This window comes from Triturus cristatus, chromosome 4_2, assembly GCF_964204655.1.
Source record: "Triturus cristatus chromosome 4_2, aTriCri1.1, whole genome shotgun sequence".
NCBI lineage: Eukaryota > Metazoa > Chordata > Amphibia > Caudata > Salamandridae > Triturus > Triturus cristatus.
In genome coordinates, this window is record NC_140586.1 from 773436325 (window position 1) to 774589757 (window position 1153433).

The 1153433-nt window shown below is 45.2% G+C and overlaps 1 protein-coding gene across 1 annotated transcript; it reads right to left on the reverse strand.

Annotated features, from left to right (window-relative positions):
* Positions 1–950607: 950607 nt before the first annotated feature.
* On the reverse strand, positions 950608–953344 carry LOC146835014 (forkhead box protein D2-like). The gene has a single exon (XM_085602675.1). The coding sequence runs from the start codon at positions 952591–952593 to the stop codon at positions 951574–951576; it is 1020 nt and encodes a 339-aa protein (XP_085458801.1). The 5' UTR covers positions 952594–953344; the 3' UTR covers positions 950608–951573.
* Between the last annotated feature and the right edge of the window lie 200089 nt (positions 953345–1153433).

Sequence of the window (1153433 nt, forward strand, 5' to 3'; positions counted from 1 at the left end):
AAGGTATAGAAAGAGGGAAGAGAAATGCAGAAAGAGGTAGGAAGGTACAGAACTAAGCAAGAGAAGTACAGAAAGAGGCAATAGAAGTGCAGAAAGAAAAAGAAAGATGCAGAAAAAAAGCAAGAGAAAGGCAGAAAGAGACAAGATAGTGCAGAAAGAACAAAGAGAAGTGGATAAAGAAAAAAGCAGGAGAAGTGATGAAAGAGACAAAAGAGTTGCATAAAAAAAATATGAGATGTGCAGAAAAAAAGCAAGTAGGGTCAGAAAGAGGCAAGAGAGATGTAGAAATAGGGAGAGGGGTACAAAAAGAGACAAAAGGGGTACAGAAAAAGCAAGAGAGGTACAGAAAGAAGCAAGAGAAGTGCAGAAAGAAGCAACAGAGGTGCAGAAAGAGACAAGAGGGGTACAGAAAAGGCAAGATTAGTACAGCAAGAAGCCACAGAGGTGCAGAAAGATGCAAGAGAAGTACAGAAAGAGGCAAGAGAGGTGCAGAAAGAGGGAAGAGGGGTACAGAAGGAGGCAGAAAGAAGCATTCATGGGTATGTCTGTGCCTTTTGCTAGTGACATGATACATAAAAAGAAACATACAAAAAGTTCAATACCTGTGTTTCAGACCACATGCTCTCTAGATTTATGTACAAGAAAGTGTATGTATTCCTTTCTGCTCATAAAACAGTACACATGGATATTCAATAGTTTATTTGAGGGGCTCTATAACACCTATATATATATAAGAAATGTCTTCCTGTGCCAGCAAATGATAGAGTAGAACTGAGAACATGACTCTACCTGTAGGAGAACGTACAAGCTTTTTAAGATAGCATCTTCAGATGTATAACACGTGAGAATACATGTACAAGTAGACACATACCACAGTCACAACAGCACGCAGACCTTTAAACTTGACAGACTGCATATCCCATTTCAAGCAGACACCTACATTTATGGGGCCTACTTTGACTGTACCTTTATACAGACTCATACAAAATTGCATTTTCACTAATACTTCTACCAAGATGTCAAAAAACCTCACTTTTCTCTTGAAGGTTCACTATTCATCGACTGCTCTGAATGTTAGGCCTACCAAATGTAAAGCAGCAATCCTAACAATATCACTGTTGCAAGTCTCACCAAGTTTGTGAAAGTATGAATGTGTGTGTCTGTCCTTTTGCCTAGTGACATGTTACATAAAAAAAACATACACATTCTTGAATACCTGTGTTTCAAACAGCATACTCTGTAAATTTGTGTACAAGAAGGTGTATGTATTCCTTTCTGCTTTTAATAAGGGCACATGGGTTTTCAAAAGTATATTTGAGGGGCTCTATAACAACTACATACGTAAGACATGTCTGCCTGTGTAATCGAATGGCAGAGCAGAACTGAGAAGATTTGACCACCTATAGGAGAATCTACGATATTTCTAAGCTACAATCATCAGATGTATAACACATGTAAGAATACATGTACAGGTAGATATCTACCTCAGTCAAGAGAGCATGCAGACTTTAAAACTTGACAGCTTGCACATCCCAATTGAGTACAGAAAAAGGCAAGAGAAGTAAAGAAATAGGCAAGAGAAGTGCAGAAAAAGAGAAAGGTACAGAAAGAGTAGGAAATGTGCACAAAGAGACAAGAGAAGTGCAGAAAGAGGCAAGAGAAGTGCAGAAAGACGCAAGACAAGTGCACAAAAAAGCAAGAGAAGTACAGAAAGAAACAGCAGAGGTGCAGAAAGAAGCAAGAGAGGTGCAGATAGATGCAAGAAAAGTGCAAAAAGAACCAAGGGTAGTGCAGAAAGAAACAAGAGAGGTGAAGAAAGAAGCAAGATAAGTGATGAAAGAGACAAGAGAGTTGCAGAAAGAAACAAGAGAGGTGTAGAAAAAGCAAGAGAGGTGCAGAAAGAAGCAAGCAAAGTACAGAAACAGGCAAGTGGGGTGCAGAAAGAGGCAAGCGGGGTACAGAAACATGAAACATCGGTTCAGAAAGAGGGAAGAGGGGTGCAGAAAGTGGCAAGAGGTATGCAGAAAGAAGCAAGAGAGGTATAGACAGAGTCAAGAAAAGTGCAGAAAGAGGCAAGACAACTGTAGAAAGAAGCAAGCAAAGTACAGAAACAGGCAAGTGTGGTGCAGAAAGAGGCAAGAGGGGTACAGAAACATGAAACATCGGTTCAGAAAGAGGGAAGAGGGGTGCAGAAAGTGGCAAGAGGTATGCAGAAAGAAGCAAGTGACGTATAGACAGAGTCAAGAAAAGTGCAGAAAGAGGCAAGACAACTGTAGAAAGATCGATTTGGGAAAAAGGGGGGAAAAAGGGGGATGGTGATGGACAGAGTTTCTGAATGATGCAGAATACTCTTACCAAGTCAAGAGATCATGGTTTTAATCCATCACCGTTTTTTAGCTCACTGCACCATCCCAGCTCAGAACCTGGCTACATGCTAATTAGTCTGTACCTGTCCCAGTGCATGATGGGAACAGGGCAAACCAAACTACCAAGCCAATTCTTATACTGGGAAGGAAACAAGCTTCCGGGGACCGGTTTCTGGCATCACAGCCTTCGTCGGCCCGGCTTGCCTGAATCCTGATGGTGCAATGAGCAAGAGACTCACGTCTGAGCATACCCTCCCACACTGAGTGTGGATAAAATCGATTTGGGAAAAAGGGGGTGGTGATGGACAGAGTTTCTGAATGATGCAGAATACTCTTACCAAGTCAAGAGATCATGGTTTTAACCCATCACCGTTTTTTAGCTCACTGCACCATCCCAGCTCAGAACCTGGCTACATGCAAATTAGTATGTACCTGTCCCAGTGCATGATGGGAACAGGGCAAACCAAACTACCAAGCCAATTCTTATACTGGGAAGGAAACAAGCTTCCGGGGACCGGTTTCTGGCATCACAGCCTTCGTCGGCCCGGCTTGCCTGAATTCTGATGGTGCAATGAGCAAGGGACTCACGTCTGAGCATACCCTCCCACACTGAGTGTGGATAAAATCGATTTGGGAAAAAGGGGGTGGTGATGGACAGAGTTTCTGAATGATGCAGAATACTCTTACCAAGTCAAGAGATCATGGTTTTAATCCATCACCGTTTTTTAGCTCACTGCACCATCCCAGCTCAGAACCTGGCTACATGCAAATTAGTCTGTACCTGTAGAAAGAGCCAAGAGAAGTACAGAAAGAGGCAAGAGGGATGCAGAAAGAGGAAACAGGGGTACACAAAGAGGCAGGAGAAGTGCAGAAAGAAAGAAGATGGGTGCTGACAGAGACAAGAGGGTTGCAGAAAGAAGCAAGAGAGGTGCAGAAAGTAGCAAGAGAAATGCAGAAACAACCAACAGGGGTACAGAAAGAGGCAAGAGGACTACAGATAGAGGAAAGAGAAGTGCAGAAAGAAGCAATAGAGGTGCAGAAAGAGGCTAGAGAACTGCACAAAGAGTCCAGAGAGATGCAGAAAGAGGCAAGAAACATGAGGAAAGAGAGCAAAGGGGTGCAGAAAGAGGCAAACGCAACACAAAAAGAAGCAAGAGAGGTGCAAAAAGAAGCAACAGATGTATATAAAGAAGCAACAGAGGTACAGAAAGAGGCAAGAGGGGTACAGAAAGAGGCAAAAGAAGTACAGAAAGAAGCAAAAGATGTGTACAGAAAAAGGCAAGGGAAGTGCAAAAGGAGGCAAGAGAGATGCAGAAAGAGGTAAGAAGTGTGCAGGAAGAGGCAAGAGAAGTGCAGAAAGAAGCAACAGAGGTGCAGAAAGAAGCATGATAAATGATGAAAGAGACAAGAGATTTACAGAAAGAAACAAGAGAGGTGCAGAAAAATGAAAGGTGCAGAACTAGTAGGAAATGTGCACAAAGAGACAAGAGAAGTACATAAAGAGGCAAGAGAAGTGCAGAAAGACGCAAGACAAGTGCACAAAAAAGCAAGAGAAGTATAGAAAGAAGCAAGAGAGGTACATAAAGAAGCAACATAAGTGATGAAAGAGACAAGAGAGTTACAGAAAGAAATGAGAGGGGTGCAGAAAAAAGCAAGAGAGGTGTAGAAAGAAGCAAGTTAAGTACATAAACAGGCAAGTGGAGTGCAGAAGGAGGCAAGAGGGTTGCAGAAAGAGGCACGAGGGGGACAGAAACAGACAAGTGGGGTGCAGAAAGAAAAGATGCAAGAGAGTTGCAGAAAGAGGCAATAGGGGTACAGAAACAGACAAGAGAAGTGCAGAAAGAGGCAAGAGAGGTACAGAAACATGAAACATAGGTGCAGGAAGAGGGGTGCAGAAAGAGGCAAGAGGTATGGAGAAAGAAGCAAGAGAGGTGCAGACAGAGGCAAGAAAAGTGCAGAAAGAGGCAAGACAACTGCAGAAAGAGGCAAGAGAAGTGGAGAAAGAGGCAAACGGGGTGCAGAAAGAGAAAACAGGGGTACCGAAAGAGGCAAGAGAATTGCAGAAAGAGAGAAGAGGGGTGCAGACAGAGACAAGAGGGTTGCAGAAAGAAGCAAGAGAGGTGCAGAAAGTAGCAAGGGAAGTGCAGAAAAAACAACAGAGGTACAGAAAGAGACAAGAGGACTACAGAAAGAGGCAAGAGAAGTGCAGAAAGAAGCTATAGAGGTGCAGAAAGAGGCTAGAGAACTGCACAAAGAGTCAAGAGAGATGCAGAAAGAGCCAAGGGACATGAGAAAAGAGGGCAGATGAGTGCAGAAAGAGGCTAAAGGGATGCAGAAAGAAGCAAGAGAGGTGCAGAAAGAAGCATCAGAAGAACAGAAAGAAGCAACAGAGGTACAGAAAGAGGCAAGAGTGGTACAGAAAGAGGCAAATGAAGTGCAGAAATAAGCAACAGATGTGTACAGAAAATGGCAAGAGAATTGCAGAGGGAGGCATGAAAGGTGTAGAAAGAGGTAAGAAGTGTACAGAAAGAGGCAAGGAAAGTGCAGAAAGAAGCATGAGAGGTACATAAAGAAGCAAGAGAAGTGATGAAAGAGACAAGAGAGTTGCAAAAAGAAACAAGCGAGGTGCAGAAAAAAGCAAGAGAGGTGCAGAAAAAAGCAAGAGAGGTGCAGGAAGAAGCAAGTGAAGTACATAAACAGGCAAGTGGGGTACAGAAAGAGGCAACAGAGTTGTAGAAAGAGGAAATAGGGGTACAGAAACAGACAAGAGAAGTGCAGAAAGAGGCAAGACAACTGCAGAAAAAGGCAAGAGAAGTGCAGAAAGAGGCAAGAGGGGCACAGAAGGAGGAAACAGGGGCACAGAAAGAGGCAAGAGAAGTGCAGAAAGAGAGAAGAGGGGTGCAGACAGAGACAACAGGGTTGCAGAAAGAAGCAAGAGAAGTGCAGAAAAAAACAACAGAGGTACAGAAAGAGAAAAGAGGACTACGGAAAGAGGCAAGAGAAGTGCAGTAAGAAGCAATAGAGGTACAGAAAGGGGCTAGAGAACTGTAGAAGAGTCAAGAGAGATGCAGAAAGAGCCAAGGGACGTGAGGAAAGAAGGCAGAGGGGTGCAGAAAGAGGCAAAAGGGAAGCAGAAGGAAGCAAGAGAGGTGCAGAAAGAAGCAACAGAAGTATAGAAAGAAGCAACAGAGGTACAGAAAGAGGCAAGAGGGGTACAGAAAGAGGCAAAAGAAATACCGAAAGAAGATGTTTACAGAAAAAGGCAAGAGAAGTGCAGAAGGAGGCAAGAAAGGTGCAGAAAGAGGCCAGAGCAGTACAGAAAGAAGCAGGAGATGTGCAGAAAGATGCAAAAGAAGTACAGAAAGAAGCAACAGAGATGGAGAAAGAGGTAAGAAGTGTGCAGAAAGAGGCAAGAGAAGTGCAGAAAGAGGCAAGAGAGGTGCAGAAAGAGGGAAGAAGTGTGAAGAAAGAAGCAAGAGGGGTGCAAACAGAAATAAGCAAAAGAGGTGCATAAAGAGCAAGAGGGGTACAGAAAGAGGCAAGAGGGGTACAGAAACAGGCAACTAAAGTACACAAATAGGGAGAGGGGTACAGAAAGAGGCAAGGGGGGTACAGAAAGAAGCAAGAGAGGTACAGAAAGATGCAACAAAAGTAAAGAAAGAAGCAACAGAGATGTAGAAAGAGGTAAGAAGTGTGCATAAAGAGGCACGAGAAGTGCAGAAGGAAGCAACAGTGTTGTAGAAAGACACAAGAGAAGAGCTGAAAAAGACAAGAGAGGTGCAGAAAGAGGCAAGAGGTACAGAAAGAGGTGAGGGGGTGCAGAAAAAAAGCAAGAGGTATGCAGAAAGAAGCAAGAGAACTCCAGAAAGAGAAAGAAAGATGCAGAAAGTGGAAGAAAGGTGCCTGAGAAACTAAATAAATGCATTGGTAGTGGTTTAGTGATACTATGAGTGCATGGGTTGTCCTTGCGTGACGGCATCTGTGCATGGTTATTGCCTGAGAGAATGAAGAAGTGTATGGGTAGTATGTTGATGATAAAATGAGACCACGCATAGTGCCTGGGTGAAGAGTTCAGTGCAAGCATAGTGCTTGAATGATTGGATGAATTCATGGGCAGTGCCGGGGGACTAGATGAGTGCAAGAGTAGTATCTGCATCATTGCATAAGTACGTGGATAGTACATGAGAGAATGAAAGAGTGTATGCATGCTCCGTGATTAAAAGGATGAGTGCAAGGGTAGTGCCTGAGTGATTGGATGAGTGCATGGATAGTTCCTGAATGATTAAATGAGTGCATGGGTAGTGCCTGAGTCATTTCATGAGTGCATGGGAAGTGCCTGTGTGACTGTATAAGTGCATGGGTAGTACCTGAGAGAATACAACAGTGCAGGCATGGTGCCTGAGTGAATGGTTGAGTGCAAGGATAGTGTACAACAGATTGCATGAGCGCATAGGTAGTCTCTAAGTGAATGACTGAGTGCAAGAGTAGTGCCTGAGTGATTGGATGAGTGTAATAGTAGAACCTTTTTGCTTGCACCTTCACTATTCACCAACTACTCAGAATATTGGACCTAGCTAAATTTAAAATAGCAACCCTTTCCATGTGACTGTTGTAAGTCTCACAATGTATCTTAAGGTATGAATATGTGTGTCTGTGCCGTTTGCTAGTGACATGACACATAAATAGAAACATACAAATAGTAGAATACCACTGTTTCAGACTGCATGCTCTCTAAATATGTGTACAAGAAGGTGTATGTTCCTTTGTGCTCATAATATAGGGCACTTGGGTATTGAATAGTCTATTTGAGGGGCTCTATAACACTTATATGCATAAGACATGTCTGCCTGTGCAAACAAATGACAGAGCAGAACTGAGAAGATTTGTCCATCTGAAGGAGAAGCTATCAGCTTCCAATCAGTTATCTGCTTTTTCTAAAACAGCATCTTCTCCATCATTTTAGATGCCTCTCATTCTACCAACTGACTTACTCAGCTACAGAAGCCTTTTAATTCCTTCCACACATCCCTTCAAAATGCTTACATTATGGTTGTAAGCCACAGCTATACTTTCTAGGGCACAAGGTATGCTGAACGCAGAGGTAGTGACAAAGACCTAGGTTTGCAAACTGTGGATATTAAATGGATTGCACAGAGAGGATTAAAGTGGCGCCACTTCACAGACCCACTCAGAGACTCATGCACCCACTCACAGACCACCTCAGAGACTCACACACCCGCTCACAGACCCATTCAGAGACTCATGCACTCACCCACAGACCCACTGAGAAACTCATGCACTCACTCACAGACCCACTCAGAGACTCATGAACCTATTCACAGGCTGATTCACACACTCATGGACGCAATCACAAACCCACTCAGACACTCTCACACCTACTCACAGACCCACTGAGACACTTACTCAGACACTCATGCTCCCACCCAGGCACCCACTCAGAGACTCACACACCCACTCACAGACCAACTCAGACATTCATGCACTCACTCACAGACTGACACACACACTGAAACACTCACACACCCACTCATACACTTACACACCCACTCATTCAACAATTGAGACACTTATTCAGCCACTCCCATGCCTACTCAGACACTCACATGCCTAATCACACACCCAGTGAGACACTCATACACTCATTCACACACTCACTCTCAAAGGTTATATTGAGGGTATTGAGGGGAGTGTGTGGGACAGGGCAGACTTGTTCTGGAGGGCCGGAATCCAGCAGGGCTCGCCATGTATTACCTCTCATGGACTTGATGGACACAGTGAGGCAGTGCCTATTGTTGGGGAGGTGACAGGCACCTCGAGCATTGGGGGTGGGGGTCAATCTATACCCATTGCTCAAAATATCAGGGAGGGGCTGAGGGGTACAGTTTCAGGGGGCTGCAGTGGTTTTAATTGCTCTGGAGACATGCTGGCAGTGTAGAGGGGTAGCGCAGAGTGCATTCAGACATTGGCAGTGATGGGCTTTCACCAGGTAGCAAGGGGCACTTCCCTTAGAGTCCTCTCCTGGAATGTGAATGGGCTTGGAAATAAGCTGGAGTGACTGTATCTGGCGTGATAAGAACCAGACCTGATCCTGCTGCAGGAAACACACAAAAAGGGTCCCCATTGTGATTTCCTGGGAAGGGGTAGATTTAGATCCTTGGTACATGCATGTTACCCTAGTGGGAGCCCAGGGGGTTGGAATCTTGTTTTGTAGGTTCATGCCACTCCAAATAACACATACATAGGCTTATCCGTCAGGTTGCTGGGCGAACGTCAGTGGCTTGTAAAACGGCAGCAACTGATGGTGGCCTCCTGGTACCTTTCTCCCAGTCTCCACAGGCCTGGCCCATGGAAGCTGATGGACTGGGATATTCACCAACATATTTCAGAGGTGTTGGGCCATGACTTATGGAAGAATACGAAGTCGGTGTCCTCGGGAGTGATACTCTGGAGGCGTATATGGCAGATATCAGCTGATTGTGAATATGCAGGGAGAGACTTTGTAAGGTGCTGGAGCTGGAGACGGAGCTGTCGGATGGGGAGGCTGAGTATGTGGAGCATGCACAGATGTTGGCTCACTTGCTGGAGCAATATAAGCGGCTGGTACATTGGGAAGTGAGGACCCTTTACCGAGCTTGACAGAGCAGCCTCTATAAGGCGGGAAGAAAGGTGGGGAAGATGTTGGCCTGGCTGGCCAAGAAGGAGGTGGACCAACAAAGGATCCAGGCGGTCTGCACGTCAGGGGGGAAGCGGGCATACACGTCTGTGGTGATAGCTCAGACCTTTGCTGGTTATCTTTGTATGCTTTATACTTCCTGCCTCTCACAGGAGGAATTGGTGGGCATGCAGGGGTTCCTGTGGGATCTCCTGGTACCAAGCTTGGGTAGGGAATTACTTGAGGTTGTAATTACGGAGAGGGATATTGGCAAAGCCACAGGTCCCAATTAGGCCTGGGCGGTAAATTCCGTTTCGCTCGTGGAATTTGCAGAATTCAGGTAATTTTGTGTTCCGCGGAGAACGCGGAATTGCCAAAAATTCTGCGATCCGCGGCTTCGCGGAATTTTTTGCTTGTTCACGCTTTCAAAATGCTTGTTTGCGAGATATTTCTCCCCGAGCATGCAAACAAGAAAAAAACATTGAGAACGGGTAGAACAAGCAATCCCGCATGTTCGCTGAACTTTTGCGTGCTCGTGGAGAATTTTTACCGTTTTGCGGAGCTTTGTGTAGCGCTACTACGCACATTCCACCCACCCCTAGTCCCAATGGCTTCCCTCCTGAATGTTGCTCAAGCCTTTCCTTCTCTGTTTTGTGAGGTTAGCTCAAAGGGTGAGCTTCTCCTGGATCTTCGACAGCTGCGGATTATATTGATCCATAAACCCAGAAAGCCCATGGAGGACTGCACCTGGTATCGACCGATTTCTTTTTTGAATGTTGAGACTAAGTTGTTCACTACAGTTTTGGCGAACCACCTCTCACAGGTGATTGAGGGGTGGCGACTCTAGATCAGTCCGGGTTATTGCCACATAGGTCTATGCGCCACAATCTTCAGTGGCTCTTTGGATGTCTGGTTCAGCCACTTAGCTTTGGGGAACTGGTCCTTCTCTCGGTGTTGGATGCTGAAAAGGAGTTTGACCTTGTGGAGTGGCCTTATCTGTGGGCCCTTCTTGAGTGCACAAGCTTTGGCCCAGAGTTCCAGGCATGGGTGCAGCTCCTATATCATAGCCCTATATGGAGGCTGAGGCTCAATGGGACGCTATTTGAGGAATTTGAGCTAGGTCGGGACACCCAGCAGCAGTGCCCCCTTCCCTCGCTGCTCTTCATGGTTGCGATAGAGCCATTGGGTGCCTGGGTTTTGGTAGGATGCACAGTTGAGGGGCCTCCGCTGGGATGAGGACTAGGAGGATGTGGTCTCATTGTATGCGGACATTGTCTTGCTCTACATATCTGGACCACTCGTTGCTGAGGGTTGTGGCAATCCTGCAGGTCTTTGGATTATTCTCTGGTATAGCAGTCAACTGGGGTAAATATATTGCATACCCGCTGTCTCACTGGATGCCACCTGGTGAATGGCCCCGGCAGTTGGCGTGGTCGGATTTCGGCTTCACAAATCTTGGGGTCTTTGTGACTGAGGACCAAACACTCTTCTATGACAGGAACACAGGGTGGATACTACAGAACTTTCACAGGGATGTGGAGCACTGGCGGTGGTTGTCATGTCTCTTTTGAGTAGGGCAGTCTTGTACAAAATGATCTATCTCCCTAAGTTCCGCTACATGGTGCAACACTCCCTGTTTGAGGTGCTGGACTATTTTTTTCGAGCGGTGGAGACAGAGGTCCTGTTCCTTCACTGAAATGGATGTTCCCTGAGAATTGCCCTCAAGACATTGGCAAGGTGTCCAGTGGATGGGCATATCGCCCTTCCAGATTGGCATTTGTATTACGGGGTGGCCTGCTTGCTACTGGTCAATGATTGGATGTTTTGCAGACGAGAGCGAGCCAGCTCAGATGACTGACAGGCAGGCATTGGAACCATGCAGCTACATGCAACGGATTTAGGGGGCAAGGAAGGTGACAACCCTCCCAGAGACAACCACTATGGTGGTACGGACCTGGCGTTATGTGGCACACAGGTTGGGATGGGCGGGCCGGTAGACCCTGGAGACGCCGATGTGGGACTCAGGGGCTTTGTCTGAGCTCTGAAGGGTATCGAGCACCAGGTGCTGGGATTTGATTGTCATCTCCAAGGTGGGAAACCTGTGGGGAGTTTAGGATTGGCTGACATCCGCAGACCTGCAGTACCAATACAATATGCCGGACGGGACAATTTCTGAGATATCTACAGATTAGGACTATCTTGAAACAGAAGATATCCATCCCCCAGGACTTAGAGGATGAGAGCCCACTGGAGTACTGGGCACTGGCCGCTATGCTTTACCAGCATGCCAGTTCACAGCTGTAGTCTAAACTACTCAGTTATACGTGGCTCCACTGCAGTGGCTGAGCGAGCGATGGGAATGTGACTTGTGTCCAATGGAGGATGACGAGTGGGGAGTGGCTTGTGGATATCCCGGGAAGGTGGCAGTTCGGGTGGGGTTCTGGTTCATCCATCTGAAGCTGCTGCACCAGGCTTACTTCTAACATACTCGGATCTGGGCGATGGTGTAGTGAGATTCAGACAGTTGCCTGCTGGGATGTGGACAGTGGTATACACTCATACACATACTTTGGGGATTGCTGCGACTGCTGTGAGGAGGCCCAGGATGGGCTTTCGGGGAGATTGGGGATACCATGGTGCTCACTCCTTGGTTGGTCTGCATGTGCAAATGGGATGAGGTGATGCTGGATAGATATGCACTCTTGCTTTGCAGTGTGGCTCTGGTCATTGCGCAGTGCTTCCAATGGTGAGGGACTGGGAGGCCAATATGGAATGGTGCCAGCGGGTGGGGGAACCATTTACGGTGTTCTGGGTTGCCTCTGGAAGTTTCCAAAGATATAGGATCGGTGCCTTGAGGAGTAAGGGGAGTGATGGGGAAGGACTTGGGTGGAGTGGAGGGAGCCGGTACATTTTGGAAGCTTTGTGGGCCGCTGTTGGCTTCTTGGACTTCTGAACTGCGTGGGGTCTTTTATTTTGCTTGGATGTTTGCAGTCTAGATCAGGCTGGTACTGCCATACGTTGTTCATCTGTATATATGTGCCACAGCTGCCCAGGGGGTAATTATGTATTGTGTTTTTTTAGTTGTTGTTTATGAGTAACCTCAATAAAAATATTTGAAAAAAATCAGTGTATGACTCTCAAAGTACAAACGATTTGAAAGCCGTGCTAGCTGCCGTTTTAGGTGCAGCAATCGACTGTCATATTATCGTTGAATATCAAACCACTTCTGGTTAAAAAGTGTCACATCACTCGAATCAGTTCTGACTGAAGTGATTCAAGAAAAAATAAAGCCACAGACAAACACTTTAGAAAGTATCTGACCACACACAAAGACCATGCCAATGCACCCAACACCTGCTGTTTGTGCTCAATTGGTGTGCACTGTGGGGTTAAGGTGCAGGCAGGGGGAGGATGCAAGCCTGGTCCCTCATAAGCCCTCTTTGTGCACGACTGAAGGCTGTGAGGACCTGGACCTCTATGGATGCAGTGAATGTGAAATAATGCACATGGAGAAATAAATGTAAGAAAATTCTTGATGTATCACACCACCTCCAACAGAACGTGTCACTTTCCTGATGACAGTCTGAATCTGTGGTGTCTGTTTATTTTCATTGGTTATTGATGTTTACTATTGCCAGTTTTTATGTAGCAGTAAAACATCACATTGCGGTCACCTTGCAATGCAGTGTAATGAGTTTAAGGATGACATGGAGTTCACAACAGGTGGGAGTGTTATTGCATTTGGGCTTTTCCACACAGAGGCGTGAGCAAAGATGCTCGGGAATGGAGATGATGTTCTTGACCACATACTAATTTGCTTGAAGGAGGAAAGAAAGTGCGCACGTTTTCTTCTGGGGCTCAAGCTAAACAACACTTCTATATCGAAGTGCTCTCTTCTGCACCCCTCATTATGTTGTCCCGTCTCCCCTCTGCATGTTAGAGCTCGGTAGGTATAGATGCTTGTGCCAGTAAACCATCTACTCGGCAGGCCATGAATGAATGAATACATATTGTGGCGGGCACTTCAATAAACATAGCACACTGTCAAACTTTCAAGTATAACTTTTTTACCTTCACAGCCCTTAAAACGAGACATGAACGCTGCAGACACCCGAACTGTTCACCTACTGATTCTATTTTGCGTTGCCCAATCCCCAGCGCAGGAATCCTGTATGCAGTAAATACAGTAATGATTGTCTGAGTGCAGACATCTGGTCCTTAATCCTGCATTTGTACATATCCTCACTCGACACTACTTATTCCTTTGTATATATCCATAAGAGTCCTAACTCTCCCATTTCAAGCTCCCGTGTTCTGCATGTACAACAAGTGCCTTACAGATGTCTATTGCTATATTCAGCCTCATATTTTGCTTCCTTCAATTTTTCCTTTGTAAAGTGCGCTGCTAACCTGACGGGTCTTGTCACAATAAATAAAACTGGAGGTACATAGATAAATAAATATATACATAAATAAACAAACAAACAAAAATATAAATACCTCTGTCCTATGGATAAGGCCCGTAAAATGGTCTCGCTGGTGACAGTGAGAAATTTCTCAAATAATGTTTAACAGGAAATACAACTCATGGCCATCTGGATTCTGGGAGATAATAATAGACTGGTTTTACTCGTTTAGACGACTTTCTCTTTTTCACAACACTCGTCCTTTTGGCAGGGCTGGGACAGAAATTAGGCCCTAGCACCAACATAAAAGTGGCCCTCATTAGCGAACCACATGGCTGAAAAAGTGGCCCATATTTTCAAGTCAGACCATGTTTGAGCTTGTAAAGGCATGCTGTTTGGGTATTTTACAAGGTATGATAGACTGCAAGCAGTTGTGTTTGCTGCAAGTCATTCTTGTGGCAATATCAGTGAAATCAATAGGAAAAACCTGGTCCCACTGACCCTGAAAGAAGCCCGCAAACTGCTAACAAAACTGGACCTGTAAGCCCAGACCATCGGGCACTGCCTGATTGACCTATAGTCCGGTCCGACCCTTTCTCTTGGCTATTTTATTTCTAGTCTTCGGATACTTCTTCACTCTGATGTCTGAAATGTCTGATCTCCCCACTTGGGACTAGGGCACCTCTACCCACCCAAGTCAACTTCCTAGGGCAGTCTCATCTCCCCTCACTCTACGGTTACAAAAAGACAAGAGGTGACACAAAGACCAGAATCATGTAACGCGATCAATCACCCTGCAGCGTCCTGGAAGGGCCACCAAAACAGTGGTGCAAAGACTACTTACTTTTCCAGCAACGCAGGTTTCTATACCTGGCTGATTTTTAGATCTAAGGACCTGATTAAGATCTCGGCGGACAGGTTACTCCGTCACAATGGTGACAGATATCCTGTCCACTGAAATATAAATCCCATAGGATATAATGGGATTTATATATCAGCGGACTGGATATCTGTCAATGTTGCGGCGGGGTTACCCGTCCACCAAGATCCAAACAGGCCTTAAATCAGGATAACCCCTCGGTGTGAATCAGGGCTCTCACGTCTGCCATGTCATCCTTGGGTTAGTAATCCCAAGTGTTGACCGCTTACAGCTTCACAGAAGCTCCATTCACCTTCTTCCCCTCTCTCAACATATTTGGTATTGAGGATGATGTCCAAATGGTCTGTCAAAGATTGTGGTTGGATTTTCACATTGGTAGTTTGATGGTTTTTTTTGTTTGTTTTTTTTAAAAAATTCTGTTATTAGATTTTCACAGCATCATACAAACATACCGCTGCGGCAGGCAGCGTTGAACCAGAAACAATATAAACAAACGTATAAAGGTACATGTTGAGATCAGATATCACATGACATGCAGTCTTTGATCCCCACTCCATAATAACAATGCCCCCTAATCCCAGAAATCCGAATATATGCCAGTATACATAAGCAAGAAATGTATACAGTATCGTCATGTATTTGTAGCAATAAACAGTCTCTTAATGGCGACCAGATATCTTTAGACTTAGACGACACAGGCAGTTCCTCTGCATACAACTCCAACTGTTCATGACAGAACACGAGGTCCTTAATCCACTCGTCAACTTTAGGTGACCATTTGCTGTCCCAAGTAAACATAATAAGTCGTTTGGCTAGCAAGAGAGCCACCTTAACAAACCTTCCCAGAGCGGCCTTCAGCTGGGGTACATGGCCAAGCAGACATTCCAGAGGCGTACACTGTAAAACAATTCCTGTCATGGTGTGTATGCGAGCCACGACACCCTCCCTGTATTTATGCACACAATCACACTGCCATGCCAGGTGGAGGAAATCAGCCTGCGACAGGCCACAGCGCTTGCAGTGATCTGACTCCCGCAGTCCCATTCTATATAACCTAACAGGAGTATGATATATTTGATGTATACATTTAAAGTGTATAATTGAAAGATTACCATTGGGGGAAAGGCGACCCGTGAGAGTACAGATTTGTTCATAGTCCCGTGGGATAATCGGGGAATCCAATATAGCATTCCAGCGCTCCAAACTACTATCCGACCCACACACCGTCTCCCCCTGCACTGCCTTAAAGAGCTTGGTAATTAACTTTTTCTTAGTTGGGGTGACCAATAGCAGTTGAAGCGACTGGAGCGTGGGGGGCTCCGCCGGAAAGTCAGGGTAATGATCCTTGAGTGCGCATTTCAGCCGATAGAGGGAGTATTGAAACAGCACGGTGGGATTCTTGATGTAGCCTGTATCAGCCTCCGACAAATACCTCACTCCTGGAAAGAGATCACGCATGTGCGCAATGCCAACCTCCTTTAGGGCTCTCATAGGTCCCCGCTCTTGAGTCACCGATAGAGCGCCGTGGCCCGCCAGGGGCAATGCAGGCGCATAGAGCGGGAGCTTCTGAGCCCACCTACCGATCGCCTGCCAGGCTGCAATAGTGGTATCTATAGTGTTAATCTCGAATTTGGGCGTGTGCCTATTAGTGTGTCTGATGATGCTCGCGAGTGAAACAGGGTAAGCATCCCAATCCTCAACCGTAATGTGTGGAATAAAATCGTGTGTCCGGAACCAGTAGTATGCATATTGGGCCTGGGCGCAAAGATAATATATATAAAAATCCGGAGCCGCAAACCCTCCTTTATCATAAGCCACGGTTAATGTACGCCAGCTAATTCTGGGTTGCTTATTACCCCAAACCAGCCTCAAGAGTTGGGATCGTACTGTTTTAAAAAAATGTGTGGTGAGTTTGATCGGGATATTACAAAATAGATATAAAAACCTCGGAAGGATTGTCATCTTAATCACTGATATGCGGTCAGCCAAGGACAACGGGAGGTGTAACCACCTATCCACTTGTTGCACTAAGTTGTTATAGGCCATGCCATAGTTCTCCTTAATGACTATCTCAGGATCACGGTGTATCCATACACCTAGATACTTCACCGGAACTGTGGACCAGACAAAGGGGTATTCCAGCTGGGGCGGAGGTGTATTTAGTGTCAAGGGAATAATTACAGATTTTTCCCAGTTTATCTTCAATCCAGAGAACAAGCCAAAACTAATATATTCCTGGATAACCGGAGACAAATACTGCTGAGGATCCCGTATGAAAAGGACCATATCGTCCACATACATCGAGATCCCAACTGGACGATGATTAAAATTTAAGGCAGTTTCTCTATGCCGTTGTCGGATTTTACAGGCCAATGGCTCCAACATGAGGGCAAAAAGGAGCGGGGACAGGGGGCAACCCTGCCTAGTGCCCCTTTCAATCTGGAAGGGCTCCGACGTGAAGCCACCCACCCTCACCCTCGCCGACGCGTCCATATATAAAACCTGAATCCACCTTGTCAAGACCATAGGAAACCCCATCCTGTGCAGTATGTGAAACATTCTATGGAGTCGAACGCTTTGGCCACGTCGAGAAGGACCGCAGCTGCTGACAACTCCGGATTGAGGACATGAAACGTTGAGAAAATAGTCCTCAGATTATGGGAGGTGGAACGTTCTGGGATAAACCCGGATTGGTCGGGAAGCACCAGGAGAGGCATTAGCGGTTGGATTTTTGTAGCCAGTATCTTAGCCAGAATTTTTGCTTCTAGATTTATTAATGAGAGGGGACGATACGATTCAAAGGATGTGGGTGGTTTATCTTTTTTGAGTAGAGTGACAATCAAGGCCTGTCTGAGGGAGGAAGGGAGGACGCCAGAATCGTGAGCTTCCGCGTACATTTCCAGGAGGTGGGGTGTAAGGATGTCAGCGTAAGACTTATAAAATTCTGCTGTTAGGCCATCCGGTCCCGGGGCCTTATTATTAGGGAGAGGCAGAATAGCATCGCGCACATCCGCCTCGTCTATGGGTAGACTCAGATACTCTCTGTGGGTGACCGAGAGCCAAGCGCAGGCCACATCTGATAGATAATCATCCAGTGCCTCAGGTTCCATCCCCCCTCGGGTTTTATACATGTCCAAATAGAATTGTCGGAATTGATCCACTATATCATGTGGAGTAAAATATTCCGATCCGGAGGAATCAAGTATGCAGTCAATCTGATGATGATCAGCACAGAATTTTAGTTTGAAGGCCAGATCCTTGCCCGGTTGACCCCCTCCCCAAAAGCACGCACCGTACGCCTCCTTGCAATGTATTTTGCTTCTGTCTCAGCTAAAGAATTATATTCTGTCAAGAGCTCCTGAATGCGTGCTAGCAACTCTGCAGACGGGGCACTAAGATATTGCTCTTCCAGTTCGCCCAATGCGTTCTCCACTCTGGACAGCTGACCTCTGAGGTCCCTGAGGATCCCCGCTGTGGTGCATATGCATACTCCCCAAATTGTCGCCTTGAAGGCTTCCCAGAGTGTAGACTGGCTCTCTACCGAACCCACATTTATCTCAAAATACTGAACAATAGCGGTTCTGACGGCGTCGTAGTAGGTGGTATCGAGCAAAGCCTCGGCCCGGAATCGCCAGGTGAAAGGGCGACAGGGGTTTGTGGGGATACTGAGAGTTAAAGCAACAGGGTTATGATCTGATAATGTGCGTGGCAAAGTGTGAACCGCTGTAACCCACCCATTAGCCTCCTCACTCAACAGCCAATAATCTAATCTAGACCAACTATTGAAAGCTGGGGTGATGTGTGTGCCCCCAAGAGTCTCCGTGTTACGCAGCCACCAGACATCGACAAAACCAAACTCCGCCATTGCGTCACGCACGCACTGAGCCACCCTGACTGTGCGTACCCCAGAAGGATTGGATTTATCTATTTGAGGGTTGAGGTGGGTATTAAAATCGCCTCCCCATAGTGCAGCAGAATCTGGCCATGAGCGTAAGACAGCAAGCATATTAAAAAAAAGCGTGGGGTCGTCCACTACTGGACCATACATGTTAACAATCGTAACTACAGTCATACCCAGCTTGCCTTGCACCAAAGCCCAGCGGCCTTCAGCATCCGCACTAGTATGTATAGGCAAAAATGGTATCCCCTTTCGGATAAGGATAAGCACCCCTCTAGCATAGTTAGAGTAAGATGATGCCAGCTTAAAACCCGCCCACCTCCGTGCCACCCCAGATTCAGAGCAATTGCTCAGGTGTGTCTCCTGTAACAATGCAATGTGTGTGGTATGTCTGTCTAGATACGACAAAACTTGGCAAATCTTTTTGGGAGTATTAAGCCCACGTACATTCCATGTCATGCAGTTGTACGTCTCACCTGCGAACATTACCCATAATAATCACCATCACATAGGCAGCAGGCGACAAGTTATGTGCATACCAGGCACTGCGGACTCTCACTTGAAGACACAATCTGATCAATGTACCTTTGAACTTACGGAACATAAACCTAATCCCTCCCTCCACCCACTTCAGCAACCCCAATTCGCCAAAGACAGTACCCACTAATAGAACCATCCCCAACAGAAACAAAATGCCACAACATAGCTTTTGGGGTACACCCATTGGGGGGAACGTAGCGGCTGAAACTCACTCCCTGATGAAAACAGGAGCGGGCCGCCATAGTAGGGGAAGCAAGCTTCCCCTGCCCACCATCCACCCACTCAACCAGCGACGGAAATATCTACCAGCCAGTAGAACAACGGTGGGTTTAATTCAAACTATCAATCTGCAGGGTCCATTATAAATCCAGCATAGGAGAAGAGTCCTGCCCTCCCACACAGGCCCACACCAGCAGCCAGTAGATCTAAACCACCTTAGCTAGCAAGAGTACAGTTGCCAAAGACCAATATGAAAAAGAAAACACTTTAAAGCCTGGAGGCGCGCCTTGCCAGCACTGCGGCACACGCAACCCCATCTCTGTCCCACGAAGGCACGATCCACCAACCGACGAGTGTTACATTGCGATGCAGAGGTCAGGACTAGAGCGCAGTCCACAACAATATACACAATCTGCAGATGCATGCCAGCCCCACACCATCTGAAGTAGAGGCTGTAGACTGATGCTGTCGTCATAGGGATTTAGCATAATCCCAGGCCAATTTGGAATTAGTGAATATTTTTGCGTTGTCTTCCGGACCTATGCGCAGGAGGGCTGGATAGAGCATGGCATATGGAATTTGTTCCTTCATAAGGAGCTTCTTGACCCCCTGAAACTCCTTACGTGCCGCCTGCACCGATGCCGTAAAATCTGGATAGAATGATAAGACAGTTCCTTGATAGTTCACCGTTCCTTTTTGACGAGTGATGCGCAGTATAGTATCTCTGTCTCTAAAGTTCAGCAATCTGGCTATTATAGGCCTCGGGGGGGCACCAGGAGTTGGTAGTTTGATGTTTCAGCTGAACATTAGGTCATGTGTGTGAGGGACAGTGTGCAACCCTCTCTATATATAGAACCCTTGATTAGTTGAACATATTCTGATGGAACCACATTCCACAGTACTGTGCCTGTCTACTGTTTTATCCCTTACCTTGTAGCTGGAAGAATTGTGCTCAGTGATGCAGGATTGGGTCCAGCACTGCCTTTGTAAAAATAGGATTATGTCACAGTTCCCACTAGATCAGAGCTCATAAGCAGAGAGGTTGGAATGCTTTAGAGAGCATGTGCCCAGCTGCTCACATTAAAACGTTATAAGAAAGGTTCAGAAAATGCATCCCATGTAAGTTGGCTTGCAAGAGTAGAGGAGATTTGTTGAGCGAGTGCCAGTTTGAGCTGTAAATAATCAAGAACACAGAAAGCCAAATTCCTCAATGTATCAAGAAAATACAACTACCCTAACTAATTTGCATTATCTGTGCTACTCCGGGAGAGGTGGGAGAAACAAGGTAGACCTTTGTATATGAAGTACAGGAGACAGGTGACAGTTTCACAAGATAGGTTTATTCTTCATTAAGGGTCCCCTCCATCTGTTCACATCAGCTGCTGACCTAGTATGCCAGTAACCGAGTCTCTAGGCATTATAGATGACATAACCTGATTCCACTACCATGGTTACATCCACTCTACAGTTTTAAACATACACAGGTCACACATTCCCCTTCCTTAATAAAATAAAAAAGAAATACAAAACGTATACTCCCACTTGGAAAAATAAGATTTTGAAAAGCTTTATCTTACATGTTCTTCAACAAGTGAGGAATCTACTTATCTCACATACTCCCTTAAATAAGCAGGTGGAGTAGCTCTCCTATCAGACCTTCTGGGAGACAACTCTGGGGCACCAGAGTGTACTGAATCCTTGCAGATTTCATTATTCCAGCACCCTGGGACAACAGAATTCACAGAACCCCTGCCGACTATGTCATCCCTGTGCCCCACCACTCTGTTCAGATTCCATATACAATAGTCGTTAGTCTTAACAGCATTGTTGAAAACTTTAATAACTTGCATATGTTTAAAGAAACCTGCAGAACATCCTTTCATGCATGGTCTCTTAACCATGACCCAGTCCCCTCATTTGACCTCTGACAGATTTTTTTTCATCAAAATGACTCTTGCAAGTCTCAATCTTCTTGGCCGCCCTCAGCATCCACTCACCACCAAGGTCAACATGCCCAGATCTAGATTGAATATCGTTGACCCATGTGGGAGCTACCAGGGTATTGGGATGCTTACACTTAAAGAGTTCAAAGGGGGTCTTCCCTGTGATGACATAGGGAGACACTCTGTACGCTTCTACCTTCTTAATGACCTCTTCTCCCCAATCCAACCCAACATCCTTGGCCATGGTTTTCGTCTCCTTCAACACAAGGTTGAAGCATTCCACCATTCATTTCTGGGTGGTACAGAGAGCACGTTTTGTGTCTCACACCATGTTCAAACAGAAAATGCTCCATTTCTTTTGACACTAACAAAACCCCATTGTCCGTAAGTGTCACACCAGGTATTTCTTCTCTCCCAAACAATTCCTTAAGAAAGCTTATCACGTGTTTGGTCTCTAATCCTTTGAAGAAGGCAATTTCTATCCACCTGGCGTACAGATCAAATAAGACTATAACATACGACTCACATCTCACAGCATGTATGGGACCCACTATGTCCAAGGCAACCTTCTTCCAAGGACCAGTGGGCGGTCTCTTATCATCATGGGTTGAACTTTGAGTTTGGACACCTTTTCACTCATGGCACATGGGACGCATTCCCTGATGACCCTATCCACATGTGTGTCCATCCGTGGCCACCAGTACGTTAATCTGAGCCTTTCCTTAGTATTGGATATCCCTTAATGACCACCATGTGACAGGCTTACAAGTGCCTCCCTGAGAGAAGTGGGTGGTACCAACCTCGTGCCCCTAATTAAGTAACAGCTTTCTCAGAAAACTTGTCTCTGATGTCCCAAAACTTCTCAGATTCTTCAACACCCTTAAGTCTGGTACTCTATCCACTCTGTAACAATTCCATCACCTTCACGATTCTCTGATCAGTGACCAGTGCATCACACCATTTTTCCTCAGTGATACCACTATCGTTTATTTCACAAACCATCTAATCATCCTCCTCAGAAGTGTCAGGCAGACTCTCCTCATCCACCTCCACCAATCTAGATAAAGCGTCTGCAACTTTGTTAACTTTGTTAACTCCAGGTAAGTACTTAACCTCAAAGTCGTACTCTTGGAGAGCAACAACCCATTTGGTGATTCTGAACACAAAAGGAAGAGGGCAGAGGCTATAGAAATCCGCACCCAGCAGAGGACAAGTGTCTTTAAGTCCACAAGATAGCGCAAAGAACCAAGGAGTACTCCCCTCTATACTCCTTATTTAGGAACAAGTCCTATTATGAACACAAGATACACAGAGGGTTCAGCGCTATATAATGTACATTTGTTATTCCAAGTTCAGGATTCACATCAAAGAATAAATTATTCAAAAGTCTTCATTTCTTGATAAAATAAATTTCTTCTTTATTTTTCTTTAAAATGTTTTCTTTATTTTCAAGAAGCCAGAGATCATAGCCAACGCGTTTCGTCTCACATCGAGACTTCTTCAGGGCTATTCAGATTAAAATAAGAAAGATATACATTACAAATCCAAAATTTGACATCTTTCACATACAAAGACAAGTGCAACACATTCAGGATCACAACCAATCCATATTTCCAATATGAGGGTCATGATTTAATAATTACACCTTAAGGCATAAATTATTTTTAGATTCCATCTTAACAAATTATCAAAGACAAAGATCGAAGATTATTTTTAGATTCCATCTTAAAAATTCATCAAAGACAAAGATCGAAAAAGTATATGTGCAAGTGATTAAAGGCATACCTTGGCAGTGAAATATTGCGTGATCTCGTCAAGTATATAATTGTTTCAAGTATTCTAGACTCCTTCAGAAATTCAGAACCTCTATGCGGTACACAGTATCTATAATGATTGATATATATAATCAAATTAAGAACTCCTGTCAAATATTTATGTACATATTATAAGCATGAAAAACCATCACACATTTCTAATATCTCTTTTGGTATATTGTTATATTAATAAAACGTTATATATCGTCTTTGTATCAAAAAGCATTCATCTCAAACGGTCTACAACAGTGCAAAATTCAAGGAGAAAATCAACATTCACCAGTTGTCTCTATTCGGAAAAGCAGAAATCCCAAGAGACCTTAGTCAAAGAAAGAGTCACGAATCATTTTCATACTAAAAATCCAATTCCATATGTATGTACCACTCTGCTAATATATTGAGTGGGCAAATTATTTTACTATGGAATTGGATTTTTAGTATGAAAATGATTCGTGACTCTTTCTTTGACTAAGGTCTCTTGGGTTTTCTGCTTTTCCGAATAGAGACAACTGGTGAATGTTGATTTTCTCCTTGAATTTTGCACTGTTGTAGACCGTTTGAGATGAATGCTTTTTGATACAAAGACAATATATAACGTTTTATTAATATAACAATATACCAAAAGAGATATTAGAAATGTGTGATGGTTTTTCATGCTTATAATATGTACATAAATATTTGACAGGAGTTCTTAATTTGATTATATATATCAATCATTATAGATACTGTGTACCGCATAGAGGTTCTGAATTTCTGAAGGAGTCTAGAATACTTGAAACAATTATATACTTGACGAGATCACGCAATATTTCACTGCCAAGGTATGCCTTTAATCACTTGCACATATACTTTTTCGATCTTTGTCTTTGGTGAATTTTTAAGATGGAATCTAAAAATAATCTTCGATCTTTGTCTTTGATAATTTGTTAAGATGGAATCTAAAAATAATTTATGCCTTAAGGTGTAATTATTAAATCATGACCCTCATATTGGAAATATGGATTGGTTGTGATCCTGAATGTGTTGCACTTGTCTTTGTATGTGAAAGATGTCAAATTTTGGATTTGTAATGTATATCTTTCTTATTTTAATCTGAATAGCCCTGAAGAAGTCTCGATGTGAGACGAAACGCGTTGGCTATGATCTCTGGCTTCTTGAAAATAAAGAAAACATTTTAAAGAAAAATAAAGAAGAAATTTATTTTATCAAGAAATGAAGACTTTTGAATAATTTATTCTTTGATGTGAATCCTGAACTTGGAATAACAAATGTACATTATATAGCGCTGAACCCTCTGTGTACCATTTGGTGATTCTGCTAGAAACAGTATCAAAGCCTTTTACATAAGATATCACATAAGGGCTTGTGGGCCGTCTGTGCCTTGAAACAACTGCCCCATAGAAGATTCTTACATTTTTATACAGCTCAATAGACCACTAATGCCTCTCTTTATACAACATAATAGCGTAATTCTGCCACTGTGAGACCTCAGGAGAGTAAAACGAAAACATTGTCAGAATCCTGACTACCCTGCTGCAGTTCAGCTCTTAACCCCTTCATACTAGCATCTGTAATCAAAACGGATTTCTTTCGCAGGTCACAATTCTTCAATATGGGGGCGTTCCCCAGTTTCTTGTTCACCACCTTGAACTCCTCTTCACAAGCCTCATCCCACACTAATTTGGTATCTTTACTAAGCAGACCTCTCACGTGGGAACACATCCCTGCAAAGCCATGCATAACCTTATTGTAGTATTCAGCCATCTCTAGTAACTTCATTAACTCCTCCTTGACAAGGGACTTTAACTATGTATGGCTTCAACCAACTCCTCCTTGGGCATTATGCCTCCCCCAGAGATAGTGTGCCCTAGGTAATCTGTGGAATTGCACTTCTCCATTCTGACAGTCAAGTTGAACTCATTCAGTCTGCTCAACCCCTGCATGACTCTCTCATCATGTTCAGCATTATCCTTACCGAAGACCAAAACATCATCTTGATAGATTCTCACACCTACAAGCCCCTTAAATACCTTCTCCAAGGCGTGACATCTTTGGAGGTTTCATCAAGCCTAATTTAATTATACGCAGCTTTTAGGTCTATGGTGGAAAATACTATAGCCCCTTGCGATAACATTAAAATGTCTGATATCTTAGGTAAAGGGTACCCTACTATTATCAACACACAAACTCCAGTTGACCTTCTTGGCAGCTACAACTGGAGCAAGCTATTGAGTTACTTACACCTCCTCAATAATGCCATCGCTTTTAAGTTTGTCTAACTCTGTTTGCATCTCCTCCCACACAGCTATAGGCACAATACACACTTTCCCACAAAAAGTTTGACTGCCTCGATCAGGCGCATGTGGTGTACCTAGTGTCGGAGACAACCAAGTGCTCTCTAAAAAACACGTGGAAAACTTCCTTTTAAACCGCTTACAAACAAATCAGAGGAATCGGTATCTACCCTTCTTACATAAAAAGTTTCCTTCAGCTTGATGGAAGGGCAACTGTTTGGGTCAAGTATCAACCCAAGGTCTCTCTGGTTGAACGAACTAAGGGGCAGATTTACAAGAAACTGATGCATCTGTATAGATGTGTCAGATTCCCGGCGCCTGTGTGAAAAACCCGTGCACCACCATAGATGTGCCGTATTTACAATACGGCTCACTATGGCGCAAGGATTGACAGATGCGCCAGAAATTCTGACGCATCTGTTAGCCGAAAAGTCACGCATTGGTGGAGTCGTGTCGCAAGCACGACGCACCTCCAGCAATGCGTGTTGTGGCCTATTCCCAATACACTGCGTCACTCCTTATGCCTGCTTCAAGCAGGCGTAAGGTTTTGACGCAGTGGCGTCATTAAAGTCATGCAGTGAAATTCTGTAGATTTCACTGTGTCACTTTTACGAGGCTTTTCTTCATGGTAACGCCTACCCTGCATACATTATACCTGACGCAGGTATAATGTCACACAGGGCTTTACACAGTGACGCATCTCTCTAGATGCGTCACATTGTAAATTTGCTGCATTTTTTACACCGCCATCGCGTCGCAAAAGTGACGCACAGGCAGCGCAAAAGTGTCGCCAGGGGCTTGTAAATCTGCCCCCACGTATACTGTCCCCTTTGTGAGAAATGTAAATCTTGTCATTGATGCACCTTCCCTTGTATTCCATAAGAACCCCAAAATACCCGAATAATGTAATGGGCTCACCACTACCACCATATGCACGTGGTTTTATAGCAGGCCGAAATATTTTAGTTTTTTCCTTGATCATCTTAGAGTAAAATTCCTTTGAAACAGTAGTGATCTTGACCCCAAAATCAAACAAGACCTTGATAGTCTAACCTTCAACAATCACCTCATCTAACGGGCTACTCCTCTCACTCATTACCACTTACTTGCAGGATAATCTGCCCACACTCCACATCCGCGTCTTCATCGCTTGAATAATCACATTTATTCTTAATTTCGCTCACCTTCCCTTTGCATGTCTTGCCTTTGCAAACAATTGCAAAGTGCCCTTTTCTTTTACAATTGCTGCAGGTTGCCTTACTAGCTGGACATTATGATTAGCTAAGTGTCTTGTCATCCCACAGCGAGAGCATTTACCCTGGAATGTACTTTTCTTCTCCCCCTTATTTTCAACGTCCTTTCTCTTGTCCTGTGTTTTTGTGTGTGCTTAACCCCCTTCTTTTTTATGATCTCAAAACACTTCATGAAATGCTCTGTTTTTTAGCAATGAGGAGGACATCATCCAAAGAAGGTTCATCCTTCTGCCACAGTTCCTCTCTCACCCTTTCAATGTTGCATCCCAACATATATTGGTACCTTAGCCTCTCGTCCACCAAGGAACCAAGTTGACATGTTGATGCCAACTTTCTTAGAACAGAAATATAGTTCTCCACCGTTTCACCTTCTACCTTGCTCCTATGACTAAAACAGTAACGTTTGAGGATAGTGCTGACTTTAGGCAGGCAGTGCCTATCCAATTTAGCAATACTCACTTAAATCTTCACCCACAATGTCTTGCAACAACGTCTTGCCCTTCCGAGCCTACACAGTGCAGAATGAATGCAGTCTGTCTTTCTGAGCTAAGCAATGCCCCACGCACTCTGGAATATCTTTCAAATACTTTGTGCCATTTTTGCCATTTAATGGGTGGTACACCAGGTGAACTTTGAAAAACCAGTGGCACTGTTATGTTTTGCGTGCTTGAAATGTATACCACAGCTTTTCTTTTTTTTTTTTTTTTTACTTTTTGGTGTAGAGGAAAGCTCTTTTAAAATAAATCTGCACTTTGTACAATGTTCCCTTGAAGAAACATTAATACGTTGACAAAATAGCAAAACACTCAAATTATACCTGCAATGAGTATACCCAATAATGGATTATAAATGATGACATAGAGAAATAAAGAGAACACAATTAGACAAAAAGAGAACTAAATGATTATTCTGTTAGCAATAAAATTGTCACCAGTACGAAGCAGCAATTATGGCCAACCCTCCACTTTCAAATCAGAGTAGACAGTGTGGTATCACTGCAAAGGGAGATGTATATGGTTGCATGTAACAAGCAATGTGTATGTCACTGAGACAAATGCATCACTCTTGCCCTATGAAATCACACCAGTCATGCCTAATGTGCTTGTCACAGAGCCGATAAATTTGATCACACCTGACATGCCTAGTGTGTGTGTCACCGAACCAACGTACTTCCCAGATCACTTTCTGAGTAACTTTGGATGATTCCTCTGAAGCAAGATGGCCGCCATATTGCATCACATGGTGAGACTCGTCATTACCTCAGGCGTTGTCGTACAGCAAAGCAGCGTTGCCAGTAAGGGGTCAGCTGCAGAACAATGACGTTCGAAAGGATGAGCGAGGACTCCCTTACACAATGCCATGGGCCACAGGTCAAGAAAACAACGAACAATGGCTTCTCTACTGCAAGCCACTGTAAATTGAAGTTTGAACATATGCATGCATGACAATGCATGAAGGAAATTTGCAAACATCATGAAAAGAGTAATACCATCCCACCCTTGTTGCAAGCGAAAAAAGGTAGACCCTTGTATATAAATACAGGAGACAGGTGTCGGGGTAATAAGATAGGTTTATTCTTCATGAAGGGTCCCATCCATCTGTTCACATCAGCTGCTGACCAAGTATGCCAGTAACACAGTCTCTAGACTTTCTAGATGACATAGCAAGAATCCACTACCATGGTTACTTCCACTCTACAGGTTTCAACATACACAGGCATCTCAGATGCCACAATAACACATTATTCCTTTTGTAAATCCAGTGCTCTCTCTCCTAGTCCAAACTATCACACCACACAATTGGAAATAAAAGTGTATCTTTGTGATACATTTGATAGAGGTTCATTTATAGATCCTAGCTGTCACTTGATAATCTGTCAATGAAGCTTCTGAAATAAGTAGACAGAAGAAGGTGTTCCAGTGCCATCCCAGACATCTGCTCGATAACCATATTGAAATTACTGGTCCTCACGCGGCATCATGAATAGTCTCTTTTCTAATGGTACAACTGCACCTGGGTTGAAGAAAACCAAAGGCACTGTCTGCTGAAGAAAACTTATTTTGACCTTAAACGCTTGTCAAACAAAATGGTAATTTCTACCCTTCATTGAGAAACTAAAGGAACAGGTGTTATGGTACAGCTTGATCCTTTTCCTGATGATAATATAATATAGAATTCTTTGGTTGAAATGGGGTTAACTGGAAGCACGGTGCTTGCAATTGTGTCACCCCTGCATAACTTTAGAAGAGGGGCCGATCATGGGAATGCTGCTGGCGTTATTTCATTGCACAGCATTCACTTCAGATTTCTGTTCCATTCTGGTTTAACATCTGTCTCAAGCAGTCACTAAAATTGAAATCCTTGGGATGTGCTTCCCACTGCTCTGTGGCCTCAGTGGTCCACATACATTGTCTTTCCTTCCTCTCACCGTGCACAAATTCACATGGGTGCGTATTGTTTTCTTTGGTTTGCAACATTTACTGTCACTACTTGGCATCAGAGACTCTGTTTTAGTTACTTGCGTTTAAAATTAGTTTTTAGTTTGAAAAAGTCACAAAAATTCATTCAACGTATCACTAAAACACCATATTGATGTACCATTATGTACGCAATCCTGAAGGAATTTTAAAATTCTTATGAAAACATTTAACTCAACAGAGTTCATCAACCTCAGACCATCCTTGATAAGAGTAAAATCATCATGACCTTTCTTTAAAATTATGCTCTCAATGCTAAGCTCTTCTTGAGCATCCTTTCCATCTCATTCTTCGGTTTGCACCAACTATTTAAAAGGACCTCCAGTTAAGGACAGTTCAGTGTACCCAGTTCTGCATCACTAACAATTGCCCACAATACGCATTATGGGATGTTCCATAGTTTGGCATTTAAGTTTGGGTTGAGACATATTATAACATCATCCACGTAATATTTTGCTGGGACATAGATTGTGTTAGAGATTACTTGCCCTCTCTGCAGAACCCTTTAAACACCCTACATTTCTGAATCAGTGTCCACCTCCCTCTGATCAGGAGAGTACTTCTTGGGTGTAGTAAAAGACCATCAGCTGCCACTTACACCTTAAGTCATGGTTCCAGATGACTGTGTTGTAGTTGCTGTCCTTAATTTCCCATATACATTATGACAATGTGGTATATATGACATGCTGATTGCCTGCACTAATTGTTCATATCTCAAAGTGTTGCCCACTGACTTTGGCAAACTTTACACATAGGCTTCAAAATTCTTGGATCACTTAGTAGTCTTTGTACTGTCCATTGCCACCACTTAACAATCAACAGCCAGAAATCTTCAAATTCTGTACCGTTGATAGGTCCAGGGCACTTAAACATAGAATACCCACCCTTACCTTTTCACACAATGCAAGACAGAAACATTTTTAGCTATCGTCTAAGTTCCTGGCTTCCTCCTAATTATACTCTACCCTCTATTGCCAATTCCAGGTATCATCAAAATATATTTTGTGGTTTCCATATGTTATATTAATGTTATACTTAAAGAAATTATTAGACCTGTCATCCTCAGGGTGGTCTTGCCCCAGACGTTTTGCCTTTTGCCTTTCATTGTTGCTGATTCTTTTTGTTGGCCTTCGGACTCTGAGCACTTTACCATTGCTATCCAGTGCTAAAGTGCATGTGGTTCTCAACTAAACAGGATGACATTAGTGTGTACCTAATTGGCATATTTGATGTACTGGTAAGTCCCTTGTAAAGTGGTATATCACATACCGAGGGCCTGTACTTCAAATGGTACTAATGGGTTGCAGCACTGATTGTGCCACCCACAGAAGTAAACTTTCAAACCTGTTTCAGGCCTGCCACTGCAGTGCCGGTGTGCAGTTTACTGCCACTTCGTCTTGATATTTAAAACTACTTGCCAGGCTTTAAACTGCCCTTTCACTACATATAAGGCACTCCTAAGTTAGGTCCTTAATACACTTCTAACTTGCCATTCCTGATCAGAGAGCAGTAGCTTTTTCATGTTTCATTTCTTTGGAATGGTAATGATAAATCCTCCTTACTGGTGAAGTTGAATTTAACATTGCTGTTTTAGAAATGTCACTTTTAGGAAGTGGCCATTTCTCTGCACTAACTGCTCTTTGTGCCTGACAGCATGTATCCAATACACGTTTGTGTTAGGTGACAGCTGCACTTTGAACATTCCCTCTAGACAGCCACAAAAACAGGAAGGTTAGGCTCATCTGCATTCTGAGACCTCATCTGCACACATCTGCATTCTGATGGTTCTTCCTGGGTGGGTATGAATGGGAGGGGCTAATACTTACACTTCAATAGGTAGTGTCCTGTCCACACACAAGCCACTGATTTATACACCACAGATAGCCTGGCAGACAGAACTGGGTTGAAAGGGATCCTTGTGCACTTCAGAGAGCTGCTTTGAAGTCACCCCCTACATCAAAGGCACTTTTGGGTAAAAGTACGGGTCTCTGACCCCCTAAAATTAGACACTTCTAGATCATGAACTGAACCTCGGTCAGTAGGACTGCTGTGCTGCTAAAAAAACTCAACTGGACAATTTTTCTAGAAGGACTGCTGATTTTCTGCTTGCTGCCCTGCTGCCTGCTGCTCCCTGACACTGCCGAAAGAGAGCTGGACTCTGCCTTCCCTCCAAGTGATCTCCAGGGGCTTGCTGGCTTGCCCCCTATTTTCTAAAGTCTTAGGGACACAAAAGACTTCCTGCAATGCTGCGGGTGCTGCTGGACTTTGACTACTGTGAGTCCTACACTTGCCTGAGGTGCCCTCTCCAATTTCTGGGCCTCAGACTTGGGTTCTGGAGCTGTTTTGCTACAAAAACAAAGCATCCTCATCTTTGCACTGATCGGAACCAACGCATTGCCCTTCAACGCCGATGCAGAGACTGTTCGACAACTGCATCTACAGCACACACGCCCGATGAGGACGCCATGACAACGCTGCAACCCGACTGCATGGAAAAGATTGCTGTATCGTGCCCTCAGTTTCAACCTTTTGCTCCATCCAGGGTACTTTCACAGCGGGAGCTGTGTGGGTCTTGTAGCAAGCCTGCCATCCATCGTGGTTGGCCCAAACTTTGACTTTGTCCCAGTCCAGTGCGAAATAAAGTAACCTTTTTTTGCACTATTTGCTCCTAAGTGCTTTACTGCATTTATTACTTCATAATTCAATAGCTCAACTTCCATACATTGGATTTTTGTTGTTGTGGTCTTGTTTTGTTCATTGTATAATAATCTATTTTTATAAACCTGTGTGGAGTCTTTTAGTGGTGTATTCATTGTGTTACTGTGTCTGTGTTTATTGCACAAGTACATTTCACATTGCCTATTGAGATAAGCCTGACTGCTCTGAGCCAAGTAACCAGAGGGTGAGCACAGCTTATCTTTTGGTGTGTATCTAGCTTACCTTGACTACAGTGGTGGTTCCTGCCTGGCTTGGGTGCATACGCCAGATAACCAGGAATCCCCAGTTCTAACAGAAATCACATAGAGGATAAGGACTTGCAGGCAAGAATATTTTGGGGTGGATGGGAAGATGAGTGAATTGTTGGGCACATAGATGGATGGTCAGACAGATTGGTGAACAGAAACAGAGATAATGCCAATGACAGCGGCAGATAGATATATAGACAGACAGACGGACAGATGGACTGATGGACGGACGGATAGACAGACAGGCAAATACATAGATAGTGAGAGAGAGGTGAGAGAGAGAGAGAGAGAGAGACAGACAGACAGACAGACCGATAAGCCCCATGCCACCATTAACAGATGAAAATGAGATAATGTGTTTAGAAACAGACATCTATCTCACATTCAGGGAACAAAAGCAGCTTTCAGATATTCAGATAAATTGTTTGGATGTTCTACACAAAAATATTTCACTGAAAATGCAGACCTCCCACTAAATGTCCTGGATGGGTCACATCTCCTCTTGCCAAGCACACTCCATTTAAAGTCACCTTTGGTCTTCATAAACCCATGTTGCTTGGCTAAAGGCATTATTCCTTCCAGATGCAAGTCGTGTTCATTATTTGTAAGAGGAGTTGTCTTCTTTGTGTTTTTCGCATGATTGCAATGTGAAGCATGTGGAAAGGAGCTCCCAGGTCTGACCTGGGTGCGGCGGAGGCATCCAAGAATAAGTTTAATAGAGAGTGAGAGATACACATCGCACAGTTTACTGTCAGTTCCCTTCTGGAAAGGAAGATCTAAAATCCATGGAAACAGCATCTCGCAGCAGATGGGACCCTGCGAGAAAGGCCTCTTCGAGCTGCACTATTGCCCGGATGGATGGGTATGACAAGTAAACTGCAGCTAAAATATCTGTGTTCTTTACATTGCACATCATTGTGTAGGTTAAGGTTGATAGGATGACTAAGTTTAGAACATTATGATTTCTGCCCGTTTTGCAGACATTGCATTATTTTGAATTTACAATTTTAAACACTGTATGCAGCAGCATCCAGATTAAATTTTGTGAAGAATAAACCTAAAGGAAAATGGAAAAAATATTTAAATTTAAAAATAAAGTTTTTTTCTTCCGTTTGATGTAGCTTCACCAATGGTGATTTTGCCGCTAATTGAGATTTATCCCTTAAATGTATTTTTACTTGAAGTGATTTCTACTCCTAAAAGATTTCCATCAATCCTACGGTACCTCTGTCACACCAAAGATTAGTTTGCGTTTTTATATGATCTTACACTTTAACACGGTTTCGGTCCTAAATGTAATACCACAATGATGCTTACTTTGCATAAAGTGTGATTTTGCACCAAATATTCATTTTCCACCTACACACCCAATGTGATTTGTGCTCACCTTACACACCTAATGTGACGCTTAGTATTGCATCTTCTCTCTGTACTGCTCAATTTTCCCCCATGCTGATTTTTGCACCTTCATTTTTTAACATTTCTGTATTGCATTTTTGAAATACAACGGCCAGCTTTACAACAAGGTGCTTTTGCAGAGGTAAATGAGAATAAAGCCACAGCGCACGTACGTACCGGCGCTGATACAGGAATCATTACATCCCTTAAGTGTTGTTGCTTACTTGGAGCACAGTTTTAGACAAATGGGTAAAAGAGAAACAACAATAATGATACATAAACAGCAGGCTATGCATGTGATTACATCCAGTAAGCAACTTCAATGAATGAATTAATGAATGGAGGGATTTCTGGAGCACTTGGCTACTACGAGAGTGTCCTGGCACTGGGGCAGATAGCCACAAGGAGGATAACAACCTCCCTCCAATTTAAAGAGATGAGTTTTCAGTTGCCTTTGAAACAATTTTTTATCAGGAATGCATCTGAGTGGGAGGGAAGCTCGTTCCAGGATTTGTCTGCCTGATCCGAGCAGGCGAACCGCCTCATTTCTTCAATTTGGTGCAGGAATGATCAGCAGTCCGGCAGACTGTAAGTCCAGAGATCTTTTAGGGCGAATACTCGACCGTCCTCTTGTGTCGGTATTTAGGACCCGTCTTATAGAAGGCCGAATGTGCCACCTACAATGCTTTTTTAAATGACCCTTGTTTTACTGGGAGCCAATGCAACAGGTTATGGTAATGGGAAATGTAGGCATGATTTGTAAGTTTGTCAATTTTAGTACCATTTGCAATCACTGAATAGGGTAGTCTGAGACTCCTAGGTACAGAATGTTAGTGCAGTCCAGCCTTGAGAGGATCAGTGCCTGGACTGCTGTTTTCTGGGCAACCCAGGACAGTAGTTTAAGAAATTTCCTTAGCATCCTTAGTATTCAGTAAGAAGTTTTAACAACAGCTGAGATCTGGGGTTTAAAAGATAGGTGTTTGTTGGCATGCAACCCTAAGTTTTTGGCCCCCTCTGCCGGGGTAGGAGGTAAAGTGCAACTAGTTGGCCATGCCCCTGAGCATGCGGGCAGGGTGGTCGACACCAAACAAAGGACCTCAGTTGTTTCTGGGTTTCATTGTAGAGGGTTGGCTTTAAGCCATCCCATCACTGCTACCATGCAGGCTGCAAATTTAACCTTGGTCTCCGATGCATTGTTGTCATAGGTCAGCAGAAGCTGGGTGTCGTCTGCTTACGAGACCAGCTGGATACCAAATGATTCAATTAGGTATGCTAGCGGCTTCATATTAAAAAGTGTGGGGCACAGGGCTGAGCCATGAGGAACTCCACACTTGAGGATCAACTGTCTCCTTATTGAAACAGCGCTATTGGTGGCCGAAGCTAACTAAGCAGACTAAAGACAATGTCTTAAAATGCAACATCTGCCAACAGATGAAAGGCTCCACCATAACACGTCCAACGCAGACACCATTGCTAATATCAGACAGATCACTAGCATGCGTCTATCTGGACCACTGCGGCCATCACAATCTGACGGAGCTTACAAGTACATCATGGTTGCAGTGGATTCATGCTCCAGATTCCTATGGGTATGGCCTCAGCGCTCAGTTGACGCTAGAACTGTTATCAAAGATTTGAGAGTCTTTATAGGGACGTATGCAGTTGGCACATTACATTCTGACCGTGGTGCCGTGTTTAGCTCTATTGCTTACAAGAAGGCCATGGGAGGTTTGTGTTTTAGCATTGTGGTACCCCTCTCCGTACCATCCAGAGGAAAATTCAGACGTGGAAAGGGAAAAAACGGGACTTCAAGCAATCATTAACAGCTAGAGTATTAGGCACGGGTGGTAGTTGGTTTAATCATTTATATGGTGTTCCGCGGGCATTAAACAAAATGCCAAGAACTTTTCTAGGGTGTGTCACTCCTTGTGAAGTGCTATTTGGGTACCTGATCTTGAAGGCACAGTGGCGGATGACACCTTTTGACATCAATAAACGTTTGGCTATCTTACAGGAACTGAACGAAGCCAGAGCCCTGCAAAGCAATGTGCAGGTAAAGAGGTCTGCCACTGGGAAGTGAAGTCACTCATGGCAAGACCTGTCTGGATTCCTAAAGTTGGGGAATTGGTCAGAGAAAAAAATAACGGACAAAAAAGAATTTGGGCATCATACAGAAAGCCTGTACCTATCCTGGCCGTCGAAGGAACAAGAACTGTACTTCTGCCGCCTCTTGCCGGAAAAAAGGAGAAAAGAGTTGTCTCCATTGACCTGATAAAACCACACTATGTGGCCGATACTAAATAGTAGGCCTCGTGAAATCCTAATTAGCCGACGCCCTCCTCTCGCTACTATACAGGAAGTTCAGACGGAAAGGCTCATCACCTTTGAAGAGCCACACTTACGGAATGATGGACTAAGCAGCAATGCAATGGAACTCGTTCCCCATGAACAAGTAATACAAAATCAAGAAGACAACTTTCAATTCAACCTAACACTGATGTCTACGTAAATATGTCTCAGCAAGCACCATCTACGAGTTCGACAAAACCTGCTGAGCTACCAAAAATAGATCAAACTGCATCTGGCTATTTCATCGACTTTGATACATTTTCATTGGATCCGAGTGAACCTGAAACAACACCAGCCCAATTTCTCATAAACAACAAATAAAAGACTTCACATCTTTCTTAAAAAAACTTACCTGATGTCACTTTGGGTAGAACTTTGGATAAGCGCAGGGATACTTTTCTTTCTCTTTTGGTTAGGCTTATAGTATAGTATAGTATGGAACAAGGTTTATTATTATGATATATTCGGACCGACAGAACTTTTAACCCCTTGTCTGCCCATGACGAGCTGGAATCGTCATGGAGCACAGTAGCGCTGTGCCCATGACGAGTCCAGCTCCTCATGAGGCATTCCCTGGGCACCAGAGGGATTCCCTTTTAGTGAAAATAGCCTCGGGAGCTGGGGAAGAGCTTCCCCAGCTCCCGAGGCTCCCCCCCCCCTGCTTTCAGCGTAATGACGATCGGCGCGCACGTCGCACCGACGTCATTACACTGAAAGTGAAACTGAAATGAGCCAAGAGGCTCATTTCTGATTCTCTTTCTACGTCTTGGGCCCTTGCCCGTGGCGGGTCCTTAGGCCTCCCACACGAGTGAGGCACCGTTTTTATCAGGAGACCCGGGAGAACGCTGGGTGGTAGGAAATTTGTGGCAGCCCAGTGATGCCACAACCTTCCCACAAAAAAATGTGTGAAAAAGGTGAATTTTTCAGCTAAATTTGAGGTTTGCAGGGCATTCTGGGTAAGGAAACGTTGGGGGATCCATGCAAGCCATACCTCCCTGGAATCCCCCAGGTGCCTAGTTTTCAGAAATGTGTGGGTTTGGTAGGTTCCCCTAGGTGGCCGCCGAGCAACGGGCCAAAAACCCAGGTGACCCCCCTTGCAAAACCAGGTCGTTTTGAGGTAGGCAATTTTCATGTCACCTCAATACGTTTTGGGCCCTTGCCTGTCGCTGGTACTTGGGCCTCCCACACGAGTGAGGCACCGTTTTTATCAGGAGACCCGGGGGAACGCTGGGTGGTAGGAAATTTGTGTCAGCCCGGTGATGCCACAACTTTCCCACACAAAAATGTGTGAAAAAGGTGATTTTTTCAGCTAAATTTGCGGTTTGCAGGGCATTCTGGGTAAGGAAACGTTGGGGGATCCACGCAAGCCATACCTCCCTGGAATCCCCTGGGTGTCTAGTTTTCAGAAATGTGTGGGTTTGGTAGGTTTCCCTAGGTGCCGGCAAAGCTAGGGTTCAAAAACTGCAGCTAGGCACATTGCCAAAAAAGGTTCATTTTTCACTGCGAAATTGAGGTGTGTCCACGATGCGTTTTGCGCCGTTTAATGTCACGGGCACTAGGCCGACCCACAAAAGTGAGGTACCATTTTTATCAGAAGACTGTGGGGAATACGGGGTGGGTGGAAATTTGCGGATCCACGCAGATTCCAGAACTTTCCACCACAGAAATGTGGGGAAAATGTGTTTTTTTTGGCATTTTTTTAGGTTTGCAAGGGATTCTGGGTAGCAGAACCTGGTGGGAGGCAGTCAAGTCACCCCATCCTGGATTCCCCTGGGTGTCTAGTTTTCAAAAATGTATAGGTTTGCTAGGTTTCCCTAGGTGCCGGCAGAGCTATGGTTCAAAAACTACAGCTAGGCACTTTGCCAAAAAAGGGTAATTTTTGACAGCGAAATTGAGGTTTGTCCACGTTGCGTTTTGCACCGTTTCCTGTCGTGCGGGCACAAGGCCGACCCACACAAGTGAGGTACCATTTTTCTCAGAAGACTTTGGGGAACGCGGGGTGAGTGGAAATTTGTGGATCCATGCAGATTCCAGAACTTTCCACCAGAGAAATGTGGAGACAATGTGTTTTTTTTGGCAATTTTTTAGGTTTACAACGGATTATGGGTAACAGAACCTGGTGGGAGGCAGTCAAGTTACCCCATCCTGGATTCCCCTGGGTGTCTAGTTTTCAAAAATGTATAGGTTTGCTAGGTTTCCCTAGGTGCCGGCAGAGCTATGGTTAAAAAACTACAGCTAAGCATTTTGCCAAAAAAGGGTCATTTTTCACAGCGAAATTGAGGTGTGTGCACATTGCGTTTTGTGCCGTTTCCTGTCGCGGGCACTAGGCCGACCCACACAAGTGAGGTACCATTTTTCTCTGAAGACTTTGGGGAACGCAGGGTGGGTGGAAATTTGTGGATCCACGCAGATTCCAGAACTTTCCACCAGAGAAATGTGGAGAAAATGTGGTTTTTTGGTCAATTTTTTAGGTTTACAAGGGATTCTGGGTAACAGAACCTGGTGGGAGGCAGTCAAGTCACCCCATCCTGGATTCCCCTGGGTGTCTAGTTTTCAAAAATGTATAGGTTTGCTAGGATTCCCTAGGTGCCAGCAGAGCTATGGTTAAAAAACTACAGCTAGGCACTTTGCCAAAAAAGGGTAATTTTTCGCTGTGAAATTGAGGTGTGTCCACATTACGTTTTGCGCCGTTTCCTGTCGCGGGCACTAGGCTGACCCACACAAGTGAGGTACCATTTTTCTCGGAAGACTTCGGGGAACGCAGGGTGGGTGGAAATTTGTGGATCCACGCAGATTTCAGAACTTTCCACCAGAGAAATATGGGGAAAATGTGTTTTTTTGGCAATTTTTTAGGTTTGCAAGGGATTCTGGGTAACAGAACCTGGTGGGAGGCAGTCAAGTCACCCCATCCTGGATTCCCCTGGGTGTCTAGTTTTCCAAAATGTATAGGTTTGGCTAGGTTTCCCTAGGTGCCAGCAGAGCTATGGTTCAAAAACTACAGCTAGGCACTTTGCCTAAAAAGGGTCATTTTTCGCAACAAAATTGAGGTGTGTTCACGTTACGTTTTGCGCCGTTTCCTGTCACGGGCACTAGGCTGACCCACACAAGTGAGGTACCATTTTTCTCGGAAGACTTTGGGGAACGCGGGGTGGGTGGAAATTTGTGGATCCACGCAGATGCCAGAACTTTCCACCAGAGAAATGTCAGGAAAAAGTGTTTTTTTTTGGCGATTTGTTAGGTTTGCAAGGGATTCTGGGTAACAGAACCTGGTGGGAGGCAGTCAAGTCACCCCATCCTGGATTCCCCTGGGTGTCTAGTTTTCAAAAATGTATAGGTTGGATAGGTTTCCCTAGGTGTCGGCACAGCTATGGTTCAAAAACTACAGCTAGGCACTTTGCCAAAAAAGGGTCATTTTTCACAGCGAAATTGAGGTGTGTCCACTTTACGTTTTGCGCCGTTTCCTGTCGTGGGCACTAGGCTGACCCACACAAGTGAGGTACCATTTTTTTGGAAGACTTTGGGGAACGCAGGGTGGGTGAAAATTTGTGGATCCACGCAGATTCCAGAACTTTCCACCAGAGAAATGTGTGGAAAAAGTGTTTTTTTTGGCAATTGTTTAGGCTTGCAAGGGATTCTGGGTAACAGAACCTGGTGGGAGGCAGTCAAGTCACCCCATCCTGGATTCCCCTGGGTGTCTAGTTTCCAAAAATGTATAGGTTTGCTAGGTTTCCCTAGGTGCCGGCAGAGCTAGGGTTAAAAAACTACAGCTAGGCACTTTTCTAAAAAAGGGTAATTTTGCATTGTGAAAATGTGGTGTGTTCACGTTGGGTTTTGAGCCATTTCCTGTTGTGGGCACTATGCCTACCCCTACAAGTGAGGTACCATTTTTATCGGGAGACTTAGGGTAATTCAGATTTGTAATGGAACTGTTATTACCTATTGACTTTCGATGCATTTCTGCCTTCCAAATGAAAGACATTGTGTAAAAAAGAAGTCATTCTAAAAAATGACTGATAATTCTCATGCTAGTATGAGTATCCCAATTTCGGAAATGTGCAAATATCTACTGTTTCTAAACTCTATATTTTGTTCCCATTTCAGAAATACATAGGTGTCTTTCATACCGATTTTTCCATGTACACATTTTTACAGAATAATTACTATATACCCGGTACATAATAAAAAAACATTGCAAGTTGCTGCTCAGTTTTTGGCTCTGGGTTCGTCGGGTTCTTGGTGAACCTACAAGTCCTATATATCCCCACAACCAGTAATGTCCAGCGGATGTAACGGTATATTGCTTTGAAAGAGCTGTCAAAATTAGAAGAAGTTACATGTGAAAACGTTGACACAAAGGGCGCTTTTTTTCAACAAATTTTCAATTTATCCTGTATTTAACTGTTAGTTTCTATAAAGAAACCTTGATGGATCTACACAAATGACCCCTTGCTGAATTCAGAATTTTATCCACTTCTCTAAAATGTATAGCTTTCCAGGATCCATTATTGCTTTTGTACCCATTTCTAGCATTAACTGGAAGGAGGTTGAAAGCACAAAATATAGCAAAAATAGGCTATGTCCCAGAAAAATGCCAAAACTGTGTAAACATTTTTAGGTTTCTGACAAAAGTCTGGTTTCCCCTAAAAGCTGGGAAAATGGTGATTTCAGCCCCACAAACCCTTTTTTGATAACATTTGCAGGGAAAAACCCAGATGCTTTCATTTGCAGCCCGTTTTTCCCATTTTCCCCAAAAAATCCTACATTTTGCTGTATTTTGGCTCATTTCTGTGACCCCTCCTGGGGAATCCACAAACCCTGAGTACCTTCAGAATCCCCATGATGTTGGAAGAAAAGGACGCAACTTTGGCGTGGATACCTTATGTGGTCAAAAAGTTACAGGGGCCTCAGCGCGCACTACCCCAAATAGCCAAAAAAGGGCGTGGCACAGGAGGGGGAAAAGGCCTGGCAGCGAAGGGGTTAAAAATAGCAAATTTGTTTAAAAATTCTTTAAATTATGTAATTACTTCCAGTACATTTTCTGATGATTGGGATTCTGAAACTGTAAATAATATGTTGTCTGATTTAGAACAATCTACCGCATTTTCTAACAGCAAAATGTTAGAAGACACATCAGACTTTAACACAATGTATTGTTATCAACATTATGGTCATCATTTTCTACATAAATCTCGTAACCCTAGAAATGTTTTCACTTACCACCAATAAGAACATTGCCTAACACCTTCCGAAAAGTAGTTTGAAAACCTTTGCACAACAATTTTCATATTTTTCAGGGTTTAATATTTCAGACCCGACCGTATACTATTATGAGGTTGCACCTACACCTGCACAGAATAATATGTTGGCTAACACCAAAAATATTTACTCTACTTCCTTTATTACCCAACTGTCTGAACAAGGTTTTGACGTATGGAAAGACACTATAGACTGAAAATGAGTTTGGGGTTCTAGAGACTGGCAAGTCCAGGGAACAGAAGCACTATTTAGAGCATGTCTCATACCTCAACAGATGATATTTCTAAATGAGACTGTGCAACAGACTTCCTGTCCTGGAGTAGCCAAGAACAAGGATTTAAACACACCTCCGTTTCCAACACCATCGCATACCGAGGTGAACTTCACATCGAAAGAGGGGGTTACTTTAGATGACATTCTACAAAACAATAGGACAGACCCCAATTGGAAGGGATGGTTGGTGTGGCCCAGAGACAGTAATAGAAGTCAGAAAAGATTCAGGGGATAGAATTGAAGGGTGCAGTATCCATAGGCCAGACCCTTGTTATGTACAGAGAGAACATCCGGGGTGGTTACATCATACAGTGTTGGGACGTTATGCTTCGATTGGCCAAGAACTTCAATACTAACACAGGTGAAACAACACTTATCCTTACTCACTGAAGATGTGGATCTCAAGGATTTTTTATTAGGCCCACGAAAGCCATGTCAAAAACTTTTCTATTATGCTGTCTATAATGAAATCTGGAAAATCTCCCAGCAGCAGAGAGGTTACGAGAAATAGATAGGATCAAAAAGCGTTAGCTGTAGTTGACAATGGTATGACTACATTGACATTCCGGATTTATTCACTGAGCAACATTGTATCTTCTGCTATGGATATATAGAACAAGAACTCAGTTACGTTCTATTATGTTATTAAGCTGGATGCTGCAATCATTGCGCGCAAGTTCTGTGCCTTGGCCTTTTATCAACAGTACATCCTTGTTTTCAGCATACAATCTGACAGAAAAACGATGAAAATGGCACAAAGAGGAGCAAAGTATACAATGCTGCGCATTGAAAAACTGGATAGATTAGCGTTTACTGTTGCTGATCCATGGCCATATTACTTTACCGGTCACAACTTTCCAGTTTCAGTACTGTCTAGAACAACAGACAGGTAGATATGAGGAAATGGGTAGGGAATATATCAAGGAATCTTGGGAATTACGTACAGATTTTGATGCAGGAGTGGGGATCGAGAAGTGTTTCTAAGCGGTACAAACTGTGAGAGCGCTTTAAGTGGATCTCTCATATGCCAGGATATTATGTTACACTGGGCCTGCAATGGTTCGGTAGCAAACCTGTCCTGCCATCTGAGGGTTACCCCAGTGGCCGTTATTACTCTGTTATTCAAGCTGCTCACAAATGGGAGTTACTTGATGCTGAATGAGCAAGGATGCTGAGGCATGCTTCCAGGCATTGCATGTCTAGTAACCGTGAGCTCCAGGGTTACTTGCTGTATGCAAGTATTGTTTCCTGCAAAACGTGCATTCAGGGAGGCACCGCTATGGCCTTCGCTAAATGTTTCTCTTATATGGTTTGATACTTTGAGCAGAATGAAAGCCATGCTTCTACAGAAAACCATGTCCTTAACCTCCACCCGGGAGAATTTCGATCTCCAGATCGCAAGGTCCTCTGCCGAGATACAGGCACTCATACATACAAACTGCCCCTTCCATCTTGTAGAAATGGTAATTTGTATCTTTAACATGTCTGATATGACGGGTATAGTCCACCTATTTAAGACCATAGGTTCGGAACTATCAAGCACCTTCCAGACAGTTCTCTGAGTTATACCAAACTTTATACACTCCGGGCCTGATTCACAAAAATAATCTGAGATAAAATCCTAACTTTACGACTTTTGGTATTCACAGAAGGCATTTAGGAGTACTAAAGTTAGGATTTTGTCTCAGTTAAACTTAAGTTTTGGTCTTAAGTTAAACTTAAGACAAACTTAAGTTGTAAAGTTGGGATTTTATCTCAGTTAAACTTAAGTTTGTCTTAAGTTTAATTTAAGACCAAAATTTAAGATTGACTGAGACAAAATCCTGTGAATACCGAAAGTCGTAAAGTTGGGATTTTGTCTCAGATTACTTTTGTGAATCAGGCCCTCCGTGTTCGGAAGCATTTTTGGAATTCTTCCGCTGATCATGTTCCTAATAGCAGGTATACTGATCGTAATTTTTCTGCTGCACAATGGACGCCCCAGTCACCAAGGAAATGAAGGCAGCGCTCCTGGATCGTAAATACCGTGATCAAATGGTACAGCATCTGGGCACACCTCGCCTACGGGAACTGAGTGCCTTTTGGTTCCGGTCATTTATACAAGTCTGGTTGGACTGTGTCCTACCTGTTCTCCGGTGCCTGTTCTGTGGTGAAGAATGTGTGTTGGATCTCTGTCTGACACTTCCATCATGCGCGCTCTACTGGACCCAATCATGGCCCATGTTCAGCAATGTCCCCACTGTATCCTGATGTTATTGGCAGCATTCTTAGAGCCACCAAGGGTAGTATCAGCTCCTGTTGGGATGGATATCGGCTCCCCCACTGACACACAGGCTCTGGATAGCACATAGACTGCCCCAACATCGGCAGCAGGCAGTGTGGAAGATCATCTGTGCTCAATCGACGTAACGTGCGAGGAGATCCGGGGTTCATCATCTGCGGAGGCAGGCAACACCAATGTTGCGTCTACTAGCCAGGACTCATAAACATTTGGACCATCATGTGCTGGGGAAAAATTCAGCTTTTTAAACAAAACTACGATAAAAACTCCAAAACAAATTGACACTTTTTCCAGCATGGATTTCCGCTGCTTGTAGTCATTCGAACTATATATATGGACACATCAGAGCTATTGCTTGAGTGACAATATTTGTTTTTAGCAACATTTTTTGAAGTTTAAACACTTTTTTAGCTTTTTTTAGCTATTGTTTTTGTCAAAAATATTTTTATTGGTTTTCAAAGATAAGATAGAACACCCCAAAAAAAACTGCTGACAACAATGCATCATATATCCCGAGAGATACAGAAAGCTAAAGCATCTTATAGAGTTTGTGAACTAGGACTCGGCGAGCCCTTAAAAAGCTCAGCGTGACCCTGCCAGGTGTCCTACGGACCCCTCACATTGCATAAGTCAACAAGGTCTCATGAAAGGTCAATGAAGTTAATAGCAGTCATCCATCCCTCCCCCCTCCCCCCTAACTCCCAAACAATAAACACAAAAATACAAACAAAAAATATGAACTATGGTGTCACGGTCAAGCAAAGATCACATGTGGTTACAGGTGAGGGCTGAATTATGGAGAAGGGGGACCACTCGTCCCTCATGAACCACTCCGGCAGTTCAGGGGAGCTTATGATCATTCTAAATGTGAAAGAGATGGAGAGCTCGCAGCTGTGGCCCACATGCCAACAGGGGTAGAACCTCCGATGGATATTCCACCAAGGGAGCCCACACATAATCAAACCCCTTCCTAGATTCCTCCACAATGTCTGCCATTCTTTCCATTGCTAATGCACGCCACAACCTGGCATGCCACTGGGTGAGCGAGGGGGCCTCTATCTTCTTCCACGCAGCCGCCACAGCTGTCTTAGCAGTCCCTAGGCACAACCACATCACAGAGCGATCACCCTGTGTCTGGCACTACAAGTTGGGATCCCTGATTCCCAGGAGAGTGTGTTCTAGTGTGTCCGGAATTGGATAGCCTAGGATCAGTTTGATTTGGGAGAGAACCTCCTTCCAGAAGGGCCTGATGCATGGACAATCCCACCAGATATGCTTGAAGTCTCCCAGAAGCCCACATCTCCTCCAGCACCTATCGGAGGAGTTCGGGAAGATAGTGTGCAACCTCTGAGGGTTCAAATACCAATCGTACATAATTTTGTAATGGGCCTCCCTTAAAAACATGGAGTGGTTATACTTGGGAATGTCCCTATACAGGGAGGTCCATTGTTTCCTCTCCAGAGGGGCAGCTACATTTGAGTCCCAGAACATTTGATGTCTAGGGGTGTACTGTGAACCCAGAGACCTCATGAGTGAGTAAAGGAAAGAGATGGTCCCCCTCGAAGAGGCTTCTGATTGAGCACATTTTTCGATCAGAAGTAAATCCCTAGTGGCAGCCTGCCTTATCTGCAGTCGGAGAACCCAATGTGTAAGTTGCAGGTAGTGATACTCTTCCGAGAGCTGAAGGTGAAAGGCATTAACACATTCCCCAAAGGTCAGCAATTTCCCCTTTTCAAACAGGTGAGAGAGCATGAGACAACCACCCTCCCGCCAAGCCTCAAATGACCCTTCCGCCAGAGGAAACTTAGGGTTGAAGTGGATGGGTGTGTAGGGAGAAGGGAAGGTGGTAATAGGCGAAGATCTAGCTAGTTCATACCAGGCTCTTAAAGTGGTTGCATTAGGGTTGCTAATGTAGGCATTATGTGGTCGATTGTGTGTTTTGCTTCCACAGGAGGTCCCAGATCGTCCTACCCACTATTTACCTGTCCATGTGAAGCCACAGTTTATCTGATTCTTGGAGGGATCATTCCGTAATCACTCAAAGTTGGGCTGCTCTATAATACCCTATGAAGTCTGGCAGGGCCAACCCACCCTCCTTTCTCGACCTAGTTAGCACTCGATTAGAGAGTCGCGCTCTCTGACCTTGCCAAATAAACTTGGTCATCATTGTCTTCAACTCAGAAAAATGCGCCCAATTCCCTGGGATAGGAAGGCCTTAAAAGAGATACAGCAGGCGCGGGAGGATGTTCATTTTGATGGGATTGACATGGCTAATCCATGAGAGATAGGCAGTCCTCCATCTAGTCAAATCTGCTTTAAGCTGGTGCAGTAAGGGCGGATAATTAGCTCAGTAGAGGTGTCCCAGCTTGGGGGTGAGTTTGATGCCAAGATATGTAATGGACTTGTGTGCGATCTGTAATGGTGACGCACTCTCAATAACCCGCAGGGACTTCTTGGGTACAGTTAGATTGAGATGAAAAATTTCAAGTGGTTCACCTTAAATCCCGAGGCCCTTTCGTAGGAGGTCAGCTCAGATTGAATCACGGGCACAGAGGACTGCGGCTTTGTGACTGGGAGTAGCACATCATCCGCAAAGATAGAGATCTAATGTTCATCCATGCCAAATGGTACCCCCCCTATGCCTGGATTGGATCGAATGTGTTCCGCCAGAAGTTAAATGCTGAGCGCAAATAGTAAGGGGGACAATGGGCACCCCTGCCTGGTTCCCCGGGAAAGGTTAAAAGATTCCGAAGCGACCCCATTCACTAAGACCCTGGATCTCAGAGCGGAATAATTTGCCCGGATCATTCCAATGAAGGACTCATTAAAACCAAATCGTTGTAGTGTATGGGTCAGAAAGTCCCAGTCAACCCGGTCAAAGGCCTTCTCCACGTCTAGCGAGAGAAGTACCGGAGGTATGGCCTTCCGCTGGGCCTTCTCAATAATGGGGACCACCCTCCGCAGTTTATCGTGAATTTGCCTCTCCTTGATGAAGCCCACCTGGCCTGGCTGCATGAGCGTCGCCATAACCTGTTCAAGGCGTGAAGCCATTATTTTAGAGCATAACTTGACATCCAAGTTAAGCAGCGCTATAAGCCTGTAAGAGGCGCAGATAGAGGGGTCTTTCCCCGGTTTGGGAATGACAGATATCAAAGCCTCTCTCATAGAAGGGGTAACCTCTTGCCTGTCGGCTATATCGTTGAAGAGCAGCACAAGGCAGGGAACTAATTCTGGCACAAAGGTACGATAGAAGTGGGTATTGAGGCCATCAGGGCCAGGCGCTTTTTGGAGCTTGAGGGAGTCACTCGCTTTTTGGACCTCCTCCGCAGATATGGGTCTAATTAAGTCCTCGTTTGTAGAGGGCGGGACCTGGGGTAGGTCAAGAGTCTTTAGGTATTGGTCCTGAACCTGTGGATCTAACGAGTCTGCAGTATAGAAGGAGTGGTAGAAGTCCCCAAAGGCCTTGGCTTTCCCTGTTTTGCTCTGATGGAAGATCCCCTTCTCCTCTATTATGTGTTTAATGTAGCCCTTTTCCTGTCTCACTCGTAGTTGGCATGCGAAAAGGGACCCAACCTTTTTCCCTCCCTCGTAGCTGTGGGCTTGCAAGCATAGGAGGGTCTTCTCAGTCCTGTTAGTGTAAATAGCCTGGAGCTTCGCTTTAACCTGGGTAACCTTACGAAGTGCTTGGATCGAAGGGTTAGATTTGTGGTCAGATTCGGCCTTTCGGAGCTCCCCATCGAGGAGAAGAAATTCCCCCTTACGTTGTGTTTTGAGGGTGGCATCTAATTCGATGCACTTCCTCCGAATAACTGCCTTGAAGGTGTCCCAGTTGTTAGTTAAGGAGGTTTGCGCCGGGTCGTTAAGGTAAAAAAACTCTGTGATTGCCTTTCGAAGTTCATCTCTAAGAAACCGGTTCCTACACAGGAAATTGGGAAAAAAACAGCGGACAAGCCTAGAGCGCGGTACTGTCCAATCGAGGACAAGCTCTAGGGGAGCATGGTCCGAAATGCAAATCGGGTGAAAATGGGATCCCGCTATTGTGTGAAGAAGGGACTGACTAATGAAAACGTGATCAATTCTGGAGTTTGTCCTATGTGAATGTGAAAAAAGGAGCAATCCAGGGTCATGGGATGGGCATCCCTCCAAGCATCCACCAGCCCCATGGTCTGTAAAGTGCCCTTAAGTGATTTGCTAAATATCCCCCCACTGCCCTATAGGAATGTGTAGTGTCCAGGGCTGGATCCCATACCTGATTGAAGTCTCCAAACAAGATGTCGCCTCTTTCGAATCCCTCCATTTAGGTTAAAAAGGAGCTCAGGAATTCATGTTGCCCTGCGTTGGGAGCATAGATTGTGGCAATAGAGCATAACCTATTTCAACTCTAACCATCAGGAACATCCCCTCTTTATCCATTTTCATGTCGTGATGGAGAAACGGGATGGAAGTGTGAAAAAGAAGTGCCACCCCATAATGTTTAGTGTGTGCTGATGAGCGGAAAATCTGTGGGTAGGCCCTATGTTTTAATCGTTGTTCCTCTTTACACAGGAGGTGTATCTCTTGCAGGGCCGCTATTTTAATCTGGTGGTCATTCAGAAATTTCCAAATCTGTTACTGCTTGTTAGGGGAGTTAAGACCTTTTAAATTCCACGTTAAACTGTTAACCCCCATCAGTCATCATAAAAAAGTTGTCCACTTGTCCCTCTAGCCCCGCTCCCAGGGTCCACACCCACAAAGAACTTCTCCTAACCCGTTTTTTTCTGGTCTCTTGTGGTTCTAATTGTCTGAATAGACCCGTGGATATTGTGGTTTTGTACCTAGTTTGTGATTGGGGAGTATATCCACACCAGGTCTCAAAATATTCCCTTAGCCCCTTCATACATCATAGTTTTCCTCCCTCTTGCCCTGACAGTTACCCAGGACCGTGAACTACCAATCTGACTAAACACCTCAGGTGAGACAAAGTCTCTGAACAACAAAGAACCTGGACCTCATCATATCAGAGTGTTCTTGCTTGTTCTCCACTATTGAAACCAGAGCCTCCCCGCCCTGCTTCTTCGAGCCTGCCGTCATCTCCCCACCACTCGTCTCCGCCACCTGCGACATGGCTGGCCTCTCAAGCCACAGGATAGCCAACGCCTCCCTAAGTTCCGTGCAGTGATAGTTCTTGTTGTCTAGTGTGAAAGATTAGCCAAAGGGGTAAGACCAGCGGTATTTCACCTTGCGTTCTCTAAAGGCTGCAGTGACGGGTCAGAGCTGCTGGTGTCGAGCAAGTGTGGCCTCTGCAACATCCTGGTAGAGCGAACACGTGGCGTTCTGGAATTACACTCTTTCGAGGGCACGCGCCTTCTGGAGGACCAACTCCTAGGTTTTAAAAGATGTACATTTTGCCAACACGTCCCTGAGTTTTCTGGAATCTCCCGTAGCCCGTGGCCACACCCTGTGGATTTGCTCCAGATGAATCTCTAGTTCAGAGTCTCCAAGCACCGTGGAAAAAAGCCCCACCATAAAGGCCTCCAGATATGGGCCTTCGCATCCTTCTTCCAGACCTCTCACCCGAATGTTATCTCGACTGGAGCGATTCTCCAGATCCTCGCATCTGTTTGCAGCTGAGCACGCAGGTCATCAGACTGGACCTCCAAGGGCCACACCCGATCTTCCAACTCCGGATATTTTGCCTCAAAATCAAGAGTGCGGGCCCCGATTGAATCATGTTTTAGGGCCAACAATCTGCCCCATTTCGGCTTTGAATGCGTCAAAAGAGGCCCCCATGTCGGCCTTAATATCGTCTCTGAGTTCTTGTTTGAATTCTCAGAGCGAGGCCATCAGGTCTTTCCTTGTGAGCACCATATTGCCATTCGCCTGTGCCGTCTCTTCACCAATTGCCCCATTGGCGGCGTGGGAGAAGAAGTTGGAGACTTTTGTGGGCTCTACTTTTTTTGGTGGCATAAGGATGCGCACCCGCTGCTTGCTCGGGCCAACCCTCAGTAGAAAATTGCAGGGGAGACTGGAGACTGTCGTGGCACCCCGACTCTGCCCACTTGAATTGACCTTTCTGTGTCTGATTATAGGGGCTCAGGGACGCTGAAGCAATGCACCATAGTGTTCTGGGATCGCCAGATTGCAAGAGCTGGGGTTAAGGTTGGGTAGCCCGCCACCCTTTGGGCTCATCAGCTAGAGATCTTCACTGAGGATGGTGGGGGTAGGTCTGGGATGCTTTACCTTGGATACGGGTCTCACATGGCCCGGGGACCTCAGCCAGTCTCCCAGGGGCGCTGTGCTATTCGTCTGGATATAGCAGTCCCTCGGCATCCAAACCTCTGGTCAATACTATGACTAGTCAGCCGCTCGTGGTCACCCTCAGCATGTTTGCGCTGGTTACCAGGGGCTCATGGAAATCCCGCCGATCGGCTCTGCAGCCCCTCCTGATGGAGAAGCTAGAGTGACACCTCAGAGAGCAATTGCGGGGAGGGTTATGATTAGGCGCAGGGCCTCTACAGGGGTAATGACAGGTTGCCGCGAAGGAGGACAACCATCAGGGATAGAGAGTCTCCAGCCGGGGCCTCCTCACTAGGCTATGGAAAGGTGCCTGACCTCTGACATCTTATGGTCAGGCATCGCTCAGCTAGGATTCATTTTGGCAGTGTGCAGTGCAGTATGGGGTGATCCCCCACTCCACATCATGTCCGGCGTTAGCACCAGTGAATCTGTGTCTCTGCCCGGCAGTGTGACCCCACTCCACAATCCGGGGCACAGCTTGGGGTTCACGTACCCTGATGCGGGTACCCGTGGAGGCAGGTGCTGCCGATTTGTGGCTGGCATGCAAGTAGTGTGGACCCCCACAAGTCCCGGTGCAGCGGTGAGCGCTTCAGCAGGACATCCCGGCAGGAGCCGCCATCTTGCTTCTCACCACGGGCTCCACAGTTAGGGATGGTCTCACCCTGCTGTCCTCATCAGGGGGCCCAAGTTCACCATTCACAAGCTCCCACACCTCCGGGCGTCCCAGATGGGCTGACGATCCAGGATTGCATGTCACGGTGTAGCAGTGATCGCCTCAGCAGCAGAGAGCGGCCGGAAACGCCATTTAGCCCCGCACCACGGATTCTGAAGGTAGGGCTGTTCTCACCCCTCAGTCCACACCAAGGGGGTCTAAGTCAATGCCCACAGGACTCCTCACCTCCGGGCACCTCAGACGAGCCAGCAACCCCGGATCACATGCCCGGATGCAGTGGCGAGCACCTCCTCAGCGAAGCGCAGTGGGAGCCGCCATCTTACTTCATGATGCTGGGGTCCGACAGTAGAGATATTTTCACACCGCAGACTTCAGCAGTGGGGTCCAAGTGCGCCGTCCGCAAGACTCCACTCCCCTGTGGGCCTCCGACCAGCAGGCAGCCCAGCTTTGGGGTAGCCAGTGCCTTGCAAGCTACCAAATCATTAGGGCCTGGCGCAGAGCCGATCGGAGTTACTTCCGGTCGGCCATGATGGTTGGCCATGCCCCTGAGCTATTGTTTTTGTGTTCCAGTTCCTAGACAGCCTAGTAGTATGTTAGAATTTTATTTTGTCGTCCAGTCGGATGAGGAGTGGGTGTTATATTCTATATAGGTACTCAGGTAACATCACATATATTCTCTCCTACATTACACACATAACGGTTCTTGGAGACTGACCTTTTACCTAGATTCACTGCAAACTACTCCCTAGTAGCAGCCTCATACATTATGCATGAGGATTCTTGGAATCCCAGCAGGGCTCATCTCCCTGCATGATAACTATGTATAAAGTTCATTCCCGGCGTCATCGTAAATCCGACAGTGACACAGCAAGGTAAAACCCCTGGGGAGACCTTTGGGTATAAAAACATCGCATCTTGCTGAAACAAACAGAGGAGATCAGGACTTCCATGCCAACACACTGACGCGAGACGCTGAAGCACCCTGCATGCAGCAGATACTCCAGCTCGCAGTAGTCTGACATTCCTTGCGGGGTGTCCAACCCAAGACCAGGACGGGCTCCCACAGTTTCTCACTTCAGGTAATGGGGGTTGACACTTCTAGTTAGGGTAGCATCATAGGAGTACGCATTTTTGTTGTCATTTTATTGTCATGTATTTTAAATACTTGCCTGTATTCATGATTATGTCAGGATGGTAGAAATCTACCATCCTTTTACTTTCCTAGTGCTTCTAGTCATTTATATGTGCTACTATCTAATGATCGTTACAGCACATCTATTCTACACCAAATAACGACTGGTCAATAAATACTTATTGAAAACATCCCTACCATTTATTCTATGTACTTCTCTAAGATTAAGTAAGCACGAGTGACTGAGCGAGAAGTAGTACACTGTTTCCACGGTCCCTGTGGGATCAGGGTTGTCATGTTCGATAGTTGCCAGAAACTATTCTCTCCTTAGTAAGAGGAGTTTCTAGTGGCACTGTGAGCTAGCTGGTATAAAGGCCAACATACCCGGTTGGGGTGTCTGGAGTCAGTCTGGACACCAAGCCTGCAGTGTATGTTGTCCAAACGTGCAGATCCTGTATAGGTTATATATGAACTACTCAACAGCCTGAGGCACAGGAGTCACGAGAGGACCTCGGGCAGCTTCACAAAACAACAGGCCACGGGGCACACTTTGGGAAGTGGTTGAAGATCTTTGTAGGTAAGGTTGCCAGAGGTTGGGGCTACTTGGAGCCCAACGCACTTGGCGCAGGATTGCCAACAAGCACATGCACATGCAAAAGTACGCGGTGCACTGGGGTTTGGGTATTGCAGCTCCCACAGGGATTCTGATCTCAAACTTGGTGAGAGAGCAGCTCAGACCTCGAGGGACGTAGAAACCCACCTCCTGTGTTAATGAGCCCATCGGAGTCCGTAGGAGCTTGGGATCAGCAGACCGGTCAGCAGTGTTGCGGTACCTGCGAATGCAGGGGACTGACTCCTTCACTCCAAGGGAGATTATCTTCAGGTGTCTTGGATGCTCCATAGGTCCTACATGCATCCTGTATGGTGCACAGGCACAGACAATGCAGCAGACTGAGAGGGAGACAAAGTCATGCCCAAACAAAGTCCAGCAATGTCCAGAGTGCCCAGACGGTCAAAGTGCAGTGGTTTCAATTCTGAATCTTGTCCACGATGAATCTAAGGTCCTACAGCCAGGTAAGCCCTTACGTACCCATGGGAAAGGGTTGGAAAGATTCAGGGGACCCTCCCAAGGGAGGGTCTGGACAGGGGGGAAGTTACTCCCATGTCCTTTGTCCAGTTTCGTGCCAGATCGGGAGCCAACGGCTCCCAGGACTCGTTTGAACTGAACTATCCACAGGGACACCAAATGTGCCCCTCATACAGACTTTCAGTTGCTGGAAAGTGCACCCACCTAGCTTAAATACACTAAATCCTGTCTGGGACGGGGTCACACTCCCAGACTTGCCTTGCTCGAGCTTGGCTCAGCAGCAGGAGGGCAAAATGTGTCTCTGGTCAGCAGCAACCATTTTGTGCTGTCCGGAGCTAGAAGGCTGGTATTGGGCCCCACAAAGGACGCTTCTGAGGGGTGGAATCATACCTCCCACATGCGAGAAATGCACATGCGCGGGCACCTGCGCATTTGTGAAGAAGAAGTTGCAGCTGAAGGAGGAACTGGGAGCCCCGGGACGCCGCACCTTAGGTAAGATATTTTCTTACTTTTAAATACTTTAATTTATTTTAAAATGAGGGCAGGCGGGATGCGGGCGGCGCGTAGTGGGGCTACGCGGAGTGTGCGAGTGTGCGTGGATTTGGGCACACTACGCGATGCTCCACGTAGCCCCACTACGCCCACTATGCCCAGGGTTAATGGTAACAAGAGGACAGAAGAGTCTGCAATGGCTTCTAAAGTAATTCAAAGCGAGCGCCAATGATTAGTATTATTAGGTAGCACTGAGCAGCTGCATAGCAGAAACTGGATCCCATAATAATAATATTCTTAACGTAAACTAAACGTAACTTACCTCTGCTTTTCGGAAAACAATTTAAGCATTGTAGAAACACAACAAATAATGAATACCCTCCAAGCCCTGGAATCTCAACACCAAGCAGGTCAAGCAGGTCCCACTCCCAGTCAGTAATATCCACCCAACGGTGCGTCAGCAGCTGAACGGTGCACCGAACCTGGCTGGTGCTCCGCACACACCGGTTCACACTCTCCCAGCGCAGCTGACGCACCCGCAGAGGGTTTCCACTGCCAGGCCTGCAACCTGCTACCAGCATGGAGAGGAGGTGGAGCTGCACAAAAAAAATAGTGCTGCCACCTCCTCCTCCCTGAATATCGCCTGGAGCTGCGCACCTGGGCGGTGGTAGGCGACCCTCCTCTGCCATGTCGTTGGGTGGAGTAAAGATTAGAAATGAAACAGGAAAATAAAGGAAAGGAAAGAATAAATAAGGAAGTAAGGGGAAAAATAAATAAAGTACAAAAAGTTATGAAAAACACCCAAAAATTACAAGAAAACTTAAAACACAAAGACACACATTAATATACTAAAGAAAAATTAGAGGTAGATAGGTTTGATAGGAGGAGATTTAAAGATGGCTGTGCCCATGCGAATTGCATTGGTCCATTCGTGCGTGATTTGCAATATGAGGATGTACTCTGCGTTGCTTGCAAAGTTTTTTTAGCCACTCTGCGGAGTTCTGCGTAGCGCCACTCCATGAACTCCACCCAGGTCTACTCTATTGCCAAGGCAATAAGGAAGGGGGCAGTGGACAACCCTGCTTGGTGCCTCTGTAGATTATTATTCCCTCGGACACAAGCATGTCTGTTCAAATCTGTGCTGAGGCCAATCATAGCAATAAATCTCCCATCCAGCACATAACTCTCGAGCTGAAAGAGGTGTGATCAACTCAAAGAACTGAATGCTTATTCGAGGCCAAGTACCATGGATGCCACCCCAGACCAGGGTCCTGTGCTCAGGGAGAGACTGGCCATAGCGGACACCATCCGCTTTTCTTGCGGGCTGGTTTTGTGCAGCATTGCTGCAATTTCGGCCCTATGTAAGAAAAGCATGAGCGGTGCTTCAGCAACCTTCCAGGGCTGGTTGCTGTTCCCGGTCCTGCCCTGTCTGTGCTAGCATCTAAATTCCCAAAGAGCCTGCGAATATTGAGCAAAGTGGTTCTTCCAGGCACAAGGCCATTTTGATCAGGGTGTACCAGTTACAGGTTGAGTGGCAATAAGTGCTCAGCTAACTCATAGCTTAGGATATTTTGCAGTCAGTGTTTAGAAGCTTCAGGGGCCTATATGAGGATATGGCTGATTTGTTGATTCCCAGCTTTTGAATAGAGATAAGCAGGGCTTCTCGCAGCTATAACGGCAGGATGCATCCTCCAGTGCAGTCTTGAATTATCTGCTCAAGTCGCAGAGATAATAGTGCAGAGAAAGTTCTTTAGAACTCTAGTGGGTGTCCATCTGGGCCTGGGTCTTGTTGGTAGCTAGTGACCTTAGTGTTTCCTTCATTTCAGTTTCAGAAATTGAGTGGTCCAATTCTTGATGCTGCTCCAGGGTGACCTGTGGCAGTGGAACGTAAGCCAAGAAGGCCAATGTCGCTTCTTGCAGTGGGGGTTGTGCAGCAGTGAAAAGGGTCATACAGTGGTCTATAAAGACAGTATGTATGTTTTACTGAGTGTGTGGCTACATGTACTGAGTAAGCCAAACAGCAATGGGGCAGTGAGACAAGTTCTGCTTTATGAGCCATACCAGGAGGGCCCTGGATTTATCAGCCTCCGTGTGCATTTTTACCATGTGGGCCACAAACTTGCTGTGATAAAGTTGCACAAGCATCTAAGAGTGCTTTGTTCAAGCTGTAAAAAGCACATGCTAGCAAGCAGCATCACCAAATGCCCAACCCTCTAGTTGGACCGTGCACTCCTCCCTAGACCGTAATTCTCAATCAAGTGCTCCATGAGCATCCACCACCATCACAATGCAAAGCTCTCTAACTATAACTTTGAAAGCATCCCATTCTAGGGCCAATGTAGGGGCTGTGTTGAGATCGAATACAATATATACAGCAATACTATCCTGAATAGTGGCATGAAACACCTGATCTTCCAGTGGTGAGGGCTGAAGCTTCCATCTAGGAATGGGTGAGTGCAAAACTTCCCACATGAGTCCCCCGACCAGTAGGATTGTGGTTAGAAATCATTCTGCCCCAGTAGTTAGTGTGCGTAAACAGCAAGCTTATGAAGAAGGTTCAGACAATCCTTTCAAGCCATACATAAAGATTGTGGGGGATGAGGAGAAATAGTATACTGTCAAGCCTTCACGGCACCAGCGCCAACTATCTTCTAATGACCATCAGAGCACCAATAATGTCAATTATTTAGCACTGTGTTTGGACGGCGCTTGAAGGAGAGGGGGAACGACCTGTCTAGGGAAGTATCTAGCTCACTATTAAAGTCCCCACCAAGCGTCCATGGGGCATCAGCCCACCGCACCAACACACCAGAAAAAGGGTTCCAAAAAGCATCTTGTTCTGAGTTGGGGGTGTAAATGCTAGCTAGCACAAGCAGACTACCATCCACATTTATCTCCACGTATATCTCTTCCTTTTCCATAACAGGTGTACAGGTGTGCACTGCAAAAATAGGACCCCGCCTGCACCTAGATCAGCGAGCCTCAGTTAGTTGAGTAATTTGCAGAGACGTTTACACATAAATGAGCGGCAACCAAAAAGTAATATCAAGAGTAATCACAGAGTAAGTCCGCATAAACAACACAAATCAATCCTCTGCTTGTGTTCATTCTTTTATTCATGTTTTATTCTTCACAAGTAGGCAGAAAGAAGCAGCCCACGCATTTCACAAGCACAGGAAATCTTCAGAGACAAAAGAAGAGTATACCGGCAGTAGTCACCAAATTTGGTCCATACCATCACTATGCTTAATCCTATAGTTTAAGGAAATCTGATAACGTGACGTGTATCTCTTGCATTCAGTTATGTTTTTTGAAACAGGAAAATAGAAGAAAAATAGAAGTCCAAACGAAAACATCTCTCAAAGTGACCCCATTTTTGAAACAACAATATTAGTCATAGATGGGTAATCAACCTAAGCATTGAACTGTTCAACAGTTATGTTGTGTTTGGCACTTTAACACAACCCCCAGCTAGGACTTTTTCTATGATTACTCTTGATATTCCTATTTGGTTGCCTCGTGTTTATGTATAAATGGTGGCTGGTCGTTGGAGGTGGGCAATCGGTGTGGAATGAAAACACAGTGAGTACATCAGGTGGTGCAGCGCATGGTTCTCTGGCTACCAAAATCTGTTGAATTTTCACACAAGGCCTGGCCCCACCATCGCCTCTACAAAAAGGATATCTCCGGGTCGACTATATGCGATTGCTGCAGAAATATTTGCATCCCTCTGCATCTTAGATAGGAATAAATAGCAAACCACTTATTGCTTAAATAGCCTCTGCTATTCCATGTGAGAAAGTTATAGTCAGTAGGTGGCAGGGTTACAGTGCTGTACGGAAAGGGTGATGTGCATGGATACTATATAGAAATTGCCTAATTCCTAAGGGTGTCAGTTAAAAGATCCAGAACAGCCTACAAAAAAAAAACAATAATAGGAACAAGGATGTAACGGGCAGAGGGTGAGTTGCCCCCAGTCCAAACTGCATGCACATAGTATACATCCAATCATGTGGGGCGAGCTGTTGTAGATCTTACTGATGAGTAGGCCTGGGCTAAATTTCCGTTCCGCTCGCGGAAATTGCGATAATTTGACATTTTTGCGTTCCGCGGAGAGCGCGAAAATGTCAAAATTTCCGCATTCCGCAGCTTAGCAATAATTTGTTTCTTGCTCGCGCTCTAAAATAATACATTCTCGCGCGTGCACGATCTTCTTACCTGAATCCCAGCGTTCGCCGACAAGTTTTCCCGATCCGGTCGCGTTCTCCATGAGATGTTGGATTGTTGGTAGCCATTTGCGCTGTCTCGCGAGAGTTCGCGCCCGCAGTAATGTCATTGGTCACGCAATCACGTCTTTCTTCTCGCGATCATGCACCGCGAGAAGAGTGAAAACAAGACGCTGCGCCTGCGAGCAACCGCATGGGTAAGTTGGCGAGCCGTGACCACGCAGAAAATACCGTGAACGGGCGGGAAAAAAACTTCCGCATCTTCGCGATATTTCCGTGTGTTTGCGGATATTTTTAACATTTTCGCGATAATTTGCGAAAGTCACTTTCGCAAATTCCGCCCACCCCTACTGATGAGACCATTGAAAGCCCATGAGAGCTATAACTAGGGTAGGTTATTCTGTAGCAGGGCAAGTGTCAATAATGCTGGCATCTGGTTTACCATGACAGGCGGTCTCGTAACAGCAAGCATTTAGATTATAAAGTATGTTACATTCAAACGCCCTTTTATGAGCTGAGAATTACTTAGTTGCACTGGCTTGTATAAACTGTTGTTAAATCGAGAAGATTGTGTCCACCTGACTGTGGAGTTGGGATTGGCTGGTGTCCAAACATTGCTGAAACAATGCACAGCACCTTGCAATCGCCTCAGGTGATGTGGGTAACAGCAGGTGGTGTGCCAACAGTTTTCAACAGCGAACTTTGAACGCTTATGTTAGGATGCACTTATTTACTCTTTTTTTAATTGGACATCTGCACAGATGTGAATGCCTATGTTTTATTGCAGCAAAATTGTATTTCTAATTGTATCTTCCCCTACAAAGAATGCTATTGGGCAATTGCAATGGCAGCAAAAATGACAAACGGGTCACTTTTTTAAATCAACGCCTATGTGACACCATAAACTACTCAAGAACTGTTTTATCCATTGCCAGATACAACACTCAGCTACCAGTGTGGCAAAGGAAACAACGACATGGCTACATATGCCACTAGTGGAAACCACACCCTGGGAACCCAGAAGGGTTAGTCTGTCTCCTTATTCCGCAATTCTCTCTCAGCATAGTCGAATTGATGTTGGATGTGGGTGCTGCAAATGTACCTCCACAGTAGTGGAACCTTTCTCATATTCACCTCACAGTTGTCTCTGATGTACTGAATAATTCTCCAAGAACATCAGGATATTGGTCTGGCTTTCCATGCAAGCCTGTTATGATTTGTGTGCCAGTCTTATGTAGTGGCAGAGGCACCATAAGAGATGTTCTGCTATGTTGCAATCTCTCTAAAGTAAAGCTGCCAGTAGATCCATCGCAGGACGGCCAGCTCCACCCACCCTCCCAGCATGAGGGGAAACAGAGGAGAGTTAATGTAACTTTCACCATTCTTGAAAAGAAGAAAATCAGGCTAACCCTGGTAAATCTGTCATAGATTTCATAATATAGCTGTATATCCTGCTGCCGACAGCTGTACTGGTTGCTAAAGGCCCTGCACCCAAGTTATAAACCTGAGGAGAGGGCGAGGGCCTATAACGAGGGAGAAGCCCTTAAACAACCAGCATAGCCCAAGGTAGAAGGGCTACAAGGCTATTAGAATCTTCCATTCACTGAGGGTAGAATGTTCTTCAATTAAAAAGGGAGAAACAGACGGCAAACATTGGAATGTTGGAGCAGAAGGCATAAGCAACCTTTCTAAGCTACTCTATTGTCTTCAATTAAGCTCACATCATTCCATTGTTCTAATATGCATTATTGAGTTCCCTCTCATCTTCACACTGTGAAAGGAAGTAAGTGTTTTCAGAATAAGCAGCAGTAAGCTGTGATCATAGAGCAGCCTTGGTTTTGCTTTGTTGCTGTATTAATATTTTCATTGTTTTGTTAAGAAATTTATAAAGAGTTGTTTATCACACAAAGCATCATGGCCCTGTCCTGCTGTCTCACTTCCAAACGGCAGCCAGTTCATATCCAGCTCTGCCAGCAATTCATCATGGATTCTAGGATAAAGTATTTGCCATGGTGTTTTTGTTTATCCTTTGCCACTGTAGCACTGATATAATTAGCACCGTGACACGCATGCCAGTCTTATATTGAGAGTTATCATCTTTCATGTGCTGCATTGCAGCTCTCTAGTCTGTGCCAGCAGTGATATGGATATGTTGTTAATACGTCATCTTAAAATAGACTTTGGAACAACAAGACTTGAGAAGTGAGAGAGTTTTCTGCCGAGTCCAGCCCACCAGCTGAAATTCCTCCACCAAAGGGGTATTGTTGGGGAGTAAATCCAATTGGAGGATTCCACTCTGTATTTAGAGTTTCTTCCATCTATTTGTGGATTTTCAGTTTCCTCCAAACTCTAAATGAAGTTCTCAGACGTTTATAAGTTTACATGGAAACTCAATATGCTTTTGAATCTGGATTACAATGCAAAAGTGATTGCCGGAAGAAGGCGAGGTAGAAAGTAATGGAATCCCATTTGATTAAAAAAAAGTTTAAGAATAGGAGCCAGAAGAATCATCTTGGACCCAGAACCTGTGCCAGATAGTGTCCGAGTGCAAAAAGGAATTTGTGGGGACGGGTGGGGGGCATGGTTCCCTCTGTTTTCACTGTTAACAGGTCACAAAGAGAAGATTTTGTCCCTCAAATCCCCTCAACTCCAGACATAGAGGTCATTAATTCTTGTCATGCCCTTGAGCTCAAGACATTGTTTGTCTATGTTTGAACTGAATGGAATGCAGCCCTAGTCATTCTAGGAAAACACCATCTGACAATGATATTCACCTTCACAGAATGCAAGTCTAGCACTACGACTGCACCAATCGTGCCAAGCCCTAGTGACAAACTGAACAAGAGGTGTAAGCATGCCAAAGTCCCGGTAATCACAAACGAAAAATACATCCGCAAACATTCCACTGTGAATATGGTACTGAGAAGCTCATCATATCACACACTAAATATGAGGATCAGTGCACCACCACGACTACATTCTGTAACAAAGAAAGTGCAAACAAATTACAATGAGAAGAATTGCACATGCACTTACAAGAACAATAAAATCAAAAGTGACACCTCTACTGCTCTAAACAGTGAGCACACGTAGGACCCGACTCCAGCCTCTGGGTAAGGGGCATGGACATTTGCTCACCAATGCAGCAAAACCGTAAAAAATGCCTGTTAAGCTCGCGATTACATTAGTTCACAACTGCACACATTGTCCTAAACTCACACACAGAAATCCATTAGAACAACATTGAAACAAAACACCAGGGCACACGTCAGGAAATAGAGCATACACAAGGGCACATGGCATACACCAACCAAAACAAGCATTGGCATAGCCAATAGGTCTCGCTTTTGGGACCTTATAATTATTTAGTTATGCAGCACAATATCCTTGGTGCAACAACATTAACTGTTGCTTGGTTAAACACCTATAAGGCCCCAAAGGCGAGACCTATTGGCCATGCCAATGCTTGTTTTTTTATGCCTGCATGTATCCATGTTTTCTCTCATATTTATTTATCCGTGTGTGGAAAAAGTCAATTTGAAACTAATTTAAAAAAAAAATGTGGAAGAAAACTAAATGTGCCATATTACTATTTTATGGGTAGGATTTAGCGTGCCAAGTAGCCGCTTATAATAAAGCATTACAGTCACCAGGAAACTGTAGCTTTGTACAGCTAGCATATTTACCTATCTATAGCATTTCAAACTTCATTGAGGAATCCCATTTTTTTTTTTTAACTATGTTGTTAATATGCACTGCTGTTGTCCTAAAAGTCATTGACTCTCATGGAGGGGTGCTAAAGTTATGATGTCGTTGGATCTGTTTTAAAAAAATTAAAAATACAGAAGTTATTGACACAGATTGTTTCCCTGTCTGCCTTTTAATGTAAAATTATTACACAAATGGGAACCTTAATCATACTGGAGAACAAAGGGAATGAATTACAAGCCTTCACAATAATGATCGTGCTGGCAACAGAAAAGAGCTCGTCACTAAACTGAGAAATTAGCATGGCGTTAAGACCAGTCCGTAAGGCGTCCAAGTGCTTACTTAAAACACCTTGTGAGGAAGAATTTTTAAAGAGTTTGGTAATCCGTTAGGGAGCTGCTGGGCACCTTGAGCAGAGTCCGAGGCATGAAATAAAATGGAAAGGCAAAGTAGAAGCTAAACATATTGGTTTACATAATGTACTCTGCTGCCTTCTTATCATATTTCAACCAGAGACGAAAATGTATTATATGAAATAGTCCGGGTTTGACCCTATGTACACCACCATAATTTGACAGCCTATGATAACTTGTCATTTACACTGATGCAGAATACTTACATTTCATACGAGATGCGTCATATTTTCTAGAGTAGTGTCCTTGATTGTACTACGGAATGCTTGCTGAATGCGTGATTAATTGTGCGAAACTTTGATTTAGTTTTGAAAGACAACCATTTTGAGCAGATTAGATTGGTCATGAAAAAATTAAAAATGACTGGAATAGTCAGAATTGTCACAGTTGGAGTGGGATGATCAGTAGTTGTGTTGTTTCTGTAAATGGCATCTCTGACAGCAACAATGGGAAGAGCAAGCAGAAGTGGTCTCCTGACGAGGACGCACTGGAGAGCACAAATAGAGATTACCCATCCCCTGCCTATTTTGAATGTATAAAAGTGGGAGCTGCAGACACATTTGTTGCTCAGTTCCAAGCTCACTTTGATCAAGGAAGGAAGTGCTTAAAAGAATACTCAGAAGATTGCTGAGCAATCGGGGCCAGTGCATGTACGACATCAAGCTTTCCAAAGGTAAGCGGATCTGGAAGGAAGAGCTGTCTCCCTATACCGAAATGACTGGAGGCTGACCTGCCGGAGAGGAAAGGGGGAGGAATGCACCAACCCCACAGGAGGAGCAACAGACTAGTGCAAGCAGAAGCACCTGGCCCTGGAGTTCAGTCCATCCCCCCAAAGAGACTCGAAGGAGAGAAATCTGTGTTGGTCCCGTGACTGGAGCACAGACAGATTCTCTTGGTCAACCAGCCTGCACTGTGGCACTGCTCTGAAGTGTGGCCAAGCAGGCGGTGCCACCGTGATCCTAAAGTGTCTTTCACTGCTGCACTATGTGTAGAGTGCCCAAGCGAACTGTGACCATGAACACTATGCCCGAGTGCACCGGGCGGTGCAAGTTTTGAAGTAGTTGACAAAGCAGATTGCACCGCTGTGATGATTGCCCGGACCCGTGCGGTCTGCATTGCTGTGAGCTAAGCCAGAGCTGCGCCAATAATAAAGTGCCTGCAGTAGCCCTGTGACCTCTCACCCCGCCACTCACCTTAAAAGCAGACTTCGGGTGACAGCCACTGCTGCTGCTCCCAAAGGCTGCACCTAAGTGCTGAAGCACTTACAATCGGTGTGTCTCTACCCGGAGGGGGGGAAGGAAAACCAGACTGACACTGCAGGTCCCAGCCGTGTGGCACAGCTTGCATTTCTGAGATATAAACATTGGGACTGAAATTGTTAACTGAGCTTACACTCTGCAAGAAGGAGGTAGAATTGCATATGTGCCTAAAACCTACCATACCAGTCCCAACCACTGATTTAAGAGAGTAGAGCGAAGGGAAGAGAAACAAGACGGCAAAAGTGAAAGCAGGGGTGCGCACGCATGACGGCCAACACACGAGTGATGTGCGCGCAGCAGCGGCAAAAGTGAAAGTAACAAATGGAGCCTCGGGCGATAAAGCTGGCGGCTGCGCGCGTGCACGGCGAGTGACCGCGAGCGCTAGGCCAGCAGAAGCCTGGTGTAGGTAGCACTTTTAAAAGCACAGATTATGTGATTCAAGGGGAAGGAGAGCAGTCTGCATTGGGGAGTCCCAAGTGCAGCAGTCCTCCCGGTCTTGGTGGCGAGATACTTCCGACCCTTTGCAGTACGGGTTTAATGTGCCCCTGCCCCCACTTTATTTTTGTTTCTAAAGGTAGATTCCTACATTTAACCAATGAGCCTGTTTTGCATACAGAAGTGTTGCAGTCTACACTCGTTCATTACTAGCAAGTGGACCCACATCTCAGGTAGCCAGCTCTGGCCTTTTGCATTGTGGGACATGTAGTTTAATTGTTACGATTTTAATATGGGTTTTAATAGTAGTGTGCATGGTTGTGTTGGCTGAAAGGCAAGGTCTGTCAAAAGGTGCCACGAATACTAAATGGCACAGAACAGATGCCAATCCAGTTGTGTCCAGTTGTGTAACAGTGTGTGTTTATCTCTCTGTTGCATCTCTTAGGTCTGGGCTTGTATGTGGGGGTGTGCTGGTGTGTGTGTGAGGCAGAGAGGTGTCATTGCTTGTCTGTGTGTACGAGTATGCAAATGTGTGCTTGTGTATTTGTTTGGTGTCACGTCTATGTTTCAGAATCTATGCCTGGGTGCACTGAGAGCCACATGGCCTGTGTTCCTTTGAATGTGAATGTGGCGTGTCTCTTAGAGTGTCTGTGAGAGAGAGAGATGGAGATAATTGGGGAGGCTATATATACACATGTCACTCCGTGCTCGTGCGAACGTGTTTTATGTGCATAACCGCGTGTGTGCATGTGTTTATCTGTGTTGGTAAGATCTAAGTGTGTGTGTCGCAAGTCTATGAGCCTGTGCGCATGAGTGTGTATTTTTCCAAAGGTGCTTGCTAGAATGTGTGCAAATAAGTGCATGATGAACCATGGTGTGTTACTTCGTGTGTGTGCATACATGTTTACCAATGTGTCCCGTTTTATGTATTTGGGGACATTATATTTTATCTCCGGAGCTAGGGGCTGTGTGGCTGCATCCATCTAAATATATATGTTGTGTGTCTGAGTACGTGTAGGGGGAGGATATATTAATGTGTCACTATGTGCCTGTGTGTCGCTGCAGATGTATGGGAGCGTGGTTGTTTACGTCTATGAGCGTATTTTTATGTAAGAGGGTGGGTGTATGTGTATAATTTCTGCGTAAATACATATACTTGTCTGTCCATGTGTGCGCAGAGTGCATGAGGGATCATTATGTGACTGCATATGGAAGTGCGTTTACATTTCTTTCACTGTTTATGAACATGAGGCTTTCTCGGTATAAATATGTGTATGGGGGGCTGGGCTTTCATAAATCATGTGGTGTGTCTTAAGAGTTTGTGTGCATTACATCGATATACATGTTCGCGCATGTATATGTGTCTGTATATATGATGCCTCTTCTGTGTCTCTTAGTGTATTTGCATGGACGTGCAACAATGTGCGTGTACTTATATGTATGTTTGTGTGCTTTTGTGTTGAGTTCTGCGGTACAAACTAGAGAGCCTGAAGAGTGTGTGTGTGTGTGTGTGTGTGTGAGAAAGTGTAGAAGTGTGTTCATACAGTACCTTGGTCAGCACAAATATTACACGTGTTGTGTGGAGCAAGATGATTCATTAGAGTAACTGCTTACCCGCACAACCTTTAGTATATTACTCAATGTTCAAACTGTCCAAAATGTTCGTTCACCATTTCATTCCATATTCATCATGAAAAGTTGCATATAGAAAATAAATAACTAATGTGTTGAAAGATTGTGGCCCTTTGCCACATTAGTGAGAATAAATAGGGCTTATTACTATGACCATTGTTATTACTTAAGTACACTCTTGCAATTCAGACAACAGGGCCTAGAATAATGAGGCCCAGTGCGTAGCACGGTCCTCCTCACACCTGAGGGCGTGTGAAGGACTTGCACACCCCGCCCTCGACCCTCAATGTACCTGCCCTGCTCACACTCCCTCCGCTGAGTCCCGGGCTCACGTGGCCCTGTCAGATGCGTTGTACATTCTACGAATAACTCAGACAGAGGGCTGGAGCGACAGACGGACGGAAGCTGCGTGCACAACGCGCGTCACTGATGCTTATATATCATATACGAACAGTAGCGTATCCGTTGAGATAAGAAACCATTAATAACCGATCGGTTATCTGCACTTATCTAGACAATGCATACACATTACCCATGATAGACGGGGACAGCTGACAGACATTTCTTTGTGTTGTGGGAAATGTTTGTTTCTTTGTCTTTATGCATTTGTGCTTTGAAGGTTCCTATATTTGATCACACACAGTACATTTTGTTTTATTTTAAGGGCGAAACGTACATTACATGACGGCTGCTGTATAAACGTAAACAGTGGCAATTGTAGGAGAGGTTGATGTGTGCTTGTGTGGTGTGGGTCTGTATATGTGTGCTTGTCTGTTAGGGGCATAGTATAGAAATGTAAGTGTGTGTGTAAGCGTGTGTGTGTGTCTTTGGGTGTGTATGTAAGTGCGTGTTTATATCTGTGTTTGAGTTTGTGGGAGCTATGTGTGTGCGTCTGTGTATTTGTCCGAGTGTGTATTTGTGTGTGTGTGTATTTGTCGGAATATCTGCGTTTGCGTGATTGTGTATCATTGTATGTGTGTGTCAGTGTGAGGATGTCTGTGCGTATCTACGTGTAGTAGAAGGTAGGTGATTGTGTGCTTATGTGAGAGAATATCAGCGTTTGTTTGATTGTGTACGTGTGTGTATGTGGAAGTGTATGTGTCTCTGCCCGGTTTGCCTCGGCTGGCTCCTCCTATGCAACACCGATACATCAATAAAAGACTGTGTGTTATATCAGCACTGGTAAGGCCTTACAGTGCGGGGCGGGTGAAGGGGCGGGGGGGGGCGTGTACAGTGTGGCAAGTGTGGCGCTGCGCCTGCAGCAAAGAGTGCCTTTTGCGCACGATCATATTTGCGAGCCCTCGCCACCGATGTTGTAACCACAGAGCCCCCAAACAAGCCGCCCTAGAAATATTTATAACCTGCTGAGTCTCCGAGGGGCAGGAAGATGGTAGGAGTAGATTTCTACAAGTCCTGGCCCACGTGATTGGCCGCGGGACGCAGGAAGCTTGTAGTAATGAAAAAAAACAAGCGTTGGCCGTGATCGCGATCAAAGCGGCCGTGCGGTCGCAAAAGTGAAAGTAAGCGCGGCGCGCGCGCCCGCGCACATGCACTGTACCTCTAGGCTGGCCTGGTAGCACTTTTTGGAGCCCACTTACAAAATGTCTCTTCGAGCCAGCGCAAGCGCTGGGGCTCAGCGAGACCTAAAAAGAGACACGTACAGCACACACAGTGGTTTGAATGGAAACAGTTGCAAGCGAGAGGGGGCAACCAAATCAATATAAATATTACATGGGACAACATCCGAACAACAGCTCATATGTCTTCTCGCCCAGCAAGTGCAAACACATCTGTCACACAGCTGTCAATCATCAGACCCACTTCCTAACCTGGAATAGGGGTCTCCTGCACACAACACCAACCTTCCTCCAGGTGCATGGATGATGCAGACCCCAAGAGTAGGCGCAACCAACATGCAAGCAAAACCTACAACAATCCTGCTCTTCCAGCAAGAATGCATTTCAGCACACAATGTAGACGCCTGTTATAGGAGACATGATATCAACTGCATTAAGATAACCGGAGTTGCATCCAACAGAGCCCACATGTGGCTACAATCCACACACCTTTATCTCCATAACCTCTAAATACTTTCTTTCCATTATGGAGTCGAGGCTGGTAACATGAAGGGGGAGCTGGAGCTCTTCAGAGCTCCCCAACCTTCAACAAACTGAGTAAATGCTACCCATGCTTCGATAACTGCCATCAAGGCCATTGCTAGGTGCACCATAGAGCACCACTCAGGCTTGTGGATGCTCCTTAGAATTTAGTTGAAAGGGCATATGTGAAATAGTGTGCCATTGAAAATGCTGTTGTAATGTTGAACTAATGCATGTAAAATGCTTAAAATACATGGCCAGTCCACACTAGATTAAAAGGCCCAGTCCAAGGCCAGCTACACTGCCAGTGGATGGTGCAGCCACATTTGTAGTCCACGCTGATCTTGATGCTGGTGTTTTCCCATAATCACCCATTACCCCTATACCTTGTGGTTTTGTGGTAGAACGTTCTGCTGCTTGTCAAGCACTGCTGCCTCTGTGCACTGATTGCTCCATTGCTATGGCTTAAGAGAGGTTCACTTATAGAAGACGTATTGCCAGGGGCATATGAGGGAACCATAATAGCAAAGTAGATGGTGCCTGTCCATAGGATCCAAAATTCAGCACCCCCAGGAACAACATGTGGCCCAGCAACTCTAGGGAGTGCACGCTGAACCTCAATGAAACGTGCTTATGGTAATACATGACACTAGAATTGCACTGGGCTCAACATGGAAATACCCCTCATCTGTGAAGACCTGAATAAAGGGTTGACAGGATATCTGAAGTGGAGTTATGTGCTTCCAAGTCATCACAGATGTTGTGAAGCTGCAAAGGCCAGTGGAGTTTCCACCAACATCAAGAAGATGTGTGCCACTGAGTGCACACCAGACAGAGGGGCTCTCTTGATACAGCAACGTGAGTGCCGTGGGATGCCAGAGCATGGCATTGGTCTTGGAAGAACTGATTTTGAATGTCTTCAAACACGAAGGCCTCTTGCACTAATACTCTCTGGAGAGGGCCTACAGAATAAAGGTAAATCCACGCTCTCACCAGGAGAGCCTCTAAGAAGGGGCATTGACAGAGTGCTTAGTTTCTGTAACAGAGATAAAATATTCCAGGCATCAAGATGTTTTCACCCAATCGTCTTTCAAGGTTACACTTTACTTTTTTCTAAAGCAGGGAAGAGGCTTCATGAACTGCAAGGCCAAAGATGTACAATGGAAATAAATGATTCTATTGTCCAGTAAAGCTCAAAGCATTTAGAGATGGCCACCCATTCTTTTCATCATCAAAGGCCAGGAGTGGGAGTGAGCTGAGGTTTGGTCTTGTTCAAATCTTCTATACCAATCGTTAATTTTCCACAACTTCATCAATATGAAACAAATGCTTCCACAGGTACTGCAAATAACATGGTAGGGGCCCCAGAATCACTTGTTACAGCACAATTCTATGGGTCTAATCAACAGTCTGGCGGTCATCAGTGGTCTTCTGAACGACACATTACAACCTTGGCGGCAGTCCCGACCTGCGACTGCCAAATCCGCCAGGGGACTGCTGTTCCCTTGCAGTGGTGCAGTGGTCTTGAGGCAGTAATATGCTTGGCAGGACCACCATTTAAAAAAAAAAGCTTTTAATCTCTAGGTCTGCATTAATTTTTGTGCTACTCATGGAGCAAGCCTATTTACCTGCCCCTGTTACTAGTAATCTGATTAACATCCCCTATAACAAAGCCTTCATTCCATATGACAAAACAAGTCCCTGTTATTACCCTTTAGAAACGGCCAACCTTAATCCCATTACACTTTCCAGTTTCAATCCAATCACCAGCTTGCCTGGTCAAGCTAAACGTTTGGAAAAGATTGCTGTCGCAAAATTCCAGTTGTTTCTGGGCAGCTACAATTGGGTGCCACACCCCAAATAAGATTTTTGGCTTTAGCACACCACCAAACATGCTCTCCTTTATTTTTGAGATTGTACCCTTATATTTACATGTGAATGATCTGTCTTTTGGTTATTCTGGACCTGTTTGCTGCATTTGGAGCCATGTTCCATCCTGTTGGACAGGATGTCGGCTGTGGCAATGTTGTCTCTAATGCCATCAAATATTTCAGCTCCTTCCTCTCCAAGCATGCTGTTTTCTGGCATGCCACTGAAGCAAGTGTTAAGGTTAGCATGTACCACAGATCCACTTTTACATTTTGGTCATTAAGTAAAATAGGATATTAGTAGAACTGTCTTATGATTTGCTGGTGTTGTACAGAAATATTGATTCAAAAATATCATCTGACGTAATATTGTGGACAAAAAATTTGTGATTTAAAAATATAGTGCTCTAAAATTTTGAGGGTAAGTATATAGGCCTTAATTACGATGTCCGATGGGCGAGCGTCCCACCAGCATTGTCTCGGAATGGAAACCGACCAACTAGTAGTCGGCGGTTCCATCCATAAGGCGGTCATAAACACCCATTTTCCTAATGCAGCTTGGCAGCGGGTGGAAAAGGGGTGATGCACAACTCGCATTACGAAAATTGATGTTTACAAACATCCATGCATGTGAGCCAGGTACCATGTAGTGACTGGCAAGCGTGGTATCGATGTTTGGGCCTCTCAGCAGAGGCTGCGGAGGGACAGGGGCCTGGCTAGGGGCCCCATAGTCAATTTCCGACAGTCTTTCAATGGCGGCCTGATCGCCATTGAAAGGCTGCCTAAAACGTGCATCTTAATCCCTATGGTGGGTCCTGAGCAGGCACCGTCCCATTGTAGGGGTTACTTTCTGCCCGCTGCCCAAACGGGCTTCTTGAGCCCATCGTATAGGCAGCGGTCAGTCCCTCTGCCCCCTGCCACCGGCCCCCAATCATAATGCGGTGGAGGGACTACATGTAAAGATGTCGGTTGGATCGTAGCGTATGTTTATATTTTTATTTTAATATATCTTTTATATTTTATATGTTATTGAAAAAAGATAAATTTCTTATGTAAATATTATTTTTTTGGGGGGGTCCACTGTGGATTGGGTAGGTAGTTATTTTTTAGATATTCATTAATTATTGTTAATCAATTTTTCAATTATGCTTTTCATTTTTAGTGCTAACTATGTTTTCAAATGATTAGTAATTTCTTGGGTTTCTTGGGGTATTGGGTGCGTAGAGATTTTATTGATTATATAATAATTTTAATAGTATACTTTGTGGATTGTTTTATATATTTCAATTATTTTGTTTAGTTATTAACTGAATTGTTTATATATTTATTAATTGAGTACATTTGAAGTTCCAGTTGTGAGGTTTATTGGATAATTGGGTGGGTTGATTTTAAATATATATTCAATAATTGTTATTAATTGATTAAAAATGATTTATAATTTTGAATCTTTAATTGTATTTTTATTATTTGGTGTGCTTGATTGTTTTTTAAAATATATTTTGGTATTGTATCTATTGTAATAGTTATTTGTGGATATGTGAAAATTATATTCGGCATCATTATTTTATGATAAAGTGAATTGCTTTAATGTTTTTGTGCCTTATGGGTGAGTCTGATGTGTACAGTTAATTTTAATACAATCTTAATCACAATTTTTAAATGTTTTATGAATTGATAAAATTGAAAACATCTATTTATTTTTCTAAGAAATATCATGTTAGTTCATATTTTTTCGTTGGTTCAATTATTTTATTAGCAAATTGTGAATCTAAAAGCTCACATCTTTTTTATTTTCCCAATGTTTGTTTGGGGTCAAAATAGAAAATATGCACTTTCCCTAATGTATGTTAGAATCATGTTAGAGTTGCAAATTTGACTGCACGATGTACACACTTTCCCCAATGTTTGTTAGACTGTCGTTAGAATTTAAATCTCCCCCTACTCCCAAGTGTATGCATTTTTCCAAATGTTTGTTATACCAGAGTTAGAATAATACATTTGATCACATATATGTGTATCCCCAGAGTTTGTCAGATTGAAGTTAGTATAGGAAACCTGCCCCCTCTCACTGTCCTCCAATGTATGCAATTTCCCTAAGGTTTATCACCATGGAGTTAGAACAGTAAATCTCCTCCACCCCGACAAGGCATGCACTTTCCCCAATAATTGATAGACTGGAGTTAGAATAGTAACTCTGCCTCCTTCAATGTATGCAATATCCACAATGTTTGTGAGATCAGAGTTAGAATAGCACATCTGACCTCTCTATTCAAATGTATTTCCTCAGCACTTGTTAGATTAGATTTAGAAAAGTAAATCTGCCCCCACCCATTCAAATGTATGCATTTTCTCCACTGATTGTTAGACTGGAGTTAGAGTAGTAGATATGACCATCCCTCCACAAAATATTCATGTTCCACAACTATTGTTAGACTCAAATTAGAATAATTAGAATGGCTTTAGAATGTTAAACGTGATGTCTTCCCTTCTAAAAAGTAAGTATTTGTCCTGATTTTTGTAGGATTGTACTTAAGGTAATGTATTGGAATAATATTTTGTTTACAATTTTTCGGAATTTGATTTTTATTTTCATTGACTCACATTGATTATGAATGAACTCACTGTAATACTCCTTTGCAAAGTTTTGCATTGAATTGCATTGCACTACCACTTCTAAGCAGATTTAGTTTAGGTCGCGAAAGAACACTCTCTTGCCTCTAATTGTGTACTGCATGTCTTTCTATCATTTTAGGGTAATTCATTCAAATTTGACAGCTATCTTTAGGGTATGAGTATGAGTCAGCACTATTAGTGATAATAAGAATATACTTACAAAGTGGGGCCATTATTATGTTGTGAGATTTTGTTGTCCTAGCTGCAGAAGTTGATCTGGTATTCAGTTGATGTAACGTTTTTATGTTATGTCATGCTATGTTATGTTATGGTATGTTGTGATTTGTTATGGTATGCAATATTATGTTATGCTATGTATGTTTGTATGGTGTGCATCTCACCCAGGTGGAAATCCAGGCACTGGAAAAACCGCCCCTGTTGGCTATGACAGGGGCCCTGTGGAAGAGCCAAGAAATCAATTTCTTGTGGAATTTAATGACTGGGCTGGTGGCTCTGATGTGCTGGGGTAGGTCCTTCCCGGCTGTAGGAGCTAGGCACAAGAAGCATGCCCACTGGCTCTACTGGTGCATGGGATGTGGGCAAGCAAGTGGCCAGCTAAGCAGAGGTTTTTGTTCTGGTATGAAAGCTGATGGGCCTATTATGGTATGTGGGGCCTAGATTGTGAAGAGTTTTTTATGTGTGTGAGGAGCTTGAAAGGGCATGTTTGTGAACAGGGAGCCAGTGGAGGTATTTGAGCTAGGAGGAGATGTGTGTGCGGTTGGGAGTCTGAGTGTGAGTCTGGCTGATGCATTTTGGATGATCTGTGAACTTTTGGTGAGCTGAGTGGTGATGCCAACTTAGAGTGCACTGCTGTAATCCTGTTTGCTGGTGCTAAGAGCCTAAGTGACAATTTTGTGGCTGTTGAGCAGAAGCCATTGAAGATATTCCTGAGGTGTTGAAGAATGAGGCAGCAACCATGTTAATTTGGCTGGTTGTTGATTGTTGGTTGTCCACCACAATGTTGTGGCCCACAGAAGGCGCAGAAGAGCACTGTCTGTCAAAGTGCTACACACCCGCGGTAGACGGAAGTAAAGGGAACTACAATTCCCAGGGCACAATGCGGGCAGACGCTCAGGACGTCAGCGCGCCCGGCGCAACGACGAAGAAAAGGAACATCCGGCATCAATCGGGTGCCGGTTATTTTGATTTCCAGGTCCGTGTGCGAAGGAGTGCGGCGTTCTGGTAGGGGTGCTCAGCACCAACTTATATTCCTCGCTGACTTCATTCGTACTGTCTTCTTTGATTCTCCGGTCTGGCCAAAACCTATGCGATGAAATGTTTGTAGGTAGAGGTGCTTCTGTGATCCCGTTGGAAGCCTTCCTAAGGCATTGCGGGGTCGCAAGTCCAGTGTGACTGTTTCCTGATGTAAATACGTTAGCTCGAGCCAGCTAATCTACTCTTACAGGGCCGAGTCTTGTTCGATAAAGTCCGAGTGAGGTCTTCAAGAGGCCTTGTTGTTTGCAATCCAAACAGTGCGATAAAGAGGCTTCAGCGTGACATTTTGGGCTCGTATCAGTTTCTTCGTTAGCACTGCCCAAGACGCATTGGATCAGTGCAAGGGGGTTCGTTCTGAATCCGTGAAAGGGGTCCTTGGGAACTACGAGGTTCTAAAGCCCCGCTGCACATCATTTGTTCATTTGTACTTACTACAGGGGCGGAGAGTTGACTGCTGGCATACGTCCTCCCCCCCCTGTACAGACAGAAACCCAGGATTTGTGGTATGTACATTAGCCGAGGGAGCTAATACGAGTGTGGGATTATAGAGGGTGTTAAAACGTAGGCTAATCAGTGTCTTTTCTGTAGGATTCACGAATGCCCTAATCCCCGGTTATCCAGGTCTCCCAGTTCAGGAGTTCTTTATTTCTTTTCCAGGTACAGCAGGGGAATTAGGGGAGACAATGTGACAAAGAACCTAGGGGTTGTTCTAACCACAGCATACTGTTCTTTCTCTTTCAGGTCTCCCTCACTGCAGTTCCCTTCCTTTCCTTCCCTCGCCTGATCACCCTTCTGTGTCTGTCTTATATATATATACCAGACCAAGGGGCTATCGGGAGGTGGACCCCTTACAGCATCGTGCGACCCCGAGGACAATTGGACGGCGACAAAATAACCGGCCCACGAATAGCTGTCCTCCCAGTCGCACGGTGGGATGGCCACCTTAGAGGACGTCTTAGCTGCTTTGGCCATGTTACAGGCTGAGGTAGTCGCTTCTAGAACAGAAACTGCCACACTTCAGGCGCAGGTAGACCGCATGGAGCGTAACCCCTTTGATGCTGGCTCCCAACGTGTTACCCCAGCGGCCCCTGTAGTGGTGGAAACCCCCACGCCAGTTCCTTTAGCCACCCCAGAAAGGTTCAGCGGGGAAGGTGGGAAATTGCAAGTCTTTCTCATACAGGTAATGTTGCATTTTACCTGTAAGGCAAGGGCGTTTAACACCAACCATTCGAAGGTCGCTTTTCTTCTCTCATATTTATCTGGGGACGCCGCCCAATGGGCAGTTCCATTGGTGAGAAGGGATGACCAGCTCCTGTATGATTGGAATGCCTTTCTGGTGGAATTTGAGAAGACATTCAACCGCAGAGCGGCCACACTCTCGGCCGACAGATCTGCTGGATTTGCGACAAGGCAATAGGGATGTCATCTGCTATCTTAACGACTTCAGGAGACTGATCGCTGAAACCGAGTGGCCAGAAGGGAAGCATGCGGCCATATTCCATCAAGGTTTAAGTGAAGAGATGAAGGATGTATTGGCACAGATCGACCCACAACCCGTCTCCTGTGACGCTCTCATAAGTTTGGTACTGCGGCTGGACCATCGTATGAGCGAGAGAAAAAGGGAGCACCGAAGGAGGGAGAGACCTGTGCCTAGCGTGAAGAATACTCGGTCTACAAACAACTCGGCGCCCAATAAAACAGAGCCCATGGAAATCGGAGCGGTTCGTTCCCCGCTCACCTCCGAAGAAAGAGAATACCGGAGGAAGAGAGGCCTGTGTCTGTATTGTGGGCGGAAGGGACATTTCATACGGGAATACAGCCTGAGGCCGAAATTTCCACGACCAGATCAAAAAGCCGCGGTAACCAGAACCAACTTCTCATCGGCGGGAAACGACTCGGCTTAAAGGAGGTGGAAGGGAATTCTTTGAGCGCGATGTATATCCCTTCTTTGGAAGACCTGAAGACCCAGAACAGAAACCTCTTCTATGTGGAAGTGCACATTCTTGTAGAAAAGGTGTGGCTTCCAGTCCGAGCGTTAGTGGATTCTGGGGCCACGGGGTGCTTTATGGATAAGGACCAGGTGGTACGGCTAGGAATAAACTTACAAGAGAAGCTCAGGCCGGATATGGTGTTTGCGGTGGATGGGAAGATGTTGGATTCCGGTCCTGTGAGATTCCATACTGGACCCTTATCGGTTCGACAGGGGAACGAGCACCAGGAAATTATTTCCTTTAATGTTATTCCGGCACCCCATTATGGATTGATTCTGGGGTTGCCTTGGTTACGCCTCCACAATCCTCTCATCAACTGGCACGAGAAAACACTACTGTTTTCCTCAGCGTACTGCTTGGCTAATTGCAACATATCCCCAAAGAACCCAGCCACGTCTTTGGCGATCTGTTATCAGGTGGCGACTGCGGTGGAACACGCCGTATCCTTGCCGGACACCTATAAAGAATACGAGGACGTCTTTAATGAAGACAAGGCAGAAGTCTTACCTCCGCACAGGTCGTACGATTGTCAAATAGATCTGATACCCGGAGCGGTCATTCCCGCTGGACGGGTGTATGCCCTAACAGAGCCAGAACATAAATACCTCAGGGAATATTTGGATAAATACTTGGGCCTGGGATTTATAAGGGTGTCTAAATCTCCCGCTGCATCGCCTCTCTTTTTTATCCCTAAGGCGAATGGCGAACTTCGCGCATGTGTGGACTTCAGGGCATTAAACGCCATTACGGTGAAGAACCGGTATCCTCTACCATTAATTAATGTACTGCTGGAGCAGGTAAAAGAGGCAGTGATATACACGCGCCTGGACCTAAAAGGGGCATACCATTTGGTCCGTATGAGGAGAGGAGACGAATGGAAGACTGCGTTCAAAACGCGATTCGGCCTATATGAGTATTTGGTTATGCCTTTCGGGCTGTGCAATGCCCCAGCGGCCTTTCAGTTCTTCCTAAATGATGTTCTTCGCGAATACCTCAACCACTTCGTCATAGTATACATAGAAGACATCCTGATCTACTCAAACGACACCAGGGATCATACGCAACACGTAAAGACCATTCTTCAAACCCTGCGAAGGCACCACTTATTTTGTAAGATCAGTAAGTGTGAGTTTGGTGTAACCTCGGTGGAATTCCTAGGGGTAAACCTTACCCCCTGGGGCCAGGAGATGTCAGAGAGGAAGGTATTGGCAGTCAAGAATTGGCCAACCCCACACAACCTTAGAGACGTACAGTGTTTCCTGGGGTTTGCCAATTTCTATCGTCGTTTTATTGACCGCTTCTCAGACTTGGCAACCCCTCTCACACAGCTATTGCGCAAGAAGTCGGTGTTTCTGTGGACAGCAAGAGCCCAAAAAGGATTCGAGGAGCTGAAGGAGGCGTTTTCTACGGCCCCGGTGTTGGCTCATGCCCACCCTGAATACCCGTTCATCGTGGAGGCAGACGCTTCCGACACGGCATTAGGAGCTGTCTTGTCACAGAGACACGTCGAGACAGGACGATTACATCCGGTGGCTTACATGTCCAGAAAGTTGAACCCCGCTGAATGCAACTACAACATCGCCAAAAAAGAGCTGCTCACCATCAAGGATGCTTTCAGTGAGTGGAGGCATCAGTTGATGGCCGCAAGGCACGTGGTTACGGTCTAAACGGACCACAGAAACTTACAGTTTATGACTGCAGCAAGACACCTCACACCCCGTCAATTGAGGTGGACTCTCTTTTTTGCGGGATACAACTTTCTTGTCACTTACAGACCCGGAAGGGAGAACCAAAAAGCAGACGCGTTATCCAGGCAAGCATCCCAGAGCACCACCTCAGCAGTTCCTAAAGGAGCCATCATCAGCTCAGAGCATGTGATAGGGGCAACCTGCACGGATCCGTTTTTAAGGAGTGTATCCCAGAACGTTAGAACACCAAGATGGAAGGACTGGCTGAGAAATTATCCTGATTGGAAGCTTGTGCAAGGCCTACCGATACGGGGAAAGCAGTTATGTTATGTTATGTTATGTTACTGATTTTTGTACCGCGCACAGCTACCCCAGCAAAGGGGCGTCCTGGCGCCAGAAAAGGTAAACACAACAACACAGAATGCAACGGGTTACTAAATTTTATTGAAAAGAAACGTTTTAATGACATCTCTGAACCTGGTTAAATCTTCCTCCGCACGGATGTCGTCGGGAAGAGCGTTCCAGAGCTTGGCAGCTACTACTCGAAAGGAGCGGCCACCCGTCCTGTTCAACAGAAAACGGGGAACAACAGCTAAGTTCTGGCCCAAGGATCTCAAAGAGCGAGAAGGGATGTACGGAGTAAGAAGATTCGTGAGAATAGGAGGAGCCAAGCCTTTCAAAATTTTAAAGGCCAGGCAAAGCACCTTAAACTCAATGCGCCGCGCAACAGGCAGCCAGTGGAGAGTATGCAGTACTCCGGACACTGAGCAACGTTTGGGCAACCCAAATATTGCTCTTGCGGCGGCATTCTGCACTCGTTGTAGCCGCAAAAGTTCAGCCTTGTTCGTGCCTGCAAGCAGAGCACTGGCATAGTCTATCCTAGATAATACCGAGGCCTGGACCACCAGCTGTCTCGTGCTGGCATCAAAGAATTTGAGCACCGGCCTAATGCTCCTGATAATGCCGAAGCAAGAGGCAGCCACCTTCTTCGTATGGCAGGTGAAACTAAGTGAAGGGTCCAGCCAGACCCCAAGGTTCTTTAACTCCATTGCAGGAGAAGGGATCATACCTAGCTCGGGGGGCCACCAACTATCATTCCAACATCCAGGAAGCTTACCAAACACCATCACCTCTGTCTTCTTAGTGTTCAATTGGAGACAGTTCTGATTCATCCAATTGGCCACCGAGCGCAACCCCTCACAGAAGTTGAGGGCATCCATAGCTGAGTCCCCACTTAGTGTGACCGCCAGCTGCGTGTCATCCGCATAGGAAACCATTGTCAGGCCCCAGCTTTTGACTACAGCAGCCAGCGGCCTCACGTAAAGATTAAAAAGAGTGGGGCTCAGAGATGAACCCTGAGGAACCCCCGACGTGAGCGGGTGAGAGGTGGACTTACCGGGTGGTATCGCAACCTGGAAGGATCTGTTGGAAAGAAAGGAGCGGAACCAGCCTAATGCCAACCCCCTAACCCCAGCTTCCTCTAACCGCCGCATCAAGATGTCATGGGACACCGTATCAAAGGCGGCACTCAGGTCTAACAAAAGGAGTGCCGCTGTTTGTCCGGTGTCCAGCACGGAGCGCAGGTGTTCAGCCATATATAGCAGGGCAGTCTCCGTGCTGTGGGCTTTACGGAAACCATTTTGCGTGGGGTCCAAGATGTTAGCTTTATCAAGATGGTCCGCCAGGATCCCATTCACATGGGTTTCGATGACTTTAGCAGCCCACGGCAGCAAGGAGATGGGGCGGTAGTTCTCAGGTTTAGTGGGGTCGAGGGTAGGCTTTTTCAGGATGGGAGTGACTACCGCTTGCTTCCACTTGGTAGGTACGGTCCCTGAACCCAGAGACATATTGATGAGGGAAAGTAAGGGAGCACGGCATGTATCCTGCATGTTTTTAAATAAGGCCGGTTTGAGGGGGTCTGCCGGGGAGCCAGATTTAATTTTTTGGCTCAGGAGATCAAAACCCTCCTCCGATAGGGGGGCTAGACAGTCCAGGATCCTATCCTTGAACTCAGGACAATCAACAGGATTCGAGCAGTGCACGGCAGTAGGGAAGGAGTGGTAAATAGCTTGCACCTTCTGAACAAAAAACATGGCCAGGCGCTCGCAATGGGAGTCTGTGCATATTTCAGCCGCAGGGGTCCTCTTAGTTATGAGGTCCTTTAGGACGTTGAAGATTAATTTGGAGGGGTTCGGGCTGTTCCGAAACTCCTGCGCATAGAAAGCGGCACGTGTACGACACACCGCTCTGTGATATGCCTTGGATATAGTGAGGTAGCAGATCTTAAGCGCGGGATCATAGGCTTTCCTCCATCGCCTTTCCGCTTGCCTACACTCTCTCTTGAGAGACACCAGTGTCTCATCATACCACGGGCTATGAGCCTTGGTCCGGCACTTGGAACGTACACAGGGAATAAGAGAGTCTAAGGCTGTGCCAATCCAAGTGCAGAATGCATCATACCCACCGTCCACGTCAGAGAGGAGGGGTAGGGGTGTTTTACCTAATAAAAGGTAAAAATCATCAAGCTTTAATTTACACCACTGGCGGGACAGAGATGTTTTATTCAGTGCCACGAAAAGAGAATCTGCCACGGGGAGAACTGCTTTCACCAGCATATGATCTGTCCAAGCCAGCTGGACAGGGTGGCATAAAGTAATCTCCTCTAAGGAGGTAAAGAACGGGTCCAGTTACTCCTTCCACTCCGGTCATTACGTCTTCAAGCGTTTAAATGGTGCCATCACCTGCCCAGCGCAGGTCACAACGGCAGGGAGAAAACTCTTGACAGGATCCTGCGGCAATTCTGGTGGCCTTCGGTTCAGAAATACGTTGTCACATGGGTAAAGGAATGCAGAGTTTGCAGTCAAATGAAAGCGTCACATACCAAACAAGCAGGATTATTGCAACCTATTCCCACACCCGACCTCCCTTGGGAAAACATTTCGGTGGACTTCATTGTGGGAATGCCTAGTGATAAGGGAAGTACGGTGATCACAGTTATAGTGGATTATTTAACAAAAATGGCGCACTTCGTAGCTTGTAAGACTCTGCCCACTTCGGGACAGTTAGCGCACCTGCTCTTAGAGAATGTGGTACGTCTGCATGGATTGCCAAGGAAGATAGTCTCCGATCGAGTAGGCCAGTTCACAGCCCATTTCTGGAAGGCCTGGTGTTCAGCCTTGGGGATTGAGTCCAACATATCCACCAGCTTTCACCCACAGACGGATGGACAGACCGAACGGGTTAACCAAACCCTTAAGCAATACCTTAGGTATTACTCCAGCGCTTCTAAGAACGAGTGGGTGGACTTACAATGGTTAGCGGAGGTGGCCTATAACAGCGCTTCGCATACGTCCACCAAGCTTACTCCTTTTTATTGCTCTTACGGGTTCCATCCTTGGTTTTCGCCCTTCCTTAATCCGGCACATGTTACGAAGGTACCAGAGGCGCAGAGTAGGATAGAACGCATCCAGACAACCTTACAGGTAGCAAAGACCAATTTGTGAGCGGCTAAGCGCAGTTACAAGGCATCCGCTGACAGGCGTAGAAGGCCGGGACCTGTCTATAAGGTAGGAGACTATGTGTGGTTGTCCACAAGAAACATACGTTTCAAGCGCTATAGCGTATTTAACCCCAAATACATTGGTCCCTATCGAGTGGTTAAACTAGTGAACCCTGTAGTGGTGAAACTTTCCTTGCCTTCCACGTTGCAAATCCATCCTGCTTTTCACGTGTCCCTTGTGAAGCCCGCCCTGGGGGGCCCAGTAAGACCCCTGCTCCGATCATAGTAAATAGCGAGGCCAAATACGAGGTGAGGGGAGTACTGGACTCCAAGATCTATCGCAACAGGTTGTGGTATCTGCTAGCATGGGAGGGGTACGGTGAGGAAGAGAACTCTTGGGAACCAGCTACCCACGTCCATGCCCCCAAACTTGTAGCTCAGTTCCACAAGAACCATCCCAAGAAAGCTTGCTTATGTCAGTGCTCTTCGGGGAGGGATGTACTGTTGTGGCCCACAGAAGGCGCAGAAGAGCACTGTCTGTTAAAATGCTACACACCCGCGGTAGACGGAAGTAAAGGGAACTACAATTCCCAGGGCGCAATGCGGGCAGACGCTCAGGACGTCAGCGCGCCCGGTGCAACGACGAAGAAAAGGAACATCCGGCATCAATCGGTTGCCGGTTATTTTGATTTCCAGGTCCGTGTGCGAAGGAGTGCGGCGTTCTGGTAGGGGTGCTCAGCACCAACTTATATTCCTCGCTGACTTCATTCGTAATGTCTTCTTTGATTCTCCGGTCTGGCCAAAACCTATGCGATGAAATGTTTGTAGGTAGAGGTGCTTCTGTGATCCCGTTGGAAGCCTTCCTAAGGCATTGTGGGGTCGCAAGTCCAGTGTGACTGTTTCCTGATGTAAATACGTTAGCTCGAGCCAGCTAATCTACTCTTACAGGGCCGAGTCTTGTTCGATAAAGTCCGAGTGAGGTCTTCAAGAGGCCTTGTTGTTTGCAATCCAAACAGTGCGATAAAGAGGCTTCAGCGTGACATTTTGGGCTCGTATCAGTTTCTTCGTTAGCACTGCCCAAGATGCATTGGATCAGTGCAAGGGGGTTTGTACGGAATCCGTGAAAGGGGTTCTTGGGAACTACGAGGTTCTAAAGCCCCGCTGCACATCATTTGTTCATTTGTACTTACTACAGGGGCGGAGAGGTGACTGCTGGCATACGTCCTCCCCCCCTGTACAGACAGAAACCCAGGATTTGTGGTATGTACGTTAGCCGAGGGAGCTAATACGAGTGTGGGATTATAGAGGGTGTTAAAACGTAGGCTAATCAGTGTCTTTTCTGTAGGATTCACGAATGCCCTGATCCCCGGTTATCCAGGTCTCCCAGTTCAGGAGTTCTTTATTTCTTTTCCAGGTACAGCAGGGGAGTTAGGGGAAACAATGTGACAAAGAACCTAGGGGTTGTTCTAACCACAGCATACTGTTCTTTCTCTTTCAGGTCTCCCTCCCTGCAGTCCCCTTCCTTTCCTTCCCTCGCCTGATCACCCTTCTGTGTCTGTCTTATATATATATACCAGACCAAGGGGCTATCGGGAGGTGGACCCCTTACAGCATCGTCCGACCCCGAGGACAATTGGACGGCGACACACAATCCCTAGGTTCTGAGTTTGACTGGCAGGAATGGGCGTTGATCTGATTTCGGCAGGCCACCAGGCTGAGTTCCACAAGGAGGTGCCTTTCCTGAGGAGTACCACCTCCATCCTGTCTGAGCTGAGCTTCAAACTGTTGGTCTTCATTCAGCTTGTGACTTCTGACATGCATGTGATGAATTTGGTCCAAGTGTTGGGGTGTTGTTGGAGACAGAGGGGATGAGCTGGTTGTCGTCAATGCACAAGATGAGGCTGATTCCGTGGGTTTGGATGATGCCCAGAGTGGTTCTATGTAGATGTTGAACAGTATGGGGCTGAGTGATGCTTGTAGGTGATTGGTCTAGTGGTTTGGTTAATAGAGAAAATACTAACAGTGCTACACGTTCTAGAGGTAGAGACCATTTGCCAAGGTAACATTCTGAGGATTTGTCTTTGCCTTGGGACAATGTGGAGCTTGAGCAACAAAGAAAAACAGCAGATGCAAGTAGGGACAGAATGAGAGACACTACCCAGTTGTGGCACAATCTCTCACTATAAGATATATATTCTTCCTTAATTTAACCAATTTTGAATTCTAATCTTAATCATTTACAGAATATGTTTTAAATTACTGAGGCAAACACTCTTATGCCTCCATTGTTTGTAATATTATTAATTCAACTAAGTATGATCTCGAAGAGCTCCTACATCCATCTTTGTAGTTGGGGATGCTAGGTGTTTTTATGTACAGGATTACTTTTATAACATGTTACTAATTGTTTTAAACCTGAATGATGGCTTATCAAGTCTATGATCTTTCTTTGAGCATATACCAGCATTAGCCAACCTAACATCCATGGCATAATCCACTAACAAACACACCCTGCTTACTTAGGGCTTGCCTTGAAATTTGTAGACTGAACAGAGTATTGCTTTAAATACTTACTGGGGTGTCCAGCTACTGTGGCTCCTGAAAATTGAGTGGGGAACATTGTTTTCTTTTCTTGATCTGTTCTCTATACTATCATTGTGCTACAGTAAGGCTCCTGTTGGACAGCTGTAGAAATGCCATATTGTCCAGGTAGCCCAACATATTGCCTCCCAGAATGCACTAATTCTCAAACCTGATAGAGTGGAGCGGTGCCCACATGCACTCTCTCTTCTGTGAAGGGGAGGTAAGTGGACGAATTGTGCAGTATCCGCCTGCATCCCACCATAATATCAATCAAAAAAGCATAGTGAAACAAAAACACAGCTGAAAAAGTATAATGGACCACATTTTGGTATTTGTATTTCAGTGTAATTAACATGAATGTAACTTTAAAAAGTTGCATTCATTTTAAAATATATAATACATTTTAAAAAATAACCCCAAATTACTTTTCAACAATTGAATCCATAAAATATGTGTAACTTAAAAATAACTTTAACAAGTACTATTTAAAAATATAACATGAAATTCTAAATTGAAATAAATATATTACAGAAATACATATAATTTTATAATTAAAATATAATATTTATTTATATCAAAGTATACAAGCATGTATAAATATTCCTATAAAAAGTTAATACCTATTTTATATTTATAAATCCTGTAAAAATATGTTATCTGAATACATTTCTAAAACTATTTGGCAAATACTAAAACACATAACACTAAGGGGCCGATTCCGATCCAGGTCGCAAGGGCACCGAACGCGATCCGGCCGGAAAAACTACGAGCCGTATGCGTGTTTTCCGCCCGACTCGTACAGCTGTACGAGCGAGCAAGTACGATGCGAGCTACGTGAAATTCACCGACCGAGTCGTTCCCGGGTCCAAACCCCTCCGTACGTCTCGCCCGTAAGCTAACCGTGTTGTGCAATGGATGCGATTTACGACCGAGCCAGTACGATGCATGAGTCAGACAGCCGGTGCGAGCCGGAGTGTCCGGCTCGCAAAACGTCTGGGAAGTTGCTTTTGGGGGACCGCGTCAGACCCCCTGTCACCCGCAGCCCTATGACTTGGACACAGGGGGAGACCCAAGGGTCTCCCCAACACAGGCATGTACGGTGCGGATGGCACTGAGGCATACCCACTGTAGGGGGTGCCCTTGTGCAACACGTACCCATTCAGTCAATGGGAACCCATGTACGCGTCATACGACCGACTCCCATTGACTTCTGTGGGAGTCCGACTGAACCGAGTCCGGCAGCATACCGCCGCATCGTACTCGCTCGGTCGGACTGCAGGACTCCAGCTCAGTCAGAAAACACTCCGGATCCGGCTCGGTCGGAGTGCTTTCCGACCCGGATCGGAATCGGCCCCTTAATATAAAATAATTGACAAACACAATAAAAAATAAAAGAAATACAAATACTTTAACAAAGTATACTTGAAAATAAAATAGCAGCAACAATTTCATAAAACTAAAGACAGAAATGAGAAATGGTAACCTAACCCCAAATCAAAAATGTTAATAACTAAACAAATAATAAACAAATCGAATACACTATGTAAATAAAATCCTACAAACATTGAAAAAAATACATTGTGGGTTGGAATTACATTAACTATTCTAAATCCATCTAATAAACATTTATGGACAATGCATACACAGGGGGAGCAAATATACTTTTCTACCCCAGTCCAAAAAACATCTGGACAAGTGCATACATTAGAGTTGGATAGATATTCTCATCTAACTGCAGTGTAGCAAATTCTGGAAAAGTGCATATATGTGACGGTGGGTCGATTGAATTAGATTTACTATTTTAACCCCAAACCAACAAAGATTGATGAAAACTGCACACATTGGGGGCATCTAATGCACTATTCTCACTCCATACATAGGGAATTGAGATGTATTATTCTTACTATAGTTTAAAAAGCCCATTGGAAAGTATATTCTTTGGGGGAGGGGGTCAATTTTACCATTAACCCCTTCAGCGCTGCGGGAATTCCCCCGCGGTGCTGAAGGGTTCGAGCGCGGGCGGGCCCATGACGGAACGGTTCCGTCATGAGCACAGCGCAACCGATGCTCATGACGGAACCGTTCCGTCATGGGCATGGAAGGGGTTAAAATCTAATTCCACCATAACTGATATTGTGGAAAGTGCATGCATGGAAAAGGGAGGGAGGGCTCCACTATTTGCGGCACAACATCTCTGCTTACTCGATGTATGACATTTCCAGAAATGTAATGATGTTTGCAATGCAAACTTCATCTCAACATGAATCTTTTCCATTTTTAAAAAAAGATAAAAAAATTACGGGGGCTGATTTATGTTTCTAACTCCAGTGCAACAAGCACACATTAGCGAAAGTGTGTACATTGGAAGGAGTCAGGTTTACTATTCTAACTCCAGTTCTACTAACATTAGATTGGAGAGTGCATACGTGGGGACAGAGATTTAAAATTGCTATTCTGATTTCAATCCATGAAATGTGGGGAAAATTGCACACAATTGGAGTTAGAGTTCCTATTTCAACTCCAAGCTAAATAAATAAACTGAAGTCAAAATACTTTGATGAGTCAGTCAATACATGCAAAAAACTATCCATGCAAATAAATAACCATTAATTTTAAATTATATACATCAAAAATGAAAAAAGAATTCCTAAAAATCATTCTAATTTCTTAAGGTTTTTAGTAAAAACATAATTGAAAAAAATAACTTAATATAAATGATAATAAAATAAACTAGTAAAGAAAATACTATTAAAATACCAACAAACGCCTGCATAGAACACACTAACTCAAAAATGATCCATCATAGAAAAGCTACTCACCAAACAAAAGAATTCTTTCATATTTAACACATACAAGATTTTACTTGAATAGAAATTCATTTTTCAATAAAGCCATCCAAACCCACATGTTCCAAAACTTGCTATAAAAAAGTAATATACTGTTGAAACATTTTTATAAAGAAATGCCTTTGCCAATTAAAATAATTTCATTTCGTATTTGACACATTAATTGATGAATACCTATTTATAATTATTTTATTTAAAACACTACCTATCTAACCCACAATACACACATTTAAATTGTAACACATATTTATTTTTATAAACAAAAAAATAAATATTAAAATATTTTTTAATACATCAATTTTCAGTAAATATGTTATCATTTAAATAGCACTACCAACCCAATCCCCCAAGAAACCAAACAACCTGGGCTTAATATAATACATAAATAAAAATTGTTTTAAACATTTAAAAAAATAAGCAACAATTAAAATATAGAACATAACTAAAATATCAATCAATTAACATTAATTAATATATAACTAACAACTACGCACCCAAACTCCAATACAACCAGCAAAGCAATTAAATATACATTACAATGATGTATTTTTAAATAATGAATGAAAATATATAACAAAATAGAAATATAATACAATACATTGAAACACCCTAAAAATATATATATATTTTATCATATATTTCTTATAACTTCAATATTAAACAGTTAAACAAATGACATGCTCAATATTTTGGTCCACAATATTTTAGCATTGACGATATTTTGACACTGATATTACGGTCAAACAATATTTTTGAGTGGATATTTAGGTGTAACACCCACCACAGTCCTAACTGTCTCCAGTGCTCATCTAAAGGCCTGCACGCTTCTCTTGGCAGACAACAATACATTTTCCAAAATCAGCATTCAATTGGTATAGCCTGGGCATTAAGGGCCACATACACATATGTTAGAAATTGTGAGTTCCTAATTGCGGTTCCATTCGAATCGCATTTAGAAAATTGCAATTTCAAATGTACAAAACTACATTGGGTTCCATTTGTTATTCCCAGTGGGTCGCATATGGATCTGCCTCATTAATATTTATGAGGCAGGTCACAATTTGCGACCCATTGGGAATCGCCAAAAACACAGGGATGGTGGCCTGCTGAGGACAGCAGACCACTATGTCTGTGTTTGCTTCTAAATAAATCAACTTTTTTTTGCTTTTAAATAGAACCCATTTTTCTTAAAGGAAAACAGGATGTGTTCCAAGAAGAAAAAGGAAAGTTTTTAATTTCATTTTTTAAGAGTAGGCGGTGGTCCGTTGGACTACTGCCTGCTTTAAAAAAAAAATTTGCATGCATTTACAAAGGGGAAGTGGTTCCTAGGGACACCTTCCTGTTTGCGAATGCATTAGCACCAAGTTGAAATTGGTGTTAAAAAGCAAATGTTCCGCAACCTCGTTTAGGTCGCAAAACATTTGTACATAGGACATAGGACTGCGAGTCACTAATACCGAATCGCTAACCCATTTTGCGATTCTGCTATAGGTTATGGAATCACAAAATTGGGTTTAGTAAATTAGAAAATTCTTTTTTTGTTGTTTGCAAACTGCCCCAATCTGCGAATCAGGCCGTTTGCAAAAAAAAAAAAAAGGTACGTAGATGTGGCGCTCAGTAACTAAACAGAGAATGTTCTGATCTTCGTTTGCTGTAGTTGAAAAAGGAGGAATCCATGCCAGCCCACTGCCAATATAAACGTTATGAAAATTAGCTATTATATGCCTGGTTAAAAATCATGGTTTACACAAAGAATCCTCGGAACATATCTGAAGGGATAATCATTTAACATCAAAGATTTTTTCCTTTATTCCGAGACTTCACGCTCCATGGCTTTTCTAGCATGGAAATAAAAATGGCACGCCGGAGAAATAAAACAAACAGAGCAGGAAGTATTTTGAAACATACTTATTCAATAACACCGTTCGAGGACAATAATTTATTTTTTCAAAGGAACGCCAGTTATTTTTCTGCATTATTGTTTTGATAGTAAATGCTTAAGCACACTTTATTTCACGAATGGTGAGTGCTGCCAAATGTCGGAGCTGAACCAGCATGGGATCTGGAACGCGTACATTTTTGTTGTATTTTTTTTTTGCCTTTGGTCATTCAGTCTGCAGCCCCGAGTTGTTCCTTGTGATGTCTTTCTTGGACTGCGCCTCGTTTCTTTGCCTTTGAAGCCAAGAAATAGATAGAACGTTCTGGAGAGACACGTGGCCAAGTCCAGGTCATTCCTTCAAAACTTACAATGTATTTTATTCTGTCCGTTCATTGTAATGATTTGGAATTGGATATCTATTGTGTTCACTATTCACTGAGAGTACAGATATGCTAGTTGGTTAACTGGTGTGTTCGCCCTTCCTGCGGCAGCTTACTGAACAGATACCACGACTAAAGCAGCTTATGAGCTTCCATGATGTCATTGGCGCCCCTGTATCTGCGTTATACCATCCTCCAACTTTAGAGCATGTGTTTTCATGTTGCTACAAATTACTCCTGATGAAGCAAAGCAATGTGCACATGCTACCCAGGACAATGGTTCCTAACCTGTGGCCTGGGGATGCTGTGGGTTCCTCAAGTGTACTATTACAGATAAATAAAATGTATATGAATGAAGACGCAAACTGTGCAGTTAAATTTTTTAAAACGTTCTGTAAATGTAAAGAATACTAGAATTGGAGCTAAAAATGAAGTTGGTATCCTCAGATTGATTTGTGGGAGCAGTGCAAGTGCATCAAACAGAATATAGTGTGGGTGGCCTCAATTGATTTAGAAAAGCTCCAAACTTCCTATTAAAATTCAAATTTAGATTTATGCAATATTTGTGAATTAAATAAAAGATTTACTCAAGTGTGTATTTGTTTGATGAATGTTTGTTTTTGTATATTTTGTGAATTGTTTCATGGTTCAAATCATCGAAAATGTTCAGACTGGGGTGCCAGGTTTCCAGTAATGATTCAGTGGGGGTGCCTGGATTCCATTAATGATTCAGTGGTGGTCCCTGGGTTCCAGTAATGATTAAATTGGGGTCTACAGAAATCACAAGGTAGACGGCAGTCATTTTAACATTTTACCATTTGGTGTGAGTCCTTGAGGTTTGTTGTGGCAGTTATTCTGAAAGTGCATTTGATCGATTCGTTTCAAATTGATAGAGGAAGCTGTACCAGCTATTAAAGAACTTGGAACTATCTGGTCTACACACAAGTAGAAGATGACTTTCTGTTTGTGAAGACCTGTACGTCACACTTCTGTTGTGTCGCTAGCAGCCCGATCCCCTGTTTCATTCAAGATAATCATTCAACAAATGCTGAGCATGATAAGCGTTTTAAGTAGGTGGGCAGGGGTGCTGTTGCACCCCAAAGCACCATGCTGGAGTTCAGAAGGTGAATTAGCAATAATGATCCCTTTAAATTTAGGTTTTGTAATGTTTGCAATGTGTTTAACAGTTGAGGTCAAACATCAGGCTATGTCTTGTGACAAATTGCTGCTTATTATTTTAACATCATTAATAGTAATGGGATATCCCAGTAGCATGCAAAAACCCATACACCACACTTGACAAGACGTTCCCAGCTACACCTTTACAAACCCCATCAACCTTTACACCTCCGGCTCATCTAGTTTCTAGCAGAATACTAACGTTTGAGCAAGTGATCCTGAGGGACGTTGGGCAATTGTTTGAAACAAAGCAATATACCAAGCAGAATGTCACAAGAGATGAACAGCTCAGCCTAGTATCCCTCAAAAGAAATACAAATGTTATAACCAAGCCAGCAGACAAAGGGGGAGCCATTGTAATCCAGGATACTGCAGAGATTGCAACAGAAATTATGACACAGTTGCAGGTGACAGACAACTACAAAAAGATTCAGGGCAACCCGACGAAGGAGGTTTCCAAGCTCATACATCAGCCGACCACCAGAGGTCTTGAAGAGGGATATCTTAGTGAACTAGAATTTGGCTACCTGAATAAGAGAGAACCCCGAGTGCCCACTATCTATACCCTTCTCAAGGTACACAAGAACAAGGAGAGACCTCAGGGGAGACCCATTGTGTCTGGGTGTGGATCAGTTACAGAACCTCTTGTTAGTATGTTCCTCCAACCTTGGGTGTTCAAAACGCGATCCTAGATTCGTGACATCATGGAAGTCATTCCACGGTTGGAAGATCAACCCTTCGATAAAGGTAAACAATTACTAGTGAAATTGGATGTGTCTACCCTTTACACTAGCATCCCGCAGAGGATGCCCAAGAGGTGGCTCGTATTATCCTAGAACAGAGGGAAAGACTTCATTTTGTCCCTACAGATTCCATATGAGTCTACTAGAAATAGGAATGACAAAGAACTTCTTTGTATTCAGAAAATATTTTTTCTACCAAATAAAGGGTGTAGCCATGGGGGCGGGGTTTGCTCCGGACATAGCTAATCTATACATGGACGCATATGAAGACAAATTCATATATAACATTGCAAATCCTTTCGCTGCCAATATCACCCTATGGAAAAGATATACTGACGATGTCCTTATGATTTGGACAGGCGAACAGGACAGTCTACAATAATTCTTCACATGGTTGAAGAGCAGATCAGTGGATATAAAATTCACCATGACATCGAGTCAGGATAAAATAGACTTCCTACATTTAAGGATTAAAGTAATGGAAAATACCCCTTACACAACACTTTTTAGGAAACCAATGGAGCGTAATACATTACTCAGGTATTCGAGCCATCACCCCAAAAACCTACGGGACAATTTGCCACATGGTCAGTTCCTGAGGCTCCAGAGGAATTGCACACACAGGTCAGATTTATTCAAGGAATCTGACATTCTTATCATGCGTCTCAAAGAATAGGGTTATCCCAAAGGTCTATTAAAGAGAGCTAGGAAAAGGGCCTGATATTGCCACAGGGAGACATTACATGTGACCAAGGAAGACCAGGAGAACATGAAAGACAGGGTAGTTTTGTGACTGCCTTTGGTAATAGAAGCAATGAAGTAAAAAAAATATAATTAACCGGCATTGGTCCCTGATCACTGATGACATTGGTACCACACAACCTCCTTTGTTTGCCTTTAAGAGAGGTGGAAATATCTGTGATCATATGGTCAATTCTTGATGAAACTGCCCGAGATCTTAGAACTCACCTGACAGTAGAACAGGAGGACTTTTGCCATTTAGGGATAAACTACACACTTAAACATCACACCAACTGCAATACAAAAGATGTGATTTACATTATTAAGTGCCCCTGCAACAAGGTTTATGTTGGTCAAACCAGAAAAAAAGTGAAATCTTGCATCCTGCAACATTGCTCTCGGATACGTTGTAAGGTCCAAGGCGCACCTTTAGTTGAACATTACAACCGCCTACAACACCCAATAGATAACTTAAAATGGTGGGTGTTTGAAAGTATCCTGCAGAACCCCAGAGGAGGTGATATGTCATCAACTTTAAATCTTCTGGAGTGTAAATGGATACATCTCCTAGACTCTGTTAACCAAGGGCTGAATGAATCAGAGGAGATATCAAGACAGGTTTTTCTATTGTGTGCGGGTTAACTCTATACATAGGCATCTTATGTTTCTACTTATAGATTATGGTGTAGAACGCCTGCATTCTACTTAAACAAACTAGCAATGCCATAAGCTGTATGATGTTGCCATAATCCTTTAAAACTTGTAAATGTCCCAATTACTGTATTACAATCAATTGTTTTATGTATTTTTTATATATCTTCTACAAAGATACCTATAGATTATGGTGTAGAATACCTGCATTTTAATTTAACAAACTAGCTATGCCATAACCTGTATGATGTTGCATTAATCCTGTAAAACTTGTAAACATCCCAATGACTGTATTACAACCGAACCTTTTATGTATTTTTATAAAACTTCAACAAAAATGCAAAAGGGTCAAATGACACATGTATAAGATGTAAGATATATCATGTAATAGATCCAAACTTAGGGGTCTATTAGAATGGTGGTCGGAAAATCACCCCGACTGCCATGGTAGCGGGACATAACCGCCGGTCCAATTAGTATGCTCTGCAGTCAAAATATGACCGCTGTGGTACGATCGCGGCCTTTAGCATTGCGGTGGTTGCTGCTCCCAGCAGCAGCACCGCGATGTCCAAATGAGCATGTACGGCATTTCCTTGCACTGCGAGACTGGCACTGCACAGTGCCTGCCACCTGGTACAGGGGCATGTATGGGGGTACCCCCCCCAGTGCACCCACACCCCCAACACATCGGTGGCCCGCAATGGGCCCTCCGGAGACATTCTCTGCATGCCTTTCTATGGCGGTTCCACCGCAGTGGAAAGTCTGGCTTCTGCCGGCATCATAATCATGCCGGCGGAGCCTGGACCTGCACTGGCCCCATTTTAGCAGTCCACCTCTGCCTGCCAAGCAAGCGTGCAGACTGCTACCGGCGGAAAGGTGGTGGGCGGAATTTCTCACCGCCGCGGTCATCACCGCCATGCTAATGTGACAGGCGGTTTTCTGGGTTTCGATCGCGAACGGATGGCTGCCGCGGGCCGGCGGTTGCCACTGCGGGCCTGGCGTCGGCAATCCGTCCACCATCCTAATAGACCACTTAATAGTTTGCCACTATAATTTGTTTATAAACCTTGACTACTATAGTCTTCTAGGTCATCCTTTCGGATGGTCAATGACACACGGAACACACCAAACGTATTGCTACGTTGGACTGTATTAAACTACGCATCAGGGAAATTGTTGCGTCACAAGCTATTTAATGGAAAAAGTATTCAATTGTGAGGCAGGCACACAGGATAGAGGTTCATCACCTTGGGCATCTAACATCCCCTTTTTTACATAAATGTGTTCATTCTATCGATTCAATCGCACAATTTTGAAAACACTGCAACAGCCATAGATCGTATACCCGATTTACCCTGTCCCGTGCATAAGCTTAACATTTTGAATCTCTGCGGCCAATTTCGTATAATGTTTCGTTGGTTGCCTCGGCAACCGCGAGGAACGTCAAATCACATCTGACTGCCAACTAATGACAGCTGAGACATGGGCATGCACGTCTATGTCACGTCTATGTTGCGTCCAGTTACTTAAATACCTTCTACCTCGAACGCATGATGACTGAGCACTTCTGATTTCTCAGCACACCGGCGGTAAGCTCCATTTAAACATGTTAGCATCAGACTGGGTATTTTCTATGCCATTATGCCGCCATTACACTGGAAGTCTTGCTAACAAGTCTTTTTAACATACCCCTATAGATTCAATTAATTAATTTCGAAACCTCCTTTGATTCTACTGAAGGACCCAAGAAGCACTTTGTACTCCAGGAACTTGGATGCCAATATAAAGGTGATCCCCTATAGAGGAAGGACGGAATTGACTCCTTCATGGCACATAATTGAAGCAGATTTGAATTGCCCATCAGCTCAGTGAGGTATGGTATGCCAGTAATCGACCTTACCACCTACCACACTTATCCTATAGGCCACTGTGTCTAGGCTCCACCTTGCATATTCGTGTAAGCACTTGTTATTTTTCATAACACAGGTAGTGACCAGTAAGAGAAGATAACACGTGGATTCGTTCTTTTTTGAGAAACTTGCACAGCAGGTGAGACTGACTTCGCATTGCTCACTTTGCATGACATTTTTTAGCTTATCTAAACACACTGACGCTAAGTATACAATTTCCTTAGCATGCAGGCTGTAACCTGTCCTAATGAAGACCACATGGTGATGTTGGCTAACCACACTCGTTCATTGGGCGATGAAACGTCGACGTGATATGAATAAGCAGACCACGCCCAAATAGACATGCTCATGACAGGATGTAAATCACGTGTCTTGTTAGGGTTTTCTATTGTAGTTGGATGCAATAACTAATTCCTTTGTCTATGTTTATTTGCTGAATGTATTTCATTATTCATTGTGTTAGCACCTGTGTTATTTATGAAGTACGTTTATTTATGTCACAAACAGTGTTCAAAATCTGTACTATTTCCTTTTTTTGATGTATTAGCACGGAAGATATGACTTCCTAATAAAACGATCTTTCATATTCTTTCAAGTAAACAGTGGTGTTGTCATTTGTCATGTGTGTCAGCAGTGTGTTTTTACGTATCATTAATTGATGGTCCTAAAATCATGGTAGACAGACTTTACTCATTGAAAGTAATCACATGTTACACGGCAGAACCTCTGTTTCTATACTGCAATTATTTTAACGTGTAAATGTATGTTTACTTTTTTTTCTCAGTGCAAAGTTAGACAATTGTTGCTCGGATATAAATTTACCTTACATAAATGAAAAGTCAGGAGGTGCTTGGCAAAACAGAACGCTGCGGCTAGGAGAGCCTTTGCAGAATGCGACTGCTCAAAATTTCTCAATGTACAAAGTTTTGGCCATCAACTTATACAGTTCATGAGGTACAATAAAATATTCTCTACATTCCTAAAGATCATCTTAATCGTAAATCATTCACATGTGTGCATCTGATAAGGGTACAGATGACTCTCGACCTCGAGGCTAGCTAATGTGGGCCAGTGTGTATGTGTCCAGATGTCCGCTGTGAGGAGTGCATGATCACTACGTATGGTGTGTATATTGTGTCCTGATTGGTTGAGTGTACCTATCAACATGTGTATGTAGCTTGCGGTATTCCTGGGGAATGCAAGCCTTTGTCCAAATGGGTTTAATTTGGGCCAATTATCTCGGACTTGTTTGTGGTGCAACTATTTATCTGTGGAATTGATCAGGGTTTTCCCGGGGTGGTGTTTGTTTTGGGTTTATGGGGGACCCCACCTGTGACCTGTTACTCAATTGGTGTGGGTATGGGACGCAGGACCTACCTGACCACGTATCTCTGACTCAGGGTTGATGGAGAGGTCCATGGGTGAATCCAACAGCAATGATGTAAGTTCATCGTAACACCTAACGATAATGTGGCAGCCACTGGAATCATGTTTATCAGCATTATCAACATTACACTTACAGTGGTCATCTTGTACATTGATATAGTTCATACTGGTTTTAACGAGGTTATGTTTGCTCTGGCCTGAACGCACATTGACATTGGTCTTATTAGCAACAACAATATTATCGTACAAGCCTGGATTATTACAAACATTTGTATCACTGATGCTGAAGTCGGCGCTGCTGTGGGGGCACAAGTTACGGTATGCATTGACATTGTACTGATGGGTATTGTGCGGCACAAGCTGTGGCATACGTTAACATTTCATTTACTGATATTGCCATTGTTGGGCATGACAATCATTGACAATCATTGCCATTGTTTTCAAGCATTCTAACATAATCATGCTGGGGTAAAGGGAGTGTGAAAGGAAAGACTATATGGTGTTATATACATGCTGCTCCCCATGTGGAAAAGCAATCTGCTTTGCTTCATTGAAGCGAGAGCAGGTTTCCCTGCTCTTGCTTCAATGAAGCAAAGCAGTTTGCAATGGCAGGGTGGGAGCCCTGCCATTGTAAACAGCAGTGTCCCAGGGTGGGCACCCCAGGACACTGCAGGAGCCAGCCCTGGGGGGTGGCGGTCCCCAGGGCCATCATTGGCGGTCCCCTGGGGGCGTGTGGAGGGGCTCGAGCCCCCCCACACAGGGTCTTTTGTTTTTAAAATAAAAACAAGCCCCGGGGGGTGGCGGGCCCCGGGGCTGCGGGGGGGCCATGAGCCTCCCGCATACATTGACATAAAGCCCCAGGGGGTGGCGGTCCCTGGGGCTTGGGGGGGCCCTTGAGCCCCCCACCCATGTATAATAAAGCCCCGATGGGTGGTGGTCCCCGGGGCTGGAGGGGCTGAGAGTCCCCCCATAATTCAGATAAGCCCCGGGGGGTGGCATTCCCCGGGGCTGGGGTGACCCTCTGGGCCCCCCATTATAATATACCTATTGCCTCAGGACTTGGCCCCCCGGGGGCTAAATAAAAACAATGCGCGGTAGCCCGCGCTTCGGTTTTTTTTTGGCAGCGGGATGTGCAGATCCTAAGTGCATCCCGTGATTTAAAAAAAAAAAACATTTTTGGGGGGGCCTTGGGGTCCTTGTGGGACCCCCTGAGAAGGCCCTTGTCGCGTTTTGCGCCTTTTTGGGGGGGTTTTCTTGTGCCTCGGTTCTACCGAGGCACAAGATGGCTGCCAACACTTCCTGATTCAGAGTGTTGGCAGCCAATTAGCATTCAGCTCCTGCTCTGGAGGGTGCGGGGAGGGTGCAGGGAGGGTGCGCGGATCCTCCGAGGCCATAGATATATCTATCTTTTTAACTCTAATTTTCTCAGGAACTACTGAATGGATTTATACCATTGAAGCAAAAGGTACGAGTCTGACCTGAGGACTACCTCTTTGCCAAATTTGGTGTAATATAGTAAAGCAGTTCGGGCTGTAGCTGCGTCAAAAGGTCCTATGGGAAAATGCATGGGGAAAATGCGTTTTGGGACCCCCCTTTGTATCTCGGCCCCCGCATCATGAATCACCGTGAAATTTTCAAGATAGGAGTGGACCGGAGCTGGCCAAAAATTTGGAAAATTTTGCAAAGATTCGACAATCGGCGCCAACGTTATTTCAAATAGAATGTTGCGCATTTCCTATGGAAAATAGGTCCTAACTATATCTACCTACTGGTGACCGCCAGTAGGTAATATATATATATATATATATATATATATATATATGCCAATCGAAACTGCTCAAAGTTGAAGACACCACACACAACATTCAGTTTGCCCTCTTTATTTGGAAGGCAGCAGCAGGCTTAAACGAGTCCTCGCAACATCAATACATGACGTCTTGGCCATAAGTGTTTCGGAAACCAATTCCTTTTTCTCTGGCTGGCGTTTGAGGGGGAGAGGAGCAGCATACATAGTTTATCAGGTGATATACAAGTTTTAGTCCCGCCCCAGTGAGCGTGTGTTTGCTAAGTGCTCAGGATAATGAAGTTCTTTGCACATTACATCCATAGTGGATTTCGCTAATCCTTGCCCTCCACAATTAAATTCAGTTGGGTTGTTGTTTGGGCCAGTCCCGCCTGCTGCTCTCGGTTTTAGTTTTTTTCCTCATATGACCAACGTAGCTATAGTAACCACACGACCTGTTCCACCTCTGGTGCACAGAGGTTAAAGTTTTTTAATATAGTCAAGAGATGGTCTTTGACACGTGGACCTGCTACCTGATTTCTAGTGAAGGACCTATCAAGTTTGTTATTTAAAAGCACATTGAAATCTCCTCCCAAAATCAAAGGAGACTCTTAGTCGGTCAAGGCAAGACAAAGATTATTCAGAGGGGTTATATCGTCCTCATTGGGCCCATAGTAGCTAGCAAGTGTGTATTTAGACTCCTGACACTTGATTTCTGCAATAACCCAGCGCCCTCTATCGTCTACCTGAGACTTAATGAGCTCGACTCCCGAATCCACTTTAAGTATGACTGCAACCCCCTTTGAGCAGCATTGCTGGTCTGTGGCTATGATATTATCGACCCACCTTAGTTTTCCAAACAGTGCCTTACACTCTGATTGTAAAAGATGGGTCTCCTGAATCATAAAGATCCTAGCTGAGCTGTTTTTTAGGTACTGCAGAATCAGGCGCTGTCTTCCTTTAACACTTAAACCATTTACATTCCAGTTTAGGAATTCAAGATGCCGCTTCCCTCCCTGCAAAACACACAAGATGATGGACGGAATGTTTCACATTGGCAAAACATTCACCCCCAGTCACAGATCTGGGTTTAATCCATCATTATTTTGCTCACCATGCCACCCCAGTTCAGTCAGTTCGGGCTGTACTGTTCCCATTGGGCACAGGGTCAAGACTGATTTGCATATGGCTGGGTCCAAACTGGAATGGCATGGTGAGCAAAAAAACAATGGATTTAGGCCGAGATCGATGTACTGGGGTGAATGTATGACATTATTCTGCATTCTGTTCATCAATAGTTCTTTTTGCATTTGTTACCCGAATGGGATGGTATGCTCAGACGTGAGTCCCGTGCTCTCAATGCCACTGGAATCAAGCTATCCTGGCTGAAGAGGGGTGAAACTCCGAAACCGGTCCAAGGATGCTGGTTTCCAGTCCAGAGAGGACCTGGCCTGGCAGTTCGGGCTGGACTGTTCCCATTGGGCACAGGGTCAAGACTGATTTGCATATGGCTGGGTCCAAACTGGAATGGCATGGTGAGCAAAAAAACGATGGATTTAGGCCCAGATCTCTGTACTGGGGTGAATATCTGACATTGTTCTGAATTCTGTCCATCAATAATTTTTCTTGCATTTGTCATCCAGAGTGGGACGGGTATGCTCAGACGTGAGTCCCGTGCTCTCCATGCCACTGGAATCAAGCTATCCTGGCTGAATAGGGGTGAGACACCAAAACCGGTCCTAGGATGCTTGTTTCCAGTCCAGGGAGGACCTGGCCTGGCAGTTCGTGCTGGACTGTTCCCATTGGGCACAGGGTCAAGACTGATTTGCATATGGCTGGGTCCAAACTGGAATGGCATGGTGAGCAAAAAAATAATGGACTTAGGCCCAGATCTCTGTACTGGGGTGAATGTATGACATTGTTCTGCATTCTGTCCATCAATAGTTCTTTTTGCATTTGTCACCCCGAGTGGGACAGGTATGCTCAGACGTGAGTCCCGTGCTCTCCATGCCACTGGAATCAAGCTATCCTGGCTGAAGAGGGGTGAAACCCTGAAACCGGTCCTAGGATGCTTGTTTCCAGTCCAGGGAGGACCTGGCCTGGCAGTTCGGGATGGACTGTTCCCATTGGGCACAGGGTCAAGACTGATTTGCATATGGCTGGGTCCAAACTGGAATGGCATGGTATGCAAATAAACAATGGATGTAGGCCTTGATCTCTGTACTGGGGTGAATGTATGACATTGTTCTGCATTCTGTCCATCAATAGTTCTTTTTGCGCTTCTCTCCCTGAGCAGGTCTATCCCCCATCATTATCCAGACTCCACCCTCTGCTGCAACTACTGGAGGTTATTATGTTACATGAGATTGTTGTTATGCCTTTTTTGTGTTTTTTTTCCAATGGTACCCACCAACAACCGTGAAAACTCTCACTATCCCCCACACCCCCCCCCACCCACCCACGGGAACCTGCCTGCTGCGCTCGTGACGCCAATCCAAACAGGCAAGTTGTTCCGTTTGTTGTGCCAATTTCCCAGCCACGGACCTGTTTCACACACAGTAGGGTTGTCTTCGTGGTAGGAGCGGACCACACAATATGCCAATCGAAACTGCTCAAAGTTGAAGACACCACACACAACGTTCAGTTTGCCCTCTTTATTTGGAAGGCAGCAGCAGGCTTAAACGAGTCCTCGCAACATCAATACACGACGTCTTGGCCATACGCGTTTCGGAAACCAATTCCTTTTTCTCTGGCTGGTGTTTGAGGGGGAGAGGAGCAGCATACATAGTTTATCAGGTGACATTCAAGTTTTAGTCCCGCCCCAGTGGATGTGTGTTTGCTAAGCACTCTTAATAATGAAGTTCTTTGCACATTACATCCATAGTGGATTTCGCTGATCCTTGCCCTCCACAATTAAATTCAGTTGGGTTGTTGTTTGGGCCAGTCCCCCTGCTGCTCTCATGACGCCAATCCAAACAGGCACGTTGTTCCGTTTGTTGCGCCAATTCCCCAGCACATGGACCTGTTTCACACAAATTAGGGTTGTCTTCGTGGTCAGAGCGGACCACACAATATGCCAATCGAAACTGCTCAAAGTTTACACGTTAGCTATAGTTAGGAAAACTTTACTTAGGTTTGATATACAAACCCAAGTTACGCTTCACAAGAAATTCTATAGTCATAGTTATATCCTAATTATATGATTTATGCACTACTTACACACTTGTTTCTATCTTTTTGTGCCAGACACACCTTAAACTACACAAGCATAACAAATTCATAACTTATAGTTAACTTTTGAAATTATCATTTACGCAGCTTTCATATTATTATAAGGTACACTTATTACTCAATGTAGCATACACTATAGTGCGATAGTCAGGAGATCTCTAGAATTTAGTAGTGTTTATTGTTTGATTTTAGTGGCATTAACTGTTTAGACGTAGTGTGGAGTGCTAAATAGTGGAGTCGTTTTCAGTACAATGGCATATAACTCAATCGGGTTAAAGCTTAAAGTATAGAAGCTTAAAGTGCAGTCATATGCAATAAAGTATGTTTTAGTGGAGTGGTGCAGATTGAACTCTTGTAAAGCAAAATAGCATGCAATCGATTTTGGTACAGTGCAGTGAGGTATGTGAATTTCAGAATGTAGTAGCAGAGACTGGAATATTTGCTGACACTCCAGTAGTGCATCATCAAGTGGGCCATAGTAGAATTTTATGTAGTGGAATAGCGCAAATTGGAAGAGGGTACAGTGGAATAGCATTGAGTTACGAGAAGTACAGTTTAGTGCCATCCATTGAACTTGCATACATGAAAGTGTAATAGAATACAGTTGTGAATAGCATAATATAGTAGAGTATAGTGGTGAACATTGCAATGGTGTACAGTCCAGTTGGGGTGGGTAGACTGGAGTAACGCAGGGTGGATTAGTGTAGAATGTAGTGGCATATAGTGTCATAAAGTAGAGTAGCATGCTGTAAATTACGTACAGTGGAGTGACCTAAACTAAACAGACAGTGGAGTAGCATAGAGTGGAGTGTGTAAATTAAAAGAAATGCAGAGTTAAACTGTGCCCAGATGGAAAAATAATTCTCCCAAAATATATACTATAATATGTGAATGTTGTGTGTGTTCCAAAGGTGGGTAAATTCAATGTATGTTGCTTACTTTATATCAATGTGTGTATTGAGAAATCCATCATTCTGAATTTGGGGAAAACGTGCCTGGATTAGATAATATGGTCCTCAGATACTTTTTTTAGGTAGTGCAGGTAAGCAGTGTAACAGTTTTAGAACTTTTAATTTATTTAAAGTTTTCGAATTCAGTTTGTGCAGTATATTTGTGAAATATGTGTGTATTTTGCTGTATTACCCAGGGGTGTGGAATTGAATAAAATATCTACTTGTCCATGGGGCAGGTTGCTTCATAAATCTACTTGTCCTGTAACAAAATCCACTTGCCCCGTTAGTCCCATGTGGTGCAGTGACAAATTAAGATAGCAATCTCATTATATAAGAGCTCTGATATAGCCTCTCTGATCATGCCAGGGCTCATACCATAGTAGTGTTTGAATACTTATAATCCCCTTATGTTGCCACGTTTCCGCAGACCTACATACTGGGGCTGAAGGTAGTCGTAAGCAATAGTTCCAGGGTTAGAATGCTCTTTCGAGTCTGTGCAAACTTACTAACTTGCTTGTTTTAAGGGTTTTCAACAAGTTTTCTGTATTCTTTTCACATACTAAATGTTGGAAATGTACTCCTGACAATGGAAGATGTAAACCTTCTTCTATAGTTGGGAAAAGAAGTGGAATGTGAACGTGCAAACACCCAACTTTTCGCATGAGCACATCTACACATGCATATTTGCTCATGCTAAAATGCAGTTCACAAATATTTTCTAGGGGTACTATTTCTTGTTCTACTTGTGTGAATTCCTGGAATTTCACAAAAGCCGAATAGCTGCACTTAATGCAAGTACATATACCGTGGGTGCACTTTTGAGACTTTCTTTATTAATTGGACCCCTAATTTGGTCTTGCATTGACCGTGACTTTGTGTGTTTATTAAAATTCCGTCTCTCTCCGTGTATTGGCTGGCTTCACTGTGAGTGACAGCATTCTGCTCTTTCACAAGGAGCATATCGGCACACTCAGTAGTTTTTTTTTTCTCCTCATTCGCCTCTGACCCCAGCTAACTGGTAATCAGTAAGTCGCCACTATTACCCGCTAGGAGAGGTAGAATTCACTTTTATGATTTGGGGTACTGCCCGACCATTTTTCGATCCTCCTACCAGTGGCTCACAAGCTTCCTACCTGTTGCTGACCTCTCGTTGTTGAGGAGCGGATGGTCATACTCTCCCTGATTTAGAGGGACAAAAGATTGTAAGCTGGGCACCCCCCTTAAGTCACCGTTTCCTAGTACACCCATGATATCGGTAGTGTCCAGCACAATCTGAGAGTTTCCCAGGAGGCTTAATCATAGGACAAAAGGAAAGAAAGATGGCAAAAAGGTGAAATAATAGCATGATCGTAAAAACGATCTAAGCTGGAATCCAATTTACCAGACAATCACAGATGGCTCTCTTCTTGCTGTTTTTTAGTCTGGCCAAGTCCATCTTAGATGTTCTATACAGTGAAGAAAGCCAATCAGAGTGTGTAGGGGGCAAAACCTCGGCCCATCTCTTACAGATTTCTCATCTAGCCAGAAAAATGGCAAAAAATAAAAAGTCTCTATTAGCACTAGTTATGTCCTCTTGGATGCCAAAAAATTATTAGACTAAGTGTGATATATAATGGGTATCCTAAAATAGACTTTATGCTAGCCCCCACTTTCTCCCAATATTCCGAAATGGCAGGGCAGGTCCAAAACATATGTGTGACCGGGGCTCTTTCCATGTTAAATTTTTTGCATTTAGCCAGTGGGCCATTAGACATCTTAGAAAGCCTTGCCGGGGATAAATAGGCTCTGTGAGTGGTGAAGTAGTGGTTTCTTCTCAGCCATGCTGGCTTCACCGTTGAGAACAGAGTACCATACGAAATCCGCCATAGTTCAGCACAATCTGCCTCCGGGATTAATTCCTCCCATAATTCTCCCGCCAATCTAAAATCCCCATCTATGGCTTCCTCGATTGCCCAATAGAAAGACGATACCTCCTTTTTTCCTACTGGCTTTACTACCAGATGTCCCTCTAGGGCATTACCCCGCCCTATCGAAGGTTTTTTGATTCTGCGACCAACTCTTCAACTGTAGATATTTAAATCAAGACATGCTTTCAACCAATTTCTCATTAGGAGTTGCCCAAGAGAGGAGAGAGCCGTCTTCCATTAATTCGCCCCATGTTCATAGCCCTGCTGTTTTTAAGGGTATAGCTAGCGCATCTTTTAAACAATTCAGTGTCCCCGGGCTATCCCACAATGGAGCTAATTTTGAGTAGTATTCGATACCAGTTACTACTCTAACTCTGGCCCAAATTTGGGCCGCACCCCACAAAACCTTCAGCCTTACTTTCCTGAAGTATTTTTTGTCCCCATATTTAAAAAGGAAGCCTCCATGCGGAAGCCTCGCCTGATCTAACATGGCTTTAAACATCATCCCTCCAACTGATAAATCTGGAGATTTTAGCAACATTCTCGAATGGGTCAGTTGGAACGCCCATGCATAATACTGAATATCTGGCAGTGCAAAACCTCCTTTTTCCCTTTTGCTTCTTAGGTTTTTTCCAGGAAATCCTGGTTGATTTATATGCCCACACAAATGAATTCATTGGCTGCTGGAATTTGTCAATTATTAATTTGTCAAAATATAGTGGTATGGTGTTGAAAAGGAATGTTGCCTTTGGAAGGATTGTCCTTTTAATCAAATTGACTCTTCCTAAAATAGTTAAGGGAAGGTGGGCCCAAATTCTCATTTGTTTTTGACTTTCTTTTAGAATATTTACGAGATTTACTTTAGCTATGTCATCTATGTTAGGTACAATTTTGACTCCCAAATACCTCATCTCATCTTTAGTATAGTGTTTGCCCTTTGGCAGGTTCCAGGTCATAATCTCGGTCTTATCTGCATTGATCTCATAGCCAGAGACTTGGCCAAATTCTTCAACTAACCTAATTACCAGAGGGAATGATAACTCTAAGTCTGATGAAAAGATAAGAATGTCATCTGCATAAAGGTCTACCTTCCTCTCCCATGTACCACTCTTAAATGGTAAGATAGCTGTTTACTCCCTGAGACACCGAGCAAACGGCTCGAAGTACAGATCAAAGAGGAGTGGAGAGAGGGGGCAGCCCTGTCTAGTTCCTCTCTTGATACTGAAGGGTTTAGTCAATTTACCATTAACCACCAACCTTGCTGAACGGTCACTGTATATGAGGTTTATAGTTTGTCGAAATTTTGGACCGAAGTTTAATTTCTCCAATACGGCACAGAGGTAATTCCAGTTTACCCTATCCAAGGCTTTTGTTGCATCTAGTGTCATTACTGCCAAGGGAAGATTAAAATTCGAGGCAAAATCTATCGCACCTATAAGGTCATGTGTTAGATCAAAAAGATACCTGCCGTTAATAAAACCTTTCTGGTCGGTATGCAATAGGTCCCCTGCAACTGCACCCAGCCTGTCGGCCAAAATCTGGGTGAAAACCTTATAATCAGAATTAAGAAGTGAAATAGGTCTATACGACCCACACTTTGTAGCTGGTTTACCCGGTTTTGAAATCAGAGTGATATTTGCTTCTCCCTACGAGGATGGTGGTTTAGCCCCTTCTATCAAGATTTTATTAAAAATCATGGTCATAAAAGGAATTATCTCCTCGCCCAGGGATTTGTACACTTCGGCAGGAAGGCCATCCGGCCCTGCCGCCTTACCTGTTTTACAGGATAGAAGAGCCTTTCTAACTTCCTGATGAGAAAATTCCACCTCTAGCTTCTCTCTTTTGGTTAATTCCAGAACTGGCAGATGGATCGATTCTAACCAATCCTTTGATGATGTGATATCTACACCAATATCCTCATCATAAAGTTCCTTAAAAAAAGTATGGAAAGCATCTCCTATCCCTTCTTCGTTGCAGGTTATAATATTTGCATCGTCTATATGTTTTATCAGGTTGCACACTCTATCTGATTTGGCCTTCCAGGCTAGTAACCTGCCTGCACCCTCGCCATACTCAAAATGAGCACGGTTGCTCACCTCCCACCAATTAGATATTCTAGCCTGAACTATACTGTCTAATTTGGCTTTCAGAGAGTCCAAATTTGCTGTTAATAGCTGAATTTGATCATGAGTGATTTCTTTAATGATCTTCTTTTCATCCTCCTTCATTTGTCTCTCAATAGATGAAATTCCTTCCCTATACTGCCTGTTTTTGTATGACATCCTATTTGAAACCAAACCCCTCAAAAAGGATTTAAAAGTATCCCAAACCACCATAGGATCCACTGAGCCGATATTGATGTTTAGGAACATGTTTATCTCCTGAGACAGATATCCAATTTCCGCCTTATCTAAAAGATGTGTATTGTCAAATGACCAGGCCCTTTGCTGAACCTTCCCTGCAATTTTCAAGTCCATCCAAATTGCCGCATGATCGGAAAGATGGAGGGTCAAGTAACCTATATCTTGGATGTTGCCTCTAAGATCATTGCTTATTAAAAGGTAGTCGATCCTGGATTTGTGTCTATATATTTTGTTATAAAAAGACACCGTAACTTGGGTGCCCGACCTTTCTCTTCAGATATCGACTAATGCATTTTGTGTCATCATCGTTTTTTAATAGGCTCTAGACTTAGACGGTAGATTTGCCCTACAGCTTGGGGATTTATCCAATATAGGATTCAGTATTATATTAAAATCTCCTGCAAAAATTAACATATCAGGCAACTCCAACAAATTGGAGAAAATTATTTTCAAAGTTGAGGGGTCATTCCGATTTGGGCCATAATACCCAACTATTGTAATCGGCATACTTTCTACAGAGATATTAGCTATCACCCATCTACCACTATCATAAGTCAAAACCTTCAAAAGGCTAACATCCATTTGTTTTTTTGATTAAAATAGCAACCCCCCTAACATTTCACGATTGACCAGAACAAAGACAGTGTTCTACCCACCTAAGTTTCCCACAGATTTCCATGATTACTTTTTTAATAAGGTGGGTTTCTTGCAAGATGATTATCTGTGAAGGTCTTCAAGTACTGAAAGATTTTTTCCCTCCTGCTCTTAACTCGGAGGCCATTTACATTCCGTGATAAGCAATAAAGCGTTCTCATGGGGGTTAAAGGGACCACAATTATTCACTACCTCACCCCATAAGGAATCTGTACTGAACCGGAAACAGCATAAAATAAAACATGCTAGGGTTAGAAGTCGAAGGAGGATTTTTTTTCTTTTTTTCCCATCTGCTCCCCCACACGTGCTATCCCACACCCCTCTGACACCCCACCCTATCCCCCTGGAGAACCCTTCCCCTATTTACCTGGACAAGTCCAGATTCTGCCTACCAGTAAGCCCTGCTCTGCCTCATTTTTACCTAATAATAATGTTACACCCCGCTAAATATGTGAGATTATATTCTTAAAGATTTCAAAAACTAGTCTCCTACTGAAGTGTCTGTTAACTTAAATTACTGAAATAATGAAGTTTCTACCTCCCTACCCAAACTCTACCAAATATACTGCCCTACATAAATTTAATAAGCTGGTACTTCCTAAGTTGTCTTCAGGTTTTTGAGTTCTCGAGAAGATCGTCTGCCTCCTGCACTGTTCGTACATTGTGCATTTTGTTGTTATACATAATTTTCAATTGGGCCGGGAATTTGAGTTGGACAGTTGCCCCTAGTTTCTTGAAGTCCTCCATTCTTTTCGCCAGCTCCCACTGATGGTCTAAAGTGACTCGTGAGAGGTCCGACCTTATCTCGAAAGTAAAATCTCTCGATTTAAGCGATTTCAATTTGAGAGCAGCCGTTAGTATCTTCTCTTTTAATTCAAAGGTAAGGAAGTTTATTAAGATTTTTCTTGGTTTGGTTCTGTTAGGGTGTCTCCTAAAGGGGTCTCTATGAATCCTTTGTATATATAACCTTAGCTCTTCTTCTGACTTCCCATCCCCACTGCTTCCTTAATGAGGGTTACAATAAAAGATTTAATATCATCTCCCTCTTTTCCTTCCGGTACCTTCAAGAGATGCAAATTATTGCGCTTGGAGTGGTTTTCTAACACCTCCTTGATCCCCAAGCGAGGCCTCTTCCTTTTTTAGGGTTAGGATGTCTATTTTAACCGCTCCCAAATCCGTTTTAAGTTCTTCCACGGAGTTTTCTAAAGCTACCGTCCTGGAGCTTAAGGTATCAAACTTCTTTTCCAGGAACTCGCAGAAAAGTCTAATGTCTCCTTGGTTTGACTCTAAAACTGCAAATCCCTTTTTGATATCAGATGCCATGGTGAAAAATAGCGATTCTAGTGAGCTTCCAGTGGGGGATGGATCCCCAGGAACTACACCTCCTACCCCATTATCCCTCTCAATGGCTCCTGTTAAAGCAGCGCCGCCCGGGTTAACCACATCAGCACTCCTTATTAGACCATCTAAGCTCGCACCCCCTTTGCTTTTTTTTACATCCGGGGAGCTGGAGGTATTTATCTGAGACGGCTGTGCAGCCAATTGCTCATCAGGCATCGCATGTAAGTTTGTTGGTTTTAACAGTGGACCATCTGTAAGCAGTGGGGAGTCAACAGTAGGTAGTGTGACCAAACGCTCATTAGAGACATTCAGGAGCCGGGAACTCTCTGTTGACATACTTGCAGGATGAGAAAACGGCTTTTCCAAGCCAGACTGACCTCGACTTTCCCTAAGAGATTCCCCTTGTCTCACCACATCCAACACTTGAGGAAGGACTTTGATATATGATCTCAAGGATGGCGTTACTCTCACTTTAGGATCTGACGGAAAGCCTTTCTTCCTTGTGATTTTTGTGCATTTTCCTTTATACACCCGATAGGGAGAGGAGCTATCTTCGATGTCTCCTACTGGCTTCCCACCAAGTAAGTGATCCTTTACTTTGCAGAGATTTTTTGTTAATGTCTTTATTGATGTCTTTGATCTCTTTGTAGACGCTACTCGCGTCAAACTTCTGTGTCCCCTGTGCCTGTAACTCGGGCGCACGCACTCCCCCACCCTTACTATTTCTTTTACCGGACCTAACTTTCAAGGTTCTTGAGGTTATTGCTATTTTAGCAGTTTTCTCCGGTTCCGCCTGTTCTACTTCTGGCTGAATGTTACTATTGTGGGCTAATTTGTTAGATGCACAGTCCCCTTTTCCCCTCAGGCAATAAGGTGCAACATGAGACACCAGAGTTTTACCAACTTGAAATCCTTTGATATTACTGCCCTTGTCCTGTAGCTCCTGGACCCCCATTACCTTCATTTGCTCCGACTCCTCGGTCTCGCACTCTACCTGGCTCAAACCGCTGTCTCTGCTGCTCACCGTCGCAACCAACACCGATACTGACACCTCACCTTCCAGCCTCCCCGGGTCCTCTCATTCCCTCTCCAGCGTGAGCGTGGTGAGTATGGCGGCCCCCGCTGCCCGCCTGGTGCTGACTCTGCCCACTCCACTCCCGGATACACCCCGGGAAAGGCTTCCGCGAAACAGCCGGTGAGCCTTAGACCTCCGCCCCCTCCTCAACTCCGGGGCGGCAGCGAGACAACACGGGAGGTCCACCAACGCGGCCAAACACATCCCCAGGTAAGCCGGTCGGCAATAAAGCAGCAATATTTTAACCAATTGAAAAATACCTATACAATACTTAAGATTTTTCGGTGTAGGTCTTGCTGCAATCCCTGAGACGTTTTCATAGATTCACAGCGCCTTTCAGCACCTTTCAGTACTTTCTAGCGAGGCTACTAGCGAGGCATCACAGGAACATTACCGGCACAGCAAGCGACCGCTTTACTCACGGCCGCCATGTTCTCCCCCGGCACACAAAGTAGTTTTTTTCAGTGACAGTAACTACTGTGGCAGTGAATGATTTTTGAGACCCAAAAACAATTTTTGCTTTTGCCAATCTTTGCTATAATGGTGAGGGCCCAGCAGCTGCCACACCAATAAGGTTTTACAAAAACCATGCCAAAACAAGTCACACATTGACAAAACTAAAAAGCTGACCACCAATTTCAGACCTACAGGCTTTTTCAATGCTTGTTTATTTTTGTTTCCCATAATTTTATTGAAACTGGTTACACTGATTCTCCATTATGAATATTTTGGGGGAAATACTAGCATACATCAACACGTTACTAAATGATGCTGCAAAGGAATGGTACCTAAAAGTTTACAGTAGTTTAGCAAAATGTTTTTTTTCCTGTTTTATATTTTTTTGAACATTATATTTTGAAAGCAAATAATCATCAATCTTGCTTTCAAGATTCTGCAAATATTTGCATCAAATCAGAAAGCATTCTGGGAGTATTATAGATAGCCTCATAATGCTGAACTTTGAAAACATGTGTACACATTTTTATACTGGAACCACTGTCAGTAGTGCAGTCAGAGCATTCAACATTTACTTGGAGCGTTCACCCTAATGATCAAGGATTTCAATTAATGAACAAGTTTGAACAACATTAACATCTGGGCAAAAATATTACCCTCATTGCAGACAGTGCCCTTCCCTCATCCATAATGTGGTACTGCCAACAAAGGGTTTGTGCTGCAGGGGATTGCGCATTCTTGTCCCAAGGACAAAATACACAGGGAAACTTGTTGCCCTTGACCCCAAACAATATGTCCTGGCTGTTGGGCTTTAGGAATTCCACATCCCTGACTACCATGGTACATAGTGATGTCAAATTATTAGCTCATTGGCTAATGAATGCCTTTACAAAAGTTAAAGGCAGTCATGTTGTTTTTGGGTACACTTCTTCCGTGTTCTGCATTATGCCTTCGGATATAAATAAGTAATTGATTTGGTATTTTTGCCCTACCTATTAATACTTTACTAAATCAATCAATCAATCAATCAATCAATCAATCAATCAATCAGGTGTTTTTTAAGCATGACTACTCACCCATAAGGATCTCAAGGCGCTGGGGGGTTGGTCGCAGGTTCCAGTCCATCAAGGAGGGGGTCTGTCGAAGAGCCAGGTTTTGAGGTTTCTTGCGAAGATGGGGAGTGATGTTATCTGTCTGAGGTGGAGCAGAAGGTCGTTACAGGCTCTGGCTGTGTGGAAGGAGAAGGAGCAGCCTCCTGATCTGGTCTTTCTGGTGCGGGGGACCAGGGCGTAGGAGAGCTGGGCTGATCGTAGGGTCCTTTGGGGTGCGTGGAATTGGAGTCGGCTGTTCAGGTATGCTGGTCTGGTATCGTGGTGGGCCTTGTGAGCGTGGGTTAGCATCTTGAAGGTGACTCTAGCTTCGATGGAGAGCCAGTGGAGTGTGCGCAGGTGCTAGAAGATGTGACAGTGTCTTGGCAGGTTGAGGGCCAGTCTTGCGGCGGTGTTTAGGATGTTCTCTTGCTTGCGGATTTGATTTTTGTTTATTCCAGCATAGAGTGCATTTCCATAGTCGAGCCTGCTGGTGACCAGGGTGTGAGTGACGGTCTTTCTGTGTTCGAGGGGATCCATTTAAAGGTCTTACATTGGAGGCGGAGGGTGTGGAAGCAGGAGGAAGAGACGGCGTTGATCTGGTGGTCCATTTTGAGCTCTGAGTCCAGGATGATTCCCAGGTTGAGTGTGTGGTCCATAGAGGTGGGCGGGCTTCCGAGGGCGGGGGCCACCAGGTGTCGTTCCAGGCGTCGGGGTTTGGGTCCATGATGAGTACTTCCGTTTTGTTGGTGTTTAGTTGTAGGCAGCTGTTTTTCATTCCATTTGGCGACGGCCTCCATGCCTTCTCGAAAGTTGTGTCTGGTGGTGTTGGGTTTGTTGGATAGGGAGAGGATAATTTGGGTGTCGACTGCGTATGACTCGATGTTAAGTCTGTAGGTTCTGATGATGGGGGCGAGCAGAGCCATGTAGACGTTGAGCGTAGGGCTGAGGGAGGACCCCTGGGGGACTCCACAGGTGGTAAGTGTAGGGTCTGAGAGGAAAGGGGGAGTCTGACCTGCTGCGTTCTGCCGGAGAGGAGGAGCGGATCCAGTCGAGGGCTTTGTCTTGGATTCCTGTGTCGTGGAGTCTGCGCATTAGGGTGCGGTGAGAGACTGTGTTGAACTCCGCTGAGAGGTCGAGGAGAATGAGGGCTGCTGTTTCTCCTTTGTCTAGTACGGTACGGATGTCATCTGTTGCGGTGAGGAGGTTGGTTTCCGTACTGTGGTTTTTATCTGAAGCCGGACTGGGAGGAGTCGAGGATGTTGTGCTCTTCGATGAATGTGGCGAGTCGACTGTTGATGGCTTTCTCGAAGACTTTTGCTGGGAACGGGAGCAGGGAGATGGGTCTGTAGTTTTTGAGGTCGGTGGGGTCTGCCGAGGGTTTCTTCAGGAGGGGGTTGATCTCAGCGTGTTTCCAGTCGTCAGGGAACGAGGCGGTTGCCAGGGAGCGATTGATGGTGTGGCAGAGCACGGGTGCGATGGTGTCAGTGGCTGTGTTGAAAATGTGGTGGGGGCAGGAGTCCGTGGGGGCCCCGGAGTAGATTGACTTCATCGTCTTCAGTGTATCTTTGGTGGTGAAGGCTGTCCAGTTGTCGATCGCTGGCTTCAGGGTGTGGGGGGTGGTTGGTGAGGGTTCAGTGTGTTGGTTGTCTTCGTCGAAGTTGTCGTAGATGCTCTTAATTTTGTGGTGGGAAAAGGTGCTGAGTTTGTCACAGAGGTCTTGTGAGGGAGGTATGTCGGTGGACTCGCTGGTGGGTTGGGCGAACTCCTTGATGATGTTGAAGAGTTCTTTGCTGTTGTGTGCCTGAGTAGAGATTCTGTCTTCAATCGCTTTTTTCCTCGTTTTTCTGATGAAGTGGTGGTGGATGTTGGTGGTGGCCCTGAAGTTGTTGTGGGCTTCTGTGGATTTGGTGTTCCTCCAGGCCTTTTGGAGGTGGCGGCAAGTGCGTCTGGACTCTCGAAGTTCGGTGGTGAACCATCTAGCTTTCTTGGCGTGGGTGTTGTTGTTTTTCTTGAGTGGGGCTATGGTGTTGGCACTGTCAGAGATCCATCTGTGCAGGGTTCGGGCTGCAGTGTTGGGGTCGTCGTTTTCCGCGATAGTTGGGGTGGAGTTGCTGAGTGATGAGGTTAGCTGGTCGTCGGTGATTCTGGTCCAGTTTCTTTGTGGGAGCAGGTGCTGGTGTCTGTGGATGGTGGGTGTTCTAAAGGTGAAGTGGACGCATCGATGGTCAGTCCATAGGAGTTCGGTAGTGTGGCTGAAGGTGATGGAGTTTCCTGTTGTGAAGAGGGGGTCGAGGGTGTGTCCTGCTGAGTGCGTGGGTTCGGTCACGATCTGGGAGAGTCCAATGTTGTGGTGGTTGTCCAAGAGGGATGTGGTGCTGGGATCCAGTTGGTTGTCGAAGTGGAAGTTGAGGTCTCCCAGTAGGGTGTAGTTGGTGGATGCGATGACTTTGCAAAATGTTTATAAATTTCTTTATATTTTGTGCATAAATTGGGAGTTTTGCAGTACTACTGCAGTTCCGCCAAATTATTTTGTAAGGCTACAACTGTTATTTTTAAATTTCTCTATATTTTTGTAGCACTCTACGGACAACAGCATTTTATTTTATGCAGCACAGTCATTTTTAGTCATTAACCTGCAACTCTTTACCCTTTTTTAGCATATTTAAATATGTTAAAATTGGAAAATACAAATTACCACGCTATATTTCCAAATATGGTGTCTTATAGTGTTTTTCAGAATTTTTTATTTTTATTTTGGTTTTAATTTATTTTTTGGTACTGGGGTTTAATAGGTGTTAGAAAAATACCAAACTTAATACTTACCTACATTACAAGGCGTGACACAGAACACATGGAAGTTCGAGGTGAAAACAAAATGGCTGCCTTTAACTTTTGGAAAGGCAGTCATTAGTGAATCAATTAATGACTAGTCATTTCTGTGTAGCTCAGGAGTACCGCACTAATGCAACCAAAGATTTAGCAAAAAAACACTTAAACCATCTGAAATACCCTATCGCCTGCAGAATTATCTGTGCAACATAGTATGTGCTAATAATAATTTGGTGTAAATCAGTTCAGTAGTTTTCAAGGATTTTAAAAAGTTGCTCAGTGTGGACATGAAGGGGTTAATTACCTCAAAGCTTTATTGACATCTGAACGTTGATGTATTGCTAGACACATCTGGGACTCCCACAGTGCCAAAAATGTAAAAAATACGGAAAGAAACACGATTGGCTGAAGTAGCCTTATCTCCTGCCAGTTAACTGGGTCTTGAGGTATTGTGACTGTACCATGGTACCTCATGATCTGATTAGTCATCGGCAACATCTCAACAAAATGTTTGGTTCTTGTGTCATGAGATTTTTTTAAATGGCACATATATGGGCAGAGTAGAGGTATCTTTACCCTCAGGCAATTCTGGGTGGTACCCAGAGGGACCCCACACCACCCAGAGAGTAAAATATTGTTTTCTGAGCTGTGGGTACCACAGTACTCTTGTAGGATCCAGTTGAGCCCTCCTGTAAGATATCACAATACTCTTCAGGGATCCACTGTGCAAACATCGACCTCATGGTACCTTAGTAGTGTTAAAACATCTCCAAGGATACTTGCACAGTACGGCAGCGGATGCTTGAGTGGAAAAAGATGTTTTCAAAAAGTAAGAAGGCAATGCATGTTTGGCTCAAAGGCCATGTGCAACAGGGGTTTCTGGCTGCATGTGAAGGGTTGGACATTGTTCCAAGTCAGAATAGGATTAAAAACACCAAGAAATTCAATAAAAAATGTAAGGTTTGTTAGACCTGGCACCATTGGCGTAGGTGTCCCTTCTCTTTTTTGACACATTTTGTCTCCGTGGTTGCTGGCGTTAGACGCTCTGGGCGCTGTGCCACTGCCATTCAGTGTCACATAGCGAATGCTCCTTATTATAAATTAACTGTATGAACTAGTATAGTCTTAGTAGTGCCAAGGAACATGTTAGGAAAGTCGAATTTGGTATGCATGAGCTTCAAATATTAACGTGCATCTAGTAGTGGTGATTATCTTTAGATTCTGAGTGTGCAACTACCGCTTTTGGAAAGCAGGTATCTTTTTGTCTAAACCTTCCTGTGTGTTTCCTTGGTATGTGTTTTGGCCGTCTGGTTTAGAGGGCCAGGGCAAGCTGAGGCCGACCTGGGTCGAATGGAGGAATCTGCCATTGAAGTATGGGGAGGGGTAACCCCTTTGATCTAAGAAGGGTATGCTTGGCAAGGTGAATGATGGCTCCACCTCCCACTGGGCGTCTGATGGTAGGCCCCCTCTCCCTGAAAGGGAGGATGCTGCCTCATAAATAATGTGACCCAAGTCAACACCAAACTGGTTCTGGCCGGGTTGAGTGATTTGTGACTTTCTCAAGAACAAATACTTTTGGGGTATAAAGATCTGAGCTGAAACCCCTCCGAGGTGTGTAACTTCGGGATGCAAAGATGAACCTCTGTCCACGTAACATGAGGAAAAGGACTTTGAAACTTTCATCCATCTACTGAAGCAACTACCCAAGGGCCTGATTTGAGCTTGCCTCCTGCCGAAGTCTCAGGGACATTAGACTTCATGCGTCAGCAGCCCGGATTCCTCTTGAAGGGAATCCTACTTGCAGGTGAGGACTCTGTCGAGAAATCCAGGGTCTCTAGTTCTACTGTGGGGAACGCTACATTTGACTGGCTATGGAAACTATTGCAATCGCCATTGTGGGCCGCTGCAGCTGAGGAGCTGTGCCGCTGAGTGCCCGCATTTGACATGCTATGGAAACTATTGCTATCGCCATTGTGGGCCGCTGCAGCTGAGGAGCTGTGCCGCTGAGTGCCCTCATTTGACTTGGTATGGAAACTATTGCTATCGCCATTGTGGGTTGCTGCAGCTGAGGAGCTTTGCCACTGAGTGCCCGCATTTGACTTGCTACGGAAACTATTGCTATCGCCATTGTGGGCCGCTGTAGCTGAGGAGCTGTGCCGCTGAGTGCCCTCATTTGACTTGCTACGGAAACTATTGCTATCGCCATTGTGGGCCGCTGCAGCTGAGGAGCTGTGCTGCTGAGCGCCCGCATCTGTCTTGCTACGGAAACCATTGCTATCGCCATTGTGGGCCGCTACAGCAGAAGAGCTGTGCCGCTGAGTGCCCGCCTTTGCCTTGCTACGGAATCCATTGTTGTTGCCGTTGTGGGCCGCTGCAGCTGAGGAGCTGTGCCGCTGAATGCCCGCATCTGCCTTGCTACAAAAACCATTGCTATCGCCATTGTGGGCTGCTGCAGCTGAGGAGCTGTGCCGCTGAGTGCCCGCCTTGGCCTTGTTACTCAATACTACGAGAATCAGTACTATTGCTATTTTGGGCCATCGCTGCTGAGGAGCTGTGCCACTGAGTGCCCACCATTGTTTTACTACAGAAACCATCGCTATTGCTATCGCGGGGCACTGCAGCTGAAGAGCTGTGTCGCTGAGCGCCCACACTGGCACCTACGTCACGAACATTGCCATCCTCTGCGTGTGCCGCTGGGTGCCGCCTTCTAACCCCGTCCTAGGATTAGCGTGAGTGCACGCCGCGGATTGCTGCAACTGAGGAGCAGTGGCCGTCATCCCGCACCTTCCCCATGAAGCTGTGTGCTGTCTGCTGTGCCCCCTTTATATCCCAGGTACATTGTGCATCACCGGGCCGCTTAGGCCCCGATCTCAAACTAAGCCTGTTCCTCCTCTTTTTCTGACTTTGTTTTTGCTGGCTTTAGAACTCTGCACACTTTACCACTCTTAGCCAGTGCTAAAGTATTTGTGCTCTTTCCTTAAAACAAAGTAAACTTGGCATATACCCAATTGACACGTCTGATTTAAGTGTAAGTCACTAGTAAAGTGGCACCACCTGTGCCCACCCAGGGCCTGTAAATGAAATGCTACTAGTGGGCCTGCATCACTCATTGTGCCACCCACTCAAGTAGCACTTTAAACATGTCTCTGGTCTGCCGTTGCAGCATGTGCATGCAGTTTTAAACTTGTGCCAGGCCCAAACCTTCCTTTTTAATACATAAAGGTCACACCTAGGGTAGGTCCGGGACAGCCCAGAGGGCAAGGTTCACTATACCTAATGTTAGACATGTTCTTTTTAGTTTTACATGTCCTGGTTGTGAAAATCTCTTAAGTTCGTTTTTCTCTACTTTCTCTACTGCAAGGCCTACCTCTCCCATAGGATAAAATGGGAGTTACCTTATTACATTTAATAAGTGATAATTTCTAAATGAGAGCAAGCAACCGGTTCATGTTTGGTGTCTTTGGAACTATAATGAAAAATCCTCTCTCATGGTGAAGTCGGTTTTTAAATTACAATTTAGAAAATTTTAGAAAGTTGTAATTTTCCAGCCTTTGCCATTTAGTGCCTGCAGCCTGTCTCTGTGTAAAATGATTGGGTGTAGCTGACAGTTGGGCTTTGTTTAATCCTCCTAGACAGCCACACATAATAGCGAGCATAGGTGTGCCGGGATGGGCAATCTCTGGTCGAATGGTAGGGCGGAGCTGGGCACAGCCCTACTCACTTCAAATAGGCTGTGTCCTGCTTCCACACAAAGGGCTGCATGTCTCCAATAGTTAGTCTGGAGCCAGGACAGAGTAAGCAGTCCCCCTTTGAACTACAAAGGGAAACCTCTAGAAGCTTTTCCCACTTCAAAGGAAGGCCCAGGTATAAATATTGGACCCCTGACACCAACTCTTTAGTACACTTCTGGACCTGCGGATATTCTGCCAGAAGGAAGAACTGCGGTGCTGCTGAAAGGATTGCCACTCTGCTGGAATGCTACTCTAAAGGCTAAAGGACTGCCTCCCTGCTGCACTGACATGTTGCATGCTGCCCTCTTGCCTAGGTGAGAAGGACAGAACCTGCATCTTTTGAACCAAGAGTGACTCCAAGGGCTAGTTGGCAGGCTTCCTGACTAGAGCCTCAGGGACTGAAGACTCTAACAACCTTGAACCCAGAACCTGGACTCTGCCATCTGTTTTCCCTACCCTGCCAAGCGGTTCTGCCCCACTCCTGTACTCTTGGAAGGGGACCTTAAGGTCCAGCAGAATCGATGCATCTCCTCCACTGCGTGGTGCAAGCCCAAGCAGAACCGATGCATTGCCTCTGCTGCAAGACTTTTCTCAGTGCAAGAACTCTTCATCGACCTTGCAACCCGCATGAAAACCGCTTCAATGCAAAGCTTCACTGAGGCAGGCCTTCTCATTGCAAATCTCTTGTCAACCTCACCCTCGATGATGAAGCAGGTTCTCACATTGCGCCTCACAGCTCCTCACATCGCAGCCTCACAACTCTTCAGAATGGAAGCAACGCCTCAACTGCGTTGCGCACCATCTACGCTGGATTTGACATTGCAAGCCCTTATCGACGTGATCCTTGATGATGGTGCAGGACCTTGCATCGTAACTTTGCATGGGACCTTGTAACTCTTTGCAACCAGGATTTAAGGTACTCTTGTTCAGCATGCCTAGCAGGGTCCCTGTAACGGCCCAAACTTATATGCAGTTGGCCTGAACTCTTGACTTCGTCCTGGTCCAGTGCAACCAGATATCCTCAGTTGGCGCAATGTGCTTTTTGGAGCTGTTGTCACTGCAATATTTAAAATTGCATATCTCTAGTTCTACTGATTGGATTTTTGTGATTTTCATACTGATTTATTTATTAATATGTCCCACATTTTCCAACTTGGTGTGGGATTTTTCTTGTGTTGTGTTTTCACTTCATTACTGTTTGAAGTGCTGCATAAATACTTTATACATTACCTCTAAGTTAAGCCTGACTGCTCTGTGTCAAGCTACCAGAGGGTTGAGCAAATGCCTCACCCTGACAATAATAGTGGTTGCTGCTTGAGGAGGGATCCACACCCCTCAGTCAGTTACCCCATTTCTTTATAAATTATACATTATTTGTATGCTAATTAAATATATAATTGGTGATTCATAACAAAATTGGTTAATTGATTGATTGATTTTTTTATTATATGCTGTGCTTTTTAATGAATATTTTATTCTCATATAGCTAAATTAGTAAGGGCCTGGGGAACTTCTCGTGGGATTAGTGCACTATACAAATCACTATAACATAGTTGTGGGTTATTGTGTTTCAAAGGGAATAGGGTGGGAAGTTATTTAAATATATATGTTTATAACTGTTTTATGTTAATGAAACAATTAGGACCTGATTACGAGTTTGGCAGTCACACTGTCGTGGTCACGTCGGCATCGGATTCACTGTAGTCGTTTAAGTGGTCTGTCTGCTGTATGACAATGTACTGCTTAATAACAAAAGGTTCTGGCTCTTATCAGTAAGGCTGAGCCCAATAATCAAGATGCAAAATCTAAGAAAAATTGGTAAGGAGGAAAAAATTGGGCAATGTTTTTGATCAAGGACACCTTTAATTATCCTTTCATATGCGTTTGTATTCACATTTTCTTTTCATCATTTTATCACTGAGCATATAAAAACATGTATTTACAACACAACACCTCTGAAATAATAGCAAACCTGAGCTACTGTCCAACAAAAAACATTTCTAATCGTGGAACCACCTTTCAATAGTGTGGACTACCCAGAGGGCACATACATTGCATACAGGAAATTATATCTCCACAAGTTCAAAAGCAATGTGTAAATGTTAAATCCACATCAATTTCAGCTATTTTATGGTCCCTCTGTATAACAAAACTGTCGACGCGGTCACGTTTCAGCCAATCGATTTCTTTTGGCCTCTTCAGGACAAAACAAACAGCAGCAATCTACATAAAAAGAAACATACTCTAATAACGTATACATTATACCAACACCATTATTATACTTGCCAGTATATGCACAGGTCTCTGTCCCCAAACATAACCAACTGACTGAAAAGCAAACAGTCCCACCACCGGGAAAAAAACACCGAATTAAGTGCAAGAAAAGTTCAATGTGAAATGCATATCTTGGGCTTTACACATCTGAATGAATCTACATCTAAGCGCACTTATATCTATATCAACGAGGTCTATGGTGCTTCCGGTGGTTATACCTTTCAGAATCATTTAAGGGAAAGGCTTCTATTCTAAAGGATCTATCGTGAAAAACTTTTTCAACCTATCCTCACTACGCTATATGTGTCTCGACTGAACTTAAACAGATCTCCACGCTCAGCGTATCCCGCATCTGGCCAACATGCGCGTAGGGGGCGGGTCGTAGGGGGTTCAACCCTTATCCCAACTCTATACAGAAATAATATTCCAATTAGATCCCACTGTGTGGAATGAGGAATTTATTGTGCCACCAAAGTTAGCATACTTCATACCTTAGAGGAGTATTTTTCACTCGGCGCCTTACTCGTGTTCCCAATAAATGAAAAATGTCCGCCGTGATTCGTACGCTAATTCATAATGGAAACAAAAAACGCGGAGGTACAAATATAAGTATAGATGTATTAACGAAGTCCAGGTGTCCTAAGCTGACTAACGTGTACTCCTACCTTGTATCTATCTCTTCTCTTCGAGGTCTATTTCGAATACGTCCGTGCTCTCTCTCTTGCTCCGGAAACGGGTTCCAAAGCACAGGCTCGGCATCTTATTTCCTGGTGTCGGCAGCGAAAAAAGACTAAACATCTCTACAAGTAGAGGTGCAATGAATCGGCCATATTGAAATAAAGAATTTATACTGACCAACTGGTTATTTTTATCCCTCTCTCCCTTGGAACAAAAACCCCAATGTTTAATATATTCTCAAAGCCTCATAGAAACTAACTCGGATAGCCCAAATGTAACAACGAAAAAATAAAAAGTGAAAAATATAAATAATAAATAAAATAAATATAAAGCATTAGAAATAATTCAACAAAATCAAATAGATACTAATGTGAATGGTGAAAAATATTCAAACTAAGATCAATCAAATAAAACCACCAAGATTATACCCAATGTGTGAAGCAGCAGAGGTAGAGAACCTGTAAACATAAAGGCTCACATTCTAACATCACATATCAATCTGAACATATATACATATATACATAGTGTCTGTACATGGAGGGCATTTTCCAACCAAATCCAATGACTTTGCTCTCCATAATCATCAGGCTAAGTCCTCATCTCTGGGGATTTTACTGTATCAATGCCCAAATTTCGTCCCTATCATTTAAGCCATTAATTGCAGTATGGTATTTCTCAATCAACCATGCTTCTAGGCGATTCAAAGTATTTTGCAACATGGTTTTATTCATGGGGCGCATAACCGCCAACACGGTCCACCTCAATTCAGCCTCATCATGACTACGTTCCAAAAAATGCTGGACTAATGGGGCACCAGGGGTTTTACACCGAATTCGTGATTTGTGTTGCTGGATGCGTAATTTAACAGCTTGAGTTGTTTGGCCAATATACGTTTTTTTACATGGACACTCAATTGAATAAATCACATTCTTTGAATTACAGTTTGAAAAGGCCAGTTGAACATGTTTTTTACCACCAATAGTAGTAAATTTAGAATCATTCGTTTGGGGACAAACTACACAGTTCTGACATCTAAAATGTCCCTGTACTGGTGGCAGACCCATCATGGTTCTTACATCTTTTTTAGGCATTATTGGTCTAGAGGCCTTAACCAAATATTCTCTCAAATTCTTTCCTTTTTGGAAGGCAAATAGCGGTGTACCCAACCCCAAATGCTCAACTAACCACCAATTTCTTTGGATGATCTGTCTAACTTTGTTAGCTTTAGGATTGTATGTCAGCAGACAGGTAAGAAGATCATTCTTTACCTTGCTTCTTGGTACAAGTAGGGTTTCACGAGGTGCCCGTTTAAGAGCATTGCGGACTATTTTCTTAGGGTACTCTCTATTACATAGTTTGGTCCGCAAGGTGGCAGCATTGTCAAAATTTCAAAGAAGATCTGTTCCTTCAAGTAAAAGGCATAGCCATGGGTTGTAGCTTCGCCCCGGATATAGCCAATTTGGTCATGGACCATTTTGAGACTCTCTTTATCTTCAATGAGACTGGCCCATTCTTTGCACACATTGCGAGATGGGTTAGATTCATCGACGATATATTCTTGATATGGAATGGAAATAATGAAGATCTAGAATCATTTCATAATTGGCTAAATACACGGACACAAGACCTTAAATTCACTAAAAGTGTAAGTAACATCCAAGTTAACTTTTTAGATGTTTGGGTCAAAAACAACGAAGGGGTCTTGGAAGTGAGTTTATTTACTAAAACCACAGATAGAAATACTCTTTTGGCATATAGCTCAGGTCATCCCCGACACCTTAAGGATAATTTGCCATATGGGCAATTCCTTAGAATCCGGCGTAATTGTTCGAACAAAAGCGACTATTTTGACAATGCTGCCACCTTACGGACCAAACTATGTAATAGAGGGTACCCTAAGAAAATATTCCGCAATGCTCTTAAACGGGCATGGTTTACACCTCGTGAAACCCTACTTGTACCAAGAAGCAAGGTAAAGAATGATCTTCTTGCCTGTGTGCTGACATACAATCCTAAAGCTAACAAAGTTAGACAGATCATCCAAAGAAATTGGTGGTTAGTTGAGCATTTGGGGTTGGGTACACCGCTATTTGCCTTCCAAAAAGGAAAGAATTTGAGAGAATATTTGGTTAAGGCCTCTAGACCAATAATGCCTAAAAAAAGATGTAAGAACCATGATGGGTCTGCCACCAGTACAGGGACATTTTAGATGTCAGAACTGTGTAGTTTGTCCCCAAACAAATGATTCTAAATTTACTACTATTGGTGGTAAAAAACATGTTCAACTGGCCTTTTCAAACTCTAATTCAAAGAATGTGATTTATTCAATTGAGTGTCCATGTAAAAAAACGTATAATGGCCAAACAACTCAATCTGTTATATTACGCATCCAGCAACACAAATCACGAATTCGGTGTAAAACCCCTGGTGCCCCATTAGTCCAGCATTTTTTGGAACTTAGTCATGATGAGGATGAATTGAGGTGGACCGTGTTGGCGGTTATGCGCCCCATGAATAAAACCATGTTGCAAAATACTTTGAATCGCCTAGAAGTACGGTTGAAATTTGGGCATTGATACAGTAAAATCCCCAGAGATGAGGACTTAGCCTGATGATTATGGAGAGCAAAGTCATTGGATTTGGTTGGAAAATGCCCTGCATGTACAGACACTATGTATATATGTATATATGTTCAGATTGATATGTGATGTTAGAATGTGAGCCTTTATGTTTAAAGGTTCTCTACCTCTGCTGCTTCACACATTGGGTATAATCTTGGTGGTTTTATTTGATTGATCTTAGTTTGAATATTTTTCACCATTCACATTAGTATCTATTTGATTTTGTTGAATTATTTCTAATGCTTTATATTTATTTTATTTATTATTTATATTTTTCACTTTTTATTTTTTCGTTGTTACATTTGGGCTATCCGAGTTAGTTTCTATGAGGCTTTGAGAATATATTACACAATGGGGTTTTTGTTCCAAGGGAGAGAGGGATAAAAATAACCAGTTGGTCAGTATAAATTCTTTATTTCAATATGGCCGATTCGTTGCACCTCTACTTGTAGAGATGTTTAGTCTTTTTTCGCTGTCGACACCAGGAAATAAGATGCCGAGCCTGTGCTTTGGAACCCGTTTCTGGAGCAAGAGAGAGAGCAGGGACGTATTCGAAATAGACCTCGAAGAGAAGAGATAGATACAAGGTATGAGTACACGTTAGTCAGCTTAGGACACCTGGACTTGGTTAATACATCTATACTTATATTTGTACCTCCGCGTTTTTTGTTTCCATTATGAATTAGCGTACGAATCACGGCGGACGTTTTTCATTTATTGGGAACACAAGTAAGGCGCTGAGTAAAAAATACTCCTCTAAGGTATGAAGTATGCTAACTTTGGTGGCACAATAAATTCCTCATTCCACACAGTGGGATCTAATTGGAATATTATTTCTGTATAGAGTTGGGATAAGGGTTGAACCCCCTACGACCCGCCCCCTACGAGCATGTTGGCCAGATGCGAGATACGCTGAGCGTGGAGATCTGTTTAAGGTCAGTCGAAACACATATAGCGTAGTGAGGATAGGTTGAAAAAGTTTTTCACGATAGATCCTTTAGAATAGAAGCATTTCCCTTAAATGATTCTGAAAGGTATAACCACTGGAAGCACCATAGACCTTGTTGATATAGATATAAGTGCGCTTAGATGTAGATTCATTCAGATGTGTAAAGCCCAAGATATGCATTTCACATTGAACTTTTCTTGCACTTAGTTTGGTGTTTTTTTCCCGGTGGTGGGACTGTTTGCTTTTCAGTCAGTTGGTTATGTTTGGGGACAGAGACCTGTGCATATACTGGCAAGTATAATAATGGTGTTGGTATAATGTATACGTTATTAGAGTATGTTTCTTTTGATGTAGATTGCTGCTATTTGTTTTGTCCTGAAGAGGCCAAAAGAAATCGATTGGCTGAAACGCGACCGAGTCAACAGTTTTGTTATACAGAGGGACCATAAAATAACTGAAATTGATTTGGATTTAACATTTACACATTGCTTTTGAACTTGTGGAGATATAATTTCCTGTATGCAATGTATGTGCCCTCTGGGTAGTCCACACTATTGAAAGGTGGTTCCACGATTAGAAATGTTTTTTGTTGGACAGTAGCTTAGGTTTGCTATTATTTCAGAGGTGTGGTGTTGTAAATACATGTTTTTATATGCTCAGTGATATAATGATGAAAAGAAAATGTGAATACGTACGCATATGAAAGGATAATTAAAGGTGTCCTTGATCAAAAACATTGCCCAATTTTTTCCTCCTTACCAATTTTTCTTAGATTTTGTTTGTGGTACCCAGGTAATGGGAGGGTAATTGATGGGTATACCCCTAGCTAATAGAACAATCGTCAAGAAGCAACAACCGAAGTGCCAATACTGATGATTCTTTCTTACATTACTTATGAGTCACAAGTCAATAACTTTGTGTGACCCCAAGAAACTTTATTTCAATGTACTTTGTTACTTTTTAGTAAGAAAATATTCATATTCTTTCCTCTTTTGGGGCATTTTTTGTACAAATCATTACAAAAACCACAACCGAAAATTTAAAGAAAAACTTTTGCCACAACATCATCTATTTAAATCAGAAATGCTAAAAGATGACTAAAACTTATTGAGACATTAAACATAGAACATAAATGACAAATTTATCTTAATGAAAGACAAAGACAAATACTCAAAACATAAACTTCACAAGACAAACATACCCTGATAGGTTTAGCATTATTTACACTTTTTTTTAACCTTTTATTAAGGGTAAGACAAAACAGTGTTCGATTTTACAAAACATCCCTTATCTGTTGAAAAATTGATTTTGCACTATTCAAATCAATCGTTTTTACATTTAGAAAACAGTAGAGGACAGTTGATTTATTTAAACACTGTTTCAAAAACACAATCGACGTGTTTCGAACTCTGCTTTTCAATCTTGGGGTTCTCTTCAGGACCAAAAAGCTAGAAAAGAGAAGGGAATTAGACTCTTATTACCTTCTGCATAACTAAACTACTAATCAGAACATAAGCACCATTCTTGTAAGCCAGCTTACAAAGTTCTAATTACCTATTTCTTGAGATCAGCCAATCTCAACTGTTCTAAACTGAATTAGAAACCATCTTCATTGTCTATGATGTTCAACTATTAAAAAACAAAAAATAAGAAAACAAAGTCAGAAACCAATCTTCTGTTTGATCGCATAAAGACCACTTTTTAGTTGTGCACTTGCTGGTGGAAAAAATGGGGGGGGGGAAGAGACCACTTACTTATCTCGTAGAGTATCTATTCCTTCATTCAATGATATTTTAAGCTCCTTGGATGAAAACAACTGTTGGCAGCAAAAAAACAAATGTTTAGAGAAAAGATGTTTCAGTGGCTAATCGTTAGGTGCACTGTGAAATATCGTCTTATTAATCGCATACCGCAGTATTGCTTCAATTTCCAAAGGGACGCTGCTGTCTGTTCCAATGATGCAAATATTCCCTAGGAAATAAATGAATCGATTTTACCCATGCCACCGACGGAATCAACTACTATAGCAAAATCCCTTCCTAAAAGCTGACCCAATCACTCCTCTATTTCAAAACATGCTATCTATTTGACTAACATAGAAAGGGACAACGCTCTGCTGTCCATTCTAAGTACACATGTCTTTTCCATGCTGGTAGATGGAAACTTCTGGAGCCTCTAATTACCTACAAAGGGGTGATCACCTAACGAAAAAGAGTTTTTCCGTTCTCTGTACGACATACCTTTTGCGTACTGCTAGTTTATTAGAACAATCCCTTTTAGAAATCCATATGTATTCTGTGGCGAGGTCAACTAGTGAAACTTAATTCTTAGACCATTGCAGAGCAGTGGCTTTTACATGATTTTCTCCGTGCTGATTATTAAATGGAACATGACTTTTTAAGAAAACCACCCCCATGGGCATACGCAAATAACATAACATTACTGGTTTCCTTTAGCCCCTATTACAATGTAGTTGGATTTCAGAATGAAGGACCGCCAGAGCACTGTCGCCACCGCCAGCTTTTCGCCAATCTTTTTGCCTTATGAATTACGAGTTGGCTTTCCAATGAGCCAACCGTTGCAGTGGGACCGCCTGCTTCAGGTCATCAGAAACAAAGGATTTGGGGTGCATACTCATACATTTCCTTTTCTTCCCTTCAGTCTCCAATGTGGATTCCTTGCTCTAGGTCCCGCCTTCACAGCCTTCACCTGGTAACCTTCAGGAAGCAACTGAAGACCTGGTTGTTCCAACAAACAATTTATCTGTCCTTTACTTGTTTTTTTCTTTTTCTGTTTTCTTTCTCTTTTCCTCTCTTCCTCTCTTAGCGTTTGGTTTTCTGTCTTAGCGCCGGGATACTCTTTTGAGTAGCTGTGCGCTCTATAAATCTATTTTTAATGTAACATAACATAACATAACATAACAGCAGCGTCTTTACCCGAAAGCAAATGACCCTTTTGGTGCCGAAATCCAGGTAAGTTTGTTTTTTTGTATTTACCCATTGACTGGACAGGGCACATATGGTCCAGACTCAACCAATGGGTTGAAGGTATTTTTTCACATGTGTCATGCATATGTGTACATTCGACACTTGTGTAGTTATAATATTCACACATGCATCGACAAATATGAAAAAACATTCACCCTGTCAGAAAGACAGCCGCTGCCCCATCGTAGATATTGTAATATGGCCGCTGGACATTGCTGCCAGGGCGGCCTTCTTCAGACCGCCGCTGCGATGGTACGGCTGTCGGATCGCCAAACTCGTAAACAGGCCCTTAATTTTCAATTTATTGTGAAAAATCTATGATTGGGTATTTGTCATGTAAATTATGAATTTTTAATTAATTGATTGATTAATAAGTGTATTTAATATTTGCATTTTTTATATGTCTTTTATATTTCTTAATGGATTTAATTTTATGAAAGTGTTAATGTTATTATTGTTTTATTTATAATTTATTATAATTTGTGGGGGGTTGTGCTTTTTTGGTGTGAGTGAAGGAAGTGTATTTATTTAGAATTATTTTTGTCAAATTGTTTTTTATTAGTATTGTTTTGTATTATTATTTTTTACATTTAATTTTATTTACTTATCTGCTGTATATTTTTTATTTTGAATATTTTTAGTAACTTTAAGTTGTAGACATTGTTTAGAAAATGATTATGATTTGAAATGGTATATGTAACCCATCCTAAGTCCAACACTTTCATTGATTTTGCTTATGTTGGAGTGGGAATAGTAAATCTAACCCCTGAAAAAAGACTAACACTTTCCCTGATTTTGCTTACATTGGAGAGCAGGTAGCAGCTTAACCTCTCTAAATTCCAACACTTTGCCTATTGGTGCTTAGCTTGGAGTTTGAATTGGAGTTGGAATAGTAAATCTGCCCCCTCCAAAGACCAACACTTTCCCTTCTTTGCTTCGATTGGATTGGAAAAAGTAAATCTAATCCCGCCAAAGTCCAACATTTTTCCTGCGTTTGATTATGTTGGAATGGGCATAGTAACTCTAGCCCCTCCAAATTACAACACTCTTTCTACTTTTGTTTACGATAGATTAGTTAGTCTGACTCCTTTGAAGCTAAACACTTTTGCTAGTGTTGTTTATTTTTGATAGTTGCCTTTTAAATATTTTATGTTTTCTGTTTAATGTCTATGTTGTTTTTAAAAATGTGTAATTTTTTATTCAAATTCTAATTTCCCAAATATTTTAATATTTTCTTTATTTTGATATGTTATTATATGTTAGTTTTAATTTGCTAATTTTTTTTATCTTTTAAAGTAATTTTAATTGTTTACATTTTAATTTTTTTAAACGTGTTTATTTATTCAATTGACATCAATAATTAAAACTATTTTATATATATTTTTTTATATTATATTAGCCTGCATACATTTGTGTGTGTGTGTATATAGATATATATGTATGTGTGTGAGTGTGTTAGTTGATTGTCGATAAAAATTTTTACTTAATGTATTTAAATAATTGTTACATTTTTTAGATAATATATATATATGTATATATCACCTACCGGTGGTTGCCAGTAGGTAGTTATAATTAGAACCCATGTTTCCATAGGGAAAGCGTTTTTTGGCATGCATATATCTTATGTGCCATATGAGGAAACTTCACAACATTTTCCCGGAAATAGTGCCCCGTGATTCTTGTCGTGCATGGAAAGTTTCAGGGCAATCTCTCAAGTGGGGACAGAGAAAAAGGGGGGAGCAAAAAAAGTATGTTTCCCATGTTAATTCCTATAGGAGCTTTATTCATGATTTCAGCCCAAACTACTGGACGCAATAACACCAAATTTGGCAGAAAGATAGCTGTTGGTTCGCAGATTATGTTTTTTGTCATTCGGTGTAAATCCATCCAGTAGTTGTTGAGAAGTTTAAGGAAATCCAAATTTGTTTATCAAGGATTACCGCAGATTCGTGAAGATTTCGCGATTATTCACGAATGAGCGCACAAACAGGAATTGCAAAAACAACAATTGATGGACAGAATGCAGATCTGGGCCTGGCTGAAGACGGCTGAAATGCCAGAAACCGATCCTAGGAAGCTAGTTTCCCGTCCAGGGAAGACATGGCTTGGCAGTTCGGGCTGGACTGTTCCCATGAGGCACAGGGTCAGACTGATTTGCATATGGCCATGTCTGAACTGGGGTGGCAGAGTGGGCTAAAGAACGGTGATGGATTAAACCCAGATCAGTTGACTGGGGGTGAGTGCTTGCAATGTTCAACACTCCGTCCATCATTTCCTTTGGTTTTTGCTTCGCACAAACAGGAATGTCATTATTGGCTGGCTGCAATTTGAGCAGAGAGTTATGGCTGCCATTTTACCTCATCGGGACAGTCCCAGGAACTCAAAGGAAATGACAGAAGGTAGTATAATGGGTCAGATTGCATGTCCCCTGACCCCATAAAAGGAATATAGGGGTGGTTGAGGAACCCCTTATGAGTATAATATGCCAAAAAACTGATTTCTTTTCCACTTGTGATATTCACAAGTTCACAGCTATGAATTCAAATATATCAATGTAAACAAGCATTTGCAATGCAATAGGTGTCACATTTACAAGAGTTTGAGCTATTGGCATTGTACTCACCTGTAAGGCCTGCCGTTTCTTGTCAATATTTTTACAGCTATGTACCTCCTTCACACACGTTTGCACAGAATAACACTGCAACCGGAATACACAACCTTTGCTCTGTTCAGCAGAGAGGCCAATGATTGGAAGGCCCTGTATTCTGAACATATTTTTGACCCACTGACAGGCACAGTGAGAAAGATACTGACACCACCTTCAGCCTCACTCCAAAGCAATTGTGGCCTAGTATAAACACCTTAAAGCGACCTAGTTCAAAGTATGCACTAAACAAGAGTAATATGCAACACTAAAATTACAGACACAACAGCCTGGAAATGTTTTACTTAACCTTGCCCTCCTAATAGTGTTAAACATGTGAAATATATCAAAAAAACGTCATCGCTGACATGGGTTACTTTTTTTGCATACATTTTTCAGAATTGTATCAGTGTAATTTTCGGTAAGGTTAAGTATATGTACATAGGCGCTGATAGGGACCCATTTCGATGTCTGTTAATAATTACTACCGGGCCGTAAAAGACCTAGGGGCATATCAACAACAACCGGCGATAATTATCGCTCAGCGCTCTTAGCGTGAGGATAATTATCGCCGGCTAGCGTGAATTTTTATCGCTGAGATAGCGTGCTATTAGCAACGCTTATCTCAATAGCGATAAAAATCTACACGCTAACAGGCTAACGTGAGATTATCGCTTTTAAAGCCAAAAAAGCCAAAAAAGCAGAGATAAAGCCCTTGTTGATATGCCCCCTAGTCATCTTAAAGCCCTGGGCGAATAATGAAATCAGTGACCCCAAACCACAGCAGCAGTTTCTGTCCTCGAAGCTGACTCCCTGCTTAACTAGGCGCCACGCCATTGCCTGGTTCACGATACGGATGGGCCGCTACTGCCCCGAGAGATTGGCTGACTTGTGAATACAGAAAGGGCCCCAAATGAGACTGCCCATGAAATGAATGGCCCACAATGTGGGTCCTGCTGGAAAATAATGGCCCTGCGCGAGACGGTGATGTGGGAGAGTCACTTAACAATAATACAAGGGAGAGCCAGTCAGCATGATATTAATGCCACAGTTAACATAATGGCCTGAACTGACACTCAAATGTGAAATTTACGTCATTGAAGAAGGCTGATATTTGAAATGATTGCCCCAGGAGTGGACCAACAACGTGATTAACCCCTGGCGTGCATCAGACGGCCCCCGGTCGTCCGACGTCATGGTGGACGCGTACGTCGGACAGCCGGGAGCAGTCCGATTTGCGCACGCGTTATATTTTCCGGCACTGCGGCAAACTTTTGGCCGCATTCAAGGGGTTAAAGACCCCTAAGATACTCTGCACATGAATACTCTCATTCATGCCCCCATAGCCTCTTTCCTCCATAGTGTGTGCAGAAGGGCACATCCCCAGTGGGCAAGCTCAGGTGGGGCCCCTTGAAGATTAACTTGTACTCAAACCTGCGATGAGCAACGAGGGTCTCAGACTGGGAAAGGCACAGGATGGGGAATGCGGCCAGGAGAAGGGAAATAAACCCCAAGAGACTCATCTTGCCACCAGGAGCTGGCCAAAGATACCTGCTGTATATGGAGGGGTGGAGGGAGCAGGGGCTAAGACCTGGTAGCTGCTTGCGGGACAGTGAGCGGGCACAGAGCACTGTACAGGGGCTCAGACTGGCAGAAGCAGACCACACACTCCTTGATTGATGGAGACCAACCCTCCTCTCCCCTCATTCCAAGATTACCCCCGCCCACCACATCTCACTTGTCTCAGGAGAAACAGTTGGGGAGATGATAAAATAACAAAAGTGATGCATTTAAATACAGCTGCCTTTTTTTCTGCTTCCAAAAAATATTTTTTTTTATTGCTTTTCAATGGCGAGCCTGAGCATATCTCGTTCTAAGTCAACTATCAACCAATAAAGCTTATTTTGGGTTTACAACCCCCAGACGACTTGAAATAATGCACCTTCATACGACTTACAATAAAGCACGCCTCATACCTGTCTGTGGCACACCTACTTCTGGCTTCTGCAGCTGAGTAGTAGGGCGGGTCAGGGGGTGTCATGTGAGTCCAGGGAAGCAGGAGTGCTGAAGGCACAGAGCTCATCCGATACAAAGAAAGTGGAAGCGCGGTAGTATGAAATAAATCTTTGTAAAGTTGTTTTTGGTGAGCTGCACACAGGAAAACAAAAGTGCAGCCACCACTTTACATATTTAGCGTTGTGTGCACGCTATTGTGAAAGTGCTGAGCCTCTACCCCCAAGCCTGGGACTTTCCTGTCTCACCTCCCCCGGGACCAATGGACGCAGGTCCGCCTGCCCATTCATCTTCGGCCAGCCTGGGTGGGAGGAGAGGCTCCTCGCAGATGCAGCACTCTGAAGGTGACTCAGCCCCATGGCACTTTCTCTTTCAGAGTCTGAACCTGGTTGAGTCCAGAACAGGGGGCGGAGAGGGAGCATGGGGTGCTGGGGCTTGTAGTCCTTTGGCTCAACAGTAAGATTTGAGGGGACAGACGTAATTTATCAAATCTGGACCCGGCTGCCGAATGGATTCGGATACAAGTACGGTGTAAGAACCAAGAGCTGAGAGACAACGCACAGCGGTAGGGGGGTGGGAGGATGGAGAACGTGGACAACAGGAAGGCGGCAGGTAACAAAGGGAACGCAGACAATGAGAGGTGGGTGGGAAAAGAAAACTAATAAGAAAGTACATGCACGTGTAGCAACCAAGTAAAGGGGCCAGTAGCCATAGGAGGCTACAAATGATGACATGGCCAAACTAAGGAGGGACTAAGAAGCCAATTAAGGAATCAGACCCCAGAATTTACAAAGGACAAAGACACAAGCCAATGAAAAATAGGGGCAGGAGAGTGGGCGGGGTTCTTCCAGTGCTGAACTACCCCAGATCTCCACAGAGCAGCGCTTACGCCCTAACAATGGAAGACTATATTGCTGCCATCACAAGCTCCAGCTATTACAATATATGTCTCCTGCGCAGAATATTCCACCTCCTCCCCACAAACGCCCGTAGAACCCTGGTCCAGGCTATGGTGATCAGAAGACTGGACTATGTGAATGTACTACTGTTTGAAGTGGGTGATACCTTGATGACTAAGCTACAGGTGGTGCAACGCCAGGTTACTGCGGAGCGGGGTTCATGTGAGGTGACAGTGAATTTAAAATTGCCAATTAAGTCAAAAAAGTAAATTTTATTCGTTTTGCTAATTGGGAAAATTAAGAAGGGAGTGAAGGTCAAAAAATAGAAGACCTGTTTCACTCCTTGGCGGTCAACATGTTTCTGCCTCAATGTGTGTTCAACAGGCTTTCATCAGGACCAGAGTGGGAGTGCGGAGTCACGGAGGTATGAGCGCGCTAAGGTTCACCCTTCCGAGGACTACTGTGTGAAAAATATTTACAGTGAAAAAATTCCACCAAAAAGTACAATGGTGGAGAGAAACGAGTTTATTCTGATGTAGGTAGACAAACAAACAAAAGACAAAACATGGAAGAGTTGTAAGTGTTTGGTAGTCAACTCGTAATTGAATTTAAGTGCTCAGATGAGAAAGTGCCATTAACGTCTACCTCAGGTGCAAAAATAGTGAGAGTAGTGCACCTAGGCTTTATCCTTATATCGGTGTAGGATAAGTTCGAATGTTACCTATCCTCGATAACGTGTCTAGAATATAACGGGACACACGTGGAACTCAAAACTCTGTGTGAGACTCATAAGATGCATATGGGCTGAGGCACGACGAAACATGTTGACCGCCAAGGAGTGAAACAGGTCTTCTATTTTTTGACCTTCACTCCCTTCTTAATTTTCCCAATTAGCAAAACAAATAAAATTTACTTTTTTGACTTAATTGGCAATTTTAAATTCACTGTCACCTCACATGAACCCCGCTCCGCAGTAACCTGGCGTTGCAGCACACTGGGATGACATTCGGTCATACCCAGTGGAGCCCGATGATGAAGCATGTCACCAACCAGGTTGGCGAGTGAGGGCTTTATACATAACGGGCTGTGTACATAATGGGTATAGCCTGTAGAGGTTTACGTCTTTCTCAGCAATATAAGTGTTTGTTTTGAACCTGTGGACCCATGCTCCTTTGATATACAGTGCTTTGTTTACATCACACTGACTTTGTTGTTTCCTAGTCTTTCCCTGAGGGGAGTAGTCGTGTTGTTCCCTTCCTCTCTTGTTGTTTACACGAAGCTACAGGTGGTCCAGAACACTGCAGCTAGACTTATACTTAACCGCCCTGCAGGCACCCCTTCTGCGCCCCTGCTTAGGGAACTGCACTGGCTCCCAGTGAAGAAGCGCTCTTCTTTCAAAATATGTTGCCTCACGTTTAATACCCTGAGAGGCAATGGCCCATGCTATCTTAAAAAAAAACTTACCACCTACGTCCCCAGCCGAAGTCTTCGATCAAGTACCCAATCCCTTCTGTGCGTACCCCATATCCGCCACACCCGCACCGGGGCTAAGGCTTTCTCATATTGTGCCCCACGGTATTGGAACAACCTACCTATAGCACTTCGAGAGACCCCCACATATAGCAAATTCAGGAAACAACTAAAAGCTTATCTCTAATAAACTTACCTGGTCTGCTCCTCCGGTCATGAATCTGCAACAGCGCCGAGATGCCCCCGGGCGATACTTGCGCTATAGCAAATAACACTAAGATAACATAACATAACATACGCGCTGGCTCATTCTCAACCTAAAAATATGTTTATACACCCACCCTCAGTATCACTTAGACACTCACACACCCACTCAGCCAGCCACTCTGAAACTGATGCTGTGAATGAGAGATGTACTCAGATACTCATGAACCCACTCACAGACCCACTCAAACACGTATACCCCCAGTTACAGATCCACTCAGTCACTCACTCACAGAGCCATTCTGAGACTCATGCACCGGCACACAGACCCAGTCAGAGATTCATACGAGTCAGAGACACCCCTAATACACCCACTCACAGACCAACTCAGAGCCTGATACACCCACTCAGAGTCCAAATCAGATACTTCCGCACCCAATCATATGCTCATGGATCTCCTCAATACTCACACACACACTCAGAGAGCCACTGAGACACTTATGCACCCACTCACAGACCCACTCGGAGATTCACACACCCACTCACAGACCCACTCAGAGACTGCCACATTCACTCACAGATCCACTCAGACACTCATGCACTCACTGAGGGACCAATCATATGCTCATGTACTCACTCAGAGACCGATAGAGGCACTCATTGACATAGACCCATTGATATTCTGATGCAGTCACTCAGAGACACACAAAAACACTCATACACCCACTTAGAGACCAACTGGGAGACTCATGCAAATCACAGACCTGGTCAGAGCACGCACCCACTTACAGGCCTACTCAGAGACACACATGCAGTTGTCAACCTACTCAGAGACAGATGATTACACTGAAAGACCCACTTAGACACTGCTGCACCTATTCACAGACCCAGACATACACTCACATACCCAATCACAGACCCACTCAGATACTTATGCATCCGCTCAATGACTCATTCAGGGACTATCACACCCACTCAGAGACCCACTCTGACCATCATGCACCAACTCACAGACTCACTCAGAGACTCATGGATCTTCTCACAGACCCACTCAAAACTCATATACCCACTCAGACAGCCACTGTACCCACTCACAACCCACTCAGAGATTCACACACCCTCTCACAGACCCACTGAGAGACTGACACATCCACTCATAGATTTACTCAGACACTTATGCACTTACTCAGAGATCCACTCATATTGTCATGCACTCACTCAGAGACCCATACAGATACTAATGCACTTACTTACAGACCTTTTGATATTCTGATGCAGTCACTCACAGATTCACTAAGACACTCATACACCCACTCAGAGACCCACTGAGAGACTCATGCTTCTACTCACAGACCCTGTCAGAGACAGAGACACCCACTTACAGACCCACTCAGACACTGACACACCCACTCAGAGAATCACAAATCCAGTCACACCCACTGAGAGAAAGACACACCCACTGAAAGACCCACTCAGACATTGACTAACAGACCCAGTCATACACTCACACCCACTAACAGACCTAATCTGACTTTCTCGCACCCACTCACAGATTCAATTAGCAATTCACACTTCTACTCCCAGACCCAATCAGAAACTCATAGATCTACTCACAGACCCACTAAAAACTCAGACAACCAGTCACCGACTCACTGAAACCTTCATGCACTCACTTACATGCCTACTCAGAGATTCACACACCCACTCACAGGCCCACACAGAGACATGCATCCACTCACAGATCTACCCAGACACTCATGCACTCACTCAGATACCCACTCATATTCTCATGCACTCACTCAGAGGCCCATAAAGCCACTCAGACCCTCAGTCACAGACCCATTGATATTCTGATGCAGTCCTTCTCAGACATACCAAAACACTCATGCACCCACTCACATACCCATTCATTGACTCATACACCCACTCAGCGACCCATTCAGAAACTCACCCCCCACTTACAGAACCACTCAGACACTCATGCACCCACTTACAGGCCCTCTCAGAAACTCACACACCCAGTCACCAACCCACTCTGAAACAGACAATTACACTGAGAGACCCACTTAGACACTCCTGTATCTATTCACAGATCCAGGCAAACACTCACACACCCAATCACAGACCCACTCAAATACTCACTCAGAGACTCACACACCCACTGAGATCTACTCTGACTCTCATTCACCAACTCACACACTCACTCAAAGACTCATGGATCTTCTCATAAACCCACTCAAAAATCACACCCACTCAGAGAGCCACTGACACACTCACACCCTCTCACAGACCCTCTGAGAGACTGCCTCATCCACTCACAGATTCACTCAGACAATTATGCACTTACTCAGAGACCCACCCATATTGGTATGCACTCACTCAGAGACGCATACAGGCACTCATGCACTCACTCACAGATCTTTTGATATTCTGACGCAGTCACTCAAAGACTCACTCAGACACTCATATATCCACTCAGAGACCCACTGAGAGACTTATGCTTCTACTCACAGACCCCACTTGCAGACCAACTTAGACACTGACACACCCACTAAGAGAATCACACATCCAGTCACAACCACTGAAAGACCCACTCAGACAATGACTCACAGACCCAGTCATACACTCACACACACACTCACAGATCCACTCTCACTTTCATGTCCCCACTCCCAGATTCACTTAGAGATTAATACTTCTACTCCCAGACCCAATCAGAGACTCATGGATCTACTCAGAGACCCACTCAAACTCATACACCCAGTGAGAGTTACTGAAACACTCATGCACTCACTTACAGGCCCACCCAGAGATTCACCCACCCACTCACAGACCCACTCAGAGACATACTGTAGTGTAGTTCCTATTTCCCTAATAGGCTCTGCGCATTGGAATAATATACCCTATAGATTTGGCATAGAACCGGGGTCAGTATGCCCCTATCGAGTATATTAAACTTAATTAATTTGTACCAGCTAACTCAGAGGCCACTAGAAACTCCTTGTAAACAAGAAGGGAGTAGTTTCTGGCAACCGCATAAACATGACAACTTTGTTTCCCTTTAGTATTGGAACACTCTCAGAATCGTGGGAACAATAGATAACAGTTTCACTCAGTAATCGTGCATGCTTAGTTTCTTCAGAGTTACACAGAAAGAATAGACGGGCATTTCAATAAAAGAATTTATTGAACAGTCTTGTTTCTCTTCTAAGAGATATGAGCTGTTACAATCACAAGACAGTATCCTAGATATATTATGTACAGCATAAGCGTAGGAAAGAAATAATACTGCACTAGCATTATCTTTTAGCTATGACACATATATTCATATATATAAACAACATAAGTTAAAAATGCGAGTACTCATAAGATGCTTCTCTAACTAGTTCTACCCCAGTGTACCTAACCTAAGTGTAGTACTGTGTAAGATGTAGGTGCTGTATTCTATAGGATGGTATTCTATAGTTTAGTATAGTATGCTAAGTCTGGTATGCCAAGAGTCCCTCTAGGTTCTAGTCAGCTCCATAACTTGAGAATGAGAGAGGTGGGAATCTCTTTCCGGGTCTCGAAGTTTACCACATGTTGCTAAAAACATGTGTAAAAGCATACTAAAAGAAGTCTATTAAAAAAACTTTGCTAAAACATGTAATGCAAAGTTACTGTACATTTTAAAGCAGTTTTTCATTCTAAGCATATATCGGAAATAAATGTAATAGGAATTAATAGAAATACATCCATATGACAAAATGGTCGACAAGTATTCAAAAAATGAAAGCCATTTCATAACATAGTACTAAATGAAATTGTGGTAAATGAGGTGACAATGTGTCCCTGGAAGTATTCAAAGAAGTCTGTTCTATATGAATAGTTCTGCTGCAAGCAGATTGATTTGCCATGTATTATCAAATTTAGAAAAAAATCAATTTTAAGAAGAGTTCCAAGTTCTGTTATGAAAATATGGAGGCCAAATTCATTGCTTTCCAGGTACACTGTGAGCCGAATCAAAGTCAGTGTATGGGTCTGGTGAAAACATGAAATCATCTACTCTTCTAGACAAAAGATCATCTACCGATGTCAGTGATAGTTGGAACACATCGTTTAGATGGTTACCTGCACAGAGATGTGAAGCATCGCCTTCAGCATGGGATGCCGCAGCAACGTTCTCATCCATTACCTGTTTGCCTGTTGATCCATCTCATACCTCAGCGGCAGCAGGAAGCATCTTGAGATCTCAACGAATGCCGTCATCATTATTGGTAGCCTCTGGGGACAACACAGAGCATGGGCTGTTATCGGGTCCAGCAGAGTATCGATATCCGTTGGCATGACTGATGGGAGTGTTAGACATATGTCTAGCACGCATTCTTCCCCGCAAAGCAGGTAGCGTAGAACAGGTAAGATGCAATCTTGCCAGATTGGTCTAAATGACAGAAACCATGTTGTATTAAATTGCCGTAGACAAGGTATGCCCAAAAGTTGCACTATGCGCTCACGGCACTTCTGTTCTAGGAGAGCTTTCTCCAAGTTGCTGGGAGTGATGCCGGTGGATAGGTTTGCCATAGCGTAGCAGTAGGAATAGAAACAGGATTCCTGCAATGAGTGCTGGAACTAATGACAGACCACTAAACAACGAATCCATGAAGTTTGGAATGATTCCGAGGACTGCCTGAAAAGGTGTTAACAGTCCTGAACATATGTTCTTAAATACATGTACAACCCCGCTTGTATCAGACATGTTTATGATACGTCCCATCATTTCTACAAAATGTATAGGGAAGTTTGTACGAATTAGAGCCTGTATCTCAGTCGAAGTCCTTGCAATTTGTAGAGCATAGGTTTCTTAGGCCGAGGTCAAAGGCATGGTCTGTTGCAAAAGCATGGCTTTCATTCTGCTTAAAGTATCAGAACCTATAAAAGAAACATTCCATGAAGGCCATAGAAGTGACTCCCTGACTGTGTCTATTGGGGGGAACAATACTTGCATACAACAAGTAACCCTGGAGCTAACCGTTACCAGATATGGGATTCCTGGCAACATGCCACAGCAACCTTGATCATTCAACATGAGGTAACTCCCGTTAGAAAGTTGGCCAAGCGTTGGATTAATCACAGCAGCTGGTGTACCCTGCAGGTGACAGGACAATTTGCCACAGAACCATTACAAGCCCCATATAAAGAAATGTCCTGACATACGAGAGATCCGCTCAGTGCATTTTCACAGTGTGTACTACTTAGAAACACTTCTCGATCCCCACTCCAACATCTGTATTCGTAAGGTAAAACCCAGGATGTCTTAATGTATTCTTTACCCAACCTTTCATATTTGCCTGCTTGCATTTGTTTGTGGCAATACTGAAAATGAAAAGTAGTGACAGGCAGAGTTATTTTGCCATGGATAAGCCATTCTGTAGCTGTTTTTTCTGCTACCGTAAATGGTCATTTTTCCAGTTTTTCAATGCTCAGAACTGTATACTTTGCTCCCCTTTGTGCCATTTCGATCTGTTTATCTGTGAGATTGTATTCTGAACACAGAGACGACGGGTCGATAAAACACCAAGGCACATAGCCTGCACGCAAGGATTGCAGCGTCCAGCCTAATACCATAATAGAACGTAACTGAGATTGGCCTTGTTGTGAAATGGCGAAATCTTGTTCCAGTATGTCAATAGCAGAGGATACAATGTTGTCCAGTGAATATAATCTGGATGACAAATGTATTGTTAACCCATTGTCGACCACAGTGAAAGATTTCTCTAAATTAATACGATCAAGCTCACGTATTTTTTCTGCGGCCTCTGCCTGTGAAACCTTCCATATTTCATTATAAGCAGCATAAATGCTGGCATATATGAAACGTTTTTGACGCGGTTTTCTCGGTCCTAGCAAGAAATCCCTAAGGTCTGCATCTTCTTTAAGTAAAGATAAGTGTTGTTTCACTCATCCTCAAGTGTAGATCTTGGTAGCCAGTCGGGGCACAGTTTTCCTACACTGTATGTTGTTACTACCCCCGGATGCTGTCGTTGAACACAACGTGGGTCTGGCCTATGGATAGTAAAACCCTGTATTCTACTCAGGAATCTTTCTTGACAGACGTTTGTGTCTGTGGGCCAGAGCAACCATTTTTCCCAATCAGGATCTGATCTGTTGGTTTGTAGTATTGTGTCTACTGTGACCGCTCCCTGTGTAGTGTCATAACTTGCAGGTGTTGGAACAGAAGGTGTGTTCATGTCTTTCATCTTGGCTAATCCAAGGCTAGACATTTGTTGCACAGTGTCATTCAAGAACATTATTTGCTGAGGGATGATACAGGCTCTAAACAAAGCTTCTATCCCCAGCACTTGCCAATCTTTAGAACCCCAGACAGATTTTGTGTCGATTGTGTCTTTCCAAAAGTCAAATCTTTGTCTAGACAGTTGGGCAATAAAGGCTGCAGAATAAATCTGTTTTGTATTAGTTAACATATTTTTCTGTCCTGTTGTGTTCACATTCTTACAGAAAAATGTTTCTGGATCAGATATATTGTACCCTGAAAAATATGGAAACTTATTTGCAAACGTTTTTGAACTACCCTTTGGTGGTGTAGGACAATGTTCCCATTGGTTAAACATAAATACATTTCTAGGTGTTGCAGATGTATGCAAGAAATGATGACCATAGTGGATGTAACAAAAAAGCTGTTTGTAGTCTGATGAACCCTCTAAGATTTTCACTGTTAGAGAACGCAGCAGACCTTTCTAGCTCAAACATCATGTTGTTAACAGTCTCAAAGTCCCAATCATCAGAATAGGTATTGGAGGTAATAAAGTCACTGAATGAAATTTTAAATATATGTGGAATCTTCAGAAGTTCCGTCGGGCCGAGTATGTCAAAATCAGTTTTGTCGCAAACTATACCATCCTGTATAGGAACGGCGGTGATATTCACTGCTGACAAAGCTCTTGCTTCACGATGGGAAGATTGGTGTGGTCTTAAAAGTAAGTTCACATTTTTACTTTCAGTGTCCATACAAATGTATCTGCCATTCGTAAGCACGCTAAGAGTCATTACCAAAGCTAGCCAAAACAGAAAGAAAAATATTCCAGAAATAATCCATAGTCAATCCATGGTGAAACCAGATAAGTGTCCTTCAGAAAACGAAAAAATTCTTGTACTTGTTGTTTGAAATTTTTTAGGGCTGGCATCATTTCAAGCTCACTTGGATCCTCAGAAAATGTATCAAAGTTAATGAAGTAGCCAGAATCAGTTCGGTCAATTGTTGGAATTGCATCAGGATTCGTCGAAATCGCTGGAACCAGTTGATCACGTGTTACGTTTGTGTAGACAGGTGTATCTGCACGAACTGTTACTTGAGTTTCAAGAGGGATGAGTTCCATAGCATTGTTGCTTAGTCCTTCATCTCTTACTGCTGAATTCTGGATGGTTATGAGTCTTTCAGTCTGAACCTCTTGGATAGTAGCGAGAGGAGTGCGTCTGCTACTAGGTTGGAGTCCACGAGGCCTACTATTTAGTATCGGCCACATAATGTGGTTTGATGAGGTCAATTGACACAAATCTATTCTCCTTTTTTTCCAGCAAGGGGCGGTGGAAGTACTGTTCTTGTTCCGTGGATGGCTGGGACAGGTACTGGATGTCTGTAAGAAGGTCCAAATTCCTTCTTGTCCGCAATCTTCTCTCTGACCACATCCCCAACTTTTGGGATCCAGACAGGGTTTATTTTCCACCACTGTACCTTTATATTCGAGATCAGGAACCCACATTCTTGACCAAAATAGGACCTCATATGAAGTGAACCCCCTAGAGAACTTCTTGGCAAATTGTTTAATGAGCGTTGGACTCCATAAAGATGTTTGACCCACCCATCACCTGAATCTAGCTGTTATAGACTGCTTTATGTCCCAGGGGCCGATTCACAGAACTAATTTAAGACAAAATCCAAATCTTACCACTTTTGGTATTCACAGAAGTTAGGATTTTATCTTAAGTTTGTCTTAAGACAGACTTAAGACAGACTTAAGACAGACTTAAGACAAACTTAAGACAGACTTAAGATAGACTTAAGACGGATTTATGACAAACTTAAGACAAAATCCTAACTTAAGTCTGTCTTAAGTCTGTCTTAAGTCTGTCTTAAGTTTGTCTTAAGTCTGTCTTAAGTCTGTCTTAAGTCTGTCTTAAGTTTGTCTTAAGACAAATTTAAGACAAAATCCTAACTTGAGTACCAAAAGTAGTAAGTTCAGGATTTTGTCTTAAGTTAGTTCTGTGAATCGGGCCCCCAGTTTTTTCTTTCCACAACAGAGTTTCCGTCAGGATGAAATGGAGAGGAGTACCGCAATGTTACACCCAAACTGGCCATGGCTTCTTTGTAAGCCCGAGAACTAAACGCAGGGCCCTGGTCAGAATGTAGTGTGCCACTTGCATATGTGCCGATAAAGACTCGCAAATCCTTTCAAACAGTTAGAACGTCAGCCGAGCGCAGAGGCCACATACATAGGAACCTTGAGCACGAATTCACTGTGACCATTATATATTTATAGTTACCGTCCCTTTGCAAGGGACCGCAGTGGTCCAGGTAAACACAAGGTAATGGTTTGTCTAAAATCAACAGGGGTGTCTGTGCGGGACGTTTCACTGTGGAGACTTTCATCTGTTGGCATATTTCACATTCCAAAACATAGTTTTTGGTCTGTTTCCTAATGCCAGGCCACCAACATCTTTGCTTTAGTAAAGATACTGTTGCAGAAACACCTGCATGGGCAGAGGCTATCCCTGCATGTGCTGCTAGGATCAGTCCTAATCTACGTTCCATGTTTGGAATTACCCTATCCCCTACTCCAGGGATTTGAGTAAAAGGAACGTTGTACTTGAGTGGAAATTTCTTTGGTAACGCTGCACCACTGCCTATGCTTGAAGCATTGACAGCCAACAATATCTCACTGTCTATTCTCGTTTTTGAACAAATGATCGCAGCTACGGAAGCTGTTTGTACAGCCCCCTTTGCGGCTTCATCAGCCAATGAATTCCCTGCAACGTGAACGCCATCACGTTGATGACTCAGCATGTGTATCATGTGAGCTTTTGGTAGTTCGTTTCTCAACTGAACTACTTGTTCCCAAAGTGTTTTATGCTTTATTGTGCCACCTTTTGCATCTTTGAATCCGTTTTGAAGCCAATTCTGTAAATATTCATTATATGACTGGACACAGTGAAAGGAATCGCACACTATAAGTGTGGGGAATTCGCGATCTGTATTTTCAAGAGCCAGTTTGAATGCTTGTAGTTCAGCTCGCTGAGCAGTGCAATCTCCTAGAGATTGAGTTTTTGTGACCATTGGTCTGAAGATACCATTACGCATGGGACCTTTAATGTTGGTGCACGCTGCACTGTAAGCTTGCTTACTCCCTGTAGCGGGTTGTGGTGATCCATCAGTATAAATTATAAATTCGTACTGATCGAGTGGCAGAATTTCAGAGGGCAGAGGACATTCATGTTCATATTGCAGGAACTCTTGTGTTTTTAAATCAGGATCAAAAACATATTCAACATCTGTTACAGCAAGAGAATTAACCCATTGTATCCATCTAGGATGTAAAGCTTTTGCATTTGGAATGCTTGCTTTTGTAACTGCCTCTAAGGCTGGTACTGGAGTCACGACAATAATGCGTTTCCCTTGAGCTAGAGCTCTTTCTTTTGCTACAGCGGTTTGAACTGCTGTCAGTATCTTTTCTGTTGAAGTGAAGCGCATTTCTGCTTGTGTATACAAATGTGATTTGTATGCTATTGGTATTTTTTCACCCTCATTAAATGTTAAATAGGTGAATCCGCATTGACCCGAAATTATTCGGATCACTAAATTGCGATTATTTACGCATGTTTGTAAATGATTTGTTGCTAACATGTTAGCTTGGAGTAAACGCTTGTCCAATGTTTTGTTGAAAAATCAGGTTTGATTAATTCGTAGAGAAGTTTAACCCTTTCTGCATAATTTAGAATGTAAGTTCCTCCAAAATTTAAGAAATCCAAGATGGATTGTACATTTTTCAGTGTTTTTGGAGGTTGGAGCAGCACACACTTTTCTAAAAAGTTAGCTGCCAGGCTCTTGCCTTCACTTGAAAGCTCATATCCTAGAAAAAGGACATTGAGATGGGCAATTCAGGATTTTTTTAAGTTGAATTTATAGCCCTCAGAGGCGAAGCCCAGTATAATGGTTTTCACCCTGTTCAAGTGCCTATCTAGGTCATCGTCTGTCAGATAGATGTCATCGACATATGACAATGCCTCGTTATCATAAATTTGTAGTAACTCTGTTACCCTTGCTGAGAATAACCCCGGGCTGTTTTTGAACCCTTGTGGGAGTCTACAAAATTGACGTTGGGTGAGAAAGCTGTTAAGTACCTGCTTTCAGGTGCTATGTTTTTACAAAAGAAACCATTTGAAATGTCCAATGCGGTTTTATATTTTTTATGCACAATGGTATTCATTAATGATGTACTATGTGCATTTTGCACTGCAAATGTTTTGGAACAAGTGTTCAAGTATCTGTAATCCAAAACTAGATGATATGTATTGTCTGGTTTGGATACAGGAAACAAAGGATTGTTCATTGAGGAGGTGCATGTTTCAATCACCCCTTGGTATTCAAGTTGATCTAAGATCTCCCTGACCTGTTTTTTAGCTTCTTGCTTTATTCGGTACTGCCTTTGTGCAGTAGGTTGATTTTTTAGCTGTATTTTGTGGTGAGGTGAGTCCTCATCCCATCCTACATGATTTTTGTATAATGCTGGTATTGTATATTTAATGGTGAATTTGTATATGGTTGGAAAAGGCTGGCATAATGATGTCCTCGCCATGTGGGCACTCCCTAACAAATTTTGGTGGCCAGTCCTGTTCTGCTAGAAGTATATCATAACTAGCACTCCCGGTTTTCAGTTTTTTCGGATTTTTACATATAAATACAGATGGAAAACAAGTTTTCCTTTAACTGTATTTATATATAAAAACGGGAAAATACTAGTACATTTTGCTCTGCTGCCGTCTGGTGTCTCCCCCTCCTTAGATGGTTAAGATGTGTCCGCCTAGGCTGAGACAGCTTCCCGGGCACACACAGAGCTGCCAGTCACACCGAGTACTTCACAGGTCTTTGAAAGACCATTTACTTGTTAATGAGGCTTTGTTGTTATTTCACCCCTTTTAGAGCCCCTGCCAAAGTCAGATTAGGATCCTCTATTCACACCATTGTGAGTTGTGGCTCTTGCACCATGTTGTGAGCACGATTACTGCAATGGAGCATTTGATGACAGGGTGGGACTCCGCTCCCTGATGGAATTAGCAGGTCTGGGAGGCAGCAGCTGCCTCTGGGGATGCAGAGCCGGTGCTTGACATGTGGATATAAAAAGTGCCCCCCACCCCCTTTCTAACAGCAAGCTATAACTGTTCTTCCCAATTCGTGGTCCTTCTACAGCTGATCGCTTTCCCACTCGTGTGGGTACATCAGCTACCCTGTTCTGTGATGTAATGTCCGTGAGAGCAGCAGTTACTGGTGTGTGTGTAATGTGACTGCAATCAATATGTGATTAGCTCTACTAGGACTCGTATTGTGAGGTGCATGGATTAGCAATGTAAATAATATGACGCCCGGTACTACACTATAGAAAGTCTGATGTAGGCTTACCCTCTTGATCGTCACTGTACAGTAGTTACATAAATTATTATTTACAATACCCATGTATGAAAATATATTGGGGTAGATTTTTGTTCTAAATTTTACACAACGTTCTGTATGTGGAAAATCATTTAAAAAAATTGTGTTTTAACAATTAACTACGTACGTCACACACCATGCCATTTTATTTTTTAAATGCTTTCATTATATCTTAAAATGTTTGTTGCATTTCAACAGGCAGGCTGCATGAAGCGAAATTAAATGTTTCATTAAACAACACAGAGTGCTTGTGCATTAAATAATTACAAATGATTTTTCCAGTGCGTCATTTCAGCACAATGTACGCTGTCACCAACCAATCAGATGTCCACTGTAAGAATTCTGCCCAGGGAGAGGAAGGAACGAGGCCAGACTGCAGTATAATAATGACTGGTACTGCATTGCCCGCACAACCTGCTAAGTGGCAGGTGCTGGCTGTGCTGATGTCCATAGGGGACAAAGCTTAGCTAATGCAGCATCTGACATCTATATGTATGGATCTCTGTGGATTATTAACCTGATACAACATGAAAACTGTCACTCTCTGTTACATCTGGATTTTGAAGTCAGCTGCAGCCACAGTACAACAGCAAAGCATTAATATTGTTAAGACACAAATAAACAATTCCCATCCTAAAGGCTTGTGCTGCTGTGTCTATGCTCGATAATTCCTGCGTCTGGTAATTCGTTTTGGACAAAGTTTATTGGTGTCCACGTCCTGAAGTTGCCCTGAGTACACTGGATCCGGTCGACTCTGGTATGTTTGTACATGCGATCGAACGAAAATGCTTCTAAAGCGTGTCACGTGCGACGTGCACTGTGTGTGTCAACCTGCAGTGCCAGGCGTGTATTAAACAAAAACCGAATCATCACACTTAACACAGCTCTGCACGTTTGTATCATGGGAATTCAAGCCAATCGGCTTAAATCTTTTGAACAGGAACAAAGAATGGGGGTTAAGTTCTACCCAACAGCAATCTTCCTTTCTACCCAAGCAGGAGTCTAATGACCCAACATGAGCTGTGTCCTGCCTGTCTCCAGGCCTTCGACAGAGAGCACAGATTGGGGCTTATTTACAAGCTCCTTGTGCCGCTCGTATGTCACTTTTCCCCATATTAAATATGACGCATCGGCGTGTAGTGTAGTTCCTATTTCCCTGATAGGCTCTGCGCATTGGAATAATATACACTATAGTTTTGACATAGGACTGAGGTCAGTATGCCTCTATCGAGTACATTAAACTTAATTACTTGTGTGTGCCAGCTAACTCAGAGGTTACTAGAAACTTCTCGAATAAACAAGAAGGGATTCGTTTCTGACAACCGCATAGACATGACAACTTTGTTTCCCTTTAGAATCGGAAGATTGATTGCACTGTCTACGTGGGTCAAAAGTGGAGCAGATGAACTGTTTTGTTACATGCACCACAAGATAAGAGTTATTTTGCATCTTTTTTAAAACTTAATTTTCTACACATTACAACATCACCACATCCTTGGGGGGGTCTCGCTGCTGTTGCATTAGGAGCCCATGCAGCAGCATGGACGCAGTTTAAATAGACTCTCTGTTCATTTTCCAGGGTGGCATTAAAAATTTCGGACATAGGGCACAATGCTGTCTTGTACTAGCCTGTCCCTTGACAGCACGCTGGTGAACGGTGCATCTTCTTACGTCACAGGGCATGGCAAATCTATAGCATCAGACTTGGAACAGCCAAGACGCACCACATTTTCGATTCAAGTAGTGTTACAAGAAGTTTGCCAGTCTCCTTGGAACATGCTATGGGCAGACAAAGGAGTAGTAAACAAGCTTTTTCAATGCAATAAGTCTCACATTTACCCTAGTTTAAGCTATTGGCATTGTAAATGACAATGCCTTTTATTTATGTTTTGGTTTTTAAAACAGATAAATAAAAGGCATTGTCATTTACAATGCCAATAGCTTAAACTAGCGTAAATGCGAGACCTATTGCATTGCAAATGCTTGTTCTCTTCTGCACACACAAAACATCAATCCTCATAGTGATGGCCAGGGACAGCTTTAGCGCTGGTGGGGCGCAATTGGGTTGCAGCTGAAGGCAGTGTGAGTTTCTCTCAGTGGGGCAGTATGGTGTTCAGTGGGGGAGAGGATGTGGCACTCTGCCGATGACAGAAACTGCAAGGCTCTGAGACAAATGGATGTGATAGCACTTTTAAGCAAATATGGGACATTTTGCAAGTTGTAAAGTTTTCAGATGAATGTATAGTGTTGACTAATAACAACTGAGCGTATGTGTGCATTGTCAATTTAAATAAATGTGGAAAAATACTAGCTGTAGCGTTGTCTTTTGCTTGTGGCAAAAATAAATGTGGTTAAATACAGACAAAATGCCCAAAAATAAATATGGATAAATACAGATGGAAATGACAAAAAAAATAAATACCATAAAACCAGGAGCCCTAATCATAACCCCTTGAAAGTTTCTCCCAAAAGAGTGCTTTCACTTTTCTTGGTATGTCTCCCTCCATTCGGAGTGTTATTTCATATAACTTTTGTGGAGTACTACCCATGGTGTCTACAGTCTCTACTGTGATGTTCTCATTCAGGTCCACTATCTCCAGAAGCTCCTTCAGGTTCTGGCGAGCTATTGTTACTTCTGCTGCACTGTCCAGCATTGTCTGAGCCCATTCTCTGTTCTTGAGCTGTGTTCTCAGTATTCTCAGCATGTCTGATCTTCAGACCTGCTACCTTCTTTTTTGTGAATTGAGGTTTTGATTTATTTTTCTGAATGTGTTAATCGTCTTTGGACTTCACGCGTTCTCTTCTTTCTGATGTCTGTGACGATATCTGAAAGGTGCGAGAGGAACGTGTATCAGTATCTTGATACCTGTCAGGTTGTCTTTAAGTATCCCTATTCCTGAGGTTATACCTTCTTTCAAAGGGGTCCTTTTGAGGAGACCTACCTCAGGATTGAGAACGTTTCTCATTTGAATTTTGTTTATTAGTTTCCCACTTCTTTTTAGAAGATGTAGGATTTTGAATATTAGAGTCCTTCTCAGGACCTTCAGATAGTTTGGGCTTCAAAGGTTTTCCACCCAAGCTGTCTCTGCCTAATTCTGCATAAGATTTTTCTATTATTCTGGGTAGCTCATGTTGATGTTCTGTTACATCAAATTCCCTTAAGCGTTGGCGGATCACCACTGATGCTGCCTCCCCTTTAATATTAGATAATATTATTGTTGAGACATGGTCGAAGTGTTTCAGTAATTTCATACCTAAATTCAGAGCAGGCTCTGCCCCGTATTGGTTTTGAATTTGTTTCCGCACATCTGGTAAAACTGCAATTGACGGAACACCATGTGGTTTAGTATAGATGGCAGCAAAGACTGTGCCCCAAGTAGTGCAGTCTTCCAGTTGTGGTGTGATCCCCATTGGTAAACAGATTGTTAGAATTCTGTGTTTCTCATAAGGGCTAGTATTAGGAAATACTGCTTCGATTTGAGTAATTTTTTGAGCTATCCAGAATGGAATTTGTTCACGTTTTCTGGGCATTTTACCCATGACTGCATGTAAAGTCTGTGGAGTAATTTTTGGTGTATACCCTTGTTGAGGGGTTTGATTTGGAATGGTTATTGGTGGTTGGACTATGAAAGTCCGCATCACATATTGGACTAAATGTCTGTACATTTTTATTAACTCTTGTAGTTGAGTAAGTAATTCCTCGTCTGACATCACTTTGATGTCAGGATGAGGTGTGTAGCCGGCTAAAATCGGCCATGTTGCTCCTGGTCTACCTAGTGGACCGAGCCTGGTAATGTTTTTCTGATGTCTTAGGGCGCCTTTAAACCAGAGATTATGCTCCTGGTATGTGAGTGGAATTTCAATATCCTCAAAAGGTATATATTCCTCAGGTGATTCATCTTCTTTAAAGAAGTGAAATACTTTTGTTACTGGGAATACAATCCATAAATAGAATACCTCTGTCTGAAAAGATTTGTGTGCCTCTATCTCGAAAACTGCTCTACCACCTCTTGGTGTTAGGCCGTGTTTTATATGTTTTAGAGTGATGGCTCTCCTTAAGTTTGGAGGAATGTTTATAACACCCTCATCGGTTTAATTTAAACCTGTAAAATTAAAAGCTGTTACGACTGGATTAGTCTCAGCATTATCCCCCTTCTGGGACATTGTTTTTGAAAGAATGTAGAACAAGTTTCAGGGAAACAAAGATAAGGTGCACAATATTTTTGGAACACTGTATCCTTCAACGTTGAACAAACCAAACAGCTAATATATAGGATTTTTGGGCCGTATGTATGAAGGTAATTTTGCGATCGCAAACGCCGAAATTCGCAGAATTTCGGCGTTTCTGATCATAAAACAGCAGTGTCCAATGTATGAGACAATACACCCCTCGCAAAATAAGGAATCGCAAATCTTGCGATTCCCTATTTTGCGATGGCATTTAAGGAATCGTAAATTGCGATTCCTTAAATGCAATGTAAGAAGCACAGAAAATTTGCAATTTGGACTTAAGGAATCGCAAATTACCACCAACTTCAAGTTGGTGGTAATTAGCGAATTCTTTTAAAAATGCACTTATTTGCATTTTTCAAAGTGCCATGTGACTCACATACATGCCCTTAGGGCATGTATGTGCACCACATCTGCACCCATGCTCATTTCAGGGGTGCAACAGGGTGTCTTTTTGACACCCTGTACCATAGAAATTGCATTGGCAATTTGCGATTCTCTAATTGGGAATCGCAAATTGAGAATGTCTTCCCATTCATTCTTATGGGCTTCTTGGCCCATAGGAATGAATGGGGAGGTATTCCTTAATTGCGAATCGCAATTTGCGATTCGCAATTAAGGAATATGTAGGATTCGCAAAATTTATTGCAAACCCTACTTACATAGGGTTTTGCAATTCTCAAATAGCGATTCGCAAAAAATCGCCTTTTGAGAATCGCTAATGGAAATTTTCATACATATGGCCCTTTGTCCTATTCAGATTTGGTGGATACTTAACCCTACCCACTCCAGACATCTTATGGAGTATGTGAGTAAGGGTCTCTGAGAAAAGCACGACTGAGTTACTCAGCATCTAGCGTTAAATTAGTGCCTTACCAAATGTTTGGGCGCCATGTAGTGTAGTTCCTATTTCCCTAATAGGCTCTGCGCATTGGAATAATATACCCTATAGATTTGGCATAGGACTGAGGTCAGTATGCCCCTATCGAGTATATTAAACTTAATTAATTTGTTCCAGCTAACTCAGAGGCTACTAGAAACTCCTTGTAAACAAAAAGGGAGTAGTATCTGGCAACCGCATAAACATGACAACTTTGTTTCCCTTTAGAATCGGAATACTCTCAGAATCGTGGAAACTATAGATAACAGTTTCACTCAGTAATCATGCATGCTTAGTTTCTTCAGAGTCACACAGAAAGAATAGACGGGCATTTCAATAAAAGGATTTATTGAACAGTTTTGTTTCTAGTGTAAGAGATATGAGCTGTTACAATCACAAGACAGTATGCTAGATATATTATGTACAGTGTAAGCAGTAGAAAGAAATAATACTGTGCTAGCATTATCTTTTAGCTATGACACATATATTCATATACATAAACAACATAAGCTAAAAATGTGAGTACTCATAAGATGCTTCTCTAACTAGTTCTACCCCAGTGTACCTAACCTAAGTGTAGTACTATGAAAGAAGTAGGTGTTGTATTCTATAGGATGTTATTTTATAGTTTAGTATAGTATTCTAAGTCTGGTATGCCAAGAGTCCCTCTAGGTTCTAGTCAGCTCCATACCTTGAGAATGAGAGAGGTGGGAATCTCTTTCCGGGTCTCGAACTCTAACACCCCATGAAGAGAGTCAGAACACTGGAAGCTGGATTCCCTGCGAGCAGGGATGACAGCGTCTCTTGTCAGTGCGTCAGGCCGGGACACGGGCTGCTTTAAAGTTGAGGTCTCCTCTTACTTGCTTGGGCAAGGGAAGGTATATTTATACCTGGTAGGTGCCTTGGAATGTTAGCATTGAGGTAAAGTTGGGGAGAGGAAGACGTCAGGAATGAACCCTTAAGGAATAGCGGTTCATGCATAATAAATGAGTTCTTGGAGAAATCAATAATCCTGGGCTAGGGAAACTCCCAAGAGCTTAAGGGTCTGGTTTCTAAGAACTCATTGTGACATTGGGGTGGACAGATGTAGGTGACCATGCCTGTATTTGGATAGCATGGCTAATGCCTAAATAAGGACTGGGATCTTATGCCTATATAAGGGCAATGTGAATTGTGCCTATATAAAGACATGTTTCATGAAAACCTATATACGGACAGCTAAAGTGGAAGACAACAATACATCCACTCATAGATTCACTCAGCACTTAGACACTCATGCACTCACTCAGAGACCCACTCATGTTAGCATGCACTCACTCAGAGACCCATGCAGACACTCATGCACTCAGTCACAGACCCATTGATATTCTTATGCAATCACTCACAGACACACTAAAACATTCATACACCCACTTAGAAACCCACTGAAAGATTCATGCAAGTCACAGACCCTATCAGAAACTCGGACACCAACTCACAGATCTACTCAGGCACTCATGCACCCACTCACAGACCCATTCACTGACTCACGCACCCATTCACAGACCCATTCAGATACTCACACACCCACTTACAGGCCCAATCAGAGACTCACACATCCAGTCCCCAACCCTCTCAGAGATGAATGGTTACACTGAAAGACCCACTTAGACACTGTTGCACCTACTCACACACCAAATCACAGACCTACTCAGATATTTATGTACCCACTCAAAGACTCACTCAGAGACTCACACACCCACTCAGAGACCCACTCTGACTCTCATGCACCAACTCACAGACTCACTGAGAGACTCATGGATCTTTTCACACACCCACTCTCACTTTCATGTACCCACTCACAGATTCACTTAGAGATTCATACTTCTACTCCCAGACCCAATGAGAGGCTCATGGATCTACTCAAAGACCCACTCACATCTCATACACCCAGTCAGAGAGTCACTGAAACACTAATGCACTCCCTTACAGGCCCACTCAGAGATTCACACACCCACTCACAGGCCCACTCAGAGACATACATCCACTCATAGATTCACTCAGCACTCTGACACTCATTCACTCACTCAGAGACCCACTCATTTATTTAGAAGGTTTTTTAAACCGCGAACATGACCACCGAGGGTAACAGAGCGCTTTACAGAGTGTGCAGAAGGTACATGCAAACAAACATATTCAACATAGCGAAAAGTACATAGATTTAAAATGTCCGACATTCTCATGAGCCCAGACGCTTGGTCACAAAACAGCATCGATAGCCCGGGAGTCTAGTAGGGAAGGCAGACAGAGGCAGATATTTCTTCATCAAGAGCCCTTTAACTTCTATCTTGAAGAGGACAGTGGAAGGGATCACCCAGGGGGAAGAGAGTTCAAGATCCTTTAGGCCAAACCTGAAAATGCTTGATTGTAGGTCGGTTTTTTTTCTTGAATTTTTGTGGTTTGCGTAAGAGGGTGCTGGCACTTCTGGAGGCTCTTGAATCACATGAGAGCTCAAGTTTCTGAGCGAGGTACATCGGGGTCTTGAGGTGGATGGCTTTGTGTGCCATGTATGCAATTTTCAACTGTATCCGAGCTTCAAATGGGAGCCATTTCGGGGCCAGCAGGTCCGAAGATATGTGGTTGAATTTTTTAGTGCCCGTTACAAGCTTAGCCGCAGCATTGAGGGCCACCCTAAGGGGAGCTGTTTCCACTCTGGGTAAGCCACAAAGTGTTGCACTGCCATAGTCCAGCTTTGCGATCACCAATGCTTGCACTGCAATCTTTAGGCCATGAGCCGGGAGAAAGTGTTTGAGCTTCCTTAGGATGCTGAGTTGGAAGTTCGCTCCTTTGGTGAGGGAACTGATGTGCTTATTCATGTTCAGGCTTTTGTCTAGTATAATACCAAGTCAAGATGCCGAGTCCACCAGGTGGGGTCTGCAGTTAAAAGCAGTAAGCTGATTCAACCATTGTTCAATGATTGGAGATTGCTTATGGGGTGAGATTAGGAGGAATTCTGTTTTTAGCACTTTTAGTTTCAGATGGTTATGTGTCAGCCAGCTTTGTGTTTCCAGCAGGACTGAGAGGATGGACTGGATGTCCTCAGGGGAGGGGATCTTCAGGTAAAGTTGTGTATCATCCGCATACATGTGATAGTGAATGCTGGATAATTTCAGCATTTCTGTTAGAGGCTCCATGAACAAGTTAAAGAGCGTGGGAGAGAGTGCTGAACCTTGGGGAACCCCCAGCGTAACCAGTGCCAGATGGGACAGGGATTGGTTCACCTTGAAGCGTTGGGATCTATTCAAGAGGAACGTAGAGAACCAATTCAGCACAGGTCCAGACAACCCCATCCTGTGTTCCAGGAGGTCAATTAGGTTATTGTGTTTGACAGGTAAAGAAGGATAAGTAGGCACGACTCCCTGTGGTCCAGCATTCTTAACGCATATCGACAATGTGCGTTAGAGCCGACTCAAGATTGCCATTGGTCCAGGAGTTGGAAATGGTCGATGTGGTTGCAAAGTCGGGCAAGCACACATTTCTCCAAGAGCTTTGTTAAGGTCGGGATGTTGGAAATTGGGCGAAAGTTATGAATGTATATAGGATCAGCAGTAGGTTTCTTTAAAATCGGGGTTACTTGACCCAATTTAAGGCAATCTGGAATAGCACCTTGCCGAAGTGATGCATTGACGATCCTGGTCCACAATGTTAGTAAGGAGGGTCTCACTTCCGGGAAAAGGTTTGATGGCAGTGGGTCATTGTAGTGGTTGGAAGGTATCAGAGTCAACACCGGTTTGCGTATAGCGCATTCATCCAAGGTTTGGAAGAGACTCCAGGATGCATTGTTTTTGGGGAGGTGGTGTTGCGATGGGCCAATAAAATCCCTACCAGGTGGACAGAGGGAGGTCAGTGGACTGAACGACAGGTGGTCACGGGCAGATGGTAATTCAGTTTCAATCTTACTGGTCTTATCTGTGAAGAAATCTGCGAATTCTTCGCAATTAGGCAATGTCCCTTGACCCAGACGTGTGGAGTTCAGATGACTATTGGCTTGGGAGTTGATGAGTTCGAACAATTTTTTGGGTCATTTTTTGGTTCGTCTAGCTGAGATCTGAAAAAGGTGGCTTTCGAGCATCTCATGCATTTGTTACATATGCTTCTCAGGGATCTTAGGTGGTAAAGATGCTCAAGGGAGGGATAGTACCGCCATAACCTTTCAGTAAGTCTCAAGTTTCTTCTTTCTGAATAAGATCAGTAAACCATAGTTTGGAGAGTTTAGAGGAGATTCTTTTAAGCTGTAGTGGAGCGACCGAGTCGAGTACGCTCAGCAGTGTGTGATTATAGTTGGCCGTAAGGTTGTGGAAATCCGACATGTTTGGTGGGGGGGCAGGATGTTATCATAAAGAGCCGTCAGATCATGCGGGTTGATGTTCTTTAGGCATCTTTTCAACTGTTTTGGGTTCTTGGGCCGGGCTTTACTTGATCTTACCAATTCCAGGATATGGAAGGTGATGCAATAGTGGTCTGTCCAATTACATGGGAGGATCGACTCAAGAAGGATGGAGTTGAGCTTACCAATGACAAGATCTAAGGTAGCTCCTTTGATATGAGTAGGGCTGTCACAGATTTGAATTAGGTTGAGGTCAAGAAGGAAGGATTTAAGGCTATTGACCACCACGTCATTTACATAATTCCAATGGAGGTTGAAATCTCCCAGGAAGATCTGAGTGCCATGAAGTCTGCATTGGCGGAAATCATGTCCATGATCTGTTCTGTGAGGGGAAGGTTGTCGCGAGGGTAATGGTAAAAAGTGTGCAGTTTGCAGGATTGATTGTTGCCACTAGTCACTTCAATGCATAGGTATTCACAAGTGTTCACTCATATATTAGCATGCACTCACTTAAAGACCCATACAGACACTCACGCACTCAGTCACAGACCCATTGATATTCTGATGCAATCACTCACAGGCACACTAAAACACTCATACACCCACTTAGAAACCCACTGAAAAATCCATGCAACTCACAAACCCCATCAGAGACTCGGACACCCACTCACAGATCTACTCAGGCACTCATGCACCCACTCACAGACCCATTCACTAACTCATGCATGCACTCAGAGACCCATGCAGATACTCACACAACCACTTACAGGCCCACTCACACTCACATTTAAAGGCACAATCAGAGACTCACACACCCAGTCCCCAAACCACTCAGAGATGAATGATTACACTGAAAGACCCATTTAGACACTGCTGAACCTATTCACAGACCCAGTCATACACTCACACACCAAATCACAGAACCACTCAGATATTTATGTACCCACTCAAAGACTCACTCAGAGACTCACACACCCACTCAGAGACCCACTCTGACTCCCATGCACCAACTCACAGACTCACTCAGAGACTCATGGCTCTTCTCACAGACCCACTCAAAACTCATACATGTGCTCAGAGAGCCACTGAGAAACTCATGCACCCAATCACAAACCCATTCAGAGATTCACACACCCTCTCATAGACACACTGAGACTAATGCATCCACTCCCAGATTCACTCAGACACTTATGCACTTACTCAGAAACCCACTCATATTGGTGTTTACTAACTCAGAAACCCATATATACACTCATGCACTCACTCACAGACCTTTTGATATTCTGACGCAGTCACTCACAGTCTCACTCAGACACTCATACACCCACTCAGAAACCCACTGAGAGACTCATGCGTCTACTCACTGACCCTGTCAGAGACAGAGACACTCATTTACAGACCCACACAGACACTGACAAACCCACTGAGAGAATCTCATATCCGGTCACACCCACTGAGAGACAGATACACCCACTGAAAGACCCACTCAGGCATTGACTCACAGGCCCAGTCATACATTCACACACCCGCTCACAGACCCACTCTGACTTTAATGCACCCACTCACAATTTCACTTAGAGATTCATACTTCTACACACAGACCCAATCTGAGACCCATAGATCTACTCACAGACCCACTCAAAACTCATATACCCAGTCAGAGAGTCACTGAAACACCCTTGCACTCACTTATAGGCCCACTCAGAGATTCACACACCCACTCACAGGTCCACTCAGAGACATGCATCCACTCACAGATCCACATAGACACTCATGTGCTCACTCAGAGACTCACTCATATTCTCATGAACTGACTCAGAGACCCATAGAGACACTCACAAACTCACTCACAGACCCATTGATATTCTGAAGCAGTTACTCTTAGACCCACTCAGACACTCATGCCCCACTCACTAGCCAGCTCAGGTACTCATGCACCCACTCACAGACCCACTCAGAGACTCATGCACGCCCTCACCGACCCATTCAGGCAGTCATCCACTCACTCACAGACCCACTTAAACACTCACACACCTACTCACCGACCCACTCATAGGATTTCACAACCACTTACAGACCCACTCAGACACTCATGCACCCACTCACTCACCCACTCAGAGACTCATCCATCCACTCACAGACCTTCCAAAACACTAATGCAGCCACTCACAGATGCAGTCAGAGACTCACACATCCACTCACAAACCAACTCAGATACACTTGCACCCACTCACAGACCCACTTGGATACTCATTAATCCACTCACAGATCCCCACAAGCACTCCTACACCCACTTACACAGTCATGTATACACCCATACAGTTACTCTCACACCCATTCACAGACCCATACAGACACTCACTCACACACCCACAAACCCACTTACATACCCAGTCAAAGACCCATATAGGCACTCACACACCAATTCACCTACTGATACAGCCACTCACACACCCTCTTTCAAATGTTACAGGTTGCAGTTAGGAAATTTAAAAAAGTTGAATGTTGAAATTCACTTATAAAACCAAAGGTTACAGGGACGTTATAGTTGTGGAAAATAGTGTTTAAAAAACCTTAGAAATTCACTGAAAAAACAAAGGTAACAAAGTGTTATAGTTAGGCTCATATTTCACATGTACAAAACCATTGAAATTCAGCACTTATAATTACATGAGCTAACTGTAACTTATGCCCCCACAATGTACTGCTTCTGACTTATTACATTACTTATAATATGATCAGTGACATCACGGATGACATCATTGATGACATCACAAATGACATCACTGATGACTTCATCCACATAACCACTCACACACCCACTCACACCCCAATACCTCTCATACACTCAGTCACACACTCACACAACCACTCACATACCCATCCACATGTCTATATAACTACTAACACACTCACTTACCCATACAGCCTCTCACACAGCCACTCACTCGCCGATATCGCTACAAACAGAGCTAATCATCCACCCAAACATCTACTCACACATCTATCTACTCATCCACAAAACCACCTACCTACACATTCTCACATCAATGCAATCATTTTTACATGCCCATTCACTCATCTATACAGCCACACACACAAATACTTACTGCTCAAAACAGCCACTCACAAACCCACTCACTTACCCATATGCCTAGTTAAGAAGACACTCTCTTACCCATACATCTACATACATACCCAATCACTCACCCATGTAGCCATTCACACAGCCCCTCAGTCACCAATACAGCCACTCACAAACACACTCTTCCACCCATAGAGCTACTCTCACAGCCACCACAGTCACTGATGCAGCCACTCACACATACTCACCCACCTGTATAGCTACTCACACAGTCACTCACTCAGCGAAACATCTACTCACACACCCACATATTCACCCATACAGCCATGCACACACACTCACACACCCATACAGACACACACTCCCTTACTGATACAGTCACAGTGCCACACAGATGATGTATATTAGAAACTATCACTCATCAGTAGTACAAAAAGAATAGTAATATAACTTATACTTAGTATATATCTTTAACTCTCAGAAACTTTTATGAAACACTTACACTCACTGGATGATGTCATCAGTGATGTCCTTTAAGAGAAGATCAATATCAAGGTGGAGAGAGAGGAAAAGGACTATAGCCAGTTCACTTCCCCTGGAATAAATGTATGTATGTAAGTTTGTTAAGGGACAACATACTTGTGTTTCTAGAAGAATACATACATTTAAGATGAGATGTCATCAGTGATGTCACAGACCATGTCATGAGTGATGCAGTGTGTGAGGTCATAAGCAATGCATTGCAGGGGTGTGAGTTATAGTTAGCTCAGTTAACTATAACATGATGAATTTCAATAGCTGTGTACAAGTGAAATCTGAACCTAACTCTAATGTCCCTGTAACCTTTGGTTTTTCAGTGAATTACCATGGTTTTTTATATTCTATTTCCTAACTATAACATTTTGTGATTATTTATATATATATATATATATATATATATCCAAAAAGCACACACGCCGCCCAGCAGCAGCGCGAAACCGACCACACCAGCGTACTTTTAAAATCATTTATTCCGGGCAAAACAGGATGACGCGTTTCGAGGTCAGGTACCTCTTAATCATATGCACAGTTGAAAGGGTGGGATCGTCAGCTATTTCAAACGTAACTTTAAACATTGAAGAAGGACTACTGTCCTTTCATTTAAAGAGGCAGTCTATTTTTGCATTTTCGATTCATCATATGTTGTTATGGTATATAGTACTTTTTATATTCTTTTGCTACAATACAAGAATAGTTTCTTCTTGAATACTTCAAAGTTCACCGTAATGTTAGTACATGTTTTTTCCTCTATTATCGGACTACACAGCCCACAATGCCTCTTTATAGCTCTCCAATGTAGACCTTGACAAAACTTCCCAAATGTCACTGTCTCCAAAACCTTTAATTGGTCAAGTACCTTGTTATGGCTTCATCCGATGGCCACAGTGGCTCTGTAAATTTCGCAACCACCCTGGTTTCAACATGTTCTTCCTTGCCTCTTATGGAGTAAAGTTCATCTGCACGACGTGCTTAAGGGAAATTGTGGGCTGTGTAGTCCGATAATAGAGGAAAAAACATGTACTAACGTTACGGTGAACTTTGAAGTATTCAAGAAGAAACTATTCTTGTATTGTAGCAAAAGAATATAAAAAGTACTATATACCGTAACAACATATGATGAATCGAAAATGCAAAAATAGACTGCCTCTTTAAATGAATGGACAGTAGTCCTTCTTCAATGTTTAAAGTTACGTTTGAAATAGCTGACGATCCCACCCTTTCAACTGTGCATATGATTAAGAGGTACCTGATGCTTAATTGGTTACGTGAATCAAGAGACGTCATTTTTAGTCACGGAACACGGACTTTCTGTGTCCAACTCAGAATACAGTCAAAGTTACAGACATACAAGCATGACAAGTGGAATCAGCATGATACATATGATTAAGTGTTTTTGATTTAAACTACAACTCCCAGAATGCTTCATTGTGGGCAGGACGGAACAGTTGGTATAAAAATGTAAAAATAAATGATGGACTCTTGTAAATACCGTGATCAGGAACCAGTGGAGTTCGAAACGCGTTGGTAACAGAGAAGGTCATTAAATTTACCAATTTCATATCCAGGAAGAGTGCGGCTTCGTTCTTTTGCTTCGTGAAACAATTGTGAGGCTGTCCTACCTCACAGCCGGCACCAGCTTCAAGCGCTCCCCCCGCAAGGACACTTTGCTAATTCATATATATATATATATATATATATATATGTATTCACAGAAAAAAACATAGGTTTCAGGGGTGTTATAGTTAGCTGCCCATTTCACTGATACAAAACCATAGAAATTCCTCCGTTATAGTTAGTTCTGCTAACTATAACTCACGCGCCCGCACTGCAGTGCTGATGATGTCACATATTGCATCATTCATGACATGGTCAGTGACATCACTGATGACATCATTGATGACATCTCAAATGACATCACTGATGACATCACTGATGACATCATCCACTGAATGTGGTTTAGTTTGAAATTTAAATATGTATTATATATATATATACCAATCTGTATTGAAGATTGAGTGGATATATAAATGTCTGGATGGAGGATTTAGTAGCTGTCTGACTGTCTTTTTAAGTGAGTAATTAAAAGTGTCTCACTTAATACATGGATTAGTAACTAAATTATGTGAATGTATGCAGCACTGTCTCTGTTGTTGTATAACATGCTGCATCAGTTGGTATCTAACTACATGAGTGTGTATATTAGTTATTGATTAGTTGGGTGAGTATTTGTATGGGACACTGAGTTTGTGTGTGGTTGGATGGGGTGTGTGTAACTCTATGCATAGATGTGTGAATGGTTGATTGACTAGGTGTATGGGTTTAAGAGTGCATGTGGAAACAGTTGTTTGGGTGACTGAGTGTATTTATTTGTGTGTTGGTGAGCGAATATATGTTTTAGTTGTACATCTTCAACAAAGTAAAAAAAAAAAGGCATTGTATGTGAGAGTTGCTGTATATAAATAAGTATGTGTAAGAGTCAGTGATTGTGAGAGTAACTATATGAATGAGTGTATAATTGTAATGGTGCGTTTTTAACATATTAACGATGAGTTACTATGTGTTTGAATAAATGAGGTGTTGTTGGATAATTGTGTAAGTGAGTAAATTTAAGTGCGATACATTTTTTTCATGAGTGAGTAGGATGACTGCATAGCTGACTAAGATGACTGCTGATGTATCAATGTCTATATATGTGAAAACACAAACACATCTGAGAACAAAAACAAATCCACAGATTCAATAATGCACAGATGATTAGTCTTCTTGTTCATTCATTTTTATTCTTGTTCCTTGAGAAGTCAAAGTTCACAAAAAGTAACACACAAAGTGCCAACACGTGTTTCGCGCCAGCACTCGCAGAATAGACGGATCGAGTATTGGACACTTATCAACTCAGCGATCGTATCATGGAACGCTAAATATAACTTTTCAAATATACAAGATTCTGATTGACAAAGACTCCGATGTGGAATATTTACATGAATAAGGAACTACTTCAAAAATTGGGAGCCTGAATTACTTTGGAAGTATTTTTTAAGCATTTCAGAAAAGAAACCACAAAAGGAATAAAAAGCCCTGAAGAAGCGCAGTTGGCACGAAACACCTGTTGGCACTTTGTGTGTTACTTTTTGTGAACTTTGACTTCTCAAGGAACAAGAATAAAAATGAATGAACAGGAAGACTAATCATCTGTGCATTATTGAATCTGTGGATTTTTTTTTGTTCTCAGATGTTTTTGTGTTTAATATACCGTACTACACTGGGTGGGACCAGTGTCTGAGACTGTTTTGAGCGCCGGGCAATTTACCTGTAACCCAATTTCTTCTTTTTCTAATGTCTATATATGTGTATAAGTGCATTTGATAGTGTTCTATTAATTAATGACTGCATGTATATATGATTCTGTTGTTGAATGGGTAGTTGTGTGTGTAGACTTAGGAATCAGTGAGTGGGTATGTAGTAACTGGTATTGGTGTGTCAATGGTTTCAAATATGGTACTCTGTATTTTACAGTGAGTGATGAAAGGTTATTCTAGTGTATGATGAGGTGTATCAGATTGCCAAGTGGATGATGTCATCAGTGATGTCATTTGAGATGTCATCAGTGATGTAATCAGTGATGTCACTGACCATGTCATGAATGATGCAATATGTGACATCATCAGCAGTGCATTGCGGGCGCGTGAGTTATAGTTAGCAGAACTAACAATAACGGAGGAATTTCTATGGTTTTGTATGAGTGAAATGGGCAGCTAACCATAACACCCCTGAAACCTATGGTTTTTTCTGTGAATTTCTAAGGTTTTTTAAATGCTAATTTCTAACTATAATGTCTCTGAAACCCATGTTTTTTTTCAGTGAATTTCAAAGGTTTTTTAAATGCTAACTTTTAAGTGTGATAGTAGTTATATCTATTTTTTTGTACTGATTGTCTACAGTTTTTTAACTGTTTATTTATAAATATTTTATTCATTAAATAACATTATATATTTTTCTGAAAATTGCCCAAAAAAAATGTTTTTTAATTAAAACTGAAATATTGATTAATTTTCTTGTTTTCATTTTTTATTTTAATATATTTATATTATTATCTTTAAAAACAAAGTAAAATTTTTTTCGGAGTCGCGCACTCAAAGTGTACACATCACGGTCGGTGCGTGCATTCTAGCCGCCATTTTAGAAAAGTCATGAAGGATCCGTGTATGGTGTGCGACGGCTGCGTGTTTTTCAGTTACATCATATACATTTAATATCACGTGATATGCACGATTGGTATGCGACCAGTCTGCGACTCCTGCTCCCGCGCATTTGCGACACATGCGCATTACGGTACGAGATGTTTGCGCGGTTGCGGGTCCCGTGTGACATCATATACGTGCTGGGGAGCGCTGGGTGCGCGACTCCCGCAAAAAAAAATTATGTTCCAAAATTATATGTATGTGTCTTTAATATACATATTAAGGCAAGAGATTATGTAAGATATTTATCAAAATAATATATTTGTACTTATAATAAACTTATGATATTTTTAAATATATTTTCGCGAAGTCGGGTGCATGCATCGTGAGTGCAGAAAACCAGGTCAGCAGAGCTGCTGTAGAGCCAGAGAACCAGGTAAGCAGAGCTGCTCTAGAACCTAAGAACTAGGTCAGCAGAGCTGCTCTAGAGCCAGAGAACCAGGTCAGCAGAGCTGCTGTAGAGCCAGAGAAACCAGGTCAGCAGAGCTGCTTTAGAGGGAGAGGACCAGGTCAGCAGATCTGCTTTAGAGCCAGAGAACCAGGCCAGCAGAGCTGCTTTAGAGCCAGAGAACCAGGTTAGCAGAGATGCTTTAGAGCCAGAGAACCAGGTCAGCAGAGCTACTCTAGAGCCAGAGACCAAATCAGCAGAGCTGCTTTAGAGCCATAGAACCAGGTCAGCAGAGCTGCTTTAGAGCCAGAGAACCAGGTCAGTAGAGCTGCTCGAGAGCCTAAGAACCAGGTCAACAGAGCTGCTCTAGAGCCAGAGAACCAGGTCTGCAGAGCTGCTGCAGAGCCATAGAAACCAGGTCAGTAGAGCTGCTTTAGAGGGAGAGAACCAGGTCAGCAGAGCTGCTCTAGAGCCAGAGAACCATGTCAGCAGAACTTCTTCAGAGCCATAGAACTGGGTCAGCGGAGCTGCTTTAGAGCCAGAGAACCAGGTCAGCAGAGCTGTTGTAGAGCCAGAGAACTAGATCAGCAGAGCTGCTCTGTAGCATAAGAACTAGGTCAGCAGAGCTGCTCTAGAGCCAGAGAACCAGGTCAGCAGACCTGCTGTAGAGCCAGCGAAACCAGGTTGGCAGAGCTGCTTTAGAGAGAGAGAACCAGGTCAGCAGAGCTGCTTTAGAGACAGAGAACCAGGTCAGCAGAGCTGATCTAGCTGACACTGACTGACTGACACTGACTGACTGACACTGACTGATTGACACTGACTGACACAGATTGACTGACACTGACTGACACTGATTGACTGACACTGACTGACTGACACTGACTGACACTGATTGACTGACACTGACTGACTGACACTGATTGACTGACACTGACTGACACTGATTGACTGACACTGACTGACTGACTGACACTGACTGACTGACACTGACTGACACTGACTGACACTGACTGACACTGACTGACTACTCTCTACTACTCTACTACTGACTCTCTACTACTCTCTCTACTACTCACTCTCTACTAACTCTCTACTACTCCACTACTCTCTACTACTCACTCTCTACTACTCACTCTCAACTACTCACTCTCTACTACTCTACTACTCTCTCTCTACTACTCACTCGCTACTACTCTCTACTACTCACTCTCTACTACTCACTCTACTACTCACGCTCTACTACTCTCTCCTACTCACTGTCTACTAATTCTCTCTCTACTACTCACACTCTACTACTCTCTACTATTCACTACTCACTCTCTACTACTCACTCTACTACTTTCTACTACTCTCTACCACTCACTCTCTACTACTCTACTACTCACTCTCTACTACTCACTCACTACTACTCTCTACTACTCACTCTCCACTACACTCTCTACTACTCTCTCTCTCTACTACTCTCTACTACTACTCTCTACTATTCACTCTCTACTACTCACTCTCTACTACTCTGTACTACTCACTCTACTACTCTCTGCTGCTCTCTACCACTCACTCTCTACTACTCTACTACTCTCTCTCTACTACTTACTCTCTACTACTGTCTCTCTACTACTCTCTACTACTCACTCTCTACTACTCACTCTACTACTCTCTACTACTCACTCTCTACTACTCTCTCTCTACTACTCACTCTCTACTATTTACTCTCTACTACTCACTCTCTACTACTCGCTCTCTACTACTCACTCTCCACTACTCACTCTCTACTACTCGCTCTCTACTACTCTCTACTATTTACTCTCTACTACTCACTCTCTAGTACTACTCTCTCTGCTACTCACTCTCTACTACTCACTCTCTATTACTCTACTACTCTCTACTACTCGCTCTACTGCTCACTCTCTACTCTTCTCTACTACTCACTCTTCTACTCTCTCCTACTCTCTACCACTCACTCTCTACTACTCCACTACTCACTCTCTACTACTCTCTCTCTACTACTCACTCTACTGCTCTCTACTACTCACTCTCTACTACTCTCTACTACTCACTCTGTACTACTCACTCTCTACTACTCACTCTCTACTGCTCACTCTCCACTACTCATTCTCTACTACTTTCTCTCAACTACTCTCTACTACTCACTCTACTACTCACTCTCTACTACTGTACTACTCTCTCTACTTCTCACTCTCTACTACTCTCTCTACTACTCACTCTCTACTACTCTCTACTACTCACTCTCTACTACACACTCTCTACTACTTGCTCTCTGCTACTCGCTCTCTACTACTCTCCAGTACTCACTCTACTACTCACTCTCTACTACTCACTCTCTACTACTCCACTACTCTCTACTACTCACTCTCTACTACTCTACTACTCTCTACTACTCTCTCTCTACTACTCACGCTCTACTACTCTCTCTCTACTACTTTCTACTACTCACTCTCTACTACTCTCTACTACTCACTCTCTACTACTCTCTCTCTACTACTCTCTACTACTCACTCTGCTACTCACTCTCTACTACTCTCTAATACTCTCTCTGCTACTCACTCTCTACTACTCTCTACTATTCACTCTCTACTACTCACTCTCTACTACTCTCTACTACTCTCTACTACTCACTCTACTACTCACTCTCTACTACTCTCTACTACTCACTCTCTAATACTCACTCTCTACTACTCACTCTCTACTACTCACTCTACTACTCTCTACTACTCACTATCTGATACTTCCTCTACTACTCTCTACTACTCTACTACTCACTCTCTACTCTCTATTACTTGCTCTCTACTCTCTACCTCTCTCTACCTCTCTCTCCACTACTCTCTACCTCTCTACCTCTACCTCTCTACCTCTACACCTCTACCTATACACCTCTACCTCTCTACCTCTCTGTACATGCACACAAATGCACATATATATATGCATATATATGCATATGGATTTATATATGTATGTGTATTACCTACTGGCGGTCGCCAGTAGGTAGTTATAGTTAGGACCGTGTTTCCATAGGAAATCTCAAAATTCTATTTTGAAAAACTTTGGTGCCGGTTGACGAATCCTCGCGAAATTTTCAAAACTAATGGGGCGCTCCGCTCAGCTCCTACCCTGAAAGTCTCGGGGTGATTCGTAAAGCGGGGGCCGAGAAAAAAGGGGGGTCCCAAAACGCGTTTTCCCCATGCATTTTTCCATAGGGAATTTAGTCGCAGCTACAGCCCGAACGGCTGAACAGAATTATGTGAAATTTGGCAGAGAGGTAGCCATAAGGTCCATGAAGTGCCTTTTGCAGGTTTGGTGTAAATCTGTTCAGTATTTCCTGAGAAATTAGCATTTAAATCAATGTATATATCTGTAAGCGCGCAGCGTGCGCGCACTGAGCAAGTCCTGTGCGCGCACCTTGCCGATCGCGAGCGCACTTCTGATTGGTTGTTAGATGTCAGTAAACATTCGAATCGGTGGAAATCAGGAAGCGGCGGCCGACATTTTGTCTCTCGCATAAAGAGGGGGTGAAAAACAAAGGGGGAGAACTTGAAAAGGGGGCAGAGTGGGGAGATGTTGACCCACTAGGCATTGTAAGGGGGTCACAGTAGGACCTTGTAGGGCAAAAAAAAAGATTTATATTTTGAAAAAAAATATCGCCGAAATATTAAAAAAATTCGCAATTAAGTAAAAAGATATAAGGTGGCTCTAAAAAGAGCCCTTGTGTTTATTGTGTGTTTTTTGGTACCTACAAGTAAGTACCGATGCAGAGTCTAAAGTTCAAGAGGAAGACATCATTGAAGTGTACACCATCTCCTCTATAAATGTCTTGCATGTTGTAACGCAAGTTGTTGTGGTATATAGAACCCATACCATAGTCTCTGAGGAAAGCAGAAATAGATTTGTTGATGTGCTTCCTTGCTTTGTCAATCTGCGGACAAAATTGGTTGGACCAGTTCCACTTTTGCCTTGGGCATATGTTAGAATATACAAAGGCAGTTTGTGGAAAAAGCGACATCAATTGCACAAAGGTGTCCTTAATAAGCATTTCCAGACCTACTCCAGTTAAAGTGCCTAGGTCATTTCCACCACAGTGCACAATAATAAGATTAGGCTGTGGGAGATGTAGAAAGGTTTTCACCAAAGGCATTAATTGGTGCCACTTTAACCCTCTCTGACCAATCCATTTAATGTCTACATTTGGCAAAGCAAGGTCTCTCACCATACCTCTTTTTTCTGCAAATTTTTCACTCCAGAAGACATAGCTGTGACCTACAATCCACACTGTGAACATCTTCAAAGGAGATCTGGATGCACTCAGAAGGTGTCTTTCAGTAGAAAGGCAAAAAGAAATGAAAGACAGTTGAAAAATGGGGGCACACATACTTTTTTTTATAAAAAGAACTCATTGGCTGTTTCAAACCATTCTACACTAAAAACTAGGCTGTATGTTTAAATTTTAAAAAGCATGTTTTGTATTGGTTCAGAAAAATGTTTGAACAAAGAACATTAGTTTGGATTTGCTGTTAGGTTTGAAAAGTCAAGCACTCTTGCTCTTTGGAAATGAAACATTGTCTGCTGAACTTCTGACCTCTCTGCTCACACCTGTGTTCCATGACCTGTTGCTATGGTAGCAGGCAGAAGTCAAGTTGGGGGAAGGGTACATTTGGAAAGGGGTTGAAGTTTTCAACCAATAGAAATGTGTGATTTCATTTGAAAAAATGTGGGAAGCACTGAGATTTGAAATTAACATATATATGTGTGAAAAAAGAGAGGGAAACTGTGCTATTAACTGGTTCTGCTGAGAGGAGAGAGGTGTTCAGCTCAGAGATTCTGGTCTGATAAACTGCTGTGTGACTGCCACATTTCTTTCACAACTAACTAATTTTAAAGGTGAGTTATGAGTTTGAGAGGGGGTGTTTGTGGTTAATTTAGATATAAAAAAAGAATTGTGATTATTTGTTTAAAGTTGTGATTTACATTTTCTGTTTTGGGAGATATTTAACTGTTTTGAATATGTAAAATATTATGGAGTATGTTTTCACCATAAGTTAATGTGTACTGGTAACAATGAGGAATACTGTTTTGTGCCTACCATCAAACCATGAGTCTGTGTGCAGAGAAGAATTGTTGACAGAGATTTAATTTGTGTTGCTGTTGAAAAGTAAGACTTGCAGTTGAAAGAAAAGGACAGCTTCTTTTTAATTGTGATGGTTAGCATTTAGCAGAAATCACTTTGAAAGAAAAGAGAGGAAAATGACAGCACATTTGAAAAAAGCAAAAGTTCTGTAAGAATTGATAACCCAGGAAAGGGGCAGCCTGTGTTTTGTGCCTACCAACACAGCATGAGTCTGTGTGTATATAGGAATTGTTGTCTGAGATTTAATTTGTGAAGTTGTTGTTCAGTAAGAAATGCAGTCCTAGGAAAGGGGCAGCCTGTGTTATGTGCTTAAAATGATGGCATGAGTCTGTGTGCACACAGGAATTGTGGGCAGAGATTTAATTTGTGAAGATGTTGTTCAGTAAGAAATGCAGTTCCAGGAAAGGAGCAGCCTGTGTTATGTGCCTAAAATGATGGCATGACTCTGTGTGCACACAGGAAATGTGGGCAGAGATTTAATTTATGAAGTTGTTGTTCAGTAAGAAATGCAGTCCCAGGAAAGGGGCAGCCTGTGTTATGTTCCTAAAATGATGGCATGACTCTGTGTGCACACACGAAATGTGGGCAGAGATTTAATTTATGAAGTTGTTGTTCAGTAAGAAATGCAGTCCCAGGAAAGGGGCAGCCTGTGTTATGTGCGTAAAATGATAGCATGAGTCTGTGTGCGCACAGGAATTGTGGGCAGAGATTTAATTTGTGAAGATGTTGTTCAGTAAGAAATGCAGTCCCGGGAAAGGGGCAGCCTGTTGTGTTTACACAAATTATCCCTTAGCACACATACACTGTTACATACATCCCTGCAGTCTTCATGCAGTTCTGGAAGTCTCTTTGCTCATCTGTCTTGCACCAGACAATACACAGTGTTCAGAAACACACTCTTGGCACACACGCAGCAGCTTCTCCAACACTCTCATGTGTAGTACTCAGCTCTGTGTGCTGTTTCAGATAGCACTGTGTAATGCAAACACATTCAACGTCACCAAGGCCTCATTTAAATTGATCTAGTCTAATCACTCACCCTGTAACACATGGTCATGGTCTTAAGGAGCTGTTAGGACATGTGCTGTTTTCTGCTTCTGTAAATGATAAGGGAAATGTATCAGGCTGTAACAGTAATTTGGTACTATTCAGGGACACTGTTTTGTTCCAAAAAACATAGCATGAGTCTGTGTGCGCACAGGAATTGTGGGCAGAGATTTAATTTGTGAAGATGTTGTTCAGTAAGAAATGCAGTCCCAGGAAAGGGGCAGCCTGTGTTATGTGCGTAAAAAGATGGCATGAGTCTGTGTGCACACAGGAATTGTGGGCAGAGATTTAATTTATGAATTTGTTGTTCAGTAAGAAATGCAGTCCCAGGAAAGGGGCAGCCTGTGTTATGTGTGTAAAATGATGGCATGAGTCTGTGTGCGCACAGGAATTGTGGGCAGAGATTTAATTTGTGAAGATGTTGTTCAGTAAGAAATGCAGTCCCAGGAAAGGGGCAGCCTGTGTTATGTGCCTAAAATGACGATATGAGTCTGTGTGCACACAGGAATTGTGGGCAGAGATTTAATTTATGAAGTTGTTGTTCAGTAAGAATTGCAGTCCCAGGAAAGGGGCAGCCTGTGTTATGTGCCTAAAATGATGGCATGAGTCTGTGTGTGCGCACAGGAATTGTGGGCAGAGATTTAATTTGTGAAGTTGTTGTTCAGTAAGAATTGCAGTCCCAGGAACGGGGCAGCCTGTTGTGTTTACACAAATTATCCCTTAGCACACATGCACTGTTACATACATCCCTGCAGTCTTCATGCAGTTCTGGAAGTCTCTTTGCTCATCTGTCTTGCACCAGACAATACACAGTGTTCAGAAACACACTCTTGGCACACACGCAGCAGCTTCTCCAACACTCTCATGTGTAGTACTCAGCTCTGTGTGGTGTGTCAGATAGCACTGTGTAATGCAAACACATTCAACATCACGAAGGCCTCATTTAAATTGATCTAGTCTAATCACTCACCCTGTAACACATGGTCATGGTCTTAAGGAGCTGTTAGGACATGTGCTGTTTTTTGCTTCTGTAAATGATAAGGGAAATGTGTCAGGCTGTAACAGTAATTTGGTACTATTCAGGGACACTGTTTTGTTCCAAAAAACATAGTATGAGTCTGTGTGCGCACAGGAATTGTGGGCAGAGATTTAGTTTGTGAAGTTGTTGTTCAGTAAGAATTGCAGTCCCAGGAAAGGGGCAGCCTGTTGTGTTTACACAAATTATCCCTTAGCACACATGCACTGTTACGTACATCCCTGTAGTCTTCATGCAGTTCTGGAAATCTCCTTGCTCATGTCTCTTGCAGCTGACAATACATAGTCTGCAGAAACACACTCTTGGGACACACGCAGCAGCTTCTCCAACACTCCCATGCGTACTACTCAGGTCTGTGTGTAATGCAAACACATTCAACGTCACCAAGGCCTCATTTTCTTTGCTCCACTCTAAACACTCACCCAGGTTGCAGATACTTATGGTATGAAGTAGCTGTTAGGAAATGTGCTCTTTTCTGCCTCTGTGATTTTCCAGGTAAAATGTGTAAGGCTGTAACAGCAATTATCACTTGATCTACCAGAGTAGTAAATGTGCTTTGAATTTGCAAATCAAATTCTGTTTTCTGCTTAGAAGCACACCATGAGGCTGTGTGCGCACAGGAATTGTGGCCACAGATATAATTTGTGTTGCAGTTGTTCTGTTAAAAAATGCACTTGCAGGAAAGGGGCAGCTTGTTTTTTTTCAACTGTGGTGGTTAGTACTGTGCACAAATTAGTAAATCACAAATGAGAGACAAATGGAAAAACATTTGAAATAAACGAAAAGTAAAAAAAAAATATTTTAATGAATTATAATTACAAAAAGGATTTTTTTTTAGTTCCTTGCAGGTATTGCTGAGCAACAGTGAAAAAAAAATGCCTTTAAGGACAAGAAAAAGGAAAGAAAAGCAACAACAAGTATATCTGGACAAAACTGGGGAAAAAAAAATAGCAGGAGAAGCTGGTGATGGCAAAAAGAAAAAGTCTACTGGTAAGCAGAGCAGAGATTTCTTAAAAAAGATTTTCAAAAAACAAAAAAATGGCAAAAATAACTGTAAAACAAAGAGAGTTTTATGTACAAAGCAACAACACAGTCAACAGCAAAAAAAAAAAGCTAATGTACAATCAGAAGTATGTCAAACTGATTTAACACGAAAATTAGATTTTAAAAACATTCGTCGAAAAATGTTTCATAGAAGAGTGATGTTAAATTTGCTAAAGGATGTGAAAAAATATAAGAAAAAAACAAAATTTATTAAGAAAAAAAAATTTATAGAAAATATTGTAAGTAAGGCTTTGGAAATAAAAAGAAATCTTTTTATTCTAATTTTGAATAGGATGCGTAGATTAGAAAAATTAATGAATGCAATGAAGTCACAAAGCAAAAGGAAAAGAGAAGTGAAAAAAAGTAACTTTTGTAAAGTGTTCTTGGGAGAATGGAAACACAGTTCAAGTACTGAACCATTTTTTAATGAAGAGAGTTATCTTCAAAGTAATAGTTTGTTGCATGCAGTTGACACCAATGGTAGAGCATATGAAGTTAAGGATGGTTGTGTGATGCAAAAAGAGAAAATGGTCCCAAGAAATGAGGAAGAAGTAATGGCTGCTGAGGCTATGGGGAGACGTCCAAAAGCCCCAGTGTACACTTGGAACTGTAGTAGTATTTGTACTGTGCGTCAGGAATCTATTGATAAATTACGTGACTTTCTAAGAGAATATAGTAAAAAGAGTGTAAAACAGAAGATGAAGGTGCTTCAAACACTAGATCCATGCAGAGTGAGAGAAAATACTGGTTTGCAGGGACATTCTCTGGCTTGTCTATCTAGAAAAGTGTGTAAAAGTGTTTTTCATCATTTTAGGATGCTGGCTGTTCATCATACGGAAATGAGAAAGTTTGTGAGAACATTGTATTTTGCTAAAAGTCCAGCAGTAAAGTTGAATGAGTTGAATAATGCTCTGTTCCGTGGATCTGTATCAGATGTAGTGAAGGTTACTGATGAGATTCAGTTTTGTTACTTTGGTCCAGAACAAGAAAGTGCAGAAAAGGACACAGTAAATGAGGAAAATGAGGAACAGAATGTAGAACTCATTATTACTAAAAATTTTGAGGATGAAATGACAAAATTTACTATCACCTCTAATGAAAGACCAAATATTACTTGTATTTGTTGCCGCAGAAGTCATTATAAAATTCAAACAAGGAGTGTTGATCTGTATAAAAAAAGTGAAAATGAAGATAATTATAAGTGGAAGGATTTTGCAACATATATATTTCTTGAAAATTGTTTTGAATTGGGTGAAGATCAGCGTATTTGTAAATACTGTTATAATAAGTTAGAAGAAAATAGAATGCCGACCAGAGCTGTACATAATAATTTAGAATTGGATGCTATTCCTGCCGAACTTTCTGAATTAAATACATATGAGTCTATACTCATTCAATGTGTTCATCCGTTCCAGACCATAGTACGTATGGAGCCCAAAACTGGTAAATTACCTCCTTCTGATTTACTGAGAGGTTTAAAAGGAAGAGTGGTGTATTTGCCCTTGGATTTGAAAAAAAATATGGAAACTATTGATGCAGATACTTTGGAAACTGAACCATTAGTAATTCTGGTTAATGGTGTACCTACAAAGAATAAGAAGATTTGGCAAGAGCTGGTGGATGTACGAAAAGTACAAAGAGCAAATTTGTATTTGAAAAAAAACAATAAATGGTATGAATCAATTTATATAGAAGAAGAAGAAGAAGATTTACAAGAAGACACAGAAACACCAACTGGTCAAATTGAAAAAGTGGACAAGTCAAAGGAAGAAGAAATTTATGAACATTTTAGCATACATCCTCTTCATTCAAAAGAAGTTATGGGAGACACTATTGATCTGTTTCAGATGAAGAAAGCAAAAGGAACTCCCGTGAGTGTATGGGAGGAGAGATTGGAAGCTCGATGTTTTCCCCAGCTGTTTCCTACAGGAAAAGGATGACGATACGATGAACGTCCAGAACAGATTCCAGCTTCTGAGTATCGGACTACAAGACTATATGCAGAAGATCCAAGATTTCGTCAAAGTATTCCTTATTTGTTCCATCTTTTATTTGAAAGCGACTTGTCTGCATTATCTTATGCAGTAAATCACATTTTAAAAAGTGGAGTACATTTACAAAATGTGTCTGCTAAGGATTTTATGGAGAAAGTGCAGCACCGAGATGATCATTTGGAAACACAACTGATCAATCTGATGGCTTGTCAGCGTGGGACAAATGAATATTGGTACTGACGCCATGGTGAATTAAAATGCATGTTGCGGAATTTAGGAACTCCTACATGGTTTCTAACCCTAAGCTGTGCCGAGTACGCTTGGGATGATTTACTGGATTTTCTAAGAGAGGCAAATTCAAACATTAAAACATTGAATACAAGACAGCTGGAGAACTGTGCTCATTGGATCCAGTTAATGTTTGCAGATATTTCAATCATAGATTTGAGGCTATGATGTCCTTCATCTGCAATACAAAAAATCCACCTCTTGGAGAAGTAGTGGATTTCTTTTGGAGAAAAGAGTACCAGGCAAGAGGTGCTCCTCATATTCATATGCTGTTGTGGATCAAGGATGCCCCAAAGTTAGGAACAGATACTGATGAAGCAGTGTTATCTTTCATTGAAGAATGTGCAACATGTGCTATACCTAAAAGCACAGAAGAGAAAAAGTTAAAAGAGCAAGTTTTACGTTTCCAAAGTCATCGGTGTGGAAAATACTGTCGACGGAAGTACAAGACGAAAGATAAATTCTACACAAAGTGTCGATTTGGATTTCCTAGACCTGTTCTTTCAAAAGGAAGAGTCAACAGTTTTATGTCAGCTGTGCGACATACTATAACCAGAAAATCTCCCAAAAATACCTACAACCTAAAAAGAAATGAAGAGTCAAAATTTATAAATGACTTCAACCCAGTCATTTTATCCATGTGGAATGCTAACATGGATATTCAGTATGTGGCAGACAATTCTATTGCTGTTGCTCGGTATGTGACATCTTACATCACTAAATCTGAGATAACAGAATTGAAGGAAATGTGGGAAGAGATTTCTCACGAGAAGACTGTCAGTAAGAAGCTGTACAGTTTCAGTTTAAAGATGTTATCGCATCGAGAAATTGGATCCTACGAATGCTCAGATAGGTTATCATCTGCAAGTCTTTACTCGAAATCCAGAAGAATAATTTGGGTAAGCTTAGGCCTTGCAGGAATGAAAAATCGGGTACTGAAATCTGTTGGAGAAATTGAATATTTGGCCGAGAATGACTCAGAAAGTACAGATATTTTGAAATCAAACATGTTGGACACATATTACCCAAAGAGAAGTCAGCATCTTGAGAACATGTGTCTCTATGAAGTGCTGCAGAACTACATTTATTCACGGAAAGCCACAGAAGACATCAACAATGGAAAATATAAAGTCATTGGTGAGGAAGGATGTTTGGTGAAGCAAACAAAAGGAAGTTTGATAAATCACAGGAAGCTCAGTTGCGAAACTACTGACAAAAAGGAATTTTACTACTTGGCTCTTTTACAGCTGTTTAAACCATGGCGTTCAGAGGACGAACTACTGGGAGAATTTCAAAGCTATGAAGATTCTTTTAATGCAAGCAAAGACAGCATAGAATGCAGTACTTTCACAACTTATGTCCAAATGTTAAATGAAGAAAATGAACAGGAAGCAAAAATTGCAGCTGAAGTAGCTAGAGACAGTTCTCAAGACAGCCAAAGTTCAGTAACACTTAGTCAAGATCCCCTAGGACAACCAATCATAGAAAATGAAGCTGCAGTAGCCATGACTGAAGTAGAAACGGCTATGAATCAAGCACAGGAAGATTCAATCGACTTACTAAATCTGGAACAACAACTGAATGAAGAACAAAAAGAAATTTATGAAGAAGTCATCCAAAAAATTGATCATGGATTACTACATGAAAAGAAAGAGTGCTCATGCACATCATTTGAACCAATCAGGATGTATGTGAGTGGACAAGCTGGAACTGGTAAAAGTTTCTTAATAAAAGTCATCAGAAGCTACCTACAGCAAACAACAGCTTCAAATTTGTCTTGTGTGGTAACTGCTCCAACTGGGTTAGCAGCCTATAACATAAAAGGAATTACCTTACATCGCTTGCTAATGTTACCAGTGGAGCATGAGAACAAAATAGAATACCACAAGCTAACTGGAGAAGCATGCCTTGAAGTTTCAAGAGTGTTGAAGAAGATGCAAGTTCTCATTATTGATGAGGTGAGCATGGTTTCAAATTTAATGCTTGCCTTTGTGCATTTAAGAATGCAACAAATTCTTAAGAGAGACTATGACGTGTTATTTGGAGGAAAACATATCATAGTTTTTGGGGATCTTCTGCAGCTCACTCCAGTTAAAGGACAACCAGTGATTAATACTGTGACACATGAAGACACAAAGAAGTCATTAGGAAGCATTGGTAATGCGAATATTTGGTCGTTCTTTGAGTACAAAGAACTCACTACCAATATGAGACAAGCAAACGACGAAGATTATGCAAGTATTCTGAAAGATATCAGAATTGGACTACTCACAGAAGTTGGCAAAAAAGCATTACAGAGTCGGTTGCTACATAACTTATTTCCAAATGAAGAAATAGTTGCAGAGAAAATATACCAGAACATTGCAGAAAAAAATACTGTAATCTGCTTAATGCCAACACTACGTGAGTGCTCAATATTCAATGAGGAACTTTTGAAATTGGAAAAGGAAGAGATTAAGAAAATGGAAGCAGAGGACAAAATTCAGCATGAAAGAATTACTTTTACATTAACAGGCAAACTGAAAAATAAATTGGATTCACTAGAGAAGAATATTTCCAAAACAGCTGGATTAGAAAAAAATCTATATGTTTGCATGAATTGTCGAGTGATTTTAAGGAGAAAATTGGATGTAGAAAAAGGTTTAGTGAATGGAGCTATGGGAAGAGTTGTGGGTTTTATTAATTACCAGAAAAAAGATGGAATTGAATGTTTAAAAATAAAATTTGATCAGATAGAAGAAGTTAAAGACATTTGTCGTTGTTCAGTTCGTTTCATGCTTGTGAAAGACTTATATGTACGTAGGAAGCAGTTTCCATTTTCTCTAGCATATGCTGTAACTATTCACAAGTCTCAAGGATTAACTGTAGATAGTGCTTTTGTAAACATTGGTTCTACTGTGTTCAAAGAAGGTATGGCATATGTTGCTTTGTCACGAGTGAAAACATTATCTGGTTTATTTATGATAGACTTTGATGACTCAAAAGTTAGTGCTGATACAAACTGTGTAAAGGAGTATAACAGATTAAGAAGAACCTATGCTCCTCATTTAGGTCAGTATCCTGTGATTGAAAAACATGTTGTTTGTCGGAAAAGGAGATTTGAGAATATCTGTAATGTGGATGAACGGAACAAAAAAAAAAGGACAGTGATGTGATAGCAAGGAAAAAGAAAAAGGACAGTGTTGAAGAGGTTGTTGGTTGCCATTTTGAAAATAGCTCTGGTGTCAACTGCTATGCAAATGTAGTGCTGAATGTTGTATTTTATCTTGAAAAGTTGCTAGAACAGATAATAGTAAATCATGGAAAAAGATTGTGTTCTCTGCTGAGTCTCCTTTATGAGAAGCTGAGTAATGATAAAACTGAAATAGAAAGTGCTACTGATGTTAGAAATCTTTTAGATGTATGTTGTGGTTCTACACAGTTTAAAGAAAATGTCCAGCAAGATGCTCAGGAATTCTTAATATATATTTTGAGTGTACTAGAAGATGAAGGAGTAGAAGTAGAAAACGTATTTGGTGTCTCTTACAAATGGGAACATTGCTGTGAAAACTGTATGAACACATGTAGTAGTAATGTTGATTCAGAAAGGTTCATATTTTTACCATTACCACAAAGTAAATCAATGACTTTTAGTAAATTAGTTAAAGATGCCAATCACAACATGGAATGTTCTGAATGTAAATCAGACATGTTTTCTACATTATTTTTACAGAAATATGGTCAGTATGTAATTTTAATTAGGCCTGGGCGAAGCACTACGCTACGCTCGCGTAGTTTGCGAAGTTCGCGCTACTTCGCGCTACGCGAACTGCACGTAGCACAGTGCGAACACGCGTAGCGTAGTGTTGCGTAGTGCTGCGGTCATTTTTTGCTTGCTCGCGGTCCTCAACGTCAAGTTGGCGACCGCGAGCAAGCAAAATGACATCTTGGCGAGACTTTTTCCTTGTTCGCGATCACGAGCATGGGAAATAAACCTCCCGGCGAGATTCCCAACGCGAGAAGGTCAGGTTTCTCATTGCGAGGGGTCGCGTATGCTCGCGACCGCTCGCGATGAGAAACTACCAGTTCGCGTTGAGAAAGCTGCAGCTCGAGTAAAAATCTACTCGAGCAGCAGAAAACTACAGCTCGCACTGTGCAAGTTTCAATGATTGCACAGTGCCGGTTGCTTGTCCGCACTGTGCAATCATTGAAAACAACATCTTGCACAGTGCGAACATGTTACTTCGCAGTTCGCGAAGTGCTACGCGTAGCTCGCGTAGTGCGAACTTCACTTTGCGTAGCTTCGCGAAGTGCTACTTCGCGAACTACGCCCACCCTTAATTTTAATGATGCAACGTTGTAGAACTGATGGTTCAAAATTGGACACTTTAATAAAGAAGTTTACAGGACAGCAATTATCAATTTCTGGAAAAACTTTTGTTACAGTTGCAATCATTTTTCATGAAGGACCTACTGTAACTTCTGGACATTACACAGTTTATCTTAAATGTGAAAAAGGCTGGACACTGTGTAATGATTCCCAATTGATTTTCAAGCAACGTTTGCCTTATGATTTACCCAATTCTTACTTAATTTTTCTGAAACCTAAATTTTGAAAACTAAAAACTGCATCTGAAGAAAGCATTTTTTGTATTTTTAAAGGATTATAATTGAAGATATCACTTAAAAAGGATTTTGAAATTACTATTTGGCCTAAAGGAAAAGTAATAAAAACAATTGTGGACTCCTTTGACAGAAATAATTTTGGCATGTGTGCTTTTGCGACAAGGTTTAAAGACGGTTTGTCTAGAAAATTTTTATTCATCTAGAGAAGTACTTGTAATATATATGTAATATTTCTAACAAGGTATATTTTAGTGAGGAAAGTTTTAGGGCTTTTTTTAAGCAATCTTTCAGATTGTTTTTTTTTGCCCGCTGTTAAATGATGAATACAATTGTTTTCACTATTTTAAGTGAAAAATAAAAAATTCTGAAAACAGCAAAAAAAGGGCAAAAAACTGCTTAGTAAAATATGTAAAAACATGTAATGCTTTTTGTAATGTATGATTGAATATTAATACTTTTTTTCTTTTTTTGCAGAACTGGAAAGAAAAAATAAAAAAAAAATTCTGTTCCCTTGCAAAATACTTTTAAAATTTTTTTTTTAGAAAAAATTTATTTTAAAAAAAATAAGTGAAAAATATTAGTATTACTCAATCCTCCCTTTTCATGCTTCCATTTCTTCACCTCTTTATTAACATTAAATTTAAAAAAAAAAAAAAACCCTTGGGTGCGTGCAGGGTGCGCGCACCTAAAAAAAAAATTTAAAAAAAATCCCTCAAAAATTTTTTTGGGGGGTTTAGTTTATAAGTGGCTCTTAAAAGAGCCCTTGAGTTAATGGAGGGAAACAGGAAGAGAAAAACGAAAAAAAAGAAAAAACATCTATGGCCTACTTGCACTCATGGGCATCAAATTTTCTCTGAATGAGATCAAGACTGGTCTCACCCACAGAAATAAGTTTACCGCAATCAGTGCAGCGTGTGGACAACCTAGCCAAACAAGGTGGTCCAAAAAGAGGTGTGGAAGAAGGCAAAGGCACCACTGCAGAAGAAGTGCTCGGCTGAGCTGCCGAAGATGTGCTCGGCTGAGCTGCTGCAGATGTCGTCGGTAGAGCAGGTGGAGGGTTTGCTCCAGAAGCTCGACGAAAAGTCACTGGATGCATTTTGTCAACATGCCTCAACATAGTGTGAATGCTAAAAGAATATTTCTTGTTAGGATTCCCACGTGACAAGACTTTTTGACAAAGTACACATGTAACTTTAGGTGCATTTACCTTTTTTTGTCCCTCTGGAAAAGTGAAAAACTGCCATATAAAGCTGTCTTTCTGCTTCCTGTTCCTCTGCCTCTCAAGAGTGTGCTGGTCACTGTCTGAAGATGGTTGCTGTTCAGCCATTGTCTCTCAACAACAGAATAGCTCCTTCTCCAAAGGAATCAGAACTAATAATGAGGGGAGTAGGTGTGGTTTGGGAAGAATCTGGAACTGAAAGTACTTCAAACCAATCAAAAGTGATGATTCTTGATCACATGACTTGCCCTGAGGGGATTGGGTGTGGTGTTGAAACACTCAGAAACTGAAAGTAATGATAACCAATAAGAAGTGCTGTTTTATTATGCATATACCCGAGGTGCGCGCACTGAGCAAGCTCAGAGCGCGCACCTTGTGATTACGCATGCGCGAACACGTATGAGCGGATGTACATACGTCATATGCGTGCACGTAACGCGCATACGTTGAACACGCGTATACGCGACCGTTATTGCGTGTAATTTTAGCGTATGCGGAAGTAAACCGCGTGGAGCGCGTAGGACGCACGCACGCATGCGTACGTACGTATGCATACGTACTGGGTGCGCGCTCCCAGCGCGCACTATAATGTATATTTGCGTACGGAAATAACGTACGGCGGTATTCATAAAAAACTTACGAAATTGTACTAGGAGCGCGCTCAGAGTGCGCACTCCAAGAATTTATATAAAAAAAAAAAGTGGAGAAAAATTAATTGCAAAAAATAAAAAAACTGTTCAACTTTATTCTAATTGAAATTTTTTAAAAAAAGCAAAAAAAACAAAAAAGATACAGATAATATATAAATGAATACATAGGAATTTTATTTTTAAGATACATTTTTTTTTTTTTATTAAATAATACAAAAATTAGCATTTAAAAAACCGTACAAATTCACTGAAAAAACCAAAGGTTTCACACACGTTATAGTTAGGAATTAGCATTTTAAAAACCTTGCAAATTCACTGAAAAAACCATAGGTTTCACACATGTTATAGTTAGCTGGACTTTTCACTCGTGAAAAACCAATGAAATTCCCCCGTTATAGTTAGATCAGCTAACTATAACTCGCGCCCCCGCAATGCACTGCTGATGACGTCACATATTACATCACTCATGACATGGTCAGTGGCATCACTCATGACATCACTGATGACATCTCAAATGACATCACTGATGACATCATCCTTGTGACAGAGTGGCAGACCTCCTCTCAACCTCATATAACCTTTGATACACACATTCAAAAATAGAGACTAACATTTTCAAAACAATGGACATACCAATACCAGTTACAACAACCTCTTGAGTAATTCTAAGATCCACATACACATCCACTCATTCACCAACAGTCCTATACAGTCACTCATACATGTACTCACTCATCATATGTACTCATACACCTATACATCCTGTTACACAATGCCACTCATCCACAGAGTTACTGACACACATAGTCACTCATGAAAATAAAGCAAGAAACATACATTTACTTGCATATACATTTATACACACACCACCACACTTACTTCTACGGGAACTTACACATACTTAGGTGCCGATCACGATCCGGTAAAAAATTCCCCCGTGCGACTCGTATCGGGTCTTTTTACCGTACGAATCGTACAAGTGCCGTACGAACTGGCAATCACGATTCGCATGGTAAAAAGTCCATACGAACCGCACTGGGAATCATTCCCCACACGTCCTCGGGTCGGAAAATGTGTCCGACACGTCCTCGGACGATTTACCTTACAAACGTGAAAAACCAAGTCCGACCGAGGAATCACGATCCATCCCGTGCGTCCGAGGTTACAACCGTATGGAAAAAACACCGTCCGCACCGAACTCCTACAGCAACCATGGAGACATGTGCCCGCATACGCGCCCAACACTCCCCCCAGCCCCCGTACGTCCGACACGTACCCCCCGTATATGTATACCCCCACCCGTCTAGGTACACCCCAGTACGTTCCAGTCGAACCCCCACCCCAGTACGTGTCATAGCCCCGTCTACCTACACCCCAGTACGTTCCAGTCGTACCCCCACCCCAGTACGTGTCGTACCCCCCGTGTACCTACACCCCAGTACGTGCGAGCCACACCCCCACCCCAGTACGTGTCATAGCCCCGTCTACCCACACCCCAGTACGTTCCAGTCGTACCCCCACCCCAGTACGTGTCGTACCACCGTCAATGTACACCCCCCCACCCCAGTACGTGTCGTACCACCGTCCATGTACACCCCCCCACCCCTGTACGTGTCGTACCACCGTCCATGTACACCCCAGTACGTTCCAGTCGTACCACCACCCCAGTACGTGTCATACCCCCGTGTATCTACACCCCAGTACGTGCGAGCCACACCCCCACCCCAGTACGTGTCATAGCCCCGTCTACCCACACCCCAGTACGTTCCAGTCGTACCCCCACCCCAGTACGTGTCGTACCACCATCAATGTACACCCCCCCACCCCAGTACATGTCGTACCACCGTCCATGTACACCCCAGTACGTTCCAGTCGTACCACCACCCCAGTACGTGTCGTACCCCCGTGTACCTACACCCCAGTACGTGCGAGCCACACCCCCACCCCAGTATGTGTCATAGCCCCGTCTACCCACACCCCAGTACGCTCCAGTCGTACCCCCACCCCAGTACGTGTCGTACCACCGTCCATGTACACCCCCCCACCCCTGTACGTGTCGTACCACCGTCCATGTACACCCCAGTACGTTCCAGTCATACCACCACCCCAGTACGTGTCGTACCCCCCGTGTACCTACACCCCAGTACGTGCGAGCCACACCCCCACCCCAGTACGTGTCATAGCCCCGTCTACCTACACCCCAGTACATTCCAGTCGTACCCCCACCCCAGTACGTGTCGTACCCCCCGTGTACCTACACCCCAGTACGTGCGAGCCACCCCCCCACCCCATTACGTGTCATAGCCCCGTCTACCCACACCCCAGTACGTTCCAGTCGTACCCCCACCCCAGTACGTGTCGTACCACCGTCCATGTACACCCCCCCACCCCTGTACGTGTCGTACCACCGTCCATGTACACCCCAGTACGTTCCAGTCGTACCACCACCCCAGTACGTGTCGTACCCCCCGTGTACCTACACCCCAGTACGTGCGAGCCACACCCCCACCCCAGTACGTGTCATAGCCCCGTCTACCTATACCCCAGTATGTTCCAGTCGTACCCCCACCCCAGTACGTGTCGTACCCCCCGTGTACCTACACCCCAGTACGTGTGAGCCACACCCCCACCCCAGTACGTGTCATAGCCCCGTCTACCTACACCCCAGTACGTTCCAGTCATACCCCCACCCCAGTACGTGTCGTACCCCCCGTGTACCTACACCCCAGTACGTGCGAGCCACACCCCCACCCCAGTACGTGTCATAGCCCCGTCTACCCACACCCCAGTACGTTCCAGTCGTACCCCCACCCCAGTACGTGTCATACCCCCCGTGTACCTACACCCCAGTACGTGCGAGCCACACCCCCACCCCAGTACGTGTCATAGCCCCGTCTACCCACACCCCAGTACGTTCCAGTCGTACCCCCACCCCAGTACGTGTCGTACCACCGTCAATGAACACCCCCCCACCCCTGTACGTGTCGTACCACCGTCCATGTACACCCCCCCACCCCTGTACGTGTCGTACCACCGTCCATGTACACCCCAGTACGTTCCAGTCGTACCCCCACCCCAGTACGTTCCTGGCGCACCCCCAACACAACCTCCTAAGTACGGAGCGCACCCCATGCCCCACCATCACAACCGCATGTACGAGTCGTACAAAGCCACACACAAGGACATAATCGTACAACCAAATGGCCCATGTACACACCGTACACACGCTCAAAACGCACGTACACAACAAGGACAAAACAAAACAACACAAGAATACACCATTCGAAAGGCACACAGCCACTAAACATGGCCAACAACCACTAAAATAACACAATCACTGACCTGCAACTGTCAAAAACAAACAGAGGCCCAATACACCACCACTCCTTATAACACACCCACCCAAAATTCAAACACTGCCACACCCACCCATGGACCAATGAAAAGGACCCACACACACAAACCATGAGCCTTTGCAACAGACTCACTGCTGCCAGACACCACAGAACCAGACTACAAGCTACACCACATCTTACACTTGCACACCTTCACACGACCACCCTCACAAACACCCTCTCATCACATTCACACACACACACAACCATCCACACCCCCCCCCAACATCCACACCCCCCCCACACCCACACCATCCCCACCCACACCCCTCACCATGCCCACTACCAAGAATCCAAAGTTCAGTCACCGAGAGTTGGAGGTCCTTGTTGATCAAATCCTCAGAGTCGAGCCACAGATCTTTGGAACATTGGTCAGAAGCACCAGCCAGGCAGCCAAAACAGCCATGTGGCAGACCATCGTCGATGCTGTGAATGCTGTTGCGGACACCAGGAGGACCAAGCAGGATTGCCAGAACAGGTGGTACGATCTGCGGAGGAGGGTCAGAGCCAAGAGACAGGAGGAACACGACCAGGCCAACGCCACCGGAGGAGGGCCCTCCCGCAGAGCCGTACAGTACCATCCCTGGGAGGAGAGGGTGATGCCCATACTGCCGGTGGAGGCAGTTGAAGGAGTAGAAGGACTCCGAGACCCGGGTGAGTACACAAACAACGCACCTCACATGGGGGGAACTGCAACCACAACCAAAATTAATAACAGGCACGCAACCACCACAAGCCATCGCATTACTCAACCACACTCCATGAGCAGGCACATGCCACTGCTGCCACCATGCCCCATGCACCCAGCTGGACAATGTCAAGTCACAGGCCACAGAAGACAACAACACATGACACGGTAACCCGGATGGCGGGAGGGTGGGCACCAAGAATCACATAGTGCGACTCCAAAGCAGACAGCAATGCCCTCTGCCCATATGGCCTAGGTCACAGCCAGACAAACACTGTGTCCCAACACAGGAATGACTTGCCAGCAAATGGCTGACGCCTTGCATCAACACATGGGGGTGAAGGCACTGTTTTGCACATGCCAGCAGCTAATGAACAGCCAACATTGTGAAAGAGTGGCAGCACACACCACCACAGCAGCAGCGCACAGACACACAGCAGACAAAATGGGTGCCTGGAGATCAGAAACAAACTCACATCAACAGGCCAAGGGCCACTCAAAGATCTGCTAACAGTGTGTGCCCAGGAAGCTGGGCCAAGGTGACAGAGGGTGACACACGGAGGGAGGGAGAGGGGGACACAGAGGGAGGGAGAGGGGGACTGAGAGGGAGGGAGACGGACAGAGGGAGGAGGCTGACACACAGAGGGAGGGAGAGGGGGACAGAGAGGGAGGGAGAGGGGGACAGAGAGGGAGGGAGACACAGGAAGATGGACACAGGGAGGAGGCTGACACACAGAGGGAGGGAGAGGGGGACACAGAGGGAGGGAGAGGGGGACAGAGAGGGAGGGAGACACAGGAAGATGGACACAGGGAGGAGGCTGACACACAGAGGGAGGGAGAGGGGGACAGAGAGGGAGGGAGACACAGGAAGATGGACACAGGGAGGAGGCTGACACACAGAGGGAGGGAGAGGGGGACAGAGAGGGAGGGAGAGGGGGACAGAGAAGGAGGGAGACACAGGAAGATGGACACAGGGAGGAGGCTGACACACAGAGGGAGGGAGAGGGGGACACAGAGGGAGGGAGAGGGGGACAGAGAGGGAGGGAGACACAGGAAGATGGACACAGGGAGCAGGCTGACACACAGAGGGAGGGAGAGGGGGACAGAGAGGGAGGGAGAGGGGGACAGAGAAGGAGGGAGACACAGGGAGAGCAAATCAGTCCTTTGGTGTGTGGGAATGTCTGCTCGTCAGCAGGTGGACTGCGTGCATGTAGACAAGGGTGGCCAGTGCCAGAACCCCCCCTCTTCATCATGGCAAAACGCAGGGCCATGTCACAACCTGTACACGAGCACAAGGACAGCCACCTGCATCATATAAGTGTGTGGATCCACTCCATGTGCACATGTACAGTGCTACAAGGAAGGCGCAAATGCATGGCTCGCCACACATGCACACTCCACTGCTGACTGCAGCCACACTTGACGCAGCAAGTAAGACTGTGCCACACATAGTTAAAGGGGCCAAATTGGTGCCCAAGGGACACACACATGCACAAGTGCACTGTGAGTGGAATGCAAGACAGATCCTAATTCCAAGAGGAAATGTGCCAACTTTGTAACGGATGAAACATGGATGTTGCATGGATCAAAATTAACATTTTCTCTCTCACACACAGGTCAACGTCGTGCTGCACCCCCCAACACTGGGGGGGAACACTCACAGGACCCGGATCTGCAGGAGACCGATCCCACCGGCAGCGACCACTCTCACCACTCTGCGGACGATCCCGACCGACCTGGCCCCTCTGGTGTCCAACCACCTGCAGCACCTGCGTCAGGTACAACCGTGCCAACCACCACCCCCACTCCTGCCACATCCCAGGAGACACCCAGGATCCCTGCCCCAACACCACAATGCAGCCAGGCTCGCCAGGAGGGACACGGTGTCCCGGGCACCCAGGAGGAGGCAGGCGACAACGCCAATGCCACCCCTCAGGGGTCCCGGAGACCCGATGTGCCCACAAGTGCAGGCCAGACGCAAGTGGGCAGGGGTGGTGGGAGTGGAGGACGGCGGAGGCGCGAGCCTGACCAGTTGGCTGGGGATCCGGTATTTTCCCATGTCCGTAACATCCTGGACTCATACCGGCAGGACACCACGGGCATGGCCCAGGTTGTGTCCGTCCTCGAGGGGATCAAGGTCCAGCAGGCCCAGCAACATGCGGAGCTAATAGCCTGTCTACAGGTACACCAACGGAGGATGGAGGACAGACAGGCTGAGCAAGTGACGGCGTCCCAGGGGATTCACGCTGAACTCCGTCGGATGGCCGACACCATGGCCGACCCTCCCTGTGCCAGAAGGCGGAGAACATCACCACCCACAGGGAGGGATCATGAGGAGGAGGAGGAAACATCCGACGGAGCATCCCAGATGTCGTCACGGCCTGCTGCTGAGGTTCCCCGCAGGAAGCCGGGTCGTCCACGGAAAGGACCGTGAGGGTGGCTGCTACATCACCATCTCCCAGGACACCTGGCCTGACACCTGGCCCACTGGAGCAACAGCATCACAGCATCAAGAGACATTCTCTGCCACATGGCCCTGCTGGTCACTGGCTGACCAATGTTGACAAAGACTGTGGCATGGACTCTGAGGATTTCCAATGGCAAGGACACCAACTCCCCTACTGAACTTTGGATTCCCTAATCCCGGAAAGCCCCTCACTTTGTCCCCCCCCCCCCAATAATAAATCACACTATTAAGAGTAGATGCCTGCTGGTAGCATTATTACCTAACATGTGTCTTGTACAGTCTAAACATGCCTGAGTCATCTGTTCACTTCAACCATCCACACCCTGGGGCCTGAGTCTGGCACAGGACACATGGGTCACAGTTTATTAGGCAAGACAGACATGGAGCACCATACACACCCGTGATGGTCAGAACCAGCTGAGGGGGTGGCCGAACAACCGTGCTGACAGACACATTGAGTACAGCAACAGTCATGCGCAGAGGTCAGGGATCCTGGCCCGTGTCCTGGGGGGCACCCAGGCATGTGTAGACAGGTGGCAGAACCATGTCCTGCAAGCTTGAGTCCGGTGGATGCAGAGAATGGGGTCATGGACAACGTTGGATGCATGGGGATGGCACATGTCACAATACCCACACAGTCATGGACATCATGCACAATACACAGTCTCAGCACACACACACAGCTTGCATCTTGCCACTCGACACATTGACACATAGCCACAATCAGGGAATACCATGCCAGACATGCAGGATGCACCGTGCCAACACACCAGCATTGACTGAGAAGAGGCACCTTGGAGGCATAGGGACACCTTTAATAGTCATGTTTTTGGGATTGCAGAGGCAACTTGAAGTACACATGAACACATCATGTGGAGTAACATGTGGCTCCAACACTGGCACCCCCCTTCTGCAGCACAAATGCGTGATAGCCATGGAACTGGCACACAAGTGTCGGCTAACAGCTAAATACCCACAGCTGCTCACGGAGAGCCTGCCATACACCATACATCCGCTGATGTGGAAGTCCCACGCCATGTCAAGACAATGTTAACCGTATGTGTCCGAGGGCAGTGTCACACACATTGATGCCATCATCACAATCCACTATCCCATCACTGATGACTGACAACCAGGCAGCCCATCTATTCAGGTGTACCCAGCTGCATGTCGTGTCCCATGGGGATGCCACATGTCTGCAGAGGAACCATACCCCGACCGGGGCAGTGTGCACACATCGTGAACAACTGCCACACCCAATACACCCCAGATGCATCCCTTACCCCATGGAGACTTCCAAACGTGTCCGTGCCTGTAACGCTGAGTCAGCCCACGATGTCATGTCCATGAGGAATAGCAGTGCCACAACAATGCAACCAGCAAACGGCATGCGCAGGTACCTGGGGAAGAGAGACACACAAGAAGTCAGCCACAAAAAGCACAGCCACTTGCATGTGCATGTACTCGACACATGTATGGATGACAACATGCTAGGTCACAATTATGACTGGGGAAATACTACCATCACTGCCACCATCACTCCAGTGACACACCCACACACACCTCTGACCCACGTGCCATACATGCAGGTGGAGACACACATCACAACGCATGCCACACGGGGACCAATGCGTGCACACTCAGACCCTGGTACTCACCACTAAGCAAAGAAGTCGCGTATGAGCCGAGTCCGGATGTCCTCTTGCGGCTCCACATCCTCCACATCACTAGCCCCATTGCCAAGCCCTTCGTCCTCCACGGGTGTATGGTCCTCGTCATGTTGATTCAGGATGAGTGGCACAGCTCTTTCAACTGCCATGTTGTGCAGCATGCAGCAGACCATGAAGATCTTGCAGACCTTCGCCGGGGCATAAGGGAGTGCACCGCCGGTCTTGTGGAGGCACCGGAATCGGCTCTTCAGCATGCCAAACGTCCTCTCTATCACTCGCCTTGTCCGGCCATGGGCAGTGTTATAGCGGAGCTGGGCCGGCGTGATGGGGTTGCGGAGAGGTGTCAGCAGCCAAGGCATGTTGGGATAGCCAGCGTCCCCTACATGGGAAGCACATGGACATCGTTAGAACTGGTGTAGCGGTCGTGCTGGTCGGCTATACAGAATACAGGACAGACAGACTGTACCCACCAACAACACATGCCCGTTCGTTGCGCAGCTGCATCATCATATCAGGCATCCCGCTACGCCTCATGATGTAGGCATCGTGTGCTGATCCTGGGAAACGAGCACAGACATGTGAAATCACCATATTGAACAGACACACCACAAGGGCATTGATGGAGTGGTAGTGCTTCCGATTGCGGTACGCCACCTCCCGTGCGTGTGGTGGTACCAAACCTACATGTGTCCCATCAATGGACCCAATGACATGGGGCATCCCTCCCAGGGCATAGAATCCACGCTTGACCTCAGTCATCTGTTCAGGGGTTGGGAACTTGATGAAGTCATCCAGGTGAATCAACATGGCCTCCAAGAAATCATGCAGCACACCGCTGAACATGCTCTGGGACATGCCACCAACATGAGCTATGGTATTTTGGAAGGTACCCGTGGCAAGAAAATGTAGGGCAGCCATTACCTTCAGCTGGGGTGTCAGTGCCGTAGGATACCTGTGCTGCGGTTGCAGGTGTGGTGCCAGTCTCGCCGTCAGCTCCAGAATCAACGGTTGGGTGAAGCGGTAGAGCCGGATCCTGTCATTCTCCTGCATGGTGGCCAAGTCTGGAATTCTTCGGGCAACAGGAGGCGCTCTGCAGTAATTTGGAAGTGGCAAGGAAGAGTGAGTGCACTACGAGAACAACTCATGTCTACTGAGCACATGTAAATCTGGCAATACACACATGCCACATGGGGAGTCAGGCATGTGCTACATGCCCAGGACACGTATGGATGCAAGGTGACACTCCTTCCAAGACCCAGCTACACACGGTGATTGAGAACCTCCCCATGCCACGCCATGGAAATAGCTGTGTCCCAGTGCAAGTGCACTGCCCGACGCAAGACAGGAGTGACATACACCCACACATCAGCAGAAGTGTGATGCCGATTGCAGAGACTGGTAGCGGAACACTTGAGCCACAGGTCACATGACATTACACTAGTCCAGCCCACACACCTTGCCATGAAGGTGCACATGTCATGACTCACCACACATTCCTTGTGAGTTTGCTGACATGGCCTTGTCGCGCTACTCCGTGTCCCATGCATACATGTGCACCTCACATCCGATAACACATGTGGCATGGTGTTGGGAACAGTGTGCAATGACAATCTACACACAGCCACATGTTGGTTGCTGCAACGGCTGCAGCTTTTGAGGGTGCTACAACATCAACCTGATGTAAATCCCGGACACATATATGGCATAGTCACATTGTGCACTGTGGGTAGTGACCAGTCATGTGTCATGACCCCTGTACCGGGCATCATGGGACACTTCCGTGTGTTGGTGTCCGTGCCATGCCAGTGACGCTCACCCCAAGTGCGCAGTCCCACATGCACACATGTCAAAGGAGTCAAGGGCATGCCTGGCACACATTGCACCCTCACACAGTACACATGTACACATCTCATCATACATCTGGTGCCTTCTCCACTCAGGAGGCATGTTCCACATCACAGCCTGTGACACCTGTGCCCCACACATGTAGTAATGCACAGACGATGCCTTGATGTCCATTCCTGGACAAGTATGTCCATCCATGGACAAGTATGTCCGCCCTATTCCTACATGTGTGTCGCCTATCACCACAGTGATGTGTAAAATCCGCCGTACTGCTGCTGAGAGGGCCTGTGCATGTTCCAAAATCACTGTGGGAGTGCTTGCGTATGTGTACCCATCGTGATGGCGAGCAAACAGGCATTTGTACGGTCCGTAGCACTACGGGTACGCATACGCGTGCAGACCCATAGTGATAGTGAGCGTAGATGCGTGTGTACGTTCCGTACCACTACGGGTACGCATACGCGTGCAGACCCATAGTGATAGTGAGCGTAGATGCGTGTGTACGGCCCTATCACTATGGGTCTGCACGCGTATGCGTACCCGTAGTGGTACGGACCGTACACTCGCATCTACGCTCACTATCACTATGGGTCTGCACGCGTATGCGTTCCCGTAGTGGTACGGACCGTACACTCGCATGTACGCTCTCTATCACTATGGGTCTGCACGCGTATGCGTACCCGTAGTGCTACGGACCGTACACTCGCCTGTACGCTCTCTATCACTATGGGTCTGCACGCGTATGCGTTCCCGTAGTGGTACGGACCGTACACTCGCATGTACGCTCTCTATCACTATGGGTCTGCACGCGTATGCGTTCCCGTAGTGGTACGGACCGTACACTCGCATGTACGCTCTCTATCACTATGGGTCTGCACGCGTATGCGTACCCGTAGTGCTACGGACCGTACACTCGCATGTACGCTCTCTATCACTATGGGTCTGCACGCGTATGCGTTCCCGTAGTGCTACGGACCGTACACTCGCATGTACGCTCTCTATCACTATGGGTCTGCACGCGTATGCGTACCCGTAGTGGTACGGACCGTACACTCGCATCTACGCTCACTATCACTACGAGTACGCATACGCGTGCAGACCCATAGTGATAGAGAGCGTACATGCGAGTGTACGGTCCGTACCACTACGGGTACGCATACGCGTGAAGACCCATAGTGATAGTGAGCGTAGATGCGAGTGTACGGTCCGTACCACTACAGGTACGCATACGCGTGCAGACCCATAGTGATAGAGAGCGTACATGCGAGTGTACGGTCCGTACCACTACGGGTACGCATACGCGTGAAGACCCATAGTGATAGTGAGCGTAGATGCGAGTGTACGGTCCGTACCACTACGGGTACGCATACGCGTGCAGACCCATAGTGATAGAGAGCGTACATGCGTGTGTACGGTCCGTAACACTACGGGTACGCATACGCGTGCAGACCCATAGTGATGGAGAGCGTAGGCATGCATGTACGGGCCGTTGACATGCATTTGGGGTGCCCTAGGGCCCACAAACGCACCGTACCTGTGTGTGATGCTCCAAATTACATAGGGGACACGTATTAAGGCCTACATGCATGCTGGTTGTCATGGAGACCAAGTTCAAAATTCGAAATTGTTCTGGAAGGTGCACAGCAGAAGTCAGTTGGAATTCTTCTACTTTGTTGCAATGTGTTTGTGGGGCTGACATCATGCAGGAGAATGAAACCGATAGAGAACCCACAGACTGCTAGCTTTGAAGGGATTGGTGGAAACATAGGATGCAAATGTGAGTGACCAATCACTCTGTACTCCTGTGCATGAGACTGGGCAGAAGGGCACATATAAGGCAGCCAGGTCCCATGAGGGAGCACTTGCCTGCACATCTTTGCATTCGTCGACCCAGCTGCTGCTACTGATTCCCTGGAACCATGTCAAGGGCTGTGGAGAGGACACAGCCATTCACCCTGGAGGAGAACATGTCTCTGCTGGATGTGATCCTCCCACAGTACTCCATGCTGTATGGGCGACCAGGGTATCAGGTGAGTGCATACGCCACTGCCACAGACTGTCCCTATGTTGTGACTGTGACTCCTGCCATTGCGTCCAGGTGTAACACACATGCCATGTACTGTCGGGGGGGTCCCAGGGGGGGGGGGTGCCTGATGTCCCCCAGCAGTGCCCTGAGACAGGAGGGGTGGGGGCCTATCACTCCCAGCAGTGCCCTGAGACAGGAGGGGTGGGGGCCTATCACTCCCAGCAGTGCCCTGAGACAGGAGGGGTGGGGGCCTATCACTCCCAGCAGTGCCCTGAGACAGGAGAGGTGGGGGCCTATCACTCCCAGCAGTGCCCTGAGACAGGAGGGGTGTGTGCAGAGTCCTCCCAGCAGTGCCCTGAGACAGGAGGGGTGGGGGCCTATCACTCCCAGCAGTGCCCTGAGACAGGAGGGGTGGGGGCCTATCACTCCCAGCAGTGCCTTGAGACAGGAGGGGTGGGGGCCTATCACTCCCAGCAGTGCCCTGAGACAGGAGAGGTGGGGGCCTATCACTCCCAGCAGTGCCCTGAGACAGGAGGGGTGTGTGCAGAGTCCTCCCAGCAGTGCCCTGAGACAGGAGGGGTGGGGGCCTATCACTCCCAGCAGTGCCCTGAGACAGGAGGGGTGGGGGCCTATCACTCCCAGCAGTGCCCTGAGACAGGAGGGGTGTGTGCAGAGTCCTCCCAGCAGTGCCCTGAGACAGGAGGGGTGGGGGCCTATCACTCCCAGCAGTGCCCTGAGACAGGAGGGGTGGGGGCCTATCACTCCCAGCAGTGCCCTGAGACAGGAGGGGTGTGTGCAGAGTCCTCCCAGCAGTGCCCTGAGACAGGAGGGGTGGGGGCCTATCACTCCCAGCAGTGCCCTGAGACAGGAGGGGTGGGGGCCTATCACTCCCAGCAGTGCCCTGAGACAGGAGGGGTGTGTGCAGAGTCCTCCCAGCAGTGCCCTGAGACAGGAGGGGTGGGGGCCTATCACTCCCAGCAGTGCCCTGAGACAGGAGGGGTGTGTGCAGAGTCCTCCCAGCAGTGCCCTGAGACAGGAGGGGTGGGGGACTATCACTCCCAGCAGTGCCCTGAGACAGGAGGGGTGGGGGCCTATCACTCCCAGCAGTGCCCTGAGACAGGAGGGGTGTGTGCAGAGTCCTCCCAGCAGTGCCCTGAGACAGGAGGGGTGGGGGCCTATCACTCCCAGCAGTGCCCTGAGACAGGAGGGGTGGGGGCCTATCACTCCCAGCAGTGCCCTGAGACAGGAGGGGTGGGTGTGATGCACAGTGTGAGCCTTGATCATTGATTGTGACATTGCCATCATTCCACCTGTGTACCCACTGTGGCACATACTGCTTTTTCCCTCACCAGGGGATGATGTCCCTATGACAAAGGTGCAATGCGTTGGCTGCATGACATGCCTTGTTGTAACCAGCTAATTTGTACCCATATGTCTCTCTGTGACATGTGGCTGGTGTATTGATGTGGTGTCACTTGTTCCTCCTCACAGGTAGGCGCCACTGCCAAGGAGCAGATCTGGCTGACCGCCGTCAGTGCCGTGAGGGGTGTGGATGGTCGGAGGCGGAGCCTGCCCCAGGTGAGAAAACGCTGGCAGGATATCCGGTGCTGGACGCGGAGGATTGCACGGCTCCTGCTGGGGGACTCACCTGAGAGCCACAAGAACCGCGGCCGCCGCCGTCTGAGCCACCTCCACAGGCGTGTGCTGCCGGTGGTCTTTCCAGACCTGGATAGGCGCTTACAGGCGATGCAGCAGCCGGAAGGGGGTAGGTACATGTGTGTTCGTTGTGTGTCACCGGCATTTGTAAGGGCACAGTAGCATGAATTCACTGGCAGGGTTTAAAGGTGCTGTGCAGATCCTGTTTGCCCCAGTATAGCGCTGTGCCCCTGCCACCCTTCCCCTCCTTGCAATGTGTTCCCTGGTCTGTGTGTAGTCACTCCTTCACAAGGTGATGTAGGCTGGCGCTTTGTCCACGAGAACAATGACTGTAGCATCATGTGTGGGGGTGGGGTGTAACAGGTTGTGGGACCTTGCCTGTGCACTGTCAAGTTCACTGCATGTGAGTTCCATGTCAGTTGGCACTGATGCTGACTCCAGACATGGGAGTTGGTCTCTCATGTGTCATGCCTTACAGCGCGCATGTCCTATGTGGTGGCCTGTGACATGATGTGCATGAGTGTGCGATACACATAGTGCAGGGATGGTGACGTGTGTTGCAGTCATTACCATTCAGTAGCATGTAGTTGCGTGCCCACTACTGTCCCCTGGGGCACCTTTTCCTCAGTGGTGTATGTGTCATCATACACGTGGACAATCTCAGTGTCTACAGCGTAGGTTGTGCTCTGTGCCATTGTCCCCTGTCACCATGTATATAGACGTGCTATTTTGTACAGGTGTCCACTGTGCAGCCTGACCTGATTGTCCTTCTACATACTCACAGTTGCCAGTGCCTGTGTGTCTTGTTATACTCATCTGAGGATGGGCACTGGTACCTCATTATTTGTACAGGCGCACCTTGGCTGTTTGGCGTACACTCTTGCTTTTTGCCTGCCCCTGTGTGTATCAGCCAGACTATGAGATGTTGGTGCCACCTGTGTCTCAACAATTTGCCTCGTGTAGGGTCTTGTTGGTGCGGGCAATGCCTATGTGTCAAATCCTGAATTCTACTTGCTTGGTCTGGGCAGTGTGTGATGTGTCTGGACACACACGCAATGTGCAGTGACCGAGTCATGTTGGGCATGTTTTCAGCATTACCTATGCAGCATGTGTCTCAAGTTCATGGATATGGTCCCTGGTCATCGGTATTTTCGCCAACGCTGTGTGGTGCAGATGCAGTGCAGGATTGTCCCCAGGGCCTGGGTGCTATGTCAGACTCCGTTTCCTGTGTTTAGCTATTGTCTCATGCTCTCCATGGTATTTCAGTGGCATGGTGGCTCAACCAACTGTGTGTTTCATGCCCTACATCGGTACCTTGTTTAGTAGATGTTAGGGATCTTCCTTTTCAGGCTATGCAGTGTTACCTATGTCGATTGTACTCATGTGACTGATGTGTACAGCTGTCTGATTAATTTCTGTCTCTCCACCCTGCCCACAGCATCGTCGGGGGACACAGAGGGAGACATGGACACAGGCAAGGCGGAGGGACCGAGCACCAGTGCCAGCCGTGACATCGGGGCTGGCACATCGAGTGGGACAGAGGTGGAGGATAGTGCGGCCGAGGACCTGTCGACTGGCACGTCAGAATACGAAGCTGACAGGTCCGAGGAGGATGTCTCCGAGTGGGCGGAGGCTGCACCAGCAGCTGACAGCGGAACAACACCTCGCACCGCCCCCTCAGTTTCCACCAGCCGCCTCCCACTTGCTCGTGTCCCTTCCCAGCGTGCCCGGTCACAGCATGTCTCCTTCCTGCCAGGCACCGCACCCCCTGCCCCTGTCTCCACTGCTGCCGCCAATGCAGAGTCTGTGGACATCCAGCGGCAACTGCAGGTTGGTCAGGCTGCGATCCTTAATGTCCTCCATGCCCACGGCAAAACCCTCACCAACATCGAGGCTTTCTTGGAGGGCATTCATTCATCGCAGGCTGACCAACGCAACTTGCTGAGGTCCATCGACTCCACACTGACTGCAGCAGTGGGTCTCCTGCAGCGCGACCTCCCCCCACCTACCCCTGCCCCATCCACACTTCCCACTCCCATGCCTGTCCCACGTACACCCAGACGTCGGCATGCACCCACATCAACGGACACGGGCACCACACCAGCAGGGAAGGTCCACCGCACTCCTCCTGACACGCACACACAGGGTGAGGTAGGCACACCCACTGGGTCGGGGGGCAAACGTGTGACACGCAGCCATAGTGGGAGTCCGCATTCCACCCAGTCCACTCCCTCCAAATCCCCTCCCCTCAGCTCTCCTGGCCACATCTCCCCCAAGGACTCCTTCATGGCCGCTCTGTCCCTGAGCCCCACAGTTACACCACCACGCAAGCGGTCAAGGAGGTCCCCGGTCAGGGTGGTTGAGTCTCTCCCCCTGTCTCCACCCTCCCCCGGTGGCGCTGTGACCCATCCCTCTGACCCCCCCCCCCCTCCTTGGGGCCTGAGGTCCCTTCGGGTGCAGGGGACTCCCTGGAGGACCTTGCAAAGGTGTGTAGTGCCATCCTGGCCTCCGCCTTTGGCACTGACCCACCCCCTGTGGTGGAGTCCTCCGTCCCTGCACCCACAACGCCGCCCCTTTGCCCTGATGTCCCTGCGGTGCCTGTTGCTTCCCCCCCCCTGATGCCCTCACCAGTGTGGAAGACGATGCCATTTGACTGTGCAGGCAAGGTAGGGGACACGCATCCCACTGTGTCCCCCATCCAGCTGAGAATCATTGACTGCCCTATGGGCTTTGTGAAGATTGAACTGCCTGCGATCCACGGACATTGTGCTCATTCTGAATAAAGCTTAATTTTGTTTTCATTATCACACTACTGCTATGCTGGTATTGGTGTTGGTGGGGCTGCTTCATGGTTTTTGGTGGTGTGTAAGGGTTTGGGTGTGTGGGATATGTAGTAGTGTACTGCTCATTGGTGGGACCCTGGGATCTGTGTGCCATCACAAGGTGTTGGCTAACTTTCTTTGTTCATGTAAGCAGTTACTGCATGGTGCACTTGTCCCAGGGTGTATTCCTTCCTCTGTGTACCCAGCTTTCTTCCCTGCAGGGTGTTCCCAATGTTTAGCGCAGAGCTGTGTCTACATGAGCTGTGTGTGTGACGGAGCCCTTCTACTTTGGCCATGCATGCAGGGCCATGTCTCCACCTGCAACAATCGTGGCATCCTTGATGATCACTGTACTTGTGTGTGGAGTCTGTTGACATGAGTTCATGGGGACATGTTCCCTTGTAGCCAGTATGCATGTGGATAATTCTGGCCTCACACACATGTGTTACACCCCTCCTGTCTCAGGGCACTGGTGGGAGGACTCCACACCCACCCCTCCTGTCTCAGGGCACTGCTGGGAGGACTCTGCACACACCCCTCCTGTCTCAGGGCACTGCTGGGAGTGATAGGCACCCACCCCTCCTGTCTCAGGGCACTGCTGGGAGGACTCTGCACACACCCCTCCTGTCTCAGGGCACTGCTGGGAGTGATAGGCACCCACCCCTCCTGTCTCAGGGCACTGCTGGGAGGACTCTGCACACACCCCTCCTGTCTCAGGGCACTGCTGGGAGGACTCTGCACACACCCCTCCTGTCTCAGGGCACTGCTGGGAGTGATAGGCCCCCACCCCTCCTGTCTCAGGGCACTGCTGGGTGGACTCTGCACACACACCTCCGCTTTCAGGATATGTACGCTTGGCACATACACGGTGGGGGTACGCTCAATGCATTTGAGGTGAGGGTACGAGTCTACTTACACTGGTGTGGTGGGGGTACGCTCCTTGCATTCGCGGGTGGGGGTACGGGTCGAACTTACACTGTTGGGGTGGGGGTACGCTCCGTACGTCTGCGGGTGGGGGTACGGGTCGTACTTACACTGTTGCGCTGGGGGGTACGCTCCTTGCATTCGCGGGTGGGGGTACGGGTCGTACTTACACTGTTGCGCTGGGGGGTACGCTCCTTGCATTCGCGGGTGGGGGTACGGGTCGTACTTACACTGTTGCGCTGGGGGGTACGCTCCTTGCATTCGCGGGTGGGGGTACGGGTCGAACTTACACTGTTGCGCTGGGGGGTAAGCTCCTTGCATTCGCGGGTGGGGGTACGGGTCGAACTTACACTGTTGGGGTGGGGGTACGCTCCGTACGTCCGTGGGTGGGGGTACGGGTCGTACTTACACTGTTGCGCTGGGGGTACGCTCCTTGCATTCGCGGGTGGGGGTACGGGTCGTACTTACACTGTTGCGCTGGGGGGTACGCTCCTTGCATTTGCGGGTGGGGGAACGGGTCGTACTTACACTGTTGCGCTGGGGGGTACGCTCCTTGCATTCGCGGGTGGGGGTACGGGTCGAACTTACACTGTTGCGCTGGGGGGTACGCTCCTTGAATTCGCGGGTGGGTTATGGGTCGAACTTACACTGTTGGGGTGGGGGTACGCTCCGTACGTCCGCGGGTGGGGGTACGGGTCATACTTACACTGTTGCGCTGGGGGGTACGCTCCTTGCATTCGCGGGTGGGGGTACGGGTCGTACTTACACTGTTGCGCTGGGGGGTACGCTCCTTGCATTCGCAGGTGGGGGTACGGGTCGTACTTACACTGTTGCGCTGGGGGGTACGCTCCTTGCATTCGCGGGTGGGGGTACGGGTCGAACTTACACTGTTGGGGTGGGGGTACGCTCCGTACGTCCGCGGGTGGGGGTACGGGTCGTACTAACACTGTTGGCATGGGGGGTACGCTCCTTGCATACGCGGGTGGGGGTACAGGTCGTACTTACACTGTTGGGCTGGGGGGTACGCTCCTTGCATTCGCGGGTGGGGGTACGGGTCGAACTTACACTGTTGGGGTGGGGGTACGCTCCGTACGTCCGCGGGTGGGGGTACGGGTCGTACTAACACTGTTGGCATGGGGGGTACGCTCCTTGCATACGCGGGTGGGGGTACGGGTCGTACTTACACTGTTGGGCTGGGGGGTACGCTCCTTGCATTCGCGGGTGGAGGTACGGGTCGAACTTACACTGTTGGGGTGGGGGTACGCTCCGTACGTCCGCGGGTGGGGGTACGGGTCGTACTTACACTGTTGCGCTGGGGGGTACGCTCCTTGCATTCGCGGGTGGGGGTACGGGTCGTACTTACACTGTTGCGCTGGGGGGTACGCTCCTTGCATTCGCGGGTGGGGGTACGGGTCGTACTTACACTGTTGCGCTGGGGGGTACGCTCCTTGCATTCGCGGGTGGGGGTACGGGTCGAACTTACACTGTTGGGGTGGGGGTACGCTCCGTACGTCCGCGGGTGGGGGTACGGGTCGTACTAACACTGTTGGCATGGGGGGTACGCTCCTTGCATACGCGGGTGGGGGTACGGGTCGTACTTACAATGTTGGGCTGGGGGGTACGCTCCTTGCATACGGGGTGGGGGTAGGGTCCGTACATATCCGTCTCCACGCTATGTGATGTTTGTGCGGCCCGTACCCAGGCCTTTGCCACGTGGGTGCGATCCGTCCCGCCATTGTTGGGGTGACGTGTGTGGGCGTGGTCCGACTCGTACCCACGCTCTTCAGGCGTGGGTACGGGATGTACCTGTCTGGTTGTGTTGCCGGTTCGCGTGGTGACGGACTTCCGTTGTGGCGGGCGCTGGCTTATCAGGACACGCCCCCACCCCCTCGTGGTGACCAGGGCATGGGAGTCAGGTATGTCCAGGCCATGTGTGGTGTGTGACTTATGTGGTTGTTTTGTGGCCTGCCCTGGTCGTGCCACCCCCACCCCACCCCACTTTCCCCCCTCCCTTAGTTATTCTGACCTTCTGCGGCGTCTGCGTCGTAACCTGTAGAGGAGGTGTACTGCTATGAGGGCAGGGATGACTCATAGGTTCGGGTCCATGTCTGTCCGTCGCGTACTGGTACTCCTTGCTCGCGTCGTCCTGTCGCGTACGGGTCCTCCTTGATCGCGTCGTCCTGTCGCGTACGGGTCCTCCTTGGTGGCGTCGTCCTGTGTGTCCGTCACGTACTGGTCCTCCTTGTTCGCGTCGTCGTCTGTCCGTCGCGTACTGGTGGTCCTTGTTCGCGTCGTCCTGATTTCCCGGCAGTTTTTGGCTGCCGCAAAATATTCACCGTGCGGGGTGACGTCGGTGCGAATCGTGATTCCTGGGTCGTGAATGGCTGGCTGCGAGCGTCCCGACGTCAGGTCGGCGCTTTCCCAGATCGCATTGGTAGGTGTTTTTTTGTTCGGTCGGGCTTTTTTACGATTCGTACGGTAATGGTGTACCCGTGCGAATCGTAATTCCTTGTTTGTGAAAATTGACGACCGGGTACGCGTCGGGCGGAGATTGTGCTCCGTCCGACGGTTCGTACCCGGTTTTTGCAGGATAGTGATCGGCACCCTGGTCTTTTAAACAATCACTTATAGAAACACATACTTATTCATACAGGAACTCTTTCAATCTCTCACTCTCACATATACTCAGTTATATACACCAATAGTCACATATACTAGTTTAAAACATATGTAGTTACTCATAGAGACACTATTGAGACAGTCATTCACTCACTAACACACCCATGCACACACTCATCCACCCATACAGTCCTGCAGACATGCTGTCTTCAACACATACAAACCGTGAGTCACTCATTCATGTACCTATGCAGTACGTAATACCCCCCACCGAACCATACACACACTCACACTAATACTAAAAAAAACAACTAATAACATATATAAACACCCATGTAGCTACTCACCAACCCATGCAGCCACTTATACACAAAGTGAGAGACTGATAAAGATATTTACATATTTAAACATTACTCAGTAAGCCATGTATTCACTAAGATACACTTAATCAGTCAGTTATACAATCAATTTTTCAAAAAGAAATCATCCATTTAGACACTTATATACCAATTTATTCTTCCATCGTCCGTGAGATATACATATATAAAACATATTTAATTTTCAGAAAAACACACATTCACTTGATGATGTCATCAGTGATGTCATTTGAGATGTCATCAGTGATGTCATGAGTGATGTCACTGACCATGTCATGAGTGATGTAATATGTGACGTCATCAGCAGTGCATTGCGGGGGCGCGAGTTACAGTTAGCTGAACTAACTATAACGGGGGAATTTCATTGGTTTTTCACGAGTGAAATGTCCAGCTAACTATAACATGTGTGAAACCTATGGTTTTTTCAGTGAATTTGCAAGGTTTTTAAAATGCTAATTCCTAACTATAACGTGTGTGAAACCTTTGGTTTTTTCAGTGAATATATATATATATATATATACATATATAAACATATAAATATAATCTGCATATCTATATAAATATAAATGCATGCAAACATATACATATATATATATGCATACATATGCATGGTATGTACATGAAAGTTTGAAAAACTATAATACAAGCAAAGCTAAAAAGCCACCTAATTACAAACAGAATTGCTTTAACTTAAACGAGGGCGAGACCTATTGCATTTTCAATGCTTGTTTACTTGATTCCATCAAGAAGGCATTCCGATGTGTCACACATTTTCCATAAATTCTGAATGGTAGCAATCTAGTTGCTCATTAGATCACTGTAGTAAAGCTACTGCTCACCAGGGAAGTCTGCTGCTGGTATTCAAAGTGCATGTTTCAGTCTGCATGTCAGAATTTTTTAATGAAATGGAAGAGGATTTGAGAAGTCAAAATGTGCCCTAATCTTTCTTTCTGCACCACTAATCATAATTTCTATGGCAAAATGAACCCCCTCATTTTGTTCCTTTGCAAATTAAATGTTTTAATGTGTTACCACTTTATTCCAATCAAGATGGCATCAGGTGTGCCATACTTTTGTCATAAGTAAGACTGTTAGCGCTCTAGTTGTTCTTTAAAACACTCTGGGACATTCTGTCATTGGGCTATAATTGGGCTACATCTCGGTGATATTTGTGCTACATTTGGGCTCTTTTGTCTCTGGTGGCCATCTTGGGAGACTTATTGTTTTGAAGTTTCCTAATTTCCTCATTTACAACAGTCTCCTCAGTAGGAAATACTTTCAGGTTTTTTACTTTCATTCCATCAAGAAGGCATTCAGATGTGTCACACATTTGCCATACATTCGGAATGTTAGCACTCTAGTTGCTTATTAGATCACTGTAGTAAAGCTACTGCTCACCAGGGAAGTCTGCTGCTGGTATTGAAAGTGCATGTTTCAGTCTGCATGTCAGAATTTTTTAATGAAATAGAAGAGGATTTGAGAAGTCACTCAAAATGTGCCCTAATTTTCTTTTTTCCGCACTAATCATAATTTCTATGGCAAAATGAACCTACTCATTGTGTTCCTTTTAAATTAAACTACTCACTCTCTACTACTCACTCGCTACTACTTTCTACTACTCACTCTCTACTACTCTCTCTCTACTACTCTCTACTACTCTCTGCTACTACTCTCTAATACTCACTCTCTACTACTCACTCTCTACTACTCTCTACTACTCACTCTACTGCTCTCTACTACTCTCTACCACTCACTCTCTACTACTCTACTACTCACTCTCTACTACTCTCTCTCTACTACTCCTTCTCTACTACTCACTCTACTACTCTACTACTCACTCTCTACTACTCACTCTCTACTACTCTACTACTCTCTACTACTCTCTACTACTCACTCTCTACTACTCACTCTCAACTACTCACTCTCCACTACTCTCTCTACTATTCACTCTCTACTACTCTCTACTACTCACTCTACTACTCTCTACTACTCTCTCTCTACTACTCACTCTCTACTACTCACTCTACTACTCTCTACTACTCTCTCTCTACTACTCACTCTCTACTACTCTACTACTCACTCTCCACTACTCTCTACTACTCGCTCTCTACTACTCTCTACTACTCACTCTACTGCTCACTCTCTACTACTCTACTACTCTCTACTACTCTCTACTACTCGCTCTGCTACTCACTCTCTACTACTCTCTACTACTCACTCTCTACTACTCACTCTCTACTACTCTACTACTCTCTCTACTACTCACTCTCCACTACTCACTCTCTACTACTCTCTACTACTCTCTCTCTACTACACACTCTCTACTACTTGCTCTCTACTACTCACTCTACTACTCACTCTACTACTCACTCTCTACTACTCCCTACTACTCACTCTACTACTCACTCTCTACTACTCTCTACTACTCACTCTCTACTTCTCCACTACTCTCTACTAATCACTCTCTACTACTCACTCTGTACTACTCTCTACTACTCACTCTCTACTACTCTCTACTACTCACTCTCTACTACTCTCTCTCTACTACTCACTCTCTACTACTCACTCTCTATTACTCTCTACTACTCACTCTCTACTACTCTCTCTCTCTACTACTCTCTACTACTCACTCTCTACTACTCTACTACTCACTCTCTACTACTCTCTCTCTACTACTCTCTACTACTCACTCTACTACTCATTCTCTACTACTCTTTCTCTGCTACTCAGTCTCCACTACTCACTCTACTACTCTATCCTACTCACTCTCTGCTACTCTCTCTACTACTCTCTACTACTCTCTCTCTACTCTCTACTCTCTATTACTCATCCTCTACTCTCTACCTCTCTACCTCTCTCTACCTCTCTCTCTACTACTCTCTACCTCTCTATCTCTACCTCTCTACCTCTACGTCTCTACCTCTACACCTCTACCTCTCCACCTCTCTCTAAACACACACATATGCACATATATGCATATGCATTTATATATATGTATGTGTATATATATATATATATATACACACATATATAAACATATATATTATCTGCATATCTATATAAATACAAATATAAATGCATGCATACATATACATATATGCATGTTATGTACATGTAATTTTGAAAATCACTAATAAAAGCAAAGCTAAAAAGCCACCTAATTACAAACAGAATTGCTTTAACTTAAACGAGGGCGAGACCTATTGCATTTTCAATGCTTGTTTACATTGGTTCCATCAAGAAGGCATTCAGATGTGACACATTTGCCATAAATTCTGAATGGTAGCACTAGTTCCTCATTAGATCACTGTAGTAAAGCTGCTGCTCACCAGGGAAGTCTGCTGCTGGTATTCAAAGTGCATGTTTCAGTCTGCATGTCAGAACTTTTTAATGAAATAGAAGAGGATTTGAGAAGTCAAAATGTGCCCTAATTTTTCTTTCTGCAGCACTAATCATAATTTCTATGGCAAAATGAACCCCCTCATTTTGTTTCTTTGCAAATTAAATGTTTTAAGTGTTACCACTTTATTCCAATCAAGATGGCTTCAGGTGTGCCATACTTTTGTCATAAGTAAGACTGTTAGCGCTCTAGTTGTTCTTTAAAACACTCTGGGATTTCTGTCATTGGGCTATACTTGGGCTACATCTCGGTGATATTTGTGCTACATTTGGGCTCTTTTGTCTCTGGTGGCCGTCTTGGGAGACTTGTTATGAAGTTTCCTAATTTCCTCATTTACTACAGTCTCCTCAGTAGGCATACTGTCAGTTTTTTAGTTTGATTCAATGAAGAAGGCATTCAGATGTGTCACAGATTTGCCATAAACTCATAATGTTAGCACTCTAGTTGCTCATTAGATCACTGTAGTAAAGCTACTGCTCACCAGGGAAGTCTGCTGCTGGTATTGAAAGTGCATGTTTCAGTTTGCATGTCAGAATTCTTTAATGAAATAGAAGAGGATTTGAGAAGTCTCACAAAATGTGCCCTAATTTTTCTTTCTGCAGCACTAATCATACATTCTATGGCAAAATGAACCTCCTCATTGTGTTCCTTTTAAATTAAACTACTCACTCTCTACTACTCTCTCTCTACTACTCTCTACTACTACTCTCTACTACTCACTCTCTACTACTCACTCTCTACTACTCTCTACTACTCATTTTGTTCCTTTTTAAATTAAATGTTTTAAGAGTTACCACTTTATTCCAATTAAGATGGCTTCAGGTGTGCCATACGTTTATCATAAGTAGGAGTGTTAGCGCTCTAGTTGTTCTTTGGAACACTCTGGGAAGCTGCAGTAGAACACAAAGGAATCAACTGACAGTCTCTGCCCTTGTTGGATGTACATGTTTTACTGAGAATGTCAGACTTCATTCTCACATGACAAAGAAAGATAATGTGAATTTACAGAAAATATGCTCTCAGTTTAGCTTATAGATCACCTTCCAAACCTCTGTGGGAAAAGCATGTGAAAATAGTTTTCTCTCAAACATGATTCATGATATCCCAGCAGAAGGCTTTTTCACATGGTAAAATCACCTTAGAACATACCTCAATTCCTAAAATGGGTATGGTACCATCAACAAATGATTTATAATGTAACTAAAGTCTTAAAACCTTCTATTAACTGCAATTCTTTTTAATGAGGTGCTATCATGTATATTGGTCCCAGGATGGCTGCTAACACTTCTTGGATGAAGTGCTGACAGCCAATCAGATCTCACGATGAGATGTGTGGTTAGGCTCCGCCCAGACATATATGTGATTTTACTTTTGATTTTCTCAGGAACTAATGAACGGATTTACACCATTTAAGCAAAAGACATGACTCTGAACCAAGGTCTACATTTCTGCCAAATTTGGTGTAATTCCGTTCAGCAGTTCAGGCTGTAGCTGCGTCAACAGGTCCTATGGGAAATTACATAGGCAAAACCATTTTGGGACCCCCCTTTTTTCTCAGCCCCCGCTTGACGAATCACCACAAAACTTTCAGGATAGGAGCAGACCAGAGCTGGCCAAACGTTTGGAAAATTTTGCGAAGATTTGTTAACCGGCGCCAGAATTATTGGGAATAGAATGTTGCGGATTTCCTATGGAAAATTGGTCCTAACTATAACTACCTACTGGCAACCACCAGTAGGTAATATATATATATATATATATATATATATATATATATATATATATATATATATATATATATATATATATATATATATATATATATATATATATATATATATATATATAAATAAATAAATATATATATATATATATATATATTCACTGAAAAAACCATAGGTTTCAGGGACGTTATAGTTAGCTGAACATTTCACTCGTACAAAACCATAGAAATTCCCCCGTTATAGTTAGTTCAGCTAACCATAACTCACGCCCCCGCAATGCACTGCTGATGACGTCACATATTACATCATTCATGACATGGTCAGTGACATCACTAATGACATCTCAAATGACATCACTGATGCAGGAAGAAGCAAGAGATGTGCACAAAGAACCAACAGAGGAGCAGAAAGTCCTCCTGTGCCCCAAATATTTAGTGACGGGTACTGGTGGTAACTTTCTCTGACTAACCAGGACCGGAGCCAGTGCTATGCTAAAAGACAGTTAGAATACAGTGAAAACACATACATAGACTAGGGAACACTATGCATTGGGGTACCCCTGTAATGAGCATGACCTTCTCTGTATTTGCCATGAGTTAGTGCCTGGTTCCTTGAATGAGTACAAGGGTAGTGACTGGATGAATAGATTGCTGCAAGGACAGTGCATGGTGATCTTATAACTGCTTGGGTTTTGGTGGAGTGATTGGATAAGTACATGATGCTGGATGGGGGATTGGAGGAGTGCATGGGTAGTGATAGAGGGATTTCTGGAGTGCATGGGTACAACCTGGGTAATGGAGGAGTGCATCAGTATTGTGTAGGTGGTTAGACATCTGCATGGGTAGTACACAGGGGATTGTAGCTGTGCATGTGTTATTGCCAGGGTCACTCCATGAGTACATGGGTGCTGACTGGAAGATTAGAGTACTGCAAGGAGAGTGCATGGTGAATTTATATGTGCCTGGGTTTTAGCGGAGTGATTGGATAAGTACATGGTGCTCGCTGGGTGATTGGAGGAGTGCATGGGTAGTGACAGGGCAATGGCTGGAGTGCATGGGTACTGCTCAGGGTATTGTAGCAGTGCATGAGTTAGTGCATGGGTCATTGCATGAGTGCATGGGCAGTGACTAGATGATTGGAGTGCTGCAAGGAGAGTGCATGGTGAATTTTTAAGTGCTTGGGTTTTGGTGGAGTGATTGCATAAGTACACACATGTCAAACCAGGCCCCACCCCCTTCCTTCACCACTGTGCAAACGTGCCCCCTGTCGAGTTGTAAGTTGGGTAATTCCCGTTGAATACTGAGGGTCCCTGGGGGCCAACTAGCCCACCAGGTACCTCCAGTATGCAAATAAATATTCAAGAAGGGGGTCTAGGGGATAAATATTTATAGACCAATTAGTATTCGGTTCCCCTACCGAATTAGTCACACAAAAAGAAGAAAACTATGGTCTCTAAAAAACATTTTTTCTAAGACAGCAAGAAAATACTAAATATAAAGAGAAAATTTAGGGAAACAACGGAATCCCATCACCCACTGAGGTGGCTTGCATCATCATTTGGGATATCCACTCCACTGCATGCCCTTTTTGCTCAGTCCAGATCGAGGTACCAGCGGACAGAGCGGGGCCTCATTCCCTGAGCGGATGCCAGGTGAGGTGAGGTGCACACCCATAGAAATACGGGTATAAGTCCAATTTCCCTGTGATTTACTACGTTTCAGATTCACAGGTCTTGGCAGGTTGTATACAATCAACTGCTTTAGATTGAGACTTGTGTACACGTTTTTTTGGTTCACTGTTTTGCAGTAGCATTATCCATCTTTATAGGTCCTGACGAAATATTCCTAGGGCTGAAACATGTAGACCTTCTCCTTATGGACTTACTACAGTTATTCTTTCAAACTGTATTTGCACTGTTTTTAGCTTTTGGCATCAGGGTAGCATTAATTAAAATCGGTCAGTATCCTGTTAGCCAATTTTAACATCATCTGTCTATCACGCCATCACATCACCAGCACTGCAACCATCACCCCTTAAACATTCTAACGAGCTCCTTATTTTTGATATCACTCTGATGGAAACTTTTGTTACAACTCCCTTCTACTTTTGAGAAGTTTGCAGCCCTTTGATCCAAAAAGGTTGTGCAGTGGAGTGGTTAGCCCAAATGATGAAGCAAGCCACCTCGGTGGGTGATGGGATTCCGTTGTTTCCCTAAAATGTTCTCTTTCTACTTAGTATTTTCTTGCTGTCTTGGAAAAAATGTTTTTTAGAGACCATAGTTTTCTTCTTTTTGTGTGACCTCCAGTATGCGCCAGCGAGCTGCGTTGCAGAGAGATGTTCATAGGCCATGCCCCCTTTTACACCTTTCTGCAACGCAGCTCTGTGGTGCTTACTGGAGGTACCTTGTGGGATAGTTGGACTCCAGGGACTCTCAGGATTCAAGGAGACTTTATCCCCCAACTCAAAATGCGCCACGTGGTGCGTTTGCACAGTGGTGAAGGGAGGGGGCGGGGCCTGAGGTGACGTGTGCAAACACACCCTGTGGCGCGTTTTAAGTTGGGGAATTAATTCCCCTTCAATCCTGCGGGCCTCTGGGGGCCAACTAGACCACCAGGTGCTTCCAGTAAGCGCCACTGCGCTGCGTTGCAGAGAGGTGGTCCAGGCCATTCCCCTTTTTACACCTCTCTGCAACGCAGCTCTGTGGCGCTTACTGGAGGTACCTGGTGGGCTAGTTGGACCCCAGGGACCCTCAGGATTCAAGGGGACTTTATCCCCCAACTTAAAATGGCCATAGGGCATGTTTGCACACATGTAACCTCAGACCTCCCCTCCCTTCACCAGTGTGTAAACGCGCCCCATGGTGCATTTCAAGAGGTAGTTTTAATCCCCCTGCCCCATTATGTACTAGGGACTTACAGAGGAGGTCATGCTAATCACAGGGTACCCCAACGCATAGTGTTTCCTAGTGTATGTAGGTGTTTTTACTGTATTCTAAGTGTCTTTTAGCATAGCACTTGCTCTAGGCCTGGTTAGTCAGAGTCAGTTGCCACCAGTACCCGTCTGAAAAAGTTGTGGGCACAGGAGGACTTTATGCTCCTCTGTTGGTTCTTTCTGCACATCTCTTCTTCTTCCTGCACTTTTCTTCGTCTTTGTGGACTTCTGTTGCTTCTTTCTGCATTTCTTTTTTTTCTTTCTGTGTGTTGTTTCTTCTTTTTTCACATGTCCTACCTCTGTAGGCATAGTTAGAAACTAGCATTTGGAAAACCTTTGAAAGTCACTTAAAAAACCATAGGTTTCAGTCACGTTATAGTTAGAAATTAGCATTTCAAAAAACCTTTGAAATTCACTGAAAAAAACATAGGTTTCAGGCACATTATAGCTAGAAATTAGCATTTAAAAAACCTTAGAAATTCACTGAAAAAACCATAGGTTTTAGGGAAAGTTATAGTTAGTTGGACATTTCACGCGTACAAAACCAGAGAAATTACCCCTTTATAGTTAGTTCAGCTAACTATAACTCGCGCCCCCGCAATGCACTGTTGATGACGTCACATATTACATCACACATGACATGGTCAGTGACATCACTCATGACATCACTGATGACATCTCAAATGACATCACTGATGACATCATCCATGTGATAATTTCATGCATCTTCTCACACCGTAAGATAACTTTTGATACACCCACTCTAAATTATAAACTGCCATTCTCAAAACCATAGACACTCCAACATCAATAACTACATACCCACTCCCTGCTTCTTAGCTCTACACACACATCCACTCACTCACCCGTACAGTCACTCATACTTACGGTCACTCAGTACAGGACTATCATATACACTCATACACCTATATAGACACTCACACACCGCCACTCATCCATAGAGGTTAGTCACACACCTAGTCAGTCATGCAAATAATTAATCACACTCCCATTTACTCACCTATACAGTTATACACACACCAGCTCACTTACTCATACAAATACTAGCACATTCTTACTCTCTTATACAATCACTGATACAAGCACACACTCATCCATACAGCTACTCTCATAATCACACACTCTCACTTATAGCCATTTATATATTCTAACACACATATATACTGCCTTTCACATATGTAGTTACTCACACATGTACCACTGAGATATACATTCAGTCACTAACACCCCCATACACACACTCACCCACCCATACAGTCCATCACAGATGCACTCTTGAAAACCATGCACCCAGTGAATCACCCAGTCACACACACCCCATCCACACAAACACTCAGGCACCCATACAGATACTCAGACAGCCAATCAATAACTCATATAGACACTCATGTAGCTATTCACAAACCCATGCAGCCGCTTACACACCAACAGACAGACGGATACAGACATTCACACAGTTTAGTCACTAACCCATGCATTCAGTAAGATACGTTTAATCACTCACTTATAGAGTCAGTCACGCACCTACTAAATCATCCATTCACACACTTATACACCCGCTCATTCTTCAATACGCCTTTCCCTTTATATATTAAACATATTTCAACTTTACAGAAAGACACAGTCACTGGAGGATGTCATCAGTGATGTCATCAGTTATGTCATTTGAGATGTCATCAGTGATGCCATCAGTGATGTAACTGACCATGTCATGAGTGATGTAATATGTGACGTCATCAGCAGTGCATTGCAGGGGCATGAGTTATAGTTAGCTGAACTAACTATAACGGAGGAATTTTTCTGGTTTTGTAAGAGTGAAATGTCCAACTAACCATAAGTTTCCCTAAAACCTATGTTTTTTCAGTGAATTTCTAAGGTTTTTTAAAAGCTAATTTCTCCGAATCAGTTCAAGAGCCAGGTCTTGAGGCTCTTCCTGAAGGTGTGCAGAGTGGGGTAGCATCTGTTGATGACTGGGAGCTCGTTCCAGGTCTTTGCTGTGACGTAGGAGAAGTCTCTTCTGCCTGCTCTGGTTTTGCGGATTCCTGGGGTCTCTGCCAGGGTGAGGTTGGCAGAGCGGAGGTTCCTTTTGGGTATGTGGAAGGAGACTCTTTTGTTGAGGTATTTGGGTACGATGTTGTGGAGGGATTTGTAGGTGTGGGTGAGTAGCTTGAAGTTTACTCTCTCCTCGAAGTGGAGCCAGTGGAGCTCTCATAAGTGCTGGGTCATGTGCTCACGTCGTGGGGTTCCGAGGACAAGTCTAGCTGAGGTGTTCTGGATGGTTTGGAGCTTGTGTTGCAGGGTCTTGATGATTTCGGTGTAGAGGGCATTGCCATAGTCCAGTCTGCTGGTTATGAGTGCGTGGGTTACGGTCTTTCTGCATTCAGTGGGGATTCACCTGAAGGTCTTGATGAGGATGTGGAGGGAGTTGAAGCAGGTGGAGGTGATGGCGTTGATCTGGCGGGTCAAGGTGAGAGAGGATTCTAGGATGATGGTGAGGGTCCGGGCCAGGTCGGTTGCGGTGGGTGGGATTCCGAGGGCAGGGGGACACCAGGGGCTGTCCCACGCAGTGGGGGAAGGTCCAAGGACAAGGACCTCTATCTTCTCCGAGTTCAGTTTTAGGCAGCTGTCGCTCATCCAGGTTGCAACGTCTTTCATTCCTTCTTGGAGTCTGGTGTCTGTGGGCTTCTTCATGAGAAAGAGGATGAGCTGAGTGTCGTTGGTGTAAGATACTTTGCTGAGCCCATGCTGTCTGATGATGGCGGTAAGGTGGGCCATTTAGATGTTGAAGAGCTTGGGGCTTAGCGAGGATCCTTGGGGTACTCCATAGTTGATCTCTGTAGGATCGGAGAGGGAGGGGGGAATCTGATCCTTTGGGTTCTGCCTGAGAGACAGGAGCGGATCCAGTCGGGGGCAGTTCCTCATATACCGGCATCATGGATTCTGGCAGCGAGAGTGCATGCGAGATAGTGTCGAAGGCTGTGGAGAGGTCTAGTAGGATGAGGGCCATTGTGTGGCCCTGGTCGAGTAGCATGCAGATGTCATCGGTGGCGGCGAGGAGGGCGGTCTTGGTGCTGTGGTTTCTGCCGAATCTGGACTGGGAGGGGTCGAAGATGGCATTCTCCTCGATGAAGGTGGTCAGCTGGGTGTTGAAGAATCTCTCGGTGACTTTGGCTACGAAGGGAAGGAAAGAGATGGGCCAGTAGTTTTTCAGGTCCGTCGGGTTGGCCAATGGTTTCTTGAGGAGTGACTTGATGTCTGACTACTTCCAGTCATCGGAGATGATGCCGGATTCCGAAGGAGGCATTGATGGTCCGGCCTAGTTCGGGTGCTATGGCGGCAGCGGCGGTTCTGTGGTAGATGTGCCGTGGGAAGGGGTCAGTGGGGGCTCTTGAGTGGGTGTTCTTCACGGTCGTGGCTGTGTCTTCAGTAGTGGCGGGTTTCCAGGTGGTGATGGTTGGCTGGTTGTCGGTGGCGGAGAGGGGGGGTGGTGTCCGGAGTCTGTTTGCTGAAGTTGTTGTAGAGGGCCTTGATTTATAGGTGGAAGTAGGAGCTGAGCTTGTTGCAGAGGTCCTGAGATGGTGAGACATCTGTGGTTTCACTGGGTGGTATGGTGAACTGCTGTATGACGTTGAAGAGTTCTTTTGCATTACTTGTGTTGGTGTGGGTTTTGTTCTTGGTAAATGTCCACTTGGTGGCTCTTATGCGCTGGTGGTATTCATTTATGGCGTTCCTGAAGTTGTTCTGGTCTTCGGTGGTTTTCCTGTTCTGCCACAGTTTCTCGAGGCATCTGCAGGAGCGCCTGGTTTTTTGGAGGTCGGTGGTGAACCAGGCGGCCTTCAGGGGGCATTGTTTGACAGGGTGGCAGAGGGGTGAGATCTTGTCAGCGCAGCTGGTGATCCAGTGGTGTAGTTCTTTGGCTGTGGAGTTGGCGTCGGTCGTGTGGAGGGGGGGTCGAGGAGGAGGGTGGTGTTGAGGTGTTCTTTTGTGATCTTGCTCTAGTTCCTATTGTGGGAGACGTGGGGTGAGTTTGGGTGCGGTGGTGGTGGTGAAGGTGAAGTGTACGCAGTGGTGGTCTGTCCAGAGGGGCTGCATGGTGTGGATGAAGTGGATGTTTGTCCCACCTGCAAAGATGGGGTCGAGGGTGTGTCCAGCTCTGTGGGTCGGGGTGTTGACGAGCTGCTTCAGTCCGAGGTTGTCGAGGTTGTCGAGGAGGGTGGTGGAGTCGGGGTTGCAGCGGTTGTTGAGGTGGAAGTTCAGTTCTCCGATGAGAATGTAGTCTGTGGAGGTGATGGCGTGAGGTGCAACGAGGTCAGTAATGGTGGTGGCGGAAGAGGTACAAGGGCCAGGGGTCTGTAGACGAGGGTCCCATGAAGCGTAGTTCTGGGGCTGGTTTGGAGCTGGAAGTGGAAGTGCTCTATGTTGGAGAGGGTGTCGCTCATGCTGGAAGTGGAGAGTCAGAGGGAGCTCTTTTGTGCAATGGCGAGTCCTCCTCCGGTGCAGTGAGTTCGGTCCTTACTTTGGATCTTGTATCCGTAGGGGATGGTGGTGGTGATGTCGGGGTCAGAGGTGGCATTGGTCCATGTTTCTGCGAGAGGGTTTCAAGCAGGTCCCAGATCTCCGTGGCATGTCTGTACAGGGAGCACACGTTGAGGAGGAGGCACATCAGGGCTTGGTTGGTGCGGGAGTCCGGTGTGGGTTCAGCAGTCATGGGGGGGCTGTTGATGGCCGTGGGTGGTGTTTGGCATTGATCTCTGGCAGTTGTTGTTTCTTCCGGGGTTGAGTGCAAGGAGGGCGGAGGAGTTGTAGCAGTGGGGGATCTTAGATACAGGGTTCCTGGTGCTGGCCGCGGTCTGGTTGCTGACGGGCCCAGACATGCTGGCCTTTGGTGTGCCGTCGGCACGCCAGCGGCACATGGCCACCATTAAGTAGGGTAGGGGGCAGGAAAGCGCAGGTGGGAGGTAGGAGGCGGGAAGCGGGAAACGGCAAGGGGGGACTGTGGGGGCAGCAGTGGTGGGAAGGGCACAGAGGCAGAAAACAGGCACAAGAGACACAGAAGAACAGAAAAAAGCACAAGACAGACACAGGCACAAGAGAGACAGAAAACACAGAAAGGGGTACAAAGACTAACACGGGTGCAAGAGAGACAGAAAAAACACAATAAAACAGCAAAGTGGCACAAAGACAGCCATGGGCACACAGACAGACAGCAAAGTGGCACAAAGACAGACAGAGACAACAGTGGCCAGCAGAAGAGCAAGGCTCTCCTACTAGACCACCAGGGATGAGGCGCAGGCAGGAACCTGCGGGTGGCAGAGGGCCTCAACACCTACCTGTGCAGCAGCACCCAGAGCACAGTGCCAGAGCAGTGGCACTTAGGAGCGGAGCTGTGGGGGGCGAGCAGGTCCCTGACCAGGAGGTCAGAGGTCTTGCGGTTGAAGAGCCCCATGGGCCCGGATACCCTGGATTGAGGCATACTCACTGACAACCAGAACCTGGAGAAAGGAACAGAGTGACTACATTGTGGGCTGAGTTAAAGGGGCAAAATAGGAACACCAAGAGGAACCATGGCACCTGTTGCATGGCATTGGTCCCTTAGATGAGACTGACCAGAGTCACACAGCAGCCATTCTGGCAGCAATCAGGAATACCAATTCCACACTGGAACTTAAGATTGACAAAGTCCCCCAGGAGACGGGGTTGCTGCGGGCCAACCATTAGAAATTGGCAGAGACAGGTGCAGGGGAAATCACTCTCACCCTAATTACACCAACATTGGGGAAGGCTCAGTCTCACCTAGATAAGTTGGAAGCGGAAAATTTCACCATGGTGGCGAAACTGGATGACCTGGAAGGTTGTTTCCACCTAAATATTATTCACCTCATGAGGGTCCCTGAACAGGTGGAGGACCAGTCAACTGAGTTGTATGTTGAGGAGTAGTTGGGCACGATGCTGCTGGAAGGGAAATCATCAAGACTGTTTAACATAACATAACATGTATATTTGTAAAGCGCATGTTCACCTGTTGGCATCTTAACGCTGAATAACAGATGTTTATTGTTACCCAACTCAATGGTACCCATTTTATCGACCTCAGAAGGATAAAAGTATGAGTGGACCCATTGGGATCTGAACCTGTGACTATGAGTTTCAAAGACAGGTCCCTGTAGTGGATACTTTAGTCCAGTAAGCCACCAGACCCGACCTTACTGTGGAAAGTACGCACAGGGTGCCGGTAAGGATACAGGCCCCAAATGTTCCCAGCAGGCCATAATAGCTTGGCTCCTGAACTTCCGAGACCGGGACCTTATCCTGCAAGTGGCGAGGTTACACGGACCTTGGCAGCTAGATGGCAGATTAGTCAACATCTATCTAGTTTACACACCCAAGTACTAAAGACTTATTTTGAAGTTAAGAAACAGCTGAGGTCTATGTGCACTGTTGTTTCCTGCTAAGCTTCATGTCACAGAATCAGAGGCCTTTCATTTCTTTGGATCAGAGGCGGAAGCTTGGGACTGATGATGGAGCAAGGACTCGTATAAAAGAGATTTGCTCAGAAGCAATCCTCCCATATAACTCATAACGTCATACTAATAGTGTATTGAATAGTTAATATGCACCACATTCCATATTTTAGCAAGATGAAGCTTGCTTACGTGTCTTACTAACAAGTAACCCGAGTGAAACTTAAAATGGCTGCTAACGCGTGAAATCTTACTGCGCATGCATCAACTGCATCTATGCAGGATGACGGTCTGTCGCTTGGAGGGAATTTTCTGCACCTGCGCAGACGCATATAAATTGGATGCTTGAAAGCTCATATGCTAAGCATCTGCTCCGCTGAAACTAAAACAAGCTTTTTACTAAATGCTAATGCGGGGAGAGCTTTTAATAGTAAATGGGATTAGAGTAGAGATAAGTGGTATACAGTGAAATCATTTTATTTTGAAATTAATATGTTTCTTTTTGACCTCTCTACTAGTTCGTATTTGGGCCTCAGAGCGAGACTGAAGCCTGTACCACACGTGATCACCATGCAGGCGCAGAATTAACAAGCCAGAAGCCATGATGTCGTTGTTGAATCCCGTGAAGGACGTCTTTGTAGCATGTCCTGGGAACCTGCTGGACATCCTGAATATTCAATAGAACAAATGTCATATGTATACTTTTTGGTTGATAAAGATGTGAATACGGGTAGGAAATAAAATCTGTGAATAAAAATTAAGGTGCGGGAACATTAAATAAAGAACCAAAGAAAATTATTAAAACTTATCATGGTGTGATGATCATCCTCCCTTGCCTGTCCAATCAGAATTAGGAGTTTCATAAAGTTGAAACATTAATGGGTGGTACATGAGCATAGAAAGGTATAATTGAGGTAGTTTTTAGTTAGTTAGTTAAGCTCAAGACCGGAATGCTGTCTGAAAGACGGTGGTGCTGAGATGCTGAGAGACCAGGATACTGTCCGAGAGCTGAGCGAATGCTGAAGAAGAATCGAATTACAGAACCAATATTTAAATGTAATTAGAAGAAGATCGCGGAAGAATCTCGAGGAGGAAGAGAGTGTCAGAAAGGGGTCGGTGTTAGAGAGGTCAGCTATCCTTTCCTGATTCCTGTCCTGAAGCTTTTGTCACCTGATCTTTCCCAGGGGACCCTTCCAGCTCCTTGGCCAAGGGGTTGGTTTCCACACCATTCTAGGTAATTATACTTCTGTGTAGTATGTCATTGTACTGCTCTTTCTATCCTCTCCGTTCTGAGTACTGTCATTGTGAAATCTCATTTTATTATAGATGACTCATTATTGAATTATTTGACTTTTCCTTCCTTGGAGTTACGAACTTCGTACTGTATTTTGATTTGGCTCAAATGAATTTAACTAGATGAACATTTAAAACTTTTCCCGAGTCTGTGGTTATTTCAAATATGGAAAGGAAATTCAATTTATGTAATTTCACCATCAACTAGTTCCAACTAATAGGTCCATTGACCAGAGGAAAGAACTTTTTGATCAGTGAAAGATTAGTTATAATCTTATAAGACATATTACAAAATTGATCCCCAGCGGTATTTACTAGCCTATGTGAATGTGTGTTTATGGGCCCAGGTGAGTATATGGTGTTTGAGTATCTGTGGCTGGTATCCCGCTGGATCAGTTTTCTGGTAGCAGAGCTATGGTTATTATTGACTAGTTTGTGATAAGTATTGATTATTGAGTTATTGATTATGTCTTAACAAACCTGTTTGTATTTCGTTTTATTTTGTCTGGAAATTCCCGGGAAGTGAATAGCGGGTGGTAAATGGACGCCACACTGCACAGAGCTTACTCGTCTGTTGGAATAGCACTGAGAAGCTATGCAGGGCTAGCAGTGCTAAATTAGGGACTATTTTCGTATAAAAGTGAGAGTGATTGATAGCAAAAGAGTTTGCTGCTGAAACTTTCGTCTTATATCACTTAGAAAGGGTAACACCGAAGGAGTAACAGGTTCGTCTGAGCTTGAGTGAAGGGTAAGTGGAAGGTTTTACCCGCAGAATATGAAAAGTAAACAGAAGGTCTTGCAGCAACAGAAATAAACTATTCTTTGGTTTTAGTGGAACAGACAGAGTAGCGAATGTTTTTACGTTGTTATTAATAAGACATTAAATTGCAAAGTTGTAAGAAAATAAGTTTTTGTGTTACCTTGTAAAGGGAGGGTAAGTTGCCAGAGTTGCATTGATGTCACAGAGGGCCCCGCTGGGATTGATTGAAACAGCGGGTGTGTGACTGACGCAAATTTATAAAGGAGGGGTCAGTAGTAAGGAGTGATACTGACGTCACAAAAAGGCTGCACTAGTATTGGCTAAACGAATAGCATGAGCCCGAGTTTGATTGGTCGTAAGAATAGAAGCCGCTCTAGGATTGGTCAAACCACGAGTGTGAACAAGAATCTGATTGGTTGTCAAAAATAGAAGCTGTAATACTATTGGACAGTGGAGTTTGTATGTGGAATTGTGATTTTACATTAATAGGGAATCGCCCAGACAGAAGATATTTAGGATTTGCCAGAGACAAATATATAAAAAGATCCTCCCCTAAAATGTACGGAGAAAAGAGAAAGATGTCGTTTATGCAGAAAATTAAAAATTACTTCAAGAAAGATAAACCCATTAAAACTAGAGAGGGAATTCTTATCCCACCACCAACAACGTCTGCATCAGTTATGATGATGGAGAGAGGCTACCATACCTGTGTGCGGTTAGAAAATTGGATGGAATACACTAAAACTGAGAATTGGAGGATGTGGAGTGGACCAGTGACTTATCATTCGTCACGTTGGATGTCTGCTCACTGTACACTTGTATACCATTGGAAAAGGGCCTATAAGCCCTAGCTGAGTGTCTTGTGCATAGGAATGCCACATTTTATGAACATACCCAGATGTTACTAGATCTAAATCGATTGATTTTGGAAAATAATGTACTTTTACATCAGGACACCTGGTACAGACAAGCTGTAGGAGTGGCTATGGGTTAAAAATTTTCACCCTCCTATGCCAACCTATATATGGGTTCTTTTGAACATCAACATCTATGGAAAATGGCGAACACCGAACTTCCTGAACACATTATGTATTGGGGTCGCTACATCGACGATATTTTCATCATTTGGTCGGGTAGCGACCCATGCTTCCAATTATTACTGGAACATCTTAACAATAACTCATACAACTTGAGAATTACACATAAGATCAGTAAATTGGAAATAGATTTTTTAGACGTGGTCCTGTATATAAAAGAAAACGGGATTGTTTCCAGGCTCTTTCGCAAGCCCACTGCCTGCAACTCGGTGCTGCACGCGAGTAGTGCTCACCCAAAGTCTCAGATCAATTCTATTTCTTTGGAAGAAATGACGAGACTAAGAAGAAACTGCAGTGAAGATAATGTTTTTAACATGGAACTCCAGAGATTGGAGGGAAGATTTCTCAACAGAGGGTACTCACAGGTGACATTGGAATGTGGCAGGAATAAGATACAAAAGAAACCACGAGAATGTTTTCTTAAGTCCATAAATGATAAAAAGCGGCAAATCAAGGACCGTAAGATTGCTCTGGTGACGGACTATAACACACATAGTCACCAGATTTATAATATCTTACAAAAGCACTGGCACATTCTTAAGTTAGATAAAACAGTGGAGAAATTCATAGCTAACAAACCCACAGTGTCACACAGAAGGGGCAAAACGCTCAGAGAACTGTTGTGTCCCATTTATCTACCCCCGACAAGAAAAAAGAGGCCACATGGTTACCATCTAAACCACAAGGCTTCTTTAAATGCACCAATTGCTGCATTTGCCAATTAGCAGCCAATAAGACTTTTGATTTTCAGTACAATACTGCTAAAAAATATCATATAAGACAGTTCATAAATTGCCACATCACCCATGTAGTGTAATGTATTATTTGTTGTTGTGGACTCATTTACATAGGGAGCACCATACGGCCCTTAAAGGAAAGAATACAGGAACATGTGAGGGCAGTACGTAATAATAATTGTAGCTATCCCTTTGCGGTCCATTTCAACAAAAATCATATAGAAATTAGAAAGATCAGATTCCATGGTATAACACAGATACAATGTAGTCCCAGAGGAGGGGACAGAACACTCACATTGAGGAGAGCTGAGACACAGTGGATCATTAGACTACGGGCTGTGGAACTAGGGCTCAACTTTGATAAGGAGTTACATGTATTCCTATCGGAATGATAACCTAGATCTCGTACACAATTGTGAAATAGGGACATTGGCCCTAGCTTTATATACAATTAGATGGGATCTGTATACACTCATTTAGGAATTATGAAGACTGTTTTTGAGAAGTGCGTATGGGTTATCATGTAACAAATTGGACATAACTGCAATATGAAAAATGTAATGTTAATAAGCAATATAAATCCCGCCTAAAGGGCAGTTTTAAGTAATTTGTGTCAAATATGCACAATCACTGTGGATAATATGGTTCATAATTATGATGTACGAGCAATTTAACATCAACGATTTTCAGAACATGCATCGTTATAAATAATGCTGTCTACTATTTAACTGTGGACATTCTCCACTTTTTTCTTATATATATATTTCTTTTTTTCACTGGGTGTCTCTTTTCTGCCGAATAACACTAACATGCTAATATTATTTTTCATTTATATTTACCAACCTAGGCAATCTAGTGCAAACACGACATATTAATTACATTTTTTTAAATGAATTGAAATAGCCACAATACACCATGTACACTGAAATATAGATCATCGCCGTCAAAACATACACTTAATATGTGGTTATAACTAATACTATTTAGTAGCAACCAATTTCGTATGAGCTACCTCGTAAGAATTCATATGCCTCGTGCAGACTCAGGACACATCGCAAAGCATTTTAACAAGTGCCTTAAAGAATTTCTTTGAGACGAGTATAACTTGACACAAGGATTATTAACAATGAATATTGAGACGTAGTATGTATTTTTTATTGGGTCCTCAAATCTATGGCGGACTCCGTTTCAACATGGCCGCCCTGGAAATACTATCTTTTACTCCTTCGGGGAAGAGAGAAAGAGAGAAGAGGAGTTAATACCTCACTTCCTCTCGTTTCTGTGTTTCTTCCGGTATCCGGCCCGAACTACCGACTAAAAGAGACGGAGAGAATGCATACCGTCCTTTCTTTAATGACCACGAGTTTGGAGGCCCATGCCGCGCGTTTGCTCGAATCACTAAGAGGTGAGTGCCAATAGCATATGTGAGCTTCTATTTTTATGTATAAGGGCTTTTTACTTAAATGTCCTTTTGGGGTTATGGTTCTTCATGATTACGCATATAATTCAGCCTCTGTTAGCTTCCCCCCCTTTTTGGGTCTACTTTAGATGCTCTTGTGTGAGGGTCAATAAGGTCTGTTTTGATATGATGACGCTTCGTATGAACAAGGAACACGTCATTTTTAGCACCGTTTAATTAATATCCTACATACTGAAGGATGCTAAATTGCGACTATATATTAGCTGGTTGAAAACGGGACTGTGTTTAACTTGTTGAGAACGCTCCGCAAGTTTAGGTTACTTACCAATTTTCATCCTCTTGCATAAGGGCCTAATATAGCCCAAGCCGGTATCCCGATTACGAATGCGACTCTTGAAAAAGCAGAATCTCAGAGTGAGTTCAACTTAGTACTACTGATAAGGACTCACAGAACATAACTGGTGGCATGCTTCCTAAATGTTGTTCTTTCGTTTATTCTTTATAGGGGCTCTTATACTTTCAAGTACCAAATACTGGAATCCTCATTAGTGCACAAGAACAAATATACTTTGGTTTCTGACTTTGGGCTTCCACCCGAGAATATGCTTTGGACATTCTTCAGACGGATTTATATAGTAAGTTTGACGGAGGGATTTAATTGCAAAATGGACAATTATATAGAATAACACGGACGGTTTCCAACCTTATCTTTATTCCTTTCTGTTGTCCACCAAGGTTCGTGTGTTACAATATATTTCGGACAATTCATTAGTTTGAATTTACACTTACAAAATAATTGAATATCTCTTTGGGATAAAAACGAGAAGTGAGTATGTGTTCTGGACACTTGTTTAGTCTGTATAAGAGGAACGCTGACACATGCAGATTTTATGATTTACTTATGTGCTCTGATTATACATTTCAGAGCACCATTGAGCTACATATCTAATTAATACATGAAGAATCAGGATCGGTCATTATCACGGACATTATTTCTTGTCTTGAAAGGTCAATTGTCAAACAATTCTTTAGAAGTTTGATTGCGTGTTACACTGATTGTCACGGGTGAGTGTTCACTAATTGAGCTTTTTTCGCACTATAAGGTTTTGGGTCTATATATTTTTTTCTTCTTTCTTCTTTTTTATTTTTCGTATGTTTTCATCAATTATAGGAACACTTCCTTCACTTCCTGGAACCAGATTTCTTTGATCATGGGAATCACTACTCAATTGTTTCTAATCAGAACATTAAGTTTCTTTCTTGGGATGCTTCTTTTTCCTTCTCAAATTCACCTAATGTTCATAAAGAATTTGTTCACGAATTGTGGTTGGATAGGACTTTCTAAATATGAAGATCAACAGTACGTATGAATTGTTGTTATTGTTCTTACAGCCTTGAGGAAGTCACTGGATGTGACGAAACACGTGCCGGCTGTTCTCGCTCATCTTGATCAGGACTGTACAACTGTGAACTTTTTGTATAACTTTCCCCCATCTGTATGTTCTCTGTAACAGGGGTCTTTTTACAGTCTTGATTGAATTTGTGATGTTTCAAAAGTAAAGAAAATATTTTGCACAACCTATCTTTGTTGTTTGACCAGTGATATATTGGTTTCATGGTTTTCTGAAGACAGCTTATCAAGGTTATACATGAGAAAAGATTTGATATCTAGAGTGCCGGGGTATAACTAGGTTTTTCTGTATTGCACAGTGACTGTTGGCAGTACCTGCGCATTTGTGTACCCAATATAGAAGGGTAAATGTTTTACCATTAGTGGCACCATAAGAAATTGTTCTATTGTCTGGGATAAATATGAGAATTAACCATATTTGTGACTGTCCAGTCTGATTGTATACCTTTCTGAAGTGCGACCCCCCCAAAAACACTACTACCGCCTTTTGTGTTGTAACACTAAAAATGATGGAGTGTTAGCCTTTTCAGAAAATGGTACGTTCAATCGGAAAATTCTTCAAAATTTGAGAATGAGAATGAATGAATTAGAACCCAGACCTATATTAATGCAGTATGAAGCATTAGAAGAATGGGAAACTTAGTCATTTGAGCACGATAGGTCCAGAAGTAGTAGAAGTTATAGAGTATTTTTCCCTAAACAGATGCGCGAATCACGAGAAAATCAGATGAAACAATAGAGACAAGCAATGATTAAAGAGGGATTGTATCCTGTATTAATGGCTGAGGAACAGTCAGGGGGCAAATGTACAGAGAAAACGAAACATTTAACAATGACAGGTTGTGGGGAATCAGAAGATGAGTTTATGAAGGACATTCTAACGAAAAACCCTCCACCATATCCGGAAGGACCTACTTGAACTACTCCAAGTGCCCCTGCCTGTGGAACACCCTTGGTTCTACAGGTTGTACATGATCCAATAAATGGAAGGGAACTTCAGGAAAAGGAAAGAGAAGCAATGAATAAAAATAGAGAAGAACTAATACAGAAAATAACCCAATTGAATACACACCCTAAAGCATTGACTATAGGTCCTGTTGTTCCATTGTATGGGGATAAAGCAAACTGTCCCAAACCGCCAGTTATGACAACTCCTTTAATCAAACCTAGAAAAGAAATTATAATAACTGATGATCAAGCCAGTGAATGCGATTCAGTAATTTCATTAATGGATTTGCCGATAAGAGGACAGATAAATGAAACCCTGAGAAGAGTTACACCTAGCTGTTCAAAATAAATACGACTAGAAACATCTACAGGAGCCAAAAGTGCAACAATAGTATCCCCAGAAGAATTAGAAAGATGGGCACAGGAAATTGACAAACCGAAACAACCACCAAAGATTTTAGATATTTACAAATTGAAAGTGGAATTGGAAGAAATTATAGCTGGAAATGTGGGATCCAGATTCCCAGACCTGAGGCGGAAGCCGGGTTCTGGCGGTACACCTCTACTAATTTTAAAATTGTTTATACTGTGTTATTTGCTTTTAATAGTTGATATTACAAACTCCTAAAAGCCTACCTGACCCGCCGAGAGACCTCATACCACGCAGCCGACCGATCGCTGCTGTGGTAATTGTTTGTTGTTTGAGCGGCCGCCATCGCAGGCGTGCTCGCTAGCCCCGCCCCCTTGAGGCCACGCCCCCCGCCCTGTGATAAGGCGCCGTTTCGCAAGCCTCTTCAGAATCCAGATTCCCAGACCTGAGGCGGAAGCCGGGTTCTGGCGGTACACCTCTACTAATTTTAAAATTGTTTATACTGTGTTATTTGCTTTTAATAGTTGATATTACAAACTCCTAAAAGCCTACCTGACCCGCTGAGAGACCTCATACCACGCAGCCGACCGATCGCTGCTGTGGTAATTGTTTGTTGTTTGAGCGGCCGCCATCGCAGGCGTGCTCGCTAGCCACGCCCCCTTGAGGCTACGCCCCCCACCCTGTGATAAGGCGCCGTTTCGCAAGCCTCTTCAGAATCCAGATTCCCAGACCTGAGGCGGAAGCCGGGTTCTGGCGGTACACCTCTACTAATTTTAAAATTGTTTATACTGTGTTATTTGCTTTTAATAGTTGATATTACAAACTCCTAAAAGCCTACCTGACCCGCTGAGAGACCTCATACCACGCAGCCGACCGATCGCTGCTGTGGTAATTGTTTGTTGTTTGAGCGGCCGCCATCGCAGGCGTGCTCGCTAGCCACGCCCCCTTGAGGCCACGCCCCTTTCATCTCATTTCCTATAACATGTGCCTAGGCAGGAAGCGCAGCGGACGAGCGCAGCGGGAGCGCCGTTTGCGCGCCGAAGGCGCGCCTAAGGCAAGCCCGTCTGCGCCCGTCCGCGACAAGACCGCGACAGGCGCAGGAAACTCTGCCCATCCCTCCTCCCACATCTCCTACCAACCTAGCGACCTCCTTCAACTACAGGTCACTAAACAGTGTCCATGTATACTCGACCCAGCCGCACTTTCAGGCCCAGTCAGTTGCAAACACTGCCACTGGTCCACTGGCCTCCTCTCAGCTATCCCATCGGCCAATATACCTCAGGCTCCTCTGCCCTCCTTCAAAGGTGGTCTGATCAACGCACGATCCATGTGCAAGCACAACCAAGATATACACGACCTTATCTTGGAGTCCGACCTAGACTGCCTCATGATAACTGAGACATGGCTAACAGCAGATAGTAACCCTGATATTGCTGTTGCCCTTCCCCTGGGCTATTCGCTCTTCAGGGAAGATAGAGCTAAGGGCCGAGGTGGAGGTGTCGCAATCATCCTTAAAGACACCCTCCCTTGCCACACCTTTAGTCTAGAGCCTTTAAAAAAGACAGAAGGACTAGGCTTCTCTATTAAATTGAACGAACACACTTCATTCACAGGCGGACTGATATACCGCCCACCCGGCAACGCATCTGAGTTCCTCGACTCACTGTATGATTCTTTAGGACAATTCTCACTCAGATACCCATTCTTCACCCTCCTTGGTGATTTTAACCTTCATCTAGAATCGAAAATAGATGTTCAAACCATCAATTTCGTACAAACCCTCGACATGTTCAATTTTAAGCAACTCGTCACCTCACCGACCCACTCCCTAGGTCACACCCTCGATGGAGTCTGCACAAACTCTCCCTCCTTGATCACACTATCCCCTTTGCCTCAGATCTGGTCTGATCACTCTCTAATCCCATTCCACATTCTGAGCGAAAATCTACCCAACCGTAACAAAGCTGCTTCTCACCCCGACAATCATATCAATTGGAAAAAGGTTCAGGATAACATCACTCTTAATCCCTCAATGCAAACTCAAGCACCCATCCTTTCCGGCAATGTCGACACCGACGCCGATCTTTTTCACAACTGGATCACTCAAGAAATTAAATCCAGAATCCTGCCCCCACGCCCCCGCACCTCCCGGGGAAAAACCAAAACAAATGCCCCCTGGTACACACCAGAACTTGCAAATGCGCATCTGCTATGTAAAAAAGCAGAAAGAAATTGGCGAAAGACATATGAGGCCACTAATCGTACTTCCTATATCGCGACAAGGAAAAATTACCTTTTGGAAATCAAACTGGCTAAAAAAAACTACTACGTCAACGCCATTAAAAACGCTGGCCAAAAACAAAAGGTGCTGTTCGCTATAGTTAAATCATTCACGCAGCCTAAGGCACTCTTACCTGAAATCCCCCCTTCCCAGAAATTCTGTGACCAAATTTCTGATTATTTCGAGGACAAAATTGCCTCTATCCAAATCAATTTCCCCCCCCCCCACCACTCCCCCTGTGTCCCCTCCACTGGTCCCCCAAGGCTGCACACTAAGTAGCTTCCCCTCTGTCACTCTTGAGCAGTCGAGAAAAGCCATCCTGGCCTGCAAATCGGGCGCCCCGTCTGATCCTTGTCCCCCCAAGATACTTCACTAATTAATTGACGAGGTTAACCCGACCATCAACAACCTAATCAACTCCTCGCTTAGCTCAGGTTCAGTACCCAGCCGTTGGAAAAAAGGAATTGTCAAACCCCTTATGAAGAAGGCAAATAAATCCCCGACTGACCTAACCAACCTCCGACCAATTTCGCTACTCCCGGCTTTGGGAAAAATTACGGAACACCTAGTCCACAACAAACTTAAACGCTACCTGGATGAAAACAACCTTCTTCATCCCCAACAATCTGGATTCCGCCCCAAGCATTCGACAGAAACCGCTCTTATCGAACTGTCTGACACCATAAAAGCCCTACAAGATCAGAGAAAAAACTCTATTCTAATCCTCCTCGACTTAACGGCGGCGTTTGATACCATCTCCCACACCATCCTCATCGGTAGACTCAGGGACATTGGCATCTCTGACTCCGCCCTATCTTGGATAAAGTCTTTTCTCTCCGACCGATCCCAAACAGTCGCTCTGGGCCCATTCCACTCCAAAGACAAACTTGTCCCCTCAGGCGTCCCGCAAGGATCCATCCTTAGCCCTCTCCTTTTTAACATTTACCTTATTCCCCTTCTTAATCTGATAGAATCATTCGGCATACCTGTCACTTCGTATGCCGATGACACACAACTCATTGTGCCACTGGACGAACGATCTACCAAAGCTGAACTTAACCTGAAACACTGCCTGACCGAAGTATTTCGATGGATGGACAACAACCACTTGAAATGCAACTCGAGTAAAACGGAGATCCTCCCGATTGGTATTAACATCTCCTTCTCTCCAGCACTTTGGTGGCCAGATAATTCTGTTGCCCCCCCCAGACAGTGTCGTCAGCCCGGAATCTCGGCGTAATCTTTGACTCCGAACTCTCCTTTGAGCAGCATGCCAGAACCGTCGCAGGCAAATGCTTCGGAACGATCAGATCCCTGAGAAAGTTCTTCGACTTCCTCCCCGTCGATGCCAGAAAAACGGTCAGAGTAGCACTCATAATCTCACGACTGGACTACTGCAACGGCCTGCTTGCAGGAGTCAAAAAGAGCACCATCCTAAAACTGCAGAGCGTTCTGCACACAGCTGCCCGTCTTGTCCTGGGCCTACCCCGCAGATCCTCTATCTCTGCAGCGCTTCGTTCACTTCACTGGCTCCCCCTTCACAAAAGGATTCTCTTTAAAATCCTGATTATAGCCTTTCGTGCCTACAACCAAACAGGCCCTAAATATCTCACCAAGCGCTTTCCCCACTACTTGCCCAACCGTCACCTTCGTTCGACCCACGACAACCTCATCCTTCCCCCTAAATACAATCTGAAAACGAAGGGTGAGAAGACTCTCAGTTTCCTTGCAGCTAAAGCTTGGAACAAACTGCCCAAAACACTCAGACAACAAACCCAGGAAAAACCCTTTAGAAAGCTTCTAAAGACATGGATCTTTAATCTCTCGGACGATTACTCCAAAGCTTCCATATAAATCCTCATGGTCTGGTTCATTCAGGATCCTCAGCGCCAAGATGCTCCCTCCGGAGCGAACGTCGCGCTCTAGAAATACCCCACAAATGACAAAAAAAAATGGGATTAGAAAGACTAAAATGCTTACAGTGAAGAATAATTACTGTTCGTTTGTAGGAGCATCACTAGAAATGCAAAAATATTTCACGAGTAATTGATAGACCTTGCCTCCGAAATGGGGGTTGAAATAGGGAGATTGAAAGTATTACAGAAGCCATATAGAGCAGAATTTACTGATAAGGATTTGGAAAACATGAATGTGTCTGGAAGAAAATTGCAGATTAAGGAGTTAATGACCATTTTACAAAAGTGGGGAGACTTAGACAAGTGGAAAGCTAGGTGGATGAGGAAAAAGGAGGAAGCACAGGCAAGTCGAACGACATCTGAATTCTTATTGAAAGAATCAGGAAAAGCAGAAAGATTGTACCCAATGAGAGAAGTTCCAGGAGGAGGATATGTACATGATCCATGGAGTCGACAAGATAATTTGTCATTTACTTATGATTTTCCCAAGTGAAGAGAAAAACCAGTTGAATGGTATAAGCAGGTTGAAAGGTTTGTGAAGGTTTCTAAGGTTTTGTTAAAGGATTTGGATGGTCTGTTTGACATAGTGGCACCTGCTGATTTATGGACAGAATGTAAAATCACAGTTGATTGGCCTAGTGATGAGTACCCAAGAGATGAAAAAACGGGAGCCCCTTCAGAGGAGGTAATGAAGAAATATCACCAGGTGATCACTTTCTTGAAAGGGAAAATCCCACCAAAAGAAACAGATTGGGTAAAAATAGAACAACCAAAGAACTAAATGAGTCTGTACATGCTTTTTATGAACGCCTATTGCAGATGTTCAAGCAGTATAGCGGATTTGAAAACACTGGAGATAAGGACAAGGGTCATTTTGTGTATCGTTTTGTCTATGGTTTAAGAACAGAAACTTGCCAGATGATTCAGCAGCACATGTTGTGCTGGCAGGGAAAAACCATAGACGAAATTCTAAAGTATGCCAAGTATTGCAGAGAAGATATTGAGAAAAGACGTAAAAAGTTGGAAGAAAAAGTGATGTGGGATGTTAAATTGGCAGAACATCAAGTGCTTAAATTAAATAGTCAGACTGATGATCAATTGAAAGGACAGGATCAGAATGATAGTGTAGCGAATGGAGGAAAACCAAGAGTGCAAATGAGTAGAGAGGAAGCAAAGAAGAAATGTCCTTGTCATGGGTGCGGAAAATTGGAACATTGGAAAAACAAGTGCAAAAATATTCTGAATAATAATGGCCCAAATCAAAATTTAAATCCACAGACGCAGAATGAGGTGGTAATGAGTCAACCGCAGCAGGTTGTTAATCAGCAGAGTCAGGTGCGGTGCCACCTGCCCCTATGCAAAATTTTGTGACCAGAGCAAAGTACTGTGCGGACGCCAGATTTCCAGGAGGAAGTGGTAAGAAAAATTCTGTAACTTCACAATTTCTTTTGCAAAATAGTTACATTCACGAAGATGATCAATGACGATGCCTGAGGGGGGAGGAAAAGGAGTGCGTACTTGGCACATCCTTACCGGTAGATCAGTCAGGTCCATATATTGATGAGAAAGTAGAAGGAAAAGATATTACTTTTTTGTTGTACACTGGTGCTACCTGTTCTAATCTACTGTGAGTACTTTGGAAAAGAGGAGGTAAGAATTCTTAGCTGTATAACTAATACACTGAGCAAGAAGGAGCAAAGATTAAACCAAACTATAAAAGCATGATTTCTATAAGAATGAAAATAATAACATAATTGTATATTTTTCAATTTTATTACTTTTTGTTGAATATAATTATTCTTAATTAATTTTCAAAGATGATTTCTTATATCAAAAAGGTAAAAAGACATGTAGTTGTGCCTATTTACAAAAAATAGTGAAAGGGACAGTTGCTTCTACTCATGTCATTATTCAAAAAATCACATGTACATACATTCTCAATGCAATCAGTGATACAAAGTAGAGAGATGCAGTATACTCAATTCAATTACCAGCATTAATGATGCTGTGCTTAAATATCTCTTTTTTGTATATTCAAAAACATTTACAATATATACATAAGGTCTAGAAGAGAATAGATTATCAATAATACGTGATGGAAAAACACATGGTGGGAGAACCAACGCGTTTCGGCAATGCCTTCATCAGAATTCCATCACTGTGATTAATAAGACAAAAGAATATAAATAAAAAAACTCTGCCATTATGTACATGTGTAAACACCAAAATATGCATTAGCTCCTTCATGCAAATATAAAATAATTGAATACAGCTATACTTAATGCTATGAACATCACAAAAAGATGGTGAGGCAATTTAAGAACTCATGATCGTGGGAACCATCAGTGAGCCAATACTGTGATAAATAGGGTCAATGTCAATTTAAATTTAAAATGACATGCATGAGGAACAAAGAGAAGAAGAAAAAAGGGGGAGAAAATAAAGAGAAAAAGAGAAAAAAGAGAAGAGAAAAAAGAAAGAGAAAAAAGTAGAAGAAAAAGCTAGTTATATGTTGTCTGTTATTAACGCACATATATGATGCCTTGAATGGAACTTTATATAGTATATTTTCAACTGCTTGACATAAAGAAAATCCCTAACAGAAGGATGAACTTCGAAAAAGAACCCCGTTTTTACCTCAATGTAAAAGGATCAGTTACAGAATGCCAAAGGGTCGTTCTGGTTTATACGTCCTGTCTTGGATGGTAGTAGCCTGCACAATCTGATAAATGAAATTCATAGTTTCAAAGAGGGGAATGGTACAAAGGCCAGATATAGTTAATGATACTCAAATTGACCGAGTATATTTCCGCGCTAGTATAGGTCTCACCGAGGTTATTGGTTGTCCTTATATATGTAACTTCGTTTCTGGTATTTGCGATGTCACTCCATCAAGTTTTGCCACCTTTTATTACGAATATGGACTGGCACTTCTATCCTTCTGTCAATTTCTATAATAGAAGTTAAGAGAAAAAGGGGGGAATTGCTTAACAAAAGGAAAACAGATCTAATGGACCTCGATAAGGCCTTGTCCTTGTCAAGATGTATACTGACCTCTAATACTTTCCCATGTATATATTTCGAGAAACCGGAAGGAATTTTTTCGCTTTATTTAGTTTGACTCCGGTCTATCCAAACAGCATATCACATTTCGCTTTTTTGGGGGCTAGAAGAGATAAGGGGATTGGATAAAAAATTGTAAAGATAAAAATATAACTTGTTGTTGATCATAGTGATAGGACAAGTGATAATTCCTTATCTTAAAAATATTGCCACAATCTATTTCTATTTTTAAATCCGAAAACCACAGCTTACTACACTCCAAAGGCCCAAGAGCAAAATACGGAAGTGTATAATGTAACGCTCTAAGCAGTCTACAGTTCTAATGAAAGGGACCCCTCTGACATGAAGATAACTAACTCGGGTGCGACTTACCGTTAGATGTCCAACAACGGTATACGCTGGATGCTGGTATCAAGAGCTAATGAAGGACAAAATAGGCTATATATAGCCAACAGTGCTTATCCATGACATTCGCGCCAAAAAATACCTCCCGTATTGTAATGCAACTAATGTGGTATCACGGGTGCCATGTTGGAATGGGTAGTTCTTCTACATTACCGAAGTGTAAGCCCTGTAATGAATGGGTAATGTGAGTTATTATGAATGCCGTAGGAACAAGCACGTCATAATCTTACACTAAAGCAGAAATATACGGCTTGGTGAGAAACTGATGTAGATTGTTTCCAATTATCATTCCTTAAGAAGCGATTTTACTAATAAGCGCCATCTTAAAATGTTTTTTGAGCGTAAATTGACGTATAAAAACGACCATGATGTGAAAACAAATCAATCACATCTATACCAAAAAGAGGCCAAAATGATCAATGTGTAGGAATACTGATGGAAAAGGACGAGTAAGTTCCTTCAACTGATATGCACCATGTTAAGACGGTAATTCGATGTGTATGAATGTATTAAACACATGCTGATAAACCCGCTGAATACTATGAGCACCATGTTAGAGAGACAAATATAAGCATGCCCACCTGATAGAATTGTCATAGTGGGCACCTTAAACATTATAAGTGCTATGTCTGGATGTTTATTTGAAATATATCAATCCAGTAAGGGTGGTATGTGCGGTTGGTTAATTTTCTGAGTGTATGAATGAAAAGCACTTATTCCAACAATGGGGAAAGCCTTTAGTTGTTATATGTTATGGCTTGATCCCACGGGATCTCTTGATTAAGTCCCTTGGTAGACGTGCCCAAAATAAAAATCCAATAAACCTCCCTGACTTTTCTTGTACTTTCTGTAGTAGTACCTGTCCTGGGGAGAATCTTCTCCAAAATATACCATTGCATATCCTCTGGTGAATGGTTTGTGTCAAGATAGTGTTTGACCAATGGAGCTGACATTTTTTGGGTTCTGATGGCAGATCTGTGCTCTGTTAATCTGGTATTGATTTGTCTGCCTGTTTCTCCCACATAGCCCAATTTGCAGGGGCATATGATTAAATAAATTACATCAGATGTCTTGCAATTATTGAGTCTAGTTGAAGTGATGACTTGGCCATTGAAATGTAAAGTGGCAGCCTGTAAGGCTGAATCACAGGATTTACAAGTGGTGCATTTGTATGTACCTACTATAGGTTTGGTTCCATCAATACTTGTTTGTTGCTGACAGCCACGTTTACCCATTCGTGAACGTACCACATGGTCTTTGAGATTTCTGTTACGCCTATACGCAAATAGTGGTTTAGGGATCGATTTTGAACAATTGGATCCATCAATGTTCAGGATAGACCAACTGGAACAGACTGCTTGTCAGACACGTTCATTTAACATGGAGTGTCTGGTGACAAAAATCAACTGGGAGTTCTTTTGTTTCGTTGTTTCAGTTAACAAGTGTTGGCGATCATAGAAACGCGCTCTCTTGTATGCATCTCTTACTATCTTCCTGGGATAGCCTCTCGCTAAAAACTTGTTCTTCATGTCTTGGGCTTTACTGTCATAGTCTTGAATATTGGTGCAATTGCGTCTAACGCGCAGGAACTCACTAAAAGGGATACTGTTTTTCTGTATGGTGGGGTGATAGCTGTCATAGTGGAGTAAGGTGTTTCTAGCTGTAGTTTTTACAAACAGATTTACAATTAGAGCTCCTGCCTCATGAAGGATTAGCACATCTAGGTACTCTACTTGTTTAGTGCTTACAGTGTGTGTGAAACGGATATTTTGGTCGCATAAGTTGATCCATTCCAAAAATTGTAGTAGATATTCATGAGGTCCATCCCAGATAAAAAATACATCATCTATGAACCTTGACCAATGGGTCACAGATTCATAAAAAGGTGCTACCTCATTGAAAATGAATTTTTGTTCAAACAAGGACATGTATATGTTGGCCACCGTGGGCGCACACGAAGCCCCCATACTTACGCCTTGTTTTTGTTTGTATATATTGTTGTTAAATTCAAAGATATTGTCTGTTAATACAATTTTGAGGCACTCTAAAAGAAACACTGAAGGACATTTGATGTTAAAGGTATGTATGAACCACTGAACAGCACCTAAGGCCCCATCAATGGGTATGTTGCTGTAGAGTGCTTCAATGTCCGTGGTTACCAAATATTGAGTGTTTGGATTGAATGCCACATTTTCAACTAGATTGATGATGTGTCGTGTGTCTTGGACGTATGCAGTGGTGCGTGATACATGAGGACTGAGAATAGCATCAACGTATTTTGAGAGAGGTTCAGTTATGGATCCGATAGTGGTCACTATTGGTCTCAATGGCGGGTCTGTTAGGCTTTTATGAATCTTGGGTATGTCATAGATACTGGATAGTTTGGGATTCTCTGTGTTAAGGAAAGTGTGTTCCTTCACACAGATTTCTCCATTTTTCAAGGCCCGATTGGTCAATTTTCGTATAGTGGCTGCCGTCTGGGCGGTAGAGTCTTTTTTAACCTGTGAGTATAGATGGATATCACTCAACATGGTTTCCATTTTGGACACATAAGTAGAGGTATCATAAACGACAATGCCACCGCCCTTGTCGCAAGCCTTAATGATGTTATCTGGTGATTTTTTTAGTATTGATAAGGCTTGGTATTCTTCTTTATCAAGGTTGTAAGGTGTTCTTTGCACGTGTTTAGTGATTTTAACAATTTTGTTGTATACAACTTTCTCAAAAACAGCCACTTCAGGTGGCAATTGTTCAATGGTGGGAGTAAAAGTAGATTTAGGAGCAAGACCGGAGAGATTGTCATTCTCCAGTGGATAATCGTTGTTAGCAAAAAGCACCCTCAATCTTATTTTTCTGAAGAAGGCCATAAGGTCTCTAAATAATTCAAATTTATTGAGACCTGAATGTGGTACAAAAGTTAACCCTTTAGTGAGTATCGCCGTGACTGAAGGTGAAATAGAGGAACTACTCAGGTTGAAAATAGGTATAGTTTCTACTCCCTCCAGTACTGAGCGTTCCGGGTGACCAGGTATTGGTTGAAATCCATCTGTGGACTGGCCTGGAATCTGGGTTGATATTGAGGTCTCCAATTGCCCCGTCTCGTAAAACGTCTCCCTAAAAAAGATGTTGTATTACTTTGTCTATTATTATAGCTGCCTCCTCGATATTCATGGTTGACCAGTTGTCCCTCACCATCTGAGTCGGAACTATCAGAGAAAGTGGTTATTTTTTTGTTGTAACCAAATTGTCTGTTGGTAAATTGGTCATATTGGCCACTTCCCGGTGTGGTGTAATATTGGTCTGACAAATATGGATACGTGGTTTCCTTACTAAAAAAACTCACATCCTTTTTTAGCTTGTCAACTTTTCGTTTGGTGAGATATTCTGTATATGAGTTTAGGTCTTTTTCTATATCCTCTAGTTTTTTCTTTGAGTCTTCCACTATGCCGGAGGTTTTAATTTTGTTTTCCAAGTCTAGTATTTCAGATGCCAATTGTTGTAAAACTTCCTTGGATGTTTCCACAATTAGCATCATATAATCACGTGAGCAACGATTGGATATCATTGCCCATCGTTCAAGGAACTGCTTGATTTGGATAACGAGCCCCGGTATGTTTCTTACTCTGAGGCCTTGTGGAATAACCCCAGCTTTGAGGTATTCCAACATATATTGTCCATGAAGCTCTATGCGCTTCATCTTTTTTTTAAGCGCTAATAAAGCTATAGCTTCATCATTTTTATATGTAGAACTCGTAGCTTGATGACCAAAGCTTACAGAACTCCCTACCATATTGGCAAACTGTTCATCTGTAAAGCCAAAGGTAGGTAGGTTAGACATGATGGAAATCAGAAAGGAAAAGAAGAGGAGAAAAGGAAAGGAAAGAAAAAGAAGAGAACAGCAGACATCTCAAACCTACCCCTCTCGAGAGAAGCAATCCAAGTACTAGGCGTTTCAAACAAGCAGATTAGAACCCAAATTACAGAACCAATGGAGGTGTGTATTGGCAATTTCAGGGAAATGTACACATTTGTGGTGTGTGATTTCAGTCCTGTAAACTTGCTAGGAAGAGATTTATTGTGAAAGATGAATTGCACAATTTATTGCACACCGGATGGTGTTGCAATTCAGACCCCTGATGATGACGGTGTTTATAAAATAATGTTGGCAAAACAAGGCACAGAGGTAGATGAGATGTATTCATTTTTGACAAAAGATGATTTACGATGAATTACAAATGACTGTGAATCCAGAAGTGTTGGATTTCACTGGAAAAGAAGTGGGGTTGATGGCAAATGTAGATCCAGTGAAAGTGACTGTGAAGGAAGGTGTAGTCTACCCAAATACCAGGCAATACAAAAAGAGCCCTGAAATTAAAGCAGGTGTTGCATCAGAAATCGATCGAATGATTAAACAAGGCATTTTAAAAGAAATAATGAGCAGTCCTTGTAATTCACCTGTAATTGGTATTAAGAAGCCTGGCAGAAAATACCGGATAGTGCAAGATTTAGGAAAGATTAATAAGATTGGTGTGCCTTGTTGCCCTGTAGTGCCAAATCCAGCAGTGATTCTGTATCAAATACCATGGAATGTAGCATGGTTTACTGTAATTTATTTATGCCTAGCATTGTTCTCCATTTCTTTACACCCAGAAAGCCAGTTTCTTTTTTCATTTAAGTTTGAGGACCGTAATTTAGTATGGAATCGAGTGCCTCAAGGTCAAGGGTATACAGAGAGTCCTTCAATTTTCAATCATATTTTGGAAAAGTGTCTAGAAAAATTAGTTACGCCTAGAAATTCAGTTCTTCTAGCACAGTATATCAACGACTTGCTCATAGCATCAAAGTTGCGAGATGATTGTGTTACTGATTCAATTGCCTTAATAAATCATTTGGCTGATGGTGAATACAAAGTGTCTCCAGAGAAGTTACAATTTTGTTGAACTGGAGTCAAATATTTAGGATACCAAATAGAAAGAGGAGTGAGAAAAGTGACCCCTGAAAGAATAAAGATAATAAAAACAAATGCAGTTAACACAAACCCAGAGAGAGATCAGGATGTTTCTTGGTGTAGTAGGGTATTGTAGGCAGTGGATTGTAGGTTTTTCTTTGTTAGCTAAGCCACTTATACAAATGACACAGAAACGAGCAAAGGACCCAGTAGTTTGGGATGATGAAAGCATGGAAGTCTTTGTGAAATTACGAAATTGTTTATGTGAAGCTCCTGCCCTAGGTATGCCAGACTATACAAAGAAAATTGCATTATTCTGTTGAGAAAGAGAAAGTTGTGACACTTTCAGTTGTAACCCAAAGACATGGTTTGATGCGACGTCCAGTAGCATACTTTTCTGCTACCTTGGACCCTGTAGCGTCAGCATTACATGGCTGTTTAAAAGCAGTAGCTGCTACTTGTATGAGTCTGGAACAAAGTGAATCCATTGTGATGGGACATCCTGTGAAAGTATACGTTCCACATTCAGTGTAAATTCTTTTGACTAGAACACGAACACAGTACCTTACCCCTAGTCGGATGACTAAGTATGAAAGAATCACTTTAGGAGCAGAAAATGTGAAAGTGGTCAGGTGTACTATGCTAAACCCTGCTACTTTACTGCCAGATATACGTGGGGAAGAAGAGAGAGATGAAGTTGAGCATGACTGTCTGGATGTAGCTGAGTAATGTACTAAGCCCTGTCCAGATATACAAGAAGAGTCCCTAAAAGAATCTGAACATGAGCTATTTGTAGATGGCTCACTTATAAGACATGAGGAAGGAGGATTAAGTGCTGCTTATGCTGTATGCACATTGGCTGGAATAGTTGAGGCATCCTATTTACCAGGAGTCAAGTCTGCACAAGTAGCCAAATTGATAGCTTTAATTAAAGCGTGTAAAATTGGGAAGAACTGGAAAGTAACCTTTTTCACTGATAGCCAGTATATTTACGGGGTTGTGCATGACTTTGGTCAGCTCTGGATGTAGAGGGATTTCATGACTTCTTCATAATCCCCAATGAAAAATGAAAACATTGTGAAAGAATTATTAGAAGCAATACAATTGCCAAAAGAAGTGGCAGTGGTCAAGTGTGCTGCACATCAGTCAGGAGATGACTTTGTGGTAGCTGGTAATCAATACGCTGACCAGGTTGCCAAGTACTGTGAAATAAAATGGCATTAAACAGGAAAATTGAAACAAGTGGAATCAGCTGCCAACTTATGCTACTCTCACCATTAGACACATGGGATGAAGTGAGACAATTACAGGATGAGGTGGAAGTGAGTGAAAAGGAGGAGTGGATAAAAACAGGGTGTCAAAGGAGAACAGAGGATGACGTGTGGATTTATCAAGATGGCAGACCACTAATACCAGATTGTCTGCTTTCACAAATGGCCAGAATGTATCATGGAGACACACACGTAGGCAGGGACGCCATGATCAGGCTCTTTAGACAGGATTGGTACAATCCGAGATTTAGGGCTGTCGCAGAGAGTCTTTGCTAGAGATGTTTAATTTGTCAACAAATAAACCCAGGCAGGAAATGCCATCAGAAAAGGGGATTAATGGAGCAAGGACTCATATAATAGAGACTTGCTCGTAAGCAATCCTCTCATATAACTCATAACGTCATACTAATTGTGTATTGTATAGTTAATATGCACCACATTCCATATTTTAGCAAGATGAAGCTTGCTTACGTGTCTTACAAACAAGTAACCAGAGTGAAACTTAAAATGGCTGCTAACGTGGGAAATCTTACTGCGCATGCGTCAACTGCATCTACGCAGGATGACAGTCTGTCGCTTGGAGGGAATTTTCTGCACCTGCGCAGACGCATCTAAAATGGCCGCTTGAAAGCTCACATGCTAAGCATCTGCTTCACTGAAACTAAAACAAGCTATTTACTAAGGGCCATATGTAGGTACCTCAATACCGGTCGGTAACGGCCGAAAATCGGTAAATATCCCGTTACCGACCGGTATTGAGGGACTTGAGATGTAGGTGGCTGATTTCTGGATTCGGTATTTACCGAATCGGAATTTTAAGAAATCGGTAAAATACCGATTCGGTAAATTACCGAATCCAGAAATGTTATGTAGGGGGCACTCAAGTGAGTGCATTATTGGTGTCTGGATTTGTTATTTACCACCAACTACAAGTTGATGGTAAATGACGAATACCTTTCAAAAAGCATTTTTGTGCTATTTGTAAAGTGCCATGTGGCAGACATACATGCCCTTAGGGCATGTATGTGCGCCACATGAGCACACATGCACGAATCAGGGGTGCACCGGGTGTCAATGTGACACCCTGCCACCCATGATAATGCCTCCCCTATTACCGATTCGGTATTTACCGAATTGGTAATAGTAACTGGCTTCCCATTCATTCCTATGGGCCTCCAGGCCCATAGGAATGAATGGGAAGGGATGCATTATTACCGATTCGGTAAATACCGATTCATAAATACCAATATTTACCGAATCGGTAATAATTACCGATTATTTACCTACATACTATTTACCGATTCATAAATACCGAATCGGTAAAATTCGGTATTTATGAATCGGTAAATAGTATGTTACCTACATATGGCCCTAAATGCTAAAGCGGGGAGAGCTTTTATAAGTAAATGGGATTAGACTAGAGATAGGTGGTAAACAGTGAAATCATTTTATTTTGAAATTAATATGTTTCTTTTTGACTTAGATATAAATGGCCGCACACTGCTCGTCATACCAGCAAGTTGCCCCATGGAACTATGGGCGATGTAGTAGCGACGGCGAGTACGCCTATGCTACGAAGTGTAAGAGTAAGTATGTGTCGCATTAGCCATCCCTGGACACGTGTTTCGAGGTAGTTGCCTCTCGTCAGCAGGGAGTAGGTAAGTGTAGAGGGGTGCCGTGTAGACTGCCTGCAATTAAAAGTAGGTAAAGTACCTTTCAAGGCGCGCAGGTGCCGGTCAAAGACTCGTCAGTCCGGTAGCTCAGGAGAGCCGTAATGAATTAGATATAAATGGCCGCACACTGCTCGTCATACCAGCAAGTTGCCCCATGGAACTATGGGCGATGTAGTAGCGACGGCGAGTACGCCTATGCTACGAAGTGTAAGAGTAAGTATGTGTCGCATTAGCCATCCCTGGACACGTGTTTCGAGGTAGTTGCCTCTCGTCAGCAGGGAGTAGGTAAGTGTAGAGGGGTGCCGTGTAGACTGCCTGCAATTAAAAGTAGGTAAAGTACCTTTCAAGGCGCGCAGGTGCCGGTCAAAGACTCGTCAGTCCGGTAGCTCAGGAGAGCCGTAATGAATTAGATATAAATGGCCGGACACTGCTCGTCATACCAGCAAGTTGCCCCATGGAACTATGGGCGATGTAGTAGCGACGGCGAGTACGCCTATGCTACGAAGTGTAAGAGTAAGTATGTGTCGCATTAGCCATCCCTGGACACGTGTTTCGAGGTAGTTGCCTCTCGTCAGCAGGGAGTAGGTAAGTGTAGAGGGGTGCCGTGTAGACTGCCTGCAATTAAAAGTAGGTAAAGTACCTTTCAAGGCACGCAGGTGCCGATCAAAGACTCGTCAGTCCGGTAGCTCAGGAGAGCCATAATGAATTAGATATAAATGGCCGCACACTGCTCGTCATACAAGCAAGTTGCCCCATGGAACTATGGGCGATGTAGTAGCGACTGACGAGTCTTTGACCGGCACCTGCGCGCCTTGAAAGGTACTTTACCTACTTTTAATTGCAGGCAGTCTACACGGAACCCCTCTACACTTACCTACACCCTGCTGACGAGAGGCAACTACCTCGAAACACGTGTCCAGGGATGGCTAATGCGACACATACTTACTCTTACACTTCGTAGCATAGGCGTACTCGCCGTCGCTACTACATCGCCCATAGTTCCATGGGGCAACTTGCTGGTATGACGAGCAGTGTGCGGCCATTTATATCTAATTCATTACGGCTCTCCTGAGCTACCGGACTGACGAGTCTTTGACCGGCACCTGCGCGCCTTGAAAGGTACTTTACCTACTTTTAATTGCAGGCAGTCTACACGGCACCCCTCTACACTTACCTACTCCCTGCTGACGAGAGGCAACTACCTCGAAACACGTGTCCAGGGATGGCTAATGCGACACATACTTACTCTTACACTTTGTAGCATAGGCGTACTGGCCGTCGCTACTACATCGCCCATAGTTCCATGGGCAACTTGCTGGTATGACGAGCAGTGTGCGGCCATTTAAATCTAATTCATTATGGCTCTCCTGAGCTACCGGACTGACGAGTCTTTGACCGGCACCTGCGCGCCTTGAAAGGTACTTTACCTACTTTTAATTGCAGGCAGTCTACACGGCACCCCTCTAAACTTACCTACTCCCTGCTGACGAGAGGCAACTACCTCGAAACACGTGTCCAGGGATGGCTAATGCGACACATACTTACTCTTACACTTCGTAGCATAGGCGTACTCGCCGTCGCTACTACATCGCCCATAGTTCCATGGGGCAACTTGCTGGTATGACGAGCAGTGTGCGGCCATTTATATCTAATTCATTACGGCTCTCCTGAGCTACCGGACTGACGAGTCTTTGACCGGCACCTGCGCGCCTTGAAAGGTACTTTACCTACTTTTAATTGCAGGCAGTCTACACGGCACCCCTCTACACTTACCTACTCCCTGCTGACGAGAGGCAACTACCTCGAAACACATGTCCAGGGATGGCTAATGCGACACATACTTACTCTTACACTTCGTAGCATAGGCGTACTCGCCGTCGCTACTACATCGCCCATAGTTCCATGGGGCAACTTGCTGGTATGACGAGCAGTGTGCGGCCATTTATATCTAATTCATTACGGCTCTCCTGAGCTACCGGACTGACGAGTCTTTGACCGGCACCTGCGCGCCTTGAAAGGTACTTTACCTACTTTTAATTGCAGGCAGTCTACACGGCACCCCTCTACACTTACCTACTCCCTGCTGACGAGAGGCAACTACCTCGAAACACGTGTCCAGGGATGGCTAATGCGACACATACTTACTCTTACACTTCGTAGCATAGGCGTACTCGCCGTCGCTACTACATCGCCCATAGTTCCATGGGGCAACTTGCTGGTATGACGAGCAGTGTGCGGCCATTTATATCTAATTCATTACGGCTCTCCTGAGCTACCGGACTGACGAGTCTTTGACCGGCACCTGCGCGCCTTGAAAGGTACTTTACCTACTTTTAATTGCAGGCAGTCTACACGGCACCCCTCTACACTTACCTACTCCCTGCTGACGAGAGGCAACTACCTCGAAACACATGTCCAGGGATGGCTAATGCGACACATACTTACTCTTACACTTCGTAGCATAGGCGTACTCGCCGTCGCTACTACATCGCCCATAGTTCCATGGGGCAACTTGCTGGTATGATGAGCAGTGTGCGGCCATTTATATCTAATTTATTACGGCTCTCCTGAGCTACCGGACTGACGAGTCTTTGACCGGCACCTGCGCGCCTTGAAAGGTACTTTACCTACTTTTAATTGCAGGCAGTCTACACGGCACCCCTCTACACTTACCTACTCCCTGCTGACGAGAGGCAACTACCTCGAAACACGTGTCCAGGGATGGCTAATGCGACACATACTTACTCTTACACTTCGTAGCATAGGCGTACTCGCCGTCGCTACTACATCGCCCATAGTTCCATGGGGCAACTTGCTGGTATGACGAGCAGTGTGCGGCCATTTATATCTAATTCATTACGGCTCTCCTGAGCTACCGGACTGACGAGTCTTTGACCGGCACCTGCGCGCCTTGAAAGGTACTTTACCTACTTTTAATTGCAGGCAGTCTACACGGCACCCCTCTACACTTACCTACTTCCTGCTGACGAGAGGCAACTACCTCGAAACACGTGTCCAGGGATGGCTAATGCGACACATACTTACTCTTACACTTCGTAGCATAGGCGTACTCGCCGTCGCTACTACATCGCCCATAGTTCCATGGGGCAACTTGCTGGTATGACGAGCAGTGTGCGGCCATTTATATCTAATTCATTACGGCTCTCCTGAGCTACCGGACTGACGAGTCTTTGACCGGCACCTGCGCGCCTTGAAAGGTACTTTACCTACTTTTAATTGCAGGCAGTCTACACGGCACCCCTCTACACTTACCTACTCCCTGCTGACGAGAGGCAACTACCTCGAAACACGTGTCCAGGGATGGCTAATGCGACACATACTTACTCTTACACTTTGTAGCATAGGCGTACTGGCCGTCGCTACTACATCGCCCATAGTTCCATGGGGCAACTTGCTGGTATGACGAGCAGTGTGCGGCCATTTAAATCTAATTCATTATGGCTCTCCTGAGCTACCGGACTGACGAGTCTTTGACCGGCACCTGCGCGCCTTGAAAGGTACTTTACCTACTTTTAATTGCAGGCAGTCTACACGGCACCCCTCTAAACTTACCTACTCCCTGCTGACGAGAGGCAACTACCTCGAAACACGTGTCCAGGGATGGCTAATGCGACACATACTTACTCTTACACTTCGTAGCATAGGCGTACTCGCCGTCGCTACTACATCGCCCATAGTTCCATGGGGCAACTTGCTGGTATGACGAGCAGTGTGCGGCCATTTATATCTAATTCATTACGGCTCTCCTGAGCTACCGGACTGACGAGTCTTTGACCGGCACCTGCGCGCCTTGAAAGGTACTTTACCTACTTTTAATTGCAGGCAGTCTACACGGCACCCCTCTACACTTACCTACTCCCTGCTGACGAGAGGCAACTACCTCGAAACACATGTCCAGGGATGGCTAATGCGACACATACTTACTCTTACACTTCGTAGCATAGGCGTACTCGCCGTCGCTACTACATCGCCCATAGTTCCATGGGGCAACTTGCTGGTATGACGAGCAGTGTGCGGCCATTTATATCTAATTCATTACGGCTCTCCTGAGCTACCGGACTGACGAGTCTTTGACCGGCACCTGCGCGCCTTGAAAGGTACTTTACCTACTTTTAATTGCAGGCAGTCTACACGGCACCCCTCTACACTTACCTACTCCCTGCTGACGAGAGGCAACTACCTCGAAACACGTGTCCAGGGATGGCTAATGCGACACATACTTACTCTTACACTTCGTAGCATAGGCGTACTCGCCGTCGCTACTACATCGCCCATAGTTCCATGGGGCAACTTGCTGGTATGACGAGCAGTGTGCGGCCATTTATATCTAATTCATTACGGCTCTCCTGAGCTACCGGACTGACGAGTCTTTGACCGGCACCTGCGCGCCTTGAAAGGTACTTTACCTACTTTTAATTGCAGGCAGTCTACACGGCACCCCTCTACACTTACCTACTCCCTGCTGACGAGAGGCAACTACCTCGAAACACATGTCCAGGGATGGCTAATGCGACACATACTTACTCTTACACTTCGTAGCATAGGCGTACTCGCCGTCGCTACTACATCGCCCATAGTTCCATGGGGCAACTTGCTGGTATGATGAGCAGTGTGCGGCCATTTATATCTAATTCATTACGGCTCTCCTGAGCTACCGGACTGACGAGTCTTTGACCGGCACCTGCGCGCCTTGAAAGGTACTTTACCTACTTTTAATTGCAGGCAGTCTACACGGCACCCCTCTACACTTACCTACTCCCTGCTGACGAGAGGCAACTACCTCGAAACACGTGTCCAGGGATGGCTAATGCGACACATACTTACTCTTACACTTCGTAGCATAGGCGTACTCGCCGTCGCTACTACATCGCCCATAGTTCCATGGGGCAACTTGCTGGTATGACGAGCAGTGTGCGGCCATTTATATCTAATTCATTACGGCTCTCCTGAGCTACCGGACTGACGAGTCTTTGACCGGCACCTGCGCGCCTTGAAAGGTACTTTACCTACTTTTAATTGCAGGCAGTCTACACGGCACCCCTCTACACTTACCTACTTCCTGCTGACGAGAGGCAACTACCTCGAAACACGTGTCCAGGGATGGCTAATGCGACACATACTTACTCTTACACTTCGTAGCATAGGCGTACTCGCCGTCGCTACTACATCGCCCATAGTTCCATGGGGCAACTTGCTGGTATGACGAGCAGTGTGCGGCCATTTATATCTAATTCATTACGGCTCTCCTGAGCTACCGGACTGACGAGTCTTTGACCGGCACCTGTGCGCCTTGAAAGGTACTTTACCTACTTTTAATTGCAGGCAGTCTACACGGCACCCCTCTACACTTACCTACTCCCTGCTGACGAGAGGCAACTACCTCGAAACACGTGTCCAGGTATGGCTAATGCGACACATACTTACTCTTACACTTCGTAGCATAGGCGTACTCGCTGTCACTACTACATCGCCCATAGTTCCATGGGGCAACTTGCTGGTATGACGAGCAGTGTGCGGCCATTTATATCTAATTCATTACGGCACTCCTGAGCTACCGGACTGACGAGTCTTTGACCGGCACCTGCGCGCCTTGAAAGGTACTTTACCTACTTTTAATTGCAGGCAGTCTACACGGCACCCCTCTACACTAACCTACTCCCTGCTGACGAGAGGCAACTACCTCGCAACACGTGTCCAGGGATGGCTAATGCGACACATACTTACTCTTACACTTCGTAGCATAGGCGTACTTGCCGTCGCTACTACATCGCCCATAGTTCCATGGGGCAACTTGCTGGTATGACGAGCAGTGTGCGGCCATTTATATCTAATTCATTACGGCTCTCCTGAGCTACCGGACTGACGAGTCTTTGACCGGCACCTGCTCGCCTTGAAAGGTACTTTACCTACTTTTAATTGCAGGCAGTCTACACGGCACCCCTCTACACTTACCTACTCCCTGCTGACGAGAGGCAACTACCTCGAAACACGTGTCCAGGGATGGCTAATGCGACACATACTTACTCTTACACTTCGTAGCATAGGCGTACTCGCCGTCGCTACTACATCGCCCATAGTTCCATGGGGCAACTTGCTGGTATGACGAGCAGTGTGCGGCCATTTATATCTAATTCATTACGGCTCTCCTGAGCTACCGGACTGACGAGTCTTTGACCGGCACCTGCGCGCCTTGAAAGGTACTTTACCTACTTTTAATTGCAGGCAGTCTACACGGCACCCCTCTACACTTACCTACTCCCTGCTGACGAGAGGCAACTACCTCGAAACACGTGTCAAGGGATGGCTAATGCGACACATACTTACTCATACACTTCGTAGCATAGGCGTACTCGCCGTCGCTACTACATCGCCCATAGTTCCATGGGCAACTTGCTGGTATGACGAGCAGTGTGCGGCCATTTAAATCTAATTCATTACGGCTCTCCTGAGCTACCGGACTGACGAGTCTTTGACCGGCACCTGCGCGCCTTGAAAGGTACTTTACCTACTTTTAATTGCAGGCAGTCTACACGGCACCCCTCTAAACTTACCCACTCCCTGCTGACGAGAGGCAACTACCTCGAAACACGTGTCCAGGGATGGCTAATGCGACATATACTTACTCTTACACTTCGTAGCATAGGCGTACTCGCCGTCGCTACTACATCGCCCATAGTTCCATGGGGCAACTTGCTGGTATGACGAGCAGTGTGCGGCCATTTATATCTAATTCATTACGGCTCTCCTGAGCTACCGGACTGACGAGTCTTTGACCGGCACCTGCGCGCCTTGAAAGGTACTTTACCTACTTTTAATTGCAGGCAGTCTACACGGCACCCCTCTACACTTACCTACTCCCTGCTGACGAGAGGCAACTACCTCGAAACACGTGTCCAGGGATGGCTAATGCGACACATACTTACTCTTACACTTCGTAGCATAGGCGTACTCGCCGTCGCTACTACATCGCCCATAGTTCCATGGGGCAACTTGCTGGTATGACGAGCAGTGTGCGGCCATTTATATCTAATTCATTACGGCTCTCCAGAGCTACCGGACTGACGAGTCTTTGACCGGCACCTGCGCGCCTTGAAAGGTACTTTACCTACTTTTAATTGCAGGCAGTCTACACGGCACCCCTCTACACTTACCTACTCCCTGCTGACGAGAGGCAACTACCTCGAAACACGTGTCCAGAGATGGCTAATGCGACACATACTTACTCTTACACTTCGTAGCATAGGCGTACTCGCCGTCGCTACTACATCGCCCATAGTTCCATGGGGCAACTTGCTGGTATGACGAGCAGTGTGCGGCCATTTATATCTAATTCATTACGGCTCTCCTGAGCTACTGGACTGACGAGTCTTTGACCGGCACCTGCGCGCCTTGAAAGGTACTTTACCTACTTTTAATTGCAGGCAGTCTACACGGCACCCCTCTACACTTACCTACTCCCTGCTGACGAGAGGCAACTACCTCGAAACACGTGTCCAGGGATGGCTAATGCGACACATACTTACTCTTACACTTCGTAGCATAGGCGTACTCGCCGTCGCTACTACATCGCCCATAGTTCCATGGGGCAACTTGCTGGTATGACGAGCAGTGTGCGGCCATTTATATCTAATTCATTACGGCTCTCCTGAGCTACCGGACTGACGAGTCTTTGACCGGCACCTGTGCGCCTTGAAAGGTACTTTACCTACTTTTAATTGCAGGCAGTCTACACGGCACCCCTCTACACTTACCTACTCCCTGCTGACGAGAGGCAACTACCTCGAAACACGTGTCCAGGGATGGCTAATGCGACACATACTTACTCTTACACTTCGTAGCATAGGCGTACTCGCTGTCACTACTACATCGCCCATAGTTCCATGGGGCAACTTGCTGGTATGACGAGCAGTGTGCGGCCATTTATATCTAATTCATTACGGCTCTCCTGAGCTACCGGACTGACGAGTCTTTGACCGGCACCTGCGCGCCTTGAAAGGTACTTTACCTACTTTTAATTGCAGGCAGTCTACACGGCACCCCTCTACACTTACCTACTCCCTGCTGACGAGAGGCAACTACCTCGAAACACGTGTCCAGGGATGGCTAATGCGACACATACTTACTCTTACACTTCGTAGCATAGGCGTACTCGCCGTCGCTACTACATCGCCCATAGTTCCATGGGGCAATTTGCTGGTATGACGAGCAGTGTGCGGCCATTTATATCTAATTCATTACGGCTCTCCTGAGCTACCGGACTGACGAGTCTTTGACCGGCACCTGCGCGCCTTGAAAGGTACTTTACCTACTTTTAATTGCAGGCAGTCTACACGGCACCCCTCTACACTTACCTACTCCCTGCTGACGAGAGGCAACTACCTCGAAACACGTGTCCACGGATGGCTAATGCGACACATACTTACTCTTACACTTCGTAGCATAGGCGTACTCGCCGTCGCTACTACATCGCCCATCGTTCCATGGGGCAACTTGCTGGTATGACGAGCAGTGTGCGGCCATGTATATCTAATTCATTACGGCTCTCCTGAGCTACCGGACTGACGAGTCTTTGACCGGCACCTGCGCGCCTTGAAAGGTACTTTACCTACTTTTAATTGCAGGCAGTCTACACGGCACCCCTCTACACTTACCTACTCCCTGCTGACGAGAGGCAACTACCTCGAAACACGTGTCCAGGGATGGCTAATGCGACACATACTTACTCTTACACTTCGTAGCATAGGCGTACTCGCCGTCGCTACTACATCGCCCATAGTTCCATGGGGCAACTTGCTGGTATGACGAGCAGTGTGCGGCCATTTATATCTAATTCATTACGGCTCTCCTGAGCTACCGGACTGACGAGTCTTTGACCGGCACCTGCGCGCCTTGAAAGGTACTTTACCTACTTTTAATTGCAGGCAGTCTACACGGCACCCCTCTACACTTACCTACTCCCTGCTGACGAGAGGCAACTACCTCGAAACACGTGTCCAGGGATGGCTAATGCGACACATACTTACTCTTACACTTCGTAGCATAGGCGTACTCGCCGTCGCTACTACATCGCCCATAGTTTCATGGGGCAACTTGCTGGTATGACGAGCAGTGTGCGGCCATTTATATCTAATTCATTACGGCTCTCCTGAGCTACCGGACTGACGAGTCTTTGACCGGCACCTGCGTGCCTTGAAAGGTACTTTACCTACTTTTAATTGCAGGCAGTCTACACGGCACCCCTCTACACTTACCTACTCCCTGCTGACGAGAGCCAACTACCTCGAAACACGTGTCCAGGGATGGCTAATGCGACACATACTTACTCTAACACTTCGTAGCATAGGCGTACTCGCCGTCGCTACTACATCGCCCATAGTTCCATGGGGCAACTTGCTGGTATGACGAGCAGTGTGCGGCCATTTATATCTAATTCATTACGGCTCTCCTGAGCTACCGGACTGACGAGTCTTTGACCGGCACCTGCGTGCCTTGAAAGGTACTTTACCTACTTTTAATTGCAGGCAGCCTACACGGCACCCCTCTACACTTACCTACTCCCTGCTGACGAGAGGCAACTACCTCGAAACACGTGTCCAGGGATGGCTAATGCGACACATACTTACTCTTACACTTCGTAGCATAGGCGTACTCGCCGTCACTACTACATCGCCCATAGTTCCATGGGGCAACTTGCTGGTATGACGAGCAGTGTCCGGCCATTTATATCTAATTCATTACGGCTCTCCTGAGCTACCGGACTGACGAGTCTTTGACCGGCACCTGCGCGCCTTGAAAGGTACTTTACCTACTTTTAATTGCAGGCAGTCTACACGGCACCCCTCTACACTTACCTACTCCCTGCTGACGAGAGGCAACTACCTCGAAACACGTGTCCAGGGATGGCTAATGCGACACATACTTACTCTTACACTTCGTAGCATAGGCGTACTCGCCGTCGCTACTACATCGCCCATAGTTCCATGGGGCAACTTGCTGGTATGACGAGAAGTGTGCGGCCATTTATATCTAATTCATGTTTCTTTTTGACCTCGCTACTAGTTCGTATTTTGGCCTCAGAGCGAGACTGAAGCCTGTACCACCCATGGCCACCACGCAGGCACAGAAATAACAAGCCAGAAGCCATAATGTTGTTGTTGAATCCCGTCCAAGGACGTCTTTGTAACATGTCCTGGGAACCTGCTGGACATCCTGAATATTGAATAGAACAAATGTCATATGTATACTTTTTGGTTGAAAAAGATGTGAAAACGAGTGGGAAATAAAAACTGTGAATAAAAATTAGGGGGGGGGGACAATAAACAAAGAACCAAAGAAAATTATTAAAACTTAGCATGGTGTGGTGATCATCCCCCCTTGCCTGTCCAATCAGAATTAGGAGTTTCATAAAGTTGAAACATTAATGGGTGGTACATGAGCATAGAAAGGTATAATTGAGGTAGTTTTTAGTTAGTTAGTTAAGCTCGAGACTGGAATGCTGTCCGAAAGACGGTGGTGCTGAGATGCTGAGAGATCGGGATGCTGTCCGAGAGCTGAGGAAATGCTGAAGAAGAATCAAATTACAGAACCAATACTTTAAATTTAATTAGAAGAAGATCGCAGAAGAATCTCGAGGAGGAAGAGAGTGTCAGAGAGGGGAGCGGCGCAGGCATTGGTGTTAGAGAGGTCATCTATCCTCTCCTGAATCCTGTCCTGAAACCTCTCCTGAAGCCTTTGTCATCTGATCTTTCCCAGGGGACCCTTCCAGCTCCTTGGCCAAGGGGTTGGTTTCCACATCATTCTAGGTAAATATACTTCTTTGTTGTATGTCATTGTACTGCTCTTTCTATCCTCTCTGTTCTGAGTACTGTCATTGTGAAATCTCGTTTTAATATAGATGACTGATTATTGGATTAATTGACTTTTCCTTCCTTGGAGAAACAGAGTTCATACTGTTTTTTGAATTGGCTCACATGAATTTAACTAGAAAAACATTTAAAACTTTTGCCGAGTCTGTGGTTATTTCAAATATAGAGAGGAAATTCAATTTATGTCATTTCACCATCAACTAGTTCCAACTAATATGTCCATTGACCAGAGGAAATAGCTTTTTGATCAGTGAAAGATTAGTTAGGAATGACAGGTAACTAATCTTATAAAACATATTACAAAATTGACCCCCAGCGGTATTTACTAGCCTATGTGAACGTGTGTTTATGGGCCCAGGCGAGTATATGGTGTTTGAGTATCTGTGGCTTGTAACCCGTTGGATCACTGGTTGGAGGTAAAGGATGCTGAGTGCAGGGTCGCCCAGAGTCTGATAATAAGGGGAGTTAGACGAAACAGAGGCTGAGACTGGGAAGGGGAAGGGGACAGAGGCCAGAGGCCAAAAACTGCCCCTACCATGACCCAAGCTGAGACAGAGAAGGGGAGGGTGGTGACTGAATTCTAGGATGGCCCGAGTTGGGTCAGTGGGAAACTGGAGGTCACCTTTCAAAGTACACAAGGATGCTGAGAAGAACACCACACATGGGGAGTCCTCTGCAACTGTGGGAGAATTTGAGAAGGAAGGGCTTCCTGTGGTGATCTCCATAATAGCTGATTCAATTGTGTGATTGGTTGTTTCTAGTTGCGGACTCCGGTTTGCTGCCTGCCCCTTCATCTCAGTTCTGCATTACTTAGATAAGATTGTTCAGAGATTATTTGGGGGGTAGGGCAACAGGCACCTTGAGCGTTGGGGATGGGTTGTTTTGAGCTCACCATGAGAGGATGTGGGGAGGGGGGTATTTGTTTGCTGGTGTGGAGTTGTTCAACAGTTTGACAGTGCTAAAGGGGGCAATGTTTTGTTCAGCCGGGAATAGATGTTGGTTCTTTAATAGAGGGCCCTTTCTATTGTTGGCAAATGCAGGATTCACGATGGGTTCCAGGGTAGTAGGGATTTTGTTTCACAGGTCGATCCCGTTCCAGTTTGTGAAGACGTGGGTCTCTCCAGATGGGTGCATGGTGGTTGCCTCTGGAATTTGGAATGGGCTCCCTCTTACGATGGTCTCCTTTCACCTGGCCTACAAACGGATGGCCTTACATGAATGGGAGACTGGCTGGTGGCACGGGATGTCCTCATGATCCTTGAGGGAGGAATCTTAACCTGAGCGGGAACATGGACAGGGTTATGTTATGCTATGTTAGCAGTGATTTATAACGCCCGCAGCTACTCGGAAGAGTGTCCCGGCGCGAGCCTAAAAGAAAACAGAACAGGGTACAGAAATGAGGGCAAAGGAGAAACCGGCTTAATTGAATAGGAAAGTTTTGAGTTTTTTCCTAAACTGAGTAGAATTTCGAAGGTTATGCAGATCAGGTGGAAGAGAGTTCCAAGACTTCACAGCCAGATATGCCAAGGAGCTGCCCCCCTTTCTTTTCAGACGAATTCTGTGGTTGGAAGCCAGGTACGTGTTTGAGGAGCGCAAGAGTCTGCCAGGCACATCAAACGAGAAATGGTTCCTCAGATAGACCGGGCCATACTCAAAGGGCGCGGCATGGGCCGTAATCAGAGCCTTGAACATGACCCTAGCTTTTACCGGCAGCCAGTGCAAATTGCGCAGATGCTGCTTAACAAGTATGTTTAGGTAAGTCCAACAGTAGCCGAGCAGCGGCGTTCTGCACTACCTGCAACTTATCCATGAGGTAGCCAGGTAGTCCAACATACAATGCATTAGCATAATCGAGACGGGAGGTAACCAAAGCCCGAATGACCGTTTTTTGGCGGAAAAAGGCAGCAAGGGCAAAAAATTTCTGGGAAGCTTTAGAATACCAAAGCAGGTGCCTGTCAGTTTGCTAATCTGGTTACTAAAACTGAGGAGTATATTCACAAGAACGTGTGCTAAACATCACCAAAAAATGTTAATGCAACTTTACACATCGCAGCCTATCGCGGGAAAATAACCCAGTGTCAACGTGGAATTCACAACAAGGCGGTACCATGCGATAGTCTGCCAGAGCCACGGACAATGTCTGCGATACAACCACCTCGACTGAGGTAAAACCACAAACCACAACACCAAAAAACCTGCGATGGGCCAAAGCCCAAAAAGAAAACAGTGACAACCAGTGCAAGGGCAGCAATACACACGCATAATGCGGGAAAAAGCACAAGAACAGCATACGGAAAATGCCACGGAAAAAAACATCAACAGCGGAGTACCACGGATGCACCCTGACCGACTGCAGAGGACAACATGTACACCACAACATCTAAGCACCGTGGAAGAACAGAACCGACCGGCACACCGCATGAAAGAGACCAGTGGCAGACAAATCAGAGCAGCAGAAGCGACTCGCCCACCGTGCAGCATACGCACATAGCAGAAGTGCACCTCGACACTGACAACATCCCGGTACAAACAGCAACCCTTCCACAAGAGAACACAGGACACTACAGGTTCCGCAAATGTGCACACCATGGCAAATCACATCTGAAACCGCAGGGATATGGAACATGACAATGTACAAGTACAACCTGTAACCTGCAAATATGTTTTAAACACACATGCAGAGCTATTGGACATCCTCAATTATCCCACGATTGCCATGGATGGCCACAATGTGACGTGCTCATGAGAAGTAAGTGTCAATGGTGGAGTTCCTACGGGCCATTCCTGTCGCAGCTGCAGTGGGATGTGGGTCAGCTGCCCCATCGTCACCATCATCGTTCGGTACCTCTGGAACTGGGATCCATGGGGCATTGGTGCAAACACAGACATTATGCAACACACAACATGCAATGATCATCTTGCACACGATGTCCGGGCTGTACAGGAGCTTTCCACCTGTGACGTCCAGGCACCTGAAACGTGACTTCAAGACGCCAAATGTGCATTCAACAATGCCCCTGGTGCGTATGTGGGCTGCATTGTACTGCCTCTGGGCGGGTGTGTTCTGGTCTCGGAGGGATGTCATCATCCAAGGGCAGAGTGCATATCCTTGATTGATCACCTGTGACAGTGCAGGGAGAAGAGAGTCAATAATTGGTTTGGCAGGATGTGATGGCAGGCCTACCAATACCATGACGCCTGTGCTGGCTGTGTGTGGGGTGAGTGTTAGCCAGCCCTTAGGGAGTAGCTGGTGTTGGCAATAACTCCAACAGTCATCAGGCACTCAGTAATGCAATGTCAGTACAACAAGGGGGAATGACTCGAGTCGCACAGGGCTAGTGGCCCAAGATGCACAGCGGCTGACATGGGCCCACTGACACAGGACGCTGACCTGCAGGAGACTGGGGTAGGGTCATGAGGGCATAGCAGGGTCTCGTATGTGTCATATGTGCCGTCTGCGGAGTGTCACGGTGGAGAATGAGTGGCCTGCCCCCAGGGCATGATGCAGAGGGCACATGCCAGCTGTGTCCGGCAACATGGCGCATACGAATGCCACAGACCCATGCCCGACAGCAAGTCTGTACCTGCCTGTTGCTGATGAAAACCTCCATGCCACAGGCTCAGACATAAACGATGTTCTGCCGGCGGATGACAGACACTCATAGCGCACAGGGTTAGTGGCATCACGTGTCGAAGGGAGTCTGGTGCTGTGGCCGCTGCCACGGACTTGGAATCACTGCCATTCAGGACTCAGAACACTGTTCCACATGTGGAACCTACTGGTCCGAAGAGGATGCCGGTGGAGCATGTCAATAAGTCAGGAGTGATGTGGGTCAGCGTTGGGGCTGCACGTGTTGGGCCGTCTTCGACACACGACGGTGTCGGCAGCTGAGCAGTGCAGCCATGGTGCGCTGGGGCGGGCAGGCCTGGTCTGTGCATCTGCGTCCTGGGGTGCAGCAGGCGCACAGGGTCACAGGCCCTGCTGCTCATGGCGTCGGCCTCATTGCAGTCCACGCGGCGCCACACTGTCAGTGACATTGGCCTTCCCGGGAGTGGACCACGCCCTGCACGACGGGGTTTGTCACCACACCCCTGTGCAGCCCTGGCATACTCAGGGCCAACCCACTATGCTCACATACATGGGGGGACACATTGTGCAACACTTCCGCTATCCGTTCCACATCCGGGGTGACATTGTTGCTTCCACTGTTCACTACTCTCCAGTCACCAGCAGTTGTGGTCTGCATCAACATGTCTGTGGTTTGCATAGCCATGTCTGTCCTGCACATCCACGCCTCCCTTCTCGTTGTGTACATTCCCATTCACGGGTCACATGCATCCACGCACATGGCTGCATTCCGCATCTCCACACCTTCAACTGCTGTGTGGTTGTGGTGCCATGTAATGTCTGTATTGGGCGCAGGGGTAGCCAGGGATGACCATGGAGTGGTTTTGTTGTGTCTGGTAGGTGGTCGTGTAGTTTGACATGTTGTATGTGGTTTGGTCATGTGTGCATTCCCACAGTTGTGCGTTGTATGATGTGTTGATTTGGCACTTACCAACGAGCAGTGCCATTCCATATGTGCCATCCTGGAAGCGCTAGTTGATGATGGACTGTCGGTAGATGAAGGAATCATGCACACTGCCTGGGTAGTTGGCGACGACATTGGTGAGGAGTCCCCGGTGGTCCACTATTGCCTGCACATTGATGGAATGCTGATGCTTTCTGTTGCGGTAGTGGTGTGCGGTATCCGCAGGGGGCACAAGTGGGACATGTGTGCAGTTGATTGCCCCCAACATGGCTGGGAATATGGCTATGGCGTAGAAGCCTTGCTTTGTCTCCAGCTGGTCCTGCACAGTGTTGGGGAAGTGAAGGTACTGGGGTATGAAGCTGAGGATGGCATCCAAGACAGGTGTGATGAACTTTGATAGGGCTGGCTGTGAGACCCCTCCGACTCTGGCAGTTGTTGGTTGGAAGGTACCAGAGGCCAACAGATGCAGTACAGCCAGCAGCTTTGTCTGCGGAGGGATGTTGGTTGTCCGCTCTGTTGGTACCGTCAGCCTGTGGGCAATGTAGGTCAGGATGCGGAGGATGGTTGCCCTTTTGAGCCTGTAGTGGGCAATGACTTCCGCGGGCGTTAGATCTGTGAGAGTGGTGTGTGTAAGGTCCGCTGCCTTACTCTGCGCTGCCTCTGTGGTGGTCCGGGGGGGCGGGTCCGGGTCCAGGGGGTGGTGGAGGTCCTGGGTGTGGTGGTGGTGGGTGTTGTGGCCCTGTTGGGGCTCCGAGCTGCATGATGAGTTGCTCCATGGCGTTATTTCTTCTTCGGGTGTTGTTGGTGTTTACGTGGCTCCGTTGCCTACTGCAGGGTGTCATCCATCTTTACACCTGCTTGAGGCAGGTGTTAAATACCTGCGGCTACCGCGGCTTATCGCTTGGTTTTGACTCACATCACGGATCTAGCAGTTCGTTGTGAAAGGGGTGTTGTAGTTCTTTCGTGTGTTCTTGCACAGGAACACCTACTCAGAATCACATTAGTGTTAGTTGCCGGTGTCATCAGTGGCATTGTTTTTTGCGGCTACTATCGCAGGAAAATGGGTGATATCAGCTGTTAGCACCAACTTGGGAATGGTGCGATGAATTTATCACCACTTTGGCTGCAGTAAAGTGGCGTTAACTCGGCGATAAGTCCTTGAGAATATCACCCTGAGTTTTCCGTCAAACCAGATACCAAGATTTTTGTGCCAAAGCAATGAAGGAAACTCCCCAAAGAACAGAATCTCTGTTTTGTCTTCATTACATTTCAGCTGTGCAGACGTGAACCAATTGAACACAGCAGACAGGCAGGCTCTGACATGAGTGGTAGCGGTCTCATGCTTTTTCCAGGTGAATAAGAGCTGGGTATCATCAGCGTTAGCAACCACTTTTGCACCAAGGTCCTCAGCCAGCTGGATTAGAGGGGTCATATAACTATTGAACAACAATGGGCTCAATATAGATCCCTGCAGGACCCCTGTCTGGAGGGCTTGGGTAGTTGACACAAAAGGGGGAATCCATACTTGTTGGGTTATACCATCAAGAAAGGATTTTAACCATTCTCATGCGGCACTGATGATACCTAACCTCTGCAATCGGGCCAGGAGAAGTGCGTGAGGGACAGTATCAAAAGTGGCAGATAGGTCCAACAGGACCAAAACTGCCCTGCCCCCAGCTTCTAAGGTCTCCCGGATGACCTCCGTGATTTCCACCAGGGCGGACTCAGTGCTGTATGAAGCTCTAAACCCAGATTGAGCCGGATGCAGCCGACCCTGCTGTTCGATGTAAGAGATCAGCTGTTTATTAACCAGTTTCTCACATACTTTGGCAATACCCGGAAGTAGAGAAATAGGACGATAACTGGACGGGATGTCGGGGTCCAGAGTCGGCTTTTTGATAAGAGGGACCAGCAGAGCCTGCTTCCAGGCAGAAGGAACAGAGGCCAAAGTTAGCGATGCGTTGATCAAATGGTTCACCAGAGGATTGATGGCAACAGCTGCGCTAGCCAAGAGTTTGGCAGGACAAGGATCGAGAGGGGAGCCAGATTTTAAAGAAGACAAAGCAGCCAGGGAGTCAGCAAGGGATATGCCGGCAAGCGAAGGGAAAGTAACTGCGGTGGAGGAAGCAGTATTTAGGACAGAAAGCACCAGCGTGGGCTAGGCTTCCGGGTTGTTAAAAAGCAATTGAAGCGCCCTAACTTTATTCCTAAAGAAGTTATTAAGCTCTTCACACCAGGAAAGAGAAGGGGTGTGGGCACTGTTCATTGCATTAGGGGTCATTTAACTTTTAACAATGTTAAATAATTCCTTAGTATTATTGCCCGACATAGCGATACGATTGGCATAAAAGGAGCGTTTAGCTGATACGATCACGAAGTAATAGGATTTTGGGGCTTTTTTCAATTCTGTCTTGGCATCTGCGCTATAGTTCTGCCTCCATTTTCTTTCCAGCCTTTTACAATGCTGTTTCTGAGATTTAATCTGGGGCGTGAACCAGGGTTTAGACAGAGGCACATTGTGGCATCTAGGTTTAACTTGCGGAGTAAGATTGCCGACCACCTTCTCAATCCAATTATTGAAATGTAAAAGGGCCAGGTCGAAATCCGCTGGAAGCTGCGGCTGACATTCCTCCAACGCTATGCAAAATGGAGTTGTATCAATTTAGGCGTAAAAGTACAGAGAGGCCTAGAAGAGGAGAGACACTTTGCAAGAAAGAGATCAAATAGTGATCTGACCAGATGACTGGCTGCGGGGAGGTCACCAACAGTGGCAAACTGAAACAGATTACATCTAACGTATGACCTCCACTATGGGTCGGGGGGATACATATTGTTTAAGTTGGGTCGCATGCAGCATGGCTAAAAAATCACACATCTCATTCCCATCCAAATTATCCATATGTATATTACAATCCCCGAGAAGTAGAAAATGCGAATAGTGCAAAGCTCTGGGCATGATCCAGGTATCAAGCAACTTGGGAAAGGGGCCTACAGGGCCAGGAGGACAGTAAAGCATGATCCCGCCCATACAATAGTGGGGTGAAAATTTATTGCAGAAATCTAAGGCATTAACGCCAGGAGAATCTGTCAATTCATTGAATTGACACTCCCAGTCCACTTTTACCACCACTGCCACACCCCCCCTCACCCAGTTTTACGATCCGCACGGAATATTTTGAAGCCGTTGGGGATGGCCATTTCAATAACTGGACTAGAGGATGGAGTGAGCCATGTTTCAGTTGAAAAGAGTAGATCAAGAGACGCATCAGTGAGTAGCTAAAAAATGTCCAGACAGTGTTTAGCCAACAAGGGGACCCAGTTCCAGATGCCGCCAAGGGTGGACACATGCCCGTGACATTTAATGGCTCTATGGAGTTGGCAGACTTGAAGTGTAAGCAGCACCCAGACCAAAGAAGTTCTCCTATGCGGCTAATGCTCTGAAGTCCTTTTGCAGACTAGATTATCTGTTAGTCCCAGGGCATTAAACTGGTTGGTGAGGGAAAGTACGATATTTGTCAAGGGGATCTCAGATCACTCCCCACTTATGGTAATGTGCCAGGGGCACGGAGAGGGCAGTGGAGATTAAATCCATAAGAACTCCTGGATTGGGGCACTAGAAATGGAGACTGAAAGGCATCTTAATTAATATAAGGGAACAGTGTCCACTGGAGTGGTACCATGAGAGGCCTACAAGAGGGTGATATGGGGACACCTAATTTCACATACCATTAGTAAGAAGAGAGAGAGAGTTAGAGAATGTGTGGCTTTAGAGAATAAATTAATTGAGTCAGAAATGGCGTTCATTGCTAGCCCAACGCCAGTTCTGGTGGCTAAGTTTAGAAGACCTGGCAGGAATATTGGTTGTTGTCACATCAGAAGGCTAGTAGAGATACACCTTCGGGTGTGATGCCGGCGCGTTACAAGCCCATAAATAAATAAATAAATAGTAACCATTTTCAGGCAAAGCATTGGCGAGTTTATGTGTACGGTGACATTTAAAGTTATTGGCCTGGCTTGCAAGACGAGATGAGGGGCAGCAATGAAAGCAGGGTCTAAAGGATAGTGATGGAATTCTGGTGGAGGGGCCGGAGGCCATTGCTCGGGTACTGGCACCACACATGAGAAATATGTATAGTTCCTATGCTCCTTATGATGAGGAGAGTCTGTAGGACTTTGTCCAGGATCTCCCAATGCCCACACTAGCTGAGGAGGACCATGAAGCCCTAGAAGTGGATATTTCTGATTTCGATATTGCGTAGACCCTCACCCATCTGAAAAAGGGTCGGCCTGAACAGCTTCCCAACAGAGTTCTTTAATGCTTTTGGGCGCAGGTGATGCCCCACATGGGAGAACTGTATGGATGTGCTACATGAGTAGGGGAACTGCCAGAGGACCTGCGCTGTGCGTTGAATGTCCCATTTCACAAGGAAGGGCAGCCAAGGGAGGAGTGTGCATTCTATTGTCTGACATCCCTGATCAATGTAGAGGCCAAAATACTGGTGAAGGTGCTAGCTAACCGTATGCTTTTGATACTGGAAACCCTGTTGAAGGCAGACCAATCAGGGTTTATACCACACAGGGTGACACACCACAATCTCCAACACGTATTAGACTGCTTGGTGTGAAGTGGGATGATTCTGAAGGCCATGATAATTTTGTCCTTAGATGCAGAGAAGGCGCTCGGCTCCCTGGAATGGACGTATTGGAGTAGATGGGATTCAGCAGTTCATATATGGTATGGGTAAAATTGATCTATCAAGACCCCATTGCCCTGGTGAGGATGAATGGAGTGCTGTCAGGGGACATAAAGATCAGGAGAGGCACAATGCAGGGTTGCCCTCTTTCTCCGTATTGTTTGTGGTGGCTCTAGAGCCGCTGGTGAGCTGGATATTGAGGGATACCCAAATCACAGCTTTGCATTGGGACCCAGGCTGGGAGGACACAATATCCCTATACGTGGATGACATTCTATTGTTTCTGGTTGAGCCCGACCGGTCATTGCGGCGTGTGTGGTGGATACTGCAGAACATACTGAGAGTACATTGGGCTGCACATCAAATGGAGGAAATCGGTGGCATATCCACAATTAGAGTGGTGCCCCTCCCCAATGGGAAGCCTCCTGTTCTGGTGGGAACCAGAGGGTATCAAGCACTTTGGTATCTATGCCATATCTGACCATGAGCGATTCTTTAGAGCTAACCTGGGAAGCATTCTAGAGGCTCACAATCAAGATGTGGGTCACTGCTGAAGCCTCTGCTGTCCTTGCTAGGCAGGTCAGCGTCGTTCAAAATGATTTAGCTCCCCAAGTTCCTGTATGTCCTCTAGAATACACGCTATGCAGTGCCAGACAGGTTTTTTTTTTTAGTAACTTTTTATTGGTTTTCTCAGAACATACAGAAAAATATGTGACATTGCATACCTCGAGAAACAGTACATCCATAACTGTAGTGTCATTACACATCAAAAACGGCAGTACAATCGTTATCAGGTACAGTAGAGCTAAAACATGTATCATTACGCTTGCTAAGAGCCCAGCTGCACCCACCCACCCCTCCGCCCGTCCCCCAGAATGCCTAGTCACTAAGCTCTTGATCTGAGTTCTCCCTCGGGGGCTCGCAGATGTCTCCTCGGTAACTGTTCCATTTCCCCCGTATCTGTGTCCATTTCTTGGGGCACCCCCTATGTGGAGAGGTGTGGCTCACTGGTTAGAGGCGGCTGACCCGTAAGCAGAGAATCAGCCAGGGACCAGGGTTCAATTCCCGACGCGGCAGGGTCGTGGACCAGGATCAAAACGGACTCGATAATTCTCGCCTCGGTACCTACTCTAACCAGGAACACACTCGGCAACTCTGGGCATTAAGCTTGCCTCATCTCTACAACGGCCCCCCACAGACGCCGGGGATGCCTGGTTTCACCTTGGAGATACCCAGAAAGGGACCATCTCACAGGAAAAACCAGGACGGGTTCCCCAGCGGTCTTCAGCACCAGGATACTCCATGGAGTCACAGTGCGCTTTACAAGTACACCCACATTTACATTTACATATACACCGCCTTTTCAGCAACCATGATGGAGTCCATGTCCCTACACCGTTGGGGGAGGGTAGGGGACTGACTGGACCCCCACTTCTGCGCTATGTTTCGTTTCGCCACCATCATGCCTATTGATGCCTATTGTTGCCCATGTTTGCGTTGCGCGGTTAAGGTCGGTGAGTTCCCATATATTGAGGAGACACCTCCTGGGTTCCGGGAGCATCGTGATGTGTGTCGCCTGTGAAAATGTACGCATGACCGCCCTCCAGTATTGGCTGACTACGGGGCACGTCCACAGGGTATGAAAGAGGGTCCCATCCTTCCCGCAGCGTCGAAGGCAGAGGGGAGAGTCAGTCTGTTTGAGTATATAAAGGAGAGTTCGTGTGTAATATGTGCGGTGTAGAATTTTCAGCTGTATGAGTTTGAATGTGGATGGTATCGCTACCTCCCTAGGGGAGGCTATGCCCACCTGCCACTCCGTCTCGTCAAAGTCACCGAGCTCTTCCTCCCACCTCGTTTTTAGGGCCACCAAAGGGTCTGGCTGATTGTTTATGATTTTGCGGTACGTCTGAGATATGGCTCGCTTAGTAAGGTGGTCCGTAAGGAGTCTGTCCTCCAAGGGCGATGCCTTCTCCAATTTTGTACCCGGCGCGATCTGTGCCAAAAGCGCATGTCTGACCTGGATGTATCGGAATCTTTCGGCATTGTCCATGTCATACTCAGTCTGCAGCTGCTCGAATGATATCACCCCTCCCTTCCTCCAGAGGTCTCCCACTCACGAGATCCCTATCAGGTCCCACTGTTGAAAGCCTTTAGTATTACGCAGACTACCCAGCCTACGCACGTCCCACAGCGGCATAGCCTGTGTTATCTTTCCGACCCAACCCAGGTCCTTCTGTGCCTCATGCCACACCTGAACCCTGTATGCCGTCGGGCCCGTAAGATTATGTCTCTTATTTTTGTTATACAATGCCCCCATGATGCCGCCCTCGCCCAGCAGCATCCGGTCCATGCGGTACGCTGGCTCATCTCCTGGCGCGTGGAGGCATTGGTTGACAGCCGCAAGTTGCGAGGCCCAGTAGTAGATTTTGATATCTGGGAGGGCAATGCCGACATCGTAGCAGCCCTTTGTCAATTTGCGCCTCGCTATTCGTGGTGCCTTCCCCTCCCATAATAAGTGGTAACCTCAGCATTTATCGTTGCAAAATACTTGTGGGAGACCGGAAACGGCGTGTTTTGTAGTATATACAAGAAACGGGGGAGAGCCATCATTTTGAAGAGGGCCGCTCTCCCCAACAGTGTCAGCGGTAAGGAGCGCCAATGCTTGACATCACGACAAAGCCGCATAAGGGGCTCTACGAGGTTCTTCGCGACGAAGTGCGCCTTGTCGGCGGTGACATATATTCCCAGATATTTGAACCCCTCCTCCGTTATCTGCATCCCGCAACCTTGCGGAAGCCGAGGTGGGGGAACCCGGAGCACATAGAGACAAGATTTCTCCCAATTAATAGTATACCCGGACACTCGACCATAGGACGTGCATATGTCTAGGAGAAAATTAATGGAGCTCGCCGGCGACGCCAGGTAGAGCAGGATATCATCCGCATATAGGGATACGCGGTCCTCCCATCCCCTTGCCCATTGGAGACCCCGGATAACCGGGTTCTGCCGAATCCAAGCCGCCAGCGGCTCCAGCACCAGCGCAAAAAGAAGCGGTGAGAGGGGGCATCCCTGTCGCGTTCCCCGTCCCAGCGGGAAAGTGGATGACACATGGCCGTTCACTACGACCTGGGCTAGCGGGTGCGAGTAAAGTAATTGGACACAGGCACAGAACTTTGGACCGAAGCCAACATGCCGAAGAACCGCAAAAAGAAAGGGCCACTCCACCAGGTCAAATGCCATTTTGGCGTCGAGTGACAGAATAACAGCCTCTTCCTCAATAGTGATTTGCCGTGCTGTGGTAAATATTTCATTGCCGGTACTATTTTTTATGCGGTAAAGTCTAGTAAGAATAACTCAGTAAATATAAGAGGCAGAATCCGTGGTATTAGAGGTTCTAAAAGGCTTTATTCCTATACAAAGGAATACAATTCGAATTGCAGGCTTCTATTCCATCACCACGAAAGTTCAGGAAGGAAGGGCATATATTATTGACAGATAATCAGTTTTATAGGAAATGCATTACAGTGAAACAGATGCAGGAGGCGTAACAGCTGATAGTACAGATAAAACGTGCATACGTAACTAATAGAGGCGGACATATAGGCGTAACTTAGTAAACGTCATCATACATGATGTCACAAGTGGGTGGATCCATAAAAGAATCCTGCAACGTCAGCAGAAATATTTGGCAGAGATGCGCGCGCAGCCGCATGACGTGTGATTGACGTGCAACTAGAGGGTGAAGGGGACTTGACATTTAGCTCTACATATGGAGACGGAAGTCTGGGGGTCATGTCAACCTAATCCCAAATCATATCTAATATCCTATGTTTAAAGAACTGTGTTATCCAAAAAGAAAGGTCTCTAGGATAGAATCTATTCTATACTGACTGTTAGTGCGTGTACAGGCGTCTAAGTGTCTACATGAGATGCGAGGGGGTAGGAATATTCCATGGTAACGGGGGCTATGAATTACTTGCATGAGGACAGCGAGGCCTGGCCCTTTGCACGGTAGCTGGAGGAATGTTTACCTAAACTACTAGACAGGAATGCATCGGATGAGGAGCGGAGCAGATAATCTTGAAGGTGAACAGTTTTTGGCAGGCAACAGGCTGGATCAGGCACCGTTAGCCGCGCAGGGAGTAGGACAAAGTTCATGGATACAGATGCAGGCTCAGACTGGAGCTTTCAGAGGCAGAAGGCAGGAAAAGGCTTGATGACAGAATTCTGGGCCTACTCGCCTGAATCTGTAAAATGTGGAAAGTGAACCACATAAAGTCGGTGGCCTTTCATACTTAGGAATGGAATATCTGACCCATTCATGGCGGATCTGAAAGAGGACATGTTGACGGTGGACGCACATGTATTTGCGTCTTCAAAACTGGAACTGGAGGGAACATACATGTACTTATAGCATGCACATGGAGCCGTTGGGGTCTACGATAGGGGACATAACTGATCACAAAATTCATATTTCCTCATTCCCTCCTTGTCCCCTACGGACCCTCAGGAGATATCGATCTTCATCAATCCATCGATCTGTTCATATAGCATCATTTGTTCTTCTTTCTTCTTCCGGGATCTTGAACGAAAACTTGGATGTGGGATACACGATGTGGCACACAGACCACAAATCGCTGGCCCACATTGTAGACATAAGCAGCAACTGAATAGTATGAGAAAGCCAATACCTAGGAAGGATAGGATTCTCCATCCCCAGGCTGACAACACGCTCCAAAACCAACCGGACCAAGTCCAGGTGCCTGGACTCTGGTGTATCTGGCTCACAATCTTATGAAGGCGAGTTATGGCTTTATATACTGACGGTGAATTTTCTGGTATGAAAACGCAGCAACTTGATCCGATGACCCTACAAGCTCCGCCCCTATCGGCCAGGATGACGTCAAGGACAAGACGATTTTGAAGCACAACAACCCGCATAGCAGACTGCTCTTCTGTTAAATTGCCTAAGGCGGAAGTAGTCTCGTTCACTACTGCTTCAAGGGTTCTGGTTAATCTACGTATCAGCTTACTATTAGTGACTGTACCTATATAGGGAAAGAAACCTTTATTGAAATCTGTGTATTGCTCCCATGCTGTTTCAGTGTAATCGACAATTGGGAGATCTCTCTGCGGTCTATTGTGTATTAAATGGGTATTTCTATGATAATCAGGAGGAGCTAGGAAAACAGGTGGCAGAAGGAATGCTATGTAACAGGTACCATCCCAGTCTAGAGGTAGACGTATATATGCGGTCTGGCCACATATGAAGTAGGAATGACGGGAAGCTCTAAATGTAGACTTGCCTTGATCACTGAATTTTATTACAGTGGCGCATTTACTATGGCCCATGTGTATGGAACCATTCTTTCTTACACATAATTCCCCTTTCACTGGGGAATACTGACATGGCGGGCAAGATTGGTGTAGTTTCAGATTCAACGTTCAGGATCATGAGGTTAAGTGTAAAATTACCTAATCCATATACTTCATTTTCTAGATCAGTTCCTGTTCTTTTGGGAAGTCCCTCCTTGTTAGGGTAGCAGACTTTAAGCAAAACTAGGTTCAGGTTTCCCCATACCCAGTTGTCTTGATAAACTGCGGAATTTGAATCTAGGGAATTAATCAAACTAAACCATGCTCCACAGGAGCCATTGTGTGTGAACGGATAGGGAAAGAGGGGCAAAACTCCCTTATAGTTCTGATAGGGAGGGAGTCGGCCACATATCCAACAATTTGTGGCATTGCTGGTCTGATGGGAATGATGTAACATACTAATGAATGTGTTGTTGCGCAGCGCAAATCTATAGGACAACTCATGCGGAGGTAATTCGCTAAAAGAATGTTCTGCAGTTACATTGTAAGCACGCTTAAGAATAGGGTAATACATGTGCAATAGTATGCTGGAAATGATGATCAGAATACTTAGAAAAAACAAAATTAATAATGTTACTGTGCAGTGACTACGAAGTGATTTACAATACGCATGCTTTTTAAGCTGCATCTGTTGATTTCTTTCTCGATTCCGGTCTAGAGGATACATGTCAGAGACAAATTCAACCGATTCACCTTGGAGAGGACTTAAACAATCAAATTGTCTGACTTACTAGACCTTAACTTCAGTTTATAAAGTTCCGTTTTTGACTGATCAACCAAGGGGAGCTTAGAGTCTGTCTGTGAGGGAATGCAGGGTTGAGTATTCACACTGAATGGTAGTCCATAAAATTTCTTGATATGACTCGAGTGCAACCACCCTTTACGTCCCTCGATCTTCACGGCTGTCCTTGTGGTTAGTAGAACCAATTTTGGCGATTTCCATCTAGGCTCCAGTTGGGTCTTCCGGTCGAAATTCCGGACCAGAACCAGGTCGCCTGGAACCACGTCATGGGGCTTCACCTCAGTGTTATCAGGAAAAGCTGCAGCTACCTGTGAACGACAAGATTGTAGTGCAGACATCAAGGAAGCCAGGTAATCTGTCAGCATATTACAGTCAACATCAGTGATTTTGCGAGGTATAGGCGTCCCCCACATATTTGGTGGTCTACCGAAGATCACCTCGTACGGGGATAGCCCTGTTCGAGAATGTGCTACCATTCTCATGTAAAAGAGCGCAACTGGTAAGGCTACTATCCAATCGACACCTTTTTCTCTACATATTTTGGACAATCTAATTTTCAGAGTTTGATTATGGCGTTCCACGAGACCTGCTGCCTCGGGATGTCGGACACAGTGGAATTTCCATTGGTAGCCTAACAAAAGGGAAACGTGTTTCATTAGTTCGGATGAGAATGGCTGGCCGTTATCTGAGTAGACAACACGTGGTAAACCGTACCGTGGGAAGAATTCTCGAACTAACTGTTTGGCAGTAGTCGGGGCAGTGTAATCTGAAACCGGGTAGGCTTCTGTCCAACGGGAAAGAGCACAGACAACTACGAGAACATATTTGAATCCTCGACATCGTTCCATCTGGATATAATCCATCTGGAGGACTTCAAAAGCATGATCGGGAGGTTGAAATCCACCCTGCTCTACGGGGATGCTTTTACCTGGATTAAACTGACAACATATCATACAGGTACGAACTTTTTGTTTAGCTGCTGCTCGCAAGTGTTTGTTGAACCAAATGTGTTGAATGCTGTCTAGCATAGCTTTTTCTCCTAGGTGCGCTGGACTATGTATTGTGTTAATGATGACTTGAACCATGGAGTCGGGAAGAAACCATATAGATTTTTCCTTCGTCATCCATCCTTGATCCGTTTGGATCCCTCCTAATTCAGTCCATTTCTTTATTTCTTCTGGTGTAGCATGTGTCTGTATGTCAATTACATCAAGGGCGGGATCCTTAACTGTCATGCAATGTGTTGGTGTCGGAACTATTGTCTTTGTCATGTCAGTTGTGTGAGTCTGATTCTGAGCAGTCTGTTTAGCTGTTCTGTCAGCTAGGTCATTACCCTGAGAAATGATATCGGTAACTTTTGTGTGTGCTTTGCATTTCATAATCGATATTGCAGTAGGTAGATGAATCGCGTCTAATAGGGCTTGAATGAGGGGTCCGTGTTGGATGTGGGCACCGTGAGAAGTTAAATAACCTCTCTCTCGCCACAGTACGCCGAAGTCATGGACGACTCCGAATGCATAACGTGAATCTGTGTATATGTTGACTTTCTTATTTTTGGCTTGAATACAGGCTTGTGTCAGAGCGATGAGCTCTGCTGCTTGAGCTGACAAAGTGTTAATACAATTTGTTTCAATGACTTCAGTGTCTGTTGTGACTGCGTAAGCGGCCACTAACTCTCCTGTACTTGTTCTCATACATGACCCATCTACATACAATGTCAAGTCTGGATCTTACAAAGGGATATCTGTCAAGTCTTGTCTGGGTTTCGTCGTGATAGTAATGACTTCAACACAATCATGTGCCAATGGATCTGTTCCGCCTACTGGTAACAGTGTGGCAGGATTTAACGTATTACAACGTCTGATTTCTATGTGTGGCTGAAACAATGTCAATTCGTAACCAGTGAGTCTCGCTATAGTCAAGTGTTGTGTTTGTGTGCGGTTCAGGAGAACCTCTACTGCGTGTGGTACTTGTACTGTCAATTGGTGTCCTAACACTATGGCATCGCTTTGTCTGATTGCTAAAGCTGTTGCTGCCACCGATTTCAGGCACACAGGAAGAGCCTGAGCTACTGGATCTAATGTACTAGAGAAATAAGCACATGGTTTGTGTGATCCTGCTTGTTCCTGAGTGAGTACTGACAAGCCAGTACCTTCGCGTTCTGTAACAAAGAGTGTAAACTGTTTACTGTAACATGGTGTTGCTAAAACAGGTGCTTGGCATAAAGCTTTCTTTAAGCTTTCAAAGGCGTGTGTATGTTCTGGAGTCCAAGGGAGGACAGTCGATGTGGCTGCCTCCTGTGTTGTCAACTGGATGAGTGGTTTTGCTAGAAATGCATATTGAGGGATCCACTGCCTACAGTATGAAGTGAGACCTATAAAAGCCCGCACCTCCTTTTGTGTCTTGGGTGGTGACATGTTAGCAATTAACTGGATGCGGTCGGGTGTAAGCTGCCTTCCCTCCTTGGACAGCGAGTGCCCAAGGTAAACAACTCGCTGGACACAGAATTGCAGCTTAGAAGGGGACACCTTGTGCCCCTTGTCGGCCAGAAATTTCAAAACCGTCAGTGACGCTGTTTCACATTCAGGTTCGCTTCGGGCGGTGATCAGCAGATCATCGACATATTGAAGCAAGGCAGTGTTAACTGGCATGTGGATACTGTCAAGTTCTCGTTTCAGTGCTTGGCTATAGATGCTGGGGCTTTCTGTAAATCCTTGAGGTGCGCGTGTGAATTTAAAACTTCGTCCATTTAAACTGAATCCGAACAGATATTGACTTTCCGGATCTATTGGGACGCTAAAGAAAGCATTCTTGAGATCAATTACAGTGAAGAACGTTGCTTCCGAGTCAATAGCTGTTAGTAATGAGGAGATATCTGGGACCACAGGGTATTGTGGTACAATACATTTATTTAATTCGCGCAGATCAATAACTAATCGATATACTGGTGGTGCTTTTGGATCCGTTCTTTTAAGAATCGGAATTATCGGGGAATTACATACATTGGAGTCGGTTTCGACAACCACTCCTTGTGCAATGAGCTCGTCAATGATTTGCAGCAAAGCCACAACAGCATCTGGTGGTAACTTGTATTGTCGCATTCGTGGTAGTACTACTCCTGTTTTCAGTGTGACTCGATATGGTGTAATGTTCATGCAACCAACATCAGTGGGGCCTTGTGCCCATAAATGTGTAGGTAAATTCTGCAGCCGGTGATCCATGTCTCTAGACACGTAGTGACCTTTAAAGTCACGCAAAAATAATCGTACTCCTTCCGGAGAACAACATATTATAGCTCCTAGAGCTTTCAATGTTTTTATACCTAACAAGTTTTCTGGACATGATTTAGTAAGTAATAAATCTGTAGTACGTGTCAATGGACCAACCGTCAGTGGAAGAGGTTGTGTTACTTCATTAATGATAGGTTTTCCTGAGAATCCAAGGGAAATATTCTGTGAGCCTGAGAGGGGTGCCCCTGGAACTTCACTGCGTCTTATAGTTGTTCTGCTTGCCCCTGTATCAAGTAAAAACTTTCTGTCTTCCCCTAATAGTTCACTATGCACATAAGGTCCCTCTTGGTCTACAGGAACCTCAATAAGGGGTAAGCCAACTTCCCTCTCTAGGCTATTTCATGTATATCGCTGATAATCGGGATAATCTGCTTGTGCATACTGATACATCTGTTGTGTTGTTGCTTGTGTTGCAGCAATAGGCTGCGCTTGTAGTGGTGCTACGGTCTGTTGTGGAGCTGCCTGTTGCGGAGCTAGTTGTTGCGGAGCTAACCTAGGTTGTGCATGCTGAGGGATTTGTTGTTGATTCTGATCCTGTCTAGGTGGACGTGGTCTTTCCTGGGTTCTACCTGTGGCAATATTATGTTTCAGGACTGGACAATCGTGTATATAATGACCTTGTTGTTTACAATAGTTGCATGTCCCTTTCGTAGGACCGGCGGAATCACCCTTTTGATGACCATCAGCTGGAACTGACTGAGCAACAAGCATTTTCATTTTTGTATCTTTCATACGTCTTTGTTCGTGTTCTTGTTCTTCTCTAATTCTATTGTGGTGATATTGTAACATCTGTAACATCTGTGACGGGGTATTACCTTGCCAGGTACTTTCGAATTTCAATACTCTATTCTTGACTTGTGGTAGAGAATTTTCAACTAATTTTGTCACAAACAGATGTGGATATGACTCGCTACTTGCTTTTATGCCACTATTTATACCAAAACATTTTTCAAATCGGGAATAGAAATCACTAGTGTCTTCATCTTGCTTTTGTTTACAGGCTGAGATTGCACCCCAGTCTTCCTTTTTCGTAGTTAATAAACGTGGCAGTACCTGCACTAGTAATCCTGGTAATGCTGTAGTCTTTTCCCCAAGCCCTGCTCCTGCAGCTCGGGCCCTTTCTTCGTTTTCCAATGCTGTCCAATCTATCTTTTGGTCTCCTACCTCCCATTCCTTTTCTTTGAGTTTCTCGTAAACACCGGCGGGTAATAGGACTTTTAGTATTTTCATAATGTCGGGGTAGGTATACTCTCCCATGAGTAACATGTCTTTTATCTCTCAGTGGAAACCTGCTGGATCTTTGTCATGGCTGGGTACTACTTTCTTCATTTCTAATAATTCTATTTTAGTTATAGGCGTGTACACAAACACGCGTGTAAAGTTATTACCTTCACCTCTGATTGGGTGTACTTCGCGTAACGGATTCTGTCTATCTATGTGATACATTTTTCTTCCCACAATGGGAACTGGAACGTGTTCTGGGCATACGAAAGTTATATACTGGTTTCGAAATTCTAGAATTTCATTAATTAAATCAGTACCTGACCCTCTCCATTTATTCGTGAGTAGTTCTGTCAATATGTCAGGTAAGGGTCCTGGATCAGAGTGTTGGCTTTTATATAATATAAGGAGGTGTTGAATCATGTATATACTAGCTAAACGCTGTTCGTATGGGTCAAGATTCAGAAACGTGTGTGCTAGTGCATCATCATTGTATTCGCTGGGACTATCAGCCCATTGTACTGCTGACCTGGCTAATTCTTGTTCGTCCATGGAATCGAGCATATGGTACCCCCTTCGATCTCGGAGTAATTTACCAGCGGCTTGGAATAGGTGTTCAGGGGATCTTGTATTTAACATAGGGTTTGGAAAATGTCGATTATATTCTGGACGTATCGGACGTATCGGGTCATTAAAGCCTCTGGTATTATTATGGGGTCTTCCTCTACCTACATAAGCTATCGTATCTAATTGTTCTGATTCTTGCTCCTCCTCTTCCTCTGATTCAACTCTGTCTGCTTCTCGTCTTTCTTTATGTATTCGTTCTACTTCCTTGCGGATCTTTCGACACATGGCTATTATACACGCCTGTCTATCATGTTTCTCTTCTGATATGTTCTGACCCCATTTGGCAAGTTTTTGCATGGTATCATGATCTGCCCCAGGCCTGTCTTGGTTCCTAATCACGCAATTTATGAAAAAACGTAGTAGTTGTCTTTGTACATCCACTTTCTGGTATTCCATAGCTTCGTTAATACTTTCTGGACCTCGCCCTGTTTGGACAAAGCGATATATATTGTCTAGGTGTTCAACCATTCCTGGTATCGTCATTAAATATAATGTAGCTCGTCGTATACGTAGTGATGATATGAGCAATTTGTCCTGTCTACCTGGCACTGGGTCGTATCTACAATCCACAAGCTGTTCTTTTAACATGTCGGATGTCGCTAGTTGGGGTGTACGTTGGAGTGCTAAATCTCTAAGGGTCTGTTTATTTCGCGGCGGGGTGGCAAACATGTCTGTCGTACCTCCTGTAGCACCATCTGAGGTGCTAGGCACGAAAGGATTCGTTGGACGTAGGATAGAGATTGTAGATGCGGGAAAGACTGTAGAAACGGACGGACCTGTGGGAACTTGTGTAGGAGTTTGTAGTTGCGGGGATACAGACGGATGCTCTTGGTGTTGAACACCATCGGCAAGCGGTGTGTGTGGTATGGTATTAGCATACTCGGGAGCTACGTCATCTAAATAGGAGGAAAGGAAAACGTCCTTTGCTGTTTTGGGATGTGTTTTGGGATGTGCTTTTATCGGGAGCAATGGAGGAGTTAAATCTTTTGGTATTTCCGGGGTAGCCTTAGGTAACCCTTCGGCCAGAAGAGGATACATACCATTCATAAGAGTGTTTCTTTGTCTATCTACTTGTTCTGATTTTACTCGGGTACCTTCCTCAATTAATAGATTTTCTCGGGTTTTATTTGAATTCTCTCTACCTTTCTCTTCCTGTCTGAGCGCTTTTTCTGTACGTCTATATGATTCTTTACGCCATAATTCAATGGCATCTTTCTGTGACTGTCTGGCTTTCTTTTTCCATAATTCTTCTTCTACTCTCATGATGCTATCTGCATCCCAGGTCCCCGCTGCGGGCCATCTCTGGTTTTCTGGCAAATCCTTGGTGTAGTCCACCCATAAATCAAGAAATAATACGGCATCTAGGCCATGCTTATGATACATAAAGTACCCTGGAGTGTCCCTAGGTGGAATGGGAACAGCTTCTTCGAGCACCCCTTTTCTGGTTTTGATCTGTCTTAATTTCGAAAAGAGCGGCATTTTTAGATCTGGTTACTTAACTTTAAACACACGTAATACAATAAAACACAATGAGGAACAATCATTCACACTACGATATATAAAACGTATTTAGAACATTTAACATTTAACAGTTTTAACGAACGATGATAACTAATAGAAAACTAGTTACTGACATAATACTGACACTAGATAATACTTATTTATATGCAAGACATACTAGATATACTGCTAAACAGTACAGATACACTGCTAAAACAGTGCAGACCGGATTTGTGTACCCAAACCCGTCTTGACCAGGCACAGACTATGTGCACGTTAAATGCCTCCCCGGCAATGGTACTCACCGGGTAGCTCGGAACGGAAGGCCTCGGAACGGAACTGAAACTGGACCGGACTGGACTCGACTCGACTGGACTCGGAACTTCGGAACCTGGCGGGCCTCTGTATACCTCGGATCTTGCTCTCTCAGCTAGGCTCTGGTCGGGATACTTCGCACTTCTCACCGCCTCGTCTGGGTGTTGATCGCAGCCTCAGTCGCCCCCGCTTGGCCGGAGGGAGATACAGGAAATCCTGCAGGTACGCGTTTTTGTCCGTTCAGCTGTGGCAGGAGACCGGGCCTGCAACGCACCTCCGGCGCGTGAGATGAGAAAGTGTCCCTGTTCGGGCGCCAATTTATGTGGTAAATATTTCATTACCGGTACTATTTTTTATGCGGTAAAGTCTAGTAAGAATAACTCAGTAAATATAAGAGGCAGAATCCGTGGTATTAGAGGTTCTAAAAGGCTTTATTCCTATACAAAGGAATACAATTCGAATTGCAGGCTTCTATTCCATCACCACGAAAGTTCAGGAAGGAAGGGCATACATTATTGACAGATAATCAGTTTTATAGGAAATGCATTACAGTGAAACAGATGCAGGAGGCGTAACAGCTGATAGTACAGATAAAATGTGCATACGTAACTAATAGAGGCGGACATATAGGCGTAACTTAGTAAACGTCATCATACATGATGTCACAAGTGGGTGGATCCATAAAAGAATCCTGCAACGTCAGCAGAAATATTTGGCGGAGATGCGCGCGCAGCCGCATGAAGTGTGATTGACGTGCAATTAGAGGGTGAAGGGGACTTGACATTTAGCTCTACATATGGAGACGGAAGTCTGGGGGTCATGTCAACCTAATCCCAAATCATATCTAATATCCTATGTTTAAAGAACTGTGTTATCCAAAAAGAAAGGTCTCTAGGATAGAATCTATTCTATACTGACTGTTAGTGCGTGTACAGGCGTCTAAGTGTCTACATGAGATGCGAGGGGGTAGGAATATTCCATGGTAACGGGGGCTATGAATTACTTGCATGAGGACAGCGAGGCCTGGCCCTTTGCACGGTAGCTGGAGGAATGTTTACCTAAACTACTAGACAGGAATGCATCGGATGAGGAGCGGAGCAGATAATCTTGAAGGTGAAATACAGTTTTTGGCAGGCAACAGGCTGGATCAGGCACCGTTAGCCGCGCAGGGAGTAGGACAAAGTTCATGGATACAGATGCAGGCTCAGACTGGAGCTTTCAGAGGCAGAAGGCAGGAAAAGGCTTGATGACAGAATTCTGGGCCTACTCGCCTGAATCTGTAAAATGTGGAAAGTGAACCACATAAAGTCGGTGGCCTTTCATACTTAGGAATGGAATATCTGACCCATTCATGGCGGATCTGAAAGAGGACATGTTGACGGTGGACGCACATGTATTTGCGTCTTCAAAACTGGAACTGGGGGGGAGGAGCCAAGATGGCGACCGGGACGGCAGCGTAGACTCCCGGCTCCGTGAACCTCCGCATCCCGCACGGATATCCTGCACGAGATCCTCAACCTGTGCTACGCGGTCGTGTTTCTGAAGGAGAGTGGCACCCGACTGTGTGACTCCGAGGTTTCTGGCTGCGGTACCGCCGGAGAAAGGTGCATCTGAACTTTGCGACCTGTGCGGCCCCGGAGCCGGGACCTCGAGTGGACGCCGTGGCCGGGTGGCAGGTCAACAACAGCGGTCTGTTGTGACTGGGTGGAGTCGGTCCACCGGAGCGGTGCCAAACTCGGCCTACATTTCGTCGTGGTCGTTTCTATTGTCAAGCGTAGCGGACCGGGTGCATGCCCGGGGGTGCAGTTCTCAGATTCTCCGGTGGCTGCCCCTGCCTTTGATAGTGAGCTGCCCGGCCGCCGCCCGTATCCTGCCCGGATCATTGCGGGCCGCCCCCGGATTTTTACGGGAGCTGGTCTGTAGTGGGGACGACTGTTGCCCGTGACCACGCAGCGGATAACTTTTTGCCTGCCCCCGGAACCCGGTCACCAGCGACGTGGACATCGAGACGCTTGTCCCAGGGTCCCGGCCCTGGTGAGGGTCGGGCATACTTGGCGGCCACCTTGTTGCGATGAAGCCTACCATCCTGTCCGCTGGGTCGCAGCGGGCTTGTGAGAGTGCGACTTTTGGGAGTGTGGCGGCGCGATCCCAGAGAGCTGTGCTGGGGTACGGCGACCTCCTCGAGGCCCTATGTGCTCTTCACTCCTCCTTGATCCATGGTGTCGGGCTCTTGGGGAGTAAGCTCAACGGTGTGGCGTCGGCGTTGGGGCAATGGCGACCCGCCTGTCCACACGTACACAGGGACTACTCACACTGCGCACAGGAGGACACTTTGGCGGCCACCCCTGAGGTTAGTGCACAGCGGGACACTCCGGCCAGTATGCTACAGTGTGTTCGTCCAGTTGAGGGCCTGATCTGTCCCGGAGGCATTGGCCCTGAGTGGGATGTGGTAGCCTCGTCCCGTACGTGCCCTCCTGCGACCCAAGGACAACTTCAGCAACTATTGTCTGCTTTGGCTGCTTCTGCCTTCCTGGACCTTGAGTGCAGTGCATATCCTGGGGCAGCACTGGGAAGCCTGTTTCTCCACGCTGCGGACTGTGTTGATGCTCAGAGACTTCCATTCCACCTGTATGCGTCGCTTCTCGGACGTTTTTGGACAATCCTCTACCTTGGAACATCGGATATGGTGCTGGGTCGAGGGGTAGGCATGGGCAGAATTCCGAAGAGTGGTCAGGGATAAGGCTGATCCTTCAGGGGTGGTCATCTAGTGGACGGGCGGGCTCAGGGGTTGCGTGCTCTCCTGGCATAGCTAACAGAATAATAGGTGCATAATGCTCCCCATCTTTCTTTGAGAAGATCGATTTTGTGCTGTTTATTGTTCACCTTGGGGGAAACTTACCGTGCGGGAGGGAGAAGCCGGGGGTATGTTTTGAAGGCCCTCCTCCAGTTTATTAATACTCTCTCTACCCCCCCCGTCTGGTGGGGTTCTTTTCCTACTTCTTTTTCCCTATTCTCCTATATTTCGGGTCTGGTTCCAGGGCGACAGGCACACTGCTGGGGGGGGGGCCGTACTCATCTGCAGAGGTGCAGGGTGGGGGGTTGGGGGAGGGGATTCTTTAGTCTTTTCTCTCTTTTTCCATGGCCTCCTTTTTCTTCTCTGTTTCTTTTTGTTTTTCTTTTTCTGGGATCAGAGTGTTACACTTCTTTTGCTATGACTCGCTGCCGCTCCATGTGTACCACAATATCCGGGGTGCTCTCCGGGAGTTCTGGCGGGGGACTGCAGGCGCCACTGCTTACGATATTCTTCCCCATCCTGATGTTCTTGTGTTTGCGCCATTGACCTAACAGATTGTTGTAAATCGTTTCTGTCTATTACTCTGCATATCTGTAATTGCTGTTTGAAAATTGTCTGGCACCTGATCCTTCTGCCTTGTTTTATTATAAAATGAAAACCTTTTTCTCCTGGTGCCCTACCTACGCTGTTCACAGTATTAGCATTACGATTCTCCTCCCCGAAGTGCTGCCTGTGTTTACATTTGCCTGTTTTTGCTCTGATTGCTTAGCGGCCGGCCCCGGGGGGTTGTAGGCCCATACCTGTTCTTGATTGAACTGTCAATAAAGGTTTTCAAAAAAAAAAAAAAAAAAAAAAACTGGAACTGGAGGGAACATACATGTACTTATAGCATGCACATGGAGCCGTTGGGGTCTACGATAGGGGACATAACTGATCACAAAATTCATATTTCCTCAGTGCAAGGACCCCGTGAAGATGCCTGAGATTCAGGGCGGTATTTCTGTTAGGCATGAAGCCCGATTGATCAGGGTGTATTATGGTGGCTAAGTAGGCCTGTAATCTGGTGACCAACTCTTTTGCCAAAATCTTCGCTTCCGCATTGAGAAGGGAGATCGGCCTATAGGAGGCACATTCGAGTTGAGGTTTATGGGGTTTGTGGATAGCCACAATCGTGGCCAGCCGCTGATCTCGGGGCAAAGCCACCCTTTCCAGGCTGTCCGTGTACATATTCAACAAGTGGGGCACAACCTGCGCCGCCGCCCTTTTATAAAGTTCTACCGGCAGGTCGTTCGGTCCCAACGCCTTCCCCGGATGAAGAGCAGCTATCGCCGCCGTGAGCTCCTCGGGAGTCAGGTCGGCTTCTAGGGTAGCCACTGCCGAAGGGGCCAGTGCCGGCATGTGGATATCTCGGAGGAAGGCCAGGTTGTCGTCTACGGTATTCGTGGCTTTCGGGGTATAGATTCTGCGATAATGCAACGCAAACGCCTCTGCTATCTGCTGCGGCTCTGCCGTAGACGTGCCGTCGGCCAGTTGAATTCTAGCCACCCATCTATTGGCCCGTTCCCTGCGGTCTAGCCACGCCAACAATTTCCCCGCCTTATCACCCATTTCATACACTGTATGTCGCGTCTCCATGAGCCTCGCAGTCGCTAGCCCCCAGACATATGATTTGTATTCCTGCTGCGCCAGGTGCAACTGGTGTGTCGTATGCTCATCTACCTGTAGCGCATGCGCTGCTTCAGCCCGGGACACCCTTTGTTCCAGCCCCTCGACCTCCTTTTTCTGGGATGCTTTGTGATCTGCCACCAGCAAGATAGCCTCCCCCCGGAGCACTGTTTTATAGGCCTCCCATAATGTCGTCAGGGACGGGACCGTGTTTTTGTTCTCCACAAAGTAGCGTTTCGTCGTCAATAGAAGTCCCTTGGCGATTTTCGGGACTTTGAGATACCCAGGAGACAGCGGGAAGACCCTTCCCCTCCGGGGGGCCGGTGCTGTGTAGGTGATGAGGACTGGAGAATGATCAGAAATGCCTCTAGGGAGGTGTGTCACCTCCGTAACCCCCCTCGTCCCGGTCGCCAGTGTGAAAATATAGTCCAGTCTAGAAAGGCTGTTGTGTACCCCGGAATGGAATGTGTACTGTCTTAGAGTGGGGTGGCGAAGCCTCCACACATCCACGAGCCCAAGAGCCTCCGTGAATTCAAGCAGTTTAATACTGGCAGCATTAGTCCCCCGAGAGGGCTGTCTATCTAGGGACGTGTCCATGGTAGCGTTAAAGTCTCCCCCAATTATTATGTCGCCATGTGGAAGGGATAAGAGAAACTCCCCCAGCGCACGCAGAGTGGTTTGATGCAGTGTGGGGGGGATATAGACCGTCACGATGTTGTATGTCTTCCCTTCCCATTGGTAGGTTACCGCCGCAAAGCATCCCTGGTCATCTTTCCGGGAGTCTGTGACTATCAGCGGGAAGCGCTTATTTACCAATATCCCCACTCCCCGCGAACCCGTGGTGAAGTCAGAGTGTATCATCATTTTGTAGCCCCATCTATCTAGGGCCTTACTGGTAGAGCCCGTCAAATGCGATTCCTGGAGCAGTGCAACTGCCGGACCTCTACGCTTGATATATTGCAACACCAGTCTCCGCTTAATTTTATCGCCCAGCCCATTGACATTCCAGGACAGCACTGTGAGTCGTGTGGCGGGCGCGCAGGAAGTCCGTTCAGTTCCTACCCGTTCAGCCATTGGGGTCCGCTCTCGCAACCTGTCTGTCTCCCACCTCCCCGAAACCCTCCCGAGGTGATTATGGCCCCAGTCGCTGCCGCGCTGTGGGTATCGTCTGTTAGGATCCTATGCGTCACAACAATACTTCCAAGCAAACCAATAGTAACTCTTAGAAACTGTGTCCCCCCCCCTCAACCCCCCTCCCTGCTCCCCTGCCCGCCGGATTTCGAACTACCCGTCACCCCAACTCAGCAGAGTGCTTGATTCCCATAACTGTATACTTGCGTAGGGGGGAAAGAGTCACTGCGTGCCGCTCCGCCATCGCCGAGTTGTAGCATGAGTCGTAGCAGGAGCCTGAGAGTTCAAGAAAGTACATGGGTCTGGGACCACCCAGCATATGCCGGGCCACATATAGGTCCAGTTGCGGCAGCACTCACAGCCGGCGCCCGCACGCCAGCCGCACCCCATCAGTCCGCCGCGTGGATGTCCCGCGTCGGCGCCGCGTCCTCTAGTTCCGGACTGTTGCCACCTGTGGACTGCAACGTCTGTGACCACGACACGCGTACCGAACCTGCACGCCGGACGTCGCGTGCTGGTCTCCAGCCTTCTAACCAGTCAGAGGCCTCTTCGGGCGTGCTAAAGAACCGCATCTTCCCCTCCGCTTCAACGCGCAGTTTTGCGGGATAGAGCATTGCGTATTTAAGTTCACGGCTGCGCAGTTCCTTTTTCACAGACAGGAAGTCCCTACGCTGTTTGGTCACCGCAGCCGTGTAGTCTGGATATAGCGTGATGGTACTGTTCTCCAGCCTTAGGGGGGGGCGGTATGTGCCCGTGGCAGGATAGCATCTCGGTCCCTAAAGTTAAATATTCTGGCCAGGATTGGCCGCGGCGGGGCGCCCGGCCGGGGCCTGCCCCCAGGCACTCGATGCGCCCACTCCACAGAAAAGAAATTGGAGAGCCCGCGTGGCTGCAGTTGATCCAAGATCAGCTTCTCGACGAAGAGATCCAGAGCCGGGCCCCGCACGGTCTCCGGCACACCCACTAGGCGTATGTTGTTCTGCCTCGACCGCCCCTCCTGATCCTCCAGCTTGTCACGCAGTTCCTTCTCCACCTCTTCCAACGCTTGTATCTGGCTCCTGAAGGCTGCAGCATCTTTGGTCAAAGTCTCTGTAGTGGCTTCCACCTCCTTGACTCGATCGGTCATTTTGGAGAAGTCCGCACGAAGCAGCCCCACATCAGTCGAGATCGTCCCCATAGTGCCATTCATCTGCGTTAGCGCCGCCATCACATCCTATAGGGTAATCTCTGGCGGCGTCTCCGGCAACTGGCCCGGGCCCGTCGCGTCCGGCGGAGACGACGTCTCGGCGCGTCCTTTGTGGTACGCGAACTTTTCCAGCTTGTTGTGGGATGATGAATGTTGTCCCTTGCTCCCCATCTTGTCCAGGGGCGGGGGCGAGGTCTATCCCCTCCAGGAGTCCTCGATACGGATGAGACCCGGCTGTCGCCGCTGCCTGCCATGGGGGAGTTCCCACGCGCGGCCTGTCGGTTTCACCGGTCCTTAGTGGGCAAGTTATGCGGGGAGTCAGACCGTCCTGGCCCCTCCAGCCCTTCGCGTGTTTACTGTTATGCTGCCAGCGTCCACTTGTGTCGCCTGCTCGCCCCAGCCAGCAATTTCACGGAACGGCTCTGTGGCGCCCGCGCGCCGCAAGGCTGCGCCGTGATGCCTCTTGTTTCCCCAGCGCTGCGCCTCTCCAGGTCACCCCGGGACCTCTCAGGCACCTTCCACTCCTACGTCCACGTCTTGCCGGGTGTCACGGCAGGTAGTCCTCCGCTGGCGCTCCAGGCGGTGTCTGCTGAGCGGCCCGGTGAAAGGCCTCCACGCAACGCCTGGGCAGTCCTTCACCCCCGCACCGGGGCTTGTCTCACCCTCGTCGCACCTCCGTAGGGGGAGCTGGATGCCCCACTGGCGAGCGGTCCCCTTCTCCAGCGCACGCACGTTCCACGGGCCCAGTGCGCCGTCCTCTCGCCGCCGTCAGTCACCGGCTGCCACTCCTCCAGTCCCTCGGACACCCGGGGGGGCCCGCCGCGTCCCTCACCTCGCCCCGGCTCTCTGCACGTATATTCCGGTGCTTCCAGGTCAGTCAGGCCGCTGCTGCGTCCCCCGCAGGCCGCCGCCAGGCCACTCCTCCGGAGAATGAAAAATCAAGGCACCGGCTTCCACGCTGCCACAAGGCCGGAGCTCGCAGGTCCCGCTCCGCCGCGTCCGGAAGCCCGCCCGGGGCAGATACGGCACCAAGGTCGGCACCGCAGTCTTTCAGAGCGTCTCCGCCGATCGGGACTCTCAGGCTGTAGCGGATAAACGTCAGGATTATGCGACGGGCAGAGTTGCGGCACGGAGCTCTTCTAAGCTGCGCCCATCTTCGGTGGTTGCTGGCCACGCCCCCGCCAGACAGGTTTTTCATGCACATGAGGTCAAGAGAATGCTGCTATGAAATGGGGTCCGCCGTATAGCTCAAACATCGTTGACTAGAAGCGCTTGGGATGGGGGCATTGTCTTGCCGAATCTCAGGCTGTACTACTGGGCAGCACACCTGGTTATGGGGAACAACTGGGTCTTCTACGCTCAGAATGAGCCTTCTTTTTTGGCAGATAGGAGAGTGATGAACCCAATGGGACACCTGCACTACTTGTATGGGGGAGGACAGTGCATGGGTGTCCGAAGGCACTGGTGCTTAATGTCTGGCAGAGGGCAGAGAGGCTCATGGGCTAGGAGGAGTGGTTCACATTGGCGACTTCACTATGGGAAGTGGAGGCACTGAAAGGGCTCAGGAATATTTGAAGGCCATAAGAGGTGGGATGTGCTGGGTATCTCCGTAGTGTAGTGGATGATGTCTGGAGAAATGGCAGGCTGATTACCTTTCAGGAATATTCTTAAAGGCTACAGTTCCCTGCTGGATGCTCTGATGGAGGAATCCTCACTGGAATTTAGGGTGCTCTGGTCCCCCCTACACACACATGCTTTCTCATCACTGTATTTAATTTTGTTGGCTCATGGCCTCCCTGACTTGACCACCATTAGAGATTGCTGGGAACAAGACCTGCTGGTATTGGAGGACGATACCTGGGTGGAGGCCTGCTGCTAACAACGGGAGGTGGAGATCAGGGCCATATTTTGCCTGGTTCAGTTGAAGCTCTTCCACAGGGTGTACTTTACGAGGGAGCACCTATACAGATTCAGGAGATGTGACTTTGACCTCTGCCAGAGAGAGTGTGGTTGGAGAGGTACTGCTTCATACATTATGGGAATGCCCGCTAATTCTGAAGTATTGGGAGCAAGTGGAGTCACGAATAACGAAGGTGGTGGAGGTACACATATAGTATACCTTGCAGCTGGTGGCGTTGGGTACCTTGGAAAGGTATGCTCTGCGCTTCTGTAATGTGGCCCTGGTGGTGGCACAGAGAGACATAGCCAGGCGCTGGGGAAGCCCGTTTCTGCCTACCCTGTGGCAATGGAAATTAGATTTCAGTTGGTGTATGCTGGCGGAGGAGCGGGTATATAGATCTAGGAGATGCTGTCACAAGTTTGAAAGGATTTGGCGCCCTTGTTTGGATGCAGTGGCCTGTGCCTGAGGGGTCCTCTCTCCTGGTGGAAGGACCCTGGGGCCATAGTGGTGTGGATGGTTTGAGTGCAGTGGCTGGCCCAAGTCGATAGGAGGAACAGTGCCCCTGACCGGAGTATATGGGGGCCACATAACTGAGAGGTAGTAATGGTAGAAGAACCTCATCAGTCAGGAACAATGCAAGGACAACATACCCCAACACAGACAAGAAGTGCATCATCTCAAAACAATCATGGACACAAACTGGGACCATTGGGCCTACAATGGAACAAAGACAGACATACCACACCACCCATCAAGTCAACATGGTATTATAGTGTACCACTTGCATGCACATGCACAATCCTGACAAATGACAGGTCACATATGAGAGGAGAAAACCACAGGGATGCACCCAAAACAAGCCTAGGAACAAGAATAGCCCTAAGTGCATGTGACAGACACATAAGTAATGCACACTACACTGGCAAAACACATCTGAATGAATCAAAACACACTAACAAAACACACACACTGACATGCAAATAGAATATCACACAAAGAGCATCTGTCAGCTGCAAGAGACAACACAGCCCAAACACTGCACACATCCACATCAAACACACATGATGCACATGCCAATACATCACGTTGCAAACACAGCAGGACATCAGGGTGTGCACACCAGGCAAGGACAAGGCAACATACACTGACTGCACTGCATGCACAACAAGCAGTGTGTGCACACCAAACATACCAGTCCCACACAGATATGAGTGATACAACATAAACCCACACAAAACTAATCAGCACAGTACACAGACAACATCACTCTCAGGAAGTGAAGCAGTACCTCAGCAAACACACATACAGCTAACCTAACACCTACAGATGCACAAGTCTGGGACCCCCAGGTGACAACAACATGACCAGAGGAGTGTGCAGCACAAACAGTAGAACTGCATATTAGCAACCATGGCTGCAAAACAAGACAAGAAAATCACATATAACCAATTGGGAAACTGTCCTGAGTGGCACATTGGTTCGGTGCACAGACCAGCACCACAAAGCAAAGTGTCACAAATAAACTGATGGGGAGGCACACACACTGGCAACCCAAGGGCACAGCTGACATGCGAGTGAAGTGGTGTGTACTTCAGTAGTGGACAGGTGAGGAGTGCCCCATACAAAAATAGATGGAGTGCAGGCTCACAATGGGTAGACATCAGAAGCATAGATAGGGGATGGTATGACTCCACACCCCACATGCCATAATGGAGACAAAAAAGCCCCAAGTGACAGCAATGCATGAGAAAACACACCCACAATGTCAGTGTGGCTAAACAGGTCTGCACAGTGAGTACAGACAGTATCAAGACACATAGCTGATCAACAAAACACAACAGTGACTTGCCAGTCACACACTCTGCATACTCACAATTGCCACCAACAACAAGTAGGTGTACCACAGAAGTGCAAGGACACACAAACACACTGCACAGTGCACAACCTACAACTCCCACATGTGCACACAGTCACTAGCACAGGGCTGACCAATCCAAACAATAGGCACCCAACTCCTGGGTGACACATGTGTGCAGTTGACATTGCAGGGTCACACACACATCAACACTACTTACAAAGTCACCCCTTCACACTGCACACTTCATGACCACCCAAGTGCACACATTGAAGTGTACCCATGTGACTAGGATGCCTGGCCATCACTAGATGAGCATACACCAACACTGCTGTGCACACATTAAGAAAGATCACACAGACATGATGACCCTTGCCTGCCAGCCAGCCATACTGTGGATAGAACCCCACTTTGTGCTGGCAGGGCATGCAAACATAATATGTGTACAATATAGCTAACATGACCAAAGGGTGATTATGATAACAGTAGTTCCTCACAAACCAACATCATTGCACCTCCAAGCCTCAGAGTCAAGAAGAACTGTAAGTGCCTGTCACCTCCGTAAAACCCTTACAAAATTAAACAAGCCATTGGCAATGTTGAAGAGGCATATAGAGCACGTGTCACAGTAAACCATACCCACACAGAAAACACTTTATTTAGCAAGGACACTGACAAGGCAGACAACAGGAGTAACTGTCTTTATTCACATATTAAACAGATAGGCACCAAAAGTAGACAAGAGCAAGGCCAGTGGCCGGTACAAAGTGCAAGTGAGGTACATGAGATCCTGCACGGCCAGGCAAGGCAAGGCCAGTGCCAGTCTAAGGTGGAGAGTAAGTACATGAGATCCTGCACAGGGAAGGGACAAACAGCAAGGCCAGTAGCCAGTCCAAGGTGCAGATGAGGTATATGAGATCCTGCACAGGGAAGGGGCAAACAGCACTGAACATCAAGGCCAGTGACCAGTGCAAAGTGCAGATGAGGTACATGAGTTCCTGCACAGAGAAGGGGAAACAGCAGTGAACATCAAGGCCAGTGGCCAGTACAATGTGCAGATGAGGTACATGAGTTTCTGCACAGGGAAGAGGCAAACAGCAGTGACTATCAAGGCCAATGGCCAGTACAAAGTACAGCTGAGGTACATGAGATCCTGCACAGGGAAGAGGCAAACAGCAGTGAACATCAAGGCCAGTGGCCAGTACAAAGTGCAGAGTATGTCCATGAGAAGCTGCACATGGGATGTGTGAGATTGCACACTGCCATGGTCAGCAAAACAGTTAGGGGGATAACAATGGCCAGTCCAGGTACAGCTATGGGAGAGACAGGTGTGTGAGGGGGAATTGGACTCAGACTTGGCTGTCAGTCAGATTGGGAGGTGGCTGAGTGTCGGAGCAAGTTGGAGGACTGGACCGGGGAGAGAGAGGCCCAGCTGAGGTAGAGGCATCAGTGCCTTTGGAAGCTGGAGGGCTGCTTGGACCGGGTGCTAAGGTGGTACGTGGAGGTGGAGTCATGCTGCCATGAGGCAAGGTGTGGTAGGAAGAATGTGGAGGGGTGCCTTTCCACTTCTAGGGGACTCGAAATGTAGGTCTGTTGGTGGGAGGAGTGGTAGTTGTTGCGGCAACAACAGGCACACTCTCAAACAAAGCTGCACCAGGGGCAGACGGTGGCCCTCCCTCTGGGGACCTGCTTGATCCGGAGGTATGCTTGGCCTGGCTTGACATTTTCTCCCCCATCACCTGTTGAACAGGTGATCCTCCTACACTGACCAGCTTCACCTGCTTCACAGGGCTCTGGATGGGAGTTTAGGTTGTGGGTGAATCTGCCTAAGAAGACTTTTTCTGTGGACCCTTAGCTGGCACCAGCTTCACAGCAGGAACGGGAACTGACTGCTTTTCTTTGCAAGATACTTTGGGGACAGGAGAGTCCTTGGCTGGGGCTGCCTCTGAGGCATGTGAGTCTGAGGCCTGATTCTTGGCTTTATGCCCCTGAGTGTCGCCTGAAGGGCTTTTGCCTTTGTGCTCTGAGGTGGCTTTGCTTTTTTGGGGAGATGGTGTCTGCGCTCTGCCCCGCTTGGGCTGCTGCTGTTGGGTGCTGCGTGTGCTGTATCGTGAGCCTGAGGTCTGTGGTGTGTGGTCACCATTGTCAGGTGTAGCCACCGGCATAGGTGTGGCCAAAGGGACTGGACCTGGACTCTGAGACTGTGCCAGCTGAATGGCTGCCATCACTGCATAGGACAAAGACTGTACAGTCTGGTGTAGCCTAGCCACGTCTGAGTGCATGCCCTCCATGAAAGCAACTACCTGTACTAATTTTTTGTCGTGGTCTTGGAAGGCATTGGTGAGAGTTTTCTGTCCCACACACTGCTGGCGGAAAAAGGTCCACAGCCTCAACACTGATGGAAGCAGGGGAGACAGGGGCAGTGGTGCCTGAGGTGAAATACACTCTTCCCTTCTTACTGGTGCGAACACAGGCACCACTAGCGGAAGTAGCTGGGAGGGTGGGCACTGGACGCTGTGTGGTGGAAGAGGAGGCAGAGTTCCCGTTCCCTGTGCCCACCAATATAGATACGTCACCACTGGCGTCAGATGACACAGAGGTTGGTGACTCTGGCTGTGATTCCTCAAGCAGACTCCTGTCCCCCTCCGAGGCGCTAGTCACATCAGTGTCAGTGTGCTCGTGTTTAGCAGTCGTGCTTGATGCATCACCACTGCTGTCAGTCCCCTGTCCTTCTGTGGCCACGGTAGATGCTGCAATAAATAGAGATGTAGGGTCAGTGCGGTGGCATTAACACAACCATCATATGCAAGCAAAGCACAAAACAAGATGATGATATCCCCATGTCGCACACCACCCTGTGCAGTAACACTGACACTCAGATGATGCACACATCTGTTCCCTTCCATGGGATGTCCCTGACTACACCAATGCAGATGATGCCAGAAGGCCAGAACTCAGAATGCAATGTCAAGGGTCGTTACTCCAATAACCTGAGAAAGTACAGGTCGGTCAAATGCATGACAGCTGCACCCAACACAGAGGCCACTTACAAGCCATTGCACCACACTAGCAACATCACAGAGCCCAGCACTGGCCCAGGCTTGGAACACATGCAACCACTCACAACCAAAGTCACCCTTCACAGAATACTCACCCCCAGCTTGCTGCTGATGGTCCTTCAAACGTGCATCCAGCTCTGGCTGTGTCACAGCGAAGATGCGGGACATCAGTGGTGTCAGGCTCCTGCGCGCCAACCTGCCAGTCCGAGGGATCAGCCCCAGCGTCATCTCTGCCAAGTTTTTACTTAGCCAGCAGATGTCATCCCACCTCTTGTGACAGTGTGTGCACCATCGGATGGAGACACCCAGGGCCCGCACCTTGCATGCAATGGCCCTCCACACGGTCTTACGCTGGTGGACTTTGAGCTGCAGGCATGGGAGACAAGAGGGGGAAAAATCAGTGACACATGTTTATGTACCAATACCTCTCAATACAGGAGCATGATACTAATTCAGCACAACTTCTCAGATATGTCTAGCAGAGACAATACAGCTTGTCACATAGTACATTTGCATGGGAGAATCAGATGAAAATGCATGCAGGTATGAGTGTGGACCCAGTACCTGCCCATCTCATACACATGCAGGATGCCAGCACATAATGCTATGTGTAGGGTGCCCACATCTTCTATCCAGTTTGTGGGTGGGCAAGACATACATCACATTGTTAATTATGTTTTGGGACAGACTCACTGTGTCCAACACAGTGCAGCCCCCAATGTCCTTGCCCTGTGAATGTCTCACTGTGTCATGGGGGTCACATTTGGGGACATGATCTCACAATCTCACACCCTTCTCACAAGGCCTGTCGTGTGCAATCTACAGGTCTGAGATGGCTCTTTGATGGATAGACTAGCAGACAAACCATATGTTTCACTCTGTACATACAGTGATGTGTCCTTGTCAGATTGGGCAGTGACTGTTCAGGCCACACTGAGGTCCAACGTGGTGCATCTGAAATTTCACATGAAGGGACAAATTTAGAGCATTTACAGTGACTATACATGCGAGTCAGTACACATGCCGGTGGAAATGGAAGTGGCTCTGAAAGAATAGTACAACAATCTGCTGTGTTCTCGGTGAATTTCCACCAAGAGTGTCACCCTCTGGCATTTAAGTCCTGAGCATAGTGCTGAAATATACATGATGTCAATTTTGAGACTGACACACTTCCATCATTACCCTCTGGACGTAAACCGTTGGTAAGGCCACAGATGAGCCTGTGAAGAACATCAGTGACACACACATCCATTCACACAGGCAATTTCGGTCCTAACTCCTGCATAAACAACTTGCTGCATCACTGTATGGCTGAAAAAACAATACCTGTCCCTCCAATCTTGATGTGCAGACAAGGAAACGTGTGTAATAGGCTACACACCCCTGTCCCCTGGAGACAGCATGCTAGGCAGTGCACGACACAACCCCACACTCAGGCACACACTGCAGCAGATCAACTTCAAGTGTGCCCCCCTGCACTCTCACTCCCACTCTGAAAGACTTACCATGATATTTGGAGCACCATAAAACCTTGCATACTGTGTGAGAACCTCGTCCACCAGGACCTCCAGCTCCTCGGTGGTGAAGGGACTGGCCCGGATCTTCTCAGTCCTCACCATCACTGTGTTCAGGAGACAGGAGCAACAGCAGTTGGTGTTGAGGGGTGGCAGGCAGCAGGCCCTGGAGACAGCAGCAGTTGGTGGTGAGGGGTGGCAGGCAGCAGGCCATGGAGACAGCAGCAGCAGCTGTTGGTGGTGAGGGGTGGCAGGCAGTAGGCTCAGTGAGCTGTGGAAATGTGAGGCTCTCTTCCACACATATATAGCCCCCTGGGTTAGTTTCAGTGGTTTTTAGCTGTTGGAATTGGTTTTCCAGGTCAGGCTTTTTCAGATGCATCCAATGACTGGTTCCGCGCTGGCGGAGCACGCCTACCGCGATTTTCAAAATTGCATTAATCTACCGCGATTGTGGTTCCCATTGGATGTGAGGACATGGGCCATGGCGGTGACACAATGCAGGGGCCAGGTGGTCGCTACCGCGGTCGTACATCTTTCAATTGCATCCAATGACCCGCCCCATGGAGGCGGAGCACGCCATACCGCAATTTTCAAAATTTCATTAGTCTACCAAGATTGCGGTTCCCATTGGCTATGAGGGCATGGGCCATGGCAGTGACACACCGCAGGTGGCCAAGCGGTCGCTACCGCGATTTGTGTGCCATACATTTGAGCCAGTGACCATGACTTGGGTGGCAGAGCGTCCCAACCGCCATTTGACCATGTGTATATGCCTATCAGTACAGCGAGTGCTGCTTTGGCATTGGCATGGACACACCGCTAGGGCCAGGCAGTAGCTACCGAGATATGGCTGCCATACATTTCTTAGAATGACTGTGATGTGGGTGGCGGAGCATGCCAACCGCCATTTGACCATGTGTATATGCCTATCAGTACCGCAAGTGTGGCTTTGGCATTGGTGGTGACACACCGCTGCTGGGGCCAGGCAGTAGCTACCGTGATATAGGTGCCATACATTTGAGCCAGTGACCGTGATTTGGGTGGCGGAGCATGCCAACTGCCAAATGACCATGTGTATATGCCTATCAGTACCGCAAGTGTGGCTTTGACATTGGCAGTGACACGCTGCTGGAGCCAAGTGGTAGTTACCGCGATATGGCTGCCATACATTGCTAAGAATGACCGTGATTTGGGTAACGGAGCACTTTGACAGCACCTATGGACACATCATGCTGTGTCACTGGCCAATGGGCAGTTCTCAACAGTGCACAGTGGCCACATGATTAATGGCACATCATTGTGCACACAATGCCAATGTAACATTAACCCCACTGCTGACTACACATGCCATGTTTGTGTATATGATTTTGAACATTGGTATGTACTCCCTCACATGTCACTTGTGATATTGAAGGGCATGTACACAGAACAGTGTTGTGATGGACTCTCCAATGGGTACACATGTCAATGTATAAAAGGGCTAAGAAAATCACAGTGATGAATGTCTTAATGAACAATGTGCAGATTTGACAGTCTACTTTTCTTGGCTCATGCACACACTTGTTGTTTATGCACAGACTGTGCTCATTGTGTTGTTGATGTGTGCCCTGTTCAACTTAGGCCTGAAAGTGTGGCAGGTACAGCAGCTAGTTATGAGACAGTAGTGTTGCAGTTTCACACATATGCTGTATGAAATACTCTCTGGGCTGCTCATGCTAGATGTGGCCATATCCCATTGTGCATTCTCATAGTCAGATATTGTTTTGGAGGCACTTGCTGTGTGAAAGGGGACAAGTGTATGAGTATTGTAGCTGAAGGTGTCCCTACATGCAAGGTGGTCTGTAAGCTCAACTGTGATGACAGTCATTGTTGGCGTTGTGTCAGTCAAAACGTAAGATGTTGTACACATCTCATGGTGTATTGCATTGACATGTATCCTCTTTCATCTCAACTAGGAGGTGACCAAATGTGCATCGTCCCTTCACAGTGCTGGCAGACATGGAGGATGAGGAGGTCATCTGGAAATTCCGTCTGGATAGAGACACCCTACAAGACCTATGTGCTATGTTGGAGCCCCACCTGCAGCCTCGCAGAACATATCCAACTGCTTACACCCCAACATCTAAGGTGATGGCGGCCCTGCATTTATTGCTACTGGAGCATTCCAACACACGGTGTCCAGCGCAGGTGGGATGTTACAACCTATGTTCAGGATGGTGCTTCGGGATGTCCTGTCCGATATATCCATTTCCCCAGGAGGCATAAATTGGCGGGTGTTAAGGGTGATTTTTATGCCCTTGGGCCTATCCCCCATGTTGTTGGTGCCATTGATTGCACACATGTTGGGCTGGTTCCACCACAGGCACGTGAGCACATCTACAGGAATAGGAAACATTTCCATTCCATAAATGTGCAAGTGGTGTGCAAGGTGGATATGATCATCTCGCATGTGTGTGCCAAATTTCCAGGCTCAGCCCATGACTCATACATCACGCGTATACATCATGGGTAACAGCACTGTGCCCCAGCTGATGGATAATCTGTTTCCTGAGCATGCATGGATTGTGGTTGAGTATGCAGAGTCAATTAGCATGCTGTGTGTGTGACATGCTGTCCTCTGCCACAGTTGTATTACAAAGTAGGTCTGTGTATCTCACACCTAGGTGACTTTGCATATCCCAACCATCCTTGGTTGCTGAGCCCACTGCGGAATCCCCGGACTCCGGCTGAAGTCCGCTAAAATGATGCCCATGGGAGGACCCGTCGTGTGGTAGAGCGTACTTTTGGTCTCCTCAAGTCACGGTTTCGCTGCCTGGCAAGACCGGAGGTGACCTGATGTACTCGCCCAAAAAGGTGTGTTAGATCGTAGTTGCATGCTGCATGCTCCACAACCTTACCTTGCGCAAGGAGATCCCACTGCTCCTGGACAGTGATGAGCAGCCGAGGCGCATGCCGGCAAACCAACCCATGTCCAGTGACGAGGATAGTGGAGAGGAGGAAGGTGTCAACCTGCGTCAACAGCTCATCAACCGCTACTTCACTTGAAGGTGAGTGATAATGTACAACGGGGCCATTGTCTGCTGATGTCGTTGGTGTAAAGGTCAATGTGAGCTTTGTTACTGCAGCTGTGCTGGCTGCCAATGTTTTGGGGACAGGGTAGCTATGCACAGCTACAGGATGTCTATGTCGGTACTGTTGCTAATTGTAATGTGTGCAGATTGGAGTACCTTGATGATAAGTGTTGTGTGATGGCTGTAATGCCACCGCCCGACTAGTGACTAATGTTCTGTTGTGTTTTCCTGAGTCCCGTCAGCCTCTCCTTGCCTACAGACAATCCATGCTCCTGTGACATTGTAATCAAGGTTAAGATTGCACATACTGTGATAAACATGGAGCAGACGCAACGACATTGGTGTTTAAGGAGTGTTTATTTACAATGGGTATATGTGACAGGGGAGTGAATATTTACAAAAATGTGAAGGGTGAAGCAATGAGTTGTCAGTGATGGTAGATGAGACAATTGAGTACTCACCACATTGATGTGGTGACCCAGTCCAACAGATGAATGCCAGTAACATGGCAGTGTGGGGAAGGACAGTTAACAAAGTCAATGGCAGGGTGAAGAGGTGTGCCATCATGGCTGGCTCCTTGGATGGGGTTTGGGAGGTCCTTTGCCAAGGGTTACTCCAAAGGATTTCTTGGGACGGTCCCTTAGTTTTTTGGCAGGGGGGGCCACAGCTGCAGGGCCAGTGGGGTCTGAGGAGTCACCCATCTCCGTGTCCACAGGGGAGGATGGGAAACTGTCATCCTGCAGGACACCGGAGGGAGGTGGAGGTGTTGTTTGTGCCGCAAGCTTGACCCTCAGTACCGCCACTAGCTGGCCCAAGATGTCCACAATTTGGCCCATGCGGTTTTCTATGGACCTCAGCAGCTGTTGGAGCTCACGGGCATTCTGCTGAGCCTGGCCCGTTTGTCCCTATACCCATTCATAGGCCTCAAGGAGTGGTGATGTTTGCCAGGGCTTCAGTCCCAGTGTGCTGTTGTCTTCGACTCCCACTAGCCTTCCCACCTGTCCTGCTGTCACAGACCTGTTGCCTCACCACTGTATGCACACGCCTACTCTCCCTGCCCTACGCAGTTGTTGGGGTGGGGTGGTCATCCTCTGGAGCAGGGTGATTGCTGCAGCCAGTACTGGTGGTGCTGGTGGTGGTGGCCTCACAGGTCATTCCAGCAGGGGTCAGCATTGTTGTTGTTGTTGCTGAGGGGGCGGGGTGGCAGTGGTGTCCTGGGACCTGTTGCACCCTGGCATACCAGATGGGCTGGCTTCGAGCTCCAAATCCTCAAAATCCAGGGAGTCGGCATCAGAGAGTCCATGTTCTGGGGGAGGAGACTGGCTCTGCAGGTTGATGTTGTCGTCCTCTGCAGTCAGTTCTTGGTCACCTGTGGGACAGAGGGGAGTTGGTCATTGACCTACACCCCTAAAGCTTCCGGTTTGATGTCTCTTATTTACAGGCTATGCAACACACAGTTCACTATTTCACACATTGCATGTCTGCACAGTGATGTACATCATGACATGATGTGGGGGTACATACATTATTTTCCCATGGTGTGAAATTTCAATGGATACCAGGCCCCACATGAAGATGTTAGGATTACAATGAAAGGTTTTCATCTGACAACTGGCGGCTATACAACTTGATGTGAAGCATCTTTGCTGATTACTGTGCCTGGCAGACGTTACATCTGCGCATAAACTAGCCATTGTTATCTCATGCATACCTTTGTTCTGTCCTGTGCTTTGATTTCTTTGTTCAACAGACCATGCTTGTTTACTTTAACTATGGTCCTTCCTGCTCCCCCCCATGGAAGTTACAGAGAGCATTCGGTGCTGTGCATGTTTGTGCCCTGATTTGCTTCAACATGGGATTTGGTGAGTCACACTTCTGTTTCTGTGACAGTTACATACGCTCAGCTGTCTGCACACTGTAAATTGAGATTGTATCTGTGTCAATTTTTGTGTGATGTGAGGAGTGCCATCATGGATGGCTCCTTGGATGGCGTTTGGCAGGTCCTTTGCCAAGGGTTACTCCAAAGGATTTCTTCGGACGGCCCCTTGGTTTTTGGTAGGGGGGCCACAGCTGCAGGGCCAGTGGGGTCTGAGGAGTCTCCCCTCTCCGTGTCCGCAGGGGAGGATGGGACACTGTCATCCTACGGGACACCAGAGGGAGGTGGAGGTGCTGTTTGTGCCGCAAGCCTGACCCTCAGTACCGCCACTAGCTGGCCCAAGATGTCCACGATTTGGCCCATGTGGTTGTCTATGGACCTCAGCAGCTGTTGGAGCTCACGGGCATCTTGCTGAGCCTAGCCCGTTTGTCCCTATACCCATTCATAGGCCTCAAGGACTGGTGATGTTTGCCAGGACTTCAGTCCCAGTGTCCTGTTGTCATTGACTCCCACTAGCCCTCCCACCTGCCCTGCTGTCACAGACCTGTTGCCTTACTACAGTATGCACACGCCTACTCTCCCTGCCCTACGCAGTTGTTGGGGTGGGGTGGTCATCCTCTGGGGCAGGGCGATTGTTGCAGCCAGCATTGGTGGTGCTGGTGGTGGTGGTGGCCTCACAGGTCGTTCCAGCAGGGATCAGCGTTGTTGTTGTTGCTGCTGAGGGGCGGGGTGGCAGTGGTGTCCTGGGACCTGTTGCACCCTGGAATACCAGATGGGCTGGCTTCTAGCTCCAAATCCTCAAAATCCAGGGAGTCGGCATCATAGAGTACATGTTCGGTGGGAGGAGACTGGCTCTGCAGGTTGATGTTGTCGTCCTCTGCAGTCAGTTCTTGGTCACCTGTGGGACAGAGGGGAGATGGTCATTGACGTACACCCCTCAAGCTTGCGGTTCAATATCTCATATTTACAGGCTATGCAACACACAGTTCACTATTTCACACATTGCATGTCTGCACAGTGATGTACATCATGACATGATGTGGCGGTACATTATTTTCCCATGGTGTGAAATGTCAATGGATACCAGGCCCCACGTGAAGATTTCAGGATTACAAATAAAGGTTTTCATCTGACAACTGGCGGCTATACAACTTGATTTGAAGCATCTTTGCTGATTACTGTGCCTGGCAGACGTTACATCTGTGCATAAACTAGCCATTGTTATCTCATGCATACCTTTGTCCTGTCCTGTGCTTTGATTTCTTTGATCAACAGACCGTGCTTGTTCACTTTTCCTAAGGTTCTTCCTGCTCAGCCCCCATGGAAGTTACAGAGAGCATTCAGTGCTGTGCATGTTTGTGCCCTGATTTGCTTCAACATGGGATTTGGTGAGTCACACTTCTGTTTCTGTGACAGTTACATACGCTTAGCTGTCTGCACACTGTAAATTGAGATTTTATCTGTGTCAATATTTGTGTGATGTGAGGTCTTGTGTTGTCATATGTCTCCATGCTTTTCTTGAGGAATGGTGGGGTGCATGCACTGTCTGCTTACCTGTCCTTTTGTCACATTGTGGTGTACTTTCTGGCACATGCTTCTGGGTGGGTGTGGAGTGCTCCATGCTGGTCAGGGTTGGGACAGGGGTGCATGGTGGGAGTTGTACTGCAGGCCTCCCACCCCCAAACAGCCCTCCCTGGGAAGATGGGTACCTACCTGTTATTTTGTTTGTAGTGATACAATGGCTGCCACATGCATCTGGGTGGGGGAGTGCTACATCCTACTCAGGGGAGGGACAGGGGGCCTGGAGGGAGTTGTAGTGCAGGCCTCCCACTAGCAAACAGCCCTCCCTGGGAAGATGGCTCTCTACCTGTTAGGTGAGGGTGAACCATACAACGGCTGCCACATGCTTCTGGGTGGGGGAGTGCTACATCCTGCTGGGGAAGACAGGGGGCCTGGTGGCAGTTGTAGTGCAGGCCTCCCACCACCAAATAGCCCTCCCTGGGAAGATGCCAACCTACCTGTTAGGTGTGGGTGAACCATACAATGGCTGCCACATGCTTCTGGGTGGGGGGGGTGTTACATTCTGCTCAGGGGTGGGACAGGGGGCCTGGTGGGAGATGTAGTGCTGGTTGCCTGGACACAAACAACCCTGTAAATGTTGACTACCTTTGGGGTGATTCAGATGGAGTGGATGTTACATCTGTGAGACCTGTGTTGGGTATTGTGGTGCAGATGGGTGTACTTGGGCCTCGGAGATGTGGCTTTGTTGTTGTGCTAGACAGTACACAGCAGTGCAATGGTATACATTTGGTGGTACTTACCAGCCTGCACTCCCCCGGCTATTCCTGTGAGACTCTCTGGATACAGTATGGAAAGCACCTTCTCCTCCCATACAGTAAATGTTCTTGGTGGAAAGGGAGGGCCACCGCCAGTCCTCTGAGCCAGCTTACGGTTCTTGTTCCTCTTCTTTTTCACAACACTCTTCAGATCATACCACCGCTTCATGATTTACTGTTTGTTGTGCGGGGTGGTCCCTACTGCATTGACCTTGTCAACTATCCTTGCCCACATTTGATTTCTGGTAGCTAATGGTGTCTGTTGGACCAGGTTACCAAACAATTGTGGTTCTACTCTTATTATCTCATCTACCATGACTGACAACTGACTCTCTGTGAATTTGGGCATTTTCTGTGGTGCCATGGTGTGTGATGTGCAAAGGGGTTATGGGTGCAGGTGTGGTGATGGTGGTGGTGGTGGTGGTGGTGGTGGTGATGTGTGTGGGTGTGTGTGTGTTGTGATGATTTGCCTCTCCTTTCAGCTGTGGTGTTTGTCCCTTCACTTCTGGAGTATTGCAAAGGATTGTGGTCAGGGAAGGGCCTGGTTTTATGCTCAGCTATGTGGGTGTGTCAGAATGGGGTATTGCTGTTAGGTGTGTTGTGTGGATTGTCCTGGGATTTGTATTTTTGAAGTTGCCATGGGGGTGTGTCATTGGGGTGTGTTAGGTGTTTTTGGGGGCTGGGCTGGTTTGCTCTGTGCACTTGGTGGCCTTGTTGTGATTTTTTTTGTTGACGGCCATATTTGTCACGGAGCGTCCGCAGCGGTGGCTATGCTACAGCCCTTCCGCCAGCTCTCTCATTCATCACTGTTTGCGACTGCCGCAGTCGGAAACAGCGGAACGTTCCACTGTCACATCAGGGGAATCCTAATTTCACGGGCAGTTACTCTGTGGGCCTGGCGGCTGTTTTGGGTGTTTCCGCTGCTAATCGGAGCGTCGCGGACGGTTTTTCACCAGCTACGCCCGCTACAGGCGTTTTCTCATTGCCTCTTTCCGCCGCGGTCATTTTTTTGGGGCGGTTGGTCCTAATCAGACTGCCGGTTTTGACACGGTACCGGCGGGCGGTTGTTTTCCGCTACCATGGCGGTCGGGGTGGTTTTCCAACCGCCATCCTAATGACCCCAATAGATCGGTGAGTTTTATGTGCCTAAGGAGGGAAATCATTTTATCTGTGGCGATTTTGGTAAATTGATAAGACCAGGCTCCAGCATAATTTTATTTATGTTAGAGAAATCTGCACAAATCTTCAATTACATGAAATTTTAAAACTGCTTGATATTTCACCTTCTGCAACTTTATTTAATTCTCATAGCCAAGAGATATTTTCTGCTTAAGCCGGTATCTCACGTGACTTGCATGGCCTTGTGTGTAATTTAAACTTGAGGTATTACAAAACTATTTTTCACATAATTTCAAACAATTTCACACAATTTTCCATGAAATTTCACAACAAGGTGACTTGGAAATTAAAAAAAATGGATTCTTCTAGAGATGCATTTAAAACATTAGTGAATGTAGCCCTTAACTCAATGCTGTTTTTATACTGAATATTCTATCAGACATCTTGCAATGCCACCTTATTGGAGGTTGGTTTGTAAGAGAGATATTTCTGTGTTTTCACTTGTGGAGTGATCATTTTTATGCTTTTTGCTTGTACATCTTAAGGTCAGCTGTAACCCATGATGCAGTTTGCACCTCATAGATGGAGTATTTACCTCTTCCGCCATGGACCAGACCGTTTTGCAGGTATTAACCATGATATCGATCGAGATATTTCCGGAAAAGGATTTCACCTTCCATTAAAAAGGCTCAAGGAAATCATAAGTAAGCCAAATCCCATTGCATTTCAGATACAATACTGCTGAGATACATGTGAGTGTCCCATGACTGTTGACAGAGATATACCCGTACAATGGTAGTGGAAGCACAACCCCTGCTGTCAGTTCCAAGCCTTGCACTATCACATTTCGTCTCAGCTATTTATCATAGAAAAATAATGGGGCATATCAACAAGGGCTTTATCTCTGCTTTTTTGGCTTTAAAAGCCAAAAAAGCAGAGATAAAACTAGCGCCCTATCAACAACAGGGTGCTAACATGCAAATTCGCATGTTAGCACCCTTTTACTCTACGCTTCCCCTTGCATCTCTAATGAGATGCAAAGGGGGCATTCCAGAATAAAATAATAGGAGAAATGTCGCTAAGCGACATTTCTCCTATTATCAAGAATGTCGCTAACCCTGTTAGAGACAAAAAAAGCAGCGCTAACCGCGGTTAACGCTGCTTTTTTACGTCTGGTATTTTTCTGACTTAGCCATGATATCCTATGGAAGGAGGATATCATGGCTAAGTTTGTCTGTCAACAAGCTAACGTGAGATTATCGCTGGGTTTCCAGCGATAATCTCACGTTAGCCACTTAGCGTGAGGATTTTTATCGCTATTGAGATAAGCGTTGCTAATAGCACGCTATCTCAGAGATAAAAATCAACGCTAGCCGGCGATAATTATCCTAGCGCTAAGTGCGCTTAGTGATAATTATCGCCGGTTGTTGTTGATATGCCCCTATGTTTCTCCCAGCCTGTTGTTTATGTGCTGGGCGATGTGCTGCACTTTTGATTATGCCTGTTCTATGCAGCTCTGTATATATGCCTGCTCCTCCACCTGCCTGGAAATACACTTCAAATACGACCTGATTTCTTTAGTTTTTGACACACAGTCAGGGAGCTGGGATTGAATTTTTGCAAACAGCAGAACAGCAACGAGAGTAACGTCTATGTTATGGGAGAGTAGTGATGTTTGTACCCTGTTGAATCCAGAGGCGGCTGAAGTATACATGGTAAAACAGATGGAATTATATAATTGTAGTAAAGAATGAGGGACTTTTAAGGCTTTCTGATGTTTTGGCACGAGAAGTCAGTATCGCCTAGGGTAAATTGTGATGGAGCGTAAAAGTTCAGAAACTGGTGCCTCTATCAATTCTCACAATTAGATGTGTTTTACTAATATAGTATTAATAAAATGGGTGAAATAAAGAGATGACGAAATCATGAGATCCTTTGCTGCATTATAAAGGCACGCAGGAATGTTCCGAAATGTGAAAATGAGAAAAACATGAATTAAGAATGAAGAGAAATAGTTATATCTTTATGAAATGTAGAAACATGTTTAAGCAATAAAAAGTGGTTAACTTAGAAATGTGCTGCTGATTACTTATTGTGCCATAATGAAAATAATGCTTACATCATAAATCATAATGAATACGATTACAATGACTTAAAGATGCTTAACAAATATAAGTTCCTACAGTATTTCATTAAATATGCCAAATATTAATTTGAATAGCCACTTTCCTGCCTGCCTGCTGGTGCTTCCTGGACGCCGCTGGGACTTTGCTGCGACTCCAAATCCTGACCAACACTGTGCGCAAACGCGCACAAAAAGGTGACACCCAACCACGGCCACTCGTAGCCGCATTCCTGCCTGCCTGCTGGTGCTTCCTAGATGCCGCTGGGTCTTCGCTGGCTCTCCAAATCCTGACCAACACTGTGCGCAAACGCGCACATAAAGGTGACACCGAACCACAGCCCCTCGTAGCCGCATTCCTGCCTGCCTGCTGGTGCTTCCTGGACGCCGCTGGGTCTTTGCTGGGACTCTGAATCCCGACCTCCAGTGTGCGCAAACACGCACAAAAAGGTGACACCGGCCTGTAGCCCCTTGTAGCCGCATTCCTGCCTGCCGGCTGGGGCTTCTTGGATGCCGCTGGGTCTTCGCTGGGACTCCAAATCCCGACCTTCACTGCTTGCAAACGCGCACAAAAAGGCAACGCCAGTCTGTGGCCAGTGTTGCCAGATTGGGCTATTTCCCACACAATTGGGTGATATTTTTCCCAATTGTGCGGTAAAAACCCATGCTACTTTTTGGGCTGGTATTAAGCATGTGCGCGCAATTTACTGGCTTGGGCGGGCGCCGACCACGATGAGTCCGTGGCGTGCGCCTATCACAGTGGCGCAGAAGGTCCGGTGTCAAATGAGCACGCAGCGCGCGCTGACATCAGAGCAGCACAGTGCTAATAATTGGAGGAGGACCCAAGACCACACCCACACCTGTGGAGCCAAGACACACCTTGCTTGGTAGTAGTGTGTGCAGGCCAATGTGAGTCCCCAGGGCTGTCAATCTTGTAGCGTGCGAAAGCGCTACCAATGATTGACAGCCCTGCGCGCGGCGCTGCGCAGTGCCGCGAAGTTTGCTACTTGAATTAGTCTGTCTGCAGTGCAGGTTCTTCTTGTTCAAGTGGATTAGTCTGGGTCCAGGCGTGGCTGATAGCTTGTTTCGGCCCGGACTCCAGGTGGTTGCCTGCACGGTTCTGGATGGGAAGTGGGAGGGCGACGAAAGCAATGCAGAGCAGAGTTGACGAGAGTGGCTAGAGTTAGCTGAGCGATGCCTCTGGAGACTAGACCGTTATCAGGGCTGGCGAGTGCCGTACGGGGAGCGGTCTGGGCCTGCATGATACGCGGTGTTGGCTGGCAAAGGTACAATACTTAGTATTTTGCATTTGGACATTGGGTATGTTACTGACAGTGGTTCGATTCTACGCTTGTTTCGTTTCTACGTTGACTGGCAGTCGACAGCATATCAGAGTTATATGGCATGATTGACTGGGCAGTGTAGCATCCACCCCTGGTCTGGAGCACGCACATGACTACGCCACACGCGGAGATGTGAGATGCACGGATTTACTCTGTGGCTTGCAACCACTAACTGAAGTACTGCCATAGACTTTATTGACCACACCCGAATACCTCCCAACTGATGACACACGCACTCTCTCTTTCGGAGTTTCGGCGCGTGTCGGGGCAACAACCCTGGACGACTGCAATGAGTAAGTAAAACTATAACTGCTGAATGTCTATGGGTTTGTGAGGGGAAAACATGAACTAGCTATCTGTTCAGATTCTGCCAGTTGTGGTTTTCTGACACCTCAGTGATACAGAGACGGGCTCATTTACCCTTTGTGTTTATTCTGGCAGCTAAATGTCTCATTCCCGGAAGTTATTGCCTTTGAAGATTTGAAAAGCGAGGGTGCAAACTGCGCATCTGTGCGGCAGTACCCCGGAATATATTAATGTGAAATGCCCAGCAACAGGCCGGCTTTTATGCAGTGTCAGCAGCAGCATGTTTTCCGAAATCACGGGGATGGATTGAGAGATGAAACTGTCTAGTGTAGACCAAGAGCAGGAACCTGAAATGTTTTCTGCAATTTAATAAAACCAATGCAGAGATTGCAATTTTTGGTCAGAAATCATTACGGTTTATTATTTCACTTCCACCTCACTAGTGTCTGGAGTTTACTTCAGCTTAAAATTTGTAAAGTTTTGACTGATATTTATGTAGTTTTTTGACACTATGCAAAAGAAGGAAAACAAAATAGTTTTTGGGGCAAAAGGAAATGCAAACAATCTTGGTGAAAAAATTGATGCAAATTTGACATTTCACTGGGAAAACAAAAAAGTGATAGGTGAATCTTTTTTAATGAATCTCAGTGACTGGTAATCACCCTGAGGTGAATTCCAGGACATCGTTTTTTTAGCACACATTTTGGACCCACCCAAAGGCATATCAGCTTTTGGTTGTGATTTCAGGAGGAACCGTTAAGCCTGGGCTGGAAGGCCCTGTCCACACTGGATTTCACAAGCAACTCCAGGATGGTTTACAACTTGATTTTCCAGGTGCCAATTTGCTGTGTGGTCCCATCTATTCGAGCTGTGTTTGTCTAAGGATATCTGCTGCTCACTACCAAATTCTAACACTTGGGGCTCTTCTCTTCTCCAATGAATACCTACCTGTTGATTATTACTTTCAGATTCAGAAGATGTCCTTTTCATTGTGCTTAATGATAAAAACTGGTCACCATGTTAATCTATCCTAGGATGATGATATTGTTCACTGTATACTTATTTGCTCCATGTATAACTTTTGGTGCTTTGTGCTATATAAAAATTGACAAATACATTACTAATTCTTTTAAGCATTAGAGTGTCTATTCAAGATGACTGAAAAACACACAGTTAAAAGTTCAGTTATGGTTCTGGCTCCAATGCGTAAAACCCATCAGGGGTAACAAGTGCTATATGAATGCAAACCTTTCTTCCCCTTTTATCCCTCCGCTATCTTTCGCACTCCAAATAACTGACTAATATCCACCAGTGAAATTACTTTCACATTTCACCATACTAATTCACCACTAATACTTTATGGGCTTCCGGAGTAGCGTGCTTCAACACCCCATCAAGGGTAACAAGCACTATATAAATTAAGCCTGGGCAAAGCACTACGCTACGCTCACGTAGTTTGCGAAGTTCACACTACTTCGCACTACGCGAATTGCACGTAGCACAGTGCGAACACGCGTAGCGTAGTGTTGCGTAGTGCTGTGGTCATTTTTTGCTTGCTCGCGGTCCTCAACGTCAAGTTGGCGACCGCGAGCAAGCAAAATGACATCCCGGCGAGACTTTTTCCTTGTTCGCGATCAGCAACATCAAGTTGGCGATCGCGAGCATGGAAAATAAACCTCCCAGCGAGATTCCCAACGCGAGGAGGTCAGGTTTCTCAGTGCGAGGGGTCGCGTATGCTCGTGACCGCTCGCGATGAGAAACTACCAGTTCGCGTTGAGAAAGCTGCCGCTCGAGTAAAAATCTACTCGAGCAGCAGAAAACTACAGCTCGCACTGTGCAAGATGCCATTTTCAATGATTGCACAGTGCCGGTTGCTTGTCCGCACTGTGCAATCATTGAAAACAACATCTTGCACAGTGCGAACATGTTACTACGCAGTTCGCGAAGTGCTACGCGTAGCTCGCGTAGTGCGAACTTCACTTTGCATAGCTTCGCGAAGTGCTACTTCGCGAACTACACCCACCCCTAAATACAAACCTTTTTTCCTCCTCTATCCTTCTGCTATCATTCCAAATCAAAATAACTGACTAACCTATCCACCACTTAAAATGTACTTGCATGTTTCACTATACTAATTCAACACTAATCCTCTATGGGTCCCGGAGTAGCATGCTACTCGCCAAAAAAGCGCTTCAACGCCTCGTCATGGGTAGTAAGGGCTAAATAAATGCAATTACAATTACAATCCCTTACCATAGATACCCTGTTGGATGCCTCTCATATCCCTGCCAAAGAGACCCTTACTTAAGCGTCTCTCTTCCTCGCACTCTGTCATTGCTAGATTCCCTTCTCCAAGAGTCATCCTCCTCTTCCAACGTTCCCTACTGTTTGTTAGTTCTAGTGTTGATCCGTGCTTGAAATGGGCAACAAAGTGATGAATCAAATGCTTGAATTAGTCCAGTCACTCGTTTTTTTGCTCACTGGGCCACCTCAGTTTTGACCCGGCCATATGCAAATCATGTTTCACACTGATCCTCATGGGAACAGTCCAGCCCAAATTGTCTGGCCAGGTCCTCCCTGAACCAGAACCCAAGTAACCTAGGAGGAGTCTCGGCCTAGTTAGGGCTCTTCAGCCAGGTATTGCGTGGTTGGAGTCAGCCTGGGATGAGCATCACACCTTTTAGTTAGCAAATATTGGAAGTCTTGTGATGTACTGTTAATTTATTGTTCCATACAGATAAGTGGCAGGTTTATGTATGCCTATGTCTGGCACTGTATGCCAAGGTGTGGTATTTTCATTTTTCTTGTTTTTACGGTTTCTGTCCACTTGCAAGGGGCAATATGATGGTGGACAATCTATTTGTTGTTTGCTCTTAGGCATGCAGTTTTTGTAATGTAATTACAAGATCAAAATGGCAGCTTAAAAATGCAGTACTAATAGAATCTGCTGTCTGAATCACTCACACCAGCAGTTGGACAAACTGAGCACATTAGCTCTTTGATATTGTTCAATGTCAGTTAGCCCCCAGATTTTGTTAGAGATGCAACTGACAAAATCCAATTAGTAGAACCTTAGATGGGTCTAAGGTTCACATGACAAGGTCACAGTGAGGACTGGTCTTAAAAATGAGTAGCGTTAGGGCAGGTGCCCAGTTAACTCTCTCCCACTATCTGTATATTGAGTAGAATGTATATTTGTCCTTAAAATTGTTTCTGATGACTATTTCTGCATAATTTGAGACTTGCTACTTTGGGCTGGTTTTTGGGCTGGAACTGGTCTACGTTGGGCTGGATTTGGGCTTATATTTGAGTGGCTTTGGGCTTGGAATGGGTCTCAAAGTCTGGCAACACTGCCCGTGGCCCCTCGTAGCCATGCATTCCTGCCTGCTGGTGCTTTGTGGATGCCACTGGGTCTTCGCTGGGATTCCAAATCCCGACCTCCATTATGCGCAAACGTGCACAAAAAGACTTCACCTTCCCTACACCTGGTACCACTCCCAAACGTGTCCCATCCTCCCGTTTTTTTAACAGGCCCAACATAGTTACAAGGGGCCAGGTTGCAAAATCTCAGCAGGAGGATAACAGTAGTGAGCCACCTGTGAGAAGAAGAAGGGTGGTGGACTGCAAAAACAAAAGCCTCTGAAAGCATCTCGAACTGGAAAATTAAGAGGTAATGTAGAAGCTGAACCTGGGCTAATCCCTATATTGAAGTCTACTGACCCTGCCATACTGTCTCCCTGGGTGTACAACGATGATTTCTGGAAGAGTCGAGACTTTGGTTACTGTGCTTCTAAACCCTCTTTTACTTAAACTTAGTCAAATTGAGGAGAAACTTTCTCGCATCGAGGGCACGGACATAAGCAACCCCCCCCCCCTCCCCATTGTACACGTCTTGGCATAGGCTCGGGCCCACTAGTGCACTCGGAGGCGGGGGTTTTACAAACGGAATATAATACTCTGAGGAGCCACTCATCTCAGACACCACATCCAATTAACAACGTTAGAACTCTTGAACCCTCTGCTCGCTCCATCTGCCCTCACTGCCAGAAGCCCACATTACAACCCACTGAGTACTCGGCTGATTGTAGGGCACCCACAAACACCTCTTACTCACATGCCAGCACCTTTATAAATAGGACTGTAACTAACCTGCATGCAACAACATCGGGGGTGGGGGAAAAGATGACCATCTAAGGCAGAAAGTGCCGAATCAGAGACAGTCTGCTATCACATATCAGTCTCTGCACCTTCCACCGGCTGCATCCTCTCTTGTATTGGTCCTGGGTAATGTCCCGATTCTGAGGGAGGGTCAGGTTGAATTAACAACCCAATTAATGGATAAAGCCATCCACTGGTTGTCTCATTATATAACCGGCACGGTCAGGTGGGGAGGTGCCCGTCTAGCGAGCTAAATCATAATGGCTAGGAGGGTGGGGTGGTTGGTTTCATCTTCAAAATCAATGGGGGGTGATTGCATTGTAATACATTTTAACAATCCTTTTGCATCCAGATCCCTTTTAGCCCAATTACACAGAGCTCCACCTAAGGGCACACAGATTACAGCACTACCTCTGGACCACTTCTACACGCCCCTCTCAACGTCGCCATAGAACCTATGGATTGCTCAAGGGGAGTTCCACTGAGGCCTAGTATTGCGGACAATTTGGGGTTACCCCTTGGGAATAGATTTGCTCCACTTTCTGATCTGGATCTCTGTGACTGACTATGCCACGGGCCAATGAGGTGACGGCCATAGCGGGAGCCTCACAGATTGATATTCAAGCGGCCACCGAAAATAATGAGGTGAGGAAGGGGCATGTCAATACCTTTAAAATAACATCTTGGAATATGGCAGGTATCACAAGTAAATTTGACAATACACAATGGCAAAAATGTTGGCAGGATCAAGATATCTCCTGTCTACAGGAGACAGGGGCAACGGAACCCCATTTCAGAAATGGGTACTGTTCTTTTCAGACAAGGGCAACCCCGTCAGCATCAGGGAGGGCAAAGGGGGGCCTTCTAACTCTGATCCCTAACACAGCAGCAATGAAAGGGAAGAAGTTTGAATAGAAGAGCCCCTACTTCCATCTTCTCATTCTTGCGCTGGCCAGTCAAGGCACTTGGTTGTTAATAAATTACTATAACAATAACTTTTGGGCAAACATGCATTTAGCTGTAGATGAGGTGCATAGAACAATCAATGAGGCTACAAAGACAACAAGGAAAAACCTTAAATATTATTTGGTTCGGGGATTTTAATATACACCCATGTAAGTTCACCCAAGACCGGGTTTGCGGACTGGAGGACCTGATGGGTAAGCCGGTCTACCATTTTTCCCACAGTACCTATGGAAATAGTCTCAATAGGACACTCTTTACCAGGAATATGGCATTAATCAGTGATGTGTCTACTACATTGGACTCCCCCCAAAAAACCCTCCGTCGAGAAGCCCAGGAATCTATAATAGACTTTATATTGGTTTTTAATCTTCTTAGTGATTGCTGTAATTATGTAAACACACAATTTACAAGATCTAGTGACCATGCTATCTTAACTTGTGAGGTACTTCTGACTCCTAGGGAATTGATTAAGCAACAGGAAATAGGACTTCCACTATTAACCAGGATAAATGGCTACCAATTAAAGTGGGCCCAAATCGACAAGCTCAAATTGATCCCAGAAATAATAAGGATTACCCATGACAATATTAGAAATTGTCTGGATTCAGAAAATTCCCCCTTAGCCCTGATATCATACTTTACGGAACTGCTAGAACAAATAAAGGTGGCACTTACCACCATAGCAGATAAAAGTGTAAAGGGCAAGGGCTGGTTTGATTCACCCTGCTCGAAAACCCTGAAGGTCCTACTTGAAGCCCTGAGAGTACAACCCAGAAATGCATCCCAAATCATCTCACTTCGCAGTGATTACAAATTGGCAAGAAGGAATAGGGAGAGGGCTAGGAGGGAGGAAACCTTGAGCACGCAACAACCACGGGTAATAGTAGAGAGTTCTGGAAGATAAATAAAGCACCCAATTTTAAGACTCAAAGGGCCCTACTCTAGATACTAACGTGGGAGAGGAGGAATGGGTGGCACATTTTGGAAACATTTTCTCGCCCAGTGCTTTCCCTGTTCTACCCCCATAACCATACACCCCAGTACCCAGGACAACTTATCATTCTCGCTGGTAAAAGTGAGGAGCGGGATAGAGGCCTGTAGTATTGGGAAGGCACCAGGCCCCGATCGGGTGCCAATAGATTTTTTTCCAGGAGAATAAAGATTTATGGGTCGTGTTATTGACAATTTTTTTTAATAAGATAGCGATACCATAAATGCTATTTTTCAGTTGCTCCTAATTCTAGACTCAGCTCCATCACTTGTTTTTAAATTTTACAGTGCTTTTACATTTTATTGCTACCCCGGTTGGGCTCACCTGCATTCCTGGTCTGCTCCTCCTCTTTCCACCGCAGCTATTTTCCGGCTGTTTGTGTGGAGGGAGGACCAGCTAGGCGCTAGCACACTTCCGCTTGTGGCCATTTTATGGTGGCCATTACATGGAGGTGACGCTCTAGTTGTTCTCCTCGGCTCTCCTCCCATCCCGCATTTAAACAGGTGATGGCACCGACGCGCAGCGGATGCGCGGCAAAGGCTCACCTAAGGCAAGCACGTCTGTGCCCATCCATGCCGGGACGTCGCCAGGAGCCAGGAACCCTGTCCGTTTGTCATCAGATAGTGCTCCTAGGCACTCCTCACAACTCCTGCAGGTGAGACACAGTTTGACACCATGCCCACATGCTTCTACGTTTGCCACTCTTGAAGGTCCTTTTGCCTGCTTGTATTTCCACTTCAATAGCTGTGATGTTATTTGTATTCCACCTGACACACGAGGCAACAATGCTGGCAGCGAGAGATTAACAGGGGTGAGTGGGGTGTCTTACAGGCAAGTTAGACCCCACATTTCAAAACAGTTGGGTTCTTGGAAGGGGTTTTTAGCAAGCGTATGCTCACTACCTAAACGCGCCATGGAACTCTGGGATCTGGTGAGTTCAGAATCCCCAGACTTAGGTTTCTTAACGGAGACATGGCTTAAACCCATTTCAATGCCTGACATTGCCCTTGCCCTGCCAGAGAACTACCGGATTCTTAGACTTGACTGAGAAGGGAAAATGGGTGCGGTGTTGCCATAATATACAAAGAGGCGTTGAAAGTCACAGTTCTTGACTCCACTTCGGACAATACGATGGAAATTTGTATATTTAAAATTGAGCTGACACCCCAGGAAAATTTAAAGGGCGCTCTTATTTATCGTCCCCCTGGGCCACCTACAGATTTTAGGGCCAGATCTAGGTAAACCACAAATACCTAATTTTACCGATTCGGTATTAAGAAATCGGTATTTCTTATGTAGGTATTGAATCGGTAAAAAATACAGATTCCTTAATATTCCTTATTACCGAATCGGTAATACCGATTCGGTAATAAGGAATACCTACCCATTAGTTCCTATGGGCTTGGAGGCCCATAGGAATGAATGTAAAGCCATTCTGTGTTAGCGATTCGGTATTACCGGGAGGTATTTCAAGGGTGCCAGGGTGTCCAAAGGACACCCTGTTGCACCCCTGAAATGTGCCTGTGTGCACATGTGGCGCACATACATGCCCATACATGCATGGATGTGTGCCACATGGCACTTACAAAAAAATTCAAAAGTGAATTTTGAAAGGAATTCGTTAATTACCACCAACTTGAAGTTGGTGGTAATTAACAAATTCTTAAACCTTAACTTACAAATGATAAAGAAAATTGCCCCTCACACTATTACCTCCAAACACTTTTTGTTGCTAGGGGATGTTAATATTCATAGCAAAGATAATGAGAACACAGACGCTGCTAATTTATTTGCCAATATGGCTTCCTTGGGTTTGGGGAAGATTAATACTGGCCCTACACAGGTCATACCCTGGACATCATATTTACTAATTCATCCTTCATACTTGCTGATCCCCCTTGCCCACTGATGTGGTCAGATCATTCTATGATTCCATTTCGGATTAATAGTTGCCTTAGAAACCAAACTGCTGTATGTCTCCTGAATGGCCTCCGAAAAAGCAATGGCATAAAGTCACGTATGACTCTTTTAACAAAATATTTACTCCTTCTGTTTTCAATGAACATATGGACGGTACTAAGAAACTTAGGGTTTTTAACGATGCCATCAGTGCAGTGATAGACACGTTGGCTTTCGTGAAACATCGACATGGCAACTCTCGAAAAAAAAGAGAAGATTGGTATACTGCAGAGTTACGCAGTGAAAATCCAGATGCAAACACCTGAAAAAAATCTGGCGTAAATCCCATTCGGAAATAGAGAAGCTTAATTTTAAATTGGCCCTCACTGCTTAACATAAGAACTTTCAAAAGGCACGTAAAGATCATGTTATACTAAAACTTAACCAGGCAGGAAATTCGACTAAGGAACATTATAAAATTCTTAACTCCTTCACCAATCCCACAGCTTGTGCCCAGCCGATTTCCCCCTCTCAGGGACTATGTGACAGTATAGCTGGGTATTTTGATGATAAAATTCATTTAATTTACAATCAATTCCCTCAAAACTTGTGTCACGCTGAGCATTCTAACGACAGACTCTCAACTCTAAGAAGTTCAGATGAAGGCCTGAAACATTTCAGTGCCATCCAGGTCTCTCAGGTGGAAGGTGGAAGCCATTTTAGAGTTGCGAAATCTGGATCTCCTCTTGATGTGATACCAGCACACATATTTGCTCTCCTTGCACCTCTCCTGCCCACCTCCATTTCTGATATACGTAATACTTCTTTACATGAAGGAATTATGCCACTTGATTGGAAGGCCGCTCAAGTGCTATCAATTGAGAAGAAAGTTCAGTTGCCTGCCGAAGTGCTCTCTAATTATCGCCCCATCTCACTCCTGCCGCTTATGAGTAAAATGGCGGAAGGTTATGTCAACACTCAGTTAATGGGTTACCTCGATTCCCAAGGCATTCTTGATCCTTCCCAGTCTGGGTTTAGACCCATCACTCCACAGAGACAACCCTCATTGGGGTCACTGACCATATTAAAATAGCTTTGGATAATAACAAAGCAATGTTGCTGGTCTTGTTGGATCTGACAGCAGCCTTCAATAGGGTCTCTCATCAGAAATTGATTTTTCAACTGAGGGAGGCCAGTCTGCAGGGACAGTCACTTAATTGGGTTGTCAGCTTCTTAGACCAGTGCACCCAGACCATCAATCTGGGTCCCTTCTTATCCTAAACCCTGAAGCTTACCAAGGGGGTGCCCAAGGGCTCTTATTTGAGTCATACCTTGTTATATATATGTGGCCCTCCTGGCCAAGATCATCAGGGAGTACAGTTTTACTCCGTTTTCCTACGCTGATGATACGTAACTACTCCTGCCCTTTGATAAGGACACAGAGTTAATCAATCAGCGTTTTGCAAAGGGCATGCTAGCCATATCAGCTTGTATGACGGAACACTTTCTCCAGCTGAATGTGGCTAAGACCGAAATCCTGCTGTTTGGCTCGTCTCAAGCTTCCTGGTCCCCTAAGTGGTGGCCTGCAGTGTTAGGTCCTGCCTCTTCTCCTACTACAGCGGTGTTTGGATGTATTGTTATCAATGAAGGATAAAATCATGACTATTGCAGGGGCCTGCTACCATACCCTGAGCCTTTTGTGCAGAGTGTTCCTGTGGGAATATGTTTTTTTAAATCATTGGTTTCCCTACCGCAATCTTATTCAAATGATGTATCTCACATGGAACTGGGCCTACCGTATATCACTGACTCCATTAGATAAGCTCTGCTCCTACTTTGGCTCTCTATATGGCGCAGGGATACGGTGACCCTCACTCAAAACATACTAACAGACGACCTAAAAATGGAGAACCACAGCAGGATCAGGTGGCCGAACTATGTAGACGTGGAGCTGACCGCTATGGGGCTGAAAGACCTTTTTAAGAACCCAACTGACTGCAAAAAGATGTCTAAACAGAGGCTGCTCGCTAATTTATGCTGCAGCCCCAACATATCCGTAGGGAGAGAAACTATTGTAAACAGTCTGTTCTCATGTACCAATTAACTCCACCTAGGTTAGAGTGAGGATACTTTTATCTATCAGATATTCCCGTTTCTCAGCATAAATTAATTTTACTAAGATTCCGTTTGAATTTGATATCATTGATGTTAGGGTTTCCGGGGAGAAGGATTAAATACTCTAAATTGACCCCGTGCCCTTGTGATATGCAATCCCCTCAAAGTGATCTCCATTCACTATTTTTCTGTGGTTTTTATCTGAAGGAAAGAAAGAAATTAATTGTTCCGCTATTAAAACGGTATGATTTTAAACAATGTCCGGGTGCATTATATTTTTAAAAATCTTTGTCTGATCCTTTAGTTTACTTTTCATTAGCATCATTCTTATAGGCATGCAGGAAAAAAAGAAAACAAATGGGCCCATAAGTAGGATATGGACTTTTTTACCTTTTATCTTGATTTAACTCGACATTTGGTAACCGCTATTTAAAAAATATAATGTAAATGATCATAGGGGAACATGCATGTGGATTTTACAATGAATTTTAATTTGGGCACTTTTGTACCAACATGAATTGGGACTGTATAATGATTGTTGCTGCTTTTGTAGATCTGTTGTATGTACTTTTATGATTTTAATTGGAAACGATCGAATAAAGATTTAGAAAAAAAAAATTGATTCACAAAAGCATATTAATCTGCTCGGAAAACACCCCCCAAAAAAGTGTGAAGTGTTCCCTTTTAGTAGTGCTTAATACTGACATATAACTGTAGTGTTTTACTTTAAGAATAAGTTGTTCTTTACTCTGCATGGAATGTGGAATCACGCAAAAAGTCCTACTCTCATTCAGCAACACTGTTGACAGAAATGTATCCATACAATTGCAAACCCAGAGAGAGCATCTGGATAAGGACGGACAGTGAATACATTGAATGTTCTTACTTCCGAGGAGACGATGCAAATTATAAAATTGTTCGAATTGATGATTCGACAAAAGGATTACTATGGGGTGGATTACGATGGCAGGCAGATCGGCACCGCTGGCCCGGCGGTGGCGATCCGCCTGCCATCGTTCGTAACTTAGTTTACCCACCGCCAGATTACAATGGCGGTGGGTAATGCAGCAGACAGAAAGTCTGTGCGCTACTTTTCTGCCGGTTGGCAATCGTTCTGATTGCCGGCCAGGCGGACTTGGGCCACTAATATGGTGGCGCCAGCCATAATAAGATGCTGGGTTGTAAAGGAATTTCCATGGCAAAAGGCTGGGGGGATTTGCTTTGGGGGCCCGTTGTGGGCCCCCGGCGGGGGCTGGGGGCTGCACTTGGGGGGTACCCATGGTACCCCCCTCCATTTCCATGCACAAGGTGGCAGGCACTGCGCGGTGTAAGCAGCACCTGCCACAATGTTAAATTGTGGAATGCGACCGCCAGGGTGGCGGTCGCATCTAATTCGCGGTGCGGGACCACCGCATGTCTGGCGGCCTCTCCCAACACCGTGGGGATGGTTGGCAGACTTAAGTCCGCCCGCCATCCTAATCACCCCCTTAATTTTTCGGGATTTCTTAGTGAGGTATTGATCACACTATGAGCAGGCCACAGCGGGCAACCAATGGAAATTATAACATACGACTGAACTGATACTTTGTGGGAGAACGTTTGAAAGTATAATTGCCCCCGTGGAGGAGGAGTGGGCTGCCGGCTATCATTTTCAATTTCCCTGCTTGGCATGAAGTCGGACTGACATTTTATTTCTTATATATATCCCATTTTGAACGGAACTTTCTAACTGACCCAACTTGCACTTTATCGGCTAGTAAAGTGTGTGGGTATAACTCTTCGGCTGGAGAGTTATCGACACAATCCTGTGACTCCTTACATTTCTTCACTGCATATTTGGTTTGTACAATCTAAAAGCTGAATTTGATATTTGCCATGTGCTCTCTCTTTAATTCCCTAGGTGATCAGCAAATGTTACATTTATCTGTATTTATTAATGTTGCGTACTACTTGAACTAAATAATTTCATTATTTAAAGATTTAGGGCCAGATGTAGGAAGCCAAATTGTGATCGCATATCAGCGTTTGTGATCTCAATTTGGCTGTGAGCAGTGTAGGTTGGCAAATACCCTCACGCAAAATAAGGAATCGCAAAAATTGCGATTCCTTATTTTGCACAAGCATTTAGAGCACCGCAATTTGCGATTCCCTATATGCTTTGCTGGTAGGCATCGCAAATTGCAATTTTGCCTTAAGAAATCGCAAATTACCACCAACTTCAAGTTGTGTGAGTTTGGTGCAGCGTGAGAACATTGTGATGATACATCCATTAAAGGTGTATGTGCCACATTCAATTGAGATTTTGTTAACATGAACTTGAACTCAGCACCTCACGAGTAGTCGCTTAACAAAATATGAGCAGGTGATCTTGGGCACAGAGATTTTGACTGTGACAAGATGTACGAGTTTGAATCCAGCTACCTTGATTTTGTTACCTGGACATGAAGTTATAATGGAAGAAGCTGATCATGATTGTCTTGATGTGACTGAAATGTGTAGCAAACTGCGTCCTGACATACAAGACAATGCATTGCATGAGTCGGATAATGTGCTATTTGTGGATGGATCATGCTTGAGAGATTCTAGAGTTACAGTACATGCTGCATATACGGTGTACCATGGTGGGTGTGGTGGAAGCATCAAGGTTGAAAGGAGTGTATTCAGCACAAGTGGCTCAATTGATCCCACTAACCAGGGCTTACAGCATTACTGAACAAATGAGAGTATCCATATTTACTGATAGTCAATATGGTTTGGCATGATTTTGGGCAGTTGTGGTCTCAACGTGGGTTTATGACCTCTTCGGGTTCACCTATCTGAAACAGAGAGTGCGTAAAGAACCTACTGATGGCACGACAGCTGCCAGCACACATTGCAATGGTTAAGTCTTACACTCACCAATCTGGTCATGATTATGTTACTGTTGGCAATAGATATGCTGACAAGCTATGTGATATTGCACTCTAAATTCTTATGCGTTTAATGGGGAATCCTTATAGGAACACTCTGATGACACGTAATGCAGATTGATCCTTTCAGTTGTTGAGACATGGGAAGAAATCAGAGAATTGCAAGATTCAGTACCTTAGGCAGAAAGAGAATGGTGGATCAAAATAGGGTGTAACCGCAGACAAGAAGATGAAGTTTGGGTTTACACGGATGGGAGACCTGTGTTGCCAGATAGCCTACTATCACCGATGGCTAGGATTTGTCATGGTCCTGCACATGTAGGTAGAGATGCTATGTTACGGCTCTTTCGTCAAACCTGGTACAACCCTAAATTCAGGGCCATTACAGAGAGTCTGTGTCAGAGATGTGTAATTTGTCAACAACAAAATGCAGGAAGAAAGACAGTGGTCAGTACGAATCACATCGGAAAATCAGGAGGTCCCTTTACTCGCATGCAGCTGGACTTCATAGAAATGCCCCCATGTAATGGATTAAAATATGTCCTTGTGATTGTGTGCTTGTTTTCTCGTTGGTACAAGGCTTACCCCACCAGGCAGAATGACAGCTTAACTGTGGCAAAATTGCTTCTTAGAGAATTGATTCCCAGGTTTGGTTTTCCAGTCTCGTTGAAATCAGATGCAAGTAATAATGAAGTAAGATGAATGCTTTGTGCTGCATTGCAAATTGAGCAAAGGCTAAATTGTGCATACTGCTCTGAGGCTTCAGGCATAGTGGAGCAGATGAATGGGACAATCAAATCCAGACTAGCGAAAGTGTGTATGTCCACATCCTTGAAATGGCCTTTGGTGTTGATGAGTTTGCCAAGTATTCCAGACAAGAGAACTAACTGTCCCCTCATGAAATACTTATGGGTAGGGCTGATGTGGTACGCTATGTGTCTCACCAGGTTGGAGAAGTTGCAACATCGGTTCAACAGGAGCAGTGCCACGATTTGTGCCCAGGTGACTGGGTGCTCGTTAAGAAGCATGTGCGGAAATCCTGTTTATAACCTCATTGGCATGGGCCTTACCAAGTGATTCTTGTAACCACAACTGCTGTTAAAAGTGGTGGTCTACCTAACTGGGTTTATTCAGCCCACACTCGTCGAGTCCCATGTCCTCTTGAAGGTGTAGGGTCTGTGGAGGACGAACCAGTGGTAACAGAGAAATATCCTGTTCAGACTGAACACAGAGTAGAGAGGGTGCCAGCTACTGGGTCTCGAAACACTGGTGTTGGCGAGAGTTGATCCCGCTTGGTATCGAGGGACCAAGCGAAGGGGATCCAACTAAGAGAAAGATCGACTCAGATGGTGTAAACAGTGTACCAGAAAAAGAAGTCCATAAAGGAGACCGGTGGCCCAGAAAGTCTGAACGATTGAGAGACATTCTGACTGCAGGAATAATGACTACTACTGTGATTTAAGTCTCAAGTCAGTCTGAACAAAGTGACACTGACAGAGAAGAACCTACAGTTCAAAGAACAAAAAGAGCACGAACACCAAGTCAGAGGTATGCAACCCCGGAATGTACATATCTAGCTGCTGCAAACAACTGGGAAAAGGAATTCTTTGTGTTTTGCTCTAAACATTATGACTCATACAAACTGCCATTAAAGAACTATTGTGAAAAAGAGTAACAAAGAAAATTGAAAGGCCAGAAAAGATATCAAAGAAATAAAGGTGTAATTGGAGGCTGTTACCAAGCCACTGCACAAGCCTATTGCTAAAGATTAAATATATAAAAAACAAAACAAAATGAGTCCTTCTAAATTGGAGACGGAAAACCAAAATGTAGTTTCACTAAAATGTAAGTGTATACGTGCTTGCTTTTTATTTACATTTGTTCTAATACTTGTCTTGTTGTTGATATTACTAAATCTACCTCATCATGTTTATGTGGATAAAAATACAAATTTGCATGTGTGCATTACCACTGAAACTACTAAACATAAAGAAAGAGTAGAGATAACTAAGGATTTAACAAATGATGATTTACATAAGGATCATTCATTTAATGACTTTTCTTTAAATGTGTTAACTAAATTATTACATAAGTACGTGGAGACCATGGGTGCAAGAGATTGTTTTGTTTGCATGCAATTACCAACTTCTGTGTCTGAAGGGGTGACTTATCACCTCCAATTAACATATGGAATTTCTTGTTGTGTACTAACTAGTTTGTTTGATAATAAAGGACAATTACTATTCTAATTACGGTTTGATTTTCTCAGAAGTTCCAGTAAAGAAAAATGTAAATGTTCAGTCAGTCAAACTCTTTATTTCGGTAAAATACCATAAAAGAAAGAAGGATTCAAAATGGGCTTCATGCATATCAGTATAGAGTCAGACAATTCATATAATTAGTTTAAACAGTACAATTAAAAGATGGCGATTCATTAAAAAGATATAATAGCAAACAGTAAAAAGTTAAAAAGCTGCAGGTGCTGAGCAAATCATAGTTTTCATCGCAGGTTCTAACAAACAAGAAGAATTAATGTGCAAATCTGTCAAAGTCCTGTTTCTAAAGTGCAAATGCATTATATGCTAGTAGTTACGTTCACCAGTCGTCACAGTAAAAACAGTAAAGAAAAATGTAAATATAGTACCTGATGCTCGAGATGCTGAGATAATGAGAGAATTTTTCCATCCTATGACAACTATATATACTGTATATGCGGACCGAGATAATCTAACTTGTGTTATACTTAGTGTAGAAAAATAATTTATTAATTCAGTAGAAGATCGTAGAGAAGTCATAAAAAAGAAATCTGAGAAACAAATGAGAAGACCCCCATGAGATCATAGGGAGAGTGAATATAAAAAAGGAGACACATACCCTGCAATGACTTTAGATTGGCAACATAAGGGATAGCTTTCATACTAAGATGCAAGACTGAGCATAACAATAAATTCATTGCTTCCAGCGAATGTGAACACACCTTCTTACTTATGGAAGGATAGGGATTATTTTTAGCATGTCAAGATCACTGTTCTCAATAAGGTGCGCGAAGTCTCTTCCTGTGAGCGCGCACTCCCGTGTGTGGAGCGCGCACACAAAGGACATTCCGAGAGAGAATTTGCGCCGCCGCTTTAAAAAGCGAGCAGCGCGAAAAGCACTTCTTTGATATGGTTTTGCCAGCAGGAGTGCAGGTAAGGCTGGCTTGGGGCACTTGCTGAATGTTTTGGGCGCGGCGCTGTGCGGGGAAGACTGTGGGCTTTTGTTGAAGTATTCATGTTAATCACAGCTCGTGAAGGGGCTGTGATTAACACGAATACTTCAACAAAAGCCCACAGTCTTCCCCGCACCGCCCTTTACTAAATAAAGAGTATAGCAAGTTTAAAAACACAGCGTTTAAGTACACGCTGCATCACGATGGCCTTTGATACGGTGGAATGGGCATATTTGTGGGCTGTGCTGGCCAAGTTCGGCTTTGGCCATGGTTTTGTGAGCTGGGTGAGGTTGCTGTATGAGGGACCCCTTGCGAGTGTGGTGGTAAATGGCCGGGCATCGACTCCGTTTCAGCTTGGGAGGGGTACTCGGCAAGGTTGCCCCCTGTCGCCATTGTTGTTCGCCCTCGCCCTTGAGCCGCTGGCAGCGTGGATACACAGGCACCCGGATATACGGGGACTTAGATGGTCGCCCGAACACGAGGACCGCATTTCGCTATATGCTGATGACATCCTGTTGTATCTTGCCTCGCCCAAGAAATCACTTATAGTGGTCTGTGACGTTCTTACATCTTTCGGTAGGAATTCGGGTCTCGTCATCAACTGGAGTAAATCGTATTTATATGTTCTGAGTGGCGAGGTTCCACCGATCCCGCGAACTTGTTCGATCCAGATCGCTCAGCAGGGCTTCGTGTATCTGGGGATCTTTATCTCCATGGACTCCGCTTTGCGGTATGAGAGGAACCTGCTCCCCCCCCTAGCGCGCCTGCGGCGGGATCTAGAGGGCTGGCGGAGGCTGCCGCTCTCCCTCGTTGGGCGCGCTGCCTTGTTCAAAATGATGTCTCTTCCCCGGTTCCTCTACGCATTGCAGAATACTCTAGATTGGGTACCGGCCAACTACTTTCGGGAGGTCGAAAGCCTCCAACGAACGTTGTTGTGGGATGGGCGGCCGCGAATAGCAATTGCTAAGTTGACGCTTCCATGGTATGATGGGGGTATTGCGCTTCCAGACATCCGACGCTACTATTGGGCCACCCAGCTGAGCGCGATTAATCATGGTCTCTATGGCCCTGTCCTCAGCCCTGGTTATGCCATGGACAGGTGGTTGCTGCGTGGTGGTAACTATCACAGGGCGTTGTACTCGCGGTCCCTGGACTCGTCCCTCACGGGGCCCACTGGGGTGGCGGTGCGTGTGTGGAAGATGGCAACTGACTCGCTGGGCTGGAAGGATAGGCTCACCCTTGCTACCCCGCTGTTTGAATCTGAAAGATTGGGTAGGCTTTGGCATACAAAAGGTTTTGATAAATGGGACTTGATCGGCATCTCCAGGGTCGGAGATGTGCTGATTAAGGGGAGGGTGAAGTCCTTTGAAGAGTTGCAGAAGGAGTATGAGCTGGGGACATCCGAGTTTTTCCGTTATGTTCAGGTGCGTCATGCCCTCCGTTCAGTTCTCGTGGAGGGTGAGAAGGTGCCTGAGTCCTCTCCTTTGGAGGACCGGATCCTTGATGGCCATATGCCTGAGAGCACGATCTCGCTCATCTACAAGAAATTGATAAATGTCCGGACGGATATGCTTCTGGGGCTGCGGGACCAGTGGACTAGGGATGAACTCGAGTTGGATGACGAGGATTGGCAGTCTGCTGTTTCCTCTCCCAAGGAGGTTGCGATCCCGTCGCGTCTGAGGCTGGTGCAGCTCAAAATACTGCATCGAGTGTATGTGACGGGGCCAAGGCTGGTTCATATGGGATTCTCTGAGGAAGGCCTATGTAGGAGGGGATGTGGTATGGTGGGTACTTTCCTGCATATCATTTGGGAATGTGGTGTCATCACGGAATTCTGGAGGAGAGTCCATGCAGTGATGGGGGAGGTGACGGGCATTGCTATGCAGCCGGAAGCACGGTGTTGTCTCCTGAATGTCTGGGTGCCCACTGATCACGATGAGGCACAGACCCAATGGGTGACTCTGGGTAACATGGTCGCTAAGAGAGATATCGCGCGATTGTGGGGCTCCGTGGGGCCCCCACATTGACCGCGTGGAAAGAAAATATGGACTGGAGTATGCTCAGGGAAAAGACAGTATATTGCGCTAGAGGCCGCCCTCGGAAGTGGCACGCCATCTGGGGGCGGTGGAATCAATACAGGGGGGGAATATGTCTTGCCCCTGATTTGGATCCCCCGAGGAACAGCTTTCTTCTTGACATTCTTTCCAGCTCAGTATATAAGATGTGATGGTTAATTGACTTCTTGGGCCTCTGCTGTCCCCCTTCTTCCTCTTATCACAGTACTGTGACTGTTAGATGATTGGGGTCCGGCCTCCCCTGGGGGGCTATCACCATGGGCATTCAGTGTTCTTGCCTTGCTGGGGTTTGTTGTGTGTTTGCGTTTATTTAAAAATGGAATCTTTTCACTGCTCCTTTAATGCAATGTGGACGCTTCTCTGTCCTTCTCTACCGAAGCTGCCGAACCTCCGGGTTGTCGGCTGAATAGCTGTGTCCAGACTCTTGAAGAAATAAAGGTTTTCAAAAAAAAAAAAAAAAAAAAAAAAAAGTACACGCTGCATAGCTGCCAAGGTTTCAGATTGCTAAATGTGACATTTTCCTAATTACAGTGTAATTATGAGTGACGTTTCAACATGTACGAGTGATACTTTCTTACAAGCAAAAATCAAGCAATGAAGACGAGGTAAACATATAAATATCAGAAATTAGACCCATTTAGGCATAGAGAAACTCTAAGAAGATCTTAAAACTGGTGCAAACGCCTGCGACAGCTGACTTCTAATTAAAATGAAATTATGAAACTGTCACACATAGCAATCTGAAACCATGGCAGCTATGGTGATCTAACCACTCGGTGCATTCTGGGAGCTGTAGTCTTGATATTCCTCAGTAGACCACTTTGTATAAACACACTTGATAACCTTGGATTGTAAACATGGTGTTCTGCTCTTTTTTTAGAGGAATGGGACACATTTTTCATTATTCAGACGGAGTACGAGATAAAGTCAGAAAAAGAAGAAGGGATAGGAAAACTGTAAAAAAGGAGAAAGCATAAACGAAAATGCACCTTTGAGAGGGAGATAAAGAGACAAGCAGTGTTGGGGGTGGGGTGGAAAAACAGACATTAGTTATCCACAAGTCTAGCCACTCCAGCATTCGGCTGCTCCTGCAGCGGGCCCCTGAGAAACTCTTTGGGCCCCTGTGCTTGTTATATTTTTAATTAGGCACAGTCTCTCTCACTAACTCTAATTTCCAAGAGTTGTCAGTCTATGCTTCCCTAGTTCAGGACGTCCCTCCCTTGTGGATGATTTGTCCTCTCTTCCTGCAAGGCCTGGCCTTCACAGGTGCTCTGTGTAAGGGCTCCCGGACTGCTTCCCTTCCCGAGATTATATTGGGCCCCTTATCACTGTCTTTGTCTGCTGCTGTTCTCAATACGATGTGGCACCTGGGAGTTCTGGAGCCTCTCGCCCCTGGGTTTGTTTCCTGGTTTTGGAGGCCTCGTTCCCTGGCTACAGCTGCCAACTCGGTCTTCAAGGTGCACTAGGGATTGTGGGAAACACGCCTTGCAGCTCGTGGCCTCGCTTGTGCCGTGTATAATAAGGCCACCTCAAGAAGCATGCAAAGCAGGAGAGATCGAAAGTGTGGAGGGAGGGGAGGTCCAGAGAAGGGAGACTTCGGCAGAGAGGACACCATCCTGACAGTGTTTGCCATGGACATCCCCACAGCGGATGCCATTGTGCTGTCTTTGCTGCAGCTCATCCTCACTCGAGCAAAAATTAGTTATTGCTCAGCTGCACAAAAATGAGGAATTTCAGCCATGCCCCAACTCTGTGACTAACTGCGCCGAAAACAGTTGCAGCAGCTTAAGCAACTAGGATTAGTAATGAGACACTTACTTTTGCAGCAGCTGCTGCCAACGAGCCTGCTCCTGCGCCTTATTGCCGCAATGACTCGGACTGTGATGGGCCACCCTGCTGCGCCAAGGACTTTCCCCTGAAGCAGCTCCAACTGTGGTCCAGGCTTCGAGTCGAGGACCGTGCCAATGCGGCATTTGATAATGGCCCCAGTGCTGCTGGACACGCAGCAGGTTGCAGTGTCTGCTGAAGCACTGTCACTTTTTTTGGCAGACGGGTTGGTGATGACGATGTCTGCAAATTACGGTACTTAATAGTCCGATGCAATTATGCGTGGTGTGAGCACTCAGTAGAAACGGTCTGCGCAACCTCGCGGCGCGGGTGAATTAGTTACATTGTAACCTCACCTGCCTGAGCCCTGTGCGAGTTGGGCCAGCCACCCAAACAAGCCTGCAAGTTGCTCGCGCCGGGCGCTGTCAGCTTTCTGTCTGTAGTGTTAATTTACAGCGCTCCTGTTTGTTTTGAGAGCCCAGGACTCGTCAGGCTGACAGAGCCGCGCCGCAGGGAATCGCAATCACGGATTATGCTACATTGTCGCAGTTGGAGTGAGTGAGCTTGCCAGCAGCCTTAACTCTGCTGGGAGCCCCACGCTGGCTGTAGGAGCATTGAGCGCACCACGGATGGCGCACTGCCACCCTCAACAGTGAGGCAGCACTTTCAGTGACAGCTGAGACCTGCATATGCGTGGCAATGCATTTCAGTGCGGTAATGCGGAATACCACACTGAAATGCATTAGTCTAACGTGCGATGCGTGATACTTGACAGGGCTGCCGCTGTGTTTTTAAACTTGCTCTACACTTTTGTTAGTAAAGCGCGGTGTAGGGAAGACTGTGGGCTTTTGTTTAAGTATTCATGTTAATCACAGCTCGTGAAGGGGCTGTGATTAACATGAATACTTAAACAAAAGCCCACAGTCTTCCCTGCACTGCGCTTTACCAGTGCTTAATTTGTAAAACAATAAGTGCTGGGGCCCAAAAGTACTCTGAAATCGTCCACCTCCCCTATTCTGCCTTTCTATCTCCTGATCTTGGTCAAAGTATGAAATGTACATAAATAAGTCCCGGTGCCAAAAAATGAATGCTCGTGGAAAACACTTGCAACCACTGGCTCAAATGAAGCACCTCTTCAGCCTTTCCTGGGTATGTGGCTGCATAGACATGGGTGTATAGCTCAGTGTGACTCCTGTAGGGAACTGTTCAGGTATGGGGCTGCGTGCTTTGTACTGTAGAACCCTGTGCTCCCGGGCACAGACCGCAGGCATCCCTTCTGTGCTGTGCTAGAGTAGTGTGCCTGCATAGACCAGGCTTTATAGCTTAGGGGAGCGCCTGTTCCTGTGGAGAACTGTCTGGGTAGGGGCTGCTTACTACATAGTGTAGAACCCTGTGCTTCCCGACACAGACTGTGGGGCACCTCTCCCGTGTGCCCAGGGGAAGAGGTGTACACAGATATTCTGCTGTGCTAGACTGTCTTTTCTCCGGCTGTCCTGTGTACATCGCTGCACATACAGCAAGGCTCCAGTCCCTGTGCAGAAAGCTGTATGAGCAAGGAGTATTATTGGCACTCATCTGGGTAATGTTGGCCCAAAAGATTGATTTTCTTTGTCCAAACTAATGCTAACTAAAACCAGTTTAATCTTGTAGCAACCGTTCAGGAGCGAGAGCGGAAACAGTGAGGAAAGAGAGAGAGGTAGGGAAATAAAAGGAAAGGAGTGATAGGGAAGGACAGGGCCTCTAGGAGAGGTAAAAGGGAGGTAAAGGCTAATGGACAGGAGAGTTAGACAGGCAAAATGGAGGGAGAGATAAATGGAATAAGGGGAGAGGGATGAGACAAGGCAATGATAGAAACAAAGATCACCTGTGTGTTGAAGGTTCAGGGAAAACTAGAGAAAAGGAAGGAAAAGTAGGAAAAGAGAAAAAACAAGTAAGGAGACGAGAGGTGAGGACAGAAGAAGAGAAAAGCAAAAAGAAGAGGACGAGGGGAGCAATGGGAGGAGACAGAGACAAAAGAAGAAGCCAGACACATGAAAGAGAAAAGAAGAGAAAAAAGGGTTGGGTTAGAAGGAGGCATAGAGTCTTTTGGGGGTCCACTGTCATTGATGTAGTATCTTAAAATAATTATATTTTAGACGGGCCTCCCTTAACCCTCAATCATGTTCTTCTAATGGCTCCTCTGAATCCACCTCAAAGAATTGTGTCTGTAATTGCACTTCCTTCCAATTATGAAGTGCATTTGAGGTGGCTTGCGAGAAGAGCTTAGCATTTAGAGTTGCATATAAGCCAGAATCCGTCCCACCATATTCCTTCCAGGTGAGTAGATATTGAAGAATTGGGAAGTCCTGGAAGGTTCTAACTAAAGTATGTCAGTTATCCCTGTCAGCTTGCAGGCTCTCCCCATCGCCCATCTAATTTCTTATCCCCTAATTCCATTCTGACCATTCCGTTATAATGGCATTTTCAGCTGAAGAACTGCATGTACTTCAGACAGTCTATGGAACCTCACCTGTTGGAGTCTTGTGCTTTTCTAAACCTAAAGTGTACTTGCCTGTGTAACCAATTCATGTCATGTCATTGCAAATCTGCCTTAAGCCCCTTAACGTGGATTGTATGTGTGGAAATGCACCGTCTTTTCAGTTTTTTAAAGCAAAAGTTTGAAGTGATATTTGGTTCTGCGCACAAGCGCGGTCTGGTTCCTGGCGCACACAGCCATGGCTGCAGCGCACAGAGACCCTACACTGCCGCACACAGAAATTATTGGGGATATATTCAGAGCTATAATACCTTCAGTTGGGGTAATACTAAATTGAAAAAAATTCAGAAACTATCCACAGTAGTAGATCGATTGTCAACTGATACTGCTGCAGGACGTTTAGCAATTGATATGGAAATTGTTACTATTAGGTCTATGGTTGTGCAAAACAGAGTTTCTTTAGATGTCCTCCTAGCAAAAGAAGGTGGAGTCTGTCACATGCTGAAAATTCAACAATGTTGCATTTATATCCCAGACAAAAGTAAAGATTTGAAGGAATATGTAAGTAATATTACTAATTTGGGAAAAGACTTAACAGAACTGAAATCAGACGGTGCATGGGAGATATTTTGGCAAGGGTTTTCTTCTGCGGGAAATTGGTTTGCAGCACTGGGAAGAAGAAGTTTAGTGGGGAAACTACTAACACCAATAATTACAATTGCTATTGACCTACTGTTAATAGTACTAAGATATCAATATTGTAAGAATAAGAAAAGCTCTAAAGAAACTAGAGGGCGAAAAAGAATTAGAGCAGAATTTGAATTATACGATAGAAGGAGTGATTTCTTCAATGAAATTGTGAACAAATAAGGTTAAAACAAATGAAAACAACTGCATTCTAAAAGTGACATCAGAGTAAGATCAGTAGATAAGATAAGATTGTGTGATGGCCTTGATTCGCCATCGTGATGGAGCATAAAAGTTCAGAAACTGTTGCCTCTATCAATTCTCACCATTAGATGTATTTTACTAATACAGTATTAGCAAAAAAGGTAAAATAAAGTGATGAAGAAAACATGAGGTTCTATACAGCATTATAAAGGCACGCAGGAATGTTCTGACACGTGAAAATGAGAAAAATATGAATCAAGAATGAAGAGAAATAGTTATGTTTATGAAATGTAGAAACATGTTTAAGCAATAAAACGTGATTAACTTAGAAATGTGCTGCTGATTACCTAATGTGCCATAATGAAAAGAATGCTGACATTGTTAATCATGATACGATTAAAATGACTAGCTTAAAGATGCTTAACAAATAAAAGTTCCTACAGTGTTTCATTAAATATGCAAAATATGAATTAGAATCACAAAAGTGACACGCATATTAATCTGGTCGAAAAATAAAACGTGGAAGTGTTCCCTTTTAGTAGTGCTTAATATTGACATGTAACCTTTGAAGAAAAGAATAATGAGTGAATTTACTAAGAAGAAACTGAATTATTCATGAAAATGTGTTTTTATATTAATCTTAACGTGCTAATGGTTTTAGTGAGTTTTAATGTAGGCCTCGAATACTTCTTTTTCCTCATTCAGAAAGGCAAGAACTAGCTGAAGTCGTCATTTTAGATGCTATGAGAACTTTCCTGAAAGTTTTGTTCTTATGAGTGTGAACAAAAAGTCCTATTCTCATTCAGCAACACTGTTGACAGAAATGTATCCATACAATTGCAAACCCAGATAGAGCGTCTGGGAACGGACAGACAGTGAATAAATGATTTCTTAGTGAGGTATTGATCACACTATAAGCAGCCCACAGTGGACAACCAATGGAAATCATAACATACAACTGAACTGATACTTTGTGGGTGTAAACTTTTGGAAGCATAATTGCCCCGTGGAGGAGGAGGAGTGGGGGCTGCTATCTATCATTTTTAATTTCCCTGAACTTTGATTTCTTATATCGATCCCATTTTGAACTGAACCTTCGAACTGACTCAACCTGCACTTTACCGGCTGGTAAAGTGTGCAGGTATAATTCTTCAGCTGGAGAGTTATGGACACAATTCTATGACTCCTTACATTTCTTCACTGCATTTTTCGTTTGTATAACCTAAATGCTGAATTTGATATTTGTCATTTTCTCTCTCTTTAATTCCCTAGGTGATCAGCAAATGTTAAGTTTATCTGTATTTATTAATGTTGTGTACTACTTGAACGAAATGATTTCCTTAACTAAAGATTTAATTGTGAATTGTGTTTCTTGATCATTGAAATTGAGGCACAGATAAATGGTATTCATGAGTGATATTATCGTTTGAGTCATTATTTGGTGTGAATTCTTTTGTCGAATAATTACCCACGTGAATTTAAAGGTTTAATTGTTTATGTATATGCATGAGTTTGGCATTCTCTTATTCCAGGTCCTCATAAGGATTTGCCCCTTATTTCTCTTTACATCCAAGTCCCTATTAGTTTACATAAAAGATTCATCAGAGGATCTAATGGTTGTAAGTATGTTTTGTTATGGGCCTTCAGAGAAAATAGGTTGAATAACCTAATATAGGTGTGTAAAAATTTGTCACGCTTCACGCTGGGTCAACTGCAAGCCACTCATGGCATGGATGTCTCTCTTCCTTAATTTGTACAAGAAAAAGTAGGAAAATGGTCAGAGTTTCTGCATTCGTGTGAATTGGTACTCTCCATACACCATGTTGCCATGGAGAATGCCCACTATACATAATTTCTGAGATAATGAATTTCTATTTCTAATTGGTCTTTTTGTTCTAAGACATTGAAAAGATGGCATCCCAAGCAGATCTTTCCCATGTAAGCATGACTAACAAAAGTAGTGGCCGTAGTCAATTCACCTTAACTATTGATTTGAATCACTTGCCATAATATCCATCAATTGCTTATAATCTAGACCAAGATCACAGAGTTTATTTAATTCTCAATGGAATCAAAAGGTAATAAGAACTATCCAAATGGAACACACATAACAACTTGCAAAATATAAATAGTGTACTTTTGTACAGTGAATGAGTCCTATAGTAATGTAAAAGGAAACAAAACACAACATATATCAAGTTGCCAGAGAAATGTTTTGATTTACTCTGGGCACTCATGTTTACTTCGCAAAGATTTTGAAACTGCCATTTCAAGAGGGCAATCTGAAATTAGAAGAATAAGAAACATTTTGCATCTCTTGTAGAGTTTGATTTTGATATATGTGTTTAAGGATGACCGGTATAATAATGCTTGCATTTTCCTCTGCTGACCCACTGGTGCTCTCCCTTCTTTAGCCCTACTGCTGTTCACATCCACTTTACTGACGTATACAAAAAGGTAATCGACAGAATGCTTGAATCACTCTCAGCTACATCCCAGTCCATTGTAATTTTCCACACCACAGTTTGGCCCATTCTTATGCAAATCAGTACTGACCAGCTCTAAAAGAACAGTCACGTCCATACTATCAGGCCTGATTCTCTCTGAACCAGAACAAAAGCAACACAAGACTGGATTCCCATTTATAATGACTCATCAGTCGGGTATAACTTTGTTCCAATTGCACAATGTGCACTGGACCCACGTCTAGGCATACCCGTCCCACTTCACGTGTCACAGTCTCAGCCACTGGTAATTACTTGGGGCCTCATCCCTGTCCATTGCTATTTTGCAGACCATGCCACCTCAGTTTGGATCCAACCATAAGCAAATCAGTCTTGACCCTACTCAAATAGGAGCACAGCCCAAAATGCCAGGCCAGCTCCTCCCTGAACTGGAACATAAACAACCCGAGACCCGGTTTGCCCTAATTAGGGGTCTTCAGTTGAGTATAGCTTGGTTCCAGTGGCAGAGTGTGCCCGGGACCCAGGTCTTGTCATACCCCTCTCACTTAGCGCGTTGCACTGAAGTATACAAAAAAGTGATGGATGGAATACTTAAATCAATCTCATCCACTAGTAAATACTTGGGGTTGCATCCTAGTCGATGGTTTATTTTGCACAGCATGCCAACTCGGTTTGAACATAGCAGCATACAAATCAGTCTTGACCCTGCTCCTTGTATGCTTCACATTCACCTATGCACCCTCCCTCTGTACTCACAACTGATGCTTACAGCCACCTTTAGGGCCCCATCTAATCCTCATTTTCCCCTTTGCAAACCCTGTTGCATAGAAGCACCTCTTCAGTGCTCTGATGTTCACAGCCTCACAACCACCCCTGCAGCTGCAGGTGCACACTCTGCTTCTGCAGCTCTTATAGTACACACTGTCACTTCTAAACCCCGATATCTCTCTTCTGCCTTTGCCCCTCTGATGCTTACTTTCCTCATGCTCACTACCCTTCTACAGTCCCTTTTTGCTCCTAGTCACCATTGTACCAATCCTGGGGCTCACTTCCCCCTGAACAGCCCCCTGGTATTCACTTCCTGTCTGCAGGTCCCTGATGCTCAATCCCCTCTAAAATCCTCCGCGCTCTCACTTTGCTCACCTCCTTTGCTGCCCTCTAGCATGTGGCCCAGTGACTTATGCCAATGCACTTGTGTCTGCTCCTGCTTTCTCTGTATATCTCTCCCTTGGAGTCTGCTCCTCCTCTCTTTGAATTTGTGTTTTCACCTGTTGCTACCAGCTGATCCTGCACTTGCCTCACCCCATGGTCCCTTTTATATCTCTGCATATATGTTGCACCCCTTGGCATCTGCTCCTCTGCTATGTGACCCAGTATCCATGCATTCAGTCTCTCAATTGTCCACTGACCCACTGCCTCACCCATACAACTGTTGAGTCATTCTTTCCTTCATCCACTCACCAATAAATGCGGTAAACCTAATATTTGTGTTTCCCTCTAACATGTTCCACGATATTTGGCATCTCCCTCACCTTACTCCAGTCAGTCAGGAACCTCGGTATCCACATTGATGCCAATTTAACCATTGAAGCGCATGGCTACCATCTTTCTGATTCCTCCATGGCACTCATACAATACTGTTTGTAACCCTGCCTTTGTTGCAAGCCAACTGAGCACCACTGATCTAAGCCGCCATACTTGGCTTCCTAGATTACTGTAATGCACTGTTACTCTGCTCACCCTTATATCTATGGGCTAGGTTAGAATGGATACAAAGCCCAGCATCTAAATTAGCCCTCCAATTGCGTATGAGATCCTCTGGACCTGGTACTTGTAGCTCTCTTCTCCTTGCAGATAAGCGCAGTTTGTTTGTGGCAGCATGTTTAATTTTAAATTGGTCCAGTTTTTCAATATAAAATTAAGATTTATGTCCCTGTCCATCAACTGCGCTCTTCTACCTCCTGACTGTTGGTGCTTCCAATGTTCTGAGATGTTAGACTGAGCTGTCACAAGTTCTTTGTCCTAGAACCTAAATTGTGGAACACACTACTTTGTAGCTTCCGCTCTGTTCAGAATATCACTATACATTCTTTACGCAATCTAGTGCCAGAGCCCCTTGGCAACAATGCGCCCGACAAATTCCTTATCATTAATATCAACATTAACATTACCATTAGCCTTAACATTAACTACAGATATACACACTTAACTCGCCAATCCAAGAAAAAGCATTTCCATTATTGAAATAGCGAGATTCATTGACTTTGGCAAATATTGTTTGTTAGCTTCTAGTGATAGAGCTGTGCATATTTTTGATTACACGAACATTAACTCACGTAAACCCTAATTATTGGTCAACGCGTATTAAATGTAAATTCTGGTTTTGGCGTTGATGCTGATTGCATAATTTTCTATTGAGTGAGGCTTGGTTTGAGTAGAAATGTTTGTGCGGGAATTGTGAAACTGGATCTGTGCTACAATCAAAAGTACTGCACTAGGAATGATTACTATGTAACATTAGAAACTTGATGGTCAATACATTTAGGGCCAGATGTACGACCATTTTATTTTGCGGGTCTCAAATTGCGATTTGTTGTGACTTGCAATTTGTGACTCGCAAAACAGAGTGCACTAATATGTCTCGGACACATAGAAGAGAAATAGTTATGTTTATGAAATGTAGAAACATGTTTAAGCAATAAAACGTGATTAACTTAGAAATGTGCTGCTGATTACCTAATGTGCCATAATGGAAAGAATGCTTACATTGTATATCATAATACAATTAAAATGACTGGCTTGAAGATGCTTAACAAATAAAGGTTGCTACAGTATTTCATAAAATATGCAAAATATGAATGAGAAACACAAAAGTGACACGAATATTAATCCGATCGAATTGCCAATGGGCTCTCAAATGACCTGCCTCCAGTTGCAGTCGGAACAGGTAAGCGCAGTAGGGTGGGGCGGGGCTGTGTGCGGCAGGGGGTGAAGCCTACAGACAACGGAATAGGCATTATTTATTTATTTGATTATACCTATTCCGTTGTATGTCGACTTCCCCCCTCCCACCTTGTCCGCCACAGCATCCAACCGTGTTTACCTGTGCCAGCTGCCGCTGCCTGCCTCATCAATATTCATGTGGCATGTTGCAATTTGCGATCCATTGGGAATGGGCAATAACCCAGGGATGTTGGCCGGGTGGGGACAGCACACCACCATGTCTGTGTTTTTTCAAATGCAGCCCATTTTCCTTAAAGGAAAACGCAATGCGTTTAACAGAAAAATATAAAAAGTGGGACTACTGCCTGCTCTTAATAAATATTTTTGCTGCCATTCACAAAGGTACCCCTTCCCCTTTGCGACTGGCTAACCACCAGTGACGGCATTGTTTTGTGATGGCACTTTCTATTAGAAAAGGACGCCCTTGCCACGCCCCTTCCTAATAGCGATTCACAAACCCTATTTTGCAAGTCGGTAATAGGTTGCTGACTCTCATAATAGGGTTTGTATATCCTACAACCCTTTTTAGCAGTCGCAAACGACCCAATTTTCCATTTTTCGACTGCTAAAAATGGTAATACATCTGGCCCTTGAAGTGGTATCTCGCAATAATTTCCAATGCAAGGGCACAGTATGCATGTGAATTTCAGGCGAATAACTGCCCACACACAATACTGAAAATATCTTTAATTCTCACATGATGAAATGTACTACTCGTTTTGCGATCGGATAACAGGTTACCAAATCATGAAATTGGTTTAGGAACCCAGTGCAAATCATTATTTGGAATAGGCATGTTCAGGGCATTCCTTCCATATAACAATTTGTTTAAGGTATGTATTAATGGTTTGGAGCCAAAATTTGTTCACAATACATTGAACTTTTATCTACACCTCAAAGAGGTACTAACCCATTTGCAAAAAGGAAGAGGTCCCTTCTCTTTAGTGAATGTTAAAAAAAGTTTGTTGGGGATGCAGTGGTGTATAGCGCCACTACCAACTCTCAAACAGACAAACAAAAAACCCTTTTCTTTTTTAAAACACTATTCTTCTTAAATGCAGCCACATGTTCTTGAAGAAAAATGTGCTGTATTATGCTGTATTAAGAAAATAAAGTTTTCTTTTTCTAAAATTCGATTACAGGCATGTTGATCTGCTGACCTCAGCAGCCAACCATCCCTGCGATGGGTTCCAAGCATAGTGAGTCTCACTTTGGACATACCTCATGAGTATTGCTAAGATAGGATAGATTATGACCCACTACAGTTTAGTATTTTGTGAACCTACTTATTAATATATGGGTACATTCGTAAAATTCCAGTCCATTTGCAAAAGGTTGATGCACAGTTTATGACCAATGGACGTTTTTTATTTAACATCGGAACACACACTGACTGGAGATCTATCACTTGTTCACTACTAAGCTTGTAGGTGCCTGCTATAAATGTATAGCAAGCCATAATGCAAACATCAACGTGCATGCAAGCTACCTTCTAAGTGAATGCACAAGAGGAAGTGATTAAACCTCTTTTAAAAGCTCAGCAGCAGAGTCGTCTTTCAGTCCAGGGCATGCAGGGTACACATGAGGCCTTTGCTGTACACAGCCCCCATATTATATGTCCCATCTCTCAGAAAATAGAACAGTACTGCCCAAGGCCCTCATGATTATGCTTGCTTTAGATGCAGGTTGAACATAATTAGCAATCCTGTAAATAACAACAATAGCTCTTCTCTGGAAGGAGCTGGAGTACGCCGCCTCTCCCACATTACCTGTCAAAAGCATCTCTTGAAGGTCAGGCTGACTTGGTACAGCAGGAGAAAATGCTGTGTATTGATCACCTTCAGTTGTGTCCATGCCCTCTGTGCGAGATCAAGACAGAGCCTTTTCATGTTCCATCTCCGCTTGAACGAAGCATGGATATAAATTGAGGCTTTGGACTTTTACAGTTCTTTAATAGGAATAAGTGCACTAAACCCCACACCCTCTTGGTTCTACAGTAAATTCTAAGGGCCCTGACTTTCAGAGGCATGTGCACACCAAAAGAAACCTTAGTCCATGAATACAGACATTTCTGATGCACAAAATCATAATTGAGGACATTTTGTCCTTGCTGAGTGGGAGTTCAATCAGTTTAGTGAAATCAATCTTTGACTATATATGCGGTAATTGGTGGCTTGTGGGCATCCCACTGTGGGCCTCTCTGTAATAGTTGGTGAACACAAACCTTTTTCAGAAAGTTTCCACTCTGAAAAGGTCTGGAGGTTCACTCATGACATGGGAAAGTAAATTCATGTTCAGGGTGGACTGGGAATGGAGAGCAAAGACCTTTAAAAGTAAGAAGAGTGAGGTTGTAGGGGTTGGCAAAGTTTCAAAGTCCAGTGCACTCTACCATTAGGGACTTACTTTTGTGAGTAATTTACATGTGCTATTTACTCTTACGCATTTGAGTAACTTTACTACATTTGTCTAGTCACAAAATCCTTTTTATTTTTTTTTATTTTTTTTTATTTATTGCTTGGGACACAGTTTAAATAGTTTTCATTCAGTCAATTCCCGCCATTTTAAATACAAAAACGTTGACAGAATACAAAGAAAATTCCTCAGGAAAGAAAAATAGTGACTCAGCACTATAGGCCTCCATTATACTAAATATCATGCAACACTGTCTCAATGAGAATCGATGAGGGGATATGTATGGTATGAGTACATTAATTACAACGGAATAATGGCAAGTAGTGCCAATATCAAGATTGCATGCAACTATATTGTCAGCAAAGGTATGTAAATTATACTTCACAAATTATAATGCAGCATCAACCAAGCTATGACGTTGTGCATTAAATGCAGAGATGAACACTTTGTGCTGGTGAAGAAATATTAATGGCACAAGTGAAACAAGTGAAAAAAGGAAAGAATACTGCAGCGTGTTGGACAAAAGTTCAAAGAGAACTTATGCATGAGTTAATGTATTTAAATAAACTTTGCAGAGTCATGCCATAGTCCAAATGTAGCTGGTATGGTGTAATGGTAATGGTGTAGCAACCTTCATGACTGGAGGTAATCACCAGGACAAGGATAACACAACGTAGGATGATTACTGCCTAATGGGTGAAATGAAAGATGATATCAAAGCTGAAACCCTGAATGAGATGGGTACAAAGAATAGTTCACAGACTAGCAAAAAGGGACCGGGAAAGTTTCGTAGGCACCTGAAGGAAGAGAGAAGACAAAAAGATGGGCTGGCAGAAGCCTCTGTTGTCATATTACAGGAGGGGGGGTGGGTCTGTCATATTAATCAGGTATGCGAGTGGGGGAGGTTACTCACAAAAGGAGATTACACAATTTTCATATATCATTTTCAAATAATTCATTAATATTAATTGACAAGCCATTATTTAATTAATTAAAAATAAATAACATCCTGCATTTTACCTTTATAAACCCAAAACCCACATGTCAAAAAATAAAATTAAATAATTAACAAATTAATTATCAATTATTTATCATTAATTATGAACTAATTATTTAATTAGTTAAAAATAATTACTTCCCACTCTTTACTTCTATAAAGCCCACATCCCACACCTAAATTTTTTTAAACAATTACCATAATTAATTACCAATTAATTAATTAATCTTTATTAACAACAATTAATAATTTAGTAAGAATACATTACTTCCCACCTTTTACCCCTATAAGCCCCACAACCCACACATACAATTTACAAAAAAAATAAAAACACAATTAATACTATAAAATCTCAATTAAATAAATAAAAAATAATCATTCATTTATTATACCTAAATTACGTCCCACCCTATTCCCCCATAAACCCAAAACCCGCTACGGAACTAAAAAAATGCAAAATGTAATTAAAATAAAATTGATAACTACTAAAAATGTAACACATATATTAAAAAACATAATCAATACTCATACAAAAAAACACATACATTTAAATTATAGACTAAAATACATAACACTATTTTAAAAAATCGATATTTTAAACAACTATATTTTTAGAAACAATATTAATGACTTCTATATTTTTTTAAACAATATTTCTTACCTTAAATTCGATATTCTTGCTATTGATATTTACATGTCACGATATTTACAACTCAATATTTGTGTAGGTCGACCTTTACAACTAGATATTTTGTCTAAATACCGGTCACGATAATACCACCAAGCCGGCGGCATCCCGACCGCTGTATTACAACGGGACTGGCAGTCTTGCTTTGGCGCAGTCATGACAGCAGCATACTGCAACGCTAGGAAAGATTTGCAGCAAATGTCAGCCATGCTGAAATGCATCTGGGCGGTCGGGTGCAGTGTTCACTGCAGTACGGTCTGCAGGAGCAACAGTGCGTACAACCGTGCAGATAGCATATGGACACACATAGGTGTCACCATGAGCATGGCTCCAGGGCAAACTCTCCCTAAAAACATGTTTTCACCCTCTAAACCAGCCTTTCCACCAACCTTTTCATGGCGCCGTCCCCATCATGAAAAGGTTGGTGGAAAAGCAGGTCTTTATTATGATGGATGTGCTCATGCCGGCACCACCACCGCCAACATTGTTTGCCGCTATCCCCACCGCTGCCGCTGCAGAAGCTCAGCTCTAGGGCTCTTGGGGGAGGCAGTGGCCTGGAAGCTGTCTTGCGGGTGTCCCACCGTACAACTTGTAAGTGGGCGGACAGAATGTCAAGTTGGCAGCGGTTGGACAGCCAGCGTGGGTAAGGCAGTCCCATTGCCACCATACTCATAATCCTACCCAAAGTCCGATGGTAGAAATCTTCTCCAAGCTAAGGTGCAACAGTTTTTTGGCCGGTGAGGGACCTTTCAGGGCATAAAATTCAGATGTCTATTGTTTGGAGTTTTCCTGCCAAAAGTCAACTGCTTCACAGGGACCTCGTTCAGCAGCTATGTGACGACATGGAGTCTTCTTCTCCACAGCCTGCTGGCTTGCCCTGCTGAGAATTTTTGACTGCTTTTTTAGAGACTACTGGCCTTATTTAGATCTTGGCGGATGGGTTACTCCTTGACAATTGTGACGGACATCCCATCCACTAAAATATGAATTCCATTATATCCTATAGGATTGATATTTCGGCGGATGGGAAATTCGTCACCGTTGTTACTGAGTAGCCCGTCCAGCAATATCTAAATCAGGCCATTAGTCTGAAAGTAAAACTTCCCACCGGGTTGAACATGGTTCCTGTATCCGATCTGTGCTCCATCACTGTTGACCTTAACTTGTGGCTAAGTACTGGTCAAGCACAACCATATGGCCCAGTTGGGGGCTATGTTTTCATTTTAGGCTACAAAACTCTAAACATTCCCCTTATAAGAGTTTTGTCATTTTGGTGAAATTGTATTTAGTAAAATGTACTCTATTTTTTAAATTAATTTGGGATTTGACTTATGCTGAGTTGTGACTTTATTATTGTTATTGTTTTGGCACTGCATAAACACTTTACACATTACCTTTAAGTTAAACCTACTTACTCTATGCCATAGCTACTACGGGGGTGAGCTCAGGCTAATTTAGTGACTTTAAGGGTTAATCCTGACAAGGATTGTGATTGTTAAATGAGATGGTTACTCACCCCATCAACTAATACCCCAATTTGTTAAAATCACAATAAAAAAGACTAACTGGCACATGCATCAAGCCAAAAACAGCTCGCAAAATTAGCGATTAGCTAATTGCGAGCGCATTCAAGCGATTTCCCATGCATTAAACACATATCCCAAAATCGCTAAAATACAGACTCGCAAATACCGGGATACCAGAGATAGCGAATCGGAATCAGCGCCAACCAGATTAGCCGGAGCAAATAAGGAATCGCAAAAAAACCTCGCAAATGGATGCATCAAAAATCGCTAAAAGCGATTTTATCAAAATTCGCTTTTTAGCAAGTGCAGAATAAGGAGAATCAGAAGCAGATGGTAAAAATGTTTTTTCCCAATTAACTGCAATACAAATGATGGAGCTGGTGAGGGCTATTGCAACTAACCAATGAGTCCATAGAGGACGCACACAAAGGCGGCACACTACTTGTGTGATAGGAGGATGAGGACCCATGCAGCAGGCCAGGGCAGAAGGTGATTCCAGGAGAGGGCTTTCTGCCTGCGCATCACTCAGATGTGACACACCCAAGAGGACATATATGAGTAGTACATGATCAACGCTGCTATACAACTCAACCACATAGCCAAATGGGAAACACCAATGCTGCGCCAAACACAGAGGACCCATGCAAACCGTCCCCATGTCCAGGTGTAATGTTGCCTGCACCTACTTGCATCAGGAGGTGTCCAGGGGGTAGTGGCATCAGTGGGAGGGGTATCACTAGGCTCCCACTCACGTGTCTAGAGAACCTCCCTGGCTGCCATGATGACTCAGACCCACGACCACATCAGCCTCCCCAAAACCCAAATGGAATAGAATCCACCTAGACTCCATTCATATAGGATTGCACAGTGCCCTAATGTGATATGAATGCCTAGATTGCACACGGGACCCATGTGTCCACAATCAGTCAATGAGTAGAGCTTCCGTAACCGGAATTGTTATCACTCCATCAACGTCCAACCAATGTGCAATGTGAATGACATCATGCCGGACATCGCAGCGCAATCTCCTGGGAGCATCAATGATCCATACATCTTCCGATACATTGGCATTCACACACGCCTGCTCAGGGGGGCGACATGGCGAGGGACACCTGCTAGGTCAGACGATATACTCATGCACACTAAAGCATTCTGTAATGGCAATGCAAACCTGACACATACACATTCCACGCTACCCTGTAGGTGACAGTGCATGCGCGGTGAGGAACTATATCATGACTCCATAGTTGAGCACAGGCGCCCAACTGGAGCTGCGGTACAACGCACCACACACCAGGACAGGTAAAGTGATTGAAAGGACATTTGGATAGGTCAAGAGTCGCCTCCACATCCTGCACAGACCTGGTGCTGCGATGCAGGACCAGCCGGTGACCTGCTGTCGGATAGTGGCGGTACAAAAGGGGGTAGTGAAAGTGATAGTGGCAGCATGTGCAATGTAGCCCATCGTAGCTCCCACGATACGCATACCCATAGATGGCCAAGGCACTGCGGACAATCAGCCCCCTGTACACCCACCACACCTGCATCCTGCAAGCTATGCGGAGGGGCAGTTGATACGTGCCCACATCACCCAACATCACTTCAAAGGTACGTAATCATGAGACAGAAACGATCATCCATCAAATGCAAAGTTTTTATTTGCACTTGCACATGGAGTCTTGTGTCTAAACATACATGTAGCCTAAGGATACATTCACGTCATGTACCGAGGCACTATGAAGAATGAGGTTTGGAACTCCATTGGCAGTCCCTCTGTATGTCCTGACCATGGTTACGCCACCATGGCCAATTGTCCGGAGGGATGTGAGTGCTCAACACTTCCTCCCATGCACGCGAGGCGCCTATCTCCTGCAGCGCCATCCTCATCCACTGGTGGAATTGTAGGTGTAGACCGGCGTGCACTACACCTTCTGCCGGTGCTGACTGGAGCAGACATGCTGCTCACGCTGGATGCCCCCTCACTCCCCTCATCTCCAGTGGCATTGCTGAGGCCACCTACACCAGCCTGTATCTGCTCTACAGCTGTTGTAACTTGGCCAAGGACCCTGGCCACGTCCCCACAACAATGCCCCATGTCGATCTTCATTGCCATCGACCGACGTGACAGCAGTGCAGTGGCGTTGCTCAACTTGTGGTTGGAGCGTGTCATTCCAGCCAGGCGCCCCAAGAATTGCCGATGCCTCCTCCGCTCGGTTTTCTGTCCCTCCTGCATCACACGCACAAGCTCGTGCAATGTGGCGTTGGTGTCCCTGTTGCCCTCCACAACTGCTTCAGTGAGATCACTCATGCGCTCTGCCATGGTGGAGAGGTTTTTGTTCAATTTGGCCATTTGCAGGCTGATGGATCCCATGTGGCGTGCCTGCAGGCGCTGCACCCTTGTCATCTGCAGCTCAACGGGTCCCCAGGCATTTGGAGTCTATGGCTCCTGCGCAGTTGTGTGGCCTCTTGCCCTGCGTCTTCTCATCATCAGGACGGGTGTCTGCGGGGTGGTGGACCTGACACGAGGCAGGCCTTCTGCAGTTGCCCTTTCAGGTTCAGGAAGGCTCTCCATTGGCTGCATGGGAGGGACTGTAGCCCTGCGTCGTGTGTGTGCCTGGGATGTGCTGGGAGGTGTGACTGGTCTTGCTACGGCAGGCTCTGCGGTGGACTGGGCCCTCTCCCTGCATTCGCTCCCATCACTGTCTCCTTCCTCAGCACCTGTGGTGTGAAACAGTGCAGGATTAAAATTTCATTGGATAATGTTTAGCTACATGGTGATTATGTCTGCTCCTACGTTCTCACTCTCTGTATTCGCTGTCTGTAATGAATATTGGGCACAATGGTCACACAAAGTGCAATGTGACTCACTAATTGGTTCAGGGGACTACAACTCCCAGGATGCATTAGCAAATGTATATGGACTGTGGACTGGGGTTGGTTACAGCTACCTGCCTTCTTATTACTGTATGGGCGCTATTATAATGTACATTGATGGGTATATCATAGTGCCTCTTACCTTCAGTACTGCAGGCTGCCCCGGATGTATCCATCTGCGTGACCCCCACAGCAGCTTCCGGCAGGATTGTGCCCTCCACCAGGTCCTCCAGGGCTGTGTTGTCCAGGACTGTCGATGGTCCTCCTCTGGTGCTCTTGGTCTCCCTCAGCCTCTGGGCAATTCGCTCCTTGGCACGGCTGCGCAAATCGTAGCAGCGTTTCTTTAAATCATCGATGCTGCGGTGTGTCACACCCACAGCCGTGATTCTTGACTTTATCTTGTTCCAGAGGCGTCTTTTCTCTGCCTCTGGGACTTTAAGGGAAAGCTTCCCAAAGAGCTTGTCATGGCTCTTCACTACTTCTTCAATGAGGTACTCCAGTTCCCTCTCACTGAACTTCAGTTTTCTTTTCCTGTCACCTGCACCCTCCTCTGCTGATGTATTGGCCATTTCCTGGGTTTGCAGTGGTCTGGATGCTCAGTAGTCCTCTCCACAGCTCTATACAGGCACTCAGCTTCCTGCTCTGGCTTCCTATGGACACAGACTGCACCATGGGAAGAGTTACTTCCTGGTTCTGATGTCATCAGGCTGTTCCCAATGCGACTCTCTCAAATTGCGATCTCGCAAATAGCGATTTCGCTATTAGCGATCTCGCTAATTGCGAGATCGCAATATGTGTGTTTTCAGCTAATAGCGAGTTCTTGGGGTATTTTCGCTAACGCGTTTAGCGATATTTAGCAAATCGGTGTTCTTTCGGTATCTGCATCATGCAAAAGGAGATTGCGATTCTTTTTTTGCGATTCTTTAAAAATCGCAAATAAGGACTCGCTATTTTTTAGCTTGATGCATGTGTACCTAAGGGCCTAATCAGAGCTTGGCAGTTCCACAGCGGATGGTGCAATGTGCCTTCTGCTGTGGGACTGCCAAACCTGTGTGGCAACTGCCGGCCAGATCAGGAGTTTATTCCTGGTCTGGTGGCGGTCCTGCAGCGGTCTTGCGGCAGTCTGACAGCTGTGATCTGTCAGGCTCATAAAAGAGCGTAACAGGCAGACCACCGCTCTCAGATTGCCGCCTGCACCTTCCTTCACTGTGTGGCATGGATGTCAGACTGTGCAGAAACTGGAGGTGCAAATTTACAGGGGGGCACAACATGCGCCCCCTTTGCATGCACCCCCAGGCTTAGAAGCACCATGGAGCCCCCTTTGTTGCCTCACTGCCACTCTTTTCATGGCAGTCTCACTGCCATAATAAGGGTGGCAGTGAGGCAACTCAAAATATGCTCAGTGGTGCTGCTGCGGCACTACCAGCATATTTGGCCTCAGACTGCTACAATACCACCACTGGATCCTTGATACGTGGCAGTCGCTGTGGTTCAGTAGTGGTATGACCACCAAACCTGAAATAGTGCGGGTAGGGCCGCAGTGTGGCCGTGGTCGGACCACCACCACAGGGTTGGCGGGTCCATGGACAGCAGAACTCGTAATTAGGCCTTATGGGTCAAATTTATCATTTGGCAGACTGGACATCGTTCCACCAGGGGCATGAAAGTAAATTTATAAATGACCACCAAGCAGGTGATCATTTATAATGCATTGACTGGAACCACCATCATGACGGTTCCTGCCAATGCATTTCTCTGTTTGGTGCAGGACTGAGTCAGCATGATGCTGCCTGCACCAAACAGTTTTCTCTTTTATTTTCAAAAAGAAAATCCCAAAACGAGATTATCTTTTCAAGATAAAAAATGTAAGGCTTCCCTCATCATGAGAATTACCTCTCGTGCTGAGGGGGACATTATTTGTATTTTGCTATCCTTCACCATAGGCATAGTTTGCCTAGTGGTGATGTACAATAAAGAAAATGGCTATAAGTCCGCCTATTTTGAGTGGGTGGGTGTATATGTAGCCATTTCTCCGACAGACCTTAGTCCGTGAGGCTTTTGAGGAGGTTGGCCATGGAAGTGACAGAGTAGTCACTGCCGTTGTCAAACATAAGGCCCATCCGCATCTAAATTGGGCAGACGGACCATTAGGTTGACTGGTAATTAGGAATGAGACTAGAGGTCACTTTACTTTGCCTTTTAGCTTTGATCTTTATGAAAATGTTAACATCAGTGTTAATTAATGACATTGGTTGACAGCTGGCAAAGGACAATTGGTCTTTGCCTAGTTCAGATGTATTATTGCTTTATTGAAATCTGCATTTGATTGACCAGTGTTCTCAGCTTCATTGATCTTTAAAAATGTACCTGGTAAACCATCATCTCTTAATGCTCTGCTGCATGGGAGATCAGTGGTCTTCCTGTCCTTGTGCTCCACCTTCTAGATTGTCCCTATTAGTCTCAGACAGAGTAGGTAGTCATAAATTCACCAAAACCTCTTCTTCTGTCCCAATGTCTTACTATCATTTGAGGGGTATAATTCATGAAAATGTGTCTAGCGAACATATCAGTGATTGGGGTTGGGTGTGAAAGGAGACCTTGTACTTCATCTACAGAGGCAGAAATAGCCATTGTGGCGCTCTCTGTCTCAATTGCACTGTCAACAATCTCACCCAACTTTTTTCATTGGCTCATAGTGACGCCACCTTATATATGACAATTCATATTCAGCTACAGAAGTGAACAGTGCACTAAGGTCAATTTCTTTTCCATTTCAATAACCTCAATTTGCCAGGCGTTTGATGTACTTTGTAGCTGTGTGTCATCTCACTTATCTTAAGTTTCAATATAGCTTGGTCAGTTCTTGATTTCTTATCAGCAAGTGCAGAGTCCCTCACCAATTGGATTCTAATAGTGACCTTCCTGTTTATCCATAAGGTCAAAGGAGAAGAAACTAAACCACCTTGAAGAATTTTATACTAGTCACACTCATTCACCACGTTTGGGTGCTGGTGCAACATGTCCCAGTGTACGGTGCAACTGAACTGGTGGGTGGTTGCAAATGCCACCTTTTACTATTAAACAGTAGGAAAGTAGTGGCAGGAGCTATTGTGACATCTGAAAATATTCTCCCCTGGAACATGAGCAGTGAATGTAAAACAAAAAAAGTATACTACTTATGTTTGGTGTCTAGGAGGCCATGATCTCTTTTCACCTCACTCTTCACATTAACCCTGAAAATGGGGCCAGATTTGTCTATGATAGAATCCAGTCAGAACCTACAAGCACTTTTGAGCTGCCACATTCACCTTTATCCCTCAACAGTGATATAAAGAATTATGATCTAGCAGTGCTGAGTGCATAAAGGGTGCCTAGGATGATTACCGAACCAAAAATATCAATTTTGTCAAAGATGATCCATCTCATAGGATCCACCTATAATTTCTTGACAGTCAACTGCAATATTTTCTACAATAAGGGGGCCACACCACACTTTTGGGTCTTTTCAGTATGTCAGCGATGTTCGAGGTCTCTCTGTGCCAAGCAGGCCTACTGCTACCAATGAACCTCCCTAACAATCATGTTCCAATTTTTAAGATTAAGTCTGAGTCAGGTTGGTTTCCTGTAGAATGACTGCATCACAGGATTTGGAAGCCAGTTTTGATAGCAACGTTGCCCTTAATGTAATGAATCATGCTATTTCTGTTCAGTGAGTGAGATCAGACTAAGTGGGACTTGTTAAGTTGGTTGTGGCAAGACAAGTTAGGATATGAAGGTTAGGGAGTAGTTGGGTCTCAGTAACGGAGTGAAGAACAGATCAGTCTAGGTCAAAGGTCAAGGGGACAATCCCCAGCTACAGGGAGGTGTAGACAAATAATATGAGGACTGGTTTTAGCTCAATCCACATGTAGTGTGTGAGAGTTAAATATAAAAAAAATATGGGGAGGTAAGTGAGGAGAAGAATGAATCCCTAACCTGTCAGATAAGAAAGCCGGGTAATGTGGTGGTGGCAGCCAGGTATGGCCAAGTGAGCTCCTTAACAAGCATGAAGGTGGGGTATGGAGAAGGCATTTGGAGTTCCCAGAAGGTGCAACAAGAGATACTGAAATGTAAACAAGTAATGCAACACAATCAGCTATATTTGGACTTTGTTCAAGTTGATCATACCACAAAAATTGATGCCCCTGACCCAATATGAGGCACAAGAATAACATTCATCCTGGAAGTAACAGTACACTACAAGTTACCAATATTACCTTCCAATAAAAGAGTCCCCCAACTCAGGGTTCTGTAAATCCACATCCATTAGGAGGGGGTAACTCTAATCACTGAGGCGGCAGAGGCTTGGTTGAGAAACTGAAAGACACATTGTTACTCTCTACCCACATTAGATGACAGCACAGATCACATAAGGGCTTTTCTAGAGTTCTGTCACTTCTTTGTGACTGATTTTAGACATGTCTACACCCCATCCCCCCAGCCTTTTTCTCCATTACAGTCGCATGAGGTGTCGATCCATATACCGTTCAGTGGATTGTGGTAAATAATTTAATTACCGGGACTTAATTTGATATAGAAACATAATGAAATAGCTCAGTAAATAAGAGGCAGAATCCGTGGTATTAGAGGTTCGGAATGGGCTTTATTCCAGAAGTCGATTATAATCGGTTGCTCCAGGTTCCATCACCACGAAGGTTCAGGAAGTGAAGTACATACGTTATTGATAATCAATTACTTTTATACAATAAGCATTACAGTGAAGTTAATACAAGAGGCGTAACAATTGATAGTGGAGATAATACATTCATACGTGGCAAGGATAGGCGTAACTGGGTGTGTTTACAGAACGTCATCAGATGTGATGTCATAAGAGGGTGGTTACATGAAAGAATTTCGCAATGTCAGCAGAAATGCGCGCGCAGCAGCATGACGTGTCATTGACGTGCAACTAGGGGGTGAAGGGGACTTGACATTTAGCTCTACATGTGGCGACAGAAGTCTGGAGGGTCAAGTCAACCTAATCCCAAATCATATCTAACATCCTATGTTTAAAGAACTAAGTTATCCAAAAGAGAGGTCTCTTCGAGTGGAATCTTATTCTATACTGACTATACTGACTATTAGTGCGTGTACAAGCGTCTAAGTGTCTACACTAGATGCGGAGGCGGAATCTTCCATAGTAACAGGGCTATGAGTTATTTGCATGAAGACAGAGAAGCCGGGCTTTTGCTCGGTAACTGGCAGAATGTTTACTTAAGCTACTAGACAGGAATGCATTGGGCAGGGAGCGGAGCAGATAATTTTCGAAGGTGAAATACAGTTTTTGGCAGGCAGCAGGCTGATGTCAGGCTTCGTGGGCCGCGCAGGGAATGGGACAAAGTTCATGGTCACAGATGCAGGCTCAGACTGGAGCTTTCAGAGGCAGAAGGCAAGAAAAGCTTGATGACAGAATCAGGGCCTACTTGCCTGGACTGTAAAATGGCATAAGTGAACCATATAAAGGCGGTGGCCTTTCGTACTTAGGAATGGAATATCCGGCCCATTCATGGCGGATCAACAGAGGACAGGTTAACGGTGGACGCACATGTATTTGCGTCTTCATAACTGGAACTGGAGGGAACATACATGTACTTGTAACATGCACATAGAACCGTTGGGGTCCAAGATAGGGGACATAACTGACCAGAAAAATCCATATTTCCACATTCCCTCCTTGTCCCCTACTTGCCCGTCAAGAGATATCAATCTTCATTAATCCATTGATCTGTTCATATAGCATCATTTGTTCTTCTTTCTTTTTCCGGGATCTTGAATGAAAATCTTGATGTGGGATGCACGATGTGGCACACAGACCACAAATCGCTGGTCCACATTGCAGGCATAAGCAGCAACTGAATAGTATGAGAAGGCCAATACCTAGGAAGGATAGGACCTTCCATCCAAAGGTAGATAATACACTCCAAAACCAACCGGACCAAGTCCAGGTGCCTGGATTCTGGTGTATCTGGCTTACAATCTTGTGAAGACGAGTTATGGCTTTATATACAGATGGCGAATTTTCTGGTATGAAAATGCAACAGCTTGATCCGATGACCCTACAAGCTCCGCCCCTATCAGCCAGGATGACGTCAAGGACAAGACGATTTTGAAGCACAACAATCCGCATAGCAGACTGCTCTTCTGTTAAATTGCCTAAGGCGGAAATAGTTTCGTTCACTACTGCTTCAAGGGTTCTAGTTAATCTACGTATCAGCTTACTATTAGTGACGGTACCTATATAGGGAAAGAGACCTTTATTGAAATCTGTGTATTTTTCCCATGCTGTTTCAGTGTAGTCGACTATTGGGAGATCTCTCCTTACTCTATTATATACTAAATGAATATTTCTGTGATAATCGGGAGGAGCTAGAAAAACAGGTGGCAAAAGGAATCCAATGTAGCAAGTACCATCCCAATCTAGAGGCAAACGTACATATGCCGTCTGACCACATATGAAATAGGAATGGCGGGAAGCTCTAAATGTAGACTTGCCTTGATCACTAAATTTCACTACAGTGGTGCATTTACTATGGCCCATGTGTATGGAACCATTCTTTCTTATACATAATTCACCTTTTACTGGAAGTATTGACATAGCGGGCAAAATTGAAGTAGCTTCGGATTCGACATTCAAGATCAGGAGATTAAGCGTAAAGTTACCTAATCCATATACTTCATTTTCTAGATCAGTTCCTGTTCCTTTGGGAAGTCCCTCCTTGTTGGGGTGGCAGACCTTAAGTAAAACTAAGTTCAGATTTCCCCATACCCCATTGTCTTGATAAACCGCAGAGTTCGAATCTTGGAAATTAATTAAACTAAACCATGCTCCACAGGAGCCGTTGTGTGTGAACGGGTATGGAAAAAGAGGTAGAATTCCCTTATAATTCTGATAGGGAGGGAGTCGGCCACATATCCAACAATTTGTAGCATTGCTAACCTGATGGGAATGATGCAACATACTAATAAACGTATTATTGCGCAGTGCAAATCTGTATGACAACTCAAGCGGAGGTAATTTACTAAAAGAATGTTCAGCAGTAACATTGTAAACATGTCTAGAAATAGGATAATATATGTGCAACAATATACTTGCAGTAATTATTAAAAGACTTAAGAAAAACAAGATTAATAAGGTCACTATGCAGTGACTACGCAGTGATTTACAGTACGCCTGTCGTTTCAACATTTTCCGGGTGTTTTCTCTATTCAGGTCCAAGGGATACATGTCAGAGACAATTCAACCGCTTCACCTTGGAGAGGACTTAAACAATCAAATTGCTCGACTGATTGGGCCTAAGCTTTAGTTTATAGTGTTCAGAGTCACTTTTTTCCACAAAAGGAAGTTTTGAGTCAATGGGTGAAGACACACAAGGTGAGGTATTCACATCTGATTTTAGTCCATGAAATTTCTTGATATGACTTGAATGAATCCATCCCTTTCTGCCTTCGATCTTCACAGCCGTTCTTGTGGTGAGCAACACCAGCAGAGGGGACCTCCACCTAGGTTCCAGCTGAGTCTTGCGATCAAAGTTCCTCACGAGGACTAAGTCTCCCGGAACCACGTCATGGGGTTTCACCTCAGTGTTGTCAGGAAAAGCTGCAGCTACCTGTGAACGACAAGATTGTAGTGCAGACATCAAGGAAGCCAAGTAATCTGTCAGCATGTTACAGTCAATATCAGTTATTTTGCGTGGTATAGGCGTCCCCCACATATTTGGTGGTCTCCCGAAGATCACTTCATACGGGGATAGCCCTGTTCGAGAGTGTGCTACCATTCTTGTGTAAAAGAGTGCAACTGGTAATGCTACTACCCAGTCAACACCTTTCTCTCTGCATATTTTGGATAATCTTATTTTCAGAGTCTGATTATGTCTTTCTACGAGACCTGCTGCTTCGGGGTGTCGGACACAGTGGAACTTCCACTGATAGCCTAACAAAAGTGAAACGTGTTTCATTAATTCGGATGAGAACGGTTGGCCGTTATCTGAGTGAACAACACGTGGTAAACCGTATCGTGGGAAGAATTCTCGAACCAACTGTTTGGCAGTAGTCGGGGCAGTGTAATCTGAAACCGGGTATGCCTCCGTCCAACGGGAAAGAGTACACACAACTACGAGAACATATTTAAATCCTCTACATCGTTCCATCTGGATATAATCCATCTGGAGGACTTCAAAAGGATGATCAGGAGGATGAAATCCACCCTGTTCTACGGGAACGCTTTTTCCTGGGTTGAACTGGCAACATATCATGCAGGTACAAACTTTTTGTTTCGCTGCTGCTCGTAAATGCTTGTTGAACCAAATATGTTGAATGCTGTCTAGCATTGCTTTCTCTCCTAGATGTGCAGGACTATGTACAGTGTTAATTATAACTTGGACCATTGAATCAGGAAGGAACCACACAGATTTTTCCTTCATCATCCATCCTTGATCGGTTTGGATCCCTCCTAATTCAGTCCATTTCTTTATTTCGTCTGGTGTAGCATATGTCTGTATGTCAATTACATCAAGAGCGGGGTCCTTAACCATCATACAATGTGGTGGTATCTGGACTATTGTCTTTGTCATGTCGGATGTTTGAGTTTGAGCAGTCTGTTTAGCTGTTCTGTCAGCTAGATCATTGCCTTGAGAAACGATATCAGTAATTTTCGTATGAGCTTTACATTTCATAATCGATATTGCAGTGGGCAAATGTATTGCATCTAATAAGGCATGAATGAGGGGTCCGTGCTGAATGTGGGCACCGTGAGAAGTTAAATAACCTCTCTCTCGCCACAGCACGCCGAAGTCATGTACAACTCCGAATGCATAACGTGAATCAGTGTATATGTTGACTTTTTTATTTGTGGCTTGAATACAGGCTTGTGTCAGAGCGACGAGCTCTGCTGCTTGAGCGGACAAGGTATTTATACACTTGGTTTCAATAATTTCAGTGTCTGTGGTGACTGCGTAAGCGGCCACTAACTCTCCTGTACTTGTTCTCATACATGAACCATCTACATACAACGTCAGGTCTGGATCTGACAATGGGACATCTGTCAAGTCTTGTCTGGGTTTCGTCGTGATTGTAATAACATCAATACAATCGTGGGCTAATGGGTCTGTTCCATTTACAGGTAAAAGTGTGGCAGGATTCAATGTATTACAACGTCTGATTTCTATATGTGGCTGAAACAATGTCAGTTCATACCCAGTGAGTCGCGCAATAGTTAAGTGTTGTGTTTGTGTTCTATTCACAAGAACCTCTACGGCGTGTGGTACTTGTACTGTCAATGGATGTCCTAACACTATGGCATCGCTTTGTCTGATTGCTAAAGCTGTTGCTGCCACTGATTTCAGACACGCAGGCAGAGCCTGAGCTACGGGATCTAATGTACTAGAAAAATAAGCACATGGTTTGTGTGCTCCTGCTTGTTCCTGTGTGAGTACTGACAAGGCAGTACCTTCGCGTTCTGTAATAAAGAGTGTAAACTGTTTACTGTAACATGGTGTCGCTAAAACAGGTGCTTGGCATAGAGCTTTCTTTAAGCTTTCAAAAGCGTGTGTATGTTCCTGAGTCCAAGGGAGAACAGTCGATGTGGCTGCCTCCTGTGTTGTCAACTGAATGAGGGGTTTTGCTAGAAATGCATACTGAGGGATCCACTGTCTACAATATGAAGTGAGGCCTATGAAAGCCCGCACCTCCTTTTGTGTCTTGGGTATTGGCATGTTAGCTATTAACTGAATGCGGTCGGATGTAAGCTGCCTTCCCTCCTTGGACAGCGAGTGGCCAAGGTAAATAACTCGCTGGACACAGAATTGCAGCTTAGAAGGGGACACCTTGTGCCCCTTTTCGGCTAAAAATTGTAAAACCGTTAGTGATGCTTTTTCACATTCAGGTTCGCTTCGGGCGGTGATCAGCAGATCATCGACATATTGAAGCAAAGCAGTGTTAACTGGCATGTGGATACTGTCGAGTTCTCGTTTCAGTGCTTGGCTATAGATGCTGGGGCTTTCTGTAAATCCTTGAGGTGCGCGTGAGAATTTAAAGCTACGTCCATTTAAACTAAATCCGAACAAATATTGGCTTTCCGGATCTATTGGGACGCTGAAAAAAGCATTTTTGAGATCAATTACAGTAAAGAATGTTGCTTCGGAATCAATAGCTGTCAGTAATGATGAGATATCGGGGACCACAGGGAATTGTGGCACAATACACTTGTTTAATTCGCGCAGATCAATAATCAGTCGATATACTGGCGGGGCCTTTGGATCTGTTCGTTTAAGAATCGGAATTATCGGTGAATTACATACATTGGAGTCTGTTTCTACAACCACTCCTTGGGCAATGAGTTCGTCAATGATTTGCAGTAAAGCCATTACAGCATCTGGGGGTAACTTGTATTGTCGCATTCGTGGTAGTACCACTCCTGCCTTTAGTGTAACTCGATATGGTGTAATATTCATGCAACCAACATCAGTAGGGCCTTGTGCCCATAGATGTGTAGGTAAAGTCTGCAATCGGGGATCCATGTCTCTAGACACATAATGACCTTTAAAATCACGTAAAAACAATCTTACTCCTTCCGGAGAACAACATATTATAGCTCCTAGAGCTTTCAATGTCTTTATTCCTAACAAGTTTTCTGGACATGATTTAGTAAGCAACAAATCTGTAGTTCGGGTCAAAGGTCCTATCGTAAGTGGAAGAGGCTGTGATACTTCATTAACAATAGGTTTTCCTGAAAAACCAAGGGAAATATTTTGTGAGCCTGAGAGGGGTGCCCCTGGAACTTCACTACGTTTTATGGTTGTTCGACTTGCCCCTGTATCGAGTAAAAATTTTCTGTCTTGGCCCAATAATTCACTATGTACATAAGGTCCTTCTTGGTCTACAGGGACCTCGATAAGGGGTAAGTCAACTTCCCTCTCTAGGCTGGTTCATGCATATCGTTGATAATCAGGATAGTCATACTGTGCGGTCTGGTACAGTTGTCGTGTCGTGGTTTGTGTGGCAGCAACTGGCAGCGCTGGTGCAGCTGGCACAAACTGTATAGTCTGTGGTGGAGCTGGCATGGACTGTGCATGCTGCAAAGCTCCTTGTTCATTCTGATCCTGTCTAAGTGGCCGTGGTCTTTCTTTTGTAATACCCGTGGCGATATTACGCTTCAGGACTGGACAATCGTGTACATGATGACCTAGTTGTTTACAATAGTTGCATGTCCCTTTTACAGGTCCTACTAAATCGCCAGAATGTGTCGTACCCTTTTTATGTCCTTCAGCTGGAACTGTCTGGGAGACTAGCATCTTCATTTTCGTGTCTTTCATGCGTCTTTGTTCATGATCTTGTTCCTCTCTAATTCTATTGTGATGATACTGTAACATTTGTAACATTTGTGATGGAGTGTTACCTTGCCAGGTACTCTCGAATTTTAATACTCTATTCTTCACTTGGGGCAAGGAATTTTCAACTAATTTTGTCACAAACAGATGTGGGTATGATTCGCTACTTGCTTTTATGCCACTATTTATACCGAAACATTTTTCAAATCGTGCATAGAAATCACTAGTGTCTTCATCTTGCTTTTGTTTACAGGCTGAAATTGCACCCCAGTCTTCCTTTTTCGTAGTTAATAAACGTGGCAGTACCTGTACTAATAAACCTGGCAGTGCTTTAGTTTTGTCCCCAAGCCCTGAACCTGGACCTCGGGCCTTTTCTTCATTTTCTAATGCTGTCCAGTCTATCTTTTGGTCTCCTACCTCCCACTCTTTTTCCTTGAGTTTTTCATAAATGCCAGCAGGCATTAATACCTTTAATATTGTCATAATGTCGGGATAGGTATACTCTCCCATGAGTAACATGTCTTTAATTTCTCGGTGGAAACCCGCTGGGTCTTTGTCATGACTGGGTACCACTTTCTTCATTTCTAACAATTCTATTTTTGATATGGGCGTATACACATATACACGTTTAAACTGATTGTCCTCGCCCTGTATTGGGTGCACTTCTCGTAAGGGATTCTGTCTGTCCATGTAATACGTGGTTCTTTCCTTAGTGGGCAGTGAGACATGTTCTGGGCATATAAAAAGAATGTACTGTTTTCTAGATTCTAGTATTTCCTTAATTAACTTAGTACCTGAACCTTTCCATCTATTCGTGAGTAATTCGGTCAATATATCAGGTAAGGGACCAGGATCTGAATGTTGGCTTTTATATAGTATAAGAAGTTGTTGAATCATATAAATCCCAGCTAAACGCTGTTCATCTGGGGTGAGATTCAAAAATGTGTGTGCTACTGTATTATCACCATACATTCCGGGACTGTCAATCCAATGAACGGCTGACCTGGCTAATTCTTGTTCATCCCTAGAATCGAGAAAATGATAACCCCTTCGTTCTCGTAATAATTTGTCAGCGGCTTGGAATGAATGCTCAGGGGATCTCATATTTATTATAGGTGTTTGGAAATTCCTGTTATTATCTGGACATATCGGACGTATCGGGTCAGTGAAATATCTAGTACTATTACAAGATCTTCCTCTACCTATATAGGCTATGGTTTCTGACTGTCCTGTGGGCAGTCCTGATCCTTCTTCCTCCTCGTTTTGTTCAAACTGGTCTACCGTTAATCTTTCTTCGTGTAGGCGTTCTATTTCTTTACGGATCTTTCTGCACATGACTATTATACATTTTTGCCTATCATGTCTCCCTTCTGATATATTCTGGCTCCATCTGGTAAGAGTTTGCATTATTTCCGGATCTACCCCCGGTCGGTCTTGATTTCTGATTACGCAATTTATGAGGAAACGTAACAGTTCCCCCTGTATCTCCACTTTCTGGTATTCCATAGCTCTGTTAATACATTCAGAATCTCGCCCTGTTTGGACATAATGATATATATTATCTAGATGCATAGTCATTCCAGGTAACTTCCCTAAATACACCGCGGCTCGTCTGATACGTAATGATGCCATGATCATTTCGTCCTCTTTGCCGGGCACAGGGTCATATCTACAATCTACAAGAAGTTCCTTAAGCGTGCGGGCATTTATGAGTTTGGGGGTACGTGGATGTGCTGACTCTTGAAAAGTAAGTTTATTTATTCTAGGTGGCGTAGAAAAGATATTGGTAGCACCTCCGGTAGCCCCGTCTGGGGTATCGGGTGCGAAAGGATTCGTTGAACGTGATACAGCAACTATAGGTGTGGATACAGCTATAGAAGTAGCTGTAGGGACAGATGCAGAAACAGATGTGCTTGCCGGAACTTGTGTCAGAACCTGTTGCTGTAAGGATACGGGTACTGGATCTTGGCGCTGAACCTCCCTGGCAGGCGATCTATGTGGGGCGGGATTAGCATACTCGGGAGCTGCGTCATCTAAATATGAGGAAAGAAAAACATCTTCTGCGGTTCTAGGATGCCCCTTAGGATGTACCTTTATCGGAAATAATGGGGTTGGCAAGTCTTTTGGTATCCCTGGAGTAGCCTTAGGTAATCCTTCAGCCAGAAGGGGATACATACCATTCATAAGGGCATTTCTTTGTCTGTCTACTTGTTCCGATTTCACTCGTGCACCTTCTTTAATTAATAGATTTTCTCGGACTTCATTTGAATTCTCTTTACTCTTCTCTTCCTGTCTACGTGCTTTTTCTGTACGTCTATACGATTCTTTACGCCATAATTCAATGGCGTCTTTCTGTGATTGTCTAGCTTTCCTTTTCCATAATTCTTCCTCTACTTTCACGATGCACTCTGCATCCCAGGTCCCAGCTGCGGGCCACCTCTGACTTTCTGGTAATTCCTTAGTGTAGTCTACCCATAAATCGAGAAACAATATGGCGTCTAGGCCATGTTTATGATACATGAAGTACCCTGGAGTGTCCCTAGGAGGAATGGGAACAGCTTCTTCGAGTACCCCTTTTCTAGTTGTGATCTGTCTTAATTTTGAAAAGAGCGGCATATTGAGAACTGGTCTGCTACTTGATTTTGAACAAACTTAATACAATAAAACACAATAATGAACAGTCATTCATACCACAATATGCAGGACTTATCAATACATTTAACATTTAACATTTAACTGAGCAACAGTGATGACGACGATGATCTAAGAAAAACTTAATCATTAAACATGATACTCGACTTGAACTGAATTATTCTGAATTTTTATACTTGATATACTAGATATACTGCTAAACAGTATAGATACACTGCTGAAACAGTGCAGACCGGATTTGTGTACCCAAACCCGTCTGGACCGGCACGACTTATGTGCACGCCAGAACGCCTCCCCAGTAATGGTACTCACCGGGTAGCTCGGAACGGAAGGCCTCGGAAACTCGACTGAACTTGAACCGGACTGGACTCGACTCGAACACTTCGGACACTGGACTCGACTTGGGACTTCGAAAACTGGTGGGCCTCTGTATACCTCGGATCTTGCTCTCTCAGCTAGGCTCTGGTCGGGATACTTCGCACTTCTCACCGCCTCGTCTGGGTGTTGATCGCAGCCTCAGTCGCCCCCGCTTGACCGGAGGGAGATACAGGAAATCCTGCTGGTACGCGTTGTTGTCCGTCCAGCTGTGGCAGGAGACCGGGCCTGCAACGCACCGCCGGCGCGTGAGATGAGAAAGTGTCCCTGTTCGGGCGCCATTCATGTGGTAAATAATTTAATTACCGGGACTTAATTTGATATAGAAACATAATGAAATAGCTCAGTAAATAAGAGGCAGAATCCGTGGTATTAGAGGTTCGGAATGGGCTTTATTCCAGAAGTCGATTATAATCGGTTGCTCCAGGTTCCATCACCACGAAGGTTCAGGAAGTGAAGTACATACGTTATTGATAATCAATTACTTTTATACAATAAGCATTACAGTGAAGTTAATACAAGAGGCGTAACAATTGATAGTGGAGATAATACATTCATACGTGGCAAGGATAGGCGTAACTGGGTGTGTTTACAGAACGTCATCAGATGTGATGTCATAAGAGGGTGGTTACATGAAAGAATTTCGCAATGTCAGCAGAAATGCGCGCGCAGCAGCATGACGTGTCATTGACGTGCAACTAGGGGGTGAAGGGGACTTGACATTTAGCTCTACATGTGGCGACAGAAGTCTGGAGGGTCAAGTCAACCTAATCCCAAATCATATCTAACATCCTATGTTTAAAGAACTAAGTTATCCAAAAGAGAGGTCTCTTCGAGTGGAATCTTATTCTATACTGACTATACTGACTATTAGTGCGTGTACAAGCGTCTAAGTGTCTACACTAGATGCGGAGGCGGAATCTTCCATAGTAACAGGGCTATGAGTTATTTGCATGAAGACAGAGAAGCCGGGCTTTTGCTCGGTAACTGGCAGAATGTTTACTTAAGCTACTAGACAGGAATGCATTGGGCAGGGAGCGGAGCAGATATTTTTCGAAGGTGAAATACAGTTTTTGGCAGGCAGCAGGCTGATGTCAGGCTTCGTGGGCCGCGCAGGGAATGGGACAAAGTTCATGGTCACAGATGCAGGCTCAGACTGGAGCTTTCAGAGGCAGAAGGCAAGAAAAGCTTGATGACAGAATCAGGGCCTACTTGCCTGGACTGTAAAATGGCATAAGTGAACCATATAAAGGCGGTGGCCTTTCGTACTTAGGAATGGAATATCCGGCCCATTCATGGCGGATCAACAGAGGACAGGTTAACGGTGGACGCACATGTATTTGCGTCTTCATAACTGGAACTGGAGGGAACATACATGTACTTGTAACATGCACATAGAACCGTTGGGGTCCAAGATAGGGGACATAACTGACCAGAAAAATCCATATTTCCACAGGATCGTGAAGTTTCTATGGCAGCATCTGCTAGTGGATCCAGGAAATGGTCCAGGTCTTCCTGTTTAAGCCATTATCTGTTTTTGCCATTTGCGGTGAGGCTTCGGGTTGACAGTTTGAGTATACTGTATTTGATGTCCCATTAATGGAAACCCAGACTGAGGACCAGGATCCTTTTCCTATTAATGTTGGTTTTGTGTGAAAAGTCAGCCATAATTATTATTTTGTGTGAATGGCCACAAACAGATCCTGATGAGTCTGCTAGTGATTAAGCAAGTAATTCATAATGAGTCAGGGAAGTCTGACCTCCAGGCTGCTGTGAAGTGGACACTGTGTGTTATTTGGAATTCCAGAGATGGATCAAAGTGAGGTCGCTAGCCTTTGGTACCTAGGACAAACAATGTACACATATCCTCTGATTCTGAGTTCTACAGGACCCCATAGAACCAAATGTTTGTTCATTTTCTCTGCTCCTTCAAATTGATCACTTTAGTAAGAAGGGACAATATTTCTCTGACATTTCCTGACTTCTGTTTAGTTCAGCAGCTAAAACTAGTCCTCTATCACTGATATAAAATCTACACTGGTTTCAAATCCAGATGGGTCAATAACGAGTTGAGGGACGCATTCTGGGATTTTATTTCTACCGTCATTGTCCAGTATCTTCTCAAACTGCCCCCTACATCAACTTTATGGATGAAAGTTCCCTCATCAATGTGAGTGTTCAATTGCAATTACGCTTCATAGAGGGTTGATGATGAAATTGACGGTTTCCCTGATGCGGTCTTTGTAGGGTGGAGCTGATAATTCAAGTTGGATCTGAACATGCAGCAGATACCCAATCAGGACATATGAACTAGGGAAGCAGGAGAAGAGTAAATCACCAATGAACACTGCAGTGATAACTGCACATATTCAAATCTGGTGCCTGCTAACCAACAGCAGAGAGTGGCCAGTAGGGAAGTCCAGAGCCCATCACTCCTGAAATGCCCAGCAGTCCATCCATCATTTATACAGTGCCTCACAATTTTTCAAAAAGAAAGGTGAGGGGGTCGACAGAGAGCAGGAAACCCATTGACACTTGAAGGGGCCCAGCAATGTGATGAGTAGGAGGAGCCAGCTCCCATCATGGCCGCTCGGAGCTGATGCTCTGTTGCGAACCCTCCTTCCAGCCTCCTGAACGGCGTTCCTCCACATTGTTTTCCCACCCTCAACAAAGGTTCCACAATCGGAAAGCAGGCGCTCACCTGGAGACCAATGTCACCTGTCTCCGATCGAGCATCGCTGAAATATCTGCCGTGATGTCCCTTCCAGGAAAAATGCCAAGATGGTGCCCGGGTAGCTATGAACACTCGCCTGGCGCCAAATGAAGTGCACCGTGATGCCAGTGACCTCCGTTTTATCCAGCAATCAACACCCCCACACCTCGGCCCTCATCTTGAAGTCCCTGCTGACCCTACTGGGTTGATTTTGCTGCTTTGTACAACTTCGTTTACCTGCTCGGCTTATAATTGCACAGCTGCAGCTGGAGGGGGGGGGCACTCGAGTTTAACCTGCAGCGTCCCCTGAGAACCACAGCAGACGCGCTTCAGTGACGGTGAATGGGGAAGCAGAAAATAGCCTCCAGCAATCCCAATGGGAGTTTTGAGGACCTGATGGCGCCTAAATTAATCCCCTAAAAAACTTGGCAAGTACTTGTATGCGGGATTCGCCGAGCCTGACCCCAAGATGGCGCCTGCCAAGGTAATCCCACCGAGAAGACACAAAGAGGGGGAGGGGCGGAAAGACGATGATATGTACAAGTCGCCAGCCTGGAGTCCGCTGTATCTGATGACTCAACTTAATCTCTTAACATCAAACTGCAAGTATTAAGAACCCAATAATACTGATTTGATTTGCTCCACACCACCTCAAGCAAAATGGTGACCGATAAATACCTCCAGAGATTCGCTGAAGCGACCGTACGACCACATGTCCAGCTGACCCACATACCTTATACACGCTATGCACGTTATGGACCAGTTAACACCACAGATCACCCTGCCTAACGTGTTATAGCCAACTCACACGCTGCAACCACAGTCGGTGAGAGAAACGGTCTGCACATATCAGTCGGATTTGTTCACATGCATTAAAAGGTCCAATGAGAGTGCCCACTAATGCTCATCAGACAAAAACGATCACTTAGATTCCCTTTTAATTTCTAGAGGGCTCTAGAGCATTGTTCTTTTACAATAGCCCCTTGCAGCTTGAATGATCGCCTCAGAGTCTGCCTGACAACCTGCCTGTTCTTAAGATGGCGACAACAGCAGCTCTGAATCACGCCAGATGATCCTCAGTGTCCTAGGTGTCGCCTCCTTCACTCGAATCAAGAGAACTTTTATGACCTCAACATCATATATCCAAGGAATTCGACTCCAGTGTAATTAGCGTTTGAGGCGGGCGGCGTTTTCCCTTGAACACCGGGACTGGCGCGGCTGATGGAACTATGACAATGCCCTCTGGCGGAAACCTTATATTTTATACTGACAGCGGTGCCTGAGCAACATGGCCGATGCCCGGTGGAGCTGTTTTAGGCAGCTATAGAGGAGATTGACTTTGGTTTCACCCCCTTAGCCGTCACCTACCCAGCCAGTCATTGGACATTGTTTTTCCTTGTCTCTCCGCTGTGTATACTTCCCTCCCCTGCCTCCTCCCTCCGCGATCCTGTGGCTGACTCCCCTTTCCAGCCCTGTCTGAACTTGATTTTTCCCTACACCCCTGTCTCCAATCCTCTCCCCCCACCCTCGCTCATGCTCCAGGTAACTCATATATGTTTGTTATTTTATGCTATGGTAACTGATGTAACTGTGTGCAACTTGTTCTTATGTAAAGTGCTCTGATACCTCCGGGTCTAGCCAGCGCTAAAGAAAACCCTTCAAATAAGTCAAATAAATAAAATAAAATAAAATGTTACAGTAACTGCCAGGTATCAAACTGGGGGCTGCTGTAAGTCCGGACAAAGTATCAAAACGCCAGAATCCTGCCAGCACTCCCTACCTCATCTGGCAGGCAGCACCAGGTCAAGGTATGCCTACAGTGCATATCTTAACCTGCAGGCCCAAGATTGGTAAAGGTGGAGTGAGGGCAATAGGCAAGCCTATCAGATGAGGTAACATCAGAAGTCAGCCTTGACCATATTTGGTAAATGAGGACAAAAGCTCACCCCTCCCTACTAGAAAATTCACCAGTTATAAGATGAATTAATTGTGTTGAGCCAGTTGGGCCTTGGGTATAGCCAAACCAGAAGCCTCTGAGACATCCTAGGCACAGTCACAGTTTCACCTCATGTTCACTTGGCTTCCTGCTTCTCCATTCCACAGTGGATAAGGGCTGAGGCCAAAGTTGTTGTCTTGCTCTGGTGATTTCCCTAGGCCACCCGCATAACCAGGCACTCTGCTTCACAAGTCTAATGGGAGTGACTCCTGCTCTTGTATCACTGCCTCCGAGGCTCAATCCCACAGATCGAATCTTGGAGCTCCCACGGTCCTTCTCCTTGCTCAGGACTGCCTGGCGGGAAACAGCCTGATGCAGGGCACTGCTCCCTAAGCATCTTCAACAGTATGGCAACTTCAAAGGTCTTAATGGCTGCAGACTGGTAGCAGGATGGCAGGGTCTCAGAGAGCCTTGGTAGGAATCCACCATTCAGATACATCCAAACTCCACCTGCATGAATGTACATTTAAGCGCTCCTCGGAATCTGTGATAGTTACAGCTTTCCATTTTTCTGAGAATTCCTTAAAAGACAAGAATTTACTCAAAATATGAGAATAAGGCTCTGTAACTAAATTCTCAATACTTTATATTGAACTATTCTGAATCTGATCTGAGAGCTGATAGTTTACTTATAATCGTGCCAATGTGATCCACAGTCCTTCATCCAACTTCTATCAAATTTGGTTTGAGTACCATCGTGATTTATTCTTCTGATCCTGCCAAAATGTTTTCTTTATCACAGGCTCCAGTGGCACAATAATGCCCCAGGGGTGATGTGAATGTGCCTCCTTCAGGGGAAGTATTTGTCTTCCTATGTGTTCTTAGGACTGATCATCCATTTACTGTGAATGATCAGAGAGTATTTTCTGAAATCGGACTGACGTCATGTGGCCCTTCTCTTCCAGAAAGCTCTTTGAATAATTAAGAGGGCTAGAGCTATGTGTTGAAACATAGGGTCAAAGAATAGGAGGTAGGGTTATTGATTAAATATCGTTTGAGTTCCAAGAGGGATATACTTTGTCAAAATGTAAGCTAATTACAATTCACCAAGTCACATACATCTAAGTATGAGTGCAGAACATAATTCAAACTGTTATTATGCGATTCGAGACCCTGATCAATTAATTCACAAATGCAATTTATTATGAATCCATAAGTAATAAAATATCAAAATAATTACGCATTCAAGTTTAAACATGTTGTGCAATATCCTAGCGCAAAATACTGTGATGATGAGCAAACATCACTTATTTCAAAGGACAATCAGAACTGTTGTTTGGGTAATTAACAACACATAATACTATTATGTCACTGTCAAACAAGGAAAGGAGAAGTATGTGCAGATGACAAATGATTGTTTCAACCTCATTTAGGGATCTTCATCAGGACAACAATTTACAGAGACACCAATGCTAATCACTATGCAATAATGTAAATCAAGTTCAGGGCATCACCAATGAAAGGTGAAACTTTAAAGAATCTCGCCATGTTTCTAGTGGCTGAGTAGGTTGCCTCTTAACCTTTTCATATTCTGTGATGAGACAAACGATTAATCTAGGGATGGACTGCACAGATACAGTTATTTTCTATGGTAACAAACTGGTGCGGCTCATAAAGAATCATAAGTGACTTTTAGTTAGATAGCTCTACAGATCACAAACTGAGCACAAGTTGCAATAGCTGTACTAACAAGTTCCAGGTCGAGGAATAATCTGAATTCCCCTGTGTCTGGAGGAAAGCACTACCAGAGTGTCACATGCTGACCTCTTCATGGGTGTCAGGGATTGTTTGTGAATTCAGTTTTAGAGTCACATAAAGTTAGCCCTGGGAGTGCTAAGTGAAGACATGGGGGCATATGTACAAGCCCCTATCGACACCACAACGTCACTTTTATGGATGTTGTGGTGGCGATAGGGGCTTAGCCTTATTTACAAGTCAGCGTCAAGCCACTAAACGTGGCTCATAGCTGCCTTGTAAATAAGGCACCCTTTCACGCTATGGTTAGCGTGGAAGGGGTGAGCAGTGGGTGTTGCGGTGGGCGTTCCACTTCAACACCCATTGATTTTGACGCCTCACCCTATGTACAAGGGCAGCGTACATAGGAGGCAGCGCCAAAATTAAGACCCGGAAAAACCGGGTCTTAAATTGGCGAAACAAGGAGAAATGTATTATTTCCCCTCGTTTCCGCTTTTGCCATGTGTGCTGCTTGTGCAGCACACATGGAAAAAGCAAAATGCCACGGATTGTTTATGTGCTGGAAGGTCCCCCTTCCTGTACATAAACAATCTTTCAAAAAATTCAATTTTGTGACTTTCATGTGTGCTGCATTTAGCAGCACACATGAAAGTCACAAAATGGCATTTCAGGATTGTTTATGTGCAGGGAGGGACACCTTCCTGCACTAAGTGTAGCGCCATCATAGGGGGAAATGCAAGGCTGCACCGTATCGTTGTAAATACCGTGCAGCCTTGCGTTTCAGAAGTGGCGGGGTGAAGCTTTACATCGTGACGGCTAACGCCTCACTCCGCCACTTCTATTGTACACATCCCCCATGGTCTCTACCACAGTTTTAGGCTCGGTGGTCGCTTCAATAGTTTGAGCAGCCCTATTGTACAACCTTATATGGTGGTAAGTGGTTGCTTGTCACAGGAACTTCAAACTCGTTTGCTTCTTCAGCATTATTGACATTTCTAAAGCAAACAGAACAGCTCAACAAAACAAAATATTCAAGAAAAGAAAGAGGACGCAAAAACCATAATACAAAACAACAAAATCACATTGAAATAAAGCAGTACACAACCCCACACACACCAAACAAGACGATACATCACCAGCACATGTGCCATACAGCAAGTATGCAAACTTCCTTTCCACACATTTCGACCCCCCCCCCCCCCCCCCCGCCCCCGAAAGCTGTCTTCATAACAGGGTGGTATACAGTGTTTGTACTGCCTTAACTTAAACCCCAACAAAATAAATGTCGCCAGTCAACAATGTGTTTGATCTGGTCGTCGGTGTATAAACGGATACTACCAGGTTGAACTGGGTTCTGCCTTTAAGCTTATTTCTGTGCATGACTAAGTACCTTTAAATGAGTTTGAAGTTGGCAAAACACCACAAATGCCGCCATACCTTTCCCAGAATCCTCTCATATAATCACTTTGCCTCAACATATCGTAAAGTGCACTTATTAGTGCAGATCTTGTAAATACAAATATTTGAAAATATCTATTTCGTTTAATAAGAAGAAAGACAATAAAATAAAAGAATGTCAAGATAGAAAGAGATTGGGGGCTGATTCGTTTAAGTGAGCAATATGATGTGGTTTTCTGGAATAGGCAAATACACACTCTCACTCGCCCACTCACTCATCAACTCATTTATCCATCAGTCACTTGCCTACTCATTCATGAACCCAGACATTTAACATTATTAACAGTAGTGGTTCTGAAAGCGATGCACTTAACCAGAGATCATGTGACCCCCGAAGTATCTTTCCAGCTTTATCACGTGTGTTTTTTAAATATATATCATGTGGTATCAAATTGGGGTAATTCTAAGTGGTTTTGTAGCCCCTTAATGGCCAGTTTTCCGCAAGTCAAAGACGGTTCCTAATTTGCTTGACAGAAATAATGTTAGTAGTCCAGAGGCATTAGAAATATGTCGGCCATCCAGGGTGCTAAAGTCTCGTGGCCATCATTACACATCTAATTTTACTTTGCTGTTTATTAATAGGTGGTCAGACTTATTTTTCGTCCTTTGTGGGAGGTCTAACTCAGTCGCTCTCCGAGTTTGGCTGTGATGGGAAAGTGGCAAGCCCGGGAGCTCTCAGCTGTTAGGCCATCGGCTAGGCCTGTTTTCCCACCTGTGGTCACACGGTTATTTTTTTATTTCTTTATTTTGAGACGGGTTTGTTTTAGTTCCAGTTAAAATACTTTCCCTCGTTCTGTCTTTGTATCTTTAACGTATCCCTCGCTCCATGTCTCCTGGGATCGTTGTTCCTCGCTACCTGCTCTCTCCTTTTCCTCTTCTCTAGGTCACCCCTCTCTAGTCCATTATTTATTCCCCCACTTCTCTCCCAGTCTGTCTCTTTCCTTGCACCCCTATAGTTGTCTTTAGGCTCAACTTACTTTTGCTCCTTCCTTCTCTACCACTCTCTTCACTCTCCCCCTCTTCAGCGCTTATTCTCCCCAATAATTTCCCTTCTCTCACTTTCTCTCTCACTCATAGCTTTGATACTCCCTTTCTATGCTTTTTTTTCACATTTCTCTGTCTGTTGAAACCCACCAATATCATTTTTTACAACTCATTTTATTGGTTGTTGAATTTTATATCTATGGTTACACTTTAGTTTCAAACTTCTTGATAGCGTGAGCTGATAAATATGTTGTTGTTGTTCTTAGACTTTTAGCATTTGGTTTCTCTCATGTTTATTTTCCTATTTACTTGTGATCTAGATAAACAATCTCGTGAGTAAAGGTAGCGCTTGGAGTGAAGGTAGCGCTTGGAGTGAAATCAGCCAGATAATGAAAACCTGTTTCCCATGAAGTACTATTGGTGGTACCACAATTTGAAACGGGATATAGAGCCGTCATCTGAAACAAATTCTCCCATAATCCAGCAAAGTGCACGTGTGAATGTGAATGTGCACGGCCAGCTAGGATACCATTGTGAAGCTGTTCAATGGTCTATTGCAGGGGGTTTAACCTGCGGTCTGACGACCCCTGGAGGTCCGCAAAGCCTACTCAGGGGTGTGTGAATGCTTAGGAAATTAAATAGATTCATAGTGTGCATATCAATAAAGAAGCAAAATTTACAATTCAATATTTTACAACTTTTTTTAAATGTGAAGGAATTAAAACTGGAGGCTAAAAAGTAAGGCCCTTGTTTATGAAGCCCTGCGTCACATTTATGCCTCAGTCGCATCACTTTTTGTGACGCTGTGGTGGCGTGAATAATGCGACCACGTTGCTCCATATTTCCGGAGTGATGCATCTTGGTGTTCCCCCCATCAAAGCCTTGCAGAAGAGGCCCATTGAAATATGTGGGATTTCAGTGCGCCACATCTAGGATGCCATTGTGTCAAAACCTTACGCCTGACTCTTGGCAGGCGTAAGGGTGATGCAGGCCCCTTCACATGGGGCTGTTTTCAGACACACCCCAGAAATGCGTCACTTTTGCGCCTCCGGATAAGTCAGTAATACTGACATACCTGTAAATCCTTGCGACATGATGCGCCATACTGTAAATACGGCGCATCCATGGTGGCGCAAGGAGGACACACTGAGAAGTGTTGCATCGCTGCTTAGTCGCACGATGCAACACTTCTCATAAATATGGCCCTAAATTAGTATCCTCCAATTGACCCTTGGGAGCAGTGTAAGTGCATCAAACAGAAAACAATATAGATGATGGGTGCTCTCAATATAATTTAGAAAAGCTCCAACCTTCCTTTTCTAATGAAAATTTTAATTTTCTTTCATAAAATGTTATTTCATTTGTTTGATGAATGCTTGTTTGTTGCATTTATGTGCATTATTTTGCGTTTCAAAATCTTCAAAAATGCTTTAGCTGGCGTGGCAGGCTTTCAGTAAGGACTCCGTGGGGGTCTTCGGAATCCCGTAATGATTCAGTGGGGGTCCCTGGATTCCAACAATGATTAAGTGGGGGCCACAGAAATCAAAATGTTAAGAACCACTGGTCTATTGCATTTCAGGACAGATTTCACGCATTGTAGATTATGAACAAATATTACATTTGCCAGACAGAGGGGTGCGGAGAACTTTGCACTGGTGGCTAAGATCTCGACACACATAAATGGACCAGCACCTGCCAGGACTCCCTATGTGAATTCCCGGCAGGTGGGAAGAATGTAAGCAGGGTGCAGACTGGAAAAACACATATTTAGGAGCAAGGATGTCTGCTGTAGGTCATTTAGGAAACACCTATTTTTAACATGATTTTTGTACTAATATAGACATCAGCTATGGCTAGAAAAGAAAAGGTCTATCATATATTTTAGCCAAAGATTGCCTTGTTATTTACCATGCAAATATGTTTCCTACTGTCGCTTTTTACACGTATTGTCTTTATTTTACTGACCATAATTCTTAGATCGGTAGTTACCCTTACTCATATTTTTTTCACTAAAACTGGAGTTTAACATTTTAATAATTGTACTCCTGGTCGTGTCTTCCAGAATTGATTATCACCCCACATGCATTATCTCTAGGTAAGTGATTGAAGATGCCTGGGTCACAGCCTGTTTGTCTCTACCACACAAGCTGGTAAGTTGGTTGAAAACCTGTTCTTGTAAGAAAAGTCTACTGGGCTGTATTTACAGGCAGGCCTGACAAAACCTGTAATGGCACCCTACATGAGGATGTACGCATGAGCACTTACAAGGGTTAGACATAAGTTCTTACCAATTAAACCTAAGTCTGTTGTAAGATTAGTTTCCTATCTTACTCCAATTAGGAGACCTCTATCTGCTGTTTTGCTAAACTCAACTAGCAAAAGGTTTCCCCCAACTCGGTTGAATTTTGTGATGCATTCTGAATCTTTATTAAAATGATGGCTAGGACTCTAGAAATAAGGGCAAATTTGAGAGGGCTATTGACAAAATATCAGATGAGTTTAGACTTCCTTGAAGCAGGCGCATAAGTACTTCTTACAGTTATATAAAATCCTGTTTATCTTTTTAAAATATTTTATCCCTGGGTAGGATTTGAGCCTGAAGATCCCACCATTAGGCTTTTTACTGTGTGTAAGCCTGTTCCATTTCCTGCACATTATGTACCCTATGATAAACAGGAAATCCTCATCGATTTTCAAGAGCATGCATGATGGCGGATCACACATGTAGTGAAAGTCATTAGCAAAGGTCCCTAAAGGATTGAACTAAACAAAGAACTATATTTGCCCTGTATATGGTTCAAGCCACCTAAGGACGGCACTGGCAAAACCTAAGAGGAGGTTGTTGGTTCTAATATTGGTAATTTGATGCAAAACTATTTTTGTTTTGACTAACAGGAGATATGGACATGTAGATTGGAACTTCATTCGATATTTGAAGGTTTTATTTTTCTTTGCTGACTAGAGGTTGTAGGGTCTCCTGCTTGTAAAGACTTAAAAAGATATGATGTCAGCAAATGTTCCTATTGCACTGAGAAGAAGGTGCAGTACAATGCCAACTCTTGTTGTGCTTTTTGTGATGGATTGCCGGAGTCCGGATGTATAACTTTGACTATCTTATAATTATTTTAGGTAATTGCCTCAACATTCAAAACGAATTTTCATTTTTGACAGTCCATCTGGTATTGGTATTACATTCAACTGAGTATTCCACTAACAATGATAGGGAGTAAATAGGAGAGGCACATTTCTCACGGGGATCAGTTAATACATATGGTAAGCAATTTTTGAATGGTCTTTCCTCCCCTCTGTGTTAAGATACCTACAGGCGCAGTGTGTATAGTCAGCAAATTGTGAGTGTTTTTTCTGTTGGTCTCATTTTTGTGTCGCTAGGGAGTGTGTTGAGATTTATCTAGCTGTGGCATGAAACAGGACATTCTATAGATGTAGAGGCATAGCCCTTACTATGTCATTTCAGACGAATCTAACGAGCGGAGCATCAATCAATTAATCAGGCATTTGTTAAGCGCAACTTCTCACCCGTAAGGGTCTCAAGGTACTGGAGGTAGGGGGGGTGCAGGTTCCAGTCCATCAAGGAGGGGGTCTGCGAAGAGCCAGGTTTTGAGGTTTCTTGCGAAGATGGGAAGCAATGTTGTCTGTCGGAGGTGGAGCGGAAGGGCGTTCCAGGCTCTGGCCGCAAGTAAGAAGAAGGAGCGGCCTCCCGATCTGGTCTTTCTGGTGCTGGGGACCGCAGCGTAGGAGAGCTAGGAAGATCATAGAGTTCTTTGGGGTGAGTTGAAATTGAGTCGGCTGTTCAGGTAGACTGGTCCGGTGTCATGGAGGGCCTTGTGTGCATGGGTGAGCATCTTGAAGGTGACTCTGGCCTTGATGGGGAGCCAGTGGAGTGTGCGCAGGTGCTGGGAGATGTGGCAGTGTCTTGGCAGGTTGAGGTCCAGTCTTGCGGTGGTGTTCTGTATGTTCTGTAGCTTGCGGTTGAGGTTTTTGTGTATTCTGGCGTAAAGTGCTTTGCCATAGTCGAGTCTGCTGGTGACCAGTGCATGAGTGACGGTCTTTCTGTGTTCGAGGGGGATCCATTTTAAGGTCATACGTAGGAGGCAGAGGGTGTGGAAGCAGGAGGACGAGACGGAGTTGATCTGGCAGTCAATTTTGAGCTTGGAGTCCAGGATGATTCCCAGGTTGCGTGCGTGGTCCTTAGGGGTGGGTGGGTTTCCGAGGGCGGGGGGCCACCAAGTGTTGTTCCAGGCATCGGGGGTTTGGGCACATGATGAGTACTTCTGTTTTGTTGGTGTTTAGTTGTAGGCAGCTGTTTTTCATCCATTTGGCGATGGCTTCAATACCTTCTTGAAAGTTGTGTCTGGCGGTGTTGGGTTCGTTGGATCGGGAGAGGATGAGTTGGGTGTTGTCTGCATATGACACAATGTTGAGTCCATAGGTTCTGATGATGGGGGTGAGTGGAGCCATGTGGACGTTATCGAGTGTAGGGCTGAGGGAAGACCCCTTAGGGACTCCGCAGGTGGTTTGTGTAGGGTTCGAGAGGAAAGGGGGGACTCTGACCCGCTGCGTCCTGCCGGAGAGGAAAGAGCAGATCCAGTCGAGGGCCTTATCCTGGATCCCTGTGTCGAGGAGTCTGCGTATTAGAGTGCGGTGAGAGACTGTGTCAAACGCCCCTGAGAGATTGAGGAGGATGAGGGCTACTGTTTCTCCTTTATCCAGTAGGGTGTGGATGTCATCGGTTGCAGCGAGGAGGGTGGTTTCCGTATTGTGTTTTTTTCTGAAGCTAGATTGGAGGAGTCGAGGATGTTGTGCTCTTCGATGAATGTGGTGAGTTGGCTGTTGATGGCTTTCTAGATGACTTTTGCTGGGAACGGGAGCAGGGAGATGGGTCTGTAGTTTTTGAGGTTGGTGCGGTATGTCGAGGGTTTCTTCAGGAGGGGGTTGAACTCGGTGTGTTTCTAGTTGTCGGGGAATGAGTTGGTCGCCAGGGAGCAGTTGATGGTGTGGCGGAGTATGGGTGCGATGGTGCCGGAGGCTCTGTTGAAGATGTGGTGGGGGCAGGGGCCCGTGGGGGCCCCAGAGTGGATTGACTTCATTGTCTTCAGTTTGTCTTCGGCGGTGAGGGCTGTCCAGTTGTCAATCGCTGGCTTCAGGGTGTCGGGGTGATTGGCGGGGGTTCAGTGTGTTGGTTGTCTTCGTCTGCATCTTCTTGTTGCTAATGGGTAAGCTGTGTGCTGAAGTAACCTTTAAGATTTGATAGAATATTTTTAATACTATTTTTTTCATACTTTTGGGGCACTTTAGTTAGTTTGGCATATGGATGTAGGTTGATTTGTTTGTTGCTGCTTTATTCTGCGATGTATAATTGTCTGCTACTCATGACACAAGATATAGTAATACATCTTATTGCAATTGGACATTTAAGAGCTGTATTCCAAAGGAATGTTTCTATATGTACGCAAAAACATAGAAGAAATGTAACATGCGTTGATCACAGTAAATGAAGGCTAATCTATTATTGTATCATGTCGTGCTATGATGTATAATAGACTTTCATTAATCATCTTGCAACCCTGAAGAAGCAGGGTTTCTGGTGAAAAACATGTTGGCTGCTAACCTCGACTCTGGCTGTAAGTAGGAATGCAAATTTTGACACTAGACACTAATATTGAACTGGCTTGTTCTACTTTAGGAAATCTAGGTGCTGAGCCACTGGATTTTATATACAGATGCTAAAATCGCTTTTCTCCTTTTGATGTCCTGTTTTAATTGTGCTCAAGTACTGTTTGGTATATTACCTGTCTCACCTATATTTATCTAAATGAACTTTATGAAAATATGACTAACTAGATAACAATTTTGTTTTTTATGATATATTGTAATTCTGAGCTACACTGATGTATAATGCATTGGTACAATTGAATCCTCTGTGAAATATTTTTTACTCAATAATTTGTCTCGGATGTAATGAATTGCCACACACACTCCAAAATACTTTTCTTGTACCCATCTACATACATTACTTACAGTTTCCTGTAAGAGCAGAGTCACAAATGTATTTGCCTAATCAAATATCATGTGTCCGTCAATTGCAGAGCATAAAAAATATAATAGATAAATTCACAAACAAGAACAGTTTGTCAGACTGCAGCGGGGTGCACGTCTAGTCTCCATTTTGGATTCAACTCCTTAAGTTGACATCTCTTTCTCATGTTGCCGTTTGCCACGCTTTTCTGCTAATTCCTGAATGTGCAGTATGTGTATTTGCAATAGGCACTGATGCCCTGTCGTCTGTACAGTTAGTTCTAGGGTCATACATACAGAACACAATGCCACTGTGTTCCTTCCTTTCTGTGCTCATTAGGAGACATTTAATTTGTGTTATAGTTGATAAGAACAGCATTTTTTATACAAACGATTTCCATGCTAAAGCTCTTTGAGAGGAGTATTTCTATGCTGGGGTTATCACAGAACCGCTGCAGACTGAGATTGTGATGCAGCCCTGCTGATTCGAACTCCATCCTGCTGAGGAAGATAACCTGTGCATTGCAATTGGCTTCCTGGCACCTAAAACCAAGGTATGGGGGCTGGGCTATCCCAAGTGATCTGGCTGAATGGTGATTCCGCTATGCTCTCTTTAGTATAGTATTAGATAAAGATAATAGTACTCAAACATTAGCAAAAATTAACATGGTTGAATTCTTCAAATTGTTTACCATTCTAACAATACTGATTACAGTAACATGTTTCATCTTTCTAATAATTGCAGCTCATGCTTTTTATGTAAGAGGGCTATCTTTTTAGTAAATGCTTGAAAATGCATTGTTGTATCTTCTTGTGTTTACCATGGGTGTGCGAGAGTGACCAATTGAAAGGATTTCAAGGAATCAGAAAAGAAAAGAATCAGAAAAGAAAACAGAAAAGAAAATAAATCAGAAAAGAATCAGAAAAGAAAGGGTTCAAGGTATCAAAGTGTCATGTTCGAGGTTGCCAACATCAGAAAAGAAAAGAATCAGAAAAGAAAGAATAGAAAAGAAACCAGAAAAGAAAAGAAATCAGCAAAGAAAAGAATCAGAAAAGAAAGGGTTCAATGAATCAGAGTGTCATGTTTGAGGTTGCCAACATCATTTGTTATACTGGTTGATTTTGGGTTTGGATGTGGTACTATGAACTAGCTGAATCCCACCAAAACTCAAGGATGGTATATGTGGACTGTGGGCCATATTTATGGTAAAGTACTATAATGCAGCACAGCAAGTCACCTTGCTGCGCTGTGCTGCATTACAGGGAAGGAGTCGGAATGCACCTTATTCAAAAGAATACAACAAATTACTGTCCTTGTCCCTGTGCTGGTGCCATTTTGGCTGTATAGCACCTACACAGGCACCTTTGCACCATGGTGCTTGCATTGCAGGCAGGATTGGTTTTGTGTAGGAAGGCACTTTCCTGCACAAAAACAATTCTGATAGGTAAATGTCTCTTTCTATGTGTGCTGCAGAATGCAGAATGGAGCACACATAGAAATAGGAAGTGAGGAGGACAAATAAATAATCTTTTCCTCATTACACCTCATCTGGGAAGGCATATCTCTTTTGTGCATTCCCAGGTTTACCAGTTCTGGAAAATCTGGAAACGTATTAAAAACTATGTGAGTTGCATGGTGTTGGACCTGGCATCATTGGCATGAGTCTCTCCTCCATTTTTTTCCGTTTACCTCCTCTGTTTGCGATGTTTTTGCTGGAATATTGCTTTGGGCACTGTGCCACTGCTGATCAGTGCCACAGTGCAAGTGCTCCCTATGTTAAATTATTACACTGATTGATGTTACCATGATTGGCTTGGTTGACTTACTGTTCAGACCCTAGTCTAGTGCACTGCGCGTGCCAAGGGCGTGTAAGTTAACTGCTGCTGGTGGTCTTGCAGCACTGGTTGTGCCACCCACAGAAGCAGCGTGTAAAATGTGTCTCAGACCTGCCATCGCAGAGCCTGTGTGCAGTCCCTGACTGCCATGTCGACTTGGCAAGGAAACCTACTTGCCAGTCTCTAAAATCTTCACTTTTCCACATTTCAGACACACCTATGGTAGGCCCTAGGGCTGGGTGCATTGTGGGTAAAAGGTAGGTCATGCCCTGATGTGTGTGGCATGACCTAATAGTGAATTACAGCCATTTTCGTTTTTCACTATTGAAGGGCTACCTGCCTCCAATAGGCCAGACTGGGCAGACTGATTATTAACTCCATTATAATCTAACTGACTAAGGGAGCATGGTAGCAGGTCGAGTTTAGTATCCCTGAACTCAGAATTTAATAACACACCCTTTAGGATGGATGGTTTTTAAATTCTGTGTTTGAAAATAGCCCTTTTAGAAAGTGGCTATTTTCATGTTCAACTATCCACCGGTCTCTGCTGGTTTGGTGTGTGTGTCAGGGGCTGGGTGGCTCCAGAGGTCTGAATGAGTCAGTGTGGGGTGAATGAGGCATCTACACTTAGAGTGGGGGAAGAGTAGTCCCTGATAGCCTGCCCTGCCTGACACAATACTGGCTCCACCTCCTGCCGGGCGACTGATAGCCCTGCTCCTGCCAGTGACAATACTGGCTCCGCCTCCTGCTGGGCGGCTGAGGACCCTGCCCTGCTCAGTGAATGGGCCAGGTGCCTCTGCCCGGCAACACCCACAACAAACCCAGGATGGGGGGAATTTCCCTGCTTGGACAAAGGGAACAAAGCAGAAAAGGGGTATAAGAGAAGGACCCCTGAACCAAGAACTCAGATCACTTCTGACAAGGAAACCTCTACCAAGGACAAGAAGCCTGCTGATCTAAGGACTTGCCTCCCCCTTCTGCCAGTGTGCTGTTTGCTGGGGGGAACCTGAAGCTGCTTCTTTATTTTTGCCAAGGAACAAGGAGAGAGGAACTTGGTGTGTACTCTCACAAGCTTGCTAGAAAATCTCCAAGGGCTGGAAGAGTGCCAGCCTCCTGTTGAAGTCCCAGGGCCAAAGGACATCACCCTCTACTGAATTGCTGGTTGCTGGAAAGTGTCATTTCCAGTGCACAGGGGAAATCTGCAGTCTCGACGCCGCCGCCGAATCCAGCTCGACATCGTGAGTAACGGCTCCAGTGTTCCGAGTCTTCGACGCAGGCCGCCGGGCCCGATCGACGCCAGTAGCGACGCCAGGAGTAGTGAGTATCGGCTCCAGCTCTAAGCGACCCCGTCTCGACGCCGCTGCTGATCGCATCGACTCGACGCCCTTCTCGGCGCCGTGAGCGCTGCTCCGGCCCGACACCTCTCGACGCCGCTGCGGATCGACCCGAATCCGAGGCACGACCGACGCCGACCTCGACGCCGACATCTCGACGCCGTGGGTCATCGTTTTCTTCATTTCCAAAGGTACTGTGTTTGGGGGTTCTGTTGCGACTCCAGGCTCGACGTAGCGCTCCTCGCGGTCGACGCCGAACCTTGGGAATATCGCAAACTCGACGTCGTGTGACTCCTGTGGGGGTTACATTGTTGCCAAGAACTGTGTTTCAGAAGAATACTTACTTTTGTTGCTAAAGAACTATTTCCTAAGAAGAAACTTTACCTGAACTATTATTTTTCCTTCCACAGAGATTAAGATTGTGGTATATTTTTGTCGTTATTTGGTCTTGTGCTAAGCCTTATATAAAAATACTATTTTTATAAAAACTCCTGTGTTGTGTCCATTTGTAGTGTATTCACTTTATTACTGTATGTGGTCATAAATGCTTAACACACTGCCTCTGAGATAAGCCTGTCTGCTCTGCCAAGCTACCAAAGGGGGTAGCAGGGGTTATCTGAGTGTGTAATCCCCTTGCCCTGACTAGAGTTGGTGGGTCCCTATTTGTCAGAAGTGTATACCTCTGCCAACTAGAGACCGCCGGTTCTAACACATGGGAACACTCATGCAACACCCCTGGAATGCCTCCATGGCGCAGAGTAAGGCAACACAGCCATTTGTGCTGTGTTGCTTTACTTGAGGTTTATGGAGCCACTCAGAGCCCCTTAAGGTGGCCTTGCGTGGCCTCATAAATCTCATGCTTGAGTTGCATCACACTTGCACCACATTGTGTGGTGCAAGAGTGATGCAACGGGACTCTTAAATATACCCCTAAGTCACTATACTATGAAGTTTGTGTAAGTCTAATGTACAGTCCTGCTATATTTATAGGAACTGTATAACATACATTCTGTCACTGGAGATAAAACTTCTGTTGACGGGTGGCTCCCAAAGGTGGGAGAACTAGACCAGGAATGGATTCTTGGCAAAGTGCTATTTGGACAGAACACCTGTGTCAGTTCTTGTGGTAGAAGGCACTTGCACTGTAATCCTACCATGGCTCTATTTTGCAAGGAAGAACAAGAAGGTGTCAACTGGCCACACAAAAATGCTTAAATCTCACAAAGTGTTGTGTTCTCTCACAAAAATGATTGCCCTTTTTACTGCATCACAGCAAACTATCTCCAAATAAAATGCATCCTACAGTTTTCTCTCTAATCAACACATAGAAAGTATACCTTTTTTCTCCCGCACACCAACCACATTTAATGTAGTCATTGCATGGGATTATTTGATTGCCTATTATTGCTCGAAACAGACATCTTTAGGATGGTATCAACCCACACAATACTACATTTCTCCAAAATACCTGTACATTTACTTTTAAATTAATTTGGGAAATCCTGTGCTGATCTTTGTGCACTAAGCCTTTGGGCCACTCATTTCTTTTCTTTTTTCTTTTTTTAATTTTTAATATTTCTTAGCCATAAATATGATACATCAATACCAAAACACTGGAGAGCACAGAGGATTAAACATAAATTGCACGAAAGAAACAGAGTATGGGAGAGAAGCACAAAGCATCACAAATTACAGTTGCCACACGTAAAACAGAAAAAGCTAATTACAGAAATGTAAACACAAACACAGATATCATGGGAGCAGCAAATTATTGATCCCACTGGAAACTAGACCACACCTGTTAATTTTTAACCAAGAGCGCGGGCCTCTAGCTTTAGCTAGTGCTAATTCCATTTAATACATTTCTCTCATTAAGACCCAAAATTCATTTATAGTCGGGCTCGCCCTTTGAATCTATGCTCGGGCAATACACAAACGGGCACACACTATAATAATTGGAACAATTGCTCTTGAAAGAATACCCTGATCTATCATTACCACTAATACTATTTCCTTCTCTGTGATCTGGTTATCAAGACCGACCAATGTTGTAAGCACCTGGGTTATATCAGTCCAAAATTGGCTCAACCTAGGACAGGTGACAAACATATGATGCAGGTCAGCAGCATATTCTTGACATTTTGGGCAGTGTGACCTAACAGACGATTGAATTGTAACCCACTTAGAAATAACCCCTGGAGTGTAGTAAAGCATAAACATAAACCTATATTGCTGAAGTTTCAGATTAACTGACGTCCCTGCAGCGTCTATTGTTTCCAAAGAATCCTGTACATCCTCCTTTGTTACGTCAATTTCACAAATCTGGCTTAGCTTAACTGCTATCTGTATGCCATCATCGCTAACAGCAGCTAAAAGTTTCTGATATGCAATACCGATAGTTCCACAACCAGAGGTTTGAAAAAAAGCAGATAGTCCTCAGAGGGACTTGGCATTTCTAATAAGCCTTGATCACGTATGAAATAGTCCCTTGGTTGCAAATACTTAGAACACATATTCTGTAACAACCAGAAACTCTTCTTTCAGGTCTAGAAACGATTGAAATCCTTGTCTGTCATACAGCTGACCAAGCTGCACTATGCCCTTACACTGCCACCCTCTCCCAGCGTGATCATGAAATATATCGGGCAGTATAGGATTCCCCCACAGCATGGTGTATCTAAGCAACTTTGGCAATGTAAACACTTTACAAATATCATGCCATATCCTGGTAATACCTCTAATTGCCTTAAACCGGACCCGGTTGTAGTAATTAGGGTCAGCCGTTTTATACAATAAGAACCCCATATCCGGTCCACAGGCTAGTTGGTATGATAAGTGCTACGCAAACAAATGATGGACGGAATGCTGAATAAATCATACATTCACCCCCAGCCAAGAGATCTGGGTTAAATCCATTGTTCTTTTGCTCACCATGTCACCCCAGTTTAGACCCAGCCATATGCAAATCAGTCTTGACCCTGTGCCTCATGGGCACAGTTCACACCGAACTGCCAAGCCAGGTCCTCCCTGAACCGGAAACAAGCATCCTGGGACCAGTTTCTGGGTATTACCCTTCATCAGCCAGGCTCACTTGATTCCAGTGGCACAGTGAGCAAGGGATCCACGTATGGGCATACCCATCACACTTAGGGTAAAAAGTGCTACGCAAACAAATGATGGACGGAATGCTGAATAAATCATACATTCACCCCCAGTCAAGAGATCTCGGTTAAATCCATCGTTCTTTTGCTCACCATGCCACCCCAGTTCAGACCCAGCCATATGCAAATCAGTCTTGACCCTGTGCATCATGGAAACAGTCCAGACCGAACTGCCAAGCCAGGTCCCCCCTGGACTGGAAACAAGCATCCTGGGACCGGTTTCTGGGTATTACCCTTCATCAAGGAGATTTAGGCCCAGATCTATGTACTGGGGTGAATGTATGACATTGTCCTGCATTCTGTCCATCAATTATTGTTTTTACATTTGTCACCCTGAGTGGGACGGGTATGCCCAGATTTGGGTCCCGTGCTCGCCATGCCACTGGAGTCAAGCTATCCTGGCTGAAGAGGGGTGAAACCCTGAAACCGGTCCTAGGATGCTTGATTCCAGAACAGGCAGGACCTGGCCTGGCAGTTCGGCTGGACTGTTCCCATTGGGCACAGGGTCAAGAGTGATTTGCATATGGCTGGGTTCAAACTTTAATGCCTTGGTGAGCAAAAAAAAAACGATGGATTTAGACCCATATCTCTGTACTGGGGTAAATGTTTGACATTGTTCTGCATTCTGTCCATCAATTGTTGTTTTTGCATTTGTCACCCCGAGTGGGACGTGTATGCCCAGACGTGGGTCCCTTGCTCGCCATGCCACTGGAGTCAAGCTATTCTGGCTGGAGAGGGAGAAACCCCGAAACTGGTCCTAGGATGCTTGGTTCCAGTCCAGGGAGGACCTGGCCTGGCAGTTTGGGCTGGACGGTTCCCATTGGGCACAGGGTCAAGACTGATTTGCATATGGCTGGGTTCCAACTGGAATGGCATGGTGAGCAAAAAAATGATGGATTTAGGCCCAGTTCTCTGTACTGGGGTGAATGTATGACATTGATCTGCATTCTGTCCATCAACTGTTGTTTTTGCATTTGTCACCCCGAGTGGGACGGGTATGCCCAGACATGGGTCCCTTGCTCGCCATGCCACTGGAGTCAAGCTATCCTGGCTGAAGAGGGGTCGAATCCCGAAACCGGTACTAGGATGCTTGGTTCCAGTCCAGGGAGGACCTGGCCTGGCATTTCGTGCTGGACTGTTCCCATTGAGCACAGGGTCAAGACTGATTTGCATATGGCTGGATTCAAACTGGGATTTAATGGTGAGCAAAAAAACGATGGATTTAGGCCCAGCTCTCTGTACTGGGGTGAATGTATGACGTTGTTCTGCATTCTGTCCATCAATTGTTGTTTTTGTAGTTTGTATGATAGCACACTGTGATGGTGTCAGGCCCTTTAACCCCTTCCATGCGGGGCGGATTCCCCCGCCGTGCTGACCGTTACCTGCGCGGGCGTGGTCATGACGGAACGGTTCCGTCATGAGCACAGCTCAACCGATGCTCATGACGGAACCGTTCCGTCATGAGCATCGAAGGGGTTAAGTAAGCTTTGAATTCGACCTGCAAATGCAGCCCAAAAAGCAATTTAAAGTCTTGGAGCTTAAAGCCACCTTGTTAATATGGTAATTTAATATATCGAATAGCTCTCCTTGCGCACCGGTAGCCCCACATAAAGCTGCCTACGACACCATCTTATCACTTAAAAAATGTGCATGGCACCCTTAGCGGGATAGTGCGACATAAATAAAGGAATTTTGGAAGAATATAAATTTTTACAATATTGCACCTCTCAAATATACTAAGTTGAATCTGGTGCCAGCTATGCAATTTCGCCACCACCTTTTTTTAACAATGGCTCGTAGTTTAATGTGACAACATCATCAACTTGGCTGCGAAGGCAAACTCCAAGATATGTTGCCGTTTTAGTAACCCCTAATGTTGCTGGGGCCACTACAGGTTGAACATTTTGAATTGTCTGGGTCTTGTTCAAATTAAATTTATAGCCAGAAAAAGAGCCAAATCGCTGAGCCTCTTGCATAATTTCTACTATAGCTTTTATTGGTTTGGAGGAGAAGATAGCAATATCGTCTGCATACGCAGTTATTTCAATTACAGACCATTTAAAAGACACAGGGAAAATCCTAACATTCTGCAGCAAGTGCTTTATAAAGGGCTCAATTTAAAGAGCAAATAATAATGGGGACAGCGGACCTCAACCCGTGTCAGAATGGGTAGAACTAGGTCAGCCATTTTAGAACTTCTTTATCTGCATCAATCGGAGGATGCTTGGAGGAGATTATATCTAACGGTACCGGGATACACTTTTTATTCGTCAACGCATAAACAGTATTCTAGAATAGACATGATTTTTACTAAAAATACTACGCTTGAAAAAGCATCTATAGAGGTATGTCCAAAACTTACATCGGATCATAACCCTGTGATGTTAACACTACAGCTCCTACCCGGGGTTAAAGAAGCAGTCGGGGAATTCTTTTTTCCCAGACATCTCCTCAGTAATTCAGATTATGCGGAATTTATGTGAAGAACATTAGGGGAGTACATAGAGAAAAATTGGGGGACAGAGTCCATTGCGGCAATTTGGGTTTGTTTGAAGGCTTATGTAAGAGGGGCTACGTTGCAGTATATCATTAAACAGAATCGTCAGGATGCTCGACTGGTTGAGTAGGAACATAGGATTTATTTAGATTTGGTAGAGCCATTGCATTAAGGGACATAGGTGAACAGCGGATTTATCAACAGGTTATTGAAGTAAGAGCCAAATTGAAGAGAGGGTTGAGGGACAAGGTAGCCAATAACTACCACAAGTATAAATCCAAGCATTATGAATATGGGGAAAGGGTTGGTCGTTTGTTGGCTAATCAGATTGCTGACTAAAGGGCTAGATCATATATAAAATGAATTAAGGGAGTAGATGGTTTAGACTATACTCGATCAATAGATATAGTGGAACAATATAGGCTCTTTTATGCTAACTTATATGGCAATTCAACACCTTTGTGTCAGCAAATTGCTTTGGACTATATACAAGAAATTGCAATGCCGGCCTTGAACCCATTGCTTTCAGAGTCTTTGCAAAAGGATGTAGATCTCAGGGAAGTTGAGGAAGCAGTTAGTGCTTTGCCAACAGGTAAGGCTGTTGGTGAAGACACTATTCCGTTGGAATTTTATAAAAATCATTAAAGAAGTATTGGCACCTGTCTTTCATCTATTATGTAATAAAATCTTTCAAGGGGAGGATGCTCCTTCCTCATGGAATATTACTAATATTATAGTCTTCCCAAAAAAGGGAAAGTATGTAGAGGAAATGAGCTCATATTGGCTTATATCGCTGATTAATGCAGATGCAAAGATTTTCTCAAAAATACTTGCCTCCCGTTTGGCTCCAGTTATTCATCTTTTAGTCTTGGAGCAACAACGTGGATTTTTCCCTGGTAGAGACACGGCTGCCCACATTAATAAGGCTATAGCTGCATTAGATGTCTCTAGTCAATTAAACCAGCAAATCGGGAAGTTGATGTTGGATGCCGAGAAGGCCTTTGACCGTGTGGCGTGGGGAGAACTATGGCTGACAATGTCGTCACTCGGTCTCTGCCAAAGGTTTATCTCGGTGGCCCAGAAACTTTATAGCAACCCGACAGCGGCAGAGAAACTTAATGGTCTCTCTTCATCTTACTTTACTGTTAAAAGGGGTACGCGGCACGGGTGGGCCACTCATTTCTTTGAGACAAGATTACAATGCATTTCTGTTGGAACCATCCCAAGCCCAGCCTTGCTTGCAGGTTACCTGCTGCATGTGAATCATTCACCCTTTTTGCAATACTCTTCTTAACAATGATAGTTATGTTATTCGGACACATATTTCTTGTTGTAGTCTCACCCAAAGACAGGTTTATTTTCAAACGCTTTGCTGATGTTCTTAGTGCTGGTTTTCATGTTTCCAATTCACCTTCAATTTCACAATTATGAAACAATTGGCTCTGTATTGCTGGCTTTAAGACTGTTTTAGGAACAGTACCTGTGTTTTTGGGTGCACTATTTTCAAACATGTTTGGTGAAATTTCAACAGTTTTCATTGCTGTAGGTGTCATTCTAATCATCATTCTACTAAGTCGATAAACATGAATATGCCATATCCAACTGAATGAACACTGTTGCCACGCTACAACTGTCTGCCTGGGTGTACCCTGACACTTTCACAAGCTTCAACCACCCGTTGTGCAACCTTTCTTTCAGTGATTGAACTGTTATTATACACTTGCATCTTAAAAATATTCTTTTTAACTGCTAACCATCTTCCCTGTGAATCATTTGCAAGTGTGATGCACAGATCATAAATAGCAGCCCCATCACACATGAACTAGTTGATTTTTTTCCCAACCCCTAAAATCAATCAATCATTCAATCAGTCGTTTGTAAAGCACAGCCCATTCACCCCTAATGGTATGTGGTGCTGAGGGTGCAGTGTCTCTGTCGAAAAGCCAGGTCCTGAGTTTCTTCCTGAAGTCTGCCAGGGAGGGTGCTGTCCAAAGGTGGGGGGAACAGGTTGTTCTAATTTTTGGCAGAAATGTAGGAAAAAGAGCGGCCACCGCTGCGGCAAATCTAGGGGGTGTGAGCAAGGGAGAGTGTGGCGGAGTTCAGCTTCCTTGAGGGCTGATGGAAGTTCTTTGTAGGCATGTGTGAAGATTGTGACCAGGCAGGTCTTCTGGATGGGGGGCAAGTTGAGGTTTCTGAGGTGTGGAGTGATGTAGGACCATTTGGGCAGGTCCAGGATGAGTCTGGCTTTGGCGTTTGGTATGGTCTGCGGTCTTCTGAGGAGCTGGGAGCTGAGAGTGTTGCCGTAGTTGAGGTGGCTGATGACAAGGGCCTTTGCAACAGCTTTTCTGATATTGATGGGGATCCATCTGAAGATTCTGCAGATGCGTCAGTGTAGAAGTGGGTTCACGTTCTGCTGGCGCCCAGCTGTGGTCACAAATGGAGATGTTCTTCCTGAAGATCAGTACTTCTGTTTTGTCAGAGTTGAGTTTGAAGCAGTTGTCTCTCATCCAACTGGCTACATTGGCCATGGCATTATAGAAGTTGATTTTGGAGGTGGATGGATCCTCGTGAGTGAGAGGATTAGCTGAGTGTCATCTGTGTAGGAGATTAACCCCTTCAGTGCCCCGCCCTTTCCCCGCCCTGTGCCGGGCGTTGCATTAGCGGGCTGGGTTCATGACGAGATAGTCTCGTCATGGGCACAGCGCAACCGTGCTCCATGACGAGACTATCTCGTCATGGGCACTGAAGAGGTTAAGTTGAGACCATGAGCTCTGATGACGTCTGCAAGGAGGTACATGTAGATGCTGAACTGTGTGGGGCTGAAGGATGATCCTTGTGGTATGGCGCATATGATGTCCTTAGGTGCAGAGGTGAAGGGGGCAGTTGAATGCTTTGAGCATGACCTGCAGGGAAGGAGGCGGTCCATTTGGGGGCGTTTTGCTGTATGCCTATGTTGAAGAGTCAGTCGATGAGGGTGTAATGGGAGATGATGTTGAATGCAGCAGAGAGGTCAAGGACGATCAAAGCCACCGGTTCATCTGTGGGCTTCATCAGCCTGGTCTCTGTCCTGTGATTGGCACAGAGTACTGATGATGAGGCTTTGACTGGATGGTTGTGTTCCAGGTATTTGGTGAGCTGTTGATTGATGGCTTTCTCAAGTAGTTTGTCTAGGTAGGGGAGCAGGGTAATTGGTTGGTAGTTTTTGAGGTCGCTGGGGTTGGCAGAGGGTTCCTTTTGAAGTGGTCAGACCTCTGTGTGTTTCCATCTTTATGGGAAGGTCACTGTGGAGATGGAGGTGTTGAGGACACTGGTGAGCTCTGTGCTGATTGGGTTGGTTCTGCGGTTGAAGAGATAGTGGGGGCAGGGGTTGGTGGGTGCCCCGAAATGGATGGATAACATGCAAGCTGTGGTGGTCTGCTTGGTGAGTGGGAACCAGATGGTGGTTGGTCAGCTGGTGTCTACTGGGAGGTTGAGTTTGTCAAGGCTAGGAGAGATGGGTTTGGGTTTGAAGTTGTTGTAGATGGGGGCATTTTTGCTGTGAAAGTAGTCCGAGACCATGTCACAGAGTTCTTGGGAGGGATGGATGGTGTTCTCTGTGGATGTTGGGTTGGATAATTCCTTGACTATTTTTAAAAGCTCCTTCGTATGGTTGGCTGGAGTAGCGATGCGGGCTATGATGGCTGATCTCCTCGCTTCCTTAAGGGTCAGGTGGTAGTTGCTGAGGGCTGCTTTGTGAGATGCTCTGTCGGCAGGGTTCTTTGTGCTGCGCCATATCTACTTGAGTCGGTAGCAGTTGCTTTTGGTGGTTTTGAGATCTACGGTGTACCAACTTGTTTTTTTTTTAGGTTTTCGCTTGCTTTTACTGGTTTCCCACGGGGCAACTCTGTTGGTGCATTTGCAGAGCCAGTCAGAGAAGTTCTGGACGTCCTGCTCAAGGTCGGCTGCCGTTTTGGATTGTGTGGTACTGAGGGCCTGTGTTCACTGAGTCTTGATTACTTTCCTATAGCTTCATTGGGGGGGCAGTGGTGTTTTGTGATGGTGTGCTGGGGTCGGAGATGGTGAAGTGGACAATGGTGTGGTTGGTTCAGGTGATATCAGTAACGTGGGTGAATTTGACTCTCACTGGAGGTAAAGATGGAGTCAAGTGCGTGTCTGGCTTTGTGCATGGATTCAGTGACCACTTGGGTGAGGCCTGTGTTGTTTAAGTTTTCCACGAAGGTGATGGAGTTGACATCATTGGGGTCATCGACGTGGAAAGTGAGGTCACTGAGTATGATGTAGTGGTGGGAGTCAATGGCTAGGGGTGCAATGAGGTTGGAATTTGCATCGCAGAAAACTGGGCAGTGTCGAGAGTGCCTCTAATTGTGATCTTAGCGTCATCTGTAGCTGGAAGTTGAGTTGCTCCATGAAAGCCATCGGGTCATTGTAGGTGATGGTGCACCAGATGGTTTCCCTGAAGAAAATGCAGATGCCCCCAAAGTGTTTTCTGGAGCGATCTCTTTGAATCATATTATAGCTGTCATGAGTGGTGGTGGCGATGTCGGGGTTCAAGTAGGGGTTGAGCCATATTTCAGTGATGAAAGCAACATCCAGGTTGAGGGTGATGATGGTGTCCCAGAGTTCCAAGGTATGTTTGCAGAGGGTGCTGGCAATGAGCAGAATGCATTGGAACTGTTCTGGATGGTTTGCAGTCTTCTTATTGGGAGCGGTGTGGGATTCCATTCGGGTAGAAGGTCCTGTGTGGCAGATGAATTGGCAGTGATGGCAGGTGAAGGGTTCTTTGGTTGATTGCGGGGAGGTTGTGAAGCAGCAGTTGTTGCTGTGTCCGGTATCCATGGTGAGGAGCTCCTCAGCAGTGTAGTGGAGGGTGGCTGTAGGGCCAGGGGTCCAGGTGCTGGGCATGGTCCAGTCATGGGTGGGTGCAGATGGACTTGTCTTTCGCATGGCGTGCCAAAGGTGCTCAGCGCAGTGGCCTCAATAACTATTATTGGTAGGTGGGATGTCCTGACAGGGAGGCAAAAGGGTGGGGTGCTTGAACAGCATAGGAGCGAGAAGAAAACGGTGGGACGGGGAGGGGTAACCAACGGAGAAGATGAACCCAAGCTGGACAAAATAACACAAATTTAAAATGAATTAGATTAGAGTGAATGATAATAGTCTAATCAATTTCAAAAATAAATCTAAACAGAACAAACCAAAGGAAACCAAACCAAAGGAAATGCCAATAGAATTAAGCAGGAGTATTAGACGTGTGGACAGCGAGAAAGTGGGATTGAACAGGAAGGCAGCGGTGACTGGGTGCCCAGTCTCAGACTAGTGGAGCTGTCAGCGGCAGCAGGGAGCAGCGTCAAAACCAAGGGTAAAGGTCTAATCACTAGAGCCATGCAGCAGCCTCCATAAGTAGTCCTGGGAGGAAGGAGAGGCCGTCAGGGAGGCAGGAGGGGGGGAAGGGAATAGCATGGGAGCATGAAGAAAACAGCAGGAGGCGACAGGCAGCCAACAGAGGGGATAAATCCAAACCATGGAAAATACCATGAATGTAAAGTGAATTAATTTAGAATGAATCAGAATAGTCAAATCAATATAAACAATAAATCTAAATAGACAAACCAAAGGAAATGCCACAAAAATTAAGCATTAGTATTAGACCCATGGACAGCGGGATCTAACAGGAAGGCAGCGGGGACTGTGAGCACAGTCCCATACTCATGGAGCTGTCAGCGGCAGTGGAGGATAGGCACCATGACCAAGGGTCAAGGGCTAATAACCTGTGCTCCCCTTTGGTAGTTTGGCACAGAGCAGTCAGGCTTAACTTTAGAGGTATTGTGTAAAGTATTTGTGCAACTCTTCAAACAGTAAAATAGTGAAAACCCCACACAAAAAGACCCCACATCAGGTTAGAAATATGGGGCCTCATTTATGAAAAGTGAGGCATCGCTGCATGAAAACAGTGATGCATCACCTTTTATTGCGCCCTCCTTGCAATATGCTGGATGCGTCAAATTTACAGTATGACGCATCATGTTGCAAGGAATTACAGATACGTCAGTATTTCTGCGGTTCTGCAGGCGCAAAAATGACACATTGCTGGAGTGTGTCACAAAAGTGACGCAACTTCAACAATAGGTCATTTCACATGGGCAAGTCCCATTTCAAATGTGCCTGCGTCAGTCTTACGCCTGCAGTGAGGCAGGCGTAATCTATTGACGCATTTGCATACATTATACCGTATACTGTGGCGCAGGGGTTTACAAAGTGATGCATCTACCTAGATGCGTCACTTTGTAAATATGACGCAACATGGTGCATTTTGTATGCCACTGGTGCGTCACAAATAGTGATGCACTGGCGGCACAAAAGTAAAGCATGGGCTCATAAATAAGCCCCAGGAGCTTAATTATATAAATAAAACAAGACCAAAACGAAAAAAATCCAATAAGTAGAACTGGAGTTAGGAATTTCTAAAGAATAAACTGTAAAATAGTGTGTAGGAGCATAAAGCGCCAACCAGGGATATCTGGTCATGATGGACCGAATCATAACCTAATGTTCAAGCCGAACACGATGAAGTGCGGGTTAGTTCCAGGCTAGTCCTGCTGAAGTTTTACCTTCTCAAGTTTTATGGCAAGAGTCCCTTTTGCGGGGAAGAAGTTCACATGGTCAATTTGGTGAAGGCGAAATTAATGTAGTGGTGGTCGGTCCAGAAAATTTCAGAGGTGTGGCTGTAGGTGATGTTTTTGCTGGCACAGAAGATGGGTTGAGCATGTGTCCTGCTAGGTTGGTTGAAGAGATGACTAGCTGCTTGAGTCTGACATTGACGAGGTTCTCCAGAAGGGATGCGGTGATCTGGTCATTGGGATTGTCCAGGTGAAAGTTGAGGTCACACAGTAGGATGTAAATGGTGGATGCGAAAGCCTGGGTTGCAATGAAGTTGATGATGTCATCTGTGAAAGGCAGGCAGGGGCCAGGAGGTCTGTAGATGAGGGTGATATGGAGGTGCTGTTGGGGTTGGTCTGGACTTGGAATTGGAGATATTCCATGATTGTCGGTGGGTCATCCAAGTGGGTGGTGAGGAGGAGGGAGTTCTTGTGGACGATGACTATGCCTCCTCCTGGTTAGTCTGTAAGGTCCTTGAGGGTGATCTTGTAGCCACAAGGGATGGCGGTGGCAGAGGCAATGTCCAGACCCAGGCTGGGGTTCATCCATGTTAGCAGTGTTAGCTGTGGTAAAGTGCACAGAGCCCTTGGGGGTGATGCTAAAAAATGGGTCATTTCCAAAGCAGTGCAAAAAATATTATGTTATTATGTGAATGTAATGTCCAAATGGGCACAGAACTTGAAAAACTGCATTGTAGAAATTTCTTGGAAATCTTCATCAAATTCTCTGCCCTATTTGTTTTTGCTCAAAAAACGAAAAGTAGGATTTTCTTATTGCATAGGCGATAATATCCTTTAACACTCATTGTTCAATTTTAGGGTCATGCATTATGTATTTGTTTTAGTTCCAATAAGATACACCTGTTCATGCAATTGACTGTTGTCTGCACCTTTTTAATTTTGGCTGGAGGTTTTTTAAAGATGATGAATAAACCATCTTAGCTAATAGACAATCTCATCATAATCTCTAAAATACAGACCACCTGTGATGAGATCACATAAGTGCAAGAACACAGAACTTGGCTTTTTCTATAGGTGCCAACACTACCTGTATTTATTTTATTTATTTATTTATGGATTTGTAAAGCGCCTGGTGACCCGAAGGCATCCCCGCGCTGTGAGAGCTAAGTTAGTCAGGAGGGGGAGACAGAACTTACTTTGGGAAGAGCAAAGTTTTAAGTTGTTTGCGGAAACGCAGGTGGCAGACTTCCAGCCGCAGACTGCGGGGGAGCGAGTTCCAGCGAGTGGACGCCTAGACGGAGAAACGACGGCCTCCAGCACGCACCCTCCTAAACCTGGGGACAGTCACCAGACCCTCATTGTCCGAGCGCAGAGATCTCGGAGCTTTATAAGGGGATATCATGTCTCCCAGGATCAAAGGACCTTGTCCGTTGAGAAGCTTGTGTGCAATGCACATTGCCTTGAATTCGATCATTTCTCGGACTGGTAGCCAATGCAGAGCCTTGAGCGCAGGTCTGGCGGAGGTTCTGGAGGGGAGACCCATCAGCATCCGGGCCGCCGCGTTTTGGGTTCGTTGAAGCTTGCCCAGAGTGGCTTCAGGGGCTCCTAAATAGACAGCATTGCTGAAGTCCAATCGTGCCAGGACCAGTCCTTGAACCAGGAGTTTCCTGGATTGAGGGGGAAGCAGAGGAAGGATCTTGCGGACTGACCTCATAAGTCCAAAGCAGGTTCCCGCTGTTTTAGTCGCCTGGGTCTTCATGGAGAGGTCCGCTTCGAGCCAGACCCCAAGACTCTTGATTTCTTTTTTTGGGGCAGGAACCTCACCCATGATGTCGGGCCAGACAGATGGTGGAATTGCTGACCACTTCTTCCCCATCAGCATAACTTCCGTTTTGGACCCGTTAAGTTTCAGTGAGGACTCGCACATCCAGAGATGAATTTTCTGGAGGCAGTGCAGAAGGTTATCTGGGCATTGCTCAAGATGAGAGAGCGAGACGACCAATTGCGTGTCGTCCACATAGCTCACAATCTTGATGCCGAAGGGGGTGACTACGTCCTCCAAAGGGGCCATATATGCATTAAAGAGGGTGGGGCTAAGTGAGGAACCCTGGGGAACCCCACTTGTCAGAGGAAGGGAGACAGAGCGGGAGTTGCCATCTCAGACCTGGAACGAGCGATCCGAGAGGAAAGACTCTATCCAGGCCAGAGCGGTGCCCCCAAGTCCTGCCCTGGCCAGCCGGTGGAGCAAGACACGGTGGTTCACCGTGTCAAAGGCTGCACTAAGGTCCAGGAGGATCACTGCCACTGATCCCCCCGAGTCCAAAATGCACCTTGCCTCCTCGATGACAGCGAGGAGAGCAGTATCCGTGCCTTGGCCAGGGCGAAACCCCGTTTGGGAACGTCGAAGCAGATTGTTAGATTCCAGAAACTGGGACAACTGGGCGTTAACTAGTTTTTCAGCGATTTTGCTGATGCCCGGAAGGAGCGAGATTGGCCTGTAGTTGGCCAAATCGGCGGGGTCCAATTGTGGTTTTTTGAGAAGGGCTTTGACTACCGCGCTCTTCCAACTGGGAGGAACGACGCCTTGGGACAGCGAAGCATTAATCAGATCCAGGACTGGGGAGACAATCACTGAGGCAACTGATTTTAGGAACCTCATGGGAGCAGGGTCACCCGGAGAGCCACTTTTCATCTTGGCCAGAGTTTTTTCAACTTCGACCAGCGAGACTGCTCTGAAGGCATTCAGCTTCGGTCGATGGTCGCCTGCAGGGCAAGTGTCAGGCGTAACGTTATCCCAGCGGGGTGGCTGGTTCGGCTGTGGAAGTGAAGTAAGAATATGGGAGACTTTAGAGTCAAAAAATGTGGCCAGTTCATTACTCCTGTCCGACGGAGTCCTGGTAGGTAAGGGGGGTTGTGGTATCTTAAGGAGTTCCTTAGCAATAAGATAGGATTCTCTAGCGGAGTTCGTGGCGTTTTTAATCCTATTGTCGTAGTAGGAGGCCTTGGAGAGTTTAAGAGCGGATTTATATACTCTCACAGTCCTCCGGTAGGAGTCTTTACTAGAGTGGAGCCAGTCCTTCCTCCACAATCGCTCTGCTTTTTTGCATTCTTTGCGGAGGGCTCTGAGTTCCAGGCTAAACCAGGGGGCTGAGCCAGTCTTTCCGCTCTTGTCTTCACGAGTTTTAATAGGTAGGATAGAGTCGAGTGAATCGCAAATCCATTTCCTAAAATTGCTATCAGCTATGACAGGATCCTCTGAGGGGGCATGGGTTGTTAATTCCAGAGCTCTGGCCCAGTCCTCAGTTGTGAGTCTGGACCATGCCCTGTCCTGGGTGTATTTGACGGGTTTGTGGGGCTTCCTGAATTTTCCTGGCCAGAAGAGAGGCACCAAGAAGTGGTCTGTCCAAGGGAGGGGGCAAGAGGGTTTGGCCTGGAGGGTGTGGATATTTGTGAAAACTGGGTCTAGCAGATGGCCCTTGATATGGGTGGCTCCGGTGTTGGCCAAATGAAGGCCGTAGGCAGCCAAGTCTAGTATCAGATCTGCCGCCCCTGTGTCTAGGGGATCATCAAAGTGAATATTGAGGTCCCCTAGCACGGTGAAATTAGGTGTGGAGTGTGCAAGTGCTGAGATAGATTCTAGTAGGGCGCTAGTAAAGGGGCCGGGGTGGCCGGGGGGGCGGTACACTAGAAGACCTGACATAGAGGTTGTCGGGCTCAAATTGATGGTAAAGTGGCAGTTCTCCGAGTCAGTGATGTGAGCGTCGCTAATTCGGCAAGAGAGATTATCTCTATGCAGAATGGCCAGACCACCCCCTCTACCAGAGGGGCATACTTGGGACTGGATGAGAAACCCCGGGGCCAGGGCCAAGACTACATCCGAGTCTGAATGAGATGTGATCCAGGTTTCTGTAAGAAACAGGATATCTAATTCATGGTCCACGAGCAGGTGGTTAATAAGCAAGGCGTGCTTGGGGAGCGACCTACAATTCAATTCCGCTAGCTTCAGGCCAGAGTATGAGATTGGTGCCTGAGACAGTTGTAGGTTGGCCGGGTGGCAGAGTGCACAGTTTACAAAAAGTTCATCTGACTCGTGTACATAATCGCAATGCGCATTCTTTAGGGGTCTGAGACTGAGTAAGGCACGCCGCGAGTAGCTCACCTTGTTGGTTTTCGCGCCTGGCAAAGATTCTGGCCCTGAGCCCGTTCGAGCGCGGACGGGCGCAGATGGGAATGCCTTTGGCGCGCCTTCGGCGCGCCGGCGGCGCACCGGCTGCGCGCGTCCGCTGCGCGGCCAAGGAGACCGTCCCATTTAAGAGGGGTGGGAGGGGGGGTGTGGCCGAGCGTCAGGGGGCGTGGCCAGGCTCGAGGGCTTGTCTAAATGGCAGCAATCACCGTGGCAGCTCTTCGTTCAGCTGTGCGGTGAGCGGGAATTCAGGAGTGAGAGTGACACAGGAATAACAGTAAGTTAAAAACTGATAAAACAAGTTAAAAACGAAATTCACAAAGTAAAACTCCCGGCTTCCGCCTCAGGAGACAAAAGCAGCACTAAACCAGTTGTTTCACGATTTCTCCTGCAAGATCATTTTCAAGATACTCAAGCCAAACTCATGTGCATTTAATAGCTAGAACTGTAGAGATGTTGTTTCCACTGAAGCCAATCAAAGATTACAACTTTTAGAGCTTGATAAGTATGAGGATTTTTCACAATTTTGACAGTCAATGTGTACAGCAAAAGGGTTTTAAGTAATAGAAAGAGAAAGGGGGTGAGCATTGATACTAGCCATATAGCATTGACCCAACTTAGTAGCTGCTTGTGTCTCCTGGGCCTTTAAGACCGTTAGGAAGAAACAGGGATATGGCACTTGTAAGACGCGCCCATTTCCGCTTCCTCTCTCTTGGATTCAAAACTAGAGTCAAGAGAGGTCCATATTTCATCACAAAAACCCTGAAATTCCAGGTGATATTAGGTTTGAAATGTTTGTAAATCTGACGAGGCCTCTTCAGGCCATTTTCATTAAACATTGGTTCCACTTCAAATAGTTTTAGGCAAACAAATGAGTCACCTGGGGTAGAATTAAAAAAATCTTATATAAAAAAACAGATATTTGCACAAACCATAACCTATACCTCTACGAGCTCAAAAGAAGCAACATTTTGATAATGCAGGTGCATGTAAATACAACTGTTACACATTTTATAATTTGCACGTATTACATGCATTAGTGTATACCGTCCAAGTATATTGATGAGTTACGCTTACTTTACTAGCCCTATGATTGAAGTATAAAATATAATACACATACTCAGGCAAATTATAAAATCATTTAGACTTTTTGATTTTTACCAAATACATTGTTTTTCAAGCTCTTCGAACGCGCCTTGACAATTCTTAACTTTTGATGTCTTCACTTTTTTTGTACACCTTATGGTACTTCCATTGTGCGCAAAGTAGGCGCTAAGAAATGTGTAACAAGTTCACATCTAAACTTTTGTGAATAGACCATTAGTGATAAATACGTTTGAACGTCCCTCGGGCATGCCCGCTTTACATGCCCATGGGGAACTGATGGTCACGTAATGTGTGCATGTGTTGAGTACATACACAGCACGGAACACATGACCATAGTTTTGTAAGTCACATAGAGTTTACTCATCGAACTACAAATACTCTTTCTGTAAGTGAGTTTAACATTCACCTGAAAAGAGCTCACTGAATGTGTCTACTCAAAAACTTCCACTTCCCAGCTTTAGACAATTTTTAGCATTAACCAAAATGGAGTTGGTGCACGTGCTGGTGAGTATCGCCAGCAGGCCACATCAATCAGCTTCTGCGTGCAAGAGAGAGCCCAACACCGTTCAGAATGTCGGAAAGAAACACATGCTTTTCCTTAGACCTCAATGACAGCAACAAATAAAACCTGGTGTCTTCTTGTGTCAATACTTACTTTAATGGACGTTAGAATATCTGTGTCGTTGCGTGTACATGTTGCAATGGCAATCTTGAATTGGGGCGAATACATGTTTGCTTCAGACTAAAGAGACAGAAAGTATCCGTCATTAGACGTTGCTTAGACAGGTGTGCAGACAGAGCAATGCATCTTTGTAAAATCAATGGGCGATGCAGGCACATGGAGCAGTAACACGCCCCGCTCTTGTTGGCTGGGGTGGCGTGGGAGGGTGCTGGCATTCTGGGGCTGGGTAAGCCCGAGATGAAATACCGTGGACAGCTGAAATGAGAAGCAAATGGCACACGAGGGAAACTGAGCAAGCTCTGTGCAGCACGGTGGCTTCCTAAATATTTTCAGAGCAAAGGTCACAAGAGCAGGACATTTAACTTAAGCAGAATTAGGCACGGTTGAAATGTTTTTTGCTGGGTGTGCAGAAGACACATTCTACAGTCTCAGGTTTCCAGATAGAAAATGTTTAAGTTGCCCATCATCTGAACGCGCGGAGTATTAAACCACAATGGTGATGTGCGTGATGCATTCTGAAGCCTGCTGTGTTTCACCTTTGCATTTCTGAAATGAGTTGTACATTTTTATCCAGCATCACGATGAAAATCGGCAATTTAAACAAAGAATTGGTGAAACAAATTACATTTTAAAAAACTATTTCCAGTATATTCTTCTACAGTGGCCGAAGAAGGTGAACAGAACTTATTTTTGCTTTGTATATAAAAGTTAATGAAAAAATTGCATGAAAAAAGGAGCAGCGATTGGTCCATTTCTTCACATTATGTCATTTCTAAACACGATTCCTGGGACAGTTATTATCTTACACCTTCAGTATGTATGATATCACAAAGAACAAAATTCGAGCTGTTGAATTTGAGGCTTAAATTCTGTGTATTTATTTACTTAGTGCATGCATTTTTGTAAGGCGGGTGTGGCCCACAGTGAGGGGCTTATTTATGGGAATTGTCGTCGGGCAGCTCCACAAGTGTTCTTGCTGCGCTGCCCTACGCCAATGAAAAAGGGCAGGAATGCACCGTATTTATCCAATATGGCACACTCCTGCGCTTTCCCCCAGAGCTGGCGCACAATGGGCTGCCTAGCGCTAACGCAGGCACCCTTGCACCGTGTTACGTTGCATGCAGGATTCTTTTCGTGTAGGAAGGGGCACCTTCCTGCACAAAACCAATCCCGAGAGGGATTTTCCTCTTGCTTCCCAAGGTTTGCGCGATTAGGAAAATCACATGCTACTTAACTGTGGGTGATTTGCTGAATTTTGCTGGAGAGCTGCTTGTTCCCACACAGTTTATCTACAATACCACACACACTCGAAATCTTCACATTATGCATGTCTACCTTTCTGAGAAGGCTGGACATTTAACTTAAGCAGAATTAGGCACGGTTGAAATGTTTTTTGCTGGGTGTGCAGAAGACACATTCTACAGTCTCAGGTTTCCAGATAGAAAATGTTTAATTTGCCCATCATCTGAACTAGCTGAGTATTAAACCACAATTGTAATGTGTGTAATGCATTCTAGAGCTTGTTGCTAGTAGCATAGGACTAGTTTAATTGCCATCCTCGCTAAATGAGTGAAGAAACAAAACCTAATGACACTTGTTTGGGATTGGCTAGATGCTATCCATGCAGAGCTGAAATATGGCAGTAGCACATTCCCATAGCTTATATGACACTTTAGGATTGGATGGTTTGTGCTATCTAAACCGCCCTGGATTGCGTAAAGTCAGTTGCCGACTTGTATTGTGCCTGTGGTAGAGCATAGAAGAACAGTAGAGCTTTGCATCTGCCCAAGGGGACTCCCAGTACAGTTCATACCACAAGCTCATGGGCTTAGTCCATCACATAAATGATGCAAAGCAAGGGCAATCCTGGGTAGCACTTTCTCTCTCTTTAGATCTTGCTCCTTCTCACGAGTGCCTCAACAACACTAATGGCAGCCATTTGTAACCATAGGGTTTGCCTTCCACAATAAGATTATAATTGTGACAAAGTCTTTGGCTTTTTCCTGTAAAGTTTTTATGCACACGATGAGATAGAGAGTTGAAAAAGGCAAAGACATTTAATACTGCAGGAACAATACTTCCATAATCAATTTATATTTATTTTCAGTTTATAAAAATGTAAACATATCAAATAAATTAATCTAAAAAACTAATACAGTATGGCACAGATCTAATATAAAGATGAATCTTGTGCTGACTAAAATCCAATTTAGCCAATATAATTTCTCCTAAAACAAAAATAATTGAATACATTTTTAAAGAAATACCATATTGGCTAAAACTTAATTGATGAACATGGTATTTGAAAATATGGTGACAGTTATATGGGGCCTAGGGATAAGGTGACAGGGAGCGTAAAGGAGCATAAGGTTGATGGGGAAAGGGGCCATACAAGGCTCTTAAAGATTGTGGGAAGAAAGGTACGGAAGCTTGGAGGAAATCCTCAATAAAAGGCTATTTTCAGAGTTAGAGAATTGTAAAGGGAATTTCAAGTAACAGGTGAAGGAGGGATGGGTCAATAAGAGCACATGGGCGTAGACGACAAGGGTGCTGGGCAATAGGTATAAGACATAAGGGGGAAACATAGGGAGAAAGTAGAAATAGAATAAAACGGTAACAAGCAAAAAGAAGCTGATAAAAAGTGTGAAACAAAAACACAAAGAATAGATTTCACCTGGCTAACCAGGATAAGACAGTCTGGTGAATAACATGCAAATTGAAAAATTAGATGGAAAGGGTTGGACAAAAAGAGTTAGTCAGAAACATTTTAGTCACGTCTGGTCTTCAAAAGTCATATGCAACCAAATATCCAATGAGCTTTTGTCCACAGACGTCAATAGACCAATAAATGTGACTTCATTACAGCTGCTGTAACCAGTATCAACACCTGCAGATTGTCTTCACCTCACTGAGACTGTTTTTCGTAGGAATCCTTTGATGGTCATTTAAAAGCCAACAGAGCTGAAGCTTAAAAAGCTTAAAGAGCAATCTTCCCCAAGCTCCTAGCTCCAACACACTTTTCAACACTTTGACATTATTAAAACTATTATGTATTTTTTTTTTTGTAATTAGAACTTTGTAACTATGTGTACTGGAGTAAGTTAGGACTACCCATGTAACATATAGAATATCTACAGTGTATATATTTTCAATGACAATAAGTCAAATTGTTTAACAGGTTTATTGATAGTATCTGTGGCCATTCTTATACACCTCATCTTGTTAATATCTTAGTCAGAAGTGACCTTCAAAATAGACTACATCTAAGTACTTCATACAGAATGCAGAATAATCATGAGAAGGACCTTTCCTGATGGTGGTTATTTACTTATATATAAAATAACTCAAAAGATGTGAAGTAACTCTTCTGACTACTATAACAATGACAGGATTAAGGGTATTACTACAGGCTAGCTTCATTTTCCTTTGTATTTGTAAAGAACCATATGAGCTAATCTGGGATAAATCTGGTGCCCAGACAAAGGAGTGCTGTACAGCATCAAAGACAGTGGAGCGGTGTAGTTTGGCTCCATCCTTTTGCATTTTGCCAGGCCATATATATATTTACGTTTGGCCTTATGGACTCGTGTGATGCAATAATACTAATGAGATAAGGTGCACCAAAGGAATAGTAATAGTAATAGTAATAGGAATTATGTGTTTTGTCATATATGTGTGTGTATATTAACATTTGTTTTCTTGTCTGAAACATCTGGATTGTTGGTATTAACCTTTTATAAGTTTAGATTGAAGGTGGTGCATTAAAATGCATCTAATGCAGTGACTTTGCCAGGCAATAGTGACAATGAAACACATGTGTGTTTAATGCTTTCGTTACAACTTTTGACATGTTGTCATTTTTGCTTAAAATTACATGTAATAGTTTTTGTGTTGCATATAAGAATACAGCACTATATAGCTTGATTCATTATTAAATTTATTTTATTGGATTATTTGCAGGTGGTAGAACTAATATGTTTTTAAAGAGAAATGCAGATGCAGACCAAAGGCATTTCTTAGTTAATTAAAAAGCACATTGTATTTTAGTGATAGACAGGCAAGGAAGAGCTGGCAATGTCAAATGATTTTAATGCAGAACAAAAGGAGTGTTACAATTTGTTAATATCAGACGAAGGGATTAACCAAGGACGGTTTGGAAGCACAGAGTGAAATACGGGAGTAGTGTTCAAGACGCCAAGTTCTTTTCTTGGAACAGGAAAATATATTGGTGCACATGCATCAAAATTTGGAAAAGCTATTCCTTATTGGCGAAAAATAAGGAATCGTTAATAAGGAATCGCATTCCTGAATGCATCAACAGATTCGGTAAAAAAATGCGATTTCTTAAAAATCGCTATTATTTACCGAATCCACAATAGCGAGTAGAGCAAACACCGAATAGCAAACAGCGATTTTGGTATTACCGAAATCGGTAATAGCGATTTCGGTATTAGCGAAATCGGTAATAGCGAAATCGGTAATAGCGATTTCGCAAAAAACGGGTCGCTCTGGGAACGGGCTTATGACATCACTACCAGGAAGTACAGCTGCCCCACCCTCATTCACTCGCCTGAAGAGCTCACAGGAGGAGGAACAGGACACAGGCTGAGGCTACAGAATTCTCACTGACAACACTTCCACCCTACCCTCACCAGGATGGACAAGGATGCACCAGGCACTGCTGAAACAGCCAGGAAGAGGAAGAGAAAGTTCTCTGACCGGGAACTGGAGCACCTGATCGAGGGAGTGAGCAGCAAGCATGATAGGCTGTTCGGAAAGCTGTCTCTCAAGGTGCCAGAGGCGGAGAAAAGACGCATATGGCTGCGCATCAGGGAGAGGGTCAATGCCGTGGGAGTGACGCCCCGCAACATCGATGAACTAAAGAAGAGGTGGTACGACCTCAGGAAGAGGGCCAAGGAGAGGATCGCAGAAAGGGTCAGGGAGGCAGCTGGCACAGGAGGGGGGGCATCCACAGTGCCTGCAAACACTGCCCTTGAGGAGCTAGTCGAGGGGACCATCGAGCCAGAGGCGGTCGTGGGAGTCACACAGATGGACACCCCGGCGCAGCCACAACTGAACAAGGTAAGATGCATGCCTGCGCCCATACTCTGCATATCGTATACCCATTCCCATCCCCCCAGCTCGATCACAGTGTGCAGGCAGAGGTGCACCACACATATTCCCTCATATCAGTAGTGCATCATGGGAGTCGTAGTCATGTCAGCCAGGTGTGCAAGTATAGTCATAAATGCAAAAATAATTCCGATCAGCAGTAGAGGCAAAACATAGACTCAAATAATGTAATTAATAGAAGGACATGTATGAAAAATTACAAACAGATGTAGTCATAATCCAACTAACCATGCACTGTTTCACACACAGATGCATCTCCTGGCGATTCAGATGACAGCAGCCGCCTCATCATCTCGGAGACACCAGCTGATTCTGATGTTGACTCTCCGCAGGAGGGTCAATCCCCACCTCCACCAGCAACTATACCACCACCACCACCACCACCACCTGCTGCGCCAACTGCAACCAAACCGCCAAGATGCAGGGCACAAGTCCCCCCCTTGCAGGTGATGGATGCATGCCCATGTCCTGCAACACCAACTGGGCCAAGTCCGACAGTTGTCACACCGCCAGCACCACCACCAGCACGTGGCCGACTCACGCAGCGGCGCAGGTCCCTGCGCAGTACTTCTGATGTAGCCGACCAGGCAAGCTCCCCATATGGTGGCATCGAGGCACAGATGCTGCGTGTCCAGCGCCTGCAGGGGAGACACATGGAGACCATTAGCCTACACATGTTGCGTCTTACAAAGCAAATGTGTACCCTGACAGACGCAGTGCGGGACATGACCACAGTTGTGGCAGAGGGGAATGGAAAACTGAGTGAGGACCTCCAGGAACTCACCCGTGCCATCAGAGCAGGGCATCACAGAGAGCAACGGAGGCACAGACAGAACTTGCTCCTTTCCACTGCATCAACCAAGGCCATCACTAGGCTGTGCAACAGCACTGCTGTATTGTCCCGACGCTCCGTGTCACTGCAGGTGGACCTCAGCCATTATTGTGGTGACGTGGCAAAGGCCTTAGGCCAGGTGACCACTGCAGTGGAACACATGCAGAGTGGAACATTCAGTGGCAGCACCTTGGGAGGGGAGGACGTCAGTGAGGCTGCCTCAAGTGTCAGCAGCGTATCCGTGGTGGAGACCAGCACCAGGAGGCGCAGTTCGCGCTGCTCCACAGCCACAGGGACAGGCCGTGGTGAGGTGGCGGAGACAGGTGATAGGAGGCTGGGCGTTCATGGCAAGCACCACTAGTCGTACAGTACAGCATCCCTGACCATGGTGGGGTAACCATGGCCCTGTCCAATTGTACTATTGCACACCCGTGACTACAACGGGCATGTTTTGGTCCTCATTGTGTGGGGGAACTGTAATTGACATTTATGTGTGACTGCACATACATCAGTGCTCCTGTGCATTAAACAGTAGCACCACTAATGATATCGTCATGGCTCATTCATACCTGGGTCAGAAATGATGTTGCGTGATGTATGTCTGCCTCCTTTGGCCCTTAGCTGTGTTAGGAACATGTGCCTGTTGGTGTTGTGCGGGTGGTTGGTCATCCCGGTAGTCGTCATTCCTGTCCACCTCTATGGGTATCCCCCTTCTGGTTGCGATATTGTGCAGCATGGCACATACTGCTACAATCCTGCAGCAGGTGTCTGGTTTGTATTGCAAGGCACCACCAGTCTTATGTAAGATTCGGAAGCGACTCTTCAGAATCCCAAATGTCCTCTCTATCACATTTCTGGTGCTTATGTGGCTTGCTTTGTAGCGTTGCTCCTGTGGTGTTGCTGGATTGATGTAGGGGGTGAGGATGTATTCACGCAGGGCGTATGCACTGTCACCTACAGGATGGAAGCAAAGGCTTAGCGACATTGATGAATATACATGCGTGATGATCATTTTATGAAGAGGTATGTGTACGTACCAAGCAGGAGTCCCTCTCCAAATTCTCCATTGAGTAGGCGCCTGTGGATGCCTCTGTGTCGGAATATGTAGGAGTCGTGTGTGCTCCCTGGAAATTGTGCCACTAGGTCCGTGATGATGTGCTTTGCATCGCATACGACCTGCACGTTGATGGAGTGGTAGGACTTGCGGTTACGGAAAATGTACTCATTGGCTGAGGGTGGACAGATGGGGACATGCGTGCAGTCAATGCATCCTATGACATGGGGGAATTGGGCCACCTGGTAGAATGCCTGTTTGGTGCGGTCCAACTGCTGTGGGGTTGTGGGGAAGCTGATGTGGTTATGTCATTGTCAGCATGGCATCAATGAATTTGTGGAAGACGCTTGATAGTGCGCTTTGTGATACGCCTCCAGCAACGGCGATGACCCCCTGAAAACTTCCAGAGGCCAGTAGGTGCAGGCTGCATAGGACCTGGACGTGCGCAGGAATAGCATTGGTCTGACTGGTCTGGTGCTGCAGTAGTGGTTCATGGTCTGCAATTAGGCGCATGATCATGGCATGATTGAGACGATACTTGTCGTAAACCTCATCCTCATTTTGGCCAAGCAATGTGATACGCACTCTGAAGACTCTCTCCTGGACCCTTCTCCTGCGCTGTCCTGCTGCATTGATTCGCATCCTCCTTGCAAGCATGTAGAGGGCTGCCATTTTGTGCAAGGTAACAGGGTCTCCTGGCCCTATTTGTATGGCTTACTGATTGTTAGCATCTGTGGCACTTTTAGAATTTTTTTAGGTATTTTTTTTTATGCAACTTTACCTCCTGGTTCTTTTTTAACTTTTTATTTATTCTGTATTCAACAAGAAACAGTACAATCACACACCTGGTCCAGTGCAGATTAGACGTTATATCATCATTATCCTTGACATCTTACACTGAGTACTACAACACATTCATATCAGTCCATCTCCGCGCTAGGCCCCCAGAGCGGCAGTCGATTTATGTGAGAGTTCCATCCGGTTACTCAGTCTCTCTCGATGTCCCAGGCAGGAGGCAGAAGGGTCTCCGGCCATGTTCAGTCGGTATTTGCGACTTTTGATGCATTCATTGGCGATTCGTCATATGTGATTGGCACATGCTGGGCGCTATGAGGGATTTCGGTATTTGCCATTTATTGTTTTGCGATTCTTTATTTTGATGGGGCTTCTTTTTGCGATTCTTTATTTTTGCGGGGAATTCTTTAGCGATTCTTTAGTTTAGCGGGGAATTATTTAGCGATTCTTTATTTTTTCCCGATTTCTGTTGATGCATTGGGAATCGGTTTTTGCCACTCGCTAACGGGTGATTTTTGCGATTCGGTATTTTTGCGAGTTGATTTTTGGTTGATGCATGTGCCAGATTATGATGTGTATGAGGTCATGTTTTCTCGAACGTTCTTTGTGATTTTAATTAGCAAGCCCACCTTGGGTTTAGTCAGATTCCCTTCATATATGGAGAAGTACAAACCTCTCTTGACATCTCTGACTGTGCAGAATCCTGCTATATATGACTCTTTACATATAGAATTTCTACAGTGTTCTGATGCTCTCAGCTTTCTTGCTACCTTTATTCAATAGTGTTTTACCTGTCCTTAGTTTAGTGTGCAAAACACATTCTTAACTTCCTGGATTCCCGTTCGTGTAAAGATTGCGACTACTTTTCCAAGACTTGATGGGAGCAGATCTCCGAGAAGCCTGATAAGTTGGCGCTTGCATCGGCGGTGCTGCTCACACTCGATGGTGGGATTTGCTGATCCTAACAATAAAACCATTCTGAGGAAGTAATACCACCAGGAAATGTCCATTTCAGCTGCAGGCTGACTGCCTCTGCAGATTGTGACGCTGAAACCGGCCGATATTAACTACTGAAAACAAAATAAGGCCCTCGCATGGGTGAGGTCTCATGCATCCACTCCACCGGTATCTGTTCGACCCCAGGCTCACAGGCTTGAATCATGGCAAGGCCACTCAGCCTTTCATCCTTACGGGTGTTAAAAGGAGCACTGTTGAATGCAAATAAACATGTATCTATAACAGCGCCGAGAGGCCTGCATCAGGTTGAAGGTGCGTTTGACAAAGACTTGTGTTATGTTTCATTGTGAAATTACTTTCTATTTAGTTTTAAGGGACCAATGGCAGCAGAACTCTGAGGCAGCAAATATGAAGTTTCCACGGCAATAAACATTGGTAATTATGTTTAAATCACATGGATAATATTCTAACTCTTCAAATATTGAACGTCCAGAGACAGGTGTAATAATCCATCATGTTAATTATTTCTGTTTTTTTCTTTCTTGCCATCCATTGCTATTTTGGTGCTGCCTGTAGGTCCTTGGTGGTTCCAGGTCGGCAGTAAAGTCTACACTTAAGAAAAGTATTTCTCTTCTCCAGTTCACCCAATGCAGTGCAATTTGCTGTAAGGGACGACAGCATTGTTGGACAAAAATAAAAATCATGCATGTGTGCTACAAAATAGCAAGAAACATGCATAATTAGAAAAGTGCCACTTTGTCTACTTGCAGACTTCTGACTTCTTCGAAATGTAAACTTTAACAATCATGTTGAATAAAATGTGTCTCCTTATACCTATTATCTTTGCCAATGCTAGTTTATTTTTACCACACTGCCGCCTTGCATGCACATTATGTGCAGCCATCTTGGAATGGTTTTGCTTTAAGAAAATCACTAAAAGATGGCTGCACCGCTGTGTGCACATGAATGGTGGTTATGATTTTTCTTAAAGCAGAACAGAAAATCTTTATTAGATGGCCGCAGTGTACTTGTACGTACGCAAGGCATACGTCTTGGAATGGTTTTAAAACTCCTTTTTGAAACATCATTCCAAGATGGGAAAAAGCAATGGCAAAGCAAATAGGCATTACAGGTGGGACCTAGTGGCTTTGCCAATGCTCATCATTTACCTTTAGTTAAGGCCTAATTATCAATGCAATAACTGCCTACATCAGGGACCTGCCTAAGAGGGCGTGGCTTGGGCGCCGATGGTAATGGTCGCCTGAGAGCTCGGCTCCGGGACTGAGCCCGTGATTATCCTGTAATTCGGCGGCTGCGGGGCACCCCAGCCCCCGCACTTTGCGGACCGGCCCGACGGAAACCTGCCGGGGCCCCTGGCGTGATCGGCACGAGCGGCGACCCGGCGAAAATCGCAGTCCGGGGTACCACGCAGTGCGACCCAACATGGCGCCCGGACTTCTTTGTCCCCCTGGCCAGATCCATTAGATAAGAGGAACGTCGTTGGCGGCGGTGCATCCCCTGCTCTGCCGGCTCCCGGTGGGGGTCGGAGCTGGACATCGGTCAGAGCGGTCTCTTTTAACGGGGATTACACGCGGATGAACGGAGGCCCACACCCTAGCGGATCCCACGCGGGGACGGCAGGAGGCCCTGTCGGTGGCCCCACTCCCTACACCGCACTTGGCCACTTTCTCCTGGCCGACCCACTTCCATGGGAGGCGCAACCTTTTGGGGCCGCGAATCGTCCGGTGGAGCTGGTGACATCCACTCCGGGACTCTGTCGGCCGTGTGGGCCTGCCCGACCTGGCGACGGCTGTCTCCGCCTCCTCCTCGGTGCCCCCGGACGCCGTGTTGGTGGCGTGAGCCAAGGTTGAGACGATCCAACGGGCCCTGGAGACGGGGATCTCCGGCATTCGACCTGAGGCCTAGCACCCGGGGGAGTCATAGCCGGGGCCTGAACTCGGAGGCGTCCGCTCCGAGACCTGCACGGAGAGCGGCCGGCGACATGGGGAAACCTAGAGGAGCCAAGGGGACTGCCCCAGCTGTCTCGGACTCGGAGACCCAGGACAAGGAGGAACGCGGGGGCCCCGAGGATGCCGGCGGTGCACCACTGCAGCAGCAATTTGACCGAGTCCTAGAGGCAATAGCGACCACGCGCTCGGCCCTCCAGCAGGACATTGCCCAGGTAGCGACGAGCCTGGGTCTCCTTAGAGCGGACCACAGCAAACTTTCGGACCGGGTCAAGGAAGTGGAGGGCTCGGTGAAAACCTTGGAGCCGGCACAGCGGACCTTGGCCGCGGATATGAAGGATGCCTTATCCCGGATTACGGTCCTGGAGCAGAGGGCGGAGGACGCGGAAGGCCGTAACAGGAGGAACAACATCCGCGTGGTGGGCCTGCCAGAAAAGATTGAGGATGGCGACATGGTGGCATATCTGGAGGCCTGGCTCCGAGACACGGTGGCCCCGGAGGGTCTATCCTCCTTCTACACCCTGGAGCGGGCCCATCGGGTCCCGGCGAGGCCACCGCAGCAGGGACGTGCCCCACGACCGGTGGTGGCGCGATTATTGCACTTCAGGGACAGAGACTTCATCCTCCATGTCGCCAGACATAATGGGCCATTTAAAGTGGCGAACAGCCAGGTGAACATCTTCCCGGATTACACCTATGAAACTCAACGCAGACGGTTTTCCTTCCTGGCGGTCAAGCGCGAGCTCCGGAGCGAGGGTATCCAATACTCGCTCTTCTATCCTGCGAGGCTCCGCATAATTGTCGATGACAAAACTCAGTTCTTCGATACCCCAGAGGACGTTTGTCACTGGCTCGAACTATATAGAGCGGGGAAAGGTGGATCCGGCTCCTCGCCTCGACAGGTGGCGGAACCGGAGCGGAGACGGAGATCCAGGAGGATTCGGGGTCGCCGTGGCCGCTCGGGGGGTCCCTCAACTGTAGAGACATCGACGGAGCGGAAGGGAGTTCTAGAGGTGTTATCAGTGCTGTCTGGTTCACGGGACACTGCCATTGCGGAGGAAGCGGTCCCTGAGGACGAGGAGGGTCCAACGGACTCCGAGGAATCCGTGCCTGACAGTGACCATACGCCGGTGATCACACCGCAATCGGCGGAGGACCTTCTGGATGGACAGGGGTAACGGGGTGAGCTTCTTCACTTTGGGTGGGGGCCCGGTGTCGATCAGAGATGCTGACTACCGGGGTAGGGAGGGTGGGGTGCCCTGGATTTGCCCCGAGGGGGTTTATTTGTGACACTGTTTTGGGCTTCGGTTAGTCCTGGTGGCCTGAGCGTCGAGGGCCCACTGCCTCCGCCCGGCCTGCACCTGGCCCTTAAGGCCTTCCTGCGGTGGCGACTGCAGGATTAGTAGGGTATAGTTGGAGAATATGGTTTGGATGGGAACTAGATGGTGCTATTTGGGTCCTGTTCTGGGGAGGGTGGATGGGGAGTTGATTCATATTTGGGTTGTTAAGTTATGGTTGGGGAAAATGGCCGCCATCAGTGCTGTGAGGATCGATGTCCTATTATTGTTGGGACCCGGATGGGGAGACTTTGCGAGAACAATATGGGACAATGGCTGAGGTAGCTAATCTGAAATGTGTTACTTGGAACGTACGGGGGCTTCACACTATGTCCAGGCGCCACAAGGTCCACGCTTACTTAGTGCGTAGGGGAATACAAATGGCGCTGCTGCAGGAGACTCATCTGAACAAGGCGGAAGGGGCGGCCTTACAGCGTAGGTGGAGGGGGCAGGTCTTTTGCACTTCGTACTCTGCGTATGCCAGAGGGGCGCTGATCTGGGTTAGGGCTGGGGTTCCCTTCCAGGTCACGAACACAGTGATAGATCCAGAGGGGCGTTATGTGGCTATTTCGGGGACTTTGGGAGGGAGAGACCTAAACGTTTGCTGTGTGTATGCTCCTAATGTAGACCAGACTGCCTTCCTTTCCAGGTTATCGGGCTCGTTGGCCCATTGCCTCTCCGGACCCCTCCTGCTCGGTGGAGATTTCAACTCAGTAGTGGATGTAGATATTGACCGCTCGCATCCACCCCTCCCCGATTCTCCGGTTCGTCGCTTGGCTAGGGATCGTCGGGACTGGCAGACTCACTGGGGTCTAACGGATATTTGGAGGGCGCAACACCCCACAACCAGGGATTACTCCTACTTCTCGAGCCTCCATGAATTGCACGTTCGACTGGGCGGATTTCTTGGCTCGCCCGAACTGGTTTCAGCAGCGGTCCGGTCTGAATATTTGACCAGGACCATTTCTGACCATAACCCCCTCCTGTTGGACCTTGGCTGGTTTCCCGGGGTGCCGGCGGTGCCCACCTGGAAATTACGGCCCGAGATCCTTGAGGACAGTGTCTTCAAGGCGGACCTAGGTGATACGATTTCAGAGTACTTTGCGTCCAACCGTGGCACCGCGAGCTCGAGAGCGCTAGAGTGGGACGCTTTTAAGGTGGTGGTGAGGGGGTACTGCATTTCTAAACAGGTCGGCGTAAGGCGAAGTATCCTCGCCGACCTAGAGGCAGCGGATCGAAAACTCCGCGAGTTGGAGTTACGCCGCCCCGGGCGCCCCGAATTGCAGGCGCGCACGGCGGAGGCGAAGGAGGCGGTGGCGGCGGAGGTCGAACGGCTCCGCTGTTTTGACTATAAGGCCTATACGGTTCGGTCCATCGCAGAGGGGGATAGGTCGAGCGCGCTGTTGGCATGGCTGGCCAACCCTACGCGGCAGTCCTCACTGACGACGTCCATGCGCAGGGCAGACGGAACCCAGGTGTACACCCAGCCTGCGATTCTGAGCTGCTACCGGCAATATTACGAGCGCTTATACCGCAGTCGCTCGGTCCGAGACCCTGACCTGCTCGATAACTATTTGCGGCCTTTAGAGATCCGAACGATGGAGCGGGACGTGGCGAAAGCCTTGGGGTCCGACATAGAATTGGGAGAGATCCGTAGCGCCATCAAAAAGATGGCGAGAAATAAGACCCCGGGCCTGGACGGTCTTCCTGTGGAGTTCTATGCGGCCTATGCCGATCTCCTAGCCCCTAGATTGTTGGTAGTATACAGGGAGGCGAAGAGGCTTGGGCGTCTCCCAGGCTCGATGTGTGAGGCATTGGTGGTCCCGCTCCTCAAGCCTGGAAGGGATTCCTCCGATCCGGGGTCGTACCGTCCCTTATCGATGCTGACGGTGGATTATAAAATACTGAGCAGCATCCTGGCCTCGAGGCTGCTCGGCCACATGAGCTCCTTGGTACATGAGGACCAGGCTGGCTTTATCCCCAGGCGTAACACGACCATGAATATTCGCCGGTTGTTCCGATTGCTAGGGGAACCGCTTGTGGACGCCCCGTGCCCGGTTGTCCTCTCAGTGGATTTAGAGAAGGCTTTTGATAGCCTGGAATAGGACTACCTTTGTACTGTGTTGCGGAGGTTCGGCCTCGGGGAGGGCTTCATCAGGTGGACCAGGGTTCTGTACGCCTCGGCGTCAGCCAGGGTTCGGGCGGGACCGCTGATTTCCTCACAATATCCGGTGGAACGAGGCACGAGGCAGGGATGCTCGTTATCCCCACTGCTCTTTGCGCTGGTGGTGGAACCTCTTGCGCTGCATCTCCGGTCGGGAGCCCATTACACGGGCCTGTGGACTCCTTCGGGCCCGCATTACATCTCACTGTATGCAGACGACCTGTTGCTCTTCCTAGAAGACCCGCTAGATGCCCTACATGGGGCTGCGACGGCGCTCACGGAGTTTGGGGAGGTCTCGGGCCTCCGAGTGAATTGGACTAAGACCTGTCTTTTCCCGGTCCGCAGGGGCACCCCTACCCCTACTCTGAGTAGGGAGATTAGATGGGAACCCGACTGCTTTAAGTATCTAGGGGTGTATGTCTATCATGAACCTTCTGGCCTCCTGGATGGGAACATTGCCCGGGGCATTCGAGCACTTCGAGGCAGTATGGGCTTTTGGGCCACGCTACCGCTCTCGGTGGCTGGGAGGATTGCTTTGCTTAAAATGGTGGCGCTCCCCCGGTTGCTATATTATTTCCGGACACTACCGGTCTGGGTCCCACCGACCACGTTTCGACTTTTACGATCCATGATTGTCGGATTCCTTTGGGGTTCGGGCCGCCGGCGGGTGGCCCTCAAGACCCTACTGAGGCCGAAGGAGGAGGGTGGGCTTGCGGTGCCGGACTTCGAAAAGTATTATTTAGCGGCGCAGCTCCAGGCCCTCACCCAGGAGATCGCCCGGGAGTTCCGGGGCCCCGAAGAAAAGAGGGGAACGGGCATGGCCAGGCATGTTCTCTCCTTCATAGCGATGAGACAACGGTTGGCCTTGCAGGACTTGTCAATGGAGGAGCGGACTATCCGCCTGTGCTGGAACCGAGCTCACGCCCGGGGCCACCTGCGAACACCGTACGCGCCCGAAATACCGCTGGGGATGCTAACGGCTCTGCCCCATGGGGGTGATTGGTCGCGGCTGGCGACCTGGGAGGACGCCGGTTTGCAGCTAATCGGGGATCTATACGAGGACGGGTTGCTCTTGCCCTTCCAGGAGCTCATCGAGCGCTTCGGGATTCCCCGCGGCGACTTTTTGCTGCACTCGGCCCTTGTTCGAGCGATCCAGGCGCACTGGAGACGCGGGCAGGAGGAACCCCCTTTATCCCCAGTATGCCAATACGTGATGATGTCTGCGGGCACGGTGAAGGCGGTCACTTGCCTTTACGGCAGACTGATCAATGAGGGGATGGCTCCCCTCACCACTTTGAGAAACCGCTGGGAGGAGGACATTGGCAGGGAGATCCCGGAGACGACCTGGACCCAGCTAGTGCGGAGGGCCGGGAAGGGCACACGCCACGCCCGCTTTCAATTGGTCCACTACTACGTGCTCCATAGAGCCTATTTGACCCCGGTGAAAATCAGGCGATATTTTGGTACGACTTCGGCGGAATGCCCCAGGTGCCCGGCCCAGGAGGCGGACCTCCTCCATATGCTGTGGGCCTGCCCGGGATTGTCATCCTATTGGGAGGAAGTGGGGAAGACCCTGGACGAGACGACGGGGAGATCTTTATCGCTTGACGCGGCGGTGGGTCTCCTGCACTGGTTCCCTCATACCCCCAAAAATAAAATTTCTAGCAAGTTCATTGATCTGGGGCTACTCCTTGCTAAACGGGAGGTGACCAGGAACTGGAAGGCACGAGCTGGTCCGACGGGAAGCCGGTGGCGCAGCGAATTTTTGAAGTGGGCGGCGGGGGAGAGTACGCTCAGATACCAGCTAGCTTGGAGGCAGCGTAATGAGAAGGCACAGGAGGCAGCGCTGGAATGGGAGATGTTGGTGCAGGCCCTTAGGGATTATGGTGCCCCCAGCGACTCTGAGCTTGAGGAAGAGGCTCGCCCTGAGTCCCGATAGACGATTGCACTTTTCAGATCTATTGCTTTCCCCGTGGGTCCTTTTGGAGATCCTGTGGCGGTTGGTGCCGCGCGCTGATGGCGGGGGGAGGGGGAGGGTTTACCTGGGGTTGGGGTGTTTTAAGAGTGGGGTGTTATTTTGGGTTTATGGGTTTGTTTGGAAAAGCAGATGACGGACAGCGGGTTCTCCGGGCCAGCTTCGACATCCTCCTGAGCCCCCATTGAATTTCGCCGCCCGACCCTAGGGTTGTGGGCTGAATGGCTGTGTAAGTAACTTACGGTGGGGGAACGGAGGGTTGCGTCTCATTGATCGGGCGTGATATATAATGTTGGCCGGTTATGTAACGATTTACGGATTCCTGCAATAAAAATATTTAAAAAAAAAAAAAAAAAATCAGGGACCTGCCTAAAACATTTGTAGCTACCCTCTTGTCATATTCCTTAACTTCTCAGACCCAAGTGGAACTCTTCGAAAACAATTCTTGCAGCTGTCTCTGGCTGGTCTTTTAAGTCTGAGTACGCACCTGTCCAATGAAATAGTCCATGGGGTGTTCAGTGGCTCGTTTGTGTTTCGGGCTCTGAACTGCACCCTCAGCGCAGCAGTGGGCGTGGTGGAAGGTTAAACTTACTATTCTAACTCCAGTCCTAGAGTATTTGGGGGGAAAACAACTTTCCCCCAAATATTTCAAGAGGTTTATTTACTATTCTAACTCCAGTCCTAGAGTATTTGGGGGGAAAGCAACTTTCCCCCAAATATTTCAAGAGGTTTATTTACTATTCTAACTCCAGTCCTGGAACATTTTGGAGAAGGTTATACAATTCCCAAGTATTTTTAGGAAGGGTCGAAAAGTAGTCATTTTGAATTGAAGAAAGTGTTGCCCCGAGGGCAGAGCTCACAACAAAAAAAGCAGGAACCCCAATTCAGTGTGACTCTTGTTCATTCTCTCTGTCCTGCCTACTCTCAGGCTGTCTTAACGAATCAGAGGGGCAGAAACACTTGCTTTCAATGCTCTCATTGCCGGACCCTAATACTTGCACAGAATCACACTCTTTCAAGAGATTTTTGGCTAATCCAGAAGCTTTATAGGTGGTCACCGAATGCGAGTAGCTTCAGATAGAGTTAGCAGTTCAGAGAAACATGTTTGTTCTGCAAACCCTTTCTGCAGACTTGTAGGCAACGATGACAAGTTGCAAAGAAAATTCTTGAAAATGATAGACTGTGCTGGTTTTAATGGTGTGTCTCTTTCAATAAGCATGTGCATCCGATACAGGATATTAGGCCAGTGGAATCTGTGGCCAGTATAAACACTCACATGTACTTACATTACAAATGATGGGTAAGTATGGACTTTTCTCATTTCAAAAAGGGATTGTTACTCCCTTCAGGCCCGCAACACTATAGAGAAGCGGCATTTGTCACAGTGCCATTAGGTATTGTTGGATGAGGGTCAATCATCAAGGGGCTGTCAAAGTTTATTTTGAGCCTTTAAACTGGGAAAAATATATATCCAGCTCAGCTCAATTGGTGAAAACTTAGATTTTTTAAGTATGGCACATAAGGTTAAAGCTAATGTCGTTAAGCAGAATTTCCCAATGTAGTATGTCCCTATAAAAGCCATGTCCTAAATGGTGTATTTCAATAGTGCTATACTGATACAAGCGAGGAACCACAGGTGACGTTGGAGGTAATAGCATTATTGTTAGGTTTAATGTCCATTGGTTTGCGTTTGCTTGATAGTTGAAAATATTTCACTTTATTTATTGAAGCATTGCTTATATCCTGGTTAACTTATTGTGCGTGGTGAATTAAAGCTGGTAGGTGATGCAATCTGAAGTTTTAATGCAAGAATTATCATATTGTTCAAGCAACTGGGAAGACATTGAGGTGCGTTTGAAAAAAATAGAGTAGCATGTTTGAACTGTAAAACTCCCTTTTATAATGTTTTAGGGCATCATAGAATAGCAAAGATTATGATTCGTTATTTAGCATACCATTACTTCACAGCTTTTTACTACAAAGTTTTTGCTTAGCAATTACCGTTACTACGCAAGGTTTTAGTTCGCAAACATTTACATTGTTAGTGTTAATGTATGCAAACTAAAAACTTGCCTCGTAATCAAAACAGACATTTACCCCAACACTACACTAAATACTAAATTCAAATACACTACCCTACATATCACAAACTCTAAACACTACCCAAACCCCCAAACACTACACTACCCTACACTACACAAACACCACAACACTACCCTAAACCCTAAATCACTACCCCTGCACGACACTCCCCCTTCCCCCAGCCCGCTCCCTACACTAAAACACTACCCTGCATGACCCCCCAACACTACCCTAAACCCTAAAACACTACACAACACCACAACACTACCCTAAACCCTAAAACACTACCCCCTGCACAACCCTCCCCCAACCCCCAGTCCTGTCCCTACTCCCAAACACTACCCTTCACGACCCCGACACTACCCTAAACCCAAATACACTACTTTACACTACACAAACACAACACAACTACACTACCCTAAAACCTAAAACACTACCCCCAGCACGACCCTGCCCCTACCCCCAGTCCTGTCCCTACTCCCAAACACTACCCTTCACGACCCCCGACACTACCCTAAACCCAAATACACTCCACTCCTCTACACTACACAAACACAACTACACTACCCTAACACCTAAAAAAATACCCCCAGCACGACCCTGCCCCTACCTACAGTCCTTTCCCTACTCCCAAAAACTACCCTTCACTACCCTAAACCCAAATACACTACTCTACACAAACACAACTACACTACCCTAAAACCTAAAAAACTACCCCCTGCACCACCCTCCCCCTAGGACAATGCCATTGGCTTACCTCTCCTGACGTCCTCCTCGTAGCGCCCATGGCCCCCTCACTCCATTATGACTGGTGCTGGTCTTGCCGCTCCCTGTCACCTCCTGCTCGTACTCCAAATCATCTCCAGCTACGCTTCCTTCACGCCTCACGTGCTCGGTGCCCCAGTGCTCATCCGGTCAGCGTCGATTCCTGATCCTGGGTGTGCTCATCCGGTCAGCATAGCTTCCTGATCCGCCTTATCGCCATACCCATTACAATGCATGCATAGTTCCAACGCATCCGATGTAACAACTTGCGTAGTAAAGGCTACGCGTTGTTACATCGCATGCGTTGTAACGCTTGCGAAGTAATGGTATGTGGAGTAAAACCTTCGTAGTAATGGGTAATTACCCTTTAGAGACATTTGGTTTTCTTTTGTAAATTGATCATTGGTCAGTGGCCTTTACTAAGAAGTAATTATCGAACGTCTGGGATTAATTAATCAATGATAAGTCCAATTTAAATATTATTAAATATTCCTTTGTATTGAACGATTTAACCTTACTACTTATGAAGCGCAGATTATAAAGTCTAGAGCAGTACATATTAATTTAAAATGTGTAATTTAAAAAATATGTTTACTATCAGAATTATGGTTTCAATTCATATGGCTCGTTATACTTAGTTAACACTACTAGTTAACCATGGATAGAATTCATGCACTAAAACTCTCTTGAACTGGAATGTCATATTTGAGGTAATTACCAGATGTGGTTATGAGTTGTACTTTGTTGTGAAAAGGTATGATGTTGAATGCTCTCCCCTTTTCATGCTAGTTTTATTATTGTTCACTTCTTTAATGATTATGCTGCTCCTAACTTAAAATATATTGTAAAGGTGTGCTAAAATTCTACATGAATGAATGAGGATTTGTAGAGCGCTCTGTTACCAAGGAAAGGACATCCTGGTGCTGAGGGAGGAAAATCCTAGGGAAAGAAAGGGGGAATATGGGCTGCTGAAGAACCACATTTTCAACCATATGGGATCAGTCGTTGATCAAAGGTGTACAGGGAGAGCGTTTCAGAGCTTGGAGACTACAAAGTAAATTGAGATGTTGCCACAGCAGCTCCGCACAATGCTAGCAGATTTGCCACAGATGGCAGGAAGAAAAATAATAGTGCACACTTAACCACACTCCAAAAAAACATACATTTGAACTTTCTAAAGTTTTAACAGGATTCCTACGAAAACAGTAAGTTGTGGCATCTTAAAAGTTGAAATGCTTTGTAAACCCAATAGAGTGCATCTTGGCAGCCACATATGTGAATATTTTGCAAAGGCCCTTGTTTAGAGCCATACTACCTCTCTGTTTTCTCCCTCTAGCCACCAGCTGCAATTGGATTTATTACAGAGGTGAGAAGTGTTGTTATTTTGTCACCACTTTAAAGGATGGTCCATTCCATGTCCCTTGCTCCCCCCAAGTTCTACCACTGGTTGAACACTCAGACAGTTTACAGTTTTCACGTTGAAATGCTTTCTCCTTAGGACAAGAGGGCCAGGTGATGATGAATAAGGCAGAGTTATACAAACCTGATGTGTGGTGCTGTATCTTCAACCAGTCCAACCAGTCTGCCATGAAAGCTGTCCTGTCAATGTTGAGAGTTGTACACAGGGCCAGAGGGCAGCTCTGAATTTGGCAGGCGGAGGTCGCTCGGGATGGTGTTGGTATTATCATCCGCCTTTCTGATGGGGTCGAAACTATAAATTAAGAATGGTGGTGGAGAGGTGTACTTCATTCTGGTGGAATGTGCAAGCACTTTTGAGTGTTTCATGGCACTCGTACATGTGTTGTCAGCTCTGATTTATATCTTATTTACATTTCGACAAAAGTACTACCTTCACCCAGGCCTCATCCCCATCACCACCAAGTCAATCTCTCTCCATGACCACAGGAAGTAATGGTTCTCATCTACAGAGTGACTAGCCCATGGCTGAAGAATTGTGATAGTATCACAAAAACTGTTTTCTTTGGAAAATATTATAACCTGTGTGCCCTATATGTTTTGTATATTCCATTCGATCCCAGTCACTTGCACACTATGCATACATTGGAAGTGAGACCATATATCCCCTACAGATAATCATGACATCTTCAATTGTATAAAAGTACAAATCAATTTATTAGTTAAAAAATTCCTAGAGTACACACTTTAAATAAGACAGCTGGTATAATACATAGTATTGTTGGTGTCTTACACTTGATTGCGAAAAATACTTTTGTAAATATTACACATTAAAAAACAATAGTCAAAGTAAAAAAGAGAGTACATATCATAGACAAAAACACTGTCATTAACAAAGTACACATCCGTGATAGAACAATTTTACGGGCTGGTGTATGGTACTTTTCTATTTGTTAAATACTCGTTGGCCACAGCCACTTCACGGATTGTGTAATTCTCAACAAGGCGTTGACGCGTTTCGATGGATTCTTATAACACCATCTTTTTCAAGACAAAGATTTGGACTCTCATAAAAATTAGATTAACACTTGATCAGTTAAAAACCTCTCAATAGCGAAGGTGGCTGCTCCCCTTGCCCTAAGCATATACTTCACGGGTATTTGGGGGTCGATGCCTCCTGCTTCCTATCAGGATTGTAGTTCAATCATTCTTAATCTTATTTACAGAAGACAGGAAGATGTTTTTTTGATTCTTGATCTGTCCCACAGAGCGTTTAAAAATCTGGCCCGGTTTTGCGGCTCTGGAAAACATATGGAATATAGCTAGCTAGTTTGCATTCCCACCGAAGGAATTTCCAGCGTAGTACGCAAACAAGAAAACAGTTCTTAAATATAACAGATGAAAGGGGGCAGTGATTGCCTCCTCAATTTAGAGCAGGAGGGTTTCTTGGCGTTACTTGATCTGCCACCCGTGGCGTGTAAAATTTCTGACCCAAATGGTGGCTCTGATAGAAGGAGAACGTGCTTGCCTTCTTAGGATTAGGTTTAGATTTAGAGTTTAGATTCCACTGTTGCCTTCTTAAAATGTAAGAGTTCAAGTTCCCCTGTAATAATTAGGGTTTAAGTTGCTGCATGCTCCTGTGGCTTTTCTTTGCTGATAAATTGTGAGCCAGTGGTGAACATGAGTATGACGGTGGTAGCACCAAATACTCATGTGTAGTAATCTGTATTATATTTATTTAGTTACTTTCTCCCTAGCTGCTCAGCCAGTGTGAATGTGATGCATGGAATGTTGGTGTGATGGTCTTGCATGGAATGTTGGGGTGACTGGATGCTTGAGTTTGACAGTTGGGGTATGGGCTGAGCTGCAGGCAGACTGCTCCTGGTGAGGCTGCATCTCTACAACTCATCTACTTGTAACAGAACTTAATAAATCTACATTAGACTACATCTTGGCTATGGACCTCATCACTACAGATTTCTAGCGACGATTCATGAAACAAAACTCTGCTTGCATTAAAGAGGACTCTGAAACAAGAAATCTCTAAAGGAAACCTACACAACCAGGATAAAGCCTATTTTGAAGTACAAGGCGTGCCAGCCCCACCGGTGTCCTTTACATCCGAACAGCCCCAGCCTGCGCATACTTCAATTAGTTGAAAGGATTGGGATTTGCTGCTTTTGTGACAGCTTGTTTGATCCTGAGCACTTCCTCTGCTCTTCGCCAGTCTTCCTCACACTGCCCGACCCCAGCACAAACATGGAGCACAAGCGTGGAGTGCTCACAAGGAAATCCTGAAACAGCAGCACGAGTCTGTGCAACAGCTGCTGCAAGCAATTGAACACAAGAGAGGCACATCTGGTTACAGCGATACACACGAAGAGCTTGAGAGGGCTTCAGCAATTAAAGACCGAATTGGATGAAGTGAAAGGAGATTGGCTACACATGATTTATTTGGATGGGTCAATGCCTAGACTTTCCTTTCTGTGCCTACTTCATTGGCTGTATTTCACCTTTGTGACATGTCTTTCTCTCGTTTTAATTTTGGCCCTTTGCAAGCGACCGGAGCCGGACTCCTGGTGAGGTAATTCTTGTGATTTTCCTGTCTTAAGGTGCTCCCACCAATTTTGTCCGTTAGACCGTTGTGTTCCTTTGAATAGACAAGCACGGGGCTCTTGTGCCGTGTGCATCGCCAGTTCCACGTGCACTCTTACCTTTGCCGGGGTGTTCCCATGACATACGTGCACCTTGCTGTGATGTCCTGCCCTTGTCTTCGAGGCGAGCTGTTCCTGGACGCTGTGCTGCACGGAGCCACCTTGAGCCTCCCGATGTGTGTCAACTTTGCGTGCTGCCATTTTGCTTGTCTCCACGGAAGTCTTCCAAACTCATCCAAATGCGCCGCTGCGATCTCCATTCCCCATGGATTCCTGTGGTAAACGGGACACTGTACCTTTGGTAATGTCTTAGTTTCTACTGGCATGGCATTTGTCATTTTGGTTTTGTTTTAGGGCTGAGCACTTCTGTGTTTTAATTATACAAGGACTTTGTGTTTTTATGACGGAGTGGACATCATCTATGGGGGAATCGAAGCGTGTCTTCTCTCCTGCTATCTTTCGGTGACACGCACACCATATTGCTTGTACATGTCTTTGCCTTCAAGTGTGTTGTAGTTTATTTCACGAACACTAGCCTATCAGTGTGGATTAGGCTACAGAGAGTCCATCAGTATGGATTACAGTGTGCCACATACAGCTTTTGTTATGGCTAGCCTTACTAATTGAGATTGTCCTCACCTGCTCGTGGCTTCTCAAGGATCCTGGACACTTGGGACAAATATTTGAATGGCACTATGGCAAGAGACGGGTGAGAGGTTGCTCACCGGCGAAGGATTTTGTTGTTTATGGTTATTTTGTCTTCTTTTGGCCATGTTCAGCATTGTATTCCTGCCTCTAGTTCTTTATGTTTGTTTTGATGTTCTACTGACAGTATTTACATGTTCTTGTTTATCCTACACAGGATTGTTGTTGGGTGTGTAGTCCCACTCAACACAGATAATGGGTTTTAGTCCCATTCAACACAGCTTTCACAGTTACTGGGCTTTGGGTTTTAGTCCCATTTAACATAGTCCTCACAGTTGATGGATTTTAGTCCCATTTAACACAGTTTTCACTTTTTGTGGGTTTTAGTCCCATTTCCCTTAAAAGAGGTTAGTTTGTGGGGTCCACCCCCTTATGTTATGTCATGTTATGTTATGTTACTGAATTTTATAACGCACACAGATACTCCTGGGAGTGCACCGGCGCAAACCTTGAGGTGCAGCTAAAAGAATCGCAGATTAAAACAGAAGTGTATTGAGTTGTTTTTTAAAAAGACTAAGATCATGAGTGTTACGCAACAAGTAGGGTAGCAAATTCCAGGCTGTGGCCGCCCGAAATACAAGAGATCTGCCCCCAACTCTTTGACGGCGGACACGAGGTATCCGGGCAAGGAGCTGTGATGCTGACCTCAGGTCTCTGGGTAGGGGTATAAAACCCAAAGCGCTTCATTAAGGAAACTGGCCCTGATCCGTGCAGAGCACGATGGGCAACCACAAGGGCCTTGAACTTAATGCGCTTAATGACCGGCAGCTAGTACAGAATGCGCAGGTGTTGTCTAATGCTGCTTCTGATGGGGATGTTAAATAAGAGCCTGGCTGCTGAATTCTGGACGACCTACAACTTATTGAGGGAATAGTTCGGTAGGCCAAATTTCAAATTCAAATTTATTGTTTGATTACTAAAAACCATAACAAAACGTTAAAACCGTGTGACTAATGAATACATATACCATTTTTTTAAAAAAGAAACAGAAAAGGACCCCAGTTGGTGCACAAACAGTGCAGTAATATTGCAATAAAAATGGGTTGAATTTTTTGTTCCGAATATTCATTTGTCCTTTACGGATCAAGCTCATTGGATAATATAACAGTCACGGAATGGTTTTAAGAAAGTCTAAAAGAAGGGACAAATAAATATGACAGCTAGTTTTAAAATACTGAAGACTGTGTCCAGGTAGGCCTTGCTGAAGGGGGCTGGCGGCCGCTAGAGTTTTTATTACAAAGAAGTGGCAAGGCCAACCGGCGGAAGATTTGCTGCCTTCTCTTTCCCCAGCATTTTAGCAGCTCTGATGACATATTTGGTGAACCGAATGCTCAGCTTTATGTTTTCTTGGTTCTTAGCTGCTATTATAGCCTGACGACATGAGCACACACCTAGTTTGTTCCACTCCTCTCGCAGTAAAGTCCTTCTGTCGTTAAGCAGAGTTGGGCATGTGCAGGCTATGTGCTCCATGCTTTCAGAGTGGTAGCTGCATTCCCTGCATTCGATAATGAGACTGGAGCGTCGCCATTGTGGCAAATACTTTAAAAAGGGCCACTTGACTAGCCTTAGGGCCATGAATTGAACCTTCCAAAAGAGTGAGTATGTGCTTGATAGGTAGGATGACACAACCCCCGGTTTGTAATCGGAGACAACAGCCCAGGCATGTTTCCTTCTGGATAATTTAGCCCTGTCGGAGTGGAAAGACCAGAGCCGAACACTTCGCTTAATTACGGTCTTCAATGCCTGTTGTGATGGATTTGTTCCCCAATATTCCGTGACTCTGAGAAACTGTAGGTAATGGGCCAAGTGGTGCCGATATTTTTGGCTGAATGTGCTGGTCGATATTTCATTCCAGAGTTTGGTCTTCAAGACTGCCATCCCAAAAGGTGCGCAATCTATTTCAGAACTTGATAAAAGCGCCGGCCTCAACGCCATTGTGATCTAGCAGGCCGAGTTCTAATCTGACTTGTGCCGGAGATGAAGACCTCGGCAGGCGCCATGCTCACTTAAAGATTCTGGTGGTTGATTTATTTAATAAATTGTTTGTTGAGCCCAACATAGTCTCGTGTCCGTATGATAGGGAATTGGTAATCTTGGCCTTCATCACCTTGAGCAGTACAGTTAGGCTTGGCCCTAGTAGATGTTTTGAGAGTTTCGCCGACGCAACCACAAGCGACAGTACTTTAGCCTTGACGGCATCTTTTAGTTTGGTGAAGGAACCTCTGTAGTCAAGGAAAATTCCCAAATATTTATAGTGAGGCACTGCATCGATGCTTTTATTGTTGAAAAACCACCTGCTGTTCCGCTGCTTCTGTTTGCTGAAATGAATTATTTTTGTTTTTGACAGATTCAATTCAAGATCATTGGTAAGTGTGTAGGGAAGGAGTTTGTCGAGAAGCCTTTTCAGGCCTACCTTTGTGTGGCTCAGTAACACAAGGTCATCAGCATATAACAAGTTGCTGATGCGAGTTCCATTCAGTTGGGGCGGATGGGAGTTAATCTTGTCAAGTATGGGGGAGAGGTCCAAGATGAACAGGTCAATGTACAAAGCATTGGAGTAATCAAGGCGGGACAGAATCAGCGCCCTGGTCACTGTTTCCCTCGCAGCCCTGGGAAGCAGGGGGAGATATTTCCTGATGGACTTCAATATCCTGAAACAGCTCACGGCCAATTTTTTGATATGATATGAGAAAGACAAATTCTCGTCAAACCAAACATCCAGGTTTTTGACCGGTTGACCAGAAGAAGAGGGTAACGGAAAGCTGGCCGGCCAGAGAATATCTCTGAACCGTGTGGGAAAGTTGCCGTAAAGAATAATCTCCGACTTTTCTTCATTACCTTTGAGCTGTGCAGCTGAGAGCCACTGAGAGACGGCTGTCAGACAGTTCTTAACCCTCAGAGTGTCAAACTCCGATTTGTCCCAGGTAAACAGTAGTTGGGTATCATCGACGTATGCCACGATCTTGGCTCCCAGCTCCTCCGCTAACTGGACCAGAGGAGTGACGTAAATGTTGAAAAGAACGGGCCTCAAAGAAGACACTTGCGGCACTCCTGTGGTCACACCTTGAGGTGGGGAAGAGAATGGCGGGATCCAGATCTGTTGTGTACGCCCCTTCAGAAAGGATTTTAGCAATCTTCAGGCCTGTCCCGTGACACCTATCTCCATCAAACGAGATAGAAGCAGCGAGTGGGAAACAGTATCGAATGCTGCCGATAGATCCAACAATATCAACACAGCACTTCCACCGGCATCCAGACAGCCTCGGATAGCTTCCGATACTTCAACCAAAACAGACTCAGTGCTATATGCAGCTCTGAAACCAGGTTGAGCTGGATGGAGTAAACCTGATCCTTCAATAAAATCAGTGAGCTGTTTGTTAACTGCTTTCTCACAGATTTTAGATACATATTTTCTTCGGTTAATGTTGGGTGTAGAAGTTCCATGTTGTTTCTGGTCCATTTATTTACCTGTATTTTTGGGAAAGACAGTTCGGGTGCCCTTCACCCATTTCTACTGGGTTTTTTTATTAATAGGAAGATGATGGGTGGGAGATATATATTATGTATATTTGTCTATGCATCTCCTCTACATTGTTTATTCTTCTTACATGTACTTCTTGTACATCTCTTGTATATTTTCTGTAAAATTTCTTTCCATTTCTCTTGTACTTACTTTTGCATAGCTCCTGTGTATTTTCTCTTAGACTCACAGTGACTTTTCTGGGTTTCTATACTATTATCCTTTCACGTTTGGGTTTACTTTCCTCTTACCTTTTCTCTACTGTTGTTCATTTCTATTGCCTGGGTTTCCCTTGTTTGAACCTTTTCTTATTTGCTGGTCCGATTTTTGTGTTGTAGAAGAAAGGAGGATATGTAGTAATCTGTATTATATTTATTTGATTACTTTCTCCCTAGCTGCTCAGCCAGTGGGAATGTGATTCATGGAATGTTGGTGTGATGTTCTTGCGTGAAATGTTGGGGTTCCTGGATGCTTGAGTGTGACGTTGGAGTATGGCCTGAGCAGCTGGCGGATTACTCCTGGTGGGTCGGTATCTCTACAACTCATCTACTTGTAACTGAACTTAATACATCTACATTAAACTACATCTTGGCTATGGACATCATGACTACATCATGTCTTCATACTAGGCCAACAATTGGAACCCGGACCAAGCTGAGAATAAGATCCCTAGACCTGGAGAATCCTGGGAGATCCTAAACTCTGCAATGCATGCACAGCAGTGCATGGGCAATGTCAGGAATTCCTCAGGGTCTGGGAGGCCTAAAGTATTATGGTAATCCTTACAATTGCCTTTTCTGAATTAAAGGAGAGCCCAAACAAAATTAGATTTTTGTGGGTTCCCTAACATGTACTAGACTGGTCGAATCTCCAAGGTTCCCTAAGTCCAAGGGATAGCAAGATGGAAGGCTATGAACAAGTTAGAGCTGGAAGGTCCCACTACCACCCGACCATTCATCATCATTAGACCATTGTAAAACCACCCTGAAAATACCACTTTGCAATTCTTATCAGGGGTGTTTCACAGGACATTGGCATTGATGGATATGGGAATACCACCATCTGATTGGCAGTATCTCTGCCTCAATCTTCACTTTCCAATTGGAGACCTGATAATTCTGGGAGTTTCTAAAAGAGACATAAATTCATCAACTGGGTCTTCTCAGAAAGCAGATTTTGTTGGTTTGCATGGCACAGTCACTTCCTAGTTGTTATTCAATACATCTTACTGCTCATTTTACACTGGATTAAGCCACAGTATAACTGCATACACCTTCCTCGGGTACATGAGTCTAGTGTTCAGGACCAGCGTGCAACCAGTTGCTGGAAGTATAGTAAAAAAAAGTGCACTGAGTTTGTACTAGCAGCAATGATCTTTTCTGGCAATTGATTGATTGATTGAGGTGCTAGGTTAAGGGCTAGGTTAAGGGGTCGTAGAAGAGTTAGAAAGGCTTATTTAAACTATGACTCAAAACTTATTTCTTGAAACTTTCACACCAACAGAGGATGAGGCTTCAACTATATGAGGCCCTTCAACATCAGGCGGAATATAAATATCTATTGTTGCCTTCTATCCATCTAAGGTACCTATCAGAAAAAACTGTGGAATGGGCTGGGCAAAGTTGGAACAGAGGAAATTACAATCATTCATTCTTAGAATGTGGTTCTCTATGCTACAGTTTTAAACTGTGTGACTTCCAGTGACACTGCATTAATTTAAGGAGGAGGAAAAAGACGAGAATAAGCTTTCAACAAAGCTTTCTCCCCCGAAGATGGTACTCTTGAAATTCCAGGTATATTGAGTTATTTTAGAGCTGCCTATCTGAGATGTATGTGGAAATGGTCCATAAAGGAGGGAAAGCATCTGTGGAGTTTCACAGATCACTTGTTGTCAAAGTGGGAGCTCTAATAGATAGAGAAAGGTGACAAGGACAACATTGTAAGACGTTTGGGGATCCTTAACACAACATTCAAGGTCTTAGGCACAATACATCTAAAGAATGGCTTAAAATTCCCCCTTAATCCCGCTTTTTAGGAATTCCCATTTGTAACCTGGTATTTATTGGTTATCTTTCAGGACCTGGATAGACAACGGATCAGGTAGGGCGACCTTTTCAATAAATATGTAATTCAATTCTTCAAACAAGTTAAACAAGATTTTGGCACGGGAAAATACAAGAAGTACTGGTACCTGCACCTAGGTCACTGTTAGCTACACCACACAGTTAGAATGGAAGCTCCATGAGACTTGCCCCATTTGAATTTTTTTTCCAAATGACAGGCCACACAAACATCCAGCATTGAGACTATCATGTCCTTAAGACTGCAGAGACGACCCAAAAGTGGAACTTACAGAACTTCTGGTAGAGAAATCTTAATATCTCACTATGGGACTGAATGAGAGTGCATTACAAAAAGCACATTCAATGGACTCACTAATGTAAGTGAGATAGGAAATAGCAAGAAAAGGAGATACAAGTATATCTTTATTCGGCAAATTTCTGAAGCATAAAAGATTAAAAAAGACAATATATAATATGTAACATAAATATAAAATACATCATGATGCAATTATAAACCTGCACAGCATACAAAAATATCACAATGTTGCACATTTCCTTAATTTTAGTGTTTGCAAGATGACAAAAGCAAGCATACAACATATCAGAGGACTGTGTATTTGCTGTCAAAATAAGAGAACGGGTCTATATTGGCAAAAGTTTAAATCTTTAAGAATTGCCAATAAAACCTTTCTTCTAGGTGTTCGATAAAAAGAGCAAAAAAAATAATATGTAAGGTTAACTGATCTTCCATCACAGGGACAAGGACTCAAATCAGATCAAGTTCAACGTTTAGCCAGGACCCCGCTCAACAAAGGTATGAGGTTGAAACAAAACCTAGTGAGAAAAAATCACTGCTGTCTGTTTAAGATCAAGGAAAGATACTGTTTAAGGCCTTCATTTGTGCTGTATGCACACACCATAGATTTTCGATTGTCAGAGTAATATCTAGGCAGCAGGGCCTTATCATAAAATAGTTGTTTTATTGTTCCTTTCTCAAAAAGATGGCAAAACTCAGGAGTGGCAAAAATACCTGGATGGCCAATCTTGTCACATGCTTTTTTCTCAAAGGCAAAACAGGATATCTAGAGTAGTTTGAAGTCAAAGTCAGTCCTTTATAACTAACTCACTAAGTACAGTCTCCTCCATCACCCAGAAGGAGTGCCACAATAAAAGGGGGTATAATTTGATTCTATCCTCTATGTAAGGAATGCCCAGTTTGGCATGGCACATAGAATTGGCGCAACTGGGTGACATCGTCAAAAGGTTTTTCAAAAATGTATTTACACCTGGGATCCAATGAGTGTCAACGAACGGCATTAAGAATTTGTTTTTTATGCTGCGGCGTCTACAACCAAACAAAACTCCAGGGAAGATGGATGAAGTAGGAGTGAATTGATATTATAAATTGTGGCAAGTATGAAGGATGCAGGAGATTTTCCATAATATTGTAGGCACATAGCCAGACTTCAGTGAAAGCTGGAGCTCATTGCTAGACTTTTTTACAGCAGACACTAGAATTCTCATGTGACCAAGAACTTGGATGCTCGCTCAGATCATCTCCCCAATAGAGCCTTGAGTTGTAGGGGGTCTTCACTGAAGTATGACTTTCAAATAAGACTAGAATGGATTTACTGCTTGACTCAACTTCCTGCGGATGTGGAGACAGCAGCAACATGCAGGCTTATGGGTGAGAGTAGAAAGGTTGAGGGCATGGAAGTTTTATTAGCTTCTTAATTAAACCCAAATAAAAATCTATTGATCATAAATTGTGGCACACCGAACCTTCCAGATGAAGTCACATTAAGTTACACTTACTCCTATTTTGGTATTTGGAAAATATTCGAATATCAAAAGTGAAAGATGGATAATAGTAAGATAATTTTACACATCAAAATAATTGTCAAGCTGTAGGTCGAGTTAGAAAATACATTAGTAAAACTGTCACATACAGAAGAAAAGCTATGTGTAGCTTAAACATAGCCACTTTTAAAATATAAAGGTTTTTACTGATAAGTCACTGTTACATACACGAACACTATTCTTTTTTGGTGGGGTAGGAATAGCATTTATTGTAATCATGATCAATATTACCGCGGCATATCCCCGTGTGAACCATTTTACAGACATGGTATATCAATAAGGAAAGTATGTAGATGTATTAATACCAATGATTTGGCCACAAAGTGTGAGGCTGGTGCAGCCTTTGTTTACACAACGAATACAACTTCCTTCCTTTCCAACAAACACTTATATAAAGTGTAATACTTTCCCTAATTAAAACCTTTCTACCTGTAAACATAGAATTATTAATACTTAATGAAACAACCACACTTAATATTACTTGTGAATATGACTTGGCCTGCGCACAATTTAATTTAACCTGGCATAAATTAAGCAAAATTCCTGAAATATGCCAATACATCACTTCACGTAATTACACCTGATTGGCTGTAAAAAATTACAGTGAATGGTGTCATTTGTGGTAAAAATTTACTGGACCAATAGAAAATAAGTAGGTGCTTTCGATTAAATGCCAAAAATTGACATGAGGAAGAATTTCGGGAAATGATGGATTTGAATTTCACAGAATTACATACAATTTAATAATTTTGCCATAATTCTGCAAAAGATTATTAAAATTTCACACACCATGACAATTTTCTTTCCTATCAGTACTTCAACCTGTAACCACAGTTTGTGAGTCACACAAGTATTTAGATGTTGTTTGCCTGATGCCAGATGAAATGTTTAGACAGTCCCCACAGTGTATAATCCTTTGACTGGTTGACACCTAAATCCCCCAAATGTGCTCTGTGTTAGAGAATTTTACAGCATTCTATCTTAAAAACACATATCAATATGGCCTGAAAATTTGCAAGATTTTTGCTTTTCTTGAAGAAACCATGATGGGGCGAAACAAACTTTTGGTCAGCAAGCATTCACAAAATGCAGAGCATGTGCCCTAAGAAGTGTACCTATAGAAGGGTAGGTGGAAATAATCTGGTTATTGTTGAGAACTGAGACACCACTGTCTTCCAAACCTCTTGAACTCTCATACATCCCACATTATATGGACATGTAGTCCAGTCTACATGAAACTCCCTGCGAATAGAACTTGGTGCCTTCCTACAAAAAACAATCCTCAGAGGCATATTCCTCTTTCCATGTAAGCAGCAGAATGAAGCACAATTGGAAAGTGCAAGTGAAGAGGAGAAATAAAAGATGTTTCTCCCTGTTATGCTTCTGTCAGGTAGGAGCACCATTTTGGTGCAACTCCAGGTTTACAAGTCTGTACTTATGGGTTAGCGTCAATATAAATGGATGGATGCATAGGAACACCCTTGCTCCACCCATGTAATGCCCACCTATTACAAAATAATGCAAGGCAGCACTTTGTGATTACTTGTGTTACTTTGTATTTACTAAACCACACAAAGTGGCTTTGCGTGGATTAGTAAATGTCAAAAATTATTTTGCTTTGAGCTGCACCACAAAGTGAGAGAGCCCCGAACTCCTAGCAATTTCACTTTCACTGCTGGATGTGTAGAGGCCATTATGCTTTCTTACAATGGTCTCTGTTCTGTGTCACTAATTCTGTTTCGTTGGTGTTAAGCTTTAAGAAGTTAAAGACCACCACAATTTAGACCCCTAGGAGGCAGTCAGGAAGATTAACAAGGAAGGGTTCATATTACTGTTTTAACTGGACAATGATATAAATATTGTTAGGCCTGGGTAAAATTTAAATTACGCCAGCTTGACTTACATATTTTGGGAATTTCCCGTAATTTTTTTTTTTTTAATTCCTGAAATAAACTAGCACCTCATTATGCATAATTATATGCCATTTGTGTTAAAGATTTACCACGAAACGCACCATTCCATAAGTGAACATCAGAACACAAGCAGTTTTTGTTCACGGTGCTTTGTTTAAATGCATAGTTGTCGCATACGCTGACTCAAGAACATGTTCTAAACATAAAATTATATATTTGCATCAAGTAATTTTGACAAAAAAAAATATAATGTAATAACCCAAATTGTGCACACCCCTAAATCTCGAGTACACATGAACAAACATGGCACCCACAAGAGGCAATAATTTTGATTTGAAATTGAAAGAAGATGTGAAATCTCAAGGGGGCTAAGGGAGTTAAGGAAGATCTCTGTAGTATTCCAAAGGACACTGGAGTTCTCTTAGATATGAAATTGTCTAGTTTTACTGCTTGTATCCTTCCATCCAGAAATGAGATTAACTATTTGAGTACAGTACCACCTACTGCACTTTCTTCAAGTCCATTTATCAGAATGTGTGGCTGACTGTATCAAATGCTGTGGAAATATATATATATATATATATATATATATATATATATATATATATATATATATATATATATATATATATATATATTCACTGAAAAAATCATAGGTTTCAGGGGCGTTATAGTTAGCTGGACTTTTCACTCGTACAAAACTATTGAAATTCCCACGTTATAGTTAGTTCAGCTAACTATAACTCGCGCGCCCGCAATGCACTGCTGATGACGTCACTTATTACATCACTCATGACATGGTCAGTGATATCACTCATGACATCACTGATGACATCTCAAATGACATCACTGATGACATCATCCAGTGAATGTGTGTTTTTCTGAAAATTACATATGTTTTATATATGTATATTTCAAGGTCGATGGAAGAATAAATTGGTATATAAGTGTCTAAATGGATGATTTGTTTTTGAAAAATTGATTGTATAACTGACTGATTAAGTGTATCTTAGTGAATACATGGCTTAGTGAGTAATGTTTAAATGTGTAAATATCTGTATCAGTCTCTCACTTTGTGTATAAGTGGCTGCATGGGTTGGTGAGTAGCTACATGAGTGTCTATATAGGTTATTAGTTGGTTTTTTGAGTATCAGTATGAGTGTCTGAGTGTCTGTATGGTTCGGTGGGGGGTATTACGTAGTGCATAGGTGCATGAATGAGTGACTCACTGTTTGTATGTGTTGAAGACAGCATGTGTGCAGGACTGTATGGGTGGATGAGTGTGTGCATGGGTGTGTTAGTGAGTGATAGACTGTCTCAATAGTGTCTTTATGAGTAACTACATATGTTTTAAACTAGTATATGTGACTATTGGTGTATATAAGTGAGTATATGTGAGAGTGAGAGATTGAAAGAGTTCCTGTATGAATAAGTATGTGTTTCTATAAGTGATTGTTTAAAAGACTAAGTATGTGTAAGTTTCTGTAGAAGTAAGTGTGGTGGTGTGTGTATAACTGTATATGCAAGTAAATGGATGTTTGATTCTTTATTAGCATGAGTGACTATGTGTGTGAGTAACTCTATGGATGAGTGGCGTTGTGTAACAGGATGTATAGGTGTGTGAGTACATATGATGAGTGAGTACATGTATGAGTGACTGTATAGGACTGTTGGTAAATGAGTGGATGTGTATGTGGATCTTAGAATTACTGAAAAGGTTGTTGTAACTGGTATTGGTATGTCCATTGTTTTGAACATTGTAGTTTCTATTTTTGAATGTGTGTATCAAAGGTTATATTAGGGGAAGAGGAGGTCTGCCACTCTATCACAAGGATAACGCCCCTGAAACCTATGTTTTTTTCAGTGAATTTCTAAGGTTTTTTAGATGCTAATTCCTAACTATAACGTGCCTGAAACCTATGGTTTTTACAGTGAATGTCAAAGGTTTTTTAAATGATAATTTCTAACTATGCCTACAGAGATAGGACATGTGAAGAAAGAAGAAAAAACGCACAGAAAGAAAAAAAAGAAATGCAGAAAGAAGCAACAGAAGTCCTCAAAGACGAAGAAAAGTGCAGGAAGAAGGATAACGTGCAGAAAGAACAAACAGAAGAGCAGAAAGAAGCCTTGTTGCAAAATCATCCTGTACCCTCAACTTTTTTAGACGGATACTGGTGGTAACTGAGTCTGACTAACCAGTCCTAGAGCCAGTGCTGTGTTAAAAGACACTCAGAATACAGTGAAAACACCTACATACACTAGGGAACACTATGTGTTGGGGTCCCCCTGTGATCAGCATTACCTCCACTGTAAGCCCCTAGTACATAATAGGGCAGGGGATTAAAACTACCTCTTAAAACGCGCCACAGGGCGTGTTTGCACACGTCACCTCAGGCCCCGTCCCCTCACTTCCCCACTGTGTAAACATGCCGGGCCCGATTCACAGAACTAACTTAAGACAAAATCCTAAACTTACTACCATTTTGGTATTCACAGAAGGCACTTACTCATTTTGGTATTAACAGAAGGCACTTACTCATTTTGGTATTCACAGAAGGCACTTACTCATTTCGGTATTCACAGAAGTTAGGAGTCCTAACTGTAGGACTCCTAAATGCCTTCTGTGAATACCGAAAGCCTTAAAATTAGGATTTTTCTCAGTTTAGTAGTAGTATAGTTAGGACTTCTAACTTTAGGACTCCTAAATGCCTTCTGTGAATACCGAAAGTCTTAAAATTAGGATTTTTCTCAATTTAGTAGTAGTAAAGTTAGGACTCCTAACTTTAGGACTCTGTTAAATGGTAGCGGCAGTCGTAGTCGGTAACCTTTCAAGTATTGCCCGGCGGTAATCGCCTCTTATACCATTCGATGCTAAACCAATAAAGAGGCAGGCGCCGGAGACTGGAAGGCAGGAAACAAAGTTGTATTCCGTCGGAGTGGAACACATCAGATCAGACAACGAGGTATCGTCACGAGGTGCTCTAACTGCATCTCTGAGGCCTGGCCTCTTATACACAGGTTTATGACTTTATTGCAGGTTTATCATACATGGCACATTCTTGAGATCGCTTTGATACCTGAAAGAACATCCTCAGAATCCCCACTTCAAGCTCGTTCCCACACATATCTACAGTGGAAGTCCCCACCCCACCCACAGTAGGAGATGGCTATCACACAGCTGGACATTCCGCCAATTCCCGGGGGTGTGTGCGACCGGTCGGGTCTCAGGGGGTGGGGGCCTTGATCTACTGTAATCCCTTTGATGTGGGGTGTTTCCCTTACAGTAGGGGCAATAAACTGCATCCGCAGGGCTAGGTGATGGCCTGGGATCGGTTCGGACAATGGGGCGCAGAGGAAGGGGGTTATCAAAGAGATGCATGACCATGTATGGGGTGTCGGTCAGGCGTGGGATGTGGTTCCATGGCAGGGTCGCGCAGAAGGAGAGGGTTTATGGCCTGTGTATGAGAGAGCGGGGGTGGCCGGCGCGCGGGGGAATGCTCGCAGCGCCAAGGGGACGCGCTGGCGATCGGCAATGAGCAGGGAGAGACCAGGGTGCCTAAAAATGGCTGCCGTGCGCTTTCCTGTGTGTCGCGCTGGGGAGAGACAAGATGGCGCAGATAATGTTCAGTTGCAAACTAAATTTCCACAGTCCTCCCTTTTAACATATCTCGCCAGCTTGTCTGACCGTCGTTAACCTTATAGCCATAATATCGTAAATGTTTTCATGCGTTCCTGTTTTTAAAAGTACAGAGTCTTAGGACAGGCGGGAGCAATCTGACACAATTGTACATAGTTACAGGTGGTTAACGTGACAGTCGAGGAGGTAGCGTATACAGAATTTCATTAGCTGCATCATATATCAGACACGGAGATAGGTGGAGGGAAACTTGCTTGAACACAAACTCGATACTTGAAAAAGGTTCGGTAAAACAAGGGATAACTATACTCATTTACTTAAGGCCTAGACTTCGCGTCGATCAAGCCAAAAAGCATAGTCATGTGTACGGTTGATGCTATACAATTGTCATTTATAATAAGCTAATGTTTCCTCATTTATTTAGTGTGTAGCTGGAAGCGACCGATAAAAAGTTCTTGGAAACTTGATTGGGAGGTAGTCAAATCAAAAAGTGGTTGGGAGAGGAATACAACTCAACATGAGTTACAGTCGGGGGGGGGGGGGGTTCTTCTTTCCAGTGTCTTATTGCAGTGAGCCATCACTGGTAAGCTCTCTCTTCTTCTTATGTTGGCACTGTTGAGCACCGGCGGTGGAGCTAAGGTCTAACTCAAATCCAGATTTTTCGCGTTGCAGGGTGTGATCATCCTTTGCTCTTGGATCACAGTCCTGTTCTGTCCTGTCCCTTGACTGGTCTTATCGTAGGTACCTTGAGATGGGGTACCCGCTTCTCATTGTTCTTTTGTAAGGTCAATGTCAAAAATAGGGGTGCTTTGGGAGGCCGAGGGAAGAGGGGGTGGAGTGGGATCGGATCAAAAAGCGGACCAAGGAGAGCAGAATCTTTCAGCACTGGGCCCATCAATCGGGCCCGACGGGTTGGGACTTCAGGCACGTTGGTCAGCGAGCAGGGGGCTTCGGGATAGCCTTTCGTTCTATTGCTTTCCATGCCGTGAATGGTGCCTCGTCCTGCATCCCTTTGCTTTGTGGCTCCCCCTTGGTCGATGCCATAGATGTTCCATGGTCCGTAGCCAGGCTGTGCGTCACGTCCGACCCCTCTCTTCCGATGGCCGCAGGTTATCTTGGAATGAGTACAAGAAACAAAATCTTAGAGAGTTGGCAGGGAAGACATTTACACACTTCATCCCCTCTCCCAACCATCGAGTAGTTGGGGAAATGCTTTTATCGGTCGCTGTATGATTGATGTCTATTAACTCTTATGTCGGCGTGTGTTACTAATTTATTAATCATTGCTGTGGTGCAGGTTTCTGTGGGTGTTCCTGCAAATTTTTCATCGTCTGGCCTGCTAGGTGTCGATTCCTGTGCCCTATAATCGTTGCAGGAAGCCTGACATCTGTCAACTTTCTGGTCTATCAAAAAATTCGAACCGGCTTCTCCGGTAGAGACTCGTTCATCTTAACACAAGTTCTGTTAATACACATTTTCCTCTGAGGACTGCTAATAAAAAAGGTGCGAGGTGGATTCACAGACATCTATTTCGGGGAGGGACACAAGCTAAACATTTTTCTTGCTGGAGACAGTAGGTAACCCTCATCAGCTTAGGCGATGTACCTTTAGAAAATAAAGTCATCAGCTGTTTTGTTCGAAATACTCTGGGACGGCTAGTACAGAGCTGGGGTGATTCTGGGAGGACGGGGATGGTGTCGTTAGAGCTTTAAAACGAAAACCACTGACATATAGTCCCCGTGATGAGGGCCAGATTGGGAGACATCAGTCGTCTTACCTGTCCTTTCTTTCTCAGCCAGTTAAGTCCAACATTTTACAGAAAGGAGAGGTAGTAACGTGGTAAAGTACGGTCGTTTTTGTTTCTGTCAATTTGTTCGAACACCACCGTGTTTTAGGCCAATTATACACATACTGAGGAGGTATAGTGTCGTTAATTTATTCAAAAAGAAAGAGGGCAAGAGAGCCTTCAGCGAGGGAGGGAGAGAGAGTAAGAGAGAGAGAGAGAGAGAGAGAGAGAGAGAGAGAGAGAGAGAGAGAGAGAGAGAGAGAGACGTGCGCATCAAGTAGGCTATTTGGCATACGTACGACACAAAACGAGAGAGAGAGAGAGACATGCGTACGATAATAGGCCACTTGGTGCACATACAACATGGAGTAGCACGGGTCAGTTCTATGTAAGAAAACACAAGCGGGGGAAAGACATAAAGTCGGTGATCACGTACACACAAATACCGGATAGGGCGTGACAGTACATACATCAAGCGCAGAAACTTAAGACGGAGACACAGGGCTACGTTGAGTATGGGGACCTCTCCTTTCCTGTCCTCTTTCCTATGCACGTTGCGTATTTTCAGTATTTTTGTAATTTATTTTGGGGGGGGGGGGTGTCGGACCTTTTACTCCCCTCCCTTTGATCGATAGACAAGCACCTCAATTATACGATGACGTTCTCTTCAAGCGACCCAAGTATATGAAATGCATACACATTCATACCGTATAACCGTAGCACACACGCACAGTCATACCATACAGTTTTTCACGTTCCCAATGGTGGTCTGCACTTCGCGCACTCTCCCACAACGTTTGTCTATGTTTTTCCCTATATTGAGCACGGTGCGGTCCATGTCCACTCCATTCTTCAGTCGGAACGTCGTTGTGACCTATAGAGAGGGAAAAAGAGGGTGGGGGGGTGTGCAGTATTCAAAGTACATTAGCGCGCGTAGACACGAAAAAGTTCTACTTACCACGTACCAGGCTAGCCGCAGGAGTGGGTAATACCACAGACCTATTATGCTTTTCTTCCGACATACAAAGATGCTCTATTTCATTCATCTCCTAAATTCGGGTTTCCTGGTCGTACATGTATTTCTCGATCGGTCGTATATTATGGTGCAAGATACCATACCTTGCATTCGGCATATACCTTAAGCTATAGTCGACCATTTTCTGACAACTCTTGGAAAAAGACAGGTGTGACGGGTACAAATTCTGTTAATCAAAAAGATTCAGGCAAATGGGGTCTGCATTATCTGCTTTCTATTGCTTGGGAGTAACAATCATTTATTCAAAAACCTTTATCAACCTAGATGATTTGTCATGACACTGATTCCGTAGTTCCTTTAAGAAGCCCTTTATTAAAAACAACGTCAGTATACAAATACGGGCCTACAACCGTTCAGGCCGGCCACGGTATGAGAGGCGTCTCTGCGCCATTTTGGGGCGAGGTCGGGTGGGTCCAGTGCACAGTCTAAGTCTTCGCACTAACTAGCTGCCGGACCAGAATCCCTTTCGGTAGTTCGAGAACTTTCGTTAGCGTCAGTTTGCGTCAGCATGGCGTCACCGCGATCTTGTAGCAATGCCGTGGTCCGTTCTTGGGGCGGGGCAGCAGGCGGGTTCTTCCGCCGACGCCTTGAATCAGTCTTTCTTTTACGGCACCAAACGTAGGCAAGATGGCTGCCGCCCGGGGCAAAGACAAGTTAATATGGAATAAGCAAGCAAATAGCGGCAGTTGCCCCCACCAGAAGCCCATGGGAGTCGAATGCCAATGACTCCCGCAGAATCTGCAAAGCTGAGAGGGTGTTTTTCAAGGGTGGGGCCCATGCCCGAGCAGACAAGCTTCCGAGTCCAGGGCTGCCTATCGGTGGGCCAGGCCTGGATCTGAAGAACCGACAGCCAGAGTCCAGAGGCAGCAGCAGCAGCAGCTCTTCGTTACAGCCACCGGGGTGGGTCCCCTGATCACTCGGCTGCGGGGGCCCATTCCTTGAGTGAAACGCTAATGGCAATCTTAGTGGATCCGCTCCTGAGTGGTTACCCGGCAGGCAAGACTTGAATGGCTGTCCTGCTGCAGCTGGTCGGTGAGTGCAGGGGCGCCCACTCATCTGGACGGAGAGCGAAACGGCTGGGTGCAACTCAGCTGGCCGGCGAAAGAAATGGCAGGGTGCAATTCAGCTGGCCGGCGAGTGAAATGGCAGGGCGTAACTCGGCTGGCCGGCGAGTGAAATGGCAGGGTGCAACTCAGCTGGCCGGCGAGTGAAACGGCAGGGGTGCCCTCTCTGCTGGCGAGCCTCCACCTGGGGAGGCGGGGGAGGCCCGTCCGCGTCGCTTCCCCCCTGCCAGGGCACCTTTCGCTGCCGGTCGAAGCGGTGAATGGGAAGGCCAGTACAACGTGGTGGACTCCACCTTGGCGCTGCCAGAGCCTCGGCGCTGCGTGTAGCCTCCGGCCTAGTCGCACAATCGTCCGCCAATGATGTCGATGGATTTTTGCATGGCTTTTATAGCCCAAAGCCGACTAAAAGGACCGCCCAAAGCAGGTCAATGTTGCTATTTCAAAGAAGGAGGGGCGAGGACTGTCATGTAAATAGTTGTTTAAAAACGTGTTCTAATGTGTTTACCCTGTTGGCGTGTTTGTTATACCTATAAGTTATTAAAATGTTATAACTATACTACTTTGTTGGAGTGTTTGTACATATTTGCAATCTGGTAACGAGCACAAGGATGTTACTATGTAATCGGAAAAATGACATAGCCCAATTGTGCGCGATCTAGCCCAGTTCGATGACGTCGATGGTGGGTATCAGCAGGCGTCCGTTTGTGCAGGATTTTGTCGTGTTTACTGGGCGGGGTGGGCAGTAGGGCAGACATGTTTAGACAGCGAGAGCGACGGAGTCGAGCTACCTCGTGGCTACTTCGACCGTGAGCTTGGCTCCTTCCCTTGGTTTCATATTCCTCGCAAGAGGGTTATTTCCTAACGTTTCTTATTTTTGCGGGGTCAAAAGGATCCCGTTATCGGTCTACTGGTCTTGCTTGATTATTCTTGTTTCTATATAGCGATCTTTATGCCCTAATTTGCTGTAAGCTACGGCGATTAGTCCGTATTTAGTGAACTTGTCCTTATTAGGGGTGTCTTCCAGTGGAGACGGATGGTTCACCTCTAATAAGCGGTCCGGGCAGAACCAACTACCAATCAGTGGGGAGAAGATAGGCATGACGGGTTACAACGGGGACAAAAGTCAGCACTACCTATCTTTTCACTGCTTGCAAAGACTAGACAGAATATCTTTATTCCACGTTATTTGTAAGCAGAGAATACCTCCAAAGAACCAATATCGAACAACTAGTGTTCGGACAATCAATCAATCAATGGTGAGAAAGAGATAGGCACGACGGGTTACAATGGGGACAAAAGTCTGCGTTACCTACCCTTCACTATTTGCAAAGACTAGACAGAATATTTCTATTCTACGTTATTTGCAAACAGAGAATATCTCAAAGAGCACTATCCTTCAAAACAATCAATATTCGGACAATCAATCAGTGGGGAGATAAAAATAGGCACGACGGGTTACAATGGGGACAAAAGTCTGCGTTACCTACCCTTCACTATCTGCAAAGGAAGAGAGAGTATTTCTACTCCTCCCCGTTTGTAGACAGCGAATATCTCAAAGAGAACAATCAATAAGCAAATACTAGTATTTCAATCAACAATCAATCGTTTCGCAATTTGTCGTGTTTCACGACCTTACCCGGACCGCGTGGACAGTTTCTCGTCTTCCGCCTCCAGCGCCCGATCGTCCTCTACTCTCCGTATTTGCCGCGGCACTCCTGATGGTTCCCAGTCAGGACCGTAGATCACTCGAGAGAGGTCTGCTCGGAACCAGTGAAGTTCGGATGATCGGCTGCCAGACGAGGGTCTATCGGGCAGGAGCTCTCCCGATCGTTGCAGTCGTTCACTCTGTCGTTGGGACCTCTCCCACTGGATCCACGTGTCGCTGATGGGCCCCACGCTTGGGACGCCAATTGTTAAATGGTAGCGGCAGTCGTAGTCGGTAACCTTTCAAGTATTGCCCGGCGGTAATCGCCTCTTATACCATTCAATGCTAAACCAATAAAGAGGCAGGCGCCGGAGACTGGAAGGCAGGAAACAAAGTTTTATTCCGTCGGAGTGGAACACATCAGATCAGACAACGAGGTATCGTCACGAGGTGCTCTAACTGCATCTCTGAGGCCTGGCCTCTTATACACAGGTTTATGACTTTATTGCAGGTTTATCATACATGGCACATTCTTGAGATCGCTTTGATACCTGAAAGAACATCCTCAGAATCCCCACTTCAAGCTCGTTCCCACACATATCTACAGTGGAAGTCCCCACCCCACCCACAGTAGGAGATGGCTATCACACAGCTGGACATTCCGCCAATTCCCGGGGGTGTGTGCGACCGGTCGGGTCTCAGGGGGTGGGGGGTCTTGATCTACTGTAATCCCTTTGATGTGGGGTGTTTCCCTTACAGTAGGGGCAATAAACTGCATCCGCAGGGCTAGGTGATGGCCTGGGATCGGTTCGGACAATGGGGCGCAGAGGAAGGGGGTTATCAAAGAGATGCATGACCATGTATGGGGTGTCGGTCAGGCGTGGGATGTGGTTCCATGGCAGGGTCGCGCAGAAGGAGAGGGTTTATGGCCTGTGTATGAGAGAGTGGGGGTGGCCGGCGCGCGGGGGAATGCTCGCAGCGCCAGGGGGACGCGCTGGCGATCGGCAATGAGCAGGGAGAGACCAGGGTGCCTAAAAATGGCTGCCGTGCGCTTTCCTGTGTGTTGCGCTGGGGAGAGACAAGATGGCGCAGATAATGTTCAGTTGCAAACTAAATTTCCACAACTCCTAAATGCCTTCTGTGACTACCAAAAGCCTTAAAATTAGGATTTTTCTCAGTTCAGTAGTAGTAAAGTTAGGAGTCCTAATTTTAAGACTTTCGGTATTCACAGAAGGCATTTAGGAGTCCTAAAGTTAGGACTACTAACTTTTGTGAATACCAAAATGAGTAAGTGCCCTCTGTGAATACGAAAATGGTAGTAAGTTTAGGATTTTGTCTTAAGTTAGTTCTGTAAATCGGGCCCGCCCTGTGGCCGTTTTAAGTTGGGAGATTAAGTCCCCTTGAATCCTGAGGGTCCCTAGGGTCCAACTAGACCACTAGGTACCTCCAGTAAGCGCCACAGAGCTGCGTTGCAGAGAGATGTAAAAAGGGGCACGGCCTAGACCACCTCTCTGCAACGCAGCGGAGTGGTGCTTACTGGAAGCACCTGGTGGCTAGTTGGCCCCCAGGGTCCCTCAGGATTGAAGGGGAATTATTTCCCCAACTTAAAACGCGCCACAGGGCTTGTTTGCACACGTTAACTCAGGCCCCGTCCCTTCCCTTCACCACTGTGTAAACACGCCCTGTGGCTGTTTTTAGTTGGGAGATAAAGTTAATTTGAATCCTGAGGGTCCCTAGGGTCCAACTAGCCCACTAGGTACCTCCAGTATGCGCCACAGAGCTGCGTTGCAGAGAGGTGTAAAAAGTGGCACGGCCTGGACCACCTCTCTGCAACGCAGCTCACTGGCGCTTACTGGAAGCACCTGGTGGGCTAGTTAGCCCCCAGGGGCCCTCAGGATTGAAGGGGAATTATTTCCCCAACTTAAAACGCGCCATAGGGCGTGTTTGCACACGTCACCTCAGGCCCCGTCCCCTTTCTTCCCCACTGTGTAAACATGCCCTGTGGCCGTTTTTTAAGTTGGGAGATTAAGTCCCCTTGAATCCTGAGGATCCCTAGGGGCAAAATAGCCCACTAGGTACGTCCAGTAAGCGCCATTGCAGAGAGGTGTAAAAAGGGGCACGGCCTGCACCACCTCTCTGCAACGCAGAGCAGTGGCACTTACTGGAAGCACCTGGTGGGCTAGTTGGCCCAAAGGGGCCCTCAGGATTGAAAGGGAATTATTTCCCCAACTTAAAACACGCCACAGGGCGTGTTTGCACACGTCACCTCAGGCCCCGTCCCCTCCCTTCACCACTGTGTAAACGCGCCCTGTGGCCGTTCTAAGTTGAGAGATTAAGTCCCCTTGAATCCTAAGGGTCCCTAGGGTCAAACTAGGTACCTCCAGTAAGTGCCACAGAGCTGTGTTGCATAGAGGTGTAAAAAGGGGCGTGGTCTCAGAACACCTGTCTGCAACGCAGCTCCCTGGCACACACTGGAGATACCTGTTGGGCTAGTTGGCCCTCAGGGACCCTCAGTATTGAAGGGGCATTAATTACCCAACTTACAACTGGCCAGGGGGCGCGTTTGCAGAGTGCTGCAAGGAGGGTGCGTGGCCTCCAGCGCGATGCCGGTCTTTTATTTATTTTATTTTTTTAAGAAGGAGGGCTGTGTGGCCCCCCTTCTTTTTCTAATTTACTGGCCCTTGTGACCCCATCCCCCAGGGCCTGCACCCTAATTTGTTTTGTTGTAAAAATAAATTTGGCCTTCCCAAGGCCTTAATCGGCCCCGGGGACCCCAACCCCCATGTCATGGCCTTTTTTTAATTTAAATTCTTTAGGAGGGGGCTGCGTTGCCCCCCTCCTCAGGGCACATATGGCTCCGGGGACCCCATCCCCCCGGGGCCGGCCTTTGTTTTTTATTATTTTAAAAATATATATATTTATAGAAACACCTAGGACATGCTGGACAAACCGTATGTACCTATCACCATGACGATTTGCGTGATATTCATTAAAAGGCGACTATACATAGAATGAATCCACATGGAATGTATTTACACCGCTAGTGAAGCTCTGACGTCCTACCATGCCTATTCCCGGCGCCCCCGCTGGTGGGTACTCTCCAAGTAGACACCCTTGTCGTTTATTTATACAAACATGGGTAGCTTTTGACGGGCACATTTAATATACACGCACACCAAGTCATTCAAAGGGGATTCGACAAAAATTCGACCAAACTATGCAAGAAACCCCCCTCACGGTTAATAAAAAACACATCCACCGCCGGATGTGTAATACTTTTTATTTTACTCTCTGGAAAGGAGACGAACCTCACTTGAGAGTCACAGTGTGCTCCTGGCTGAGCCCAATGCTGTGTTACACCCACCAGTGCCCGCCGATTGCCTCACACCTCTGTGTTGTATTCCACCAGCTAGTGCGTATGCTATGACACTCTCTAGCCCATGTGCACTGTAACACCACCCCGTGAATATGTCATGCCACACTTGCCTTCGCACGGGTTATATTGCCCCATCTAACGTGCCTTCCTCGATGTGTATGTTATAACGCACAGCGCTATGCCATACATATTACAATCTGGGAACCATATCTTTGTCACAGTGCATATGCAACGTTACACTCCCCAGCACATATTTTATATTACAACTTTAGAGACTAGTTATGTTACACAACACTGCCCTGTGCATATTACACTCCAAGGTGCATATCGCATAGCACGCGCTAGTGCCTGTGCTATCTCGCGCTCTCCAATGAATCGGTCATTGCGCACATTGTATTGCATATTATATTTCACGCCCCGGTTCATCTTATATCACACTTTTTGGTGCATAGTTTATACCATATACTACATCTAGTTTTCATTTTCAATCGTGCTCTCAGGACTATGTTCTATATAACACTGCGTCCACCTACCCTTTTCACGGCCATTACATTTTGCGATGGGGGTGGAGGGTCAGGGGGTGTTTCTGCCAAGTGAGCCCAGAGTCACAGTCACAAACGTCCTCTTCTTCCTGAATAAAAGTGAGATTATGCTGCATACTTGTTCATATTTTAAGTAGTTCGCACAGACACACATTTTAAAAACAATAAAGTTCCTAATACCCACCTTCTCTGAACAGTTAGCTTGCTGCCCCATCCACCTCCTCCCTATCCTCTGTTGTCTGAATCCATGGACTAGCCTCCTCCCTCCTGCCATGCATGGTCTGATGTGCTGCCACTGCCCTCCATTTAGCATGATGTACCAGTCCACTCCAACTGCCCTCCATTGCCCAATTCTATGGCCCATCATTGACCTCCTGCTTAGCCTCTGTGCTTAGCTTGCTGCCCTTATTCTCCTTCCCCCTGCCCTCCGATGTCTTTGTGCATGCCCCTGCTCCATCCTTTTTGCCCACTATGTTCCATGGACCTGCCACTCCTATCTACTCTGAGTGTTCTGTTGAGCTGCCACTCCCCTCCCACCTGCCTAGCATTGTCAGATGACTGTAACCTGTCCCTGCCACCTCCACCCTGCCTGCCCACATGCCATGCTCCTATCCCCTTCTCCTGTCCTCCATGGTCCATTTTACTGCCACACCCTTCTGCCCTCCCTGATCTGTTGTGCTGCAACTGCTCCTCCTGCCTGCCCCGCGCGGTCTGTTGTGAGGCCCCTTCCCCTGAACTCTCTTGTCTGTGCCCAGGTCCTGACCCTCCCTTCTATCCTCCATGGTCCTTTGTGCATGCCCCTGCACCCTCCTTCTTGCCCATCATACCCATTGTGCTGCCACTAACCCTCCCGCTTGCCATGCATGGTCTTTTGTGCTGCCATGGCCCCTCCCACCTTCCCTGTGTGGTCAGCTAGCTGCCCCTGACCCCCTCCCACCTTCCCTCCATGGTCTGTGTGTATGCCACCATAGTCTCATTGTTGCTCTCCATGGTGTGTCTTGTTTCTAGTGCCCATCCTGCCTGACCTCCATGGTCATCTTGCTGCTCCTGCCCTGCCACCTTGCCCCCAGCCCTCTGTTTCGATGTGCAGACCCCCTATTCCCTCCCTCCTGGCTTGTCTGTTCCATTGTAATGCCCCTGATCCATCCCTCCTGCCCTTTATGGTCTGTTATGCTGCAGCTTTCGCTCCTGTCTGTCAATTATGGTCAGCTAGCTACCATTGCCTCTTTCCCATCTGTTCTCTGTTGTCCATGTGCATGGTCCTGTCCCCTCCCTATTGCTTTCTATGGATTGTTGTGCTGCACTCCCGTCCCGCATGCGCTGTGTGGTATATTGTGCTGCTGCAAACCCTGATGCCTGCCCTGTAGGGTCAGTTTGGTGCACCTCTCCATGTCCTTCCTGTCCTCTGTTATCCGAGTCCATGTCCCTACCCCAATTCCTCCTGCCTACCATGATTCAATGTACCATACTTGCGAACATTTTGAACTTGGTAAGAGGGAGATTTTGAAAAAAAACTGGGGTATTGATTTTCCCCTTTGAGTTACATTGAAAAAGAGGAGATTGTAGACAGGAGACAGATCAAATAAAGCCCATTTGAGCTTAAAAACATTGGACGTTTCCAGGCTGAAACGGGTCTGTTGGCATGTATGGTTGTACTACCACTGCCTATTCTTTCTGCCCACAATGGTCTATTATATTGCCACAGCCTCTCTTGCCAGTCCTGTATTGTTGGTTTGTTGCCCCTGCCCCCCTTTCCACTGCCCTCCATAGTCTGTTGTGCTGCCACTGCCCTTCCTGCCTGCCCAGTGTGGTCAAATTGTTGCCTCTGCACTCTCCTACCTGCCTTCAATTTTCAGAGTCCGTGCCCCTGGCCTCTGTCTCTCAACAGTATCCCAATGAACAACTAGATTGCTAACATTCTATATTTATTACAAAAGTGTGGAACGCCTGACGTCATCTTGATGTAATCAAAACTGTAATACCTAGAGTATTTCCTTTAGAAATTACATATATGAGAGGGTCTTATTTGCATCAAAATTATGGTTAGTGCTCTAAAAAACTAAAATGAGGACATATTTTCTGAGTTTTCAAATAGCGACAAAGAACTTTTAAATTATTTGTAATCTTTATTTTTTTTATCCAGTTGACCACTTGATTAAATGTTGCACCTTGGCGAGAGGATGTGGTGTTACTTCCAGAGCTGCAGACTTTGCAACTGGGGAACCAGGTTGGAGTTTCTGCTTCAGCTCAATATTCTGTGATTGTGGTCAAATCACTTAATCTCCCCATGTCTACAACCAAAATGAATTTGATCTTGTGTGATGTAACCAATGCTCATGTAAAGCATTCCAATGCCTGACAAGTCTGCACTATATAAAACTGCAAATACACAAAAAATAAGTGTTTTGCACACTTCTGTCATTGGGCTACATGTGGGCTACATCTGGGTGATATTTGTGCTGCATTTAGGCTCTCTTGTGTCTGGTGGCCATCTTGGGAGATTTATTTGTTATGAAGTTTCCTAATTTCTTCATTTACTGCAGTCTCCTCAGTAGGAAATGCTTTCAGTTTTTTACTTTGATTCCATCAAGAAGGTATTCAGATATGTCACACATTTGCCATAAATTCTGAATGTTAGCACTCTAGTTGCTCATTAGATCACTGTAGTAAAGCTACTGCTCACCAGGGAAGTCTGCTGCTGGTATTCAAAGTGCATGTTTCAGTCTGCATGTCAGAATTTTTTATGACATAGAAGAGGATTTGAGAAGTCCAAATGTGCCCTAATTTTTCTTTCTGCAGCACTAATCATAATTTCTATGGCAAAATGAATCCCCTCATTGTGTTCCTTTGTAAATTAAATGTTTTAAGTGTTACCACTTTATTCCATTCAAGATGACTTCAGGTGTGCCATACTTTTGTCATAAGTAAGACTGTTAGCGCTCTAGTTGTTCGTTAGAACACTCTGGGACATTCTGTCATTGGGCTATACTTGGGCTACATCTGGGTGATATTTGGGCTACATTTGGGCTCTTTTGTCTCTGGTGGCCATTTTGGGAGACTTATTTGTTATGATGTTTCCTAATTTCCTCATTTTCTACAGTCTCCTCAGTAGGAAATACTTTCAGTTTTTTACTTTGATTCCATCAAGAAGGCATTCAGATGTGTCACAAATTTGCCATAAATTCAGAATGTTAGCACTCTAGTTGCTTATTAGATCACTGTAGTAAAGCTACTGCTCACCAGGGAAGTCTGCTGCTGGTATTAAAAGTGCATGTTTCAGTCTGCATGTCAGAATTTTTTAATGAAATAGAAGAGGATTTGAGAAGTCACTCAAAATGTGCCCTAATTTTTCTCTCTGCAGCACTAATCATACTTTCTATGGCAAAATGAACCCCCTCATTTTGTTCCTTTTTAAATTAAATTTTTTAAGAATTACCACTTTATTCCAACCAAGATGGCTTCAGGTGTGCCATACGTTTGTCATAAGTAGGACTGTTAGCGCTCTAGTTGTTCTTTAGAACACTCTGGGAAGCTGCAGTAGAACACAAAGGAATCAACTGACAGTCTCTGCCCTTGTTGGATGTACATGTTTTACTGAGAATGTCAGACTTCATTCTCACATGACTGAGAAAGATAATGTGAATTTACAGAAAATATGCCCTCAGTTAGCTTATAGATCACCTACCAAACCTCTGTGGGAAAAGCATGAGAAAATAGTTTTCTCTCAAACATGATTCATGATATCACTGCAGAAGGCTTTTTCACATGGTAAAATCACCTTAGAACACACCACAATTCCTAAAATGAGTATGGTACCATCAACAAATGATTTATAATGTAACTAAAGTCTTAAAACCTTCTATTAACTGCAATGCTTTTTAATGAGGTGCTATCATGTATATTGGTCCCAAGATGGCTGCCAACACTTCTTGGATGAAGTGCTGACAGCCAATCAGATCTCACGATGAGATGTGTGGTTAGGCTCCGCCCAGATATATATGTGATTTTACTTTTGATTTTCTCAGGAACTACTGAATGGATTTACACCATTTAAGCAAAAGGCACATGCCTGACCTGAGGACTACCTCTTTGCCAAATTTCAAGTAATTCTGTTCAGCCGTTCGGGCTGTACCTTCGACTAAAGGTCCTATGGGAAAATGCATGGGGAAAACGCGTTTTGGGACCCCCCTTTTTTCTCATCCCCCGCTTGACGAATCACCCCGAGACTTTCAGGGTAGGAGCTGAGCGGCGCGCCCCAGTAGTTTTGAAAATTTCACGAAGATAAGTCAACCGGCGCCAAAGTTATTCAAAATAGAATTTTCAGATTTCCTATGGGAACTCGGTCCTAACTATAACTATCTACTGGCGACCGCCAGTAGATAATATATATATATATATATATATATATATATATATGTATTACCTACTGGCGGTCGCCAGTAGGTAGTTATAGTTAGGACCCTGTTTCCATAGGAAAACCGCAACATTCTATTTGGAATACCTTTGGCGCCGGTCGACAAATCCTCGCGAAATTTTCAAAATAGGTGGGGTGCTACGCTCTGCTCCTACCCTGAAAGTCTCGGGGGGATTCGTCAAGCGGGGGCTGAGAAAAAAGGGGGGTCCCAAAACGCGTTTTTCCCATGCATTTTTCCATAGGACCTTTAGACACAGCTACAGCCCGAACGGCTGAACAGAGTTACTTGAAATTTGGCAGAGAGGTAGTCCTCAGGTCAAGGAAGTGCCTTTTGTAGGTCTGGTGTAAATCTGTTCAGTAGTTCCTGAGAAAATAGCATTTAAATCAATATATATATCTGTGGCAGCTTACGGTGCGCTTACCGTGCGCTTACGGTAAGCTTACCGTACACGTACGGTGACGTGCGCGAGGGCGATTCTGATTGGCTGTTATATCTTAGTAAACATTCGAAGCGGTCGAAACCAGGAAGCGGCGGTCGCCATTTTCTCTCTCGCACTCTGAGGGGGGGAGGAAAAACAAAGACAAAAACATGTAAAGGGGCTGTTTAGACAGCTCCTAACCCCCTAGCCTTGATGATGGTGTCCCCAAATATCCCCCAAGGCCAAAAAGTAAATTTATTTTTTTTTCGAAAAATCGCCGATTACGCTTACCGTACGCGTACGGTAAAAATATTATTTAAAAAAAAATTATCCATACTCTCCCCACCCCATGTGCAAATGGTGCCCGTACGGCAACATTTGTGCATGGCATGTAGTAGCAACTGAAAATGTAAAAGTTTAAAAAAATAAAATTAACCATACTCTCCCCACCCCGTGTGCTAATGGTACCCGAAGGGCATCATTTGTGCATGGCATATGCATTTGAATGAAAATTAAAAAGTTTACCTTGCACAACGAAGCGCATAATATGCCCTCCATATGCGCACGGTGCGCGAAGCGCATCATGCGTACATGGCCCATCCAGCGTAACGTGGGCCCACGGCACTAACTGCATAAAGTGGGCGCGCGGTGCGCGAAGTGCACCGCGTGCTCACTGTGCGCACACGGAACGAACTGCGTTAAGTGGGCGCGCACGCCACGAATGGCGTAAAGTAACTTAGCATTTAAAAAAACGTACAAATTCACTGAAAAAACCATAGGTTTCACACACGTTATAGTTAGGAATTAGCATTTAAAAAACCTTGCAAATTCACTGAAAAAACCATAGGTTTCACACATGTTATAGTTAGCTGGACATTTTACTGATAAAAAACCTATGAAATTCCCCCGTTATAGTTAGTGCAGGCAACTATAACTCACGCGACCGCAATCCTCTGCTGATGACATATGTGTCTTTATGAAAAAAAAATATTTGTAATATATGTATAGCTAAAATTTAATGGAAGAAGACATGGGCAAATAAGTGTCTAAATACAGTATTAGCATCAGCAGAGGATTGCGGTCGCGTGAGTTATAGTTGCCTGCACTAACTATAACGGGGGAATTTCATAGGTTTTTTATCAGTAAAATGTCCAGCTAACTATAACATGTGTGAAACCTATGGTTTTTTCAGTGAATATATATATATATATATATATATATATATATATATATATATATATATATATATATATATAAACAATTGCTATAAAATGGGCTTCATCTAAAGTGTCATTCATCTCTTCTGTGGACATGAGTATTGCTGACTTAGTGCTTCTTTTTGGTCACAAGTTCAAGTGTTCTTCTACCAAGATGCCATTCACTTCAAGATATTTTGAGAGCTGAATGGTTTCTAGTTATTTTAACACTTTACTCAAAGTAAGAAGGAGATAATTTGGATGATCATTTGCAGCACCTCCTGGGTCGAGTTTGCTAATCTTTACTAGTGGGGAGTCAATGCCCTTGTTTCAGACTTAGAGGGCCGAATTAGAAGAAAGAGTGTCTAAAAAACATTTATAGACTTAATTTAACCCCTTCCATGCTCATGACGGAACGGTTCCGTCATGAGCCACGGTTGAGCTGTGCTCATGACGGAACCGTTCCGTCATGAGCCCGCCCGCGCTCGAACCCTTCAGCACCGCGGCGGAATTCGCCCAGCGCTGAAGGGGTTAAGGAAATAAAGTGTTTTTTGGGGGGAATGCTTTTTATTGATGTGACAGGAAACACAACATGATATACATTTTTCAATACTCGTTGTCATTATTTGTACAATTTCACATTCCTAGGTTTATGCCTTTTTCCAGCCAGACCTTCTGCACTCTCTAGTTTACCTATTTCTGTTACGGGGAATCGACATCTGGTTTACTCTCCTCTGCAGCTCTTCTCAGGGGCTCTCACACAAATTTCCATGGTATGCATTCCACATGTTCCAGATCTGCTCCCCTTTCTTAGGGCACCCCTTACCTATATATACAATTTTTTCTGCAATCATACACCAATCAAGGTCTCTCTCCCACTCTTGCATGCACGGCACTTCCGGGGCCCCCCAGTGCTGAGCAATATTCCGAATTGCAATTACGAGCCCCAATGTTACCCTGATCCGCTCTTCATCACTAAGATCTGTGGGTTTCCATGCATTGAGGAGACACCAGCTTGGAGTGGGGGTCAGTTTTATCCCTGTGATTTTGGACATCTTTAGTGTGATGGATTCCCAGTATTGCTGTACCCTGGGGCATTCCCAAATCATGTGATAATATGTTCCCTCCAGGCCACACCCCTTTCCTCTATTTTGCTCATTCTAACCAGGTGGCTGTGCGAGTAATATATTCTGTGAAGTATCTTCAATTGTACCAATGTGAACTTGCTCGATATGGCCATTTCTTTCGGGGATCGACAAAGCATCTAGTCCTCCTCATCAATTTCCCGTATGTCGACCTGCCATTTTTCTCTAAGTTTGATGAGGGAGTCCAAGGAGTTATTTATCAGTTTCTGATATGTTAAGGATATTGCTTTCCTATTCATATAATCTACTAGGGTTCTTTCTTCCAACGGAGAGGACTCCGGAAGTGTTGTGCCCTTGGGAATCACCCCCTGCAGTGTGTGTTTAATTTGCAGGTAACAAAATGTTTCAGTATTAGATAATTCGTATTCCTGTTGGAATATTTTGACTGTTCTTATGCCGCCCCTCACCCACAAATCTCCCACCCGGGACATCCCAATGAGGTGCCATTTATCGAATCCATGAAGTTTGCCCATGTGCCTGACTATTTCTGCATCCCATAGTGGGGTGTGTTGCGTGATCCTATTTTCCCACCCTATCTGTTGCTGGACCATATGCCAAAGTTGGACCTTAATTTTAGTTGGACCTGTAAGAGCCAGGTGACTGGGTGAGGTGTAATGTGCTCTCATGTACCCTCTCCTCCCCAGAACATATCTCTCAATATGATACGCTGGATCTTCTGGCGATTGATACATGTATTGGTTAATGGCCACCAGTTGGGACACCCAATAATATCTTCAGATATCTGGCAATGCGATTCCCCCATCGTACTATCTCCGAAATCATTTTTGGTGAGCAATTCTTGACTGCTTTTCTTCCCATAATAACTTTCTTTGTTCGCTTACTATTTCCTCAAAATATTTGGGGGGTACCGCATATGATTGTTGTGTAAGATGTACAGAAAGGGAGGAGTGCCATCATTTTAAAGAGAGCTGCCCTTCCGAGCAAGGAGAGAGAAAGCGTCTTCCAATGATTTACATCTTCTTGCAGGGGCCGCGGGCGGGCAGCAAGTTGCAGTTATAGAAGAGGTTTGGGTCTATCGTTATGAATATTCCTAAGTAGGGGAACCCTTCCGTTACTAACTCTGCCTCACATTCTGTGGAAATTGCCATGGATTTGGTATGTAGCACATAGATGGTGAATTTGGACCAATTTATGGTGTAGCCTGAATACCTCCCAAAGTTGATAAATATATTCAACACCCTGCGAATTGAGTGTTTAGGGGATACCAAATACAAGCGTATGCCATAAGCATATAGGGATATTCTATCTTCCCATTCATCAGTCCAACGCACTCCCTTGATCAATGGGTTCCTTCGGATCCAAGAAGCCAAGGGTTCCAACATTAGTGTGAAAATCAGGGGCCACAATCGTCAAACTTGCCTCGTTCCTCTCCTCAGTGGGAATCTGTGAGATGCTGTATTATTAACCACCAATTGTGCAATAGGATCAGCTTGACCAAGGACCAAACCTAATTTTCTCCAGTATAGTGAACATGTACGGCCACTCTGCGGTATCGAAGGCCATCTGAGCATCGAGAGACATGACCACTGCGTCCTCCTGTATTGTCTCCACCCTTCCCAACACTCAGTTAATTCTACAGAGGTTGAGCGCTGTGTTCCTCCCTGGCAAAAAGCCAGATTGGCCAAGGTGTACCAATCACGGGATGACTTGGATAAGACGATCAGCAAGTACCTTGGCAAGGATTTTTGCTTCCGCATTTATAAGCGAGAGAGGTCAGTAGGACGTGCATTTGTCTTTCGGTTTTCCCTCCTTCTGGATCACTACTATAGAGGCGAGGTGCTGATCTTTGGGCAACGCCCCTAGCACCTGACTGTCATTATACATCTTTTTTAGATGAGGGGTCAACGTGGTTGAAGGGATTTTATACAGCTCAATCAGTAGGCTGTTGAGCCCTGATTCTTTTCCCGATCGGATGTTTCGGATCGCTTGTGCTATCTCTTCCTCCGTTATGTCTTCTTCAGTTAGAGTCAGGGCCTCTGCATCCAGAGCTGGAATGGGCATGTCCTCGAGAAATTCTCTCGCCTCTTCTGCTGTTGATTTCTCGGAGGGCGAATACACTTCAGTGTAATAGGTTGCGAATTTGTCTCCCTTTACTGCACACCATCTCTTGAGGTTATTGTGGTGACTCTTCTACTGGCGTGTTCCCGCATGTCCAACCAGGGAAACTGTTTCCCTGTCTTGTCTCCTAGTTCATATATTTTGTGTCTGGTTGCCATATGCTGGGTCCTTGCTGCCTCTGTGGCCAGTTTGCGATACTCTTTTGTTTTGATAGCTAAAATATGTCTAGTCTCCTCTGTGTTGATATCTGTTAGAGCACCCTCAATTTCCAGGATTTTGCCCTCAATTTTTTCCATTGGTGCTTTTTTCTCTTTCCTGTGTCCTGCAATTGAGGAGATAGCCTGTCCCTGTATCACAGGTTTGTATGCCCCCATAGTGTTAGCGTGGATTGGACCGACCCCGTGTTTTCTTTGAAATAGTTTTTCATCGCTAATAGTAAATTCTTCTTGATTTGGGGGATTTTAAGCCACCACGGGTCTATCTTTGTCCTTTTCCCCTGCCGAGTCCCCTTTTAGAGTAAACCGCCCACAGCGGTAAATGGTCCGATATTCCCCTTGCCATGTGTCGTATTTCTTTGAACTTCCCCATTAAATTTGGCAATGTGATAATATCTATTCTTGAGAGGCTGTTGTGAGCTCATGAGTAAAATGTATATTGTTGTGCTGTGGGGTTATAAGTACGCCACAAGTCTCCCAATCTCATCGCGTTCAGGAATTCTAGTGATTTAGAGTTCGTTTGTTGTGTGGTTCACTGTGGGTATCTATCTAAATTTACAGAGATCACGGAATTCAAATCTCCTCCAATCAGGAATTCTCCTACCGGCAACTCCAACAGTATATCACCTATATCTTGGAATGTTTGTGTGTGCAGTGCTGGGGAGACATAGACGAGACAACATTTACCACCCTCCCTCTCCCGGACCCCAACACTACCACGTATCGTCCAAAGGTGTCAGCCAAGGTTCGAATCACCTCTAAGGAAAAGGCCTTTCTTTGTAATATACCTACCCCTCTTGAGCCAGTCCTGAATCCCGCATAGGGGATCAATTTATAGCCCCATCTATCTAGGGCTTTACAGATATTTCCAACAAGATGTGTCTCTTGGAGTAAAGCTATGCCAGGGTGTGGCATTTTATGTACTGGAGTACCATTCCTCTCTTGATTCTGTCACCCAGTCCATTTACGTTCTAGGAGAGGTCTCATTCCCGGGCCTGTGCCCCTATCATCATTCTTTACTATGGTTTTGCCTTCCGTTATGCCTATAGCCATTCGGATGTGCACGCCTCCTCCAAGGGAAACCACAGGTCTTCCTTGTCTCTATGTATAGCAACGGGTTCACCCAGCACAACATTTTTTATTCTTCCTGTCAAACAACTGAACTCCCTGTTCCTTGACCCATTATCTTTGGTGTCCCCATACCCACCCTTCCCCTCCCTTCCCATTGCAATCTTAAATTTAAGAAATGAACAACAGATACCTCCGTCCCTGCCTCCCTGCAATCCGGGCCTAGAACTGCCCAATCCCCTAACTATGCAGAGTGCCTGTCGCCCTAACCCATTCTGTATCATCTTAGGGGGACTACGGGCTTTCCCCTTCCTCCACCCGTCACCCCTTCTGTATCTGGGGAACCAGTTGATGCTCTTCCTGGTCAGGTTAATCATTCAGTCTATTTGTGCCAATTTGTTCCTTCTTCGTAGGAGTTCTTGCGTCATGCAATACCTAGCACTTCTAACCCTCTTTTACTTAGCTGTGTCTCTATTGTTACTCTGGGGTGGATCATCCACCCCTTTCAGTCTCTCTCTGAACTTCGGGTGTCTCTGATCTTTGCAACTGTTCTATGGGTTCCTGCAGTGATTGTCTATGTCTCTCGCTAAGGTCTTTGGGGGTGTTGCCGCCGACCACCCTCCAGCCACTCCTTTGCCGTTTCCGGGCTCTCAAAAAACAAGGCTTTGCCCTCTGCCTCTATCTTTAATTTCACCTGGAAGATCAAGGAATACTTCATTTCTCGCCTCTGCAGTTCCTGCTTGATCTCGGTGAAGGATTGTTGCTGTTTCTGGACTCTGACAGTGAAGTCAGGATAAAAGGTTATCTCACTGTTTTCATTGCAAATAGGTGGCCCGCTCCTTGTCATCTGTAGTATACTGTCCCTGTCTCAAAAATTGAATATGCAGGCCAGGATGGGGCTGAGTGGCATTCCAGGTTTAGGCCCCACGCCCTTTGACCCAGTGTGCCCTTTCTACAGTGAAAAGCTTTGAGGGATGCTACACGAGAGTGGTTAGGTCTTCCACAAAAATATCTGTTGCCGGTCCTTCCGCCTGCTCCGGTACACCAATAATGTTAATATTGTTCCGGCTCGATCTTCCCTCGTATTCACCTAGCTTTATCTCAAGGTCACGACAAATGGCATGAAGTTTCTTGACTTTCTGCTGCGTGGCCTGTGAGTCTATTTGGGACTTGCCACCGTGTTCTCCATTGCGGTTACTGTGTCCCTCGTTTTTCCAGATCTGTTCTGAGCAGTGCTACTTCATTCGTGACAGTGTCCATTCTTTGTTCTATGGACATGCGCACGGTTATAATGTCTTTAAGGGAAGGTTTCTCTGCATCTGCAGACTGCTGGCCATTCGAGGAGATCGGGGTCGTAGTCTCCGCTTCCCCCATGTGGGTTCTACTTGTCGTGAACTTGTCCAGTTTGGTCTGGTGTCCTCCATTCGGTCCCCTCCCCCCATCATCATCAAAGGGGTGAAAGGAATGTTTAGATATCCACAGTTATCGAAATGAGGAGGGTACTCTCCGCCGCGGGCCCGTGGAGGGGGAGATGGGAATGGAGGGGAAATATTCCCCTCCATTCAGCCTGTCAGGTTTCCCCCACTCGTACAGCTTACAATCAGTATTTTCAATCAGACTCTTTTCTTCCAAACCAATCCCCTTTGATGTAGAAATTAGCGCCAAGTTATTCCCCTCTGGTTTCCGCTTCAACCGTGTGATAGGGGCTAATTCTTTTCCAACGGCGAGAGTTGCCCGCTCTTAGTTTTTGAAACCTCGCATCTTGGACTCTAGCCGTGCAGTGTATGGTTTGCCCAAGGTCCACCCCAGTGCACAAGAATCCAATGCTCCACACGGTTACTGCATGCCCAGGGACTGAGGTCAGAGGGCCATATTCTTTGCACGGGGTATGTCACATGGCCCCCTCTTTTACTGTGTCTCCTGCTGCCCAGTGAGACCCTCGATCTCTCTCTATCCACGGGGGCCTCGCTTTATCCACAATATGTCTCTCTAGGAAGGGGGAGGGAGGGATTTGTGGGCCCCTCGCCCTCTTTCTGCACCTCCAGCTGCTCAAACACACTGGAAGGACACGGGCACGGATTAGTCTTTCGCAATTTCCTTTCCATGCATCCCGCAGCTCCCACCTCTCGCCATCTCTTCTCTGCCTCTCACGCTGGGTCCCGGCTTCAGCAGCATACAAGGCCCAACATCTGGGATCATCTCCACTGTCACTGCACACTTCTGGGCAATATGGGACTCATTCATTCCGCATTGGTGCGGCCACGGACGCAGCCAAGAAGGGATGGGGGAGGGAAGACCTTATGCGCTTGGGGCGTTGGAAATCGGATTGCTTTAAAACATACATCCGATTGAGGGGCCCTGGGGAGAGGGACGCATGATGTTCATTTCCTTCCTCATATATTTGTCTTTGCAGGTGCGGTGGCGGGGCCTGCTGCGGCGGAATTGTCCATCTTCATCATAGGACACTTGCTTGTAAAAAGGGCTGAACGTTAAGAGTGTGGGAAAGGAAATGGTTTGAATTCGGGCTTGGACTCGCAGTTGTTTCATTGTTATTGGTGGGGGAAAGGGGGTATGCAATGGCATGAGTTGTTCCCAATTTTAAACAGGGTGATCAGAGGTGGGATTTGCCCGGATGTTTTGCTTATTCACTTTGGGGAGAATGACCTGGTGCAGTGTAAAGGTTTGGCCCTGTTAAAACAGATGAAGAGGGACCTATTAGAGATCAAACAGGAGTGGTCAGGTTGTTACGTGGTCAGGTCGGAGTTTATTCCCAGGAGACAGTGGAGGGGAGCAGAGTGGCCAGCCGCGATAGATAAAGCTTCGAGGAAGATCAACCGGGACATGCGTTTGTTTTGTGACAGGGAAGATATCGGGAGAATGGAGCGTCCGGAGCTGCGATATGCAGCAGTTTACTTTTTTAGAGAGGATGGGGTGCACTTGTCTGGTACGGAATGGAGTTGTATGTCATTCATATCAAAGAGGTGTTGGACAGGGCATTGGACATCCGTAGATATCTGAGGCCAAAGGGTCCCTAGTTGGGGGGGTCAGAAAAGTCTGGGGGGCCGAATTTTCTGAGTGGCGTTTTTTCCTGGGTAATAGTTGGGAGGTCTATTTACAGTTACAGTTTATTGGTTGGGAAAGGTCACTCTGGGAGCACGCAGGAAGGGGAAGTAGCATAGGAAGGTTACATAGATAACAAGGTTAAGAAAGGTTAAGAAGTTGCAGGTTTTGGGGGTTTATAAATGGTTGCAAAGGGGAAACTTTAGGAGACGGGGTGGGGGTAGGGTAGGCAGAAAATATTTAGTGAGGTTTAGTTTTGTTGGGCACAGGCCAAGAAATTTGTTTCTAAGGTGCACCTGTCTTCAATAAAGCAGCCTTTTTCACACCAACAAGCTGGTCTGTGGTCTGTGCTGCACTCCCCCTGTTGGTCCATTAGGGCTTTGGGGGGGTGGCCGACCACCGGGAGGCTTGCCCCTCCTGGGGGATTTTGGGCCGGGGTGTAGCCAGAACCCAATTGGGCTTGTTGGGCAACACTTAGGCTAGGTTTGGGCTGGGGGCTATTTAGCCGGCCATTTTGTGTCACTGGCCACCATTTCGGTGGTAGTGACACAACAGCAGACTGGGTAGGGCAGGGGAGCGATTTTGTCCCACCCTCCTGCCTCATTTTCAGGGGGGTAAATATAAGGTGGTAGCTGGGCAAGGTATAAGGGGTAAATTTCATTGGAGATGGTAGGGTTGTTGGGAACAGGTGCACCGGGTGGGGAAGCATGCCCTTTTGGTTGTCGCTTGAAGCAGGTGCTGGGTTTGTATATGGATTGTTGTCATCTGGAGCGTTTTTTCCTGGGTAATAGTTGGTAGGTCTGTTCACAGTTACAGTTTATTGGTTGGAAAATGTCACTCTGGGAGCACGCAGGAAGGGGAAGTAGCATAGGAAGTTTACATAGATAACTAGGTCAAGAAAGGTTAAGAAGTTGCAAGGTTTGGGAGTTTATAAATGGTTGGAAAGGGGAAACTTTAAGGGAGGGTGTGGGGGGGTAAGGTAGACGGAAAATATTTAGTGAGGTTTAGTTTTGTACGGCACAGGCCAAGGAATTTGTTTCTAAGGTGCACCTGTCTTCAATAAAGCAGCCTTGTTCACACCAATAAGTTGGTCTGTGGTCTGTGCTGCAACCCCCTGTTGGCCCAAAAACATACAAAACGAGCTGGAAATCGACTCTTCCAGCTTGTTTTTCCTCCCCCTGTGTGACACCGACTCCTCACAGGGTGACCATGTGAAGGGAGCCGATATCGTGTCACACACAGTGCCACAGTGTGATTTGGCAGGTCTGCAAAACGCCTTCTGTCCATGCAACGCAGTATAGTGCATGGTCCATATTTTAATACATTGAATCCTCTTCTTGCTCAGGTTCATGAAAGTGTTAAAGACAAATGTGTTGTTTTAACTGGTGTCCTTTTCTCTGGCGAGGATTTCCCAGTGCAGTGGGGGAAGTCTATATGCAAATCGGTTCTGCATGTATTAGAAGTCTGCACGCAAATTCATTACAAGGTTTCCTTTTAAAGAAAGTTGTTACAATCCTTGTGGGCATGTGTGTGTTTTTGGGGGTTTTAACCCACATGATGGGTACCGGTCCAGTCTTCACAGAGTTTGTAAACCCTGAAAAAAAAATACCATCTCTGCAAGACCATCATCTAAAAGGAACTGGTCACCTTAGGAGTTTAGGTACTTTCAAGCAAGTGCAGGTATATTTGCTTTGGTCCGCTGTATAATTAACACAAGTATCAAGGAGTGTGTGGAGTTAGACTGGATAATGCACTCTCCATTAGGGTCAATGGCTGGTCCTCGTATATATGGGGTGTGTGGCATGTGTGTGTGTGTGTGTGTGTGTGTGCATGCATGCATGCTCTATAACAAAAAACGGTTCAAAGCTGGAGGGTCCCAGGGAAAATGTTTAAGACCACTCAGGATTCATTCCCCAATCACAATGTACACAAAAATAGAAACTCCTGGGGTCTACAGCAGTATTGAGGAGAGTGTGGAAAAGACCACTACAGCAATTTCACCCTTTGGGTTAAGCAAATGATGCATGGATCAGTTTGTAAGTTTCACCTCAGAGGTTTAGGTTCTCTCTGGGCTGACTCAGAAATGAATGCTTTCAAGATGGATATACTGCATATTGTTGAGATAGGTAAAAGGTGCCCTTTGTCATGGCCTCAGCCATGGCTTACCCACATGACCCACACACAGTCCTTAGGCTCAGAAGATGATCCCTAGGTCCAGGAAATTAGGGGCACCCTGCCAGGGTGTTTGCTCTCCAACGTAACATAACTATGACAAAGCGCTGATGGCAGTGGTAGGCTTGCATGCATTATCAAATCCCTGGTGGTAGTGGTAGGCCTTAATGCATCCATAAAATCAGGAAACAGCCTTTACAACAAGGTTTTTACCACATTGTGCCTTTACCATGTTTTTTTTAGCACACATGTTTTTACCACGTGTATGTTTTTACAATGCATGCCTTTACCACGCATTTAAGGTAAGTTGGGCATGTGGGGGTCCCCCCCACAAATACATTGTTTTATATATATAAAGAATGAGTGGTAATGTCATAAGTTGTAAAAGCATAAGCGAGGTAAAAAAATGAGGGGTGATAAATGTGTGGTTGAGGCATGCGATGTATTTCCCTGTCATGTTCTTCGGTAGAACTGTAAAATGCCTGGTGGCAGTGGTAGACCAACACATAGTCATATGTACAATCTCTGCTGGCATCTAGAAAACAGTACAAATCCCTGATGGCAATGATGGGCCTGGTTTCCATGTGAGCTGTTGCCCTCTGGCACGTGGCGTCCTATTTCATGAGCATGCGCAGAGTCTTGCAAGATCTCGAGGCCACACAAGTTCCAGCGACCTGCTTAGGCTCCGTGGCTACAAACACCACACCGAGGCACGAGGCATTGATTTGCCTTGCCTTTGTATGGATTCCCCTGTTTTCCAGATTCTCCTACGACACCTCCTGGTTTGGTCTCTCAACGCCTCTCGAGCTGCGACATCTCTCTCTCACCGGATCTGCGACATCTCTCTCTCTCTCCCTCTCTCTCTCTCTCTCTCTCCCTCCCTCACTGTCTCTCTCTCTTACGCCATTCCCTTTCCCTTCCCTTCCGGTACTAAATAGTCAGTTAAGTTTCCCACCAACTGCCAAAGAGGGGTAGTTCGCAGCGTCGCCCCATCTGAACCACCTGGAGTTCAGGTAAGTGGCTTCATTTACACCCTTTTATTTAAATGCCAAATCAAAATTTCATTTGTCTATCTACAATTTAGATTCAATATGGTTCTAATGCAATACAGGCACATTTGGTTCTAGTAATAATTGACAAATGCCTTTAACCTTCACAGACTCTTTCCCTGAGCGTACACTTTCCTGTTCTACAGTCTACAGAGCATCTTAAGCACGTCTGCATTTTATTTTAAAATTAATTTCAAAATAAGGCTCTGAGAGGGACCAAAATCTGCCAAGAATCATGTTAACTTGGGAGAAATTATAAAATATTATGTTTCAGTGAGTCTGTACTTAGGATCTGATAATGTGTGTGTTTGGGTGCGACCTCTCACCAGATGACTTTCATTCTGATCCCAGAGCTACAAAGGACAGCGGAGAACAAGGATTAATGCATTTTGGACAGACACAGTGTGAGCTGATTCAAGCGGGTCAATATTTTCAGAGGAAAATAAAACAAACAGAGCTGATACCACAGAGGAATGTAAAGGGAGGCAAGACACTCTCTGGGATAATAATTATTTCAACGGCCAAATATTCCAGCTTTTTCACTTTGTGTGTTCCTTTTCACTTACAGTTTGTTGGTTTTTCGTTGCCATTTGTAATCCCAGCTATACATAATGTGAGCGAGGAACTGTGATGTAATTTCTTTAATAGCTGAGCTGTAGTCAGGTGTTGGATTGAGAATAAATGTGCAGTGGTTTCTCACGTCATCAGCTCTGAGCTTGTTCCCCAGCGCTGTCCAACACAGCACTTCAGGTGAAAGGGTTTCAGCCAAGTGTAATCCATTAGTAAAGTCATGCAGGCCAGGTGCAAACATTAAAATCGTGCACAAACGGTTTTCACACTTACTTTAGCACTTGCACCCACTAGGATGTATAAGATAAAGTATCCCCTGCTGCAGATTATAGGGACATTGGATGTCACCGAGGAGTTCCATAACCATATAGAGGAAAAAGTAGCGGTTGTGGGAATTGGTGAATTTGATTATGCGTAGTTCAGTGGAATTACATTAAAATGAACCCTGGGCAAAGCACTACGCTACGCTCGCGTAGTTCGCGAAGTTTGCGCTACTTCGCACTACACGAATTGCACGTAGCACAGTGCAAACACGCGTAGCGTAGCGTAGTGCAGCAGTCATTTTTTGCTTGCGGTCCTCAACGTCAAGTTGGCGACCGCGAGCAAGCAAAATGACATCCTGGCGAGACTTTTTCCTCGTTCGCGATCAGCAACATCATGTTGCCAATTGCGAGCGTGGAAAATAAACCTCCCGGCGAGATTCTCAACATGGGAAGGTCAGGTTTCTCATTGCGAGTGCTCACGTATGCTCGCGACCGCTCGCGATGAGAAACTACCAGTCCAAGTTGAGAAAGCTGCCGCTCGAGTAGAATCTACTCGAGCGTCAGAAAACTACAGCTCACACTGTGCAAGATGCAGTTTTCAATGATGCTTGTCCGCACTGTGCAATCATTGAAAACGGCATCTTGCACAGTGCGAACAGGGTACTACGCAGTTCGCGAAGTGCTACGCGTAGCTCGCGTAGTGCGAAGTGCACTTTGCGTAGCTACCCAGAGCGCTACTTCCCCCAGGGTTAATTAAAATTCCATGAGATTATGCAGAATACAACGATAGGACAGAGTGGGCGTTTGGTGCTATTTCAAATGCACTCTTGCATCCAAAAATAGATGTGAAGATGCAATTTGCACCATATAATAGTGCAGCCAAATACCAAATGTGCTGCAGTGCATACTTCTTGGCACCCTTACATACTATACAGTGATTACTGTAGAGTATGTAGGGGCGCCGAGCGGTATTCACTGCTGTGCAGTGGTTTCTAAACACAGTCAGCGAGAGCAGTCCCTCTATGTTTACACATATAGGGACTGTTCCCTTTTCCAGCCCTGTTTAGAAACCAACCACTTCAAGTTAATTCCGTAGGTGGCAGAATTATCAGTAATGTCATGTTACTAGAGTAACGTGGAGTTACCAAATTGCTCCAATTTCGCCAGCGGAACTTAAAAGTCCACCCATGCTTAGGAAAAAGCCTGTGGGCTGAGCCCTTTATAAGGTCATGGAACTCTGAGTTAACTTGCAATAGACTATTAATGTATGGCAGAGGGTATTTCAATCCTTCTAAGACATAGTCCCACCATCACAGTTCCCACAACCCACTTAAATCCTTAGGGGCAGATTTACAAGCCCCCTGCGCCACCAGTACGTCAGTTTTTGTGACGTACTGGTGGCGTATTTTTCTGCTCCATATTTACAAGGACAGGAAAAGCCACCCTGAGTGGCTTTTCCTGTCCTTGTAAATACGGCCCCTTTACATGCAGCACTTTGCGTGAAAGGGGTGTTCCATGGGTGTTGCTGTGGGTGTTCCCACGCAACACCCATGGTTTCTGCCGTATTTCCAGATTTACGAGGAATCATAAATCTGGAAATGCGTCTGAATGCTACGCCACCCTATGGGTGGCATAGAGAGGCAAAACGAGGAGAAATTTTTTCATTTCTCCTCGTATTTTCCTCTTTCAATGCGTGCTGCATTCTACAACATGCATTGAAAGAGGAAAATGCCTGTAGTGATTGTTTTTGTGCAGGAAGCTGCCCCTTCCTGCACAAAAACAATGTCCCCATGACGCAGGCATCATTGCACCATGGTGCAAGGGTGCCTGTGCCAGCGCATGGCAGCTGTTTGTGCACCAGCGCAGGGGAGAGCACAGTAATGCAACATATTATTGTAAATATGTTGCATTTCTGTGCTTTGGAAGTGCCGCAGTGTGGCACAGCCAAAGGGCTTGCATTGCCGCGCTGCTGCACTTCCTCGTAAATCTGCCCCTTAGTGTCCTGCTATCTCATGCTCATTGCAGACAAGAAAAGCACAAGAAGACTCTGTACAGGAAACTTAAGTACATCAAAAAGCAATGTCATTTTTGCAAAAAGGTACTAGAATCATTTTAATGTAGGTTAAGATAAAAATGCGATGTCTAACATTGTGTAGAAAGATGCAAAGATTATAACTTTGCTGCCCTGACCTATAGAGTGAAAAAAATAAAATGTTGCCATAAATATCTCCTTTCTGCTGATCACTTTTTCTTTTCAGAAAAAGGAATAAAAAATGAAAATGCCAGATCGAGTTTTCCCCTATAAACAACAGATGCAATTATGTTCCCTAACCTGCCTTTAGCCTTGGCTGCTGGCTCAGGCATTGTGATGTCAGAACTCAACTGTAAGAACGTATTAAAGGTCAGCAGCTATGTCATTTCTTTATTACAAGTGACTAGAAATGTTACTTGTTGTTTGTCATAAGGAAAATATAGAATTAGTTTTATACATGGCTTGAAGACTCGTATTATTATATGAGTCATGATATTGCTCACCCTACGTTTTGAGGGGACAAATACTACTAGGTTCAACCTGGTGCCTTATCATGTACAGCTGTGTTGGCTCAGCAGTGGCCTTATTCCCCTTTTTAATGCACTTTTATTACCAAAAGTGCACTCATTTAAAGCGATGTTTCCTGCAGTAGAGAACAATTTTCAGACACACCTCAGAAAGAATGAGCATGGGTTGCCCCTCTCTGTCCAGGCTTTGCAGTGTGGCATTCCTGTAGAAACTTCTAGAAATATTGGGTCAAATGAATGCACTTAAGATCATGCAGGAACATAGAAACAGACACTATGCCCTCTTCAATATATTTTTTTCTATCTGCTTATATGAACTGCAATCATATTTTACTAGCTGCCACTCTTATTGCAGTGATTTAGTTCTTGCAACCTTCCCTTTCTAAGTATTTGATTTGCTGTTTCTCTCTAAGCAGAAAAGGCATTTCCAATGGCTGAATGTCTGGTTTTGGCTGATAAAGTGACACTTAAAGCGAAATTACCTTTAAAACGTAATACTAGTTTAAGCATTTTTTTATGTCATTCAATAAAAAATTCATGGTTTGAATAGCACTTGCATATTTCATGAGATCAATAATAGGTAAATATACAAGGTACCAATATTAAATTGTAACTAGGCACACAAAATCGTACACTTCCATGTGTGGTACGGTGAAACCACCTGAACTAAATGACAAGTATGAAAAGAACAATAGATGGACGGAATGATGAACAATGTCAAACAATCACCCCCAGTCAGAGATCTGGGCCTAAATCCATCGTTTTTGCTCCCCACGCCATTTCATTTTGGAACCAGACATATGCAAATCAGTCTTAACCCTGCTTCTCATGGGAACAGTCCAGCCCAAACTGCCAGCCCATGTCCTCCCTGGACCAAAAATAAGCATCTTGGGACAAATTTCGGGGTATTACCCCTCATCAGCCAGGATGGCCTGAAACCAGCGGCATGGAGAGCACGAGACACTTGACTAAATGGCAAGGTCAGCACTTCCCACCTGATACAGGTTTGTTTGCACGCCCATTTTAGCCTTATTAGAAGAGAATGCAGTGTATAAAGTAATGATTTTGTGAGGGGTATAGGAATATTTGTGAAATAATATAGAACCTAAGGGAGGATTACCATCTTACATACTGTGAAATAGCCTGCCATAGACAGGAGGAGAGTAACCTACCTTTCTATTCTGTCTTCTAGTCAGGAGACTGTCCTACTATAGTTCTCCCTAATAATAACATCCATGTCATGATGTATCCAAATAGCTAGATATTTCATAGATCCCTAGCTCTACACCAATGGAAACTATTACTCAAACCTGGCTGTACTTGAGGTAAAAGGGAATTTAACAGACTTTCCAATAGTACCTCTCTGGATCTGAAATGAAGAGGACAACAGCCTGTTAACTCTTACTCAAACAATAAGGCTTGCATATAGCAGATGGATCCACCAAGCAAAAGAGAATTGAAAACTGTTAGAAATTGGGTCCTTGGTTGACTGGAGTTTAAGTCCTGGTCAAGCAGAAACCACAATCCTAGTCAGCATAAGTTACAAACACACCCTAAATTAACCTGTACTCACAGCCTGGCAGCTTGGCACAGAGCAGTCAGGGTTAACGTTAAAGGCAACGTGTAAAGAAATTGTGCAGTGGTTCAAACAGAAAAACAACGAGAACACCAGACAAAATGTTCCCATATCAGGTTCGAAAAATAGAGCTTAATTTAATGAACAAAATAAGTCCAGTTCTTCTTCCCAGGCAAGAGGGCTGCAGGAAGCAGTTCAGCACAGCAAGGCAGCAGCTACTTCAAAGTAGCAGTTCAGCAGAGATGCAGTCTTTTCAGCAGCACATCAGTCTTTCTTCCTTTCAGAGTATCCACAGGTCCAGAGGTGTACTGAAGTGGTGGTGTCAGAAGTTCAGTACTTAGACCCAGTTGGGCCTTAAAGTGGGGGAGACTTGAAAGACAGGCATTTGAAGTGCACAAAGGTGCTGCCCTTCTTACCCTGGCTCCAGACTTACTACAGGGGGTTATACAGCCCTTTGTAGGGGACAGGATACAGCCTATTTAGGTGTTTGTGAGGTTGGGCCCAGCTCCTCCCTTCCATCCTGCCAGGATGGCCCTTCATGTCACACCTAGGCTCCCATTGTGTGTAGCAGTCTAAGGGTAATGAACAAAGCCCAACGGTCACCCACCATAGACATGTGATCAGAGACAGACAGCAGGTACCAAATGGCTAAGGCAAGAAAATGCCCACTTTCTAAAAGTGTAATTTTCAAAACTGTAACTTAAAATCCATCTTCACCATAAGTTAGGATTTTAAAGTAGGAGGCCAGCGACATCAAACATGAAGCATTTATATATTTCCATTGGAAATTACACTTATCAGACATAACAAGGTAACCCCAATGTTATCCTAAGGGAGACATTGGCCTTGCAGTAGTGAAATACGAAGTTAAACTACCACGACATGTAAAACTTAAACAAACATATCCAATTTTTTAAATACATTGCACTTTGCCCTCTGGTTTGTCTAGGGCCTACCTTAGGGGTGACTTATATGTATTAAAAAATGAGGTTTGGGACTGGCAAGAGGTGTATCTTGCCAGGTCGACCTGGCAGATTAACACTGCACACACAGGCTCTGCAATGGCAGGCCTGAGACATGTTTAGAGGGCTATTTAAGTGGGTGACACAATCAGCGCTGCAGGCTCACTAGTAGCATTTAATGTACAGCCCTGTGCACAAGAAGTGCACATTACTAGGGTCTTAAAGTAAATTAAATATGTCAATTAAGTATAAGCCATCTAACATGTTTTAAGGAGGGAGCACAAGAACTTTAGCACTGTTTAGCAGTTTTAAAGTGCACAAAGCCCTGAAGTAAACAAAAATGAATTCAGCATTAAGGAGAGTAGGGAAGGCAAACTGTTTTTGGGATGGCCCTGCAGAAAGGGCCATTTCAAACAAAAACACATTGTGTACAGTATGCAAACAAATTACAGCCACTCAACTGAGTTGAATGCCTCAGAATACTGTCATTGTCTCCATAGCTGAGTTGATTTGGTGCAGGAGGGCAAAGAGTGTACATAAAGTATATAAGGTGGAATGTCCTGGTCACAAAGCCAGATTGATCCAGCCTTGTCACATCCGGGAGCAGTGGTAATAATCTATTCACAATGAGTTTGGACAATATTTTAGCACTGCAATTTATCAATGATAAAGGGCGGTATGTATCTAACTGTCCTGAAGATTTGCCAGGTTTAATGTGAGATATTAATAGGACTTCTCACAAAGAGGGTGGGAGCATCTGCCGGACACACACTTCCTCAAACAGTGCTAACAGATGGGACAATAAACCTCTCTATACTCTTTGTAGAATTCCACTGGAATACTTTCAATACCGGGAGCTTCGCCACACGGAAGACATTTGATAACTGCAATAATTTCCTCAAAAGAAAATAGATATCTTAAATGTTCCTGTTGTGCCTCACTGAGCCAAGCTAGTGCCTCATCATGCATATAGTAAGCAATCTGCTCTGATGTAGGTTACAACACATACCCATTGAGGTCATTATAATTGGAGCAGAATTCTAGCTAGATCTCCTCAGCCTGTATGAGCTGTGTGCCTCCCCTTCCATATCTGCATGTAACATCGCTATCTGTACATGGTCTCTTAAGAAGCATCAGCAAACATTTTCCTGGATGCTCCCACTCCCCATTTTTACGGGTTTTTGCATATTTACCAAGGAAGTTCATTTCTCTCATTGCTAGTTCATCTTACTCAGACACCTCTCTCTCATCTTTGCAAGGAGAGTCTGGTCTGACTTTGTTTGCCATAGTCTGATGAGGTCTTTCCCTTCCTGCTCTTTCCTTTCCATATGTGTCCTAAGGGATCTTCAAACACAGTTTTGTTTTCAGATGAAGAGACCACAGGCAGTCACCTTGACAGCCTCCCACACTGTGGCCAGTATATCAACAAACCCTGTGTTTGTTGTGAAAAAGTATAATAGCTTGTTTTGAAGCTCAGACTGGAATATGTTGTCTCTAAGTGCCTTAAGCTCAAACCTCTAATATTGTAAAAAGTATCTTGTATCTGGATTAATAACATGCATCTCAATCAGGGCTTGGTCGGACAACTTCCTGGCCAAATGAGCAATCTTCACAACCCATGTAATACCGTCACTGGTGGACAAACAGTAATCCAGTGGCTACCACATATTATGGGTAGTGGAGCCTCCTCTGAGTGTCGCATATCGTAACCTCTATATATCTATCAAGACATTTTCAGCAATGATTCCCTTCAACACTGTATTGGCAGCTTCCATATAGTTGACCTGTTTATATGATATGTCTAATTTGGAATTAAGCACCACGTAACGTCCCAACCCCAAATAATTGATTTCAGTGATAACTTCAAAACATTTCCCCACAGTTTATGGAAAAGCTGAGGGTCATCATTGTTACAGTCATAAACATTTATAAGGGTTATATGTTTACCTTCTTATATACTCTGCACAATAATATATTTCCGTTATGTGTCTCCTAGGACAGAGTAGTGATGAACCCTTATACCTTTGTTACTTTAGAGTACATTGAATAGTAGGACAAGAACACCTGAGCTCGCCACCTATTGTTTAATAACTTTTCTGTGAGCTTGATAAGGAGAGTCTCTTGAAGCAATGCCACCACCATGTTTCGTCTGGACAGGTATGTAAAGACCTTTCTTGCCTTGTGTGGCTTGTTCAGATCTCTGATGTTCCAAGTTAGTAACCTAATCGTGATTGTTGTCATATATTGTAACCTAAGTAGTCAAGCAATTGATAGTACCACCCACAGCTGCATGAGACAGCGAGATAGAGTTAAGACGTCTTTGGTGTATAGACAGTGATATGAACAAACATTTTCCATCCCCCACATACCGGGAGCCAAATCCCACCAGCAGTTTGCCCACCCCTAATAACTTAGATCAAACAAACCCAAAAAACACATTATTCAATCTAGAAAGGTAGCATAGGCAATGTAAACACTCTCATGTTAGGAAACATCCATGGAGGGTCGGGGGGGATATACTGTGCAACAGCAAATTCTCTGAATGAACAGAGGTAGCTGAGGTGACGGTGTTGAGGCAGAAGAGGTCTACACTACAGCCCCAGTTTCCCGGGACTCATTAACTGAACATAAAGACTATCAACAATATGGATTTCCCGATTTTGTTATTCTGTATAGGGTAAAGTACAACTATTATGCTGGCAAGGTGAGTCTCTTGAAGAAATGCCACTGCCACGTTTTGTCTTAACAGGTATGCAAAGACCTGTCTTGCGTTGTGTGTATTGTTCAGATCTCTAATGTAGTGCTATAATACGTCCAGTCACCGGCTACTGCACTGGATGGCCACTGTTTTCTAGAAGGCAATTGGGTGGTAACATTAGCCTGTCCACTGCTGTGCCCACTGCCAAGGCCTTGCACTATAAGAGTGCAGTAAAACCTGATTCAGAACACACAACATCCCGCCTATCACCCACTAGGCGGGGGCATGAGCAAGTTGTTAATGCTTCGTTACTGACATCAGTACCATATGTCGCGGTCCATATAAGTAATAAAGGTATTGCTCACTGGTTTCCTGGAGAACAGCCACTCACAGTAGCCACTGCATTCTGAAATCCAGGTGACTGCTTGATGCAGACCACCATCATATTGTCCATTCTCCACCCACTGTGTCTGCCAGCCTTGACACTGCTCAAGAAGGGGAACTGAAAACCAGGAGCTTACCACTGTCAACATGCAGTCCAGTCTCTTGGCAAACTTGCGGCACGCACCCCAGTATCTCCTTGACTCACAGACACGTTCAGGTGGCAGAGCGCCGCCCCTTGCTCCATTCCACAGGACAGGTCTCCTAGCCGCTGCCAGCATCTCTCAGTTGTCAGTTGGGCACCAGTTTCCCAGACTCGCAATCATGCTACACCCGGTGTTTATGTTTGTTTGTCCCTGAGCCTTCCATTGTGATTGCCCTCCTCCTTACGGATACTTGGAGGATATTGGCGTCCCAGCCCTCATAGCTGCACTAATATGTATGGCCCTTTTGCTGCCAGTACTCTAGTGTCCCCATCAATTATTTAAACGTGGCTCTTGTTGAGTATTTGGTCATAACGTCCACCTAATTCAACTTTTGCAGCCAAAGGACCAACCGAAAAGTGATAATAAAAGCATAGATTCCTAGAATTAGATGCCAAAGAGTAGTGACAGCACGAAATGTAGCACCCACTTTATTAGCTTAATGTAGGCTCAGCTCAATCCTGATAGTTTGGACAGGATTCGAGCTCCTAATACCTAAAGCCTGATTCCAGAGGGGCCTCATTAGTAGAGCCTTGTAATAATATAACAAGAGAAGAAACTGGGTACATTAGTCTTGATGCCCCCCAAATCCCCCATTACTGAGGGGTCCTTCCAGGTCTCTTTCACAATGAGAAGTAATTGCCCCCATCGCCTCCTCCCAATTACTGAATTATTGATTTCCTGGCACAAGTAACCCAGAGGTAGGGTGGGCGGAAATACCAGGACAAAATAGGGCCATAATGGGGCTCCTTGTCTTTGGAAATTTGAAACCACAGACTGGAGATTCAAATAACAGCTGTGAAATGATGATGACGCTGTAGGTGGTGAGACGCAAGTTGAAAGACCACCCTACAGATTTACAGCTCGAGCTGATGAGGCAACCCTGTACATTCAATCATTTGTTTTTTTGTGCTGAGCAGCGGCCTTCATTGCAGCATATCACTTTTCCCAGATTGCTGTACTTGTGCACCTGTACCACAATATCACTTTCAAAACAGATATTTTTGCCTATTCTTCGGCTTGAAAAAAATCAATTACTTGTTTCTTTCTGATTCAGTAAAATCTGGTTCATTGTTCTACAGTCCTCCAGCTTAACCAGCGAACACTATTTTCAGGGTAAAAGGTGTGAGCAGAATGGTGTTGACACAATAAAATGCCTGTAGCCGATCAAAGCTCATCTTAGGCGCATCACAATAATATCTGATTTGCCTTAGTTGCATATGTAATGAATGCATGTTTTCCATATCACAGGATTAGTACATACAATGACAATCAAATGACTGACCTATTCAAACATACCCACAAATTTATCTTAGATATCAAACATATGTGACATTACAGTTTCGAAAAAGTGACAAACTGGACAAGTTCATCTCTCTGAAGCAAACTGCAGCAAAATCTGAAATTCTCTTCCTCTACTCCTTGCAAACAAACCAATCAGACCAACATGGTTCTTTCAACTCTCACACTTTCCCAGGTCATTGTGTTCACTGCCAACCAAGCAAGCAAACAGCTTACATTGAGAAACTTGCAAAAACTGTCTCTGCCAACCATTCCTATTTGAGAAACTAAAGCTGTACTTTCCTGAACTCGACTGCAGAGAAGCAGTGCAGTCTCTGGTCATATCTAGATCGATGGGGTCAATGAGCTCTTCTCAGGTATCCAAAAGTCAAACCTGCACCCTGCCTAGTAAGTCTCCTTTCAGCCTCTTGCTCTTCAAAGGTACAACAAAGATCAGATCACATAACCCCAATTCTACATGTTTCCTTTAAAAGTGTATATATCACACTCAAAGCGCCACGTTTAACCCTCCCCAAATATCTAAAATGAAAATACTCGCCCCAGTAGGTGAAAGGAACACTAGAAGCAATTCAAGCATCCTATCACAGAACCCCAAAACCAAACAGGCAAAAACAATGAAACAGACATTCTCAGTGGTGTAGCTGGAGCTAGCTTTTGCCACTGGGGCGACCCCTGAGTTTGCCGCCCAGTAATGGCGGTGCAAGTAAGAGCAGAGGGGTTGGGGGGCAGACAGATGATGACGAGCGGGGGGAAGTCAACAGGGAGAATAAAATAGGAAAAAAAGAAAAGTATCTTGCGCTCACCGCCGCCCCTAGCGACGCCACTTGGCATTCTCACATCAAGCTCCAAGAACTTGGAACCAGCTGCTAGGGAACATAATACTGATGCTTAATCCGCTTCTCTTCTGCAAGGCCCTAGACACCCACGTTTTCAAATCACACCTACCTTTCTAGACAATGCCATATAGCGAATTATTATTCCTGTTCCTGCTCATTATCAAGAACCAAGATTAGTGTCCATTTGTATCTGTTGCTTGTAAAACACTCTGCTGCCCTTGTTGTACGTCTGCAATCTGTAAATACCGTCAATAAACATGATACAAATTTTAAAAGTTTTCCCTGCGTTTCTGATTTAAATTTGAGGCCTGTGAAAGTGTTTAGATCTCAGCAATTACAATCAACCCACACATATGCTTTAAATTCAAAGAATGTAAAAAAATTCAGGCGCCTTTCTTTTAATTCTCCAATGAAACAACTTCCTGAGACAAATTCGCCAAAACAATTGTGCTTGTGAAGCAGATTTACAATCAGAAAAGGCTAGATTTACAACTGAAACGAATTCACAAAAGATGGCATTGCAAACTTAAATCCTTTTACTCCTGTCCAACATTACTCTGTGATCATGTACTATAATAGGTTTAAATTCTATTCAAGTGTCAAGGAGTGGTCGTTCCAAGAAGTAGTTAGGCTTGAAGATTTGTGAATCACCACAAAAAAGTTAGTTGGTTGGTGTTCTGAAACTCCTCCTGGAAATGATTACAGATGTTCTCCTATCAAGGGCAAGATTAACTCAATTTTCTGGGGAGGGAAGAGAGGCAGAACACCGACAGAAGGGAGTCACAGGCTTTAGAGCACAGAGACACAGACGTCGAGAGCAGGGAGTCACAGGCTTTAGAGCACAGAGACACAGACGCCGAGAGCAGGGAGGCACAGGATTTAGGGCACAGAGACACAGACGCCGAGAGCAGGGAGGCACAGGCTTTAGGGCACAGAGACACAGACGCCGAGAGCAGGGAGGCACAGGCTTTAGGGCACAGAGACACAGACGCCGAGAGCAGGGAGGCACAGGCTTTAGAGCACAGAGACACAGACGCCGAGAGCAGGGAGTCGCAGGCTTTAGAGCACAGAGACACAGACGCCGAGAGCAGGGAGGCACAGGCTTTAGAGCACAGAGACACAGACGCCGAGAGCAGGGAGTCACAGGCTTTAGAGAACAGAGACACAGACGCCGAGAGCAGGGAGTCATAGGCTTTAGAGCACAGAGACACAGACACAGAGAGCAGGGACTCACAGACTTTAGAGCACAGAGACACAGAGACCGAGAGCAGGGAGTCACAGGCTTTAGAGCACTGAGACATAGACTTCAGGAGCAGGGAGACACAGGCTTTAGAGCACGGAGGCACAGACACCGAGAGCAGGGAGTCACAGCCTTTAAAGCACAGAGACACAGACAACAGAGACACAGACACCGAGAGCAGGGAGTCACAGGCTTTAGAGCACAGAGACACAGACGCCGAGAGCAGGGAGTCATAGGCTTTAAAGCACAGAGACACTGACACAGAGAGTAGGGACTCACAGGCTTTAGAGCACAGAGACAGACACCGAGAGCAGGGAGTCACAGGCTTTAGAGCACAGAGACAGAGACACCAAGAGCAGGGACTCACAGATTTTAGAGCACTGAGACACAGAGACTGAGAGCTGGGAGTCACAACCTTTAAAGCACAGAGACACAGACACCGAGAGCAGGGACTCAAAGACTTTAGAGAACAGAGACACAGACGCCGAGAGCAGGGAGTCATAGGCTTTAAAGCACAGAGACACCGACACAGAGAGTAGGGACTCACAGACTTTAGAGCACAGAGACACAGAGACCGAGAGCAGGGAGTCACAGGCTTCAGAGCAATGAGACATAGACTTCAGGAGCAGGGAGACACAGGCTTTAGAGCATGGAGGCACAGATACCGAGAGCAGGGAGTCACAGGCTTTAGAGCACAGAGACACAGAGACCGAGAGCAGGAAGTCACAACCTTTAAAGCACAGAGACACAGACAACAGAGACACAGACACCAAGAGCAGGGAGTCACAGTCTTTAGAGCACAGAGACACAGACACCGAGAGCAAAGAAGGGAGACACAGGCATTACAGCACGGAGAGACAGACGCCGAGAGCAGGGAATCACTGGCTTTAGAACACCGAGAAACAGACAACAAAAGCAGTGAGTCACAGGCTGTAGAGCACTGAGACACAAGCACCAAGAGCAGGGAGTCACAGGCTCTGGGACATGAAGAAATGGAACAAGAATACACTTAGGGCTTGATTCACAAAGGTAGACTTACACTTTTGTGTGAGTTTACAATTGTTTGGTATTCACAAAGGAATTTACTAGTAGTATCTTTCAATCAATCAATCAGTGGTTTGTAGAGCGCGTCTGAGTGTCTCAAGGCCCTGAGGGGGGGGGGATACTGATCCATCTGGGTGTAGAGGTTCAGTCAAAGAGCCAGGTCTTTAGGTCCTTCCTGAACTGTGTCAACAACGCAGATTGCCTGAGGTGGAGGGGCAGGGTGTTCTAGGTCTTGGCTGCGAGGCAGGAGAAGAATCTTCCTCCAGTCTGGTCTTGTTGATCCATGGGACAGAGGCCTGGGTGAGTTGGGTGGAGTGGAGTTTTCTGACGGGTGTGCGGAAGGCGAGGTGGTGGCTCTGATATTCTGGTTCTGCGTTGTGGAGTGCTTTGAAGGCATATTTACGAGTGCGGAGTCTGCACACATAAAAGACATATCTTTTTATGTGTGGAGACTCCACGCTCTTATGTCCCTTTGTGAATACCAAACAATCGTAAACTTGCACAAAAGTGTAAGTTTGCCTTTTTGAATCAGGCCTTTAGTAAGGAAATACTTACCTGCATTTAGCATGTCACAGGTACTTGCTTCTCTGAGTGTCAGCTAGAAATCATTCCCATTGTCACTCTGGAACCTTATTACCTTAATTGTTTTTGTTTATTGGTCATGAAGCAGATGCAGCTTAAAAAAAAAAGGATTGGGTGGACGGACACTGGAACAGGAATGCAACACTGGGGTTGGTAAGCACCATCCACTTGTGCTGGGATCCTCCTCTTGATGACCTTATGTAAAAGTTTGCCCTGAGTGCTTCAGATTAAAGCCCTGCAGTGCCAGCGCTTCACGTCAGTCAAGGACTGCAACCTTGTCACTCCACCCTACCCTAATTCATCATAGATTGGGGTGGAGTCAGGGATCTTCACTTACCCCACCCCACTCTGTGAGGAAGTGGGCAAGGGTAGGGTTAGAGGTTGGAAGCAGGAAGCTGGACACTGTATTCTGAGGAGTAGATCCACTTGAGTTTCATGGATCCACTGCGCAGACTCCAGCTCACAGCTTCCCTCGTTATTAATCAAGCTGCCTGAACATCTAATATTATTGTCCAGCTTACAAATATTCAATTTTCTGGCCTCAGAAAGATGTAACGCTTTGCTGGGATTCTAACTATTGGCCTGCAGCTTACCAGATGTCCCAGGCCAGCATTTAACTCAATTGATTAGCTTGAAACCATTTTGTTTACCACTACTTGGGATGTAACTGGAGGGCAGTAAATACATGGCATAATAATTTGAAGAACAATTGCATTTTTTGCAGTGGATATTAGAGCAAGATACTAACGCGTGTGGTTTGGTTCAGAAATGTTCTATATTCCATTTTAAATTTCTTTATCACCCACCCGCACTGACGGTTGATGGTGGTCTGGTTAAATGTGGTCTGTATTTGTATTTCTAGGCCATCAGCATACAATCCGAGGGATCATGGCGGTGCTGATTACGTGTGCTGATCAGGTATCACCAGAGAGAGAGGATACTGCAAAGAGTCACGGGTGACAGGGAGGAGAGAGCGTTGCAAGTGGCTGGAAGTGTTTCTTTTGTAAAGGTATATCAACAAGTAAGGAAATCCGAGGGGTACTCAGCATTGTAATCTCAAATTCTGTTATCAAGTTCTGGGGTTATACTGAATAAGCAACGACCTACCTCATTATCATATGCAATCCCTTTATTGATGTCATGACTACACTTTCACAATGTCCTCATTAACCTTCTTGCTTTCTCAAATGTGTTTGAAAATGCACCATTTGTCCACTCTATTTTCAAACTGTTCCCAGGGGAGAATCCCCCTGAACCCCTTTTATGACAGTCGGACTCCTGTGCTCGTTTGGTACAGGTCACTGATCCCGAACTTTTAGGACCCACCACTTTCAAATGTCACCAGCCACCACTGCAAATGGTGCATATTGCTGCTTGTGCCTCTGCGTCCCTTATGCCTGGATGTAAAATAAGACAAAACACATTGATAGCTTCATGAAATGAGCATAGGTAGGGACTCTTCGCTGATTGCTCTCTGTAGTCTGCACTGACCACGTGCCCTTTTCCCCCGCTCTTTCGGTTACAGCATTTAAGCTGTTTTTTAAACCTCCCTTCGTAAACATAAGAGCTTCTTTCACAAAGTATGAAGAATCCGCCCTTCTCTTTGGCTCTGAAATCACCTAACATTTTACCTGCTGGGATCCCCTCAAGTAATTGCATTCTCCCAGCGTGTCTGAGGATTACCTTAATGCACGTGTCAGCAGGTGGCTACATTTTTAGACTGAGAAAAAGAAAATGTATCCCTTCCCCGTCCGGCCATTATTCCTGCCCCTCGTGGCCGGTGGGATTTCCAGTCCGGCAGTGTCATGACTCTGCAATGGGCTGTGCTGTTCAGCCGCTGCAAACACGATCGCTGGGTGAATGGATTCTCTGACATCCAATGTCACGCCTGTCCCATCTGTTGTCCTAATGATTATCTTTCTGTCATCTGCCAGTCCATCACTGCTGCCCAGCAGGCAGGGGGGAAATATGTCTGCAGCTATGTGGACAGGGAGGCCCCCTGCCTGCATGTGCTCGCCCCCCAATCCCCTCCGACAGCTGTTCCCGGTTTCACCGGCAAATGAGCGGACATATTTCTGTGAGCAGGAAAATATACAGCGACACATGTTAGCAATGAACACAGAGGCGTCTCTTCTGTGTAAAAGTGGTGGGTCACAATGGGTGATCAGAAGCAGTGTGGTGGGCGAGCTGCCGGCCTGCCAGATGTGCCTGCCCAGCAGGGTCCTGTCTACCTGGGTGCATTTATAGTTTCAATCTACCTAGAATTGATCGCTATAATGCAATGAAAGAAGTTTGTGCGCATTGCAATACTGTAATGTAACAACTTATTGGGTTAAAACAGCAGAGGTAAAGTTGGCGGAAATGCCCCAGGAAGGACGATCATGTCCCAGCCAACCACAGCCCACAAAATAATCACTTTGACACATTTCAAAACTTGCATATTACTTTTCCCCTACATCCCTGATTATGATCAGCCTGGGAAAGGGTGTGATATTTATAGCACCAGATATATATGATATGGCAGAGTTTATCAGAGTGACAAATAGGATTAAATTGTATTTATTGTACTCAAAATAGGCAGAAAATGTGCATCTTGGTGTTCTCAGCACCGATATCTGAAGTCCTGCCATTGAAAGGCATTATTCACTAGTAAATTTCAGCAGCTTTGACCTTACAAAATTTACCAGAAGAAACATGCAAGTTGTGGTGTGCATTTTTCTCTACTAGTGCGTATGATATGTGAACTGCTGACAGAAGCTACTGCACATATATGTCAATTAACCGTGCCAGCCATAATCTGGGGTCTACGATTGTCACCCAGAGAAGCCCTCTTTGCAACCCTCTCGTGCCCCCCACTCATACACTCAACACAATCCCTCCACACACTGCGCTGACGTCAAGCCCTCCCTTGCTCTTTCACAGCACTGACTGCCAGGCGGTCATCCTGCTCCCACCCTGCTCACCCGCTGGCTCGGTCATTGGGGAGAGGATCCAACATTCACTAATTCAGATCTGTTGTCGTCCTACCTTTACCTGAAAAAAAACCCAAAGACTGTCAGCCAATCACATCCCAAGCCTGGAGCGACCTCCCTCACATATCGGAGCCCTTAGCTCAGACATTAACTTTCACAAGACACTGAAAACCCGGCTCTTCCATTAGGCCCAATTACAGCCGGGCCGGCACAACCACTTGTTTCAGCACCTGGACACCCGCCCGGCCTACAAATATATATAACATAACAAACATAACACGACGTAACGTGATGATGGAGCAGGTAGAGCAAAATTTTTGTATACCTCCTCTATTTTGCATGAAAATATTAATTATATAACCTACTTATATTATAATTTGACTAACGGTTTGCTGTGTTATACTAAATCAACCATTTGCATACACCACTTACACGTGGGACTTATTGCTATTTGCATGGCAAAAAAGCTCTAATAACTAAATTATGTACGCATATTAATAGTAGTACGTGTGGTAATAGGATATCGCATGATTTATGTTGCTTTTGTGATGTTTGCGTTCCCGTTTTGGACTGTAAGCGTGAATTTTATTGCTTTAAATGTCGCTAAAAGCTAGGAAAATACTAATACATCAAGGGATTAGTGAGGGTTTAACATTAGAATCTTAATTTCTTTGAATTAATTACTCTTTTGTGTTTGTTTAGCTTAAGTTGGCATTTGGGCCTACCAAAATATGGCGTCCAAAATGGAGTTCAGAAGTGGCCACCGTCTTGTGAGCGCGATGCCTACTGCGCAGACTTGGATGGCTCCGTAGACCTCCAGGTGACCCCAAGGCACAGTGTTCCTGGTCAAGGATAGGAACATGGAGGACTGCCAAACTTCAGTCAGTAAAATCTGGTCTAAATGAACAATTGGGACATACAAGCAAAACTTTTACTTTGTTGCATAAGGGCAACATGGACAGAGGAAGTGAACCAGCAAAATCCATGAGAACCTCAAATAACGTGAACATCGGACGTTTCCAATGAACCAATCATTTTCCTTCTTTGCCTAAGAATGTTTCATGTTATCCCGAATTTTATTATAAAAAGGGTAGAAGAATAGGGAGGAGTTAGTGGTTTTTAGAGAGCTGATGCTGCCTTCTTACTCGACGACCGCAAACCCTATCGACCCTACAGGCGATGACAGATGCTTGCACGATATCTGGTCCTTTGGAGATCTTTGGGACTGTAGCGTGCTGAGCAAAGAACTTTCGGACTTTGAGCTTTGGCCTGCTTTATTTGGACAATTTAACGGCTAAATTCGGTTATGCAGAGCTAAATGAATTAGGAAAAATCCAGATAGTAAGAATAGGTAAATATAGATGTCATGCGATTTGTGCTGATTGAACACATTTCTAAACTTTGATTGACCAAAATGCTAATATTAATTGCAAACAATATTTAGATAAACAAATATTTTATTTACAGAAATTACGAGTTTGTGGTTTTTCAATGAATAGGATTCTGAGTCCTAAATGTATTTTAGCTGGTTCTAAATCACCATCAACCAGTCCAACTAATTGGCCCGTCTAGCAAGTGGTGGAGTACCTTGATCAGACCCTCCAGGATTTCGCGATTTCGCGATTTGCCGCGAAATCGGCACTTTTGTAAAAATCCCGCGATTTTTACAAAAGTGCCCGCGAAATCGGTAATGCGCACAGACAGCAACTGCTGGTGACTACGTTTCATGGGGAGACGCTTCTTCCCAATTTAAGAGGGTGCCTTTATCATAGCAAACTCGGACAGAAAGAGGACATCTTGGGATCTAAACTGAGTGAAGAAACTGGTATGACAATGGCAACATGTCAAATGTAGGTGGCAGGCGAGAGAAGGGCAGGCGGCAAGCTTCCTGGTAACAGAGTTGGCACAAGTAAGGGCCAGGCGGACGAAAGGTGTCGGACATCATGGCCCAAAAGGCAGCACAAGAAGATGAGATGAGGACAAAGGCAGGAAGGAGTGGGATGGCAGCGAGCACCTTAGGGCAGAACCTGGCGCGGGCAGAAATCAAGAGAGAGGAGGACATTTTCCAGGTATCAAGTGAAGTAACGAGGTAAGACCAGGATATGAGTTGATGAGGTGGCAACTGGATAAAAGCAGGGAGTAGAGGAAAGGTAAACAGCAAGGGACCATCTTGGGGGCAGAATGGGATACAGGCAGGTAATTTATGGGAAGCAAGGTGATGGGTACCATGGAGACAAGGGGCCAGAACAGGACACTTAGCGCGCAGGCAGTGAACCCAATGGGGGAGATCAGGTGAAAAGGAGTCACACTCTGGAAACTGTCAGGCAGCAAGGAAGTGGTGGAGAGAGGACAGAGCAGCAGCAAAATCCATCCATACGTGTCCTGTGTAAATGTCTGTCACCCTAGCAGAATAGTAAAAAAACAAGCATTTGCAATGCATTGGTCTCACATTTACGCGAGTTCCAGCTACTGGCATTGTAAATGACAATGCCTTTTATTTATGTTTTGGTTTATAAAACATAAATAAATGGTATTGTCATTTACAATGACAATAGTTTGAATGCGCGTTCATTGCAAATGTTATAACATTGTGCCCCTCCGCCCCCTTCACCCGTGAAAACATAAACGGTCGGAGCCCTAGCCAAACCCTCCGGGATTTCGCGATTTGCCTTGAAGTATTACACGGTTGTATAGTGCCTTTATTATGAGTTTCGCCTCAGCTGCTCCTAAGTGGATTCCACAGGTCATATACTGTGACTGGTTGCATAATTTCAATTTCACCATTGGCGCTTCTTGTAGTGCAAGGGGGAGACAGACAGACCGTTTCCCTGGATTCCTCACAGACAGCTAGGAGTTGTGGAGCCAGAATTTCACAATCAAACCATTTGCCCTCGGGGCCTTGCCAGAGGGAAGGCTCTGATTCACCTGTACAATCTCCTTAATTGATATGGGCTTGTCAAGATAATGACAGTGAGCCCCCTCACCAATAGTGTTAAAACGGAAGGTGATGTCTGCCTGCCTGAGGTCAGACTTAGATTGGTAAAGGTCAGTATATAGGGGAGAGACCAGCTGAGAATCTCCTCAGCATCATGTGCAGTGGTGTAGTCTTCCTGGGGCATTTCAATAACGTCAGACTTGGTCCATGAGTGGCATAGTAAGTTTCTGCCCTGCCTGTACCCTCTCCATATCGTCTGGCTCTAGCCCCCATGCCCAAATAACAGAGCTCTCCTTCTGTTATTTCTCTCTTTCCCCCAAGATTAGCGTGGATCGCAGCCAGCACCACTGTGTCTTGCTCCACAAAAAAAGGTTCTGGAATACCATTTCCCATGGGATGCTACCAGCCCATCTTTTATGGGCTTCTCAGAACCTATACTAAAGCAAATGGAGGAATGCATTTGCAAGGGATAACAGCCTCCACCTATGGGTTGCTTCCTCTGTTCCAAATCCCAGGTTGCCTATTTCAAAGTGGGATACTCTGCTAAAATAGTTTCCATTGATTTAAGGCTGAGAATGAATGATTATGAGTAAAATAAAGTGCCGCAAAAATGCTGCTAAATTTCCATATTTGTGCCGCTAAATTTCCATATTTTTGCCGCTAAATTTGCTAGTCCATGCCGCTATATCCTGGGGGGTCTGTGATGTTTAAGGTTAGGGTCCTATAAGGGGTGATGCTAATGTATATATTGTAAATTGACTTTTCTTTCCTATAGGTAATAAGGTACTCCCCCACATATGTTATGTTATGTTATGTTATGTTATGTAAGCTTGTAGAGTGCGCTAATACCCGAAGGTGTCGTGGCGCTGTAGCAGAGTGTCTGAGGGAGAAATGAACAAGACTCAATACCAGGGGCGATGTCAAGGCCTGGTAGAGAACAGCCAGGTCTTCAAGCCTCTTCTAAAAGAGAGTAGGTCAGAAGTGGCTCTAAGAGAAGGAGGCAGTTCGTTCCAAGCATAGGATGCCTTCCGCACAAAGCTTTTACCGCCCCAGTTGGCCTTTTTTATCCTGGTGAAGACTGCCAGTTTTGCCTCACTGGAGCGAAGAGCTCTCTGCGGGTGATACCACTGGAAACGTTTCCTAAGATCGTATGGTCCCACTCCGTGTAGCGATTTATGTGCTATACAGAGGGCCTTGAAGAGCACCCGATGTTTCATGGGAAGCCAGTGGAGGTCTCGAAGACCTTTACTAACGGATACAAACTTGGGTGTATTAGTCAACAATCTAGCTGCCGCATTCTGGGCCATCTGGAGTCTACTAAGATGTTTGTTATGGACAGTAAGGTAGAGACCATTACAATAGTCCAGGTGGGACAGAGCTAGAGCAGACACCACAGATCTAAAACTATCAGTAGATAGATAGGGTTTGATTTTTCTCAGCGTCCTGATGGTTAGGAAACAGGTAGAGGTCACTCTGTTTACCTGATTCTCAAAAGAAAGCCTATTGTCAATAATAACCCCCAGGTCCTTTACTTTGGTAGTAGGAGGGGGAGGGGGGTCCAGATCACTAGGCCACCAGGCGGGAGACCAAAAACAGGGTTTATTTCCAAACAGGATAACCTCCGTTTTGCCAGCGTTCAGTTTCAAACAATTATTGGGCATCCAGCTAGTGATGGCAATCATACAATTCTGGCAGATGGACGCTTTAATTGCTTCCGTCCCTTTGTTTAGGGATATCACGATCTGGGTGTCGTCGGCGTAGGATGTTAGCCTAAGGCCAAAAGATCGTATCAGAGGGGCAAGGGGCTTCACATAAACATTAAAGAGCGTAGGGCTCAGCGATGACCCCTGCGGGACTCCACAAGGCAAAACGAAAGACTTAGAAGAAAAAGTCCCCATTTCCACATTTTGAGTTCTGTGGGTTAAAAAGGACCTCAGGAGGGTTAGGGCAGAGCCCTGAATCCCGATCTGGGATAGGCGTTCCAATAGTATCTCATGGTGCACAGTATCAAAGGCCGCCGATAAGTCTAATAGAATCAGGATGGCTGAGCCACCCTGATCGACGGTTTCCCTAATCTCTTCTGTTGCTTTCAGCAGGGCCGACTCGGTACTGTGCCCAGCTCGAAACCCATATTGTGAGTGGTCCAACAAGTTGTAAGTGTTAAGAAACAGGCTGAGTTGGGTATTCATCGCCTTCTCCAGAATCTTAGCAGGAAAAGGAAGACGGGAGATAGGCCTGTAATTAGTGGGGTCCTTGGGATCAAGATTGGGTTTTTTTAGGAGAGGAAGGATTGAAGCTGTTTTCCAGGCCAGAGGGTATTGTCCTGAGCCCAATATCTGATTGAGTAAGGGAGTAAGGGTATTTGCAATGATGTCAGGGGATAGATTAATTATTGAAGCAGGGCAGGGATCTTTCGGAGAGCCGGATCTGCAACCCCGCACCAGATTAGCCACCATCTGAGTAGAAAGTGGCGTGAACTTATCAAGGATGGATGTGCAATTGGAGGACAACTGATACGAGCTTGCCTCCAAAAGGGGTCTAGTGGGTTTGTTAAAGGATGAAAAAATACCATCCACTTTAGATAGGAAGAATTGCGCTAAAGTGTTGCAGAGCTCGTCACTGCTGTGTATGATGGATTTAGGGGGGGAGATAAGAGTTGTGACGGTTTTAAAAAGTTCCTTTACAGAGGATTTGGCTTCATTGATTTTTTTAGAAAAGTAGGCCTTTTTTTCCGACAGCAGCTGATTTTTGTAATCTAGGAGGCGAGATCTATACCTCTCTTTGTTAATGGAGAGATAGCCGTTTCGCCAAAACCGCTCCAGGCGTTTACACTCAGATTTCAGCTCTTGGAGGGTCTGTGAAAACCAAGGGGCAGAGGGTGTCCTGCGCTTGGGGAAGCACCATTTTACAGGGGCAAGCTTGAGGCAAGCTGAGTTAATCCAGTCATCATAGGCACTAGCCGCTTCCTCTATATTAGGGAGGAAGTCTGGGACTGAACTAGTCAGTGCTTTACTAAAATTGGTAGGGTTCAAGTTTTTCCATGCCCGGGTAGCTATCCCATCCCTGTGATTTAAATGTGCTTGTGGAGGAGCTGATTGGGAAATCTGAAAGAGGATAGCCGAGTGGTCAGTCCAAGGTAGAGGCATGATGTCAACAATTGACAGACATGGTGAGTTAGTAAAGACCCCATCCAGGGTGTGACCAGCTTTGTGAGTGGGACCAAGTACCTGTTGCCGAAGGTCAACTGCACTCATAACGTCAATCAATTGAGCCGTATCTGGATCAAGAGGGTCATTAAGGTGAAAATTAAAATCACCTATAGCGGTGAACGTTTTAGCACAAAGACCTTCTTCCAATAATAGGCCAATGGAGCACTTGATTTCATCATCCCTTCTGTGTGCAGACTCATGAGAGAAAAACGTATGAGTGTTGGTGTTATGGGCCCCACCAATGAGTGCGTGTGTGAATGAGCTAGTGTGATGTCGGGTCTGCGGCGCAGGAAGGATAGTTGTAAATTTGCCCTCTTTTTTCTCCCGATTCTCGCGCTGGATCAGTTTTTTTGGTAGCAGTATGATGGTTGTTATTGGCTAGTTTGGTGATTATTGCTTATTGATTTCTGATTTTTTGATTATTGATTGCGGATGTTTGGATGAGTATTGATTTATGTACTAACATTCTACGTTGAGTCGCGTTGCGTTCTACGTTGTTTTTGAAGACTTCTGGGATGTAGGAAGTCGGATGGTCTGTGGCAAGTGAAGCCACATGGTGAATTGTTTGTTGCCCTGTAGGTACACGGGGGAAACATGTGATGATTGAAGTTGCACGACGCATTGTCTGGGTTCGTTTTGGTGACATCGCTGTGTGTTACCGTTAGGGACATTTCTGTATGAAAGTGGTGTATATGTAGCGAAGGCCACCTGTGAAATTTTGGTCTTAAGTAACAGGAGTCCACGTGAACTCTGATTACGCTTATCACTGGAAAGGTAATAGGTGTTACCTAAGCTTGATAGAAGGGTAAAGTAGAAGTTACTTCTGTAGTAGGACAGAGGTAAGCGCTGCTCTTGGGAAAGACAGGATTCTGTGTGAATGAACTACGTTTTTCGTATGAATGTGTGTAAATGAAATAGCATTCGACTTAATTGTGAAACTCTGGTCTTATTTCTCAGGAGCAGTGCATCTTCAACAGGTGTCTTATTTCCAGAGAAACGGTTAGTTAATGCTCGCTAGAAGGGTAAGGTAGAGGGAAGTGCTACTTTATCGGCAAATGTAATGATTTCGTAGTAGGGCAGAGGTAAGCAATGCTCTCGGGAAAGATGGAATTCCTGTGAAAAAGGTCAAGACTATCTCTTTTGTTAGCGAAACAGATAATGGTGGCGTTTTTATGTCGTTACTAACATATTTTCAGTAAAAGAGAACGTAAGAAAAGTTTGCCGATACATTTTGTAAAGGAGGGATCAGCAGAAGCAGGAGTAGCGAGAAAAGCTGACGTCAGAAAAGACCACGCTGGGATTGGCCAGTCAGTAAGAGACGTAAACGCTCCGGATTGGTGCGTTGGTGTGAGTCGCGCTGGGATTGGAAAATTGCAAAGGTGACATAGACGCTCCGGATTGGTGCATTAGTGTAAGTCGCACTACGATTGGATAAGACAACGAATAGTCGTAGGAGAAATCTAGCGATACTAAGAAAAGAAAATGATGTATTACGATCCACCAGAGAAAGAGAAAAAGTCCTGGCTCGGAAAGATCAAGAACTTCTTTAAAAGGACAAACCGATTGTGACTAGAGAGGGACAGTTGCGTCCTCCACCGAAATCACCCGCATCCTTTATGGTTGCGAAATATGGATATCATACATGTATTTGTTTAGACAATAGGGCAAAGTATATGAAAGATGATGGAGTGTTAGCATTTCCGGAACATGGTTCATTCAATTTAGCGGTATTGAGAAATTTAAGAGAAAGAATGATGAGATTAGAACCGAGACCTAGACCTACTCAGTTTGAAGCATTGACAGAATGGGAAGATGAGATGTATGACAGAGAGCGACAGAGGAGTGGCGGAAGATACAAATACATGTTTGGTAGACCGTGTGGACAAGAGAATCCTAACGATAGAATGAGGAGAAGGCGAAGTGCAAATATGGCTGATAGTATGTTCCCTATTAGAAGTGCTGAAGAGACTAGTAGTAGAAAATGTACTGAGAAGAAAAATAATACAGGATCAGAAGGTCATAAGTATGGTGTGCATGAGTTGGAGGATGATGTTCTTGAGGACATGTTTTATAAAAATCCCCCCCCCCTACCAACCAAATTCCACTTTGTTGACACCAAGTGCCCCAGTAAAAGAATCACCACAAAATATAAAGTTTGAGTCAATACCACCTGAGGTAGGAAGAAATAATCCCTTTAGAGAAACAGAAAATACCCAACCTGGTAAAATGACAAATGAAAATTCAGCTGAATTAGCCAGAACTACTTTAGAGTTAACTGAAAAGATTAGGGAATTGACTAAAAACATGGAAGCTGTAACTGTTCCTGTAACAATAGGACCTGGAATGCCTATTTTTGATAAGCAAAAGGATAGTGAGCATTGTCTGACGATTCCTTATAACAGTAATAAACAACCCGAAATGGAAAGAAGAGGTTCAAGAGAGAACCCATGGGGACAGGTGATAGAAACTTCTGGACTAAGTACTCCTAAAAATTTGGCTGTAAATCAGAGTCTAGCGAATAGAGCAATAATGATGACAGAATCAGTACCAGGCTCACCAAAAGGTTTAGAACAAACACAAAATGAAACAATTCCTGTAGGTCCTACTTCTGATGAATTAAGTGAATGGTTAAGGAGTTTACAGCAAAAAGATGCTGAACCTCGACCTTTAGATGTGTCTAAATTAAAAATAGTTTTAGAAGAATTAATATTAGGAACTATTCCCACAGAAAAGTTAAAAGCCTATCAGGATGAAGAACTAATGTTTCTATGCAAAAGTATAACATGGAGAGCAAGAAATTTACTTGAAAGATTGGAAGAAGTAGCAAGTGAAATGGGTATCGACTTTGAAAAAGTAAAGTCATTACAGAAACCATACAGAGTAGACTTTTCTGAAATAGACATTGAAAATTTGAATACTGCAGGAAGAATAACTCAGATTAAAGATTTAATTATTTTACTGAGAAAATGGGGTGATGTAGACAAATGGAAAAGTAGGTGGTTTAAAAAATGAGACGATGCAACAGACAAAATGTTTGCAGCTTTCCCAATAAGAGAAAAAGAAAAAGTGATAACTGAATGTCCCATGAGGGAGATTCCAGGTGGAGGCTATGTGCATGTCCCCTGGACTAGACAAGACATTTTATCATTCACCAATGACTTTCCTCGTTTGCGTGAGAAGCAGGTTGAATGGTACAGGCAGGTAGACAGGTTTGTAAAATTATCAAAAGTACTATGGATTGATTTGAATAGTTTATTTGACATAATTGTGCCAGCAGACCTATGGGCAGAATGTAAAATTACAATAGGTTGGCCTACTCAAGAATATCCTAGAGATCCAAAAACAGGTACTCCTGATCCAGAAGTAATGAGAAAATATGAACAAGTAGTTACCTTTCTGAAAAATAAAGTGCCTCCTAAAGAAACTGATTGGGTAAAAATTGATAGAACTCATCAGGAAGTAAAAGAATCTGTACATGCCTATTATGAGAGATTGTTGTTAGCTTTTAAACAATTCAGTGGTGATGAAAATTTGAATGAGAAAGATTTGAGTCATTTTGTATATCGATTTGTGTATGGGTTGCGTACTGAAGTAAGCAAAATGATTAAACAGCATACAGTGGATTGGCAAAATAAAAAGATACATGAAGTACTGAGACATGCAAAATATTTTAGTGATGAGATTGAAGCAAAGCAGCATAAATTAAAAGAAAAGGCCATGTGGGCTCAAGTAAAAGTGGCAGAGAAACAGGAAGCCCAATTGATTGAACAAGCAAATGGTACGAGTATGAGACAAAAACCCAACATTGGGAAAGGGAAAGGACAGATTAGTATAGAAGAAGCCAAAAAGAAGTGGCCATGTCATAATTGCGGAAGAATAGGGCATTGGAGAACCAAGTGTAAATTTCCCCCAAGTGCTAATGGCGATAATGCATAATTGAATCCACAGGTGCAGAATGAGGTGAGTTGTCAACCGCAGTGACAGCAGCAGGTTGTTGCCCAACAGTGTCAGGTGCCAAAACCGCCTTTTCCACAGAGCGTAAATCCTCAGAAATACAGTAATGAGACAGGATTCTACAACGAAGAACAGGTAACTAAGCTCCTGCGCGCTAGTGCTGTTTTGCAGTATCGGCTAAAACGCGATGAGAGTGAGTCAGAAGAAAGTTACTGATGGTGCTGAGGGGATGAAGAAGAGTGCGTACTTGGCGCAACTCTAGAAGTAGACCAGACAGGCCCTTTTGTGGATGGAAAGGTAAATGATGAAAACATTACTTTCCTAGTAGATACTGGTGCTACTCGTTCAACTGTTAGGTCAGCTGATGTCAAAAATCTTCCTCTCTCGGATGAAACGATCCAAGTAGTTGGAGTATCCAACAGACAGATAAAAACGTATCTCACTGAAACAGTTAAAGTTAAAATAGGGACATTTTCTGAAATGCACCGTTTTGAAGTGTGTGATTCAAGCCCTGTAAATTTGTTAGGGAGAGACTTTCTGTGCAAAATGAACTGCACAATATTCTGTACTCCTGATGGTATAGCTTTTGAGACTCCTGATGAGGATGTACTGTACAAAATGACTACGGCTAACATGGAACCTGAAATCACTGAGGCATTTGCTGTATTTGACCCGAGGAATTGCCTCAAGAATTGAAGAAAACAGTAAAAACTGAGGTATGGGATTTCACAGGAGAAGATGTGGGATTAATGAAAAATTTAGATCCTGTAAAAATTTCTGTAAAGGAAGGAGTAAGTTACCCAAATATTCCACAGTACAAATTGACACCCGAGATAATTGCAGGAGTTACTCCTATAATAGAGAGAATGATTGAACAAGGTATTTTGAGGGAAATAATGAGCAGTCCATGTAATTCACCAATTATGGGTCTGAAAAGCCTAACGGAACTTTCAGAATAGTGCAAGACCTGAGAAAAATAAATAAAATCATTGTGTCATGTTGTCCCATTGTACCAAATCCATCTGTGATTTTATATCAGATTCCTCATGATGCAGAATGGTATACAGTGATTGATTTGTGTCATGCTTTCTTTTCCATTCCGTTGCACCCTGACAGCCAACAGATTCTTGCGTTCCGGTTTGGCGAACGTACTTTGGCATGGTGCCGAATCCCACAGGGGTATACAGAGAGTCCCTCGATATTCAATCAGATTCTGAAAAAGTCCCTAGAAGATTTAAAAATGACCGAAAGTTCGGTATTGGTCCAATATATCGATGACCTACTTGTGGCATCGAGAACTCGAGAAGCTTGTGTAGTGGATACCATTGCATTGTTGAATCATTTGGCAGATGGAGGACTTAAAGTATCCCCATCGAAATTGCAATTCTGTCAGAAAGAAGTACAATATTTGGGCCATAACATTGAAAAAAGACTAAGAAAAGTAACTGCAGATAGAATCAGAATAATAAAAGGAATGAGAGCCTCAATGACTCAGAGAGAAGTGATAATGCTTCTTAGAATGGTTGGATATTGCCGTCAATGGATTAGTAATTTTTCGTTGATTGCAAAACCTCTGGTACGCTTGACAAGAAGTGATGTAAAAGATCCCATTAAAATAAATAAAGAAGAGTTGAAGGTTTTTAAACAATTGAGAGTTGGTTTGTGTGAAGCCCCAGCACTTGGTATGCCTGTCTATGAGAAAGAATTTGAACTCTATTGCAGCGAAAGAAATGGATGTGCACTTTCTGTATTAATACAGAAACACGGAAAGTTGAGGAGACCAATTGCATATTTTTCAGCTATGTGAGACGCTGTAGTGTTGGCTGGTTGATCCGAAAGCTGTAGCAGCTACTTGCAAGAGTCTGGAACAGAGTGAAGGAATTGTGATGGGATATCCTGTGAGAGTGTTTGTACCTCATGATGTGGCAATCCTTTTAACAAGGAGCCGCACTCAGTTCATGACGCATAGTCATCTAACCAAATATGAGAAAGTCGTCTTAGGTGCAACGAATGTGAGCCTTGTGAGATGTCTGAATGTGAACCCTTCAACACTGTTACCTGATGATGAGAATGTGGAAGTCAGAGATGATGTGGATCATGACTGTTTGGAAGTGCTTGATTTTTGTACCAAACCACGTCCTGATATCAAAGATGTACCTTTGACAGAAAGTGACTACGTGATGTTCGTGGATGGATCATGCCTGAGAACGGAGGAGGGAATTTTGAGTGCAGCGTATGCAGTATGTATGGTGGCAGCTGTATTGGAAGCATCTTGCCTGAAAGGAGTAAAATCAGCCCAGGTTGCTGAACTTTTTGCATTAACAAGAGCATGCAAGTTGGGGAAGAATGTGAGAGTGACTGTGATAACCGATAGTCAGTACGGCTTTGGTGTGGTGCATGATTTTGGCCAGATCTGGTCCCAGAGAGGGTTTTTGACATCGAGTGGAACTCCTATAAGGAATGCTGAAGTGGTTGGAAAATTGCTTGAGGTGATACAGCTGCCTAAGCAGTTAGCAGTGGTGAAGTGTGATGCACATTCCAAGTCTGCTGACTACATTTCACCTGGGAATCAGTTTGCCAACGACATGGCTCAGTATTGTGCACCAAATCAGAACTCTGTGAATCGGGGAAGAGAAAAAGAAATGAATTCATGTCCCTTGCTGTTTACTAACACTGTGAATACATGGGAAGAAGTGAGGCAGTTACAGGAAGAAGCAGGAGATGAGGACAGGAGACAGTAGGTAAAAGCAGGATGTGCACCACGGGAGACAGATCATGTGTGGGTTTATCGGGATGGAAGACCAGTCATGCCTGATAGCATGGTTTCTACCATGGCAAGGATGTATCATGGACAAGCACATGTAGGAAGAGATGCTATGATCAGACTTTTCAAACAGACATGGTATAACGCAAAATTCAGACTTGTAGCTGAAAGCCTTTGTCAAAGATGCCTTATATGTCAGCAATACAATCCTGGAAGAAAAACAGTGGTAAGTCTGGGAACAATAGGACGAGAAGGAGGGCCTTTCACAAGAATGCAGATTGACTTCATTGAAATGCCCCCCTGCAACAGGTTGAGGTATGTTCCAGTGATAGTTTGTCTGTTCTCTCGATGGGTGGAAGCATACCCAACTAGAAGGAGTGATGGAATTACAGTGGCAAAGCTACTATTGAGAGAGTTCATTCACAGATTTGGTTTTCCAGTCACGATCGAGTCAGATAGAGGAAAACATTTTCATAATGAAATCATGAAATTAATTTGTGAAGAATTGAATGTACAACAGAAACTACATTGTGCCTATTGCCCAGAGGCTTCTGGTGTGGTAGAACAAGTAAATGGCACCATTAAAAATAGATTGGGAAAAATGTGTTTAGCCACAGGTTTGAAATGGCCTGATGTCTTGCCTCTGGTACTCATGACTATTAGATCTATTCCAGATAGGAATACCGGCTTGAGTCCTCATGAAATTGTGATGGGGAGAGCAATGAGACATGTTTTCATACCTGTCAACAAGCTATTACCTATATCTGATGACTTGGTGTTGGATTATTGCCAGGGGTTGGCTGATTCCGTCCATTCTGTGTTTCATCAGGTTGGATCGGATGCAACCACTCTTAAAGAGAAGCCAGCTCATGATCTGAGCCCAGGTGACTGGGTGAGAATAAAAGTGCATAGATGAAGAAATTGTTTGGTCCCAAGGTGGCGTAAACCACGCCAGGTGATTCTGACCACGACGACAGCTGTAAAGTGTGCAGGAGTGAAGAACTGGATTCATGCTAGTCATACCTTGCGAATTTCAAATCCAGTGGATAACAGAGAAGAAGAATATTTTGAAGAATCTGAAACAAGTTCCGAATCAGATACAGAAGAAATAAGAGCAAGACCAACTCCTGAAAGGGGGGAGTAAGAACCAAGTTCAGCTATAGCGCTAGAGAATCTACCATTAAGAAGAAAATTGCAATTTTCTGACACCAGATCAGAATCAGAATCAGAAACTGAACCAGAGCATGCACACAAGAGTGTAAACAAAAACAGTGAAGAGACTGTCAAAGAAATTCTTGATAAAGAAGTTCCGTATGAAAAGTCAAGAGAAATTCCAGCTGAAATAACAGAAATAGATGGTAAGGTACCAGATACAGAGAGAGAGCGAATGATTGTTGCGGAAGACCCCCGAGGAGATGTAGGAAAACCATACATCCAGGTAGAAGAAGGGACAGTTAGTCAGCAGGAAGATTGTGTGCAAGAGTCACAAAGAGGGACAGAAGTAGATAAGAAAAAGGAAGTGGTGGAAAGAAGGACTACTGAAAGTAAGAATCAAGTTGGAACTGAATCTGAGGACAGTGACGAAGAAGTACCAGAAGGTCGAGTTCTGAGAAAAAGAGCGTGGAGAACTGAGAGAAATGAAAAGGGAAGTAAGTTAAAAAGGCCAGCAAAGGATCAAATTTGGCCAAACAAGATAAAGAGATTGAGATACAGATTGACACAAGTAATAACATCCAGAGCTGAACAAGTGAATGAGGTGTCTAGCCAAGAGAAATCAAAAGACGTTGAACAGACACCATTAGAGGAAAGCAAGCGAACGAGAAAACCTAAACAGAAGTATAAGTCACCAGAATGGTCGTATGTGGCGCTTCCTGAAGTACAAGAAGAGGCAGACAGCCAAGGAGATCTAGAGGTGACTATACCAGAAGTGGTTGAGGACGACGAAGAATCGGAAGTCCTGAGAGTTATCTTGTCCGACATCGGGGAAGAGACGGATGTTCAGGAAATTCTGAATCAAGGTTTTGAAAGAAAAGTGAAAGACGATCAAATGCCAAACTGAAGTGCTCTCAAAGGAGAATTTTGAAAATTACTAAATAAAAGACATAACAGAAAAGAACCAAGTAGGTGCTTAGAGCCTTTGGTTTAGACAAAACTAGTTGTGAAGTGGACGAGGATAAGTCAAAAGACACTGATCATTTTCCGAAATGGCAAACACAGAAAGTAGAAAATCTACATGTGTGTTCCTTCGAAAATGGTGCAAAATGTGTTGTTGTTGTACAGGATTACTAATGCTTTTGTGGAGTGTGTTAGCTTTAATGGTCTCATTTAAGGTTACATTAGAAACAATAGAAGGTCATAGTGAGAAAAGATTCAGAAGATTTATCCGACTAAAATAGATAGAAATTATTTACATAAAGATAGGTCCATAACTGATTTTTCTAACAATGTTTTCTCAAAATATTATATGAATACGTAAAAACAATGGATGTGAGAGACTGCTATGTATGTATGCTGTTGCCTGCATCAGTGTCTCAGGGAGTGACGTACCATCACCTTCCAGTGACAAATGGAATAACATGTAGCGTATTAGCAAATTTGTTTTAAAAATTGGGAAACTAGAATTTTATTTTTCAGATGTAGATAACATATTTTCACAAGTACCTGTAGTCCATAAACTGAATAAAGTAAAACCTGGTAACATTAGAGTCAGTATTAAAAAATAATCTCACTTGTAGTCTGAAAAGAGAATTGAAGACTTTTCTAGATATGGTAGAAGAAAGGAGAATAAAAATGCAAAAGAAGGTACCTGAGGGAAAAGAACAAAAGACTGTTTGGGATGTTGAAAGAGAAAAACATTTGAAAGGAGAAGCTAGTCCAGCAATGGCTTTAGATTGGCCTCAGAAAGGGAAATTGTGTATTAGAAGAAATCAAACTGCATATGATAACTATTTCATAGGTGCAAGTGATTGCCATGATACTTATAGAATCATGGGTGGATGGGGATTTAAAGGAGGAAATTATCCGGGTTTTCCTGGATTATATTTTATCTGCGGGAACAAAGCTTATTATCGATTACCTGACCATTGGTATGGCACATGTTATCTAGGCCTGGTTTTCCCAAAGATATTTCAAGTGGGAAGAGGAAAAGATGGTGCACACGAGATAGGTAGACAACTAACACGTAGAAGAAGAGAATCTTGGTCAGAAATTGTAGGAGACATTTTTGGAGCGTTGATACCAGCAGTTGGAATATCTCCGAATGCACATAAAATTAGAAAATTATCAACAGTAGTGGATCGCTTGTCAACAAGCACTGCTGGAGGATTTTTATTGGTAAATACTGAAATGGTTCTCATGAGAGCCATGGTGATGCAAAATCGACTTGCCCTTTCTATAATTTTGGCAAAAGAGGGTGGACTCTGTGGAATGCTGAAGGTTCAACATTGTTGTACTTATATTCCTGTCGAAAGTCAAGATTTAAAGACGTACATAAAGAATATAATTGATTTTCATTGATTAGATTGTTCCACTGGAGGTTGAAAGAATTTGGGAAAAGATTGGAAAAAGATTTTCTACTATTAAAGACTTTTTACTAAAATTAGGTAGTACCTTTATTGGTAAAATTTTATTTCCAGTAACATGTGTGATTATTCTAGTTTTAATCCTGAGATTGGGATGTTTATGTAGCAAAAGACGAAAAATCTGAAATAACATAAAAAGAGACACTGGAAAGAAAAGAGACAAAGAAAGAAAAGAAAGAGAATTTGAAGAGGTAGAATTAGAAGAATGGAAAGAGAATATGTATAAAAAGACAAGAGAAGAAGAGACAGGGAAAACAATCATGTGATCTAACAAAAATTTAAGAGAACTGAATTAATTTCTATTTACAAATGTTATCAACATTTTTGGGATTTCTGGTGATATTAAAAATCACCAAAGGGGGGATTGATGGAGCAGGTAAAGCAAAATGTTGTATACCTCCTCTATTTTGCATGAAAATACTAATTATATAACCTACTTATATTATAATTTGACTAACGGTTTGCTTTGTTACACTAAATCAACCATTTGCATACACCATTTACATGTGGGACTTATTGCTATTTGCATGGCAAAATAACTCTAATAACTAAATTATGTACGCATATTAATAGTAGTACGTGTGGTAATAGGATATCGCATGATTTATGTTGCTTTTGTGATGTTAGTGTTCCCGTTTTGGACCGTAAGGGTGAGTTTTATTGCTTTAAATGTCGCTAAAAGCTAGGAAAATACTAATACATAAAGGGATTAGTGAGGGTTCAACATTAGAATCTTCATTTCTTTGAATTAATTACTCTTTTGTGTTTGTTTCGCTTAAGTTGGCATTTGGGCCTACCAAAATATGGCGTCCAAAATGGAGTTCAGAAGTGGCCACCGTCTTGTGAGCGCGATGCCTATTGCGCAGACTCGGATGGCTCCGTAGACCTCCAGGTGACCCCAAGGCACAGTGTTCCTGGTCAAGGATAGGAACATGGAGGACTGCCAAATTTCGGTCAGTAAAATCTGGTCTAAATGAACAATTGGGACATACAAGCAAAACTTTTACTTTGTTGCATAAGGGCAACATGGACAGAGGAAGTGAACCAGCAAAATCCATGAGAACCTCAAATAACGTGAACATCGGACGTTTCCAATGAACCAATCATTTTCCTTCTTTGCCTAAGAATGTTTCATGTTATCCTGAATTTTTTTATAAAAAGGGTAGTAGAATAGGGAGGAGTTAGTGGTTTTTGGAGAGCTGATTCTGCCTTCTTACTCGACGACCGCAAACCCTATCGACCCCACAGGCGATGAAAGATGCTTGCACGATTTCTGGTCCTTTGGAGATCTTTGGGACTGTAACAAGCTGAGCAAAGAACGTTCGGACTTTGAGCTTTGGCCTGCTTTATTTGGACAATTTAACAGCTAAATTCGGTTATGCAGGGCCAAATGAATTAGGAAAAATCCAGATAGCAAGAATAGGTAAATATAAATGTCATGCGATTTGTGCTGATTGAACAAATTTCTAAACTTGATTGACCAAAATGCTAATATTAATTGCAAACAATATTTAGATAAACAAATATTTGATTACCAGAAATTACGAGTTTGTGGTTTTTCAATGAAGAGAGTAGAGGATTCTGAGTCTTAAATGTGTTTTAGCTCGTTCTAAATCACCATCAACCAGTCCAATTAATTGGTCCGTCAACCAAGTGGTGGAGTGCCTTGATGTTTAAGGTCAGGATCCTACAGGGGGTGATGCTAATGTATATTTTGTAAATTGACTTTTCTTTCCTATAGGTAATAAGGTACTCCCCCACATGTCCAGCGCTTGATTTGATCATCCCTCCTGTGTGCAGACTCGTGAGAGAAAAACGTATGAGTGTTGGTGTTATGGGCCCCACCAATGACTGCGTGTGTAAATGAGCTAGTGTGACATCGGGTCTGCGATGCAGGAAGGATAGTTGTAAATTTGCCCTCTTTTTTCTCCCGATTCTCGCGCTGGATCAGTAACAAACATAACATAACAAAAATTGATTTTAAAAAGTGTCACCATTACTCTGTATTTTTAAAAACCACCACCGCTCAGCGCAACTCACCTGAGGCTCGCTCTGACTACTAGAGCGCCCCAGCAACTTCCGGCCATCTCCGTGGTCCAGATCACGTGACCACGAGGAGGGGCCTAGGCAACCGGCAGTTATAAAAGCCGGTTGCAGCGCGGGAGCGTGCACTCGAGACCAGAGGCCGCCCCGACCACTGCACTTATATCGCGCGCTGAAACAAATAATTTCTGTTTTTAAACTGAAGGAATTGTTTTTAAAAAGTGTCACCATTACTCTGTATTTTTAAAACCACCACCGCTCAGCGCAACTCACCTGAGGCTCGCTCTGACTACTAGAGCGCCCCAGCATCTTCCGGCCATCTCCCGGATCCATATAACATGACCACGAGGAGGGGCCTAGGCAACCGGCAGTTCTAAATGCCGGTTGCAGCACGGGAGCAAAGCAGACGCGCGCAGCGGGCGCGCCAAAGGCAAGCCCGTCTGCGCCCGTCCGCGCCCAGCCGGGCCCAGGGCCCAGGTATTATGCCCACTCACTTAAATACTCCTCCCAGGAACTGAGAACAATGCACTCTGCCTCACTCGTACCTGTAGCTACCACGCTAGCTCTCCTGCAGCAACACAGCATCTGCCATAAACGAGTTGCATTCCCTGAGGTCAGGCCGCCCCACACCAAGTTCAGCGAGCAACTAAAACAAGCAACTTCGGAACATAAGGAACTGTCAATATGCTATCTCAATACTCGCTCACTAGTAAAACACCAATTAGGAATCTTTGATCTCCTCGATTCCGATAGACCAGATACTCTTCTGCTCACAGAAACCTGGCTAGCCGCAGAATCATCACCCGACATTATAGCCTCACTACCAAACGAATACTACATTCTGCAAACTAACCGCCCTACGGGAAAGCCAGGCGGCAGAGTCGCAGCCATCATTAACAAGAAACTGAACTTTTCCGCCCTCACTCCACTCAACCTACCAGCCACAGACAACACTGTGCTCAAATTCAAATCAAAGTCAGCCCCAATTATCTGTATACTTATTTACAGGCCCCCCCAACATATGCCCCTGTTCCCCCACTCCCTGAGAGAACAAATAGCACCCCTGTCACCGAACACACGAGTATTCTGCTGACAGGGGATTTCAACTATTGGGCTAGCGGCCCCCAAGGAGGTCCACACTCAAGTGAATTCACTTGAATTCCTGAACTTCACCCAACAGATCTCGTCCCCCACACACATCAAAGGTCATACTCTTGACCAACTGTGGATCACCAATCTGTCAGTCTCAGCTCTATCCATACAACCTTGTGTCTGGTCAGACCATTATCTGATAAAATTCATCCTAAAACTCCCAAACTTTGGGAAAACACCCCCCCCCCCCTAAAGGGCAGCACAGCAAGAAAATTGAACACCATCGACAGTGATGAGTTCATCAACACACTAAGCAGCACCGCACCCTGCCCTAAACAAGATATCAATCTCCACGAGGAATCTTTCTCGAACTGGCTCTTAGCAGCCAGTAACGCCCACGCCCCACCCAAACATATCAGACTCACCCGCCGGCATGAAGCTCAGAGGTGGTTCTCACCCGAACTGAAGTCTCAAAAATGCTCCCTGCGCCAATCAGAGAGAAAATGGAGACAGAACTATTCATCAGAAGGAAAATACAATTACGTCAGAGCCATGAAGGAATACAAACAAGCCATTGTTACAGCAAAGGCAAACTACTTTTCTTCACGTATCCTTAACTCTAATAATCAAGCCAAAGAAATCTTTTCTATAGTAGATGAGCTGTCAAACCCAGAGAGTATTAAATAAATCGAAACCCTCTCAAGCCTTCTGCGACTCCCTGAACACCTACTTCATTGATAAAATAAACATCATCAAAGCCAGTATTCCCCCCACATCATTACATAACACTGCCTCATCCACCTTCAGGAACCCCCACACAACCGATTCATTCACCCCCATCGACACAGAGACTCTGCACCAACAACTGACCAAGGTCAGATCTGCCTCCCCTCGGGAACACTGCCCCCTCATGTTCTGCGAACAGCCTTCATGGCGCTTCCAGACCCAGCTCTTGCCCTCCTCAACCATTCCTTGGTCCAAGGCTGCGTACCCAATGCCTTTAAGGAAGCCATTGTAGTCCCCCTCCTCAAAAAACCAGGCGCAGACCCACAATTACCAGCCAACTATCGCCCCATCTCTCTGCTCCCTTACATGGCCAAGCTATTGGAAGCTCATGTGGCCAGATGCCTTCTTAACTTCTTGGAACAGACAGGATTCCTCGACTCCAGTCAAGCCGGCTTCCGACCTGCACACTCCACAGAAACTGTGATCTTAGCTGTACTTGATTCCCTACGTTAAAAAAACAGATCTAGGCACACCACAGGCCCTGGTACTGCTTGACCTCTCGGCGGCCTTCAATACGGTCGACCACGGGATTTTGGCCAACAGGGTCGAAGAGGCTGGCATCAGGGGCCCTGCTCTCTGCTGGATCAAATCCTTTTTAAACAACCACTCTCATGCAGTCCGCTCCGACCCGTTCACTGCCCCAAAGCTAACAACAACTTGTGGGGTCCCACAGGGCTCGTCCCTCTCCCCCCACCTGTTCAATATCTACCTCCACACACTAATAAGCGCCCTCATGGAGAGAAGAGTCACCATTTTCAATCACGCCGACGACCTCCAGTCTCCTGTTCCAGATCGACAACTCCCCCCAGTCAATATCGGACTTCAAAGACACCATGACTTTCATTTGCCAATGGATGGATCACAATCATTTAAAACTGAACCCCAGCAAAACTGAACTAATACTGATAGGTGAGTCACTGGGGACCACACTACTGGCCAAACAACCTTGGCCCCCCACCCTCTCCCGCCACCTCAGTAAAAAGCCTTGGGGTTACCATAAGCAATGACCTGTCCCTCAAAGCGCACATAGGCACCGTGATCTCCACCTGCTTCCTGCAATTACGCGAAATAAGGAAAATAAGGAGGCTTTTATCCAAAACTGCACTGATCCAGGTCGAGATAGCCCTGGTTTTATCCCGGCTTGACTATGCAAATGCCACCTTCCTGGGACTCCCAATTGGACTAACTGAACGACTACAACTAGTTCAAAATCAAGCGGCAAGACTAATTTACCAATAACCCAGACGTCAACACGCCTCCCCTCTCCTCAAAAAACTTCATTGGTTACCTATTTCCCAGCGTTGTACCTTTCAAATCGCCTGCCTGGTGTATAATTCCCTAAACAATCGCAACCCCAAATTTATTACTGACCACATTTCCCGATATACACCCTCGCGCAACCTCCGCTCAGCCCATCTTCACCTCCTCGCAGTACCCACCTTCAAACTGAAGCGGCAAGGGGGCTGCAGGTTAGCGACCCTTGCTCCCGACTATGGAACTCCATCCCATTGGAAATCAGATTAAGCACAAACCTGATCAATTTCAGAAAGTCTCTCAAAACATGGCTTTTCTCATGCGCCTATAATTAATCTGTTCGGACTGACGATCCCTCTATCTCATCAGCGCCAAGAAACCAACCAGTGAACGAGCGCTCTACAAAACCTTTTTAACATAACATAACATAACATGACGTAACATAGCAAACATAATATAACAAATATTACGTAAAGTAACAAACATAACATAACAAAGTTAGCGTAACTTAACAAACATAACATAAGAAACATAACATGATGTAACGTAACAAACATAACATAACATATATAACGTAAAGTAACAAACATAACAACATAACACAACAATGATAGCGTAACGTAACAAACATAACATAAGAAACATAACATGACGTAACGTAACAAACATATCATAACAAATATAATGTAAAGTAACAAACATAACATAACAACATAACATAACAAAGATAGCGTAGCGTAACAAACAACATACCAAACATAATGTAACTAACATAACATAACAAACACAACGTAACGTAACATACCATCCTGTATCTCAATTGCTTCACTTGTAGAAAGCACTGAAGGAACAGGCCGAACTTGCTTATCAGTTACCTTTCCTACTTAATCCTTTTTACAAAAGTCTAGCTTTAACAAGATCATTTCTGCATCAACGGGGCTCACACGTGCAATGCCGTTTTCTGACTTCTGCCCACCTCAGCCTCTCCTCTTCCATGCCAGCCCTGCTTGCTTTCCCCTACGGTGCTCACCACAGTCCAGCACGCCCCCGGCTCGTGACCCGTACCTCCGCAGGCGTGCTTGGGTGGAACCAGAGTCCATTGCATCTCAGACTCATTGCTCCAGTCCATCTGTTTCTGTTTCTTCAGGCTTATTACCTCCTCATAAGTCTTCTTCGTCACATGACTAACAAAGTGAGCTTCAGCTCCACACCAGAACCCTCCAAAGCAAAAAGTCAGCCTCCCATGCCTCCCATTCCTTCCCAATATGGCCGACCCATTACACCCATGACCTCTATAAGTGGCGGGCCGGCCCAACCCTTCAGCCTGTTTTTTTGGTTCTGCACTGCAGATTCTCCAGCGCGTATTTCAGGTACATTGGGGCCTGGGCCTGCTCTAGCAGGTCCCACTGCCCGGGGGACGAGGCCCTGCTCCTGTGGGCTCCTGATCTGGGTTTTCCCCCGCCTTGTGGCTCTTGGCCCTCGCCCTTCCCCCTTGGTTTCTGCTCTGCTCTAGCGGGCTCGGTTGCTGTTGGGCTCTGGGTGTTTGTACGGCCCTGCACTTGCGGGCTCACCTGTTTGGTCCCCTCTGGCAGCTTGACCCGATTTCTCCTTGCTGCTCCTTGGTCTCGCTGGACTCACTTCGTCCCCACACCCCATTTCTTCTTCTTACTCGGTGGTGGGGTCGCTGTTTGCTGGGGTCGTGGTGCTTCTTGTCCGGCCTCCAGGGGCAGCACCTCTCACTACCGGTTTCCCGCATTTCGGCTTTTCAGGGGGACAGGTGACGCCGGGGTGTACATGCTAGCCACGCCCGGCTCTTCATTGGCTGCTCCTTTGGCCCGTATCGTATTCCGGTAGGTGCAGCTCCGGGTTCTGTTTCGGGCGCGTTGGGCCATGCCACATTAGGCTGCTTGCTGTGCGAAAGGCTCGCTGCAGCAGGGTTCATTCGTGCAGCACCCTCTCCCGGGCAGTGTAGGCACGCGCACTGTCGGGTGCCGCACGCGGCTCACTGCTGCCAGGTGCCACGTGCTACTCCCGTATCCTCAGAGGGACCCTGTCCCGGAGGTTACCGCACTGACCAAGTCCCCATTTCGACAACGTGGGTTGTCTTTTCGGGTATGTTGGTTTCTGGCAGTTTTTCCCGGGGAGTGTGCGCGGGTTGCCAGGGGACGCGTACAGCTGCTTCCAGCCTGGGGCCGCGCATGGCAGATGTTGCCTCTGTTGATCCTTGTCCCTACCATGGCCACGATTATTTCCTCACCCGTTCCTCAGGCCGCGGGCGTGCGGTTTGTCCTTTCATGGTGTTCCTGGCATGGCCCGGTCCTTGGTGGGCCCCTTTCTGGTCCTTTTTGTGGACTTTGGGTGTTATATTTCGCTCACCCTTCTGCACGTAGCTGGCTCACATGCTTGTGCGCCTCGTTATTCTTGCAATGTCCTCCTTGGTTACAGGGGGCTGGACTAGTAAGCAAGTGTTGGTCTGAGCTCTTTTATCCGCTCAGCTTTTCTGCAGCTGTCTCGTTGCACACTCTGGCTATTCAGGTTTGTTTTTTGGGGTCATGATACCCCAGTGCTGTTGTACGGGACCCTCGTACTCTGACTGTCTGTGTTATTTCCTATAGGGTTTTCAGAAGCCTGCTGCGCGGTAGTTCTGTGTTTACCTAACTACTTTCATTGATGATTGTGGTGCCTCTTCCAGTCTGAGTGGCTGGTTTCCCCCATTTTTTTCTGTTGTGTTACAGGCCCTGCTTCTAGACACAATGGTTCTAGGGGGAGTTGTGAGGAGGTGGCCTTCTTACTCGAGCGGTCACCCTGGTGGCTGGGGATCCCGGCTCGGATCTTGGCATCGGCTCTCGGCATCCTGTGATTCTGGGTGTTCCGCTTCATACTGCTTTGTGGCATATTTCTTTGTGTTATTTCCTGCTGGTCTTCCTGACTGTTGTGTGTTGCAGATTTTTTCCTTTGTTTTGGCAACATCCCGAAACCGTGCGGACACGGTCTTGTGCACTGCAGGTCTCTGCATTGGCCCTTCCAGTTGTTTCTCCTGTTGTCTTTTGTCTTGGACCTACGGCCATTCCACACTGACAGCACCTGCTCTCATCTGGTCTCAGATGTTATGCAGGGTCGGTCCTGGTTAGTACCTGGATGTGGGACTGCCTGGTAATGGAAAGTGCTGTAGGCTTATGTTTCCGAGACGGGATTCCATGGGGTGATGTTATGCACCTTTTCTGGCAACCCTGTTTATTTTGCCGTCTCGGTTCGGTCTGGACTTGGTTCGGCCATTGCCCTCTGGGCTGTGTGTTCATGTCCTGATTTGGGGTATATCGCAGGGCCATGGCTTCATTGTGTTTGCTGTGTTTGTCCCTGTCTTTTTCTTCCCTTCCGGGCTTTGGGCCTGCTGTCCTTCCGCCCTGTGGGCTCCTGTTCCCGCCTGCTCACCACTGTGGTGCGGTATCTGGCCTGGTTGGTCCTTGGTTGGGAGTCCTCCTGGGGGTTCTGGTGTGGGCGGGCTGCTGTTGGCTCCTGTTTGTCCTTCTCTGTCTTCGTCTTATCTGTGGTCTAACTGCGGGCTTTTTGCTTCTGCTTCCGCTCCTGGGGGCTTGCCTTTTTTTTTTCCTCTCCGGGGCCACGTCCGTGGCACCCCTTCTTTCACTGCTTTCTGGCTCGATGGCGGCTGCCATGCCTCCTGTCCATGTCCTACTTCTCCTCATATCCTGGCCTTTGGGGCTCTGTTGGGGCCCGTCTGTTGCCTCTTTTTCTGTCCTGGGTGGCCTCGGTCTCAGTTCCATGGGTCCTGCCCACTGCCGGGCTGCTCCGGTCGTCGCCGGTTGTCGGTTGTTGGGCTCCCATGCTCGCGTCCGTAGTGCTATGGCTCTTTGGGGTCTACTCCCTTTGGGTGGTGACGGCTTGGACGGGCCAGGGATTCTGCACACGCCTCTGCGGGGGGGGTGCGTTTTGTACACTGGTTTCGTGTGGCTGTTCGTGTTGGGGTTGTCTACTTTAGTTGGGACCTTCCTCGGAGGGTGTTTCGGGTGTTTTTGGGCCTTGCGGGGTGATGGTGCTTGCACGGTCTGTCCGTTGGAGGCTCCTCCCTGTCCTGTTGGTCTCTGGGCCTTTGGGCTTTCCTTAGTTCCAATTCATTTCCGGCTTCGCCTGTTCCCGTAGTGTCCCTTCTATTGCCCCGGTGGCTCCCTTGTCGCCCTGTCTGCCGGTGCGGCCAGTGGTCTTTTTGTTCTGGTTTCCCACTCCCGGGTGTTGGCGACCTTTGCCGTCCTGTGGTGCGAGCTTGGGTTCCCGGTCTGTACTGGGTCGGTTGGTACTCCTGATGGCGGATTCCTCGTCCGACTTCCGATGGCCGTTCCTTGGCTTGTCTGGGGTTTGCCCCTGCCTTGCGGGGGCTTTTGGTTGCTGTTCTGAGCTGTTTGTCCCCTGCCTCGTTCTCCGGGTGGTTGCGGGGTTTGCCCCTTGGCTTTTTGGCTCTGTTGAGCTGTCCTTGCCTGGGTCTCTCTTGTCCCGGTTTGTTTCCCAGGTGTTCGCTCTGTCTGCCTTTTTGTCCGGGCTACCAGCTTTGTGCCTTCCTATGGTCCCTTTCCTTACGTGGGTTCTGGGCTTGTTTGGCCTGGAAGGGGCGTTTGACCTGTTGGTGGTGCTCGCCTGGGTGCTTCTTCCTTAATTTCTGCTGCTGTGGGTGTTGGGCCTGTGAGCTGTTGCTCTATGGTCCGTATTGGGCTTGTAGGAGCACATGCTCACTCTGGCTGTGGGTTGGTGTCCTGCCGCTGTCTTCGCTTTTCCCATGGTCCGGCGGTGACTTTCTTTTTCTGGGGGTATGGGGTTTCCCTGTTCTCCTTCCCCGGTTGGGGCCCTACGCTTCCTGTGCGGATTTTGCATTCTCTTCTTCTCTGTCCCTGTTTTTGGGATGCTGGGGCCTTCAGGCTCGGGTTGGCTCCCTGGAGGTGTTGACCTTGCTCGTGTCCATTTCTCCCGGCTCTTCTGACCTTCTCGCCTTTGGTATGTTTATGCCTGTGGCCTTCCCTCCATGTCCGCACCGGTGCCTGTCGGCTCTCCGTTTCTCGGCTGGGTCGGGCCTGGTTGCTGGTTGTATGAGGGCCCATCTGGGTGCTCGCTTTGGCGGCTCATTGCTGCACTTGGTATGTTGAGGGAACGGTTTTCTTGTCCCCTGCGCAGGTCTGTCTCGTGCATTCTTGCTGCGTTCCCCGTTCTGCTTTCTTGTGCGTGGTGGCCCCTGGTGGGCGTTTACGTTTTTTTCTGGTGGCTTGGCCTTGGTACTGATCCCTTCCAATTTGCAGCCTCCATGGGTGCCTTGTGAGTTTCCCGCTTTCGCGGTTGGCCGGTTGGGTTCCGTGGGTGGTCGGGTCACTTCGGTGTCATTTACTGCGGCCTCCTGGGTTGGTTTTGCCTTGTGCCTGCCTGGCTTCTCTCTTTGGTGTTGCGCTTCCTTCTGGGGGGCCCTATGTGCGACTGGGGTCTGTTTCCTGCCTGTTCTCTCCTTGCTGGTGGGATCTGGGTGACCTTCATTTGTGTTGATCGGTTGGGGTGCTGGGATCCTTTCTGCGCCTCCTTCCGTTCTTGCGGCTCCTCCCAGTCTGGGTTGTTCCTGTCTGGTTCCTCTGCTTCGGCTCGGTTGCCACCAGGCCTGGTGTTTTTTTTGTTTCATTCTTCCCCTCCGGTCGTTGGTTTTGTGGGTGGTTCAGTGGCTGGGTTTCAGTCGGACTGTGTCTCTTTACTGCTGTGGCTTCTTGTGGCGTCACTGTGGTGGGGGTGTCCTCTGTTTCTTCGGTTCTGAAGTCTCGGCTTCTACTTCCTTCTCGCTGTTGGCTGTCCGTCGGATGGTCTTGGTGTGATTGGGGCCGGCTAACAGTTTTCTGTTCTGGGGCCTGTTGTTGCCTTTGGCTCCTTACTGTTTCATCCCGGCATCCTGGTCCTTCTCTGTCTGCTTCTGTCGTTGGTTTTGGGCCTGCTTCTGGCTGGACTACAGGTCTCGAGGGTCCGGGTCTTGGCACTTCCAGTGTCTCTCTCTCCCGGGCTGGTTCTTCCTGCTCGTGGTTGCCTCTCTCTTGGGTGTTTTTTCCACTCGTCTGTGTTTTTGGGTTTGCCCTCTATCGTGGGCGTCCCATTCTGGTCCGTTGGTTTCTGGTGAGTTTCCATGAAGCCGCTTGGCTTTGGTATGTGCTCACTTTGTTAGTCATGTGGCGAGAAAGACTTACGAGGAGGTAATGTCCCGGTTACTTACCGGTATTCTTCATTACTCTGAGTATAGTCTTCCTCGCCACATGAGTTCCCATCCCTCCCTCCCTGTCTGGCGATCGGCTTCATGTTTACGCTTGGTAGTTTCAGGCTGAAGGGTTGAGCCGACCCGCCTCTTATGGAGGTCATGGGTGTAATGGGTCAGCCATATTGGGAATGGATGGGAGGCATGGGAGGCTGACTTTTTGCTTTGGAGGGTTCTGGTGTGGAGCTGAAGGTCACTTTGTTAGTCATGTGGCGAGGAAGACTATACTTGGAGTAATGAAGATTACCGGTAAGTAACCGGGGCATCACTCACTCAACCCAAAGAGGAGGTTTCGTGGGGCCAAACTACGGAGAATGGAACACAGGTGGCCTTCTTTATTTCAATGGGGAGAACCCCAAATCTGTTCCAGAAGGTCGTCATTTAAGAAAAGATTCTACACCAGATGCTAGACACACATGCTTTCAGAGTCTTAAACAGCCACTGGGACAAAACACACCTTCCAGCATTTCTTTACAAGGTAAAAGGCGTGTGCAGAAAGGTTACTGTATTCAAGATGAGCACACAGGTTTGTTTTTCTAAATGCCACCAAAATATACATAAAGAATAAGCTATCTGACCAAAACAGCAACACAATTTGTGCCAGGGAAATACGTATATATTAAAGAAAAGAAACCCAAATATTCAAAAATAAAAAAAGCCATTCACAGTAATAATTCCAGCCCTTTCTGTGCATTACAATAAGCCTATGCACCATCTCGGAATGTATTCATATTTAAGTATGGAAAAGAATTCTCTGGTAAAAGAGAAACACTTCTCAGGAATCCGGCCTTTCACCTGAAAAGTGTTTAATGCATTTTATACGGGAAACAAAAGCCTCGCCCAGGGTAGCTTGCCTTTCAGTCGATGGCCAACTTAGAGGCCAGGACACTACATTGCCAAGCAGAACAAAGCCTCTTTCAATGCTGAGAGGCCGGCTGAGTGCGTGAGTGGTCTCCAAAGAACGCTCTTCATCTTCAGCCATGCACTGTTTTACAAGGTTGTCTGTTTTACATTCTGAAAGATGGCGCATACATAACCATATATCAAATTTAAAAATATGTTTACATTTCCTGAACATGTTCAAATCACTTATCTTCGAATGTTAGATCTCCAGCTATTCTAAACTAACATAGAAATTGTATCAAACATAAACACGACAGGGGGACCCCTAATAAAAACCGCACATAACCTGTCATGAATGAATGAATGAATGAATGAGAGGATTTGATAGAGCGCATCGCTACTCGAACTAGAGTGTCCTGGCGCTGAGGGTAGACAAGTGGGCTGATCACTGAGACATGAACTAATTTCTAAATCCCCAATTTATCAAGGGAACACAGTATACCTGAATTGTGCACTCAGTTATAGCACCTGCTTCCAAGGTGCAGTCCAGCAACAGAACAATATGGATTCAAATATAATCAAAGGTGCATCATATGATAATTATATCCTTTGCATGTAAATAACCAAACAGTCCAATCCGATTTTCAAAAATGCGTGCAAGTCTTTTTATTTTGTCAAGATTCATATGTGAAAGGTATGTGCAACAGATAACAGCCAAGGCGTTTCATCCAGACCACTGGACTTCTTCAGGGCTGTAAGACAACACATATGGACACACATAAATATACATAAATATATGTCAATTAACTACATACACAACATAAAAACAAATGTACATATACATTGCAATTTCCTCTTGTGGCCCAAGACACAACAGGACCACAAATTGTGAATCACATATTAGAAATTTAGTACCACCAACCAAACAAGGCGAAACATAATCCAAGCTTGTTTTGCCATGGTTTTTGTTAACATTTTATTGCTGTGGAAGCTGCTGGGTCCTCATAAACTTTAAAAAAAATTGGCTCAGAGCAAAAATATCGTTTGGTCTCAAAAAGCACTCATTGTCATAGTAGTCCCTGGCATTGATGTGAACTACTTTTCTAGTGGCTGTGCTCCTTGTTACTCAAAGTCGGGTGTGCCAATGGCTAAAGCTGGCAGATCCGCTGCCCCATTCGTCATGCTGTAGTGGGTGGAAGAAATATGTGAATGACACAATAGCAGATTGATACATGACGAGGACTGACTGAAAACCCGTATAAGGAAGTAAATTATGCATACATAGTTAATAAAGTTTAAAAGGTCTTGACTACAGCCAGAACAAAATTGATGCAGTGCAATTTTGTCTCATCATCTACACCCATTGACCTCAGCAAAACATTTGGAGCAACTGATTGATGTTTGATGATTGTTGATGATTGTTGCCACAGTTAGTTGATGCATATGTCATTTTGGAAAAAACAGCTTTACGCAAATGACAGTGCATGGACACCAGTTGTGAGGAAATGCCCTTTTTGAAGGATCACCCCCACTTTTGCCTCAACATTTTGTTAGTTTTAGCACTAGTTTACCGATTCTGAGCACTAGGCCGCTGAAGTCCAGGGCCCAGTTAATGTGCACTGCCCCCCTAAAGTATACATGCAATTGGCTAATACCGGATCTGCATATTTAACTTATCTATAAGTCCCTAGTATATGGTACTTTGTGGACCCAGTGCCTGCAATTGAAATTTCACTAGTGGACTGCAGTACTTATTATGCCACCACTATAGTGATAAAGTGAAACCACAACTCTAGCATGGCAGTTTTAACATTGAAAAATGAACCTGCCAAAATCGCTCCTTCACCAGGAATAAACCTCCCTTTTTAATACTTAACAATAGTTATAAGTCACACATAATGTAGGCCTTAAATGCCCATAAGGCAGGGTGCATGGAATTTAAAATGGACATGTGTATTTAATTTTTACATGTCGTCCCATAGAAAAGTAGTGGGTTACTTTATAATGGAGAACCAAAGGGGATGATGGACGGAGTGTTGAACATTGCAAGCACTCATCCCCAGTCAACTGATCTGGGTTTAATCCATCATCATTCTTTATCTCACTCCACTGCCCCAGTTCAGACATTGCCATATGCAAATCAGTCTGACCCTGTGCCTCATGGGAACAGTCCAGCCCAAACTGCCAAACCATGTCTTCCATGGACCGGAAACAAGCATCCTAGGACCGGTTTCTGGCTAATCAGCCGTCATCAGCCAGGCTAGCTTGAATCCAGTGGCTTTGCCCTGCTTTGGTTTTGCCTTACTTTATAATGTACAACTTCTATTTGGAAATAGCTAAACCACAGTTTGAGAACTCAAATTTATACTAATTTAAAATCCAAACTGATGTTGAATTCGGATTTTTATTTACTATTTTGAAAATGCCACTTTTTGAAGGAAGCAAGAACAATATGTTAATGGTTGGAATGCTTGAATTAATCGCAGCTACTTTCAAAACACTCTGGACCGCACTCCAATCCATCGTCTTTCGCCCACCATACAACCTCAGTTTTTGAACTAGCCATATGAAAATCAGTCTTGGCACTGCTCTTATAGGAACAGTCCAGCCCAAACTGCCAGCTGGCTGGAACCAAGCTATTCCTATCTGATGAGCCTGAAGAAGGGTAAAACCAAAACTGGGTTGCTTGTATTCAAGAAGGACCTGGCCTGCCAATTTGGGCTGTACTGTTCCCGTTGCTGCAGGATTGAGAATGATTTGCATGTGGCTGGGTACAAACTGAGGCGGAATGCTATGCAAAATAATGATGGAATGGGATGCGGCCCAAGTGATTACCAGTAGCTGAGATTAATTCAACCATTCCATTCATCACTTTCTTGTATTCTCCAGACTTTTACACAGGTGATATTTTCCTGCCTTAATGTCTAGCAGCCCTTTGTGAAATAATCCCCAACTGTAAACTGGTTGCCTGCTGAAAGGGTGAATTGCTCTCAGAAGCAAAAGGGTCTTCACTGAAAGGAGATGTGATCTCCTCCTGACAACATGGCCTGGAGGGATGTGGACACCAACTCTGCCAACTTCAAAGAGACAGCACCTGTCACAGGCAGATGTAACTCATATCTATGTTTGCCTCTGTCATTGTCTGAGTAGCCAGAGTGGTACCAACGCCTAATTGAGGAAAGCATTTCCCAAATCTGGTTTTGCAGGGAAAGTTCCTCATTTTTCTAGACACACCTCACGGTGTGCCTATAGCGCCGAATCAGGGAAGGAAGATTCTGACATCTTGGATTTGGCCAGAAAAGGGCACTGTGGGATTGTTTAGTTCCAAACCCCCAGGAAGTGATGTAAAACTGGGTAGGGGTACTCCTAAACGTTTGCTCCTATTGGTCAGGAGGTATCCCCACCCACAAACTAGTGCCCCTGGCTGCCTTCCTCATAACACTGCTTAACCTGTGGAAAACAGATAAAGGAGTGCAACTTCTAAACCAAAGGACAGGAACTCAGAAGAGGGAGTGGGTATGCTGGCATACCTGTGGAGAGAAACCCCAATGGCTTGACCTGCTCCCATTTGAACCCTGGACAGAAGAGTGGACTCCAAGAGATCATTGGTTATACTCTTGTTTAGCTCCAGGAACACTAAATTTGCAAACATCCTGCAACAAAGAAGAGTCCAGCTGATCAGTTCCAATTGGACGTGCCCTGGACCCAGCTGGTGGCTACTGGGAGATTTATTTCTAACTCACCAAGTGGTGCCCAAAAGGTCCAGGACTCTTGGATGATATTTGAGTTACTCCCTCCTCCTTAAGATTACTAATGTGGATATTTGAAAACTTTTTCCAAACTTTTTCATAAAAGAACCAAAGGTTATCATTGAACCACTGCCGAACTGGAGCCACCTTATCACATCTCCAGTCTAATTCAACTAGCTTTTCTATATTGCCAATGAGAAAATTAATCCAGAAAAAAACGAAGTTGCTCCTGCCAACGGTCACAGTGTTTAGACAAGTCATCTGGCATCGTCTCATTCAATTTTTTATAAATCCCTCCGAGTGTAGCTGACCCTTTAAGTAATGTCTCGAACAGCATCACCCGAGCAAAACCACTACTGCCCCCTGTCTTTCTTGCTAGAAAATCTCTGATCTAGAGATATTTAAAAAACTGTCTGTTCTCGACTCCAATTGTCTCCTTAATCTTATCAAAAGCAATCACCCCATCTCATCTATAACATCACCAACCATCCTGATACCTTTGTTGTACCAGTTTTTCATATGTCCATCATTAAAGATACTAAGGAGTGACTCATTGCTATACAATGTGGTATACGCATTAATAAGCCCCAGACCAAGCCTTTCCCGGATTAAGTTCTAGATTTTAAAAGCGCAAGTCAACGTCTTGAGCTTCACCCTTTTATAGTAGTTAAAATCCGTATGTTGCAAGAGACAGCTGCTAGCCTTTTTCCTTAATAGTAATTCATAAATTGAGGCAGGGGCAGCCATCTGTAACTGAACTGTTTCACCCTTAAGTAAAATACCCATTTTATATAATATTGAAGCCCAGTGATATAACTAGAGATTAGATACCGCCCATCCACCTCTATCTCTAGGTAATGTTAAAAATTCCAGCGCTCTCCGAGGGCACAGTTAGCGCAGAGTAATTTAGAGAACAACTGATTCATTGACTTAAACCAAATGTTATCAGTGGTCAAAGGAATTGCCCTAAAGAGGTATGACATTTTCTGCAAGAACACCATCTTGGTAACATTGCACCTCCCCACCAACATGAGTTTAAGATTATCTAATCAATTAAAATCTACTTTACATTTCGGAAGTAGTGGGCCCAGATTAGTTTCCACAATTTTTGACTCGTCCGCCATTATTTCGACCCTGAGGTATGTTGCCTTTTGTACAAACCGTGGGTCATTTATCAGGAGTCCCTCACTAGCAACAACTAGGGTTTTGTTGGGGTTAAGTCAATAGCCTGATGTGTGTCCGAAAATTTCTGTTTCTTTTTCAATTTCTTCTAGTGGGTTAGGAGTCACAATTGCTAGATCGTCGGCATACGCCAGGATCTTAGTGCTCCCTCCATTACTATGTATTGATAAAATCTGCTTATTGTCTAAAATCTTCCTAACTAATGGGTCACTAATAATTGAAACAGGGCCTGACAATTCCCCCATTATTGCTACTCTGGCCACCGCGTTCCTATACATTATTGCGATGGCCTTGATAAAGCCTTCGCCCAGCCCTCTACTCTCAAGCGTTGCCCACAAGAAAGGCCAGGAGACCCTATCGAAGGCTTTCTCCACATCTAGCAGGATTAGCCCAACAGGGTCTCTGGTGATCCCTGCAGCATCAAAGAGAGCGATCACCCATTGAACATGATCAATAGTGCTCTGGCTGGGGACAAACCCATGTTGAATTGGTGAGACTAATTTCTTGATCACCACGGTTAGCCGGTTAGCTAAAATCTTAGCATATACCTTAGCGTCGCTATTAATTACCATGTTAGGTCAATAGGACCCCAGCACCTTAACCGATTTCCCTTTTTTGGGAAAAACCACAATATTGGCCGATCCCCATGAGTCGAGTGCCCCCTGACCAGATTGAGCCTCTAAAAAGACATCCTCCATTAATTCCAATAGGCAGAAGGCCAATTTTGTATGAACTTTCCCCTGGATAGAGTCAGTACCTACCGCCCTTCCCATTTACCAGAGACCTAATAGCGCCATCAATTTCAGTTGCAGGGATGGAGGAGGAGCGGAGGCGGCCCGGGAGGGAGCGGTGCTGTGAGCAGGGAGGCACGGCCAGGAGAACGGGCCCCGGAACGTGCTACAGCAGACAAGTTTTCCAAGATCTCACACATGGGCAGAGGTTTTTGGCTCCTATGACTTCAGTGAAGATCCCCATTATGGATAACTATGATTAGAAGGGTCCTGTGACCATCTCACGGCAAGGGATGACCGGAACCGAAAATTGGTGTTAGTGCTCCTTCCCCCAATTGTTACAGGCACCCCAAGCACTTATTCTGAAAAAAGGGGCTTCTGGACGGGCTACTGCCCCGTCATCTATTTCCAGAGGTGAAGCTACCGGAGCGGGGGTATCAGCAGTTTTTATGTATTACTTTGAAGATTTATGTTGTGCACCGTAAAAGAATTATTCTCTGAATTCCCAGAATAACTAACAAGCCTTGAGAAAGCCCTGGTCTCATTGACCATCAAGGGCGAAACACATGTCGGCTGAGTATGAAAAAACAAGGATGTAACTAATAAAGACTGTTGTAAGATGACACACGGCATTGGCCTTTCTCTAAAAAAAACAAAAGGGAAACTCTTCTCACTCTCGAACCTATTACTATTATTGAAAGAGGAGAACATGCTTAAACCCCCACTGTATAGCGCCATCAATTTCCTCTGCAGTAATAGGTGCCTCCAGAGCCTTTCTTTCTTCCCTTGATAAATTTTCCCCTGGAAGCCCTGCTATATAGTCATGAATTTCATTTTATCTACTGCTAGTTTCTTCAGTATACAGCTGTTGATAGAATCACTGAAAGGCAGCCCATATATCTGAAGGCTCGGAAACTAGTCCATCCCGAGGATCTTCAATTTCAAGTATTCCCCTCTGTGTCACCCGTTGTCTAGTATGCAACACAAGCAAGTGTCCCACACTGTCACTGCATTCGTACATTTTGGATTGCCAGGCAGCATATATCCCTGCCGCTTTGCTTACAGAGACTTCTAAAATTGTAGACTTTCCTAATGCCGCATGTGTTTGTGCCCGCCCCACGTACCTCCACTCATAATGGCATCTACTAATTGTGTTTCTGCTTCAACCAACTTTTTGTAGAGTTCCTGCATATGCTGTTTCCCCTTCTTCTGGGACCTCCAGCCATACCTTGATGTTTCACCTCTTATCCCAGCTTTCAGAGTGTCCCATACCACCTCCTCCTGTGTACTATCCCTATTCTCAGCTATGAATCTGGGAATCCATATCCTCATATGTGCAATATATTTGTCATCATAAAGGAGTGCTCTTTCAAAGGTCCACCGTGGTGCCACGGGCTTTTAGAATTTAAATGGAATTTCAAGGACTAGTGGATTGTGATCAGACATTATGCATGGAAATGTGAAAATCCGGCAGTTTGTCAAAAGCCCCTGAGACACAAAGAAATAGTCTAGCCTAACATGTGACTAGTGTGGGGCAGAAAAAAGGTATATCATAAATCATGGGGTTCTTGCATGGCCCAGACATCAATGAGTCCGTGTGTCATGCATAAATTGACCAAAGACTTAAAGACCTTTGGTTTACAACCATGATATAGTCCCTAGCTTGATATTATTAGTACTCATATTTATATTAAAATCTCCACAGATAATTAAAGGCAGCGGCCACCCAACAAGTTCTGTAATCAGCCAATTAAATAGGGCAGGATCGTCAAATACTGAACCATAGACCGAACACAGGGTAAAAGAATAATTATCTAAATAGCATTGAGTAATGACCCATCTGCTGAGCTGATCAGCCTTAGTGCGTGGAAATTTGAGAGTTTTTCTACGAGCCATAATAGCCACCCCTTTTGTACATGTTTCTTGGGTTGTGGTGGAAACCAGCTGGTTTCCTGCTAGTTCGGCCATGTTATGTCTACCAGCTTCTATGTGTGTCTCTTGCAGACATTCTATGTCTGCCTTCAAATATTGAATGTCTTCATTAACCATGCACTTTTTTTGAGGATTACTTAATTCACAAATGTTGACAGATGCGATTCTTAGCTTACTCATTCCCATTTGTCTTAATCAAAAGTTCAAATGAAGACCTCATTGCTATCAGTGCCATTTCATAGGATTCAATCATTTGGACCAGCCCTTCACCAAATCCTTTCCCCGCTTCGCCCCCAACGCCCCTCCTCCCCTACTGCTAGCTCAAGGCAAAAATGGTCCGAAGACCCTTGTGATGCCTCCTGCATGATACTGCTTCCCACTACCACCCATCAAGCTCCATCAAGCAAACAGCAAAGAAGAAAAGAAAGCTGTGAATTTTTGACCAAGTTCATCAGCCCTAAGGTTCTTTCTGATTTGAAATCCTGGATATTTTTAATAAATAATCCTGTGCCTGTATTTCAGAAGAAAATAACCTTATATTTCCCTGATGAAGGACTTTGAGCCGAGCTGGACTCAGTAGATAAACCTCACAGCCAATCTTATGGAAGGGAGTAATTAGTTGTCGAAGCCTCCACCTTCTTCCACCGTGGTATGGCAGAAGTTCGGCCTGATGAAGAAGGAATATCCTTCAGCCGAGCATCTTGCTTCCGGCCGCGCCATATCAAAAACTGCTTGTCACAGATGAAAGTTGCCAAAGAATATTAATATGGCTCTAGGTTTATCATTTACATCATTCTGCCCCTTCCTTTTACTAAGCATGAGTGGAAAACAATGTATTTGCTGCACCTCGGTGTCCCCATCCCAATGCGCTAATTGGGGGAAACCGCCCTTCAACAGGCGCAGCACAAATCCTCTGATGTCTTCTCCATCCGCCTCTTCCGATATACCCAGTAGCCTTAAATTGTTGCACCTCTGGCGATTTTCAAAGTCTTCTAACTTCCACATGACATCAGTCATCCGTGACTTGTTGTAAAGTGCTCTCAGCTCCAGCCTCTAATGCCACAACTCGCTCTTCCAACGCTGTAGTTCTTTCGGCGGTTTTCTTTGCATGTTTTATTTACCTTCTGTGACGGTTGGCAGGAACAACTACTGGTGGGAGTGGGCGAAGTGGAAGATTAATTATATATGGCCCAAACTTCATGTATTGCAGCTAATCTCCAGCTGCAATGTTTTAAATATGGTTTAATCTTTATATAACCTCGGAGAAGATCACAAAATGGAGAGGAGTTACAAGCTCAACATGCCCACGGTGCGGCTGTCAAGCTGCAGACATTGTACATATGTTTGCCTCCTGCCCCGATCTGGATACAATTAAAAGAGATGTTGGTACTATTCTGGAATCTCATTTGAGTCAAAAAGTAAACCTATCACCACAGCTGTTTCTACTTGGAGTGAGTAACCCTCTGCTCACGGGGTGGGTTCAGGACTTTCTATTTATTGCCATGATAGTATTCAGACTCTGTTTAGCCACCCACTGGCTTGATCCAGTTCCACCAACAGATCAACAGTGGCTAGGTAGTTTCTTGGCAGTATACAGGTTAGAGACTGCAGAATATGCTAAAAGGGGCGTAGAGCAAGAGACAAGGGGTTTGAAATCTGGGCCCCTCTGATAAGATGGTTTCAAGATAGCTAAGAGGGGGGCAACGAGCGACAAGTAAAGTAATAAATGCACTCCTTCTTGAGCACTTGAAGGTCTTACCATTATGTGCCCCTTAGTTTACAAATATTAGGGCCTGTATTTGATATGATTCTTGCAATACATTTGTCTGTCTTTGATTTTATAGACATTTTTCCTTTTTTCTCATGCCAGTGGTAGAACTGAATTTTTATTTTCTTGTTTAGTGAACCGGACCAGCCAGGGTGGGGTGGGAGGGAGGACGACAGGGGAGGGGGACGGGGGCTAATTCTTCGGGGGATGGCTTTATCATTCATATGTCTTTGTTATGTATTATATTTGGGAAAAATTTACAATAAAGAATTGAGAAAAATAAAAAAACAGAAACAGAAAAAAGACTAAGTCGAGGGTAAACTTTTCACCAGAGTAGGATTTTAATTGTGATGTGTTTTCAACTAATTAATTGTTTTGATACTGATAAATGCTTTACACTTGTTTCCTGTGAGTAGGCCTGACTGCTCTGTACTACAATACCTAGGAATGTGCTAAGAATCAAATTAAAGTAACCTAATTGGACATGATACGGAATAGTGAAATTAAATACTTGGTGAGGTATCACAACCATTCTAAATAATAATACACTTTCTGATACCTGTCTGTCTATGACATCTGGCCCGTGGTGGGTAAGTACAAAGTTGGTGCAATATTGTGCTGCACCAAGTTCACACAACATTATTTATCCTTCAAAATTATTTCAGAATTACTGGCTAGAGTGCACCCTTTGTTTGTTAACATAGTATATACTTAGTGCGGATTTTGGCCAGCTCCTTGCTCATGACTGGTTTGTTATATTAGCACATACTGGACAGGAACGTCTATTATCTAAACATATATTGTCATTGATAAGAAAGTACTATATCATAGTATTCTTCATCAGTTTTGTACATCATATTTCCATCATCAACAATATCCAAACATCATGATTGATATCAACAAAGTATAAAAATGATCAAACCTGAATAACGGGAATGTATAGGCAGAACCAGAGGAGATACACCCGGTTCTTAGCATTAACTCACAACCCTGATGAAGTCCACAAAGACGAAACGGGTTGGCTGGGCTGATGGTTTGTTTACATCCACAAAAGAATAGAAATAAATCAAGATTTTTTCCATCACGATCACGCAACTCCAGTGTATCACTAATGTAAATTCCTGTGATTTCGGGTTCGATAATTCTTATACTTTGTGGATATCAATCAAGACGTTTGGATATTGTTGATGATTGAAATATGATGTACAAAATTGATGAAGAATACTATGATATAGTACTTTATTATCAATGACAATATATAATTAGATAATAGATGCCTGCCCTGTATGTGCTAATAAGACTTTTTTAGTGATTCTTCAGCGGTAGAATCACAAACAGTTGAGTTTCTAGATCTCGCTATGAACAATACTGATGAATATTAGTGCGACTGTTCTATAGCCTTACTACCTTTTTCTTGTCTTTAAACTGGTTTGTTGTGTTGTTTATATCAGTTTTCTACTCTTGAGTCTGATGTCTTTTCTCCCAATTCTTATATTTGTCCCACCTTTCAGAGCCTTGCAGTCTCACAGTTTTTTAATTAATGAATTTACTAAGTCTTGCCAGCGGTTGGAATCTCATAGGATTTTGGCTTTTGCAGTTGCATAGGTGGCAGCTCTAAATTTGAGGGAAGAAGGAGGTCTTGGCATGAGGGTATTGATGGGGGCACCAATGTTATGTCTGGTGGCAATTGTTGCAATGTCTTACTGTCAGCAACTGGTGGAGTGCAGGAAGATGCTAGGAGGCAATCATGGGTATGTAATCTATGTGGATGACAGCGGCAAGGGAAGCGGAGGGAGAAGTCAGGAGGTCCCCATTTGTGGAGGCAATAATGTTGATGACAGTAGCGAGGGAAACGGAGGGAGAGGTCTGTGGGTCAATATCACAGTCTCCCCCAGCCAAGGTCCCACAAAGGGTTCAAACAAGAGTAAAGAGATGCAGGACATGACATTGCCTTTAATGAAGATCTTTTTATGTTTCTATGTCAAATAAAGGTTGGATGGCAGGTGGTGTGCAAGGTATGGAGCAGGATGAAAAAACGAGAGAATGGCAGGCAGGCAAACAAGGATCACACTGTGGACAGAGGGGCTGGGAAGATGGGAGAAACAAAAGGGAATGGTGAGCAGGGGGTGCAGAGCAAACAGTAACAGTGAGACACACGGGTTCAGTAAACCAGTGGACGGAAAGGCATAGACCTCTAAAGTAATCCTTCATGCAGTTCAATGCATTCACTGCATTGGAGGTGTAGAGGTACACCCTTAAAGCTAACAGCATCGGTGAGAGAGAAATCCTATTCTAAGGTGAGCCAAAATGTAATTGACAAAGTCTGAAGCCAATAGCAGAAAGGGGCTTGTAAAAAATGCCACTGGTCAAAGCAGCAGACCCTAGTACACTCTAAGTATATTGCAAGCAAAAGGTCTGTTTGAGAGCAGAGCTACAAACTCATATCAAGAGGGAAAGTTACATTGACTATTACCTTAGCCTTAGACACCCAAAAATCGGAGCACAATGATATTTTACAAAGAAATGGAAATTATAGCTGCAATGGGAATTGTTGAACACATATATGCATTGCACTAGAACTACACAGAGAAGAGCTAACAGATGTTTGCATGTTTCCTTGGGTCTGAGACTTCAAACACAAACAAGGTCACAGCATGACAACTTGTTTGGCATAAAAGCAAGTGAAGTTTATCCTCTATTATGTATGCTGTACCTTATTTTGAAGAAAATTCAAAATATTGAACATCAGCCTGATGCTCTCAACCTGGTAAAACTCCATTCTGGTACATTTCCAAAACGAGGAAAGCCGATTTCTCAACTGAATTGGAGAGATGCCACAAATAAAATCAGCACAAACCAAGACAAACAGGTAAGGTGAAACAAGTATGGGCAAAGTCAGTAGGCCTCGCCTATGCAAGAGCTATTATATTTGCTAATGTGCTTTAGCTATATTGTACATCAGGTTGGTTGCTGTTCAGCATGGCTAAAAGGTTGTGGTGAAGAGGAGAGTGGCGTGGAGTGGTGTAGAGTGGTATAGAGTGGAGTGTCATAGAGTGGAGTGGAGGGGAGTGAAGTGGCATAGAGAGTCGTAGAGTGATGCAGAGTGTCACAGGGTGGAGTGTCATGGATTAGAGTGGAGTGGATTGGAGTATAGTAGAGTTGTGAGGAAGAGAGTGGAGTGATGTAGAGTGGCATAAAGTGGCATAGAGTGGAGGGGTGTAGTTTGGACATGTGTAGAGTGGAGGAGAGTAGGGTGGAGGCGCGTGCAGTGGAGGGCCATAGAGTGGAGTAGATGGCCATTGAGTGTTGTGGCATAGAACGGAGCAGAGTGCTGTAGAGTAGAGTAGAGGGGCATAGAGTGGAGAAGCATAAAGTGTCTTAGCAGAGAGTGGAGTAATGTTTTGTGGAGTGGAGTAAAGTATTGTAGAGTGTCATAAAATGGAGTGGCAAAGAGTAGAGTGGAGTGTTGTAGAGTGATGTAGAGTGGAGTGGCATAGAGTGGAGCAGAGTGGCATTGAGTGAAGTGGCATACATTGGTGTGGCATTGGGTGGCATACAATGGATTGGCATAGAGTGGCATTGAATGGAGCAGAGTGGCATAGAGAGGAGTTGTCGAGGTTGTCGAACCACTCACCTGAAACCCAGGTAGTTGACAGGGGCGATGTTGAAGAGCTCTCCCAAACCCGTCTGGACTATTTCTCAACCTCACTGATTGTTACAATGATGCTGGCAAATACTCCAAAAGGGAAGGGAATTGGGACGACTAACAACACAAAAAGAAGAAAGACACTGCAACTCCACTCCTGGACCAGCCGGGTTCTTACTTAGAAAGTTGCTCACGTTCTTTTTGACTGAAGGGAAACACAATTAAGTATACCTTTAATTACATCTACTAATCAACAAACTAAAAATCAAATCTTCTTTTACTTTTCTTTTTAAGAATCACCTGATAGATTGCTATATCTCAGCCCCCAAAAAGATGTATCTCTTTTCTGTGTGTGGATTCAGAAAGGTAATGGTTCCTTGTTAAACTGCAATAAAGGAAGTAGAAAATTGTAATCTTTCTGTAGAGTATATGTATTACTCAGAATTATTTTTATAGAATGGAGTTCCCTATGCTTTTGCTCACCTTTATCTTTTAATGGGAACTATCCAACAAGATGCTTAATAAGGTGGGAAGCCTTAACTGTGATTCTTTATCGTTGCTTCAACAAGTATATTAATGCCTACAAAAAAGCCTTGCCAGGTTTATACATACAAATATGCCTCTAGAGAGCTAAATCCAACTCATACCCAAAAACCTCTAACATTGTTTACATAATAGCAATTGTCATTTGTTGTGACCTTCAGCCACATTGCCGTAACACCTGGCCATCAAATATTATTCACAGCGTAGAGTGTCATAGAGTGGTGTAGAGTCAAGTAGAGTAGAGTGGAGTGGTGTAGAATGCAGTAAAGTGTCATAGATTGGAGTATCGTAGAGTGGAGTGGCATAGAGTGGAGTAGAATGGCAAAGAGCAGAGTGGAGTAGAGTATTGTAGAGTGAAGTTGAGCAGAGTAGAGTAGAGCAGTGTGGAGTAGAGTGTTGTGGAGTGGTGTAGGATGGAATGGCATGGAGAAGAGTGGAGAGGAGTGGCATAATGTGGAGTAGAGTGTCGTACAGTGTTCTGTCATAGAGTGGAGGGACATATAGTGACGTGGAGTGATGTAGAGTGGCACAGAGTTTCAGAGAATGGAGTGGTGTAGAGTGGAGTAGAGTGTCATGGAGTAGAGTGACTTAGATTGGAGGGGAGTAGAGTAGTGTAGCAAAAAGTGGATTAAAGTGTCATAGAGTGGAGTAAAGTAGAGTGGGGTACCGCAGAGTGGAGTAGAGTGGAGTGCAGTGGTGTAGAGTGCTGCAGCATGGAGTGTGATAGAGTGGAGTAAAGTGGCATAGAGTGAAGTAGAGTGGGGTGGCATAGAGTGGAGTACAGTGTCGTAGAGTGAAGTGGCACAGAGGGGAGTAGAATGGAGTAGAATGTCATAGAGGGAAGTATAGTGGAGTAGTGTGAAATAGAATGGAATACCACTGAGTGGAGTGGTGTAGAGTGTAGAGCCACTTACAGTGAAATGGTATAGAGTATCATAGAGAGGCGTAGAGTTGAGTGGCATAGAGTGGAGTAGAGCAGAGTGGAGTGCTGTAGAGTGTCATATGGTGGAATATTATGAAGTATAGTGTAGTGGAGAGGAGAGTCATAGAGTGGAGTGGGGTAGAATGGAGACGTGGAGTGGTGTAGAGCGGACTGGAATAGAGTGGAGTGGTGTAACATAGAAGGGAGGGAGGAGAGTGTCAAAGTGAGTTGTGGAGTAGAGTGTTGCGGACTAGCATAGAGTGGAGTATGCATGGTGTGGTAGCGCACTGCCATTACAGACTACACATTTTGAAATGACCATCACATTTGCACAGACATTCACTTTTCTTGTTAAAACTATAAAGCAAACAAACAATAATGCATGAAAATGGCATCACCAAGTGTATTGATTAATTTTGATAATATTAAAATATTTGTTTCCACCACACTTCAAAATTGCATTAAATTGTGCTTCATTTGTGATTTCCTGATTCTAATATATTCTGAAATATTTGCACAGTTCATTTACAGACATTTAAATTTTATGTGCTGGAAATAAGTAACATCCTACAGCTATTCCTCTCACCTGGATACCCAGGAGGATTGTTACATAAATCCTCTGACATTGAAGACAGAAAAAGAAAAGTAAACACAAAGTTCCCTCAGAGGACAGAGCCTGACATTAAACCTCTGTTTTTGAATGCACAGCAAATGTGACAAGTAAAGAACAAAATCTAAAGGCCTGTTTACAGAAAGTGAGCACTCATGGAAGAATACAAGGACTGATGGTGATTAGGCTATGCTTCATCCTAAAACAAATAAAGCCAGCAAATAAAAAGCAAGCAAATTAGACGTGATTGTCCCCATGGCGTTTGTAGCCACTATTGAGGAGAACAGAACTGCTTGGCTGGAGTGGGTAAGGAGGAGAAGCTGTGCCTGACGCTGTCCATGCCCATTCTCATGCTTAAAAGCGCAGTGAGTACCCACAGCGTGGGACGTATGCTGGGATGCATTCGGGCCAAGGGCGGGCCTGACCACGCCTGTCAAAGCCCCCCCTCTAAGCTCTGCTGTAAGGTGAACTCTTGACCTGGGACCTCGATTTGGAAACAGAAGGTGAGAGACTTTTGGGACAGAAACCACTAAACGATGGGTAAGCGGAGAGCCACTGCCCAAATACCGGGGGAGAAACAGTAAATATGCTTGGCTCCTTCCTGACGAGAGCTGGCAAGGTTCTATCTCATGACATTGACCTCACAGAGTGCCGCCTCTCCTTGGAGGAAGGAAGGAGAAACAGTCTGCTGCTTCAAACCTCTCAGCCCACTCAATCCCCACACCCAGCAGTGATTGAAGGGGTGGAGCAAAACACTAACCCCACTCGAACCCTCTCAATGAGTGTAACTGTTCCTCCATCTCTGGACTCCCCTCTGTCCTCCAAGCCTAACAAGTCCATTATTCAACCAGTAGTTAAGAGGGAAAGATCCAGAGGGATCCAGAAGACAAAATCCCCTAGGGGGCCGGGACCACAAAAAAACTGCCCATGACCCTATGGTTCTGCCTTTGCTCCCTGTGAAAAAACACTCTGTGGCAGGGAAATGTGATGACGTGGCATTAATACTGGAACAGATGGTCCTTACGTTATTAAACTCGCTAATAATTAGGTTGTGGAAGATTGAAGAGAAATTAGACTCTATCATGAATAAGGGCTTTACCTGTGGAGCATGTGGTAACCTCTCGTGGTCTGTTTACCCTCCGCTTCTGGGGCACAGGGCCGACGGGGTGTGTTTCTAGGGTGGGTAAGGTCCAATAGAAGGTGGCCCATTTTACCTGTTCTGCCCCCTTGACATCAACTAACGTTGCCCAGCCCACTCCCTCCATCCCCCTGACTTCATCATTGGCTTTTATAAATAGTAGCTCTAGGGGAGGAAACGGAGTGCCCACTCACGAAGCACAGGCTGACCTGCAACAGAGGCAAATTTGAGCTTAGAGCCTCCACAAGTGGCCACAAAACAACTTCACACATTAGACCTTCTGCCAGCAGCCATACCGTATGGCCTGGTCCTGGTTAATGTACCCTCTTTGAGCATGGGCCAAAGGGAGTCGACGGCCTAACTAATGGCAAAATCCATACATTGGTTCAATAACCATGTAAAGGCCTATGAGATGTGGGGTAACAGTCTGGACAGGCATATTATTATGGCTAGGGGGGTGGAATAGGTGGGTTCCCCCATCCAAAGAAAAAGGGGCAATTGTATTGTCGTAAACTTTAATAAGCACCATGTGGTAAAAAATGTGCTGCTTATCTATACAAATGTCTGCTTGAATAAAACACAGATCACAATTCTATTGCCGTGTTTCACACTTTGGATGACATAACTTGCGAGCACCAAATGACCCATTATGCCCACCCCTGATGGTAACACGAGATCCTCCTATTTTCCCCAGACTGAGGTTGAGGTTTGAGTCACAGAACCAATTTGCCCCCTTAACCGACTTAAGAGTCTTGTGATTGACTACAACAAGGGAGATTATATTTTTCCCTCAACTAGTCCCACTGACCCACTATGTACCCCAGTAGTACCAAGTGAAATCCAGCTGAAACCAAAAGAGGGGGGTGAAACTGCTAAGCCAACCAGTACTAACCTCCCAATAAGTAACACAGGAGTGCCGGCCCCTGTGGATGAGATGTGCATGCAGAATTGAGGGGTGCAAGTAGTTATATGGAATCTCTCAGGTCTTGCAAACAAGATGGCTAAATTCTCGTGGGCTTTAATATGGCAGGACAGAGATATAATATGTTTTCAGGAAACCTGGGCCATAGCCCCAATATTTTTTAATGGCTACCGAACCTTTCAAACCCATGCGGTTTCTTCCTCGTCAGGCAGGCAAAAGGGGGGCTTGATAACCTTAATTTCTAATATCTTAGCTATAAAGATTATTACATTTGAACACTCTTCCCCCTACTTTCATTTCTTAGCGTGGATGGGAGGGAACCAGCAAGCCAGGATACTGATAAACTACTATAATAACAACTTTGCGGGCAGTATGGCATTGATTGTAGATTTACTGGAAAAGGAGCTGGGATAGTTTACTAGGGCACTACCATTTAAGGATTTTTATATCCTATGGTTACAGGACTTCAATGTGCGACACTGTCCTTTTTCTTTGGAAACAATTTGTGGTCTGGTAGATATGGAAGAAGATCCACTGCTGCACTTTATGCATCAAGATTATGGGAACACCTTAAACAGAGTTTTAGCCTCGAAGAATTTAGAAGTGTATAATGAAATAGATCCTGAGGGAGTAGGTCTTGAAACAACATTCTTTCAAGGCGAATCTCATTCTACTATAGACTTCATGGTTGCTTCTTCTTATTGCCGTGGAAACATTATCCACACCGATGCCATCCCATCCTTTTTTAGTGACCATGCATTTTTATCCCTTGAGCAATCCAGAGTTAAACGCTATTCTTGCCATCCTGTGAGATTACCAAAACCAATTGTAGCCATGTTAAATGGCTATCAGCTTAAATGGGAAAATTCTGATAATAAAAAGAATCATTCAGAAGTTTGTAACTAACAAGTTGAATACGGACATGAATTGTTTAGATCTAGAAACTGACCTAGATACCCTAGTTGAAAATTTCCTAGATCTATTAAAGGAGATTAAATCGTCCCTGACTCGGACTAAAATTAGTAAAGAGAGGCCAGAAACTTGATGGTTTGATCAGACCTGTTCGAGGCCATTTGAGATCTCTGTAGAGCACTTAAATATTCCCCTATAAATCAGCCCCTAATCAAGGATCTATGGGCGATGTACCTGAAAGCCCGGAAAAAGAGGGAAATTGAGATAAAGGAAGAAGCATGGGATAATTTGGCAAAGGCTGCAACCCTAAATGATAGTAGGGAGTTTTGGAGGATAATAAATGCACCCTTTTTTAAGATGGGCATAGAAAAAACTGTGGACAATTGTGTGGATGAAGACACATGGGTCGCACATTTTGAAGGGATTTTTGGGGCTGAAACTGTACTGAGGGTCGATCCACCTATTGCCCAAGATATGCCTGCTGACCCAAAGATATTTGCTCTGGATGAAATAAGACCTACTTTGGACAAGTGTGCCCGTGCTAAAGCTCATGGCACTGATGGGGTGCCTATTGATTTTTCCCTTGAACATCAAGATTTCTGGGCCCCATTAATACTCATCATTTTTAACCAAATACATAAAAGGGGTCCTCCTGCTTCATGGAGAACAAGTATTATTGTCCCAATGTTTAAAAAGGGGGATGAATCCAAACCCCAGAATTACCGCCCCATTTCCCTTCTAGACTCCACGGACAAAGTGCTGGGGCGTGTATTGTTAAATAGATTAGAAGACTAGGGAAGGGGAAATAATATCTTAATGCCAACCCAGTACGGCTTTCAGAAGGCCCGAGGCATGATTAACCAATGTCTGAATCTTAGCCTGACCATCGTCAAGTGCTCTTCGGCAAAAGGAGGGAAAACCTACATGGCATTCACAGAACTAGTGGCAGCTTTTTACTGCATAGGCCATGAGAAGCTATGGGCGATTATGAGAGAAATGGGCATTGACTCCGGGTTAATCATTTTTATCCACCAAGTGAATTCACAAGCAGCGGCGTGTGTCCGCTATGGAAGGTATGGGGAATGCACAAGACACTTTCAGATAATGAGGGGAGTCAGACAAGGCTGAGTGCTTGCCCAATTTTTATTTTCATTGTACACAAATGGGCTGGAAGCCTCCTTAAAAAGATCTACAGTAGACATCCCTTCCTTTCTCCCAGCTGTACTCCCAGTCCTGGCATATGCAGACGACGCCGTCCTCATAGCCAGAACACAGAACAGGCATAGCCCTTAAATGTCTACTAAATGCCTACATGAATTTCATGTTATCATTGGACCTAAAATTAAATGAACAAAAAGCTTTCATTTCAGTGTCAGGATCACTCCCCTCAAAAACGTTACCTTCATTGTATATTGGGACACGCAAATTAGCAATTGTGGAGACCTTTTCTTACCTAGGAGTCATTTTTGATAGCAAACAATCCTGATCACACATGGCGGGTAGTAGAGTGCGATCTATGGAGCACACTTCTGCTGCAGTCCTTAATTTTACAAAGAAATTGGGCTCAAAACCTCTAGCTACTAGAAAAAGATCTTTAGCACCAAAACCATAGTGGCCGCAATATATGGGGTGTGCGGTATTGCACCAATAGGTTCTCTCCAGAAGATAGAGAATGCTTTCCTTATGAGGGTTGCATCGCTCCCTCCTTCATTGTCAAACTATGTCACCAATTTAGAGCTGGACATACCTTATGTCTCAATTTGGCTAGACTAGCCCCAATTATCCTTTGGTTATCAATTTGAAAGAGAGACACAGTGGTCCTTAACCGGTCCATCCTTCATAATTGCCTTACACTTGATAAAGCACATACAATTCCTTGGCTACAGTACCTACAATCTACTTTGCATTCACTAGGTGTTGCTGAATTATACACGAACCCGAGCTCTTGTTCCACCTTTCCCAAAAAGAAGTTAAAGGAACTTTTCCTAACAAAGGCAGCCTATGAAAGGAAGGAATCTCATTGTATAAGAACGATGGTAAAACTTTACAATCAGATTCCAACTCTGAGGAAGGGTGACTATTGGTCTTTGGATGGTGTTAGAAATCTACATCATAGGTGTATTCTTTCTAGGTTTCATGCCAACCTAATACCCCTGATGTTGGGTTTTCCTGACAAAAAGGTTTTTTTTAACGACCTAGACCCATGCCCATGTGACAATTTATGTGTACAATCTGACTTTCACCCTGCCATTTTATTTTGTGTAGCAACATTTTTTGGGGCTTGCAAACGAAGGAGGCATTTTTATATGGCTTAATTGTTTATGTGTTAATGGTCATCCTCAGATAATATTTTGTTTTTAACAAATTATGTAATAACTAATGGGTGTGCTTCGCATTCTAAATGATATTTCCACTGTATCTTTTGCACAAAGTATCCAAGTCTAATCTGTGAATTGCTGTACTCATTGTACTTGAAGACGTACAGGGTCAGACTATGCAACACCCCTTTTTATTCATTGGTTTTAAACTAATTTGAATGCGTTATGAAATATAATTTATTGTTTCCAATGTATACTTTTATGATCTGTCCTTTCAATATAGATCGAATAAAGTTTAAAATTGAATTGAATTGAGAGTTACAAATCACAAAGCCAATGGTAAGCAATGGCCGGAATGCATTCCCAAGGAAGCTTCTGGAGTGGCCCAAGATGTCTTTGCAAACTAGACAGTGCAATTGTCTGGTAGACTCCAAACTAAAATGGACACATAAAGAAGCTGTAGAATGTGGGCAGAGGTAGAGGCACTAAAGTACAGATATGAGTAGAGGTATAAGAGTATAGGGAGACATCGAGTCATGGAAGCAAAGGAAGGAATAGAGATTCTGGGGTGAAAGTACTAGTAAATAGCTTGGGATAGAGGTATAGATAACTGTGCTATGATATAGTTAAGAATAGAGCGAATCAGTTATAGTTAGCATTACAAGTGGCTATAGGCAGGGGTAATGGTAATAAGACATAACTTTGGCAGAAAACGTATAGAATAGATTGGAGTAGAGGCACTAAGGTATTGATCAGTTGAGACACTAAAGTATAGATTTGAAGTAGCGGTAGTAAGGTATATGTAGGAGTAGAAGATAGATGTAGATGTACCAGGGTCTTGGTAGCAGTAGCTGTACTATGATATAGAAAGAGACATTGGGGTGCATATATGTATCAAGATGCTAGGATATATGTAGGGTAAATATGATATGGAAAGATGCACACCAGGGTAGAGGCATAGATAATGGTGCTAGGGAGTATGCTAGGGTAGAAATTCTGAAGCAGAGGTTGGCTAAAGGAACTATGAACTTGGCAGGAGAAGATATACTAGGGAACAGGCAGAGGCAGAGGTACTGGGATAGGTAGGGATAGAGGAAGCTTGGATGTGGAAGAGGTACAGAAGAAGGGTAGGAGTAAAGGTTATAGGTATAGACAGGGGCAGAGGCTCTAGGATATAGGCTAGTAGAGAAATAAATATATGGGAAGGGTATAACTGTGTATGTATAGAGATAGAAGTGAGTATAAGCAGAAGTAGATTGCTCGGATAAAGAAAGGAAACATAGGTGTAGAGCAAAGAAGAGTGAGAAGAAGAAAGAGTAAAGAAAAGAAAAGTATAGAGGGGTGTGATGGTTTCCCTCCCTTCTTTCACCAGTGTGGACTCAAAATTCAAGGAACACTATTCATCCAAGGGAAGGAACAGGACCAGGTGTATAGAGAAAAGTTCTCCAGAACAAGTTTCTTTAATCCTGTTTTTGTTTTCAGTATCACATGTATGAATTATGTAAATGGAAATAACTCTGCCATACCTAAACATATTCAAAAATAGAATCACTGTGTGTGTGCCACAGTTTCCTAATAAACCCCGCAAAAGGGGATGCAAGGGTGACACAAAACCTAAGTGAGATTTATCAGGACAAACAAGACCACCTTGCATGACCCTGCATTTCTTGATAAATATCGAGTAACGGAAGGCAGCGCAAATCGCTGCCTTGCGCTACTCTGCCCAGGGAGGCATTCCAAGGGGGGAGGGTGGGTGTTCCCATGCATCCACCCATGGAGTTTGGAGCATTCTCAGATTTACAATTAGTGGTAGACCTGGGAATGTGACTCAATGCTACGTCTCCCCAGGCGAGGCATAATGAAGAGAAATATTTGTATTTCTGCTCATTTTTTCCTCTTTTTACATGTGCTGCATTGTACAGCACATGTAGACAGAGGACATGCCTCTGAGGATTGTTTTGTGCATGAAGGTGTCCCTTACTACACAAAAACAATCTAGCCTACAGAGTAGGCACTCTTACACCTTGGACAAAAGGGTGCCTGCGCTGGCACTAGGCAGCCAAAGTGCCCCAGCACTAGCAAAGGACAGGAATGCACTATCTAATGTTAAGTATGGCAAATTCCTACCCTTTCCCTTTCACATAGTGCAGCAAGGTGGCTTGCTGCATTATGCTGTGAGAAAAAGGATAAATATGGGCCAAAGTCCTGCATGCATGTGGAAATCTATTTGTAATTTAATCTTTCTCCATGGCAGATTTTTTAGTTGGTGTGTGTAACATATGAGCCTTATTTGTCTAGGTTTGTTCTCTGTGGATGTTTGAATGTGTTTGAAATATTCTCTTATAGGGAATGGACCTGAGTATCTGCGAGTGGGATAGCAAATATGTTTGCAAAAATGTCCTGTATGGATGATGAGTGACTTAGAGAATTTATGGTTGTGTCCATCTTTGGGTATAGATGATTTGAGAGGAGATTGAACATAATTGTGGACTTTGAACATGAAAGAGGAGTCTGAAAGTTCTAAAATAGCAGCCCTATCGTTTTATTGTTTTTAAATTCAAAAAGTAAGCAATCTTGAAGACACTTGTACTTGCCTCTCCTCTTACCTTAATGTTATGTTTGGTCCCTTCCTCTGCTATCCAGCTTCTCTAGAGTAATAAAATGCTCAAACAGGAAGGGATGGAGAGCAAAGTAGTGAGTGATTGCTTGAGGGGAGACGGAAAGCCGAGGTTATAAAATAGCAGTGGAGAAAAAGTGAAGGGACGCTGCAATTAGCTTGGCAGGAAAAGAAAGAAGTGTGGAGAGATAAGAATAAAAAGTGACTGTAAATAAGATGGTTTGGGAGACTGGAAAAGTGTGGAGACAGACTAATCGTAATAGAGAATTGGGAATAGATATACAGAGGGGCTTATTTATGAGATCCCTGCGCCACTTTTGCAGCACAATAAGTGGTACATGCCTGACGCACGGCTCTCATTTATATATATAAAGCCACGCAAAGCCACCTTGCGTGGCTTTGAGTGGCCTCATAAATCATGAAAAAGGTGATGAAACGATTTGCTTACTGTGTGCCCGGCAGAAGTTCGATGAGCGTTGCGTGGGTTTTCCCACACAACACCCATGGACTTTGACACTTCCCCAGATTTACAATTAGATATAAACCTGGGGAAGTGCCAAATCTGAACGCCTCCCGAGGTGAGGTGTAACAAAGAGAAATTTGTTTATTTCATACTTTTTTTCCTCTTTCTCTGCAGCACTCATAGATAGAGGAAAACGCCTCTTTGGATTGTTTTTGTTCAGGAAGGTACCCCTTCCTGCACAAATACAATCCTGCATGCAACCGAGGCACCCTTGTACCATGGTGCAAAGGTATCTGCATTGGCACTATGCTGCTGAAACAGTGACAGCACAGGGAGAAAAGACAGGAATGCACCATATTGCTTAAATACGGCGTGTTCCTGCCCTTTCACTTTGGCGTACAGCAGCGCAGGAAGGTGTATTGCTGCACTGCCCAAGGCCAAAATCCCATAAGTAAGCCCCTAAGTGTATGGAGACAAGGACGTGAGGGAAGATAAATAGATGGGGACAACAGTAAAGCATGACACAGATACTCCATGTAAAAAAACGTCCTTCTAAAAAAGTTGAACAAACACTCGTTGTTTCAAAAATGTCGAGAAAAGCATGCAGTTCTATGTGTTTTTCAAAACGCCAGTGCTAAACACTTTGGAGCCTATTTATTAAATACTTACTCAGTGCAGCAAATCACCTTGCTGCACTGCGTGACAGGGAAAGGGCAGAAAAGTGCTGTGTTTAAGTCAATATGGTGCATTCCCGCCTTTTCCTCTGTGCTGGTGCCCTTTTGGGAGTCTAAAGCCAACTCAGGCACCCTTGAACCATGCAAGATTTTTTTGGTGCAGGAAGCGGTAACTTTCTGCACAAAAACAATCCTGATAGGTATATTCATCTCTCTATACATGCTGCAGAATGCAGCACCCATAAAAAGAGGAAGTAACAAGGAGAAATAAAGATATTTCTCCTTTCTAAGCCTCTCCTGGGAAGGCGTATTTTTTTGGCCCACTTCCAGGTTTACCAGTTCTGGTGAACATGGAATGTGTCAAAAACCATGGGAGTTGCTTGGAAACCCCTTCCCAGGGCAGAGTAAGGCAACAAAGCAATTTGCGCGGTATTGCCTTAACTCAGATTTACGGATCCACTCAGGTCCACGCAAAGTGGCCTCGTGGCGCTTTATAAATCTGACTTAAAGTTTGCTTCGCTCTTGCACCACGGTGCGTCCTGCAAGAGCGACACAAACGACTTTGTAAATAAGCCCCTTTGTATAAGAATCACCATTTTTGGTTATCAGGTATTATACAGGTCTGTTATTTACTTTACATTTACCCTCTTGCCCTTCTGATGCAGTTAGTGTTTTTCGTATCCGCAGGTGGAAACCACGATAAATCCCTTTTTCACCTTCATTGCCCACCTTCCCCCCGGTATCCCTATCTTCTCTCTCCAGTCTCTCAACTCTGTTGCAAACCACTTCTATTTCACTCTTATTTTTTCATTATTCTTTGCAAGGGAAGCCCCTGCACCAGGGTATTAGTTGAGGCGGGATCTCAGTGTCCCAGCAAACCCAGCAGTAAATAAAAGATGGCTTTCAAATGAGTCCATTACAAGCCCTATGTACTGTCCTTAACTTTACAGGGAAAAACACTGATCTTTCTGAACAATGACTGTACAAACCATTAAACACGTCTGTGAAGTAGCTCCTGTTTCCATTTGTACATGTTTAACTGAAATTACTTTCCCAAGAGTATTTGATTTTTTGTGGATGTTGCTTTTCCGTAGTCTTCTTGTCTCATATCATGTTATTAGGCATAATGTGAACTTGGTCGCCTGTAGGTTTCTGTGTGAGTAAGGTTGTAAGTGGGTGTTTATAACGCAGCACGTGTAAGGGCTCTGGAGGTGAGGCGATAGGCTTTGCAAGTTTCTCACAGCGCCTGTCAGTGGGCTATAAAGACATTCAGAATATATGTTCATTCATTCCTTGGCCTCTCTGCAGAGCACACAGAATGTCACAAATGTCAATTGTAAACGTGATTTTGTAGGCAAAAGTGTATGGTGGTTGATTTAAAAAAGATGTGAGGAGGAAAGGGTTTGTTTCACAGAGAGTCTACAGAGTGAAGTGATGTGAAAGGGAGAACAAAAGTGATTGCAACCTTCTGAAGACCCCTACATTTTCAACAGACCTGAGTAACCTTTAATTCAGAGTCTCATATTTTCAGAATTGACACCTTTTCAATTCTAATTATTCATAACAAAATCACTGATGTTACTGCTAATTGTTCTGGATTATTTTAGGTGCATATCTGTTATTGTGTAATATGCCTTGATGCAATAAAACAGAGAGGCACCAAAATACTGGTCTGTTTGCACACTAAGGAAAGACCAGGATTTACATGTTTTTAGGTTATGCCCTTAATTACATAGGCCACGCCTCTTCAAAAGGATTCCTAGATACCCTGATCATGTCATGTCCCGTTTAGAGACCCTTCTCTTTTTCATCCCACTTAAAGCCCTGCACTGCATCCTCGACTTTCTCCTTCCAGTCAAACCTCTCTCAGACCCACCTTCTTTGCCCTCATTTGCTTTTGTCTGATCCGCCCCGCCCTACCCCCATTCCTACTTACATAGCACTTTATGCAAAACTTGCTTTGCTCCTATGTTTTCCAGCGTTAGTCACTACCTTAAAATAAGCAACTCATGCCGTCCTCTGCATAAGCGACCGATCTTGGAATGTCCTTTGGAATTTTAAAGTGCATTTTCCTTTTGGCTTTTTGTAATAAAGCTTGCAATTTTTTTTAAATACTTCTAGACATTTTGATATTTTTTTCTCCCACATGACTATTTTGAACTTGTAATTATTAGTTTGAAAGTTTTGGGACAAATTTCATCTCAACGTTCCCATTGAACACCAAGACAGAGCAGTGGGGAGTCACAGGTGGGCAGGAAAGGGGAGATGGAGTAGCTGGACTACAGAGGAGTGGTTATACAATGAAAGATAGTGCCATCAGGACTTGAAGAAAGAGCAGTGTTTGCAGAAAGAGGGGTACTGTGAGAATGCAGGAGTATGACTTTAGAGCAGTAAGTCTGAGAAGTAGTGTTTATAAAATTGTGGATTCATTACAAAGATAACCTACTAGAAATAAAACTCATAGTGGGGCACAGGGCATGGGTGACAGGGGGTGGAGGAATGGGGGTGGGGGTGAGTAGGTTAATGTAACTTAAAATGTATGTTTGAGCTGGGAGTCTGTTTTAGTTTGGGTAGACTTGTGGGCGGAAAGGGGAGTGTTCAGGTGATGTCAGGGAGGTGGAAGGGCATAAGGTAAAATCTATATTCTTTTTTGAAGTGAATGAAGTTTTATGTTGGGGTTAGTCATACACCGTGAAGCTGTACTGCCTCATGGCCCAGGGTCAAGCCGAACTGCCAAGCCTTGGACCGAAAACAAGCATCCTGGAACAGGTTTTGTGGTAACACAACTCATCAGCCAGGCTAGCTTGAATCTAGTGGCAAAGTGGGCAAGGGACCCACATCTGGGCATACCCTGCCAACTTAGGGAAAACAAAGCAAACACAAAAAAAATGCCCAGATTGTTGTACTGGGGTGAATGTATGACGTTGTTCTGCATTCTGTCCATCAATTGTTGTTTTTTCAATTGTCACCGCAAGTGGGACGGGTATGCCCATACGGGGGTCACGTGCCCTCCATGCCACTGGAGTCAAGCTATCCTGGCTGATGAGGGGTGAAACCCCGAAACCAGTCCTAGGATGCTTGATTCCAGTCCAGGGAGGACCTGGCCTGGCAGTTCGGGCTGGACTGTTCCCATTGGGCGCAGGGTCAAGCCTGATATGCATATGGCTGTGTTCGAACTGAAATGGCATGGGGAGCAAAATACGATGGATTTAGGCCCAGATCTCTGTACTGGGGTGAATGTATGACATTGTTCTGCATTCTGTGCATCAATTGTTGTTTTTAGGTCCCGGCTGGCGAAAGCAGCGCACATGCACTGCTCTCATCATACGAGAGCTTCTTGGAATCAATACAGATTCCAAAGCTCTCGGAGGCGGAGTTGAAGCCTCGCCCATCTTTTTGATTGGTTCGCGTCATCTTGCATGCAAAACACGGGCATCTCATTGTAAAGGAGGCTTCTTAGTCCCTCCTTGGTGCCGCCTTGTCTCCTTTTGGCCACGCCCATCGGGATTTGATCTTTTACCGGCAGCGTGACACTCTCTCCTTCATTACTCCCTATGCACTTTTTTTTTCTTACTCAGCTTTGGCGACGCCAGCCGCGTGTTTACTTTCGCATCGCGCTTTCACTTTGAGTGAAAGCGCGATGAGAAAGTAAACACGCGTCTGACTTTGCGGTACCGTGCTTGTTTTACCTGTGTAGGCTGGGGCGCTTCAAGTAACGCCATATCTTGTATGTTTTTGTTCTCCCTGTCTCCCGCAGCTGAGATCCAGGGATCCCGCCAGCAGAGGAGACAGGTACATGCTGGTCACTTTCGTGGAGCCACCACTAGGGATTAAGGTAAACCCGCTGCCGCCTAGCCCAGCTGACTGTGTCAGTGGTCGCCCGTTGCTTCTCTGCCCCCTCCACCGGGGAACCCGGGGATAGAGAGCAGTTAGTCCCGCACACAAACGTGGCCGACATCTTGTTTAAATAGCCGCTCTTACTTAGTTTATATGTCTAGGCACTAGTTGTTTCTCACTAGGTCTCGTGATGTCTTCAACACCAATTTACACAGCGCTTCATACGCCTGACAGAGTCCTGAAGCACTTATGACAATGTGTCCTCTGAACTTTCTGCCACAGAGTGACTCACATGTCTGGACCTCTGTGCAGCCAGAGAGGTATCTAAAGAGAGGAGTAAAAATTCTAAAAATGAAGGAAACATTCAGTATTTTTCTTGCGGACTTGCTTTGCTCGCGGGTGGGGACATTTTATGAAACCACTGGCTAGTACCCTCCCCTCCCCACTCTTACAGATGCATACAATCACCCATGCGCCCCCAATACACACAAAACAACAGGTCTGTATGGTTCTTATGTGCTACTAACAACAATAATGATGTGTTTATTTGTCACACTTTGACATCTGGTCTGTTTTACGCACTCTACCCCTCCCCCCTACCGGGGCTTGAGTTGTATCTAGAAGTGACGCACTCACTCTACAAACACTTTAGACGGAGGGGGCACGTACAGATGTCCTGGGAGGGGCGTGTGATCATACCTCACAGCCCAGGGAGGGAAAGGGGGAAAGGGGTGGGTCCTGTCAGAACCAATGAGGGGGCGTGGTCCTGGTGTAATTTAATCCCAATGATTCTCTGGCTTTAGCGGCAGCTGCTGAAATATGTGCCCTTTACCCTGGGAACGATGAATGTTTATGTGATCAAGAGGAGGTCGGGGCACCGCACTCTGACCCTTCTCAGAGACGTGTCTCTATGTCCACTGCCTTGGTCCGTGGACACGGAGTCTGCAGGGCGGCCCCTGTGTCAGAGGCTCTCACAGGCTGGTGTGCCTGTGCAGAGGTAGCCTTGGGACAGGTAGCGCGCTAGGCAACAAAAATATTGGCACACCTCCCACCTGGTGTCAGTGTGTTGGAATAATAAGAGAGGGGTGGGAGAGAAGGTGAGGGCTTAGAGAACTGGAGGGCCACGAGAAGAAAAACAGACCGTGTAGACACGGTGCCAGTGTTAAATAGCATTTTCTCTGCAGCCAGGTCAGTGTGAGACTGCTGCAGGCAGCTCCTGCGCCCCTCTGAAGGCCGGCGGCCTGGGCATGGGCTCAGCGAGCACACACTAAAAGCCAGCTCTGTGTGTGTGAATACAAGGTCGTGTTCCTGGGCATGGCCCTAGGCCGTGGTCTATCTACCTGCATCAGTGCCCTTTACACTACATGCACACTGAACACAACTGCCTGGCACCGTGGGGGCGATTCACAAGCCCTTTTATGAGTACCTGAGGCCGTACGCCTGTAATACCACCTCTCTTATGAAGGATTACGTTTGCCTTTGTGAATTGCCCGAATATATCTAATAAAAAGGTAATATTTAGGAAATATTGATATACAGGTAGTAGAAATGGAAAAGGACTGTACCTTTTTATAATCCGAATATGATTTAGAAGTACGTGAAGTAGTGCTCATGTAATAATATTCCACGTACTCCTGCGTGCCTGTGAATGGGTTCAATTGTGCATGCGCGCAGAGTGACTACTCTTTGTACAGGCCTACATTAAGTACAGAGCCACTGGAATTGTCATTTTTGGGGGCTTTTCCTGCATAATTATTAATTTGCCTAATAATCCATCGTTTGGTGCATAATCTGAAGTTTTTGACACAAAAATGTGTGTACCTCAAAGGGACCAAAAGGTTTTAAAACTTGGCAACGTGCTGCCTCACAGTGGTTGGCCCTTCGCCAAACCTGACTGGTCCCCTTTCTATTGCTTATTGCTGTATTTGGGTGGCATACTGGCACTAATGCCGCAAAACCTTTGCCCATGCAGTGTTTAATTGTGTAAAAATGATAAAATAATTTGGTAATACAATCACAAAATTTCGCATTCTTCCGCATAGTTTGCCTTCCTCATAATTTGCCCTTTCTTGCTGCATAATTTAGTCAGCCCTGCTTCATCATTTGGCCCTCCCCCATCGCAGACATCCAGTAGCCCCGATTAAGTGTCACATACACAGTAACTAAAGCTGTGGCTACTATACAGATTAATTTAACTCACTGCTCACATGCCTGCAGATTATCGATCACACGCCTTGAAGGCGTATCTGTACATGCAGGAATTGAATGAACACATAATTTCACAACTATGCCTACACGTGCACAGATTACAAAACAATGTTTAGATCATGTTACGGTGTCAAGTGTCAGTTTCCCTTTTATCCTTTTCTTTTAGTCTGTGACAGTCATGTATCTCTAACTACTTTTTTTTTTGCTTTAGACAGAGAAAAGACTCCTTTTAACTGATGTTTCTGGAGAAAATTATTTTTTCCTATGTTTTGACACTTTTGTAGTTTTTTTTGCACAGTTCTCCACAAATATCATCTTTGCAGATTATTATTTCCAGTGGTATGTTTCTTAGAAGCTTTTCGTTTTGTTAGCCAACACGAATTTCACCTCATATGTGCCTTGTGAGGCTGGGGCTTTTTCAAGGCTAAACAAGCATTGTAAATGCAATTGGTCTCGCCTTTGATTAAGTTAAAGCCATTTGCTTTGCTAATGGTATTGTATAGCAAAGCAAATGGCTTTAACTTAATAAAAGGCGAGACCTATTGCATTTTCAATGATTGTTGCTTTTGTCGACCCGAGTGGGGCGGTTATGCCCAGACATGGGTCATGTGCTCTCCATGCCACTGGAGTCAAGCTAGCCTGACTGATGAGGGGTGAAACCCCAAAATCAGTCCTAGAAAGCTTGCTTGCAGTCCAGGGAAGAAACCCTTCAACCATTTCTCAGGCCTGCCATTACAGAGCCAGTGTGCAGTTTAAACTGTCATTTCGACCTGGAAAAATAAACCTTTTGCCAGGTCCAAACGTTCCTTTTTAATGCATATATGTCACCCCGAACGTAGGCCCTAGGCAGCCTAGAGGGCAGGATGCAATGTGTTTAATGAGTGGAACATGTACTGTTATGTTTTACATGTCCTGGTAGTAAAAAGCTCATAAATTAATTTTTCACTACTGCAAAGCCCATCTCTCATAGGATAACATTGTAGTTGCCTTAATACATTTTATAAGTGTAATTTCCAAATGGGAAAAGATAACCAGTTCATGCTTGGTGCCTCTGGAATCACAATTTATAATCATAACTTATGGTGAAGTCAGATTTTAAATTAAAATTCTGAAAATGCCACTTTTGGAGAGTTGGCATTTTCTTGCCTTAGCTAGTTGGTGCCTGCAGCCTGACTCTGGTCACATGCAGGGGTGGCTCCTCCGCCACGGCGGAGGAGCGTCACCCCACTGCTCTTAGAGCAGTGCAAAAGGAAAAAATAAAATGATAATAACAAAGATATCATTTTATTTTTCGTTGCTGCGGGGCTGGGTTAGGGCAGGGCGGGGCTGGTGGCTCAGGGAGGAGGAGTGGTTTGTGCACACAAATATCATCTTTGCAGAATATTATTTCTAGTGGTATATTTCTTAGAAGCTTTTAGTTTTGTTAGCCAACACGAATGTCACCTCTAATGTGCCTTGTGAGGCTGGGGATTTTTCAAGGCTAAACAAGCATTGGAAATGCAATAGGTCTCGCCTTTGATTAAGTTAAAGCCATTTGCTTTGCTAATGGTATTGTATAGCAAAGCAAATGGCTTTAACTTAATAAAAAGCGAAACCTATTCCATTTTCAATGCTTGTTGCTTTTGTCACCCCGAGTGGGGCGGTTACGCCCAGACATGGGTCCTGTGCTCTCCATGCCACTGGAGTCAAGCAAGCCTGGATCATGAGGGGTGAAACCCCGAAATCAGTCCTAGGATGCTTGTTTGCAGTCCAAGGAGGACCTGGCCTGGCAGTTAGGGCTGGACTGTTCCCATTGGGTGCAGGGTAAAGACTGATTTGCATATGGCTGGGTTCAAACTGGAATGGCATGTGGAGCAAAAAACGATGGATTTAGGCCCAGACCTCTGTACTGGGGTGAATGTATGACATTGTTCTGCATTCTGTCCATCAATTGTTGTTTTTGATTTTGTTACCCCGAGTGAGGAGTGAGACGGGTATGTCCAGACATGGGTCCCATACCCTCCATGCCAATGGATGCCAATGGAGTCAAGCCATCCTGGCTGATGAGGGTTGAAACCCCGAAACTGTGCTAGGATGCTTGTTTCCAGTGCAGGAAGGACCTGGCCTGTCAGTTCGGGCTAGACTGTTCCCATTGGGCGCAGGGTCAAGACTGATTTGCATATGGCTGGGTTCAAACTGGAATGGCATGAGAAGCAATAAAAATGGTTTTAGGCCCAGATCTCTGTACTGGGGTGAATGTATGACATTGTTCTGCATTCTGTCCATCAATTGTTGTTTTTGCATTTGTCACTCCAAGTTGGAGGGATTTGCCAGACGTGGGTACCGTGCTCTCCATGCCACACGAGTCAAGCTATCCTGACTGATGAGGGGTGCAACCCCGAAACCGGTCCTAGGATGCTTGCTTCCAGTCCAGGAAGGAACTGACCTGGCAGTGTGGGCTGGACTGTTTCCATTGGGCGCAGTGTCAAGACTGATTTGCACATAGCTGAGTTCCAACTGGAATGGCATTAGGAGCAAAAAAACTATGGATTTAGGACCAGATCTCTGTGCTGGGATGAATGTATGACATTGTTCTGCATTCTGTCCATTAATTGTTGTTTTTGCACTAGTGGGTCTGCAGCATAGATTGTGCCACCTACTTAAGAAACCCTTTAACCATTCCTCAGGCCTGCCATTACAGAGCCAGTGTGCAGTTTAGACTGTCATTTCGACCTGGAAAAATAAACCTTTTGCCAGGTCCAAACGTTCCTTTTTAATGCATATATGTCACCCCGAAGGTAGGCCCTGGGCAGCCTAGAGGGCAGGATGCAATGTGTTTAATGAAGGGGACATGTACTGTTAAGTTTTACATGGCCTGGTAGTAAAAAGCTCATAAATTCATTTTTCACTACTGCAAAGCCCATCTCTCATAGGATAACATTGTAGTTGCCTTAATACATTTTATAAGTGTAATTGGGAAGAGATCACCAGTTCATGCTTGGTGTCTCTGGAATCACAATTTATAATCATAACTTATGGTGAAGTCAGATTTTAAATTAAAATTCTGAAAATGCCACTTTTGGAGAGTTGGCATTTTCTTGCCTTAGCCAGTTGGTGCCTGCAGCTGGGGACTTTGGTCAGATGCAGGGGTGGCTCCTCCGCTACGGCGGAGGAGCGTCACCCCACTGCTCTTAGAGCAGTGCAATAGGAAAAAAGTAAAATGATAAAAACAAAGATATCATTTTATTTTTCGTTACTGAGGGACTAGGTTAGGGCAGGGCGGGGTGGGGCTGGTGGCTCAGGGAGGAGGAGTGGTTTGTGCATAATGAGTGTACATGAATGCTTGGCCAGTCGTCTTGGGACGGCCAAACAGTCACGCGCACTTTGCATGTTCCCCACAAAGATATAATGCATAGACTGGTGAGGAACATGCACCGGCTCCATGTCCCCACATGAGCGCCGATCCACTGTGCTCAGACCAATCACAGCACTGCATTGCAGTGCTGTGATTGGCTTAGGGGAGCCTGTTGGCTTCTTGCTTCTTCCGGACTGGAGTCAAGAGGAGAAAATAAGCAGAGACAATGAAGAGAGGCAGCAGAAAAAGTCAGTGATTAAAAAAAAGAATTTCAACCACCCACCACCGGCCGCCCCGCCACCCCTGTCCCCTACCAGCCACCACTGGTCACATGACTGGCTGTAGCTGACAGTTGGGCTTTGTGTATTCCTCCTGTGCAGCCACATACAATTGGAGCTTAGATGTCACTGGATGGACCATCACTGGCAGGATGGGTGGGAGGAGAAGGGCAAAGCCCCACTTAAACTTATAGGCTGTGTCCTGTCTTCACACAAAGGGTTGCATAGCTCCTTTAGTTAGTCTGGAGCCAGGGCATGGAAGGCATAACTGTGTATAAAAGAAGGACCTGGGACACTACCACTTTCGTGCACTTCTGGACGTGTGCCAGAAAGAATGACTGTTGTGCTGCAACAAGGACTGTGACTCTGCTGGGATGCTGCTCTAAAGGAACTGCTGCCCTGCTGTGCTGACCTGTTGCCCTGTGAAAAATTGGACCTGCATCTTCATAACAGCACCAAGGAGCCTGTGGGATACTGCAAACTCAAAGCTTTAGCCCACCGATTGGCAACACCCAGCCTGCTTTTTCCACCACACTGTCTGACACCCGCAACGCTCTCCTTGGTCCTTGCTACCCTCTCCAACACAAACAGGACTCTTTCCACAAACCTTGAGATGGTAAAACTTCAATCAGACTAATCTGGGACTTTATGCAGCCTTGGCTTCATCACAGTCAGCCTGAACTTTTGTCTTTGACCGGTCCAGCTCGACCAGATAGCTGCGGGTGGTGCTTTATGCTTTTAGAAGCTAATTTGCAATTTATTCTTTAAAAATTCATAACTTTGGTTCTACTAATTGGAGTTTTGTCATTGTGGTCTTGTTTTATTTAATAAATTAAGCTCTATTCATCTAGCCTGATATGGGATCTTTTTGTGTGGTGGTGTTACTGTTTAAATGTTTGAAGTATTGAACAAATACTTTACATTTGGCCTCTAAGTTAAGTCTTACTGTTCACTGCAAAGCTAACTGGGAGTTGAACATAGGTTAATTAGGGGTCTGCTTGTGACTTACCCTGACTACGATTGTGGTTGTTGCTTGACCAGGGCTCACACCCCAGTCAACCAATACCCAATTGCTAAAATGACCTTTTATACTAATGTATTTGGTGACAGTTTCCAAGGAAAGCACTTTCATAAGAAAATTAAAAATAGTTTATACAAAAACATACATACAAATACTACTTGAAACATCAAAATTCATTCAGACAGAGTAAAAAGATAGGTGCAAAATGTTGTTGTAGAGATTTAAGTGCATAATACTGTTCTATTTAATATGCAAAAAAATGAAACTGCCAACCTCAAACATTAATTCAGACAATAATCAAAGATCTACTTTAAATAATCAATACATCGCAAAATCAGCTTAGCCAATCACATTATAAAGTGATAGAGTAAGGTGGGTAGGAAGATGGCTCTGTATATACTATACTAAAGCGAGGTATAGTGTGCACAGAATCTAGTGGATCCCCAGAGGTATAACAGAGGCTAAAGTAGATAATACTAATAGCTCTATTTGTGGTTGAGCAGTTAGGCTTATCAGTGGGTGGTGTTAAGCATTTATTGTACACATTCAGGCAAGAATGTTATCATACACTCAAATCCAGACCCATTGGTAAGTATATAAAAGTTAAACTTTGTATTTTATTTTAGAACCAAAGGTTTCTCAATACAGGTAAGTTGCAATACTTTCAAAGTATCAAAGGTTTTCAATTAGAAAGGTTTGTAAGGTTTCAAGCAGTACGTTTTAGTGGGAAAGAAAATATGTGGTATTCAGGATATACAGTTAGTGCAATACAGAGAGAACGCTATGCATTCCTGTGGAGGGAAAGATGAGTGATGAACTTATAAGTAAGTACCCGGCTCACAGTTCTAGTCTTCCGGTGGTCCACTGCAGGTAATGTCAATCCTGGGGGACTGAGGGCACCCAGAGATGCAGGTTTCAGTATTTAAGCTGCAGCAGTCGATACCAGCAATGAGATTTACCCTCGCGGTCCACGGAGACAAATGTGGTAGGTGAGTTTTCAGCAGAGCGCCAACATGGTTAGTGTTGCGGTTGCTGGTGGCTGGATACTGTCACTCAGCAGTCGTTGGACCATTACAGGGTGGTTGTGGTCGTGCAGTTGGGTCAGGGGTGCCAGAGGAGGCTGACAGGGCCTCTTGTAGGAGGATACTCGCTCTCGGGCATCAGCTGGACACAGCTGCGGTCATGGGGCCGAGAGGATCCCTTGAGGTTGTGGAGGACATCTGGCTGGGATGCTTTTCTTCTGGCAGGGCAGAGTCACGTTGACCCAAGTGTCGATCCACATGACTAAATTTCAGGAAGATTTGGCAGCTATAGCTGGGTGGATGGAGGGAAATTGTCTCCAACTTAATTCATCCAAAACAGAAATTCTATTCCTCGGCAGAGACTCACAACGGTGGGGCAACAACTGGTGGCCGCCTATATTGGGCAATCCCCCCACGCCCAAAACTATTGTGAAAAATCTTGGCGTAAGGTTGGATTCTGCTCTCTCCTTTGAGGAACATGCTAAATCTGTGGCAGGGACCTGTTTTGGAATTCTGCGTGGACTCAAACCCATTTTGGGTCTGTTTGACCCAGGTAGTTGTTCAAGCCACAATCCTGTCTAGGTTAGACTATTGTAACAGCCTCCTGTTATGGGCTAATAAGTCTGTGATAAATAGGCTTCAACGCACTATGGATGCGGCAGCTCGCATGTTACTTGCTCTACCTAAGCATAGTCCAGTTTCAGAGGTACTACGTCAGCTCCACTGGCTCCCCGTGGATCAGAGAGTTAAGTTCAAAGCACTCTGTGTTATTCATAAAGTTCTGACGGGCTACGGCCCGGTTATCCGCAATAATTTAGGCTACCACTATGTCCCATCTTGTGCTCTAAGCTCTGTGGACCTTAATTTGATGCATGTGCCTCACTTCCGTAGAGCCAGAACTGGAGGACGTTCCTTCAAAGTGCTGGCTCCTACTTTATGGATCTCACTGCCTCTCTCTATCAGGAGGATTTTTTAATCTTCTGATGTTTAGAAAGGCAGTAAAGACATGTTCCAGTAACTTTTCTTCTCACTTCTCTCTTTCCCTGCTTCTCAGCGCTGGGACAACTCTTTGCTGGGACAGCCATGCACTTTACAAAGCGCATAACATAACATAACTGCGGTGGGGGAGTTTTTTGTAGCAGTGTGTTGGATCAACACCAGTGTGGTGGTTCTTGTACTGGAATGCCAGGGACTAGGGCCTCTAGTCCACAGGGAGATTCTTGGCACTTTGGTAAAGGTTGCAGGGCCTCCGGGGTTTCTTGGAGGTCATGTAGGGTTTCTGGAAGGGCGGAGGTCCAGTGGTCGACCCGGGTGCAGGTGGTGGGGTTTTTACAGAGTTTTGTCTGCAGCGGTTCAATTCCTGACCCAGCAGGAGTCCTGGTCTGTTTTCTTCTTCGGTCCGTTGAAACTGAAGAGGCGAGGTTGAGGGGTGCCCCTGAATACTAGATTTAGGGGCGCACAGGGGTCCAATACGTCCCTTCTTTGGGGTGTATAAACCCCCTATATACCATCCTCCAGTGGGAGGGGGGCATAATCCTCTTCCTAATTGGCTAAGTCCCCTCATCTTCAAGATGGAGGGGACTGAGATGTGTGCTACACCTTTCTGGCTAGGTTTTCCAAAGGGTTCTCATATCCAAATGGGGGTCAGAACCGGTGGGAGCAAATTGCTGATACCAGCAAAAGGCTGGGTGTAGCTTACAAAGGTGGCAAGCCTTTGAAGCTCCCTCTTTGTGGGCTCTGCCCATACTGGGGGAGGAAGCATGACATCTCTGCCCAGGATGTGCTGTATTTCCAGACTCAGAGCTTTGAGGGTTCTCTACCCAGGGCTCCAGAAACATGTCTGGTGGTGGCGGATGGCTGGTAGCAAGTCAGAAACCACACCAGGTCTGGTCGTGTTTCAGGGGCATCGAGTACATTTTACATTCAGTCTGACACTAGCATCGGTGTGGGTTTAATGTGCTGAGAAGTTTGATACAAAACTTCTCAGTCTTCAGTAAAGCCATCATGGGGTGGGGGAGTTTGTGATGACAAACTCCCAGCCCATGTACTTAAAATGGCTTCACTACACTTACAATGTCTGCGTATGGCACAGCGCTCTTGCTACTGTGCCCTCACCTAGGGTATAGTGCACATTGCTAGAGGGATGACTTGTCTATGCCACAGTCACTGTCTGCTAGGCATGGCTCCCAAGGATGGGTATGCTGTGGGTGCTGTATTGACATTTGGGTATGGGGTACCATGCTAACACAGCCTGCAGTGGCAGAGTGCATATGTCAGGTGAGGAGTCTCTGAGGGTGGCATAATACATACTACAGCCCTCAAAGGCTCTCTCTGGTCACAACACCCTTTTGGTAGCAGCGGTACCTTTCACAAGGGACTTACATGAGGGACAGAGGTTGTGGCAATTGTGGAAACATAGGTACAGGTTAGGGAAGAAACAGAGGCCCTGATTGGCAGGGACCCAGGGCACACTCAGTCAAAGTGCATCAGAAGTCTGTTACAATGTGTGGGGGGGTTACTGCAACAGAAATACACTTTCCAACAAGGTGTGTAAAGTGTATCAAGATCTTAACAACTCTCCCCCTGACCCTTTTGGCATACAGCTTTTCCTTGTTGTAGATAGCATGTAATGTATTAAGCCACAAATAAAAGTATGGTAGCTCCCTTGCTTTCCAGTGATTGGTAATCAACAAACAATATGTTAAAATTTCTATGTATCATCAGGCTCAAAGGTTTCTTAAAATCAAATGCCTGACCAATAGTGTAGATTTTAGGACGAGGAGTATGGAGGCTCCTAGAGTGTCCCGAATTACCTTCTCCCAGGACCCACACATATTCTGTTATCTCCAGGGCATATGCTCCCATGTAGCCAACATATTACAACTGGGGCAGCAATCAGAAATATATATGTATTCCAGTCATGCAATTTTTTGGGAGTAAAATAGACACACTGTTAGAAATGGGGCTTCTGGTTCTCCAAGGTATGCACCTAATCCAGGCAGAATCCACCACTCTAGTCACGGCAAGTAAATTACACACCAAAGATAACCTGTGCTCAACCTCTGTTAGGTTGGCACAGAGCAGGCTGGCTTTTCATCAGAGGTATTGATTAAAACGTTTGCACAACACACAGAAACACAATAAAAACATCACTTGAGACACTCCACACAGGATTATATGAAAACATATATCGAATATTGTACATAAAACATGAAACATATACCACAACGACAGGTGTCAAAAAAACTGTGCAGATAATGCAATTTCTCAACTAGTACTAGTTATCCTGACAGTGCAAGAATCAACACAACATACATAATATCAGGGCATGAACTGCAGCTGTTTAGTTAGAGCAAGAAAACACTATAAGATACCACTTTACAAGGGACTTACAAGTAAATTAAATATGCCAAGCAGGTGTAAACCAATCATACCATGTTTAGAGGAGAGAGCACATACACTTTACCACTGATTAGCAGTGGCAAAAGTTCCCAGAGCCCTAAAACCAACCAACAGAAGGTCGGAAAGATAGACAGAGGAAGGAAAAAAGTTTGGGGACAACCCTGCAAAAAGGGCCAGGTCCAACACTAACCAGTGGGCATACATTTGCATCCGCTTGAAATTGATCATCCTCAACACCGTCAATTTAAAGTAGATTTTTCTGACCAATCCTTTTCAGTCAGATTTATTCCAACTTCTTTCAACCACCTTTTTTGGGCAAGTCATAATGATTTATTAGCAGGGTTCTAACACCTTCTCAGCCATCTAACCAAGTGACCGATTTTTCTTGTGGCGTTTTTTAAGCTGAACATTTCATTCATTTTTCCCCTTGAATCTTCTCTCTGAAGTGGGAGGAGTTTTCTAAAGGTACTTTGAATTTGCAGATAGGGCATAACAATCGCTGCTTGAGCTGAGGAAAACTTTACCTTTACAGACTCCCAAAATATGACCTCATTATTGCTGACCCAATTACCAATGTTCCCCATTCTAGAACTTTCCCATCTGATAACTGTTTGCTGAAGATCTGGGAAAATAGATGTTTAAGAGGGGGAGAAGCATGTATTGGCGAATATTGAGGAAGCACCATAGCTGCATTTGCATATTTTTTTCTTTTTTTTTTTAAAGGATATTTTAGTCCTATATCAAACCAATTAGGGATTTCGGTAGAGGGGCTCTGGGAGGCATGGAAAAGCCCCGGTTACATTAAGCTGGGAGAGGACAGCAGCAAGAAGAGGACCCACAGTTATCGGCAAGTCCAACGGCCTCATGACCCCATCTTTAAAAGAAACAAACATAATAAATTTATTTGAGACAGATAAAGGACAAATAAGAAGACAGAGAAGCAAACAAGGAAATAGACAGAGGACTCACATTTTCCCTACAGGAGAAAGAACAGGAAACAGAAAGATGAAAGTCAGGCAGAAGGATAATTATCGAAGAAGGACGAAAGGAAGAGGAGAGCCACAGGAGAAAACTGGAGACTAAGGGAGAGACAGCAACTGGAGATAAGTCACGGCGTGGCTGATAGTAGAGCCTGGAGAGAATAATCCAGCTGGAGGGAGACGAGGAAACACCAGAGTCTAGAGGAGGCAACCTGCTTCAGCCACAGTGCCTCCCAGGTGGCAGCAGGGCCAGAGGAGCATCCGGTCCCAGGTGTGCTCACAGGGGAGCATGGCTTGACCAGGTCAATTCCCACATACAAGAGTGGTGGAGGCAATCCTGGAGGAAGGGTGGAGGGAGTGCAAGTCACTAAAGAATGTTTTGGGTAAAATGCGGCTATACAAAGAGAGGCTAAAGTCACTATGTGTTTTTTTTGTTTGTTGTGTCTCCTTTAAAAGAGTCAAGTGCCTTAGGCCCATCACCATACTAAATCAGAGAGGATTCCCAGCATGCGATTAACTGCCTGAAGGCAGTTTTTTTAATAAGATTTGTTATCTAATTTTGTTATACGATGCCCACTAGCTCAAAGGAACAGAATTGGGGGAGTGCAGTAAACTCCGCCGGCAGAGTTTAGTTCTCCGCACTCCGCTTGGAGCATGGAGATCAGCAAAAGCTTCACCAACCACCAGGGGAGCTGCGGAGTTTACTGGTGCGCAGCACTCAACTCTTTAGATCCCCATAGTTTACATACTTCAGAACCTGGAAGTGACTCACTGTTGCTATGGGAACGTGATGCACGTAGGGTGAGAATTGAAAGGTTGAAGTGGGTGGACCACTGTAGCTTGTTGTTGTGGCCGCGGTGCTGCAAAGTCAAGCAATTGAGTTTCTCCAGAGTCTGCACAGTACACACTCCCACCGCAAAGATGGACATGGATTCTGTGCTGTTAGCAATGCAGGCCGAGTCGGAGGAGACGCAGGCCATGTTGAAAAAATGCACGAAAGAGGTAAGCTAAGCCAAGCATTGAAAGTGTGCACACCGCTGTTGCTGACAGTCATCCTTAGCTTGATGATTCCCACGTGGACTGTCACAGTCTCCTCTTACCATATATCTGTGATGGCTGAGTTTTTGTCATGATTCACTCCCTGTGCTCTCGTTCCCACCACCAGAGGCCAAATTTTTGGGCTTTCCTATATTCTAATATGCTTCCAGACACTCCCCTATATGCATATCCTGACTTCCAGGCATTTGGACATCATTTAGGAATTGACACTCATTCCTAATCCATGCCGGGTTTTGTGGAAGCCAGTCTGCTCATGCTGGAATCTCCATTACCTACAATCCCCTGCTCACTGCGTTGTCTCCACCCCTGCAGGCCAAGGATGGGTGGAGGAATTCAGCTCACCTGTGGCTGGCTGCTGCTAGCCTGCTCACACCTGATGCGCAGGAGTACTGTGAGCTCATTTAAGCCGCGGCTCCCTTCAGCCCAGTTTTGGTCATTATAGCTGTATACCGGTGGGGCCGATCCTTGTTCCAGTGTTTCCTGACCCTTTGATATCCTTGTTTCCAAAGTTCCCTGAGATTTAGCATTCCTTATTCCTGAACTGCAGCAGTTTCTTTTCTCCTGAACTAGCACTGCCTGCAGTGATACCTTGACTCTTGAGTTTTAGTAATTTCCCTATTCCTGAACCAGCACTGCTACCTTGTTTCCTGAGTTCCTGAGCTACAGCCATTCCTTGTACCTGAATTAGCACTGGCTGCAGTGCTATATAGTTTCCTGAGTTCCTGAGCTATAGTTATTCTTTGATCCTGTTCCTGGGCTTCAACTATTTCTTGTTCCTGATTTGCACTGCTTGCAGTCCTCTCTTGACGCCTTGTTTCCTGAGCTTTAGCTATTTCCAGTTTTCTTGAACTAGCACTGCCTGCAGTGCTAACTTTACTCCTGAAGCTTTAGTAATTCCCTGTTCCTGAACTAGCACTGCCTGCAGTGCTACCTTGACTCCTGAAGCTTTAGTATTTTCCTGTTCCTGAACCAGTACTGCCTGCAGTGCTACCTTGACTCTTGAGCCTTAGCTCAATTCTTGTTCCTGCCCCAGCACTGCCTTCTGTGCTACTATGTTTTCTTTATTCCTTAACCTGCACTATTCTAGTATACCCTTGTAGCCTCCCCTCCCCTCCCTGCCTTTCTTCCCATTTCCTTAGTTCCAGTTCTAGCTTGCTGTCTTTCTATTCTGCTGTCTTGCTTCTGTTACCTTGTATGTTTGTTACCTGCTTTCTGCCAAGTGTGCCCTGTGATTTCCTTCCTTTCCTGTTAAGCACTCCTCCTCGCTAGCTCCTTGTCTATTGTGCTTGTGTTTAGTTCTACCGCCTTGCTGTTACTGCCTTGCGTGTTCCTGTTTGATCACCAGGATCCATGGGCACAGCTGACTACCTAGGTGGTGTTTCTTGTTCACTGTGAGTATTGCCCTTGAGTTACATTTATACCATCACCATATCTATAAGCTCCACAGACCCTGCCTTTGCAAGCATATCCTAAATGTGGGTATTTGCAGTCAGTATCTGTAACAGCAAACTAAATACGGATAAAACGGAGGTTCTATTTTTCAATCAACCTACTCCCCCGAGCACTGAGTTATGGTGGCCAGCTGAGCTAAACCCGCCACCAATCCCAGTAACCTCAGCTAGAAATTTGGGTTTTAGATTCGATGCTCAGCTCACAAGTAAGGCACAAATTATGCATGTTTCCTCTCAATGCTTCTGGAGACTAAAAGCACTTCGTAGATTTCTTCACTTTCTTCCTATGGAATGTAGGAAATCAGTGGTATATGCTCTCATTACGTCCCAACTAGATTACGCTAACAGCCTGTATGTGGGCATTCCTGACTATTTGATGAGGAGACTGCAACGCATCCAAAATTCAGCGGCTAGGCTCATTAGAAATGTGCCTCTTCGTTATCATATTACTCCTCATTTGCGTAGCCTGCACTGGCTCCCTGTGAGAAAAAGAGTACAGTTCAAAACACTGGTGCTGGCCCATAAAGCTACTAGAGGAGTAGGCCCTCTGTATTTAAAACGAAGACTTCAGAAATATTATCAAGCAAGAACTTTAAGATCAAACAGTTGCAATCTTTTGGTTACCCCGCGCTTTAAGAAGGCAAGGATGGGTGGTCGTGCTTTTTCCACCAAAACCGCCTTGCTTTGGAATTCCTTGCCAAATGATCTCCGCCAGATTGAGATGGAACTTCCTTTTAGAAAGGCTTTGAAAACCTGGCTGTTTGGACTTCCTTAATTTCTCTGGTGTATACTGCGTTACCTTTCCTTTCTCTCCTCTCTCTGAATGGATGCTAGCACCGGGACACTTCCGTTGGAAGTAGCTGCGCGCTTAATAAATACTTAATAATAATAATAATAATAACAGCAATTGTGGGTGAGAAACTTACTGAGCTTCAGTCATACCGTGTGGAGCTCCTGAGTGCTTTACCCCACACTCCCCTTTATTGTTACTGTTGTTTCATATATGTGTCGTGCACATTCGTCCTGGGTGTAGTTATTCTGAATGCTAAATCACCTCATGAGTGCCTGTCCTCTCAGAGTCTTTGCCATCTTTTTCCTTTGTGCAGGCTTCCCCTTTGGATCCCTTTTCTCCTCTGATTTCTTGTATGATCCCGGGCAGCACTGCACTCCTCTTTCTGTGTACATTTTCAACTCAGTTCCCAGTCCTTGCCCAAGTCCCTGACTGTGTTCTCGACATAGTCCCGGACAGTCCCTGACAGTTTTAGCTATGCTTGATGATCACTGAAAAAGATTTGCCCAGGGTCTGCCACTGCTGTCACATGCGTAAAAGTAGCCGAGCTGCGCCTGAAAAGTCCCAGTCTAAAACATCACAGAGTGAATAAATGATAACAAAATGGAGGAAGCATGGCTCTTCTTGTCCGAAACATTGTGGGCAGCCAGGTCACCCCCTCTCTTTGTGCAACTTCTCTCGCCCCCTCGCCGGTCTCTTCAAGCGATCTGCTCTGCCATACCAGGGAGAAATGCAATAGCTTGGCCAAGGTAGAGAGAACACAATATAAGGAGAATAGTTGCTCCTGGGCTTTGAAACCTCTTAAGGCTTAGAATCAGGATACAATTAGCTCATGCCTCCACCTCTAGTCTAAATCAATCCCGGGATCAGAGAGAGAGGGAAAAACATAAAATATATTAAAAGTTGAAATTAAATTAACTGATTGAAATAGCTGCAGGATAGGATTGATTTAAAAAGTATGGCTATCTTTATGTGGCATATTTTTGTGTGATTGCTCTCTGTGCCATCAAGTTTGCGGGGGATCAGGTTTGCTCCAGCCTGCTCCCTCTCTCTCCCAGTGCACAAAAAGCTGATTTTAATCGTTGTAATTATGTAAAATTTCCGCGAGTGATTTCTGCAAATGGATGGAATGTTTTGTTGTCAGAAGAGGAGAAAGCAGATGATGATAATTATGAGTCTTGCCTGTCGCCCCTCGCTCTCTTTATCATAATTTGGGCTCAGATCAGCTTCTCCACGTCCACAAGTTGACCTAACATTCTTGCGCCGCACAGCTAGGGTCGTCTCTCCCTCTCCTGTCACTGTCTCTGTACGATCAAAGGTAGCAAGATGATTTTGGTGCTGAAAGTCAAATCTAACTAAATAGAGGATTACATCTAATCTTTGTGCTAGAATTTGCGATAATATGTCACTTACAGCCTTCCAGTAGTTCTTTAGAGCCAAAGTCTTTAAAATTTGATGCTCTTAAAAAAGAAAACCTCATTAAGTTTGAGGAGACAATTGTACTGAATGGAATAAGTTGGAACAATGACTTCAGTAATCAAAAATTGATCTGTATCTAACTGATGTAGTGTTTTCTTAATGATAGGAATCATTTTTCCTTCGCTGTGTTCCCAATTGTGTATATTAATTTAGCTCATTTTTAACTGATGTAGGTTGTTGTATGTTGATGAATATTACTGTTTTTAACGTTCGGAGGGATTACAACAACTAGATAAAATATTCTTGTATACTGTGCTCCAAATGATGTTGTGAGTAAATTTGTTTTTTTTAATCATTTTTATTACTTATTTGTTTGATTACATTTCCTCTCCGCTCATTTTTTACTCTATCTGGTGTATAACGGTTGTGTGAGGTAAAGTGAAGTGTTGTGCATGAGATTTACCTGAAGGGGATTTTTTTAAAGACTTTGGTCATTGCTGGTACCCTTCCCCTTCGTTGTTGGGTCCCTCTCTCTTTTTTGATGTTCTTTAGAGCCAGACAACTTACGAACATGTGGATGTCATTTGTGCTGATTCCCCACAATATTGGCTTCTAGGAACGTTTGCCTCAACTATTCATGACAGCCTTTCAGGTATTCAGTAGATCTTCTGCAGAGAGTAGAAATGTTTTTTCTTTAATGCGGCAGATTTCACATTACATAAAGAAGGGTCAAAGATACTTGCCATAGGTTTTGTTAGTCTGATGTTGACGAGTATCCATCCCATGCATGTTCTGAGATAACCCTGCCCAAATAGTAATTATCAAAAAGTAGTAAATTAGCTGTGTTGTGAAACCTAGCATGCATGATTTATAAAGCTACCAAGAAATAAACTTTCTAGTCTGGGGGAGCATCCCTCCGTCTTCTCGATACAGATATAGCTTCTGCATGCTAATCTAGGATGATGCTTTATTACAAATAAACCTAGTAATATTGGTGTTAATACTGGAGAAAATAAATTGTTAAATATATGGGAATTGATGAAAATTGAAAATGTAATGAGGGTAAAACCTGCATTTTCACTATCACAACCCTCCCTATAATTGAAATCGGAGACTTTGCCTCCAATCCAACAAACACTCAATTATCCTCAAGAGTCCCTGTAACTCAAATACCCAGATAACCTTTTGTGTTTTTATGATTATTCCGCTGCAAGTAATGTGGTAAAACTTTCACATCTGTATTAAAAAGTAGCATTTCAGTTTTAGTTGCCTTGATTCTGTATTCAGCAATTGCTGAAAAATTATGTCAACAGCTTATTGATAAAATTTGGTTCAGGCTGAAGATATAACTCCAAGTCATTGGCATACAATTTACATCTGGAAGAGTTGTGAATAGAAGCCTTAAGAGTCTCTGATCTCCTGAAGGTATAGGCAAGGCATTCAATAATAATTTGAAATAGTAAGGATCTGAGAGGAGATACTTGCATAGTACCTCGGAGATGTTGATTGGAGCAGAGATCCTTCCATTTAGCCTAAAGGAGCAATAGAGCCCTGATATATTTGAGCTGTTGACTTGGTGAGCTAGTCTGGAAATGTCCTTACTGCCATGACATTAAGCAAGAACTTCAAGCTCAGCAAATCAAACGCCTTTTCAGTGTGTAACACAACACTATTGTGGAAGTCTTATTTACTGTAAAATAGTTCATGACTTCAATCATGAAATGTGTTTTCGAATATAACTGAAGAGTTGGGATAAACCTATTCTGATCTACTTCTTTTAACTTGCAATTACTTCAGATATTCTTAAGGTTAAATTTTTTATGAGTGCCCACTCACTCCTCCACAGAGGTGCTCATATACCCACTCACTCATACAGCGACTCACACAACCATTCACTCACCTATACAGCCACTCATACAACTAGTCACTCACCCATGCAGCCACTCAAATACCCACACATTCACCCATACAGCTGCTCACACACCCACATGTTTACCTACACAGTCACTCACACACCCACTCACTCACCCATATAGCTTTTCAACACATCCACTCACTCACCCATACAAGCACTCACATACTCACTCACACATCCACACAACTACTTATATACCCATTCACACATCAATACACGCACTCTCACATCTGCTCATTCACCCATTCAGCCATTCACAGACACTTACTCTCCAATCTAGCCACTCACATGCTAACTCACTTAACCAAACATCTACTCAAACAGCCACTCACTAACCCATACAGCCACTCACACACTGAGTCACTCACTAATACAGCCATTCAGGCATCCACTCACCCATACAACCACTGACATACCCTCTCACTCACCAATACAGCCACTCATGCAGTATCTCACTCACCTACACAGGTGCTCACACATCACCTTATACACCATACAGCCACTTACACACCCATGTACACAAGGATACAGTCACATAGCCACTCACATATTATATGTTAGAAGTAGTATCTCTAGGTAGTAGCGCACCTAATATACTAATAAACTTTTGTAGTAGGTTACCATACATGCTTAACACCCATGAACTCTTAAAAACACTTACACTCATTTGATGATGTCATCAGTGATGTCATTTGAGATATCATGAGTGATGTCATTGACCATGTCATGAGTGATGTAATATGTGAGGTCATAAGCAGTGCATTGTGGGGGCATAAGTTATAGTTAGCTCAGGTAATTATAACTGCTGAATTTCACTGGTTTTGTACAAGGGAAGTCAAAGTCTAACTATAACATCCCTGTAACCTTTGTTTTTTTCTGTGAAGTTCTAAGGTTTTTAAAATTCTCTTTCCTGACTACAATATCCCTGTAACCTTTGTTTTTTTTTAAGTAAAACCAAAATATATATATATTACCTACTGGCGCTTGCCAGTAGGTAGTTATAGTTAGGACCAAGTTTCCATAGGAAGAACATTATTTGTTTTGCTTATAACTTTGGCGTGGTTTGATGAATCTTCATGAAATTTTTCGAACTACTTCTTTGTTCATATCAGCTCCTATGTGGGAAGTTTGGGGGTGATTCATCAAGGGGGGGCCAAGAAAAAAGGGGGTCTCAAAACGTGTTTCCTCCATGTTAATTTCCATAGGAAACTTTAGACAAGGCTACAGGTCGAACGGGTGAACGGAATTACCCCAAATTTGGCAGGGAGAAGGGTCTTGGTCTAGGAAGCACACTTTTGTTTATTTGGTATAAATCCGTTCAGTAGTTTTTGGGAAATATCAAAATTTACAGATATCTATATTTGTGAATTATGCCATCTGATTGGCTGAGACGTTACAAGCACGAGCTTGCTGATTGTTGGTTGGGAGCGCTGCGAGCAGTTGCAACTAGGAAGTGTTGGACGCCATTTTGTGATTCTGTCGAAGCGAGTAAGGGGAAAAAAGGGTGAAAAAAGTAGGAAAGAGGATGGTAGGAACACTGTAACCTTTGTGGGGGTGTTTAGGGTGTGCTATAGAGGGGTTGCGAAGTGAACTACTCATAGCTACTGGTCTGAAAGTGCTGGGTATGGAAATTAAGTGAGGTATTGTGTAGAGTCTGATGCTGCTAACGTGAGCTGGTGCGGGAGTCGGGGATGAAAGCGTGAGCCTAAACTGTGTGTCTTATGGTGTGAAGTCATGTGCCCTGGCCGCTGACACCAAGTAGTGTCAGTAATATTTTAGACATAGTAGGAGGACGTTTTGTTTGGAACACAGTAATTTGTATATGGTGCTTAGGTGGTGTTATACAGGGAGTGTGAAGGTAAATCAGTACGGTATTTGTAAAGTGCAAACTACACAGAAAACAATAATTGATTGGAAGATAAGAAGCATTGGGTACTAAAAACGAGGGTGCATATTAGTTGCGTGAAAAAGCATGTTAGTCATTGGTTAATAAAGAGCAGTCTAAACGTGGAGTACATACGATAGGATGAAATGTGCAAAGCTCAACCAGACATGCTACTTGCATTTGGAAGGTTGAAGAACCAGAACCTTTTGGGCCTGGCGGCGCAGGGTACGCCTTAATCTCCTGGGTTCTCCTGCTCAGCTACACAGAGACACGGGACACTCTGTTAGGCATTAGAAGATCAGATGTATTAGCTGCAGCTAGTACAGTTATCCCAGAAGTACACAAGGTAGGTTCTCAGGAGACTGACACTTCACTCCGTGGCGCACAAACTTTTATACCATATAGGTAACATATACATTAACCAAATACACACCCAGAATATACAAGAAAGAGCCAATAAGAAAAGTTGAAAAACAGGACAGAACCAATAGGAAAGGTTTGAAAACAAAGTGTCAGATGACTCGAAGAAAACCTCTCCTCCAACTATGTTTGTCCCCCCTCCCTCAAACTAATTCATGAACGGATTCGTAACTAACTTGCAGGTGGCGAAATACGTTTGTGTGTGTTGGAGGACAGTTGTGAAACAAGAGAATGCTAGCAGAGGACAGTGAAGGCCAGACGATAAGATAAAGTCAGAAAAGAATAGTGTGAACCAACAGATAGTTGAGACGGGGATTAGAAAAACCAGACAGGGATTAGTGTACTCGGCCAGTCCTAACACCAGCTTTGCAAATAGAGGCAGAAGGGTTATTCCAACATGAAGCTGCAGAAAAAGCAGAATAGACTTTGTTCGCCGTGCTGCCTGAGTGATGGCAACACAAAATGGCGGTGGAGCACAAAATGGCGGGTCGATTCGATCACGATCAAAAATCGAAGCTCCTCAGACCCTCCTTTTGCCAGAACTCAGGCAAGATAATCTGAGCCAACGTTGATAGCCATGAGGTCATCGAGCTGTTGCTGTAACATCATTCTTATGTTTCTGTTCTTGGTGATTTGGGTTTAGGGATGCACATAGTAGCACAAAGGTCACAGATGGCGGGACCACAGTGCATACAAAGGCAACAAGAGAAAATAATGGTCAAAATTATTCCCAGGAATGTCAATGCTTTCCAACCCCATTTGGACAGTAGTCCCCAAAACCACTCCGAAAAGGACCAATCTCCTTCGTCCTGATGAATCGACTCAGAGATTATATGCAACTTGGAGATAGCTTGGTATACTGTCGGAGCATCATTAGGTATAAAATACAGCAACTTGACCCGATCAATTTGCACACTCCACCACGATCTGCAAGAACAAAATCTAAGGCAACTCGATTTTGTAAGGTCATAAGACGGTCCGCCTGTAGTTCTGCCGTGATATTACTTAAGGCTCCTACAGTAATGTCTATTGTGGTCTCTACGACACGGACCAGTGGCCTTATATTTCTGCTGTTGGCCATTGGACCCCAAAAAGGAAGAAATCCTTTGAGGAAATCTCCTCCCTCTTGTCCTGCTGTGTCTTTTGAATCAATAATCCCTCTGCCATATCTGTTCCGATGATAGTTTGCAGAAGCGGTGTATGTAGGGGGAAGAAGGAAAGCTATATAGCAGGTACCAGAAAGAAACCGTTGGTAACCACGTGTAAGCTCTATTGTGGCAGATAAAATACGTGCCCTGAGATGGCACTAGAGGAGGCGAGTTCTGAGAGGAATAAACGTATGTGTGGGAACAGTTATTTCTTTGTATGGTGTCAGAAGAGCGATCATTTATTTGCAGAAATTTCCCTGATGAGGAATCGTCCAAATTAGTGGAGATTTTCTTTGTTTAACCTTATCACTAAGGCTAGTGACATAATGGGTGGCGTTCCAGTTTGTATACGCTTTCCTTTCATCAACGGAAATCTTACTATTTTCCATGATTTTAGCCATAGCTATCATTCCCTTAATTAATGAGCTATGACTAAAATCCGGACCACCCCTATATGAATTAACGGATCGTTTGAACTTGCTTTGGTAGGCATTGGAGAAAATGACAAAATAAGCCCAAGCAGAACCCTCATAAGAAAACGGGAGAAAGAAATATGGCATTCCTTTCTCTGTGGTATGTGGCATAAGTCCACACAGCCAACAGTCAGTCGCATTGACCACTAACTGGTGTTGATGTAATAACTGGACAAAGGAATTGTTATAATATTCAGTTCTTCTAAAGAGTTCATGTTGAGGAAGGGTATGAAATATATGTGGAGAGACAGTAGAAGAAGACGAAGAGGAAGAAGGAGAGACAACTTTTTGCTGCAGAGCATAAATAATCCAACCTATAAACGCCAAAACAATACACAATAATATAATAACACATAAGGTTATATTAAAACGACTGTACATTAATTTACAGGATTCTTTCTTCATTTTATCCTTTTTCTCTCTTTTGCCTAGTGTAGTTTCCATCTTTCTAATGGATGCTCACGGCAATCTTCCTCGATCACTCAATTTTGATTATCTGCCGTCCTATGACGAAGCAAGTCCTGCAGGCCTATTGCCACTACTCAGGTCACAATCAAGACTCCTACCGTGACCCTGCAACCGGGACAGAATACTACACAAGAGAGAGAAAAATCTTAAGTGTTCTTTGGTCTAGGTCTCAAATTATAATGTTCTTTGTTTGGTACAGTCTGGTCTTGAAACAATGTTCGGGGATTAGTTGTATCTAAGCGACGATGTGGTGTTATCGCTTCCTGCAGAATGTCGTCGTCCTCTTTCTCAGACAGTGTCCCATTCAGGCGTGCATCACTAAAAGGTACGAATCGTGGAACCTTCTCACTCTCAGAGTCACCAATGCCCCTGCGCACCCATTGATCGTAGGGTAAAGGCAAAGGCACTTTCTTACAATGCACGCCGTGAATCCAATTTTTCTTTCCTTCAACTTTGACTGCTGTTCTCGTGGTCAAAAGTACCAAACGAGGCTCCCTCCACCTGGGCTCCAAATTTCTCGTCCTTTGGAAATTCTTGGTGCAGACCCAATCACCTGGTCGGATGGAATGACCTGGATCTATGGAAGCCTCCGGTAAAGCACTATGAACCTGTTGATGGAGAACACGCAATTTAGTCGTAAGATCATGCAAGTAGTCAATCAACATTGGATATGGCAAGTCTGAGTATTTCTTAGGGCGAGGGACTCCCCATACATTAGCCGGGCGTCCAAAAACCACTTCGTAAGGGCTAAGTCCCAAACGAGAGTGTACTGCAGTTCTGGTGGACAGCAGAGCCAATGGTAAAGCATCGGGCCAATTGAGTCCTGTACTAGCCTGAACTTTCGCTAGTTTTAACTTTAATGTACCGTTGTAGCATTCTACTAAACCCGCTGACTGTGGATGATTTGCCGCATGGAACTTTTGCTTGATACCAAGACCCGCACAAACTTTTTGCATGACTTGGCCAACAAATTCGCTCCCATTGTCACTCCAGACAATACGCGGCAAACCAAACCTGGGGAAAAATTCTTTTAGTAAAGCTTTAGCTGTGGATAAGGCTGTGTTATCTTTTAAAGGGTATGCTTCTATCCATCTTGAAAAGGCGCATACTTCCACCAGAACGTATTTAAGGTTGTTGCATTGCTCCATATGAATATAATCGATCTGCAACACCTCAAATGGATGTGTTGGAGGAGCAAAGTGACCCGCTGGAGTTGGGGTTCCCTTTCCCGGATTGTACATTAAACAAACAATACAATGTTTCACTACATTGTCTGCACACTTTGGGATTCCTTCATTTTGCCACACTGGAGCCAGAAGTTTGCATATACCTTTTGCACTTAAGTGAGCTGGACCATGCGCCATGGTAACTACTGGGAGTACATAGGCATCTGGTAACAGCCAACGTTGGTGTTCAGATAATTCCACCCAACAACCCATTTCATCTAACATTCCCGTGCTTTCTTTCCACCTACTTAATTCCTTCTCTGTAGCCTCTTCCTGAGTTGATTTTACACTTTCTACTGTATTCTCATACATTCCTCTCTCTCTGACCCAATTCGCAGGACCCGCCACATACATTCGACTTGTAACATCTCTTGCTGTCTTTTTCGCTACTTCATCTGCAAATGCATTTCCTCGGCCAACATCATCTGTAATCTTTTTGTGTGCACTACACTTCACAATCGCTATTTGGGTGGGTAAGGCAAATGATTCAAGAAGACCAGTCACTAACTGACCATGCTGTATTTTAGTGCCATGTGAAGTGAGGAATCCCCTTTCCTTCCAAAGACGCCCAAAGTTGAACGCTACACCAAAGGCATATTGACTGTCGGTGTACACGTTCACTCTTTTCCCTTTTGACATTATACATGCTCTCGTTAAAGCTATCAGTTCTGCTGCTTGAGCTGAATTGTGTCTGATACGTGCTGTTTCCACAACTGTATGTTACGTAGTTACAGCATAGGCTGAAACTGTATCTCCATTAGGCATTTTAAAGCAAGAACCATCTACCCATAGAGTTCCATCCGGACTCTCTAGCGGTGTGTCTTTCAAATCAATTCTTCCTTTTGTCTCTTCCTCAGTACGAAAGAAACAATCATGTTGCTCCTCAACACTTTTCTCATCTGGAAGGGGCAACAGAGTAGCTGGATTTAGGGTATTGCATCGTTTGATGTGTACCTGACTAGACAAAAGCGTCAGCTCGTATCCAGTTAGACGAGCACTCGTAAGATGCTGCGTTTTCGTTCTGTTTAGTAAGGTATCCACTGCATGTGGTACCATGACAATGAGAGTGTTATCCAACACCACTCCAGCGGACTGTCGAATAGAAATTGCTGCTGCTGCTGTCGCTTTGAGACAACTGGGCAATGCTTTAGCTACTGGGTCTAACGTAGCCGAAAAATAGGCACATGGCCGCTGTTTGTCCCCAAAGTGCTGTGTTAAAACTGACAACGCACAACCCTCTCTCTCATGAACATAGAGCGTGAAAGGCTTACTGCAATCAGGAGTACCCAATACAGGAGCAGAACACAGAGCAGTACGTAAGTCAGTAAAACTCCTTTGCCACTCATCAGTCAAAGGAAGGGGCTGAGGCGTATCTTTCAAGGTGAGTGCCAACAGAGGCTTGGCCAACAGAGAGAAGTTAGGGATCCACTGCCTACAGTAGGAAGTAATACCCAGAAAGGCACGTACCTCCCTTTGTGTGGATGGCACAGACATTAGCGTAAATGCCTGAATTCGTTCTGGTGTTAATCGTCGTCCCTCCTTTGATAGGAGATGACCCAAGTAGGTAACCTCTCGGCGGACATATTGTAGTTTGGAAGGTGAAACCTTATGATTCAGATTAATCAAATGGCGTAACAATGCAACAGTGACATTTTTGCAAATATCTTCTGAATCAGCAGCGATCAACAAGTCATCCATGTACTGAATAAGAGCAGCACCAGACGGCAAATGAAAAGTATCAAGATGACATTTTAAAGCTTGGCTGTAAATGGAGGGACTTTCACAATAGCCCTGAGGTGCGCGCTTAAACCGGAAGCTTCGTCCTCCAAGAGAGAAGCCAAAAATGTCCCTACTTTCTTCTGCAATAGGAATACTAAAGAGGGCATTCTTTAGATCGATAACAGAGAACCAAGTCGCTGTGGAAGTTATCATTGTCAACAGAGCAGTGATATCTGGAACAACAGGAAATTGTGGTACAACAATTTTGTTTACCTCCCGAAGATCAATTACGAAACGATATACAGGTGGCTGAGAAGGATCAGTGCGTTTAAGAACAGGAAGAATAGGACTATTGCATGTGTTACCTCTCGTTTCTTCAACCACACCCTTCTGAATCAAATCATGAATGATTTCCAAAAGCGCTTTTTCACCTTCAGTGGAAATTCTATACTGCGGAATACGCGGCAATTCAACATTAGGCTTGAGAGTGACAACATAAGGTGGAATTTCGAGACAGCCCACATCATTCGGACCCGTGGCCCAAAGCGTTGCTGGAAGAGAAAGCAATTCAGGTGGAAACTGATCTTTGGACAAATACATTGGAGAAATCAATTTCTGTCCTAAAGTAAGATGTACACCAGAAGGAGAACAATATATTGTAGCATGCATTCTTTTCAATAGGTCCAAACCCAACAGATTCTCACCGCAACCATTCGTCAAAAGAAGTGGAGCTTCCAAATCATAAGGGCCAATGGAAATAGGCAAAGGGCAAGAAACCGGATTACGAACAGGGGCGCCAGAAAATCCTACAGAAACATTCTTTAAGCCAGACAAAGGTGCCCCAGGGAGTTTAGAATGAATGATAGAACTTCTCATCGCCCCAGTATCTAGAAGAAATGGCTCTAAAACACCCATTGTAGTGACGTTAACATAAGGACCACTCTGGTCTACTGGAACCGATACAACTCCCTTACTTTGTCCATGGCTGTCCTAGTTGGCATGAAGACTTTCATTTCCGTTTTCAATATAATGATCTTCATTGTAGTACTGTGTAGACCTAACATTTTGCTGATCAAAGTAGTTCATGGAATTGGGAGAAGGAAGGGCACGCTGTTCTTGGGTCAACACACCTCGACTTCTACCTCTGTTTGCTGACTGGAGGCCAGCACGACCTCGTGGAGCAGACAATGCTCCATTGCGCTGCAATAAAACCGGACAACTATTCTTAAAATGACCTTCCTCTCTACAATAGGCACATTGATTAGGTTCTAACAAAGGTCGCGGAATGTATGGCTCAGGTTTTTGATACAACCTCTGAAACTGCGAAGGCTGCTGAAATTGAGGCTGAGCATGACGAGGAGGATAGGCTTGTTGCAAGAGAACCTTCGTTTTTAATTCTTTCATCTTTTTCTCTTGCTTTTCTTTTTCTTCTTTATCTCTGTTTTCGTAATATTGTGCAGTAGCCAATATCTGGGCAGAAGAAGAAACAGCCCATGAACTTTCAGAATCTTTCAATTTGTGTGACAGCTCGGGAAGCAAATTAAATACAAATTTGTCCACAAATTATCGCTGTCCACCCTCTGTAGCCATATCTTGACCACTCTGATCGATAAATGTCTCCTCGAAACGAGTAAAGAAATCAGAGACACTTTCATCTTTCTTTTGTTTGCATGCTGCTAGTTTATCCCAATTAACTCTCAATGCAGGCATCATCGTTTTCATTAATGTAATAATCCTACCAGGGAGTTCTGAAATCAAAGCATCAGGCTTTGCACCACCCACTTGGTCTCTATCTGTGGCACTTATAACATCCCAATTAGCACCTAATTCCTGTGCGTGATTCTCCTTACGAATCTTAGCCCATATTGTCTGTGGGACTACATTTCCCATCAACATATCGATATCAGCTAAATTCATGATGCAAGTGTCAACTGTCTGTGATAATTCTTTATAATAACCCGCAGGGTTTTTACGAGGATCCGGTAGAGTCTGTTTAAGGGCCAAAACTTCAGATCTCTTCCAGGGGACATGTACCCATATACGCTGAAAATGAGCGGGAATAGCTGGATTAGCATCTGCTGCTGCAAACTCTTCCTTCCATAACTGACAGGAGGAGAACCGATAATTGCAGGAGGTGCAGAAGGTAAAGGAGATCAAAGATCAGGAGATGAGGGTAAAGAAGTCGAAGTTGATGGTAAAACTGGCAGAGGCGGTAATGCTGGAGGAGGCAAATGCGGAAGAGCCGGAACAGGCGGAGGTACCGCTGGCGGCTGAACAGGCTGTAACAATTGGGGTGCATTGGCACTTTGTGCATAGGGCGGAGGCAATCTCAATAAGTGAGACATTAGGGGATCTTCTTCTAAATCTTTCTTGTTTTCGGAAGGGGAAACTGGCAACACTGGATCGCATTTATCTATCGCCATACGATGCGGTCTCTCTGAAATTTCAGTCGCATTATCAATTTCGTCATCCTTAAATTGTTGGGCAGCCTGTATAATTGTCATACCCTGTGCTTTTCTATCTCGTTTTGCTTGCTTAATTTCTTTCTGTTTGGCTTCCTTACACCAAAGGCGGAAAGAGTCAAACATTGCCGGCCGGGCTTTTCTTGTGAATAGAACTGCTTCTAAATTATCTCTCAACTGGTATCATTCGACCAAGACAAATAATTTGCATGTAAAAAACATTACAAAGGAGATAAGGAAGACTCAAGAAGAGAATGATTTAAGAAAAATACTGTATTTGGTTAGGAAAAAATTGCCTACATAAAAACATGTATAAATTTGAAAGGTCCAAAAAATGAAGCAGTAATAGCAGCACTGTACATACAATTAATATATCATAAAGACAACCCGGACTTGTACTTGGTGCTTAAAGTGTATGTGACACGAAGACGGCGACGCAAGTGACAAGGTGAGATCAGCAAGGGACGGCGCAACGTGAAGTGAAAGTGAATAGTGGAATGATAATTACAAGGTTCTGAATTCAATTTTCGACATTACAGAATTATTTTTACATCAATTTGAGGAACCATAAAGCCATCAGTTAAGCTGAAAAGGTCGACGGCGTTTCGATCCTGATTAAATTGGGATCATCGTCAGGATAGGGTTGAATTATTCATCACAGTGCTAAATGGATGAAGGTTCAAGGTTAAGGAACGGTGGAGAGAAAGGGTCCAGAGTAATTCTGGGACTGGGTGACAAGGGGCGGGGCGCTGGATCCAGAGGAGCAATGAAAGTCAGCAGGTCTGGGTCGGCGAGAATGAACTCGTGGCCGTAAAGGCGAAATGGCTGATCAGGTGTCAACAATTAATGAATTGGTATTCGTTTCAGATACAACGACTAGGGGCTTGAAACAGAAAGTTGTTGGTCACGAGGAATCCATGATCATGATGGACTAGAGCGGGGAGGATCCGAGGGAGGGGGAGGGGGAGGCGGCCAGGACAACCTAATGTATGCGGTGTCCGGAGGAAATATCAGGGGATTGGGGCGGTCAGGACTGCCTAATGAATATGACGTCCGGGGGGTGTCTCAGTCACCAGGACTCCAGCAAAAGTAATCACTTTCCTCCGGACACCGCATACATTAGGTTGTCCTGGCCGCCTCCCCCTCCCTCGGATCCTCCCCGCTCTAGTCCATCATGATCATGGATTCCTCGTGACCAACAACTTTCTGTTTCAAGCCCCTAGTCGTTGTATCTGAAACGAATACCAATTCATTAATTGTTGACACCTGATCAGCCATTTCGCCTTTACGGCCACGAGTTCATTCTCGCCGACCCAGACCTGCTGACTTTCATTGCTCCTCTGGATCCAGCGCCCCGCCCCTTGTCACCCAGTCCCAGAATTACTCTGGACCCTTTCTCTCCACCGTTCCTTAACCTTGAACCTTCATCCATTTAGCACTGTGATGAATAATTCAACCCTGTCCTGACGATGATCCCAATTTAATCAGGATCGAAACGCCGTCGACCTTTTCAGCTTAACTGATGGCTTTATGGTTCCTCAAATTGATGTAAAAATAATTCTGTAATGTCGAAAATTGAATTCAGAACCTTGTAATTATCATTCCACTATTCACTTTCACTTCACGTTGCGCCGTCCCTTGCTGATCTCACCTTGTCACTTGCGTCGCCGTCTTCGTGTCACATACACTTTAAGCACCAAGTACAAGTCCGGGTTGTCTTTATGATATATTAATTGTATGTACAGTGCTGCTATTACTGCTTCATTTTTTGGACCTTTCAAATTTATACATGTTTTTATGTAGGCAATTTTTTCCTAACCAAATACAGTATTTTTCTTAAATCATTCTCTTCTTGAGTCTTCCTTATCTCCTTTGTAATGTTTTTTACATGCAAATTATTTGTCTTGGTCGAATGATACCAGTTGAGAGTTGTTGTTGTTTCTTACATTATTACCCTATCTCAACGAGGTTTACGGGTTATGCTCCTGTTGTTCTTTCTAAATTATCTAGCACATCAGGCTCAAAGCTACCATTTTCTGGCCATTTTAGAACACCATCTTTCTTCGTGTATCGGGTCCATGCCTCGTTAAAGGCAATGGGGCCAATACCATGTTTTGAATAGAGTTCATATGTGGGAGTTCCAACCGAAGAATTCGGACAAGAGTCCTGAAGCCGGGAATCCCTATTACATCCAAAGCAACAAAATTTTCCAAACTTAGTCAGACCAGGCATCTTGTGATATCACTGGACTGTTCACAAACTTCAAGGGGGCAAAACTCAGTTTACGCAGCACAAATGCACTTACCCCTCGGCTTCGGCTATTGCAATAGTCGAATCTAAGAACCAAGAGTAAACAACTAAGAAACAAAATTGTGGGAGTGACCCACCAAATACTTAACTAAGGACGTCTTCTCACGCCAACAGAGGCCCGTCTATCGTCTCGCCTTACCATACATCACCAAAGGAAGGGCCAAGGCAGGGCGGCAGTCAGGGCAGCGGTCATCAGTAGCCGTCAGGAAGGAGTAACCGCGCTGCAAAAGACCTTCGGACCACTTTCGACATACAGGGGTCGCTTGACGTGGCTCGCGAATCCTCCGGAATTTTCTTGCGGGGTTCCTCACGACCTTCAGGCAGAACCGGTACCACTGAAACCGCCCGACGTTGGGCGCCAGTTGAAGAACCAGAACCTTTTGGGCCTGGTGGCGCAGGGTACGCCTTAATCTCCTGGGTTCTCCTGCTCAGCTACACAGAGACACGGGACACTCTGTTAGGCGTTAGAAGATCAGATTTATTAGCTGCAGCTAGTACAGTTATCCCAGAAGTACACAAGGTAGGTTCTCAGGAGACTGCCACTTCACTCCGTGGCGCACAAACTTTTATACCATATAGGTAACATATACATTAACCAAATACACACCCAGAAAATACAAGAAAGAGCCAATAAGAAAAGTTGAAAAACAGGACAGAACCAATAGGAAAGGTTTGAAAACAAAGTGTCAGATGACTCGAAGAAAACCTCTCCTCAAACTATGTTTGTCACACCTCCCTCAAACTAATTCATTAACGGATTTGTAACTAACTTGCAGGTGGCGAGATACGTTTGTGTGTGTTGGAGGACAGTTGTAAAACGAGAGAATGCTAGCAGAGGACAGTGAAGGCCAGACGATAAGATAAAGTCAGAAAAGAATAGTGTGAACCAACAGATAGTTGAGACGGGGATTAGAAAAACCAGACAGGGATTAGTGTACTCGGCCAGTACTCACACCAGCTTTGCAAATAGAGGCAGAAGGGTTATTCCAACACGAAGCTGCAGAAAAAGCAGAATAGACTTTGTTCGCCGTGCTGCCTGAGTGATGGCAACACAAAATGGCGGTGGAGCACAAAATGGCGGGTCGATTCGATCACGATCAGAAATCGAAGTTCCTCAAGGTACATGTGTAACTTAAAACAATGGTGAACATTTAACCCGCAGGTGGTGTTAAATGTTCAAGAATATGCTGAAAAAGAAAAGGTTACGTTTAAAAAAATCATGAACTTTTAACCTGCAGGTGTCGTAGAATGTTCCAGACAGTGTGGTGATAAAATAGGTTGAACTTCTGACCTGTGTGTGGCGCGGAATATTAAGTAGCTTTTCAGATGCAAAATTAAAAAAAAAACAATGGAGATCAGTTTTGGAATGTCGATGAAGGAATTAAGTATTCTGATTTGTTGTTTACATGTATTTATATGTGGATTGACAGAGAAATTGTGCCATTACTGGTTTCATTCTTGATGAAAGCGGTGCATTACATGTACTGTGTGAGAAAGAAAGAATTGCATGCGTGTGTGACGTTTGAAATCTGCATACCAACTACAAAGGTGAGGTAGAAATGAACAAGGTGTGTTATGTGTTCTGTAGTAGTGATTAATTATTTGAGGTAATATTTTTAAGTTTGAAAGTATTTTTTATTTCAAAATAATATCCTGTTAGTAAAGTGTGGTGTTTCATATTGGTTATAAAATATGCATAAAGTTCGACCTATTGTTATATAAGTACTTTATATATGTTTAGGAATTTTTCACAAAGAAGAAATGTAGTTTGTCATCTTTAAAGGACTGTATGGTTTTGAAAATGAGGTACAGCGTTAATTTGGGTTTGTTAATGTATTCAGGTGAGATAAACAAAATGTCCCACGTTTGCAAATTGAACTTTTTGTGGCAGTAGTGGGGAAGGGGGGTAGGAGATGTATGTGTTAATACGTTAAAAACGATAAAACCAAACCTAGAAATGTTATGTAGACAGGTTGTGATCTCATTTTTGACAGTGAGAGGTAGATTTGAATATAAGTCTAGGTAGGTTGTTGTACTGTGAGGCTGTCTACAGTGTTTGGAGATTACATGGAGAGGAGATGGAGATAGTAAAAGTGATACGTTCCTTTTATATGTACGCATAGTTTGAATCATTTGAATATAGTTTGAGATATAATATGAACATGGTTTCTGGTTTGCATTTGGGTATAGTTATTAGTTTTAGTAGTTTGTGACTAGTGAATAATAAAAAGGTAGATATACTAAAATATATGGTAGTAAACGTATTAATTATTGTCTGTTATTATGAAATAGAAGTGGTTGGGGAGTGTTTCTTTAGAAGAGATGTTTTATAAATGTGTGAGAGATAAAAAAGAAAGGAAAATGTTCTGAATATTTTCTGTATGACTTTCTTGACTTTAGTATAGTAGATGTCATTACAAGTGATAGTAATTGTCAGGCTGTGTTGCTGTGCTGAATATACGTAGGTGTTTAAGTGGTCCGGGATTGACCGGTGCTCAGTTTCACTATCTCTTTTGAGACACTCGTCAATTTTTTCATTCAATTTAATGTCCTTAATATACATACAGTAAAGGGACGGTATATCAAAAGTTTGGGAATTACAACTTTGTTTACTCTCCCCATCCTCTGCTATTCACTCTACAGAGTGTTTAAACGACTTTATTAACATACAGATGTATAGCTAGTAAAGGTGGTGTAGTGCCACTGGTCCCATTTATAAACCGTGCTATGGGATGGTTTATGTTTTACCCGCCAATTAGCATGTTTGAATACTTTTGGATGATAAGCGTTACGGAAGACACCTTTAAAAATTAAGCTCCAGTATGGGTATAGTGGCGCTACTAGGAATGGTGGTGGTATCTCTTTGATTCGTATGGTTAAGCAATGGCGGGGTTGAGGGAGGTGGGTATGTTGGTGATTAAAACACAGACTTTAGTAACGTGCAGACGTCTAGCTACTAAAGGTCCACTGGGACCATTTATATAGCGCCCTATGGCATGGTCTATGTTTTACCAGCAAATTTGCATGTTTTAATACATTTTGCTGATGAGTGTTTCGGGAAATATCTGTTGAAATTAAGCCTCTGTATGGCTATAGTGGCGCTTCCAGGTTTGCTGGGGCTCTTTGTTTTATTGCGTAAAGTTAAGCAAGGGCGGGTGTGGAGGTGGTGTAGTGGTACTGGGACTATTTATGAACCACCTTCTGGTATGGTGTATGTTTTACTTGGAAAATTGCAGGTTTCAATACCTTTTGCTGATGAGCGTTCCGGCAGACACCTGTTGAAATTAAGGCTATGTATGGATATAGTGGCGCTAACGGGAGTGCTGGGGCTTGTTGTTTTGATTTTGTAAGGTTGAGCAAGGGAAGGGGTGGGTATGTTGCTGATTATAACACAGACATTTGTAACGTGCATATGTGTAGCTAGTAAAGGTGATGTAGTGCCACTGGGTCAATTTATAAAGCGCTCTATGGCATGGTATATGTTTTATCCGGAAATTTGCATGTTTTAATACCTTTTGTTGCTGGGCGTTCCGGCAGAGACTTGTTCAAATTAAGTCCCTACATTGCTATAGTGGCTCTACCAGGTTTGCTGGGGTCTTTCTTTGATTTCGTAAGGTTAAGCAAGAATGGGGATGAGGGTGGTGTAGTGGCACTGGGCCCATTTATGAAGCGGTTTATGGTATGGTATACATTTTTCTCGCAAATTTGCATGTGTTAATACCTTTTGATGACGAGTGTTTCAGCAGACAGCTACGCAAATCACACAACTTTTCTGTGGATAACAAATCTTCATGCTGATAGACACTCTTGCACTGTGGTAGAAGGCTGCCAGCGTTGATGGCAAATTATGAAACTTGGTGCCATTGTACATTTAAATGGAAGCTTGGACCATTTCTTTGTTACTATGGTGCAGTGAGGGCTTTAAGTGAGAAAAAACTGGGGGTGCTCTAAAAGGTTCGGGGCAAACCTGTTAAAGGGGTGTGGGATATCCAAGTCAGGCCGTGGTCTACATGAAGATAACTAGCATTGTGTGCTTAAGAAAATCCCCTCGAATTAACCTACGCTCGGGAAACACGCTCTTTAAAGGATTGCCCTTCCTCCTACAACGTGGCTCACGTAGCATGGTGTCTCCACTTCTCAGTAGTGAGCAAAATGAGCATGCGCACATCGAAAAGGAAACTTGACTATCTTTGCGATGGCCGAAAATAGAGCCCGAAAGAGACCCTTTTTGAGTTTTTCGGAAAATAACTGCCGGTGCTCAGAGCTGGCCCACTTAAAGCCCTGCATCCATTCATTCTAAGCACTGCGCCATCCAACCATCTTTCAATTCATTCAGACATTCCTACCTACATACATACATACATCTGTCCCTGCAGTTATTCTAAGTATCTATCAGCCCACTCGCCTATGGTAAGCACTGTGCCATCCATCCAGTTATACGTGCATATATTCATACATACATCTGTCCCAGAACCAATCCTACGCATCTATCAGCCCACCGTGTATCCTAAGTACTGGTCCATGCATCCATTTACCCTTCCATTCATCCATCCATCTAGCTATCCATTTGACCATCCGTCCTTATTTTCGTGCACTCTCCGCCGCCGAACCTAAATACTGCGTATTATACTCATCCACCCAGCCTCTTAAGGGGCCAAAAAGGCTGGCGATAATCATTGAGAGGCAGAGGAAGTTTCTGATAAAGAACAAGAAAGCTTTGAGTTGCTCTTTGTGGACCAGAGTTCACCACCCTTCTCTGGTGGTGTTTTAAACAAAGGTTGATGTAGGGAAAGAAATGTGAAGCAGCTTTTCAGTGTAAGACGTTAATTTAGAAAGATAACGGGGCATATTATCAAGAACGGCGTTTACATTTTTACAGCTTTAGCGGCAGGAAACTGCCACAAATGCGGCGATAATGGGCTTGATAATATGCCCTTGTCAATTCCCATAGCCGGCCAGGTTCTGGTGTAAAGCTGGGCTTCTATGGGAATTCACAAGGGCATATTATCAAGCTCATTATCGCTGCTTTCCTGACGCTAAAGCGGTGATAATTTTAACGCCGTTCTTGATAATATGCCCCTAAGTGAGCCAGGCAAAGTGTGTGTTTTCGTAGCACTACAACAACACCCTGTGAAAGGTGAGAGCAGGGTTGTGTTGGAGTTGGCTGCCTGTTGTCGTCCAGAGCGAAATTTCGGGGGGACTAGTTCTTTCAGCAATAGGCAGAGTGGGGATGTAGGGGCTCTAAAAAGGGGTGGAAAAAAACAGAGCATCATTTACAAGAAAATGGTCTTATGAAGACCTGTGAAGTACTCGGGTGCTATTGGGAAGCTGTCTCTGGGAGTCCGGGGCAATGCGCGTTATGCGCATGGTGGTCTCTCTGCTAATCACGCCACGATGATGTTGCTCCTGCACTGCAAAAAGAGAAGGGAAATCGTGGGAGAAAATGACTCTCTTTAAAGGATTTCTTTTCTCCTACAACGCGACTCACCTGGCATGATGTCTCCACTTTTTAGTAGTGAGCAATGTGCATAGTCTCACTGTCTCACTACAGTCCAATAAAAAAAACAAAAACAACGGACTACCTTTGCGAGGCCCGAAAATAGAGCTCCATAGAGATCCATTTTGAGGCCCCCAAAAATAAACTGCCGGTGCTCAGACTCCCTCCCCTCCAATTAAAGCTTTGGGTGCAGTGTTATGTTTGCGAAGTTGTATATAAAAATGTTACGCTAATAATGGTAATTTTGATAAGATCATCCTAAGTATATAGATTACAATTTTTAAAAATATTATCTATAAAGTTGTCTGCGGTGGGTTGCAGAGGGAGTGTGTGGGGAGGTGGGGTGCGGTGGAGAGGTGAAAAGTATGAGGTAGTGCAGTTACATGTAAATTGTAAAGGTGTATGTAAATAATTAAATAAATACTTGCTGTATGTTCTATGGCACTACCCGTCATCCTACTGCTCCCCTGCCGTGCTCCATCACGTTGCAGCACTGCCTCTGGAAGCCGTCAGTAGAATTTATGTAATGTTATGTTATTATTGTAATATATTGAACTGATGTAAAAAATTATTGAATCTATTTTTAGTTTTTTTAGAAAATTATTTCATTCGGATAAAAATTTGAAAATGCCTAGAAAAACTGAAAAAAAAAGACAAGAAAAGATTTTGAATTACAAAAAAATGAAAGCACTACACAAACAGTTTCTTCTGGTAAAAACACTGAACAATTTCTGAAAAAAATATTACGACAATTTAATGAAAATACCATCACACAAAGGAAAAAGAAGAATTTTTGAAGTAAGGAGAAGGAGACTTCAATTTCAAATACCAGGAAAAGAAAACATGACAAAGAAACAGTATCTGTTACCCGGAGACAAAAACTATTTCAAGAAATTCGTCAGAGACTTTTTCGAACTAGAGTGATTCAGAATTTAATGAAAACATGCTGCAAATATAAAAAGAAAGTGCTGCAATTCAAACAGAGGCAGCGTATCGAAAGTATAGTGGATACTGCTTTCACTTTAAAACAGAAGTTATTCATTGTGATTTTGAAGAGGATCAAAGTATTAGATAAAGTAATCAAAGCGTTGAAAGAGAAAAGTAGAAGAAAAAGACTTGTGAACAGAACCAACTTTTGCAAAATCTTTAGTGGACATTGGAAACATACTTCTAGGACGCGGGGGGTGGCTGTATTAGCACGGGGCGGCATGGTGACAGTAAAAAAAAAGAAGGCAGATCCCTATGGTCGATGGGTCATAATAGAATGCAAGGTGCAAGAGTTTGGCTTTACACTTTGCTCTATCTATGCTCCAACAGTTGATGATCCAGAGGCCTTAGATCATATTAACGCACAATTGACAAACTGGCCTATGCCGATTATAGTCTGTGGAGACTTGAATATTAACGGCTTACATGGTCTGTGGAAAAATGATCCAGTTAGGTTTACAGGTCGAAAAAAGATAAGTCATAGGGCATTAATACAGATGATGCAGGATAATGGGCTGATGGGTATATGGGAACAGCAAAATACTGGGGAGGGGGAAGCCCCTATTATTCTGCACCACACAAATCTTTAGCTAGACTGGACTATTTTCTGGTATCACCAGTATTGATATTGATTTCTAAGGTTAGAAAATTACCGCGGGTGGTATCAGACCATAGTCCTTTGACATTAGATATTGCCATCTCAAATCAACAAAAAGAGAGATCTAGCTGGACCTTCGAGAGAGCTCTGCTGCTTGATTCTAAGTATGTTACCCAGATGGATAGCTGCCTAAAAGAATATCTAAAGGTAAATAGAGGATCTGCTTCCCCCAGAATAGTTTGGGATGCTATGAAGGCTGGCATAAGGGGGGAGACCATCAGCTTTTCATTAAAACGAAATAAATTAGAGAAAGAAGAAATGGAGGGCAAACAGAGATCAGTTGCTACTATTGAAGAGGAATTAATCAAAGCAATTGAGGCCAAACAAGAGGTCGTTGGAATATTACAAAGGGTGGCAATAGCAAAGGCAGCTGTGGGCGAGCTGCTCGCAGTCAAAGCGGCCGGAAAATATTTGTTGTGGAAACAGGACCAATAAGAGTTTAGCAAACAGATAGGGCGTATTTTAGCTATTAGGTCACGACAGGCGGCCACTAAAGGAGAAATTTTACAGGTTAACTCTGTGGCAGGGATAACAGCGACAACACCAAGGGGGATATGCTCTATTTTCCAAGAGTTGTATCAGAATCTATATAATCCTGAAAGTGGTGCTGCAGGTGGTGAAATAGAGAATTACTTAGAAAGTGCGCAAGTAGAGAAATTGACAATGGAGGATAGAGCGGAGTTGGAAGTCAATTTTTCGCTAGAAGAGGTACGGGCAGCAATCAAAGATCTACCTGCTGGGAAAGCTGTGGGTCCTGATCTTATACCGCTTGAATTTTATAAAAAATTCCTCCCTAGTATAGAAGAGGATCTCTATCAATTAATGGTAGCTACGCAAAGAGGGGAGACACCTCCCGCGTCTTGGGGGGAAGCAACTATGGTGGTATTCTTAAAAAAGAATAAAATTTCAACCGATCCCGGGTCATACAGACCTATAAGTTTGATGAACAGCGACACTAAGGTTTACTCTAAGATATTAGCTAATCGCCTTAGTGCAGTTATAGGCAAGATCATCTCTCCCCGACAGCATGGGTTTATCCCAGGCAGGGGTACAGCGGACCATATTAGAAGAGTGTGTGCATTGTTTGACGGGACGGCAACCTCACGAGACCCTATGGCTTTAATTTTGTTAGATGCTGAAAAAGCGTTTGATAGGGTCTCGTGGGGCTTCCTCTGGGCGGCTTTAGGGAAGGCAAACATAGGAGATGTCTGCATTGGGGCTCTGAGAGCTCTATATAAGAACCCCACTATAAGATTAAGGATTATGAGAGAGCAGAGCGAGATAATAAAGATTTGACGGGGTACCAGGCAAGGGTGCCCCTGCTCCCCGCTACTCTTTGCCTTTTATATAGACGCTTTCATAAGAAAGATAGAGCTAAATGAAAACATTCTGCCCGTTGTTTTGAATGGATTCGAAACAAAACTTTTAGGGTATGCCGACGACCTAGCCATAACATCTACGGATCCAGCAGTAGCACTGTTAGAAATAGAAAGGGAAGCAATGGCCTACGGGGCGCTCTCGGGGTATAAATTAAACCAGAGTAAAACTCAAATAGTAATCAATAAAAAGGTAACAATGGTGGATCAAAGAATTACAGACTCAGCTACCTACCTAGGGATAATAATAACTTCAGATCTCTCAAAGGTAGTGGAAATGAATTTGGGGCCGGTAATAAAAAAGGCTAAAGGGGACTTAGATAAATTAAATAATCTACACTTAACAACAATAGGCAGATGTAACTTAATAAAAATGATATTTTTGCCTAAAGTACTATATCTGTTTCGCACTATTCCATTAAAATTTAATAATAACTGGTTTAGTGAAATAGAAGGACTCACAAATCGCTTCATATGGGCTAAAGGCAAAACGCGGCGAGCATTGAAATTTCTGTCGTTACCGAGAGAGCGAGGGGGCCTTGCGGCACCTGATTATAGGGTTTATTATTGGGCGACTGTCCTGCAATATATCAGAGGGTTAGTGGGTGGAAGTATGGAGGATCGGTGGAGAGTAGGAGAGAGCGTGCCTGATATATATGAGCCATTGATCAAGGACTCTAATAAGTGGCTTCTTTCGTTTAATGAAGGTAGCTATTATAAAAAAGTCAAGTTCAAGACTCTAGGTGCGGCAATGGCAGTATGGTCCACTGTCAAGAAGAAAATGAAAATGGGGAGGATGAATTATTACACCCCGTTATTTAATAATCATCTGTTGCCAGAGGTATTTCATGATCAAGTTATGAAGAGGTGGGATATGATGGGGGTAAAAATGATAGGTGACCTTATGGGTATAATAGGTTTCATAACATTTGATCAAGCACAGCAGTTATATAGCTTAGATCGCAGGGACTTTTTTAAATACCTTCAAATAAGATCAGTTTTGTTAAAAAAACAGGGAGGGGATACTAACTATAAGAGAGTAGAAATCATGGAAATCCTAAGAGATAAGAAGGGCTGTTCAATATCCCAGGTATACGGGGAATTGACCAGGCATAAGGAGGACGATTGTGCAAAGGTTATAGAAAAATGGAACATTAAATTGAATTTATCTGGGAACGAGGTTGAAAAAGCGCTCAAGCTATTAAATTCAGTGTTAAGAGTAGCCACCTTACAAGTCCAGCAATATAAGACCATGTTCGAGCTCTATTACACGCCACATAGAATTGCTCAATGGGGTGGAACAACGGGAGTGGTTTGCCCCAGATGCCAGGCAACACAGGCGGATACTATACATATGTTTGCTGCATGCCCCGCCTTGGATTTATTTAAGAATTCAATAGAGCAATTTTTGGATAGAGCACTAGGGATTAAAATTACTATAACTAATGAAGTTATGGTTCTGGGGGTAACTAGGGATGGTGTAGAAATACCCCAATATGAGTTTATATATATAGCAATGACTTTGAGTCGACTTTGTGTCGCAACAATGTGGAAAGACCCTAATCCGCCAACATTTCAACAATGGTTATCACGATTATTAGCTGTATATGTATTAGAAAAAGCCTTGTATGATAAAAAAGGATGGAAGACAAAGCAAATGGGGAATCGGACATGGGCCCCTATTGCTTATTGGAAAGATAGACTTGAAAATGATTAAAATAATGACATTTTCTTTTTTGATTGGGGGCAATTGGCTAGCTTTTCATCAATTCATGGTCTAATTATGTCTTTTTTTTTGGTCATTTTTTTTCTTTTTTGATGAAACTGTATAATGAAATGTATTATTAAATGTAACTCTTGATGATGATGAATAAAAAAAAAAAAAAAAAAAAGGAAACATACTTCTAGTAGTGAGCCTTATTTTTAATGAGGAAAGTTACTTCCAGGAAAATAGTTTACCATTTGCAGTTGATACTGGAGGTTGTTGCTATGAAGTTCAGGATGGATGTCCCCTTCCAAAAAAAGAATTGGTTGGTAAAAGTGCAGAAGAGTCAATAGTTAAAGAAGTGCAAGGGAAACGTACACAAGCTCCTGTGTATAAGTGGGGTTGTAGCAGTATTTGTAGTATTTGACAGGAATCTATTAATATAATGTGCTACGAGAATATACACAGAAAAGTATTAAACAGAAGATTAAGTTGTTGTAAGGACTAGATCCATGTAATGTAAGAAAATATACTGAGAAGCATGGGCATTCTCTGGCTTGTCTTTCAAGAAAAGTGTGTAAAAGTGTTTTTCATCACTTGAGGATATTAGCAGTACACCATTCAGAAATGCGGAAGTCTGTAAGAAAACTGTACTATGTAAAAAGTCCTGCATTACGATTAAGTGAACTGAATACAGCTCTTTTATATGGTTCAAAAAAGTGTGATGATATTGAAATGTGATATTTTAGTTCAGAAATTTTGACAATTACAGATGTTGAAGGAGATGGGAAAGTGATTAGCACTGATCAGTTTGAAGAAGAAATTGGAAGGTTTAATGTAGTGTGCTCTGAAATACCAAACTATGTTTGTGTTTATTGTCGACGTACTCATTATAAAAGTCAAACTAGGAATGTTGATTTGTATTTGGAAAGTGAAAAGGAGAACAATAGTAAGTGGGAAGAATTTGCAACTTACCTGTTGGTGGAAGGTCGATTTGAGTTAGGTAGTGATCAACGTATATGTAAATATTGTTACAACAAATTAGAAGAGAACAAAATGCCTGCTAGAGCAGTACAAAATAACTTAGAATTAGTAGCTATTCCGGAGGAACTGGCAGAATTGAATACATAGGAGTCGGTTCTAATTCAATCTGTTCATCCTTTTAGAACTATAATTCGGATGGAGCCTAAAACAGGTAAACTGCCACCAACAGACTTGCAAAGAGGGCTGAAAGGAAGAGTGGTGTACTTACCTTTGGATTTTAAGACAAATATTGAAACTATTGCTGGAGAGAAAGAGGAAAATGAGGCAGTAATCATTCTAGTAAATGGTGTACCACCAACGAGTCGGAAAATATGGCAAGAATTTGTGGATGTTAATAAAGTTGAAAAGGCTACCTTATATGTTATAGAGAACAATATTTGTTACAAAACTGTAAATGTGGATGAACAGGTAATAAGTTTAGAAGATGAATGTGAAATTTCAAGTGGTCAAATAGAGAAAGTGGATAAGTCAAGGACTGAAGAGATTTATGAACATTACACAATATGTCCTTTGCATTCAAAAGAAGTAATAGGAAGCAGCATTGAGTTATTTCAAATGAAAAAAGCACAGGGAACTCCAAAGAGTGTAAGGGAGAAAAGCTTGGAAGCTTGTTGTTTTCCACAGCTGTTTCCTACTGGAGAAGGTGGACAATATGATGACCGACCTGTACGTATTTCAGCTTCAGAATATCAGTCAACAAGATTGTATTCTGAAGATCCAAGATTTCGACAGTGCATTCCATACATATTTCACCTTTTGTTTGAAAGTGATTTATCTTCTCTGTCGTATGCAGTGAACCACATACTTAAAACTGGAGTTCATCAATCACTTCTTTCTGTGAAAGAATTTGTGGAGAAAGTTGAAAAAACAGATGAAAATTTAGGAGCACAGTTAATCAATTTGATGGCATGTCAACGTGGAATAAACGAGTATTGGTATCGTCGTCATGGAGAACTCAAGTGTATGTTATGGAGCTTAGGTACACCAACATGGTTTGTCACACATGGCTGTGCAGAGTATGCATGGGAAGATTTGCTTGAGTTTCTAAGAGAAGTGAATTCCAATATTAAAAATGTTGAAATAAAGACTCCTGGTGAACTGTGTTCATTGGATCCTGTAAATGTGTGCAGATATTTTAATCATAGGTTTCAAGCTATGATGCCTTTTATCTGCAATAAAAAGAATCCACCTCTTGGAGAAGTTACCGATTTCTTTTGGAGAAAGGAGTACCAAGCAAGAGGTGCACCTCGTATACATATGCTACTATGGGTCAAGGATGCACCTAAATTTGGAACTGATTCTGATGAAACAGTATTGTCTTTCATCAAACAGAATATGACATGTGAGATTCCGAAAGAAGAAGGAGATAGAAGCCTGAGACAGCAAGTTTTACATTTCCAAAGTCACCGTTGTGGAAAATACTGCATTAGAAAATACAAGTCTAAAGGAATATTTTACACCAAATGTTGGTTTGGTTTTCCACGTCCAGTCATTTGTAAAGGAAGAGTAAATTCTTTTTTTTCTTCTGTAAGGCACACAATAACTCGGAAATCTCCAAAGAATACCTACAACTTAAAAGAATATCAATGACTACAATCCAGTCATTTTAAAAATGCGGAATGCGAACATGGACATCCAGTATGTTGCAGATAACTCAATTGCTGTTGCCCGTTATGTTACATCGTACACAACAAAAATCAGAAAAAACAGAGCTGAAACAAATGTGGGAAGAAATTGCACAAGAGAAAAGCGTCAGGAAAAAATTGTACAGCTTTACTTTGAAAATACTTTCCCACTGAGAATTTGGATCCTATGAATGTTTAGACCACTTGTGCTCTTCAAGTTTATATTCAAAGTCTCGAGGAATCATTTGGGTAAGATTAGGTCTTGTCTGCAAGAACACGAGGAGAATATTACATTGGAAAAGTTAGAAGAACAACTAAATGTTGAACAGAAAGAAATATATGTACAAGTGAGAGAACAGATAGAACATGGTTTGTTGTTGAAAAAAATGTGTGTGTTCATCTTTTAAACGTCTTCTAATGTACATCAGTGGTCAAGCTGGGACAGGTAAAAGTTTTTTAATTAAAGTTTTGACCAGTTATCTTAAAAAAACTACTGGTTCACGTTTATGTTCCGTGGTAACAGCTCCAACTGGATTAGCTACACACAATGTTAAAGGAGTTACTTTGCATAGATTACTGATGTTACCAGTTGAGCATGACAGTAAATTACAATATCAGAAGTTGTCTGGAGAAGCTTCTCATGAAGTGTCAAGAGTGCTGAAGAAAATGAAACTATTAATTATTGATGAGGTGAGCATGGTCTCAAACTTAATGCTTGCTTTTGTACAATTAAGATTGCAACAGGTATTAAAAACAGATTATGACGTTCTATTTGGAGGAAAACATTTAATTGTATTTGGAGATCTGCTACAACTAACATCTGTAAAAGGAAAACCAGTGTTTAAAACTCTTCTACATGAAGACACAAAGAAATCTCTGGGAAGTATTGGAAATGTGAATCTGTGGTTAAATTTTGAATATAAAGAACTCACTCAGAATATGAGACAAGCAAGAGATGAAGATTATGGAAATATTCTAAAAGATGTAAGAATTGGTATTCTAAGCAAACATGGTAAAGAAGCTTTTCAAAGTCGTCTACTAAAGAACTTGTTTACAAATGAAAACACACCAGCAGAATTAATGTACAAGAAAATGAAAGAAAAAAAGTCTATAGTTTGCTTAATGCCTACAGTGGAAGAGTGTTATACATTTAATAGAGAGTTTATGAAATTGGAAAATGAAGAAATAGTTCACATTGAAGCTATTGATAAAATCGAGCATCAAGGAATAACAATTCTTCTTTCAGAAAAACTACACACTAAATTGCATTCTTTGGAAAAGTCTGTATCAAACTGCTGGCTTAGAAATTATTTTAGATGTATGTTTAAATTGTTGGATAATTTTGAGGCGTAATCTGAATGTAGAAGAAGGTTTAGTGAATGGAGCAATAGCAATAGGGAAAGTTGTTGATTTTGTGAAATATCAAAATAGAAATGGAATTGAATTCTTGAAAGTTAAATTTGATCAGATTACAGAGGTAAGGCAGATTGCGCGTTGTGCTGTACATTTTTTGCTTGTAAAAGACTTGTATGTTCGTAGAAAACAGTTTCCCTTCTGTTTAGCATATGCAATAACTATTCATAAATCTCAAGGTTTAAGCGTAGATAATGCTTTGATAAATGTAGGAAGAACGGTGTTTAAAGAGGGAATGGTATATGTTGCATTATCTCGAGTTAGAACGTTTTCTGGTTTGTATTTAATTGATTTTGATTAGATCAAGGTTAGTGCTGATGTTAATTGTGTAAGAAAATATAATCGTTTGAGAAAGCTTTATGCTCCAAGTTTAGGTGAATATCCTATTTAAGAGAAACGTGTTGTGTGTTCAAAATGCAAACATGGTGAAGAATCATCTACGGTTGGAAAGCAGAAACAAAATCAAGAGAAAATAAAAGATGTAAAGAAGCAGAAAATACAAACAAGTGATGATTTTGTCGGATTCCAATTAGAAAATACTTCTGGTGTCAACTGCTATGGTAATGTAATCCTAAACGTTATATTTTATCTTGAAGATGTTTATGGTGAAATTATGGAAAGTCAGGAAAAAAGATTATGTTCGGCACTTTATACTTTATTTCAAGAATTGAGAACTGATAGAAGATCCATTCTGCTTCTGGTATTCGCCGACGGTTGGATACATGTACTGGATCTTTAACGTTCAGTGCTAATATACAACAAGATGCACAAGAATTTCTAATGGTTATGCTTGGATACTAGAAGATGAAGGAATTCAGATTGAGAGTTTATTTGGACTCAGTTTCAAATGGGAACATAAATGTGAACAGTGTTCGTTAACTTCAAGCACTATAGTTGACAGAGAACAATTTCTGTATTTGATAATACTTGACTGCAAATCTGTACCATTTTCCAAATTACTAAAAGAAGCAGATCATGAGATGATCTGTTCTCATTGTAAATCAACAATACTATCTACATTATGCCTACAAAGATATGGAAAATATTTGATTATAATGCTACAACGCTGTAGACCAAATGGAAGAAAAGTGGAAACCAAAATTAAATATGTTGTTGCTAGTCAAGTATCTATTTCTGGAAGAACTTTTGCAACAGTTGCTATTGTTTTCCATGCTGGAAGTACTACCACAAGTGGACATTATACAGTTTATTTAAAGTGTAATAATGGTTGGAGTCACTGCAACGATGCGCACTTGGAAATGAAACCGAGATTGCCTTATGAATTACCCAACTCATACTTGATATTTCTGAAGCAAAGATTTTAGATACACCATTTGGCTTTGTGGGAAGGTCTAAAGATACTTTAAGGAATTAATACTGGATGCTTTCAAGGCAAAATTTTTGATCCATTATTTGGTGTAAGATTTGAAGATTGGTAATAGTATTGGATGTGTTATTTGTGTTGATTTTGTATTATATTTGTGAGAATTAGGGATTTGTTTTTTTTTAACAATCTAGTTGATTGGTTTTTTTTCCCTGCTGTTTATGCTGAAACTACTCTGACATCACTGTGAATAGTGAAGTTAAGTAGTAGCTGATGACAACAAAAAAAGGGAGAAAAATAGTTTTCTGAATGTTAAATTATTTTGTATTATTTAAAAACGCACTGTAATTTGTGAAATATATTACATTACATAGTAGTTTTGCAGTTTATTTTATGTAGTTGAAAAGTTAGAAAAAACAGTAGTAATGACAAATAGCACAATAGTCGTTCGATATTTAAAGAACCTTTGAAATTTGCATTTAACAAATCTTATAAATTCACTGAAAAAACCATGAGTGATGTCATGAGTGATGTCACTGACCATGTCATAAGTGATGTAATATGTGATGTCATCAGCAGTGCATTGCGAGCGTGCAAGTTATAGTTAGCTCAACTAACTATAACAGGCAAATTTCTCTGGTTTTATGAGTCAAATGTCCAACTAACTATAACATCTCTGAAACCTATGGTTTTTTCAGTGAAAATATATATATACATACCACAACTTCTGGCTGGATTGGTCCCACATATGCTTCTCTTGCCCTGTAATGTGGCCTCCAAAGCAAGGGCTTTCGATGAGCATCCTCAGGCCTTGGACACCATCTGTAGAAGTGCTGCTCCTGCCAACACGCAGACCACCAAATACAACGGTACGCGCTGAACAGATAAGTTCATAATGCCATTGTCAGACATTGCAAACAGCTATTTGCATTAAGCACCAGCCCCGCCAGAGATGCATAAGGGGGGCAGCACAAAACACTCGCTAAGCATATAAATACCCATATTGAAGACTGGGGCATTGGGCACCAGTCAATCAGTGTAGCGCTCTCACTCAGCCTTTCACCATCTTGTCAATTCCTTGCGTATGGATATAGTCATCCCTAAAAGCAAGCCAGAGCATTTAGCAAATGTGAAAGTGTCTATGGTATTTTAGATCTTTACATAGTGAGAAGAGAAGGTAGAGCTGTGTTGTCTGCATCCATAAAGTCCTATTCTTTTGAGGGAATTAATCCAGTGTTGGGTGTTTCTGAACGTAATGGTGATACTGAATTAGCTGGTTCCTGGTGTTTTAAAGCAGGTGTGTTATAGCAATTGCTGGCATGTCTCATGGAAAGCTTACATAAAATAACTTTAGTCAGGCAAATAATCTAGTACCTTTTGCCATGTGTGTGCACAATCTTATTATGCAGCAATTTTGTGTAGTACTAAGAATGTACAGTATTTAAGTTGATGATGAGCTTATTGGTTTCTTATTGGTGATTTCCTGTGTAAATGATCCATGGGCTGCTGTGAAAATGATTATTATATTTAGTTGTGATATAGATTTGTCTCTTTCTTTTGCAGAGGGGATTTCTCTTTGTGGACTCTTTCATTATCTCTGTTTTTTGAAGGTTGATTCTGTGCAGCGCTCATTTATATTTCTGTGAATTGAGACCCCATTTCCATATCTGTTGGCATCAGCTCAAGGTATTGCAACACCCTTTCCAGATCTTCTATGGTGTGGAATTCTTCGTTTTTTCACTGTTTAGCTATCAACATCATGGCCTGGTACAGTAGTCCATATCCGATATCCATCTACTTGAGGATGCGATGTGGCACATAAACATTCTCGCGCAGAATATTTGTTGTATACCAGAAGTCTGCTAAATTAGGTCTTGTGGCCCATGGTCCGTGTTTTGATCTCTGTAGAACTGTAGAATTAGTCTAGTATGCCGGTGACAGAATACACAAACTATGATTGGCCTGGATGTGTTTTTTTGGGGGGCTTTTATTTAAAACCAAACACACATACGTTTAAACACATCAACTAAAAAACAAAACAATAATTAAAATTAAAGCGCCAAAAACATAACTCTTCAGAGTAACCTGGCAATAGAATTCTTTCCACCCAATCCCCAGATAAACGCTATGACACATAACATAAATCTTAACTTTGAATTACACACCATAAAATACAGTAACACCATAATTTCTTCAAAACCATGTGTTTTAATGTTATTTGTTTTTTTTAAATTAAAAGATGTTTAAAAACATTTTTTTAAATGTAATTTATAAATAACAGATACTCATCCAAGTAAAAAACTTCAAAATATACCCCACATTTTACATAAACAGAACTTTATCAAAAACAATTATTACAAAGGAACACCCCAAAATACGTAATACTGCCCTCACATTAAGACTTTGCCCATCCATACCCCCAATAAAATGAAACATGATTTTAAATATACACCACAAAAGACATGGACCACTACATTAAAAAAATATATATTAAAATTATATTAAATATAAAAATGATCTAATTTTAAACTAAAAATACATAAAATTAAAAAACAATTGTACTTTTTTAAAATACAATTCTTCCATGTCATCACTCTAAATAACCCATAAAACAATTATTAGATCTCAACCAAAAAAATGCATAACAAGAAAAACTAACAAACAATCCTTTAATTAAAATAATATAAAAACGAAATTCATATTACAATGTTAATGGTAACTATATTAAATACCACAATAGTTTATTGAAATATATTCTAATATTGAACAAACCCAAAAACAACATTATCACCTTCATTATTATGACCCAAGAAATTACTGCAGTCACAATAATTTTACTGCAATTTAGTGGTCCATTGATATTTCAAGCCCTTTAATCGGGTACCATAGAGCTATGAAGAGGTCGTCTACTTCCAGTTTAAGCTAGTTTCTTTTTAGGTAGTTCAGTCTGTTTAGCTTTAGAGCTTTGAAGATGATACAACTGGTCCAAAGATGCAAGAGGTTTGCACAAAAAATAAACTCCTTTGAAGGTTCAGAGAGGACCTGGCTTGGCAGTTTGGTCTGGACTGTTTCAATTGGAACAGGAATAAGACTGATTTGCATATAGCTGGGTCCAAACTAAGGTGACATGGTGTGCAAAATAACAATGGATTGGGTACTTACCAGTGGCTGAGATTAATTCAAGCATTATATCCATCACTTTTTTGGATAGTTTAGTGTGTCATCCTAAGCAGAATGGGTATGCCCAGGCATGGGTCCCGTGTAAACTGTGTCACTGTAAACAGTCTGTACTGGCTGTTGAGCCCATAACTACTGCAAAACCAGTCTTGGGTTGCTTGTTTTCCAGATCAGGAAGGACTCGGCTTGGCAGTTTAGGCTGGAGTATTCTGACTTGAGCAGGGTCAAGGCTGATTTGCATATAGCTGGATCCAAACTAAGGTGACATGGTGTACAAAATAACGATGAATTGGGAAATTACCAGTGGCTGAGATTAATTCAAGCATTCCATCCATCACTTTTTTGTATAGTTTAGTGTGTCTCCCTAAGTGCGAGGGGGATGCCCAGACATGGGTCCCAAGTTCACTGTGTCACTGGAAACAAGCTGTACTGTGCAAGGAGCCCACAACTACTGCGAAACCAGTCTTGGGTTGCTTGTATTCCAGTTCAGGGAGGACTTGGCTTGGCAGTTCAGGCTGGAGTGTTCAGACTGGAGCAGGGTTAAGACTGATTTGCATATAGCTGGGTCCAAACTGAGGTGACATGGTGTGCAAAATATAATGGATTGGGATGCGGCCGCAAGTAATTACCAGTGGCAGGCATTAATTCAAGCATTCCATCCATCACTTTTTTAATACTTTATTGCAATTAAATATAAAGGCATGTCAGATGGGCACCATGTACCATAAACACCATGTAGGATCATGTCTATACGGGGAGAAATAATTCTGGAGATCCACGTCAACAAACAGCTCTCCTCCTATCTGGAGAACAATGGTTTGTTGGATGCTTCTCAAATAGGTTTTAGACCTTCCCACAGCACCGAAACCACCCTACTTGCAGTAGTAGATACCATTAGATTATCCCTAAATGCCGGAAACCCCACAATGCTGGTCCTGCTGGACCTTTCGGCCGCATTTGAACCCATCTCACACTCCATGCTGATTCAGCGTCTGGATCAGTGTGGCATTCAGGGCTCTGCCCTTGACTAGCTCAAGGATTTCCCCAAGGACAGGACCCAAAGAGAGCACCTATCACTCCAACACCATCCTCTTGGGCAAAGGGGTACCGCAGCATTTTTCCTTAAGCCCTACGATTTTCAACATCTACATGGCACCCCTAGCTCAACTGGTTAAGTCCTGAGAGTTTGAAACTCTTTCCTATGTAGGCGACACTCAGCTAGTCAGCTTGTTTGAAATTTATGGACTGCATGAGAAAAATTACCACCTGGATGTCGCACAACTGTCTCCAACAGTATGGGGGAAAAACAGGGATCCTTCTGTTTGGCAAAGCTCAGCTCTATTGGGTGGATGGCTGGTGGAACCTGGCCCCGCCCCGGTGCCCAGAAGAACTGCCAGGAACCTGGGTTTACTCTTGACAACAAACTATCTATGTTCGACCATATCACCTCCCTATGCAGGGGCCTGCTTTGGTACAATATTCCTACACAAGAAAATCTTCCGGAGCCTTTCTTTGAGCTCATCCACCAAGGCATTAATCATCAGCTGTCTTTATTATTGCAATGCCCTAACTCTCGCCTCAAACAAATCCCTTCTATCTAAAATGCAGTTTGTCCAAAACACTGCTGCCCGCATGATCAACAAATTGCCACCACAGATACCGTCAGCCCCTACTGGAGCCCTACATTGGCTGTCTATCCGAAAGAGAGCGCTGTTCAAACTGCTCTGCCTGACCTACAAATCTTTCTCAGGCTCTGGTCCAAAAAATGTACAGAACAGACTCACCATGTACCTCCCAAACTGGAATCGAAGTTCTACGGATCACCTCCTTCTTCGTCGACGACACATCCGCACAGCTAAACATGGTGGCCGAACCTTCTCTTCCCTCAGCCGCCACCACTGGAACAGACTCTCCCTGTTCATCCGTGCATGTACCAGTCTGACCAGTTTAAAAGAACACCTCAAGTACTGGATGTTCGAATATTGCTTCTGTTTGTTTCATCTACCTGCCTGTCAGCGCAGAAATGTCCCTCCGGGGGGCGAGTTGTGCCCTAATCCAAGAACAAATAACAAAACATGACATCTTTCGGTTTGTTTTGGTTGGGACAGCGCACATCTATTATTCTCATCCAAATTCAAAATCAATGTTTGTGAAAACAAGTAGAATAGATGACTGCAAAAACGCCTCATGAATATTTACCTCTGTTTAAAGCTGCCCTGCCTTACGCGTATCCTGACAACCATAACTCTATGAATGCAAATAATATGCTAATTGCCATCTGTCAGACGCTCGAGTGCTCCGCATCGTTATGTGTGTGATTTTCCTCTGATTTCGAGCATTTCTGTTGCACTAACCCCCTCAACCTTAGCGCCGACCTTAAACAGTTTAGAATATTGCAAATACTTCACAGAAGAGGGCGCACCTGCTGCTCCGGGTTCAAGACTCTCTAGGCTGTGGAATGGGACAGAGCGACCTGCCTCTCGAATGCTTGTTGTTACCGCCCTCAGACGCCACAGTGAAAAGAACAGCCAATCACCCCTCTCGGCCTGCACGCTTTCAGGGCACGTTGTTAGCCGTGTAAGCAGAGGTCGCTCAATGGCACTTTTATATTCCGATGTGTGCTGCGCGTGTTCACTTCCGTGGAGGTTGGCGGAAAACACGCCCCCACGCTTCAAAGTGCTGCTTTGATTATGAATAGTGCCTAATGGCCGTGGACGCATGTGCGTGGACATAAAGAAAATTAATTACATTTTCATATGAAAGCGCCTGGTTTAAATGCTAACAAAAATAACAATATTTTCATTTCTGAGAGCCCCTTTCATCCAAACAGGACCGTGGCGAATCTAACAGTCCGAGTACTTTGAAGCAATCTGCTGCCCAAGCAAGTCCCTCTATGGAGAAAGGAGGCGTTTATGTTTCTGGGCTATCAAGGAATATTAGATGGGTGCGGTTGGGCGATGTAAACCCAATGCCACACAATCACACGCAGGCGGACCTTCGTACAATATTGCCCTAAAAGGCTGTCTTCAGGGGCACCAGTATTGGTATTGACCTATAATGTGCTGCAAAGGTACCTTTGTTTTTAGGCAGTGAGTCTGAAAGTGCCATTGCACTGGTGTCATAGTTTAGTGATTGAATGAACAACACTATTTCTTGACTGCCCTGGAGCCCTTCACCTCATTGACACATTTCCTGAAGAATACCGAAGGGCCTCCACAAAGGTGTTCCACCTGCAGACTCGACGCAGTGCGAACTTCCTGTCACGTGAGCCATAAGGGGGAGGCCCATGACAAAGTGAGCGCCGGAACATGCCACAAAGGTTTTTCTACAACACTTTTTCACAGAAATATCTGTGCACGATATGGCTGTCATCACAGGCTGAGAGGGACTAGATGTTAATAGGATGCAAACCAGCCTGAAAGCTCAAGTTTATAGTGAGATGTTGTATCCATGGAGGACCAAGGGCTGCAGTGCAAGCATCTGCTCTAAATATCCACGGTCTCCACATGAGGCATCCCGTTCTTCGACTGGATTTAGTGTCATTTAGTCTATCCAGTCCTACTGCCCCAATGCTGGATGAATGACCTCTGTATACTTTGAGTATTCATAGCTCAGGGTGTGAATGACATCCCGAGGGGTTTTAACATTTTCAACAGTGGCTGGATATCTGAATGGACAAAGTAATTCAATTCATTATCCTTTGGTCCTGCTGACTTTGAGGACTTTTCCCAAGCTTCATCACTGATTCATCTGTCTCTAGCCTACTTCTCATTCTTCTGGATACAATTTCTTGAATGGGATTAACAGATAGATCACTAGGGTCTACATGACCCAGCTTCACTCATAGAGGGAGAGACTTCTGCTTGGAAGGATGCTGGCGGTAAGTGTGTTGGACATGCAAAGTTTGCCGGCTTTGTGGAATGCTGCATCAGATGCTGAGTACGGTCTAAGGGGATAAAGCGAGGACTTTCGCAATTTTTTACTCCATCATAGACAACGCTATTGTATACGGGCACCCGAGGAATCTTTAATTGCCTGGTTGGGAGGGTGGTAAAGTAATGAATTCCGTTGTGTTAGATTTGCCATTTTTTATCATTGAAAACTAAGTCTGGACCACAGGACTCATTGGTCTAGGACTCTGTTATAAATAATGCCTTATCTTGCTGGTCCATGAGAAACTTGAGGATTTCAGTAGCATGCTTAGCCTGCGAGCATGCATTAAATAATGCACATTTATATCATAAATCATTTTTAAGTTTCATGTGAGATCTCTTATTATGCTGAAAGTCAACTATAAGCTAGGCTCCCTAGTCCCAGCATAGAGTGTCTCAGTGGAGGGCCTTTTGAGGTGCCACTTCTTGTGCCACATGTATGGCCTGAAATCCAAAACAGGCATGCCTGCCCACATCAGGGTTCTCCCAATTGCCTGTCTCTTGTTCAACATTTTTACAATCTTCTTCCTAATCTGGTCAAATAGAGGGAAAGTTCACCTTAACAGGAGGTCCCTGGGAAGGCAGGGGACCTGGGCAATTACCCACTTTCCCATGCCTTAAAAATTTTCTGGCAAAAACAGTATATTAGGGGGGGGCAATGTGAGGGCACTTGAAGCCCACCACAAGCACAGGAGGGGCAGGAAACCCCAAGAGGGGTGGAAAAGGTCTTCCAGAAAAAACAAACAGATGTTTATTGCCACTGATATAAACACCATGAAAGTGGGGTGAGGTCCTGGAGCCTGTGGCCATGGGAATTGTAGTGCCGGGACAAGAGCAGAGGAGCAGCACTGAGCGGGAGCAAAAGATTGCGCTAGCCGGCAGCAAAGGCAAGTTTAGATTATTTTTTTCCCTGCTTCCCACCTCGGATTGGCAGTAACTGCCACTGGCTGGGGCTCTGTATTGTCATGTACTGTTTATTATCCATGCCATGTGCATCAGCCGATGCGGTTTATGTGTGCCACCACCTGCTATATTTCGCCAACTTCTTACCTAAACTTTGTACAGTGTTTCGTGTAGATACGAGCATCTAATAACCAGTTACACAAACAAATGTAGCTTGTAAGTCTCCATTCTACCAATTCCAGTAATTTCAGGACCTCTGACATACATTACATTAGCTAGTGTATTTATAATTCTACAACGGCATCCAGTACATTGTGGGTCCCCACATTCTAGACATCAATTCAACTTCATTGACTTTACCTAGGTCCGTATTGCCTAAAGTGTTCCAGTACTCTCACAACACAAACCCAACCCTTTATGTCTATGTCAACATTTCAATGATAATTTTTGTCTTAATTATTATTGCAATCCTGCTGTTTGAAATTAGACTTCAAAATGCATTTAATTACTTTTCATTATGTATTGCAATAACTTCACCTTATCTGATAAATATTTTAAATAATTTGCATTTAATTCTATTTAATAACTTAATCACAAACTCAAAATGGTTTTTCTTTTATAGTTTTATTTAATATATTAGTCTAGCCATAAACATGTTTTTTTAATTTACTTTGACTTTGATATCCTTGCCATAACTTTAAGTACATTTAGTTACTTTGTGTTTATTTTAATTCAGGAATACACCACTATAATTTAAGTGTGTCATTAATTTATGTTTCATTTTGTTTAATAAAGTAACCCTCATTTCTAATTGTATAGCATTATTTTAAAACTGTTTTAAATACCACAATATTATCTTTTAATTATGTTAAAGTAAATAGGGAGGAGATGTTGGTTAGCATTTTGAGATTCTGTCTTTGAAACTTGTCACCCAGTTCAAATCCAACATTCGGCCATCGACTAAGAATCGTGTGATCCTGGGCAAATCACTTAATCTCACAGTACATATATGTGTGTAAAATGTATTTGTCTAATACCCACAGGGGGCTTATTTATGAAAGCCCTGTGTCACATTTGCACCACGTAAAGTGGTGCATGTATGATGCAGGTCTCTCATGAAGTTTTATGAAGCCATGCAAAGCCACCCAGAATGGCTTTGAGTAACCTCATAAATCCTGAGTTACTCTGCACCCGGGAGGTTTTTCATGGGCAGTGCAGTGAGCTTTTCCATGCAACACTCATGGAATTTTACGCATTTACAAAATGATGTAAACCTGGGGAAGCGCCAAATCTGTATGCCTACTGAGTTGAGGCGTAATGAATATAATATAGTGTTAATGTCGAATATATTATCACCGGTGAGATATAATTCTTGAGATGTCCGTTACGCAAGCACAAATTCAGTGCAGGATGTAATAGTGGTTTTAAGGTTTTAATATCTGAACCAACCACGCATGAAATTGATATTGCTCATTTATCAGCTACTATAATATAAAATAAGGCTTTTTATATTTGTTTGCCTTTGAATGTGATTTGTCCTTAATTATAAATGATACATTGGCCCATAAAGGGCATAATACAATTTCAAATCTTATATATGATGCCTGCGTATTGATATGCAATTTGTGGCAATGATATGTGTTGTAAACAATGTGATTTTAGAAACTACAAGATGGCCGTGAGGGAAATCCAATATGTAAACTATGCCGTCTTTGATGTCTAGTATAATGTTTAAATATGTTGTTGTTTCCGGCGCGCTTGTTGACACTGAGGAAGGCGACAACTCAAACACGTTTGCTTGCACATCTCTCATTAAACGAATGAATTCATCCATGCGAGTGCCGATTTCCCTTTTTGTTTGAGATAAACAACGGACCTGCGAAATATTGATAAATATATATTGGCATAATGAGGATACTTGTCCTCTACATCTTTCTCCCCCCCCCCCCCGTTTGTTCCTAAGCAACCTAAATAAAATGTAAAGTAAAAAAAAACCTCTTCAATGGGGAGTGAAATGAATTGAAATAACGGAGATTAGATAATATGACACAATTGTAAATATGCTTTTTTGCACACAAATAATTCAAGCACTTTCATCACAGCACTAGAGCACTTTTCACACTTAGAAACCAAGACAAGATATGAATGCACAAATGTAGTAAACAACGAGCACTGATGGCAGTTAAAGACGATGGGCCATATCAACAATGCAATTGTATTTCACATGTAATCTCTAGATGAGAATTCATGAAGATTATATATATATACTCATTTGTTTAAACTCATGATTATATAAGGTTGACATGACAGGCAAGTTCAATTGAGAGGATAACAAAACATAAGGTGTTTTAGATAATGTATTATTTTATTGGTTATTTTATTGTTATTTATTCTCGAGACTGTCATGTTTTAGCTGCATTGACAAATTTATTGACAATTCTATTGGTAAAAATTGTACTGTGATTATGTGCAAATCAAGCTCAATATGTAGTGTTTACCAACCTTTCTATGTCTAGGGTTGCAATTTGCACATGGTACGCCACACTCCGCACTTGTCACTTTAAAAACAAAGTAGAAACCACTATGCCATGTCATGTGATCAAGGCTCGTTGGAACCGAAATGCGTAATGGCGTCGATGCAATAAACTAAATTTATGCACTTACAGAGTGGTCCATGTCCGTATGTGGAGGCATCCTGGAGGCAGCCGAATTGCGTGATATATATGTATATGTATACACACATACATACACACATATATGAATATATTAATATATATATTTACTGAGATAAACCAACTTAAAACACTGTACTGACTGCAAAACAAAATTTCACAATAACTGAACTCCAGCAATTATGGTCTAGTAAAAATACCATATCTCATGCTCACCCATTTACTGTTTATAACCTTCACAGTCAAAATTATGCAAGCTTTCTCTAATATTCGATGAGCTCTTCCCCAATTCTTGTGTCTTCCTCACAACTCAAATTTAAAATAAGCATATTGTCCCCCACAGGGGGCATAGTTTATCTTATAGCTCTGTGACAGCACCCACAACTGTAGCCCCCCATTTGTTTTTGAATGTTAGGAATGATTCCTTCAGAGTTATATCCCAGTGAGACGCAGCAGTAAATGCCTGGCAAATTAAGGTTTGACTCCCGTCAATAAAAAATGTGTTAATTGCTTTGGTATCCTTCCCAGGAATACTAGTTCCACCATAATTGAGAGTGCTTGAAACAAGTTCAAAAGAATATGGTAGAATATTCATTTTAATTACATATATTATCCCTGGCCCAGTCAAGCAAAATGAGGACCATCTCTGTAAATATTTAGTAAATGTATCTACCAATGGAAGGTAATTACTTAGCTTTAAGATACTGTACGCCTGTAGTATACCAGCACAATAATTCACTTTTTAAAATTGCCTTTAAAATATTTTTTAATCTGTCTGTTGTTTTCTGTGAGTATTGTGCTGGGCACTTTTACTTTGTATATCTGTGCATTGAATATTTGTACATTAAGCTGAAAGCGCTGAATCAGGTATCCTGTAGACTGCTCTGCTTAATGGCTGGGATCAGTTTGGGAGCCTTATTTACTATCATCTGGATGACCCATTCTTGGAGGGCAATTACTTTTAGGGCCTTTGCTGCTTTGGTTCAGTGTGAAGTATATGCTAGCCAGACCACCACACTTCCAACTGAGATCTGACTAGTAGCCATTTTTAGTCAGCATTCTACTGGTTGGGAATGAGTAGGAGGGAAGGTGGAAGGGCTGTCAAATGCACGTCTTTACAGTGGGCATGTGAAGCAGGCTTGCGTAAGAGGCATGCCGTCAGTGCTTCGAAGGCACAACAAGAGCAAGCCTGTCTACTCCTATCCAAGCACTGGCCACTCCTAGTGCTGGCCCAGCAACTTATTTTAAACCAGAGAGGTTCAAGGAGCAAATGGTAAGCAGTTCTACATGCTTAGTCTATTCTGCTTATTTTAAAGAACAAAGGTCCTTGGCATAAGAGGAGATAGTTTAAATGTTTCAACATAGACTACAATGAGCACTATGGAGGTTCTTCCAATGTCCAGCCGGACAGAGGAATATTTATTCAAGTAAGATAACAGGATGGACAAAATACAAGGCACAACAGAGATGGCGAACGGCACAGTCCTGTACCGAGCGTTTGAAAAGAAGGTATAGGGAGTATAGACACAAGAAGGAAACAGCAGGCAAAAAAGGGGGGAAGAGCAAAAGGCGGCTTACATTTACATAATAATACTGTGTAAGCTCAAACCAACAAACAACGCACTCATTTTGTCACAATGGTTGAATAGTGGTGTTTGCTACAAAGGTCGACGTTTCGATCCCTAGCTCTCAATACTATGGGATCATCATCAGGACTAGAAAATGAACTGTTGCCTGATAGATAGTGTCAAGGAGCCTGTAGGGTAGTAAGACAGGAAACAAAGAAACAACAAAAAATGATAAATAAACAATAAAGAAAGTCCGCCTTACTTTGAGCATATCTAGTCAGGAGACCGTTGGAGGGGTGTAACAATTCGCTACGTGAAGAGGGTGAGTGCGTGTGAATGTGATGGTACACATGCGGAAGGAAATGGCAGCGTTGTTGGGTGCAGTGGCGCACATAGTGAAGACACGACCGAGGAGGTCAATGACGGTGAGGGAGCAACAAGAGACGTGAAGAGTACCCGTAGGGATCAGTGAGAAAGGATGTTAACGATGCGTGACCCAATAAGGAAGGAAGTTGCGACCAGAAAATGATGTATGTCATACCGAGAGAAACGAGGGTAAAACCACTAATGGTGGAACGAAAGGGGGTGGCGCAGTGCTGTTGGGAGCGAGTTGGTGCTGACGAGGAGGGATCCGTGTGAATTAAATGGACACGGCTCAAGTATGAAGGGGTGGTCTGTGCTAACCTGGGAAGCAGCTCGGAGTGGACCTGTTTAACTCCATCAACACCGGACTCAATAGGACAGAAGACTGGACATCCTTACTGTAATCAAGTGCAATTTGTGAATCACCTGTTTTCCTCGCCCCAGTCACTCTAAGATAGCCTGACTATCGTTGTTGGAACTCCATGCCTAAACCTAAAACGTAAATTCATGCAAACAATGTTCAGCTGTCTTTTTTCCCCCCCGCAACCCTATTGCACCCGACCGTTGACAATTGCTATAATTAACCTCTAGGTAAACTGTGATTACCTTTTATGTGTTCCTTTGCTCTATGGCTTTTCTCCAACTGGTTCAAGCTATCAACTTCCAGTGACAATTCGCTATTCCGAAAAGCATGCTCACATAGCCCCTCACCACCTTTCCTTCCCATTCCATCATGGCCCCCGGCCTTTCTCGATCCCCTTCTTAGTCCTCCCTCGATTTCGCCCACCCCCCTGGCCCGCCTTAAAACACCCACAGTCCCGCTTGCCCTTTGCTATCACGCCGAACGGAAAAGCAGATCCTTGCTTCCTCCGGCCGCCAGCTACTCATCGAGAGGTAAGCCTTGCTCCACACGCCATCCGCTAGAGCGCAAATTGTGTGCTCCTCCCTGTAATCACTCTAAATTCATTTTCTCCCAGCTCCGGTCCCGCGCTGTCTGGCAGCCCCATCCGCTGCTTATACTCTCTACCTCTGGCCATTGAACACTCGGTTCTGGCCCCTTGCGCCCTGTTTGTATCTACAAGGTAAGCCCGTTCTTATGACGGCCCCGGAACTTACTAGCCGAAATTGGTTGGGGTCCCGCCAACACTTTCCTTGCCTTCCCCAGCTCCAGCCCTCCTGAACGCTTGGTTCATCCGTCGCCCACTGTCCCACAACACGACCAACTGTGGACTACGATCAAGGTAAACACCTCCCTGGTCTCATTATCCCACGGACCACGCCCTTACCAGGCTCACCCCTTCTTCACTCCTCCATTCCAGCATCCAGACGCCCTCGTGGGGCTTTCGCTTACTGCCGACGAGCTCCAGGCACCCATTGAGCTGCCCTTGGCACCCACAGAGCTTTCCCAGGTCCACTCCGAGCTGCTTCCCAGGTTAGCACAGACCACCCCTTCATACTTGAGCCGTGTCCATTTAATTCACACGGATCCCTCCTCGTCAGCACCAACTCGCTCCCAACAGCACTGCGCCACCCCCTTTCGTTCCACCATTAGTGGTTTTACCCTCGTTTCTCTCGGTATGACATACATCATTTTCTGGTCGCAACTTCCTTCCTTATTGGGTCACGCATCGTTAACATCCTTTCTCACTGATCCCTACGGGTACTCTTCACGTCTCTTGTTGCTCCCTCACCGTCATTGACCTCCTCGGTCGTGTCTTCACTATGTGCGCCACTGCACCCAACAACGCTGCCATTTCCTTCCGCATGTGTACCATCACATTCACACGCACTCACCCTCTTCACGTAGCGAATTGTTACACCCCTCCAACGGTCTCCTGACTAGATATGCTCAAAGTAAGGCGGACTTTCTTTATTGTTTATTTATCATTTTTTGTTGTTTCTTTGTTTCCTGTCTTACTACCCTACAGGCTCCTTGACACTATCTATCAGGCAACAGTTCATTTTCTAGTCCTGATGATGATCCCATAGTATTGAGAGCTAGGGATCGAAACGTCGACCTTTGTAGCAAACACCACTATTCAACCATTGTGACAAAATGAGTGCGTTGTTTGTTGGTTTGAGCTTACACAGTATTATTATGTAAATGTAAGCCGCCTTTTGCTCTTCCCCCCTTTTTTGCCTGCTGTTTCCTTCTTGTGTCTATACTCCCTATACCTTCTTTTCAAACGCTCGGTACAGGACTGTGCCGTTCGCCATCTCTGTTGTGCCTTGTATTTTGTCCATCCTGTTATCTTACTTGAATAAATATTCCTCTGTCCGGCTGGACATTGGAAGAACCTCCATAGTGCTCATTGTAGTCTATGTTGAAACATTTAAACTATCTCCTCTTATGCCAAGGACCTTTGTTCTTTAAAATAAGTTATTACCCGAGGTCCCTAGGCTACCAGAACGGGTCCCCTTGTTCTTTTCTCTAGTCTATTCTGCTGCTATGCTACAGGAGATTAGATTTATCAATATGGCTGTAAACCTTATTTTGACAAATGTGAATCATCTATCTGTTAATAATGATCCATATTCTGGTGAGCACCAGCATAATAAGAGATCTCACATGAAACTTAAAAATGATTTATGATATAAATGTGCATTATTTAATGCATGCTCGCAGGCTAAGCATGCTACTGAAATCCTCAAGTTTCTCATGGACCAGCAAGATAAGGCATTATTTAGAACAGAGTCCTAGACCAATGAGTCCTGTGGTCCAGACTTAGCTTTGGCCTGTCCGTCAGGCTGTATAATCATTCACCTCCCTAGGGTTGGTTCTGCTGGATGTGGCCCAGTTATTCTCATGATGAGATTGTCGATCTAAGATAATCAAAAAATCAAAGTAAGCACTCTCTCTGGTTAAGAATTAACCCCTTGAGTGCCCATGACGAGATGGTCTCGTCATGGGCCGCGGTTGCGCTGTGCACATGACGAGACTATCTCGTCATGAGCCCCGCCCGCTAATGAAACGCCCGGCACAGGGCGTGGAAAGGGCGGGGCACTCAAGGCGTTAAAGGGATTCTTGATCACACCCTCTCCGGTTCACTCTATTTTTGATGTTCTTTGTTTCCACCCCCTGGATCTCATTTAGGTTTCTCAGAATATTTTACCGACCTTCTTCTACATCATATGGTAAATCATTCATCAGTATTAGTGCTCTGTGATTTTAACCTTTTGGTGGATTCAGAACAATCCTCTGCCCCAAAGCCCTTACTAATGTACAAACCACTTTACAGTGTCTCGGTTAGTTGATGGTCCTACTCACCATGCAAGCCACACCTTAGAGCTAGTCTTGTCAAAACTCAATCTGGCGATTTTTCTCAATTTGTCCTGGTGGTTTCTTCACAGGACATGTTAATTCAATTTGTAATTGCGATAAAACTAACAGGACTATCAAATGCTTGTGGGGGTGATTTGTGCACCTCCTCGTGTCAGTGGTCTATTCCTCCCCTAAAGATGTTCCTCAGGGCTTTGTCTTTGAATAATCTGAAAATTCCCCTTGATGTGGTGTAAGAAGCCTACACTTGCTATGCTCATTGAATCAATAGCAGTCTTTACTCTGCCTTTGTCAACTTGCTCCGCCAGATGGGATAGTCCATTTGTCCCCTCGTACAACTACCCTGTGAAAGAAGTAAAGATAGCATGCAAATGGTGGCAATGTTATGATCCATTAGCAAGATAGAGCTGAGGACGGCTTTTAATGTTTATAAATAATTGATGGGACAATCATAATTAAAATATCAAGGGTGAAAATGCTTTCTAAATTGCTGTAGTCCCTTCCATGTGTTGCTCATTACTTTGACCCTTTTTTCAGAAAATCTCAGCAGAATTTACCAACCCCTCTGTTGACATTGACTCCTCAATTTGTTTGGAATCTGAAGCTCACATCATCCACTATATTGTCTAACTTTGAACCGATTTCTCTTGAACATTTTCATACAATGGCAAGTTCTATTCTCTACAGGCTCCCTGATGACCCTCTGCAGCCTAGAAGACTGCTACCTACATATAATGTGGCCCTTTGCAGCACATTTGTAATGTCGCAATTTCTTCTGCAATTGTGGCAGCTGAGTAGAAAACTGCTATGTTTGTTTCAGCTGCAGCATCGATTTTAAGTAACTTCTGGTCATTTTCTTTACACCCCTTGCCTATTAAGATCCAGGATAATGCTGTCAATAAAAAACTTGCCCATTTTCTTGATAACAACAATTTTTGATGAAGCCCAATCTTTTTTTCCATCCAGAGGATGGAGCATTGGTGGAAGTACTGGACGATCTGTAAATGCTGACAGATCAAGGTTCACTGGTGGCCTTGGTATTATTAGACCTATCCACTGCATTAGACATATTATCCTACTCACAGTTATTGGCAAGATTAAGAGAGGTTGGAGTTGGAGGTATGGCTTTGAAATGGCTGAAGGCATATTTTACAGGGCATTTTTGATTTATGGCTGTGAAACTGTGGCAGGTCATACCTCCCTGGTCATCCCTGATATTAATGCTCTTCAATGTACATTTTTGCCTTTTAGGACAGTTGATTTGTTCCTTCAAATTCAAGTCCACATGTAGTTAAAATGACACACAGCTCATTATTGCTCCTGCAGATCTCAACAGAGATGATGCAGCCAGGTTTTAGTAGTGCAGGAAGGCACTGTCTAATTGGCTGACTGACCTTCAGACATATTTAAATCAGATAAAATGGCGATTATGTTTACATCCTGCCCGAACCTTAGATCTTTGTCTCCATCTAAAATGTGATCCACAATATTTGGCACCTCCCCATCTTAGTCCAGTGAGTCAGGAACCTCAATGTCCGTATGGAAGTGTTTAACTCTTGAAGCACATGTGAACAGTCTTTTGAATCCTGTATGGCACTCTACGAGTTTTTTACAACATCATGCCTTTGTTGCCATCAGCAAACTGAGCTTTATCAGACTTAGCCACCTGGTTAATTGCAATGCATCTTTTCTCAGCTCACCTTTGTTTCTGCTGGGTCGTTGGAACTTATTTGAAACATTGGAGCTAAATTATCCCTCCAATTGCCCAAAAGAGCTTCTTCATCTGCTACACATAACAGACTTCATTGGCTCCCTGTGCTTGTTATTTAAGGCATCATGTTTAATTTTTCAGGTCTATCACATGTCGGACCCTGTTAATTTCCAATAAAAAAATCAAGCACTATATCTCTGTCACCAATTCATTAGTGGTTCCACAGTTCTCAAGTGCTGGACTGGGTGTTCGCTCTTTCTGTCTTATGGAACCCTCTACTCTGTGGCTTTAATGTTTTTCACAATTGCTACCATTTAGAAAGGCACTGAAACTCAGCTATACGCTCTTTAAGTAATCAGGCTTCTGTCCCAGGTCACCTTTGGACAACACCGCGCTTTACAAGTACCTTGACAGTCACATTGTTAAGGAACAGCATTAAATAACCCCTGTATTGTGAGTATTAATAAACTCCCAAATATTTGGTATGTCCTTTCACCCACTTAAAAGAGTATTAGCCCTCAAGGATTATCTTTGCCTCCAGCAGTAGTGTAAAATGTAAGATCTCGGATTTATCCAAATTTGTCCTAAAGCCAGCTACCGACTCAAACTCCTCCACCTTTTGGATCACCACTGGTGGAGAGAGAGTTCCAGCAACCTCAATGGTAAAAGGATATTATTGGCATGGAGCATAAGTCTGTGGTCATTCCTTCCACACGTAATCCCTTAAATGTCCTTAGAGGTCCTACTCCTGCACCTTAATGGTTTTACAGGTAACGCAAATCATAAAGGGGAGAGGGGACATTAATGTTGTGTTGCACCTCTCCAGTATTATGAGTTATGACAGCCCTAAATTTAAGGAAATTCTCTCTCTTGGATTCTGATAGTATGTCAGTACCATTTGAATATAGTTAGGACTTCTACCAACTCCATATAGAACATTTTGTAAAAAGGAGCAATCACCCTATCAAAGGCTTACCCAGCATCCACTGATATTAGGATTGTGGGATATGCACCTTTTTGATCATGTAGATGTCCCTTCACATGCTATCATAAGTCACTAACAACCCACTCTCATTGAGGTCTTACAACTCAGGGAGGATTCCCTCGAACTTAGTTGACAACATTTTAGGGTAACCTTTGTTGGCGATAGTAAGTACCGCAATTGACCTGTACAATGGGCATAACCTGTTATCCAATTGGCTCTCAGGAGGACTGTAATTATTGCTTTGTTCATCAATGGGGAAGCATTTTAGTACATTTTGGGTTCTAATTGATTGCCAAATACTTTATACAAGTTGCCCATGATGCAGTACGGGTCAAGATCATTGTAATTCTTCAGTTATTTATCACCTCCTCTGCCTTTTCCTTGGAAATTGGGGCCTCTAGTTCCACTCTTTGAAGGTCTATGATTTAGGAGCATTCAATTCCCCTAAGGTCTGGTTGCTGCCCATTGGGGGAAGAGCTATCTCTTGTCTACAAGGAAGTGTGAAATTTCCAAAATTCCTCTATTGTATCTTTGTCTCTCATTAGTTTGGCCCCCGAGGATGAATGTGTTCTCTAATGTCTTATCTTGCTCTCTTACCCCAGGGGAAACTTTACTAATGGTGCCACACCTTGTCGCCAAGGATATAAGCTCTCCACTTCATGGGCAAAAAGGTCAGCTCTGCTCTGCTTGCATTTACTTTCCATTGGCCTTGCAGCGCTGTTAACTCACGAAGAGTGAGCAAAGTGCTGTAAGCTCATGAAGAGTGAGCATGGAGGGCATGTCTTATGTTCGATTTCAGACTTTCTCAACTCTTCCTCAAGTGTATTCTTTCTATAGATCTTATTTCCTTAAATGGGATAGAAAGGCCACGCATTTCCGCTTCCAACAACTTTAAATTCAGCCCAGACTCTCTTTTGGATGCATCACCATCATAGGAAAATAAAATTTTCTTCTGTGTGTTGCCCTAGTTCTTCCCTAAAGATGGGGTCCATCAAAACCGGCAAGAGCATCTTCCAAAGTCTGAGTGAGAGTTTCTGTTGCATTCTTAATTCCACACATATAGGTTCATTAACTGTGGTAGAAATCATCTCAATTTCTGCTGAGACTAAGGGCCCCATTAGGATGGTGGGCGGATCACCACCCGCCGGGCCGGAGGTAGCCATCGCTGGCCCAGCGGGGGCGATCTGCCCGCCATCCATAAATAAAAGACCCCCTGCCATATTAGGATGGCGGGGGGTCCACGGTGGACTGAAACACCGTCTGGCACTTTTCCGCTGGTCGACTCGTCGACCGGCGGAAAATCTGAATAATATAGTGGTGGTGTCTGCAAGACACCGCCATCCATATTAAGATGCGAGCGGAGATGAGCCTTTTCCATGGCGGCATTGCCGCCATGGAAAGGCATGCGGTCTTCACTGTTGGGGGCCCGTAGCGGGCCCCCAGGATGTTTGGAGGGTGGGGGGTGCACATTGGGGGTACCTATGGTACCCCCCTGCATTAGTATGGACAAGGTGGCAGGCACCACGCGGTGTCTGTCCCCTTGTGCATGCCAATGCACAACGTGAATTCCCAGCATTGTGGCGGGCGGTGCTGTGAGCACCACCCGCCACAATGCTGGGAATGGGGGATGCCACCGCCACGGTGGCAATGGCATCCTAATTGCAGGTGCAGGAGCGCCGCACCCCTGGTGGACGGTCCCGCATTCCATTACGGTGGCGGACGTATTGCAATAGACCCCTAAGTTGGAGGCCAGTACGGGAGCACATAGTGAAATCGGGAAAACATTTTAGTCACATGCGAATAGTAGGCATAGTCTTCCTAACTCATGTGAATCTCAATTCATACATCCCTTAAGCATGTGTCTCAAAGATTCCTATTAGAACTCTTCCAAAATGCTCCTACCTGTCTCATACCTTTGTTGGACCTGTCCTTCTGTGGATCTCTTACAACATTAAAGTCACCCATAAGGATAATATACTCCTTCTCAAATTGTGTCAATGTGTCAAGGAATTGCCTTAGAAATGTCTCCTGCAAGGAGTTTGAGTAGCTATGATGATTGCTTTATTGTAGAAGCTACCTTTGAGTATTAAATATTGGCACTCTGTCAAACCTTTTATCCTTCAGGATAAATGGTATGTGTTGTCTTGTTAATATTGCTACTTCACTGTGCCTGGATCCAGCAAATGCATAATAAGTGTTTGGGTACCCTCTGTGTTTCATCCTGTATTATTCTAACCTACATACATTTATTTCTTAAAGACCACATTTTTTATTACCGGGATATTAAGCAACTTTACATTGAAGAGACTAACTTTGTTCTGCATTTATGTGTGAGCGAAATCATCTCCTCTTTCCACTCCACCACCCAAATCTCTTTTTGTGATGTGATGGGGCATGTTAGTGTTGTGACACAAATATGAGTTTTGCTAACCAGCAGCCCCACCCGCTCTCGTCTCCCAACATAGTAACCAGAACCTTAATTGGAAGTTTCCCTACTAACCTAACAAAATGAACCAGTGATAGTGCTTAGTTCCCACGGACCTTTGTCTGAAAGATAAACCAGCTGAATAGCCTTGAGACGCTGACGGGTTCCCCCGTAGTATAGTCACAGGTCAAGAAGCACCTGAGCAAATAATATAGCCAGTCAGGGGTTGGACGTCCCATCAAAGCTTGGGGCCATCAGTTAGCCCTGGCAACTCTCTTATTTTTCTCGACCCATTACTAGGAACAAAAACTCATTGAAAGCAATCAAGTGCCATAACCCCCAACTGTCTCTCACTCCTACCCCACCCATCCTACTCTTGTCTTTTTCTTCTTTTCATAGTCCAAGACAAGCACAGCTGCATAAAGCAACTCCTTAACATCATTGTCCCCTTAGGCTTAATTCTTGTTTTTGTGACATTGATGTAGTTTTTGTACATGCTGCACTAACTCGGCCTAAAGTATCATGGCTTCTGCAGGTCACCTATGACTCTTCCTTGGCCTTGGGCTAAAAATAAAATAGCTGACGCAAACAACATAGTAAGAAATAGCAGAGGCGTGGTCCACAATTTCAGCTGGGACACACTGGCTTTGCGACTACACAAGACGGCACAACAGGGTACCCGAATTGAAAACAGTGGGAGAAGATAAAGCGGTGACTGGGTATGATCTGAATGAGTCCACAAATCTACGGGGTGACCCTGGATACCCGATCTGCCTTCAAGTTCCACTGGACAACTCCTGCTAAGAATGAATGATGGTCAAGACAAGAAAGTCTGCTCACGGAGGACGAACACCATTCCTGCAGACTCACAGGAGCCAACAGAACTCAGGAGGCCCAGACTAAAAATGCAACATCAGCGAGAACATCAGTGAGTCTCATCCATACGAGTCATGTCTCTTACTAGAAGTTAACTGCATGACTCTGTAAACTTTTAAGTGGAAATTGAGAGAGCAACTGAAAAGTGATTGGGAAAATAGCCAGCAAAACCTTAGATCTTGGGAAGAAAAATCCAGTCTCTTCCTGTACGTTTGTCAACAGTTATCCATGCAGGGGTCCCGCCTCTTCTTCTGGCATCAGGTGTGCTCTACAGTGGGTATTTCTCCAGACTCCGCTCACTGAGCATCCTGAGCGATCGCCATATTGATTGCCTACTTGCCGGTCTCTTTCTATTGCGTCCTATTTGTTGCAGGCTGGCTTGCAACGCTCCACTGGGGTGTCAATCTGCGCATTTCTGTTTTATTGTTTCTCTGTGTGAATGTTTTTTACAGCTTTTTAAGGGTGCATGGCTATGGATATTATGGGTTTTGCAATGGGCTGAGGAGAGTAGACAGAGAAACACATGTCTTCACATTGCCATAATGGCCATGCCCAATTACATTTTTTTAGTTTTTTTAAAATTGAGGATTTGCGAATTGTGTGCAGGGTTTGCAGATCCTGGACCTTAAAAAGATCAACAAACCCAAGAAAAACATAGTATTCACGAATCCGGCACTAGTTTCATGAATCCTGCAGTAAAAGCATTTTTTTTCCTAATTTTAATCCTGAGGAGGTCCCTTTAAACCTGGGGTAAAAGTAGGCTCAAACTGCACCTTTATGCTATTTTTGTTTGTATTTTTCCCAACAAGGTGCTCATTGCACCTTGTTGGGTAATGATGGTGGCAATTCATGGCATGGCAGATTTGAAAACCCACAGCCAGATTCATGAATCTGCAAAGGACAATAGGAAAAACGTTCTATGGGCCAAATTGTGCCTTTGCGGTTTTTTTAATGGATTCACAAAAACGCTGTAGATTTGGGAATCCATGGAAGATCAGCAAATTAGCATCCAGATATTTCTAATGTGTACCAGAACAGAAATATTTTTAAATGCTAATTTCTCTAAAACTACTGATCAGATTTATGCTAAACCGACCAAAGGCACTTCCTTGAGTTGAGTAAAAATTACTTCCATGGCATGCTTGGCACACATCTATCCAGCTGTTTTTCTATCTCAAGGAGCAAGGGTTGCTTTTAGAGTTAAAAAATCAAACATCACTTTTGGTACCCCCTTTCGTTTTGGTTTTTTGGAACCTCTTCACAGATTTGTATGAATCGTTGCATGAAGAAGCCAAAGTGGAACCTGCACCAAACGCATCCCTGTTAGTTAATATATCATTTTCTTTTTTGCATTTGTATTTTGGCAATGATTTCTGAGTGAGATACTGATGTAGTGGCAGAGAGCTAGTGTGGGTATGCCGTAGTTTGTTGAGATATGGGACATGTGCAATATTTTCTTTGATTATTCTCCGTTATTTATTTTATTTTTTGAATCTTTACAGTATATGGATGAAGAGTTTAAACAGTACTAATACAAAAAAATAGAATACATTTTATGCTGCTATTTCCCGTTTCCATTTACTGCCATCTTTTGTGTATTTGTATGAAAACAAATTTTAGCAATTCTACTACAAACACCTGGCGAGGCTTCACAATCATCTTACCTCAGGAGAACCTTTGCAAGTTTCTCTTTTATCTTTTCCCGGCTTGAAAATGAGCCTGACCTCCTTCAGTCCAGGCCTTTTTTTTTGCTTGTTTTACTCTTCAGTGAGATGGTGTGTGGCAAATGTTTAATAAAAGTCCCGGTCAGCTTTATATACATTGTTTGTTGTTGTTCTCAAGTGTCTTTTCTAAGTGAGATAAAGAGAGGCCACAGTAGAAAATGCATGTTACATCTTTTCACCATCTTAGTTTCCCCTCGCTTTGCCAGGCTGTAAAAAAGCTCAAGAAAGGACTTGTTCTTGAATAGAGATGGAAGGTGCTTGAATGCAAGGCCTGTGAAGAGGTTGTATCATCAGTGCAGTAAAAACCTCCTTTGTGGAGCTTGGGATCTCTCACACCAACCTCTTCAAATCTGCTCTGGAGGAGAAAAACAAGCTCAAGACCTCTCCGTGGCAGAGTGCTTCACAAAGGCACCCTGTCAATCAGGCCCTTCAATCCCTGCCCCCTGTTCGCTGTGGTTTGGTCGCTCCCCCCTTTGACGTGAATCCACACACCTTTTGGAACTGCACACACATAGCACCCCACTCCCAGCTGGGAGGACATTTTTGGGCTTAAAAAGAAAAAAAATCTCAGTTTCTTCAGGGACAGAAAGCAAAAACAGTTGCATATTCACAAAAGCATTTATGAGTGGTGAAAAGGATGCTACACGAGTACTCCCACATGTCTTTCTGAATCAGGCTCTAAATACCTAACTCCCTGTTAGTAAAAGTGCCGGTGCTTTCCATTTGTAGTGCCTATGAGAATTCCCTGAATATTCCTATTGTATTCTAATTTTTGATGTTTTGGGGGCAATTCACAAAGCACATAATAATATGGTAAAGTGTACAGCAGAAGTACTCTTTAATCGAATCTTACAATCATTTTTTTAATCATTCCCTCGAACTATATTATTTTGTTCACTTTTAGTGATGTGAGTTGCACAGCCTCGCCTGATGTGCTTGTGTTCATGGCGACCTGGCTTCAAGCCAAAGGGCACATTTATTAATCTTTCACACAACGCAGGGCGGCGCCAAAGTTGCTGCTCTACGTTGCAACAAAGGGAGAGAGCAGAAATACTCCATATTTACAAAGATATGGAGAAATTTTGCTCCCTCCTAGCGCTGGCGCAATTGTGGCTGCCTAACATCAATGCAGAGACACACTTGTACCATAGTGCAAGGGTGTCTATGGTACATGCAAGATTGTTTTTGTGCAGGAAGGTACAACTTGCTGCACAAAAACAATCCTTAGAAGCATGTTCCTAGTAGTATGTGTGCTGCAGAATTCTCCTCGTTATGCATCACTTGGGAAGGTGTGGCATTTTGACTCATTCCCAGGTTTACTAGTTTTAGCTAAATCAATTGGTGGATGCATGAGAGCACCCAGGCTCCACCCAAGAATTGTCTTCCAACTTGAAATGCAATGCAAGACAGTGCAAGCCAATGCATTTTGTTTTTACAAAGCCATACAGGCCAGCACAAATCACCGCTTGTGTGGCTTTGTTAATAATATTGAAGCTTTTGCTTAACAAGGGCAATGGAACCTGCTGTGCAAATGCACATTTTAAACTTTTTTAATCTACTAGGAAAACACCTTGTGGTAAAAGACACTCCATTACGGGCCAATAAATGTGGGTGTAATCTGTTAAGGTGTATAACGGAGTACTTAGATGTTCTCTACCATAAAAGTATTTTGGTAGCCAAAAATACCTTCATCCAGGGCTTTAAGTGGGATGAAAAAACTGGGGGGGTCTCTAAAAGGGGTGTGGCCAATGTAATTAAGGGCGTGGCTTAAAACACGTAAACTAAAAATATGTGCTTAGCATAGTGTGGCGCCTGACTTGTATTTTGCTGTTTCTGTCAATACATCCAGATATATGATACAACAAGTAACATCAAGTCAGGACTATTGGCTTTGTCAATGGTTGTCAGTTGCATAAGATAAATAAGCAGCAACTATGGCTTGTATATAATATTGAAAAAGCTTCTGCTCAAAGCCCTGGTGACACCATGACAATGTTGCTGCTCCCAAGTTTTAAAAAGAAAAAGGAAATCCAGAGAGAAAATGACTCTCTTAAAAAGGATTTCCCTTCCCCTACAGCTCACCTGGCATGACGTCATGCCGTAACTTCTCCACTAGTGAGAAGTGAGCAGTGTGAGCAGGCGCACATCGATGTGCCTACTGTCACTGCGGTCCGGAAAAAACACGGACCGCCTGTGGCAGGCAAAGAAACAGAGCACGATAGAGGCCCGTTTCGAGGCCTCCTTTAAAAAACTGCCGGTGCTCAAACCCGGTGAGACCCGACCCACTTAAAGCCCTGCGTTCATCAACTGTAATGTAAACCATCCTATGTTTTCATTGATCTTTTCTGAAGCATGTTGGCTGGAATGAACCAATCAAGACTGATGAAAAACCCGTTGCATACGTTTTACAAAAGGTACTTCTTTTAGTGTTAGAATCTCTATTCTGCCTAAAACACAATATTCAATTTGCCCATTGACATCAGAAAACCAATATATTCCATCAAACAAAAAGTACAAAATATAATTCTGTTTTGTGTAATGGAGTATGATAGAGATGACAATATACATCTTGTGTGTTGTATGCCTGCCATCAGTATCAATTTGTTTGTGATCCATATCTGTAACAATTACTATGTAGGTTTGAATGGATGTGTGGAGGGCGCCTTTCACTAAAGTTCTAATACAATAGAAGCTTTCGGGCTTCTCTTTTTATACAACATATGATCACTTCATATTACGAGTACCAACAGGTTGTATGGAAGTGGATATTCATTTTAAGAAACAACTTAGGGGTTGATTATGAAGGCGGCCGGACTTAAGTCTGTACGCCATCGTACCGGGTATTGGGACCGCCCGCCTATATGGCGGCAGTTCTGCACATCAAATTACAATGCAGCGGCCACCACGGTGGGTGCAAAAGGCAGTTTTAAAATTGCAGCTGGTGCTGCTGGCGGCAGCACCCACCGCAATGTTATAAAACACAGGTTTTGCTTTTCCCTGCACTATGTGGCAGGCACCATGCGGTGCCTGCCACATGGTGCAGGGAAATGTAGGAAGTGCAAAACTAAAGTGCCCTTGCACAAGGGGTGCCCGCAATGGGCCCCCAAAGTCGATCCCTGCCAGCCTTTCCATGGCGGGGGAACCGCCATGGAAAGGCTGACGGGGAGGCAGCATCCTAATGTGGCGGATGGTGCCTTCTAGGCACCGCCACCATTCTAGGGATGCGGGCGGGTCCAACAGGCAATGGTAACGATTGTCTCTGTTGGACCAGTGGCACACTGCCCACCATCCTTATCTGGCGGGCGGGTAATGGCCTTACGATAGGGGTGGACCCGCCACTGGCAGCCTGCTGGTGGCGGGTTCACCGCCATCATAATCAGGCCCTTAGTTTTAATTTGTTGCACAGTTTGATAACTTTCAAAGGTACTTTATGTGACTAAGGGTTTTTGGGAGGCTGACAGCAAAGGAAAATGTCTTAATATGTCAAGTTTATCAGCTTTACAAAACTTTGTGCGCAGATTAACTTTACCCCAAATAAAGTATCGTGCATGCAACCTTGCACTCAAGACGTAGAAATTCCAAGATTGGCATGTACCAAATTAGCATTTTAAGGGCTGTTGTTAAATTTTTTTTCAAACTTCTGTAACTGCATGAAGTTCTCAAATTTAGCAAAGCTTAGAAAAAAATGGTATTCAAACAAAATATTAAGTTAGAAATGTCGACTTACACAAATATCGAATTGCAAATACCGTGACACAGAAATAACGACAAGAATATCGTGGTCAAGAATATCGATTTTAAGGTAGGAAATATTGGGGTTGATTACGATGGTGGAAGGACTCCCACCGCCAGCCATGCGGTGGTGGTCCTTCTGTCCGCCGACCGCGAGTTTTTCCCACCAAATTAGGATGGCGGCAGGAATCATTTCCTGACCGCGGCAGCGGAAAGACCGTCTGCCACTTGTCCGCCAGAAGCAATCCTTCAGATTGCCTGGCGTATGGTCCAGGGACCATAAAATGGATTTCCTCCAAATTATGATGAGGGAAATTTCAGGCCTTTCGCCGCCATGGAAATGCATGTGGGAATTACTTAGGGAGGCCCGTTGCGGGTCCCCATGTGTTGGGGGGAGGTGAAGGTGCACTTCATGGGTACCGAATTTCAAAGCACTGCGTGGCATGCACCGTGTGGTGCCTGCCACGTAGTGCAGTGAAATGCACAACATGCTTTTTCGCTTCTCGGCGGGTGCTGCTGTGAGCAGCATCCGCCGTAATGTTAAAAACCAAAATGTGACCACCATGGTGGCGGTCGTATCCTGATTTGATATGCTGGACCGCCGCATGTATTGCGGACGGTCCTGGTTTATAACAGAATGGTGGACAGACTAAAGTCCGTCCGCCATCCTTATGACCCCCTAAGTGTATAAAAATATAGACATCATGAAGATCGTTTGCAAAAATATTGTTGTTTAAAAGATGGATTTTTTAATTAGTGTTATGTATTTTAGTATATATTTTAAATGTATGTGATGTATTTTTTTGTATAAGAATTGTTTGTTTTTTAATATGTGTTATATTGTAAGTAGTTATCAATTTTATTTTAATTAAATCTTACTTTTTTTTAGTTCTGTAGCAGGTTGTGGGTTTATGGGGAATAGGGTGGGAAGTAATTTAATATAAATTAATGAATATTTTTTATTTAATAATATTTATTCAATTGAGTTTTTCTAGTGTTAATTGTGCAACCTAATTTATCATTAATGAATTATTAATTGCTTGTTAATTGATATTAATTAATTATTTGGTTATTAATTATGGTAATTGTGTAATTTGTTTAGTTGTGAGTTTGGGGGTTTATAGGGGTAAAGGATGGGAAGTAATTTATTTTTAATTAATAAGTTGTTAATATTAATTAATTGAAAATTAAAGATGGAAATTGTGCAATTAATCTTAGGTGTGGGTTGTATGGGGTAAAGGGTGGAAAGTAATTTATTTTTGATTAATTAATAACTAGTTTGTAATTGATATTAATTAATTTATTGGAAATTAATTATGGAAATTGTGGAATTAATTTTAGGTGGGGGTTGTGGGGTTTATAGGGGTAAAGAGTGTGACGTAATTTATTTTTGATTAACTAATAATTAGTTGATCATTAATATTAATTACTTAATTGATATTCAATTAGGGTAGTTGTTTATTTTTTTGTGTGTGGGTTTTACCTTTATAGGGGTAAAGGGTGGGGAGTAAATTAATTTTACTTACTTTATAATTAGTTGTTAAATACTATTCGTTTTTTAATTGAAAATAAGTTTTAATTGTGCAATTAATTTTTACAGTTTAATTTTAGATGTGTGTTGTGGGGATTATAGAGGTAAAGTGTGGGAAGTGATTTTTGAGTTTTAATTTGTTTTTTAATTAATATTTCTTTATTTGGTAATTAATTCTGTTAATTATGGAAGTATTGGGGGAGCGTGGCTTAGCCGGCTGCGAGATGGCCACACTTTAAGTGGGGTCTGCAAGCCAAGCCAAAAATCCGCAAGGCTCCTGCAGACAACTGCCCCAAATCTTCCCAATATCCTGCAATTCTGACGCATCTTATCCTGGGGCGTTATCCTGTGCAACTTATGGCCCCCGGCGACGCGTAGGAGCCGAGATCTGCCACCCGATCAACATGCCAAGCCTAGGCCCTGCCGACAGCGAGGCCCGGCCCTCCTACCTCATTACTGCTGCGGCCCCTCGTGCCTGTGGGGCCGACCGGAGGACTGCGGGGGACCCCAGACTGCTGGACCTGGTGAGTTCCGCTGCCGCTGGGGTCTTCCGTGGCGGGCCTGGGGGAGCGTGTGCTGCACCACCCGGCCAGGGCCTTCCCGCAACGCCATCTCCTTCAACCTCTGGTGCCCGCTACAGCTGCCCTTTGAGCCCGGGTCAGGCGACGGGGGTGGCGCGCTCCCCGCTACTTCCCGGTGCTCTTGACTTCAGGCTGGTGCGTCCTCCCGGCTCCCCCACAGGGCTGCTTAGATCACCTGGTGCTCTCGGTCCTCCTTACGGCCTCCTCCCGCCTGTTCTCCGCCGCACCGCCCTGGCTCCCACACAGCTGCATCGGCTTCTGCTCTACTGGGCTGTCTGGATCTCGGCCCAACTTGCAGCAGCCACCGGTCCAAGGATCCTTGCCCCGCGGCACGCCTGGTGGTTGCCCTGACCTCCCGGCTGGCCCTGCGCTGGTTGGCACGTCCTCCTGCATGGGACTCTGGACCGCTGGCTTTGGCATAGACACTTTCCTGTATACCGCACAGCCGCAACAGTTTCTGGTGCCCTCCATATATCTGGTCCTGCTCTCCCACAGCACTTGCTGTCTCTGCGAGGGATTCTGCAACGGAGCCGGGGGTGTGCGTGCCGCACAGCGGGGCCCCCTGCTAATCACCTCTGCAGGGGTATTCCCCGCCATTTCTCCCCCAGCTGGCCTGAGAAATTGGCTCCAAGCTGGTGGCTGCCTGCCCCCCTTGGCTCCCTGCGACATCGCCCCCGCAACTGTTCCGTCCTGGCATGCTGGCTGCACCCTGATCACTGCACCTGCGGCCCGCTGTGTTTGGCGCCAACTACCTCCTGCACCCCCAACGCGCCCTTGCAGGCCTCACGTTGTCATCACGCCGCCTCTCTTGCTGCCTTCAGCTGGCCCCCTGGACTTTCTGGGCACCTGCTATATTTCAAAGCTCTGAGTGGCGCGGCCTCCTTAGGACTCCGCTACGGCTGCACTGAATGCTTTTGCCATTCTGCTATTCTGCCAGCCCAATGAGCACACCCTGCGTCAAGTCCTGCCACCTCCCCGCTGCTCTTGTGGTCCTCAGTGAATATCCGCCCCTGTCCGCATGTAATGGAGGTGCTACTTGAAATCTCGTCATCACACTTGCAGTTGGCTTGGCTGCTGTTTGTCTGTGACCCACCTGTTGCAGCGACTGTCACCTTCTTCTGTGGCTGTTGCCTCCCCCCTATTCTCTGGCAGTGCTTCCTACCTGCTTTTGCCGGCCATGGGGAGAATTGATCCTAAGTAGCCTTCGACCAGCGTCGCCCGTCGTGTCAGGACAGCGCAGGCTCGGATGAGGGTGACCTCGCTGCCATCACGGATGCAGCCCCTGCATGTGCAGATGATCTAAAGGCAATTATGCTCGATGTTAAATCCATGGTCACAGGTATTGCGGCCCAGCTTGACCAGCTCTCTGCCCGTCTGAACTCAGTCAAGGCCCGAGTTGACTCTCATGACGCTCGTCTTCTGTATGTCAAGACCAGGGTCTCTGATGCCGAGGATGCTGCCACTCAAGATCGCCAAAAACTGTTACAGATGGATAAAGTACTTGACCTCATTCAGAATAAAAATGAAGACTTGGAAGCGCGCTCCCGTAGCAGCAACCTTTGCATCACGGGAGTGCCCGAATCCACCAAAATCTCCCGAATGGAGGACTTTGTGGAACAGCTCATTAGAGAACTCTTCAGTGACATCCTCTCCTCCGTATTCATTGTTTAGTGGGCGCACCACTCCCTCGGCCCTCGTCCAGGCCCTGGTCTGCCGGCTCGTCCCATCATCGCCAAAATCCTGAACATTAGAGACCTTTATGCTATTCTCCGGGCAGACTGAGAGAAGGGCCATCAAGGTTACTCTCTCTCATTTTATCCTGATTACACCATCTCAGTCCAGGCGGCCCGCCGTGAATTTCTCCTGGCAAAGCAGATCCTCCAAAAGCCGAGGGCACCGTGAAGATTGTATTGATGCCTCCATGTGAGGCTCTGTTTGAATTTTGGATTATGTCACCACTTTGTGCCCCCACGCTTACTGCACCAATCTTATTCTTGCACCATTTGTGGCAGCACCACCCGTATTTACACGCACCGTTTCTTTCTCCTATCAACTTGTGTATCACCGTCCTCCCTGACACAGCAATATGACAGACACTGTCCTCTGGACCTGGAACGTCCGGGGGCTTAACAACCACCGTAAGGCGCGACTGGTCCACGCCCACCTTATTCGACATAGGGTGGACATATGTCTCCTGCAGGAAATCCATCTCATGCCCGCCACGTCCTCTAAGCTTCTCTCTCGCCACTGGGGTGAAATTCACTCCTCTTACTACTCTAACTACTCTTGGGGTGTCCATCAAGTTACGGAAGGGGCTCCCTTGGCAGACTTCACAGGTGGTTGTCGACCCTGGGGGACGCATTGTGACTCTTCACACCCAGTCCCTGATACTTGCTGCTTTGCCTGCCACCACATTTCAGCTCTCGGCCCTGCTGCGCTCCTTCCCTTGATAGGTCTGGTCCCCGCACCTTTCACCCACCCGCGCACCACTGCCTCCTCAGCTCCATTGTCACTGATAACTCATTGTACGTCGCATGGCGTCACACTCGCCCCGACACTCGTGAGGGTACTTGTGTCGCTGGCTCCCACGGCTGCTGGTGTCGCTTGGACCTCTGGATTACTACCCCAGACGCTCTAGCTTGGCTCACCTCTGTCGACCAAATGGTGCACACCATCTCCGACCATACTCCTGTTCGCTCATGCTTATGCCTTCCTCACTCCCCCTGCCGTGCTTTCTCCTGGCAGCTCCCCCCTAACGCTCTCCGTGACTCGGTATTCTGCGATGAAATACAGACTGCAATCACAAATTACTTCGAGCTTAATGAGGGCTCTGTAGATTCCCCATCAATGCTATGGGAGGGTTTTAAAGTCATCATTCGTGGTGAATGTATTTCTAAACAGTCCAGCGTCCTCCGATCCATCTGTGGCACTCTTAACTAATTGGAAAGGGAGATCAAGGATCTCGATTCTTCTCATGCTCGGGACTCCAACCCTGATAAGCTTGCCCAGATCCGGGGGAATCTGACTGACTTTGCCGATGAGGCCAACAGAGAACTTGCCTTTCTAGGCAGAGAGGCTCGGGCACGCCGTTTTGACGTGCCTTGGAAAAACCCTGGCTAACCTTCTTCGCCCGCCTCGGGCTGCATCCTATATTAATGCCCTCCGTGATGGCGGTCCTGATCGTACAACCTCACCTGAAGAAATCAAAGCACGCTTCATTTAATTTTATACACAACTTTACATGGCCAGATCAGTGCCTTCGCATGAGGTCCTTGATCAATACTTTGGCACCCTCCAACTGTTATGGCTCAGTAATCCCCACTGGGAGTTCCTTGACGAGCCTTTCTCCAAAGAAGAGATACTAGCTGCGATTAATGGCATGCCCAGTGACAAGGCTCCTGTCCTGGACGTCCTGCCGGCCTCCTTTTACAAGGTCTTTGCCCCTAGTTTGGTTCTTCACCTAGCCGCTATGTATAATGAGTCCTCACTCACTTTGAGTTGTGGGACTCTTATCACCCCCTGTCACTTATAAACATGGACAATAACATTTTCGCTAAACTGCTCGCTTTGCGCCTTCTTCCCCTCATGCCGCTCATTGCCCGCCTGGATCAGTCCGGTTTTATCCCTGGCCGTGCTACCTCGCATAACCTTCAGACCATTTTCTCCGTTCTCCATCAAATAAACCCAGCGCTCCTGTCAGTGGCGGCCTTGCTAGATGCCATTAAAGCCTTCGACACCTTAGAGTGGTCCTTCCTGTTTTATCTCCTCCCCCACTTGGGCTTTAGTCCGATATTTATACGTAAAGTGTGCTCCTTTATACCCTTCCCACTGCCCGTCTTCGGCTCAATGGACAAATCTCCGATCCCATCTCGATCGAGCGTGGCACATGACATGGGTGTCCACTGTCACCAATGCTTTTCGCCATCGCAAAGGAGCCTATTGCGGCTCGACTGCGCCAGCATCACACCCAGAGGGGCACCGGCTTTGCGGCTTGTGCTCTACTTGTTTCTATGTACGCAGACAATCTCACCCTCTACATCCGCAACCCTCAGGCCTCTGGTTCGTGAGGGGATGCGCTTTGGTGGCTACTCCGGCATCCAGGTGAACTGGAACAAGTCTGTGTTGTTTCCTCTCACTGATGGCATGATGCCCTTCAATCCGGATTATCCCTTTGTGTGGGCAACTGAGCCTACTAGGTATCTTGGGATCTGGGTGAATAGGGACGTCGATGAACTTTGGAGAGCCAACTTTGGTCGCGCGGTGGACTTTTTGGAGTCCAAGATTCCCCTCTGGGGTCGATTGCCACTTTCTTTAGCCGGTCGCATAGCCATTGCCAAGATGGTGGTGCTTCCGAAGTTTTTATATTTATTCGTCAATATCCCCATCCCCCTCATCGCTCACTTTTTTCGTAAACTCCGTTCTTTGGTGATCACTCTGATCTGGGCCGGCCGGCAACCCAGGATTGCATATTATATTTTTACCATTTCTATGTCACGCGGTGGACTTGGTGCCCCTGACCTCAAACTCTATGCTCTAAATGCCCAGGCCAGTTTCCTTCACTTCTGGCTTCATCCCACTCCGTTTCAGCCCCACATCACGGTTGAGGCTGACCTGCCCGCCCCGTGGCTACTCACTTCCACTTTATTCGTCCAAGCGAGGCCTCTGTGTGCTGAGATCAATACGGTTGAGACCCTGCGCTGGGCTTGGAAGGGGCTCTGGAAAATCTTGTTTCGGACATGCTCTCTGCAGCTGTGATGCCCATTGCTCATCACCCGGCTATTCCTCCCCATCAATCTTCAGGGATGGTGAAACAGCCACTCGTCTTGGGCTTTCTACTTTGTCTGATCTCTACCCTGGGAACACATTCTATATGCTTGCTGTCGATTCTGGCCCTATGGACACTTTGCTTTATTATCAGCTCCGGGCGGTCTGTAAGAAGCTTCACCCCTCGTTCCCCCAACCTCCTTCTTTGATGGCCACTCTCAATCTCCTCTACATGTTCCCCACCCCAAAGAAATTGGTCACCAAAATCTACGCTCTCACGCCGGCAGCATTTTCCATCTCCACTGACAGGGCGTGCGTGGCGTGGGAGGAGGACCTAGGTTTCGAAATCTCCCAGGCCAAATGACTGTATTGCTGCACTCAGATTAAACGCCTCTCCCGTAACTACCGTCTGCGCCTTATCCACTTTAAGTATCTACACAGGCTCTATTGGACCCCTGCGCAACTGCACAAGATGGGACTCATTGCCAATGACAGATGCCTGCGCTGCTGACTTCTCCCACCTCACCTGGCTGTGCCCCAAGGTCTCCGCTCACTGGCATTTAGTCTGCGTTGTAATTTCTGAGATCACTTCCTCTCCGGTCCAACCCAATCCTCTGCTTTGCCTGTTAGGCTTTGTTAAATTCTGTCCAGATGCCTCCCGTAGACTGATTGCGATGCTGCTTGTCGTTGCGTGGCGCAGGGTCTCCATTTGTTGGGGTCGCAGGCCTGCACCAAAGGTCGCCCTTTGGCTGGAGGATGCTTACCGTTGCCAGATTCTCTTGTCCGAATTCTGGGAGCTATTGCCTGCCAGATCCCGCCCACTTGATATTTGGGGACCACTTATCTCCTACCTCTTGAGTCACAATTCCCAGCACCCAGTGACCTCTCCCGTACTCCCCGTGGGCGCCCCGCCCGCGGCGGCCGCCGGTGGAGGTCAATGAGTCTCCTCCCCACTGCTCCCTCTTTCCCCCTGCCTCTTAGTGTCTCCCCCTTTTCACACATGGTGCCTTTTACGGTGATTCCTCATTATTGTTTTGGTGTTTCCACGACTTATTTAATTTAGATTGCTTTTTTGTGGTGCATTTATGTGGTAACCTTTGCTATTCTTTGTCGCATCGCAGTGCATATTATTTTGTCATGGTGACATCCTGTAATTTTGCTGTGTTTAATACTCAATAAAGGTTTTTGAAAACTTAAAAAAAAAAAAAATATCGGAGTATTTTCTTTTTAAATTTAGATGTGGGTTGTGAATTGTGTGGTGTTGTAGGGTAGGAAATAAAAAAAAACTAAATGTATGTAATGTTTTTGTTTCTAAATATTTTCTAATTAAAAATATGTATTTGTGTGAGAATAATTTTTTCGTTTATTTAATGTAATATTTGTAGGTATTTGCCATACGTATTTAACATTATAATATGTTATTATATGTTTTAATTTTTAATATTAAATATATGTTTTTTTAATTTGTGACATATTTTTATCATTTTGTATTTATTATTATATTAAATATTTTGTTGTTGTTAACATTTTGTTTGTTTTTAATTTTGAACTGACTGGAGTGGGAATATTAATTGTTACCCCTCCGCAATCCAACACTTTTCCTACTGTTGCACTGATTGCAGTGTGAATAGTAAATTGTATCCCACCACTATCCAACACTTTCCCTACTGTTGCACTCACTGTAGTGGGAGTACTAATTTTACCCCTCAGCTACCCAACACGTTCCCCACTGTTGCACTCATTGGAGTGGGAATAGTAATTTTTACCCCTCCACTATCCAACACTTTACCCACTGTTTCACTGATGAGAGTGGGAATAGTAATTGTTATTCCTCTGCTATCCAACACTTTCCCTACTGTTGCATTCATTGATGTGGTAATAGTAGGTTTTAACCCTCTGCTATCCAACACTTTTCCTACTGTTACACTCACTGGAGTGGGAATAGTCATTTTTACCCCTCCGCTATCCAACACTTTCCCTATTGTTGCACTGACTGGAGTGGGAAAAGTACATTTTAACCATCCGCTATCCAACACTTTCCCTACTGTTTCACACACTGGAGTGGAGTGGGAATAGTAGGTTTTACCCCTTGCTATCCAACACTTTCCCTTCTGTTGCACTCATTGGAGTGGGAGTAGTAATTTTTACCCCTCCGCTGTCCAACACTTTCCCCCTACTGTTACACTTACTGTAGTGGGAAATTTAGGTTTAAAGTTAAAGATTTTTAAACAGTGTAATGTTTTAATTTATAATAGAATGTTTTTTTTAAATTAGAAGTTATTTTATTGGGATATATAATACATTGAAATTAATGGTTTATTTATTGGTTGAAAGTAAGTATATATATGTTAATTGTTGGACCTGTCAGCCCTAGGGTGGTCTCCCCTTCTATTTTTGTATCGTGCCTCATTTTTTTCACCCTCATTTTTATGTTGGACTAGGTCTCCAGGCGCCTTTTCATTGCCAATCAGTGTTAAGGTGCAGGTGCTCCCTTCTCCCAAGATGGCTGCCACAGGCCCCTGCTACTGCAGAGTGGTCTTTCATAGTAGCACCCTAGCTGCCAGGAGCTGGCTGGAACCCCACAACAATGTTGCGACTCCAGCCCGCCTTTTTGTCCCATAGGTAGGGTGTGGAAGCTCCTGGAATGTGCTGGAACCTTCTAGAAGGGAGGTGTGGTTTTTCTTTTGCCACCTTGGCTAGAGGTCACCTGACCTAGGGCTACTTAAGAGAGGGAGGGAAACTTTTGAGGTGAGTTGGTCATTGGGGTGAAGCAGAGCTGGAAGAATCCACCAGGAGTGTAGGCGGTAGGGCCTAGCCAGGGACTTATGCCTCTGAGAGTGACAGGATTTAGGTGCTGCCCCTGTAACAGAACCCCTAAGGGCGCCAGATATATCTGCGCCATCAAGACTTTATCTGACAGCAAGAACAGAAACTTACAAGCCAAGCACTGAGACTGCGTGTCCAGATTGAACTTTAAACTTACAAGCCAAGCCCTGAGACTGCGTGTCCAGATTGAACTTTAAACTTACAAGCCAAGCACTGAGACTGCGTGTCCAGACTGACCCCCGAACCCTGATGTGAAGCCGATTGGAGAACCACCGGGGATCGACCAGGTATTAGCGCTGTGACCCGTGCGCTCCCTGCCCTGGTCTGGGACCCCCGGCAGCGGGCTCCGCTGAGCACAGAACCCCCATCCTTAACTTTAGCACCCCCCGTGTTGCGCAAGCCAGCGCACTCACCGCCGTGACCCTGAGGCCGGGAGAAGTACCCTGCCGTGTCGTGAGGCCCGTGGAGAAGCCCAGGGCCCCGTCGCTGCCGTCGCAGCTGTGAGGAGAAGTGCACGAGGTCAAGAGCGAGTGCCCCCATCATCGCGGGAATAGACGCCTTCCAGCGCGGAGATCGAGGTAAGCCCGAAGGCTGGGATCGCCACGGTGCGCCCCCTGCTGTTTGGGAGCCACACCACACCCTTGGCCCGGGTTCCCTCTCCGTGGGAGTTCCCCCTGTCATCGCGACGGAGAGCCCCCGCCGAGGGATCCCTTCCTGGTACCCCCCGTGTCTGCCCTGAAGCGCGGTGCCTACAAACTGCACCGGAGCAAGAGACTCGCTCCGCAAGTCCTGAGCGCTCCCTGCGGACAGCCCCGTGTGAGACACTGACTGCACCCGAGTACGAGCAGCGCTTGAATATCCCTCTTCACGAATAGCGCTCTGTTACCCCTGCTCCGCATTGGAATACTAATTGTCATTGCTTACGAGTGGCGCTATGATATCTGTGCTCCGCAGTGAGATGTTAGGTGCTATTGATTCCGAGTAGCGCGCTGTTATTCCTATGCCATACTGAAGAGTTACGTGCTATTGATTCCGAGTAGCACTCTGTTATTCATATGCCATATTGAAGTGTTAGACGCTATTGAGTACGAGTAGCGCTCTATTATTCATGTGCCAGGTTGAAGTGTTACGTGCTATTGATTCCGAGTAGCGCGCTGTTATTCCTGTGCCATATTGAAGTGTTACGTGCTATCCAGTCCGAGTAGCGCGCTGTTATTCCTGTGCCATATTGATGTGTTAAACGCTATTGATTACGAGTAGCGCTCTATTTTTATATTCCCTATTACAGTGCTATGTGCCAGAGATCACGAGTAGTTATCCCTGCTAGGTGCCCCGTTCTGAGGTTGTCACCGGTTAGCGCGCCCAACGCGCGTGTGCAGCTACGTGAGTGGTAGTTGTGCCCCAGGCAGTACTGTCATTTCCTGAATTGCATATGTGGTAGAAACAGCCTTTATAGCTCCTGACTGATATGTACATCGCTAGCTATGGTATTATCCGCATATGAAATGGACTGCTACCTCATGAACTGCATTTAACGTGATCTACTTGGATAAACTTGAGTATTTACATAACTCCTACAGTGTGGCGTCACTTATTGTGTGTGTTCCTCGTCGCATGTGAGGTGCGTGTTGTATGGTTGCTTTACACACAGACCTTTGGTGGCCCGACCGCTCGTGTCACATTACCGCCCCATAGGGCCTGGAGACTCCAGGTCTTACATTGTTGGCGAGCGGTGGGATCCTTAGGACCTGTGACCATACAGCACCCTTCCGTGAGGCGAAGGGCGCCACAATTAAACGCCTAATTGTTCCAGAGCTCTGAAACTATTGATTGCTGCATTTGTTGTTATTTCCACTGTCCAGGTTGAGAGTACAGGAAGCCTGGTTAGCTGAGAACTGTTACCTATACCCTAAGAAATTTTCTCCTTAGTGTCTAGGTCCCCACCTGCCAGAATGGAATTCCGGTTAGCTGACCTCGAGGGGTACTCAGTGAAGCAAATAAGGGAGTTCGGGCAGGGGGTGGGGGTGCCTGGGGTACGGAAGGCCAAAGGACCGTAACTCCGCACCGCCATTAGGGCATGGGTAGAAGCCCACCCAGACGGGAGAGGGGATGAGGGACAGGAGGCACCAGAGGCACCTCAGGAGGAGAGCGCCCAAGAAGTGACCGACATATTGAATGTAGATGTGTCTGAAAATTTGCCCCCAGGGAGACGTTCTGGGGCCAGTAGTAGGACAGGGTCGAGGAGGAGCGCATCCCCAGAGGAGTACGAGGACAGGAGGGAAGAGAGGCAGTTAAGGTGGGAGCTGGCCAAGTTAGAACAAGAGAAAGAAAGGGAATTGGCCAGAGTGGAACAGGAAAGAGAAAATAGGAGATGGGCAATGGAGGAGAAGAAGCTTGCGCACGAGCTTCAGCTAAAAGAGCTGGAGTTACGCGCCCTCCGATTGAACGCGTCCAATAAGGACAATGGTGGCAGCATACCTAAGGAACCTCAAGAGTTAAAGTTCTACCTACCTAAAGAGGTAATTGCCAATTACACAGTGGGGGACAACATCATGAAATGGTTGGAGGCATACGAGGTAGCCTTGACGGCCCATGGGGTACCCGAGAGTAATTGAGGAGGTGGTTTATACCAGTATATACCTCCCAATGTTAGGGACACCCTGCTATATTTGGCCAAGGCGGATCAGGTAAGGTATGCCCCCATGAAAGAGGCCTTGTTAAAGAAGTTTGGTCTCAACCCCGAGAGGTACAGGCAAAAATTTTGTGGCAGCCATAAGCTGTCCACACAGACATGGGTAGATTTTTTTGATTATGCGAGGAAGGCACTAGATGGTTGGGTGCGTGGCAGCGAGGTGCAGGACTACCAAGGGTTGTACGATCTTTTTTTAAGGGAGCACCTCTTGGATAAGAGCTTTCCGGAGCTGCGCCAACATCTGGTGGACTGCAAGTTGATGGATCCCCGTGAGCTTGCGGAGGAGGCAGATATTTGGGTGAGCACCCGGGTGTCTCACAAGGGCCCCGGGGGAGATGGCTCGAAAGGCGGACAGGGTTTCCCCCAGAAGAAAGAGGGGGGAGATAAAAAGGTGGAGTTCTCGAAAGGTCCCCAAAATAAGTTTGGGAAGGGAGTAGGAACCCCACCGCCGTCCAATTCCACAAGACCCACTTACCCTGACAGGAGTCAGCAGCCTAGGATTGTGCGGTGCTACGAGTGTGGGGAGATTGGACACTACAGGGGAGATCCCAAGTGTCGCAAGCGACCACCAGCCCCAACGGGCGGGAAAAGTCCCGGGGTGAGTAGTATAGCGCTTGGGGTGGAGCCGCCCTTAGATAGGGAAGGGGAGTAGACAGGCCTGACGCTGGTTTCACTCGGGGATAGAGAGGTGGTCCCCGTAGTGTCCCTGCCCCCGAACACTGCTAAATATCAGCAGAGGGTGAGAATTAATGGGGAGGAGGTGGAAGCTCTGAGGGACACAGGGGCCAGCATGACCACTGTCGTGCGGCGGCTGGTGTCCCCAGACCAAGTAATCCCCGAGGAGTTCCATCCGGCCGTATTGGCTGATGGCAGTATGAGTCACTATCCAGTGGCTCGTGTTCCATTTGAGTGGGGAGGAGTCAGAGGCCTGCTGAGAGTTGCTGTGAGCCCTGCCTTGCCTGTGGTGTGTTTGCTAGGAAACGACCTGGAGCACACCAAGTGGAAAGACGTCGAGTTTCACGCTCACACCGAGATGCTGGGATTACCAGGGTGGACTTGCGTCAGCACGCGGTCCATGGCTGCCCGGCATGGAACTCACCCTGGGTTGGAGCCTGGAATCATGGCCCAACCCAAAGCCCAACGTGGAAAGAAGAAGGTGGTAGAGGACATGCCTCGTGAGATGTATGGGGAGGCCGGAGAGGTGCCCCCGGAGTCCGCAGAGGTAGATGTCGTTCCTGTGGAGGACTTGCCGACCCTTGCTGACTGGCATGTGGAAGGAGGGCCTACCCGGGAAGAATTTTGTCAGGCACAAAGGGCGTGCCCCACTCTTGAAGGCATGCGGCGACAGGCCGAAGCCCAAGTGGCCAGTCAGGAACTGGGAGGTTATCACGTGTATTGGGAGGATGGTCTCCTATACAGTGAGCCCAGGGTGCCGGTACATGGATCTTCGAGGGCCATAGTGGTCCCCCAATGTTACCGGGCCTTTCTGCTGGAGTTAGCGCACGAGATACCCTTAGCCGGACACCTGGGTCAGGACAAAACCTTTGCACGGTTGGTCCCCCATTTTTATTGGCCCAGGATGAGGATTGCATCAGACACCTTTTGCAAGACCTGCAAGTCTTGTCAGGCTAGTGGCAAGACTGGGACTAAGTTGAAGGTCCCGTTGGAACCGCTCCCCGTGGTCGGGACCCCTTTTGAGAGGGTCGGTATCGATATTGTTGGGCCATTGGACCCTCCGACCGCAGCGGGACACCGGTTCATCTTGGTTTTGGTGGACCACGCCACAAGGTACCCAGAGGCTATTCCTCCGAGGACCATCACTGCACCGGTGGTGGCGCGGGCACTGTTGGGGATTTATACCCGAGTGGGATTCCCCAAGGTCGTGGTGTCGGACAGGGGCACCAATTTCATGTCGGCCTACATGCAGGCCATGTGGAAGGAATGTGGGGTGACCTACCGGTTCTCCACTCCTTACCATCCCCAGACGAACGGACTTGTAGAGCGCTTCAATAAGACATTGAAGGGGATGATCCGAAGCCTACCAGAGGGCTTGAGGCGTAAATGGGACGTCCTCCTCCCCTGCTTGTTATTCTCCTATCAGGAGGTACCGCAGAAGGGAGTCGGGTTCAGCCCGTTTGAATTGCTCTATGGCCATCCCGTTCGGGGGCCCCTCAGTCTAGTGAAAGAGGGGTGGGAGAAGACTTCACAGAAGCTTCCCCGTGACCTTGTCAGCTACATGCTGGCGTTCCGCAGCCAGATGGCCAAGCTGTGGAAGGCAGCCACAGAGAACCTGGAGGCTAGCCAGACCCATGATGAAGGAGTGGTATGACCGCAACGCTCGGACGGTCGAGTTAGACGTTGGACAGAAGGTGTGGGTTATGGAACCTGGGGAGCTTTGTGCCCTCCAGGACTGGTGGACTGGCCCGTTCGACATTGTGGAGCGGCGAGGCCAGACCACATACGTTGTAGATGTGAAAACCCCCCGTCAGCCCCTCAGGGTGCTCCACGTCAACCGCCTGAAGCCGCACCATGAGCGATCAGAGCTTGCTCTCCTTATGGTGACGGATGGGAGCGAAGAGGATGAGAGTGAAGCTCTTCCTCACCTTCTAGCGGTGCAAGAGAAGGATGGTTCGGTGGAAGGTGTAGTCCTCTCCCCATCCTTGACCCCAGAGCAACAGCGGGACTGTCGCCATGTCCTGGGACAGTTCGCCTCATTGTTCTCCCTCACGCCTGGAATCACTCATTTGTGTACCCATGATGTGGACACAGGGGACAGCCCCCCGGTGAAGAACAAGTCTTACCGGCTCTCTGACCGAGTGAAGGATAGCATCCAGCGTGAGGTGGCAAAGATGCTGGAGCTGGGGGTGATAGAACCTTCCAGCAGCCCGTGGGCTAGTCCAGTGGTGTTGGTGCCGAAAGCGGCCCCACCGGGTACGACACCGGAGCTTCGGTTCTGTGTGGACTACCGGGGGTTGAACTCTGTCACGAAGACAGATGCTCACCCCATCCCACGTGCAGACGAGCTGGTGGACCGACTGGGAGCAGCCCGGTACCTCAGCACCATTGACCTGACATCCGGATATTGGCAGATTGCCATGGCCGATGGAGCAAGGGAGAAGACAGCGTTCTCCACCCCCGAGGGCCACTACAAGTTTCGAGTGATGCCCTTTGGGCTCAAGAATGCTCCGGCCACATTCCAGCGGTTAGTGAATCAGGTACTATCTGGCCTGGAGTCCTTCTCAGCGGCCTACCTGGATGACATAGCTGTCTTCAGTGGCACCTGGGAGGACCATCTGCAACACCTCCAGGAGGTATTGCAGGCGCTGCAACGCGCTGGCTTAACAATTAAAGCCAGCAAGTGCCAGATTGGACAGGGATCTGTCATGTACCTGGGACACCTGGTGGGCGGAGGTAAGGTGCAACCCCTCCAGGCCAAAATAGAGACCATCTTGGCTTGGGAGCCCCCCAAGACCCAAACAGAGGTCCGAGCTTTCCTCTGCCTCACTGGGTATTACCGCCGGTTCGTCAAGGGATATGGCACCATCGTAGCCCCCTTGACGGAATTGACCTCAAAGAAGCAACCTCGCAAGGTCATATGGACAGCTGCATGCCAAGAAGCCTTTGACACGCTGAAACATGCGATGTGTACCGCTCCAGTACTAGCAACACCAGATTTCAGCAAGGAATTTATTGTACAGACAGATGCCTCAGAGCACGGCATAGGTGCGGTGCTCTCACAACTCAATGCCGAGGGCCAAGATCAACCTGTGGCCTTCATATCCAGAAGACTCCTCCCTCGGGAACGTCGATGGAGCACCATTGAGAGAGAAGCCTTCGCGGTGGTCTGGGCACTGAAGAAGTTGAGGCCATACCTCTTTGGCACTCACTTCCTTATCCAGACCGACCACCGGCCCCTTCGCTGGCTCATGCAGATGAGGCGAAAACCCCAAGTTGTTGAGGTGGTCCATTTCCCTACAGGGGATGGACTTTCGGGTGGAACATCGGCCCGGAGTTGACCACGCCAATGCTGATGGTCTCTCCAGGTTTTTCCGCCTTAGTGATGAGAAGTCCTTAGAGGATGGGTAGCTCTCCCCTCTTGGGGCTGGGGGGGACGCATGTTGGACCTGTCAGCCCTAGGGTGGTCTCCCCTTCTATTTTTGTATCGTGCCTCATTTTTTCCACCCTCATTTTTATGTTGGACTAGGTCTCCGGGCGCCTTTTCATTGCCAATCAGTGTTAAGGTGCAGGTGCTCCCTTCTCCCAAGATGGCTTCCACAGGCCCCTGCTACTGCAGAGTGGTCTTTCATAGTTGCACCCTAGCTGCCAGGAGCTGGCTGGAACCCCACAACAATGTTGCGACTCCAGCCCGCCTTTTTGTCCCATAGGTGGAGTGGGGAAGCTCCTGGAATGTGCTGGAACCTTCTAGAAGGGAGGTGTGGTTTTTCTTTTGCCGCCTTGGCTAGAGGTCACCTGACCTAGGGCTACTTAAGAGAGGGAGGGAAACTTTTGAGGTGAGTTGGTCATTGGGGTGAAGCAGAGCTGGAAGAATCCACCAGGAGTGTAGGCGGTAGGGCCTAGCCAGGGACTTATGCCTCTGAGAGTGACAGGATTTAGGTGCTGCCTCTTAAGTGAGTGAGGGACCCTGTGAAACCCACTGATCTTGCCCAGTAGTAGGAGGACCCAGAGACTCTCTGCCAGCCTGACTAGGAAGGACCTAGTCGCCTTCTCCATCCCTACCCCCCTGTAACAGAACCCCTAAGGGCGCCAGATACATCTGCGCCATCAAGACTTTATCTGACAGCTAAGAACAGAAACTTACAAGCCAAGCACTGAGACTGCGTGTCCAGATTGAACTTTAAACTTACAAGCCAAGCCCTGAGACTGCGTGTCCAGATTATCTTTAAACTTACAAGCCATGCACTGAGACTGCGTGTCCAGACTGACCCCCGAACCCTGATGTGAAGCCGATTGGAGAACCACCGGGGATCGACCAGGTATTAGCGCTGTGACCCGTGCGCTCCCTGCCCTGGTCTGGGACCCCCGGCAGCGGGCTCCGCTGAGCACAGAACCCCCATCCTTAACTTTAGCACCCCCCGTGTTGCGCAAGCCAGCGCACTCACCGCCGCGACCCTGAGGCTGGGAGAAGTACCCTGCCGTGTCGTGAGGCTCGTGGAGAAGCCCAGGGCCCCGTCGCTGCCGTCGCAGCTGTGAGGAGAAGTGCACGAGGTAGAGAGCGAGTGCCCCCATCATCGCGGGAACAGACGCCTTCCAGCGCTGAGATTGAGGTAAGCCCGAAGGCTGGGATCGACACGGTGCGCCCCCTGCTGGTTGGGAGCCACACCGCACCCTTGGCCCGGGTTCCCTCTCCGTGGGAGTTCCCCCTGTCATCGCGACGGAGAGCCCCCGCCGAGGGATCCCTTCCTGGTACCCCCCGTGTCTGCCCTGAAGCGTGGTGCCTACGAACTGCACCGGAGCAAGAGACTCGCTCCGCAAGTCCCGAGCGCTCCCTACGGACAGCCCCGTGTGAGACACTGACTGCACCCGAGTACGAGCAGCGCTTGAATATCCCTCTTCACGAATAGCGCTCTGTTACCCCTGCTCCGCATTGGAATACTAACTGTCATTGCTTACGAGTGGCGCTATGATATCTGTGCTCCGCAGTGAGATGTTAGGTGCTATTGATTCCGAGTAGCGCGCTGTTATTCCTATGCCATACTGAAGAGTTACGTGCTATTGACTCCGAGTAGCACTCTGTTATTCATATGCCATATTGAAGTGTTAGACGCTATTGAGTACGAGTAGCGCTCTATTATTCATGTGCCAGGTTGCAGTGTTACGTGCTATTGATTCCGAGTAGCGTGCTGTTATTCCTGTGCCATATTGAAGTGTTACGTGCTATCCAGTCCGAGTAGCGCGCTGTTATTCCTGTGCCATATTGATGTGTTAAACGCTATTGATTACGAGTAGCGCTCTATTTTTATATTCCCTATTACAGTGCTATGTGCCAGAGATCACGAGTAGTTATCCCTGCTAGGTGCCCCGTTCTGAGGTCGTCACCGGTTAGCACGCCCAAGGCGCGTGTGCAGCTACGTGAGTGGTAGTTGTGCCCCAGGCAGTACTGTCATTTCCTGAATTGCATATGTGGTAGAAACAGCCTTTATAGCTCCTGACTGATATGTACATCGCTAGCTATGGTATTATCCGCATATGAAATGGACTGCTACCTCATGAACTGCATTTAACGTGATCTACTTGGATAAACTCGAGTATTTACATAACTCCTACAGTGTGGCGTCACTTATTGTGTGTGTTCCTCGTCGCATGTGAGGTGCGTGTTGTATGGTTGCTTTACACACAGACCTTTGGTGGCCCGACCGCTCGTGTCACGTTACCGCCCCATAGGGCCTGGAGACCCCAGGTCTTACATTAATTATTATGTGTTAGTTTAACTTTTTTAATTAAGCTTTTTCGTTATATTTGTTAAAATGAATATTAAATCTAATTTATTTGTTTAAAATTAATTGTATTATTCAATAGTTGTAACATTTATTATTTTATTGTATATATATAAAAATCGATATTTTGTACAACTATATTTTTGACATCGATATTTTTTTTCTGATGTTTTTGTACTTACCTGTTTAATTATAGGAAGTCGATATTTTTGTATTCTATATTTTTACCTCAATTTTCTTTACATCTATATTTTTGAGGTCGATATTCTGTCAGTGAACCGAAAAAAATATCCAGGCTAGATTTATCAATTAGTAAACACCCTACCATGGAGATGATTGATGTTACCGCCAAAGCTGCCGACTTTGGAATTAGCTAACTGGGTTTGAGACTCGTTGTCTGCTCAACATCCTGTGATTTTAGGCAAATCAATTAACCTTCCCATGCTTAATACTGAATGTGAGCTGGAGCTCTTGCAAAGTGCCTTCGGGTCGGGCTTGTGATAAATAAAACTGAAAAGAATTAAAGCATCACCAATCTGGGGGAAAAAGCCATCATGGACATACATCACTGCTGCTCCAAATGTGACGTCAATTGATTGAAAGAAAGGGATGGAATGGGATTGAATAAGCATGGAGTCTAAATTATGCTTTCCACCCCAATTGGATATTTGCTATCAACGGTATCCTCTCAGGCATATAACCAGCCATGTTCTCGGTTACACAGAATAGTGTGAGAATTGTTCACTGCTCTGTAGCAAGTAAGCTATGAGCTGTGTAATGCCCAGTTTCAGACAAGTTGTGACTCAGAGACCTGTGTGCATGGGGCACCCATGGAAAGTCAGTCAGCAGTACAATTTCGATAGGCTTCTTGCATTATGTGCTTTAAAATGCTACTGTTTTTGTTTCCTTGTGAGTGTGAGCCCCTGGAAAGGGCCTCACTCTTTTTTGATCCTTTTGAGCCTCTGTCTATGAAAAAAGAAAACTTTAAGGTGAGAAATTAATCTAGATTTTCTTCTCAAAATTAATGCTTAAAAATGTGAGATGTTCAGGCCACATTTGTAATCCAGCCCTATTTTATATTTGCTTTTATATATCTTTATAAATTAAGAATTTTGATCAGAAACTCAGTATTAGTATCATAGTCTTGCATTAGTGCAGTGGCTGAAACTTTGCACCACTTAGGTGATGATGGAGATTGGAGAGGAATGAAACAATCCAATAACTGTACATTAAACATAAAATTAAATACTTATTTATAATAAATTACATAGAGTTTGCTAAAGTCAGATCTATAGAAGGGTTCCGGCTTGGCTAAGGACAGTCATCTCTGCAGCCCTTCACGAGTGAAGAGATGGGTCTTTAGAGTCAGCTTAAATATGGGAAGGATTTATTTGGCTTGATGTTCCCTGAAACGTGCAGTCAGTAAAGAGGTGCTAGGTTTTCGTATAGCCCCGTCTTGGATTGAGCACAGTGTGGCTTGTGTATGGAATGAAGTTTGGAGTTGAGTGAGTTGAGTGGTTGTATTTTGAAGAACAATGTTTAGTTACTCTCAATGAACTTGACTGCAGTAGAGAGGAATGCTTGTGTGTCTGAGGATGTTTAAAAGTGTGTAGTAGCGAAGAAGATAATTTTGTGTGAGCTAAGAAGTATGTCAAGCCCCTTGTTCTTGGTGCAAAACTCTGTACTTACTTTTTCTTGCGCAGCTCTTGGGTGTGTAAAATCCACGCCCAGTCTGGACTTCTCTGATTGCCTTTGAGACTTCTGAACTGGAGACTATAGCATCTCTTCAGGCTCAAGCTCTTCAGATTCCAGACCAGAAGATTCCAGCACTTCACTCGCATTCCTGTAGTGCTTCATTGTGCTCTCCACTGGTGAGGCACTAGGATTCATCAGCTCCAGAGTTCCAATTCCAGTACCTGCCACACAGCAATGTTTGGTACCTACTGGAAGCCCAAAATCCTAGTAAGGCTATTTAGTAAGGGCCTGAATTAAATATTGGCGGATGGTTTACTCTGTCACAATGGTGATGGTTTCCCGTCCGCTGAAATATAAATCCTATTATATCCTATAGGATTTATGTTCCAGTGGATGAGATATCCGTCACTATTGTGAGGGAGTAACCCGTCCGTCAAGATATAAATCAGGCCCTTAGTCCATTGGGTTATTCAGTATGAATGCTTCACAGACATTAGCACACCACCAACTGCCGGGGTCGTGGTTGGGGAAAAGCAGCTGCCATAGGGCTGTACAGAGGAACTACACAGCTGTCATTATTAGTTGGCTTTCCAATGAGCTCACCGCGGGGGTGGGACCCCTTTCCTGTTCTTTCCAGCAGCAGTCAATGTGGATCCCTTTCTCCAGATTCCCCTTTCACAGCAGCATCTTCACCCTGAAGAATAGGACCCTTATGCGGTGATCTACAGGTAAGTCTTTTTTGTACCATATACCCATTGCCAGGACGGTCCACATGTGGGTCAGACTCCGGCAATGGGTAGGTGGTACACACAGTAGTGTGTGGTTTCTCCTGAATTTAAGTAAGTCCTGATTAACAAAACAGCTAAGGCCTGATTAGGAGTTTGGCGGTGTGGACACGGGCCACCACGCTAGTGCCCTGCTCCCACACCACCAAACTGGTCCGCTGACCACCATCCAGATTAGGAGTTTTCTCCAGATCTAGCAGGCTGTGCTTTGGTGGTCCAGGGCGGTGAGCCTTAGAAAGGCACCACAATTGGAACACCAAAGCAAGTTCCTGCACAGCATGGACTGTTAAATCCTTGCCATGCAGGAACTGGGGGTGCCCTCTCCACATGCATCTCATGGCCCTTAGACAACAGTGGGTCCTGTAGGGCCTCCTTAGTTTCCTCACTGCCACACTTTTCATGGTCGGCTCACCACCATTAAAACTGTGGTGGTGTTTGGCAGTGTTGCAGCGGCACCTCCAGCATATTGGGGCCTCAGACCGCCATGCCACAGCCAAGGGATCACGGAACCCCAGCAGCTGTGGTGGTCCAATGGTGGTCCGACCCCCAAACTCATAATACGACAGTCGTACCGCTGGTGCGCACCGCTGCACCTCCCCAGGTTTGGTGGTCCATGGACAGCCAAACTCAGAATCAGCCCCTTAGTCTACATATAGGCATAATATTGTGATGATGATGATGACTTGTATTGCATTGAACAGAACGGCTAAGTCTCATTATCTTCCTTCTTGTTTTTTATTGCTTGCAGGTGCATGAGTCAAAACTGAGATGGAGAGAAGTTTGTGAATTAGCTGACACTATAGTCTCTGCTAAGTACTACTGCTCACACTGCCGACAAACAATAGAAGAGGTAAAGATGATGGTCCAAATAAGGAGGCTCCTATCAAAAAACCAGCCAGTGAAGAGAAATCTGTTGCAACCAGTGCCATCAAACCCTCATCTTTTATCCTCAAAGGTGCACAATGAGATATATCTGCTGCACCCTCCTCTAATCAGGAAGACACTGTGAAGAGGATTACCCCTGGATCAGCAATGATATCACTACTACCAAAACCAAAGCAGATGTCTCTCAGAACTACAGTGACTGCAGTCATGGCTCGGAGCAGTAAGTCCAAAATACAATTGTCCTAGCAGCAAAGCAAATCTTCCCAGGAAACTAAACGGTACTCTGTTAAACCTGATCTGTCAGAGGCAGGAGTATGGCAGGGAGCTGAGCATGAAGCACAGCTGGATGCTGTAATTGCTCTTCCATTGGACACATCCTCATCTGTGTATTCTCCAAGGAAAAGAAACAGCACTCTCCCATCTTCTCCAAGCTCCCTTTCAGATGATGGTGCTGTAGAGTGAACCCTTGAGCCCTGCCATGGGAAACAAAAGAAAGATGAACTAATTATTGTTTAAGTTGATAGTGAGACAGAGGAAGTGCAGATCAATTCTGTTCAATCTGCTCTGAGTCATGTAGTACCACAAACACCACTTGCTTCAATTTTTTCGTAATCCCAAGAAGCTGCATTAACCACAATCCCTTCTGCAGACGTCTCTACACTTAGGCTGCATGAGGACCACATCTCAGATTGAACAATTGTCAGCAAATCAGTGCATTGTGCGAAGGCAGGTGACAATAAGGTACCAGGGGCGTATTGGCCCATCTAAAATTCCAACATGCAGTCATGCTATCATGTGTAAAAAGAATATGAAAGAGATAACTGCTGCTGAGAGAGAAGATGTGGAACAGATAGAAAGAGGTGATGATGATGAGGGAGATGTATCGTCATGTAGGAAGACCTGTTGCACGTAGAATGCATTCATCACCCGCAGGAACCTCTGCATGGCACATAGAAAATAGGTATGAGGTCACCCTGGAGCATTCAAACAGCCTTCCTGCTCTAATAGGTTGCTAGAGATATGATAGTCACAAAGAAAAGAACACAACAACCCACTATGAAGTCTATGTTCAACAACAATTTAATACGCTGCTGATCCCATTTTTACAATGGAAGCAGATCAAAATGATATTTATTAACCTCTTTTTTTTCTTTGAAGAGGGGTTTCTGGAATTCGTGGAGACCCTCTGGCCAAATTGAAGGTTCCAACCCAGACCTATTTTTCAAATGTTGCTGTGACAGCTCTGTACCATCAGGTGCTGGAATTGGTTGGTTAAGCAATGAAGGAGAGCGCTGTTTAATCCATCAATTTCATGACAGACATGTCGGCCAGTTAAAGAGATGATGATTTTTTCACATCATCTTATCCCAGCATTTATTTAGCTGCACAGGAAATGAAACTACTACATTTCCCATCATCCATCTTCATAGGAAGTGACACTGGATGTCCTATCATTCATCTGCACAGTATGTGAAATCACTGTTTTCCCACCAAAGCAGTCTTGAAAAGAAGAAACCAAAGCAACCTGACTTCATTTTCCATCATCCATCTGCATAGGAAGTGACACCACTGCATTTCCCATCATCCATCTGCACAGAAAGGGACAACGCTGGATTTCCCATAATCCATCTGTATAGGAAGTGAAATCACTTAATTTTCCACCAGCCATCAGCAAAAAACAGTTTAAATCGCTTACTTCGCCTGTAATATTCCTTCCACGAGAGTTGTGATATGCTCATGGAGTTGCTGAATGTTGTGTTTGTCTCTCTCTCAACGTTTCCCTAATTCACCCTACGCATCCTTTAATTGATTCCCTAACTCTCTTCCCCAAAGGTGGGAGATCTATTGTGTTGTCATCAATTTTCCACATCAACTGATCTCTCACTTGGCAGCATGACTGTGGTGTAAACAAAGCTATATAAAATATTAAAGATGAATGTTGAAAATGTGTTACTTTTGAACTCACCCTTGTCGTACTGCCATAAATGGATATCATAGTGCAAAAAATAAATTAAAACAATTTTTGATGATAGGCCAAGGATAAAAAGAGTGTACTTTTTCCACAATCTACGCCACACAGAGAATCATCCTATTGTTGATTCTGTTGAAGTATCCTCCTCCAGACTTGAATTTTGGTTTTCTTTTTATCATCCATTACGCTTACTTTAGTAAATGACCCCGTAGGCTGTAGTGATTTATACTGGTTTTTGTCTTGGATTTTTCATTAACCGTGCCTTTCCTTTTAGTTTCATATTGCAGAATGTGAATCTTTTTTTAGGCTTGGGATAAATTTTGAACAATGCCGGAGAAATCTGAGTAATTTCTATAATTTTGTGTTATGTGGTAAATGAAGCACAATCACTCACGGGTTATCTTAAGATTTCCTTTAATAAGCCTGCCACAATGGGACTGTCATTGACATTCCAATAGAACCTTGGTTCCAAGGTTCCACTACATACACAAGAATAGGACACATCTTACCCTTTGCCCCTTTTATAACAATAAAAAGTAAAAACCCAATGAAATAAATAAACACAAACTTCCCCAATTAAACAGTAAGGGAATACATGGCACAATGTACTGATGGAATATAACTAGCATATGGTACAGATGGAAGCAATAATAGTAATAAGTAATATGTAATAGCTTTACACAAGGAAATGTTACAAACACAATTGGCACAAACATACCCTCTAAACAGGGCTGAGCGTAAATTAAAACAAGGCTCATGCAGATTCCCTCACATAGTCCTGTGGATAAGCGGGAGATCTTCTTTCTGCCCTTACACGGCCATCCTTTCTCTCACATTCCAGCGCTCCTTCATCACACACCTCTCTAACCCCACGACTCTCCTGCCCTTGCCTCTCCATGGAACTAGACACACCCTCTCCAGCAAGCATAAACCTTTTTTTGTATTTATTTTATTGGCTTTTATTGAACTCATGCAGCAGTACAGTACATAATCCCAACAATATGCATCATCAAGCACATACATAATTCATGTATCACATAGCCAGGTTGACATTAGACATATCAGGTACATCATAGTGCATCATTATTTAATACATTGCATTTTATCATCTTTGAACTATCCAATTCGTTTTGTATTTACTTTTACTGAATCGGGTCAGGGCAAGGAAATTCAACAGCTACTGTGCACATTGCTTTTGTGTTCGTAATGAATTGTGTGACCCTCTTGGTGGGTGGGCTGGTGGTCTGAGCTATCTCGCAGGTATGTAATTAATGGGTCCCATATTTCTCTGGGGCGGGATGAGACCGGCAGCAGCTCTACATATGTATTAAGTTGATCCCTGCAGTATATTAAATCATCAAGCCATTCCTTAAATTTGGGGGCACGTCTTCTACCCCATCGGCATGCAACCCGCCTTTTGGCCAGCAGCATACATAAGGCAAAGAATTTCCTGTGTGGTGGTGGCAATTCTTCTGAATATCCCAGCAGAGCAATTCTTGGTTTCATTATATTGGGGTATTGGATCACTGGGAAACCACACCTAGTACCTCTTTCCAGTATTTCTAGATTGCATCACACTGCCAAGCTAGGTGTGGGTAGCCTGCCTCCTCCATCCCACATCTCTCACAGCGAGCATAATCCCGTAGTTGGTAATTATGTAATCTAACCGGTGTCTAATTAGCGCGATGTAAAAACTTGAAGTGTATAACCCGTAACCGGCTGCTTAAAGTGATGACCTCTGTTTGTCTGCAGCAGAATTCCCACTGCTTGTCTGTAAGTTCGGTATCTAATTCTAATTTCCATCCTCGTTTAGTCTCTTGCTGTGTACAACACTGTTCCATTGAGGCAGAACGGTATAGCCTAGAGACCCGATCTGCTGCCCCATTCATTTGGAGAAGAGTGATTGGTACTTGTGAAACTGAGGGGGTGTTTGCTTTGATCTCTTGTCTCAGTCTGATGTACAGGAAGGTTTCTAGGGGAGTGTCACTATCCATCCTGGTAGAGCTCTCCTATGGTGGCCAGGTTACGTCTCCCATGCATTTTCCTGCACGCTGCTTCCTGAGTGACTGGGGCGATATATGAGTACGGGAGAGGGAGCAGCGGAGAGTACGACGGAGGCTTCCCTGCTTTTTCGCTAAGTTTTTTCCATGCTAATTTGGTGCTCGCTACCGTCGAGTATGCAGTAGGCCTGGGCGAAAATTTCGTTCCGTTCGCGGAAATTGCGATAATTTGACATTTTCGCGTTCCGCGGAGAGCGCGAAAATGTCAAATTTCCGGTTTCCGCAGCTTGGCGATTATTTGTTTCTTGCTCGCGCTGTAAAATAATACATTCTCGCGCGCGCGCGATCGCCTTACTTGAATCCCTGCGTTCGCCGACAAGTTTTCTTGATCCGGTCGCGTTCTCCATGAGATGTTGTATTGTTTTTAGCCATTTGTGCTGTCTCGCGATAGTTCGCGCCCGCAGTGACGTCATGCGTCGCGTGATCACGTCTTTCTTCTCGCGATCATGCGTAACCACATGGGTAAGTTGGCGACCCGCAACCATGCAGAAAATCTCGCGAACATGCGGGAAAAAAACTTCCGCATCTTCGCGATATTTCCACTTGTTTGCGATAATTTTAAACATTTTTGCGATCATTTGCGAAAGTTAATTTCGCAAATTCCGCCCACCCCTAGTATGCAGTGCTGCATTCCGGAATAGCAGCCCCAAGGAAGGCTGTGGTGGGGAGAGGGGTCATATACTATTGTTCAATTGCTAGATGAGGCATGAAAGGTGGGGGGTGAAGCCAGTGTATGGCGTGATGCACCTGGGCGCATAAAAAGTAGAGCTCCATGTTGAGCGCCTCAAAACCTCCACGTGAGAATGGGAGTGTCAATGTCTGCCAGCTGATTCGGGGCTGCTTGCCCCCCCCCCCCCCCAAGCTAGTCTTATGAGTTGGGATTTGAGCTCCCTGAGAAAGGGCGGCCTGGGTGATAGGGTACATTGATGAATAAATAGAGTAATGTTGGCAGCACTACCACCTTCATCAGGGATATCCTGCCCGCCAATGAAAGTGGCAGTGATATTCATCTAGTGATCGAGTCAGTGATTGTGTCCAGTGCTGTACCATAGCTTGCTCTCAATGTCTCTTTTCTGTCCCTAAGAATTTTCACCCCTAGATATTTTATCTCCGAGTCATGCCATGTTGGCGGGAAATCGAGTGCTATCTCAGGAGTGGATAGCAAGCATAAATCTACTACATTCTTCACCATTTTCCACTCCTCTAACCATTTTGAATAAGCATCCACCAAAACAATGGCAAACCTCAAATCCTGGCCTACGCCTGCCAGTGGTCCAATAACATCCATACATACTGCATGCAACACTTCCTTAGGATCTTGAATATGGCTCATTTCAAACTGCACACCAACCTTAAGCATTTTCTCACTCTCCCTACAGTCCACATACCTTTCTACCCATTGGGCAGTTTGTACATCAACCCCAGGCCACCAAACGTTTTCCTTCACTCTCCTCTCTCCTTTGGGCCATGGTCTGCCCCAGGGACCCTTGTGTGCCAGCTGAATGATTTTCCTCCTCAGATTTTATTGAGGTCCAAATCTGTACACCCTCATTAAACACTCTTTTCACTGACAGATAATTTATCCAGTACCTTAACAAATGGTCTCACAGATAATGTGACAGCACTGTCTCTCCTACCTCCAACCATCACCATCTTACAAACATCCTGCAATATGTTATCCTTTGCCATTTCTTGCACCCACTCTTCCCTAGTAAAAACATCTATCTCATAGTACACAACATCTTCCAACCAAGCCACTGCCCTCTCCTTCTCCTTATTGTGGATACCCTACCATCAACAAGCTTCCAATCCACAGACATTCATGAAAAAGCATCAGCTTGTGCATTGCACCACCCAGGAATATGCTCATTGGAATACATTATTTTTTGTAAACGAGCCACCAACCTTGCAGACCCCTTCGCAGCCCCTCCAGGAGTCAAGACTTTCATAAGAGGCTTATGGTTTGTCCTCATCTTGAAATTTACACCCCACAGATCTGATATACTCCACTGACCAAGCCGTTACCAATGCCTTACGCTCAATGACGGAGTAATTTTTCTCCATCTCAGTCAGTGAGCGTGACACAAAGGCTACAGTTTCTCAACTCCTTTATGAGTTTGGGATAAAACAGCAGTGGTGGCCGGCACAGGTAAATGCAGTGGGGCGGGGCAGGATGCAGCAGGGGGGGAAGCCGACAGACGATGGAATAGGTATTATTTATTTATTTAATCATACCTATTCCATTGACTTCCCCCTCCTGCCATGCCCCTGCCTCGCACCACCACCTCACCACGTTTACCAGTGCGGGCCACCGCTGTGAAACAGAACCCACTCCTGATGCACTGGCATCAACAGTAGGGACAATACTCAAGGATGTATCAAAAGGTACTAAGATTCCGGCATCACAAGCATCTTGTTTGATTTTGTCAAAACAAATCTGTTAGACATCACTTTACTGGAAGTGCACCCTTTTCTCAACAAGACTTTAAAGTCCTCTGTCTTCGTAGGAAGGTTATCCACAAATTTGGTGCAATATTCTGTAAGCCCTATAAATGACCTTAGCTGATCTTTGCCTTTACGTTGTAGAGGTAACTTTATCGCTTTCAAGAGGACTCTTTTACGTTTCACTCCTTCAACAGAGAGAGTATTTGTCTAATACTCTATGTCTTCACACAGAAATATTTCTCTCTGCGTAGAGTAAGGCCCACATCCCTCACCTTCCTGAGAACCTCGCTCAAAATGTAATTATATTGGTCAACAGTTGCTCCATAAATTCAAAATGTCATCTTGTAAGAAAATAATAAATTCGTAAAACCCTCAAATATTTGTGACCTCATTCTTTGAAAGACGCTGGCTGCAGAAGGCAGTCCAAACAGCATTCATGTGAAACCGAATGCGCCATCCATGGTAATAAATGTTTTTACATCTCTAGTGCTCTCATGCAATCTAATCTGATGGTAAGCACTTTTAAAATCAAATTTTGAAAAGTGCTTACCATTATTAAGAAAAAGAAGCAACTCGCTAATGTTCAGGAGTGGAAAGTTGTTATTATATTCTGATTAACGCTGCGAAGGTCAACACAAAACCCTCAAATGGCCATCCATCTTCTTCACTATAACTATGGGTGAAATCCAACTGTAAGCCTCCACAGGTTCAATTATACCTTCCTTCACCATTTCACGCAACACCCAACTCACCTCTTCTCTTACCACTATAGGAACCTTCTGAACCTTGTGCTTTACTGGTACCGCACCTGGTTTCACACATATCTTGTGAATGTACCCTTTCAAGACCCCCAACTTCTAGCAAAATACATCTTTCATTTCTTCCAACATTCCTTCAACATTATATTCCTCCACAACCATGACCTGTTCTGAAACCCTCAGGTTTACAATAATACTAAGATCATACTGATGCATCCAACCTAGTATAGATGGTCACTGTCAGACAAATATATTTTCCCTTGCGTTTCTTGTTTTTTTAACTCTATTGATGAGACAAAATACACCAAGATATCGATTGCTTCCCCCAGTACCCTCCTGGACAGATATCTCTGGGTAACAACTCAATATGTGACCATGTGTTGTATTTCGCAAAAATTATGTACATTAAACCAGTGTCAACCATTAGTTCTACCATAGACTTTCCTACAGTAAACCCCATTTTAGGCCTTGTTTTTCTCCTTTCTATGTCCACATCATCACCCTAAACTCAAAATATGGTCCCTGCAGTCTGCACGGTCACATAGAAGCTCAGTCCCCTCATCACAGCTACTTTGGATTATGGCCATTCCTAGCACATGCATGTGAAATGCCTCTTGTGCCAGCATCTTCTGCCATCTATGCCAATGGTATAGCATGTCTTGGCCTCACTTCCATGAAAATTGCTTCCACACCTATTGCACCTATTCGAGTTAAACTTACTGCCTGTTGCTTTCTGTGTTTTTTTGCAATTTTTTTCCTACAAACCCTACCTTATTGCTCTTTCTGTCCACCTCTACAACCTCTGCCACCCCATCAGTCTCACCTGAAATGGTAGTTGGCCGTTTGCTCATCTCCCACAAACAAAATCCTGACTCTTCCACCACCTTTGCCACATCAATGGTGTCCTTCAGAGTTTGATTTTTAGCTGCCCATAAATAGTCTTGATCTTTCCACTCTTGCTCTGCATAATTAGTTGTCTCTTATCATTTCATCTCCCATACCACCAAATTGACATTTTTTCGACAACCCTCTTAACCTTGACACAAATTCATCAATCATTCCTCCCACACTTTGAAGTTGCGTGTAAAACTTGTACCTTGCCATCACCATATTTGTTTCCTTTGCAAACCTATTACTCAATTTAATCCTAGCTTCCCTATACACATTGGAAATCCACGCACCGTTATCCAGTGCTGGTGGTAAAAATGTAAACATTCACTGCACTTCAGAACCTAATTAGTTCGATAGAATTGCCTTGTTCCTCACAGAACTAAAATTATCACTATTCAAAGCCAACAAGTATTTGCCCAACATCTTGTTCCAGTCTTCCCACTTAATGATTGGAGCTCCTTGATGCTGAAGAACCTGTGGTGGTGCAGCAATCAACTCCTGCTCCATGCTGCCTAAGCATCACTAAAGATGTGCATATACAAGAGGAATACATCAATAATGTATCTCCTCTGATGATATTAAACTTCTTTTCTATGAACGTTTCCTAACATTGACTCTCTTTCTTTTACCTTTTTCGTTTTTATTTCTTCTTTTAAACCTAACACCCTCCTTTGAACACTGCAGGTACCAGCTCCACTTTGAGTGCACACAAATATTGCAGTGTGCGCATTACCGTGTTCTTTTCACACAACACAATAACGCTGCCTCAGAAGACGCAGTAGGACTGTAAATATTTCTATATTTTTTTAAACAACTGGTGAGCGTGTCACCACAGGAGTCCCGTATTCATACTTCTTTAAACACCGGGGGCAGATCTACAATAAACCAACACAGCGCTGTGTGAAAGTCTTTTTGCTGCGCCGAGCTGCGTTAGTTTCAAAGCACAGGGATGCGACATATTTACAACAATATGTCACATCTCTTTGCTTCCCCCTGCACTGCCGCACAAACTGCTGCCATGCACTGGCGCAGGCACCCTTGCACTATGGTGCAAAGATGCCTGCGTCGTGGGGAGATTGTTTTTGTGCAGGAAGGGGCACCTTCCTGCACAAAAACAATCAATTGAGGTGATTTCCACTTCCAATGTGTGCTGTAGAATTCAGCACGCATTGAAAGATGAAACAAACTAGGAGAAATGAAAATATTTTTCATCGTTGCACCTCGCTACGCCACCCCTAGGGTGGCGTAGCATTCTGACGCATTTCCAGATTTATGATTTCTCGGGCATGACATAGGTGTTGCATGGGAGCACCCACAGCAACATCCATGTCACGCCCCTAACACACAAAGCGTTGCGTTAACAGGGGCGATATTTACAAGCACAGGTTAAGTCAAGCAGGGTGACTTTACCTGTTCTTGTAAATATCACTTAGCAGGCTGCGACACCGGTGCATAATGCAACGTTATGCAATGGTGGCGAGAGGGGCTTGTAAATCGGCGCCCTGGTGTTTACGTCACTGTGCCCTGTAGATGCTCATCTTGAAGCAGAATATGTGCATAGAACTGGGTAATATATGCACCGTTGTTCTTTTTCCTCTTCGCACAACTCGTGAAGAAATTCAGCCAAAATACCTGGAGCCTGATTTCGAGTCTGGCGGACTTGGACAGCCAGACTCACGGTGGGGCAGAGGTAGTGGTCCTGCATCCGCCTCATTAAGAGGTGGCTTTTGGGATTGGCCAGTGCTGTGCCAGCTGCGCCAGGGAACTGCTACCCCGTGGCGTTGGTGCAGCACAAAGGGCCTATATAATATGCAAGGCTGGCCCACCACGGTCTGCCGATCATATTATGAGTTTCCCCTCTGCTAGCCTTTTCATGGCGGGCTCACCATCATGAAAAGGCTGGCGGAGGGGAAACAAAGTGGGCCCTACAGAACCCCTATGCCCCCAGGCCATCGGGATGCATTCAGGGGGGCACTACATAGGCCCCTGTCTGTTTGCACCCCCAGTTCCAGCACGGCATGGACCTCACAGTACATGCCATGCTGGAACATTTTTGCCGTGGCCATTGTCGTGGCCTTTTTCAGGACACCGCCGTGGGAATGGCAAAAGGTCCGTCCGCCTGCACGAGTTCAACTAGTAATCAGGCAGGTGATCTTTGTGCGGCTTTGGCACAGCCGCGCCCGCAGAGAGCACCAAAGTCATGATCAGCCACTTGGTTCCTTTAAGGAACAAGGTGTGCATGTCACCACACTGACGTGCAAAACTCTTGGTCGCTCCACCCGGCTGAAGACACGCACCTGTCATGTGCCAGAGACACAAACTGGAGGGAACACTCAGCCAAAGCAACAAACGCTAAAGAAGGCACGTGCTGAACAATCCAGAGAGTGCACAGGATACCCCTAAGTTCAGGTACACTCACGCAGACTCTAACTGGTAAATTTCAATGCCTGACTCATGCCGATAGCCCCCTGCACATGGCACATGCATGCGCCAGAATTTTGTTATTCACAGTAAAACAAAGTCTCCTTACACCGTAAAGTCTTCGGTGAGCAGTCCAAAAAATGTAACACAGTACCTTATGGATGACTAGGGCCAAACCCTTTAAAGAAATAGCATAATCCTCTTGCTGCATGTGCTGAGTTCCGTCAGGGGAAACACACTCATGAACTTCATCACTTAGCAGGATGACACTACTAAGGCTGACAAACCGTTGTTAAAGACTGCAGTAAATAAAGCTGAATCACTCACTGGATATCTTAAGAGTTCCTTTAATCAGCCTGCCACGACTTGGCCTTCCCCGGCCAGCCTTAAAACAAATTGACCAAGTCATTTAAATCATTGACATTCCAATAGAACCTTGGTTCCAAGGTTCACCTCCATACACAAGAATGTTACTCTATTGCTGCAAAATTACCGATAAAAACACGATTACATCCAATTGGGTAATTAGGCACAATTTGGGGAAATATGCCTACCCAAGAACACAGTAACAGAATGCAAGTGTCAGACAGCCCACGGGAAACTGTCGTCGTCTTCTCTAAGTTAGCATGAGCACGCTGAAGATTGCCCACTGCTTTGCGCACGTTACTACATGACTTTTGCAACTGTCTCTATTGCTGTTTTCACATGAGAAACCATCGCGGTGTTCACACTCTGCAGGTTCCTGGGGTTTTGTCTGAACATTGTAAGCAAGGTCGAACAACAATGCCCCTTGTTATTTTCTTCTGGCCAGGCCTTAGCACCTAGACAAAACATACTGATGCAGCAGGGACAATGCACTTTGGTCCTATTGGAATACATGAATAGGTAGCACACACTTGGAGGGTGACCTTTTCAGAGAGAAGACCAAGATAGCACCTATGATGTAGATCTACCATCTATAAGCTAAGGGATGGGGTCTGCAGACAAAGCCCGGAGATCTTCTAATATATAATAATGCTTCTTCTATGCAAGGGGAGGGAGGTTTGGCTATACTGTCTTTTCATAATGACATCTACTTTCATTATTTATGGACTAACAGCTACACTGACCGTATTTGTATTATGCATTTTCCTGCCTGTTGTGGCAATTTTACTGCATATTACAGCACGTTAGTTAAAATAAACGTTTTAAACTTGTTTGTGCGGACAAGTACAAGAGTGCGAGCAAAAGGGTGTGTTTTGCAACCAGGATTCCTGAGAGATTCTGGAGTGTTGTGTTCTGGGGTGTCTAATCACTTGCTTCTCTGTGAGTGAGTAGGAGAGCAAGTGAGACACTATAACTAGTCGGTCCTGGGCTCATGGGTACTAAGGTGGTAGAATGACTCAGTCCTTATGCACTAAGGCCCCATAATGTTACGCATAGTTCTGTTTTTGGGCAGAATCCCTGCAACACAAGCAGCTGCTGGCTGTTGCTGTTCCTGTTCTGTGGCATTTAGTGCTATTTTCTTTATGCAAAATCCATTCTCATGCCCATTTTGGATGCAATGATTCATTTTCCTCTAGGAAAATAGTGCTAAATTCAGGGCTATGCTTCTCGCACACATAATTTAATGTACTTTTGCTCTAGTCTCATGGAATTACACTACAGCAAATTACGTGATTTACGCCCACCACTAATCCTTTTTCTGAATTGCCTGCTCCATTCAGAATATGGAGGACATTGTGTTTCCTGTGACGTCTTCTGTGTTTAGGCCTGCAAGTTTGAACAAAATGTGAGTCGCGTTGGAAAAACCTCTGCATCAACTGCTCCCTACTGGTAATGGGGAGGCAGTAGATATTCATGCTTGGGTAAGACCTAAGATTGACTAAGTGGTTGGACTCAACGTGGTAGGCAGTGTAATGTGATGTTATATCTGTTTTATGGTAAGTATTCCTTAGTAGTGGCTGCAGATGGAAGGGCAGCTCAAAGCTAATACTGATGGGAGGGTGTTCAAGTGACATCAAGTCATGATAAAGGGTGGGGCATAGGTTGAATATTGCCAATTTCCCAACACTGACTGGAGTCAGTGGCGAGGGAGCTCAGGATTTAGACAAAGAGGACGATGGATGAACATTCTGTCTGATGGGCCAGGTTTGGGGCTTGCCCCCTTTAGATAATGAGGTAGGTGGACTTTCTATGGTTTACCAGGGATCCTTTGGATTTTCAAACAACAAAACAAAAAATAAATAAACTAGTAAAAAATAGTGTTATGTATAAAACCAATGATATATTTACATTTACAAAAAAAGCCAGCCACACCATCTGTAACAGACCCACCCTCTCCTGAGGCCAAAGACAAACATAAACTACTAAAACTACGCCTACCCCAACTCTTCTCACCCACTACAAGCCCCACCTCCCTCACTAATGAAAAAAACACTCCAAAAAGTCCAATCTGCAAGTTTGGCCCCTCTGGACCTTTTTTATTCTTTCAGGTCATGAAACACGTCCTGAAGAATTAACTCTGTAACTGAGGAAGTGGGGGGGGGTAGTCCTGAGAAGGTTGTGCTTGGTGATGGTGACACCATGCTGTGAGTCTTGAGACATGCTGTGAGACACAGAGGAAGCTGCTGCTGTTGCTTCCTCCTTGTCCTCCTCTTCCAGGATGACCTGCTGAAGGAAAGCCACACCAATGCAATACATTTACAGGCAGTGCACCTGTGCAGCTACCAGGCACTGGTTCTGGCTTTTGCAAGGAGAGTGCGTAATTTATTTTTAATTACTTTCACGTAATTATGATGTCTGCAAACTAATGCAAAATTACATGTCATCATGCAAACTGCAAATCTGTGTTTTCGCACCATATTTTAGCTCAAAATGCATCCTCACATCAACTTTTGGCCCCAGGGTGCATTTAAACAAAAGCACAGCGCACAACAGCTGCTTGCGTTCTGTTGTTCTCTAGTGTGTGCTGTACATTTTTACCTCAAATAACGGGTGTGTGGTAAATTGTTACCACTTATGGTGCATAGCTATGCAAAGTGGCCTAATTTGAGAATGTAACATATCAAGCATAAAGATAAATTACTAAAATGTTGCAAATTACGCTGGTGTAATTAAAATTTCCCCCAAGCGTGATTTTTACTCCGGGGATCGGAGGAGTCTTCCTGGTCTCCAGCGGGAATAGCAGGATGGTCTAAGGAAGGAAGAAAAAACATTAATTGTAGTACCAACTGCAAGCACGCGTTTTAATATTCAGACAGGCACAGAGTTGCTGGTTATCTAGGGCCACTGGCATTTTTTATGTGATTCTCTGTCCCTGGGACTTTTTAACACATAAATCACATAATTACTATTTGCAGTACGTGCCATTCATTAATCAATCCATCACCACCTGCATATTTTTTGTAAACAATTTTGCTTTAATGGATGAAAAATTTTAATAAATGAATTTATAAGTGGCACTATCAGCAGACAATTAGTGGGCTATTTATGAGAGACCCGTGTCGTCGGAGCACCACTTTTTTTGATGCTCCTGAGACACAAGTCTCTCAATAATATCTATCAGGCAATGCAAAGCCACTCCGAGTGGCTTTTTATGGCTTATCGATATGGAGTACAACAAAACATCGCACGTCGCTACGGTGCCTTACTCTGCTTCAACGAGGTGTTCCATGGGTGTTGCGGTGGGTGTTCCCATGCAACACCCATGGATTGTGACGCTGCCCCAGATTTACTTAATCACGTAAACCAGGGGCCGTGCCAAAACCTTACACCTCCCCAGAGCAGCCGTAACAAGGAGACATATTTGTATTTCTCCTCATTCTGCTGCACACATAGAAAGAGGAAAATACCTCTCTAGATTGTATTTGTGCAGGAATGTACCCTTTCCTGCACAAGAACAATCCTGCCTGCAACAGAAGCACCCTTGCACCATTGTGCAAGGGTGCCTATTTTGACACTAGGCAGCAAATTGTGCATCAGCACAGGTGGAAAGGACCGGAATGCAGCGTATTTCATAAATACAGTGCATTCCTGCCCTTTCACATTGGCGTAGGGCAGCGCAGCAAGAAGATTTGCGGCGCTGCCCTGCGCCAATTCCTTATGAATCAGGCCTTCACTGTGTTGAAAAAAAACCTGTAAAATAATATCTATTGCCACAGAAAGGTGGGGTGCATTCAATTTATGCTGCATAATGTATTTGACTATATACCATGCAACATTAATTGAAGTAACCTGGCAGGGCGGCCAGACATTAAAAAGAACCAGTGCGAGGGGCTTGTGAAAAGAGGAATTCCCTTCTGGCTGACCGCTCAGCCCAGTGCTTGTGAGGTTTATATTTTTTTTTAAAACGGCACGTCTACCTACTCAGCACCAGTCTTTGAGCAGGTGAAGGAATTCTAATTGATCACTATGGCTCAGACAAGACAGACCTGGAAACGGCCCGGCTCACACTTCAGTGGTGAGCCTCACTGTGCCACAGAGATACTGATCACACTGATTCATGGATGTGCGCCTACCAATGCTTCTTTGCGCTCTCATGGCTGCTTACTGGGCCTATTGCCTTGAGCCAGCCCTGCCCCCAGTGGTGAGCCTCACTGTGCCACAGAGTTACTGATCACACTGATTCATGGATGTGCGCCTACCAATGCTTCTTTGCGCTCTCATGGCTGCTTACTGGGCCTATTGGCTTGAACCAGCCGTGCCCCAGTGTTTGTTTTATGTGTCATGTAATTGTAGAATGTCTTCATTTTTTAATGTCTTCATTTTTTTAAATAGAAACTTGCCTCCCAAATGTATTTATAAAAGCTGCGATTTGTAGTTCTGGCCGAGGGACAGTTGAAGGTGAGTTGCCTGCCTCACATGTTCAAAATCAAATTAAAATATATATATATATATATATACATACCTACACAGCCCTATGTATAGCCAGTCCTCTTCATTCACAGTTTCCTTCCCCATCATGCTCATGGGGTGATGGGTCAGCCCCCTTCAGCCATTGGCTCTCTCACATTGCGAGTGAAGACATTTTCCTGACATGCATCTCAAAAGGAGTGCACTTAAGTGTCAGAGACTTTTTATATGTTTGCTGGTGTATTTGGATATTGCATATATTTGCAAACAAATAAAAATACAAAAATGTGCATGCTTGCCCAAGTCATCTCCATCGTCTGTCACACTGCTTGCTTTTGCTTGGATTGAAAGATGAACACAATGGGTCTTTTCTGGAAGGACATTTCTCTCCATTTAAAAGACTGCATTCCTCTCAAACGATTGAAGGAATTAACTTTTGTTATTTTTGGCGTATATGGTCAACAACTTGATCGTTCCCGATGCGAAAGAAACCGATGTTCAAATAATGCACGTTTCGAAACATTTGTTAGGAAGCCAGCGCGTGGTCCACGGGGGCTTGTCTTCATAATGTATCAATCTACTCTCTGCTTGTATATATCTGATTCTTGGGAGAGCTGAGAGTCCATCTGATCACAAAAGCACGGCCCGTCCACTTCCAGCGGAAAGCTCCAGAGCTTTGCACCGCGAGTCGGTGAGTTCGCTCACTTAAAAAGGAGATTTCTACTCTTGTAACACTTGTTTGCCTTGAAACACGCTTCTGTGTTTATTTCCGTGGCACGTGGGGGGAAGTACAGGAAGAGACTGTGGCATTCGGGGTGGGAAATATTAACCAAACATTGCCCTCCCCTGAAAAAACAGAAGTATACACATCAGCATTTACTTCGCCTCTTAAGGCTCAGAACTCAGTAACAGGGAAGATGTCCTTCCCAGGCCGGGCCTTGCAATTGATTTCCCATTCGGACCTGTCTTGGGAGCCGGCGGAGACTCCCGCCTTTCTGATGAGTTTTCCAGTTGTCCAAACAAACCCAATGTTTTCGTTCAGGACACCCGGAGAAAAGGGAGATGTGAAGGGTGATGGACTTTCTGAGAGCCGGGAGAGGTGGTGTGTTTTTCGTTTTAAGTCCGTTGGTGTGTTTAAGCTCAGCAGGGGAATGGTGTTGAAAAATGCAGCAAAGGTACAAAATAATAGGCTTTCATTTTTGTTACTATGTGATATGTGATCACCTTGCAAACTAAAAAAAACGAAAGATTGTGCTAGCCAGAACTTAAACAGCTCATTTACAAAGGGTTCGTGCTGCAGGGAACAGCCAGACATATGTCATGCATTCATTGGGGGCGTTCTCAATGAGAAGTTTTAATGTAACAAACCCCCTAAAATCATTGTGCACATGTAACGCCATTTTTGTTTTCTAATAATTTTCCTAATGTTCTGCCTTGTTAAAATGCAAAATGGATACAAATGCACGTGCTCCTTTCTGGCTCTTCTCCATTTACGCCTAGTATGCAAGTGTTTTTACATCAGGAACGCTGAGCGCTATGACGCCTCGACAGGTGCGCGCCTTATAAAAATGCGACTTACTTTCTGTGATATCGGCATACTTAGAAATACATTTTTACCTTCCATATTGAATCCAGTTTTTTACACCAGTGTCACTTGTGAAATTATTTACCGGCAGTCACCTGACAGTCAATGGTGTGTGCAGACTAGGCTTGGTGCACACAGGTTAGGAATTGAAGAAAGCCTTATTAATATGAAAACTGTGGTGTGTGTGCAGACAGACGGGCGGGCGGGCGGACGGACGGACGGACGGATGGATGGATGGATGTTATTAAAAGTGCTCAATGTTAACTGCACACCACATGAGTGGTTGTTTGTTAATTAGGTGGACACACGTCAGTGACCTCAGTTTCGCGGGCTTCGTTTAATGGAGCAGGGAAACAGACAAACACAGCACACACGGCTTGTGGTTCTGGGGCTCCTCTGTGAAACCCGCGCATGTTTTCCTCCACTCTATCTCGGAGGCGGCCTGTTCCTCACTGGTGGTCCCTGAGCCGTTCTGCAGAAGCTCGCTCAGGAGGGTCTGCTAAAGCCATTAGCCGTTTGGCACACGGGCACAAGCAAAGCAACACAGACACCACTCACTTTTCTAAATAAACATTAGTCTTAAAAAGTTTGCTCTATTGACCCCCTGTGGATCTGATTACTCGTAATTCTCTGGGCCATATTTTAAGACCTGCGAAGTATTCGAGGGAGAAGGGCGCGCGCAGAGGCCCTGATAGATGTGTGTTTGTGCTCCAGAGGCCCGCGCGTCTCGCGAGATTCCTCGCTCCGTATTATTTACATGTACTGCTAGGCCCTTCTGCACAGGCAGTTGTCAGAGCGTTACAGGGCAGTCGTCGGCCTGCTGCTATAATCGAGAAGACTCCCGTATTTCATCACATTTTTCTTTCAATTTGCCAGTAAAAAATCTTCAAGGCAACTCCTAGAAATGCAAAAAAAATTGGCGCGTTTTGCAAACATCAACAAGCAGTTTAGCAATTCGCATCCATTTAAATATGTGAGGCTGTTTTGTGTTGTCGCTGGGGGCAAGCTGTGTGAATATTGACTCGCCGTTTCCTAAAACGGGAAGTCACAGCCTACGCTTTGTTCTGCGGGGCTAGACGCCGTTAGCTTTCATGAACATTTTCTAGGACGTTTATACATAAGCATGAATTTAGACCAAAGAATACAAACAACTATAGCTAAATCTATATATGTTACTGCGTAAAATGTGTGCGTTTGTGTGTGTGTGTGTGCGCGTGCGTGTAAGTATGCACTACACTTGCAAGGCATGCACATACGTCCGCGTGGCGTGTCCGCCTTTCTGCCGGAGTGCATTTTTCATTGTCTGTTGTTCTGCATTTGAGCATGAGTGTGCGCCCTTGAATTTATGTGTGCGCTGTGCTGTGGGTACATGCTGGAAACGTAGTATTAATGCCCTCGGATGCGGGAGATAGAGGGGCTCCGACAGTACCACAGCGGCCATCGTGCACTGCTCAGATTCCGTGATAAACTGAGACATTTCTTTTCACAGTGCCCGATTTTGGTAGTTCATATCGCACGGTGTTTTAAACCACCCTAGATCGCAACGACATTTCATAATTATCTCGAAAGAGTATTTAACATGCCATCCTTGTCTACGGGGTGTATACTCCCTTCCATAAGGGACACTGACAGGCTGCAGAAGCTATTAAACTCAGCTATGAGGGTGAGGACAGTAGCTCTGAAGTTCTCCCTCCAAAGGTCATCTCCAAGGTGGCAGAGGCGCATAGATATATGCACAAATACCTTCCCGTCGCTCTCACAAATGTTTTATTTTTTATATATTTATGTTTTTATTTATGCATCTGTATATTGCGTGAACATTACCCAAAGGACTTAAATGCATTTTCCAGGATAAAAGGAATATTGCATAAGGTGATTGATTAACATTGGATAGAACATATGGATACTAGGGGCCTCATGTAGGAAGCCAAATACCGGTCGGTAACGGCCGAAATTCGGTAAATATCCCGTTACCGACTGGTATTTAGGCATTTGCGATGTAGGGTGCTGATTTCTGGATTCGATATTTACCGAATCGGAAATTAAGAAATCGGTAAAATACCGATTCAGTAAATACCGAATCCAGAAATGCAATGTAGGGAGCACTCTAAAGAGTTAAAATTAGTATTAAGAATTCGTTATTTACCACCAAATACAGGTTGGTGATAAATAACGAATACCTTGCAAAAAGCAATATTTTGCAGATTTAAGAGTGCCATGTGGCAGACATACATGCCCTTAGAGCATGTATGTGCGCCACATGTGCACACATGCAAGATTCAGGGGTGCAACAGGGTGTCAATGTGACACCCTGCCACCCTTGTATATGCTCCCCCCATTACCGAATCGGTATTTACCGAATCGGTAATGAGACATACCCTCCCATTGATTCCTATGGGCCTCCAGGCCCATAGGAATCAATGGGAAGGTATGCCTCATTACCGAATCATAATTACCGAATTTTTCCGATTCGGTAATCTTTACCGAATCATTACCTACATCACATTTACCGATTCATAAATACCGAATCGGTAAAATTCGGTATTTATGAATCGGTAAATGTGAGGCTACCGACATATGGCCCTAAGTAAGGTGCATGATCACCATTAACCTGGAAATATGAATAGTACATAAGATGTATCCTCAGCATTAATTGGGACATATGAATATAACATAAGATGCATGATCACCATTAAATTGGACATATGAATACTACATAAGATGCATGATCACCATTAAATGGACATATGAATACTACATAAGGTGCATGATCACCATTACATGGACATATGAATACTACATAATGTACATGATTACCATTGCATAGTAGATATAAATACTACATAAGATGCATGGTCTCCATTAAATGGGACATATGAATACTACATAAGATGTATCATCACCATTACTTGGGGAATATGAATACTACACAAGATGCATGATCACCATTAAATTGGACATATGAATACTACATTAGATGCATGATCACCATTAAATGGACATATGAATATTAATTAATGTACATAACTACAATTGCATAGTAGATATACATACTACAGAAGATGCCTAGTCACCATTAAATGGGACATATGAATACTACATAAGATGCATAATCACCATTAAAATGGACATATGAATACTACATACGATGCATGATCACCATTAAATGGATATATGAATACTTCATAAGGTACATTATCACCATTAATAGGGACATATAATTGCTACATAAGTTGCATGATCACCATTTAATGGGACATATGAATGATACATAAGGTGCCTGATCACCATTAAATGGACAGATGAATTATACATAAAGTGAATGATCAACATTATTTTTTTTTTTTTTTTTTTTTAATTACTGATTTTGTTTTTTATTTTTAAATTTTTTATTTGAGAGTTCGTACCAGGAAATACACATTACTGAATGGGTACATAGATACAAGATATAAAATAAAATGAAATATTACATTATACCCACATGCAATGCTAAACCAGACAGATTGATAAGCAGTGAAAAAACAATGGAAATTAAATTGACATAATGAATATCGATACAGGCAGTATATCATTAGTTTGTGGTTAATTTTGCTGTCCTCCATGAAGCCACTGGGGCCCAGAGTCGCTTTCCCACATCCCTTAACTTGGCTCCCTTTAAGTCATATAATGCCTCCTCAATATTATGTATACCCAACATTCTACACAACCACATTTGAAAAGTTGGGGCTTCTGTATCCTTCCAGGCAGCGCTAATTAGAATCCTAAGAACTGCTACAGAGATAAAGACTAAAGCTTCAGCCTCAATACTTATGTTTAGTTTCACGTCACAGCCAATTATTATCAGGGTCGGGGATAGGCTAATTTTAACCTCGAGTAAGCCCTCTAAAAACCGTGTTATTTCAATTTTGATTGATTTCAATTTTTCACAACCATGGAACATGTGTATAAGATCTGCCGTACCTTTTCCACATCTGGGGCAGTTACTGTCTATCGCTTTCCCCCATGAAAATAGTTTTTCAGGCGTATAGTATAAATTAAATAGGGTTTTGTAATGTTGGGCTCTAAGATTCGAGGAGCGTAGGAACCTCTTGTCCATAGCTAACGCCTTATCAACATCTATTTCTGGATCTCCCAGTTTTTTGGACCATGCAGCTTCAGTTTTGCCGACATCATCTGTTATTGCATCATTGAATATTTTATATGTATCTCTAATTCTATGGCCCCCTATCTTCAAATACTCGATTAGTTCATATTTCCCTTGCAGAGTGATACATGGCCTAATTGATTTAATTCTATTTACAATCTGCATGTATTTGAATTCTTGATAACCTCGTAGGGAATAGTGCTGTGTAAGTTCCTCAAGTGTTCTGCACTGATCGCCAATCATTATTTGCCCCAGCTCAACTATACCCTGACTCTCCCAATGACGCCACGTTCCATCCCTACTAAGATTTGGAAAAAGTGTTGAATTCCAAAGTGGTGTGCGATAGTGGATGGTCGGTATATCTAAAGCTTTTTTTACAGTTTTCCAAATATACCATACATCCTCGAGCGTCTTATATCCAGTTTCCTTGAAATAACTCTTCTGAGTTTGCCTTAATAAAAGCCCTACGGCTTCACCTCCCACCAATAGCTGAAAAATTGATGGTATTGCCGACTGTCTGAAGGTTGGGCCACCCGGATGAAGTAGAATAGCCATGTCTGTAAGGAGGCATGCAAGATGGTAGCTCTTAATATCAGGCAGTCCCAAGCCTCCTCTATCTTGAGGTAATGACATATATCTATTTGACCGCCGTATTTTGCCATATTGCCATAAAAATTTCAAAAACATGGCCTCAATCCTTCTGATAATTTTCTCATCAATTTTAAATGGGATTGATCTTAGTTTATAGAGTACCTTAGGAAACATTGTCATTTTTATAACGTTAGCCCTCCCTATCAATGACAGCTGTAATGAATCCATTCGTTTTAGGTCTGTTTCCATAGATTTCAGGAGAGGGGTGTAATTATCATCAATTATTTTACCTGGTTCTGCATTTATTGTTATACCAAGGTAAACTACAGATCCTACATATCTTCCATCCACCTTGGCTATTTTTTTTGAGCATAATACCTGAGTTTTGTCAACATTTAATCGGTAGCCAGACACATCTCCAAACTGACCAGTTATGTTAACTACCTCCCTCATAGCTAGCTCTGGATCCTTTGTGATGACTGCTAAGTCATCCGCATAAGCGAGAATTTTAGTATAAAACCCATTTGATGTTACTGGCTTGATAATCGCACTGTTCATTAATTGTGTAATTAAGGGATCTATATAAAGTGCGAACAAAATTGGAGAACATGGGCAGCCCTGTCTAGTACCCCTTGTTATATTGATCCTATCTGATGTTTCCCCCATTGATTGAATTCTGGCCGTGGGTGATGAATACATAGCACGAATAGCTTGACAAATTCTAGGGCCAAATCCCCTTGCTTCCATAACCTTCCATAGAAAGCTCCATCTAACGCGATCAAATGCCTTCTCTGCGTCGAGGAGGATCATTGCGACCCTCTCCCCCCTGGCAGCACCAATGTCAAATAATGTAATAGCTCTCCTAATATGGTTTGTAGTTCCTCTACCTGGGATAAATCCATGCTGCCAGGGGGAGACCAGGGACGCAATAACCCTCCCGATACGAGCAGCCATAATTTTGGCATATAGCTTGTTATCGCTGTTGATCAGTGATATTGGCCTGTAGGAGCCCGGGTTAGTCTTTGATTTCCCTTTTTTATGAAAGATTACTATATTAGTTTCTTGCCATGATTCTGGTATTATTCCGGTATTCATAACCCCATTGAATAGATCTAAAAGCAATGGTGTTATTTCCTCCCTTAGACTTTTATACACCTCTAACGGTATGGCGTCTGGGCCCGCCGCTTTTCCACTTGCAAGATCTTGCAGAGCTTCCAATATCTCCGTCACTGTAATATCCTGTTCGAGTAGCATAATCTGACCTAAATTTAACTTACTGCCCATGTCTAACCAGCTTGTATTCGTGTGCCCTCCAACTGCTTCCTCCTGATATAATTCTTGATAGAATTTCCTAAACCCCTCCAAAATTTCACCTGGTTTGTTATATATTTGGCCCTGATATTCGATTTGTGACACAGTGTTTTTACTTGCAACCTGCCTAATTCGCAGGGCAAGAGCTCTACCTGCTTGCTCACCGGTTTCATAGAGACATGATCTCTGTGCCTGATAATATGCTGCCGCCTTTCTTGCTAATTGTTTCTGGATCTCAGCTTTTATGGAATTTATTTTATGTAGGCTCTCATCAGATTGATCACCTGTAATTAAATCTTGTCTATGTTGTGTCTCTGCCTCGCTCAATTTTCCCATCCAGTCTTCCCTTTCACTTTTAGCCTTTTTCCATAAGTTGGTGGTATAGCTTATGGTCTCTCCTCTTATTCCTGCCTTAAAGCTATCCCACACCACTCCCCGTGAGGCGCTATACCTATTGGCGTCGAAAAAGGACTGAGACCATTTTTTCATACGAGTAATGTAGGCGGCATCTGCTAACAGTTTTTTATCGAATGTCCAAGGTCTAGGGACCTTGAATGATCTATTAATGATCATATTTAGGACTAGGGGGTTATGATCTGACATAATTTTAGGAAGCTTGTTAATTTGAACACTCTTAAGTAGGGTATTCGGAATCATAAAGTAATCTAATTTCGAATATTTATTATAAGGATGTGAGTAATACGTGAACCCTGGATCACCGGTCGATAAGTTTCCCCACACATCATATAAGCCATGTGACTCCATCATTGACATAATTGCTCTGAACACCCTTGGCTTCCTGCCTATGTAAACACTATCATCCGTAAAATTCGCAGAAATGTTAAAATCTCCACATAGTATTATATTAGTATGCCAATCGATTAGTTCGTTTTCAATCTGACTAAAAACTTGTGGCTCATCTGTGTTAGATCCATATACTGTACAAATAGTGAAACCTAAATTCATTTCACATATTGCCCATCTTCCTAGTGAATCCGCCTTACACCTTTTGACCCCCCCTAGCCCCACTTTACCAATTATGGCCACGCCTCTTATCATAGAAGTCTGGGATGAACATGACAACAATTCATAACCTTTAAAATTCAACCAGTGTTTTTTACTCCAAGGTAAGTGGGTCTCTTGTAGACATATTAAATCTAAGTTTATCATATTTAGATACTGTTCAAGCTTCCCCCTCTTTTTCCAATTATTTAATCCTCCTATATTGAGAGATCCAATACTAAGTTTTGACATTGTCAATTTTTAAATACTTCCATAGCATCAATCTGTCCGGATACCTGAATTCGTAATAAGAGCCCATCATTTGTTTCAAATTTCCTCCTTCATACACAATCCCTTTAGCAGTACGACCTCTCTTTGGTTTTTTATTTTCTCCCCCCAATTCCACCACCCCACCCCCTTTCCCCCCCTCCCATCCCCCCCCTCTCATCACCCCCCCTCCTGCCACCCTTCGAGGCATCCTGGGTTTAGACTCACCCAGCTGTTGATGTCCGTTGGATCCACCCGCTTGAGCCTCCTACCTGGCCTGCTTCTATATAATCACGCTTGGTGTCAACCTTACATCCAATAATAGTACAGCCATACAACCTTACATCCGAAAATAGTACTTAATAGTTTATCGACACTGAATGTCTCCTTCTATTCAGTTACCAATGTTATGCTTCATACTTGCTTCAACCTCCTTAAGATAGACCTCCGCCTGTATCTCACTTGTGAAGCTCCTTGTTGTGCCTTTATATATTATTTTTAATCGTGCCGGATTTTGCAAGTAGACTGTTGCTCCAAGTTTTTCAAAGGGGGCGAACAACTGTCTCATTCGCCATCGTCTCTCGACTGTTGCATGTGCAAAATCCGGTCTCACAAAAAACTTACAGCTCCTATATTCTCTTTGAGCCGTTGGCCTAGCCAGATCATATATAGTGTCTCGTACCACAAAATTTCCAAAATTGACTAGGAGAACTCTTGGATATTTAGGTGCTTTCTCTAACCGTTTTGGTGTTGTCAGTGGAAAGCGGTGTGCTCGGCATACTTCTTTATCCATTTCCCAGGAGTTAAGTTCCGGGAAAGTGGATTTCAGTAGATTGATCATGAAATTTCTTGGGTCACTACCTTCCAAGCCCTCAGGAATCCCGAGAAATCGAAGATTGTTCCTTCTTGTTCTGTTTTCTTGGTCTTCAACCTTTGTCATTAGGTCTTTGATTATACCCTCATGTTCCTTGGCTTGGATTTGTAATTTGCCAACGTCTGATTCCAGGTTTTCTGCTCGGGCTTCTACCGAACACATTCTATCGGAGATTTCCTGACATGTATTGCCAACTTTATTGATAGCACCTTCCAATTTTTGAATGGCGACATGGTTTCTTTCACTATCTTTCTTTACATCTTGATGAAAATTTTTGATTGATTCGAAAACTTCACTCAGCGTAGGTTCTCTAAGATGCAACTGCTCATCGTCATCCTGATCATCAAGAAGAATATTCTTATTTCTTTCAGATTCTGCGTTTGTTTTGCGATGAGGACTTTTGCGTGATAGTTTGGTTCTCGCTGTTTTTTGTTCTGGATTACTCCCAGGATCTGTTGTTTCATCCTGAGTTATGTTTAGGTGCCTTTTGGGTTTACTTCTTTTTCTCCCGGATTTCTTTGTTAAAATATAATCGCAAGGTAAAGTGTTTTTAGATCCGTTTTCTGTCGGTAAAAGCACTTTTTTATCCAGACCCTCCTGTCTAGAATTCTTACCATGTTCGGTCTCTTCGCTGGATTTGCTGGATACACTATATTCACTGGAAATCGATATTCCTGTCTCATAGATGTCTGATTCAGAGCCATCGGAAACTTCTGCCGAGGCATACTCCTTCGTAGGTTGGTTTGTATTTGACAGCTCTGACAGTTCAGCTGTAATGTTTCCTTTCACTTTCTCTTTCCGCATATTTCGTTGTTCAAGATGTTCCGCCGGGAATAAAGCCTCTGCTCCAGCAGTCATGGTCCTATTTTGTAATCCCTGTTGATCCATTGTGATTGGTACAATTTCGCTATAGGGGCCATTCTGCTGTCTTTCTTTAATCGCTGGGCTAAATATATTTGAAATTCTGGGTTGGGAGCCTATTGAGTGCCCCGTTATATTAGCCGCAGCTTTTAATTTTTTAATCGTCTGTAGTCTTTTAGCTTTTTTCTCCAATAAGTCAGGATTCTCCCTGCTTGTCCAATCTTTTTCCTTTTCTTTCTCTTTTAATCTCTGATTTTCCTTAGCTTTCTTTTTTAGTTTCTCAGCTTCCTTATTGCGTTTCTGTTCAATCTGACCAGTCTCGGTGTTTCTCTCTTTTCCATCAAACTTGATATTCCTCGTTTTACCATCGCCATCGCCGTTACTTTCGTCATTTTTTTCCATTGCTTTGTAACCCCTGGTCTCGGGTCGTCTTTGTTTTCCTTTTATCTTCTGAGATCCTTGTAAATTAAGGATCTCTTTAGTGTTTCCTCTATAGTGGTCATCTGAATACTCTATATTCTCTTCTCTTTCATAGCTTTCTTGTATTTCGAGTTTCTCTTGATCGGCCTCTCCTTGTATCTGGGTCTGAGCCTGGGTCTGAGCCTTAGCTTTAGCTTTAGCTTTTGTATCGATTGTATCAGTTGTATCAGTTATATCAGTTGTATCGGCTATTTTATCGTTCTTTATCTCTGGTTGATTCTGATTTTGAGTTTGAGTTTGAGTTTCATCTTGCGGGACAGAGTCCCTAGTGATATCGTTGTTTTTCTCTTTATCTTTCTCTTTATCTTTTCCCACATCTTTCTCCATGATTGTATTCGAAATTTGTATAACGATTTCCGTTATATTTTCTGACAGCACTGTGTTGCCTCTGGCCCCTCTGACCCCAGGACCTCCAGCTTTAAATCTTACCACTGTTTTAAATAGCTTTAGAAATCCAGCATATCCCCTTCTTGCCCAAGGAGTTTTAATAGGAAGGCCTATATTTTTCCCCAGCTGTAGGTCAGAATAGACCACCTGAGACCCTAGACCAATCAAAAGACAGCCCATACGTTCAGCTCACTTTATTCCTTTTGTTCCTTTTGTTCCTTTTGCTACCTCACTCCTATTCACACCAGGTATATAGGTATATATAGTAGTGTCGTATTGTTGTGCTGTAATTTATTTTTCCTTTCCCTCGTTTTTTTTTCAACTTTGCTTACTGTCCTTACTTGCTCTCTTTGATTCTTTACTTTTCTTTTTTTTTTTTTCCCCAGATTAATTAGACCGTTTCTTGAGAAAAAACATATCCACACATCCACACAGTCTCACGTCTCACGTGATCTTCTCACCTACATATCCCTCTGCAGCCGTGTCTGCAGATGACAGATGACAGGTGGTGTCAGCCAGCCAGTCAGTGCCAGTGCCAGCAGCCGGCGGTCGGCGGCCGGTGATCGGCGTGGAACACAAAGTGCTGAGCAAGAGATTAAACGAATGGGGAGAGAGGCGGGAGAGAGGCGGAAAAAAACAGAGGCCGTTAGCAGAAAGCCGAGGCTGCAGCAGAATCGCAAATATGGAAAGCTTCACCCTGAGTTACTTCGCGTTCAATCCTTTCGCGCCTTTCGCGCCTCGTTTTCCGTAAAACACCGAAACACCGAAGCGGTAAGTTCGAGATCCTGAAGGAGATCCTGAAGGGGTGACGAGCAGCTATAGCTAATAGCGAGTAAGTAGGAAGTCAATAGGAGGTCAACAGGAGATTAGGGGGGAGCTTTGCGCTCAGACCGCTCAAACCGCGTACTTGCAGTCTGTTGCACTCAATTTCATTTTAGCAGCTCTGGTTCAGCAGTTTATCAGTCCCGATGTAACACGATGTAACATGATGTAACGCGATATAACGCAGCAGAAGAGCGTAAGAAGCAAGAAGCTTAAAACATTAAATGCGACATATGAATACTACATAAAGTGCATGATCATCATTACATGGACTTATGTATGATACATAAGGTGCAAATTCACCGTTACATGGGACATATGAATACTACATAAGGTGCATGATCGTCATTACATGGACATATGAATACTACATACGATGCATGATCACCATTAAATGGGACACATGAATACTATATAAGGTGCATGATCACCATTACATGGACATATAAATACGACATAAGATGACGCATCACCACCAAATGGGACATATGAATACCACATGAGGTGCATGATCACCATTACATAGACATATGGATACAACATAAAGTGTGAAATCACCATTACATCGGACGTATGACTACTAACTATGGTGCATGATCACCATTACATAAGAGATATGAAGACATCATAAGGTGCATCATCACCATTACATGGACATATGAATACTCCATAATATGTGTCATCACCATTAAAAGGGAGATACAAATACTACATACGATGCATGATCACCATGAAATGGGATATATTAATACTACTTAGGGTGCATGATCCTCATTAAATGGGACATATGAATACTACATAAGGTGCATGATCACCATTACATGGACATATGAATACTACATAAGGTGCATGATCACCATTACATGGGAAATATGAATACTACATATGATGCATGATCACCATTACATGGGATATATGAATACAACATACAATGCATGATCACCATTAAATGGGCCATATGAATACTACACAAGGTGCATGGTCACCATTACATGGACATATGGATACTACGTAAGGTGCATGATCACCATTACATAGATATATGAATACTACATAAGGTGCATGATCACCATTACATAGAAATATGGATACTACGTAAGGTGCATGATCACCATTACATGGACATCTGAATACTACATAAGGTGCATGATCACCATTACATGGACATATGGATACTACGTAAGGTGCATGATCACCATTACATGGACATGTGAATACTACATATGGTGCATGATTAGCATTAAATGGGACATATGAATACTACATAAGTTGCATGATCACCATTAAATAGAAATATGGATACTGCATAAGGTGCATGATCACCATTACATAGACATATGAATACTACATAAGGTGCATGAGTAGCATTAAATGGGACATGTGAATACAACATAAGGTGCATTATCACCATTACATGGGATATATGAATACAACATACAATGCATGATCACCATTAAATGAGCCATATGAAAACAACACAAAGTGCAGTATCACCATTACATGGACATATGAATATTACATAAGGTGCATGATCACCAATAAATGGGTCATATGAATACAACATAAGGTGCATGATAACCATTACATGGGACATATGAATACGACATAAGGTGCATGATCACCATTACATGAGCGATATGAAGAACTCATAAGGGGTATGATCACCATTACATGGACATATGAATACTACACAATATGTATGATCACCTTTAAATGGGACATATGAATACTACATACGATGCATGATCATCATTAAATGGGACATATGAATACTACATACGATTCATGATCATCATTAAATGGGACATATGAATAATACATACGATACATGATCACCATTAAATAGACATATGGATACTACATAAGGTACATGATCACCATTAATTGGGATATATAATTGCTACATAAGATGCATGATCACCATTTAATGGGACATATAAATGCTACATAAGGTGCATGATCACTATTAAATGGGACATATGAAAACTACATAAGGTGCATTATTATCATTAAATGGGACACATGAATAATACATAAGGTGCATAATCACCATTATATAGACATATGGTTACTATGTAAGGTGCATGATCACCATTACATGGAGAACGGAATTCTATGTAAAGTGCATGATCACCATTAAATGGGACATATGAACACAACATAAGGTGCATGATCACCATTACATGGGATATGTGAATACTACATACAATGCATGATCACCATTAAATGGGCCATGTGAATACTACACAAGGTGCATGATCACCATTACATGGACATATGAATACTACATAAGGTGCACGATTAGCATTATATGGGACATATGAATACTACATAAGGTGCATGATCACCATTACATGAGCGATATGAAGAACTCATAAGGTGTATGACCACCATTACATGGACATATGAACACTACACAATATGTATGATCACCTTTAAATGGGACATATGAATACTACATATGATGCATGATCATCATTAAATGGGACATATGAATACTACATACGATGCATGATCACCATTAACTGGACATATGGATACTACATGAGGTACATGATCACCGTTAATTGGGATATACCATTGCTACATAAGATGCATGATCACCATTTAATGGGACATATAACTGCTACATAAGGTGCATGATCACCATTAAATGGACATATGATTAATACATAAAGTGCAGGATCACCATTAAATGGGATAAATGAATACTACATAAGGTGCATAATCACCATTACATAGACATATGGTTACTACGTAAGGTGCATGATCACCATTAAAGGGGACATATGAATACTACATAAGGTGCATAATCACCATTACATAGACATATGGTTACTACGTAAGGTGCATGATCACCATTAGAGGGACATATGGATACTACATAAGGTGCATGATCACCATTAAATGGGACATATGAATACAACATAAGGTGCATGATCACCATTACATGGACATATGTATACTACATAAGGTGCATGATTAGCATTGGATGGGAAATATGAATACTACATAAGGTGCATGACCACCATTAAATGAACATATGAATAATACATAAAGTACAGGATCACCATTAAATGGGACATATGAATACTAAATAAGGTGCATGATTAGCATTAAATGGGACATATGAATACTACATAAGGTGCATAATCACCATTAAATGGACATATGAATAATACATAAAGTGCAGGATCACCATTAAATGGGACATATGAATACTACATAAGGTGCATGATTAGCATTAAATGGGACATATGAATACTACATAAGGTGCATAATCACCATTACATAGACATATGGTTACTACGTAAGGTGCATGATCACCATTACATGGACATATGGATACTATATAAGGTGCATGATCACCATAAAATGGGACATATGAATACAACATAAGGTGCATGATCACCATTACATGGGATATATGAATACTACATAAAATGCATGATCACCATTAAATGGGACATATGAATACTACACAAAGTGCATGATCACCATTACATGGACATATGAATACTACATAAGGTGCATGATTAGCATTAGATGGGAAATATGAATACTACATAAGGTGCATGATCACCAATAAACGGGTCATATGAATACAACATAAAGTGCATGATCACCATTACATGGGACATATGAATACTACATAAGGTGCATGATCACCATTACATGGACATATGAATACTACATAAGGTGCATGATTAGCATTAGATGGGAAATATGAATACTACATAAGGTGCATGATCACCAATAAACAAGTCATATAAATACAACATAAAGTGCATGATCACCATTACATGGACATATGAATACTACACAATATGTATGATCACCTTTAAATGGGACATATGAATACTACATACGATGCATGATCACCATTAAATGGGACATATGAATACTACATACGATGCATGATCACCATTAAATGGACATATGGATACCACATAAGGTACATGATCACCGTTAATTGGGATGTATATTTGCTACATAAGATGCATAATCACCATTTAATGGGACATATAAATGCTACATAAGGTGCATGATCACCATTAAATGGGACATATGAATACTACATAAGGTGCATTATTAGCATTAAATGGGACACATGAATACTACATAAGGTGCATAATCACCATTACATAGATATATGGTTACTACGTAAGGTGAATGATCACCATTACATGGACATCTGAATACTATATAAGGTGCATGATCACCATTACTTGGACATCTGAATACTATATAAGGTGCATGATCACCATTACATGCACATATGGATAGTACGTAAGGTACATAATCACAATTACATGGACATATGAATACTACATAAGGTGCATGATTAGCATTAAATGGGACATATGAATACTACATAAGGAGCATGATCACCATTAAGTTGGACATATGAATACAACATAAGGTGCATGATCACCATTACGTGGGATATATGAACACTACATACGATGCATGATCACCATTATATGGGACATATAAATACTACATAAGGTGCATGATCACCATTACATGGACACATGAATTCTACATAAGATGCTTAATCACCACCAAATGGGACATATGAATACTACATACGGAACATGATCTCCATTAAGTGGGACATATGAATACAACATAAGGTGCATGATCACCATTACATGGGATATATGAATACTACATACAATGCATGATCACCATTAAATGGGACACATAAATACTACATAAGGTGCATTATCACTATTACATAAACATATGAATACTACATAAGGTGTGAAATCACCATTACATGGGACATCTGAATACTACATATGGTGCATGATCACCATTACATAAGAGAAATGAAGACACCATAAGGTGTATGACCACCATTACATGGACTTATGAATACTCCATAATATGTGTGATCACCATTAAATGGGACATATGAATACTACATACGATGCATGATCACCATTACATGTGACATATGAATACTACTTAAGGTGCATGATCATCATTAAATGGGACATATGAATACTACATAAGGTGCATGATCACCATTACATGGACATATGAATACTACATAAGGTGCATGAATAGCATTAAATGGGACATAAGAATACTACATAAAATGCATGATCACCATTACCTGGGCATATGAATACTACATAAGGTGCATGATCACCATTACATGGACATATGAATACTAGATAAGGTGCATGATCACCATTACATGGGATATATGAATACAACATACAATGCATGATCACCATTAAATGGGCCATATGAATACTACACAAGGTGCATGATCACCATTACATGGACATATGGATACTACGTAAGGTGCATGATCACCATTACATAGAAATATGGATACTACGTAAGGTGCATGATCACCATTACATGGACATCTGAATACTACATTAGGTGCATGATCACCATTACATGGACATATGGATACTACGTAAGGTGCATGATCACTATTACATGGACATGTGAATACTACATAAGGTGCATGATTAGCATTAAATGAGACATATGAATACTACATAAGTTGCATGATCACCATTACATTGAAATATGGATACTGCGCAAGGTGCATGATCACCATTACATGGACATATGGATACTACGTAAGGTGCATGATCACCATTACATAGACATATGAACACTACATAAGGTGCATGAGTAGCATTAAATGGGACATGTGAATACAACATAAGGTGCATTATCACCATTACATGGGATATGTGAATACTACATAAAATGCTTAGTTGGGAAATATGAATACTACATAAGGTGCATGATCACCATTAAATGGGACATATAAATACTACATAAGGTGCATGATCACCATTACATAGACATATGAATATAGCATAAGGTGTGAAATCACCATTACATGGGACATATGAATACTACATATGGTGCATGATCACCATTACATAAGAGATATGAAGACATCATAAGGTGTATGACCACCATTACATGGACATATGAATACTCCATAATATGTGTGATCACCATTAAATGGGACATATGAATACTACATACGATGCATGATCACCATTAAATGTGAGATATGAATACTACTTAAGGTGCATGATCATCATTAAATGGGACATAAGAATACTACATAAGGTGCATGATCACCATTACATGGACATATGAATACGACATAAGGTGCATGATTAGCATTAAATGGACATATGGATACTACATAAGGTACATTATCACCGTTAATTGGGATATACAATTGCTACATAAGATGCATGATCACCATTTAATGGGACATATAACTTCTACATAAGGTGCATGATCACCATTAAATGGACATATGAATAATACATAAGGTGCATGATCACCATTACATGGACATATGAATACTAGATAAGGTGCATGATCACCATTACATGGGATATATGAATACAACATACAATGCATGATCACCATTACATGGACATATGGATACTACGTAAGGTGCATGATCACCATTACATAGAAATATGGATACTACGTAAGGTGCATGATCACCATTACATGGACATCTGAATACTACATTAGGTGCATGATCACCATTACATGGACATATGGATACTACGTAAGGTGCATGATCACCATTACATGGACATGTGAATACTACATAAGGTGCATGATTAGCATTAAATGAGACATATGAATACTACATAAGTTGCATGATCACCATTACATTGAAATATGGATACTGCGCAAGGTGCATGATCACCATTACATGGACATATGGATACTACGTAAGGTGCATGATCACCATTACATAGACATATGAACACTACATAAGGTGCATGAGTAGCATTAAATGGGACATGTGAATACAACATAAGGTGCATTATCACCATTACATGGGATATAGGAATACAAGATACAATGCATGATCACCATTAAATGGGCCATATGAATACTACACAAAGTGCAGGATCACCATTACATGGACATATGAATATTACATAAGGTGCATGATCACCAATAATGGGTCATATGAATACAACATAAGGTGCATGATAACCATTACATGGGACATATGAATACTACATAAGGTGCATGATCACCATTACATGAGCGATATGAAGAACTCATAAGGTGTATGATCACCATTACATGGACATATAAATACTACACAATATGTATGATCACCTTTAAATGGGACATATGAATACTACATACGATGCATGATCATCATTAAATGGGACATATGAATACTACATACGGTGCATGATCACCAATAAATGGGACATATGAATACTACATAAGGTGCATGATTAGCATTAAATGGGACACATGAATAATATATAAGGTGCTTAATCACCATTACATAGACATATGGTTACTACGCAAGGTTCATGATCACCATTACATGGAGAATGGAATTCTATATAAAGTGCATGATCACCATTAAATGGGACATATAAATACAACATAAGTTGCATGATCACCATTACATGGGATATATGAATACTACATACAATGCATGATCACCATTACATGGGCCCTATGAATACTACACAAGGTGCATGATCACCATTACATGGACATATGAATACTACATAAGGTGCACGATTAGCATTAGATGGGACATATGAATACTACATAAGGTGCATGAACACCAATAAACGGGTCTTATGAATACTACATAAGGTGCATGATCACCATTACATGAGCGATATGAAGAACTCATAAGGTGTATGACCACCATTACATGGACATATGAACACTACACAATATGTATGATCACCTTTAAATGGGACATATGAATACTACATATGATGCATGATCATCATTAAATGGGACATATGAATACTACATACGATGCATGATCACCATTAAATGGACATATGGATACTACATAAGGTACATTATCACCGTTAATTGGGATATACAATTGCTGCATAAGATGCATGATCACCATTTAATGGGACATATAACTTCTACATAAGGTGCATGATCACCATTAAATGGACATATGAATAATACATAAAGTGCAGGATCACCATTAAATGGGACATATGAATCCTACATAAGGTGCATGATTAGCATTACATGGGACATATGAATACTACATAAGGTGCATAATCACCATTACATAGACATATGGTTACTACGTAAGGTGCATGATCACCATTACATGGACATATGGATACTACATAAGGTGCATGATCACCATAAAATGGGACATATGAATACAACATAAGGTGCATGATCACCATTACATGGGATATGTGAATACTACATAAAATGCTTAGTTGGGAAATATGAATACTACATAAGGTGCATGATCACCATTAAATGGGACATATAAATACTACATAAGGTGCATGATCACTATTACATAGACATATGAATATAGCATAAGGTGTGAAATCACCATTACATGGGACATATGAATACTACATATGGTGCATGATCACCATTACATAAGAGATATGAAGACATCATAAGGTGTTTGACCACCATTACATGGACATATGAATACTCCATAATATGTGTGATCACCATTAAATGGGACATATGAATACTACATACGATGCATGATCACCATTAAATGTGAGATATGAATACTACTTAAGGTGCATGATCATCATTAAATGGGACATATGAATACTACATAAGGTGCATGATCACCATTACATGGACATATGAATACGACATAAGGTGCATGATTAGCATTAAATGGGACATAAGAATACTACATAAAATGCATGATCACCATTACATGAGCGATATGAAGAACTCATAAAGTGTATGATCACCATTACATGGATATATGAATACGGCACAATATGTGTGATCACCATTACATGGGACATATGAATACTAAACAAGCATTTACAATGCAATGGTCTCGGCAATATTATAGGTAGAGCTATTGGTATTGCTCATTATTTTTTTATTATTTTTGTATCCCTAAATAAATGGCATTGTCATTTCTATTGGCATTAGCTTTTTTTTTTGCATACGTGATACCTATTGCATTAGCAGAGAGAGAGTGAGGTAGTGAGATAGAGAGAGAGTGAGGTATTGAAATTGAGAGTGAGGTAGTGAGAGAGAGTGAGGTAGATAGAGAGTGAGGTAGTGAGAGAGTGAGGTAGTGAAAGAGTGAGGTAGTGAGGGAGAGGGATGTTGTGAGGTAGTGATATATAAGCATAGAGTGATGTTGTGATGTAGTGAGATAGAGAGAGAGGTAGCGAAGGAGAGAGTGAAAGTGAGTTAGTGAGATAGAAAGAGTGAGGTAGTGAGATAGAGAGTGATTGAGGTAGTGAGTGAGAGAGAAAGAAGTTGTGAGGTAGTGAGATAGAGTGGAGTAGTGAGGCAGAGAGAGTTATGTAGTGGGAAAGAGTGAGGTAGTGAAACAGTGATGTAGTCTTACTCATAGAACTACACAATACTCTTTTTCAAATATTCATTGGGCTGTTGGACTTTCCAGCTGTTCTCTGTGAAGTAAGCCAGCCCATGTACAAGTAATAAATAAAACCGAAGACTAAAATCTATAGTAGTCTATTTGCACAATATAAGCGAATTTCCTAGTTTTTTTCTTGAGCAAGACTTAGTGTGGACATGGGCATTGGGGTCTATGTAACAGGTTCTTTACATTTTCTGTTTGGTCTTCTATTTGAAGCAGGCTTGAGAAGTCACGATTCCAAGGTTAAACGCTCAGGCATTTAATAAGGGAATCTGCCATCGGAGGTTCTTTCTGAATTCCTGAGAGAGGTAGAAGGAGAGGGGAGAGAGGGAGAGAGGGAGAGGTAGGAGAGAGAGAGGGGGGAGAGGGAGAGAGAAACTAGAACACAATTTTATATATAAAAAAGTGCTAAAGAGTTAGTAGTTTTTAAGGCATACCAACCAATCAGCCATGCATTTGACTGAAAACTCCCCGCTAAAAATCATTTTAAAGCTGAAAGGAAAAATGGTGCTCATACAAGAGGGAAAACTGCCTATTGCACTTTAAGAATTGCACACTGCCCCAGTCCATAATGCCCTGCAGAATAAGTCAGTTCGTTTTTACTCTTTCACATAGCTAGTATTCCCAAACTTTCTCAGAAGCTACTTTAAAGTTTATTTTTATGTTTCAATATTTTCATGGTCAAACACAAATGGCCTGGCAGTCAAATACTAATCAGCCACCGCAAGCAGTGGCAATCCACCCATCGGGTGCTATGGTGCTGGCTTGCGAATGCTTTGCCTACTTCCCTCTCTAATTAGACTGCTTGACCTTACAGGTTTTACCGGAAAACAAATGTCACGGATAGTTTAGTTATGTGTGGCAGCTGATGGAGCAGAGGGCTCAAACTGCTGGCTTCACTGGCACTGCGCAGGTAAGAAGAGAGTGATTGCTCACAGCCCCGCCTCACACATTCACAATACAGAGCTGATACCTGCAATAGCCACAGGGAGCCCAGTATGAGCCATAGCAGAGTTTCAGGACTTGTCAATCAGGCGCCCTTGAGCCCCATGAAAAGCCAGGATTGATAAGGAGGTCCCGCCTCTAAGTGTATCCTGGCTGCTCATTTGTCAGAAGCTTGGGAACCTGCCTTGTACAAGGGAAAGGTTCCAATCGGTGTAGTTTCCGCTTGTTTTTTCTGGAATGCAGAGCAGTTTCCACCAGGTTAGTCGAGGTGCAGCACTGGGAAATGACAATAAATGACATGCTGCATATTAACACTTTTTCTTGTGTGGTCTCGGCAATATTCTAGGTAGAGCTATTGGTATTGCTCACTATTTTTTTATGCACTTCGACAGCCACAAGTGTAGATATATCAGCCGGCACTAAGACAGGAGAGGCCCCGGCAGCGCTGGACGTCACCTCGCGTCGGGTGCTGAGAGAAAGGCCTGCGAGCTCCGGAGCACATCAAGAAGGTGCGGCCCCACTTATCTCCATCGCGCTCACGACCGCCGCTCCTCCCGCACAGTCACTGATTCTCCTGCGGCGGCCCCAGAAGAGACGCGGAGGCCAGCGGGTAAGCCGGCACAGCTGGGTGCACTCAGACTTACGCTGTGGGCCGCAGAGGGCCTTCCACACTGCATCGGTGACTCCACACTTCACGGCAGGGGTAGAGCAGCGATCCCCCCCCCCTTCTGCCTTTCCAGAGCACTGAGTCTGGGGCCCATAGCCTAAGTCTACCCCCCGAAGCCCGGAAATTGAAACGTTGGCTGTTTCCTCTGCCCTTTGGATGCCCCTGGCACCCGCGCTTGCAGACTGTGCCCCACGGACCACTGGATAGATTTTCAGACGCCATATCCACCGCCGCCTTTCTCCGAGGCGAAGCAGAAATGCCTCGGAGAAACGCAGCGGCGGTTTCTGATTCGGGGCGTGTTTCTTTTTCTCTCCTCTTGCCATTGGCAGGAGGAGAGAAAAACATGCCTAAAATAGGGCGTGGCTAAAAAGTGGAAAGAACAGCACGGAACACGCCCCCGAATCTGAAAAAGACGGAGCCTATTTGGAGGGACGGCTCTCTCCTCCAATGGCTGGCCTCCGTTTAGGAAGCCAGCCAATGGAGGAGAGGCAAAAAGAGAGGCGGGCTAAGGAGCCACTCTCAGAAACATTAAATCTCCGACTTCCGGTTCTGCCTTCCGCAGACCGGACAGTCCTCGACCTAAAAAGGTGCATGCTCACCATTAAATGGGACATATGAGTACAATATAAGGTGCCCGAGCACCCTTACATGGGGTTTATGAATACCTCATAAGGTGCATGACCACCATTAAATGGGACATATGAATACTATATAAGATGCAAAATCGCCATTACATGGACATCTGAATACTACATAAGGTGTGAAATCACCATTACATGGGACATATGAATACTACATACTATGCATGATCATCATTGAAATATGAATACTACATATGATGCATGATCACCACTAAATGGGACACATGAATTCTACATAAGGTGCATGACCACCATTAAATTGGACATATGAATACTACATAAGGTGCAGAAAATTAGGTGCAGCAGCACCATTACATGGGAGGTATGAATACCCCATAAGGTGCATGATCTCCATTGCATGGGGCATAGAGTCACATTAGGCAGCAAGCAAGCATGGTCATTCGAATAAGTTATTAGTATCGACAACTCTAGACCTCATGCACCAGGATTGCGACTTGAGCCAAATGCGTGTTGGAGTTAATGAAGCACGACCCAGTCGGTACCTTTTAATTGGCTTAAATTATCTACATTTGGCTCTCCAACACGGGTGGGGGGAGGGGGAGCCACACCATGCACAGGAATCAACGTGAAGCGGGAAGTAGAAGACACTCAGTTTGTAATATTTAAATAGGAATCTATTAAGGCTGCATTTCTCGGTGAACAGGGTGTTGACGTGTTGACACGTGTGAGTGTATTCAAAGCCGCTTTCTATCTCTGTGTGACAGGAGCCGCCACCCTCAAGTATTGAACAGGCTGGAAGCTTTGTTTGGAGAGATCGATGCAACAAACACCATCACCCTTCTTCTCGGCGATCACATTTTATTGCAGCAGAACACACATCGCGACACAGTGCAAAGCTGAGATCCGTGTAACCTCTGCATGGCATCTCTATAAACACCTTAATGAACGTGTTTCAATCTTTTGAGGTTTTATCTTTTTTCAAGGGCCGAAGTTTGCAGCTGCTCGGCTATACTGACTGCAGCAGTCTCTGAACCTTAATCCCCAGAGAGCTGTCACTCGTGTAAATTACAGGCCGTCATCCATGGATATGACACCAATCCGTAGTTATACAACCAACTGGGAAACTACAAAATTGTTGCATTGAATGTTAAATCTCTGCTAACAATCGTCCTCGGATCCTTTAATGCTCTGTAGAAAATAAAATAAAGACGAGCCGAAGAAACCACGGCATGCGCTACAAATATGTGACACTGTTTGTATATTGAGGGACAGCTCAGCAAAAAAATCCGCAAAATTCCTGAGGCTGAATGAGTGCGAGAGCCTCGGAATATTCTTCTTAGCGCTAGATAAATCGTGAGCGTTTTCAGAATGAAACATATCTCGAGGAATTTTGTTGATATGTATGTAGTGTTGACACATCCGTAGCACAGTGGGCCTCATCAGGGCCTGTCTACAACACCGAGGGGCAGATTTACAAGCCCCTTGCGACACATTTATGCCACTCTTGCGTCACTTCTGTGCGCCATGTTGCGCCTTATTTACAACGTGACGCATCTAGGGAGATGCCTCACGTTGTAAAGCACTGCGCCACATTAAACCTGCGTCAGGTTTAATGTATGCAGGGTGGGCGTTCTGTTGGAAAAAGCCTCAGAAAAGTGACGCAGTGAAATCTACAAGATTTCACTGAGTCACTTTTCCGACGCCGCTGCGTCAAAACCCTGCAGGCATGACGCAGCATGATAGGTATGGGCAGCCCCTGAGCATTGCTGGAGTTGCGTCGTGCTTGCGACACGACTCCAGCAATGCGCCGCCCTTACGCCATCAGATACGTCACGCATCTGTTTATCCTTGCGCAACGATGCGCCGTATTGTAAATGCGGCGCATCTGTGGTGGCGCAAGGGTAAACATGCGTGACGCATCTTACCTGGCGCATCCCTGCTGATATGCAGGGATGTGCCAGTCCTTGTAAATCTGCCCCCGAGTCCTTTATCACACGGACAGAAAGTAATTTTGTCAACGGAGCACCTCTTTTCATAATGTAACCGCAAGAGAGGCAAAAATGAAGGATGGACAGAAAGACAGATGGCTCCAAGGTGCTGGTGGACGGGCAAACACAGGGTGAGAGGTGCACAAAGGGACAGACGAGCAAACTAAATATATATATATATATATAATTTTGTTTTTTATTTTATAACCCGTTCCCCTTTTCAGACCTCCGACACGGCCGCACAGCACAGATTCGTCTTCACACAGGAATCCAGTTCGTGATTTCTTACTTTTATTTCGTGAAATGCCAGTTCACAAGTTTAAAAACAGGTGCAAAATATCATAAAAATATAAGGTGGACGCGTTTGGCTTGCGCCTTTCCAATATATATATATATATATATATATATATATATATATATATATATATATATATATATATATATATATATATATATATATATATATATATATATATATATATATATATATTCCCAAGGAGCGTGCATAAACCCACACTTACCTACACGTACGCCCCGCACGCACATACCTGGATGGCACGCACATCACATACAAAAAAACGCGTAGTACACACTTAGGCGCATTCATACAGACATGCGCAAATGTGTTTATACACGCATGATTAAAGACATACTAGTCGAGCGCAAGCAAAGAAAACTAGCAAAGCCCACACATGCGCGCATGCACCACGCACACAAACAGGCCCCCACTCCAGACACACACGTCCAGTGTGACGGGCTCTCGGCACTGATCGGAGATAGCTGCAATCTGTTTGGATGAGGTCTCGGTTTCTCTGGCTGCTAGTTATACTAGAATGTATATTTATACCCCAGGCACTGTCTCAATTGGTTGCAAATTGAGCACTGAATTACCCTCCGAGCTGGGCAAACATTTTCTCAGTGCTCCGGCTGCAGCTGTGATGTGGGCTGATTGGCGTAATTGGCAGGGGCCACCCCGCCTGTTGTTCGCGCTAATATACCCGAGCCCTCGCTTGCACATTTCCTGATTTGCCTTAAACCAACCATTGTCGCCAGGTTCACCTCAAGAGCCATGATCCGATGGGTTTCCACAGCAACTGCAGGGCCATTTCTGCTGCTGCTGCCGCTGTTCACTTGCCCTTTTACAAAAACAAAACACGTTGCTAAAATAATGCGCTGCGGTAAACTAGAAGTTTAAAAACGTAAATTCAGTATTAAGTCCTCCTTTTCCGAGGAAACATTTTTCCAGGGGTCGCGAGGGCCGTCGAGTCACACCAGTCCGCTCACTGACAGCACCGTCCGCCATCCCTATGGTAACCGCTCTTGGGAGGTACCCTAATCAGCCAAAGCTACGGTATTATTGTAATTGCATTTATATAACGCTTACTGCCCCTGACGAGCCGTCGAAGCGCATTGCACTTTAATAATGCTAACATTACCCACTGAGGCCCGAAACTACTGGTGACACAATGGGGCAGATTTACAAGCCCCTTGCACCACTTTTGCGTCACTTTTCCCATTTTAAAAGTGACGCAAAAGTGGCGCAAGGGGCTTGTAAATATGCCCCAATATGTCTTTGTTAAGTGGCTCTGCTCGACAACCTATCAATATAGGCATCTGTGAGTGTATGTGCATATGCGTGTTCACGTGAACGTGTTTGCATGTGATTGTGATTGTCTTTGTGTGCATGCGTGCTAATTAGCATATTTTCATGTGTACATGAGAGTACACACCGCTGTACATGTGTGTGAGCCGTCTGATTGTGTGTGCGCGTGCGCTTACATGTGTACTTATGTCTGTATTTGCCAGTGTGTGTTCATACATGCCTTGTGTGTATGTGAGTCTGTGTGATCGTGCACTCTTGTGCTTGAATGCGTCTGTTTCCTGTGTGTGTATTTGCACGAGAGTTTAGGTGCGCATGCGTGTGTATGGCACTGATTTATTTTTCAGAGTACACGCGGTGATAGTGGTTGTGAAGATCTGCGCTTTTCTTACATTCAGGTTGAGGGTCAAACTTGGCCCGAAAGAAGGCGAGTGTTGCCCATTGGACAAATACAGCTATCCATTGTGGAGGCGTGCCAGGGGCAGGAAACAGCTGTCCACCAGGACCCTGAATTAAAGCGACCCAATCAAAATAGGTGGGGGTGTCTCTTCTCACAATGCAAGAAATAAGCGCTCCTCGCGGCCTGTCTCTTCGGAGATAGTGCTGGCCAAACCAAGGGGCATATTATCAAGGTCCGGCGATAAATATCGCAAAGCGCGCTTAGCGCTTGTATACTTATCGCCAGCTATCTCTGGAGTTTATCGCCCAGTTAGCGCGTTATCAACAACGCGCATCGCCGAGGCAATAAAAATTCCAGAGATAGTGTGGATATCGCCATTTTCCATGGTGGTAAACGGCGATATCCTAGATGATAGGGCCTGTGGTCTTAGCCACACAATCCACCCCCCATGTTAGGTATGCCTTAGTCAGGAATTTAACAGACGTTAAATTCCTGCGTTATGGCATACTTAACGTGATTTTAAATATCGCTAACCCTCCTTGTCAATATGACGAAGCTGGGTTCGAGATAATTTCCCAAGGGAGTCTTGTCAGACACGCCTCCTTTGCAGCTCATTAGCGATGCGATGGGATGCGTGCTGACAAGTGGCGCTATTGCCAGTAAACTGTCACTAACACCTGTTAGCTACAGCTTGCTGATAGGGCGATAAAAATATCGCCGCTTTAGCGGCAAAAAGTGCAGCTACTGCGGCGATAGTGCCCTTGATGATATGCCCCTAAGTGCTGTTTACTTTAAGTAGAAAAGACTACATAACACATGTACCTACAATAAAGATTTTATTCTCCGAAATACATTTCAGAATTGCTATTCTATTGCTTAATAAAAAATATAACTTACAGTATTTCAAGGCGGGAGACTCACAAGAACAGAAAGGAATGCACATCATCAGCACCATAAGAGGAAGGCATGAGAGTTTGCTCCAGTTAGGAGGCAGTATCCAACAGTGTCTTTGTGTATACAACCCCAATAAACACCAGATGCTAACTTGCCTGGATATGGCCGAAAAACAAAAAATATCCCTACAAGCCGCCATGTTCTCTCCGAACTTCTTGGTTTTAGTAACTCCCCCTTCTGGTGGTGCAATTGCAACTTACTTCCGGGTTGCTCACTCTTGAGCAGATTCAACGTTATTCTGGATTGGAGGACCGAAATAATTGTTAAGAGCACATTTTGTCAATGACACTATATTGGGGATCTGTCACAAGAAAGGTTTTAGTACAGAGTTCACAGATTCCTACATAAATTGCTCAAATGTCATTTTTATTTGGCTACTTCACCCTCACTTCAAATCTCTTCATACATCTATTGCCACTCAACAAACAAGCAATATATTTTAATTCAGGAGGAGGCTTTATTCCCATGTGAGTGTGCCGCAAATTCTTTAAAAAGAGCCCTGTCGGTACTAACTAAACTGTATTCACACAAAAGCAAAACAGGCCACGTGGAAAAAATGGATTAACTGTTCCAATAAAAGCGCGTGTGATCAACTGCTAACATGCGCTTCTCTGGAGCCTCTGACACATATATAGAAAAATGTAAAAATGTTGTGCTCATTCGTGTTGTTCTTGTGCACATATCAAATATATGCCACAATAAGTGTTTAATTACGGGACATGTTGTAACAGCATCATTTTGGGAATTTCACAAAAGAAGCGTGATGCAAAAGTAGCAAAATTTCGTTCGCATAAAAGAAATTTTGCACAGGCCTATAAAACATTACTAACGTTCTCTATGAAACTTTTTAGATGGGCATTGGCTAAAATCAGCCCCAGTAATGGGGGCTCATGGTCTGGTAGAAGTGCCTGGTCAAACCTGGATGGACAAAGCTTCCTTTGACTTAAGCAATATTCCAGCTGGCGTCTTAGTTCTGACTAAGGTACCTGAATCGGCAGTCTAACTTGGGGGTTAAATTCACACCTTATGTGTGATTCCTCACATGAGTTTTGCCACTGAGATGTCATAAGTGACTATGTGACTAATGTAAACCAAGCCAGCAGGCTGTTTTGCAATATCTCCAAAGAAGAGAAACAATGTATCGTGGCATTAGGAAATGATTTGAATGTGGCTATTAAACCTGCAGATAAAGGGAGAGCCACGGTCCTCATGGATACAGAAGAATATCGCATGGAATGCTTAAGGCAACTTAATAACAACAGATTCTACACACGGATCATGCAGGACCCAACGATACGACTACAACAACAGATTAAAAACCTAGTCGAAGAAGGGAACAATCATGGCTGGATTTCCAAAGGAGAAGCAGACTTCTTGATTCAGAAACACCCAAGGACACCTGTCTTATATATTTTACCAAAAATACATAAGGAACAGAGGGCCCCTCTGGGTAGACCGTTAGTGTCCGGTATTCGCTCTGTTCTAGAGCCATTGTCCCAATTTGTGGATCATTTTCTGCGCCCCATAGTGGCAGAAATGCCGTCGTATCTGCAAGATACAAAACATGTCCTAACAGTATTGGAAAACGTACCATTCAACCCTCAGAGAAACATCATGGTCACATACAATGTAGAATTGTTATACACTAACTTTCCACAAGTTGATACTTTGGAAACGATACAACTACTTTTGGATGGCCATCCACGAGAAGATCAAACACCCAATTCTTTTGTTATGCGGTGTGCTAAACTGGCATTAAAATAATTTTTTTTTAGTTTTGAAGGAAACCTCTACTGGCAAACGACAGGTACATCAATGGGCAGTACCTGTGTCCCCAGTATGGCTAATTTGTATATGCATGGGTTTGAAACCAAATACATATACAATATTACCAATCCTTTCCAGGACAATTTGAAAATTTGGAGACGTTACATAGATGATATTCTGGTCATCTGGGAAGATGACCAGACGTCTCTCGATAATTTTTACATTTGGTTCAATTCATGTGACAGACATTTGAGATTCACTGGAGAAGCAAGTACTCAGAGAGTGTCTTTTTTGAACCTTCTATTATATCTTAAGGAAGGAAAAAATTATACTGAACTTTTCCAAAAACCTATGGCAAGGAACTCGTTGGTAAGCTATCACAGCTTTCATCCTCGTTCCCTGTTGGCCAATCTTCCTGTAGGACAATTTTTAAGGTTACGCAGGAATTGTACGGAACTGATCAAATATAAGAAACATGCAAATAATCTTAGCAAAGAATTGACAGTAAGACAATATCAACAACGACTGATACAGGCGGCAGCAAAAAGAGCACGCAATAATAATAGGGCAGCTCTACTTGAATCGTATGAGAAACCTAAAAGTGACAGAAAGGTCTGTGTGACCACCTTCAGCAATCTAACTGATAACATCAAAAAAGCTATCAACAGAAATTGGCATATCCTTAATACAGGGAATTTAAATTTGGAAAAACCACTGTTTGCATTGAGACGTAGTAGTAATCTACGCGATGTGTTGGTGCACACAAGACCTAGGACAAGACAGCCCTGATATAAACAACCTACACTTTGGGGTAGTTCTACAGTCATGGAATGGGAAATTTCCCATGTGGTACCTGCTCCGTGTGTCCTTTCACTCAACATACAACACAGTTGGACATGACACTGGAGACACCTTGGTTACTCAATAACCATACAAACTGTAACACGAGTGGTGTAATCTATATGATAAAATGTCCATGCTCACTTCGTTATATTGGCATGACCACTCGGAAAGTTAAGAACAGGATAGTTAAATACCGCAGTGCGTTCAGATGCAAAAAATGTAACACACGCATGACAAGACACTATTTGGAAATGGCCCATTCAGAAGACGATTTAACATGGGTCATTATTGATAAACCGAAATACGACATCAACATGGGCCCCCTTGATAGAGTCCTTTTCCTTCGGGAACAGAGATGGGTTTTCCGGATGAAGAGTCATATTATAGGGCTCAATGAGGATATTCCCTGGTGCTCCCTATGAATAAGAGATCTGGTGGCCCAAGGAATATTTTCCTCTATAATAAATCTGATACGTACCAAAAAATCTGACATGTGCTAAAAATGTGACTGTATATTATAGGGCACAATGAGGATATTACCAGGTGCTCCCTATGAATAAGAGATCTGGTAGCCCAAGGAATTTTCCTCTATAATAAATCTGATATGTGCCAAAAAATCTGACATGTGCTAAAAATTTGACTGTATAAATATGAAGATACATTCAGCGCCTGATACTATTACTGTGCATCTATTACGTGACTGATGTTAAACAATGGATGTCCATAATCCACACATGAATATTTTATTCTACCACGAGACCAACTATGGAGGTGACTTGACAGAATGTGCATCTAAATAATAATATAAATACAAATATTCCCGCTCCCTAATCTATAACATGAGGCAGTTTCTGGTGGAATCGACAGACATAAAATAGCTTTCAGTCTATATTCATTTACTACAAAATCTATGTAAGTAGGTCTATTCTTTACACTGGAGGTCCCTGGGTGTATAAACTTAGGTTCACATGGGACAACTGTTTAACCTGAGTAAAGTTGTCTCGTATACTCTCCCATAATTACATAATCGATGTAACCAGACACTGGGAAATGCAGTTCAATCACTGTAGGACTTCAGGTCCGAAGTGAAAGTGTTTTGAATATTTTGGAACGTGGCACGCGTTGTAAACTCTCCTGTTATATAATTCAGGAGTACGCGCTAGATTATAGGAACAACAATTCCCATGACTAACTGGGACTTAGTAAGAACGATTCTTAGTCCACGTTACGCTTCTAGACGGAGGCCGTTTGGTAATACTAAATTTCCAGTGATCACCTGTGAAGAGGAAGAAAAAGACTCTACCTCCGGGTTAGAATGCGAGTCCTCACTGAGACAGAGACAGATCCCAGAAAATAAGGTAACCATAAGGGAGAGGGACCAACACTAAACAGTACGATGGCGATGCTGGTCTATCGTGGGTTAGTTTTGGCAATGGCAAACTCGTTTGCTATAAGTCAATGACTTCGATGCTCCACACCTTAACCGGTTTTATCTAGCTGAGTTTATTTATTTGTGTACTTCTAGGCATTTAATATATTTGCTGGCGAGAGATTATGGGCAAAACGTTTGTTACTAGCTACTGACCTGGATGTTTTAAACCATTGCCGGTCAGTCTCAGCTCATTGATTTATATACTTTTAGGCATTCAATATCCTTGCCGGATAAAGACATTTGGCAACGTTGTGCCTAGCATAGCATACATTTTGATTTAATTTACAATACGAGCACAGTGTACATTAGATCGGAATAACACGATCTCTGATATGATTAGGAACTGGTGGTCATGTAAAATAATAGCTTAGAGAATTAGAAAGATAAACCGTTAGCTATGCACATGATTTAGTCACTAACCATTAGTCAGGTCAAAGACAACCGGAAGTACATTAGGACATGCAAGTCCAGAAAAAGTGACACTGCTTATAGGATTATGTGTTGTGTTATTTATGAAAGGTGAGGTCCTGTGCTGGTCATTTTAATTTCTGTGTTCTAATATTATTTTTATCTATATGTTTACACCTTCAGACTTTGGAGATCTATCAGTTCGAGGACCTCTGGAAGGTGGTGGTACATTTATAGTACCCTAGCGGTGAGATGCTCAATCAGAAGCATATCTGATTAGTCTTGATTATGTTTTATCACATGTGCCTTGAGGTGGAGGACACAATGGTGTGTGTGTACACGAATATAATGGCGGTAATATGTATAAAAGTATAATGTATATGTGTACTTTTTACAGATTGTGGACCATACTGCAGCTGGTACCACTTTGATTGATGCCATTACAATCAAGTATGGTATTTCTAACTTTTTTTAATATGATTTCCACATTTGAATAGCAGAGTGACAAGAAGTGGGTCCTGATGAATGCCATGAACCAACAGGTCGTCCAAGGCAGAAACATGTTGATCTTACTTCAATAGGGAACATTCATACCCCTATTCAATAAGCTTTTTTGTCCTAACCATTGGGGACACTAATTAAAGTAAATTTCATCTCCTTTGAGTTAGTTTTAATACACTTTTTTCACTTTATTTGCACTCTGCCCCTCGCTCCGTTCTTCCATTGGAAACACCTTATGCTCCTCTTCTTACAGGAGAGTTGTAGCCCACACTGTGAACCTTGCGGTCACAGTGTGCAAGAGGGAACCCAATGAAGAAGCATTTCACCCTTGGGTGAGTGAGGGTTCTTGTCTTTATAAGACTAATGCCCTACCCCTTCCTCGCGCCAACACCATAGTCAGTAATAGATAAGATCCCGATATTTTTTGTGAGTTTAGTATGTCATAAGTGATGTCATAAGTGATGTCAATGACCATGTCATGAGTGATGTAATATGTGCGGTAATAAGCAGTGCATTTGTGTGGAGTAAGTTATAGTTAGTTCAGCTATCTATAACTGCTGAATTTAACTGGTTTTGTACGAGTGAAATATGAGCCTAACTATAATGTCTCTGTAACCTTTGTTTTTTTCAGTGAATTTCTAAGGCTTTTTAATTCTATTTCCTAACTATAACATCCATGTAACCTTTGTTTTTTTCAATTAATTTCTAAGGTTTTTAATGTTGTTTCCTAACTATAATGTCCCTCTAACTTTTGTTTTTTTAAGTGAATTTCTAAGGTTTTTTTAATTATATTTCCTAAATCTAACCATGAACTTTTGACAGTATGTGTGTGAGAGAGTGCATGAACTTCTCAGTAAGTCTGTGAGTGGGTGTTAGAGTATATGAGTGGGTATGTCAGTGGGTGTGTGAATGTCTGAGTAGGTCTATGAGTGGGTGTGTGATTGTCTAAGAGGGTCTATGAGTGGGTGTGTGAGTGAGTACATGAGTCTCTGAGTGGTTCTTTGAGTGAGTGTTTGAGTCTCTGAGTGGGTCTGTGAGTGAGTGCATGAGTCTCTGAGTGGGTCTATGACTGAATGTGTGAGTGTCTGACTGGATCTGTGAGTGGTGCATGAGTGTCTGAGTGGGTTTGTGAGTCTCTGACTAGGTCTGTGATTGGGTGCATGAGTGTCTTTTAAGGTCTGTGAGTGGATGGATGAACCTCTGAGTCGGTGAGTGAGTGGGTGCATGAGTGTCTGAGTGGGACTGTGAGTGGTTGTGTGAGTTTTTGAGTGGGTCTGTGAGTGGGTGAGTGAGTGGGTGTCTGAGTGGGTCAGTCAGTGGGTGCTTGACACTCTAAGTGGATCTGTGAGTGGTTGTATGAATCTCAGAGTGGGTCTGTGAATGGGAACACAAATGTCTGAGTGGGTCTATAAGTCGGTGGATGAGTTTCTGGGTGGGTCTGTGAGAGTGTGCAAGAGTCTCTGAGTGGGTCGGTGAGAGTCTGAGTGGATCTGTGAGTGTGTGCGTGAATGTCTCAGTGGGTCTGTGAGTGGGTGTGTGAGTTTCCAAGTGGGTCTGTGAGTGGATGTATGAGTGAGTGATTGATTTCTGATTGGGTCTGTGAGTGTGTGTGAGTCTCTCAATGGGTCTTTGAGTGGTGAATGAGTGCTTGAATGGATCTGTGAGTGAGAACATGAGTGACTGAATGTGTCTGTCAGTTGGTGCGTGAGTCTCTGAGTGGGTCTGTGAGTGGGTACATGAGTGTGTGAGTGGGTTTACGAGTGGTTGTGTGAGTGCATCTGTCAGTTGGTGCACAGTAAAAAAAAAGTAAGTGCACTTGGGAGCAGGTTCTCATGCCAGCTCCACCTGCAACAGTACTACTGTCCAGCTTGCCTGCAGTCCGCTACCCTCTCCTGCTTCCAGTTTTGTGCCTCCTCCGTTCATTTTCTACTCATTTTCTGCTTCTTCTCTTGTCAGTCCTGCCCTCTATTTTCCCTCTTTCTGCTCATTCCACCCATTATTTAGCCTCTTTCTGGTCACTCCTGACCTTTATTCTGCCTCTTGCTGCTCGTTTCTCACCTTTATTTTTCCTCTTTCTGCTAGTTTCTGACCTCTATTTGACCTCTTTCTGCTCCTTTCTGACCATTATTCTGCCTCTTTCTACTCGTTTCTCACCTTTATTTTGGCTATTGGTGCTAGTATCTGACATCTATTTTGCCTCTTTCTGCTAATTTCACACCTTTATTTTGCCTCTTTCTGATCGCTTTTCACCTTTATATTGCCTCTTGCTGCGCGTTTATGACTTTATTCTGCCTATTTCTGCCAGTTTCTGATCTTTCTGCTAGTTTCTCTCCTTTATTTGGCCTATTGGTGCTGGTTTCTGACCTCTATTCTGCCTCCCTCCTTTCGTGTCTGACCTTTATTCTACCTCTTTCTGTTTGTTTCTAACCTTTATTCTGCCTCTTGCTGCTCATTTCTGACCTTTGTTTTGCCTGTTTCTGCCCTTTATTCTGCCACTTTCTGCTCAATTCTCATCTTTATTTTGCCTCTTTACGCTCATTGCTGACCTTTAGTCTGTCTCTTACTGCACGTTTCTAATCTTTATTCTGCCTCTTGCTGCTCGTTTCTGACCTCTATTTTGCCTCTTTATGCTCATTTCTGCCCTTATTCTGCCTCTTTCTACTCGCTTCTCACCTTTATTTTGCCTCTTGCTGCTCGTTTATGACTTTATTCTGCCTTTTTCTGCTAGTTTCTCACCTTCATTTTTCATCTTTCTGCTAATTTCTGACCTTTATTCTGCCTCTTTCTGCTCCTTTCTGACCTCTATTCTGCTCTTTCTGCTAATTTCTCACCTTTATTTTGTCATTTATTCTCCTTTCTTCCTTTCTGACCTTTATTCTGCCTCTTTCTGCTTGTTTCTGACCTTTTTTTTTGCTTCTTCCTGCTCTTTTCCCTGGGTCAGCGAGTGGAGCCTTAAGGTCTCCATGATCCCAGGTGACCCCCGCCACCTGCAGAAACCAGCATTGCTGCTGCACAGAGTGAGCTGCTGGAAAGGCAGCTCCCTCCATGCAGGAGCAATTATTTAGGGTAGATCTATGAAGATACTATTTTGCGATTTCCTAATCGCGAATTACAAAGATTTGCAAATAGGAAATCGCAAAATGGCATGTATGAAAGTGTGTTGAACACCTTCTATGATTCTTAGGGGATTGCAAATGAGCTACCTCATGAATATTAATGAGGTAGGTCGCAATTCGCGACCCCCTAGGAATCGCTACAATCACAGGGATGGTGGCCTGCTGGAGTCAGCAGACAACCATATACGTTATCGCCTTTAAATAAAGCAATCATTTCTTTTTTAATTGTAGACAGTTTTCCTTAAAGGAAAACAGGTTGCATTTAAAAAAGAAAAATGAAAAGTTTTCTTTTCATTTTTTAAGAGTAAGCATTGGTCTGTGGGACCACTGCCCACTCTTAAAAAATGCATTTACAAATATTCACAAAGTGGAAGGGGTCCCTTGGGGACCCCTTCCCATTTGCAAATGGGTTACAACCTAATGGAAGTAGGTGGTAAAATCTGAATGTTTTACGACCGTATTTACGGTCACAAGGCATCCATACATACCGAAGCAATTCGGTATTAGAAAGGGACGCCCTAAACACGCCCCTTCCTAATACCAATTAATCAATCAATCAGGGAATTTTAAAGGGTGCTACTCACCCGAGAGGGTCTCAAGGCGTGGGAGGGGGAGTGCAACTCCAGGTCAGCCGAAAAGCCACGTCTTGAGGCTCTTCCTGAATGTGTGCAGAGTACGGGAGCGTCTAATGTTGACTGGGAGCTCATTCCAGGCCTTGGCCGCGATGTAGGAGAAGGCTCTTCCTCCTGCTCTGGTTCTGCAGAAGCACAGGGTTTCTGCTAGGGTGAGGTCAACGGAGCAGAGGTTTCTTTTGGGTATGTGGAAGGAGGCTCTTTCATTGAGGTATTTGGGTCCGGTGTTGTGGAGGGATTTGTAGGTGTGAGTGAGTAGCTTGAAGGATACTCTCTTCTCGACGGGGAGCCAGTGGAGGTCTCACAGGTGTTGAGTGTTGCTCATGTAATGGGATGCTGAGGACGAGTCTGGCCGCGGTGTTCTGGATGGTCTGGAGTTTGCGTAGCAGGGATTTGTAGATTCCAGCATAGAGGGCATTTCCCTAGTCCACTCTGCTTGTTATGAGTGCGTGGGTGACGGTCTCTCTGGCTTCGGGGGGATCCACTTGAAAGTCTTGCAGAGGAGGTGGTGGGTGTTGAAGCAGGTGGAGGTGACGGCGTTGACCTGGCGAGTCATGGTGAGGGAGGAGTCGAGTATGATGGCGAGGTTCCGGGTGTGGTCAGTGGGGGTGAGGGGGTTGCCAAGAGTGGAGGCCCACCAGGTGTTGTCCCAAGCTGAGGGGGTGGGTCCAAGGACAAGGACTTCTGTCTTCTCTGAGTTGAGCTTCAGGCAGCTGCTGCTCATCCAAGCTTCAATGTCTTTCATTCCCTCCTGGAAGCTGAGTCTGGTGGTTTCGGGGTCCTTCATGAGGGAGAGGATGAGCTGAGTGTCGTCGGTGTAGGATACTATGCTGAGTCCATGCTGTCTGACAGTGGCGGCAAGGGGGGGCCATGTCGATATTGAAGAGCATGGGGCTGAGCGATGATCCTTTGGGGAACTCCGCAGTTGATCTCAGTGGGATTGGAGAGGAAAGGCTGGAGTCCATCATGGAGTCTGGCTGCGAGAGTGCGGTGGTAGACGATGTCGAAGGCTGTTGAGATGTCTAGCAGGATGAGGGCCGCAGTGTGGCCTTGGTCGAGACACGTGTGGATGTCATCTGTGGCAGCAAGGAGGGCAGTCTTGGTGCTGTGGTTATTGCGGAATACGGATTGGGAAGAATCGAGGATGGTGTTTTCTCCAATGAAGTTGGTCAGCTGGGCATTGATGATCTTCTCGTTGACCTTAGCTGCGAAGGGAAGGAGAGAGATGGGTTACTTGTTTTTCGGATCTGTCGGGTCTTCAGAGGGTTTCTTGAGGAGGGGCTTGACTTATGTGCAATTTCAGTTGTCGGGAAGGTGTCGGATTCGAAGGTGGCGTTGATGGTGCGTTGTAGCTTGGGCACCATGGTGGCAGCAGCTCTGTGGAAGATGTATGGAAGGCAAGGGTCCATGTTGACTCCTGAGTGCTCTTCATGGTGGTATCTTCTGTGGTGACAGGGGTCCAGGCGGTGATGGTGGGCTGGCTGTCATTGCTGAAGAAAGGGTGGTTTCTGGAGTCTGTTCAGTGAAGTTGTCGTAGAGAGCCTTGATTTTCAAGTGGAAGTAGGAGCTGAGCTTGTTGCAGTGGTCCTGGGGGTGTGTGAGATCTGTCGCTTCGCTGGGGGGTATGGTGAATTGCTGGATGACGCTGATGAGTTTCTTCAAACGAGCTGGAGTTGGTGAGGATTTTGTTCCAGATGAAGGTCCTTTTGCTGGATCTGATGAGTTGGTGGTGTTCTGTCATGGCGTTCTTGTAGGTGGTCTGGTCTTCAGTGGCTTTGCTGTTCCTCTATCATTTTTCGAGATGTCTGCAGGTGTGTCTGAATTCTTGGAGGTCAGTGGTGAACCAGGTGGCCTTCAAGGGGTATTGTCTGTCGGGGTTGCTGAGGGGTGCAAGCTTTTTTGCGTAGTTGGTGATCCAGCAGTGTAGTTCCTTGGCTGTAGAGTTGGCGTCGGTCAAGGCAGGTGATCATGGATGAGGGTGGAGTTGAGGTGTTCCTCTGTGACCTTGCTCCAGTTCCTTTGCAGTGGGTTTGTGAGTGGCAGTACTGTTGAAAGAGAAGTGTAGGCAGTGGTGGTCCATCCAGATGGGCTGTGTGGTGTGGCTGAAGTGGATGTTGTTCCCTCCTGCGAAGATGGGATCGAGGGTGTGTCCTGCCTTGTGGATGGGGGTGGTGATGAGCTGCTTCAATCCGATGTTGGCGAGGTTGTCCAGGTGGGTGGTGGAGTTGGGGTCACTGAGGTTGTCGAGGTGGAAGTTCAGGTCTCCGATGAGTATGTAGTCCCGGGAGGTGGTGGCGCGGGGTGCCATGAGGTTGGCAATAGTTGTGGTGAACAAAGTGCGAGGCCCCGGGGGGGGTGTGTAGGCGAGGGTGCCTCGAACCGTTGTTCTAGGGCTGGGCTGGATCTGGAAATGAAGGTTTTCGATGTTGTAGGGGGAGTCACTTGTGCTGGAGGTGGAGAACCGGAGGGAGCACTTGTGTGCAATGGCGATTTCTCTTCCTGGGCGGTTGGGGCGTTCCTTTCTCTGGATCTTGTATCGTATCTGGCGAGAATGGCGGTGACAATGTCAGGGGCGGAGGAGGCGTTGGTCCAGGTTTCCGTGAAGAAGGGGACATCTGACGAGACGGTGTAGAGGAGTCCCAGATCTCTACGGCATGTCTGTACAGGGAGCGCACTTTGAGGAAGATGCACTTCAGGGCTTTGGTGGTGCTGGCGTCTGGCATGGGTGCAGCCGTCATGGGGGTGCAGTGGATGGTGAAGGATTGTCGGCAGTGTCGACAGGAGAACTGGCCGAGGGTGGTGTTCGGCTTAGACAGCTGGCAGTTGCTGTTCCTTCCAGGGTTGAGTGCGAGGAGGGCAGCAGAGTCATAGCGGTAAGAGGTTGGAGAACCAAGGTCCCTGGTGCTGGTCGCAGACGGGTCATGGACGGGCGCAGACGAGCTTGCCTTTTTGGCGTGCCTTTGGTGCACCAGCGCGCAGCCACCATTAAATAGGGAAGGGGGGAAGCGCAGCTGGGAGGCGGAAGCGGGAACTGTAGGAGAGTAGGATCTGCTTCTTATAGTTCCCCCACTTTTTGCTGATGTATCACTATTTTCGACTTAGTCTGACTGGGATCCTGCTAATCAGGACCCCAGTCTAGCTGCTTTCTCCTCTAAATTGATTGCATATACTGTAGGTAAACTCCTGATTGGATTCTGGGGTACACTTATTAGTTCCTAGTATATGGTATACTATGTACCCAGGGCATATATACCCCAGGGGCCTCCCAGGGGCTGCAGCATGTATATGCCACCCCTGAGAGACCTTTCAAACTGACACCACAGTTCTGCTACTGCAGCCTGTGTAACGCAGTGCATGCACCCCTTACTTAGATATAGGTTCACTATATCTATTCTAACTCACTGCACATATAAACCTATCAGTCATCCCTATGGCAGGCCTCATCAATCCTGAAGGCAGGGTGCTGGGTTTTATGTGAGAGGGTGCACCTGCATGAGCAGAGCCCCTCTGCAGCCTTCGGAACCTATTTTCCGGGGTTGTTTGTGATGCAGCCAACCATATAAATTTAAGTGCATTATAACCTCGCGGTAAATGCTAACTTTAAAACGGCTGCTTAGAAACATGTCGTGTTTGGTGTCAAACACCTTGGAATCCCTTCTAGAACCACCACTGTGGGTCACTGGGCTACCCGGTACCAGCTTTCTTGACCTGGGCATCACAAAATGGATGATGCCAGCCGCAGAAATGAGTCTGCCCTCCTGCTGCTGAGTCAAGCTTGAGCAGGGGAAGGCTTGACAATAGGTTTCCTGTCACAGGGAGGTGTGACCACCTCCCAGACAGGATTTAGTGTACTGGGGCTCAGTGGGTGCACTCTGAGAGTGCTCTGAAGTCTGCACTGGGGGCACATTTGGTGTCCCTGTGCATAGTTCAGCTCAAACCGGTTGCAGGAGCCATTTGCTCTTGCTCTGGCACATAACTGGACAAAGGACATGAGTGTAGCCACCCCTCTGTCCTGACCCTCCTATAGGTGGGTCCCCAGAGTTTGTCCCACCCCTTCCTTGGGTATAAAGTAGGAACTCCTGACTACATGACTTTAGATTTTACCTGGACTAAACTGTGCAACAGAAACCAAGTACTTCGACGATCTACACTAGGCTGGATGACTGAAGAATCTCCCATGGAGTAAAGGAGTTACTCCCCTGCAAGACAGGCACCTTTAACGCATCGGACCGGTTTGCATATCTCAAGCTCCTGAGGTCTCCGAAGATTTCTGCAACACAGGAGGTGGGTTCCCAAGCGTCCCCGAGGTCAATCAGTTCTCTCAGCAATCCTGAGACCCGAATCCCTTGTGTGGACCATGCAACCTGAACCCCTGTGCACCGTGTACTTTTGCAGCAGCATATGCTTTTCGGCAATCCCTGAAGCTGTGCTTTGGGCTACTTGTAGTCCTGACCCCAAGCAGTAATTCCACTGGAGATTTCCGGCCTACACTCCACGAGGGCTGGTATTTTGTGATTCAGCTCAAGGTCCCTTCACGATCCCTGGTCCGTTGGCCTGTGGGTCCTTGTGAAGGTAACTTTGACTTTCAGTGGGCTTTCCTGGTTGCACCAGATGTGCCCTAATGCTCCATTGCTTGGAGAGTCCCCAGGACCTTGCCAGTCCTCACCAAAGCTTTTTTCCTCTGCCTGCATGGGTTGCAGCTGCCAAGGCTTGTTGGTGTTCCATCCGGACACTAACCCCCCAGCACTCAACATGCTTTGTGGGACAGCTCACCTCTGGACTTTGGTTGTCGTCAACATCTCTTGGTCCCCGTGGCTGCAGAGTCAAGCATCGCATCATCTCACCTGAAGCACCCGACATCAGTGGGCATTCGTCTATCGTGCCCATGGTCACCCTGAAGTGACCCAGACTCTGTCCCCTCTGCTTTCAGGTTCTTCTCATGTCGGATCCAGGCTTGGATCCCACCGGACACTTTTCGTCTTCCCTGCAGCAACACTTTTCTGCATTACGCCATTGAAAATGACGAAGGTTTCCGACATCACTTGGCCCCTATGCACCCAGCTCCTCTGGGATAGGTAACACGGGTATCTTGGTACTCTCAAGGGTGATGGCCTTAGAACCTTCTATGTTTGAAAGGGTTTGCTTATAGTCCTCTACAAAGTGTCCTTAATCTTTAAAATTTCAACTGTGACTTTCCCACAGGATTGTACGGAGCACGCGCCTGTGTTCACACACTGCAGCCGTCCTCTGTGGGTCCCCTGTGTCACTACTTTGGGTGGTTCCTTGGGGTCCCAGCAATTCTACGTGCTCTAGGAACTGTGTCTAGTTAAGTCGTGGTTGTTATACCACTTTATTAGTATATGGTTCGGTCTCCCCCTGGAGCACGCTGTGTATTGTGCTATTTACTGTTCTTCTAGTGCTTTAATATTGTGTGCTTTGTGCTCTAACCTCATAAAGAGGTTAGTAGAGAGTGTTTAGTAATAAATACATATATTTTATATATCTCCTGTGTGGTTCTCCTTTCATTTGGCCATTCAGGAGCTTCTGATCTGGTAAAACAAGCTGCTTTAAATTCCTTCGAGACTTAGCCTGAAGGCTGCTCTCCATAGCTACCACTATGATAGCTTTCAATAAAGGTTGTCTTTAACTTAATCGTCAATAAGGGTTGTTTGGACTGGTACAAGGTGCCTACTTTAATTAGTGGACAGCATATACCAGGCCAACTTCTCATAGGAACCGGCAGGGGAAGGGGCCTCAGGGACAGCAGCGGCTGGAAGGGAACGGGCAGAGAATCACGTTGCAAACAAATGAGCCAAAAACGGGCACAATAACAGAAACAGATAACAGAAAAGCAACAATAAGAGAAAAGACACAATAACAGAGACACACAATCAGGGAAAAGACACAGTAATAGAAAAGACAGAAAACGGGCACAGACACAAGACAGACAGCAGCAGACCAGCAGAAGAGCAAGGCTCTCCCACTGGTTCACTAGGGATGAGGAGCAGGCAGGAGCCCAAGGGTGGAGGAGGGCCTTGAACACCTAGCAGCTAAGGTGAACGGGATTCAGCAGTAGTGGTACTACAGTGAAGCTGCTGGAGGAGGGAGCAGGTCTCTGACCAGGAGGTCAGAGGTCTTGCTCACACTCCCTTTCAGTGGCTGCCATTAAATAGGGAAGGGGAAGGGAAGCGCAGCTGGGAGGCGGGAGCAAGAACCGCAGGGGGGGAGGGGCTGCGGTGAGCAGCAGCGGCAGGAATGGAACAGGCAGCAAAAGCAATAAGACAGAAAATGGGCACAATCACATAAACAGATAATAGAAAAGACACAATAAGAGAAAAGACACAATAACAGAGATCAGGTTAAGGAATCCTAATTTGGGTTTGATACATTTGAAAAGTTTTTTTTCCATTCGCAAATTGGCTGATTCTGTGAGCTGTCGGATCCTTGGAGGATCTGCGTTCCTATTTAATTTTTAGTTTAATATCTCCCAAACTACCAACTAGAAATAACTCCAAATAACAAAAAGGGTTATTTCTGCCAAATTTTGTGTATTGCCATCCAGTGGTTCCGGCTGTAGTTGTGTCTAAAAATCTCTATAAAAATGAACATTGGCAAAACACTTTCTTAACCCTGCCCCTCTTTCTCAGCCTTCCTCTTGACAGATGGCATCAAATCTTTCCATACACAACAAGAATCACTGCACACTTAAAACAAAAACTAAATTTGCGAAGATTCGTCAAACGGCGCCAAAGATATAGGCAAGTCAAAAAACACTTTTCCTATGGAAACATGGTCTTAACTATAACGACCTACTGGTGAATGCCAGTAGGTAATATATATAAATGCATGGAAAAAACAATGGTTATAGTCATTTGAGATGTCATCAGTGATGTCACTGACCTTGTCATGAGTAATGTGTATGTGAGGTCAGAAGGAGTGCATTGCGGGGGCATAAGTTATAGTTAGCTCAGGTAACTATAACTGCTGAATTTCTGTGGCTTTGTATGAGTGAAATCTGAGCCTAACTATAACGTCCTTGTAACCTTTGTTTTTTTCAGTATATTGCTAAAGTTTTTAAATTCTATTTCCTAACTATAACATCCCTGTACCCTTTGCTTTTTTTAGTGAATTTCTGAGGTTTTTAAATGTTAATCCCTAACTATAATGTCTCTGTAGCCTTTGTTTTTAGTGAATTTTGAAGGCTTTTAAAATGTAATTTCCTAACTGTAACCTGTAACCTTTGGGAGTGTATGTGTGGGAGTGGCTGTATAGGTCAGTGTGTGAGTGGCTATATGGTTTTGTGACTGGGTGTGTGAGTGGTTTTGTGGGTGTGAGTGGCTGTATGAGTCTGAGTGGGTGTGTGAGGGGCTGTATGGGTCTGTGAGTTGGTTAGTGAGTGTCTAAGTGGGTGTCTGAGTTGGTGTCATAGTGGGTCTGTGAGTGGGTGAGTGAGTGTTTGAGTGGGTCTGTGAGTGCCTCCATGAGTGTGTAATTCAGTCTGTGAGTGGGTGTGTGAGTCTATGAGTGGGTCTGGGAGTGGGTATGTGAGTCTCTGAGTGGGTGAGTGGGTCTCTGATTGGGTCAGTGAGTCAGTGCATGAGTCTCTGAGTAGGTCTGTGAGGGGGTGTGAGACTGCCTGAGTAGTTTTGTAAGTGGGTGCATGAATGTCTGAGTGGGTCTGTGAGTGGGTGTACTTGTCTGACCGGGTCTGTGAGTGGGTGCATGAGTGTCTGATTGGGTCTATGAGTGGCTGTGAGAGTCTCTGAGTGGGTTTGTGAGTGGGTGCATGAGTGCCTGAGTGGGTTTGTGAGTGGGTATGCGAGTGCCTGAGTGGGTCAGTAAGTGGGACATGAGTGTCTGATTGTGTCTATGAGTGAGTGTGAGAGTGTGAGTAGGTCTGTGAGTGGGTGTGTGAGTGGGTGTGTAAGTGGGTCTGTCAATGGATGTGTGAATGCCTGAGTGTGTAAGTAGATGTTTAACTGTTTTTGTGGGTACACCAGTAGCTGTGTTAGTTACTGGGCCACAACAGAACTGCACGTGCCCCTTTATTCAACAAGAGTTCACAGTTTTGCATAAAATATCTACTCAAGTGGATCACTTCCTTCTGGTTAATTAGCAACTGCTACCTCGTTGGGTAAATGTCCAGTGTGTATTCTACAATACATCTGTGTAATTGGCCATGAGGAAATGTCTCCAGTGACCATGTGTGCATTTTGGCAATGTGATTGTTCCTTGTGAGTCTTTATCCAGCAATCTATGATGACATGAATCCTCCTATAGAGAGAACAATGAGACTACAAAGAGGTAAATCTCCACCAAACAAGGGTACTCCCTCTTAGCTATATCCGGTAAGTGCTTCATTGTTTGGTGGAGATGTCCACTGAGGAAATATGAATTTTATGACCAGTTATGTCCCCTATCTTAGACCCCAACGGCTCCATGTACATGCTACAAGTACATGTATGTTCCCTCCAGTTCCAGCTATGAAGACGCAAATGCATGTGCATCCAACGTCAACATGTCCTCTTTCAGATCCGCCATGAATGGGTCAAATATTCCATTCCTAAGTATGATTGGCCACCGACTTTATATGGTTCACTTTTCTAGTTTTACAGTTCAGGCGAGTAGGCCCTGAATTCTGTCATCAAGCCTTTTCCTGCTTCTGCCTCTGAAATGCTCCAGCCTGGACCTGCATCCGTGTCCATGAACTTTGTCTTACTCCCTGCGCGGCTAGCGGTGCCTGACGCGGCCTGTTGCCTGCCAAAAACTGTATTCAGCCTTCAAGTTATCTGCTCCGCTCCACATCCAATGCATTCCTGTCTAGTAGTTTAGGTAAACATCCTTCCAGCTACCGAGCAAAGGGCCCGGCCTCGCTGTCTTTATGCAAGTAATTCATAGCCCCTGTTACCATGGAAGATTCCTGCCCCCTCGCATCTCATGTAGACACAGACGCTTGTACATGCACTAACAGTCAGTATAGAATAGATTCCGTCCGAGAGACCTTTCCTTTTGGATAAAACAGTTCCTTAAACAAAGATATTAGATACGATTTGGGATTAGGTTGACCTGACCCCCCAGACTTCTGTCTCCACATGTAGAGCTAAATGTCAATTCCCCTTCACCCTCTAGTTGCACGTCAATCACACGTCATGCGGCTGCGTGCGCATCTCTGCCAAATATTTCTGCTGACACTGCAGGATTCTCTTATGGATCCACCCACTTGTGACATCATTTTAAATGACGTTTCTAGTATACGCCTGTATTTACGCCTATTTTCATTACGTATGTGTATTCTTATCTGTATTATCAGCTGTTACGCCTCCTGCATCTGTCTTAATGCAATGCTTTTCATATATATATTGTTACTTGTCAATAATGTATTGCCTATCCCTTCCTGAACCTTCGTGGTGATGGAATAAGATTGCCTGGTTCGAACCATAATTCCTTTGTAAGGAATAAAGCCCTTTTTCAGAACCTCTAATACCACGGATTCTGCCTCTTATTTTGACTGAGTTATTCTTACTAGACTTTACCGCATAAAAAAATAGTACAGGTAATTTAAATATTTACCACATAAATTGGCGCCCGAACAGGGACACTTTCTCATCTCACGCGCCGGAGGTGCGTTGCAGGCCCGGTCTCCTGCCACAGCTGGACGGACAAAAACGCGTACCCGCAGGATTTCCTGTATCTCCCTCCGGCCAAGCGGGGGTGACTGAGGCTGCGATCAACACCCAGACGAGGCGGTGAGAAGTGCGAAGTATCCCGACCAGAGCCTAGCTGAGAGAGCAAGATCCGAGGTATACAGAGGCCCACCAGGTTCCGAAGTTCCGAGTCGAGTCGAGTCCAGTCCGGTCCAGTTCAGTTCAGTTCCGAGGCCTTCTGTTCCGTGCTACCCGGTGAGTACCGTTGCTGGGGAGGCAGTTAGACGTGCACATTAATTTGTGCCGGTCCTGACGGGTTTGGGTACACAGATCCGGTCTGCACTGTTTTAGCAGTGTATCTGTACTGTTTAGCAGTATATCCAGTATGTTCATGTATATAATTCAATATTATCTAGTATTAGTATTATGTCAGTAACTAGTTTTCTTCTAATTATCATTGTTCGTTAAAAGTTAAATGTTAAATGTTAAATGTTTTACTGTGTTCAAAAATTGTGGTATGAATGAGTGTTCATTATTGTGTTTATTGTATTAATTGTGTTCAAGTTCGGTTCAAGTAAGAATCAAGTAGCAAGGTTTAAAGATGCCGTTCTTTTCAAAATTAAGACAGATCAAAACTAGAAAAGGAGTACTCGAAGAAGCTGTTCCCATTCCACCTAGGGACACTCCAGGGTATTTTATGTATCATAAACATGGCCTAGATGCCGTATTATATCTTGACTTATGGGTGGACTACACCAAGGATCTAGCAGAAAGTCAGAGGTGGCCCGCAGCTGGGACATGGGATGCAGATTGCATTATGAGAGTAGAAGAAGAATTATGGAAAAAGAAAGCCAGACAGTCACAGAAAGATGCTATTGAGTTATGGCGTAAAGAATCGCATAGGCGCACAGAGAAAGCGCTCAGACTGGAAGAGAAAAGTAGGGAGAACTCAAATAGAGCCCGAGAAAACGTATTAGTTGAGGAAGGTATCCGAGTAAAAACAGAACAAGTAGACAGACAACGAAACACTCTTATGAATGGTATGTATCCTCTTTTGGCCGAAGGTTTACCTAAGGCCACCCCGGAAATACCGAAAGATTTGCCACCCCCATTACTCCCGATTAAAGCACATCCCAAGACCGCAAAAGATATTTTCCTTTCCTCCTATTTAGACGATGTAGCTCCGGAATATGTTAATGTTCCACCACACACGCCACCTGTCGATGGTGCTCAACGCCGAGAACATCCGCCCCCAACTCCGCAACCACAAACTCCTCCGCACAATCCCACAGGTCCATCTGTTTCCACCGCTTTTCCTGCATCCACAGTCTCTACCTTACATCCCACGAATCCTTTCGTGCCTAGCACCTCAGAAGGTGCGACAGCAATTTTTGCCACGCCACCATCACGAAGTAAATCGTCTCTTAGAGATTTAGCAAACCAACGTACACCCCAAATAGCAACGTCCGACATGTTTAAAGAACATCTTGTAGATTGTAGATATGATCCAGTGCCCGGTAAAAATGACAGAATGCTGCTATCATCACTACGTATACGACGAGCTTCAATATATTTAACGACGCTACCAGGAATGATTAAACATTTAGACAATATATATCGCTTTGTCCAAACAGGGCAAGGCCCTGAAAGTATTGACGAAGCCATGGAATACCAGAAAGCGGATATACAGAGACAACTGTTACGTTTCTTCATAAACTGCTTGATCAGAGACAGAGATAGGTCCGAGGTAGACCAGGATGAAATGCAAGTACTTACCCGATGGGGTCAGAATATATCAGAGGGAAAACATGATAAACAAACATGTATAGTAGCTATGTGCCGAAAGATCCGCAAAGAAGTAGAACGAATACATAAAGCCAGATTGGAGGCAGACAAAACTGAATCAGAGGGAGAGGAGGAGGAAGAATCAGAAATGCCCACAGGACAATTAGAAACGATAGCCTATGTAGGTAGGGGAAGACCTTGTAACAATACCAGATACTTTAATGACCCGATACGTCCGATACGTCCAGAATGTAACAGACATTTTCAAGCCCCTATGTTAAATACGAAGTCCCCTGAACACTTATTCCAGGCTGCTGATAAATTACTCCGAGACCGAAGGGGGTACCATATGCTCGATTCTATGGATGAACAAGAATTAGCCAGGTCAGCAGTACAATGGGCTGACAGTTCTGAAAAATACAGTGATGATGCGTTGGCACACACGTTTTTGAATCTTACCCCAGACGAACAGCGTTTAGCTGGTATATACATGATACAACACCTCGTTATATTATATAGAAGCCAACACTCCGATCCTGGTCCCCTACCTGATATACTGATAGAATTACTCACGAATAAATGGAGAGGTGCAGGTACTGATTTAATTAAAGAAATTCTAGAATATCGACACCAGTACATTGTCTTCGTATGCCCAGAACATGTTTCAGTTCCCCCCAAGTTGGAAAGAAAAACGTACCACATAGACAGACAGAATCCCTTACGCGAAGTACACCCAATAAGAGGTGAAGACAATAATTTTAAACGCGTGTTTGTGTACGCGCCCATAACTAAAATTGAATTATTAGAAATGAAGAAAGTAGTACCTAGCCATGACAAAGACCCAGCAGGTTTCCACCGTGAGATAAAAGACATGTTACTCATGGGAGAGTATACTTATCCCGACATTATGAAAATATTGAAAGTTTTATTGCCTGCCGGTATTTACGAGAAACTCAAAGAAAAGGAATGGGAGGTGGGAGACCAAAAGATAGATTGGACAGCATTAGAAAACGAAGAAAAGGCCCGAGCTGCAGGTTCAGGGCTTGGGGAAAAGACTACAGCATTACCAGGATTATTAGTGCAGGTACTACCACGTTTATTAACTACGAAAAAGGAAGACTGGGGTGCAATTTCAGCCTGTAAACAAAAACAAGATGAAGACACTAGTGATTTCTATTCCCGATTTGAAAAATGTTTTGGTATTAATAGTGGCATAAAAGCAAGTAGTGAGTCGTATCCACATCTGTTTGTGACAAAATTAGTTGAAAATTCCCTGCCCCAAGTTAAGAGTAGAGTATTAAAATTCGAGAGTACTTGGCAAGGTAACACACCGTCACAGATGTTACAAATGTTACAATATCATCACAATAGAATTAGAGAAGAACAAGAACATGAACAAAGACGTATGAAAGACACGAAAATGAAAATGCTTGTTGCTCAGTCAGCTCCAGCTGACGGTCATAAAAAGGGTACGACACAGTCCAATGATTCAGCGGGTCCTGTTAGAGGGACATGCAACTATTGTAAACAGCCAGGTCATTATATACACGATTGCGCAGTTCTGAAACATAATATCTCTACGGGTATAACGAAAGAGAGACCACGTCCGCCTAGACAGGATCAGATCCAACAACAAGTACCTCAGAATATACAGCCTATGCCAGCTGTACAACAGACCGCACCACAACCACAACAACAACTACAACAACAGCCACAGCCTATTGCTGCAACACAAAACACGACACAACAGATGTACCAGTATGCACAAAATGACTACCCAGAGTATCAGCGCTACACATGAAATAGCCTAGAGAGGGAAGTTGGCTTACCCCTTATTGAGGTTCCAGTAGATCAAGAGGGTCCTTATGTACAGAGTCAAGTATTGGGGAAAGACAGAAAGTTTCTACTCGATACAGGGGCAAGCAGAACAACTATCAGTCACAGCGAAGTCCCAGGGGCACCCCTCTCAGGCTCACAAAATATTTCCCTTCGTTTTTCAGGAAAGCCTACTATTAACGAAGTATCGCAACCACTTGCATTTACAGTCGGTCCATTAACACGGACTACAGATCTATTGCTTACGAAATCATGTCCAGAAAACTTGTTAGGTATAAAAACATTGAAGGCTCTAGGAGCTGTAATATGTTGTTCTCCGGAAGGAGTGCGACTCTTTTTGCGTGACTTTAAGGGTCACTACGTGTCTAGAGACATGGATCACCGGTTACAGAATCTACCTGCACATTTATGGGCACAAGGCCCCACTGATGTAGGTTGTATGCACATTACACCATATCGAGTCACACTCAAAACAGGAGTGGTACTACCACGAATACGACAATACAAGTTACCCCCAGATGCTGTTGTGGCTTTGCTGCAAATCATTGACGAGCTCATTGCACAAGGAGTGGTTGTAGAAACGGACTCCAATGTATGTAATTCCCCGATAATTCCGATTCTTAAACGAACTGATCCAAAAGCACCACCCGTATATCGATTAGTTATTGATCTGCGAGAATTAAATAAATGTATTGTACCACAATACCCCGTGGTCCCAGATATCTCTTCATTGCTAACAGCCATAGATTCAGAAGCAACGTTCTTTACTGTAATTGATCTCAAGAACGCTTTCTTTAGCGTCCCAATCGATCCGGAAAGCCAATATTTGTTCGGATTCAGTTTAAATGGACGAAGTTTTAAATTCACACGCGCACCTCAAGGATTCACAGAAAGCCCCAGCATCTATAGCCAAGCACTGAAAAGAGAACTTGACAGTATTCACATGCCAGCTAACACTGCCCTGCTTCAATACGTCGATGATCTGCTGATCACCGCACGAAGCGAACCTGAATGTGAAAAAGCATCACTGACGGTTTTACATTTCTTAGCCGACAAGGGGCACAAAGTGTCCCCTTCGAAACTGCAATTCTGTGTCCAGCAAGTTGTGTACCTTGGGCACTTGCTGTCCAAGGGGGGAAGACAGCTTACACCCGACCGTATCCAGTTAATTGTTAACATGCCGCCACCCAAGACACAAAAGGAGGTACGGGCATTCATAGGCCTCATTTCGTACTGTAGGCAGTGGATCCCTCAATATGCATTTCTAGCGAAACCACTCATTCAGTTGACAACACAGGAGGCAGCGACATCGACTGTCCTCCCTTGGACTCAGGAACATACACAAGCTTTTGAAAGCTTAAAGAAAGCTTTATGCCAAGCACCTGTTTTAGCAACGCCATGTTACAGCAAACGTTTAACACTTTTTGTTACAGAACGTGAAGGTACTGCTTTGTCAGTAATCACGCAGGAACAAGCAGGATCACACAAGCCATGTGCTTATTTTTCTAGTACATTAGACCCCGTAGCTCAGGCTCTTCCTGCGTGCCTGAAATCAGTCGCAGCAACAGCTTTAGCAATCAGACAAAGTGATGCCATAGTGTTAGGACATCAATTGACAGTACAAGTACCACACGCAGTAGAGGTTCTCTTGAACCGGACCCAAACACAACACTTGACTATAGCAAGACTGACGGGTTATGAATTGACATTGTTCCAGCCACACATAGAAATCAGACGTTGTAGTACATTAAATCCTGCCACACTTTTGCCATTAAGTGGAACAGACCCATTGGCACATGATTGTATTGAAGTTATTACTATTACGACGAAACCCAGACAAGACTTGACAGATATTCCATTATCAGATCCAGACCTGACATTATATGTAGATGGTTCATGCATGAGAACAAATACAGGAGAGTTAGTGGCCGCTTATGCAGTCACAACAGTAACTGAAATTATTGAAACGAATTGTATCGATACCTTGTCAGCTCAAGCAGCAGAGCTCATCGCTCTGACACAAGCCTGTATTCAAGCCAAAAATAAGAAAGTCAACATATACACAGATTCACGTTATGCATTCGGAGTCGTCCATGACTTCGGCGTACTTTGGCGAGAGAGAGGTTATTTAACTTCTCACGGTGCCCACATCCAGCACGGTCCCCTTATTCAAGCTCTGTTAGATGCAATACATCTGCCGACTGCAATATCGATTATGAAGTGTAAAGCCCATACAAAAGTGACTGACATTATTTCTCAGGGTAACGACCTAGCTGACAGAACAGCTAAACAGACTGCTCAGAATCAGACTCATCCAACTGACACGACAAAGACAATAGTTCCGACACCAACACACTGCATGACAGTTAAGGATCCCGCCCTTGATGTAATTGACATACAGACACATGCTACACCAGAAGAAATAAAGAGATGGACTGAATTAGGAGGGATCCAAACGGATCAAGGATGGATGACGAAGGGAAAATCTATATGGTTTCTCCCCGACTCAATGGTTCAGGTTATCATTAACACAATACATAGTCCAGCGCACCTAGGAGAGAAAGCTATGCTAGACAGCATTCAACACATTTGGTTCAATAAACACTTGCGAGCAGCAGCTAAACAGAAAGTACGTACCTGCATGATTTGTTGTCAGTTCAATCCAGGAAAAGGCGTACCTGTAGAACAGGGTGGATTTCAACCCCCCGATCACCCTTTTGAAGTCCTCCAGATGGATTATATCCAGATGGAACGATGTCGAGGATTCAAATATGTCCTCGTAGTTGTATGCGCTCTTTCCCGGTGGACAGAGGCGTATCCCGTCTCAGATTACACTGCCCCGACTACTGCCAAACAGTTAGTTCGAGAATTCTTCCCACGGTATGGTTTGCCCCGTATCGTGTACTCAGATAATGGCCAGCCGTTCTCATCCGAGCTAATGAAACATGTTTCACTTCTGTTAGGCTACCAATGGAAATTCCACTGTGTCCGACATCCCGAGGCAGCAGGTCTCGTGGAGCGACATAATCAAACTCTGAAAATTAGACTGTCCAAAGTATGTAGAGAAAAAGGTGTCGACTGGATAGTAGCTTTACCGGTTGCGCTCTTTTACATGAGAATGGTAGCACACTCTCGAACAGGGCTATCCCCGTATGAGGTGATCTTCGGTAGACCACCAAATATGTGGGGGACGCCTATACCTCGTAAAATAACTGATGTTGATTGTAATATGCTGACAGATTACCTGGCTTCCTTGATGTCTGCACTACAATCTTGTCGTTCACAGGTAGCTGCAGCTTTTCCCGATAACACTGAGGTGAAGCCCCATGACGTGGTTCCGGGAGATATTGTACTTGTAAGGAACTTCGACAGAAGGAACCCGCTGGAGCCTCGCTGGCAGTCGCCTAAACTCGTCTTATTGACCACAAGGACAGCTGTGAAGATTGAGGGACATAAAGGGTGGTTGCACTCGAGCCATATCAAAAAATTTCATGGACTATCATCCGACTTGAATTATCAGCCCTGCATTCCCTCACAGACTGACTCAAAACTCCCCCTGGTCGACAAGACAGAAAAGGAAAACTATAAACTGAAACTAAGGTCTAGCAAGTCAGACAATTTGATTGTTTAAGTCCTCTCCAAGGTGAATCGGTTGAATTTGTCTCTGACATGTATCCTCTAGACCGAAATAGAGAGAGAAATAGACAGAAACAGCTCAAGAAACATGCGTACTGTAAATCACTTCGTAGTCACTGCATAGTGACATTGTTAATTATGTTTTTTCTAAGTCTTCTGACTATCATTGCCAGTATATTATTACACATGTATTACCCTATTTCCAAGCGTGCTTTCAATGCTACTGCCGAACATTCTTTTAGCGAATTACCCCCGCATGAGTTGTCCTATAGATTTGCGCTGCGCAACAACACATTCATTAGTATGTTACATCATTCTCATCAGACCAGCAATGCTACAAATTGTTGGATATGTGGCCGACTCCCTCCCTATCAGAAATATAGGGGAGTTCTGCCCCTCTTTCCGTATCCATTCACACACAATGGCTCCTGTGGAGCATGGTTTAGTTTGATTAATTCCCTAGATTCAAATTCAGTAGTTTATCAAGACAACTGGGTTTGGGGAAACCTGAACCTAGTTTTACTTAAAGTCTGCTACCCTAACAAGGAGGGACTTCCCAAAAGAACAGGAACTGATCTAGAAAATGAAGTATATGGATTAGGTAACTTTACACTTAATCTTATGATCCTGAATATTGAATCCGAAGCTACACCAATCTTGCCCGCTATGTCAGTATTTCCAGTTAGAGGCGAATTATGTGTAAGAAAGAATGGTTCAATACACATGGGCCATAGTAAATGTATCACTGTAATAGAATTCAGTGATAAAGGCAAGTCTACATTTAGAGCTTCTCGTCACTCCTATTTCGTCTGTGGTCACACCGCATACATACGCCTACCCCTAGATTGGGATGGTACCTGTTACATTGCATTCCTTCTACCACCTGTTTTCCTAGCCCCGCCTGATTATCATAGGAATACCCATTTAGTACACAATAGACAGCAGAGAGATCTCCCGATTGTCGACTACACCGAAACAGCATGGGAGCAATACACAGATTTCAATAAAGGTTTCTTTCCCTACATAGGTACAGTCACTAATAGTAAGCTGATACGTACATTAACTAGAACCCTTGAAGCAGTAGTGAATGAAACTACTTCCGCCTTAGGCAACTTAACAGAGGAGCAGTCTGCGATGCGGATTGTTGTTCTTCAAAATCGTCTTGTCCTTGACGTCATTCTGGCCGATAGGGGCGGAGCTTGTAGGGTCATCGGATCAAGTTGCTGTGTTTTCATACCAGAAAACGCGCCGTCAGTATATAAGGCCATAACTCGACTTCATAAGATCGTAAGCCAGATACACCAGAATCCAGGCACCTGGACTTGGTCCGGTTGGTTCTGGAGCGTGTTGTCAGCCTGGGGATGGAGGATCCTATCCTTCCTAGGTATTGGCTTTCTCATACTATTCAGTTGTTGCTTATGTCTACAATGTGGGCCAGCGATTTGTGGTCTGTGTGCCACATCGTGTATCCCGCCTTCAAATTTTCATTCAAGATTCCGGAAGAAGAAAGAAGAACAAATGATGCTATATGAACAGATTGATGGATTGATGAAGATGGATATTTCATAAGGGTCCGTAGGGGACAAGGAGGGAATGAGGAAATATGAATTTTATGACCAGTTATGTCCCCTATCTTAGACCCCAACGGCTCCATGTACATGCTACAAGTACATGTATGTTCCCTCCAGTTCCAGCTATGAAGACGCAAATGCATGTGCGTCCAACGTCAACATGTCCTCTTTCAGATCCGCCATGAATGGGTCAAATATTCCATTCCTAAGTATGATTGGCCACCGACTTTATATGGTTCACTTTTCTAGTTTTACAGTTCAGGCGAGTAGGCCCTGAATTCTGTCATCAAGCCTTTTCCTGCTTCTGCCTCTGAAATGCTCCAGCCTGGACCTGCATCCGTGTCCATGAACTTTGTCTTACTCCCTGCGCGGCTAGCGGTGCCTGACGCGGCCTGTTGCCTGCCAAAAACTGTATTCAGCCTTCAAGTTATCTGCTCCGCTCCACATCCAATGCATTCCTGTCTAGTAGTTTAGGTAAACATCCTTCCAGCTACCGAGCAAAGGGCCCGGCCTCGCTGTCTTTATGCAAGTAATTCATAGCCCCTGTTACCATGGAAGATTCCTGCCCCCTCGCATCTCATGTAGACACAGACGCTTGTACATGCACTAACAGTCAGTATAGAATAGATTCCGTCCGAGAGACCTTTCCTTTTGGATAAAACAGTTCCTTAAACAAAGATATTAGATACGATTTGGGATTAGGTTGACCTGACCCCCCAGACTTCTGTCTCCACATGTAGAGCTAAATGTCAATTCCCCTTCACCCTCTAGTTGCACGTCAATCACACGTCATGCGGCTGCGCGCGCATCTCTGCCAAATATTTCTGCTGACACTGCAGGATTCTCTTATGGATCCACCCACTTGTGACATCATTTTAAATGACGTTTCTAGTATACGCCTGTATTTACGCCTATTTTCATTACGTATGTGTATTCTTACCTGTATTATCAGCTGTTACGCCTCCTGCATCTGTCTTAATGCAATGCTTTTCATATATATATTGTTACTTGTCAATAATGTATTGCCTATCCCTTCCTGAACCTTCGTGGTGATGGAATAAGATTGCCTGGTTCGAACCATAATTCCTTTGTAAGGAATAAAGCCCTTTTTCAGAACCTCTAATACCACGGATTCTGCCTCTTATTTTGACTGAGTTATTCTTACTAGACTTTACCGCATAAAAAAATAGTACAGGTAATTTAAATATTTACCACACCACATATTCCTTAGCATCAAGAATTCATCACCAAAAGTGCTGGAGGGCTTTCTCTTAAGTTGTCCTTCATCCTGGTAAAAGGCAGGACGACCTTACAATACTACTAATGTGGACGGGGAGGGCCGCACAATTATTAGAAGGGGAGGTGTGCCATGAACCCCCCCCCAGGCTGATTTCAGCCCCAGGGACCCCATCCCCCTGACCCTGGACATAAGTGAATGGGGTGATGGCCGTACAGCTCCCCTCCTTGGGCTGATTCGGACCCCGGGGACCCAATCGCCCAGGGCCTTGCCATAATTCAATGGTGGGGGTCCACATGCCGACCCTGCCCAGGGCAATTTTTGCTGCAGGGACCCCATCCCCCAGGGCCAGGCCTTGAATTGATGGTTGCCCTGTAGCCCAACCAGGGCACCTAGTCTTCACTGCTGGAACTGCCAGGGAAGCGTGAATGCCCCCACGTTCCCTGCTGACTCCCTGCCTCCTTACCCACCCTAGGGCTCATTTCAGTGCGGGACTTTTATTGTATTTTCACAGAAGTCAAGGGTCCATTGTAATTTTAAGTACAAAACAAAATGCTTTTTAGCCCTGGTGGGGTCCCAGGACCAGAGGTAGGGGGTCAGGGTATTCCTATACTACCCCTTTTCCTTTTTCTTAAAACATTTTTTCTGGGACTCGGCTGAAGCTGAGTCCCAAGATGCCTGCCAACACTTCCTGGTTGCGGTGTTGGCAGTCAATCAGATTTCAGCACGCAGACTGTCAGATCCTCACAGGATACGCGTTCCTAGATACACAAATTTGATTTTACCTTTATATTTCAAAAACTACTGAATAGATTTAGATCAATTCACAAAAAGGTCAGTTTCTGGATCAAGAGCTATCTTTCTGCCAAATTTGATGTAATTCTGTTCAGCAGTTCCGGCTGCAGTCGTGTCTAAAATCCCTTTGGAAATCTTCATGCAGAAAATGTGTTTTGGAAGCCCTCTTTTTCTCGGCCCCTGCTTGACAAATCAGCTCGAAACTTTCGTCAAAGTTATGTTTATTAAATTTTACAATGTACAATCTGGGAGAGTACCATCACATGATCCCGTGCAGGGGATCAGAAAATCTCAACACGTCCATAGCAGTTGGATGAATTGCCTTGATCAACACAAAACCAGCTCCTCGTCCCGATAAGCAGGCCTACTGGAGAACACAGTTTCTAAACAGAATGGAGCTTAAAACAAGTCGTTACAGAGGTACGAAACAAGCAGGCAAATCTATAGGCCAATGAACTTCCTTCTGTGATGGCAACCTCCCCAAGTTGCGCAAATGAGGCGCTATACATAAAGGGAACAAAACAAAAAAAAAAAACACAAGAAAAAAAAGGGAAAGCATATACAAAGGTATCCCAACATGGGATAGTAAAACTAAGAGACCAAAAGGAAAGACCCCCACCCCTCTATACCCACCCCCCACCCTACCCGTGGTGGCGGCAATACACAAACAATCGAGATGGAGATCGACACAGTACTCTGATCAAAATTGAAAGAGGTGCAAAATAGCCCTGTACGCGGATGATGTACTATTTTACATGGTTGACCCACGGGTCTTGGGGCCTAGGGTCCTTCAGATCCTCCGCATCTTCGGTGAGACATCTGGTCTGTGCGCTAATCCTTCTAAATCTATTTTATTCCCAGTGTGCGGGGACCTAGGACACATGGCTTGGGCAAACCAGGTGACTGTCGCTACCGACGGGTTTAAATACCTCGGGGTCTACGTGACCCGAGATCAAGCCACGGCGTGGGCTCCGAATATAGCCCCTCTTCTCCCGGCGTTGCGGGACGACACAACGATATGGTCGCAACTACCCCTCTCCCTCTATGGCCGATCGGCGATCTTTAAGATGATTTCACTGCCCCGCATGCTTTATCGCCTCCAGAATTACCCATACCCGATCCTACAGACGTGGTTCACGCAAGTAAACGCCCTGCTGAACAGGTTCCTCTGGCAAGGAGGCGCCGTGCGGGTGGCCCTGGCGACCTGTGTACAATCTACATACTGCGGGGGAATAGCAGCGGCGGATATGCGTGCCTTTTACTGGGCCTCCCAGCTGCTAGTGGTCAATGACTGGTGGTATGGGTCGCTCCAAGATCCGGCGTATGCGGTGGAGCGTTTAACTCTCCCTCATACACGGCTGCTACACTTACTATACGACTCCTCTTCAGTAGCCGGTCATCCTCCGGCATGCGGTACGGTGATTCAGATCTGGCGGCGCTTGGTGCGTATGATGGGCTGGTGGGGGAAACTTACCGGGATGACACCCCTATGGCGCGGCGCCTTCATCCGGCCGGTGGCGGCCCTTGAGGGATTCCGGGAGTGGGATACAATAGGAATCTCCACGTTGGGGGATGTTATGCGAGGGCCCACAATTAAATCCTTCCAACAACTACAAACTGAATTTGACCTACACAAATCCCAGTTCTACCGATACTTACAGCTTCGACATGCGTTGATGCCGGCGGTGCGTTCACTGACGTCCCTACCAGAATATCACCCCCTAGAGAGTCGCCTTTTGACGGGGGACCTCGGCCCTCATAAGATCCGACAAATCTATCAAACCCTTACAACACGCGCGCAACACAATCTCCAAAAGACACGTGAGCGATGGCAGGCCGATCTCCCTGACCTTACAGATGATGATTGGGCGGAGGCACTGGCGAGCCCCCGCTATACAGCAGTTTCCACTAGATATCGCCTGATCCAATATAAATACCTACACAGGGTCTACTACACTAGAACGCGATTGTGGAAAATGGGGATGATTCAGTCCCCGATATGTTTACGTTGTGGCGTGACCGAAGGTACGTTCTTCCATACAGTATGGCCCTGCGTAGCGATACAACCCTATTGGCGCAAGGTCCTTGGGTGTTTGGGGAACGTTCTGGCCTGGGAGCTCCCACTCGAGCCAAGACTCACACTCCTACATAGCACCGAGGACATCGGGGGGAACAGATATAAACAACACTTACTGTTTCTGGGGCTCGTGCTGGCGAAGCGGGATATAGCGCAGAGCTGGAAGGGGACCTCCCCGCCCCGCCTAGGCAAGTGAAAGAAAGCCATGGACCAATGTATGATGGCGGAGATTGCGGTCTTTGTGGCACATGGCTGCCCCCCGGAAACATGGGAAGATATGGGGAAAATGGGCCATATACAGGGGTGTGGACCTGCCACAACTTACTCCAGACGATTCAGGGGATCCCATAGAACGCCTGTTGAGACAGGAGAGATAAATACAAGGTGTGGGGTGACTGTGTACAAACATATTAGGATAATAGTAATGATGCCATCCCGGAAACGGATGGGACTACGTGTTGACACGGGGTGGGTGGGGTGGGTGTGGGAGTCTGATGTTTGCAGACTAGGGGTTGGGGGCGGTAAATCAGCACAATGTGTACCCTGGGGGATGTACTTGCACCATAATCTCTGGATAACTGTGCTGGTTGTTCGTTTAATAAAATCAATAAAATATGTTGTTAAAAAAAAAAAAATTGAAAGAGGTGGAGGCTTCTTATAGAAGAGGGACAAACAGCGGCCGGGAGGCCTCTGGAAAGGATGGAAACAAGGGGTCCCCATTTAAATTCAAAATTCTTATAATTATCCCTGTAAATATCCACCATGCGTTCTAAGCTAAGCAATCTCCAGAGGCGGGAGTGCCAGAGGGAAACAGCAGGAGCCTCCTTCCTTTTCCAAGCGGCTGCTAAGGTGACTTTAGCTGCTCCAATGCAAAGCCACATAATCATTTTATCCGCTCGTGTCTGATGTTCTAGGGAGGCGTCACGAAGTCCCAAGAGCACTCCCACCATGGTGGCGGGGATGGGGTAACCCAACATATCTATTATATGTGCCAGGAGTTCTTCCCAAAAGGGGCGGATAGTCAGGCAGTCCCACCATATATGCCGGAAGTCACCAAGCAAACCACACCCTCTCCAACATCTATCCGAGGTGGTGGGGAAAATCTGCCGGAGTTTAGCAGGGTGTAAATACCAGTCCATCATGGTCTTCAGGTGCGCTTCCCTGAGTTCTGTGGAATGATTGAATCGTGCCATGTCGAACCATAGGTGCGACCATTCCTCATCAGAGATAGGGCGGTGGGTCAAGTCCTCCCACATAGACATATACCTGGGGCGTGGAGAGGAAGCCGTTTTAAGCAGGAAGCTATATACGAACGAGATCACCCCTCTCATACCAGTAGTCTTGGTGAGGAAGGCCTCAAATTTCATGAGGGGCCGAGTTGCAGTGTCCCGTACTTGAGGAGAGAGGGCCCAGTGCATCAATTGTGTATAATGGTAACGTTCCGTGTCGTCTAGGTTATAGTCTTGCTTACACTGATCAAAAGTGAGTGGGTCACAGTTAAGGAACAAGTGTGATAGAGCCAGGCAGCCTCCCTTTCTCCAGGCATCAACAGGGCCCTCATGTTGGGCCGGGGTGAATGCTGGATTGAAATGAATCGGAGTAAACGGGGACGGGAACGTGGTCCACCTATCGTCACCCGAGACCGAGTCCCATATTTTAAGGGTGGTGCGAGTAGGGGTACTGATATATGTGTTCCGGGGTCTGTCCTGCCGGGAGCGCCACACCAGGTCCCAGATGGTTCGCCCCGTCACACTGCGGTCCATATGTAACCAGTGTTTCTCGGAGTCCTGTTGGGACCATTCAGTCAGGACTCTCAGCTGCGCCGCTTTGTAGTATAAGAGGATGTCCGGTAGGCCCACGCCGCCGTCAGAGCGGGAGCGGCGCAGCAGAGAGTAAGAGAAGCGCGCTCGACCTCCCTGCCAGATAAAGCGTAGAATCATGGATTTCACCTTTCAAAAGAAATCAGCCTCCAACTCGATGGGTAAGGCCTGAAATAGATAGAGAAGTTTGGGCAGAAGAGTCATTTTGATCGCATGAATACGGCCCAGCCAAGACAAGAAGAGAGGCTTCCATTTCGTGAGTTCTATTTGAATACGTGCTAGAATGGGAGGCACCATATAGCCCTCCAATTCTCGGCGTCAGATGAACCCCCAGGTACTGAATGGAGGAGGTAGCCCATGACAGCGGGGTAAGAGATTGAAGCCGAAAAAACTCCGTGGGTGAGAGGGTAAGATTAAGTATATATGATTTGCCTAGGTTTGTTTTGAACCCGGAGACTAGCTCAAAACGCTCGAGTTCCCCCTGCAAGGGCGGGAGAGACGTCGCCGGCTCGGACAGGGATAAGAGGACATCGTCTGCGAACAACGATATCTTATGGGCTTCTCCTGTAAAGGGTATTCCCTGGATGGCAGGGTCATTCCTGATCGCTAGAGCCAAGGGTTCAATGCTGAGCGCTAAAAGTAGGGGTGAGAGGGGACAACCCTGGCGCATGCCTCTCGAGTGGAAATAGGTAGAAGAGTGTACCCCGTTGATCACAACTCTAGAGCGGGGGAGACGGTAGTTAGCTCGTATCATGTTGAGGAATTTAGGCGCAAAACCGAATGCCCCAAGAGTGCAAAATAGAAAACCCCAGTCAACCCGATCGAAGGCCTTCTCGGCATCCAAGCCTACCAAGACTGCAGGGATCTGACGCTTATTGGCCTTTTCAATCAGGTGTATGATTCTACGGGTGTTATCATGTGTCTGGCGTCCTTTGATAAAACCCGACTGATCCGGGTGGATGAGGGCGGGCATGAGATCATTGAGGCGCTTGGCAATAATTGAGGAATACAGTTTAGCATCAAGGTTCAGTAAGGCAATCGGCCTATAGGAAGCGCAGAGCTGGGGGGTCCTTCCCTGCTTTGGGGATCACGGAGATCACGGCCTCAGACATGGTGCCGGAAGCCGCAACTTCTTCCGCCATTTTATTGAAAAGGCGGACAAGGTAAGGAGAAACATCGGGGGCAAATGTCTTATAGAAGAGGGCCGTATAGCCGTCCGGGCCTGGGGCTTTATGAGCTTTAAGGCTGTTAATAGCCCTGGTGACATCCTCTATGGTAATAGGGGCGGTAAGTAGGTCGTTCCAAGAAGCCGACACCTGGGGAAAAGACAGCGACCTGAGGTATTCCTGCTGGGCATTCATGTCTAAGGAATCCCCAGAATATAGGTTCCCATAAAAAGTCCCAAATAGTTCCGCCTTGTCCCCGTCCCTATGGGTAATTTCCCCCGAGGGATCCAAAATGCCGCCTATGTATTCCTTCTCCCGTTTGCCCCTCAATTATCTGGCAAGGTGGTTACCAATTTTATTGCCCTGGGTGTACGATAGGTGCCTGAGCTTAAGAAGTGTAAATTCTGCCCTATTATTGTAAATGGCCATGAGTTTACCTCGGAGGGCCGTAAGACCGCGTAACGTTTGCCGTGTGGGGTTAGCTTTATGGGTACATTCAAGAGCCATCAGTTCGGTCTCTAGTAGTTCTCTCTCGTGAGCACGCTGCTTTTTCAGTGCGGCATTGAGAGCTATACACTCCCCTCGAATAAAAGCCTTCAATGTGTCACAGGTGGTAAACTCCGAGGTATCTTCTGGCCTGTTAATATTGAAGAATTCCGCGATAGCGCTTCTAATTTTGGAACAGGATTCCTTATCACGGGTAAGCGACGGGGGGAAATACCATCTGGGAGAGGTCGGGGCAGTGCCTAGCCAATTGAGGCAAACCGAGAATAGGCTATGATCAGATATCAAGAGGGGAAAGATCTTGGCGTCCTGTAATGCGCCTTGCAGAGACTGGCTGACAAAAATGTGGTCCAGTCGGGAGTATGTGCAGTGGACATGGGAGTAAAACGTGTAATCTCGCTATTGGGGGAAAAGCGCGCGCCAGGTGTCAAAGAGGCCCAGATCATGTATGCGTTGTTGTGTCTCCCCGGAGAAAGAGCCTAGGCCCGCACGCAGAGTGGATGAACTGTCCAGCTCCTTGTGCCATATCAAATTGAAATCGCCCATAATAATCAATGGGCCCTCCGCAAAGTCAGTCAATTTCCCCAGAAATGCGTTAAGGAAAACCGCCTGACCGGTATTAGGGGCATATAGCGCCGCAAAGGTGCAAACTTTCCCTCTAAGGCGACCTTTGGTCATAACCCAATGCCCCTCTCTATCGCTCTGAACCCCCAATGGTTGAAAGTGTGTAGTAGAGCGAAACATAATGGCCACCCCACGATGTTTCGTGAGAGCCGAGGACTTATACCGCTGCCTTTGTACTTTGTTTTCAGCCACTGACGAAGAGTGAATGCTCGAAACGCGTTTGGCTGCGCATTGAGGTGGGGTGAGACGCTGTCTTCGCTACGGCTGGCTGTGGTGTGCACTCACTCCTTCTGGTGTGATGTCTTCATCGAGGCACCCCTCATGTTTTTTATATATATACATATATATATATATATTTTTTTCTTTCCCCTTCAATGTGGTTCTGTTACCGGAGCGCACAGCAGCGGGTGCGGGCATAAGGCCGAACCAATAGCCAAAATTAATTTTTAACAACAAAGGACGCCGCACTCTGGAATCTTGAAGATAGTGCTTTATTCACAGAGCCAGTCTGTCACACTGACGTGTTTCGGCCAGAACGGCCTTTCTCACGGTAGGGGGCACTACTGATTACATCTTTTTAAAGTAATTTCCTGTGAGTATACATTCCCATAGAATTCTGGGATTTGTAGTTCATTTTAAAATAGTTAGATTCCCTTGTGACAGATCCTTTTCTTTTTCTTCTCTTTAGGTAGACATATCTGTTTCACTCAGCATTTCACTGGTGATCGCTACTTACTGATTTACATTTCACTAATTATAAACAATGAAAAATGATAGTGTTGTACAGTTATCTCACAAATCAAATTTAAAATTGTGATCAAAACAGTAATAATATCAACGTGTATAGTACATTTGCAATGATGTTGATCATGATTCCATGTAATAATATTGCATAGGTATAGTACATTTCACAAATTATAGGAAATGATAGTGTTTTTTTCAATTTTCTCACATATCAAACTCAAAATTGTGATGGTGTTGAATGGGTATAGTACCCCATATTTATATTGGAAACCTATATTAAGGACTGTTTTGATACAACACTAATTCTTCACACTTTTGGACTTTTTCTATTGTTTTTGTGTTTTGGTTGGTGTATGTTTAACAATGATAGTGTGTTCTCATATGTTGGCAACTACTTCTCTTGTCGGTCTGTGTCATTGTAATGTTCATTAAATTAATTGTTCATAGTTCTTATCCATCTATAGATGAACATATAGTTCTTCATCAAAATTCATCAAATCTCGGATTATTTGTACGTAATCTGATTATATACTTGGATTCCAGCTGTCTAAGTTTCTTTTTTCTGTCACCCATCCTTTCGTTGTTTTCCACCATGTCTATGCCAAAGAAATTCATCATTCGCCAGTCAAAATTTTGGCAGGCAAGTAAATGTTTGGCAGTTGCATATGTTGGATCTTTGTTTTTGACCGACCGGATGTGTTCCAAAATCCGTTTTTTCAATATGCAGATGGTGCTGCCTATGTACATCAGGCCGCAATTACATCGGATGGCATAGGCCACATATTGTGATGAACAGGTTAATCTTTGATTAATGTGGATGACTCTTCCTTCTGATATCTCTTATTTCTTTTGTATTTATTCCAATCTTACAGGCTTTGCAACTGTTGCACCTTTTGAAGCCAGTTTCCTGTTGTTCTAACCATTTTTTTCTTTTTGTTTCAGATTGGAAATTACTTTGTACTATTATGTCCTTAAGAGATGATACCTCCCTGAAGGTGATTTGTGGTCCTTCACCAATGATTTTGTTAAGGTCTTGATCTTGTTTTAATATTGGCCAGTATTTATGAATACTTTGTCTGATCTTTTGTGCCTCTTTACTGAATGTCAGTATAAGTCTTGGAGCTGTCTGCTTCTCACCCTCATTCAGGTTTTTCTTTTTTCTCTCAGTGTTTTTGACCAAAATTTCTGTACGTGTGATTTCTTTAACTTTTTCCATACCTTTCTTGAGATCTCTCTCTTTGTATCCTCTCTTTTGGAGTCTGCTTGCACTTTTAAATATCTCGTTCTCTGCTTCCTCGTCTTTAGAGCAGTTGTGTCGCAACCTGGTGAATTCCCCGAATGGGATGCTTCTAAGCAGACGTTTGGGGTGAAAGCTATATGCACGAAGAATACTATTAGTTCAGTTTTCTTTCTATAGAGAGTTGTCTGGATCTGCCCATTATTAATGTAGACATTGGAGTCCAAGAAGTCTACTCTATGATGACTAATGGTGCAAGTAAATGAGAATCCGATATTATTCTCATTAAAATTTTTGAAGTATTCCTTGAATTCCTCCTTGTTACCATTACAAATTAGGAACAGATCGTCTATGTAGCGTGTCCATAGTATGATCTTTTCTAGGGCCTTGTTATTGTTCGGGCCCCAGGCTATTTCCTTCTTCCACCATCCCATAGTGAGATTTGCATAGTTTGGGGAGAAGGAAATACCCATGGCACAGCCACATAGTTGATGGTATATTTCGTGGTTAAAGAAAAAGATGTTATTGTTCAAACATGTTTTTATCATCGTTAGGAGCATTGCTGAATGCTCCAATTCACTGATGTTCCGTTGTTTTAAGAAATATGCACAGGCATTCAGTCCTATCTAGTGTTCAATGGACGTATATAGGGAAATCACGTCGATCGTCACCATGATATATGATTGATTCCATTCTATATTTGACAGTACACGCAGAAGGTCACCTGTGTCCTGGATGAATGAATTTAGATTTTTTACCATGTGGGCGAGGTAATGATTCACATAGGATGCAATGTTTTCATACAATGAATAACATGATGACACGATTGGTCTTCCAGGGGGATTAAGTAAGGTTTTATGAACTTTCGGTAAGAAATATATCGGTGGAATAGTGGGATTTTCTTTGAAAAGATATTGTCTTTCTTCTGCATTGATTAGATAGTGTTTATGCCAATCATTCAAATTCTCCCTCAGATCTTGGATCATTTTGTGAATCAGATTATGTGTTAGCTTTTTATACTTTTCTATGTCATGTAATTGACGATATGCCTCAATTTTGTAGTCACTTGTATTTTGAATCACGATATTTCCACCCTAGTCTGCAGGCTTAATAATTATTTGGGAGTTGTTGGCTAACGTTTGAATTGCCTGTTTTTCCCTTGTGGACATATTCTCTCTATGTTTGTTGTTTCTTATTCTTTCCATCTTATCAATTTCATACATTACAGACTCAGAGAAGGAATCAATTTTGTTACCCGGTAATAGTTGTGGGCAGTATCTTGAGTTATTCCTAAGGCCACTGTTTTTATGTTGTTTAGTATCAATTTCAAGATTTTGGAGCATTTGAATTTCAGTGGTTTCATCATCTTGGAATTCATTAGCTAGGCCATATAGGTTTTTTAGGTCTGGAATTTCTTCTATAGTCAGAGTTGTGTCATCTTTTGTTGTTTGCTCATTTTTTGCCTCTTGTGCAGTCGTACTCTTGTTCCACTATGATTGTTTGTCAGCATGTACCTTGGTCAGTTTGAGTTTACGCACATATTTGTATATATCAATTTTGGTGTTGGTATAATTGAAGTGTTTCTGTGGGCAAAACGATAGACCTTTATTGAGTGTCTGACATTCCATTGTTGTTGGGGTATATTCTGATAAGTTGATAATTAAATTCTCTCCATTTAGTTCCTCTTGGTTCGGTTCCTCAGCGGGTATATATATAGATGCAAATACTGAAGCTCACATTCATATATAATGTCATTACAACATATTCCATACAACAAATACTAGACATTTAATCATTAAAATGATCAAAGACCAACAAGTGGAGGAGTTATTATAAATTAGTTACCTTACAGTCAGTGATTATCTTACAACCATAGCAATATTTTTAACAAAGTAAAAAAACGACACCGACACACTCCAAAATGATGGACAGTGCTGATAATTGGGATGTTCCACATGGCTGACCAATGTACTGGCAGTTGTCATGTCATTAGGTCCATGCTGCATGCAGAATGCAACAGCTGTATACAGGGCATTGCACCAGACCCACATTAAAATAGTGCAGCCTAAAATATCTGACTTGGAAATTATGGAGCATTTCTCCCAGAGGGCGCAACTAGCTTTCAACTAATCCACACAGTAAAATAAGGAAGTAGTCTAGGTATCAGTCTTCTTTAGCATATATCCAACGTAAGGGCTCTCAAATGATAATGTGCATTTTTGGCTCTTTGTGTGAGATGTGTGTCTGAGATTATGGGTGATGTATTTAATAAAGCATGTGAATATATGTGTCTATGTGTGCAGGTGTGCGAGAGAAAGAGCGAGCAAACATTGGCGAAGCCAAAAGCTATCACCAGTGAGAATTACTGGCTTTGCCAATGCTTGTGTTTTTCAGATGTTGAGTCATCAGCTGAAGTGTGGGGTACCTCAGGGTTAAATCTTGAGCCCCACCCTTTTTTTTGGTCCTCATTTGCCCAGCTTCACCCTTTGTCGTTCTATCGATTCCAGCCTTGGGTTATCTGACCTCATTCGCTATGACAGGGAAACAAAATAAATAAAGGGGTCTAGGCTCCCAGGGTAGCAAGCATACTGCCTTTTAAAGAGAGCTCCTCTTTCTATCCAAAATAGACCCTTCCCTATATCCTTCTGCTTGCACATGAAGGACTGTACACAGCTGAGGCAGTGAAAGGCATAATCATTGGACCATTCCCTCTAAACATAAAGCCCCCTAGACACGAAGGGAGTCCAAAATTTATATCTTCCTTTCCCCTGATCCGAAATGTCCAAATTAGCAGTATAGCTCATAGATTTTAACCAATCATCCAAAGTTGGAGGTGTCGGAGATACCCACAGTTTACATATCTCCCTACGCGCTAAAAGCATAGCATAAAAAACTAATTTTGCATTGTCTTTGGTAATAAAACTTTGGCATTCCAATATTCCCAAAATAACCAAAACAGCACTTACCTTGATCTGCAGGATTAAGGCGCTAACCAGACAATTACTTACTGCCTCCCAGAAGAGCTGTAACTTCTGACAGTAGAGAAACATATGTAAATCATCAGCGCTCTGAATGCTGCATTTTGGACATGCCACAATTCTTCCTGACCCGAATTTAGAAAGCCTTCGTGGAGTCCAGTATGCCCTATGTACAGTAAAAAAATGGTTCCTCCTGAGATATGCGAGTTTAACTGTTTTATGAAGTGTAGTCATAGATACTTACCAATGATATTCCAGCTCGGTCTCTGGCAAGCTTCTTCCCCACAGATCCGCCGGCAAGGTAAATACTCCGTCCTCCATCTCTAGGATCGTCCAATAACATAGAGCGATTTCTTTTTAATGACTGAGGCGGAGAGAAGTTTTTCCTCTAACTCATTTGATTCTCCTAACATTTCCCCCATAGTCTGGAACCAACTTTGCACTTGAAGATATTTAAACCTTGAAAGCCTTGGACCCACCACCTGCTCGCACCTGTTCCACGGCACCAGCTGACCATCCAACAGCATATGCTTCCATCTTAGAATACCCGCTTTTTTCAAAGGTAAAGCCAGTAAGTCTTTAGTCCACTCTGGGGAACCTGGGGCATCCCAAATAGGGGCCCAATAGCTAAATTATGGTATATTTAACACATTCCTAATTTTAAACCATGTTTCCGCCATCTCCCTCAGAGTCTTCAACCTGATCTTCTTGAAGTATTTCGGATCTGCAAATTTAAACATAAAACCAACTCCTGCTCCCATCTCCTTAATAAGCATTGCTCTAAACATCCAACCTTTTTCTGAATCTAGGGGAGTATCCAATAACATTCTACCGTTTTTTAGAGAAAAGGCCCAAGAATAAAGTCTAAAATCTGGAAGAGCTAAACCTCCCTTAAACAGCCTCCTCCTTAATTTGCGCCAGGAAATTCGCACCCATTTTGATGCCTAAATAAACAAACTTATATCCCCCTGCAACTTAACAAACTATTCTTTTCTAAATGATAAGGGAATAGAATCAAACAAAAAAGTTAATTTCGGAAGCAATATCATTTTTACTAAATTCACTCTGCCAAACAGAGTTAGCGGAAGATGCATCCAACCCTGAATATTAGCACAGATCTCTTTTCTAACCCGGTCAAAGATGACTTTAGTAAGGTCGGCAATATTTTGGGTGATCCTCACCCCCAAATATCTCCTTTCTCTTTTAACAGCAATCCCCATCTCGCCCATATTCCAACTCATCACTTCTGTTTTAACTTTGTTAATAACATAACCTGACAGTTTGCCAAACTTGGTTGTTAATTCCATTACAGCCTTCATAGTTTTTGGAAGGTTTGTTGTAAAGATTAAAATGTCATCAGCATACAGCCCAACCTTCTTTGTCCAACCGTTAAACTCAAAAGGCACAATACTGTTACAACCCTTGATTTTTCTGGCCAGTGGCTCAATATAAAGATCAAACAATAACGGTGAGAGAGGGCACCCTTGCCTGGTCCCTCTCATGATTTTTACTGGAGAGGTCAATATCCCATTAACTAACACTCTAGCTTCCGGAGCGGCATAGATACTACTTAAACCTCTACGGAAGTTAGGACTTAGATTGAAATGTTTAACCACCTTTTGCAAAAAGGCCCAGTTTACTCGGTCAAACGCTTTAGCCGCGTCTAACGCTATCACTGCCAAGGGGAGACCATAGGCAGTTGCCATGTCTATAGAACCGATCTATGAGTATGTCAACTTTTTCAACGCCCTTCCTCTTATGAACCCCTTTTGGTCTTCATTCACCATTCGAGACATATAACCGTTCAACCTTCCTGCCATAACCTTAGCAAACACCTTATAGTCTGCATTTAGCGGAGAAATGGGCCTATAAGAATCTACTTTTTTGGGGGCATTTCCCAGGTTTTGGAATTAAAGTTATAATGGCTTCCTTCCAAGAATCAGGAAAGGCAGTGTCTGTCTGGAATATCGTATTAAAAAGTTGTCTAAAGATAGGAATTATGGTCCCAGCCAGAACTTTGTAAACCTCAAGAGGGAGGCCATCCGGCCCTGGAGCCTTCCCGCGCTTCCCTCCCCTTATTACTTCGTCAAGTTCCTCCAAAGTGATCTCATCATCTAGGGCTTCCATTGCCTCATCAGGAAGAGGCACCAGATGCTCTAGCCAGGGTGACACAACCTCCTCATTTATAACCAAATGCTCTTCATATACTCTCCCAAAGTAACTGAAAAAAGCCGAACTGATCCCTTGGCTGTCACTCAACACTGCCCCTGAATCATCACAAGTGATCTCTTTTATGAGGTTTCTAACCCGATCACTCTTCGCCTTCCATGCCAGTAATTTACCACAGCCTTCGCCGTATTCAAAATGTGCCAACTGGCTGGTCTCCCACCTTTCTCTAACACGCTCGCTTATAACTCCTGACAGCTCTGCTTTTAGATTTGAAATTTCGGCCACCAACCTCTCTTCATCCACTGGTCCGCCTGAATTATTCAAAGCCCCCTCTAACTTCTGAATCCGTTCTTCTAATCCCGATACTTTGCCATGGTAAACTTGCCTCTTATTTGCCGCTAGAGTGCCCAGCCTTCCCCTTAAATAAGCTTTATAGGCATCCCAGACTGTGCCAATCTTGGCTGAACCTAGATTACTTTCAAAAAATTCTACCGTCTCAGCTTTTAACCCCTCAATAACCTCATCTTCCAGTAGAATAGTGCGGTCAAGCATCTACCTAGAACTTACACTCCTCTCTCCTAACCTCAAATGAAGGAGAATGGCTGAATGATCCGACAGTGTACTCCCATGTGTTTAACTTCAACTACCACATCTTTAAGTACCCTGTCTATCAGGAAGTAATCGATATGAGATTTATGTTTATACTTTTTATTGTAGTAGGTAAAATCAGGTTCCGAGCCTGCCATGCACCTCCATATATCACAAAGACTGCACTGGGTCATCAACATCCGAACTCTAGACGACATTTTAGGATTGCAAGCCGCTCTACTATGTTGGGCTCTGTATAATTTATGGTCTAGAACAGTATTGAAATCTCCTGCCATTATAATCTGATCTGGAAAACCTAAAATCTCATTTTGCCAACTCATCTAATGGGCCTATTTCATCCTGATTCGGACCATAATACCCTACCACTGTAAAGTTTTGACCAAAGATATTTAACTTTGCCACCAGCCACCTTCCTGCACTATTAGAGACACTTCTTTCTACTAAAATATTTGTCTCTTGCTTAGCCAATAATGCTACCCCCTTCGTAACCAATGTCTGCTTCGAGTAAACAGCATGTGCGATCCACCTCTGTGATTTAAAGAACTCCCTACTTTCTTTTGCTGTAAAATGTGTCTCTAACAGGATAATGGCTTGCGCTGGACAATCTTTTAAATACAACATTATCCTATCTCTCCTACTCTTTACCCGAAGCCCATTTGCATTCCATGCTAAAAAATGTATCTCATTAGCCCTATTTCTAGACATCCCTTAAAAGAAAAATAAACGGAAAAAAAAGGAAATTAAGAGAAAAAAGGGTAGTAATGCTGACTGATTTGATGTGAAGCATGACATTTGACGATTTTTTTAGTTTTTCTCCCTTTATGCTCACCACCCTGTGCTCCCCCCAATTTGCATCCCCACCCTTGGAAAACCCTAACCAACTTCCCATGGCCAACAAAGCCATATGGGAGAACCCAGAGGTGTGCATACGGGTTCTAATTTAATACATACAAATATATACAGAGTAGAGCAATTTAAACAAGATCTTCTTACTAGACCTCTGATTGGAGCTCCTCTATAAATGTATCTACCTCCTCCACAAATTGGAAAGAATGCATTTTGTTGGTTAACATCACCTTAAGCAAAGCTGTAAACTTTAGTTGGACCGAAGCTTTCTCAAGGGCTCCATTCTTTTACCCAACTCTTATTGCCTATTAGATGTTACTATTAAGAGGTCTGATCTTATTTAAATTTTTACCCCATCTAGATCAAGTGATTTACTCTTCAAGGCCTTGGCCAGGATCTTTTCTTTTAGGGAGTACGAAAGAAAATTAACTAGAAATCTCCTTGGTTTAGCTTGTTTGCACTCAACCTAAATGGGTCTCTATGAATCCTTTGGATATCTCTAGCTATTTCCTCTTCCGATTCCTCCAGCTGAAACTCCTTTTTGAACAATTGTACTACAAAACTCTTAATATCACTACCTTCATTACCCTCAGGAAGTCCCAACATTTTTAAATTGTTTCGCCTTTGGAAATTCTCCAACCTCTCCATCCTTTCGTCCTGATCTCGCCCCTTTACTTTCAGATTTTCTATCTCGTTTCTGTTTACTTGCACCGTTGCCTTGAGGCCGCTCACTTCCGCTTCTAAAGCTAGAGTCCTTCCACTTAGATCATCTATCTTTTTCTCAAGCACTTCGCAAGCAGACTTTATTTCTCTCTGGTTCAGCTCTGAAACTTCAAATCTGCTACGAATCTCAAGCGTGAGAGAGGCAATCAAACTACTAATCGGGAGATCTCCATTCTCAGAATTATCAGCAACAGAGCCCTTCTCATTCTGCACAGACCTATACTGATCCCCAAATTGTTGTTCGGGCTGGCTTGGTTTACTTTTTCGAGTTCCACCCTGTAAATCATGGGGCGACTGGGCCAAAGAGACAATACCACTATCTACAGAAACTTCCCCTTCCGCAAGTTCCCCCAGTCCCCCCAACTCTGTGGTCAGCACCTGAAAACGGTTCGGGCTCAAATGCTCTGTCCAATCTACTGAATTCGGAGCCTCATCTGTGAGTCCATCTCCAACTGGTTGTTGTTGTTGTTGAGTGGGGTGGGATTCCATTTCTGCCATGTTAGGGTTCCCACTTAACACTAAGGTTTTCGGTATTGCTTTAAAGTAAGACCTTAAAGAAGGGGTCACTTTGATCTTATACTCAGCGCTATCTCCTTCTACATTTTTTTTTTCGACCTCTAACGTCTTTACTCAGTGGCCCTCCCCTGGGTTTTACTTCTTTTACTTCTCTCTTAAATACCCTCTGCTAATTGGCGCATTTAACAGAGTTCACCTGTGGCTCGGGAACTTCCAACGTACTCCTGTTTTCCCCACCCACACTTCTCAGCGCATACCTAGAGATAGCAGTAGGTTTTAGTCCAACCACATTGCCTCTTTCTCTGCTTTCTGTGCTTACTTTATTATTAAATGCCTGACGTTTTCCATTAACCTTTATTTTCATAGCAGGGGCCTCTGCAAGTTTATAAGGTTGCGCTTCCGTTATGCCAAAAAGGGGGGCTCACTATCTTCTACCCTCTCCTGCCTCTCCACACTTTTACAGACCCCCACCCTCCACTCCCCCGAAAGAGATCCCTTGCCACTGCCCCGCGCCCTCTACGGAGCTCCAGAGCCGCTCTCTGCCACGGCTGCTCTGCTGTGGTTGCTTCAACTCCTGCTACTGCCGTGGAGGCCAAAGCACACCTCCGCCACAATCCCCAGTCTGGCCGCCCCAAATACCTCCAAATCCCTACCCTACAACACACAATAGACTGCCTTAAGTACGGCAAAGGCAAAGTACGGCAAAGGCTCACCCGAAGACGAAAGGCAAAAATCTCAAATCACTGCCACCTTGACAACGATCTCAAGCAATCTCGCTCCGGGCACCACGGGCTCCAGCATCCGCCCCTCTCTCGGGTGGCAAAATTTTAAAAAATCAGCCAGTCTCCAACAGCTCCAACAGCCCAGCACTCCGCTAGCAGCGGTAACGCCCTCTTCCGAACCACAGTGTGATCTCCGCTTCCCGCTGCCGCCGTCAATCCCACTCTCGTCTCCGGACACGATAACATTTTAGATGCGGCCCCAAACTGTAGATGCGGCCCCAAACTGAGTCACACATGGGTCTCATTAAGCTTCCTTCATACCCGCAACCGTAACCACAGCCACAATTCCCGCTCTGCTCTGCTCTACGCTGCTCTCCTCTCCAAAACGTCCGCAGCACACCTCTTAGTTCACCCGCAACCAGCCGCTAGCCAGCCGCCATGTTTTCCCCGCTCCCACCTAGAAGATACGTGTGTTCAAGCCCCACCCTTTTTATTAATGTATATTGTTTGCTCTTTTTCTGGTGTCATTCTCTCATCTGTCTTTACTATGGTATCTTATAAGGACAATACCCAGCTGATTGTCTCCCTATCGCCTGGTAAAGGCTCCCTATCTATGAGTCTTAAAAGCTGTACAGAGAAGGTTTCCAATTGGATGGCAGTCATGTGCTTAAAACTGAACAGGGAGAAAACAAAGGTAATGGGGGTCGGCAACAACCTTACACTCTGGGAGCAGATTAGCTAGCCCCCCTGCTTAGGAGAACGTCCATCCCTTAAGCCAGAGGCCAGGATCCTAGGGATCACTTGAGACAAGCTGCTTTCCATGGATTCCCAAGTTAAAAAGGTGGCGGGCAGCTGCTTCAGCCTCCTGAGAGCCTTGAGGAAGGCGTTGAAATGGCTTCCGATAGTGTCAAGAAGAACGGTGATCCAAGGACTAATTCTTTTCCGCCTGAACCACGACAACTTACTGTACCTGGGTACTCCTCTGTCACTCACCAAAAAAGTCTCCAAATCATCCAGAATGCTGCGGCCTGAATACTGCTAGACATTCCCAAAACACAGTCAACATGCGAAGCACTTAAAACCCTGCACTAGCTGCCCATAAGTTGCAGAGTACAATTCAAGGCACTCTGCACCACCTATCAGACTAAATACAAAGGCGGCCCACACATTCTCCATCAGCTGATCACCCCATAACACACCAACAGGGCTTTTAGATCCAACAGTCCCGACCTTCTTGATGTTCTCAGAGTCAAAAAAGCCAGAAGTGGAGGTCGTTCATTTACATTTCTTGCACCAAAGTTCTGGAACTCTTTGCCTACTAGCCTGAAAATGTAAGATGATTTTATGATTTTTAGAAAGAAACTAAAAACGTACCACTTCCCTTACATTTTATCATTCTATTTCACTTTAGCTGATTCTGATAGCACTAAGAAACCCAGTGACGGGTAGCCACGTGCTTTTGAAAACTGGTGGATAGAATAGAATAAAATGGCTGCCATTCTTATGAATGCAGTCACAGTGAATATTTCATGATGATTTTTCTTGAAGCACAAGAAATACCATGCCAAGATGTGAGCTGTGCATGCACAAACATCAGTGGTGGCACCTTAAGAAAATTAAATCCACTATGGTGCTGTGCATGTACACACTTATGCAGCTGCTTTCTTTGATGATTTTGCCTAAATAAATAAAAATACACTGTAAGACGCCCACTGTGTGTGCATGCATGTGCCTGCTTAGGTATGCATAGTGGCAACCTTGGTATTATTTTTTCATACTTATCCCATACTTTCAAGGCACTGCATAACACTGGCCCAACATACCGCAATAATCATGTCTGCTTTCACAAACTTTCCAGACACCTCCACTTGTCCGGTCTCCTGCTTGCACACATTCCATTGATAAGGAAAACCAGATCCAGGGGTCAAGCCTTCTCCTATATTGCTCCTAAAGCATGGAATGACTTGCCACCACTCATAAGAGCTTCCTCCTCACTTCTTGAATTTTGCAAGCAGCTGAAGATCTGGCTTTTCAAATAGTCCCACTATGCCCTAGGTTTGGCTATTCTTACCCCTGCTCAGTGCAAGAATACCCTCCTGGGTGGATAGTGCTCTCTAAATATCTGCACAACATAACAAAATGTACCACTCGAAGAAGGTGCCACAAATGGGGACAAGTGAATAGCCCATAACAGTGTGAAGCAGCAAAATACCTTGCGAAACTTATTTACAACACCAAAAACCTTCAAAAACACACATGGGGAACACAAGGGTGAGGGACGATAGTGCGAGAGGAGCACATGGCAATAATGAATGGTACAATAGAAGTATGCAGATCCTTGTTCATCGGAAAAATGAAAAAGTAATACGTATATAAATACATCAATAAATCATAGGATCGGAAACTAAGAAAAAGGGCAAGAAAATTGCGCTGCAGAGAGTGCTGAAAGAGAAAGAAATAATAGTCCCCTCATGTCAAGAGTGGAAGGATACAATTCATCCAACCAAAAGTGATGGAAGGTAGAAATGCTGCAGGAGTGGGCCTAACACAAGGACATGGAGAAAATGTATGTGCTGAGGAGCAAAGAGACAGGATAGACAATAAAGCCTTGAAATTATGAGCAAGGGCTAATCCAAAGCCTTTGTAGGTACTGAAGGTAACAGGTCTTCAAGAACAGACAGTTGAATCTGGCTGTCGGCGAGACCTAAAAATGGTTGGAAAGTGAATAAGTATGGCTTATTTCTCTGCGTATGCTTTGGTACTTGTCTGTAGCGAAAATGTGTGTTTTTGAGCATGTGTGAGATTTGCATATGTGAGAAATGCATTCATGAGATTCGTATGAATGCTTGTTGGGTTGTGCATGGATGAGAGAGATAGAGTGAGAGTGTCTGCAAAGTGTGGTGCGCAGGGGCGGCTCCTCCAACAGGTGGCTATCAGGAGCGGGAGGAGTGGTGGCCTCAGCGTACTGCCAGTGCGCATGTAAGTTTGACAGGTCGTGCTAGGACGGCCAAACCGACATGCATACTTGGATATCTGCAGTCTATTGCTTTGAGATATCGGCAGGGCTCAGGAGCACAGAATCCCAGTCCCTCCTGAGCATGGAACCAGCCCTCTCCGTCCAATCGCTACACTTCTCTTATGCTGGATAATACCGGCATGAGAATGGCATCTGGATTGGCGCAGGTGACTCTGGGAGCCTATGTGAGTAACGTCTGAAGAGACGCAGAAGTCAGGCTACAAGTACGTTTACATTTATTTTTTATTATTCCGACTTTCCCTCGCCCCTACCCACCCCCCCCCCCCCAGAATTATCCAGCTCGTGACTGCCACTGTATGTGTGTGATGGGTGCGTTTGAATTGATGGGGGGTAATGCATTTATGACTGAGGTTTGCATTGCTATTTTTGTGAGTGGTGTGGGTATTTTTTAGGCATATGACAATATGTATGCATCGAAGTTGTTTGCATATGCATGTGGGTAACCATGCATCTGTATCTGCTCTCTGTGCACATATACTGACGCTGTGCGTTAAGCGTGCCTGTGATAGGGGGCAACGTGTGCTTATGTTTGCTAAGAGAGAGTCGTGTGGGTGTGTTTATCTTTGCACGTATGTTTTGGAGTGTGTAGTCTACTCGCGAGCTTTGTGTGTGGCGTGTCTGAGGTGTTTGTGTGTGCAGAGTTATGTATATTTGAAAGTGAAATGGCATGGGTCAGATCGGTTGTCAGATCATCTAAACTTCTCGTATGAAACATTACATGGTAACTGATCCGCTGTGTAAACTTGACTAAGCGAAACAATGAAAAATCCCAAAGCATCGAGCAGATTAGGTTTCCTGAACCTCAGCTTGTCAAATCTATTCCATGACATCATTCCACATCTGGGGTCAGATCTGTCGTTTACATGGCATGTCCTTTTCTTTCATCTGGGCTGTGTCAGTCATCTTTCATTACCTCCTGTCACAGTGTTTCTTGTTTTAAATGTAACTTTTTCACATGGTCCTTTGTGGCTGAGAAAACAGAAGAGCCCGTTCCAGGAGAGGTAAACACAGGCACAGACTGGAAGCAGGCACTGCGGCTATTTCAGGCTGTGTGTGATAATTGAATGACCCACTATGTTAGCTGATGGAGGCAGAGTATAAGCTTACTTCTATAGACATAATTTGTTTCTGTGCACACAATTTCAACACAGGCATGTCTTCAGAACACTCAAAGACAAGCATTGTCTCTTTAAAGGACGTGTTGGCCCTTTTTTAAGTTCAAAATCTTAGTTTATTTAAAAAAACAAGATATATATAAAGGTGATACAAATAATACACATTACTGGTAAAAAAAAAAGCAATACATCATGTATAGATTCCGGCCACAATATTAGAATAAAAATAAAACAATTTAAATACAGAGCAATAGGCTAATCATGGAAAAATACAGTGCACATAAAAATGAAAGGTGAATAAGAGTATCACTAGGAGTCAAGGGGGCTTAAGTACTTCTTGTTGGGAGGGGGTTGGTAAAGAGTGTTTAAATGCACATTTGTCAAAAAAAAGTTGTAACAGGCGTCCATAACTGAATACGTTTCATGGCCATTTGTAAAGGGAACAGGAGAAATGTGTCCAATCTGTGATTGTGGCATATGTCGTACCACCAAGCTTTATAGGAAATCTTCGTGAAATCTTTCCAATTTCTTGTGATCTACTGGAAGGCAACTGCTATTAACAAATCAACAATTCTGATATCAATTTCATAGTTATCCCAGATTGGGGAGAGGCTACCTAGAAAAATGTTTTGTGCGCAAAAAGGGATACCAGTGTCAAACATTAAATTGATTTGAGACCAAACCTGTTTCCAAAACCTATCAACAAATGAACATGTGAAAAGCATGTGAAACAAGTCCGCATTGGGAGAGGAGCAGGACCAACAGTTATCCTGTACATCGGAAAAACTTTTGTTTAAAATGTGAGGAGACAATAATAGCCTGTTGTATGTAAAAAACAACGTTTGTGTTAAACTAGCTGTTCTGGAAGTTCTACGTATCTTAATCCAAATCTTATTCCATGTTGATGGGGACCAGACTGTACTGAAATCTCTTTCCCAGGCGGCTTCAGTCTTAAAATTAGGTCTGGGCATAACTTTGGGTTGAAGTAGAGGATAGAGAGTAGAGGCCTTAGGTTTGGTATGCAAAAGAATAGATAGAGCATTAGATGTATCAGCGACACGAGAAGTGCTGGCGTTCCAGTCAAGCCGAGCCTGTGCGTCAAGTACCGTACGCCGAAGAACGTGGTACTTAGAAATCAAGGCTGCATGCAGATTGTAAGTCTGTTGAAGCAGCGGAAAAGGGATAAATTCACTGTTCGAAAATAATTGATGAACCCAAATCAAACCGTGTCGCCTCCAGGATTTCCAGTAAAAAGGTTTGTTGTTTATTAATAAAACTGTATTGTGCCAAATAGTGGACGACATCAAGGACTCAAGAGTATCAGGGGCTGTCGGAAATGCAGGAGCAAGAAGATTAGAGGTACATTTAAATATAGGAGAAGACAACGTTTGAGGTTTACGGGAGAAAGAGAGATATTCTTGAAATGAAAAGGGGGACAAAAACGAACTTTCAACTGAAACCCAGAAGGGGCAATGAGCTGTTGAATCCAGCAACCAATATGATGCTTGCCGCAGTAAAAAAGCTCTGTGATAAACAGGGAAATTAGGAAAATTAACCCCACCCTCATCTTTAGGGCGTACTAACCTAGAAAGAGACATACGAGCTCTCTTTGAATTCCATAGGAAGGAAGAAAGTAACGAATTGATAGACTTAAACAGTTTAGGAGAGATAGGGACTGGAATATTAGAGATAACGTATAAGACCATAGGGGAGAGCATCATTTTTACGGTATCTAAACGGCCACACCAGGAAAGGTATAGGGGATGCCATTTCGTAGTCAGATCAGAAAGTTTTTTAATACAAGTATTCAAACATAAAGTAACCGTGTCTTTTATCGTGGGCTTAAAACACAATCCCAGGTATTTAATATGAGAAGATTTCCATGTAAAATTCGTGGAGTCAAAATCAACTTTGAAAGTGAATTTGGTTAATGGTAGAATTTCACATTTATCACTATTCAGTTTGTAACCAGAAACCTTTGAAAAGGATTGGACTTCCTTGAGAAAGGCAGGAACAGATTTGTTAGGGTTAGAAATAAAAAGCAGGATATCGTCTGCATACGCTGCTAACTTAACATCAGTGGTCGGGGTCTGAAATCCATGTATGTGTGTGTTTTGACGAATCCGAGATGGGAAAGGCTCCAAAGCCAAATTAAAAAGGAAAGGAGAGAGAGGGCAGCCCTGACGTACACCTCTACCAAGGTCAAAAAAGGGTGAAATGAGACCATTGGCACAAACCGCAGCGCGCGGACTATTGTACAAGAGCGAAATCAGGGCTATAAACTTAGGACCAAAGCCAAACCATCGAAGAGCATAGAATAAATATGACCATTCAACTCTGTCAAAGGCTTTCTCTGCGTCGAGCGCTATAGCAGCTAGGGAATGTTGTAAGTGCGGGGCCTTAGATAGAACATCAAAAAACAGCCTTGTATTGTCACTAATGACCCACCCTTTCACGAAGCCAGATTGCTCCCTACCCAGAATACTTGGTAGAATAGGGTCTAAACATAATGCCAATGCCTTTGAAAAAATCTTATAGTCTATATTTACCAATGAAATAGGTCTATAATTCTTACAATATTGCAAATCTTTGCCATCTTTAGAAATTAAGCAGATATGAGTCTCTGAAAAGGAGCCTGTTCATCCCTTTAGAGAAGTAAAAGAATTAATCAAACGAAATAATTTAGGCATTAATAATTTGGAAAAATGAAGATAAAATTCAACCGTAAATCCATCAGGTCCGGGTGCTTTATCTTTCTTCAAATGTTTAAGAGCCTCTAAGAGCTCTTGTTGCGTAGTATCTTCTTCTAAAGACGCTAAATCGGAGAAGGTTTGCGGGGTTTTATGTATGGTTGAAAAGAATTGTGAAAGGGTAAGGTTTGTGGGATGCATTTCAGGGGCATACAATGATTTATAAAAAAGTGCAAATTCATCCAAAATTTCCGTGTCGTTGAATTTTAAGACAGAGTTCTCGTCAAAAATAGAATCAATGGTCAGTCAGTTTTTTATGTCTGGTTTTTAAATAGTTAGCCCAAATTTTACCTGCTTTATTTTTCCCACCGTAATATATGGCTTTAGACTTCAGGAGATAAAAAGAAGCACTATCAGTAGACACTTTATTAAATTGTAATTTCGCGTTTATTAGGGCATCAAAAACCACTTTTGAATTAGACGTGTAGAAAGAATGCTCCAAGTTCTTAATTTCTTGAAGCAAGGTATGTGACCGATGGCGAGCGATGTTGCGTTTTTTGGCCACAAAGCTAATAATAAAATTCCTCGCCGAAGCCTTAAAGGCATCCCAGATAGTAGAAAAAGGTAGAGAGGTCGAATCATTCAAGGAAAAATAATCGTCAAAAAAGGAAGAAAATGAAGAAGAGAATGCGGGATCTAAAAGAAGAGAATTGTTAAATCACCACCTTCTGGGCGCATTACTTTTTGGCAAAATATCTAAAACAATTGAAACAGGGGCATGATCAGATAGCACAATAGGTCCTATATCGGCAAGTAAAAGCGCTTGTGCAATGTTATGGGAGACAAAAAAATAGTCAATACGTGTTTGGGAGTGATGCATCGGGGAATAAAACGTGTACTCTCTGGTGGTAGGGTTGCACAGCCTCCAGGCATCGAGAAGATTATTCTGAGTAATGGCATGAACAAAGGACTTATGTGGTTTGTTAGGAATGAATGGAGCTTTGGAGTGCCGGTCAACAAAGGGATCAAAAGACTGATTACAGTCCCCTGCTAAGATAAAGTTATCTTCCATGCAAAGGGCAATGTGCTGGGCCATTGAAGACCAAAAGGAGGAACCCCCACCAGTAGGACCATATACATTGAAGAAGGAAACTGGAATCTCCTTTAACAGCAATTTAACATGGAGCCAACGGCCTTCTGTATCAGATTCCTTTGAAACAAATTTACAATCAAGCGACTTATGACAAAGTATCATAACCCCATTGCATTTGCCATCCCCTTTAGAATAATAAATTTCCCCCACCCAACCTCGTTTTAATTTTGATGACTCATTCTCCGTTAGGTGAGTCTCCTGTAAAAACACAATATCAGCATTCATCTTTGCTAGGTGGGCTAACACCCTCTGACGCTTGATGGGAGAGTTTAACCCTCTAATATTCCAAGATACCAATCTTAGCGGCATAATAGTTTAGAAATAAAATAAGAGCAGGGAGAGGAGCAGTAGCGAATTGAAACAATGAAATGCTCCATGTAAAGCAGAAAATACAGTACGTCAGAAAGGGAAAGAGTTACCAAGGCTTGAGAAAAAGAGAGAAAAGAATGGAGTAACAAAGAAGGAAGATGAATAAACTTTGAAAGAAAAGCCAGGAGACCAAAGAAAGTGTGTCCGGAATCGTGAAGCAAAGGAGAGTAATAGAAAGGTAAGTATAGGACTAGAAGATAGAATACCTGTAAGAGCTGAAGAATTACCACCTCAAAAGGAAAGACAAACGAACTAAAAAGAAAAACAAAACAAAGCACATAGAATAAAGAGAACTCAATTACAGCCAAATGGGAGAGCAAGAGAGTAGATAGGAGAGAAATAAGCGAAAAGAAAGAAACAAAAAGGAAGGGAATACAAAGGGGAAGCATACCTACATGGGGATTACCCAGGCGAAGACGAGAGGGGGGGTGGAACCACATGGAATGGACGATGCACCAGGGGTCAACAGAGCGGGAAGCCGGTAAAGCCTTGTGAAGCAGGTGAAGGGAATCTGTGGCAACGAAAGAGAATCAATGTTAAAACTCACAAAGAGGCAATTACCAAAAAGTGGGAAGACAATAACAGACATAATCCCAGAAGGAAAGCATAACAAAGATGTCCTTAAATATACTATCATTAAGAAACAAAGGGGCACCAAACAAATTACCCAACTTCTAAAAGGAGAAAAATGAAACATTCAGTCAGCATGTCAACGAAAGAACCATTGTGCACACTCAAAGAGAGGAAGCAGAACCAGAAGAGTCCATATCGTTCGGTTTACATGAGTTGATAAAACTTTGTATGCGCACCGGATCTTCATATGTGGTGGTTCTGTTGTTATATGTAACTTTGAATAGGCACGGATGGAAGAGACCATATCTAGCTCCTATGGAACGCAAGTCAGCTCTCATGTTCAGAAAAGCTTTGCGTCTGGTGGCAGTGGCTTTCGCATAGTCTTGCGCAAAATACAGGGACGAGCCAGACCATGTGACTTTGGGAGAAGCTCTAACTGCTGAGAGAACCTTTAGCAGATTTGTGTATTCCAGAAAGTATAGGATGACGCCCCTAGGTCGTGGCACAGGCGTAGTGTGGGCTGGGGGGCGACCCAATCGATGCGCTCGTTGAATGTTGAGGACCGTCCCTTCTGGCATATGAAGAAGCTTGGGAAGGAATGACTTGAAAAAAGCAAGAGAGTCTGTCCCTTCAAGGCCTTCCCACAGGCCATAAATGCGTAGGTTATTGCGTCGACTACGATTTTCCAAGTCCTCAATTTGTTTTTGGAGCGTCGAAACTTGAGAGTGTAGATGGGATACAGTAGCAGAAGTTTCTTTAAAGGAGGATACAATGTGCTCAACTGACGATACCCTAGCCTCCAACTGAGACCAATTGTCCGTTAAGACTTGTAGTTTAGTATTGGTTTCTTCCATGAAAGGTCGAAGAGCCCTAATTTCCTCCAATAGTAGCTCCAGTGATACTGGTGAGGCTGGTTTAGGCGGCGAAGGGGGATCTTTCTTTAAGCGTTTGGTATTTGATTTCAGTGAAGCTGTAGGTGTAGGTGAGGGCTCCATTATCGTATCCAGGCGTTGAGGAGATGAAGTTGAAGAGTCTCCCAATTTGGAGAACTCCGAAAAAATCGTCGAATTCTTTATGAAAATGGGTTTTGGCTTGGAGAAGGAAGAGAGTGGTACTTTTGTTCTACCCATAAAACACTTCACAAAATCCGAGCCAGTGCCAGTATGTCAGGAAATCGGCACAATAAGCCAGGGGCAGGGCACAGGAGAGTATCAGCAAAAAGGGGCAAAGAGGTCTTTTAAAAGAAAGCGTCCATTGGTAACCAATCACCGTGCCATAGTTGAAGCTCTGGTGTAGTATAAACAGGGGTAAAGAAGCTAGAAGACAAAGTGAGTGCCAAGAGAAGGAGCACTAGAGCGTGTACCACCAGTGTTTGAAGTGTGAAGAAGCTACACTGAATTGAGCATCACAGAGTCTCGTTGCGATATGTTTATCAGTGACAATCCTTCACAAAACTCACTCCAAAGGAGCAGAACAGCAATGTCATTTCAGGTAAGTGACTCTCCAAGAAGGTACCAGCATACTTAGCATTGAAAGCAATATAAAGGGTCCGCATTGAAACGCCTCAGCTTCCCCATAAAAAAGAAAAAGAAAAATGAAAAAAGCTGCAAAATACCTTTAAAAATGAAGAAACAGTGAACAGAGTGATCTTGAGAGAACAAATGCCATTCCAACGGCGGTCTGAGGTAACGCGCGCTCGCGCGCTAAATACAAAATGGCGGCCGCGCTGGAAGCGAAGCCGTGAAGAAACTCACTACGAGAAAACTAAAGTTCCCGCGCCGCCATGAAAGTCCATAATGAGCACACAACGCGCTCCGTGTCCTCAGACGTCCATATATGCACTCCGCCGAACAGCAGCCAGTCTCGGAACACCGTGTCTTCCCGGCCGACCACGGAGCTTCACCCGGGCGCCGCCATTCACTCGGGCGCCAAGCCACGCCCCCCACGTGTTGGCCCTTTAACCTGGAAGATATATCAAAAAGTATTTTTTTTTGCAGTTTTATATAGAAATGAAGGTAATGGAGTGTTTACATGAGCACCAGTTATATTAGACAACTTGGACACGTGCTGCTGCTGGATCATGTAAGTTACATCAGTATTGAGCAATGTTGCACTAATTCCAAACATATTTGCACCAGTACAGGCAAATGTGCGGTAACATGACCAGCAGTGACCAGTGCAAAAATGACATTGGCAAAAATGAAACTTTGTAGTAGACTAGGCAGATTGCATCTCAAGGCCGGTTTAATACTATCTGCAAAGTGGCACAGAAGTGCTCAGCGATGCTGTCAAGTACCTTGGGGCATATTTAACAACATTTTGCGTCGCCCCTGCACCACACAAGGTAACACAAGGGTAAAGGGAAACCTAGATGAGATTTAACAAGTCACACAAGGCCACCTGTGTGGCCCTGCCGTGTGTAGTAGAGACGGATGGAATCAGGTAAGAAGTAAATTACTTTTATTGTATACAATATCCCCAGGAGCAGATGCAGTGACCAGCAGGAATGGTGGCCAGAGCGGAACTGCCGAGGTGTTCAAACAATACATTCTTTAAAGAAATGGAACAGTCAAGGAACGTGGAACGAGAACCTCGAGCAGCCTGTACACAAGCGTGCACAAGAAAAGCACTACAAGAAGCAATTACAACAAGCTCACATTAAAACATATCTTCTCCCTCGAATAAAGCAACAGAGAAAAGAAAAAAACAATAACTGAAAGAGGAGCAGTGCTAAAGGCAAAGGAAGTATTCTAAAATGAAATCATCAAATTTCTTTGGAAGTTCACTTTCTTGGGGCGACAATTGTTAACATCAACATTTACATCATGCAATAAATCATCAAGCAAAGTAGGTGAAGTGGTGGTTTCAATGATTTCAAAATTAAAATCAGAGACAATTTGTGTCTCATTGTTACCATCAGTACCTGCTTCAAACAGAGATTTCTCCAGAACAAAATCACCATCTGGATCTGGAGGAGAAGACAATTGTGGAGAAAAAGGCACAACCTTTTCATCCATATAGCAATTAACAGAAGGATAAAAATTACTTAAATCAACCTTGGAATCTTTATCAACTTTATCCACCCTGTTCAAGCTCAATCACGAAGCATTATTTAATATTAAAGAGATCTTACTAACCTACACAACCTTGAAGATTTTGGAGAATTTGGACTCCCCTTTTTGTACATGATAAGGAAGTTTTATACTTCCCAAATCACCTAACTGCACCTTAAAACTAACAACAACGTTGTCACTTTTGACACTTTCCCTCTTGGCCTTTACCTCTTTGTACATTGCTTTGATATTTCAAAATCGTGCATGGAATACGACCATTGAGCTAGGAAAAAGGGGGAAAATCTAGTACATAAATTGGGTGAGGAATTGTTAGAAATGAAGGTCTCTAGTTGGCAGAAGTATACACCTTTGTCCAAGTAGGGACCGTTCCTTCTAGTCAGGGTAAGGGCATTACACACTTTAGATAACCCCTGCACACCCTCTTGGTAGCTTGGTACGAACAGACCAGCTTATCCCAAAGGTAATGTGTAAAGTATTTCCACCAGACATACAGTAATACAGCGGGAACACCAGAAATGGACAACACACCAGTTCAGAAAAATAAAGTATCTTTATCTAAACCAAACAAAACCAAAATGACAAAAGTCCAACATAAGCAAATCAAAATATGACCTTTAAAGGTTTCAAGCAACTTGGTCCATAGAAAACTATGGATGCAAGATTTTACACCAAAGTACCTGTAGGTGCAGGCAAAGTTCACAAGGCCAAACAGCCGCACAAAAGGGAAGCGGTGGAAAACACAGCGATGCGTCAGTTTCTGAGTCCTTGTGGAGGCGAGGCAACAGTTTTGCTTCACGCAGGAAAAGTGATGCGTAGAATACGGACTGTAGGGAGAAGTAAGGAATCGAAATTCAAAATGATTCTGGTCTGCGGGTGATGCGTGGAAAAACTTTGCGCAGTTTTGCAATGCTTCACGCAGAAACCCACCTCTGAGGCCCTGTAACTGGAAGGAGGCACCCCAGGAAATGGTAGGACTCACAGATGGCAGAGTCCAGCAGTACCAGCAAAGTTGCAAGAAGTCTTTTGTATCCCTGAGACTTCATAACAGAAGGCAAGCACACACAATCCCTAGGAGAAACTTCACAAGCAGGATAGACAGCAAAGTCCATTCCTTTGTCCTCTCCTTGGCTGCAGCAGCAACCTCAGGCCAACCCAGCAAAGCACACACAGCAAAGGGGCAGGGCTCCTCCTCACAGCTCTCCAGCTCTTCTCCTTGGCAGAGGTTCCTTGTGATTCCAGAAGTAATCTAATTCCCTGGGGTTTCAGGTCCACTACTTATACCCAATGTTCTTTTTGTGAAAAGGGTCTTTGAGTCCAGTCCAAACCAGTTGTGTCCCCTCTGGTGCAGCATGACCACAGGAGGTGGAGATAGCATTGTGCAAAGGAGACACAGCCTATTCAGGTGCAAGAAAAAATCTTCCCACCACTCTAAATGCAGCCAAGGTCTATTCAGCCCAGCTATCAGTCACTCAGGAAAGTCAGGACACACCTCAACCCCCCCTTTGTGACTGTCTACAGTGAATGCACATCCCCATCACTGGTCACTCCAAATCCAGTCAATACACAAACAGCAGGGGCACAAAAAATGGTTATACAGGAAAATGCCTACTTTCTAAAACTGGCATTTTCAAACATACAATTTAAAAACTATCTCCCTATAAAGATGTGCTATTAAATTCTGAGTTTAGAGAACCTAACCTCCATTTCCCTATCTAGTTCCAATGGCAAGTTATACGAGTAAGATGTTACAAAGCAGCTCCCATGTTAGCCTATGGGGACGATAGCCTTTCAATAGTGAAACACGAAATTGGCAGTATTTCACTATCAGGACATGTAAAACACAACAGCACATGTCCTACCTTTAACATACACTGCATCCCGCCCATTGTGGTACATAGGGCCTACCTGAGGGGTGCCTTACATGTAAGAAAAGGGAAGGGTGGGGCCTGGAAAGTAGGTGCAATTGCCAGGTCGGCATTGCAGTTTAAAACTGCACGGGCATAAACTACAGTGGCAGGTCTGAGATATCGTTTCAGATCTACTCATGTGGGGGCACAATCAAGGTTGCAGGTCCACTAGTAGCATTTGATTTACAGACTCTGGCACACTCAGTGCCCTTCACTAGGGACTTACCAGTAAATCAAAAATGCCAATCATGGATTACCAATCAGAATCACAATATACACAGAGAGCATATGCACTTTAGCACTGATCAGCAGTGTTAAAGTGGCCAGAGTCCTAAGGCGAACAAAAACAGGTCAGGAAAATATGAGGAGGAAGCAAAAAAACTTGGAATAACCCTGCAAAATGGCCATTTCCAACAGGAGTGATAAGCCCAAATCTTTTCTTGTACAAAATTCTTTTACACTGAGTTAGTTGGCCAATGCGGCTTGCACCGCTTCCACTGTAAATCTGTTAAAGGTCTCAACAAGACCATTCATGTTAGGGGCATATAGCGAGTTTTTATAATGCTTGATATCATTGTCTCTAATAAACTACTGAAATTGTAGAGGAATTGTCAGTGATGATGCAAAATGGTAACCCTTCCTTAAAGAAACACTCCTTAAAAAATAACAAGTTATCATGGGACGTGAGCATTTCACCCACTTGACTTCTTCCCATTAAGAAAAATAATCAATCAAAACGAAGACATAAACCTTACACCTAGCCAGATTGTCACATGGTCCTGAAATATCCAAGGCCAACTTGTCCCAAGGTATATTTGGCAATTCAGATGTGACAGGAGACACTTTACAGGTGACTAAAGCTTTCTAAGAATTACAAAAACAGAACAATGCTCGATGAATCCAGAAATTTGAGAGTCCATATACGGCCAACAAAACGTTTCTCTGATTCTTTTACTTGGTAGGGGATTCACCAAGGTGTCCACCATGTGCTACCTTGATAATATTCAAACATATACCCACGGGGGGAATAACACATTCTTCCTTAAAAATTAAATCCCCAGATACTAAAATGCAAGCCTGAACCTTCCACAATGTCTTCAAAGATGGTGAAAGCATCTTTTCACAAGGCCACCTCTAAGTAATAAACTCACCTACTTTACACAACTCTTCATCCTTCAGATACCTCTGCCTCCAGCCCCCCTTGTTAAAATCATTATCATAAATAGTCTACACATCATCAATAACTGCAACCACACAATCTTCCATCAAATCAATAACTGACTTGATTTTGGTAGTCTGGACAAACAATCTGCCAGACAATTAACAGATCCCAGAACATGAACAGTTTTGAAGTTGTATTTATATAACTTGACTAAAATCCTAACCAAGCGAGAAGATGCTCTACCCGTGCCATTGCTGTTGAGCAGCGCCAACAGGGGTTTCTTTATTATATTGTCTTTATCCAGAAAATCTTGAATGGATCCAGCCCCCTAGAACTTAATTGGATCTTTATTGAACATCCTTGATTTAAAGATATGCTGTTTTATACTGATAGGAACACCACTAAAGTTAGGGCCAGCAATAACGAACAGCTATTGAAAATCAATAAACAACTCACGCAAATCGGCCTACATCCATGAGCAAAAAGAAACATGCACGGACGCCATCTTTGTATCAAACACAGGCTGCAGCAAATGGTATTTCACAAAATCCCTTGTTGATTTCCCAGACATGAGTTATCCCTCAGAATGGAAGCACCGCACAGAGCTACCTCCCTGTATAGAGGATTCTTGCACAAACCTGGCAAATGCAGGCATGGAACAGCTATGTGCCCGCTGATGGATGCTGCACACAACCGCAACTACTCTAAGGGCTATATTATGACTTTGGCAGTCTCGGAGCAGGGTTGCCATGCCCCTGCCCCGCGACTGCCAAAGCCATAAAGTCTTCGGCAGGCAGTTCTTTAGCGGTGCCTTTGAAAAAGGCACAGCAATGGGAGCATCAAATGCTGTTTCTGCAGGTTGTGGACAGTCAGATCCATGCCCTGCAGGAACTGGGGATGCATGCAGACAGGGGGGCACAACATGTGCCCCCTGCATGTACCCCAGGGGCTAGAGGCACAATGGGTACCTGCAGGGCCCCCTATGTTTTCTCACTGCCGCAATTTTCATGGTGGTTGCACCACCATGAAAAGTGTGGTGGTGAGGAAAATCATAATATGCTTGGCAGTGCTGCAGTGGCCCCGCAAAGCATATTGCGGCCTCAAGACCGCCACAACACCACAAGGGATCTTTGATCCTTGGCAGTTGAGGCGGTGCCAATGTGGTCTGACTGCCCAAGTTGTAATTGCAGTACAGCAGGGAAGCTGGTTCCAGTAGAACAATTCTAAATAGCACACACACTTAAAAATCAATAAGCATAAGTACAATAATATTCCATAGTTCATGGTTCAACATTATTTAATCACATTGAACAGATGCTCATATATCAACAGAAAATATACAAATGTATACCAAACAAATGCCCCACATAAAAAGGGGGAGAAAGGGAGAAGGAAATGTGCATCAAGTGAGGGTTGAAGGAGTGAAAAGGAAAGGTAGTGACACTAAATCCATCACATCATTATTTACAGTAAAACCGGCGTCTCTCAGCCTCACAGTTTAACAAATAACGAATACATAGCCATTTGTTTGTAATAGCACAGTCTAAAATCACTGCTGACAAAACTGGCACACAAAGAAAACAATGTCGACGTTTCGACCCCAAAATACAGTAGGCTGTTTAAGTCCTTACACCGGGCTCTTCCTCAGGACTGAATGTGGGGCACCTGAGGATATTAACAAAGGAGGTTCTTAGTTTTTAGTATATAATAATTATAAAAATAGTGTAGGGTAAAAAATAAACTCTAAATTACCATGCGCCACCCTCAACTGGATGGTGGAAAAATTGTAGGTGGGCCCACTGGCTTCAAAGTCAGAGAACGGAGGGATGGCACCGGTAAGACAAGGTGAGGGCCATCAAGAAAATATCTAGAAAAATCATAGGGGTTGTACAACCGTGTCAGAAATGCAATCAATCTAACTTACTTGACATAAATCTTAAGAGTTCCACACTGCTGGAAATCACCTCTTGAGGCAGGGAAATCAAATTAATAGGCCGAGATGAACTCCAAGGTTCCAAAAATAACTATAGTATAAACATGGAAAAAAAAAGAAAAAGGGACCAAAGGTCAACCACCACTGTCTTTAGAACTGACTGCAATCTAATAAGTTGCCCATAAGGATAAAGGAGGGACCGTGTTTACCTTTAGAGGAGAAACACATTCACAACTTCCATAGAGCGCCACGATACTGTCCATCTGAAAAGGTGTAAAGGAGAGAAGAGAAAGCTATTCTTAGTTAAATCTAAACCTGCCTTCCAGCATGATCATGAGCGTGCCGTGGTAGGCGGAAAATAAAATTATTAAATACTGACTGTGCGTTCTGAAAAGCCGACCGGAGACAGTTTAAACATAAATACCTTCTGCACTCACAGTGCATCCATCTCTGTAAAGCGAAACGGCTATCTTTGTGGACTTGCCTAAATTCAACAAAGGTTTCAGCTTTGTCGCTAACAACTGCTCCCGGCACTGGATGGTGCTGGGGGTCAAGACAGCGTTGGAACAGGTACAGGTTCTTACTAGAGAGATTGCTGCTCTGAAATTAGAGATTTCCGCAGATTCTTCATTGATCAACGCTAAAGATGCCCTTGAGCGCTTGGACAAAACCTTAAAAAACTTTAAGATTAGTACTCAGACCAAGAAATTGGAGAAGTTAGCGAAGGACATTCGCTACTACGACAAGAAGGGTTCCTATCCCTATCTCCAAGAAGATTGTTTTAAACAGCATAGTCAAGTTTGTTTTTTGAATCGAGGAAGAGGAGGATACAGAGGAGGCAGACAATATACTACTTTCTCCGAGTCCTCTGGTTCGAACAATAGTGATAACGAGCAACCAGGAACTTGCTCGGACTACAGATGCCAGGACAATTGGTACCAACCCCAGGGACCTCCTCCTTTTTAAGGCGAGGGACAATGGCGTCACCTAGGGGAAGGAGCGCCAATTGGCTTCAAGGACACCAATGGGGGAAGGAAGAGTTTGGCGAGAACTGGGAGAGAGGATGCATGAGAGCACAGAAGCAGGTCTGGTTCTAGCCAGAGAGCCATGGGGAGATTCAAACCCACTGCAGGGTCTACAGGTGGTAAAACAACCGCATAACCCAATAGTGAACATCTCCTCATACACTCTCAAAGAAACTAAGGTGTTGAGCAAAGGTCTGTCCTTTGTGCCCACTGCCCATCCCAATCACTTCACCATTAAAACAGAACTCCACAGTTTCTTCAGGAAGATTCATTTATGCTATTTCTTCAGACAATCTCTTGCATCGCGAGTAGCTTCACAGACAGGATTGAGGGTACCATCCACTTTTTTCCCACCGTCTCATGCTATGACCAGTAAGATTCTTGCCTATGAGAGCGGAGTCCTGAGAGATGTCTCCTAAGTGCTCAGCAACAAAAAATATTTTAACTACAATGTCACCAAAATGGAACGAGAAGCCCTAGTGTCCTTGAAGCAGAAAAAGGAAATCGTGATTAAACCCGCAGACAAAGGTGGGGCAATTGTGGTACAGGATGTTACCAAATATACTACTGAGATCCTTAACCAATTGCAAGATGGAATTAGTTACAGGACAGGTTGGAACCTACTAAGGAACTGGAGAAAGTGATCATGGAAATTACAAAGGGGGGTCTGGAGCAAGGATTTCTCTCCAACTTGGAATTTCTTTTTCTGAATCAAAAGCAGCCCCGTCTTCCTACGATCTATACCTTACCCAAGATCCACGAGGATATGGTGAACCCGCCTGGATGACCCATCGTCTCGGGTTGCGGATCTCTAATTAAACCCCTGTTTAGATACGTAGACTTCTTTTTGAAGCCCATAGCAGAAGCAATGAAGGCATACCTGAGGTACACGATGGAGACTATCAACCTATTGGATCAGCAACCATTCGACCTGGCCCAACAACTTCTAGTGACCCTCGACATCGTGTCACTCTACACTAGTATACCCCAGGAACAGGCCCTCGAAGTGATGAAGATAGCCTTGGATCAGAGAACAGCACCAGTGGCTGTACCTACGGAGTTTATTATCAAACTACTTTGTATCGCAATGATGCAGAATTTGTTCTTTTTTCAGGGCAACTATTACCCGCAAACTAAAGGTGTAGCGATGGGGGCGGCCTTTGCTCCAGACGTAGCGATCATTTTTATGGATCGCTTTGAACATTCTTACATATTCTGCACCAACAATCCCTACCACACTCAGATGACTTTCTGGAGGCGTTACATAGACGTCATCTTGATGAATTAGGTATAAATGGCCGCACACTGCTCATCATACCAGCAAGTTGCCCCATGGAACTATGGGCGATGTAGTAGCGACGGCGAGTACGCCTATGCTACGAAGTGTAAGAGTAAGTATGTGTCGCATTAGCCATCCCTGGACACGTGTTTCGAGGTAGTTGCCTCTCGTCAGCAGGGAGTAGGTAAGTGTAGAGGGGTGCCGTGTAGACTGCCTGCAATTAAAAATAGGTAAAGTACCTTTCAAGGCGCGCAGGTGCCGGTCGAAGACTCGTCAGTCCGGTAGCTCAGGAGAGCCGTAATGAATTAGGTATAAATGGCCGCACACTGCTCATCATACCAGCAAGTTGCCCCATGGAACTATGGGCGATGTAGTAGCGACGGCGAGTACGCCTATGCTACGAAGTGTAAGAGTAAGTATGTGTCCCATTAGCCATCCCTGGACACGTGTTTCGAGGTAGTTGCCTCTCGTCAGCAGGGAGTAGGTAAGTGTAGAGGGGTGCCGTGTAGACTGCCTGCAATTAAAAATAGGTAAAGTACCTTTCAAGGCGCGCAGGTGCTGGTCAAAGACTCGTCAGTCCGGTAGCTCAGGAGAGCCGTAATGAATTAGGTATAAATGGCCGCACACTGCTCATCATACCAGCAAGTTGCCCCATGGAACTATGGGCGATGTAGTAGCGACGGCGAGTACGCCTATGCTACGAAGTGTAAGAGTAAGTATGTGTCGCATTAGCCATCCCTGGACACGTGTTTCGAGGTAGTTGCCTCTCGTCAGCAGGGAGTAGGTAAGTGTAGAGGGGTGCCGTGTAGACTGCCTGCAATTAAAAATAGGTAAAGTACCTTTCAAGGCGCGCAGGTGCCGGTCAAAGACTCGTCAGTCCGGTAGCTCAGGAGAGCCGTAATGAATTAGGTATAAATGGCCGCACACTGCTCATCATACCAGCAAGTTGCCCCATGGAACTATGGGCGATGTAGTAGCGACGGCGAGTACGCCTATGCTACGAAGTGTAAGAGTAAGTATGTGTCGCATTAGCCATCCCTGGACACGTGTTTCGAGGTAGTTGCCTCTCGTCAGCAGGGAGTAGGTAAGTGTAGAGGGGTGCCGTGTAGACTGCCTGCAATTAAAAATAGGTAAAGTACCTTTCAAGGCGCGCAGGTGCCGGTCAAAGACTCGTCAGTCCGGTAGCTCAGGAGAGCCGTAATGAATTAGGTATAAATGGCCGCACACTGCTCATCATACCAGCAATTTGCCCCATGGAACTATGGGCGATGTAGTAGCGACGGCGAGTACGCCTATGCTACGAAGTGTAAGAGTAAGTATGTGTCGCATTAGCCATCCCTGGACACGTGTTTCGAGGTAGTTGCCTCTCGTCAGCAGGGAGTAGGTAAGTGTAGAGGGGTGCCGTGTAGACTGCCTGCAATTAAAAATAGGTAAAGTACCTTTCAAGGCGCGCAGGTGCCGGTCAAAGACTCGTCAGTCCGGTAGCTCAGGAGAGCCGTAATGAATTAGGTATAAATGGCCGCACACTGCTCATCATACCAGCAAGTTGCCCCATGGAACTATGGGCGATGTAGTAGCGACGGCGAGTACGCCTATGCTACGAAGTGTAAGAGTAAGTATGTGTCGCATTAGCCATCCCTGGACACGTGTTTCAAGGTAGTTGCCTCTCGTCAGCAGGGAGTAGGTAAGTGTAGAGGGGTGCCGTGTAGACTGCCTGCAATTAAAAATAGGTAAAGTACCTTTCAAGGCGCGCAGGTGCCGGTCAAAGACTCGTCAGTCCGGTAGCTCAGGAGAGCCGTAATGAATTAGGTATAAATGGCCGCACACTGCTCATCATACCAGCAAGTTGCCCCATGGAACTATGGGCGATGTAGTAGCGACGGCGAGTACGCCTATGCTACGAAGTGTAAGAGTAAGTATGTGTCGCATTAGCCATCCCTGGACACGTGTTTCGAGGTAGTTGCCTCTCGTCAGCAGGGAGTAGGTAAGTGTAGAGGGGTGCCGTGTAGACTGCCTGCAATTAAAAATAGGTAAATTACCTTTCAAGGCGCGCAGGTGCCGGTCAAAGACTCGTCAGTCCGGTAGCTCAGGAGAGCCGTAATGAATTAGGTATAAATGGCCGCACACTGCTCATCATACCAGCAAGTTGCCCCATGGAACTATGGGCGATGTAGTAGCGAAGGCGAGTACGCCTATGCTACGAAGTGTAAGAGTAAGTATGTGTCGCATTAGCCATCCCTGGACACGTGTTTCGAGGTAGTTGCCTCTCGTCAGCAGGGAGTAGGTAAGTGTAGAGGGGTGCCGTGTAGACTGCCTGCAATTAAAAATAGGTAAAGTACCTTTCAAGGCGTGCAGGTGCCGGTCAAAGACTCGTCAGTCCGGTAGCTCAGGAGAGCCGTAATGAATTAGGTATAAATGGCCGCACACTGCTCATCATACCAGCAAGTTGCCCCATGGAACTATGGGCGATGTAGTAGCGACGGCGAGTACGCCTATGCTACGAAGTGTAAGAGTAAGTATGTGTCGCATTAGCCATCCCTGGACACGTGTTTCGAGGTAGTTGCTTCTCGTCAGCAGGGAGTAGGTAAGTGTAGAGGGGTGCCGTGTAGACTGCCTGCAATTAAAAATAGGTAAAGTACCTTTCAAGGCGCGCAGGTGCCGGTCAAAGACTCGTCAGTCTGGTAGCTCAGGAGAGCCGTAATGAATTAGGTATAAATGGCCGCACACTGCTCATCATACCAGCAAGTTGCCCCATGGAACTATGGGCGATGTAGTAGCGACGGCGAGTACGCCTATGCTACGAAGTGTAAGAGTAAGTATGTGTCGCATTAGCCATCCCTGGACACGTGTTTCGAGGTAGTTGCCTCTCGTCAGCAGGGAGTAGGTAAGTGTAGAGGGGTGCCGTGTAGACTGCCTGCAATTAAAAATAGGTAAAGTACCTTTCAAGGCGCGCAGGTGCCGGTCAAAGACTCGTCAGTCCGGTAGCTCAGGAGAGCCGTAATGAATTAGGTATAAATGGCCGCACACTGCTCATCATACCAGCAAGTTGCCCCATGGAACTATGGGCGATGTAGTAGCGACGGCGAGTACGCCTATGCTACGAAGTGTAAGAGTAAGTATGTGTCGCATTAGCCATCCCTGGACACGTGTTTCGAGGTAGTTGCCTCTCGTCAGCAGGGAGTAGGTAAGTGTAGAGGGGTGCCGTGTAGACTGCCTGCAATTAAAAATAGGTAAAGTACCTTTCAAGGCGCGCAGGTGCCGGTCAAAGACTCGTCAGTCCGGTAGCTCAGGAGAGCCGTAATGAATTAGGTATAAATGGCCGCACACTGCTTATCATACCAGCAAGTTGCCCCATGGAACTATGGGCGATGTAGTAGCGACGGCGAGTACGCCAATGCTACGAAGTGTAAGAGTAAGTATGTGTCGCATTAGCCATCCCTGGACACGTGTTTCGAGGTAGTTGCCTCTCTTCAGCAGGGAGTAGGTAAGTGTAGAGGGGTGCCGTGTAGACTGCCTGCAATTAAAAATAGGTAAAGTACCTTTCAAGGCGCGCAGGTGCCGGTCAAAGACTCGTCAGTCCGGTAGCTCAGGAGAGCCGTAATGAATTAGGTATAAATGGCCGCACACTGCTCATCATACCAGCAAGTTGCCCCATGGAACTATGGGCGATGTAGTAGCGACGGCGAGTACGCCTATGCTACGAAGTGTAAGAGTAAGTATGTGTCGCATTAGCCATCCCTGGACACGTGTTTCGAGGTAGTTGCCTCTCGTCAGCAGGGAGTAGGTAAGTGTAGAGGGGTGCCGTGTAGACTGCCTGCAATTAAAAATAGGTAAAGTAAAGCTAATGCGACACATACTTATTCTTACACTTCGTAGCATAGGCGTACTCGCCGTCGCTACTACATCGCCCACAGTTCCATGGGGCAACTTGCTGGTGTGACGAGCAGTGTGCGGCCATTTATACCTAATACATTACGGCTCTCCTGAGCTAACCGACTGACGAGTCATTGACCGGCACCTGCGCGCCTTGAAAGGTACTTTACCTGTTTTTAATTGCAGGCAGTCCACGCGGCACCCCTCCACACTTACCTACTCCCTGCTGACGAGAGGCAACTACCTCGAAACACGTGTCCAGGGATGGCTAATGCGACACATACTTATTCTTACACTTCGTAGCATAGGCGTACTCGCCGTCGCTACTACATCGCCCACAGTTCCATGGGGCAACTTGCTGGTGTGACGAGCAGTGTGCGGCCATTTATACCTAATACATTACGGCTCTCCTGAGCTAACCGACTGACGAGTCATTGACCGGCACCTGCGCGCCTTGAAAGGTACTTTACCTGTTTTTAATTGCAGGCAGTACACGCGGCACCCCTCCACACTTACCTACTCCCTGCTGACGAGAGGCAACTACCTCGAAACACGTGTCCAGGGATGGCTAATGCGACACATACTTATTCTTACACTTCGTAGCATAGGCGTACTCGCCGTCGCTACTACATCGCCCACAGTTCCATGGGGCAACTTGCTGGTGTGACGAGCAGTGTGCGGCCATTTATACCTAATACATTACGGCTCTCCTGAGCTAACCGACTGACGAGTCATTGACCGGCACCTGCGCGCCTTGAAAGGTACTTTACCTGTTTTTAATTGCAGGCAGTCCACGCGGCACCCCTCCACACTTACCTACTCCCTGCTGACGAGAGGCAACTACCTCGAAACACGTGTCCAGGGATGGCTAATGCGACACATACTTATTCTTACACTTCGTAGCATAGGCGTACTCGCCGTCGCTACTACATCGCCCACAGTTCCATGGGGCAACTTGCTGGTGTGACGAGCAGTGTGCGGCCATTTATACCTAAGACGTCATCTTGATGCTCTGGACTGGTGATTCAGAGGAGCTGGGCAATTTTCACACATGGCTGAACCAGAGGAGTGAGGATATACAGTTCACCATACACTGTGATCCAAACGGGATTGACTTCCTTTACATCACCATTAGGAATGAGAACAATCTATTATGTACGACATTATATCGGAAGCCATCTAAACGCAATTCACTACTCCGCTACAACAGCCACCACCCGAGGGGCTTATAGAACAACTTACCCTTCGGGCAGTTCCTTCGAATCCGAAGGAAGTGTTCCAAGTAAGAAGACTTCATGAAGGAATCGGAGGAGCTGAGTGATCGACTCATACAAAGGGGCTATCCGAAGAGATTGGTCAAGAGAGCACACAAGAGGGTGTGGTTCAGCCCAAGAGAAACATTACTGACCCCCAAGGAGAAAGAATGTGACTCTACACAGAGGATGATATGCGTTACCACGTTCTCCACTCGGAGTAACGCAATCAAGAAGGTTATAAACCAACACTGGGGTTTAATATCAGATGACTTGGAACAGCAGGAACTACCCATGCACTCTTTTAAGGAAGCCAAAAGTGTGAAGGACCATGTGGTACGGTCACTCCTTGACTCACCGGAGGAACCATAAATCCAGTCGCTATGGAATTTACCCCCCACACTTTGCCACTACAAATGTGGCCATTGTAAGGCCTGCAAAATGACCATCCAGACAAAACTGTTTATCCACAAACAACATAAGATTGATCTGAAATCTTTTACCAACTGTAATACGTCTAATGTCATCTATGTAATCATCTGTCCGTGCGACATGATATACGATGGCCAAACACAACAAAAGGTCAAAGCTCGCATTTTACAGCATAGCAGCAGGATACTTTGTGATGTCCAGGCCCCCCCCCTCCCTTGTGGAGCATTTCAGAGGTGCACAACACGGGCCAGACGATCTCAAGTGGTTAGTACTAGAAAAGGCTTCCCTTGGAACCAGAGGGGGCAACATTGAAACCATCCTAAATGTGAGAGAGTGTAAATGGATGTACCTATTGAACCTGATACGTACTGGCCTTAATGAACTGGATGCCAGCTGTTAGAAATGGGGGTCTCCAGTTGGCAATGGCTGGCACCAATGTCCAAATAGGGACCCTTCTTCCTAAGTCAGGGCAAGTGGGTTACCCCCTTTGATAACCCCTGCTCATCCCTGTGGTAACGTAGCATGAGCAGTTAGGCCTATCTCAGAGGCAGTGTGTGAAGCATTTATGACTATGCACAATAAGGCAGTAACGACACCACAAAAGGACACAACTCAAGTAGGTATAGAAAAATAGTATCTTTATCTAAGGTTTAACACAAGACTCTCAAAGTGTTTTAATAAGCCACAATGCACGTAAATCAGTATGGACTTAAAAATGCAATAATGTATTCACCAGAACGTGGCACTGACTGAGTTCAAGGCCTGGGTCTACGCGACCCGTTGCGCACCATATACCTGCCGTTGGAAGGGGACACAGCACGCAGCTTCTCGAAGAAGCGTAGACGGTGACAGGTGGACTCCCAGCGACCACACCTCTTGGCTGCAGTGGTCCGCAGCATGCACCCACAATTATTCGGGCACTCGGGGACAGGCGGGCTCTCAGCGGCAGCAGCATGTGGGTGCAGTGGCCCGGGCTGGTGGTGGCGATGACTCTTGCTGTGCAGCTCTGTGGTGGGCTCACAGCGGCAGCAGCTCTCTCTTAGCTGCGGCGGCCCACAGGACGACTCATGATGATGCAAAGTTGGCAGAGGTGCGGGCACTCAGTGGCAGTAGTTCTCTCTTAGCTGCGGCGGCCCACAGGAGAAATCACGATGATGCAAAGTTGTCCAAGGTTCGGGCACTCAGCAGCAGCAGCTCTCTCTTAGCTGCGGCGGCCCACAGGACAAATCACGATGATGCAAAGTTGGCAAAGGTGCGGGCACTCAGCGGCAGCAGCTCTCTCTTAGCTACGGCGGCCCACAGGACAAATCACGATGATGCACAGTTGGCAATGGTGCGGGCATTCAGCGACAGCAGCTCACTCTTAGCTGCGGCGGCCCACAGGACAAATCACGATGAGGCAAAGTTGGCAAAGGTGCGGGCTCTCAGCGGCAGTAGCTCTCTCTTAGCTGCGGCTGCCCACAGGGCAAGTCACGATGATGCACAGCTGACACAAGTGTGGGCACTCAGCGGCAGCAGCTCTCTCTTAGCTACGGCGGCCCACAGGACAAATCACGATGATGCACAGTTGGCAATGGTGCGGGCATTCAGCGACAGCAGCTCACTCTTAGCTGCGGCGGCCCACAGGACAAATCACGATGAGGCAAAGTTGGCAAAGGTGCGGGCTCTCAGCGGCAGTAGCTCTCTCTTAGCTGCGGCTGCCCACAGGGCAAGTCACGATGATGCACAGCTGACACAAGTGCGGGCACTCAGCGGCAGATGCTCTCTCTTAGCTGCGGTGGCCCACAGGACAAAGGATGATCTCGACCAGGCTTGCACAATGGCGGGCACTCAGCGGCTACAGCTCTCTCTTAACTGCGAGGGCCCACACAGATTCAGCGAAGGTTTTGAAGGTTCAATTTAAGGCTGGCTCTCAGTGGCGGCAACTCTCTCTTAGCTGCTGCGGGCCACACAGAGTTAACAAGGGTTACCAGTCCGCGTTCCTCACAGTAGAACTAGAGGCTCCGGATTACTCGACGCAGACCTCACCTACAAGTAGAATCCCTCGCACAGGAATTCCGACGGCTGACGGGGTGAAGTCTAATGTCTCTGAGACTTCAGCAGGAGGCGCTCTCAATTCAAGTCCTCGGGTAGTTTCTTCAGCAAGCTTGGTAAAAGTTTCAAAGTCCTTTCCTCTGTTCACTCGGACAGAGTTTCGTCTTGACATCCAGAAGGAACTTTAAAGAGGTTTCAGCGCAGCATGTTATACCTAAAATGTCTTTGTTCTCTAAAGTCACAAATCACTGAATCCAGTTGAACCAGTGCGGTGGGGTCAGGGAGCACTTGGTTTACGAGGCGACATCCTGCCCTTTGAGAATCAAGGGGTCTGCTATCAGGCGCCCAGTGGGAGGTGGAGCCAGACTTGGCCCTGCTCAGATCAAAGAGTCACCCCTCCCCATGCTCTGATGCCGATCTCTCTCTCCAGCCAGGTCTGACCCAGCTGGCCCTGCTGCTCCAAAACCAGACGGCCAGTACACATACTAGCAAAGCCTACAGGAAAGCTTAGACAAGAAAATACCTTGTTTCTAGAAGAGGCATTTTCGAACACGGGATATGCAAATGATCCTTACTAAAAGATGTATCTCAATGTCCTGAGCTTAAACATATCAAATTCGAATTTCCTATCAGGTTCCTGAGGGCAGGTAGGATTATGGAATTTAATACTCAGCCTGCCCATTCTGGCCTATGAGAACGGATAGCCTCACAATAGTAAACAGTGAAATGGAGGGTAACTCGCTTTTAGTACATGCTACACAGACCTAGGCATGTTCTTCCTGTCACAGACAACGCACCCTGCCATAGGGGTGACTTACATGGTGCGAAGGGAAGGTGCAGGGACTGGGAAGTGGGTGCACCTCACAGTTACATAGGCAGTTCTGGACTGCCTGTAGACTCTGCAATAGCAGGTCTGAAACATACTTTAAAAGCTGCTTCGGTGGGTAGTGCAAATCAGCGCTGCAGGCCCACCAGCAGTATTTGGTCTACCAGCCCTGGGCACACACAGTGCACTTATACTAGGGACTGACAGGTAAACCAAACAAGCCAATTATGGTTATCCCAATTCATACAGTCATCTTTACACAGGGAGCATTCGTGCTGTGGCACTGATTAGCAGTGGCACAGCGCCCAGAGCATCTAAATCCAGCCAACATAAAAGATAGGAAGCGAAAAGAGGAAGGGAGACCCGCGTCAATGAAGCCTGGTCTAATACCAGCCCTGCAAAATTGTCTCTTCTAGTATCTGAATAACCTGCTTCTGAATTAGTCCATCCGAACCGATTACCCTACAATGGATATAATTACTGTCCCATATACGATCTGGAGACCACTCCTTTACCCTGCGTGAGTATAGTTTATAATCTAGAGTGGTACAGAGAATATGACCGTGTGCATTTAATGTTCATTAATGTTAATGCGTTCTTTCAGACCCCCCCCTGTGATACTTCTATATGAGGGACCATGCAAAATACATTTTTACATACATAATATTAGCAATACAACCACGGTAGCGTATTCCAATTGTTAACCTTTCTATAATTTATGCCCATGTATCAACTTTGTACATAAACGTTATAATAGAATGGAAAAAGGCAGGAATCATATGCATAATACCTATGATAATGTTTGATCAACTATGTGTGGTAATGACACTCTGGTTATAGATTTGGTATATGCAGAAGGCACTGACTAACTTCGCACCTCATGGTGTCGAGAGAATGGAAATAGGCAATTTTTGAAAGCAGCATAATGCGGTTGCCGTACAGCATCCACAGACTACCTTTGGGGATGAGGCGGATTCATTTACTTTGGAATACAGTCCATGTGGCTTGATATATTTTCCCTTCCTCCCTTAATAAAGTAATTTCTATACCACGGTATGGCATTACATTAATCCGACAGGACTTGATCTTAACGTCAATGAGCCTTTGTATTCCCTCAAATCAAGTTCATAGATTTTTTTACTCTAGGATATGGATTTTTCATTTTTACAAGGAACGCAGTCGTTCTCACATGGCATGGAATCTTCTTACCATGTAGACGCCGCAATGACTTGCCACAATTTGACAAGCATTTAGCGGCTGTCTTCATGCGAGTAGCACGTGCACGGCATAGCCGAGCCCCCTACTTAAACGGCGAGGCTGCCAGTGCTCCGTTTCGTTTTACAGACACGGACGCACTCTGAGAGCAGAAGGTATTTATGTTTAAAATGTCTCCGGTTGGCTTTTCAGACCGCACTGCCAGTATTTGATAGTTTTATTTTCCACCTACCACGCTCATGATCGTGCTGGGAGGCATATTTTGATTTAACTAAGAATAGCTTTCTCTTCTCTCCTTTACACATTTTCAGACGGACAGTATCGTAGAGCTCTATGGAAGTCGTGAATGTGTTTCTCCTCTAAAGGTAAACACAGTCCCTCCTTTATCCTTACGTGCAACTTATTAGATTGCAGTCTGTTAGAGATGGGGGTCTCTAGTTGGCAATGGTTTGCACCTTTGTCCAAATAGTGACCCTTGCTTCTAGTCAGGGTAAGGGTCTACATTTCTAAAATAACCCCTGCTCACCCCCTTGGTAGCTTGGCACGAGCAGATAGGCTTATCTTAGAGGCAATGTGTAAAGCATTTGTGAACACATACAGTAATCCAGTGAAAACACTACAAATGGACACCACACCAGTTTAGAAAAATAAATAATCTTTACTGAACTTAACACAAGACCAAACAACAAAAATCCACAATACTGTAATCAAAAATGAGTCTTTAAAATGGTAAAAATAGCTTAGTTCAATATAGATGGTAAAAGCTACACTTTACTCTCAAAGTACCTTGGATGCGTCACGCAATACAAATAAAAGGGTCATAGGGAAGGTGATGCATCGGTTCCTTAACTCGGGGGAGGTGATGCATCGGTTCCTCACTGCAGTGCAGGGGAGGTGATGTGTCTGTTCTTTACCGGAGAGGAACTGATGCGTCGGTTTCTTACTGCATTCCGGTTACGATGGGACAAGATGGCGCCTAGATGCGACGCGACGATCCGGTGCGATGCGACAAAATGGTGTCTTTAATGCGATGCACCAATGTGGATGCGATGTGAGCATGCCCAACAACCGTGTGGCAACTTGGTGTACTCTTGAGCCGCGACAGGCCCTGCGACACACTTCTCCGGCAATGCGACGGCAGCCTCTGCGTTGGTGACACGCTTCTCCGGTGATGCGACACGCTTCGTCAGTGATGCGACAGCGAACTGCTGCTGCAGCGATGCGCTTCTTCGGTGATGCGATGGCAACTGCTGCGGCAGCGACACGCTTCGTCCTCGGAGCGTTGCGCTTCAAGCTCCTAGCGGTACGCAGTCTATAGAGGGCCCAAACAACAGCAGGCACCTCACTGTACGTACAATTCCCAGCAAGGAAATTCAGGGGGAGCTGGTGGTGAAGTCTTTGTGTCCCTGAGACTTCAGAACAGGAGGCAAGCACAGCTTCAAGCCCTTGGAGATCTTCCTCAAGATTGTAAAAGTACACACAAAGTTCCTTTTCTCCTTTCCTTGGCAATAAAGTAACCACTGCAGGCCAACCCCATACAGCAAACAGCACAGGGTCAGTCTCCTCCTTCAGCTTCCTTGGTTCTTCTCCTTGGCAAAAGGTTTGTCTTGATTCCCAGAAGTGATATAAAGTTCTGGGGTCTGGGCCCCAATATTTATACTGCAAAATCCTTTGTCCTCTGAAGGCAGAGGTTGCCTGTGCCCAGCCAAAACCTGTTCTGTCCTCCCTGGTGCAGCTTCCTGGCAGGAGGTGGAGACAGCATTGTTAAAAGCAGACCTCTCTATTCAATGCAGGTCCTATTCAGCCCAGCCCTGACCCATCAGACTGCTGGAGCCAAGGCCCCCTGTCACTCACAAACCAGACATGGAATACACAAACCTAGCAGAGGCATGCTGGATGGTTAGGCAAGAAAATACCTACTTTCTGAAAGTAGTATTTTAAAACACAGAATGTAAAAATCACCCACACTAAAAGATGTATTTTAACATTCTGAGTTTAGGCATACTAAACCTTATTTTCCTATCTTGTTCCTAGGGTCAATTAGGATTATAAGATGTTATAATCAAACTGCCCATTCTGGCCTATGGGAACAGATAGCCTTGCAATAGTGAAAAATGAAATTGGCTGCAATTCACTATCATGCCTCACACATCAGAGCATGCCCTACCTTTTACATACAATGCACCCTGCCCTTGGGCCTACCTTACGGGTGACTAATATGTAGAAAAGGGAAGGTTTAGGGACTGGCAAGTGTGTGTCTTTGACAAGTTGACATGGCAGTCCCAGACTGCACACAGGCTCTGCAATGGCAGGCCTGAGCCATATTTTACAAGCTGCTTCTATGGGTGGCACGATCAGTTCTGCAAGCCCACCAGCAGCATTTTATTTACAGGCCCTGGGCACACATGGTGCACTGTACTAGGGTCTGACAAGTAAATCAAATAAGCCAATCATGGAGCCACTAATCCAATACAACACTTTACAATAAGGAACACTTGCACTTTGTCACTGAACAGCAGTGGCAAAGGGCCCAAAGCTTCTAGACCAGCAAAAACATAGAAAAACACAGGAGACAACAGCAAAAAATGGACGTGATACCCACGGCAATGGTGCCAGGTCTAACACAGACCTTTCTAAAGACAGTGGTGGTTGACCTTGGGCCCTTTTTCTTTTTTCCATGTTTATACTACAGTTATTTTAAGAACCTTGGAGTTCATCTGGGCCCAATACTGATTTTAATATTAAATAATTGATTTCCCTGCCTCAAGAGGTGATTTCCAGCAGTGTGGAACTCTTAAGATTTATGTCAAGTAAGTTAGATTGATTGCGTTTCTGACACGGTTTTACAACCACTATGAATTTTATGTGATATGTTCTTGATGGCCCTCACCTTGTCTTACAGGTGCCATCCCTCCGTTCTCTGATTTTGGAGCCAGTGGACCCGCCTACAATTTTTCCACCATCCAGTAGAGGGTGGCGCATAGTAAGTATATTTTTTACCCTACACTATTTTCATAATTATTATATACAAGAAACTAAGAACCTCCTTTGTTAATATCCCCACATTCAGTCCTGAGGAAGAGCCCGGTGTAAGGACCTAAACAGCCTACTGTATTTTGGGGTTGAAACGTCAACATTGTTTTCTTTGTGTGCCAGTTTGGTCAACAGTGATTTTCGACTGTGCTATTACAAACAAATGGCTATGTATTCTTTGTTAACATGTGAGGCTGAGACAAGCCGGTTTTACTGTAAATAATGGAGTGATGGATTTAGTGTCACTACCATTCCTTTTCACTCCTTCAACCCTCACTTGATGCACATTACCGTCTGCCTTTCTCCCCCTTTTTACGTGGGGCACTTGTTTGGTATAAATTTTTATATTTTCTGTTGATATATGAGCATCTGTTTAATGTGATTAAATAACGTTGAACTACGAACTATGGAATATTATCGTACTAATGCTTATTGATTTTTTAGTGTGTGTGCTATTTGGAATTGTTCTACTGGGACCAGCTTCCCTACTGTACTGCTTTATATCCAGGTCCCAGTGGCTTATTTGGGTGCATCCTTTCTCTATAACCAAGTTGTTATTCGGGCAGTCAAACCGCCGGTGCGGCAGTGCCTGCAATACCACGTGACTACGACGGTCTGATGGGCCTCCATAGTCAGAATATGGCCCATAGTGTGATGGTCGGTCAACCTGTAGATAGATGTTATTTACACATGGAGGAACACAGGAAAGGTGGCACTCTTTCTGCCAAACTGAAACGTGTGCAGGAGCAAAAACCACAAGAAAGGGCTCTCCACTACATGCAAGTGAATAGGGAAGTACTTCAAGTGTTAAAGTAAACATGAGCACAGTACGAACACCCGCACAGACTCATTTGTGCATGCACCCTGGCCCCATGCTGTGCCGATGTCCTCGAAGCCACTTGGAATGGAGATCTCCCCCGCGGCGTGGACAACACCAGAAGTAATGTACAGTCACTGCCAAGCAGCGACGACAGGTTGTCATGAAAAGAAATGAGGCAAGTGGCAAGAGCAAACACCAGCTCACCCTCATGTACGCTCGTCTTGTCTGAGGAATGCATATGAATGTTTTTACAGCTGAAAAAGCTGTCATAATTTGTGAGTACACTTTTGAATGTGTGAATCATTGTGTGCGCATTGTTATGGCTTTGCACATTTGCAGTATATTTCTTCTTTTCAGAGTTATTCATTTCACACTTTTTATAGTTGTAACATGTTTGCAGTTGTTATAAATATATGTTTTTCAGTTTCTCATCGGCAGTACCTCTGTCCCTCCCAAGCATTCTGAGGCAGCATAAATGTGACATGCCACACTTGGAAAAAACGCTAAAAAAATAAATAAGCATTGGCAAAGCCTATAGTTCTAGCTTTAATATGATACTCATGCAATCACGGTCATGCACAAATGCGCCTTGCATGCCCAAATCATGCTTTGCACATTAAAACCAGACATCCTGGCAATGTCAATACTGGAAAAAAAGCAACAAAATAAGATTGCTTTCTGTATGGAACGCATTGGGGAGAAGTAGAAATGAATGTGCAAAACAGTGTAGCGGTACAGTTTTCTATTCAGTTGTAAAATAGCCCCTCATGCATTCCAATAGATGCACTAAAAAGAAGTGAAAAGGATACATGGAACAGCTAGTAGCACGAGGTGCAAGGGTTATACTTCTTTGGGCAGAGTCAAAGCTCACTCTATGTATATTATAAAGAATGGGTAGTAACAATAGCTTTGGCCAACATCTGCACCATCAAGCCCGATCTTAAAATGACAGGATGTAGCAACTAGACTGGTACTTTTCATGACATGCACACACAAACCATCTGTAAGACATGACTGCCACATTACTTATGCACGATGCAGGAAGGCAAACAGTTCATTCACAAAACTCAGGAGTGCCCTTCCCTTTCTCAGAACACACATACTACATGTGCACATTGTGCAGGTAATTCTCTACACCGTGCACTAACTGGTTATGTTAAAAATATGTCCCAGGACTGTTATTATGGGGAGTGCTTGGCTCCTTGCAATGCTACTAATCCTAAATATGGTAGTTGAAAGATGCATGTCATCACCTATCCAAATAAAGTCATTAGTGCTGCTATCCATGTAATACATGTGTTTGCACCCAGTGCTTAATTTGACCCAATGATTTCCAGTGCTTGGCACAGGCACTTAATTGCCGGTACCAGCATTTAATTTCTGGGACCTTCACTTATGACAGTTGCCATATGGTGGCACTCTTTGTGTAATTTTAAGATGAGCAGAATAGCAATTATTTGTTAATTTAACACACATTAAAACAACTAGTACCTGCCACCCAAGCCATTCTTAAAGCTTTGGCGTCCTCGAACAGTCCAAATTGTCATACTTGTAGCAGTGTGATTGTTTGCAGTTGTGTAAGTATAGCAGCAATGAGTGGTGCAAACTGTGATGGCTTCCTGATGAGGGCCCCGGCACTTATGGTTTTGCAAATTAAGCGCTGGGTCCACCCAAAAGTCAACTTCCACATAGCCATGCAACCAGCATATAATAAAATGTTTTCCAAACTGTTTATTAAAACAAACTCAAAAGTCCACATATGCTACTACTTTCATGATGCTTCACAAAATGGTCATATATCTGTTGACTGGTTCAGCATCCATAGATGCTGATCTGAAAGATTTTTGACTATCTTCCGCTCCGGGAGTGACTATAAGCCAATTCTTTCAAGACACAAGATCACAAGCAACCTTACACACTCAGGTGGCGTCAGATAAAAGTTTATGCAAAGTAGGCTACAATCCCAGACATTCCACCAAAAGCTCCAGTAACATATGACACAATTATGTGAAAAATGCATCCTGCATGATAATAGGTATCAAAGTAACTTGTGTTATGTTAATAAACATATGTGGCGAATGTGCTATGTCCCACAACCAGCAGAGAATAGGAGAGGACACGCCTCAGCAGTTGTATAGTACCCAAGAGCTTCTATTTGGAAGGCTAGCGGATTATATACGCATAGGAGACAGGTGATAATCACTAAGAAAAATATTAATTGCTTGCTCTAATGGGAGTTGTGGCAGGAATTTCCCCATTAGAAATATCTTAGCTTCCTCATTGAATCTTGACGTGGTCGGGATTCTTCTGTTGTTTGGAGGTAGTGAATTCCAGATTCTAGGTATGGCACCTAAGAAATCTCTGTTGTATTTTTTCTTCTTCTGGAAGAGCGGCGATTTCAATACCAAATCTCTGGCACTCTGGGAATACCTGCCTCCTCCCGATATCACAATTTCCTGAGCCAGATACATTAGAATTTTTGAGTTTGACGGTTTGTGTCTGATACAAGCCAGTTTAAGTTGGTTTCTGGCTTAGCATCCAGCCAATTCAGATTCTATTGTGGAGAGATGTGGTTAAATTTTTAGAACCTGTTATGAGTCTTGCAGCTGCATTGACACAGGCTTTTAGAGGAGCTGTTGAGATCTTGGGAAGTCCTGATAGAGTTGTACATCCGCATTCGATCCTCGTGATGACTAAAGCTTGGACTGCCATTTTGAGGTATGATGTTGCTAAGAATAGCTTCAGTTTTCTAAGATAGCTCTAGTGAAAATGGGTGTTTTTAGCCAACTAGTTAATGTGGGTATGCATGTTCGGGTTTTTATCTAGCGTGATTACTGGTTATATGGCTGAGTCCACTATGACTGGGGTGTAGTTTAGCGAGCTGATCAGCTTAGTCCATTTCTTTATATCAGACGGGTATTTAGAGGGGATATTAGCAGGAATTCCGTTTTTTACTCATTTAGTTTAAGCTGATTGCCTGTTAACCACTGACCAGTAATTTTTAATGCTTCATTCATTGTCTTGATCTCCTCCAGAGACAATATTTTAATGTAGATCTGTGTGTCATCTGCATACATATGGAAAGGGAGGTTGGCGTGACGAAGTATTTCAGTCAGCGCTCCATATAGAGGTTAAAAAGTGTTGGGGAAAGAGTTGAGCCTTGCGGTACTCCAATCGTATTAGGGGAAGGTGATGATAGTTTTTGATTTACTACAAATCTTTGCATTCTCTACCACAAGAAAGATTTAAACCATTCAAGAATGGTTCCTGTTAAACCCATCCTGTTTTCAAGTCGATCTAGCAATTTATCATGGTTTTTTAATGTGCCGAAAGCCGCCGAATTAAGAGACAAGTTACATCTTGGTCTAGTGCTTCATGGCATCATCTACTATATGTAGTATTGTAGTTTATGTACTGTGATCTGGCCTGAAATCCAATTGGAAGTCGTCTAGCAATTTAAATTTATTGATGTGTTGGCTAAGCTGTTGTTGCACACATTTTCCTAGAACTTTCGCTAGTAAGGGAATATTGGTTACTGGCCTAAAATTATTTGGATCAGAAGGGTTCACTGTTGTTTTCTGTATGATGGGGATCACTTGACCCGTCTTTAGGCAGTCTAGTATGGAGCCTTGAGACAAAGATGCGTTTATTATCGCTGTCCAGACTGGTAAGACAAATTGATTGGTTGTCTTCATACATTTCAAAGGAAGGGGATCATTGAAGCGGTTATTTGGTTTTGTGAATTAAAGGATTTTGGAGATATTGTTTTCATTACATAAATTGAAGGTTGACCATTGAGCTCTATTTTTGGGTGATGCCTGATAGCAGTGTATTGATTCATCAAATTGTGATGCCTTCACGAGAGGGAGCTTAACAGTGGCTGATCTGAGCTAAATTTCCAGGGAGTTGGGTTTAGCTGTGAAGAAGGATGATCATTCTTCACAACTCATTAGGGATTTTGTTGCTTCATTAGAGGATTCAGCCAATATACTTGATTGCTGTTTTACCATTTCGAAGCGTTTATGTGGTCTAATTTTGGCACTCTCCAGTTCCATTCTAAATAATTATTTTTTTATATGAGAATGCTTTTGGTATATGCTTTTGGTATATGGTTATATAAGTTCAATGGAAACAACACATAGGTGTAGTCCTGTAAAGTAGTTCAGTCACATACATCTGACTAAATGAAGACAGTTGGAAGCTTGAAGGCTAGTGCACATTTGACTAACTTAAGGCAGAGTGGTAGAGATGGGTTTTCAAATTAGTGTTTCTTAATCTAAGGACAAAAAAATAAGTTTTATGGAAAGAGGCAAGGAGTTCCAGAGAGTTGACCCTTGTACACAGAAGGTTCTTCAGCCAAATCCTTTGTGTTTCTTTGGATGAACAGATAGAGATTTTGTGGAAGTTCATCTCAAGTACTCGTGAGGCTAGTAGACAAAAAGTTAAAAAAAATATTAATAATAATATGCTACTTGACCATTTAGAGATCTGCAGACTAAAAATAGCATTTGCCGTATGCTCTTCTCCAAAATTTGATTCGATCGTGACGGTGTTCACTCCACTGAATGAATGAATTTATTTTCCTGATTAATTAAAATCATAAAAATATACAATTACAAAATATAATGGACACCAGTTTAACAATTTAAAATAATAGATAAAAATAATGAAATGCAGTATCTAAATTAAGAACTCACAGCTTCTAGCTCTCACTATTTCCTTGTAAATTATTTCTGAACTTAGAAGCAACCTCGCGAGGAATGCTATTAAAACCTGGCTAAATGCAGGCCTCTCATCAATGGCTCACTGCTTACAGGATAGTGTCATTCTTTTGTTTGCTTCCCCATGGGAGGAGTATAGATCGCTCTCAAGACATTTTGTAGCATATAGGAACCAGTTGGGGCACTACGTACTCACTAGGGCATTACTAGCATTGAACCATCTGTCTATAACCTGGTGCAGACCTTATACACCATTGGAAGACGGCTGATAACATGGCATGGGAAAGCAATACAATCACACATTAGCCTCTTACTTGCTAAGCCTAGGTGAAATTGGGAAGCCAACTTAGATAGAGCCAATGACAGAGAGTGGGACAAACCCCCGGCATGAACTCATAAAATATCCCGTTACATGCAATTCTGGAATATCCATTTTAATGTCCTTCACAGGGCATACCTTACGCGTAGAGGACTACACAAGTTCTTTCAGAAGGCTAGATCTGAATGCACTAAATGTCACAAATCTGTCTCAACCATATGTTCTGACACGTTTGTTACTTAGGACTTGGAGAGGGATATGCATTTGTCTTTTGTCCATCTCTGGCTGCAACTACGAGTGCTGTCTCCTTGGTCTCTTTAAAAAAAACTGAGCACAATAAAGTGGAATATACATTTCTAGAACCAGCACTACTTCTTGCCAAAAGAGCATTTACCATTTCGAAATGTGCTATCCCCTACAATCAAATAATGGCTCAACTCAGTCCTGCAAAGGGCAGAGGAGACGAGCTTGGACTTTTATAGGGAGGAAGTCAGTGGCCTCAGAAAACACAAGATAGCTAGACAATATGACATTATTCCAGCAATCAAAAATAAGATTAGTGATGATACAAACCTCCTGGAGTACATGAAGGTCATAGGTGCTCGCTAATTGAGAAAATGGATATTAGACAACTGCCTATTTGCAGACACTGTTTTCTCAGCGTGTGTGACTGCTGCAACGATGGAATATCGCTTGCTGGAATAGCCCCCTTGCCTTAAGCATCCTACTTACTCGCCCGTCCTCTATCAATTTATGAGTAATCTAGGCGTCCCAGCATTGTCCAATGTTAAGTGTTCCTTTTCACAGGCATATTTAAGACCCTTGTACCCATGCTTCGTAATTGTACCTGACTATTTTTTGGTTTTTTTCTCATTTTCTGTTGTTCGCTAATAACCCTTACATGTTACAGGGGTTCCGGTCCAGGTGTAGTGACCCATACTGTCCCTAAAAATGTCCAAAATACTGCGTATTGCTAGCTCATACTCCTTTACATGTTGTGCTAAACAATTTCACATCAAGGTGTATCACATACTTAGCATGCTTGCACACTAAGGCCATGTGTGCACCAATGCAGACAATCGTACTGAAGACTGCTCTGTCGTTCCACCTACCCCATTTTAGCTCATAACTTCCATGAAATGAAAGATTGTTAATGCTTGAAGCGATTTTCAAGATTGGCACCAGCCAGGTCCATGAAAATGATAAGATACATCCTGTCATTTTCGGGGTACTGCCACTGAGTGCAGATCAAACAGTTAAATTACAAGCTCTTCTACCCAATTCATTACCATTACAAATCAGTCTTTAACATTTCTTCGTAGTGATAGAGAGAAAGTGACCTATATAAAGCAGATGTAGAAACATGTCCTGCCTACCTTTACACAGACATCAAACCCTAGATGTCATTCTGTGTGCACACCATCCATACCTAAATTCAAAGATGTAAAGCGGTAAAAAGCAAGGACAAGGATAAAGAGCAGAGGATACAATTCCCCTTTGTGTCAATCTTGGTCTTTATTTTACTTTACTTTAAATAGACTTTATTCGGATAAAACAACAATCCATAAAAGCATAAAAACCAATCAAACATTCCTTCAATAAAATGCAATAAATATATCTATATATCTTAGCCAAAATGCGAGTCCTCCCAAACCTCATGCCACCACAACACGGTTGTTTCTTTGTTTTTACCACTGGCATTAAAAATACTGGTATAGGCTGATTTACCCAATAGACATTGGGCTTCAGCACAGATACCTATGCTAAAAAAACACTTTGCCTGTGGGTTAAAAAGGGCAACAGTACAGCTTATTCAAGAGTAAATGAGGTATTTGAAAGAGACCTCAGGTGCTGAGGGTAGTCACAAATTTTAATTATGAAAGGGTCCCATGATGCACAAACTTTGCCTTTTCAACATGAAGTCCAATCTAATACTCGATAGTATCCTAGACTGAGGAAAATTATACAAGGAGAAAAATTGGAGCAATTGGAGCAGTGAGCAATGTTCAACTAGAGTAAAAAGCTCCCAAAATAGGTTGTGCAGCCATTTGTCAATAGTCGCGTCTGTTTGGCCTAGATGACAGCTACAAATGCTTTTATCATAGGAGAATGAGGTCTCATATCAACTTTTCTCAGACCATAAAGGTAAGCTTGTTTTCAGAAACCTTAATGTTTCATAAAAGCCATCTTTTCTTCTAACTTTACTACTAAATGTTTGTAATGTGACCTTTTCCCTACGCTCCATTCCCCAATTTACTGCGTAGCTAAACTAATCTATTTTCAACCACAAATAACAAAGTTTTTTGGCAATTCACAACATTGTTTTAATTAAATAAATAGTTGGTGGGAGCAGCGCCTTGAAGTCCAATAATAGACTGATTGAGGATGTTCTTTGACACTCACGTGCTCAGGCTCAGCTGTGCACTGCACCAACATCATTGAGCATAAATTATTGGTCACACTCTGCATTTATGCATACATAAGTGCTTGATATATTTTTCAGCAAGCTCGAATAGAAAGATTTGTGTCTGATATCCATTCATCTGTGTGATCTGTACTTATTATAGCATTGTATTATTTAAAAAAAGTATTTTTCTCCAACACGAGTGACTGAAAGGGACTTAGGGGCCGATTGCAATGGCGGAAGGCCCGCCACCCGTGCAGTGGCAGGCCCTCCGCCATCGTACCTCGATTAGGATGGCGGTGGGAACCGGACCGTGACCATGGCCGGCACAAAGACTGCCCGCCATAGATCTGCCACAGGCAATCGTTCCGATTGCCTGGTGGAGTGTTCTGCAGCTATAAAATGCCCAGGGTGCCTAGCAGGCACAGTCCGCCAGATTACGATGCTGGCCTCTGCCAGCCTTTCCATGGCGGTAGAACCGCCAAGGAAAGGCTGGTGGGGATTGGTTCGGAGGCCCGTTGCAGGCACCCCTTGTGTTGGGAGGAGATGGTGGAGCACTGGGGGGCTACCCATGGTACCCGCCTGTATTGCCCTGCACTAAGTATCAGGCACCGCGTGGTGCCTGCCATGTAGTGCAGGGAAATGCACGGCATGGCAATTTAACATTGCGGCGGGGGCTGCTGCCAGCATCACCCACCGCAATGTTAAAGTGCCTGGATGCAACCGCCATGGTGGCGGTCACATCCTAATGTGGGGTGAGGGACTGCCGCCTCACAGGTAGGCGGTCCCAGGCACTGCTACGATGGCGAACGGACTCAAGTCCACTCGCCATCATAATCACCCCCTTAGTTCACTTCATAGATATAGTTACTTTTGATGTAGAGTTTATATAACGTTACAAAACTATGGCTGAACGTGTGAGCAATACCTGCAACATAATCAGTCATATTATCAAAAAGTGTGTGTTATAAACATATATATCATTAAATGTAAAGAGAGTGAATAAGAATTGAGTGGGATCTACAGAACATAGATTGGCATTGTTTAAGTACTATGTATAGTTAGGTATTGTTCCATGTTCATGTGCATTTATTGACAGGCTTGCAAAGTTGCAATGCAGCTTTTACATAAAGAAGTATTTTTGCCATACGACCGTATTAAAAATCTAAAATTAAAAAGCTTTGTTAACAATATTTAATTTGGCACACTGGTATGAATTAGGTTGAGATAACCAACCCAGGGCAGAAAATAATACAAACATTACATGCAACAACTAAACGGGGTTACAAGAATTGTTCAGGTAATTTACCTTTGTAATTATTTTCTTTGACATATGTTGACTTTTTTGTGCAGTTTGGTAAAGAGTATGATTATTGTTTACATCACTTATTATTAGTGTTAGCAGAAGTGTAAGAGATTTAGGATTAGCATAAGAGTTATAGGTAGCATTAGGCAGCGGCGTCCGGCACAGATAAAGTGTGGGGTCGTGGGGCCGGGCAGAGCGCAGCAGGGGGGAAGCCGAAAGATGACGGAATAGGTATTATTTTATTTATTCAATTATATCTATTCCGTCATCTGTTTACTACCCCCCTTCCATCCCGCACTGCCTCACCGCATTTACCTGTGCAGGCCGCCACTGGCATTAGGTTTGTAGTGATGGTTAGAATTAAACTATTTAAAAAAAGAAATAGGGTTAGCATGAGTGAGAGGTAGACTTGGGTTGAGCAAGGGCTAGTGCAATCCCTACAGTATGTCTCAGGCGTCAGTCAAAAATCAAAGTACGGGCAGGGTTACAAGCAGGATAATAGTAGGGGACTATTTGAAATGTATTTGGCTGAATGTAAATAAAGACCAATGTCTTTGCTAAGAAGTAAAATTTAGCAGGTTTGTAGTTTTTGTTATTTGACCTACAGATTTACTTGTTAGGGATTTTCTATAAAGGAATTTGCTGTAATGGTGTTTTCACTGTTGGCATCTGCCAAAAATGGACATGCGCTAGTCTGCCAATTCGATGGGTCCCTGCCTTATTTAGGGGTGATCAAACTGTTCGATTTCCAATGGGTGGAGCTTCAGCTAGTTCTGCCCCTTGCACTCATCCATCAGAAGGTTGTTAGATATGGAGCACAGGCATGTGACATATTTACAACACTATGTTGCATCTCTGTGTTTCCCCCTGTGCTGGTGCACAAACTGCTGCCATCCACCGATGCAGGCACCCTTGCACCATGATGCACGGATGCCTGCGTTGTGGGGAGATTGGTTATGTGCAGGAAGGGGGACCTTCCTGCACAAAAACAATCAACTGAGATGATTTCCTCTTCCAATACGTGCTGTAAAAACGAGGAGAGAGTAAAACATTTCTCCTGGTTGCACCTCGCTACACCACCCCTAGGGTGGGGTAGCATTCTGAAGCATTTCCAGAACTATGATTGCTCGTAAATCTGGAAATTCATCAGTGGACATTTGTGTTGTGTGGGAACACCCCCAGCAACACCCAAGTCACGCCCCTACCATGCAAAGTGTTGCGTGAAGTAGGGTGGCTTTACATGTGCTTGTAAATATCATGCAGCAGGTTGCGCCGCCGGTGTGTCACGCAACGTGATGCACCGGTGGCGCAAGGGGTTTGTAAATCTGCCCCTTTGTTTCTTGATTGTGACCAACCTGTAAAGCATAGGGGTTCTGTAAAGAAAAAAACAATAGCGGCCTCTAGACATAGGGAGAAAAAACTCAGCTTCTTTGCTTTTTTGTTTTTTCATAACAAAGACATGTTAGATGGCCTAATATAGCTGCCAGTTGGTATTGTGTTTTTTCTGAAAGTTCTTACATACTTGCTAGTGGGAGCACTTTCTGTGGAAAGATCTTAGTCAAGCTGTCCAGGGTCTTAAAATACAGTGGGTGGAGAAGGAGAATGGCCCCACTACCCTGCCAGGGTGGGGAGACTACCCATCATACCCCAAATTAATCTCTATTTTTTGTTGTATCTTAAAATAGTGTGAAGGCATATAGAGTGGCCAAAAGCCACATGTTTTATATGCAGATCCTGTTGAGCACAGCAGTAATCAGAGGTCAGTGACGTCAACACCATCAAACCATGGCCTAGCCACCTTACACCTAAGGCCCACTTAATACAGTTGAAAAATTCTCGCTTTGTCTATGGCTAGGGGGAATGGATGCAGTATATGGTGAAGAAAGTGGCTTAATTCGGGTCACTCGGGTCACTAATGTCCTCCTCTCAACCTTCCATACCAAATGAAGAGTCGGTCAGACAGTAGAGAATACAAACCAATAATTGTTTAGTCAAAGTACACTCAGAGCGGAGCCCACTCTGCCCAGTCTCTAGGAGTGCTGCAGAGGGACTGAAATCAACAAGCATAAAGATACATTTAGTGCATTTTGCAACTGGGCTAGAAAACGCCCATAATGGAATTTTCCAGGCAGGTGCTGCTAGGCAATGGAATACAAGAGAAAAAACAATCTCAGTGCTCATATCTTACAAAGTTACAAAGTCCAAGGTTATTTCATGCAGACCCATCACCAGGCAAGTGGGAGAAGGACTGTATCTAGTGAGAAAGTTATGCACTAATAAGAACAGTCTATTCATTAGTGAAGCAAAACCCAACCTTGGAGAAATGTAACCCAGCAGAAGCCTTTTCTTAGATATAGCAAAGGATTAGTTGCATAAAATGCATAAGCAGGAACATTTCTAGTCTAACAATGGGGAACATTCATACCCTATGGCCAGATGTTTATCATCCTCTGTTTCAATACTCCCTGTCCAAGGAGAAAACTGTACATGACATTATGGGGTATATTTACTAAGTTTTAGCACCATGTTTGCATCACAAAAGTGATGCAAAACTAGGCAAAATCTTTTTTTTAACTAATTTACTTTCCATCTGTGCTGAAAACACTTGAAAGTAGTGCAAAGCAGTGCATCGTGCTGCTTTGCATTACTTAGCGCCAAGGGGTTGTACCATGGGTGGTGCAAAGGCATTCCCACACAACCACCCAAGGTTTCTGAAGCTAAGCCCTATTAGTATTTATTTAAAAATGTAGAGAAGGTTTAGCGTCAGAAAATAGCGTCCACTTCGACCAGGTGCTATCACAGAGAAATGCTTTCATTTCTCCTTTCTTGTCTGACTTTGCATGTGTGCTGCACTGTACAGTACAAAAGCATGCTGGGAAAAGGTTTAAAAGGAGTCTCAGCATAGTATTGTGTACTGGAAGCGTATCCTTCAAGTACAAAACTTATGCTAGATTCATGCAGACACCCTTGCACTATGGAGGAAATGTGTGTGCGTGGCACATGGCAGCACATATCTGCGCCCGCGCTAGGAAGAGGGGAGGAGAGTGCCATATTTCTGTAAATATGACACTTTACTGCTCTTTCCTTCTCACGCAATGCAGCATAGTATTTGCAGCTGCTGAACTGCGCTGCAAGACAATGTGGTAAATCTGGCCCTTAGTTGGCAGCCCTAGGCTCATACTTCAAGAATTGACCTTTGTGCATGCCATGTATGTGTTGTACCTGTTTGTACATCCTGTTGAGCTAAGATAATGTGTTAACACTATTCTTCCCAGACATGGAACAGTCAAATTCTTTGCTGAAGTGGGTTTAGGTGGGCAAGATGATTGGACACACACCATAGGAAAAAGTTACACAGATGCCCCCTGAATCATTAAAAACAGCAGGAGGCGCTATCAGTGTGCGCTGGAGCCAGGTGCCAAGGTATATCTTTAAAATGCATTAAAAAAAACATCATTGTTAATGGTATGTTACAGTTGACTACTTAGTTGCAACCCTCAAAAACGAAAGGGAACAGGCACGACAGCTGACGATTTAATTGATGAATACCCTTCATAGGCACAATGTCGAAAAGAATGAACATTCTAGATTGAAAAAAAGTAAAAGAAATTTAAAAAATGTGCAGGACGTGTTAACAAACTTGCGATTGTTAACAAACCTTGCCCCTTAACCCCTTGTGTGCCACGCCCTTTCCCCGCCCTGTGCCGGGCGTTGCATTAGCGGGCGGGGTTCATGACGAGCTGGACTCGTCATGGGCACAGCGCAACCGCGGCCCATGACGAGTCCAGCTCGTCATGGGCACAGAAGGGGTTAAAAAGTCTATGTTAAGTGGACTCGGGAGCAGGAGAAAGAAGCACAGGGGATGGGCAAGTGACATGCCCTGTGCACTCATCCCACTGGGCACAGCTGAATGTCATACTGCATGGGTTCTGGGGGGTGGTGGGGGATGGGAACAGTGTCCTGCCTTATCACAGCTGTTTTAGCCTTCCTTCCACCTGTTTTTGACCTATCATTCAGCAAAACCCCTATACAGGAATTTGAATGAGAATGGTGGGTTTTTGACCCCTGTTGACTTTTAGCCTCGTCACTCTGCTAAAAAACTTTAGAGGATAACAATGCATTTTAGAAAAAATGCATGTCAAATGAAACTATAGGTATTACCCATCAGAACACTGCTTTTCTATATGGAATAACCATATAACCGCAATAACAAAGAAGCTCTTTCATTATGGTTCAACTTAAGAGGCCATAGGAAAGTATTTTTTGTTTTTTTATTGCTTATACCTTTGGTCAAAAATAACGAATCATTACATTACTATGTCACAATTAAAATTCACGTAGCTAATCTTTGTTTTAGAAAAAAATGCTCAATTAGTCAAGGGAGGAGATGTTACAGAGACTCACAAAATGTTTAATTTACATGAAAATTCCCACCAAACACATTTAGAAATCAGCATTCTAAAATAGCTGTATGGAATGATAATACATTCAGTAGGCCGACAGAGGGTTTAGTTTTCACAGGGTTGTCAGGTCTCGCCTAGGCAGCACTTGTGCTGTCTCTTAGAGACATGCTATATTTAGGTATGGACTTGAAGCTCTGCCCATTTCTGCCATCTTTTCAATTGGCTCCTGTTACTGTCCTTTCTAAATGGTTGCTTTTGATTCAGGAATAGGCTTATTAGTCCCTCCTTTGTACCGCCTACCATGAGTAATGGCCCTTTTACTTGTAATGTAATGTAATGTAAGTAGCATTTCTATAGTGCGGCTGCCACCCAACGGGTATCCTGGCACTGAGATTACCAATAAAAGGACACTGTGCGGAACTGAAATTCATAGGAGTCAGGCCGAGGGGACTGAAAAATGATTCTCTGGGAAAAAGTCTGGTTTTCAATTCCTTCCTAAACCGCAGCAGGGTGTTAATTTGTCTGAGCTTGATTGGCAGTGCATTCCAAAGTTTGGAAGCTACAAGACTAAATGATCTGCCGCCCAGTCGAGCTTTGTTAAAATGTGGATTACATATCAAATTGGCTGAAGAAGAACGGAGGCTTCTAGCTGGGGAATACCAGAGGAATTTCCTCTGTAGGAGTTTAGGCCCCATTTTATGTACTGCCCTTTAAACAATACAGAGTACCTTAAACTGAACTCCCTGCACAATGGGTAACCAGTGAAGATCTTTTAGAGCAAGCGAGGCAGAGGCTCTGCGTTGTCTGTTTAATGCAAGCTTAGCTGCAACTTGTATCCTTTGCAGCTTCTTTTAGCAGGGAGACTGGAGCTCCCAGGAGTAGGGCATTACAGTAATCTAATCTGCTCATAATAATACTCCTTACCACTTGAGGTCTAGCTGAAGCTGGTAAAAAAGGGAGTATTTTTCGAAGAGCTCGGAGCAGAGATAAGTGAGTGCTCACTGTTTTATTCACTTGGGAGTCCAGTTGTAGGTTACTATCTAGTAGTACTCCTAGATTACGGGCTGTCTTAACAGGCAGCGGGGGATTATTTGCAGAGACTGGCAGTGGACGGGGAGCTTTACTTGCAGCACAACATAATACTTCCGTCTTATCGCCATTAAATTACAGAGAGTTATCTCTGAGCCAGCCTGCTGTTTCCCGCATACAGCTATGACATTTTTTCAAGGGGACTACATTGTTGCCCTCAAAAGAGAAGACAAGTTGGGTATCATCTGCATAGTTTATAACTTCAATGCCAATGGATTTTAAGAGGGAGATGAGTGGGCGCAGATAAAAATTAAAAAGGATTTGACTTATAGCCGAGCCCTGCGGAACCCCATGTTTTACGGGGCTATTCTGAGAGAGAAATGGCATCATGGTCACTGCCTGCTGCCTGTTTAGAAAATAGGACTGCAGCTAGTCCAATACCTTGCCCACGATACCATTCTCCTTAAGTCTCTTGATCAATATCTTATGATTGACCGCGTCGAATGCGGCTGACATATCTAGTAACACTAGTATGGCTGTTTGGCCATTGTAAGCCCGCATTCTAAGGTCATCAAGGACTGTCACCGGAGCAGTTTCGGTGCCATGTCCTGGGCGGAACCTAAATTGGATTTCATCTAGGAGATGGTTTTCTTCCGCACATTTTGAGAGGGACTCACTCACTACTCTTTCTAGGATCTTTATCGGGTAAGGTAGCAGGGAGATAGGTCAATAATTAGAGGGACATTGGGGGTCTAGCATAGCTTTCTTTAATAAAGGAGACACAACTGCCTATTTCCAGCAGTTTGAGACTGTGCCATTAGTTAGAGACTGGCAACAGATTCGGTAGAGATACGGGAAGAGCTCCATTCCAAACACTTTCCACATCTTATGTGGAAGCGGGTCCAAGGGAGAACCTGAAGAGATGCCAGCTGCAATTATATTAGATTCTTCTTGTGAAGGGACCTGGAAGAACTCCAGAGTCGTCATCATTTCTCTGGCAGATTCTCGATGAAGAGTTCTGCTACGAAGTGATACATACATATCATCTTCACGTCCATCTCTACTTCTCTGGGGATATTTAAACCATTGATAATTTATTGATTTTTTCCTCGAAAAACACTGCCAATCCATTGCAAAGCTCTTGTGAGGCTGGGATCTTATTCTTTGCATGGTCAGGATTAGACATGTCTCTTACTATGCCGAATAAGGTTTTGGACATATTGGGTGCTTGCAGGATAGTTTCCTCATAATATTTAGCTTTGGCCTCACCCATCATCTCTTTATAGGTATGTAATAGTGTTTTCAAAACTGCTTTATCTATCTCCTCATATTTCCTCCTCCACTTTCTCTCTGGCTGTTTACATTTTATCTTCATCAACCTCAGCTCCCCATTATACCATGGAGCTGACTGCTTCTTTTTGCTTTTAACTTTTTTCAGCGGGGCCACCCGATCTAATGTGTTATTAATCTGATCACACAGATTCATATAGTTCTCATCCACCGATTAGTTAATATCAAAGCTACTACCATTAGTAAGTCGTGGGAGCTCTTTAGGTTTTGATTATTTAGACCATTCCCTTCCAAGTCGGGTGTTGACTGGGTTGGGGATTTGTTTATTTGTAGTGGCTAACCTCAGTGAAAAAAAGACCAGAAAGTGGTCTGTCCAACATAGTGAGAGTTTCCCCCCCACAGCTACGTCTGTTTCGTTGGCGAAGATTATGTCCAGCACATGACCTCCCTGATGAGTTTGACTTCCATTTTGAGCTTTTACCAACAAAAATCTGATGAGCTGAGAAGACCTGCCCTTGGTTCAACTTGTTTAGCTATTGCTGGTTCAATAATCACTTGATTAAAAAAACTTGGCCATAAAATGGGCTGAGCGGCCACAACCCACCATTAAGGAGAACAAGGGTGTATTTCAGAGGGGGTCACTAGTTATGCAAAAACATGACAACAACAGATGGCAAATGAACTCTTGTGAGTCAGGCAAACCAATGCATGAGTGAACCTGAAAATAATGTAATTATTATTGTTAGACCTGTCATCCTTAGGGTGGTCTTTCTCAAGACCGTTTGCCTTTTACTGCCTGTTTTGCTGATTCTTTTTGTATGCCTTATGACTCTGAGCACTTTACCACTGCAAACCAGTGCTAAAGTGCATGTGCTTCTCCCCTAAACATAGTGACATTGGTGTATACCTGATTGGGATATTTAATTTACTAGTAAGTCCCTTGTAAACTGGTTCAACACACACCCATGGCCTCAAGTGTTATTGGTGAGGCTGCAGCACTGAATGTGCCACCCAAATAAGTAGCCTTTCAGACCTGTCTCAGGCCTGCCATTGCAGTGCATGTGTGTGCAGTTTGCTGCCACTTCGACTTGGCATTTAAAACTACTTGCCAAGACTTAAACCACCCTTTTATTACATTTGTCACCTCAAAGGTAGGCCCTAAGTAACCCTAGGGGCAGGGTGCCATGTAAGTAAAAGGTAGGACATCTGTGTTTAATATTTACATGTCCTAGTAGTGACAAACACCCAAATTCACTTTTCAATACCGTGAGGCCTATCCCGATCATGGGCTAGCAATGAGAATTCCTGAATATACTGTTAAGCTGTAATTCCTGACCAGAGAGGGGTAGCTTTTCATGCCCCATATCTTTGGAATGGTCATTATTACTCCTCCTTACTGGTGAAGTTGCATTTAACATTACTGTTTAAGAAATGCCACTTTTAGAAAGTGAACATTTCCCTGTACTTACTGCTCTGTGTGCCTGTCTCCAATACACTTCTGGCGTGGGTGACTGCTACACTTTGTGCATTGCCTCTAGACACCCACAACACAGGAATAGATAGGTGTGTCTGAGTGCCAAACTGCATACATCTGCACTCTGATCGCCTTGCCTGTGCAGGATAGAAGAGAGAGGCTAACACTTCACTTGAATAAGCAGTGTCCTGCCCCCACACACAAGAGTGATCACCTCCCCACAGGTAGCCTGGCAGACAGGACTGGGTTAAAAGGGATACTTGTGCACTTTAGTGAACTGCTTTGAATTCACCCCCACATCAAAGGCACTTTTGGGTATAAGTACTGGGTCTCTGGCCCCCTAAAAAACAGACACTACTGGACTTGTAACTGAAGTTCTGCCAGAAGAACTGTTGTGTTGCCAAAGGACTCAACTGGGCTGCTGATCTGGAAGGCCTGCTTTTTTGTTTGTCGTCCTGCTGCCTGCTGCTCTCTGACTCTGCTGAAGGAGAGCAGGACTCTGCCTTCACTCCAAGTGATCTTCAAGGGCTTGTTGGCTTGCCTCCTGTTGCTTAAGACTCAAGGATATCAAAGTCTCTACCACTGCTCCTGCGCCTGTCTCACTGGAAGTGTCCCAGATACTTGAAACACGGATTTTAATGCATCTGATGTCTGTGTGTAACAGAACCGGTGCATCAACCTAGTTGCAGGAGTAAAATTGGTACATGGCATCGGAACCAGAGCTTTGCCTCCAGAGATCGATGCATTGGGCAGTGGATCGCCGCTGCTGCAGGTTGGTGAGATTGATGCATCCCCTCGACTGAATGGCAGAATCCGGTGCATCTTTTGATGCCTCTCGCCTCTGACACCCGTCTTTGGAACTGACGCATCACCTTTACTTAGTGGAGAAGATTGATGCATCCTGCATCTGCGGGCTTCGACATCTGCGCATCTAGCTGTCTGCGACCAGGAAGGCACTTTGTTCTCTGAGGCCTGTGTGGGTCCTTTATCAGGCTGGCATTCCATCGTGGTCGGCCTAAACTTTGAATGTGCCCTGGTCCATCGCGACGTAAAGTAAACTTTTTAGCGCTACTTGCTTTTAAGAGCCTTACTGCATTTATTTCTTAAAAATTCAATATCTCAACTTCTATACATTGGAGTTTTGTCGTTTTGATCTTTATTTGTTCAGAATAAAATAATCTATTTATCTAAACCTGTGTGAAGTCTTTTTTTTGTATATTAATTGTGTTACTGTGTTGCACAAATACTTTACTAATTGCCTGAATGCTCTGTGCCAAGCTACCTGAGGGTGAGCACAGTTTATCTTTTAGTGTGTATCTAGCTTACCCTAACTAGAGTGGTGGTTCCTGTCTGGCCTAGGTGCATGCCTTTGTCAACCAGTAATCCCATTTCTAACAATTTTGAATGTGTTAAAACTAAAAAAAAGCCCTTGGATTTCACAGATTCTTGCTATCCACAATAACTAGCATCCTCAGCCCCTCTCCTTTATCACCGTCCCTGGTCACTGTTGTCTCCTGTGTCCCAGGTATTACAGGGCCAACAACAACACGGACACTTGGTCATTTATACAACTTGAGTAAGGGCACGTGCTCCCAAATCCCTTCTGTTATCAGGGTCACCTGGCTGGTGACCTTTGTGAGTGCTAGGTGTGAGGATGTGTGAGTGACAGTCCTCTAGGAGATGGAGCTGTTCTAGGACTTATTTTCATGGACACGACATTCCTCCCAGAAACAAATAAGAAGTAACAGAGTCCAACAGATATAAAGCAAAAAGAATTGGACATGACAGGCAATCTACCACAGTCTCAGAGTCCATTGACTCATTCAGCAGGATAGTGATGGACAGGTGAAGGCTGCAACAGGGCAGTGTCACACATGTTTGCTGTGTAACCTTCCTGGTCAGTGAAGGCACAAACTCTTGTCATAGGATGTTGATTTCAAATGTCCAAAAGCTCATACAGCAGTCTGATACTTGGAGAGCTCAGGTCACGCCACCCTTCTGATGGACTGAGATAGCTGATAGTAAAATGGCAACTAGTTCATAACTGTACATTGTAAGGCGGGCGATGCTGGAGTCACGTGGTGTTCATTGTCAAGCCTATTTTCCATTGGTTCTTTTTCTTGACTCTTCTTCAAGGGTTCCTTTGAAGTATCTAGAAGCCTGTTGATGATTTCCTTGCACCTTTCTCAAGTGCACCTCCAAACATGGTATCCTGCAATGTAGCAGTGCTTAAGAGGGGCTTGGGGCATGTTGCCAGGTAACTGCGTATGGGATGTGTTGGTTCTGCATTGTAGGCCTCTGCAAGACTTCCATTGAGCCAATGCCAAATCACCCATGGAACACTTTAGGGAAGGGGGATTATTGTCAAGGCATTCAACCTGCACCAGGATACTAGTGGGGTGTTCAGACTGAAATTCAATGGCTGGCTTTTGCTTTTGAGTGCCAAAGGCACTTAATGAAGTTCTCAGCATAGTACTGGTGGTCTAACTCTAGTCAAATCGAGTTGCTCATTAGTTGGTAGTGGTAGTAGTGATGCACTTCCAAAAAGAACTGACAGTGTTGTTAGCAAGTTCAGTCATTCTCATGAGATGGATGTCTGGATCCATTCTCATCTGATGGTGACAGGACAAGTTTGTTGTGCGACATCCTGATGGCAAGGTTGCAGCTGTTATTAACTGTGTTAACCAAGATTTGTGATGCTTCTTTTGGGTGTGGAGGGATTTGGTGTGATTATACTGGGATGGGTGTGGTATCTAATGGAGCTGTAAGATGCTGGTAATGGATGAACATCTTTAGCCAGTTTGAGGCAATAGGGATTTTTCTTGGCTTTGATGCCATTGTTTTTATGGCAAAAGTAATGGTTTAGGAGCAGTTGCTGTTGGAAGCTAGAGTTATAGATTGTGGTGTGCATGTGTGAGGCCTTTCCCAGGTTCTTCCCTGGGCCTCCAACAAGTTTTTGTCACTCTACATCAGTGGTCTGACTGCATGAGCTGATGGATTCAATGCAGCCAATGGTACAAGTTGGTTACGTTAGTGGTATTTACGCATGATCTATCCTGATTAGTGGCCATGGCAGGAGTCCTCACAGGCAATGCAGACTGAGGGAAGGGTTGCAACACTGACGGCATTTGCAGTCAGAATTGAGTCCTATTAGCTTTTCTTTTCCGGTTCTCAATTGTGGTTTTGAAGGTCACTGCCTTATGTTTTTCTTTGTGCTTGAGTAGGGCACCATACTCTTTGTGGTCAGTCTAATAAGGGCTCTGTGGAATAGACTTGCCATTAAGGAAGGGTGCCCTGGGGGCATTCATTGTCCCTCCTCATCTTCAATGGGCATTAAACAATGTGGCATGGCTTCATGCCACATTCTTTCCCTCATGAGTTATCTTTTGGAGCTTCGCGCCCATGAGTGGAGATCTGCCATAGTCAGATTTCAGCCTTGGATAAACTTGAGCTTGCGGCTGGAGATATAGCACATGCAGTTTGATTGTGCACAAGTGAGTGGAAATTAGATATTTCTCTTTAATTGGATTGTTTCTTCCTGGCCAATTGACAACCAGGGGTGGGGGACAACACATATCCTCTTGATGGTAAGTGTGGCCTAAGAGTCTAGGTTGCATTCATTTGGCTGTGATAGGAAGTCTATTTAAGTCCTACACCGTTTCCATGTCAGCAGTATATGATGTATTAAATGACCATCATGCATTTAATGTGGATAGCCCAATGACATCAGAAGACCAGGATGAGAGAATTTCCCTTTCTTGAAATTACCAGATGTCCCTCCCCTTGTCACTAGAAGGTTCCCATCTTCCCGTAGGAGCTGGAGACCAAGAGTCTCACAATGGCATTGAAAGTATGAAAGACTGCTGTCTCATGCTCGGATCACTGACAAAATATCGAGAAGGAGAATATCGACCTACAAAAATATCGAGGAAAAAATATAGAATGCAAAAATATCGAATCCCTATCTCCAAACAGGTAAGTACAAAAATATAGAATCCAAAATATCGTTGTAAAAAATATAGTTAGTCAAAATATCGAATTTTTTAAATGTCTTAAAAGTAATGTACAATTAATGAAATAATACATATAATTAACTGAAACATACTTAAAAATACTTAAATAACTTTAAAATTAATAAATAATTAATGTAAGTAAAAAAAAACCGAATACATATATATTAACGTAATATTAATTAAAAATATTCAATATTTTTTGCGTAGGATAGCGGGCGGGTAAAATTTACTGTTACCACGCCAGTAAGTGCAATAGTAGGGAAAGCATTGGATAGCGGGAGGGTAAAAATTACTATTGCCACTCCAGAGAGTGCAATAATAGGGAAAGCATTGGATAGCGTAGGGGTAAAAATTACTATTCCCACTCCAGAGAGTGCAACAGTAGGGAAAGCATTGGATAGCGGGAGGGTAAAATTTACTATTCCCATTCCAGTGAGTGCAACAGTAGGAAAAGCGTTGGATAGCGTAGGGGTAAAAATTACTATTCCCACTCCAAAGAGTGCAACAGTAGGGAAAGCATTGGATAGAGTAGAGCTAAAAATTACTATTCCCACTCCAGAGAGTGCAACAGTAGAGAAAGTGTTGGATAGCGTAGGGGTAAAAATTTCTATTCCCACTCCAGAGAGTGCAACAGTAGGGAAAGCGTTGGATAGTGGGAGGGCAAAATTTACAATTCCCACACCAGTAAGTGCAACAGTAGGGAAAACGTCAGATGGCGTAGGGGTAAAAATTACTATTCCCACTCCAAAGAGTGCAACAGTAGGGAAAGCGTTGGATAGTGTAGGGGTAAAAATTACTATTCCCACTCCAGAGAGTGCAACAGTAGGGAAAGCTTTGGATAGCGGGAGGGTAAAATTTACTATTCCCACTCCAGTGAGTGCAACTGTAGAGAAAGCGTTGGACAGCATAGGGGTAACAATTACTATTCCCACTCCAAAGAGTACAACAGTAGGGCAAGCGTTGGATAGCGTAGGGGTAAAAATTATTATTCCCACTCCAGTGAGTGCAATAGTAGGGAAAGCGTTGGATAGCGTAGGGGTAAAATTTACTATTCCCACTCCAGTGAGTGCAATAGTAGGGAAAATAATAATTTAATATTTTATTAAAAATAAATAAATGATTAATACCCAAAACTAAAGTATTAAAATTAATTACCAATCACACAATATTTAATAATTAATTAATTATAAATACCCACCAATTTGTTTTATTAATTACCTATTAATAATTAATTAACAACCAATTAATTTTCAATACCAAAAATGTATAAATACAAATAATACCAATTAATAATTAATTAATAATAAATTAATTCTCAATATACAAAAATTATTTCAATAATTAATTATTTACAATGAAATTACTTGCCACCATATTCCCATTTAAACCCACAACAAATAATAAATTAATACAATTAACATAAGTATCAATTAAACAATTAATACAAATTAATTACCAATTAATACAAATTATTTACCAATTAATAATTAATCAACAACCAATTAATTTTCAATACCAATTAATAATTACCTAATAACAATTAAATTACTTCCCACCCTATTCCCCTATAAACCCACAACCCGCTACAGAAGTAAAACGCAAAATTAAATTAAAAATAATTATTAATTCCTAAAAATGATTATTTAATGTACTATAATTAAATTACTTCCCACCCTAATCCCCTATAAACCAACAACCCGCTACAGAATTAAATTACACAAAAATTAAATAACATAAAATTCATTACTTAAAAAATATTCAAACATACATTCCAAAATTAATACATACTTTTAACACATATACTAACACTTAAAACACTATAAAAAAATTCGATATTTTTACCAACTATATTATGACTGTCGATATTACTTACTTCTATATTATTTAAATCGATATTTCTTACCTGATTTTCGATTATCTTCACCACTATATTTTGGCAATTCGATATTCTGTCCATTCTATATTAAAAACTCGATGTTCTGTCCAGTCGATATTTTTTATTCGATATTATGTCTGTTTACCCTCATGCTCATGTTGATTCACAAATGAAAACAAAGGCTTGTGAAGAAGGAGCAAGCAGTTGAAGTTCTCTTCCCCTTAATACTCTGTGGTAGAAAACAATTTGTGGGGGACTAGTGCTTCCCAAAGAGCTTAATAAATACAAAGATTAAACATTGCTCCCAAGACCTGGCCACCTCATAATTCAGGAACAGTAAAAATATATTTTAATATAATGCTCTACAGGCCTTCCCTCCTCAAACAAAAGAAAAGAGAATTAAAAATGCTGTACAAGGTCTTCCTTACTTGATGAATAAGAAAGAAAGAAAGTCCTTGAAAGCTCAGACAAGTGAATCACCGAAGGCTGATGAAATATGTCCTTGTGGACCCTGCAAAGAAGGCTAGTTTGACTATTTCCGTAGTGTTGATTCCAAAGTCACTACCTTTAATATTAGCTGTTGTTTCTACACACATTTCCTTTTGAATCCAGTAATATTGATAAAGGATTAGCCGAGTGTTGTTATAGTCAAGGAACCGCCCAATGTTTTATCGTATGAGTGGAGAAAATGAATCTCTAGTTGTGACCCAATTAGATACCTGTACCCTGGTTTGCTCCCACGGACGGCATCTAGGAGGGTCCTTCCTGTCTCCTATTGGCCAGAGACACAAGGGTGTTCTGTTTCAATTTAGCAACAGGTTCACTCCTACTGCCCCAGTGGCGCGTCTCCGTGTCATCATGTTGATGTGATGTAGGTTATCAAAATACACCCTCAAAAAATAAAACATAACAAGGGGTGCAGCAATACTGACCATAAGTAGGTGTTGATTATGAGCCAATGTAAAGCTACTGTCTCACGGGGACATTTAGTAATTACATGTGTTATTACTACATGGTTGTGTTGACTCAAAAATAACATTTGGTAACAGCTATTACCTATCACATACAATAATGCACCTTCTTGAGACAAGTAACTTAATAAGTATGCTATCCAACTAATGAGAATAGTAATGGTTCGGGATAAATAGATGATTATTAGTTTATAATCACATTCATCAATCTAATATGAAGCTAACTATCATGCTCCTCTTTGCAGAACCTATACCATGCTCCGCGGCGTAGACGTGAGACTCCATCCTCCAGTGATGTGCAGATCAAGGTTTCCTGTGTTTAGGGGAGTACCAGAGCACACATGCATATGTGTGGTGGTATAATATGATGGATAGCAATACCAATAAGTACACTGCTACACTTATCAATACTGAGATAACAGAGGATGTTGCTTATTGCTATTTCACAGCTGCTTTGTCACCACTCTTACTCATCCCTACTGCACAGATTTCAGAAAATATGACCATGTTGACCGATGGGTTACTTTCTATTTGTTCACGCACCACATACATAAGATGATAGGGTAGAGTAAACTTAAAAGAAGGGTCACACAGGTCCTGTTGAAAGCCTAGTGATGTAGTACATATAAGGGCAGCAATGTGTTGACCAACAAGTTCAGAGAGTTTTCCTACTATATCTCATACCCCTTATCCTCTTTACTTGATTTTAATCTTGTATAGGATATGAAAAACTATCTTATACATATCAATACAATTTCATTTCTCAGCCTCATCTTAACGCAATTTTAAACTTCACCCTCAACCCTTCGTACATACAAAAAGTTGTGCTTACAATAATGGCCTCTGGGTGAACCTTCCTGGCACCAGATGATGCTCGCGAAGGAGTGATGAAGATGCCACATAGTGTGGGTGAGAGTTTGCATCTTTTTTTGAGAATAATGCTCTGGGTGGATTTATTTAAAAGTATTTCTTCATACAATATCCTGGAAGAAGCATAAAAGCAACCATATCATCTAAAGAAATAAATGTCCTTGACAAAAAAATAAACAGTCTGTCAGCTTTTGTGGTCTGTATTGGAATTAAGATTGAGGTCATGAGCCGTCTAAGTGAAATACTGAGGTTTCTGTAGATTTATGTTGGGTCGTTATAACTTCAGTGAATTTCATTTTTTTAATCATCTATCACAGCCAACAATTCCCTGGAACCAACCTCCCCACAGTAGACTACTGCTTCCATGCACAGCCTACATCCTTCGACAGAGGGTGGGGGGGTGGACGCAGGGCCAGATGATGGCCAGGCCCTCTACCCAATCTCATGCTTGGGGTCAACTCAGCTGCTCACAGCCATCAGCCATGCTTGTAGGGCTTGGCCTTCAGACAGGTCAAGCATCTGACCCATCGCGGGCGGGCTAACCTGCAGGCAACAGGGCCAGGGACCATTTTCAGGTACAGCTGTAGTGCGCAACAATCTTTTTTTAGTGTTTTTCAAGACCCATGAAGCCAGTGCTAGATTTATGAATCATGAGAAGTCGGAAAGTCTTCAGCGCCCAGAGAGGTTCTAGAATCCATGAATCCTGCGGCAAATATACATTTTTCAGTATAAATTTTAATGCCCTGGGGCAGACTCTTGTCGTCCCCCACAAGAGTCAGGACGGACTCACCCTGCCCCCTTATGCCTTTTTTGTTTAGATTTTTCCAAACGCAGTGCTCAGTGCACCATAATCGTAGCCACAACAGACATTTTGCTGTGTCAACCAGCCATCCAAGTGTGCCGAACTTGCAAATCTGCAGTCAAAGGGGTACATTCAAAATGAATGAAGGAAGAAAAGTTCCCTATTCCAATGGAGTAGCTTTACTAGTTTTAATTGGACTCACAAATCCTCGGTGGATTTGTGAAACTGAGGAGGATCCCCAGATTCAGTATACATTTCTCTGTACTTTAACCCCATCATGCCCACTCTGAAACGCTTTTTAAATGCTCATTTCTCACAAATAGATTCACACCAAACAAAATAAAGTCACTTTTATATCAACTTTGGTGTAAATCCATTCATCTCTTTTTTTTCTGCAGAAGAAAGCAAAGAATCCTATTGGAGTTAAAATAGGGCCACATTTTAGACTTCCCCATCCTTTATTTCCACTGCCCGCTGCAGGACCTTCTATGAAAATTGCCATTTCAAAATCTAAGTGAATTAACTTTTTTGGGACAGTTTTGTGGATTTTCACCAAACGGTGCTAATTTTTTTAAGAAAACCAAAAATGTATTTTCAATGAAAAGAAAACCCTGACCTAACCATAACTACAATCTGGACCTTGCAGGTGCGCACTATATCTGTTTTTATGATGGATGTTTGATTGACGGGAATGTCTGCATTTGAGAGGTGGGTGTCTTGTGTACTTTTGTTGATGGGTGTTCCTATACATTGTGCAGACATCACAACACATACTTCACTTTTCATCACAGAGCAGGACAACGAGACATGAGAGGAGTTGAAGCAGTTTCGACTGTGAGTTATGTTCAGGGCCAGCGGAATTATGGGACTGTGCATCCGCAGGTGATTTTCACATAATTATAGATTTGTCACATTTGCCACATAATCCATCATCTGATACATAGTCTGCAGATTTTAACAGCAAAAATTGTTTCTAGCTCAAACAGTCCAAAAGTTACAAAACAATGCAGTGGCCCCTGGTGCCGAGCAGTGGAAGGCCTTTTGCAAAGATTGACTGGCCCCATTTCTGTTGCTTATTGCTATATTTGGGTATTAAACTGGTTCTAATGAGGTGCACCCAATACCCAGACAATGTTAAAAAGTGAAAAAAGTCCAAATTAATTAAGTATATCTATTAAAAAATATGCTTCACAATGCAGTACAATTTGCTCTTCCTTGCCGCACAATATATGAAACCCTGCTGCATAATTTGGCCCTGTCCTGCCACATATTTCCAGTGGCCCTGTTTATGTTTAATTGTAAACGTAGCAGTTCAAGTTAACTGAACAGCGCATCAAAGGGTACTTGCATGTAAGAAGCGCGACTTTCCATTTACGCATGTTCTCTGGGCAGTCCTACAACAATCATCACAAGCCAGGCAGCTGAGAAATGAGGAGATAGATGTTTCTCGGATGTATGACGTTACAACGCATGCTTTTACAACGCATGCTGTTACAACGATTTTTTTACAACGCAAATGCTGTGACAACGCAAGTCTTTACAACGCAAGTCTTTACATCGACTTGCAGTAGAGGGCGTGCTAACCTTAAAAAAGGGTAATTTACTATTCTAGTTCCAGTCCACGTTGCAGTAGGGAAGGTGTTTGGATAGTAAACTACACTATTTTTAATGTTAGCACGCCATCTAGTGCAAGTCGATGTAAAGACTTGCGTTGTAATGGCATGCGTTGTCACAGCATTTGCGTTGTAATAGTTTCGTTGTAATGGTAGTGCATTGTAAAAGTTGCGTTGTAAAGGTTGTTCCCCGTTTACTCAGAGTGCCGCAATTTGATGAAGTGGGTAACATGAGATTCTGGCCTAGGACTTCTCATGGAACTGAGAGAGTTAACATGATAGAGAGTGAGAGTTAAATAATGGAGACGTGGAATAGCGACTGGGATATGGGGAGCACCAAGAAAGGGTTGGAGTAGAAAGGGAAACTGATACAACTATGTTCAAAAGAAAGCTACAGGTGGAGTTAGGAGACATAGGGAAAAGGAAAAGATGGAGGTGAGAAAAAAGATGAGAATAAGATAGAAGCTCAAAATGTGAAAAAAGAGGTGATATGAAATCTGTGCGGAGGGGGTGGGAAAATGAGAAGAAGGGGTGAAGATGATAAGGCAACAGGGAAGAAATGACAGGGAAACAGAAAGACCGAAAAAATATAATTTGTGAAATAGAGAACCAGAGAGGGAATTTAGAAACATACTAAGAGGAAAGTACAAAGAGATGCAAAAAAAAATTAGAGGTAAAATGGGAAAGATGAAGGTTAGAGCATATTCAAGAAAGAGGTGGACATAAGAGGCAGATTGGGGAATGTAATTTTGCGGAAAACAACATTTCAAGGGGAAGGTGAAAGGCTAACTGTAAGAGATACCTGTTAGAGAAATACAGGGTAAATAATGCAAATGCATGCTCTTGCACTCCAATAATTGGACTACGTGTGTCAAGCATAATTTAATGGGATTTTTTCACTTATTTATGATGAGCGCCTAAAGCAAGATTTAGAGCAGACAGAATACTGTGGGAAGCAAAGAATGCTGCGCATGTTGGCAACATTCACTTACAGAATCTGAAAGAAGGATGTATGTGTCTTTATGGGACACATGCATCATACTCAGAAATAGCGAATCCTTAATTGTGAATTATAAAGATTCGCAATTAAGAAATCGCTATCTCCAATGCATGACCAAAATAGCAAATAAAAAGCGAATCGCTAAAATTCGCAATTGCAAATAGCGATTGCATCTTAGCGATTCGCTAATAGAGAAATACCTATTTGCGATTCTGCTATTAGCGAAATCGTAAATTGTGAAATCACTATCAGCAAAATCGCAAATAGCATGTCGCTTTTGATGCATGGTGATGACATCACAACCAAGAATTCATCCAACCCATGCTTCATTCAGTGCACTGAGAGAGTGAGAGGAGGAGGCTGAGTGCAGGAGCAGAGCAGGACAAACAACTTCAAGGCTTGCAGACCTGTCCTGTGCCAAAAAATGGAATCAGCAGTACCAGGGAAGAGTGCAGCAACCAGAAAATGTAAACTGAAGATCAGTGGAAAAGAAATTGAAAACCTCATGGAGGAGGCTGTGAAGACCCATGATAAGCTCTTTGGGAAACTGTCTCTCAAAGTACCGGAGTCAGAGAAGAGGAAAATGTGGCTCAGGATCCAAAGAAAAGTGAACGCAGTGGGGGTCACCCACCGCACAATAGACGACCTGAAAAAAGGTGGTATGACCTGTGCATCTGTGGCAAGGAGAGGATTGCGGACAGGCTGAAAGAGGCTAAGGAGACGGGAGGGGGACCAGCAACACTGCCTGAAAATACACCCCTGGAGGACCTAGTTGAGTCCACACTCCAGCCTGAAGCTGTAGTGAGAGTGACCCAGTTGGATACATCAGGAGCGGCCAGTACTTCACAAGGTAAGATGCATGCAAATGTCCAATTCAAGAGACATATTAAATTGTGAACCTCACCTCAGTTCAGCTCTAGTATTCAAATACTAACTCCAGTCTACATTTTCATGCAACACCCAAATGCATTATGGGAGTAACAGGCAGGTTAGGCGAGTTGGTAGGCAAATACAAAAAAATAAAGTAAAACATGTGAACACAGTGTGTCAGATAGTAATTTAATGAGACCCAAAGTATGCTGAATGTGGCACGACATTCCTCTTACAACAAGTTAATATTGCACTGTTTAACATCACAGATGCAGCAGAAGGAGAGTCTGAGGAAAGTGAATGTGGAGACACACATGAGACTCTGGCTGAGGCAGATGTGGAAACACCTGTGGCCCCACAAAGCACAGCCCCGCCCCCCACTATACGCAGGGCCCAGTTCCACCACTGCAGCCCATGGAACTTGAGGAGGAGAGTGAACCAGCTCCACAGACAAGCCAGCCTCGAGGTACCCCCACAATGACACCACAGTCACAGATCCGGCGCAGCACAATCCAAAGCCGGAAGCTCATGTCAAAGGCAGGCATGTCATCACAGGACGACCAAAGTCTAAATGTCTGGTGTGGACTGGAGAGCCAGATGCTGAGGGTGCAGCACCTGCAGGCAAAACACATGAGGTCAATGCAGGCACAACTCAGCAAAATGGCCATCAATATTGCAGTCATGAGCGATTGTGTGAGAGAGCTCATAACAGCAGTGGTGGAAGGCAACAGAAAGTCCAATGCGGCCATGCAGGAGCTGAGTGGGGTGATGCAGGAGGACCAGGTGTCACAAAGACGAAGGCATCGCCAATTAATAAAGCGCTCAGAAGGCTACACTAAATCAAACAACTGCCTGAGCACCAACACTGCACTGCTGTCCCGTCGGTCTGTGGCCATGCAGCTTGAAATGATCCATTGCTGTGGGGATGTGACCAGGGCACTGGTCCAGGTAACTAATGCCGTGTAACAATTCCGGGCTGCTACTGCTGGGGAAGCAATGTGACGGGAAGAGAAGGGAGTGAGAAGGTGTCAAGCCTCAGTAGTCTGCCAGTGCTAGTCACCACATGCAGGAGGCGAACCACTCGGAGCACAACACCTTCCGAGGCCTCCATGAATGTTGGAGATGATGCTGGCGTAAGGCGTTCGGGAGTGCGTGGGAGAAAGAAGTAGTGTGACTTTGTCAGACCAAATCACTGATGGTGATGTAACCATTGACAATACCATACTAGTGACTGTGATACAAGTCTGCAAATGAGGTATTGTTTTTTTTTTGTTGCTTACAATCACTGTACTAATTTGTACCTGCTATGTGTGCTTTAACACAACAACATTGTTTAATGCAAATAAATACAGTACAGTTCAAACATGCTGTGTCGTGTCTCATTATTACTTACCTCAAAAATAATGTTGTGTTATTTCTGCACATCTCCTTCGCCCTTCTGCTGAGCTTGCCCCATGTGGTGGTCATATATGTGGCCCTTGCTGGCTAGCCTCCTCAGGCTCGCGGTCAGACAGTTCAATGGGTATGCCTCTCCTGGTAACAATATTATGCAAAATGGCAAATGCAGCCACAATTCTGCAGCAGGTTTCAGGCCAGTACTGCAACGCTCCGCCAGTCTTGTGGAGGCAGCGAAACCGACTTTTCATCAGCCCAAAGGTGCACTCGATGACATTTAGTGTACCATCTGCGCTGCATTATACCTCTGCTCATTTGGGGTGGCTGGCTTGAGGTATGTTGTCAATATGTAGTTTCGCACGGCGTATGCGCTGTCACCAACAGGGTAGGGAGCAAAGGAGTATTGACAGTTATGCATTGCCATTTGGCCATTGTGTGATAGGAATCATTACATATGTTTACCAAGGAGATGTCCTTCACCAAAATCAACCCTGAACAGACGGGTGTGTATGCCACTGTGTGGAAATATATAGGAGTCATGTGTGCTTCCAGGGTATTGAGCCAAAATGTCTGTTATGATATAGTTAGCATTGAAGACTACTTATATATTGAGTGAATGATAGGATTTACGGTTCCTTCATTCACTGCTGGTGAACAAATGGCAACATGCGTAAAATCTATGCAACCTATTACATGTGGAAACCGGGCGGCCTGGTAGACGTCCAGTTTAGTCTTATTCAATTCCTGTGGGGTGGTGGGGAAGGTAATGTGTTTGTGGATCCTTGTAATCATGGCGTTCAGGAAAGAATTTAAAAAAAGTGATAGGGAGCTTTGTGACACCCCTCCAGCTACAGCTACTACTCCCTGAAAACTGCCTGGTGCAAGTAGGTGCAGCAACATAGGACCTGCACATGAGTGGGTATGGCATTGGTCCTACGAGTCTGGTGCTGCATTAGGGGTTCCAAATCTGCAATTAGATCAAGGATCATGGCACCATTTAGCCTATACTTGTCGTATATTTCATCATCTGTCTGTCCCAACAATGTGATGCGCACTCTGAAAATGCAGTGCTGTATTCTCCTTCTTCGCTGAGCTGCTGCATGGAGCCTCATCCTCCTCACCATCACGTAGAGCGCTGCCATTGTGGAAGATTCTGAGGCCTCCTGGGTCAGTTTAAATAGTTTTCTAAGGATTAGCACCTGTAGGGGTTTATTACATGTGGTTACCACCTGCCTGTAACCTTTTTTAAATTGCACTCGCAAAATTGCAATTTTCATTGGAATCGCTATTTGCGATTTTTCATACATGTCTTTGTGAATCTTTATTTGTGATTCGCTATTATGTATTCTGTATTTTTATGTTCGCAAATAAGGAATCGCTTAATTGGTGATCGCAAATTTAGCGATTCCTTATGTTTGCGAGTTGCATGGATTTTCGCTATTTTGGGATCGTGCATTGGCAGTAGCTAATTTGCGGTCGCAAACATGCTTTTTTTGCGATTCACAACGTTTGGGAATGCAAATTAGCTTCATGAATATGCATGTTTGTCTCCTCGATTATTTAGCGAAAATCATTTTGCAGTAGACTTTTCGCCCCAAGCTTATTTAAGGAGTCTTTATCATGCTAATTCCAATTTATTTATATCAGTTTATTACTTGCACAGCAGTGTGCTTTAGAGACTAATATACATGCAGTAGCAACTGCAATTTCCTGTCCAACAGATTCCTCGATGGTGTTTGCGGATGCGCATGGTAGTTTTAGATTCATACATTGAAGGGAACGCTGTTTTGTGCAATTGTACCCCCTTTCTGTTTATTGATGGATGGTTCCAGGGCAGAAACCAATTTTCCATTTGTTCTCTCCATGCCTTCTTTTTCTTTGCCATGCGCTTGCGTGCTCGCCTGCCATTGTTTAAAAACTGTGGGGCAGATTTACAAGCCCCGTACGCCACATTTGCGCCGTCGTTGCGTCACAGTGGCGGCGCAAAGCCAGCGCCATGCTGCGGGGTATTTACAATGTGACTCATCTAGGGAGATGCGTCATGTTGTAAAGCCCTGCGCCACATGTGGGCGTTCCGGCGCGGGGGGCGGGGCGTTCCGGCGCAGGAACGCCTCCTAAAAGTGGCTGAGTGAAATCTACAAGATTTCACTCAGTCACTTTTACGGCCATGCTGCGTCAAAACCCTGCGCCTGCTTGAAGCAGGCGTAAGGATTGACGCAGCATGTTAGGCATAGGGGCACCCCGAGCCTTGCTGGAGCTGCGTTGCGCTTGCGACGCGACTCCAGCAATGTTTCACTTTTACGGCAGCAGATGCGTCACGCATCTGTCTATTCTTGCCCCATGGTGCTCCGCATTGTAAATGCGACGCATCCATGGTGGCGCAAGAGGTGTCTGCTGTGACGCAAAATAACTGGTGCATCCCTGCTGATATGCAGTGATGCGCCAGTTATTGTAAATCTGCCCCTGTGTGTGTGCGTGCACGTGTGTGTGTGTGTGCGTGTGCGCGTCTGTGTGTGTGTATATATATATATATGTATATGTATAACCCATGCTGTGGGGACAGGCTCAGTCCTCATAGCATGGGTTAACCTTGTCAGAACCAAAAAAACTATCTTTGTGAGGACCGGTGCGTTTGGAGGACTGGTTCCAGGAGTGTGTTTAGGTACTTTGGCGCGAGTGCATAAAAAAACGAAAAGGGCAGTCAGATTTGCCTTGATCAACTTTATAACCTACCCTACTATCAAAGCGCGTGGAGTTAGAATGGTAATTGCACACTTCAAAACGGTCAATGGCTGGTCCACATAATAATACGTATGTCATGGGGCGGGTGTGTGTGTGTGCGTACGTGCATGTGTGCATGCCGGTGTGTGTGTGTGTATGTGTAATAGTCCCTTTGGAGCCCTCCGACGACATTGCTGATTTTGTTAACTTTTTTGTCTACATTTTCTGCCTTTGTATTGGGGGTCTGGTGTTAGTCTGTAGGCCTGGTTATTATTTTTAATTCCAATCGATTTTTTATCAGCCTTCTTACCTTTGTCCCAGATAATATTTTTGGTATTTGGCATTATTCCCTAAATGTGCTGCCTGTCTCCCCAGTGTATGAGAAGCCTTGTCTTATGTGCAGGTCAGAATTATGTTTATGAACTGAGGCACATCTTCCGATTCTACTAGTGAAGCACAAACCAAACGTCTGTCTCCTGGTGCAAAGGAATGTATTCACAGTTGTGTTTTAGTCCGTTAGACATTCAATTATGGCGCTACATTTGTCAGAAAGGAGTGTGCTCCCTGATTCGCAGGTCAGGCATTCCTCTTTGTTGTTTCAAAGCAGTGTAATTTCATGATGGGATGTTAGAACATTCGAAAGTGAGCCCCTGCGCCCCAATGCACTTCGAGGTAGGCCCTTCAGTGGTGACTCTAAGTGGAGTACATGTCAAACCATTTCTAAATTAAACACCCAAAAGAACAATTTTTTTCCATTTTCCCAAAAATATACTGTTTATTGGTCTGGTGTGTGAGACATTCTATTGTATACAGCCACAGATCTTATTTTTCGAAAAACTGGGGTCATTTTTCCAATTTTCCTGCTGTTGTCCTGGGGCCGAGTGGTCCTTTCTAGACACATGATATTATTGCTGAATGCCCACATTTTGTTTTGTTTTCTGATGTTCTGCTTGGGACCTGAAGGGAGCATGAAAGTCATTATTGTTACTTGCAATCGAGTGTGCCAGTCTCCTTGCTGCTCTCCTAGAAGCTCCAGGGGCCCTGACTGGCACCTAAGTAATATTAGGGATTTTCTCATTTTTCCAAAATGTTACTTTATAGTGCCCTGGCAAGTGGAAGACCCTGTGCTGTGTGCAAGCCAAAGATGTTATTTTTCCCAAATGTAGGGGCAATATTCTTAAATATCCCTGTTTTTCTCCATGGACTCCAGGGGCCCTGACTGGATCCCAGATATTATTATTGATTTTACATTTTCTTAGTCTACAATTTCTGCTAGTGCTTGGGGCTGATGGCATGCAGGGACATTTTGTTGTTGTTGCTTAGTTCACTGTTGCCAGTCTCCTTGATGATCTCCTAGGGGTCCTAGAAGCCCCTGCTAATATTACTGGTATTAACAATGACCCCCAAATCTTCTGCATATTGCCCTGTGAATTTTGGGTCTATTGTTGTGTGTAGGCTATGTGTTTCTTTTCCAGACATTGTTTGGCCTTTCATCAGTCTCCCTGTTGCTCCTCTGGGTCCGGGATGCCTGCAAGATGGTATTGCTGATTTAGCAGAATTCTTTTAACATTTCCTTTAAATAATTTCTGTCAGTCTTCCCAATGTTCCCAGAGTGTCTTGTTAACTCTGATTTGCACCCAGATATTATAGCTATTTTCCTAAAGGTTCCCGCGTATTGCCGAGGGGTATGTGGGGCTTTAGGTTGTGTGCAGAACTTTGAATGTTTTTTCCAGTTTTCATATTCTCTGTGTTGCTCACCTAGTGCAGCAGGGCTTCTGATTACTCTCCAAATATGACTCTTGATGTTATTAATATTGTCTCCCAGCATTCTGCTGTTGTGTTCAGGGAATGGTTTTAGCCTGTAGCATATAAATATTATATTTCATTTTAATTAAAATTCCCACTCCCCTGTAATACTCTCCTAAGGGCCACTGAAGCCCTGGCTGGCCCACAGATATCAATACAGATTCCTCCCATTTCCCCAAAGTTATTTATATTGTCCTGGTGTGTGTGTGTGTGTGTGTGTGTGTGTGTGTGTGTGTGTGTGTGTGTGTGTGTGTGTGTGTGTGTGTGTGTGTGTGTGTGTGTGTGCGGGTGCACGTGTGTGTGTGTCTGTGTGTCTGTGTGTGTGCGTGTGTGTGTGTGTGTGCGAGGTTGGGCTTGTGTTGTGTGCTGGACACACATATAGATTTCTGCAAATTGTGGATAGTTTTCCCATGCTTTGTTTTGCTCTAAGGGGGGAATTCATGGTATTATGTCATGTATTGATATATCATGTTATATCACATATTCCATTCACTACAATGGCCAAGTCTGACAATCTGCCTTCTTGCTGGGAGAGGAGATGGAGCTCAATGAAAGTCCATTCTTCGCCACATTGTGAATTTCCAGGCTTTGTACCTCTCAGCTAATCAAGAAAAGTGAAGATAGTTAATGTTCTTTGTTATAAGACTTAATAAGGAGAACTCGGAAAAATACACCAGCAACGTACATTGAGGCATCAAACGCTCACCATTCTTTCACCAAATTTCAGAACATGATGCACCTGGTGCACCCTCTTTTGGGCAGCAAGATGTCGGAAGCGCTTGTAATCCCAATGTTCCACCGCCACAATCATTTGTCCATTATAGAGAAGAGGTGTGGTAGGAACAGTCATGGCACAAAGTGAAATAGAATCATCCCTACAAAAAGAACTGGGAAAATAGGGCTGACATCCCAAGCTTAAGAGTAGAGCAGAATGTTTTGCTTGTTTCATCATCAACCCTGTCCCCTTCTTCATCACTTCCTACTACAAGACAAAGATGGGCAAGTCCCTCACCTTCTCCAATCCCTCGCCAAGACCACTGCTATGCGAGACAAAGCAAAAAAGAACCTACCTTGAAGCATGTTTAGAAGTCATCATTGTGAGGAAGATAAACCTGTCATTATTCATGTTGAGAATGATGTTGTATATAATCATCTTTCTCCATCTTCTTGAAATCAAAGCAAACACCAGCTTTGTAGGTTGAAGCCACAGTTCATTCTAGCTGTGGCACTGTCAATAGTTACGTTGCGCTTGCGACGCGACTCCAGCAATGTTTCACTTTTACGGCAGCAGATGCGTCACGCATCAGTCTATTCTTGCCCCATGGTGCTCCGCATTGTAAATGTGGCGCATCCATGGTGGCGCAAGAGGTGTCTGCTGTGACGCAAAATAACTGGCGCATCCCTGCTGATATGCAGGGATGCGGCAGTTATTGTAAAACTGCCCGTGTGTGTGTGTGTGTGTGTGTGTGTGTGCATATATATATATATATATATATATATATATATATATATATATATATAACCCATGCTGTGGGGACCGGCTCAGTCCTCATAGCATGGGTTAACCTTGTCAGAACCAAAAAAACTGTCTTTGTGGGGACCGGTGCTTTGGGAGGACTGGTTCCAGGAGTGTGTTTAGGTACTTTGGCGCGAGTGCATAAAAAAACTAAAAGGGCAGTCAGATTTGCCTTGATCAACTTTATAACCTACCCTACTATCAAAGCGCGTGGAGTTAGAATGGTAATTGCACACTTCAAAACGGTCAATGGCTGGTTTGGATTTCTTTACCATTGGGAGGAACCAGGAAGGCATTTCAGATTGTACAAATTGTGGAAGAGATGGTGCGAGAGGCCAGGAATTTGTTTTTACATCAGGGGCACGTACTGAACTATTTAAGAACAAAACATGAAAACAAATGAGTAGAGCATCAAAGAAGGGCCTCTGTTTGTGTGCATGCCTACAGAATCCTAATGGATAAACGAGGATATAATGACAATGATGAATATGTTGGTTCACAAGGCCACCAAGCTCCACACATCGGAAGTCATATCTGCTGTTAGTGCGCTTTCAGAATCAGTAACCTCAAGCTGGCTCCAGGAAAAGGATATTATGCCACTCCCCCCATAGCATCCAAACACTGCACCTTCAAGGAAATCAATTTTTTTGAGACCATCACAAAAACACAAAGCTCTGGCATGGATCTGTTCATTAAGAAAGCAAAGTACCACTGAATCCACAGATGGGCTCATTTACAGAGTTGGAATTTGGCCAGAATGTAAGGGCTTAGCCTCCTACTCAATATTTTTTGGGGAAGTGAGAGTATATATTTTTTTTAATTGTGAGGTGAGCATTTTTCAAAAATGCAAGTTTCCAAGCAGGACTAGTGCTTCAAATGTTCTTGTTCAACAGTCACTCAACCAAAACTAGGATTGCTTGTTGAAGCACTGGGGAATATTTTTACGTACAATGTCCACCTCACAACAAACATGCAGAACAATTGTCAAGCTATATGCTATATGTGTTCACTGCACACTCTGTCACTTTGATGAGAATTAACTAGAGGGCATCTGCAAACAGCACTGGCTTCTAGCGTGCTCATCAACATGCAACTATTGAAATGTTCTGCATGGATGAAAAACACAGGTTCCAAGATCTTAGGAAAATCAGTTTATAAAGTCTACAAATGACTCGAGGCCAGAGCCCCAGGAATGAGTGTCACTGATAATAGCAGTGACTGTGTAAATGCTGCATCAGATGGCAGATATTTCTGAGTGCTGTGTTTTGCTCATTGCATCAAACTGACAATGCAGAAATTCTTCAGAATGGAAAAGCATTCCATGGCCTAATGTTCTTCTGTCACTGGGCTTACACACATTTTAACAATTTGCTAAAAGTCCAGAAACAGTTGTTCATCTCCCTGTGAGTTCATAAAGGTCCAATAAATTCCCTCATACAGGAGGTCTCCATACATTTTGTTTTCATCTTCTGCTTACTACAACAGATGTTTTAGCCCTAGAAGTCTCTCCATGACTATAGGATGCAAACAAAAGGAAAAGCATAAGCAAATTTATGTCATTGACTGTTGAGCAGTGGGGGAAGGGGAAAGTACAGTGCATTATCAAAATGATTGCACGGTTGCGGTTTTGACAAAGACATTCAGCAGGAAATATTGTACCATGCGCCAAGTCAACCCACTGCTAAACTTGCTGCAGGCCAAATCGCCTAAAGTAGAACAGCACTGAAAAAAATTAGGCTAATATAGTTCCTGGTCTTGACAACAGCTTACTTATTCATATGGGTATATTTAACAGGCTGCAACAAGAGATGATAGCCTCTAGGAGTACAACTGTACCTCGCTTCTGGATCCAATGTACATACAAACTTGCATGGTCTACATTTTCCCAAAGATGTCTCTAAATATATGAGTTGTATCTTCAACAGTAGCACAACACCAACCCTAAAAGAAATATTGGAGTTAGAGGAAGGGTCAATCTTCATAACTAGTCCCCGGTGAGAACATAACATCCATTATTCACTATCACAGTGGCTTCTGTAAAAAAATTAAAGCGTTAAAAAGACATCTTCATCTAAACTGTATTCTTTATTGTACCACTATAATATTTGTGAATATTTTTGATATATATATATATATATATATATATATACACACACACACACACACACACAGACGACACACACACACACATATATATATAAACATAAAAATACCCTTTCAGGCATGTGTCAGGGGTAGCTTTTACTCATTTCAGGTTGTCTTGGTTGGTATTTTACCGATTCAAAGCTGTAATATTGGACCTGGAGTGGTAAATGGCTTTTGTCATTTCACAGCTCGGCAAGAACAGCGCTGTGCTAGTCCTATGCTTAAAGACTTTGCTGCAGAAATGGCAAAAGACTGTGTCCCTTTCTATCTCGGCGTGGATGGCACTGTGCTAATCCTGTATTTAAAGACTTTGATAGAAAAGCAGACATTTGAAGTGAGCAGATCTAGTGTCGCTGGTGTTGAGAGTGCTCAATACCGGACCGGCTTTCCACCTAAACTTGAGAACTACCCAGAGTTCTCTGCTTCTTTTTTGCATATATATAAACATATATATGTATGTGTTTGCGTGCGGAGAGGATGTTCAGTAGGATGCATCGGAGGTGGTTGAGGTCTTTCTTGGCAGGTTGTTCGGCGGCTCTGAGGCTGGTGTAGCTGCAGTTCCGGCAGGTGACGGCACCGTGTGTGCATGTCGGGGCGGCCTTGAAGCAGGTGTGGGTCCGTCCGGGGTTGAGAGCGTGGAGTGTGCTGGCATCGTAGTGGTGGTGGTCATCGTGGTGGGGACCAGGGGTTCTGGTGCGGGGCGCGGTCCAGGCACGGACGGGCGCGGAGGGACGCAGATGGGCTTGCCTTAGTCGCGCCTTTGGCGCGGCCACGCAGCTGCCGCCATATATGGGGAAGTGGGAGGGAGGAGCAGCTGGGAGGCGGGAGGCAGGAGGCAGGGGCAGCGAATGGGCAGTGAGGGGGCGGGGCCGAAGGGGACGCAGTGGCGGGAACAGGAGCAGTGAGGGCACCTGAAGGCAACCGGGCACAATCAGGGGCAGTGAGGGGGAACAGAAGGCAATACGGGCACAAATCAGGGGCAGCGAGGGGGAACAGAAGGCAAAACGAGTACAAATCAGAGGCAACGAGGGGAACAGAAGGCAAGCAAAACGGGCAAAAATAAGAATGCAGGCAGTACAGGGAAGACAGACAGCGACAGAGATACAAACCTAAGGGCTACCACTGGCCACCAGGGATGAGGCTCAGGTGGTGGCCTGCGGGTGGAGGAGGGCCTCAACTTCTACAGCAGCGGCAGCTGGGGCAGGGTCAGGACACACAGGCGGAGCTGTGTGGTGGGGGAGCGACCTACCAACAAGGTCAAGGGTCGCTCTCCTCACCGCGCAGCGGCTGCCATATATGGGGATGTGGGAGGGAAGAGCAGCTGGGAGGTGGGAGGCGGGAGGCAGGGGCAGCGAATGGGCAGTGAGGGGGCGGGGCCGCAGGGGATGCAGCGGCGGGAACGGGAGCGGCCAGGGCACCTGAAGGCAACTGGGCACAATCAGGGGCAGTGAGGGGGAACAGAAGGCAAAACAGGCACAAATCAGGGGCAGTGAGGGGGAACAGAAGGCAAAACAGGTACAAATCAGGGGCAGCGAGGGGGAACAGAAGGCAAGAGGCCACAGAATGAAGAGGCAACAAGGGGAACAGAAGGCAAGCAAAACGGGCACAAATAAGATTGCAGGCAGTACAGGGAAGACAGACAGTAACAGAGATACAAACCTAAGGCCTACCATTGGCCACCAGGGATGAGGCGCAGGTGGTGGCCTGCGGGTGGAGGAGGGCCTCAACTTCTACAGCAGCGGCAGCTGGGTCAGGTTCAGGACACACAGGTGGAGCTGTGTGGTGGGGGAGCGACCTACCAACAAGGTCAAGGGTCGCTTATACCCTAATAGCAATGTCACAGAGTAGACAGGACTAACTTAGGGTTATGTGTAAAGTATTTATGCAGTACGAAAACAGTAATAAATAAAACACCAAATAATAAAAATCTCAAACTAAATTCGAAAATAGAGAACATTTTAATGAACAAAATTACACCAAAACTACAAACATCCAAAAAGAGGACCTGGAGAAATTAATTTTTTAAGTTTGAAATAAAAGTAGCACCAAAAAGCACTAACCGACAATGATAGCTATGGAAGCAGGAGACCAGGACCTAGATATAATTTCAATCCAGTCAGGATGGAGTGCAGGTCAGATACACCAAGCAGGTTTGTCCTGGTCAAAGATTTTAACTTCTGACTTGGTCTTTTTTAATGGACCTACAAATGTTCCAGTGGGGCAAGACAGAATCTATAACCAGGGGAGGTGCATCGAAATCGAACAACTTTGCCCTGAGGTCCCACTGATGGCTCTGGAGGTCTTCGAATTTCCAAAAAGTTCTAAACCCACATTTCTCAGAGTTTCAGGGTAAAACAGATGTGCCAGGTGCAAACAGGAACAGTGTGCACTATTAAAATGAATGTGCTGGCTTCAGGACAGCTGCAAATCTGCACTGCCATGGTGTCAATGCATTCAGTGAAATACAAAGTGGCTGCTTCAAAGCCACTCCATGTATCTCAGTGCAGATGGCAACCTGCTTGCACTTTACAGAGAGGTTAGAGATGCCCCTGCATGGGGGTGCAGTGAGTGCCTGCATCGGTCTGAAGAGGTGTATCAGGTATCTATGGGAACCCGATTCACAAATTGAGAGGGTTGGCCACATGGCGCGCACTGACAGTGTGCCAACTTTTTGTGGTGCACTTTTGTGCGCCTCCTAAGGATGTTTGCCTTTTGACTGCACCAATAATATGGCAGAGCAGCAGAGACAAAGTGATTCCCTCATTTGCATGGTGCCATGCCTCCATGCAAATGAGGGAACGGTCTCTCAAGATAGTGCTGCAGCTATATATGTACCAGCACTATCATAATTACAAAAGTGGTCACGCAAACATCTGTGCCTCCTTCTGTAATACCATTGTGGCCCGGGAGCAATATGGCCCTGTAGTACTACTACATGAGCAGATTTATAACTAATTTAGAAATTTGCACCTCTGGTGTTTAAAGATTGTAAATGATGGCAAATGAAGTGAACTGAATCTTTGTCTCTATTATATAGTATTTTTAAGATTTGTGTATACTTTTACATTCTTTACCTTTCAGAACGGTACTATTTTTGTATTTGTTATTAAAATGAAAAAGAAAATCGGTCATATGTTTCTTATCTACAGTGTGTTAAGTCAAACTTCTAGTTACTTATGCCACAGCTCTTTAGTTATGCTTCTTAGGCTAGGGCCCTAACTAAATGCTCGCTCCTTGAGCTTGTGGAATACCCATGCCTAACTTTTTTTATCTCACTTGTAGCACTGTTTACAAAGCTATAACTCAGGTTATGAAATCAATCCTGTGTTTACAAGCCAGTCTAAGCCTATTAAATTTTACCGTAAGAGCTTTAATTTGCTTTAATTGAGTGCTAATATTTTAACACATATCAATAAATGTGCATGCAGCTATTCTTGAACTTGTTGACTTCTGTTTATTTTGGAACTTGGAACAGAAACTTTACTTAATATGTGTGTCTCCCGACTTTGGCTGCCATCATATTCAACTAAAAAAAACAGATTTCATTGGACAGAATGCACAGCCTGTATTTGAATACAACATTTGTGTCCTGGGATGTTCACACATATGATAATGTGCACTTGATGCACATTATCATATGTGTGAACAACAAAGGACACACATGTTGTATCTGGACACTCTCCTACAGCATGCAAATTAAAATTTAACTGGGTGGAAAAACTTCGTTTTTATCCTACGATACTGTCGAATTGAGCTAGGTGGCAAAAGACTAGAACGCTTTCTCATTTTGACTGATTACTCTTTCAAATGGATGTGTGTGCATGTATCCTACTTTAACAGTTTGAAAGCTACACAGATGTAGTCGCGGATTTACATAATTAGATGTGTCTGTTTGATACAATATTCGTCACCAATAATTCTAACCATGGTACTTAAAATGGACGCCTGCAATTTATATTTCATTTATCGTAAAACTATGAAGTGAAATAAAAAATAAAAAAAAGAATGCAACCTTTTAAAAACGTCTTGTGAATTTTGTGCAAAAGAGCTATTTTTAATTGGGGCACCACCCATGGCTAAATATTTATGTATGCCAAAAGGTAGTGCTCATTTCAGCTACCCCACTACAATTACAAATATATCTGTAAATGTGTGGAACTGTGTAAAATCAGTAAGTTCCTCGCTGAGAAATATTTACAATTTTGTATGTTGCAAAGAAATGTGTATTAAGCGATTTATACCAAGTGACAGACCAGACTTTTAGTGAAATTCTACTCACTGAGCAGTAAAAAGATAAAACTGATTCTGAAGCTAAAGTGCAAGTGTCACTTTCCCCAGGTTTCCTAGTTTGCGGATAAGTTTCATTTCTCCTCCTGAGACCCTTGTTTGCAGAAAGCTTAATAGTCAAATCTTTCTTTGTAAGTTTGACTTTGCTTGGCAGTCTATTTTTCCAAAGCATGACTGACATGCTGATTGAATTCAAAGGAGAAATGACTTTCACTCACGTGACCAGGAGGTCATGACATTCTGGGGTAAATTTACTAACGCTTGCACAGACGAACACAAAGTACTGTGCAGCTTTGCCCTGTGCTTGCAGGCATTTATAATGTACTATTTAAATATTTAGAAGAAAGCGCCCGCTGGGGGATAGTAACAATAACCATAAAACGCTGTGACCCTTAAACCAACAAATTTCTCACAAATGTCATCAAACAAAAATATTCTTATCTTTATTCTCACAATATTATTATTCCTTAAAAACATATACAAATAAATCACAATACCCTTTTTCTTAACTCCCATACTGTACATTTCAATACCCTCATAAGCTTCATTGCCTAAGTTTCTAAACTTGTTATGTGTGTCCTAAAATGTATCTTATTTTATAGGCATTTTGTCTTTTCACAATGTAGGTTATTACACATTTCTTGTATTTCTTTTCCATCAACCCGATGTCCGAAGTAAAGTATCAGCTATTTCGGATGCTGCAGTTCATCACTTTGAAAAAGTCTTGCTCAGGACCAGATTTCTTCGAACTGATTGTATTCTCTAAGGGGTGGGTATATTACCTAAAGAGTAAGAATGTAGTTCAGTTCAAGTTCTTTATTTCGGCATTGTGCCATAAAAGGCAGCAAATACATTTCCAATTTAAAACTGTACACAAGTGATACAATGGACTAAAAACATGTACTTGAAGGTTATAAGAAGTAAGAAGATTAAGAACTTGCGCTCGATAATTAAAACAAATACATAAAGTTAGAAAATAAATAAACAATTTATCGCAAATAAACAATTTCGAAAAGTTCATGTATCATGATAAAAACCTGATATATAATATTGAACAAAAAAGAAGCAAATCATCGCAAATAGGTCAGTTTTGAGAAGTGCATGCCACAGTGCAATCACTAGGCAGGCATTTAGTAAGTGGCAAGGCATAGCATAGAATAATCAACATATAGAATTGGGCAATATGTGAACAAGTTATCACAAGTGAGCCAATTTTTATTGGTGCATTCAAGGTGCGTTACCTTCAAGAGATACTGTGCAAAGTGTCAAAACTTAGCCATAGAGACAACACTGGGAGAAAACTCGTTGCCTAAAATATTTTTAAAAAAAAATAAGAATAGCATTTTTATTGTGTGTACTGCTGACTACGTCCCTAGAGAACCACTGTGGAAATTGTCGTAGCATTGCATGGATAACCAGCAGTTTTAGATAGCCCTCAGTCATCCACCGGACGCAGCAAGACCAGTTCTATACTAAATATTATATTCAGTGGCGAATGGCAGAACACGTTTCCGCCTAATGCACCACTTTGCAAACAAGTACTTTGACACAGCAAAAGCAATGTGTTGCCTAGTATCTGTTGGAGGATTCTAACAGCCTCAACATGCTGAGCAGACCCCAAGTTCTTATAGGTAGGTATGATCCATTTTAACCTTACCGTTCTGTAATCTGGACAGAAGAATGTGGCATGGGCTAAAGTTTTGTCAGTATTGCCACATGACGGGCAGACCTGTTCTTCTGTACTATTGGAACATGTCCATTTGTGAGTAAATGTATGCAGCGGGAGGGACCCAGGTCTAAATTGGACACAAAGCTTCCTAGCAATGTTGGGTTCTACCTTATCCAGAAACATTTTGGCTTTGTATAGGTCCTTGTGCTGTACAAAACCTTTAGCCAATGCACCCATGGTTAAGCTTGCTAGAAAGCTATCTAGTTTAAATCTTAAAACTTACTTTTAGGCCCCCCCGGGGCATCCCAAAGCCTGTCTTTCCCCATTTTTCGCAATGTATCGCTAATGTGCTTGAACCAAGGTATGTCGCCTGCACCCTGCATGCCCATTATCTCTTCCAGCCACCGTCAGTGTAAGTGCAGCTCTGGGGTTGCCCAGTCCCTTCTCCAGTATAGTACAGGCCTAATAGCAGTCTCTTCCATGACTGGCCTGACCCCTATGTCAAATCTCAACGGGATCAGAGGTGTACTAGTTGGTAAGTTCATTAATTGCCTCAAAATGTTGTTCTCTACCAGTACCAGGCATTAGATGTCTTGTGTCCCCAAAGCTCTGCACTATATAATGTAGAACACAATGCTTTAAGTGTGTAGATCTGCAACACCGGGGAGAAATGTTTGTGGAAAGGCCCACTATACAGTTTCAACAGCCCACGATTAAGTTAGTCCACTGTGAGTCTACATTTTAAAATATGTGTTGTCCAGTCCAATGATCACTCAAAGTTATCCTCAAATACTCAAATGTATGAACCTGCTCAAAGGAAGTCCTATTTTGGTTGGATTTGTTCATGTTGAGCAGCACAGGGTGAACACCATATATTTTGTCTTGTCAACATTTATCTCCAGACCACTCTGTGTACAAATGCTACAAAATGTATTCAGAGTCTTCTGAAGGCACATTGGTGACTTGGTAAGGAGCAAGGTATCATCCACAAACATTAAGGTGGGCACCTTCATTTTGTCCAGACTGGGAGCATCATTGTTCCACGGAATCAGGAAGCACAAGGACATTAATAAACAGAGTGAAAAGTGTTGGAGCTAGCACACACCCTTGCCTAACTAGCAATCTTTGAGAAAGGGGATTGTTACTTCCCCCAGTCTACCACAGCAGACCTGGGCAAAATTCCGCTAGTGGAGTCTTTTTATAATTGCACAAAGGTAAGATGGTACCCCCAACTTGGCCAGGACTTGCCATTGGACTGAACTCGGGACCAGATCAAAAGCTGATTTCAGGTCTACAAACACCATGCAGAGTCTACCTCTCTATAGGGCAACAATTTTCCAGTAAAGTAATTGCAACCTAAAAACTTGATCAATAGTAGAAGTGCAGCTGTGAAAACCTGCTTTCATGGGGCTCAAGATCTCATTATCCTCATTATTACACTCTTGTGGTCTACCCAAAATTATTCTGCAAAAACACTTCTGTACTGTGTCAACGAGACTGATAAGTCTATAGTTAGTTAGAATCGGGGCGAGCCTTTTTTATAGATTGGTATTATTTCTCCCCCCATCCCCAAGAGTGGGTAATGGACATCCCTTCCACGATGGCATTAAAAATTACCTCGAAGTAGGGTCCCCATACATCAATATTTGACAAGAATAATTCTCCGGGTATTTTGTCTATGCCCGGAGCTCTATGGAGTAAATTATTTTTGATGGCAGAAGTTATTTCATTACTGGTAATAAATGGACGTTCCCCTTTTGCACTTGAGTCCTCATTGCTTGTCCTGGCTTACCTCTCTATCTCAGAGGGAGTGGAGGTGGAGCTACCTCCAGCGTACAGACTTGAGAAGTGCTCAGTTCAGCTCTCTGCAGCAATATTATTTTCTATGGCAACAATACCTTCTCTATTTCCCGTGGCTACTATGTTCCAGAAAGAAGAGTGATCGTTACATTTAACTGCAGTTAGTAGGGACTCCCATGTACCTTGGTATCATTCCTTTTTTACTGTGTTGATAGCCTTTTTGTAGACAGCTCTCGTGTCTTGAATTAGATTTTTGTCCTGGGGCTGGAGTTAATAAGGGCCTGTTTGGCCACTCTACAATTGTTATTATACCCTAGTTTTGGATTCTACATAAATTATATTTTTGAGGCCATAAAATAATAGGGTGTGAATCTCATTGATCTTCGCCAACGGAGCAGCCAGGCCCTGGGAGAAATCTAGGTTAATTAAGTCACCAAGGGACCTTTCAGCCATTTGATAGATGGATTCTACTGATTCACATGTTTGCTCTATTGTGCTCCATTTAATTCTCCCTCTGGTTGTTGTCAGTTGGCCCCTGCTATTAAAATGATTGAGTGAAAGAGTGTTGTGATCATAGTCATGTCTCTAAACTATTGGCAAGTCACTGACGAATGGCCAGAGTCTAACATCGACTAGTATATGGTCTGATAGGCTGGTGGACCCAATTCAGTTAAATGTGTGCCTACCCTTCCCGTCAGATGGAGTTCTGCCATTGCAGGCACAGACACATTGATTTAGAGTTAGGGCATTTATTTGCAGTGCCAACAGGTACCATTTCTTAATGGGTGGCAGCACCAAATCTGGAACAGTTCTGGCTCTATCCTCCTCTTGTAAAAGATAGTTGGTGGTAACATCTATGGGGTCAAACTGACAATTAATATTGCTGCCCACTATTTTGAGGGCTCCCCCGGCAGAGCTGCCATGTGTGCAGCGAGCATCTCCACAATTGCTGATTCATGCCCATTTCCCAATGGCCTTAAATAGATATTATAGATGAAGACATCCAGATTTTGTTGGAATGAGAGATTAATACAAAGAATATTAACTGCGACTATCTCTACCAGTTTCACTGACCACCCAAGATACAATCCTACCCAGGTGGTCAGGCCCCAGAGGGTCTCCCCATCACTTCCTGCTGACGACTGATTCTTTGCTATAGGAAGCAAACCCAGCGCATTGCGTTTTTGTAATTAGCCAGGTTTCTTGCAGGAGAAAAACATCGAACTGCCCAATAAATTGTCCCCAATCCGTGCAATTGAGTTTCAATGCTAACCCAGCAACATTTCATGAGAGTACCCTGACTGCATGTTTGAGATAAGTGGGTTTCGAAATATTCTTTGTCCCTTCCTTCATAGGTGGCTCACCAGGATTAGGGCCCGCTAGTTTGCGGCCCAGTCTTTAAGCATCCCAGCGATATTACCACTGCTAGATCTATTAAATCCCTGTTCGTCGACTATATAACGAATCCCGGTGGACACTAAACCCAGCATGTGGTCAAGGGGGAGTGCAGGAGACTGGTGCAAATTATTTGTTTGGGAATATGAGAAAGAGGGATCTGTGGAAATATTAGATGGTTTACCGTGTATGTGCCTTTGAACCGGGGCTTTATCCATCAGGGAGTTAGATGATGTCAGACTCCCTCCCCAGGCATTTGTGGTGGCCCCTTCAATTTAAAATCCTTTGGCCTCCCCCAAGGACCCAGACAGGACTGAGAAGTCTCTTCTACGGTGAGTCAATCGACCCTCTACAATACATCAAAGCAATTTGCAAAATGGATGGTTAGGTTCCTGTGTTTGGACAAGTGGTTATAATGATCCTTATTGGCATTGAACCTGGGTTTGTAGAAGTCACCTAGTAGAAAGAGATTAATGTTTGAATTCCCTGCCTTCCAGTGCGCGATCATCAAATAACAGTCTTTGCACTATATTAAGGTCCCTGAAGTTAATGGAAATGCAAACCCCTGGTTGATCCGGCTTTCCCCTCCCAATCCACCCAACTATGCATCCAAAAAGAATGTTGTGGTCCAGAGAGAGCAGAAAGTTTCTATTTTTTGCAAGCCATTTCAACCATTCGTTGACTAATTTGTCATTTGTCTTGGTCTGGCCTTTTTGCAGTTCAGGAACACCAAATATGACTATCACATAAGGACAGTACTTGGGTGGTAGATTGATGACCGGCGTGTTTTAACACATCTCTTGTTCAACAGTTCCAGGGCACTCATTTCTGATGAGTTAGATCCCCCACTGGTTCTCAACTATGATCTGGCCTGAAGATATTGAGTTCGCTCTGGATGGTGGTGGAGGAGCAGTGCGGGCGAGGCTCCTACAACTTCACCTCATGGCAGGACTTATAATAGGCTTATTAGAGTTACATTAAGCATCTTCTTCACTTCCTCCATCCCGCTGTGGGTCTGGTGATGATTTTAAAATAACCTTCTGGGCTTGTTCTATTGCTGCAATGGGTAACAAGATTGGTGTCAATTCTATTTTAAGGATAGCCTTGACCTGTTCTGCTATCTCCACTACAAGCTGTGCCACCCAGCTTGGTTGTAAATAAAATCCCTTCCCAGTAGGACCGGTGATATCGGTCGGGGAAGCCACCTGCATCTCCAGCTTTGGTTGTTTATTGCGGACAACTCTCATTCCTTATTTCGCTGACTGTTGGGAGTCTATACAGCAAGCCTCAATGTTAGAAGGTCTGTTGGAAGCCTCAGTTGGTGTGTCATTAACCCCAGTTGGCAACTTATTTCCACCTAGTCGGTGTAGCTGTCCTCTACTGGTTTGAATGAACTTGACCTAGATAGTAACGGTACCCCTGTAGGCAGCCCTGAGCACAGTTATAGTCTCCTCTCTACCAGAGCAAAGTCTGTGGCCACAATGCCAATTGCCCTTTGCAATTGTGGGTTTGGGGGTAGGGGTGACCAACCGCGTCCCATCAGCGCATTTCTGCTCCCAAGATATCCTCGCTAGAGATTTTGAAACACTCAGAATTTTACAGAATAATAATATTTGGATGAAGGAGTTACAAATGCCCATTATTAAAATACAGAGTATTGGAGAGGATATTTGCACACTGCCCCAGTGAGTAACGAGGGCTACCTGATGACAGGGTGAGCGGTTGAATGATGAAGAGGTCCATTTTGCAGAGCTTTAGAATGCAATTAGGTCACACACCTTGTTAGCGAATAGGCGGCTTTGGAGGGGTGGTCCAGACCAGCCCCATCCAGCTGCGGGCACAGACAGTAGGACAGTGTCACTCTTATGTGTGTGGTTTCCAGCTATTCTCTGGCGGAAGGGGTAACAAGGTTTGAAGTCCTCAAGTGGTGCTCCTTGTTGCACAACTCTCCCATCACACATTGGCAGGCAGGCAGTCAGGTAACCAGGTGAAGATTCAGGGGTATTCAGGGGGAATTGCTGGTATGGTCCCGCCCTGGCATAGTCCCCTCCGATATGCAGTTTGCAGTTGTGGGTGAATGGTCAGTTGTGCGTATCAAAGCTTAACTGCTTACATTTATGTGCCCAAGCATGAGACTAGCATGTTGAAAGGTGGTTACGAGTGACCATTGGGAGCATGACTAGGCCCAAAGCACCACTACAGGAACACTTTGCCTTCACAGCCTACCTAAAGCTTACAATAGTGTACAGTAGGCAAGAGGGGTGTCCCTGATTAACCTGGTAAGATATCAGGGAAATCTTGATATTTCCCTGCTGCTCCACCTTCATAGCCACAATGACAATGCATGGAGCATGCAGTGGTCCTAACCCGTTTATTTGACTCTAACATTGTCTGTGGGCAGCAGGGGGACCGCATAAATCTGTGGTTGTGGGTGCATCAGTGGCCTATTCTCAGTTTAGACCATCTTGTGTGTTAACCCCTTCGCTGCCAGGGCTTCCCCCTACCCATGCCATGCCCTTTTGTGGTTATTAGGGATAGTTCGCGCTCAGGCCTTCATACATTTTTGTCCACATAAGGTATCCATGCCAAATTTGCATCCTTTTATTCCAACATCCTCAGGATTGTAAAGGAACCCAGGGTTTGTGGATTTCCCTGGAGGGGACTAAGAAACTAGGCAAAATACAGCTAAATGTGGGTTTTTCAGGGAAAATGGGAAAAAAGTGCTGCAGAATAAAGTGTCTGTTTTTTTTCCCTGCAAATGGTATCCGCTCAGTTGGCACCTAGGAAAACCTAGCAAACCTGTACATTTTTGAAAGCTAGATACCCAGAGGAATCCAGGATGGGGTGACTTGTGTGACTTTCACCAGGTTACGTTACCCTGAATCCCTTGCAAACCTCAAGATTTGGAAACAAAAACTAATTTTCCTCACATTTCTGTGATGGGAAGTTCTGGAATCTATGGGGAGCCACAAACTTCCGCCCACCCAGCATTCCCCAAGTCTCTCGATGAAAATGGTACCACCCTTGTGTGGCTAGGCCTGGTTCCTGTGACAGGACCGCCCAAAACACAACATGGACACATCACATTCTTACAGAAAAAAACGGACACTTTTTTTGCAATGTGCCTAGCTGTGAAGTTTGAGCCCTATCTCAGCTGGCACCTAGGGAAACCTTGCAAACCTGTCCATTTTTTAAAACGAGACACCCAGGGAAATTAAGAATGGGGTGACTTGTGTGGCTCTCCCCAACTTATGTTACCCAGAATCCCTTGCAAACTGCAAAGTTTGTTTTTAAAAAAAACACATTTTCCTCACATTTTTGTGATGGAAAGTTCTGTAATCTGTGGGGAGCCACATATTTCAACACACCCAGTTTTCCTCCAACTCTCCCGATAAAAATTGTACCTCACTTGTGTGGGTAGGCCTAGCCCCTGTGACAGAAAACGGCCCAAGACGCAACATGGACCCATCACATTTTTCCACAGAAAACTGGCCCTTATTTTGCAATGTGCCTTGCTGTGGATTTTGGTCCCCAGCTCAGCCGGCACCAAGGGAAATGTTACAAATCAGGGTTACCAGTATACCAAATAGGGACCCTTGCTTCTAGTCAGGGTAAGAGGGATACACACTTTAGATAACCCCGGCTCATGCCCTGGGTAGCTTGGCATGACCAGACTTATCCCAAAGGCAATGTGTAAAGAATTTGTACTCAAAACACACAGTAATACTGTGATAACACCAAAAATGGACACCAGACCATTTTAGAAAATAAAGTATATTTATCTAAACTCAACAAGACCAAAAAAACAAAAATCTAACATTCATGTAGAAGAATATGACTTTAGAAAGGTTTCAAACAACTTGGTACATAGAAAACTATGGATTCGTGATTTCTCACAAAGTACCTGTAGATGCGTCAAATTTCACAAGGCCAAACAGCCGCAGAGATGTGAAGCTTCAAAAACAAAGAGATTTGTCAGTTCTGGAGGTCTTGGGGAGGGGATGCGACAGTTCTGCTGCACGCAGGAGAAGTGATGCATCGAATGCTGTCTGTAGGGGGAAGTGATGCCTCGACTTCAAGACAATTCTGGTCCGTGGTTAAAGCGTCAGGAAAACTTGCCACACAGGTACGATGTGTGGAAATCTGGGATGCATCAGCGATCGATGCAGCGGCACCGAGCAGCACAGCGGGAGTGTGATGCATGGAGATTCTTCTCGCATGGTGATGCTGCGTCGGAAAAACAGCCACAAGAAGATCGATGCATCGATTTCTTCAATATTCTTCTCTTCCAGCTCCCAACAGCAGGAACAACCTCCAGAGGCCCAGAACTGGAACAGACACCTCCTGGCAGTTCAGGACTCTCAGCAACAGAGTTCAGGGGAGCTGGGGGGGAAGTATTTGTGTTCCTGAGACTTCAGAACAGGAGGCCAGTACACACAGACCCTTTGAGATCTTCTTCAAGCAGGTTCACAGCAAAATTCAAGTCTTTGTCCTTTCCTTGGCAGAAACAGCAACTGCAGGCCAACCCCACACAGCACACAGCAAAGAAGCAGTACTCCTCCTCACAGCTCTTCAGCTCTTCTCCTTGGCAAAGGTTCCTCTTGAGTCCAGAAGTGATCTAAAGTCTGGGGTTTCGGGTGTAATACTTATACCGCAAAATGTCTTTGTTCTCTTTGTGCAAGGGACTGTAAGCCCAGTCCAAATCAGTTGTGTTCTCACTGGTACAGTATGACCACAGGGGATGGAGACAGCATTGTGCAAGGGAGACAGGCCCTATTCAGGTGCAAGGAAAACTCCTCCCACTACTCTATATTCAGCGAAGGTTTATTCAGCTGAGCTCTGAGTCATACAGGAAGGGCCAGGCACACATTGATCCCCCCCCTCCGGTGACTGTCTACAGTGAATGCACATCCCAAGTCCCTGTCGCTCCAAAACCAGACAGTCAATACACAAACAGGCAGAGGCGCACAGAATAGTTAAACAAGAAAATGCCTTTTGTACCGCTTTGTTCGCCATAAGTTGGCAGGGTATGCTCAGACGTGAGTCCCTTGCTCACTTTGCCACTGGATTCAAGCAAGCCTGGCTGAAGACGGCTGAAATGCCAGAAACCGGTCCTAGGAAGCTTGTTTCCGGTCCAGGGAAGACATGGCTTGGCAGTTCGGGCTAGACTGTTCCCATGAGGCACAGGGTCAGACTGATTTGCATATGGCCATGTCTGAACTGGGGTGGCAGAGTGGGCTAAAGAACGGTGATGGATTAAACCCAGATCTGTTGACTGGGTGTGAGTGTTTGATTGGTTCTGATGCTCCGTCCATCACCACCCCCTTTTGTACCGTATTGTCTAAAAGTGCCATTTTCAAACACATAATTTAGAAACCACCTTTATTAAAAGATGTGTTATTAAATTCTGAGTTCAGAGAGCCTAAATTTTATTTCTCTACCTTGTCCCAATGAAAGGTTATACTTGTAAGATGTTACAAAGTATTTCCCATGCTATCATATGGGACAGATAGCCTTTCAATAGTGAAAAACAAATTGCCAGTATTTCACTATCAGGACATGTCACACACACCATTACATGCCCTGCCTTTTACATACACGGCATCCTGCCCATGGGGGTACCTTGGGCCTACCACAGGGGTGCCTTGCATGTAAGAAAAAGGAAGGTTAGGGCTTGGCAAGTGCACTTGCCAGGTTGACATGGCAGTTTAATACTACTCACAGAAGCTGCAGTTGCTGGTCTGAGATGTCTTTTCAGGGCTGCTCTTGTAGGTGTAACAATCAGTGCTGTAGGCCCAATTAGTAGCATTTGATTTACAGGACCTGGCACACTTAGTGTACTTTACTAGGGGCTTACCAGTAAATCAAATATGCCAATAATGGATAACCAATCACGATTACAATTTACACATAAAGCATGCGCACTCTAGCACTGATTAGCAGTGATAAAGTGCCCAGAGTCCTAAAGCCAACAAAAACAGGGCAGGAAAAAATAGGATGAAAAAGCAAAATGTTTGGGGATAACCCTGCAAAAAGGTAAAAGTCTAACAGGAATCCTAGCAAGCATGTGAATTTCTGAAAGCTAGACACCCAAGGGAATCCAGGATGGGGTGACTTGTGTGGCTCTCACCAGGTTATGTTACCCAGGATCCCTTGCATACCTCAACATTTGTAAAACAAAAAGAAACATTTCCCTCACATTTCTGTGATAGAAAGTTCTGTAATATGTGGGGAGCCACAAATTTCCACCAACTCAGAATTTCCCTAAGTCTCCCAATAAAAATGGTACCTCACTTGTGTAGGTAGGCCTAGTGCCCACAACAGGAAACCGCCCAAAACGCAACCCTTATTTTGCAATGTGCCTAGCTGTGGATTTTGGGGCCTAGCTCAGGCTGCACCGATGGACACCTAGCAAGCCTGTACATTTTTAAAGCTAGACACCCAGGGGATACAGGATGGGGTGGCATGTGTGACTCTCACCAGGTTATGTTACCCAGATTCTCCCTTGCAAACCACAAAATTTGTAAAAAATAAAAAATTATTTTCCTCACTTTTCTGTGATGTAAATTTATTTATTTTGAAAGTTTTATATAGCGCGAACATGACCACTGAGGGTATAACAGCGCTTTACAAATTATGCATCATAATGGTATATTACAAATTATGCAACAAAGGGTATAAACATGCAAAACAGAAAAGACCAATCGACAGCATCAAAGTCTAAAATTGTCAAACAATCTTGTGAGGGAAAAGTAGACACAACAATAGGCAAAATCACAGTCTAGAATTGTCCAACATAATCGTGACCCAAGTGGCTGAGCCAGAGACCACGGGTATGGACCAAGCATGTCGGAGTCATGCTAAGGCAGAAATTTCTTCATCAGGATCCCTTTGACCTCTTTTTTTAAGAAGACGGTAGAAGGGTTCACCCTGACTTTGGGGGGAAGGGAGTTCCAGATCCTCTGAGCCATCTCCGAGAAGACTTGGTTATAGGTCCTTTTTTTCTTGAATTTTTGAGGTTTAAGCAAAAGGGTGCTGGCGCTTATGGAGGCTCTAGAACCACAAGAGAGTTCCAGTTTCTGCGCAAGGTACAGCGGGGTCGTGAAGTGGATGGCTTTGTGAGCCATGCATACAATTTTTAACTCGATCCGAGCTTCATAAGGAAGCCAATTCAGTTCCCGCAAGTCCAAAGAGATGTGGTGGTATTTCTTTGTACCAGTTAAAAGCCTAGCAGCGGAATTGAGGGTAGCCCTAAGAGGAGCCGTCCTCGCTCTAGGCAGGCCACAAAGTGTTGCACTACCATAGTCAAGCTTTGAGATCACTAATGCTTGTACTGCAACCTTGAGGTCATGAGCAGGGAGGAAGTGTTTGAGTTTCCTAAGTAAACTGAGCTGAAAGTTCACTCCTTTGGTGAGGGAACTGATGTGCTACTGTATGTTCAGGCTTTTGTCTAGAATGATACCCAGAGATGATGCCAAGTCCACGAGGTGTGGACTGCAGTTAAGAACCGTCAGCTGATTCAACCATTGTTCCATGACGAGGGATTGGTTGTGGGGTGAGATCAGAAGGGATTCCGTTTTTAGTGCATTGAGCTTCAGGTGATTGCGTGTCAGCCAGCTCCGTGTTTCCAGCAGGACTGAGTTGAGGGACTGGATGTCTTCGGGGGAGGTGATCTTCAGGTATAGTTGGGTATCATCCGCATATATATGATATTGAATGCTGGATGATTTTAAAATTTCCATCAGAGGCTCCATGAACAGGTTAAAGAGCGTGGGGGACAATGCAGAACCTTGTGGAACACCCAAGGTGACTGGTGCAGGGAGGGACAAGGATTGGTCCACCTTGAAATATTGGGATCTATAATGATGGAACGAAGAAGACCAGCTTAGAACTGGCTCAGAGAGCCCCATCCTGTGTTCTAGGAAGTCAATCAGGTGACAGTGTCAAATGCTGACGAAAGGTCGAGAAAGAACAGTATGCACGACTCATTGTGATCCAGCATTCTAAGCGCATCATCCACAATGTACGTTAGCGACGACTATGTACTATGACCTGGGTGGAAACCAGATTGGCATTGGTCCAAGAGTTGGAAATGGTCAATGTGATGACAAAGTTGGGCGAGCACACATTTTTCCAAACATTTTGCCAAGGTGGGGATGTTAGTGATTGGTCGAAAGTTAAGAAGGTCTGTGGGATCCGCATTTGGTTTCTTTAGGATCGGGGTAACCTGACCTGATTTAAGGCAATCCGGAATAGCACCTTGCAAAAGAGAAGCATTGACGATCATCTTCCAGAGAGTTAGTAAGGCGGATCTCACTTCCGGGAACAGGTTAGATGGCAGAGGATCGCTGTAGTGATTGGAAGGTTTCAAGGTCAACAACACTTTGCGAATAGTGGGTTCCTCCCCAGTTTGGAACAAACTCCACGATGCATTGTTTTCAGGGCGGCAGGGCTGTATCTGATCTGAGATGTTCGACTCTGAGGGGCATAGGGTGTTCAGCAGACCACTCAAGAGGTGAACCCTGGCCAAGCGTAGTTCAGACTCAATCTTGGTAGTCTTATCCCTGAAGAAAACAGCAAATTCTTCACAGTTCGGCAGTGTCCCTTGACCCGGTGCTGAGAGGTTAGGATGATTATTGGATTGGGACTTGATGAGTTCAAACAACTTTTTCGGACGTTTTTTTGCTTGATCTAGTTGAATTCTAAAGAAGGTGGCCTTCGAGCATCTGATGCGTTTGTTGTATAAGCTTCGCAAGGATCTCAGCTGAAAAAGATGTTTCACGGAGGGATAGGCTCGCCATTTCCTTTCTGCAAGTCTTAAGTTTCTTTTTTCGGCATTAAGACTATCATTGAACCATGGTTTGGATATTTTAACAGACACTCTTTTAAGCTGAAGTGGTGCTACTGCGTCAAGAACATTAGCATTGCATGGTTATAGTGGGCCGCCAAGTCGTGAACATCAGACATGTTCAGAGGGGGGGCAAGATGTAATCACAGAGCTCAGTCAAGTCTTGCGAATTGATGTTCCTTAAATATCTTTTCAGCTTTTTGGGATTCTTGGGTTGGGATCTGCTTGCTCTTACCGATTCATGGACGAAGAAGGTGATGCAATAGTGATCTGTCCAGTCACATGGGAGGATCGACTCCAGGTGGAAAGAGTTGAGCTTACCAATGACAAGATCCAACGTGGCTCCTTTGGTGTGCGTAGGGCTGTCACATATTTGGATAAGGTTGAGGTCAAGTAGGAAGGATTTAAGGCATTAACCAGCACATCGTTTACAATGTTCCAGTGGAGGTTGAAGTCACCCAGGAAGAACTGCGTGCCCTGGAAATCCCCGTTGGCTGAAATAATGTCCATGATCTGTTCTGTGAAGGGAAGGTTGTCGCGAGGGAGGTGGTAGAACGTGTGCAGTATGCATGAGTGATTGTTGCCCCCATCACATCAATGCATGGGTATTCACATGGGGGCAGGAGGTCGGCATTAATGACTTTCACTATTAAATTACTACATTGTAAGCTAGCGATGCCTCCCCTGTGACCGCTAGTTCTGTCCACCCTAATGATATCATAGTTGGGAGGCCTTAGAAAGTCCAGGATAGGAGCAGCTGAGTCATTTAGCCAGGTTACGGTCAACATTATAAGGTCAAGATCCTGGACAAGGATGAGATCGGCAATATCCGCAGCGTGTTTAACAGCCAATCTGCAGTTTAGGAGCGCGCATTTGAGACTAAGGGGAGTGTCCGTTGTTGGAGGTAGAGTGGGGGTGAAGAGTGGGGGTGACTATCGTGAGGCTGTTCGCATTTAAAGTTCTTGAGTTTGGCCTAGGTTCCCTGAAGGGATCAGTAGGGATTGATTAAAGTATATGGAAGTTTGATGGGGAGGAGGGAAGAGCCAGATCATATGAGAGTAGGAGAGAGTGAATATCACTATCCGACAGTGAGGCATCTGGAGGGTCGAGAGGGGCATTAGGGTGCGGAGCAGAGGGCCACCTATGGTATGCGCAGGTGGAGTAGGATGAGTTTCGCCAAGGATGGGGGAGGGAAGAGCGCCAGGTACAACTACAGTTTGGGAGCGAGCATAGATGGAGATTGGTCATAATGGAGCGTCTTAGTTTGGAGTTAACTGACAGATCCTCAGTGATGTGTGAAAGGCTACGCACATCTGCCTTAAGTTGTTGCAGGCAAAGTGAAATCTCATTGAGACGGACTTCCAAAGAAGTGTGTGATTGGGGATGAGAGGCTAGGACCCGGGAACCCTGTGGCAGAGGATAGCTAGTGGGGGAAGGGGAGAATGGGGCAGATGGCACGTGAGTAGGCCCCGGGGCAGGGAATTCAGGGAGATAGAGCTGTGTGCTTGGGGGAATGTGTGGGATAGGGGAGGCGGGGACGGACAGCAGGAGACCTTTGGCTGCCTGTCTGACCGGGTCGGGATTGCTGGTTGGGCTGGGGGTAGGGATCCTGGGGAGAAACCGAACAGCGTTATGAACAATGGCACTAGGAGAATTAGAACCAGCTAAATGTGAGAGGGGGGAGCATGTAGACTCTTGTGAAGAGCGTGCTGTTGTGGCTCGTTGACACAGTGCAATTGTTAATCAGAGTGGAGGTAGCTAGAGGGGGGCCTTCCGCACCACATGTAATGGGGTGGAATTTGTAATCTGGGTGGAGGTAGCTACAGGGGGGCCCTTTGGGGCTAGGTACTGTTAGCAGCTGGTGGTAGAGAGGCAGGAGAATGAGTTTGCAAAGTCAGGGGGACCCTTTCTGAGCCATTAACTCCCAAGGGGGCACCACTGAAGCTGGCAACTGTCTTCATGGGAAAAAGTTGTCAAACAGCATAAGATTGCGGTCAGAAGCTTGGATAAGGATGGTTCCATTTTTGTAAAGTTAAACGGTAGCTTCCGCTGTATAGGCTGAGGAGGGCGAAACTATCACTCTGAGACCATGAGGAGTTTTAAGGGAAGAGGAGATATTAAGGAGAGAGTAAATGGCCTTCCGCCATTGAGCATGCTGTTTAGTGAAGAAGATGAGATCATTAATGGTAGCACCTTTATTGATGGAGAAGAAGGTGTCTGATATAAGGGTTTCTGGATGGGTTTTGAGTAGTCTATGTTTGAAGTTTTTTGCAGCATTTTTTGAAAGGTTCGGAGATATATGATTCTGAAAGTGTTCTGGCCCGCTGGCTCTAGGTTGGGAGAGATGCGAAACGGAGGCCTCGATACCATACCCGCACCCGACACCAAGGAAGTCTAGATAAGAAAATCAACTGGGCAGAGGTTTGTGCCTACCATAGGAGGCACAGGGAGGTCAGTAGTCTGGGCAGAGGTCGGGGTCGTAACCAGGGGTTGGATGTGAACACAGAGGGAGAGTGACCAGGGGTTAGGTTGGGATGGGTAACCAGGGGTTGGATGTGTACGCAGAGGGATCGTGACCAGGGGTTAGGTTGGGATGAGCAGTTCCATGCTTATTTCTAGCCCCGCACCCTCGGGATCATTCAGGGTGACTAAAATCTAAGAGAACTAGATAACCAGGGCTAGTAGATAGGGGGCTGGTGTGCGATTGAGTCCCAAGTGCTCCCTGCGCAAAAATTACGATTTCAGCAGGTAGGCAGATCAAGCTGGTCATTTGAGGAATGCCCTTAGAGGCAATAACCTACTCCCACTATGCGGTGCTGGGGCAGAGTAAGCAGGCCCCTGGGCTAAATAAGGAGAAACACACTACAATAGGGCTGCCAAAAATTGGGAATGGCTCAGGCCTATTTCTTTATACATGGGAGGCAGTACCTACTGCTCATGGAGGGGGGAGCCCTTCTTCAGCTCCCGAGGGAGGAGGCCAAAATGGATGCCCCACCTCACCCGGACACTAAACGAGGCGAGTAAAATGGGCGACCATCCTGTAAAGGGACAATACATATGGCAATCATCTCAAACCCGCACCATGGGACCAGGTTCAAAGTTATTATTGTTCTTTTCTCTTTTTCTCTGGATATCTCTTTACCTGTTGAATCTTTATGAGTCTTTACTCATACATGTGGTATGTGAATACTGGCAACTGATTCTTTGTAAAAAGGTCAGAATTGCGTAATCATACTAGACTTTCACCCCACTCGAAACTGGCAAGATGCGAAGGCAGCAGGAGGATCAAGGACCGCAGGAGGACAGACCCCACACACGCATCAAGCCACAACGATCACCTGATCTCTGTGTGTTTCTCTGATCAATCTAATGTGACGCTCGGGATCCCGGAAACACAACTGTACAACACCCAGCCTCTCACCGGGCACCCACAATGAGGCAGCAATGCAGGGCGGATTGTGCCCTAGGGAACAGAGACGTGTGTGATACTCTGGACTATGAGCCGACAGTGTTGTTCCAGACGCCTCTGGTGGCATCAGTGGCAGGTATTTTCTTAGGCGGCAGCAGGACGAACTGGTGGGACGGACCCTCGGGCCAATGGCATCCTCAGACCTCGGCAGCGATGAAGGGGGAGGCTGGGGTGTGATCCTCACAACACCAGGAAGTGGAGCCCCGACGCTCAGGAAGGTGTCCAAGGAGGGCCCCCAGCACAGCCTTTTGGGCCCGGGGCTAGGCACCCCCGTGCTGTGGCATGGAGTCAGGTCGCAGGGCATAGCAGAACCCCAGCGCACACACAACTCCAAAGTTCACACCAGCGGGGTTGGGGGAGGGGTGTGTGCTCCCTACCTCGCCCGAAGGATCCTCATCGCCATGCAAGAGCTTAAGAGCTCAGGGATCCATGAACTCGGTGAAGAAACTCCAGCAGGCAAGAGACTCCAGCAGGAGCTGGGGCCACAGCTTCCACCAAGACTGGGAAGGCTTCGCTCCTCAGTCTGGTCAGCGGCAGTCCAGGGAAGCATCATCGTAGCGGACAGACCTTCAGGTAGAACTAAAGCCGTATATTTCTTCTTCGCAGTGGATTGAGACGAATGGTTGCATTCCAGGCAGGTTTCTTAGTAAGGGGAAGATGAAAAGCAGGGTGAATGGGGGGGCATAGGCAGGGAAGCTCCAGCTCGGCGGCCATCTTAGTGCCTAGTACTGGAATCTGTGGGGAGCCACAAACTTCCACCCACCCAGTGTTTCCGTTAGTCTTGTGATAAAAATAGTACCTTACTTGTGTGGGTAGACCTAGTGCCCGCAACAGGAAATGGCCCAAAACACAACATGAACACATTTCATTTTTCCACAGAAAACTGACCCTTTTTTGAATTGTGCCTAGCTGTGGATTTTGGGCCCTAACTCTGCCGGCACCTAAGCGAACCTAGCAAACCTGTACATATTTGAAATCTGGACACCCCGGAATTTCAGGATGGGGTGACTTGTGTGGCTCAGCACGTTTTGTTACCCAGATTCCCTTGCAAACCTCAAACCTTGTTAAAGAAACACATTTCCTAACATTTCTGTGATGGAAAGTTCTAGAATTGGTGTGACGCCACAAACTTCCACCAACCCAGCATTCCCCCAAAGTCTTCCAATAAAAATAGTACCTCACCTGTGTGGGTAAGCCTAGTGCCCATGACAGGAAATGGCTCAAAACGTACTGTGGAGACTTGGAAATTATCAATTCCAAAAAGACCTGGTTTTGCGAGGGAGTCAACTGCGTTTTTGGCCCCGGCTCGGTGGCTAAGTAGGGAAACCTACCAAACCCAGACATTTCTTGAAACCTAGATAACTGTGGGAGTCCAGGGAGGTGTGGCTTGTTTGGACGCCATAACATTGGCTTACCCATAGCCCCTTGCAAACCTCAAATTTTGCTAAAACAAATCAATTTGTCCTCACATTTCTGTGTGGGATAGATGTGGAATCACCAGGCTGATACAAATTTCCTACCACCCAGCATCCCCGAGTTCTCCAGATAAAAATGGTACCTCACTTGTGTGGGTGGGCCAAGAGCCTGCTACAGGAAAGAGCCAAAACCATATTTTGTATACATCAAAATTATCTATCACAAAAAGACCTGGTTTTGAAAAGGGGGCACCTGAGTTTTTCGTCCTGGTCTCAGTGACCATTTAGGGAAACCTAACAAACCCAGAGGTTTCTGAAACCTAGACACCCCAGGAGTCCAAATATGTATGCTTGAGTGGCTCCCCCATTGTTTTCCTACCCAGGATCCCCTGCAAACTTCAAATTCAGCTAAAAAAAACACATTTTCCTTACATTTCTACCTTGGATCACCGCACTGGCACAAATTTCCTACCCAGCGTCCCCCTTGGTCTCCCGATAAAAATTATACCTTGCTTTTGTCCCAGGTGCCTACTGGGCTTTCTGCCCCCCAGTGAAAGATCAGGGGCTATTGCCCCCATCTGCACCCCGTGGGGCAGAAAGACTCCGCCAATTTTTGGGAGGGGTGGGAGGCATTATAATGTTCATTTAGGGCAGCCCCACAAAAAAAACCCTGGTGTCGAATGTGCTTTCTGCCCTGAATATGGCTAAATGTATATGAGGGGAGCAAATGCCCTTACCCAAGGGGCCGTTCCCCCCTCCCTGGTGTCTGGTGGGTGGATCCCTGCTTGAGGATCACCCTCCTGTAGTGATCCCCAAGCAAGGATCCACTGGGAAGGGTACCATTGAAAAGAGATGCTCCCCTTTCCAATTATACTTCTCCCATCTGCCTATGTGCTCGGGGGCTGAGATAGACCCAGGGGCACGTAGGCAGAGAAAGTTAAATGAGCTAATCAACACATTTCACTTTCACTTTCAGTGTAATGACGTTGGCGCGCCATACGCACCTATCGTTACTCCACTGAAAAAAAATGCCTCAGGCAGCTGCGGGAGCTTTTCCACAGCTCCTGGGGCTGACAAAAAAGGAAATCCCTCTGCTGGTTACAGTAGAGGGATTTCTAAATGGTGTGCCTTGGATGTAACGGTTACGTCCTTGGCACCAGAGTGCCACAGCCTTAGACATAACCGTTACGCCCAAGGCACGGAACCAGTTAAGGTGCTCTGTCACCAATTGTGATATGTAATAGGTATCATGAAAATGGTTACTTATACGTGGTTACTTATGATCTTATTATCTCACTGTACACTGACTTTATTACTTATGATAGAGCTACCTTACCAATAAGCTATCCTAATTCTGGCCTACTCCTCTGAACCAAATGTGTATCCTCTGCTTCTTGGCCATCTCATTGTCTTCGTTCTAAAATTATGTTCCTTAGTCATTGGGTCCAGCGGATTTAAGGCTACTAGTACCTACAGAGTCCACATGATACAACTGCAGACAACCTTCTGAATGAAATAGGAATTGATTGTTCTCAAATTTGTTGTGTTCTTGTAATATTTATGGAATTGAATACAATATATTTTAGCCATTTTAAAAGAAGATAGATACTCCTCAAAGAAAAACATAATAATAGTTATCCTAAACATTTAAAAGCAAACATTATCTATTGATGACGTCGAGGAACTAATGTCTACACCTAAAGCTTTCACATTGAATCAAACACAACCCCAGAACTAACTTAGCAGTTTCAGCAATAACTGATCACTGGTTAGCCAGGAGTTAAATAAGCTTAACACTCTAATGATGGAGGTATATACCTGGAAATTAACTATATCAATTAGACAATGAAATCTGAATTCCAGGATCTTTCCATGCATACGTGAAATTAAAACATGTTTAAGGAGAGACTAGGAATTGTTAAAATTCATCCATCCTACTAGTAGGAGATTTGTCTAACTCACCAATGAATGAGCTTTGTTATTGGGATTTGATAATTGATTGGGAGAACCATGAGAGCCAAGGAAGATCCACTGACTGACATGCATTGGAAAACAAACCATTAAGGGCTAGAATGGTATTGGGGGTATCAAAGCGGCTTCTGATTCTTCAACTAAATAATCTCATGATCAATAGCAATAAAAGGAATGTGTCTGAAGAGTCCTGAGAGGGAGTATCCACTGCTTTTGAATCTGGATCTTGCCTTCAGCTAATGAATAACAGTGTTTAAGTAGCTAGGGTGCAGGCAAAAGGTTTCACCATAAACGAATACCAAAATCAGAAGAACTACCAATTGCTCCTGTCTTTGATCTCTGGAATACCCAACCCTCATGAGCCTGGCTAGCGATAGATGAACCCACCCCCAAACCTTTTAGACTATTTCACCAGCCTTAGCAGAAGCCAACTATTTGTTTGTTCTGTGTGTAATGCAATAGTTTTCCTTCGTCTTTGCTGGACACTTTAGATGAGACCGAGGCAGTTTATGTGTAAAGTCTTTCTGACATCTTATGATGCCTCTTCTGGGGCAAGATGAACTCTTTGCAGCCCGCTAGTATCTGATTCTGTCACTCTCTCTAATTCAAGAAATGCAGAACCTGTTAAACACAAAGAAGACTCTCATCACCTCCTATTATCTCTGATCCTGCCCAGGGTGAGACATAAGACAAACATTTCAACAAAATGTTGTTTGCAATGTTATGGACTCTCAGTCCACTTCATGAATCAAAGTGAATCTGGCTTATCCATAATTCAGAACCTGAAACAAAGCAACTTAGGGCCTCAATTAAATATGTGTGGTAAAAGATCAGCGACCAACATTTGATAGCTTTTGTACCCGGCCACCTCATGCATCTTCCATCTTATTTACAGGCCAAAAAGCTGATGGGTTTCCCTGCATTGGGAAAATCTTTTTGATCAGGCATCCACCGTTCTGACTTTGGCTGGACCAGCAGAGGCAGTTCCTCCATTGTCCAAGCTTTTTGACAATCACCCTGCTACACTGTAAATGAAACCCTGAGTTATCTTACTTCTACATTTTTGGGGGAAACAATACCAAATGTCGTTTGGGCCTCAGTGGTGATAGATGTGGACCACAGGCATACCTGAATAATGTGAAAGTCCTTAGACAGTAACTAGAAAGAGCTTACATCCTGAGGAGCCAAACTGTGACAAGGAAAAAATCTGTAATGGACAAGGACTGTGACAGTTGATAAAGTATTACTAGGGAAATTTAGAAACAGTACTAAAGCAATTTGGAAACAAATCAAGAAAGAAGATAGGGGATCAAGGTGACTCTTCCATTACATCACAGTATCATGGCATCACATTCTACAAAATCTTCTGAGAGACTAGGCCACAGTGTTTTCAAAGTGTTACATTGCAACCACCTCCTGTCATTGACAAATCCAATTCAATTTCTCAGCACAGAAACCCATCAACAGTACAGAGTTTTTTGTCTTAGTGAGCTCAAAATGTCCTTTCTCATGTGCGGGTGGGACTTGCCGGGCGCTCTGGACCACCCATGAGATTTTCAGAGCCGGTCACGGGCACCACGATATTTGCTAGCCAGCCGCATGGTCTAGCAAGATTTTGCGGTCGCCAACACATAATTCGGGCAAGCCAGCAACTTCCAGCAGATGTTTTCTGCCATAGGCGATCCCAAATGCACAAGATCTACAGCGGCTGCAAACTGAGGAGGATTCTCTCCTCGAGAAGCATCAAAATCTTCCCAAAATGATGATTTGGAGTGAAAAACCTTCTCGAATGGACATTTGGCATTTTTTTCGTACAAGTAGTCCTTTTTTTAAACTTTTTTTCCCAACTGTCAGGAAGTGACCCAGAAGCTCCAACTTAATTTCCCTGTCCAGCAGGCTCCTCACAGTTGTGACCATGTGGTGGTGACCATTTTGTGTAGATAGCCAGTGTGCTATTGCAATAGGTCGCATGTCTTTTTTGTTGTGGCCATGCCTCCTTGCTGGCTGTCATGGATGTGACCATGTGGCTGGTGGCCACCTTGTGTAACCAGCAAGTGTGATTTCCCCGTAGGCCTGCATGTGTTCTCCTTAGTTTGTTCTCCATGCCTTCTTGCTTGATGTTGTGTGGCGATGTAGCTGGTGGCTATTTCATGTAGCCAACTAGTGTCCTTTCCCCATAGGCCTGCATGTGTTCTTAGTTGTGGCCATGCCTTCTTGCTGGTTGTTGTTGTGACCATGTGGCCATTTTGTGTAGGCAGCCATTGTGCTTTCCCCCACAGGCCTCCATGCCTTCTCTTTGTTCCCAATGCCTTCCTCCTGAGTGTTGTTGTTGTTAATGACCATGAGGCACTGGCTGGCAGCCATTTTGTGCGTCCAGTCAGTGTGGCCCTTAGCCATAGGATTGCATGAATGGTTGAGCAATGAGATAGCAGTTTAATAATGTATTATTATATCTTTGAGGATAACTTCACTTATTTATACATTTTTACATTTGTCAGCTGCACCTCCCTGAGTGCTACATCCCACATGACATGGTGCGCATAAAGCAAACAGTTACATCTGTATGTTGTTGTAGTTGTTGCTCTTTCTTATCTTTCCCGAGTGTACAGTCAGTCACCATGAAAGTTTATTTTGGTGTGGGTTTCCATTTTATGAATGGACATACTGTATTGTTAATTATTTATAATAAAAGAAACCAGTGACCACACTAAATGATATTTTGTTTGTTTGTACTACTAATTGAACTGCAACAATACCACATTTCACTGAAGTTCTTGCTTCTTTTCATTAGGTGCACAAGATCAATCAATCAATCAATCAGGAGTTTGTATAGCACGGTTACTCACCCGTTAGGGTCTCAAGGCTATGAGGGGGGACTGCTGATTTGTCTGGGTGTGAGGTGAAATATTGACAAGAGACAAGAGACAACATCACCCACAGTACTGTCAGACAGAAGGCCTGTGCACGACGTGACTTATTGCCCACACATCACACAGGCATTTCTTCACTGCCACTACTAACTGACAGCTTCAAGATGACCCCAAAAAAAGGTGCAACCAAGAAAGGGGCAAGTGAGATGAAGGAGCTTACTACCACTGGTATGTGACCCCAGATCTTTTTGGGGAAAAAACTATGCCTGCTCCACCAGCCTCAGTGAGCAATCTGGGTTCAAGCTGGAAGCAGCACCCCAGCACAAGTGGACCCACCCCAATCTAGACCCAAGCCCATATCTGTCTCAGAGGCAGCCAGTCTAATCACGGCAACACTGATGAGCAGTGAAGTTGAAATTGACTAATCTCAATTGCAAAGTAGTACCCAATCTTTGCAGGAAACTCAGAGAAGTGGAAAACAACAGCCACAACCACCAATAGTAGTTTCTCCCAAAGTAGGAGCATTTTAGGAGATTGAGCTTCATGCTGAGGAAGTAGAGAATCTGCTCTTTGAGAAGAGCCATTCCATTGTCGTCCAGATCTCCATCTATTAGTGGTGCATCATCTTCTTCATCAAGCCCCACTTTTGATGATCTAGACTCCACTTGAATCCCACCTCAGTCTGAGAGTGAGACATGCCACAAGACACGGCTTGGGAAAAAGAAGGTTGCAGAAAGCCTAATAGATATGGGGGCAGATGTAGAAGGAGGAGGATGATGATGAGCCAATCTTCATGAATGTTAGCCCAGCTCCAGTTGAGACCGACGTTACCCCATCCCAACTTCCCGGGAGGGATGTGACAGTGGCACCACAGATACAACCACCACCAGCTGCTATATTTTCAAAGTCCCGGCACCGACCTACATCCACAACCACCTCAGTAGAAGTAGGTACTACTGCAGAGAGTCAAACTTCAAAATGGCCACCTACCGCCAGTTTATCCCACATTGGCAGCGGAACCAGAGTCAGAAAGCTGAGCTCCCTAGTTTAGAACTTCTTTTCGGTTAGCAGGAATGATGTGAACATTGCCATATTCTCCCTTTGCGGAGAAAGTGTTAGTCGGGGTAAGTTTGGTAAGAACAATGGTACTGGGGGCCAAACAACCCATTTGAACAAGCACCATATGATCAGTTGTGAGTCACACCTTGCCAGCCAAAAACCTGCAAGTGTTGTTGGTGAAGTGGCTGATAGCTGACTGAGCTGGGAATCCAAATCCGATCTAATCAAGATGGAATTTGAAGACATTTTCGTAACACAAAGCAGCCCTCTCTCCAGCAGTGCAGTAGTATCGCCCACATCAGCAACATAGCAATGGCACAAGACTCAGGTCGAGACACCAAGGCAAGAGAGGACAGTGACTGCCCCTTTGAAAAGCAGATTGAGCCTACCACCGCCTGCTCTCAAGAAGTCAACTGCATCAGTGGCATTAGGAAAGAAAAAAATCCAGGCTACTATTCCTGCCATGTTAAGGCCGGAGGGGTAGTATGAACGCAAATACCTAACGGCACATTTGTACAACGTGCAGCTGGCTAAAATGTTAGCGCTGGACCTCCTCCCTTTTTCTTTTGTGGAAGGGGTGGATTTTCTTGAATTTGTGGCAGCCATCTGCCTGAAAAGGAAGGTTCCCAGCTGGTCCTATTTCACTAGAGTTGCTGTTCCAGTGAAACATCACACTGTGCTGGAATTGCTTGGACAAGCTTTGCAGCAGAGTGCTGTTCCGAGTCTCCACCTGACAACAGACATGTGGACTAGTTGCCAAGCGACTGATTACATATGCATCACAGCACACTGGATCTCTTTTGTACGGGCTAGAGAAAAGATATCTGCAGGTGTTGACACTGATGAGATTTTTAATGGTGCTCTGAAGCATGCAACAGTAGCCATGTTCACCATGGAAAATACTTTAACAACAAGGTCTTTGAATGGCTGCAACCAAGAGAGCTTAAGATTGGATTCGTTGCCACAGACAATGGCGATGATATAGTTAAGGCCATGGCTGATGGTGGCTATTTCAGGGTACTGTGTTTGGTGCACTGCATCAACATCATTGTACAGGACTTTCTCAAAAAAGAAGTCCAAGTAAGCAACTTACTGTCCACCTACAGAAAAATCTGCACACATTACAGCCAATCATGTAAAACCCAGAAACAGTTAATGGTCATTCAGTGTGATGGTAGAATGCCAGTTAAAGCACTCATACAGGAGGTGCCAACACGTTGGAACTCAACTTATTACATGTTTGAACACCTGTTTGAGCAGTACAGACCTATCAATGAATGTTATGCAACGCGGGGGTGCAACTGTGATAGACATGATCATTGAGATGGACCAATGGGGCCTAGTCAAATGCCTGACAGAGATGCTGTTTCCTTTTGAGGTGTTCACACAGGAAGTCAACAAGGAGGACCGTACCATGGACCAAGCTATCCCGTTGCTGCACATGCTACAGGAACAGCTAAAGGGCGTATCTGTGATGTATGCAGGTGTGGGGGAAACAAAAGATGCATATAACTTGGTGGAGAGTATAATCCTTCACTTATTTGCTAATACAAGGGTGTAAAGAGGCATTGTGTCATCCAAACATTACATCTGTGCCACAATTCTTGATCCACGGTACAAAGCATTACTGTCCACTTTAATTCCTTTTTTAGATGGGGATTTTGGAAAATACAAACATGGATAACTGAGCAAGGCAGTGAGCTAGAAAAAGAACAGCAGGAAATTAGAGGCTCACTCCTCCAGGACACACGTTCTGTGGGGCAGCCTTCAAATTCAGAGCCTGAGGGCAGTGCTGTTGGCTCACAGCAGGCATAACCAACAAGAACATCATCAACAACAAGCACAGGAGCATCAGCCCCAAAATCTGCAACTGAGTGGTTTCTACTGGCAGGGCTTAAGTCTAGTGCTGAGGTGAAGGCAAAAAGCAGTTGAGCAAGGTGAAGCACCAGCAATGGCCATTGAGCGGATGGTACAGGCCTATGTGGATGACCCAACCCAGGTTTACCTTGATCAAAACCCATTGGTGTATTGGTATGGGAAGAGACGCGAATGGCCCGTGCTCAGCAGGCTGGAAATAAACTGGCTTTTCGATAGCCAGTGTCTCCGCTGAGCGTGTTTTCAGGGCTGCTGGTGCCGTTGTCACAGTGAGAAGGACCAGTCTCTCACCCCAAAATGTGGAGAGATTAACCATGATCAAAATTAATCAGCACTTTATACCACTGGATTACTCCATACCTAAAGTACGACAGGAGGAAGATGAGGGAGACTCAGGTCATGGAATTAGTGTGTTAGATGACCTACTTCTTGGCAAACCACCAGAGTTTGAACACGAGCTCTACTTCCTTGACTACCAAGACTGGGACAACAACCATAGAACTTTCTCTCTCAGTCTCTATCGCTGATAGGGAAACATTATTTACTTTTATTTGCTTGTGTCTCGTTGACTAATTCATCCCCACCGTCTTACTTTTAAACACATTTTATGGCTGGATTGGAGTTGCAACTGTGTGCGGTGAAGAAGTCCCCCCAACACCCATTTCCCTCAAGGTCATTGGATGGAGAGAATACAAACAAATGGGTGCCTGCCTCTAGCCCTGGGCCTATTCTTTCCTAGTTTATTACCCTAGTCGGACTTCCCCACATTATTTGATTTCCACTGAGCAATGTCTGCTTTGTGAACCAAATGGATCTGCATTCTGCAATATACCAATATCACGGTGATCACGCCTTAAGAACAGGTAGATGGTATGCATTGCAAGCTCAGTTATTGATGTTTGTTGTAAACATGTGATGTGTGTTGAGAGATGATTCATGTGGTGGCAGGCAGTGTGACACTAGGTGTTTGTTTATCTGCAACTATTATTTTGAAAATGCGTTTCTGATGATTTACAATGTTGGTGGCCTACCAACAGCTGATCAATTTTTCCCTGAAGGTGATTTTTTTTCCTTCCCCTTTGAGCGATAGTGAGATTTCGTCACCAGGTCCACTCCACACTGCTTTGTTTTATTGTTTTTTGCTTCATACTCCTCAAAGAGTCAGACCCGAGCAGTCCCTTAAATACCACAAACCCAAATCTAGTCTACACAAAAAAGGACTCAATGTTTCTCTTGTTGTGCAACATCAAAATTGTATAACAGGTCAATCTACTGCATTTGAGTCAGGACTCGGACCATAGTTGGTATGAAGTTGGACACCTTACTAGGAGTCAGTAGGATCAGAGATGATGGAATAACTCAGGCCGTGGGCATGACTACTTCGAGAACTGCCACCAGAAGAAGAAAGTTTTCAATTCCATTGAAACCAACTGCTTTGGTGATGACTTTGAAGTGGCCTAAAGTTAAACAACAGACCTACACAACTTCGTCTAGTGGTGGTGAGTGGTTATAGCTGTGAGTTGATGTTAGTACTTGATGTTGAAAATGCTATGTTGCTGTGTGTTTGTGTGCTGTCTGGCTCAATTTTGAAGCTAAGTGGTGGTTGGGTGGGGGTCCTGTTGTTGATGGTAGATGGAAACAGACATTTAGTCAACAATGATAATCACATAATGCATGTGCTGTTGCTTTTAGGCTACATATTATTGTTATGATTCATGCTGACGAATTTATGATCATGACAGTTGTGAGTTGGATCAGCCCGACACCAATTTTTACATGCAGAAACTTTTTGTGTGATTTTTTGGTTGTTGTAAAATTGCCCTCACCTAATTGTTCACGCAACAGGCATAAAATGGAGTGCATAAAGTACTATTATTCTTCTCTTCTCTCTTGTGCTGCCTCAGAGTCTTCTCAGTGCACACCTTATGCAGTTTAACTTCTTTCTCCTTGATTCTTCATTATCATTTTTGTTTTTCAATCTACAGACCCTCTTACCCCATACTGGAAAAACAACATAACACACTCACGCTTACCTTAATGAACTGCAACCACCACGCACCCAAGATTGGCGGACAGTCCAAGAGGAATGCAGACGCAACGCCAAATTTGGCAATGCAGTATACATTTTTCTTTTAGTAATCATTAGAACTGTGTGTGTTGTTTACTTGACTCCTACAGCTAATTTAATTTGTAATATATTTGCTATCTTTCAAAGCTCGTACCACAGAACATTTAGATATATAAAGTAACTTGGGTCTCTCAAGGGGTAGATGGGTAATTTGGTTTGGTTTACCTGTACCACTCATCATTCCTTTGTTTTCTCTTCCTTCCATAACAGGTTTATAAAGGTCAGCATTTGCCAAGATGAATTTTGTCCTTGTGTAGTGTTTGTCTTTGTCAAACCGTTCCCCAAATCCCCCTTCCCATCCATGAATCGAACCCCTAACCTGGGCTGCGTCATTTATTGAGGTGTGACTTAACAATTTACACCATTAATTGATCAAACACTTTCTGGGGCAGATCTGGTGAAACCAACACCAAGTAGGGCGAGAATCTTCAGCTCTAAGTATATCCCACACTGGCAATATTATATTAGCCACCCAAGCACAGTGTTCTAGATTTTATGAGAGGAACATCATTGCCAGCATCAGCATTCATGTATTGTAATGTGTCAAAGCCAAAGCTTATGCTTTTTCACATCATAGCTCGAGTCGACATCATTTTGTAACTTTTATTAGCTCACCACTCTGATTAGTTCAACTTACCATTGCTTATCATATTTTCTCTATTGTCTTTCTTCTTCGTGTGTACTAGTAGTCAAGTCTCTGGGGTCTGTCTCATTTTTTTAAGCCTGCATATAATAATAGCATTAACTCCGTTTTTATTTAATTTCTTTTTTTGGGGGGCGTTTTATATACCGCGAACTTGACCCAAAGGTATCAGGAACCAGACCACTTTACATGAGCGCAAGTTGCTTACACATGGATACATTCATTTTTGTTAAGCATCGGGAGATTACATAATTTGCCTAAAAACACAGGATGTTGAGCGTCATTGCCAAGACTCGATCATGGTTCCCAAAATTTGTGATAGACAGGCCTAGACGTTGGGCTACATCCGCTCCCCTGTTTAGTTCCTTGCTATGAATAGTTCTTACCGAATAGTTTGAGGTTGGCTAGGAGGGAGTGGGACCTTGCTTGTAATGTCTTCACTGTTAGACTAGTGCTCTAGCATGCTGCTACTACTACCACCACCATGGCACCTTGGAAAATCATGCAGCTTCATCTAATCAGGTAAGAGAACTGTGGTTGATTCATTGTTGAACTGATATCATTCTATATGCAAAGGAAATTCAAACACCCACCCCCTTTGAGTCCTTAGACTGCAGAGACTAGCAGGAGAGACTAGTAGGACAAGGGAGGGTACTGCATACCTATTTTTTTGTTACACTACCAGCAGATTTTAAAAACTGTCTGTGGCAAAGGTTGCAGTGCGAAGTAAAACAGTAACCCAGCCCAAAAAGATTTAAATCATAATTTACAACTTTGAAAAATGTATTTCCAACCAAATATAAATAAATAAGTAAACCCACAACTGGCCCACCCCTCTCCCTACCCCCAACCAATGTCCCAAGTAGTGTCCAAATCCAAAAATGAAATTGTCCATAAAGAAAATCTCAAAAATGCCCCAACTCCCACATTCCTACCCTCTCCTCAACAAGTCCCACCTACGAAAAAATTGATTAAAAAAGGGACAGAAGAGTAGGCCTAACAGCATGCAATGAGCTTCCTGGTGTGCCTCTCTAATGTGTCTGACGTTCCTCCTCCCTGGCTTCCAGGCACACCAGCCTCTGTATAATGCAGCACTGAAATGCTCAAAAAAAGGAGCACGCAGAAGGGGTGGAATGGCATAAGGCGGCTGCCTTTGGACCAGGGCGACGGTGTACCAGAGGCACGGAGGCTTGGTCGGGGCCCGGAGCATTTGCAGCTGCTGCTGCCGCCTCCTCGGCTACCTGCCACTGATACTTGGCCCTGATGGCCTCCAGCTTCCTCTGCTGTCTCCTGTCTGTTAGGTGGTGTCGGATAAGCAGGAGTAGCTGTATCAAGAAAGCAAAAAGACAAATTGTGAAGAAGGATCTTAGCAAAATACATAAAATTATACAGTGGCACAGTAGCAGTACATTTGCTGGTATCCTCGGGACATTCGATTTTGATATGATTAGAGTTTCAGCCTTTCAGACATTATGCACTGTGGAGTATACCAGTATTCTTTTCTCTCTTGGTGAGCTAAATTAATGCAGGCATGCTAGCTCAGCTGGTGCCCTAGACAGACATACTCGTGTTGCGTTACTTTGCTACTGTCAGCAGGTGAGGAAACTATACTAGACAATTATCTTATTACTATCATGGCCATGCTCTGCTAAATGCCTCAATTTCACACTGACTACAAGGCAGATAGATAGTTACTTACTATGAATGATATACATCAAGTGAGGTACTATATATAAACAATTATGCAAACAGCCATCCTGCTGTCTGCCCATGGGAAAACTAAAGCAATACACTACAGTACAGGAAAAGGATTAATGAACAGGATATTGTATTTGGCACATTCATCACAGACTATCCCATCCACAAAATACAAAGGCACTTTCTCTTAGTCCCTCTTTACTCCTTGGACTCACCCTCCATCACCACATTTGGCATTACTTTTTTCCAACAAAGTAGATTTGTTTGGCAGTAAGGAAAAGGATTATTAACTTATCTACTGCAGGTAAGTTAGAGGGGTTAGGCCGGATAGATAGACGTTTAACAGATCATCGTCAACATTAAGGTGCCGATTCCGACCCTGGAAAATTTTTCCCCGTACGACTCGTATCCAGTCTTTTTACAATACGAATCGTACAAGTAGCGTACAAACTGCCAAGTACGATTCGTATGGGAAAAAGTCCATACGAATCGCATTCGGAAAATTTCCCCACACGTCCTCGGGTCGGAAAAAGTGTCCGACACATCCCCGGACGATTTTACGTACAAATGTGAAAACTGAAGTCCGAGAGCGCAAGTACGATCCATCCCGTGCGTCCGATGTTACAACCGTATGGAAAATGCACCGTACGGACCGAACTCCCATAGCAACCATGGAGACATGTGCCCGCATACGCGCCGAACCCCCCCCAGCCCCAGTGAGTACGAGTCGAACCCCCCGTGTATGTACACCCGTGTACGTACGAGTCGAACCCCCACCCATGTATGTACACCCGTGTACGTACGAGTCATACCCCCACCCGTGTATGTACGGTGCGTACCCCCAGCGCTACGCGGGGTTTCGACTTGTACGTACATGGGTGTACATACACGGGTGGGGGTACGACTCGTACGTACATGGGTGTACATACACGGGTGGGGGTTTGACTTGTACGTACACGGGTGTACATACACGGGTGGGGGTATGACTCGTACGTACACGGGTGTACATACACGGGTGGGGGTTCGACTCGCACGTACACGGGGGCTGGGGGGGGGTCGGCGCATACTCACGGGGGCTGGGGTCGGCGCGTACTCACGGGGGCTGGGGGGGTTGGCACGTACTCACGGGGGCTGGGGGGTTGGAGCGTACTCACGGGGCTGGGGGGGGTCGGCGCGTACTCACGGGGGCTGGGGGGTCGGCGTGTACTCACGGGGGCTGGGGGGGGTCGGCGTGTACTCACGGGGGCTGGGGGGGTACAGCGCGTACTCACGGGGGCTGGGGGGGGTACGGCGCATACCGGGCCCCCTAATCTGGTTGTTTTGCGGCATACTTCGCTTTTCCGGCACTTTTTGGGTGCCTTAAAAATATTGCCGTCCGGACTGCTGTCGGTTCGATTCGTACTTCCTGGGTCGTGAAACGCTGCCTGTAAGCGTCCCGACGTCACGTCGGAGCATTCCCGGATCACATTGGTATGTATATTTTCGTCGGTCGGTGTTTTTTACGATTCATACGGAAATGGTGTTTCCGTGCGAATCGTACTTCCATGTTTGTAATGTTTTTTTCCCGGGTGCGAGTCGGACAGAGAAAACGCTCCGACCGACGGTTCGTACCCGGTTTTTCCAGGATCGGAATCGGCCCCAAAGTGCCTAAGCTTTTGCTAGTTAGTGAGTCACTTTGTTCGGCAATTGTTGAAAGGGGAACATTTGAACTGACGTAATCCATTAAGGAAGCAATAATAAAATATATCACTTGAGCAGCGGAAAGTGGCACATGCAAAGAATGTTTTTTCAAATGTTATTGAAGGCTGGGACAGAAGGAACTTAGGAAAGAAGTTATGTACTAGGAAGTCACTGAGTGGGCACTGGAAGTGAAGGGAAGCACAACTTTGTTTCGCATTGCCATGATTTTTGTTAATGGGCCTACACATTATGAGACAGACGCACATTGCACAGCCAATAATTCAATACCGCCGATGTAACCATGCAGCTGATAGGCCACCCATGGGTTTCACTGGTGAAATTCCATGGGTAGGGAGAGAAGGAGGTGATTGATGAGGTTGGGTGGGTAAAAAGGATAAATATTACATGTTATACTTGAAAACTACTGTGAGTCAAGGGAGTAGTCTGAACTATAGCCTTACTCAACCCTTTGAATCAAAAACCTTGATAAAAAGTACACTTGGCCATTGTTTATTCTTCTTCCCAAGGATTTTTCCATTCAGCATTGCATTCTTCTTCTAGTACTTTTATTCTCACCCTGGGCTTTGCTACTCACCATTTAAGTTGTACATTCTTTCAGTCCAGGATTTACCATTGAAAACCATCCATCCATCCATATATCCATCCATCCAATCACGGCTCTCAGTCTCAACGAACCTTTCACCAACATACATTTGCTATCTACAAACCCATGTGTCCTTTCACCCATCAAATCTACCTGAGGATTCCTTTCACCCACCCAGGCAAGCAATCTTTCACACATATACTCTCACCCACCCATGCTGGCATCCTTTCATCTTTCATCCATCCTTCACCCACCTATGCATCCTATCAGTCACCTTTAGTATATGCATTCTTTCACCCATGCATCCTTCTCTTCCAGTCATATTACATTTCACCCGTCCTAGCTCCGACCATCCTTCTTTCCCTTTTCCATCAACCCATCATAGTTAAAGGTCTTCAATCAAACTTTCTCTGCTGAGTTCAACTCTCGCTGTGTATATATAAACTGAAGGTAGGTGTGTTCAACCGTTCACAAGTCTCAACAGTGCACCCTTGCAGTGGATACATAATTAATTAATCAATAAGAAAGAAAAATGACTTACTAATGCCCACCACTGCTGCTGGCTCACCCCCTACCACTGCCGCATCTGCTTATTGGCTGGCCCGCCGTCACTGCTGGCCCCGGCACTGGTGGTCAGTGCGGCTAGAAAAAACATTACATATTTTTTAGATGCCAGATACACCTCTCCCTATTTATTTATTTTTGTAGCAAAATACACATCACTACAGTTCAGATACAGACAGTATCTTCTATGAAAAATATCAGGTGGGCATTTTGTTGGTGACACTTTTTGATAAGCCTCAAGACAAACTAACAAGGAGTGGCTAGAGCTATTGATGAATCTGAGTTTTCGAAAAGAAATAAGAGTGGGCAACTGGACTGGACATATGGTCTTTGTTGGCAAATGCATTGGGGCCATCCTCCACATACTTCCTTCCAGCCACTCTCCTGTTTTACTGATTGAGCATGAAAAAGTAAAAGAAAGCCTTCGTTCTCATCTCATCTTAACAGACACGTGTAGAATATTAACTTACTTGGGCATGCAATTTGCACGTCAGATTAGCAGTAGTAGTAGGGGACCAATGGGTTCTCTGAGTCTTACAGCAACACCACTAGGCAGTCCACAAAATATATTATAAGGGGAGAAGGAAAGCTGTCTGACTAAGCAGAAGACAGCAAGCTACAGACAGACTAGTATACAGAGACAGTTTGAAATAAAGTACAGACACTAGGAATATTGAAAAGAAGTAAATAGGATAATGCAGGGATGACAAGAATATAGAAAATGGTAGCGATTACTTCAAAATAAGGAGCGGTAAAAGTCAGGGAAATAAATATTAATGTTAGCAAGAGGAGGACTTACTGGGGCCAGCAGAGCCATCAACTGAGGAGGAACATTGGGACTGGGAGGCACCTCCAGCTCCCTCACCCGCAACAGACCTCTTTGAGCCCCTGGATGCTGATGTAAGATATAAAGACAAGATAAGATTGGTGGTAAATAAATAATCTCTCCAAAAATATTTTTTGACAGGAAAAGGCACTCACAATATCATTAAACTTTTCTAAATCAGATCGATTAGTAGAAGACTAGTATTGAGGACTGTCATATCCTGTTCCAAATTTCCTAAACCTACCTAGCCCTTTTCCAAGGATTTTGGAATTACTAATAAATTGCAACAAATGATGTTTGCTTCTTCTCATCTCATTCACAATCTTAACCCCCTTTGATGGGCCAATTCACTGCCTGCATTATTTCTTTAAATGCATAGATGGACGCATGCATAGACACCAAACTGGTTGCTTGTCACTGTATGATCTACAAACAACTAGGCTCTTAGAACTGAAGTGAGAGGACGCGCACCGCTAAATTACTAATACTAACTACCACTATCTTAGTGACAGGACAAAGGAGTCTCTGCATTACTTAAGTCCTTACATAATCAGCCCAAACAAGTGCCAACAAGTACAATTAGGTAGTGCTGAGCACCTATCTAGATTAGAATACTGATCACATAAGATTTGTAAACTTAACTTACCTGCATGTAAGCAGCATATTTGCTATTTGGGAAAAAAATATTAGCAATAGCATAGAACACACTAGTAATAATAATAATATTAATAATTAGCTACTCACCGAGCCCTGTGACCTCAACCTCTAGCAGGCACAGCAGGTCCTGTTCCCGGTCCAGAATTTCAGACCACCGGTGCGTCAGCTGATTATGGGTGCAACGAACACCCGAGCAGCAAAATACACCTGTGCTGCTGGTGCTCCTGGAGGCCGGACCCAGACCCAGGCCTGCCACCTGCTGCCAGGGTGGAGGGAAGGTGGCGCTGGATGAAAAAACCCAGAATTGCCACCTCCACCTCAGAAAACAAGGCCCGCTTTTCCTGGTGCCGCCATCACCAAGGAAGGTGGCTCCCTGTTGCGGGTGTTTTTAGGGCCCCCTTATCTGCCATAGTGCTGGGCTGGGGGCGGCTAAGCAAAAATGTAGAAACAGGAATAAGAGGGAAGGAGATTGCCATGGAAACATCATGCAAGCTGACTGGACAAGAAACTCCGCCTGCTTGCACAACTCCATGCAGCACGGTGGAGCTTTTTGACACTTAGCGCAGTTACGCTTAGCGCTGCTATGCATACTCGCCAACCTGTAGTCTAAAGTGGCAAACGGTTAGTGTAAGAACATTGGTGATTAGTTGTGGAGAATGTGAGTCCTGGCCAAGTAATAAATCCCAAATTTCTGTAAGTTCAAACTCAAGTGGGCTATTCACAAATGTAAACTTACATCCATACACGTACGTTTATTCTTACTCTTTTGAGTAAATTTGCTACTTTTGGCTATTCACCATTTATGAGTGTAAAGTTCCTCAAAAGTGTAGACTTTTTCTAGGGGGTGGAGCTAAATGGACGCGTTACTACAGCCAAAAAGAAGCAGTATTAAGCCCAACACTAATAGTGCAACACCCTCTCATGAAAAATAATGTAAACAGGCATTTAAAATTGAACCCTATAGGAAACAATGTTAAATTAACATAATTTATTTTGACTTTTTAAAAATATTTTAAAATTCAATTAAACATTAAAAGGCATGTACATTTAAAAAAAATATTTAATGATAAAATATTTTAATAACCTTTTTTATAATTGAAAAATAAACGTCAATTTAATTATTAAGAATCCAATTGAATTAATTTCTATTAATTCTATAAAATATTTTTGTATTCATGTATTATTTTAAAAACAAATTAATAATTCAAAATCATTACTAGTAACTTTTCGCATGTGGGCTGAGCTCTCAGCCATCAGATTGGGTGGAGACCTCTGTATGGTAAAGTATAAGGAAAAGTGAAAAATGTTATTCGGCTTTGGAAATAATTGGAAAAATATTTTATTGTAAAATGTTAATGTTAAATAATGTTATATATTTGTTTTAATTGCACAGCAATAAAAAAATGTGGCTGCATTAATCACTTAATTTAGTTTGAGTATTGTATTCTATTGACTATATTACATTACATTCAAATTATTGTTCTGAAGATTACATTGTGAAAAATTCCCGCTACCTAAAGTAAAAAAAAAATGTTTTATGATGTATTAAAGATTATTAAATGTTGTGTATATTATTATATTATTGTTAAATGTAAATTTTAAAAAATGTGTTTTCATTTTAAATGATTTGTAATATTAAGTGTATGTATATTTTAACTAGTTTAACAATTGAATTTAATTTGCATTATTTCCTATGGGGTTATATTCTAAGTCCTTACTGCCATCATTTTCTGTGGGAGGGTGTTACTGTACCAGTAGTTGGCCATTCATGGTGCTGTCTTTCTCCAGCTCTGACAGAGTACATTTATGACTGTTTTGGGTCCTTTGGATGTAGTACATTTAAAAGATCGATTTGTGAATATTAATGTGCGTACTCTTTTGCTTTCATCAGTGGCAGCATGTCCAGCCCTAAACCTCGTTTTACTCATCCCTTAACCCATCTAATTTTAAAGTAAGCCTTATTTTCTAGACACGCCTCTCTGTCCCTCCCAAATTTACTATTAAAACATATACTTAAGTGTGTGGCGACCACGCAAAAAGTGACACTTTCAGTTAGCTTTTGGATGTTGATTGCCAGAAATGTTTTTTTTTCTTCTAGTTTAGTGTAAAAGGTAATTAAGGCCATTCTCCGAGGGTAAAGACTGAGTCTTACAGGGCAGGATGTAAGTGGGTCTCATTTTAGGAATACGGCGAGGTCCATCCTTTTTTCCGTTGCTTAAACTCACCTCTGTCGACACCACGGACTCCTCTGCTGGCTAACATTACTCTGTCGCTGTCATGATGGCGAGATTAAGCCAAGTCTATTTAGATTTCTCAGTTGAGGGAGGACCTGACTTGGTCATTCGGGCCGGACTATTCCTATGAGGAACAGGATCAAGACTGATTTACATATGGCTGGGTCTAAACTATAGTCGTATGGTGAGCAAAAGAACTACAGATTTAACCCAGATCTCTTGACTGGGGTGAATGTTTCATTTGTTCTGCATTCCGTCCATCAATTGTGTGTCTCTTGTTTTCTCACCCTAAGTGCGCTGGGTATGCCCATAGGTGGGTCCCGGGCTCCCTGTGCCACTGGATTCAAGCCATCTTGGCTGATGAGGACTTGTTTCTGGTCGAGGGAGGACAAGGCATGGCTGTTCGGACTGAGCTGTTCTCATGAGGAACAGGATCAAGACTGATTTGCATATGGCTGGGTCTAAACTGGGGTGGCATGGTGAGCAAAAGAATGATGGATTTAACCCAGATCTCTTGACTGTGGGTGAATGTTTTGATTTGTGCTGCATTCCGTTCATCAATTGTGTGTCTTTGGCATTGTCCTCCTGGCAGATTCCTGATGGAGGGATTTCGTAGTGGGATGCGTTGAACATAGAACTATTCATTTGGCTTTTGGATGGATACTAGCATCACACACCTGACGTGTTTTGGCTAATTGTTTTCACCTGTATATCACACTATAAAACACGCTCCATTTCAGACCATGATCCTTTGTCATTCTACTGTAGCAGAACATTGTTTATGAGAACTTTTTCAGTGAAGTCAGGTTTTTAGCTTTGCTTTCTCTATTTCTTGTTTATTTTTACTTTTCTTCTTTTTTTTCTTGTGAATTAATAAATGTATTTACTTTTATTATATGATAATGGCAGGAAAGAGAAATTCCCATTTGACTGAGGGTGAATTGTCAGTCACGGTGGATGAAATTATTTGAGCAGAGGCACAATTGTTTGGAGACCAAGTACAAAATACGATAGCTCAGAAAAGGCAAATGTGGGCCAGAATAGTTGACAGAGTGTATGCTGTAGGAGGAAACCTGCGCACACACAGGAGGAAATTAGGAAGAGTGGAAGTACCTGCAGGGGAGCGTGCATTCCCTGGCCTTCAAGTGTCACCTAGAGGCCCAGAGGACTGGTAGTGATTCTCCCAGCCCCCTTACAATTATATCCCGGGGAGGAGAAGGTCTTGCAGATCCTATATCCTGAAGGCTTGACAGGAATCTCTGGTGGACTGGAGACTGGTTATACTTTTGAATGTGTCACTAAACCTAAATGTCATTTTTGCTTTTAATTTAGCTGTTACTCATGTGGTTTGCACCTTTTTGAAACAAATAAACCTATATGTATTTTTTTGTTTCCTTTGGAAATTTGAAACATTATTGCTGTTTCTCTCGTACAAATTTTTTATATGTTTTTTCAATATGTGTGTTTTTCCTAAAACAATGTGCTTGTATCTTTTGTTTGAATGCATTTTGTTGCTTTTAAGATTGCAGGTTTCAATCTCCATTTAATTACATGATGTTATAGTACTTGTAAGTGTTTTTTTTACCTAATAGCATATTTCTTATATGTGTTTTATATTGTAAATGTCTGTTTATTTGTACTGCATAGTTTTTCAAAGTAAGTTACATTTTCAATTTACAGTGTTGTTAATGTTTAATTGAAATTACTTAACTACCATGATGCCTTTTTTTGTTTTGTTAAAATAATATTGCAGTGATATTTTGATCATTGTCCCTTTACTTTCATACTTTCGTATATGTTAAAATGTTATTTATTTATCAATCTCTATTTTATGCTATGTTTTGCAGTGTATTTTGTATGTTGTCATGTTCTTGTTATTTTATTGAATTGATGTGATTTGTTTCACAAATCAAAGTTCAATGACTTAAAAATGTTATGTATGTTATTTTATATACTGAATATAAAATGTTTGTTTACTAAATGCCATTTGCAATGTTTTTATGATGAAAAATGCTATTTATCCTTCTAAGTTGTTTTCAGAATTGTACCCTGCCAGGCCTTGAATGGTTTATTTCACATTTCTCCTCTACTGTGTTGTGTATAACGTTTGGTTTATTATATGTATACTTTCTAATTTTTTTCATTTTACCTGATTTCTACAAGCAGCAGTTTTGTGTGGAATTGTGTTTTTTACACATACTTTTTTATTGATTTTCCATTTTGAGATTACAATCCAGCCAACATGGTCCATCAAATCATCCTGTGTAGTAGCCACCCATTGCCCATTCCTAGGGGCACAATTCAAAATTACATCAATCAATTCTACCATCCCACACGTGACCAACATGTCATATATTCCTTCAGTTAGGACACGGGTCCAATGCAGACTACAAGGGGCCTCTTTAACCACCGTTGTATTGTCACATTTCAGTATCATTGAGAGCATCTACCGTGGGGACAGAGGCCAAAACTATGCCTCTGTGAGTCGCCCACCGCTGCCATATTTTTGCATGCTTTTGTGGGCACCCCCTAGCTCGATAGACCGGTATTTCCATACCCATACAGTGATCCATTCCATTCTTCCAGGTACCAACTGTGGGCAGCGATACTTCCTTACACTGCTTTGCAATATCTCATTTCGCCAGGGTTAAGTCGAGGAACTGTAGGGGTCTTTTATATCTATTGTCACCAATTCCCTCGGTGCTATGGAGTAAGATCTGTTTTGGGTGAAATGGGCTCTCCCAAGACAGGGCCTGTTCCAGACATGTCACCACTTCTTACTAAAATCCGGAGAGCGCTGTGCATTCCTACACCGTATGTAGAAAGATACCCTCGTCCATCCCACATCAAAGGTACACCGGTGAGGCAATGACACCCATGCGCCACAGGCGATGTCCAGTGAAGTAAACTCTATGAAAGAATTTTAATTGGATAAGACGAAATCTGGATGATATTGCCATCTCACATGGTGTAATAAGAGCCTCGACCCAATTGTCATCATCAAGTGTGAGTATATTCCCCAGCCATGTCTGTCGTAGAGTTGAGTGTGTGGTCACACTTTGGTGCCGATTACGATCCTGTAACAACCGGGTACGAACCGTCGGACGGAGCATATTCTCCGTCCGACGCGTACCCGGTCGTAACAATATACAAACATGGAATTACGATTCGCACGGAAACTCCATTTCCGTACGAATCGTACAAAACCCCGACCGACGAAAATAAACATACAAATGCGATCCGGGAAAGCGCCGACGTGACGTCGGGACGCACGCAGCCTGCCATTCACGAACCAGGAATTACGATTCGCACCGACGTCATCCCGCACGGACAATATTTTCCGGCTGCCAAAAACTGCCGGGAAATCAGGATGACGCGAACAAGGAGTACCTGTACGCGAAGGACAGACATGGACCCGAACCTACGTGTCATCCCGGCCCTCATAGCAGTCGACCTCCTCTACAGGTTCGGACGCAGACGCCGCAGAAGGTCAGAACAACAAAGGGAGGGGGGAAAGGGGGGGGCAGGACCAGGGGCAGGCCACAAAACCCCCACCAAAGTCACACAGCACACATGCCCTGGACATACCTGACCCCCAGGCCCTGGTCACTACGAGGGGGTGGGGGCGTGTCCAGCAAAGCCAGCGTCCGCCACAACGGAAGTGCCTGACGACGCGAACCGGCAACACAACAATACAGGTACGTCCCGTACCCATGCCTTAAGAGCGTGGGTACGAGTCGTACCATGCCCACACCTACATCACCCCAACAATGGCGGGACGGCTGTACCCATGTGGCAAAGGCCTGGGTACGGCCTGCACAAGCATTCCACAGCGTGGGTACGGATATGTACGGACCGTACCCCCACCCGCGTATGCATGGAGTGTACCCCCCACCCCAACCGTGTATGTACGACCCGTACCCCCACCCCCCGTATGCATGGAGCGTACTCCCACCCGTGTATGTACGTACCGTACCCCCACCCCAACAGTGTAAGTACGACCCGTACCCTCACCAGCGTATGCATGGAGCGTACCCCCACCCCAACCGTGTATGTACGACACGTACCCCCACCCCAACCGTGTATGTACGACCCGTACCCTCACCCGCGTACGTATGGAGCGTACTCCCACCCCAACAGTGTAAGTACGACCCGTACCCTCACCCGCGGACGTATGGAGCATACCCCCACCCCAACCGTGTAAATACGACCCGTACCCTCACCCGCGTACGTATGGAGCGTACCCCCACCCCAACAGTGTAAGTATGACCCGTACCCTCACCCGCGGACGTATGGAGCGTACCCCCCACCCCAACAGTGTAAGTACGACCCGTACCCTCACCCGCGGACGTATGGAGCATACTCCCACCACAACAGTGTAAGTACGACCCGTACCCTCACCCGCAGACGTATGGAGCGTACCCCCACCCCAACAGTGTAAGTACGACCCGTACCCTCACCCGTGGACGTATGGAGCGTACTCCCACCCCAACAGTGTAAGTACGACCCGTACCCTCACCCGCGTACATATGGAGCGTACCCCCACCCCAACCGTGTATGTACGGACCGTACCCCCACCCCAACCGTGTATGTACGACACGTACCCCCACCCCAACCATGTATGTACGACCTATACCCTCACCCGCGTACGTATGGAGCGTACTCCCACCACAACAGTGTAAGTACGACCCGTACCCTCACCCGCGGACGTATGGGGCGTACCCCCACCCCAACAGTGTAAGTACGACCCGTACCCCCATGGGGCGAACCCACACACGTGTATGTTCTAAGCGTACATATTGTTAAATAGGAGGGGTGTGTGCAGAGTCCTCCCAGCAGTGCCCAGACACAGGAGGGGTGTGTGCCTAACACTCACAGCAGTGCCCAGACACAAGAGTGGTGTGTGCAGAGTCCTCCCAGCAGGGCCCAGTCACAAGAGGGGTGTGTGCAGAGTCCTCCAAGCAGTGCCCAGACGCAGGAGGGGTGGGTGTAGAGTCCTCCCAGCAGTGCCCAGTCACAGGAGGGGTGTGTGCAGAGTCCTCCTAGCAGTGCCCAGACGCAGGAGGGGTGGGTGTAGAGTCCTCCCAGCAGTGCCCAGACGCAGGAGGGGTGTGTGCCTATCACTCCCAGCAGTGCCCAGAGACAGGAGGGGTGTGTGCAGAGTCCACCCAGCAGTGCCCAGTCACAGGAGGGGTGGGTGCAGAGTCCTCCCAGCAGTGCCCAGTCGCAGGAGGGGTGTGTGCAGAGTCCTCCCAGCAGTGCCCAGACGCAGGAGGGGTGGGTGTAGAGTCCTCCCAGCAGTGCCCAGTCACAGGAGGGGTGTGTGCAGAGTCCTCCCAGCAGTGCCCAGTCACAAGAGGGGTGTGTGTCTAACACTCACAGCAGTGCCCATGGAACGCAAAGGGTGGAGTAGCCACAGATACCATGCCCACAAATTTCAGTCAGGTGCACAAAGACCCTGCAGTACATGTACCACATGTGTGCGAGGCTGGGAGTATACGCATGCATAGCGCAGAAAAGAAAACATGTCCACATGAAGTCATGTCAATAGTCCACATACACGAGTACAATGACTACCAAGGATGCCACGAATGATGCAGGTGGAGACATCGCTCAGCATGCATGTGCAAAGTTGAAGGAGTCCGTCACACACCCAGCTAATGTACACACAGCTCAGCGCTAAATATTGGGAACACCCTGCAGGGAAGATGTCAGGGTACACAGAGGAAGGAATACACCTTTGGACAATTTCACCATGCAGCAACTGCTTACATGAACACAGAAACCTAGCTAACACCGTGTGATGGCACACAGATCCCAGGGTCCCCCCTATGACCAGCACACTACTACATTTCCCACACACCCAACACATGAACACCACCCAAAACCATGTAGCAGCCCCACCAACAGCAATGCCAGCAAAACAGTAGTGTTCCAAGGGGAAAAAAATAAATTGCTTTATTCAGCATGAACCAAAAAATCTTGTTTGTAGGAAGTTCAATATTTACAAAGCCCATAGGGCAGTCCAGAAGTCACAGCTGGATGGGGGACACAGTGGGATGCGTGTCCTGCACAGTTACATTCCGTCGTCTTCCACAGGGGTGAGGGCATCATGTGGGGGGGAAGAACCAGGCACTGCAGGGACAGGAGGGTGAAGGGTAGGTGTCGTGGGTGCAGGGATGGAGGACACCACCACAGGGGGTGGGGCAGGGCCAAAGGCGGAGGCTAGGATCTCGCTGCACACCTTAGCAAGGTCCTCCAGGGAATCCCCTTCACCCGAAGGAACCACAGGCCCCAAGGGGGGGGGGGTGGGGGTCAGAGGGATGGGTCGCAGCGCCACTGGGGGAGGGTGTAGACAGGGGGGGGGAATCAACCACCCTGACCGGGGACTCCCTTGACCGCTTGCGGGGTGGTGTCACTGTGGGGCTCAGGGACAGAGCGGCCATGAAGGAGTCTTTGTGTGATATCTGGCCAGGAGAGCTGAGGGGAGGGGATTTGGAGGGAGTGGATTTGGTGGAATGCGGACTCCCACTCTGGCTGCGTGTCTTACGTTTGCCCCCCGACCCAGTGGGTGTGCCTACTTCACCCTGTGTGTGCGTGCCAGGAGGTGTGCGGGTGACCTTCCCTGCTGGTGTGGTGCCTGTGTCCGTCGTGGTGGGTGGATGCTGACATCTGGGTGTACGTGGGACAGGCATGGGAGTGGGAGGTGTGGATGGGGCAGGGGTAGGGGGTTGGACGTAGCGCTGCAGGAGACCCACTGCTGCAGTCAGTGTCGAGTCTATCGACCTCAGCAAGCTGCGTTGATCAGCCTGTGATGAGTGAATGCCCTCCAAGTATGCCTCCATGTTGTTGAGGACCTGGCTGTGGCCATGGAGGACATTAAGGATCGCAGCCTGACCAATCTGCATCTGCCGCTGGATGTCCACAGACTCGGCATTGGCGGCAGCAGTGGAGACAGGGGCAGGGGGTGCGGTGCCTGGCAGGACGGAGACATGTGGTGACCGGGCACGTTGGGAAGGGACACGAGCAAGTGGGAGGCGGCTGATGGCAATGGAGGGGGCGGGGTGCGATGTCGTGCCGATGTCAGCTGGTGGTGCAGCCTCCGCCCACTCGGAGAGATCATCCTCGGACCCGTCAGCTTCATATTCGGTGGTGCCAGTGGACAGGTCCTCGGCCTCACTCTTCTCCGCCTCTGTACCACTCAATGTGCCAGCCACGATGTCAACGCTGGCACTGGTGCTCGGTCCCTCCGCTCCGTCTGTGCTCATGTCTCCCTCCGTGTCCCCCGACGATGCTGTGGGCAAGGTGAAGAGACAGCAATTAATCACACACCTGTATACATATGTCACATGAGTCCAATCTACATAGGTTACAGTGCATAGCCTGAAAAGAAAGATCAGTAACATCTACAAAACAAGGTACAGATGTAGGGCATGCAACACACAGTTGGTTGACCCACCATGCCACTGAAAAACTATGGAGAGCATGACACAATAGCAAATGGCATGAAATGGAGTTTGACATAGGAGCCAGGCCCTGGGGACAATCCAGCACTGCATCTGCACAACACAGCGTTGCCGACAATAGGGATGAGGAGGGACCAAATCCATGAGCTTGAGGCACATGCTGCATAGGTAATACTCAAAACATGCCCAACATGACTGGCTCACTGCACCTTCAGTGTATGTCCAGCCAAACATCACACATTGGCCAGAACTAGCAAGGAGATTTCAGGTTTTGACATGTAGGCTTGCCCCGCACCAACCACCCCCTACATGAGCCAATTTGTTGAGACACAGGTGGCACTTACATCTCCTAGTCTGGGTGAAATACACAGGGGCTGCATAAATGCAAGATTGGACGCCAAATACCCGAGGTGTGCATGTCCAAATAATCTTATTCAAATGGCCAGCATCAGATGATTGTAACAAGACACACAGGCACTGGCCACTGTGACTATGAACAAGGAAAATCAGGTCAGGCTGTACAGTGGACACTTGTACTACATTTCACGTCAATATGCATGGTGCCAGGGGACAATGGCACAGAGCACAACCTATGCTGTAGACACTGAGAGTGTTCACGTTTTGTGATGACACACATGACACCTAGGAAAATATGCCCCAGGGGACAGTAGTGGCCACACAACTCCATGGTCCTGAATGGGAATGACTGCAACACACGCCACCATCCCTGCACTATGCATATCGCACACTCATGCACATCATGTCACAGGCCACAACATAGGACATGCGCACTGTAAGGCATGACACTTGTGAGACTAACTCCCATGTCTGTACTCTGCATCAGTGCCAACTGACATGGAACCCACATGTACTGAACTGGACAGGGCACAGGCAAGGTCCCAAAACCTGTTACACACCACCCCCACACATGATGCTACAGGCATAGTTCACGTGGAGGAAGTGCCAGCCTAGATAACCTTGTGAAGGAGTGACTACACACAGACCAGGGAACACATTGCAAGGAGGGGAAGGGAGGCAGGAGAGCACAGCTATACAGTGGGTAACTGGATCTGCACATCACCTTTAAACCCTGGCAGTGTATCCATGCAACTGTGCACTTACAAATGCTGGTGAAACACAACAAGCACACATGTACCTACCCCCTTCCTGCTGCTGCATCTCCTGTAAGCGCCTCTCCAAGTCTGGAAAGACCACCGGCAGCACACGCTTGTGGATGTGGCTCAGTCGGCGGCGCCCGCGGTTCTTATGGCTCTCATGTGAGTCCCCCAGCAGGACCCGTGCGATCCTCCGCGTCAAGCACCGGATATCCTGCCAGCGTTTCCTCACCTGGGACAGGCGCCGCTCCCGACCATCCGCACTCCTCACGGCGCTGACAGCGGTCAGCCATATCTGCTCCTTGGCAGAGGCGCCTACCTGTGAGGATGAACAAGTGACACTACATCAATACACCTGGCACATGTCACAGAGACACATATTAGAACACATTTGCTGTTTACAACAAGGCACAGTATGCATCCTACGCATTGCACCTTTGTCATAGGGACATGATCCAAGGGCAAAAGCAGTACGTGCCATTGAAAGGACACAGGTGGAATGAGGGCAACTACACAATCAATGATCCAGGCTCACACTGTGCATCAGAAGGTACACCAGGATAATGTGCAGCACCTCTGAGCAGTCACATGCCACAGGCCACTGACGCTACCGCAGCAGAGTACACAGACACACACAGGCACAGGACATACACCTGCCATTGCCAAATGCAGCGACAAACCTCACTCTGCACATGTGCCACTAGACGGGGGGGGCTCACAGGTGTGGGGCTGGCTCTGCACGTCAGACACACAGCACTGCTCCCTGCTCACATCACATGACCAGGGTATATCCATCCCTCATGCAGCTGGGGTGCTACACTCCACATATGCACCCACCCACATGCCAGGGGACTTACACACACACCTATGTCCAGGGTACGAACACATCATGTGGACACTCTCAGCACAGGTACACAGAACTAACACACATTTGTGGGTACAGTCACCTGTCACACTGGGCTGACCACATAATCACATTAGGACTGTAGAGGCAACATTCCCAGGAGGATAATACAGGCAGAATGTGGCATGCACCATGCAGTGATTGTCACAGTAAACACGATGCAAGTGAGGACGGCAGACATGCACCACTGCATGCTCTGGCTGGGAGACATCAGGCATTCCCCCCCCTGGGACCCCCCCTACAGTACATAGCATGTGTGAGACACCTGGACACAATGCCAGAAGTCACAGTCACAAAAAAGGGACACAGTCTGTGCTCGTGGACTCTGCACTCACCTGATACCCTGATCGCCCATACAGCATGGGGTACTGTGGGAGGATCACATCCAGCAGAGCCATGTTCTCCTCCAGGGTGAAGGGCTGTGACCTCTCCACAGACCTTGACATGGTTCCAGGGAATCAGTAGCAGCAGCTGGGTCGTGGAATACAGAGATGTGCAGGCAAGTGCTCCCTCATGGGACCTGGCTGCCTTATACCTGCCTTGCTGGCCTGTTTCATGCACAGGAGTACAGAGTGATTGGTCACTCACATTTGCATCCTATGTTTCCTCCAATCCCTTCAAACCTAGCACAGTCAGTGGGTTCTTATTGTGTTTTTTTCTTCAGCATGATGTCAACCCCACAAACACATTGCAACAAAGTAGATTCATTCCAACTGACTTCTGCTGTGCACCTTCCAGAACATATTCAAACTTTAAACTTGGTCTCCATGACAACCTGCATGCATGTAGGCCTTAATACTTGTCCCTCATGTGTCCCCTATGTAATTTTGAGCTTCACACACAGGTACGGTGTGTTCCGGGGCCCTAGGGCACCCCAAATGCATAGCAACAGCCCGTACAGGCGTGTGTACGGGCCGTACCACTACGAGTACGCATACGCGAGAACACCCATAGTGATAGTGAACGTACAGGCGTGTGTACGGGCTGTACCACTATGGGTATTCTTGCGTATGCGTACTCATAGTGGTACGGCCCGTACACACGCCTGTACGTTCACTATCACTATGGGTGTCCTCGCATATGCGTACTCATAGTGGTACGGCCCGTACACACGCCTGTACGTTCACTATCACTATGGATGTCCTCGCGTATGCGTACTCATAGTGGTATGGCCCGTACACACGCCTGTACGTTCACTATCACTACGAGTACGCATACGCGAGAACACCCATAGTGATAGTGAACGTATAGGCGTGTGTACGGGCCGTACCACTATGGGTGTTCTTGCGTATGCGTACTCATAGTGGTACGGCCCGTACACACGCCTGTACGTTCACTATCACTATGGGTGTCCTCGCGTATGCGTACTCGTAGTGGTACGGCCCGTACACACGCCTGTACGTTCACTATCACTACGAGTACGCATACGCGAGAACACCCATAGTGATAGTGAAAATACAGGCGTGTGTACGGCCCGTACCACTATGGGTGTTCTTGCGTATGCGTACTCATGGTGGTACGGCCCGTACACACGCCTGTACGCTCACTATCACTATGGGTGTCCTCACGTATGCGTACTCGTAGTGGTACAGCCCGTACACACGCCTGTACGTTCACTATCACTATGGGTGTCCTCGAGTAAGCGTACTCGTAGTGGTACGGCCCGTACACACGCCTGTACGTTCACTATCACTACGAGTACGCATACGCGAGAACACCCATAGTGATAGTGAACGTACAGGCGTGTGTACGGGCCGTACCACTACGAGTACGCATACGCGAGGACACCCATAGTGATAGTGAACGTACGCACGCGTGTACGGGCCGTACCACTATGGGTGTTCTCGCGTATGCGTACTCATGGTGGTACGGACCGTTCACACGCCTGTACGCTCACTATCACTATGGGTACGCATACGGCAGCACTCCCATAGTTATACGGGAACGTACACAGGCCCTCTTAGTAAAAGTACGGTGGTTTTCACACATCACAGTGGTGACAGGCAGCACACAGGAAGGAATAGGGCTGACATACTTGTCCATGGATGGACATCAAGGCATTGTCTGGCCAGTACTACATGTGTGGGGCACAGGTGTGAAAGGCTGTGATGTGGCACATTACTCCTGAGTCGAGAAGGCACCAGATGTATGATGAGATGTGTACACATGTAATGTGTGACGGTGCAATGTGTGCCAGGCATGCCCTTGACTCCTTTGACGTGTGCATGTCGTACTGCACACTTGGGATGAGCGTCACTGGCATGGCACGGACACCAACACACGGAAGTGTCCCCTGAGGCCAGGTACAGGGGTTACCACACCTGACATGTCACTACCCACGGTGCACGATGTGACTATGTCATGTATGTGTGGGGGATTCGCATTAGCTTGATGTTGGAGCTCCCTCAAAAGCTGCAGCTGTTGCAGCAACCAACATGTGTCTGTGTGTAGATTGACATTGCACACTGTTCCGCACACCATGCCACATGTGGTATCGGATGTGAGGTGCGTATGAATGCATGGGACACAGAGTAGCATAACAAGGACATGTCTGCATCCTCTCTATGAATGTGTGGTGAGTCATCACATGTAGACCTTAATGGCAAGGTGTGTGGGCTGTCCTAGTGTAATGTCATGTGACCAGTGGCTCTAGTGTTCCGCTACCAGTCTCTGCAATCAACATCCTACTTCTGCTGATGTGTGGATGTATGTCACTCCTGTGTTGCGTCTGGCTGTTCACTTACACTGGGACACAGCTAATCCCATGCCATGGCATGTGGAGGTTCACAATCTCCGTGTGTAGCTGGGTCTTGGTAGGAGTGTCACCTGGCAGCCATACGTATCCAGGGCATGTGGCACATACCTGACTCCGTATGTAGCATATGTGTATAGACAGATTAACATGTGCTCAGTACAAATCAATTGTTGTTGTGGTGCACTCACTCTCCCTTGTCACTTCCAAATTACTGCAGAGCGCCGCCTCTTCCCCGACCAATTCCGGACTTGGCTGCCATGCGGGAGAATGACTGTATCCGGTCCTACCGCTTCCCCCAACGGTTGATTCTGGAGTTGACGGCGAGACTGGCACCACACCTGCAACCGCTGCACAGGTATCCTACGGCACTGACACCCAAGCTGAAGGTAATGGCAGCCCTACATTTTCTAGCCACGGGTACCTTTCAAAATACCATAGCTCATGTTGGTGGCATGTCCCAGAGCATGTTCTGCCGTGTGCTGCATGATTTCTTAGAGGCATGTTGATTCACCTGGATGACTTCATCCATTTCCCAACCCCTGAAATGTTGACTGGGGTCAAGCGTGGATTCTATGCCCTGGGAGGGATGCCCCATGTCATTGGGTCCATAGATGGGACACATGTGGCTTTGGTACCATCATAGGCACAGGAGGTAGCGTACAGGAATCGCAAACACTACCACTCAATAAATGCCCTTGTGGTGTGTCTGTCCAACATGGTGATTTCACATGTCTGTGCTCGTTTTCCAGGATCAGCACACGATGCCTACATCATGAGGCGTAGCAGGGTGCCTGAAATGATGACGCAGCTGCGCAACGAACGAGCATGTGTTGTTGGTGGGTACACTCTGTCTGTCCTGTATTTTGCGTAGATTTCCAGCACGACCGCTTCTCCTGTCCTACTTATGTCCATGTGCTTTCCATGTAGGGGACGCTGGCTATCCCAACATGCCATGGCTGATCACACCTCTCCGCAACCCCATCACGCCGGCCCAGCTCCGCTACAACACCGCCCATGGCCGGACAAGGCGAGTGATAGAGAGGACGTTTGGCCTCCTGAAGAGCCGATTCAGATGCCTCCACAAGACCGGCGGCGCCCTCCCTTATGCCCCGGCGAAGGTCTGCAAAATCTTCATGGTCTGCTGCATGCTGCACAACATGGCAGTTGAGAAAGCTGTGCCACTCATCCTGGATCAAGATGACCAGGACCATCCACCCGTGGAGGACGAAGGGCTTGGCAATGGGGCTAGTGATGTGGAGGATGTGGAGCCGCAAGAGGACATCCGGACTCGGCTCATACGCGACTTCTTTGCTTAGTGGTGAGTACCAGTGTCTGAGTGTGCACGCATTGGTCCCCGTGTGGCATGTGTTGCGATGTGTGTGTCCATCTGCATGTATGGCACGTGAGTCAGAGGTGTGTGTGGATGTGTCACTGGAGTGATGGTGCCAGTGATGAGTGTATTTCCCCAGTCATAATTGTGACCTAGCATGTTGTCATCCATACATGTGTCGAGTACATGCACATGCAAGTGGCTGTGCTTTTTGTGGCTGACTTCTTGTGTGTCTCTCTTCCCAAGGTACTTGTGCATGCCGTCTGCTGCTTGCATTGTTGTAGCACTGCTATTCCTCATGGACATGTCATCGTGTGCTGACTCAGCGTTACATGCACGGACAAGTTTGGAAGTCTCCTTAGGGTAAGGGATGCATCAGGGGTGTATTGGGTGTGGCAGTAGTTCACGATGTATGCACACTGCCCCTGTCGATGTTTGGTTCCTCTGCAGACATGTTGCATCACCATGGTACACATGACATGCAGATGGGTACACCTGAATAGATGGTCAAACTTGTTGACAGTCATCAGTGATGGGATTGTGGAATGTGATGATGGCATCAATGTGTGTAACACTGCCCTCGGACATATACGGTTTGCATTGGCTTGACATGGTGTGGGACTTCCACATCAGCGGATCAATGGTGTATGGCAGGCTCTCCGTGAGCAGCAGGGGGTGTTTAGCTGTTAGCCGACACTTGTGTGCCAGTTCCATGGATATCACGCATTTGTGCTGCAGAAGGGGGGTGCCAGTGTTGGACCCACATGTTAGTCCACATGACCCGTTCATGTGTACTCCGACTTGCCTCTGCAATCCCAAATACATGACTAATAAAGGTGTCCCTATGCCTCCAAGGTGCCTCTTCTCAGTCAATGCTGGTGTGTTGCCACGGTGCATCCGGCATGTCTGGCATGGTTTTCCGTGATAGTGGCTATGTGTCTATGTGTCGAGTAGCAAGATGCAAGCTGTTTGTGTGGGATTAGACCGTGTATTGTGCATGATGTCCATGACTGTGTGGGTATTGTGACATGTGCCATCCCCATGCATCCAACGTTGGCCAGGCCACCATTCTCTGCATCCACCTGACTCAAGCTTGCAGGACATGGTTATGCCACCTGTCTACACATAGTGATAGTGAACGTATAGGCGTGTGTACGGGCCGTACCACTATGGGTGTTCTTGCGTATGCGTACTCATAGTGGTACGGCCCGTACACACGCCTGTACGTTCACTATCACTATGGGTGTCCTCGAGTAAGCGTACTCGTAGTGGTACGGCCCGTACACACGCCTGTACGTTCACTATCACTACGAGTACGCATACGCGAGAACACCCATAGTGATAGTGAACGTACAGGCGTGTGTACGGGCCGTACCACTACGAGTACGCATACGCGAGGACACCCATAGTGATAGTGAACGTACGCACGCGTGTACGGGCCGTACCACTATGGGTGTTCTCGCGTATGCGTACTCATGGTGGTACGGACCGTTCACACGCCTGTACGCTCACTATCACTATGGGTACGCATACGGCAGCACTCCCATAGTTATACGGGAACGTACACAGGCCCTCTTAGTAAAAGTACAGTGGTTTTCACACATCACAGTGGTGACAGGCAGCACACAGGAAGGAATAGGGCTGACATACTTGTCCATGGATGGACATCAAGGCATTGTCTGGCCAGTACTACATGTGTGGGGCACAGGTGTGAAAGGCTGTGATGTGGCACATTACTCCTGAGTCGAGAAGGCACCAGATGTATGATGAGATGTGTACACATGTAATGTGTGACGGTGCAATGTGTGCCAGGCATGCCCTTGACTCCTTTGACATGTGTGCATGTCGTACTGCACACTTGGGATGAGCGTCACTGGCATGGCACGGACACCAACACACGGAAGTGTCCCCTGAGGCCAGGTACAGGGGTTACCACACCTGACATGTCACTACCCACGGTGCACGATGTGACTATGTCATGTATGTGTGGGGGATTCGCATTAGCTTGATGTTGGAGCTCCCTCAAAAGCTGCAGCTGTTGCAGCAACCAACATGTGTCTGTGTGTAGATTGACATTGCACACTGTTCCGCACACCATGCCACATGTGGTATCGGATGTGAGGTGCGTATGAATGCATGGGACACAGAGTAGCATAACAAGGACATGTCTGCATCCTCTCTATGAATGTGTGGTGAGTCATCACATGTAGACCTTAATGGCAAGGTGTGTGGGCTGTCCTAGTGTAATGTCATGTGACCAGTGGCTCTAGTGTTCCGCTACCAGTCTCTGCAATCAACATCCTACTTCTGCTGATGTGTGGATGTATGTCACTCCTGTGTTGCGTCTGGCTGTTCACTTACACTGGGACACAGCTAATCCCATGCCATGGCATGTGGAGGTTCACAATCTCCGTGTGTAGCTGGGTCTTGGTAGGAGTGTCACCTGGCAGCCATACGTATCCAGGGCATGTGGCACATACCTGACTCCGTATGTAGCATATGTGTATAGACAGATTAACATGTGCTCAGTACAAATCAATTGTTGTTGTGGTGCACTCACTCTCCCTTGTCACTTCCAAATTACTGCAGAGCGCCGCCTCTTCCCCGACCAATTCCGGACTTGGCTGCCATGCGGGAGAATGACTGTATCCGGTCCTACCGCTTCTCCCAACGGTTGATTCTGGAGTTGACGGCGAGACTGGCACCACACCTGCAACCGCTGCACAGGTATCCTACGGCACTGACACCCAAGCTGAAGGTAATGGCAGCCCTACATTTTCTAGCCACGGGTACCTTTCAAAATACCATAGCTCATGTTGGTGGCATGTCCCAGAGCATGTTCTGCCGTGTGCTGCATGATTTCTTAGAGGCATGTTGATTCACCTGGATGACTTCATCCATTTCCCAACCCCTGAAATGTTGACTGGGGTCAAGCGTGGATTCTATGCCCTGGGAGGGATGCCCCATGTCATTGGGTCCATAGATGGGACACATGTGGCTTTGGTACCATCATAGGCACAGGAGGTAGCGTACAGGAATCGCAAACACTACCACTCAATAAATGCCCTTGTGGTGTGTCTGTCCAACATGGTGATTTCACATGTCTGTGCTCGTTTTCCAGGATCAGCACACGATGCCTACATCATGAGGCGTAGCAGGGTGCCTGAAATGATGACGCAGCTGCGCAACGAACGAGCATGTGTTGTTGGTGGGTACACTCTGTCTGTCCTGTATTTTGCGTAGATTTCCAGCACGACCGCTTCTCCTGTCCTACTTATGTCCATGTGCTTTCCATGTAGGGGACGCTGGCTATCCCAACATGCCATGGCTGATCACACCTCTCCGCAACCCCATCACGCCGGCCCAGCTCCGCTACAACACCGCCCATGGCCGGACAAGGCGAGTGATAGAGAGGACGTTTGGCCTCCTGAAGAGCCGATTCAGATGCCTCCACAAGACCGGCGGCGCCCTCCCTTATGCCCCGGCGAAGGTCTGCAAAATCTTCATGGTCTGCTGCATGCTGCACAACATGGCAGTTGAGAAAGCTGTGCCACTCATCCTGGATCAAGATGACCAGGACCATCCACCCGTGGAGGACGAAGGGCTTGGCAATGGGGCTAGTGATGTGGAGGATGTGGAGCCGCAAGAGGACATCCGGACTCGGCTCATACGCGACTTCTTTGCTTAGTGGTGAGTACCAGTGTCTGAGTGTGCACGCATTGGTCCCCGTGTGGCATGTGTTGCGATGTGTGTGTCCATCTGCATGTATGGCACGTGAGTCAGAGGTGTGTGTGGATGTGTCACTGGAGTGATGGTGCCAGTGATGAGTGTATTTCCCCAGTCATAATTGTGACCTAGCATGTTGTCATCCATACATGTGTCGAGTACATGCACATGCAAGTGGCTGTGCTTTTTGTGGCTGACTTCTTGTGTGTCTCTCTTCCCAAGGTACTTGTGCATGCCGTCTGCTGCTTGCATTGTTGTAGCACTGCTATTCCTCATGGACATGTCATCGTGTGCTGACTCAGCGTTACATGCACGGACAAGTTTGGAAGTCTCCTTAGGGTAAGGGATGCATCAGGGGTGTATTGGGTGTGGCAGTAGTTCACGATGTATGCACACTGCCCCTGTCGATGTTTGGTTCCTCTGCAGACATGTTGCATCACCATGGTACACATGACATGCAGATGGGTACACCTGAATAGATGGTCAAACTTGTTGACTGTCATCAGTGATGGGATTGTGGAATGTGATGATGGCATCAATGTGTGTAACACTGCCCTCGGACATATACGGTTTGCATTGGCTTGACATGGTGTGGGACTTCCACATCAGCGGATCAATGGTGTATGGCAGGCTCTCCGTGAGCAGCAGGGGGTGTTTAGCTGTTAGCCGACACTTGTGTGCCAGTTCCATGGATATCACGCATTTGTGCTGCAGAAGGGGGGTGCCAGTGTTGGACCCACATGTTAGTCCACATGACCCGTTCATGTGTACTCCGACTTGCCTCTGCAATCCCAAATACATGACTAATAAAGGTGTCCCTATGCCTCCAAGGTGCCTCTTCTCAGTCAATGCTGGTGTGTTGCCACGGTGCATCCGGCATGTCTGGCATGGTTTTCCGTGATAGTGGCTATGTGTCTATGTGTCGAGTAGCAAGATGCAAGCTGTTTGTGTGGGATTAGACCGTGTATTGTGCATGATGTCCATGACTGTGTGGGTATTGTGACATGTGCCATCCCCATGCATCCAACGTTGGCCAGGCCACCATTCTCTGCATCCACCTGACTCAAGCTTGCAGGACATGGTTATGCCACCTGTCTACACATACCTGGGTGCCCCCCAGGACACTCCACATGATCCCTGACCTCTGCGCATGACTGTTCCTGTACTCAAAATGTCTGTCGGCACGGTTGTGCGGCCACCCCCTCATCTGGTTGGGCCCATCACGGGTGGGTATGGTGCTCCATGTCTGTCTTGCCTAATACACTGTGACCCGTGTGTCCTGTGCCAGACTCAGGCCCCAGGGTGTGGATGGTTGAAGTCAAATGAGAACTCAGGCATGTTTAGACTTTACAAGACACATGTAAGGTAATAATGCAACCAGCAGGCATCTTCTCTTCATGGTGTGACTTTTTATTTTAGTGGGGGGGGGGGGGGGGGTTTGACATGAGGGGCTTTCCGGGTGTGTGGAATCCAAAGTTCACTAGGGGAGTTGGGGTCCTTGCCATTAGAAATCCTCAGAGTCCATGCCACAGTCTTTGTCAACATTGGTCAGACAGTGACCAGCAAGGCCATGTGGCAGAGAATGTCTTTTGATGCTGTGCTGCTGTTGCTCCAGTGGGCCAGGTGCCAGGCCAGGTGTCCTGGGAGATGGTGCTGTAGCGCCGACCCTCACGGTCTTTTACGTGGACGACCCGCCCTCCTGCGGGGACCCTCAGAAGCAGGCCGTGACGATGTTTGGGATGCTCCATCGGATGTTTCCTCCTCCTCCTCCTGATCCCTCCCTGTGGGTGGTGATGTTCTACGCCTTCTGGCACAGGGAGGGTTGCCCATGTTGTCGGCCATCCGACGGAGTGTACTGTGAATTCTCGTGAACACCGTCACGAGCTCAGCCTGTCTGTCCTCCATCCTCCGTTGGTGTTGCAGTAGACAGGCATGTTGCTCCGCATGTTGCTGGGCCTGCTGGGTCTTGATCCCCTTGAGGATGGACACAACCTGGGCCATGCCCGTGGTGTCCTGCCGGTATGTGTCCAGGATGTTTCGGACATGGGAATATACCGGTTCCCCAGCCAACTGGTCAGGCTCACACCTCCGCCGTCCTCCACTCCCACCACCCCTGCCCACTTGCACCTGGCATGCCCTTGTGGGCACATCGGGTCTCCGGGACCCCTGAGGGGTGGCATTGGCGTTGTCGCCTGCCTCCTCCTGGGTGCCCGGGACACCGTGTCCCTCCTGGCCAGCCTGGCTGCATTGTGGTGGTGGGGCAGGGATCCTGGGTGTCTCCTGGGATGTGGCAGGAGTGGGGGTGGTGGTTGGCCCAGTTGTACCTGACGCAGGTGCTGCAGGTCGTTGGACACCAGAGGTGCCAGGTTGGTCGGGGTCGGGTTCGTCCACAGAGTGGTGAGAGTCGTCGCTGCCGGTGGGTCCGTCATCCCGCCGAGCCGGGTCCTGTGAGTCTTCCCCCCCAGTGTTGGGGGGTGATCCATGACGTTGACCTGTGTGTGAGAGAGACAATGTTAATTTTGTTCCATGCAACATCCATGTTTCATTCGTTTCAAAGTTGGCACATTTCCTCTGGCAATTTGGATATGTCTTGCATTCCACTCACAGTGCACTTGTGCATGGGTATGTCCCTTGGGCACAGCTTTTGCGACTTTACCTATGTGTGGCACAGTCTTACTTGCTGCGTCAAGTGTGACTGCAGTCAGCAGTGGAGTGGGCAGGTGTGGCGAGCCATGCATTGGCGCATTCCGTGTAGCACTGTACGTGGGCACATGGAGTTGTTCCACACACTTATATGATGCAGGTAGCTGTCGTTGTGCTCGTGCACAGGTTGTGACATGGCCCTGTGTTTGGCCATGGAGGAGAGGGGGGGTGCTGGCACTGGCCACCCTTGTCTACATGCACGCAGTCCACCTGCTGACGAGCAGACATTCCCACACACCACAAGGCTGATTTGCTCTCCCTGTGTCTCCCTCCCTCTCTGTCCCCCTCTCCCTCCCTCTGTGTGTCAGCCTCCTCCCTCTGTCCGTCTCCCTGTGTCTCCCTCCCTCTCTGTCCCCCTCTCCCTCCCTCTGTGTGTCACCCTCTGTCACCTCAGCCCAGCTTCCTGGGCACACACTGTTAGCAGATCTTTGAATGGCCCTTGGATTGTTGATGTGAGTTTGTTTCTGATCTCCAGGCACCCATTGGGTGTAGTGTCTGTCTGCACTGCTGCTGTGGTGGTGTGTGCTGCCACTCTTTCACAGTGTTGGCTGTTCATTAGCTGCTGTCATGTGCAAAAACGTGCCGTCACCCCCATGTCTTAATGCAAGGCGTCCGCCATTTGCTGGCAAGTCTTTCCTGTGTGGGGACACACTGTTTGTCTGGCTGTGACCTAGGCCATATGGGCAGAGGGCATTGTTGTCTGCTTCTGAGTTGCACTATGTGATTTTTGGGGCCCACCCTCCCGCCATCCGGGTTACCGTGTCATGTGTTGGTGTCTTCTGTGGCCTGTGACTTGACATTTTCCAGCTGGGTGCATGGGGCATGGTGGCGCCAGTGGCATGTGCGTGTTCATGGAGTGTGGTTGAGTCATGCGATAGCTTGGGGTGGTTGCGTGCCTGTTTGTGAGTTTGGTTGTGGATGACGTTCCCCCCATGTGAGGTGCGTTGTTTGTGTACTCACCCGGGTCTCGGAGTCCTCCTAATCCTTCGACTGCCTCCACCGGCAGTATGGCCATCACCCTCTCCTCCCAGGGATGGTAGTGTACGGATCTGCGGGACGGCCCTCCTCCAGTGACGTTGGCCTGGTTGTGTTCATCCGTCATCTTGGCTCGGACCCTCCTCCGCAGATCGTACCACCTGGCTTGGCATTCCTGCTTGTTCCTTCTGGTGTCCGCAACAGCATTCACAGCATCGACGATCGTCTGCCACATGGCTGTTTTTGCTGAAATGCTGGTCTGTCTGACCAATGTTCCAAAGAGGTGTGGCTCGACTCTGAGGATTTCATCGACAAGGACCTCCAACTCTCGGCTAGTGAACTTTGGATTCTTGTTAGTGGGCATGGTGAGGGGTGTGGGTGTGGATTGTGGGGGGGGGTGGATGGTTGTGGGTGTGTGGGTGTGGTTGTGCAGGTGTGTGTGTGAATGTGATGAGGGGGTGTTTGTGAAGGTGTGTGTGTGAAGGTGTGCAAGTGTAAGGTGTAGTAAAGGTTCAAGTATGGTGCTGTAGGTTGTCTGTGGGGTCTGGCGGCAGTGAGTCTGTTGCAAAGGCTCATGGTTTGTGTTTGTGGGCCCTTTTTATTGGTCCATTGGTGGGTGTGGCTGTGTTTGAACTTTGGGTGGGTGTGTTATAAGGAGTGGTTGTGTTTTGGGCCTCTGTTTGTTTTTGGCAGTTGCAGGTCAGTGAATGTGTTGTTTTAGTGGTTGTTGGACATGTTTTGTGGCTTAGTGCCATTCGAATGGTGTATTCTTGTGTCGTTTTGGTTTGTCCTGGTTGTGTACGTGCGTTTTTTGCGTGTGTACGGTGTGTACATGGGCCATTTTGTTGTACAGTGCTGTCCTTGTGTGTGGCTTGGTACGACTCGTACATGCGGTTGTGATGTTGGGGCCTGGGGTGCGCTCCGTACTTAGAATGTTGTGGTGGGGGTACGCTCCATGCATAGGCGGGTGGGGGTACGACTCTGACGTACACGGGTGTAGATACACGGGGGTACGACACGTACACGGGTGTATATACACGGGGGTACGACACGTACACGGGTGTACATACATGGGGGTACGACACGTACACGAGTGTACATACACGGGGGTACGACACGTACACGGGTGTACATACACGGGGGTACGATACGTACACGGGGGTACATGCAAGGGGGTACGACACGTACATGGGTGTACATACACGGGGGTACGACACGTACATGGGTGTACATACAGGGGAGGGTACGACACGTACACGGGTGTACATACACGGGGGGTACGACACGTACACGGGTGTACATGCACGGGGGTACGACACGTACACGGGTGTACATACTCGGGGGGTATGACACGTACACGGGTGTACATACACGGGGGTACGATACGTACACGGGTGTACATGCACGGGGGGTATGACACGTACACGAGTGTACATACACAGGGGGGTACGATACGTACACGGGTGTACATGCATGGGGGTACGACACGTACACGGGTGTACATACACGGGGGGGTACGACATGTACACGGGTGTACATACAGGGGGGTACGACTTGAACATACACGGGTGTACATACATGGGGGTACGACACGTACACGGGTGTAGATACACGGGGGTACGACACATACACGGGTGTACATACACGGGGGGTACAACATGTACATGGGTGTACATACACGGGGGTACAACACATACACGGGTGTACATACACGGGGGGTACGACTCGAACGTACACGGGTGTACATACACGGGGGTACGACTCAAACGTACACGGGTGTACATACACAGGGGGTACGACACGTACACGGGTGTACATACAGGGGGGTACGACACGTACATGGGTGTACATACACGGGGAGTATGATACGTACACGGGTGTACATGCACGGGGGTAGGAAACGTACACGGGTGTACATACACGGGGGTACGACACGTACACGGGTGTACATACACGGGGGTACGACTCGAACGTACACGGGTGTACATACACAGGGGTACGACACGTACACGGGTGTACATACACGGGTGGGGGTGTACATACACGGGGGTACGACTCGAACGTACGGGGGCTGGGGGGAGTTTTGGGCGTGTATGCGGGCACATGTCTCCATGGTTGCTATGGGAGTTCGGTGCAGACGGTGTTTTTTCCATACGGTTGTAACATCGGACGCACGGGATGGATCGTGATTCCGCGGTCGGACTTCACTTTTCACATTTGTACGGTAAATCGTCCGAGGACGTGTCGGACACATTTTCCGACCCGAGGACGTGAGGGGAACTATTCCGAATGCGAATCGTATGGTCTTTTTCCCATGCGAATCGTAATTGGCAGTTTGTACGGCACTTGTACGATTCGTACGGTAAAAAGACCGGATACGAGTCGTACGGGGAAAATTTTTACCGGATCGTGATCGGCACCTATGTGTTACTAATGTCTGGTTAATCTGTCTGATTTTATGTGCACCCAAGTCACCCAACAGTAATCTTACCTCCAAAGGATAGGATTCTGGTAGGTCATGGAGGTCATGAAGGAAGGGGGTTAGAACGTGGCGCAGCTGGAGAAATGTATAAATTGGAGTGTATGTAGCTGAAAGTCTGCCTGTAATTCTTGGAAGGACTTAAGGACTTAGCCACGCATAACCTCTTCAAGCTACGAGATACCTATTGCATCTCATTGCCGAAACCCCAATAGAGATGTCACCTTACCTAAGAAGCTCCCCCCCACAACGATCTTATCTGAGTCAGTCGGGCCCACCAACCCATCCGCTTGAGCGACTGCTGCCATAACCTGAGCTCTATTTGTGTTGCCGGGGGAATATGACTCCCTATCCTGCCTCCATAGAGGAGGTCTAGGAGCGAGACGAGACCCATTGCCCAGCGCTATGTCACATATGCTGGATCTTGCTGTTGCGCATGCCACCACTCATTTATGAGTAGGAGATGAGATGAAACATAATAGGAGTAGACATCTGGGGCCACGATACCCCCACTGAAGGTGAACTGGAAGCATGTCCTGAGAGCAATATGTACCTCCCCCAGCCACAGAGAAACGGTGAGAGAACCACGTTGATTTGTTTGAACAATGTTAGATGAATAGTGAAGAAATAATTTTGCAGTTGGTATAAGACCCACGGCCTACCAAGGAGTGGGGCAGTGGGGACCATACTTTATTCTCGTCTCTTACCTGGGGTAGAATCAGAGCGTTTTTGTGGGACCAAGTCGTGGCAGGGTCTCGGGCAATATAAACTCCCAAATACTTGAAGCCAGAAACTGGTAAAGTCAATCCGGAGGCGCAGGCTCTGTCTCTGGCTGTTTCCCTCATAAGAAATACTACGGATTTCCCCACATTCATGCGCAATCCTGAGGTTCACCAAAAATATACAGAAGGACCCATTAACAGACAAATCGTATGCATAGCTGGTCTAAGCAGGATGGTGGGTTCTCCATGTATTCGCCCAACCTAAGGTAGTCACAAGAGTGGACTGCCTGGAATCATAAGGGGTGTCCCACCCACTCTCAGTGTTCCATCTATCCACCTCAGGGTTGATAACTATCACTAGGCAGTTCACCCCACATACGGATGAAATATTCAATGAAGGTTGTGACTATGGGAGGGTGGGGCATAAATGCTGCCTATAGTGAGTTGCTCCACATGAAATTCACCCACCATAACCATGTAACACCGTAGGCATCTGACCATACTTTCTGAGGCAGAAAGGGGACCCTGCGTTGGATCAGGATGCCCGTACCTCGGAAGCCCCTTATGAACCCTGAATGGAATATCTGTGTGTAGCCATAACGAGCAAGGCATGGAGGATTAGTACCCAGAAGATGAGTTGCTTGTAGTAGAACAAGGTCTGCCCTTATACGTTTCACCTGCGTCATACAGTAAATATGACGCATCCATCATGTCGCATGTCGATGCGTCACTTCTCATAAATGAGGCCCTGTGTGTGTCTCGCTCTCTCTCATGCCTTCTCTTTTGCTAGCTTCCTTGCTTTAGGTCTTACCTTTGACAGTGCATACACTCTCGCTTATTTAAATCTGCCCTAAAATAATTAGCAACAAGGAAAATGCGATAATAAAGCTGCTCTAGCTTAATTAATTGGTCCAAAACAGAATGCGTGTAAAACTAGTTCAAAAGGTTAAGGCAACTACTGCTTATATCTACGCAAATCCAGAAAGTTAGTGGATAGAAGACTGGTGATAAAATCGGGCTTGTGTACACCCTTATGTCAGAGGTTAGTGTCATCAGAGCTGCCACAGATTTACATGGGGGTCAAGAGTTTGCATTTAATGTAAGATAGCTCAGTGGGTTCACAAGCTTTTGTTACAAAGATCCTTGTGTTACTGGCAGGTCGTATGTTATGAGCCATGTAAAGTAGCTGAGTTAGTGCGGTCTCAATTTAAAAAATCGAGGGGCATATTATCAAGCACGGCGTTAACATTATCGCCGCTTTAGCGGCAGAAAACTGCCACTAAAGCGGCGATAATGGGCTTGATAATATGCCACAGAGAATTCCAATAGAAGCCCATGTTGACACCAGAACATGGGCTTCTATGGGAATTCTCTGCGGCATATTATCAAGCCCATTATCTCCGCTTTATCGGAAGAAAACTGCCGCTAAAGCGGCGATAATGGGCTTGATAATATGCCGCAGAGAATTCCAATAGAAGCCCATGTTGACACCAGAACATGGGCTTCTATGGGAATTCTCAAGGGCATATTATCAAGCCCATTATCGCCGCTTTAGCGGCAGTTTTCTGCCGCTAAAGCAGCAATAATTTTAACGCTGTTTCTTGATAATATGCCCCTAAGAATCTCCATTTAACCTGCGCGTCATGAATTTAAGAGGCAGGATTTTTTTAGCTCCAACTTTCATTACTATAAAGTTAAAAAATTGGTTTCTAAAATATAGTAAACATCACTTATTATTTAGTGAATACATTAATGCAGTTTGTTCTATAGTCTATATAAATCATCATTATTAGTGTACATCGCATACAAACGTCTACATATTAGATTTCGGCTCAGAGCCTGAGAAACCTCCAGCAAGGTTACACTGCAGTTGTTTTTTTGATTCTCTACATGGCCGCTAGGTGTGGAGGCCAAGGTAGGTGTCTCATTTCCCCTCCAAATGTTTCCTGCTATACCATCACTTCTGTTAAAAGAATTACTTCATCCTTGTTATTATAACTTTTCAACATGTTGCACAGCAGCCACACTGCTCTACAACATAGTTAAAAAACATTGGCAAAGCCAATTTCCCCTATATTTTCTTTTCGCCCCAGCTGTCCCCTTTTCTCAGACTTGCTCCCTCTCTTGTTTCATTTTCTTCTTTTATTTAGCATCCTTTCTGTTTTCATTTTCTTTCCTCTTTCACTCTTTTGGTAGGTAAAATACATTGTCATTTACAATGGCAATACCTCTAACTCTTACAAATGCGAGACCAATTTGCATTGTAAATGCCTTTTTTAATCGGCTAGATTTGCGCACCCAGCATGAATCCCGCCAATTTCTTTTTTTTGCAATGCTTTTTTTGGCCTTGAGCAGGCCTAGGGGGCCAGGGTGTTTCTATCCTGTCCAATTTTCTAGATTTTAATACTTTTTTTTACCTTTTTTCTGTGACACGGTTGAACCGAGTCACAAGATGGCTGTCAACACCTCCAGGTTTGAAGTGTTGGCATATATAAACAAATTGTGATTCCAAATGATAAGCAATGCCTGAGGAGTCACAGAGTGTTTTAAGAAGAACCCTCGCTCACCAACCTAGTTGGTGACTTTCTTCATCATAGGGTCCCCCCCCCCCCGAGGGGCCGAGTGCCTCTTGGGTGTGCTACAAAGCCTGGTTACAGCGGAGCGGGTTTTTTGGAATGTGCAATGTGTGAAAAATAACACAGTGGAGGTTAAAATTACCTTCACTTATCCTGAGAAATGTTAATAATGGAGAAGTAAGGTAAGATTAAAAAGTGGTGAAAGTGGATGTATTAGCTGGTTAAATTGGCCAGTAACATCCTAGGTGAATAAGTGATGGCCAGTCTACATGTTTCAGCCTCCTTACGCAATAATCAAGGCTTTAATCCGGACCAGGTATGCCACAGGGGTATGCACACGCTAAGGTGCACCCTCAACTGTGGCAAACGTTACTGTTAACTCACGGTTTAGGACCTTCAGTGTTGTCTGAAAGAAAAGTTAAAATCTGAAAGAGAAATCACATATCATGGTATTAATGTCATCTTGTATGTTGTTCACTGTGGCGCTGTTACACAATAATTGCAATGACCCTCATGCTACCATACGTGCTGTTCATCCGTGTACCCAACAGGCTATGGTGCCTACCGTGATTATAGTGAAGTGCATCGGGTTTAGCACTATCAATGTATTCACTTTGGAGATTGTGTCTATCCAAAGTATTGCGTGAATGCGACAATTAATCAGTGCATTATGCTATATTTATAATCCATCAGCAACTCGTAAAGTACGAGAGGCCGGTTTAAACCATCTCATTACGATTGAGAGTGAAGGTAAAAGACCATGACTTAGACGTTGTTGTAAAGCTCGTAAACACTCAAGCTTGGGGAAGAAAAGAAGAACAAGGCTTAAATGGGCTGTAGAAGATTCCTACCCCATGGATTCTTGTGGGGGGTGTTGGTCTGTTGTCACACACTGTGATAGGGGGCAAGATTGTATGTCAAGTAAAAGGCGAAATCGGCAAACACGAGAAATACCTCAAGATTGGAGCATTCTGTCTCATACTCGCAACTCCAAGACCAAGCGCCCGCTCGACACCTGGTTCAAATCCGTTCAGGGACCCCGTGGATAGGGGAGGGTCCCAGACGGGTGTATTTAACCCGCCATTATTGCATTCAGAGGCGTGTCACGTCATCAAGCCGAGCGTGACCGCGCAGAGCATCCGCGTAATCACGTAGGCATGTAGGTGCACCTTTTTTGGTTAATCGGTCTAGAATGCTAACCCCCTCTATAGTTTGTCTACTACAAATCTTTATTGATCATAGTTCACCAAACAAAGGAGAGTAACGTAATTACCTCGTAATTCACTGCGGAAATCTGAATTCAGGGATGCCATAAAAAATGTCAGTTATGATGTTGATTACATCAAGTGTGACTGGGCTAAATAAAAGGTAGCAGTGAAGGGAATAAAACTATTTCTAGTGTCCGTCGGTAGATATAAAGAAAGAAAGGTGGAAGTTGTAGGCCAGTTGATGATGTTATCAGTAACCCCAGGCGTAGTACTCCGCTTCGCCCACGGAGTGTACATAGCACTGCCTGCTTCGCGCTTTACAAATTAGGCGTAGCAGGCAGCGCTACACACACGCCAGGGTGAAGCAGAGCTGCCTGCCGCCTGCCGCCTGCTGTCCGCCTCCCGCCCTCCCTCCTTTTAAAATAAGGTAAACTATGATAAAAAAATAAGATAAAACGTCTTACCTGCAGTGCGGCGTCCCGGGGCTCCCTCTTCCTCGTTGACGGCAACTTCTTTTCACAAATGTGCATGCGCAGACGCCCGTGCATGCGCATTTCTCTAGGTCATTAAACACTGCTTGCTCGAATGTGAGACTTTCCACAGGTGTGGTATGTGGAGGTGGACAAAAGGTGGATTTTAACCACAGTCCTGTCTCCCCTGTGGGGTTGGTGTTCTCCCTAGCTTCTAGTTTCTCGAAGTAAGCTTTTAATCTTAATTTCCTGAAGAAATCGGACAATTCACAGTGCAAATTGAATTTATCGAGACGGGCCGTTGGTACAAAGCCCAGCCCCCAATTGAGTACTTTTTCTTCTGTAGATGTGAGGGTGACTGAGGATAAGTTTGTGATCAGACTCTCTGGTTGCTTGTCCCTGCCTGTTGCTCCCGTGACTTGCTGCGGGTGTTGCTCCCTACTGGGTCATCTTCTTCCCAATGAACCTGGTTCATTCCCCTCCTCCTTCCTCTTCCTCTCCTGGCTCTCCCTAAAAACAGCAGTCTGTATGTGTTCTGGGGGAAGAGAGGTGGTTGTGGAGCATGTAGGAAAGCTGGATTCCAGCTCATCATTGGGTACTGATGGTGTGGATTAAAGTGGTTAGGGAGGCCTCCCTTTCCTGGAGTTGGGAGCCAAGGTTGTTGTGTGTTGTTATATCTATTTCTACCCCTTTGTCTAGACTTGAAACTGCCTCCGCACGACCCACTGTTGGTGGAGGAGTCGTTCTCAGAAAAATCTGAGTTGTAAGTATTTTGTGTTGCAGGGACAAAATCTGGATTAGCATATGGGTAAGTTTTGTCAAAGGAAAAACATTTCAGGTCTTTCTGAAACTTCTGAATCTTAGATTGTGTTAGATTCTCTGTATATCCATTAATTTCCTTCTTTAGTTCATCCAACTTCTTTTTATATGCAGTGATAGAAGTTTTGAAGTGGGTTTCGGTGAGTTAGATATCAACCAGCATTGTTTCTGATAATCTTAGTGTTGTTTTTATAATTAGAAGTAACCAATCGTGTGTACAATGCCACGTAATCTGGGCCCATTGTTTTCTGAAAGTAGCATCCTCCAAGAATATTCGGGGTGCATTTGTTACTAGTAGGCCTTTAGGTGCCGTGTTGTTACGGAGGTATTCTGTCAGAATGGTACCGTGTAGAATAGTTCAAATTCTGTTACGTTGCTGTTCAGTCAATTTTTCCCATTCAGTTGTCTGGGAGATGGTATGAGCTATGTTAGGGTCAGAGAACAGTGAGGGTCCTGCTAAAATAGCATCCACCTCAGCATCAGTATAGGTTAAGCCTTGATTTTACGGCACTTTAGCGCAGCCAAAGTCGTGATACATTTACCTCACCATTCACAAGCCGGTGCAAACAGCCTACAGCACCACTTTTCTGGCGTTAGCATCCGCAACAAACATCGCCACGGATGACCCCGGCAACTATCGCTAATGAGATGCAGAGTAGGCATTCCCAAGCAAAAAGCAGCGACAACATCACTCCGCAACATTCTCAACGACCAGCCAGATGTGCAATAAGAACACAAAATAGGCGATAAGGCGTGTTAGCACCAGGAAATGAACACCTGCTCAGAGCTGGTGCCCAGTCGGGCCACAACCTGCACCAGACAAGGGACACAGCCCATAGCCGCACATGTAGAACAACAGATGCCCCTGAGCAACTGAACATGCAGAACGGACACCCAAGAGGGCCACAACACCCACCAACACCACACCCAGGCCCGCAACACTCCCCCCCTCCGGGCCCACCCCCAACCCCGGACAAAGAAACTACACACCAACACTACAAATCCCAAAACAAATATTTTGCCTGATGTCGCACAAGCAGGAAAATCAACATACATATTTGGACAGAAAATGGAGAATCAGTCATACAGCAATGCAATCACCAACACAAAACACCATTCAAGCAAAAGACCATTCGGATGAGTCCTAGTGGGTCCTCACTGGATAATCTGTAGGACACAGCCTGGAAGACAAAATCCAAGAGAACAAGGTGTGCCATGCGCCCAACATAGCAAAGAGAGGGAGAGAGCGAGGAAGAGAATTGGGGTGAGATTGCACATGCAGCGCAAGGCCTCTCGGGCACCTGGCTCCACTTGCCAACATGTGTGTGTGTATCGCCATCGGTACACCATGAGCCCAAGGCCTTGTCCCAATCTCAGCGCCAAAGCCACATCACATTCCGAAAACGCAAGTAGTAGTAGACAAACACCAGGGATGAAAGCTCCATTGTTCCAATGCAGAAGGTGGGAGGACACCTGCATCTCTGACCTTGGTCCGGAAAGTGGCTGGAACACCCTGAGAGAGATGCCATGGCAGATGGGGATGACTCCCACACCACACATTGCGCAAATGAACTATCCGACTCATCCACACCCCACACACAGAAGCCCCTGCCTGAGGTACCCTCGCATGGGATGCCCTTGACACTCATGGAAACAGCAACCCATTCTCCCCAATGCTGTACACACATTTGAATCATTGCTCAGAGCTGTGGCATATCCTCCAGACAACTGCTGCAGTTCAGAAGAGTGCTGGTTCCACGAGATGCACCAATGCAATGGCAGGCTATCCCGGGCACATGCACAACCCCCATCACGTGGAACAGTACCGTGCACGTATGCTGCATTTACTGGGAGCACTGCCCCTGGCAGTGTTGCAGATCAGTTACTGGCTGAGCTTCCGCCTTGCCTATGTCACCTGCGTCCAAACCTGGTTCTACTGCCGAACATGCACATTCGAGTGTCCCATGGATGTCTGTCTATCCAAAACAACCGCAGATGAATTGGACTATGACATGTGTGTGCGCCCCCTGTTGGATCACGAACAGGAGTGTAACCGAGACAGCCATGCATGGGATGCCTTGACATACTGCATATGTATTGGCAGTTGTGCATGGGAGATTGCACAATTCCTCGTGTGCAGTGACCACATTGAGGCGCTCTCCTATTGGGCTTTGTTGTGGATTGTGGAAACGGCGTGGGCTGAGCACACCCCCCCGGACCAGTTAATGGATTGGTTCACCCTGGTGTTCCTTGAACACGACAACAACGTCGTACTATTGGAACACATTGCACATGAAGCTGCATGGGCATTCATGGACGAGTAACTATGTTCCTGCAGCCACATCCGATTGTGACACACAGCACAGGTCCCAACAACTTGTTGCATCATGGGGAATGCTCACATATCCCATCACAAAAGAGGACATGTCTGCCTTCGTCAGGACTCTGGATGCATGTGCGTGGAACTATGCGTATTTACACACACCTGTGCAAGGTGATGCAGGTCCATGGTCGGAGCAACACAGCGTCGTTTGGCAACGTTACCAATTCGGACACACTGCTAGGGGGAGAGTACACACATGGCAATGTAGCACGACATGTGAACCTGTCGGAAACTTTCACCTGATCACGGTCAGCAGAGCAGACAATCGGCGCACTCCGGTGGCAGAGCACTATGCAGATCCCATGGACAGCGAGTCATCCCCCCTCACACGAGGCAATGGCCAGACGCCAAACAACACATGACTCATCCAGCAAGGCAAGGTAGGCTGAGACGGTTGCCATCCGTGATGATTGTTGTCCATTTTTGTCTCACCATTTTCTGAACCTCGACAAGTACCCCTGCTGCGTGTAGGTGTCTTAAGCATGTCCCTGCCTGTTGTGGCCGTTGCCTTGTCCGTACTGACACGCACATGCCAATAAAGTCTATGCCACTCCACTGGTGTCTAACTGTGATGTGTGTTGATTAGATTGTCCACTCGTGTGCCACAATAAGCATTGTCCCTACACAGGGAGGAACTGACTGACAGATGTGCAAAGTGGGTGGCTCCCTTTTTCAAGCTCCACCTCTGTAAGCCAGACATTGTTTTGGGATAGTTGCTGGCCGACCGGTGCCCTTACGTGACTTCAGCACTGTGAGTATGGTGTCCAACCTCTGACCATGTGGAGCAATGTCATATATCATAACTGAATGTGTCCACACAGATGTGTGTGAGTAGGTATGCGACGTGAAGTTCTGTTGTCACATGTGATGTAGGACACCACTCCTGGCCTGCTACCGATTTGGACATTCCTATTCACAGCCCTATTCAATACATGGACGTGTGCCTATGTTGGTGGGTTGTGAGATTGTTGTTGATGTGCGATGGGGACACAGCCAGTACTCACCTTCACAGTCATCCAATTGGCCATGTGTTTTAGGGATACACATGCGCATAGATGTCAGTTACCAGGGTGTACCTTCATGTGCAATCATTGTCCCTGCATCCAGCCATACTTCCATACGTGAGTGAACATAGTCATGACACCTCTGTGTGATTTAGAATGTTTTATTCACATTCAGGTGATTGACGGAGCTGGAGCTGTACATGGCTATCCAAGGCCACATTACATGGAAGCCCAGTGGTGGGCCAACCAGAGTTTTTTGGGGATTGAAAAGTGATTAGGAAGAGGGGGAGTGCACTCCGCAGCAGGATTGCTGTGTAATTGTCTAGCAGTGACGTTATGGCAGTCTGTGTCGGGGTACGGGTGAATGTCGCAGAGTGTTCCGGGGGTCAGAGGGAGGTATTGTCCCAGGGCATGATGCATAGGGCAGAACCAGGCAGGGACAGGCCATTTGGCGGTGATGGATGCTACTGCCTCCTTCCTCACACAGTAATTACCATCCCCATCTTACTCCCCTGATACAGGTTCTGTGTCCGGTGTGTGTAGTGGGGTAATGGCTGCATCACTGTGTGCCACTGACACAACAACCTGCGAAGGTGATGGGGCAGCATCACTGTGTGCCACTGACACATCAGGGGTCGGAGCTGTGTGTCAATGTGCCCGCTTCAGTCATCTAGGACAGGCTCAGTGGCAGCAATGGCAAGATGATTATCTGCAGGGCATTGAAGTTCCCAGCTACTACTCGCTGGTGTCCAGCCATGGCAGCCATACTTCCAGCCTGCATCTGTTCCATGGTCTCCATTGACCTCCGCATCTCTGCCAACTTTGTGCTGTCATCGCTGGTGCCTGTCTGACCAGCCAGTTCTTGTATTCGATTAATGGCTCCAGCGAGGTCAGCCAAGGTCTGTGGTGGAGCATGGTGCGTACAGGGGTTGTCCGATAGGGACTGTACGTGGTCCCTGATGGGACTCAGACACCCACATATGGCATCGAGTTTGGCTGCCACGAGCTAAAAACCTACCCGCAGCTGTTCAGCCAACTCCACTTGGCAACCCCACACACGCCGTTGGATCTCCATGTTTTGGTCGGGGGGTCCTGGGAGGCAGCCATGGTGGTGTGTGTTTCCTGCTGTGTGGTCTGTGCAGGTGGTGGTTTCACCTCAGGGCAGCTGGCCTGCCCTGCTCCTGGGGATGGGGTGCAGAGGCTGTCCATTATCCGTTGGAGGGTGTCTTGACATATGTGCAGGTTGTCCTCTTCATCATCAATGATGGGAAGTGTGGTGTGCTCTGCAGGAGGTGTTATTTGTCCCTCTGCAATGTAAGGGGAGATGCAGGTTAACAGAGTTACACGTGTATGTTGAAGATTTGCAGATGTTTACATTCAGACTGCATGCCAATGTACATTGTGACTGTTTTGGTGGAGCTGGCTATTTGATGGCAGTCAGTGTGTTTTTCGACTACATGACGGATGTGTGGTAGTAGCCATACATTATCATAACACAGTGTCAGGCAATGCCAGATGTGAGTGGACAGTTACTATGCATGTGCGGAACCTGTTGTGAGCCCTGTCCTGTGGTGTTGGTGTTCCACTTTGTACCACATTGCCGTCATTGCTGATGTTCTATGATTGCTATGTGTGTGTGCTGCATTGTGGGGGAGTTACCCCTGCAGCTCTGATTTCACGTAGTCTTCTCCCTTTGAGGCGGGGTGCCTTTGAATTGCGTGCTTTTCGGGGACTGAATTGTTTTGACTTGGAACATATGTGCTCTCTGACAGATTTTGTGGCCTGGTGCATTGTTCGTCTGCTGCGTGTATTGTACGGCATGGGTTGTGGGTGCACGTGGATATGTCAGAGTGTGACCTGCTCCTTTACGGATGTGATCCGCACTGGGCCACCTCCATGTCGATTCGTGGGCCATGTCATGCTTTTTGGCTGCTGTCATGCTATCGGGCATGCAGTGTAACTTGCATAGCCAGTGTGGGTCACAGAGCCGCTGCTTTGCTGGTTCAGCACATGTGCATGGGTCGGTTGTGATATTGGTGATAGGGAGGGGTCCCCTTTGTGCACATTGTGGACGGGGGCCTACTTGGTGTTTGTATGTGTGCTGCAGTGTGTCAAGGCTATCGGGGACATGTTCCACGATCATTGTGGGTGGTCAGTGTGCCACACATAATTGTGCATGTGTGCCATTGTGCCCATCTCCCCCCGTCCCCTCAGTCCCTGGTCGTTACTCACCCTGTTGCTGTTGGGTCAGGTCGTATCGAGCTGTGTCCAGGCCCCCAAATCCTGCCACCGTCTCCACACTGCTGACTGTGGCCACCATTTCCTCCAGATCATCCAGCTCCTCCTGTATCACAGGACTCCCACCTCCAGTCGCTGTTGCTGCCTTCCTGTTGGCGGCGAGTTTCTGTTTGGTTTGGCTGTGCACTTCATGCCAGCGCCTCTTGACCTCCAGTGAACTCCTCGACGCTCCGACTGCATTGACGTTAGTTACGATGGCCTGCCATATTTCTGTTTGGGTTGGCAGTGCCGCAGTGGAGATCCCGAACAGTTGTTGATGGTGTTCTATCACCTCCGTGACGATGATACGGTCTTCCTGCGGACTGAACCCCGTCTTCCTCATCTCCTTGCCCTTCCCCGAACACGGGGTTCCTGGCTGGTCCTCCGTGAGGCTTGTGGGGTTTGGGTTGTCCTCTGCACTCGGTCCAGGTGCATCCATGGTGCTACGCAGTATGAATTGGTTTTGGTGTTTTTTTTCTTTTATAGTGCATTTTCCCGCCAGACGCGTGGGATTTGCAGGCCTGTGGCTGGTTTTCACTGATTTTTGTACCGCGATTGGCCTCATCGCATGATTTTTTGCGTTTGCATTTTTGCGGTGTGGCGTTGATTTTAACACTGACATTCGATGTGTTATCTGGTGACTATCGCAGGCTACCGCCGTGTTGAGAATACTTGGTTGGCACGGAGTACCTTTCCCGTGATAGGCTGCGATGTTGAGAGTTGCGTTAAGCTACTCTTGCGGTAGTTATCACACGGTCTTGTGAATATACCCCTTTGTGTTTCTATTGTTGAAGTGTTGGCAGCCAATCAGAGTCAAGCTCGAGACCGGGAGGGTTCGCGGATCCACCGTGGTCACCAGATACTAATATTTCTAAATATATGAATTTCTCAGGAACTACTGAACTGATTCACACCATTTAACAAAAAGAGTGCACTCTGGACCAAGAGCTACCTTTCTGGCAAATTTGGTGTTATTCTGTTGAGCAATTCGGACTGCAGCTGCAACAAAAGTTTCCTATGGAAATTAACATGGAGGAAATGTGTTTTGGGACGCCCCTTTTTTCTCGGGCCCTGCTTGACGAATCACCCCGAAACTTTCAAGACAGGAGCTGACCGGCCTGTCCCATTAGTTTTGAAAATGTTGCAAAGATTCGTCAAACGGCGCCAAAGATATTGGCAAATCAAAAAATGCTTTTCCTATGGAATATATATATATATATATATATATATATATATATATATATATATATATATATATATATACACATACACACACACACAGACACACACTCCCAGAGGCTCCACTAGGCAACACAACGCGTTTCGAAGTAAGTATTTTCAGTCCTAAATTGCTTTCTTTTCCATGCCTTATATACGGTGGATAGTATTATGGGAAATATAGTTTTTTAGATGTAGTCCCCATGTGCGACCTATTAGCACTCAGAGATATTCAACTGCAGCATGGTGCTAATTTAACGCAGTTTGTTTGATATTGTCGTTTGAACAGTCCCAGTTGCATTTTTCAGAATTCAGCAAATTGTAATGTAAATAAACATATTTTTGGCTTCCAGCCCATACTCCCATTCAATTACAGGCTGCATCGTTGTGTAGATGCAGATGACACACACTCACGATATTTCCTATATGAGATTGTTTTCCCAGCAGAGTCGTACCAGGTGGCTTTGAAATCGTTGAGTACACGCACAGGCGATTAATATCTTTTTGCCAACTCCTGGATTTTAACGTCCTTTTCCACATGCAGACACACATACCACAACCACACCAATCACCTCAACAGCACACTTATCCAAACCAACACGCTCACACAAAAGCACACCTACACACAACACAATACCAACCAAAACCAAATGCACACAGTTGCCCACATACCAAACACCTGCCAAATAACACATACACAATAAACATCACCCACTCCAGCTCCCTCAATATACAAAAGATAATCCCCTGCCACCCATTCTGCCCTTACTCCTCCTTCTAAAGTCACCTCTTATCTGTCCTTAACCACAACCAAACCTAAACCCACCCCTCCCAAGAAAAATCCTTGAGGTCCCTTCTCTGTGCCTAATTGAGGCCCCTTCCTGAGGAGGTTACCCTTGTGACTATGCTTAGGAGGCAAGTTATGTGCAACAAAGCCACATGGTGTTGTTGTGGAAAACCCCTTTTTTTTTTTATTGGAAAAGTTGCATGAGAATTTGTCCTAACATTATTATTCACTTACAATTCATTTGTTATTAAAAATGTTAATGATGAAAATGTGAAACTCATATTCTTACTTACAGTTATAACAGAAAATACGCAAGATTTTTAAACAACATATTTGTAAAGTCCGAATATTGAAAAAAAAGGTAATGCACATTAAAAATGTGGTGCAAGTGTTCATCGTGATAGTAGACATTTACACCAAAAAACTATTGACATTTACTTTTTTTAAGTGTTAATACAGGTGTGTATTTAAACTTAATAAGTGAAAAATAAACACATATATATTAAATAAACAAAAATAAATTACCCCTTAAAAATAATTTAATAAAATACAGAAAATACCCTAGACAAGAGGAAATTTTTAGAACGAACATTGATTTTACATTTATTTAAAAAAAACATTTTACCTTGTCTAGTGCAATTTCTGAAATATATTACATTTAAATTATTCAAAAACTTTGTGTGATGCATATGTTCATAATTTGATACTTTACGAAAAATAATTAAACACACCCGTATAAACACCTTCTGAATTTTGATTAATGTCAAATTTTGTGTAAGTGTCCATTATCATGATGGAAGCTTGCACCATATTAGAAGAGAAAAAAGTAGATACCCGTGTGTTTCTCTAAATTTCTTAAACTGCAACATTATGCAAATATGCATTACACATTAGGAAAAAATTGCTTGTGAAAGAAATTTTAAAATGCACGAGTCCAGAGCAAATGTAAATAGACAATTCAAAAGAAAACAAGTAAAAAGGAAGCTTACCTTTGATTATGGTGATGACGGAGTTGATTTGCTTTGTGCTCAAGTAGCAGCAGCAAACGAAGGACTTGGGTGTACGGGTTTGAGACGGAAAGGAAAGTGGAAAAAATTGAAAAGGCTGCATTTGTACCTTATATTTCTTCCAAACCCCCAACTCAGGTGTGGAGATTTACCTGCCACAGTTACTTTGGTGGGAAGGCACATCGTAATTGGCCCGACGGAAATAGTGTCTGAACTCCCTCCAACAGCCGCTTTTGCCTATGATGTCGTCGATGCGGGAGGAAAACTCTAGCGGAGACTGCAGGACTTGGACAGACTATAGTCCATAGACCTGCCAGTATCTAAATTGAGCGGGCGGACCGAACCGCCTAGTAGGAGATAGATTAATTGACGACAAAGTGATGGCAGGACCCGATCCACCAAGATATAAATCATGCCCTCGGTCAGAAGCAAAGTATGAGAACCTGATCCAACATACTACGCTTATCTTTAGAAAGTGGCTGTGTGATTTTCATTGTATTATGTTTTGACATTTTAACTGTTTAAATATCTTGCTTATTTTCCTTAAATTAAGCCTGTCTGCTCTATACAATGGGTACCAGAGGTACGGCCCGTATTCGTATCAGTCTGACAAGATCTTGGACTTATTATTGGTTAGTACTCATAACTTATAAGAACCAACTTATAAAGCAATTGATTAGAGTAGGTCATCAATGCTCTCCATTTAGTGCATGCTACTTATCTTGTTCCTCAATGTGTCTCCTGTATCACCCTCTTTAGCGGAGTCCCTCTTTCTACCTCATTGAACCACCTCACCAGTCACTTTAACTTGTGTACGTCTCAAACTCTCTAGCTAACACCCTCTCTCTAACTCATCCTTCTTTCCACCCCTCGGTGTGCCCCTGTGTGTCTCCATCTATCTTTAAATCATCCTTCTGTTTCACCCATAGGAGTGTCGCTGTATGCATCCCCCTCTCTCTAGCTCATTCCCTTTTTAGGTCTCGCCTGACCCAGCGCATGCGCTGGTCTAGTGAGACTTTTTGAGAGGGCTCCAAAAAGTGCTACCAGGCCAGCCTAGAGCCACAGTTCATGTGCGCGGGCGTGCACACCGTGCATTTCCCCGATTACTTTCACTTTTGCGGCCGCTTTGATGTATGATCGCGATCACTTTCGCAGCCGCATGGCCACTTGTCAGGGGGAGACATGTCATAAAGGCACACTACAACTCTTTGAGGGGAAAAGGCTTTAGTGGTTTTCATGGCTAAGCAGGGATCAGGAATATTGCCCCCACATTTAGTTTTGACCTTTAACATTTATTAAAATAACCCTGCTGCTCGGCTATGTGACAGACGGTTCAAAGCAAAGTTAATCTACCAACTATTTTGCTGCAAGCTGAAGCCTGATTGGACGGCCTGGAAAGGCCATTCATGAAGCGACTAAAACATGAGAATACATCATCTGAGTTTTCTTCAGCGTGCAGAAGAGAAATGCTTTGTCAGGCCTCGGTTTCACTCATTGTTAGCAAAGAAAGAAACCAAGAACTTTAACAAATGAAATATTATACACGTCTTTTCTTAATGCCCCTCCAAGAAAACAGGTAGTAGCGCTTCATAACTCCTATATGGAGACTTGTAGCAACATCTGCTCCACGCCAGCGAGCTGATAGAAGGCGAGGCTCGAGCACAATTATTTAAATTCTGAAGCGATGCTCGGCTGACAGGATCCGGCACCGCTGCAGGCTACAATTCTTCCAGAGCCTGAAGGGTTATTACAGTGGAGAATTCCTACGGAGGCCAATAAAAGGGACTTACCTCTTCCCGAAGGCACCTCATTAGCACAGTGTAAGCAGCCATGGGAACAGCCCAGCACTCTCTGGGGTGCTCCTTCTTTTCTTCCTCCAGAGAAGTGAAAGGAAGAAAAAGGAGGTAATGTAACTGCACAAATAATATTAACCCCACCAACAGCAAGACAAGACGAACAGCTCCGCCAGACTGAATGTGACAGACATTACGTACCTACATTTCGCGGAATCGCGCTTTCCATAGGTAGAGTTTACAAGGTGGACATGCACCAATATGGCTATAGAGCAGGGGTGAGCAACATTTGCATAATTCAGATTTGCATAATTCTGAGAAATTTCAGCAAAATTGGCATTTGGCGCTATATTGTAGTGCGAAATGCATCCTCGCGTTCATTTTGAACGCAAGGGCACATTTCACAATAAAAAAACTGTGCAAAGAACAGAAGTGTGGCAAACAGCAGCAAATCACGTTCAAGTCCTGCTAAAAGTTTACGTTGAACGGGGTGTAATTATGCAACACGGCATACTATCGAACTTTGGGGAATTTAGCATAACAGGGCTAATGTGAAATTACCATACTTCCAGCAACATTACGGAAATTTCGCTGGGGCCCACTATAGAGCAGCATTTAGGAAATCCTGCACCATCCTATGGGCCACACTCTCAGCATAAAGCTCTGCATTGACCTACATCCACCATCAGCCATTGCCCACCAAGAATGTATTAATCCTTCGCTGGGCAAAGGGACTATTCACACGGAACAGCAAACCTTGGATGGAGCAAGATTCGGATTCTGTGCCTCAGTGCTCACAGTACCAAATGCCGAGATAGAGGCCTCTCTGGGACAGCAGGCCAGCATCTAAATTCAATATGCCTAGGCATTGTGAACCTTGTCCGTTAAAGAGACTGGACTGACAACGCCCCAGAAAGTGGTGCATTGTAAAGGGTACATTGGGGCAGGGTGGATCCTGAAGTGGTCCATGAAGCAGAGGTCTGCTTCTCCTTATGACTGCAACCTCTGCATGGTGAGTGTCAAGCTGTCAGGAACTGACCGCTTACACATTCAGTGATTACTGTCCGCCCTCCAAATGTTAACCAATCAATTAGTTGTGATCACAAAAGTTGTGGCAAAGAATAAGTTACTTACCTTTGCTAACAATATGCCTGGTGCATATTCCATCTACCTGCAGGTTCCTCCCCTCGTGAGTCTCCCTGGAGTGCTGGAATGAATCTGGAAAATATTAAGTAACTTTCTGGTGTCAGCAGGTGGTGGGATGGCTCCGACTTGACTCAGTGCCTCTCTGCATGTGTTGTCACTGAGCCATGTATGCACCATCCCAGTGCTTTGACATCAGTTCCTGTACTTTTTTTCCTTGCCCTTAAAGGAAACAAGATTGATGAAAGTGACAGAATGCAATTCAGACAAAATGAGCAGTCTTATTAAGCATACAACACCAAGAATGGAGAGGCAGGCGGGCAGTGAGAAATCTGAAGATGTATTATCCACAGAAATCTAGTTACTAGAGGTAAGTAACTTATTCTTCTGTTGGGTCCTTCTACCTGCAGATTCCTCACCTTATGAATCCATCCCAAAACAGTGCATCCCAGGAGGAGGGTCTGAGATGAAAACACATATGGGATATGCCATACCAACCCTGGTAGGCAAGCAACCCTGCAAACACAGGTTGCAAACAATAACATCAGACAGACAAAGAAGAGAATCAGACCCATGTGACAGTGCAATGCACGTCCCAGCTACCAACTTTGTTCAATAACATTTATAAGCCTTTAAGATCACACCATAAAGTTATATTGTTTTTTTGTTATGTTTTTTAACTTGTTGAATAACGATGCAGCCAGATAAAAGACCATGTCAGGTCATCCAGCTCTTCAAGGGACCAACGTATTCAATAGCAATGGCCTTTGAGTCTACGGTGTCAGATACAGAATATCAAAGTTGTACAGCTTCACCAAATTCATTCCAAACTACTTCTGCAAAGGGTCCTCTCGTGATCTGTTTAAGGGGGAAGCAACATTGGTGCCATTTCCCAAACAGTATTGGTGCATCATGCTAACAGGCATAGAGCGTTGCAAGACCTAAGTACTAGGCATACAAGGAAAACAACTTGGTGCTGCCTTCATCCACTGAAACTCACTATCACACGGGGAGGGGAAGAGAAGGCAGGTGGCAGCGGCGGAGGTGCAGCATGGGAGGACAGAAATATTGGAGGACCTGGAACCGCGCAATAGACAAGCACCTTGACAGTGGACAGCCTACGCAAAAGCCGACCTATCCGAGGTGGACACAATCATGTCAACCATTGCCTCGTTAACAAGCATTTGCAATGCTATAGGTCTCGCAGTTGTTAGAGTTTGAGCTATTGGCACTGTAAATGGCAATGCCTTTTATTTATGTGTTGGTTTTTAAAACATAAATAAAAGGCATTGTCATTTACAATGCCAATAGGTTAACACTCTCGCAAATGTGAGACCTTTTGCATTGCAAATGCTTGTTATCCTTCCGTGTGCCCCTGTACCTCTCCTTCTCTGATGCTAGCTCATCCTCCTATTTCACCCCTCAGTGTGCCCCTGTAGGTCTACTGCTCTCTCTCTCTCTCTCTGTCTCTCTATCTGTCGCTCTCCCTCTAGCTCATCCCCCTATTTCAACTCTTGGTGCCCCTCTGTCTTATTCCCCGTCTCTCTCTAGTTCATTCTCTTATTTTACCCTCCAGTGCGCCCTTTTTATCTCGCTTTCCCTAGCTCATCTCCTGTCTCTAGCTCATACCTCTATGTCACCCTAGGTGTGCCCTATATGTCTGAGTCTAGCTTATCTCCTCTCTGTTCCACATATTTATATCTCACTCGATAGTGTACCCTTTGCATGTCTCACTCTCATAGCTCCCACTCTCTCTCTCCTACTCACCCTCCTATCTCATCCCTCAGAATGCCCTCTGCATGTCTTGTTCTTTCTATATCTTCCCTTCTCTATAGTTCATCCTGCTATGTCGTCCCTAAAGTGTGCCTTGTGTCTTAATCTCGTTAGCACACACCTACCTCTAGCTCATTTGTTTCTCGTTTGCCATTGCTCCTCTTGTACGTTTCTCTCTCTCTCTTGCGCTCTCTCCCTCTCTCTCTACATCACCTTCTCTCTAACACAACCTCCTATCTCACCCAGGAGTTTCCCCTGTGTGTTTCACTCTCACTAGCTCACCCACACTCTACTAAACAGGAAAAGTGGCACGGGGTCGCCAGGTAAACACAGCCATGTAATCCCACGGCAATTCCCAAACACCTGGCAAACTTTGTCTCTGTGTTGGTCTTTTTAGGTGTAAGAGGTTTCTGAGTCAGTCAAGGAGAACCGGTCCTTTCCAGTTTTGTAGGATTTTCAGATAAAATAAACTGGCGTACAGTGAGGCTAAACTGACTAATGGCTGGTAAAATTAATATTCTCGGTGGAACCATGGGTTCCCTTACCCGTTCCACGACATTCAACCAGTCATGATATTTTAGCAAAGAGCAGTTTGCATGCTGGGACTTGTAGTGCCATCGTGGTAATGAGGCAAGTGAAACTACAAGTCAGTGCAGGATTATGTCTGTGACTGAAAAAAGCATGCTTGTCGTGAGACAGATTCCACTCACACACGGGGACCCTATTTATTACAAGATGCACTTTTGGAGAACTTTGTTTCAAAAAGAATCTTTAATAGACCTTTTTTTACCAAATACTTGACCTAGATTCCAGATCCTCGCAGGTGTAAGAAGATTGCTGCTACTTGGGCTGGACTAAAAGCATGGAAGGGGATATATATTCTCCAGGTAATTTAGCACTTGCCTAGAGTTATCATCTGACCCCATGTCACCAGGACACCACTCCTCGTATTCAGACTTGGTTTTATAATTGAGAAATTATTATATTATGGGAATTGTAATTGTGGTTCAGTGTCACTGTCCTAACTGGACAAACACATTTAGATGATTATTTGTGAAAGTAAAAAAATCTTGTCCCGGTGACTTGAAGTTCCTTGGAACCCCTAAACATAGCTATGAACTGTGCCCCTCTCACCAGGAATACTTTTAGCTAGTTCTGATTCTTCAGGTCATAAGACTAAGCAAGGCCCCAACTATAGTTCCATGTTTCCTATTACTATAATGTGCATGGGCCTGGATAGCCCAGTCTGCTTTTTTTTTCTTTTAAAAATAGGACTGCTTGAAAGTCCACCGCCTGTCATGCTGCTGGTTAATTGCTATGTGAAGGAAGATGCTTGGCGCTCCAGGCAAAATAGCATTTTGCCACATAAGTGCTCCCCGCCCACACGAAAATCTGGTTTCTTTCTGGTCCTTTTTAGGTCTCGCCTAGCGAAAGCAGCGCATGCGCTGCATCTCGCTATTGCGTGTACCTTTTGTAATCAATTCTGTCGAGGGCTTGCATGTACACGTCTGCATGGACAAACATGGCTGCTCTCGCCATGTGTCCATAGCAGACAGAGTGCGCGTGTCCGTCGGACTGTGGACAGTCCAACGTCATCTTGCGAAGCTTTCGTTGTCATAGCAACGAAAATGCCGCTTCCGAGTGCTTTGCTTTTATTTTTGCTGTCAGTTCCCCCGGGGCACAAGCAGGCATCCACTTCAATCTTTTTGCTGCCATCAGCTATCCTGACAGAAGTGGAAGCCTGCTTGTGCCACAGGGGAACTGCAGGACAGCTCATCTGTACTGTTGCAGATGGCTTTCTTCGAGGTATCGAGTTGTCCTGGTAAGTGTGGAAATTCGCCGCTTTCTAAAAACCCATAACAACCTGACTGCCGAGCTCGGTGCTGAATGTGTTGCGTTTTCCATAATTTGGCAACGAGACGCAGCTTGATCCTCTATGACTATCGAATTTGCATAGAGTCGGAGGAGGAGCAAACCAGCCCGGCAATTTAAATTACAGCCAGCATGTCTCTCAGGGTTGGATTAAACCCAGCTAAACTATTCGGGAGCCAGCGCCGGAATAGCAAATATGACACTGACTGGCAGCTGCGAGCTGCTCAATGCTGGCTCCGCTCTTGCCGTCGCTGCCTTGAATCTAATATACAGGGGAGCTAAAAGCGGCCTGCTTTCGGCCGAAAGCCGTCGCTGTTTTGTTTATTTTGGGATGCCGCTTCTTCCTCGTACTCCTTGTTCAGGTGAAATTTACACAGTTGTGTGCACCTACCCATGTGATCTTGCTAGGTTAGTAAGAGGTTACTACTCCGGTCTGAGAGCATCGGCGGATGGGGGCTCGTCAGCATGCTAGCTTGCTCCTCTGTCGCATCACTTTCTAGAAGCTCACCGAATTTATATGAGGCACACAGAAATGAGTGACAGGTCTATTCCGCCATGTTTAGATTACTAAGCAAGCTGTGAGAATTCTGTGGCATCAACCTAGCCATGGCAACTGGAATTATGCTGCAGGGGAGGATCAAATTATGTGGCAAGAAAACGCAAATTATTCGCCATTTTGTGACTGTATTACCTGATTATTTTGTAATTTTTACACGTTTAACACTGTGTGGGCTATAGCTTCCACATTTTTAGTAACAGTTGAACTCCCAAATACAGCAATAAGTAACAAAGGTGACCAATCAACCTTTCCACAGGGCCTTCCGCTGCGCAGCAACACATGTTGGAGCGCTTTTAGAAACGTTCATCACCGACTCAACCTGCCCATGCAACCAAAGAACTCTTGAAAATCATCTCTAAATCCCATTCTCCTGACTGCATCTCCAACTGCACCGAGCCTGCTGTGTATTCCCCGGCAGATCACTTCAACGAGGGTACTTCCCGCAATGTCTTCCTGTGTGGTGAAGTGCAGGGGCTGTACATTGCGTGATATAGTTTAGAAGGGACTTTTAGAACTGCAGAAGCAAGTTCAAATCTTAGCTTTGGCTCAACACCCCGTGATTCTGGGCAACATGCTTAATCTCCCTATGTCTACAACACGTGTAACATATTTAACTGCTTTACATGAGGTTACACTATGTTTGCACTATATAAACCCACCAGGAAACTATTGGAAACCAGGTCTAATATCACTTAGATCCACATTTATTTTAAGCACTTAAAAGATTACATGTTGATCATCCTCAATCTCCAGTCAGCTATAGCCTGAAAACATGCACTGTAATATTTATGTTTTATGTATATACATTTGCAACTGAAACTATACAGGGAAAACCACATCTGGCTAAGATCACACACTGCATCAGAGTCAAGTAGAAAGGTGCGCAATTAATGTCATGTCGGGGCTTAATGTGGGATGGGTCTCCGACCTAGTAGTAATTGAAAACTGATTTTGAAACAGGTTCCTATATGGCTCTATGTTCATGCCCTTAACTGTACAAGCAAAAGAACATGATTGACTTCTCAACAATAACTATAAACAAGCATTTGCAATGCAATAGGTCTCGCATTTACGCGAGTTTAAGCTATTAGCATTGTAAATGACCATGCATTTTATTTATATTTAAAAATGCCAATAGCTCAAACTCATGTAATTGCGAGACCTATTGCATTGCAAATGTTTGTTAGTTATGCAGCCTAAAGTCATTTTAAACCACTGCTCTTTTTCTCCTCCTCCCTCACTTCTCCGCCCGAACTCATTTTCTAGCCTTCTTCCTCTGCTTTCTGTACTTAGGGGTCCATTACTATAGCGGGCGGATCGCTATCGCCGGCCCGGCAGTGGGCACCACCGGCCTGGCAGTGGCAATCAGTCCACCAAATGTCCCCGGTTCACCCCCCCGCCATATTAGTATAGCGAGGGGCACTGCGGCAGACGGAAAAACCGTCCGCCACTTTTCCGCCGGTCGGATTGCCGACCGGGCGGAAAAGGGACACAATATGGTGATGGTGCCTTGCAAGCACCGCCATCCATATTATGATGCGTGCGTTTCCATGGAGGAGACTGTGACATGGAAAGGCATGCGGAGATGGGCATTGGGGACCCGTTGCAGCAGTGGCGTAGCTAGGGGGGGCGAGGGGGGCAGACCGCCCCAGGCGGCACTGTTTTGGAGGCGGCGGCCGCGTGGCACTGGCTGCCCGTTGCGGCGGCCTTTATAATTTATTTGGGGACACTCACTGTCTAACACTTTGTCAGTCAGTGTCCCCAGTCCCCAAATAAATTATAAAGGCCACCACAACGGGCCGCCAGTGCCTCGCGGACCTGTTTGAAGTGCAAGCAAGCTCACGTGACCTGCTTGCAACTACTGCCTGCACGCTTCATGCACCGCATGGTGGTGGTGGTGTGGTGCGTGCGCGAGTCACGACCGGGTCACGAGTCTCTCCTGGTCAATGCCAACCTCCCGCTAAGGCGGGGACGAGTCACAGCCAGGTCCTGCAGTCATGCTGAGCTCAGCTGCTGCCCGCGGTGCACATCGAGCGGGCGGCATTTATCGAAGGTTTGTGCTGCACGTTTAGGCGGCGCCATAATTCTGCACAACGCGATTGCATATTTATATAGCGCGAACTCGATCCGAAGGTATTGGAGCGCTTTACATAGCACCGTATTTACATTACACATTCAGGCACGGGGAGATTAAGTGATTTGCCCAGAATCACAGGATGTGGACGCGACCTCGAGGCTCGAACCCTGGTTTCCTGCACCAGAGGCGGCAGCGCAGCCGACGGACCACATCCCCTCCCCTAAATGGATTAATTCCCACCACCGACGCACGCCATCCAGGACAGGCGGGCCCAGGCAACGCTGGCCGCGGCTAAATTAAGTTGGTCAACAGCCTGCTAAGTGCTGGGCAAGGCCGCTGAGAGCGGCTCAAAGCAGCATGATGAGATCCCGCATGGCGACACTACCCATGACCTCAGGCCTACCTCTGGCATACTCGAGTCAGGCAGGCCTTCTGAGTCGCCGGCGAACCTGTGCAGAAGTATAGGAGCTGTCTAAGCTTCTCATGTCGGCACCTGCGCGTGGGATCCGATGCACAGCTGCCACAAGAAGTCATTCATTTTCAGGAGCCAGTACGAGTGCAGGTATGTTTTAAAGCAAACACTTCTGTGCAGTGCCATATGTATTTTTTAGACTACTTTTACAGCCTGCTGCATAACATGCACTGGTGCAATTACTCTTAGATAGTGCGGGCTTTTTAATGCTCACTCTCTCAAAAAGTATATATTTGAAATAAAACTGCCTCCAGCCGAATTGTGACCCCTAGGCTATGTGTACTTTAATCAAACTTTTCTCCTGAGGCTTGCATGCACCCCCATGCTTAATTGTGTCTCAATGATAATTGCTTAGACTAGCAATGCAACGTAGCTTCAGATTGTTAATAAATAACGGGCGGTGACGCACACCCTGCTGTTATCAACGAATTGATCTTTATCAAATTGCTCAGTATGTCCTTTTGAGATAAATCAAAAACAAATAGAGAGTTTCCCAGGTTTAACCAGAAGGGACCGGGTATGTAACAACGTTAAAAACTGTCAAATTTCCCTCATGGATTTACTCAAAAGTCTCCAACTACAGATTAAGGATCAATATATATTGAACCAAAGATAAGGAGTCCATAAGACTAAACACAACAAAGATAGAATGTATTGTTAGTTTATTCAATTTAAAAATTTGTTGTATACCTCAAATTGTATTACAATGATTTGTCCACAGTTATCAAAATACAATGGGGTAAACCATCTTCAAAAACAACAATCATATACAAAAAGTAACTCTCAATAACAGGTAAAATCAGTAATTGCACATAATTTAATCAAAAAACATTTTTTTAAAACATTCAATGTGAAAATCAAAAATGCATTACATACATATAAAATTGATTTAAAAACAAACCATGAGCTGAACATTGCAGGCATTGCCCTGTAGAAACGTAGACATGGCCGCCGGTTGTACAGTGGGGTGTCGGAGAGCATTCCATAAAGCATAGAACCCTGCGAATGCTGGTAATTTCTACGTTTTTATTTCTTTATTTGAAATGTTATACCACACGCAGACGATGTTAAAGTACTCTACAGATTTTTATTTTTACCAAAGAAATGATTCCAAATAATAAACATACATATTTACAAAGAAATGTTCAGGATGACGGCAGAGCATTTTGCAATTTGTAGATACATATTTTGAGAAATGCATCCAAGTCATATAAATCCATGTTAGCAAAGACGTGTTGTCTTATAGTGAACGTTAAGTAGTCAGTTTGTTCTTCACTCTACAATATTTGATTTAAGAATGACACTGCATATGTGGCGGTGCAGGTGCTGGAGAGAGCTGCAATTAAATGTCACAAACGTAAGTGTTAGTGTTAGGTGTTATGAGGCATGAATATGGATAAATAAAAAATCCATATTCTGGGTTATTGAGATGGAGTAAGGGTCTACTTTGGAGTTTGGCCGATGCTCAGACACAAATGTATTACAGGTGCATTTTAGCCTATAGCCTTTGTATACAGAGCACAGGATATGTGCCACTGTGTGGCAGAGTATTCCAAACACCAATCTCTAAATAAGGCCATACGATTTTTTTATGTTGAATTTCAGAGCTACAAGTATCAGTGCTTCTTTGTTTCTGGGGTTTCTGTTTTGCCCAGTGACGTGTAATTGCTGGTGCTAGGTAGGTTGGTGAAATGCTTTGAAGGTTATGCACACTGTCCTAAGTATGCAGTGTTTCTCTACTGGGAGCGAGCTCAGACATTCTCTAACTGATGAGCTGTGGTCTGCCCTTTTCCATGTTTGCAGTAAGCCTTGCTGCTGAGATTAATAACAATGTTGGGGAAGCCAGGCTCGATAGGCCAGTGAGTAGGGCAGTTTCACATACCTACCTGGTGACATCTAGACAATGGACAAAAGTTTGCAGATCTTGTTTTTAACATAAGGCACCACAGCATGCACAAATCTTGCACTGAAACAAGATCTGCCATTCTCGAGTTAGGGCACGAGATAGGGGTTGCCTTAAAGCTGGTATTAGTGTTGGAGTGACAGTCAATATTAGTGTTAGAAAGAATTAGGCTACAACTAGGATGAGGGTGATGGTTAGATGAATGGGATAGGGGTGGAACGAGGACTAGAATTATTAGCATCACTTGGATTAACAATAGGTTTAGAGATACATGTATGATTATGCTTAGATTGCGGGTTAGTTTTAAGGTTTGGATGAACACAAGTGTTTCGATTGGGTCTTACCGCAGGTTTGTGGTTAGGGTTTGTGTTCTAGGTTTAGAGTTACAGTTAAAGTAATTGAGCTAACAATTGTGCAAGGAGGAATCCAGACTCCTTAACACCCAGCCTCAGCACAGAGGCCAGCAATTTACAAATAAACATAGAATTGTCAGAGACTGTATCAAGCTCTGAAAACTATAAAGGGCCTACCACAGCAGGCTTCTTTTTTTGGTCACTCTGGTGAGACACTAAAAACACACACAACATGCGCCCTTCTTTAAAAATGCAAATGAGTAAAATATCTGGTTACCACATTATCAGGCCAATACCTGCCTTAATAATGTCCAGAGGGCTTGTGACACATTCATATGGGAGGGGGACTAGAATTTCGTTGAGTCAGAGAAGGTAATAACCAAGAGAAACAGGATTTTCAGAGTGGCGCCGCTGCCATCAGTGCTTCATCACTGAACTCACAATGTTGAACAAATATAAATAAAGCATGGTGTGTTCGCGCAGTGTCATTTATAGACAGCACAATCTGAAGTGGTCACAACTTGCAAAGACATACAATTTTACAGATAAAACTAATATAGCGCACAAACGATGTGTGGAAATCAGGTGTCAATCAATCAAACAAACAGGATTTGCATAGCGCTACTTATCACCTGTGAGGGTATCTAGGCGCTGGAGGGTGGGGACGGTGCTGCTGATTAGGGACGTTAATCGAATAACCATGTTTTTAGGAACTTCCTGAAATCCTGCAGGGTGGCAGTCTGTGTTCTCCTTTGTACTGCCGGTCACCGGTGTATTTAACTGTGTAGCCTTGGACGGTGTCATGTATGTGCATCTAACTTGCATGATCGAGGTAACTATTAGCTGCGGTACTATGTGTCTCTCGGTCCTTTTTCCCCAGCACCCCTCATCCCCCTCTCCAGGGGCGGCAATCTGAGGGATAGCCCCGGGCGCCACAAGCTCTAGCTACGCCTCTGCGTTGCAGGCCCCCAGGGGAGGGGTGGGGGGGTTGCACTGGGGGGTACCTATGGTATTCCTCTTCTTTGGCATACACAAGGTGGCAGGCACTGCACGGTGCCTGTCACATTGTGCATGCCAAAGCACAACATGCATATATTGCATTGCAGCGGGTGCTGCTTACAACACCGCCCAACACAATGTAATATATGTGGGATGAGACCGCCAGGGTGGCGGTCGTATCTAAATGCCACAGGCGGACCGCTGCAACCCTGGCGATCGGTCCCGTGTACCGTTACGGTGGCCCGCGGACAAAGTCCGCACGCCATCGTGATGGACCCCTTAGTTTTTATTTTCTAGTTCCCTACTTTTTTATTGGTACCTCCCTCATGTACTCTTTTCCCTCGCCTCCTTATCTTTTCTTAGTCCTTTCCTTCATCTGACCCATTCCTCTACCCTCTTCAGGTAGCAGTAGAAACAGAACAAACATTGCCACAACCATTTTTACTATATCAAATTTAAAAGTTAAAACCTGTACCTGTATGTTTTTTGGGAAATTAGTTATGCCAAAAGAATCAAAATATGTTAGTACTATTTGTAAAAACTTTTCAACACATTTTATTTTTAATTGTCGGATTCATTCCAAAAACATAATTCAGCTGAATATTATTCAAAATTATTTTCTTTATATAATTTTTATCAGGTGAATAACCACCTTACAACTACTGACCAAAGCACACAAACTTGTAGGCACCCATATACACAGTTCTACATGCACCTGTGAACACAAAACACCGGGCCTTGCAAACAGACCACTATACATACAGTTATCACCTGTACAACCAGCACACAGATGAAGCACAGGTAGGCCCATAGACCCTTCTAACAGAGGCAGATACATAGTGGTCAGGCAGAGGCATGGCAAGATCAATGCTTAATGATCGGGGTAGTTTAGGCAATATGTCCTGTTACTATTTAATAGTGGTCAATACCCATTCAGTGATTGGCCTCCCTTTCTGGTAATCACTTTTGCTTTCTAAAGGGAGACTTTAGTTACCATGTCCATCCAATCCTTGTCCTCTTTGGAATGGTCATAATTAAGTTCTAATGCAGCGAAACCTGCATGCCCCTTCCATCGCTGGCATCTGTGCATTTCTTTATAATTCACCTGTAAAACTACGATTCAGTGTTTGCACCCGCGAGGAGCATGTTACGTCTGAGTTTGCCAGCTCAAATAACAATATTCACAGCTCTGGATTACCTTTTACAAATCTTTGTTACCAAGTCTGCACTGGTTGAAACTCAGCCTCATTTTGAATGCTAATTAATCGTGCCCCAGGGCTTCCTTCAGAATTAATTTCTCTGTTCCTCTCTAGCAAGGCTCGTGTTCTTCAAGTATTCTTCATAGATACATGTGTGTCAGTTCAACTGGGACAAAAGAAGCAATTCAGGATCCAGAGAATGCACTGATTTGGTAAACAAAAATGGAGAACTGGAAAGAGGGTATTTTAGCGTATTTGGAGAGGTTTGGTAACCATGGTATCCATAGATACCCAGTGCAGCCTGCATGCGCTGCTGTGCCGAGTTAAATTTTGTACACTAAGCATACATGTAGAACTTACACAGTTGAACATTTTATGTAACTAAAACTAACAACAAAATTGGATTTATCAGTAACCTTGGGTCATAGAGTGGCGTGCTACTCACTGTATAAAGCACAGCAAAGCCTCCTCACCAGGGCCGGACTGTTCATTGCGAGCATCGTGTATTTCCCCGGGAGACTGGAAGGGTGGGGGCCAATTTTGCAGCAGTGGGGGCCGTTTTTGTTACTAGGGGCTGGTTTTGCAACAGTGCTGCTATATTGGACTCTGATCACAAAAGCAACAGGGGGGCTAGACCGTCAAAATTGCCAGGGCTGCTTTGGGTTCCCAGTCCGGCCCTGCCCCTCAGGGGTAGAAAGCGCTATATATGTGCAATTACAATTACTTAATGTGGTTAGTGTAGCAACCAGAAACATACGCTGAGAGTGTGTTATTTTAGTCTTCCTGCTTAGAAACCTTATCTGGTGTCCACATTTTACTGGAGAATTAAAGCAGGGTCTCGGGTAATACATCATCTCAATTGACCAATAAGAAAGAGCTGTTGAACACATTGACACTTTTTGCCACACTGTGGAAATTTAGCTCGCAAACTGAACATTATCTGCGCCATCTTGCCCCTCCCCAGCACCACGCACAAGCGAACGCACGGCTGCCATTTTAGGCACCCCACTCTCTCCCCGCTCACTCTCGACCGCCAGCGCTTTCCCCTGGCGCTGCAAGCATCCCCCGCGCGCTGGCCACCCCCGCTCTCTCATACAGACCATAAACCCTCTCCTTCTGCGCGACCCTGCTACGGAACCACTTCCAACCGACAACCCATACATGGTCATGCCTCTCCTTTGATAACCCCCTTCCTCTGCGCCCCATTGTCTGAACTGGTCCCAGGCCATCACCTAGCCCTGCGGATGCAGTTTATTGCCCCTACTGTAAGGGAAACACCCCACATCAAAGGGATTACAGTAGATCAAAGCCCCTACCCTCTGAGACCCGGCCGGCTGCACACACCCCCGGGAATTAGCGGAATTCCCTGCTGCGCGATAGCCATCTCCCACTGCGGGTAGGGTGGGAACTTCTACTGTATCTATGTGTGGGATCGGATCTGAGCCGGGGCTTCAGGGGATGTTCTTTCAGGCATCAAGGGAATCTCAAGAATATACTATGTGTAATAAAGCAATAAACCAGTGTATAAGAGACCAGGTCTCAGAGATGCAGTTAGAGCACCTCGTGACGATACCTTGCTGTCTGATCTGATGTGTTCTGCTCCGACGGAATAAAACTTTGTTTCCTGCCTTCCAGTCTCCGGCGCCTGCCTCTTTTATTGGTAAATTATCGAGTGGTATGAGAGGCGATTACCGCCGGGCAAATACTTGAAAGATTATCGACTGAAACTGCCGCTACCATTTAACAATTGGCGTCCCAAACGTGGGGCCCATCAGAGACACGTGGATCCAGTGGGAGAGGTCCCGACGACAGAGTGAACGACTGCAACGATCGGGAGAGCTCCTGCCCAATAGACCCTCGTCTGGCAGCCGATCATCCGAACTTCACTGGTTCCGAGCAGACCTCTCTCGAGTGATCTACGGTCCTGACTGGGAACCATCAGGAGTGCCGCGGCAAATACGGAGAATAGAGGACGATCGGGCGCTGGAGGCGGAAGACGAGAAACTGTCCACGCGGTCCGGGTAAGGTCGTGAAATACGACAAAAGTGCGAAATAATTGATTGATTGTTTGAATACTAGTATTGCTCATTGATTGTTCTCTTTGAGATATTCGCTGTCTACAAACGGGGAGGAGTAGAAATACTCTCTCTCTCTCCCTTTGCAGATAGTGAAGGGTAGGTAACGCAGACTTTTGTCCCCGTTGAAACCCGTTGTGCCTATCTTTATCTCCCCATTGATTGATTGTCCGAACATTGATTGTTTTGAAGAATAGTGCTTTTTGAGATATTCTCTGTTTGCAAATAACGTAGAATAGGAATATTCTGTCTAGTCTTTGCAAATAGTGAAGGGTAGGTAACGCAGACTTTTGTCCCCGTTGAAACCCGTCGTGCCTATCTTTATCTCCCCATTGATTGATTGATTGATTGTCCGAACACCAGTTGTTCGATATTGGTTCTTTGGAGGTATTCTCTGCTTACAAATAACGAGGAATAGAGATATTCTGTCTAGTCTTTGCAAGCAGTGAAAAGATAGGTAGTGCTGACTTTTGTCCCCGTTGAAACCCGTCATGCCTATCTTCTCCCCACTGATTGGTAGTTGGTTCTGCCCGGACCGCTTATTAGAGGTGAACCACCCGGCTCCACTGGAAGGCACCCCTAATAAGGACATGTTCACTAAATATGGACTAGTCGCCGTAGCTTATAGCAAGCTGTGGCATAAATATACCAAGAAGGACCCCGAAAGTCAGTGGCCACTGATGGGATCCTTCGACGACCATAAGATAGAAGCGCTAGAAATAGCTCTGCGTAGCAATAAGACGACGCCTACTATGCTTGACAGTATCGGCATGTGGCGCAAAGAAGCAACGCAACGGAAAAAGAGGGAAGAAGTAAAAGCAGAAAAGGAATTACGAAAGGCAGCTCACCTTGCCGCTAGAAAGTTAGAAGAAGACATAAAAGAGAGAAGGGAAACTAAACTAAGACAGGAACCCGAAACCTCAGGCCAGTACGCTGTTAGGACCCCTTCTTTGCTCTACCCTGAGTTGTCCTCCAAGCAGCGAACGAATGACGAGTTACTGTTAGGTCCTCCGATCATTTACATGCCCCCTCCGTATGCACCCTCCCAATCAATAGTACAACACCCACAACCCCCGAACACGAGCGAAAGCAGTACAAGGGCCTCGGCCCTCACGGCCTCCGCGCCGGCTGAGCCTCTTGTGCCGAACCCAACGTCGACTACAACGCTAGACGACCATGAGATAGGAAAGAAAGAGTCCACCAGAATGAATCGATTAACTAAGGATGAACGAACAGGAATCGACAAGATAGTAAAGGCACTGGTAGGATCCTTTTTGACCTTACAAAAACTAAAATAACGCTAGGAGTTAGCCCTTTGTGGGACATATGAAACCAAGGGAACGAGTCAAGCTCACGGTCGAGACGACCGCGAGGTAGCCCGACTCCATTACTCTCGCTACCTAAACATGTCTGCCCTACTGCCCACCCCGCCCAATAAGCATGACAAAATCCCGCACAAACGGAAGCCTGCTGACACCCACCATCGACGTCACCAAACTAGGGCTAGATCGCGCACAATTGGGCTATGTTAATTTTCCGATTGCACAGTAACCTCCTTGTGCTCGTCATCAAACCACAAATATGTACAAACACTCCAACGAAGTAATGTAGTTATAACATTTTAATAACTTATAGGATATAACAAACACACCAACAGGGTAAACAGGTTAAAACACGTTTTAAAACAACTATTTACATGACAGTCTGCTGCAACCTCCATCCCAAAGCCTTAACGTCCACGTGACACCGTCCTCGCCTCTCCTTCCTCGAAATTGCAACATTGGCCTGTTTTGGGCGGTCCCTCTTAGTTGACTTTGGGCTATAAAAGCCATGCAAAAATCCATTGACATCAGTGGCGAGCGATTGTGCGAATAGGCCGGAGGCTATACGAAGCGCCGAAGTTCTGGCAACACCAAGGCGGAGCCCGCCATGCTGTGCGGCCCTTTCCGCTTTCTCTTCTTCTTTCTTTAATGAGGGCTGGTGCCCTGGCGGGGGGAAGCGACGTGGACGGGCCTCCCCCACCTCCCCAGGTGGAGGCTCGCCGGGCACCCCAACCGTCTTTGACTCTCCGGCCAGCTTAGCTGCACCCAACCGTCTTTAATTCGCCGACCAGCTAAGCTGCACCCAACCGTCTTTCACTCACCGGCCAGCTAAGCTGCACCCAGCCATCTTTTTCATCGGCCTGCTGAATTTCACCCTGGCACGCTGTGCGGATCTTCCCAGTCACTTCTTCCTTCAATAACGGAGGGTGCCTTGGCGGGGGGAGGCGACGCGGACGGACCTCCCCCACCTCCCCAGGTGGAGGCTCGCCAGCAGATGAGGGCACCCCAAACCACACCTTTCACACGTCGGCCAGCTGAGTTGCGCCCTGCCACTTCATTCGCCGTTCGGCTGAGCCGGCACCCCTGCACGCGGCCGCCAGGCAACCACCCAAGCACCGGGTTCACCAGGACTGCCGCTAGCGCCCGACGTGAGGAGTGGGCCCCCGCAGCAAGGTAATCGGGGACCCACCCCGGTGGTGATACCATCCAAACTGCTGTCGTCACTGCTACTGGAATCACCCCGGTGGCAGCACCACCCGAACTGCTGCTGTTACTGCTGCTGGCTCCTCTCCGGTGACTGTACCGAAGAGCTGCTGCTACTGCTGCCCTTGAACTCCGGCGGTTGACCCCTCCGGTTCCAGGCCTGGCCCACCGTGAGACAATTCTGGACTCGAAAGCTTGTTTGCTAGGGCATGGGCCCCACCCTTGACAGAACGCTCCCCTCAGCCTTGCAGAATTGGTTGGAGTCATTTGACGTTCGACTCCTGCGGACTTCCGGTAAGGACAAAACCACCACCATTGCTCTTTTTGCCCCCGGGCGGCAGCCACCTTGCCTCCGCTTGATACAGTGAGACAGTAAAGCGTCGGCGGAAGAACCCGCCTGCTGCCCCGCCCTAAGAACAAACCGTGGCATTGCTACAAGGTTGCAGTGACGCCATGCTGACGCAAAGTTGACGCTAACGAAAGTTCTCGAACTGCCGAAAGGAATTCTGGTTCAACTGCTAATTCATGGAAAGACTTAGACTGTGCACTGACCCGACCCCGCCCTAAGATGGCGCTGATGTAGGAGTGGCCTACAACTCCTTGTGGCGTTCCAGTCACGTGACATTTGTGTTAAAAAAGAGATATATATATATATATATATATATGCGATGCTTACACACATGATGGTGGGAAAAAAGGGGGGGGGGGACCGATTTTTATGTTAATCCAGTGTTGCTCATGTTGCTCGACGCCTCTCACACCGTGGCCGGTCTATGGCGGCTGTAGGCCCGTACTTCCATACTGACATTGTTTTAAATAAAGGGCTTCTTAAAAGGGAATTACGAAATCAGTGTCATGACTAATCATCTGGGTTGTTGAAAGTTTTTTCTTTTAAATAAATGATTGTTACTCCTAAGCGAAAGCATACAGATAACACAGACACAATTTGCCTAAAAATCTTTTTGTTTAACGGAATTTGTACCCATCACGCCTGCCCTTTTTCCAAGAATTGTCAAATCAATAATGAACTATAACTTAAGGTATATGTCGCATGCAAGGTATGGTATCCTGCACCATAATACACGACCAATTGAGAAATACATGCACGACCAGGGAACGCGAATTTAGGAGATGAATGAACTAGAGCATCTTTGCCTCAAACTAAAGAATAATGGGTCCGTGGTATTACCCAACCCTGCGGCTAGCCTGGTACATGGTAGGTAGAACCTTTCGTGTCTGCGCGCGCTGGGGTATTTTGAGTACTGCACCTCCCTCCCCTCCCCTCTTATTTTCCCCTCTATAGGTCACGACGAAGTTCCGACTGAAGAGTGGAGTGGACATGGACCGAACCAAGTTCAATATCAGGGAAAACATAGACAAACGTTGTGAGATAGTGCGTAAAATTACAGACCACCATTGGGAACATGAAAAACTGTATGATATGATTGTGCGTGTGTACTACGATTATACGATATGAATGTGTATGCATTTCATGTTCGGGTCACTTGAAGAGAGCGTCATCGTATGATTGAGGTGCTCGTCCACCGATCAAAGGGAGGAAGAATAAAGGGTCAGACAACCCATAAGATAAACTACAAAATGCTAAAGGTACGCAGCATACATAGGAATAGAGGACAGGAAAGGAGAAGTCCCCGTGCTCGACGCAGCCCTGAGTCTCCGTCTTGATGCATGTACTGTCACACCCTATCTGGCATTTGTGTGTACGTGGTCACCGAATTTATGTCTTTTCCCCGCTTGTGTTTTCTTATATGGAACAGACCCATGCTACTCCATGTTGTGTGTGCACCAAGTGGCCTATTATCTTACCCATCTCTCTCTCTCTTGTTTTGTGTCGTATGTACGCCAAAGTAGCCTACTTGATGCACACCTCTCTCTCTCTCTCTCTCTCTCTCTCTCTCTCTCTCTCTCTCTCTCTCTCTCTCTCTCTCTCCTCTCTCTCTCTCTCTCTCCTCTCTCTCCTCTCTCTCTCTCTCTCTCTCTCTCTCTCTCTCTCTCTCTCTCTCTCTCTCTCTCTCTCTCTCTCTCTCTCTCTCTCTCTCTCTCTCTCTCTCTCTCTCTCTCTCTCTCTCTCTCTCTCTCTCTCTCTCTCTCTCTCTCTCTCTCTCTCTCTCTCTCTCTCTCTCTCTCTCTCTCTCTCTCTCTCTCTCTCTCTCTCTCTCTCTCTCTCTCTCTCTCTCTCTCTCTCTCTCTCACTCTCTCTCTCTCTCTCTCTCTCTCTCTCTCTCTCTCTCTCTCTCCCTCTCTCTCTCTCCCCCTCCCTCGCAAAAGGCTCTTTCTTGTCCTCCTTCTTCTTGAATAAATTAACGACATACACCTCTTTGGTAAGTGTATAATTGGCCCGAACACGGTGTTGTTCGAACAAAATTGACAGAAACAAAAACGACCATACTTTACCACGATTACTACCTCTCCTTTCTGCAAACGTTAAGCCTAATCGGCTGAGAAAGAAAGGACAGGTAAGACGACTGATGTCTCCCAATTTGACCCTCGACACGGGGACTATATGTCAGTGGTTTTTGTTCTTAAAGGACACCATCTCCACCACCCAGAATCACTCCTGACCAATTAGCCCGAAATAGAATGTCTAAAGCACCCTGTTCTCCCAGAAATAACTCCAGCCCTATACTAAGCCGTCTCAGAGTATCCCGAACGAAACAACTGATGGCCCTGTTTTAAGCTAATAAAGGGTCACCTACTGTATGAAAAGGATACTCATGAACGCATGACAGTAGCACCTCGCACTTACGGGTACTACCAAACCTTGTATTATAAGGCGCAGGAACCGACACCTAGAAGGCCAGACGATGGACAGGGACACCCACAGAACCCCGCACCACAGCAGTAATTAATAGATTAGTAACACGCACATTAACATCAGAGTTAATAGGCACCAATCATGTAGTAACAGATAAGAGCATTTCCGCAACTACTCAGTGGTTGGGAGAGAGAATGAAGTATGTAAATGTCTTCCCTGCCAAGATCTCTAAGACTTTCGTTTCTTATAACCTATTCAAGGATAACCTGCAGCCATCGGAAGAAAGGGGTCGGATGTGACGCACAGTCTGGCTGCGGATCATAAAACATCTATGACATCGACCAAGGGGGAAGCGACGAAGCAACAAGAGTGTGAGACGAGGCACCATTATCAGAACGATGAGCGCGAAGGGCTACATCGAGGCCCCTGCTCACTGACCAGCGTGCCTGAAGTCTTAACCCGTCGGGCCCGATTGATGGGCCCAGTGCTGAAAAGATTCTGCTCTCCTTGGTCCGCATTTTTGATCCGATCCCATGCCACCCCATTCTCTCTTCCTCTTTCATTTGGACTATGACTTTGACCTACTACCGAGGAACAAAAGGCCGGCACCCTGTCTCAAAAGTACCTGTGGTGAACTGTGTTAAGGAACAGGACTGTGATCAAAGAACAGTGAGTGGTCACACCCTGCCACGTGAAGAAATCGGATTTGAGCTGGACCTTAGTTCCACCGCCGGTGCTCAACAGTGCCAACGAAAGAAGAACAACAATGAGAGCTTACCAGTGATAGCTCTTTATAAACAAGGACACTGGAAAGAAGAACCCATGTCAAAGTTGAAAATCCTCTCCCAACCACCTTATTATATTAACTATCTTCTTATCAAGTTTTCATGATGTTGCATCAATCACCTCCGACTGTACACTGAGAAGTTAAGAAAATGTAACTTTGTATAGTAACATTCATACAACACCAGCCATGTACACAACTATACTGCAACTTTGAATGTACTTCCTCCTCGCCTACTTTATCAAACTGTATGAGACAATGTACAAATGTGTCAGATTACTCCTGCCTACCCTAAAACGACTCTGTATCTTTAAAATGTGTGACGAACATTGACGATACTGTAACTGAAAGGCTAACAAAGGCGAATATTGGCCGGACAAGCTGGCGAGATATGTTAAAAGGGAGGACTGTGGAAATTTAGCTCGCAAACTGAACATTGTCTGCGCCATCTTGCCCCTCCCCAGCACCACGCACAAGCGAACGCACGGCTGCCATTTTAGGCACCCCACTCTCTCCCCGCTCACTCTCGACCGCCAGCGCTTTCCCCTGGCGCTGCAAGCATCCCCCGCGTGCTGGCCACCCCCGCTCTCTCATACAGACCATAAACCCTCTCCTTCTGCGCGACCCTGCTACGGAACCACTTCCAACCGACAACCCATACATGGTCATGCCTCTCCTTTGATAACCCCCTTCCTCTGCGCCCCATTGTCTGAACTGGTCCCAGGCCATCACCTAGCCCTGCGGATGCAGTTTATTGCCCCTACTGTAAGGGAAACACCCCACATCAAAGGGATTACAGTAGATCAAAGCCCCTACCCTCTGAGACCCGGCCGGCTGCACACACCCCCGGGAATTAGCGGAATTCCCTGCTGCGCGATAGCCATCTCCCACTGCGGGTAGGGTGGGAACTTCTACTGTATCTATGTGTGGGATCGGATCTGAGCCGGGGCTTCAGGGGATGTTCTTTCAGGCATCAAGGGAATCTCAAGAATATACTATGTGTAATAAAGCAATAAACCAGTGTATAAGAGACCAGGTCTCAGAGATGCAGTTAGAGCACCTCGTGACGATACCTTGCTGTCTGATCTGATGTGTTCTGCTCCGACGGAATAAAACTTTGTTTCCTGCCTTCCAGTCTCCGGCGCCTGCCTCTTTTATTGGTAAATTATCGAGTGGTATGAGAGGCGATTACCGCCGGGCAAATACTTGAAAGATTATCGACTGAAACTGCCGCTACCATTTAACAACACTCTGGGGCATATCAGCAAGGCCGGCGATAATTATCGCTCAGCGCTCTTAGCGTGAGCATAATTATCGCCGGCCAACTCTGAATTTTATCGCGGAGATAGCATGTTATTAGCAACGCTTATCTCCAAAGCGATAACATTCAGAGCGCAAGCTGCCAAATGTGCGATTATCGCTGGAAATCCAGCGATAATCACACAACTTTTGGCGATAGCTTGCTGATTGGGCCTCACATACTTAGCCATGATATCCACCTTCCATAGGATATCATGGCTAAGTCAGTTTCAAAGCAGGCGTAAGGAAAGTAGCGATAACAGGTTATTGCTACTTTTCTTGTCACTATGCTGCTTTGCGTGAGGCTTGATAATAGGAGAAATATCGCTTAGCGACATTTCTCCCGTTATCCTGGGGAGGAACGCCCACTTTGCATCTCATTAGAGATGCAGAGATGGGCGTTAAGGGAAATGGCGATAAGGCAAGGTTTCACGCGATAGTGTGACCTTGTTGATAAGGCGATAAAATTATCGCCGCTTTTCGTCCGAAAACAGACGCAAAAGCGGCGATAATTTTTTTATCGCCTGCTTGCTGATATGCCCCTCTGTGTGTTAATACTGAAAGTGAAAAGCATATCAGCTATTCCAGCTATGCTGGACCTCAATGGTGTGTGTTGGGGTAGCATTTGTTTCTACCACATCTACCAATGGAAACAGCAGATACCACAGTTTTGCTATGAAAGAGCTAAGCACGAGCATGAAAAGTAAACAATAACACATACTGCACCCCAGCCACTCTGATTCTTACATTTCTAAGAGGTCTTAGCATCAATGAATGTGTTAAGTGGGCTTTACAAAAAGATAAACAAACAAGAATTGGGATTGTAAGCCTTTTAACTGTGTCAATGTTGTTTTTGTCATGGTTTTTCTACAACTTTATTTTTGGACGAGATGCCAGGCCCGCGCATACTGACCAGCGCGAACCTCGGTGAGCACGCCCTTAGGGCCTGGCCCCCCAGGTCCCAAGCCACACCCCCCTTAGTCCGGTCCAGTAGCCCGATGGGCAACTGAATGGAGGAAGTACTTCCTTGTCAGGCCATGACGTATGTCCAGCGGGTGCCTGGCCCGGAAGGGGTGCAGCCGGGCTGGGGCTATTTAGGCCCTGGGCCCACCTTAGAGCCTTCTCTTTCACCTTCGACCTGGGATCACGGACGTCATCTATCTTGCAGCAGCGGCGTTGTAAATCTTTCTGCGGCCTGAACTCGTGCGCGGTCGGCGGTTGTGGGATCTCGTGGCAGCGGTTTGCATCGGAAGAGTATCGTGGTCGGTCGGGAGTCGGGTATCCGGAGGTGAGGTGTCGGGGGCGTTGGAGAGTGCTTGGTGGAAGCTGGTAGCCAGTGGGGGAGAGAAGTTGTGATCTGTAGGAGACCTTTCTCCCCGCTGGATGCTGGTGGCTGCCTGCAGTCTCCCCGAAATCGCGAGCATGCCATCGGTGGGCTCTTTGTTTGGGCGCCTCCCTCAGGGGATCCGGGCCAATAGGCGGTGTTGTAGCATGTGCGCGAGCTTGTTCCAGCCGGGCTTCCGGGGGGGCAGAGTGTAACAGAGCACCATAAGCGAGGGTCGGCTCATTGGGCACTTCCTGTGTTGGGCATAAGAGTGGAAAGTGTTAGGGGGAGAGCAAGTGATCTCAGTGCTAGCCCCGTGTCATCCCGCAGCTAGGTAGTGGAGCCAATATAATGTTTGCTCAGCGAGAATATACAAGGGTTTAGTAAGCACGGTGTATCCTCAGCTGGGTGGTGGCACGTAATTTAAATGCTCGCTCGGGCAAGAGTCCCGGTTTCAAATCATCATATACGTGCATCGATTTCGCAGTGGACAGCGCGTTCATAATTTAAAGCTCCCGGTAGTTGATCTGTGGCTGTGTCCTGAGTGCCTGAGCTCCCACCTACATCTGTGTTCTCTGCCTCGTGGTGCTGTTGCTCTCCGTCCCCCGCTGCCGCCATCTCCAGCAGCGGCCGCCGTGCGGGGACGGACTACACTTCCCAAGATCCTGTGCGGCAGGGGAGCCGCTGACGCCGTTTACGCGCCAGGAGGCGCTCAAAAGACCGGTGCTTCCTCCGCGTCACGGGACACGCGCGGGCGGCGCCGGGCTAAGCCCGGGACAAGGGCGGGACCGTCTGTGGCCGTCCGGGGCAGGAGGAGGCAGGGCTGGGCCCACTCTCTAAGTCCACCATACTATACTCTAAGGTACTGTCCGCATATAAGTTTATCTCTAGTGGTACACTTTGACTATCAGCTGCTCCTTGTGTTACAGTATTCGTGTGTCCCTTACATTTGCGGTGTGTGACTCTGTGGACCCTTATTGACGGGTATTGCCATCGAACCAATTAAAATTATGTCAAAACAAACCCCAATACGTAAACCATCTATGCTGGGAGGTTCAGTCAGAGGCACGCTGGACAGTTTTATTACAAGAGCTGCTTCTGTTTTAGAGAAGGAGATTGCCATGGTAGAACGTCGCCTCTCGGCCGATCCCTTACAATCTAAAAGATCTTCGCTCGGCCCTATCCAGTTGGCCGTCTCACCGGCGTTGGCCCCACCCATCTCCTGCTTAAATAACAGCCAGACTGCCTGTCCATCTTTCCCGCCTGCTCAGGTTAGTACGATAGTGTCACATTTTCATACACATCCAACACCGCCCGCTTCTAACTCTCTTGATAATCATTCTATGGATTCCACCTCATCGATTTCACAAGTTCTTAGGGTTATGCCCATCCCCATTGATGCCAGCCCACAAAGGTTGGGAAGGAGAAGTCATATTACAGGTCCGCCCCCTTTAAAGAAAAGGAAGAAGGGAGGGAAACAACACAACAAAAAGAACCATTTAGGTAACGCTAAATATAATCTGGTGGAAAACATTGCAAACCGTTCTCCGTCAGCTGCTAAGCAGCTAGTAGATCAAGCAACAGAGTCGGATTCTCTTAACTCTGAACTTTCACAAAACGACATTATGCGCCGACTTGAGACACTAGTTAAATCACTTCTTCTTCCATTGATAGAAAGGATGAAGGGTGTGTCGAACCAACTTGGGGCAATTGAGCAGTTGATTTTGAAAAATGTCGTCCAACCAAAAGATACATCGCCTAAGATTTTGGCACCATCAAATAGTATTTCTCTTCTTAATTCATTCCCAGCGCTCGATGATAGGCAAAGTAGCCCAGAGAATTCTAAAGCTAAAACTGTACCAACTTTACCAAATGTAACTAACTTGCTACCGAACCGAAAGTTAACTGACGCTCCCCCCTCTCTCAATAGTCCCCACCCTCCCGCAAATAATGTACTTCCTGGAACTCCCCCAAACAAAATATATGGTGCTAGTCTTGATCACATAGATCTGCCGCCTGAGGCAGCCCCCTATGTTGTACTTATGACAGGAGTTCCTGCACTAGAGGTAGGAAGGAAAGAGGGTTATTATGACCTAAAAAATAAGGTCCTGCACTGGTTGGGAAAGAATAGACCTTTACCTTTCAACATAAATGGTGAACTTCTGAATGTTCGTAGGCTTGGCTGGGTGGGCCCACGGCCTAAGGATATAGAAGGTGACGTTATTGTTGTTAACTTTAGAGACCACAGAGCAACTAAACACATAGTTAACTGGTTCCAATACCAACACCAGAGCGCTATCAGAAACTTTGATTTAACCTACTTTTATCCACAAAGACTAATCAGGAACCCAACACATCCTAATATTCCTTCTCGGTCACAGGCAGGGCCCCTCATTTTTAATTTACCAATTTTTAATCGTTTCTCCTCACTCAGAGGACTGGAGGATGTTGATTGACTCGCCCCAGAAGACCACCTTCAGCACCCTTCCTGTAGCTCACTGAATGCACAACCAGCTAGAGATCACTGCGTTCTAGCCTTGCCCAATGCTGCACCAGATAGTGGGGGGGGCAATTCTGGAACAATTCAAATACTCTCATGGAATATCGCAGGCCTTAAGAAGCACTTGGCTAATACGGACTGGCTCGACTTTGTTAACCAATATGAGATCTGTATGTTCCAGGAGATCTGGAGCTTGGACCCTCTCTATATGTCCGGTTATTCCACTTTCCACATACCGGCAGTGCACCAGGGTGTGGGCCGCCCTTCGGGAGGCCTACACATCTGGATTAAGGTCACACTGAATTTGGATATCAAGTCCATAATGCCAAGCCAGCAGACATTCTCCACTTATCTTTCAAACGTCCCTGGAATGGTTCTAGAGTTGATCTTTTCAATGTATACGCTAGGGGAGGCCCTTCCAATCAAAACTCTGTTACCATCTCCACTCTGGAAAATGCCTTGTCAGGCACTCTCTAATATTATTTTAGGTGGCGATCTGAACTGCACATATGAACCATTAAGAGACGCAGATCTTCTGGGTCTCACTGAGGATGATACCAAAAACCGTATCCCTCCCTTAAATCTGAGTTCCATCAAGAGATGGACAGCGAGGGCACTACAGATTACTGGTCTCACCCTGGAATTCAACCTACGAGCATTAAATGGAAGAACCCTCTCTGATCCTCATGGGGCTATGACCTTTAATAGATTAAATGGGCCATCGCGCATTGATTATATCATTATAGACGCAAAATCTTGGGACTATGTGGTTGACATGAAGGTAGAACAGATGCCAGATAGTGACCATAATCCCCTCTGTGCAGTTTTAAAATGGCACACAAGGTTAAACTCCTCAAATTTGAATTTAACCTCAAAAGTAGTAATTTCTACAAACTGCAACAGAAGGTTGAAATGGCACAAAGTATCATGTCATGAGGACATCCTAGCTTCCATAAACTCTCAAGTGGCCACTAAGGCTGCAGAATTTGCTCTCCTCAATGCTACGTCGGTAGAGACAAATTGTCCAGACCTTAATAATTCATATAAAACATTCATCGAGGACATAGGCTCTCATTTTAAAATAAAAGGATGAAAGGCTGGTATAAATCCTCCAGCTAAGAGAGGCAATCCATGGTACACTACTGAATGCAGAACCCGGAGAAAGGCGATCACACTTGCCCTACGTAAAAGAGATTCTGTAGCAGTTAGGCTGGCTAGACAAGCTTACAAAAAATCTACAGAAGCGGCTAGACGGATTTGGGAGGAGGATCATTGGCAAGCGTTAAAGAAGGCAGCCTTTTTAAAAGATTCTAGTACCTTCTGGACTTTAATAACCCAACTAACCAGAAGAGACTCTGATCCAATTCCCAATAACATAACCAAGCAGCAGTGGACTGCGCACTTCTCAAAACTATATTGTAACGAGGTAGAGCCCGACCACCTCGCGATTGTTAGCCCAGATCTCAACCTAATCTCCTCACAGCCTGATCTAACAGATCTCTTCACACTTGTGGAGGTTCAGATCGCCATTAAAAGCATAGCACCTGGGAAGGCGGCAGGCCCAGATGGCCTGCCAGGAGATTTGATTCTTCATGACCCTTTAGTATGGGCAAGTCTTATTTTTAATATGATGAATCTATTGTTATGTGGTCATGCAGTCCCAGATTCCTGGAAGGGCGCTGAGGTGGTCACAATTTACAAGAAGGGGGCGAGAGAGGACCCTGCCAACTACAGACCGATAAGTCTAATTGATGTCACCCAAAAGGTGGTTGGCAGGGTTCTTAATTCACGATTGGGGACTTGGCTTGAAGAGGGAAATGTCTTAACACACTTACAAGCAGGTTTCAGGAAGAAAGTAGGTACTATGGACCAAGTATTCAGATTTGTAGCCACTTATTGGAAGACCGTCCTGATTGGCAGGGGATCTTTATACTTGGCCTTTATCGACCTCTTTCGACCTCGCTTTCGACCGCTTTCGACCTCGTCCCTCGGGTTAAATTGTGGCAGGTACTACATGAAATGGGGATACCACGATATCTTATGGAGTTTATCAAAAGATTGCATGATGGTACATATGCAAGAATTAGATGGGGGACCGAAGGTCAACTGACTGACCGAATTCCTGTTCAGAGGGGGGTCCGCCAGGGATGTGTGATGGCTTTGTTCTCCCTCTTTATCAATGGGGTGGCAGACCATTTGAGGGAGGACTCAGCGGATGCCCCCTCCCTGGCGGGGGAAAAATACCCACCCTCCTCTTTGCAGATGACACACTTCTCATGTCTAAAACTCCCATGGGTCTCCAGAAACTGCTTGATAGGTTTAGTGCTTTCTGCGATAATCGTGGCCTTACTGTTAATACCACTAAGACCAAATTGATGGTACTAACCAGAAACAAAAAACACAAGAAAATCAATATCGCATTAAATGGCACCCCGCTGGAGGAAGTAGATGCCTTTGACTACTTAGGGGTCAGGATTAACTCCAAAATGAAATGGGACTCCCACATTGTTAAGATGTCTTTAAATTTTAAGAGAGTGACAGGAGCAATCCTTAGAGATTACCGTCTATCCTCTACTAAGCCTATTAGCCCCGCTTTATTAGTATATGAGGGCAAGGCATTGTCTGCCGCTACCTACGGCTCTGAATTATGGGGATCAGAAAGAGTTGCTGATCTAGTTATAGCAGAACACAAATTTATGAGAGAGCTTGTGGGCCTTCCAGTCTCCACCCCTCTTAAACCAATATTTTATGATCTGGGACGTCATTCCATCAAAGATATTGTTGGGCTTCGCCCCTTATTATTTTGGGTTCGTCTTAGAAGGACCCCGGAACTTAGTAACTATGCCGCAGTCCTCGACGAACTCATCGCTTTAAACGGTTTTGGGGTTATTTCATGGCTGAAAAATCTAAGGGACTTGGTAATTAACTTAGGGCTAAAAGAAGAATGGCTCTCACAGCAGCCCCCGCAAAAATATATCATTAAGAAACTATACTGGGCAAATATAGAAGCAGCGGACCTGAAACATCCAAAGTTGGGCACCTTAACTGATATATTTTTGACAGCAGCCCCCACAAAAATATATCATCTTCACAAGCAGCTGGAAAAATTCTAAACCCCATTATACAGCCTGCCCGGGATGTTCTAATCCAACTGAATCATTGGGCCACTTCCTCTTTGCCTGCGAGGCATATAGGGGGCCCAGAAAACGCTGGTTGAGCCCAGTATGTAGAAATCTGGGAACCAGGCAGTCGTCAGTGGCCATTCGTATCCTAACAACGGATACCACATCCACGTTGGTAATTTGTGGGGTGGCTAAATATCTTGGGAAAGCATGGCAAATACGAACTAAGCTTGTTGAACCAAGTATTCTCTAGGCTGCAATATTGTTTGACTGTACCACTATATGAAATAGTTCCTTTTTAATTGATATGTTTCTGCTTGTCTTCATTCCCCTAAGTTCTCTGTGTTTTTTACTTATTGCGCTATTATTCTTAGCTATACACTTTTAAGAACATTTTACGCATATTTGTATATGTTTTTATTAATTTTTATGGTTCTACTTATGCTGTATTGTATCTACTTTTATGATACCTTGTTATCGAATAAAGTATATCAATCAATCAATCAATTTAAAGCATTTTTGGTGCGAATTTGCGGGGCATTATTCTCCGGCTGCAGTGTGGTTGGGGCGCATTGAAAGGACACACAGGTGGGCTGATTTTGCAGTGTGCATGCGCTTTCGGACGTTGTAAGCCATACTGTTCTTTCTGCTCTGCTCTGCGTAGGGCGTTGGGTGAGGGGTAGCTGTTAATGTTTTGTATTGAATCTTGATCCTCACAGTGGAGGATTGATTGCTTCCCCCCCCCCAGGATAGTGAGCCATCCCCTCTTGCTAGCTGTTTAAACACTACTGGGGTACTGGTGTCCAGCTAAGGGCATCACTGTGGTTGGGTAAACGTGCAGGTTTTCAGCAATTTTCTGCAGATTCATTGGCTTTAATGAAAGCATGAGATGCTGCCTAAGCGCAATAAAAAGAGAAAAGGGGGTGAGTCCCAAATAGCACAGCTTTTGAAGCTGGTGTTGGAAAAATTGGGCAGAAATGAAGAGGATAGTGAGGAAGAGCAAGGGGGTGAGGCTCCGGTATCGGATAGTGAGGAGATCCCAGAGCCTACAGAAAGGGTCCGCCCCCGGAGAGCCATAGTCCCACCCAAGGCGGCCTTTCCGCCTTTGCTAAAGAAGCCTAAGGTGAGCAAGAAGGGGAGCGGGGGGGCAGGGGACCAGAGGAGCAACCTCATATACCATCTTCTCCCGTAATGCCTCCGCAGCCGGTACTCCCGCTGTCTAGTGGGCCCCCAACGCCAGTTCCCAACCTGCCTGAACCAGCGCTTCCTGTGCCGGTGGAGCCACCCGCGCTGATGCCTACTATTCCTGGGCCCGCTACCCCGGTAGCCTGTGTACCCGCATTACCAGTTCCCAGCATGGCCCGCCACTTCCGCAGGAGGTACCCCCACAGGCAGGAAGTGTGCCATCAGTAGAGGGGCGGGATGATGTGAGCACAATCTTAGCTGAGGTTAGAGGGGCTTTGAGGGCCTTGGTACCAACATCTGCTCCCCCAATCATCGCAGTACCAGAGGTAGCACCAGTGGTAGCCCCAAGCCCGCAAGGAGTGACTAGTGGGGCAGTGCCCCCCGCCCCAGGGCAAACAGGGGCAGCACCAGAGGGGGGAAAATGAACACAGAGGCTATATTGGCAACGGTGGCAACACTTTTAGCGCAATTAGGCGCACCCGCAGTAGGGAGCCCGAGTGGCAGCAGCGCGACAGTAGCGCCATGGGTGCCAACAATGGGCACGCCGAATGTGCTCGGCGAGTTGAACAAACAGGTGGCCCTCTTGGGCAAAGCGCAGGAGAAGGATGCAAGCACGCCCCCTCAGGCGGTGGGTCAAGCGGCCCTCGCTCAATGCGTGACAACTGGGGTTGCTGCAGGTAAGGCAGGAGAGTGTTCAAACAAGGAGGTAGACAACGGGTCAAAAGCAAGTGGTAGTCATGATTCAGTGTTGTCTAAACGGGGAAAATTGGCAGCACACGTTACGCAGGACACGAGAGAGAAGATCTGGAAGGGGGATTTTATTGATACATTCTCCTTAATGAGACCAAAGAGGAGGAAAGCAGAGCCTAGAGAGAAGGATGGGAAGGAAGGTTCCTTCAGAGAGAGGAAACCAAGAGTAGAGGAGTCGATCACTAACTGGTTGTTCGGTTTTAATTTTTTTTTCCATAGTAATGCTGGAAAAGAAGCCTGAATTGGCAATACCCTTGATTTGCTATTCAAATAAGATTTTAAAGGCACAAGCAATGTATGGGGGTGTAGCTTGGCTAGATTATGATAGGGACTTTAGATGGGCCAAGGTAGAGGATCCTGACATGGGCTGGACCAAACAGAGGTAAATGTGTGGTTAGAGTGCGTCAATAACAAAGCGCCCATGAAGCAGCCCTTTCGGACTTCCCAGGGGGGCGCGGGGGAGAAAAAAGGAACATGTTGGGCTTTTAATCTGAAGACGTGTACCTGGCCCCCTGGGGCATGTAAGTTCAAACACGCCTACTGCGGCCACCCTTCCCATCCCGAGTTTAAGTGTATTAATAAGTCCAAAGAAAAGGGAAGGGAGCCTAAACCGCCCCAACAGTAAGCTGCCCAAGCCAGTTGAACTAGGGAAGCTGATTTTCTGGCTGAATCAGTACCCAAACAGGAAGGCAGCCCAGACATTGTATGAGGGTTTCTCCATGGGATTCCGCATTCCGGCACAAGTGGTACCCCCAGTGGGGTATTGCAACAATCGTCTACGCACATGCACCCTGCAGTGGTAAATCAGAAGGTTGATAAGGAAAGGGTGCTCGGGCGGGTGGATGGCCTGTTCTCTGCTCCCCTATTGCCAGGGTATGTGTGTTCACCGCTGGGCGTGGTTCCTAAGAAGGAGCCAGGCCAGTTCAGGATGATTCATAACTTATCAGCGCCAAGGGGGGCATCGGTGAACGATGCCATAGATCCGTCCCTGTGCTCAGTGACATATTCTTCCTTTGATGCGGCACTGCAGAGGCTGCGCGATCTAGGGCCCAATGCCTTCATGGGAAAAACAGACATTGAGTCCACTTTCCGGCTATTACCTGTTCACCCAGAGGATTATCATTTGCTAGGCTTCCAGCTTAATTACCAATTTTACTATGACAGATGTATGCCGATGGGTTGCGCAGTGTCATGCAAGTACTTTGAGATGTTTAGTTCTATGCTTGAGTGGTTGTTTGTCTTCAGAACAGGGCATAGGGACGTAGTACACTACTTAGATGACTTTATGATCATGGGCCCCCCAGCATCAGGAGTGTGTGGTCAGGCCTTGAACAAGCTAATGGATATGTTGGTAGAGCTGGGTGTGCCACTGGCTCCCGGGAAGACGGTGAGCCCTGCGACTTGCATGTCTTTCTTGGGTATTGAGATAGACACAGTGGTAGGGGAATGCAGGTTGCCCTGGGACAAAGTACAAGCTTTTTCTCAAGCAGTTGATTCTGTGCTGGCTGGGCCCAAAGCCAGGAGGCGCTCAAAAGACCGGTGCTTCCTCCGCGTCACGGGACACGCGCGGGCGGCGCCGGGCTAAGCCCGGGACAAGGGCGGGACCGTCTGTGGCCGTCCGGGGCAGGAGGAGGCAGGGCTGGGCCCACTCTCTAAGTCCACCATACTATACTCTAAGGTACTGTCCGCATATAAGTTTATCTCTAGTGGTACACTTTGACTATCAGCTGCTCCTTGTGTTACAGTATTCGTGTGTCCCTTACATTTGCGGTGTGTGACTCTGTGGACCCTTATTGACGGGTATTGCCATCGAACCAATTAAAATTATGTCAAAACAAACCCCAATACGTAAACCATCTATGCTGGGAGGTTCAGTCAGAGGCACGCTGGACAGTTTTATTACAAGAGCTGCTTCTGTTTTAGAGAAGGAGATTGCCATGGTAGAACGTCGCCTCTCGGCCGATCCCTTACAATCTAAAAGATCTTCGCTCGGCCCTATCCAGTTGGCCGTCTCACCGGCGTTGGCCCCACCCATCTCCTGCTTAAATAACAGCCAGACTGCCTGTCCATCTTTCCCGCCTGCTCAGGTTAGTACGATAGTGTCACATTTTCATACACATCCAACACCGCCCGCTTCTAACTCTCTTGATAATCATTCTATGGATTCCACCTCATCGATTTCACAAGTTCTTAGGGTTATGCCCATCCCCATTGATGCCAGCCCACAAAGGTTGGGAAGGAGAAGTCATATTACAGGTCCGCCCCCTTTAAAGAAAAGGAAGAAGGGAGGGAAACAACACAACAAAAAGAACCATTTAGGTAACGCTAAATATAATCTGGTGGAAAACATTGCAAACCGTTCTCCGTCAGCTGCTAAGCAGCTAGTAGATCAAGCAACAGAGTCGGATTCTCTTAACTCTGAACTTTCACAAAACGACATTATGCGCCGACTTGAGACACTAGTTAAATCACTTCTTCTTCCATTGATAGAAAGGATGAAGGGTGTGTCGAACCAACTTGGGGCAATTGAGCAGTTGATTTTGAAAAATGTCGTCCAACCAAAAGATACATCGCCTAAGATTTTGGCACCATCAAATAGTATTTCTCTTCTTAATTCATTCCCAGCGCTCGATGATAGGCAAAGTAGCCCAGAGAATTCTAAAGCTAAAACTGTACCAACTTTACCAAATGTAACTAACTTGCTACCGAACCGAAAGTTAACTGACGCTCCCCCCTCTCTCAATAGTCCCCACCCTCCCGCAAATAATGTACTTCCTGGAACTCCCCCAAACAAAATATATGGTGCTAGTCTTGATCACATAGATCTGCCGCCTGAGGCAGCCCCCTATGTTGTACTTATGACAGGAGTTCCTGCACTAGAGGTAGGAAGGAAAGAGGGTTATTATGACCTAAAAAATAAGGTCCTGCACTGGTTGGGAAAGAATAGACCTTTACCTTTCAACATAAATGGTGAACTTCTGAATGTTCGTAGGCTTGGCTGGGTGGGCCCACGGCCTAAGGATATAGAAGGTGACGTTATTGTTGTTAACTTTAGAGACCACAGAGCAACTAAACACATAGTTAACTGGTTCCAATACCAACACCAGAGCGCTATCAGAAACTTTGATTTAACCTACTTTTATCCACAAAGACTAATCAGGAACCCAACACATCCTAATATTCCTTCTCGGTCACAGGCAGGGCCCCTCATTTTTAATTTACCAATTTTTAATCGTTTCTCCTCACTCAGAGGACTGGAGGATGTTGATTGACTCGCCCCAGAAGACCACCTTCAGCACCCTTCCTGTAGCTCACTGAATGCACAACCAGCTAGAGATCACTGCGTTCTAGCCTTGCCCAATGCTGCACCAGATAGTGGGGGGGGCAATTCTGGAACAATTCAAATACTCTCATGGAATATCGCAGGCCTTAAGAAGCACTTGGCTAATACGGACTGGCTCGACTTTGTTAACCAATATGAGATCTGTATGTTCCAGGAGATCTGGAGCTTGGACCCTCTCTATATGTCCGGTTATTCCACTTTCCACATACCGGCAGTGCACCAGGGTGTGGGCCGCCCTTCGGGAGGCCTACACATCTGGATTAAGGTCACACTGAATTTGGATATCAAGTCCATAATGCCAAGCCAGCAGACATTCTCCACTTATCTTTCAAACGTCCCTGGAATGGTTCTAGAGTTGATCTTTTCAATGTATACGCTAGGGGAGGCCCTTCCAATCAAAACTCTGTTACCATCTCCACTCTGGAAAATGCCTTGTCAGGCACTCTCTAATATTATTTTAGGTGGCGATCTGAACTGCACATATGAACCATTAAGAGACGCAGATCTTCTGGGTCTCACTGAGGATGATACCAAAAACCGTATCCCTCCCTTAAATCTGAGTTCCATCAAGAGATGGACAGCGAGGGCACTACAGATTACTGGTCTCACCCTGGAATTCAACCTACGAGCATTAAATGGAAGAACCCTCTCTGATCCTCATGGGGCTATGACCTTTAATAGATTAAATGGGCCATCGCGCATTGATTATATCATTATAGACGCAAAATCTTGGGACTATGTGGTTGACATGAAGGTAGAACAGATGCCAGATAGTGACCATAATCCCCTCTGTGCAGTTTTAAAATGGCACACAAGGTTAAACTCCTCAAATTTGAATTTAACCTCAAAAGTAGTAATTTCTACAAACTGCAACAGAAGGTTGAAATGGCACAAAGTATCATGTCATGAGGACATCCTAGCTTCCATAAACTCTCAAGTGGCCACTAAGGCTGCAGAATTTGCTCTCCTCAATGCTACGTCGGTAGAGACAAATTGTCCAGACCTTAATAATTCATATAAAACATTCATCGAGGACATAGGCTCTCATTTTAAAATAAAAGGATGAAAGGCTGGTATAAATCCTCCAGCTAAGAGAGGCAATCCATGGTACACTACTGAATGCAGAACCCGGAGAAAGGCGATCACACTTGCCCTACGTAAAAGAGATTCTGTAGCAGTTAGGCTGGCTAGACAAGCTTACAAAAAATCTACAGAAGCGGCTAGACGGATTTGGGAGGAGGATCATTGGCAAGCGTTAAAGAAGGCAGCCTTTTTAAAAGATTCTAGTACCTTCTGGACTTTAATAACCCAACTAACCAGAAGAGACTCTGATCCAATTCCCAATAACATAACCAAGCAGCAGTGGACTGCGCACTTCTCAAAACTATATTGTAACGAGGTAGAGCCCGACCACCTCGCGATTGTTAGCCCAGATCTCAACCTAATCTCCTCACAGCCTGATCTAACAGATCTCTTCACACTTGTGGAGGTTCAGATCGCCATTAAAAGCATAGCACCTGGGAAGGCGGCAGGCCCAGATGGCCTGCCAGGAGATTTGATTCTTCATGACCCTTTAGTATGGGCAAGTCTTATTTTTAATATGATGAATCTATTGTTATGTGGTCATGCAGTCCCAGATTCCTGGAAGGGCGCTGAGGTGGTCACAATTTACAAGAAGGGGGCGAGAGAGGACCCTGCCAACTACAGACCGATAAGTCTAATTGATGTCACCCAAAAGGTGGTTGGCAGGGTTCTTAATTCACGATTGGGGACTTGGCTTGAAGAGGGAAATGTCTTAACACACTTACAAGCAGGTTTCAGGAAGAAAGTAGGTACTATGGACCAAGTATTCAGATTTGTAGCCACTTATTGGAAGACCGTCCTGATTGGCAGGGGATCTTTATACTTGGCCTTTATCGACCTCTTTCGACCTCGCTTTCGACCGCTTTCGACCTCGTCCCTCGGGTTAAATTGTGGCAGGTACTACATGAAATGGGGATACCACGATATCTTATGGAGTTTATCAAAAGATTGCATGATGGTACATATGCAAGAATTAGATGGGGGACCGAAGGTCAACTGACTGACCGAATTCCTGTTCAGAGGGGGGTCCGCCAGGGATGTGTGATGGCTTTGTTCTCCCTCTTTATCAATGGGGTGGCAGACCATTTGAGGGAGGACTCAGCGGATGCCCCCTCCCTGGCGGGGGAAAAATACCCACCCTCCTCTTTGCAGATGACACACTTCTCATGTCTAAAACTCCCATGGGTCTCCAGAAACTGCTTGATAGGTTTAGTGCTTTCTGCGATAATCGTGGCCTTACTGTTAATACCACTAAGACCAAATTGATGGTACTAACCAGAAACAAAAAACACAAGAAAATCAATATCGCATTAAATGGCACCCCGCTGGAGGAAGTAGATGCCTTTGACTACTTAGGGGTCAGGATTAACTCCAAAATGAAATGGGACTCCCACATTGTTAAGATGTCTTTAAATTTTAAGAGAGTGACAGGAGCAATCCTTAGAGATTACCGTCTATCCTCTACTAAGCCTATTAGCCCCGCTTTATTAGTATATGAGGGCAAGGCATTGTCTGCCGCTACCTACGGCTCTGAATTATGGGGATCAGAAAGAGTTGCTGATCTAGTTATAGCAGAACACAAATTTATGAGAGAGCTTGTGGGCCTTCCAGTCTCCACCCCTCTTAAACCAATATTTTATGATCTGGGACGTCATTCCATCAAAGATATTGTTGGGCTTCGCCCCTTATTATTTTGGGTTCGTCTTAGAAGGACCCCGGAACTTAGTAACTATGCCGCAGTCCTCGACGAACTCATCGCTTTAAACGGTTTTGGGGTTATTTCATGGCTGAAAAATCTAAGGGACTTGGTAATTAACTTAGGGCTAAAAGAAGAATGGCTCTCACAGCAGCCCCCGCAAAAATATATCATTAAGAAACTATACTGGGCAAATATAGAAGCAGCGGACCTGAAACATCCAAAGTTGGGCACCTTAACTGATATATTTTTGACAGCAGCCCCCACAAAAATATATCATCTTCACAAGCAGCTGGAAAAATTCTAAACCCCATTATACAGCCTGCCCGGGATGTTCTAATCCAACTGAATCATTGGGCCACTTCCTCTTTGCCTGCGAGGCATATAGGGGGCCCAGAAAACGCTGGTTGAGCCCAGTATGTAGAAATCTGGGAACCAGGCAGTCGTCAGTGGCCATTCGTATCCTAACAACGGATACCACATCCACGTTGGTAATTTGTGGGGTGGCTAAATATCTTGGGAAAGCATGGCAAATACGAACTAAGCTTGTTGAACCAAGTATTCTCTAGGCTGCAATATTGTTTGACTGTACCACTATATGAAATAGTTCCTTTTTAATTGATATGTTTCTGCTTGTCTTCATTCCCCTAAGTTCTCTGTGTTTTTTACTTATTGCGCTATTATTCTTAGCTATACACTTTTAAGAACATTTTACGCATATTTGTATATGTTTTTATTAATTTTTATGGTTCTACTTATGCTGTATTGTATCTACTTTTATGATACCTTGTTATCGAATAAAGTATATCAATCAATCAATCAATTTAAAGCATTTTTGGTGCGAATTTGCGGGGCATTATTCTCCGGCTGCAGTGTGGTTGGGGCGCATTGAAAGGACACACAGGTGGGCTGATTTTGCAGTGTGCATGCGCTTTCGGACGTTGTAAGCCATACTGTTCTTTCTGCTCTGCTCTGCGTAGGGCGTTGGGTGAGGGGTAGCTGTTAATGTTTTGTATTGAATCTTGATCCTCACAGTGGAGGATTGATTGCTTCCCCCCCCCCAGGATAGTGAGCCATCCCCTCTTGCTAGCTGTTTAAACACTACTGGGGTACTGGTGTCCAGCTAAGGGCATCACTGTGGTTGGGTAAACGTGCAGGTTTTCAGCAATTTTCTGCAGATTCATTGGCTTTAATGAAAGCATGAGATGCTGCCTAAGCGCAATAAAAAGAGAAAAGGGGGTGAGTCCCAAATAGCACAGCTTTTGAAGCTGGTGTTGGAAAAATTGGGCAGAAATGAAGAGGATAGTGAGGAAGAGCAAGGGGGTGAGGCTCCGGTATCGGATAGTGAGGAGATCCCAGAGCCTACAGAAAGGGTCCGCCCCCGGAGAGCCATAGTCCCACCCAAGGCGGCCTTTCCGCCTTTGGTAAAGAAGCCTAAGGTGAGCAAGAAGGGGAGCGGGGGGGCAGGGGACCAGAGGAGCAACCTCATATACCATCTTCTCCCGTAATGCCTCCGCAGCCGGTACTCCCGCTGTCTAGTGGGCCCCCAACGCCAGTTCCCAACCTGCCTGAACCAGCGCTTCCTGTGCCGGTGGAGCCACCCGCGCTGATGCCTACTATTCCTGGGCCCGCTACCCCGGTAGCCTGTGTACCCGCATTACCAGTTCCCAGCATGGCCCGCCACTTCCGCAGGAGGTACCCCCACAGGCAGGAAGTGTGCCATCAGTAGAGGGGCGGGATGATGTGAGCACAATCTTAGCTGAGGTTAGAGGGGCTTTGAGGGCCTTGGTACCAACATCTGCTCCCCCAATCATCGCAGTACCAGAGGTAGCACCAGTGGTAGCCCCAAGCCCGCAAGGAGTGACTAGTGGGGCAGTGCCCCCCGCCCCAGGGCAAACAGGGGCAGCACCAGAGGGGGGAAAATGAACACAGAGGCTATATTGGCAACGGTGGCAACACTTTTAGCGCAATTAGGCGCACCCGCAGTAGGGAGCCCGAGTGGCAGCAGCGCGACAGTAGCGCCATGGGTGCCAACAATGGGCACGCCGAATGTGCTCGGCGAGTTGAACAAACAGGTGGCCCTCTTGGGCAAAGCGCAGGAGAAGGATGCAAGCACGCCCCCTCAGGCGGTGGGTCAAGCGGCCCTCGCTCAATGCGTGACAACTGGGGTTGCTGCAGGTAAGGCAGGAGAGTGTTCAAACAAGGAGGTAGACAACGGGTCAAAAGCAAGTGGTAGTCATGATTCAGTGTTGTCTAAACGGGGAAAATTGGCAGCACACGTTACGCAGGACACGAGAGAGAAGATCTGGAAGGGGGATTTTATTGATACATTCTCCTTAATGAGACCAAAGAGGAGGAAAGCAGAGCCTAGAGAGAAGGATGGGAAGGAAGGTTCCTTCAGAGAGAGGAAACCAAGAGTAGAGGAGTCGATCACTAACTGGTTGTTCGGTTTTAATTTTTTTTTCCATAGTAATGCTGGAAAAGAAGCCTGAATTGGCAATACCCTTGATTTGCTATTCAAATAAGATTTTAAAGGCACAAGCAATGTATGGGGGTGTAGCTTGGCTAGATTATGATAGGGACTTTAGATGGGCCAAGGTAGAGGATCCTGACATGGGCTGGACCAAACAGAGGTAAATGTGTGGTTAGAGTGCGTCAATAACAAAGCGCCCATGAAGCAGCCCTTTCGGACTTCCCAGGGGGGCGCGGGGGAGAAAAAAGGAACATGTTGGGCTTTTAATCTGAAGACGTGTACCTGGCCCCCTGGGGCATGTAAGTTCAAACACGCCTACTGCGGCCACCCTTCCCATCCCGAGTTTAAGTGTATTAATAAGTCCAAAGAAAAGGGAAGGGAGCCTAAACCGCCCCAACAGTAAGCTGCCCAAGCCAGTTGAACTAGGGAAGCTGATTTTCTGGCTGAATCAGTACCCAAACAGGAAGGCAGCCCAGACATTGTATGAGGGTTTCTCCATGGGATTCCGCATTCCGGCACAAGTGGTACCCCCAGTGGGGTATTGCAACAATCGTCTACGCACATGCACCCTGCAGTGGTAAATCAGAAGGTTGATAAGGAAAGGGTGCTCGGGCGGGTGGATGGCCTGTTCTCTGCTCCCCTATTGCCAGGGTATGTGTGTTCACCGCTGGGCGTGGTTCCTAAGAAGGAGCCAGGCCAGTTCAGGATGATTCATAACTTATCAGCGCCAAGGGGGGCATCGGTGAACGATGCCATAGATCCGTCCCTGTGCTCAGTGACATATTCTTCCTTTGATGCGGCACTGCAGAGGCTGCGCGATCTAGGGCCCAATGCCTTCATGGGAAAAACAGACATTGAGTCCACTTTCCGGCTATTACCTGTTCACCCAGAGGATTATCATTTGCTAGGCTTCCAGCTTAATTACCAATTTTACTATGACAGATGTATGCCGATGGGTTGCGCAGTGTCATGCAAGTACTTTGAGATGTTTAGTTCTATGCTTGAGTGGTTGTTTGTCTTCAGAACAGGGCATAGGGACGTAGTACACTACTTAGATGACTTTATGATCATGGGCCCCCCAGCATCAGGAGTGTGTGGTCAGGCCTTGAACAAGCTAATGGATATGTTGGTAGAGCTGGGTGTGCCACTGGCTCCCGGGAAGACGGTGAGCCCTGCGACTTGCATGTCTTTCTTGGGTATTGAGATAGACACAGTGGTAGGGGAATGCAGGTTGCCCTGGGACAAAGTACAAGCTTTTTCTCAAGCAGTTGATTCTGTGCTGGCTGGGCCCAAAGTCACGCTGCATCAGCTTCAGGTGTTAGTGGGCCAATTGAATTTTGCCTTAAGGATCCTCCCGATGGGACGCCCTTTCTCAAGGTCGATTGCCCGGGCAATGGTGGGGCTGATTCAAAGCCATCATCATGTGCGATTGCAGGGAGACATGAGGGGGGACCTGAGGGTATGGCGTAGTTTCCTGAGTGAATTCAATGGTAAGGTAATCTGGCCAGAACCTGCGGTATCCAGCACAGACATGGGTTTGCTCACTGACTCAGCAGGTAGCACTGGCCTTGGAGCAGTCTTGGGGCCTCATTGGTGCAGGGGCGATTGGCCGGCTTCCTGGCATGAGAGCGACTTGACCAGGAACATAGCTTTTTTGGAACTTTTTCCCAACATAGTGGCGGTTGACATCTGGGTGGGGTTCTTTAGGAACAAATCTGTAATTTTTTGGTCAGACAACATGGCAGTGGTCGAAGCTATCAATAGGCAGGGAGCTACTTGTAAACACGTTTTGAGGCTGTTGAAACATTTAGTGTTGGCTTGCTTAAAGCTCAATCTGCTTTTCAAAGCAGTGCTTTATTTTTGGACGAGATGCCAGGCCCGCGCATACATAAATAATAGTGGTTAATAGCAGGCTTGTGATTAGGTTTCGCCTGCACAGCGCTTGCGCTGTGCTTGTGAAATCTATTGTTTTAATATAAACTTAAAAAGGCCTTACCCCTCTCTTTCCTGGCTTTTCATTGGTTCCTGGGCTTGCCACTTAATTTCCCTCCATTTCTATTGACTGTAGCATATTTTCCTGCATTTACCAATGCTTATTCCTCATCTGCTTCTCTCATCAGTTTCCCCTAACCAAAATACTGTAAACATGCACAATAGAACAGCTGAGGGTTGAGGCAAAGGCAGAAGAACCGCACCTGTTAACAAAACAGACTGGCAGAGTAATAGTGGTGCAGGAAAACCAAGAAGTGCACCCCTCTCCATTCCCTATTTGGAATTTCCAAAATCAGAGCAATCAAAAAACAGGGATTCCGCACACATCAATTATGTAAACATTCAAAAGGCGATTAGATACGTATTGTCCATGATGATCTGAAGAATATGCTAAATCGTTAGGTCCTTTTTCCTCAATTCTTTATTGACAATGATAAGCACGTCAAGCTGTTACAATCCACTATTCATAGTCCCTTTTAGCCAATGCGTTTTGTCCCAATGGGGACTTCTTCAGGGCTCAAAATTAGAGTCAGGGTATATGTTCGTTTTCAGTTAAATGTCAACACAGAGATCCTGAGACACAATTATTAAAGTGTCATCGAGGTCACCAGTAATGTGGCACGGTAGCCCAGAATAGTCGTCACGGCGTCAGCTCCCAAAGCGTATTTACATGTATGTAATAGAAGCATTCCCAAGGAAGAGAACCATAGATATGTGCAGACCACACTGCCTGTGACTGAGCACATATGTGTACACTGTCCCTAGGATAATTGCCCGCGTATTTTCAAATCTCTTCCCTTCTTTCCGGGCTCAAATGAGTCGTGCGGTGTTTGGCTGAACCTACGCAAAATTAGTAAACTAGTGGTCTAGGAGTGCATCCAGGGTGCGTGGTGTGGTCATCCTGGTTCATTTCTATTCGGATTCTGGCATGGTGCCAGTCATGTAACCTGGCGTGGCCCCGCCCATCACTCGTGCACGTGGCTCTGGCGGTCTTAGACATAACCAGCCCGCTGTAAGTATCGTGACCCGCGGGAAGCCGTTCTGCAGCAGCAGAGGGCTATAGAGACGGGAGCTGGTGTGAGGAGAGGACTGGCGCAGACTCGCGACCCAGTGACTGCCCTATAGCCATAAGGTGTGCGTGTAAAGCCATGCCTATCACTTGAAGACGTTTGTCGAAACACAGGGGGCGTGGAGCTGTGCTCCTTTACGCACGTGCGAAACACTTTACGTTTCTATCCTAGTGGTTTCGCCCATCTGGAACTACAAACACGTGTGGCTGTCTCACAACAAAAGGGTTTTGGATTGAAGTCTCATATGAAAATAAATGTAAACATAAATCTATGTACACATGTAGATATGTATGATGTGTGTATAAATAAATATATGACGTACTTTTGGTGTGTTTAAATTGATGTAGATGTACGCGTATAAAATATGGGTGTGTCAACTAAACGCTGGTTTTTTATCCCGCCTCTGTTATTTCAACCAACACCGTGTGATTCTGGACAATTCACAGCTACATCTCTCGTCCATTGAATTTATGCACATGTCCACCTGCGCAATATGCATTACATCTAAAGTGATGTATTGAATGGTAATATTCATCCCCACACCGATCTAAGGAAGCATTCCAATGTCCATGGCCTAATGTAGCGCCTAAATGCTCGTTGTAGCGCTTCTGGTGAAATAACTTCAAGTAAAACCTCAAACCGAACCCCCTCAGTGTTTGCTGTTTAGACTAGAGTCCTTCGGTGTGCTCACACAGGCATGTCTGTGCACTTCCGGTGCGGTGCTTTTAAATCGGCCAGGCTCTCCAGACGGTGTAATGTGGGTCCTTGCGCTGTAACTACTCTGGCATTCGAGCCCAAGTCCTGCCCGCAGCCCTGGGCACCAGATCTCCTGCCACCTGCATAACATTTCATGTTGAAACCCTCCCCTGTACCACTGTGCCCGCTGCTTCTACTTCGACTGATTAGCTCCCTCATCAACGTGAATAAGATCTGTTTCTAATTGAGATGAATTGGTGCACTTAGTTTGCGCGGCCCACCTGCTGCGAGCCACGCAGTTAGGCAACTGATCGCAGCAGCGGGGGATAATGGGAAGTTACGTCAGAGTTTGGATCGTAGTTCGGTGATTTCCGGGGAGGTCTTTGTTGTCCTCTGCTGTTATTTGTCTGTACTGGCAGGGCCGGATTGGCCGTAGCGGGCACCAGGCAATCCCCCGGTGGGCGGCAGGGGTGGGGGCCGGTTTTGGGCCCCTGAGGGCCGTTTTTGTTACAGGGCCGTTTTTGCAGTATCATCGGCAAAATCGGCCCTGTAACAAAATCGGCCAAAAACCGGCCCCGGCAAAGTGCTCGGCGGCACCTGGGAGGGGGGGAAAGGGGGGCCTGCCGAGCACTTTGCCAGGGCCGGTTTTGGTTCCCAGTCCGGCCCTGTGTACTGGTGACGTCTGCGGGGCGGCAGCCCCAAAGGCAGATGGACGAGTGTTTATAGCAGAGAGCAGCTCCTTGACTCCTTTAGGTCCATGACGTTTGCATAGCGCTGACATGGTGGCGTGGAAAAGTTCACTTTCCACTGACATTGAGTTGCAGAAATTCAGCATCCCCGTGGTATCTGGAATGTTGAATTACGCATCACAGGGCATTCTGTTCGAATTATTTCCACTCAAGGATTCAATGATTTTCAATATGTAAAGTAATTTTAATTATTAAACCTGCTGTATCCTGTTCGTTTTGTGCTAAAATTGTTATGGTTTTAATTAACTACACAATAAAAAAAATTACCTTATGACGTCCTCATCATCATTATGTCAAGGGATGCAGGTATTTGACATCACACTGATATTATAGGATGCAGAATTTTGCCATCTCTGTGACATATTGATGCAGAAGTTGGATAACACGCTGATATTGAAGTGAAAACGCATGGCGTCAGATACCACAGTCTGTTGAAGCTCTGCGCCACAGTGGCCATAGAGAATTTTTACAATCAACATCACACCGATATTCCAGGATGCCATTTAGCATTTCGGTGACATCACTGATGCAGAAGTTGGACATCACAGTGATACTGAAATACAGAACTTCTGCATCAAACCGATAACATGGGGTGTTGGAAGTTCGGCACCACAGTGGCATCACAGAATGGAGTAGTGACAGCCGATGCAGGTAAGAGTGGTGGGGCAGGGTTGGGGAGGGCAGAGTCGACAGACAATGACGAGGGAAAATAAATTGTTAAAAAAGAAAACCACTTACCTTGCGCGCGCCGCATCGCTGAGTCTGGAAAAGCGTGAGATTTAGAGAGTGCGCCATTAGGGCCCGGCCTCCTGGATCCACGCCACGCCCCCATAGCCCTGCCGGGTTAGCCCGATTGGCGACCGGCTTTAGGGGCGTACTTCCGGGTCACCCCCCATGACGGTTTTCCGGCGGGGACCGGCGCGGGGAGAGGGGTGGAGCCAATGGCCTATTTAGGCCTCAGGGCCGCCATTCAAGTTCTCTTTTTCCCGCGCCAGGCCCCAGGAGTGATCTCGGAATAACAATCTCGCACCCACCCGTCCCTTAGATTAGGTGTTTGGGGGGGGGGGGGAGTAGGAGTAGAGGGTGGCGGTAAAGAGGCCACAGAACATTGACTAGCAGCATTAACTGGTGTCCTCCTTACATACTCCCTAGTCCAGCACTGAGGGGAAAGACAGTAAGCTCTCCACAGGGAGAATGGGGACACTGGCAGGGGAGGCAAGGGCGCCAGGTCACAAACTAGGGCATGGGGCAGCGGCCCCTGGTTATTCCCTACGAGCCTCCTTGGCAGCCTGGTGGTAGAGGGGTGAACCCCATAAATGGTGGACAAGGACCAGAGGGCTGGGGCTCACCTCTCAAGGACGCAGGTGGGTTTTGCCTTGCGTGGTTCTCAATTAGGAGATGTGAGCCAGAGGGCCCCTTGGTGCTGGAGCAAGTTAATATCAGATAACCGGTAGTTATGATATTTGATTATGATTGTCGATATTAAAAGTGTGAATATTGGTTTATGAAAATGTAAAATATGTAATTTCAATTTGTCATGTTTATGTGTGTTGATGCTAGAAATTAAACATGGGTGTTTATACCCACACTCTTAAAGTATCAAGTATTAATTGTGGGATCTCAGGAGGGCAGGGCGAGGAGCATCCTGGGGGGTCCGGGCTCTAGGTGATGCGACGAGTGCAAGGTAAGTGGTTTTCTTTTTTTTAAATGTTATTTTCCTTCGTTATCTGTTGACACGCCCCACCCCGCCCCACCTCCTTTACCTGCACCGGCCGTCACTGGAATGGAGACATTTAAATTCACACGGATATTGGCAGATGTTGAAGTTCAGCACCGCAGTGGCTGCACAGAATGTTTACATTTTTACATCACACTGACATTGCCAGATGTTGAAGTTTGGAAATGCATTGGCAGCACAAAATGCTTTTATGTTTACATCACACTGATATTGCAGGATACTAACGTTTGGCACTGCTCTGACACCACAGAGTTCTTACATTTTGACATCACACTGATATTGCCAGATGCTGAAGTGCATCACTGCATTGGCAGCACATAATGCTTACATTTTTACATCACACTGATATTGCCAGATGTTGAAGTTCGCCATTATAATAAATGGGGTAATCCAAACAAAAGTCCTTGGACTTGTGTGTTGAATGGTACAGAAAACAGTGGTCTTGGACCTATCTTTTAACATAAATTCCTTCAAACAGTAGATATTCAACAAAGAATCAGAGCATCCAAAAAGTCAGCTCACAGTTACATAGAACCAAATTCATTAAGGTATTCAGATGTGCAACAACCATTGGTTTCCAAAAAAGCATGTATTTATTAATCACAAAATCAACATACAATAATTATTTGGCATCACTATGGTTTTTTAAAAGAACAGAGAAGGAGGGTTGCTCCAAGTGAACGTGCAAAGGAGAGTGCTCAGGTGCAAGGTGAGTGAGAGGAACAAGGGAAAGAAATCCCAAATAGAATCAGAGGGCACAGATTTAGTAAAACTCCAATGCCTGGAGAGAAACGGTACATTGTACAAATAGGTTTCTAAGTGCGATTCACAAACAATGAAGAGATGCATCTTCTTTAGCTGGATAGGGGAAGGGGCATATTGTCTATGCCTGCTGGGAATAGGCGTCGACGTTTCGACCCGACTTGCGGGCAAGGGAGGGAATTTAAAACCTCAGCCTGCGGGTCTTCTTCAGGACAGGAGGAGAGGAGAGGCAATCCTCTTCGCAATGTTGGTATACATATCGCCCGGTGTGGCCACCCACCTCAATTTTGCGGTTTGGTACCTGTTGGCTCCTCAGGAGTCCATAATTATATGAACGAAAAGGGATCCTCATCCTCATTTAACAAGCGGTGTAGGGACTGAATGAATCAGTGTACAATTCTGGAGATAAATCAGCAGCTTAAAGTGCGTGTAGTGAGATCCTCTCTCCGTCGACACCTATTCCCAGCAGACCTGGACCATATGCCCCTTCCCCTATCCAGCTAAAGAAGATACATCTCTTCATTGTTTGGGAATCACCATGAGAAAACTATTTGTACAATGTACCGTTACCGGCCAGGCCTTGGAGATTGATTATTTGTTATCAATCACTATTTAGTTTGAGTAAATCTGTGTCCTCTGATTCTATTCGAGATTTCTTTCTCTTGTTCCTCTCACTCACCTTACACCTGGGCACTCTCTTTTGCGCGTTCCCTTGGAGCAACCCTCCTTCTCTGTTCTTTTAAAAAAACATAGTGAAGCTGACTTTTTGGATGCTCTGAGTCTTTATTGAATAACTACTGCTTCTAGAAGGCATTTATGTTAAAAGATAGGTCCAGGACCACTGTTTTTTGTACCAGATGTTGAAGTTCGACACTGTAGTGACACCACAGAATTCAGACGTTTGGCATCACATTGTCACTGCTGGATGTTTAGGTTCAAGACAGCAGGGGCAGCAGGGAATCCTTGCATTTTGGAACCACAGTGACATTACCAGATGCTGAAATTAGGTACCACAGTGGCAGCACAGAATGCTTACATTTTGGCATCACAGCTATAAAGCATGATGCAGTTTGGCTTCTATGTGGCATCCAGAGATGTAGAAGTTCGGCACCACACTAACATTGCAGATACAGAAATTCACAAAACAAAATCATGGAACACATGCAGTTCCTCTAAACTTCCACGTGCATCGCCTTCACAGCCTATTGTTGATGAGCAGACTTCACCCTAGAATCGATGCACTGGCATGGGTTGGCATGCAAACTCTCCCTGTACCATCCCCTTTAGCGCCCACTCTTAAGAAACATGTCAAAAACAACAGGGTTATACCCAAATCACCCTATGATACCTGGGTATGAGGGACAATATATATATGTATGAAGAAAAGTATCACGGAAAAAATATATCTAACAATCGTTCATGAAAAGAGCACATTTAATTACCCCTTCAAGAATATCAAATAATCATATAGAATACATCTGGCATCATTTACAATATATCACAAGAAAACAGGCGTTTATACAATGAAAGATACAAACACAAATATCACACAACATCAATTAAATGTATAACACACACCAATTAACCCAAAAACAAACAATTTTCATCAGTGTCCCCTTCTAAGTATCAGGCGGACCACTTGGAGGTAGTCAAACTAAAAATGGGGAACACAAGCAATGAGGGCAACTATGACCCAAACGTTATTTCAGGTGTCCCAACGACAGTCTGTGAATCACTGGAGCTCAGGTGACTCCTCCATCCAATATCTGTCGACGTGACCACGTTTCAGCCAAAGAAAGCTTGAGGCCTCTTCAGGACAGGGGTTAAATGACAAATGTATCTTCTAAATATAGCACTTCCGAATCTGCTCACTCGATATCGAGGAAACGTTCTTATAAAACGCTACTCGCGCTTCTATTCTGGTCCTTCCCTAGAGATCAAATCACCGGTTCTCCACACAGTTTTCGGTAAAAGTCGGGCAGTCTCTACGCGGGCATCTTCATTAACACGCCAATTCGTCCCCATTTGTGGTTCGGATTGGCGTGTTAATGAAGATGCCCGCGTAGAGACTGCCCGACTTTTACCGAAAACTGTGTGGAGAACCGGTGATTTGATCTCTAGGGAAGGACCAGAATAGAAGCGCGAGTAGCGTTTTATAAGAACGTTTCCTCGATATCGAGTGAGCAGATTCGGAAGTGCTATATTTAGAAGATACATTTGTCATTTAACCCCTGTCCTGAAGAGGCCTCAAGCTTTCTTTGGCTGAAACGTGGTCACGTCGACAGATATTGGATGGAGGAGTCACCTGAGCTCCAGTGATTCACAGACTGTCGTTGGGACACCTGAAATAACGTTTGGGTCATAGTTGCCCTCATTGCTTGTGTTCCCCATTTTTAGTTTGACTACCTCCAAGTGGTCCGCCTGATACTTAGAAGGGGACACTGATGAAAATTGTTTGCTTTTGGGTTAATTGGTGTGTGTTATACATTTAATTGATGTTGTGTGATATTTGTGTTTGTATCTTTCATTATAAACGCCTGTTTTCTTGTGATATATTGTAAATGATGCCAGATGTATTCTATATGATTATTTGATATTCTTGAAGGGGTAATTAAATGTGCTCTTTTCATGAACGATTGTTAGATATATTTTTTCCGTGATACTTTTCTTCATACATATATATATTGTCACTCTTAAGAAACAAGCATGCCTCATGGTAACCTGAGGGCTCAGCAGCAGAAGGTTACTGATAGATGTGCAGTCATCACAGACTCGGGCCCCAAACCCTGCCCCCTCAAGAAAAAAAAAAGCTCATCTGTGTGATGGACTGCTACCTTATTGAGCATTAAATGCTAGAATACAAGAAAACAGCAGTTCGGACCCCAAACAAGACTCACTGAGCTGTCGTGGGTGGAATGCCCTTCTCTGCAGGTATAGTATTGGTGGGGTTTACTGAGGTCTGTGGGTGCAGGGGTGGGGTTCTTACCAATTGAGACTGGTTTCTTTAGTTTGAGGTCTGGCTCTCTAGCATGCCCAACTGACCCTGGCTGTTGGTATCTCAAGTGCCAGTAGAGGACATAGTATGGTGACCATGTCAATGTCTCATGCGTTGTCGTATGCCTTATACTTTCTCAGTAAAAACTGTGCGTTTGTTGGACAACATAAACGTCAAAACTAGGCAAGACTGATTCTACGCACACCATCAGGATACGTTGGCCTTGGAGTTGCTATCTCACAGTGCACCATCTGTACCCCTAACCTGACAAGGTAATCAATAGATTGTGTAACCTCATAACATGACAACCCTGACTTCCCAAGGAAATCATGATAACAGATCTAGAAACTTTTTGTTTGGTTACTCATGCATACCCAAAGAGATACACAAGAAAAACATAACCTTAATTTTCAATATTTATTGAAGCATTGTGATTCTTGATTAAAATATTTGTGCTGTAATAATCAATAGAAGGAAACAGAATAATGTTATTAGCATAACAAGAATGGTGAAAAAGATAAACAGTTCAACCATTTTGCTGTTACAGAATATATGCATGCATATAAGTACTGTACTATATTGTACTCCTACCTAGCGCTACCTATCCTAGTGTGCCTTGGGTGGATGAATCTGCCAAATCCATGTAGGGTTATCTAACTACCCAGTTACCTGTGGATAAGTGTCATCGGGAAGCCCGTTTTGGTGTAGAGCCGGGCTTCTTCCCTCGCAGGAGGTGAACAGGAATCAGCTGAGCTGGAATTCGAGCATTGGGCGACTTCTCAATGCTACCAAAATGCTCCTCTAACTAAACAAGGAAGTGTTCCAGTTTACATAATAAACATCACCCATGTTGCCATGTCAAAGTCCCAGTCAGGCCTTGATTGTTGATTTTATTGTGATAGCTCTGTCGCCGAATGGACATTAACAAACACGCCTACGAAGTGGAAATGTAAGCAATGCTGTTTCAGAGAATACTATGCTGCTCAACAAGCAAGCAAATGTGTGTTAAATGTCATCATGTTTTAAGAAGGGAGGCAACTTAAAAACATGAGCATGTAAAATGTTGATGTTTCTACCCGGGCCAATAATGTGACTAAATAACACCCACTAAGCATCCCGGGACCAGTTTCTGGGTATCACCCCTCATTAGCCAGGCTAGCTTGAATCCAGAGGCACAGCAAGCAAGGGACTCACGTCTCGGCACACCCATCCCACTTAGGGTGAAAAATGCAGTGCAAACAAATGATGGATGTAATACTGAACAAATCAAACATTCACCCCCAGACAAGAGATCTACGTTAAATCTATTGTTCTTTTGCTCACCATGCCACTCCAGTTTAGACGTGGCCATATTAATATCTGTCTTGACTCTGCTCTTCATGGGAACAGTACTTCCTCACATATTACATCACTCATGATATGGTCAGTAACATCACTGATGATATCTCAAATGGCATCATTGATCACATCACTAATAACATCATCCAGTGAGTGTAAGTATTTCACAAATTTTTCGGAGACATAAAAATGTATACTAAGCTACTGCATATGTTAAATTACTATTCTTTCTGAACTACTAATGAGTGATACTATTTCTAACACGTGATCTGAGTGGTTGTGTAACTATCTGTATCTGTGTGTGAGTAGCTGTGTGAGTGGCTGTATGGGTGAGTGAGTGGCTATGTGAGTGGCTGTATGGGTGGATGAGTGAGTGTGTGAGTGACTGTATGGGTGAGTGAGTGGGAGTGGCTCTATGGAAGAGTGAGTGGGTATGCAATTGAGTGTGTGAGTAGCTCTTTGAGTGGGTGTTTGGTTAAGTGAATTGGTGTGTGAGTGGCTATATTGGAGAGTGAGTGTCTGTATGAATGGCTGTATGGGTGAGTATGCGGATGAGGGAGTGCTTATCTGGATATGTGAATGGGTATGTAAGTGGTTGTATGAGTGAGTGTGTGAGTGCTTGCATAGGTGAGGGAGTGATTGTATTGAGAAGCTGTGTGGGTGAGTGAGTGGCTGTATCGATATATAAGGGGATGTGTGGGTGAGTAAGTGGTTGTGTTAGTTCCTGTATTGATGAGTGAGTGTCTGTATGGGTGGGTGAGTGGGTATGTGAGTCACTGTATAAGTGAGGGAGTGGGTGTCTGGATGGTTATATAAGTGAGTGACTGGGGATGTAAGTGGGTATATGGGTAAGTGAGTAGGTTTTGAGTGATTGCATGGATTGAGTAGATGTATGAGCGAGTGAGTGGTTGTATGAGTGCCTGTGTGTCTGTGAGTGAGTTTATGAGTCTGTGTGGGTCTATGAGTGCCTGGGCGAGTGTGTGAGTGATTGTATAGTGGTGTGAGTGGGTGTGTGAGTGGTTCTGTAGATGATGTCATCAGTGATGTAACCGACTAGGTCATAAGTGATGTAATGGATGCGGTCATAATCAGTGCATTTGGGGGCGTAAGTTATAGTTAGCTCAGATAAACTTAACAGCTGAATTTTACTGGTTTTGTACAAGTGAAATCAGAGCCTAATTATAATGTTCCTGTAGCCTTTGTTTTTTTCAGTGACTTTCTATGTTTTTATTAATTATGTTGTCTAACTATAATGTCCCTGTAAGCTTTGTTTTTATTGAATTTCTAGATTTTTAATGGTATTTCCTAACTATAACATTCCTGTAACCTTTGGTTATTTTAAGGGTATTTCTAAGTTTCTGTTTCTTAACTGTAACCTGTAACATTGAAAGTGAGTATGTGAGTGAGTGTATGAGTATCTCAGTGGGTGTGCGAGGATGTGTGAGTGTCTGAGTGGGTCTATGAGTGGGTGCATAAGTACCTGTGTAAGTGTGTGAGTGGGTATGTGAGTGCCCGTGTATGTTTTTAAATGGGTCGGTGAGTGCCTGTGTGGGTCCTTGAGTGCCTGTTTGGGTCTGTGAGTGGGTGTGTGAATGCCTGTGTATGTCTGTGAGTGGGTGTGTGAGTGGTGCTATGGATTATGTGCATTTACATACTAAGGGTATATAAAAGGGAGAACCATGGACTGTGCTGTCACCAGGAGACGATGACAAGAAATAAAGTATTCACCACAGTCACCACAGATCAGATTGTGCTCCAGAAGATCGATGATTAATTCACCTCCATTAAGGATTTTACATCATTTTTCAATGTGGAATACGAGAGTATACACACTTGCTTTGCCAAGACCAAGAAGGTAGGATTGTTTGTGCTTTACTGAAGTGGAACTTAAACTGGAGCACCTGCAATGTTTATATGTGTAAGTGCTTCCTGTTGAGGTTTAATTTCTATGAAATCAGCACCAGGGCCAGAATCGAACCTCATTTTTTTCAAGAAGAGCCCCAACTTTTGCCGGAAACGTCTACCCAACTGGAGTACCTTCATTTGGTTAATTAGTAAGTACTACCTCATTGGGTAAATGTCTTCTGCATATTCTGAACTTCAGCTGCGTATAGGACAATGAGGTGTGCATGTAATTTCGGCAATGTGATTGTTCCTCGAGCGTCTTTATCTACAAATGTTTGATAACGTGAATCCTCATCAAGAGAAAATGATGAGACTACAAAGAGGTGAATCTCAACCACATAAGGGTACTTCCCCTTAACTAATAAAGTAAGTGCTTCTTTGTATGGTGGAGATGTCCCTGTATTCCTCTGCATCAATAACGCATCATCAAAATCGTCAGGAAACTCACTCAAGGGCCTTTTGTTAAGCTGTCCATCAATGTGGGAAAAGGTGGGAAGACCTTTACATCCAACTAAGGAAAATGGGCAGAGCTTGTAGAAGATTTTGAGCATTTGCATACACAGGGAAATTAAAAGGGAGAATCATGGATTCTGGTCTCACCAGGAGATGACGAGAAAGAAATCACCAGTCACAGTCACCCCAGAATACATTGCTCTCCAATGGATCAATGATGCAGTCACCTTCTTTAAGGATTTCAGATTGTTTTTCACTGTGGAATAAGACTGTAAATTTGCCTTCCCCAAGCCCTTTGTTGTTCAAACAAGGGGGGGGGGGCCGTGCAGCCTCCTTCCACAGTCCCATTTTGCCCAATCAGGGCACCAAGTGTGCAGTGCTAGGGACATTGCCCCGCATGTAGGGAGATGTTAAATATGCAGCTTCCTGTGTGCAGAGCAATCTTCTCATCTTTTTACCTGCCTGCTAGGAGTGGAGTTATATTTGCTCTCGCTTGGCAGGAGCTGTCCGCTCCCGCCAAGCCAAAGCAAACACCTATCTCCTGATGGGGGGCACCTCGGGAGATAGACGGAGTCACCCTTGGGGGGCAGTGGTCACCAGTGGCCTGCTCCATGGTCCAGCCCAGTGAAAGTGGTGGTCTCAAGGCTGTATATGGCACCACAGGGGTAGTGGTCTTTGGGGTGGGTCCACGCTGCCCCCATTACTTTTTATTTAGCCCAGAGGAAGTGGTGGTCCTCAGGGCATACTAAAGTCCCTGGAGAGAAGTCCGTGCAGCCCCCTCCATAATTTAAATAATGCCCCAGGGAGGTGGTAGTCCCTGGGACTAAAAAGACCCTTAGGATAAGATGTCCATGCACCCCCCCCTTCTCTTTGAAATTTTGGTGCATGCCCCTGGGACATGGCCCACCTGAGGGCTTTTTTCTAAAACAAGATGGGAGACCAAGCTTGTTTTTTTAAATATATTTTTGCTGCAGATTCATGACTGTCGGAATTTAGTTGCAAATTGTTTTTAAAAATGATTTTTTGCCCTGGCGGGGTCCCACCGGTACCCCAGGGCTACAGGTTCAGAGTACTTCTACCCTGCCTCCTTCTCTTTATTTCTAACTTTTTTTGGTACTCAGCTGAAGTCAAGTCCCAAGATGGCTGCCAACACTTCCTCTTTGAAGTGTTGGCAGCCAATCTAATTTCAGCGCAGGGACTGTCAGCTCCTCAGAGGACCCCCGTTCCTACATATAAAATGTGTTTTTCTTTTGATATCTCAGACACAACTGATTGGATTTACACCAATTCACAAAAAGGTCACTTTCTGGACCAAGGACTACCTTTCTGCCAAATTTGGTGTAATTCATTTCAGCAGTTCGGTCTGTAGTCCTGTCTGAAATCCCTATGAGAAATTGCATGGGGAAAACAAATCACCCCGAAACTTTCAACACAACAGCTGAACCGACTGTTATACTAATTTTTTAAATTTCATTACGATTCATCATAAGACGCCAAAGTAATTAGCAAAACAAAAAAAGCTTTTGCTAGGGAAACTATGTCCTGACTATAACTACCTACTGGAAACCGCCAGTAGGTAATATATATTTAACAATAACTAATATATGCATTTGTTTAGCAGTCCTAAAGAATATCTACATATTTGAAAAACCATAGTTTTTATAAATATTTTCTATGTATTAAATGCTGGTTTTCAACTAAGATAAGGCACTGGAGCTCTTTCTCCCAAACTGTTATGTGTAAATTGGTAACCCTAATTGGCAAATGTCTTTTACCCCCTTATAAGTCCCTAGTATTTGGTACTAGTGGTACCCAGGGCATGGGTGTTAAAGAGGTCACCATGGCCTGAAGCACTGGTCGTGTCGCCTTGAGTGACTCAAGTACTGACAGCAGGCCTGCCATTGCAGACTACAGAAGCGGTGCAAACTGCTCAAACTTAACTTTGCCTTCACCATGTGTGGCAAAGTCAATACACTATTTGTAATATATGGCAATCACCCCTAAGGAAAGCCTCTTAAAGCCCAGGAAGCAGCATGCATCATATTAAAGGTGTTGGCATGTAAGTGCAAGCTTATATGTCCCTATAGTGGCCTTTACCATTACAGGACTGTCAATAGGATAACATGGGCTGGCATCCAGGCAAACCTGAGGTTGACAACTCTATTATGGTACCGTCCTAAATATGTCATGTTTGGTATCAAACAACGTGTCTCCTCCCCCCCTGGCATAAATTTTGTGTTGAGGTTGCCTACCTGGTTTCCCCAGCCTTTTCTGTGCTCTGTATGCCAGTCCGTGCCTGCTCCCACCAAGACAGAAAACAATGGCATGGACAGGATTGTAGTCACACCTCCATCCCTGATGGGCTGGCTAGTGAAGTGGCACATCAAGGTAGTGATCTTCAAAGGCTGCATCACCTGTGATATGAAAGCAGTCTGCCTTCCAAATGGAGGAAAGGGCCCTCCACCTTGCCCAAGGCACATTTGTGCTCAGGCAAGTGGGAAAATTAGGTAGTAAGGAGGTGTAAACCACTAGAAGGCTAGCTACACCTTTAGGGTGGGCGACCTGGTCTGTAAAGCTGAGGAAAACTTCTACCATAATTTGACATCACACTGATATTGCCAGATGTTTATGTTAAGGACCACAGGCAGCAGGGAATACTTACAATTTGGCACCGCTGTGACACCACAGAATGCAGACATTTGACATCAGACTGATATTGTGGGATGTTGAAGTTCGGCCCCACAGTGACATCACACTGATATTGTCAGATGTTTTGAAGCTCAGTACCGCAGTGGCAGCACAGAATGCTTATAGTTTGACATCGCACTGATATTGACAGATCTTTGAAGTTCGGCACTGCAGTGGCCACACAGAATGCTTATAGTTTGACATCACACTGATATCGCTGGATGCTGAAGTCTGGCATTGCATTGGCAACACAGAATGCAGACATTTAACATCACACTGATGTTGCCAGATGTTGAAGTTTGGCACTGCATTGGCAGCACAGAATACAGAGCACTTCATTTTTGACATCACACTGATATTGCTGGATATTGAAGTTGGGCACTGCAGTGACATCACAGAATGCAGACATTTGCCATCACACAGATATTTCTGGATGTTTAGGTTCAGGCCAGCAGGGGAAGCAGGAGATTCTTACATTTTGGTATCACATTGATATTACCATATGCTGAAGATCGGCACTGCAGTGGCAGCACATAATGCTTAGATTTTGACATCTCACTGATATAGCATGATGCAGTTTGACTTCTGTGTGACATCCACAGATGTAGAAATTCGGCACCAAACTAACATCGTAGATACAGATATTTAAAAAATAAAATCATGGAACACATCCAGTTCCTGTAAAACTTCACAACACGTGTTGCCTTCACAGGCATTTATTGATGAGGGGACTTCACCCTAGAAACTGGCATAGGTGGTGTTAGACTTGGCATCTTTGTGTTAATTTTCCCTTGTCTTTTTTGCCTCTGATCTCCTGTTTTTGACTGTGTGCTGCTTTTCATTTTTGCTGGTTTTTTAACACTGGGCACTTTAGCACTGCTGATCAGCTCTAAAATGCAACTGCTTCAGGTGTAAATTGCGATTGGCTATCCATGATTGGCATATTTGATTTACTGGTAATTCCCTAGTAAAGTCCACTGTGTGTGGCCAGGGCCTGTATATCAAAGGATATGAGTAGGCCTACAGAACTGATTATGCCACCCACATGGGTAGCCCTGCAAACCTGTCTTGGACCAGCCACTGGTCCAAGACAGGTTGGAGCTGTGAGTGTAGTTTTAAACTGCCATGTAGACCTGGAAAATTCACCCACTTGCCAGACCTAAACCAACTCTTTTCCTACATGTAAGGCACCCCTAAGGTAGGCCCATGGGTAGAGTGTAGTGTCTGTGAAAAGTAGAACAATGGTTGGTGCGTTTTTACATGTCCTAATAATGAAATGCTGCCAATTTTGTTTTTCATTATTGCAAGGACTATCGCTCCCATAGGTTATCATTGGAGCTACCTTCTAACATCTTACAAGTGTAACTTTCAATTGGGAAGAGATTGAGATTTGGAGTATGGGCTCCCTCAACTTATAATTTAAAAATACATCTTTCTGTGGAGTTGGATTTTAAATTGTGTGTTTGAAAATGCCACTTTTAGAAAGTGTTATTGATAAAGGGTTTGGGCCCTCTTACAGATGACTATGTAGGGCCTATCACATTTTTAAACAACAAAATACCTAGCCGTCACTTGGATTGCTGCTTTTTACTTAAACAGACTCAGGACATTCCATAATTTGAATGGTCTGTAGTATTTAGTATTTATTTACTTATCATTTTATCTTTTAAATTTTTATTTTTTTTATAAACATTCAAATCATTTGTGATTCGTGTCAGAATAATGGGAGACCTCAAACTTCCCTTTGTAAACATACATTTAAATCAAACTTTTACAAAAATAACAAACAATACATCATTGTAAAACCAGTCATTATTAGAAAATAAGCAGCAGCCATTATCCTGATTTGTTGATCAGATAGTCATTTTTATATGAAAAGTTGCTAGCCACAGAGGACACCCTTTAGACTCGTTGGGGCAGAATTTTGTACCAAGCTGCTCCCTACGAGTAAGTTTAAATCAATTTAAGTGTTTACCCTGGTGGTGAATATTGCTGACACATTTCGAGCCCCGTGAAAATTCTTGGGGTTCACTTAAGGGCTTAGACTGGATATAATCTGTCATAATAGGCCAGAAATATTATTCATTAATTTCTAAACTCTCCTAAATTCGGTTTATGGATACCTACAATTTTCACATTCTGATTATAACATGTAGGGTACCTGTTGTGATGTGACGTTTCCCTTTGCCGCCTGTGTCTTTAACCAAGGAAGTTTTTCCTTAAGTGTTAAATTCTCTGTCTAAAATATGGGAGGTTAAGATATTACAATTTAAGCCCCAAGGCTTTGGGCTGGGTATCGGGCGTGTAGTAATCAAATGTGCAGACGCGAAACTTACTTTCTATTCTCTCAAACTGCTGTCTACTTTGTAACAAGTCCTCGTAGACGTCAATTTCTGTAGTTCTTTGGTTGACTCAAACTGCTGTCTATTTTATGGCGATTCCTCGTAGACATCACTCTCAATTAATTTTAGGATTGTTTGACATTTTTGTTTGTGTTCTAAAATAACTGGAGCACACAAAATAAGTATTCCGAAGTACAGACGCCAACCTTAACAAATCCAAACAGCTCTCACGTTTGCTTTTCGCTCACTTATTTTTCTCGAGCTCTTTCCTGACTTGTTTCGCTTGTTGCATTCAAACGACTGGATCCGGGGCTTCCGGTTTCAAAGACATTTAAACTTGCGTCCTCGCGATTTTTCTAGAATTGCAATGCATTCTGGGAAATGGAGTGTATGTAACATGCAACGGAGTTAGCTGTTACTTCCTTGGCCTCATTTATGGTACAAAGTCTTGGCTTGAAGCAAGATCCTTGTTTTTTTTTTAAAAGAAGGTTGAGAACATTCTTGTACCGCCTTGGTTGACTAAGTTCTGCCATTTTCAGACATCTCGTTCAGGCCATTCACAGTACTGTGAATTTTAATATTAATTACGCTTCTTTTCGCAACGATGCTGTCTCGGTTTCTCCTCCTCTTGAATTAGGTTTTATCACACATAGAACAGTCCATTAAAAATCCTTTTCGCTGTGATTCTTTTCGATAAAATGGCTAACCATTGGGGCGGTGGCTACCTTTGTTTTAATCCTTGACTGATGTTGCACGATTCGTTGTTTTATTTCTTGATTAGTCTTCCCGATGTATAGTTTTTAGCATGGGCATATGATGGTATATATCACATTTTTTGTTTACAGTTCGAAAATTCTTTCTGCGTCCACTTGAGATTATGGTGTGCAAATTCTGTACCTTCTATTGTTGTTTCACATACTGAACAATTTCCACACTTGTGGTGGCCCACAATTGGTTTGATGTTCCACTGTGATCTTAAATCCTTTTTTCTTGTAGCAGGGGCAATCTCCGCCTACAGTATTTGTTGGCCAATACTGGTGTTCTTTTTCATAGCAAACAGTGGTGGTTGTAGCAAATGTTCCAGATTCTGTATAAGACGCTAGTTCTTAAGTATGATTGGCGAAATGCATTCGTATGTGGACCATAAGTAGAGACGCAAACCAGTTTGTCTTCCTGTTGTTTGACTTTTTTAGTCTTGGTGTGTACCACGCTCTTTTCATTGCATGTTTCAGCAACTTTCTTGGGTATCCTCGATCTTTCAATTGGTTATCAAAGGCTCCGGCATGTTTTTGCATAGTATTCTTTGCGGGTACAGTTCCGCCTGATCCTCAATAATTGACTGTAAGGTAGATTATCTTTAAGGCTTCTAGGGTGGAAACTCCTGTAATGTAGTATGGTGTTCTTGTCCGTTGGTTTCTTATGTAAGGAGGTTATCAGTTCATTTTGGATCGGTTTTACTTCCACATCGAGAAATGTTAAGCTTGTCTTACTTTTGGGAAGAGTGAATTGATTGTCAGGGTGTCTGCAATTCAGCCAATCATGGAACCGGAACCTTTCCAGATCATTTTCTGAGCCATTCCAAAGGCACCAGATGTCATCAATGTAACGGTACTAATGTGTCGGATGTTCGAAGTGAGGGTTGTTATTAAAGATGAATATATCCTCAAACCTAGCCACATACAGTATGGCCATCTCCGGCGCAAAGAGCCATCCCATTGCGGTCCAGTTTGTTTGCAATTAGAAAGTATCTTCAAACTTGAAATAGTTCTTCTGGAATGCTACTGCTGCCAGTTTCAGAATGAACTTTCTTGGTACTCTGTGGGGACGTGTTCTAGATTCGAAACAAAATTCTATGGCTGGAAAACCAATGCATCGCTGGGGTGCGGCCAAAGAATCGATGCAGCGCCTGCCATAGGGAAGAAAAATTGCTGCAGCCAGAGTCCAGACACCCGTTCTGACTCCGACGTAAACCCTGCTGTGCAGCTGAAGAAACTGATGCATCACCTGCTCCTTGCTGTGGAAATTGTGCTGGCCCTGTTTTGCTGCCGCCATATCGACCCCAGAGCATCTGGATTTTCAATGCATCGCACCTGTGCGCAAAGTTTTCCATCAGCGTTGCCCAGCATAATGGAACCGAGGCCGCGTATCCTGAGTTCGATGCATCACCTCATCTCACAGTAAGGAATCAACGGATCACAAGCAACCCCCAATAGCAAGGAATCGGCGCATCATCTCCTCTGCACTTCAGCAAAGAATCAACACATCACCTCCTCTGGTAGTAAGGAATCTATGCATCACCTCCTCTGGGAGTAAGGAATTGACACATTGCTTTGTTTTCAGTGCCTTATCTCCTGCGGCCTGTTTTCATATTTGATTTTAACACACCACCGCTACTTTCTGAACTGAACTCTTTTTAATCTTTTTAAAGTGGTATCATTTCTTGTGTATATTAGCTTTTTGTCATTTTGCTCTTGTTTTACCTAGATAAAGATTGCTTATTTGTCTAAGCTGGTGTGGTTTCCTTTTGTAGTGTTTTCACTGTGCTACTGTGTGTGTATGTACAAATGCTTTATGCATTGCCTCTGAGATAAGACTGACTACTCGTGCCAAGCTACCCAGGGAGTGAGCAGTGTTTATTCTAGCTGTGTAATACCCTTGCCCTGACTAGAATAAGGGTCCCTACTTGAACAGGGTGCAAGCCACTGTCAACTAGAGACCCCCATTCTAACAGGTGGATATGCAAACTCTTACTCTGCCTACCCTTTTAGTGCCCACGCTTAAGAAACAGTCATGAATCATGGTAACTTATGGGCACAGCTCAGCAGCAGAAGGTCACTGTACGACGTGCATCTATCACAGACTTGGGCCCCAACCCCTGCTACCTCAAAAAGAAACTTGTCAGTGTGACGGACTGCAACTTTAGACAGCATTAAAAGCTAAAATACAAGAAAACAGCAGTTCGGATCCAAAGCAAGATTCGCTGAGCTGTTGTGGGTGGAGTGCACTTCTCTGCAGGAACGAGATTGGTGGGTTTGCGCAGGTCTGTAGGAGGGGGGCTCTGCCCAATCGAGACCGACATCTGTAGCTTGTGGTCTGGCTGTCTAGCATGTCCAACTGACAGGGCTATTAGTATCTCAAGCGGCAGTAGAGGATGTAGTACGGTGGCCACACTCTAACTGGGTTACCTGAAATCCTGGCTTCTATCACCCCGCTTGGCACTTGGGTAAAACATGTGTGATTCTGGACACTTCTCCTGCATCTAAAATACTTACTGTTTCTAAAGTAATGTAAATATGGGTGAATGTAACAATCAATCTTCATCGTATGCTGCCTTGTGGCTAGGTTCGTGCTACAGAAATACCAAATACATACTATACTGTACTACTCTATTGCATGGTCCAAACCTTGTTACCCAAAGTTTCAGTCGTCTGGTATCTATCATCCCTCCACCACCTGCTGCTGTATGTTCACTACCTTGAGAACTGTCGCTCCACCCCTTTTTGGTCTGTGTGCACCACTTCCGGCTGTCCCATTTCCTGTGCTGCTCCATGTGAACCACCTTGGGAACTGCCCCCACCCCTTGCTGCTGCATGTGCATCAACTTAGGGACCTCCTCTCCACCCCTTGCTGCTCTATGTGCATCAACTTGAGGGTCATCCCTCCACCCCACGCTGCTTTGTGCACCACTTTCAGGTTCGTCCCTCCACTCCTTGCTGGTCTATGTGCACCACCTCTGGAATCTACCTTCACCCCTTGCTGCTCTGTGTGCAGCACATTTGAGACTGTCCCTCCAGCCCTTGCATTTCTATTTGCACCACTTCCAGACCCTTCCACCCCCCCTTGCTGCTCTTTGTGCACCACCTTCCGGTCCATCCCTCCACCCCTTGCTGCTCTATGTGCACCACCTTGGGAACTGCCCCCCACCCCTTGCTGCTCTTTGTGCACCACCTTCCGGTCCATCCCTCCACCCCTTGCTGATCTATGTGCACCACCCTGGGAACTGTCTCTCCACCCCTTGCTGCTCTATGTGCACCACCTTGGGAACTGTCCCTCCACTCTTGCTGCTCTCTGTGCACCAGTTCTTTCTGGACTGTCTCTTTTCCATTACTGCTCTATGTGAACCACCTCAGAACTGTCCCTCCACCCTGTGCTGCTCTATGTGGACCACCTCGGAGCTATCCCTCCACCCTGTGCTACTCTATGTGAACCACTTCGGTAATGTCCCTCCACCCCTTGCTGCTCTGTGCACACCACCTGGAGACTGTGCCTCCACCCCCCCGGGGGCTCTATGTGCACCACCTCAGGGAATGTGACGCCACACCTTGGGGCTCTATGTGCACCACCTCCAAGACTGTCCTCCCCCCCATTGTTGCACTATGTTCACCCACTCTAGGTCTTCCCCTCGACCCCTTACTGATCTATCTGCACCCCCTCCATCCCTCCACTCCTTGCTGCTCGATGTGCATCACCACTGGGACAATCCCTCCACCCCTTAATGCTCTATGTATACCACCTCAGGGACTGTGCCCCCATCCCTTGCTGCTCTATGTGCATCACCTTCAGGACAACCCGCTACCCCTTGCTGCTCTGTGTGGACCACTTTCGGACCGTTCCGCCATCCCTTTCTGCTCTTTGTGCACCACGATCGGACTGTCCCTCACCCCTTTCTGCTCTACATGCATCACCTTGGGGACCTTCATTCCACCTCTTGCTGCTATATATGTGTACCACCTCCAAATCGATCCACTCCTTGCTGCTCTATGTTCACCACTTCTTGACCATTTATTCACCCTTGCTGCCCTACGTGTACCACCTGAGGGACTGTGCCTCCATCCTTTGGGGCTCTATGTGCACCACCTCCGAGACTGTCCTTCCACCTCTTGTGTAGTGATCCCAGCATCACCCTTGCGGTGCTGGTGTGACCCAAAAGTTACACCCTGTAACACCCTCTGGCCAGGTGTAGCCAGAGGCTATTTAATAAAGGGGCAAAGACTGCACTGGATATTTTGCCCACACCCAAAATAACTGTGTGTGCTCATTGCATGCTGCGACGCCAACCTCCCCGTCATCTGTGGCCCGTGTGCCTGTGCGGACCTTCTCACTGTCGGGCTGTCCCGGTTAAGGCTTAGGCGCAGTCTTCACTGCGTGGTGTGCTGTCCTGTCCAGTGCATGGCACTAGCCCCGCCCACATCAGGTACGTCAATGCTGCCAGGCTGAGTCAGCCCTGTGGCTGTCGGAGGCCCTACCCACAGCCTGCTAGTCAGGAGGCAGCGCTCATGAGAGGCCCCTCCCTCCACCTACCTTGCTTCCTTGCGCTCAGCTGAGTGCCTATTCGGCCCTCCTCCTGGGTCCCGACTGCCTGCTACCTGCCCTGCTGCCACTCCTCCACTCTCCTTCAGCCCGTGTGCCCAGTGTGGCTATTTAAGGAAACAAATCAGATCCATGGACAGCGTACAAACGTATGAATGGCCAGCAGGTTCATGCTGCTACAGGACCTCTAGAGCCGAACTGTTGTTAGTCACAGTCTGCCACGTGGTTCCTCTGTCAACTCAGCAAACAAGCAAAAGCTGCCGCAAGACTCTGTGGACCCAGCATTACAGCGCCTACCACAAAGCATTGGCTATCACAAGACTCTCCTCTTTTGCTGGTAAGTTGAACTAGTTCACCTCCGCACCCCCTCGCCTGCACCCACCACGCTCCACGACCATTACCGACGATGCTGGTAATGCAGCACCCCTGCCAGGCCCGCCACATCCCAGGCCACTTCTCAACACGCACAGGTCAGCAGGCAGCCTCCCTTCAGCGAGCTTGCAGATCCTGCCAACGACTTGCTCCGCTGGAAGACTTGGATTGAGTGGCTGGACAACTACTTTGTCGCAACTCGGGAGACCGACAGTGCCATGAAGAGATACCTCTTGCTCCACTATGCAGGTAAAGAGATCTACATATTCTTTGCGCACCTCCCCAACACGGGTGCAGCGAATGACTATGATGCAGCGGTTCTGGCACTTTGACCCGCAACTGAACTCAAACTACGAGCGCTCTAAGCTCTGCCAAGCCGGCTAATGGGAAGGAGAGTCCATGGATACCTTCTATCCGCACTTGCGAGAGCTAGCTAGCACATGCACAGTAGGCGAATAACTGAAGGAGGTGAGGGCGCAGAGGGCCGCAGAAATGAAACATTGAGAGGCCTCATCCTACGCCAGTCCAATATTACCTTGGATGATGTCCTCATCCTGGCCCAGTGTCACAACCTATCCTTCGCAGGGCCATGGAAATGGACCTAGCAACCGGACAGGAATCCAGCAGTGAAGATAGAGCACATAGACACAGTCCTCACACAAGGGAGATGGAATACATCGCAACCACCAGCCCCTCTTTCATCTGGGTATCGCTGTGGGCATTGCAGGTGCAAGGAGCACCCCCTTGAAGAATGTCCGGCACAAGGTTGAACATGCTCGAAGTCCGGCACTCTAAACCACTTCGCTACTGCCTGCAGAGGAGGTCCTAGAAGCAGAGGCACTTGTGGAAGACAGCCACAATCGAGATCAGTAAGACAAATGTCCCTAGAAGATCCAGAGCCCCAATGTGCCTACAAGATACTGCCCCGTCATCGACACCAGATAGAAGACTCCTACCCACATGATGAGGAAGAAGTATTTCTCATCTCATTCATAGGCGATCTCAAATGCAGTAGACGGCCACAACCTACATGTATGGTCAAGGTTGCAGGCTCCAGCATCAAAGCCCTCATCGACTACGGAGTCACAGTAAATGTAATGGGGGTCCAGCAGTACTGACGTTTCCAACCATGCCCACCTCTGTCCCCAATAAATACCAGGATCTTCATGTCCAGAAGCATGACATCATTGCCACTAAAAGGGAAGAGGACAGTTTAAATAAAAGTAGAAGGCCAGGAAGTCACAACCACCTTTCACATCATCGATAGAGAATCTGACACCCTTGTTGGAAGCAACACTCAAAGAACGTAGGTCTAGTGGTTTTCGCGCACACAGTGAAGGCCTTTCAGACAGAAGAGATCTTAAGCCAGTTCCCTCATCTCTTCACAGGCCTCGGGTGTCTAGAAGCTCCTCCCATAAAGCTGTACATCGATAAGTCCATCAAGCGGGTGGCCATTCGGCACCGGCGCATGCCGTTCCACCTGAGAACCCTGGTCGAGCAATAACTTTGCAAACTCAAAACACAAGGTGGGATAGAGAAAGTCGCTGGACCAACGCCGTCGGTATCCCCCATGGTGATCGCTGAAAAGCTGAAGCAACCCGGCAAAGTACAGCTGTGTATAGACATGCGCCTCCCTAATCCAGTCATCAAGTGGGAGAGGTATATAATGCCTACGATGGATGACATAATCGCAGATATTAATGGCTCATGGTGGTTCTCCAGGTTAGACCTCAATGCAGGGTACCACCAACTGATGCTGGCAGAGGAGAGCTGCTACATAACCACCTTCTTGATGCACCTGGGGCTACGTCGGTGCAAGCTACTGAACTTTGGAATCTCCTCAGCGGCCGAGGTTTTCCAAGATTTAATCCGAGAAACCCTGCCTGGATTACACGGTGTGGTGAAAGTAAGCGACGGCATCATAATTCACTCAACAACTGCCGAAGAACATCACCTGCACCTCCAAGCAGCACTGAAGTGGCTATCTGACCACGGTGTTAGACTCCATAAAGAGAAGTGCTTCTTGTTTCAGAGCTCAATCAAGTGTTCTTTGGTTATGTGTTCAACCAAGAAGGAGATCAAGTAGACCCTCGCAAGTCCCACGCCATCAAGCAGACACCAGCCCCTACCACTGTGTTAGAAGTGTGCAGCTTCCTGGGAATGGCCACGTACTGTGGCTGGTTCATCCTGAACCTGGCAACCATGGCCAGACCTCTACGGTCTTTGACTTAAAAAGACGTGCCCTGGAAGTGGGGCTGCAGCGAGGAGGAAGCCTTCCAGAACATTAAGGATGCTCTACTCGGGAGGAGCCTAGCGCGCAACCAAGATGGCCGCGTAGGTGCGAGGCTCCCGAGGACCTCCGCGACCTCCTGCATAAATCCTGACAGAATCCTGTCCCAGATGAGGGGACTGTATTTGTGAGCCCGAGCAGAGGTGACGCCCGTTTTCCGTTTTTAAATCGGACCTCGGACACCGGCAGGAGCATCGATTGAGGTTTGCGGCCTTCTCCACGCCGGCCCCCCGTATTGGAGTTGTGGGGCGATCCGGACATAAAGTGAACAACAGCGGCGGGCGAGGCTGGGTGGCTCGCGTGCCCCGCACTTTCACTTTCGCTTTTGCGCCCTCCTCGCTGCCAGGCGAGGTTGGGTTGCGGGGCGGTGTGCGGTGCTGTGGCCTCGTTGGGCTGCCCTGCCGGCCCGCCGGCTGCGAACCGTCCTGAGGAGCGGTGGTCGCCCCCCCCCCGGCGCCCTTGAACGGGATTGTCTGCCCCCTTTTTGAGGAGATTGGCTCGATTCGGGGATTGCGACCATGGCCACAAAACAAGATGGCGACCGGGCCAAGGTGAAGTCGACCCGTCGTGGCACGGCCCAACAATCCAACAACATGGACCGCTACACCCTCCAGAAGGGATCTCCAGAGGTGCTGCGTAGGTCCCCCACGGGCCCGACTGATGCTCCTGTTCCGCCCACGGACCTGACCCTCCGGGACGTCATGGGCGCCATCGCCGAGATGAAGGCCTCGGTGGACCAGCGCTTTGACACTCTGGCGCAGAAGATCGACTCGGTCCTCGTGGACGTGGGCCTCGTGAGAGCCGATCTGTCTAAAACGAATGACCGGGTCGATTCTTTGGCCCACTCTACCTCGGGCCTCACAACTGACGTGGCGGCCCTCCAACAGGAGGTGCGCAGGCTTGGCCAGGCGAGCGCCCTGATGAATCGTCGACTGGAGGATTCCGAGGGTCGGGCCCGGAGAAACAACGTCCGCATTATCGGGGTGCCAGAGGGACGAGAGGCGGAGGCAGCGGATCTGTTCGTGGAGGACCTGGTCCTCACCCACCTACAGCCTCGGGGGCTGAGCAAATTCTTTGCAGTGGAGCGGGCCCATAGGGTCCCCGGGGGTAGGCCTAGGATCGGCGCCCCTCCGAGGCCTCTCATCGCCCGGATCTTCAATTTTAGGGACAGAGACGCTATCCTGCAGACTTCTAGGCGGCTCCAAGGGCCAGTCAGACTTGACAACATGGATATTAATTTCTATCCTGACTTTACCCCGGCGGTCCAAAAGCAGAGACTAAGCTTTCTGGGTGTCAAACGTCGCCTACGAGACCTGAATCTCAAATATTCGATGCTTTTTCCAGCTAAGCTGAGGGTGGAGGTAGATGGCCGCACGCACTTTTTTGATCGTCCCGAGGCGGCCGGGGACTGGCTGGACACTTTGCCCGGGGATCGGGGCCGGGGGGGCGGGGGGGGTGCGGTTGGTGGGGAGGGCCCGCCGGGTCAGGCCTAAGGGACTAATGGTAGGCCTTGCTCCGGGCTGTGTTATTGTCACCATTGTCACCATTGACTATTAGGGTAAGTTCCCCTCCTGTGGAGGTCGTGCGGGGTCTGTTGGGGGATCTCCCTCCTCCTCTGGGGGACTAGTTAGTTTTCTTTCTATGGGGCGACAGGCACACTGCACTTTGGCTGGGCTGTTTGGGCTCATGCAGGGGTGCAGGGTGGGGGGAGTTCTGTTGGGATGGGTGGGTTGGGGTGGGGTGTGGTTCGTTTCTACCGCAAGGCAAGCCCTTTATTGTACTGGTTTTTTTGAGTTGCTCTCGGGGGGACAAATGATGGCATCTGTATGTGATGGGGGGTAGGGACCTGACTGTGTTGTCCTGGAACGTTAACGGGCTGGGGGATAGGATTAAGCGGGGTGTGGTCCTGCAATATCTGAAACGGATTTCGCCTGATGTGGTCTTTCTGCAGGAGACACACCTTATTGGTAACTCCTTTTGTGCCATGAATCGACGTGGTTATCGTTTGGTGGCCCACTCGGGCTTTACATCAGGCTCACGAGGGGTGGGCATTATGGTCAAGACCTCGCTCCCGCTAGAAATAGATGAGGTGCGCCATGATGAGAGGGGACGCTACACTGTTTTGGTGGGGAGAATGGAGGGCAAAGTAGTCGTCTTTGTCTCAGTGTACGTCCCACCGGGGTTACAGTCCACCACCTTTGCGGACCTGGGACGCCTCCTTCTTGACCTCCCGGGGGGGCTTCTGGTGGTCGGGGGGGACTTCAACGCGGTGGTTTCTGGGACTATGGATCGTTATCCCCCTAGGGACCTCCCCCGGGCACAGGCGTGGCTGTCGGGCCTTTTGGACACACTGGGATTGGTGGACTGCTGGCGTTTAAAGCATCCCACTCAGCTGCAGTACACCTTCCATTCGGGTGCCCATGGTAGCCTTTCGCGGCTTGATCATATCCTTGTCCCTGCGGCCTATGCCGGGAGGGTGGGGGAGGTGCGCCATTTGGCGAGGGGCATTTCAGATCACTCCCCGCTCCTGTTGCACTTTGATGTCTTCCCGAGGGGGGAGGGCAGGGTAGCTCCAATCAACGCTTGGTACCTGCGCGACCCCACTATTCGCGCTGACTTGATTAAATCCTTGCAACGGTATTTCGAGGAGAATGTGGGGTCAGTCCTATTGGCTATCTCCCTGTGGGAGGCTTTCAAGACAGTGCTGAGAGGGGAGGCCCTCTCCTTCATTTCCCATGCCCGGAGGCGCGCACAGGAGGAGGTGACCCGGATGGAGGCCGAAATTACTGAATTGGAGGGTGATTTGGGGAGTGGGGTGACTGACGCTGCGCTCCACGTTCTGCACCTTAAGCAGGCGGCCTATAGGGCCCTCGTCACGGAGGCGGCCAGGGGCCTCAGCAGAGAGCAACAGGGGCGATTGTATGATGTGGGTGATAAGGCGGGCAAGTTGATTGCGTGGCTGGATAAGAAGGAGAGAGCGAGTCGTGTGGTCCCGCTGATTGAGAAGACGGATGGTGTGCGTGTCATTGAGCCGGAGGGCATTGTTTCTTGCTTCGCGGATTATTTTCGCGAGGTATATTCCCCGGTTTCTCCCTGCTCGGAGGAGGATTCCCATGCCCTGCTGCGTGACATCGCGCTCCCCTCCCTTTCTGTGGAGGACAGGGAGTTGCTGGATGCCGCCCCCACCTCGGACGAAATCGCCCTCGCCATCCGCTCGGTCGCTTCTGGCAAGGCCATGGGCCCGAACGGCATTCCCATCGAGTTATACAAGCTGCGACCGGATGTACTGGCACCCCACCTCCGCGCAATGTTCCTTGCGGCCCACTCGCGGGGCTCCCTCCCACCGGACCAGCGTCTGGCTACCATCGTGGTCATCCACAAGGAGGGGAGACCTCGAGATCGGGTCACATCCTATCGGCCTATCTCGCTCTTGAATGCGGAACCTAAAATCCTCGCCAAGGTGCTCGCCAACCGGCTGGTCGGCGTGGTGGGCGACCTGGTCCACCAAGACCAGACCGGCTTTATCCCCCACCGCAATACGGCTCTTAATCTGCGACGCCTGCACGGCGTGCTAGCGCGTGTTCCGTTCGTGCGGGAGCCGGCCATCTTGGCGTCTTTGGACGCCACTATGGCGTTCGACACACTCGAGTGGCCGTACATCTGGGCGATGCTGGCGAAATTTGGCTTTGGGCCGGGTTTCATCAGCTGGGTCAAATTGTTGTACTCGGACCCACTAGCACAGGTGGTGGTGAATGGTCGAGTCTCGGCCCCATTCGGGCTGGGACGGGGCACGCGACAGGGTTGCCCCCTGTCGCCGCTCCTGTTCGCACTAGCCTTGGAGCCCCTGGCGGAGTGGCTGCGGTGGCACCCTTCTATCCGAGGTCTCCGTTGGACCCCTGAGTATGAGGACCGAGTGTCTCTCTATGCAGACGACATCCTTTTGTACTTGGCCTCCCCGCGCAAATCACTGATTGTCCTGGTTGATGTTCTGCACTCTTTTGGCCGCAATTCAGGCCTTGTCATCAACTGGGCCAAATCCTGTGTCTATGTGCTTTCCGGGGAGGCTCCTGTCCTCCCGCGGGGCTGTCCGATCCAGATTGCCTCGGAGGGATTTCGATACTTGGGTGTCTACATTACGCTGGACCCGGTGGCCCGCTACGAGCGAAATTTGCTTCCCCCCCTCCGGCGCCTGAAGGAGGATGTCGCGCGCTGGAGGCGCTTGCCACTCTCGCCGCTCGGCCGGGCGGCGTTGTTCAAGATGATGTCACTGCCGCGCTTCCTGTACGCTCTCCAGAACACTATGGACTTGGTCCCAGCGCGCTACTTCCGTGAAGTGGAAGGTTTACAGCGCCGCCTGTTCTGGGATGGGAGGCCGCGTATAGCCTTGGCAAAGTTGACGCTCCCGTGGTACGACGGAGGGATTGCCCTCCCGGATATTAAACGGTATTACTGGGCCTCCCAGTTAGCTGCAATTAATCAGGGCCTCTATGGGCCCGCCCTAAACCCGGCATTTGAAATGGACAAGATGCTCCTACCCGGTGGCGACTACAATCGAGCGCTCTACGCTAGTGTGCCCGATTCCCGCTTGACGGGACCCACGCGGGTCATGGTGCGAGTATGGCACGCGGCTAATGCAGCTATGGGTTGGAAGGACCGTTTGACCCGGGCGTCACCGCTGTATGCGTCTGAGAGGTTGGGCTCTCTGTGGACCTCGAAGGGCTTTGAGCAGTGGGACACTATAGGCATCAGTACAGTGGGGGATCTCTGGACGAGGGGAGGATTTAAAACATTCGAGACGTTGCAGGCGGAGTTTCAGCTGCGGGGCAGTGAATACTTTCGGTACCTGCAGGTCCGTCACGCGCTGGGCTCCGTCTTCCCAGACGTGGCCTCCATCCCGGAGTCCTCCCCCCTGGAGGATCGAGTGCTAGATGGCCATGTTCCGGACAGCACGATCTCCCTCATTTACAAGAAATTGATAAATGATCGTTTGGGCTTACTGACTGGCCTCCGCGAGGCCTGGGTTGCCGATGGGCTGGAGTTGGACGACGAGGACTGGATTTCCGCGGTGGCCTCTCCGAAGGAGGTGGCCATCCCGGCTCGCCTTCGTTTCGTCCAGCTTAAGATACTCCACCGGGTGTACATGACGGGGCCAAGGCTTCTGCGTATGGGCTATGCCGAGGACGGATTGTGTAAGCGTGGGTGTGGTGCTTCAGCGACCTTTTTGCACATTTTGTGGGAATGCCCGAGGGTGGAGCGATTCTGGCGTGGTGTGCATGAGGTCCTGCGAGCGGTTACGCATGTCGCGCTGTTGCCTGAAGCGAGGAGATGTTTGCTGAATGTGTGGGAACCGACCGATTACTCGGTTCCGCAGACGCGATGGGTGACTCTGGGCTATATGGTGGCTAAACGGGACGTTGCACAGCTGTGGGGATCCCAGAGGTCCCCGGCGGTGTCGGCCTGGAAAGAACACATGGATTGGTGCATGTTCCGAGAAAAGGTGGTGTATGTGGCGCGGGGTAAGCCTGGGGCATGGGTGAAGATATGGGGCCCCTGGAACGCCTACCGCGGGGATATCTGCGAGCCGCCGTTGTTGCCTCCCGCTTCACCAGCTCCATCCCCCTAGTTTGCTCCCTCCCTCAGTTCCGAGCACAGTATTCTCCCGGTCCCAGACCTGTTTCCCTTCCCCTCTCGGGGGTTTTCAGTGGTTGGTTTGGGGTCCCCCATTTGAGGAGCATGTGCTGCCACTTTCGATCGTGGGTTGCCTTGCGGGTGTGTGTTTATTTATGTTGTTGTGTTGTATAAAATGAAACCGTATTGTGGGCTCAGAGCCACATGGCCCGCGTTGTGGATACCTCCTGCCTTAGTGTCTATGTAAAGCTAAGTGCCTCACTGTATGTATGTCATTTGTTATCGTCACTTTAGCGGCCGGCCAGAAGGATGTAGGCCCCTACCTGTATATATTTGAGATTGCAATAAACGGTTTCAAAAAAAAAAAAAAAAAAAAAAAAAAAAAGGATGCTCTACTCAACAGAGCTACCAAGGCCTACTTTGACACCAAGAAGAAAAACGAACTGCTGGTCGATGCCAGCCCATAGGCCTGGGTGCAGTGATCACCCAACAAGTAGAAACGGGCAAGTGGGCACCCCTTGCATTTGCCAGTAAAGCCCTCATGCCAACAGAGGCTCAATACTTCCAGATAGAACAAGAGGCACTGGCCATCAAGTGGGCATGTGGTCACATTCACCTCTCCCTCAGCAGGCAAACATTCCGGGTGGTCATCGACCACCAACCACTCATCCCCCTATTTCGAGGCACGGCACCACACCCTCAACCGCGGTTTGAACGCTTGGCGATCAAACTACAACATTACCAGATGCTGGTAGTTTACCGGCAAGGATCTAAGAACCCTGAAGATTTACTCTCCCGTCACCCGCCAGTGCCGGCGGATGAGAACACTGATGACATTGACACCAAGGAAAAATATGTAAGCATGGTGTCTCATGGAGCATGGCCCCAGGCGCTCACCTTCAATGAAATCAGAAAAGCCACCAGGGCTGATCCAGTCATGACAAAGGTCATGGAGGCCTTTAGGCAAGGTTCATGGCAGAGCTTTCCGAGGGGTGCCAATAATTGGTATGGCCCGGACAAAGAGCACCTCGGAAATATTTGGAGGGTGTGTGATGACTTAAATGCCACAGCAGATGGCCTGATATTGTGCAGAGCACGCATCGTAATACCTGAGAGTCTCCAGCTCCGTGTGACAACCTTAGCCTATGGAGGCCACCAAGGAACCGTCCAGATGAAATCCCGGATGAGGGAGAAAGTCTGGTTCCTGAGGCTGGAAGCTGCAGTAGATGACTTTGTATGACAGTGTCCATTGTGCCAGCTCAAAAACACCCAATAGGCCCTGGCACTGATCATCACAAAAGAACCATGTTCACAAATAAGCCTCGATTTTGGGAGTTTTCCAGACGGATGGAGCACAGACGTTATAATCAACAGCTATTCAAAATATCCCACAGTTGAGGTAATAGAGTCAACAGCTTTCTCCAATGCCGCCCCGATGCTTGAGAAGACCTTCAGCCTACTAGGGCTCCCCCAAGAGATAAAAATGGATGATGGACCATAGTTTCAAGGGGCTGACTTCAAAGATTTGCTCACAAACCTCGGCATTAGGCACCTCCGTTTCACGACCCCCCCCCCCCTCAGTAGCCACAATCCAATGACGAGGCAGAATTATTTATGCGTACACTGAACAAGGCCCTCCGGATTGCAGTGACCGAATGCACTAACGTGGAACTTAGCGTGCACCACTTCCTAAGAGAGTACCGGGAAACACCCCCACTGCACCACGCAGCGGTCCCTCTGATCCCGGATGCTGAACGGACATCAGGGGAACCTATCTGTATTTATAGCCAGTGGACACCAACCCCGTAAGAACCAACTGATGCCCATGCCAGGCGCACCCAGACCAACGTATGTGCTAGCTAAAGAGGCATTCTTAACCTCAGCAGCTCCTATCAGGGAACCTTGTGTTAGTAAAAGATTGACGGCTAGGGTGAAAGTTCTGGATGCCCTTTGAAACAGGTGCATGGACAGTCTCCCACTCGAGTGGCACTATGGAGCGAGTTTGTCACAAAGAATGTATTGTGGTTCCGAAGGGTGGATCGTCCAAGCTCAGAAGCCAATCATTTAGGAGATGAAGAAGCCACCTGGAACAACCCAGGACCATAGTTTGAGCCAGGGGAAAGCTTCTGGACCCGCTCTGCAACTGAGCCGCTGAGTACCATGAAAAGCGCCAAGACATACCCCCAGCATTAGCCAAGGTCTGGAGATGGAAGTGCCCCTCCAACCCGATGCGTGATGATTTGAGGCAAAATCCACCGACAAACTAAAGAGAATTTGTCTGTTGAACTCCAGGACAAAGGTCAACTCCAAGATGGGGATGGATGTAATGATCCCAGCAATGCCCACGCAGTAATGGTGTGACCCGGAAGTTACACCGTGTAACATCCTCTGGCCCGACGTGGCTAGAGGCTGTTTAATAAAGGGGAAAAGACCTCACTGGGTCTTTTACTCGCCCCCAAAACAACTGTGTATGTGTGTCTGTGTGTGCGTGTGTGTGCACTCATTGCATGCTGTGAGGCCAACCTCCACGAGGCAGCCTCACCCGTGAGGCTCACCACACCTTGATGCACTATGTCCATCAATTCTGAATCATTCTCTCCGCCTCTTGCTGCTCTAGCCGGCGCCGCACCACCTCCAGGTCCATCTTCCCTCTGCTTCTCTGTGTGCACCACCACCTGGTCCGTGCCTCCGCCCCTTGATGCTTTATGTTCGCCACCTCCTGGTCCTGTCACCACCCCTTGCTGCTGTGTGTGCACCACCTCTGGACCTTCCCTCCGCCCTTGCAGCTCTGTCTGCCCCACCTTCCGGTCCGTCCCTCCACCCCTTGCTGCTCTATGTTCACCACTTCCTGGTCCGCCCCTCCGCCTCTTGCTGCTCTGTGTGCACGACCTCCGGGTTAGAAGCTTCTGTTGTAGCAAAATATTACCCGACTGCTGCAGGGCAACTCCAAAGACCTTAAGGGAGTAATTATGAACAGCACGTGTAATAAATACAAAGTGATTATGAACTAACAATACTTGGTGTATCGCAGCACAGGGGCAGCATTGCCCCTTGACTAGAAGCATGACCTGTGGTGCTGGGCCACCTGGCGCCGATGCCTGCCCCTTTGCGGCGGCCCAGGGCGCTACAACCTCCAAGCGCATTAAAAGGCTGCGGATCCCATTGAACGCACTGGTACAGACGGGTTCAGCTAAGGGCAGTCCCTTTACCTGTGGCACGGGGTTACAAGGTGGTTGGAGCCTCCCGAGGGCGTGCCAGCGCCCACAAGACAAAGTGGGCGGAGCTTTCCGAGGGCGTGCCAGCTCACACACAAAACGCCAAGGTGGGCGGAGCCTCCCGAGGGCCTTCCGGCTTCTACACAACACTTCAGGTGGGCGACCCACCCGAGGGCGACCCTAGGGCATACTGGTGTCCACACAAGGCCGCCTTTCATAGCATATGTAAACACCGTAAAGGGACATAAAGGTTCATTACTATATAAGTGCCTTAATATACTACGGTATGAAGCCCAAGGGAGCTCTACGGGTCAGCGCACCTGCTGCTTTGGGAATTATATCACATATTGATACCAAGTCTGAATAACTACTGCGACTCCCACTGCCACTACTTTTCCTACTGCTCCAACACAGAATAGCAACAAAATAATAATACGAGCAACAATAATTATAGTAATAACAATAAACAGGATAATAATTTGATTATTTTTATTTCCGTGAGGGTTTGACATCTGCTTTTGTTAGCGTTTAGGAGGACAGAGGAAAGCAAAATGAAATGGAACAGCATCGGACACGTTCATACAAGATTATATATATATATATTTACATACATACAGACAGACAGACGCACACACTCTTCCATCCGTGGGCTCTGCTTTTACCCCATACCCTTCTCATCGACATTTGTAGATCTTTGGCACCTTCCGAATATGTGAGGCAGAGAGGCTCTCAGTTGACAGCCAATATCTGTCTTCCGAGCTGACATCCGAATTAGCCCCTTTAAATCAGCCGCGTAAAATGGGTCAATAAAATAAATAAAAGGCACAGCATTTTTCAGACGAGACATTTAATATCGACGCGGGCAGATTTCCATAAAATACCTGCGAAAATGGTGTATGGGAAATATCTAGACTTCTAGTTGTAGGTTGAGCGGCCGTTTGTTTTTCGAAAGGCGTTCAATTATATACCGGCATGTAAAGCGCCCACTGTTCTCTGCGAGGTCGTTTCTGGGCGCTAAAATCGTCAGAAGAAAAGTCGAAAACCTTTTACCTCATTAAAGATAGGTCCGTAGCTCCACACCTGCGCCGCATGACTGGAATTAAGATCGTTCACAACACTTGCACAATGGTTTATATGACGTATGGCACTGTGATCGTGACCTCCCTCGTGGTGTCCACAAAGGCAGGAGGTTATCATGCTTCCTAAGAGGTTTACACGACCTCTAAACGTGTTTAAAACTGTTTAAAATGATCCAGAAAACAGCAATGTCGCAGACAGTGCATTCGGAAGGGCGGGGCAGCGCATGACGACAAGTGGCACTTTGGACCCTTCAGACTCCACTTTGATGAATGTGAGGCGGACTGTGCCCCGGTGCTCGTTTTTTTTATGTACCGTCAACAGTGAAACTAGGAAGTCCACGTTCTAATCCCGACTTCTCCCCTAGATCATAAACATGTTGTGACCCTGGGCAAATCTCCTTAATGCTCGGCGCCTCCCGTGAAATGATAGAGCAAAAACGTCCATACTCCGATATTAAACGCAATGTTTACAATTGGATATTTGCGTGAGGAAATCGTGCAGAGCCTAGTGTGGTCGGAGTTGTGTGTTATAACAATGACGGATAGTGTGTTAATGTGTGTTAGTTTAATTAATTGCTGGTAGGATTTGCTGGAAAAAAAATACATTGCCTTTTCCACCTGCGTAATCGTAGCACCTATTCGTTGCCAGGGGTCCATTTGATGTTGTTTTCGAGGTTGTGGTCCCCCATCTACACTTCCAAAGGACAGCTGCGCCTCTGTCGGCCACAGAAGCCAAACTGCGTGACTGTTGAAAGGAGGCGCTTTCGGGCAGGTAGAGTGTAGTTTTACTGCTGAAATGAGGCGCTTTCAGGCAGGTAGATTGTAGCTTGACTGTTGAAAGGATGCGCTTTCGGGCAGCTATAGTGTAGCTTGACTGCTGAAAGTAGTCACTTTCGGGCAGGTAGAGTGTAGTTTTACTGCTGAAATGAGGCGCTTTCGGGCAGCTATAGTGTAGCTTGACTGTTGAAAGTAGTCACTTTCAGGCAGGTAGAATGTAGCTTGACTGTTGAAAGGAGGCGATTTTAGGCAGGCAGAGTTTGCAGTGAATCTCTCTTAATACGAGGGGGGGGGGGGGCTGAAGGCCGCGCCTGTGTTCTGACCTTTTGTGTAAGGACCCGCCCCCACACACACTTCCCACCCATTCACTCACTACTACTCGTCATGTCTTGTCTTATTCCTAGGGAGGTTTTGGATGGGACCCGGGCGCCTCCCTACCCGCCCACACCTGGCTCTTTCTTACGATTCGAAGGGTGCGAGCTGAGAAAGGAAGCAGAAAGGGTTAAAAGGTCGGAGGGTGGGGGGGGGGGTGGTAGGCGATGAGCAGCCGTTTAAGCAACAGTGGCAGAGCAAAATCTGAGGGGGTGGAGAGAAGGGACCAAATAGAGTGGCGGCGCAGTCGAGAGACAGGATAGAGAATAAGGTGTAAAGGCAAGAGGAGGGAGAGATGAAAGCGAAGGTGAAGGGGGAGGTAAGGTATAAAAGCAAAGGGGGAGACAGATAATACCAGTGGTCGAAGTGTGTGTGTGTGTGGGGGGGGGGGCTGAGGGACACGACGTGCCCATATTTTTTTAATTAAAAGAAAACAAACAGTTGCCCTACTTTCTGTGCTGTGAAACCGAGGGAGGGGCAGGCATTTAAAACAATCTGCCTGCTTCCCTGAAAGAAATGTGAATATAGGCAACAATATACGCAACTAGTTAATCTGCAAATATGAAGGGTGTTTGGGAAGCTGGTATTGGCTTTGATCGATGGAATCCGTGAGGCCTGCTGATGACACACATTCACTGTTTTAGAGAGGTGTTGTAAGGGAGCTCCCAGGCCAAGCTGTGAAGGGTGGGCTTTGAAATAGTTGTAAGAACAATTTGCACTAAGTACAGAATGAGTATTAATAAAATCTATATTTTAGCAGCACATATTTTATCTCAAACATGTTTGCACATTTTGTAGCAGCCTATCTTACACTGGGTGGAAGGCAGGAACTTACATGTCCGCAGTGCTTTCTGTCACAGCCCTTTAGCACTAAAAACTCACAAGTCACTGTTCCCCACGGCACCAAGTGGGACTCCGTTCTGCGGCTCCCTGGTGCAGCGCATTGACTAATAGAGGCTTCATATTATACATTAATGCATGTCCCACAGACTAACATAGTCTGTATTTAATTTCATTTTACCTGTGTGTTATTATATGTCCTCTACCTGAAGGTGAGAGACTGAAAACGTTAGAGGACATTTTGTCTTTTAGCCACGGCTAACTTGTGTTCAACTTTTTTGAATGCACTTCGACCACTGGATACAAGCAAAGGTGGAGGAAGGGGGGAACGGTAAGGTGGAGGGAAGAGGAGAGAGAGATTAAACCAAAGGTGGAGGGGCGGAAGCACCGGCCGCGCCTCGTTAGCAGTGGAAAAAGGGAAAATTAAATTGATAATAGCAACATTATTAACATTTTATTTTTCGTACTGGCTATGGAGCTGTGTTAGTGCGGCTGTGCGGGGTCATCGGGAGGAGGAGTGCTTTGTGCACCATAAGGGCACATGACAGTTTGGCTTGCCGTCTGGGGCCGGTCACACACTCACACGCACTTACAATTTCTCCACGGTCTGTGCACAGGCTCCCAGGCACTGTAGGAGCAGCCAAACAGGCCGCTCAGACCAGTCACCTTGCTGCTGTCATGCTGATGACAGCAGCGCAGTGATTGGCTTAAGGAGCTTGTGTCCTGCCCGAGCCAGGAAGAGAAGAAGATGGAGGAGAAGCGGCTGCCCTTATTAGGTAAGTGTTGTTTTGTAAAAAAAAAGTATCCCCTCCACCCCCACCGCTCTGCTGCAGCCCCCAAGGGGTGGAAGGTAAGATGTCAAGGCAAGAGGAGAGTGAGAGAAAACCAAAGGTGGAGGGGTGGAAGGTAAGGTGTCAAGGCAAGAGGAGAGTGAGATAAAACCGAAGGTGGAGGGGTGGAAGGTAAGGTGTAAAGGCAAAAGGAGAGAGATATAAAACCCAAAGGTGGAGGGGTGGAATGTAAGGTGTAAAGGCAAAAGGAGAGAGATATAAAACCCAAAGGTGGAGGGGTGGAATGTAAGGTGTAAAGGCAAAAGGAGAGAGATATAAAACCCAAAGGTGGAGGGGTGGAAGGTAAGGTGTAAAGGCAAGAACAGGGAGAGAGATAAAACCGAAGAAGGAGGGGTGGAAGGTAAGGTGTAAAGGCAAGAGGAGGGAGAGAGAAAACCGAAGGTGGAGGGACCCCTGCAGGGAGGAAATGGGGAACAAGGAGAGGTAGACACGGATGACGTGGAAGAGAGAGAGGAGGGAGTTACGAGGGTGCAAGGCGGGAATAAGGAGGTGCTTTAAAATGTAAGGAAGGAGAGGGGTGAGGCATAAGAGAGAATTTGATGCAGGGAGGGGAAGGGAGAGGAAGTGAAGAGAAGTGGAAGGGAGGGTGGGGTGAGGTGGAAGAGGTGGAAGGAAGGCAGGGAGGGAAACTAGTTGAGACACGACGTAAAATGGGACAATAAAAGTGAGGAGAGAGCGGCCCGGGGAAAGAAGAACAGGTAAAGAGGTGTGATGAGGGAAGGAGGGAGTGAGGGTGCGAGAACGAGGGGGAGAGGGTGGGTGTCGTGGCCTGTGAGGTGGGAGAGTGGAAGAGAGTCTGCCACCAGGAGAAGGGACTCGAGGACAGGGACAGTGGTAAGGACATGAGGTGAGAGAACGAGGCTGAGTAACAGACGAGTATAATCACGGGGGGGGGGGGGGCGAAACTGCGAATATAAGCGGCGCTAACTAAGACTAAAAGAATGAGACGGTGAGGAGGAGAAAGGAGAGAGGCGTGGGCATAATCTAGGGGCGAGAAAGAGGAGGACTGAGAAAGGAATAGATATATAGAGGTTAGCCGGGGAGAGGGCAAGAGAAAGCCCGAGGATAAAACACAACTAAAGTGAGGCGCGGGGATGGCGGGGGGCGCGGGCCCTCGAGTGAAGAGCGCCTCGCAAGCACCGGGCCCGTGAGCTGCTACCGGCCGGCCGAGTGAAGAGCAGGCCCGCCCCTGAAATAATGAATCTAGAGCCTCTCTGGGGGCCGGGGCTTCTGTGCACAGGCACTCCTTGAAATGCCACCCCGAAGTGCCCCCGCCCCCGTCCTCGCGGGCGCAGGCTCGAGCGCTTCATCCACTACCAGCAAGAATGGCAGAGTCCATTATCCCGTGTCGCTCCCCCCCGAAAGGCCTAATCAGTGTCACAAATGCCCTTTCAGTCGAGACCAAAGCCTCTTCAGGGGGGAGGGCATGTTTTAAAGATCATTAAGGGCCGGGCGAGCTGTGCACCTCTGTAGGGCTGCGTGAAAGGGGAGCTTTGGGCTCAGGGACGGCCCGGGTGCTGCTGATGTAAGCCCAGCATCTGATGTCACGCTTTGTACCCCACTTTACGCCCCTGCACTCACCGACCTGGGTGGTCCTTCATGACTACATGGAGAACAGAAGAGACACGAAAAAAGTGTGTTTCGGTGAGGAGGGGATTAACTGCAAAACCTTTGCACGCCGCGTCTAGCGTCCTCCGTTTACTTCTGCAGGTGTTGCTGTAATATAGCGCTCAGAGGCAATATCAATGGCAGAATTCGCGCTACATAACACGTGTAACTTTACGCGATGTAAACGAGCCTAGACTTTGGACTCGCCACCTGCCTGAGGCACCGAAGAGCTTTAAAACATGTTGTTCATTGGTCAATAAACGTGTGGGCGGTTCCGAAGTTTAAAAAAGACACCGCTTGCACAGGCGATTTTTCTGCCAAAAGTCACCCACTCTTAAGGGTCGCTCGACAGCGTGCATTAGCATTCCTCCTGAACACCATGTACCGTATACTGTTTTGCTCGTAAACTAAACGTCATGGCCTCTTTCTAGTGATTTTGCTTAAACATGTTGCCCTTCTCGCGCGCATCGGTCCGAGTTTTAGGGCAGGTGTGTGGCTAATGTGCGCACAGGGTTTGCTCACGGATTGATGACAATGTCGTTTCATTAACGTCACAGATAAGTTACAAAAACAACAACAGCAGGCCGGATATGACGTGCATCAGAACAGATACCTTCACCCCTGCCATGTCAGCTGCTCCCGACACACGTGTCCGAGCAGAGACTTGCATAAAGGGGCCACACAGTGACTGCCACATAAATGCATTAATGGGGTACACCCGCCGAAATCACATACACACAAACCAACATGTTCTATGACGAGAACGTTTGCACTTGTCACTGATGTCTAATGTGACTTATCCGAACTGATAAACAGTATCCGGCCAGATAAGTGCTATTTTTAAGAACTGTGTAATGAAGATTCATTGAAACAGACTAACACAGGCCAAAGTTCAAACTCCATGTTATTACCTCATTACCTCAGCACAGGCAAATTGGCAGAGAAACACACTTGTTTGCTGCGTCAGATTGACTGTTACAATTATTTTACACAAGGTACAACTCTTGTATCATTCACAAAGGGTCTTCGGTGTGCCCTTACCTTTCTGCGAAATGTAACTAACCCCTTCCATCCTGGTATTGCTTAAATCAATGTCTTGCAAGAATAAATACGCATGAACATATGTGTCATGCGCCACAGGTGCAGCAGCGCAGAGTATAATATGCTGTTTATTGTTGAGGGAGGAGCCTCTCCAGGGTCATGACCCCCCTTACCCTCAACAGAACAGTCACATGGAATCGCGTTCTCTGCCCATCTGCATGCGCGCAGTCACATTCTGTCTAGGATCGAATTTGTGCTGCAGTTCTATTCTGAGTTACTGGTTCTGAACTAAAATTCTCACGGGGCTTAAGAAAGGAAAGCGACAGTTAAACCATCCCAACCTCGCCACAGTGTGGAGCACTGCTGTCTGAGAGGGCGCGCTTCCTCGCGCTTTAGATCTGTAAACAAAAAACAGGCCTGAACTATCAGGAGTTCTGGGAGCAGAAGGCGCTGCTGGGGACCGTGTCCGTCTTTTATGTCTATTGTAAATGTGCCGAGCAGACTGCTAAGGGTCATGCTACAAGCCGACAGGGGAATGACCCGCTGGAGCGCTGGTAAACCCGGGGCAGTGTACAGCAAGGGTCTTGTACCGTATGAAGAGGCCCCCCAGGTGAAAGGTAGCGCAGGCCAGGGAGACTGGGGCGGGGTTTATCACAAAGTTATAAAGAATGTTGGGCAGTATAAACTCCGAAGGTATGAAGACTATTGGACAGTATATACCACAGTGGTGTACAGAATGAGGCCCAGCGTTTATTCCAGACACATCCAGAATGCTGGGAAGTGTGTATCCCCAATATATAAAGAAAGGTGCCCATTCTTTACTCCAAACATTGAAAGAATGTTGGGAAATATGCATTCCAAACACATAAAGAATTTGGGGCATTATTTACTCCTAACATATAAAGATTACTTGGAAGTATTTACTCCAAACATTAAAAAAATAATGTGCAGTATTCACTTCAAACACATACAAATATTCAGTTGCATTTAGTCAAAAACTGTAAGGAGTATTGGCAGTATATACTTCAAATATATACAGAAGTTAGGTCGCTTTTACTCCAAACACGTACAGGATATCCGGTAATATATACTACAGCGGTGTACAGAATGATGGGCAGTGTTTACTCCAAACATATTAAGAATGTTGGGAAAATTTACTCCAAACATATTTTAAAAAATGGGCAGTTTTTTTTATGGGAAGTTATAAACTACATGGGTTCGTATTTACTCCAAACATATAAGAAATATCGGGTGTTAATTATTCTAAAGATACAAGAAAATATTGCCTCGGAGCAGGGATCTTGTTCAAGAATATTACACCTGGAGCAATTTACAAGTATCAATTTACATGGAGCCCTCCCCCCCCCCCCCCCCCGTTTATAGTCTAACCTCACCTGAAGTTACAAACATTCTAAATAAATAAAATAAAATGTTGGGGCAGATGAAGCTATTATTACGAATATGGGCATTTATACTTCAAAGATGTATATGGAATATTGGGCATTCTATACTCCAAATCATAAAATCAATATTGTGTGGGGGAAGAGGAGAGTGTTGGCCAAAGATATATAGAATTATAGGTAGAATTTCTCTCTAACAGGTTTACAAAGATCAAACATCAATAAAAAACGTCGAAGCATCGGGATACTTCCGGCAGTTTATATTTCACTGAAATACAGAACGTGGTATGTGTTTACTAGAAAGATAACAGCATTTAGGAGCTAGCGTTATTATTTACTATGAATATATAAATATTGCGTGGTGCTGTACATTCCATGGATATAGAAAATGTATTCGGTATTTACTTTAAATCTATAAATAGCTTGGTGTGGCGTTTCCTCCAGAGACGTTAACTTACTTTCCCCAAAGATATAAACAATCTGAGGTGGTAAGTACTCAAGAGCTACAAAGAATTTGGGGCCGTTTTCAATCTACAGATATGAAAAATGTGGCCTGACATTTATTCCCAAAATATGAAGATCGTGGACTGTGATCTTTTCCAATCGACACGGAAGCCGGGAGGTAGAATCCCGGCGGTGTCTACTCCAAGGATCTGTTTACTCCAAGGATCTGAAGAAACCGGGCGGTGTTTACTCCAAGGATCTGAAGAAACCGGGCGGTATTTACGCCAAGGATCGTAAGAAACCGGGCGGTGTTTACTCCAAGGATCTGAAGAAACCGGGCGGTGTTTACTCCAAGGATCTGAAGAAACCGGGCGGTATTTACGCCAAGGATCGTAAGAAACCGGGCGGTGTTTACTCCAAGGATCTGAAGAAACCGGGCGGTGTTTACTCCAAGGATCTGAAGAAACCGGGCGGTGTTTACTCCGAGGATCTGAAGAAACCGGGCGGTATTTACTCCGAGGATCTTAAGAAACCGGGTGGTATTTACTCCAAGGATCTGAAGAAACCGGGTGGTATTTACGCCAAGGATCGTAAGAAACCGGGCGGTGTTTACTCTAAGGATCTGAAGAAACCGGGCGGGGTTCACTCCAAGATCTGAAGGAAGTGTATGATTTTTACTCCAAATGTACACAGCACGTGTAGTGCCCAAAAGCCAGCTGCCGCGGGTGATTCTAGGGCAGCGCACAGGTCAAGGGGGTGGGGGAAGAATGGGGGTAAATTATAAACTGTCAAGGGCCACGGCTTTGGGGTTTGTATGCAATTTTATTTTGAAATGAGACCAGGGTATTGCAGTAATGTAACACAATTATAGCGAAATGTATTAACAAATCGAGGTCTTTTTAAATGTAACTGGTGAAGCCTGAGCAATTAATTGAATTTATATTTCTGGCTTTTGATATGCCCGTTTGAAAAACATATATATACATATGCCTCTCTCTCTCTATCTATATATATATATATATATATATATATATATATATATATATATATATATATATATATATATATGTATCACGTGACATTGTCCCACCGACATGAGTATGTCCATTCTATTACAGCGCTAATTCTGGAATATTGCGGGTTGAACGCTACAACAGCACAAGGATCCCATACATTTTGAAGCAGAGAGAGCCTTCGCCTGCGATCTGTGTAAGAGTCAATGCAGTTTCGCGTGTCTGAATCTCATAGGTTTGTTTGAAGAGATCGGCGCATTTTGAACACATCTGCCAGAAAGATTTGCCCGTGCGGGGTGGGGGTTGACCCCCGTGGTGGTCCCTGAGGTGAGTACAGCGTTATACAAATCACCGTCACAAGTTTGACGACTTTTTCAACTTGTGCTCATTTAAACAATAAAAAAAGTCTTAAAATAAAAGAAACGCCTTCTGCTGACAGGGGCGACCTTCTCACGCAACTGGAGTGAAAAGCAGCCCTCGTGTGATGGCAGCTGTCCCCGGGGGTCGCGCAACCTCCGGAGCAGAAAGTGTGTGTGGGGGTGGGTGGGGGGTACATTGACGTATCTGGGACTCTTCGCGGAAGGACACTGCAGGCGGGTGGCTGGGCATGCCTTCTCTGGCGCTGTGTGTACGAAGGGGCAGTGGGGCTATTTTTCGGACTGTTCTAAATTAGTGGGTGTCACGAGCCTCGTTCTTCCCTGGTGATCCCGGGCAGTGCACGGGGGCGCCTGTCGCCACTGTCGCGGTGTGCGGAGAGGCAGGGGCGTATATTTGGGACAGGGTTATTATAAAGGAGCCATGAGGCGTGGGGCTGCCCTCTGCTCTACTGCTCTCGGGCAGGGCAACGGGCCTGCGTGCTTTCCCTGGGTCGGTGTGTGTGGACGAGCATTGCACCCGGGGGCAGACACTGCCAGGGCTGGGCCCCGTCTACGCTACACAGACGGGCACTGCCCTGCTCCACGAAGAGTCCGGCACTGGGGCGGCTTAAGGGTTGGAAGGTAACAGCAACTTCAGAAACACCTGCATCGGTTATTTAAAGCGGGGCACTGTTAAAAAGAAAACTACCTGCCCCCAAACCCCGGCACAAAAAAACAACAAAGAGAGAGCGCCTAATAGGCCCAGCAGGCGCAGGCAGGGCGCGGATTGTTTCATTTGCCACACAACCCCAGTAACATGGACAGTGCAAAACCTTTGGTGTGTCCAACAAGGGGGCTACGGCCCCTGCCATAAACCGAAGTGATTATGGATGCTTGCCACGCGGATATGGGGGCGCAGGTCTGCGTCCCCCCCCCCCCACTCCCCCTCCCACGAAAACACGACTCACATTGAATGACTTGTGACTCCCCAAATAACAGTGCATACAGAGTAAAGTGACAGACGGTGTTGGCTAATAGCTGATCCCGGCGCATTCTGCGAGCACTTCCATTCCATGTGGCGCCCATGTTCTCCGTCTGCAATAAACGTGCGGTCTGTTGCGCCACCGTTAATTTCCTAATTACTGACGGAATTGTACTCATTAGTGTGAATTAAGGGGCACTAAACACATTTGATACTAGGAACCTCGCGCCGGCCCACCGAGCCGCACGTAACCCCTCAGCAAGAAGGCGCTGTTAGTAGACAGTACAGCTGCGGCCCAAGACCACACAGCGCGTCCGCTGGGGCACTGCAGACCCCAGATGAACGCACACGTGACGCTAGTTCTACACCGTGGGTGTTTGTCAGCAGCAGGGCTGAACGAAGGAACGTACTGTCACCTGGCAGGCCTGTGCACACTCATAGGCGGTAAACCAGCGCGCCCCCTGCCTCGCACAAGAGCCTCCCAGAGAGGCGTGTGCACAAACGTGAGTCCGGCACGGGGGAGGAGAGGTCTGCAGCGCCCGGGGTGCGCTGGGAGCGAAGGGGCACAGTGTTCAGTTAACCACCACTCTCTCCCAAGAGACGCCTTAGTGATTCTTTCAGAACGGTATTCCCCCCCCCCCTGTCCCCTGCGCCTCCAACGAATAAAACCGATGTCTGCAAAATCTAAGCATTTCTATTTTTAGGAAATACAGATCTGCCACCAGCGGTGGAGCTGGCTCTCAGCGTCAACTGCAAAACGAGCTTTCCAAATGAGAAACAGCCCGGAATTCAGAATCTGGAGTATGAAGTGTGTGTGTTTTTTCCTAGTGCCAATTTACAGCGCTTCTATAATTGGAACCCCTTCAAAAAGACATATGTTGAAAGACACAGGAAAAGCGAAACTTTGCAGATGAACAGCTATTTTACAGCGCTTACATGCAGCAAAAATGTCGGTATGCCCTGCACAAAATAAAGGTTCTTAGTTTACAGGTCGTGTGTTTTATTCCGAACCTCCTCCGAGGGAAGTTCCGCGAAACACGTGTTTCATAGGATTTTGTGACAGACAATGTTGCGGATTACACCGATTTCTGCAAAATGCCAATGGCGGAGGGAACGGGCGCGTGAACAGAAGGCGCCAGCTTTTCCTCACTTTTCAGTCTTCATTAAAGACGTCAAGACAAGTTCTCCAAAGCAAATGAGCTTGTCAAAAACACCCCTACCTAGCAATTAACAATTTGTCGAGAGCAGTGTCAGATAAAGGAACTTCCCCGTCCTGGCCGCGCTTAAATCAGGAGCGCCTCGCGCTGGAAGATGCAGCCCTGGGCGCTGTATGTTTTCTGCTTCGTCCTTTGACGGGCGCTGGAGGGGGCAGGACATGAGAGGGCCCGGGAGCAGATCGCTTTTCAAAAGCAGGTGTGTGGCGGCGATGTGAGACCAGACCACCTTAACCGGCAGCCCGGGAGGAGGGCAACGCCAACAGACCTGACCGAGGGTCTTTTATCTCGTATACCAGGATAAATCACCCAAAGAAAAAGATGTCCCTGGAGGCAAGGAGGAATGAGGACAGTGCGGAGATACCTCAGAGAGGAGACTCTGTGGTGCAAAACACAAGCACGTCGCTGGTCACGTGCTAATAAAAGTTTGACATAGTGGCAGCTGTAGCAGATGTTTCTGTTCGAAGCGCTAAGCAATGAGTTTGAGGCAGAGCTGCAGTAATCGGCCACGGACGAGTGGTTGCCATTAAATAGGTCCAGCACATAACCGTGTTCTAAAGTCTGCAGCCAGACCCCTAATTGGCTAATTGCTATTAATGCGTCTTCTGTGACACTAGCATGTTTATGTAACACGTGGAGTCGGGTACGAAGCTCTGCAGGGGACTGAAAGCTGCATGTAAAGTACAAACACAGCAGACGTACATGTGAGGAGACCAGACGGGTCCGGGAGGACTCATCTGAAGGGCCCGTCCGGCGTCTCTCCAAAGTTCGACAGCACTTGCTTCGAAGCGCCTCCTCTCTTCACGTGTTCTCGCTGCTACATACATTCACATGTGCCTATTAGCAGCTTTCGCACTAAAAACATTTAGTTCTCATCACAAAATCGCGCTTCTCTGTCGTCGCTAATTTCCTCTAAAACATATCAAGACATTGAGAAACCCCCAAGATAAGGAAATAGAGGGCACGCTTATCTGCTCGGTTCAGTCTCGCGTACAACGGACATCAGTTAAACAATGTCTGGTATTACATAGACGAATCCAAAACAAGGTATAGAGGTAAGTAAAGATAGATAGATAGATAGATAGATCGATAGATAGATAGATAGATAGATAGATAGATAGATAGATAGATAGATAGATAGATAGATAGATAGATAGATAGATAGATATTAAAAAGTACACGTAAAAAAATAGGCAGCAGTGGGAATATTTTCTCAGAAAAACGAAACCTGCCTATTTAACTATTATTAGTGTGTGTAGGTGTGTGTGAGTATCTACACATATACACACTCACTACCCACGTAGTTTAGGTTTTACGACCTTTCACGGCAGCACTTTTAAAACAAACGAAAAGTGCAGCTGAGAGCACATCGCTGTGGATTCAAAATTCAAAAAAATTAGAAATCTGTCTCTTTTGTGGTGACCTGAGTGATTAGCATGTGCGAGAAGCGATACTGTGCATACGAAATTGAAAAATCATTTTAAGAAAAGTCTGAGTAATATAATATTAATAGTCCATCCACAGACCGCACTGCTCGCCCATGTCGTCCTCGGCAGGGTGCTCCCTGACTGTTAACAACCCCTTCAAGGAGCTATAAATCCCCCCAGACAAGTGACAGGCAGGTTCCATTTTAGAGAGGACGGTCCTAGTGGGGTTGGCTTTCCCTGACTCTTTGAAAGAGTGTCTTGGTTTATAGGGCTTCTCTTTTGAGGTGGGCATCCATCCGTTTCCCCAGATAAACACTCACGCCGGCCAGTTGCAGTGAATTTATTAGAGACATCTTTAGAACACCACATTTTTAAAAGTTAGATTCCGTGTCCTTTTCTTTTTGTGGGCCGTCGGCATTTTTTACTTTAGGAATAAATAAATAGGAAGACCTTTTGACAATTTTCACAGACATTTATTTCAATTGTTTTCCAAACGACAAGGCGGACAGTTCGTGTGTTTTTTCCCCACAGATGACAATGAAATATTCACAGATCGCTAATAATAAAATAGAAAACACGCGATGCACCACCGCTGAGCGGAGATCTGTCAGAGGTATGTCAGCTGTACGCCTTCCGCTCCTTCACCTACGGATAATTACTAATATGCCCCAAACGGAAACGTTTCAACGGGGTTAAAGTTCGTGCTCTAAGAAATCAATGTTTCCTGACGTAGGCCATAGTAATGTGCACTCGAACAATAAAACTATTTTTTAAATCTTTTAAAAACCCTGAGGCTTCCGTAGACAGTGCTTTTTTACTTAGTTTTTTTAATAGTCGCCAAACATGTTTGCTAAAATAAATAATTTAAAGTCTGTGTTTTAAACAAAATAGTCCAGCACAGGCCTGTTTGTGGTGATATTTTTGTCATGTTTTCTGTGTCTAAATTTCAATTTAATATTGCAATATGCCTCGCACAGCAGGTCCTTGTTGACTATTTTATTAGTGTTTTGGTACCCAGTATAGATACATACATCGTTTCTCTGTGTGTATGTAAAGCTGTTCCTTCTAAGTATTCTCAGCGAGTTTAGACTTAACCGTCTGAAATAATTTTGCGGACCCCCAAAAAAGTACACAGAGTACCATGCTGGCACAATATGTTCGATAAGTCGACATAAAAATGTTTCAAGTTCTGGAGAGAAAAAGTTAAATTTCATCGAGACACATTTGAAGAGTGGCTCAAGAAGGTCATTTAAAAATAGTTCAACAATTAACATTCGATATTACCTGTCCACATATTTACACTTCATAAATAATCTTTACAGCCATATTTCCCCAGAGTCACTCTGTGCGGCGTCACTTTGTGCCAAGAAGCGCAATAGCTCCTACCTTGTCCACACATAATGTTTTTTAAAAATGGCAGCTGTTCAGGTTGGCGATTTTGCTCGAAAAGTTCTGCCCGGCTGGCAGCAGGGTCTCGTGTGCCAGGCTGAGGTGGTTCTGCCCGGATGCCAGGCCGGGGGTGAGCATGGCCAGCACCTGCGCCTGGCTGCCCCCCTGCGCAGAGTAGGGAGACGTAGGGGCGCTCTGCGGGGCGCCCGCCGCCCCGATGATGTTGTCTATGGAGAAGGAGGGCCTGCTCACAGAGTCGGTCTTTAGAGTCTGCAGGAGGGGCAGCGTGGGGCTGAGCGGGGGGTAGAAGGTCTTGCGGGCCAGCTCTCCCCCCAGGAAGGAGGGCAGGCTGGGTGTGGAGAAGACGGCGGCGGTGGGCGGCAGCGGGCAGTGGGAGGCCTGGAAGGGGAAGCCGGCCGCCCCGTGGTGGTGGTGGTGGTGCGGCTGGTGAAAGTTGGGCAGCGGCAGGCCGTAGGTGTAGCCGTAGGGGCCGTAGCCGAAGCCGGGCATGAAGCCGGGCGAGTCCCGCAGCAGCTCGGAGGCCTGCTGCCGCTTGAAGCGCTTGCGCCGCCGCAGAAAGCTGCCGTTGTCGAACATGTCGGCGGACTCGGGGTCCAGCGTCCAGTAGTTGCCCTTGCCCGGGTTGCCCGGCTCGCGGGGGATCTTGACGAAGCAGTCGTTGAGGGACAGGTTGTGGCGGATGGAGTTCTGCCAGGCCGGGAACTTCTCCCGGTAGTAGGGGAAGCGCTGCGAGATGAACTCGCAGATCTCGCTGAGCGTGAGGCGCTTCTTGGGGCTCTGCAGGATGGCCATGGTGATGAGCGCGATGTAGGAGTAGGGCGGCTTCACCAGGGCGCTCTTGGCCGGCGTGCCGGGGGGCGAGGCCCCCGCCGGGCCCCCCGACGGCTCGTCCGAGTCGTTGTCCGAGTGGTAGTCCGCGTACTTGGCCGAGTCCGGGCCGGCCAGGTCCCCCACAACGTCGATATCGGTGTCCTCGGAGAGGGTGGAGTTATCAGACATCTCCGCGCCCAGGGTCATGGTACCGTCAGCTGGGAGAGGGGTCCCCAGCAGCCTCGCCCCCCCAGATTTCTCTGCAATCCTGGTGGGTTCAGTGGGCGTGCGCGCGTGGGGCTGTCTGATGGGGGTCCCTCACTGCAGGAAGCAACGAACCCCGCAGTGAGGGGGCAAACACACTCTGACAGTCCAGGCGACTCCGGCTGGCAGTCTTCAGGCGCCCCCAAGTGTGCAGGGTTTAGGGCTGACCGGACTGTGCAAGGCGCTGAGGTCCCATGACAGGTCAGGTCGGACCGTCAGACTCCTGGTACCCCCTGACTGGAGACTGCGGCCACCCCTGGGCAGCAGAGCTGGGGGTCCCCCTTCCTGTCCCGGCTTCTCTTCCTGCTCAAACTCCGGGACCCTCACAGCAGAGCCCGTCGTGGGACTCCTGAGGCACCAAGTCCTGAGCCCCTCTCGCCGCGGCAGAGTCCAGAGTCCGTTTGGGTGGAAGCGTCTTGTACCAAGGCGCCGACTCCTCGGCCAATCACTGCGCTCAAGTCACCAGCATCCCCCTAGCGGAGCTCCGCGGAACCAGCAACTTCCCAAACTACTGGCAGCCTCCGAAGTTCCTCCCAGTGCTGGAAGTGGCAGAGTGCTGAGGGAAGGGGCCCCCTCGGGTCACACCCCCTGGGTGGTCTTCTCGACGGCCGGTCCACTGGGCAGCACCCACCGTGCGCTGCAGCCGCCACCCTGGACGTGACGGATCCGGAGCGGCCAGACGTAATGTACTCGTGTGTCCTTAGCACCCTCTGAGGCATATATCCCACCGCCGGGTCACGTGCGTGCTGACGTTATCTCAGCTTCTGCCGACGCGATCCGAGCACCACACACACCGCACACGCACACCCCGCACCGCCGGCGGCAGCCTCGTACCCGCAACCCTTCAAAACGAACCCTCAGATCTGAAGACCTCTGCTCTCGTTTCTCCCATTCAGACCCGTCTTAGTAAAATTAAACAGGCACAACTGAACACAGCAGCGTCTGACAAGCTCAATGTTGTAACTATTCAAAAGGGAGCTGCAGATCCGCGTCCACAAACATTTCTCTGCGGGTCTGAGTCGATACTTGGATATTTCGTTTTCACATTGAAAGATTTCTGCCTCTAATTAAGCGCATTGAAGCTCACCCCAAGGTCCTTTTTAATGTCACAAGTACAGCAATGTGTTCCGCCGAGCGACCATCGCACACCACACAGCAGCGCGCGGGTCACCTCGCAGAAGACATCTGTGGTCTTCGAACCCTATATACAGAACCCGAGGCCGATGCCGCCGGCGAGGAAGGGAACACGGGACAGAAGGGCTAACATCAGGCGGGCGGTCGGAGCACACCTGCACCCGCGAAGCTTCCTGCAAACAACCACCCTGACCATCGCACGACACACAGCAGCGCGCGGGTCACCTCGCAGAAGACATCTGTGGTCTTCGAACCCTATATACAGAACCCGAGGTCATTGCCACCGGCGAGGAAGGGAGCACGGGACAGAAGGGTTAACATCAGGCGGGCGGTCGGAGCACACCTGCACCCGCGAAGCTTCCTGCAAACAACCACCCTGCCCATCGCACGACACACAGCAGCGCGCGGGTCACCTCGCAGAAGACATCTGTGGTCTTCGAACCCTATATACGGAACCCGAGGTCGATGCCACCGGCGAGGAAGGGAGCACGGGACAGAAGGGTTAACATCAGGCGGGCGGTCGGAGCACACCTGCACCCGCGAAGCTTCCTTCAAACAACCACCCTGCCCATCGCACGACACACAGCAGCGCGCGGGTCACCTCGCAGAAGACATCTGTGGTCTTCGAACCCTATATACGGAACCCGAGGTCGATGCCACCGGCGAGGAAGGGAGCACGGGACAGAAGGGTTAACATCAGGCGGGCGGTCGGAGCCCACCTGCACCCGCGAAGCTTCCTGGAAACAACCACCCTGACCATCGCACGACACACAGCAGCGCGCGGGTCACCTCGCAGAAGACATCTGTGGTCTTCGAACCCTATATACAGAACCCGCGGTCGATGCCGCCGGCGAGGAAGGGAACACGGGACAGAAGGGTTAACATCAGGCGGGCGGTCGGAGCCCACCTGCACCCGCCAAGCTTCCTGCAAACAACCACCCTGATGTACCGGCAATCGCTTCAACTTTTGCAAAATAGATTTTGTTCCTACTAATTTCAATACAGCACGTGCACAACAATTGCAAATGTGTATTAGTATCCATTCGAGGAAGTGTCGTCAATAAACGTTGTCTATATTTGTACATTCTTACGTTAATTAGTTGCTTATAAATAAACGTGCTCTGTCCATAATAAACCCTTTCTATATAGTAACAGGCGAGAGGTTTAATATCAGCTTATCACTAATATTGTGTTAATGTGTAACACGCTTTAACGGTAGTCAGGGTTTTCTAAAATGTAAAACATGACATATTTCTAATCAATATTATGTGTAAGATTTACTATTATAAGGGGGTGTTTTGCTGGTAAAACAGTTTCTAACTAGTAACAAGAACCACGTTTAAAACAGTTTAATAAATAGAATTATGTACGAAAGTTGGTACTGCAAGAGGGAACTTTAACTGTAATATCTCTCTCTCCCCCCCTCTCTCTCTCTCCCTCTCTCCCCCTCTCTCTCTCACTCTCTCTCTCTATATATATATATATAGATATATGTGTGTGTATATATACACACACATATATCTGTCTTATCTATATATGTAACATTAAGTGTATTATTTAACAGTATAACAGGGTGCTTCTTCGAATAAGAACATTTTAAAATTATAACCAACTAACCTTCTTATAAATAGTTTAAATCTCTTATAAATCGAAAAACATGTCATATGTGGTATTAAAAGAGGGTCATTTATGAATATGAATAGTTTTCTGAATTTTGAAAACCGTCTTCAATAAGAACCTGTTCGAAATTCTCTAGTTTCAAGAGGGCGTCTAGTGCGAATACCACGTCAGCGGAGAGAGGATGTGGCCTAACGGCCAGACCTGTCGATTTTGGAGCTGGGGCTCCAGGTTGCAGTCTCGGCGTTGGTTCAACATCCTGTGATATTGGGCAAATCACTCGATCTCCCCGTGCCTGCCAGAGGAGAATTGTGCCCTCGTGCAATGTCATAGGTGCTCACGTAAACCTCCAATAATCTGGGGTCGAGTGCACGCAATGTAAAACTACACACAATAACAAATAAATAAATACAATATTCGTAGGTATAAATGACAAAAGGCGGAACCCGTGGGTGCAATGAACATTGCCGCGCCGAGCGGCTGGCACTAGAGTCCTGGCCGCCTAGAGCTCGGGAAATGTCCTTGTTTGGCAGTCTGCGAAAGGAGACAGATCGGATGTTAGGTGCACGGATTTTATAATTTCACATGATGGCTGAAGCGGGAGAAGGCCGGGTGCACGTGCATGTTAAGGCCCACATCTCAAAAGAAAAAAAAATGCAAATTACATCCAATATTTTTCTCACAATCTCTTAATCTGATTGTTGCAATAGGAGCATTTGCGAGGGATTCTTTCGGTAGTTTTCCTTGCACTGTCTAAAATATGTCTGGTGCGTTTCACCAAGATGTCCCAGCTGTAATCTAAAGTCAGCCACCAAAGCGGATATATATACCTTTGTAAGAAAGCGGCCCTTCGTCATGGCTTCCTTATTCATAATAAAACTCAACCACCTCGAATTTAAGTGAGAAAATGCTTGTGTATGGGTAGGTAGACACTACAGAGTACGCGAGAATCGTTTTCTCTATTCGCGAACTATTCAACATAGAATCAGAATGCATTGATTTATTTTGCGCGTTTATCCATTCAATAAACTGCTTTATTCGTCAGAAATAGGTTTCCAGATCTGAGTCCCCCATTGGAATAACCCAAGAAGGAATTTGTAATTATTTTTTCCGACCTAAACAGAAAGGAGGTAGATTCGCAAGAGGTTCGGATATCTGGAGACCCAACTCGGATATTAATAGGGACGCATTCAAGGGACCTATGACCGACCTTCAAAACGTGGCTCATATAGAATTGTTGCTTAAAATAAAGACCCCTTCAACAGACAGATCCTTCAACAGACAGAGCTACAGGGGCATCTCCTATTTCGAAGTAGTCTGCATACACTGGGTATTTCCATTCCCACATTCAATATTAGATATATAACATCGCATGATTAAATTCAAACTGGGCTGTCGCCGTGCGCAGTTCAGGAATCTATTAACAGCGACTGTTACTTTCTCAATTATTACGAATTATCATAGTGAGTGTCAAGGAAATATTTACTTCATTGTGGGCGCACTTATTTACTGTTCATATAAATAAATAAACCTCATTAAATTTGCGCCTATCACTTCCAGGCTCCCCTCACATTTTGCGAAAAAAGACAGCTTATGTACAAGGCCGATCGAATCTTTATGAGTCTCGACGCCTTTAACAGCTTCGTTAGATTTATATTCGTTAAATTCCACGTTCGCTGCGGTTTTCTTGAATAACAGAAACGAACATTCAGCGGTACAAATGTGTCTCGGGTGAGAATATTCCATTCTGGTGCCCGAGGGGGGCACGCGCAGATCAATGGACTGGCGGCTCGGGGTCAAGCCCTTGCTAACTCTGAAAGTTGTTTCGTTTGACTTGCCTGAGCCGGCCTATTGACCAATCGGCTTATCGACGTCTGTTTGTTTGTTTGCTCGAGTTTTGTGAATGCTACGCACAATCCCGGGCCCCGATACATCGCACGCGGTCGAAATAGCGCTGCACGCGCATAAAATGGCTAATTTGTTTCCGTGACTCAAATCTGTTTATTTTGATAGAGGGAATGTGATCGATATTGCTGCATTTTCGTTCGTTGTGTTTTTGATGTTGGTGTTTTTTTGTTGTTTTTTTTGTTTCGCCCCTCCTTTCTTTCTTTTTATTTTGTGACCACCGTCCAGCCCCTGTTGCAGGAGCTCACCGGCATAATATATGAAATGTGTTCTGTACATTGAATCAGCGCAAAGATTATAACGGTGTGGCTGAGTGTTATTCAAGTTAATGAATTCATTTCAGGAATTTGTAACAACTTTAATTTCTCCTCCAGATGTTTCACTTGTCATTTTTAGAGATGAACAGCACTGTTCTGTGCGCATTGTTGATGTCTAAATATATTTCATTTTGACAGGCTGTAAAACACGTCAGAAAAACAATGCCATTGGAGCTTAGCGAGGAACCACATGTTGTTTCTTCATATTTGTAGTCAGCTAACCACCACAGCTTGTCTCCTTCTGCACCTCTCACCCAGATTGGAACACGCCTGCCATTTATTGAGGGGTATAATCATCCTTCCATCCACCAAAGCCACCAACCCCACCCACCGACTCATCCATCCATCCATCCATCCATCCATCCATCCATCCATCCATCCATCCATCCATCCATCCATCCATCCATCCATCCATCCATCCATCCATCCATCCATCCATCCATCAATCCATCCATTCATGTTTGCCTGTCCACGTCTACTACTTTATTGTGGGGTAAAAGCATCCATCCATCCATCCACCCACCCATACCCACCTACACACCCACCTACCCATCCATCCATCCATCCATCCATCCATCCATCCATCCATCCATCCATCCATCCATCCATCCATCCATCCATTCATGTTTGCCTGTCCACCCAACCAAGCAGGCTTCCGACCTGGTCACTCCACTGAGGCAGTAATATTGGCAGTCCAGAACACCTTGAGGTCCAACGCTGATAACAACCTTCATCAAGCCTTAGTACTTCTCGACTTGTCCGCGGCATTCGACACGGTTGACTATTCCATTCTGGTCAACCGTGTCGAACAGGCGGGTCTCAGAGACTCTGCCCTAGCCTGGTTAAAATCGTTCATCTCCGAACGCACCCAATCGGTTCGCTTAGGCTCCTTTTCTGCCGCCAAGGTCAAGTCTTTCTGTGGGGTGCCCCAGGGCTCCTCACTATCCCCCTTGTTGTTCAACCTGTACATGCGGCCCCTCCTCTTTGCCCTGAGTAAGCACAAAGTCACTGTATATAACTATGCAGATGACTTACAGCTTATCTTTGTTCTCAATTCCCCTAACGCGGTGGAGGACTTCCAAGCCACCATGACCCTAATCCAGAGCTGGATGTCCTCAAATCACCTCAAGTTAAACCCAGGGAAAACTGAGTTGATTCTGCCCGGCAAGAGTGAAATCAGTTGGAGCCCTAACTTCTGGCCGTCGGACATGGGTCTTCCCCCTAAGAAATCTTCCACTGTAAAAAGCCTGGGGATAACCATCAACGGGGACCTCTCGCTAAAATCCCAAATTGGAACCGTGGTCTCCTCTGGATTTTTCCAACTAAGGAAAATCAGGAAAATCGCCCATTTCCTCACTCCCTCCGCCTTAATCCAGGTAGTCATGGCCTTAGTCCTCTCCCACATTGACTTTTCTAATAGCCTATACCTAGGCCTACCCGCAGGACAACTCAAAAGACTACAGTACCTGCAGAATCAGGCCGCTAGGCTGATCTGCAAAGTACCCAAATGGGAACCTATCAAACCAGGCCTGGAGAGTTTGCACTGGCTACCCGTGGCTCAAAGAGCCGAATTCAAAGCCGGGTGCATTATCTTTAAGGCTCTGCAAGGCAAGGGACCCCTATTTATCAGACAGCTGATCGGTAGATATGTCCCCTCACGGAACCTAAGATCTGCCCACAAAGACCTTTTAGAAGTTCCTCGTTTCAAGAAAAAACGACAAGGCGGCAGCAGCTTCCACTTCCTGGCAGCCACCCTATGGAACTCTTTACCACTAGCCCTCAGACAGAGTAAAGACCTCCTTGCCTTTAGAAAGGCTTTTAAAACTCACCTCTTCACAAAAGCTTACCCGAAATAACTCTTCCGGCAGACTCACCTCTTGTTATGTTTTTTATCTTACCAGCGCCAAGAAGCCCTTGGGCGTACGCGCGCTTTATAAACTTTTAATAACATAACACGTCTACTACTTTATTGTGGGGTAAAAGCATCCATCCATCCATCCACCCACCCATACCCACCTACACACCCACCTACCCATCCATCCATCCATCCATCCATCCATCCATCCATCCATCCATCCATCCATCCATCCATCCATCCATCCATCCATCCATCCATCCATCCATCCATCCATCCATCCATTCATGTTTGCCTGTCCACTCTGCTACTTTATTGTGGGGTAAAAGCATCCATCCATCCATCCATCCATCCACCCACCCACCCACCCATACCCACCTACCCACCCATCATCCATCCATCCATCCATCCATCCATGTTTCCTGTCGACGTCTACTACTTTATTTTGGAGTAAAAGCATCCATCCATCCATCCATCCATCCATCCATCCATCCATCCATCCATCCATCCATCCATCCATCCATCCATCCATCCATCCATCCATCCATCCATCCATCCATCCATCCATGTTTGCCTGTCCACCTGTCTCCCTACATACATATCTTCTGCCTGTGTGTCTTCTCCCTTACATACCTGCCTTGTTGCCTCTCTATCCATCTATCTTTCAATGAGATAGTGCTTTGCTTGCATGCTCACCCCCATTGTCTTGCCTGATGCTTCTGTTGTTTCAACTGTGCACACTGAGGCACTGCTATCCAGACCCCTGTGTATGTGATCTGAAGCCAAGAGCATGGTAACACTGGCTAACTCCTAACGGGCATTTTTAATGTCCCAGTGAGGCCATAGTATATAGTGCAGAAAATACTCCAAGGACACGGGAAGGTTAAATGTCACCTGTGGACAGTAGCACGTGTTGTGCCAGCCACCAGACTGAGAAAGGACACATGGCTTCAGGTCTACCAGTGTTGCCTGACTCCTGAGGGGGGAACAACTGGACGAACCTGTTAAAATAACCCACATTTTGAATATTAAATAAGTCACCCCCTAGGTAGGCCTTGAGACCCCCAAGGTAACAGTGGCAGCTGGTGGAGTTTGGGAGTGGTAGAGATGGCCGAACAGCAGCAAGCGCCTCGAAGCCTATACGCAATGTTTATTTACAGGGCCATCAACTATCGGAAGCAGACCAGAGGTCACTGTCTCTTGCTGATGGTGCTCAGGGCTGTATTTCATTTTGGGTTTATTTTTTATTGTAAGTCCAACCATGCCACATTTATGTAGTGCCATTTTCTTTATTATTTTCATTTTTTTTCCTTTTGGATATGACTGGCCTCCAAGGCAGGTACTGTTGTTGGCAGGGTCGTGCTTGCAATACAGAATAAGCACACAATGAAATTCAGCAGGGAGCAGCGATCTACCTTGATGCTGCTAACTGTTGTTGACCTACCCAGTAACCGTTCTCTGGCTACCCCACAGGCTTCCAAATTGCACTCACATATACACTTAAGTAAGTGCGCAGGTAAACAAGGAAGCATACATACACACACAGTCGCAGGCATGCACACAAAGACGGTCACACAGACATACACACACACTCCCCAGCACACAGACAAACACACATTCTGCTGGGAAACGCAAAAACGTACCTAGGGCAGTCTTACATGCTCTTAGTCTCCAGGGCAGGCCCAAGATTTACAACACCCCATGTCATCTGCAACATAAAACTTAGGAGAGACAGTCAACAAGCTTCCACCCAATCAGAAGCAGGAATAGGGTTGAAGGTACAGAGATAGATCTTTTTTCTCTATTCCAACTTCTGATAGGGCAAGAGGGCGTATGAATGACAAGCCCCGAAACTCCACTATCTGACAAGCTGAACTAATGGACGCTAATGTAACATGTCAGATATGTATTGGGTCTATGTGAAATCGGGCTGTAACAGTCTCTGCCTGACACACGTGCAATACCGCCTGTGGAACCCTCTTCTGTTGGCAATGTAATGTTACAGCTTTTACAAGCAAACACATAATCTGTGAGATCGTTTGTTTTCATGTAAAAACTGTAACATGCCAAGCAAATAGTGTCAGAGCAAGACAGTAGGTTTGCACTCTGACCCCCCCCCCCCACAAGCAGTCACAACTACAAGGGAGGGTGCCTAGTATTTAAAAGTGGTACATGTGATACATTAATGTTGGCATGTACCTACAGTGACTAGCCCCCCACAAGTATTTTCACTGTAAAGGGCTATCAATTTCCTATAAGAAAAAAAACTGGAGTTCAGAGTATAATCATAACCATTATATCTCAAGCTTTGGAAAAGCTACTAGAATACGTCAGACACTATGATTCATGTTTATTAAAACTCCAATTCAAAGTTGAAGTCAGATTTTTAATAAATATTTAGGAAAAGTGACTTTAAAATGTCATATTTTACCTAACTGACACTCCAGTTGGAAAATGAGGGTTAGCCTACTGGCAGGTGGCCCTGCCAATGCATCCCCTTTAAAAGGTGTGAAAACAGAACAGGACAAATGGCTTATGCCTTTTCATATGAAGACTGTTGGACCTGGCCCTTTTTGCATGGCTATGCCCAAACTTTTTGCTTTCTTCCTCCTATTTTTTTCTGACATGTTTTTATTGGCTTTAGAACTTCTGGCACTTTACCACTGCTAACCAGTGCTAAAGTGCATATGTGTAAATTGTAATGGTAATTGATTTAACCATGATTGGCTTATTTGATTTACTGGTAAGACCCTAGTTAAGTGCACTGCGTGTGCCCAGGGCTTGCAATACAAATGCTACTAGGGGGATTGTCAACAAAACAAGAACAGTGCCAATGCTGCACTTAACTCAAAAAAAGATTTGGACCATGAACTGAATGAAACAGTTTCACTCTCAACCACTTTTTCCGTTGGGTTTAATCCACATTATTTGCATATAGTACATTTGCTTATTAATTTGCATGGTTTCAATATAACACTTATGACATATCAAAAATAGAAAAAACGATACAACATTGATATCCACATTACATATACAAATTTGAGCGACACCACCACTAGCATACAACAATCACTCGGACAAAAAAACAGACGGACTCATCAAACATACTAAACACTGTTTGTCACAAAAAATATTAATTGAATATAAAAAACATCAAGCCATCAACAGCTATAACTTGGCACAGTTATGATATACTGCATTTGATTGTTTTGTAAATGATTGGCCAAAAGCGAAGAAAGGTCTACACGTTTCGAATCCCTTCGCATGTAGGGATTCTCATCAGGACCAACACTCTCTGCGGCTGAATGCACACAGAAGAGGCTTTCAAAGTTAATAATAAATCCGTCAGATGCCTTGTCAAACTGATGTGGTGTCAGAATGGCGTTTCTGTCCTCTGGCGTCGGAATCTGGGTTTTAGAAATGCTGTATTGCCAGTTCAGCAATCTACAGGCCTTCTGTCCAAGAATTACTTTTACAGTTGTTTATATGTTCTAAAGACGATCGTTACAGGGCAGTGAAAAAATCCTCAGTACGTGCGTGTGACGCCATTGTAATAGGAATTGCAATGGCGTCACACAGCATTTCTAAAACCCAGATTCTGACGCCAGAGGACAGAAACGCCATTCTGACACCACATCAGTTGGACAAGGCATCTGACGGATTTATTATTAACTTTGAAAGCCTCTTCTGTGTGCATTCAGCCGCAGAGAGTGTTGGTCCTGATGAGAATCCCTACATGCGAAGGGATTCGAAACGCGTAGACCTTTCTTCGCTTTTGGCCAATCATTTACAGAACAATCAAATGCAGTATATCATAACTGTGCCAAGTTATAGCTGTTGATGGCTTGATGTTTTTTATATTCAATTAATATTTTTTGTGACAAACAGTGTTTAGTATGTTTGATGAGTCTGTCTGTTTTTTTGTCCGAGTGATTGTTGTATGCTAGTGGTGGTGTCGCTCAAATTTGTATATGTAATGTGGATATCAATGTTGTATCGTTTTTTCTATTTTTGATATGTCATAAGTGTTATATTCAAACCGTGCAAATTAATAAGCAAATGTACTATATGCAAATAATGTGGATTAAACCCAACGGAAAAAGTGGTTGAGAGTGAAACTGTTTCATTCAGTTCATGGTCCAAATCTTTTTTTGAGTTAAGTGCAGCATTGGCACTGTTCTTGTTTTGTTGACTATACGTGGCTTGGCCTTGCTGCTATCGAGCCAAAACCCGAGTTTGTTCTACTAGGGGATTGTAGCACTGATTGTGCCACCCACACCAGTAGCCCTGCAAACAAGCCTCGGACCTGTCACTGCGGTGTCTGAGCATGCAGTTGTGAACTGCCATGTCGACCTGGCAAGTGCCCCCACTTGCCAAGTCCAAACCTTCCCTTTCACTAGACGTAAGGCACCCCTAAATTCAGGGTCACATTGGTAAGGCAGGCACTCAGGCAATGCCAAGGGGCCGGTATCCAAGTTCCAGCAGCGGGATGCTTTTTGGGCCGATTTGGGCGATGTCTGTGTTGTTCGGATGCCGCCAGCAGCCAAGTGGGTGCCTTAGTGGCCTTATTGGAGGCAGATGGGCGTCCTATACCTCCATTTTATCAACAGGCAGAGGTGTCACTCCCTTTCTCTCGCTGGGCCGGCCCATTAATGTATGCATATTGAGCGGGGGCAGGAGGCCTGAGAAGAATTGGCCTCACTTGTTTTCAGGTGACTTTCACCAGTGTGAACTATGCATATTGAGCAGGGGCCTGAGCAGAAGTGGTCTCACTTGTTTACAGGTGTGTTTCACCAGTGTGAACTAATCTGAGCATTTTTTAAAACCTAAGTAAAGTTAAGAAAACATGCCTTTCTCAGAGGCACCTCCACCCTCATTCTATTTGTAAAACTGCCAAAGCAGTGTTTTGCGGAAAGGCAATATGCAAATGAGGGCCACTCTTTTTTAGCGTGCCTGGGCCGATTTTTAATCCCAATCCAACCCTGCCTAAAGTAGGCTCAGGGTAACCCAATGGACAAGATGCAGTGTATTTAGAAGGTAGGACATGTGCTGATGTGTTTTACATGTCCTGATCGTGAAATACTGCCAATTTCCTTTTTCACTATTGTAAGGATGGTCTCTCTCATAGGTTGTCATTGGAGCTGCCTTGTAACCTCTTACAAGTGTAACTTCCAATTGGGAGGAGATAGAGATTTGGAGTTTGGGGTCCCTGAACTCACAATTAAAAAATACATTTTTGAGTGAAGTTTGATTTTACATTGCATGTTTGAAAATGCCACTTTTAGAAAGTGTAAAAGAGACAGTTTATGGACGGAATGCTGGACAATGCAAACATTCACCCCCAGTCACAAGTATCTGGGTTTAATCCATAATTCTTTTGCTCACCACACCACCCCAGTTTGGACCTAGGCTTGGGCGGTAAATTCCGTTCCACTAGCGGAATTTGCGGAATTTGGGTAATTTCGCGTTCCGCGGAGAATGTGGAATTGCCCAAAATTCTGTGTTCCGCGTCTTCGCGGAATTTTTTGCTTGTTCGCGTTCTCAAAATATGTGTTTACAAGATATTTCCCCCTGAGCACGCAAACAGCGTTCGCGAACAGGAAAAAAGCATCGCGAACAAGCAATTCCGCGTGTTCGCAGAATTTCTGCGTGTTCGCTGTGCTTTTTAACCGTTTTGCGGAGATTTGCGTAGCGCGAATACGCAAATTCCGCCCACCCCTATTTGGACCCAGCCATATGCAAATCAGTCTTGACCCTGTTCCTTATGGGAACAGTTCAGCCCGAACTGCCAAGCCAGGTCCTCCCTGGCCTGGAAACAAGCATCCTGGGACCGGTTTCAGGGCATCACCCTTCATCAGCCAGGCTAGCTTGAATCCAGTGGTGTAGTGAGCACGAGACACACGTCTGGGCATACCCTTCCCACTTAGGGTGACATATGCAAAAGGAACAATTGATGGACGGAATGATGGACAATGCAAACATGCACCCCCAGTCACAAGTATTCAACACAGATCTGTGACTTGGGGTGAGTGTCTGAAAATATTCAGTGCTCTGTCCAAAATCTCCTAGTGGTCACTTTTAGAAAGTGAGCATTGTCTTGCTTTACCATTCTGTGCCTCTTCCTGCCTGTGGAACCCATCTCTGAGGGAGGGTGGCATATGGGCTGCTAGTGCATTCACTCTAGACAGTCACACAAAGGGAGCTGAGGTGTGCCCATCAAAGGCTGTTTGGTCTCCCTGAGCTAGAGTGGCGAGAGGAGTTGTCATTGACACCTGAATAGGGCTGTGTCTGTCCTTACACATGCTTCCTCACACCCCTGTAGTGTGTCTGGAGCCAGGTCAGACAAGGGCAAGGTCTTGTGCATTACAAAGACTTTCCTTTAAAGTTTACCTACTTCAAAGGCAGAAACTGGTATAAGTACTGGAGCTGTGACACCATAACTTCAGAACACTTGTGGAGTAGAAGGAGATTATGCCAAGAGATAGAGCTGGAGAAGCTTTAGGAGGGGAACTGCCACTCTGCTTGTTGCTGTGTTGTGCTGGCCTACTGCCAGCTGTTTCTGTTTTGGAAGCAAAAGGCCTGGACTTTTGCTTTCTGCATCCTGCTTGCCAAGGTTCTCCAAATGCTTGAGTGTGCTCGCAACCCGATAAGAAGCCTCAGGGCCATCAAAGAAATCACCTGCAGTCTCTGAGCTGCTCTGCTGGGAGTTCTGACCTGCCAAGTGGTAACAATTCCAGCTCTGGGCCTTTGGAGGTGGCTTTGCTGCAAAGAGAGAAGAAAATCCACGATTTGACTCTTGGGCCTGTTTTTCCGATGCAGCACCGCTGTGTGGCTGAAGAAGTGACGCAGCGTCTGCCGTGTGGCTGAAAGATCACTGCAGTTTGAGCTCTATGCACTGTGTCACCAATGTCTATGGAAGGATCGGATTGGGATCACAATTTGGTCTGAGCAATCCCTTTCATGGATCACCATCTGATAGTCTCATTTGAATCTGGCAGGTTTTCTTTTGTTAATTGTTTTGTAGTTTTATATTCTGTGAGCTTGGCCCTAAGGCATTGGAGCAATGTACACGAGCACCACTTACATTATACTATTCATTCCTATGTTAGGTATGGAGATTAAGAGATTTGATCAGAATCACAGAATGTTGAGCTGACCTGGGACTTGAACCTTGTTCTAACATTGCCTGCTCTAACCAAACCACCACATTTAATTTTATGCAACCCACCTCTCCCCTCCCCAAGAAGGCCTAAAAGACACTGGAATACCAAAAGAAAGAGAGAATGCCTGCCGCAAGTTGATAGGGGAACAAGGCCCTAATACGGGTCCGAATAATTAATACCCACTGCCACTGGGCAGACCAAGACAAACAGGTAATGATACAGATAGGTTTATAAATCTTTAGATAATTTTTTATTTTTATCCTTTTTGTTTATGTAAATAACGTGATTTTTTACATGTGTTGGTTAACATCAAGGACCAAGAATGGATATCTATACATTACAAAATTCCTATACATGAAATTACTAACAGTCCCAAGCAAAGCTCCTTCAAAACAACACAATCATACTAACACTCATTCAAAAACATCATCATTCACCACATAACATAAATACACAAAAATGGAAACATATACGTAATCCCACAATGCAGATTCAATGAAAAACCTGTCTAATACCTGTGTGGGCCCTGAAGCTCTGACTCTCTTATCCAGGGGTCTTTCCTTTGTTCCCACCAACAACTTCAGTAAATTTGAACTGCTGAAAGATCTCTATCTTTTTTTCCGCAAAATTAGATTGAAAAAATATTTTTTCAACAGACCTTCCCTTGAAACTGAAGAAAATCCATCAGGCCTTAAACCCCCGTCGAACTGCACTCCCTCGTTGGAAGTAGTTGGTCCGGAGGTTGGCATCTTCGAGAAGGTCGTCACTAAAAAGATATGCAAAATTATCAAATATGTACCCACACCTCCCAGCAACCTCTCGAGTGAGGAAACCAATACGTTGCTTAACTTGAAATCTAATAGAAACCTTACCATCAAACCTTGCGACAAAGGCGGGGGCATTGTGATCTTTGATACCCCGACATATATCGACAAGATGAACACTCTTCTGGCTGATGACAGACATTATAAACCTATTGGCAATAACCCTGAATTTACCCTTAAAAAACGCATCCTCACAATGGTGGAGGAGGCCGTTGATAAAGGACACATATGTTCCAAAGAAGCAGAGTTTTTGACACCCAGCTATACCCGCATGCCCAGTGGGTATTAATTATTCGGACCCGTATTAGGGCCTTGTTCCCCTATCAACTTGCGGCAGGCATTCTCTCTTTCTTTCGGTATTCTATGTTCCCCTGTTCTGCCTGCCTTTATCCGTCCTCAGGGGTCCCCCTTCCTAGTGACTAAAAGACACTGGAGCCTAGGTGAGAACACATGACCCCTAGACAGGCCACTTCTCTTACTCGCCCCCTCCAGCTGACTATAGCCTCAGGGTGATGACCTGGCAGTAGTCAAGAAAAATACACTGCCCCTGCTGCCTGAGAGGGACCTACGTGAGAATGCCCCAATGGTGCAAAATCACATGGTCCCCAAGGGAGGCTCCTGCATACTACCACCCTTCCCACCCCCACCATGGCCTAAATGTTATTCCCCAGCAGGGGATAACATTGCTTCTGGCAGGGCAGGCCACATGAGGCAGGGACCCCCCCTGAGGTGAGAATGCCCAAAGGCCAAAGCAACACCTGGAACCCAACCTCAATTTACAGCAAGGAAGGGGAGAGACCAAGATACTGGAGAAACGTTACAGTGGCCTGGCGGGGACTGGGGAATAAATTAAGTCTCTGGGGCCTGTTTAGAGAGGCCCAAAAAAATGGCCCCCAGGTGACCCTGAGGCACTGGCCTATCGCCCGACTTCCCACCTTTCCACTCCGACCCTGGTATGTGGAACCCGCTCCGATCTCGACGCAGACTCTGCTGGGCGGCTGAAAAATTGATGCATCACCTGGGAAATAAACGCAGCATCTGCTCCACCGCCACCCCAACCCAGCGCCTCCGGATTTTCCACACATCGTACTTCGACACTGTCTCATCATTGAGTATGAAGCTGAGGCCGCATGTCTGGAAATCAATGCTTCGCCTCCCCTCGCAGTAAGGAATCGATGCCACACTTCACTTGCCATGCAGAAAGAACTGATACCTCCATTCCTCTGGAACGAAGGAACCAACACATCTCTTTTGGTGTACAGTGCCTCACATCCTCTGTGGTTGTTTTTGTCCCTGATTTTGACCCATCAAGGTAACTTTGTGCTAAAACAGCTGCATCCATAGATTTCAATGCACTGGACTTGCTAACAACGCACGCAACAGCAAAGAGCTCTTCAACATCGTGAAAGAACTCTCCAACCCCAGATCCAACACCAATGACATTCCACCATCACAAGACCTGTGCGACTCACTGGCCACCTTCTTTCACCGCAAGATCACCGACATCCACGACAGCTTCAACACCGACACACCCACCTCCGCCACCGAGACCACCACCCCTGCGACCCCCACCCACATCAGTCATCTGACCGCCTGGTCCAACATCAGCGATGAAGACACCATCAAGACCATGAACTCCATCCACTCCGGATCCCCATCCGACCCATGCCCTCACCACGTCTTCAACAAAGCCAGCACAGCCATCGCACCCCATCTCCGGAAAACAATCAACATCTCCTTCGAGACAGCAACCTTCCCGAAGAGCTGGAAGCACACCGAGATCAATGCCCTACTGAAGAAACCCAAGGCGGACCCCAAAGACCTCAAGAACTTCCGGCCCATGTCCCTGCTCCCCTTCCCGGCGAAAGTCATGGAGAAAATCGTCAACAGACAGCTCAATCAATCAATCAATCACTGCACTTGTATAGCGCGCTACATACCAGAGAGGGTCTCAAGACGCTGGGGAGGGGGGGGTGCTACTGGTCGAAGAGCCAGGTCTTGAGGAGTCTTCTGAAGGCCAGCAGGTCCTGGGTCTGTCGTAGGATGGTGGGTAGAGTGTTCCAGGTCTTGGCGGCAAGGTAGGAGAAGGATCTGCCGCCGGCGGTGGTTTTTCAGATGCGAGGGACTGTGGCGAGGGCGAGGTTGGCTGAGCGGAGGCTACGGGTGGGGGTGTGGAAGCTGAGTCGGTTGTTGAGGTAGGTGGGTACGGTGTTGTGCAGTGCTTTGTGTGCGTGGTTCAGGAGCTTGAAGGTGATCCTTTTGTTGACGGGGAGCCAGTGCAGGCCTCTCAGGTGGAGTGTGATGTGGCTGCAGCGGGGGACGTCGAGGATGAGTCGGGCCGAGGCGTTCTGGATGCGTTGGAGTCGTCACAGGAGCTTGTTTGTAGTCCCTGAGTAGAGGGCGTTCCCGTAGTCGAGTCTGTTGGTGAGGAGGGCCTGGGTAACGTTTTTTCTCGTGTCGAGGGGGATCCATTTGAAGATCCTGCGGAGCGTACAGAGGGTGTTGAAGCAGGACGCGGAGACGGCGTTGACTTGCCTGGTCATAGAGAGAGTGGAGTCGAGGATGACCCCCAGGTTGCGTGCGTGGTCCGTGGGTTCCGGGGCTGTGCCTAGTGACGTGGGCCACCAAGAGTCATCCCAGGCTGATGGGGTGGGTCCGAGAATGAGGACCTCTGTCTTGTCTGAGTTCAGCTTCAGTCTGCTGTCCTTCATCCAGTCGGCTACGGCCTTCATTCCTCTGTGGAGGTTAGCTTTGGCGGTGTGCGGATCTTCAGTGAGGGATATGATCAGCTGGGTGTCGTCGGCGTAGGAGATGATGTTGAGGTTGTGTTGTCGTGCGACGTGGGCGAGGGGGGCCATGTAGATATTGAACAGCGCCGGGCTGAGGGAGGATCCCTGTGGGACGCCGCAGATGATCTCGGTGGTTTTGGAGCGGAAGGGTGGGAGGCGGACGCTCAGGGTTCTGCCGGAGAGGAAGGATATGGTCCAGGCCAGGGCCTTCTCTTGGATACCGGCGTCATGGAGGCGTGCTGATAGGGTGCAGTGGCAGACCATGTCAAAGGCTGCTGATAGGTCCAGGAGGATGAGGGCGGCTGTTTCTCCTTTGTCCATCAGGGTCCGGATGTCGTCAGTGGCGGCAATGAGGGCGGTCTCGGTGCTGTGGTTGCAGCGAAAACCGAATTGGGAAGGGTCCAGGATGTTGTTAACTTCGAGGTAGCGGGTCAGCTGTTTGTTGACAATCTTCTCGGTCACTTTTGCCGTGAAAGGGAGCAGGGAGATGGGCCGGAAGTTCTTGAGGTCCTTGGGGTCCGCCTTGGGCTTCTTCAGAAGGGCGTTGATCTCGGCGTGCTTCCAGCTTTCTGGGAAGGTTGCTGTCTCGAAGGAACAGTTGATTGTTTTCCGGAGGTAGGGCACGATGGTTGCACTGGCTTTGTTGAAGACGTGGTGAGGGTAGGGGTCCGATGGGGATCCGGAGTGGATGGAGTTCATGGTTTTGATGGTGTCTTCGTCGCTGATGCTGGACCAGACGGTCAGGCGACTGGTGCGAGTGGTAGTCGCAGGGGTGGTGGACTCGGTGGTGAGTGCGGGGGGGTCGGAGTTGAAGCTGTCGTGGATGTCGGTGATCTTGCGGTGGAAGAAGGTGGCCAGGGAGTCGCACATGTCTTAAGATGGCGGGATGTCGTTGGTGTTGGAGCTAGGGATGGAGAGTTCTTTCACGATGCTGAAGAGCTCTTTGGTGTTGTGTGCGTTGTTGTCTAGGCGCTCCTTGAAGGCGGTCTTCTTGGCGGTCCTGATGAGTTGGTGGTGTCTGCGGGTGGCGCTCTTGAGGGCTGTGTGGTTGTCTGGTGTTCGGTCGTGGAGCCATTTCTTCTCCAGCTTCCGACAGGTGTGCTTGGGGATCCGGAGGTCCTCGGTGAACCAGGCGGCTTTCTTGTTGGTGTGGTTGGTTGTAGAGGTCTTGAGAGGGGCGAGGGTGTTGGCGCAGTCGTTGATCCACTGTGTGAGGTTGGTCGCGGCGGTGTCTGGGTCGGTGGGGTTGGTGGGTGGTCTCAGGGCGAGGGCGGTAGTCAGTTGGTCCTCGGTGACCTTGCCCCAGCAGCGGCGTGGTAGCTGTTGGGTGCGGTGGTGTGTGGTGGGTTTTCTGAAGGTGAAGTGGACGCATCTGTGGTCGGTCCAGTATGGTTCGGTGGTGTGGTTGAAGGAGACGAGGGGGCTTGCGGAGAAGATGGGGTCGAGCGTGTGTCCAGCGGCGTGAGTAGGTGTCGTTACGAGCTGTTTGAGTCCGAGGTTGGCGAGGTTGTCGATCAGGGCGGTGGAGTTGGCGTTGTTGTTGTTCTCGAGGTGGAAGTTCAGGTCCCCGAGGAGGATGTAGTCCATGGAAGCGAGGGCGGGGGTGCTGATGAGGTTGGCGATGGTGTCACTGAACTGTGGGCGGGGTCCGGGAGGTCTGTAGATGAGAGTTCCTCTGAGGGTGGTGTTGAGGTCGGTGTGGATCTGGAAGTGCATGTGCTCGGTGGTGGTGAGGGTGTCATCAGTGTTCGTTGAGATTTTGATGGAGTCTTTGTGGATGATGGCGATTCCTCCTCCCACTCCGTTGGTGCGGTCTCTGCAGGAGATCTTGTAGCCCTGTGGGATGGCTATGGCGATGTCTGGTGCTGAGGTGGCGTTCAGCCAGGTCTCCGTCAGGAAGGCGACATCGGAGGCGGTGGAGTCTAGGAGGTCCCAGAGTTCGATGGCGTGCTTGCGAGCGGAGCGGGTGTTGAGGAGGATGCAGCAGAGGTGGTTGGATTCTCTGGCTGGTGGTGTGGAGGGTTGGATGCTGGTGAATCTGCAGTTCCGGCAGGTGAAAGGCCCCTGGGTGCGTTTCGGGGTGGCCCGGTAGCAGGGGTGGTCTTGTCTGGTGTTGAGTGCGTGGAGGGTGCTTGCATCGTAGTGCAATCTGGCGTTGTGGGAGGTGCGGGGTCCAGGGGTTCTGGCACTGGGTGCGGCCTCCATATGAGGGCAGAGGGAGGGGGGAGCAGCTGGGAGGTGGGAGCGGGGCGGCCAATGGGAGTGAAGGGGCGGGGCCGCAGGGGCTCAGCGGTGGTGGAAAACCCGGGGAAAAAACGGCGAGAAAAGACGGCGGGAGAGGGACAACAGAGCACAGGGGTACAGAAAGCAAAACACAGGGGCACAGAATGAAAAACAAAGTGGCACAGAAAGCCAAGCGCAGGGGTACAGAATAAAAAAGGGAGCGAGCAGTCAGGCGGCAAAAGCGGCAACGGAGGTTCAACCCACAGGGGGCTGCGTGGCGGATGGGGGGAGCAACCTGCCTTGTGACAGGGTCAAAGGTCACTCTCTACCACCGCTTCGCGGCCTCCATATGAGGGCAGAGGGAGGGTGGAGCAGCTGGGAGGTTGGAGCGGGGCGGCCAATGGGAGTGAAGGGGGCGGGGCTGCAGGGGCTCAGCAGCGGGGGAAAACCCGGGGAAAAAACGGCGGGAAAAGACGGCGGGAAAGGGACAACAGAGCACAGGGGTACAGAAAGCAAAACACAGGGGCACAGAATGAAAAAACAAAGTTGCACAGAAAGCCAAGCGCAGGGGTACAGAATAAAAAAGGGAGCGAGCAGTCAGGCGGCAAAAGCGGCAATGGAGGTTCAACCCACAGGGGGCTGCGTGGCGGATGGGGGGAGTGACCTGCCTGCTGACCCGCTACCTAGAAGACAACAACATCCTGAACCCATCCCAATCCGGATTCCTCAGCAACCACAACACTGAGATCGCCCTCATCGCCGCCACCGACGACATCAGGATCCTCATGGACAAAGGAGAGACAGCCGCCCTCATCCTCCTGGGCCTATCAGCAGCCTTCGACACGGTCTGCCACCGCACTCTAACTGCACGCCTCCACGACGCCGGAATCCAAAAGAAGGCCCTGGCCTGGACCACATCCTTCCTCTCTGGCAGAACCCAGAGTGTCCTCCTCCCATCCTTCCACTCCAAGACCACTGAGATCATCTGCGGAGTTCCACAGGGATCCTAGCTCAGCCAGACGCTGTTCAATATCTACATGGCTCCACTCACCCACGTCGCACGACAACACAGCCTCAACATCATCTCCTACGCCGACGACACCCAGCTGATCACCGAAGACCCCCACATCGCCAAAGACAACCTCCACAGAGGCATGAAGGCCGTCGCTGAATGGATGAAGGACAGCAGGCTGAAGCTGAACTCAGACAAAACAGAGGTCCTCATCCTCAGCCCCACCCCTTCAGCCTGGGACGACTCCTGGTGGCCTACATCGCTAGGAACAGCCCCAGAACCCACCGACCACGCACGCAACCTGGGGATCATCCTCGACTCTGTCCTCTCCATGACCAAGCAAGTCAACGCCGTCTCCGCGTCCTGCTTCAACACCCTCTGAATGCTCCGCAGGATCTTCAAATGGATCCCCTCTGACACAAGGAAAACCGTCATCCAGGCCCTCGTCACCAGCAGACTGGACTACGGGAACGCCCTCTATGCAGGAACAACAACCAAGCTCCTAAGACGGCTGTAACGCATCCAGAACGCCTCAGCAAGACTGATCCTCGACGTCCCCCGACGCAGCCACATGACACCCGACCTAAGAGGCCTACACTGGCTCCCCGTCGACAAGAAGATCACCTTCAAACTCCTCATCCACGCACACAAGGCCATACACAACGCCGGTCCGGCATACCTCAATGACCGACTCAGCTTTTACACCCCCGCCCGCAGCCTCCGCTCCGCCAGCCTCGCCCTCGCCACAGTACCACGCATCCGGAAAACCACCGCCGATGGCAGATCCTTCTCCTACCTCGCCGCCAAAACCTGGAACACGCTCCCCACCGACCTTTGGCAGACCCAGGACCTGCTGGCCTTCAGAAGACTCCTCAAGACCTGGCTCTTCGACCAGTAGCAGCCCCCCTCCCACCCCCAGCGCCTTGAGACCCTCACGGGTAGGTAGTGCGCTTTACGAATGTTATGATTGATTGAAACCTTTTAATAGTGATATCTTTCCTTATGTATGCATTGTTTTTGTCATTTTGGTCTTGTTTTACTTAGATAAAGATTGATTATTTTTCTTAGTGTGGTGTCCAGTTGTAGTGTTTTCACTGTGTTACTGTGTGGGTTTGTACAAATGCTTTACACATTGCCTCTGAGATAAGCCTGACTGCTCAAGCCAATCTACCAAGGGGGTGAGCGGGGGTTATTTCAGCTGTATAATCCCCTTACCTTAACTAGAATAAGTGTCCCTACTTGGAAAGGGGGCAAGCCACTGCCAACTAGAGATCCTCATTCCTAACAACGACCTGGAGGAGGGGGGTGACAGATATCAGTTTAAGAAGGACAGCTAGGGAGCATCCAGGAACTTCATTAACATGAAAGTGATTAGGATGAGGCCTGACATGTTATAGTTTAGTACGAAGGAATACCTGAGGAAGAGAAGCGTTTTGTTCCTTGAGCCTTCTGTAGTCAGTTTGTCACCAGCCCAGTGGAATGGGGAGCTAGTCCATAAACTAGCTTGGTGTAGTTGAAAGGAGGGGACTGTTCATTCCCCTGAACACACTTCTGTCTGGCACACAAGCTCGCTTCAGGGACAGCAATATTCTGCCATGTTGGATTTGCCTAAAAAACAACATTGCGGAATAGTTTGCAGTAAGGACATTCTGCAAAAGTAGGAAGGGTTGCCCTTGGAATTTTTTCTTACCCCTCACCCACTGGCCAGTGAAATCTACAAAGCTGAGACCTCACTCACAGCTCATCAGAACATTTTCTGGACCTACGAAAGAACAGAAGAGGATTGTACCTGCTGTTTGAGACCTGTGTGGAGACTTAAAGGACTGGACCTGCTCCCACTGGGAAGTGACCAAAAGGAGCCACTCCATAAAATCTGAAAGTTGGGGCTGACCAAATGCGCAAAAAGTAGCGGCAGGGTGCAAGGAGCTAATCTCTCCTTCCCAGTATACTTGCTTGCCCTCAGGTGGGGGTAAACAACCTTTACAACGCAACTTTTACAACGCACTACCATTACAACGGGATTTTTACAACATAAGTGGATTTACAACGCATGCTTTTACAACGCCTGCTTTTACAACGCAAGTACCTTTACAACGCAAGTACCTTTACAACGCAAGTATTTATTTTTCAATGTTATTTTATGTTATGTTATTTATTAAGAAAATTATTTTATAAATTATTAAATTACATTTCTGATTTATTATATTTATTGAATAAAAAATGTTTAAAATTAGTGAAGTTGTTTTATTAATATTTAAAAGTAATAAATGGTAAAAATACTCAAGTATTGAGAAATAATACTTTAGTATTAATAGTTAAAAAAATAGTAATAATAATGAGAGGTAAATTGAAAGTGTTATTAATAGAAACAAATAGTATTAAAATTGAGCAAATATATAATAAGGAATGTTTTAAAACTCAGGTATTAAATATTATTAAATAGATTTTTTTTAAAATAAATATATTGAAGAAACAAACAAATTTAGAAATTAATACTCTAGTATTTTTATATTACAGTTAAAATTAAAAAAAGGAGTGTAAAGGTAATAATTTAATACTTATGTAAAAAAAAATATATAAAAGAAAAAAATACTCGAGTATTTTTTATATTACAATACTTGGGTATTTAATTTTAATGTGGGAATCATTATTAATTATAATATAATTTAAATAAATGAGTGTAAAGGTAATAATTTAATACTTATGTATTAAAATTAATATTAATAAAAAATAAAAAAATAATACTTTTGTTGAAAAATTATTAAAATGTATTAAAATATAAAAATTAAATATATAAATATTTTGTAAATAATTATTAGTTGATTTTTTATTTATTTAAATATTATTAATAAAAAAGGTCCCACGCTTTTGCATTGTTTTCTATGGGAAAAATTGTCCTTCATTTATTTCCATATATGAAGCTGTTTCTCCCGCGGAACTGAAAAGGAAGGTGTTAAAAAAGAAGAAAGGCAATCTTTTGCAAGGAAATGGAGTAAGCATCCAGGTAAGGAGAAAATTACGTTATTTTACAAGTATTAAAATACAATTAAGATATATAGATAAAATAAATACATTAATAAAAACATAGTACACATAGTTTCGTAAATAATTTTTTAAATTCAAAAATATAGAAAAAAATCATTTAAAAAAATATATTTTCACATATTTACATATTTTTAAGGAAGTAATATATTATTTAATTAAATAACAAAAGAAATAATAAAAATATTATAAATAAATAGTCCGTTAACAATCTTTGCAGCTTCAGATGACGTAAGCACGTAAACGTGAAAGTAAGCGGCCATTTTGAAGAGCATCGATGGAGGAAGCAGCAGGAAGCTGATCTACGTCCAGGTAGGAAACAATTTAAACTTTATTTATACATGTTAAGTTAAAATAGGATACATATATTGTAAAGAAAGGGTAAGGAGAGGTTGCGGTTAAATAATGTAATGTAAAACAGATAAAAAAGCATGTCGCCGATCATATAATTAGAGTATGCCTATGTCGGGTCAGAAAAAGTTATCGTCAAAAGTTATTTGTGTTTACAATTGGTTTCAAAATAAAGATTAATTAATATAAGAAAAATGTTTTATACAACTTATTTGTTTACGAAAAGCTGCATTGAAAAATAAACTAATGTTGGCGTTGTTTTTTTAAATTACTATGGCAGATATAGTGACATTATGGTTTGGTAGGAGGTAGTAATTGTTGAATTTTGAATTGGTTGGTCAGAAGAAATACGATTTTATTTCTTGTAGGAAAAAGGAAAATAGCACAGGTTGACATAGGGAGAATATGTTTTTGTAGGAGGTAGATTTGGATCTATTGTTAAATAATAGAAGTACATTTCTGCATTAATTTGGAACGAAAAAAATTGTAATTTAAAGAAGGCAACAAAAGGAAGGCTGACCCGACGTATATTTGTGAAAAATGTTTTTGAAAAATGTTAATGCCAATTGCAATTACTGTTTCATAAAATTTAGGGCAAAGCAGGAAAGTAAGGTGAAAAAGTTATTTAGAAGTTTAGAATGTTAGCAACATTTTCAAGGTAGTCTAGAGCCACACACAACGTAAACTGTTGCATAATACCCAAAAGTCTCTCAGACATTTCCTTTGTTTTTTGTGTAACTCGTGGGTTTAGACTACCAGTTAATGTTTGTGAAAGTCTCATTTCTTGAAAACTTTGCTCCTTCTTCAAAGTTTCCAAAAAAAGAGTAGAAATTAGGGTGTGGTTTGCCAATTGTGTGGTTGAAGGAGTTATGCCATCCCTCTATGGCATTATTTGTTTTTGCTTCTCCCTCTAAACAGCTTGTGTAACAGTTCCACCACTCCACATGGAAACGTGGCTTCCTCCTGCGACCCGATCTGCTTAGGTGCCCAATCCATGTGTCTTCAAAATAATTTAGGATGGGTGCCAATTTCTCTTCATTAACATTGTAATAATCTGATTCTGTAATGGCAGTGTAGTATTTGTCTACACTTACGGGAGGAACAAAACAAAGAGCTGTTAATTTTTTTAACTCAAATTGAAGTTTGCTATCTGTTGAGTACTCTGCAACCAGGGATGTTTTCTGTAACTTACGCCAGAATGCCTGGGAAAAATTGAAAAAACAGCCCTGAATTTGTGTATCCGTGTACGTTTTACTGATCACATTGATCATGCACAATTCAAAATCGACAATTATTTTCCTAGGACTTTTGGATGTTTTATTTTTAATAACTGATAAAAGTTCAGTGTAGGTTGCAGTAGTCTTATCAGGAAGCAAACTATATACTAAGGGGATCACATTATGGTTAATTTTAGCGTGTATAGTGTAAATTTGGGTGAAAGGATGGGGTGTACTTTTAAACGTACCATCCATCATCCAAATTTCACTATCTTCTAACTTAACAAGGTTGCGGGGTGTACTAAAAATTAAAATACATTTTTGAGGGTTTTTGTTGTCAAGGAGAAGGAAAGGTTCATCAGCAAAAGAAATAGTAAGTTCATGTGGAATAATAATGTCAGAAAAGGTATGAGGTGTTGTGGTTTGTGTGTTACTTGCCTGCTTTTGTCTTTGTATAATTCGCCTCAAATTAGGAATTATAGGCATATTACTAGCAACATGACTGGGGAGATGCTGTGCAACCTCTCTTAAAATGGATCCAGTAGAATCATTGGAGGTGCTTGCAAGTTGTTTCATTTCATTTAAGGTTTCCCTTACATCAGTCTCCATTGCAGAGGCAGAGTGGTTATGATCTGTTGTCTTAATAATTATATCATCAAGGGTAACCGCTCTTCCACTGCAATGGGATGAGTAGTATTGCACACACCTCCAATGATTTCTTGGGAAACTTATCCTTTCTTTACAATATATGTATCCAGCATGCTTTAGTAATCTGTTTCCTTTTCTGGATTTTATGTAGGAAGCTGTTTCCTGAGTAGACATTATCTGTGAAGAAAATATGTTTGATATTACTATGTGGAATAAAAAGAAAAATAACAAAGAACAATATCCTACATTATCCATTATGCTGCACTTTCTGGGAGTTAGAACAGTAAAATCTGCCTTTACACTATCCTCCACTTTCCCTAATGTTCCACCTCCTTGGAGCTACAATAGTAAATTCAGCCGCTACACTATCCAACACTTTCCCTATTGCTTTACCTACCTGGAGTTAGAATAGTAATTGTTACCCCTACACCATCCCACACATTCCCTACTGCTACACCTTCCTGGAGTTAGAATAGAAATTGTTACCCCTACAGTATCCCACACATTCAGTACTGCTGCCCCTACCTGGAGTTAGAATATTAATTGTTACATCTACAGTATCCAACACTTTCACTACTGCTGTACCTTCCTGGAGTTAGAATACTAATTGTTACCCCTACACTATCCCACACATTCCCTACTGCTGCACCTTCCTGGAGTTAGAATAGTAATTGTTACCCCTACAGTATCCCACATTTTCACTACTGCTGCACCTTCCTGGAGTTAGAATAATAATTGTTACCCCTACACTACCCCACACATTCCCTACTGCTGCACCTTCCTGGAGTTAGAATAGTAATTGTTACCCCTACAGTATCCCACACTTTCACTACTGCTGCACCAACTTGGACTTAGAATAGTTATTGTTACCCATACACCATCCCACACTTTCTCTACTGTTGCACCTTCCTGGAGTTAGAATAGTAATTTTTACCCCTACACCATCCCACACTTTCCCTACTGGTGCACCTTCCTGGAGTTACAATAGTAATTGTTACCCCTACACTATCCCACACATTCCCTACTGCTGCACCTTACTGGAGGTAGAATAGTCATTGCTTCCCTGTATACTATGCAACACTTTCTCTGCTGCTGCACATATATGGAGTTAGAATAGTAATTGATACCTCTATACCATCCTACACATTTTCTACTGCTGCAGCAACCTGGAGTTAGAAGAGTTATTGTTATCTCAACAAGATGCCACACATTCTGTATTGTTGCAGCTTTCTTGAATATGTTTTTAAAAGTTTTGCAAATTGAATGCTTTCCTACTTTGGAGTGTTCATTTCAATTACCTTTTGATTTAGGTGTTTTCGTAGCTTCTCCTACAATGCATCTAAGATGTGGAACTCTCTCCCTTTCCACCTAAGGTCCAACCCGAACTTGTTCACCTTTCGTAAACAACTAAAAACTTTTCTTTTTAATCAAAAAAATATCTAAATAAAACTATCCACCAGCGATCCACCACAGCAGAAGTTCTCTATCCACCAGCGCCTGGATGCCTCAGGGTAACTGTCTGCGCTTTACAAAACCCCTTTACATTACATTACATTACATTTTCTTCTTAGTCTGGTTTCAGTCTGGTTTCTCGAATTTTGTTAGTCTTTTTTGTTGTCTTGTCTTGTGGGATTCAAATTGTGCTTTGGTTTTGAGAAGATTTATGTGAGTATCTGAAAAAAAGAGAAAGTAAGGCAAATGCTATTTTATTGCAGTGTTTGTGATACAGTAAAAAATGTAAACATTTTATGTACATAAGTGACATTTTACTTTATTTTACTTTATTACTATACTACACTTTTGATACTGCTGCACCAACTTGTAGTTAGAATAGTAATTGTTACCCCTACACCATCCCACACTTTCCCTACTGTTGCACCTTCCTGGAGTTAGAATAGTAATTTTTACCCCTACACCATCCCACACTTTCCCTACTGGTGCACCTTCCTGGAGTTAGAAAAGTAATTGTTACCCCTACAATATGCCACACATTCTTTACTGCTGCACCTTACTGGAGGTAGAATAGTAATTGGTTCACTGTACACCATCCAACACTTTCCCTGCTGCTGCAGATATATGGAGTTAGAATAGTAAGTGATACCTGTATACCATCTTACACATTTTCTCTGCTGCAGCAACCTGGAGTTAGAAGAGTTATTGTTATCTCGATAAGATGCCACACTTTCTGTATTGTTGCAGCTTTCTTGAATATGTTTTTTCAAGTTTTGACAATTGAATGCTTTCCTACTTTGGAGTGTCCATTTCAATTACCTTTTGATTTAGGTGTTTTCTTCTTGGTCTGGTTTAAGTCTGGTTTCTCGAATTTTGCTGGTCTTTTTTGTTGTCTGGTCTTGTGGGATTCAACTTTGGATTTGGTGTTGAGAATATTTATGTGAGTATCTGGAAAAAAGAGAAAGTAATGGAAATGCAATTTTTTATTGTAATGTTTGTGATATAGTAAAAAATGTTAACATTTCTGTGGATAAGTGATAGTTTACTTTATTGTACATAAATACTATACTACAATTTTCCTACTGCTGTACCAACTTGGAGTTAGAATAGTAATTTTTACCCCTACACCATCACACACTTTCCCTACTGCTGTATCTTCCTGGAGTTAGAATACTAAGGTGCCGATCACGATCCGGTAAAAAAATTCCCCGTGCGACTCGTATCCGGTCTTTTTACCGTACGAATCGTACAAGTGCCGTACGAACTGGCAATCACGATTCGCATGGTAAAAAGTCCATACGAACCGCATTGGGAATCATTCCCCACACGTCCTCGGGTTGGAAAATGTGTCCGACACGTCCTCGGACGATTTACCGTACAAACGTGAAAAGTCAAGTCCGACCGAGGAATCACGATCCATCCCGTGCGTCCGAGGGTACAACCGTATGGAAAAAACACCGTCTGCACTGAACTCCTTTAGCAACCATGATGACATGTGCCCGCATACGCGCCCAACACTCCCCCAGCCCCCGTACGTCCGACACATACCCCCCGTGTATGTACACCCCCACCCGTCTAGGTACACCCCAGTACGTTCTAGTCGTACCCCCACCCCTGTACGAGCCGTACCACCGTCTATGTACACCCCAGTACGTTCGAGTCGTACCCCCACCCCTGTACGTGTCATACCCCCGTGTACCTACACCCCAGTACGTTCGAGTCGTACCCCCACCCCTGTACGTGTCGTACCATCGTGTACCTACACCCCAGGACGTTCGAGTCCTACCCCCACCCCTGTACGTGTCGTACCATCGTGTACCCCCACCCCTGTACGTGTCGTACCACCGTGTACCCACACCCCAGTACGTTCGAGTCCTACCCCCACGCCTGTACGTGTCGTACCATCGTGTACCCACACCCCAGTACGTTCGAGTCCTACCCCCACCCCTGTACGTGTCGTACCATCGTGTACCCACACCCCAGTACGTTCGAGTCCTACCCCCACCCCTGTACGTGTCATACCCCCGTCTAAGTACACCCCAGTACGTTCGAGTCCTACCCCCACCCCTGTACGTGTCGTACCATCGTGTACCCACACCCCAGTACGTTCGAGTCCTACCCCCACCCCTGTACGTGTCGTACCACCGTCTATGTACACCCCAGTACGTTCGAGTCCTACCCCCACCCCTGTACGTGTCGTACCACCGTCTATGTACACCCCAGTACGTTCCGGTCCTACCCCCACCCCTGTACGTGTCGTACCATCGTGTACCCACACCCCAGTACGTTCGAGTCCTACCCCCACCCCTGTACGTGTCATACCCCCGTCTAAGTACACCCCAGTACGTTCGAGTCCTACCCCCACCCCTGTACGTGTCGTACCATCGTGTACCCACACCCCAGTACGTTCGAGTCCTACCCCCACCCCTGTACGTGTCGTACCACCGTCTATGTACACCCCAGTACGTTCCGGTCCTACCCCCAACACAACCTCCTAAGTACGGAGCGCACCCCAGGCCCCAACATCACAACCGCATGTACGAGTCGTACCAACCCACACACAAGGACAGCACCGTACAACCAAATGGCCCATGTACACACCGTACACACGCTCAAAACGCACATACGCAACCAGGCCAAAACTAAACAACACAAGAATACACCATACGAATGGCACAAAGCCACTAAACATGGCCAACAAACACTACAAAAACACCTTCACTGACCTGCAACTGCCAAAGACAAACAGAGGCCCAAAACACCACCACTACTTATAACACACCCACCCAAACTTCAAACACTGCCACACCCACCCATGGACCAATAAAAAGGGCCCACACACACAAACCATGAGCCTTTGCAACAGACTCACTGCTGCCAGACACCACAGAACCATACTACAAGCTACACCACACCTTACACTTGCACACCTTCACACAACCACCTTCACAAACACCCCCTCATCACATTCACACACACACACCCACAACCATCCACCCCCCCCCCCACCATCCCCACCCACACCCCTCACCATGCCCACTACCAAGAATCCAAAGTTCAGTAACCGAGAGTTGGAGGTCCTTGTTGATCAAATCCTCAGAGTCGAGCCACAGATCTTTGGAACATTGGTCAGAAACACCAGCCTGGCAGCAAAAACAGCCATGTGGCAGACCATCGTCGATGCTGTGAATGCTGTTGCGGACACCAGAAGGACCAGGCAGGAATGCCAGAACAGGTGGTACGATCTGCGGAGGAGGGTCCGAGCCAAGAGGCAGGAGGAACACGACCAGGCCAACGCCACCGGAGGAGGGCCCTCCCGCAGACCCGTACACTACCATCCCTGGGAGGAGAGGGTGATGGCCATACTGCCGGTGGAGGCAGTCGAAGGATTAGAAGGACTCCGAGACCCGGGTGAGTACACAAACAACGCACCTCACATGGGGGGAACGGCATCCACAACCAAAATCACTAACAGGCACGCAACCACCACAAGCCATCGCATGACTCAACCACACTCCATGAGCACGCACATGCCACTGCTGCCACCATGCCCCATGCACCCAGCTGGACAATGTCAAGTCACAGGCCACAGAAGACAACAACACATGACACGGTAACCCGGATGGCGGGAGGCTGGGCACCAAAAATCACATAGTGCGACTCCGAAGCAGACAACAATGCACTCTGCCCATATGGCCTAGGTCACAGCCAGACAAACAGTGTGTCCCAACACAGGAATGACTTGCCAGCAAATGGCGGACGCCTTGCATCAACACATGGGGGTGAAGGCACTGTTTTGCACATGACAGCAGCTAATGAACAGCCAACATTGTGAAAGAGTGGCAGCACACACCACCACAGCAGCAGCAAACAGACACACATCACACCCAATGGGTGCCTGGAGATCAGAAACAAACTCACATCAACAAGCCAAGGGCCACTCAAAGATCTGCTAACAGTGTGTGCCCAGGAAGCTGGGCTGAGGTGACAGAGGGTGACACACAGAGGGAGGGAGAGGGGGACAGAGAGGGAGGGAGAGGGGGACAGAGAGGGAGGGAGACACAGGGAGACAGACAGAGGGAGGAGGCTGACACACAGAGGGAGGGAGAGGGGGACAGAGAGGGAGGGAGAGGGGGACAGAGAGGGAGGGAGACACAGGGAGACGGACAGAGGGAGGAGGCTGACACACAGAGGGAGGGAGAGGGGGACACAGAGGGAGGGAGAGGGGGACAGAGAGGAAGGGAGAGGGGGACAGAGAGGGAGGGAGACACAGGGAGACGGACAGAGGGAGGAGGCTGACACACAGAGGGAGGGAGAGGGGGACACAGAGGGAGGGAGAGGGGGACAGAGAGGGAGGGAGAGGGGGACAGAGAGGGAGGGAGACACAGGGAGAGGGACAGAGGGAGGAGGCTGACACACGGAGGGAGGGAGAGGGGGACAGAGAGGGAGCGAGACACAGGGAGAGCAAATCAGCCGTGTGGCGTGTGCGAATGTCTGCTCGTCAGCAGGTAGACTGCGTGCATGTAGACAAGGGTGGCCAGTCCCAGAACCCCCCCTCTTCACCATGGCAAAACACAGGGCCATGTCACAACCTGTTCACGAGCACAACGACAGCTACCTGGATCATATAAGTGTGTGGATCCACTCCATGTGCACATGTACAGTGCTACACGGAAGGCGCCAATGCATGGCTCGCAACACCTGCCCACTCCACTGCTGACTGCAGTCACACTTGACGCAGCAAGTAAGACTGTGCCACACATAGTTAAAGGGGCCAAAGTGGTGCCCAAGGGACACACCCATGCACAAGTGCACTGTGAGTGGAATGCAAGACAGATCCTAATTCCAAGAGGAAATGTGCCAACTTTGAAACTGATGAAACATGGATGTTGCATGGACCAAAATTAACATTGTCTCTCTCACACACAGGTCAACATCGTGGTGCACCCCCCAACACAGGGGGGGAAGACTCACAGGACCTGGATCTGCAGGAGCCCGATCCCACCGGCAGCGACCACTCTCACCACTCTGTGGACGACCCCGACCGACCTGGCCCCTTTGGTGTCCAACCACCTGCAGCACCTGCGTCAGGTACAACTGTGCCAACCACCACCCCCACTCCTGCCACATCCCAGGAGACACCCAGGATCCCTGCCCCAACACCACAATGCAGCCAGGCTGGCCAGGAGGGACACGGTGTCCCGGGCACCCAGGAGGAGGCAGGCGACAACGCCAATGCCACCCCTCAGGGGTCCCGGACACCCGATGTGCCCACAAGGGCAGGCCAGGCGCAAGTGGGCAGGGGTGGTGGGAGTGGAGGACGGCGGAGGTGCGAGCCTGACCAGTTGGCTGGGGATCCGGTATTTTCCCATGTCCGTAACATCCTGGACTCATACCGGCAGGACACCACGGGCATGGCCCAGGTTGTGTCCACCCTCAATGAGATCAAGGGGAGCCTCGATGAGATAAAGACCCAGCAGGCCCAGCAACATGCGGAGCTACATGCCTGTCTACTGGTACACCAACGGAGGATGGAGGACAGACAGGCTGAGCAAGTGACGGCATTCCAGGGGATTCACGCTACACTCCGTCGGATGGCCGACAACATGGCCGACCCTCCCTGTGCCAGAAGGCGGAGAACATCACCACCCACAGGGAGGGATCAGGAGGAGGAGGAGGAAACATCCGACGGAGCATCCCAGATGTCGTCACGGCCTGCTGCTGAGGTTCCCCGCAGGAGGGCTGGTCATCCACGGAAAGGACCGTGAGGGTCGGCGCTACATCACCATCTCCCAGGACACCTGGCCTGGCACCTGGCCCACTGGAGCAACAGCATCACAGCATCAAGAGACATTCTCTGCCACATGGCCCTGCTGGTCACTGGCTGACCAATGTTGACAAAGACTGTGGCATGGACTCTGAGGATTTCCAATGGCAAGGACACCAACTCCCCTACTGAACTTTGGATTCCAAAATCCCGGAAAGACCCTCACTTTGTCCCCCCCCCCCCCAATAATAAATCACACTATGAAGAGTAGATGCCTGCTGGTAGCGTTATTACCTAACATGTGTCTTGTAAAGTCAAAACATGCCTGAGTCATCTTTTGTCTTCAACCACCCACACCCTGGGGCCTGAGTCTGGCACAGGACACATGGGTCACAGTGTATTAGGCAAGACAGACATGGAGCACCATACACACCCGTGATGGGCCCAACCAGCTGAGGGGGTTACCGAACAACCGTGCTGACACACACATTGAGTACAGCAACAGTCATGCGCAGAGGTCAGGGATCCAGTCCAGTGTCCTGGGGGGCACCCAGGTATGTGTAGACAGGTGGCAGAACCATGTCCTGCAAGCTTGAGTCCGGTGGATGCAGAGAATGGGGGCCTGGCCAACGTTGGATGCATGGGGATGGCACATGTCACAATACCCACACAGTCATGGACATCATGCCCAATACACAGTCTCAGCCCACACACACAGCTTGCATCTTGCCACTCGACACATTGACACATAGCCACAATCAGGGAATACCATGCCAGACAAGCAGGATGCACCGTGGCAACACACCAGCATTGACTGAGAAGAGGCACCTTGGAGGCATAGGGACACCTTTATTAGTCATGTATTCGGGATTGCAGAGGCAACTCGAAGTACACATGAACACATCATGTGGAGTAACATGTGGGTCCAACACTGGCACCCCCCTTCAGCAGCACACATGCGTGTTCGCCATGGAACTGGCACACAAGCGTCGGCTAACAGCTAAATACCCACAGCTGCACACGGAGAGCCTGCCATACACCATAGATCCGCTGATGTCGAAGTCCCACACCATGTCAAGCCAAAGCTAACCGTATGTGTCCGAGGGCAGTGTCACACACATTGATGCCATCATCACAATCCGCTATCCCATCACTGATGACTGTCAACCAGGCAGACCATCTATTCAGGTGTACACAGCTGCATGTCGTGTCCCATGGGGATGCGACATGGCTGCAGAGGAACCAAACATCGACAGGGGCAGTGTGCATACATCGTGAACAACTGCCACACCCAATACACCCCAGATGCATCCCTTACCCCATGGAGACTTCCAAACGTGTCCGTGCCTGTAACGCTGAGTCAGCCCACGATGTCATGTCCATGAGGAATAGCAGTGCCACAACAATGCAACCAGCAGACGTCATGCGCAGGTACCTGGGGATGAGAGACACACTAGAAGTCAGCCACAAAAAGCACAGCCACTTGCATGTGCATTTACTCGACACATGTATGGATGACAACATGCTAGGTCACAATTATGACTGGGGAAGTACAACCATCACTGGCACCATCACTCCAGTGACACACCCACACACACCTCTGACTCACGTGCCATACATGCAGGTGGAGACACACATCACAACGCATGCCACACGGGGCCAAATGCGTGCACACTCAGACACTGGTACTCACCACTAAGCAAAGAAGTCGCGTATGAGCCGAGTCCGGATGTCCTCTTGCGGCTCCACATCCTCCACATCACTAGCCCCATTGCCAAGCCCTTCGTCCTCCACGGGTGGATGGTCCTCGTCATGTTGATCCAGGATGAGTGACACAGCTCTTTCAACTGCCATGTTGTGCAGCATGCAGCAGACCATGAAGATCTTGCAGACCTTCGCCGGGGCATATGGGAGTGCGCCGCCGGTCTTGTGGAGGCACCTGAATCGGCTCTTCAGCATGCCAAACGTCCTCTCTATCACTCGCCTTGTCCGGCCATGGGCGGTGTTGTAGCGGAGCTGGGCCGGCGTGATGGGGTTGCGGAGAGGTGTGAGCAGCCAAGGCATGTTGGGATAGCCAGCGTCCCCTACATGGGAAGCACATGGTCATCGTTAGAAGTGGTGAAGCGGTCGTGCTGGTAGGCTATACAGAATACAGGACAGACAGACTGTACCCACCAACAACACATGCCCGTTCGTTGCGCAGCTGCATCATCATATCAGGCATCCCGCTACGCCTCATGATGTAGGCATCGTGTGCTGATCCAGGAAAACGAGCACAGACATGTGAAATCACCATGTTGGACTGACACACCACAAGGGCATTGATGGAGTGGTAGTGCTTCCGATTGCGGTACGCCACCTCCCGTGCGTGTGGTGGTACCAAAGCTACATGTGTACCATCTATGGACCCAATGACATGGGGCATCCCTCCCAGGGCATAGAATCCACGCTTGACCTCAGTCATCTGTTCAGGGGTTGGGAACTTGATGAAGTCATCCAGGTGAATCAACATGGCCTCTAAGAAATCATGCAGCACACCGCTGAACGTGCTCTGGGACATGCCACCAACATGAGCTATGGTATTTTGAAAGGTACCCTTGGCAAGAAAATGTAGGGCAGCCATTACCTTCAGCTGGGGTGTCAGTGCCGTGGGATACCTGTGCTGCGGTTGCAGGTGTGGTGCCAGTCTCGCCGTCAACTCCAGAATCAACGGTTGGGTGAAGCGATAGAGCCGGATGCTGTCATTCTCCTGCATGGCAGCCAAGTCTGGAATTCTTCGGGCAAGAGGCGGCGCTCTGCAGTAATTTGGAAGTGGCAAGGAAGAGTGTGTGCACTACGACAACAACTCATGTGTACTGAGCACATGTTAATCTGTCAATACACACATGCTACATAGGGAGTCAGGTATGTGCTACATGGCCAGGACACGTATGGATGCAAGGTGACACTCCTTCCAAGACCCAGCTACACACGGAGATTGAGAACCTCCCCATGCCACGCCATGGGAATAGCTGTGTCCCAGTGCAAGTGAACAGCCAGACGCAACACAGGAGTGACATACGCCCACACATTAGCAGCAGTAGGATGCCGATTGCAGAGACTGGTAGCGGAACACTGGAGCCACAGGTCACATGACATTACACTAGGACAGCCCACACACCTTGCCATGAAGGTGCACATGTCATGACTCACCACACATACCTTGTGAGGATGCTGACATGTCCTTGTCACGCTACTCCGTGTCCCATGCATACATGTGCACCTCACATCCGATACCACATGTGGCATGGTGTGCAGAACAGTGTGCAATGACAATCTACACACAGACACATGTTGGTTGCTGCAACGGCTGCAGCTTTTGAGGGTGCTCCAACATCAACCTGATGGGAAGCCCCCACACATACATGACATAGTCACATTGTGCACCGTGGGTAGTGACAAGTCAGGTGTCATAACCCCTGTACCGGGCATCAGGGGACACTTCCGTGTGTTGGTGTCCGTGCCATGCCAGTGACGCTCACCCCAAGTGCGCAGTACGACATGCACACATGTCAAAGGAGTCAAGGGCATGCCTGGCACACATCGCACCATCACACAGTACATCTGTACACATCTCATCATACATCTGGTGCCTTCTCGACTCAGGAGTAATGTTCCACATCACAGGCCGTCACACTTGTGCCCCACACATGTAGTGATGCACAGACGATGCCTCGATGTCAATTAATGGACAAGTATGTCCATCCATGGACAAGTATGTCCGCCCGATCCCTACCTGTGTGCCGCCTGTCACCACTGTGATGTGTGAAAACCGCTGTACTGCTGCCAAGAGGGCCTGTGTACGTTCCCATATCACTATGGGAGTGCTGCCGTATGTGTACCCATCGTGATGGCGAGCGTACAGGCATGTGTACGGCCCGTACCACTACGAGTACGCATACGCGAGGCCACCCATAGTGGTACGGGCCGTACACACGCCTGTACGCTCCCTATCACTACGAGTACGCATACGTGAGGACACCCATAGTGATAGGGAGCGTACAGGCGTGTGTACGGCCCGTACCACTATGGGTGGCCTCGCGTATGCGTACTCGTAGTGGTACGGGGCGTACACACGCCTGTACGCTCCCTATCAGTATGGGTGGCCTCGGGTATGCGTACTCGTAGTGGTACGGGCCGTACACACGCCTGTACGCTCCCAATCAGTATGGGTGGCCTCGCGTATGCGTACTCGTAGTGGTACGGGCCGTACACACGCCTGTACGCTCCCTGTCACTACGAGTACGCATACGTGAGGACACCCATAGTGATAGGGAGCGTACAGGCGTGTGTACGGCCCGTACCACTATGGGTGTCCTCGCGTATGCGTACTCGTAGTGATAGGGAGCGTACAGGCGTGTGTACGGACCGTACCACTACGAGTACGCATACGCGAGGCCACCCATAGTGATAGTGAACGTAGTCACGCGTGTACGGGCCGTTGCAATGCATTTGGGGTACCCTAGGGCCCCGGAACGCACCGTACCTGTGTGTGAAGCTCCAAATTACATAGGGGACACATGAGGGACAAGTATTAAGGCCTACATGCATGCTGGTTGTCATGGAGACCAAGTTCAAAATTCGAATTTCTTCTGGAAGGTGAACAGCAGAAGTCAGTTGGAATTAAAATACTTTGTTGCAATGTGTTTGTGGAGCTGACATCATGCAGGAGAATGAAACCGATAGAGTACACACAGACTGCTAGGTTTGAAGGGATTGGTGGAAACATAGGATGCAAATGTGAGTGACCAATCACTCTGTACTCCTGTGCATGAGACAGGGCAGAAAGGCACATATAAGGCAGCCAGGTCCCATGAGGGAGTACTTGCCTGCACATCTTTGAATTCGTCGACCCAGCTGCTGCTACTGATTCCCTGGAACCATGTCAAGGGCTGTGGAGAGGTCACAGCCATTCACCCTGGAGGAGAACATGGCATTGCTGGATGTGATCCTCCCACAGTACCCCATGCTGTATGGGCGACCAGGGTATCAGGTGAGTGCATAGGCCACTGGCACAGACTGTCCCTATGTTGTGACTGTGACTTCTGGCATTGTGTCCTGGTGTGACACACATGCCATGTACTGTTGGGGGGGTCCCAGGGGGGGGATGCCTGATGTCTCCCAGCAGTGCCCTGAGACAGGAGGGGTGGGTGTGGAGTCCTCACAGCAGTGCCCTGAGACAGGAGGGGTGTGTGCCTATCACTCCCAGCAGTGCCCTGAGACAGGAGGCGTGGGTACAGAGTGCTCCCAGCAGTGCCCTGAGACAGGAGGGGTGTGTGCCTATCACTAACAGCAGTGCCCTGAGACAGGAGGGGTGGGTGTGGAGTCCTCCCAGCAGTGCCCTGAGACAGGAGGGGTGTGTGCCTATCACTAACAGCAGTGCCCTGAGACAGGAGGGGTGGGTGTGGAGTCCTCACAGCAGTGCCCTGAGACAGGAGGGGTGTGTGCCTATCACTAACAGCAGTGCCCTGAGACAGGAGGGGTGTGTGCCTATCACTAACAGCAGTGCCCTGAGACAGGAGGGGTGGGTACAGAGTGCTCCCAGCAGTGCCCTGTGACAGGAGGGGTGTGTGCCTATCACTAACAGCAGTGCCCTGAGACAGGAGGGGTGGGTGTGGAGTCCTCACAGCAGTGCCCTGAGACAGGAGGGGTGTGTGCCTATCACTCCCAGCAGTGCCCTGAGACAGGAGGGCTGGGTACAGAGTGCTCCCAGCAGTGCCCTGAGACAGGAGGGGTGTGTGCCTATCACTAACAGCAGTGCCCTGAGACAGGAGGGGTGGGTGTGGAGTCCTCCCAGCAGTGCCCTGAGACAGGAGGGGTGTGTGCCTATCACTAACAGCAGTGCCCTGAGACAGGACGGGTGGGTGTGATGCACAGTGTGAGCCTTGATCATTGATTGTGACATTGCCATCATTCCACCTGTGTACCCACTATGGCACGTACTGCTTTTTCCCTCACCAGAGGATCATGTCCCTATGACAAAGGTGCAATGCGTTGGCTGCATGACATGCCTTGTTGTTACCAGCTAATTTGTTCTCATATGTCTCTCTGTGACATGTGGCTGGTGTATTGATGTGGTGTCACTTGTTCTTCCTCACAGGTAGGCGCCACTGCCAAGGAGCAGATCTGGCTGACCGTCGTCAGTGCCGTGAGGGGTGTGGATGGTCGGAGGCGGAGCCTGTCCCAGGTGAGGAAACGCTGGCAGGATATCCGGTGCTGGACGCGGAGGATTGCACGGGTCCTGCTGGGGGACTCACCTGAGAGCCACAAGAACCGCGGCCGCCGCCGTCTGAGCCACCTCCACAGGCGTGTGCTGCCGGTGGTCTTTCCAGACTTGGAGAGGCGCTTACAGGCGAAGCAGCAGCCGGAAGGGGGTAGGTACATGTGTGTTTGTTGTGTGTCACCGGCATTTGTAAGGGCACAGTAGCATGAATTCACTGCCAGGGTTTAAAGGTGCTGTGCAGATCCAGTTTGCCCCAGTATAGCGCTGCGCCCCTGCCACCCTTCCCCTCCTTGCAATGTGTTCCCTGGTCTGTGTGTAGTCACTCCTTCACAAGGTAATGTAGGCTGGCGCTTTGTCCACGAGAACTATGCCTGTAGCATCATGTGTGGGGGTGGTGTGTAACAGGTTTTGGGACCTTGGCTGTGCCCTGTCAAGTTCACTGCATGTGGGTTCCATGTCAGTTGGCACTGATGCTGACTCCAGACATGGGAGTTGGTCTCTCATGTGTCATGCCTCACAGCGCGCATGTCCTATGTAGTGGCCAGTGACATGGTGTGCGATACGCATAGTGCAGGGATGGTGGCGTGTGTTGCAGTCATTACCATTCAGGAGCATGGAGTTGCGTGGCCACTACTGTCCCCTGGGGCACCTTTTCATCAGTGTTGTATGTGTCATCATAAACGTGGACACTCTCAGTGTCTACAGCGTAGGTTGTGCTCTGTGCCATTGTCCCCTGGCACCATGTATATAGACGTGCTATTTTGTACAGGTGTCCACTGTGCAGCCTGACCTGAATGTCCTTCTTCATACTCACAGTTGCTAGTGCCTGTGTGTCTTGTTATACTCATCTGAGGATGGCCACTGGTACCTCATTATTTGTACAGGCGCACCTTGGCTGTTTGGCGTCCAATCTTGCATTTTGCCTGCCCCTGTGTTTATCACCCAGACTATGAGATGTTGGTGCCACCTGTGTCTCAACTATTTGCCTCGTGTAGGGGGTGGTTGGGGCGGGCAAAGCCTATATGTCAAATCCAGATTTCTACTTGCTGGGTCTGGGCAGTGTGTGATGTTTGTCTGGACACACACGCAAGGTGCAGTGACCGAGTCATGTTGGGCATGTTTTCAGCATTACCTATGCAGCATGTGTCTCAAGTTCATGGATATGGTCCCTGGTCATCGGTATTTTCGCCAACGCTGTGTGGTGCAGATACAGTGCTGGATTGTCCCCAGGGCCTGGGTGCTATGTCAGACTCCGTTTCCTGTCTTTAGCTATTGTCTCATGCTCTCCATGGTATTTCAGTGGCATGGTGGCTCAACCAACTGTGTGTTTCATGCCCTACATCGGTACCTTGTTTAGTAGATGTTAGGGATCTTCCTTTTCAGGCTATGCAATGTTACCTATGTAGATTGGACTCATGTGACAGATGTGTACAGGTGTCTGATTAATTTCTGTCTCTCCACCCTGCCCACAGCATCGTCGGGGGACACAGAGGGAGACATGGACACAGACAAGGCGGAGGGACCGAGCACCAGTGCCAGCCGTGACATCGGGGCTGGCACATCGAGTGGGACAGAGGCGGAGGATAGTGCGGCCGAGGACCTGTCGACTGGCACGTCAGAATACGAAGCTGACAGGTCCGAGGAGGATGTCTCCGAGTGGGCGGTGGCTGCACCAGCAGCTGACAGCGGAACAACACCTCGCACCGCCCCCTCAGTTCCCATCAGCCGCCTCCCACTTGCTCGTGTCCCTTCCCAGCGTGCTCAGTCACCGCATGTCTCCTTCATGCCAGGCACCGCACCCCCTGCCCCTGTCTCCACTGCTGCCGCCAATGCTGAGTCTGTGGACATCCAGCGGCAACTGCAGGTTGGTCAGGCTGCGATCCTTAATGTCCTCCATGCCCACAGCCAAACCCTCACCAACATCGAGGCATACTTGGAGGGCATTCATTCATCGCAGGCTGACCAACGCAACTTGCTGAGGTCCATAGACTCCACACTGACTGCAGCAGTGGGTCTCCTGCAGCGCGACCTCCCCCCACCTACCCCTGCCCCATCCACACTTCCCACTCCCATGCCTGTCCCACGTACACCCAGACGTCGGCATGCACCCACATCAACAGACACAGGCACCACACCAGCAGGGAAGGTCCACCGCACTCCTCCTGACACGCACACACAGGGTGAGGTAGGCACACCCACTGGGTCGGGGGGCAAACGTGTGACACGCAGCCATAGTGGGAGTCCGCATTCCACCCAGTCCACTCCCTCCAAATCCCCTCCCCTCAGCTCTCCTGGCCACATCTCCCCCAAGGACTCCTTCATGGCCGCTCTGTCCCTGAGCCCCACAGTGACACCACCACGCAAGCGGTCAAGGAAGTCCTCGGTCAGGGTGGTTGATTCTCCCCCCCTGTCTACACCCTCCCCCAGTGGCGCTGCGACCCATCCCTCTGACCCCCACCCCTCCTTGGGGCCTGTGGTTCCTTCGGGTGCAGGGGAATCCCTGGAGGACCTTGCAAAGGTGTGTAGTGCCATCCTGGCCTCCGCCTTTGGCCCTGCCCCACCCCCTGTGGTGGAGTCCTCCATCCCTGCACCCACAACGCCTCCCCTTTGCCCTGATGTCCCTGCGGTGCCTGTTGCTTCCCCCCCCCCATGATGCCCTCACCCCTGTGGAAGACGATGGCATGTAACTGTGCAGGCAAGGTAGGGGACACGCATCCCACTGTGTCCCCCATCCAGCTGAGACTCATTGACTGCCCTATGGGCTTTGTGAATATTGAACTGCCTGCGATCCACGGACATGGTGCTCATGCTGAATAAAGCTTAATTTTTTTTTCATTATAACACTACTGCTATGCTGGTATTGGTGTTGGTGGGGCTGCTACATGGTTTTGGGTGGTGTTTATGTGTTGGGTGTGTGGGATATGTAGTAGTGTGCTGCTCATTGGGGGGACCCTGGGATCTGTGTGCCATCACAAGGTGTTAGCTAACTTTCTTTGTTCATGTAAGCAGTTACTGCATGGTGCAATTGTCCCAGGGTGTATTCCTTCCTCTGTGTACCCTGATATCTTCCCTGCAGGGTGTTCCCAATGTTTAGCGCAGAGCTGTGTCTACATGAGCTGTGTGTGTGACGGAGCCCTTCTACTTTGGCCATGCATGCAGGGCTATGTCTCCACCTGCAACATTCGTGGCATCCTTGGTGATCACTGTACTTGTGTGTGGAGTCTGTTGACATGAGTTCATGGGGACATGTTCCCTTGTAGGCAGTATGCACGTGGGTACTTCCAGCCTCACACACATGTGTTACACCCCTCCTGTCTCAGGGCACTGCTGGGAGCACTCTGTACCCACCCCTCCTGTCTCAGGGCACTGCTGGGAGGACTCCACACCCACCCCTCCTATCTCAGGGCACTGCTGGGAGGACTCTGCACACACACCTCCTATTTCTGGATATGTACGCTTGGAACATACACGGTGGGGGTACGCTCCATGCATTCGAGGTGAGGGTACGAGTCGTACTTACACTGGTGTGGTGGGGGTACGGTCCGTACGTCCGCGGGTGAGGGTACGAGTCGTACTTACACTGGTGGGGTGGGGGTAGGCTCCATGCATACGGGGGTGGGGGTACGAGTCGTACTTACACTGGTGGGGGTGGGGGTACGGTCCGTACGTCCGCGGGTGAGGGTACGAGTCGTACTTACACTGGTGGGGTGGGGGTAGGCTCCATGCATACGGGGGTGGGGGTACGAGTCGTACTTCCACTGGTGGGGGTGGGGGTACGGTCCGTACGTCCGCGGGTGAGGGTACGAGTCGTACTTACACTGGTGGGGTGGGGGTAGGCTCCATGCATACGGGGGTGAGGGTACGAGTCGTACTTACACTGGTGTGGTGGGGGTACGGTTCGTACGTCCGCGGGTGAGGGTACGAGTCGTACTTACACTGTTGGGGTGGGGGTACGCTCCATGCATACGTGGGTGAGGGTACGAGTCGTACTTACACTGGTGTGGTGGGGGTACGGTCCGTACGTCCGCGGGTGAGGGTACGAGTCATACTTACACTGGTGGGGTGGGCGTAGGCTCCATGCATATGGGGGTGAGGGTACGAGTCGTACTTACACTGGTGTGGTGGGGGTACGGTCCGTACGTCCGCGGGTGAGGGTACGAGTCGTACTTACACTGTTGGGGTGGGGGTACGCTCCATGCATACGCGGGTGAGGGGACGAGTCGTACTTACACTGGTGTGGTGGGGGTACGGTCCGTACGTCCGCGGGTGAGGGTACGAGTCGTACTTACACTGTTGGGGTGGGGGTAGGCTCCATGCATACGCGGGTGAGGGTACGAGTCGTACTTACACTGGTGTGGTGGGGGTGCGGTCCGTACGTCCGCGGGTGAGGGTACGAGTCTTACTTACACTGGTGTGGTGGGGGTATGGTCCGTACGTCCGCGGGTGAAGGTACGAGTCGTACTTACACTGTTGGGGTGGGGGTACGCTCTATGCATACGCGGGTGAGGGTACGAGTCGTACTTACACTGGTGTGGTGGGGGTGCGGTCCGTACGTCCGCGGGTGTGGGTACGAGTCGTACTTACACTGGTGGGGTGGGTGTACGCACCATACGTACGCGGGTGGGGGTAGGGTCCGTACATATCCGTCCCCACGCTATGTGATGCTTGTGCGGGCCGTACCCAGGCCTTTGCCACGTGGGTACGATCCGTCCCGCCATTGTTGGGGTGACGTGGGTGTGGGCGTGGTACGTCTCGTACCCACGCTCTTCAGGCGTGGGTACGGGACGTACCGGTCTGGTTGTGTTGCCGGTTCGCGTGGTGACGGACTTCCGTTGTGGTGGTCGCTGGCTTAGCTGGACACGCCCCCACCCCCTCGTAGTGACCAGGGCATGGGTGTCAGGTATGTCCTGGGCATGTGTGGTGTGTGACTTTGGTGGGGGTATTGTGGCCTGCCCTGGTCCTGCCACCCCCACCCCACCCCACTTTCCCCCCTCCCTTAGTTATTCTGACCTTCTGCGGCGTCTGCGTCGTAACCTGTAGAGGAGGTGGACTGCTATGAGGGCCGGGATGACACGTAGGTTCGGGTCCATGTCTGTCCGTCGCGTACGGGTCCTCCTTGTTTGCGTCGTCCTGTGTGTCCGTCGCGTACTGGTCCTCCTTGATCGCGTCGTCCTGTGTGTCCGTCGCGTACTGGTACTCCTTGATCGCGTCGTCCTGTCGCGTACTGGTCCTCCTTGTTCGCGTCGTCCTGTCTGTCCGTCGCGTACTGGTGGTCCTTGTTCGCGTCGTCCTGATTTCCCGGCAGTTTTTGGCAGCCGGAAAATATTCACCGTGCGGGATGACGTCGGTGCGAATCGTGATTCCTGGTTCGTGAATGGCAGGCTGCGAGCGTCCCGACGTCAGGTCGGCGCTTTCCCGGATCGCATTGGTAGGTTTATTTTGTTCGGTCGGGCTTTTTTACGAATCGTACGGAAATGGTGTTCCGTGCGAATCGTAATTCCTTGTTTGTAAATTTTGACAACCGGGTACGCGTCGGACGGAGAATATGCTCCGTCCGACGGTTCGTACCCGGTTTTTACCGGATCGTGATCGGCACCTAATTGTTACCCCTACAGTATCCCAGAGATTCACTACTGCTGCATCTTCCAGGAGTTAGAAAACGAATTGTTACCCCTACACCATCCCACACTTTCCCTACTGCTGCACCTTACTAGAGGTACAATAGTAATTGGTTCACTCTACACCATCCAACACTTTCCCTACTGCTGCACATATATGGAGTTAGAATAGTTATTGATACCTGTATACCAGCCTACACTTTTTCTACTGGTGCAGCAACCTGGAGTTAGAATAGTAATTGTTTCCCCTACACCATCCCACACTTTCCATACTGCTGCATCTTCCTGGAGTTAGAATAGTAATTATTACCCCTACAGTATCCCACACATTCCCTACTGCTGCACCTTCCTGGAGTTAGAATAGTAATTGTTAACCGTACACCATCCTACACTTTCCCTAGTGTTGCACCTTTCTGGAGTTAAAATCGTAATTGATAGCTCATCAACATACCACATTTTCTCTGCTGCTGCACCTTTATGACGTTATCTGAATGATTTTAACCTCTACACTTTTTTACACTTTCACATTCCTTTTTGCATTCATGAAGACAGCAAAAAAAAAACACTTATTTAATGTTTAAAATATTTACCTTCTTTCTAAATCGACTTTTGAATTTCAAAGATGATATTTTTGTTGTTGTTTTCGTTATTGAATTTCTGTGTGGAAAAAAGATTAAATATGTGTGGATTAGAAAATGTTTTTTCGTGTTACTAATTTAGAATACTTTTACAAAAATTTAGGAAAATACCTTCGATTTATTCTTGATGAGTAGTGTTGCTCATTTTGCAAGTAGTCGTTTTCGTCACAGTTTATAGAAGTTGTCTTTTAGAAAAAAATAAATCTTTTTGTGATGTTTGAAAAATAATATATTTTATAATTTAAATGACAATCCTTTTCTTAAATAAACAATTTACTTTATATCGTAGTAATGTTAAAATATTTTGTGGTTTATTTAAATGATATATGTTTCCAAAACTATAGTAATAGGTTGGTGCTTTTTTTTAATTTAAAAATGCAAACTCAAACTTATTAGGTGCAGCGTTTTAAATGTTTCAAGTAAACATTTCTGTTATTCGTTTTAGAAACTTACTTGTATTTCGGCAAATAATCCTTCTTAAATGGAGTCGGGTCTTATCTCGGTGAAGAGGTCAGAGGTTCAGCTTTTGGCATCTGGTCATTCTGGGAGTTTATAATCAACTGATTTTAAAATGGTGTGTTGATTGTATTTATACGTTTTAGCAAGTGTCATAGTTAATTTTAAGAAATACAGCGTTGGTTAAATTTTTAAAAATCTTTTATTTACTGTGGAAACGTATAATTTAAAATAGCATGTTAAGATGTGTTGTTTTCAATTTTTTGATCCGTTTTGGCATCCATTTTGCAAGTACTGTTGTGGTATTAATTTCATGGAAAGTGTTGTAGGACAATTTGGGTCCTACAATGTTTAAAATGGTGACTATGTGTATGTCATATTTTTTTTTTTACGAATACTTATTTAGTGAATTAGTATTATTTTGTAAATATATTATAGTTAATAAATCGTTGCGTGTGTAAATTTTTCAAAATTGAAAAGAAGTGAGGATTTTTTTAAATACTTGAGTATTAATTCTAATACTCGAGTATTAATTGTAATAAATGCTTTGCATTTCATTACATTAATGTCCCGTTTTTCTCTACACTTTAAAACACTTCCCCACCCAAACACCCCTAATTTCCCTGCATCCCGTGCCAGGTTTTATTTGACAAAATAAAAAAAATAAAAAAACCCAGTATATTTATGCTTTGTAAAGGTATGCGTTATATTTGAATTCGTTGTAATTGCACTTTACAACGAATAACACTATATCGCGTTGTAACAACACGCGTTGTAAAGGTATTTGCACAAAGCCCTGTTTGGATCAGGGGCTGGATACCTGCGGCGGAGACTAGCCTTCTATCGACCAGTCCGCTCCTTGCGCTCGGAATCCCTTTACAAAGCGGTGGTCCCTCGGGTGAGGAAGGCCCGCACGGGAGGGCGCGCTTTCAGCTGCAAAGCCCCACAGCTGTGGAACTCGCTTCCTCTTTCGCTGCGCAGCACTGTCAATTTGTTCCAGTTCAGGAAGAGCCTGAAGACCTGGCTTTTTAATCTTTAGGCTGTTCTTATTGCTTCAGTTTCAGTTCTTTTTCTCATTTTTTTGCTGTGTTGTGTTATTTTTATTCTGAGATGCAGGTGGAAAGCGCCGGGACACTCTTTTCGAGTAGCCGTGCGCTATAAAAGAACGCTGTAACATAACATAACATAACATAACATTTGCGTTGTAAAAAATGCGTTGTAAAGGCGTGCGTTGTAATAGTATGCGTTGTAACGTCATACATCCTCAGTTGGGACGTCCAGCACTGGTGCCACCAGGGTTTTTCACAGAAAATATAGAGGAAACAATATTATGGTACACTAATGTATTTGCTTTTATATTGTGATTACAAAAATATAGTTTATAATAATGCTAGTGAGAATATTTGTGTGGGTGGTTTCTTAATATCATTGTATAAACATAATTATGTAAAATATCAATGTATTTAACCACTTCTGTGCTGAGGACGTGCAGAAGCCATCCATACAGCTGCGCTCAGGTGCTGAGAACAGCTCCAGCATGCCCTCGCACTGGTGGCAGGAAATCCCTCTGGTGTGAACAGTAGATCGATTTCCTTTTTTGATTTCACTGTGGGCTGCTGGGGAAGAGCTTTCCGGGCAACCTGAGGCAAATATTTTCTTTTGTAATGACGATCAGCGCGCATGCCACACTGACATCATCACAACTGAAAATAAAAGTAAAATGAGCCGGTCGGCTCATTTCACTTTTACTGCTTCAGTGCTCAGGGGTCTATCTGAGGCCCCCAAGCACCAATTTAGGCAGGAGGGGTATAATTTGAAAAGCGATAATCTTCCCTTTCCAATGGTCCCATTTCCTAGTGGATCACGTAGGAGGGAAATCCCCAAGCAGGGAGCCACCCACTAGACATAATGGGCTAGTGCAACCTCCTTCCCTGACCCAAAAGTGTTTCTGCCCCGCCCCTAAGGGAGATATGGAGGTAATTACCTCAAGTCTTTCCCCCGGGGAGGAGGGGTGTGAAAGCCCACTATACAACAGGGATTGTGTTTATTAAATACAAATGGGTGGCACAGCCAAACCAGGCATAGGGCCTCCTACCCCCTAAAATTAACCCCATCAGTCTTTCTGCCCCACATGGTGGCAGATAGCTGTTTTCTCGAATCTGCCACCCAGCTGGAGACAGAAAGCCAACTGGGCCCCAGGGAATACATTTGGAGGGGGGAGCGCCCCCCCCCCCATTAATGGGCTAGTGCTCCCCTTCTCCCCTGCCACAAAAGTATTTCTGCCCTCCTGGGGGCAGATAGGAGGTAGCTGCCTCCAATCGGCCCCCAGTGTAAGGCAAAAAGGCCACTAGACACCAGGGAGTATTTTTTTAATAATGCAAAGGGTTTGGGGTGGCACACCTTGGCATTGGGTCGAACCCTGCACCCTGACAATCAAGGCAACAGTCTTTCTGCCCCTTCCGGGGGCAGATAGGAGTTCATTACCTCCAATCTGCCCCGGGGGTGGATAGAATGCCCACTAGATGCCAGGGAGGCTGTTTTTTAAAAAAGGGGTGGCCCAGCCAGGCATTGAGCCAAACCGCCACCCCAACAAATATACCAATGGTCTTTCTGGGCCCTCCGGGGGCAGACAGGAGGTCCTTAAAAGCCCCTCAGACACCAGGGAGTTTTTGTTATTGCTGGTGGGGGCTGGCTGCCCCGACATCTGGACGAGCCCCTTCCCCCAAAATGACCCTGACAGTCTTTCTGCTCCCCCCAGAGCAGATTGGAGGTTTTTACTTTCAATCTGTGCCTGCTACAAGCCTACTAGAGACATGATTTTTTTAATTAGTAAAAGGGATAGGGGTGGCCTGCCAAGACATCGTGCTGAGCTCTTACCTCCAAAGTAGCCCAGACAGTCTTTCTTCACCTCCGGGTGGCAAATAGGAGGTCTTTACCTACAATATGCCCCTCAGGGCAGGAGAGAAAATCCACTAGACACCAGAGAGTTTTTCGTGCCTTTTTAAAAAAAAGGGTTGAAGGGTGTTTACCCACAATCTACCCAAAGAGTCAGAAAAACTGTTTGGCCTATTGTGGACTAGGGGGTTGGCGCAATGTGTGGGTGAGCTGCCCCATCCCCTTTTTTATTATCTTTCAGACATTTTTTCCTCCAGTGTCTAGTGTCATTTTTTCCCCTTAGTGCCCCTTTGGGCCCTCAATCATCGCACAGGGGAGCAAAAACACAGATGCACCTATTCTGGGGTGTACAGTGTGATGCATGGATAAGCCACCCGCCCCCTTTTTTATTTTTGGGCCTATTTTTCCTTGGTGTCCAGTGGGATTTGAGTTCCTTGGGGGCAGATTTTGGGTAAATGCCTTCAATTCACCACCAGGTGAGCAGAGAGACTGATGCACCTATTCTGGGGTTGACTCACTTTGTGATGCCTGGGTGAATTGCCCCACTCTCTATTTATTTTTGGCCTATTTTTCCCTGGTGCCCTGGTGTCCAGTGGGCCTTTCTGTCCCCAGCGGCAAATTTTGGGTTAACACCCTCAATCCAACCCCCAGTTGGGCCAAAGCCGTTATGCACCTTTCCTGGGGTGGGAGCTCAGAATGATGCCCGGGTGAGCCGCCCCACACATCTTTTTTGGGCTAAAAAGAATGGTGTGGGGGGAGGCTGCACTCTGCATCACACCGTGCTCCCACTTCAGAATAGGTAAATGCATTTTTTTATTGGGGGTGGATTGAGGGCGTTTACCCAAAATCTGCACCTGGGGACAGAAAGGCCACTAGGCCCCAGGGGAACATAGGCCCAAACAATAAATTAAAAAGGGGTGGGGCGGCTTACCCAGGCATTGTGCCATGGTCCCAAACCGGAGCAGGTGCATCAGTCTGTAGGCTGGATTGAGGGTGTTTACCCAAAATTTGCTCCCAGGTGACAGAAAGGCCACTAGGCACCAGGGATTTCAACATGGCACCAAAGCAAACAAAATACTATGGTGGCCTTCTTTGGCATCAAGCGAATACTCCTAACCCAGAATAGGCAATACAGTATTTCTGCCCCAGAGGGAACTACAGCATCCCGCCCCTAAAGCAAGAGGGGTCATTTTGATTCTTTTTATTTTATTTTTTATACTTTATGGGTAGCAGTGTGGGCCTAAGTCCCAATATCGTCTTATCCATATTCTGAATGACTGCTTGTTTCTAGCTTGTGTCAGCTGCCACCTAGGAAAATCTACTGGCATTTCTGAAAACTAGACATATGGGAGTGTCCAGGGTGGTGTGCATTGTGTGGATCACACAAAAGTTTATTAACCAAAATGTCGTGCAATTCTCAAACTTTCCCGAAAATCGCACATTTCCTTGCATTTCTGTGACATAAACCTTCGGAAATGGAAGAGATCCACAAAATTCATACCACTCAGCATTACCCCACTTGTCCCAATAAAAATGCTACCCCACATGTGCAGCTGTGCCTAGTGCCCCCCACAGGCACACCTCAAACCAGGGTCAATGAGAGTCACCCAAAAGGTGTCCCATTGATCTTGATTTGATACATTTGTGTCGCTGGCACTAGACCTAGCTACACAAGTGGGGTAAAAGTCTACAAGTGGTGGAACTCTGGGTGGTAAGAATGTTGTGGAGTCCAGATGACACTGGAAGTTTATGTTACAGAAACGCAAGGACAGCACACAATTTTAGGCATAGTTTGAGATTTGCAGGGCATTGTGGGTGAGAAACCTTTGTGGGATCCACACTGGACACACCACCCTGGACCCCTATGGTTGTATAGTTTTCAGAAATGTCTGGCTTTGGTAGGTTTCCCTGGGTGGCCACTGATTCCTGGTCAAACAACGTAGCTACCCTCATTGTCAAATCACGTCATTATTATGGTGGGAAATGTTGATGGGTTTTGGCTCATTGCTGTCATAAGCACTAGGTCTACCACGCTAATGATGTTCCATTTTTGTCAGAAGACCTAGGGGAATGGAAGGTGGCAGGAAATATGTGGCTTTCCTCAGATTCCACAACCTTCCATCACAGAAATGTGAAAAAAGGTGTTTTCTTTGGCCAACGTGTGAGGTTTGAAAGGGCTTCTGGCTAAGAAAACCTGGCAAGAATCACATAAGTCACCCCACCCAGGATTCTCCTGGGTGTCTAGTTCTTCAAAAATGTGCATGTGTGCTAGGTTTTCCTGGATGCCGGTTGAGCCAAGGTCCCCGAAATCCACAGCTACCCATATTACAAAAAAGGGTCAGGCTTTAGTGGAAAAATGTAATGTGCCCATGTGGCGTTTTGGGTGCTTTCCTGTCATGGGTACTAGCCCTGCCTACACAAGTGAGGTACCATTTGTATTGAGACACATAGGGAATGCTCGGTGGTTGGAAATGTTTGATTCTTCACAGATTCCAGAACTTTCAATCACAGAAATGTGAGGAAAATATGATTTTTTAGTCAAAGTTTGAGGTTTGCAAGGGTTTCTGGGTAAGAAAATCATGCAAGTCACCCCAATCTAGATTTCCCTGGGTTTTTAAAAATGTGCAGGCTTCCTCAGTATCCATAGCCGGCTGAGCTAGGGCCCAAAATCCACAGCTACCCACATAGCAAAAATAGGGGAAGTTTTCAATGGAAAAAAGTGATGTGTCCATATTGCGTTTTGGGACCTTCCCTGTTTTGGGCACTAGGCCTACCCATACATGTGGGGTACTATTTGTATCGAGAGACTTGGGGGACCACAGAATAGTAGAACATTTTCTACTACCGATTGCATTTCTCTGCATTGATGCCTTCCAAATGTAAGCCAATGTGCAAGAAAGAAGACATTTTGAGAATGCCCTCTGAATCACTTGGCAGTGTGGGTACCCACAAATTTAGAGATGTACAAATAAACACTGCTCCTGAACTCTGTATCTGGTGTCCATTTCAGAAATACATAGGTTTCCTAAATTCATATTTTCACTCTTTATATTTTACCATATGAATTTCTCCAGGTACACAATGAAAAACAATAGCAATGTGCAGCTGTTGTTGGCTCTCGGTACTTTGGGTTCTTGGAAACTTACAAACCCTATATCTCCACACAACCAGAAAGGTCTGGCAGGTATATTGCTTTTGTAAATCAGACATTGTGAACAGAAGTCACCAATGACATTTTGACCCAAAAGCAAGTTTTTTTTCTACAGGTTTCTACGGCTAGGGTGGTCGACCTCGAATCTAGGGAACTGGGTCTGAGTCTCGGCAATGATGCTGAACATTCTGTGATTCTGGACAAATTACTTAACCTCCCCGTGCCTAACACACATGAATGTGTCCTCATGTAATGCAACTGGTGCTATGTAAAGCGCTCTGATACCTGATTCGGGTCAAGTTCGCGCTATATAAAACTCTGTAAACAAAATATTTATTTCTTCATTTCAATGGTGAAAACTTGAGGAATGTACACAAAGGCCCCCTTGATGAATTCAGAATTTTTTCTACTTCTCAGAAATCTAGAGTGTTCCAGGATCATCAATGGTTTTCAGAGCAGTTCCCACCCGAGACTGAAAGCAGGTAAAAAGCACAACAATTTGGAAAAATTGTCTACCTCTTTAAAAAATGCCAAAACTTTGGTCAAAAGATAGTTTTTAGGCTTATCATTAGCACAATGCCATCCACGCCAAGCTAGAAAGTATATATCCCACTGGTCGCCACTGGGTAGGTATATGTAGGTCAGTGCTTCCATTGGAAGAGAGTTTTTTGGTATGCTACTAACTTCAGTGCCGTTAGAACAAATTTTCACAAAACTTTAAAAAAGTTGTTCACCTCAGCTCCTCTCTGGAATGTTTTGGGGTGATCTGTCAAGGGGAGATTCTCAAAACCAAATTTCCCTATGCATTTTCCATAGACTTTTTTTAGGCAGTTCTACTGCAAAAACTGCAGAACGGAATTATAACTCATTTGGCAGGAAGTTAGACCTTTGCACAGAAAAAATGCTTTTTGTAATTTGGTGTAAATCTGTCCTGTTGTTTTTGAGATATTACGTCTCAAAAATATTTATAAATCTGGACAGTTGGGTTTGAGGGGCACTCGAGAGAATCCCTTAAACCCAATTTAAAAAAAGGAGTTCTGGTTGGCCCAGGGGGGTTTGTTTCCTTGGGCCAATTCACTCTCAAAGTAGACACACTCCCACGGATTGAGCCCTCTGATTGGCAGCCTGCAACATGCTGCAGGCATCTAATACTGGACTCGGGGACTTAGTCCCCTGTCCTGTGTTTGAATGAAAATAAAACACAAGGAGACGGGGTAGGGATACCCTGCCCCCCTAGGCCTTGTGTAGGGATTCCAGGGGGACTGGCCCGGGGCCAAAACATCTATTTAAAAAAATAAATTAAAAAAAAGCTGCCCACCTTAGTTTTCCATCATAATTACTTTGAAACCCTGATTAAACTAGGGCTTAGGGGTCTTTAGTAATATATTTTAGGATGGGCATTTGTGCGGCCCCCTCCCTTTCCCCCATGCTAGTGAGGGCCTGGGGACCCCATCCACTGAGGCCAAAAGCTAATTTAAGGGGAGGGGGCATGCAGCCCCCTCCCTGACCCTTATTGAAGCCTCAGGGACCCCATTCCCTGGGGCTGAAGTGATAAGGAAAGGGAGGCATTTTTGATTAAAAAAAAAAGAGAGGGTCTCTGCGGTTCCCCTTCCTGAGCCTAGGTAGGGGCCCCATTCCCAGGGGCCAAAAACTAAGCGGGAGAAAGAACAGCCTTTCTCCCTGAGCCACCTCTAGACCCCATCCAGAGGCCATTAGTTTAATATAGCGGAGGGGGGCACACGGCCCCCCCACCCGAGCCTTAAAAAGCCCTGGTCCCCATCCCGGGGACGAGCCAATATACTGTGTGCCAGGAAGTCGAAGCCAACCTCCATAACACAGTAATTTCCCTGCCCACAGAAGCACAGGCAGAGAAAGTAAGTCAGCTTTCACCCGGCAGATGCATTTTCGATGCTCCTGCAGGGTGGGAGCTGACTTAATTTTCCTGCCCACGCCCTTATGGGCAAGGAAACCCAGATTCCTTCTACCCTGCGGGAACAAATAAAAACAGCTGCTTCTGCTTGTGGGAGCAATTACGGCTCCTGATTCACCCAGGATGGGTGCCTGTCAGAAGCTGGCTGGACCACAGAGGCCATAATGTTTTGTGTAACCCCAAGTCGCCAATGAGGCTCCCATTTTAAAGGAGAGCAGGCCCTGGAGGATGGGGTCCCAGAGGCCCATAGGGGAATGGGCAGAGGGGCTGCATGCCATCTCCCCTTTATGGTAATATAATACCACAAGGGATGGGTTCCCCAGGGCCCAAAGTGGTCCGGGTTCGAGGGCCATGCACCACAGACCCTTAAAATATATGTTTTGGCCCCGGAAAATGTGGTCACCAGGGTCACTATTGGCTGTGGGATGGGGGCGTGTGTCTCTAGTAATTCATGCTCTAAGGAAACTATAACTCATAGCCTTGCCATGCATGTCATGAGTGATATGATATGTGAGGTCATAAGCAGTGCAGCTATCAGGAATCCTGCTGTGTAGACTTACAGGAAGTACCAGGAGGGCTTCATGGTCCCCAAGGTCCTTTAGCATCTATGAGAACTTTATTCTCCAACAAGTAGTGTGCCAGGAGACACGTTTGCAGAATGGTGCAGAAAGGGGGCATGGCCCCCAAAGACCTCTTAGCAAACTGACTGTGTGGAACTTACTGGAGGTAACAGGAGGGATAGTTGGCCCCCAAATACCCTCAATAGCCAAAGGAACTTCATCCCCCAACTAGTACTAAGCCAGGAGGCGCGTTTCAGAGTGGTGGAGAAAGGACGTCCTTGAGGATTGCACAGGTAGTGCCTGTATGATTCTATAAATGCCATTGCCAAGGACACGCTGCAAATAACGGGTGTTTTTAACAAAGTGTAAAACACATATATAGACATATTTTACGTAAGGTTTCAGTGTAGCTATTTAGCAAGATACTAATTTAAGTTTCCCCTTTGTATTCATTTGTCAAAATAAGTAAATCAAAAATGCTATTTTTCTTCACAGCAACATCGGGTGTTGCACTGACATCAGTAGTCACAAATACAAATGACAAAGTGTAAAACAGATCTATAGACATATTTTACACAAAGTTTGAGTCTAGCTGTTTAGTAACATATTAGTTTAACCTTAGTTTAACAACACATTTATAAAAAACAACAGTTTCAAAAAATAACTCAACATCTGAACTCATGAATGGAACATAACTACCAAACACCCATCAAATTATCTATTGTTACCCAAACTCATGGGGAATACGAAATTGTTGCAAAACTAGTGAACTGCACAATTTGTGAACATCACATGATCAGGAAAGTAAGGAATATCATTGGATAATATACTTTTCAGTAAAATGAATACGAAGTATACACCCACTCCTCCTTCTTGAATCTTCTTTTCGAGGACTTTATTGTGAGCAGGTGGTAAATTTTGGCTGGGGACTTTTTTTTAACTTGGGTGGCACGATGTTCATGTTATATCATCTAAAAACCCATCATAGAAAATATCTGCAACTGGTGATCAAGCAGAGGGAAGCTGGAGGACCATCTACATCAGTGGCAGGAGCAACAGTTCCAGGCCAGAAAGTCCCTTCAGAGGTACAGACTACTCCAACAGATATGGCTCCAGAGTTTGTGCATGGACTGTAGTGTTATAATAAGAGCTGGTGGGCAGTGTGTTATAGCTATTTGCAATGCTGCCAAAAATCATACATGGAATGTTTTCCCCTTTTAATATTTTTGCACATTTCATAAGAGGAGTCATAGTGAGCAGCAAGAAGGCAACACAAAGCTGAAGGACCCTCGACTTCAATAGCAGCACAACAACACCAAAGCAGAGAGTCCATTCAAAAGTCCAATCTCAACTTCAAGATTTGGTTCCACAGTTTTCCCCCATGGCATCATACTGCATGGATTGTGGAGTTATAGTGAGTCCTGTAGAGCAGTCCATATAGGCCCTTTGTACTGCTGCAAATAATAATAAATATTGATTTTTTTTAATTGTTGACCCTTTCATTTATTTTCTACATTAGCAGGCATTTTATTATCTTACAAAATGGGTATCTCATATCTATGTGTTGTTCATGTTATCTTCTAATTTATTGTAACACTGCTTACATATAACTTGCCATATAGACGAGTCAAACCGTCCCTCTACAAATAAATACACAGGTAACGTTTTGCAGTTATCATTATTTACTTTTTCATTTTTTAAATATAAGTCAACAGTCTGTGTTTAAATCTTCTAGTATGTGCATTGACAACATATACAAACATACTCTGTTTTTTAGACAGGGCTGTGTTAAGCCCTTTTGGGAATGGTATACCCACAACATTTTTCAAATATATTCAGCATTTCTCAGACAAAAGTTACACTCCAAATGAAGTTAGAACAAGAACTCTCGAGGCATTCTACACTATTAATCCTCCTCAATTTCAAACAAACCATGTTTAAAGAAAAAAGACACCCTTACCATATACATGACATTTTCAACAGCCTTACTGAAAATAGATCAACATATATACTATTTCTTAATAGATATACTCCTTTAAGCCATCTTTGCAAAAATATATACCTCTCTGCATCTTTAAGTAAACTGTATTTATAGGTATTTGCAACCACAAGAGAAATATCTCACCATGCAAGCATATGCTAAGCGATCATATAAGTTAAAAAACACATTGACAAACACTTCCCAATATATACCTTACAAGTATTACTTCTTTGTAATTCATATACAGGCAGACCACATGTTCTCGTCTTTTATTTGTGACTACACTACTCCTGTTTAATAATGTTACTAAAAGTACTGCAACTCCCAGAATGCAAATAGCAGATGCATCTATTCTGCACATGATGTTTAGACACTTAAATCATTCTTAGTTCCTCTTTGCAACTTTCCACAAGACTATATTGTTATTTTTCAATTAAATACATATGGTAATAAAGAGGCACTAATTCATTTTTCTCTTACTTCCCAAAACATTCACCACTAACCTCTTAAACACATGCCCTCTAATAGATACAGTTCATCTCATATATTGTTTCACATCACTGTGATACCCCTTTTGATCAAACTCCCATATACATATTCATTTCTAATGAATATTTTTAAAATAATTACAAAGTTAAATACATACTAGTGAATTGAGTTTGCAGATTATGTTGTTGTTTTAGCTCTTTCTGGATAGTTTTGACACTTTTCAGATTTGTAAAAACTATGCACAAGAATGGTACACCAATCTCATACAAAGCAACTCTAAAATGACAACCTCTTCAACTTTCCACTCTATCATCATGAGAAAGGCAGATAATGAAATCATGTCTTCGATTTTAGACTACTGCAGCTCCACTTGTGAATGGTTAGCATCTGTTAACCCTTTCCCTCTCTTTTAAAACAAGGTTCCTGTTGTCGCGTTTTCTCGAAGTTTTTGCGATCATTGCAGACAAATCACGAAAAAAACAGGAGTTCACACCTATATCTAGCTTCATTTCTCTAAAATTTAAATACTACTCAACAGTTTATTACATAGTCCTGAGTTGGAAATTAAAACTTGCCATTACTTACATTGTGTCATCACTCCTCAGCTTCTTAAAAAATGTTATGTGTCTTTAACGCCCTCCCAATACAGTCTTAGGGCCAGATGTACAACCATAAATTGCATGCGCAAACAGGTTAGCGACCCATTTGTGCATTCAAAAAATGAATAGTGCGATGTACAATTCCTATTTAGCGAGTCGCAATTTTTTTGCGACTCGCTAAATAGGAATTGCGGCTTGCTATTAGGAAGGGGCGTTTCAAGGGCGTCTCTTCCTAATAGCGACTCTCTACCCCGACGTTTGTATGTTGTGCGACCGCAAACTTCCAAATGACTTTTGACGACAAAGACGCCCAGCACAATGGGTCGGGGCTTGATAGCGACGTCACCGCCCAATAAATGCCAACAAAAACTCATGCACATTCCCTGCATGAGAGTCAAGCCCTCCACACAAGAGTAGTTCCAAACATCTTTTAATCAAGCAGGTAAGTCAGCAGCCAAGCATGCATAACGCGTTTCAATCCGAAGGGACCTTAATCATATGCAAATTTGAGGAAAGTATGGGTGCTTTTTCCATTTTGTGAATTACACTAAAATTCAAGGCGTGCAATCCACTGATTTCTCATATTTAGGTCATCACAGGACATTAATACAAGTCCATACTCTAATAAATGTCCTGCAATTGCACTCTTTAACACAGTGTTCGAGTTGGACAGTCCATAACCACATTTTCAAATTTACCAGAACTCCAATATCCACAATACTTTCCACCCGTGATTCAAAATCACTGCAGGTTTCCCCCAAGTCCAAGTACTTATTTGCCTCGTTTATTATCCTGAAAAGAACAGTACCTTCATATGACTCATGTGGAGTGACTTCCTTGGGGGGCTTTTGTTTTTTGGGACAACGTGTCTGCCCTGCCATACCTGCATCTACTCATTCCTGGCGCCTGTCTCCCCTGCCGCCGCTGCCACCCTCGAACCTTGGCGCGGCCGCAGTGAGGGGAGAACTACATTCTCCATCGTCCCTAGCGGCAGGAAGCTGCACACGCCTCTCCCGCACCCGGAGGCGCATTTAAGTGGACGAGAGCCCCGGTGGAGCAGGGGCTTTTGTTTGTTGGGACAACGTGTCTGCCCTGCCATACCTGCATCTACTCATTCCTGGCGCCTGTCTCCCCTGCCGCCGCTCCCACCCTCGAACCTTGGCGCAGCCGCAGTGAGGGGAGAACTACATTCTCCATCGTCCCTAGCGGCAGGAAGCTGCACACGCCTCTCCCGCGCCCGGAGGTGCATTTAAGTGGACGAGAGCCCCGGTGGAGCGGGGGCTTTTGTTTGTTGGGACAACGTGTCTGCCCTGCCATACCTGCATCTACTCCTTCCTGGCGCCTGTCTCCCCTGCCGCCGCTGCCACCCTCGAACCTTGGCACGGCCGCAGTGAGGGGAGAACTACATTCTCCATCGTCCCTAGCGGCAGGAAGCTGCACACGCCTCTCCCGCGCCCGGAGGCACATTTAAGTGGACGAGAGCCCCGGTGGAGTGGGGGCTTTTGTTTGTTGGGACAACGTGTCTGCCCTGCCGTACCTGCATCTACTCATTCCTGGCGCCTGTCTCCCCTGCCGCCGCTGCCACCCTCGAACCTTGGCGCGGCCGCAGTGAGGGGAGAACTACATTCTCCATCGTCCCTAGCGGCAGGAAGCTGCACACGCCTCTCCCGCGCCTGGAGGTGCATTTAAGTGGACGAGAGCCCCCGCGTCACAGGATCGCGCGCGGGCGGTGCTGGGCTAAGTCCGGGCAAAGGGCGGGCCATCTGTGGCCGTCAGGGGCCAGAAGAGGCCGGGCTGGGCCAACCCTCTTCCACCCATTTCGCCGTTTCCGATGCTTACAACTTCGCTGGGTACTGTGTCATCACCTGTGAGGGCTATAACAACTAGCGGTTCTTCGTAGCTCATATTGTTGCCTTCTCAAACATTGCTTAAGGGGTGGTCCACGATGGGCAAGAGGAAACTGTTGGACGCTAACGGGGGCGCTATCAGTAACATTGGTGGGGCAGCTAAAAGGAAAAAGGCTAGGAAGACCTGTAAGAAATCTACTCCTACTGCCGCTCTGGATCGTATTGAGTCACTGGTCGAAGATTGTGCAACCATTCTTGTTTCTGCTCCAAACGACACGCCCACATCCCCTTCAGATAATATGTCCTTAAATAAAACTCGATCTGGTCCTGTCACCATCCCCCAAATGTTTAGTAAAAAGTCTACCTCAAACCAACTGACTGAAAGGGATGTTGGGCAGAGTAACATTGACTATTCCATGTTAAACACAGAGGAACAAGGCACTCCTGTTGCTGCTGTCAACCTAGCATCTCTCGACTCAATCGCTATTGTTTGTAGCAATCGATTTGAGGTACTGGCTGATAATGATGCTAATACTGTCATTACTGATGCTTCTGCAACACCAGATTTGTGTATTGGTTCAGGTAACCGAAATGGGGTTGTGATAGAGGGGGCCGGGATCCATCAAGACCAGCTAGGTGGGGCTTTATTAGGGGCAGGGCAAATAACGGAAACCATCAAGGCCCTAAAACAAGAAATCAGTGATTTAAAGAAATTGGTATTGGAGTTGTTGTCGATTGTCCAAAAGCCGAACACGCACTTATCAAATTCTTCACCTGATATTTCCTCTCCCCAAATTCCTCCTATCCCAACTCAATCACATAATGGTACCCGTACTGCTAACTTGATCTCATTGCCAACCCTAATTTCACAAGCTAAGACGAATCCAAACCCAATGTCTAGAGCTGGGAATATTTCTGGCAACACTACCAAGAAGTCCTGTGCAACTCCAAGCTCTTACACCAATATTAGGCAGCCTAATTCTCTCCAAAGAACCCCTGTCCCCTCTTCACTTTTTCCATCTCACAAAGCCCACACTCTTTCGACTACCATCAAGCCCACAGTTTTCATGGTCGGCGTCCCTAGGGTCGATGGGTATGAGGACGAAGAATCTCTAAAAACAAGGTTACTCACTGGATCCGCCATGTTAGAGGCTGCCGATCTCTCATTAGAGATGACCTAATTAGGGTCTACAGACAAAGAATGGACGGCAACCCTACGGATACCATTGAGCTTACCCTAGCTAACCACTTATTAGCCGATGGTCTCCTAGCTCTCGAATATAGATCTTCTTCCCCCGATTCATCCTCTATTCAATTCAGACGTTTTCCCTTTACTATCCCCGAGCCAACTAGGACGAGGGGTGGGCCATCTGATTTACATAAAGAGGATGAATCCACTTTGGAACTCATTGACTGACTACCACCTGCTGCAAACCTACCTTGTAAACCTCACACATTGTCCTGTGTTTTCTTTAATATTGTTGTTGAATCGTCCCCTCTAACACCCATCACCCATATCCTTAATGAGAAAAAGGGGGAAGGTGGGATTGATCCTATAGATCCCGATTCACATACTATGGGCACAGATAGTCCACTGCCCCATGCTTCAAATACTGATGTCAAAATTATCTCATGGAACATTGCCGGCATGAGAGACAAGCTTACATTGCCGGACTGGAACGACTTTATCGCAACCCATGATATCTGTATTTTTCAAGAGACCTGGAGCTTGACACCCTTGTACAAATCTGGCTATACTTGCTATTGTGTCCCAGCAGTATCCAACGGCCGAGGGCGCCCCTCAGGAGGCCTCATGATATGGGTAAATGTTGCTTTTGCTTGTAGAGTCTGCCACACTCAAAGCGCTTCACCAGATGTGATGCACATAACAATGAGAGGGCTAAAAGGGGGCCCCACCATTGAGCTCTATAATGTATATATTAGAGGCACTAAAGGCGGAACCAAGTCATCGATTGTCTCTATCTTGGGAGAGGAGCTTTTCTCCTGCCCCCCAAATTCATTAATTTTGGTGGCCGGAGATATGAATTGCACCTACGAGCCACTTGCCTCTGAGGGTTTATTAGAGATTGAAGAGGACGATGCCAGGTGGGGTATACCTCCCCTGGTAGTTCCTCCAGTCAAGAAGTGGACGCAGGTGGCAATTTAACTGAATGCTTTAACAATGGAATTTGGGTTGAGAGCCGCCAATGGTCGGCTCCCCTCTGATGTCCATGGTGCATCCACCTTCAACAGAATTTCCAGCCCATCTCGTATCGACTAAATTTTGAATGATCGCAGACTATAGCGAAACGCAGTGGATTTGGTCATAGCCCCTACCACCGACAGTGACCATAATCCCCTGTGTTTGAATATGAAGAGTCCATGGTCTTCCGATCTACCAAGTTCTGGCCCCAGCCCTATTTTGACCACCAAAGAAGTAATACCATCGAACTGTCGAAGATACCTTAAATGGCCAACTATCTCCTCTGACGAGCAAAAACGTATAACAATAAAAGAGATTCTGTTGACAAAAACTGTCGAACTTAAGAGAGCTTTTGACGAACCTGATGGGAGTTTAAGGGCTGGGATCATCCACACAGCCATGGCTAATTCGATAGGGTCACTCTTTATGGTATCCTCTCTCACTGGTAAACCCAACAGGCGCAAAGCTCCTGGCTCCTGGTATAATCCGGATTGCAGGGTTAGAAAGAAAAAGCTTATAAGCCAAGCGTGCCTGGGAGGAAACCCATTGGTTGGCCCTGAAAGCTGCTAGCTTAGCTAGAGATGGGACTGCATTCTGGAATCTTTGCAGATATTCAAAAGATTCCGATCCCGATATAATTCTGAATCACATTACAAACCAGGAATGGTTTGACCACTTTTCAAATCTTTATTCTGGTGAGGACACTCAAAACTCCCGGGTTTCTTCTTACATCGTCTTGGCAGACCCTACTTCTGAGAGTTATGATCCATTTCAGGAGGAGGAGGTCATGATTGCTATTATCAAAATAGTTCCTGCCAAGGCTCCTGGTCCTGACGGCCTCCTTGGTGAACTGTTTTGTTCTGACCCCAGACACTGGGCAGCATACTTTACCATCCTGCTCAATGCACTTCTCAAGGGTTCGCCCATCCCGAGTCATGGAAAGGTGCAGAGGTAATCCCAATATTTAAAAAGGGTTCTAGGGAGGAACCTGCCAACTACCGACCAATAAGTCTTATTGACGTTAGCCAGAAGGCGGTTGGCAGGGTCCTGCTGGAGCGTATATTATTGTGGGCCAATGAGAACAACATTTTGTCCCACTATCAGGCTGGTTTCAGACCAAACACGGGCATGATCGACCAGGTCTTTAGGCTGCTATTGTTATACTGGAAGGTGGTCCTGATCGGCAGGGGCAGTCTTCATTTGGCCTTTATTGACCTGAAGACTGCCTTTGACCTGGTCCCTCGCGATCGCCTTTGGTTGGTCTTGAAAGACATGGGTGTACCTCCCCCCGACCTCGACCTTTTGGTCCGTTTACATGAGGGCAACTATGCACAGGTGAGGTGGGGAACCCAGACCCAGAAAACAGAAAAGATTCCAGTTAACAGAGGAGTCCGCCAGGGCTGTGTACTGGCACCCACCCTCTTTTCCTTATTTGTGAATGGGGTGGTGACGTTTTTGCAAGATATCCCAGCGGATGCCCCTGCCCTGGTGGGCGAAAGAGTCCCCACCCTCCTTTTTGCAGATGGTACCCTTTTAATCTCTAAAACACCAGCAGGGCTACAAAAGCTTCTGGATAGATTCCACTTGTTCTGCACACTGAGAGGATTGACCATTAACACCCTAAAGACCAAGCTTCTTTCTTTTAAATCGCGTAGATCACCTAGCGTCGCCATCACGTTCGATGGAACCCCTTTGGAGCATGTAAAAGTATTTGATTATCTCGGAATTAGAATTTCCGACAGCCTAAGCTGGAGACCCCACATTCATAAGATGCTGCTAAATCACAAACGGGCCACGGGGGCTATTGCAAAAGAACACCGCTCCTCGCAGAGCAAGCCAATCGCTCCCGCGCTAGTGATCTACCAGGCCAAAGCAGTCGGTTCGGCGCTGTATGGTGCCGAACTTTGGGGTTATGATAACTTTGACGAAATTTCCAGGTCCGAGAACAAATGTTTGAGAGAACTGGTTTCTCTTCCAAGGGGAACTCCACTAAAACCACTTTTTAGCGACCTGGGCAGGCGCTCGATTAAGGACATGGCAAGGCTACGCCCTTTGCTATTTTGGGCTCGCCTTTGGCGCACTCCGGAGCTAGCCAAATACACCGAGGGCCTAAGAGAAATAATGAACTCTCTGGGTTCACATAGAGTAAGCTGGCTCTGTAACATCAAAAAGTCTCTTAATCTGCTAGGTTTCAAAGAAGCGTGGGAGCACGGGGCACCTCTGAGCAAGGTAGACCTCAAAAGAGCCTATTGGGCATGAATCGACCGTCAGGAGCTCAGCAACTTCAACACGGGCAGGCTAACTGAAGCTTTTTACATTCACAAACAAGCCGTTAGCTTCGAGTCCTACCTTGACTTCGTGCAGAAACCAAGGGATAGGTCATTGTACCTTCAATTTAGACTTGAGACACTTCCAACTCAAGAGTTTACTAGCAAATGGAAGCCTCCTTACCAGACCCCGGAAACTTGCCCAAGTTGCACAGGGAAGGTCGAAAGCACGGCACATATTTTGTTTGAATGCCCAGCATACAAAAATCCAAGAAGTAGATGGCTAGGCCCAGTTTGCCGTTTGCTGGGCACATCAAACTATCGTGTGGCACTAAGAATATTACGATCTGATACCAGCCTAGTGCTGGTTTGTGCCGTGGCCAAATTTCTGGGGTGGTCATGGATCATCAGAAGCAAACTCCTCTGTCCCATTACATGATCTTGTTTAAAGTCTTTTTATCCTTGATTTTATTGTATAAGAAATTATTTATAATGATCACATTTTAACTCATAACTATTGGAAGTTTTTAACATTGTAATTTATTCTAGGCTAGTGTAAAGTAATTAGATGGTTAGTCCATCCCCAGACATTGACATTTGTTTTATATGTCTCTTTCTCGATAAATTGTACTTTTATGTTTGTATGTTAATGCTTTTATGATACAATTTTTATCGAAATAAAGCTTTTTGACTGACTGACTGACTGACTTCCATGTAGGGCTGAATGGTATAGTTTAATTCAGATAATTTCCGAGGCATTCATCCTCGTGTGTTTATTTCTTTCATTGCCAGTATTTATCTGCTTGCCTCAGAGATTGTTTGTCTCTCATATATATATATATATATATATATTAACTGAAAAAAACATAGGTTTCAGGAACGTTATAGTTAGTTGGACATTTTACTCGTACAAAACCATAGAAATTCCGGCGTTATAGTTAGTTCAGCTAACTATAACATGCGCCCCCGCAATGCACTGCTGATGACGTCACATATTTCATCATTCATGACATGGTCAGTGACATCACTGATGACATCACTGATGACATCATCCAGTGACTGTGTGTTTCTGTAAAGTTTAATTTTGTTTTATATATATGCCAAGCTGTATTGAGGAATGAGTGGATGTGTAAGTGTCTGTATGGAAAATTTGGTAGGTACATGACTGACTGTATAACTGAGTGATTAAATGTGTCTTACTGAATGCATGGGTTAGTGACTAAACTGTGTGAAAGTCTCTATCAGTCTGTCTGTTGTTGTGTAAGCTGCTGCATGGGTTGGTGAGTAGCTGCATGAGTGTCTATATGGGTTATTGATTGCTTGCCTGAATATTTGTATGGCTGCCTAAGTGTGTGTGTGGGTGGGTGGGAGGTGTGTGACTCTGTGCATAGATGTGTGAGTGGTTGATTCACTGGGTGTATGGGTTCAAGAGTGCATGTGGAAACAGCTGTATGGGTGGGTGAGTGTGTGTATGGGTGTGTTGGTAAGTGAATGGATGTCTCAGTGGTACATGTGCAAGTAACTACATATGTAAAAGGCAGTATATGTGAGTGATGGTGTATATAAACAACTATATGTGAGAGTCAGTAATTGCGAAAGTGGCTGCATGGATGAGTGTGTATTTGTATCAGTGATTCTATAAGAGAGTAATTATGAATAAGTGAGGTTGTGTCTGTATAACTGTATAGGAAGTATGATTGATCCTTTGCATGCCTGACTAAGTGTGTAAGTATCTCTGGATATGTGGCACTGTGTGAGTGTCTGTATAGGTGTATGAGTGCATATGATAGTGTTGTATTGATGAGTGACTGCATGTATGAGTGACTGTATAGGTAAATGAGTGGATGTGTGTATAGACCTAGGAATCAGTCAGTGCGTATTTTGTAACTTGTGCATCAGATTGTCATGTGGATGATGTCATCAGTGATGTCATTTGAGATGTCATCAGTGATGTCACTGACCATGTCATGAATGATGTAATATCTGACGTCATCAGTAGTGCATTGCGGAGGTGAGAGTTATAGTTAGCTGAACTAACTATAACGCTGGAATTTCTATGGTTTTGTACGAGTGAAATGTCCAACTAACTATAACGTTCCTGAAACCTATGGTTTTTTTCAGTTAATTTCTATGGTTTTTTAAAAGCTAATTTCTAACTATAACGTGCCTGAAACCTATGGTTTTTTCAGTGAATTTCTATGGTTTTTTAAATGCTAATTTCTAACTATAACGTACCTGAAACCTATGGTTTTTCCAGTGAATTTCAAAGGTTTTTTAAATTAAAATTTGTAAGTCTAATGTACCTCAATCCTATGATTTTTTTTAGTTAGGAAAACTATATTCATTCTTTTAAAAAAAAAATATTATACAGAAGTCGCGCACCCTTCGCACACCCTACACGATGGCTGCGCGCATTCTGGTAGCCATTTTGAAAAGTCGCGCTGGGGTCGCGACTTCGGCGTAATTTGTAAAGTATGAAATATCTTTAAATTAATTATAAATAAAAGTTTTCCTTTAAGTGTTTGTCTAAATTTATTAATAAAATTATTTTTAAAGTATTATTTTCAATATAATTGTGACTAAAATTATAAAATTATTATTGGATTCGGAGGTTAGGAGGGATGGCCATTTTGCTCGATCTGTTTTGCAAGATTTTTTTTTTCTAGTCAGGTGGACACCCTCCTCCGGGTGAGGTACGGCTTGAGGATTCTATTCAAAAGGTGAGGAATCAACAGGCAGAAGTTTCCATCAGAAGAGCAAGTTACTTACCTTCGGTTATGCTTTTCTGGTGGATACAGTATCTGCCTGTGGATTCCTCACTGTCCAAACCGCCTCCCGGTTGTCCACCTGTTTCTACCAAAAAGATGCTTTTACTGTTTGGCATGAATGTTTTTAATATGTCTTAATCATGCTTATGTTTTAATAGTGAGAAATGCTTGATCAGTTGCTATTTCTTCATGCCTTTATTGGTTATGCATTTGTAGATATATATATATATATATATATATATATATGTATCCATTTATAGGTACATTTCTTTTACAAAATAAACATCCAGCAGTCCAGGTTAAATCTGGGCACTCGGTCTTTATTCAGCGAACGAGGTGTCACATCTACGCGTTTCAGCAGACTCACGCTGCCTTGTTCACAATGTATATATATATATATTACCTACTGGCAGTCGCCAGTAGGTAGTTATAGTTAGGACCTATTTTCCATAGGAAATACGCAACATTCTATTTGGAATAACGTTGGCGCCGTTTGATGAATCTTCGCAAAATTTTCCAAACTTTTGGACAGCTCCGATCCGCTCCTATCCTGAAAAGTTTACGGTGATTCGTCAAGCGGGGGCCGAGAAAAAGGGGGGTCCCAAAACGCGTTTTCCCCATGCATTTTCCCATTGGACCTGTTGACGCAGCTACAGCCCGAACTGCTGAACGGAATTACACCAAATTTGGCAAAGAGGTAGGATAGGATAGGATATATGCTTGTAGAGCGCTCGTATGCCGTGGCGTCTTGGTGCTAAAGGGAGAGAACCTAGTAAGGCCTGTAGCCTGTAACATTCACCTATGTTGTAGCAAACAGCCAGGTCTTCAAGGCTCTCCTAAAAGCCAATCTATTAGGTTGAAGACGCATGGCTACAGGCAACAAATTCCATAGCTTTGCCGTACGATGGGAGAAGGCTCTACCACCCCATCTTGCCTTCCTGATCCTATCCAGGCAAAGAAGATTCAAGGTGCCAGATCTTAGCGATCGGGCCGGAATGTAGGGTCTAAATAATATGCGCATAGCCCTAGCACCTCCTCCGTAGAAAGCTTTATGGACCAAACATAAGGCCTTAAACTCCACGCGAAGCTGGATTGGAAGCCAGTGCAAAGTACGGATAGCCGCAGAGGTAGGCTTGCCTCTGGGTATATCCAAAAGTAACCTAGCAGCAGCATTCTGCAATGATTGAAGCCTGTTCATTTGGGACTTATTAATTCCCAGAAATAGGCCATTGCAATAATCTAACTTGGAGAGCAAAAGAGCTACTACTTCTAATTTCTGTTGTTCCTTCCTAATGAAGGGAAAAATCTTCTTCAAGGTTTTAATTAAGAAGAAACAGGAGGAGGTAAGACTATTAACTTGAGCCGAGAAAGTTAAATTACAGTCAAAGATAACCCCCAGGTTTCTGATCTTGGATGTAGGGGTGGGACATTCCCCAGCTATAGTTGGCCACCAGGAAGCATCCCATTGAGGTTGCCCCTGGCCAAATTCAATAACATCTGTTTTGTCGGTGTTTATTTTTAGGAAGCTATGATTCATCCAAGATATAATCTCCTCCAAACAGGCATGAAACCTAACAGCTGTGTTCTCTGGATGTTTAACCATGGAGATTATAAGCTGAGAATCATCGGCGTAAGATGTAAATTCAAAACCATGCCTCCTAATCAGACTGGCCAGTGGCAATATATAGATATTAAAGAGGGTAGGTGACAGTGCGGAGCCCTGGGGGACCCCACAGGGCAAGAAAAAGCTCTCCGATTGCAAACCCTCCCAACATAGGCTCTGCACTCTCCCATCCAGAAAAGAGGATAGGAGGGACAATGCTGAACCCCTGATACCCACATCTTGGAGCCACTGAACCAACACTGTGTGGTTCACGGTGTCGAAAGCTGCCGACAGATCAAGCAGAACCAAGACTGCATTTCCCCCTTGATCCATAGTTCTGTGGATCTCTTCTATAACTACAATCAGGGCATATTCAGTAGAGTGATTAGATCTAAAACCATGCTGAGTTACATCCAATATTTCATTGGTCTCAAGGTAGTCAGTCAAGGTTCTGTTCATTGATTTTTCCAAGATCTTAGCCATTATGGGCAGGCCGGCAATCGGCCGGTAGTTCTTGAGCTCTATGGGGTCTAGTGTGAGCTTTTTTAGGATAGGCCTAATAGTGGCCATCTTCCAGCATGCTGGAAAGCTGCCTAGCTCCAGAATTTGATTAAATAATGGCGTTAGTACCTCCCCAATCCTGTTTGCAACCCGGTGAAGCGCCGTAGCTGGACAGGGGTCTTTAGGTGATACCGATTTTAAGGAGAGAAGTAAATCACCGACTTCCTCTCGACCGATCATGGGGAAGCTAGTTAGTTCCCTCGAGGATGGTCTCACTGTCGCCTGTGAGTATCGTGCTATATCTGGGAGCTGGCAGGCTTCAAGAAGGTTGTCATAGATAACTTGGACCTTATTTTGGAAAAAAATTGCCATCCTATCACACATCGTTTGATCAGGATGAAAAGCAGTGCCCAGTTGGGATTTAGACAGCAAATTAACTGTTTTAAAAAGCTCTCTAGAAGAGTTTCCCGCTTCCTCTATTTTAGGGGCAAAAAACAACTTTTTTGCCTCTATGATAGCCATCATAGTCCTCAGTTCAGATTCGTGCCTTTTGTTTAAATGGTGTAAATCCGTTGCGTAGTTCCTGAGAAAATTAGAGTTAAAAAGATAGATATGTCTGGGCGGAGCCTAACCACACATCTCATCGTGAGATCTGATTGGCTGTCAGTACTTCATCCAAGAAGTGTTGGCAGCCATCTTGGGACCAATATACATGATAGCACCTCATTAAAAAAGCATTGCAGTTAATTGAAGGTTTTAAGACTTTAGTTACATTATAAATCATTTGTTGATGGTACCATACTCATTTTAGGAATTGTGGTGTGTTCTAAGGTGATTTTACCATGTGAAAAAGCCTTCTGCTGTGATATCATGAATCATGTTTGAGAGAAAACGTATTGCACACCCGAAGCCATCTTGATTGGAATAAAGTGGTAACTCTTAAAACATTTAATTTAAAAAGGAACACAATGAGGGGGTTCATTTCGCCATAGAAATTATGATTAGTGCTGCAGAAGGAAATATTAGGGCACATTTTGAGTGACTTCTCAAATCCTCTTCTATTTCATTAAAAAATTCTGATATGCAGACTGAAACATGCACTTTTAATACCAGCAGCAGACTTCCTGGTGAGCCGTAGCTTTACTACAGTGATCTAATGAGCAACTAGAGTGCTAACATTCAGAATTGATGGCAAATGTGTGACATATCTGAATACCTTCTTGATGGAATCAAAGTAAAAAACTGAAAGCATTTCTTACTGAGGAGACTGCAGTAAATGAGGAAATTAGGAAACTTCATAACAAATAAATCTCCCAAGATGGCCACCAGAGACAAAAGAGCCCAAATGCAGCACAAATATCACCCAGATGTAGCCCACATGTAGCCCAATGACAGAAGTGTGCAAAACACTTATTTTTTGTGTATTTGCAGCTTTATATAGTGCAGACTTGTCAGGTATTAGAGTGCTTTACATGAGCATTGGTTACATCACACAAGATCAAATTAACTTTGGTTGTAGACATGGGGAGATTAAGTGATTTGACCAGAATCACAGAATGTTGAGCTGAAGCAGAAACTCCAACCTGGTTCCCCAGTTGCAAAGTCTGCAGCTCTGGAAGTAACACCACATCCTCTCCCCTAGGTGCAACATTTAATCAAATGGTCAACTGGATAAAAAAACATAAAGTTTACAAATAATTTAAAAGTTCTTTGTCGCTATTTGAAAACTCAGAAAATATGTCCTCATTTTAGTTTTTTAGAGCACTAACCATAATTTTGATGCAAATAAGACCCTCTCATATATGTAATTTCTAAAGGAAATGCTCAGGTATTACAGTTTCGATTACATCAAGATGACGTCAGGCGTTCCACACTTTTGTAATAAATATAGAATGTTAGCAATCTAGTTTTTCATTGGGATACTGTTGACAGGCAGAGGCCAGGGGGACAGACTCTGAAAATTGAAGGCAGGTAGGAGAGTGCAGAGGCAACAATGTGACCACACTGGGCAGGCAGGAAGGGCAGTGGCAGCACAGCAGACTATGGAGGGCAGTGGAAAGGGGGGCAGGGGCAACAAACCAACAATACAGGACTGGCAAGAGAGGCTGTGGCAATATAATAGACCATTGTGGGCAGAAGGAAGAGGCAGTGGTAGTACAACCATACATACCAACAGACCCGTTTCAGCCAGGAAACGTCCAATGTTTTTAAGCTCAAATGGGCTTTATTTGATCTGTCTCCTGTCTACAATCTCCTCTTTTTCAATGTAACTCAAAGGGGAAAATGAATACCCCAGTTCTTTTTCAAAATCTCCCTCTTACCAAGTTCAAAATGTTCGCAAGTATGGTACATTGGATCATGGTAGGCAGGAGGAATTGGGGTAGGGACATGGACTCAGATAACAGAGGACAGGAGGGACATGGAGAGGTGCACCAAACTGACCGTATAGGGCAGGCATCAGGGTTTGCAGCAGTACAATACACCCCACAGGGCATGCGGGATGGGAGTGCAGCACAACAATCCATAGAAAGCAATAGGGAGGGGACAGGACCATGCACATGGACAACAGAACAGAGGGGAAAGAGGCAATGGTAGCTAGCTGATCATAATGGACAGACAGGAGAGAAAGCTGCAGCATAACAGACCATAAAGGGCAGGAGGGAAGGATCAGGGTCATTACAATGGAACAGACAAGCCAGGAGGGAGGGAATTGGGGTCTGCACATGGACACAGAGGGCTGGGGGCAAGGGGGCAGGGCAGGAGCAGCAAGATGACCATGGAGGTCAGGCAGGATGGGCACTAGAAACAAGACACACCATGGAGAGCAACAATGAGACTATGATGGCATACACACAGACCATGGAGGGAAGGTGGGAGGGGTCAGGGGCAGCTAGCTGACCAGACAGGGAAGGTGGGAGGGGCCATGGCAGCACAGACGACCATGCATGGCAAGCGGGAGGGTTAGTGGCAGCATAATGGCTATGATGGGCAAGAAGGAGGGTGCAGGGGCATGCACAAAGGACCATGGAGGATAGAAGGGAGGGTCAGGACCTGGGCCCAGACAAGAGAGTTCAGGGGAAGGGGCCTCACAACAGACCGCATGGGGCAGACAGGAGGAGCAGTTGCAGCACAACAGACCAGGGAGGGCAGAAGGGTGTGGCAGTAAAATGGACCATGGAGGACAGGAGGAAGGGGATAGGGGCATGGCATGTGGACAGGCAGGGTGGAGGTGGCAGGGACAGGATTCAGTCATCTGACAATGCTAGGCAGGTGGGAGGGAAGTGACAGCTCAACAGAACACTCAGAGTAGATAGGAGTGGCAGGTCCATGGAACGTGGTAGGCAAAAAGGATGGAGCAGGGGCATGCACAAAGACTTCGGAGGGCAGGGGGAAGGAGAATAGGGGCAGCAAGCTAAGCACAGAGGCTAAGCAGGAGGTCAATGATGGGCCATAGAATTGGGCAATGGAGGGGAGGAGGAGTGGACTGGTACATCAAGCTAAATGGAGGGCAGTGGCAGCACATCAGACCATGCATGGCAGGAGGGAGGAGGCTAGTCCATGGATTCAGACAACAGAGGATAGGGAGGAGGTGGATGGGGCAGCAAGCTAACTGTTCAGAGAAGGTGGGTATTAGCAACTTTATTGTTTTTAAATTGTGTGTCTGTGCGAACTACTTAAAATATGAACAAGTATGCAGCATAATCTCACTTTTATTCAGGAAGAAGAGGACGTTTGTGACTGTGACTCCGGAATCACTTGGCAGAAACACCCCCTGAGCCTCCACCCCCCATCTCAAAATGTAATGCCCGTGAAAAGGGTAGGTGGACGCAGTGTTATATAGAACATAGTCCTGAGAGCACGATTGAAAATGAAAACTAGATATAGTATATGGTATAAACTATGCACCAAAAAGTGTGATATAAGATGAACCGGGGCGTGAAATATAATATGCAATACATTGTGTGCAATGACAGATTCATTGAAGAGCGCAAGATAGCACAGGCACTAGCGCGTGCTATGGGATATGAGCCTAGGAGTGTAATATGCACAGGGCAGTGTTGTGTAACCTAACTAGTCTCTAAAGTTGTAATATAAAATATGTGCTGGTGAGTGTCATGTTGCATATGCACTGTGACAAAGATATGGATCCCAGATTGTAATATGTATGGCATAGCGCTGTGCGTTATAACATAGGCATCCAGGAAGGCACGTTAGATGGGGCAATATAACCCGTGCAAAGGCAAGTGTGGCATGACATATTCACGGGATGGTGTTACAGTACACATGGGCTAGAGAGTGTCATAGCATACGCATTAGCTGGTGGAATACAACACAGAGGTGTGTGGCATTCGGCGGGCACTGGTGGGTGTAACACAGCATTGGGCTCAGCCAGGAGCACGCTGTGACTCTCAAGTGAGGTTTGTCTCCTTTCCAGAGAGTAAAATAAAAAGCATTACCCATCCGGTGGTGGATGTGTGTTTTATTAACCGTGAGGGGGGTTTCTTGCATAGTTTGGTCGAATTTTTGTCGAATCCCCTTTGAATGGCTTGGTGTGCATGTGTATTAAATCTGCCCGTCAATAGCTACCCATGTTTGTATAAATAAACGACAAGGGTGTCTACTTGGAGAGTACCCACCAGCGTGGGCGCCGGGATTAGGCACAGTAGGGCGTCAGACACATCAGAGCTTCACTAGCGGTGTAAATACATTCCACATGGATTCATTGTATGCATAGTTGCCTTTTAATGAATATCACGCAAATCGTCATGGTAATAGGTACATACAGTTTGTCCAGCATGTCCTAGGTGTTTCTATAAATATATATATTTTTAAAATAATAAAAAACAAAGGCCGGCCCCGGGGGATGGGGTCCCCGGGGCCATAAGTGGCCTGAGGAGGGGGGCAACGCAGCCCCCCTGCTAAAGATTTTTTTTTTTAAAAGGCCATGGGTTGGGTTCCCCGGGGCCGATTAAGGCCTTCGGAGGGCCAAATTAATTTTTTTCAACAAAAAAAATTAGGGTGCAGGCCCTGGGGGATGGGGTCCCCAGGGCCAATACATTAGAAAAAGAAGGGGGACCACTCAGCCCTCCTTCTTAAAAAAATAAAATAAATAAAAGACCGGCATCGCGCCGGAGATAACACCCACTCCTTGCAGCACTCTGCAAACGCGCCCCCTGGCCAGTTGTAAGTTGGAGAATTCATTCCCCTTCAATACTGAGGGTCCGTGAGGGCCAACTAGCCCACCAGGTGCTTCCAGTAAGCGCTAGGGAGCTGCGTTGCAGACAGGTGTTCTGAGGCCACGCCCCTTTTTACACCTCTATGCAACGTAGCTCTGTGGCGCTTACTGGAGGTACCTAGTGGGCTAGTTTGACCCTAGGGCACCCTTAGGATTCAAGGGGACTTAATCTCTCAACTTAGAACGGCCACAGGGCGCGTTTACACAGTGGTGAAGGGAGGGGACAGGGCCTGAGGTTACGTGTGCAAACACACCCTGTGGTGCGTTTTAAGTTGGGGAAATAATTCCCTTTCAATCCTGAGGGCCTCTGGGGGCTAACTATCCCACCAGGTGCTTCCAGTAAGCGCCACTGAGCTGCGTTGCAGAGAGGTGGTCCAGGCCGTGCCACTTTTTACACCTCTCTGCAACGCAGCTCTGTGGCGCTTACGGAGGTACCTAGTGGGCTAGTTGGAACCTAGGGACCCTCAGGATTAAAATTAACTTAATCTCCCTACTAAAAACGGCCACAGGGCATTTTAACACAGTGGTGAAGGGAGGGGACGGGGCCTGAGTTAAGGTGTGCAAACAAGCCCTGTGGCGCGTTTTAAGTTGGGGAAATAATTCCCCTTCAATCCTGAGGGCCTCTGGGGGCTAACTAGCCCACCAGGTGCTTCCAGTAAGTGCCACTGAGCTGTGTTGCAGAGAGGTGGTCCAGGCCGTGCCACTTTTTACACCTCTCTGCAACGCAGCTCTGTGGCGCTTACTGGAGGTACCTAGTGGGCTAGTTGGAACCTAGGGACCCTCAGGATTCAAATGAACTTAATCTCCCAACTAAAAACGGCCGCAGGGCGTGTTTATACAGTGGTGAAGGGAGGGGACGGGTCCTGAGTTAACGTGTGCAAACAAGCCCTGTGGCACGTTTTAAGTTGGGAAAATAATTCCCCTTCAATCCTGAGGGACCCTGGGGGCCAACTAGCCCACCAGGTGCTTCCAGTAAGCGCCACTGCGCTGCGTTGCAGAGCGGTGGTCCAGGCCGTGCCACTTTTTACACATCTCTGCAACGCAGCTCTGTGGCACTTACTGGAGACCCTCAGGATTCAAGGGGACTTAATCTCCCAACTTAAAACGGCCACAGGGCGTGTTTACACAGTTTGGAAGGGAGGGGACGGGGCCTGAGGTGACATGTGCAAACATGCGCTGCGGCACGTTTTAAGAGGTAGTTTTAATCCCCTGCCCTATTATATACTAGGGGCTTACATAGGAGGTCATGCTAATCACAGGGGGACCCCAACACATAGTGTTCCCTAGTGTATGTAGGTGTTTTCACTGTATTCCGAGTGTCTTTTAACCTAGCACTGGCTCTAGGACTGGTTAGTCAGACTCAATTACCACCAGTATCTGTCTGAAAAAGTTGAGGGTACAGGATGATTTTGCAACAAGGCTTCTTTCTGCTCTTCTGTTTGTTCTTTCTGCACGTTATCCTTCTTCCTGCACTTTTCTTCGTCTTTGAGGACTTCTGTTGCTTCTTTCTGCATTTTTTTTCTCTCTGTGCGTTTTTTCTTCTTTCTTCACATGTCCTATCTCTGTAGGCATAGTTAGAAATTAGCATTTAAAAAACCTTTGAAATTCACTGAAAAAACATAGGTTTCAGGCACGTTATAGTTAGGAATTAGCATTTAAAAAAACTTAGAAATTCATTGAAAAACCATAGGTTTCAGGGGCGTTATAGTTAGCTGGATTTTCACTCGTACAAAACCATTGAAATTCCCCCGTTATAGTTAGTTCAGCTAACTATAACTCGCCCGCCCGCAATGCACTGCTGATGACGTCACATATTACATCACTCATGACATGGTCAGTGACATCACTCATGACATCATTGATGATATCTCAAATGACATCACTGATGACATCACTGATGACATCATCCTTGTGATAGAGTGGCAGACCTCCTCTCCCCCTAATATAACCTTGGATACACACATTCAAAAATAGAAACTAAAATTTTCAAAACAATGGACATACCAATACCAGTTACAACAACCTATTCAGTAATTCTAAGATCCACATACACATCCACTCATTCACCAACAGTCCTATACAGTCATTCATACATGTACTCACTCATCATAAGTACTCATACACCTATACATCCTGTTACACAACGCCACTCATCCATAGAGTTACTCACACACAGTCACTCATGCTAATGAAGAATCAAACATCCATTTACTTGCATATACAGTTATACACACACCCCCACACTTACTTCTACAGAAACGTACACATACTTAGTCTTTTAAACAATCACTTATAGAAACTCATACTTATTCATACAGGAACTCTTTCAATCTCTCACTCTTACATATACTCACTTATATACACCAATAGTCACATATACTAGTTTAAAACATATGTAGTTACTCATATGGTGGCCTGATAATCTGGGCAACTGCCCAACCCCAGTAGGGAAAGTCAAAAATCTCGGATTTATATTCGACGATAAATTGACCTTTAATGCCCAGACTAATAATCTGTCATCCTCCATCTGGCACATATTGAAAATGATCAGAAGAATATGCCCATTTATCCCTTTTGACTCACGGAAAACTGTGGTTACAGCACTCGCCATGTCTGGACTATGGCAATGCCTTATATACAGGGATCCAAACTCAATATCTTGCCAAACTGCAACGCCTCCAGAATGCAGCAGCAAGATTGGTGTTGGACATCCCTAGATTCGAATCAGTCTCCAATAGGCTAAAGGACCTACACTGGCTGCCCGTGGACAAAAGGATACAATTTAAATCCTTGTGTTTGGCATATAAGGCACTTCACGGCTCAGGACCACATTTCCTGAGAACTTAATTCAAATGGTATGTCCCGGCTAGAAGTCTTAGATCCACTAACGCTAAACTCGTCCAATTACCCAAATTTAGACAGAACAGATGGGGAGGAAGAAGTTTCCTGCTGAGGACAACCAAGTTATGGAACCTCCTACCCATCAACATAAAAAACAGCCCGACGCTTTTGGCCTTCAGAAAGGCAGTCAAGACATGGCTATATCCCTGTTAAGCATTCCTGCAGTAACTTATGTGTATCCAACAATAGCGCCAAGACGCCTTCGGGCATTTGTGCGCTCTACAAATGTAAAATCAAATCAAAATCAAATCAAATCATAGACACTATTGAGACAGTCATTCACTCGCTAACACACCCATGCACACACTCATGTGTGTGCTGTCTTCAACACATACAAACAGTGAGTCACTCATTCATGAACCTATGCACCATGTAATACCCCCCACCGAACCATACGGACACTCAGACACTCATACTGATACTCAAAAAACCAACTAATAACCTATTTAGACTCTCATGTAGCTACTCACCAACCCATGCAGCCACCTATACACAAAGTGAGAGACTGATACAGATATTTACATATTTAAACATTACTCACTAAGCCATGTATTCATTAAGATACACTTAATCAGTCAGTTATACAATCAATTTTTCAAAAACAAATCATCCATTTAGACACTTATATACCCATTTATTCCTCCATTGACCTTGAGATATACATATATAAAACATATGTAATTTTCAGAAAAACACACTGGATGATGTCATCAGTGATGTCATCAGTGATATCATTTGAGATGTCATCAGTGATGTCATGAATGATGTCACTGACCATGTCATGAGTGATGTAATATGTGACGTCATCAGTAGTGCATTGCGGGCGCGCGAGTTATAGTTAGCTGAACTAACTATAACGGGGGAATTTAAATGGTTTTGTACAAGTGAAAAGTCCAGCTAACTATAACGCCCCCGAAACCTATGTTTTTTTTTGTGAATTTCTAAGGTTTTTTAAATGCTAATTTCTAACTATAACATGCCTGAAACCTATGGTTTTTTCAGTGAATGTATATATACATATATATATGAATTTAGTATACCATGGGGCAGATTTATGAGGCCCGTTGCGCCATCGGAACGTCACTTTTTGTGACGTTCCGTGGCACAGAAGCCTGCGTGATATTTATCAGGCAGCACTGAGCCACTTTTTGTGGCTTAATGCAGCCTCATAAATATCAGTCCCTTTAACGCAGTGTTCTGCGTTAAAGGGGCGTGCAATGGGTGTTGCTGGGGGCATTCCCAGCAACATCCATGGCCTTTTGACACTGCCCCAGATTTACGAGAAATCGTAAATCTGAAGCAGCGCCAAAAGCTTACGCCTCCCCAGGGGAGGCGTAAGGGAGGCGCAACGGGGAGAAATATCTTTATTTCTCCTCGTTTTTCCTTTTTCTATGTGTGCTGCATTCTGCAGCACCCATACAAAGAATGAATGAATTTTTTACTTCGCGATACCATTACAACGCGTGTATTACCACGCGTGCATTGTACATCTCAAAGTCATTACTCAGCATTTTTAGAATGCATAGTCATTTACCATGCATGCCTTTACAATGAATTTTGTTGTAAAGGTATGTATGGTAAATGAACATGAGTTCTAAAAAAATGTAGACGATCCACGTCGTTGTAAGGAAACAGAGGCTGTTCCGTTTCCTCACAATGACGTGCACCGCCCCTCAGAGACGAAATGAAGCAGGAACCACGAGGAGAGAGGAACCACAAGGAGTGAGAGGGATTGGGCATGGGGTGGTGGTTACATATCTAGGGTTTATGGTAGTGCAGTGGGGTTTGGGTAGTGTAGGGGGTCATGCTGATGGTAGTGTTTTAGGGTTTAGGGTAGTGCAGTGGTGTCTGTGTAGTGTAGGGGGTCGTGCTGGTAGTAGTGTTGTAGGGTTAAGGGTAGTGCAGTGATGTTTGTGTAGTGTAGGGGGTCGTGCTTGGGGTAGATTTGGGGTTTAGGGTAGTGCAGTGGTATATGTGTAGTGTAGGGGGTCGTGCTGGGGTAGTGTTTTAGGGCTTAGGGCAGTGCAGTGGTGTTTGTGTAGTGTAGGGGGTCGTGCTGGGGTAGTGTTTTAGGGTTTAGGGCAGTGCAGTGGTGTTTGGGTAGTGTAGGGGTCGTGCTGGGGTAGGGTTTAGGGTAGTGCAGCGGTGTTGGTGTAGTGTAAGGGGTCATGCTGGGGGTAGTGTTTTAGGGTTTAGGGTAGTGCAGTCATGTTTGGGCAGTGTAGGGGTCGTGCTGAGGGTAGATTTAGGGTTTAGGGTAGTGCAGTGGTGTTTGGGTAGTGTAGGGGGTTGTGCTGGGTCAGATTTAGGGTTTAGGGTAGTGCAGTGGTGATAGGGTAGTGTAGGGGGTCATGCTGGGGGTAGATTTAGGGTTTAGGGTAGTGCAGTGGTGTTTGGGTAGTGTAGGGAGTCATGCTGGGGGAGTGTTTTAGGGTTTAGGGTAGTGCAGTGGTGTTTGGGTAGTGTAGGGGGTTGTGCTGGGGGTAGTGGTTTAGAGTTTAGGGTAGTGCAGTGGTGTTTGGGTAGTGTAGGGGCTACTGATGGGGGTAGTGTTTTAGGGTTTAGGGTAGTGCAGTGGTGTTTGTGTAGTGTAGGGGGTAGTGTTTTAGGTTTTAGGGTAGTGCAGTGGTGTTTGTGTAGTGTAGGGGGTAATGCTGGGGGTAGTGTTTTAGGGTGTAGGGTAGTGTAGCGGTGTTTGTGTAGTTTAGGGGTCATGTTTTAGGGTTTAGGGTAGTGCAGTGGTCTTTGGGTAGTGTAGGGGGTCGTGCTGGGGTAGTGTTTTAGGGTTTAGGGTAGTGCTGCGGTGTTTGGGTAGTGTAGGGGGTCGTGCTGGGGTTAGTGTTTAGGGTAGTCCAGCTGTGTTTGGGTGGTGTAGGGGGTCGTGCTGGGGGTAGTGTTTTAAGGTTTAGGGTAGTGCAGCGGTCTTTGGGTAGTGTAGGGGGTCATGTTTTAGGGTTTAGGGTAGTGCAGTGGTCTTTGGGTAATGTAGGGGGTCATGCGGGGGTAGTGTTTTAGGGTTTAGGGTAGTGCCGGTGTGTTTGGGTAGTGTAGGGGGTCGTGCTGGGGGTAGTGTTTTAGGGTTTAGGGCAGTGCAGCGGTCTTTGGGTAGTGCAGGGGGTTGGGTTGGGGCTGGTGTTTTAGGGTTTAGGGTAGTGCAGTGGTGTTTGTGTAGTGTAGAGGGTCATGCTAGGATAGTGTTTTAGGGTTTAGGGTAGTGCAGTGTTGTTTGTGTAGTGTAGGGGGTCGTGTTTCAGGGTTTAGGGCAGTGCAGTGGTGTTCGGGCAGTGTAGGGGGTCATGCAGGGGGTGGTGTTTCAGGGTTTAGGGCAGTGCAGTGGTGTTCGGGCAGTGTAGGGGGTCGTGCAGGGGTAGTTTTGCAGGGTTTAGACCAGTGCAGTGGTGTTCGGGCAGTGTAGAGGGTCGTGCAGGGGGTGGTGTTTCAGGGTTTAGGGCAGTGCAGTGGTGTTCGGGCAGTGTAGGGGGTCATGCAGGGAGTGGTGTGTCAGGGTTTGGGGCAGTGCAGTGGTATTCGGGCAGTGTAGGGGGTCGTGCTGGGGTTGTGTTTCAGGGTTTAGGGCAGTGCAGTGGTGTTCGGGCAGTGTAGGGGGTCGTGCTGGGGGTGGTGTTTCAGGGTTCAGGGCAGTGCAGTGGTGTTTGAGCAGTGTAGGGGATCGTGCTGGGGATGGTGTTTTAGGGTTTAGGGCAGTGCAGTGGTGTTCGGGAAGTGTATGGGGACATGCTGGGGGTAGTGTTTCAGGGTATAGGGCAGAGCAGTGGTGTTTGGGCATTGTAGGGGTCGTGCTGTGGGTAGTGTTTCAGGGTTTAGGGCAGAGCAGTGGTGTTCGGGCAGTGCAGGGGGTCGTGCTGGGGTAGTGTTTCAGGGTTTAGGGCAGAGCAGTGTTGTTCGGGCAGAGTAGGGAGTCATATTTAGGGTTTAGGGCAGTGCAGTGGGGTTCGGGCAGTGTAGGGGGTCGTGCTGGTGGTGGTGTTTCAGGGTTTAGGGTAACCCTGGGCATAGTACTATGCTTCGTTCACGGAGCATGCGTAGTTTGCACTATTACGCACTACACAAAATTCATGTAGTACAGTGCAAACTGTGCTACAACACGCAGAGTAGCAGCATTATCAACAATACCCACAAATGCTTTGATAAAGCATTTTTACATGCTAAAAAGCATATAACCAATTCACAAAAGTGAACTGTGAATGAAAATATTAGGCAATGAGAGAGATGATTATTTTGGGGTCCCCTCTAACCTAAGGGTAGGACCAAGCAGATGCCTTGAACATAAAGAGCATATCATGCTGGTGAACGATTCAGTGGTGGTCCCTTCCTCCTAGGACCACCCCAAGCACAGTTATGGGCAAAAATACAATCCCAATCAAAGGCCCTGTAAAGCATTATGGGACGAGATTAGTAGTGGGCAGTGAATATTATAGTGCCCAATATCAAAAATATTCTACAAAGAGCTGCAGTTCAACGAGTTGTTACTAGATGTCCCTCACAAGTCAAATGCAAAAGCATTGAAACCCTTTCATGAAGCTTTTGCATTTGACTCGTGAGGGACATCTAGTAACGACTAGTGGAACTGCAGCTTGATGTAATAATAATTTCAATGCTTTTGCATTTGACTCGTGAGGGACATCTAGTAACGACTAGTTGAACTGCAGATCTTTGTAGAATTATTTTGATATTGGATACAATAATATTCACTGCCCATGCTTTGCAGGGCCTTTGGTTGGGATTGTAGTTTTGCCAATAACTGTGCTTGGGGGGGTCCTAAGAGGATGGGACCACCACCGAATCGTCCAAGAAGATGTGCTTCTTGTTTTCAAAGCATTTGCTTGGTTCTCTCCCTAGGTTAGGGAGGATCCCAAAATCATCACCTCTCTCACTGCTTGCTATTTATCCTTTTCACTTTTGTGAAGTGACTATGGTCCCGATTCACAGAACCAACTTAAGACAAAATCCTAAACTTACTACCATTTTGGTATTCACAGAAGGCACTTACTCATTTTGGTATTCACAGAAGGCACTTATTCATTTCGGTATTCACAGAAGTTAGAACTCCTAACTTTAGGACTTCTAAATGCCTTCTGTGAAGACTGAAAGTCTTAAAGTTAGTATTTTTCTCAGTTTAGGAGAAGTAAAATTAGGAGTCCTAACTTTACTACTCCTAAACTGAGAAAAATCCTAACTTTAAGACTTTCGGTATTCACAGAAGGCATTTAGGAGTCCTAAAGTTAGGAGTCCTAACTTTACTACTCCTAAACTGAGAAATATTCTAACTTTAAGACTTTCGGTATTCACAGAAGGCATTTAGGAGTCATAAAGTTAGGACTCCTAACTTCTGTGAATACCGAAATGAGTAAGTGCCTTCTGTGAATACCAAAATGAGTAAGTGTCTTCTGTGAATACCAAAATGGTAGTAAGTTAAGGATTTTGTTTTAAGTTAGTTCTGTGAATCGGGCCCTATATGCATTTTAGCCTATAAAGACAGAGATACTTATTTTATCATAACTTGCACTGTGCAAGATGCTGTTTGCAATTATTGCTCAGAGCAGACAAGCACACAGTGCTAACAGCTACGCACTACGCAGTTTGCGTAGGTAGCTGAAGCTGAGCATAGTACAAAGTGTACTTCGCGTAGCCAAGTGTAGTGCTACTACGCAAACTACACTCCGCATTGTCCAAAGCGTTCCAAGAAAAATGGTACCTCACTTGTGTGGGTAGGCCTAGTACCTGCCACAGGAAATGGCCCAAAACGCAAGGTGGACACACCACATTTTCACAGTGAAATATGACCCTTTTTTTGCAAAGTGCCAACTGTAGTTTTTTAGCCTTAGCTCTGCCGGCACTTAGGGAAACCTAGCAAAGCTATACAATTTTGAAAACTAGACACCCAGGGAAATCCAGGAAGGGGTGACTTGACTGGCTCTCACCAGGTTCTGTTACCCAGAATCCCTTGCAAAATTAAAAACAATTGTCAAAAAAACACATTTTCCTCACATTTCTGTGGTAGAAAGTTCTGGAATCTCTGTGGATCCACCAAATTCCACCCACCCCGCATTCCCCAAAGTCTTCCGAGAAAAATGGTGCCTCACTTGTGTGGGTGGCCTAGTGCCCGCGACAGGAAACGGCCCAAAACACAAGGTGGACACACCACATTTTCACAGTGAAAAATGACCTTTTTTTTTGCAAAGTTCCTAGCTGTAGTTTTTTAACCCTAGCTCTGCCGGCACCTAGGGAAACCTAGCAAAGCTATACATTTTCGAAAACTAGACACCCAGGGAAATCCAGGATGGGGTGACTTGACGGGCTCCCACCAGGTTCTGTTACCCAGAATCCCTTGTAAACCTAAACAATTATCCAAAAAAATACATTTTCCTCACATTTCTGTGGTGGAAAGTTCTAGAATCTGCGTGGATCACAAAATTCCACCCACCCCGCGTTCCCCAAAGTCTTCCAAAAAAATTGGTACCTCACTTGTGTAGGTAGGCCTAGTGCCCGCGACAGGAAAGGATTTCTATTCGCTATCTCCATGCGGCTCTTATCTCCTCACACCTTTTCTTATTCCTATCTATTTCTACTCAATTTAGCTTACTTCTCCTTCTCCCTTTTTTTTTCGTTTTTATTCTCTCCTTGCTTTTCCTTACCCTACCCACTCTTTTGTGTGGAAAAGGTGATTTTTTTCAGCTGAATTTGAGGTTTGCAGGGGATTCTGGGTAAGAAAACTTTGGGGGATCCACGCAAGCCATACCTCCCTGAAATTCCCCGGGTGTCTAGTTTTCAGGAAATGTGTGGGTTTGGTAGGTTTCCCAAGATGGCCGCCGAGCACGGGACCAAAAACCCAGGTGACCCCCCTTGCAAAACCAGGTTGTTTTGTGATAGGCAATTTTAATGCCGCCTCAATATATTTTGGGCCCTTGCCTGTCGCAGGTATTTGGTCTTCCCACATGAGTGAGGCACCATTTTTATTGGGAGACTTGGGGGAACGCTGGGTGGTAAGAAATTTGTGTCAGCCCGGTGATGCCACAAATTTCCCACACACAAATGTGTGGAAAAGTGATTTCTTCAGCTAAATTTGAGGTTTGCAGGGGATTCTGGGTAAGAAAACATTGGGGGATCCATGCAAGCCATACCTCCCTGGAATCCCCCGGCTGTCTAGTTTTCAGAAATATGTGGGTTTGGTAGGTTTCCCTAGATGGTCGCCGAGCACAAGGCCAAAAACCCAGGTGGCCCACCTTGCAAAAACCAGGTTGTTTATTGATAGGGAATTTTGATGTCACCTCAGTAGATTTTGGGCCCTTGCCTGTCACGGGTCCTTGACCCACCCACGCGAGTGAGGTACCATTTCTATTGGGATACTTGGAGGAAGGCGGGGGTAGGAAATTTGTTGTTTCTTCCTGCAGCGTGAACATTTTGGCACAATAATGCAAGGAAAATGTCACAGACACATTTTGAGGTTTGCAGGAAATTGTGGGTAAGATAACTTGTTGAGATCCACAAGGGAGATATTACCACGTACTCCCATGGGTGTTTAGGTTATGACAATATCTATAGTTGGTAAGTTATTCTCAGATGGAATGTACACCTTGGCAGAGAGACTAATAAGACAAAGATTACTGGACAGTCATCTATACCTCAAGCACACAGACATACATGTTGGATTTGGCACAAATGCAAGTGATGGTTCAGTATATAAAATTTTATTAACAAGAGATTTCACAAAAATGAAATGCACAGTCAATAATTGAAAGGACAAAAAACGGAACCTGCGACTCGCTGCTCGTGAGCTGTATAGTCACGGCAAAGCCCCAACCGCTTTACAGGCCATTCACACACCTTTTATACGTGATACACACAAGATCATTCACACCACCCGGCACGAAACCAACACATTACAACATTCACAAAAAGGGACAAGGTACACCCTGCTTGAGAAAGACAGAAAAGACAAATATTTCTGCACAACCACCTATTCTTCAAGCACACAGACATACTGCTTGGATTTGGCACGAGGGTGAGTGATGGTTCAGTATATACAGTTGTATTAACCAGAGATTTCACAAAAATTAAATGCACTGTTAATAATTGAAAGGACAAGAAACTGAACCATTGACTCACAGCTCGTCAGCTGTAAAGCCACGACAAGGCACCAACCGCTTGACAGGCCATTCATACACCTTTCATACGTGTGACACATACAAAACCATTCACACCGCCAGCCGGCGGCCCAGCACATTATAACACTCACACCAGCAGACAGCGCCATTCAAGGGCCCATCACTTTCACATGCCCACATTCCTGACACAGCAACCACACCAGCTCACGGATTGCATAGAGTAGTATTTAGCTAGCAATGTGTGTAGTGACCAGCAGCAAGTCACTAGTCGCACACCGCCAGCCAAGCGCACGTACACGCACACCACCAGCCAAACGCCAGTCCACGCACACCGCCAGCTAAGCGCCAGTTCACGCACACCGCCAGCCAAGCGCCAGTCCACACACACCGCCAACCAAGCGCCAATCCATGCACACCACCAGCCAAGCACCAGTCCACGCACACCGCCAGCCAAGCGACAATCCACGCACACCACCAGTCAAGCGCCAGTCCACTCACGGCCAGCCAAGCAGCAGTCCACGCACCATGCTAGCCAAGCGCCAGTCCACACATACTGCCAGCCAAGCTCCGATCCACGCACACCATCAGCCAAGCGTCAGTCCACGCACACCGCCAGCCAAGTGCCAGTCTACGCACAGCGCCAGCCAAGAGCCAATCCATGCACACCGTCAGCCAAGCGCTAGTCCATTCACCACCAGCCAAGCGCCCGTCCAGGCACACCACCAACCAAGCGCCAGTCCACACACACCGTCATAAATCTTTTTTAAACAAGAAAACACAAACCATTTGCAACTAAATACAAAACTATACCTACAAAAACAACAGCAGTAACTAAAGACATCATTCTATTGCCAAACGTTAAACTGAACAACTATATAAAACCATACAGACCAGGCAGTACACTATTAGACTCACGGTTGCTCCCAAAACCTCTTTTGAGTGTGTTACAATCTGAAACATGTGGGCACACACAGCCCAGGATTAGAAGGACTATCGGCACAGTGCATATGACTCTCCTTTCGCACACCTCTTCGCAAGCAGACTCTACATCTCTTACAGGGATTGTTTTTTGGGGCGTGGGAGGAATTAAATCAGGAAAGTGGCTATCTTTCAATCTAGAAGAAGCAGGTGAACTGTCACCTGTATACCGGATGCACAGCAATGTACAATAATGTTGTTGAATGTACACTTGTTAATAAAAAGAACAACCGCATCAACAATAGTACAAATAAACAATATTTATATTCCTTTGATTATAAAGTCATCAAGAAATGAGAAATGGCCAAAGTAAAATGTTACACATGCAGATTATACTTATGTACATCAGAAAAAATACCTGGCTTCAGTAATTTTATGTGTTAAACAAAAACATCAACAGCTAACGTAATTCGCAGAAATTGTTAACACTGTTGCGATTGATGCCCAATGCATTTTGGGATTACCACGAATCCCTTCTTCAGGGGCCTCTGTAGAAAAATAGAAAAAACAACAATGCGTTGTTGTAACACTGTAATCACAAAATTAATTGTTAAATGACAGATGCAGCGTACATGACCAGAATGGTAAAGTAATTCCTGTCCGTGATCTATTCCAGTCAATTATCTTCCAGTGTAAAGGAAAGAGAAATCAGTGCACTAAACTCAAATGGCAAAAACTGTGTATAGTGGAATGAGCCAGAAAAGATAGACAAGCTGTGCCCCATACCAAAGTAAAAATGTAAAGCGTCCTGACGGTGAAATACTCATGGGTGTTGATACAACAGCACTTACTTGTAACCAAAAGATCTGCTGTGCTGTTGCTGGTTTAAAATTATTAAGCTTTGACAATCCACTATGATTCTAAAAACATGAAAAAAACCATATTCAGATGGTGACTGTTATTGAGAACAAAAACATAACAGCACTGTGCGCATAATGTACTCACTGTAACAGATACCCACTAGACCTGCTCGCGACTGTACTATGTGTGTTGTCATTTCAGTTAATCTGCCAATGCAAGAGAGAGAATAGAATACTAAATGTATGATTTAAGTGTTCTGAAAAGAGAAAAAAGAAAAAACGCCCGTGTATCTAGTGAATACCTGAAAATTATGTTCAGCTGCTAAAACTTGGTGTAGTTCAGCATGTAAATTGTGACTGCGCTGATATATGAAGGTATTCGAACAGTTGTGTTTATACAACACATCAACCTGAGATAAAACAACAACGATATAATAAGTATCGTGACGATAAAAATACATGTGAAAAAATGCACTGTAACAAATGTGACAAACAAATTACATCCAGCTTACCGGATGTTCTTGAAGAATCACCTGAAGACGTGACAGGTTGAACAGAGGTCTCGATGAAATTATGCTTGTGAAAAAAAAAAACAAGGCAACACAAGCAGCTTATAAACGTGACATGTTACGTGTAGCACGCGAAAACTTGGAGGCAACAGTACACCAGGAAGAAGGAGTAAAGAGGAACAGAGTGAAACTCCATCTTTATTAGGGATCAGAAGTGTTCAAAAGTGTAATACATGATCCCCAAATGTAGCAAAAAATATATGTTAAAGGGCTAAATTGATATCGTTCGAACGTCTGTAGAGATCAAACTCAAAGATGAACTACGACCAAAAATACAAGTGTGTCGGTGCAAACCAGTACAACTAGAAAACGGGACATGAAATGAACGTGTGTTGTATGGGGGCGATATTGAAATAAAGTGTGACATGTTGGCAAAAACAGTAAAATTGCGCTGCTAAATGTAATGTCAACCTATCAAGCACATATGCTTGTAGCTGTTATATGTAACAGAACCACTGTGCATACCCAAAATTAAAAGAGGAATGAGAAAACTGAAAAAACTAGAAAACTGGAAAATATAATGAATGATACCTGTCTGAGAGACAGGAATAATTTATTGTTGTACTCCAGTTTTCATTCACCTTCATTGCTACGCAACTTGCCTTATTCTCAGTTGCTTCGGACTAAAAGAATAGTATCAGACCAACAACAGCTAGACAAAGCTTTGTCTGAGCAGTGCGCTAAATTTAGAGAGCGTGGATATCCGGATCAAGTGTTAGATCTAGCAGTGGCAAAAACTAACAATAAAGAACGCACTGAATTGCTCTCCCCACAACTGAAAACCAGTCAAAACCGTCAAGTCTTTGTTTCTAAATTTTCCACCAATTCGGTTGACATCAGAAAAATCATTAAATCTAGGTGGGAATTATTACAACATGAACCTGCAATGGTTTATTTTCTCAAGAGCCTCTTTTTGCTTACACACGTAGCAAAAATATCAAGGTTTTGCTAAAACAGACTCACACAGTTAATCTCAAACAATTTATTGGTATGCGTAAATGTTTTAACTGTGTCAATTGCCACAATGTAATGACAGGCAATACAATTAACCACCCTCACTCAGGGAAAGTTATTTCACTTAAATATAATGGAGACTGCAACAGCAGCAATGTCATTTATACTATTAAATGCCCATGCGGACTACTGTATGTCAGCAAAACATCACGTAAATTTAAGATCAGAATTTCAGAACACAAAAGTTCTATCCGCACCAAAAGTTTGAAGTCACATCTAGTAAGACACTGGTTACAACATCAACATTCCAATGCTCAGCTTAAATTCATGATTCTCAAAATAATTACAGCACAATCCGACATGGACATCAGTAAGACGTTAGCTCAAAGAGAGGTGTGGTGGACCAAGTTTCTTCACACGCTAGTGCCCGCAGGGCTCAATGATAAACTTGAAATGCAATGTTTTCTGTAAAATTGTCTAGATTGTAAGTACGTCTCTTTCCATACAATTATCAAATTGTTCTCACATCCCCGTTTTTAGTTCACTATATTTATTCATTTTTTCACATTACTTTCTGTTTCATTATCCACTAGTAATGTTCATTATTCTCTAATAATATTTTTTTTTTTTTTTAATTTTGTTCATCACTGGTTCAGTATTTCAGTATTTGGAGCACATCTAACAGGTATCATTCATTATATTTTCCAGTTTTTGTAGTTTTTTCAGTTTTCTCATCCTCTTTTAATTTTCGGTATGCACAGTGGTTCTGTTACATATAACAGCTACAAGCATATGTGCCTGATAGGCTGACATTACATTTAGCAGCGCAATTTTACAGTTTTTGCCAACATGTTACACTTTATTTCAATATGGCCGCCATACAACACACGTTCATTTCGTGTCCCGTTTTCTAGTTGTACTGGTTTGCACCGACACTCTTGTATTTTTGGTCATAGTTCATTTTTGAGTTTGATGTCTACAGACGTTCGAACGATATCAATTTAGCCCTTTAACATGTATTTTTTGCTACTTTTGTGGATCATGTATTACACTTTTGAACACTTTTGATCCCTACTAAAGATGGCGTTTCACTCTGTTCCGCTTTAGTCCTTCTTCCTTGTGTACTGTTGCTTCCAAGTTTTCGCGCGCTACAAGTAACATGTCACGTTTGTAAGTTGCTTGTGATGCCTTGTTTTTTTTTTCACAAGCATAATTTCATCGAGACCTCTGTTCAACCTGTCACGTCGAAGCAAAACCAAAGGAAATGATGGACGGAGTGTTGAACATTGCAAGCACTCACCCCCAGTCAACTGATCTGGGTTTAATCCACCACCGTTCTTTAGCCCACTCTGCCACCCCAGTTCAGACATGGCCATATGCAAATCAGTCTGACCCTGTGCCTCATGGGAACAGTCCAGCCCGAACTGCCAAGCCATGTCTTCCCTGGACCGGAAACAAGCTTACTAGGACCGGTTTCTGGCATTTCAGCCGTCTTCAGCCAGGCTTGCTTGACTCCAGTGGCAAAGTGAGCAAGGGACTCACGTCTGAGCATACCGTGCCAACTTATGGCGAACAAAGCAAAACCAAAGGAAATGATGGACGGAGTGTTGAACATTGCAAGCACTCACCCCCAGTCAACTGATCTGGGTTTAATCCACCACCTTTCTTTAGCCCACTCTGCCACCCCAGTTCAGACATGGCCATATGCAAATCAGTCTGACCCTGTGCCTCATGGGAACAGTCCAGCCCGAACTGCCAAGCCATGTCTTCCCTGGACCGGAAACAAGCTTACTAGGACCGGTTTCTGGCATTTCAGCCGTCTTCAGCCAGGCTTGCTTGACTCCAGTGGCAAAGTGAGCAAGGGACTCACGTCTGAGCATACCCTGCCAACTTATGGCGAACAAAGCAAAACCAAAGGAAATGATGGACGGAGTGTTGAACATTGCAAGCACTCACCCCCAGTCAACTGATCTGGGTTTAATCCACCACCGTTCTTTAGCCCACTCTGCCACCCCAGTTCAGACATGGCCATATGCAAATCAGTCTGACCCTGTGCCTCATGGGAACAGTCCAGCCCGAACTGCCAAGCCATGTCTTCCCTGGACGTCTTCAGGCAGTTCTTCAAGAACATCCGGTAAGCTGGATGTAATTTGTTTGTCACATTTGTTACAGTGCATTTTTATACATGTGTTCTTATCGTCGCGATACTTATTATATCGTTGTCGTTTTATCTCTGGTTGTCGTGTTGTATAAACACAACTGGTCGGATACCTTCATATATCAGCGCGGTCACAATTTACATGCTGAGTTACACCAAGTTTTAGCAGCTGAACATCATTTTCAAGTAGTCACTCGATACACGGGGCGTTTTTTCTTTTTTCTCTTTTCAGAACACTTAAATCATACATTTAGTATTCTATTCTCTCTCTTGCATTGGCAGATTAACTGAAATGACAACACACATAGTACAGTCGCGAGCAGGTCTAGTGGGTATCTGTTACAGTGAGTACATTATGCGCACAGTGCTGTTATGTTTTTGTTCTCAATAACAGTCACCATCTGAATATGGTTTTTTTCATGTTTTTAGAATCATAGTGGATTGTCAAAGCTTAATAATTTTAAACCAGCAACAGCACAGCAGATCTTTTGGTTACAAGTAAGTGCTGTTGTATCAACACCCATGAGTATTTCACCGTCAGGACGCTTTACATTTTTACTTTGGTATGGGGCACAGCTTGTCGCAATAGTTTGAGTGCGTTGACTATTTCAACATTTTCTGTATCTTTCAATCCAGCCATATCCTCCACCACTTCAACTCTAGGAACACTTGCCTGTTCCACAACAACAAGGCTGCCTATCACAGACTCCTGAAACTGAACAAAAGTCATCTTTGACGCAGGAGAACACTCCTCGTACACAACAAAAGCATTGAAAGTTGCTAAATTGAAGAGATGGATGGTCAACTTCTTATACCAAATGTAAGCCTTATGAATAGCAGTGTAAGCTTCCAACCTCTGATCTACTCTATCAACACCACCCATGTGCTTATTGTAGTCTACAATGCACACAGGTTTGCGCACTTCAGTAACCTGACCCAAAACAGCCACAGCTGAAGTACTCTCATCATGGATGGTAGTCAGCATGTACACATCCCTCCTGTCCACAAATTTCACAGCTAGTAGTTCATCACTACGCAAGAAACTGCACTGTTCCCTCTGAAGCTTTTTGCAAACAAGCTCTTTTGGATAACCTTTACGGTTAGAGCGGATTGTGCCACAAGCAAAAGTGTCCACTTTGAACAATTCCTTAAACAATTGCACAGCAGTGTAGAAGTTATCAAGGTACAAATGGTGGCCTTTGTTAAACAGTCCTCTAGCAAATTCCCACACAACTTTCTCAAAACTCCAAAAGTGGACGGAAAACCAGGGGGGTCAATAGTGGAATCCCTACCAGTGTACATGCGGAAATTATAGACATATCCTGTCCTACTCTCAGACAACGGGGAACAACCTTTACAACGCAACTTTTACAACGCACTACACTTACAACGCATTTTTTACAACACAAAATCCATTACAACGCACTACACTTACAACGCATGACACTACAACGCATTTTTAAAAACTACCTTTACAACGCATTCCATTACAACGCCTACCATTACAACGCATAATATTACACTACACTATCCAACACTTACCCTACTGTTGCACCCCCTGGAGTTAGAATAGTAATTTTTACCCCTATACTATCCAACACTTACCCTACTGTTGCACCCCCTGGAGTTAGAATAGTAATTTTTACCCCTATACTATCCAACACTTACCCTACTGTTGCACCCCCTGGAGTTAGAATAGTAATTTTTACCCCTATACTATCCAACACTTACCCTACTGTTGCACCCCCTGGAGTTAGAATAGTAATTTTTACCCCTATACTATCCAACACTTACCCTACTGTTGCACCCCCTGGAGTTAGAATAGTAATTTTTACCCCTATACTATCCAACACTTACCCTACTGTTGCACCCCCTGGAGTTAGAATAGTAATTTTTACCCCTATACTATCCAACACTTACCCTACTGTTGCACCCCCTGGAGTTAGAATAGTACTTTTTACCCCTTTACTATCTAATACTTACCTTAAATGCAATTTAATATTATGCGTTGTAATGGTATGCGTTGTAAAGGTAGTTTTAAAAAATGCGTTGTAGTGTCATGCGTTGTAGGTGTAGTGCGTTGTAATGGATTTTGCGTTGTAAAAAATGCGTTGTAAGTGCATGCGTTGTAAAAGTGTGTGTTGTAACGTCATACATCCTCAGACAACATATACATCTTAATTCCATAACGTGCCCTCTTGCTAGGAATGTACTGCCTAAAAACCAAACGGCCCTTGCACAGGACCAAAGACTCATCAACAGATATTTCTTTGCCTGGAGTATAGATTGCTGAAAATCGATCTACAAAGTGATCAAAAAAAGGCCGAATCTTAAAAGACGGTCACAGTCAGGGTTATCTCATGGCAACGTCAAAGCATTATCAACAAAATGCAGAAAAGTAATGTAACGCCCTGAACGTCTCAGGATCGTTTAACAGACACGATAATGAGGACGCAACCACTTGTGAAGGGTTAGTTATTTAATGAAGGCAAAAATAATACAAAGAATAAACAAAAGTTATAGTCACTGGAATCCTCCAGGCTAAGTACGTTACCAGCCCACAGCACGGATGGTCCTAACCGTCCTCTGCATATACGCCGATCCCGGCGTATGCCAACAGAGGGCAGAAATGAAATGGCCGACAATGCCAATCGGTAGGCTGTGAGGGGCACGAAGAGTGTTGGGGAGAATCGAGGAGTCAGGAAAACACCCAGCCGGGGTCTCTACCTGAAGGGAGCAGCCGCTCGACCTCTTCCTCAGACTGCACCGGGACGCGGAGTCACCTCCTGATGATGCGTCACCGATACCCCAATCAAAAGCAAGAAGACTGAACCGAGAGCAGCCGCTCGATCGATCCTGTGGACTTCCGAGTCTGTAACGCGGCAAACACCTCCTGGTGTGCGTTACAGCTGGCAGTCCCTGTATCTCTGGTCGGGCTGGGAGTTACGACTCCAACCAGCAAAAGCGCCACTGCGCTTTGACTCAGCCGAGTCAAAAAGCGAAGCTCAATGGTTGACCGGTAGAGCTTCCGGGTCCTTCACAGGTGACGATGGGGCAAGACACGGCCCAGGGAGTAACGACTCGACCTACCTCCGTTCTTGCCTTACTGGAGCACCACTCCGGAACACTGCTCTTCACGAAGCAGGTACGTCGGTGTAAACACAATATCCGACAGCGTTGTACCTCCCGGTTCCTCCCTTTATAGGGCGTGTTTTCCTTGAGTTATGTAACAGCTCTCCTGTTTACATAAGGGCGTGTATTCCTTGAGTTATGTAACAGCTCTCCTGTTTACATAAGGGCGTGTTTTCCTTGAGTTATGTAACAGCTCTCCTGTTTACATAACCTCTCAACCGCTAAGCATCCTGGGAGATGTAGTCCGTTTTCGCTGGTTACCGTTTTCCTCCCCTCGCATGACAGGAATTCTTGACAGTACATCCTCCCTCTCAGCGGCTCCCCACGGGTCCAGCGCTGGCAGGAAAACGCCGATGGAACAAGGAGACCAAGCGCGGAGCATGAACCCCTTCAGCCGGTTCCCATGATTGCTCCTCCGGGCCATAGTCTTTCCACGCAACCAGGTACCACAGCTTCCCCCTGCGCCATTTGGACGCCCGTATGCCCGACACTTCATACTCCACCTCCGACTCCACGCATACCGGCCTAGGTGTCCCAGACGGCTTGGAGGGTGCTGGTTTGAGCAATGATACATGAAAGACAGGGTGTATCCGCAATGACTGGGGCAAGCACACCTTCACGTTCACGGGACCCATACACTTGGTAATTCGATAGGGGCCCATGTACTTGGGATGGAACACACTGTTCGTTCGAAACCTCATGTTTCTTGTGGATATCCAGACGTAGTCTCCAGTGCGGTACAGTGGCCCGGGTCTTCTCTTCCTGTCCGCCGCAGCCTTGTATCTTCTCTTGGCCTCTATTAGGACAGCCCTTGAGCGCATCAACGTGTCTTGTATGTGTGCCACCCTGTCCGCTGTGGCGGGAATCCTGTCCTCTCTGAACGGATGTAGAAATGGCAAGAACCTCGGATGTTGGCCATAGTTGCTATAGAACGGAGATGACTGTGTGGAGCTGTGAGTGGCGTTGTTATAGGCTATCTCTGCAACCCAGAGCAAGTCGACCCATTCTTCCCTGCCCTGGTCCACAAAACATCGCAGATACTGTTTGAGCGTTTGGTTCAGGCGCTCGGTTTGGCCGTCCGTTTGAGGGTGGTAGCTGGTGGACAGGGCGGTCTTAACATGCAGCGCAGTGCACCAAGTCTTCCAGAATTGCGCAGTAAACTGCGACCCCCGGTCCGACACGATCACCCCAGGTAATCCATGCAGTCGTACCACATTCTTTAGGAGTAGTGACGCCAATTCCCCGGCCGTAGGGACTCTCTTGCAGGGGATGAAGTGCCCCATTTTCGTCAAGTAATCCACCACCACCAGTATTGCCGTCATCCCCTGGTCTACCGGTAGGCCCACCACGAAGTCCAGTGATATGCTATCCCATGGTCTATCCGGGGTCGGAAGTGGATGTAAGAGCCCTCGGGTTCGGCCATGGTCGGCCTTCATGGTAGCACACGTAGGACACTCCTGTCCCCACCTCCTGACATCCACTCTCATGGTTGGCCACCAGAAATGCCGTCCCATGCTAGCCACCGTTTTTTCAAAGCCCAAATGACCTGCGCATGGAGAGTCATGGCACCAGATGAATGCTTGTTTCCTTAGCCTAGGCGTGGGTATCAATAGGCACCTGCCCTTCAGGGGTATCCCGTCCTTCAGCTGCCATTCTTTGTGACTGAGGAGCCACCTCCGCCATGCGAATGACCTGATCCCTCTCTTTATTCCCCTCAGGAAAGTATCCGGTTGGATAACCCCCAATACCATCCTCGGGGAAATGATGGAACGCTCGGTCGCAGGCACTGGTTCCTTAACTGCAGATTGACGGGACAGGGCGTCCGCCTTCCGGTTTTCCGTCCCCAGCCGATATGTGATGCGGAAGTTGAACCCCGCAAAGAAGATCATCCACCGCAGCTGCCTGGGAGAAAGGTGTCTTGTGGCCGTCATGAACTGTAGGTTCCTATGGTCCGTGTACACCGATACCACATGTCTTGCCCCCATCAACCAATGCCTCCATTCGGTGAAGGCGTCCTTGATTGCGAGAAGCTCCTTCTCCGCAATATGGTAGTTGCGTTCTGCGTCGTTGAGTTTGCGGGACATGTACGCAACGGGATGAAGCACCCCTGTGTCGTGGTTGCGTTGGGACAAGATAGCCCCCAGCGCCACATCCGATGCGTCCGCTTCCACCACGTAGGGGAGATCCGGATCGGGGTGAGCCAACACCGGCGCCTTACCAAAGGCGCTTTTCAGGGCCTCAAAGGCTTTGTTCGCTTCAGGGGACCAGACAAACTCCTTGGACTTCCTCAGTAGCTGTGTGATTGGGGCCACCAATCCTGAAAATCCATCTATAAACCGCCTGTAAAAGTTGGCGAAGCCAATGAAACTTTGGACGTCCTTCACACTTTGGGGCACCGGCCATTCTTTCACCGCCTTGATCTTTCGTTCTGCCATCTCCTGTCCCTCTGGACTCAGCATCACTCCGAGGAATTCCACGGATGTGACGTGGAAGTCACACTTGCTGAGTTTACAAAACAGCATGTTTTCCCTCAGCTTTTGGAGCACAGCTTTGACGTGGTGTACGTGCTCCTCCACACTGGACGAATAGATGAGGATGTCGTCGATATATACGACCACGTAGATATCCAACTCCTCTCTGAATACCTCATTCAAAAAGTACTGAAAGGCTGCCGGGGCGTTGCACAGACCGAACGGCATGACGAGGTACTCAAAAAGGCCGAACCTGGTCTTAAAGGCGGTCTTCCACTCGTCTCCGTCCCTCATGCGCACCAGATGGTATGCCCCTTTCAAATCCAACTTGGTGTAGATACGAGCTTTCTTGACCTGTTCCAGAAGTACACTGATGAGAGGCAAGGGGTACCGATTTTTTATGGTTATCGCATTCAATGCCCTAAAGTCCACACAGGCTCTCAGCTCCCCATTAGCCTTCGGGATGAAGAAGAGTGGCGAGGCGGCCGGAGACTTGGACGGGCGGATGAATCCTAGCTTGAGGAGTTTATCCAGGTACCCCCGGAGATGCACGTTTTCAGGCTCCGTCAGGGCATACAGCCTGCCGCTGGGAACGCTGGCCCCTGGCACCAGGTCGATCTGGCAGTCAAACTGTCTATGTGGTGGTAGCACTTCCGCCTTCACCTCATCAAATACATCCTCAAAACTGTGATAAGCCTGGGGGAGAGCCACATCTTTTTCTGCCGCTGTAGCCACTGTCTGACTCCCGCTCTCATCTGCGTCAAGGGATTCCGTTCTTATTCCACAATGCAGGATGCAATACGGTGACGTCATTTCGATGCGATGTGTTGGCCATTCCACAGAGGGGTTGTGTTTCTGTAGCCACGGCAATCCCAATATGACGCCATATTGGGGCGCTCGGATGATGTTAAAATCGATTTGTTCCAAATGGTTCCTCCCATATCTCATCGGAAGGACCCCCGTGTGCTGCCCGATGGGCCCCGTCACCAATCGCCTTCCGTCTACAGCATAGACGTCTTCGGGTACAGCTTTGGGAAGAAGCACTAGCCCTAGCCTGCATGCCTCGTTGTGGTCCATAAACATGCCAGTGGCCCCTGAATCCACCTTGGCCACAACGGGTATCCACTGGTCATGCACTCCCACGTGCACCGTGAGAAACAGGTGTCGTTGTCCCTTAGTGACCGAGTTGGAAAGTGAAGGGATGGATGAGTGACTCCGAGATGCCCCTTCTTTGGTCTGGGAGTCCTCTAGTTTTCCGCCGGTATGTCCACCACGGCTGTTACCGACCGGTTGGCCCGATAACGTGACGTCTTCGGTTTGGCAGGGCATTCACGTACGTAGTGGCCTTTTTTTGCCACAATATAGGCACAATCCTTGTTTACGGCGTGACTCTTTCTCCGTGGCTGTGAGGCTCGCTCGTATTGCGCCGATGTCCATGGGTTCTCCCTTGGATGCGGTGGAAGTTTCAGGACTTCCCACCGTCACATAGGATGGAAGGGATTTTCCTTTTCTCCCATGATCCCCCTTTCTTTCACTTAGCCTATGTTCCAGCCGTAATACCAGGTTGATAAGGCCCTCACATGTCTTGGGTTGAGGGTCAATATGAGCCACGGCGTCCTTGAGCTCATCGCACAGCCCGTGATGGAAGAGCGCCGTCTGTTTCGCAACAGGCCACTTGGTTTCCGCAACCAGCCTTCGGAACGCGTTGAGATACTGCACCAAGTCGTTGGATCCCTGTCTCAACTCAAGCATTTCACGGTCCGCCGTGTACGAGTCAGCCCTTCTGTCGAATACCTTCAGGAATACCTTCAGGAATTCCTCGCGAAAAGCACCCCAATCACATAAGATGGGGTCGTCCCTGCTCACCAGAGGTACGGCCCATTGTGCCGCGTTTCCAGCCAAATAGGAAATAAGGAAAGCCACACGAGCCTGACTCGTGGGGAACGCCTTTGGTTTGCACGATAAATGTAGCGCCACTTGTGTGAGGAATACCTGCACTGTGTTAGGATCCCCACTGTACCTCTCTGGTGTTGCCAAGGGGATGGCTACCGGCATTTCCACTACTACCGCAGGGGTCTGGTTCGTGAGGGAGGTGCTGGGCGTGAGCGGGTCCAATTGGATAGCATCCAGTTTGGCTTTTACATCGGCTGTTTCTTGCCTAGAGGCAGCCACTTCAACTTGCACGGTCGCTAAAGCAGCCAGCACATCATCAAGTGTTGCCATGTCTGTTATCGACCGGGAGACAGTTAGTGTTATTTAAGGTCTGATATTTTGTAACGCCCTGAACGTCTCAGGATCGTTTAACAGACACGATAATGAGGACGCAACCACTTGTGAAGGGTTAGTTATTTAATGAAGGCAAAAATAATACAAAGAATAAACAAAAGTTATAGTCACTGGAATCCTCCAGGCTAAGTACGTTACCAGCCCACAGCACGGATGGTCCTAACCGTCCTCTGCATATACGCCGATCCCGGCGTATGCCAACAGAGGGCAGAAATGAAATGGCCGACAATGCCAATCGGTAGGCTGTGAGGGGCACGAAGAGTGTTGGGGAGAATCGAGGAGTCAGGGAAACACCCAGCCGGGGTCTCTACCTGAAGGGAGCAGCCGCTCAACCTCTTCCTCAGACTGCACCGGGACGCGGAGTCACCTCCTGGTGATGCGTCACCGATACCCCAATCAAAAGCAAGAAGACTGAACCGAGAGCAGCCGCTCGATCGATCCTGTGGACTTCCGAGTCTGTAACGCGGCAAACACCTCCTGGTGTGCGTTACAGCTGGCAGTCCCTGTATCTCTGGTCGGGCTGGGAGTTACGACTCCAACCAGCAAAAGCGCCACTGCGCTTTGACTCAGCCGAGTCAAAAAGCGAAGCTCAATGGTTGACCGGTAGAGCTTCCGGGTCCTTCACAGGTGACGATGGGGCAAGACACGGCCCAGGGAGTAACGACTCGACCTACCTCCGTTCTTGCCTTACTGGAGCACCACTCCGAAACACTGCTCTTCACGAAGCAGGTACGTCGGTGTAAACACAATATCCGACAGCGTTGTACCTCCCGGTTCCTCCCTTTATAGGGCGTGTTTTCCTTGAGTTATGTAACAGCTCTCCTGTTTACATAAGGGCGTGTATTCCTTGAGTTATGTAACAGCTCTCCTGTTTACATAAGGGCGTGTTTTCCTTGAGTTATGTAACAGCTCTCCTGTTTACATAACCTCTCAACCGCTAAGCATCCTGGGAGATGTAGTCCGTTTTCGCTGGTTACCGTTTTCCTCCCCTCGCATGACAGGAATTCTTGACAAGTAAATACCGATCACGACTCATAATTGCAGGAAATATGGCTGTTGCCATCAAGAGACTGGTAGACCAATATGAAGCCAGGGACGGCTTCCTTATCAAGACCATCAAAGAAGTCAAACTCAAAAACTTCTTCATCTCATCCAGATTTGTGGCAGTCCTCAGGGTAGTTCTAGAGCGGGGCCTAAGTTTGGCACTGTTGTCCCTCAAAAACTGTTCAGCATACAAATTAGTCTGCTCAACAATCTCACCCAAAAATACATCATCCATGAACAACTGAAAAAACGATATAGGCAAAAGAGTTTCACAATCCACTCTACACCCTGCATCACCACTAAAGGCAGACAGCACCTGCTGCGCCATGTTTTGATCAACCCAGAGTCCCACACTTCCAGTAGGAAGCCTTGCAGCCTCAGGCTGCAATCCAGATGCCTCTTGCACCATCGGCACATCAGTGTCCTCCTCTAAAATAGGCACTTCATCCGCACTGAGAGTAGCTTCATCTGCACTGAGAGTAGCTTCATCATCCGAGGACTCCATGTAGAGAGAAAACTCACTGCCTGAATCTTCCTCTCCCTCCTCTCCCTCAGACGCACTGTCAATCTCATAATCCTGCTCAGAGGAAGAGTCAAGAAGCATACCAACCACCTGCTGAGCAGTAATTCTACGGCTAGCTATAATGCTTACTTATAAATGTAACTTGTCAAACAAGTCAACAACAACAAACCCTTTGTAAAAAAAGAAATAAACAAAATGTAGCTTTATCACAAAGAACTATATACTCCAACACTATACCACTCACTTGCCAGAAGCAGCTAGACTCACCACCACCTACTCTGTACAGACACAGTAAGGAACAACTGTTTCCCAGTAAAACAGAAGAAAAAAGATTATTTTTTTAAACTTTTTTATTGAGCAGAATTAATACCATTAAAAAAATGCAGTTTGACATAGAGAGAGAGAAATAAATAGATGTACTATTGAAATTGATACTAAGAACATTCTGAGAAGGGATAACTTCATATGGACTAAAGTGCATATGCTAAAGTGCAATAAATCCAACACCTAGAATTCATTCTGCAAATTTACAGTTAAAAAGAAAATCGCTTCATAACAACTAAAGTGTAGGTGTTAAAGTGCAATAGAACCATCAGATGTATTAGCCCTAAAAATCAATTTCTATTAAATCCAAATTCAGTTCATACTATACAATCTATTTCTTGCAAAGAGGAGAAAAATCATCACAAAGTAATATGGAATTTAAGCGAGATCACTTCATATAAACTAAAGTGCAAATGCAGCAAAATGACATATATCAAACAAGGATAATATCCCTGGAAGTCCTTTTCCATTCATGTCTTGATTCAAAAAGAGATGTAAACATCACAGATATAATATCATTACAGAAGAGATTGTTTCATGTAACTCATAGTACAAATGTTGATCTGAAGTATAATGAACGGATATGTTACCCCTAGACATATACTCATCACAATAGTCTATATTAGAAAAAAGTGCCATAAGTCCAACAGAGATGTTAACCCTGGAGATCTCTTTCCATTTGATCAAGATATTTCCGAAACTGAAATGAATTTTCTACTAGCTCCCACCCTTTTTGCATAAGCTTCTTCATAAGTTCTTACTCCTTTCATTTTATTGTGCCATTGGACGCCTCAGCTCGAATCGTCCTGGACATCCCCCGTCACAGCCACATCTCCAGACATCTGAGAGACCTTCACTGGCTCCCTGTCAACAAAAGGATCACGTTCAGACTCCTCACCCACGCACACAAGGCCCTCCACGACCTGGGCCCCAAGCTCCTCAACACCCGCCTGACCTTCCACCATCCCACCCGCCAGCTCCGCTCCGCCAGCCACGTCCTCGCCGCCGTCCCACGCATCCACAGAGCCACCGCTGGAGGAAGATCCTTCTCCTACCTGGCGGCCAAGACATGGAACTCCCTCCCCATCCACCTCCGGACAACCCAGGACCATCTCGCCTTCAGGAAGCAACTCAAGACCTGGCTGTTCGAGCAGTAACTTTCCCCCCCCCCCCCAGCGCCTTGAGACCCTCCAGGTGAGTAGCGCGCTATACAAATGCCATTGATTGAATAATTGATTGGAGAAAGGCTTTGGTTGTTCTCCAATTCTGGAGAATCAGCGAGTGTGCCACCAAAAAGGAGACTGATAGAAACATTTCCCCCATCTTGTTAAATCCTGGTTTAAGTTCTGTTTTAACAAACCAAACAGAACAAGCTCCGGCTCAGGTTGTATAATGCTTCCGAGGGCACGACTTAGCTCGGCACACATTTTCACCCAGAGCTGGCTCAACCTTGAACAAGAAATATGAAGCCAGCTGCCCTCCCCAACCTGCTGGCATCGAAAACACTTATTTTAAATCTCAGGATATATTTTATGCAGAGCATATGGGGTGTGATAGGCCATCCACCGTGACAGGAACGCCATTCTCTTAAAGTTTGCGGCTCTCAATGCCTTGCTACCATGTTGAGAAACAGCCTGCCACTCTCTAATTGAAGAATTGCAGAGCAGTTTGTGTTTTATTTCTTCCAGAAAATTAGTAACGGCTAGGGGCTCCCCTTGATTTCTAAAAACACAATACCAATTCCCTATACCTCGTAGTTTAGTTCTAAACACAGCAGCAAGGACCGAGGGGGTAGCTATATTTCTTAGTGGTATATGTTGATTTATCAATGATCTAATCTGGAGGAAACTAGAAAGGAGTAACCTGCTCTGTGTACCACATCTAGCCTGAACCTCCTCCCAAAATAATACATCTACCTTCTATTATAAAGTGGCTTAGCTCTTTAAAACCTTTTGATTCCCAAAGTTTAGTATGACTATTACGTATATAAAGGCCCACACTTCTGGCTTCAGTCAAGCCCAGATTTTCAAACCCCGTAGATTGGACCTTTTGAGAATAACATTTCCGGAGTCTATTAGAAAGAGCTTGAAGCGTCTTATATCTTACTTTTGAAGTTTTGATGTTTTCAAGAAGACCGGAAGGTGAGTTTCGGCTTCATTAGCCATCTTACTAAGGAAAAAAGACACCCAAAGATCCCCTATTATCAAGCAGACGGACTACTATGTCCATTAATGCTTATTCATAATAGGTGCGGATATGGGGAAGTGCCAGCCCGTCCCAACTAGTATCAAGTTGAAGGATCGATAGTTTTAACCTTGGCGCCTTTTTATTCCAAATAAACTGACGAAATAATTTTTCTAATGCTCTAAAATAAACTTTATTGACTTTAATACGTATGTTAGAAAAAAGAAAATTTAGTAAGGGTAGCACTGACATCTCTATTAGCGCAACACGGCCTATCAAGGTAATGGGAAGAAGAATCCACTTTCCCAAAATATCTTTAATTTTTCTCAGTGTTGCTTCATAGTTTAATCTAAATAAGTCTGCATAATTGTTTGAAACATAGATTCCCAAATAACGAATGGGCTCAGAAGAATATGCTTGTTGTTTTAAATTATCTGGGAGGAAATTACAACAAGCATTTAACGTCAGTACTTTGGTTTTTTTATGATTGATTTTATATCCTCCAATTGCCTCGAAATCGGCGAACTCCCTCAAAGTCGTATCAATATTTTGCTTGTCAGGTTCAAGATAGAGTATAACGTTGTCTGCAAATAACTTTATTTTTGACATTCCCTCTGTTGGAGTTTTAATATCTATATTATCCCAAATCCTGACAGCTAGGGGTTCTATAAAGAAAGTAAATAAAACTGGCGACAAGGGGCACCCCTGCCGGGTCCCGCGTCTAATATCGATTATACCTGCCGATTTAGAGTTTATTCTAATCTGAGCCTGAGCTCCTTGATAGATATTCTGGAGCATAGTAATAGTTTGTGCTGGAAACCCAAACCTTTCAAGTCCATAAAATAACGCCCCCCAGTTCAAAAGGTCAAATGCCTTCTCGGTATCAACCATCATTATTATTGCAGGAGTTTGATGGATATTAAAATAGTGAATTGCTTGTATTAAATAACAGGTGTTAGATGACATTGACCGACCTGCTATAAAGCCTGATTGATCTTTATGTATTGCATATTGTGCCACAGAGGTGAAACGCCTAGCCCATATTTTCATCAGTAGTTTATAGTCACTATATAAGAGGCTGATTGGCCTGTAAGAGCCGACCTCCCTGGGACTTTTACCCTTCTTTACAAAGCTGACTATTGAGGATTCTTTAAAGGCCGCTGGAACGTCACCTCCCATTTTAACATGATTGAATAGCTCCAGCAGGAATGGAAATAGCTCTTCAGAGAAAGCCTTATAAAATTTAATCGGAAGCCCGTCATTCCCACAGGCTTTACCTCCAGGCATTGAGGCCAAAGCCCTAAAGATTTCTTCTGCTAAAATATCAGCCATTAGAGCCTCTTTCTGACCTGTAGAGAGCTGAGGTAGAGTTAAATCATCGAAGTAGCGCTGAATACTTGTTTAGATACCTGGTAGTCAGTTGAATAAAGATCCTTATAATGATCTACAAAATTTTTCGAGATTCTATCTTTTTCACAAACTATTATCTGTGACTCAGGTATTACCACTTCATCAATTACCGCCGCTTCTTGCTTGACTCTAGTTGACCATGCCAATAATTTTCCTACCATCTGGCTTTTTTCATAGACCCTCTGCTGGTATGCTCTTGAACTACTTATTTCTTCCATATTAAAAAACTCCTTCAATTCCTGTTTAGCCTTAGTTAGTTCCTCTCCAGCGCGCTGTCCCCTCCCAGAGAAACCACTCTTTTTTGCCAGGGCTGTATCAACGGCTTTCTGGAGTTCTTTTATTCGAGTTTTCTCTCTCTGGCTTGTTTCGCCATAGAAGCAATCATGTGCCCTCGAACCGAGGTGTTAAAGGCCCCCCAAACTGAAATCAATCCACGAAGCGGACTTAAATTGACTAGAGTAGTAGGTAAACTGTTTAGTCACACCATGGGTCCTTCGCCAAGGATCTACGAGTTGATGATCCTGTTGCATGATATCAATCAGCTTTTTGGTTGCGTGCTTCATCTGCTTCTTTGACTTATTTGAGGTGTCTAGTTGCAAATCTTGTATGAAATTGAAACCCCCCCCTAAAATAATTGGGCCCTCCGCTGTTCTTGCTTTGTCATTATGTTTTTGAGAGCCACAACATCATCTATCACAGGTGCATAATAATTCACAAAATTCAGCATATTGCCCTCCACCTTCACAACAATCCAAATCCATCTTCCATGTGGATCTCTTTGAATTTGAATGATGTCCCAGAAAAAAAGAAAATTTCACACAAGACAACGCAAAACACATCGCAAAGAATTTCATGCACAAAACACTAACTAAATATGCTGCTATTATGAGACCACTTACAAAAAATTCATTCACGCATGACATTAATACTCAATTGGAGTAAACACAACGAAAAGGTTTTTCTTACAAAAAAAATGCAACTACGCAAAACTGCAGATCAACCACTGCCAAAAACCGCAACCGTGAATCGAAAGCGTTGCACTAGAATAAAAAGGAGAAAAAACACATATACAATCACATATGCAATGAATGCACTTGTCCAAACACTATCCACCAGCCAAGCAAAGGTGGTAGGTGGGCCTAAAAGCATTAGGCCGATCTGCCCCCACAAAGAGCAGAAGCAGCCAAAAAATTCACCCTCTTAAAGGGGGAGCGATCCATGCCCAAGGGGTCACTCCCCAACACCAATATTTAAAAAGCCCTGGTGTCTAGTGGCTTCTGCCCCCCTAGGGGACAGATGGGCCTGAAAACCTATGGCCGATCTGTCCCCAAAGAGTGCAGAAACTACCACAATAAATACCCCATAAAGGGGAGCGGCCCTTGCCCAAGGGGCCGCTCCCAAACAACTCAAACAATCCCTGGTGTCTAATGGCTTCTGCCCCCTGTGGGGGCAGATGAGCCTAGAATACCAAGGCCCAAGGGGGGCAGAAACGGCCACAATAAATGATTCCCAAAGGGGAGCGGCCCTTGCCTAAGGGGCAGCTCCCCAAAAACATTTTTTTAAAATAATAATCTCTGGTGTCCTAGTGGGATCACAGCGGCTTCTTTATACATAAATAATAAGGAAGGCAGACCACTACAAAAAAAGTATCCCCCAAGGGGAGCGACCCTTGCCCAGGGAGCCGCTCCCCGACACTAAGGCACTTTTTAAATAAATAAAAAAATCCCTGGTGGCCAGTGGTCACATAATGCCATTTTGTAATAGATCTGCCCCACCCCTAAGGGGGGGCAGACCCATCCACAACATTTTCCCCCCCAAGGAGAGCGACCCTTGCACAAGGGGCCGCTCCTCAACACAAAAGGTACTTTTTTTCATGTAAAAATATTCCCTGGTGGCCTAGTGGTCACAATGCCTTTTTTAAAAAAAAAATTCTTATAGATCTTCCCCTCCCCCAAGGGGGCAGAGCATCCACAAACATTTTCCCCCAAGGGGAGCGACCCTTGCCCAAGGGGCCGCTCCTCGACACAAAAGGCCCTTTAAAAAAAAAAAACAAGCATTCCTGCTGCACGATCGCGCCCCATGCAAAGCAAATGGCTTCCTGCGCGTCCCGTTTCATGCAATGATGTCAGCGTGCGAGGCGCGCTGACGTCCCACGCATGTGAGCCGTCCCACGCACACGCCACACGTGACATCGGAGGGCTGCCGGCAATCAGCCGCATTGAAAGGGTTAAATTACATTTAAAAATAACAAACTATATTTACAAATATAAACAATAATTATAAAAAACAATTTGTAACCTATACAATTAAAATATAAACTAAAATACATAAAGAGAATTAAAAAACTATATTTTTTACAACTATATTTTTGTAAACGATATTACCAACACAGATATTTTTGACAACGATATAACTTACCTTAAAAAAACTATATTTTTTGTAAACTATATTTCTGCATCACGATATTTATGTATCACAATATTAAAAACGTAATATTTGCTTGACTTGATATTTTTGACTCAATATTTTGTCCACATACCGCATGGTGATCAGGGTGAACATTTTTTAACTGCAGATCATTGTATCAGATGCGAGGATAAGGGAGCCATGTCAGCAGCTGGAGCAGTTTCCATGGAATTGGGCTGCACTGCGGTCCCATTGCACTCTCCTGAGGGCAGTACAGCGGCACCCCGCTCACTGTGCGGTATACAGGACAGGTCCCTGGCAATAGCAGAAGGACCCCTTTGGAGTAGTGTGTGATCTCAACCCACTTAAAGGAGACCTGAGATGGGACTCTCCTGTCCAGTGGCACTTGTGAGTTTGGAAGATGGTGCCACTAATAGCAGCAGATCTTCTTGACTATGTTTCCAGTTTACGTCTGGGGAAAACTCCCTAGACACATCAGGGCCAGTCCAATGCAGTAGGAGCAGCAACTACTCGTCCCAGCGTTGCCCATTGCTTGAAGGAGGACACGGCTTGCAGCTAAGAGCAGCAGGTCTTCTTGGCGTGTTTTCAACTGGCGGGGATGGGCTAGCCCTAAGAAGCCGGAGTAAAACTACAAAGAGATCTGCAGTCAAAGGTCTTGTCAGCAAACAACACATTGAGAAGCGTCTTTGGGCAAGCTAAATAGATGCTAGAAAAAGCATAGAGCATCAGGCCCCTGCACAGACCACAGGGAAAACGGACAACCTGGAGCGACTACTCCAAGTCGTTAGGGAGGTAAGCAAGAAGATGGTGAAGGTGTTTGGCTTAGGGGTGCTAGATCACCAGGCCTACCAGAGGATGGCAACCAGGACAAAGGGAGCAACTGAACTAGGAGGGACAAGGAGCCAGAATAAAGAAGGCAACTACCTCAGAAGAAGGTGAGGCAAGCAAAAGAAATAAACCCACCCAAACAACAAACCAGGAACCAGGCAAGAAGCTACCTGCGGCTGCAGAAACCGGAAGGCCAGCGCAGCAGCAAACAAGCAGTGAGCATATAAGCGGTATTGTTAATGAGTGCATCAAATCAATTAGCACACACTGGTTCGCCCTTTGGGGCAGCAGCGAGCAAGCAAAGGTGATCAGTTCCAGGAGAGAATCCCCAGGTCGAACCACCATGGTGACTAAATCCATGAAATTGGCAAGCTTGATACCGCTGTCCGATAAAGAGAGAATTTGGAGAAATGAATTTATTCCTATCTTCTCACTGCTGGAGATGGAAGATTTTGATTTGGTCAATCATGACAAGGAGGAAGAAAGGAATGAAAAGAGGAGAGCCGGGAAGGGGAGGAATATTGAGAATTGGTTGGATGCATTTAGGGTGAAGGCATGCATAATAGTGGGGAAATTCCTGCATTGCACAGTGGATCTGTAACTCTATGAATATAAGCTACATGAGGCTCAAAAGATGTATGGGGAAGATGCCTGGCTCGAATATGATAAAGGGTTCAGGAACAACATGCGGAGGTGGCCCACACTAGAGTGGGACCACAAGGATGTCTCAGGCTACATGCACAAACTTGTGGCAGCAAGGGAGGGACTGTCTAAGTCAGAGCAGTTCTTTCGGCCCCAGTACAAAAGCTGGCAAGATAGATTTCACTACCAGAGCAAGCAGAGGCCCAATGGAGCCCGAAAGAACAGGACCACCCAAGGGCCCCCAATGCAGTCTGCTGGAGATATAAGAAAGGTGACTGCCCTTGGGGCTTGCCATGCAAGTTTAGGCGAATTTGAAGCTCATGCGAGTGCAGGCACCCCAGCAGGAATGCAAGAGAAGCAAGGGGAGCTATGGGAAGAAGGAGCAGAACAGAAAGCAGCACAGGTCAAGTCACAGCTGACCGGAATGACAAGGAACACAACCTGAGTAAAGGCAGGAGCAGAGCAGGTAGCTTTCCACCAAGTTACAGGGAGGCCAGGATCCCACAACCAGGGGACAGTAGCTGAAGTGTGGCGGTCCTCCCAGTAGTATTCACTGACCTTTACGAGACGGCTATGTTCAGGGCAGCCTTCTCATTCACATTCTTCAGAGCGATGTGGGTCTCAGCGGTGGTGCCACCATCGAAGACCTTGGTGGGGGAATACTGCGTATTGTGGGAGGATCTACAATTGGGAGGGGTCTACATGAACTTTAGGAAGAGGAAAGCTAAAACTGACCTGGAAGTGAAGGGCAAGATAGTCACACTGCAGTGCCTGGCCACCCCACGATGCTGCCCAGTTTACCTCATTAAAGAATATGCACGAACGCACCCACTGGGGTCATTTCCACTCTTTACATACCAGGATTTTATTGGTTTTACAGAGCACACAGCTGCCCCAGCAAAGGGGCGTCCCAACACTTGCTAGCAGAAGTTGGGGGACTACTTGGAAGAAGGCAGCACCTATAGTGAAGGGAAAAGATGAGTTTTAATGGCTATACAAAATGCCAGGTGGTTGTTAATGCTACGGATGGGTCTTTTCTCAGCGGGTACCGGTTTATACACGTTATTCGCAGGGCACTGGGGACAGCCGGACTTGCACCCATCTGTTTCTGGACCCACTCATTCAGAATAGGCGCTGTGACCATCATGGCTGCCCATATCGGCAGATGGGAGTCTAGAGCATACAAGTATACAGGTCATATATAAGGAATGTAGGAATTGAGCTCAGCACACGGAATCTCACAATGACATAATATGTTCTGTAGAGCACACAACATGTATAATGCTGATTCTCCCGACAGCTGACAAGGGCCGCGTGCATTTTACGGTATGGTTCCTGGAACACTCCAACATCACAAGGGCACAGAGATGGGTGCTGAACGTGCGCACTGGACAACAACTATGCGAAACGGCGATAGCAAGGAAGGAAGCCAGGTTATGAGGTGGGAACACCCTGTGGGAGCAGTGGACGACATACAGAAAGGGCATGGCATACCGTACATGCAGGCACATGCATCAATGTTGGCTTTTGCGATTTCTTAATTGCGATTTTTAAGGAATTGCAATTAAGGAATCGCAAAAGCCTATGCATGTAGAAATCGCTTTAAAAATAGCAATTTCTAAACATTCCTTAATTGCGACTCGCAACTACCTCCCCATTCATTCCTATGGGCCTAGAGGCCCATAGGAATGAATGGGAAGACATTCTCAATTTGCGATTCTAAATTAGAGAATCGCAAATTGAGAATTCAATTTCAAGGGTGCCAGGGTGTCAAAAGGACACCCTGTTGCACCCCTGAAATCTATATATGAGTACATTTTGCACACACACATGCCCCAAGGGCACGTGTGTGTGTAAAATGGAACTTTGAAAAATGCACTTTAGTGCATTTTTCAAAGTTTTTGCAAATTACCATGAAGTTCAACTTTATGGTAATTTGCTCCCCCTATTAGCCAAATCGCTAATTTTTTTACTTTAATGCATTGCATTTAAGGAATCTCAATTTGCGATTCCTTGAAAGCAATATCAATTTAAGTAATCGCAATTTAGAGATTACTTAAATTGAGATTTTTGCATTTGGGATGATGCATCCCAAATGCAAAAATAACGGTCGCAAAGAGGCAGATTCTGAGAATCTGCCCATTTGCGACCGGTTTTTCTTTTGATGCATGTGCCTGATAATATTCATACACCCTGGGGTAAGGACTTGACGACTTTAAGTAGGCGTTGGTTCTTACACGACATGATGGTGGGCCTCATCGCTACAGCAAGTAAACTAGAGAGGGCAAGCGGCATGTGGCACTGGTCAGAGACAATCCCACGCTACCCATGTAGTGGGTGACATCTCACAGTGCTATCGAGAAATACAGAAGGAAACTAAATATAGAAATGAGTACAATTTGCAGAAGAATGGGGCTTGACTTTGGAAGACACGGTCTTATCAATCTCAAAGAACCGGGTTTTAGGAAGGGGATAGGGTCCACCTCTCTGGAATAGGCATACAGATGTTAATGTATAACACAATTGGCGCCCTGGAACTGGTGGGATGCACACAGAGACGATCAGAGCCAAAAGGGAGAAGAAGAGGGCTGATAACCCCTCCTCGGTGTGGCAGTCAAATTTAAAGGACAACGCCCCTCCACCCCCCCCCCCCCCCCCCCCTCCCCTGACCTCCCCAAGCCAGCAAGTGGCCTGGAACTGGCAGGAATTGATTTCCTGAGCTCTGGGATGGCAAACGCCAGGGCCAACGGGACACTTTGCAGAGCCCAGCGTGGCCACCACCCATCACTCATCCACATGACAACAATGGCCGCCAACAGTAATTAATGCTTTATGACTGAAATTGCATTTTGTATTTGATGTACTGAGATGTCCCGCCTGAGTGCGATAGTTAATCAGTGTGTTTGAATAAACTGCGGCCATAATACTCCATACAAGCCAGTGTGGTAGCAGGGAGGGTTCAGAGCAGAAAATGTGAAATAGGATGCAGCCAGGCGCCTAGTGCCAAACCTGTACACTCAGAAAGTGTGAACCCGGGGCAAGGAAAGAAGTAACAATGTGGATGGGCGGTAAGTCCAGAAAGTTAACTAAACATGCAGGTGAAATGTGGCATTAAGATGGGACAAGGTAGTCTTTGACCCTCAGGGGGAGAATAGTCGAGATGGAAAGGGAGATGGGGTACTTGTTAATTTTGCAACATTGTTTTGGGGCAGTTCGGACGGTGCCTCTTCGAGCTCATCCTGCTCTCCAATAGAGCAGCCTTTCCCACCGCAAAGCACACGTCACCACGTTTGAACACAAACTCACACGTGCTGACGCATATGACGCCAGACGACAAGCAACTGGAGCTGGAGCCATTGGACCGAAGGCCTGCCTCTGTGTGATGTAATGTGGACCGCTGCTCCCAGTAACAGGTGTCAGCGTTTGTGGCAAACGTCCCCGGCACTAATACCTTCAAACCGAGCCAAGGCAGCTGCGGGCCTTCCTCTCCCAAACAGCAACGGCGTTTATTCAAAAGCCCTAACGACTTGTGTGTTTAGCACAATTAAGCGTCCTCGGTAAATGAGCGGACATGCATACCGTGGATGTCCGGGGCTTAACCCCACTGAAGCGGCCTTTCAGAGAGGAAGATCTCATATACAAACTGTCTAACTGAGAAATCAAAGGGGGGCTTATTTGCGAAAACACAATTACTCAATGATTATACGCACTTAATTAAGACTTTGCATGGGGGCTGTCTGAACAGCTGGAATTCTTCATATCCGTACAAACTTAATCCCACTAATGTGGGTTTGGAAAAGAGTTTATTGGGAGTTGGTCGCAGGCATGAATTACTCGCATACTTTGTATCTTTGATATTCCTGTTTGCCAGCGAATAATCAGGCAGAGGGAATATGAGAGGAGAGAAAAATATGATGGCAAAGCTGCTCCGGGGTTTAGTAAGTCAAGTTACGGCTATCTCTCCGAAGCAAACTGGAGTAAACTGTTCCCAGCAGCTGCTAGCCATTGTGGCCACACACGTGTATTCTGCTGTTGCTGTTGGGCCCGCAGATCTGATTACTCAAAGTCAAAGCCGAGATCATTACAAAGCAGTCCACTTTGGGAAGCTATTGGTTTCAAAGCATTTAAGAAAATGGGCGCCGTATTGTTCATAAAATGCATATTTATTAGAAAAAAATATAAAAAGCAAAGAGGCGGCCTGTGAGAAGAAAATTTCAACAGCCAAAGGAAAATGTTCATTAGACCAAGTATTTATGCAAATGTTTTTATACTTCATGTTTTCCATGTTACTTTTTAAAGACGTCTGATCTCATTTAGAAATACTTTTTGTTTTATACTGGTGCATTGTCCTACTTTTTTTTATGCCTTTGTTTTTATTTCCGTTTTGCTCCTTGGACTCATTCCCCATGGCGAATGAGCTTCAAGGTTACCATCTAGCACCCACCATGTCATCGGGACATTATTGCCTACATTTTCTAAAGGTTTGCACTGGCGTGCATGCATGACACAAAGCGACCCAAAGTAGAGCAATCAGTAATGATATCTACTTGCATAGGAAAAATATATTTTGCATGAAACGGTGACCTTTGTGCAGTGCCGAAACTATTCTGCGCCACCCCTGTAAATTCAAGCAGTCAAGATGTCTCAGGAGGCACTGCGCCAGAAAAATGAATTTTTTTCCACAAAGCCAGATCTACTAAAGTAGTGTGATCTGGATTTGCACCAAATCCTAATGTTTATTCAAACTAGGCAGTGTATCTGCTGAGCCACCTAGATGTAACCTATGCTCTACACATCTCATAAGTCTGGCTCCTGTGTTGTTTTCTACTTGTAGGATTTGGTACTGAAAGGTGTACCTTGAGTACAAATTCTATGCTAGACACTTTTGACCTTCTGACCTGTCTTATTGCCATAGTGCACGGCTGAGTGTTACTTAGATTGTCCATTTTAGCATGAATAGCACCAGTGACATCATCGGTCAACAACGCTTACAAAATTTGGTGCTGCACTTTTTTCCTCAAATAGTGGAATGATCCTTGCTTCATGTAAGGGCGCACAAAAACAACATGAGAGACATCTTGCATGATTTGCAGGACAATTTTGATAACCTTTCATACTAAACCACAAAGTGGAAGATCATTATTGCAAAGATTTAAGTGAAACCAGTTGAAGTTCTTTAGCAAGTTTCCTCGATAAAATTGCAGTTAACCTTGCCTTTATGATATAATTCAATCAGAAATATTAGAACAGTAGCTTTCATCGCGATCAAACTTTACTTCTTTTGTGCCCAACCATATTAATTGTGTAACCGTCTCAAAATCTGACCAACTTTCAAAGACCATAATATCACATTTCACATATTTTGAGGCAAGGTTTATATATGATCTAATTATAGAACTAATTTACAAAGAGTTCTGAATCTCTAACTTATCTGTCTCTCTTAAAATGTTGCGTGCAACATATCTAATTCTGAGGTATCTAACAGAGCATGGCTTCTATCTCCGATACAATAGGACTCGTACCCCCCAGGATGGCTCCCAGCCCAACCCCCAACCAAACCCACAAATCAATGCTTGACGACCAGAGCTGTGGGTTTAAAAGGCCATGTTTATTACAAATCATCACACAAACATGACAGTATATAAATCATATAACTTGATACGATATGGATTTATCAAATTCAATCGTTTAAACAATATTTATATTCAAGTTGCCCCTAGCTTCGTGCTCCCTTCCGCTAGTCGGGCAGAACTCAATTTATTCACCAGAAAAACGTTGTCTATTGCTCCAGCACTAAGGGGCCTTCTGGCTCGCTTCACCCAACCAACTGAGAACCACGCATGGCGCAACCCACCTGCGTCCTTGAGGGGTGAGCTCCTGTCATCTGGTCTAGGTCCGCCACCTGAGGGGCCCACCCCTCCACCACCAGACTGCTCATCGGGGCTCAAAGGGAATACCCAGGGGCGGAAGCCCCATGCCCTATTTTTAAACTGGCGCCCTTGCCCCCAGCCGGTGTCCCATTCTCTCTGGGGTGAGCTTACCGTCTCTCCACCTCAGTGCTGGCCTACGGGGTATGCCGGAGCACTCCCCTTATCAATGTAAAGGCAATTTATGTGGCCTCTTTACCGCCACACACTATTCCCTATCCAACCCCTCCCAAATCTCCATCTCTAGGGACGGGTGGGTGGGAGATTCAAAGGAGACCCCCTACATCCCGGGGCCGGCGCAGCAAGATAAGAGAGGGCGAAGACACGGGCAAGTTGCCCTAAATAGGCCTGCGCCCACTCCAGCCGGAAGTGATGTCACGACGATGACCCGGAAGTTCTTCGTGTCGCCGTCTTGTTACTCACGACGATCACCAAACAAGGGGGGGGGGGCGTGCCTGGGTGCCCGGGGGGCCGAGTCCTAAGTGCGCGCTTCATTATATTTCGCGCTTGTCATAGGACTCGTACCCCCTAGGATGGCTCCCAGCCCAACCCCCAACCAAACCCACAAATCAATGCTTGACGACCAGAGCTGTGGGTTTAAAAGGCCATGTTTATTACAAATCATCACACAAACATGACAGTATATAAATCATATAACTTGATACGATATGGATTTATCAAATTCAATCGTTTAAACAATATTTATATTCAAGTTGCCCCTAGCTTCGTGCTCCCTTCCGCTAGTCGGGCAGAACTCAATTTATTCACCAGAAAAACGTTGTCTATTGCTCCAGCACTAAGGGGCCTTCTGGCTCGCTTCACCCAACCAACTGAGAACCACGCATGGCGCAACCCACCTGCGTCCTTGAGGGGTGAGCTCCTGTCATCTGGTCTAGGTCCGCCACCTGAGGGGCCCACCCCTCCACCACCAGACTGCTCATCGGGGCTCGTAGGGAATACCCAGGGGCGGAAGCCCCATGCCCTATTTTTAAACTGGCGCTCTTGCCCCCAGCCGGTGTCCCATTCTCTCTGGGGTGAGCTTACCGTCTCTCCACCTCAGTGCTGGCCTACGGGGTATGCCGGAGCACTCCCCTTATCAATGTAAAGGCAATTTATGTGGCCTCTTTACCGCCACTAGAGGGACCAGGGCAGACCGCCCTTCACCCTCCCCACCCCAAGCGACCTGTGACCTCTAGAGTTCTCAACCATCTTCAGGCCTGGAGCATGACCGATTCAAATGGCCTGGTTCGTCAGCCTTGTTACCTCTGCAATGCGAGATAACCCACCCAGGGGACAGGAGTCCCACACGACGTCATTGCGCCCGCTGCCACTGCATGTGTAGCACGTGCACCACCGGTCCTGCTCACAGGCCGGCCACCCAGGGTCTACACCGCTCCTACCACCCTACCTAACTCATGTCCCGAGTGATATCTATCCTGCTGCGCATGTCGCGGCTCTAATCCTGAATCTTGTGACCAACCAAGGCGCCCCATCATCTGCGGGAAATAACCCTGCCAGCTCGATGTCCAAATTATGCGAGAGTCCGCCATGATAATCGATGAGCGTGCCTACTCCTGCGAACATCTACCCCCCGCTACAAGCTCCTGCTCTAAATTCCGTCGGGGGGGCGTCTACCCTAGCTAACCCCATGCCCGAGCACAACTGCGCACCCACCGCTCTGAGTTGTGATGCCCGAACAAGTCTGTTCCCCCTGGAAGTGCCCTCGCAAGCGCCCCACCACCCTGCATCTGATGCGAGAAATCGAGTAAAACCGTTGGATGACTGCTGTTGCCGTGGGGTGATACGTCACCAGACACATACTAATCTTCCTTATCCTCAGGAAGGAATTACCCCACCAGACACATACTAATCTTCCTTATCCTCAGGAAGGCATTACCCCAAATGTAGCCATGCAAGTAACCACCACCTGTTGCGTCCTCGCCCCTAACAATCTCAGGAGTGCCTGAGCCTGACAAATCACTGGGGCATAGATGAAGTGTGTTGGATGACCCCCGGAGTGTACCACTAGGCCCTACCGCCCCATTAACCACTCCCCGAGCTGTGTCCCCCATCCCCCTAGGGAAGCTCAGCGGAAAAAACTACACTCACTAAGCATCCCCGTTTCCTGCTACATGCTGATAAACCCGCATCTACATCCCCAGATAAACATTGTCATACGCTGCATGCGTAAGCAGGGGCAGGTCCGGGCCCAGTGTCCCATACGTAAGAGAACAAAGGTGAGTGCCAGCTCAAGCCCACTGCCGGACCAACTGGAGGAGGAAGTCGTGACCCAAGGACACACAAGAACAGGAGCGGAAGGCGCCACCCACACGCCGCACCCATGTTGGGGCATAGCCAGGCACGGACCGGCCCTAAGAGGCCACCCAGCGTTAAGCAAAAGCCAATTTAGCCTGAAGACCGCAGGTGCATGGTGCGAGAAATTCGCCATGGCTCAATAGACTGCTTCCATCAACAGCAGCGGCGATAAAAAGACCCTCCCCGAATACACTGTCTCCAACTTTGCTCGCGTAGAACCAAGCTCGCAACCCCCGCACATCTCTGCAAACCACGAAAGTCAAAGACAACTTCCGTACCGCCGCCCGCCACCTTTGGTGACAAACAGAAGTCATTTAGTAAACTGCCTTAGGAGACCAAGGCCACTGCCGCGGCTAAATAGCTGTGTCCGCCCATTCTAGGGCTAACAACTGACCTGCCGGCCAAGTGAGGAATGCTCGGACTGACAAACTGGGAGAAACCTCTTGTTACCGACTGCACCTATCAGAAAATATTTAACGTGCCTGCTGTAGGTGACCAAATGAAATTGCTAGAGCAGACGTCTATGCTATGTTACCCCGCCCATTCGGGTAATAATTTAACTAGTAAACTGCGGATTAATTTACTCTGCCCTGCCTCACACCCGGTATGATAGAATGTTTGGTAATATTTATATTCCTGCAATTTTTAAATGGTGCTGCACGACCAGAAGATATTGGGTATTTGAGCTTTTTCCTGCGCACCAGTTACGTTACACAAGGCCCCCCTCATTTCTTTTTTGGCACGGGGAGAGTAAGTGCTTTTACGAGAATCCCTGCATTTTGAGAAGGCGCAGAGGCCCGCACCTGATTCTCCAGCCTACTTTCGCGGGCTATGCACTAGCTTCGTTGTGTATGGACAGCATAAGGATCAGTCTACATCTTTGATATATATACAAAGCTGGTGAAAGTAATCATCCCTGAAGCCAAGCATAACAGATGAAGGTAAGGAGTCTGATCCTGCATGTGTGCCAGTCCTTCTCATGCCCCCAGCGTAGGCGCCGTGCAGCCGCTGAGTAGGTCGCAAGGCACCGGCTCAGAACTCCGAACCCCCTTTGTTCTCCTCTTTTGCCCCCCCACCACTCAGCTTGTGCTCATGTCCCAATACTGAACCTGTGTACCCACTCCCTGACCCTCTGTGTAACTCGACACCTAACCGTGTCGACTTCCATCAGAAGCCCGAAAAACCACCCTCGACAGTGTGAGTGGAAAGTTAAATACAGGTGGGGTACTCTGTTTGGGATAACCGAAAAATACGCATAGAGGGCACTGAACTACTTTGGCGATTTAGATTTAAGTAACACTATTGCTATTATGGAATAATCAACTATTGAGGTTGAAAGAAATACATATTGTGCTGCTCCTGTACCAAATTTAAAGTCTTCCGATTAGGGTTGCCAGCCCACTATTATGTTGTCCGAGACAGAACAAAATAAACAGTCACCCAAAAACCCTGTTCTCAGCACTTATCTGTGCATACTTCAAAACTGCAAATATAAGTTTAACCAAACAATATGCGGCCAAGTAATTTGGGGAGTAAGACCGCTGCTTGGAAATATAGGGCTTGCATCCCAACTCTCTCAGGTCTAATACCTGCTGTGTGGTACAGTGGGCAATATAAAAAGGCCCTTTCAGGAAGGGTGGTGAGACTTAGTTTATTGTAGACTTTTGACAAGAAGACATCGGAGAAAGACAATTCCGTCTCTCACTCCCTTCGGCTTAACACCGAAGAAACTGGGCAGGACTTTGAAATAGTTTGGTTACACTATAGCAGATGGTCGTGTGGGGTAAACTTAGAACCTTCGCGGAAACACACCAAGAATTCGGGCTGCAGCCTGCACGGCTCTAGTGATATCAATAGCTTGCTCATTGCCTCAGAAAATATTTAAGAACACAATCACAAAAGCTACCGGTATCTCGCCCGCTACCACCACCAGCCCCCGCAAGCAAGTGCCTTAACCCACTGAGCTCTCACATCACCTCACGAACTCCTAACGCAAAAGGTGACGTGCATATTTGTCTTTCCAACCCGTCACGAGATAACAGATAAGGCGGCTGTAAAACTAGTTCACTGGCTGCCAAGCGGAAGAGGGTAACGGCTCACTCTCTCTCAATACTTTGCTTTCGCATAATTTCGCCAACTGAGCACTACTGTGTATTCACCGAAGAAATCTGCAAACTTCTGTACTGGTGAAAAATTACGATAACCGTTGTCAGTATTTAAATATAACCTACGCTAAATACCTATACATAAACTCGAGGTGGCTATAAATCAGAACAACAAAGGGGAAAATCAAGCCGGACAAATGAAAAGGAACCAAAACCGTCCCCTGAGACCCGGCGTCTCAACCCCCACCATTATGCCACCTTAATTCCGGCGCCCCCAGCCCCGCCGATGCCCAACCCTGGGCCCCTCGGCATTGGACACCTCGCTGACCCTCCCAATCCCAACGGAAAAGACATTGCCACCAACACCAACACAGGGAAACCACTATGTCGTCTCACACCCCAACCTCCAGGCCACAGTTACTACAGATCCTGGGGCCCCACAACCCGCCGAGGCCCGAACCTGGGCCCTACAGCAACGGACAACCGGGCTGACCCTCCACCCCCGCCGGAGCCCGAACCAGGGCCAAACATCCCCGTCGAGACGGAAAAAACATCCAAAAACGGACACAGATCCTGGTGCCCCCAACCCGCCGAGGCCCGAACCTGGGCCTCTCGCAGCCACTGACACCCGTGCAGACCCTCTCCACCGGGGGGTCAAACGAACGTGCCACCTTGCGAGACAAACATCACATACCCCACCCCCTAGGCCACTGCAGCCACGGATCCCGCGCTGAACCGGACAAAGACAATGAGACTTCAACAAGTCACCATGAGAGTCAACGTGCGTTTGACCATTCACCCATGCTCCGGGCCCCGCACCCCCGCTCCCTAACCTTACTGCCGACCGCAGCTCCGTCACCACACGTTGCACAACGCAGCAGACCCGTGTATCCGCCACAAGGCTCTCAGATCTCTCGCGCCCCCACCAGTGCAGACACATGTGAGCCCCCAAAAAAGCAGAAGCCCCAATCCCGTCCGACGCTGGACCATCGTAATTATACACATACCGCGGGTAACCGGCGACCAAAATCAACGTTCCTTCCCCGCGCGCCTCCAACACAAAGATAAACACGGGCTCCCTCTACCTCATTGCTCCACCAACACACCACGGCTCCATCTCCTCTTTCTATACCGCGCCGCACCACTGGCCATACTGGCAATCCACTATCCTCAAGCGTCGGGACCCGCCGTCATGCGCTTCCACAGCTGCCGTCCTCCAACGACGTATAACTCGACGATCTGCATAAAAGATTCAAAGGAGACCCCCTACATCCCGGGGCCGGCGCAGCAAGATAAGAGAGGGCGAAGACACGGGCAAGTTGCCCTAAATAGGCCTGCGCCCACTCCAGCCGGAAGTGATGTCACGACGATGACCCGGAAGTTCTTCGTGTCGCCGTCTTGTTACTCACGACGATCACCAAACAAGGGGGGGGGGGCGTGCCTGGGTGCCCGGGGGGCCGAGTCCTAAGTGCGCGCTTCATTATATTTCACGCTTGTCAAAGTGCTTATCAAGTCCCATCCCAGCCATTCACAAGTAAGTATAGTTTGAAACCCTTTCCACACTTGACTCCTCAATCTTTCATCTTTTTTCAGCATTTATTTTTAAGATATGGGTTCGATGAGAGAAAGAGTGGCTGTCGGTTCCACTGGAGTCTAGTTGAAGTGTGATTAAAGATATTTGTCATTTGTGTAAAGTAAAGCATTTAATAATTGTCCCCAAAGAGAAAGTGGGCAATTTCCGAGATTGGCAAACATTTTAAGTAGGTCATACGTATCTAAGGAAAAAAAAAAGCAAGGGTGCTAATATGTACCCCATCGTTGTCCTGTTAGTTGTATCGATTTTCTTGGAGAGACCAACTCGGGACCATTGAAAGACCCAATATAAGGTGTCATTGTGCAGTGCAAATATTGACTGTAAAAAGTATTGAATATCCAATGCAAACAATATGCACCACAATATTGGTTTATCCACTTTGACAAAAGCAGTTGAAAGATTGAAAAAGGCTGTGCAAGGCGGTTGGCTTTTGTGACTAGATATTTTTCTAGAAAGCCACCTAAAGCAGTCAGACTTTCCAAGAGTTATTAGTGCTTACTGAATTCAGACTGCTCAATGGGCAGGAGGTCATGCTTATTTACCCATTGACTGCCTTTGCAAACACCTTACCAGGGGTACCAAAAAGGGCAATCTGCCAATATTTTTTGTGTCACTTTTAAGGGCGTTTTTTTCTAATAGCGTCAAAACATTACTCCTTCAAGAATTGTACACTTGTCACAATAGCATGCAAGCACAATAAAAGTGGGTCCAAGATTGTTCCCCAGATTTCTGGGTCATTTTTTAATATCGATATAAGAATTTAATCTGGCCTTTGAGCACCTGACTTTTTAATCGATCTATTTTGTTTCACGATCCTTAATGAATCTGTGAACTCTTCCAGTACCTAAGCAATTGTTTTAAGAGCTACAGAATCAAATGGGATTAAATGAGAGTTTATTGAGTAGATTGATTTTAGATAATCAGCCCACACCACTTTTTAGAATTGGAATCTTCGGGCACACTCCCCTCATGCCAGTTCTACTTGCTAGCAGATGCTAGAACTTTCAGGAGCATCTTTCTTACGTGGCTTCCTGCATTGAATGCTAGAATTTAGACTCCTTTGGTTGTCCCAGACCACATGAATGATTATTGAGGTTTTTTTTGCCAATTATATATGTTTTGTAATTAGGTTGATTAATATAGATAATCGAGACGGGCAGCTTATTTAGGTTAGCTGATAGTTTTCTTTCTTCCAATATATAGTTTCTAATGGACTTTGAAGATAATAACAATTATAATAAAGTAATATATAGAGTGCTCAATTACTTTTGACGAAGTGTCCAAGCACTAAGGTTTCGCGCCCAATTACAGAATGAGACAACAGGCTAAAAAGACAGCCCTAATCAGCCAGTAGCCAGTGCAGTTTAGCGAGTGCGGGGTTTCTTGGAAATAAAACAAGTTTTTAATTTCAACTACTTTGTGAACCGAATTTTTAGAAGCTGATTTTTACATTTTCCTTGATTGAAAACAAAATAAATAGCAATTTGAGCTCAATAAGTGGGTTGTTATTTGTGCTATGGCTGAGATATACCACTTCATTTGTGTCATACCTCTGTGCTCAAAAGTAGACACCATTCAATAATAGTGTGATCACTCTAGTCAGTTGAAGTTAGTGTCAGCCTAAAGACCCCATTAAATAGTCTGCATGACGAAATCAAGACAAATAGTGGAGCTAACTTGAACATTCCAAATATCAGACTTCAGAGGGCCTGGGTGTAGGAAGTAGATAATGGTGCTTTTGTGCCTCCAGCAATCTATTGTGTTGGTTTCTCAACTACCAGGGTGTGGTGTTCAACACTGTAAAGTCCTGGGACACATGTTGTATGAGTGTAAGTAAAACGCCAGGAAGAGAGAACATGTAGCTAGTTGTGTGTAAATCGTTGGAGAGAGGTTGGATTGCATTCATGTTTTCAGAGAATTGTTGGTTACATTCTTTGTTTATGCGTCATCATATGCTATTTTTATTTTACAACTTTTTATTGGTTTCTGAATACAACAAAGTGTATGCTGAAAACAGTACAATCAGAAAACCAACACACTGCGCACAGCCGACGGGGTAAATTCCCATATACGTACAGTATAAAAACACAGTCCCACATGATTGTCAATTCCCCATCTCATTTCCAGCACAATAAACAAATACATGCTTAGGTTTTGCTATCTTAAACTCAGCTGGAGTTGGTGTATCAAGAAAGCAAAATAAGCAAAACAGAAACAAATACATGGTCTAGATCTATCCTCAAAAGGTAGCCCCTACAGGTTTTCACTTTGTGACACCATCCGCCTCATCATCTCCATTACCCAGGGATCACAACACAACACCCCTAATTTGGACATTTATCAATGATCTAATGGAGGAGTAATTATGAGGGGTGGAGGAGATGAGGTGGGGAGAAAGTGACTGTAGAAATTACATAATGTGTGTCAATAACCCAGTCTCAGAGAAGGACCAGGTAAAGAAGCTGTCCTGGTAATTTTGCATACACATTCAAAAGTACTAGTGAGCAGATGGTGTGAAACAGTGTGAGTCAAATGTGCTACAGGGGCTTGATCATTAATGTCAACATAAATTAAATGAGGCAAACTCATACTTTCATATGATGTGAATAAGTGGAGGGTGGCTTGCCCCTTATTCATACCTGAATATTTCTCATAGGTCAAGAATAGGGGCCAAGATCTGAATAGTCCTTGTTTTATACAGCACCCTGTACTTTATAATTTCATAGGATGCTATGCGGAAAAGTTCTGTTTTCCATTTATCCTGGGTCGGCACATTGTTAGATTTCAGTGGTGAAGAATACACATCTTTGCAGCAGTCAGCAATGCTGAGACCCTTCTTCGTCAATGTGTGGAGGCTCCTGGAACATACAGCGTGTTGAGCAGCAAAGCCAACCTCATCAAGGGCTCGATAGGAAACAAACTATTGTCTTTAACAGTGCTCCATACCCCTGACCGATAAATAGACAAGGATATGCAGGACAGAAATATATGTGAAAGTTTGTCATCTATATGTCCACATCCCCAGCAAGTCCAGCACCTACTCATGCCAGCTGTAATTTGTTTCATCACCACCCAATACCATTCATGCAACACATTGTTATAACTTCATTTCATCTTGGCTTTGCTTAGGTTCCTATCATGTCGCTCCATCATATTAACCAGTCCTGTTCATGTTGTCGTTGTTTAGGACATTTTGCCTCCACTGTTGCAAGCTGGACATCTCCACATTGGAAAAAATTATACTCTGATGCAATTGTATAAACCAGAGATTACCCCTTTGTGAGGGTCCTCCGTGTCTGTGTGTTTGCAAGTATGCAGGATTCTAGAAAAAAACTGATGGGATTGGGCCAGTCCTATTCCTTAAGCAGTGTCTATGTTGTCCATATTGCAAGGCCTGATCATTCGCCTGGCCATAGTTCATGCAAAGTCACTCAAAACGGCAAATTTTATTTCAAGATATCACTGGCCCACCCTATCCAGTCCCTAAGATGACCAAGCCAATCAGTGTACTTCTTTACAACTTATCTGTAAGCCATAGCTGTTCCAGAGCGGTGCAGTTAAATGTACCAGGTGGTCTAATGCCAGCTTTCTGTGCACAGAGAGTTATGTTGTGAGAGTAGGAGCAAGCATTTAATCAAGTGACAGGGCCTGAAAAAGCATAACTCCATAGAGGGGTGATGCACTAGATATGTCTTGGAGGCAGTTCTATGTAACCCTTTCCTACAGCTGTGTAGGTCTCACTATTATATGTCTGAAGATTGTTTGTGATAGGTGATGGGCCAAATAATAGGACTGGATGTAAGGAACCTTAAGCGCTCCTGCTTGTGTGCACATACTACTTCAAAGGCCGAATCCATGGCCTATCCAGTTCCATATAAATGTCTTCATAGCTTGGTCTATATGCTGCAGTAAGGGATGTCAGATCATTAGGGGAAACATACCTATGACATAGTTAAAGTGTGGCGCCACAACCATTTCTATAATATGTACTCTATCCCAGAAAGAGAGGCCAGACCACCTAAAAAAATATTGTGCATCTGAAGGATTCACGGATTCAGGTTGTCAGGCACCATGTCAGTGAGCCCAAAGTTAATCAAGATTCTAAGATATTTGAGGTTACATTTTAGTCAGGTAAAGTCATACCCACCACAACAGCATTGCTTGTTAATTTGATGCCCAGAGTAAATCAGTTAATAAGAATCCTAAAGAGGTACCCCATACTCATTAAAAGTGTTCTCCCTGTCAAGTTACGGAACAACTACCTCATTCTTCAAGGCCCTCCACTGCCAAAGAAGATGGGGCAGTACCTCTGCTTTTTCAACAGGCTGTTTATGTAGTTGATGGTGACAGGGAAGAATGATCAGGTTAGATGGCTGGGACTCTCTTTGTTTTAGCTGGGCAGCTAGAAATTGCCCTACTATCTCCTCTCATTTATAGTTTCACCATTTTAGGACTGATAATGCATAGTTTCGCTTTTACATAAAGACAGCGTTCAGTGCAAATTCCCTCTTTCAGTGTGTAAGAAATAGTTTTTTTTATTAAGAGGGGTGGAAGCCACACACAGGCCACAACCACAATCCTTGTCAGGGTGAACCACAAAAGTCTTCAAATGAACCTCTATTTAACTCTCTAGGAGCTTGACACATAAGCAGTCAGGCTTAATTTAGAGGCAAACTGTAAAGTATAAATGCAGCACACAAAGAGTCATACAGTGACAACAAAATGCAAGAAAATTCCCAAATCAATTTAGAAGAATGGAGTACATTCTTATTAATTAAATTATACCAGAATGACAAAAATCCATTCAGTAGAAACAGAGATATGCATTTTAAATGATAACACTTAAAAGCACAACGCGCCACTCGCTATCATCTGATCATGCTAGACTGGGGAATGTCACAACTTTAGGCTGACCACAATAGAGCACGGCCAGAAACAAGGACCAGGTAAGTTATGTTCTTAAAGTCCAGCACAAAGAGTTTTTTTCATGGTGGAGGAGGCAGTGAGGAGTTGGGAAAGTGTTGGGGATGGTCGTTGGTATATCCCGAACAGCAGGCCGAGCGGCAAGTGCCGTCATCACTGTAGCACGAAAAACCAGTTGATCCGGTCGGGCGTCGTTGCTGGAACTTCGTGTTGGCAGTTACCGTAGGATGTCGATACTGCAGCATGGAGTGCAAATCTGACATTGCTGGTCTTCACTTGAGGTCACTCTAGCGCGAAGAGTCGGGTTGACCAGAACTTTGCATTGGCAGTTGGCATGGATGACAAGGTGTCAGCGCGAACAGGCTATTCACGGTTGTGAAGAACCCAGAACTTCAGGATTTCACATTTCTTCTGAGAAGGAACTCAACCCATGCCAGCCAAGGGTCCAGGACGTGGGGAGGCACATCTTGGGCATCAGGAAAACACTCCATCAATGGCCCGCAGGGTTCAGGCAGTTCTAGAAGCAGGTCCAGGCAGGTACAGTTCAGCAGGTCAGTTGCAGGGAGATCTCTGGAGCTTGTTTTGACCTGTAGCCCAGACATGAGGTCAGCCAACTGACCATTGAAGTAATTCAGGTTAGCTTGAGATGAAGGGAGCAGGTCCAGTTCTCCTCTGCAGTCCTCATGCAGCAAAGCAATCCTGTGGTGGCAGAGCTGTCCTTCTGCCCACAGGTCCAGGAGTGCACTGAAAAGTTGTTCTGAGGGTTCAATATTTCTACCTGGTGTCAGTCTTTGAAGTGGGGGGATTCCAAATACTACTCCATCTCTCATTCCGGAAAGTACTGCCCTTCCCCTGTCAAGGCTCCAAGAAGTCAGGGGTAACAAAAAACTGGTGTCAGGGTTCTTTGTGTGTGCTGGAGGCAAGCCCTTTAATGTGTAGGTGGGGCAGGTAACAGCTATGCTCCTAGCCATCCTAGCAGGATGCCCATCCTGCCCACTGTGGGTCCCCTTTGTGTCATTGTTTTTGAGGAATACACAAACACCAACAGCCAAGACATGCCCAGTCATTTAACCTAAGATACTAGAAGAAGGTTCAAATGGTTAGTACAAGAAAATGCCAACTTTCTAGAAGTGCTATTTTCAGAATTGTAACTTAGCATCCAAGTTCACAATTAAGGAGGATTTTAACTTACAACTCATTTGAGTGTAAACAGTATATTTCTCTATGTGCCCCAATCAAAAGTTATCACTTTTTAAATGCAATAAGGTAGCTTAGCGCTGAAGGAAGATAGCAGCTTTTTAGAGCGGCTTTTTCTGTGGTCAGATGGAGTTGTTGGTCTCTTCATCTTCTGGCAAGTTTGAAGAAGAGCTTTTATGGGAAGCTTTACTCTTTCCTTTGAGCTGGCTTTTGCACTCTATCATAGCAGCTATTTATTCTTCCATATTATTATGGTGGGCAGGCTGACTGATTGAGGTCACGCCTGCCATTTTGTTTGATTTTCCAAGTTGCTGCTACAGTGCACTGAAAGACCCTCATTATCGAGCTGAGGCGCATGTTATGGTACAACATTAATATAAACTGTTTTACCTTCGTCCACAACAAATGAGAGGTACCCTTTTTTATAGTAATATTTCCCTTTCCTTCCAAGCCATGTTGTGCCTTTTGACTTTCATGACTTTATACATTTACACTTTTGAAGCTTTGACTCTATTTTTTTTTTAAGTTTAGTAAGCTTTATTGAATATAATATGCAATGTAGAAAATCAGTACAGAAAGAAAATTGTAAATGAGTTGCAAGGAAATTGTATACAATTTAAGTCTAAAAAAAGGGAAATAAAGCTATAAAAAGTACAAAAAGCTTTTGAGGATTTTTCATTTTTAAGAAGGAAAGGGAAAGAGAGAGAAGAGAAGAAAGAGGAGAGAGAGAGAGAGAGAGAAGAAAGAAAAAGAGCAACATAACAAATACATTCAATATGAAGTAGTTATAAAGAAGATAAAGGTAAGAAAAATTAAAATGGTAATATCAACTGGGAGCAAATAGATAGAAAGGGCAGAAACTTCAAATAACATGCCTAGAGAGAAAATCAGTCAATGGTAACCGTAACAAATGTTTTTTGATTAATAGAGGTACAGAGGTGGCGTAAGCACGATCAAGTCTATGGTGATGAAATAACAAATTCCACCAAGCATTATGTGAGCTTTTTGAAGTGTCCTTCCAATTGGTACTTAGACTCTATTTTGACACCTCACTCAATTTGCTGATTTTGTGGGCAAGTTCTTTTTGATAATGCTGACCAGGTGACTAGTATATGCTCTATTAACACACAAGGTGTACCTGGTAACAATTACATGGGAAAAACGTACAACTTGAAATTTAATTCTCCTTCTACTACCCAAAACTCAAACTTTTGTGGCCAAAATCCATTTTTACCCTATTAGACATCATGGCAGACTCAGAACGTCCACCTCATGACTTTTCATTTCCTGCTACTTCTTCGATGGTTCATCCTCTGGGTGCTCTTTCTTCAAATAAGCAAGTTAAAAAATACCCCCTCTCTCTTGTCAAAACTCCTCCTCCACCTTCTATGGAACTTATTCTAGAGGAGATACGTTCATTTAAACCATATATAAAGGATACCAACCACCGTCCTCAAGTTTTGGATGATAAATGGTTTTCAATTGATAACAGAGTTTCAGTGGTGGAATACAAAATTGGCCTCTTCCAGTAGTCTTCACAAAAAATTGCAGTTCTGCAGTCAGATGTTCACCAGTTGAAGAAGCAAACTGAAGACATTAAAAATCGTAATCAACTAAAAATCTTCGTATTTATGTTCTAGCAGAAGACTTGGAAGGGTCAGTTCCCATTTTGTTTTTTCAGTCCTTTATTAAGGTTATTGGATTACTTGAAACTACTACTTTAAAAATTCAGAGAGCTCATCGACTTGGGCATAGACCTCAGGGTGCAGCCTCTTCTCAGAAACATAGGGGTGTCATCATCTTTTTTCTGGAGAACACAGATATACTGATGGTTCTTAAAGCACCAAAAAGTAAATGCCTTATTTCTTGGTTGAGTTCTAACCTATTCTTTTGACATGATTTAGCCAAAGAGACAGCTGATAGACATAATCAGTTTTTAGAGATGCGTCTTGCTCACCAGAATCTTATTGCCAGATTTGTATTGTTCTATCCATGCCTCTTTAAAGTTACTCACAACAAGATCACAACTTATGAAGATCCAATCCTCCCTCTAAAATTTATAGACGATTGTAGCGAAGAGGCAATGGATGTGCCATAGCGTATTCTCACTTGGATGTTTTCTCATGTATAGTGCAACCTTTTTCTTGTTGTTTATGGTAAGTGGTTATGCTTACCTTGCATTGATATGTTTCTCCCATTGTTCACATCCATTTGCCATAATCATGCTTCCTTGACCTGATGGTGTTTGACCTCCCCCTCCGATTTTCTTTGGAGTCCAGTGTATTGTCTTCCTCGTGGGCTCCACACCCAAGAGTGTTTATTTGTTCTTTAGGTATGTTACATGTTTTAGTTTGTTTTATTTTTGGTCTGTCTTTCAATATCTCTTCTCTCTTCTTTTCTCCTCTCTCATTTTTTATCCTGCTACTTCTCGTATCGGTTGCTTTTCACATATGTGGCTTATTGCAAGCTGTACAGTTACAGCATTTTCTTTATTGTTGTTACATACAATATAGTTCAATCACAAATTTTATGAATACAAGTTTAATGTCTTTAAGACTAACTTCTTGGAATGTTAGGCGGGCAGTTGTTGAAAATCGTGCTTCATGTGTTGTCGCAATCCCTTCTAGTCCCTTTAGCCACTTGTCCAGTTTCCATAGGCACTTCTCTTCACCCTTTGGGCGTTCCCATTTACATCTAATGATCCCCATGTCACGCCCGCCACCCCTTTTTATTTACAGAGTATTTCATTTTTTTTGTCCTAATTGTTATTGCTGATGACTTTGGTTCCTTTTGGATGTGGTGAATTGCGACCGCTTATGCACCGTGTGCAAAGTGTCGGTAATCATATACCCGTACCTTTCCTAAGATTCTAAATGACCTCCTTCCACTTCAACATTCACATTGGCACATGTAACAGCGCGAGATCACAGAACCCCATGAACTCTTGATGTGACGCCCTCTTGGAGCAGTGTCTGATTTAAGCCACTCCCAGCTTTTCCTCTGTGCTTGGTTTATGGATTACTTCCTGGGAGAAGGATATTCCCACGCCAGCCCTGATATTCCCGCTTTCCGTTCTTTGGTGTTTCCTGGTCCCGACGGAGTACTATGGCTTTCTGAGACTGCATATTCATGCCGCTTTTGGGAGTAAGAACCAAGGGTAATCGCTGGATTGTTTTTTCCTCACGTTACTTCATGTCAGTGCACTGTACTGCTACGCTCAGATGTTTTTTCTACGTACCAGAGAAGACTTTCTTTTTGTTTCCCTAACCAAAGAGCCCCTAATTCCCCTATACTTTGTATGCACTATTTTGCTTCGTTTATTCACCACTCAATGTCTGTAACTTTGATGAAGGATTTTGGGACAGTGGTTGCTCAGACATATTTGAGATATTTGTGTATAGCTACGCTCCTATGTGTTGTAATGGGAGCCCTTCAAGAGTTACGGAAAACATTCTTATGCTGTCAATTGGAGAATGGATTATTTGACGCACCTATCATAGGCAGTGGTGAGTGTGATTTCAGACATTTGAAAGAAAGGGCATTGTTGTGTAAGTTCAGAGTTACTATGTTTCCTTATAAAGGGTTAGTGGCGTCAGTCGAAGTCTGTGTTCAGTATTCAGAAATAATATCAGGACTTGAGCGGAACCTCGTCGCCCATCATTCCGACAGGAGAGCTGTCTACCCATACCTTTCCTTCTCCTGTTATTCCCCCTTTACCCTTATGGGCTACCCAACCACTCTCTATATATGTTTGAGGTGTTGGGGATTAGTCTGCAGGTGAGAGGACAGACAATCTATGTTCCTGCGGAACTTGGATTTCAGGTGAGTGGGATCTTGACACTAGGTTCATTCATTAAAAGAAAAAGATTATTTTCACATTTGGCTAACTTAAGAACAGATGTGACTTTTTTGCAAGACAATTACTTGATACAGTCGGAAGTTAACAAACTTGCTCGTAATTGAGTTGGTAAAGTGTTTTCATCTCCAGGCTCTGGTAAAACAAGCATTTGAAATGCAATCAGACTCGCCTTTGGGACCTTATATGTATTTAACTGAGCAGCACATTAGCCTGGGTGCTGTAACATCTACTGTTGTTTAACACGGAGGGAAAGTAAGCACAAAACTGCATGACATGCCAGGTATGGGAACACATGGAGAGAAATATTGCCTTTCAGTGGGAAATGGTAAAGTCCAAAGCTCTGTTTTCAATATAAAATCAGGGCCTTCGGTGGTCATATCACTGAAAATACAAGATTTGAAAAAAATATTATTGTCTATGGGTGCTCGTGGAAGACAATTTCTATAGACTGGAATCTAGAGAATGCTAAAGTGATTCTGGTATTTTAATGACCTCTGCTGGTCGTTTTCTATCAAGAAAGGTAGAGGCAGTTGCCAGGAAAATAAAAAAAGTCCCTCAGCAGAAAGCAGTTCTGGGATTTTACTGACCTCTACTGGTCGTTTTCTATCAAGACAGTTAAATAGAGGCAGTTGAATAAGCAGAAAGCAATTCTGGTATTTTATTCCATCGGAGCTATCTTAGAAACTTGAAAACTTTCATTTCTACATCAGACGTCAAAACGACAGTCCAGGCACTGATCATCTCGACGATTGAGTACGGATGCACAGCTTTATCAGGTCTACCCAAGATTTCGACAGCTCCACTAAAAGCCTGTCCCAATGCGGCCACAAGACTCATAACAGGCTCCAGAAAGTTTGACCTCATCATCCCACACCTGAAAGCGCTTAACTGGCTTCCTTACAAAGCAAGAATCCAGCTAAAGATGGCTTGTATCACACACAAAGCGATACACTACAAAACGCTACTATACCTAGCCCAGAAAATCACATTATCAGGAGGCAGCAGATGCTCTCGGAGCAATGAAGATCTCTTACTGAAACCTGCCCTCTTCCGTAAGAAGAGAACTTATGGCAGAGCATTCTCTGGCTTGGCACCAAGAATCTGGAACTCACTCACCCCCGAGCATCAGAAAGATCTCGTCCACATCAGTTTTCAAAAATGAAGCTAAGACCTTTCTAATGAGCAAATACCTACCATAAATAACAAAAAGTCCAGACACTATTATGATACCTTTCAGATCCCAGTCTAAGTTTACACAGATAGATCTTTAGTAATCATTAGGGATTGTATGTATGCTATAGTAAGCACAATTGCCCAATCTGATTATTCACGTTTGTTAATGTTTTCATCTGGTTATTTCCGTTTGTTAATGTTTGCTTAAAGGTTTGTGACAAAACGGGCATCGAAAGTTTCTTGGTTATGGAATTGTGAAGTGCTCTGATACCCTGATAGGGTCATGTCCGAGCTATATAAAACTCGGAATAAATAAATAAATACTGATCTCTACTGGTCGTTTTCTATCAAGACAGTTAAATAGAGGCAGTTGAACAGAAAAAAGTCCATAAGCGGAAGCAGACTAGTCCTAGGGCTGATCTCCAGAGCCCACAAAGTACATACACATATAAGTATATACTAAAGTACACACAAGAGGTCTCGAATGCTTGACCTAAAAAAAATGGGTTTGTTGTCCGTTGCAAAAAATCCTTAGATATTAATCTTATTTTTAAGGCCTGTGAAGAAGTAGACTGTGGGTTATTGTAAAGATGCTTATTAACAACATTCCTTTCACTATTTTTAATATTTATGCACTCACACAGCTTGACAAATATGTTTGGCCTGACATTTCCCGTAAACTAATGTCTATTTTGGATGGGTATTTGATTTTTGGTGGGTATAGCTATATTGTTATGAACCCTCTTCATTGACCATAATTCTAAAATCTCATTTATCCCTTCTAATATTTACAAACAGTTTTTATCAACAATAAAGCATAACCACTTGTGGATGTCTGGAGAGTATATAATCTGTTCATGTGAAAGTTTGCTTTCTTTTCTCCAGTACACTCAAACTAGGATAGACCGCCTATTTATTTCAATATCATGATCCCCACAGTTTTTAAATGCAGAGATTGGCATAATATTAATCTCTGATCATTCACCAGTTCTCATGGACTTAGATCTCCTCCCTGCTTCTACAATTAATAGAAGATGACAATTTAATTATTCTCTTTTATTAGATATTCAGTGTACCCAAAGTTTCAAATCATCTGTTCAAGATTTTTTTTCTTTTCAATTACACCATATCTCCTCAGATTCCTTGGCACTCATTTAAATCATCAGTTAAAAAAGAACACTCAATAGCCCCAAATCAACTGAAATTATGAACAATTTAAAAAAAGTCTAACATTCATATTATACCATAAAATCTAAATTCTCCCTTGAAGAAGTAATCAAAGCTACATTTCACAGAAGGTGCAGCCTTTTATTAGCTTGATTCTAGTGCCAAGTACCATGGAGGCCAAAACAAGGTTGGTAAACTCTTAGCCAACTATCTTACGATTAGGAAGGAAATGACCAGAGTTTAAACTGTAGTAAAGTATATCAATATTTCTATGAAATAATAAAGGGATTTAAACAGTATTATTACAATTTGTACACACTTAGATTAATTCCCTCTTCTGATTCTATTGCACATTATTTAGCACCTATTCAGAGAGAACATGATTCATCTATTGTTTTTTCCTCTTTTGAGAGTGAGATCAGTGTTCAAGAGATTCTCCATGCTATGAACTCAGTTAAAAAAGAGAAAGCTCCTGGCCTGATGTATTTTCAATCAAATTCTATCTCCTTTTCTCAACACTCTTATTACCTAAATTGTTAAAGTAATGTTTGTCTTTTGTCACTAACAAATCTGCAGCAGGAACATTCCTGGAAGTTTTAATTTGTCTCATTCTCAAGGAAGGGAGATACCTTATATTATTTAAGAATTACAGACCTATTTCTTTAATCAATTTAGATTATAAAATGTTTGCTAAACCTATTGCCATGCATCTTGACCCAATGTTTACTCAACCTGATAGGAAGGGGAAATGCTGGGTTTGTTAGAGGTAGAAAATTATCTGATCATACCAGGCTCTTCTTAAATGTTCTGAATAAATCTCAAAAATATTAACATTCTCCAGCTGCTATCTCCCTGGATGCTAAAAAAACGTTTTTGATTGAGTGAGTTGTCTCTTATTTTTTACATCTCGTTTCTACTCTCTATTCATCCCCAACAGCATTTATATATGTAAATTGTTTAGTATCAAATTCTTTATCTTTAGATAGAGGAGTGAGACAGGGCTATCTCTACTTTTTATTCTTCCTTTCGAACATTTTTTATTTAAAATTAGGTAACACTCAAATAATAAGGGGTTCCAATATAAAAACAAGTAAAAATGGCTGTGTACGCTGATGACATTTTGATGTTTCTTTCTAACCTGTTTTCCTCTTTGCTGGCATTTCTACTTGAAGTAGATGATTTTGTAAGGTTCCAGCATCTAAAGTTAATTCTGATAAATGTGAAATATTTCTTCTTAATAAATTCTGCCTTAGACACAATTATGTTTGTTCCAATTTGGCTTGGACCCTTCGAATATTAAATGCTTGGGATTGTGGTTTACTAAAAATATGAAAGTAATGAAACCCATTAATCTAAATCTGTGATTACAGAAATCACATCTTTAACATCTAAATGGAATCCGCTATTTTAATCATGGTGGGTTAGGTTGGATTCCATTAAAATTATGCTAGTACCTATTATTGCACTTTAGCTGACATACCTGTACAGATTCCAGGTCATTAATTTAAATCAGTATATGCTAGTCTGCAGCAGGTGTTGTACCTAGCCCTCTCTGCAGGGTCACCCCCATACCTTTTGCCTTGACCCTCGGCCTTTTGTATTGAATTTGTTTTTGTTGACCTTCGGACTCTGTGTACTTTACCACTGCTAACCAGCGCTAAAGTACTTCTGCTCTCTCCTTAAACATGGTGGAATTGGCTTACACCCAATTGCACATTTAATTTACTTGTAAGTCCCTAGTAGAGTGGTACCATATGTACTCAGGGCAGTTAATTAAATGCTACTGGTAGGCCTGCAGCAGTGATTATGCCACCTACTTAAGTATTCCTTCTAAACATATCTTAGGCCTGCCATTGCAGCCTCTGTGTGTAGTTTTAAACTAATATTTTAACCTGGCAAAATAAACCTTTTTTCAGGCCCAATGCTTTCCTTTAAATACATATAAGTCGCCCCTAGGGTAATCCCTGGACAGCTCAGAAGGCAGGCTGCAATGTATCTAAAAAGTTGGACATGTATTCTTAAGTTTTGCATGTCATGTTAGTGAACAACTGTTAAATTTGTTTTTCACTACTGAAAGGCCTACCTCTCCCATAGGATAACATTGAAATTACCTTATTACATTTGATAGGGTGTAATTTCTAAATGAGAACAGGAAATCAGTTAATGTTTGGTGTCTTTGGAATTGTAATGAAAAATCATCTCTTATGTTAATGTCGGATTTTAAATTACAATTTTTAAAATGGTGCTTTTTAAAGTTGACATTTTCCTGCGATACCCATTTAGTGCCTACAAATTATCTCTGGATCACATGATTGGGTGTAGCTGACAGTTGAGCTTTGTGTATTCCTCCTAGACAGCCACACACAATAGAGAGCTCAGGTGTGCGTGAATGGACAATCAGTGGCAGGATGGGATGATGGAGCTGGACACCTCACTACTTACACTTGAATAGGAAGTGTCCCACCTCCACACAAAGGGCTGCATACCCCCGTAGTTAGTCTGCAGCCAGGATAGGGGAGGCGGGAAACGCATCCACTTCAGTGGGAAACCTCTAGAAGCTTTACCATTTCAAATGAGGCACCTGGTATAAATATTGGACCTCAGACACCAACTCTTCAGTACACCTCTGGACCTGTAAAGACACTCCCATGATGAAGGACTGTTGTACTGCTGAAAAGACTGCTACTCTGTTGGACTAGTACCCTGCTGGACTGATGCCTTGCTGAACCGCTGCCCTGCTACCCTCCAGGCTGAATCAGAGGGGCTGGACCTGCATCCAAACCCAGGACTCCCAGAGTGACTCCAAGGACTAGCCTGCTGGCCTCCTGTTCAGAGCCACATGGACATAACAGGCTCACAACTACCTGAACCAGCACCCACATCCAGCTGGAGCAAGCTCCTGACCCCCAAAGAGTGCCCCTCAGGTCCTTGTCCCTTAATGTGGCAGTGAGGCTGAATTGACGTTTTTGGGTACTTCTTGACCCCAAATGGGCCAGTTGGTGCTGAAACCTTGTCACTCGCACAGCCTGCCAAGGTGAAGTTCCGTCAACCCGACCCTTTGCACTCTAGCATCGACCGCTCATTGGGAGCACCAGTGCGAAGCTCCAGCCTGTCTGCATATGACGACAACATGATCTTCGTGCTATAGCGATGACTGTCCATGACGCAAGACCTGCTCTTCAGGCGACAACAGTGACAATCCGCAACACTTCTCTGGTTTTCATGACCCCCTCCACTGTGAATAGGACTCTTTGGGCTTGACTGAGATGGACTAACTTGGTCCCTATATTCATCCCGAGCTACATCGACGTCAGCCTGAACTTGTGACTTTCCTCTGTTCTTGCATGACCAGATAGCCAAGTGTGTTGCGCTTAAGGCGTTTTGGTGCTATTTTCCCCCAAATCTTTAAAATTGTATATCTTTGGTTCTATTGATTGGATTTTTGTTGATTTGGTCTTGATGTATCTGTTAAATTTTGCTCTAGTTTTATAGGTGTGGGATTGTGGTTGCTGCTTTAGTAGGGTATAGTATTAAGGCCAGTTTCTGGTTTTTTCTTTACAATGTACCCCATAGAAAACCATCATTGATTAACCTTCATATACATGCGACAGTAGTCAACACCATTATTATTTTATTTTATTGTTGTAGAGTCATTACATATAAATTCATTTAACCACTCGAATATGGAAAAAAGGTGGAAAACCTAGTAGAACTTCATAGAGTCATTACATACTATTTATTTAACTATTCGAATATAGAAAAACGGTGGACAAGTTAGTAGAAATTCATATAAAAACATACATATCACTGGGGTTAAAAACAAAAAAACTGTTGGTTAAATACATATGCATTCATACAGTCAAAAAATTACAATGACAAAAGTAGTCAAATGCCATAGCTAATATGGCATTTGGGGCAGGCGATTCTAGATTTCTAAACGTTTTTGAGACGCACCAATTCCGGCCGCATATAGGTTTTCAAATAATTTTACCTATCAAGGCTTGTTAAGCCATGAAGTAAATGACAGTATTGCCCTACTTACCAATTTTGCAATATTAATGAACTTTCAACCAATATGGCAATAAATGCAAGCTGTCTTACAGAAAGGTCTAGACTGCGTATTAACAATCCAAACAGGACTCCACATGCATCTGGATGTATGTCAATCTGCTGCTGCTGGCTTAAGAACTTAATTAGCTGCTCCCAGAAATAGTAAAGACAAGGATAAGTAAAACACTTATGTAGTGAGTGGCCCATTGCTTTGGAGCATCTGAAGAATCAAGTTGAAGCCGCCGGGTACATCTTGTGAATGTGTTCTGGCATATAGTAGAGCATCCACTTACTAATGAATGGGAACATTTGAAAGTTGCCAGCACAAAGTGCTCTCCAGCTCATTTTATTATAAAATCCCAGCTCTTAAGATCTACCTGCTTGTTATTTAAACTAGTGATGGTATTTAGTAATGTTGGTAAAGCTTTCTCTGCCAGCTTCAAATGAAGCAGGAAATACCAATTGCCTATTCTTTTAAGATGGAGAATAAAAAGGCCTTGCTAATATCTTGTGCTAGTTGGGGAGAATCCTGAAGACTCTCTCACTGATGAAACTCATAATCTGAATATAACTAAGCAAGAGATTAGGGGTAATATTAGGGAAATTCACAACTAGATGGTCCCATGATTTCATAAATCCTACTTGGACAGAACTTTCCTGCAGAGGACAAGCAGCCACCTCCCATCTTGAAGTTAGGGATTTATCTAATAGCCTATTTGCTTGGCACGTTTTAGCTGTAATGACGAATGAGCCCAAGGTACCTTATATTCCTGCCATGCTCTAGTGAATCTGACACTCGCAGCATGAGAAATCTTATACCTAGTGAGCTTGGGGAGCCGGGGTATTTTCAGAAACATTGCAATTTCAAAACCAACCTCTCCCAGAATCTTGCTGAGATAGATACAGCCTGAATTGTCTGTAGAGTAGGTCGTACCATGTAGCCAATGAAGAATAGCTGCTTGATAATATAATTTGGTCCTAGGTAGCGCTAGACCATCTTCTTCTCAAATTGCAAGGCTTTAAAATGAGTCTCTTTTATTTCCTCTGCCTTAAAAAGCATCTCAAAATGTGATCGTATTCATCAAAATAGGATTGTGGAACCTATATTAGAACATTGGTGACTACAAAATTAAACAAAGTGAGATGGCCATTTTTACAATTGCAACACGACCGACGATAGATAATGCTAAAGACTGCCACTGTTGCAATAACCCACAAACTTTATTTATAGTAGAAACAAAGTTTAATTGGACATTAGATCGGAAGGACTCGAACTGACATAAATCCCTAAATATCTAATAGGACAGGCAAAAATTAACTGAGCCCACATTTCAAATGGTTAAATCGAAGAAGACGAATTGAACACTAGAGCTTCAGATTTTGAATGATTGACATTATAACCACCTATACCAGTAAATTCTTCAATTTTTTGGGGAAAAGTATTCCGGATATTATCCTCCTCTGTGCACAAATACAGAATCATGAAATTGTCGAACAGCTACAACTTCGCCACATTTTCAATAGGGAGTCGAATTGTGGGATCTGGTCTCACCGCTCAAGCTAAAGGCTCAATAACCAAAGAAAAAGGCAGAGGGAACATAGAGCATCCCTGTCTTGTGCCTGGCCTGGCAATGACATGGCCCGTGGACCTGCTATTGATGACAATTTTTGCCTGAGCTGCATTGTAAAGAGCACGCAATAATTTGACATTTGCAACAGAAACCCAAACTTGGACAAGATTGTGAATAAAACATCACAGCAAGGGTTTCCAAAGAGTAGCTCGTGAGCTACAGTAGCTCTCCAGCTACCTCTGAGTAGCCCACCTGTGTGAAGTCAGCTTATTAAATTAGAAAATTGTGCTCGGTTGAATTAATATACATATAAAAAATTTGAGATTATACTACACTCATAATTTTAGCAGTTCTCAATGCGTTTCATTGAACATAAGTAGCTTTCAGTACAGAAAAGGTTGGAGACCCCTGCACCAGACTGAATACTTCTCAGCATCCAACATAATGATAGCTGAAGGTCAGGAGAAAGGCCAGGATGTCACTGGGTTAATTACAGAGTTAATGAAAACATATGTAATCCCTGAGTACACAGTCTCAGCGAAGGATCTCGCCATCATGCAAGGTCATCTTGTACCTGGCTACCTACCTCCGAAATTTAAATACCCCGGAACGATTCTTGTCAACTTCAGAGACTACTGTATTAAGGAGAACATTCTTAATGAGACGCTCCGCAACAAGTCTTTTCAAACTACAGATACCTTTACATGTCATTGTCCACTGCCCATTGGAGCAAGGATTTTAAGATCATGATTGACTCAATCAAACAAGTTGGGGCACGGGCTGGACTTATTCAGCAGGCTAAACTAAAGGTCCTTCACGATGGTCGGTTTCATATTGTTTCTGCTGAATTCGAATGCCCTCAAGCGCTAAATATATTTTGCATTCAGACTCCATCCTAATGACAGAAGCAGAATATGTTACTCTATTTTTAAAGAACTTTAACTAAGGATTGAGTCAACTTTTTTGTTGCTGTTTCTTTTCAAGTGTATTTTATGATGATTTTGAATACGTTCTGAACAGGGGGATTACAAAATTTTTGATTCATTATGAATATCAGTGGTTTGCCCCAGAGAGATAAAACCAGCAGGTGTATTCTTAATTGTTAGCATTTTTGTGTCTAAGGGTAAGCTCAGGTTGTGATATATATGCTTGTCTATATCTATTTCAAGGTCCTGGGAACTGATGCGCTTTTTCTTTTGTTTGTTTTTTATGGTCAATTTTTAGAAGGCCTGAGCAAGAGGAATTGTTAAACCAGCTGTTATTGGTCAAGGTGTTGAGCCATATGTACAAAAGGAGTTCTAGTAATCCCGGTTTGGAACACCCTGTACCCGGGGAAGCAGCCCTGGTTGATCCTTTAAGGCACCTATTTGTGGGAGGGAATCATGAGGGGTTGTTATATCCTTAGGTATTATTTAATTATTAGTGTCTCGTGCTTTACTTGTGTCCTCGTGGGATTGTCCACGAGAGGGGGGAGATTCTAGAGTGCGGGGAGTTTGTTCGTTTGCCAAGGAGAGAGCGGAGGCGTTTCTCTGTTGATGCTGTAATACTGCAATAAATACTTAAAAGGATTCCTGTCTCCGACCCTGACTTTACAATTGGCGACGAGTTGATAAGGAAGAATCTACGCGTCAAGTTTCTACTGCATTGCTGATTTACAAGCAATTTCTGTTCCTGCCTTTCGTGTGTATCCTCTCATCTGAAATTATTACGCTAAGATGACTGAAGCTTTTCACTGAAGATGAGACACACCACAGGTCGTATCCTCCTTTAAAAAGGAAACTTTTACTCACTTTTTCTCTCCTTTCTGGCATATTTGTTTTCAAAATTCCTTCGTTCCTTCTCTAGCGCCTTCAACTGCCGCGTCTCGTTCTTCACAGTGTCAACAGAGTTCGCCTCTCCTTCAGTCACGTCCTTGCTGTGACGTGCAAGTTCACGTTGCGTGAACCCTGCGTGCCACCATTTTGGATTTTCCCTTAAAGGAGCCTCGTTCAGTTTCGTGTAAGATACACGGCACTTCGTATTCACGGTGATGCGCGCACCTCATTACAAGCGCATCAGTGTTCGGAATTTCCTTTAAGGAGTTACGTTTGGCTTCGTGTTGCTACACTGTATCTCTTGTTCACGGTGATGCGCGCACCTTAGTTCAAGCGCATCAAAGACTCTTCTTGTCCTTGCAGTGCACAGTCTACGTTACGGTGATGTGCACACCAATTTTTTTTAAAAAAAATTATATTTCCAAGTTATCTATATCTTTATTTCCTTCTATGAGGAAGCAGCACATTTTCCCAGTTACCCAAACAGTTCGGTGATGTGTACACCTTTATCGTTCTGGTGCTTTTAAATATTTTTTTTTTTGTTGGAGCAATTCCTTGAGCAAATCCTCACGCTACTGGCCATTGTTTTATATACTTATTGTTAACAAATTTTTATTATTCCTTGATTTTGGATATTGCCTCCACCCATTCTTTAACATGACTAGCCAAAGTTATTCTATTCAGCCTCCTGAAGCATTCTGGCCCGCCGGTTCTGAACCATGCATGAAGTGGCCACAATGGAAGGCATATTTTCTCAACTTTATCGACACCATTGATGAAGACGGGAAAATGACACCACAGAGGAAGAAGAAACTTTTGTTGCATTCCGTTGGGCCAGGGGGAATAAGAGCCTATGAGGAAATGACTAAAGCTTTAGGGGGCGGGGATGCAAATGTGTTTGATGCAATTGTAAATGATTTTGATACATATTTTGCGCCTAAAGTCTGTATTGGAATTCTAAGATTTAAATTCTTTCAAAGGAAACAGGAGGCCACGGAAACAATAGATGAGTATGTTTCAGCTCTGAGGAAACTTGCGGATGACTGTAAGTTTGATCACTTGGTGGATCAATTCATCAGAGATCAGGTAGTTATGCATAACAAAGATCCTGCTGTCCAAGACAGATTATGGATTAACGGTGATGCTGAGTTAAAAGACATCCTAAGCATAGTGAGAAAAGCTGAAATGTCTAGTCGTAGTGCTAAGTTACTCAAACGTGATGCTGCTATTGCGGAGAGTTCTGCAGAAGTGGTTAGCAAAATTAAGACGAATTCGCTCCACTCTAAATCTAATAACTCTGCCAAAATTAAGAATGATACTTCTGTTAAAAAAAACCGGGGTAGCAATTTGAGATGTTTCCGATGTGGTAGTCCTTCACATTTAGCTTCAAGTAGAACATGTCCTGCTTTAAAGCAACGATGCTCGAATTGTGGTATTGTGGGCCATTTTACTAAAGTCTGCAATAGGAAAAAGAAAGAGAAGGTTAAATGTCTTGATGAGGTTGATTATGACTCTAGTGAATGTGAGGACAGTATAAAAAAACTTACCATTAGTGACTCTAGGTGTTCACAAAACATGGATTCTAAGGAGCTATTCATTTGGAACATTTATGATAACAACGATATAGTTCTTAAAAAACCATTATGTGACATGCTCATAGGTGGTATTTCCGTACAAATGTATGCGGATTCAGGTTCACCGTATACGATAGTGGATGAAGAAATTTGGAAATCTCTTTTTGCAACACGTTTAGGCAATAAACTCCTAGAACCTGACATTCAACCAGTAGGGTTTTCGGGTGAAAAAATCGACATGGTTGGGTACAGGTCATTACTGTTTGTCTTTAAGAATCGACAGACTACTAGCAAGTTGTACGTTGCTAAGAAGGGACCTTCAGTGTTGGGTTGGAAGGATCAGGCGAAACTGGATATTATGCTCAACCCTAACAGTCCAAACCCGGTTATGGTACTTAATGATGACAATTTGTCTTGTAAAGGGTTACTTGAGAAATTTCCAAAGGTTTTTAATGGCAGTATAGGGAACCTAATTGATTTTGAACATCGCATTATATTAAAAAAGGATGCTTGTCCGAAAATCCACAAAGTGAGGCAGATTCCCGTCCTTCTCAGAGATGATGTGGAGAAAGAATTAGAGAAGTTAGTCAAGGCGGACATAATTGAGCGTATTGAATCTGCCGAATGGATTTCTCCGATTGTTGTGGCAAGACGTAGCAATGGTAAATTAAGATTGTGTGTAGACCTGAGACACCTAAATAACAATATCATTGTAGATAAATTTCCTCTTCCCAAGATTTCGGAAATGTTGTCCTTGGTAAAAAGAGCAGAATGGTTCTCCACCATAGATCTTTCTGCCGCTTACCATCAGATTTCCCTAGCTGTAGAGAGTAAAGCATTGACAGCTTTTATCACCCCTTTTGGGTGTTTTTAGTACAAAAGGCTTCCTTTTGGGTTAGCCTCTGCTGCTGCTATTTTTCAAAGGCTGATGTATCATTTGTTTGGCCAAATCAAAAATGTAAGATGTTTTCAGGATGATATTCTTGTGTTTGGAGCCAATCGGGAAGAACATGATAGAATCCTTGATGAGGTTTTTACTATTTTGGAGTCCAAGGGGTTAACAGTTGAGCATTCCAAGTGTAAATTTGCAGTGAAATCTATCACTTATTTAGGTCACACCATTAGTAAAGAGGGTATTTCTCCTAAACGTTCCTTAATAGAGGCCATTCGGGATGCACCAAGCCCCACGAATAAAGATGAAATTCGGTCTTTTCTAGGTTTAGATGAATTTTATTCAAGGTTTGTAAGGAATTTTTCTGCAAGAATGTTCTCCATTAGACAACTTCTCAAGAAAAATGTTCGGTTTGTATGGAGTAAAGAATGGCAGTCTGAATTTGATTGCATTAAACGAGCCATTATAGAGGCCCCAGCTCTGAAGGGGTTTGATCCTGATTTTGACAATATTGTCACTGTAGACGCTAGCAGTAAGGGTTTGGGTGGCGTTTTGTCTCAAATGGGACCAGAAGGGAATGAGAACATTGTTGGTTATGCTTCTCGTGCTTTGTCTCCTTCTGAAGAGAAATTTTCTGTTATTGAGAAAGAGACCCTTGCATGTGTTTGGGCAATTGATCATTTCCGATCTTTCATTTGGGGAAGGTCCTGTTTGATACGTACTGACCATAAACCTTTGGTCAAACTTTTGACAACGGAAGGAATGTTGAATGCCTCATCTAGAATTGCTAGATTGTCATTGAGGTTACAGGATTACAATTATCAGATCATTTATGTTCCTGGGAAAAAGAATGTCGTTGCGGACTTCTTGTCGAGACTACCCATTGAAATGCATGAGTGTGATTCTTATGACTCGGATGATGAACAAGTTGCCTTAATTCACAATCAGGGGTTGTCCAATTTTGATGAAATTGAATGGTCTAATAATTATAGATTGGATGACACGTTACAGAAGTTAATCATTTTCATTAACAAGGGTTGGCCTTGTAAAGATAAGCTTCCTAACGCATTTAAACCCTTTTGGGAAGTAAGGCATGAGCTTTCTGTCACCAAGGGGTACATTTTTAGAGGTGATAAAGTTATTCCTCCTCTTTCAATGAGAATGAAAATAGTTAAGCTTTGCCATGAGGAGCACAGTGGCTTTATCAAAACCAAACAGAGGGTCAAGCAATGGTTTTGGTGGCCTGGTATTGATGTTGTGGTTGAGAGGATTGTGCGAGAGAGTGTACCTTGCTGCATGTCGGACAAATCTTTAGTCACCTTGAGGCCAAAATTAGGTGAGTCCTTCATTCCTGAAAAACCATGGCATACCATTGCTATTGACATCATGGGTCCAGTTGGTAGTGAGAAAAAATACATTATAGCACTCATTGACATTTTTTCCAGGTGGCCTGTAATCAAAGTGGTTGATAAAGCTGACTCTCATGAGGTTTTAAAATTTATGGATAGAACCTTCATTGAGGAGGGCTTACCTGTTCAGGTTATTTCCGATAATGGGGTTCAATTCATGTCCAACTTAACTCAAGAATATTTTAAGAGAGCTGGCATTAGACATAGGACGACTTCACTTTACAACCCTTCTGGTAACGGCATGATTGAAAGGTTCAATAGAGTTCTTAAAAACTCTATTCAAATGGCTGTTCAGAACAGTTGTGACTGGGAGGTGCACATTTTTAGGACTTTATGGATGTATAGAACTACACCCCATGAATCTTTGGAGGTTACACCCTTGAAATTATGAGGGGTCGAAGTCCTAGAACTAAATGCAATCCTGAATGGTTACTAGAAAGTTGTTCTACTGCTGTACCTTTTGATGTTGTTAGATCCAGGATTGTTAATAAATGTAACATGCGGCATGAAGTGTACAACAAGAAACACAATACTAGGGAGGTTTGTATAAAGGTTGGTTCTTGGGTCAGGGTCAAGAAGCCTTGGAAAACTAGCAAAGGGGAAAGTCAGTATTTTAAACCTTTGCAGGTTAAGAAGGTTTTAAGGAATGCGGTCCAATTGTCAGATGGGAAGGTTTGGATTTTTAAAAGGATTGCTGTTTTTCGTCCTCCTCCAAATTTTCATAACCAAACTTCCCCATTGGTAATCAACCGGTCACATGATTCCCATTCTGAGTGGGATATTCCTTCAGAGGGGGATGGGAATGTGATTGATTCTACTTCTACCTGTGTTAACGTTGATCAAGATTGTATTAATAATGACATGGTTATTCTGGGTGGAAGTGAGAATGAAGGTTCATCCCCTTGTGTTCAGCAAAGCGATGTAGAATCGTCCTCTGGTGGGGTTCATGAGGGAAATCAGCCTGAGGAACCAAGTTGTAGTACCAAACGTACTCGTTCTAAACCAAAATGGATGTCTGATTATTTTTGTGATTTTGCATCTTAGTTTTTTTTTTTTGTTTTGCTAATTGTTTATTATTGTATAAGGGGAAGATGTGTTATATCCTTAGGTATTATTTAATTATTAGTGTCTCGTGCTTTACTTGTGTCCTCGTGGGATTGTCCACGAGAGGGGGGAGATTCTAGAGTGCGGGGAGTTTGTTTGTTTGCCAAGGAGAGAGCGGAGGCGTTACTCTGTTGATGCTGTAATACTGCAATAAATACTTAAAAGGATTCCTGTCTCTGACCCTGACTTTACAGGGGTGCTTTGTTGTGTGGTATGTTTTGGGGGTGCAACAGATGGGTCTTCGGGTGCCATGAGGGGGGTGTTTGGGAAGTTGGTGGAAGTGCTTATGTAAAATAGCAAAGAGAAGTAGAGGGAATATATTGAGATATTCCTTGACTATGCTAGTCTCTGTGGGGCAGATTTACAAGCCCCGTGCGCCACTTTTGCGCCACCGTTGTGTCACTTTTCAGCGGCGGTGCAAAGCTAGCGCCATACTGCGACAGATTTACAACGTGATGCATCTAGGGAGATGCGTCATGTTGTAAAGCCCTGCGTCAGGTTTAATGTATGCAGGGTGGGCGTTACGTCGGAAAAAGCCTCGGAAAAGTGACGCAGTGAAATCTACAAGATTTCACGCAGTCACTTTTCCGACGCTTGTGCGTCAAATCCTTACGCCTGCTTCAAGCAGGCGTAAGGCATGATGCACCATGTTAGGGATAGGGCAGGTTGGAACAGTGCTGGAGTTGCGTCACGCTTGCGACACAACTTCAGCACTGTGCCAACCTTACGCCAGCAGATGCGTCACGCATCTGCTTGTCCTTGCGCCACTATGCACCGTGGCATTGTAAATGCGGCGCATCTGCGGTGGCGCAAGGGCAAACTTGCTTGATGCATCTTCCCTGGCGCATCCCTGCTGATTTGCAGGGATGTGCCGGGAAACATAAATCTGCCCCCTGTGTTTTTATTGTGGTACTAGAGAGCTGTATGCAAGCTGGGATATGCAAGAAGAAGGTCAAGCATTGGAAGTGAGTATGGTTGCCAAATGCATTAAAATCATGTCATGCAGCGTTAAATGGCATCAGCAATAAGACCAAATTTTGGTCCATACTGGCCTGGCTTAGAGCGGTTAAGGTTAAGGCTACTGCTGCAAACCTATTTGAAAGCTTTATCACTAAACCTAGCTTGCCCGATTACCTCTTGCTGCATTTGTTGCATCAATGAGCGCTGCCATTAGAAGGGGTGTCACTACTTATAAGAAAGGAGTTGGAGTGTCATGTCCTTCAGGTGCATCAAGATGAGGAGGCTAGATAGTTTGAGCCCAGATTTCAATTCAGTATCAAATACATAATCTGGTTAGCTATTACAGGACTATAGAGGAGCATTTCTCGGCCCTTGACGCTATTTATGATTTGGCCACAATCTCTAGGGGGCCGATGATTTTGGAGGGTGACTTCCCGTCATCCAGAACGTGAGATTGGATGCTCTTCTGTAGATAAGCAGCAAAATAAACCTAAATCTGCTTGCTATTTGGCCAAAATTATATGCGATCTGTCCCTTATTGATCCTTGGTGGGCCGCGCATCCATCAAAGCTAGCTTACTTGTTTTTCTAAGCATTTTAGGGTCGACTTCCAGCATAGACTATTTTCTGATATCTCATTCTTTATGCATAGGTAAGGCAGAGGTTTCAGCTTCAGCCTTTTCTGATCATTCGGTGCCCACAGTTGATCTTTATTTTACAGATGCCAGCTATTCCAATTCCAGATGGTCTTTAGGCAGATCATTATTAATGGACCAAACCTGGGTTGCTTATATGCGTAATGCACTGGAGGACTTTTTAAAGGAACTTGGTAACTGCCCCAGGTTTTTCTGTTTGGGGCTCTTTAATGGCTTTTTAGGTCTCGCTGAGCCAAAGGCTCGAAGAGACATTTTATATGTGGGATTTTCAAAGTGCTACCCACAGTCTTTTGGCTGGCCTAAACCTTGAGTGCACGATCACATGCACGTGCACAGCTGCTCCCACTCCCCCCTCCCTTCTCTATAGCTTTCTTTCACTTTAGCCGCTTTGACCCTTGCATTCCCCCCTCCCTTCTCACCCAGCCCTTTGATGCTCTGCTCGATTACTTTCACTTTCGCCGCTTTGATGTTTGATCCTGTTTTCCTGCCTTTCGGGCACTCACGAATCAACTTGTTTTGTCTATCCCAGGAAACATTTGGCAGATCGGTTTGGAATGGAACTCAGTAACCCACTGATTCACAAATGCCTCGTTGTTTAACCACTACTGCTTACAAAATAGACACAGTACAACACTGTCCGGGTCATTGAAAAACCTACAAAAGTAGGATATCGTCAGACCTTGTTTTTCTTAGTTGTCTTGCAGCAGGTTTATATGGCAATTTATCAAATAAATTAGGTAATTTGCCCGGAATCACAGGATGTTGCGCCACCGAGACTCAAACCCGGATCGCCAGCTCTTGAGTCAGCAGCTCTGCCGCTGCGCCACATCCATGTTTTTTTTTTTTTTTAAATAACATGCTACAATGCGCTTTATTTTAACGTGGCGCCCTTGCGTCTTTCTTTTGTTGTGAACTCAGCACCCAGACGTTTTTTATTTATTTAAATTATTTGCAGACCTCCATAAATTCGTCCGCGGGTGCACACAGTCGATAATGTCAGCACCTTTTCGATGATCAACACGGGCGCCGGTCCTATTAGTGAATGGCCCCGCCCCCGCCATCCGCTGCCCGAGCCGTGATTGAGGTACTTACTAATTCTTTGTTTTATTTAGGCCTTTTGATATAGCGCGAGCTCCACGTGACCTGGAGGTATTGGAGCGCTTGACATGAGCACCAGTTACAATTACACAAGGTCACATGTGGCAGAAATCCGTGTCAATGTGTGTTCTGGCGCACATCTGTGCAAACCTACTGTGCACACGAGAGTGGAACAATGATCGAATGCAACCAGCAGCTGTCACAGCCGCTTCCGTGATCAGGGGACAGAAACTTCAGAAAATTGTCATTTATTGTAAATGAATTTGAGGAGCAAAGGTAACCGGAAGGAGGCTTATTTTACGACGACCCCTGTTCTCTTTTTAAGAACAGCATCTGTAAAATTAACACATATACACCACACATGTTTCCAGTTATTGTTTCTCCTGTTGGTCGGTGTTCACGCCTTTCCTTGAACCAATATGTGCGATATATCTTAGATATACACTCCGGTAAGCTGGCGGCACCTCCACTTTACGTTCTGAGGTTCTACAGGTTAAATATTATGTCCAAGATCACACATGTTGTCCAGAGGTGTTAGAGAAACGAATATCGACTTTTTATTTTCAATAACTGCCTGAACTAACAGCCCAGAAGCTTCAGTTTTTACTGTCATACGTGCCATGTATACAACTTCTGCATCACATCTCTAAGGCTACTTGAGACAAGCATTTGCAATGCAATAGGTCTCGCATTACGCGAGTATGCGCTATTGACATTGCAAATAACAATGCCTTTTATTTTTGTTTTCGTTTCTAAAACAAATAAAAGGCATTGTCGTTTACAATGCCAATAGCTTAAACTCGCGTAAATGCGAGACCTATTGCATTGCAAATGCTTGTTATGTATGGTGAAGCGGTCTCTCATAAAGTGCATCTTCTGAAAAACCACAAGGCTACAGCAGTGTCTCTGCAGCTTGCCTTGGAAGCTGCAACTGTAGTAGTCACACTATCCAATATGCACAAAGCCAGAGAGAAGCTTGTTAAAGCCCGACCAACCCTTAAAGGCCATTTCATATTGACAAAAGAGTTATGAGGAGAGTAAGTATCTTGGTCCCTACTTAGGTCAATATCATTAAGTCTATCTACGAAGAAACCTCAAGCAATTTAGTCACTAAACCAGTCCAAATCGGAGAGACATTCCCTATGCACTATTCCAAACTTTATTCGGTTAGAAATGGACCGGCACCTGAAAGTTTTAACACATTTTTTAGTTCCATTGAGATGCCAGTTTTATTGAAGACTCAACAGCAAGCTCTTACTTTCCCTAAGTGAGTAATTAACCCATCCCCAAATGCCAAAGCTTCTGGGTGTGACGGGCTGCTATTGGAGGTTTATAAAATATTTAGCCTACAATTATGTAGTATTTTTGCTCTTATTCATAATGAGCCATTGGGAGGCAAGGTACCACCCAAGAAATTGACCAAGGTAGTGGTTACCAGCTTTTTGAAAAAGGGGAAGCCGTCGGAAAATCCTGGCTCGTATCGGCCCTTAAGTCTGCTAAACTATGATTATAAGATTTTTATGCAAATATTGACATGCAGACTAGCTTCGCTTGTGCAAAATTCGGCCGATCCTGACCACAATGTTTTTCTCCCTACTAAATTAATGTCCACCAACACAAATTAATTGATTTATGTGATTGATTATTTCTCAGTTTGTTGATACCATTTGTAGCATCTTCCCCAGCCCGGAAGAATGTAAATGAATTATGCCACACACAGACCTTGGTATTACACTTTTTTTTTCTCAGAGTGCAACTGATAATTGAAACGTACTGCATCATGAATTTTATTAACCACACCCAATCACTTATGTTACTCGACTATGGAGTCTATTAGGGACCATATGTGTCTCACGCTCTATAATACTCAAGACACTACATCTCCCCCTTTGTTAAATAAATAAATACAAACAAAACATGCATGTATCATAGTTCCTCAATGAGACGTCAAGGTGCTAGAACCACTCTTTCAAATCTCGTGGTGGGAGACTGAGATGACACAGGATAATCAACCTCAGTAGAGTCTCACTCCGAATGTCTGGAACCAGGAGACTCTGAAGCAGGTGCTTGAAATGTGAGAAATTAACTTTCCAGGGCGGTGAGCAGGCAATATGTGTCCCTTACTAGTCACAACTTGCAATGGATTAGCATTGTATGGAGCATCACATTTACATTATCGCCCCTGCTTGACAAGGACTTGGTTCCCTTTCTGAAACATAATGTCCCAAGAACATCAATGCTTGCCTGCATAAGTCTTCATTCTGGACTTGTGAGATGAATCAGTGAGCCGAATTTTCAGAGCATCAATTGTTCTTTTAGTGGTCCACAGGGGCAGCTTGGTACCCATGGCTCTCCCGAACATAAGGGTGCCTGGACTTTCGTCGTTTTGTAGAATGAGGTCTCGATCTATAGGCATGAAGAGTAGAATGAAGAATTGACTTGTGCTGAAATCTCTCTAGTGCAGCACAGTGGACAACCATCTTAAGTTCAAATGTTCAACAACACCATTAGCCTGTGGTCAGAGTGGTGAGCTTTTCTGATGCCTGATATTTAAATGAGTAAGAAAGTCTTTAAATTCCAGACCATTGAATAGTGGGTGTTAGACCTGGCTTTTTCAGCAGGTATATCCCCTGACTTTTTTGCTTTTTGGCCTCCGGTTTTGGACTCTGTTTTTGTTGGTTGTATGACTCTGGGCACTTTATCACTGCTGACCAGTGCTAAATAATAATAATAATCCACATTTATAAAGTGCGAACAATCACCCGTAAGGGTCTCTAGGCGCTGGGGGCCGTCGGGAAGATTAAGCAAGCTATTGCCCAGAGTCACATGGTGCTGAACTAATCTGCCGCCGGCACCGGGGATCGAACCGTGATCCCCAAATTCCGGAGTCAGTCACCCTGGCCACAGTGCTACACCCTTACGCTCTCCCTGTAAATTATATTTTTGGATTGGTGATTCAATGATTGGCATATTTGATTTACTGGCTAGTCCCTGGTACTGTGCACTATGTGTGCCCAGGGCCTGTAAATCATATGCTGCTAGTGGGCTTGCAGCACTGATTGTGCCACCCGCATGAGCAGCCTGTAAATGTAACTCAGACCTGCCACTGCAATGTCTGTGCACAGATTGGTACTGCCATGCCGACCTGGCAAGTGCACCCACTTGCCAGGCTCTAACCTTTCCTTTTCTTACATGTAAGACACCCCTAAGGTAGGCCCCAGGTAGCCCCATGGGCAGGGTACAGTGTATGTGATAGGTAGGACATGTACTGAGATGTGTGACATGTCCTGATAGTGAAATATAGTGTATTTAGTTTTTTACTAGTGAAAGGCTATCTGTCCCACAGGCTAGAATTAGAGTTTATTTATACATCTTATAAATATAACTTCCCATTGGGACAAGATAGAAAGATAGAGTTTAGTATGCCTGAACTCAGAATATAAAAATGCATATTTTAGTAAAGATGATTTTTATATTGTGTGTTTGAAAATACCACTTTTAGAAAGTGGGTATTTTCTTGCTTAGCAATCCTGTGTGGTGCCTCTGTTGGTCTGTGTATTGACTGGCTGGCATTAGAGTGACAGGGGCTGGAGAGGTGCATTCTCTCAGACAGCCACCGGGGGGGTTAATGTGTGTCCTGCTGAGAGTTCTGACCGGCCAAGGGGTGCCTGCTGCTGTTCTGCGTCTCAGGAGGTTGTTCCTGCTGTTGGGGGCTGGAAAAGTAACGCAACGAGGAGAAGCGCAACACATCCATACCTGATTCCGATGCATCGCTGAAGAAACCGATGCAGCGCCTGGCCGCATGACAGATCGAGTGCACTTATCTACAAAGGTCGAGATCACTGCCCCAATTCCAACGCAGGCCCTGCTGTGAGGCTGCGGCTGAAGAAACCAACGCATCACTGTTGCCACCGCCGCATCGAGAACCGAAGCATCCCCAATCTTCACGCATTGCACCGGGGAGCCAAGTCTACAAGGACGCTGGGGCCGCAGTAAGAAACCGATGCATCACCTTCCCGCAGAGTAAGAAACCAACACAACACCTCCCCTTCAGTAAGGAACTGACGCATCACCTCCCCTGCGAGGTAGTAAAGAACTGACACATCACCTTCCCTGGAGTAAAGAACCGATGCATCACCTTACCTGCGCGTAAGGAATCAAAGCATCACCTTCCCTTCGGCTGGTTTGGTTTATGATTTGGACGCATTAGAGGTACTTTTTTGTTGAAAGTGTTGCATCTATAGTTTGCTATCGACAAAACTCTTTCTACCTTTTAAAAGTCATATTCTGATTACTGTATTTTGGATGTTTGTCGTTTTGGTATTGTTTGGTTTAGATAAAGATTACTTATTTTTCTAAGCTGGCGTGGTGTTCATCTGTAGCGTTTTCACTGTATTACTGTATGTGTGTACAAATGCTTTACACACTGATAAGCCTGTCTGCTCGTGCCAAGCTACCCAGGGGGTGAGCAGGGGTTATTTTCGAAGGGGGAACAACCTTTACAACCCAACTTTTACAACGCACTACACTTACAACAAATTTTTTACAACGCAAAATCCATTACAACGCATTCCATTACATAGCATGACACTACAACGCATTTTTAAAAACTACCTTTACAACGCATTCCATTACAACGCATACTACCTTTACAACGCATACCATTACAACGCATAATATTACACTACACTATCCAACACTTACCCTACTGTTGCACCCCCTGGGGTTAGAATAGTAATTTTTACCCCTATACTATCCAACACTTACCCTACTGTTGCACCCCCTGGAGTTAGTATAGTAATTTTTACCCCTATACTATCCAACACTTACCCTACTGTTGCACCCCCTGGAGTTAGAATAGTAATTTTTACCCCTATACTATCCAACACTTACCCTACTGTTGCACCCCCTGGAGTTAGAATAGTAATTTTTACCCCTATACTATCCAACACTTACCCTACTGTTGCACCCCTGGAGTTAGAATAGTAATTTTTACCCCTATACTATCCAACACTTACCCTACTGTTGCACCCCCTGGAGTTAGAATAGTAATTTTTACCCCTATACTATCCAACACTTACCCTACTGTTGCACCCCCTGGAGTTAGAATAGTAATTTTTACCCCTATACTATCCAACACTTACCCTACTGTTGCACCCCCTGGAGTTAGAATAGTAATTTTTACCCCTATACTATCCAACACTTACCCTACTGTTGCACCCCCTGGAGTTAGAATAGTAATTTTTACCCCTATACTATCCAACACTTACCCTACTGTTGCACCCCCTGGAGTTAGAATAGTAATTTTTACCCCTATACTATCCAACACTTTCCCTACTGTTGCACCCCCTGGAGTTAGAATAGTAATTTTTACCCCTATACTATCTAATACTTACCTTAAATGCAATTTAATATTATGCGTTGTAATGGTATGCGTTGTAAAGGTAGTATGCGTTGTAATGGAATGCGTTGTAAAGGTAGTTTTTAAAAATGCGTTGTAGTGTCATGCTATGTAATGGAATGCGTTGTAATGGATTTTGCGTTGTAAAAAATGCGTTGTAAGTGCATGCGTTGTAAAAGTGTGCGTTGTAACGACATACATCCTTTTCGAAGTGTGTCCCCCTAACCCGGACTAGGAAGAAGGGTCCCTATTTGGAAAAGGCACTTACCACTACCCCCATTTCAAACAGTGCGCCATTGTCAGATTTTTTAATGCATGGAACGGCGAACGACCTTTACAACGCGGTCGTTACAACGCATGCACTGGATGGCACTCTACAGTAAAGAATAGTATGATTTACTATTCCAACACCTTCCTTACTGTTACACAAACTGGAGTTGGAATAGTAAATCATACTATTCCTAAGTCCAGCGCCTGTAGCGCAAGTAATTCTAACGACTTGCGTTGTAATAACCGCGATGTAACGTATTGCGATCTAAATGATCGCGTTGTAACGTCACATATTTGGATGGAACACCCCTGGTTGCAAATATGCCTTCTAGCCTTTCAATTACTCAATTATGAGGGATTGACGAAAGGTCTTCCACCAGAGGAAACCAGGAGTATTCCTCTATATTTACCATGAGGTAATGGCAATTTTCAAGGGGTCCAAAGAAGTCTACTGCAATTTTCTCCCAGACGTGTTTTGGAAGATACAACATGTTCAAAGGATGCTGTGTTTTGGGAGAGAAACAGTTACACAAATGACAATCCTGGAGCTCTCTCTGACCTAAAGAGAACCAAACACAGTCACTGATGGATCACTTTATGGCTACAATTCCACAATGTCCCTCATGTGCCACTTCAATGACTTGCTGTTGTAGACTTTCAGGAATTACACTTCTCGACCCTCGCAATATAACCCCATGTTGTGTAATAGACCGTTCATCACGCACATTTTTGAATTTCTGGTATTCATTGTCATTATCAAGAGGTCGAGCATGTGTTCTCCAGGATTGATGCATAATAATGTCTTCGAGGATGAGTACATTCTTATCTGCATTGGTAGCAGCACTTATTTGCTCCACGGGCACAGCTGCTGGAGCGCTGGATCTCACAATGAAGTTAACGTAGGCCTCGGCCACTTTTAAAGGGGTACCCCAACACTGTATGGGTACTCAAGAAAAGTAGTCAGCAGGGTTTTGATCTTTTCCTGGCTGGCACACAATGGTGTTGTCATACTCTTACAGTCGCAGCCCCCACCTCTTAATGTGATGGGGCATTTTGGCCTTTGGATTGCCTAAAATAGTGAGCAGTGCTTGGTGATCAAGACCAACACATATAGCCCCAAGATTGGCAACACACTGAGATTGTCTTGTTTCTGAAGCATGGCCATCCACCAGAAGGCCCATCATCGTATCGACCCATCTCCCTGAGCAACTTTGAGCCCAAACTTTTGGGCAAGGTCCTTGATGCCACACCGGTCTACCTGCCACAACATCCGGAGGGTCCACATTGCCTGGCAAGGGCCATGGAGCTAGGACGCCCTGTGGCTATCTTATGGGCCGATATAGATAAGGAGTTCGACTCCCTCAGTTGGACGTACCTGTTCCAACTCCTTGAAGCCGTTAATTTTGGCGCACGCTGTTTAGCTTACGTACGCCTACTATATACAGACCTAACGGCCTCAGTCCGGATTACGGAACATCGGTTGGCCCTCTTCCTTATTGGTGGCAGCACAAGGCAAGGTGGCCCCCTGTCTCCGCTATCGTTTGCCTTGGCCATAGAGCCCTTGGCAGCTTGGGTGCGGGGGCCTTTTGATCTGAGGCTTTGAGTGGTCTCAGACTCAATCGGACTGCATTGGGCGATACGTGGATGACGTGTTGTTTTTTATTATGGACCCGTGGTTCGCAGGACCCCGAATCCTACAGATCCTCAGGATGTTTGAGGAGACCTCTGGCCTCAATACTAATCCCTCAAAATCAATACTCTTTCCAGTATGCGGGATCAGGGGCGCGGAGCATGGGCAAATATTTGGACATTTACATTTTGCCCTGTCTGAAGACCTCGTGGGCACACAACATGAATTCATTCATTACCAGTCTGCGAGATGAGACAGCCATATAGTTCCATCTTCCACTTTCACAAAATGGGTGCTCCGCGATCTTTAAAATGGTTTCTTTACCCAGAAAATTATATAAGCTACAGACCTTCCCATATGACATACCACGTACATGGTTCGCGCAGGTAAACGCTATACATAATAAATTCTTATGGAACGGAGGGGTGGTCTGGGTGGCGCTAAGTACATGTACGCAGTCAATGTACTGTGGAGGTATAGCAGCAGCAGATGTATACGCCTACTATGCAGCGTCTATTAATCATCAACGAATGGTGGCATAATTCGCCCACAGACCCCGCTTTCATTTTCGACCATACAACAATGGAAGGTACCCCCCCTTGTATAGCTCCTGTATAGTAATGAGAGCATGATTTCCTGCCCCCAGCTAGTAGAACCGTGATTCGGCTCTGGAGGTATATGGTCAGACATATGGGGTGGCAGGGCCGCCAGACACACGCGACTCCGCTGTGTCACAGGTCTTCTCTATATCCTGTTGCGGCTTTATCAGGATTCCATAAATGGGATATGTTGGGTATTTCTACTTTGGGAGAGGTCATGAAGGGTACTACCATAAAATCGTTCCAACAATGGCAGACTGATTTCCAGTTACACCGGATGCAATTTTATAAATACCTCCAGTTGGGGCATGCACTCGCTCCCCTAGTTAGTTCACTTGAAATCCTTGCCCGAATTTTATCCTCTTGAAGGCCACTTATTGATGGGGGATTTGAGAGCACCCAAGATCCACCAGATTTACCAGACACTGACCACCCAGAGCCGTACACCACTACACAAGACTAGGGGAACATGGCTTGAGGACTTACCTGATCTGACTGACAACGATTGGACAGAACCCAATATATTTCACACAATCCCACCTCTGGAAAAATGAGTCTCATCCAGTCCCCCATGTGCCTTAGATGCGAGAGAGAGGAAGGGACCTTCCTGCACACATTTTGGAGCAGTAGCCCACTACAACCATTCTGGCGTAGGATAGCATCCTGCCTGGGCCGAGTCCTATCGTGGAATCTCCCATTTGACCCACAATTGTTTCTACTCCATAGTACCAATGGGATTTCTGGGAACCGGTATAAGCAACATCTGCTCTTCCTAGCCCTCACCCCCGCCAAATGAGACATTGCCCAGTTGTGAAAAGGAACGGCATATCCAACAATTGGTGGGTGGAAAAAAGGCCCTAGATAGATGCATGGGAGCGGAGATTGCGGTCTTCCAGGCCCGGGCTGCCCCAAGAAGCATAGAAAAATATGGTCCCATTGGGCAAAGTACCTGGGCATAGAACTACCCCCCTACCTTCCACAGATCACTCATAAGACTGTACTCTTACGTATGATGGATTTTTGAGCAGCCCAGACAATGTAACGCTACAGTCCAAACTTACCCACATTTAGATCTGCCGAGCCTCATGGGGTCTGGGATTATCTGTGCCTTGTTTTGGTTATTTTGCCTGCGGGCTTTGCAGGCGTTACAGTTTCAAGTAGATATCGGTACTCCTGGCACATGTTTTTAAAATGTATACAGAGGGCCACAGCCTAATATGTACCCTGAAAATTCAATAAAATATGTATAAAAAAAAAAAAGACCATGTCTTAATGATATTTATTACCTATATAACACACTATAACCAAAGTATCATGACACTAAAAAGAGGCTATTGGTAAGAATAACACAATCTCTATATGCAATATAGAAAACAGACATGTTTTAAGGAACTTTTGAAACTTCATCAGTGAAGATTCCCTACACAAGGAGAAGGGAAAGAGGGTTGTCGACCTGGACAAAAAAAGATTACTCTCCCTTTCTGATCATGTTTGTTGCTGAGACTAGCACTACCACCTGTCTCTATCATCTCAGATCTCCTTTAGGGATGTGACAGCTAAACCTGGCTGCTATGACTTCATGCATCTGTTACAGGTTTTGCGAACATGAGGCTTGAATTCTACTCTCTAATTCACTTAGAGCAAATGAATGCTATTTAAGTACTAGAATATGGTCCAAAAAGACTGAAAGATGCATTTTGAGTCAACTAGTTGATTCACCAAGATAGCTACTCTTCCTGTAGTCAAGTCTATGGTTAATGATGGTTTAGTGTCTTGTGTATTGTAGAGCGTCTGACTCTTATTGTCCCTAACGAACTCCTTAGTTCAGTGACGGGGTTAATAAAATTCATGACGCAGTACATGTTAGTTACTGATTACACTCTGGGAAATGAAGACGTGTTATACCAAGCGCCATGTGTGGTAATTCTTTTACATGCTACTGGGCTGGGGAGGGTGCTACAACTGGTGACAAGATAGGGGATACATAGAAACCTATAGATTTGAGAGTATTCTCCCAGAGAGTTTGCCGAGGTCCAGCAAACTGCCCGTGTGTGCCACGTTTGTATTAGTCGAATTGTAGAATCAACAGTTGACATATGTGGAGTCAATGCACAACTCCAGCCTGTACGAGACTTTCAAACAATGGGATGGCGTCACGCAAAATGTCGTTATCGTTGGTCAGAAAGTTGCTAATACGACTAAGATAAGGAGAGCAATGACACAACCTAACACAGAACCGTCATTCATATAATGTGAAATCTTCAAAGACAGTTTCAACCAGGTACAGAAAGCGCAACAATCATCGACAGCCAGGTATGAGAATGCTGCGAGCAGAAGTAGATGAACACAAAGAAGTACTAAGAGGCAGAGGTCAACCAGGTGTAAGAAAGTGTGAGGAAATGCTAAGTGTTGTGTGCCTCAGAAACAGGAAACAATCATCTACTTACCAAACATCTATAGTAAAGATAAGGAAAGTCATCCGACCTCAGCACCAGGTGCAGCAATCCAGGCGCAAGTACGAGGTCTGTGTTTGTGAGGCTGTCAAATCCTGCCAAAGCGACAAAAGAAGCAATGAACAGTGGTTTGAACAGTGCAAAATTTCAGCTCTTCCGTGGCCGCAGAAGAGAGCACCCGATAGAGTGTTGCCGCCTTCCAGAAAGCACCATCCACTTTTGATGTTGCCAAGAAGCAAAATATTGGCACTAGATGGACTGTCTAGATCAAAACTTTTGATGACTTAATTCATGCGCTGGAAGAGCAGCTGACAAAATGATCATCACATATCTCAAAAACTTCGCAGGAGATGGAGTGAAGGAAGTGATAAAGAAAATACCAAGAGGCAAAGAAACTTCATACCGTCAAATTAAAGAAGTGCTGAACACCAAATTCAGTCCGATGCAGAACGTTGACTATGAAAAGTACATCAGACTGAGAGCTGGTGAAATGATGGATGAATTTGTTGAAAGACTTGTAATGCTCATCAAACACTGTAAGTTCAATGAGTTCAATGATGAAAAAGCCATTCATCTCAGAGTCATAGATGGTTGCCTCTCTTATTCCTTCAGACGCCAAATGCTGAGCAAAATGCTTAGTCTGGCATGTGTGCCCATGGTGGCCAGAGCAAAGGAACGTGCTGACAAACAAGCTGCTGACATGGAGGCTGGAGGGGCCCAGAGTGAATCAGAGTTAAATATAAAGAGCAAGAAGAATCCCAGAAAGAAGGACACAAAGTAATGTCTCCAAAGAAAAGGAAGTTGTGTTATCAATGTGGATTTTCCTTTCTGCATGAAGGTAAATGTACTGCCATTGGACAGATATGTAAAGGCTGAGGGAAACTGAACCATTTTGTAACAGTTTTCAAAGTGAATAAACAGTGAGTCCATCACGTCGTGAGCTACGAGTGAAATCACAAAATTCCTTTGAGCACTGAAGGTCAATGGTTGCTATATACCATTCATTATAGACAGTGGTGCATCAATAAATATCATGCCAGTCAAAAAGTGAACTGTCTCTAGAGCCCCGTTTCACACCTTCCACAACCAAAGTGTACTCGTGGGCAGCCTAAACACCACTGCACAGTCAAGGTTTATTTATGGTGACTATGAAACAAAAGACAAAAGTACAAGCCCCAACTCATGTCCTTCGGGGCACTTTGCTGATGCTTGTCTGCTCTGTTTCAGCACTGCTGCTGACATGGGACTCATTTCTGTGAATTACAATATCAATGCTCATCAGTATCCATCATTGTTTAATTGAATAGGAAAACGTAAGACAAGGAAAGTGCAGCTCCACATTAATGAGGACATTTGTCTTGTTGATCAACGACATTGTCGATTACATTTCATCTACAAGAGGCTGTTGAAAAAGAAATTGAGACTTTCCTGAAACATGATATATCATTGAGTGCTCGACTGGTCCAACACCATGGGTGTTGTCGATAGTGATGGTACCTAAAAAGGACAGTAGAGGGTCTCTGTGAATTTGTGTTCACATGCGTCAAGCAAACAAGGCAATCAAAAGAGCACGACACCCAGGTCTGCACATTGCCGATATGATTACCCAGTTGAATGGTGCCAAAGTCTTTTCACGCTTTGATCTGGACAACGGATATCAACAGCCCGAATTGGAAGAAAATTGCAGGTATATTACTACCTTTTCAACTCATGCTGGTTTGTTCAGATACAAAAGATTGATTTTCGGAGTGTCTTCAGCTTCCAAACCTTTCCAAGAAACCGGTGCTAGGATGCTTGTTTCTAGTCCTGGGAGGACTGGCCTGGCAGTTCGGGCTGGACTGTTCCCATTGGGCACAGGGTCAAGACTGATTTGCATATGGCCGGGTTAAACCTGGTATGGCATGGGGAGCAAAAAAACAATGGATTTAGGGCCAGATCTCTGTACTGGGGTGAATGTATGACATTGTTCTGTATTCTGTCCATCAACTGTTCTTTTTTAAAACTTTTCCATGATGGCATTAAGCACATTATACACCCTGTCACGCATACTTTCAATTACAGTGATGATATATTAGTATTTGGCACCACACAAAAGGAACATGATCGAACCCTTTCACAAGTGTGCCATCTACTTGCTGATGAAGGTCTTATGTGGAATTCTGAAAAATGCTAATTTCACAAAGCAAAACAACATTTCTTGGGGCACATTTTCTCAGAAGTGGGAATAACTTCAGACCCACCCAACGTGCAGGCTATGGCATCTACCTCCCCTCCACAAGATGTAATCATGCTGCATTCTTTTCTTGGTAAGGCCAACTACTGTTCCAGGTACATCCTTGATTTTTCCACTGTGAGTGCCCCATTGAGAGAGTTAATTAAACAAAATATTTAATTTCAGTGGTCACAGTAGGGTGATCAAATTTCAAGACAATTAAGCATGCATTTGAAAATGCTACTTAAATGGCTTGTTTTGTTCTGAAATTGCTTAAAAAGACTTTTGAGAATACCATCCCAGTGGCTTTGGGCGCAATTCTTGCCCAACATAGTGGACATGCAAACGCACAAGGGCAGATTGTAGCTTACGCTAAGCGACAGTCACAGATGGAACGAGCTTGCTTGCAACCTGAAAACGAAAGCCTAGCTGCTGTGTGGGCTTGCAGACACTTTCATGTGTTTCTGTATGGGAAGCCTGGCACAGTCTGTGGAGCATTTTGCCGGATTTATCCCTCCTATTGGTAAATCCAATGTTACTAAGCTAACCATATTTCTTTCGCTTAATTTGTAAGGTGCTGCTGTATATGTTGTTGCACCAGGAGTAAGTTGTGCTGGAGAGATGGGCTAAAGTCAGTTATGAGCTGAGCTTCTAAACTCCTCTGGGGATTTTTCAATTCGACCAATTGTGCTATGCGTTTATGCCTTTTGCCCGCGCAAAAACTTATGTCTACCCCACCGATTGTAGGTTTTAAGGCTTCGCACAGACTAGGCTTGGATGGGGCCGAGGCCATGTTGGACGTGAGGTAGTCTGCCACCACCTGGGCCAAAGTCTCCTGATAGTCTGGATCGCGGAGGTGCCATGGGGACATGCGCCAGCTAAAAGGGGTTCTCTGGGAGCTGATTTGGAGTTTGAATAGGACTGGAGAATGGCCGGATAATCCCCTGGGGAGGAAAGAGGTGTGGGAAATCCGATGGATGTAGCTATGCGGTGTGAATACGTAATCTAGATGGGACAGAAATCCATGGACGGCGGACATATATGTGTATCCCAGCTCAGAGGGATGACACTCACGCCATGCGTCGGACCATCCCAGTGTAGTGGCCACGAGGTGTAATTTGGATCTACCTGTCCGGAGTTCCCGTCCAACTTCACACCTCCTGTCCATGGGCATCTTAACATCGTTCCAGTCCCCACCTAGTAGCCCTTGGGGAGTTCCCCCCATAGTCATGAAATTTTGTCGATAAAGATAGCTTCCCAGCGGGGGAGGGCGTATATGCTCCTTATAGTGACTTGTTCCCCATGAAGTGTACCCGATATAATAGTGCATCGTCGTCCTTGATCTAGCCAGTGCTTGGTATGAATGAATGGAATGCTTCGGTGTTTGAGAATAGTGGTGCCCCAGGATCCCCGAGTGAACCCAGAGTAGTATATTGTGTGGTATTCGAATCTGGCGAGGCAGGGAGCTTTGTTACCAAGAAGGTGAGTCTCCTGTAGGAGAAGGATGTCGGCCTCATATCGCTTCGCTTGGCGAAGGACAGCACCCCTCTTAATTTTGTTTAGCAGCCCTCTGACATTCCATGATACTACAGTCAGTTCCTCTAGTGGGGGAGAGATTGTCTGTATGGTCATCTACCATCTATGCAAGCGGTCTTTCTGGCTGGTATGGTGGAGTAATGGCTTAGTATCTGTGCATGTGTAATAACTATAACAATAAGAACAGGAAACTTCCAGAATACCCTGGCCCACCTCCCCCCACTCTGATACTGCCATAAACAAGGAGCATCTGTCGTGGTGAAATAAGTCCCAAGCCCCAATGGGGGAGTCTAGGAAACCCTCTCCAATTGTACCCCAACATCCAGTGGAACATTAACTTAATTGTCTAGGGGCGTGTTGATCTTATAGCTGGGTGTAGCGTTCGAACGGAGCCAGATGCATGGCAGGATGTCAAACTATTTCTGGCCTGAGCCAGGGAGATGATGTCCATAATCCGTGCTAGGATGCTTCCTCTGGGGCCGTGGAACACCAGTTAGATCCGGATCTGTGCCCTTCTCTTGGAATTATTCCTCTTTGGCCTGTTCCATTGGGAGCTCTGAGAAGAGTCAGATTCCAGTGGAGGTGGGGTATGCGGCCCCAGCTGTGCCCTCTCGTCTATCCAGGCAAAGACCGCCTCAGGGGAGTCAAAGAAATAGGATTTGGAATTGTAGGTGACGCGCATTCGGGCTGGGTACAGTAGCATATATTGTTTGTTGAGGTCCCTAAGCCTGCGCTTGGCCGCCATGAAGGACTGCCGTTGCACCAGTCGAGTGTAATCAGGAAAGATCATAATAGGGAGTGATTCAAACAGAAGTTTGTCTTTATGGGACCTAGAAAACTGCAATATGGCACCCCTGTCGGCGTAATTCAGCATCTTGGCAATCACTGGTCTTGGGTTTACTCCGGGGGGGCTTCTTTGTTAGTGCCTGATGCGCCCTCTCCACCACAAATCAGGTGGATAGTGTGTCCTCGGGCAGGAGACCTTTCAAACATTGAGTAATAAAGCAGTTCAGGGAGGGGCCCTCGAAGCCCTCCGGAAAACTGACGAAGCCCAGGTTGGTACGCCTGGGGCGGCCCTCCACATCCTCCACCCGAGACGCCTGTTCCTGCATTACATGATCTTCGACAGTCGAGATGCATGTTTTTGCTTCCGTAATGCAATCTATGACCTTCCGGAGGCTCTGCTACAAAAAGGAGACCTCCGACCCCACAGTGCCAATCTTTGCATCAAGTGTCTCTCTTGCTTCTGTAATTGCCACCAGGAGTGCTGCATTGTCAGGTATCAAACCACCGGCTTCCCTTCTGGTGGCGCTGCCGGGGGTTGTAGCGTAGTGGTCCAAGGTGCTCTGTTAGGAGCCTGCACCCCCCTGCTTGTTTTTGCCCCTATTGATCTGAGGGGTCTTCAGATCTCGTAGCAGCGAGGATTTCACGACCTTAAAGTGTTGTGGCTGATCAGTTCAGTACCATGGGAGATGTCTCCACGGAAACCGCCCCAGTCTCATCAGGAGTCAGTGCCACAGGCCGGGCCTCATGGAATCCGTCCTGCCCCGGTCGCAAGATGCACCGAGCCTAGCCCGGCACCTCCAAAACCAAGGGAACCAGCCAATTAGGCCCCCTAATGGGACCAGACTCACAGGACCCCCCACCGGCAGCCCTCCCCTACTGGATCACTGTGCCTCAGGTAGGTCGTCACTGCTGGGGTGTCCTAGGGGTGCCGCCCCTCCTTAGGCAATGTTGTCTACGGATCTGTGTACCTGTAATTGCAGCCTGACGTGTGTATCCGAATGGTGCCCTGCTCTCTCAGTGGGGCCCGATCTTACTCTTTTCTCCCAGGATTGTTGCAAGCACACCAGTGAGCTTCCCTCACAAAGGAGCCGTTGTCGCCCAGTTTCAACATGAGGGGTTGCCCTGGGAGCACTCTCTCCGGGCATTGTCCCCGCCCCCGCAGGGCAGGTAAATTCTGGGGGTGAGGTGCACGAGCCGCAGCTAGGCCACTCAGGGCCGGGCACGGCACCACCGTGTGTCTCTCCAGGCCTCAGCCCCACCAAGCATTCGCCGCGTCAAACCTGCCCCCCCACCCGGGACATCGTGCAGTCCCAGGTAGCCCAGCCCATGCACGTCGCAGGATGTGTGTGGCCAGGGATTCTTAGGAGAGAACGTGCCCGCAACAGGCCTAGCCCGCTCCAGCCACAGGTCCGCTGTCTCCCACGGAACAAGCGCAAACCCGGGGAGCCACCCTCACACCCCACCTCACCTCCAGGGGCTCGCTTAGCTCCCTTTTAACTCCTGGGCCACCCACCGGATCGAGAATGTGGGCACGGCAGCAAACACCAGCCATGAGCAGGCTCGGGCTCGCGCCGGACCCTGGTGGGCGCAATTTGTAGCGCACCGGCTGATGTGCTTTGTTTTGCTGAGGATTTGGTCAGATTTCAATTTGATTGCCGGCGTGGTTGTGCGGAGCCTTGTTATACTATGTCCGCCATGGTGGCTGCCCAAGCCACCACAAGGTATTTTTTTTACCCAAGGATTTCAGCCACCAGCTTGGCTTTTCCAAGTTCAGCCTTCAACTGCCAGGTTGTATGACAAAAGATTAAGGATAGAAATATCAACCTGAACATGTTTCAACTCCACAATATCACCTACCACTATATTTTCATGGTAAACATTTTGTGCATTTTATGTACCATTCTAAGCAGCCAAGATTATTCCCAGAGGTGGTTTCCTTTATGCTGTGGCACAGGATTAAAGCTGTATCTCACTAACCCGAAAATAGTCTGGAGATGCTTTTGATCCCTTCTGGGAGGGGGCGGGGGACCTCACCTGGCAGTTCAGGATAAGCTTTCCTGTGAGGCACAGGGTCAGTATTAATTTGCATAAGGCAGGTCTCTGTCTAGAGGGGCATTGTCAGTGAAAATGAATAGGTTTGACTGCTACCCAGAGAGATTGTCAGTGGTTAGACTATTTGCCAGCACTCCTTCCATCACATTTTATGTGTCACACCATCGAAATAATACTTATGTCACAATCAATGTTTTATAGTTTCTGAAGCAAAACATTTATTTTGTTTCTACAGCGAAGGATCCAGGGGTTAAAGAGCATCACGAGATCGGATCCAGGTTGAGGATGTAGCTCTTGGTCAGGAAAACTGAGTAGTAATACTGGGTCGAAAAGGGGTAGGAGGTAGTACAGAGATCAAAGAAAGAAAGTAGCAACACATGGCCCAAAGTGGTCATTTCTTGTGATGTCACTTTCAGTGAGGTCACTAATATTGATGTTATAGGGTCAAAGCCTGCCTCAGGTAAGGTTTGGTTACCTGGGTGAGGGCCTGATGTACTATTCCGATTCACATACCAAAGACATGCAATTTGCACACCAGCTGGTTTGCAAATGGGAATACAATTTATTATATGACCCATTTATTAACCAAACAACCTTCATGATTAATTTCACTTAGGCAATTTACAGTTTGCACTAGCCCCTGTGATTAGTTGCAAATGCAAAGTTGGAGGCATGCAATGGATAGCAGACCTCTATCCTTGAACTTGCATTCCCAAATGGGAAAAGTTTTTTAAGCAGCCCATGACAATGGAAGAGAGTTGCTTTAAAAAAAATATTAAATACCAATTGGGAAGATTTCAGGGATAGAAGGGTGTGATTATTTGGAACACTGCTGGCTTTCTCTGAAGCCGCCATTATGATTCCTAAAGTGGAAGATGTCCCATGGGACAGCTTTCAATTTCTGAATCAGATACTAAAACTGGTATCTGCTCAATGGTTTGCAGAAATCAGATAGAAGTGTGATGCTCCTTTTAAACCCACTCATATTTGTTATACCGATCGGGTCACAAAATCTCTTTCACGAGTAGGAAATAATTCTCTGACTTGTAAATGGGCTTTTTTAAACACTATAAATGTATTGTGCAGTAGCAAAACATGTGGTTTTGTGAATCAAAGGATTTGCGACTGCATAGTACCTTTGTACATCAGGCCCCAAATGTTTGTGTAAAATGAAAATAATTAGTTATTATGCTCATTAGTTAAACCTATCTGCTTAACTACCTCAATATTCATAGCATCAACTGCATATGGGCCAAAGATGCCTGAACTTCTATCCAACTTTGTCCAACTAAATGCATGCTCCCTAATTTATGTGAGGCTTTGTGATCAATTCATTTTTATGACCTGTGCATTTACCTTTGTGAGAAATTAGGTTGTTGGTTGAATGGGGTGTTATCCCTGCTCAAGCAAAAGCCACAATCCCTGTCTGCATGAACCACAAACGTCAGTAAATTAACCTGTGCTTAACCCTCAGGTAGCTTGCAACAAAAGCAGTCAGGCTTTACTTGGGGGCAATGTGCAAATTATTAATACAAAAAACACACAAATGGTGATGGGATGCTGATTGCAGTATGTCTCACCACTGGCAATATGGCAGGATAACACTCCAACCAATCACTCTCAGCTCACCATGCCACCTCAGTTTGGACCTAGCCATATGCCAATCAGTCTTGACAGTGCTCCTCATGGGAACAGTTCAGCCCAAACTGCCAAGTCAGGTCCTCCCTTAACCAGGACACAAACAACCCAGGACTGATTCCGACCTAGTTATGGGCTCATCAGCGATGTACAGCTTAGTTCCAGTGACACAGTGAGCATGGGACCCAAGTCTGGTCATACCCATGCCACATAGGGTGGTACATGAAACACACAAAAGGTGATGGGGGGCTGCTTGCAATAGGTCTGACCACTGGCAATAGCTTGGGGTTGCACTTCAGCCCATTGTTCTTTTGCTCGCCATGCCATCTCAGTTTGGACTCAGCCATATGGAAATCAGTCTTTACCCTGCTCCTCATGGGAACAGTTCAACCCAAACTGCCAAGCTAGGTCCTCCCTCAACCAGAACACAAGCAACCCAGGACCCGTTTTGCTCTAGTTATGGGCTCTTCAGCCGGGAACAGGTTGGTTCTAGTGACACAGTGAGCATGCAATACTGTCCTCACTCAGTGTGACATGCATCAACATTGGGCTGCTGCAAAACACCCCGATGCAGCCAACACCTGGGGTGGAGCAATAGGGTGGAGGAAGACAAACACAACACAAAAGAGAGAAAACAATGATTTCAATAGTGACTGGGAACTCCGGAAGTGAGAGTGCAGCGTGGTGTGAGTTAAAACTAGCTTAGATGTGTCTCTATGCCTATACTTTATTCCTGGACCCTCTGGCCAGGATTAAAAACGTAAAGTATGGTGGTGATTGGGAGATGTAATGTGCTCCTTACACCCCTCCTTACTGCCAGGTAGTCCACATGTTTCAGCCGTGTGTCTGTGCCCTTCCACTGGGGTCACGCCGGTATTTTTCAGGACTCTGCCAGTCACAGTATGTCTGTGTAGTGCTTTAACTTCCGTTCGACGTTTGCTGGTGTCAGAAACCCTAGTCCTTACTTAAAGGTAGTTCCTATAGAAAATTTGTGGATTTACTGTAAGGAATATGGGGACAAGAGACACAAGAGATAAGGAAATTAGAAGGATTAATCTCCCTCGTGTTTCTCAATTGAGTGAGTATATATATATATATAAATATATATATATATACACACACACACACAGGCATGATCTATGCGATCACTAATTCCACCAAAGACCAGGGTACATTACCATAGAAAATGACTCTCATTTTACACAGTAAGGTAATTCATCCATAATTAACCATTCATAATTATTACCCTTTCGGTAGACATAAAGTCCAGCACCACTTGCACCATACTGTAAATTCATACAACCCACAACATACTCTAGAAGGGTGCTCGGGTTGTCCTTAGTTATCGAGTTTACCCCTAAATCATGTTAGAAATGGTGGTCGGCAAGGAGAGACCCCCTGTAGTCACACTCTAAGGGAGGAAAAGTCATAGGGAAAAAAGACATCATCGTGGTTACTGGTCACAGAGTCATAAAGTGATAGAAATGGTGTTCTCGGTGTGGATCGTAAACACCTCTTACGTCATCAAATGGTACCTTCTCGTTATCTAAGACACATTGCAAAATATGAGAATACATAACATGCGGTGTTTTATCTCCTGTAAAAGCTATGTAGTAGGTGAACGCAGGGTCCTGCACAGTGACAAACAGCTCTGTAGCCACCCACTGGAAGCGAATAGTCTATTGGCGATGAGGCTATTAGTTAGTAAATGGGTGCATTGTCCCTATCCGAAGTGCCGCCAGACAAGGTGTGTGGGACATATGCGACTGGTAATATGAGGGAAGTCGCCCTTGTGCAGCACCGCTAGAAAAATAGCTTGCAGCATCTGCCCTTAACGCTGGATGGAGAGAGTGCGCTAGCATCAATCTGTAGCAGTGCAATCTGCAAATCAGTTGCTACATGTAATCAACATTTATCTTACAAGAAGACAAACATTTATTTGTTCAGAACATTTGCTAAAAACAGGAATTTTTCATATTTTGCATTAAGTAAACGGATGTTGATTTCTTTTAGCGAAAATAATAATTTCTTGGGGTTCTAAAAGTCAAAATTGTGATTACAGAAACACCAGACTTGAAGGGATTACCTCTTTCCAATTGGAATTTGGAAATTACATTTATAAAATGTAATAAGGTAATCCCTATGTGATCATATGAGAGATGTAGGCTTGGCAGTAGTGAAAAACAAATGTAGGAGTTTTTCACTACTAGGGCATGTAAAACTTAAAAGTACATGTCCTGCTTTTTAAAAACATTACACCCTTCGCTCTGGGTTGTCCAGGGCTGCCCTTAGGGGTGATGTTTATGTATAAAAAGGGAAGGTTTGGGCCAAGTCAAAATGGCAGATTGAATTAAAGGGAACACTTCCCATCTAACCCTCCTGCATTTCAACCTTTATAAATATATAAAATATGTCAAAATGGCTATAAGTTATCTGGAACACTCAGAAATGTTATTGGAGATGCTAATGTATTGTCTAACACACAATATTTTTCTTTTTAATGGGGACCTCTTCTGACAAAGACAGGAGACTCCAATGGGTATATTGTTCGCGCCCACATATACAAACCTGCTAATGGTAGTGTGGGAAGCTGAAATCTTGAGGACCCACTACAAATCTAACATTAAGATCAGTTAATTACCTCCTTCCAGAATCTGGGTTGCGTTGTATTTTTAATGAGCCCCGCACGCCTCAAAGTCATTTTTAAGGGAACATCCAGGGTGTTTACCTCAGAGATACAAGCCCAGGAGTACCTGCAGGAAATCTCACAAACATAGCGTAATAATAACACACTGGTAGCGCTTAGTTCTCACTTTTGCAGTGTCTCGGGACGACATAAGGACGTCTCCTCTGGTTCGATATTAACAGAGATCCTTTCTCTATTCTTGGAGTCTCCCTTGTTTAGTTTTTTTTTTCTTCTGGCATTTTCTTTTTTGGGTTCTTCTAGTTTTTGTTAAAGTTCAGAGGGAGGGTGGCTAGGGGCACAGCGGGATACAGGAGGCATCACAAGGGTCCATGGACCTTTTTTGCCTAATTGAGGGAGTGTGGGAGGGAGTGGGGGGATGATCCAAAGGAGTTTTTTAGGGGTAGTTTTGGCAATGTGCAGCGTGATTTGGGTATTTCAGAAACCAAACTTTTGGATGAATGGGTAAGCTCAGAATAGTATCTATTAACATCTGTGTCTTAAATAATCCACAAAAAAATACAGGGTCAGTGTGGCAGTGTGGATGTCCAATTTCTGAAGGCCGACATCATGTGCCTTCAGGAGACACATATCGAAGCAGGCAGATGGGACATCTCAGAGCTGGCAGGCTATCAACTGATCTCCAGCACTTCACAAGGGACAAGGACAAGAGGGGTGGCAGTTATGGCATGGAAAGGGATAGTTAGGTTTCCACTGGCTATCTCGGATAAACTGGGGAGGTGGGTGATCACCCACTGTTGCCTGTAAAATAGCATGTTTACCCTATAGTCGGTCTGTGGCTATGTACTTGATGACCCGGCACTGGTTGAATGGCTGAATGTCAAGTTGGTGGGCTGGCCGCTTCCTCTAATAATATTTGGAGATTTTATATTAATATGAATTGTCAAAAAGATAAACACGGGGGGCTGGGGTATGAAGGCCGCAAACCCAAAGTTTTTAGCTCTTTATCACAGCTATACTCACTACATGGGCTGTCCGATGTTTGGGCGATGCAAGAACCTAACAACCCAGGATATACATATTTTTCAGTGCCACATTTAGTACACGCTAGGCTGAATTACTTTTTTGTGTCGCAAGAGCTAGCGCAATGCTGCAAAATATATAAATACCCTAGAGTCATGTCCGACCACAACCCTCTGGTATTGGAAATGAACATACACACTTAGCCCTCCCCGGTAGCACAATGGACATTTATTAGGGCCTTGCTTTGCGATGAGGGCTTTGTTCAACATATGGCGATCTGGACCCCAGCTTAATTTAAGAGAATTTAGAGAGTACTAACATCCATATAGCCTGGGATGCCCTCAAAGCTGGTATAAGGGTGAAACATTTAGATATGGGTGGGCGAGTCAAAGGAAGGAAAGGAAACTTCAGCAAGAGTTACATGTGGAATTGGCAACCGCTGAAACACACCTGATAGAAATAACAGCTTTGGGGAGAGATATGGAATTAGCACAATCGAGAGTATTAGTTGGGAAGTCGGCAATCATAGAAATCTCAGCCCAAAAAACTGCAGGGAGATTTATGGCTTGGCGTAGCAAAGTATATGAGAGCAACGAAAGGGTAGGTCATGTATAGTCCAGGGGGGAATCATGGAAATTAGAGACCCGACTAACGGTCTTGTCACCGAACCAGCGGCAGTTCAAAGGTTTTATCAGAGGCTATATACAGAAGATACCCACGCTGAGGATACAGCAATAAAAGAATATATAACAGGTTTGTTTGGCTTTCTCCTGAGGAGAGGGAAAACTAAGGGACACCTATAAAGGAGGAGGAGGAAGAAGGGATATCGACTCAATACCAATAGGAAAAGCGGTCGTCACGGACTCAATCCCAGGTGAGTTTTTAAACTTATGCGGGAGATATTTCTAAGGGCACAATCAGGGGGGGGGAGGCTCTGGAATCCGTGAAATTGGCTAACATAGTTGTGTTTCCGAAAAAGGGGAAACCCATCAATGAGCGGGATCATATTGGCCAATTATGCTGGTAAACAGTGATATTAAAATATATGCTAACATTCAAGCTAGTAGACTGGCTACAGTTATTATGAAGTTGGTCTCTCCTGTCCAACATGGTTTTATCCCAGGATGTGGCTCGGTTGACCATATATGTAGGACTATCGCCCTATTCGACTCTTCCAAGGTTACCGGGGACCCTATGACTTAAATATTGCTAGATGCTGAAAAAAGCCTTCAATAGGGTCTCATGGCCTTTTCTGTCGGCGATTATGGAGAGGAAAGGTCTGGGAAAAGGGTTTATCAGTGCTATACAGATCATGTACCAGGGACCTATTGATAGAGTAGCTGTGATGGGTAGCATGTCTGATATAATTAAGATCTCGCACGGCACGCGGCAGGGGTGTCCCTGTTCCCCCCTGCTGTTCGCCCTTTATACCGATCCATTAATTAGGAAGATAGAGTGGAATGAAGAGATTCGGCCTATGCATAATAAGTGAGGGAATACCAAGATTTTAGCCTATGCAGATGACCTGGCCATAACTACTCCTAGCCCGGGGGACGCTCTCTTAGAAATTGAAAGGGAGGCAAGCTACTTTGGCGGTATCTCGGGGTACCAGCTTAACCATAGTAAAACGCAAATCATAATGAATAATAAGGTACAGTTGGATGATGAACAAGTAACCTCAAATGCTAGGTATCTGGGTGTTGAGGTTACGGCAAATGTAGAAACAATTGGTGAATTAAATTTGGGACCACTACTTCGGAAATTATAAACAGATTTTACTAGATTAAATAACCAAAAATTTACATTAATTGGCAGGAGCAATGTTATCAAAATTGTATTTTTGCCAAAAATCTTATATCTATTTAGAGCCGTCGCTGTCGAGATTAATAAGTCCTAGTTTCAAGCTCTAAATAAGATGATCTTATGGTGAAATGCTCAGAGCAAAAACAAACTGCTCTGAAGTCCTGGACATCGAATCCCAGTTGGCTGAAATGAGTAATCGCTTTCTTGATAGAGGTTATCCGATAGAAGTTATTGAAACAGCAAAAATAAAGTCAGACTGAAATCAAGGAAAGATCTCTTAACATCATGACAAGAAGGTCCATATAGCAACAATGAAGGAGATGAAACAATACGGATGATTATAGACTTCAACAATGAAAACAAAGAGCTAAAAGAAATCATACAAAGGAATTGGAAAATATTAATGCTAGATGAAACCTAAAAAGAAAATTGCCTCCTAACCCAAGCATTACCTACAGGAAAACAGCTTCCCTGGGAGAAACCCTAACACAGAGCCACTTCTAAATCAAACAACCGAAAACATCATCCTGGCTAAATACTCCTGGTTTCTGGAAATGCTCAAAATGTAGAGCCTGTGAACTTGGTCAAAACTCCTTGTCATACAAAGTTCAAAATGGGAAAACTGAGCTAACTCAAGACCACATCACCTGTAAGTCAAAATACGTAGTATATATACTTGAATGCCCCTGTAAAAAGCAATATGTGGGAAGTACAATTAACAAATTGAAATTGAGAATCCTCCAACATCTGCAAGCAATTAAAAATAAAGATTTTTCCTATCCAATTGCTAAACACTTCTCTGACTTCCACTCGAGTGACAGTGAACGACTAAAATACTTTGGCATAAAGATTGTGAAGCGAAAAGAACACGGAGGTACTGCAGGAGGCGGCTCTGGCTCTAGGTATATTATCATGCCATTCCTTGGGGGAAAACTCACGCTCCAATTCCGATTCCACCCTATGTTGCACAGGGAATTTACTATACTGCCTGGGAGTGTTTAAAAAGGCGTAAACGTACGACAGCAGTCGTTTACCTGACGCTCTAGTTATGTACCATTTCTTGAACTTTGTTAAAAAGTGACTGGCGTGGGGGCGTCACCCAGTGGCAAAGAGCCATATATTGCCAGTAGGCCTTCTGAGGGATCCCAAAGCCTTAGGTGAGGCTAGTAAACTCCATCACCCCATTCTCATCAAAGAGGTCCCCTATACGCTTACAGTTGGCCTCTTGCCAGTGGAGTTAGCCATTCCCGTGTGAGCCTGTGGGAATTCCGGGTTGCCTATAAAAAGGGTAAGAGGAGACACAGGGGTCGAAAGACCGTACGGCACCTGTACTCTATCCCGCACTCCCAGGGTGGCCCTCAAGACCAGCGACACAATTACCCCACAGGGGCGATGTTTTCGGGGGAGCCATGGGACTTTCCAGATGTGCATTCCCGCTATCGAGCAGTCAATAAAACACCAATGCTTCTCCGACTCCAATTTGTATCACTCGAGCATGTATCTAAGTTGTGCTGCCTGGATGTAAGGTTCCAAACACGGGACACCCAAACCCCCATCTGCCTGCTTCAAATATGTCAAGTGGTGAGCCAGTCATGCTTTCATGCTTCCCCAGACAAAATTGCCGATAATGCGTTACTTCTGTGCCAGCATGGTGGGCGGTGGTCTGAGCGGCAGCGTCTGCATCACATACGGGATCCGCTGGAGAAAAGTCTTTTTAACGGCTGCCAGCTGCCCAGCCAGGACAAGATGTGTCTCTTCCAGTTCGAGAGTTCATTCCTAACCCCAGCCAGAAGAGTAGAATAGTTCACTTGGGACGTCTTAACTAGGGTGGGGAACATCTGCAGACCTAAGTACTGGACACCTTCCATCTCCCACGTGAATGGGAACTGTGACGTCAGGGCCTGTTCTGCTTTAGGTAGGGTCAAGCTCAATTCCTTCATTTTGTGGATGTTGACTTTTAAGCCCGATGCTAGACTAAATAGCTCCAATTCCTCCATTAAGGGAGGTAATGAGATTGCAGGTTGAGTTAAAAATAAAACTACATCATCCGCATATAATGAAATTTTATGCATGGTTTCCTACTACTACCCTCACAGCTAAAGCTGTCACCCTGCCCTGGAAATGCGTAGCGAACAGGGCCGCTACCCCAGCTTTCTTATCTCCCGAGGAAGAGAAATAATGCCTATCAAACTATCTGGAGCAAAGACGTATCCAGTCTGTAACAGACAGATATTACTATCAGTCTCCCGCAGGAGTGCTAGCAGCACCAGTCTTTATACCGGGGTGTTGAGGCCTCTCATATTGAAGCTTAAGATGCTTACTTTAATTGTCGGCATAAGATGTATGGGATAGCACCAAGCCGTTGATGTGGCCAGGCATCACCCATGTCTGCCAACTTTCCCCATATCGCCCCAACCCCATCACCTCGCTAGGACCCTTCCCACAACACACACTATATTCTGAGGCTTTCCATTATCAGTTGAGAGACTCACCTTCAACCTAACTAGGGGAACCACAGAGGAATAGAGGAAGAGTAGGAAAGAAAAAAGAAATATAGCAATACAGTAAGCCAACAGATTGAGAGGATAGGAAGTTCCCTCCAACAAGATCTAAGCACTTCAATGTGCAAGGGTTCATACTGCAAATGATCGGTCTTCATACCACGAAGACTGGACTCCCGTACATGGTCGATTTCATGAAGGTGGGGTCCACACGGAGACATACAAAGCCACAGCTACAGTGTCCACATGGTGTCTTTTAAATAAATCAGTCGCCTTTGGGGTCGCCAGGTGCCTCCCCGCTCTGCAGCTGGCGGAGCAGTGCCTCTCTCTCCTGCTGCCGTTCGAGACCCGTGGGTTTTGGGGTCTGCCCCCTCCCTGTTCTCCGGCGGCTTCTCCTGCCGGTCTGCTTCAGGGACATCACCGTTGGGTGTTGGCTATTTTCAAATTCTTCCACACTCAGGCTGGCACCCAGTATTTCTTTTGCGTCTCCCAGGGATCTCACTACTCGTAGATCATTCTTCCATTTGAAGGATAAGCTAAGTGGGTGGCCCCAACGGTACTGTATTCCTTTGTGCCTCAAGAGAGAAGTGATTGGCCTCAGTTCCCTTCGGCACTGAAGCGTGAGAGGCGAGAGGTCCTGGTACTCTCCCACCTGAAGACCTTCAAAGGTAATGGTTGCCTTGTCTCTGGTTGCATTCATAATTAGTTTCTTTTGCCTATATGAGTGGAGACAGGTGCGGATATCTTGGGGTTGTCCTGAGCTCGAGGCCAACCGCCTAGCACGTTGTGTGCGATCGAGGACAATTTCTCCATCTCCGAGTTCTGGGGCTACATGTCGGAAGAAGCACAACACCCACTCTTCCAGCTTTCCTCCGTCCACCTGCAAAAGAACTCCTTTAATGCGTATGTTCGATCTCCGGGAACTATTCTCCAGGTCCTCCTGGTGGAGATGCAGCTCCTCGTTGTGATCTCTGAGCTCCAATAGTTCCCAGGTCTGTTCCGTGATCTCCTCATCTCTGCAGTCTCCCGCTTGCTCAAGGGAGTCAACCCAGTCGCCAATCTCCTGGACGTCCGCCTTGAGCTGTTTGCTGTTTGACATCCGAGGCCATGTCTTGACTAAGGGCCGCAAAGTCCTCTCTGAGGGCTCCAAAAAGCTGTTCCAGAAAGCCCCTTGTGATGGGTTTTGCCATCAGGTCGTTCGCGGACTCCATCTCCCTCTCCGAGTTCTGTTGTTCCAGCACTTGCGATTCCGCCTTTTTAGAACTGACTCTTGGAGGTCTTTGATTGTGGAATCCTTCTTAGATCTGAGAGAGGACATCTCAGGGGCAGCTAATGCTGGGGGGCAAGGTGCGAGGCCCGGTCCAAACTCCGCTCCCTCCTTGTGGTAAGTGCCGATCACTGTCTATGCCCCACACACCCCTCTTCTCTTGTCTCCTGCCAACCCTTAGCTTTCAGGTGCCCTGATGTCCCGTCTGAGAGCTTGGGTAAACCACGCGGCAATTGAGGGGCCGGTGACAAAGGCACAACAATCCAAGCTGACAACCAAGTCTCGGGCCCAGGAGTCCCCTTTTAGAGCTGAGCCTACGGCCTTGCTCCCCCACCACGAACCAGTCGCACTGTAGGCCCCGGCGACGACCACTTGTGTTAGGCCACCACACAACTCAGGCTGGCCCCTCCACCATTCATAGTATGCTTGCACCTACTGGGTCCGTCTTCCCTCTCACGGCCCAGAGCTCTGCGAAGAAAGCCTGTATCCACTGTTCAGCGCTGTGTCTGAACTTAGGTATCCCTGAGTCCCAACTGGCCGCGGGAGATAGCAGATCCCTCGCCGAGTGTGACACGTGAGGGCAGCCGCCAGCTCCCTAGGCCTCCCTGCTGGCTGTGGAAGAATGCGCGATGAGGGATCCGCAGCCTTCAGGCTCACCTCTTGTCTCGGTGTCTGAAACCGCTCAACTGCAGGGGTGTCTCCACACCTCCAGGATCGGGCCCCCACTGGGGTGTATGCTGGCTGCTCTGCACTTAAGGAGGCCAAGGAACCCCCACTCTCCACTATTGTCTGACACAGGTCAGCCCACGCGGCCACTCCAGTCGGGCATTTCCGCTGCGTGGGTGACAAGCACTGGGGCACGGCTGCCCGCGAGCACCACCGCACCAGTGCTTGGAGTTGCTTATCCGTCCCTCAGAGTCGTCGTCACCTGGGAAGCAATGCCTCAGAGACGTCTAGTCACTCGGGGTCGAAGCCAGGTTCAGCACTTCCCACTGCGTTACTCCGACTCCAGCAGCTGCATCATCAGGTCAGCGCTCCTGCGAGCCTCTGCTCAGCACACCAATGCTGCAACCTCCAGGAGCCTCTGGAGCTCCAATTATGAGTGGAGCCGTCACCGGAACCTCTGTGCCTCTTGTCCAGCCTCCATGGACCCCAACTTGTGGTAAGTATGCTTTTTCCTGGCCACGTCGCGCGGAGCTCCTTACGTTCGGTGTTGCTCTGCCGCCATCTTGGCCACGCCCCTCATCAACGGAAATTTAAAAGGAGAATGTCTTGTCGTACTTATAACATCAAATTATAAAAACACATATCACTTTTGATATGGAGATTTATCATGAATTGACAAATGTATATATATGATTCAGGTTTTACCTAACATGTACATTATCTTGAATTGAATGTACTTTACTGTCTTAACCTATGATTTAAAAATGCACAAGTCAATTTCTTCATACAGAAACTCCTTTTCATTTGATAGATTGATATGCATTGAATGGTCTTTTTTAATCTGATGGTAATTTATTTAGATTTTTGATACTTTACTCCTTATATAATTATTAAATAGAATCCATCACCTATATCGATTGTATGAAAGCAAACAGCACTTTACATCTTAGAGACTCTGGAATGTATTGACAAATGTAATATATGACTTAGGTGTTAATTAATTCGAATTTTACTTAAAATTGAATGGCTTTACAAATTTCACCTGGGACAATCAAATGTACAAGTAACTTTGTGCCATTGAATCTCCTCCATAAAGGAAAGATATCTATATATTCTGAATACATCTAAGGATTGTTTGGATTGATGAAAAGTCAACCAGATTAAGATATTGTATTTGTGCTTATTTAAAAGACATTGTAAGACTTCAAAACTGTATAAATCCTGAATCAATTCTTCATAGGAAATGAAGAAATGTATGCACCTGCACTTTCTGCCATACGTAGTGAAGGGAATGTACTTTACAGGTATTTTTGTCAAAATGGCGGATTAAACTTGCCACTGTTTATATATGAGGGTTAGCAGTCTGGATATCGAAATGTAAGTGAAAGTAATGAGGAATCAAATCACTCTAGCACTTTAAATGACGCTCTAGACGACGGGACTCTATGGTCCAGTAGAAGGCTGAGAGCCGAAACACGTATACCGTCCGTACTTTTTGTTTTTGCACTATGGTGTGTTAAATAAACACTTTTAAAAAGAATACCTGCGCCTTATGCTCTTTATGGTGCCGTGAAATTCTCACCATGTGGAGGTGCGAAGATCGTTGGACACATACATATATATTATCTACTGGCGGTCACCAGTAGATAGTTATAGTTACAACCTAGTTTCCATAGGAAATTTCAAAATTCTATTTTGAATAACTTTGGCGCCGGTTGACGAATCCTCGCGAAATTTTTAAAACTAATGGGGCGCTCCGCTCAGCTCCTACCCTGAAAGTCTCGGGGTGATTCGTCAAGCGGGGGCCGAGAAAAAGGGGGGGTCCCAAAACGCGTTTTCCCCATGCATTTTTCTATAGGACCTTTAGTCGCAGCTACAGCCCGAACGGCTGAACAGAATTACGTGAAATTTGGCAGAGAGGTAGCCATAAGGTCAAGGAAGTGCCTTTTGTAGGTCTGGTGTAAATCTGGTCAGTATTTCCTGAGAAAATAGCATTTAAAAGCATATCAATATCTATACGCGCGCACCGTGCGCGCACTGTGCGCGCACCCTGCCGTGCGCGAGCGCAATTCTGATTGGTTGATAAATGTCGGTAAACATTCGAATCGGTCGAAACCAGGAAGTGTCGGCCGCCATTTTGTCTCTCGCAGTCTGAGGGGGTGAAAAAAAAAGGTGGAGAACGTGAAAAGGGGGCAGAGTGGACAGTTCCTGACCCCCTAGCCTTGGTCAGGGGGTCACAGAAGGACCCCCAAGAGAGAAAAAAACTAATTTTTTTCTTCTTTTAAATCGCGAGGTGCGCGCACCGCGCGCGCACGGCACGCACTGCGAACCGTGGGTGCTCGGTGCACGAAGACAGCGCGCGCACGGTGCGCGCACCTCGTGATTTTTAAAAAAAATAAAAATTTCACGGTGCGCGCACGGTGAAAAACCTGAAAAAAAATAATAATAATAAATAAATAACTTAGCATTTAAAAAACCGTACAAATTCACTGAAAAAACCATAGGTTTCACACACGTTATAGTTACGAATTAGCATTTAAAAAACCTTGAAAATTCACTTTAAAAACCATAGGTTTCACACATGTTATAGTTAGCTGGACATTTCACTCGTAAAAAACCAATGAAATTCCCCCGTTATAGTTAGCGCAGGCAACTATAACTCACGCGACCGCAATCCTCTGCTGATGACGTCAGATATTACATCACTGTATTTAGACACCTATTTACCCATGTCTTCTTCCATTAATCTTTAGCTATACATATATTACAAATATTTATTTTTCAGAAAGACACATATGTAATCAGTGATGTAATATCTGACGTCATCAGCAGAGGATTGCGGTCGCGTGAGTTATAGTTGCCAGCGCTAACTATAACGGGGGAATTTCAATGGTTTTTTACGAGGGAAATGTCCAGCTAACTATAACATGTGTGAAACCTATGGTTTTTTAAGTGAATATATATATATACACACACACACATATATATATATATCATGCTCAAAAGGTTGCTCAAAAGGTTGAATTTTACGTACATAAGTTTTATTGCATATTATTTTCCTTTTTTCAAATTCATTCTCATTCTCATTTTGCATAAACACATAAAAAAACGTTACATTAGTAGTACGACATCAGTTGCACATTTTGACAAAAAACGATATAGCGAGTCTCAAACTATGTGACAAAGATATGCTTAACCAAAGTCTGCAGATCAAGATAATAAATGTAAAATGTACCTATACTCTCACCTGCAATCATCACCACTCTCCAGTCACCACGACCAACCAGACAAACCCATTCAGAACAACCTTACATCCAAGAAAAACACATCCCCCTGTTATATTCACAAGCTAACAAATGGTCAAAAAATCACAAAAAACAATAATATCAAATAATTATTACATCTTGGCCATATAAATTTCATAAAATGACCAAACAATTATTTCCAATGTTTTTAATGGCTGTGGACAATGTGTATTTCTTGGGTGGTTACACATATAAATAATCTATGTTCATTTGTTAGATGTCTATAAATATCTATGCTCATTTCGGCCTTTCACTTAATGTTGAGTCGCAACTTATCACCAAAGACCTTAAAATATCCATGCTTATTCTCAGGGTGTCACATAGACATTCATGAGTCCATTCTGTAATCCTAAGGACCCCTATTTCAATATTCAACACCCTCCGCATGCTCCGCAAGATCTACAGATGGATCCCGACAGACACGAGGAAAACAGTCACCCAAGCCCTAGTCAGCAGCAGACTCCACTACAGAAACGCCCTCTATGCCGGAGCCCCGACCAAGCTCATCAACAGACTGCAAAGAATCCAGAACGCCTCTGCACGCCTAATCCTTGACGTCCCACGCCGCGACCACATCACCCCCCACCTGAGGAACCTGCACTGGCTCCCCGTCGACAGAAGAATCTCCTTCAAGCTCCTGATCCACGCACACAAGGCACTCCACAAAACCGGCCCAGCCTATCACAACAGTCGACTCCACTTCTACGTACCCAACAGGAAACTGCGCTACGCCGACCACGCCCTGGCCACGGTCCTGCGCATCCGTAGAACCACATCCGGAGGCAGATCCTTCTCCCACCGCGCCGCCAAGACCTGGAACACCCTCCGCCTCAACCTACGACAAACCGAAGACCTGCTGACCTTCAGGAGACGACTCAAGACCTGGCTTTTCGACCAGTAGCAGCAGCACCCCCCCCTCCCTCAGTGCTTTGAAACCCTTGCGGGTAAGTAGTGCGCTTTACAAATTAACTGATTGATTGATCAACAATCCATTTTGCGATTTCCTAATTGTGAATTCTTGCGATTCGCAATTAGAAAATTGCAAAATGGAATGCATGAAAGTGTGTTTAACACTTTCTGCGATTCCTAGGGGATCGCAAATGACCTACCTCATGAATATTAATGAGGTCGGTCGCAATTTGCGACCCACTAGGAATCGCAAAAATCATGGGGATGGTAGACTTCTGGGGTCAGCAGACCACCATGTCCGTGATTGCTTTAAAATAAAGCAATCCCTTTTTTTGTAAAGCAGCCTGTTTTCCTAAAAGGAAAACAGGATGCTTTACAAAAGAGAAAATGAAAACTTTTCCTTTCATTTTCTAAGAGCAGGCAGTGGTCCGTGGGACCACTGCCTGCTCTTAGAAAATGCATTTACAGACATTCACAAAGGGGAAGGGGTCCCTTGGGGACCCTGTCCCATTTGCGAATTGGTTACCACCTACTGAAGTAGGTGGTAAAATGCGAATGTTTTGAGACCGCATTTCGGTTGCAAAACATTCATGCATACCGAGGCATTTCGGTATTAGGAAGGGACGCCCTAAACACGCCCCTTCCTCATAGCGAATCGCAAACCCATTTTGCGATTCGGTAACAGGTTACCGAATTGCAAAATAGGGTTTGCTGAATCAGAAAGGCATTTTTTAGCGTTCGCAAACGGCCGATTATGCGAATCGGCCGTTTACGAAGACGAAAAATTCTTGATGCATATGGCCTAAAGTGATGTAATCTGTTCTTTCGATCCACTAAAACATTGGTTGCCATGGGTTTTATCATCGTTAAGCAGAAACCTCTAGTTGCGGCTGCATTCTTCAATACGTGGTGCAACTTGGGTCCTGAGGATGGTCTCGGGGATTAAGCTTTAGGAGACCGAAACGTCGACGCTGTGACACTTCTTTGATGCAAATAATTTCCATTTAATGTTTGCATATATTACTCAGATGTTAGGATGTGTTGTAAATTTATGTATGTATATTTTTATGATAGATACGTGGTGCAACTTGGGTCCTGAGGATGGTCTCGGGGATTAAGCTTTAGGAGACCGAAACGTCGACGCTGTGACACTTCTTTGATGCAAATAATTTCCATTTGATGTTTGCATATATTACAATTGTGTCAATTTATTTTCTGTCATATGACCAACTGTGGATGGTACAGATCTACGAAAAAGTGTCAGTAACTGCTGCTAAAGTTTTGGAGCGAGACAGTAGTTTTGTGTTGCCAGTGTTCAAATACAAATTGTATTACGCTTCTGTATCAAATCAATGAAATCTATTGAAACAATCAAAAATAATTTTTAAAAAATAATACAAAAGAATGAATTGTGGCTTTTTTGTATTTCTCTTTCCCTGTTCTGAGTTCTTTTGAAATGATGTTCACTACGGTGACTATTTAATTGACTAATAGAAGTTAAATAAATCCTCAAGGTTTATTATTGTGTTGACATATTATACCCAATCCCTTGGGGTTAAGTGGGTTGCCCTATTGTTGTGTACATGCATTCTTCAATAGTCACAGATGCCAAATGTCTGAGGAAATAGTAATGGCAGTATAAACACACACAGGTCCACAAAGGCAGGCCTGAGCCATGGTTAGAGGGCTACTTAAGTGAGTGGCACAATAAGTGCTGCAGGTCCACTAGTAGCATTTCATTTACAGGTCCTGTGCACATGTAGTACACTTTACTAGGGACTTATAAGTAAATTAAATATTCAGTTGGGGATGAACCAATATTACCATGTTTAGGGGACAGAGCTCAAGCACTGGTTCTAAAGCCAGCAAAAACACGGTCAGAAAAGTGGAAGAGGTAGGCAAAAGGTTGGGGGAAGATCTCCTTAAGGCTGTCAGGTCCAACACGTGTCCCCCCAGCTGAGAGTTGGGAGTTCTCTTGGCTAAGGCAGAAAAATCAGGAGATACCATCTGCATTAGTGTGGTCTGACCCCGGACGCTGTTGCACCATAAAGTCCATTCCCTGTAGGGAGATGGACCAACTCTACAGTTTGGGGTTCTCACCCCTCATCTGCATGAGCTATCTGAGGGGCCTGTTGTCTGTCTGAACCTGGAAATGAGTCCCAAACAGGTATGGTCTCAACTTCTACCATGCCCAGACCACAGCAAAAGCTTCTCTCTCAATGGCACTCCACCACTATTCCCGTGGAGGTAACCTCCTACTAATGAAAGCTACTTGTTGGCCTATGCCCTCTTCATTCAGCTGTGCTAATACTATTTCAGGCTCTGAAGCATCCGCTTGCACGATGAATTGCTTGGAGAAATCAGGTGCCTTGAGTACAGGTGCAGTACATATGGCTTCTTTGAGGGAATCAAAGGCTTTCTGATACACCTCTGTCCAAATCACCAATCTGGGATGCTTCTTGGAAATCAGTTCATTAAGGGGTCAACAATGGTGCCATAACCCTTTACAAATCTTCTGTAGTAGCCTGTGAGGCCTAGGAAGGCTCTCACATTTTCCTAAGTTTTATGCAGTTTCTATGCCATGATAGTTTCAATCTCGGCCTGAAGTGCTGCACCTTTCCCTCACCAACCAGGTGTCGCAGGTGCACCATGGAACCCTGGCCAATCTGGTCCTTACTAGCCTTGATGGTCAGGCCTGCCTGTTGCAGGACCTAAAGCACCTTGTGGAGGTGATGCAGGTGTTTTTTTCCAGCTGGAACTGTAGACGACAATGTCATCTAAGTGGGCGGCACAAAAAGCCTCCTTACCAACCAGGACCCTGTTAACCTACCCTTGGAAGGTAGCAGGGGCATTTTTCAAGCCAAAGGGCGTCACCCAAAACTGGAAGTGGCCTTCTGTGGTTGAAATTGCTGACCCCTCTTTGGCTCCCGGAGTCAAAGCAATCTGTCAGTACATTCATGTCAAATCAAAGGTACGGAGGACTTTGGCAGCACCCAACCTGTCAATGAGCTCATCAGCTCAGGGAATACATAGAGTGTGAATCAGTTGTGGTGACAGGATTGAGTCCTTAGTAGTCCAAGCAGAACAAGAGTTCAGGTGTGGAGCCCGGTGGGGCAGCCTTTGGAACCAGCACCACATTGCTGGACCTGGAACTCATTCACCACTAATGCCAATATCTTGGAGACTTCCTCCTTGATGCTGCCCTCACCCTGTCTGACAACCTGTAAATTATGTTCTTCACGGATGGACTGGCTCCAGTTTCAACATCATGGACACACAGATGAATGAGTCCAGGGGTGAGTGGGAACAGTAAGGCGAACTGTCCCAGCAACTGGTAACAGTCACTCTGCTGTTCTGGGGTCAGGGTGGAAGAGAGGTTGACTCCCTCCACTGACCCATTGTGTTCCTGTGCAGAGAGGAAGTCAGGAAGAGGTTAACTCTGCTCTTCCACCCTGTCATTTATCACGAGGAGCATGCTCACTTCAGACCTCTCGAAGTGAGCTTGAGTCTGTTCACATAGAGCACCTTTAGGGGGTCCCTAAGGGTCTGGCGAGGCACCAAGTAGGTGGCCTCACCCTTACGCTCCTTGATTTCGTATAGGCCGGTCCAGCAGTTCTAGTGAGAACAGGGCTCTACTGGTTCAATGAACCACACTTTCTGGTCAGGTTAAAATTCCGCCAGCGTGGCCTTCTGGTCAATCCAGAGCTTCATGACTTTATGACTAGCCTCCAAATTACTTTTTGCCTTCCTCCAGAAGAAATGCATCTGGTTGCGGAGGGACAGCATGTAGCTGACCCTATCCTGGGAAGGTCTCCTGTGAGCTTGCTCCAATGCCTTCTTGACAAGGCTCAGAGGTCCCCTAACAGGGTTGCCATAGAGGAATTCAAAGAGGCTGAACCCTACTCCTTTTTGTGGCACCTCCATGTAGGTAAAGAGAAGGCATGGAAATAGGATATCCCACTTGCGCCTCATGGGCTCAGTCAGGCCCATTATCATGCCCTTCAAGTACTTTCTGAATCTTTCTACAAGACCATTGGTTTGGGGGGTGATAGGGTGTGGTGAACTGGTAAGTTTCACCACACTCATACCACATGGACTTCATGTACCAAATGGACTTCATGTATGCAGACTCTACCTCCAGATGTGGAACCCAACATGGGTAAAGAATGATCCCAATTAGAGCTCTGACCTCAGAGGGATGACCTCTGGGTAGCGGGTGGCACAGCCCACCAAGACCAGGACAAACCTATTGCCTAAAGCTGTCTTGGGGTCCAAGGGTTCATTGATATTGATGCCCACCTTTTCAAAGGGGATGCCAATGACTGGTAATGGGATCAGGGGAGCTATTTGATTTTTCCCTGATTTCCCACTGGCCTGGCAGGTGGGACAGGACCTGCAGATTGCTTCTGAGGCTGTTTTCATTCTCAGCAAATAAAAGTAAGAGACAAGTCAGGCGAAGGCAAAGCCTAGATTTTCCCTAAATGTCCTGCCAGTGAGATATCATGAGACAAACCCAGTATGAAGGTCCTGTAACACTGGAGGGCAACCAGCACACGGGCTGCCCCAGCACCAGGAGCCTTAGGCTTGCTATAAAGGAGATTATTCTCCCAGTAGATTAGGTTATCTCCAGAGGTTTCACCTGTTGCATGGGCTGAGGCCTGTTGCTCAGGTACGTCGCCTAGGCAATGTCTTCCCCGGTTGACCCGGGGACCTCCTCCTCAGGGACCCCATCAACCTTCACTGTGGAAAGGTTGCACCCTTTGCACCTCTCCTTGGCAGTTGTCTGGGCCATGGTTCCAGGCTCCAGACGCCCTTGAGTCCCTTCGCAGGCAGCCATGGACCATGTGAGCATACCGACCCCCTCAGCCAATACCATCATCTCCAAGTGTAACCTGAGCTCTACCTCCCTCCAGGCAGTGTGCTCCAGGTCGTTGCCTAGCAAGCGATCAACAGGCATGGCAGGGATCACACTATGACTCGGTGAAATATGTACGGTAGGACCTGCTCTGCAGACACCAGCTGATACCTGACAGAAGTCATGCGAACTCCTGTGTCTTGCAAAATCTCTCCCCCATTAACCATTAATAGTGACCTGCTGCCTACAGTATTTGTAGGCATGTGGGCTTTAGGCACAATCTCTTTATCCCTCAGGGAAACTAGGGTCACCTCAGTCTGTCTCCAAAAGCTGACTGGGACTACCTCCTGCCCGATTGATGCACTCGCCAACCCAGGTGTGTGCCCACCGGTGGGGGGGGCTGTGCTCTCTTGGGGCATTTGGAGCCGCCATTGGAATGCCCATACTCTTAGCACTCAGCACACTGGGATACCAGCCTCCCTGATGTGATCAAATAACCCCTTCTTAGGATCAGACTAGAACTGGTTACCACTGCTCCCTTGGCAATTATTTTGGGGGCCTTTTGACAACTCCTTACTATTATGTTTTTCTCCTTCGTTTTTCTTCTGTTGGGAACCCTGACCGTCCGTCCCCAGAAATCTTTTTGAACACTCTGGTGCTAGCCCAGAATTCCCCCTACTCAGCAAGCTTGCTGGAGTCAGTCAGTTCACTGTCAACTATGTGCTGGCACACCCCTGCAAAACAAATACTGAGCATGTGCTCAGTATATGCTCTCATGATTAAACTGTACTACCAAACATATTCATTAACCTGGCTGCCCTGCACCCAACCATTCAGCTTCTTGCAGGAATAATCCACAAAATCTACTCCGGATTGTTTGGTGAGCTTCTATCTGTCCCTGAATCTTTGGCGATACTTTTCAGGCTAGGCCCAAATTTAGCAAGTAAGATGACCTTCATGGGACTGTACATGGTTTAGTCCCCAACCGCTAATGTCAGAAGTGTCTCCTTCACCCCAGTAGGCATGTTTTTCCATAGATCAGCTCCCCAGTTTTCATCAGGAACTCTATGAACCCTCAGTGAAACTTCATACGCACAAAAAACACTTATCAATGTTTGCCCCCACCACATAACCAGGCACCAAATCTTTGGGTATTCAAACTCTTTCGTCTCCTTTAAGAACTGCAGGCATGCTGCCACCATCACTGCTGAAATCTGCATGTCTGGCCTTGATAACCAGCTCCTTGGGACACAGTTCATGAGCCAGTAAGATTTTCTTTTCTGTTAGGGCTCTCTCTTCCTCAGCCTTTTTGCCTCCAAGACCCTTTCAGCCTTTTTCTCCTCCATGCCCAGGTTCTTTTCCTCCAATTTAAATTTGGCCAGGATGATCTCTCGTCCCTACTCTCCCTCAGTTCCTCTGCGGATAGGCCACAGGAAGGGACACTGCTCCCTGATCTGGCAGGGAACTCCAATTCTGGGTTTTCATCCTCAGGTACTGCAGGTGGTTCCTCAGAAAAGCCATTATCAGGGTCCCCAAAACAATCATCCTCAGCCTTGTTATGTTATGTTATATCTACTTTTATAGCGCAACAACTCACCCGGGGGCATCTCGGCGCTTACCTAGTGAACGAGAGGTAGGTCAGACCGGAGCCGTGAAAATTCAAAACAGAAACGTTTTTAATTGTTTCCTAAAAGCAGTATATGAGGGACATTCACAAAGTGCAATATGCAGTTCGTTCCAGTGCCATGGAGCAAGGTACGAGAAGGCCTTACCTCCCGTACGATTGAGGCGTATTCAAGGGACTTTTAAGAAAGCTAAGGAATTGGATCTAAGGTTGCGACCAGATACCTGTTTAGTAAATTTCTTTGTGGTCCTCCTCCTCGGTGCGCGCTTCTGCCCAGGCACTCAGTGCTTTTTGTAATTTTATCTTCTTGGTGGTACTCTTGGCAGGACTCCCAATTTTTTTCAAAAGATTTTGAGCTGGGCCACTGTATAGGTTTCCAGATTAGCGAGCTCAAATTCTATGAAGCCGCAAGCCACAGGCAGGATTTTGGAGAAAATGTTTCAAAAAACAATTAGGAAGAATTTAAAATTTTAATTGGTCTTGGATGTGGATGGGTAGTGTACACCAATTTACTGTATGAAACGACACAAACACAAATCCTACCTCTACTGTTGATCATCAATCTTTGAAAATGAGTTGGAGGTTGACTGGGGTATGAGCCCATGGCAAACAACAACCACAATCTTAGTCAGGGTAAGACGCAGGCAAAACCATGAAGTAAACTGTTCTCACCCTGTGGTAGCTTGGCACAGAGCAGTGAGTCTTAACTTACAGGCAATGTGTAAAGTATTTGTGCAACACGTCAAACAGTAAAACAGTGAAAACAACCCACAAAAAGAGTCTACACCAGAAAAATAGAATTAAATTTAATGAATAAAAAAAATACATTAAATAGAATTTTAGATGTGACTTTTTAAAGAATAAATTGTAAAATAGCACTTAAGAGCAATAACCCGTTAACTTGGGCTATCTGGTCGCGAGGATAGGGACACAGTCAAAAGTTCAGGCCGACCGTGATGGAGCCATGGTTAGAGGCCAATTTAAGTGGGTGGCACTATCAGTGCTGCAGGCCCACTACTTGCATTTAATGTACAGGCCCTTGGCACATGTAGTGCCTCTTTACTAGGGACTTATAAGTAAATCAAATATGCCAATTGGAGAAGAACCAATATTACCATGTTTAGGGGAGAGAGCACAAAGACTTTAGCACTGGTTAGCAGTGGTAAAGTGCACATAGTCCTAAAGCCTGCAAACAACGAGTTCTGAAAAGTGGAGGAAGTAGGCAAAAGTTTGGGGGGAAGACCAACCCAAGGCTGTCAGGTCCAACAAAAATGTTTTGTGATCCGCCCCAGAGACCCAGCTTCGCCTTTTCCTAGGGTACTCTTCCTTTTTAGGTCGAGCAAGGCAGTGCATGCGCTTTCTCTTCTAGACCTGCCGTAAACACTCTACTGGAGTGCAATGTGGCAATATGGGCTGCTTCTTGCAATTGACTAATTCGTTTGTTGCATTTTGTTTCCTTGCTCCTGCTCCGATACATCATTTCCGGTTTTATCCGGGTATCACCGGCTAATTACTGTTCCCTAACTCTCGTAAGTGTTATCTGTTATTTGGGGACTACTTGTTCTTCTTTTGCAGGGCAGCACGCTATGCTTGGACTCTAACAAAGGCGGCTGTGCAACTTTCCTTTTCTTGTGCACGGCTCGCCCAACTCTATTTTTACAACATTCTTTTTTTTTTTTACCAGCGCAGTTGTAGCAATGCCGGGCGCGCGTGATATTTTCAAAATGTGCGGGTTGACCGACTTGCACCTTTTTGTTTTTTTAAAACGTTTTTGTTTGGCAGCGCGGCACGCTTTAAACAATAACTGCCGTGTGCCTTTCTTTTCCAAATGCCCGCCTTGCCCTAGTTGCACCTCTGCTCGATGCAAAGAGTAACCGTATCACAGACGTGCTCTGACGATCCTTCCCGTGGTGTGATCGTCTTGCACTGTCCTGCCATTTCCCTTGCGCCAAACTATGTATTAATACTGTAGGGTGCAACGGTAACTTTTGCACTTTACTGCTGAAGATGAAATTAGCAGGAACAGGGAGCATATTTCACTAAACTAGGGGGAGGGCGTATGCGATTAAGACAGACTCAAGTGCACTTTTATACTATTTTATTTAAAGTTGTGTCGAAATCATCAATATCTGAACACTTGTGCATAGCCTCAAAATAAATTACACAAGGTAACTGAATGCATTATCTGCAGGTGCCATGCAGCCTGGGGCTCACATTCTAAAAAGGCGGGAGGAGCGCATTTAGTAATACTGAAGAGAGCCAAGCAATGGGAATAGTGTCGTTCTTTTATTCAAGGAGGTCGTCTAGTGGCTGTGTTTTGGTCTTCGGAATACATGATTGAGTTCTGGCTTCTTCCGGATATTGATTTGTGAGATTCAACACAGATGGGGTTAACGTCATTCCTTGTGACTGGGACAGCTTGTTTAGAATGTAGAAGGGGAGGGAAGAGGGCTTCTCTGGGGGTACACTATAACCCAAGGGCAATGCATGCTGAAGTGTGCACATTCGGTGCCAGTCTCCACTTTGGCGCCCTGCAGCTCTACCTGAGGCCAGCCAGGGTTTGGTGCTGGCGCCTCCCTGGGGGTGCCTTTACCGCTGCTCCCTAAGTGGTTGTTATGAATGGGTAGCTGCGCCCTGCTTCCGCCGCCGGCCTAGATGTTTTTTGTGCGCACTTTGCCTGCTCTGTTTACTTTGCAGGCATAAAGCTAATCCCTGGGGGTCATCTGGACAGCGATGTTTGAAGTCCTGTACAAGGATATCTTTGACATATTTTCATTGGTTATGCTGGAAAAAGTAATATTGTATACTCTATAAAGGGTTGTAATGTTCATTGACAGCGGTCTCTGAGTGTACCCAGACCATGTTTCCTTTCCTCCTGAGATTCTCTTGTGAAGAGACTTCTATGGACTTGCTTATTCTGTTTCTTTAGGATTCCAGCTGCCCCATCTCTCCCTCACTCTGCCACTACCCCCTCTGACAATTCCCCTACCCCCTCTCATCCCTCCCTCACACTCCTAGCCTCCTCTCTAAACTACCTGGTCAAACATATTACCTTCCTCTATCACCTCACGCTGTGCAAAATTCCTTCTCCAGCCCCTCCCACTCCCACCCCGGGGTGCCCCTCGTACTCATCTCTCTCTAGTACACTCTCACACCTCTCTCGCTCACTCATGCACTCTTTCCGCCACTCTATTAGTTCAATTCAGGTCTTCAAGCACAATTTCCTTCCTGTGCCCTGTCAACATTTCCATCCCTCAAGCCCACACTCTCTTCCTTCTTAAGCTCTCTTCGACATACACAGGCGATCCCTATTTATACGTCTATGGCCTGCTCTCCCCTTAGTTCTCTTTTTCTCACACACTTTCTGCTCCTCTACCAAGACTTCACTCCCCACTTCGTGCACAACTACCTATTCCTCTCTTTCTTTCTTTCCATCTATTCTATGCCGCTCACACCTATCTATTCACCATATTGCATAATTCCAAAACACCACAAATACACCACACAATTGCACCCCACCAGAGGCGCAACTAGAGCCAAATTTCGGGGGGGGGGGCTGAGCAAAAATTTTGGGGGGGGCTGGACTTTAAGCAATAGGCAGAGTGGAGCTGCAGGGGCTCTTAGAAGGGGTGAAACGACAGCAAGGCCTCATTAACATGCAAATGGTCTTTTAAAGACCTGTGAAGTGCTCGGGTGCGGCTGCTTTTTTGCCCGGGAAGGTGTCTCATCCCGGGCTGCCACACACGACGGGGGGGGGGGGGGGCTGAAGCTTTTTGAGTCCAATGGGTGTTGCGCGCCTGCACCCCACACTATTTCGCAACCGTTCCAATTCAACCCACATAATTCCACTCCAAACCATATACATCTAATCCACTACAAAACACATAGATAAAACACATTGTTATTTACAATACCAATAGCTCTCATTCTTGCATCTGCGAGACCTATTGCATTGCAAATGCTTGTTTTTATTATATGCACTGCAGCGGTAACTGAGTGATTTTGCTCTCGTGATCGGGCAATTTTACTGCAACATTTGCACTAGTGAACCAGAATAAAAATATTTACGTCAGTGAACATGCCCTACTTGCGCTGACTTGTTAGTTCAAAAGGGATTTTGCACTGGTCGGTCATTACAAATATTGGTGGTCAATTGCTCACTCATCGGTTTGTGCAAAAGTGCTTGTGCACTGCTTATAGATTGTGGAGCACAATGACTTGGTGCCATAACCTGGTGACCTGCACTAAGGTAGAATGAGGAAGGCAGCTAAGGAGACCCCTCTCTATTTGAGTTCAAAACGAATTATTTAAAGTGAGTTAAAAAAGGCCCAGTGGCAAGAACAAGCTTAGATTCTCTGGTTACCCCAGTCACTAAAGTGGTATTTTCAAGCATCTGCCTAAAAAGAGAAGGATACATGTGAGGATGGAGCCTTAAAATGTGAGTGGCTGCCCTTTGCTCTTGAATACTACAGAAATCTAGAAAAACAAGATCCGTGCCCATGTTTGGTTTGAGAGTCTTTGAAAAATACATTTTCGTCTCACATCCGTTCCAGGCTAAAACAATAGGATAATTCTTCTTGCACATCTCACTTCCTGCTTCCACTGGACTATGTGGCGGTATGTTTGATGGCAGCCAGCATTAGAGGCGCGTTATATAAAAAAACAGAAACGACCAGAGGCGCGGTGTGCTCATTGGCTGAGAGCGTTTTAACAGCTAACAAAGTTTATGGCTGATGAAACGCTCTTGTAAAATGTGCTTTTCATATTCCACGCTAAAGTATCAACAAACCCATTGTGCTATGTTTTGCACCTGAATAAATAGCACTTTCACCACATTGTATATTTTGGAAACATGAGTCAGGCGGAATTATAGAAACGGATGACGTGATCGAGTGGGACGTGCGCGAGGAAGCCAGACACAGATCTGCAGATTATTGGTTTCCACTGAGTGCTCCCCTCAACGTACAACGGAACAAGAGCCTTTCACACACCAAGCACCCGAATCTTATCGGTAAATTTGCACCAGTATTTACTCGTTTGGGCACTTCACGAAGGTTTTTTTTTGGGCCTGGAACAATGCAGCAGATGCTTTTTTTAAAGCATTATATTACAAAAACGTTTGTGAATTTCCAGTTACGACTGTGCGGTGGCTCTTCCACATGCACAATTAAACGCAATGCACAACTGTGCACGTGGAGATGCAATTATATTTGTGGAATGGTATTCTTTTTGCTCTACGGGGATGTGTTTTTCCCTGTGGAGAACCCCCTTCTCCTAAAATAATTGCCAATATTGGAGATGTTTTTCCACCCTTGAAAGGGGTTATCTGACCTTTACAGGGATTTCCTTTGAAACAGTGGGTTGCCACTCCATTTTAGGGACGGGGTCGGGGGTATCGGTGCGTGGCATCAGCCAGTCTCCCGCTAAATCAGTAACAAAAGCGCCGATGAAGTCACTTTCTCAATTATTATTTTCATCAAAAGTAAACTCCCAGCGACCGACCAGTGTGAATAAATCAGTCCTCACCAACCGTGAGTTTAACTAAGATAAAGTTTTAATCTACTGCACCATGAAACACAAACCAAGCACCACCGGTCAATGAATATCACCAACACTATAATAAGGTGGCAAAACACCTAAGGGGCCATGGTAGCACACAAATGCATTCGTGGCCGGCATGACTCACAGTCAAGGGTCACGCGGGGTTTCGTGGGGGGGGATTTAATTGAAAAAAATAAAAATAAATGTACCTTCCTAGGTCCCGCGCGGTCTCAGCTTCGGGCCGGGTCTTGTGGAACAAGAAGCAGGCAGCCTCCCTCCCCTTCCCTAAGTCAATCACAATGTTGCGCCAGCCTGGCGCCTATGGGGAGGCCCTTTTCTCCATGTAGGCTGCAGCCTACATGGAGAAAAGGGAGAGTGCGCATGACTGATTTGGTCGGCCCCAGTGGGCCGACCAAACAGTCGAGGCCCACAGCATAGGGCTAGCCACTCCTCCCCTGCCCTCCAGCAAACCCGCCCCCAACCAAACTCTTCTGCTTTCTCGCTGTGCGAGAAGCAGAAACATAAAATGGTAGTTTTACCATTTTATGTTTCTGCTTGTCGCACTGCGAGAAAGCAGTGGGGCGATGCTCCTCCGCCCTAATGGAGGAGCCGCCCCTGCACAAATGGGAGGAGTGCGCTGTACAAATGCTGAAAATATTTATTTTTTTAAATGTACATGAGGGGTGAGTAAGAAAAGTACAGTCCAGCATTGGTCTTCAGTGGGAGTCATTTAAAAGAGGAAGCGCTTTCTATGTGGAGATAATTTAAGAGCTGGGGGGTTTTCTAATTCTGGATTGCTGTATTATTGTAGTAATGTAGTTCTATAAAGATGTGCAGCATTTAAAGATTTTATGCATAATGGGAGCCTTCGGTCTTGTTATGAAATGTAAATATAGTATCGTTCAGCAAAAACCTTTTACCCTCAAGCCAGAATGAGACTTTGTCCAAATTATTGGGCGCTTGTGCTTCTAGGAGGAGTAACTCACAAGAGCTCATCGGAATGTGAGCTCTAAATTGATGATCAAGCCTTAAATGCACGGTAGCCTTTTCTGGAGTCTTTTACCAATAACCTCAGGAGCCTCTGGCCAGTGCATACCGTGTAATGAAAGCCAAACAAACTGGGGGGCATATTAACAAGGGCTTTATCTCCGCTTTTTTGGCTTTAAAAGCCAAAGAAGCAGAGATAAAAATATCGCCCTATCAACAACAGGGTGCTAACATGCAAAGTCGCTTGTTAGCACCCTTTTTCACTACGCTTCCGTTTGCACCTCTAACGAGATGCAAAGTGGGCGTTCCAGAGCAAAATAATAGGAGAAATGTCGCTAAGCGACATTTTTCCCATTATCAAGCTTCACGCTAACCCTGTTAGAGACAAAAAAAGCAGCACTAGCCGCGGTTAACACTGCTTTTTTACGTCTGCTAATTTTCAGACTTAGCCATGTAATCCAATGGGAGGTGGATTACATGGTTAAATCCACCATGGGCTATCAACAAGGATATCCATATCCTTGTAGTTTTATCGCTGCATTACCAGCGATAACCTCCCAAAATGCCGCTATCACTGGATTTTTTATCACCTAGACGGTTAGCGTTGTTAATAACGCGATAACCAGGTGATATTATCCAGCGATAGCAGGCGTTAAAAAAATTAACGCTAAGCGTCCTTAGCGTTAATTTTCCCCGTTCCTTGTTAATATGCCCCTGGGTCTTTTAACGATCAGAGACTAGTCATAGGGGGAAGACCTGTCTAATGGAGGCCCACCTCTGTCCCAAAGGTGCTGCATCGCTGGAATAGGCACACTAAAGGTATTTTTACAAGCCCTCACTGCCATCGGAGCATCACTGTTTTGACGCTCCGGTGGCGCAGTGCCATTTTCCATATTTTTCAAGGTGGATCTGAGCCACTTTGTGGAGATTAATGCCACCTTGTAAATATGCTCCTTTCTGCCGCAGTCCTCTGCGGCAGAGGGGCATGCAATGTGTTGCTGTGGATGTTCCACCGCAACACCCATTGCTTTGGCAGCATCAAAAATCGCAATGGAATACCAGGGATTAGAATGGCGATACTAGGAGAAATGATTAATTTCGCCTCTTTTTTTGCTCTTTCCATGTGTGCTGCATTCTGCAGCACACATAGAAGGTGCAAATCACCATTAATGATCGTTTATGTGCAGGATGGTGTTCCTTCCTGCACATAAACAATTGTTGCGACAGCGCAGGCACCCTTGCTACATGGTGGCAGGGGGCCTGCACTGGCGCTAGGAAGCTTTCTTGTACCAGCGCTACGGGAAACATAGGGGTGCGCTTTATTCTTGAGAATACGACGCATCCCTGTGTTTTCAAAATGTCAGAGCGCGGGGCTGCCAAACTTGGTGCCGCTCCACGCTCCGACATTTTATTGTAAATATGCCCATCAGTGCTAATAAAAAAAGTGGGATGAGCAATATTCACAGACATCCATGAGCTCAAATACGCATACTTAACAGAACAGGAACCACATGTCACCCAACCCTGTCTTAAACTGGCACCACCATTAAGGTTTTTTTTCCAATGCAAGACACGGGTGAAAATTCAGAGCCATAGCCGCACTGCAACCTGTAATTGTATGCAACCAGCCACCCATTCGGCACAGCTCCTGACTCCGACCAGGGATAGGAAAGATTATAAACTGAAACATGTCACTGTAAGCAAAACAAGGGCAGTCAAGGGGCTATGCTTGGGCGGGATTTGGCCTTTGGCTGAAGGTGGGTGCGAGTGTGGGTGCTTGGAACAGGAAGCCAAGCACAGGCAGCAGCATTCACATAAAACGCATGGCTGTTGCAGGAATGGTTCCCAGCAGCAGCGCACGGCCACAGAGGCTGCTTTAAAAAAATAAAAAAAAATAAACTTTGCATGCCTTACACTTCTAAATTGCAGAACGTTTTTTTAAAAGTTTTTAGTTGGCACTTAGATGACAAAGCTAACTGCTTCAGGGCGGTTTTAGCAGATGTACATAAATACAGATGAAAACATCATCCTGCAAGAAAAACAAGCAATAAAAACATACAATCTGCAAAGTGCAGTAGGAGTTACCCTGTAAGCAGTGCTTGAAATGGAAAAATAGAAGTGCAGGTACTCTGTACCAGAGTACCTGCTTGTTTCTGGGAAGTGTCGGTACTCTCTAATTAAAGGTATTTTGGGGCATCTTATCAAGCCAGGCGATAAAATTATCGCCGCTTTAGCGGCAGAAAACTGCCGCTAAAACGGCGATAATGGGCTTGATAATATGCTCTATGGAATTCCAATTGAAGCCCATGTTAGATGTGAAGGTCATCTAACCTGAGCTTCAATTGGAATTCCATAGAGCATATTATCAAGCCCCTTATCGCCGTTTAGCGGCGATAATTTTATCGCCTGGCTTGATGATATGCCCCTAAAATGTTCTTGAGAAGTGCCGGTACTCTCTCTCAAAATAAAAAAGTGCTGTTACTACGTACCGAACAGTACCAGCCCATTTAAAGCCCTGCCTGTAAGTGCAGAAGCAGCCTTCCCTTTCCTCTTAGGGGGGCTGTTGCAACCTAGAACTGCGAAAAAGTATTGATTCGGCTACAGAATTTTTATACGGTTTTGTTTAATTATACTGCAACGGTTTATGTATGGAACTTTTACATGGATCCGCATAATAATAATAATATACACATAAAAGATATAAAGAAATGGTGCTTTTTATGAATATGTGTGACCTTGAAGTGGTAACCTAAATTGTGTAAGTGTAGCGCAATGAGAAGCTTACTTTTGTAACTTTTTAGGTTTAGATTGCTTCATTTCAACCGGAAATACGGTAATGTTTAAAATAAAAACATATAATAGTGGGCATTACATTTGTGGAATTTGCAATTTGTTTTAAGAAGCACTTCGGTGATTTTATTTTGTGTCCTGTGAGACTCTTACGGCACAGTATCTGAGCATACATTTATTTAGACGCGCGATCATGTTAACAATACGTCAGCGTTAATGTCGAGGTAGATTTCTCATCAATGTGGCCCCAAGATATCCTCACTCACCCACGTCTCTACTTAAGTGTTTCTCCCTCACCACCACCTCTAAACAACCATTAACAGCTTTCACGGGTGACGCAGCACACGAAGCTGCGATCTCACCGCACGCGATTATTAGGTAACCACGGAGTACAATTTTCACCAGTAGGTGCGATTTAAATGCAATTCATTTTTCATTCACTGTGTGTCACCAAGCAGTAGTGAAACAGAGTAAAGTACATATATTCATTTAGGGCAAGCCCAAGGCATCTGGGGGAGGGGAGGTGGGTGGGGGCGTCTGGTGTTCTTAACAGAGAAAGAAGGAAACCTCACTGCACCAGAAGAAGGGTCGCATTTAAACAATGCCTCATTCTGAAAGCCAACATCGCCCTCTAGTGTTTGTTTAAAATACCTCATTGTGGTTACATCTTTCTTGCTTGGCAGAGAAAGTATGCATTTACATATTTTTTACGAAAACTTAGCAGTGCTGCACAAGGGAAACGAAACCTGTTTTATATTATTTCAATATTTGTGTAATAGGCAAGGAGCAAACTTCCAAAGGGGACCCCTAGAATTATGCAGCGATTGCGTACCAAATTTTGCATCTGGTGTGACCACATTCGGTGGCAAGAACTCGCAAAACTGTGCGGCACAATGCAGCACATTCTGTGATAGAATTGTTTCGCTATTTGTTCACTTTAACCTGCATTGATACAGTCTGGCAGAAGTCGCCAGCTCTTGGTACAAGTTTAACCCCTGAATAGAGCAATCACCAACTGCAGGGTGCAGAGTTGACCCTTGCATTGACTCTGCCACTGCGCTCTAACTTTTGATCTCTTTCAACTATAATGTATTTTTCGTAGAAATCTGAAAATTATTCAGTAAACAGTGAATTATAAAATCAATGCAGAAAATCCGTAACTATACGGTAAATGCGGTGGCTGCAGTATCACATAATTCTAGCGATCTGGATAATACCAACGTAGAGATGTTGGTGACGGTGCTAAACATGCAGTAACCCGAATTTGCTCTGTTTTCACAAAAGGAACTCAACCAAAATACGTTTCTGCATTTTTAAAGCTAAGTTTCAGATGAAGTCAGTTTGCCCCTTTTGTAATTCTCAAACATCATAAATTATGCCACTTCACTTTGGTGTATTTTTCTATACTAGCCCATTTTAACCGGATATTGGTAAAGTGTGAGCAAACACCACCATAAAAGGTAATTTTGGTGCAATGAAGCCGCATACAAAAGGTAAATGCAATGCACCGAATCTATGAAACTGAAGAGTAGAACAGCAGAGTTTTCAGCCTCTTATGAGCACTGTGCAATTTGCTGATCTATATCAGAGGTACTGGTAGAGGGTACCGTGTTATAGCGTCCTGGTACTGAAAGGGCCACTTGCCCCATTGACCATGCATGCAGGTCAAGAACAACTAAAATAAATGCAAACTAAATGAAAGATTGGCTTTAGGACAACAGTTTCTGAATGTACTGTCTAAAAAAGGCTCAAGGTAGGTGAGAGAGCTGATGTCTCACACAGGCTGTTTTAAAAAGGCCTCTTCCCAGCAGCGGTCCGTGGAGGGAGTTCCGTGGGGGGGGAAAGGCGGGGCGGGGGAGGGGCAGGGTAGGGGGGTACTAAAAACCGGAATATGGATAATTGGAGGTAAGTAAACAATTAAATAAATAAAACGAACTTCGTAGCGCGCGCTGCACCGTATTTTGTGATGCAGGGCGCGCTACGAAATTCGTTTTATTTATTTAATTGTTTACTTACCTCCAATTATCCATGTTCCGGTGTTTAGTACCCCCGCCCCGCCTTTCCGCCCCATGGAACTCCCTCCACGGACCGCTGCTGCCTCTTCCACAATGGAAGCCAGTGCAGTTTCCCGATGCTGCCAGAGACAGGTTCAGACTGTGTACGCCTACAAAGGACTGGGCTAGCAAAGTTCTGAATCTGGTGAAGCCATTCCATGGATTTTTCTGGAAGCCTGACGTCGATAGAATCGCAGAGGTCTGAACGACAGTGAAAGCTCTCTCAACATTTCTGCATATGATTTCTGTCACCAACAGGCACGCCAGCAGGAGAGCCACCTGGTTCACCGACGAGCTCCTGACCTCCAAACGCGCCTGCTGTAAGCTGGAGAAGAAATGGCTCCACAAACGAACGCCAGAAAACCACGCAGCCCACAAAGACGCCACCCGCAGACATCACCACCTCATCAGACTTGCCAAGAGATCCTCCTTCAAAGACCGCCTGGATAACAACGCACACGACAGCAAAGAGCTCTTCCGCATCATGAAAGAACTCTCCAATCCCGACGCCAGCGCCAACAACATCCCGTCCTCACAAGAACTGTGCGACTCACTGGCCATCTTCTTCCACCGCAAGATCGCTGACATCCACGACAGCTTCAACTCCACGACCGCACCAACGATGCACGACTCCTCCCGCCCCGCGATCACCAACAGCACCAACCGCCTGATCTCCTGGGCCAACACCAACGACGACGAGACACGCAAGATCATGAACTCCATCCACTCAGGATCTCCGTCAGACCCATGCCCACACCACATATTCAACAAAGCAGACGCGGCCATCGCACCCCAACTACGGAAGGTCATCAACATCTCCTTCGAAAATGCGACATTTCCAGAAAGCTGGAAGCACGCTGAAATCAAGGCTCTCCTCAAAAAGCCCAAGGCGGACCCCACGGACCTCAAGAACTTCCGACCCATCTCCCTGCTCCCGTTCCAGGCAAAGGTCATCGAGAAAATAGTCAACATTCAACTGACCCGCCACCTCGAAGACAACAACATCCTGGACCCGTCCCAATCCGGATTCAGACGTAATGACAGCACCGAGACAGCCCTCATCGCTGCGACAGACGCCAACAGACGCCAACTGGACAACGGCGAAACATCAGCCCTCATCCTCCTGGACCTGTCAGCCGCATTCGACAGGGTCTGCCACCGCACCCTACAGACACACCTCCAAGAAGCCGGAATCCAAGAGAAGGCACTTGACTGGACCACGTCCTTCCTCTCCGGCAGAACACAGAGCGTCCGCCTCCCACCTTTCCGGTCAGAAGCCACCGACATCATCTGCGGCGTCCCCCAGGGCTCATCCCTCAGCCCGACGCTGTTCAACATCTACATGGCCCCCATCGCACAAGTGGCCCGCCACCACAACCTCAACATCATCTTCTACGACGACGACACCCAGCTCATCCTCTCCCTCACCAAGGACCCTCACACCGCCAAAACCAACATTCACGAGGGCATGAAGGCCATCGCCGACTGGATGAGGAGCAGCCGTCTGAAACTGAACTCAGACGAGACGGAGGTCCTCATCCTCGGACCCACCCCCTCAGCCTGGGATGACTCCTGGTGGCCGACCGCCCTGGGGACAGCACCGATACCAACCAACCACGCACGCAACCTAGGATTCATCCTCGACTCCTCCCTCTCCATGTCCAAGCAAGTCAACGCCGTCTCCTCCTCCAGCTACAACACTCTACGCATGCTCCGCTGGATCTACAAATGGATCCCGACTGAAACAAGAAGAAAAGTGACACAGGCCTTCGTCAGCAGCAGACTGGACTACGGCAACGCACTCTACGCAGGAATCCCAGCCAAACACCAACGGCGGCTACAACACATCCAAAATGCCTCCGCCCGACTGATTGTCAACGCCCCCCGCCGCAGCCACATCACCCCCATCCTGAGAGACCTGCACTGGCTCCCCATCGACAAGAGGATCACCTTCAAGCTCCTCACCCACGCACACAAAGCACTCCACAACGCCGGACCAGCCTACCTGAACAGCAGACTCAGCTTCTACACTCCCACCCGCCAGCTCCGCTCCGCCAACCTCGCCCTCGCAGATGTCCCCCGCATCCAACGTACGACCGCTGGTGGCAGATCCTTCTCTTACCTCGCCTCCAAAACCTGGAACACCCTCCCAACCCACCTACGACAGACCCAAGACCTACTCGCGTTCAGAAGACTCCTCAAGACCTGGCTCTTCGAGCAGTAGCGGAACCCACCCCCCCACCACTCAGCGCCTTGGGACCCTCACGGGTAAGTAGCCCGCTTTACAAGTACCCTGATTGATTGATTGATTGACTCGTTTCAGGGCTCGCAGGTGATAAAACAGGCTCCGGAAATTGCATGAGCTCGTGGTTTAATGTTATTTCATAATCAGCGAAGACGCCGAGGGGCAGATTTACAAGGAACTGACGCATTGACAAGGATGCGTCAGTTTCCCTGCGCCACCTCAAAATGTCCTTGCATCACCATGGATGCGCTGTATTTACAATACATTGCTCCATGGCTCAAGGATTAACAGATGCGTTAGAAATTCTGACGCATCTGTTGGCACAAAAGTGACGCATTGCTGGAGTTGCTCATGAAAGTGACGCATCTCCAGCAATGCGCTACAATAGATGGTTGAGTCCCATTAAAAAAGCCCTGCATCATTCCTTACGCCTGCTCAGACCAGGCTTAGGGATTTTGACGCAGTGAAGGCGTAGAGTGACTCAGTGAAATCTTGTAGATTTCACTGCATAAGTTCTACATGGCTTT

Coding starts and splice junctions, on each gene's coding strand:
- LOC146835014 (XM_085602675.1), bottom strand. CDS start 952,593: ATGACCCTGGGCGCGGAGATGTCTGATAACTCCACCCTCTCCGAGGAC.